We start from the raw sequence: 1,153,433 nt of genomic DNA, 5'->3' as shown, positions 1-1,153,433 counted from the left end.
AAACTATTTCTAACATTATTCAGCTTTATTTTTCACAGGTCGCGCATGTTGTGAATGAGCGCACTGGCGTAACAGGGGCCCCTGCAGCCCCACAGTGCAGGGCGCCCCGCAAACACATGTTCCGGGAGGGGGCCCCATTTAGAGATTTTAAAAAAAAGTCAACATTTCTTTTTTTTCCATTTTTTTTTTTTGTGGGGAAAACGAAATGACCTTTTATTTTATTTACATATAAAATGCTCTGTTTCACTGCAGCTGCTTGGCATCCCATTGAAGATACTGTGCACTGCTGTTTTATCTGTGTGGGTCCAACTGTCCATGGATTTGTCAAAACATCAGTGCCACGTGTCTTTTTCTTCCTTCATGAAAGGCAATTTGCATATCTTCGCATTTTGAAATTGAGGCCTACTTTATTTCCTTTGAAATTTAGGTTCACTAGGCCTTATGTCGGACATCATTTCTGTGCTGGCCTTTTATTTCAGTGAACCCTCATAACTGACTGTGGCCTCTGTATTTCTGGCATCCAGGGGCTATATTTCACCCTGCAAGTCCCCCCTCCTGACTCTTTGATTAATGAGACAGAGAGAAGAGCAAGGAGTGGGGTGTCCATTTCCTTGTGGCCTGGGTGCACTCCACTCTTTTCGGATTTTGGGTTTTGGTCCTGGACCCCTGCCTTTCCGGCGGCTCCACCTCTGGCCTGTAGAGGCAAGGAACGATTTAATCTTCCTGCTTGTCGGTCAAGTGCTTCACTGGATTTTACTTGCCGGGACACAGGTCGTTTAGTTGCAACACTGACACTTTGAGCCATGCTTCGGCAAGTCCTACTACAGATATCAGGATTTTTGATGGTGCCACTGCTGCTGGGGACTTTGCTGTCCTTTGGTGGATGCGGGCTGGGGTGCGCTGTGGATGTCTCTACCTGTGGTCTCAACGGCTTCCTTCCTTGCTTCTAGGCACTGCTCACTCTGGATAGTTGCAGGTTTTTTCATTTTCTTTTTGAATTTACTCTGCATTTATGAAGAAATGATTTCTGTACCAGAAATAATTTCTTTATGAAGGCAGAGTGAATACAAAAAGAAACTTTCTTTTTGAAGTCCGGGGGCTACCCTCAACCCATGACATGAAGACCCTAGGCTGGAGGCCTTCATGTCATGGGGTAGGGGAAGCCCTATGACTTAAAAAATAAATACTTTACATTTGAAGTTACTCTGCCTTCATAAAGAAATTATTTCCGCTATGGTTCAGTCCTTAACGGACATAATTTCTTTATGAAGTCAGAGTGACTACAAAAAGAAACAATTTATTTTTGAAGTATTATGGCTCCCCTCAACCCAATGATGTGTGCACGTGTGAGTGTATGGTGAAAGAGTGCACACAAATGTTTGGGTGGCTGGGAATGCGTTTGTGCGTGTACGGTGAAAGGATGCACACTTAAATGTACAGGTGGCTGCCTGGGTGCGCCTGTATGGTGAAAGGGTGCACACTAAATGTATGGGTGCTGCATGGGTGTGCCTGTATGGTGAAAGAGTGCACTGTTAAATATATGGATGGCTGGGTGTGCGTGTGTATATATATATATGGTGAATGGCGTGTGCGCTTGTGTTCAGGGGCGCAACAAAACCTACATTTCAGGGGGGCTAACCCTTCAAATATTGGGAGAGGCACTAACTTCATGTTTGGTGGGGAGGAGCAACTTATTTGTGTGGGGGCATCTAACTTCTTTACGCATTTTAATGAGACTATGCTAGTGCTGCTTCAATGTTACAAGCAGTTCACTCTCTCATTTAAGTCTGAAAGCACCCACTTATAGACTGCTGTGAGAATGACTGGTCTCCTGTTCCCTCTCTACCTTTCCAATCTCTCCCTTGGCATGCAAGTACTAAACCCACATCACAATTTGAATTGCTTAAAATATTGGGCATTTGAATAATAATAATAATAATAATAATAATAATAATAATTTGCCATTTATATAGCGCTACGAACCCTCAGGTATCTGAGCGCTGCTTATTATTACCCACGGTGTGTGGTGCTCATTTATCGACCTCGGAAGGATGAAACACCGAGTTTGGCCCCGCCGGGATTCGAACCTGTGTGAGCTCATCAATTCCTTCCTTGAACTCACCAGGCCAGAACAATCTCGTGATTTTACAGACATTTCTGTCACCTTCCAAAAAGGAATCCTACCCCATCCTGGCCTTAGTGGATTGCGGCCTCATGGGCATTTTCATAGATCATGATTGGGCCCTCAGCCATCACATTCCCCGAGAAACAAAAGAGGTAATGCAACCTGTTGAAGCCATTGATGGCAGACCCTTGTCTTCGGGACCCATAACTCATCAAACCAAGGAGATTCGGCTTTCGATAAACAACCATCAAGAAATGATTAGATTTGACATCATAAGATCTGCCCACTATCCCATGGTTTTAGGAATGCCTTGGCTACAGAAACACAATCCTACATCAATTGGGTAGCAGGCTCCTTGTTTCTTGGATCAGAACACTGCATGTCCCATTTTTTATCTCTTACCACCTTGCCAAGCCTCTCAGAGAATCTCCAGGAACCCCAGCAATCCTCGGTAACAGTCTCCAACATCGTCCAGATTCCCCAGGCTTACCAAACATACTCATATGTGTTTTCGACGGCCATTGTTCAATCTCTCCCACCTCACAGGCCTGAAGATTGTGCCATTGATACTGAACCTTCAGCAGTGATTCCCTTTGGAAGAATGTTCATTCTATCCGAGCCAGAAAAGAGGGCCCTCCGAGAATATCTGGACACCAACCTAACAAACGGAACTATTCCGCCTTCCAAGTCCCCAGCGGCAGCCTCTCTCTCTTCTTCTTTCCTAAGAAAGATTCCAAGGAACTTAGACCATGTTTAGATTACCGTGGCCTCAATCAATGCACCCTCAAGGACCGTTACCCATCACCTCTTATTTCGGACATTCTGGAGGCAGTGAGGGGTGCAGTCATCTTTACCAAACTCGATCTCAGGGGTGCCTACCATCTCATTCATATAAAAGAAGGCGATGAGTGGAAAACAGTCTTCAGAACTCCCTTTGGCCACTTTGAGTATCTGGTGATGCCCTTTGGACTTGCTAATGACCCCGCTGTATTCCAACGTTTCATGGACCGGGTTTTTTCTGACATGTTGTTCCTTTTCGTCATTGTATACCTAGACGACATATTGATTTACTCCAAGGAACCTCAGAAACACCCAGAACACATCAAGGTAGTTCTACAGCGTTTACGTGAACATAAGCTCCTGACCAAACCTGAAAAATGTCTTTTCCATGTATCAACCGTTCACTACCTCGGATTTGTTCTTAGCCCAAAAGGCATCGGAATGGATGCTTCCAAGGTTGATTCCATCCTGTCTTGGCCTGTTCCTACCACTGTGAAACACATTTAGTCCTTCCTGTGGCTAGCTAACTTTTACAGGAAATTCATACCCACGTTTTCCGACATTGTACGCCCTATTGTCACACTTTTAAAGAAAGACACTCCGTTTCAGTGGCCCTCAGCTCAGGAGTCAGCATTTCAACGATTGAAATCAGAGTTCACTCAAGCCCCTATCCTAGCTCAACCTGATACAGACCAACCCTTCCTAGTTGAAACTGATGCATCCGACTATGCCATCGGAGCAGTATTGAAACAAGAACTTGATAAGATGGAACATCCCATTGCCTATCTCTCCCGTACTTTGACTCCCAGTGAAACTCATTATTCCGTCCTGGGGAAGGAGTTACTAGCCATTCGACAAGCCTTCACTGACTGCCGTCATCTCCTTCTGGGAGCCAAACACCCAGAACAAGTGCGTACGGACCATCGGAACACAGGTCTTACAATCCCTGGAATGCAGCAACAGCTGTCAGGCCTGCTGGGCCTTCTTTTTTGCCCAATATCAATTCCAAATCCACCATTTTCCTGGATCACATAACCTCATAGCTGATGCCCTGTCCAGGCGTCCTGATTATGAGCCCTTGAGGACCAGGCTTTTCCCAAGATGTTTCCTAACACAGTGTTTGTTGCTCAAGCCATTACATTACTGGAGGATATTCGAGCCAAGACACCGTCTTCCGAACTTTGGAAGGAGTTTAAAGGAAGCAATTTAAGGAATCTCAAAATGAAGGATGGATTTCTATTCAAGGAAACAGGGCTGGCTATTCCCACACAAGAGATGAGACATAAGATCACGAATCTATGCCATGATACCCTCCATTCCGGACACCGTGGATTCACCCAACACCCTCCATTTTATACAGAGACAGATCTGGTGGCCAAGGATGAAAGACAACGTAAGAACCTATGTCCAATCCTGTGCAGTGTGCAATCAGAATAAATATGATAACAGAAGACCAGCAGGTCTCTTACACCAACCAGCGATACCAACAAGACCTTGGGAAATCATCGCCACATATTTAATCGTGGAATTACCCCCATCCAGAGGATACACAACCATAATGGTTACCATCGATTTGTTTACACACATGGCTCATTTTACACCTTTGTACAAGCTACCATCTTCATCTGAATTGGTTGGGATTTTTCTGGAACACATATTCCGACTCCATAGACTACCTTCCAAGATCATTTCCGACAGAGGGCCCCAGTATATACCCCAATTTTGGAAACAACTATGTCGGATATTGGGGATCCAGCGCGCATTGTCATCGGGGTATCATCCACAGACCAATGGAGCAACTGAACGAGTCAACTAGACCTTGGAACAGTACCTTCGTTGGTTCGCCACCAAGGTACAGGATGATTGGTCACTCTCGATTCCTGTGGCCGAATTCGCCTACAACAATTCGGATCATTCAGCTATCAAGATCGGTCCGTTCTTTTGCAGCCAAGGATATCACCCTTCAGTACTACCCTCCATTCTTCCACATCCTACCCCAGTTCCTGTGGTCGATTCCTGGATTGAAACACTGATCAATGTGCACAAGGAAGCCAAAGAACACCTGGAAAAGGCCCAAAAAGTTGTTTAACACGATGCAGACACTAAGAGAAGGCCTAGTCCTTCCTATGCAGTAGGAGATAAGGTTTGGATGTCTTCGAAACTTCTTCCTCGACATCTACGACCAAATAAGTTGGCTCCCAGGTATTATGGACCTTTCTCCATAAAGGAAATTGTTAATCCAGTGGCCTATCGACTCCGACTTACAGAGTCGTAGAAACAGATCCATCCAGTTTTCCACACTTCTCTGTTAAAACCATTTGTACAATCCACTCGAACTGCTCCAAGACCAACTCCAGTAATTGTCAATAACCAACTCGGATTCGAGGTTTCCAGGATATGTGACTCCAGGTACAGAAGAGGTGAACTCCAGTATTTGGTCGAATGGAAAGGATATCCTCCCAGTGAGCGCACCTGGGAACCTGTTTATAACATGAATGCCAAACAGAGAAGAGAGTGGGCACCACCATGTATTCAAAAATGTTCAGAATATTCAAGTAAAAATCAAATATTTCAAAAAAGAATATACATCCAATTGAAAAGGAGCTGGCTGTGACAAGTCTGGAGACACCCGGACTTATAATTGTAACACACGCTGGAGACCAAGTAATACTGGGTCACACAACCGCTCTCATATGGGGCCCAAGATGGGCACGTATTTATGTCTGATTCACGACAATATGTTCAAGTATCCATAATATACCATACTTCTTAGAGAAAGGAAGATGTCTTTCTGATTCATATCAAAAATAATTTATCCATAGTAGTTCAAACAAAAAGCTATCACTAATAATCCTTAGTGAGGAAGCAGTTGCCACAATCCACATGTATTAGACTAAAAAAGCCAATGCATTTCGGAAATTATTTCCTTCATCAGGGCGAGTCTAATTATATAAGTCCAGCAAGCAAGTATATAACATAACAAATGCAAGTGTGTGACAAATTCATATAATGGTGACAATTCAAACGAAACATACATTGAAAAAAATGAATGAAAGGAAACATACCAATCAGTAGATGTTACATCATGGGTAAATATCAATAGCAAAAAAGAAAAAAGAAAAATGCCGTAAGTGGTTTATAAGGTAAATAAATGAAACCAAAGAATATTAGGTGTGGATTTACCTCATTGGTGTGGTCAGTGGTGAAAAACAGAACGTCCTGCGTTCATGCCCACTCAGCAGTGGGTTGTAAATGACATTATGCACAAAGGCATGGAGAAAATCCACTCGTGCTTACAAGGAAACCAATCTGTGGATCATAAAAGATCCAATTAGATACTGTGTTTTACACTCGTACTTGGTCAAAGAGAAGGATTGTAATCAGATTCTTACCTTGTAATACACAGAGAGAAACGATCCTCCACTGTGCAGCTGCAGGGCAGTGACACAGACTGCAGTGTGAAGCCGTTGTCTAGGCAACGGTTCTTTTGTTTAGCATGTGACCACCTCGTTTCTGTGAGATGCAGGTGGTCACAATTAATGATGTAAAATCGGCCAGGGCCCACAAAAATGACAAACCAAATATTTATGGGGCATCATCAATAGGTGCCCATAATTGTAATGATAAAATCCGAAAAAAATTAAACATTAGAATAATGAAGATAGAAAAAATACTGTCACAGGTCCTGTGGCTGTCTGGTCACAAATACTGCTGTAAATTCGACCAGGGCCCCCAAAAATAAAAAATGAGGTATTTATAGGGCATCACAAATGGGTGCCCATAATTGTAATAACAAATTCCCAAATTAAAAAAATTATGAAAAAACAAAGTAGTAGTGATGGATTTATGCAGGTAGTCACAAATAATGATGTAAAATAGGCCAGGGCCCACAAAGATGTCAAACCAAGTATTTATGGGGCATCATAAATAGGTGCCCATAACTGTGATGATAAAATCCGAAAAAAAATTAAACATTAGAATAATGAAGATAGAAAAAATACTGTCACGGGTACTATGGCTATCTGGTCACGAATACTGTTGTAAAGTCGGCCAGGGCCCACAAAAATTAAAAATGAAGTATTTATGGGGCATCACCAATGGGTGCCCATAATTGTAATGACAAAATTCCAAATAAATATATGAAGTAACAAAGTAGTAAAGATAGAAAAAATACTGTCACAGGTCTTTAAGCTGTCTGGACAGCAAGACATAACGAAATTAAGCTAAGGTAATAGTAAGACTATTCAAACGTAGATGAGCAGTTGAAGTACAGTCACAGTGCGTAAGGTGTCGCCCAGGGGCGGCACCTTGGGTCCCAGACATACGTCCGGGACATGCACTAGGGCTGTTACTAGAATGCTCCAAACATGATTAGACAAAAGGCAACATATGCCAGACAATTAAGAAAATAAAGCAAAAAAGGCTACATAAGGTAGAGTGATTCGAACAAGTTAAGCTCAACGGCTGTCAACATGTGGAAATGTAAAAAAAAACAGTATCCAAATGTTCAGAACACATAGCTCTCAACTCACCCGCTTTTGGCGGGTGTCACCCGCCTTGAAAGCAGATGAATCACCCGCCAAGTCCCTCATACGCCCATTCACTTCTATGGGCCTCTCACCCGCCAAAAAGAAAATCGGGTGTTTTCACCCGCCTTGCTGACAAAAAAGGTTGAGAACTATGAGAACATCTTTCACAAATTACTCTGAGCATCATATAGAGTAGCCAATGCAATCAAAAAGTAATAATCAGAGCACAGGGCAAAGAGACCCCTATGTATGAAAACATGTTAAAGTATACAACTCAAGCACAGAAAGAACAGTAGAAACAGTAAAGTCACAAGAGGAACAGTAGAGACCCTTATGTGTGAAAACATGGCAAAGCATACACCTTTAACACAGGCAAAACAGTAGTATCACAATCAAATATAACAGTGGTAATTGATCTCCTCATTCAGACCGCTCGGGACCAGACTACAGAGTTTATCAATCCAAAATGTCTCTCTGCGATTGAGGCGCAGACCTAAATCTTCATGAGGATTATTTCTTGCGAGTACCTCCAGAATCAGAAACTTAATCTGTGAAAGATTGTGATTGTTCAAGGCCCAGTGGCGAGCTACAGCCGAATTAGGGTTGGAATTACGGATACATGACCGGTGTTCGTTCCATCTGATTTTGGCTGCTCTAGTTGACTGGCCGACATAGTATTTTCCGCAAGGACATTTAATGCCATATATGATGTTGGCAGTGTCGCATGTGCCAAATGTCTTGAGGATGATCTTCTTACCTGTGCGTGGATGGAAGATTACATTGCCTTTAATGACGGAATTGCAATTGATGCAGTGTAGGCAGGGAAACGTACCAGTGCGTTGTGTGATAATTTTTTTCAATGGAGGTCTTGTATGTACAAGTTCGTCCCTGAGATTCCTACTCCTCTGGTATGCAAACACAGGTAATTCAGAAAACAAGTTTTGTACTCTTATGTCGTTTTTGAAAATGTTCCAGTGTTTCTTAATTGTTTGTTTGATTTTATTGCTCTGGGTAGAGAATTTTGATACATATACTGGTGATTTAAGGTCCCTTGTTGGTTTCTTAGGAGTGGATAGTAAGGTTTTACGGTCAAGACTGTTGACCCTTTCAACTGCAGAATCCAGTTCTTCTTGATGGTAACCTCTTGCAAGACATTTCTCTTTCATAGCCAGTTGCTGTGAAATACAATCCTCGGGGTCACTTACAATCTTTTTGACTCGAAGAAGTTGACTAAATGGCAGGTTCCTTAGTAAGCTAGGCTGATGGAAACTAAGGCAGTGTAACAGATTATTGCGATCAGTTGGCTTCCGGAAAAGGGTGGTACTATAACAATTGTCTTTCTTTATTATTTGTACATCTAGAAACGTAATCTTGTCCCGTGATGATTCCCTAGTGAATTGAACTCGTTAGTCAATGTTATTAAGGTGCTCAAAGAAGTCATCAAATGCTGTATCTGTGCCTGTCCAAATGCCAAAAATGTCATCTATGTATCGAGTCCACATGTAGATATCCTTCTTCCATTCCGGTTTGTTCAAAATGTGGTCCGACTCGAATTTGTACATAAAGCAGTTGGCGTAAGTCGGCGCCATAGTTGCGCCCATGGATTTTTTTTTACATTTCCACATGTTGACAGCCGTTGAGCTTAACTTGTTCGAATCACTCTACCTTATGTAGCCTTTTTTGTTTTATTTTCTTAATTATTGTCTGGCATATGTTGCCTTTTGTCTAATCATGTTTGGAGCATTCTAGTAACAGCCCTAGTGCATGTCCCGGACGTATGTCTGGGACCCAAGGTGCCGCCCCTGGGCGACACCTTACGCACTGTGACTGTACTTCAACTGCTCATCTACGTTTGAATAGTCTTACTATTACCTTAGCTTAATTTCGTTATGTCTTGCTGTCCAGACAGCTTAAAGACCTGTGACAGTATTTTTTCTATCTTTACTACTTTGTTACTTCATATATTTATTTGGAATTTTGTCATCACAGTTATGGGCACCTATTTATGATGCCCCATAAATACTTGGTTTGACATCTTTGTGGGCCCTGGCCTATTTTACATCATTATTTGTGACTACCTGCATAAATCCATCACTACTACTTTGTTTTTTCATAATTTTTTTAATTTGGGAATTTGTTATTACAATTATGGGCACCCATTTGTGATGCCCTATAAATACCTCATTTTTTATTTTTGGGGGCCCTGGTCGAATTTACAGCAGTATTTGTGACCAGACAGCCACAGGACCTGTGACAGTATTTTTTCTATCTTCATTATTCTAATGTTTAATTTTTTTCGGATTTTATCATTACAATTATGGGCACCTATTGATGATGCCCCATAAATATTTGGTTTGTCATTTTTGTGGGCCCTGGCCGATTTTACATCATTAATTGTGACCACCTGCATCTCACAGAAACGAGGTGGTCACATGCTAAACAAAAGAACCGTTGCCTAGACAACGGCTTCACACTGCAGTCTGTGTCACTGCCCTGCAGCTGCACAGTGGAGGATCGTTTCTCTCTGTGTATTACAAGGTAAGAATCTGATTACAATCCTTTTCTTTGACCAAGTACGAGTGTAAAACACAGTATCTAATTGGATCTTTTATGATCCACAGATTGGTTTCCTTGTAAGCACGAGTGGATTTTCTCCATGCCTTTGTGCATAATGTCATTTACAACCCACTGCTGAGTGGGCATGAACGCAGGACGTTCTGTTTTTCACCACTGACCACACCAATGAGGTAAATCCACACCTAATATTCTTTGGTTTCATTTATTTACCTTATAAACCACTTACGGCATTTTTCTTTTTTCTTTTTTGCTATTGATATTTACCCATGATGTAACATCTACTGATTGGTATGTTTCCTTTCATTCATTTTTTTCAATGTATGTTTCGTTTGAATTGTCACCATTATATGAATTTGTCACACACTTGCATTTGTTATGTTATATACTTGCTTGCTGGACTTATATAATTAGACTCGCCCTGATGAAGGAAATAATTTCCGAAATGCATTGGCTTTTTTAGTCTAATACATGTGGATTGTGGCAACTGCTTCCTCACTAAGGATTATTAGTGATAGCTTTTTGTTTGAACTACTATGGATAAATTATTTTTGATATGAATCAGAAAGACATCTTCCTTTCTCTAAGAAGTATGGTATATTATGGATACTTGAACATATTGTCGTGAATCAGACATAAATACGTGCCCATCTTGGGCCGCATATGAGAGCGGTTGTGTGACCCAGTATTATTACTTGGTCTCCAGCGTGTGTTATAACATGAATGCCCCCCGATTGATACAAAGATATCGTCATATCCACCCAGGCAAACCCAGAGGTGCAGGGCTTCGGAGGAGGCATACTGTCATGAACCGCTGATTACGTCCATTCTGGACTTCGTGATCCATGATGCACCGAGGTCTGAACTCCGTGTTCCTTCCAACATGGCCATCTCTTTCGAAACACTGCTTACCAGCCTTGCGTGTTACGTGCAACTTCCTACTAAAAAGTCGCACCCCCGCGCCTCTCTGCACGTCTCAACGCTACTGCTTAGAGTAGTCAGACGTGTGTTGCCGGAGTCCGCTCGGCGCTTCCCTTCTAGTCCTTGTTCCCAATTCCCTGATTATATTTTCCCGTTCGTTCCCTTTCCTTACCCTCCTACTTCCGTGCTTCCTTCCTGGGTCCTTTCTGTACTCGGTCCTACAATACTCCTGTACCTCCAAGTCAGGACATTATTCCCTTCCTGGATGTTTGAACGTTAGCCAGCACAGGACATTGCAAACCTCACGCTGGAATCCGAAGACTCGCACACAGGCCGGTAAAAATCCCGGACCGTGCGAAAGAAGGAAGTCACTTCCAAGAAGGTTGCAAGTAAAGAAAAACAGGTGAGAAGGGGAGAGACTTGTGACACCAATCGCTTATTTTTGGAGGTTGGGGTATGGAATGGGAGGGGGGGAGGGATGCGTGGGGGGTGGGGTTATGCAATAAATCATAATGGTTGTCCATGTCCATGCTAAGCAGGCATGATATGTGTTATTAGTGGCTAAGAGGCATTTTTGTGCAGCCAGTCTAGTCATTCCTCAGATTGGTATGACTTTATTTTAACTGGCATTTCTAATAAACCAGTCTTGCTAAGTGTAATTACCTGGCTAGACTGGCATTTGGGATCTGCCAGTCTAGCAGTTTCTTACTGCGGCACTGTATATTTTTCTGGGCATCTGTGATAAAATGCTACAATAAGTCATACATAACGCACCTGTATACAAGTGTTTTTAGGCAAGACAAGGGAAGGAAAAGAGAGGGAGGACAAGACAAATGATCTTACTAAGCCTTGTGTCAATCATTTCGTGCAAGTGCAAGAACGAGAAATGCAAGGGGAAAGGGAGGGGAAAGGGCAAGGGAGAGGGGAGGGGGAAAACAGGGCAGCAATGCTCCGAGTAAGTGCAGCCAGGGCAGCGCAGCTCTGGCTAGTGCAAAGAGAACAAGGGACTGTAGGGTTATAGTCACAGACCCTAACTGTGTAGTAGGCCTGTAGGCAGTGCAAGGGTGACTGATCAAGAAGGAGCCTGGACTCAGTGAGACTGAGGGTAGCCAAGCAACCAGTTGGTACAGCGGACAGGTAGGTCAGCAGGGGAGGGAGAGAGAGAAATCAGAGGAGAAGAAGAACATTTTGAGCTGCTTCTGGAACTTCAGGTGGTCTGGTTCAAGTTTGGGAGGGACAGGGAGGCCTTTTCCAGAGGGAGGTACTTGCAGGGGAGAAGGATCAACCCCTGCACTCTATGCCTGGAGAAGCATCTAACCCTTCGGGCTCGAGCAGGAAGGTATTTTGGAATAGAGCGTTGGACGTAGTGCGGATCCCAGCCCCAGAAACCTTGTGGACAATGCAAAGGGTCTTGAACTTGATCCTTGCAGCCACCGAGAACCAGTGGAGAGATTTCATGGCTGGAGAGGTACAGTCCCTGGGCTTGAGGCCAAGGATAAGTCTCGCAGTCCTGTTCTGGATTAGTTGCAGAGGGCAGAGAGTAGAGGAAGGCAGATGGATAAAGTGGCTGTTGCAGTAGTCCAGCCTAGAGAGAACCATAGCTCTGGAGACAGTGAACCTCTGGAGGAAACTAAGAAAGGGAAGAGTCCCTTTGAGGAGGTGCAGCTGGTAGTTGGACTTCTTGGTGACGTCTGAGATGTGAGGAGAGAAAGAGAGAGTGGATTTGAAGATGATACCAGGAATGAGCAAGAGAGGAGAGTAGGCTGAGGGGAGCCTGAAGGAAAGCTGGGTGTCATCCACATAACACTATGTTAGAGGAGAAGGTAGAGATCAGGTGGGCCAAATGGGCCAAGTTGAAAAACTCAGGTGAAAGGATAGAGCCCTGGAGACCGCCTCATGTAGAGATAGGTGGCAGAGTGAAAGGGACCAAGTTGGACCTGGGAGGGGCAGTCCAAGAGGAAAGGAGGTCAGCCACTGCAGGGCCTGATCCAGGATGCCCAGGTTCTCACAGAGTCAATTGATCAGGATGGCGTGGTTGACCGTGTCGAAAGCAAGGAAAGTTCCAGGAGGATGAGGACAGAAGGAATGCTGGAATCAAGGTTAGAGATCAGATCTTCAGAGTTGTTTAGGAGAGCAGTTTCCGTGCCTCTGGCAGCTCTTAAGCCAGACTGATGGTCATGGGAAAGATCCAGTGGCAAAAGAATGATTACAGAAATCGGCCAAGGGTGTCAATGTGGTCCTTGATGGTTCTGGAGGAGCAAGCGAGCACCTGTTTCAACGACACTTCCATAGATGGGACTTGTCTAGAAACCTTGTCAGGTGTTAGAGAGAAAGAGTAGAAAGGAGGAGGAGAGGGAGAGATGGCCAAAGGGGGCCGAGAGAGGAAGAGGAGATAGTGCACAGGATGTCCTGCGTTTTAGCAGAGAAACGAGAGGCCAAAGTACAAAGGGCCTGTTGAGGGAACAGGAGAGGCAGAAACCGCAACAGGATTGGCCAGTTCCTTGCAGATTTAAAGAGTTTGGCTGTGTTGTTAGAGGCTGTAGAGACACAGGCTTGAATGTGTGCTCTCTTCTTGATAGTCTTATTGCTTCGACTGGCATTTTGGTGCAACCAGTATAGGTATGTCTTAATGTGGCCTGGCATGTTTTACTATAATGTTATTATGTGTCCACACTGGTCTACATTGTGCAGCCAGTTGGACATGTGTTCACTGTGGCATAGCATTTTTAATAGCAAAGAATTAATGATCATGTTGTATTGGATTGGTGTTACCCTACACAACAATAGCAAACACTGTCTTTTTAGCCAATTTTCTCAGAAAGTGTGTTGTATATTGCATTAAAACACATATTATCTTTTTCCTAGTGCAGTGTGCGGCATACCCCTTCAGCAACACGTTTGTGTGTATTACGCAAACGTGGTAATCTAGGCCGGCCCAGAGTGTGGCGCGACTCGTGATTTGTTGCCGAGTTGGGGGGGGCCCTCAGCATGGCTCGCAGGGGGGCCCCCATGACTTGTGTTACGCTACTGAGTGAGTGAGTGGAGAGAGTAGGACCACTTAGATACTGCACACTTCGTAACTGAATCACGTCTTGGCGCATATACGGTTTGCAATTGACTGCACTTTAAATGTATAATGCTTAATTTTGTCGCCGTTCAGAGATGACCAAGTGAAATGCAAATGTGAAAAGAGAAGGCACTGCTATGGTTAAGAGAGCGCCCATCTATACTGAAATCACGAAAATGCTCTGTGCATGGACGTTTTGTCCTCAGAAAATATAAAGTTAATGGATTGTTTTAAATAAATGTAAGTACTATAAACATTTAGGACACATGGAATGCTACAGATTTATCAAAAACACAAAATGTACGGTATTTAACTGTTCTAAGAAAACAATTAACCGTCATGGAAGAGCAGAATTAATCTTGCAATTAATACAGCGCAAGTTCACATGTGTGTCAAGACTGGGCACTAATATCGGATCAGCATTTAACTGTTTTTCTGTTCTCCCTTGGACTAATAAAAGTAAAAAAGTAAAACTGTTGCTTTGGTGCCAGGTTTATAAACGGAGAGTTCGCTGGGGTTATTCAATGTAATGTTTAAGTGATGTCATGGTCTCCTGTTACATATCATACAAAGGCTGTGAGTGAAATTGACCATAACCCAGAACAAACTCTTAAGGATAGGAGGCCCATTATCCCATATGACTAACTCTTTCCCCGTGATAGATGCGCCGATTCCTAGATGTGGATGGAAGATAAGGCCTCTGCCACATTCATAAATATTTTGGCACTACTGGTGAAATAGACTATTGAATAAACAAGACAGACATCTAATGCGAACAGAGTAATCCAATGTCTTTTTCATCAATTGCTTTTGTTTGCAATGTAGTAGGAAAAATGCAAGACGAGGCTTTTGTAATGCAATGGGCCTCATTCTGACCCTGCCAGTCCGGAAACAAGAGTGCCTGTAAGCTTGGCAGCACCGTTGTTTCTGGACCGGAATATTACAGGTCTGCCTGCCGTAGCCGCCGTGCCCAAGGTCTGACCCTGCCGGGCGCAGCGGCCACAGTAGGCAGACTTGTCACGGGAGCACTGGCACCATTGCGAACGGTGCCGGTGCCCAGTGTCACCTATAGAGTCTATGGCAATGGGGATTAACAAGTGTACCATCGCCTGACTTCCCATTCGCCGGACTTGGAACAGCCCGGTGGCACCGGGAAGTCAGGCGCCAGTAAATTATTAAAGGTCTGGCGGCAACCCGCCGGTAGCACCGGCAGGGTTACTGCCAGACCTGTAATGAGGCCTATATATGTCTTATTTTTGTTCATTTCATTTTGTTTGTGATCAAGCACATAAGATGCGGCATGCACAAGTTTCACACTTATTTGGGAATCTCATAGCGTGAGCCAGTGAACACCTGCTAGCGTGTTTGACAGACGGTGGGCTTGTAAGCCAAATCCCTCAGTGTATCTGGGAATTGTTGAGCGAAGGGTCGGTTCCCCATTGAGACGGATCAGTCTTGCTGCTTCAAGCCATATATGTCTATTGCGAATTTGCAGACTACCTCTAATGTTATGACTTGTCATATTAGCTCTGAGGCTTCTCATAGGCAGGTGAGGTGTTAAACTCTCCAAATACATAAATAGTAGGCCATGAGTGACCATGGTGTGTCCATGATATTTCCCCAAGGTATTCATCAAGGCATCTAGGCAAGTATGAATAGTTTACACCATCACAAAATCTACAAAACATACAATTTTAACCGTGTTTGATAAACTAGTTTGATAAAAGTAAAGCTAAAAACAAGTCAGCCATTCAAATGTCTGCATTGTGTAGCCCAGAAAATAAGGTTTCAGCTATAACGTGTTGAGATCCAAATAAGGCGATGATATCCGTAAAGGATGATAACGATCCTGTACCGTATGTTTCACATGCACGTTTCTACGGCAATGTAATACCAATATGATTAAGTCGAAGGCAAAGAAAATATGTATATATGTTTTATTTATCTTTAATTTGATATAGTTTATGAATAAACTTTACACATAAAATATACATTTATGTATTTAAATACAACATTACACAATAGAACATCTACACTAGCATTATAAGAAATAAAATGCTCATAGCTCAGTTTCTCAAGCCCAGAACATAAGAAAGAAAATCTAATATTTACCGTCTTTCAATAAAATAACAAAGTAACCCAAGTAATACATTTACATACAACCAATCCCATTATTGCCTAACAAATGTCCATAATTAAGGAGGCATATATCACAGATTGTATGAATCGCATAATCCTTCTACTTATCAATAGACCAGGGATTTCAAGAAGGATGGTAAATACATAAGAAAAACAAGGAAGCATTAACATCTCCATAGATACCAGAAGTTGTTTCAAATGGAAATTCCCAACAGGCTCTCTATCACTAGCCTGACATTGTACATAGCGATCAAAAACCTAATATTCGATGTGTTAATGCTACTCCGCAAGAAGAGAGATTGTGCTATATAGTCAGGTCGGTGGATGTTTCTACCATATTGGCTCTGATATGTCATGGCTAATTTGGGGCAATTTGTCAGCACATGTTTCCCTATTTCTGCAATTGACTTGTTCTTACACAATCGGCAGTAACGGCCTGCATCTGGCATCTGATTGATTACTCCTGTGCAGGCCAACACCGGCAAATAGTTCACCCCAAGTAAAAAAAACGCCTTATTCTAACTGCAGGGCACAGATTTAGGTAGAACTGTGGTTTTTTAAATGATAGTTTTAAAGGCTTTCCAAGTGTGCATAGTTAGCGATCCAATCCCAAAGGTCCGCTCTTTCTAAAAAAGCAGTACTAGCTCTTTGGGTGAACCCCTCAGCTCCAATGTTCCAGCCAATTTCCTTCAGGTACACATCAACCCTTATTTTTAGGTGGAGGTTTCCAAACTGCTTAGCAAATTCAATCCTCAGCATTTCAACTAATAAGTTGCCTGATTTACTGAACATCAACAGATATAATTCAGTCCTTTTCTTAAGTACTAGAGATTTTAACAAGGTCAATCCAAGTTCTAACCTAATAATGGCCATCGGTATGCATGTTGGGAGGACAAGGATCTTTCTCCAGTATTTCCCTTCCACAACCTGCAGCCAGTTCAGGTCCATGTTTTGTAGGGCTTCAAGACCATAGATCAACATTGGTACTAAAACCTGTTGATATAACAAGCGTGCAGCCCATATGGTAAAGCCGCTGTGTATAATAGCAAAGCTGTATACTAGAGAAGTGATTTGGGCGGCCCTGATCTTTCTATTCTGTTTGCACTAGAGATAGTCCCCCTTTGTTTCAATGTCAATTCCCAGTATCTATAATTAGGGGTATGTAAGATCTCCAAATTCTGTACTTTTAAACTGGTTTGTGCAACCTTTTTATTAGTAAATAACATCACTTTGGTTTTCTGTAGATTTATTGTCATTCTGTTATTATTTGCATAGCCCTATAGGGCTTCTGCAGATCTCCGCAGGTCACTAAGTGTGTGATCTAATATCACCAAGTCGTCCGCATATGCCAGGACAGAAAAGTGTTTATCACCGATTTTAGGGGGTCAATTATCTCTTTATATATTTTTTATGCATCAGGGACAGTAGACCACTCTGTTTCTGATCAAAAACATATTGCTTTGGACAACGAATGATGGTAGCAATCCCACTTCCAGAGACCTTAGAATTTAAAGAAGGGATAATATAAAGAGTGTACAGAGGACATAAGCCAGGGGGCGCATTGCATGAACAATGCTACAAGTCTAATGCAGCGATGTTGAGGGTGTGGCAGTGCTCAGAACCAGACAGGGGCAGAGGGTTCCCAGAACAGAGAATTTAATGAAGATGGGGTGCCCAAGAGTGTGGAGCTGACATCATGCAGGGTGAACAAAAACATTAAGCCCGAGTGGAGTTCAGGCAAAGGCAATTTGTCCTACCAGTCTGCCGAGATGACAGCCATCTTGGAAAGGATATCAGCAAGTGGTGAGGTAGAACGAGTCAAAAAAACAGGCAAACCGTTTTTTCCCCTTGGCCAAGCTACCCTTTTCCTGCCCACTTCTGCACTGTACGCCTCAACCTTTATTAGTAAATATTAGACTAGGGATGATCACGTGTGTTCTGATCAGCCAATCAGGGCTCCATGGTGCTTTTGGGGGCATGGCAGGGAGGGCACATGAAAATCACATCTCCTATTATTGTATCTGATGGACAATTTAATCATCAGCTCTTTCTCTGTGGAAAATGTTATCGCGACTACAGTTATCTTAAATGACTTAGCGTATTGCCTTATTTATTCTGTCCTTGTCCCTTTGTCTGTAAGGAAGTTCCATCCATTCACAGCCTTTTCTCTGAACAAAAATGTATTCCAGGCCCACCTATAATAGATTCCCATGTTTGATGGTACATGTTGACCAACCTTTCATGAACATCGCGCAGTGATGCAGTTAAAGGTTCCCATCTCCTAGTCTCTCTCCATCCCTCCTGACATCAACAGCAAAATCCAAAGTCCCAGATGCCTGCAACCCTGTTCCGCTATACTGTTAAGACCGCTTCTTAATCTCCTATATGCGAAAGATTGAAATACCCTATTTCAAATAACCTTGAAATAACGATTTCAAATAACCTAGCGATAACAATTTCAAGACGATTGACACAAACACTTTCAAGTCGTCAGTATCAGTAACCTGACAACACCCCAATGACGATCAATGTGCACATGCCTACAACTCAAAATCATATTACCACATGAACATTAAATGTCCTAAATAAATGTGGAGGAGAAAATCCACAACAAACTGATTTTTTTTTTAAAGAGTACTCATTTAGGGCCTGATTCAAAGAGCATTTTCGAATGGGATTGCGCCATTACAAAAGGCATCTGTGAATCAGGCCCTTAGGCCTAAACTAGACTAAATCTGACACCATCATCAGAAGAACTCAAACCACAATAAACTGAGGCTTATGAAAAATAGTGAAACATCTTCCTGGGGAAAGCATCCTAACTCCTGGTCTTAAATGCTTGATTCAAGAAGGTGGCCCAAACAAATCTTGATATCAGTCTTGATATCATAGAATATGTCCAACCCTCTCCCACAGCAGTACCCAAATCCCCAAAGAAAGGGCTGGAGTTTGTCAACAAAACACACAGGATATTCAGTACCTTTTGGCATCAATGGACTAAATGCAAAACACTGGAGTTGAACCACCTACAAACAACTTCAAAAACAGTCACCTCTTTGAAGTCAAATTTCCAGGCAGCCATAAGGCAGGTGAAGTACTGCCACTACTGAAAGCACTCCAATGTACCATTGAAATACACCGAGTACATAAACCTTTTGATATTTACATTTTCTCTAGAGTAAATTCTGCAATGTGAACCCCAGTCCAGATTCCTACTGTGTATGAAGCACAGAAACAGCTTTACTGCAGATTTTGGGTGTGACTTGGCATGTAAGGAATTGATTTTGCAGTCTTCCTAGAGTTGGTCACCCTATCAGCAGTGTTTACCAGAATTCCACATCAAGTCCTCAAAGACCATGCCCTCACTTGTTCTCATCATTGTGTCAACACTGCTCATAAATAGTAGAAAATGAAGGACTTTGTGTCTACACATTTCTGAGTGCCATAATAAAAGCACCTTGAGTGGTTCCCATCCCCATCGTCAACCTTTCAAAATAGTTGTTGGAAGACCCTGTTGAAAGTATAGGAAACACAGCACAGCAAACTATTGACAAGATAGTACCTAAAAGTTTCATCAGCAAAATATATCAAAGATCCACAAAAATTGTAATTAAGCAATGTCATCTGTAGGGGGTGGGGGGTTTAATGCCAGTCAGTAGGTGCCTGGAAAGCTCAGCTTAACTGCACAAATAAGGCCAGGGCTATTAAGATAGTCTGAGAATCACCGAACGGTGTGAATTCTTACCCCCACGGGTGCTTAGCTCCTATGACAGATGATGGACAAACCGAGAAATGTCAATGAAAAGCATTTTCTTTGGTGTCCACGGCATGCCAGCTGCACTGCATTGCTTTGGAAACATGCCTGCACAGGGGGACGTCAACATGATAGCAAGCTGCACGCGACAGTGTGGTCTCGGCAGCGCACAGTGGTAGAAGAAATCAGAGTGAGCTGAAAGACCCACATATTTGCCTCAAAACCCAACAAACAGAGTGTGCGACCCCTGTGGAGTGAGTTGGAGTGTGTGAAAAAAAAGTATGTGAGCAAAGTGAGACAAACTTGATTGTGTCCAGCCCCAGAGAAGCATAAATTATGATCAACTATTGGTTAATTCTCCCCTTCCCCCAAAAGCTCACTGTCTCTAGAGCTCTGGTCCTCTAGGGTTAACTACTGTAAAAGCCTCTTTTTAAATCTGCCTGCAACCACTCTCCGTCCTTAACCAGAACAGGGCTGCAAGACTCGTCCTTGGCCTCAAGCCCTGGGATCGTATCTCTCCAGCACTGACATTTCTCCATTGGCTCCTAGTGGCCGCAAGGATCAAATCAAAGACCCTTTGCATTGTCCAGAAGGCCTTCTGGGGCTTGGGACCAAAATATCTCCAGCTTTCTCTTCTGAAGTATCCCGCTACACAAGCTCTTTGACCATCAAGGAGTTGGCGGTGGAAGAGCAATCGCTTTTCCAAGCAAAGAGCTGGAGGCAGATCTCTCTCTTCTGCTGGTACCATCATCTGGAACAGCCTCCCTGCCGCTCTGAAACTTGAGCAGAACCATCTCAGGTTCCGGAACCTGCTCAAGACTTTCCTCTTTGCTTCTGCCTTCTCTCTTCCTTGCGGATCTCCTCTCCGTCACTGCACTGGTTACCTGGCTACCCTCAGAATCCTCAGGCCCAGGTCCCTTCCCCCAGTTGCACAATGCAACAATGCACTTTGGGGCTGTATCTGTTACCCTACAGTCCCCTTACGTGCACTTTCAATTACCTGCTGCCTTCACATAACCCTTGCACTGCCACTTGCTGGCCGCACTTCTTTTATTTTTATTTTCTATCGCTTTGTTTGTGTTTTGTCGATCATATGTCCTGCACGTCTCCCCCTCCCCTTCCCCAGGCACTTCTCCCCTTTTCCCCTCCCTGCACTTGTGCGATCTCAAATTCACTGGGCCTAGTAATATCGTTGTCTTTTTCCATTCTGATGCCTCGTTGCGCCTTGAAACACTTGTGTATAGGCACGCTATAAATAAAAGAACAAGTTACTCTCTTACCTGGTAACGTTCTTTCAATGGGATGGTCTGACGACATATTCCATATCTATGACAGTAATCACCACAGCTGTTCCGCTTCGGAAAATCTTTCTGCGTCCTGCGTCGATGACGTCGATACGCCTTCCTCGAGGGCTTCCGTCAAGCGGACGTCACCGGATGTTATAAGTAGGACGCACGACGCACGGAGCCTCAGTTGTAGTTTTTTCCCAGAACGTGTGGCACCAATCTACTGCCAGTATGACCACAGAAAGCCTTGTGGAAACGTAAGATGCAATCGCATAATACATTCTGTAGCGGGGTAGGCAGCGAGGGAACGATGTGGAATACGTCGTCAGACCATCCCATCGAAAGAACGTTACCAGGTAAGAGAGTAACTTTTTTCTTCGAGGGGATTTGGTCCTCCGACGTATTCCGTATCTATGACAGACTCCTAAAGCAGTACCAACGTAAGGAGGTGGGAAAAGAATTCAAAAATACACAAATTTAGAATGCCCAATTAAATTGCAGAGTAAAGGACCGCCTTTGCCAAAGGCCAGATCCTGCCCATGGATAGAATCAAGTGAGTAGTGATGTACAAAAGTATGGACCGAAGCCCAAGTGGCTGCATCACAGATGTTACGAATAGGAACACCCCTCTGCAGGACAGTAGAGGCAGCCATACCCCTAGTGGAATGGGCCGGTAAGCCTACCGGAGGGTCATTACCCACCAAGCGGTAACATTCAGAGATTGCCAAGATAATCCATATAGACAAAGTGTTTAGTAACAGCTTGTCCCAAATGCCTTCCAGCGTAACCAATAAAGAGCTGATCGTCCACTCTGACCCGGGACATGCGAGAAATGTAGAAGCTTAAAGCTCTCCTAGGATCCAACCTATGGAGCCTCTCCTCTTCCTTACCAGGATGTGGAGGAGGATAAAATGCCGGAAGAATAACCTTCTGGCTTAAATGAAATTCCGACACCACTGTCGGAAGAAAGGAAGGAAGGACGAGGACAACCCTGTCCTTATGAAACACAGTGAAGGGTGGCTTAACTGAAAGTGCCTGTAACTCACTCACTCTGCGAGCGGAAGTGACCGCAACTAATAATACAGTTTTAAGAGTTAACAGTCTCAAAGGGCAAGAATGTAAAGGCTCAAATGGAGCAGCCATCAGAAACTTGAGAACAAGGTTCAAATCCCAACCGGGCACCTGGAAAAGTGACGGAGGGAACACATTAGTGAGCTCTTTTAGAAACTGAGAAATTAAAGGAATTTTAAAATAAGAACACTCCTCAGACGAGTGCTTAAATATGGACAGCGCCGCCAGGTAACCTTTAATGGTACCCACTTGCAAGCCCCTGTGGGCTAAAGAAAGCAAAAAAGACAGAACCACAGGAATGTCACATGAAAAAGGATCCACATTCTTAACCCTGCACTAGTCGCAGAACTTTCTCCAACGGCAACGGTACAGGGACTTTGTTGCCGGCCATCTGGCTGAAAGCAACACCTCCATCACATCTTCAGGGAGGTCCCAATCCTTATACCTCAACCTTTCAGAAGCCAAGCGTGAAGGTTGAGGGATCGGACCTCTGGATGGAGAGCCTGACCCCCCCTCCCATGAGAGCAGATCGTCTCAGTAGGGAAGACGACGCGGAGGGCAGATGGACAATTCGAGAAAGTCCGGGTACCACGTCCTCCTTGCCCATACCGGAGCAATGAGGATCATCCGGGAACCGAACCTTCGTAACCTCAGCAGCACTTGCGGGATGACGGGGACTGGAGGAAACACGTACAGCAGTGGGAATGACCATTCCACCACGAACGCATCTCCTAAGGCTCCTCTTGGAGGAAATTCCCACGAGCAGAGCCTTTCGCACTTCCGGTTGACACTAGAGGCGAAGAGATCCACTTGTGGGGTCCCCCAAAGGGCGAAGATCTCCAGGAGAATCTCCTGAGCCAACTCCCACTCGTGAGAGATCGCGCTCTGCCTGCTCAGAGCGTCCGCCGTCTCGTTTTCGTCTCCGGCCAGATGAACTGCCGAGATCAAAATTTCCTGCTGGTTTGCCCAGAACCAGAGCTGCATCGCCTCCCTGCACAGAGGAAGTGACCCTGCCCACCCCTTTTGAGGTAGTGCGTGGCCACTGTGTTGTCCGTCAGGATTGGGACATTCTTTCCTCGCACAGTCGGCAGAAAAGTCTTCAGGGCAAGCCTGACGGCCCTCAGCTCCAACAGATTGATATGGAGTCTGGACTCCGACTGAGACCAACGACCGCCGACTGTCAGCTCGTTGGCATGAGCTCCCCATCCCGTGAGGGATGCGTCCGTCACGATCGTCACCTCCGACCAGGGTAGCCAAAACGGAGCCCCCTTCATCAGATTGCCTTCGACGGCCCACCACAGAAGGTCCTGGGCGACCGAGGGCGGCACCTGAATGGGGTCTGACATCCTGCCGTAGGACTGCGACCAGTGGAGGTTGAGCGCCCATTGCAAAGATCTCATCCGCAACCTGGCCTTGGGCATCGGAAGAATGCAGTATGCCATGAGGCCGAGCAATCTCAAGAACTCGAACGCAGGGAGACTCTGGGCATGTTGCAACTTGTGCACCATCTGCTGAATGTGATGAGCCCTCACCTGGGGAGGAAAACACTGCCCCAGGGACGTGTCGAGCACTGCTCCGATGTACTGGAGCCTCCGAGTTGGCGTCAAGTGGGACTTCTTTAAGTTGAGGGAGAAGCCCAGCTTATGAAGGGAGTGGCAGGTGATGGACAGATGATCCAAGATTTGCTCGGGAGAGCGCGCCCTGATCAACCAATCGTCCAGGTAGCGGTAGACGTGAATCCCCCCTTTCCTGAGATATGCTGCCACCACCACCATGAGCTTGGTGAAGACCCTCGGGCGGAGGTCAATCCGAACGGCAGAACACGAAACTGAAAGTGCGAGTCACCAACAGCGAACCTCAGATACTTCTTGTGCTTGGGATGGATCAGCACATGAAAATAAGCGTCCTTGAGGTCGAGAGACACCAACCAGTGCTGAAGTTTAAGGGCCTGGAGGACTTGAGAAAGAGTAACAATCTTGAACTTGTCCTTCCTGAGGAGTTTGTTCAAACCGCGCCAAGTCCATGATGGGTCCCAATCCCCAGTCTTTCTTTGAAATCAAAAAATAAGGGTAATACCATCCCCTGTTCCTCTCCGCCACAGGCACCAGTTCTATGGCACCTTTCTCCAGCAGGGATTGAATTTCCTGCGCAAGGAGCGGATCTGAACTCTTCAAAGAGAGCTTCCCTGGTGGATTGTCGTGAGGCCTCTGCCGGAAAGGAAGACAGTAGCCGTGGGCTATGATCTCCAGAACCCACACATCTGAAGTAATGGCACGCCATTCTACAAGATGCTGCACCAGCCTTCCCCCAACCGGCGAAGCATGGGCCTCATGACTGAGCTGAAGCAGCTGCGGCAGTGCCTGAGGTCAAAGAGGCAACTGCTCACGCGGCCTTGGCACCTCGAGTACCTTGTTTACCACCTCTGGCACGCCTACGGTTGCCCCTTTGTCTTGCAGCTCCTCTCGCTCTACAAAAGGATGAGTAATAACGAAAGGAACCACCCCTCCATTGCTGTCCCCTAGGACGAAAAGGCAGAGGTTGGCGGACTCCAGCGCCCAACGACTTCGCTGCAGCCTTCGAGGTCTGCAACCTCTCAAGACTCTCGTTAGCCTTGCTGGCAAAAAGATGTTCACCATCAAAGGGCATGTTGAGGAGCCGGTCTTGCACATCTGGAGCAAAACCCGATTTCCGCAACCACGCAAACCTGCGCATTACGGTGCTCGCCGCCATGGACCGGCTGACGCAATCAACCATGTCCAGACCCGACTGAACGGATTTACACATCCTGCACGATAGCAAGGAAACCATCCCATTCCTCCCCTTCGGGGATATGATCAGCCACTAAAGAAATGCAGTTCCACAGTGTGTGCGTGAAACGAGACAAGGCACAAACGGAGTTGGCAGCCTGACGAACCATACCCCCAGAAGAAAACACCTTCGCCCATCCATCAAAACGTTTGTCGTCCCTATCAGGAGGGATGGTAGGATAAGACGTCTGCTTTGCGGGGGCCGTAGCCGCCTGCACCACCAAACTCTCCGGAGTAGGGTGCATTGTCAAGTAGCAGGGGTCACCACTGGCTGGGCGATATTTCTTCGGCAAGCACTTGCTCACTGCCTGGAAACTCTCCGGAGAAGTCCAAGCCGCAGCCACCCTTCTCTGCAAGGCCATATGGAATGGCAGAACCGGGTCAGTTGGAGGACCTTGGTCCAAGATATCAGTCAGGTCATCCTTCTGAAAATCCCCAGGGGGGCAGACCAACCCAGGTATTCAGTGACCCTCGACATGAGGCGCCGATATGAAGATTCGGCATGCGTGCCAGGCTCCGGCCTACCAAACTCCACCTCCGGAGAGGTGTCTAGACCACTGGCGTCGTGTTGACTGTGACCAGAAACAATGTCATCAGGAACCAATGCAGGAACCTCACCTTCCTCAGACCCCTCATCCACCTCAGAAATATAATCTAGAGGCTGGAAAGAGGGTACAGAAAAAGGCACAAAGACATGTTTAGCCTTAGGCATCACCTTTCTGGGGGGTGCCACCTTGCCATGGGGTACCTCCGACGAGGCTGCCTCGAAAGGCATCGAGGGTGTCGACGGAATGGGCGCCGACGTCAAGCGCGGCGCCGACAGCGTCGGCACAGGCCTCGAGGGCGGTGTCCCGAGCGGGTCTCTCGACAGCCTGGGCGCCGATGGCGTCAACGACTTCCTCGGAGGCGGGGCCTCGAAAGAGTCCATCGACGACCTTGGTGCCGCCGGCGTCGATGTCTTCTTCGAAGACTTCACAGAGTCTCACGGTCTCGATGGCTTCGAGGACCGGGACCTGGAATGGGCACGTCTAGAGCGACCATCCTTGTCCGACCGGGACGTCGAAGGCACCCGGTGGTCGCGACGACTGCTCGAGCCTGAAGGCGGACGAGCGGTGTCTCTAGCGCAGCCTCCACTGGCGTCCTCAGACGGTGCGGCCGGACCGGAGCCCTGCGACTGAAAAATCGCCAACATCTCCTTTCGTAACAAATCCCATTCCTCAGGAGTGGAATGATTGTTGGGACAAGCTACCCGCCGACGGGTGGAGTCCTCGGAAGAGGACGGGGAAGGCGACCTGTGACACTGCTTCCTGGAGTGCCTCGAAGAGGCAGAGGAATGGCGGGACCGACTCCCAGACCGAGAACCCCCGGACTCACGACGACGATGCAGAGAGTCGCCCCTCGAATCGTCCGTCAAAAGACCAGTGGAACGTGACTTCCGTGGCTTGACCACCTTACCGACCAACAGCTTCTTCTTACGCTCCCACAAGACCTTCGAAATGAGCGATTGCCAGTCGAGACAGTCGTCCGTATCATGGTCTTCCCCGAGGCACAAGAGGCAAGCGTTGTGCGTATCCGTCAGGGACATCTTGGATCCGCACACCTGACACTTCTTAAACCCGGACCACGGGGTGGAAGAAGCCTAAGACATCATATGCGATAGCAAGGAAGAAATAGGTTTGAAGAACCGAAAGAACAGGAGTCAGTGGAATCGAGGCGCGCCGAGATCTCCGAAGCGAACACGTTCGCTGAAAAAACAGAATTGAGGCTACGGGCGTTGTGCGTCCTACTTATAACATCCGGTGACGTCGGCTTGACGGAGGCCCTCGAGGACAGCGTATCAACGTCATCGACGCAGGACGCAGACGCTGAAAGATTTTCCGAAGCAGCACAGCTGTGGTGATTACGGTCATAGATATGTAATATGTCAGAGGACCCAATCCCCTCGAATATATTACCATTAATAGCTCTAAAAGCGGTGTGAATAGAAGTTAAGGGCTAGATAGCATAATACAACAGGTAATTGACTTCACCAACTCAACTCACAAAAACACAGCCCCACTTGTCCTGCCAGCAAAGTGACATGTTCTGCTTGTCAGCAATTTGTTTATTGAACTCCACATTAGCAAAACATACATTCAAGCCAAATTCCCTCTGCACCTTCAGCAGGAATTTAGAAATGTATCTGTGTGATTAACCTGCAGACAGTGGTGCATGAACTAAAGCTATCCATGATGCGGTATGTTAATGACGTACAGAATAGTCTGCTCCAAAATGTACTTGCTATGTACAATCAGCCTATCATCGAGCACCCTGTCTGACCTCAGCCTCTCAAAACAACAAACACAACACCTCAGTCGTTAAAATTGCCCCCCGCCGCCTTTACACTATTTTCGAGATTGCCCTCCTAAAACAGCACAGCTTGATGGGTCGCCTAGCAAAAGAAAAAAAAACACTGGGTAGTAATAGTACATTGCACCGAGGAACACAAATTCAGAAAGCAAAAAACATTGCTCCAATCCACGTGTCCCAAAATGTGGTTCTTTCTGGGAGTCACCCTACACCAAGTGTCAGCCCTTGATCAGTGCAGAAAATAAAACAAAAAAATACCTTTGCTGGGGGTAGGTACAGGGACGTCATTTAGGGTTCGCACTGACCCCTGACGTCTCCCTTGCTACCCCCAAATAAAAATGTTTTACAAAAAAAAATGTTTTAATAAACATGTATTGAGGCTCCTGGGCTGTGGCCAGCAGCATGTAGCTATGTGTTTCTTGAGTGGCTCGTTTTCTGATAGCTATAGCCGGGAAGATAGCTCAGTGGGTTGAGCGCTCGCTGCTGCAATGTGCGTGTGCTCTGCAGGTTGCAGGTTCGGCTCCCAGCAAGATCAACTCAGCCTTTCATCCTGCTGAGTTTGATAAATGAGTACGAACACAGGTTCGGCTGATGTTGTATGTATATTTGGTCTATGTGAAATGCTTACACGTAAGTGCTATATAATAACACATTATTATCGTTTGGCCTTGGACGACTACTTGCATTCACAGTAATTTCGTAAATGTGCCTATGGGCGCTGACATTAAAGAAAAATCCGGTGATCATTTCTTGTATGAAATGGATATCACTTTTTAGTGATATCACCATATTTTTCGTAGTGTACTACAAACAATGCTATGTGAAGCCACTTCCTGTTTTGTCAAGGGGTGAAAGGTTGTGTTCCATATCTTCCCGTGATGTGACTTCGGGGTTATGTCATCAGAGATCAAGGGTCGTGTGATGTCACTTCAGCTACCCCTGGCATTTTGGTGAAATGACGTCCCTGTGTAGGTAACCAACTAAGAACACATGAGTAAAGAAATGACAGCTTCTCTGCAAGAGTACAAGGATGAGGACAATTCAGTGGTCAGTATCTGATATTGTAGCTGTGTTCTCGGCCAGGGGTGGAGGGTGCAGGGCTTGGGCACCAAGCAAAGAGCCATTGCCGTTTGCCTTAGCCCTCCGCTTGGCGCCGTGGGAAATTAGAATTAGGCTTGTCCAAGGCATGTGTACAAGGGAACCACCAATCTGCTCAGATGTAGGTCAGGAACAGAGTGGGCAAGGAGGAGGTAAAAAAGGGTGCAAGCACAAGGATCGGGCCTGGGGCCGTGCTGGATGGGTGCTGCATATAGATAGATGGACAGACAGATACACATACATAAATATTAATCTTAGGAAATTAGCTGATGTCTTATATGTAAATTCAGTGTTTGTACTTTACAGAACAAGGCCCTGCCACTACAATGACTACCTGTGTTCGTGTGTATCTCAATTAACAAGAATGACATTACATTTGATGTTCTCTTAATGTGGAGTATTGAAAACCAAACCAGAGAATTTAGCGCAGCTGGTCCCATTCAGTTTCACGATACATCAACGTTGCGGTTTTCTCTTGAAGAAGAAAATAGGCTATGCAATCTAGAATGGATGCCAACTGCTTTATTACACTAGTCCTTCACGCAGACTGTGAAGGTCGCTTCCAAGCTTGTTGTCCATGTTCAAAGATTGAAGGTGGTGATTAGCGCCAGATGTGCAATATTTGCCGGCATGAACATAAAGCCAAAAATCGAGTCCGGGCTTTCCCAGGCAATCGCATCACACATCATCTGAAATGTCTGGTTTTTAGGATTCGCGCAACCATGATCTGGAAATGGAATTTGATATTGCGCGTGTGCATGAAGCATGAACTCTGGGGTTTCTTAGCAACTCGCTCACCCAAACATTTGTTCCTGATGACCAGCTGTAAGTAAAATGGTGGCTGTGAGTGGAGGGCACAGGAAATGCTCTAGATTTCTATTGTTTTGTTGCTGCAGTCATAAAAAGATCAGGAGACCTTCTGGATTGGACAGGTTGTGCTATGGCACATACCCGATGCAGGTGAAATGACAAACTCTAATGTGTTGAAATGCCCTGTGTGCAATTGAAGCAAACACGAATTTTGCACATGTGAGCAATTATGAATGTCCCCCCGGGATTTGCGAAAGTAGAGAAATGAAAGTGTTCGACTGCCCTCGAGACAAGCTGAATAAACCAGTCATTTTTCAAGCATCTACAATACACTTCATTAAATTCATTGGAAATGCAATAATACACACATACTTAAAAGTAAAACTAGACTACAAAAAAATAAAAAGTTGCAGAAAACCAAGCCAGTTTAACAGACTGCAATTAAAATCGGATCTAAGTGCTGCTTGTGAGGATTTACAGCAAAACAAAAACAGCCCTCTGTACTAATTAAAGACAGCACTGCTGCCGTTTCCAGGCCAGAAGTTGGGGTGCAGCCAGAACAATCCGACGTTCTTCGATTGAGCAGAATAAAAGCATAGCGACCATAATCCTTCAGATCGTCTTTGTCCAGCACAGAGGTCAAATATCCATCAACCTCAGCACAGGCTGCTGGCCATGCCTTTCCTGTGCATTCAGGTACTGCAGCTGCTCTAGGAAAACGACCCTCAACAAGACTTCCAATCTAATGGTTATCTTTGATTGAAAGAATTTAAGGGCCATTTCTATTCTGGTAGCCCTCACTTTCATATTTGCCCTGCTAGCCTGGCCATGGAAAAGCCCATCTCGTACTTGGTAGGGCTTAGTTATTGTGGCCATGTGACCCAGGCCTCCTCCAGGTCTAGATTTCAGAATGATAACCTAATTCAAGCTCAGCCAAGAAGTCGATGCTCCCTTATGTGGAATTACTATGAGTAAAAGGAAGAGAAACCTTTCATCAAAGTCAAAGTGATAGGTGGCCATGCTGCCTTGACCCTGGAAGTCCCGCCCTCGCCCTTCACTCCTGACCTGCAAGTCCTGCCTCGGAAGCCTTTGGCCCCTGACACGATGTCCTGCCCAGAAGTGATGTCACATGGGTTCGTGCGAGTCCTGCCTGAGGGGTGAAAACACCCCTGTGACCCTGAGGCCCCTCCCCCTTTATTGCTACGCACGCAGGGGTGATTGCTAATATAATATATTTTCTGACTTTCCATTTTTGTTTGCTATGGCAATTTGAAAGATTCTCGTGTCTGTCGTTAAGATGCCAATGCCCCAAAAGAATCTGCGAGAAGAGGACTTAGCAACTACACATTCTTCATATTGAGCAAACATTGTCTTCGGCTGGGGCCTTCTTCTGGACAGCCTCCCTGCCACTCTGAAACTTGGAGAACCATCTCCGGTTCCGGAAGCACCTCAAGACCTTCCGCTTTGCTTCTGCCTTCGCCCCTCCTTTCTCTGGGCAACGTGCACCTGGTCTACCCTCTGACTTCCAGGCCCACGTACCAGCTCACCCTGCCACCCACCCACACTGCCTCCTGGCAATCCCTTGCACTGGGGTCTGTATCTGCTAACCATACAGTCCCCCCCTTTTTCTGCACTTACCAGACACACCATGTCTGTTACCTTATACCTAGCACTTGTCACTTGCTGGCTGTACTACCACTGTTATTTATTTATTTAGTATCCGTATTCCTTGTTCAGCACTTTCCACTTCTCTCCCTTCCATGCACGTTTCCCCTTTACCTCTCCCATGCACTTGCACTGTCTCGGCTTAGTAAGATTGTTGTTTGGTTCTCCCTTGTTCCCCTCCCTTGCCTCGCCAGGCTCTGAAACACATGTGCACCAGCGCGATATAAATAATATATCAATAAGCAAACTTCTGGTAAGTGGGAAACGAAAATAAGACTGTGGATTTGTTACATGCTCCCCAATATTTATAGATAGTGGTGTGTGTGTGTGGATGGTAGATCTGTCATCTATGGGTGTGTGTTTTTGTGTGTATAAGTATAGGTTGTGTATGATGGGGTGTCTCTGGGTGGATTGTTTCTCTGCCTACTCATATGGTATGTGCAGACTCTGCTCGCTTTTATCTATAGATTATTGTAATTGAAGACTTGACTTTAGAACAACATTGGGTCATGTAGTAGGGCTAGTTATACCCATTAGTCAGTCATTTAGTTTCAAGTATCGCAAATATGTTGGGGCTTAAGATCGGGTTATATTTAAGATTGTCATATATGCTTTTTTGCAAGTATCTCAACGCTTGCAGAGCAACTACACTCTTTGCCCTGAGACATGCACCGTTTTTGTAAGCAAACAAAGGATCAATATCTAAAGTTCGCACATCCAAAGGCTTGTAAAAACGGCCTTGTGGACGGAAACAAAATCGGCAACGGTATTTATTACAACAGATCTGAAAACCTGTGTCTAAATCTCACATAACATAAAGGAACGGCTTGCAGAAGACCTGGGCCTGAAAATGCAAGACTCTCACACTAATGTCCTAATCACTCCAAAAAACAGCCCCATGCTACCCAATGTCACTTACATGGTCCAGAAAATGGCCCCGTTCCAAATACGCCCAATTCCTCCACATTCTCACACATGGCTCCCTCGCACACCGGCACCTACACGTTTTATGTGTCTTGAGTCATCAATAGCCAAGTCGCTCCTCTGTTAGCACAGTTCCCAGCTCTCCACACACTTTGGAGTGGGCGAGAGGGTGGGGGGGGGGGCGAAGCATGGAGACTAGTGTCAATCCTCAGTCATATGAGGGCTCAGGGGAGTCAAGCTCACACCCCATGCAGGTGCAGTTCTGTGCAAGCCCAGGGCTGTGTACCTTTGCAGCAGCACCCTGTGGCTAGAAGGGACATCTGGGCAAAGGGCTCCCGCGCGTGGGGGGGCGAACCTTGAAGCCCACCACACTTGGAGCCCTATAAGCATGCACTGGCCCTACAGACACAGACGATGCACTGTCCTGCGGAGTTCTCCACTGGGCCTTTCCGAGAGCGGGTCAGTCAAGCCTTTCTCAGGGTGGCTAAAGGAAGCCATTTGCCTGGTCTTCTTGGCCCCTCCATAATGGAAGGTGGGCCACAGCCATCTTTAGGTATGTCTGCAGTTTGAGCTAGCTCACAGATGAATTTAAATGTTCATTAAATCTAGATTATGAGTTGGTCTTCTCAGAAGTAGGCAGAATGCTTATATTCTGGGTAGAATTACTGCTCTCTCTGATTGGTCATACAGACGTAATTTGCATGATTATATTGCCTAAAATCATCTTTTTAAACTCCTGCTGAATGGCCTCAGGTGACTGCTTCATGAATGTAAAGCAGTATAAACCGGTTTCCCTGGAGAAACGGTTCTCCAAGGTTTAATTTACTAAAATTACAATATAGTAGGTTACTTAGTTCTAGGTTTGATTGTGGCTTTTTTTCTCTTTTAATGTGGAATCCCCAACTGCCTCTACTACACTCCTACGCACACGCTGCCCTTTTCCACCACTCTACGCCCCCTATGCCTCTTCATATACCTATCCATTGCATCACCAAAATGTATAATAATATACTTTATTCGAATTTTTCTTCAGCTCTGGCCCTACCCAGAGAGTCATGGAGTGCCTTACAAGGGTCAAATGCTCAAGAGGTGGGAGGTGAAACAACATTTCTCAGGACCGGAAGATTAGGATAGAGAGGGGATGGCAGGGGAGGCGATATGGCTGGATTTGATGTGGTGAAAGAGTTATGAATGGAGGATCGTTTGGGAAGCGATGATGGAGGGTGCAGTATGGATGTGAAGTGGTAGGGTGTTCCAGGATCTGGGTGCCAAATGGGCGAATGCTTGCTTGTGTGCCCATATTAGTTTGCAAAGTGGAACGTGTACGAGATTTTAGCTAGCTTGTCTGGTGTTTGTGAGGAGGGGATGGATTTCAGTTTGACGTGGATATAAATATGGGATTTTGAGGCGCATGGCCGTGCATACAATGCACAGCCCTTTGAAGGCAATTCTCGGAGAATGGGGAGCCAATGGAGCTGGGCCTGAGCTGCAGCGATGTGTGAGAATTTGGGTAGGTGTAAGAGGAGTTCTGTCGCTGCATTCTGTATGGCTTGCAGCGGGGCGAGGATACTTTTGGGGAGTCCAGTGAGGAGAAAATGTCCGAAGTCCAGCTTGGACAGAACTAGAGGCTGGACTGCAGTGTGAAGATCATCCGGGGCAACAGTGTGCCGTATATTGCAGAAGGGGTGTAGTAGGTTGCATATTTTGGTGATGGCAGCTCTATGGTGTGTAAAAAGTGTGGCGGTTGATTGTTGAAAGTAGTTTGGTCAATCAAGCCACTTATGTGGGAGAAGTACAACCATTCACACTTGATCTGTGAGCTAAATAGCAGTTTAAACAAGGGAGGCATTGATACTGGATTTTACATTGTACTTCTTGATGCCCGTTTGCCCACAATAAAGCAACTTCCAGCTTCTCAATCATGGACACCGATTATCATGTTTTGTGTTATTGTCACATTGTTTTATTGTCGCCACACCACAACGACGAAACAAACCACACAACCTCGCCCAACAACACATGGCGGGTACCAACTAAAGAACACAGCCACGCTCAGTGATCGGTGTCAACCGAACTGAAGCGGACAACACCACATCATAGCTCTCTTGCTCTTTTCTCCCGCTCAGTCCTACTAACTTTTCCCCGCCCCTCTTGCCTTACAGATCCATCAGAGTGCAAAGAAACCACACAGGTGGTAACAGTGTGCGGCATAAGAACCTTTACCATAACAACATAACGTTATTAGTTAAATTCTGGTGATGACACCGGTTAATGTTCATCACTAGACTTTCTTCCTGCAAGGCATAGAAGCCCTTCTACTTGAAGGGATACAGCCGTAATATTTGAGTAGATTTAAAATAATAATAATGTTGCATATCTTCCATTTTGCCCCTTCCCTCCTAAACCATTTTCCCACCTTAGCCACCCCATACACTGCTTGCAGTTTGCTATATTAATCATAGATTGTGATTCTCTTGTAGAGGTCATTTCTCTTTCCAAATTACATTGCAGTGGAAGGGGGAAAGGGAAATGGTAATTGCAATGTGAATTAGCATCCAGGAGTGGGGGAGCAGTCAATCAGGTTGCTACGAACATGGCCCAAATCCACAAGTAAAAGCCGCCTTTAATGGAAGCTGTTGCCTGCCCTAGAACTCCCCTCTTCTAGCTCACCCCATCACTTCCCGCCTCCTGCCAGACTCTGTCCCCAAAGTCCACATTTACCTTGCACTTGCAGGAATCAAATTCTCACTTGGTCTCATAGATCGGCCATGGAAACAGAAAAGGAACTCTTCTTGGGGGGCCTTTTGACATTTCAATGGTGGCTGAAAAACAGTGTGCACTTTCTTTTCTGCCAAAAGAAAAGAAAAGCTCAAGCACCCATGGGGGTCGTGGGGCGGGGATCTATTTATTATCCATAGTCGTGTGGTAGCAGGACTTACTGGGTCTGTACGCCCCTCAGCCCTTGTTAAAAGCCCTTGCTATGCTTGTGCCTGTTAACTTGGGTTGCTGATTGTTACCATTTTGTACAGGATTACTTGCTTAACCGTTAGTTCAAATGTATGCTACTATTGCACGTCATTCACTAAACTCCTTCAATGGCAACATAGGGCCTCATTACAAGTTAGGCGTTGCTGGAAAAAATTGGCAGTAACTTGGTAACTTTTTTTGGGCAGTAGTGGAATCACCACCATATATTTTCTGCACCGTCAAATCATAGTTTTTGCTATTTTTCCCACCGACATCATTGCCATGCAGTTAATCCTTAAATTTTTTGTGGAGGAAAAGGGGAGGATTTACTGTCAGCAACAAGCCAGAGGTAAATCCTTTACTTTTCCTCCAAACATTAGCAGATTTACTGCACAATAGTACCTCCTGCAGTAAGATGTGGGTAAAGCCTACAATGTACCTAAAAAAATTAAATAAATAAAATAATCAGGGGATTTACCACCCAGTAACACAACCGGCACTAAATCTGCCAAAAATCCCCATAGGGTCCTATTGATTCCATATATGGGGAATTACGCCGGTTTACCGACACTTGGACTCCTGTGGTAAACCCACAGCACCAAGTGGTGGTAACAGTAAACAATTTTGACACTAATTCGCCTGTATTACCACCGAATAACTGCCAAACTCACAATGAGGCCTATAGATTTTGTGCTACTGGGAAGGTGAGGGCAGGAAAGTTTGCTGATGTAATGAAACCTTCTGTTGTATGCCGGAAAGTGTAATTTTCTGGTACACTTGCAAACTCCCAGCATCCACTTCCAACTCGCTAACCTATTAAACTTAACAATTATTTGGACAAAGGAAATTATTATTTGTCAAAATTAGTCAAAATAAATATCCAGCAATGGTTTTATATTCACATGTCAACCTGGGCACATTTGTGTACACTTTTATACAGACTATATTCTAGGAACATCACAAGTAAAACAAAATACACAAAATGCATGCTCAGGTGGACAGTGATATCAATGGTGTAACATGTTTACTAAAATTGGAAAACAGAGGCAGGAAATATTATGAACAGACATGTCAGGCATGTAACGTCATGCATGGAAAGACAGGATGACGCTAGTCCACTCTCTCTGTGACATATGATTTTGGTGCATATTTGCAATTCTGGTAAGCAAAGGCTGCAAATACAGAATGGCATAATAATAAAAGCGGACGCCAGACACACTCCAACCCAAAGCTTCCCCAACTACTTAAATGGAAAGCTCAATGAGAGAGTTTGATTTGAGACTGACAGATAAGATAGGGGACTGAGTAGCTGCCTGTGCAGCAGACATGCCAATAAATAATGCATGCAATGTGTTCAAAGCGATTCTGGGATCAGAGCAGGGCGGTGTGCACCGAGACAGAGGCCTGAGACTTCTGTGTGTACAAACATCTGTACAACACATGGGTTCTCACCAATGGGGGGCTGACCCAGAGGTCTTCCTGAGCCTATGTACAAAGAAACTAAAACAAAAGAGTTGCAAACAAGAAAGTCAAGAAACACCTGAAAAATACAGAAGCAAATCCACAATATCAGGACTAGTCGAGCCAGCACCAACATTAATGACAGGTACTCTGCCTTCACACTGGAGATAAACAGGCCGATTCATGTAATTCCTCTCAAAAGTGTCGCACGCGGCTGGCGCACAGCGTGCCCGTGTGAATGTCTGCGCCAGCCGCGTGCGATAAAATCAATTTCCGCGCACAGCGTATTCATGGAATCTCACCTCCAAAAGCAGACGTGGCGCAGAGTGGCGCAGCGACCCTGCAGCAGCTCCAGTTACGCCCCCAAGAACGCCCTCGCGCAAGGAAAAGCCATCAAGATCGCAAAACCATCGCAAAGGGCTGCGCCAACCCTGCACCGCTTTACCGGACTGGCAAACATCAAACACAAAGCGGGGAACGCGTATTACGGGTGTCAGGAACACGAATGCTTGAGAAGTTTCACACGCGATCTGGCCTGGGGGAGCGTGTGCGTGTATTTCAGGGGTGCGCGAGAAGTTCCACACGCGAATGGCCTGGGCGCGTGTATTACAGGGGTGCGCGAGAAGTTCCACACACGAATGGCCTGGGCGCGTGTATTTCAGGGGTGTGCGAGAAGTTCCACACGCGAATGGCCTGGGGGCGTGTATTACAGGGGTGCGCGAGAAGTTCCACACGCGATTGGCCTGGACGTGTGTATTTCAGGGGTGTGCAAGAAGTTCCACACGCGATTGGCCTGGGTGCGTGTATTTCAGAGGTGCTCGAGAAGTTCCACACGCGATTGGCCTGTGCGCGTGTATTTCAGGGGTGCACGAGAAGTTCCACACGCGATTGGCCTGGGCGCGTGTATTTCAGGGGTGCACGAGAAGTTCCACAAGCGATTTGCCTGGGCGCGTGTATCTCAGGGGTGCGCAAGAAGTTCCACACGCGATTGGCCTGGGCGCGTGTATCTCAGGGGTGCGCGAGAAGTTCCACACGCGATTGGCCTGGGCGCGTGTATTTCCGAGGTGCGCGAGAAGTTCCACACGCGATCTGGCCTGGGGGAGCGTGTGCGAGTATTCCAGAGGTGCGCGAGAAGTTCCACACGCGATTGGCCTGGGCACGTGTATTTCAGAGGTGCACGAGAAGTTCCACACGCGATTGGCCTGGGCGCGTGTATTCCAGAGGTGCGCGAGAAGTTCCAAACGCAATTGGAATGTGCACGTGTATTTCCGAGGTGCGCGAGAAGTTCCACGCGCGATTGGCCTGGGGGAGCGTGTGCGTGTATTTCAGAGGTGCGCGAGATGTTCCACACGCGATTGGCCTGGGGGAGCGTGTGCGTGTATTTCAGGGGTGTGCGAGAATTTTCACACGCGATTTCAGCAGGGCACGTGTATTTCAGGGGTGCGTGAGAATTTTCACATGCGATTTCAGCAGGGCACGTGTATTTCAGGGGTGCGCGAGAATTTTCAGACGCGATTTCAGCAGGGTACGTGTATTTCAGGGGTGCCGGGGAGTCCTACATGTGATTTGGCAGTGTGGGTCCTCCCAGTTGTCCCCTGTACACCCTCCACGGTCCCTGCAGGCAGCCCACACAACAGGGGACTACCCTGCATCCCTGGTCATGTCCCGCAGACAGCCCACCCAACAAGGGCATGCCCCCCAGCAAAGGCACATGTCTCCTTGCACTACTGATCACCAACTCATGTCCCCCTGCACCCCCACCCCCCAGCATTGCGGGGCACCTGCCAGCAGGTCCCCACTCATGTCCCACTCATGTCCCCGTGCACCCCCACCCCCCAGCATTGCGGGGCACCTGCCAGCAGGCCCCCACTCATGTCCCACTCATGTCCCCCTGCACCCCCAGCATTGCGGGGCACCTGCCAAAAGGCCCCCACTCATGTCCCACTCATGTCCCCCTGCACCCCCACCCCCCAGCATTGCGGGGCACCTGCCAGCAGGCCCCCACACATGTCCCCCAGCCAACATGTCATCACAATCTAGATCCCTGGCCCATATGGTCAGCCTTCAAATGCAAAACACTCACTCGAGTATTGCATCCACCCACTTAGAAATGGCAATGACATGATAGAACCCCAATAGCAAGTTTTGAAATGAACATATGGCCCTCACATACACCCAATGGGTGTCAGTGAATCTCAAAACCCATATCATGATATGCATGATACCAATGAGATGATACTACACATTGAAGTTTGATGAAAAAAAATGTATTAAAAAGAGCATAAATGGAATTAAAAATAAACAAATGACAATGGGAATCAAAAACCAAAAGCAGCATGTCCGTAAAATATTGAAAAACGACAAATCATAATCCAAAGGAAAGGTGTCCAAAGTCACAGTTCAAGAAAGTAAATCCAAGGTAAAAACAAAACCGAAAACCATTGCTCCATGGGTAAATCCAAAAAAAAATATAAAAATCCAACAGTCAACTATATACAGATAAACAAACCAGGGTCCATGATCCCAACTGAAGAAATGAAACCTACATAAAAATACTACCTAATAAAATAAAACTATATACAAAAATGTGGCCCATTGTCCAAAAGGTCCAAAATAAATAAAAAAGCAAAGGAAACCTAACACTAACTACATAACTATTTACAAGGGCAGCGGGCTAGTCCGACGGCTCACTGGTTGTTGTCATGGGCCAGGGCATCATCGAACTCCTGTTCAATGGCTTGGAGGCGGGCATGTTCCCTTGCCCCGAGGTCCCGCAGGGATAATGCATTGTCCAGCTCCAACTCCCTGCGAAGACCCTCGAGGCACTCAGCCCGCCTCAGCGCCCTCTGCATGGAGTTCTCCACCCTGACCATTGTGAGCCGTTTCTCCTCTGCCCGCTGCCGCTCCGCACCTATCTGCTGGCCCAACCGCTCCCACACGGAAGCCATTCCCATTCCAGGGTTCTCCTGCCCTCCGGCCGATGCCTGCACCCCTGATGTTGATGGCCCCGAGCCATGATGCCTCCCACGTCGAGCCTGCCGCTGCCTCCGATGCAACTGCCTGTGCCAGCACGACGGCATCCAGGCTGATGGAAACCACCGACGCCGTCGTGCACGTGCCCTGCCCGATGATGCCATCACATCCTCCATCTGCTGGGGTCCAGTTGCTGGTGTGTCCACCCCTGCTGGACCTCCGACTCCCGACTGTGGCAGGGATGGGATCCCCACCGAGGTGGCTGCATTGGTCGGGGCAGGTCCACAGGGGGCCCTAGTGGCATCTGGGCCGGAAGACGGCATGGAGTTCTACTGGCGCATTGCCTCCACAGAGGAGGAGAGGGTCGCCAGAGTGCCCGACACATGTACGAGACCCCCGACCATGACCGCTCCCAACTGGGCCACGTTGGCACGGTGCTCTTCGCGATGACGTGCGTGCTCCCCCCGGGAAGCACGCACCTCATCACGAATGACAGCCGTGCGCAACGCGACACCAATCAGGACCTTCTCCATACGGCCAGGGGTCCCCTCGTCCGCAGGTGGAGGGGAGTCAGATGACATGGACATCCCCCCTACCTGCGGACGGGCCTGGGATGGGGCATCCCTGCTGGTGCATGGTGGTGCAGTCACAGTGTCAGGGACAGTGACATGCACAGGCACCTCCACGGCGACCTGTGCTGCCTCCTGCCCCTGCCCCTGGACTGCACCACTTGCACCAGCAGGGATGCCCCCACCAGGCCCCATGTGCGGCTCAGTAGCGGCCTCCTCCTCCTCAGTGGAAACCACCAACCTGGATGGCTCCACACCATCTTCCGCCGGTGCAAGCCCCTGTGGGGGCTCACCCACCCCTTCCGCTGCAGCCGTGGGGGCATCCCCGCCGCTTAGCTCCACAGCGCCGTCTCCGCCCTCTTCTTCACTTTGCGCTGTGTAGAGGGAGACATAGAACACAAGCATCAGGGTACTGTACAATGGTCCCCTAGACAGGAAGCAATAGCAGATGAGTGGCACTGTCAAAGATCACTTCCATCATGTCCCTCCACAACACATGGGTCAGTGCAGGCAAAACACATGCAGTAACAGGCATGGCGCATGCTATGGACATAAGCAAACATCGCCAAGGGACTCTTGAAGCATACAATGTTGTTTTTGGACTCACATGCATCATGGGTCATGCCTATCACATGCACACACTTCAACGTACTTTCATCCATCTGGACTCGTACACCCCAGACACAGTGGATGCAAGGATAACTAGGCTGCATCAGTGAATCTGAACATTGTCACAGACATGTGTCATGCATCCATGGCATCCACAAGTCACAGACACGCAGGCCAGAAACACAGACATGGACACCATACATGTACATGGCATCAGCACCCATCCCTCACCCACACCCATGTCCAGGAACAGAGACTGGCATGCTCTCATGTGTCCATTCCACATAGGGCTCCCCATGTTACATTTAAACACATACACCAACCGTGTGCTTCACACATTACTGGTCTCACATGCATGACCATGATGTCCCTGCACACACACACACACGCGTACATGGCCTATGTCACACATACAGGCAAGCATCAGACAACCAGCACGCTGCAACATGCCCTGTCTCACACAGCAATGCTTGGCCACTTACCGCTCGACTCCAGACGGGTCTGCCTCTCAAGGATCTGAGCATGGAGCGCTGGGCGTACGCGTTCCAGGACCCTCAGCTGGATGGTACTCCACGAGGCGCCGGGCCTTTATGTGGGTCCTGGACCTGAAGTCCTCTCAGCGCTTCTTGACTTGCTTGATGTTGCGGGTTGCCACCCCCTCCGCGTTGATGGCAACCACAAAGTCGTCCCAGATCCTGTCCCGTCCTTCCTTGTCGGCGCGTGGTGATCCTTAGAGGGCATTATAATGCCCCAGGACAAGCTCCACCAGGACACCAACTTCCTTCTGACTGAAGCTGGTGGCCCTCTGCCCCTCTAGCTGGGGGTCGCCAGTGGTCTCGGATGGTGTTTGCCTCGACATGGCGACCCCCGAGGCAGGCGTGGGTGGGCAACTGGGTCCTGGGGCTGGGCTGTGGAGCGATGGTATCCCAGTCGGGAGTGTTCTGTTCCAGCAGGGGTGGACACAGCAACTGGACCCCTGCAGATGGCTGATGTGCAGGTACCAAATGGCAGGGCACGGTGGCAGCAGGCAGCAGCAGATGGCTCATGGGAGGCTGCTCGGGGCTCTGGGGGGCAGTAATTCGGCCTTTTGGGCAGGAGCGTGGTCTTCCGTGTGCTTACGCGTGGCCAGCTTTGATACGGAGTGATTTGGCACGTGAAAATTCTGCACATCAGCGTGTGAATCGAGGAAAGGCCCTTAGCGCGTAAGCGCGTCAGCACGCATACGCGATTCCATTGGACCAAAGGCCCTTAGCGCGTATGCGTGTCTGTGACGTATCGCGCACGGGCGTTGCTTTTCGTGGGGTGCGGTGCGTGTGTTTTGCAGGCGTTGGGGTTCACACGCTATTACTTCACAGCGGGTGGGTGTTGGCTATGCGTTGTTCTACACGCAATGCAGACGGTGAGTGGTACCCTGTTCCCCCAGGCCCGATCACGTGTAAAACCACCTGCGAGCCCATGAATACACGTACCCCGCTCCCCCAGGCCCGACCGCGTGTGAAAACACCCGCGAGCCCCTGAAATACACGCACCCAGGCCAATCGCGTGTGAAACTTCTCGCGCATCTCTGAAATACACGCGCCCAGGCCAATCGCGTGTGAAACTTCTCGCACACCCCTGAAATACACACGCCCAGGCCAATCGCGTGTAACTTCTCGCGCACCTCTGAAATACACGCGCCCAGGCCAATCGCGTGTGGAACTTCTCACGCACCCCTGAAATACACGCACATGCTCCCCCAGGCCCGATCGCGTGTGGAACTTCTCGCACACCTCTGAAATACACGCACACGCTCCCCCAGGCCCGATCGCGTGTGAAACTTCTCGCGCACCCCTGAAATACACGCGCCCAGGCCAATCGCGTGTGAAACTTCTCGCGCACCTCTGAAATACACGCACCCAGGCCAATCGCGTGTGAAACTTCTCGCGCACCTCTGAAATACACGCGCCCAGGCCATTCGCGTGTGGAACTTCGCGCACCTCTGAAATACACGCGCCCAGGCCATTCGCGTGTGGAACTTCGCGCACCCCGGAAATACACGCGCCCAGGCCAATCGCGTGTGGAACTTCTCGCACACCTCTGAAATACACGCACACGCTCCCCCCAGGCCCGATCGCGTGTAGAACTTTGGCGCACATTTTTTTCCTGCGCAGGGACGCTACTGCCTGCTTTCGTGTGGCGGACATGTATGGGCCTGTGTGCGTCTTTGGCCGTGCACGTTTTTCCCTATTCGATTCCATGAATACGTGTTGTAGGCGAGCGTGTGGGCGTTCTGCGTACTTGCCTCCTGTACTTCCCCCGTGACGCCCACATTTTCACGAGTTGTTCCCCATTCTGCGTGTAACGCCCCGTGGTACGCCTACTTTTCTTATGTGCGCCGCGCTATGTGCGAATTCGCTGTGGCCTTATCGCACGGCGTTCGATGACCTGTGCGCCAGCGTGCGCCGCGCACTTTTTCAGCGCACATCCCACATTTTGCGCGTGCACAGACTTCCATGAATAGATGTGCGATGTTTTCTGTGCGATAATCGCACTCGCACTGCGATTTTCGCTATTTCTCTGCGAATCGCACGTTTTCGCACGCGTGAGCCGTTTTTTCGGCGCACATTAATTCCATGAATCGGCCTGAAAGTCTACCAAAACATTCGATCTTGGAGTTGACCGATTAAAATATCATGTTAGTGTAGTTTCTGGCTTACAGAAATAGGTATCATTTCACTAGAGTTTAGTATTTCCATCAGGAAGTACCCGTGTAGCCTCTCTCTCCTGTTAGGGATATTTATCCTGCCACCAACGATGCAGGGAATTCTTTCCCGCCCCTATAAAAAGCACCACATTAATATTCCTTTTCGGTTCAATCTAGTCCTGTATGTGGCTTATATAATAACCCATAGCTCCCTCATCTCTGTGACACAGATAAGCCAAGAAGCAGGCTGTTGTATAGAAGGAAAATATATTTATTAAGGAAAAGGAAAATGTATATTTGTACAAAATCACAAATCACGCCACCTCACTCCATGGCCAAATAGTTTTTCGTTCGAGACAATTCAAGTTTCACAAAATAAGATCACCAGTGGTTTTGGATAATTCCCACCACAGACTCTTCAACTCCACATCATGTTCAGACAAAACACTTTGCCTGCCGTCCAATTTTATTAACATTTAGTGCCTTGAAACATGAAATGTTCAGAAGTTCGACACTATTTTATAGGATGTTAAATAATATGCCACACTTTTCTTTTTGCAAAAACAATTTCACACATGCAGCACTTTTTATTTGTAATTTCCCTGTGCACTTGAAAATGGCAGCAGATGTGTTAACTTAATCACATGTAAAAATAATTTTGACTGGCTCTGCGGTTTTAGCCATGCTGGCAGTTTGTAACACAAGCTATTCAGAACAAACACTTTATATTTTCTACCCTTATTCTTTCACCTCTGTGAAATCCAAAATATCCCTTCTCTCAGGAGTCACTTTCTCACTCTAATAGAAGGTGTGCTTTTAAATCAGTGACTCCACACTGCTTAACTTTGGGAAGACACAGTCCTGTCCCAGCATACAAATCCAGGTATTGAGTGGATCATTTGGAACCACTCTTCTAGAAGGCAGGGTGCAGGGGAATGGGAAGCAGTAGGGAATTTCGCTTTTACTGCACCCCTCCCTTAAAGCACCACTCCCGTTAAGGAATTTTGGGCTTGGCCATAAGAATAGGAGTATCCAATTACTTTAACAGACTATCACCTTATTCACACTAGAAGCCTTGTTGTTTAATTCGAATTTCAACAAAATCACCTGTGTAATTTGGCTGTGTGTGAATTCATTAAATGATTGCTTAATAAAAATACTAAGGATCTACTTTGTGTGCCCACCCAATCAATAATGGGAAATCTATTCAACCAAACAGATCCCTACCAAGCTTTTTTGCGGCAATATTGACCCATGGACCCCTCAGGGGACACCGTCGCGACTCCCCTGCAACCTCCACATTATTTTAAAATGTGTGGGGGACACCCCCGCAACTCCCGCTCCCAGAAAATATCCTCCCCAAAAATATTGCCTATGGCGAGACAAACGGCTATATGTATGGCGATATTTTGTAAGGGTACCAATTTTACTTCTCTGTAACAGAATTTTGATTTGGCAGTTGAGAATGAAATGCTGCCTTTTCAGTTCAGCAGTCATCTCTGTGTGTTTCAATGATGTGCATTTTTTAGGCCCAATGTAACAAAATGCAGTTTGTCTGGGGTTGGGTTCGAAACCCACACTCCCTCCTACACTCTGGCTCACTCTGGCTCATTCTGCCTCTTTCTATATGGGTGAGAGTCCATTTGTCAGATGCGCGTTTGCTAACGCCATCTCAGCTGCTACTGGCAGTTTTGCGACTAAAGAAAATACACCGATATCTTGAGGTTGGGGCTCGGTTTCTTTTGCAAAAGCAGCCAAAAACAGAAAAGGGAGTTAGATAATTGTACTAACATTGTAAACTGGCTCTTCTAAAAAAAAAACTTGAAATGCTCATTGCTGTTAGAAAATTCCTGTGCTATTTGTTTTAGAAATGATCATTAGGACATTTTTAAAAGAGCCATTTTACAATATTAGTACAATTAAATAACTTCCTTTTCTGAATTTTAATTGCTGCTTTTGCACAACAAAATAAAACACAGCTGATGATCACTTCCAGTATATATTTTAGTCATAATAAGAGTGTTTAATTTTTCTTACTGAGCAAAGCTCATTATAAAAACCTTGAATAACCATATCTTTTTTTTTACTGGCACAAGGTTACCATTCTAAAATGGACGCCCGACTACACTCCTATTGTACTCTTTCAAAATACCCTTATGAGGGGGGGGAGGCAAATAGCACCAGTCCAGTTCCCAGCCTGCTTTGCTTAAAATCGAAGAGCATTTTATGAACATAGGAATGACCAAAGATCTTTATATTTGACAAATATTTCTCACTCACCCTAACATTTAAAAGTTTTCAACATTTAAATCATATATATTGATTTTGACAGGCTCAGGGTTTGCATGGGAGGATAAAATGACTGCACTGTCGCTCGGCTGGACTCCAAGGGCTGTCCCAAGCTTGTTTCCTATCCCACACAGAATTGTAGCCAGGTTCCAGGGTAAGGATGGCTGTGCATATGCTCAGTTTTATGTACATAGGATTATTCACAGAGCCCTATAAACACCAGCAGAGTTAGGCTTCAACAATTAAAAGATGGCTTAGGCTGGTATTGTAAAAGCAAACAAGTAACACACCTTTATGTATTAGATGATATCATGTTAGCTGGGATTGTTTAATCAATGTATTTTTTTATTACAATGTGTTATGACATCACATCCCACTTGTGATAAAAAAATTCAACCTTGAGTCGGTCATAGTGATATCACACTGATCAATTGTAAGAGATGATGTTCCAGCTCAGAGCGCTCTGTGTTTCAAAAGGAAGCAGCAATGTTTGGGACCTGAGACGGTTTAAGTGGCATATTAAAATTAGCATTTATAAAGATGATAGTATTGCCTACTCAATAGGTATCGACATAATGTCTCCAGGTACTCGTAACGTTTGCCAGCTATTGCATTCATATGCCCAGGAAGTGCTGCCATTGGTCCGATAGTGACAAAATATTCTCTTGTTCTCAAAGGCTCAGGTATGCACACCATTTGAAGGTTTTGGTATGAAAGGCCCAATGACTCAAACAAGCCAAGTGTTATCATCAAACCTACGTATCTGCACAATTGCCTCCAGCTAATTCCCGGCGAATCCCAGGTACCAGGTACTGAGTCCTTTGTCAATGATCTGTGCAGTGAGCAGAGCAGTGCCAGGTTCTACTATTCCCAGTTAGCAAAGCGGTGCCAGAGTACTTTATGACCAGTTAGTACAGAATATCTAGGATCAACTATGCTCAGTTAGTATAGCAAATTAAATCCTAATATGTCCAATAAGTACATCAACACCATGTTTGATGTTCCCCACTATTATGGCCAGTTACAATAGTAGTGTTAGATTCTAGTTTGCCTATTTAGTACAGGAAGGCTACATTAAAGTATTGAACGTTCTCACAGTAAAGCCAGTTATCATTGGCTCCAGAAAGCAGAATAACCAGAGATTCTAGTATGCCCAGTTAGCAGTTCAATGCATGATTACCTTCTGGCTGTATGTGTGTGGTGCTGAGGCAGTATATGTGCAGTATTGTGGTGTGTGTTTTGCTGGCGTGTATACATGCACTGCTGTGGATGGTGTGTGAGCAGGTCTACGGGTGGCGTGTATGCAGTGCTTATGGTGGTGGACCTAGTGCTGGTGAAGTATGTGTGTGTACGCGTGTGTGTGTGTGTAATGCAGGCAGTGTGTGGGTGGGGGGGGGGGGGAGTACCATTATTGTGTGCAGGGCTGGGACAGTCTGTGGGTATTTGTGCATGCCGAGTTCAGTCCTAGCGATGAACATTTTGTGGGGGTGTTTGTGTGGATGCTGCAAATACGCTTTATTGGAGGATAATAAATATAAATAATTACATAACAAATACATATGTGTGTTTGATGATTCACAATAGAGATGTCCCCATTTGGCAAGGCTGGGAAAATCTCCATTTCAACATGGATGCTCTCTTGGCTGTACTCAAACATGTGCACGCTGTATATTGCTTCGCATAAACATCACGCCTCAATCTACACACTCATGCCAATAGTTGTGCCACACTAGGTTTGACTAGGGGTCGTCCAAATGACGGTGGACTACTTGAGCACATCTTGAGACCATCAGTCAACCAATCACACTCCTTATGACAACACCTAACTGGTAGTACAGGATCTGCCATCAAAAATACACTGCTAGAGTTATTAGAATTTTCAGCACTACATTTCAGGGTTTTGACACATATGAGCCAAAACTAAGAAAGAAGCTGGAGAGAGTGATGAAATAAAATAGGAAATCATTGAATGGGGGTCGATTAGGGTTAAGAGTGGCAGAAAATGACTGGGATAAATCCAGTTTCTGCTCTTTGACCCAGAGACTCTAAGGCCCCGGCTGTCAATTCAATTATTTTGTGAACACAATACGAGGCGGCTTGCCTTAAAAAATAACAATAAACTGCCTGCAAGGATATCACCAACTTACAAGACATACAGAGTCATTCAAATTAATAATATATGCATCGATTTCTAGACACCAATATGCAGTTCAACTGTAACCTTTTGGCTTGTAGGCCCAGCATGAGTTCAAGATTTCCATGAACAGCAGGCAATGCCATTTGCTCTCTCTTTGTTGAAAGGTAGAGGACTTACAATCTCTATTTTCTCCACTGACAAATGTTGCCATCAGAGAAAGGTATCATAATTAAGATATCAAACAAATATATAGCGCTTCAAAACACAATTGCAGAACAGATTCAAATTTCTGTTAGATTAATTTATAGCCATCACTAAAATTCATCCTCTAATTTAATGCCCCCAGTATACAATCCCTTCCCGCAATAAAGAATGGATAAAAATGCAGTTTTCCCCCTACTCTCATTTATTTTCCAATAGAGAAAAAGTGCAGTTTTCGAACAACCATAGCGTGAAAACAGCTTGACAGATTTCAACCAAAAATGGGAACGATTTGACATAAATTGTTGACTTAATGTGTTTGACCAGTAGTTTTTAAAATATTCAAAACAGAACAGGATGCCCCCGGCTCCTTAAAACCTTTATATCGGTCTTGATGCTTTGCAGCAGAGAGGCGAGATAACCACAGTTACAACAGGTATAATCAAGGTAGCCGAAAAAGAAAAGTGGAGGAGCAAAAATGATGAAAAAGCATCAGGCTAGTGGCGGGAAGGGAGGAAGAGGAAACCTGCAGGGTGTCCATCATTGTGGTAACTCTTCAAGTATTTTTCCTAGAGACTAAAAGTATACTAAAAGGAACTTTTGATGTTCTGCTGCTTCATAAGACTTTGAGGCCACTCCGAACTGACTTTTGCATATAGTTAGGGATTGGACTTTAAAAGTATTTGTTTTCCAAGAAAGTATCTCTAGTACGTTAAGCTCTGCTACTGCATGACTAACCAACCTTTTTCCTTCCTTTTATCTTATGTGGTTTTGCTAACTAAATACAATTACTGTATAGGTTTATCTTAACGCAAGTGTGCCGTCATACTGATAATACAGTAGAACTTTCATTAGTGTCAAACTCTGTAATAATTCTACCGCAAGCAACTACCACTGAAGCAGTGGCCTTTGATTATTTGAACTAAGTATGTTTCTGACTTCCTTGTGTAAATATAATAAATTATATATTTTAATATAAGTGTAAGTGTTTCTTTGGACTACTGTACTAACTAGGTTCAGTGTACTTACCCACAGCTCACTTTCTCCTATGATAAGCCTGACTGCTTTGCCACTCAACCAAGTGAAGTGGGAAAAGCGAACAAAAGGCTCCCACCAATCCCCTCTCAACCCTGGCCTAGAGGATCACGGCCCAGACACCCGCCACGAGAGGAGTTTGCCCATCTCCCAGACGACCAAATACCCTGGTACAAGAACGTACGGATGTGCCCACTCGCATGCCCACCCGCATGCCCACCAGCCTGCCCTGCACATGCCGACACATGCGGCATGGATGAGCTCGACTAAACCATCCAGCACCAAATCAACACATCGTTAGAGATGCCATGACGACCTAGCTAACGGTCAGCACACTCGTGCAACAGACACACCGGACACTCCCACATCAATCCACACGAAGAACATACTCAGTGCTATGACGTAGGCGACGGACACACCCACGGACGTGCATCTTTATTATTTTTAACATAGGCTTTTCCAATGCAGAAACGCAAGACGCATAATGAACTTATCTAAAAAGGCTTGCTCACGCTTCTTCTAAAACCATGTACCATAATGAGAAATATAACGAAGACACGATACTGGGGATAGAGCAATATGATACCATAACCTAAAGCGCTCTGCATCAAATGGTTCCACCTATGCACCAGGCCCAAGTAGGCCGCAAGCAGAAGCTTCCATGAACATTAAATGAGCAAGGATTCGGTTGCTGACCCTGCAGAATGAGCCCAGTGAAAGCAGACAGTCAAGGGCACAAAGTTGCAAACTCTCATTCCGCAAGCCGACGCCAAGGTCGCACCTGCAAGATAAGCCAGGCACACAGTGAGAAATGCAATATTAATTGAGCAGAATTCTGCCTCAACCACGGTCCCCACCTCACGTGACCAAGCCGAACTTGATAGGGTGCCAAGCCCAGGAGGAAGAAGGCGTCTGGATCCCCCGTCTCAAGACACAGGTAGATACAATTAAGCGACTCAACGAACATCTGCGACGGTGGGAGTAGTCGGCCTTTCTGCTTATGAATAAATCCTCACATTGTCTGCACATACCCATAGTGAAACATTGTTGCAAATGACAGGTGCACCGCGAGCTGGGAACAGCGATGGTCCCAGACTGGGGGGCTCGCGGGTGAACCAATCAGAACATGGGACCCTTATCACTGACGCCATTAACATTGACCAATCCTAAGGGGTCTTCATGTAACAATTTTTATGTATCAAACTGAAGGGACAACCCAAGTATACCACCTGACTGACCCTTAACCAATAACCAAGTCCTATATATGTATGCTATACTAACCCTACCACTCGGGGAACCAATCCAGAGTGGCGATAGGTTTTTTGCTAATTTTGCTAAGGTGACGCAAGTAGCGCGTCATGCTAAGGTAAAAAGGGCCTGCGAGCCCCACGCTGCTGAGAGAGTGTCAGGACGGACGCGTACGATCCTTGGCCATCCCTGCCGTTTTGTTTAATAAACAGCAGAATCACCTTGCTTCTTGCGTGTATCTCATACTCTATCTCTTTGGGATATACGGGAGGAGTTGGGGCCTCCCTGCCCGGAGGTCCGCCGACGGCCCAGCCGGCCCCGGGAGAATTTCCCCCCCGACAAGTTGGAGGCACTGCTGAGATCTGTTTACGGTCCGCTTTTATTTTTATTTTTCCAAGTGCTCCCGTTGCGAGGAGGCCCGGCGGCGCGGCCCCCTCTGCCACCGCCCCCTTTTGAGGACTACAGGACCATCGCGGAACTGCGAGAAGACCAGACAGCGCAATCCGGATATTGGCCCTCGGGAGCCGGTTGAGAAGTATCCCGCCCGCGGTTGGCGAGTGTCCAGACGCAGTCCAGACGAGGGGAGGTGGCGAGCTGCTTGGAGGGGTGCACGCAGTCGAGCGGCCCCGCATCAAGAGAACTTGGTGAGTATGCCACGCCCAACAAGCAATGTGAAATTGTGAGGGAGGGGGGAGGAATTGAATACGGGAGCTGGGAGGTGTTGCACAGGTGCGCGGCGAAGGGTTGATAATTTAGTGTTGGCAATGAAATGAATGGTAGCCGGACGAGTGCGAGAGCAGTCCGCTACGTTACGGGAGAGAAGGGGGCAGAGCACGAAAACATCACGTGCGGCCGCTCGTAGACACTGATTGGCCTAGGTCGCGACCACGTGTAAGGGTGTGTGTGTGTGGTTTCCTACGATTTGGCAATTATTGATCAATGAGTAGATGAGGATCCCTATTGTTCGAGCAGGAAACTCGATAGATAGATGACGTTTCCCTGTAGGCGGTAGCTAGCTGGTTGCCCAATACAGAAGATAATTGGCTGGTTAAGCCCTCCTGTCGAGGGGCGTATCACACGCGAGGCGACGCAGCGTGCACAGTCCGATTATATTATTGATTACCTTGTTCCAGGAGTGACAGGATAGTTTTATGATGTCTTACCTCAAGTGGACTTTAGGAAAGCTCCCCTAACAATGAGCACATACATATTATAAGAGAAGGTATTCACAATGACATACAAAATGGCATTATGGGGACATGGCATTATGGGGTACATCAACAGGAGTGAGCCGAGTTAAGCTGGTCATCATTCCCACATCCGCTAAACTTCAAGGGTTTTGTTGTGTTAAATCTCTGCAACTTAACTGCATGTTAATTATGTTTTTTTCAGTGAATATATATATATTCCACTAGCTATATATTCCCACGTGCACTATTGTGTGGTTGGTGTCTAGCCTATGTATGCAAATGGAATTAGAACCCACAGAAATGCAAGAAATGATACATTATCTGCACTATGTATCCAGCCAAGGTTATTATTTCCTGAAAGATGAACAACTATGCCCCCCCAATCCTTTTGGATTTTTTGGGTCTATTGAATTCAGGGTCCTCTCACTTCAACACAAGTTCATTGGTGAAATGTTACTGTTCATTTGGTGATGCATATTTTCTATGGAACTCAAAGTGACGTAGCTAAGCTCCCTTTTATCCCAAATCTGGCTTTCTAACTATCTACAATTTTTACAGGTCATACATTACCATTGCTCAGTTATGGAGTGTTGGCCACCATTCCACAACCTCAGCTATTGACTAAACCTGTGAAAATGCACGGGTTTCAATTTACTTGACTTTGGTTGCAAGGGACTTTGCCCCCTAGGCAGAAAGGCTATTGGGCTCCAGTTTAAGTTACTCTTCCGTTAGCTTTGAATATGCTCAGAAACAAGATATAACACACTAGCAAACTCCAATATCATAGTCTTATTCTATTGGTAATATTTTAATCGGACCCTGTGCATCATGCACAGAAAACAAATCTCAGTTAGCTTTAGATAGAATGAGAAAGCACGGTGGCATTTCACACTAAAATATCAAATTATTTTATTTGAAATGAGCTCTCCACCTTTATCAGTAATTATCTCCCCATTCCTCTCACTCCTGGGATTTAGCAGAAAAATAGGTCTAAGGGGTCTATGGACCTCATCACAAGTTGGGCGGCAGCTCTTAAATGCGGCCATAAGCTATTACCACTGCATTTCAGGGTCTGCCCAATCATGAATTGGTCGTAAAATGTGAGTTTTACCTCAAGCTTTTTGCTAGAGGTAAAAAAACAGCATTTTTCACCCATTTTCGGTGCTAAACCCATTGGGACCAATGGGCCCCTATGGGAATGAGGACTTACCTCCTCTGTGCAACTCAAAATCTGGCACAAATTGCACCGGGCCATGTTGTGGTAATGCTAATTGCTTTGGGCTGTATCCGGACACAATTAGTGCCGGGATACCGCCCAACTTGTGATGAGGCCCCATGTCTAATGATATTGCAGGGATTTTTATACTGACTGTCGAATTATTCTTTTAGGCACAGTGCCAGCAGATACCCTCAGGTGTTCCCAAGGAATGCCCAATCAGTTGGCCCTTTCTGGTGTCTTTTTCCCCTTTTCTAGAAAAGCAGGTCTGTCTCTGGTAAATCCCTTTCAGGCTCCCTCATGGGCAAGGCCCTTTCACCTTGAGATATTATCCAAAATCAGAACTCATCCATTGGGAACATGCCATTCAATTCTTGACAGCTTTCAAAAATCCTAGCTTGCCTTATTCCTTGCATGTTTTTCTTTTATATTTAATTTTTTCTCACACTATGTCACTATGACCTCACTCTTGTTGATTGGGCACTTGTTTCCATTGGCTTCCTTAATAGGTAGACCCTTCCCGAGAATATACCCCCAATCCTCATTGATTGATATTATTTCTGAACATAGGAAAAGGTGGGACTGTGCACTCTGGACAGTTTTGAATTCAAAATCATATTTCATCATATCTCACATAGTAGCAACATGACAGGTCAATGAAATACTGTCATGATCCGTAGGATGCGTCCCTTTTGGACTTGCTGGTCCTGGACACAACGGGGCTTGCACTCCGTAGTACTTCCAACATGGCCTCCTAACATAGAACACTCTCTACTAGCCTCCACGTCAGACGTAGCACGTTCTATAAAGGAGGCCACTCCTTCGTTCCTGGTTCCTGGTTCCCGGACCATTGCTTCCCCCCTCCATCTTCCCTTTCTCCTTATTCTGCCTTGAATCCCGGATCTTGTGTACCCGCCTCAGAGTACACCTCCTTCATTTCCTGGACTTCCCAGAGATTCCAAGTGTCCCTGGATGTAGAACGCTGAACCCACGCTGGAACCCGAAGACGCTCGCACAGGGTTGTACAAAACCCGAACTGTATACAAGAAGACTCCTTCCAAGAATTCCAGCAAACATCGAAGTCAGGTGAGAAAGGGGGAAACCTGTGACAAATACAGATGTCTGCATTACCACGGTCCCCACAAATACCGGGATGTGAGGCATAAGTTTGAGCTATCATTTTTGCTGAAATTATTAATAATCAAATTTGGATTAATTTTGTAGAGATGACCCTTGTGGTTGAAAATCATATTTTCTTTTGATTGGAAGCCATATGGTTATTGAGATACATTGAATGTAGCGTTTTGGATCTGAAATGTTATTTTGAAATACAAAATGTGCATTTCTTTGTTTTCCAATTAAGGCGGTACAAACATGCCTGGCCTCATCTGCAGTTAAGGGTTGACCTGGATCAGCTGACAGAGGCTTATTTTCTTTGCAAAGCCTTTCGTGGCTGAATCTGGAGAATTGCATTAATTTATTTTTGCATTTGTTCCAGCGCGTTGAACCCTTGGGTATCTAGGGGCTAGTTACAGTGTGAGACAAAAAATAGAATCGAGTACAGCGAATGCAAAACACAAACTAGAAAACACGAAGGGAAGGGAGAGGTGTCATGATGTCTTAAGATTATTGGTATGAGAAGCAGGGGGACGAGGTTGAGACAGGTACCTAAATTTCTTAGTTAGGTAAGGGGATCTTTAGGCAAAAAGCCACGTTTTTAGTTTGTTTCTGCTCAAGAGCTTTGCAATGGAAACATGCTGGGTTTAACTGTTCCCGATTTCCCACAGCTGCTGAATTTAATGGTTGTGTTGCATTACATCTGGTCAGCTTAACATTAAAGTTTTTTCTTTGAATTTCGAGGGTTTTGTTATACCATAGTTTTTTTACGGGTCATGTCCACTGTACATGTCCACCAATATGTTTCTTTTGGACCAACTAGGTGGCCACTATACACACCATTTTTAATAACTTAATTTTTTGCCGAATTCTTCTAAAAATGTCAAGTTTGAGAGGGCCCATGACAATGTCATTCAAATCCATACTGCAAGTCAAAGGTTATTGGTCTCTCTCTCAGCCTCTCTTCTGCAAGGCACCAATACATATATAAAGTTTTTAAGGTGCAGGGGGCACCCCATTCTCTGTTGAATATTTGAAAAAACTACTGGATGGAGTTATCCAAAACCAGTCAAGAAAATTGCTGTATTTCCATTCCTAAAAATCCTGTCAGCCTCTCTGGTGCAATGCACCATAGGAGAGATCACTATAATTTTGTGAGAAGGGGCAGCCCCTTCTCTATCAAATATTTAAAAATCTACTGGACGCAATAACCTCAGACAGCCCCCCTACCCCCGCGGCAATTGAGTCAACAATTTCTGCCTACGTTATTTCGTACTTGGTCCAATCCCGTACAGAGGTCTTTGCTGTACAATCGAGCAAATTTTGACTTTTTTCTTCTATGGGAAAACGAACGATGACTAGGTTGAAACTGTGTTCTTTTTGCTTAATAACTAAAATAATGTCCATTCCCAGGGGGGCAGGGGAGCTGGGGAGGGCGGGCAGGCAGGGGGCAGACAAGTACAATTTTGTTTGTAAATTTTTAGCCAAATCCATTAGCTATTCATTGTTCGGATTTCCTTTGGCACTTGAAACTGATATTCGGCGACCGTTGCACTATAATATATATAGTATAATCCTATACATATATGGGGCTGTTGGCTTCTAGTGTATGCATGCATGTAAAATACAGTCTATGGTAGGTTGCATTAGGAATCTATAAGCTTAGGTTCTTAATGCTGTGCTTTCATTTTAGAGTGCAAAGTGTACTGGTTTGTTTAAAATTCACACAGATATGAAAAAGTATTTTTATGAAGGTATACTATCTGTTCCCTCAACTTCCCTTCTCAGTTCCGGTCTATCTGTAATCACTGAGAAAAGTATGGAATGTGATTTAGGACTGACAACATTGTGACAGCAACGCTCATTGACAAATTGTAATAGTGAGATGGTCATTTATGCAATATGGTGTCCATGCAAACAAATGTACATTGGCTAAGAGAGAAAAGTAACCATAAAAATAACGGAACATAAAAGTTGCATATGGAACAAAGTCATCAATGCTCCTTTAGTAATTCGTTTTTCTCAATATGACTATAAACCAGAGGATTCACGCTATACTGTCATTTACAAATAAATAAGGAGTGGTGACCCAAGTAGAGACAAAGTAAAAAAATCGCTGAGAAAGGAACAAGAACTTCTATTCCTAACTCAGAGTGGTCAACGTGGGTGCAATGAAAATATTGAGTGGTTCCATTTAAAATAAATCATGAAACAATAAGACACGGAATAGTGAGATCACCACCAGTATGCATGAAAGAACAAATTTGTACTTTGAAAGAAATATATATTAGATGTACTTGAACACAGGAGAAAAGAATAATTCATTTGATATTGATAATGAGGTGTTATTTATATAGCACCTTTATCCAAAGCGCTTTACAGAGCACATATTTACATACAATATCACCCGAGGCAAATTGGTACTCATTTATCGATTTCGGAAGGATGAAAGGCTGAGTTGGCCTTGCCGGGATTCGAATCTGCAACCTGCAGATCACAGCAGCAACCGCTCAACCTGCTGAGCTATCTTACCGGCATCAGTGACTGGTGTGTAAATGAGTATGAATGTGGTAGTGTTTGGTTTAATGTTCTGGGTGGGTGAGCGAGTGTGTGCCTGTGTTGAGAATGCAGTGAGAGTGGATGTAAGAGAATGTGTATGGGCCAGTGAGTGGTGGGTAAATGATTAGGATTGTCATAGCGTGTTTCAAAAAAGGTAGCAGGCGCTCCTCTCCAGAAAGAACATGGCATGATAACCTGCGATGAGATGTTTGCAGCACATGCTTTTTGCTCACTGTACCTTTCACAGATGGGAAATATCCATTTGCATATCAGTCTTTGTCATAGTGTGTGCATTCCTGTGTGGAGAACGCAGTGCAAGTGGATGGGAGAAGTTTATGGGTGAGTGAGTAGGAATGTGAGAGAAAGAGAGAGATAGAACCAGTGTAAGTGTATGTGAGAGAAGGTACATGGGTGAGTGACTGGTGGGTGAATGGGTATGAATGCGAGTGTTCTGGGTGGGTGTGTGTGTGTGTGTGTGTGTGTGTGTGTGTGTGTGTGTGTGGTCCCTGGGAGACTGGGGATCACTAGATCATTTTTCACACATTCTTTATTGACTTTGCATGTTTTTACTGGTATTTTCAGGCATAGTTCATGTGTGTCATTACCTGTCTAGACTGGCATTTTGGTACAGCCAGTCTAGCCATTACTTATTGTGGCATGACATCTTTTATAAAGCAAGCATGATACGTAGTATTACCTCACTAGACAGAAGTTTCTGGTGTAGCAACCTGTATATTTCTTACTGTAGCATGACTTCTTATTAACTGAGCATCTATGATGAAGCAAGGATGATAAGCAAGGATGCTAAGTGTTCCTAAGGGTGTAGAGTGCCTTACATTGGAACCAGTTTGGCCACGTTTTCTTATTGTGACATGTCACTTGTAATTGCCAAACCAACAGGAGTATTTTCTTAAATCGGAGTACTGGCATATATTGGCAGAGCCAGCTTTGTGCCTTGTGCCAGTATTGATACTATGACAAATATCTCAAAGCGAACAGGAGTATGTTCTTACTTACATGCGAATACTAGCATATGTTGGTGGAGCCAGTAAGGTAATGTATAGGCACAGCCAGCGTTTATACTGGCATACATTGAAGGGACCGGCACGACAATGCATTGGGAAATGCGCATGTGCACTTTTGGTGACCTGCATCTATTGTACTTTTTTTCCATGAGTTACCCTACACCGATGTTCCCTCTAAGCTGTGTGCATGTGCGCTTGGCTAGCCTCCTTCTGGATGCCGCTCAGATTTTTTTCAGCGCACACAGGCAATTCTCACCTATGCAAAAAGACTTAATAAAGGCACAAGCCACAGCAATTACCTGAAATTTGCTGTCACCTAAAATAACTAACTAGTCATGATATTCTGGCGTAGCTCATCTACATTACCCTACTATGCAAGCGTGACCGTAAAAACAGAATGCAGCCAAAAGAGGTAAAAAGGAATATGAAAAAAGTGGCTCCATGAACAGAAACATCTAAGATCTGCTTGCACACATTTACCAACTACTGTTTACTCCCTACCCATAAATCCTATGCTTTAGTCTACCACGCGCTTACTCTAACCTCTACCCCAAAAATATTTTGATATTACCAGATAACCTTGACTCTTCCTCTCTTGGCTCTGCAAAAGGTTACCAGACATGCACCTACATCCACTTATTGTATGTTTGTTGTAATTTGAATAGCGTTCAAGTACCAGAACTTCGGGGGGCGTGGCCAACTGCGGAGCGATGAGGACGTGAGCTCTCCGGGCTCCCGCGGCCGCCGCCTAATATCCTGAGAAACAGATCGCTTTCATTTAACCATCTGGTTCAGAATTATACCTGAAGGGCGAAGATCATACGGAGCGTAACTGGGTCGAAAACTGGCGTTGAAATCGGCCCCAGGGCTGAGATCTGGGCAGTGGCGCACTTACACGAAACAGCCTCCGATCGAATCCAAGATGGCCGCGACCTGAAGTACAGCTGCGCAGATCCGAGAACGGCATTGGGGAGCGGTCTCGGGACCTGGTGCCGGCATCGAGTCTCGCCTGCTGCGTACCCAGTGGGGCGCAAACACCCACCGACCACTATACCCGCCTTATCTGACCGTGATCCGGGTGGCTGCTCCGCCCGGGCGGCGTGTAAGGGCAACGATCCGGGGGAGGAAAGCTGGCCCCATCTCTAACCGGCGCTGGATCGCCCGACATGAATTAGGTTCACGCCGTGGCAGGGGCACAATAGCGGATCTCAGCGTGGCCCACTTAAATTGACATACCCAGCCCTGGGGTCCTTACGGGCAGTAACGCACTGAGTGGCAAACAACCGCTTTGATAGGCCTGCTCTTGGAGCTCGCACCCAGCTACCGACAGAGGACTCAAGGCTGGGAGAAAACCTTGCGCGGCCCTGCGGCCCCGGCTCTGGTATACAACGCACTCTGAGGGAGACCCGGGGGCTGTCTGTGCTCTGCTCTTCTGACCCCGGGCAGAGGGGACCAAAACGGTGTTCCGAGCCTGGCCAGGCCCGGGAGGCGGGTGCTGCGGGATAGATCTGGACACACTTCCCAAACGAGGTATACATTGAACGAGAAGGACGTCGGTCTCCTGGACCCCAGTCAGCGCCCCCTGGCCAATGAGAGCAATCCAGTGGGGTGCGGGTGGCGTAGCGGCGTCTTTGGCCTCCTGTGACATTAACCAGGCGCCCAGCTACCATGGGTGATCGGGAGTGAGTTGACCACAGCTGCAGAAAACGGTGGTGTGCCGGTGTGGGCCGTCACCGACCTGGGGTCGACAACTGAGGTTGACACTACACTATATTCCCCCCTGCCCAGCATTTCTGAAACTCCACAGCACGCTTCGAGATCAACAAGACAGGACTCCTGTGGCTTGAACCCGTCTGCAGGGCCGGGCTACAGATATGGGGAAAGAAAGGACCAAGAAGCCCACCATGCAAAACAGAATTGATCAATACACCATCCCCCCATCGCCGACGCCCGACTCCCAGCTGCCCCCCGCCGGCGACACGGACCCTGGACACATGCTTTCTCTAAGAGACGTTATGGCTGCTATAGCGGAGTCCCGCACGTCACTGGACGGGATAAGTCTGGATGTATCCAATTTGCTGAAACTTTCAGCACGCACGGGAGAGGCAGAACAGCGTATTTCCAATACAGAAGACTGCCTGCATAGTGTGCAACAACAGCTCCAGGGAGTCTCAGCCAAGCTTAAAACTCTGGAAGCCCGAGTCGAGGAAGGAGAAGGGAGGTCCAGGCGCAATAACGTTCGTATACTTGGTATCCCTGAGAAGGCTGAAGGGGCATGCATGGAGAATTTCGTGGAACAGTGGCTGGCGGACCTGTTTGATTCGGAATCTTTCTCAAAATTCTTTTCTATAGAGAGGGCACACCGCATGCCCACGGGTAGACCTCTGCCCGGCGCCCCCCCAGAACCGTGATAGCAAGGTTATTGAATTACAGGGATCGAGATGCACTCCTACAAATGGCATGAACCAAAGGCACGATCACATTTAACGGGTCCAGGATTGCTTTCTTCCCAGACTACACAAGGGAAGTACAGAGGGCAAGACAATCATTCGAAAAGCTGAAAAGACAACTTCAATCATTGGGGGTCAAATATGGCCTCCTCTTCCCTGCCCAACTTAAATCTATCACAAGGGCACAACCGTCCACTTCAGCGACCCTGAGACGGCGTGGCGCTGGGCAGAGCAGCACATTGAAGGGGACTGGTCGGCACCCCGAAGCAACAGGGCCAGGAATCCCAGACCACCAGTGGAACAGCGCCGGGCCCTGAATCGGCCGCCGACGCCGGGCCAGCTGGAGGTCGCTGGGGATGGACCCCCGCCCTGACCCCCATAGGAGCAATGTTTGGGTGACAGGTACTTCGAGTTGGGGTGGAGTATAGGGAGGGGGAGGGTGGGTTGAGTTGGGAAAGGTTTTTGGCGGTTTTAGAACCGCTGTACCCGTGTATGTTGCACGGGACTTCATGGTTCTTAGTTAGTTGGGGCTCCAGCATGTTCATACAACAACCCAATCTCCACCTTTGGCACGACTTATATTATATCACCAGGAACGGGGTCCTCAACCCCGTGAGACATCCACACAGACCTTCAATTCTCACGCTTGATGGCGCCATCCCACTTCCAGTCGTCTTCGACTGAACGCCTTAAATCGCTTAAAGTGCTCACCTGGAACATGAACGGGATGGGCTCCGCGATTAAAAGACGCTTAGTCAAGCAATTGCTCAACAGACACTCCCCCGACGTGGCCCTTTTAACCGAAATGCATCTTGCGGGATCACACTGTACCCTCTTCCATAGAACGAACTACAGGGCCGCCTTCCACGTGGGATACACAATGGGATCCAGAGGTACTCTCATTCTTATACACAAGCGTGTCCCGTTCGCCTTGCGGACCGTAGAACAGGACCCCCGGGGTCGCTATGTCCTCGCCCTGGGAACACTGTGGGGGGGAGACACTGGCTTTTGTTTCAATATATTCCCCACCTGGCCTGGGGCAGGAGTTACTGGACGACCTGACTACCCTCATGGGCAAACATCAACCCGACAAATGGTTCCTAGGCGGGGACTTTAACGATGTTATGTGTAACGTCATGGACCGTACCCACCTCACACAGCGTAGTCCAAACACCCCCACAAAGCTATTCAATTTTGTATCAGCCTTGGGCCTTAGCGACATGTGGCGGGACCTACACCCCGGGGACAGGGGCTACTCCTTCCATTCGGGAGCCCACAGTTCCCTCTCCATGCTGGACTACCTCTTCCTCCCGCACGGCGACCTTAACAGGGTACTGTCCGCAGATTTGCTTCCCCGTGGAATCTCGGACCATTCGCCTTTATTGGTGGAACTGCAAATGCATGGTTTAATCCCCCCTAAAACGTGGAGATTGAACAATTATTACTTTGGGTTTCCCGAACTGGTGGATCGCCTTACCGAAGCATCCACTGAGTACTTCCAGACCAACGACATCGGGGTAAATAATCCAGTAACAATATGGGAGGCCTATTAAACCGTACTGTGGGGTGAGATAATCTCCTGGACAACCAACAAAAAGAAAGACAGACTCCGGGAGGTGGCCCAGTGGGAGAACAAACACATCCTAGATCCAACCCCTGAGACTCAGGGATCCCTTAAACGCGCCACTGAGCGCTTCCGAAACCTAATGCTAGACAATGCGAAACAAGCCCACTGGGACTCCAGAGCGAGGGTATATGAGCTGGGGAACAAGGCTGGCAAAATGTTGGCTTGGCTGGAGATGAGGGACGAGGGACAGCGCTGTGTCCGGGAGATTGTTACCTCGCGGGACGAGACGCTCCATTCGGACGCCGAGATTGCTGAAGCCTTTGCCCAATTCTATGCCACATTATATCAGGCTCCAACCTCCCCAATGGACCCAACCCTGCTAGACAACATAACACTCCCCACTCTGTCAGCACAACAGACAGCGGTATTAGAATCTGACCTCTCGGAGGAAGAAATTGCTGAGGCCCTAGCACAACTACAAACAGGGAAAGCCCCGGGCCCCGACGGGTTCCCAGTTGAGATCTGGCAGAAATTAGGTGGGAACAACATTGTGCCCCCCCCATCCACAAAATGCTGCTCTGCGCCCGGGAACAAGGCACCCTCCCACCAGACCTGTGCAAAGCTACCATTGTAGTTATCCCTAAACCCGACAAGCCACCGGAGAGATGCGCCTCCTATAGGCCGATCTCGTTAATTAATGGGGAGGCCAAGGTCCTAACCAAACTTCTGGCTAACCGACTGCAAGCGGTGGTTGACACTCTGGTCCATCCGGATCAATGTGGCTTTATGCCTCACAGGTCAACGCGAATGAACCTCCGTCGGCTCCACTTGGCGCTGGAACGGGCGCCGATCATCGACACATCACTAGCCCTCTTTGCAATCGATTTTGAAAAGGCCTTTGATTCGGTTCGGTGGGATAGCCTCTGGGAAATTATGAGACGCATGGGGTTTGGAGAGGGCTTCCTGGGTTGGGTTAAACTACTCTATACAAACATTCAGGCTGAGGTCAAGGTTAACGGGTGGACTTCCCAGCCCTTTCCCCTTGGCAGGGGCACGCGGCAGGGATGCCCCTTCTCCCCTCTCCTATTCGCCCTCGCGATTGAGCCGCTTGCCCTTTGGCTCCGCCAGAGTGATGCCTGGACAGGATTTAAATGGCCGGAGGGACATGAAGATCGTACCTCCCTGTACGCAGATGTTCGACTGGTTTACCTAGGGGACCCGGCCCGGAGCTGCCCCATAGCGACACAGCTGCTTGTCCAGTACGGGGAGTTCAGTGGATTAAGAATCAATTGGGGGAAATCCGTTTATTACCAGGTAAAGGGAGCAGGGACGGACAACCCGCAGGACTGCCCATACCGGAGGGAGCGTTATGGCTTCCGATATTTGGGAATCTGGATAACAACAGATCTTACTAAATATGCTACACACAATCTCCAACCAATCATAGACCGCCTTGCCAAGGACGTTCACCATTCGAAACTCCTTCCCCTGACACTCATGGGCAGAGCGGCACTCTTTAAAATGATGGCTCTTCCAAGATTACTCTACGTCCTGCAGAACGCCCCACTTAGGATTCCAAACTCTGAATTTGACCGAGTGGAGACCCTCCTCAGGGAACTCATTTGGAGTGGAGGTCAATCACGCATAGCACTGACTACACTTCAGAGATCGATCTGGGAGGGCGGGATTGGGGTTCCCCGCCTCCAAACCTATTACTGGGCTTCACAGCTTGCGATAGTCAACGACCTGCTCCACGGAGACCGGGACCTTCCCCACATACGGGCCGAAGTGGCCGCCATGCATGACACAGACCTGCTACACCTACTATATCAAAACCCTCAGATAACCCCCCGATCAACAATGATGGCCCACGTCACAACGGTGTAGAGACAGGCACATGGGTTTGTAGGGTGGAAACATACAATAACCGTGGCACAACCCCTATGGCACAACTGTAACTTACTGGAAATTGGGAAACTTGAGCAGTGGCCGAGCTGGGTGAGGGCGGGGATCCTGAAAGTAGAAGACATCCTCAAGGATGGGAAATTAACCTCCTTTGACGATTTGCAACTAAAATTCCAACTCCCGGATACCGAACGGTACCATTACATGCAACTGACCCACGCCCTGAAATCCCACATCCCCGCTGATGTTAATGTCCCGGACTACACACCGATTGAACGTAACATGCTACCTGCGTACATCCCCACCAAATGCTCCTCCATCCTATATAACGCCATCACATCCTTCGCTACTCCTGAACTGACGAGCTTGAGAATTAAGTGGGAAAGGGATGTAGGAGAGATAGACCTAGAAGACTGGATTCAGGTACTAATGTTCCCACGGGAGGTGGCTATCTCCTCTAGGCTCCGGTTGGTGCAACTTAAAATTTTGCATAGAGTGTACTACCCTAGAACGATGCTACACGGTTGGAAGAGAGCATCGAATCCGAACTGCCTCCGGTGTGGAGAAGAGGAGGGAACTTTCTTTCATATCATCTGGGCATGCCCCCGGATTCGTTCCTTCTGGAGCGCTTGCTGCAATGAACTGACCAGGATACTCAAGCACACCGTGCAGCTAGATCCCAGGGTTCTGATCCTGGGTGTGCAATGGAGAGTGACTCTAACATGTGGGAAAGACTACTGTTGAACACTGCAGTGGGTCTGATGAAGCGCAACATCGCACAAAAATGGGGAGTCCCAGAATCCCCGACCCTGGAACAATGGGTACTAGACATGGACACTTGCACTATGATAGAACGTCGAGTATACAACGCAAGAGGCTGCTCCACCAAAGCCTCGAAAATATGGGGGGGGGGCATGGGAAGAGGGAGGGCCTTAGCACCCATGGACAATGGTGGCATAGTCTGAACAGTGGCAAGACATGCAACGTGGAATGCCCCGGGTTTCTGGTGATTCATGTATTGATATCTGTTAAGATTGGACATGCTGGTCCTTGATTGATTGGTTTTTCTTTTTGTGGTTGTCGTGACTACGTTGTAAAACAATAAAATGTTTTATCCCAAAAAAAAGTACCAGAACTTCTGTTATTCGTTGTGCCTTATAAAAAGTTCCTTTTTGGAAGGCCTTCCAGCGACTACCCTGGCACCTCTGAGATGTGTCCTGCATGCTGCAGTACGACTCATGAAACGACTCTGGAAATTCAACCCTCAACCTCTCTAACTGCACTGGCTCACACTGCAAGCCTGTATCATCTTCAAATGCTGTTGAATCATCTACAAGGCTCAAATCCACTAATAGTATAAATCAAAGCATCACCCACACTATGTAACCTAATTATCACCTCAAATATCAGATACTTACTGTAGGGAAACCAGCTACTTCGATGTGTAACCTCATCCCGTGCTTCCTATTCTTACTACATATGTCACGCAAGCGCTTTGAAGTGGTCCATTGCATGTTAACGCATTATAAAACTCAAATATTAATTTGTTTTCTAAGAATTTTGAGTAGACCAATGTCATGCTCAGCATCTCCTACTTTGGCATTGCTAACATTACCTTTAAGTGGAGAGAAACATTACAATATCACTTACTTGGTCTGCAAGGGATAATGGGTATGGGCTATGCCAGGTATTACACATATATAGTATAAGGGCAACTGATATTCAGATAGTAGAATGCAGTTCACACAACCTGCATCCTTTCTAAGTGTTCAGAGTTGCAATCGGCATATACCTTAAATTATATTGTAACTCGATGCTATACAAAAACGATTTCACTTATCAGCTGTATAAACCTACCCAACAATATAAGGGTGGAATAAGTTGCAATCGATCTTGTATGCTCTGCAAAATGATTGTATACCTAAACCGCATATAATAATAATCATGGTGAGGCACTAACTATTTTTTGCTTCCAAAGTATTATTGGTATGCAAATATCCCAGTGAGCTGTTTCATTGCTACAATCTCATGTTCTACAGTGCCCTGTCAACTAGTATAGGAAGCAAGCACAGGAGCTGGGGAAGGGTAAGGACACAGGTGAAAGGGCACAGCAAAACACTCCTTGTGGGTGATGAACAAATCAGTAACTTTCAAAAACCAAGTCAGTTGTTTTGGCAGTAGAGTGTAGAAAATGTGTTTGCTGGAGGAAAGGAAACTCTAGCAAAAGTCTAGAGAACTGCACTTTCTCTTTCTTTCTATGCTCGGCTGCGGAGGACATTTCAATTTAAACATGTGTTCTGTGTTTACTGACTGTAGCATACCCCTGCATCTTATTTAACTGATAACAATGAATTACAGAGGGATCCCTAGTTACAGAAGAAGGCACTCAAGCTGTTGTACCATTGAGCATTAATGCCATTACCTAAAACGCATACATATGTGATTTACTTCAACAGTGCTCCATAAGAAACCTCAGTAAGTCTCTTGTTGAATTTTGTCTAGGCTGTGGTGAGGAAGGGTGGGCACAACTATAGACTGCATGTGCCCATTCATTTTACTTCCTATGTCAGGGTTACAAGTAAGGCTCAGATAAGAATTTGCTTCCTACTTAGAGTGAAATGAATTTTCAGGGAGTAATTAGCTTTGCCAACGGGAATACTTTATGCTTAGTAAAAGATGTTCTTTGCCCTTAAAATTCGCCTTGAGATCGGTCAGAAATATTATTAGAGTTCCTTCCTATTCCACTGCTATGCTGATTACTGATTCCAAAAAAGATCAGTGGAGCTTTGTGGATAGAAGCCAGGGGTTGGTTCCTATGTGGTCATTGTTTCCCCTTTTATTTGGGCAGGTTTTTCAGTTTTTAGAGATTAAAAATGGATGGTGTATATGTCTCTAAACTGTAAGGCTGGTTTTGAGTAACTCGCAGGACAACATAATGTGGATAGTAAATAGAAGCTAGGGAATTTTGATCATATTCTGTGGTGCAGTTATTCTGATGCAATTATCATCCTTACACAAATTATGAGAGGCATGTTTTCATGTGGCCCTTGAATTACTTCATTAAATTGGAACATGAACTCCTATTGGCATGTTTTCTGATGCATTCCTTTTAGTTGCCTTTATTCCATCGGCAAATATTGTATCCGGTCTGATTTTTGACAGCCACATTAGTTATGAAAATAAATATTTGGCTTTTTTTGTAATGCACAAGGGTTTTTCCAGCAGTGACATAAAGCACACATTTCTCTCTGCACATGAGTACTTTTGCTAGCTACTGTGGTACATCTTGAGGTCTTGAACTGGTTGATGAGTTCTCTTTATAATCACATATAAAATATATTTTTTTACCTTTTTGTTTGGAGAAAGTGTTGTAAGATGCACCTTTTATGCAAATTAGTAACGAATTGCAATGGTTTGGCAATTCCTTTCCAAACTTTCTTCAGATGCTGGCATGCTCACAAAGTGGCTTACCTCGTGAGTCAATTGCGCACATAGAAAATAATGTGCGCACGAAAGGTAACCAGTTCTGCACTTAGAGAAAAATTATTAGAGGGAATATGGCCCTACACCCTACCCAAATGTTTACAGAAAGTGTGCTGTGTAATGCAGCATGTTAACCCATTATTATTTTCTCATGGGCCGGGGAAGAATGCCTCTGACCCCCCCAAAAGCATTTTTGTTAGTTCGGGCCGCTCGCTATGCTCGGTTGCATTTGCATATTTGTGACAATATTTACACCCTCCAATAAAACAACTCACCAGCCACTGGTTGCAGTTATATTTTGGGCCCCGGCACCGCCCCCTTCTTTCGATGCTAGGTGAAACATTTCAGTTTTGATTAAAAAACATATTTATTTCACTTGGAGTAGTGCATGCCTCTGCAACGGCACGTCAACATGGACACTGCGGACCCAAGGTGGTCCGGGGCAGCCCGGAGTGTGGGGTGCCCTGTGCTTTGTTAAGGAGCTTAGGGGGGCCCTCAGCATCGCTTGCAGGCAGGCCCCTAAATGTTGTGCTATGCCACTAATTGGGCTCTGCTGACATTGAACGCATTCAAGTGCAATGTGAATGGTTGAGAGGGGCCGAAAACTCGACCAGGACCCTGCTCTGGTGCAACACTGTATAAGAAAATGTGTGTTGGACAAAAGTGAGAGCCATGGAGTGACCCACACCTCCCCATTCATACTCCTTCTTGGAAAGAGGTTTGTGGAAGCTTCATTCACGGGCCGGTCCTGGGGAGGTCATCGAATAACGCACCTCCTCGCACAGCAAGCTCTGAAAATCATAGATGCATTGAGCCCCACCCTTGAGGGAAGTGCAGCACTCCCCACACCTCACCCTGTTAAAAACGATTGAAGAAGGGTTCTGTATCAAAGCCTAAGGCATTAAGGTGTTATGCTCGGCTCCGGGTTGTGGGGGACAACATGTGGCTGCATGTCACATAACTTAATGCACACAGAGTCAGGTGGCCTCAGCTTACACCCGCAAAATATGTTTCTTCTATCGTAGTGGCAGCTGACTCATATATACATTTATAACCAGAGAATGTTGTTGATATCAAATCCTGGTCAATGATTTAATTTTCAGGCCTTGCTCTTACAGCATTTTGCTCTTCGGTAAACATACAGCACACAGCTCCCGAGTTTAGTGCTTTTTTGGGCTCGTTTGTTTAACACATCAATGCCACAGATATCGAGTACTTTTGTGTCCATTGATCTATAGATGTTTCATACACTAGCTGTAGCCTGTGTTAGAGATTTTGTTTTCCCTGTTACAAGTACTGCATTATGTATGTTTTACATCTAGGCTCCACATCGAATCTGGAAAAGGGCTTTCCCCAAATGTATGTTTGTGGGCAAATCTCGCCTCCCTCTGTTCCTCGGTTCTTATATCTGTCTGAAATGAGAGCGCCTGGAAACCCTGGTGTTGGACACATCTGAAGGTCGTTTGTCATCACATCCTGTGACACTGGGGGGTGGGTCAAAGGACATCACTTCCTGTGATGTACATTGGTGGTCAAGGGCCATGTGATGTCACTTCCGCTACCCCTTGCATTTTGGTGAAATGACGTCTCTGTGCGAGAGAGTTAAAGAGGTAAATATTAGAAAGAATAAATCATGTGAAATCATGTGAAACGAATTAACAGTACGAGAGAGCTTAGCAATTAAATGTATGTTCAAACTTTGTTTATAGCGCCAGGAATACAAGTTGGACTACTCAGAATTCACTGAAGGAAATTCTCCCCATCTATTTTGAATCAAATGGGTAAGGCACATTTTACTCGCACATGGGGAGAGCACTCCGGCGAGAGAAGGATAAATCATCACCAGAGTATTTTTTAGCTTACACCTCCGACAGCATAAGAAACAAAAGGGCAAAGGAAGATAGAAATAGGCCCCACTATGATAAAGTAGCAAGAGAGCGAGCAAATCCAAAGCAATATTAAGGAGTATGTTTAAATGTTAATGACATTAACCAACAGGAAATCCCAGGCACTATGGGTCAAGGTCACAGTGATGGCTTCCACTGGGTGCAAGCTGGTGTTGCTCTATTAGGGAAGGGTCACCCTCTAGGGAGCTGACCGCCACTGGTGGTGTTGTTATTGAATAACCACAAAGAGGAGAAATAACCCATGGGAGTAATATGAAAGGAGAGATATAAATGTGAGCTTTCAATAAAATTATCCTATATGGTTTGTTTGCAGAATGTATAGGCTATAGTTTTCAGCACAAACTGGTAAGTGAGCTTTGTTAATTTCAAATTTTAACAAAATTCACCCATAGTGTTCTGCCAAATGGGAAATTAATTAAATTAATATCTTTGGTTAAATAGGCTAAGGATCTACACAGTTTTGCCCCCCTGACCCACTATAAAGGGAAAGGATTCAAGGCAAGCAGACCCCCCCTCACCTTTCTGTTTACCAGAGCTCAGCTCTACTTACATAGCAAGCCTCCGTTTAAGGTTCCGGAAGTCCAGCTGCACCTTGGGACCCTCTGAAAGGATAGAGCATGGGTCTGGTCACTCCACTCTCAAAGATGGCCTTCAGCTCTCCATCATAGAACCCAGAAAGCTTTGAGGTCTTCCTAGAGATCGATGGATTCGGGTTGAAAGACTGAGTTAAAAATGTTCGAGGGAGAAAAGACTGAAGACGATTTCTTCTAAATAATCTTTGGTCTTTCCTCCCCTGCACATTTCTGACTTGACCAAACCCCTGCCTACACCCCAACACCCCCCTACCCCAGCCCCCTACTTACCTTGCCCCGACTCACTGGTCCCTGCAATGCCCATTCCCTTTCACTTCCGTGATCGGGAACCAGTGATGCAGGGTCCTTTCCTTTCCCCCCAACCCCTTTTCTTTTTTTCTCTCTCTCTCTCGGGACAGCTGTGGAGGACACGCCCCCCCTAGCCCTTTTTTCTTTTTTTTTAAATAAGTCGGAGGGTATAACCTTTGGTGGTACCTTTTCTAGAACATTTGGTTGAGTAGGTCAATTAAATTCAGTCTTTTTGGATGAAACCAGATAGACAGCTCCACCCAGATGCCCTCTCAGCAATCTACTCTGGTGTCTCCTTACAGATGTCAGATGGTAAGTTTCAGCAGCCTTCCTTATGGTCTGTTTCTTCTCTCCTCCTGTCTTTTTCCTTTTTCTCTTGTGTATCTGTCCTAGTGCAGTCCCCCTTATATAGAAGCGATGACACCACCAATTTTGCAATCGTGGGGAAGTACCTTACAATAATCCCTGCCACTAGGATTGGACAGTTACCTTTCTCCTCCCAAACCCAGCCTCCAAGTCATGATTGGTTTAGGGTCTTTGGAGCAACATAGGGCAATTCCCATTTGCCATCATCTTTTGTTCTCCTTTTAACTTTTTGACAAAAACTAGTTATGTATCACAACATCATAATTTTACTAGCAACTGCCCGACTAAACATATTTTCTGTTTCGGCTAATCATGGGGAATTAGATAAGCTGACCACCAAATCTCTATCATGTAGCATGGCCATGTGGCACCTTTCTGCTGTTTCCATAAAAAGCACAACAGTTATGAATATGTAAGTTATTAAGCATATCCATAATATTAATTTCCACCCACTCACCAACTCTCACATTTGGAACATGTTCAGATCAGCCAGAAACCTAGTTTATCTGGTCCTTACAGTTCCCAGAGTCACAGTAAGATGAATTTTATATCCCCCAAATCGCCTTAAAGTTTCATTTAAAAAAATGGTACATAGATGAAATCTATCCACCTTATGATGACTGAGAAAAAGGCCTAAATGATAATAGTCCTTTTAAATAAATTGTGAATGTTCATGTGGGACAAATGGTCCTGCTCCTTTATCAGTCTCCTTTGTGTTGTAAGCTTGCTCTTTGAAGTGGGGGCCCCCATTTTCATCTTATTAGGCATGCTCCAGCCAAGGATGACTTTTCTTGAAGTCCCTGCTTTTAGAGCCAGCAGGTCTGTAGAACACTGAATTTCAACGCCTTTAGCAGGACATTTTTATTGTGGTTGGTCATTAGATGGGAGATGTGACATCCAGGCTAGAAGTGGGCGATATCCTTGTGAGGTTTTGCCCACAGGGAGCAAAAGGGTCTGACTTGGGCTGACATTTTTTTCATGAAGACAAAGTGGCTCTTCAAATGTCACTGGAGTTTTGTTGGTGAAACAGAATATACTTTTCTCTTTGTCAACCCACAAATCAAGTTTTGTTTTCCTGACATTTTTTTGAGAGCAGTGATATTTTTTTCACTTTTACTTTTTGAAAAAAACGTTTTTATTTGCACACACATGTGCAGGCCATTTTATGTTTTCAATGTTTTAAAATCCTGGTTTCTATGTGACAGTGATCTTTTGTAAATTAAAATACTGCTTATCTATTGGTAATGACAGGAAGGCCCTGTTCCACATGGCCTTTTAATTTTACTTGGAAAACAAAAACAAATGCCAGGCCGTTTTTTTTTAGTGTTTAAAATCTTGCTATTCATTTGAAAAGGGTCTTCTGTTTGGGGCCTTTAGATGCACCCCACAGGTAACGGCCCACTAGCCTGAGCATAGCCAGGCTGAGCGAAGCAAGGGTCTCTGGGCTGTTACCGACCATTAACGTACCCCAGATGAGGGGGTTATAGCTATTCGCACCCTGGGGTACGCCCAGAGTACAAATCTTTTTTTTTAATGTTTGTTCATTTATTTGCCATTTCAACAATCAGTCAAATGTAATCATACAAACAGAAACACAATAATTGAAAAACATAGGCATAAAAAGATATATCAAACAGAATCATATTCTTCATCTTAATTGATTTCAATAAATCACAATTGTTAAAAAGTGGAACCTAAAAACCTAAAAGGTCAGACAATAAAATACTACAATATCATTTCCCACTAGGCGTTCACTGCTATAGATAGCTCAATTATAAAATGTGCATGCATTTTATTATCATTATTCATTGTTATGAGCACCAATTTCAGTTGGGTGATGTTGTATGTAACACGTGCTCTGTAAAGTGCTTTGGATAAAGGCGCTATATAAATAACACATCATTATTGCCTAGGTGGCAAATTAGCTAAAGGAAAATACCTAGATATCGATTTCCTTTTTCTGGTAGACACTGTTCCATAATCTGGCTACATGCACTACAATACTCAGCAAGATTGTTAATACCCAACAGAAAGCAATATAAAGGCTCATTTCGTGTTCCTAAGTTTAGTAACTGTTGCCTTCTCAGTCAAGCTCTATGCAAGAATTGTTCTGTTAATTGGTTCTTGTTATCAGTTAGATTGCATAGAGCTAATGCCTTACAGATGGATCGCACCACAGCGGCAATGAACAACGATCTCAGATACATTCTTCCTAGATTTGGTAGGCCGGACAGATTAAAATTAAGTGTATTTCTTCCTCCACAGTACTATTGTAATTCTAACATGCATCGTGCATGGCTTGCAAAATCTACTAGCATTGGCTAGTAGTTTTTATGAAGGGTGAGTACCATTTGCATGATACTCTATGTTTCTGGTATGGGGATGTTAGAAACTAATTTTTAATTTGCTGCAAACACACTTTGTTTGCAGTAAATGGCAAATACAAGTTTCACTGTGTATGCTGGACAGCATTGCACCAAATATCAAGTGTGCTTATGGCGACATGCACCATTTTATAAAAAAGCACTGGTAAGTATTTTGTCACCTGTAACCTTGTGGCAAGTGCCTTTCTCTTGGGTCGAGTATCTAAATTAAGGAATGCGCCCTGTAGGTCTACTGGGGTTTTTAATCATTTGCTAGGCCAGCAGCGGCTGCAGGATCCCATATGTGTTACCTCTGGGACAGGGAAAGCATCCCAATCCTAAACGTGATGTGTAACAGCCTCCCAAAACTGGGCTTTACAGAATCAAGAAAGTTTTCATAAACTACTTTTGTTTTTTTTTCTGCCAGTATGTGTTCTGTAACCTAGCAGCTGGTATTGTTGCTTTTTTAGCAGTATTTTTGGATGCGGTAATCAGCAAGTCAGGTGTGTCCCAGAACTCCCGGTGGTTGATCTCAAGGCATAGCTTTTTCACACGGTGGCACCACGTTAGATTTTTCACCCCGTAGTGGGCCAATATTGCTTTGAGGTCAAGACTGTGCTTCCTTAACTCTAGTGAGCTCTATTTTCTCACTCAATACATCAGGGGTCTCAGGTAAGCAATGTTGCTAACACTGCAAAAATTAAGCTATTAAACAGGGGAATTGAAGGCGTACTTGAAGGGAGCACAAAAATGGTTTTATAGAAGTGTTTTCAACGATAATGCTTTCAATGTCATCAATGTCATAAGGCCACAAAGTTCAGCTCCATATAGTGTGGCCTGACGGGTTTGTAACTTATAGGCTTTCAAGGAAACTAACAGTCCTGTATCCTTTAGTCCTTGCGAAGCTTGCAATTGCCCCACTGTATTTGGTAAGTACCATCCCGGCCTTTTCTATACGTTTAACCCCAATGCCTCTAGTTGTGACCCTCAGGGCCAGATAATCATAGGTATTTTTACCTGTTCAATTGGCTCACCCTCAATGTTAATTGTCAGGTTGATGGATTTGCTTCTGTTCTTAATGGGGACCATTGTCTTATATTTGGAGTAATTGATGGACTAACCATTTTCATCTACAAATTGTTTAAAGGGAGAGAGAATGCAAATGAGAGCCCCCCTGTTGCCTCCACACAATCAAGATGGCACCACATAGGGAAGGGACTCTGGTGGCTGGAATATGCAGGTGACACACAGTTTGTTCTGGCCCGCATTTCCAGCCACCTGATTGGCTGATCACCCTTTCCCGGTGCAAATATACTTTTCACTAGGCCAAGGCTAACAGATTCTTAGGGCAATAATTTACATACTGGCTCTCAGGCTTTGGTGTTAATCGGTCATTTGAGAAAGTTCATTTTTTGATACCCGTACTTGGCATAAAGGAAAAATGGCTGGTGAAGCTCATTTCATTCATAACGATGTACATTTTGAGTGGTTTCAATGTATAATGTATGTGATAATTTATTGTGCTGGATAGCCAGCTTTGCATAACAATCCAAAATAACAATAAGGTTGCTGAGATGTTGGTGCAAGAGACGCTCCAAATGCGAGTGCATTAACGTCAGCATGGAATTTAATGCTGGGGTTAATGCAATGGATTCCTAGAAAAAACATCTGAAACGACACCCTGGACAAAGACGGGATTCCATAGGATACCATTATAAAGCCGACTGCAATGCATGCTTTGCGGGTGGCATTTCCACTTTTCCACTAACGTGGTGGAAAACTGAAGCATAAAGCCGATTTTCCTCCGTTTTACTCCTCACGTTTTCACCACATAGTGGAAAGGAGCAACATTGCACGTAGGGGGCGTTTTACACAAAAGTGCAAACGTAGCCTGTTCCTTCCATTATGGAAGTTCCATACATTTACCATGGAGTCGAAAATGGCATGCAAAATGGCTTCCTCACAAAGGGAGACTCCTAGATATGCAGCCGGCCTTAGGTCCATTTCCCCATGTGCTTGGCCTCGCCCATCGGAAGTCAAGGTGCAGAAAAAGCATCATGTATGCAGATAGTCCGTGTATTCGCTTTTGTTTCTAGAATTGTTGTGAGCCCATTAACCCTTCAAACAGAGTGTACTGAACCCGTTAGTGTCGTTTGTTTCGGCTACTCTTTTTTTAGGGCGAATATAAAAAAAATAAGTATTAAAAAAAATGCAGAGATCTTCAATGCGATTTGAAAGCCAGAGCCTTTGCTCAGAAAGTGGAGGGAAGGACTGCGAGTGGTGTTCAAGGAAAATGAAACTCAGCACCCACTTAATAATACATCTAACACGGCACAGCTGGACGCAGCACCTGCTCTATGATGTGACCAGCCTTAAAAACCTCCAGAACGTGCATGATTGAATCACTCAATTGAAAGGCTCTCGGGGTTTGTGATCTTACCTTTAAACGAGTTTGTTCGACGCAGTCCAAGACAGTGCCCAGCTTTCTGAGCGAATTCGCTCATGTAACGCCCCCATCAGCCAAAATAGTACATACCCGTCTACAGGTCAATATTCTCTGGCGAATTCAATGTGTACAATTCACGTTCAAAATTCCTTAAATCCTATTCCCCCGTGCAAGACCAAAACACATTAAAATTAGATTTTAATACAGATGCATAGCGTGAACTGCGGCAGAAAGTAATTTCTTTGCGAAAAGATTGTAGCCATGGACCTCGCTGCGCCCTCTAGTGCCGGACAGTGGAATACACAAATACAGTCCAAGCAAATGACTGATGAGGATCTTTGCTGTCTTACTAACCACTCGAACCTGTTTGGAATTGTCAGAAGCAAACATTGTAGCTTATAATATGATGCAAATTGAGGGGAAGGCTTCCAAAAACGAACGCAAATGAAAGAGGCGCGCCGGGTGCATTTTTCTCATTTGCGTTTCCTTTATAAATACACTGAGCAACTTATTCTCAAAAGGGGCGTGTGCATTTCACTAGAGCTGGATAGAAAACGTCAAAGATGCGCTGGCCAGCTTCCTTGCATACATTAGTACTGGGAGAGCACTCCAGAATCGGATGTTTAACTGGTGAACAGAGGATGGTACAGGGGCAACGCACTGTCTTGGAAGCAAGACCACGCAGACCAACAGAGGTTCAAATCCTGGATCCGCGCTTGGTACGGTATTAGGTGAGTTATAACAATAAAATAAATAACATTTTTTTAAAAAACTGGCCCCCAGCACCCACACGGTTTCTGGGAGCGCATATCAGAGTGACAGGCTGTTAAAAAGCGCATAATTGTGAAATGTTACAAAAAATGTAAAAAAAAAAAAATAAATAAACATTTCTATCCCAGCGTGGAGGACAGAAATGCAAGTGAAACAGCAGTTCTACTGAAAAAAAGCATGACAGATTCAGGATTGACCCCGTCATGCAATCAGAGGCGTTGCTAGGGGGGGTTAGGGGGCTATAGTCCCTGGTCTTTTGGTTGTAGCCCCGGATAGAATCTCAGGAGCTACAGCCAAAAGGCTAGCTAGCCCCCAGTCCCGACAGCCCCGACATTAGCATAGCCCCGGGTCTTTTCCAGACCTAGCAACTCCCCTGCATGCAATGCCCATCCTCTTGCTCCTCTTCCCGCCAGGTGCAAGGGGAAGGGCTTTCATTTCTGCACATTTTGAAGCAAATCCCCTTTTTTAAATCAGGAAGTCCTCCACAATGTACAAATAGGTCCCCCAATTTGCTCAAAAGATAAAGTGCATCCGAGTGTGTGCATTGGGATGTTCAAAGGGCACATCTGTTATTTGGCGCAAGCGACGAGATCCGCAGGCACAAATTGCATCAAAAAGAATTTTGAGAGTCTGGACCTGAGATATGTCGAAGGGCCATGTTAGAATGCAGGATGCCACCTACCCACACCAGTGAGCAAACAATAGAAGAATTCTACAGATTCTGCTCAGCTGGTGATACCACATTGAGACAGCTGATGTGCCAATCCTTCTTTGCTGTAGGAATTTCTGTTCGCCTCAAGTCATTGCCCTGCTGGAAACAGCCGTTGAGACCAAATAGTCACTAGTTAATCCAGTTTCAGTTTATGGCTATTTGGGAATTGGCCTGCTTATGATGACTAGTGGAACAAGTAAGGACAGCGTCACTGCATAGCAGTAAAAACACTACCTGGAACTAATATACACAATTAGAAATCGATAGAAATCTGACAACTATCAAATCCATCCATCTAGGGCAGCCCAGCACTGAAATGCTAAGCAATTCTCCTCTGAACAAGAGTACCAACAGCCTCCCCAGACACATGTTTGGGTCTGGTTGGACCTCATCAGTAGGGTGGAGCTGTGCCTCTCTAAGAATAGTGAGCAAGGGGTCCAAGTCTGGATTCCCCTAGTAACTTAGGGTGAGACCCAAAGATACTTAAGGGGGGGGGGGGGGGAGGTCAAATCTACACTTGTTCTGCAAAATGTCTTTTTTTTTTTTAAAAGATGAATTCCAAAATCAGCAAAAGAGAGAAAGAAAAGAAGGACAATTCCCTTGGATGTTCATGTTAAGGAAAGAGGTATTAAAGTGTGGTCGTTCACACAAGCCATTCATGAAAGTGATGCATGAAGCTTCACAAATGCCGTAACTGCCAGGATATTATGCAAGTCTATGCACAAAGGACAAGCATACTCGTCCTTGGCACGTAAGGCAACACGAAGGGTGGAGAAGAGACCACAGTGGGGAATTGTGGAAGAGCGACTAAGACGTCAACCTCATATCAAGACCTTGGAGGCCTGGTGCAACAGGACAAACATTATCAAACGAGAAGGAGCCAGCGAGTTCTGATGTGGCCCCTCTTTGTGGTACCATCTGATGAATAACACATCTTATCTATAATGAAGCCAAGATTTGTGTGGAAGCCACACAGAACAAGGCTCTCGAATGTAGAAAAAAAAAAAAGAAACTGGCAGCAAAAGAACCGGTTAGAAGAAATCCGGCAGGACTCTAACTCATAATATAACAGATAAAAAAGGGTTAAAAGGTGGTGAAGATGATGGCAGCTAAAATGGTCAAGACTGAAGTACTGAAATGCCATTTGCATCTATCACTGTCCAGTTTTAAAAGAAATATGGGGGCACCCCATTACTCTGACATCTCCCTGGAAGAAGCCAGCATAGACTCATGGAAATTAGCAAAAATAACTTATTTATTTCTGTCTTTTTTATATACAATTATTTTTAAAGAGAAACACAAACTCAACAACCACATTAAATTGGACGAGCATCATAACAAAAGCAATCCATTCCCATATTCATGCTCCCATCCAGTCTCTAACTATCCTCACACATAAGAGCATTTATACAAAACCTCACTGTGCTTCTTCATAAAGCTAGAACACATTGATAACCCATTATTTTATAGCACACCTAGTCAACGTGCCAAAAAGGAGGCATACACTGGAGAAGCGCCATGGCAGAAGAGAAACCATGGGGAACCGCCAAACCTCTTTAGATGCCGAGTCATCCAACATGATGGGTGTGCATTCTCTGGTGCCTTGTAGAGCTCCTAGCTCCATGTGCGGCCCTGCATACGTACTTCCAGCATCCACAGTGCAGCGACGGCCACGGTGCCCAACACTGCTTGGAAGACACTGGCACACTGACTTCACATTGGTCAGGGTGCATCATGCTGCCACCCAGGCTGAAGTGGTTCACATCACCACCAGTATTCCCTCTAAGCTGTGTGCATGTGCCCTTGCCCAGCTTCCAGCTGGGTGCTGCTCAGAAGAGATTTAGCAGTACACACAAACAAATCCCATCTTCTCAAGAACTAAAAAGGCCTGAGCAACAGCAGTTTTATTTTGGTTGTAATATGAATAACGTTCAAGCACCAGAATTTCCATAGCCAAGGGTGCCTTAGCAAAAAGCGTCCCCCACACTATGTAACCTAACTGTGAGCTCAAATATTGGTTATTGATTAGAAGTAAACAGGCTAGTTCGATGTACAACACCATACCAAGATTCCTATTCTTTGATCATATGTGACAAAGCTGCTTTGAAGCGGTGCCCCCCAAAGGTAATTTGCCCTCTAAGGATTTTGAGTAGGCAAATATCATGCTCAGCCTCTTCTTCATTAGCAGTGCTAACATTACCCGATAAGTGGAGCACAACATTGCAATAGCATCTACTTCGTCTAGAAGGGATAATGGGTATGGAATATGCCTGGCACTACTCATACATAGCATTAGAGCAGTGAATATTCAAACACTTGCATTGCTTTTCAAACTACATGCGTGCTGTCCAGGTTTTCAGAGTTCCATTGGGCATAGACATAAACAAATGCTATGGTAATGCACTGCTGGTTTCACTGAGCACTTGCACAATCCAATGCAACAACATCCAGGGAGGTTGCAAACCATCTGGTTTACACCACAAAATAATGTGTGTATGCACGTTCATGATATTTTCTTAAACTGGCCATAATATCACAAAGAGACTTTAAATATTTTTTGTTTGCAAAGTATTGTGGTTATGCAAATGTGCCACTCTGTATTTTACTTCTACATTTCCCTCACTTTTTACAGAGCTTTGTCATTATTGAGGCCATCACAGGATCCAGGAGTGAGGTTGGAGGGGCACAGGTTAACGCTCCTGGGGTGGAAAAACAAAATCGGCAAGCAAGTCAGATGTTTGTGCAGTACTGTAAATGTGTTGTTTATTTGCTTTAAAGGGTAGTAAACTGTAGTAACAGTGTAGGAAACTGCACCCTTGGTTTTTTCCATGCTCATTTGCTGAGGGGTTTTCAATCTAATCATGTGTCCATTGCCTCTAGCCTCCTCATGCATCTTGATTAACTGATAAGTGTATTGCAGAAAAGGGGCCCCTAGTTACAGGAGAGGACATTCCGTCTGTTGTACCTCTGAGCATTGCTGCCATTAACTTAAAAGGGACACCATAAAAAACGTCTGTGAGGCTCTTACTGAATTTCTTCTTGGGTAGGGTGAGATAAAAAATCTACAGGCTGTAGTATGTGCCCAGTTATTTCATGTTCTATGTAGGGTTACACGCCGGGATCTGATCAGACTTTACCTCCTACTTAGAATCAAATGATCTTTTAGGCAGTACAAAAGTAATTCGCTCTCCAAAAAGCTTTTTAAAAGATGTTCTTTCCCCTTAAAATTCCTTTGGAGATCGGGCAGTAATATTATTAGAGCTTCTTCCTATGGTAAAGCTGTGCTGGTCACAGATTTGAATATATCACTGAAACATTGTGGGTAGACACAGGGGGTAAGATTCGATTTGTTCATGGTTTCATATTTCTTTTTGGGTTTATTTGTACACCCTATTTTTTGTAAGACACATTTCCCTGTTTTTTTGGGAGTAAAACTGGGTGCTATGTATGCCTCTTATTTGTAGAGCTGGTTTTTAATTAGTGTTGTCACTGCTCTGTTCACAGTACAGTGCAATGTTGATGGTAACCAGTGGCACAGGCATTCTGATGATCATAATCTGTTGTGTAGTTATTCTGATGCAATTATCATCCCGACACACATTATGAGAGGAATGTTCTCCCTGACCGTGAATTATTTCATTAAAGTGAATATTATTGGCATGTTTTCTGGCACACTACTTTTAGCTATCTTTGTTTAATGTGTGGGTTTTTTACTAGCCACATCAGTTGTGATAATATATATATTTTTTTTTATAATACACAAGTGTTTCTTTTCCAATGGCATAAAACACCTTCTGCATCGTCTCCGAGCAGTGACAACAAATAGCCTCAACTAAAATTATTGTTTATACTGACTATACAATTCTAGGTGCTGTGTCAGATATTGAAATCGGGAACTGGGTGATGAACTCTTTTTAATCACATCTAAAATGTTTTTTTTAGCCTATATGTTGGAAGAATGTGCAGTAAGATGTACCTTTTACACTGATTTGTAACTAATTGCAGAGGTTGGGGAGGGGTGACATTCCTCTCCAAACGCTCTCCAGAGATGGTAGCTCACTATTTGTATTTGATTGAGTGATTTATTTTATTTGAGCATTTGTTAGGCGTTTATACAGCAAAACAGTGTTTCAAAGCGCCACAAGACAAAGTGGGAGGGAACAGAGGAGTAAATAGCTATGTCAAAAAGCAGTAAATATACAATTATGGTACTACTAGGCCTTGTGACATTCGGACGTGCAAGTGCAGTGAAGAGAAGTGTGGCATATAGGGAAGGGAGGGTGGAGGGAGCCGGGTAAGGACAAGTGCTGGTGGGAGCCCGGGAGGGAAGTGCCAAAGGGATTTAGGGCAGACGTCACTGGCTAAGTCCTAAGCCGGAGGAATCCCATGGGTGGGATGCACAGCTGCCAGGAATGGGGCCCGCAAGGGCAGTGCTGATGAGGGCCTGGGGGGTAAGGGTGCTGGTGTCAACTAGGTAGATGGCCTGGTAACCTGTGAGATTCATGAAGGACCAAGCAGCCAGTCTCAATGGCAGTGGGGTGATCAGCAGGGACGTGAAAGAGGTGAAGAAAAGCAGAGTTTTGAGACGTTTCCAGAATTTAAGGAGGCCCGGCTCACGTCTGAGAGGGGCAGGGAGGCTGTTCCAGAGAGTGGCACATCACTTTACAACTACCCGTCATCTACTCACTCTCACGAAAAGGCTTACCCTCATTAGTCTTGCGCACATGGAAAATAATGTGTGCACGAAAGCCAACTACTACCGCACACAGAGAAAAATAATTAGAGGGAACAATGATCACCACCCAGTCTTCAAGGTAAATAAATGCTCATAGTAAAGGTATTGACCGGCATCGTCATGCATCCCATTTGCTCTCAACCTCTGTTGGTACTTTCTGAACTGTTGTAATTGGTTATTTATAACACGCTTAAAACCCAGATGTTTCTAAGCACCGACCCGGGGATCAAACCGGTGTTGCTCAGTGTAGTCTTGCTTCCCAGGCTTGCACGTTGCCTCTGAGCTATCCTCCTGAGACAGTGTTTATTGCCAGTCATTTCAATGAGCTATGTGTTGGGACCTAACCTAAAATGTACGTGCTGCAACATAGTCCTGTAGTTAAGTACTACTGTGGAATTCTCATGGCTGTCCCATTGCCAACATTCCAATGAATTAACTAATGTAAAATAGGGGTGCAGAGCCAAGCTCTAACAATCCGTTCAGGCGTGTTGCCCCCCCCCCCCAATGTCACTGGCAATGGTGGGTTGCTTGGTCTATCACGCTGTTCCTTTTCTGAAGTCATGTTATAATCACTATGAGCGACGCAAATTTGGGTTCAGAGAACCAGCATAACCAGCAGTGCATAGAAACTGCACATAGCCCTCAGAAGCTAAGCAACAGTAATGATTCGCCAATGGCACGCCCTTGAGCCTCGCCATAGCCCCGCGTCCTGGTGTGCGACAGATTGGAGTGAAAACACTGAAAGTCAACAGCTGTGAAGAGCCAACCAAATGACATGGTCAGCAACATGCAACCAGTGTCTGGACAGGCATGGCTGAACTAACCCATCCCCCAGAGACAATCTGGGGAACATGAAGAGTAGGTGAGATATAGGCTGTGGCACAATGTTCAGGAATCACCGATGGGAGCCATAAGCCACAGGATCCTGCGATACATGGAAAGTAAACCCAATCATGGGACTCCTGGGGCAGAGCCATGTTAGGATCCAGTGCTTTACAGCAATATAAAAAAAAATCAAATGCTGACACGAGACAAAAAGAGGGTCATGTCCATGTAACGCTGGGGCTTTAGAAACATATCCTTTCTTTGCGGTTCCATCGATCAAACAGAATATACATCAAGTACCCATTAAAATTGATGTTTAAAATAAAACTACAGTGCAAAGTCAGTGCAGAGTTCATTTGTACTGCCAAAATGGCTTTGCACTACGAAAATACACTTTGCACAGTTCCATCAATCAGAGTTTGTGTCGGCAGTGCAAAGTCACTTTGAACCGTACAAAACCTTCCATGAACCGGGCCCTGTGTATGAATATTAATGGCAAGAATCAAAAGGCATCCGTCTCTTGTTCCCATCCGTCGACAAAGTACTAAGCATTTGTAATGTAGATGGTGGTTCCCGCTTTAGGGTCTGGAACTGCATGCAAAGAGTGGAAGCTGGCATTATAGTAGATTGAAAAGTATGGAATACCTATAAGTATATGTATCTATTTACCTAATGCTATGACATTACATTGATATTTACTATGTGGGGGGGGGGCGCTCTTTTGGGTCCCTCTTCCACTAGTGGTCGCTTCTTCTTTTAGTCAGCGACCCAGAAGGCGTTTCCTATCCCCTATTTATACCCCCACCCAATTCCTCTTCTCATGTCCTGTTTGATCTCTAAAATCACTCTTTCAATAAGGTATACTCCCCGCCAAGTTTCGATCGAACCCCCTTTTCCCCTTCCTGATCCCCAATGTTTCTTCCTTCTATTCAAATATTTGGGTATACATATTTTCAACCAAATGACTAATGTTATTTGCTTATTACTGTTCTATAGCTATATGATGTATGAATATCAAATTTTCTCTAACTAAATGATCTTTAAATGCATAACATGGAACATCAAGGACTGTAAAAATCCTATGAAAAGATGTAAAGTATTGTCTCACTTGAACAAATTTAAACCGACAGTAGCGTGCCTACAAGAAACACACTTATCCCTCAAAGAAACAATGAAACTTAAATCTCAGTGGGTGAAGGAGGTGATTTCTAGTCCAGCTATATCCAAGAAAAATGGCGAAGCTATACTAATTAGTAAAAAACAACCCTATAAAGTTCTTGCCCAAGATGCAGATACAAATGGAAGATGGGTTTGGGTTAACCTGCTTATTGACACAACACAAGTATCAATTCTCAACATATATGCACCTACTTTACCTGATCCCTCCTTTTGGAACAATATCAAACAAATGATTCTGAAAAATAACTTCACCAATTTGATAATGTGTGGCGATGTCATCAGGTTCTTGACCCATTTTTAGATCGAAAATCTAGCTGCATGTTTAAACCCAACAAAACTCATAATTCCTTTATAAACTGCCTAGGAGAAACAGGACTTATTGACTCCTGGAGAATTTCTCATCCTTCACATTTGGATTACACTTTTCATTCCCCTCCTCATAACACATTATCAAGTCTTGACTATATTTTTGCTACTAAGACCCTATCTGGATCCATTATAGACTCCAAAATATCCAATATTATAATTTCTGATCACGCTCCGGTCATCACTTCCTTTTCCCTAACAGATATGAACAAAGGTGCTTCCAGATGGAAACTTAATAATTTTCTTTTAAATGATTCACTCTATTCAATCCATCAACACCTTCATTCAACAATATTTCAATGATAACCAAGACCAAGATACCTCCACTGTCAATAACTGGGATGCTTTCAAAGCGGCCCTTAGGTCATATAATGGCCCTCTCAGGCAAGAATAAAAAAACCAGGAAAAAGCATCTGGATGATCTATATGCTAAACTTACTCTTGCAGAACAACACTACTATACGGACACTAATCCAGCAAACTTACGACAAGTAATCAAAATTCGCTTTGAAATCAATAAAGAAATCACAGAGTTAGCGGCAGGTTGCATTCTTAAATACAAAACAAAGATCTATCAAACTTCTAATAAGGCAGGTAAAATGCTGGCTTCTTATTTAAAAACCAAAAAAGAAAAAGTTAAAATCTCTCACATTCAGGATAAACATGGAATAACGCATCATCGATCTGATGAAATACTAGAATGCTTTAGAAAATTTTATACTGATCTCTACACTCCAGAATGTGCTATTTCCAGAGAAAACATTGATTCCTTTTTGAACAAGATTAGTCGAACCTCTTATCCTGAAATTGATCTTTCTCATCTTGAAAATGATATCACCTCCATCGAGATTATCAAAGCCATCCATAGCCTTGGAAAAGGTAAAGCACCCGGCCCTGATGGACTATCCACCGAATTCTGTAATATATTTTCCCAAGTATTAACACCTAAACTTAAAAAACTTTTTTCATATTTTATTTCACAAAAATGCTCCTCCGGATCCTTTTCTGAAGCCTTACTTATTGTTTTCCCAAAACCTGACAAGGACTCTACTCTTCCAAGCAACTATCGACCCATTTCCCTTTTCAATATCGAAAGCAACATTTTTGCCAAAATACTTGCTAACAGGATTGAATCCTCACTTCCGAATCTAGTCAAACCAGACCAAACAGGTTATGTAAAGGGGCGTAACATATCCTCTAATGCCAGACTCTTACTTAACGCCATTAACCTAGCAGCCAATGACAAAAAGGATACTCAGGGCTATGCAGCCATTGCACTAGATGCGGAAAAAGCTTTTGATCGCGTCGATTGGAATTTTATGTTTCAAACTCTACGTTGGCATGGTTGTGGTGAAAAATTTATTTCACTTGTTAAACTTCTTTACTCTGCCCCCAAATCCGCTATCTACCTAAATGGTCAGACTTCCGCCTCTTTTCCCTTACTTAGAGGAACGCGTCAAGGCTGCCCCTTCTCACCATTACTATACATCCTCTCTCTTGAACCGCTACTAGAATTAATAAGATCCAATAAAAACATCCCGGGAATTCAAGTCGGTGCCTCAATAAATAAAATTGCAGCATATGCAGATGATATACTTATTCTAATTAAAAACCCCAAACTCCACATTCCTAACCTCTTGAGTGCACTTTCGCAATTCGGTCTGGTCTCAGGATATAAACTAAATACACAGAAATCAGAAATTATGCCCTTAAATTCATACTGTCTTAAACACGAAATGGACACTTATGGCCTTAAATGGTGCAGCAGCTCTGTTAAATATTTAGGTCTTCGTTTTGCTCCAACTATCCCAAATACTATCAAACTCAATACTGAAACATTACTAAGTACCCTTAAGGATCTGACATCCAAATGGTCTCCACTTTACCTCTCCTGGTGGGGGCGCTTAGATACTATCAAGATGATGCTTACTCCCATAATTCTATACTATTTGCAGCTTCTCTCCGTCCCTTTATCCCTTTCCTTTTTCAAATCCATTTACTCCATACTACTTAACTTCCTGTGGGGAAAAGGAAAAAGTAAAAGAATTGCTCTGACGAAACTAAAAGCTCCATATGATATGGGAGGAGTCAGATTCCCTGACTTTAAATCATATCACTCTGCATTTCTTATAAAACAATCTCGTCAATGGTTCATGGATCCCATATCAGCTGACATCCCGACTTGGTGTACATTAGAAAAACAAGTAGTTCTACCACATAATATCACAGATTATATATACATATTTAAATACTCACCTAAAAAGATTTTGGATCCTATTAAAGCATCAGTTTCTGCTCTACAAACCTTTCTTTTTCCACACACTATGACCCCCAATAAGCATCTTTCCCCGTTATTATGGCATAATAAGAACATTGTAATTAATAATAAGATCCTTAATCGCAAAACATGGATTCAAAAAGGTATCAGATTCATTCAACATATTATAGATGACCCGCACATCCTCTCCTTCCAGCAACTCTCTACCACATTTAAGGTACCTAAGAATGATTTTCAATTTTATAATAACTTAAGTAATTCCTGTCTTGATGCACTCGACCAACTTTCCAATGAAATTCTCACTCCAGATGCCCCTAGACTAATGCACCTTACCATGGTCAGTGAAGTTAGTGCCTCTAAAATATACAATTTGCTCACCTCAACTTTTAAGATTTGTACTATCCGCCAGAAATGGGAACTAGGCTACATATTTGCTGATGATATTTGGCTCCGCCTGTTTTCCAAAATTAAACAAATATCTGTGTCAGCAAATATTTCACAACACTATTATTTCTTCATTCACAGAGCATTTATTACTCCGCCCAAACTGGGCAAGTCTAATCCAAAGTATGATGCAAAATGTTGGTCATGTGGTATATCTCCCGCTACGTATATGCATATTTTTTTTTAATGTCCATATATTGTTAAATTCTGGCAGGAAATTTGGAAATTTCTTAAAATGTATATTCTATGTCGATGTGCCTTTCTCCATTGTTAACATATTTTTAGGAAGTATAGCTATCACAACTGATATTCCATTTGATCCTGCTAGATGATCTATTCATCTGTATAGCTTTAAAATGCATTACGGCTAACTGGAAAGACTCTAGTTTGCTTTCTGCAAGAGTTTGGTGGAATACTATTTGTTATACTCATAAACTGGAAATGTGCATGGCCAATAATCTTAACACAATTCCAAAATATAATGCTAAATGGCTTTATTTCACCAAGTATCTCAACTGTTTCAACGCAACTGCTCATGGAACATGAACTTACACTTTTATGTCTTCATCACTATCCATATGTCTATACTCAAAATGAAATGCCATAACTAAACAATATTTTAAATAATTAAATTATTTTGATAACATGTTCTAATATACCCACCCCCCCACCTCTACCCTCCTAGTCCTTATATGTCTAGTGTCTGTCTCCCTGTACGTCTCCCCCTTATCTATATATTCACCACATATAAATCACTCTTTACAGACTAGAGTTTCTTCTATTCCAACACAATCGGTTATAGTTATGCTGTTAATACCAACTTTAATTCATACAAAAATGTAAGTGAATTTAACTAGTGTATTATTTATATTGATATACTTTTACAATTGACCTCAATCATTCAATATGTTATTATTAATTGTTCTTGTTGCATTCAAAGTCTGTAACTTGTTGATACCTGTATCAGAATATTTATACAATAAAAACATTATTAAAATAAAAAAATAAATAAAAAGTATGGAATAAAAAGGCTTGCTGAAATCTCAGAGATCACTTCAAATCATGATATGATTTGAAACATGGCACTGATGTCTCAAGAACAGTGTCTTTGAGAAGTCTCTTTGATAGACCTCCCCTTTATGCTTCATAAAAAAAAGCCACAATAGCAGAAATGGAATGTCCTTGTTTTGTGCAGGTCTGATTCCATGATATGATACCATGTCATAAAATCATGGTATCGTGCCATGATGTCATGGAGTCAGTCATGTCATCAGGTTATGTTATTAAGTCTTCTCATGGACCCGTTTCATGATGACTTGTCATGATTGATACTATGTCATGATGTCATGTCCAAACTGAGATTTTGAAAACTGGTAATGTCAAAAAGAGTATACTGAAATTGTGAATATGGGACTATACGGAGATGGACCAATACTGGGCCGGGAGGATAGCGCAGGGGCAACGTAATCGCAGAGCAACACTGGTTCGATGCTTAGAAACCTCTTCCGTATTAGGCAAGTTCTAAAAAAAAATAAAAAAAAAAAATACTGGAATTCTGAAAACTGGGAATGTACTGAAATTGTGTTGGAGCAAACAGGGAGTTTACTAGAATGGAGTAGGCAGAGCTTGCCCAACAGGGAGCTGACAGAGATTTTTATGTTATGAAAAGAATATGCCTTTTAGAATACTCCATTAGCTCACCAGGAATCACATGGTATAAACTCCACCAGTGAGCTGGAAACGGCAGTTTGATGAGTTGAATTTGCAAAATGGTGAATTACCTAATGCCCAAACAATATTTATTACACAAAGATTGAAATTATTTTAGCGCACACTTAGACATTTACAGATTTAAAAAAATGAAAAGAAAAGATAAATAATACATTCAACCATTTCTTAGAAAACGAATTGGGCCCAACAACGATAACGTGAATACATTTAGCAACGGTTCTGATGGGGATACACGGAGCTTGTGAAAGATTATGTGAAATAAGAAAATGACTTTCTTTCAGAAGGATTATATTGCAAGGGGAGTTCAAGCCACAATTTAACTAGGACAGGCAACGAATTTAGCATCAGATGTATTCCATTTTCTGGAGCATAAACAGGGATGCGTGAGCATCTGTTGTCCAAGGTAGGTTTGACAGCCCGATATAAGCTCCACAATATCCCACGGCCAAAGCTATGCAGAATGAAGAAAAACTTCCGCCAAGAAAAGGCCCCTCCGAAGGCTAAATAGCAATGTCCGGATGTCAGCTACATAAGTTAAGTGTGTGTGTTACGGCAGACGGGAGTACTCTGAGGGTGGTGGTAGAACGCAATGTCCTCCAGCAAATGCTCGACAGCAATACGTTCTACCTGTAAGCACCTGCAGTGGACCAAAAAAAAAATAAAAAGGTCTTGAACACAAGAAGAGACCACCTGGAAGTGAAATGGTGGAGTGTAAGTGGCTGAATCAATTTGGTGGTTTGTCCTAGTGGATCTTCCAAAGGTAGCGCGAGACACTACACTAGCCACAGACAGATGGCAACAAGAGCTGTACAAAGTTTAGATGCAGCTTTTAGGACCGTTGGATGAGGAGTCTTCAGAAAAAAGGCCTAAAAACAGGAATTGCCACAGACTACTTTAAGACTAAGGAGCTTAATCATTAGGGTCTTCAGGAGTTGAAAATCTGCAAACTTGATTTGTTTATGGGTGCTGGATAATGGTCACCCACACTCTGCTCATTGCTCCACACCTGTACTAAAAATTAAAGAAATTAAAGAACTCCGTCCACTGAGCTCCAAGAAAGGGGCTTCTGCTAGTCCACTGACCATGTTGGGTTGGCAGTAATCTTTCTCCATCCTCAACGACACCCTGGGATTCTGGGAGTACTTTCAGGCAGAAACGGATCCAAACCCGGCGAATAGGGATGCACGACTATATGAGCAGTTCCCTTCATTGTTCCTGAAAGACCTGGAAGTTCAGCCCTGGTTCACAGCCTTTGGTGAAGGAAAGGGGGCAACAAGTCTTCTCCGATTCCTTGGCAGCGAGTTAAGGTATACTCCAAAATGCTTCAAACTGCGTGTACTTCCACTTGATGTTTTGTACCTTATTATGAGTAAGCTTGTAACTGCAAGAATAAAACAGCACTGGCACTTATCATAACGTTGGACGACATGGCCAATTTGCACAGATTCTGCACTGAATGGGGGAAATTGGTATTTTACATAAGTGGGAAAATGGGAAAACACCCTCCCCCCATTCTCATCCAGACCCTGGCCTAGAGGATCGCGACCCAAGCACCCCCTGCGAGAGGAGTTTGACCCGTTTACCTCCCTACCAGACAGCAAAGTACCATGTGTTCGTAGTCTACATGCACGAGGAGCCTGCCCACTACCATGTCCCGGTCAAGCAGATGCCTGCGACATGGACCAGATCGACTGAAACCAACAGCCGCAAAGCATCAACATCGTTAGAGATGCCATGACAACATAGCCAACAGACAAGAACACACGTGCCACCATGCACACTGGTCACTCACACACCAGCCCACATGAAGAACATGCTCAGTGCTATGACGTAGCGGACTGACTCACTCACGGACGTGCATTGTTGTTATTTTTCACATAGGCCTCCTACAGCACTGCAGAAACGCAAGATGCCTGAAGAGCTTGTGTATATGCTTGCAGACGCTTTATGCTACCCGATCCCTATAGAGATGCTGTCATATGTACAAATACTACTACTACTTGTGACACCTTGTTACCCCGCGGCACCCATGTTGTGAATTATATATCGCCTTCCAGAAAAACTAGGCCCGAGTAGGCCGCAAGCAAGAGTCCACAGGCCGGAGCCTCTAAGACGAAAACCCTTTCGAGACGAAACGCAATGCGCTGACCAAACAGAACGAGTCCCAGCGACAGTCCGTCGCCAAGGCCGAAATGTTGAAACCCACATGCCGAGCTCCCAGTGCCAAGGTTACACCTGTCATCGCCCAGGACCTGTCTGGGCCGAAAAGCAAATTAAATGCTTATAATCCTGCCCCAGCTACGGTCTCTCCACACGTGACCAAGCCAAGCTGACAAGATGCCAAGCCGCGAGACAAAGTAGCCGGGCTCCCACGTATGGGACACAGGTTGTAACAACGAAGTGACAATTTGGACACCTACTCCGATGGGAAAGGCGTGATCATCAGCCACTAGCAAAGACCTGTCCATTGTCCACCAATAACACATAGTTGTACAATGTTGCCAGCGCCAGGTACCTCACGGGCTGGGAACAGCGATGGTCCCAGGCTTGGGGGCTCACGAGGGAACCAATCAGAGCACGAGGGGGCTCCGCGCTGACGCCATTTCGGGTAGCCAATCACCAAGGGTCCCCATGTAACCAATTTAGTGTAGCAAGTGTTAGAGACATCCCAAAGTGTGCCACCTGACCCGTCCTTATCCACCAACTTTCCTTCTTATAAGCATCTATACTAACCCTACCACTCGGGGAGCCAACCCGAAGTGGCGATAGGTTTGGCGATTTTCCCAGATGACGCGAGTAGCGTGTCATACTACGGTAAAAAGGGTCTGCGGGCCCCACTAAGAACGAGAGCGTTTCCCGGATGCATACGGGCAAAGAACTATCCCTGCCGTTATTTTAATAAACAGCTGTAATTACTTTGCTCTTGTGTGTGCCTCATACTCCTTTTGGGACGCGGGAGGAGTTGGGGCCTCCCCAGCCCCGGAGGTCCACAGATGGCTCTGCCGGCCCCCGGGAGATCACCCCTACATTACCCAATGCAGTACTTTCTGTGTACTCCATACCATGAATATCCCAAGTGATTAAAACTCACAACTAAAGCAGTATTTTAAAAAGTAAGAGGCCATATATATTTATTTAAGGCTTTGGGAATGGATAGCTTTCAAGACTCCCCTTACCCTCACTTAAGTGTAGCAGGGCAACCATGAAATTCAGTGGGGGTAAGGTGTGAGACTTAGCACTCATTTGAACCACTGCCTCTAAAATCCAGCATGGACGACGGAGCACTTCCTGTGAACAGGGCCCACGTTTTGCCCTCCTGCTGTCATCAAATGAGGTTTGTAACCTATAACGGTGGATGGAGGCCTGTCACCAACAGAGTGTAGTGATAAGAGTATATTTATACTGCCAAAGCGACAATGTGAGGTTGCCATCCTTATCATTAAATGGCAATGGCTACTTTTCCCAGGAGAGGCGAGATGAAGTCAAACTAGGTGCTCATCCACTGTTACAAGAAAATGGCATCTCTGGGGAATTTAAAGCCCCCCCCCCACAGTGCGCAAAGCCATTAGGTGGTGGTTCATGGTGAATTCCCCGCTCTTTTTCTGCACTCCCCAAGTCATCGGTGTGTTAATGACAGGAGCGAGTGATTGCCATTGGGTGAAGGGTTAGATCTGGGCCTCCTATCAGGGGTCCCCCTCTGGCCATATTTCCCTCTTACCTGAGCGAGTAATGTTCCAACACCCCGGGTTAGTGCAGGCATGCAGGAAACCTGCATGATGATCCCAATGAAACAGCCCGGAACACCAAACAGACACGCATGCAGCGAGGGAAGCGCACAAGTGAGCGTAGTCCTTTCTGCAGGCTCGGGCTGGCCTATAGGGCAATGCCCGAACCAAAAATGCTAAATGCTAGTTTGGGCCAGTTTTTTGGATCAAAGTTGGCAATTTTTTGACCCATTTGGGCAAGTTTGATAAGTTACTTCACCATGCGGCTAATCATTTTGACCAGTGCTACTCAATACATATACTTTCAAATGCACAATTTGCATCACATTGTATCAAAAACCACCCCATCGGGTGCTACTCTAACAGTCTGCCACAAAAAGAATAAATTTCCATTTGCAATGGTGGGCCACTTTTTCCATCAGTGCCCGAGAGAATTGTATGCCCCAGTCGCTACCGGAGAGCATGGAGAGGGCCAGACAGAAATCAACAGAAGGGAACTACCGTGAACCATGGAGCTGCTTGGCTGGGTAGGCACTTCTGCCCGATTCCAAAAAGGACATTTGAAGCCCTCATCTGCTGTTCAGAAATGTTCAATTGCATTCAAGAAAGGTGGGAACGCATTCACAACCAGCTGGGGCAGCAAGGGAACGAAACCCTAAAACGTGTGGAAACTATTGAGAAATTAAGGGGGATCCAATCACCTGGCATGATGAGGACGGAAATAGAGGATCAACAACCGGAAGCCTGGTCAAATTACCTAACCAATCAGGAGCAACATAAATCCCTGCAACTCAGATAGCCACTACAAAATGGTGTAAGTACCTGGGCATATAATAGCAGCGTGTGGCAAATACCTAAGACTTATACACAAGGCAAAAATGTTGGCTTTGTCAATTATAACAGGACTTCAGTGAAGTACATGCATAGGGCTTACAAATCGAGTGGCTGAAGGCAGACATGGTTAAGATAGGTTTATTGCAAAAGTGGCATGTTTACAGCTCCATTAAGTCATTAACTCTCAGAAGGCTGCTTTGAAAAACAAATGGCAGACACATTGAGCACAAAGTGTGATCCTAGGGCTTGATAAAGTGAGCTCAAAGATCTCTGGACGTGTGTTTTTGGCGGTGAGGTACAAGAAATGGGTGGGAATGGCCATGGGGATTAGTATGGGTGGGTAAATAACTATACACTTTATGTCCCTCCTCATATGCCATTTGTCCCTAGGTAGCTGTACTCTTACGTAATACTTTTGGCCGATATTAAACATATGGAAATCTGTATTTGATTAGAGACGTGGCTGTCACTACATCACAACACAATGGAATGCTGAAGCGAGCTTAGGAAGGTGAAAGATTTGCTCAAACGTGTGATGTGTTCAGAATTTTAAAAAAATTAAAAAAAATGAAAAAAAGACCACCTTAATCCCCAAAATATTGCCAGACTAGAATATGAACATGTTAAGTAAATGAAAGGAAATAGTGGCAGTGCATTATAACGAAATGATGAAAGGGAACAATCGACCTGGAATTGGAATATTATAGTGGCAGTTTCTCCCTAGATGTTAGTCCCAGGTGTGGGCATTTCTGGGACACTGGACACAACTGCTCCTGTAGTACACATGCGTACAGGACGATCAGAAATGCACCAATCCATCGCCCTCCCCCAACCACCACTTGCTGATGGGCATTGGCACAGCAAATATCCCAGTGTTCATGCACACTCCACCCACCTTTGATATATGATTGGTTATTTATAACGCTCTTAATACCCAGAGGTTTCTAAGCACGGACCCGGGGATCGAACTTGTGTTGCTCTGCATCATCTTGCTTCCAAGGCGAGCACGTTGCCCCCAAGCATGGGCGTAATTTTAGGGGGGGGACAGGGGTGTTTGTCCCCCCAACTTTCATGGCACACCATTTTCACCCCAATTGGCTGGAGCACCTTTTCTTTGCATGTCATGTCCCCCCCAACATTTTCAGCAAAGTTACTCCACTGCCCCTAGGCTATCCTCCCAAGACCTAAAAGCTCCCCTTGTTCTAACATATGCAGATTTACCCATTCATAGAATCAGAAAAAAGGCATGGTAGGATCGCATATGCAATTAGTTCATTGTCATATCACAATTTAGCATAGGACTGAATTGCCCCCAGAGGAAGAGAGAGAACTTGGATGCCCTGGATCCCAATTCATATGGAAGAGAGACGCCCACGCACCGTTGATTGTTTGGCGTACAGATACATATGATATGGAAGAGGTTGCCCCAAGAGTAGTTCTCGCAATCTCTGTTAATACTTCAGACTAACGTTTATAGAAGGAAATGTTATGCCGACGCTTGAGCGGACGTGAAAGTGGCATTTGGAGACAATGGTTTGTGATCCCTGGGCCACGTTTGCAGTGAGTGAATGTTACGTTATAGGTTATTATACTGCACACTGTTGCCATCTGTGTGGTCTCCTGGCACTATGGTGAATCTGTAAAGCAAGGGAGGGAGGCGGGTAAGTTAGTAGGACTGAGCGGGAAAAAGAGCAAGATCTGTGATGTGCTGTTGGCAGGTTCAGTTTGGTGACACCGTTCACTGAGCGTGTGTTTTTCAGTCGATAGCCACCATGTGGTGCTGGGAGAGACTATCTGTGGTTTGTTTCCTTGTTGTGGCATTGTAAAGTGCATGCCGTTTGTTGTGCTGTAGGGGTATGGTTGTGTTATAGTTCAGAATTTTGAAAGGTGTATGCAGAATGGTGAGTTTTTAGAAGCAGTACCTTTCCTACCCCCGCTGTTTGGACTAAATGTGCAACAGAATCTGTCCCCCTGTCGTACATTGTGGTGTGCAGCAATTAGCACCCCCAAAGGTTCCTCTAGGGGTGATGTGTTCCCTCTGCCCCATGGTATGTCCGTGCAAGATATGGCCCACTAGCACAAATGGGCTAAATGTGAGATACTGCTCCCCAACTCAGATGGGCTAAATGCGAGGAGACATTGTGGGATATATTGACCCACTCAACGGCATTGCCCCACATCACTAAGCTGCATTTGCGCAAGAAACAGCAACCTGGCTGCGCTTGTGCCTGTGGGCACCAGGATCTCATAACTGAGTTTTGACAGCAACAGAAAAATGGCTGCACCATCCTGCCTAGCGCACTTCAGGCAAGATGGAACAAGGGGACACACTGAAAAAATATGCCAGTGTGTTCTGAAACCCATCAATGGAATCAAGTGAAAAGGAAAGCCTGCTATTGCTGCAAAAGCAAAAAATCCCCTTCAAAATGAAACATTTTCACCCTCTAAAAATGCTGCTTTGATGCCAATTTCATCTGTTCGTTCTGAAACCACTGTGATTGAAAAGGTCCTGTCATGCCCAGGATATTTCACTGTGCTTCACCAAAACCAGGCGTAATTCCTGAGTGACAGGCCCAGTCAAACCAACTCTGAGAGAAATCAATAAGCAACTTCACTTTCGTTTGCACTGGAACACTTCTTTATTTCTTTCCAAATGTATCCAGGCTCAGCAGTTCAAAGAGACTTTAACTCTCTGAGCCAGGTCAATGTCAAATGTATCTATGCTTGAGATAAACTCCTGCATTCAAGGAGATGACCACAGCTGCAAAGACAGTGTGGGCATCTGGAGGAGCTGCCAAAACGAATTTAAAGAAAGAAATGCTAGCAGTTTTTAACACATTTGGAAAAATGGGCTTTGCTGACTGAAGAAAAAAAAATGGCCTGTTTAAAATAAATTGTTGAATGAAAGCATGCTTACTTAGCAATGTAAGGGGATTGTGTTAGTGGAGATAATACACACATAGGCTATGTTCTTTCACAGGTTTGTTTTAATTCAGGACCCAAAATAAGAAATTAAAGAGTTTAAAACACATGGGCTGGATTTGCAAGCTCTCAGAAAAACCAGTCATTACAGTTCCAAGCCATGGAACTTCCCCAGGAGGGGAGATATACCATAAATCCAGGACACGCAAGTGAAAATTGCCAGCTTGAAAAACTTTGAATGGGCCAGGACAAAGAAAGTTCACACGCTCGTCAGACATTCGTCTGTGCTCCAGGCTGGGACAATAGAAGTCTTGGGACACTAACCTGTCAAATGTAAGGGGGCAATACAACCTTCAATTAAGATGAGAAACCCCCACTTTGCCTTGAAGGAAGTGACAGTTGGCAGCAGTTGAAGTTGAAGAAAAAGAAATGACCCAACAACAGAACTGCCATTTGTTCACGAAGACTATTTCAGAAATAATCTTTAAAGACTTTTTAGCTCTGCAGCAATAATTAGTAAACATGTAAAAAGTTTGCAGTCTCAAATATAAGTTTATGGGCTTTCTTTTAAAACTTGGTAGAACTCATTGCTGCATGGGGAACATAAATTACAAAATATGACAGATTGCAAGGAAAGTATTAATGTTGCAAATTATCCCTGGGGATAATTCGCATATGTGTATAAAATTGTGGAATTTGAGCCCAAATCTGTCATGTTTAAAATTACCAAAATGTATCAGAAGGGCGAAACAATGTCCCACATAATTGAGGATTGGACTGATATGTGCTGCACATAATATGTAACCTGTGTGTATAATTTGCCAAGAGATTGCAATGGTGTAAATGTATGTTTTTGGCAAAATCAGATTTTCAGTAAAGTAAATGTGGGAGTTTTGGGACATTGTAAAACTCACCCCATAAACCTGACATCATTGCCTTGGAAATCCAACCAATTGAGAGCAAGGCGGAGACTATTTGAAAAGGGGGTGTGATTTGAGTGGTGTACCATCTCAATATTGAATCTAACAAAAACATAAGCATTTCAATTGCGCGCTTCATACTAGGCAACACAAACTGGCCAAATGCGAGATATGGCTCAGCAACGCAGATGGGTTAACTGCAAAATATGTCTCCCCAACACAAATGGGCTAAATGCAAGACATGGCTTACTAACACAGATGGGCTAAATGCCAGATATGAGGGATTGACAGACATTATCTATGTTCAAGTAGGTAATAATAGTAGTGGGTCTTTACTGGAGTACAGTAATGGCTGTTCTCCCACCCAGACCACACTTGGCTAATCAGTTGCTGCTGGTTGACTGCAGTAAGCTTCCCAGGTGAATATGGGCAAGCACAGACTGGAGATGCTATAGATCATAGGTACAATATGTAAGTGAAATTAGGTCTCTAGCTGAGTGAGTTATGCAAGAAAGAGTGAGCTGCCCTTTGCCTTGTGGCCCTTCGCCCAGAGCTGCCTGGGCAGAGGCTGCCCTGGGTTGTTGTTTTTGGGATAATAACCCAATTAGGAAACAGGGGTAGAATGGGAGTCGTGCAGCTGGGTTGGCTGCAGGAAGCGGGTGCATTGCGGTTGTGGTATGCGCACAGAGTGCTGGATTACAGAAATGGCCCAAAATTATCACAAAAAGGTATGCAGCTGCCCAAAAGTTGTTACCCATACCATCGTGGCAACGGAGCTTAAGTGGTGCACAGGTCGCCCAAGGGCCTAGACACTCGCAGTAGCACGGTTTGACATTAGCACCAATCAGGGGACAGGGCGGGAAGCGAGACGGGCGGATGGGTTGGCTGCCAGTTACCATGCCAACAAGCAACTGCTCACAAACTCCCCTTTCTCTCTTACAGTACCAATGTTTTGGCATTAGGTGGTGCTATCACGCCACCAAACACACCAAAATCTGACAGACAAAAAGGTTGGGGAACAATTTGCTATTCCTATGCATAGCTTATAACACCAGCGATCATATTCCTACATGGACCGCCTGGCGATATGCAGACTTGTGCATTTAAAATAACCATGTGATACTCTGAAATCAGGCCTACTGAAAGATACGGGTGTATGGCTCCCAGCCAGGCTCGAACTGGCCGATAGGGCATAGACAAAGGGTCAGCACATGATCCTAGTGTGGGCGAGTGGGCCACTTTTTTTAGACAAAGATTGCAAATTTCATGAGTTACTACACCCGCTTTAGTCAATGCAAACAAACAAATACACTTTGAAATGCGTTATTTGCAACACATTTGGCCAAAAGCACCCTCTTGTGTAGAAATGTCCCAGTTTGTCCATGCTGACTGCCCAAGTTGACGGGATTTACAGTGCCCCAGCCTCTCCAGGTATCTGTCAGTCACACTTTTGAAGATATACACAAAGCTGCACAGAATAAGCTCCTACACACTGTGTATGCATGGAGCATTGCGGCCCAGGTGGAAACCCGCGAGGGTGCTGTGCTCGCCTTTGCCTCTGAAGACAGAAACCAGAAGCCGTCCTCTTAAACGTGTGTCCGAGCACAATGGGACAATTTGCACTCCCCCCAGCCCAGGGGCCAATAGCTCTGAACACCTGTTCTCAAAAGCTCTCTGAAATTAGTACCTCGCCGCCTCCCTGTACTTACCAGAGACGGGCAGGCAGCCTTGGACAAGTTGTGCAAAGCCACCTATCCCCGCTGGGCACATGTCGTGTATACGTATCGGCCAACCTCAGGTATATGAGCACTGTGAGCGGAATAGGGCTTGGGATTTCCCAAACAAAATATGCAATCGCCTAAAAAAGGGCAAGATCCTTTTGAAATTGCTCACTGAGATATTTCTTTGTTTTAAAAGCAGCACTTTAGCCAGATAAATTCGTATTCTTAAAAGGAGAGCCTCTGTACGTGTTAGTGTGCACATGTTCTGTGGTCAATCAGAACAGGCTGCGAGATAGCTCAGCGAGTTAAAGGCTCGCCTCTGGCATCTCTATTCAACATGCATGGGGGCCAGGCTCAGCCCTTCATCCTAATCAATATATTGAGTACAAAGAACTTGGGTAATAGTAAACATGTGTGTTCAGGGCACAGGGGCACGCCAGGTTGTGCTGTGCGCTATATAAATAATAAATGTGCATTTATTATTAATGGTGAAAAAAATGACCCTAGTACCAACACAGGTTGGGTGATATTGTATGTATATTTGATCTATATAAAGCACTTAAACGTAAGTGCTGTATAATAACACATCATTATCATTTGGCCTTAGACGTCTGCTTGCATTCACAGTAATGTGGTAATATCGGCCTATACACACTGATATTAAGGATAGATATGGCGATTCATTCTTGTATGAAATGTTTGTCACATTACAGTTGTAGGGGTAACTGGGGGCAGTGAAGTGCAGGGGGTTCTTGTACAGATAGTGGCAAGGGGTTTATGTAGAAAATGCAATCATACTGGGTCAGCTCTCCAAGCACCAATGCCTATTATACCGCTACTTGCCATGCTGAATAAAGTGAGTACCCGGAGGACATTAAACACGTTGCTATGAATACAATGCATGCACACGGAGTGTCATGCGTGGCATGTATGACCATCGCAGATAAGAAGAAACTGGACAAGGGGAGAGTAAATGTCAATACACCACTGCCAGACTGTTGGTTCTCTAGCAGCCAAAAAATAAAACAAGCTATGGGGGAAATACTGGTCATAGATTGCGAACTACTTCTTGCAATATTTTATTTATTTATGTATTGCATTTGTTACACGACCAGACCCGAAGGTATCACAGCGGCAATATGAAGACTGGGATGCTTCTGTGCGGGTGAATGAGTGACAGTGTGCGCGAGCGGGCGTGGGATAGGGTTAGAACAGGGTATACGAAAAATAGAAAGATCAATGTATTTTTCCAGAGTCTGTTTTAATCTCTGGTGGTCTCATAGATATGCCACGCGTGTTTCAGGGTGGGGGCCTTGATGGAGTTCTGCTCTTGGGGATATTATTCTCGTAGAACTGCAACGAACACTCTCCCTCCCGTCCTCACTGGTGGAAGCATGCCGGCTTAACCCCCAAACTGCAGCTGGAAATGTGATATTGTAGTTTATGCTTCTTTCTAGAAGTTTAATGCCAGTAGGATCGCCCAGATAATTTATTTTGTATATTTGTTACACGCCCAGACCCTCAGGTGTCACAGCGAGGTTATAAGATAGCTTAGGAATTAGTCACAATCAAAACATTACAGAGGGTTCAATACAAGATATAGGTTACAACATATTCACAAAAATATAATGAAAATCTTGTCTCGGAAATCTGTGATCGCGGGCTTCGATCCTAGCTCAGCCTATCAAGAGACGGAGTACTGTTATATTGGATGATCATCTGCAGAATTATCATGGGTAGCGATCACCTGCATGATTAAATTCCATCAAGTGTTTCGAATGACATCCGATCAGGGGTAGACTGGGAACCAAAAGAGGCCCTGGAAATAATGTTCAAAGTATCCGCGTATTACACATTTTCAGCAATCGCTACTCTTCCCATGGGAAAATTTGGAAATAATATAGGTTACTGCACAGAAGAGTCCCGGGGTGCAGAGGCCTACCGGGAAATCTCAAGCGTTCCCTCTAGGCCAGTCCACCCTTGCATCTGATAGCCCAAGAAAACAAAGCTGGCGTGGTCTAAGATGTTACTTGGGACTCCGACTACGAATACACCACGGAGTTGAAAACTATCCAGCTATTATTGTATGCTGTGTATGACACTGCGTGTCCATGTTCCAGCCCCTGTACTGCCTCCATTTCCAGCACTCAGAGGGTGGAGAGGGCACAAGGGAACTATGCAATACATTTAATGTACTGTTATTTGTATTCAGTTCTAAATTAACTTTAACAAAATTCTATGTTTAAAAGAACATTCAAACAAATTTCAATGACTAAGATTTAATTTCCAAATAAAATTTTAATTAATCAGCTTTAAAATGACCTGTTAAATAACCTTAACATTTACAATTTATGAGAATCACCCAAACGAGAACCTCTAGTAAACATATCTCCAGTAAACTAAATTAAAGGGGAATCAAAAGTGTCCCCATTTTTAACTCCATTTCACATTGCAAATCACCTACTTCATCACCAGAAGTTCATCTCATCGCCTCCTCCTCCGCTTTCAGTTCAAATATCTTAAAAGCATAGAAAGGTCAATGCTAAACTGCGAAACTCCTAAAGATAAAATCATGAAAAAGCCATAATTAATCCATACCAGAGACCCTATCAAAACCAGCTTACACGTATATTGGGTATTCCACCCTTCCCTAAAAACTGTCCTCTTTTCTATCACTTATCAATCTTTTAGCTTTAGTTGTTTTTGCTTTGATGCCCAACCCAATAAAGTGCAGTGTGCAATGTCTCCAATTCTGAATTTAGACAATAAGTCCAAAAGGCCTCTGACTTAATTCTATCATAATTGTGTACATATTTATCCAATATGCTCATATATACCGAGCCCAGCGTTTTACATTACATAAGAATATGCTTCAATGTTTCCGGGGGTTGGGGAATTTGCAGTCTATAACATCTCTTATCCCGAGGTATGCCCAATACCTGGCTAACTCTCCCCTCACCTCACAGAAACCCCAAAATTAAGAATAAAAATGCCAAGAGGGGAAAATGTCATATCCTTCTGTGGTGACGTCATAGCAGATGATAATGAAATCCGAGTTGCCAGCTCTGAAGCACACCCCAGCGGATCCAATACCTCCTGGGCAAAAGAGGCACTCCCAGCCACCAATCAACACAGGATCAATCTTCTACTCCGTCCGACACTGACACATCTGCCAAGTTTCCCAGTTCCATGCGGAATCTTTGACTTTGAGCTAGTCCTGTGTTGTTTTTTGTTCTGCACTGCATGCTGGCACTTGTAAGCCCACCCTTGCAATGGGAAAAACAAAACTACAAGTTCCAGCATACAACTGGATGCAAAAAGCAGGACTGGCTCTAGTTGTCACACATAGAACTGGGAGGCACTGACCATAAGGCATACCAGCACTTGAAAGCGTCTGCAAGGTGAACTCACGCTAGTCTCTCCCTAAATTCCCAAATACACGTTATTCCCCAGAAGTCGTTTTTATGATACAGAAGGTGTCGATGTTAGGTCCCCGGCAGATTATTTCAGAATTTTTAACGAGATTCTCTCTGCAGCCCACGGGACTGCGCGAAACAGTGGTAATGCTGCAAAGACAGGATGACGGTGCGGTCTCTGGATGACCATGTGCAGGCTTCGTGTACGTGCATGGCCAAGGATCGGGCGGCCAGGGGGGTCCAACAACACAATCACAACACAATTCATGTCTTGTTTAATCAATGGAAAAACTGCATGCAGTCTATGGAAAACCTACGCACAAAAGAGCACTTCCGCCAGATTCCTTCCTGCTTCTAAGCAATGTAATGCAGGTGGAAAGAACATAATGACATAGTGTGCTGGTCATAGAACATTATGGCCTAGGAGGCGCGGTGATTTGGGATGGGGAGAAGATAGATCGGGGAGTGTGTACACAGGGATGTCACTGAGGGGTTGCACTTGCGACCCCTGTGGTCTCCCTCGCTACCCCTAAATAAAAAAAAGAGGTTTAACAAAAAAAAAAAAAAAAGCTTTTTTCTTTTTTTTCTCCAAATTGAAAGTCCTGGGCTGTGGCCAATGCCATGTGGCTCTTTGTTTCTAGAGTGGCTGGGTTTCTTGTTCAGGCTTCTTTAAAAGAAAAAAAACAGGGGTTTCCACAAGTGTAACCCTTTGAGCAGTGACCCCAAATAAAAAAAAGAATAGGAATAAAAAATAATTTGTCTTTCTGGAATTGCTAGACTCATTAAAGGTTTATGCCAGGCATGCTTCAAGGGGTGAGTCACTGATTTTAGTCTGTTCTTAAACACCTCAAATTCACAATGCTGACAAAATACTCCAAAAAGCATTTAGAGTAGGACAAACATCCATTTCGGACTATGTATTTTGCTTTTCCCAAGTTGCAGTTATGGCTTTTTTTTTTATCACCGATATATATGCTGATATATTCTTGTATAAAATGTATATCACTTTACAGGGATATTGTAACCATATTTTTCATAGTGTACTTAGGAACAATGCTATGTGATGCCTTCCTGTTTTGTCAAGGGGTAAAAGGTTGTGTACCTCCTGTGATGTTACTTTGGGTGGGGTCAAATGACATCACTTCCTATGAGGTCAGAGGTCAAGGGTCATGTGATGTCACTTCCACTACCCCTGGTATTTTGGTGAAATGACGTCCCTGAGCGTACAAGACAGCCTACGATTCACTTTTATTACACAAATTGCACATAATTAGAAAGAACTTAGTACAGAGGGGTATAGAGTGATTGACATGCACAGAAACACACCATGTGTTTGGTGAAGCTCAGGAGCTAGAACGCGACCTTGAGCTTCCAAGATCAGCGAGTCAGGCACTAGACCACTTTCCAACCCCCTCCCCGCACCCCCTCCACGAAAAACACAGCGGCGTTTAATCATGAGACATCAGCGTCTAATGTGAAGCCTGCATTTAGACAGCGAATATACAAATGTCAAATGGTAGCGTACAGGAAACTAGCGAATACACTTGCTCTCTAGTGTTCTAGCTGTCCGTATAATTATTGTGGCTTAAGCTGTGCCACATACGTGTTTTAAGGCTGTACTATTCTATGGCCACCTAGTGGCAGAGCTGGCCACTGCATAGAAAACGCGGGCGCGGCCACGCTGCACTTACATGCCCCGCTGGAGATCCAGCTCCGCCGAGGCTCCCAGGATCCCACACACGAAGAGCAGCAGCACCGGTGCCGGCCACAGGCGCCTGCCTGGCCCCAGGTTGCAGGCTGGATCACCGGGCTGCAGGCTCGCCTCCATCCTCTTGAAGTTACTGCAGTGTCTTCCGCAGAGAGCCCAGATTGCCACCAAAACCGTGCACAACGCACAGCGACGAATATTAAAGTTGAAGGATGGATGGTTTTGTCCACCTTGCAGTAAATTGTGCTCCCGCTGTCTGCGATTGATTGGGAGTCCTGGTGGCGGGTCTCCCAGCCTCTGATTAGCGGCGTCACATTTGAGGGTCCCCGCTGGTTCCTTTCCTCCCAACCTTCTCTGCTGTGCACGGCACAGTCCTTTAGTGCAGGCTTTCACAAATCCCTCTGCTCCAGGGAGATGAAGAAAATAAATTTAATATTTATTTCTAAATCAGCAGAATGTTATTTGCACTCAGAAAAGCACTTAAAATGTGGACGTTTAAAAGTGTCTTAGTGTCATAAAAAGTGCCTTTTCGTGCCGTGCCCAAACCAGCCGTGCTCATTCTAAGTAACTTCAGAGACTGTGCGCTCTCGCGCCTGCTCTCACCTCCCACCTCGGACACACTGCTAAACTTTCCCCATTCACTGAATGCTGCGCGGGGGAGGGTGGGGAGGGGCCCCCATGGCTTCTATGGTAGCCAAGGAGGCGCATTTCCCTAAGCTTTAGCCTCAAAATCTAAGTACCTGCTCCACACAAATGTACAAACGACGCGTAAGTGGCTCAAATGCTATCACGTGACTGCTCTCTGCAATGGGAATGGGTTTGTAGTTTCGCTCTGACGCTACATCCCTAAAAACACATGTATACAAACGCCTTAGCGCGTGTTTATTTAAAATAGTGTGTCCACTTCCCCCAAAGCAGGCATTACATATTTTTAAACAGACATAAAAAATAAGCTTATTCAAGAAAATCTCATTTATTCTGTCTGTGCATGAATCCTGGCGCATTTAAAAGAAACACACACTAGTATTTGCCAAGCAAAGCAAAATACACCCAATGTCTTTGTTTTTAAACAAAGCCAGCTATAGTTGGCTAGTAATATTTTTCAAACGTGCCTGTGATAACATTTGAAGCATTGTCACGGACGTCATTTGGGAGTGGCCAGGGGTCTCAACTGTAACCCCTGAGGATTTCCTTGCTACCCCTGTGGTCTCCCTTGCGACTACTAAAAAAATGTGAAAAAGATTTGTTTTCTTTTTTTAAAAAAAAATGAAAGCTCCTGTGCTGTGGCCAGTGCCATGTGGCTCTTTCTTTCTGGAGTGGCTGGCTTTCTTGTTCAGGCCTCTTAAAAAATCATTTTCTATGCAATAATTGCTAGACTCATTAAAGTTTTTTTTAAGCACACTTCAAGGCGGTTGTCACTGATTTAGTCTGTTCTTAAACACCTCAAATTCACAATGCAGACAAAAACTATAGGTATTTTAATTTTTGCAAGTTGCAGTTATAGCATGTTGTTTTCCTGCCCTTGTCTCTGTTATCATCATCACAAGACATTCCATCTTGGTGTCCCCAGTCACTTGACAAAATCCTTGTGCCTAAATGCTTGTGTACAGTGAGGAAATGTTTGACCATTGCACATCCAGTGGCCCTTGGTTTCATTGTGTAACAGGTAGTGGTAAGGGGTTTATGTAGAAAATGCAAACATCATAAATGGCCAGCGCGTGCACCAGATGGAAATGCACACATCATTGGAGTGAGCACGTGTTACAATTAGTTCATTTCAGGGAAATGTTCCTCTTGACTGAATTTGCACCAAATTTTACAACTAATATACATTAACATACTAACTTTACCTCCTATTTAACAAACTGAATTACCTATCCTTAACATGGAGTACAAATTGGTTCAGATGAAATAAATTGTAAATTATTTTGAAATGCCCTTCTGCAATGAGTTATGAGCTGGCTGGTTTCATTAAACATGCAGCATAGCAGAGGCTGCGAATATGAAGTATGCGCTGCTAAAAATGCCACTGTTTTCTCAGGAAGCAAAAGGAAGAGAGATGATACACTTATAGTTGAGCAGGCGTTGGAAAAATACTGAGCAGGTCGGGTGATGTAGGCATGTTTAGGAAGAGAGGCAGGTCCTTTTTGAATGCCATCAGTAGCTTTTAAGTAGCTGAGAGAGAGTGTGAGTTTAGACGGGCAGGCTGACTTGCAAGGTGTCATGCAGGGATCCTGTGCTGAGAGATGGGCTGCCCCAAGTGTTGGGCTATGACTGGCAGTCTGAGATGCTTTGTTGGCTAAGGCAGTGCTGACGAGTTGCTGAGGTCATGACATTCCTTATCAGTGGTGAGCCAAGAGGTTTTACACAGCTAGTAGCGCATGAATCTTGCCAATTTCTAGGTGAATATGGATCATAAGTGAGGGTTGGCCGCATAAATGCATATTTAGTTGCTAGTCAGGCTTAGCAGATTGCTTTCATGTTTAATGGTTATTAATGTTTAAAACAAACAGAGTTTTGAAAGTTCATAAAAAAAGATCGCTTTGCTGTTGTATTTCTTTTTTCTCTCAAGCTGCAACTCCTGCCAATTTTGGTTGTGTATAAGGACATTGGCAAGATAAGACCGGGGTGCCTTTTAATGAGTGTGTATTGTGTAATGTAATATATAATCTCCTATTTTTCTCTTTTGTATACATGGCTTATACGCATGATGTGTTTTATATGAACAACTCTGAACATCATTAGCAAATCAAATCAGAAATCTAAAACATATTGAGTTGGATTTTCATTGCATGACTGCGCTCATTGGCACAGAGGTTGAGAGTTCACAGGGACTTGCCTCATTTTACTGTAGATGCTAATTCATTTTACCACAGGTAGTACAATTTGAAGTGAGCTTTTGATTTTCCTAGTAAGCAAGTTTAGAAGTGTGTGATGTATGTGTATCCAAGCACTTATTTATGATTTAAGATGTTTTGTGCTTTGGCTGCTAGAGCATAACTCAGCATCATAGATAAGTTGCTGAGAAAAAAAGTGATACTGTCACATATAAGTGTAATAAGTCCAGTAGCTATTATTGTGAAAACACCCTGGGAAAAAGGACAGGTGTTAGGGTATATTCTGAGGGGAACGTTACCACTATAAATAGGAAAGCCACCAATGCATTACCACAATAAAATGTACCACAATTTACCACAATAACAAAATATCACAAGATTAGGAGTATCTCCTTCAGAAAATACATCTAACATATTTGGTGTGTCCGTCTTTGAAAACTTTAAAGCAGTTACTGGGTGTGGCATTGTGTTAGGCATAGCCATTCTGTGCACTTAAAAAGTGAATTAATTCTGAGATGTGATAGTGCAGCGGTGTGTGCAGTGTCACCGTGTCCCAAGTTGAAGGTGATTTTTCTGATCTGGAGAACTACCTTGAGGCAAAACTCTTTGTCCATGGGGGTGGTCTTCAGAAAATGTGACCTTATGGAAGGACAGGATATGTGGAGAAGTGCAAAATTAGTCATTGCAGGATATTTTTGAGGAAGGGAACATCATACAGGTATGCCTTATGAGAATTTGTAAAACTCCAGACCATAAGGGGGAAAAGGATTGCTTAATACGATTATGCGCCAAATTATGGTTCCTCCTACACCGGTCTTTGAAAATGCAAGGAAATGATTCTGAAGTGATTAATAAGTTGCCGGGCAGTTTTGACGATGCAGTTGATCAAATAAAGTACCTAAAAACGAAATTAGAGCAGTCTAATACAGAATTGCCGTCTAAATGTAATGATATGGCTACTCAGTCGACTCAGAAGGAAAAGCAATTTGAGGAGAGTGAGCAGGAATTGATGCACCTAAAGGGGGTCTGAGATGCAATAAGACAAGACAAAGATAATGCCAATTCAGAATGACAGACCCTTAGAAAGAATAACATGGAGAAGGATAAGGAATGTCATGCTATAGAACAAGAAATGTTTATAGTGTTGGAAGAGAATGACAAGAAAGACAGAGATTTTGACCAGTGCTAAGTGCACATAAGCGAACTGCAGGCTGTGATCAATAAAATTAGGGATGAGAATTCCAATCTTTGTCAGGCGGCAGAATGGCTTCCTGAACAAGGCAAGAATCTGGAACAGCAAATATTTAGATTTAAATCTCAGGAAAAGTGACACGGTACTACATTTAATGGAGTTGATATTAACCACAGCTCTGCCCGAGGGAACAGTGTACCAATAGCTATTCCTGTGGCCAGACCTGATTGTAGCCCACTGGGGGGTATGAGTCATCCGCCAGTGGTATCAATCAGTCCAGCACACCAGAGAACAGAAATGAACGGCAGAATGATGCACCCGAAAATGCACCAAGGAGCCCTATCAAAATCAAGAAGTCAATCAAGACTTTGATGAATCACAAAAAAGGAGTGTGGTTCAACTTACAGTTGAATCAAACTATTGAATTGTGTGCAGATGAAGAACAAAAAGGGGAAAATGAACAAGAAAAACCTAAAGAACAGAAGGACAGTTTTAAATGTGTCCAATGTGAAAATAAAACGTCAGATGAAGAGGTAGGATTAGTTGTTGGAATATCCTCCTTTAATAGTCAGACTATTGTTAAGCTCCAGACAAAAGAAAAGGTAGCTCAAAAGGAGGGTGCAGTTCAGTCACCTGAGGAGTATTTTGAACCAAAAATATTCCAAGAGACAGAAAGGATAGGCACCATGCAAAATGCAAATAGGTGACCTGAGCCAGAAAATGACAGGCTGCCACATGACACTTGTGAAAATGTTCAATCAAAGAGCTGCAGTATGAATGCTGATAGTCCCAGGTCAGAGGTGCGTTAGTGGCTATACTCCAAATGGGTTCTGAGCTCAGAAAAATAGACAAACAAATGCAAAATTAAATGAGCAAAGAGGAGAGAAACATGTCATTTCACATGCCTATGTGTTAAGCAAGGAATGAAAAGGGAATAAGAAAGGTGAGTGCTGAAATCAACAACAATTCACAATTTCTGTGTGTGCTAGAGGAAGTTGAAGACAGGTACTTTGCTCCTATCACTATGGCAGAAACCTGTAATGCATTTGCAATGATTGACATAGGTGACCAGGCTACAATAATGTGCAAGGAGATGGCAAAGAGTATCGACGAAGGGAGGTGACCATGAAATCATATAAAGGTGAGACAAAAGGAAGGCCCTGTGCACAATTTCAATGGTGAGGAAAAGCCTATTGAAGGTGTCACTGAGGTTGACATAAAGATAGCGAAGGATCGGATGAGACAGGAAGTTTATTGATTAAATCCATCAGTGAAATACATTTCCTCATAGTGACAAATTGCCTGAAGAGGTTGTCGCCCCTCATTGACAGGGTATATGGGGTCTTATGCTCCATAGTCAAAAAACATTGAGGCCTAAGAAGGTTATGTAACAAAATAACAATATAAAGTAGTGCTATGTCAGATAGTGCAGTGGAAGTGTATCTTCAGAATGGCTCTGTACCATTCTCACTGTGCCATGTGTCAGAGTGAAATGTGAGATAAAAAAGAAAGCAGTCTCTAAAGATTTATCTGGACCCCAGGACAAAATGGCAAACAGAAATAGATGAAAATGCATTATGTTTTTATTTAAAGGAAGAGACATGCAAGTCCAATGTAACTCCAGAGATGAACACAGAAAAACACATTTCAACTCTTTCAGAAGTACACATGGGAGATGGGCAGTCATGGATCCCTATCCATATAAATGGGCATTCTGAAATGATAGACGTCACTTTAGTACTTGAGCAGGAAAGAAATTTCAATAATGAAAAATACTCCAGCAGATAATTGACAGGGAGGAGATCCCAAAATTCAGAATAAAGAACCAACACATTTTTGGCCTGGATGATCCTGAGTCAGGGAATACGGTTATAGGGAGATGCATGTTAAAGATTACAATTGGTCCTAAGAGTATCCACCACAATGTGTGGATAGTGACCTGGACACACAATACATTTTACATGGGAAATGATATCATGCACACAATGTGTATGGTGTCAGCCTTCCTCAATCACAAGGTTTAGTCCAGGTTGGGAGGGGCTGCGCCTGAATTTGAGGACAAGAGACAAACGTATCATTGCGCGCAGATGGCCCCATATGCGATTGAATTGCAGGTGAGGAAGGATGTTACTATTCATGCATTCACTAGACAAATTACAATAGCATTAAAATACAGAAAGGGAAAACAGTTAAAAGATTCGGATGCATTTATATCCCTAAATGAATCCACAAGTCAGCAAGGACTAGAATGCAAATGTACACCACTGGTAGGGATTGGGGATGGACCCATTAAAATTCTGGTGGACAATAAAGGATGCCAGGACATTCATTTAGAGGATAATTCAGAGATAGGAATGTCAATACAAAAATCTTATTATACTGCAAATTTCAGTAATTCAGTGATTGTGAACATCCCCGAAAGGTAAGTGACTGTGCACAGTGAGTTGCCAGAATTCTTGGACTCTCAACCTAAAGCAATATTTAAAGTTCAGTCAGTTTATCCTTATGCGTCAAGTAAAACAGTTTGCTGTCATCAAGATAATTGCATCCTATTTGATTTAAATGAGAATAAAATTGAAAAACAGCATATTGTAATGGAAGTCAATGATCCAAAATATTTAAATGTGTCAACTCTCCAAAGAGATACAGCCACATGGTTATAGGAGAGTACAGAGGTTCCTCCATTGGAGGACTTCCCAGTATTCAATAAAATGGTACAAGAGTAGATTCAGGCTGCAGATGTGTGTACAAATGAAGAAGAAAAGGACCAATGGAGAAAAATATTTATGGAATTTAAAGAGGTTTTTGCCAAAGACGCATATGATTGTGGGGTAACAGATTTGCATGTTGCCACATTACCAGAAGGACATGATAGGGAAACAATGTTTGTGCGACAATATCAGTTGCCCCAGGCATGTTTGAAATCACTAGCTGAAATAATCAAACATTTAGAATCCTGAGGAATCATTAGCCCATTCATAGCACATGAAACACTCCCATATTGGGTGTGTTAACACCTAATGGGCAATGGCGTTTGTGTGCGGATCTACTAGCATTGAACAAGAGAGTACCTGTTTCAAGGTGGCTGCTTCCATTTTCTGACCAGGGCCTCGCACAGTTTCATGGGTCAAAGGTGTTTACCATGTTAGATCTTACAGCTGGATACTCATGCGTACCACTGGGTGAAGATATTCAAAACTTGTTTGCATTTTCTTTTGACAAATCCCAATATGCGTGGTCCCAGACACCTTTTGGATATGTCAATAGTGGGAGTGAATTTGGGATATTCCTGAGCAAGGTGCTCCCAGATACAGCAGAAAGGGGGTGAAGATAAGGAGCTCGAAACACCATGGAGATGACACATTTGGAGAAGGTCCCATGGAGTCCCGGACTGGAGGAGTTCCACCAACGACAATGTTATGGGCATTGGTAGTACAAAGATTGATGGATATGACATGCGTGATGTGTAGTCTGTCCTGCTCTTGCTACCAAGAAATATCTTGCTACAGGACACAAACAGTGTTTTTTATTTTTGTTTCCTTTCATTTTGTATTGATTTTACATTTAATTAAATGACACAGATGTGTTGTATGCTGTCTGAAAATGTTAATGAGGTATTGTACTTAAAAAACTTTAAAAACTGTGAATATATATATATATATATATATATATATATATATATATATATATATATATATATATATATAAATTGGTTCACCAGGAAAAAAGAAGAAACTATATATTCAAAGATGGCGATCAGACATTCCACGTGGGCTTAGAATTTTAATGTCACCTTCTTTTGAGGAACAAGATCCGGAAATGCTCAAAGAATGGGGTGATTCTACAAACTTATGCTCAGGACAGTTTTTAAATATTCTGATTAAAAATGCTCGAATTGACAGACAAAAGGTGTTAATCAAAATAGAAGAAATCAATGACCAGTTGTCCGCTATCTCACCCAGTGAAGAAGGTAACAAACTCAAAAAAATTATGGAAGTAACTCTAATAGTCTACGAAGGAGATATTAAATTACGTAAGCAGAGAAAGTTCCATTGTGATAAAGAGGACTATGAAAGAGGAAGAGTCTACACCTTTGCAGGCTGATTCAACAATCTGAGAAAAAGTATAGCAAGCCAAAATATCGAGAATAAGGATATAACTCCTACCTCAAGCGAAGCGGCCACATCCTCAGATTCTGAAGCATCCATCAGCACCAACGAAACCCCCCCCAAGAAAACCAATTTTTTAGAGGAGATGAGGATGCTCGGTCTAAATGGCAGAAAAAACCCCACAAAGAAACCGGGCAAAGGACGGGGCAAACACCAAGGGTCAGGAGGAAGAAGAAAACAAGGAGGGGACAAGGGCATAAGCAGCTCAGAGTCAGATCAAGGTTCAACAACACGCTATGGGAAGAAGAAGGTACAATAGAGCCAAACAAATCTGATAGAAGTATCATCAATCTTTCAAATTATGCACTCAACCAGGAACAAGTTAAAGTTCTCCAATATGGATTTAACTTCTGCCCTACAACAGGTTATGATTACATGGAAACCAGAATAGATTTCAAATACATGAGGAAGATTCGATTGAAGAAATTCTTCATCTTGAAACCACCCAAAGAAAAACCTAAACCAAGTTCATCAGGTTGAACAGCAGTAGCTATTGAGGATCTTGAAGCATTAATTGATCTGGCTGAATTAGAAACTACAAATCAATCAACAGATATGGTCTTTGGCATCACCCCTGAAATGTTACGCATAGAAACTGATTGGCCCATAAAGAGTACATTAGAAGCCAAATCAAGAGTTAATCCTATGTTCCAGCCAGGAGGCAAAGTCGAAGACTTTCAGGATTTGGTCATCCAGGACCTAAAGAAAGCCAGATCATATAGAAACACTGCGAAGCCAAACTTTTCATTCAAGGAAAGAAAAATCCTAAAAGAGCTACAAGAACTTGATCCTGTGATCATAAAAGCTTCAGGCAAGGGCAGTAACATAGTAATCCTTAATAGAGAAGACTATGTAAAAGAAGCGCAATGACAACTTAGTGATAATCACTGCTATGAAAAGCTTGAAGAAAATCCACTGGAATCTACTAAAAAGAAGGTTGAGTGATTTCTGCACAAATGGCAGGAATTGAATATTCTTGATGAGGGTGGCTTAAAGTACCTATATAACAAAACACCTATCATCCCCACGATATACTTCCTACCGAAGATCCATGAAAATCCTGTCTGTCCCCCTGGAAGGCCTACTATTACCCTTAACAATACATCCCTGGAAAATATGCTGAAGTATGTTGATCAAACATTGACTCTAGTATTCACGTTACCTTATTACTTACGTGATACGAAAGACTTTCTCAGTACAATTGAAGGAATCACCTGGGAAAGAGACTTTATGTTTGCAACATTGGACGTAGTATCACTTTACACCTCCATCCAACATAACGACGGAAAAAAGCATGTAAATATTTCCTTGACAGCAGATCGGTAAACTATTTGAGTCATGGGCAAATGATCATGGAGATGATAGACTTATGTCTAATCAATAACGTCTTTCTCTTCGACAATATTTACTATAACCAATTGCGCGGAACAGTGATGGGAACAAGTTTTGCACCGGCCTATGCAAATTTCACAATGGGATGGTGGGAAAAATTAATTGTCTGGTCTGAAGCTAATACCAAGTATACTAATCAAGTAGTCCTCTGTCTACGGTTTATTGACAACCTATTCATCCTATGGAATGGAAAAGAAAAGGATTGGCTTGATTTTGTAACTATGTGAACGCCAACAATTTGAATCTTAAATTCACAGAGACTCATAGCCACAAATCCCTAATTTTCTTAGATGTACTGGTGAAAACTGATCAAAAAGAAATCAGTACCAAACTTCATCGAAAACCAACAAGTTCAGACTTGCCATTATTTGTGAGTAGCAATCATCCGACTCCATTAAAATGGAGTATACCATACAGAGAGTTTGTCAGGATTCGATGCAATTGCAGTAAATTAGATTGTTTTGATACAGAATGCAAGATCGCAGCTCAGAACCTTGCCAAACAAAGATACCCCAAGGCAATCATCGAAAGAGCTTGTACTAAAGCACGAAATCTAGATCGAACAGCATTACTCTCCACCAATCGAATACCGGAAAAGATATTGGAACCGGATGATGTAAGATTGATACTTACGTATGGCTCACACGCAAAAAACAATAAGGAAAATACGACATAAGCACTGGCATGTCTTAAAAAGGGATGGAGCTTTATTTCCATTCATGGGGGAACAAGTCAACATAACTTATAGAAAGTCTATCTCCATCAAAGATATATTAGTCAACAGCTTCATGTCCCCGAAGACAGAAACTCAAGCTGCACCTGTGTGGTTGGACACAAAGAACGTTGGCTTTTCCAAATGCACTAAGTGCAAAGCATGTCAATTTGCTCTGAATAAAACTAATTACATACATCCAATATTAGGCCACAATGTTGAGGTGAAAACCAATATGACATGTAATACTGAATTTGTTGCGTATGTACTACTTTACTCATGCAATCTTTGGTATGTGGGAAGCACCATTGGCAAGTTGAAATTGAGAATTTTGCAACATATGCGTGCCATAAAAAACGTAGATGCTTCGTACCCCATGGCAGTACACTTCAGAGACCAACATCAGAGCAAATTAGACAGCGTTAGATTTTTTTAAATGCATTACATCAAACTTAATCCACGTGGAGGGAACCGTGAGCTGGAATTACGTCAGATGGAGACACGATTCATTCTAGACTTCCAAACCAAGAAACCAGGAGGACATAACTTGGATGAAGAATTGTATACATTCCTTGGGACATAAATCTCCTCATCCCTCTTAGTCATGATAATTCTCTGGAGTTAGTAACAGAAGAAAACACCTTGCTGATTTTGATAGCTGAGTTTGTTTTAACTATTTTTATTATATATGTGTGTTGACCTTTTATGTAATAGTGAGTACTCCACAGCTTTTAGCCCTGATTTTATCCTCCTCTTCTCTTTATATACTCTTGTTTATATTTCCCAAATCCTGGTTTTATACTGTATATTGAATACTGACAGTATTAATGCATGTTTCCAGCACAAAGCACTTTAATAATCTTTTATTTCGCTGCCACAGAGAATAATCAAATTATAAAGAAATTATGTATAAAAATGAATTGATAATATGTGAGGAACAATGTTCAAGATATTAACAAAGCACTTTGCACTATGCACTTTAGGAGCATTTTTTTAAAGGTGAATTGTTCGAGAGTTATGTTTACTAGTGTAGCACTATGCAGTTTATAATCATGAACCAGAAAATGATCAAAGGATTAGAACATCACGTTTCCTCACATGTATATATTTGGCAAATTAGGAAAATATTACTCATTAATTGGTGCCAGTGCAATATTATTTTATATGGCCAGCACTCACTGGTAAATCCAGGCTCTTATTGGGAACAACGTGCAAATACACAGTAATGAGTAAGTTTGATTTCGTGCATTAAGCATTAGAATGGTAATACATTTAAATTGCCATTAAAATAACAATAAAACTTGCTATTGTGCATTTAATGGATTTAAAAGATCTATGTGACATCTTTAAATACTCAAAGTGATAGCTTAAATGCATCGAGAATGGAACTTAACATATACCAAAATGGCCGTAGGTATTTGATAAAGAGTATCTATAAGGATCTAGAAGAGGAGAAAGAGAAAAGGGACAAAATGTGTCGGGCAAAACCATAGAGATTAAACCCTTCTGTATTTAAAAGCATTGTGTAATGTACTCATGTTTTATATGTGAGCAAGCAACGGGAACATTGTGAAACATGTCATAGGTTGCAATGCCTTCAGTAAAGCTGGATATGGCATTAGAACATTGGCAGATGATGGATTGATTTATTTTTGGAGATTAATGCTGGCGTCCTGACTGCTTTGAGTGCCGTCCCTGTGTGGAAAAGTGTATTTACTTTTCCTTCCTCTTTAAATATCTATCTATATATATATCTATCTATCTATATATATATATATATATATATATATATATATATATATATATATATATATATTCAGTGAAAAAACTTTGTTAAAAGGGACGTTATGGTTAAGTTGCGCTACTAAAAATCTATCAAATTCAGTAAAAAAACTTTGTTAAAGGGACATTATGGTTCAAAGTAAAACTGAAAAACCCCTGAAATTCGGCAGTTATGGTAAGATAAGCAACCATAACTCGCGCCACCGTGCACTGCTAACACTAACACCCAGGACATCAAAGATGACATCACAAATGTCATTGATGATATCACTGATGACATCACATGGCTGGCTCTCCCTTTTCTACCTTTACTGACATATCTAAGCCACATAGTTTTCTTCAGTAACAGTCAGGAAGTAAAAATTGAAAAGGTACTATATTTGTAGACTTAGGGTCAAGTCATATCATATGAAACATATATATATAGCGGAAGACACAGGCTTGAAAGAGAGCAATCCTTTCTGTGCATGAAGATAATCATTAGAGTTATCAGCACTTTCTCATAGTTTTATTTTTATTACTATACCTTCCCTGTATATGCTCATATTTGTATACATTGTACTCACACTCCTTTCCTTAGGGTTCACTGACATCATTTCATACACATACATACAGTAAGTAGCAGCTTTGAAACAGAGTAATCATTTCTCTGCATAAAGATAATCAGTTAGGTTATGAACTCTTTCTGCTAGTACTTCTGCTTTTTTCCTTAATTCTCTGTCTCTGTATATACTCATATTTGTATGTGTTGTTGTCTCTCTGATTTTTTGTCTGTATTAAGTGTAATTATGTATTAAGTGGGTTTTATTATCTACTTATTACATGTTTCACAGTACGCAAAACTCTAATAAGAAAGCAGTTATAATTTCATTATTCTACATGGCAAGATTATGAATATTGCACCTTCATCATGTATACTGCACACACTGCCTATGTTTCTGCATGAGTTGCTTAGTATACTGGATAGAACTTCATAATAGAATGCTATTTGTATCAATGCATTGCTTAATGCACTAATTAGCTCATGATATTTATTCAAATGATCCTTCACACTTTTTGGTCAACATTATAAGAATCCCTCCTACAGACTTTTCATGAAAAGTAAATGCACATGTGATGTCATCAGTGATGTCATCAATGACATTTGTGATGTAATCTTTGATGTCCTGGGTGTTAGTGTTAGCAGTGCATGGTGGCGCGAGTTATGGTTGCTTATCTTACCATAACTGCAGAATTTCAGGGGTTTTTCGGTTTTACTTTGAACCATAACGTCCCTTTAACAAAGTTTTTTTACTGAATTTGATAGGTTTTTAGTAGCGCAACTTAACCATAACGTCCCTTTTAACAAAGTTTTTCACTGAATTTCATAGGTTTTTAGTAGCGCAACTTAACCATAACGTCCCTTTTAACACAGTTTTTTCACTGAATTTCATAGGTTTTTAGTAGCGCAACTTAACCATAATGTCCCTTTAACAAAGTTTTTTTACTGAATTTCATAGGTTGTTAGTAGCGCAACTTAACCAGAACATCCCTTTAACAAAGCCTTTTTACTGAATTTCATAGTTTTTTAGTAGCACAACAACAATAATAACTTTGACTTTATGTACATGTAATATGGAACATACTGAACCCTTTGTACTGTATTTGACGGTCCACGGACATGTTCGGACAACAGTACCAGCACCTAAAAACTGTGGGGGGGTATGTGTAATTGTTATATCATAACGTAGGAACATTTAACAAATTCACAAAGCAGCACACATACAAAGTATATGTAGTAATACTTAAGAAATGTAACCCATATATGTAACACACTAACCATTCATTTAAATACAATATGTTCTAAAATGGAATATACCAAAAGAAGATAAAGTGGCTTCCAACATAATTACCTCACAGACACTCCACAACTAACAGCAAGACCAGACGTATAGACTACTGATTACATATCTTACCAGAAATAGTAAGTGCACTTCATTTTACTCGTATATTTATAAACTTTCTATATTAGAAAAAAAAAACATATTACTTTTTTGTTTTCTCACAGAAATGTGTAGTACTCTGGACTGGCTGGAGGAGCATTTCCCACGAGATGAAATGTTAGAAGATAGTCCACCTAATGGTACACACTTTACTATATAAACCAATTAATAAATATAATTTTGTGTACATTCAACATATACATTTTGTTTTTTACAGACCCTACAAAAATTGCAACTTCCAAAGAAAAAGAAGCGGTGGATAACACTCTTGAACACATTACCCTCAAAATGGACCAACTTATGTCAAATTGTACGGATTTAAAGAACTTTGTGGAAGATCACCTAAAACCACCAACAACATACCATTGTCCCACCTGTACTTGTCCCCCCTCACCATATCCCATTCATTTAACCCCAAACTCTCTCCATGGACCACAACGTTTTGATGAGATTTCCATCCCTTCTTCACCTGAGCCCACTTATATTGAAAACCCTAATTCTCCTGTTTTTGTTTCCGTTTCTGCCCCACCTTCTCAGTCATAAATTGTTTATATATGTTAAATAAAGTTACTTTTTTATATTGTGTTGTAATTACTTTCAGTTCTTTGTGGTAAAACCAATTTAGGTGTCCACGGATAGCGCGGTTGTTCAGAAATGTTCGTAAATAAATGAAAATGTAAGTGTCCTGAGGACACTATATCTGTCCGTAATGTTCTCATGCAAGTTGAAAAATTTCTAAGAACACTCGTAGTGTCCTGAAATGTTCATAAATAAACGAAAATAGAGGTGTACTTAAGAACACTATGCCTGTTCGTAGTGTTCGCTAACAAGTTGAAACTGTTCTAAGAACACTCGTGGTGTCCTGAATTGTTCGTAAATAAACGAAAATGGAGGTGTGCTTGAGACGCTATGTCTGTCCGTATTGTGCACAAGTAAATTAAACTGTGCAAAGAACAAACGCCTGTCCGTAACTGTTAGTTTTACGTGTGACGCACTTTTAATTAGTTCAGGACCCGAACACTGTCCGTAAAACATCAACATGCATGCGCAAAACAATGTCCGTACATTGGGTGTCCTGCGGATGGCTGCTACCTTAGCGAACATGCTCATGAAACAATCATGTGACCGCGCCCACGCTGATCGCGTGTTCTGAATGCGGACACTGTTCGTGTCCCAAACACTTTAAAAGTACATTTCCAAGTAATCCACAATATTTCTCATTAAAAACTCAACATACCACAAATCCCACATACTACTCCTAAGTTTCCACATAGGTTTTGTGACTTTTTGAACCTTTTTTGGTGTTCGATCTGTCTTGTGGATGGCGCGCATGTCCGTGAACCGCGCACAAGCATCCCTATAAAAGACCACACCCTAGAGCTCATTGTCATTGTGTTTCTGGCTATTCTACAGAGCACAGAGATTTTTGCTGCAACCTGAAGATTTCCATCTTCAACCTGATGGCTTCTGTGGCTCCACTGCTGCCACCTGGTGCTGTATCTGCCTCAGCAACTCCCCCACCCCCTCCACCACCACCACCTTCCCAAGGGCCTGAAGAGGGGAACAGGAGTGAGGATACAGAGGAGGAAGAAGAGGATGATGAGAATGAGGTAGAGGAAAACCCTACTACCCGCCCTCGGCATGATTCTGGGGTGTGGCGGTTGTTTACCGTTCATGGGAATGGTCCTAAGGCTCGTGCGAACCGTGTCACCTGCAATGAGTGCAAAATGGTACTCAGTCACGGGAGGCATGGTTCGTATAGCTTTGGGACTACGACCATGAAGCGACACCTGAACTCATTCCACACTGGGGCCATTCGCAAGGTTGTACCCTGCGAAGAGCGTAGTAGGTTGATTGCCTCTACTTCATCCTCCGTTTCTCATCCTGTCACCACAAGGAACACCTCTCTGGGACAGCGTCTTCATCAAGCTGCCTCACAGGCCATACAGAATTCTGATGACCCTTACCTTTCAAGGGTCACAGTTGTATGTATGTACTGTGACACAGTACTCAGCAGGGGGGAGTGACTTCTCAGTGCTTTTCAGACTATCGTCTCAGAGCACGAGAAGACCTGCTCACTACCCAAATAAAACCCACTCTACATCTTCCTCTCTCAGCTCGCCCTTTCTTATCCCTGTGGTTGGTGTCCCCCCCTTTACCCTCCTTTCCCCTCCTCTCCTATTGTGTCGTGTGTAAAAAAAAACAAAAAAACACAAAATAACAAAAATCAAAAAAAAAAAATAAGGCTCTTTTCAGAGCCGCCTTTCACAGTTAAAAAACAGAAGTAAAGATAAATAACGCAGAGCCCTTTCTATTTCTTGAAAGTCTGCGGACAGTTCGCGAACATAAAAAAAATTGGGATGCTATCCTATTGTAACCATTGCATTTTTCTCTGGGAGGAAGTGGTGGCTCTGAAAAGAGCCTTTGGGAGGTGTTTGTATGTCAAAAATTGTAAATACTTAACACCTACTTTGAAATGCATGCTGCATTTCTAAAAAAGGTTGCAATGCATTTTGTACATTTCTCAGAAAAATCTGATTGCCAGCATAGGTAAGATGGACTCCATCTCTGCGAAAAATGTATGTATTACAAAACATAATATTTTCATTGTGAAAAGAGGAAATGCCAAAATCTCTTAGGAAGGCACAAACAGCCTTATTGACATTACGCCTTGCTTTCTCCATTTGTGGACCACATGAGAAAGAACAAAGCCACATTTGTCTCTGTGCAATCCGTGAAAAAATTACTTTGGAGTTTGGAAACATGTCCATGATCTTCTGAAGTCCTTCTTTCATTGCAAATTGCAAAGAAATTCCATACACATGTCCTAAACTGTTCCCTCCACAATGAATTACAATTATGTCTGGATGTTCCTCTATCTTCAAAGTTGCACAGAGAGGTAGCAAGTCCATCCACTTCATTCCACGCACTCCATGCCAGTGCACTTCCACATGTGGGAATCCAAGATCTATAGAAGCTCCACAGCTTTCTGCATGCACCTTCAACCAATGTATCCATGAGTCTCCCAAAATCCACACAATCTGTTTTTTAAAACACTCAGCCATAGCTATCTGTTCTTCTCTCAGCAAAAAGAATATCTGAGAAAACCTCTCCTAGCACAACACACTCACTAAACTTTACTGACCAATCCCTTGCTACATTCAATCTCATTTGCATGCCTCCCCACCCCAAATTCCCCGGATGTAATACGCGGTGTCCTAGAACTACCGCCATGTCCGCGAACATATCGTAACATGGACAGCCCTTCTACCATTTCCACTTCACTCTCTGTGCCATTCCCTCATTGGATGTAGCTAAGAAATCACATGACCATCCACCAATCAAATCCAAGACCTCTACATGTAACTGCATCATCATAGATCAGCATGGCAAATGTACGGTGAATCTCTCGGACTACAAGGCTCATACAATTGGCAAGCACGATCTACGAGAAATACTAGACAAGTCTCCAAGATTTCTACTTGCAGCTTCGTCCATATCCATATGCATGAACACAAACTACAGGTATGCATATTTTCTATATAGTACATGAACACATTTTCTAACCGACCTTTACCTTGTATAATCTGTAAAATGAATCTACGATCATTTTTTCATTCTCCTAAAAGGAACTGTGACTTACAAACCTTTATACCGTTTAATTTCTTCGTACACACACACGCAAATAATGTTAAACTAACATTTTTGAAATAAAATATATAGACTACATGTGATCAAACAAAATTACATGCACACTCTATCATCAAATCTCAAAGAATAATATTTGTACAAACACATACTTGGTTTTAATTTTTTTAGTATATATAATTACTTACATTTATATAGGACAAGCAGGCTATGACATTGACTCACTCTTATGTGGAAAAGCAGGCTATCACATGGACTCACTATTACGTGGAAAAGCTTAGTTACAGGAATAGTGGTATACAGTGGTACATTATGATTTTGACAAGCCATAGTAAAGATATTTTCTTTCCTATAGTTAGTCATAAGATAGTTTTAATGGTTTTGAGGAAGGCGCTGAGCATTTCAATTTAAAAAATCTATGTCTAAATTAAAAACAGTGCTATATACAAACCGAATTACTAATTTCTTTCTTTTACAATTGCAGTGAAGACCCTTCTCCTTAAAATAAGCAGCCAAATTTGAATTACAAAGAACAACTAAGAAGCAAACTGCTCATTTTAGAAAAAAGTAAGTAGATTGTTACCATAATATTTGAATTATTACTCAAACACACTCTAAGGTTAATTCATGCTACTTCTGTGCCTAAAAATAAAGATTCTGCACCATTCTGACCAAAATTCCTCCCGTCTTAAACAGTGATTTACTGGCAGAATGGGCCACAAATGCCTATTTTTCGCCACACAAATTACCTAACTCAGCCACTAGAATTTAGATGTTGTAGAAGAAACAACTGTTTTAATTGTATAGCTTTAGATATACTATTTATACTTCTCCACACCACTGTCTTACTTTTTTCTGTCATCTGAACCCCAGTTTATTAACACATTAATTCAAGAATACCCATCCCTAGTAGTTGTACTTCCCAATGCACAATCACACACCATTACATACACCTTTATCATCTCACTCAAACACTCATGCACACAACACACATGCATTGCAGAACACCCCAACCCATACCTTCTGTATTTTTTCAACAGACCCCAAAGCATGCCTACCAAAAAGCAACTCCCTAGAAAGGACCGCAGAAGTAGAGCAAATGAAAAGAAAAGTCTCCAACATAAACATCCATCTATAGCAGAATTTGTAAAAAATGTTGAAACACAACAGCTAATACAGTCATGTAGTGAAACAGAAGAAGTTTCTAGCACAACAACTTTGCCTCCTCTATCAAAAAGTAAAACAACCCAAAAAAACAACAGAAAATAAACTATCACTACAAATAAAACTTCTTCTATAAATCTTGATATACTACAAAGTAAGCATACCAAGAAAAGTATTTTAGCCAAAATGTTCCGTCACAAAGTCCTTCAAAATCTTATAAAAACAGGAGAGAAACCAGTTTCAACACTTCAAACCTATCGTGGGAAAGTAATCTTAGAAGCGTTGATAGACAGTGCACTTCTCAAAAGAAAGTTATTTATTTTAGTGTTAAACAGAATGAAACCACTAACAAAACTAATAACTAAATTACAAAAAAGACTTCTCAATAAACGAAATGTCAACAGAAATAACTTCTTAAATATCTGTGGAGGTGAATGGAGTCACACTACAAGCACAGAACCATACTTTAATGAAGAAGCCTACAAACAAAAGCAAACAAATACAATTGCCATACATAGCAGTGGTTGAGGTTATGAAAAGGTTAATAATACCATAATGGAACAAGAAGTACTCCTTACAAAATATGCCCTGAAAACATAGATTTACCCCTCCATTCAACTGAATCAGAACATCTAGTGTACAAATGGCCATGTACGTCAATGTGTAACATTCCCAAAAAAATGTTCAAGTCTTTATGCCAATTCCTCAATCAATATGTGAAAAGCAAAGACAAAATCAAAATTAAACTACTGCAAAATATGGATGCTTGTCCATTACGCAAGTACACAGGACTACAAGGACATTCATTGGCCTGCAGTACAGGACCTACTTGCAAAACAGCCTTCCATGATATCAAAAGGATATCAACACATCATGCAAGTATTAGAAATCTAGTTTATAAACTGTACTATGCTAAAAGTGCTGCTTTAGCACTAGCCAATTTAAATAACATTGTTCTACATGGTACAGCAAAAGACCTACTAGAAGAAATCAACTATATCCAGACAAAATATTTTGGAAGTGAAACCCACTTACAAGATGAATTAGCTGTAAACCAACTTCGAAACAAATCTGCACATGCAACCTTTCACTACACACATACAAAAAAGAAATACTAAAATTTGAAAGTACTTCAGCTGAAGTACCAAACCACGTGTGTGTATGTTGCCGCAAACTTTTTATAAAAGTAACACAAAAACTGGAGACCTATCATACAAAATAGAAGACAATGAAGATTCTAAATGGTTTGAATTAGCTCTCTACCTTATAACAGAAAACAAATACGAAATAACTGACCCCATAATACTTTGCAGTTACTGCACTACAAAACTTGACAACAACCAAACTCCTTCACCTGCTATCACAAATAACTTGGAATTATATCCACTACCAAAACCCCTTCAACAACTTAATTTATATGAGAGCATCATAATTCAAACAGTGCACCCATTTCAAGCAATAATACGCCTTCAACCAAAAACTGCAAAATTACCTCCCTCTGAATTAGTAAAGGTATTCGTGGAAAAGTAGTGTATTTACTATTAGATTTAAAAGAAAATGTGCACACTCTAGGAGTGCAACGTCCAATGCAGCAATCTTTAATTATCTTGGTAAATGGAGTACCAACAAAAGACAAAAACAATTGGCAACTGGTAGATTTACATAAAGTTAGAGAAGCCCTGAAAAATCTTAAAGAGAATAATGAATATTACAAAGAAATTAATATTGAAGAAAACTTGAAAGATACAACTGAAATAATTCAAGAGACACAAGAAGCTGGTCAATTTGAGCTCCTAGATCCTGCAACAATATTAAACACTTTAGACCATTATACAATTCATCCATTGCACTCTCCTGACACCATAGAAGATGCACTGGAAACGTACCAAATGCGTCAAACAAAAGGATCACCAATCAGCATATGGGAAAAAAGTATAGAAGCACGTGCTTTTCCTCTACTCTTTCCTACTGGCAAAGGAGGAAGATACGATGATAGACCTATTCAAATGTCAGTATCAGAATATTGCTCATTACGAATGTATTCTGAAGATCCCAGATTTCGACAAAATGTGGAATACATATTCCACCTGCTCTTTGAAAGTGATCTAGCAACTTTATGTTACAGAGTTGCACACATATTAAAATCAGGATCACACTTTCAAAATATGACAGCTACACAATTATTACAAAAAGTTCAACAAAAAGATGAGGTTTTACAAGCAAATCTTACAAATCTATTAGCAAATATGCGTGGTACTAAAGAGTACTGGTTTCGACGTCATGGAGATGTACGTTGTATGATCAGAAACCTTGGCCCACCCACTTGGTTTGTTACATTAAGTTGTGCAGAATATGCATGGGAAGATTTACATGCTTTCCTACGCATATCAAATGAAAACAAAACAAACATAGATATACTAACACCTGGAGAACTTTGTTCACAGGATCCTGTTAATGTTTCAAGATATTTTCACCATCGCTTCATTGCTATGCTACATTTTATTTGTAACAAAACTTTTCCTCCCCTTGGAGAAGTGCAACACTTCTTTGGGAGAAAAGAATACCAAGCCAGAGGAGCACCACATGTCCACATGCTTTTATGGATTAAAGATGCTCCTAAATTTGGTCAAGACAGTGATGCCACTGTTTTACAGTTTATTGAAAAATATGTCACTTGTGAAATTCCATCAGAATCCGCAAATAGTGATCTTCATGCAAAAATTTTACAATTCCAAAGACACAAATGTGGCAAATATTGTCGTCGCAAATACAAAAACAAAGGGACATACTACACCAAATGCCGATTTGGTTTCCCTAGACCAGTTACAAATACAGGTCAAGTGAACAATCTCATGTCTTCAGTTAGACATAGTGTTAAAGGTAAGTCACCTAAAAATACATATTGCATAAAAAGAAAAGAAGAAGAAAAATATATCAATGATTACAATGCAATCATTGCCCACTTGTGGAATGCAAACATAGACGTGCAGTACATTGCAGACAATTCTATGCAGTTGCGCGATATGTCACAGCATCCTTAACCAAATCAGAAAAGACAGAGCTCCAAGACCTCTGGAATGACCTGTCATCAGATAAAACAGTGTCTCAGAAATTATACAGCTTGGGCATAAAAATGCTGTCCCGTAGAGAATGTGGATCCTATGAAGCAGCTGATCGATTAACTGGTACTGCATTGTATGGTAAATCTGCAAATATAGTATGGCTAAGTCTTGGTCCAGCTAAATCTAGAAAAAGAGTTCTAAAATCATACGAAGATATAGAAACAATAGCCAAACATGATCCCAACAGCCAAGACATTTTAAAAACAATTTATTAGACACATACTACCCAATCAGGAGTACCACTTTGGAAACCATGTGTCTATACCACATAGCCCAAAACTGCACATACAAAAATAATATAAAACCTGATGAACAAAACCGTAAATACAAAGTGACAAACTGTGAAGGCAGCTTAGTAAAACTCACCAAACCAAATTTAATTAATCATACCAAATTGTCATTAAAGACTCCTCAACATAAAGAAGTATATTACATGTCCCTGCTACAACTCTTTAAACCATGGAGAAAAGAAGAAGAAATACTAGATAACTATGACTCATTTGAAGACGCTTTCAAAGCAAATGAAAGCAGTATAACTGATGTAAACTTTGCACAGTACAAAACAATGTTGCACAATGAACAACAACATGAAGAAGAACTCCAGGCCCAACTAGATAAGGACACTCCTGACAGTAGTCAACCTTCTGTCACAGGAAGCCAACAACCATTGGGAGACCCTCTAATAACAAATGAGGCAGAATTAGCTATGATAGAAGTAGAAAACACCATGTGTCAGTATGAAGAAAAATAAGACTTAACTATACTACAATCAAAGCTAAACAATGAGCAACGTAGCATTTTTCAAGAAGTAACAAAAGAAATTGCACATGGTGTACAACATGAAAACAAAAAATGCACCTGTCAAAATTACAAACCACTACTATTGTATGTCAGTGGTGAAGCTGGTTCTGGCAAAACATTCCTAATCAAGATCATCAGTAAGTTCCTTCAACAATTGACAAACAACAAACTGTCAGCTGTTGTCACTGCCCCCACAGGTTTAGCTGCCTACAACATAGGTGGTTTCACTTTACACCGATTACTACTCCTGCCAGTAGAACACCAAAACAAATTAGATTATTACAATCTTTCTGCAGAAGCTGCAATGGAACTACGCGGAGTATTGAAACAAATGAAAGTGCTACTAATAGATGAATGAGCATGGTGTCCAACCTAATGTTGGCTTTGATTCACCTCAGATTACAAGAAGTACTCAAAACAAACTATGAGGAGCTCTTTGCAGGAAAACACATTATTGTTTTCGGAGATCTTCTTCAATTGACACCAGTAAAAGGTGAGCCTATTTTTAAAACATTAGGACACAAACTCTGCCATAAAACTGGTGGCAGCATTGGAAATGTCAACCTTTGGCAACATTTCCAATAGAGAGAAGTAACAGAAAACATGCGCCAATCTGCAGATCTCACTTATGTCAACATCTTAAAAAGTATCAGAGTTGGTATACTTTCTAAAGCAGCAGAAGCAATATTGAAAACCCGGCACATTCATGCACTTTATGGTGATAATGCATGTGCTACAGATGTTATGGAACAATTAGCCCACAAAAATGTCAATTGTATGGCCTTAATGCCAACTCTTGCAAGCTGTTTCAAATTCAATGAAATAATGTTAAGTAAAGAAATGCAACCGATAATGGAAATTAGCGCCACAGACAAACTAGATGTACATGGAATGACACTACTCATGTGTGACCAAGCTACAACAAGACTAAATAGTTTAGAAAAATCAATCTCAAACACAGCAGGCTTGGAAAAGATATTAAAATTATCCTTAAATTGCAGAGTAATGCTGAAACGTAACCTTGACGTGGACCAAGGACTAGTTAATGGAGCACTGGGTACAGTTGTTGGCTTTCAAACATACCCACGTGACAACAATATTCAGTTTGTCAATATTCTCTTTGACAAACTTTCAGAAGTAAAAAGAATAGGACGCTCAACAGCTCAATTCCTTCTCTTCAAAGACATGTATGTACGCAGAGAACAATTTTCTCTAACTCTTGCATACGCAGTCACCATTCATAAATCACAAGGTCTTACCCTAGACAAAGCAATGACAGACATTGGTAACACAGTCTTTAAAGAAGGCATGAGCTACGTAGCAGTATCACGCTTATGTACACTTGACGGTCTATTTCTAATCAACTTTGATGCAAGTAAAATAAACGCTGATATTCCTTGCATTTTAGAATACAATAGACTTCGTTCACTATACACTCCCCATCTAAACACATATTCTGTTCCACAAAAAGTAAAACATTATAAAAGAAAAATAAATCAAACAGAAAAGCAACAGGATGTCACTGCAAATCCTCCAAAGAGAGTAACAGAAAGTAATACTTCATCAAGTGCCACAAGCAAAAAAGAATCAATTAGGGAAAGTAAACCAGGTACTTCTTCAAAGAAGGAAGACAAACTCCAAAAAAAGCAGTCAGATACAGAACTACCTGGTCCATTTAAACTCTCAAATATAATTGGTGTAAGTTGCTGCGCAAATGTAGCAATGAATATTCTATTTCAATTACCACCAATTGTTGAGAACATTTACTTACACAGTACAGACCCATTGTGTTTGCAAATGTTAGTACTTCACAGAAATGCAGCAAACAATCCTGGCAACACGTATAGTGTTTATGGGATAAGACAACAATTGGACTACTGTGCTGGAATGGTGAAATTCACTATAAACTCACAGGAAGATCCACAAGAATTTCTAATGTACTTACTATTAGTACTGGAAAACAAAAACATACCTATAAATGAAATCTTCCAGATTTCATACATGTGGAAACATACATGCACTCTCTGCAACAATGTGACACAAGAACAAATCCCCAATGAGCACTTTGTGTATATAGCAATACCTAATTGTGAATCTGTTCCATTCCAGAAACTTGTACAAAATGCAAACCACGGTAGATTATGTTCGACCTGCAATTCAGATAATCGCTCCACGTTAGTAATACAAACACATAGTAAATACGTAATACTAATGCTTCTACGTTACAATGCAGATGGTACTAAAAAGAACTGCAAGCTGACTGGATTCACACATGGTCAAATATCATTTGGTAGGAAAACCTTCACAACAATAGGTATAATCTACCATGCAGGAGCCACAATCAACTCAGGGCACTACACTGCATATATAAAAAAGAAATGTGGATGGTTTGAATATAATGATAGTACCATTACTCTAAAGCAGAGATTAACAGCAAATCTTACAAATGCTTATTTAATGTTCTTAAAACCAAAATTTGATAACTAAACTGTACTTAAACCTTAAGTACACTTGTAGTAAAAAAATATAAACTGTCACAATATTCCAAAAGCTATCTAACTGCCCAAAGATGCTACAACAACTAATCAGATAAATTAATACCACTCAAATAGAGCAAAAAATAGACAGTTAGAATACGCCAATTGGTATCTAACTGTCCCAAAATTTAGAAATATCCAATAAGAGCAAAAAATAGACAGTTAGAATACGACAATTGGTATCAAACTGTCCCAAAATTTAGAAATATCCAAATAGATAAAGCAATACCATGAAATTATATAAAAAAAAAATAAACAGTTAGAATACACCTACTGGTATCTAACTGCTCCAAAACATTACAATATCCAAACAAATACCTAATTTCTTACTGCTTCCAAGAACTGGAACAATCCAATGTATAAAGCATTAGCCAGAAACAACAAGTAAACACTGAAACCAAACAAACAAATAAACTGTAGCATAACAGAAAAAGGGTTTTTTTTAATACAACATGGATTTTTTTTCTCCCACAGACCCAATGATTTTAGCAACAAACACAGAAACTGAGCAAATTACACAGTACTCTGGTTTGTCATCTACTAAATATGAGGGTCAAAAAAAGAAATAATTTTGTGATTGTACAATGTAATAAGTATTTATAAAATACTAATACTAACATGCTATTTTCTCTTATCACAGAAATGAACAAGAAAAACATGGACTCCTATTACTAAACCAAATAGTAAGTATAACATGATAAATACAACCATCGCAGCATATCACACCCATACTGACTTATAACATTGTTCCTAATAAAATTTGTTTTTGACCCAAAGTTATAAGTGTGATATGCTGCGGTGCTTGTGGCCAGGGCATAGACTCTTGGGTGCATGGAATATGAGTGTGATATGCTGCGGTGGTTGTGGCCAGGGCATAGAGTCTTGGGTGCATGGCCAAATGGCCATGCACCCAACATTCTATACCCTGGCCACAACCACCGCAGCATATCACACCCATAGATTCAAGCATTTCAACCATTTTAATGTCCGCGGACACAAGGAAGTTCCTAGAACACATTCAACTTGCCAGAGGACTATACGGACAGCGTCATCAGGACACCCCCATTTTCTTTATGTACGAACATTTCAGGACACCGCGAGTGTTCTTAGAACACTTTCAGCTTAACAACGAACAATACAGACAACGTCTTCAGGACAACCCCTGCGAACATTCCAGGACCCCACGCGTCTTCTTAGAACACTTTCAACTTGACACCGAATCCATTCTGTTTATTTACGAACATTTCAGAACAGCCGTGTTGTCCGCAGACAAATCGAACACAACAAAAGCGTCTAGCACATAAAAAAAAATACAACATTGCACCTATCTCATACTCCCCCACCCTCCCCAAACACTCTTACACACCAACACACTCCACTAAATACAATTTTTAAACCACGTTTCACCTCGCTGTCCGTGGTCGTCCGCGAATGCAAGATGGCTGGCGCCACCAAAAATCTGAAGCGCTCCATCCCCCACGCCATCCAATCAGCGAACACGTCGGATGTCCGCGGACATCGCGCAAGCTGCTCGGCCAATCAGGGCACTGTCCGCGGAGCGAACAGGGAAGTCTGTCCGTGAAGCGAACGGAGATATCACTAATTTGTTTGCCTTACATTTTGGTCATTTAAAAAAAACTACTGGACGGATTTACACCAAATTTGCAAAAGCACCCTTTCAGGACCAAGCCCCCGCTCCTGCCACAATTTGGTGTAAATCCGTCCTGCAGTTTGGGCTGCAGGCGTGCACAAAGGGTTTTCCCATTGTGTCTTTTGGAAAATACACAAGTTTTGGCACCCCCCCTATATCTTTGCACCCCCTGGACCAAACCTCTCCAAACTTTGCAATAAAATCCAGAGTGGGCCATATACTATTTTTGCACAGTTTGGTGAGGATTCGTCCAGAGGAAGCGAAGTTATAAGCCGCCCAAAAAATATTCTTCCTATGGAAACACCAACTTAACCAGAACTACATGGACGCTTTAAAAAAAAAAAAAGCAGTTGAGGTTTCTGCTGACATGGTGGTGTCCTAAGGACACTATACCTGTCCGTACTGGTCGCTGACAAGTTGAAACTGTTCTAAAAACTCAAACGGTGTCCAGGATGTCCACAATTAATCAAAATGGAGGTGTCCTAAAGACACTACACCTGTCCATACTGTACGCTGGCAAATAATTGAAACTGTTCTGAGAACACACTTGGTGTCCGGGATGTCCACAATTAATCAAAATGGAGGTGTCCTAAGGACACTACACCTGTCCATACTGTTCGCAGGCAAGTTGAAACTGTTCTGAGAACACACTCAGTGTCCGTGATGTCCAATTAACCAAAATGTAGGTGTTCTAAGAACACTATACCTGTCCATACTGCCTAAAGAACATCTACACAAATGCACACCACACCCCTAAGTTCTCCGATGTCATGCCTGCTGGACATACCTCTGGACCAGGAACGACCTCTCCATACAAAATGAGTTACGCCCATAGAACCATGAGACCATTCTACTCAAAATGGAGGTTGTTTGATGCATTGCCCGGAAAACGACGTCTTCATTTTTCACGTCGTTAAAATTCACATGAGTTTGGTCCGTCACGTGTATCACGGTAGTGCGTACATAAGCAGCGTGGAAACTCCGATCGCTGCTTCTGATTAAGTCAATTTAGGCGTTTTTGGTAGCTGAACTCTGAATCTGCGTTCTCGCATTACCTCAGCAACTTCTTTGGCCTATTTGGAGCGTGTTTCCTTCACACGCTAATTCTTGAGCTGCGTGAATCCTGTTTGCGTGCCAAATCTCCACGCAGACGCTGTCTGCAAGCGCGGCTGTCCTGAGCTGCGTGAATCCTGTTAGCATGCCAAATCTCCACGCGTACGCTGTCTGCAAGCGCGGCTGTCCTGAGCTGCGTGAATCCTGTTCGCGTGCCAAATCTCCACGCGGACGCTGTCTGCAAGCGCGGCTGTCCTGAGCTGCGTGAATCCTGTTCGCGTGCCAAATCTCCACGCGGACGCTGTCTGCAAGCATGGCTGTCCTGAGCTGCGTGAATCCTATTCGCGTGCCAAATCTCCACGCAAACGCTGTCTTCAAGCGCGGCTGTCCTGAACTGCGTGAATCCTGTTCGCGTGCCAAATATCTACACGCAGACGCTGTTTTCAAGCACGGCTGACCTGGCTGCGTGTATTCTATCACGTGCAATCCTGCACGTGGTTTTCTGAAATATTTTGAACCTTTTGTTACCTGTGACATTTAACAGGTGAAAATCTAATTTTTGTTCATCGTGGGAAAGGAAGTATTTCATGAACTATTTGAAGGTTATTGTGCACAGTACTTTGGACGCTATCCTGTGGTGCACCAACCCGGTATCTAGCGAGAGCCTCGTGCCGTTCGGGATAAGTCTCCCTTACTAATCTTCCCTTCCTTTGTCGTTTGTTCAACTCCTGGTTTTCTTCAAGGAACCTTCGTGGATTTCTTCAGTTTTGCCATAAGGTCAGTGTCTGAATTAATGCTAAACTGTGTTATCTTAGTAATTCGATTGGGACAGTTTCTTATGATACTTTATATATCCTAGGCATACTTCCTACACAATACCCACGCCCTTTCCAGTGATCCATCTCTCTGCCTGTTTCATCCAGACAGAGAGTTCTATCATTTGGAAGGTCTAATTTGACCTGCCTACAATCAAGTCGTGTGAAAATAGGATCCGGAAGAGCCCTGCCAAATTGTATCCTTTATTGGTTTCCGTATCCTTTTCAGTCGTTACATTGGTGATTTATGACAGAATCAGAAGCCATGGAGGGTACGGATCCTTTAACTGTTTTGACTCAGTTAATCACTGACTTGAGGAATTAAATGATTACGGCACAGGACGTGCTACGGCATCGCATGGATGTTATGCAAGATGCCATGCATGCCACTCCTCAGGGAGCACGGGTTCCAGTAGCCACTGCATCTGGATCTGGGACTACGACACCATCTTTATCACAGGAAACTCTTAAAGTGGTTATGCCCACACAGTTTCCATTGGCTCCTCCGGAAAGGTTCACAGGTGATCCTAAAACCTACAGAACTTTTGTTAATCAGTGCCGACTTAATTTTCTTTGCCGGCCTAATTCATTTCCTGATCTAACTACTAAAGCAGCATTCGTTGTTTCCCATTTGGGGGGTACAGCTGCTGCTTGGGCAAATCCTTTATTGGAATCAAATAGCCCCTTGTTGTACGATTGCGATGATCTTCTGGCTGCTATGAACAAAGTCTTTGATATGCGCTACGCTACTCAAGCCACAGATCTGGATTTGTTGAATTTACAACAAGGTACTCAACCTCTGTTGGCTTACATTGCACGATTCAACCAATTAACAGCTGAAACCCAATGGCCGGAAGACAAGAAGACGGCTGTTTTCTACAAGAGTCTTTCAGAAGAACTCAAAGATGCCTTGTCCACGGTCCCAGTGGTTCCTACAGGTTTTTCAGAATTTCTTGATTTAATTTTACAAATTGATGCCCGAAGAAATGCCCGCAAAGGAGAGAGAAAACCTTTCCTTCATGCACCAGTTCGTTCTGATACACCGGCACTTTCTTCGAATGATCCTGAACCAATGCAAATTGGTGCGGTGAGAGGCCGGTTGTCTAGAGCTGAAAGAGAGAACCGAAGAAAATGATCAAGACTTGGCTTCCAAGGCTATGGTTGACTCTGGAGCTACTAATAATTACATCGATGTCACAAATGCCAAGAAATGTTCTATACCCCTTATAGACAAGAACAAACCTGAAACTGTTAATACTGTGGATGGATCAGTCTTGATTTCCGGTATGGTAACTCAGGAGACTGTACCTATTCAGATGACTTTATCAAATGGTCATTCGGAGGAAATAGTCTTCGATGTCATTGCAGCTCCTCAATACAAAATATTACTTGGACTTAATTGGTTGACTCTTCATAATCCCGCCATAGACTGGGTTACGGGATTGATCCAATATCCTTCCGTTTTTTGTAATGAACATTGCTCTACCAGCCAGGTGGTGTCAAATAAATCACATATGTTGGCCTCTATTGAGGGAATTTCCACTATCAGTGTGGTACATCAGAGCGGTACACATATACCAAGTGAATATGCAGATTTTGCTGATGTGTTTGACAAAGGTCAGGCAGAACGGCTGCCTCCACATAGGCAATATGATTGTCCCATTGAATTAATTCCTGGAGCTAAAATTCCTACTGGTCGAGTCTATTCTTTGACTCTCAAAGAAGATGTTGTCTTGAAAGAATACATCGATAAAGCTCTTGATATGGGATTTATACGGCCATCTCAATCGCTGGCTGCCTCTCCTTTATTCTTTGTTCCAAAGAAGGAAGGAGATCTAAGACCTTGCATTGATTACAGGGCTATTAACGACATCACCATTAAGAATCAGTATCCTTTACCACTGATTAATGTCCTGTTAGATCAATTAGGAACTTCCAAGTATTTCTCTAAATTGGATTTGCGCGGTGCTTACAATTTGGTACGCATTCGCAAAGGAGACGAATGGAAGACCGCTTTTAAGACGCGGTATGGCCTTTATGAATATTTAGTGATGCCTTTTGGTCTTTGTAACGCTCCCGCCACATTTCAGTTCTTCATGAACGATATCTTCAAAGATATGATGGATCAATTTGTGGTGATTTACTTGGACGACATTTTGATATATTCATCATCTTTTCCAGAACATGTTAAACACGTCTTAGCTGTCTTACAAAGATTGAGAGAGAACAAACTTTTTGTTAAAGCCGAGAAATGTGTCTTTCATACACATGAAGTGGAATTTCTGGGTTACGACATTACCAATCAAGGTGTTCGAATTAGTTGTTCCAAATTGAAGGCTATATTGAATTGGCCTGTTCCACATAATGTCAAGTCATTACATTCATTTCTAGGATTTGCGAATTTTTATCGCAGATTTATTCGTTCTTTCTCCAAAACAGTGGCACCATTGACAGCTTTAACTAGTTCTAAAATTCCATTCTATTGGAACCAGAATGCCCAAGCTTCTTTTGAGAAGTTAAAAGAATCATTTACCACTGCACCTGTACTTCAACATCCTGATCCGGATGGTTAGTTTATCGTTGAAGCAGACGCCTCCAGTGTCGCTACAGGAGCTGTACTCTCGCAGGTTTGTGCAGAAACTAAGGAGGAGCATCCAGTTGCCTTCTTCTCACGCAAACTTACCCCATATGAACAAAACTATACTGTCACTGAGCGTGAATTATTTGCAATCAAGGATGCTTTCCAAGAATGGAGACATCATCTTCTTGGGGCCAAACATCAGGTGGTGGTGTATTCGGATCATAGAAATCTTCAGTCATTCAAAACTATGAAACGTCTTACAGTTAGAGATTTGTATGGGCAACACCCATGATCCATTCCTTTGGTTTCCAGTTTGTCTTTAGATACTCCTGCAGCAGGACGTAATTTTAGGGATCTTAAGAGTCTACAGAAGAAAGTTAAGCAGCAATTGGAGCAAGCTAAAAAGCGAGACAAGACCTATGCCGATGCTCATAGAATCCCTGCACCTGTCTACAAAGCAGGTATGAAGGTATGGCTGTCCACAAAAAACTTGAGGTTATCGGTAAAAATAAATTGTTGCCTAAATACATCGGGCCATATGAAGTGCTCCACGTTATAAATCCAGCTGCTGTCCGTTTGGCTTTGCCACAACAGTGGCGAGTGCATCCTGTATTCCACGTGTCACTCATCAAACCGTGCTCGGATGCTACTAGATTGCCTATAAGGCCTATTGCTATTTCTGTGAAAGTGTCAGACGAATATGAAGTACAAGGCATTCTGGACATGAGGTTACGGTCTGGGAAACCATATTATCTGGTGGATTGGAAAGGCTATGGTCCTGAGGATAGATCCTGGGAACCTCTTGTCTAACATTCATGCTCCAGCTTTATTAAGGCGATTCCACTCGAAAAGGGGAGAGGCTGCTCCTTTGGGGGGTGGCACTGTCATGCCTGCTGGACATACCTCTGGACCAGGAACGACCTCTCCATACAAAATGAGTTATGCCCATAGAACCATGTGACCATTCTACTCAAAATGGAGGTTGTTCGATGCATTGCCCGGAAAAAGACCTCTGCATTTTTCACGTCGTTAAAATTCACGTGACTTTGGTCCGTCACATGTATCACGGCAGTGCGTACATAAGCAGCATGGGAACTCCGATCGCTACTTCTGATGAAGTCAATTTATGCTTTTTTGGAGCTGAACTCCGAATCTGCGTTCTCGCATTACCTCAGCAACTTCTTTGGCCTATTTGGAGCGTGTTTCCTTCACACGCTAATTCTTGAGCTGCGTGAATCCTGTTCGCGTGCCAAATCTCCACGCGGACGCTGTCTGCAAGCGCGGCTGTCCTGAGCTGCGTGAATCCTGTTCGCGTGCCAAATCTCCACGCGGACGCTGTCTGCAAGCGAGGCTGTCCTGAGCTGCGTGAATCCTGTTCGCGTGCCAAATCTCCATGCGGACGCTGTCTGCAAGCGCGGTTGTCCTGAGCTGCGTGAATCCTGTTTGCGTGTCAAATCTCCACGCGGACGCTGTCTGCAAGCGCGGCTGTCCTGAGCTGCGTGAATCATGTTCGCGTGCCAAATCTCCACGTGGACGCTGTCTGCAAGCGCGGCTGTCCTGAGCTGCATGAATCCTATTCAGGTGCCAAATCTCCACGCGAATGCTGTCTTCAAGCGTGGCTGTCCTGAACTGCGTGAATCCTGTTTGCTGCCAAATATCTACACGCGGACGCTGTTTTCAGACGCGGCTGACCCGGCTGCGTGTATTCTATTGCGTGCAATCCTGCACATGGTTTTCTGAACTATTTTGAACCTTTTGTTACCTGTGACAGTTAACAGGTGAAATTCTAATTTTTGTTCATCGTGGGAAAGGAAGTATTTCATGAACTATTTGAAGGTTACTGTGCACAGTACTTTGGATGCTATCCTGTGGTGCACCAACCCGGTATCTAGCGAGAGCCTCGTGCCGTTCGGGATAAGTCTCCCTTACTAATATTCCCTTCCTTTGTCGTTTGTTCAACTCCTGGTTTTCTTCAAGGAACCTTCGTGGATTTCTTCAGTTTTGCCATAAGGTCAGTGTCTGAATTAATGCTAAACTGTGTTATCTTAGTAATTCGATTGGGACAGTTTCTTATGATACTTTATATATCCTAGGCATACTTTCTACACAATACCCACACCCTTTCCAGTGATCCATCTCTCTGCCTGTTTCATCCAGTCAGAGAGTTGTATCATTTGGAAGGCCTAATTTGACCTGCCTACAATCAAGTCGTGTGAAAATAGGATCCGGAAGAGCCCTGCCAAATTGTATCCTTTATTGGTTTCCGTATCCTTTTCAGTCGTTACATTAGTGATTTATGACATCCGAACATTGCGCCTGTCCGTTAGTGTTTGCGTCGCTTGTGTTGCACTTTTAATTAATTTCAGGACCTGAACACTGTCCATAGAACACACGCGCACATGCGCACAACCATTCCCATGCATCTGATGTCCTGCGAACACCTCTTCCGTTTGCGGACATGTTCGCGGCGCCATCATGTGACTGCACCCACGCTGAGCGTCTGTCCTGAATTGTGGACACTGTCGGGGTCCCGAACATTTTAAAAGTACCTTTTTGGGCAATCCACAGTATTTTATACTAAAAATGCACCAAAGCACATGTCTCAGACAATAACCCTGACTTTCCACATATTTTGTAGAACTTTTTGAGCCCTTTTGGGGTGTTCGGTCTGTCCACGGACAGCGCGGCTGTCCACGAACCGCGCACCAGCACCCCTATAAAAGGCCTCATTGTGTTTCTGCTACCTTACAGAACACAGTGCATTTTGCTGCCAATTTTTGAAGATTTTCTTCTGAATCCTGATGGCATCCATGGCTCCTCTACTGCCACCTGGTGTTACATCTGCCTCAGCACCATCCCCACCCCCACCCCTCTACCACCACCAACTCCCCAAGGGCCTGAAGAGGGGAACAGGCGTGAGGATGCAGAGGAGGATGATGAGGATGAGGTAGTGGAAGTCCCTACTACCAGCACTCGCCGTGATTCATGGGTGTGGCGGTTATTTACAATTCATGGTAATGTATCCAAGGCGCTTGCGAACAAAGTCACCTGCAATGAGTGCAAAATGATACTGAGTCGTAGGAGGCCTGGTTCGTACAGCTTTGGTACGACTACTATGAAGCGTCACCTAAAGTCATTCCACGGTTGGGCCGTTCGTAAGGTTGTACCTTGCAACGAGCATAGTAGGTTGAGTTCCTCTACTTCATCCTCTGTTTCCACTCCTCTCACCACAAGAGACACTCCTGTGGGAGAGCGTATCCCTCCAGCTGATTTACACGCCATTCATAATGCTGATGACCCTTACCTTTCGAAAGTCACAGTTTTGTGTATGTACTGCGACACAGTACTCTGCAGGGGGGAGAGACTTTGAAATGCTTTTGAGACTCTGGTCTCAGAGCAAGAGAAGGCCTGCTCACTACCTAAGTAAGGCCCACCCTACATCTTCCTCTCTCCACCCGCCCTTTCTTATCCCTGTGGTTGGTGTCCCCCCTTACCCTCCTTTCCCCTCCTCTCCTAGTGTGTCGTGTGTAAAAAAACAAAAAAATACAAAACAACAAAAAATAAAAAAGGCTCTTTTCAGAGCTGCCTTTCACAGTCAAAAAATAGAAGTGGGAAATAAATTGAGCAGGCTACTGATTTTTTTTTTTAGAAGTCTGCGGACAGTTCGCGAACATCAAAAAAATGTGGAGTGTTGCCCTATCAAAATGATTGCACTTTTATCTGGGAGGAAGTGGTGGCTCTGAAAAGAGCCTTTTGTGGTATTTTTTTGTATTTAAAAAACTTTAAAAAAATCAACAACTACTGCAAAAAAGCTGGCTATAATTTCACAAAAGGACGCAATGCATCTTGTACATTTGTCAGAAAAATCTTATTGCCAGCATAAGTAAGATGGACTCCATCTCTACCAAAAATGTTTGTGCTACGAAACATAATATTTTCATTGTGAAAAGAGGACATGCCAACATCTCTTAGAAAGGCACAAACAGCCTTATTGACATTACGCCTCGCTTTCTCCATTTGTGGACTAAATGAAGAAGAACACAGCCACATTTGTCTTTGCGCAATACGAGAAAAAATTACTTGGGAATTTGGAAACATATCCATGACCTTCCCAAGTCCTTCTTTCATCATAAATTGCAAAGAAATTCCTGACACATGTCCCAAACTGTTCCCTCCACAATGAATTATAATTATGTCTGGATGATGCTCTGACTGCAAACTAGCACAGAGAGGTAGCAAGTCTAGCCACTTCGTTCTGCGTACTCCATGCCAGTGCACTTCCACATGAGGGAATCCAAGATCTACAGCTACTCCACAGCGTTGTGCATGCACCTCCAACCAATGTATCCATGAGTCTTCCAAAATCCAGACAATCTGTTTTCTGAAACACACAGCCATAGCTAACTGTTCTTCTCCCAGGAAAAAGACCTTCTGACAAACTGTCTTCTTACACAACACACCCACCACATTTTACTGACCAATCAATTCCTCTGCTCATTCTCATTTGCATGCCTCTCCACCCCAAATGCCCGTATGTAATTTGCAGTGTCCGCGGAATTCCGCTATGTCCGCGGACATATCGTAACCTAGACAGTCCTTCTACCATTTCCACTTCACTCTCTGTGCCATTCCCTCATTGGATACAGGTAAACAGTCACACAACCATCCACCAATCACATTCAAGACCTCTACATCTAACTGCATCATCAGAGTTCAGCACTTAAAATGTACTGTAGATTACTCTGAGTACAAGTCTCATATCACTGGAAAGCACCTACTACAAAAACTACTGCACAAGTCTCCAAGATTTCTACTTGCAGCTGCATGCACATCCACATGCATGAATACAAACTACAGGTATGCATTTCTTCTGCACAGTACAAATACAAACCCTATCAATGCATATAAACAGAGTAACTGTCACTTAATCTGTATAACCTATAAAATAAACTTACTGTCATTTTTCCCATCTACTATAATAAACTGTCACTTCCAAACCTGTCTGCTATCTAAACAACACACACAGCTATCGAAAAAATTACACGCTGTCAGTATAAGGTCAAGCACCTTCAAACACTCACACAGATAAACACTAACATTGAAAAACTCCCAACTGCAATAACACCACTACCTGTACATCATATCCTTCTGATTTATTACCCACACCTTCACAAATGCATACATTCCATGCTTTTCTATAAAGTATCTGCCATTTACCTTATAAAAATTGCAAAATAAGCATATCATTCTTTCTTCTGTCTCCTAACATCCAATAACACAGCCTTAAGAAACCAAGCATGTTTCATACACTTTCTATTCTATTTATTTGCATAGCATGTTGAACTAACATAATGTAAATAAAATATGAAGGCTGCACGTAGTCAAAGGAAACTACATACTATATGCACACAACATTACTAACTTCTTTCCTTTACAATTACAGTGAAGAGCACTCTCCTGAAAAGCAGAAGAATCCGAAGTACAAACAACAACTCAGAAGAAACCTAATCTTTCCACACAATAAAAGTAAGTACAATACTACCATAATATTCTTACTGTTACTCGAACACACTGTGCTGTTGATTCATGGTATTTGTGCACCAAAAAAAAAGATTAGTGCACCATTCTGCCCACAAATACCCATTTGTTAAACAGGAATTTGCAGGCAGAATGCTGCACAAATCCCTGTTTTTGGCACACAAATGACATAACTCAGCCTCTAGAATGTTATTATTGCAGAACAAAGAACTGTTTTAATTCTCTACCATTAAATTTTGTATTTGTGCTTCTACTCACCACTAGCTTACTTTCTACTGTCATTTGAACCCCAGTATAGTAACACACAAATAGAAGAATAGCCCCTGCACACCATCACATACATCTCTACCATCATACTCAGACACTCAGGCACACAGCACACAAGCATAGCAGAACAACCCAACCCATACCTTCTTTATTTTTTTCAACAGACCCCAAAGAATGCCTTCCAAAAAGCAAGTCCGTAGAAAACAACGTAGAAGTAGAGTAAATGAAAAAAGAAATATCCAAAATAAGCATCCATCTCTAGCAGAATTTGTACAAAAAGTTCAAACAAAAGAAGATAATACAGTCATTTAGTACAGAAACTTTGCCTCCTCTATCGAAATGTAAAGCGAAACAGAAAACGATTATCAAGAATTCAGCTACCACTACTGCTAAAACTACTCCTATGAATCTTGATATAATGGCAAGTAAAAATACCCCAAAAAATATTTTAGCAAAAATGCTCTGCCACAGAGTCCTTCAAAATCTTATAAAAACAGGAGAGAAATCATACACAATCCTTAAAACCTACCGTAGAAAATGAATATTAGAATCCTTGATAGACAGTGCAATCCTACTCAAAAGAAAATTATTTATTTTAGTGTTAAAAAGAATGAAACCACTAACAAAACTAATTAATAAATTACAAAAAAGACTTCTCAATAAACGGAATGTCAACAAAAATAACTTCTTAAATATCTGTGGCGGTGAATGGAATCACACCACAAACACAGAACCATATTTTAAAGAAGAAGCATACAAACAAAAGCAAACAAATACAATTGCTATATATAGCAGTGGACGAGGTTATGAAAAAATAATAATACCACAAAGGAACAAGAAATACTGCTTACAAAAATATCCCCTGAAAACTCAGAATTACCTCTCCATTCGACTGGACAAAAACATCCAGTATACAAATGGTCATGCACATCAATGTGTAACATACCCAAAAAATCTTTCAAATCTTTACACCAATTTCTCAATCAATATGTGAAAGGCAAAGACAAAATCAAAATGAAACTGCTGCAAAATATGGATACCTGTCCAGTGCGTAAAAACACAGGGCTATAAGGACATTCATTAGCCTGCATTTCAGGACCAATTTGCAAAAGCACCTTCTATAATATCAAAATGATATCAACTCATCATCCACTATAAGCAATCTAGTCTATAAACTGTACTATGCTAAAAGTCCTGCATTAGCACTAGCCAATTTAAATAACAATCTTCGACATGTTACAGCCAAAGAACTACTTGAAGAAATTGACAATATCCAGAAAAAGTATTTTGGAAGTGAAAGCCACTTACAAAATGCAATACCTTTACAACAAACTAGCAACAATTGTACACATGGCAACCTTCTACTACACACATACAAAAAAGAAATACTAAAATTTAAAAGTACATCCGCTGAAATACCAAACCATGTGTGTGTGTGTTGCTGCATTAACTTTTTATAAAACTAACACAAAAACTATAGACCTAACATACAAAATAGACGACAATGAGGATTCTAAATGGTTTGAATTAGCTCTGTACCTTATAGCAGAAAACAAATATTAAATAACTGACCCTTTAATACTTTGCAGTTACTGCACTACAAAACTTGACAACAACCAAACAACCAAACTCCTTCATGTGCTATCACAAATAATTTGGAATTATTTCCACTACCAAAACCCCTGCAACAACTCAATTTATATGAGAGCATCATAATTCAAACAGTACACCCATTTCAAGCAATAATATGTCTTCAACCAAAAACAGCAAAATTACCTCCCTCTGAATTGGTGAAAGATATTCGTGGCAAAGTAGTTTATTTACCATTCAATCTGACAGAAAATGTACACACTCTAGGAGTGCAACGTCCAATAAAACAATCTTTAATTATCTTAGTAAATGGTGTACCAACAAAAGACAAAAAAATTTGGCAACAACTCGTCGACTTAAATAAAGTTAGACAAGCCTTGCAATATTTAAAAGACAATAATGAGTACTACAAATAAATAAATATTGAAGAAAATGTTGCAGGTTTCCCCCCTTCTCACCTGTCTATGTTGCCTGATGTCCTCCTTAGGTGGAGTCTTCTTTCGTATGGTTCGGGACTTAAATAAGCCTGCTACGCCGTCCTCGGCTTCCAGATTACGTTCAACTTCGATGTCCAGGATCACGGGAAACTCCAGGAGTATTCAAGAAGGTGTTGGGGGCGCGCAGAAGCGGCACAGGGATTCCGGGAAGTAGAAAAGAGGGAAGAACTCAGAAGAAGGGAATCCAGGGGCCAGGCGATAGCAAGTAGCACTAGAGAAGGTTCGGAACACACGTCCGATTACAGCTAGTGGCAGCGTTGAAACGTGCAGGGCCGCGGGGGTGTGGCTTCTTTATAGAGGACGCTGCGTAGAACGTGAAGACTGGCGAGCAGCGTGCTGAGCTTGCCGCCATGTTGGTAGTATTATGGAGTTTAAGGCCCGACGTGACAGGGACCAGGAAGCCCAGAAGGGGCGAGTTTGATGGTTCATGACAGCATGCCTCCTCCGGAAACTCGTTCCACCGGGTTTGCCCGTGTGTATGAGATGGAACCTTCTGAGTAGCCTGGTGGTATTTAGATTTGAGATAGGTTCCCAAGTGCGTTCACTGTGGGGATATCCATTTCCACTTCACCAGGTACTGGAGTTTGCCGCGTCTATATCTAGAATCGCAAATCCTGGAGACCTCATACTCCAGTTGGTCATTGATGAGTACTGGTTTGGGCTGAAGGTTAGTTCGAGAGGTCTGAACATATGGCTTTATTAAGGACGTGTAAAAGACTGGATGGATTTTCTTCCAGGAGTCTGGAAGCTTGAGTCGGTAGGCCACTGGATTGATGAATTCCTTTATAAGGAATGGCCCATAATATAGAGGAGCCAATTTATTTGGTCGCAGATGCCGTGGTAGCAGTTTCGAGGACAGCCAAACCTTATCCCCTATTGTGTAGGAGGGGCTTGGTCTTCGTTTGGAATCCGCATACAGTTTGGTCTGGGTCCTGGCCTTTTCTAATTGTTCTTTGGCTTCTCTTTGAACATTAATGAGCATTTCAATCCAGGAATCGACTGTTGGAACTGGTGTAGGATGAGGAAGGATGGAGGGTAGAACCGAAGGGTGTAATCCTTGGCTACAGAAAAAAGGACTGGTCTTAATAGCAGAGTGGTCCGAATTATTATAGGCGAATTCTGCCACTGGTATTAAGAGGGACCAATCGTCCTGGACATTGGTAGTGAAGCAACAGAGGTATTGTTCCAAGGTTTGGTTTATGCGCTCTGTGGCTCCGTTGGTTTGGAGATGATATCCCGAGGAAAGAGCGCGTTGGATTCCTAGTATTTGGCAAAGATGTTTCCAGAACTGAGAAATGTATTGGTGCCCTCTGTCTGATATGATCTTGGAAGGAAGTCCATGCAGTCGGAATATGTGTTCCAGGAAAATTCCAGCAAGTTCTGACGAGGATGGCAGTTTAAACAGAGGTGTGAAATGGGCCATATGGGTGAACAAATCAATGGTGACCATGATGGTTGTGTATCCCCTGGAAGGTGGTAATTCCACAATGAAGTCTGTTGCTATGAATTCCCAAGGCCTTGTTGGAAGTGGAGGTTGCTGCAATAGGCCCGCTGGTCTCTTGTTGTCATGTTTGTTTTGATTACAGGCAGAGCATGCCTGTCTATACCTTTGTACATCAGTTTTCACTCCAGGCCACCAAAATTGCCTTTGTATTAATTGGAGGGTATTGGTAATACCTCGATGCCCGGAGTAAAGAGTATCGTGACAGAGATTTATTATCCTTTGCTGTAGTTTTTGTGTTGGGATGACCAAGGCATTGTCTTTGAACAAGTATCCATCTTTGGTCTTCAGTTTCCACTGGTTCCTGTCCGAGATACCTTTCCAGAGTTCTGAGGATTGAGTCTGACTGCGGACTTCATCTAGGAGGCTGGTCGCCTGGGCTACAATTATTGTGTGGGGAAACATCTTGGGAAATGCTCGGTCATCAGGAGGTTCATAGTCAGGGCGCCGAGACAAGGCATCAGCAATTACGTTTTGTGTTCCCGGAACATGGTGAATTTGGAACTGGTATTGAACAAAGAAGAACGCCCAACGGGCCTGACGGCTTTTCCTGCATTCCAGGGCCTGTAGCACTTGGAGATTTCGATGGTCCGTCCGAACCTGGACAGGATGTTTAGCTCCTAGAAGTAAATGACGCCACTCAGGGAAGACTTGACAGATGGCTAGAAGTTCCTTTTCTAAGACTGAGTAATGAGTTTCGCTGGAGGTCAATGTCCGTGAAAGATAGGCAATAGGATGTTCCAGTCAGTCATCTAGTTCCTGGTTCAGAACTGCTCCGATGGCATAGTTAGAGGCATCTGTTTCCACTAGGAATGGTCGATTTATATCAGGTGGAACCAGGATGGGGGCTTGTGTAAATTCTGTTTTTAGGCATTGGAAGGCCTTCTCCTGGGCTGGGGTCCAACGATAGGGAGTATCTTTCTTCAACAAGGAGATGATCGGTTGGACAATCTCGGAGAAGGATGGTATAAACTTCCGATAGAAATTGGCCAACCCCAGGAAAGATTGGATCTGTTTTACGGAGGTCGGAGTTGGCCAGGATAGTATTGCTTTAACCTTGGATTGATCCATGCCTATGCCATCTGGGCTAAGGACAAATCCTAGTTAGTGAACAGTGGAAACATGAAAAAGGCATTTCTTGGGTTTTGTTAGAAGCTTGTGTTCGCGTAGCCGTTGTAACACTGATTTAACATGTTCTTCATGCTTGAGAGGATCCTTAGAGAATATCAAAATATCGTCCAAGTAGATGATGACGAAAAGAAATAGCATATCCGAAAACACCCGGTCCATGAAGCGTTGGAAAATTGCCGGAGCATTAGAGAGTCCAAAGGGCATGACCAAGTATTCGTAATGACCAAAGGGTGTTCTGAAGGCTGTCTTCCCTTCGTCACCTTCTCTAATACGAATCAAGTGATAAGCACCCCTAAGACCCAATTTGGTGAATATTACAGCTCCTCTTACGGCTTCCAGGATATCCGAAATCAAGGGTAATGGATAACGATCCTTAAGGGTGCACTGATTAAGACCTTGATAATCAAGACAAGGTCTGAGTTCCTTGGTGTCTTTTTTAGGAACAAAAAATAATGAAGCTCCAGCCGGAGACTTGAATGGGCCTATGGTGCCATTTTTTAGGTTAGTATCTGGGTATTCACGAAGGGCCTTTTTCTCTGGTTCAGACAGGATGAACATCCTTCCAAAGGGAATCACGGCTGAAGGTTCAGTTTCAATAGCACAGTCCTCAGGCCTATGGGGTGGCAGGGCTTGGCCAATAGCAGAAGAGAACAAACCAGCGTATTCCTGGTAGGTTTTAGAAACCTGGATGATGTTGGAGACCATAAGAGGATCTTGCTGAGTTGTTGAATGTTCTTCTGATGTTGTTGGTGAAGGATCCTGGAGCAGACAATGGGACATGCAAAATTTGGAACCTAGGAACAGGGAACCAGCTGTCCAATTGATGTATGGATTGTGTTTTTGTAGCCAGGGCATTCCCAAAACCATTGGGTAATGGGCAGATTTTATGATGTCAAACATTATCCTTTCTCGGTGATGGTTTATAGCAAGCTCAATTTCCTTAGTCTGAAGGGTTATGGGTCCAGAAGAAAGAGGTCTTCCATCAATTGCTTCTACAGGTTGCTGGATGTTCCGGGATTCGTAAGGAATATGGTGTTTAAGGACCCATTTCTGATCTATGAATATTCCCATGGCCCCACAGTCCACTAGTGCCAGAATGGGGTAGGATTCCTTCTTAGATGATGATAGAAAAGCCTGTATGACTAACAGGGAGTTTTGTCCAGGAGAGTTCAAGGATGGTATAGATGTGGAGCCTGCATCTCTCTCCCGAAGTTGAGCTCCATCTAGGATCGGGAGCTGGCGTTTCCCGAACGCCGTGGAGGGGCTAAGGGACATTCTCTAACTAAATGCTTGTCCGAGGCACAGTACATGCATAAGCCAGTATGGATCCTTCTCAGCCTTTCTTGGGGGGATATGGGTCCACGAAAGGCCCCTAGCTGCATTGGTTCGGGTTCATTTGTAGGAGCAGGAGAATCTTCGGATTTTGAAGGGCTCACAAGAGGATTATTTTGGATGGTTGACTTGGTTTTCCTTTTCTCTGCCTTTCTTTTCTGGATTCGGAAATCAATTTGTAGAGCAAGATCCATAAGTGCCTGGTAAGAACTAGGACGTGCTACCCTGGCTAATTCATCCTTAACATCTTCAGTTAGCCCTCTTCGAAAAAGGGTGAAGCAAGCTTCAGAATGCCAACCCGCTTTTTTAGCCAATTGCTTGAATCGAGTTAGGTAGGTGAACATGTCCTGAGAGCCTTGCTGGAAATCGAATAAACGTTCTTGAGCACTAAAGACCTGATCTGGGCGGTCAAACATAGTTTTTAGTGCTTGAATGAATCCATCATAATCATCCAAAAGAGAATCTCCGGTGTTAACTAATGGTGTGGCCCAGGCTAAGGCATTCCCGGAGAGGTGAGAAATAATAAAGCCCACTTTAGCCCTGGGGGTGGAAAAATAATAAGGTTTAAAGGTAAAGTGGACCAAACAAGAACCCAGGAATCCTCTGAGAGTTTTTGCACAGCCGTCATATTTGTCAAAAATGCCGCCCAATAACACGCTATCCTTTGAGGCAGAGTCGCGCGAGAGTATCAATTGTTGCAGCGCAGCGTTCTCCGCTTGCAAGTTCTGTACTTCGGTCGATAGTTCTTGCATGCCACGCATAAGATCCTGGATGGCCGCCTCCATGTCTGTATCGACTTCGGTCAGGTGGCGTCTCAGTCTGTCACAGGTTTCCCCCCTTCTCACCTGTCTATGTTGCCTGATGTCCTCCTTAGGTGGAGTCTTCTTTCGTACGGTTCGGGACTTAAATAAGCCTGCTCGGCCGTCCTCGCCTTCCAGATTACATTCAGCTTCGATGTCCAGGATCACGGGAAACTCCAGGAGTATTCAAGAAGGTGTTGGGAGTGCGCAGAAGCGGCACAGGGATTCCGGGAAGTAGAAAAGAGGGAAGAAGTCGTAAGAAGGGAATCCAGGGGTCAGGGGATAGCAAGTAGCTATCAGTATACAGTATCCAATATTTTAGACCATTATACAATTCATCCATTGCACTCTAAAGACAGCATAGATGATGCACTAGAAATGTACCAAATGCGACAACACAAAGGATCACCAATGAGCATATGGGAAAAAAATATACAAGCACTTGCTTTTCCTCTACTATTTCCTACTGGCAAAGGAGGAAGATACAATGACACTCAAATAACAGCCTCAGAATACCGCTCATTACAAATGTATTCTGAAGATCCCAGATTTAGACAAAATGTGGAATACATATTCCACCTACTCTTTGAAAGTGAACTAGCAACTCTATGTTACGGAGTTGCACACATATTGAAATCAGGAACGCATTTTAAAAATTTGTCGGCTACACAATTAATACAAAAAGTGCAAGAAAAAGATGAGGTTTTACAATCAAGTATTACAAATCTATTTGCAACCATGCGAGGTACAAAAGAATACTGGTTCCGACGTCATGGAGATGTACGTTGTATGATCAGAAACCTTGGACCACCCACTTTGTTTGTTACATTAAGTTGTGCAGAATATGCATGGGAAGATTTACATGATTTCCTACGAATATCAAACAAAAACAAAACAAACATAGATAAACTAACACCTGGAGAACTTTGATCTCTAAATCCTGTTAAGGTTTCAAGATATTTCCATCATTTTTCCATTGCTATGCTACACTTTATTTGTAATAAAACTGTTCCTCCACACGGAGAAGTGGAACAATTCTTTTGGAGAAAAGAACATCAAGCCAGAGGAGCACCACATATCCACATGCTTCTATGGATTAAAGATGATCCTAAATTTGGTCAGGACAGTGATGCCACTGTTTTGCAGTTCATCCAAAATATGTCACTTGTGAAATCCCTTCACAAACGACAAATAGTGACCTTCATGCACAAATTGTACAATTTCCAAAGACACAAATGTGGCCAATCTTGTCGTCGCAAATACAAAACAAAGGGAAATACTACACCAAATGCCGGTTTGGTTTCCCTAGACCAGTTACAGAAACAGGTGAAGTAAACAACTTCATGTCTTCAGTTAGAATCAAAATATAGCAATGATTACAATGCAAGCATTGCCCACCTATGGAATGCAAACATAGATGTGCAGTACATTGCAGACAATTCCACTGCAGTTACACAGTATGTTACAGCATACTTAACAAAAGCAGAAAAACAGAGCTTCAAGACCTCTGGAATGACCTATCATCAGACAAAACACTATCTCAGAAATTGGACAGCTTAGGCATAAAAATTCTCTCTCATAGAGAATGTGACGCCTATGAAGCTGCAGAATGTTTAACCAGTACTGCTTTGTATGGAAACTCTGAAAATATAGTATGGCTAAGTCTTGGTCCTGCTAAATCTAGAAAAAGACTTCTCAAATCATATGATGACATAGAAACAATAGCCAAAAATGATCCAAACAGCCAAGACATTTAGAAAAACAATTTACCGGACACATACTACTCGAACAGGAGTACCACTTTGGAAAACATGTGTCTATACCACAGAGCCCAAAACTTTGCATACAGAGTAGCAAATTGTGAAGGCAGCTTAGTAAAACTTACCAAACCAAGTTTAATTATTCGTATCACATTTTCATTAAAAACTCCTCAACAGAAAGAACTATATTACATGTCCCTCCTACAACTTTTTAAACCATGGAGAAAAGAAGAAGAGTTACTAGATAACTATGACTGCTACGAAGATGCTTTCAAAGCAAATGAAAGCACTATCACCGATGTGAACTTTATGCAGTACAAAACAATGTTGCAAAATGAACATCAACATGAAGAAATAGTCCAGGCCTAAATAGATAAGGACACTCCCGACAGTAGTCAACCTTCTATAACAGGAAGCCAAGAACCACTCGGACAGCCACTAGTAGCAAATGAGGCAGAATTAGCTATAACAGAAGTAGAAAACACCATGTGTCACTTTGAAGAAGATACAGAAGACTAAACTGCACTACAATCCAAAACAAATTAGATTATTACAAACTTTCTACAGAAGCTGCAATGGAACTATGCAGAGTTTTGAAACAAATGAAAAGGCTACTAATAGATGACGTGAGCATGGTCTCCAACCTAATGCTGGCTTTGATTCATCTCAGATTGCAAGAAGTACTTAAAACAAACTACGAAGAATTCTTTGGAGGAAAACACATTATTGTTTTCGGAGATCTTCTTCAATTGACACCAGTGAAAGGTGAACCGATTTTTAAAACCTTAGGACACAAACTCTGCAGTAAAACTATTGGCAGCATAGGAAATGTCAACCTTTGGCAACATTTCCAATACACAGAATTAACAGAAAACATTCGCCAATCTACAGACATCATCTACGCCAACATTTTAAAAAGTATTAGAGTTGGTGTACTATCTCAAGAAGCACAAACAATATTAAAAACCCGGCACATCCATGCACTTTATGGCGATAACTCATGTGCTACATATGTTATAGAACCATTAGCACAAAAAAATGTCAATTGTATGAACTCTTGCAAGCTGTTCCAAATTCAATGAAACAATGTTAAAAAAAGAAATGCAACCAATAATTGAAATTTGCCCCACAAACAAACTGGACGTACATGGTATTACACTACTTATGTGTCATCAAGCCACAACAAGACTAAATACCTTAGTAAATTCAATCTCCAACACAGCTGGCTTGGAAAAAATATTAAAATTATCCTTAAACTGTAGAGTAATGCTTAAACGTAACCTGGACTTGGAGCAAGGACTAGTTAATGGAGCACTGGGTACAGTTGTTGGCTTTCAAACATACCCACGTGACAACAACATTCAGTTTGTCAATGTACTCTTTGACAAACTTTCAGAAGTAAAAAGGATAGGGCGCTCAACAGCTCGATTCCTTCTCTTCAAAGACATGTATGTATGTAGAGAACAATTGTCTCTAACTCTTGCATATGCAGTCACCATTCATAAATCCCAAGGTCTTACCCTAGACAAAGCATTGATAGATATTGGTAACACTGTCTTTAAAGAAGGCATGAGCTACGTAGCACTATCACGATTACGTACACTTGAAGGTCTGTTTCTAATCAACTTTGATGCAAGTAAAGTCAACGCTGATATTCCTTGCATTCTAGAATACAATAGACTATGTTCACTATACACCCCCAATCTAAAAGCAAACCCTGTTCCACAAAAAAAAACATTGTAAAAGAAAACTAATTCAAACAGAAATGCAACAGAATCTGACTGCAAATCATCCACACACAGTAAAAGAAGCTAATACTTCATTCACAATAAGTAAAGAAGAACCTATTAGTCAAAGTAACTTAGGTACTTCTTCAGAGAGGCAACATACACTCCGAAAAAATGACTTGGACACAGAACTACCTGGTCCATTAAAATTTTCAAATGTAACTGGTGTAAGTTGTTACGCAAATGTAGCAATTAATATTCTATTTCAATTGCCACCAATTGTTGTCAACATTTACTTACACAGTACAGACCAATTGTGTTTGCAAATGTTAGTCCTTCATAGAAATGCAAAAAACAATCCTGATAACACGTATAGTGTTCACGGAATAAGACACAAATTGGACTACTGTGCTGGAATGGTAAAAATCACTATAAAATCACAAGAAGAGCCACAAGAATTTCTAATGTACTTACTACAAGTATTGGCCTTCGACCATGCACCCAAGACTCTAGGACCTGGCAGCAACCACTGCAGCATATCACACCCATAGATCACACCCATAGAATCAAACATTTTTAACTATGATCACACCCATAGAATCAAACATTTTTAACCAGGCCTCATGGCATTTTTAATGTCCGCGGACACCTTGGATGTCCTTAGAACAGTTTCAACTTGCCTGCGAACAGTACGGACATCCCGAACACCACGTGTGTTCTTAGAACAATTTCAACTTGCCTACGAACAGTATGGACAGGTATAGTGTCCTTAGGACACCTCCATTTTGAATAATGGTGGACACCTCGAACACCAGGTGTGTTCTTAGAACAGTTTCAACTTGCCTGCGAACAGTACGGACAGGTATAGTGTCCTCAGGACACCTCCATTTTCATTTATTTGCAGAGATCCCAGACACCGTGTGTGTTCTTAGAACAGTTTCAACTTGCCTGCGAAAAGTACGAACAGGTATGGTGTCCTTAGGACATTCCCATATGGAACTATTACGGACATCAAGGACAGCGCTACTGTCCGCGGACACACCGAACACAACAGCGTGCCTACCACCTAAATAGACACAATATTCAAACCATCTCATACCCCCCAACCATCCCCAAACAGTCTTACAGACCAACACACTTGCCAAAGTTGTATTTCCCCACCATTTGACACCGTGCTGTCCGCGGACATCTGCGAATACAAGAAGGCGGGCGTTTCCAAAAATCTGACGCACTTCACGCTCTTCACCATCCAATCAACCAACACGTTGCATGTCCGCGGACATGACGGAAGCTGATTAGCCAATCAGGATACTGTCCGCGGAACCAACAGGGAAGTGTGTCCGTGGACTGGACATAGTTATCATTAAATTTAAAAAAAACATGCTTTCGGGAATAAGCTGCTGCTCCTGGTCCAAATTTGGTGAAAATCCGTCTAGCGGTTTGGGCTGTAGGCATGAGCAAAGTTTTTTCCCCATTCAGTCTATGGGGAAAAAAGACGTTTTGAGACCCCCTATAACTTCCCCCCCCTGGACCAAACCTCACCAAACTTTGCAAAAAAATTCCGAGTGGGCTATATACTTTTTTTTGCAAAGTTTGGTGAGGATTCATCCAGGGAGAGCGAAGATATAAGCCGCCCAAAAAGTGCTCTTCCTATGGAACAGCAACTTAACCATAACTACACGGCCACTACCGTGGGACGTGTAATATATATATATATATATATATATATATATATATATATATATATATATATATATTTGAATCACCAGTAAAAAAGAAGAAACTATATATTCAAAGATGGTGATCAGATATGATAAAAGATTTCTTTAATTTTCTTAAAAAAAAAATAAAGCGCATGGTCTTAAAAAATAAATAATAATTTAATTTAAAAATATATATATATGTATATAAAGATTAGACCGCTGATAAATAATGATAAGATCTTAAGAAAAAAAACATTAAAAATTTAAAAATAAATTCTACAAATATACACCATTGTTATTCATGGTAAAAATATTGATATTGTCTCTATATGATTGGGAATGCTGATTTATTTGTATGAAGCTGGGGCATGTACATAATTCCTGATGCATGGATTTCAAGGTATATTATATTTATTTTCAGATATAGAAATTTCAATTGGGGGCAACACATATATTTGAAAGCGTTTGATTTGTTTTCTCCTGTAGTGATGTCCAGTGGATCCCAGCAGTAGAAAAAAGGAGGGAGTATGTAGGGTTAAGTATGTAGGGGTATCTGGAGTCAGTGAAGTGCAGGGGTTCTTGTATAGGTAGTGGTAAGGGGTTTATGTAGAAACTGCAAACATCATAAATGGCCAGCGTGTGCACCAGATGGAAATGCACACATCATTGGAGTGAGCACGTGTTAAAATTAGTTCATTTCAGGGAAACATTCCATTTGACTGAATTTGCACCAAATTTTATAACTAATATGCATTAAAATACTAACTTAATCTTCCATTTAACAATCTGAATTCCCTATCCTTAACATGGAGTGCAAATTGGTTCAGATGAAATAAATTGTAAATGACTTTGAAATGCCCTTCTGCAATGAGTTTTGAGCTGGCTGGTTTAATTAAACCTGCAGAATAGCAGAGGCTGCGAATATGTGCTGCTAAAAAAGGCTTTTTTGTTTTCGCAGGAAGCAAAAGGACGAGAGATGATACATTTATAGTTGAGCAGGCGTTGGAAAAATACTGAGTAGGTCGGGTGATGTGGGCATGTTCGGGAAGAGAGGCAGGTCATTTTGAATGACAGCAGTAGCTTTTAAAAGTAGCGGACAAAGGGTGTAAGTTTAGACGGGCAGACTGACTTGTAAGGAGACATGCAGGGATCCTGTGCTGGGAGCTGGGCTGCCCGAGTGCTGGGCTGTAACAGGCAGTCTGAGATGCTTTGCTGGATGAAGCAGTGATGACAAGTTTCTGAGGTTGTGACTTTCCTTGTCGGTGACGAGCCAATAAAGAGGGGTTATACACAGTCAGCAGCACAGGAATCTAACCAATTTCTAGGTGAATATGGGTCATAAGCGAGGTGTGGCCTCATGAATGCACATTTAGTAACTAGTCAGGGTTAGCAGATTGCTTTCCTGTATAATTTTGATTAATGTTCATTAATATTTAAAAGAAACACAGTTTTGAAAGTTCATGAAAAAGATAGCTTTGCTGTGGTATTTTTTTTTCTCAAGCTGCATCTCCTGCCAATTTTGTTTTTGTACAAGGACATTGGTAAAATAAGACGGGGGGCCTTTTGATGAGTGCAAATTCTATAATGTAATATATAATCTCCTAGTTTTCTCTTTTGTACACATGGCATATACGCATAACTCTGAATATCATTAGCATATCAAATCAGAAATCTAAAACAAATTGAGTCAGATTTTCATTGCATGACTGCACTCACTGGCACAGAGGTAGAGAGTTCACAGGGACTAGCCCCATTTTACCCTGTGAATTGGACACTTTGGGATTTAACCCATTCATTCTTTTTTCAGGTAATATATTGGCCAGTAATTGGAGTGCGTGCCTCACCCCTCTTTTTTTAGATGTAATTTGTGGAGATCCGGACTCCAGAGGCTGAAGCCCTGGGGACATTTTTCCCTACAGTGGAGAATCATAGTTATGGTTTTCCCTCCTCCCCCTGCCGAGGGTAAGATGTGTGCTCCTGGAGGGGAGTCTTTTCTTGGTCACCTGAAACGAACAAATGATGTCACTACAGCTCCCATAATTCTTAGAGAAGACTGCATTAGCAATTTAATTGGATTCACCTGAAGTGAAAGGCAACACAGCCTCCCTGAAGAGTGTTGGGACATGAAAGCGCTAGGAGGAGGAGAACAGCAGCCCAAATGCAGCATAAGGGATCCAACCCTGTGAATATTTGAAGGAGGAGAACAGCATTACCAATGCAGCATAAGGGATCTAACCCAGTGAATATTTTTGAAACAATTGGGATCTAACCCTGTGAATTGGACACTTTGGGATTTAACCGATTCATTCTTTTTTCAGGTAATATATTGGCCAGGAATTGGAGTGCGCGCCTCACCCCTCTTTTTTTACACCCAATTTTACTGTAGTTGGTAATTCATTTTACCACAGGTGGTAAAATCTGAAGTGAGCTTTTGATTTTCCTAGTAAGCGAGTTTAGAAGTGTGTGATATATGTGTATCCAATCACTTGTTTATAATGTAAGATGGTTATTGCTTTGGCTGATAGAGCATAACTCAGCATCGTAGATAAATTGCTGAGAAAAAAAGTGATACTGTCACATATAAGTCTAATAAGTCCAGTAGCTATTATTGTGAAAACACCCTGGGAAAAAGGACAGGTGTTAGGGTATATCCTGAGGGGAGCGTTACGACTTTAAATAGGGAAGCCACCAATTATTATGATTATTATTTAGTATTTATATAGCGCTATGAACCATCAGGCATCTGAGCGCTGCTTATTATTACCCACTGTGTGTGGTGCTCATTTATCGACCTCAGAAGGATGAAAGGCTGAGTTTGGCCCTGCAGGGATTCTAACCTGCATCAGTAGGCTCTGCACAGATGTCAAAAAGAGTGCTCTACCAATGCTTTACCACAATAAAATTACCACATTTTACCACAATAACAAAATGTCACAAGATTAGGTATATCTCCTTCAGAAAATATATCTAACATATTTGGTGCTTTGGCCTTTGGGAACTTTAAAGCAGTTACTGGGCATGGCATTGCGTTAGGCACAGCCATTCTGTGCACTTAAAAAAGTGAATTTATTCTGAGAAGTGATAGTGCAGCGGTGTGTGCAGTCTCATCATGTCCCAAGTTAACGCAGATTTTTCTGATCTGGCCAACTACCTTGAGGCAAAACTCTTTGCCCATGGGGTGTGGTCTTCAGAAAATGAGAACTTTTGGGAAGACAGGATATGTGGATGAGTGCAAAATGAGTCATTGCATTATATTTTTGAGGAAGGGGGCATCATACAGGTAAGCCTTATAAGTCTTTTTAAAGCTCCAGACCGGAAGGGGGAAACGGATTGCATAATACGATTATGTGCTAATTATAGTTCCTCCTACACCAGTCTTTGAAAATGCAAGGAAATGATTCTGAAGTGATTCATGAGTTACAGGGCAGTTTGGATGATGCAGTTGATCAAATAAAGTGCCTAAAATGGAATTAAAGCAGTCTAATACAGAATTGCAGTCTAAATGTAATGATAAGGCTACTCAGTTGACTCCGAAGGAAAAGAAATTTGAGGAGAGTGAGCAGGAATTGATGCACCTAAAGGGGGTCTTAGATGCAATAAGACAAGACAAAGGTAATGCCATTTCAGAATGACAGACCCTTACAAAGAATAACATGGAGAAAGATAAGGAATTTTGTGTGATACAACAAGAAATGTTTAAAGTGTTGGAAGAGATTGATAAGAAAGACAGATTTTGACCAGTGCCAAGTGCAGATAAGCGAACTGCAGGCTGTGATACAATAAAATTAGGAATGAGAATTCCAATCTTTGTCAGGAGGCAGAACGGCTTCATGAACAATGTTAGAATCTGGAACAGCAACTATTTAGTGTTAAATCTCAGGAAAAGCGACAAGGCCCTACATTTAATGGAGTTGAGATTAACACCAGCTCTGCCAGAGGGAACAGTTTACCAATAGCTATTCCTGTGGCCAGACCTGATTGTAGCCTGCTAGGAGGTATGAGTCAACCGCCAGTGGTTACAATTAGTTCTGACCACCAGACAACCGAAAAGAGCAACATAAAGATGCACCCCAAAATGCACTATGTAGCCCTATCAAAATCATGAAGTCAATTAAGACTTTGATTAAACCATTCAAAAAGGGAGGTGATTGTTGCATGGAAGACCATTTAGAAACAGTCTATGATATATTCAAAGCCCTCCAGATACCTAGGGAACAGTATAGACAGTACTTTCACCTAACGCTTGACTCAGCAGATGCTAGTGTTCTTCAGAGACTCAATTAACAGGAAAACCTGTCATGGGCGGACTTTGAGAAAGAGGTTACACATCAGTTCTCACCTTACCAGTCGATACAAGAGGCAAAAAAGCAGCATATACAATGACTACAAAGCCAGATATATCCCCTCACCAGTTCCTCCAAGATTTAAAAAGAGCATTTTCATGCTTTGTGACCTTTAATCCTAATGCTGTAGAATTTAAGACTGCATACTTTTATAGTCTCCAAAAAGATATTGTATCACAGTTAATTTGTGAATTTAACAGGGAAAATCTTTAGAATGGATAATAGAAAAGGGGACCAAACTATATGAAGTAATCTATTTTCAGAGAGAGGAAGGGTCTAGGAATAGAGAGGCAAAATCGAAATCTAAAAAATCCACACCAGCAGTAATGGAGATAAAATCTGCAAAAAGCCACTTGAATCGGCCCAAACTGAGGCAAGGAACAACATGACAACTAATCACCACCAGAGAGGGCGCCACCCCAAACTTCCATGTTCCAATCAGTTGATCCACACAATAGAGCATCTTACATTAGCGCTAAATACATGGGCAATGCCCCAGGTGGGATCTCACCCCGATATGTCAGGCATAAATAACAATCAAAATCAAATGTACAATGGCCCGTACCAGACACTGGGGGCGCAAAGCAGATTTTACCCTAATATAATGATATATGGCCACCAAGAATGACCACAGTATGTGGATAGATTCAATGAAAATGGGAAACAGCATAGGGGACAATTCCCACCAAATGAAAGAGAAGATATGAATTATGTTCTGCGCCATTATAACCAGTCACCACCACCAGTCAACCACGGTCAAAGAATGGTAACGCCACGTTCCCCACTTCCTATGGCCCATGAACTCAGAAATAACACAGATAGAAATCAATCTCCTGGGAGGTACCAAAATAGGCCCAATCAGGGTGAATTTAATCAATTCCAACCAGGCTACAAAGAGAAGAATCTAGGGACATGGACAAGTTTCAATGCCTAGATGACCAAGTTAAAATGTTGTCTGAGCAAATAAGAAAAATCTGTTAAGTACAAAAACAGCAGCCAATTGAATTTGCAGAATGTCATAGGAGTGATCTTGTGAGTCCTGACAACTAGTGACTATTTAATAGCCCCTGCACTGGTAAAAATACAGAAGCCCATGACTCATCTTTTTAGAAGGGTTCTGAATTGCTTGCTGATCCAAAAATAACAATACAAATAAATGAAAGCGAGACAAGGAATGCCCACACACACAAAAAAAGGAGTCTGGTTCAATTAGAGTTGAATCATACTATTGACGTGTGTGCATATGAAGAGCAAAAAGGGGAACATGAACAGGGAAAACCTAAAGAACAAAGGGACAGATTTAAAAAGGAGTGTCAAATGTTAAACTAAATCACCAGATGAAGAGGTAGGATTAGTTTTAGAATATCCTCCCTTAATAATCAGAATACTGTTGAGCTCCCCACAAAAGAAAAGGTAGCTGAAAAGGAGGGTGCAGTTCTGTCACCTGAGTATTATTTTGAACCACAAATATCCCAAGAGACAGAAAGGACAGGCACCATGCAAAATGCAAATAGGTGTCCTGAGCCAGAAAATAACAGGCTGCCACGTGACACTTGTGAAAATGTTTAGTAACAAAGCTGCAGTGTGAACGCTGATAGTCCCAGGTCAGAGGGGCAGTCAGTGGCTACACTCCAAATGGGTTCTGAGCACAGAAAAATAGACAAGGAAATCAAAAATAAAATGGGCAAAAAGGAGTGAAAAATATAATTTCCCATGCCCATGTGTTTAGCAAGGAGTGAAGAGGTGCTAAGAAAGGTGAGTCCTGAAATCAGAAACAATTCACATTTTATGTGCGTGCTAGAGGAAGTTGAAGACAGGTACTATGCTCTTATCACTGTGGAAAAAAAGCAATGCATTCCCAATGGTTGACACGGGTGCCCAGGTCAAAATAATGTCGAAGGAGATGGTAAAGAGAAGCAATGAAGGGAGATTCCCACAAAATCATATAAAGGTGAGACAAAATGAAGGCCATGTGCACAAGTATGATCAGCTAACATTTTAAACCATTATTCAGGTTTTTAAATGTTCAAGTAGTATTAAGAATCTCCAATAGTATTGTTCATTAACAATTTGCTAAACATATTTTGTCAATTTCACAAAGGTAACAATAAAGAGAAAGACCAATTTGTTACCAAATCTTTTCAACATAAAAATTCCAAAAACAGTTTTTTACAATTACTTTTTCAACAACAAAGTTTTACAAATAATAAGGCTCAACGCATTTCGAGAATAGATTCTCTTCTTCAGGAGAAAATTATCACTTTATCTTCCATTTTCATATTCCAAACAAATTGATACAAAATAAATTTCAAACATTTGGATATTAGTTCTGATCCTTGTTTATCTAATTAATAAATACTACTAACTATTATCAGAAGACAATATCAATTGTCTAGAAACAAATAATTCTGAATGTTTCTAAGTACTTTTTTCTAGAGTTGTTTGGCTTAGTGATTGTTGATGAGAGGCAGTAGTATTTTAGAGGATTTTACTGTGAATAATATATTAACAGTCTATTAGTGGCATTGTAGATTCGTAATAGAAAAGTTGTAAGTGGTCTCGTAAACCTATTACCTTTAAGGGGTCCTTAGATTCAAATGAATCACTTAAGGTGTAATCCTGTCTTCACGGGTCGCCAGTACTCGTTAAATGCCCAGACGTCTTCATTTGCATTACGGAGGTGCAGTGTCCTGTGAGTGGATAATGCATATTAGATTCTCATCTTGCATAGATCATCAAGTCTGCATCTCGTTATTCTGTCTATATTATGTACTCACCAGTATAGTTTGGTAACAACGGTCTTAGTCATTTAAAGCATAGGGTCACTTTCTATTTGTATGCCGCAGGTCCCTGTAAGGAGACGAACACGTCTTGATTAATGACTGGCATTGTAGTGAATAATGCTGCTATGGGTAATTGCATATCTATAATCAGTAGATACTCTCCATACTCACTGATGTGAGGATGATAAGGTGTCTAGTCGAAGTTTGGTGTATGGAACCTCTTGTGAAATGGCCATCGCATATCCCTACGGACGAATGAACGTCTTTCAGTTAGCCGAATAACTGACATTCAGTCGTTTATTTATACAATCATGTATAATTGCTTAAACTGTCATACTGGTAGATACTCCTCCCCTCAATGTTGAGGTTTTGCTCCAACAAAGTCCTTTTGTGCATCAAAGCACAGAAGTACACTAGCCACGGCTCTTCTGTATTGTGAAACGTTGATAAGCAACAGCTCTCATTTTTAGTGAACGTCAGAACGTATAACGTTCTTGCGTTCAATTTGCTCGGTTACCTGGGATTTGAAGTAAAATAATGTGGACATTCTATAGCTCTCATCTATTCATGTTGGGGATGTAAAAATGCTCTACTGACTGCTGCTGTTTATATTTGCGAACCTGCAATTGTGTGTGTAAACTACCAAGCGTCATTGATTCAATTTGTGAATTAATGGTTCTATTCATATGATTCTGATTGTAGCTACATCAATATGTTCATGATATGGTGCCTCTTATATGATGTTACTACTATAGACGGAAATTATTATGTAGTTAAATAAAGTAAAATAAAGTATGTGTGAGGTTTCTAAATTACTTCTTATTCATCCACAGTGGTAGTCACATTAATACAATTATGTCGAGTTTACCATAAATTGTCAACGTTTCTGTAATGATCATTCTACAGGTAACTTGAGGACATAATGTACATGCTGATAGATAACATCTATAATCACTTTCCTTCTACATAATTCTCTTTCAAGTATGTTGAACAGGAAATGTATACATTACATGCCGATTTTGTACTGGTCAGTTTTTGACAAATTTGATATACCACGAAGTGTACAGATTTTGCTCAATGCATGGTATCACACCTTTTTCTGGCTCAAGTTTCATTCTGACATGTAATCTCAACCATATCACATTCAATAACCAAATGACTAGATTACATCAGTTTATACCACACCAGTACATGACAGTGTCTCTACATTTCAATGATGAATCGCTGTATGCCCTGTTAGTTAGTCATTTCTAGATCATTAGTGGTTAAGTATCAGACATTCATGAAATACTGGTAATCTAAAGGAAAGATGCTAAGGAAAATTATTTGTTTATTTCACATGGTTCTAAAGAGTATCATTTTTGGACCCAAAACATTGCTCTTCGTGTCATGATGTCCTGCATTTTGCCACCTCCTGGTGGTCTGGAGATAGTTTCCAGAATCACAAATTTTTGTTGGGATATCGAGTGATGTTTTGCCTCAAAGTGTCTGTATACGGACGATTTATTGTTCTTTGTGCGTATGTTAGATTTGTGTTCTGAGTGTCTTTCTTTCAATTTTCTGGCCGTTTGGACTACATAATATTGACCACGTGGGCATATCAGTCCGTAGATTAAAAATTTGCTGTTGCATGTTGCAAAGTCGCGAAGTTCAATCTTTTGACCTGTGTATGGATGTCTTATGCTATTACGATTCTGTACATTGTTGCAATGGCAACAATGAAGACATGGAAATGTGCCCTTCTTTGGTTTGTTGATAAAGAGCTGTTTGCTTTTCTCGGCTCTCTCGGCTTTAACTAGAGAATCGCTGAGATTTCTTCCTCTCGTGTACGCCATTAATGGTGGTTTCGGGATTAGTTTACTAAGCTGGGGATCCAGTCTGGTAATTTTCCAATTTTTGCGCAAAATTCTTGATATTTGCATGCTTTGTTGAGAGTATTTCGTAAGGTAAATAAGTGGTGGGTCTTGTTTCAATTTTGTCGAGGGAATCAATAAGCTTGACCTATTTTTAGAGTGACTCTTAATCACTGCTTCTGCTAAGACTTTGTCAGGAAAGCCTCTCTCTTTACATTTTTGAATTTGGTCTTCAGCTACTTCCTTGTAGGTATATTCATCAGAGATGATTCTTCTGATTTTCAAAAGTTGCCTCAGAGGTAGGTTATTCTTTAGATGCTGTGGAGGGTGGCTAGTATAATGTAAACTATTGTTTATATCAGTGGGTTTCTGGAAGATTGTTATTTGGAGTTTTTTATCGCCAAGGGTGATCTTCACATCCTAGAAGTGTACCGTTGGGTTGCCTACTTCCAATGTGAATTGGATTCTTGGGTTCTGTGTATTCAAATAATTAAGAAAGGTTTGTAGTTCTTCCTTTGGGTCTTTCCAAATTCCAAAGATGGCATCTATATACCATTTCCACATGGCCAATTTAATTGACCATGTGGGGTGTTTGAGGATGTATTCTGACTCAAAGTGGAACTTAAAAGTATTAGCATAGGCTGGCGCCATTGCTGAGCCCATCGAGGTGCCCGAGATCTGGAGGTAGAACTGATCATTAAATCTGAAGAAGTTGTTATATAATATCATTTTGACTATTTGTATTGCAAAGATCTTACTTGATGGAAAGTATGCTTGCTGTAATAATAGCCATTCTAAGGCTTCAAGTCTTTCATCATGGGGTATGGATGTATAAAATCTTTGGGCATCCAAAGTGAACAGTGTCCAATGGTCCTCAATGTGTTCAATTTCATTAAGTGCATTCAAAAAGTGGGTTGTATCATGTAGATATATCAATGTTCTCTGAACTAGAGGTTGAAAAAGTTTATCTAGATATTTAGATAATTGATCAAACATACTTTCAGTTGCCACCATAATTGGTCTAAATGGTGGGTTCAAACAATTTGTGTGCACTTTCTGTTGTCCATAAAACACTGGAGTAAGCAGATTTTCGTTGTGTAGAAATGAATTGCTTTTATCTGTGATCCATTCTTCCGTATGGGCTTCATGAAGGACTTCCTCAATCATTTACTGGATGTCATTTGTTGGGTCATGGTCCACGGCAATGTAAGTGTCTTTATCTTGTAGCAACTGTAAACATCCTTTTTTGTACATGTTCAAATCCATAATAACAATATCTCCCCACTTATGTGCCTGTTTAATTTCAATTGTCCTGTCCTCTGCAAGTTGTCTGAGAAGTTTGTGTTGATGTTTGCGAAGATTATCATGTTTAAAGTTAAGAAATTCTATCGATTTTAGGTCGTTACGCATCTTTGAATCAAATAAATCTAATGCAGAGTTTTTTACTGCAGGATTAAATTTACTTTTTGCTCTCATTTCCAATGTTTAAAATGAAATCGACCTTTCTTGTGTAGGTGGAATGGAATCAAAAAATAGTTTGAGTTTCATTTTCCTTATTAACCTTGCTATATTGATTTCCTCATTAAACATATTGGAATTGTTATTGGGAACAATGGCCTAAATTCAGAAGGTCTATTTGATGTTTAGAGAAGGTCTTATTGGAGATGTTGATGATCAAGTTGGTGTTTTCTTTTTGCTTCTGAGTTGCCTTGTTTCTTCTCTTAGTCTTCCTTTGTCTAAAAAAGGATGATGTTCATCAATCGTTTGGTTAGTTGTCCTTCCATTGGGTATGTTTAGACTGAAGACCATTGGGATCTCCGGTATTGGATCCTTACTTCCACTTGATGTATCACTCAAGGGTTCTGTACTTTTGGTGTCTTTTCTCTGCATCTTTTGTGGTGGATATCTCTTGGATGGTTGTTGATTCTATTGATAAAACTCTTGCCAAGTGTACACTATGTGACATGAGTAATCTAGTGTATATCTGCAAAACGTTCTGATATTTCTGTGTTCAATATCATGCTTGTACCCATCCAATTTCAAATTTTTTCTCATGTACAGGAAGTATTGATTACATCCATCAGTGAAATACCTTTCCTCATGGGACAAATTGCCTGAAGAGGTGTCAACCCTCATTGATGGGATACATTGGGTCTTATGGTCTGTAGCCAAAAACCATTGAGGCCTAAGAAGGTGATGTCACAAAACAACAGAATAAAAGAGTATAATGCTGTGGCTAAGTCAGATAGTGCAGTGGAAGTGTATATTCAGAATGTCTGATTGCCTAGTGTCACTGTCATTCTCATGTGTCAGAGTAAAATGTGGGGTGAAAAAGAGAAGCCGAATCTAGAGATTTATTTGGACCCCAAGAAAAAATGGCAAACAGAAATAGATGAAAACACTTAACATTTTTATTTAAAGGAAGAGCAATGCAAGTCCAATGTCACTCCTGAGATAATGTCACGCCCCCATCTTCATCCACGCGTTCCATGGACACATCCCAGAATCCAGCCCCCACTATCACCACCAAAATACATGCCAGGACATACTCTCCCCTGCAGGCCTGCCGACAAAGGGTGGGACAAGGTCAGCAACGCCGATTTTTGCCTCATTTCCCATCCCGGCATTGGTTTCCATTCCGGCGTTGGTAGCTGCCATGGAGACGCGCCACGGGCATTCTACAACATCTCCTTTGCCGGCACCTGGGAGCTCCTCATTCAGCACGTTCGATCACGTGACGGTTGATGAGAGTCACGTGATCATTAGTCAGCATTCAAAAGCGACGCGCTGACTGCCCTCTAGCGCTTCACAGCTGATGCTGTTGGGCGCATTACGGATTACGGATTACAGACTACCACTGACCTCGGATTGATTCTTGGACTCTGATTGGCTTCTTCCTTCACGGTACCTTTGCCTGGAACTTACTCCTTTTGCTATACCCTGCTGGAACTGTTCTCTCCTGGACTCGACCACGTTTTTTGTCCCCGGACTGCTATTGGATTGCCCTTTTGTTATGAACTTTGTTCTTGGATCACGTACCTTTCAACTGATTGACTCACAGCTTCTGGCTTCTACGTCAGGTGGTGATTTCATCCTACTAAGTGCATTACCAAGCTGTCATCTTGTCGTCACCCTTGCCGGCTGCCCCCGATAACATCCTTACACCAACATTGGGTCCCGACCAGTTCCTAAGGGTAAGCCCTATTGTAGACTTCTTACATATTCATATACAAGTTTAGGGTTCTGTGTTTATGACCTAACTTCGTGTTTGCCTTACAGTGGTCATAGGGGGCATCTTCCGGCATTCCTGGTTCCGGCTGATGAAATTTCCACCTGTGGCCACAAGGACCGCTCGGGCAGTAATTTCTTGTTTGCTCGAGTGGTACTTGGGGACAGAGGTTTCATCGGCTACACGACCATCAAGTCTTGACAGATTGTGAAGCCATTTTTTTGGTCGTCCAGACGATGGAACCCACTGCCGGGGACCCTGTGGCTTCTCTAATGCAAGCTGTTGCATCCCTTAGAACCGAAGTGGCGGCTGCCACAACCGCGATACATCATCGCTTAGATAACATCCAAAGTACCCGCAACCCGTTACCGGCTGATGCCGAATTTGGTGATCAGGCAACACCAACTCCGGGTCCCTCTGTACCCCCTACACCACCTACTCCCGTGGTGTTACCTACCCAGTTTCCATTGGCACCCCCTGAGAAGTTCCAGGGAGATCCCAGAAAATATCACACCTTTATTAATCAGTGTAAACTTCACTTTCTTTGCCGACCACTGGTGTTCCATGATTCCACCACAAAAGCTGCCTTTTTGCTATCCCACTTGACCGGGGTTGCAGCTACCTGGGCTAATCCTTTTCTTGAGAACAACCACCCAGCCCTTTACGATTTTGATCTCCTGGTGAGCGAGTTGGCCAAAGTATTCGATTCCAGGTACAAAGCCCAGTCCCGGGATCTAGAGCTCCTAGAACTATCCCAAGGTAGACAAACCTTAATAGAATACATCACATGCTTCAACCAATTGTCAGCTGAGACTTCATGGCCCGAAGACAAGAAAGCTGTGGTATTTTACAAATGTCTGTGTAACACTATGAAGGACGCTCTTTCTGTCATCCCTTCTCTTCCTGACGCATATCCCGAACTAGTAGAGCTAAATCTCCAGGTAGACGCTCGGAAGACCAAACGTCGGGCGGAATCTGGTTTTTCAGGTAAACCCTTGCCCTCTCCGCCGGATGGCGCAAGTGAACCCATGCAAATAGGAGGTCTATGAAGTCTCATCACTCAGACCGAAAGAGAGCGTCGGAGAACCGACAACGCATGCTTCTATTGTGGACTCAGTGGTCATTTCGTCAAAGAGTGCCCACGACGCCCGAAGAACAAGTCTTCGGGTTTTCAGAAAGCTCGTCCTTGAGTATGGGGGACAAGACGAGCTCGATTCACAACCCCAGGGTTCCTACCTTCGGCCCTGTAAGACCAGTGGTCATTCAGGCGGTGCTTCATCCTGATAGGGAGTGTTCACACACAGTACATATAGTTATTGATTCAGGGGCTACTGGTTGCTTTATTGATATATCTCTGGCCAAAGCATTGAACCTTCCCCTAGTGACCAAGACACATCCCGAGCGAGTCCAAACTGTGGACGGGTCCTCTCTCATTTCTGGTCCGATCAAACAACAGACCGCCCAGATGGACATGATTATTCAGGGTAGCCATAAAGAACAACTGTCCTTTGATCTGATATCCACACCACAGTTGGGGATAATCCTAGGCCTTCCCTGGTTAAAAAGGCATAACCCACTCATCGACTGGGGTACGGGCCAGGTTTCTTTTGAATCAGACATTTGCCAACATTTTTGTTTACTGGAAGAAGATTTCAACAACCCTGCGAGGGCACTTGGGGGCCTACACTTAGTCCCTGTAGGGGATAACGACCCACCTGAAACAACCCATACGGTGGGAGCCACTTTGTCAGGAGTTCCCCCATAATACCATGATTTCCATTCAGTTTTTGATAAAACATCTGCCGAGATACTGCCCCCTCACAGACCGTATGATTGTTCTATTGATCTGATTGATGGGGCATCGCTTCCCAAAGTACGCATATATTCACTATCACCATCTGAAGAAACGTCCCTTAAAGAATACATTCGCCACGCCTTACACTTAGGTCATATCAGGCCTTCTTCTTCAACCATAGCCAGTCCTATTTTCTTTGTCCCGAAAAAAGAGGGAGATCTCCGCCCCTGTGTAGATTACAGACGCCTGAATGCGATCACCATAAAGAACCGTTACCCCATCCCACTCATCTCTACCCTGTTAGACAAGTTGACCAATGCTTCCATCTATACCAAGCTGGATCTCCGGGGGGCATACAATTTAGTCTGCATGCGCCCTGGTGATGAGTGGAAGACTGCCTTCTGCTCTCGCCAAGGATTGTATGAGTACATGGTGATGCCTTTTGGCCTCTGTAATGCCCCTGCCATTTTCCAACGGTTGGTAAACGATATATTTAGTGATATTCTGGATGTTTATGTCGTGGCATATCTGGACGACATACTGATATTCTCCCAAACATTGGCCGAACACGTCCTTCATGTCAGAGAAGTACTCACAAGACTTAGGAAGAACTGGCTATACGCTAAACCTGTGAAATGTCTGTTTCACACACCTGAAGTTGAATTCCTGGGTTTCCATATTTCACCTGGGGGGCTAACAATGAACCGATCCAAAGTCCAGGCTATCACAGATTGGCCGGTACCTGTTACATTGAAACAATTATAATCCTTTCTAGGGTTCGCAAATTTTTACCGGAGGTTCATCGCAAATTTTTCCTCCATTGTGGTACCATTGACCGCATTGACCAATCCTGCAGTATCATTTATATTGACCGCTGCACATCAAGCAGCCTTCGACTCCCTTAAAACCTCGTTCACCACGGCCCCAGTCCTGCAGCATCCTGATCCAGAGCTCCCGTATATTGTAGAGGCAGATGCTTCTTCCTTTGCCTTAGGGGCCGTCCTGTCTCAGCCTTGTCCTACCACCGGAGCACTACACCCGGTGGCCTACCATTCCAGGAAATTCACACCGACTGAAACTCACTATACGGTCACTGAAAAGGAGCTCCTGGCCATCAGAGACGCTTTCTTGGTCTGGAGACACCATCTTCTAGGGGCAAAACATCAGACCATCGTCTACACAGACCATCAAAACTTACAGGACCTAGCGTCACTGAAATGCGCCAATAGTAGGCAAGTTCGGTGGCATCCTTTTTTTTGCCGCATACAACTTCCTTGTCAAACACAGACCGGGGTTGTCCCATGGTAAAGCGGATGCCCTGTCCTGTTCGCCTGGGGGGTTCCTCTCCCATCATACCATCATATCCCGAAACTCTCCTGGGGAAAGGCCATGTTGTTTGTACCTGTACTCCGTCTCCGCCTATGTTAACGCCTATACGCCAATGGGTTATACAACATCCCCAGGTATTGGATGATTGGGATACCGTTATGCAGGATGGGTTGCCTTTTGTTCAAGGAAAACTGTTCCTCCCCACCAGTGACTCTCGCAACCAGGCTTTAGAGTGGTCCCACAATGCCCCTATCAATGGCCATCCAGGTCAGCGACGTACTCTGGAGTTGTTAAAACGCTGGTGCTGGTGGCCATCGATGCGGCGAGACGTGGGGACATATGTTAACACCTGCTCTACATGCGTACAATGCAAGACTTGGAAGGGTCGTCCGCTGGGACTGCTACAGCCATTGCCTATACCCCCGAAACCATGGCATACGGTGTCCATGGACCTGATAACTGATCTACCACGTATACAAGGTTACGACATGATTTGGGTGGTAGTAGACTCGTACACAAAAATGGTCCGTTTTTTACCATGCAAAGGCATTCCTACTGCTCCCTCATTGGCTCGAATGTTCTTTGAATCTGTTTTCTGTCTGTTCGGTTTGCCGAGTGTCATTGTGTCAGATAGGGGGTCTCAGTTCACGTCACATTTCTGGTTGGCTCTTACCAAACTACTAGGTATAGATGCCCGCTTCTCTTCAGTTTATCATCCAGAAAGCGATGGCCAAACTGAGAGAGTGAACCAGGCCTTGGAACAGTACTTAAGGTGTCTAACTTTGCAATTCCAGAATACCTGGCTTGATTCTCTTTATTTTGCGGAATTTGCATATAACAACGCCTTGCACTCGTCCACTGGTTTTTCCCCTTTTTTCTTGCTCTATGGCCAACATCCACGTACTCTACCCTTTTCTGATTCGGATCTTGCCAGTGCCCCTGTATTGTGTACCAGTACCCCTGCGGCAAATGATTGTGCCAGAGATCTCGCATCCATCCATGCCCAAACCCCTGTCCATCTCCGGGAGGCCCAGGTGTCTATGAGTACCGCCGCTAACAAAAAAAGGAAAGATGCCCCGTCATATAAGCAAGGCGACCGGGTATGGTTGTCTACACGACACCTCCATATACCGGGTTGTCGTAAATTACTGCCCCGTTTTGTCGGCCCGTATAGGGTCTCCAAGGTCCTGAACCCGGTGGTCTGTCGACTGAACGTCCCCGCTTCATGGAAATTACACCCCGTTTTTCACACATCTCTCCTCAAGCCTTGTGCTGATGCTACACGCATTGCGCCCGCTCCTGGTCCTGTCCCTGTGGTTTCCCAAGAGGAATATGAGGTTAGCGCTATTCTGGGGTCCCGGGTTGTTAGAGGGAGGTTACAATACTTGGTGGACTGGTTGGGATATGGGCCTGAGGAGAGGTCCTGGGTTCCATCTTCTGTCACGCCCCCATCTTCATCCACGCGTTCTGTGGACACATCCCAGAATCCAGCCCCCACTATCACCACCAAAATACATGCCAGGACATACTCTCCCCTGGAGGCCTGCCGGCAAAGGGTGGGACAAGGTCAGCGACGCCGATTTTTGCCTCATTTCCCATCCCGGCGTTGGTTTCCGTTCCGGCGTTGGCAGCTGCCATGGAGACGCGCCACGGGCATTCTACAACGTCTCCGTTGCCGGCACCTGGGAGCTCCTCCTTCAGCAAGTTCGATCACGTGACGGATGATGAGAGTCACGTGATCATTAGTCAGCATTCAAAAGCGACGCACTAACTGCCCTTCAGCGCTTCACAGCTGATCCTGTTGGGCGCATTACGGATTACGGATTACAGACTACCACTGACCTCGGATTGATTCTTGGACTCTGATTTGGCTTCTTCCTTCACGGTACCTTTGCCTGGAACTTACTCCTTTTGCTATACCCTGCTGGAACTGTTCTCTCCTGGACTCGACCACGTTTTTTGTCCCCGGACTGCTATTGGATTGCCCTTTTGTTATGAACTTTGTTCTTGGATCATGTACCTTTCAACTGATTGACTCACAGCTTCTGGCTTCTACGTCAGGTGGTGATTTCATCCTACTAAGTGCATTACCAAGCTGTCATCTTGTCGTCACCCTTTCCGGCTGCCCCCGATAACATCCTTACACCAACATTGGGTCCCGACCAGTTTCTAAGGGTAAGCCCTATTGTAGACTTCTTACATATTCATATACAAGTCTAGGGTTCTGTGTTTATGACCTAACTTCGTGTTTGCCTTACAGTATTTATTTATTTATTTATTTACATTTATAAAGCGCTCACACAGCCCGCAGGCATTGAGGCGCTGTTACAGGAATTGTTAGTTTTTCTTAGTTGTGCAATTGTGTTTTTTTTTTTTTCTTTGTCTTAGTTACGTATTTATAACGCGCTTAAACACTCAGAGGTTTTTAAGCGCGGACCCGGGGATCGAACCTGTTGTTGCTTTGTGTCGTCTTGCTTCCAAGACGCGCACGCTGCCGCTGTGCTATCCTCCCGGTGGTCATAGGGGGCATCTTCCGGCAGCGGTCATAGGGGGCATCTTCCGGCATTCCTGGTTCCGGCTGACGAAATTTACCACCTGTGGCCTCAAGGACCGGGCAGTAATTTCTTGTTTGCTCAAGTGGTGCTTGGGGACGGAGGTTTCATCGGCTACACGACCATCAAGTCTTGAAAGATAAACACAGAAAAACACATTTCAACTCTTTCGGAAATACATATGGGAGATGGGCATCCATATAAATGGACATTCTGAAATGATAGAAGCTACTTTAGCACTTGAACAGGAAAGAAGTTTCATTGATGAGAAAATACTCCATGTCATGCCTGCTGGACATACCTCTGGACCAGGAACGACCTCTCCATACAAAATGAGTCACGTCCATAGAACCATGAGACCATTCTACTCAAAATGGAGTTTGCTCAATGCATTGCCCAGAAAACGATGTCTGCATTTTTCACTTTGGTCCGTCACGTGTATCACGGCAGTGCGTACATAAGCAGCGTGGAAACTCCGATCGCTGCTTCTGATTAAGTCAATTTAGGCGTTTTGGTAGCTGAACACCGAATCTGTGTTCTCGCATTACCTCAGCAACTTCCTTGGCCTATTTGGAGCGTGTTTCCTTCCCACGCTAATTCTTGAGCTGCGTGAATCCTGTTTGCGTGCCAAATCTCCACGCGGATGCTGTCTGCAAGCGCGGCTGTCCTGAGCTGCGTGAATCCTGTTAGCGTGCCAAATCTCCACGCGGACGCTGTCTGCAAGCGCGGCTGTCCTGAGCTGCGTGAATCCTGTTCACGTGCCAAATCTCCACACGGACGCTGTCTGCAAGCGCGGTTGTCCTGAACTGCGTTAATCCTGTTCGCGTGTCAAATCTCCATGCAGACACTGTCTGCAAGCGCGGCTGTCCTGAGCTGCGTGAACCCTGTTCGCGTGCCAAATCTCCACGTGGCCGCTGTCTGCAAGCGCGGCCGTCCTGAGCTGTGTGAATCCCGTTCGCGTGCCAAATCTCCACGCGGACGTTGTCTGCAAGCGCGGCTGTCCTGAGCTGCGTGAATCCTATTCGCGTGCCAAATCTCCACGCGAACGCTGTCTTCAGGCGTGGCTGTCCTGAACTGCGTGAATCCTGTTCGCGTGCCAAATATCTACACGCGGATGCTGTTTTCAAGCGCTGCTGACCTGACTGCGTGTATTCTATCGCGTGCAATCATGCACGTGGTTTTCTGAACTATTTTGAACCTTTTGTTACCTGTGACAGTTAACAGGTGAAATTCTAATTTTTGTTCATCGTGGGAAAGGAAGTATTTCATGAACTATTTGAAGGTTATTGTGCACAGTACTTTGGACGCTATCCTGTGGTGCACACACCCGGTATCTAGCGAGAGCCTTGTGCCGTTCGGGATAAGTCTCCCTTACTAATCTTCCCTTCCTTTGTCGTTTGTTCAACTCCTGGTTTTCTTCAAGGAACCTTTGTGGATTTCTTCAGTTTTGCCATAAGGTCAGTGTCTGAATTAATACTAAACTGTGTTATCTTAGTAATTCAATTGGGACAGTTTCTTATGATACTTTATATATCCTAGGCATACTTCCTACACAATACCCACGCCCTTTCCAGTGATCCATCTCTCTGCCTGTTTCATCCAGTCAGAGAGTTGTATCATTTGGAAGGTCTAATTTGACCTGCCTACAATCAAGTCGTGTGAAAATAGGATCCGGAAGAGCCCTGCCAAATTGTATCCTTTATTGGTTTCCGTATCCTTTTCAGTCGTTACATTGGTGATTTATGACAGAATCAGAAGCCATGGAGGGTACGGATCCTTTAACTGTTTTGACTCAGTTAATCACTGACTTGAGGAATTAAATGATTACGGCACAGGACGTGCTACGGCATCGCATGGATGTTATGCAAGATTCCATGCATGCCACTCCTCAGGGAGCACAGGTTCCAGTAGCCACTGCATCTGGATCTGGGACTACGACACCATCTTTATCACAGGAAACTCTTAAAGTGGTTATGCCCACACAGTTACCTTTGGCTCCTCCGGAAAGATTCACAGGTGATCCTAAAACCTACAGAACTTTTGTTAATCAGTGCCGACTTCATTTTCTTTGCCGGCCTAATTCATTTCCTGATCTAACTACTAAAGCAGCATTCGTTCTTTCCCATTTGGGGGGTACAGCTGCTGCTTGGGCAAATCCTTTATTGGAATCAAATAGCCCCTTGTTGTACGATTGCGATGATCTTCTGGCTGCTATGAACAAAGTCTTTGCTATGCGCTACGCTACTCAAGCCACAGATCTGGGGTTGTTGAATTTACAACAAGGTACTCAACCTCTGTTGGCTTACATTGCACGATTCAACCAATTAACAGCCGAAACCCAATGGCTGGAAGACAAGAAGACGGCTGTTTTCTACAAGGGTCTTTCAGAAGAACTCAAAGTTGCCTTGTCCACGGTCCCAGTGGTTCCTACAGGTTTTTCAGAATTTCTTGATTTAATTTTATAAATTGATGCCCGAAGAAATGCCCGCAAAGGAGAGAGAAAACCTTTCCTTCATGCACCAGTTCGTTCTAATACACCGGCACTTTCTTCGAATGATCCTGAACCAATGCAAATTGGCGCAGTGAGAGGCCGGTTGTCTAGAGCTGAAAGAGAGAACCGAAGAAAAAATAACTTATGTATGTATTGCGGTTCATCTGAGCATTTATTGCCGGCATGTCCTAAAAGACTAAATAAGCCTTCGGGAAACGCCAAAACTCGACAGTAGCAGGAGGCCCTGTGTCGAGTGTTACATCGGACTCCATTACATTTCCAGCTCATGCACCGATAGCTGTTGAGATGATTTTACGTTTCAATGATCAAGACTTGGCTTCCAAGGCTATGGTTCACTCTGGAGCTACTAATAATTACATAGATGTCACATATGCCAAGAAATGTTCTATACCCCTTATAGACAAGAACAAACCTGAAACTGTTAATACTGTGGATGGATCAGTCTTGATTTCCGGTATGGTAACTCAGGAGACTGTACCTATTCAGATGACTTTATGAAATGGTCATTCGGAGGAAATAGTCTTCGATGTCATTGCGGCTCCTCAATACAAAATATTACTTGGACTTAATTGGTTGACTCTTCATAATCCCGCCATAGACTGGGTTACGGGATTGATCCAATATCCTTCCGTTTTTTGTAATGAACATTGCTTTACCAGCCAGGTGGTGTCAAATAAATCACATATGTTGGCCTCTATTGAGGAATTTCCACTATCAGTGTGGTACATCAGAGCGGTACACATATACCAAGTGAATATGCAGATGTTGCTGATGTGTTTGACAAAGGTCAGGCAGAACGGCTGCCTCCACATAGGCAATATGATTGTCCCATTGAATTAATTCCTGTAGCTAAAATTCCTACTGGTCGAGTCTATTCTTTGACTCTCAAAGAAGATGTCTTGAAAGAATACATCGATAAAGCTCTTGATATGGGATTTATATGGCCATCTCAATCGCCAGCTGCCTCTCCTTTATTCTTTGTTCCAAAGAAGGAAGGAGATCTAAGACCTTGCATTGATTACAGGGCTATTAACGACATCACCATTAAGAATCAGTATCCTTTACCACTGATTAATGTCCTGTTAGATCAATTAGGAACTTCCAAGTATTTCTCTAAATTGGATTTGCGCTGTGCTTACAATTTGGTTTGCATTCGCGAAGGAGACGAATGGAAGACCGCTTTTAAGACGCGGTATGGCCTTTATGAATATTTAGTGATGCCTTTTGGTCTTTGTAACGCTCCCGCCACATTTCAGTTCTTCATGAACGATATCTTCAATGATATGATGGATCAATTCATGGTGATTTACTTGGACGACATTTTGATATGTTCATCATCTTTTCCAGAACATGTTAAACATGTCTTAGCTGTCTTACAAAGATTGAGAGAGAACAAACTTTTTGTTAAAGCCGAGAAATGTGTCTTTCATACACAAGAAGTGGAATTTTTGGGTTACGACATTACCAATCAAGGTGTTCGAATGAGTCGTTCCAAAGTGAAGGCTATATTGAATTGGCCTGTTCCACATAATGTCAAGTCATTGCAGTCATTTCTAGGATTTGCGAATTTTTATCGCAGATTTATTCGTTCTTTCTCCAAAACAGTGGCACCATTGACAGCTTTAACTAGTTCTAAAATTCCATTCTGTTGGAACCAGAATGCCCAAGCTTCTTTTGAGAAGTTAAAAGAAGCATTTACCACTGCACCTGTACTTCAACATCCTGAACCGGATGGTCAGTTTATCGTTGAAGCAGACACCTCCAGTGTCGCTACAGGAGCTGTACTCTCGCAGGTTTGTGCAGAAACTAAGGAAGAGCATCCAGTTGCCTTCTTCTCACGCAAACTTACCCCATATGAACAAAACTATACTGTCACTGAGCGTGAATTACTTGCAATCAAGGATGCTTTCCAAGAATGGAGACATCATCTTCTTGGGGCCAAACATCAGGTGGTGGTGTATTCGGATCATAGAAATCTTCAGTCATTCAAAACTATGAAATGTCTTACAGCTAGACAGGCCAGATGGCATGTTTTTTTTGCTCAATACGATTTTCAAATTACTTATCGCCCTGCCAGACAACATGTCAAATCGGATGATTTGTCTCGCATCGGTGAAGAGATGAAAGAAGAATCACCGGTGCAAAATAAGTTGTTGGCAGATCACATGATATGTAGTTGTTCTGCACAACCTTCCCTAAAAAACGAGTTACAGGAGTGGGTGAAATTACATCCACAATTGATTCAGGAATTGAATATTGATATATACAATGGTTTGCCTTTTAAACAAGGAGTACTTTATCTACCAACTGGTACCACCCAGAACAAAGTCCTCAGTTGGGGTCATGATTCCTTGATTGCCGCCCATCCTGGACAGAAGAAGACTCTAGAGTTACTCAAAAGATGGTGTTGGTGGCCGTCTATAACGCAAGATGTTATAAATTATGTTTCTCTCAGACGGCAAAACCCATGCTCTAATGGATCAAAATACACTCCTTACCACATGGATAAGACTAATAGTATATATAGCAAAAAAGGAATGTAAACACCGTACAATATACCCACAGAGATGACAAACACTAGGAATCAAATATTCCCAAATATACTTATTCATACATAAATTTATTTAATTATAACACTCTTAAAATGATCACATTACATAAAATTCATAGATTGAACACACAATATATAAAAAACATCAAAAGACTGTACTTTACAACACACATGAAAATCCCAAAAATGGGTTGATTCTGTTGATTTTAACTTGACTCCGTGTGAAACTCCACACTGGAGTGATTTCTCTTTTAACTCGGTTTTATTGGTACTTGCTCAGTAACTCAACCCTACTTGTACAAGTTTCTGTCCTAAAAACACAGATTAATGTGGGACATTCATCAGGGGTAAAGTGATATGTGTTTTTTCCAAAAGGTGATGGTGTTTCCTCCTATCACTTTCTTGCAGCCATAAGATTTCTAAAATTAACTCCCTGTGGAATAAAAACAAAATCTATTACTAAATTTGTACGACTGTTTCGTGTCTTATAATTTAGACTACAAAACTCAGCACCCTGATCCAAAAAAGGGTGTTAGGATATATATATATAATTACATACCTTATAGATTGTGGTAATAACTTCCACTACAACGCCAAATCTTTGGTATTGATAAAAGCGGCTTCCAATTAGTTTAAAGAAGGTCGCTCCAAAACTTCCTCTCAAGTTCTACAAAAAACACATAAGGAAAAAAACTTTTTTCTAAGAAAAGCTTTTTCAGGGGTAGGTTTCAGAATGGTAAAGGAACTTTACATGTTTTTTTCCTTATGTGTTTTTTGTAGAACTTGAGAGGAAGTTTTGGAGCGACCTTCTTTAAACTAATTGGAAGCCGCTTTTATCAATACCAAAGATTTGGCGTTGTAGTGGAAGTTATTACCACAATCTATAAGGTATGTAATTATATATATATATCCTAACACCCTTTTTTGGATCAGGGTGCTGAGTTTTGTAGTCTAAATTATAAGACACGAAACAGTCGTACAAATTTAGTAATAGATTTTGTTTTTATTCCACAGGGAGTTAATTTTAGAAATCTTATGGCTGCAAGAAAGTGATAGGAGGAAACACCATCACCTTTTGGAAAAAACACATATCACTTTACCCCTGATGAATGTCCCACATTAATCTGTGTTTTCAGGACAGAAACTTGTACAAGTAGGGTTGAGTTACTGAGCAAGTACCAATAAAACCGAGTTAAAAGAGAAATCACTCCAGTGTGGAGTTTCACACGGAGTCAAGTTAAAATCAACAGAATCAACCCATTTTTGGGATTTTCATGTGTGTTGTAAAGTACAGTCTTTTGATGTTTTTTATATATTGTGTGTTCAATCTATGAATTTTATGTAATGTGATCATTTTAAGAGTGTTATAATTAAATAAATTTATGTATGAATAAGTATATTTGGGAATATTTGATTCCTAGTGTTTGTCATCTCTGTGGGTATATTGTACGGTGTTTACATTCCTTTTTTGCTATATATACTATAAATTATGTTTCAACATGTTCGGTATGCAGTCAATGCAAGAACACTCCTGGCAAACCAGTGGGTTTACTTCAGTCTCTACCTGTTCCCAAAAAACCATGGGACATGATATCAATGGATTTTGTGGTTGAACTTCCAAGAAATAAAGGCTACGATACGATATGGGTGGTGGTGGACTAATTTACAAAATTGGCACTTTTCATCCCCTGTATTGGTGTACCAACAGCTGCTGCTCTGGCTGATCTATTCATCCGGCATATATTCCGGTTTTTTGGTCTACCTTCAGTGATAATCACTGACAGGGGTTCACAATTTGCGTCACATTTTTGGAGAGCACTAAATTCGGCATTACTAATTGATGACAGATTGTCTAGTGCTTATCACCCTCAAACGGATGGACAGACTGAGAGAGTCAATAGCACTATGGAACAATATCTGCGATGTTTGTGCCTGCAGTTTCAGTCAGATTGGCTCATTGTTCTGCCGGCAGCGGAGTTCGCCTATAACAATTCCTATCATAGTGCCATAGGTACTTCACCTTTCTATGCTTTGTATGGGCAACGCCCACGATCCATTCCTTTGGATTCCAGTTTGTCTTTGGATACTCCTGCAGCAGGACATAATTTTAGGGATCTTAAGAGTATACAGAAGAAAGTTAAGCAGCAATTGGAGCAAGCTAAAAAGCGAGACAAGACCTATGCCGATGCTCATAGAATCCATGCACATGTCTACAAAGCAGGTATGAAGGTATGGCTGTCCACAAAAAACTTGAGGATACCCGGTAAAAAGAAATTGTTGCCTAAATACATCGGGCCATATGAAGTGCTCCACGTTATAAATCCGGCTGCTGTCCGTTTGGCTTTGCCACAACGGTGGCGAGTGCATCCTGTATTCCACGTGTCACTCATCAAACCGTGCTCAGATGCTACTAGATTGCCTATACGGCCTGTTGCTATTTCTGTGAAAGGGTCAGACGAATATGAAGTACAAGACATTCTGGACATGAGGTTACGGTCTGGGAAACCATATTATCTGGTGGATTGGAAAGGCTATGGTCCTGAGGATAGATCCTGGGAACCTCTGTCTAACATTCATGCTCCAGCTTTATTAAGGCGATTCCACTCGAAAAGGGGAGAGGCTGCTCCTTTGGGGGGTGGCACTGTCATGCCTGCTGGACATACCTCTGGACCAGGAATGACCTCTCCATACAAAATGAGTTACGCCCATAGAACCATGAGACCATTCTACTCAAAATGGAGGTTGTTCGATGCATTGCCCGGAAAACAACATCTGCATTTTTCATGTCGTTAAAATTCACGTGACTTTGGTCCGTCACGTGTATCACGGCAGTGCGTACATAAGCAGCGTGGAAACTCCGATCGCTGCTTCTGATTAAGTCAATTTAGGCGTTTTGGTAGCTGAACTCCGAATCTGCGTTCTCGCATTACCTCAGCAACTACTTTGGCATATTTGGAGCGTGTTTCCTTCACACGCTAATTCTTGAGCTGCGTGAATCCTGTTCGCGTGCCAAATCTCCACGCGGACGCTGTCTGCAAGCGCGGCTGTCCTGAGCTGTGTGAATCCTGTTAGCGTGCCAAATCTCCACGTGGACGCTGTCTGAAAGCGCGGTTGTCCTCAGCTGCGTGAATCCTGTTCGCGTGCCAAATCTCCACGCAGACGCTGTCTGCAAGCGCGGTTGTCCTGAGCTGCGTGAATCCTGTTCCCGTGTCAAATCTCCACGCGGACGCTGTCTGCAAGCGCGGCTGTCCTGAGCTGCGTGAATCCTGTTCGCGTGCCAAATCTCCACGCGGACGCTGTCTGCAAGCGCGGCTGTCCTGAGCTGCGTGAATCCTGTTCGCGTCCCAAATCTCCACGCGGACGCTGTCTGCAAGCGCGGCTGTCCTGAGCTGCGTGAATCCTATTCACGTGCCAAATCTCCAAGCGGACGCTGTTTTCAAGCGCGGCTGAACTGGCTGCGTGTATTCTATCGCGTGCAATCCTGCATGTGGTTTTCTGAACTATTTTGAACCTTTTGTTACCTGTGACAGTTAACAGGTGAAATTCTAATTTTTGTTCATCGTGGGAAAGGAAGTATTTCATGAACTATTTGAAGGTTATTGTGCACAGTACTTTGGACGCTATCCTGTGGTGCACCAACCCGGTATCTAGCGAGAGCCTTGTGCCGTTCGGGATAAGTCTCCCTTACTAATATTCCCTTCCTTTGTCGTTTGTTCAACTCCTGGTTTTCTTCAAGGAACCTTCGTGGATTTCTTCAGTTTTGCCATAAGGTCTGTGTCTGAATTAATGCTAAACTGTGTTATCTTAGTAATTCGATTGGGACAGTTTCTTATGATACTTTATATATCCTCGGCATACTTCCTACACAATACCCACGCCCTTTCCAGTGATCCATCTCTCTGCCTGTTTCATCCAGTCAGAGAGTTGTATTATTTGGAAGGTCTAATTTGACCTTGGTGATTTATGACACTCCAGCAGATAATTGACAGGGAGGAGATCCCAAAATTCAGAATAAAGAACCAACACATTTTTGGGTTGGATGATCCGGAGTCAGGAAATAAATTTGTAGGGAGATGCATGTTAAAGATTACAATTGATCCTAAGAGTATCCATCACAATGTGTGGATAGTGTGCGGCACACAGAATACATTTTACATGGGAAATGACATCTTGCACAGAATGTGTATGGTGTTAGACTTCTCAATCACAAGGTTTGGTCCCGGTTGACAGGGGATGTGCCTGAATTTGAGGACAAGAGACAAGCTTATCATTGGGCGCTGAGTGGCCCTGTATGCGATTGAATTGCAGGTGAGCAAGGATGTTACTATTCATGCATTCACTAGACAAGTTACAATAGCATTACAGTACAGAAAAGGACACCACTTAAAAGATTCCAATGCATTTGTATGACTAACTATATCCCTGAGGCAGCAAGGGCTAGAATGTGAATGTACACCACTGGTATAGATTGGGGATAGACCCATTAGAATTTGGTGGACAATAAAGGATGACAGGACATTCAATTAGAGGAAAATTCAGCGACAGGAATGGCATTACAAAAATCTCATTATACTGCAGATTTCAGTAATGCAGTGATTGGGAACATCCCTGAAAAGTATGTGACTACGCCGGGTGAGTTGCCAGAATTCTTGGACTTTAAACCTGAAGGAATATTTAAAGTTCAATCAGTGTATCCTTATGAGTTAAGTGAAACAGTTTGCTGTCATCAAGATGATTGCATCCTATTTCAGTTAAATGAGAATAAAACAGAAAAACAGCATATTGAAATGGAAGAAGTCAATGTTCCAAAATATTTAAATGTGTCAACACGCCAAAGAGATACAGCCACACTGTTAGAAGAGAATACAGAGGTTCATCCATTGGAGGACTTCCCAGAATTCTCTAAAATGGTACAAGAGCAGATTCAGGCTGCAGATGCGTGTACACATGAAGAAGAAAAGGACCAATGGAGGAAAATATTTATGGAATTCAAAGAGGTTTTTGCCAAAGATGCATATGATTGTGGGTTAACAGATTTGCATGTTGTCACATTACCGGAAGGACATGGTAGGGATAAAATGTTTGTGCAACAATATCAGTTGCCCCTGATATGTTTTAAATCATTAGCTGAAATAATCAAAAATGTAGACCCAGAGGGATCCTTAGGCCCATTCATAGCTCATCAAACACTCCCATATTGGGTGTGTTAAAACCTAATGGGCAATGGCATTTGTGTACAGATCTATGAGAATTGAAAGAAAGTACCTGTTTTGAGGTGTCCGCTTCCATTTATTGATCAGGGTCTCGCACAGGTTCACGGGTCAAAGATGTTTACCATGTTAGATCTTACAGCTGGATACTGGTGCGTACAACTGGCTGAAGAAATTCAAAACTTGTTTGCATTTTCTTTTGACAAATCCCAATATGCGTGGTCCCGGACACCTTTTGGATATGTCAATAGTGGGAGTGCATTTGGGATATTCCCGAGCAAGGCATCCCAGATACAGCAGAAAAGGGGCGAAGATAAGAAGCTCAAAACACCATGGAGATGATGCATTTGAGGAAGGTCCCATGGAGTCCCAGACTGGAGGAGTTCCGCCAACGACAACGTTATGTGGATTAGTAGTACAAAGATTGATGTATAGGACATACCTGATGTGTAGTCTGCCCTGTTCTTGTTATCAAGAACTATCTTGCTACAGGACACATACAGTTTCTTTTTATTTGTGTTTATTTTCATTTTGTATTGATTTTACATTTAATTAAATGACGGATGTGTTGCATGCTGTCTGAAAATGGTAATGATGCAATTGTGCTTAAACAACTTTAAAAACTGTAAAATATATATATATATATATATATATATATATATATATATATATATATTTATATATATATATATATATATATATATAATTGGATCACCAGTTTAAAAAAAAAGAAGAAACTATATATTCAAAGATGGTGATCAGATAAAATAAAAAAGATAAAGATCTTTTGAAAAAGAAAATGAGAAAGAGGGTGGTCTCAAAAGAATAAATCATATTATTAATATATATATATATATGGTCTAATCTCTTTACATATATATTACATGTATATATTACATGGCCACGGTAGTGGCCATGTAGTTATGGTTAAGTTGCTGTTTCCATAGGAAGAGCACTTTTTGGGCGGCTTATAACTTCGCTCTCCCTGGACAGATCCGCACCAAACTTTGCATAAAAAGTAGTTGGCTCACTCTGAATTTTTTTGCAAAGTTTGGTGAGGATTCATCCAGGGGGGGAAAAGTTATAGGGGGGTCCCAAAACTTTTTTTTTCCCATAGACTGAATGGGAAAAAACTTTGCGCACGGCTACAGCCCGAACCGCTGGACGGATTTACACCAAATTTGCGGCAGGAGTGGCGGCCTTGTCCCAAAAGCGTGCTTTAGTAAATTTGGTGTAAATCTGTCCAGTAGTTTTTTTAAAAATGACCAAAATGTAAGGCAAAAAAATTAGTGATATCTGAGTTCGCTTCGCGGACGGACTTCCCTGTTCGTTCCGCGGACAGCACCCCGATTGGCCCATGGCCTTGCGTCATGTCCGCGGACATGCGACGTGTTCGCTGATTGGACGGCGAGGGGCGTGGAGCGCGTCAGATTTTCTGTGGCGCCCGCCATCTTGTATTCGCAGTCGACCGCGTACAGCGCAGTGAAACGTGGATAAAAAATTGTATTTAGTGCCGTGTGTTGGTGTGTAAGAGTGTTTGGGGAGGGTGGGGGAGTATGAGATAGGTTCAATGTTTTGTTTTTTTATGTGCTAGGCGTTTTTGTTGCGTTCGATTTGTCCGCGGAGAACACGGCTGTTCTGACATTTTGTAAATAAACTAAATGGTGGGGTGTTTAGAGGACGGAGTATGTGTCATTTTTGTTCGCAAGGAAGGTAAAAATGAGCTATGAACACTCGCGGTGTACTTAATTGTTTGTAAATACACAAACTGGGGGTGTCCTCAGGACGCTGTCCGTATTGTAATCTGTCTAGTTGAATGTGTTCTAAGAACACTCGCAGTGTCCCGAAATGGTTACAATTACACAAAATGGGGGTGTTCTGAGAACGTTGTTTGTATTGTTCGTTGTCAGGGTGAAAGTGTTTTAAGACCACTCCTTTTGTCCGCTAATAGTACAATTTCCTAGGGGCGTCAACCGACTTTTTGTCCACTAAAGAAACGATAAATCCGGCTGGTGTGCACCGACATTATGTGATAATCCTATGACTGGCGCTATTGATCTGGCTGACTTGCTTTTGCGACACTAAATCATATCTCCCGCCCCTAAACCTGATATTATCAAAGCATTCATATTCCCCGCCTCTCTCCGTGACTTTACAGGGTGCATAATCAAACGCGCCCAGTCGTCTCCAGCCCTACGCGACTTTACACAGAACCCGGAAGACAACACACATTATGTCACAACACAGCGCGCCACAATTCGGAATATGAAACTGTGATTTAAAAGCAAACAGCAAGATTGTAAATGTTGTAAAGTACATTTATTTGACATCAAATGTTTAGAGAATATTCAGCAATTTGCATTTGTCTTTGTTGTCGATCTGCAAAAGTTCATGTTGAGGCACGCGATGTTCCTGTGCGGTACAGAGGGTGTTAGATCAGCTTACAACTCAGTGCGCCACAATTCGGAATATGAAACTGTGGTTTAAAAGTAAACAGCAGGATTGTACATTTGGTAAAGTACATTTATTTCACATGAAATGTTTAGTGAATATTCAGCGATTTGCTATTGTCTCTGCTGTCGATCAGCAAAACTTTATTTGGAGCCATGCGTTGTTCCTTTGCGGTAGATAGGCTGTTGGTTTATGATAAAAGCAGTAAATGGTCGCTCTGATAATCGGAAGGTTGCTCCAACAACGAGCCATTAGCCACCCTATTGGTTGGTATGTTGTTTGTAGCCGCTAGTACTGCGTAAGGGCATATTGGTCCTTGGCGATTGTCCCATAAAATGGTGAGGGTCATGAAGTTGCATATTTGGACCTGCACCTGGCAGTTGAAGACCCCATCCGCTGGAGTCTGTAAATCGTGACATAGGCAAAATGGAGCCACATACCTGTTTTAAAAAACATAAATTAGTCTCACCAGCACATCTTCATTAAAAATCATCATTTTATTTATTAGGGCGTGAAACTATTTGCTATCGAAGATAGTGCAACAGAGTATGTTAATAATAAAATAATAATATTTTCCCATTCATATAGCGCTAAGAACCGTGAGGTATCTAAGCGGTGCTTATTATTAACCACGGTGTGTGGTGCTCATTTATCGACCAAGGAATGATGAAAGGCTGAGTTTGGCCTTGACGGGATTCAAACTTGCGTTAGCAAGCTGTGCACGGATGTCAAAGCGAGCGCTGTACTCGCTGTGCCACTTCACAGGCTACAGTGAAGTGGCACAGCGAGTAGAGCGCTTGACCGCCTATAGACCGGTTAAATTATTTCTATTAACCCACCCTGTGTCGTCTGCCTTTTTCAGAGCCCTCTAAATGACAGGGGATCAATTCGGCGGTGATAGTGCGTGGTAGAAAACATTATGCCACTTTCAACTAACAAGTTCAACTTGAGCAGTCTTTAATGCTACGCTATTGTAATTATATTTGGTATACAATAATCTAAAGGGTTTCTTACAGTACAATTGCAATTTCCATTGTCTACGAGTGGTGCAGTCCCAAAATACGACTCCGCGTGTGCCAACGATCTTTCGCATAGTGATATAATATATAAAAGTGGTTTCGTTTCAGAAATTTCATCTTTATCTTCTCTTACGTTTTAGCAACACTCCTTCAAGAGAAGTCTTTCATCACAATCTCTGTCTGTCAAGGTCAAAACACAATACAACCATATAGTCCGCTTCGTGAGCCTCTCTGGGGCCCGAGAAAAAAATGGAAGCAGCTGACCTTCACTGTGAACGAGCATAAATTCTTACTTTGCAACATTCTGTGTAAAGCCATCTGTAGAAGTTGTGGAAGCAGCTGACCTTCACTGTGAACGAGCATAAATTCTTACTTTGCAACATTCTGTGTAAAGCCATATGTAGAAGTTGGTTTTTGCACGCCATGTTTGTATATTGTTTGCGTGATATTAAAAAAAGTTTGTTTAAAGGACGTTATGGTTCTAAGTACAGCCGAAAGACCCCTGAAAATCGCAAGTTATGGTAAGCTTTGAAAAATAACTGGCGCCACCACCGTGCACTGCTAAGACTAACACCCAGGACATCAAAGATGACATCGCAAATGTCATTGATGAAATCACTGATGACATCACATGTGTATGTACTTTTCATGGAATTTGTGTACTAGGGATTTTTATTATAATGTTGCGAAAAAAGTGTCAAGGATATTGCAATAAATATCATACCGTTATTAGTGCTTTGAATGATGCATTGATATAAATAGCATTGTATTATGGGATTCTATCTAGTATACTGAGCTACTAATGGAGAAACATAGCATTGTGTGCAGAGTACAAGATGAAAGTATAATATTTGTAATGTTAATATGTTGAATAATGAAATAATAATTGTCCTGAAATGTTCGAAAATTCACAAAATGGGGTTGTTCTGAGGACGTTATTCGTATTGTGTGATTGCTTAGCTGTATGCAATGAGGGAATGGCACAGAGAGTAAAGTGGACGCCGTCCGCAGACACCGTGGCTGTTCGTGGACAGGGCATGCTACATCCGGGTTTTTCCAGGAAATCCAACATGGAAAGAAGACTGTATGGATCAGCCAATCAGATGTCAAGGTTGTGGATTTGTGTTGAAAGAGACTGTGTGTGGTGAAGATGGCAGAAGTGGAGAAAGTCAGGGTGTTCGTGCTCGGAGATATGTTTGTGCATGGTTTACTGCAGTACGCTGAATGCAGGCATGTTGCAAAGAACTTTGATGTGAAAGGAGTGGAAGTGGTGTGGAGCAATGTGCCTGATTGCAATGTACAGGGAATTGTACAAGTTTGTGAGGATATGGCCACGGTGAACAGTCCGCATGTGGTAGTTTTGCACTATGGTGCTTTCCATTTGGCCAACGTCAGTGCCCCTACTTTGTTGGCTGATTTGGAACGCTTGGTTCAAGCAGTAATGAAGATCCTTCCAAATGCAAAAGTATTTTTTTATGGATTACTACCTAGGGAAATATGGGACAATAGTTCAGTTTTTTGTCCTCAGCAAATTATTGCTAGGTGTGTCATCAACCGAGGCATGTGTGCCTTCATGCTTAGAGCTGGTATGTTCTTCTGTAACAATGAGAATATTGATGCCAGTAATGCTGTTAATTTTAAAGAAGATGGCATTTCTTTATCTTTTACGGGAAATGCCTTTCTATTTTGGAATGTAAGGGTTGCTTTGGAGAAGGTTAGGTGAAGATTTTAGGAGTAAAGTAAGAAAAAAAACCAAGAAAAAAAATACAAAATAACAGGTGTCTGTCAAGCATCTGTAAAAAAACAAAAAAAACGTCTCTTTTCAGAGCCAACTTCAAAGGGGAAATGGGGCACACTATTTAAATTTACATTCACCACGCTCAGATTTTCGATGTGTCCGCGGACATGGCGGTAGTCCGCGGACATGAAAATCACTACGAGGGGGTTAGTATGTTCTATGTTACATGTATATGAAGTCAGGGATATTATGGTTAAGGTGTGCACTAAAAACCTATGAAATTCAGTGAAACAACTTTGTTAAAGGGACGTTATGGTTAAGTTGCGCTACTAAAAACCTATGAAATTCAGTAAAAAAAACTTTGTTAAAAGGACGTTATGGTTAAGTTGCGCTACTAAAAACCTATGAAATTCAGTGAAAAAACTTTGTTAGAGGGACGTTATGGCTCAAAGTAAAACCGAAAACCCCCTGAAATTCGGCAGTTATGGTAACATGGTGACATCACTGATGACATCACATGGCTGGCTCTCCCTTTTTATCTTTTACTGACATATCGAAGCCACATAGTTTTCTTCAGTAACAGTCAGGAAGTAAAAATTGAAAAGGTACTATATTTGTAGACTTAGGGTCCAGTCACATCATATGAAACATATACATAGCGGAATATACAGGCTTGAAAGAGAGCAATCCTTTCTGTGCATGAAGATAATCATTATGGTTATCAGCACTTTCTCATAGTTTTATTTTTAAAACTCTACCTTCCCTCTATATGCTCATATTTGTATACATTATACTCACTCTCCATAGAGTGAATGGGAAAAAATGTTTGCTCGCGCCTACAGCCCAAACCGCTGGACGGATTTCCACCAAATTTGGACCAGGAGCAGCGGCTTGGTCCCGAAAGCGTGCTTTTGCAAATTTGGTGAAAATCCGTCCAGTAGTTTTTTTTAAAATGACCAAAAAGTAGGTAAAAAAAAATTAGTGATATCTGTGTTCGGTTCGCGGACACACTTCCCTGTTCGCTCCGTGGACAGTGTCCTGATTGGCCAATCGTCTTGTGTGATGTTCATGGACATGCAACGTGTTCGCTGATTGGACGGCGTGGAGCGTGAAGCGCGTCAGATTTTTCGGTAGCGCCCGCCATCTTGGATTCGCGGACGTACCCGGACTGCGCGGTGAAACGTTGTTCAAAATGTGTATTTTGTAGAGTGTGTTGGTGTGTAGGAGTGTTTGGGGAGGGTGGGAGTGTATGAAAGTTGTGTTTTTTATGTGTTAGACGTTCTTTTTGTGTTCGATTTGTTTGCGGCCATCACAGGTGTTCTGAAATGTTCTAGATAAACTGACTAGGGGGTGTTCTAAGGAGTCAATATGTGTCCGTTTTGTTCGCAAGCAAAGTGAAACTGTTCTTAGAACACTCGCGGTGTCTGGGGAGTGTTCGTAGGGGGTGTCCTGAGGACGCTGTCCGTATTGTTCTCTGTCAAGTTGAATGTGTTCTAAGAACACGCGAGGTGTCCTGAAATGTTCTCAAATAAACAAAATGGGGGTGTTCTGAAGACGTTTTTGAGAACACTCCCGATGTCTTGAAATGTTTGTAGGGGGTGTCCTGAGGACGCTGTCCGTATTGTTCTCTGTCAAGTTGAATGTGTCTAAGAACACTCGCGGTGTCCTGAAATGTTCGCAAATAAACAAAATGGGGGTGTTCTGAAGACGCTTCTAAGAACACTCGCGGTGTCCAGGGAGTGTTCGTAGGGGGTGTCCTGAGGACGCTGTCCGTATTGTTCTCTTTCAAGTTGAATGTGTCCTAAGAACACTCGCGGTGTACTGAAATGTTCGCAAATAAAGAAGATGGTGGTGTTCTGAAGACGCTTCTAAGAACACCTGCAGTGTCCGGGGAGTGTTCGTAGGGGTTGTCCTGAGGACGCTGTCCGTATTGTTCTCTGTCAAGTTGAATGTGTCCTAAGTACACTCGCGGTGTCCTGAAATGTTCGCAAATAAACAAGATGGTGGTGTTCTGAAGACGCTTCTAAGAATACTCCCGGTGTCCGGGGAGTGTTCGTAGGGGGTGTCCTGAGGACGCTGTCCATATTGTTCTTTGTCAAGTTGAATGTGTCCTAAGAACACTCGCGGTGTCCTGAAATGTTCGCAAATAAACAAGATGGTGGTGTTCTGAAGACGCTTCTAAGAACACTCCCGGTGTCCTGGAATGTTCGTAGGGGGTGTCCTTAGGACGCTGTCCGTATTGTTCGTTGTTAAGTTGAAAGTGTTCTAAGAACTATCGCGTTGTTCTGAAATGTTCGTAGGGGGTGACCTGAAAACGGTGTCCGTATTGTTCGCTGACAAGTTCAAAGTGTTCTAAGAACACTCACATTGTTCGCGGACATTAAAAGTTTCCCATAGATCATAGTTGAAATGTTTGACTCTATGGATGTGATATGCTGCGGTGGTTGTTGCCAGGGCAAAGAGTCTTGGGTGCATGGCCCTGGCAACAACCACCGCAGCATATCACATTCATATTTGCTTATAACTTTGGGTGAAAAACAAATGTATAAGGAACAAAGGTATTAGATACTATGGATGTGATATGCTGCTATGGTTGTCCTTATTATTGTATACTTACTGTTTGGTCTAGTAATGGGAGTCCATGTTTTTCTTCTTCATTTCTGTGATAAAAGAAAATAGCATGTTAGTATTAGTATTTTGTAATGACTTATTACATTGTATAAGCAATATACTTTTATTTTTTTTCGACCCTCATATTTAGTAGAGTACAAATCAGAGTACTGTGCAATTTTCTCAGTTTCTGTATTTGTTGCTAAAATCATTGGGTCTGTGGGAGAAAAAAAAATCCATGTTGGATTAAAAAAAAAAACTTTTTCTGTTATGCTACAGTTTATTTGTTTGTTTGTTTTCAGTGTTCACTTGTTGTTTCTGGCTAATGCTTTATACTTTGCTTTGTTGTATTTTTTTTGAGCAGTAACAGATTCTTCATTTGTTTTGATATTATAACATTTTGGAGCAGTTAGATACCAATTGGCGTATTCTAACTGTCTATTTTTTTAATATATTTTAGTGGTTTTGATTTATCTATTTGGATATTGTTAAATTTTGGGACAGTTAGATACCAATTGGCGTATTCTAACTGTGTATTTTTTGGCCTAATTTAGTGGTATTCATTTATCTGATTAGTTGTTGTAGAATCTTTGAGCTGTTAGATAGCTTTTGGAGTATTCTAACAGTTTATATTATTTTAACACAAATTAATAATTTTGGGACAGTTAGATACCAATTGGCGTATTCTAACTGTGTATTTTTTGGTCTAATTTAGTGGTATTCATTTATCTGATTAGTTGTTGTAGAATCTTTGAGCAGTTAGATAGCTTTTGGAGTATTCTAACAGTTTATATTTTTTTAACATAAATTTACTTAAAGGTTTAAATACAGTTTATTTATCAAATTTTGGTTTTAAGAACATCAAATAAGCGTTTGTAAGATTTGCTGGTAATCTCTGCTTTAGAGTAATGGTACTATCATTACATTCAAGCCATCCACATTTCTTTTTTATATATGCAGTGTAGTGCCCTGAATTGGTTGTGGCTCCTGCGTGGTAGATTATACCTATTGTTGTGAAGGTATTCTTACCAAGTGATATTTGACCATGTGTGAATCCAGTCAGCTTGCAGTTGTTTTTGGTACCATCTGCATTGTAACATAGAAGCATTAGTATTACGTATTTACTATGTCTTTGTATTACTAACGTGGAGCGATTATCTGAATTGCAGGTAGAGCATAATCTACCATGGTTTGCATTTTGTACAAGTTGCTGAAATGGAATGGATTCACAATTTGGTATTGATATATATATGAAGCGTTCATTGGTGATTTCCTCTTGTGTCACATTGTTGCAGAGAGTGCATGTATGTTTCCACATGTATGAAATCTGAAAGATTTCATTTATAGGTATGTTTTTGTTTTCCAGTACTTGTAGTAAGTACATTAGAAATTCTTGTGGATCTTCCTGTGAGTTTATAGTGAATTTCACCATTCCAGCACAGTAGTCCAATTGTCGTCTTATTCCAAAAACACTTTATGTGTTGTCAGGATTGTTTGCTGCATTTCTGTGAAGTACTAACATTTGCAAACACAATGGGTCTGTACTGTGTAAGCAAATGTTGTCAACAATTGGTGGTAATTGAAATAGAATATTAATTGCTACATTTGCATAGCAACTTACACCAACTATATTTGAGAATTTAAATGGTCCAGGTAGTTCTGTATCTAACTGCTTTTTTTGGAGTTTGTCTTCCTTCTTTAAAGAAGTACCTGGTTTACTTTCTCTAATTGATTCCTTTTGTTTGTGGTACTTGATGAAGTATTAGTTTCTTTTACTCTCTTTGGAGGATTTACAGTGACGTCCTGTTGCATTTCTGTTTGATTTAGTTTTCTTTTACAACGTTTTAGTTTTCTGGAACAGAATATGTGTTTAGATGGGGAGTGTATAGTGAGCGAAGTCTATTATATTCTAAAATGCAAGGAATATCAGCGTTTACTTTACTTGCATCAAAGTTAATTAGAAATAGACCGTCAAGTGTACGTAAGCGTGATAGTGCTACGTAGCTCATGCCTTCTTTAAAGACTGTGTTACCAATATCTATCATTGCTTTGTCTAGGGTAAGACCTTGTGATTTATGAATCGTGACTGCGTATGCAAGAGTTAGAGAAAATTGTTCTCTGCGTACATACATATCTTTGAAGAGAAGGAATCTAGCTGTTGAGCGTCCTATCCGTTTTACTTCTGAAAGTTTGTCAAAGAGTATATTGACAAACGGAATTTTGTTGTCACGTGGGTATGTTTGAAAGCCAACAACTGTATCCAGTGCTCCATTAACTAGTCCTTGGTCCACGTCAAGGTTACGTTTAAGTATTACTCTGCAATTTAAGGATAATTTTAACATCTTTTCTAAGCCTGCTGTGTTTGAGATTGATTTTTCTAAATTATTTAGTCTTGTTGTGGCTTGGTCACACATGGGTAGTGTCATACCATGTACATCTAGTTTGTCTGTGGCGCTAATTTCCATTATTGGTTGCATTTCTTTACTTAACATTATTTCATTGAATTTGAGACAGCTTGCAAGAGTTGGCATTAAGGCCATACAATTGACATTTTTGTGGGCTAATTGTTCCATAACATCTGTAGCAAATGCATTATCGCCATAAAGTGCATTAATGTGCCGGGTTTTCAATGTTGCTTCTGCTTCTTTAGAAAGTATACCAACTCTCAAACTTTTTAAAATGTTGGCATAAGTTAGATCTGCAGATTGCCACATGTTTTCTGTTAATCCTCTGTATTGGAAATGTTGCCAAAGGTTTGCATTTCCAATGCTGCCAACAGTTTTAGGGCACACTTTGTGCCCTAATGTTTTAAAAATAGGTTCACCTTTTACTGGTGTTAATTGAAGCAGATTGCCAAAAACAATAATGCGTTTTCCTGCAAAGAGCTCTTCATAGTCTGTTTTGAGTACTTCTTGTAATCTGAGGTGAATCAAAGCTAACATCAGGTTGGAGACCATGCTCACTTCATCTATTAGTAGCATTTTCATTTGTTTCAATACTCTGCGTAATTCCATTGCAGCTTCTGCAGAAAGTTTGTAATAGTCTAATTTGTTCTGGTGTTCTACTGGTAATAGTAGTAATCGGTGTAATGTAACACCCCCTATGTTGTAGGCAGCTAAACCTGTGGGGGCAGTGACAACAGCTGACAGTTTGTTGTTTGTCAATTGTTGAAGGAACTTACTAATGATTTTGATTAGGAATGTTTTGCCAGAACGAGCTTCACCACTGATGTACAGTAGTATAGGTTTATAATTATGGCAGGAACATTCTTTATTTTCATGTTTTACACCATGTGCAATCTGTTTTGTTATTTCTTGAAAAATGCTACTTTGCTCATTGTTTAGTTTTGATTGTAGTATAGTTAAGTCTTCCTTATCTTGATACTGACACATGGTGTTTTCTACTTCTATCATAGCTAATTCTGCCTCATTTGTTATTAGTGGTTCTCCCAGTGGTTCTTGGCTTCCTGTTACAGAAGGTTGACTACTGTCAGGAGTATCCTTATCTAGTTGGGCTTGGAGTTCTTCTTCATGTTGCTGTTCATTGTGCAACATTGTTTTGTACTGTGTAAAGTTTACATCAGTTATAGTGCTTTCATTTGCTTTGAAAGCATCCTCATATGAGTCATAGTTATCTAGTAATTGTTCTTCTTTTCTCCATGGTTTGAAGAGTTGTAGCAGGGACATGTAATATACTTCTTTATGTTGAGGAGTCTTCAATAACAATTTGATATGATTAATTAAATTTGGTTTAGTGAGTTTAACTAAGCTGCCTTCACAGTCTTTCACTCTATATTTACCTTCTTTTTCATCAGGTTTCATATTATTTTTGTATGTGTAGTTTTGGGCTATTTGGTATAGACACATGTTTTCCAAAGTATTACTTCTGTTTGGGTAGTATGTGTCCAATAAATTGTTTTTTAAAATGTCTTGGCTGTTGGGATCATGTTTGGCTATTTTTTCTATATCTTCATATGATTTTAGAACTCTTTTTCTAGATTTAGCTGGACCAAGACTTAGCCATACTATATTTTCAGATTTACCATACAATGAAGTACCAGTTAAACGATCAGCTGCTTCATAAGATCCACATTCTCTATGGGTGAGCATTTTTATGCCCAAGCTGTATAATTTCTGAGATACTGTTTTATCTGATGACAGGTCATTCCAGAGGTCTTGGAGCTCTGTCTTTTCTGCTTTAGTTAAGTATGCTGTGACATATTGTGCAACTGCAGTAGAATTGTCTGCAATGTACTGCACATCTATGTTTGCATTCCATAAGTGGGCAATGATTGCATTATAATCATTGATATATTTTTCTTCTTCTTTTCTTTTTATGTAATATGTATTTTTAGGTGACTTACCTTTAACACTATGTCTAACTGAAGACATGAGGTTGTTTACTTGACCTGTATTTGTAACTGGTCTAGGGAAACCAAATCGGCATTTGGTGTAATATTTGCCTTTGTTTTTGTATTTGCGACGACAATATTTTCCACATTTGTGTCTTTGAAATTGTAAAATTTGTGCAGGAAGATCACTATTTGTGGCTTCTGATGGAATTTCACAAGTGACATATTTTTCAATAAACTGCAAAACAGTGGCATCACTGTCTTGACCAAATTTAGGAGCATCTTTAATCCATAAAAGCATGTGGATATGTGGTGCTCCTCTGGCTTGGTATTCTTTTCTCCAAAAGAAGTGTTGCACTTCTCCAAGGGGAGGAACAGTTTTATTACAAATAAAATGTAGCATAGCAATGAAGCAATGGTGAAAATATCTTGAAACATTAACAGGATCCAAAGAACAAAGTTCTCCAGGTGTTAGAATATCTATGTTTGTTTTGTTTTTATTTGATATGCGTAGGAAATCATGTAAATCTTCCCATGCATATTCTGCACAACTTAATGTAACAAACCAAGTGGGTGGGCTAAGGTTTCTGATCATACAACGTACATCTCCATGATGTCGAAACCAGCACTCTTTAGTACCACGCATATTTGCTAATAGATTTGTAATATTTGATTGTAAAACCTCATCCTTTTGTTGCACTTTCTCTAATAATTGTGTAGCTGTCATATTTTGAAAGTGTGATCCTGATTTCAATATGTGTGCAACTCCGTAACATAAAGTTGCTAGTTCACTTTTAAAGAGTAGGTGGAATATGTATTCCACATTTCGTCTAAATCTGGGATCTTCAGAATACATCCGTAATGAGCGTTATTCTGAAGCTGATATTTGAATAGGTCTATCATCATACCTTCCTCCTTTGCCAGTAGGAAAGAGTAGAGGAAAAGCACGTGCTCCGATACTTTTTTCCCATATACTGATTGGCGATCCTTTTGTTTGAAACATTTGGTAAGTTTCTAGTACATCTTGTACGGTGTCATTACAGTGCAAAGGATGAATTGTATAATGGTCTAAAGTATTTGATATTGTAGAAGGATCTAGTAGCTCAAATTGACCAGCTTCTTGTGTTTCTTGAATTATTTCAGTTGTATCTTTCAAGTATTGGAATGCTTGTCTAACTTTATGTAAATCTACCAGCTGTTGCCATATTTTTTTGTCTTTTGTAGGTATTCCATTTACTAATATAATTAAAGATTGCTGCATTGGACGTTGCACTCCTAGAGTATGCACATTTTCTTTTAGATTTAATGGTAAATAAACTACTTTTCCACGAATGCATTTTACCAATTCAGAGGGAGGTAATTTTGCTGTTTTTGGTTGAAGGCGTATTATTGCTTGAAATGGGTGTACTGTTTGAATTATGATGCTCTCATATAAATTAAGTTGTTGTAGAGGTTTTGGTACTGGGTATAATTCCAAATTATTTGTGATAGAACGTGAAGGAGTTTGGTTGTTGTCAAGTTCTGTAGTGCAATAACTGCAAAGTATTAAGGGCTCAGTTATTTCATATTTGTTTTCTGCTAGAAGGTATAGAGCTAATTCAAACCATTTAGAATCTTCATTGTCTTCTATTTTGTATGATAGGTCCACAGTTTTTGTGTTACTTTTATAAAAAATTCTACGGCAACATACACATACATGGTGTGGTACTTCAGCTGATGTACTTTTAAATGTTAGTATTTATTTTTTGTATGTGTTTAGCAAAAGGTTGTCATGTGTAGAATTGTTGCTTAATTGGTTTAAAGCTATTTCATTCTGTAAATGGCTTTCACTTCCAAAATATTTTTTCTGGATATAGTGAATTTCTTCAAGTAGGTCTTTTTCTGTACCATGTAGAAGGATGTTATTAACTTTGCTAGTGCTAAAGCAGGACTTTTAGCATAGTACAGTTTATAGACTAGATTTCTTATAGTTGAATGATGTGTTGATATCCTTTTGATATCATGGAAAGTGGTTTTACAAGTAGGTCCTGTAATGCAGGCCAATGAATGTCCTTGTAGTCCTGTGTACTATATTTATGTGTATCTATATTTTGCAGTAATTTAATTTTGATTTTGTCTTTGCTTTTTACATATTTATTGAGGAATTGGTGTAAAGATTTGAAACATTGTTTGGGAATATTACACATTGACGTGCATGGCCATTTGTACACTAGACGTTGAATGGAGGGGTAATTCTAAGTTTTCAGGGCATATTTTTGTAAGGAGTACTTCTTGTTCCATTATGGTATCATTCACTTTTTCATAACCTCGACCACTGCTATTTTTGGCAATTGTATTCATTTGCTTTTGTTTGTACGCTTCTTCATTAAAATATGGTTCTGTGCTCGTGATTCCATTCACCTCCGCAGATACTTAAGAAGTTCTTTCTGTTGACATTTTGCTTATTGAGAAGTCTTTTTTGTAATTTAGTTATTAGTTTTGTTAGTGGTTTCATTTTGTTTAACAGTAAAATAAATAAATTTCTTTTGAGAAGAATTGCACTGTCATTCAATGCTTCTAAGATTAATTTCCTACGATAGGTTTTAAGCTTTGAACCTGATTTCTCTCCTGTTTTTATAAGATTTTGAAGGACTTTGTGACGGTATATTTTGGCTAAAATACTTTTCTTGGTATGCTTACTTTGCACTATATTAAAATTTGAAGAAGTAGTTTTTATCTGTACTGATAGCTGATTTTTTGTTAATTGTTTTTTGGTTTGTTTTACATTTTGATAGAGGAAGCGAAGTTGTTGTACTTGAAAATTCTTGTGTTTCACTAAATGATTGTATTAGCTGTTTTGTTTCAACTTTTTTTTACAAATTCTGCTAGAAATGGATGCTTATGTTGGACACCTTTATTTTCATTTGCTCTAATTTTGTGTTGCTTTCTACAGAGTTGCCTTTTGGTAGGCATTCTTTAGGGTCTGTTGAAAAAAATAAAGAAGATATGGGTTGGGGTGTTCTGGAATGTATGTGTGCTGTGTGCATGAGTGTTTGAGTAAGATGATAAAGATGTATGTAATGGTGTGTGATTGTGCATTGGGAACTAAAACTAGTAGGGATAGGTATTCTTGAATTTATGTGTTACTAAACTGGGGTTCAGATGAAAAAAAAAAGTAAGCTAGTGGTGTGGAAAAGTACAAATAGTAAATCTAATGTATACAATTAAAACAGTTGTTTGTTCTATAATATGAAAATTGTAGTGGTTCAGTTGGCTAATTTGTCTGTCCAAAAATAGAAATTTGTGGGCCATTCTGGCTGTAAATCGCTGTTTAAGACATGGAAATTGTTGGACAAAATGGTACAAAATGTCTATTTTAAGAAACCAAAATAGCTTGTATTAATGTTATAGTATATTTGATTAATAATATAAATATTATGGTGGTATTTTACTTACTTTTTTTTAAATTAACAGGTAACTTCTTAGTTTTTCTTTCTTCTCCGAATTCGGCTGCTTCTTTTCAGGAAACTGGTCTTCACTGCAATTGTAAAAGCTTCAAATTAGTAACTTTGTTTGTATATAGCACTGTTTTTAATTTAGATATTGATTTTTTTAATTGAAATCCTCAGTGCCTTCTGTAAAAGCATTAAACTAATTTATTTACATAAAATACATTGCATCAGTTCAGTACATATGATATGTTCTTAATGAACAAATTGTATTGAATGACTTACTGTAGCAAAAAAAAAATATTTTTACTATGTCTTGTGAAATTTATAATATATTAGTGAATACCACTATTTCTGTAAGTAAAATGTTCTAGGTAATAGCGCCTCAATGTCATGTCTAATTTAAAGTAATTAAGTAAATAAATAAATAAAAACAAAAAATATGAAATTGTATAAGTATTTTTATAAAGGTTTAAACATAGATTGTGTTTGCATGCAATTTTGTTTGAATATATGTAGTCTATATATTTCATTTAAAATGTTTTAGTTTAACATGATTTAAGTGTGTGTGTATAAAGAAAGTAAAAGGTATAAAGGTTTATAAGTGATAGTTGATTTTAGGAAATTGAAAAAAGTACAGTAAATTCATTTTACAGATTTTACAAGGTAAAAGTCTGTTTGAAAATGTGTTCATCTACCATAGCTCTCAACTCACACGCTTTTGGCGGGTGTCACACGCCTTGTAAAGGGCAGACTCACCAGCCAAGCCTCCTGCACGCCCATTCATTCCAATGGGCGTCTCACCCGCCAAAAACAAAATCGGGTGATTTCACCCGCCTGTAAAGCAAAAATGGTTGAGAGCTATGTCATCTACTATACAGAAAATATGCATACCTGAAGTTTGTGTTCATGCATATGGATATGCATGGAGCTGCAAGTAGAAATCTTGAAGACTTGTACAGTATTTCTAATAGATGCTGCTTGCCAATGATATGACACTTTTACTCAGAGAAATTCAGAGTACATTTGCAGTGCTGATCTATGATGATGCAGTTAGATGTAGAGGTCTTGAATGTGATTGGTGCATGGTCATGTGATTTTTGAGGTACATCCAATGAGGGAATGGCAGAGAGAGTGTAGTGGAAATGGTAGAAGGGCTGTTCATGTTACGATATGTCCGCGGACATGGCGGTAGTTCGCGGACATCAAGAGTTACATCCCGGGATTTTTGGGTTCAGAAGTCATGCAAATGAGAATAAGCACTGAAAGGGATTGGTCAGGAAAGTTTGGTGGGTGTGTTGTGCCAGGAGAGATTTTCTCAGATACTCTTTTTGCTGAGAGAACAAAAGATAGCTATGGCTGTTTGTTTCAGAAAACAGATTGTTTGGATTTTAGGAGATTTGTGGATACATTGGTTGAAGGTGCATGCAGAAAGCTGTGGAGTAGCTGTAGATCTTGGATTCCCACATGTGGAAGTACACTGGCATGGAGTACGTGGAATGAAGTGGTTGGACTTGCTACCTCTCTGTGCTACTTTGGAGACAGAGCAACATCCAGACATGATTGTAATTCATTGTGGAGGGAACAGTTTAGGACATGTGACTGGAATTTTTTTGCAATTTGCTATAAAAGAAGGACTGAGGAAGGTTATGGACATGTTTCCTAATTCTCAAGTGATATTTTCACGGATTGCGCAGAGACAAATGTGGCTTCGTTCTTCTTCATTTGGTCCACAAATGGAAAAAGCAAGGCGCAATGTTAATAAGGCTGTTTGTGGCTTTCTAAGAGATTTTGGCATGTCTTCTTTTCACAATGAAAATATTATGTTTTGTAGTACATACATTTTTCGCAGAGATGGAGTCCATCTTACTTATGCTGGCAATTAGATTTTTCTGAGAAATGTACAAAATTCATTGCGACCTTTTTTGGAATTACAACAACGATTTTGAAGTAGATGTTAAGCATTTACAATTTTTGACTTACAAACACCACCCAGAGAAAATTACAATGTTTGTGATGGAGTAGCAACCCAATTTTTTTAATGTTCACGAACTGTCCGCGGACTTCTAAAAAATACAAAAAGCCCTGCTTCATTTATTTTCACTTCTATTTTTTAACTGGGAAAGGTGGCTCTGAAAAGAGCCTTATTATTTTTTTTTGATTTTTGTAATTTTGTATTTTTTTTGGTTTTTCAGACACGACACACTAGGAGAGGAGGGTAAAGGAGGGTAAAGGGGGGGACACCAACCACAGGGATAAGAAAGGGCGAGCTGAGAGAGGAAGATGTAGAGTGGGTTTTATTTGGGTAGTGAGCAGGTGTTCTCGTGCTCTGAGACGATAGTCTCAAAAGCACTCCGAAGTCGCTCCCCCATGCAGAGTACTGTGTCACAGTACATACATACAACTGTGACCCTCGAAAGGTAGGGGTCATCAGCATTCTGTATGGCCTGTGAGGCAGCTTGAGAAAGACGCTGTCCCACAGAGGTGGTCCGTGTGGTGACAGGATCAGAAACAGAGGATGAAGTAGAGGAAATCAACCTGCTATGTTCTTCGCAAGGTACAACCCTGCGAATAGCCCCAGAGTGAAATGACCTCAGGTGTCGCTTCATAGTAGTGGTCCCAAAGCTGTAGTTACCGTGCTTCCTGCGACTGAGTATCATTTTGTACTCATTGCAGGTAACATGGTTCGCACGAGCTTTAGGACCATTCCCATGAATGGTAAATAACCGCCACACCCAAGACTCACGCCTAGTGCGGGTAGTAGGGATTTCCTCTACCTCATTCTCATCATCCTCTTCTTCCTCCTCCGCATCCTCAGTCCTGTTCCCCTCTTCAGGCCCTTGGGGAGGTGGTGGTGGTGGTGCTGAAGCATGTGCAGCACCAAGTGACAGTTCAGCAGCCAAGGATGCCATCTCGATGATGTTGTAGTCTGCAGGTGGCAGCAAAAATCACTGTGTTCTGAAGAATAGCCAGAAACACAATGGGAATAAGCTCTTGGGCATGGTCTTTTATAGGGGTGCTTGTGCGCGGTCCGTGGACATGCGCACTGTGAGCGGACAGATCGAACACAAAAAAAGGATCGGAAAGTTTCAAAAGGTATATAGAAACTCAAGATTACTATGTGGGACTTGTGGCATGGTGAGATTTTATTGAAAAATATTATGGATTAACTGAAAATGTACTTTTAAATTGTTCGGGGACACGAACAGTGTCCGCATTTCAGGACACACGATGAGCGTGGGCATGGTCATATGATCTGTTTGAGAACTAGTCTGCGAAGGAAGCACCTGTCCACAGGACACCAAGTGCACGGAGATTGGTTAGCGCATGCGCATTGATGCTCTACGGACACTGTTCGGGTTCTGAAGTAATTAAAAGTGCGTCACACGTGAAACGAACATTTCAGGACACCGCACGTGTTCTTAGAACAGTTTAAACTTGGTAACGAACAGTAAGGACAGATATAGTGTTCTTCAGGACACGTGTAATTTAGTTTATGTACGAACATTTCAGGATACCAATTGTGTTCTTAGAACAGTTTCAATTGGGTAGCGAACACTACGCACAGGTATAGTGTTCTTCAGGACACCTCCATTTTCGTTTACGTATGAACATTTCAGGACACCAATAGGGTTCTTAGAACAGTTTGAACTTGCTAGCGAACAGTACCAGACAGGTATAGTGTTCTTTAGGACACTTTAATTTTTGTTTGTTTACGAACAATTCAGGACACCGCGTGTGTTCTTAGTACAGTTTCATGTTGCTAGCGAACACTACGAACAGTTGTACTGTTGTTCAGGACACATCATTTTCGTTTATTTACGAACATTTCAGGACAGCAATTGTGTTCTTAGGACAGTTTTAAGTTCATAGCGAACATTACGGACAGATATAGTGTTCTTTAGAACACTTCAATTTTTGTTTCTTTACGAACATTTCAGGACACCACCTGTGTTCTTAGAACAGTTTCAACTTGCTAGCGAACAGTACGAACAGGTGTGGTGTTCTTCAGGACACCTCCATTTTCGTTTATGTACGAACATTTCAGAACACTCGCACTGTCCGCGGACACTTTTATTGTTTTTTTAAAAAAAAAACGGAAACTATTCACAATACAATATAAACATTAAACTTTATTTAACATATATTAATAATTTATGACACAGAAGGTGAGGCAGAAACAGAAACAAAAACAGGAGAATTTGGGGTTTCAACATGATTGATATTAGGTGAAGAAGGGATGGAAATCTCATCAAAACGTTTTGGATTATGGAGAGGGTTTGGGGATAATTGACTAGGACATGGTGAGGAGGGACAAGTACATGTGGGGCAATGGTATGACGTTTTTGTTTTAAAATGATCTTCAACAAAAGTTTTCAAATTATTAAAATTGGTCAACAGTAAATCATTTTTTTCTTTATGTTGTCAAGCGTGTTTTCCATAACAGCTTCTTCAGAGGTAGTTTCTATTTTGTTATGCTCTGTACAAAAAAAAATATATGTTAAATGTATACAAAATAATAATATTTAAATGGTTTATATTATAAAGTGTTTACCATTAGTTTCACTATCTTGTGACATTTCTTCATGTGGGAAATTTCCTCTAGCCATTCCAGAGTACTAGACATTTCTGTGAGGAAAAAAAAAAAAGATAATATATTTTTTAATCTAATACAGAAAGTTTATAAATATATGAGTAAAATGAAGTACACTTACTATTTCTGGTAAGATAAGTCCTATGTATTCAGTGGGTCTGGTCTTGTTCTCAGTTCTGTTGTGTCTGTGAGGTAATTATGTTGGAAGCCAATTTATGTTCTTGTGGTATATTCCATTTCAGAACATATTGTATTTAAATGAATGGTTAGTGTGTTACATATATGGGTTACATTTCTTATGTATTACTATATATAATGTGTTTGTGTGCTGCTTTTTGAATTTGTTAAATGTTCCTATATTATGATATAACAATCAAACATACCCCACCACCCTCCCCCCCCACAGTTTTTAGGTAGTGGTATTGTTCTCCGAACATGTCCGCGAACATTAAATAAGTTCGCGGACATCACGTTCATAAGAAGAGATCTGGTCAGTTCCATATGACATGTATATAAAGTCAAAGTCATTATTGTTAAGTTTTGCTACTAAAAAACTATGAAATTCAGTGAAAAAACTTTGTTAAAGGGACGTTATGGTTAAGTTGCGCTACTAAAAACCTATGAAATTCAGTGAAAAAAACTTTGTTAAATGGACGTTATGGTTAAGTTGCGCTACTAAAAACCTATGAAATTCAGTGAAAAAACTTTGTTAAAGGGACTTTATGGTTCCAAGTAAAACCGAAAAACCCCTGAAATTCGGCAGTTATGGTAAGATAAGCAACCATAACTCGTGTCGCCACCGTGCACTGCTAACACTAACACCCAGGACATCAAAGATGACATCACAAATGTCATTGATGACATCACTGATGACATCACCTTATGATATATATCGATCCCTAAGTATCTAAATGTTTTAGTCTGCCAGTGTATTTGCAAGACAGGTAGGTCTCCCGGTGGGGACCCTCTATATCTTCCCAGAGGAAACATGCTGGATTTTTTAGGGTTTACTGCTATGCCCAAAAGGGTTTCATCACTTCTAGGACATACTGCAAGTTTTCCTCTGGGAAGCGCAGACATAGCGACATATTGTCAGTCTACACTGATATCAGGTGTGGGTCCCCCTTCGTGTGGATGCCTATCTCCCCATATTGTTGTCCAAGGCAGATTGCTAATGGTTCTAATGCCAGTATATATCGCATGGGGGACCAGGGGCAGCCCTGCCTTGTGCCTATGCTAAATTGCCATTTCAGAGATTATCGCGCCCGTTTTGACCCCAGCTACTGGGGAGCTGTATATCATCTTCACCCACCTCAGATACCCAGGACCTATCCCGTATTCTTTTAGGGCCGCCATCATCCAAGGCCACCTCATGGAGACAAAGGCTTTTATTGCATCCAGCGAGACTATTGCCATTTCACCAAGCTCGCTCTCTGTCTGTTCTATTATATGGTGGAGTCTACTATGGTTATCGGTTATGTTCCTTCCCGGGACATATCCGATTTGATCAGGGTGTATGAGTTTATTTATTACCCTTTTTATCCTATTCGCTAGCACTGCCGTAGGATTTTGCTGTCCTGGTTTAACATGGATAGGGGTCTGTATGACCTGCAGTCTGAGCTTGGCTTACCGGGTTTCAGAAGCGGAACAATCACCGCTTATCTCAGGGATTCCAGCAGCCTTCCCCTTTAGAACACCGCATTTAGCATGGTCAGCAGGGGGGAAGTACTTCCTGCCTATAAGTTTTATAAAATTTGCTGGGTAGCCCGTCTGGCCCGGGCCTTACTGGTGGGTAAGTGCAGGACCACTGTCTCAAGTTCCTCTAATGTAATTGGGGCCTGCAGGTTTTCCTTTTCCTCCTCATTTAATTTAGGCAATCCTATGTCCTCCAATGTTTCTAGCGTCTACCGCCCTGCTTCCTCCCCTGTATCTTCATAAAGGCGTTTGTAAAATCTAAAGAACCCCTCATTCACTCCCTCCTGGGTGTTCCAGATCTGCCCTTCTTCTCCTGTTATCTCACTGATTACGGTTCTCGGTGTCTCATTTTTATATAGCCATGCAAGCAGCCTCCCTGTTTTGTCCCACCCCTGCGTGTTGCCTTTCAATGTATTTCTTATAATTCATAATGCATAGTCGTTCCCAGAGCTCCCTGTTGGCTTGCTGCAATTGGCTCACTTGTTCGGCATCCTCCTGTGAGGTGTCCCCTTTCTGCATCATTGCTTCCAATTTCTTCTGTCTCTTGCAGCTCTCGCTCTATACCCCCTTGGAGCCTTCTAAATTTAGATATGGCCGCACCTCTTACTACCACTTTAAATGCCTCCCATAGAGTTTCTTCCAACTTCACAGTCCCTGTGTTAGTGCCAAAGTATGCGATAATTTCCTCCCTGAAGTCCTCACGGAATGCCGAGTCCCGTAGGGCCTCGGCTCTAAGTCTCCATGTTGGAATCCTTGCTCTGGGGAGCTGGTGTCTCCACTCCACCACCAAGGGGGGTGGTCTGATAACGTTCTTACCTTATACTCCGAGCACACCATTTCACCCACGGGTTCGGAGGCAGCGAACATATAGTCCAGTCTCGTGTATAGGTTTTGTGGGGCTGCATAGTGTGAGTAGTGCCTATCATTTGGGTGTTGCTGTCTCCAGCTATCCTCTAGCCCAAAGTCTCTCAGCAAGGCCTGTAGGGCCTTTGCGGAGGGGGTGGGCTTATCTAGTTTTGTATCGGACCTATCCATTTTGGGATATAACGTGCAGTTGAAATCCCCTCCCCACCTAATCGCACCTCCCAGGAGGGGGGCAACTTTGCCATATAAGGTCCTAAAGTAGGCTGCTGTGTCATGCGTGGGGGCATAGGTATTTATGATGCTCAATTCTCTATTCTCCAGCAACCCCCATATTACAATCATCCTCCCGTCTGGCTCCACCGTAACTTGGAGCATCTGAAACAGCACATGAGGTGCTACCCAGGTATGCACCCCCCTAGCATAAAATGAATATGTCGCTCCCACGGTGGTCCCTCTCCACTTTTTCTTGACCTTCTCAAGTTTGTCTTTGGTGAGGTGGGTTTCCTGTAATAATGCTATGTCCACTTTCTGTCTCCTCAGATACAACAAACTGTTAAGACCCCTCATGTTCCAAGTTACAATTCTGAGACTTCCCTTTGCCATCCGTGTTTTCTTCTCCCTGACCCCCATCTATTCCTCTCTCGAACTTATTTTGGCATAAGTATGGGCTCGTTCCCCGTATAAATTCAGCGTTAACTCCCCAACTAACTCCCCCCTCCCGGTTCCCCCAACTTTGTTCAGTGCAAACATTCCCTTAAAACCCATTCCCAACTGGTGCCCAGCTCCATCCCTGGATCTCAGGCTCTCCCGCATTTGGTCCTATCTCGGGTTGCCGAGATCAGGAACCCAGCAGGGTGCTACCGATCTATTGGTATCCTAACTAATCTATTCACGGGGGTATAATAGCGGGTTCCATGGGGCTCCTGCAATTTACTCCATATCTCCATACCTAAGTATAATTATCAATGCGGCCTATGTAGCCAAAGACACAACTGCCCACGCCCTATCTTATATTCAAGTCCCAATGTCTGAGTCTGCTGCACTTTAGGTACTGCGGCCTCTATGTTACTTATCTGCGCCGCCTTCCTTCTGGGTACCAGTCTCCGATGGGCAGTTCTGCGTGTCCAGCCAATCTGATGCATCTTCTGGGGTGTCAAAGAAGAGTGCTCTGTTTTGATGGTACACCTTCAATTTTGCAGGGTATATCAGCATGTACTTATACCCTGCTTCCCACAGCTGTCTTTTCACTGCACCATAGTTCATGCTCCGTCTTTGTACTATCAATGTATAATCCAGGTATGCCGTGATGTTCGCTGATGCCCTTTGTATCATTGCTCCCTTCGGAAAAAATCCAGGATTCTCTCCTTGTCTCGATAGTTCAGGATTTTGGCGATTATTGGTCTTGGTGGGGCCCCTGGTGGTGGCCTGCGTGTTAAGGCCCTATGTGACCATTTCACTGCGAATCCTTGGGTCAACACCCCTCCCGTTATTTCCTGCAGCAGCATTGTTTCGATGAAGTTCATGGGGTTTGATCCCTCTGCTCCTTCCGGTAGTCCCACAATGTGTACTTTGTTTCTCTGGGCATGTCCCTCCGCTTCTTCTGCCCTATTTTCCAGGTTACTCACGCGTTGTTCTAAGATGTGAATCTCTGATTTGTGAGACGCGCATGCAACTGTGTTCGGAGCCATCTCTTTTTCCAATTTGTGAGACGCGCATGCAACTGTGTTCGGGGCCATCTCTTTTTTCCAATTTATGAGAAGCGCATGCATCTGTGTTCGGGGCCATCTCTTTTTCCCATTCGTCCGTGCGTTCTGCCAGCGTTCTGATGTCTTGCCTAAGGAGATTCACCTCTTCCTGTACTGCGCCCACTTTAAGTTCTAGTGCGGCCTTCAGTTTGACCATGGCCGATTCCAATTTAGTTTCCCATGTAAGTTTCAGGTCCGCAATTGCTTCCAGGATCTGCTGGTCTTTGTTCCCCAAGGCGGTGTCTGCGACTGGGGTCTTTTCCTTACTTCTGGCCCCTTCTGACATTTGCAGCATTCTCGCATATTCCTCAAGCGTGGGTTGTTTGCCCTTCCCCTTGGTCTGCTCATTCGCCATCTTGGTGTTGCCGTATGTTCCTCTGCAGGTGCTCAGAAATATGTTTTTTGGTGCCTCAGGGGTAGTCTGTGCTTGGGTATGTTGCCCTCAGGGGGCTGTAGTGCCTAGCTTGCCTTGTGAGGTGCTTGTTCTGCACTGTTTTATATTTTCTAGTTGAACTATCACAAGCCACCACCAGCCGCTGGCACAGGTATGCCGTGTATAGCCGCTTCGGTTTTTTTTTCTTTGATTATTATCTTGCAGCAGGTGCCATCTTGGGTTTTTGCGCATCAGGGTCTACACATCATCAGTATGCCGGCTGCAAAAGCAATGTTTTTCAGGGCCACTTCCACATCTGAATTGGGCTGGTGTAATGTTCTCTGATGTTTTACCACCAGCCTCTGTGTGGCCCTTAGATCATACAATCCACACTTGCTACTGGCACTTTATAGAGACTTCCAGTGTTCCATACACTTTTTAATTCCTGCCTTGGCATTCAGCCTGCACTTGGCATAGATTTGTTGCTCCGGTAATGTGACGAGGTGCCCAGCTTCACTACAAGTGTCAGTTGCACTGGCAGGCGTTATTGAGTTTGCTCTCCAGCGGTCGAGCCTGGATACTTTGTGGCTGAGCCTCGCTTGAGGGAGTTAACTTCGCAGTCTCCCGTCTGCGGCTTCCCTTGTCCGATTCAGTGAGATTTAGCTTGCACGTTAATTTTCCCCATCTGCTTCAGCAAGGTTATATTCCAGATCACATACTTCTTGTCCGGTAGCCTCGTGACCCCTGACGCTTCGTTAATTTAGTTTCATTCGGGGAGGCGTCCCATTTGCATTCATCTCTCCGGCATCTCGTTCAGGTTCACATACTACTCCGGCACTCACAGTGTTGCGTAGCCGCTGGCTGCTTTACTCTCACTGCCAGAGGTTTATTTCGTTCCACGGCCTCACCTGCAGTCATGGACACTGTAGCTCGCATCAGTTCAATCCCTATGTAGTCTGATGGGCGGTCGCGTCACAACTGCGTTTCGGCTGGCTACACTGTTGTAACACAGCACTCTGTCGGCTATTCTATTTGTTCAATCCGCCATCTTGTTTGTTATCTGGCCGCTGCACGCAATCTTCTGCAGCTCCCCGTTAGTCTTTTGTGTTGCGGATTTCACCAGGCATGCGAGCAGTTCCTCCCTCGCATATTCATACTCCTGTGGATACCTTTTGGTGTTTCACAGCAGGCCTAAAATGTCCTTTTTCTTAGATTGTCAGACAGATCAGCAGGAGCTCTCGGAGAGCACAGACTATCCCGTGGCCATGTAGCCACGCCCCCTCAAGGCATGAAAGGTTGTGTTCCATCGCTTCACGTGATGTCACATGATGTCACTTTGGGGTTGGGTCAAATGACATCACTTCCTGTGATGTCATCAGAGGTCAGTGGTCATGTGATGTCACTTCCACTACCTCTGGCATTTTGGTAAAATGATGTCCCTGGGCATTGTAATGATTTAACCTCTGTTAATATATGCATCAGGGTGATAATCATGCTCCTGTGGTTGTTATTGTTGTGTAGTTAGAGGTGGCACTGAGCACCTGTGTGAGCCAAAGCGACTGACCTGGTTCATGGAGCAGACCAAAGGGTATTTGTGGATTGATATATAGTTGGTGGAGCTTTGCCATGTCACCAATATCCCCACATACAGGCTGTGCAGAAAGTGGTAACTTACATCACAACAGACCATGGATGCATTGGTCATTCGGATCACGCAAGCATCACGTCCTTCATGCAGTGCATGACAGGAACCAAATGGCCGCCCCTGGAGTGAGTTTGTTTTCATAAAAAACATGTTGATATGTCCATACATTCTATGGGCATTGCCTTCCCTGAACGCCTTCTTTCTTTTCCCTTTCCATCCTTGCAGTCTGTTCACACCTTCCTCATATGGTCTTTCTTGGCACCACCACAACCTTCAATCAGATGGTCTCCTCACTCCTCCCACCTAGCTTGCACAGTTCGTCTCCACCGCCAACCATTTGAGCCCCTCTTGCACACTTTATACCACCTGGGTCTTCGCTGTCTCCTTGGCTCTGTCAACAATTCACAGGCCTTCATCCGTAAAGTGCTCTTCACAGGGTGGAAAGGTTTAGTATATTGTGGCACCTACTTTTGAGACATTTGGCCTGCGGATCATGGTCCTGGCTATGAGTGCATTGCCTTTTACAGCTGCACCCTCATGCTACCCTAAAGCCACACATTATGCATGCACCCACACACAAACACACACTCGTTGGATATAAAAACATTGTGACAAATGTACTTGTGCCTCACTGGAGTACAATGATGAGTAGAGGCTAAAGTACCTTCTCAGCCCCCACACTTGTACAAGCTAAGAGCCAACACAATCATAAAGGTAAAACAGGCATAGTTAGGAGATATACTTCTTTGCCTTTAGTGGTAAGGTGGGATGAGGGAAGGATATACTCTTAAGAGGGATGTGAATGTGGTTCAGTAGCAACCCAAACAGCGAAGTATAACAAGTCCAAAATAAAGGATTGTCCAATCAAAGTTCTATAAAAATATATACACTTTAATTAAACACACCATGTACAGTAACAAATAGCAAGAAAAGACTGTAAACCCCACCCCGTAGAAAGTACACATAATATTCAAGATACTAAGATACAGCACTCTGAGTAATGAGACAGGGAGAGAAAAGGCAATAAAAACCGCAATGTTAAAAGCATGTGTTCTTGAGCTGAAAAAGGCACTATAGTGACCTAGCCAGTCTCTAGTTCCCAAAATGGACCAGGGAGGCAGATATCAGTCAATAATACTTTAGTAGTGTCTTGGCAGATTGACAAAAGTAAATCAGGATTCCAGGTGCTGTTTTGCAGCTAGATATGGTTTTGAAATGCAGCTCTCACGGAGGTCCCATGGCAGGCAGATGTCGAAGCGGTTTGTTGGTGTTTAATCGTCTAATAGTTGATTGCAGCAAACTGTCCAAAAGAAAACGTCCTGCATGCAATCAATTATCAGAGGATCTAACCGCAAACCAAATGCGCTCGCCCCAAACCACACCCTGCCCTACTTACCTGTTTGCTCGCCGCCAGGTCCCTGTCATCCCTGCGGCATCAGATCTGTCCCTCTAACACGGGTCGGATCCGAAGTCGCAGGATCCCATTTTCTACTTTTCTTTCTGGTCCTCCACCTCCCATGTTGAGGAAGTGGGGGACAGCCCTGCAACCCCCCCCAGGGCAAAGTTTGAGATATTTCTCGAGCGCTGCGTATCGTGGAGGTCATCAGGTTTGGTTCGGTAGTCGAAGTTTGATGGCAGACAGGCTGATGATGAAATAAGCAATGCAGGTTCTCAAAGTACACAGTTCATAAAGTACACCAGGAGCGGGTTGATTGGAGAGTCCCTTGGCGATGAAGAAGTTGGACATCCGAACAGCGGTTCGAGCAGTGCAGATGCAGCAGTACTGTATTTGAGCCAAGGCAATGACACACTTTCAGATAGTGCAGTGCAGCGGCGAACGTGTTTGAGCATGCCAGGCAGTGGTTCGAGGTTCAGCAAGTGCTATAGGCATCTTTGGAGGGTCCTGGTGGTGCGATCGGGTTAAAACTTGTTTGATTCATTGGTCAGAGACCAGTTCAATGGTGAAATTGCAGGAATCCTGGCAGCTTTGGCTTTTGTTAGAGGGACAGATCTGATGCCGCAGGGGTGAGGGGGACCCACTCCAGGGTCTCAGGGCAAGATGAGTCCTTTTCTCAGTCTCCCACCATGGGGAAGTCTAGCATACACCTTCCAGGAGTCCTTCAACACAGTGACATCTAGGGCAGCAGTGTGGCTGGCAGAGATGCAGTTCCTGTTCCAGCAGCAGTTCAACCCAATTGTCCCTGGGGATGGTTAGGGGACAGAACTTGCCTCTTCCTTGTAACACCTGACTCCACCTCACAACTGGAGGACTTTGAAAATGATCCAATGGGTTCCATTGAAATCGAGGCAGGGATGAAACAAAATGGTAGAACCTTCCTTCAGCTATAAAGACCTCCCTCTCTCTATACTAAACCCACCGCCTTCACCTCTCAATAGAGTCAAAGGCCAATTGATATGCAACACACTAGTTTGTTTGTTTGTTTGTTAACATCAACTCTTGTGAACTTATGTCAATCCAAATACATACTGAGAACTCGCAAACGCTCAACATCCACTTTATATACAGACCCCCTTTCCCCATTAATTCTTTCATTGAAGACCTCTCCATGATCTTGTCTAAAGGATACATCCCAAACACTTCTGCTAGGAGACCTTAACATAGGCTTTAATAATGCCAATGACCAACATGCCTCTGCTGCAGCCAACACCCTGTCAGAGCTCGGATTCACTCAGAGAGTGAACAAACCAACTCATAACAAAGGGAGAAGCCTCGACTGGGTTGCAGATCACAACTGCAATGTTTCCATATCCTCTATCACACCCCAAATTTGGACTGACCACCACCTTATATCGTTTAGAATAAAAACTAAAAGACTCACCTTACAGGCAACGCTTGCCCCTCCCACAGAAATAGGAAAAATATTACTACAGAAAAAATACTCCCTTATATCCTGCCCACCCTTAACTCCCTACCTGACAATACGGATCCTAGCATCCTAGTGGAAGAGTACAATAAAGTTATGAACACCACTCTTGACAATATCGCCCCACTAGAACTTAGAATTAGTAAGCCCAAAAGCCACCTCAACAATTGGTTTACTCCCCATCTGAAAAACGTAAGACTAGACAAACGAAAATGCGAAACCGCATGGAAACTTCACCCCACTCTAGAAAACAAACTAAAGTTAACAAAAATGTCATCCCAATACAAGACGGATATACTGCTGGCCAAACGAGATACCTGCAATACTAGAATCACGCAAGCAAACTCTAGCATGAAGGAACTTTTCACGATTCTAAAAGAATTAGAAAATCCCATCACAGCCCAAGACAACTGTGTCAAAGATAAAAAACGGTGTGCTGAAATTCAGCATGCGCTAGCTAACAAAGTGGATAACCTGCAAAACAAAATTGCACTAAAAAAAGCCACACTATCTGTAACTGCTCCACCACCCACCAAAATAACTCCTCCTAACAGTAAGCATGTCACCCAAATTCACTTCTCCAAAGTCTCCATTATAGAGGTTGAGGAAGTTATATTGGGTCTCAAACCATCTAACTACAAAGGTGACCAATGCCCAGCACAATTTATCAAGGACGCTGCGAGGGATGTACCACCTTTCATTATCAAACATAGGAATGCTTTCTTCACATCCGGCAGGATACCTAGCAATCTTAAGCAATCTTGGGTACTTCTTAAAAAACAAACGCTAGACCCAGCCATACCGACCAACTACAGGCCCATCACCACAGTGCCTTTCCTACTGAAGATCTTAGATAAGGTAGCATACATCCAAATCCAGAACTTCCTAGAACTCAACCAACTCTTAGGCTCCCGCCAATCTGGTTTCCGGCCATTAAAAGGCACAGAAACTGCTCTTATTGATCTTAAAGCCCAAATAGACAATCTAAGAGACACTTTAAAGCTTGCACTACGCCTCCTCCTGGAGCTGTCAGTGGCTTTCTACTTGGTGGACCACAACTTCCTATGTAACCACCTGGGCTCAGCCGCCCACTTCTCCAGTGAGACCATAACGTAGATACAATCCTTCCCTAGCGACCGAACCATGAGGGTCTTCTCACTCTCTGCAGCCGTGGATCCAATCCCCATTACTTGCAGGGTTCCCCAGGGCTCATGTGTCTCCCAAACCCTGTATAATATATTCACCAAGCCCCTGTTTGATGAGTTGGGCCATCTGGGTATCATCTACACTAACTACACACTACGCAGATGATACACAGATCCTCCTTCCACTCACTGGTGACTACTGCAAGGATTCAGCACTGGTGAATAGAATTTACAGCATCGTTCAGACATGGATGGCCACTCACAGCCTCTGTCTGAACGATGACAAAACAGAGCTTCTCATCCTGGGATCCGCATCTCTCCTTACTAGACTTGGCACAAACTACTCATCATTCATCATTGATGGAAACCTCATCAAGGTTGCCAAAGAAGTAAAAACGTTATGTTTTTACTTAGACTCCACCGTAACATTCACAAAATAGGTAAATTCCCCACATTCACAAAATAGGTAAATTCCCTAGCCTCCTCAACAGCATACACATGTAGCTAGAGCCCTCATGTTATCTAGACTAGACTACTGTAATGCACTATACATCGGAGCAAATAAATATATTATCAACAAGATTCAGATACTCCAAAATAATGCCCTTAGAGCTGCACTTAGTATCTCTAGGAAAGAACATATTTCGGAAACTAGAAGAAAACACAAGTGGCTATCAACACTGGAGAAAATCAAACTGAAAACTAGCTCCCTCATCCATAAAAGCCTAAACAACAATGCACCACGTTATCTAATAGAAAGCTTCTCCAGAAAAATATCTACTAGACCCACGAGACTAGTTAACACTAACTGCCTTCAAGTGACTCGCTTTAAGCAATCCACGATTGGGGGTACCGGTATCCCAGTTAAAGCGGCCCAACTTTGGAACTCAACCACACATGTAGATAATTGCATATTGCTTCTGCATACCACTGCCTATGTATCATACACTAATAATTACTAGAATAGATGTTCTGCCATTACTTGTAACCATTGTAACCTGTGTACTAAGCTGTATGACTTCTTATTGCTTGCGCCCTGATACTTGCGGGTCTGGCGTGCATAATAAATATCAAAACACTACTGCTACAGGTCGAATCACTGATGAAGGTCTCGTAAGAACACGAGCCAGACAGGGCTCCACTGGGTATGCAGAAAAGGTTTGTCACCGGCCTTGTCAGGATCAGTCCATGGGTCTTCGAAAGTTTTCATGGCTATGCAGTATGCTTGGCTCCTCCGAGGATCTCTGGGGAATTGCTGCAGGACACCTGTTCTTATGGAAAAACTCAGGTGAGCACAGAAACTCAGCAAATCCAATGAAGATGTGCCCCTCACACACACCCCAACAGTGGTCCAATCAGAGATCACTGTTGGTGAAACTCATGTATATACTCCAGGCACACTGAAACCAGTTTGTGAATTGGGACAAGCCAGTCTCAACCCACATCCTGACCTCCATGTCACATGGCTTGCACTAGCCCATGGAAAGCCAGTCTTTCCTGGGAAAATGCATGGCAGTAAAATAATTTTCTTCACCTGAGAAGGTGGGAAGACGGCAAAAAGACAAGATGGCCAAGGAACAAACGAAAAATCTTGTGGCATGGCCATGTTTGGACACTGGCCACTGTTAGTAGCCACACACTATAACAGCGGTCATGCTAAAGAAAAATACAGTAAAAAGTATGAAAAAGTAACTTCTGCCACCAGTTTGTCCTTAGATGTATCTTAAATAACAAAAACATCCCTTTGAGTGTAGTTTAGGATCAAACCAAAGAAACCACACCATTGGAAGATGCATTGTGCAATGTTAAAAAGTTACCCAAACAGGCAACAACGTCAAAAGATTAAGGGAAACATAGTTTCCCAGTACTGACAGCCTCATGGACTGGTCAGTTTCGCCATAACATATGAGCAAACAGAGAGTGAAGTGAAGCTAATGGTTGCACTTCACTGCAAAATGTCAGGACACAGTACAAAAGCAAACGATTTGGGGGTCCATGGAATATGGAGGAACAGTTGCTCCAAGAGAAATCTTGTCTAAGAGGTATGCCCTTTGATTCCTGTTCACAGAGCAGTTTCCTGTGGAGTGGCTGGTTTTCCGGGGAGAGTATTACCTGTCCTTACAAAGGAACAAAAAGCAGCAATCTCGAAGTGGCAAGGTCCAGCCTCTCTGGTGAGAATGCACAGAACCCTTTTACAGCTGAGCTAGTCTCACAGGGTTAACCCATGTGATATTAAATTGATGTGGCTTGGATAACTAAGAGATGCTGGATACCATACCCTAAACCCAGGTCAGGCTTATATTTGAAGTTTAACTTGCCACCAGGACAGCAATCTGACAGTTATGCAGTTTGTGGAACAAGGGTGTATATCTTAAATGCAGCCAATGCACTGCAGAGACCTTGCTAGCACCGCAGTGGTCCAATGCACACTTGTGACCTCAGAACCTGATGTGTGCCGCTGGAGAGCAGACGCTGCAGATCAGGCTACTGGTGCAGCTGGCCACACGTGTACACTATGCTTTCGTTATGGAGCTTATGAAAGGAAAATCTGATCATTGGATTTCCCTTCCTCAAATGGAATTACCCACACAATTTTAATAAAAATCATAAAATACAGGAATTATTCACACTTGCTATATGGCAATTCGTCACAGCTATAAAATGCACACACACATACAACCTTATTCTGCACATACACCCACACATAGCTACATAGACTACTTCTTCATAGAGTCCATTTAATTTTCTTTGTTAAACAAACATACCTTAATCACAGTGTCAGTATTCGATCATGGGACACAACTGAACAATGACACAAATCGCATCTTTTCAGTAAAGTACAAACAAAAGTGTGGATGTCAGCATGCTCAGCGGCTCATAGCAAGAGTCCAGAAACCAGTGCATGAAATCTCCAGAGCAAAAAGTCAGCTGCACAAAGCATCAAAGGTTGGTTTGCCTGCAAGGAACTAGATTACATGCCACCAGGGCTACATTTCCTGTCATTCTGAGAGGTGCACAGCAGTGGCCATCTTGGTTGCTGCTCACCATAAATGAGAACCGATGAGCATCAGTGTATCATGTACTGCTTCACTCAGCCACAAGACCTCAATCTGCAGAATGACACAGCATCCACGCAGTTTATGTTGGTGCAAGGGGTGGTTAACAGGGGCAACTCATGAAGCCTGTCAGGACACAGTTAAGTAACATAAGTAAGCCACTGCAGTGGGGGACACCTCGGGACTCACCAATACAAAATTACAAAAGTAGTCAAAAAAGAAGTGTACACAGCCAAGAAGTAACACAGGTTTATTCAGGGCATAGATGCAGCTGGGACAGCCATATTCAAACATATCGTGGAACAGAACTGTGTGAAAAGACGCTGTCAAATCAATGCCCCTAAATCTAAAACATTATAAAAATCGAGCTAATTAAAATGAGTAACTTTGCAACATGAAAAGATCTCCACAAACCATGCTGATTGGTGCTTGCACATACCCATATAGAAAAACATACATTATGATCTGTAATTGGGTCCACAAACCTTCCCACACCACCCTTAATTATAGTTTTTGACATCACAACCCAACCCTCACTTCTCACATTGTAATAACAATTCATTGAAACATTTGAGATGACCACCAGAACTTTATTCATCTGTCCCGGTTATCTCATTTATGTTCTCATGTGAAACGCTGTGTACCATGGCAGTGTCAGAGCTTTGAACCATGGAATATTGCTATACAACTGTTGCATATTAAGAACTGTTCAGCCTTTTTTTTCCAGGCGAAACATAATAAGGGGCAATTTGAAACTGCCGTGGTTCTTTTGACACCATCTAAAAATCACATTTTGCTAATCCTTTTGAAGTATAAAATCGTTATGCCCTCTTCGCCTGTCGGCAGGACACATGGGTGTTAATCTTTGACCATGTACAAATAACAACTATTGTTTGCTTCTTACCATACCAGCCTGGGATCATGAGACTTACAATGTTTTACCAGCCACTTCGGCTTTGTAGCTGATTAATAAAAAAACTAAAACACGTTTTCTGCAAAAGCATGCTGTAAGGCCTATTTACCACATTTGAGCCTACCCCTAAGTTTGGTTATACTTACCTGTGCCCCTGCATTTCTTTTATATGTAGATTGCTTTTATTTTGGGATCCAGAGTATAATGATTTAAAGGGCCCCCTCCCCATTTACAGAGCTACTGTCGCAATTGATAACTGCCTACCTTTTCACTGCATAGTACTTGCATTTTTATTCCAGCAGCATGAATGCACATCGGCACTACCAGTTATAATTGCTTTATCCTATTTACTTGTTTGCTTTCTTTTAACTTAAATACCCACCAAACTCCCCCCTGCAGCATCATTCAGCATCAGCTGCACCGCATCTACAGCAGCATATATCACACATCTTAAGACTGGCCACGCTTTTATTTCTGACACTTTGCTGCTTAAACCTACTTTGATTTGGAACTCACTGTAGCTTTGCCAGGGTGGTGATACTCTTACAAAAAGCTTCCTCAGACATATACTCTCCCTTGGTAACTATAAAAGGATTAAGTGGTTGACCTACATTAAAAAGGCTTTTGGTACTGTGGGTTTGGGATCCTGCTTTGACAATCCATCTGGTTTTGCTACCATACCCATTGGAGCCCTAAGACTAAGCTCCTGACATTGTGGGCTAGCAATAGGGAGGACCACTGTCTTCAGATGCCCTCTGTTATACAATATCTTCAGTGTTCAACTTCACATGGGATGGCTCAGTATCTTTATCAATTTACCAACTTGTATCATAGGTGATTTAACATTTTACAGGTAAAAGCTATAATCAGCAAATGGATGGCAGCACTGTGTCCTTTTAGTACACTCTACTCCTGTGGTGCCAATGAAACCCTTGTCCATTTGGTTCTCCTTTGCCCTCTAAATAATGACTTACATAGATGTTATCTCCTCAATATATTAAGGGCCTTTGGCCTAAGAAATTGGAGACCTGCCTTCTGGCTACTAATGTCACCATCAAAAAATCTGCTGTGATTCTATATGATTGATATTTGCAATCAGTGTAGTAAAGAAGAGCTATGTCTTTTAGATAGCTTGTTATTCTTAAAGTGATTAATATGAACCATATTAGACCTTTTATTGTGTTACTTTTGTCATAGGCTTTTCTTCAAGTATTGCCCAATGATGATGTTGCTTTTCATGTTTTAGGCAGGTTCAGTTAAACGATGATGCTTTTTCTAATGGTTCATGTATCTGTGGCATATTTGTGTATGTGTTCATATAATGTTTCATGAATTATCTCAAATCCAAAATAAACGGAAACTGTAACATTTGACCCTGTAATAGATTCCTTTTGTGTTCTTACACCCACCAGGGCCCCCTCCTTATTTATCTTGGCCCATTGAATTTGTATATATCATAAGGGAAGGTTTGATCTATAAACAAGCCCTCTCCTTTGGAGTAAAACCAATATTAAACTTGAATATTTCTTTTTTTTAATTCTCTGCATGGACCTATTCAGATTCATAAGAACATTATGAATCCAGAAACATCCTTTATGTTTCTGAGGGATTTATTAAAATATGAAAGTTATTTGTTTGTCATACATTTTAATACATCACTTTTCCATGCATATGGTCTATGTGTTTCTGGTGAATCCAGATTTGGGTTCATTTTTTTAGCAAGGCAAATGGTTCAAAAACTATTACTGATTATGTATCTTCACAAAATTGACTGTGCGCTGTACATTTCTAAGTTGTATCTGTGTGTGGCTTGATCATAATCAGCAGATAAACATATCTTGTTTTGAGAACCAAAGTTAATATTAAGCAGTTTTTTGTAATTCCCATGTGCTATCTACAAAAATACCAAGATAGTCAGAGCTTTATGCTGCATGCATACCACCAGAAATTATCTGCTCTCATTTCTAAAGGACACCGATGAAAATTATTGTATGTGGATGCCAACTTTGCTTTACTCCAAATGAAACCAATACAGTTTGCAACAAAAATGTTTCTGTATATATTTGTAATTCAAATATCATTACATCAAATATCAAATTGGAATTATGTAATTATTACAAATGAGTTACTGTCCTTTATTCATTGAAACAGAGGATATACTACATCTTAGTTTCTTCACTTGCAGATTTGGATCATAAGATTAGACTCTTATTAGTGTTTTCAACTTAAAAACCTCTCTTTCCATTACAATACTCTTAATATGGTCAACAGAAAATCCTTGCTGGCCAATGGTTATCCTCTCTGTAGAATTTGTAATTATCATTTACTGTACAGCCTTACTAGTATCCTCTACTGAAAATCCTCAACACATGTTTTGCTACTTGTCTAGCACCTCAAGAGTATTCATATGTATACCTAAATTCAGTAAAGTGGCATGTACATTTTAAGAAAATTAAGAAAACCAAAACATTAGTAGTTAATTCAGTGTTGATACATTTGACTTACCTGTAGTTTTCTTTTTGCTTTTAAACAGTTCAAGTATAGGTGTCATTTGTTTTAAATTTGCCTTTCTCACATTCTTTGTATTAATGAAGGAAGAAACATTATATGCATACCTAAAGTGGATTCAATAACTAAAGGCCTTGCAAACGTTTCTTGTATGACAAATGTTATGGTGAAAATGTATCTAAAGAATAGAAGTTTAACATTAAATAATTAATTCAAGTAAATGTTTTAAATGAATATAAAGGAACATACATTATGCTTGGTAAATATTAGTGTAACACACAAACGTAATGCTTAATGTTGCCTTCGCTTTTGATTTGATATTCATTTAAATGTGAGGTCCACTTAAAATTGTTAACATCTAAAACAGACTAGAGGCTAATCTGCATTATGGATTGTGTTGAAAATATATGAATACATGTATACATATTGTTTGTTACCTTAGTAAGAAATCAGAGATATATTTGTCCAGGGATTCATTGTATCGCTATCCCAAAAAAGATGAAGTGCTAAATTCCCATGCTGCCGAAAGACATCAAATATGATTTTAAAATAGAGCCTGTTATATAAAAGAGGACGTATGATGTCACCAACAACATATTCATGCATTGACATCATTTATTATGGCATTTCATTTAGTTTTAAGGCATTGATATTCTCAAAATCATAAATCCACATTGCAACTTGATCACAAAAATGTGCATAATTTGATCTTATACTTTGAATAACATATAAAATATGTAAACATAGTTAATCCCATTATAGCTTTTACAAACAAATTTCTGATCTGATTTAAAACAAATTTTAGATGTTATTTATAATAATGATATTAAGAACTGGATATTAAATATCCCCTTATAAAAATGTAAATGTAATGGGAAGCCAGCCTGATGTATTGCTATGTTATATGAGTGAGTAGGAGAAAAGCAGGTGGAAGCATGCTTTCTAGTCATCTTCTTGCACTTCTCATATTACAGTCTGGTGGCACGTGGTGTTGCTTTGGCATCGGTTGATAGTGGGTTTCTTGGACAGGTAAGAAAGTGTCTTGGCCATCAATGTTGTATATCTGATGCATGCCATCTTGAATGTAATGCAGGCTAAGAGATGTAACCAGCAGATTTCCTTCAGTTTGGGGTTGATATGAATTTATTTAGTCCTGGGATGGGGTGGGCTGTTGCATGCCGTAAAGCTTTCAGCAGATATGCTGCTGGAACATCTGAAAAGAGGGTATTACCACCATCCATATGGGAGAGCACTAATACTTGGACAGCACTTCCAAAGTTCGAGTTGGGGATGAAAGACATGATTCTGCAGAAGAAGAGCTAACACAAGGCAGTTTGTGTCTTTGTGATATGTGCTTTGAAGCAGAGCTCACAGTCTACAGTCAAGCTCAAGGACTTATGGCTAGTGGAGAGTTGCAGGGAGAAGTCATCCAGTTATATCTCTTTTAGCCAGTTTAAGGTTTGGTTGCATTTGGTGGCGCAGAAGCCAGACTGTTAATCTAGTAGGTGGTTGTGTTTGGAGAACTTTTTAGACAGTTGAGGGTTGTGTTCTCTATGATCTTTTTAATGATGGACTGATGAGTGATAAGTTGGTGTCTTGCTGGGTTGCCAGGGGCAAATGTAGGCATCTTTATCAGGGGGAGGATCTGGCCAGATTTCACTGCATCAGGAAATATTCCTTGAGTGAGTGAAGCTTTGATATTGTGAAGCAAATGATATTGATCTCTCTGATGATCTTCAAGAAAAATGCAGGGATGATGTTTCCCTCATAGGAGTTAGCCTATAGGGCTGTGACATTGTTAATGTGCCTTTCCAGCGTTATGGTACTGAACACTGAACATCATGGGGTCACATGGTGAGATGACAGAGACATCTGTGGTAGGTTGGTTCTCATAATTGTGGCATTGAATCTTGTTTATTATTTTGTGCAGAAGCAACTGTGTTAATTTGTCTGTGGATGTGGGTACTGTAGAAACTAGTAAGAGGCTGATGCCCTACTTGGTGGCATTGAATAGGCTTCTGCTCTCTTTGGAGACGTCTTCTGGGATTTCTGTGTCATAATATGCTCTGATTGTGGTGATGGGAGTTGCTGTGAGCTTAATGCAGGGCTTTCAGGATGCTGATGTCTTCCTGTCTCTGGGACTTCTCCCTGTCTGTTAAAACTGATATACACCATTTAGAGGGAAATACATTCAAATCTATTGCTCCAAGATCCTCCAATTTTTTGGGGCTACTATTTCATAATGGTAGTAGGAGAAAGTGAAAGTCTTTCTCTGTAGATCATTCAAACAAGAAAACCACTGAAGTGAAATGCCACAACACTGTAGCTTTTCACTTCCATGGCTTTCATACCATAAAGTGAGCTCAATGCTTACAAAATGCGGATTTTCCACGGAATGCTTTCTATGACACATTCTCATGCACAGCAACACCAGCAGGTCATCTCTGTGGGAGGGCAACTAGTCCACCATTTTCAGGAGACAGAAGACTGCATGGATAGAATGGGAAAGATGTGTTGATTAGCCATTAACATTCAGAACTGCCAATAGAAAATCCATTGTGGGGAAAATGAGGATCAAGAGGAGCCTGTATTTGAAAGCATCCTCCATTATTCCCAAATTACTTTCCTATGCACTGCTAATCCATGGTCCTTAATGAAAAACGACTGTTACCTATACCAAACTAACTTTCTCCACACCATTTATCTTAAAACCTAGGTTACCTTGATGGCATACCTAAGTACATGTAGCCTGTCTTATGGTTCTTCTACAGCCTTCCATGGAAATCTGCGACCAGCACGTTGTTTACCTCAATCCTTGTAATCAACAACCAGGCCCTAACGTCTTTGGCATGATGTCAAAGCATAGTTGTCATGCAACATCTCTCCTGGTGGTAAGATGATGGTTCTCAGATTACTATAAGCATAAGAAAAATATGCCCAGTGTTCTTCTGCCATTTGTTGTAGAGGTTAATATGTGGGGACCTTTTTTCTATTTTCTAAAGGGGACATAGGCATGTATCCAATAACATATACATCAGATTAGCTCTTCACAGGCAAATATGCAAAGATATTGGCAAGCAATAGAACATTAATATATAATTTTCCATGCCTGTAGTTACAGAATTGCAAAACAGGGATAGCCAATCGCTCATACTCCATTTCTTGGCCTACAACACCTATCAAATCCAGACAGTATGGACAGTGGTGAGTAATCACAGGAGAAGTAGGCAAACCACCAAGAGAGTTACAGGGTGGCTAGCCTCAAATCCTGTAGCGCTGCATGAGAACAAAGACAGCTCAATTACACGATATACCAGAGTCCTAGCTTAGACATTATGGTAGTTCCATGTTTCTTTAATGGGCTCACAAATGGTCTTCATGATTCAGTAATACTTCCCAGATCACGCAGTAGTTGTGAGGAATTGTCATCTTGCAGAGGTGCAAAGGCTCTGGCTTTTTAAAATTGTATTAAAATAAAATGATGTGGGTAATCCATCTCTGAAAGGGTGGTCTGCTTACCAGACCCCCTTTTCAGTAAACTCCATGCCAAAATCCTAGTAGTCACCTGTGTCCTGCTGCCACACTAGCTAAGTCACCACAGTGCAGGATTTGTATTTAAGTCTACACCTCTGTTCCAAATTCAATATGATTATGATAAACTACCCACCTGTTGGCAGGATCATCTAAAAATGTAAGCTGTACCTCTTTGGTATGGTGGTGTGGAGTTCACTTTATTATTACAGCCACATCTGACGTGCAGCATACCAGTGTCATTCATGTGATCCCAGGCAGCTACGAGAGAGAAGCTCTGTGGATTTCAGGCACCTGTGAATGTGACAAAAAGGCAAGATGCATGCTGCTAATGACTCTCTGGGAGGGAAGATAACACTCTCTTTGCCAGGCCTGGGATCTGCCAGCTGAGGAAGCCCAGAGATCCAGACTTCAAAGAGCCAAATACATAACAAAGGACTTCCTCAAATGGGACGGAGGGGAGTACACACACCAGAGAGTTTTTGAAGTGCATGTTTAGAGAGGTAGTGGGTTTAGACAAACAGGCAGAGCCAGGCACATGGAAAAAGGGTTCCTCCATCTTGATTTTCATGGGCTTCCATTTCCTTCCTGTCCCTCCACACTTCCTGCACTGCAAAGAACTCTGGGTATGACCCCAGAAGGCAAGAGGCATTTTACACAAGGGCAGGGATTGGACCCCTTAAATCAGGCTTGCAATCCTTCAATCCTATTTGGCATTTTGCTAATAAAAGAACGGGTCTCCTACTCCTTCTTTGATTCCTTTTTGGACCATCTATGCTGTATTATTTTGGACCTCTTTGGGAGAGCTGATCGTTTCATAGCCCTCAGCTGTTGAGCTGAAGAAATAGTGTTTTAAGGCAGAGGCAGGTGCTGCATCATACCCATGCCCAGTTCACATTGGGTGGGACTCTTGTTGAGGACCAAGGCCTACAACCCTGCTGCAAACCTCCCGAAGCTGGGGAGCCAGAACAGCCAGAATCCTTGTTTTCATTGCATCACACAGATCCAACTGCATTCAAGCCATGTTCACTGTACTTAAACCAAAGAGACCACTGGTGCTGCTTTTGGCACTCTCTCGAACTGCAAAGCACTGCGTTCGCATCATTGAACTGGCTCAACACTGCTTCATCCCAGCAGAGCTTTGTCACCTGTCCTGCTTGAGCACCAGCGCACCTTGCAGATAACCTCAAACTACTGCCTCAAACCACACATCAAATTGCCAGGTCTTTGCACCAAAGCCTGATTCGAACCACTGGACCACCCCATCACTCTTTAACCCGAACCAGTGCTACTCATAATTTCAAGCCACGCTCCATCATCAAACTGCTCCTAGCAATTCATTCAAACTGCATAAATCAATGACGACTCGAACCACACAGAGCATCCACTGGAACCTGACTAGATGGCAACCCACTGCCCGAGACCAATGCAAAGTGATGACTTTAAACCGGAGACAACCCATAAGCACAACTATCCAAAGCATGGTTCAAAAACATCGAACTTTGGAATCAGGTACTTTCAAGTGACCCTCTCCCATGATCCACCTTATGGGGCCCTCGAGACTGATTAAGTCACTTTGGTGACTGTTTATATCCAGAAGATATTCTTTTGACCATAAGGTTGCAATTCATACCTGTTTTACTTTCTGACACAGTATCGAGAGTGCCTACACATTTCTGTTCTACATCCTCTTGCTTATTTTACTGGGGTCGGTTTTTATAGTGTTTTTGATAGTTAATTATATGATTCATTTGTTTAATTCAAGTATATATTTTTATAGAGCCTTGATTGGGCATTCTTTTATTTTGGAACTGTTGTACTATTGTTGTTTGGTTTGCTTCTTGCTCACATCCGCACTGCTTCTGAGAATATAGCCGTTCTACTGCCTATGTTACAACAAAAGGTGAAGTTGGTACATCACTTAGCTGTGCCTGTTTTACCTTTATGGTTGCAATCATTGTTAGGTTATAGAAGTGTGGGATGAGTACGCAAATTAGCCCCTTCTCATCCTTATACTCCTGCTGAACAGAAGTAAATTCATCACAATAGTGTTAATATTACTTAAGCAAATTAAGCGGCTATCAACTGGGAAGGCATATGAGAAACATGATATCTCCAGTCTGCAAGACAACTGAGGCAGAATTTAGGATAAACAATGAAGACCGTCTCAAGACTCTCCAAAAAACCTTATTCCCAAGAGTGTGCATTTGAGAGAAATAGACAGCAAATGACAGCACAGTGGATTTAGGCTCAATCAAAGTTCAACTGCACTCAGCCTGACTGTGGCTTAGTTTTAACCACAAGGGAAGGATAATGAGTCTGGATTCACTTTCAACCATATACAAGCAAAACATTTTACATGTTTGAATGTCTGTCCCAGATCACTTGAACCTCTGCTTTATTGCAAGTGACAAACAGTTTGTAACCTGTGGTTGAAAACGCTATGAAAGGCTTGTAAGACATTCCACAGAAATGCTTGTGCTTCTCTCCTCTGGGAGCTTGTCCTCAGGTTTCTAGGGTCATCCAGGAATGATGCTATAATAAGAAAATTCTAGGCAGCTGCCTAAGGTAGCACCAGAGGAAGTGGCACCAAGAAGGTGTCACCTTGGTCGTTAAAGCAGAAAAAGAGGCGCCATTGCAAAGGAGAGGTTGTAAAAATGAAACTTCACCTGGGATGGTTTGAACCCTTGGCCTGGCCCTGCCTGAGGGTTTCAGAATTAATTTTCCTATCCAGTTTCCAATTGTTCTTAAGCATCACTGTGAGTGATTTTGCTCTCCATGGGGATTATCAACTATAGAAACATCTCTATTTTGTCAGAATATTGCACAATCTGTAAGAATAAAAGAAATATGCCCTTTGCCTTATTCATTTTACCTAATTTGTTATCTTAATATAAAACGTTTCATTGCTTTTACTGAGGTATTCCCTTTCAAATCCCTCTGGGACTTTGATTCCCACCCCTATCCAGCGCACAGTGTTTTGTTATTTTTGTTATTTTAGATTTTATTTTTTACAGAAGTGTATTTTTAGGGGGTTTTCAGTTTTGAGGGATTTATGGCCCTTTTTTCTAATATATTTTTGGTCATGGATATAAATCCAAATTAATTCCAGAATAGTAACTATCCAATCTGTAATTCTGTGTGCATCATAAAATATGCTAAAATAGTTGGTATACTTGTGTAAGACACAACATTAAGATTCATGACTCTAAAAATGGCTATGTTTTTAAGTCGTGGATTCAAACATTGTATGTGAACCTAAACAAACAAACAAGACCTCTATTCCACCTATTGAGAGTCATAAAAATGTTCAAATCATTAAGAGGGCCCAACGAGCAACATACACAAATGTAGCCAGAAGCACTGTGACATATGTGTGTGTGTTTGCACTGTCATACTCCTCCCCTCCTTTCTACCTGGCTTTTGCCAACCTACACTCCATGTTTCTACCTTTTCACCTCCTCTTTCTCAATTTGGATGCAATGTATGATACATGCACACCCTTCCTTCAACCTGCTTTTTTCCATCCCCACTGCTGCCACAGTGTTTTCCTACTCCTACTCCCCATGCCCCCACACTTCTGCTCCTCCTCTCTGTGTATTTTACTATGCATACCTTCCACTTTGTGTCATACATTTTCCTCCACCTCTCGTAGCCCAGTGCTGGGGGTGGAGCTTTAGATGTCCTGTGAGGAGCTGTGCTCTGTGTACATAGGGACGGACCTGGCACAGACATCTCCTTCCGTCTTTCGAATATACATTTGGAGGAGAAACCATGGATCATTGTCCCCTCAGGGCTGTCCCAGCATTTGGTGAGGCTCGGAGAAAAACATTTGTTGAGGCCCCTTCTTATTTTTTGCACTGCACCAGTGACACCATGCATGGGAGATGCAAAAACTCTCTGAGTTTGTGTGGAGGTCTTAGCTAAGTCCCTCTGGATGCAGCTGGGCCAAAATAAAAACTTGCTCTTGGTCAATTGTACTTACCATCAAAATGAATTGTAGGGTAAACTGGGAGGCTTCACACACTGAAAATCTCCCAAAGATCATGTCATAGTCTCGCAACATATGTCTGTTTCCACCAGTATCTAGGGCCATGAGCCTTGAGTCTACCTTGTACACACTAGCCAGATGAACTCTGTTCACATTCCTGCTAACGTGAGCTGCAGTATGGCATTGTCATCATGATACCCACAAGCAGGAGCCTTCCTTTATTTCATATGTATTTTGGCTTTCTCTAATGTGCTATATTCGCAAAGGTGCAACTGAAGAGTAATGGTTCCCTACATAGACTAGACAGACTGAATGCCCCAGATCCAGAGCTTTTTATTATTTAGAACCAATTTGATTGTTTTATGTTTCTGAGGCATATCTTTTGTGCAAAAACACTCCATGTACTGATGTCAATGTGACCTAGAAATTCCTGTATCAAGGTATAATGATTGGTGTTATATTTGATTGTTATGTATAGGGCTTCATATCTGACTCCTCCTTTTTCTAAGTGCTTTAAAATGTGTTATTACTACCAAATGTAGTAGTATTTAATGTATCATCCTCAGAGGGATGAAGGGCTGATTCAGCCCTGCTGAAATATGAACTTGGAAAGAGCAGGCTGGCACATGTCAGACAGAGCCAAGGTTTTATCTTGCTGATCTATCCAGTCGTGACACAAATATGCTGTTTAATCAAGTGTACAGTTATAAATTAACATTTATTCGGATACGTACCCATTACTCTCGCCTGCCCCTTGCAGTGCTTAAAAAAAATATATATGATGTATTAATATTAGGAACTGCAAGGCCCAAATATAACTCCTGTGCACATTACAGTGATGCCCCCAACTCATCTGGTGGCCATGAAACACATGAGAAATACTTGCACAATAACTCCTCTGGGTATATATTTCCCTGAAAATGGGATAAATTAGTTTGGGACGGTCAAAGACAGGAATAAGGCCAGATAGTGTAGGTGAGGTGCTAGACCTCCCACCTCTTTTCAAACTGAATGCAGATAACTTGCCAGGCTGATCAATAGTTCCAGTATTTCAAAAATCTGAATTGTAGTGCTTTTAAGGCCAAAAAGCACATTTTAGGGCGACATATATTTTTTAGGGCCAGAATGCCTTGCTTAGCAGAGGGTAACTCGGGTATTACACATATATTGTGAATATCGAAAATCTAGGCTGAAAACTGAACAGAAAATGTGTTATGCTTAAAAGCAGAGTGGTCAGCCATTTTGTAGTTGAATAGAGCATTCGGATTGAGACAAGGGGAGGCAGATTCTAAAATGGTTACCGGAAAACAAGTTGTTGGAATTTCACAAAGTCATGCTCAAATAATTAAATATGTCTCTACTAGCAGTTCATTGAAAGTTCACTGCTCTATGTCAGCCAAGTGAGGCATGCCCAGACATGTTTTGTGTACCTGATGAGTGGCAGTCAAGCCAACTATCCCTGGAACGAAAAAGTGGCTGTCTTTAGTTGTCAGACCCAATCAGAATGTATTGTGTAATAAATGATAAAGTTACATCAGTCTTGGAACAGTATAAAAAGAGCTGATGTTAAGAGCCCAGTGCCGTTTTTACTGATGTCTGAGTAAAGATGATGTCTGAGAATCAGTCCAGTCCAGGTACCTACCTGCTTCTCTGCCTCATGTCTCCAGTCTCTGCATGCCTGAATCCACAGATGTCTACTCTTAGGGAGGGCAATGTGCCCTCTTCATCAATAGTATGCAGAAAACAGTGCCTCCTGGTCATTCAGTCAAGCTTCAGAGAGTCCAGGTGACATAAAACAGCAGAGAAAAGGGTGCAATGTGAGCCGCAGTTAGGCTCCTTTTAAAGCTACCCTGCCCCCTCCCATCTCCCTGATGGAGGGTGATGGGAGGCATTAAAACAGAGAGAGAGAGAGAGACAGGACAGTAGCCTGATGGCACCAGCAAGTTAACACCTAACTTTGATTTTATCCCAGCTAAAGCGCAGATAAATTCATAGGTAGGTAATTGCAAATGCATGATTCTTCCTTCAAGGGGGTGACAATAGGGCCTCACAGAGAGAGCCCTTGGGAGAGCAAGGCAAATTGTCCTCCAAAGCCCCCTCATGACGACCCTGCGGACCCAATGGCCTGCCATTATACAGGCAGAAACACTGCACTATTGTGTTAAATGCTTTATCTGAGTAATGTCTTAAGCTTTAAATCAATGAGGGTCAACTGCTGCTTTAACATTTAAAGGCCACAATGTCAAACAGTAACACTCAAGTACAAATACTGCTGCTTAAGACCTTAGACAGTAAGTCTAGACTTTCCAGTATTAAGGCAAACAAGCCTGGACTAAATCAGTACTGCTGCCAGCTTTCTCCTGCTTCCAAGATCTTTTAAGATTAGTGGTAATATTATCCACTGTAATGGTGCTCAATTAATGGACCTTCTTGAGTATGAAGCTCTGAGTCAATACTGCCAGGGATCTGTACCTGTGTATCTTTGTTCTGATTAAAACTTCCCAATACAATAATTGAAAGCATTCATTACGGTGAGAGATCTGTTGTCATGATCTATTTCCTGAGCTTACAACTAGCCAGTGAAAGTGCAGGTTTCTGTAGGTGCTCAAAATGGTCTGCAAAGTTAAAGACGAGCCATTATATCAAGCTTATAAAAGGCCACAGTATTTTCGTTTTAAAAGCTTTTTGTGAAATCATAACTGTAAAATATTGTATCTCTCCGACTAGCAGAGAGAGGGAGAAAAACATATTGTGCCTCAACACATGTTTGCCAGTATCCCTCCAGGAATACTGGCGGGATACCAGCAAACTGTAATACGGTGGTGGTGCAAGTTATAGTTGCTTAGCTTACCATAACTGGCGAATTTCAGGGGTTTTTTCGGTTTTACCTGGAACCATAACATCCCTGTGACAACTTTTCTTTCACTGAAGTTCATAGGTTTTTAGTAGCGCAACTTAACCATAACGTCCCTTTAACAAAGTTTTTTTTCTGAATATAGATATAGACAATATAAATTGGATAAATTTCTCCTAGGATTCGCTTAGTTTATATACATCTAACATAGAAGATACTGAGTCCCCTACCTGTGATAGTGGATCTCATATCTGCGGACCATGTGCCTGTTCGCGGATGGCCTCGGACAACATCAACACTATCCTAAAACTCACGGGGTATCTTACATTGTTATATCATCAAAAAAAACACTAAACATGTTCAAAAACCAGCACATCAATAAATTACATTCAATAATAAATAAGAAGTGAAACTGTGTATGCAAAACACTAACAGTGCAATTAGATAGCATATGCCACATAGTGGAATATACCAAAACACAATAAATATGCCTCCAACAGAATTACCTCACAGAAACACGACACCTACGCAGCAGTAACAGCAAAACCTAGCAAGAAACGAATGAGTACACTACATTTATTGTATATATTTATAATCTTTCTGTATTAAGTACACTAAAAGTAATATGTTTTTTTACATAGAAATGTCTAGTACTTTGGAATGGTTCGAAGAAAATGTTCCTCGGGATGAAATGAGTGAAGACAGTGATACTAATGGTAGACACTGCACTTCTCTATATAAGCCAATTAATAACCATTACTTTATGTGTACTTCACATTTTTTTAACACACCATACAGACATTAAGCATAATATACCAAGAGAGACGTTAGTAGATCCTCTGCAACAAATGGAACAGAAAATGGATATGTTAATGGAAAATTTGAATTTGTTAAAAAACTTTGTGGAGAACCATATAAGAGGAAAAATTAAATATCACTGTCCCACGTGTACCTGTACCCTTTCTCCATGTCCCACCCAACTATCCCCAAAAACTCACCAGCAAGAAAAACATTACGATGAGACTTCACTCCCTTCCTCCCTTACCATCCATCATGCCCAAACCCCTAATTTCCCTGTATTTGTATCTGTTTCTGTTTCCCCCTCTCTTTCATAATTTTAATACTTTTGTACAGTAATAAAATATTACGTGTGTTGTTAGTATATTCCTCTGAGTGTTATTTTAAAAAAAAAGGCAATTAGGGTGTCCGGGTACAGCGCGTCTGTTCGGTTGTCCTCAATTGACCAAAATGGTGGTGTCCTAAGGACACTACATCTGTGTGCATTGTTGGCAATCAAAATGGAGGTGTCCTTAGGACACACAAGATGTCCGCCTGTCCGCAATTAACAAAAATGGGGGTGTCCTAGGGACATTATACCTGTTCGCACTGTCCTTAATCAAGACGGAAGTGTCCTTAGAACTTACAAGATGTCCGCCTGTCCATTATTAACCAAAATGGGGGTGTCCTAAGGACACTATACCTGTTTGAAATGCCCATAGTCAAAATGGGGGTGTCTGCAGAATACTAAAGATGTCCGCATGTCCGTATCTATGCAAAATAAAGTGTTGTAAGAACATTCCCCCTGTTCGCATTGTCTGTAACCAGAATGAATACGTCCGTAGAATACATAGCCTGTCCGCAAGTCTGCAAAGTTGTGACGCACTTTTAATTAGTTCGGGACTGGAACACTGTACATAGAACACCCGCACGCATGCGTAGACCCGACTGCGTGCATTTGGTGTCCTACAGACAACCGTCCCATTCGCCAACGTGTCCTCGAAGTCATCATGTGACTGCACCGGCGCTAAGCATAACGAACACTGCCCGGGCCACCGGACACTTAAAAAGTGTTTTTTTTGCAATCCAAGGTATTTTACTGGGAAAGTTCACCCTTGCAAAAGTCCCACACTATGTCCCTGGCCATCTGCATACTCTTTGGAATTGTGAAGCGTGCCCCAGCACCCCTATAAAAGGCCACACCCCAGATCTGGTCCTTATTCTGTTTTTGGGTTTCCAGGACAGAGACTGCTCCTTGTTGCATTGGATTGCTCTTGCACTTTGAAACAGCTGTCCTAATGGCATCCATGGCTGCCGCTGGTACAACTGCTGTCTCTGCACACCCCTAACGCCTCCACCACCACCACCTCCCCAAGGGCCTGCAGAGGGGAATAGGCATGAGGATACAGAGAGTGATGAAGAGGATGAGATAGTGGAAGTCCCTACTACTAGTTCTCACTGTGGATCTTGGGTGTGGAGGTTATTTAACACTGTTGGTGGAGTTCCAAAAGCATGTTCACACAAGGTGACCTGCAATCAGTGCAAGATGGTACTGAGTCATAGAAAACCAGGTTTGTACAGCTATGGTACTGTAACGCTCACCTGACTCCCACGGAGGCGCTGGCCTGGTTCGCGCTGTTGTGACCTCATCTAAGGTGATGCGCAGGGGTCGGAAGACGGACTGGACCGGGCCCCAAATCTGGCTTGTCTGACTCGCAGAAGTATCCTTCTGTAGGTGAAAATAGGGGGTTAACTGTCTGCGGGGTAATGCAATCGGCCTCCCACTTACCCCTCTCACCCTCCTCAAAACCCTTCTGTGCTTCCCCGTAGCGTCTCACCTTAGGGTCTGGAAGGACGAGCTCTCCATCCTGCTTCTGATGCAGGGGCGCGTTGGTATCCAGTTACTTCACTGGATTTTCGGATTGGTGAGAACCAAACTTGCTTGGCTTCCAGGTAAGTTTTTGATAAGTGGTTCCCCTTGTGTCCATGCATTAATGTTCTAATGCTAGTGTCTTTTTCCCCATAGGGGCCGGGGTACAGAATGCCGGGGAACAGGCACCGACCCGAGATGAGAGGTGAAATCCTTGTGGAAATCAGGTAAGTCTTTAATGAGCGTCTTGGTAATGTCTTTTCATTTGCTCATTAACGCTGATGTCTTTTACCCCTTAGGGCGGCCCCGAAATGTCAGGTCCAAAAATGCCTGGATGCGGCGCGGACCCGAAATGAAAAGGGAATGACCCAGCAGGTAAGTCTTAACATGGAGATTTAGCTTCCCTTTTTCCTTCTTACTCTCAGCTTCGTTATTGTCTTTTTCTCCTAGGCGCTGGGGCGCGACTGCGGATCCGGATGGTCGCTGCAGAACATGGAAGCGCCCTGTAAGGTGAGTAGAATGAGGCGCTGCAGCGATCGATGCGATGTGCTTTTAAAAATAAATGTCTTCCTTTTCAGGATCGTCAGCGAAATGTCTCCGGGGTGCAGATTTAGCAGGTAAGGCCTTTTCCTTCTTCTGTTCTCTTGTTCCCTTCCTTTGCAGGTGATTCAGGATGCTGGCAGGCGTGGCAGGAGTCAGGATGCAGGAGCAGACACGGTGAGCGTCCAGCTGCTAGATGCAGAACAACGCGAAGCACGTGTGGCTGATCGTGTGTGGTTTAAATGGCCTTGGAAGAAGTTCCTAGAATGTGTCCTTCCTCCAAACAGGTATGTATCCTTCCCCGACCACGCCCTAGTGGTAAATGAGTCCCACAGGTAAAGTAGTTCCTTTCAGGCCTCAAGGAGGCCGGGGTTCTGCAGCATGGTCTGCATCAGGTAAGTGCACCCAAACACTTTCATAATGAGCCTGGCGCCTATGGCGCCAGGACTGACATTTTCTATGAGCCTGGCGCCATAGGCGCCAGGACGCTGTCCAAAGGGCCCCTATAAGGGGTTGCTGGGACCTTCCCCGGGGACTTGATGTCCGCTTTCGGGGACGCAGGGCCTGAGCCGGCTCCCCGGGAGCGGGCATCGTGACAGCACTCCCCCCCAAGGCCCCTCCCAAGGTTGTTCCTTCCGGGGGTTTTGGTTTGTCTGGGAAGAGTCGGTAGAATTTCCTGACTAATCGAGGTTCATGCACATGGTCACTGGGTTCCCACGACCTCTCCTGAGGTCCGTACCCCTTCCAATCAATTAGGTAGAAAAGCTTTGACCTAAACATTTTTGAATCTAAAATGTTCCTCACTTCGAATTCGGGTTCCCCATCTATTTGAATAGGTTCTGGAGGTTTGAGTAGTCGGGTTCCGGGTACCACTGGTTTCAGAAGTGACACATGAAAAACAGGGTGAATTCGCATATTAGCTGGTAAATCAAGTTTAACCGCTACTTGGTTAATTATTGCCGTAATAGAATAAGGTCCCAGATATTTTGGGTTAAAAGTTCGGGGCCCTTTGAGCGGTAAATGTCTGGTAGCTAACCACACTTGATCCCCAATCTGATACGAAGGTGCTTCACTCCGATGTAGGTTAGCATTCTCCTTGTATTTTCTCTTGGCTTGTTGTAAATGCGTGGTTGCCTCTTTGAAGGCTCGGATAATGGTAGAATGCAGATGTTCTACTGCGGGCACTCCGAGGTTCTGAGGTGAGTCGAGGTTTGAGGTTCGAGGGTGATGTCCAAACAAGGTATAAAAAGGACTATGGCCAGTTCCAGAGTGTACCGAATTATTATATGCGTATTCGGCTATCCAAAGAATGTCTTTCCAGTTGCTTTCAGATTGCTGTAACATACACCGTAAGTACTGCTCAAGGGTCTGATTTGTCCTCTCAGTCTGACCATCGGTCTGAGGGTGGTGACTGTCGATAATCTTACGTCGATTTGTGCCATTCGACAACATTTGCGCCAGAAGTGGGAAATGAATTGGCTTCCCCGGTCAGAGATTAGTATAGATGGGAATCCATGTAGCCGAACAATATTTTCGAGGAATTCTTTGGCTAGGACAGAAGCTAAAGGTAAACCTTTCAAAGGAATGAAGTGGGCCATTTTGGAAAACAAATCCACAATTACCAGAATGGAATTATATCCCGAAAAAGGAGGCAGGTCCGTAATAAAATCCATTGATAGAATGTGCCAGGGTGCTGGCGGTACGTCTAGAGGTTGGAGGAGACCGGCTGGTCTTTTCTTTTGACCTTTATTTTGGGCGCAAACACCACAGGACATCACAAAAGATTTAACATCTTTTCGCCAAGAGGGCCACCAGAATTGTCGTTTCACCTTTTCAATTGTCTTGGCAATACCGGGGTGTCCCGCTATTAATGTATCATGATAACCGGAAATAACTAGTTCATGTAAATCCTTGTGTGGCAGGAATAAGCGTCTTTGGTAATAAGGTAAACCATTATCTATGGTAAAGTCTGATCCCTTTTGTATCCAATCCTGTAGGACTGTAGGGTCCAGGAGTTGTTTCACTCTGACTTGAATGTCTTCAAGCGTCTGTAACAAAGTCATGCCTAGAATTCTCTGTTCGGGAATTATTGGTACTGGTTCTGAGTTTGTATCAGGTTCTCCCATTCCAATTCGGGATAAGGCGTCTGCTTTGCCGTTCTTGCAGCCAGGTCGATAGGTAATCACGAAATCAAATTCAACGAAAAACAAAGCCCATCGGAGCTGCCGTGATGACTGAGCCTTGGCGGTTTTCAAATACTGTAAATTCCGGTGATCAGTGATCACTGTGATGGTATGTCGAGCGCCAAGCAGGTAATGCCGCCAGGCTTTAAAAGCGGACTTTATGGCTAACAGTTCTTTGTTAGTGATTGCATAATTAATCTCTGGTGCCGAGAATTTTCTGGACCAAAATGCTACGGGATGCAGTTGGTTGGTTTCGGGATCTCTTTGAGACAGAACTGCTCCCATGGCTAGACTGGATGTGTCAGTTTCGACGACATACGGGAGATCTGGACGTGGATGTTTCAATATAGGTGCGGAGGTAAACTTAGCTTTTAAATCCTGGAAGGCCTGCTCGGCTTCTTCAGACCATTCAAAACGTTTATTTTTCCTCAAGAGTGCAGTAATGGGTTGTACTATGCGTGAAAATTCCGGGATAAACCTCCGATAGAAATTGGCAAAGCCGAGCATGCTTTGAACCCCTTTTACAGAGCTAGGTGATGGCCATTTGAGGATGGCATCCACTTTTCTTGAGTCCATTCGGACTCCTTTGGGTGTCAGGATGAAACCGAGAAACTCAACTTCTGTGGTATGGAAAACACATTTCTCCAGTTTAGCAAATAGTTTGTGTTGGCGCAGTTTTTCCAGAACTGCCCTAACATGTTTTCTGTGATCAGATTCCGAAGAGGAGTACACTAGAATGTCATCGATATAGACGACAACACAAACATCGATGAGTTCCCGAAGGACATCATTCATGAAGAATTGGAAGGCAGCAGGCGCATTGCACAACCCGAAGGGCATTACCTGGTATTTGAATAATCCATACTTAGTACGGAAGGCCGTTTTCCATTCGTTGCCTTCTTTTACTCGCACCAGATGATATGCCCCCCGGAGGTCTAACTTGGTGTATATGCAAGCGTCCTTTACCTGGTCAAGGAGTTCAGGGATCAGAGGCAGAGGATAACAGTTTTTAACCGTTATCTGATTCAATGAGTGGTAATCGATACAAGTTCTAAGGTCGCCTTCCTTTTTAGGCACGAAGAACAAAGCCGAGGATGCCGGGGACTTTGACGGGCGAATAACACCATTGGCGAGGTATTGATCCAAATATTGTCTCAGATGCAGGTTCTCAGGTTCGGTAAGGGCATAAATCCTGCTACAAGGGGATTGTGCACCGGGCACCAGATCGATTTGGCAATCGTACGATCAATGAGGAGGTAACGTGTTGGCCTGTTCCTTTGGAAGACGTCCTGAAAGTCTTGGTATTCCGGAGGCAATTGCATGGAGGCAGAGGTTACAGATGCTAGATTAATCTTCAGGTTTTCTGGATAACAGGTTTGTGCACAATCCGGGAAGGTTATTCTCTTAGCTCGCCAATCAATTCGAGGATTATGTGTCTCTAACCAAGGAATTCCAAGAATAACCTGAAACTGTGGGGCCTTGATTACATCAAACACAACTGCCTCCCGATGGCCGTCGGGACCAATAAGAGTCACCTCAGTAGTGGAATGCGTTACCGGTCCAGAGGCAATTTCAGTTCCATCTACTGTGGTGATGACGTCTTTGATGGTTTTAGGACGGAGAGGGAGGTTAATCCTGGAGACCAACTCACGGTCCACATAATTTCCAATAGCCCCGCTATCGATGTATGCCTTTATTGCATGCAACTGCTTAGGCTGTTCTGGATCTACGAGAACCATTGGCACTATGAAATGCGAGGTCTGAGAGTTAGTTTTCAAGCTCGGCAAGCGGACCCCTACGCTTGTCGGGCTGAGTCGTTTCCCGAAACAGAGTCTTCAAGGTTTTTATCAGCGGCCCCTACCGCCTTTCGGGGCGGTTTTGCCGGGCAATCTCGTAGAAAGTGTCCAGAGTTCCCACAATAAAGACATAACTTTAATTGCCGCCTCCTTTCACGTTCCTTTTGAGTTAAAGGTCCTTTAACCCCTCCAATTTGCATAGGCTCTGAAACATCAACTCCCTTGGGGTTAGCGTGGGTCTTGACCAACACCCGGGTCTCAAACCTGGACCGATCTGCTTTTCTTTTCTGGAGTCTGTGATCCAATTGGACCACTAAGTCTATATATTCTGTGCATTCTCGGGGCGGATTTACAACTTGGGCCAGGACATTTTTAAGTTCTCCACGTAAACCTCGATAAAATAACGTGATTCTCTTATCCTCTGGCCATCCAGTTTCTACAATTAGACTATTAAAGGTTGCAATGTAGGATAGGAGATCCTGATTGCCCTGTCGCAGGGATAGAAGTTCATCATCCAGAGCCTGCCCCTGAGAGTGTCGAGCAAATAACCTTTCCATGCTTGCTTGAAATCCTTGAAAATCACAGAGAATTGGGTCATCCTGAGTAACCAGTGGAACTGACCAATCGGCAGCGCAGCCGCTGAGATATGACAATACAAAGGCTACTTTGGTCTGATCATTAGGGAAGGCCCCAGGCCTGCATAGGAAGTGCAAACGACACTGATTCATGAATACGGTGAATCGTTTGGAGTCCCCAGCAAAGCGTTCGGGTGTGGCCAGCGGCATGTTTCCAGGTAGATTAATATGCACAGGGTTACTGGGAACCACAGGAGCGGGGTTCCCTCCGGAACCGGGTAGAGGAGTTTGCCCAGCTTGACTTTGCAGAAGCTGTCTGGCCAGGTCATCAGTTCTTTCCTTTGATATTATTAATTCCCTCTTGAGGGCATAAGTCTCTTGACGAGCGGCATGTACTTCGGCCTGTAATTCCCCCAATAATTGGGCCAACTGATCAGTCTCAGGAGTTTCCATAGCGCCTGGGTGGGAATTTGTAGGAAGGCTTCGCGTTCTGTAATGCTCACCTGACTCCCACGGAGGCGCTGGCCTGGTTCGCGCTGTTGTGACCTCATCTAAGGTGATGCGCAGGGGTCGGAAGACGGACTGGACCGGGCCCCAAATCTGGCTTGTCTGACTCGCAGAAGTATCCTTCTGTAGGTGAAAATAGGGGGTTAACTGTCTGCGGGGTAATGCAATCGGCCTCCCACTTACCCCTCTCACCCTCCTCAAAACCCTTCTGTGCTTCCCCGTAGCGTCTCACCTTAGGGTCTGGAAGGACGAGCTCTCCATCCTGCTTCTGATGCAGGGGCGCGTTGGTATCCAGTTACTTCACTGGATTTTCGGATTGGTGAGAACCAAACTTGCTTGGCTTCCAGGTAAGTTTTTGATAAGTGGTTCCCCTTGTGACCATGCATTAATGTTCTAATGCTAGTGTCTTTTTCCCCATAGGGGCCGGGGTACGGAATGCCGGGGAACAGGCACCGACCCGAGATAAGAGGTGAAATCCTTGTGGAAATCAGGTAAGTCTTTAATGAGCGTCTTGGTAATGTCTTTTCATTCGCTCATTAACACTGATGTCTTTTTCCCCTTAGGGGCCGGGGTCCGAAAATGCCTGGATGCGGCGCGGACCCGAAATTAAAAGGGAATGACCCAGCAGGTAAGTCTTAACATGGAGATTTAGCTTCCCTTTTCCCTTCTTTCTCTCACCTTCATTATTGTCTTTTTCTCCTAGGCGTTGGGGCGCGACTGCGGATCCGGATGGTCGCAGCAGAACATGGAAGCGCCCTGTAAGGTGAGTAGAATGAGGCGCTGCAGCGATCGATGCGATGTGCTTTTAAAAATAAATGTCTTCCTTTTCAGGATCGTCAGCGAAATGTCTCCGGGGTGCAGATTTAGCAGGTAAGGCCTTTTCCTTCTTCTGTTCTCTTGTTCCCTTCCTTTGCAGGTGATTCAGGATGCTGGCAGGCGTGGCAGAAGTCAGGATGCAGGAGCAGACACGGTGAGCGTCCAGCTGCTAGATGCAGAACAACGCGAAGCACGTGTGGCTGATCGGGTGTGGTTTAAATAGCCTTGGAAGAAGTTCCTAGAATGTGTCCTTCCTCCAATCAGGTATGTATCCTTCCCCGACCACGCCCTGGTGGTAAATGAGTCCCACAGGTAAAGTAGTTCCTTTCAGGCCTCAAGGAGGCCGGGGTTCTGCAGCATGGTCTGCATCAGGTAAGTGCACCCAAACACTTTCATAATGAGCCTGGCGCCTATGGCGCCAGGACTGACATTTTCTATGAGCCTGGCGCCATAGGCGCCAGGACGCTGTCCAAAGGGCCACTATAAGGGGTTGCTGGGACCTTCCCCGGGGACTTGATGTCTGCTTTCGGGGACGCAGGGCCTGACCCGGCTCCCCGGGAGAGGGCATCGTGACAGGTACTACCTCAATGAAGAGACACTTAAAATCGTTCCATGGTGGGTCTATTCGTAGGGTTGTACCTTGCGATAAACGTAGTAGGTTGAGTTCCTCTGCATCATCCTCCGTTTCCGCTCCTGCCACCAGAAGAGACACTCCTGTGGGGCAGTGCATCCCTCCAGCTGCCTTGCAGGCAATACATGATGCTGTTGATCCTTACCTTTTGAGGGTCACAGTAGTACTCTACAGGGGGGAGAACCTACCCCCTGCTCATGCCCCGTGTGTCTCTCTCCCTCCCCCCACCCCCCGCTCATGCCTCGTGTGTCTCTCTCCCTCCCCCCACCCTCGCTCATGCCCCATGTGTCTCTCTCCCCCCCACCAACGCTCATGCCCCGTGGGTTTCTCCCCCACCCCCACACCCCCGCTACATCTTCCTCTCTCCACCTGCCCTTTCTTATCCCCGTGGTTGGTGTCCCTTCCTTACCCTCCTTTCCTTGTGTGTCGTGATTAAAAAACCCAAAAATAAACCAAAAAAAAACAAAAGGCTCTTTTCAGAGCTGCCTTTCACAGTTCAAAAAGAGAAGTGTCAATGAAATGTGCAGGGCCCTGTGCATTTTTAGATGTCCGCGCATATCTAAAATCTGTGCAGTGTTGCCCGGTCAAAATCATTGCACTTTTCTCTGGGAGGTAGTGGTGGCTCTGAAAAGAGCAAAATGGATTACTGGAATTCCAAAAAAGGTTGCAATGCATTTTGTATATTTCGCAGAAAAATCTGATTGCCGGCATAAGTTAGATGTACTACATCTCTGAGAAAAATGTGTGTACTATGAAATATAATGTTTTCATTGTGAAAAGAAGACATACCAACATCTCTCAAAAAGGCACAGACAGCCTTCTTAACATTGTGCCTTGGTTTCTCCATTTGTGGACCAAATGAAGACGAACGCAGCCACATTTGTCTCTGCTCAATACTGGAAAAAATTATTCTGGAGTTTGGATACATGTCCATGACTTTCCCAAGACCTTCTTTCATTGCAAATTGCAAAGAGATTCCAGACACATGTCCTACACTGTTCGCTCCACAATGAATAATAATAATGTCTGGATGACACTGTGTCACCAAAGAAGCACAAAGAGGTACCAAATCCAGCCACTTCATTCCACGCACTCCATGCCAATGCACTTCCACATGAGGGAATCCAAGATGTACAGCCACTCTGCAGTGATCTGCATGCACCTCCAACCAATTTATCCACAAATCTCCAAAAATCCAGACAATCTGCTTTCTGAAACACACAGCCATAGCTATCTCCTCTCCTCTCAGGAAAAAGACTTTCTGACAAACTCTCTGCTAACACATCACACCCAGTAAACCCCATTGACCAATCCCTTGCTGTTCTACCTCTCATTTACATGCCTCTCAACCTCAAAAATCCTGTATGTAATATGTGTTGTCCGCGGACAACCATGCTGTCCGCAGACAAATCAAAAAATCTGAGTGTGGGGAATGAAAATGTAAATAGTGTGCCTCATTTCCCCTTTGAGGTTGGCTCTGAAAAGAGCCTTTTTTGGGGGTGGGGTTTCAGATGCTTCAGAAACACCTTTATTTTGTATTTTTTTGGGGGGTTCCTAATTTTCCTCCAAAAATCTTCAAAATACCTTCTCCAACGCAACCCTTATGTTCCAAAACAGCATGGCATTTCCCATAAAAGATAAAGACATGCCATCTTCTCTAAAGTAATCAACATTACCAGTGTCAATGTTCTCATTGTTGCAAAAGAACATTCCAGCTCTAGTCATACAAGCAAACATGCCTCAGTTGATTAAGCACCTACCAACATTTTGCTGAGCACAAAAAACAGAACTATTGTCCCATATTGGCCTAGGTATCAAACCAGAAAAAATATTCTTGGCATTTGGAAGTTCTTTCATTACCGTCTGGACCAAGTTTTGCAGATCTTGCAACAAAGTAGGGCCACTGACGTACCCCAAATGCAAAGTACCACAGTGCAGAACAATCACATGTGGACTATTATACCTAGCAACAGCCTGACAAACTTCTAGCATTGCCTGCAAATTAAAACCAGGCACAGGGCAACACACCACCTCCATTCCTTTTGCGTCAAAATTGTTAGCCACATTCTTAGATTTAGCATACTGCTCCAAACCATTCACAAACATATCTCCAAGCACCACCACCCAGACTTTCTCCACCTCTGCCATCTTCACTACACACAGCCTCTCTCAATACGAAGCACAACCTCAACACCGGATTGGCTAATCCTCAAAATACACTCCCATTTCATGCTCGGAAGCCCAGATGTGGCATGTCCTGTTTGCAAACAGCCGCGCTGTCTGCGGAGTGCGTAAGTAACACTGGGCAGCCCTTCTACCCTTTCCACTTCACTCTCTGCACCATTCCCTCATTGGCTATTGTTAAGCAGTCACACAACCATCCACCAATCACATGCTAGACCTCTACATCTAACTCCAACATGCCAATTCAGCACTTTAGATGTACTGTTGATCACTCTGGGTACAATTGCACTGTGAATGCAAAGCACCTACAGCAACTACTAGTGAACTCTCCAACAATTCCACTTGCAGATTCATACACATCCATATGCATGAACAAAAAGTACAGGTATGAATATTCTTTGCACAGTACATCATAAATGCCAACATTCCGACCCACCGGGGAGGGACATTTCCTCTGCAAAATCGGGAGAGAACATTTGTGTCATAAGAATGCATTGGGCAAAGATCTATTTTCGGTGGGAGAATGTGAAAAATAGCTTTATTTTTCACTGAAAAATCAGTAGTCTCCTGCCGAAATCGGCATGATTGGCGTGTATGGTACATATACATTTCTTGTATAATTACATTTAAACAGAGTAACTGCCATTTACCCTGTGTAACCTGTAAAACAAGCTTACTGTCATTTCTCCCATCTACTATAATCAAGTGTCACTTGCAAAGTTGTCTGCTCTTCAAATATTTATTTACCCATATTATCAACTACAATGTGCAAACTGTTATTTTCTTCATTCATTCTATCATTTCTGTAACCACTGCTACGTATTTAACCACATTTCAACCATGACAGCATTGAATGCATTATAGTGCATAAGATGTATATACAATTTCCTTTCTTTACATTCTACATATTTCACATAAATTCTATTGTTTCAACTTCCTTTACAAATGACTATATTAGTAATCAGACGCACAACATACAGCTATCTAACAAAATGTAATTTCATGTTAAAAGATGGGAGAAATAACAGTATAAATCTGGAAAAAGGCTTTCTAGTGTGTTATTAAATTGCACGCAACCAGGATGAGTACATGCATTTTTATTTATGCACACAGATATCCAATATCATTTGAAAGGCTGAAACAACACCACTGCCTCTACAACTGTACTTCCAATCTACACAGCTCTCTCATTCCAGCTGGTTGCCAATTCCGTTCTAGATTTCACAACAGCATTCAACTATGCACAGGTGCAGTCATATCTATCACATCATCTACAACTATGTACCGTGTTGTAAAACGATACATACAACATATCCCCCCTTCCCTTCAGTCTGCAACACAAGCACCAGGTCCTTCCTAGCAACACTTAATTTATTTCAGACTCTCCCATCTCCAACCACCACAGAATCACCCAGTAGTTTAGGAATCACCTACTGAGTAATAAGCTGCTGGCCCCATCAAATCCTTCTGATTTATTTCCCACACTTTCACAAATACATACATTGCATACTTTTCCATACAGTTCCTGCCATTTACCCTGTGAAAATAGCAAACAAAGCATACCATTATTTCTTCTATCTCCTAACATCCAATAACACCGCCTTACGAAGCCAAATGTGCTCTGTGCACTTACTATTGTACTCATTTCTAAAGCACATTCAACTAACAGATTCTAAATAAAATATATGGAATGCACATAGGCAAAGAAAAGTGCATGTACATGCAATGCACAATTATCAGAAAGCACTAATACTGCAAAAACAAAGAAATCCATGTCTACATTAACAACAGTGCTATTAACAAACATATTTACTAACTTCCTTCTGTCAGAATTGCAGTGAAGACCACACTCCTGAAAAGCGGCAGCGTCTGAAGTACGAACGAGAACTCAGAAGAAACCTACTCTTTCCATCAAAAAAGTAAGTGCAATACTGCCATAATGTTCTAACTGTTACTCAAACACTGTAGAATTCTAGTATTCTAGAACAAACAATTGTATTAACCCTGCAACATTAGATTCAGTATTAGTGCTTCCCCTTAACAGCTCCATACTTTCTATTGCAACCTGAACACCAGTATAGTAACATACAAATGAAAGAATAGCCTTCCCAACCTGATGTAGCAGCCCATTGCACAATCACATACCTCTACATACATCCTTACCATCATACTCAGACACTCATGCACAAAGCACACATACACTGCACAAGTTCCCAACCCACACTTTCTTTTTTTTCCAGCAGACCCTAAAGAATGACTACCAAAAAGCAACTCTGTAGACAGCAATGAAAAATGTAACTAAATCAAACTAAAACTCTCCAAAATAAGAATCCACCTCTAGCAGAATTTGTACAAAAAATTACAAACTAAATAGCTAATACAGTCATTAAGCGAAGCAAAACCATCTTCCTGTATAGAAACATTGCCTCCTCTTTCAAAATGTTAAACGAAACAGAAAGTGATTAACAAGACTGCAGACACCACTGCTGCTAACACTGCACCTATACATATTGCTGTAGTGGCAAGTAAGCATACCAAAAGAATTATTTTACAAAATAAATTCCGCCATAGAGTCCTTCAGAACCTTATAAAAACAGGAGATAAATCACACACAACACTTAAAACCTCCCGTAGAAAGTTAATCCTAGAAGCTCTCATAGACAGTGCACTCCTTCTCAAAGGGAAATTATTTATTTAGTTTTAAACAGGATGAAAGCACTACCAAAACTAAGTACTAAACTACAAAAAAAGACTTCTCAATAATTGGAATATCAACAAAGATAACTTCACAAACATCTGTGGAGGTGAATGGAGTCACACCACAAGCACAGAACCATATTTCAATGTAGAAGCATACAAACAAAAGCAAATAAACCCAATTGCCATACATAGCAGTGGACGAGGGTATGAAAAAGTTAATAATACCATTATAGAACAAGAAACACTGCTCACATAAATATCCCCAGAAAACTCAGAATCAACTGACCATTCCACTGAACCAATACGTCCAGTCTACAAATAGCCGTACACATCAATGTGTAACATTGCCAAAAAATCTTTCAAATATTTACGCCAGTTACTCAATCAGTATGTGAAAGGCAAAGACAAATTCAAAATTAAACTACTACAAAATATGGACCCCTGTCCAGTGCGCAAATACACAGGACTACAAGGACATTCATCAGCCTGCATTTCTGGACTCATTTGCAAAAGCACATTCCACCATATCAAAATTATATCAACACACCATACAACTATAATAAATCTGGTCCATGTACTGTAATATGCCAAAAGTCCTGCTTTAGCACTAGCCAACTTAAATAACAATCTTCTACATGGTACAGCCAAACAACTACTGGAAGAAATAGACCATATCCAGAGAAAATATTTTGGAATTGAAAGCCACTTACAAAATGCAATAGATTTACAACAGACTACCAACAACTGTACAGATGGCAACCTTGTATTTCACACATACAGAAAAGAAATACTAAAGTTTAAAAGCACATCTGCTGAAGAACCCAACCATTTGTGTGTATTTTGCTGCAGAACTTTTTATAAAAATAGCACACAAACTATACACATAACATACAAAATAGAAGACAATGAAGATTCCAAATGGTTCCAGTTAGCTCTCTATCGTATTGCAGAAAACAAATACAAAATTACTGACCCCTTAATACTTTGTAGTTACTGCACTTCTAAACTTTTCAACAGCCAAACACCTTCACGTGCTATCACGAATAACTTTGAATTATTGCTAGTACCGAAACCTCTGCAACAACTCAACTTATATGAGAGCATCATAATTCAAACAGTGCACCCATTTCAAGCAATAATATGCCTTCAACCAAAAACAGCAAAACTACCTCCCTCTGACGTAGTGAAAGGGATGTGTGGCAAAGTAGTTTATTTGCCATTAGATCTCAAAGAAAATGTACACACTCTTGGTGCAACGTCCAATATATCTATCTTTAATTATCTTAGTAAATGGCGTACCTACAAAAGATGAAAGAATTTGGCAACAACTCGTGGACTTACATAAAGTTAGACAAGCCCTGCAATATCTAAAAGACAACAATGAATACTACAGAGAAATTAATATTGAAGAAAATCCTAGGGAAACAACTGAAATAATTGAAGCGTCATCAGAAACTGGTCAATTTCAACTTCTAGCTTCTGCTACAGAATCCATTATTTAAGACCATTATACAATTCACCCCATTGCACTCTAAAGACACCATAGATGATGCACTGGAAACGTACCAAATGCGACAAGTCAAAGGACCTCCAACCAGCATATGGGAAAAAAGTATAGAAGCACATGCCTTCCCTCTACTCTTTCCTATTGGAAAAGGAGGAAGGTACGATGATAGACCCACACAAATAACAACATCAGAATACCGCTCTTTGCAAAGGTATTCTGAAGACCCCAGATTCCAACAAAATGTGGAATACGTATTCCACCTTCTCTTTGAAAGTGAACTAGCAACTATATGCTGCAGAGTTGCACACACATTGAAATCAGGTACCCATTTTCAAACTATGTCAGCTACGAAATTACTACAAAAAGTGCAAGAAAACAATGAGATTTTACAGTCAAGCATTACAAACCTTTTAGCAAACATGCATGATACAAGATAATACTGGTTCCAACGTAACAGAGATGTACGCTGTATGATAAGAAACCTTGTGCAGAATATGCATGGAAAGATTTGCACCATTTCCTGTGCATATCAAACAAAAACAAAACAAGCATAGATATAAAAACACCAGGAGAACTCTGCTCTCTAGATCCTGTGAATGTATTAAGATTTTCCATCCTCGCTTCATTGCTATGCTACACTTCATTTGTAATAAAACGGTTCTTCCCCTCAGAGAAGTGCAACAGTTCTCTTGGAGAAAAGAATACCAAGCCAGACAAGCACCACAGATCCACATATTTTTGTGGATTAAAGATGCTCCTAAATTTAGTAAAGGACAGTGATGCCACTGTTTTGAGTTCATTCAAAAATATGTCACTTGTGAAACCCCATCACAAACAACACATAGTGCCCTTCATGCACAAATTTTACAATGTCAAAGACACAGATGTGGGAAATATTGCCGTTGCAAATATAAAAACAAAGGGAATTACTTTACCAAATGCCTCTTTGGTTTCCCTAGACCAGTTTCAACAACAGGTCAAGTAAACAACTTTATGTCTTCAGTTAGACATAGTGTCAAAAGTAAATCACCTAAGAACACATATTACATAAAAAGAACAGAAGAATCAAAATAAACCAATGATTACAATGCAATCATTGCCCTCCTATCGAATGCAAACATAGATGTGCAGTACATTGCAGACAATTCCACTGCAGTTCATGATATGTCACAGCCTACTTAACCAAAGCAGAGAAAACCGAGCTTCAGGACCTCTGGAATGACATATCATCTGACAAAATTCTATCACAGAAATTGTATAGCTTACGCATAAAAATGCTCTATCATAGAGAATGTAGCTGCTATGAAGCTGCAGACCGTTTAACGGGTACTGCCTTATCTGGAAAATCTGGCAATATAGTAGGCTAAGTCTTGGTTCTGCTAAAGCTAGAAAAAGAGTTCTCAAATCATATGATGACATAGAAACAATAGCCAAAAATGATCCCAGCAGCCAAGACATTTTGAAAAACAATTTATTAGACAACATACAACCCAAACAAGAGTACCATTTTGGAAAACATGTGCCTCTACCATGTAGCCCAAAACTTCACATACAAAAACAATATTAAAGCGGATGAAAAGAAAGGTAGATACAGAGTAGCAAATTGTGAAGGCAGCTTAGTGAAACTTACCAAACGCAGCTTAATTAATCATATCAAATTGTCATTAAAAACTCCCCAACATAAAGAACTCTATTACATGCATGACCCTGCTCCAACTTTTTAAACCATGGAGAAAAGAACAAGAGTTACTGTATACGTATGACTCCTATGAAGACGCATTCAGAGCAAATGAAAGCACTATAACAGACGTAAACTTTACACAGTACCAAACAATGTTGCACAATGAATAGCAACACGGAGAAGAAATCCAGGCACAACTAGATGTGGACACTCCCACTCCTGACAGCAGTCAACCTTCTGTAACAGGAAGCCAGGAACCACCTGGACAGACACTAATAGCAAATGAGGCAGAATTAGCCATGACAGAAGTACAAAACACCATGTGTCAGTATGAGCAATCTACAGAAGACTTTGCTGTACTGAAATCACAACTAAACACTGAGCGTGTAGCATTTTCCAAGAAGTAACAAAACAAATTGAACATGGGTGCATCATTAAAATAAAAATTGTACCTGCCAAGATTACAAACCTATACTGCTATACGTGAGTGGTCAAGCTGGTTCAGGCAAAACATTCTTAATCAAAATCATCAGCTAGTTCCTCCAACAAATGACAAACAACAAAGTGTCAGCTGTTGTAACTGCCCCCACAGGTTTAGCTGCCTACAACATAGACAGTGTCACTTTACACCGATTAATATTCCTTCCAGTAGAACACCAAAACAAATTAGACTATTACAAACTTTCTGCAGAAGCTGCAATGGAACTATGCAGAGTTTTCAAACAAATGAACATTTTTTAAAACCTTAGGGCACAAACTGTGCCGTAAAACTCTTGGCAGCATAGGAAATGTCAACCTTTGGCAACATTTCCAATACAGAGAATTAACTGAAACTATGCGGCAGTCTGCAGACCTGACATACGCCAACATGTTTAAAAGTATTAGAATTGGTGTACTATCTCAAGAAGCACAATCTATTTTAAAAACTAGGCACATCCATGCACTCTGAGCCAATTGTATGTCATTGATGCCAACTCTTGCAAGCTGTTCAGAATTTAATGAAACCATGTTAAAAAAGAAATGCAACCAATAGTTCAAATTGCCTCCACAGACAAACTGGATGTACATGGTATGACACTACCCATGTGTCAACAAGCCACAACAAAGCTAAACACCTTGGAAAACTCCATCTCTAACACAGCTGGTTTGGAGAAAATATAAAAATGATCTTTAAACTGTAGATTAATGCTCAAACTAAAGCTTGACGTGGAGCAAGGACTAGTTAATTGCGAACTTGGTACAGTTGTTGGCTTTCAAACATACCCACGTGACAACAACATTCAGTTTGTCAATATTCTCTTTGACAATCTATCTGAAGTTAAAAGGATACAACGCTCAACAGCCCGCTTCCTTCTTTTAAAAGACATGTATGTACGCAGAGAACAATTTTCTCTAACTCTAGCATATGCATTCACAAATCACAAGGTCTTACGCTAGATAAGGCATTGATAGATATTGGTAGCACAGTCTTTAAAGAAGGCATGAGCTATGAAGCACTTTCACGCTTACGTACACTTGACAAACTTTTTCTAATCAACTTTGATTCAAGCAAAGTAAATGCTGATATTTCCAGCATTCTAGAAAATAATAGACTGCGCTCCCTCTACACCCCATCTAAAAACGTATCCTGTTCCGCAAAAAGCAATATGATGTAAAAGAAAACTACTTCCGACTTAATCTATGTTGGATCTCACAGCAATTCCTCCAAAGAACGTAAAATAAGCTAATACTTCATCAAGGACCACAACCAAAGAAGAATCTACTGCTCAAAGTAACTCAACTACCTCTTCAAAGATGCAACACACACTCCCAACAAATGATTTGGACACAGAACTGTCAGGTCCATTCAAATGTTCCAATATAACTGGTGTAAATTGCTACGCAAATGTAGCAATAAATATTCTATTCCAATTGCCACCAATTATTGACAACATTTACTTACACAGTACAGACCAATTGTGTTTGCAAATGTTTGTCCTTCATAAAAATGTAACCAACAATTCTGACAACAGTTACAGTGTTTCTGGAACAAGGCAGGAATAGGACTACTGTGCTGGAATGGTCAAATTCACTATAAACTCACAAGAAGATCCACAAGAATTTCTGATGTACTTGCTACAAGTACTAGCAAACAAAAACATACCTATAAATGAAATATTCCAGATTGCATACATGTGGAAACATACATGCCCTCTTTGCAGGCATGTAGTACAAGAAGAAGTTCCTAATGAACGCTTTGTTTATGTATCCATCCCTAATTGTGATTCCATTCCATTTCAGCAACTTGTAGAAAATGCAAACCATAGCGGATAATGTACTACCTGCAATTCCAATAATCGTTCCACCTTACAAATAGTGACACATAGTAAATACGTAATAGGAATACTGTTATGTTATAATGCAGATGATACCAAAAACAACTGCAAGCTGACTGGATTCACACATGGTCAAGTATCACTTGGTAAGAAAACCTTCACAACAATAATTATAATCTACCACGTAGGAGCCACAACCAATGCAGGTCACTACACTGCTTATATAAAAAAGAATTGTGGAGGGTTTGAATGTAATGATACTACCATTAAATCTCTAAAACAGAGATTATCAGCAAATCCTGTAAACGCTTAATTAATATTCTTAAAACCCAAATTTAATAACTAATCTGTGTATGAACAAGAACACAACTTGAACTTCAAAACTATGACCAGTTAGAATATGCCAACAGGTATCTAACTGCCCCAAGATTCTGCACCAAACAGATAAATGAATACCACTAAAATGAAACAAGAAATAAACAGTTAGAATACGCCAACAGGTATCTAACTGCCCCAAAAATCTGCAACAATCCAACAAATAGAAGAATACCACTAAAATGGAAAAGAAAAATAAACAAATAGTATACACCAACTGTTATCTAATTGCAATAGTACTACCACCACATCCAAATCAAAAACCATACACCTATTCAATTCTTCCTATTGAAATCAATGAAAGAAATATATTGTACCACAACATAGAAAGGTCTTTTTTTAATCCAGCATGGACTTTTTTTCCCACAGACCCAATGATTTAATGAACAAACACAGGAACTGAGCAAATTGCACAGTACACTGGTTTGAACTATAGTACTTCTAAAGTACTAACTATGAGGGTCGAACAAAATACATAAATGTCTACTATGCAATGCAATACGCATTATAAACTACCTATACTAACATGTGATTTTTTTCTTTTATCACAGTGATTGAAAACGATTGTCTGCTCCAACTACCCATGTCATGAAAAAACTGCATACAACCACAAAAAGTCAAAAAGTAAGTATATAACGATTGGACTCACAAACACCACAGCATAACACACCCATTCAAGCAAACACCTAACCATAAACCACATTAGAAAATGTTTGCTTCCATGAGTATCTTATGCGGCACCGCTTGTTGCCAAACATTACAATCTTGACTGCATGGGCTGGCCAAAACTCTTCATACAGCCTCAACAAAGGAAACAGTAAGTATATAATAATTAAACTCACAAACACTGCAACATAACACAGCCATGCAAACAATCTCCTCACAAATAAGTACAACCCAAAATGCCTAGAGTCTTCAATACCAACAATCTGACCACAATCCAACAAACAAACAAACACACATCATCTCACTATCCTATAAACACTATTACACTACTACCAATCAGTGCTCACATTTTTGGAAACATATTCCCTAAGAAGCCCACATACCACAATCAAATGTGGCCAGGGCACAACCACCACAGCATGACACACCCATAGAAACAAACACCTACCAAACACCCACAACCCAAAAACATAATACATCCACTCAAAACTATCCACTTCAATTAACATACAAAAAAATAATTACAACATACGTACAAACTCTTCAATACATACCCTCTTAACCCAATGCTCTTCCAACGTCCCAAAACCAAAATCATACTAAACTAAAATAGCCAGTAGTGCGCCCAGTGCTTACCATTTCCGTGGACTATCGCGGTGACCATGGACCTGAAAACACATAACAGCCTTCTCCCACCTAAACAAATACAGCATTTGACCGATCTCTTACTCCACCACCCTCTCCAAGCACTCGTACACACCAACACTCCCCAAAATTAGATTTATGCTCACTTCCAGCACGTGTCCGCGCATTCAATATAGAGTGTGCATTGAAACAATTTGACGCACCTCACGCCTCATCCCAGCCAATCAGAGAACATGTTTTCTGTCTGCGGACATGACGCAAGCCAATTTTCCGAGCGAACAGGGAAGTGTGTCCGTGGAGCGGACATAGATATCACTAATTTTTTTAGACCTACTTTTTGCTCATTTTTAAAAATGTACTGGACGGATTTTCACCACATTTACAAAAACATGCTTTTGAGTCCAAGCCGGCGCTCCTGATGCAAATCTGGTGAAAATCCATTGAGGGGTTTGGGCTGTAGGCACGACAGAACTTTCTTCTCCATTCAGTCTATGGGAAAAAAAATAAATGTCGGGACCCCCCCCTATAACTTTGCCCCCCCTGGACCAAACCTCACCAAAATAAATTCAAAGTGGGCCATATACATTTTTTGCAAAGTTTAGTGAGGATTCATCTAGGGGCAGCGAAGTTATAAGCCGCCCAAAAAGTGCTCTTCCTATGGGTTTAGCAACTTAACCTTAACTACACAGCCACTACCGTGGGCCATGTAATATATATACTATATATATATATACATATATATATATATGTATATATATATGTCTATACTATGCCTGCCTATGACCAATTTAGCCCATTGTGTTTATATTGATTGTAGCCACTTGCGAATATCTCGCGCTAAGCCCAGCTATGACTACAGTGGCAAACATGACCCAACCTAAACTGCTGCTCCCAGTTGGCCTGTGATTTACTGACTCTAGCCCATCTGCAAATACATATTAGCCCTTCTATGCAAGTTGATTTTAGCTCATCTCCACATTGCTGATTTTAGCCTATCTGTGCAAGTTGATTTTAGCCCATCTGTGCAAGTTGATTCTAGCCTATCTGCAAATACATATTAGCCCTTCTATGCAAGTTGATTTTAGCCTATATGCACATTGCTGATTTTAACCTATATGTGCAAATTGATTTTAGCCCATATGTGCAAGTTGATTTTAGCCTATCTGTGCAAGTTGATTCTAGCCCATCTGTGCAAGTTAATTCTAGCCTATCTGTGCAGGTTGATTCTAGTCCATCTGCATATTGCTGATTTTAGCCCATCTGTGCAAGTTGATTTTAGCCCATTTGCACACGTTGATTTCAGTCCACCTGTGAGAAGTTGATTTTAGCCCACCTGTGAAAAGCTGATCCTAGCCCCCACCTTACTTAGCCATCTGTGAACATTCTGCATTCAGCCATAAACCCATCGCCCCACTCCTTGCAACCGGCACTAAATGCTGCATTATGTACATCAGTACTTCTCTGTTGCTACCCTCACTCCTGCTGCTCTCACACCTAATATCGGTAATCATGGACCAAATTAAATATGCAGCCTGCCCCCATGCCTCGTGACCTTGTCCAACCAGGCGGGAGTCAGTCTCTCTGGGCTCTACGCTGTTGTACTGGCAAACATGCCGACGGTAAATAAGATTAAAGCCTCCTGGGAAGCTGCCCTGGGAACCACCATATTGGATAAGTCATGGGAAAGATACTGTGAGTTAACCAAGAGGGTATCCATCAATGCAGGCCTCTGCCTGATCCAATTTAAGGTATTAAATAAGTTGCACTAAACACCCGAGAAAATCGCTTAATTTACACGGAATGGCCCTGACAGCTGCCAGAAATGCGGGCGCGAACATGCTGACTCATTTCACATGTACTGGAGTTGCCCACCTATACACAGATTCTGGGGAGAAGTGGTAAACATTCTAGTAGAAATCACACAAGTCCCAACAGACCTAACACCCCACAAATATCTATTCAGAGACATTGGGAAGATCTCAGAAGTCACTAGAAGACTCTTTAACATTGCGTCCGCAGTGGCAAAAAAATGTATATTACAAAACTGGAAGAGCGCACACTCGCCACACATAAATCACTTTCTTAAAGAACTTGTATATGTCAATGAGTGTGAGGAACAGTATGTAATATCACTCTCGAGGACAAGTAAACCTAAAAACATTTGGGCTCCGTTCAGAGTGTATCTGTGCGAATTGGGATCGGCCAGTAATAGCCCGGCAGGGCCTTGAAGTGAACCGGCTTTGTAAATATTATATGTCTTACTGCGTTTCTGTACTTGACATCTAAGTTACTGAAATGTATGGAATGTTGTGTTGATGAGGCGACGTGTACCACAATGAATAAATAAAGTTTAAAAAAAAAATATGCAGCCTGCCCTGCCATGCATAGAAACACCAAGCTTCGTGCAAGATTATCCTCCCTTCACAAACCCAAACTGCCTAGCAATACTTATCTAAACCGCTGTATCAACCCCGAAAATATCACTAGGAACCTGGTGTAAGCATATCCACAAACATCTGCTACTGTTACAATGAATGAACCTACCCCATTAACTATAAACACCCAAAGCCTACCTAAAACGACTACAATAGTAGGAGCTCTGATCAACGCCAGATCCGTCGTGGCCCATGCCACTGATATAGCTGATATCCTAACCTCAGATAACCTCGACTTCCTAGCAGTCACAGAAACCTTGTTACATGATGCAGCAGGTCCAGTGCTCTCCTTAGCTATACCTACAGAGTACCAACTCCTAAGAATGGACAGACCCGACGCTAGAGAAGGTGGTTTAGCCTTCATTGCTAAATCCAACCTGGACCTAAGACTCTACACGCTACCCCCACTAAAATCATGTGAATTACTATCAGCGAAACTGCCTATATCTCCATGTCGCACTCTGACTATCTACCTCATATATAGGCCACCAGGGCCCCTAGGTTAATTTGAAAAGGATATTTCCAGCCTTCTAGCTAGTAATACAAAAGAATCATCTCAGATAATGCTCCTTGGTGACTTCAATTTAGGACTCAACGACCCAGACAATAAACAAGCTCAAGCAATAGCCATCATGCTTGATGAACATGGTCTCTCCCAAAAAGTCCTCACCCCTACCCATGACAAAGGCAGGACTTTAGGCTGGGTACCACCTCAAACTGCCCAAATATTATCACTAAAATTACACCCCAACCCTGGACTGAGCACTTCCTAATCAACTTCAGCCTAATACTCAATAAAGAAGTAAACAAAGAAAAAATAATGGAACCCCCTCTCCCTACTAGATCAAGGAAAAATATCACAACTAACAACATCCTACCTCATCTCCTTCCAGTGATTAATGCCCTACCAAGTAACTCTGACCCAGATACGCTTGTAGACCATTACAATTAAACCATGGCTAAGATCCTAGACTCCATTGCCCCACTTAAGAACTGCAAGAGTAAACAACAGGCTCACCTTAACACCTGGTTCACCCCTCACTTAAAAGAACTCAGAATGGAAAAAAGGAAGTTAGAAACCATATGGCAACATACTCCTATACAAGAAAACAAACTAAAACTCGAACTTTGCGCCACTAAATACAAGAATGAAATCATCCAAACTAAAAAAGAAGTCTATAATGAAAGAATTTCCAAAGCATGTTCCAACACCAAGAAACTATTTGCAATTCTGCGAGAACTACAATCTCCCATACCTCCACCAGATAATTTACCCAAAGATAAGCAATGGTGTACCAATATTCAGAATGCGTTAGCAAATAAAATAAAAACACTGCAAACCAAAATTTCAATAAAAAAGCCTCACTTCCACTCAAGGAAACCTCTACTATCTCCTCTCTTATTAACAAACCCAGCCTAGTACCATTCAAATTCTCCAAAATATCCATTCAGGAAATGGAAAAAATCATTGCCTCACTAAAACCATCAAATTGCAAAGGTGACAACTGCCCTGCCCAAATAATTAAGGATGCCACCAGAGATTTAGCCCCCTTTATCTCCAAACTCATTAACACCTCCTTTCCGTTCAATACCATCCCAAGCAGTTTAAAAGAATCCTGGATTCTACCTATTCTTAAAAAACAAACCTTACACCCATCCTTACACCCATCAATTCCAACAAACTACAGGCCCATTACCACTGTCCCTTTTCTCCTGAAGATAATAGATAGATGGCCTATCTACAAATTCAAAAGTACCTTGAGACCAACCAACTATTAGGCTCTCACCAATCTGGGTTCAGACCCCAGCATGGCATTGAGACAGTCTAATAGACCTTAAAGCCCAAATCGATGACCTCAACAACAAAGGAAACACAGCTATGCTACTCCTCCTTGATCTGTCGGCGGCATTTGACTTGGTGGACCATGCAGTATTATGCAAACACCTAGCATCGGCTGCCCACTTTTCAAGTGAAGCTATAGCTTGGGTCCAATCATTTATTGAAAATAGAAGTATGAGAGTCTTCTCTACCGCAGCATCTGCAGACCCGATCCTAACAACATGTGGAGTCCCCCAGGTCTCATGCGTCTCACCCACCATGTATGATATCTTCACTAAGCCTTTATTTGACAAATTGGACAGACTAGGTGTCACCTACATGAACTACGCAGATGACACCCGGATCCTTATTTCCCTTTCGGCAATTTCACCTCAGATACAGCCTTAGTGAATTAAATTTACATCCTCATTCAGGCATGGATGGCAACCTACGGCCTCTGCCTGAATGATGATAAAACAGAGATCCTGATCCTTGGCTCAGCTAACAACTTAAAAAAACTCGACACTAACTATAGCGCCTTCAAAATCAACGGCAATATAATTACAGTTGCCAAAGAAGTGAAGACTCTGGTTTTCTACCTGGATTCCATGCTCTCCCTAAAAAAACAAGTAAACTCCCTGGCCTCATCCACCGCCTACACTGGCAAACTTATTAAAGCATGCAGACCCTTCCTCTCACTAGCTAGCTGTATTATTTTAGCCAATGCCCTCCTCCTATCTAATCTGGATTACTGCAATGCACTGTATGCAGGAGCTAACAAATACATCATTAACAAACTTCAAACATTGCAAAATAATGCCCTCAGAATGCCCCTGAACCTGCCTACCAGAGAACATATATCCAATGCCAGAAGCAATCACAACTGGCTAAAAATCAGTGTTCGTATCCTCTTCAAAATTGTCACTTTAACCTTCAAATGCCTAAATAATGCAGCACCCCCAAACCTGAAGGAAAGAATAACCAGAAAATGATCTGCATGACCAACTATAACAGTCAACTCCTACTGTCTCCAAATACCCAGATTCCAATTACAAAAAACAGGGGGAAACAGCTTCCCTGTAAAAGAAGCACAGCAATGGAATGCCTTACCAGTCGAGCAAAGAAGGGAGCAGTCCTATGACAGCTTCAGGTGCAACACCCGTATCTGGCTATGTCACAATGATCACTAAACCCATGGCCGCAAGTGTTTCCTCTCTTGTATTTCCTATCAGTCGTTAACTATGTAACTGTAACTTTAAATTATCCATGCACTTGTACATACCTGTATCTAAGCAACTGTAACCAAGCCATAAGTATTCTCGTCATGCTGTGCACCCAGTTACCTAAGGGTTTAGGGTGCCCTATAAATAAACAAACAAACAAACAAACATTACAGGGCCTGCAATAGCGGCCCTGTAGTTAAGGTTATGTTGCTCAACCCATAGGAAGAGCACTTTTTGGGTGGCTTATAAATTTGCACCACACCCTGGATGAATCCTCATGAAACTTTGCACAGAAAATATATGGCCCTGTCAGATTGATTCTGCGAAGCCCACTGGGGTTTTGTTGAATTGAGGGCAAAGATATGGGGGGTCCCAGTATGTGTGGTTTTTCCCGTGAAGCAATGAAAAAACATTTTTGCTCATGCCAAAATGTAGGTCAAAACAAAATATGTAATGTTAAGGATGAATGGGCAGAGGGGGCCATGATACTGGGCAGAGACTTCAACCTAATAATGGACCCCTGTCTAGATTGGTGGTCTGCGAAGGGGGGGACACCCAAGGGACCTTCCAAAGATAATTTTGCCCTGCAGGCCCTCCTGAAGGAACACTACTGGGTGGACATCTGGCGCAAAGCTCACCCAGGCCAGGGCGGATACACCTTTTTCTCACCCCCCCTCCCACTGCACCTACACCAGAATTAACCTTCTGTTAATCTCAGAGGAGGGGAATGGGGCGGTCCAACAGCCAAGGGTGGAACCTATAACATGGTCTGACCACGAACTACTCACGGCCAACTGGTCACTGCCCATCTCCCCAAGATCCTCCCTGTGGCGATGCAACGATACCCTTCTCAGGGACCCTGTATTCCAGGATTTCATGGGGCAAGAAATTCTGGCCTACTTTGAGACAAACGACAACGGTGAGACTAACATGTCCATGGTATGGGAGGCCGCAAAAGCTACTTTCAGGGGTCTCCTCATAGCAGAGGGCTCGAGGCGCAAACGGGAAAGGGGCCTAATTGAAAGCAAGATCTGCACAGAGTTCAGCGGTCTGCAAGCAAGACTGGGCCTCCCTGGGGTAGATCGAGAGGTTCCCCTAGAGGAGATGCAGGGCAAGAGACAAGAGCTTCATACGGTCCTCATAGGGGAAGTCGTCAAGAAAATGCGATACACCAAGCAAAGGTACTATGAACGGGGAGACAGTGTAGGGACTCTCCTGGCACAAAGAGCCCAGGGTTGCAGGTTTGAAAGAGGAGTTGCCCATCTTAAGGAAATAGCAGAATGTTTCGCTGACTACTATAGCAAACTCTACTCCAGACAACCCGGCGAATCATTAGAGGGCATCCGCACCTACCTGGCGGAACACCCTCTACCTAGGTTGTCAGACACGGAAGTAGGGGTCTTGGAGAGGGAAATATCGGAGGAGGAGGTGGAGATCGCCATCAAGAGACTTAAGGTGGGAAAGGCACCAGGGGGGGCGGCTATACAGCTGATTTCTACAAACAGACCCAATCTGTTCTGCTGAAGCCCTTGGCCAAATTGTTTAATCAGATTAGGAACCAAGACTCGATCCCACCGACATTCCTGCAGGCCCTTATCACCGTCATACCCAAACCCGGTAAGGATCACACAGAGTGTGGGTCTTATAGACCCATCTCACTCCTAAACCTCGATGCCAAGATTTTTGCTAGAATCCTGGCCTCTAGACTGGAGAGCTGCCTTCCTCGCCTGATACACCCCGATCAAGCGGGATTTGTTTTATACAGGCAGGGCTCTGATAACATGCGGAAGACACTTCATGTACTTACCTCAAGAGGGGTCCGGTATGAGGGCGCTCTCCTATTGGCCCTCGACGCCGAGAAAGCCTTCGACAGGGTCAGTTGGGCTTTCATGGGGGAGGTCTTTGCGACTCTGGGGATGGGCCCGAGGTGGCTTGGTTGGATGTCTGCGCTCTATACCTCCCCCCGCGAGAGTGGTGGCCAATGGGATGGAGTCGAGAATGTTCCCCCTCCAACATGGTACACGGCAGGGATGCCCACTGTCCCCGCTTATCTGCGCATTAGTAATGGAACCATGGGCAATCTCGGTCCGCAACGATGAGGCCATCCAGGGAGGTAGGAGAAACGCAATGCAAAATCTGCCCTTTGGCGTACGACGCGCTACTCTATATCTCGAGACCGTCCCAAACAGTCCCCCGGATGCTGCAGGGTCTCTTGCGCTATGGGGAACTCTCGGGGTATATAATCAACCTTGAGAAATCGGTGGTATTTATAGGGGGCAACTTGTCAGATCCGGAGACAACTTTTGTGAATGAGCTCCCCTTTCAGCTACGGGAGGAGGGATTCCGGTACCTGGGGGTCCAGGTCACACGTGACCCTGAGGGTCTATATTCGGCCAATTCCCCCACCCCCTTTGGGCTGCAATCAGAAGAGACAAGGAGAGGTGGGCGAGGTCGGGTCTCTCCTGGATGGCGCGCCTTAATCTTATAAAAATGGTGATCCTCCCCAAATTTTTATTTCTCTTTCAAATGCTCCCGGTACTGATCCCCAAATCGTTCTTTACGGAAACGAAGCAAGTCCTTCTCAACTTCCTCTGGGCTGGTAATAAGCATAGAATCTCATACAAGGTGTTAACCAGGCCGAAGGAAGATGGTGGGGTGGGATATCCCGACTTGGAAACATACCACAGAGCTTCCCAGTTGAGGGTTTTGGTCGACCACTTCACCCAGGGTACTAAAAAACAATGGGTAGCCATGGATAATGTGCCCCTTGCGCCTGTTACAATAGAGGAATGACTCTGGGTCCCAAGGAAGAAGATCCACAGACGTATCCTGAACCACCCAGTCCTAAAAGTGCTGTGGTCTCTGTGGAGGGAGGGAGGTTACTACGTTGGCTCATAGCCTGGCCTTCCCCATTGAGCTGTATCTGCCCCCCCTTCACAACCATGATTGCAGAGCCAGCGGCATACCAGACATGGTTCGAGGCGGGCCTTAGTAGGACCGGCCACCTCTGGGTGAAGGGCTCGTTCTTACCGCTAGGAGACCTGGAGGAGGCCCTGGGAATAGGGACCCTGCCCCCCTTTCGCTACCTTCAGCTCAAGGGAGTCCTCACTGATCCATCATGGGGGAACACTCTCAGGAGGGACCTCACAGACTTCGAAAAACTCCTCCTTTCCGCAGGGGGCTCTAAGGGGATAATATCTCGCCTTTACAAGCTCCTCATGTTTTCTACCCCAAGAGACCCTCCACCGGCACGCACACAATGGGGAAGGGACCTGGAAGAGGAGATTGATGATGGAAGGTGGGCGGAAACGTGTAGACGGGCTAATCGCGCCACGGCCTCACTCCAATATCGCCACCAAGCCCTCAAGGTGTTACATCGATGGCACTACCCCCCACAGAGGATTGCCAGAATGAAGCCGGGATATGATCAGCATCGTTGGAAGTGCAAGACTGAGAGGGGAAACTATTTCCACATGTGGGGTGGGTGCCCAGTGGTCCAAACATATTGGGGAAAGGTACTGACCTGGATAAAGGGGGTGGACGGGGAGGTGCGGTCTCCCTGCCCTTGGCTCCTCCTGTTTGGAATCGACACTGGGGATGGTCAGGAAAACACCCAGGGCCACATGCTTCAGATTATGTTGGTGGCGGCCAGGTGCTGCCTGGCGCAAAAATGGAAAACCCCCGGAATGCCGGGGGAAAAAGCATGGGTAACAAAGTGCGGGCAATTTACGATATGGAATTTCTCACGCACCTACTCGACGAGTCTAAGTCCAACATTGAAGAAATATGGCTCCCCTTCTTTGACAAATATGGCCGCCCAGTTTAATGCTCCCCCAGTGACATCAGGTTGCAACTCATCAACCTGAATCTGAAACCTCTTAAAGCCCGACTCATGACTTTGGCGTGCTAATGTGCGCACTGTGAAGACTCTGCAATGCACTTTAAGGACCCGTCAAATAAACACTTGGTGATAACTTGAACTGGAGGTGGGTGGGGGGAGAGAAGAGTGAGGGAGGGGAGCGGGCGACAAGTTACAATTGGCTTTTTTTTTGTTCACTTTTGCTTAAACATCCTCTGTATTGTTGTAACGCATATATGAAACTCAATAAAATACAATTAAAAAAAAAAAAAATGTGTGATATCTGGGTTTGGTCCGCTGACTCACTTCCGATTGGCCCAGAGGACAACGTGATGTCTGAGGACATCAGACGCACCAGCTGATTGAATGGTAAAAAGCGTGAGGTGTGTTAGATTTTTCTAAAAACGTCTAACATTTTGGATTTGCGGACAGCCACGGTGTCCATGTACAGTGAGGGGAAAGCCTGGAAAACATATGTGGGGTTATTTGGTTGGGGAGTAGACAAATGGGCTATTTTTGTAGGTTGGAAAAGATCGGACAGGTGTCGTATGTGTCCACGGACACCACACTAGTTCACAGATAGCGCTGTGAACCGACATCTTGGAAAATACATTTGGGGTTATTTGATGGCCAAAAGAGGGCATAGAAATGGCAGGAAAGTGGAATGAAGGTAATGTGGTGATGTTTTTATAGGAGAAAAAAAGAATTTGGAAAACGCAGCCGAGTCTGCCATCAATTCCCATGTCCGCGGACATCATTTTGAATGCAGGGGGGTCAGGGTGAGTTTTATTAGTTGATGTTGTATGGTACGTTCTTATTATATAGTTAATTGAATTGTGGTGGTTGTGACCAGTGGCCACCACAGTAGTAATATGTGTATAGTAATTGCTTTGGTTACTTAGTTTTATAGCGTTATGAAGCTGGAATCTCTGGTTTATTTTCTGTGGTAAAAAAAACAGTAAAATGTGTTAAGCAGGAAATTATACGATACAATATGGCATTTATAACACGCCTGTACACAAGTGTTTCTAGGCGCGATTGTTTAAAAGCTGTAGTTGTATACAATTTTACATATATATTTTTTAGACCCTCTTAAACAGTACATTCTAAGTACTATGTTTTGTACGACATTAGTGTATGACTAACTGCTGTTCTTTTGACATTAAATAATCATTGGGTCATTGGGAAAATAATCTGTACTGAATTTAAAAAAAACCTGATTACAGTTACTTGAGTGTAAGGGTGATATTATGTTTGTTTACAGTATGTTGTGATTAAGGGAATGCTTGAAGTAGTTTGATACCTGTTGGCATATTCTAACTACATTAGAGGTCAGAAAATGTTGTATAAGAATTGAGATGGCGTGTTTGAAGTGTTTTGGAATGAAGGGTATTTTTGAAGTAGTTAGTTACCTCTTGGCGCAGTCTAACGATATATAATTTCAAACGTACTATTGTATTTTTATGGATGTAGTTATATACCTGCTGGCATATTCTAACTGGTAATTGTGCTATAGTTTACTGACTAAATTTGGGTTGAAGGAATATTAAGTACGCATTTGTTAATTTTTCTGGCAAGCAATGTTTTGGAGTAACAGAAGTATCATTACATTCAACCCAACCAATAATGTTTTTTACATATACATTGTAGTGCCATGAAGTGGTTGTGGCAGCAGTGTGGTATACTATAACTACTGTTGTTAAGGCTTTCTTTCCAAGAGATACTTGACCGTGTCTGAAGCCTTTAAGCTTACAGTTATTTTTGGTACCATCTGCGTTGCACCTTTAGAAGCATTAGCATGACTGATTGTTGAGTTTATTTGTATGGTGGAACGATTGTCTGAATTGCAAAAAGGGCATAATATGCCATGATGTGCATTCTGCAGAAGCTGGTAAAATGGAATGGATTCAGAATTTGGTATGGATACATATACAAATCGTTCATTAGGGATGGGGTCTTGTGAAACATGGTTGCAGAGAGTGCATGTATGTTTCCACATGTATGAAATCTAGAAGTACTTTTAGTAAATGCATTAGGAATTCTTGTGGATCTTCCTGTGTGTTATGGTAGATTTTACCTTTCATGCACTGTAGTCCAATTCTTGCTTATACCTGAGACACTGTAAGTGTTGTTAGGATTATTTATGGCATTTCTGTGAAGGACGAGCATTTGCAAACACAACTGGTCCCAGCCGTTTCAGTAAATGTAGTGAACAATTGGTGGCAATTGAAAGAGAAAATTCATTGTCACATTAGCATATTAATTTACTGCAGTTGTGTTGCTGAAATTAAATGGACCATAGAGTTCTACTTGTGGGTTATTTTATGGGCCTGCAGATCTTTCTGGAGAAGAGACATCTGTCTCTTTCTTTTCCGATGGATGTGCAGTTGACTTTGTACTAGACAGTTTTGTGGTTTTATTGTTTGATGCAGAAGTATTGGTTGTTGTTTTTTAACGGTATTGTTGGGACATCTGCTACAGCTACTGTTTGTGTTACATGTCTTTTTAAATTTTTCTTTTCTGAAGTACAGTGTACATATCTAGATGGGGTATATAGTGCCCTTAGCCTGTTGTATTCCAGGATGCAAGGAATGTCAGTGTTGACTTTGTTTGCATCAAAGTTAACTAGGAATAGACCATTGAGTGTACAAGACGTGAAAGTGCTATGTAACTCATACCTTCTTTAAAGACTGTGCTGTCAGTGTCAATCAATGATTGATCTAGGGTTAGACCTTGTGATTTGTGAACAGTGACAGTATATAAGAGATAGAGAAAATGGTTCTCTGTGTACGTACATGTCTTTGAAAAGAAGGAAACATGCTATTGTCTGGCCAATTTCTTTAACCTCTGCAAGTTTGTCAAAGTGGATTTTGACAAACTGAATGTTGTTGTCATGTGGATATGATTGGAAGCCAACAACTGTACTAATTGCTCCATGAACTAAACCTTTTCTACGTCAAGGTTATGTTTAGAATTACTCTGCAGTTTAGACACAAAGTCAATATTTTCTCCAATCCAGCTATGTTGGAGATACATTTTTCTAAGCTATTTACTTGTGCTGTTGCTTGTTGACACATAGGAAGTGTCATGCGTGAACTTCTAGTTTGTCTGTGGAGCTGATATGCATTATGGGTTGCATTTTTTCTTTCAACATTGTCTCATTGAATTGATGAAAACAAATTATGCAATCCTGCACAATTTTTCCATAAATGTATTAATAATCCAAATTTAATTAATCAAACATCACAATCATAAATGATCATATCACATAAAACATTGTAGAAAAACATCATATAAAAACAACACAAATGAAAAAAGAACACATATGAGTCTTGTTAATACAATACAATATTTCCTCCGTGTGAAATTTCACACTGGGGCCTTTTACTTTTGATGTATTTACTATACTTTTTCCCTTATCCTTATCCAAGCCCTACTTGTACAAGTTTCTGTCCAGTTTTTACATATAAATGTTAGACATTCATCAGGGGCGATGTTATCTTGTGTCTGTTGTATTAAAACCTTAGGTGTTTTCAAGTTCTCTTCAAACTGTGTCTTTGGAGTGTAGTGGGTGAATTGTACACTGGTCTAAAATGTTCGCTACACTAATAGGATCTACATGTTCAAATTGGCCAGTTGGTGGTGAGTCTTAAATAATTTGGGTGGTTTCTCTTAAGTTTTCCTCTATGTTTATATCTTTGTAGTATTCATAGTTTTCCTTTAGATATTGTAGTGCTTGTCTAACTTTACTTAAGACAACTAGTTGTTGCCAATTTCTTTTGTCTTTTGTTGGCACACCATTAACTAGTACAATCAAAGATTGATCTATTGGCCTTTGTACTCTTCGAGTTTGTACATTTTCTTTTAGATCTAATGGCAAATATATTACTTTGCCACAGATGCCCTTTGGTAACTCGGATGGCAGTAATTCTGGGATTCTTCATTGTCTTCTATTTTTCTACTATTTTTGTGCTCATTTTATAAAACGTTCTGTGAAAACAGACACATATACGGTCTGGTATTTCAGCAGATGTGTTTTGAAACTTAGCAATTTCTTTTTTGTATGTCTTTTTTAGGATGTTGGTGTTGATGAGGTTTTCGTTAATGTTTTCTAAAGGTACAGAATGTTCTAAGACACTTTCAGTTCCAAAGTATTTGTGCTGGGAGGCGCTGTATTTCTTAAAGCAGTTGTTTGGCTGTTCCATATAGGAGAATATTCTTTAAATTCTGCAGTTCTAGAGCAGGACTTTTTGTTTGCATAGCATAGTCAATGCACAAGAATCCAGATGGTAGAATGGTGTGTCGCTATCATTTTGATGTGGTGGAAAGTGCTTTTGCAAGCAGTTCCTAAAATGCAGACCTATGAATATCCTTGCAGACCAGTGTGGCTGCACACTGGACAGGAGTCTATGGTTTGTACCTTTGTCTTTTAGTTTCACATGATGATTGAGCAATTGTCATAAATATTTCAAGGATTGTTGGTGTACATTACACATAGGGCTACATGTCCATTTGTACACTGGATAGTTTGTTTGAGTGAAAGGAGCATTTGGTTCAAAGTGTGTTGGGGACTTTTTTCTATAAGGGTTTCTTTTGCCATACTGTTGTGTTCCACCATTTCATACCCTCGACCGTTATTGTCTATGGTAATAGTTTTTTGTTGTTCTTGTTTATAAGCTTCTTCATTGAAGTATGGTTCTGTGCTTCTTGTGAGAATCTATTCTTCATCACAGAAGTTTGAAAACGTCTCTATTTTGTCACTGCGAATGTTTAGAAGTACATGTTGTAATGTATTGATTAATTTAGTTATTGGTTTCATTCTGTTTAAAATCAATATAAACCCTCCCCATCAGCTAGAATAGCGGTAAACGGGGTGGTCACGGAGAGGGTGGGAATCTCTAGAGGAACAAAACAAGGCTGCCCTCTATCACCGCTCCTCTATGCACTGTTCCTAGAACCATTACTAATTAAAATTAGAGAATTGGACCAAATCATGGGAATCATGATGGCGGGGAAACAACATAAGGTAATTGCCTAAGCAGATGACATGTTACTGGCTCTCGAATGCCCAGCCCAATCCTTCCCTGCGGCACTCCACCTAATAGAAACATTCGGAGACATATCCGGTCTAAAAATAAACAAAAACAAATCAGAAATCTTACCCCTAGCCGGAAACATGGAATCACACAATAGAATTGCAGGGCAGTTTGGCCTAAAAGTCGCAGAGGAAGGCATAAAATATCTGGGTATAACCCTCACACGGAAGGTAGAGGCACTGTACAAAAGCAACTACCCCTATCTCCTGGCAAGAATACAAAAAGACCTAGAACGGTGGTGCCCCCTAAATATCTCCTCGTGGGGAAGAATCCAATCGATCAAAATGAACATCCTCCTGAAACTACTGTATCACTTCCAATCCCTCCCGATCGCAGTCCCCGATTCTTTCTTCAAGACACTGACCAAAGCAGTCTCATCTTTTATTTGGAATAGAAAACCCCCTAGAGTAGCCAGATCAGTTCTCACGTCCCACACTAAGGAAGGGGGCCTGGCGCTCCCACACTTCAAAAACTATTATCGAGCGGCACAACTATGGATCATGAAAGAATGGCTGGGAGACAATCAGCGAACGATCTGGGTGACCCAGGACAGGGCGGTCGCAAGAACACCTCTGGAGGACCTATTGTGGAAATCAAAACAGCACAGACACCCGAACCTGCGTATCAGCGAGGTCATGAAGGCCACATTGAATGCCTGGGACGAGCAGACACGAAAAGGGCACATTACTACCGCTCCTGCCCCGTTCACACCAATCTGCAGGAATCCGCAGTTCCCTCCAGGAACAGAACACAGCGCCTATGAGAACTGGGAGGAAGCAGGCTGCAGAAAAATTGGGGAAATGTTCGTAGACAAAGAACTGAGATCCTTCGCCGACTGCAAAACACAATGGAACCTCACAAATGCGGACAGATACAAATATGAACAACTCAGACACTGGCTATCCACACCCGAAATAACACACGCAGCGACGAGGGAGCTTACCACTTTTGAAAAATTTCTCCTCACCAACTCAGGAGACAAAAAGCTAGTCTCCACTCTCTATAAATTCATAAACACACAGGAGGAAGACATAAAAAATGGGAAAAAACTCTGGGAGAGGACATCACACCACAACAATGGCAGTTGCTGTGGGCCGATGTCCCCAGACTAACCCGGGCTGCCCAAACCAGAGAAATGTGGACAAAAGTCATTACACAATGGTACTACACCCCAGAGAGGCTACACAGCATGAGCATGTTCCCACAGTCCTCTAACCAATGCTGGAGGGGCTGCTCAGAAATAGGCACATGGAGGCACATATGGTGGGACTGCCCAAAGGTCAAAGGCTTCTGGACAGAAGTAATCTCAGAACTAAAGAAAATATTTCCGGAAGCGGAACATTTTCCTGAAAAACTGTGGCTCTGCGGACTAAAAGGGCAACACGCCAATACACTCACTAAAGCGCAATGGAGGAGTCTTATGGGCCTGGTCATCGCGGCCTGGGCCACGATCGCACAGGGATGGAAGAAGAAAGATCCACCACTACTATAGACGTGGCTATATAAAGTCTGGTCCCAAATGACCATGGAAAAGATAACACACAATATCCAAGGAACACAAGGCACCTTCACAAAAGAATGGGGAGGAGCACTAGAATATCTTCAAACAGACTATATGGCACAGTGGTGCCCGCACTACATAAAAATAACAGATTTTTTCACTTCTTAATCGACACCGAGAACAATTGACCATGAACTTCTCATCCGGACGGGAGGGGTGAGGGGGGGGGGTGGCATGGGAAAGTTTGGGAATATTCACTTTCTGTACTACCTATGAAAACAATAAAAATATATTTAAAAAAAATCAATATAAACAATGTGCTCTTTAGTAGAAAAGTGATGTCAATTAGAGCTTGCAGGATTAGTTTCCTGCTGTTGTTTTAAGGGTAGGTCGTGACTTTTCAGATGTTTTTATAAGATTGTGAAGAACTTTACCATGGAACATTTTCTCTAACTTTTTTTATTGCTTTACCATGACTGCATTAACACTGGTAGATAGAGGATTAGGTTTGTTAGTAGATCTGCTTTTCTGTGTACATACTTTTTTACTTTTATTTTTGCAAGAGGGGCCTTGCCTTTTATAGTCCTGGCTGGTTTAGTTTTGTTGAGTGAGGTTACTCACTCTTTTGTTTTAATGTTTTGTATAAGTTGCTTTTTAGTAGGCATTTTGTTGTGTCTGTTGGGTAAGGAGAAAGTTTGCATTGGAAAGTTGTGCAATGTATATGCAAGCATGGTGCATGGGATTGTGGGTGTGATTGTAGAGATTAATAGAGTGCTGTTTGATTGTGAGGTGGTATATTAGGTGTGTTTGGGAAGGTTGTGAGAGTAAGAGTCTGCAGAGGTGTGCTGTGTTGGATTAGTGCGTAAGGGAGTGGCGGTGTGATGGAATCTGTAGGGTGATTGTGCTGTTTTGAGTGACAGAGTGGGTGTTGCAATGGTGGTGTGTAGATGGGAATAGTAAGAGTGTTAATGGTGCAAAATAATGGGCTACAGTGAAAGAAATATTGGTTTGAAAAGAGTAGTCTGGGGTAACATGTAGTGCAACTGTGCTGCTGTAATTACATACACATACATGGTAAATTAATGTACTTTGTTGGATGCGAAGGGTATTTGTTTTTCAGGTGTTTTCTTCAGTAATATGGTTCTGTCCTGTAATTGTAAAAGAAAGTTAGTGCGGATATGTGGTAATGGCGAAGTACTTTTAGTAAGCAAGGTTCATATTTATGAATGAAGGAGGAGTGGTGGTGAAAAACAGTTAGTAAAATTGCTGGACGGTTTAAAATGGCTGCTTTCTGAAGCATTTTCATGAAAGTTAAGAAATGCGTATGTTATTTGTAGAAGCACTGTAACGTTGGAAAAGACTTGTAGTACACTTTTACATGGTAGTTGGTGTGTGAAAGTTTAATATGCTAGGAGTATATGAATACTTGCAAACATGCTGCATTCTAATCTGTAGCTGTTTATGTAGTTCTAGATTTTTTGTTTGCATTCTGGGGCTTATAGTTCAACTGTTTCCGTTGTGAAAGTTGGAGTACGAGTCACAGAATGTAGAAAGGAAGTATGACTGCATAAGCAGCTGAAGATTGGAATGGGTTAGAAAGTATACATCTACTGTCAATGGGCCTCATTACGACCCTGGCGGAAATGGGAAAACAATGGCGGAAATGCAATACCGCCATCGAATAGCGCTCGGTGCGACTATGACCCGTCACCGCAAAGTACGAAGCCATTAGCGACACCGTAGTGAACGCCAATGCTAACTGCACCAAGTACGCGCGCGCGCCATGCCAAACCGTAAATACCACCATGGCGCAAGGGTACGCGAATTCCGACCCTAGCGGACATGTACCTAACGCCATCAAGCATGGCGGAAAGTACCATTCCGCCATGGTGAGAAGTACGGCATCGCGAATCAACCGTAAACGGCCCCACTGAGTGCCTGTACACCGCTCCCTGCCCACAAAGTACAACTCCCCGTAGGTGCAATGAAGTCACAATGCAACCAGTGAAAAGTACAAGTCACCCATGCATGCCAACGAACAAAAGAATCACAAGAGGGGCCAATGGGAGCTGCAGGGCACAGATGGCACGAATACAGAAGCCATTCCAACGGACATGACCACAGTCCCCCCCCCCCCGAAACGCACGCAAACACAGGCACCTGTGACCAGCAATATTCCGAAAATCACAACATTCCACCAGTCCACCTGGCTGACCGGCATCTGTTACACAAAACCCAATCCCCCGCCCCTGAGCATGACAACATTCAAACAGTCATATTGGCAGCCCCCATCCCTGACCTCACTGGGCTCCATAGGCAAACGTGCCCAGCACAGTACCACGCAACTAAACTCCGAAGCTGGAACCCAATGCAGATCTCATCACAATACATCGCTCCCCAAATAGGAATATGCCACATCACTCGCAAAGAAGAACGCTACACGGCCCATATCAGAATAGAAATTTAATGCACAACAAAATCACCAAGCCCATACAGCCATAAGTCCATGAACTCCAAAACACATATCACCATTGTGGGCTGCATCCGCAAGGAATGACCAGCTACTACTTGTGTGACGCCCTGTTCCATCATGGTACACAGAGCCACATTCACGTACGAAAAGGCAACATGGAAGCGCACAGAACCGCAGGGCCGTCCCAATGGGGAGGCACTAGTCCAGCTGAAAGGCCGAAATGTTGCTCCGAGCCACTAGTACTGCGTAAGGGCATGTGGCCCATTGGCGATCGTCCCACAAGATCATAATGCTGCTCCACTGATTAACACGAAGCAGCAGGTGTCGGGAGTAAAAGCCATCTGCAGGAGTGGCATACAGATGGCAGTGGCAAAAGGGGAGGAGATACCTGTCAACCAAAAGAAAAGAAAAAGAACAGAATGGCCATCAGAACTACATTCGAACAACTCACTTCAATGATCACACTAAATCCACAGCCATATGCATGCTAGCCCACTCCAAAGGATCATCACCACCCCAAAACCACTTGCGACTCATAACCATCTATATCGAGGTGTAAACACCATCACAAACGAGTGTACCTGTGCATGCGTCTGTCAAAACAGATTCCATCAGATGGGAGTGTTAACGTGCATGGACACAAGTGTCTGAAGGCGCGTCGAGACAGGGAGGGCTCAACAAGGCCATATAGACGATGGTCCCACTATGGCAGCCCTGCATCACATAGCGCAGGGGAGGCGGATAGATTCCAAGAAGCCCTGTACATGGCAAACCCTGTATCAAATCACCTATCCATGCATCCATTCATCATTCCCTCATCCCGGTATAAAAACGCCTGAATATTTACTCACATAACATTAGAAATTTCCATTGAGTCTGTGCGCTATGCAGCCTGCAAAATCCACAGTGCCCCAGCCCGTAATTCCAGTGTTGTGAAGTAACATGTATTTGGGAACGTCCGGCCTCATCGCCCACGTCGCTATTGCGCATCCCAAACTATTCATATCAATCATTGCTTCCTCGCCATGGCCCCTGTCTCAAGGACATTGAACAATAGAACGTTATATTTGCAGTCAGACCTGTGGGCATCTCCTCGCCGCTAGCTGAAAACCGAAAGCGCCGCCCTTCGAATTCCTCATTTGCAACATCACGTCGAAAAGGCATCTGTGGCCGTTTGAAATCACAAATTAATCCATCTAGTGCGGCTGTGTGTGAAAATGGCAACTGCCTTCACCCACTAATGGGACGCCCCGCCCGTCGTTGCAACTCGGTACAGTGATGCATGAGGGCCCACCGTTACTCGAGTACTACGTTCCACTGACCCATCACAAGTCTGTTCGCGACTGCAAAGATTGTATGTGAAACAATGGGACCATAGCCGAATGTACATATCAACAAATGTTACACGGCCATCGGGTACAAATACATGATTGCAATAGCAAGATGCCATTCCTCGAATTGCAGCGTTGTGTGCGGGACGTGCTCGCCCAAAGGGGAGAGCAGCTTGCACAGGTGGAATGAATCACCACAGGTGGAGGCCATACAGCCTGCAAACACATAAATTGCACACCCAGTCTCCTCCCACAACCACACCCACTCCGAAATGCTACCGGCAGGACTCGCGATGTTGGCCCTGGGGGACCTGATAGCACTGCAAGTACTCCAACTCCAAGAAGAAGACGAACACCAACTACAACCGGCCGCACGGAGGAGACGCAGGAGGAGGAGGAGGCCAAGGCAGGGCCAGCAAGGGCCGCCAGCACAGCCACTACCACCACGCAGGCAGCCCGCAATCCCACGCCTCCGAGCACATCCGTTCAACCTCACTGATGAGCAGATCCACACCCTCTACCGTTTGGACCGGGACACCATAGCCGCCATTGTGGACATGACACAGGCTGACCTTGTCAGCATGATAGATAGCCCAACCGCCATCCCACCCCTACTGAAGGTGGTGTCTGTACTACACTTCCTGGCCACAGGCACCTACCAGCACACAGTCGGACAGTTGCATGGCATTTCTCAGCCACTGTTCTCACGGACACTATTGCAAGTGCTCGATGCCCTCCTGCAGCACGCAGACGACTACATCTCTCTACCACGCTCGGAGCAGGAAATTACCAACACAAAAGTGGGATTCCATGCACTTGCCGGCATACCGGGTTGCATTGGTGCCATCGACTGCACCCATGTGGAATTGGTCGTCCCACATGCCATGGAGGCCCAGTACCGCAACCGAAAACAATTTCATTCCCTGAATGTACAAATGGTGTGTGACTCCAACAGGATCATTACACATTGTTGTGCCAGATTCCCTGGATCAACCCATGATTCTATGGTCTTGAGGAACTCTACTATACCACGCTACATGGAGCGACACGCAGGGAACAGATCCTGGCTACTCGGTGAGTCTCATTTCATGCATGATGATGTGGGGTATGTGATGCGACAATGACCTGGCAGGAAGGGGGGGGTGTGCGTACGTAGCAATGGCATTCCACATCATACGTTTATCGTCCACATACAGGTGATGCTGGGTATCCACTGAAGAGATGGCTCCTCACACCAGTCCGGAACCCACGGGACCAGCATGAGGAGGACTACAACCATGCCCACTCACGTACCCGTGTAGTCATTGAACAGGCATTCGGCCTACTGAAGACTCGTTTCCGCTGCCTCAGCAGGTCTGGCGGGGCACTCCTGTACCGCCATGAGAAGGTTGCAAAGATGGTCATGGCATGTGTCATGCTACACAACATGTGCGTACGTAGAAATGTGCCCATGCCCCCTGACGCAGAACTGCAAGCACCTGATGATGGTCATGATGAGGGTGGGGATGTGGCAGCACCTCAAGGAGTCTGCGAGGCACCGGAGGCCCGTGACATTCGTCAGCATCTCATTGATGCATGCTTCTAGCACTCACGCCTGGTGGCTGATACATGGACACGGGACTCGTGGCACTGTGTGTGTCTGGTACATGCACAATATGGACAGTACGCCTATGATGGCCTAGTACACAAAGATCATTGTCCACACATCTCATTGGTTGATCGTGCACTGTTTATGGCATATGTGATATCATGTAGAACACCCTATCGACCCGCCACCCAAGTGAGCCCAACACACCCCCTCCACCCTCCTACCTCCCCCCCGAACACCAGTGTCCAAAGATGCTCATTGACAGTGGGCTGTCGCTATTGCAAGCCCCCTCTGCGGGTATCAGGGGCACCCCTGCCTGTGGAGCGCAGGTTCCTCCCAGATCTACGTTGGGGGCTGCCCTGGACGGAACTTGCAACGGATGATGTCTCTGCCTGCTCACGTCCATGCATGTCCCTAAGGGTTTGTAAGAGCTCAGTGAGCACACGGCGCACTGCGGCAAGTTCGGCACATACGTCTTTGGACGTCGCATGCAGTTCCCCCCTCAGGCTCTCGGTGCTTCTCTCCATTTGGACTCTCAGGCTCTCGGTGCTACTCTCCATTTGGACTCTCAGGCTCTCGGTGCTACTCTCCATTTGGACTCTCAGGCTCTCGGTGCTACTCTCCATTTGTGCCCTTAGTGTCTCTGTACTTCTCTCCATTTCTGCCCTGAGTGTCTCAGTTGATGTTTCTATGTCTGCCTTAGTGCGCCCACATTCATCGGCATGGTCCTTGAGGAGCGTGGCCAGTTGCTGCTGTTGCACGATTAACTGGTCGAGGGACTGTTGCCTCTGCTGGGCCATGGCCATTTGCGGGGGTGTCACAGAGGGGCTGTTGACCTCATGTTGCCTTGCCACAGGGCTTGTGGGGGATGGCCAGTCGTCGTCTTGTGGGTGCCCCTGCGTGGTATCCTCATGTTGTACGGGATGGGACAGACAGGGGGAATGGGACAGGTCATGGATGGATCTGACTTCGACATCCCCGTCTTCTGTGTCGGAGCATGCTGCCATCAATGGGGTGTCACCTATGGTGCTGCTGCCACCAGAGGCAGTGCCTTCTGTGGCATCCATTGGGGGGACCTGTGGTGGTGGTGGTGTGGGCATGCTGGCTGCTGGGGTGCCTGTTGATGTTCCCTCCTCTGTGCTGCCACCTGATGTGTGCTGCTGCCATGTCTTGATGCGTGCAGCTGAGGTGGAGGGTCTTTGGCCGTTGGTCTTGGCCCTCTTTGCAGGTGTGCTGGTAGGGGTGTCCTGATGCTCGTCGTTTGGATCGGACCCTGTGGTGGAGTAAAGGAGGGCGAGGGTTATTAATGGGTCTGTGGGTATTGGAATGGCATTGTATCACATGCATTGGGGTGGTACCTGAGGGTGATTTGGGTCGGGGCCTTGGAGGTGCTTTCATTTGTGTGTGGAGTGAGGGTGCAGTTGTTTGGCAGCCTGCAGTTAGGGTGTGCCTGCTGCACGTGTAGTGGGTGTTTTAGGGGTTTTTAATTATTTATGTATTTATTGTGAGTTTTAGAGTGCGCTATCAGGCCGATGTGTGTGGACGTTCTCCTGGACATGTGTTTCTGTTGCACTATGTGGACACATGGTACTTCACATGATTGGACATTGTGGATTTAGCATTGTTTTATCTGGCCCACCTACCTGATTCTTCGGATGTCTGCACTCCTTTCTCCATCCCTCCGACTCCCTCTATGCTCTCCATTCCGATGGTGGAGGCACAGATTTCTTCCCAGGGGGTCAACTTGATGGGTGATTCAGGACCTCCCCCGGTGGCTGTGGCAATGTTGCGGTTGGCAGAGAGTATGCTGCGGACGCGTATCCGCAGGTCGTCCCATCGCTTTCTGCATTGCTGTGGGTTGCGGGGTGCGGTCCCCACCGCGCTTACCCGCTGTGCCACCAGAGCCCATATGGCCTTCTTGTTCGCAAGTGCCGTCCTGGTCATTTGCGTGGAGAAGACGACGGCAGCATTCTCCTGGAGGGTCTCTGTTAGCACGGTGAGTTCCTCACGGGAGAAGTGGACCTGCCGCTTGCGGTCGCACGCTTTCTTCGCTACTTTTCCCATTTTTCTTGGTTTCGCTAGGGTGGATGACGGGTTGGGGTGTGTCTCGGGGTAGAGTTTTTAGTGGTTGTGTGGTTTTTGTGGTTTTATAGGTGTACGGCGGGATGTTTCCCGTTCCGGGCCCATGTTTTTACTTCCGTTTCCGTATATTTCCGGTCACCGTACTTTCCGGTAGGCGCACACTGCGGTGTCCGCTGTGATGGGTGGCGGTATTGCACCTAGGGCGCCGTACGGCGGCGGTGTGGGCCGTTTTGGGGTCATTTCCGCCATCGCGGACTTTGCACTTCCGCCATGCCGTGGTGCTCGTGCCCGATGGGTCGGAATGGGCCGCACTTTGCTCCTTCGTGCAATGGCGGAAACGCTATTTACGCTGTGGCGGTCCGGTCAGTCACTTTCCGCCAGGGTCGTAATGAGGGCCAATATATTAAATTGGCACACACTGAGTGGCAATTACAAATGGTGTACAAATCTATTTGATATGTTTTTACTTTGTTTTATGAAAAAGTGACAGTGCTGCTGTAAAAGCAGATATGCATTTTCGAACTTTCTTCAAAATGCTTCCCCAAAAAATATTTGGAAAAGCACAGCATTTGATATGTTTATTTGATAAACATGTCACAGTTTTGAATCTTGAAGTTAAGTAATGTGTTTTTCTTTGCATTTTGTGAGTTGTAGTTTGAGTTTTATAATGTGTGAAGTTAATTGGAAGTGACAGAATGCAAAGGAACAAATAAAGACTTAATAAGCATGTGTAGATCGGAATGGGTGATGTAGGGATCTATACATGTGTTGCCAACATATTAAACTGGCATACACTGAGTGGCACTTAAAAATGGTCTAAAGATCTATTTTATATGCTTTTCCTTTATTTTATGAAACAGTGACACAGTGTACATTTGTATTTTTTAACTTTCATCACAATGATTGTAAATAGAACATTTTTAAGTGCGGAGAATTGTAATTGTTTGCTGCTTCATGTGAACAGGCGATGAATGCTGCAATGCATGGCATTTGCTAGAGTGGTTAAAAAAGAGAATATGCTTATTGAGAAGCTTATTACAGAGTAAGTAGCAGGAACCCTTTATATATATGTGGCAAAACGCATCGGTCTGCCTGCTGGCACTGGGAGAATGTTATTTTAAACTGATATCTGAATTGTAAAAGTAAAGATTATGAGATTCATCAACCTTAACAGTTTCCTGCTTCTTTGTTCCTAGCGTTTCTGGGCTTTGGATCTGGGCATCCAGCAACATAGAAGTGCCACTCGCCAGAACAGCGTTTCAAAGCGTTGCAATGCTGAGTGGCACCGGAGATCAACCATTATGAAATAGCGCACAGGAGCGCTCTCAGCTTTTCCAGTTTTGTCAACTAAACGCTTGCCGATGTTGATTGGAGCACAACAAAAGATAGTGTATAACCTCCCATGGCAGCTGCAGCAAAGGGGGAAAACCCTATGACAGGGCGATCTTGACGCATCGGAGGATGCGCACAGCAAGCACTGGAAGGGTAAGTACTTGTTTGATTGCAATTGTTCTGCCATTCGAATTGCACATTGGGGTGGTTTTCAGCTGTGCGTCCTGCATATCTCCTCACAGCACTTCCCTTTGGATAGTACATACATGCAAAAGTAGCTATTCAGCACAAGAACTTGGCCAATATATATTGTGTTTCTTTGCACAAATCGCCAGGAACAATTTAGTACTGTCAAATACCTGACAGAATGCCTTCCCAGGCCAGCAGAGAGGCAGTAAGAAAGGAACAGGAGAACAGCCTATTCAATGAGACTCTACCATCAACGGTCAGCAAGGAGGGGGATAAAAGTGACAAACCCATGGAGAACAGCGAAATTGCTCTTTTGAAAGAAATTGAAAAGGCACAGGAAAAGGAAATTAGTAAATGGTGAGAGGAACACTCCCTACAAAATTATTTGGTTGTAGGAAGGATCCCCTGAGGGATTGTAGGAAGGATCCCCTGAGGGTTAAGAATACTCACAATACCCTCTTTTGAAGAACAGGACCCGGTCATGCTGAGAGCATGGGGTGATGCCACAGACCAGTGTTCTAATACATTCTTGTATAATCAACTTTTTATTGTATATAGAAATATAATTCATCATCAACCAATCAAGTTTTTACAATAAATTTAAACCAAATGCAACCGGCATATACTCAGCAATAAAGTTAAACAACCTAACTGTAACCAAGCAATGCATTCCAAAAGAAGATATAAAGACTAGGAAGAAGTAAGTAAAAGAGAAAGAAAATAGACATAAGACAGAGAACCGTAAAACAATATTATCAATTAGCATTCCTCTTAATTAATGATGTTGCAACCGACAACACCAAATTGCAGAAATAAAAATGACTCAGCAACAATAATAACCATTCACAGAGACACTACAACCCAAATAAAAGATCTACATCATCCGTAAACCTCAAGGAAACTTTTCCAAATGTTCCTGAACTTTTCAATGTCTCCGGTATTCTTGTAGATGGCTTTCTCATAGGTTGAGACAGTAAGAAACCCATTCATCAATATTGAAGGCGCTGCTTGACTTCCACGATCTCAGTATCATTCTCTTGGCGATCATACAGGCAAGGAGCAACCAAGTTATCCTGCCAAAGGTGATTTCATCCAATGCAGATACGTCTCCTAGAATCAGTAAAGAGGCTGATAGGGGAACTGTACATTTCAAGACCAATCCTAATCTCTCACAAATACTCTCCCAAAACTTTCTTGTTTTTGGGCAAAACCAAATTAGACGACTGAGGGATCCTCTTGATCTTTTGCATTTCCAGCAGAAATCATCCTGCATGAGTTGTCTCCTGTATAACTTTTTTGTATTTATTCCTTTTTGTTGTGTTTCCATAGTTATTTGGACCCTCAATTGCAGAAATGAAGCATTCACTCTCTGCCACCTTTAATCTGTTTACCAACAACTTCCCTGCAAAACCTAAAGAGCATTTTTGTTTGCGATGCCTTAAGGCCCCAGTCTAGACTCACCAGGTGAGTATTCTCACAACAACACTGCCAGCAAACTGGATCAATGTCCTCTCCCAGTTCTTATGCCCATATGGTCGGTACCCTGAATTACCTTTTTGGTACATTTTTAAGAATCTGTACATCGTAGCAGCCGAGTGAGAGGCACTTTTACCTGTTTGCAGAGCTGACCAAGCTACATTATGAGGTGGCAATTGAGGCATCCCAAGGCAAGTAGCAACAATAGACTTCAATTTACTGTATTCAGTGAATGTACAATCAGCCATATTATAACTCTGACTTAGTTGTGCGTATGAGATCCACTTTCTCCCTTCTATCAGATCATGAAAGTATTTTACAACCACCAAGTACCATTCTGACCAAATAAAAAATGTACCTTGACATTTCAAGGCCGGATTAAACCAGATGGAGGCATCCAGGTGTAGATAGGGATCTGCATTAATGCTTTTGGAAATTTCACACCAGCAATCCTGTAAAAAACTGGTCAAAGGGTTTGACTTGCTTGGCTTATTGCTCTTAATAGTCAGCAGTGCCTCGGGATCCAACTGGGACACAGCACCACACTCCCATGCCAGACAATGTCAACACTCATTACCCGAGTCAATGATCTTACACAGATGGCAAGTGGAAAATGACAAATGATAGTCAATGAAGTTTGGTAACTTCATCCCACCCTGTTTCAATGGAAGTTGTAATTTCCAAATTGCAGGCCTTGGGGGTTTCCCATCCCAAATGAACTTTTGCACAACTCTGTCTATTTCTCTGAAAAAATGACCTGTTATCTTGATTTGTAACATCGACAAAATATATTCTACTCGTGGAGCCAGGTTCATCTTTATACAATTAATCTTTCCCTGCATAGACAATTTTAAGACTCCCCATCTCTCCAGGTCAGATTTCAGTTTCGGGAGTAGCATTACGAAATTGATTGCTGTCAACTTTACCACCTCAGCTCCAATCCAGATACCCAAGTATTTCATCTTTTCCATACACCATCTGAACTGAAATTGAGCACATTAATTTTTTTGACACAGATTGTTGAGTGACAAATTTTCAGACTTAATCCAATTGATTTTATAGCCCGAAACTACTGAAAATTGCTGAATGTCTCATCATACTAACTGGAGGGCAACCAGTAGATCATCTGCGTACAACCAGATCAAATTATTATGATCGCTACCAATTATAGGCCGAGATTGACATCCGCTCTCAAACAGATTGCCAACGGTTCCATGGACAGGATGTATAAGAAGGGTGTAAGCGAGCAACCCTGTCTCGTGTCTCTATGAAATTTAAAAGCATCATAGATGAGGCCCTTTGTGAGCACACTAGCAGACGGATCCATATACAGTAGTTGCACTCATTGTTAAAAGTTCTGACCAAACTTCATTCTCTTTAGGCACGAGAACAAGAAGGCCCACTCCACTCGATCAAATGCCTTCTCAGCATCCAGTGAGATTACGGCATTGGCAACTTGCTGTTTATGCCCATTCTTAATCGACAACAACAGGCGTCTGATGGTATCAGCGACCGCCCTGCCAGTAACAAATCCGACCTGGTTTACATGAACCAGAGTTGTAATGACTGATTCCAAACGTACAGATAACAATACACCTCAGCCTCAGTATGTTTGCTACTGCACACATTCCCATGTCCCTACCTTGCTCCACCTCCAAAATTTGCCAGAATTTTGCAATCGCAATTAATCAGGCTAACCGGCCTGTAGTTCTCACATCTTGTGGCAGATTTATATTTTTCCTCAGAACTGTTATCAATGCATGTCACATTGTTTTTGGTAATGAGATAGATTCAAAGCATCTTTGTAGACATCACATGGAAGCTGTAAGGCCGATTTGGGTAGAATTTTGTAAAACTCACTTGGTAGACCGTCCATACCAGGGGATTTACCTACAGTAAGCTTAGAAATGGCCAATCATATATCCTCAATTGTAAATTCACCATTAAGACTTGCTGATTGATGATCTGAGAGTTCAGGTATGTCATAAGAATCAAGATAGTTATTGATCTCCGTCTCATCACAAGTCAGATCGGATTCGTAGAGCTTTTCATAAAAATTACGAAACAATGTATTTATTCCTTTTTGTTGTGTTTCCATAGTTATTTGGACCCTCAATTGCAGAAATGAAGCATTCACTCTCTGCCACCTTTAATCTGTTTACCAACAACTTCCCTGCTTTCTCTCAATTTTCGAAGTAATACATTTTCTGCCTGAAAAGGGTGTAGTCCCCTTGGCTGGAGATTAGTTTGTTCAATTCATACTTTGCTCTCCTCAGCTCAGTCTTAGTCACTTCATCTCTGCTGACTGTAAATAAATTGTCTAGTCGTATAGTCTTTGGGTTTCTTTTGCTTTCAATTTTCTTTGTATACCGGTTTTAGAAATCAGCACACCACGAACATAGCATTTCAGTGCTTCCCAAACCGTTGAAATTTTGACATCTTCAGTCCTATTTATCTGAATAAAGTTTTCAATTTCATCTATGATCTCCTCTCTGATTTACTCATTGTTAAGTATGTTTGCATTCATTCGCCATCTTGACGATTTGATTAAATTATGTTGCAGTGAAAGGCTTAAAGAAACAGGAGCACGATCTGACAGTGCAATGACCCCGATTTTGATGTCATAACAACATGAAGTTACTTGGCCTGAAGTAAAAAAAAAAGTCAATGCGGGAGTATGTATCATAACATTGAGAATAAAAGGTATAGGCCCTCATTACGACCCTGGCGGTAAGTGAAAAACGATGCCGGTAAATGATTACCGGCATCGCTTACGGCTAGGTCCGATCATGACCCGCGAAAGTGCAATTAGCGGCATCGTAGTTAACGGTGCCGCTAACAGCACCAAGCTCGCATGTACACGACCTTCCACGCCGTAAGTACTGGCATCGCGCAAAGGTAGGCAAATCACGAACCAAGCGGACATGCTCTTAACGCCATCGCGAAGGCCGTAAAGTACCTTACCACCATGGTGCTAATTCCGCTATCGCGAACCAACCGTAAATGGCCATGTGCAGTGTTCCCAGCTGCCACAGGTGCACAGAATCAGCACAGGTGGAGGCAATACAGACTCACCAAGTACAAAAAGAGCACATCCCAACCCTTCCCACACCCAGTCACACTCCACAATGATTCCAATACGACTAGCAATGTTGGGGCTGGAGGACCTGATTGCAATGCAAGTGCTACAACTACAACAACAACAACAGGCAGCACAGAGGAGACGCAGGAGGAGAAGGAGGGCAAGGCAGGGCCAGCAAGCCCCACCAGCACAGCCAGTGCCACCACGCAGGCAGCCCCCAATCCCACGCATCCGAGCCAGTCCATTCAACCTCACCGCTGAGCAGATCCATACCTTGTACCGTTTGGACCGGGACACCATCACCACCATCGTTGACATGATACACAACTACATCGTCAGCATGATAGAAACACCCACCGCCACCCCCCCTACTGATACTGAAGGTAGTGTCTGTGCTCCACTTCCTGGCCACAGGCACCTACCAGCACACAGTGGGGCACTTGCATGGCATTTCACAACCATTATTCTCACGTACACTGATCCAAGCGCTCAATGCCCTCCTCAAGCACACAGACGACCACATTTCCTTACCACGGTCTGCCCAGGAGATTGCAAACACCAAAGTGGGTTTCCATGCACTAGCCGGCATACTTGGTTGCATTGGTGCCATTGACTGCACCCATGTGGAATTGGTGGTCCCACATGCCATGGAGGTAGTGTACCGCAACCGTAAACTATTTCACTCAATTAACGTGCAAATGGTATGTGACTCCAACAGGATCATCACACATTGTTGTGCCCGATTCCCCGGATCAACCCATGATTCAATGGTCCTGCGTAACTCTACAATACCACGCTACATGGAGCGACATGCAGGGCCAAGATCCTGGCTACTCGGTGAGTCTCATGTCATGGCCACGGAAATGTGAAGTGGGTAGGTGATTGACGTACCAATGCATACTTTACCTGGCTGAAATGGGGGTGAATGATGCATACTTTACCTGGCTGAAAGAGGGGGGGGGAATGATGCATACTTTACCTGGCTGAAAGGGGGGAATGATACATACTTTACCTGGCTGAAAGGGGGGGGGGGATGAGGCATACTTTACCTGGCTGCGAGTACCAGAGGCAATGGAGCCAGCTCATACCCCAAAGCAGCCCAAACGTCAACTGACACCTGTACACATAATGCCCGATATAAGCAGCCCTACCATGTGAATGAAGGTGTGACCCAACCATGACACAACCATCTGCAAGTGCATTGTACCGATTCGGACCACATTGACCTCAACGAAATGCACCTACATGCAATGACTTCAGCCAATACACGGCACCAAACACCATCAACTGAAAGGCCAGTCCCCCATAACTGCGCACAAAGGAGACACATGACGGATAAAAACATCAATACACCACTACACAGACACTGAGGCCCAAGAAATGTGCCTATCAACATTAGTAGTGCTCAGTGGGGTCATCATGAGGCTGACAGCAATGTTGCCATGATGAGAGCGTTGATATCACAGGACACCTGCCAGGTCACCAAAACAAACGCCATGAATGAACACAGTGGATGGGCAATCACAAGGCACTGGACCCCCCTGCATACATTGGTTGATGGCATGCAAAACAGTCCATGAGAGGAATACACATATACCGGTCACATAGTGTGAATCCATTTGTGCATGTAAAAGTGGTACAAAGTAACAGTTGAATGCATGTCATGGTGGCACGTCATGATTTGAGATTTGATGTCATGACTGACACATACATTGTTGCCCACCTACAGATGATGCAGGCTATGCCCTGAAGAGGTGTCTCCTTACACCAGTCCGGAACCCACAGAACCAGCACGAGGAGGACTTCAATCGTGCACATACACGAACCCGTGTGGTGATTGAGCAGGCATTTGGCCTATTGAAGGCACGGTTTCGCTGCCTCAGCAGGTCTGTTGGGGCACTCCTGTACCGCCATGAGAAGGTGGCAAAGATCGTCATGGCATATGCCATGCTACACAATATGTGCATCAGACGGAATGTGCCCCTGCCCCCTGACGCTGCACTGCAACCACCTGACGATGAGGATGAGGAGGGTGGGGATGGGGCAGCACCTCAGGGAGGCAGCGATGCACAGGAGGGACATGACATGCGTCGGACTCTGATCAACCAATGTTTCTAGCACACACGGATGGGGGTGTCACATGGAGATGGCAATTGGGGCACTATGTGTGTCTGGGATATGCACACTGTGGACTGTTCACCAATAAATCACACATACGCAATGAGCAATGTCCACACATGTGATTTGTAATCAAGAAAAAATTGTATTGTAAATGTGAATTCAATTAACACACCCACTCTGTTCGGCACAGATGTCCTTGGTGGAGGATTGTATGGCTCCCTTCACAGCCTCGGCACATTTTTGCATGTCAGCACTTGCACCTCCACATTCGGCCACATGCTGAGTGAGGAGTGAGGACAGTTGGTGTTGCCTTGTTAATATTTGGTCCAGCGACTGTTGGTATTTTTGGGCATTGGATGATACCATTGGCGCGTTCATTGGTCTACTCCCCTCCTCCACACCTTCCACTGGGCATGGAGTGGCTGACCAGGAGTTATCAGGGGATAGCCCCTGTGTGTTATCAGCATGCAGGCTACATGGGGACAGGTAGGGGGAATGAGGGTGGGCAGTGGAGGGACATTCTATGACATCCTCATCATTCCCCACATCACTATCAGAGCAAGCTGCAATGGCAGCAGTCTCCCCAAACGTACTGCTTCCTGCAGACACAGTCCCTTTAGTGGCCACCAGTTGTTGGATGTCTGTTGCTGGTGGTACCATGCTGCTTGCCTTGGTGCTTATCGTTGCCCTGGCCTGTATTGTGGTAGTCGATTTTGGCTGCTGTGGTTTTTTTTTGGTCCAGCAGAGGTGGAGGGTTGGTGTGGTGTTGCCTCGGGCCTGGCCTTCTTGGCAGGTGTGGTGCCAGTCTCGTCCTCGCCTGGGTCCGAATGGGAGCCTGTGGTGGAGCCAAGGAGGGAAAGTGTTATTGATGGGTCTGCAGACATTGAGCAGGCATTGTGATGACTGCCATGATTTTGATGACTAGATGGTGCACTTTGGAGGCAGTGACATACAGGTTGTCTCCCTTTTGGGTGGGAGAAGCATGCAGGAATGTGGGTGCCTACAGTGAGAGTGTGCATACTGCATGTGTACAGGGTGTAGGTCAATGATGCCTGTTGGTAGTCTTCTGCTGATGTGTTGCGTTAACCCTATTAGGCAACATTGTGCATCCCATGAAACTGGACTTCAGGAAGTTTAGCATGACTTAATTTGAGGCACCTACCTGCGTCACCTGATGTCGGGGCTCCTCTCTCCATTTCACCGACCCCCTCGATGCTCTCATGGCTCCATTTTAATTGGTGAGTCTGCTCCTCCACCAGTTGCCATGCCCAGGTTTCTGTTGGCAGACAGTATGCTCCTTACACGGAGCCAGAGGTCGTCCCACCTTTTCCGGCACTGTTTTGTGGAGCGCGGTGTTGTTCCTACTGCACTGACCCACTGTGCGACTAGGTCCCATATGGCCTTCTTCCGTGCTATTGCCCGTCTGGTCATTTCAGTGGAGAATAGGATGTCCGCGTTTTCCTGTAGGGTTTCCGCCAACATGGTGAGCTCTTCCCTACTGAAGCGCTCCTGCCGCAGCCGATCGCAAGATTTTTTGACAACTTTCGGCATTCTGACGATGGGTGGATGTGGGTGAAGGTTTGTGGTGGGTCTCGGGGTCAGATGTGCACTGGTTGTGGAGGATTGCAATGGATTGTGTTTTTAAAGATGGCCACCGTGCTCTTTCCCGTTCCGGTGCGTTGGCGTAACTTCCAGATCCGCTTCTTTACGGTCACCGCTAATAGCGGTCACGCTATTTGCGGTGATCGCTAATATCGGTGGGTAGGGTGGCGGTGGTGCAGCTTGCACGGCATACGATGCCGGTAGGTGACGTTTTTGGGACGTTAACGGCATGGCGCAGATTACATTACCGGCACGGTGCAATGCTCCTGCCCGAGAGGTTGTAATTTACCGCTTTTAATGGTTTGAGGCCAGCACGGACACGTTAGTTGCGCCATGCCGGTTATGTCCATTACTTACCGCCGGGGTCGTAATGAGGGCCATAGTCTCTATCGCATGGGTGTTCCGACTGCTAAATATCTGCCAGGTTGAATTCCCCCATTAGACTCTCCAAGGACGTTTTGCTTTTTTTAAAATTTCTTGAGCAATCTCCATTCGAACAATCTAGTGCCGGATCCAGCACCTGGTTGAAATCACCAGCCACGATAATTGAATCCACGTTGTAGCTTTGAAGCACAGTAGCCAGCTCATGAAAGAAAATTGGATCATCCAAATTTGGTGCCTACACATTACACACAAGTATTTTCGAATCCTTCACTTTCATTAAAACACAGACCACTCTCCCCTCCTTTTCCGACTTACTTGAGAGGATTGATATTGGCAGATTTTTCTTTACAAGTATTGAAACTCCCCTTTTGCTGGACGTAAAGGTTGAGAAGAATGTTTCGCTGATCCAACCCCGTTTCAGTTTTTCAGCCTCAAGATCGTTTAGGTGTGTCTCTTGAAGGAGGGCAATATCACACAAATTAGTTTTTAAGTAAGATAGGATTTTGGTTCTTTTCACCACAATTTTAAGTCCATTCACATTGCAAGAGAAGATGTTGAGATGATTCATAGACCTTGCATTCATAACACTAATCCTGTTTTGGTTCTCTCAAAAGCAAGTAAGGTTTTTCAATAACAATAGAAAAAGTCGAAAATAGAGAGAGAAAAAGAAAGAGGTGGAGGCCTATGCCCCAGCAGGACATAAAGCAACCTGAAAAACCTGGCGTCAGTTACAAATAGATGGCACACTTTAAAGACGTAACAACAAGGTAGCACGTTAGTAAAGTGTTCCCAGGAAACACTCTAAAAATAGAAAAACAACAATCCTAACTCTTCCCCCCACCCTATAAATTTGTAATGCTTCCGACACCAATGCGAGAACAGGGCTTATCACACTTCAAATGCAGCTTAACCGATACAGTTGCCCAAATAAATTAAATGTCTCCCATGCTGAAACAATTGAACTAATTCTGAAAGATACACTCATTTGAACAAGCATAATGATAGAGACCGCAGGAGCAATGTCCCCGTCACACTAAATATATTTATATGGACAGCTATACCCTGCAATGCTGTAACAGATTTGAGTAATCTGCGAACTCAAAATTTACCATTAGCCATATTAACCGTCTGTGTCTCTTGAATTCGGTTCACGAAAAATTAAGTTATGTTTTTGCGATATTGAGCTTAATACATGCAACAAAAGTATGCTATGACTACATGCAAAATGTTCATCATTGCAGGGGTCTCAGGCCCCTGCTTAGTAGTATATTTAACGGGCGAGCAACATGCAGTATAATGAGAGTACTTATAAAAATTGCATTTTACAGTATTAAAACTAAATACCAAAACAGAACAGAATCCAAAGGCTCCGATAACATCACCATCCATATGGCACCCACACAGGATCATGAGCCTTTTATCTTAATTAGATAGATAAAGCACAGCAGGCAATTAGACCTCTTATCTAAAACAAATTGTCAACTTTAAAAATTGAGCGGGCCATCAACTTATAATGATCTTACTCTAATTGATCTTAAAAATCGTGCCGAGCATCCAAAGAATAATCTCTTGCCTAGTGAATGTTTAATTAACTAGCATGCTAATGTGCTCCTTACGTCAGCCCATAACAAATCTCACACATAATCAACTAACTTTAACAGCCCTCATGCTGGACGCGTGTCATATCTCTAACATCCATGCCGCACTACCCTGTCATCTCAGTTCGGTAACATAAGCCGTGACCATAGCACTTAATGCAATGATGACATTTAACTCACACTCCCTCGGCTGCGTAGAAAGACTGTACCAACTCATAATGCCCAGCTTATACATTAAATATAGCATCACATTCCTACCCAGACACGTACCAGACATTTCCTGTACGAAACAATAAAAGGAACCAGCGTTCATAATCGATACATTCCTCCAAACATAACCTCAGCTTTAATAAGCATAAAGACATAGGGCCTCATTACGATTCCGGCGGCAACCAGACGGTTTTTCCGGCTTGGTTACCGCTGAACTTGTATTACCATTCCACCTCCGTGACTCCCGGAAGTATCAGGGCATTACGAGCCTGGTGTGCCGGGAATTCCGGAGGCGGAATTCGGTAAATCCCCATTCCCATTGAGTCCTACGGGACTCAATGGGAATGTGGAAGTGGAAACACTGGCACCATCTCGTGATGGTGCTGGTGTTTCCACGTCCGCCTGCAGGCGGGCAGTGTTAAACCTGCCAGGTCAGACCTGGCGGGAACACCACCTCCCGCCTGCAGGACTCAAGATCGGGTGGTCCAGAATTAACAGTGGCGGCGGGTTTACCGCCACTGTTATTTCCGGACCACCCGACCCGTAATGAGGCCCATAGATTGTACTTTTAAATGCATCTACCTTCCTCATTCTGCAGGCGCACCGTCGCGTAACCGGAACCCTCAGATCAAACATTCTTACGTTTATGCATGGGGGCACAATACGCATAGACGTATACTGACGTTAGCACATCTATGTGCGTCCAGACTTCCCAAAGTCCTTTTCTTTAACCTTCTCACGTATCATGATGAAGTAATGCGCATCAAAGAACATTTAACGAAAAATAAAAAATTGAATGTGCACGCACCACGCCCGTTAAACGGCACACAAAAAGTAAAGCAAAATACCTAACAATTATTAATATAAGCAATGTATGTTCAAATTAATTACAAATAACAATTTTAAAGGTATTGGAAAGATAATATGTGCACAATAGATAAGAATGGGAAATAAACTTTGAAGGGAAAGAAGATACTCCTTATGATGATGATTTTTTGCTATGAAAGTTTCTGAGCCAGGCACATGCTTGCTCAGGGATGTCTGTGGGCTTTATCCCATCCAGCAAAAACAGCTTTAAAACTGCTAGCTTCATCAAAGTAGTTTTGAAACCACGCTCTCTGGCCAAGTGCTTTGTTTCTTTCAATGCCTTCCTTTTAGTTGCCACTTCCTTAGGGAAATCAGGGTAGATATGAAATTGGTTTCCTTGCCAAGTTAGAGATTCATGTTGTCTCGCAATATTTAACACCTTCTCCTTCACCGATGTTCTTGCAAATTTGATAATTATTTGTCTTGGCTTTCCCTCTTCTTGCTTGACGCTCTAAAAAATGCATCCAGGTCATTTGGTTGAACATTACTTCCAGGTAGACTTCCTTGCAGCACATCAATCACCAGAGCAGACAGATGTTGATCAGTCTTTTCAGGAATGCCAATCTGGTGACTATTGTTACTCCTGGCCTGAATTTCCAAATTCATATTTGCTAATTGCATCCTGGAAATATTCTCCTGCAACTCCCGATAAGCTCTGTAACTTCCAGAGGCTTCTCCTTCAAGACCAGATGTCCTATTTTCAACGTCTACCATGTGAGTCTCTAGGCCACTGACTTTCCCAGGCAAATCATTCAGAGTTGCTTTAACCTCGCACACATCACTGGCCACCTGTTTCAATAGTTTAAAGATGTCAGCACTGCTAGGTGTATCATCCTCAGGTTCTTCACTGATCTGCTTAGATTTATTGGATAGAGGGTTATCCACAGTCTCATTTTTCTGCTTAACTGACATTTTCAGCCAGGCCTCAGATGGTTGGCAGGGTGGAGGACAGGAGCTGCTTTCTTAAGCTGCTGTTCCTTTAGAGGCCATTCTAGAATCGTTCCAATACATTCTTGAAATTGCTCGTCAGATATGCTCGGAGTGACTGAGCAAAAACTCAGATACAGATCACTGAGCTAGAACAAAAAATGAAACTAGTAAAAGAAAGTGAAGAGGGAAAGAAACTTCAGCTCAGTATTGAAGCAAGCCTGCAAACATATGAAGAGGAGATAAAGCTCAGGAAACAACGCACATTTCTACGTGACAAAGGTGACTATGAACAGGGCCGTCTATATACATTTGCACTTAGTTTTGACCATTTAAGACATAGAGCAAAAATAACATCTACACCATCTGTGAATCACACCGAAGAGAACCTAGATTCAACAGTTCCTACTTCAGAATGGGATATTACTGAGATCAAAGGCGAAGAAACATCAGTACGCCTCAATTTTTTTTAGAGGAAACGAGGCTGCTATGCCAAGATGGGAGAATAAACAAAACAACTCAGGAAGCAACTCCAATACAAGAGGACGAGGAAGAGGAGGGAGGGGGAAAAAACGAGGAGAGGGCAGAGGGGCAACAAATACAAACAGAAACCTTCCAGCCAGATCGCTGTGCTCTGGCAAATGAGTGACACTCTGAGGCAAGCTATGAACAAACAATCATCAACCTATCGGACTATGAACTAACCAATGAACACGTAAAAATACTAAAATGGGGTCTCAATTTTTGTCCATTGGCCATTGGCAAATTATGATTATGTCCATACTAGGATTTCCACTTGCCTTTGTGGATAAAATATGCTCCCAAATTTGGCCATGACAGTGAGCCCATTGTTTTACAGTTTATTGAAATATACATTACCTGCGACATCCCTTCAGAAACCATGCATAGTGACCTACATACACAAATCTTATGCTTCCAAAGACATAAGTGTGGCAAATACTACGGACGTAGATATTAAAACAAAGGTAAATTCTATACCAAATGTCGCTTTGGCTTCCCTAGTCCAGTTTGCACAAATGGACAAGTAAATAGCTTGATGTCTTCCGTTAGACACAGTGTAAAAGGCAAATCACCTTAAAACACATACAACATTAAAAGGGATAAAGCATCCTAGTACATGAATGATTACAATGCAATCAATGCCCTCTTGTGGAATGCAAATTTACCATACAATACATTGCAGACAATTCCACACCAGATGCAAGATGTATCACCAAAGCTGAGAAAACAGAGCTAAAAGACCTCTGGGATGACATATTATCTAACAAAACATTGTCACAAAAATGTTACAGCTTCAGTATGAAAATGCTCTCCCATAGAGAATGCAGGTGCTTCAAAGCTGCAGACCGTTTAACAGGTGCAGCCTTACATGGCAAATCTGAACACAGTACTGCTTTGGAAAACATGTGCATGTACGACATGGCCCAAAACTAGTCCTACAAAAACAATCTCACAACAGATGAGACAACTGGCAAACATTCCGTCTCCTTGTGAAGGAAGCCTAGTATAACCCTGCCTAATTAATCATATAAAGTTATCATTTAAATCTCTGCAACATAGAGAACCTTATTACAGGGCCCTACAGCAACTTTTTAAACCTTGGAGAAAAGAAGAATTACTAGGTGACCATGACTCATTTGAAACTACATTCAAAGCAAATGAAAGCAGTATAACAAATGTCAATTTGAAACAATGCAAACAAATGGTGGACAATGAATTCCAATAAAGGGAAGAAATTGAAGCTCTACTAGATAAAGACACTCTTGAGGGCAGTCAACCTTCCCTTACAGGCAGTCACGAACCACTTGGAGAACCACTCATGCTAAATAAAGCAGAAATAGCCATGACAGAGGTAGAAAATACCATGCATCAATCTAAACATTCTGACGAAGACTTGTCAGTGCTCAAATCACAGCTAAATGATGAGCAACTCACCGGTGTGCAGTCATAATGTCGACATCAATAATGTCGACAGTCAAAATGTCGACAAATTAATGTCGAAAAACAATAATGTCGACAAACAAAAATGTCGACATTTTTCGATATTTTTTCGAAATTTAATTTATTGTATGAATAAATAAATAAATATATATATATGATGTGTTGAGTATGAGGGGTGGTTGGGGGGGTGTGGGGGGGGTGGCAGGGGGGTGTTGGGTGAGGGGGGGTTGGGGGGAACCCCCCCATAGTAAATACTATTTTTATTTATTTAATTATTGACTAAATAAATAAATATATAATTGTTATGTGTTGAGTATGAGGGGTGAAAGGGTGGTTGGGGGGTGTGGGGGGGGGTGGCAGGGGGGTGTTGGGGGGGACCCCCCCATAGTAAATGATCCTTTTTTAGGTTATTTATTTATTGAATGAATAAATAAATAAATAAATAATTGGTATGTGTTGAGTATGAGGGGTGAAAGGGTGGTTGGGGGGTTGTGGGGGGGTGGCAGGGGGGTGTTGGGTGAGGGGGGTTGGGGGGGACCCCCCCATAGTAAATGATCCTTTTTTAGGTTATTTATTTATTGAATAAATAAATAAATAAATAAATAATTGGTATGTGTTGAGTATGAGGGGTGAAAGGGTGGTTGGGGGTGTGGGGGGGTGGCAGGGGGGTGTTGGGTGAGGTGTTGATAGTTTTAAGGGTTTATAGTCATAATGTCAAAAAAAAAATGTCGACATTTTTTTTTCGAAAAAATGACTTTTTACATTATAAGTATAGGATGTCGACATTATTATTTTCGACATTTTTTTTCGAAATTTTTGTCTGTCGACATTTTTTTTTCGACATTATGACTATAAACCCAACTCACCATTTATCTAGAAGTCACTGAAGAAACTGAGCATGGTTTTAAACATGAAACTAAAACTTGTAGCTGTAAAAATTATAAACCTCTACTGTTGTATGTAAGTGCTGATGCTGGTTCTGGTAAAATGTACTTAATTAAAATAATCAGCAAACCTTTCATTTGTTGTAACAGGCCCCACAGGTTTAGCTGCCTATAACATAGGAAGTGTAACTTTACACCAACTACTGCTCCTCCCAGTAGAACACCAAAATAAATTAGAATACTAAAATGTATCAGCAGAAGCTGCTACTGAAGTACGCAGAATTCTGAAACAAATGAAAGTTCTCCTGATAGATGAAGTAAGCATGGATTCTGACCTCAGTTTGGGTTTAATTCATCTCAGTATGCAAGAAGTCCTAAAAACCAACTACGAAGAACTGTTTGGAGGAAAACACATTATTGTTTTTGGAAACCTCCTACAGTTAACACCAGTAAAAGGTCAACCTATTGTCAAAACATTAGGACACAAACAATGCCGAAACGCACTGGCCAGCATTGGAAATGTAAATCTCTGGCAACATTTTCACTACAGAGAACTTACTCAAAACATGCACCAGTCTGCAGATCTCACCTATGCTAACATTATAAAAATCATTAGAATTGGACAGCTTACTAAAGATGCAAAATCCATCTTAAATACAGGACTAATCCACGAGCTATATGGGCAAAACATATCTGCACTTGATGTCATGGAGCAATTAACTCAACAAAATATAAAATGCATGTCCTTAATGCCAACCCTTGCAAGCTGTAGTGAATTCAATGATACAATGTTGAAAAAAGAAATGCAACTCATACTGAATATCCGCTCCACAGACAAACTAGAAGTGCCTTACATGACACTCCCTAAGTGTCAACAAGCAACAGAATGACTGACTAGCTTAGAAATCTCTAACACAGCTGGATTAGAAAAACTATTAAATGTCTTGTGTCTAAACTGCAGAGTAATTCTAAAACGTAACCTTGACGTAGAACAAGGTTTAGTAAATGGAGCAATTGGTACATTTGTTGGCTTCCAAACATGTCCACATGACAACAACATTCAGTTTGTCAACATCCACTTTGACAAACTTGCAGAAGCAAAAAAAAAATAGACTGCACAATAGCACATTTCCTTCTTTACAAAGACATGTACGCAGACAGAGAGCAATTCTCCCTCTCTCTTGCATATGCTGTCACTATTCACAGATTGAAAGGTCTAACCCTAGATCACACGTTGATTGACATTGGCATCACCGTCTTTAAAGAAGGTGTGAGTTATGTAGCACTTTCGCGCCTGCATTCATTTGATGGTCTATTCCTAGTTAACTTTGATGCAAACAAAATCAATGCTGACATTCTTTGCATCCTAGAATACAACAGGCTGCATGCACTGCATGCCGCCATCTAGATATGTACCCTGTAACTCAAAAAATAAAACCTTTAAAAAGAAAAGGAATATAAATATAACCTATAGCAGATCTCCCAACAATACAGCTAAGAAACAAAGAACAACTGCGCTCCATCAAATAATACAACCACAAAACTGTCTAGTCGAAAAACAACTGCACGTCCATCAGAAGACAAAGTGACAAATGTCTATTCTCAAAAAACATCTGCAGACCCATCAAAGGATACAGAGGCACAACTCTCTGGTCCATTTAAAGTCAGCAACACAACTAGTGTATATTGCTATGCAAATGTAGCAATCAATCTTCTTTCCCAATTGCCACCAATTGTTCACAACATTTACTTAAATGGCTCGGACCATTTGTGTTTGTAAATGCTCGTCCTTCATAGAAATGCCACAAATAATCCTGACAACACTTACAGTGTCTCAGGTATAAGGCTAGAATTGGACTTGTGTACAGGAATGGTAAATTTTGCCATACACACACAGGAAGATCCACAGGAATTCCTAATGTACTTACTAAAAGTACTGGAAAACAAAAATATCCCTATACATGAAATCTTCCAGATTTCATACATGTGGAAACATACATGCATTCTCTGCAACCATGTTTCACAAGAGCACATCCATAATGAAATATTTCTGTATCTATCCATACCAAATTGTGAATCCATTCCATTTCACCACATTCTGCAGAATGCAAATCATAGCATATTATGCCCATTTTTTAAATTCAGACAATCGTTCTAACATACAAATAAACTAACATGGCCATATGCTTCTAAGGTACAATGCAGATGGCACCAAAAACAACTGCAGGTTTACTAGCTTCACACATCGTCAAGTATCTCTTGGCAAGAAAACCTTCACACAACAGTGGGCATAATCTACCATACTGGTCCTACAACCACTTCAGGCCTCTATACTGCATATGCCAAAACTGGTTAGCTTGAATGTAATGACACCTCAGTTACTCCAGAACATAGGTTACCAGCAAATCTAACACATGCTTACTTAATATTCCTTCAACCCAGATATAATCACTAAAGTATAGCAAAATAAACAGTCAAAATATGCCAACAGGTATCTATCTACTTCATAAATACCCATCATTGCAATAACTTCAAATATGCCATCAAAGTTCTTGTTACTGCAGTACGTCTTGTAAATTCCTGTGCTCTTGCACCATGAAGTGTCTCTTGTGCTTGATGGGATGACCAATAAAGATCCAAGACCAAATGACTGGACAGACTCAAAGATAATGGCAAAGTACTACTTTATTCTCAATTTAATAAAGCAGAGTAAACTGGCAGACATCGGACTGATGCATGCACACTCACACACAAACTTGATTACACAGAGGTTTTATTCCCCAATATGCATCAACTATGATGTCATCCTACGTGACAAACTGTAAAACCTATTGACAGGAGGGATTGGTTAGGGGAACATATCTACTTACAGAATGCATATGAATTAGTACTTCATTGGCTGTCTCTTATCTGTGAGGCATGCCTCGAACTACATCTAAATATGCATGATACTGATTATAGCCGACACAATGGCAGCGGATTGGTCTATGCAACATTGTATAGCAGGTTGCTCCATAGACCCACTAATTAGTTGCCATTCCCATGCAACCTTGGACTTTCGGTTAGGTAAGCAGCATGTGAGCAAAATGAAACCCAGGTGCTTGAGTCATAACAGATTACTCCCCACTTTCCCAATTAATCTATCGTCTCTCAACAGTCCTGCAATGAGCCAAGGTTTCCCATTTGTAGTTGATGCCTGTTCTCTGTTCTGGGACACTCATGGATTCAAGGTAGTGTAAGCACATCACTATCTTCATGCACAGCTTAATGAATAGCCCTTGTTTTTAAATTCTGGATCATGTGTGAGGAGACAACAAATTTGTCCATTTTGACCTCCTGTTTACTGCTATTTGATATAATTAGGCTGGCTGTCATTGCTCCTCTTGACCTCTAGAGACGTGCTTACTCCATCTTGTAGGAGCCTATTCATTGTTAATTATCCAATACTTTGGCTCTTTCAAATCTTTTCTTCTTCTTTAATTTAAGCGAAATATGTCTCATGTCCATGGCTTATCCATCAGTCTCGCTTAGTGCTGTTAAGCTATTCCTTGAAATAGGAACCTTGATCCCAGGCCAACATAGACTCCTCTTCATTTTGCACACAAAGACAATACTCCAACGTCTCCTCACTGTGCAGCCATGGTCTGTTTCTGATGTAGCTTAATTGAATCTTTGCATGAGCCAGCGTCCATTTTCCTATTGTGGCTGTCATTGCAATGTTATATTTATGTGTCTCGTCTACCTTTCGTTGCTGCGTATTTACACTTATTGGTCACCAAGTTACTTCCTTCTTCTTTCTATATATGATTACTTTATCATTTTGTAAATTTTCTCTTATCACTTCGGTTACATCAATACTCCTCAGTATTTTCATATTGTGTCAGTATCTCCTTGTAGAGCTTCTTTATGACATTACTCTGCCCACATAAAATTTCACTCAGCACTACATGATATCCAGTGGTGCGTGCTAACATCCCTCTACATGACATCCTTCCACTCCTTCAGTGGGAGGATACATTTTATACTGTTGCCTGAGTGCATATTGTCTCTCATACAGTGAAAGCAGCACATGCATTACACATGGAGTCCGATATAGGGCCCTTCTCCTGCTGTTCCAGTATGATGCCAGTGAGGGAGCACAGGTTAGGAATAATGCATCCATCTGCTCCTCTACATTCCCCCTTCTGGCTGAGTCCTCGACCACATTCCTCTCTGCATTCTCCTATATCATCTCTTCATATTGTCGTTTCTTTGGGACTCATATCTTTTTGTCACCCCCTCAGTTGACCTGCACTCCAGGTCATGTGGCAGCAGTCTCCTGATGGTGGACAAAATATATAACATCCTCCATATTTTGCATGATCCTTGGGATAGAGAAACCTAGTTCCTAGAGGTGCAAAGGTACTTATCTTTATAGTCTCATGGGTACTTTCCTCATTTTGCATCTGCTCACCAGTTCCAGCATCTATATCAATCAGGATCTCCATCCCAATAGCTTTCTTGGCTGTCTTCTGACACTGTCCCAAGATGATCCTTATAAGAAAGAATCCCAACAATACCAGTACAAGTATTGATCTGAGTATTTTAAAAGCATTGGCCAGCCAGGTTTTAATCCATGACAATAGGATTGAGAACCTATTATCTCCTGCTGTCTCATCAGCTTCATCTTCCATGTTTGTATGCAGGTTATCAGCATAGATATTGCTTCTGTCAGGGTTACATTTTCTCCATCATGTGATTGTATGAATGCACAGCAAGAAGGCATGACCTTGGCATACACGCCATCTTCCATTTCTGTAATTAAGTCCAGGACATACCTGTTCTAGAGAGTCATCAACCCGATGGCTCTCAATTATTCTTTGATTCCATTGAATGCTTTGTTGTTGCATTAATAATCTGCAGCAGCTCTAATCTGGTGATTTGCAGCCACTTGGCATTCACTGCCGTCTGGAGTCCTGGCATATGTCATTACCATTGCTGTCTTGCTAAACAGTGTCTGTTCATCTGGAATGCCTTCATAAGCCTTTATTGATTTTGATGAAAAGCAGTGCTTCCTTTTCAGCTCGCAAAGAATAAGCAATCTATTCCTTCTCTGGTGTTCATTCACCTTTGGAAATTCACTGATATTGAGATCACTTTGAGGGATCACTAATGCTTGAACATGTATTAATACAATGTAACATATTCCTCCCCAATTATTAGACAACTGTATGTAAGCTCTGGATCCACAGGTCCAGTATAGGTCCATCAGTACAGCAGTTCGTCCATTCATCCCTGGGACCTCTAGTGTATGCCCACATCATTTGTTCTCTCCAATTAGAACTAAGCCTCCATTCTTGAAACCTGCTGTTGCATTCTTCAATGGTATTATAAATACTGGTCCTGCTTCATCTGCGAACCATGTTAGTAACTTGTAATACTTGACCCATGATTCTAGGCATCTTTATAGATCTTCTACTAAAGCAGGATAAGACAGCAATATGTATGTAAAACAGTATACATTAATGTTTGTATTGTTATTATAATGGGTAACATAAAGATTAAATGTGCTTCTCTTCTTTCAGATCTGGTAATTCAGCGCATTGTTTCTTTAGCCTATCTAAAAAAAGTTTCAGGATCATTACAAGTCTGTTTATTCCTTGTCAACTGTTGCAAGATATTGCCCTTTAGTCTAAAGTGCTGCTGTGCTCTTCATTTCCATTCTCTTTACTCTTGGCTATAGAATGAGTCTGCATGCACAGAACTTCTTCTCTTGCTTCACAGTCAGTAGTTACAGGAGGGTTCTGAGTTGCTCCTTTATATGATTTGATGTCGTGCAAATGCAGCCAAGCTCTTCTTCCTTCTAACTTGGCCGCTGTAGGGGTAACTACTGCTACCTCATATGGACCTTCAAAGCAGGGTGTGCTCCAAGTGCATACAAACATTCGTACCAGCACCTGGTCCACTGGGTATAGGCTGGGTTGTTTTAACAAATCTTCTGCTTTAATAGGTTGATCATCTTTGTTGCATCTGTTTGACCTTTTTTTCCTTCGGTTTCTGACCTGTTGAGACATGAAAGAAACTCTTGCAGTCATTGTAATTATGTAATAATGCATCTCGTCACCTAATGTCTTTGCTACACTATGGGCATTCGTTTTTAACCTAGTTGGAGGAGCAAGGGGGGTTCTCATGCAGTGTCCAGTCACCAAATAATGAGGACTTAGATGGTGATCTGAGCCAGGCTGGTTTCTTAAGGAATAGAAGGCAAGGGGTAGGCAACGTAGCCATCCCTTCCTTAAAGTCATCTTTACTTTTGAAATCCGATCCTTCAGTAATCCATTTAATCATTCACAGGCACAATTCGCCTGTGGGTGATATGCAAAGGAAAACGTATGCTTAATACCTAATAAAATAAATATTTGTTCGAACAGCACATTTACAAAATGTCACCCATTGTAAGACCGCAAAACTTCCCACACACCCCATCTTGGGAAAACTTCATGCACAAGGAACTTGGCAGCACACGTGGCATCAGGGTGTGTGTCATGGTGTGTGCATGCACCTGCCTCGATCCATCTAGAAAAAGGACATGCTGTGTACACAGTGTACCCTGTAGTACATTCCTGGCACACGATGCAATTTACAATAAACTGTGCCACATGTTCTAACAGATTTGGTGAGAACCACTCTTATGCTATTGTAGCAGCTAGACACTCTCGATTCACATGCGCGGGGTAGTGGAGCTGCTCCAACACTACCCTCAATAATACTAGAGGCATAACTGGCTTTCTAGTGCTATCCTGTCTCCAAAATGCCATATTGGGGGATAAAGAACACCCCGCTTTTTCCATAAATCCTTCTCTTCTTGTGGTGCTCGACCTTGTATCGCAATTAACTGGGCAATAGACAGAATGTTAAAGCCCTCCTTTAGCAGCATGCATCGTCCTTTCATCTGTTTAACTCTCTCTATTTCAAAATTAGAAATGGTTGGGAAAGAGGCTGTCTTTTTGGCTTCTAAGTCTGTGGCTTTGTTTACGTGTGAAATTAACATCTTCTCTTTTAGTCTGTGCTGTGCATTTCATGACTAATAGCGTCAATGCGAGCGCTAGTACTTAAATATGTTTATCTAATATGGCTGCATGTTGCACTGGAATGCCATCTATGTGGAGGAAGCCCCTGCTTTTCCAGTGTGACAAACCTGCATGTACAGTTGATGTCACATAGGTGGAGTCAGAGTATACTGTCACTTCCTCATCTTTGAATCTCTGAAGTGCAGCGATAGCTGCCACTAATTCTGCAGCCTGTACTACGCAATGAGACAGCGATTTCGCACTTGTTACTACTTCAAATTCACCCTCTCGGTTCAGCTTCACTACCGCTGATCCAGTATGCCTTTCGCCAGTCGTTTGGTACATTTTTGAAGAACCATCAATAAAAATGAAATGCATTGGGATGTATCCGTAAGATGCGCCAGACACTCAAAAATGAGTATAACCTTCAATGAAAATGTCAAGAAAAGATGTTGAGATGTTGACGGACATTTATTAGCTCATCATAAATGCCCATTATTTCATGCCCATGTAAGTGACATATGTTTCAGCCTTAAATTGGCCTTTTTCAAAACAGGGCTTACATAGTTTTAAAGTCCTGGAACAAGTGATAATGTGAATGCTGGAACTTAAAATAACAGAGATCATTCCTGTGTTCCTTCCTTTTTCAAAGAAGGCAAAGTCTCTTATTCTGGCGACCGTGTGAAACAACTTCACCCCACCCGAGGGCATTTTCTCCAGCTTGGGAATTTCATTATAGATTTCAGTATACGTTATGCAATCATGTACATAATCATCCTCCCCCACTGGTACAGCTATGAACATTGCTGGATTTACTGTCACACATCTGACAATTTTAATCGCAGGGTTCAGTATAATTACCTCAGAATCCTGATGCTCTTTGTTTGGTCAATGTACTTTTAGGTTTCTCTAAAGCTGTAAATATTGATGCTCTACAAATAGTGTTACTGAGCAGCCTATTGTTCTATTTGAAGCTCTTTTGATCACAAATACAACAGCAGCTAAAGACTGCTGACAGGGATAATGCCCTTTCATAACCGGATCTAAAATCCCAATATGATAGGCCAATGGTTTGTGTCCATGTCCTAATGTCGTTTTCTGTGTAAGGAAAGTAAGTAAAATTCTTCATGATAATCTGCAATTCACAACACAGGGGCTGTACTGATCACCTTTTTCAAGTCTTCAGATCCTTCAGTCATTTCATCTGTCCATATTATTTTGCTCTTGCCCACCTGAGCGTCTTTAAGCCCTTTTAAAAGTGGTTGAATATGTACTGCAATCGAAAAACCCAGTGTTACACATTACCGGTGATGGTCATGGTGGCAAAACCGGAGATTAGGAAGAACGGCACAGAATATCGTACTGCAGGCTCCCATAGCGACGGTACGTTGTAAGGATGACCGCGGTCTAGTTGATTCACGCACATCTGACGTTCTTGCGCCTGTTCACGTGACCCCTGATAAGGAAGGAAGTGCGACCAGTGTACGCGTCGCTACTGTCTATACCGACGCTCCGTAAGTTCGCCTCTAGGAATCTTCTCTTCTGACATTCTAAACTTGCATTCTCCTTTGAATTCTAACCCCTGTCTTTCTTTCTGCTTCTGAAACCCGCAGGCTCACTCTCAGGCCGTCTCCCATCTCATCCGTCACTTTCGAGACAGAAGTTCCACTTTTGTTAGTAAGTCCATACAATCTCAGCTCCCCCGTCCTTATACTATATCCTGCCATATCTCAAACATTCATTCCTCTGTCTTTCGTTCCGCTTAGCTCCACAGATCTAGGTCATGTTCCCCAACTCCTCAGTTTTACGGATGTACCCGTGAACCTCTTCATCCCGTAGTGAATCAGATTCTGATAAACACGTATGGGTCTCCTCTAATCCTTACGTGCCTTCCTTTTTCTCTACCCTTCTTACCTGGCACTTACCTGTTTTATCTTGTGTTCCCGGAAAGGAATCCAATCCTCGTCACACTCCAGCTCGACTAGAGGGGACCGTCCAGGCTGCTGCTTTCCGATCTGAAGAACCACAGCGACTCAGGTTTTTATTCCCCAGGAGGGTTTCCCTGGGGGTTCTGCCTCCCTCCTCGCTGTTTTCCAACCCGGGGAGAGAGGGAGAGCAGGACATCCACGGGGAATTCCCCAATCTCTGCCAAGTTGCCACCGTTGCAGACTGCGGTCTGCCCGGGTTAGTGATATTAAACTCTAAAGCAGCGGACAGATATCACCTAGGCCCTGAAATAGTTACATAGGCCTAAAAATTGTTGCATTGCCCTCTATGTTTTTGGTTCTGAGGTCCTCATAATTGCTTCTGCTCTCTCCAGTGTCACTTTCCTCCTCTCATGAGGAATCAGCTGTCCTATATACAAGACCTCTTCCTGACAGTATTGTAGCTTTTCCTTTTCCACAATATACCTTCGTTCTCAGAGTACAGTCATGAGCTTAACAGAATCTTCTTTGCATCTTTCTTCTGTCTCACTACAAACTAACATGTCATCCACATATTGGCTGATTGCACTTTCGAGCTGAACATTACCTAGGTCCATCTGAAGGACCCTATTAAAGAATGAAGGGGACTCACAGTCATATTGCCTTCTGGCCTGTAAAGGCCAATAGAAACTCTCTCACATTTATATCATGTAACCCTGCAGTGGAACACACTATTCCTTCATCAGTAAAATATATCATTATGTTAAGTTTCGTCATTAAGTCACACCCCAATATGTTAAACGGCGTTTGCCTAGACTATAATGGCATTGACATGTCATGCTCTCCTATAGAGATTGGTAACTCATCTGTAAAAGGAACTAAACTCATCGCCCCAGAGAATCCCTGCACATTAGTTGCAATATTTCCCCTCAAGGGCACAGGAACGAGTTGCTCCAGTGTCCATAAGAAATTAAAATAATTTCTTGCCTCCTATCATCACCTTGACCCTTGGTTCCTCTTGGGGGTCTGGTGTCACAGATGGTACTGAACACATCAGGTCTCTCTGGGGACTGCCCTATTGTGGATATAAAGCCATCCTTGTACCTGTGAAAGGATTTCTTCCTACCAGTCACACTCTCCGATTTGGGTGCAGGTACTTGCTGAGCTCCTGTAGTCATATTCCATTGTAGCACCATAGCCGGCTGTGTCTGTGCTTGCTGAGTTTGTACCTGTTGTGTTTGTATGGCTACCTGCTCTGATTGTCATTGTGGCTAATCCTTGAAAATCCTGTTACTTTTATATATATTATTTACATCACAGTCCCTGCCCCTATTTTTGCCACCTTCCATGTTCTACTTACATCCGTGGCTCAGCTCGAGTCCCTCGGCATCGACTCTCCCTCGCCCATCCAGTTCGCCTTCCATCCATGCCGAACCTGTGGGGACCGGACATGAATTTCGTCAAAGGGGGACCTGCCAATCGTATCTTCTTACACATGTTTTGTTGCACACTGTTCTCCACAGGAAGCTCTGCAGTCTTCTGGATAATGGCAGGAGCAATCGAGCATCCAGAGAGACCCAAACCATCCGCTCCGCTACCAAAATGTGTTCTAGCACCTTGAAGCGTCTCTTGTGCTTGATGTGATTACCAATAAAGATCTCAGACCAAATAACCAGACAGACTCAAAGAATATGGCAAAGTACTACTTTATTCTCAATTTAATAAAGCAGGGTCAACTGGCAGACATCAGCCTGATGCATACACACTCACACACAAACTTGATTACACAGAGGTTGTATACCCCATTATGCATCATCTATGATGTCATCCTATGTGACAAACTGTAAAACCTATCGACAAGAGGGATTGGTTAGGGGTACATATCTACTTATAGTATAGATATGGTTTAGTACTTCTTTGCTGTCTCTTATCTGTGAGGCACAAGCCGAACTACCTCTAAATGTACATGATACTGATTATAGCGGACAAAATGGCAGCACATTGGTCCATGCAACATTGTATAGCAGGTTGCCTAATAGATCCACTGATTGGTTGGCATTCCCACCCAACCTAGTCCTTTCGGCTCTGCTAACAGCACATAAGCAAAACGAATCCTAGGTGCTTGAGTCACGCCAGATTACTCCCCACTTTCCCAATTAATCAATCATCTCTCATCATTCCAGCCACGAGCCAAGGTTTCCAGTTTGTAATTGACTTTGTAGCCTGCTCTCTGTTCTGGGACATTCAAGGGAGTGTAAGCACATCATTATCTTCATCCGCAGCTTAATGAACAGCCCTTGTTTTTGACTTCTGGATCACGTGTGAGGAGAACACAAATGTGTCCATTTCCACCTCCTGTTTACCGCTGTCTGATTTAATTATGCTGGGTGTCATTGCTTCTCTTGGCCTCTAGAGACTTGCTCACTCCATCTCGTAAGAGCCTTATTCATGGTTAATTGTCCAATACTTTGGCTCTTGCAAATGTTTTCTTCTTCTTTAATCTAAGAGAAATGTGTCTGAAGTCCATGGCTTATCCGTCAGCCTCCCTTTGTGTTTTGCAGCTATTCCTTGAAATAGGATCCTTGATCCCAGGCCAACATAGACTCCTCCTTGTTTTGCACACAAAGCTAATTCTCCAACGCCTCCTGACGCTGCCATGATCTGTTTCTGAGGTAGTTGAATTGAATCTTTGCATGAGCCAGCATCCATTTTCCTATCATGGCTGCCCTTGCCACATTATATTTTCCTCTATATCAAGCTTCTATGTGTCTCATCTACCATGCGTTGCTGCGTTTGTACACGTATTGGTCAACAAGTTATTTCATACTTCTTTGCATATATGATTACTTTATTGTTTTGTCAATGTTTCTCTTATCACTTCAGTTACATTGTTACTCTTTAGTATTTTCATATTGTTCCGGTATGTCCTCGTATAGCTTTTTTAGAACAACAAAGAAACAAAAATCACTCTGCCTAAGACAGATTTCACTCAGCACTACATGATATTCAGTAGTGCATACTGACAACCCTCCACACAACATCCTTCCACTCCTTCAGTGTGAGGATACATTCTATACAGTTGTCTGAGTGCATATCGTCCCTCATACACTCAATGCGGTATAGGCATAACACATGGAGTCCCATTAGGACCCTTCTCCTGCTGTTCCAGTATGACAGCGGTGAGGGGGTGGGAGTTAGGGATAATGTGTTCGCCAGCTCCTCTAAAATCCAATATAATCTCAACACGCCAACGTTACCACCAAATCTAAGAAATGCCTACTTAATATTCTTTCACCCCAAATGTACTCACTAAACTACACAGTAAGTACAATAAACAGTTAGAATATGCCAACTGGTATCTAACTACATCTCAAATACTATAACAGTACTGTTAAAATCTAAGACAGAAGGGGTCATTACTACCCCGGCGTTAAGGGGTTAACGGCACCGTAAAAGGCTGCGGCGCCGTTAACCCCTTAATGCCTTACTACGAGGTCCCTTTGCGGCTCCTGACCTGAACGGCTGGTCTGGACCAGCCGTTAAAGTAGGGACCCGCAAAGGGACCTTGATGGCAATTACGGTACCGCAATTTGCGGTACCGTAATTGCCGCCTTCCCCATTCCCATTGAGCCCTATGGGGCAAAAATGGGAATGGGGAAGGGCCATGGAGAAAGGGGGAATTACTGCCCCGCCAACCTTGGAATGGGGTGGTAATTCCCCCTTTCTCCATGGCGGACTCCGGCATGGACCATGGTGCTAATAGCACCATGGTTTAGCGCCAGAGTCCTAATGAGGGCCAGAATGTGCTAACAGGTATCTAACTACATTAAAAACACCCTTCACTGTAATACAAATATGCCATCACAGTTATTCTTACTGAAAAACTTGTATCTAACTACTTTAAGCATTCCCTTAATTACAACACACTTCAAACAACCATACTATCACACAAATAATAATAATAATTTAGTTTTTATATAGCGCTACGAACCCTCAGGTATCTGAGCGCTGCTTATTATTACCCACGGTGTGTGGTGCTCTCATTTATCAACCTTGGAAGGATGAAAGGCTGAGTTCGGCCCTGCCGGGATTCGAACCTGTGTCAGCAGACTCTGCACAGATATTTATAGTAGGGGTTTTTAATCCTCTATGGAGTTTTTTTCCCAATGACCCAATGATTATTTCATGTCAATACAACAACAGTGTAGCACACACTAATGTTGTATCAAACATCCTACATATAATGTACTATTAATGAGGGTCAAAAAAGTAAATCTATATGTACAATTTGTATGCAATTAAAGCTTTTTAACTATCCTGCTTAACAAATTAGATTGGGATATTTTTCACAGAAAAAGAACCAGAGATTCCAGCTTTATTACGGTATGCAACTAAGTAACCATACGAAGTATTATCCTATTTGTTATCTTCACAAATAAACTAATACATATTCCATAAGCGCTATCCTCAATTGTTCTATAATCATAAATACCATATACAATTCAATCATATCATTCCACCATATTACAAATACTGTATACTCACCCTACAGTACCTATAATTACTATACTGTGGAGAGTAGCCAGATTCTTGGTGGCTATGGCCATGACCCCAAGAATCTGCCCACTGGCCACAACCACTGCAATATTTTTTTTATTATTATTTATTTGATTTAGCTGAAATCAATCAACTTTTTAAACTTACATGTTAATACAAAATAAAATCAATAAACAATTCAAACTTCAATAAACAATTCAAACTTCACATTGGGACCAACAATGTTGAAGGACAAAGAGGGACATGAGAGCAACTTAAAATTACATATATGCGTAAGATACACAAAAACACATGTGCATATAAAATCTTCTCAGGGGAAACCAAATAACGATTCATCCATGTTAAATAAAAATGTTAAATAAAAGCCCATATCAAGTGGGAAACAAACATACATATATGGGCTTGTAATATAACAATAACACATTTTAAAAATGAATTTCCGTCGGTAAAATGGTTTCCAAGAAGTGTACCATGGACTTTAAGATCGAGAATCTAGGACTATTTACTAAAATGCTCCATGTCTCACCTTCGTCCTGTGCCAAATGCAAATTTGTTAGATTAGTGAATTGTTTGAAGCGTAAGGCATTTAAATAAGGACATGTTACTATCAAGTGCTGCAGTGTTTCTATGACAGTAGCAGATTCACAAAATCGACAGTATTTTTGATCAGCGGGTATAATTTTTCGCCTCACCAGGACTTCCCTCGTGGGCCATAAATTCAATCTTACGCGTAAAAACTGATTCCTAATTTTTGCCAAAGGACACTTTACAAGATAACCGGCCATTTGCCCCAGACGTTTAGTGCCGAAGATCTTTATATTGAAGTCTCTGTACTTTGCACAGTTTTCATAGTTGTGGATCCACGCCCATTGATAGTATTTAATTTTGGCTCTAGCTGGGTTCTCTATTAAATACTGTAGAGAAATATCAGCTTCTAATAGAGTGTTCAAGACTGAACTACACCATTTGACGGGAAAGTACAGATTGGAGGAGATCAGATAGCTGGCAACCGTGCTTAATATGTTGTTAATGGTGACCCCAAGCAGACACTTACGAAAGAATGCACACATGCTCCATTTGACTCTGCTGGATAAAGGTTTAATACCTAGTTCGAGACTTAGGAGCGGCATGGGCACACAGTTTGGCAAATGGAGCACCTTTCTCCAAAAAGTCGCCTCTAGCTTGTCCCACATATGATCATTAATGTATAATTTTGATTCAGCACCGTACGTAAGTATGGGAATGACTTTTTGCTCGTAAAACAGGAGCAAATGATTTAGAGAAAATTTGCCGTACTTGTAAACTAGAATTTTGGCCTGAGATGTGAGAGACATAAGTTTTAATCGCAGTTTGTTTGGGTAACATGAATCACCCGCACTATTTTGGATGAACAAACCCAAATACTTGTATTCTGAGACTATGTACATCGGTTTTTGTTGCAGGTGCCATATAGCATTTTGTAATTTGGCTATCCCCGGTGGCCTACATACCATAATTTGCAACTTCTCAGTGTTTATAGTTAAATGATTCTCCGAGGCATATTTGGATAAAGCAGATAACAAATTCTGCAGGCCCATAGGGGTTTGAGAAATTAATACCAAGTCGTCAGCCTAAAGCATCCATGGAATACGCTGACCACCTATTTCAGGGGCATCTGAAAGTATTTGAAGGAAAGAAAAACCCATATAAAAAATAAACAAATTAAACAGAAACAATGCCAAGATACAACCCTGTTTTAATCTGAGAAAGGTAGTAAATGCTGCAGAGAGAAGACCCTCAATAGAGAGTCTTACACGCATAGAGGTCTCAGTGTCTAGCTGGATAATAATTGCCAACAAGGAGGAGGGACAACCAAGAATCTTTAATTTATGAAATAATAAGTTACGATGTATGGAGTCAAACGCTGAACGGAAATCAATAAAAGCAAAGTATAAAACTTGATTCCTGATAGCATATTTAGACTTAAGCATATTTAGTGTTATGATGTTAGGGAGGGTGCCTAAGCCACTGACAAAGCCTGATTGCAGGGGATCTACTTTGGAGTCTCGGAGTGCCCAATCTTTCAACTTCTTTAATATTATTCGAGAGTAAATCTTCCCAGGCACGTCAAGGAGTGAGATGGGGCGATAGCTTGCTGGATTAGCTCGCTCACCCTTTTTGTAGATGGGAACAACAATCGACTGTTTCCAGGACAAAGAAATCTTCTGTGTGACATTAATGGTTTCAAATACGAGGAAATGAATGTCTGCCCAAATGTCCGGGAAACATTTAAGATGTTCGTTCGAAAGACCGTCTGGGCCAGTGGCTTCCGACTTACTTGCTTTCGATATACATAGGAGGATGTCATCTCTATCAAATGCAATGTGAAAAGGTAGTAAAGGACCAGGGCTAGCTATATCCAACCGATCGGGCGCAGCAGCGAATGAGGCAGAATAGTATTGAATCCACCTGTCCTCCGTTACATCATTCATCTGAATAGCCACTTGATGTCCTATTGTGGCTTGATTTATGATGTTCCATGCCTGCGCAGAGTTCTTAGTAGCCAAGGCTTTCAGCATTTTGTTCCCATCAATTTGGTAAAGCTTGGCTCCTAAACCTCTTACCCAATTTGTGTATTTGGTTTTAATGTTGGTTAGGGCCAGGGTGCGCAAAGATGGTGGAAGTTTGGCAATAATTCTTTTGTCAGCCCGGAATTTGGCTTTTCTCGTTCTTATTTCATGGTCATAAGTGTGAAAGTGAGGAGTCTGCCTGTGCTTATGTGCAGTTGACCCAGGTTGAAAAAGTTGCATTAGATCATAATAGACTAGATTATCATGGCCAAAGCCCCCATTTCTAGTTCTCAACTCGGATTGATAATGATTTCTAAAGGCTGCCAGGGAAGACTCAGTCCATGTCAATCTATTCCGAGTAGAATTTACATTACAGAAGCCCGGAAAGAATACAGAAGTAGACTGATTTGTATCAGAAGTTGAAGTCCAAATCATATGTAGAATATTATGATCACTTACTTCTGTTTGAATGACTTGAAAGGCTGTAACATTATTTATCATGCGAGCAGTGGCATACATAAAGTCTATGATTCCCATAGACCCGTTTCGATGCCAAGTTGGCCTCGGAGGAACATCCTGTGGCAGAACTCCATTCAGCATAAGCAAACTCCTTGACTTCACAAAGGAAGACCATTTATCAAGTCGAACCCTTTCAGATTTGCGTGGAGGACCCAAACAATGAAGATTTAGGTCACCAGCTACAAGTATTTGTTCTGTAAGTCCTTCAAGTGTGACAACATCAAGGGCCTTAGCCATACAATCCAAAAAGCAGTCATCCAAGATACCCGCAGGGTTCCAATAAACATTTATAATGGCACATGAGAACATTCCCCCACAAATTCTTGTCATTTGTAAGAACGGATTAGGAGAATACCATGGTTCAATTTTTAATGCTGAGGACTGTTTAACCGCTGTCAACAAACCCGATGTGGGCCGACCGCACGGACCTTTTACTGCTGGAATTAAAAGAACATCAAAATTGTTCCATGAGGGCACATCAGTGAACCATGTTTCTTGCAACATTGTCACAGCTCGCTCCCTTCGCTCCCATTCCCGCCACTTGGGGGCATGTTTTGGGGTTTATTCCCTACTGGACATTTCCTCCGAACTTTATGCTACAGTGTTGTGATGACTTTGGAGCGCTAAAACCTTATCTTCCAAGTTACTTCCCTTCCGGATCCATTCCAGGTTTTTGGCAGCCAGCATGCTACTTTAATCAAATGACTATGCTTCCCAGAATGCCTGGCTCACTGCTTCACCTCCTCCCGTGCAGGACAAGGTTGGGTGGAGGATAGGCAACACCTGTGGCTGCAGGTGCAGCAGGCGGCACACCTGAGGGGTGCGCTCGTTAAGCAGCTTTAAAAGCCTCAGTTTGCTTCAGTCCAGCGCTGGTCATTGTTGCAGTGTTCCTGTTGTGACTGGTCCCTTGTACCTTGTTCCTAGCTTTCGTGCCTAGTTCCTAGTTCCTGTTTCTTGTTCCTCTGCCCTGGATTTCGGATTCATGTGCTTAATTGATTTCTGCTTTCTGGATTTCCCTTTCTGTCTTCCTCTGTCTGCAGGCAGCCTTTCTCTGTGCTTTACCCTTTGATGCAGCCCAGTTTGCCTGTGTTCTCTGTTTCTTTGATGCTGTCCTTTGCTACTGAAAAACTTGATGCATTAGTCTTTCCCTTTATAGATTTAGCTTCCTGCCTTTTCTCCTTGGATGGGTGGGAAAGGTTTCCTTTTGTGATATCATTTTCCCTGCTCCTGATCCTTACTTTCTATTGGAATCCATTCCATGTTTTCCGTTGCACCTCTGCATTTATTTCCCATTTGATTATTAGGTGTGGGGTGCTGTTGTAACTAGTCCCTGTATGAATGCCTTTTGTTTTCCTCACTATTCTACAATCACAATTCCTACTTGCCCCTTGACTTGGGTCTTATGAATTTAGTTATCCTCCACCCATTGCTGTTATAGCCTTCTGGGTCCCTGTTTGATCTACTGGGTTCGTGAATTTACTGACATTCAAGTGGTCTTTCCGGTCCTCGTGAGTACTGTTTCTAAGTTCCTTATTCAGTATCTTCCAGAGTGTCAGCTCACAGATCCTGTCCTTGCTTGCCCTCTACGTGGGCTTAGCGCTGTCAGTATCTGTAATAGCATAGTGGGTAAGGAGTTTGCCGACTTTCCTTTCAGTCATAAGGAGGTTCTAAGTGCTTACCCCACATCCCTTTTCATATATTGGTATTATTGTTTCACTCTATTTGCACTCCTGGGTTTTAGTATACACGAGTCTTTGGTATTGTATGCACGTTGTTAGATTCAAAGTTGTTCACTGTGCGATTCCGTGCACATTTCCCTTGCCATATTCATTGCCTTCTTCCTTTCTTAACAAACATGATGACATTGTGATTGATCAAACACACATTCTTATTATTTAACAAGTGACTATGACCTCTAGAATTCCAACTAATGCAAGACACAGCCGATTTTCCCAAAACCTTATTCTAACATTGATTTGTTTTGGCATTACACTTACATGTTTTAGGAGTTAATAGTTGGTTTTGTTTTGAAGTATGATTTGAATTAAAAGTCTGGGTACAATTTGGTTGAGAGTCTGTGGGGTCCGCCATGGTCTGGAGCTTAAAGCCCAACTCAAACAATTGAGTTTTCACAGCCCATATAGTGTTCACCACTATCCTCGAATTAAACCAAAGATTGACAGATGTGCAGTTTGATTGATTAACAAATTCAACAAGTTCAATGTCAATCGTTCCAATGTCATCTAACTCTGGAATTTCCCCAAAGATTGCGAGGACAGAGGCTCGATTAATATTGCATTGTTTTGCTGGTGCGGGCAAATAGGTAAGTGTCAAGGCATGAACCGCCGGACGCTTAAATCCTACGGTTGTTTTCTTCTTATTTCCTGTTGGTGGCAAAGATTTAGGGTTTTGTTGATTTTCTGGACAAGCTTTAGTTTGGGAAAAGCCGAAGTTCTCAAAGAACTTAACCAAAGAAGACTGGATCAGCAAATCCATGTCTCCCGCAACAACAGGTTCACGAGGGGATGTAGTTGGAATGGTTAGAGAAGGCACTTGTGCGGGCACTTGGGGGTCAGGTTTTCCAGATACAGTGTTCGGGGCATTCTGTGAGACTGTTTGCGGTCGATATACATCAGATGCAGCAGTTTTTGGAGCTGTTGTTATGTCATTTGTGCTAAAAGCTAAGCTTCTAGGGGCTGGTTTAAGTGCCATATACTCATCAATGGCATGCCTCAATTCATTGAGTCGTGTTTCTTTGTTCACACAAGGCATTGATGGTGCCGCATTAAATGGAGATGTGTTGGAAACCTGTTTTTGTTGAGCATTTTTAGACATGTCAGAAGTAACACGAATCAAGTCATTTAATGGACTATGATCAGGAGCTGGAGTTGCCGACACTGGGAGGGCGCTAGCTTTCCGGCTTTGCGATTGAGAAGAATATTTTTTAGCAATCGCTTTGGCCGCAACTACAGAGTTAATAGCCGGAATGGAAATGTTTTTAACAAAGAGTTTAGTTTGTGAGGGATGTTTGGCCATAGCTTTGATGTTTTTAGATTTTTTTACAGATGGAGGCTTTTTGAATCCCAATGTGCTGTTATCAACGGGGTTTGGATTTGAGTCAAACAAGGGATATATAGCTTTTTGAGGGTGTTCCACAGCAGTGTCAATTGGGCCACATGAATGATCAGTTATGGGATTCAAGAAACAAGGAATAGTCTGGTAAACGTGTGAAGAAGCAGGAGCTGGAAAGTAGGTCTGGGATGCTATTGACCTTCTGCTATTTGAAAGAGTATCGGCTTTCGACAAGTTTTCCAATTTGTTGGCAAGTGTGAGATGCTCTGCCAGTAGTTGATTCAATTGAGTGGAATGCAAATCTGCCTTTGTTACTAGAGCCTCAAACAACTTAGCTAGGGCTAAGATGGCCGTGTTCATAGACATGAGGGCAATTCCTGTGTTTACACTAGGAGGATCAATCAGCCCTGCTTCTTTGATGTTCTGGGTGGGAATTTTGCGTGGGGTAGGGGCTATAAAGGACAGATTAGCAACCGACTGAGCCACACTGACATTTGTAAACAAGATAGGAGATCTGGACAAATTTTCTGAACGGCTGTAAGAAGAAAAAGCTGTAGCATTATAGTTCAAATCAATGACAGGCACAGCCCCAGTATTTGGGGTGGAATTTGGACTATGAAATGTTTTTGACTTTGAAGAATCACTTATGGACAAAATAGCAGGCTCAGATGTTTCAACAGGTGGAGCAATGGTGCCTGTCAACACATTTTTTAACAAAATACTATCTGTGAGGGACACGTTTTCTTTGCCAAAGGTCACAGAGCCAACTGCAACAGAGGTGGCTTCCACCGCCTTTTTTGTTGTGCCATCCTCCGCTACCATCTTGATTCCAGGTGCCACTGAGTCAATTTTATGATCCAGCGAAAGAACAGACATGGGGTTGGGAAATGGGGGTTCGTTGTTAACTTTAGCATGTAGTAACAGGGTCGGAAGAGTTGAGTCACAACAGAAGGGGCGAATGTCCATGCCTGCCAATATTTCCGCTTTTGTTTTAAATTTTGAACTCATGTTACTCACACGAGGAGTAGAACTCAAACGTGGTTTCTTGGATTTTGCGGCTGACAATTTTTCAGCAGGGTTTTCATCATTTGAGAAATGTGAGACTGATGCTGGGGGCATACCTGCTTTAAGGAAGCAATGCTGCGTTTCATTTTAATTCCAAAGTAACAGTGCTAAACAAGATAAATAATCCTCACCCAAATAATCAAATTAACTAATTTCGCCAGACGCTACGACAAGCGCGGCAAAGCGGGTAAGCGGGACTTGACCGGGACTTTGCTCCGGTGCGCGTGCGGTGCGCGCGCTCAACATGCTTTATAGCACCGCCACACAAAGAGAAACAAAGCCTAAAAAAGGAAAGGCGTATTAATTAAAGTTCAAAATATGCTCGTCTATGTTGAAGATGATAGGTTCAGCAGTTATTCACCTTCTGGGCGTTGTAGTATACGCTGTCCGAAATTTGAAAGTTCATCAAAGGAAGTCCAGAGCAATTAGCAGGGAGCTGCGGGTAAGCGGGACTTGACCGGGACTTTGCTCCGGTGCGCCACTGCAATATAAGTAACCCATATAACAAGTACGTACAATACACCATCAAATAACAAGGCTCACCCAGAACCCCCTGCAATCCAAATGATATCCGTGGACAGCAAAATTGCACACCCTTTTTTCACCTATAAAAACAGATCCATGTCAACTTTACTCCACTCCTCTACCCTTTTCAGGCCCTCTTTTGGCCACCAAATAACCCCAACTGTGTTTCCAGACTTGTGTGCGCTCTTGGGTGTCTATGGTCAGCGGCGGCTGTTCGTGGATCCGACATGGCGATCATTTCAAAAATGATGACGCACCTCATGTTTTTCACAATCCTATGAGTGTGCATTTTTGGTGTCCGCAGACATTAAGCCACCTCTTGATTGGTCCAGAGGTGTCCGCAGATTCCGAATCAGGAAATTAGTCTGTGGACCGGACCCAGATATCACTCATTTTGTTTACTGACTTATAGGCCATTTTGTTTTAACTACTGGATGGATTTACACCAAATTTACAAAAGCATGCTTTCAGGACCAAGACGCCTCTCCTGGCGCAAGTTTGGTGAAACTCAATCCAGCATTTTGGGCTATAGGCACGAGCAAACATTAGTTTCCATTGTGTCTATGAGGATTTTAAAAATGGTGGGACCCCCCATAACTTTGCCCCCCTTGACGAAACCATATCAAACTTCTCAGAATCATTCCAAGGGGGAGATATGCTTTTTTTGCAACATTTGGTGAGCATCTGTCCAGGGGGGGGCAAAGTTATAAGCTGCCAAAAAAGTGCTATTTCTATGAGTTGAGCAACTTAACCATAACTACACAGCCACTACCGCAGGCCCTGTAATTACCAAAATGTGCTGCCATCCTTATAGACCTGGAAAGGGGTCATTATCACTTTGGATAATAGCACTCACCGAACATATGTCGACAACAGTGATTATCTCACGATAATGCCGCCTTCCTCGTCTATAGGGTTAGAATATGTTAAATGATATTTACAGTGTGTTGCCCCAATCACATTTTTCCAGCACCCTATCCATCACATCCTGGTTCGTGTAATCTGATTTCAGCCAGATACCCCGATCTGTATCATACCGGTCTATATACAGCACCCTATTTTTGAGATGTTCCAGATGCAATAACCGTTTTTTATAAAGCTTCTCACTTGTCATTGGAGCCAAATCCATGCAACATCAAGTTGTCCACAAAACAAGCATTGCAAAGCTAATAGATTGTTGCTATCATAAGTCAAGTACAGTCTTAAATGCCCCCATGAAGCCATCATTTATCTTGTATGGTCACGATTGTCTAAGGTATATGCTTACAGTTGCAGGTGCGGCAGTCATACAGTAAGCGCAGCATTTACTGCCTGGATACCAGCAAAATTGTAATAAGGCCCTTTGTGCCTGTAAACTGATAACCGTATCTGATCCTACTGCGCGTGACTTTCTATGCCTCATCAGGAGGGCATACTCCGTTAACATTCACTTTGCGCCTAGTCAACTGATGACATTAGCAGATCTCACCCCACTTAACTTTCAATGCTGCATCAGGAGGGCATACTCCGTATACATTCAGGGCCCGATTCTCAACTAGGACCTAAATCCCGAAACAAAAGGTGGTTAAAAGGGTAAACAACCTTTTCGGTACTTAAGACCTATTCTGAAGGTACCGCATTCTTCCGAAATCGGTAGGAATGCACCACTTTCGGAATACATTTGGCGATTGCTAGGATGGGTTGGAAACCAACCTACCAACTGCCACATTCGTTACCTGCCACTTTACACCGTTATCCTTGTGGCACTCCTCCAGTTTTATATGTGCGCTAAAGGCTCGCACACATATGGTACCATTTTGGTGCCGGTATTCTGGAGGAGTGCCACAGGAAGCGGGTCGAAGTGGAGGTGGGTAAGCAGGTTCAACGAGAATGTTGAATGTTGACAACCATCAGCCTGTGTATAGCATGCTTAATTATTTCACATGAATATAAATATCAAAGGAGCTATAACACGAGTTTGACTTACTAAACTTGCAACATTGGGCATGTTGGTTTGGAAAAGGAGATACGAAAATTGAGACAGAATTTAGATCTTTAAAGATCAATTACATAACCCGTATTATAATCAAGATGACACTTCCCATCCAATATTTCGTTATTTTACAAAAATGCTGCCGAGATTTGAGGAAGTCGCCCGTTGTGCCGATAAACAGGCGCAAGGCTGATGGTGCACTGTTGTGCACTACGAGGACGCCCAGGCCCACTTGAGAATAGTGGTGGCGCTTGGGTGTCCTGATTTGGCACAGTGAATCGTGCTCTTTAGCACGTTCAGTGTGCCAACTTAAAAAATCAGGCCCTTAGTGTTAACACTTTGCGCTTAGTTAACTGAAAACATTAGCAGACCTCGCCCAACTTAACTTTTAATGCTGCATCAGCAGGCAATTCTCAGAAAACATTCAGTTAATCAAAATAATTTAAAACACAATAAGCCAGAAATAATGTTTACATTGTTACAAGTGATAACAGTCATTTAGAAACTTAACACAAAACATGCACACATTTCAAACATAAAAGTAGAGCTAAGCAAAAATGTTTGGCAAACAAGGCCAACTGGGACTCTTCCATTAAAATGACTGCAAAGGCAACTAATTTAAACTATGGCACATACACAAGGTTCACCTTTCAGCAGATCACAATGCTAGAAACATACAAAAGGAGGGAATAATCACACATCACTAAGGCAGATGAGTATTCATGAACATTTTCATCCACCACTAAGACCCTTAGCAATAGTTTTCTCTTCGCTAGGTTTCAGTAAAGTGGCACCTATAAGCCCCAAAACCTAAAAAGAGATTGTCACAAAGTATAAGGATCATCTTGCCCAATCTGCGGCTTGGTCTTTCTTCTGAGATGATGAATGTTAGCTTATTTGGTGCACCAGTTACTGTCAGAATGCACCAAAGTATCAACTGAAAAGGATACGATATTCAAAAGGATACAGGAGGTAGGGTCTTCCGGATCCCTGTTCACCCGACTTGATAGTCGTGAAGTCAACAAAGACCTTCCAAATGATACAACCCTCTGGCTGATAAAACAGGCAGAGCGATGGATCACTGGAAAGGGCGTGGGTAAGGTATAGTAATCCAGCCTAGGACAAATTAAAGTATCATGAATAACTGCTCCAACCTGAGTATGATGAGTTAGATAATGACAGGAATGATCACACTGACCTGTATCACTGGGTAGAACAATCCAGAAGCCTCTTGATGGATTTGAATTGAAGAACAAAACGACAGGGAAGGGAAAATTAGTAAGGGAGACTTATCCCGGACGGAACGAGGCTCACGCTAGATACGGGTTGAATTCACCACAGGATAGCGTCCAAAGTTCAGTTCAAAGTCACTTCCAATAATCCTTGAAAGGCTTCCTTCCCACTTAGGGATCAATCCTTCTGTTAATTCCACAGATGTAGGAGTTAGAAGAAAATAGCGTTCGAAGACAACGTGAGCGTGTGGATTTACACGCGGGCAGGAATCGCGCAGCCTGGGCCAGCCGCGTGTGAAGACAGCGTGCGCGTGTGAATTTACACGCGGGCAGGGTTCGCGCAGCCTTGGCCAGCCGCACTTGAAGACGAAGAGCGCGTGTGGATTTTACACGCGGGCAGGATTCACGCAGCCTGGGCCGGCCGCACTTGAAGACGAAGAGCGCGTGTGGATGTTACACGCGGGCAGGATTCACGCAGCCTTGGCCAGCCGCGTATGAAGACAAAGAGCGCGTGTGGATTTTACACGCGGGCAGGATTCACGCAGCCTGGGCCGGCCGCACTTGAAGACGAAGAGCGCGTGTGGATTTTACACGCAGGCAGGATTCACGCAGCCTTGGCCAGCCGCGTATGAAGACAAAGAGCGCGTGTGTATTTTACACGCGGGCAGGATTCACGCAGCCTTGGCCAGCCGCGTATGAAGACAAAGAGCGCGTGTGGATTTTACACGCGGGCAGGATTCACGCAGCCTTGGCCAGCCGCGTATGAAGACAAAGAGCGCGTGTGGATTTTACACGCGGGCAGGATTCACGCAGCCTTGGCCAGCCGCGTATGAAGACAAAGAGCGCGTGTGGATTATCACGCGAAGGGATAGCTCCAGGAATCAGCGTGTGGCGGAACACACGCTATCGAAGGCCCAAAAGTAGCTGTAGGAATATACCAGGATGTAGATCAGAGGTTCAGCTACACGACGCCAATAGAGACGATCAGAAGCAGCGAGTGAAGTTTCTACGCAGCTTAAATACGTGATACCGTATTTCACGTGACGAAGCAAAAGTCACGTGAAGTTAGCGACGTGAAAAGTGTAAACGTCGTTTTCCCGGTAACGTATCGAATAGCCTCCATTTGGAGTAGAACGGTCTAGCTGTTCTACGAGCGTAGCGTCCAGCATGCATGACAGTGCCATCCCCCAAAGGGACAACCTCTCCCCTTCTTGTGTGGAAGCGCTTCAATAAAGCAGGAGCATGAATGTTGGAAAGAGGTTCCCAGGACCTATCTTCGGGTCCATAGCCCTTCCAGTCCACCAGATAATATGGTCTACCAGAACGGAGTTTCATATCCAGTATGTCTTGTACCTCGTATTCATCAGACCCCCGCACAGAAATAGCAACAGGCCGTACCGGCAGTCTAGTAGTGTCAGAGAATGGCTTGATGAGCGAGACGTGGAATACAGGATGCACCCGCCATCGTTGTGGCAAAGCCAGACGTACAGCAGCAGGATTCAGAACATGGAGCACAACATACGGACTGATGAATCTAGGCAACAATTTCTTTTTGCCCGGAATTCTTAAGTTCTTAGTGGATAGCCAGACTTTCATCCCAGCCTTATAGACAGGTGCGGATACCCTATGAGCATCGGCATAGAACTTGTCACGTCGTTTGGCCTGCTCCAAATGCTGCTTCACCCTTGTTTGTAATCTCTTCAGATCACGAAGCGTACGGCCTGCGGCAGGCGTGTCCAGGGATAGACCGGAATCTAGAGGTATTGATCGGGGGTGTTGTCCATAGAGAGCATAGAACGGTGAAGTGCCTATGGCACTATGATAAGAGTTGTTATAGGCGAATTCAGCCGCCGGCAGTACCGTGAGCCAATCCGATTGGTATTGCAAACACAGACACCGCAGATACTGTTCCATAGTACAATTGACCCTTTCAGTCTGCCCGTCGGTTTGAGGATGATAAGCGCTGGACATTCTATCATCAATTAGTAATGCAGATGTTAAGGCTCTCCAAAAGCGTGACGCAAACTGCGAGCCCCTGTCAGTAATGATTACTGATGGTAGACCAAAGAAACGGAATACATGTTGGATGAATAGATCAGCCAGAACAGTAGCAGTTGGTAAACCAATACAAGGAATAAATAGGGCCAATTTAGTGAAATAATCCACTACGACCCATAGGGTATCATATCCTTGATTTGGGGGGAGTTCCACCACGAAGTCCATAGATATCATGTCCCATGGTTTGGTAGGGACAGGCAGGGATTGGAGTAAGCCCACTGGTTTCCCAGGAGTATTTTTACATTGGATACATACAGAACAAGAAGATACGTAGTTTATAACGTCTTTTGCCATGGATGGCCACCAGCACCACCTTTTGAGCAGGTCCAGTGTTTTCTTCTGTCCAGGATGGGCTGCAATCAAGGAATCATGATTCCATGTGAGGGCTTTATTCCGCATTGAAGGAGTTGATAGATAAAGCACCCCCTGTGTGAATGGTAAACCGTTATGCACGTCTAGATTCATATCCTGGACTGCTTGTGGATTATTTTTTACCCACTCTTGTATTTCGGTTTTTAAGGAGGGTTGAACCGAACAACCACAAATCACATGATCTGCCAACAGCTGGATCTGAACTTGTTTTTCTTCCTGCGCCTCTTTACTCATACGGGACAAAGCGTCCGACTTAACATGTTCTCGGGCAGGACGATAGGTGACCTGGAAATCGTATTGGGCAAAAAAGACATGCCATCTGGCCTGACGGGCCGTAAGGCATCTCATGGATTTGAATGCTTGGAGGTTTCTATGGTCAGAGTACACCAACACCTGTTGTTTGGCCCCAAGAAGATGATGACGCCATTCTCGGAAGGCATCTTTGATAGCCAGTAGTTCCCGCTCAGTAACGGTGTAGTTCCGTTCGTATGAGGTGAGTTTACGAGAGAAGAAAGCCACTGGGTGTTCCTCCTTGGTTTCTGTGCAGACTTGTGAGAGCACTGCGCCAATAGCGACACTGGATGCATCCGCTTCAACGACAAACTGGCGATCAGGATCCGGATGTTGAAGCACGGGTGCAGTGGTAAATGCTTCCTTCAGTTTTTCGAATGCTGCTTGGGCATGTTGGTTCCAACAGAAAGGTACTTTGGAACTAGTTAAAGCCGTCAAAGGAGCTACTGTTTTGGAAAAGGAATGGATGAATCTGCGATAGAAATTCGCAAAGCCCAAGAAAGACTGTAGCGACTTGACGTTATGTGGAATTGGCCAATTCAAGACGGCCCTTACCTTGGAACGGCTCATTCGAGCACCTAGATTGGTAATGTCGTAACCAAGGAATTCCACTTCCTGCGAATGAAAGACACATTTTTCGGCTTTCACATAAAGGTGGTTCTCCCTAAGTCTTTGTAGGACTGTAGAAACATGTCTGACGTGTTCCGATAGAGATGAGGAGTAAATCAAAATGTCGTCCAGATAGACAACCACAAATCGGTCCATGATGTCTCTGAATATATCATTCATGAAGAATTGAAATGTGGCGGGAGCATTGCACAGACCAAAAGGCATCACCAAATATTCGTAAAGACCATACCGTGTCTTAAAAGCGGTCTTCCATTCGTCGCCTTCACGAATGCGAACCAAATTGTATGCACCTCGCAAGTCCAGTTTGGTGAAGTAACTGGAAGTGCCTAACTGATCCAACAGCACGTTTATTAGTGGTAAGGGGTATTGGTTTTTTATGGTGATATCATTAAGTGCCCTGTAATCAATGCATGGTCTGAGGTCTCCCTCTTTCTTAGGAACAAAGAATAGAGGAGATGCAGCAGGAGATTGCGAGGGTCGTATAAAGCCCGTGGCTAGCGCCTTGTCAATGTATTCCTTTAACACGACATCTTCTTTAGGTGTTAAAGAATAAACACGGCCTGTAGGAATTTTGGCACCCGGAATCAGTTCGATAGGACAGTCGTACTGTCGATGAGGAGGTAATTGTTCTGCCTGGCCTTTATCAAAGACATCAGCATAATCAGCGTATTCGCATGGTATGATATTGTCGCATTGATGTACAACGCTGATAGTTGAATCCTCCGCCACAGAGGCCAATATGTGTTGTTTATTTGACACCTCCTGACCGGTAAAGCAATGTTCGTTGCAATGAGTCGAAGGATATTGGAGCGATCCCGAAACCCAGTCAACAGTAGGATTGTGAAGGGTTAACCATGCAAGACCAAGTATGATCTCGTACTGCGGAGCAGCAATAACATCGAAGACGATTTCTTCTGAATGGTTATTTGATAACGTCATCCGAACAGGTACCGTCTCCTGGGTTACCATACCAGAAGTTAACACAGATCCGTCCACGGTATTCACCGTTTCCGGTTTTATTTTGTTTACTAGGGGTAAGGAACGGTTCTTGGCATAGGTGATGTCTATATAATTGCTGGTGGCTCCAGAATCAACCATGGCCTTGGAAACCACTTCTCGCTCATCACAACGTAACGTCACCTGAACTATTACAGGTGCATGTTTAGGAATGGTACTGGAGTCCGATGAAACACTCGACATAGGGACTCCTGCTAATGTCGAGTTTTGGCGTTTCCCGCACGCTTGACGGGTTTTTTAGGACATGTTGCCAATAAATGCTCGGAAGAACCACAATACATACATAAGTGGTTTTTTCTTCGGTTCTCCCATTCTGCATTGGACAATCGGCCTCTCACGGCGCCTATTTGCATGGGTTCAGGGTCGTTAGAGATGACTGCTGGTGTCTCTGACCGCCCCGAGACTGGCATGAAGGGCTTTTTCTCTCCCTTTCGAGCATTCCTTCGGGCGTCGATTTGTAGAACCAAATCGAGCAGCTCTGGGAAACCCGTAGGAACCACAGGAACAGTAGATAAGGCGTCTTTCAGTTCTTCAGAAAGACCCTTGTAAAAAACAGCCGTTTTCTTGCTGTCAGGCCATTGGGTTTCCGCCGTCAGTTGATTGAACCGGGCGACGTAAGACATAAGGGGTTGGCTGCCTTGTTGTAGGTTAAGCAACTCTAAATCTGTGGCTTGAGTAGAGTAACGCATGTCAAAGACTTTACTCATAGCAGTCAAGAGATCGTCACAATCGTACAACAAAGGGCTATTAGTTTCCAACAAAGGGTTAGCCCAAGCAGCAGCCGTGCCCCCTAAATGGGAAAGCACGAAGGCTGCTTTCGTGGTTAGGTCAGGAAAAGATGTAGGACGGCAAAGGAAATGGAGTCGGCACTGGTTTACAAAGGTTCTGTAGGTTTTGGGATCACCCGTGAACCTTTCTGGAGGGGCCAAGGGAAACTGAGTGGGCATAACCACGTTAATAGTCTCCTGTGGGGGTGCCGTAGTCCCAGATCCGGATGCGGTAGCCATCGGCGCTTGTGTTCCCTGAGGACTACCATGTAGGGCGTCTTGCATAACGTCCATACGGTGCCGTAACATGTCCTGTGCAGTAACCATTTCGTTTCTCAAATCGTGGATCAACTGTGTCAAAACAGTTAAAGGATCCGTACCCTCCATGGCTTCTGATTCTGTCAGAATGCACCAAAGTATCAACTGAAAAGGATACGATATTCAAAAGGATACAGGAGGTAGGGTCTTCCGGATCCCTGTTCACCCGACTTGATAGTCGTGAAGTCAACAAAGACCTTCCAAATGATACAACCCTCTGGCTGATAAAACAGGCAGAGCGATGGATCACTGGAAAGGGCGTGGGTAAGGTATAGTAATCCAGCCTAGGACAAATTAAAGTATCATGAATAACTGCTCCAACCTTGGTATGATGAGTTAGATAATGACAGGAATGATCACACTGACCTGTATCACTGGGTAGAACAATCCAGAAGCCTCTTGATGGATTTGAATTGAAGAACAAAACGACAGGGAAGGGAAAATTAGTAAGGGAGACTTATCCCGGACGGAACGAGGCTCACGCTAGATACGGGTTGAATTCACCACAGGATAGCGTCCAAAGTTCAGTTCAAAGTCACTTCCAATAATCCTTGAAAGGCTTCCTTCCCACTTAGGGATCAATCCTTCTGTTAATTCCACAGATGTAGGAGTTAGAAGAAAATAGCGTTCGAAGACAACGTGAGCGTGTGGATTTACACGCGGGCAGGAATCGCGCAGCCTGGGCCAGCCGCGTGTGAAGACAGCGTGCGCGTGTGAATTTACACGCGGGCAGGGTTCGCGCAGCCTTGGCCAGCCGCACTTGAAGACGAAGAGCGCGTGTGGATTTTACACGCGGGCAGGATTCACGCAGCCTGGGCCGGCCGCACTTGAAGACGAAGAGCGCGTGTGGATGTTACACGCGGGCAGGATTCACGCAGCCTTGGCCAGCCGCGTATGAAGACAAAGAGCGCGTGTGGATTTTACACGCGGGCAGGATTCACGCAGCCTGGGCCGGCCGCACTTGAAGACGAAGAGCGCGTGTGGATTTTACACGCAGGCAGGATTCACGCAGCCTTGGCCAGCCGCGTATGAAGACAAAGAGCGCGTGTGGATTTTACACGCGGGCAGGATTCACGCAGCCTTGGCCAGCCGCGTATGAAGACAAAGAGCGCGTGTGGATTTTACACGCGGGCAGGATTCACGCAGCCTTGGCCAGCCGCGTATGAAGACAAAGAGCGCGTGTGGATTTTACACGCAGGCAGGATTCACGCAGCCTTGGCCAGCCGCGTATGAAGACAAAGAGCGCGTGTGGATTATCACGCGAAGGGATAGCTCCAGGAATCAGCGTGTGGCGGAACACACGCTATCGAAGGCCCAAAAGTAGCTGTAGGAATATACCAGGATGTAGATCAGAGGTTCAGCTACACGACGCCAATAGAGACGATCAGAAGCAGCGAGTGAAGTTTCTACGCAGCTTAAATACGTGATACCGTATTTCACGTGACGAAGCAAAAGTCACGTGAAGTTAGCGACGTGAAAAGTGTAAACGTCGTTTTCCCGGTAACGTATCGAATAGCCTCCATTTGGAGTAGAACGGTCTAGCTGTTCTACGAGCGTAGCGTCCAGCATGCATGACAGTTACTAATTCCATATTATGTCCCGCGAGAGTGATGTGGCACTCCCACATTGACCAATTTCCAGGGGTATCAGGTAATAAAATCACGGCAAAAAATGTTGCCAGTAAAAGAAATCGTAGCACAAATGCTGTGGTTTGACCCGGTAAAGGTGTACCCCATTATACCATTTAAAGGGAGCGGGGGTTGCGGAGGTGTCCCCCGTTTCCATTAAACGGGGTCCGGGGGCTGCTGTGGTGTCCCCCGCATCCTTTACATGATTGTGGCAGCAAAACCACAGCATTTTTGCCGCAATATTTTGTATTCACAGCCATTTTTGCCACGATTTTAAGACATGGAACCTTTCCAGGCTATATGAGCCGGTGTTGCTTGAAAAACCAATATAGCCCGAAAATTGCCCAGTGGGAAGCCACGCCATTCCTCCAGCATTGCTGGTGAAATGGCTGCTAGCAAGTTGCTCACTCTCATCACAGGTGCACCACCCAAACAGCTATGCGACCACGGCTCTCAGTGAGACTCTCCCATGATAGGAGGGAGCGCGACACTGCCATCCATGCTGCCAGCACTGCATGGCTCTCAGCGTGCCGCTTCCATCCATGACAGAAGCTCTGCACTAACAGCAATGCGTCTGACTCCTACCGCCCAGACTTCACCTTACAGATACGGCCCAGGCATGGCAAATCACCTGCCCACTGGCTCCACTCCTTACCTTGTACGGGTGAGGGCGGGGTGGCCATCTGCCACCACCACCGGCTTTCACCTTCCTGACTGCAGTCTTCACTGGGTTTTTCCCCTCCCTCTCCTCACTTTTGGACATGGTTGCTGGAAGTATGACCTTGGTTGTGACCCTGGGCACAGACTACATTATGCAATGTCAGCTGCAAGAGAAAACTGCCCATAGGAAAACAGTTTCAAGAAAAAAAGACTGTCCTTGAACTATACACTACCTTGGATGTGACCATGGGTACAAACTACATGATGCAACATCAGCCTCTTGTTACAAGAGAAAAGTGCAGATAGGAAACTATACCCATTATGAAATGTACTTGTTATTTAGACCACACCAGTGCATCAGTCGTCTTTGTGTCAGTTACATAGTAATGTGAATTACTATTGTTCATAATTATTTTGACATTGTTTGGAATTTCATTTGGTTGTGTTTTTGTTCACAAATGGGTTTCATTTTGCTGCAACGTCCACAAGCACTTTATTGCATTATTTGCACAACAATGTGTATTCATGTGCTGCTATAGTTCTATGTGTTTGCTCATTCGCATATTGCATTGCTTTGTCTTGCTGTTATGCCCCTAAGCACTCATTTGCATGATTTGCACAGGAATGTGTACTTTTTAGTTGCTTTATCTCTACACATTTACTCTTGTGCTCATTGCATTGCTTGCACTGTGGAAGAGAGTTGTATGTGTATTGCTATTTTAGTGTTGTTCAAGTTTGTCGTTTAATGATTTTAGTGTTTGTTGCATTAGTTGCACAAAATCAGGTTTCAGCACTCATCGCTGGGACAGAGCAGGTGCAGTGGACATCCACTCCACAATTATGTTTTTCAAAACATAAAAACATAGAAACATGAAAAAATAGATGTTATGAACATCCAATATGAGAGGTGTTCGTTCAAGGCTAAAAAAAGTAAATATTCATTCAGGCATAACATGTTGAGAGATTGCTAGACATAATAGGACTTTCATTGTCTTTTGGCCAAGAAATGTAAGAAGCCCGAGGGCATTCTCACACCTACTCCCCATGGATCCTCTACTCAGGTGGCCATTGAAAGGCCATTGCTTTTGGATCCTGACCTTGGGGGTTGAGCTGCAAGGGATGATCACCTGGATGGAGGGTTCTTGGAGATTGGGGAGAGGATGTCCACAGGCAAGCCATGGTATCCCCGTTTCCTTGGAATAACCAACCTTACCCTCCCCCCTGCTTTTATAGGTTGCTGCCAATCACTTCATTTCATTTCCTCACAATCAGACCAGTTAAGGACTGGGATGAGGAAGAGGCACCTAGGAGCAGTACCCACTAGCATGCAAAGGCACCACTTTGGTACTGAGACGAGGAAGAGACTTGAAGGCTGTTGTGAGGGTCAGGCATGTCCAGGAAACAACAGTAATTATGGTCAGACAAATAGGACTAATGACTCACATCTGCAACCTATTACTATGTTGCAGGTCTATAAAAAGTGGATCCGACAGTGGGGTTTGGAGGGGGGCGCAGCAGGAGAGAGGCTGGGCCTGTAGGTGCAAGCCTGCAAGGAAAGAAATCCTGTCAAGAAGGAGGCTGCCGTTGAGGGTCCTGCCTAGAGGCCAGGACACCGGCAATTATTAGGGAGAGACTGCAATGATGAGGCCCATATATGTGGGCCGTGAGAGGGCCAAAGCTATTCGAGCATCCTTGGTTGGGTGCCAACAGCCAGAGCTGTGCGGCACAGAAGAGACCCCAGTGCTGCAAGCTACCGGCAGCGTCAGCGAGTGTCGAGCGGACCAACGAGTGGAGAGCGGATCTGCTGGCAACTCACAGAGAGATTTCCGAAATGCGAGCAGGGCTCGCAATGCTACAGAGGCATGTACGCAGAGCACAGAATGAGAAATGAAGATGCCTGGAGGAGACGCCAAGGTCTGGTGAGTCAAACAGAGGGAATACTAACCAAAGGAAAGCTTTTGATAAAGCCTACAAAGGGAAACAAGCAAGTGTGAAGCACACGTGATGAATATTGAAAGGCAAAGAATGAATCTTATGGAATAAAGTGTAAAGCAAGTAATGAACATTACTGAAGAGTGTGAAAGTAATCTGGTAAAGGAAAGTGAGCACCATGAAGTGAGTTGTATGAAAAGAGCACACTGTGGCAAAGCCAAGAGAATGGCAAGGAGAAACCAAAGTGAATGTGAATCCAAACACAGATGCAATGACAGGAAAACCTGTATGGGCAAGAAAGCTGAGTGTTATCTGTTGCATGACCGGTAATGGGTGGACCGTTTGGTCAACAACTGCACATAGACGGAGGACACCCTGTTTGTGAAAGCCAAGAAGAATACAGATCATGAATCTTCACTTATAAAAGAGGTTGCTGAAGTGAAGTTAGAAGAGAGCAATCTGTGTGTATCATTAAGAAATCGGATGGAGTGTAAAGATGAACTTGAACTCGGTTTTTGAATATTGAGAGACTGAAAATAAGTATGAGTTGGCAAGCGGGACAATCTGATATCTTGGGTAAGGGAACCTCGAGACTTTGTGAAAACCTAAAGACTTTTGTACAGTGAGTGGGAGTGACCTCTGACCGGCCCATAGAATAAAGAGTACTTTAAGATGAGATAGCTGCACCTTGAGGTGGCTGGGGTGTGGGATTCTCTTACTCCAACACCAATCAATATGGACAACTCAATGGTTTGGCAAAGGGGAGTCAGTTTAATGACAAGTACAAAAAACGGGGAAACATGGAGATCAACAATGATGCGAATGCCCGTCTCACTTCAACTCCCAACAATCTTCATTCAAACAGCAATAGTTAGAGTCAAAATTCGTCATCATTGACGTGTAACACTCAAAAGTTTGTCATGCAATTCTATTCGTTGGATAAGGTAACTTAAGTATAGGTGCTACATCTGTATATGGTAACGGAGTGTGAGGATTGGATAACTCTTACCGGCGGGGCGTCTACGCCCTTCCCTCTACATTACTCATGCAAAAATCACTAAAAGTACGATGTCTCATTGGTTCTACTATATGTAGGACCTTAGATTATTTGGCCCACTGTGATTGGGCTGGCTACAACCCTAAGCATAAATCTCCACTTTAATTAGCAGCATGCAGAATGGTCACCCAGATGCAGTATGCCCCAAGATTCACCCTGCCTCCCTTTCATCTATTAGTACTTTAGGGATATGTGTCAATTAGTTGGCTGAGGTTGGCCTCGAAACTGTAGCTTCTTGTCAGGAAAAGTTATGGTATCTCCTACTTTGGGTGACATCAGACGTTGGTACCTCTTCGCGCTTGGCTAGTCACGTGTTAGCACACCGTGAATTGGCTTCGTTTTCCTTTTATTTGTGCACTTAATTCTCTTTTTCGGCCGCCACCTGCCTGGGACCCCTTATCTCGACCTTCACAGGGCAGGCTGCTCTGCTCTTAAGTTTCGATTCTCCGAAGTTACTGTCTGCCTCCCTCTCTTGGTTTGACCTCGATTTCCGAGGCACGGCCTGCTCCTTGCTGAGTTTCGATTCTGCCGTCTCTCTTCTTGTTTTAGCTGGAATAAGAATCCTGGCCTGTTCGACCCTTAGTAACCTGGTGTAAAGGAGTTCCCCCCTCCTCACCTGGGTCCGTTCTTTGATGGAGTCCTTGGTCGCTGCCTTCTTGTGGACGGTCCTGGTTTTAACTAAGGCTGCTTGAGTCTCTTCCGACTGCAGGGCGCGTTCAGTTCCAGGAACACGGAATCCAGGAATCTAGGATGAGTGCAACTAGCACATGAGTCCAGGAAACAGGAAGAAAGGAAGGGGAAAGGAGCGGGTAGGTGACCGAGGACAGGGAAACAATACCGCGAGCTACAGATCACATGTCTGATGGCTACTTTGTAGTAGCATTGAGACGCACGGAGCCACGGAAGGCGTGGTCTATAAATGGAGTACGTTACGTCCAGCGCATGGAGCGAGAAAGGGTCTTAGCGCTTGGTGACCATGTTGGGAGTATTAGAGAATGCAAGCCCCGTTGAGACAAGGACCAGGAGGTCCAAAAGGGGTGTGTTCTGAAGTTCATGACAGCATGCCTCCTCCGAAGACCTTTTCCTCCAGGTTTGCCCGGGTGTATGAGGTGAAATTTTCTGAGCAAGCGAGGGGTCTTGATGTTGGAGATAGGTTCCCAGGTTCTTTCACTAGGAGGGTATCCTTTCCATTCAACCAGGTATTGAAGCTGGCCCCGTTTATACCTGGAATCGCAAATTCGGGACACCTCATATTCCAGTTGGTTGTCGAGCAGCAGAGGAGGAGCTCTACTGGATTTCCGGGAGGACAGAATGTAAGGTTTCAGTAAGGATGTATGAAAGACTGGATGAATTCTTTTCCAGGAGTCAGGTAGCTGGATCCGGCATGAGACAGGATTAATAATTTCCTTGATGGGAAATGGCCATAGTACCGTGGGGCCAACTTGTTTGGTCTTAGGTGTCGGGGTAGTAGTTTTGAGGACAACCACACCCGGTCACCGACTGCATAAGAAGGGCCTGGTCTTCTTTTGGAATCCGCATATCTCTTGGTCTGTGACCTGGCCTGTTCTAAGTATTTCTTGGCCTCCTGGTGTATGTTGATGAGGGTTCCGATCCAGGAGTCAACAGTAGGTACTGGTGTAGGATGAGGAAGAACAGAGGGTAAAACCAATGGATGGAACACTTGACTACAATCAAAGGGGCTGGTCTGGAACGCTGAATGGTTGGAATTGTTGTAGGCGAATTCCGCAATGGGTATCAGGAGTGACCAGTCATCCTGGACCTTGGTGGCGAAGCATCAAAGATACTGTTCCAGGGTCTGATTTGCACGTTCTGTGGCTCTGTTGGTTTGAGGGTGATATCCTGAAGAGAGGGCACATTGAATTCCTAGAATCCGGCAGAGATGTTTCCGAAATTGAGAAATGTATTGAGGTCCTTGATCAGATATGATCTTGGAAGGAAGTCCATGCAGGCGGAATATGTGTTCCAGAAATATTCCAGCTAGTTCGGAAGAGGATGGTAATTTACAGAGCGGCGTAAAATGAGCCATATGAGTGAACAGATCTATGGTAACCATGATGGTAGTATATCCTCGGGACGGTGGTAATTCTACTATGAAGTCTGTGGCGATGATTTCCCATGGCTTAGTGGGCAGTGTAGGCTGCAGAAGAAGACCCGCCGGTTTCTTGGTATCATGCTTATTTTGGGCACAGACTACACAAGCCTGGACGTAGTGCTGTACGTCAGATTTCATTCTAGGCCACCAGAATTGTCTCTGTATAAGACAGAGGGTATTGGTGATGCCACGATGCCCGGAGTGAGGTGTGTCATGACAGAGGTTTATTATTCTCTGTTGTAACTTCTGTGTAGGAATGAGCAGTGCATTGTCCTTGAATAAATATCCGTCCTTGGCCCTTAGATTCCACTGGTTTCTCCTTGAGCTGTCCTTCCACAACCCAGAGGATTGGGTTTGCACTCGGATTTCTTCCAGGAGGTTGACTGCTTGAGCTTCGAAGATCGTGGGGGAAAACATCTTAGGATATGCCTTATCTTCAGTGGTTACATAGTCAGGACGTCGAGACAAAGCATCAGCAATCAGGTTATGTGATCCAGGGACGTGAGTGATGTGGAACTGGTACTGGGCAAAAAAGTAGGCCCAACGCGCCTGACGACTATTCCTACACTCCAATGACTGTAGAATCTGAAGGTTCTGATGGTCCGTACGGACTAGGACAGGATGTCTAGCTCCCAGGAGTAGGTGTCGCCATTCAGTGAATGCTTGGCGGATGGCTAACAGTTCTTTTTCCAGGATGGAGTAGTGTGTTTCACTCGGAGTTAGGGTTCGTGAAAGATAAGCAATGGGGTGTTCCAGCTTGTCCTCTAATTTCTGTTTTAATACTGCTCCTATAGCATAATTAGAGGCATCCGTTTCCACTAGAAATGGCCGGCTTGTGTCAGGTTGGGCCAAAATAGGAGCTTGTGTAAACTCGGCCTTCAAATGCTGGAATGCAGTGTCTTGCAGTGTTGACCAGATAAAAGGGGTGTCCTTCTTTAAGAGAGCCATGATCGGTTGGACAATCTCGGAAATGATGAATATGAATTTCCGATAGAAATTGGCTAGTCCTAGAAAGGATTGGACTTGTTTCACAGATATGGGAGCTGGCCAAGCCAAAATGGCTTTTAACTTTGAAGGATCCATTCCAATTCCCTCTGGACTAAGGATAAATCCTAGGTAGTGAACAGAAGTAACGTGAAACAAGCATTTTTCGGGTTTGGCTAAGAGTTGGTGTTCACGGAGTCTTTGTAGTACTGCCTTTACATGTTCTTCATGTTTTAAAAGGTCCTTGGAAAATATCAGTATGTCGTCCAGATAAACAATGACGAAGAGAAACAACATGTCAGAGAACACCCTATCCATAAAACGTTGGAACACTGCCGGAGCATTAGCTAGTCCAAAGGGCATGACCAGGTATTCGTAATGGCCAAAGGGTGTTCTAAAGGCGGTTTTCCACTCGTCTCCTTCCCAGATACGGATCGAATGGTAGGCACCCCGGAGATCCAACTTGGTGAATATTACCGCGCCTCTCACGGCTTCCAAGATATCCGAAATCAAGGGTAGTGGGTACCGGTCTTTGAGGGTGCATTGATTTAGGCCACGATAATCGAGACAGGTTCTGAGTTCCTGGGTATCCTTCTTGGGAACAAAGAATAACGAAGCACCTGCTGGAGATTGTGAAGGTCTTATGGTGCTGTTTTCAAGGTTGGGTCGAGGTATTTTTTGAGGGCCTTTTTCTCAGGTTCTGAATAGACAAACATCCTGCCGAAGGGAATTACCGCTGAGGGATCTGTTTCAATTGCGCAATGTTCAGGTCTGTGTGGGGGTAAGGCCTGGACTATGGCAGTCGAAAATACATCGGCGTATCCTTGGTAGGCCTCAGGTATTTGTATGATATTGGAAACCATAAGTGGTGTTTCCTGATCTTTAGATGGTTCCTTAGGGGGTGTGGATGAAGGTTCCTGGAATAGACAGTGAGTCATACAATACTCTGAGCCTAGGAATAGTGATCCTGCTGTCCAATTGATATACGGATTGTGTTTCTGTAGCCAGGGCATACCCAATACCATGGGGTAGTGGGCTAACTTAATGATGTCGGATCTAATCAGCTCTTGATGGTGATTTATTGAGAGCTGGATCTCCTTGGTCTGCAGGCTTATGGGACCTGAACTGAGGGGTCTTCCATCGATGGCCTCCACCGGCTGCATGGTACTTCGTGCCTCGTAAGGTATTTGGTGACTGGCAACCCACTCTTGATCTATGAAGATCCCCATAGCTCTGCAGTCTACCAAGGCCAAAATAGAATAGGTCTTGTTCTTGGAGGGTGATAGAAATGCCTGGAGAATGACCAGTTTGTTTTGTCCAGGAGAGTTCAAGGGTGGAATTGATGTGGCGCAAACATCTCTCTCCCGAAACTCTGCTCCATCTAGGATCGGGAGCTGGCGTTTCCCGAATGCCGAGGAGGTGCTAGAGGACATTCCCTAACCAAATGTTTGTCCGAAGCACAATACATACACAAGCCCGTATGAATCCTTTTCAACCTTTCTTGCGGGAATATGGATCCACGGAAGGCTCCAATTTGCATGGGTTCTGGTTCTGTGACTGAGCTTGGGTTTGTGTTGGTTCTGACTGTGCTTTCACTGGACATCTTGGATGAATTTCCCCTGGACTTCTTCTTCTCAGCCTTCCTTTCCTGGATGCGGAAGTCTATTTGCATGGCAAGGTCCATTAGAGCCTGGAATGAGTTTGGTCGAGCCACTCTAGCCAGCTCATCCTTTATCTCATCGTTCAGTCCTCTCCTGAACAGGGTGAAACTCGCCTCAAAGGACCAATCGGCTTCCTTGGCCAATTGTTTAAATCAAGTCACATAAGTGAGCATATCCTGGGAGCCCTGTTGAAAGTCTAACAAACGTTCCTGGGCACTATAGACCTGCTCAGGATGGTCAAACATGTTTTTAAGGGCCTGTATGAACCCATCATAGTCATCTAGGAGGGCATCACGGGAGTTAACAAGGGGTGTAGCCCAGGTCAAAGCATTGCCGGAAAGGTGGGATATAATGAAACCTACCTTAGCCCTGGGAGTCGAAAACTAATAGGGCTTGAACGTAAAGTGGACCAGGCATGAATCCAGAAATCCGCTAAGGGTTTTTGCCGAACCATCATATTTGTCAACAATGCCGCCCAACAGGACCCCTTCTTTGGTGGCAGAATCCCGGGATAGGACCAATTGTTTGAGTGTGGCGTTTTCCGCCTTTAGGTTTTGGACCTCGGTTGAAAGTTCCTGCATGCGCTGCATCAGGTCCTGAACGGCGGCTTCCATGTCGTTATCAAGTTCGGTCGGGTGGCGTCTCAAACTGTCAAGGAGTTCCCCCCTTCTCACCTGGGTCCGTTCTTTGATGGAGTCCTTAGTCGCTGCCTTCTTGCGGATGGTCCTGGTTTTAACTAAGGCTGCTCGAGTCTCTTCCGACTCCAGGGCGTGTTCAGTCCCGGAACGCGGAATCCAGGAATCCAGGAATCTAGGATGAGTGCAACTAGCACACGATTCCAGGAAACAGGAAGAAAGGAAGGGGCAAGGAGCGGGTAGGTGAACGAGGACAGGGAAACAATACAGCAAGCTACGGATCACACATCTGATGGCTACTTTGTAATAGCATTGAGGCGCGCGGAGCCGCAGAAAGCGTGGTCTATAAATGCAGTATGTTACGTCCAGCGCATGGAGCGAGAAAGGGTCTTAGCGCTGGGTGACCATGTTGGGAGTATTAGAGAATGCAAGCCCCGTGGAGACAAGGACCAGGCGGTCCAAAAGGGGCATGTTCTGAAGTTCATGACACCTGGGTTAATTCTGCTTTTGTATAAAGTGGACTTGCACTTATATAATGTGCTTTGTTGAGGTAGATATATAGTTTGCGCTTGCCACTCTATTCTTCTACTAAGCATAGCAAGCTGCACCTGTTTTCTTAGCTTCTTGCGTTACAAGCCTATGTACAGGCGTTAGCTGGTTGAATACTTTAATCTTGCTTACAGTTACGTTTCTTTATATTTCAACATTGTCTCTTCTTCTATGTCTGTGATATCCTTATCCATGGTGTTTCGTCTTTGTGTGTCATCTTTTGGTTGTCGTTCTTCATCTGTACATCTGCCCGGGCCTTTGTGACATCGCCATTCGTCTTCCATTAAGGCCTTTTGAGTTTCTTCTGGGACATTGTTTAAACAATCTTCATTTCTTGTCATTTGCTGGTATGGTTGTCTCAATGGATACCTTACTGCCCATGGTTGTCTGGTTATTGGCGCTTCAATAGGTATTACTCTTTTAATTGGTACTGGACAGAGCCCTGGTGCGGCTCTCTTCTAGTTTATTTGCTCACATAGTACATCACATATCTCGGTGTGAATGTTCCTGGTACTTCAAAATGGGCGACTGGAGTGCAGGCCATATTTGGGACCTCCTCTACACTTTATGTGCTGTGTTGTTCCTTTGGGGAAGGGAACCCTGGGTCCCTTTATTTTAACTGTGTTGCCTTCTTGGGAAGAGAACACCAAGACTTTGTGGAACTGCCTTGAACTTGGGAAAGCAGAGCTGGAAAGTAAGCCAAGAGCTGGAAGAAGCTCAGAACTTTAGTTTGGAACACTACTTAATTTGTTGTTGACATCCCTACACATTGTTTAGCTATAGTTGTGAGGGCAAGAATAGGTGTAGGACACAAGGGTCAAAGTGGGACACAGGCAGACTTTTAAGTTGAACTTACAGACTCAGACTATTCATAGTTACTTTAGGTAGGGTGAGAAACCTGAAGGTGTCTCACCCGCTAGTCCCCGGAGATCTGTCATCCAGGTGGCCAGGACACGGCCATCGCTATTGGATCTAGTTCCTGGGGATGGACCAGTGGGGGAGGATCACATGAATGGGGGGTCTTCGGGGAGTGGAAGTGGGACACTGACTGGTGAGACATGGTACCCCCTTCTTTCTAACTCCTTTTCCCCATCCTACACCATAGGATAATAAGAAGCTCTACCCCCCTGTTTCGACACGAACACTTAACTAAACCGTGCAAGACAACGGACTAACACCAAAGCCGTTTACCTGACATGTCCCAACACAAGGGTCAGGCAGAGTCCGGCAATTGACGATAGCTACGCACACCTGACTGCCTTTTCCCTTCACCACAGTGATAAAAGGCGGAGCACGAGAGCACACTTTGAGCAAGGTTGAACGCACGAGGAGAAAGCTGTTCTGGACCGGTAGTTCAAATGGAGGAGAAAAGCGCAGAGACCTGGAAGGACGACGACGAGGAATTGCCCTTTTCAAGTCAGACCCACAAAGCCTTCGAATTGGGAAATCATACGACCGGGAAGTCCAGCTGGCGTGTGGTGTGACAGGTGTCAACGGCACATGGGGCCCTCCCGTGCTGATAGCCAAAGAGGGGAGAAGCGCTTTCCGCTGTGGTGCTGTCCTTGATTCCCAAGACAAGAGGCTCCACAAGTTCAGCACTGCTGGTAAATCGTAGAAGACTGTTAGTAAAACCGAACTCTGCTGGGCCCAAGGGTGCAGGCGGCAACCTTGTTGAACAAAGAACTTGTGTGTTTGAACTTTAAAGAAACCCTAGTAGGAGTTTGAGAAGCAGAGTGTTCAGGCGTCGCAGGGAACTGAAGCCTTTGTGGGTTGTGTTGTTTGTTGAAACTACGTGAACCAAGAGGCCTTAGGAGAGGCCAGTGTCAAGTGTCAAAGTGTTCCCTTGCGGGTCGAGCAAAACCCCTCGTACACTCGAAAGTTTTCAACACATTGAAGAAAACTGATTGAACTGTGAAACTGGCAAATGTGAACCCGACAGAGGGATGCCTGTGAATTAAGGGTAAACAGTGATATACCCGTGAACATTGTGGTGACAAGTGTGAACCCGGCTTATGGATGTCCACAATGGATAATTGTTTAAAAGGACATTGAGACAGTTGAATGATACGATTTTGAGTGAAAGGCCGTTGCGAACCCGATTGAGGGAGGCTAACGTTACAAGAAGGATCAGATCCTGGATGAGGGGGATCCAAGGGGCGCAGGGCAATCACCCAACCTGAAAGATTACCAAAGGAACATTTGTTTTGTTTATTGTTTATGGTTCAGCAGGCCTCCTAAGGCAAGAGACTTTGCAGGAAAGAGACTTGACCCCAGAAGGTTGTGGAATTGTTGAAAGGAACTGTAACCTCGTGCTGGCGAGGCCCAGGAGTGTTCCCTGCATAAAGGTCTACCTTGTCCCGTGCTAAAAACATGGGGAAGGGAGACCCCAGCCCTACCATCCTGACTTATCATTTGGTGAACACTTCTTTCTTTTCTTGTGAACATTATCCCACGCTACTTTGTAATTTAGTTGTTAGGATTGGCAATAGTTTTTTTTTTAAACATAGGCCCTTTTTTTACATGACGCCACTAGGACTGCCTTATTATTATTTGATAGTTGTAGCTTGCTCCCATCTTAGATGTAGGTTTAGATTATGCGTTTTCTCACCCATTATACATTTTAATAAACATCCTTGAACTGTGATATTGCCACCATGCGTTCCTTACAGTAGGGAAATCCCACCTTAGCATAGGGCAAGTTAGGCCTTATACCATCCTGACATTTAAGTTAATAAAAGTCTTCTATTTGAATTTTGAATCTGTTGTTTGTGTCTTGCTTCATGATGCCTTTACAGTAAGCAATATTAGTTTCCAGCATCAACTGTTAAAGACAGTCCCTGTGCCGATAACACGCAATCTGGCACGCCGGAGAGGGGGGTAGGGTCATGTGCACCCCAGGTTACCAAAGCTGTAGCGCAGGGTGTTAAAAAAAGACAATTTCATTCATTGAACGGGACGCCACGTGCATCCCATTCAATTAATGAAAATACTACCCAAGATGGCTGCCATGGATTTGGAAGGCGGGTTCCATACAGAGCCCCTCTTTCATGTCCATGGCAGTCACGAATCCAGAGCAGAAGCACGGCAGCAGCGGCAGAGGGCCCGACGCTGCCAAAGAAAACCGACTGGGGTGGGAGGTTGAGGGAACATCAAAAAATGTAAGTTAAGCGAGGGTAGGGGAAACATGGCGCTGCGAGCAGGGGGAAACAGCCACCAGGTTCCATGGAACGCGGGCTGAGATTAACGGTTTCATCTTGCGACCTAAGGAACCTGATTGGCGGCTTCCGCCACCCCGGGTGCTAATCCTTGTTAAGACAAGGAATTTGTTTGCTGGAACTAGCCAGTTTCCTCCAACCATTCCAGACACATTGGCCCTCATTACGACCCTTGCGGAATACGAAAAACGATGGCGGAAATGTAATACCGCCATCGAATACCGCCCGTTGCGATTATGACCCGTCACCGTAAAGTACGATGCGATTAGCGACACCGTAATGAACGCCAACGCTAACTGCACCAAGTACGCGCACGCGCGCCGTGCAAAACCGCAATATCCGCCATGGCGCAACGGTACGCGAATGCTGACCCCAGCGGACATTCACCTAACGCCATCAAGCATGGCGGAAAGTACCATTCCGCCATGGCGAGAACTACGGCATCGCGAACCAACCGTAATGGCCCTACTGAGTGCCTGTACTCCACTCCCTGGCCACATTGCACAACTTCTCGTAGGCGCAATGCAGTCACACCATGCAACCAGTGAAATGTACAAGTCACCCATGCATGCCAACGAACAAATGCATGCAGGGGCCCCAAGTGCCCTGTGAGTGGCCATCCCCAATTGGCAACACACCATTGCCGTACTGATGCAGCACAGGCATCTGAAGGTGCAAGTACATCAAAATGAACTGAAAATTCCATGACACAAAACAACAACAGTCCCCCATCGCTTGCCACCAGTGTAAACCAACAGTCAAAGCAGTAACCTGAGGGAGACTGCACCAGCCCTGTACACATGGCAGTAGTCAAACCAACCATCAGCATAAGCACGTACCACACAACTGTACCCAGAAGCCGGAACCCAATGCAGAACACCTCACAATACATCGCGCCACAAATCGGAATATGCCACATTACTAGCAAAGAATAACGCTACACGGTTAATATCTGAATATAAATTTAATGCACATCAAAATCACCAAGCCCATACAGCCATTTGAGCATAAACTCACAAATGATCAGCATTACTGTGGGCTGCATCCGCAATAAATGACCAGCTACCCCATGTGTGACGCCCTGTACCTCCATGGCACACAGGGGCTACATCCACGTCCAAAAAGGCAACATGGAAGCGCCTAGGACCGCAGGCCCGTCCCATGAAGTAGGCACTAGTCCAGCTGGAAGCTAGGTATGCTGCACCTAGCCACTAGTACTGCGTAAGGGCATGTGGGCCATTGGCGATCGTCCCATAAGATCGTAATGGTGCTCCACTGATTAACTCGAAGCTGCAGGTGTCGACTGTAGAAGCCATCTGCAGGAGTGGCGTACAGATGGCAGCGGCAGAAGGGGAGGAGATACCTGTCACCCAAATGAAAAAAATGATAGCATGGGCATCCGAACTTCATATGTATTACTCACTACATTCAATACACCAAACCTACAACCATATGCATGCTAGCCCACTCATGAGGATCAATTGCACCCAAAAATCACTTGCGAATCATGACGACACAAATCGAGGTGAATACACTATTTCAAACGAGTGTCTGTGTGCATGCGCCTGTCAGTACAGGATCCATCAGATGGGATCATCAACGTGCATAGACACAAGTGATTGAAGGCGTGTCGAGGCAGGGAGGGTTCAACAAGGGCAGACAGACGATGGTCCCACTATGGCAGCCTTGCATCACATAGCGCAGGGGAATGGGATACATTCCAAATAGTCATGTACATGGCCGACTCCCAATTAAATCATCTTCCCATGCATCCATTCATCATTCCCTCATCCCGTTATGAAAACGCCTGAATATTCACTCACATAACATTCGAAATGTCCATTGAGTCTGTGCGTAATGCAGCCTTCAAAATCCACTGTGCTCCTGCCCGGATTCCTTGTGTAGTGAAGTCACATGTATTTGGGAACGTCCTGCCTTATCGTCCACTACGCCATAGCGCATCCCATTCAAATCATATCAATCATTGCATTCCCGTCATGGGCCCTGTCCCAAGGACATTCAACAATAGAACGTTACATTTCCAGTCAGACCTGTGGGCGTCTCCACGCCGCTAGTCGAAAACCGAAAGCGCTGTCCTTCGAATTCCTAATTTGCAACATCACGTCGAAAAGGCATCTGTGAACGCTTGTATTCACAAATACATCTATGCAGTGCGGCTGTGTGTGAAAATGGTAACTGCCCTCAATCACTGATGGGACTCCCCGCCGTCGGTGAACCTCGGTACAGTGCTGCATGAGGGTCCACCGTTGATCGAGCACTACATTCCACTGACCCTTCACAAGTCTGCTCGCGAATGCAAATATCGTATGTGCAACAATGGGACCATAGCAGAATTTACATATAAACCAATATTCCACAGCCTACGGGATTAAGAACATGAATGCAAATGCAAGATGCCATGCGTCGAATTGCAGCGTCGTGTGCGGAACGTGCTCGCACGAAAGGCATTGCAGCTGACACAGGTGGAATGAATCACCACAGGTGAAGGCTATACAGCCTGAAAACACATAAATTGCATACCCAAACCCCTCCAACAACCACACCCACTCCAGAATGCTACCGGCAGGACTAGCGATGTTGGGCCTGGGGGACCTGATTGCACTGCAAGTACTCCAACTTCAAGAGGAAGACGAACGCCAACGACTGCAACAACCGGCCGCACAGAGGAGACGCAGGAGGAGGAGGAGGAGGGCAAGGCATGGCCAGCAAGCCCCACCAGCACAGCCACTACCACCACGCAGGCAGCCCGCAATCCCACGCCTCCGAGCTAATCCGTTCAACCTCACAGCTGAGCAGATTCACACCCTCTACCGTTTGGACCGGGACACCATAACCGCCATTGTCGACATGACACACGCTGACCTTGTCAGCATGATAGATAGCCCAACCGCCATCCCACCCCTACTGAAGGTGGCGTCTGTACTCCACTTCCTGGCCACAGGCACCTACCAGCACACAGTCGGACAGTTGCATGGCATTTCACAGCCACTATTCTCACGGACACTATTCCAAGTGCTTGATGCCCTCCTGAAGCACTCAGACGACTACATCTCTTTACCACGCTCAGAGCAGGAGCTTACAAACACAAAAGTGGGATTCCATGCACTTGGCGGCATACCGGGTTGCATTGGTGCCATCGACTGCACCCATGTGGAATTGGTTGTCCCACATGCCATGGAGGCCCAGTACCGCAACCGGAAACAATATCATTCTATCAATGTACAAATGGTGTGTGACTCCAACAGGATCTTTACACATTGTTCTGCCCGATTTCCAGGATCAACACATGATTCTATGGTCTTGCGGAACTCTAGAATACCACGCTACATGGAGCGACACGCAGGGCGCCGATCCTGGCTACTCGGTGAGTCTCATTTAATGCATGAGTATGTGGGGTAGGTGATGCGTGAATGACCTGGCAGGAAGGGGGGGGTGCGTACGTAGCAATGACATTCCACAAACATCCTTTCTTGTCCACATACAGGTGATTGCGGGTATCCACTGAAGAGATGGCTCCTCACACCAATCCGGAACCCACAGGACCAGCATGAGGAGGACTACAACCATGCCCACTCACGTACCCGTGTGGTCATAGAACAGGCATTCGGCCTACTGAAGGCTCGTTTCCGCTGCCTCAGCAGGTCTGGCGGGGCACTCCTGTACCGCCATGAGAAGGTGGCAAAGATGGTCATGGCATGTGTCATGCTACACAACATGTGCGTACGTAGGAATGTGGCCATGCCCCCCGACGCAGAACTGCTAGCACCTGAAGATGGTCATGATGAGGGTGGGGATGTGGCAGCACCTCAAGGGGTCCGCGAGGCACAGGAGGCCCGTGAATTACGTCAGAATCTCATAGATGCATGCTTCTAGCACTCACGCCTGGTGGCTGTTACATGGACACGGGACTTGTGGCACTGTGTGTGTCGGGAACATGCACAATGTGGCCTGTACACCAGGATAGGCCTCGTACACAGAGATCAATGTCCACACATCTCATTGGATGAATATGAAGAATTGTATTGCAGATGTGAAATGACATTACACACCCAATCGACCCGCCACCCAAAGTAGCACAACACACCCCCTCCACCCTCCTACCCCCCCACGAACACCAGTGTCCAGTGATGCTCATTGTCATTGGTCAGACGCTATTGCAAGCCCCCTCTCCGGGTATCAGGGGCACCCCTGCCTGGGGAGCGCAGGTTCCTCCCAGATCTGCGTTGGGGGCTGCCCTGGACGGAACTTGCAACGGATGATGTCTCTGCCTGCTCACGTCCATGCATGTCCCTAAGGGTTTGTGAGAGCTCAGTGAGCACACGGCGCACAGCGGCAAGTTCACCACATACGTCTTTGGACGTCGCATGCAGTTCCCCCCTCAGGCTCTCGGTACTTCTCTCCATTTGTGCCCTTAGTGTCTCTGTACTACGCTCCATTTCTGCCCTAAGTGTCTCAGTAGATGTTTCAATGGCTGCCTTAGAACCCCCACATTCATCAGCATGCTCCTTGAGGAGCGTGGCCATTTGCTGCTGTTGCACTATCATCTGCTCGAGGGACTGTTGCCTCTGCTGGGCCATGCCCATTTGCGGTGGTGTCACAGAGGGGCTGGACACCTCATGTTGCCTTGCAACAGGCCTTGTTGGGGTTGGCCAGTCGTCGTCTTGTGGGTGCCCCTGCGTGGTGTCCTCATGGTGTAGGGGATGAAACATACAGGGGGATTGGGACAGGTCATGGATGGATCCTACATCTACAGCACCGTTTTCTGTGTCGGAGCATGCTGGCATGAAAGCAGTTTCACCTATGGTGCTGCTGCCACCAGAAGCAGTGCCTTCTGTGGCATCCATTGGGGGGACCTGTGGTGCTGCTGTTGTGGACATGCTGGCTGCTGGGGTGCCTGTTGATGTCCCCTCCAGTGTGCTGCCACTCGATTCGTGCTGCTGACGTGTCTTGATCCGTGCAGCTGAGGTGGAGGGTCTTTGGCCGTTGGTCTTGGCCCTCTTTGCAGGTGTGCTGGTAGGGGTGTCCTGAAGCTCGTCGTTGGAATCTGACCCTGTGGTGGAGTAAAGGAGGGCGAGCGTTATTCATGGGTCTGTGGTAATTGTAATGGCAATTGTATCACATGCATTGGGGTGGTACCTGGGGGTGAATTGGGTCAGGGCCTTGGAGGTGGTCTCATTTTTTTGTGCATTGGGGATGCAGTTATTTGGCAGTCTGCAGTTAGGGTGTGCATGCTGCACATGTAGAGTGTGTTTTTTGGATTTGTAAATATTTATTTATTTAATCTGACTTTTAAGGGGCGCTGTCATGGCAATGTATGTGGACGTTCTCCTGGACATGTGTTTCTAGTGCACTATGGGGACACATGGTACTGCACATGGTTGGTAATTGTGGATTTGGCATAGTTTCATTTGGGCCACCTACCTGATTCTTCTGATGTCTGCACTCCTTTCTCCATCCCTCCGACTCCCTCTATGCTCTCCATTCCAATGGTGGAGGCACAGATTTCTTCCCAGGGGGTCAACTTGATGGGTGATTCCGATCCTCCCCCAGTAGCTGTGGCAATGTTCCGGTTGGCAGAGAGTATGCTCCGGACGCGTATCCGTAGGTCGTCCCATCGCTTTCTGCATTGCTGTGGGTTGCGGGGTGCGGTCCCCACCGCACTTACCCGCTGTGCCACCAGCGCCCATATGGCCTTCTTGTTCGCAAGTGCCGTCCTGGTCATTTGCGTCGAGAAGACGACGGCAGCGTTCTCCTGGAGGCTCTCTGTGAGCACGGTGAGTTCCTCGTGGGAGAAGTGGACCTGCCGTTTGCGGTCGCACGCTTTTTTAGCAACTTTTCCCATATTTATTTTTTTAACTGGGGTGGATAACGGGTTGCGATGTGTCTCAGGGTCGGATTTTTAATGGTTGTGTTGGGATTCTGCTTTTATAGGTGTACGGCGTGCTGTTTCCCGTTCCGGCCCCATGTTTTTACTTCCGTTTCCGTATATTTACGGTCACCGTATTTTGCGCTGACCGCTCGTTACGGTGACCGCTAATATGGGTGGCGGAATTGCACCTAGGGCGACGTACGACGGCGGTAAGGGGCGTTTTGGGGTCATTTCCGCCATCGCGGACTTTGCACTTCCGCCATGGCGTAATGCTCGTGCCCGATGGGTCAGAATTAGCCGCACTTTCCTCCATCGTGCAGTGGCGGAAACGCTATTTACGCTATGGCGGTCATGTCAGTTGATTTCCGCAAGGGTCGTAATGAGGGCCATAGCCTTTTTTGATGGGTTTTTGTGGGACATAGTAGCTTTATAGACCACACCCTACGGTCGTACTGGGAGTTATGGGTGCTGAAGACCTTGTTAAACATCCTGGCTGTGCTCAAGTCTTTAACTTGGTCTTCAGGGCCCATAACTCGTGGTACAGCCCTTGGGCTATGTCTACAAAGCTTAAAGAAGAACATTTTTAAATGGCAGCAGTATAACTATGTTGTATGCAATATTTCATGTTTTTAAAATCCATCCTTTTCTGATTGGGAACATTAGTGAGGTCATTTCGCCAGCTTTCAACAATTCGACAATACTCAATATTTGTTGTTGGGAATGGTAATTCAACCCCTCGCCCAAAAGCTTCTCTCTGTCTCTCTCCCTCTTCCTCTCTCTCCCTCTCTAAATTGCTCACCCCTCTATCTCTCTCCTTTACTCTCCATCTCTTTCTCTCTCTGTTTCTCCCTCTGTTCTCTGTCACTCTCCTTCCCACTCTTCTCTTCATCCCTCTCTTCTTCTCATTCCTCTCTCTCTGCTTCTACTCACTCATTTTATATTTCTCTTTCTCTCACAATTTCATCCGTCTCTCTGCCTTAGTATCTCTCCCCTTCCTCTCTCTGCCCCCTCCCCTTCTCGAGTTCTCCCTCTTTTTTATCTATCTCCTCCTTTGCCAATAGTCTTCACACCCCTCGCGTCAGCTCTTTCCTCTTTCTCTATGTGCTTCAACCCCCTCCATTTTAATATGTCTCTCTCTTCCTCTCTCCACCTCTCTCTTTACCTCCCTCTTTTTCCATTACTGAAATAACCAGTGAATGATGTCCGCCCTAATGATTTGAAGAAACATTAGTAGACACTGAAAGCCAGAGTGAATCATGACTCCTGTATTAGATTTTGGTAATAATCTGGATTTAAGTGGGTCAATTTTTGCCAAACATGTTCAAACGACATATTGTTGCTTGGTTGTAAAGTACTTTGTTGTTTTGTTACAGTAATCTACTGCCATCTAGTGGAATATCTAAATGTCTAACATGGTCTCTAGACTGGTGAAAAGAGCGCCTTGTTGCTTAAAATAAATACCATGCGCATTTATGGACTCCAATAATTCTGCCACGGAAATCTAATTATAATAAGTCACATAAATACAACCTACACATATTTATAAAATCGATCTCCCGAGAGCCTGCCCTCTTTCTACACCCCTTCCAAGCATGATGCAGATGAAACTTTGCAAAGACCACCTGCAAATAATTCCCCCATTTGTCAGTTTCCAGTTTCCATTCTTCAGTTTCAAATGTTATATAAATTTACAGAGATTGTTTAAAAAGTGGTTGTCACCGCCTGGGGAACATGAAATTATAGAAGTGAAGCCATAATTTACAGTGCCAAAGAATATATTGAAAGTAATAGAGCATCGCATGACAGTAACATTGCAAACACCAATTATAGCCACGAATAATAATAAAGAGTTTGCATTCTGACCTCAAAAGATCGCATTATCTTAGTGCAGGACATGTATTTTAGGTTACATCAACAAATAAAAATAGGCTACCATATCTTGTCAAATTAAAACCAGGTATTAGGTGCACAGAAGTAAACCAATGACCTATGTTTACGGAAGTATGAAAAGGAGTGTGGAAGCCCCTCTAATGAGAACGAACGTGGGTCAAATACCCTGTTCTATAGAATGTCTTCCACTCAGGAGAGTCTACATCCACGTTATAGCTCCCTGCAGCCTTCACAGAGGAGAAATAGCCATTTTCATATCAGTCTTTGTCCCACCCACCAGGGCGGTCCAGCACCTAAATGCCAGGCAAATCTCCTCTGAACAAGAGTGCCACCAGAAACCCCAGACACGTGTTCCAGCCTTGTTGGGCCTCCTCAGTGAGGTGAAGCTGAGCCTCTCTAAGGCACAATGAGCAAGGGGTGCACGTCTGGATTACATGATGTCTGGTGCCTTTGCCTTCCCAATTCACTTCCCTGCTTCTGTCGATGACCCCCAATGTCTTCACAGTGTTTGTGGTGTTTGTATGGCTCTCGCGGGACTAACTCTGCGGACTGGCCAGCTCCATGGCTCTTTGACTGCACTGGGATTGGCGTAATTTGGTGTAATTATACGGTGATTAGTGCTGAGTGCAGACTTGGAGAACTGAACCAAACTTGGTGAGAGATTTTCCTATGTTTTCATGCCAGCTATTTTGAACGGTTGCATTTTCATCGTGGTGTTTTCACTAACTTCGTTTTCACCGCTTTTTTTTATGCAGGTTTTTCCCCCACACCCTGTGTCTAACCCAACCCTACCACCGCACCCTGTCACTCACCCCCCACCCCAATTCCCTACCCCAAACACACAACATAACAATATATATATATATATATATATATATATGTTTTTAAAAATGCAGCGAAAACGGCTATGATGAAAATAGCACAGTAAAAATGTGAGCATTTAAAACTGCCACAATGAAAACACAGTAAGCGGGAGGGAGACAATATGGATAAAGTTGCACTGTTGGTACCAGTGAGCGTCTGGGAGGCCAAGAAACTCCTTCCTGAATGCTGAGTACTTCCACTATTAGTGAAGGGAGAATAGCTCAGTTGCAACGTGCAGGTCTTGAAAGCAAGACAACACTGATCAACACTGGTTAGAATCCCCAAAAAATAAAAAACGAGCATGCTATAAATACCTGCACTTGCATGACCCGAATGTACAATGTAAAAGGCCGAGTAAGATTGTTCCCCCGTCCCCTGGCCTTGTTGCGCCTTGAGACACACGCGTGAAGAGGCGCATTACAAATGAACCATTACATTACACTATGCCTGTACCCGGCAGAGAACTGCAGCAATCTGCAGCAACGGACTCAGCAGCTTGCAAAACCACCATCGAGAGATTCAAATTAATCTTGCATATTGTGATTTCCAGTTCTTTTTTTGAAAAACCTTCACACGAAATTTCTTTAACAGTGTACTGTTAATAATTCACAATTTGCAACTCCAAGCTCATTGTGAGGGTCTCAAGTGGTACTTCATAAAAGCATGCAGGTGTGTTTTCAGGGCCATTTGCCTAAACAAGCCTGTGAGGGATTTTTATGTCGGGGGCCTCAATACAGAAATGTTGCAACAGGGCAAGTGCTACGATGAACTACATTAGTGCTAAAAAATAGCCCTAGTGCAAAAATGCATTCTTTCAATGCATGTTTTCACCAGGACAAAGTGTTCCCTAGTGCCAATACCACACTGTATTAGCACTAAGACAAACCTTTCCCTGGTGCAAAAATGCATTGTAAGAAAATGTTTTTGCATAGAGAAATCTTTTCCCTAATGTCAATATCATGCCAAATTGCACTTGCACTGGTGCAGAGTTTCTGTAATGAGGCCACTGGATTGGTATTTAATGCATATGCTTTACTTTACTAAGAATACTTACCTCTTTGCATTTCAAAATGTGCAGCGAAATTGCATCAGTGAATAAAATCTTGGTCTAAAGCAGGCTATGGACACAAAACGTTCACGTCCTGATTCGCAACAGGCAGTTGCATATTGCAACACCCAGAGTGGAATATAGAAGTTCCCTAAAAGACCCCAGGCTTGCCGCCACTCCTTGTGTAAATCATGCAGGGCTTACACCTTACCTGTTTGTGCTTTTGTATGAATCCCAGATGCAAACTACTTATGCCTCCACAAAACCAGAATATTGAGAAGTTATTTCTATTTTCCCCTCTACTTTACCCTTGTGAAAAATGTTTTTATAGTAAAACAAAAAGCTAATTAAAGTGTTGCATGTTTGCAAATGACACTTCGCAATTGTATTATATGACAAGGGATTACAGGGTCTTGATGTTTTATTTTAAATGAGAAAATGCCATTTTGGCAGCCTATATCTGTAGAAAAACCAACCAATGTTACGATATGATATGATATGATATATCATTTATAACAGGCCTATACGAGGCGCAACGAGGCAAGGGAGGGGGAACAGAGGGAAGACAGACAACGATCTTACTAGGCCAGGTGACATTGAGATCGCTGAAGTGCAGGTGCAGGGGCGGTGTATCAATTTGTTACATGCCTTGAGTTTTCATCCCAGCAGGACTATTTTCAGTTGACTCTACAGTCAGATGTTAAGAGTGAAAGTAATTGTCTCAGATGAGAACACAATATCAGAGAGGATTTACAAATGAGACAGAGATTTGAGGCATTAGACTACATAGTCATTCTAGTATTGAAGAAGGCCAAGCAAAACAAACAGCAATAAATAGGTCTGAATTACTGCAGGAGAAAACAAACAAGGGGTACCCAGGGTTGATGCCTATGACTACATACTACAACTAGAGCATAGAATTGTGTAACATTATTACTACAAATTTGGAGCTATTCAAATTTGATCCCATTTTGCATAGTCTGTTTACAAAACCTCCAATGATGACCCATAGAAGAAGTAAATCTTGCAGGAACATGGTAGTAAGAGCAGGTGTCGGCTCATCCCGAGGTACTGACAGGATGAACAACAAAGGCAAGTTTCTGTGTCTTAGTTGCTTGAATTGAGGAGACTATGGGCCTCATTACGAGTATGGAGGTAGCCATGGCGCTTTTAGCGCCATGGCTACGCCCACACCGCATACCGGGTCCGGGTACTCGTGTGGGGACTTACTAGGTCATTCCAACCTTGGAGGACCCGGTAAGTCCCCATTCTGAAAAACATTCCCCATTTCCATTTGAGCCCTCATAGGGCTCAATGGTAATGGGGAAGGAGCTAATAACGGGCCCGCAAATAGCGGGCCTTTATTAGCTCCCTGGTCCCTTAGCGGCTCCCGCTACAGGCGGCTGGTAAAACCAGCTGGCCTTAGTGGGACCCGTTAAGGGACCTCAGAATGCGGCGGAAGGGAGTTAACGGTACCGGCATCCTTACCGGTGCTGTTAACCCCTTAACGCCAGCCTCGTAATGAGGCCCAATATCAGTGGTAACTTTATTGTGCACCCACACACAGGTAAAGTGTGGATGACACATTACAATGCTTGTGACTCAATGGATGTTATATATGGGATTAAATGCCCATGCAATTTCTACTATGTAGGCAAATCGAAAAGAAAAGCAAAAGCAAAATATCGCATAAGAATACCATTGGAACAGCTAATCAGAAATTACCATTAGCCAGATGTTTTAGAGAAATCAAACATGCTATTTCACAGATGAGATGTGTGATATTGGAAAGAGTTAAGGTGCATTGAAGAAGTGGTCATTTGGACAGACCGGTCCTTCAAAGAGAACCTTTTTGTATTGACAAATTGAATACAGTCACCCAAAAGGACTAAAAGATTAATTAGAATTACATTGTGCAAACCTCTTGGAAACTGGATTTTTACATTAAAATATGTTTGGTACAATAAGATTACATAAATGTACAAAAGTGGGAATTATTTAGAATGAAATGTTTGGATCTATTGGATTGACTGTACCCACTATATTACAACATTGTATATTACTGTAGACATTTTAATTAGATCTACTTAATCAATTAGTATAAGAATGATCGATACACATGTACCAAAGTTATGCTATCTATTATGAATGATCGATATTTGTTTGTATAACAAATAGGTACATTATTGTAAACATTTCAACCACATTAGCTTTCAACTTCAACTTAATGGCTGAATATAGATGAATGTTGTAAACTGATTAGAACTACAGATTTGTCTAATGCAAAACATACATAATCTTGTGGATATGCCATATGCTGAGGACCGATGAGAACCCCCATTTTTGGTATTGTTTTTATTTAATCACTTCAAATTAACATCAAGGTTTAGTAAAAGAGTGTACCAATCTGTTAACTGAGAAGGCAGTTTGGACACCATTTTAGACTAGGTACTTTTATAGCCCCTTGAATCATATGTTCCACCTGGTAGCAATGGCTGATAGATATTGCTATTCATTTAATTTGATTAATACCCTCCCATTTTAAATGTGTATTTTGAATGTATAATGCACTAATCCATCAGGAGGCGAACCTGTACCTGGGCGCAGATTTCAATAAGTGGACCAAACTAAAAGGCCACGAATCGGCAAAAGAGAAGGGTTTTAAGGTTTTTCCTGAATGTCAGGGGGCCTCATTACGACCCAGGCGGAGTCCGCCATGGCGGATTACCACCCCATTCCGGGTTTGGTGAGGCGGTAATTCCCCATGCCACCATGGCCCTTCCCCATTCCCATTTTTGCCCCATAGGGCTCAATGGGAATGGGGAAGGCGCTAATAACGGTACCGCAAATTGCGGCTCGGCAACATAAGGCCATCACGACCCGCCTGGCGCTTTAAGTCTGCCGGCCTGGCTGACATTGTCTTCAAAGCTGAGATATTAGCAGACATTACCACATTCTTTGAAAAAAACAGTGCATCTGACACACTTGAAGGGGTCAGATGGGAGGCATTTACGGTTTACATCAGGGGGATGTGCATCTCTAGGGAAGCAGGTGTCCTGAAAGCTATAAGGCAAGCCCTAAATAATTCTGAAACTAAGCTCAAAGCCCTAGAACGGGAATATCTCGCCACTGCGTCCCCGGGCACCCTAGCAGGGATCAGAGCTGAGCTGGAACAGTTTGAGTCACATGCCATTAGAGAGGTGCAATACCATGCTCGTTCTGTTGCCGCCCGTAAATATGGAGAGGGGGACAGACCGGGTAGAACCCTGGCCAGGCTGGTGCGAGCGGAGGGTGGTAAGACCCGAATTGATTGCATTATGGACGAGCAGGGACTGAGGCACTGGTCTGACCAATCCATTCTTGACACATTTGCTAGCTTTTATGCCAATTTATATGGTCCCCAGCCTGAACACTCAGCCCAGGACTTGGATGACCTACTGGAAAACATCCCTATGACTCTTATTTCCCAGGACACCAGAGAAGGTCTTGAAGCCCCGTTCACCCTGGATGAGATAGTCCAGGTGATATCAGACCTTCCCAAAAACAAGGCTCCTGGCCCGGATGGGCTCACCTCTGAGTTCTACCAGGAGCACGTGGCCATAGTTCCATAGAGACGACGTGGAGTGGAGTTCTACCCCTCCCCTACGCTGGTCCCTGGAGGGAGTTAGGTATCTCAGGGTTCAGGTGTCACTAACCCAACCTTCCCTACTAACGGACAATTATGAGGCTGTAGCTCAGCTCATCATTTCCAAGTTTTCCAAGTGGCACAATCTACCGCTATCCCTGGCGGGCAGACTCTCTCTAATAAAGATGATAGTGGTCCCCAAGCTCCTCTACGTCTTCACTAACGTACCAGACTGGGCCGGGAAGCAATACTTTAAGAGGCTCCACTCGGAATGCGCCCAATTTCTCTGGCACTTGGGGTCGGTCCACAAGAAGTGGCAGCACATGCCCTTACCATATGATAAAGGGGAGTTCGCAGCCCCAGACCTACGTCTGTACTGGAACGCGGCGCAGGCCCAACACGCCTCTCATTGGTACGCATTTCAGAATCCGCCTTCGCATGTAAAACTTGAGAAATTGGCGGGGGTGGGACCAACATCATGACCCTATTGTTGCACCGCACATTCCAAACAGACGCCCAGGCAGACCCGGTGGCCACCACGATCAGGGCTTGGACTGCTATTCTGTATTCTGAACAGGAGCGACACCCGTACTATAAGTGGCTTCCCATGTGGCAGTTTCCCGGACTCCCACCCCCCACACACGACCAGCACCTCTCACGGCACTGGGAGAATCTCGGCTAATGAGCCCTAGCTGACCTCTTCCCTGATGGTATGTTTATCACCCCTCAAACATGGCGACCAGAACACTCCAACTCCCTGCTCGAAATGTTACAGTACTACAGGCTCAGAGCTGCGGTTCGTGCTATGGGGCCCTCATACCCAGACGAGCCCCCAGAATCACTCGAACTCCGATATATAGCAAACTCCGCAGGCTCCAAGGGTGTGATATCCAATTTGTATAAAATGAAGCTGGAAAAAACAGTGCTTGGGTCCCTCAAACCACGTGAAGCATGGGCTAGGGAGCTTGTAACAGAAATAACCGATGGACTGTGGGGTAAAATGTGCGCACATACGCGTATGGTCTCCCTTAGCGCCAGATTCCGCTGCATACAATTCAAGCTCCTCAACAGGCTCTACTACACACTGTATAGAATGGCAAAATTCACAGGTACCCTGACGCATACATGCCCTAAATGCAAATCTTCCGAGGCAGATCACATACACATGTTCTGGTCCTGCCCTGCAATCAACACATTCTGGGTGGCTGTGACGGAGGCACTCTCCGAAATAATAGGTTCCCCGGTGGATATGGACCCACTTACCCTGTTGTTTGGTATCTGGGAGGGGGAGAATGCAAGGAAAATGTCTAGATTCTTAAATGTGAGCGCCATTGTTGCTAAAAGATGTATATTGCAGAGTTGGAAGCGCCACAACCCCCCCCCCACCCTCATGATGTGGCTCAAAGCTCTCACCTGGATACAAATGTGCGAAGAGGAATACATTGGATCCTTGCCACCCACATCACGCCCCAAAAACGTGTGGTCAGAATTCTGCAGCTACCTGAACAATAGAGACGAAGTGGAGTGGAGTTCTACCCCTCCACTAATACCGCCCACTACACCATGAACATTGTAACTCTCCTTCCTTTCGTTCTGTTTGTGCCACTCCAAGACACTAATCATCCTCTTCCTGAGAAGTTATGTCCAGCCGTGGTGTGCTGCCTTTTTGTGGTGCGATATTGATTGATTACTGCCATGTAATCTGTACTGTGCCTGTCTTAACTTTCTGCCAATAAACAAAAGTTTCAAAAAAAAAAAAACATCGAATTTTTTTCTAATAATTTTTGGTGGTGTCCCCGCCACGCCCCCATTCCCTTTAATTTTGTATCTATTCCCAAACACCCACACCCCATAAATATATAATTTTCTTACCCCCCTAAAAAAATGGATGGGTTATTTTGTTAAAAAATTAGCTGTAAAAAACCCGCAGAAAAGAAATTCTGCGATGAAAGGACGTTGTACCGGCAAAAGAGGGCTTAGAGCGCAAATGGAAAGAAGAGTGCCAAGCAACCAATGCCTACACCGGGGCTCCGGCAGTGGCTCTGCAATGGGTGCCGCTAATGTTCTACGTTGCAGATTCAGTTCCAGTTAAGCCTGCCTGACTCCTCTGCCTCTTCTTTATTCCATGCTCCACGAGGTGAAAGACCCAGATTTAAAATATTACACAAGTGCTACTTAGGGGATGCATTTGAGCATCTTTGCTACTGGCTCCCACTGTGCTCCAGTTGGACTTGAGTTGTGGTCGTAGGATTTGTGTAAAAAGGGAACAGATGGTGGGACAGCAGGTCCAAGCACATGATACATTCTTCCGGAAACCGGCAGCTTTTCTCACTTCCCCCAATCGAATTGGATTAAGGTGGCAGTCTCCTTCTGGGCTGTGATCAGCCTTTGGATCTGGCGGAAACAGTGAGAGCATGCATTGCATGAAACTAATGGACCAGAGGATACTAAACAGGTAGTGCTGGTGGAGTGCAGGCAGCAGGAAAGAAAGGCTGCAAACAGTGGCTCAACCGGAGCCACTTTGATAGTAGGCCCCTCCTGGGAGATGCAGCACAGCCCCCATGCATCCTGCATGCAGTAAAGTGGGATGTCAGAGACACTGAAGATGTGGCATGAGGCTGGCCCCGCTGCAGGCAAGGTCTCACTTAGTCTTCCTGGGTAAATATCCAAAATGGATAAAACTGATTTTTCCAACCCATTCACATTCTACAAGAGCACCAGATAGAAACAGAGCAACTTCTTCCAACTCTTTTGGTTTGTGGCTATCCTATAGTGGGGTCACCTTCGGACATTCCCCTCCTCTATCTCTCTCTCCACCTGTGGTGTTCCCCAGAGGTCTAACCATTCTCCCTGCTTGTTCAACCAATACCTGGCACCTCTCGCCCACTCCATCGCTGCTCTCTGCTCCAACTTCCAGTGCTATGCGGGTGACACCCAGCTCGCTTTCAGGCTCCCCTCTGCCACCTCTTCTCCTTCTCTCATCCCGGATTGCCTTTCTGCACTCCTGGAGTGGTGTGCCGCCCATGATCTCTAACTGAATATCAGTAAGATGGAGATCCTCCTCATTGGCACACCTGCACCCCTCTTGCCAGCCACTCTCTGGCCGGTCTCCCTTGGCCCTCTTCCTGCTCCCACCTGATAGGCTGAGAACCTTGAGGTTATCTTTAACTCCACACTCTCCTTCTCTCCTCACATTTCTGACGTCTCTAAGAAGTCAATCTACCAACAGCACCTCCTCAGAGGTATTCTTCCTTTCCTCTCCTTCCCCCAGAAGCTCACTGTCTCCAGAGCTCTGGTTCTCTCTAGGCTTGACTACTGTAAGAGCCTCTTTTTAAATCTGTCTGCCTCTACTCTCCATCCTCTGCAACTCATCCAGAACAGGACTGCAAGACTTGTCCTTGACCTCAAGCCCAGGGATCGTAGCTCTCCAACATTAAAATCTCTACATTGGCTCCAAGTGGCTGCAAGGATCAAGTTCAAGACTCTTTGCATTGTCCCCAAGGCCTTCTGGGGCCTGGGACCAACATATCTCCAGCTTTCTCTTCGGAGGTATCTTCCTCTTGAAGGTCTTCTCTCCTCCACCTCCAACTCCTTGAGGGTCAGTCGCTTTTCCAAGCAACCAGTTGGTGGCAGATCTCTCTCTTCGGCTGGCGACCTCCCTCTAGAATAGCCTCCCTGCCTCTCTGAAACTTGAGCAGAACCATCTCCGATTCCGGAAGCAGCTTAAGACTTTCCTCTTTGCTTCTGCCTTCGCTCCTCCTCTCCCCTACTGATCTCCTGTCTGCTACTGCACAGGATACCTGGCTAACCTCTGAACCACGGGCCCAGGTCCCTGCCCTACCAGTTGCACACCTGCACTACCTCCTGGCAACCCTGCACTTGGGACTGTATCTGCAACACTACAGCCCCCCTACCTAACTCTTGTCTGCACTTATCCCCTGCACTGCCACTTGCTGGCCACACTTCTGTTTTTAGTTTTTCGTTGTTTTGATCCTATGTCCTGCACTTCCTCCCCCTGGCACTTTCCCCCTTCCCACTCCCCTGCACTTGCACAATCTCAATGTCACTTGGCCTAGAAGGATCGTTGTCTGTCCTCCCTTTGTTCCCCTCCCTTGCCTCGTTGCGCCTTGAAACACTCTTGTGTAGGCGCACTATAAATGTCATATCATATCATATCATATATCTATGGCGGCCCAGACTTAAAGGAGGCATATTTATTTGTAATCATCAACATATAATGTTCTTGTCTTATACAGGGCAGTGATTTATGAAGATGTCATCTTACTTTCTTTCTATTCCATGTGTTTTAGCCAGCACTACTCTACTTTTTATCTGGCTTTATTAGCAGTCTAAACCTGTGCCTAGGAAAGGAGGGTATTGCTTTCTGTATTAGTTGAAGGCAGAGTGTCCTCCTGCCACACCATGATCTACAAGGCTTTGTGCTCAATTCAATTGTAGTTTCCGAAAAATCAAGACAGTGTTTGAAACTAAAATGTTACGTGTACCATTAGGACATCTTTGCTCAACGCTTCATCAAGGCTCTTAGTTCGTTTTCACTGTTTCTCCTCTTTTTTATTTATTTTATTTATTTATTTATTTATTTAACATCTGTTATGCACGTGAAACCCTGCGGCATCAGGGAGCGGAGGCCTCTTTGCTTCACTGTACTGATCTTCTCTGTGCTGCTGTACTTTTGGACGTTTAGTACAGGGGCTTTGTTGTCCACTCACCTCTTTCTCAAAGGAAATTTGACAGGAGATCTGTTATTTCAAGACCCTCATGTTGAAATGTTCTATGCGTTGTGGGCAGGTACTGTAAAGTGAAGGGCACGGTAAGCACCCAGTGTCTGGCCTAGGCCGGGGATGATGATAGGCAGGGAGGTGTGGGTCGACTCAGAGGTGAGCCCCGGGTCAGAGAGAGACGAGAGGCGGTTCCAGAACTTGGAGAGCATGCTAATGAAAAGGTCTCACTGTAGGATTCTGGGGCTGGCCAGGGAAAATGTCAACGTGTAAGAGGCGCATGAGGGAAAGGATCATGCAGGGTGCCAGAGGGCTGAACGAGACGCAACAACGTGGGCAGGACACAGAGAATAAGGCAATCAAGGTACAGCATGGTATGGCCCTGGAGAGGGGCGCAGATGACAAGGTGAGCAGGACGGTGACGCAGGAGGCCCGGACTGGAAACTCACAGAGGCTAGCAGTGAAGTGGGGCCGGGAGAGGCAGATGTAGAGATTTTGACTGTGCAGCGTCCTGTTCCCTGAATCTAGGACATTGTATTACGATTGCACTGTATTTGATATATTACCTTCGCCAAGACATGGCAACAATAGTTACAACAGTTTGTCGCACGAATTGGACCACGTGGTGCTGTGCCTGGGCTATTATTCATTACCACATTGAGTTCGTTAATGAGCGCCTCTTGGCCAATCAGAATGCGCGGAATGCAGTTAGTTGCTACTATTATTGAATGCATTCCAAACATTCTTACGTCAGAAGCAGAGACGCCAACAACGTAAAGCTTCCACGCATTCAAGAAACAGCAGTGCAATCTCACATCAAGATGTCTTCCAACAAGATGGTTGTTTCTCTGCTCCCACAACTGGGCAATCAACATCCAATGTAACCACTGCGGTGAAGGCTAATTCTTGAAACAATCCTGTTACTTCTGTCTTGAGAAAGTGTTCACTTTTACACTGCATGTATTGCAAGCTTATGCTAACACTGTTCCAGTTCAACCTAGGGCCATACCTGCAAAAATGGCTCCACCCTCTATCTGTAAGTCTATATTCTTTAGGCCAAAATGTAAAAAGCACAGATAGCAACTCTTTTGACCAAGTGTATTTGTTGATATCTCTGTCCTGCTCTCCAGATTCAAAATACGATGAAAACAGCTGCCCCAGGTAATCAAGTATTGTGATGACACACATAAAAGTTAAAAATTGTCATTGGCGTGGCTTTAGGACAAAATGAATTGCGGTTAGTGAAATACAGACTTTTGTTTCTTTCTTGTACCATTTCGAAAGCTCTGTGGAACCTTGGAGAAGTGCAAAATATTGCATTGCTTGTTGCATGCACAAAATGGCCGTCCTCTGAAATGTCTATTAAGGAAGGCAAATATTTAACTAGCTGATGTAGCAAGACAGCATTATAACTATTGGGTCCCGGTGCTCCCAACACAACAGCGGTGTGTTATAAACATCTAAGGCCAGGCCCTCGCTGACTCTGACTGCAGCCCTCGAAATGCTAACGGGTAGCAAATAAATGCCTTACTTTTAGCCAATGCTTAATTTGTGGGGGTGTTTGCCAGCGCTCAGCCCTGGCACTTATTTCTGAGCCCCGGCACTTATTGTTGCAGACACAGTTTGATTATGATGTGTTGTTTTGGCAACTTTATTATTTTAACTGCCAGTCACATGATAAACACCAATAGAATCAGAGCAATATGTAAATGATGATTATGTTTAAAGACAGGCTTAAAGATGTATATTCTTTTATGTGTATGTTGATTGGCATTTGTAAATCACACATCTGACGTAGTGAATACATCTTTCAACCACAGCAAGCTGGGTGGAGTTGCAGCGTTAACCCCATATATGTTGACAGCATGGGGAGCAGCGTGGCTGGTGGCAACAGTGGCCGGGAGCTGCCCATCCTGACATGTCATGGGAGAGTTAGAAAATATTGTAGCCCCGGCACTTATTTATTTGCAAATTAAGCGCTGCTTTTAACCCTGTGCAACTTTACCACATATGGTTATCGGTGACTCCTGTAAACAATTGCCGTTTTTGTGGAGTTTTGAATTTCCCCTGAGGGCCTCATTCTGAACTCCTTGTAAAATGTGAAAAGTGTGATTGCGTAATGAAAACACATTTTTTTTTATTTGCTCCATATAATGTGCCTATATTTATATAAATACATAATAGGGAGCAAATAAAAAAAGTGCCTCTCCATGACAGAATGACACTTTTCTTATTTTACATGGACCTCAACCTCAGGCCCTCCAGTGTGTACTCTTGTGAAAAAACTGCAGAACCTAGTGAAACACAGCATATGTTATAGTATATGTGCAAAACTGTAGACTGAGATTTATTCAACTCATGGTTCTATAACATATAGATAAAAAAATAAATACCTGACTGTAAAAAGAACAAAATCAAATGAAAAGGAATTAATCGGAGGAAGAAAGCTTGAAAGAAAAAACAGTGCTTAAAAAGCTTCCTGTTTTCATAGCAGGCAATGTGCAGGTATCGGGTGTAATTGTGAGGTGAGGCACACAGGGATTAGCAAGATTGTTTGGGCCTCCGCATCACACATTGTAAATGGCTGCACAATTTACTCTGCGGGTTGCTGTGCCTAATGTTCTTCCACAATGGGGGCATTAACTGGAATTAAAGAAGGATTTAGATTCCACGTTGTGCATGTAATGGATAGGTAAACATTTCATGCTACATTTATAATGGGAGGAATTAAAAGGGAAAAAGCTGAAGTCATGCGTTCTTGGCTTTTTTTCCAAATTCAATGAATAGGTACAAGCTGTGCTGTAACCAAGGCACAATTAAGAATATATATAAACAAATAACAGGACAAGGCATCTTAACATTCTATTTGTTTGCGCTGTAATGGTCTTATCTGTAGGATCGTGGACACACACGAGTGCATTATTTATAGGCAATAGAATGCTTAGTTTTTTATTTAAATTTTATTTTATTGGACATTTGTATGGCGCCTTTACACAAGTGTTTCCAGGCGCCACAAGACAATATGGGGGGGAGGGGTGGAGACATGGCAATAACAAAGTAGAGCAACAAAAAAACGGTTGTATTGGCCTTGTGACAATCCTACTGTGCAAGTGCATGAATAAGGAGGTAAGTGCAGGAGAAGGGAGAAGTGCAGGAGTGGGGTGCCCCCCAGGGTCGGACTGGGACAAGAAATAGGCGCCAACACCCACAAAAAAGTGGCCCACCCATCGCCTCAAAAAAGTGGCCCACCACTCGCCTCACAACCCTCGACCTCTGATAACAATTTGACCCCACCCCAAAGTGACATCCTGGGAAGTGATGAAACACGACCTTTCACCCCTTGACAAAACAGGAAGTGGCATCAAATAGCATTGTTCCCAAGTACACTATGAAAAATAAGGTTATGATTTCACTAATGTGATATACATTTCATACAAGAATGGATCACCATATGTACCATTAATATCTGTGCGTATAGATCCATATTGCATGGTGCAGGTTTTTTTTTCCTTTTCTCTTTTTAAATATCTATTTTTTTCCCCAGACTGGCCCAGGAGTGGCCAGAAACCAGCCCCAACCCCCAGGTACGATTCCGATTTCTGAGGGGCCAATCCGACCGTGGCGCCCCCAAGGGTGGGGGCGAGCAAGTGCTGGGTGGGCCAAGGCGTCAAGTGTCCGGGGCAAGAAGGGGAAGGGAGAATGAGTGCAGTGGACAGGGAGGACCAGGTTGGGCTAATCTGGAAAGGGTGCCTGAGGGCAAGCAAGTGCTGGCAAGGGATGCTGGGCGACTGGTAGGGGGCGGTCTGGCCCCTGTATGACTCTGAAAGGACCAGGCCTCAGTCGCAGTGGCAGAGGGAGAGTTATCACGGGAGGGGGAGAGGGAAAGAAGAGGAGAAAAGGAAAGTCTTGAGAAGTTTCCGGAACTTAAGAAAGTCCGGCTCAGGTCTGAGGGGAGGAGGGAGGCCGTTCCAGAGGGAGGAGCCACCCAAGGAGAGGAATCTACCTCTCACTCTCTGCTTGGAGAAACATTTGACCTGCAGAGAGTTGGAGCCAGAGGACCAAAGGACTCTGGCTGGGAGGTATTTGGTGAGGGAAAGCTGGATGTAGAGAGGTCCCAGGCCCCAGACAGTCTTGTGGATGATGCAAAAGGGTCTTGATTTTGATGCTTGCGCACACCAGGAGCCAGTGGAAAAGTTTTAGGGGAGGAGAGATACTGTCCCTGGGCTGCAGGTCAAGGATAAGTCTTGCAGTCCTATTTTGGATTAGTTGAAGGGGCTGAAGTGAGGAAAGAGGCAGATTGGGGAAAAGGCTGTGGAGGCTCTGTAGATGTTCAGCTTCTGGAGGAAGGCGAGGAAAGGTATAATGCCCCTGAGAAAGTGCAGCTGAAAGTTGGACTTCTTGGCAAAGTTGGTGATGTGAGGAGAGAAGGAGAGTCAAAGATGATCCCAAGGTTTTTTGCCTCACAAATGTGTGAGTGGAGTGGACCGAAGGAGTCAGGCCAGAGAGTAGGGTGGGGGAACAAGGAGCAGGTATCCCAATGAGAAGGATCTCTGTCTTATGGGCATTAAGGCAGAGATCATTGGCAGAGCACCATGCCTGAATAGCAGTCAGGCAGTCAGGAATGAGGGCAGAGGAGATAGAGGATGGCAGCTTGAAAGAGATCTGTGTGTCATCTGCATAACACTGGAAGTGAGGCAGAAGGTGGAAATCAGGTGGGCCAAAGGGGCCAGGTAGATGTTGAAGAGCCATGATGATAGGCTAGAGCCCTGAGGGACACCACAGGTAGAGAGTGAGGTGGAGGAGAGAAAAGGACCCAATTGGACTTGGGATGGTCTATCTGAAAGGAAGGAGGTAAGCCATGCCAGTGCCCCGTCCATGATGCCTAGGGTATCATGGAGATGCTTTATGAGGATGGAGTGGTTGACTGTGTCAAAGGCAGAAGAAATATTGAGGAGGTTCAGAACAGAAGGAGAGTTGTAGTCCGGATTAGAGAGTAGGTCTTCAAAGGTGTTTAGGAGAGCAGTTTCCATGTCTCTTGCTGAAACTGGACTGGTGGTCATGGAGGCAGCCAGCTGTTTCAGTGTGGAGTGACAGTTGGGGCTGACCAGTTTTTCAATGAGTTTAGCCAGGTAAGAAGGGGCAGCTGACAAATTCTTTAAGATAGTGCCTAAGGGGTTGAGGGAAGGAGCCAGTGGCAAATGAGTGGTTGCAGAGGTCAGCCAAGGCTGGGGTGAGAGAGGCAAGGTTGTCCTTGATAGTTATGGAGGAGCAGGGGATCACCTGTTTAGAGGAGACTTTCATATGGCAGACAACTCTAGAGATCTCATCTGGTGCAATGAGATAGAAGGAGGGGCATAAGAGGGAGGAGGGAGGCCAAGGGAGACGAGGGGCAGGGGCTCAGGGGGGGGGGGCAGAAGAGAGAGAGGACAGGATGTCCAGAGTTTTGGAGGATAAGTGGGCGGCCAATGCAGAGCAGAGGGCCTGGGTGGGAGGAGGAGAGGAGGAGACTGAGGAAGGCTTGGCCAGTTCCTTGGAGATGTTAAAAGTTCTGCAATGTTATTGGTGTTATTGTTATGTTATAATGATTTATACAGCACACTGCTGCCATTTGCATGGTCGCCAGGCACCCACGTGGCTATAGTAAGAAAAGAGGGTGGGGTTGTATAGTGGAGGAAGAGGGATAGGATAGAGGTTGTGCTTTTCTGTTGATGCTCACAGTACCAGGACGAGCTGGCATCTGTGCTTGTCAGCGTTCTGGGTGTGCTTTGGTGTGTCCACTAGGCTTCTTGTGGGGGGTAGTGTCCAGTGTCTGGGTTGATTGCAGTTGTTTGTTCTTGTGGCGTGGTTAGCGGTGGGTGTGTGGTTTGTATGTTTTGGGTGTTGCTGGGCCTTGGGTGTATGTAGTACGTGGGAGGTATGTGGGAGTGGAAGAGAAAAAGCAGTGGTTAGTTGGTTTTGTTTGCCTCTGGCTGTGATGTCGTTTTATTATTGTACTCAAAATTAAGTCACAGAAGGATTATTGCAGGTATTGTTAACCAACAGCAACTAAAGTCGATGCTGTAAAGGCTCTCTAAGTAATTTTGGAGTATAATAAGCAGCTTCCGAGCATGCACGACATATGTAAACAAGCATTGGCAATACCAACAGTTTGGGCTTTTGTGAAAGCATGTGAAAGGCACTTGCCTGGCACTCATGTAGGGGTATTAACTGGTCATTGATGTACATGGGCATCTAATAGCAGTGCCTGGAAAATCCCTAATACTTACACACTAGCCAAATCTGTGCCAATGGCTGTTTTTAGCAGGAGGTCAGTGAAGGGCAAGCTTAGTACTTAAGAATCGAGTGGTTGAAGGCAGACCTGGCAAAGACATTTTTATTATGCCACTAGTAGGTTTACAGCTCCAATTAAGTCATTAACCCTCAGAAGGCTGTTTTGAAAAAACACTGGAATGCACTTCAAGTGCAGAATTTGATGGTAAGGCTTGATTAAAGGAAGCTCAGAGAGTTCCCATGAGGAGGTGTGTTGGGGTGGGAGGGACAGGAACTAGGTGGGAATGGTCATAGCGATTAGCATGGCCATGGTCAGTCAATGATTGGGCAAATAACCAAACAACACTTACAAGCTGTGCATCCAACCTCATATGCCATTTCTCCCTATCTGTACTCAAATGCAATAGTGTCGGCTTAGAGGTGGTACAAGCACCACACAATAGCCAAAACTTAAATGTCACTGGTCGTGATTTCCAGTGAATACATTATTACCAGTGGTTACCTTTGGCTTGTCATGTCGTAGAGCATCCCAGCATGGCCCCATGACACATTCCTCTCCATACCCACTGCATGGATTTAGACCGCCATATTAACTCCTTATGGGGCAAACCTGGTGCCTCATGCTGGCATACTAGCAGACACCTAATAGTGAGTTTCTATGGTCCATCATAGCTGTAAGACACCCCTCAGACTTCAGACCCTCATTCCAGCCAGTTTAATGCTCCATACCCTTTCTAACACCTGCACCTTAATACGACCATGGTTAATTTAAAAGTATGATCATTAATTAATTCCACAAAACGCTTGCCCAAATAACTAACATGCTGTCCATTCAATTGAATACTGTGCAATGGAGATGTTTGCATTTCCACCGCCAGGCCTGGGTGCTGAGTTATCTGGCAGAATTAAAATCCCATAATTGTGAACTGCGCACACAGGTCACCTGCAGTGTGTACTCCTCAGGAAGCAGATGGTCACTTCTCACGTAATTCAGAAGGCTAATATCATAGTGATATCCAAAATCAAGCAGCCGTTATTGCAGCATATGAATAACCTAATATTTCTGTGCCTATTTAATGTTACTTCTTCATCTACTATTTCTCTTTTGTGAAACCTTGATAAATTACAGAGATTTCTAGAATGGTCCAGACTGGCTTGCTTAAGATTAATGTGGCGTTCCAATGGCTGGAATGGGGGTAACTGCCGGTTAGCCCAGGTTATCAGCCCAGGCGAAGCGAGGGCCTATAACGAGGGCATTGGTCAGTTACCGCCCCGTTCCAGCTCTTGGAACATGGGTTAAGGCTATTAGCACCTGTCCCAAGGGCTTGGAATGGACTAACTAAAAGTATTTCCTTCTGGCGTCCCGATAGCAAGAGGAAAATACGATTCCAAGATGGCCACCATTGAAAGGGAAGAGAGACTCTGTATGGAGCCCCTCTTTCCTTTTGATGGCGGCTTTCGAGAGCCAAAAGGAAAGAGCGGCTGCGGCAGCAGCACTCGACACTGCCGAAATGAGGTAAATGGGGTGGGGGGAACAGGAAAATAGGGTGGGAGGAAGATGGCGGCAGGGGGAACCGGACATCAGGCAGCATGCAACTCAGGCTGAGATTGCCGGTTTCAGCCTGCGTTCCTAGGGACTTGATTGGCTGGCTCCCGTAATCAAGGTGCTAATGTCATTTCAATAAAAGTCACCTCACTGCAAGTAAAATGCAAGCCATCACTGTTAAAAAAATGTTTTCACTAGACCTTGTCATTTCAATGTTTTTCCTTTTTTTTCTTTTATGATTGTTTTGGTTAAATTCCTCCTTTTTTCCTGTACCCCAATTTTTCACGCCATTGAACCCCCTGTCTCCTCTACTTCAGAATACTTGTTGTTTTTGTCATTTTCATGACCTATTCCCCCTTTTTGTTTATTACATAACTAGCAGATATATCCAGTGTTGCCCAGGCTACAAAGTAACCAAACGTTCAATATGGTTTTCCATTGCTGCCCTTATTGCCTCTTTATGCTGAGCATCTGCCTTGTCTCTGTTCTAGCATGTCTTGCTGTCTCAGTGCTACCTGTCTGCTTGCTTGTGCTTGAGGTCTTTGATGGTGTTGTTCAACTGTCTCTGCTGCTCGGCTGCCTGTCTACTCTGAGCATTAGGCGACTTCCCAAAAGTAGTTTCGCTCTTGAGCGACTGAATGACTCAATTAAAGATTTGATGATTTGCTCAGTGCTGCCTGTCTGCCTGCTTGCACTTGAAGTCTTTGATGGCGTTGTTCAACTTTCTTTGCTGCCCTGATGATGATTGAATTACAGGGTTCTTGCCACGGAGGATGTGCACTTCTTGAGTGTCGATAAGGCTAATTTCCTGGGTTTTCTTGTATTAATTATTAATTTTCCGGGATTACTTGTACTAATGTTGGGCACATTCTTAGCTCTTTATTGTCGTTTGTTAAGCAAATGTTTAGCTTTTGTTTTGGCTCTTTGTTAAGCAAAATAGCTATGGTAGTTTGTTAAGCAAAATAAGCACGTGTTCCAATTTCAACCACCAGAGGCGCTGCTTTTACATTGAGCAAAATAAGCATTTGTCTTGATTTCATCCATCAGGGGCACCACTTTAGCAACTTTTAACCACACTATTAGATTCCTTGTGAAAAGTTACCTCAGTTAGCCCCCTTTGGGGCCCTCTAAATATTCCCCCCTTCATTTTTATTGCAGGCAGACAGACACTTTAAAAAATATTCCTTTCTAGAAGACACTTCTGTGGAATGCGCTTCAGGTAAAAACAATATACGTCACATCAACAGGATTACTTCTTTAGCGATATTTTATTTTTTACATGTAATTTCCTTTTTCATTCATTAATTCACGTACTGATTTTATTTCCTCTCAACACTTGTTTCCCCATCTTTTGTGCACATGGTTCATCAGGAGAGATACTAGATTCTTCATTAGGCACTTATAGCTCTAATTTATTTATTCCGTTTTCATTTTTGTCTCTCTCATTTGAGAAGATATTGTTTAGTAAGTTTTCTTCAGTTCAACTGGGTACGACTGCCTCCAGTCTGCCAGGATCCGCGCTGCCTTTCTACTAAATTTTCTGTCCTTTATAAAGACCGCAATCGTGTGACGCATGACGTCACTTCGTCACGTTACGCGATGGCGTCATGCGTCACGCCATAGCATCAAGCGGCCATTTTGATTGACTGTTTTTGACGTGATACCAGACTAATTCATCCATTTTTATTTATTACAAAATTCTGATATAACTATAATAAATGTATGTTCCTTTAGTATGTTCCTTATTTTAGTGTATCCTTCCTTTGAGGCCTCTTATATATGGATCAAAGATTTGTATGGGACCAGACAGATGCAGCTTTACAGGTAAAAGGTAAGGAACAAAAAGAAAGTGAGAAAAGGAAAGATGGATAAATCAGTCCATTAAAAAGAAAACATTTTAACATACATAATCAACAATCTAAACTTGTCTTAATGCATTCCATAATATTGATACACAGCAAAGGAATAAGCAATTATGCTAAAAATCAAGAATTATCGGCATAAAGCATGGAAATAATAAAGAAATTATATATTTGAAAGGTCACTCTGGACTGAACTCTGAACATGAGATGGCTTATTGGCTATAGAAAGCTTATTTGAAAATAGAGTGCTAGACCTTGCCAGAGGAGTAACGCTGCATAAAGGCGGCAGTAGACACAGTCACAAAGCACCTTTGCGAAGATGCAGAGAAGAGGCAATAAAAGAATCCGTTTACGTGAAAATGCTGCCTGCTCAAATATTGAGTTTACACTCCCAGAGCAAAGCGAAAGAATCCCTTGTTGTGACAACACTGCATGCTGCGATATTGAGTCAAATTACCCCATATGAAGCAAAGGTTAGGAAGACTCTTAAAACAGGGAGTCTTGATCTAAAATCTATGACTGGACTTAGAAAGCTAACCCTGACTAAAGGACTATATGATGGCGTACCAGGACTGTAGCTACTCCTAAAGATTAGCTTTACGCCCCATGTATTCTGAAGGGGATAGAGGCTAAAGAAATATATATGAAATCTCAGCTCCCAGTCTCAGAATGAAGCAAAAAAAGCCATCTGGCGACAGTGAATTGCTAGGGTCAACAGAAGGCTCCAGGGTTGAGGTTTCAAGGAGTCCTCTGGTGATTGGGTCCGACTCCTGGTGAGATCCCAGCAAAGGATGACGACGGTTTGTTTTGGCTACCATAACACAGAAGGACCCCCTCAGGAGTACCGAAGCAGACATTGTGGGGACCCTGGACAGGGTTCCCAGACTCTTAGGAGCAATGCGGATGAATCTCAGATTCCACCAAGCCCTTTCTTGTGGTGAGGGACAATAGCAGCAGGTTGCTGAGGTGTCAGGGATATGGAGAGGATGCCCACTGCATTTCCATCCCCAAGACTAGAAGGTGCCCAGGCGGGCGTGCAGTGCAGTCCACTAAAAAAGATGAACAATATGACATTCTGAGTGCCAAATAACCAAAAGAACGTAGGGGACCCAACATTCCTGAAACTCTGCTAACTTGATGAAGTCCTACATATTGTAAGTGCTCAAGTCTGTCATTCATTTGCCTAAAGTCTGTCACAAGCTCAAGTTAAGAAGTTCTAAATACCAAGTCAAAGCATGAATCCACACAAAGAGCAACATGTTAAGTCACATCCATTAAAGGATTTCTTTATTGTTAAAGGGGGACGCGTTTAGTAGGACTTTGAGAAAGGACCCATGAAACCGGCACAAGGAGAACTAAGAAGCCGGACTAGGGGGGCATCATAATCAGTGAATGGTGGCATTTCCAAGGGGACCAGGTGCTACATCAAGCCACATGATGCTGGGGTGTGGTGGGGGAAGGATAACATTGCTGCCCCAATCATGTCATGAAACGGAGGCAGGAGTCGGTCACATGGAAGCACCAAAGTCCACTGTTCTTTTAAGGGAACCATATAGGAGATAATGTGTTGCTATCCTATGGAAAAACTCCATTCCCCAAGTCAGCAGGAATTTACCAGCAAGGCAGGAGATAGGTAATGGTGATGCAGATCCCAGGGACGGGAAGGTCCTTCTAGATGTGTGCTGGACGGCAAAGGAAAAAGCCCTCGGGTATTGGCTTCTGCATACCAGTGCGTAGCCAGGGTTGTCTAACAAGTGGGGCCTGAAGCTAATGTAGTTGGGCCCCCTGCAGTGACATTAACATGATATGATATGATATGATATGGCATTTGTAACGCGCCTATACACAGGTGTTTCAAGGCACGACGAGGCAGGGAGGGGAGGAAACAAGGGGAGATAGACAACGATCCTACTAGGCCAGGTGTCATTCAGATCACGCAAGTGCAGGGGTGGGGGAGGGGGAAAAGTGCAAGGGGAAGGGGAGGGGGGAAGTGCAGTACAAGGTAAGTGGCGTAAAGTAATAAATAAATAGGGCCAGCTGGTGGCAAGTGCAAGGTAAGTGCAGAACAAGTGCTGGAAAAGGGGGGGGGGGCTGTAGGGATACAGAGACAGTCCCGCAGTGCAGAGGGGTTCCAGGGCATCAGTGCAAGTGGAGAGTGGCTGGGCCCAGGACCGAGGCCGTTAAGAGTGGTCCAGTTGCAGAATCAGTGCAGTTTCAGTGAAGAATATTAGCTGTTCAGCAGGGGAGAGAAAGAGAGAAAGCAGAGGCAAAGAGGAAGGTTTTGAGGTGCTTCCGGAACCGGAGATGGTTCTCCTCAAGTTTCAGGGAGGCAGGAAGGCTGTTCCAGAGGGAGGCCCCTGCCGCGGAGAGAGATCTATCCCCAGCTCGTTGCTTCGAGAAGCGGCTGACCCTAAGGGAGTTGGAGGCGGATGAGCGAAGGGCTCGGGAAGGAAGATATTTGGGAAGAGAGAGTTGAAGGTATTTAGGACCAAGGCCCCAGAAGGCCTTGTGGACAATGCAGAGGGTTTTGAACTTTATCCTCGCAGCCACTGGGAGCCAGTGTAGAGATTTCAGTCCTGGAGAGATACGGTCCCTGGGCTTGAGGCCAAGGACAAGTCTCGCAGTTCTGTTCTGTATGAGTTGCAGAGGGCGGAGAGTGGAGGCAGGCAGATTAAGGTAGAGGCTGTTATAGTAATCCAGCTTCGAGAGAACCAGGGCTCGGGAGACAGTGAGCTTCTGGGGGAAGGAGAGGAAGGGAAGAATACCTCTGAGGAGGTGCAGCTGGTAGTGTGACTTCTTAGCGACGTCAGAAATATGAGGAGAGAAGGAGAGTGTGGAGTCGAAGATGACCCCGAGGTTTTTTGCATTGCAGGTAGGAGCAGGGAGGGGGCCGAGGGAGGCAGGCCAGAGAGCTGCAGGGAAGGAGGGAGTGGGTGTACCGATGAGTAGAATCTCAGTCTTACTGGCATTAAGGCAGAGGTCATTGGCGGCACACCATTCCTGGATAGCAGACAGACAGTCAGAGATGAGGGAAGGAGAGGGGGAGGCTGAGGGTAGCCTGAAAATGAGCTGGGTATCGTCCGCATAGCACTGGAAATTAGGGCAGAGAGCGGCGATGCGGTGGGCAAGGAGTGCCAGATACTGGTTGAACAGCCAGGGAGAGAGATTAGATCCCTGAGGGACACCACAGGTGGAGAAAAAGATGTCGGAGAGGAAGGACCCCAGTTGGACCTGGGAGGGTCGATTTGAAAGGAAAGAGGTCAGCCACGCCAGAGCCTGACCAGTGATACCCAGGTTTTCACGGAGACAGTTGAGCAGGATGGCATGGTTGACAGTGTCAAAGGCAGAGGAGAGATCGAGCAGAATGAGAACACACGGAGTGTTGGAATCGAGGTTCAAGAGCAGGTCTTCACGGATGTTCAGGAGAGCAGTTTCCGTGCTTCTGGCAGCTCTGAAACCAGATTGATGGTCATGAAGACTACCAACAAATTCAGCATGGAGGTTAAGCTGGGAGATGGCCAGTTTCTCCAGGAGCTTGCCCAGGAAGGGAGTGATGGAGATGGGGCGATAGTTAGCCGGGCAGGAGGGGTCGGAAGAGGGTTTCTTGAGAAGAGGGTGCACAAGGGAGTGCTTGAGGGGGGAAGGGAAGACTCCAGAGGCGAAGGAGTGGTTGCAAAAGTCAGCCAGGGCAGGAGCCAGGGAGTCGATGTGGTCCTTGATAGTTTTGGAGGAACAGGGATGAACCTGTTTAGACGAGACTTTCATAGATCGGACTTGTCTGGAAACCTCGTCAGCAGAGAAAAGTGGAAAGGCAGAGAAAGAGGGAGGAGGGGTGACTGCAGAAGGGCCAGAGGAAGAGCCGGGAAGGGAGGGAGGGAGGTGAAAGGAGGAGAGCGAGGACAGGATGTCCTGAGTTTTAGAGATGAAGTGAGAGGCCAATGCAGTGCAGAGGGCCTGGGAGGGGACAGGAGAGGTAGAGACTGCAACAGGGTTGGCCAGCTCCTTGCAGATTTTAAAGAGTTCGGCGGAGTTGTTAGATGCCGCAGAGATGCGGGCTTGGATAAGGGCTCTCTTCTTGGTGAGAACGGAGAGCTGATACTGCCTTTGGAGCAGGTGGCAGGCCAGTTTGTCAGAGGATGAACATGAAGCACGCCATTTCCTCTCTGCAACCCTGCACTTGCGTTTTAGGGTGGCGAGATCCGAGTCATACCAGGAGTTACATTTGGCTTTGGGCTTCAGGCGGATTCTCATGACGGGGGCAAGGATATCAAGAGTAACAGATATAGCAGAGTGGAGCATGGAGAGGGCTGTGTCAGGGTGGGAGTCAGCCGAAGGGGTGGGGGGGGCGAGAAGGTAGCAGCGAAAGCCTCAACTGACACACGCTTCATGGGTCGGATGACCGAGAAGGTGGGTGGTAGTGAAGAGGGTGGCTTTGCCTGTGGGGTAGGGAGGGTGAGGTGGGAGGATAGGAGAAAGTGATCACTCCAGGAGAGAGGAGTGGAGAGAGGGACGGAGAGGGGAAGGTCAGAAGAGAACAGAGCATCAAGAGTGTGCCCAGCAGAGTGAGTAGGCCCAGACGGGAGAATAGAGAGTGAGAGAGAGTCGCAGAGGTCACGAAAGAGAGCAGTGGGGGGACTGGAGGCATCAAGGTGGATGTTGAAGTCGCCAAGAAAGAGGAGTTGAGTGGTTGAGGACAGGAGTGAGGAGGAGAGGTCAGCCCACTCAGAGAGGAAGGAGGAAATTTGACCAGGTGGCCGATAGATAGTAGCCACGGTAAGGGAATGGCTAGGAGAGAGAGAGAGTCGGCAGACAAGACATTCAAAAGAGGAGTAGGTCTGCGTAGGAGTGACAGTGGCAGGAATCCACTCAGGGAAGATAAGGGCAACACCACCCCCTGCACGGTTAGGCCTGGGCATGGAGAGGATCTTGTAACCGTCAGGTAGGAGTGTGTCAAAGCTGGTGGCAGAGCTGGCTGTGAACCATGTCTCAGTGAGACAGAGGACGTCGAGGTCCAGTTCCTCAAGAAGGTGACAGATATCAGAGGAGTGCTTGATGGCAGAGCGAGAATTTAGAGTGGCAATGTGGAGAAGGTTGCCCTCCTTGAAGAACTTCCGGGGAGGGGTACAGATCAGAGGTACGCCCTGCGGAGGTGTTGAAGAAGGAGGTGAAGAAGGAGCACAAGAGGGGGCAGGGAGGGAGGGTAGAGGCAAGGTAGCCAAGGATAGAGGAGGGGGGACAGCAGGAGAGGAGAGGAAGTTGATGAGGTGTGGGAAGCGTCTATCAAAGAGGAGAAGGTTGGCCTGAGGGCCTTGGACCAAGATGGTCCCATTAGCGTAGACATTAATGATGGCCTTAGAGGAGCGGAAGGGGGCCAAGAGGACATCCCAACGGGTGCCACCATTAATGGGAGAGGAGGAGAAAGGAGAGAGCACAGAGACCATATGAAGGGTCCATAGGTCAGGCGAAGGCACGAAAAAGAGGATGTCAGTGAGAGTTTCCTTAGAGCAGGCACTAGTGTAGGTGTCAGCGATAGGGAGGCCTGGGTTGGAGACCAGGATGTCCTTTTTAAACTTTTTCCTACCAGATTTAGTGAGGAGAGCAGGGTAGTCAATGGAGAAGCAGTTAGAGAAGATAGGCGAGACAGAGAGCACCATGGAGTAGGAGGGAGGGGGGGGAGACAGACGAAACGAGAGCACGCAGACAGGAAGTGAGCGGCAAGCACAAGTTACCACAATTAGAGCAAACAAACAGTAAAGCGTATTAGGTACCGGGCCACCTAAGTTTGAGAATCCTGCGAGGGGAGAAAAACACCCTAGTTTACCACAGTTCAGAGCAAACAGTAATGCGTATTAGGTACCGGGCCACCTAAGTTTGAGAATCCTGCGAGGGGAGAAAAACACCCTAGTTTACCACAGTTCAGAGCAAACAGTAATGCGTATTAGGTACCGGGCCACCTAAGTTTGAGAATCCTGCGAGGGGAGAAAAACACCCTAGTTTACCACAGTTCAGAGCAAACAGTAATGCGTATTAGGTACCGGGCCACCTAAGTTTGAGAATCCTGCGAGGGGAGAAAAACACCCTAGTTTACCACAGTTCAGAGCAAACAGTAATGCGTATTAGGTACCGGGCCACCTAAGTTTGAGAATCCTGCGAGGGGAGAAAAACACCCTAGTTTACCACAGTTCAGAGCAAACAGTAATGCGTATTAGGTACCGGGCCACCTAAGTTTGAGAATCCTGCGAGGGGAGGATAACACCCTAGTTTACCTCAACTGTGAATACAGTGAGGCAAGGCCCCATGCGGATGTAACCAGGAGTAGGAGGGGTGGGCCGGGGAACGGAGAACAGGTGGAACTGGCGCCTGGCATCCCCTGCGGACACCTGCAGACACACAGGGAGCCGCACTGTAGGAGTCGCCATTGGCCTGGGGCCCTTAGCCGCGGGGGCTGCCCATAACATCTGTAAATGCCCAAGCAGTGGGGCTTAGTGGGCACTTAAAGATTTTGGGTGGGCCTTGCCCGCGCAGGCCCTACCTTGTCTACGCCTCTGCTGCATACACCGCAAGGATAGAGGGCAGTCCCACAGAGCCAGCTCTCCTCATGCAGGTACAAGAATCACATTCAAAATGGTGGTACAAGTGCTTATCCACTTGCACCACTGAACCCCAGAGGGAATTGGTGGTACTTAAACTGAGATAATCACATCACATCACAATGCTTGTGCACACATACATCTAAGGGTTGTTATTGTAAGGGAGTTCTACCAATGGTCAATCAGGGGTTGGCAAGCGGAGGACCACCCAATGGGAGGGGTTTACCAAGCTCAAATTCCACATCAAAACTAAAAGCTATCCCCCGGGCAGGGCCAAAGAGCCACTGGCAGATGTTACTATGAACACATCACCATGCTAGTTGTATAAGAAGACACACCTGAATCCCCTTAGGCCAGAGTAAGGCTGGAAGGTGGCAGAGACATCATTTGGGTGTCGCCAGGGGTTGCAGCTGCGACCCCTGCAGAGGCGTAGACAGGGTAGGGCCTGAGTGGGCAAGGCCCACCCAAAATCTGTTAAAGCCCACTCAGCAGCACGGTGTGGGAATCTATTTACAGATGTTAACGTCACTGCGGTGGGCCCAACTACATTAGCTGCATCCCCCACTTGTTAGATAATTCTGGCTACGCCTCTGGACCCCCGTGCCCCCAGCTGCTACCCCTGTGGTCTCTCTTGAAACCCTTAAATCTAAAAATGTATAATAAAGTACTTTTCTTTTTTAAATTACATCCCCAAGGCTGTACATTTCGCTATGCCACTCCCACTTCTCGGATCATTTGTTGCCGTGTACCACTGAGGATGGCCAGAGACAGGACCAGCCCACTAGCCTCTACGGGGCCATGGAAACGTAAACATGGCCACGATGTTCCCATCGTTCAGCGCTAGCAGCCTCCTGCGCCAGTGCACGTTATGACACGTATTTGATGGCATGCCCTCTGTGAATGTTTCCAGCCTTATTTGGTGTTCGGATTAATGCGTCATGTGTAGTTTAAACACTGCAATCATTTTGTCGATCCCATGCGCTGAGTGCCCATTATCTGATCAGTTTATGTCTCGCTTTGACACTGCCAATATGCTCTTGATATTTGTATCTGCAGGTGGTAGCTCTCGCCCCCTGTCTAGCCCCTTTCCCACAATACAGCTTATGGTGGGCTGGGGATTTCATCATTATACCTACATATTTCTGAAAAATACGGCTTACGTATATAAATAAATAGGTAAACCATAATTTCAGAAATATTTGTTGGCACGCCTACTCACTCTGTCCTATAATATCCATGTAAATGTCTACTTATTGTATTGTCCTTCTAGGCAGTTTTATAAGCTCATCTAGTTTGTGGGCACAAATAAGAAGCAAGATCACACCATTTGGTCCAGCACGCATGGCAAGATTGGAAATCCAGTTATATCTCTAGCATTTCTATTTACTAGACCAGGGTACCCTGAAGCACCAGTCATAAAAGGAAACAGACATAGCGTTGTTGTTTGGAACATATGACACCATTCACGGTTTACCACCTCAGTTTGGGAAAGCTCTGTACAACTTAAAGGGAAAACAATGCAAAGGAGTAGAGGGGTTAGAAAAGGTTTTCTATGCTCCGTGACCTTGGACACATTTGTTTTACTGCTATACATCTCCGGGGTTTTGTTTAATATTCTGATTACTGGCAGGATTCAGCCACATTCTAAACACTTAGCTTTTTTCCGCTACGAAAAGGAACGCTCTTTCAGATGATGTGATATGCTCAGAATCACACACTTTGGTTTGGTTTAGTTGGGAGGCCAGAATCACAATCCATGTCTCTAGATTATGTAATCAACAGTTTAGACACTAGACCACATGTTATCCTAGCCTTCTGTTCACAAGCTGTTATGTGCCTGTAATATTCAGAAGTGCCTGTAAACGGATGTGCCATGGTATAAGTCTCAGCAGGTGTGGGCTCTCTATCATAACCTTCGAAGGCCCTCATTATATATCGAGGAGTAATGTTAAAAACAGGCTGTCCTTTTAATGACCTTTTACCACACTTTCACACCAGAACACTTCCCAGATTAGACGCTTCGTTCAAGTACCTCGGGAAACTTAAAGCCTGAGCCCTCACTTACAGGACTAACACCAGTGGTTTTGATCTGTCACATGTTATTTGGCAGGCCATCACGGTAAGCACAAAGACATCCAAAACATCTGGAAGGCTCTCTTCAGAGGAGGGACATTCCAAACACCAATGATGTGAGCAGAATAAAAAGTGCATACTTTTAAATCCAAATGATAGCATGGATTTAGGGCACTGACTGTCAATTACACTATTACAGTTACCAATCTCTTATGTTTCCTCTGGGAACCCAAACCAGTCTTATGACCCCGCTGTTTAAAAACCACGTGTCCACTCCACCTCCACTGCTTTTATATCTCTGCAGCCTCGAGCGTATCCCGCCTCTCGGGTTACTTACTTCTTGCCTTTCATGCATTTTTGAGTCCTTCCATCTCTCCTATGAAGTGTCCGAAGCAGACGTCACCATCCCCGAGCCCTGCTCTGGACTATCTGTGGGCTGCTTTCAGCTTCCTGTAGTCATAAGACCTGGAACTGGAGACAGTAATGTATTTACTCTGGCCGGTAAAGCCCCACTTTCTTTTCGGTGACCCATTTTCTCTTTACTGAGGGATGGCCATACCAACAACTTAACCCTTTCTGTTGCCTTGTCATGCTCTATAGAATACTTGAGATTATTGGGAAAAGGAACTCCTGCTGCTCTGCTCCTCACAGTTCCTGGTAGCATGAGATTACAAAACGATCCCCAAATTATAAATAATACAATTACTAATGTTATCTCAGTGCATCTCATTCTTAAAATTGTTTTATTGCCTTGCATACAACATGGCAAATACAAAGTATTGGAATGTTGCATTATCCACTGTTAGCTCGGTGTGCCTCATGCTAGATTAATTGATGGATCTTTTATTACACGCTAAACACATGAGGCCAGTCTCTAAGCGTGGGACCGGGACTCGAACCTGGGTTGCTCTTCATTGTCTTGCTTCCAAGACAAACGCATTGCCCCTGAGCTATCCTCCGGCGCATATATAATGGGTGTCGATCATTTTGAGTTTAGCCACCCACTGTTACTGTTTATGGTGATCCATTCTTGCATGAAATGTATATCATGTTACAGTGATACTGTAAACACATTTCTCGTAGTGTACTGAGGAACAATGCTATGTGATGTCACTTTATGTTTTGTCAAGGGGTGAAAGGTCTTGTGCCATCACTTCCTTTGATGTCACTTGAGGTCGGGGTCAATTACATCACTTCCTGTGATGGCATCAGAGGTGAAGGGCTGTGTGATGTCACTTTCACTTCCCTTGGCATTTTGGTGAAATGACATCCCTAGAAGGTGGGGTAACAGCCTTATAAAAGGAATGGGCTCTGGCAGAAGGCTCTGGGTCTTTGGTGAAGGAGTTCATTTGGAGACATCCGGAGAACTGAAGGTGATGGAGCAGGAGGCAGGCGGCTGGAGGAGAGATCCAGGAGGCGGTGAAGCTCAGGGGACTGGCGGTGGTGGCAGGAGGGAGGCACGAGTCCCAAGATATCAGGAGATAGGAGTTAGAAAGAGAGACCCAGGAGGATGGGTTGATAAGGAGAAGACAGGAGGCAGGGCTAGAGACCCATGAGGCAGGATTGAGAAGCAGGATATTAACAATCTTGTACTTGGTACAGAGATGTCTGGGAGAAGATGTTGAATAGTGAGGATCAAGTGTCACTGAATATTCCAAGCTAGTAAATACAGATGACCTTAAAATCCCAACTAGAGGTACACCCGGGTATAGCCACGAAAGATTTAACAAGCCCTCAATACAAGTTAGATGACTCATACGAGGGGTATGTAACCAAGTCATCAGAGAGCAGTATATTGGACGAGAACGAGGATAATCTCAATGCACTGTATGACAAACTTGAAGGCCTCAAAAGACACCATACAGGTGAAAGAGACACAGATATACAGAGCTACACAAAGGTGCCCCGTGAAATAGGCACCAAAAACAGTGAAAATGAACAAGCCCAAGACTCACCGGGCCAGAAGTGCGAGTTTAAATCATGGGAAGCAAGTGAGGGGAAACCAGCAAAGTCAAAGGCGAGGACCACTACACAACCAAGCGTAACAACAGAGGCAAAAAACCCAATAAAGAAACGCACCCACAAAATATTTAAAAATGGCCAAAAAACAGCAAAAGTGCTGCAACCGAGAAAATTCTTTGCAACAAAACACCTGAACATCAAAGTGCTGGAATTCTTTTTTCAACAAAATAGGAAAAGGAGTAGCGCCTAACACAGGTGAACTGTCTGATGCGGAAACCCTGGAGGGGCTGGAACCTAAATCACCAGTTATCCCACCAGGACCACCCAAGGCATTTGAATCTGCTTTATGGGGTAACTCTTCGACCCCAATAAGATGGCATTTTGACAAGCCAAAGATGACTGCAGCACTACCGATAAGTGCAACGCCTTTGGGACATGCTGTAGGGAAGACGCCAATAGAGACATCTTAACCCACCATGAGAAAAACGACTGACAAAGGGCATATTGGAGAAAAACACGTCCCACAAAGGAAGACGCTCAGAGTAAAACACAAAAACTGAATGGCCAAAGCCAAAATAAAGAAGACGGGGCTCATAAATTGGGGACCAGGGAGACGAAGGAAACAGAAAAAAAACAGGGAACGAGTTGGTAAGGCCAGTAGAACAGAGACCAAATAAGAAGCTGACCGACCCAATAAGTTTTACTAGTTCGGAGGCCCAGCAAGAGACAATTGTCCCTACGCGTTTAAAAAACCAGAACCCATCAGCTGCCATATGGACCCAAAATTCAACAAAGAAATTATACATCTTTGCCATAATGTCGGCAGTGACAATCACCTTAGCCCCTTTTGGAAAGCTGTATGAGTCCATGAATACAACTCTCAAGGATCACACTGCTATGACGGCACCCAGGCACAATAAACGGATGCATTTTGAAGTTTATATACTAGCAACCGAAGCCTGGAAATCCAACATGAGAGAGCAAGGGACAATGACAACTAAGCCACAAGGTCCAAATAACATTAAACCTCTATCCTTATCCCTGCTGTCCCAGTTAAAAAAGTACCACCACAATAGGAACTCAAACAGTGGAAAAGAACGAAATGGAAGGTCAGAAAGGAGAGGTGCATGGAGGAGAAAAAACAGGTCAAATAGTGAAAACAGCAAGTGAAAATCATACCACGAGGACTCCGAATGTGACAAATGTAATAAATGCCGGCCAAACAGCCAACCTTGGGGAGAATCAGAAGACCTACGGTCAAAACAAAATAGAAATGAACGGGATCTGTGAGGTAGTGAAGTCGCAGGAACAAGACGCCCGATCTGCCTAGAGAATCCTGGGACTGCAAGACAAAGGAGTCCATCTTAAAGTCGGGCAGAAATCAGAGAAAACCCCTCAAGACGAAAATGTAGAACCCCCCCCCAAAACGGCAAAAGAGAATGGATCAAACTCTAATACCAGACAAAAAGGACAAAAAAGTAGCACTAATATTTCAACAAAGGAAGATATTCAAAGGGACTCGATCAGGGGCGTTGCTAGGGGGGGCTAAGGGGGCTATAGCCCCTGATCTTTTGGTTGTAGCCCCGGATAGAATCTCAGGAGCTACAACCAAAAGACTAGCTAGCCCCCAGTCCCAACAGTTCCGACATCAGCTTAGCCCCGGGTCTTTTCCAGACCTAGCAACTCCCCTGGACTCGATGACTGGGTGCAAAAGATGTAAAAACAATACAGAGGGTCAAACATTGCTGGGACACATGGAAGAAGAAGATAGCACAAACAACTTGATGAACTTGAGTCAATTTTCAATCAAATCTTCTGAGTCCGAACTACTGGCAGGGGCAGATCGAAAGAGAAAAGTATGTTTTATGGAGAAGTCACCATTGCCGAGAAACCAACATATGAGGCGAGAGCAATATGAAGAAGCCTCACCATTCTTGCAAACGATTCAAGAAAAATGCGTAAAAGTATTAAGGGGCAAGTTGCTCAGAGGAAAACAAAGATTCTCACAATCAGAAGATATAAGACAAGAAAGCACAAACCAAATAGAGAGAAAGTTCTCGCAGAAAGATAATAAAAGGCAAGATCTTAGGACAAGACACAGATTTAAAGAGACTGATTCATGATGACAAAAGTGTCTCAAACAAACCCCAAAACAAAAGGGGTACATAAACCATCAGCGAGAGAGGCGATAAATCAGAAAAGGTTAGGTCAAGGCTACGAGCAGTAATTATACACACAAGAGAACTGGCAATGTTCTGACATAAAAGCAGACCAACTAGGACTCTTAAACTAGAAAGAATCTTGGACAAGGGGGATAGTCTGGTTTTGAATAGAAGAATCACAATGAATTTGTTTGGTCATGCATTGAACTCGGGGCTCCTACACACTGAGGACCTAAAAATAATTGAATTTGCCCAAAGAAACTGGACAGATAGTATATACCTTCATATAACTTTGCCGGCGATTAAATGTCTGCTGTTGAGCAAGGCCGCAAATCTGCAGAGGCTGGGGTATGATTTAAGAGAATCAACTGTGGAAGAAAGGGGCATGAGAGGGGTCAGTACCCGAACACAGTCAATAAATCAACCAGTAAGAAAGTATAGCGAGCACAAAACAGCTCAAATGAAGGACGACGTGACGCTAAGAAACAGGGCTCCATGGATGCAACAAAAAGAAATAGTGCACACACAAAGGAACTATCAGACCGCAGGAGACCGAAACAGCATCGAAACCCGACAACACAGAAAGAAACACAATGACGAAAAACAGTATTCAGCCCAAAATATAAAACAGAACGGACATTGGTCCGAGGACGGGAGAGACCGACACCGAAAACCACAGGGCCCATCACAAAAACATAAACCCACAAACAGACAAAGAAAGTCAGATGAACTCTTTACAAATAAATGGGGACATAACATGCAATACCGGGGGATTCCAAAGGTGAACTCCGCTAGAACTCTCAGATAGAAGAAACAACAAGAACAGGACTGAAGAAGACCTTTATACCAGGCAGAGATAAAAATCAAAGAAACAAAGAGGAAGCAGAAACGCACAACGGTTTTGAAGACTGGAGATGGGTTTCCAGGGCTCTTATGAATTGACAAAATTCATAGTAATCCATTATTGTGTTCCAGGAAACCGAAGCAGGCCCAGAGGGAAAAACCCAAGGGCAATGGAAGGAAACCATCACATTCCCATCATGGAACACAAGGGGTTTCATGCATCTAACTGCACAAAGCGACGTGAACCTTGGCAATTACGACCTAATCTGTCTCTAAGAGACGTGGCTATTGAAGAAACCCAGCTTGGATGGCTACGAACTGTCCGTTGCCCCAGCAAAAAGAGGGAGCAAGGGACACCCCACGTCGGGACGACTAATCGGCCTGGGAGCAGGCTCAGGTATGTCAGCAGGTTCGGTCCTGCACGCAGATGCCTCATTTTTGGCAGTACTGGTTAATTGGCACACAGTATCTAGGGCAACAAACAAGACCCAGGCCAGTACTGTACTGATCATGAATTGCTACTGGAACCCGCAAGTCATCACAAACGTTTCTTTTTTTAACACAGCTACAAGTATTCTGGGTAATGCAATCCTAGAAAATGCAGCAGACCACATCTTAATTTGTGGGGACCTTAATGCCAAGTGTTCAATAAGACAAGGGAACCTGGAGATTACCAAAGGGGTAGGACCACAAGAAATAAGACGCAACCTATGGATGACATTGATGCATTCAAGAGATATGTTGATGCTGGAACAAACAAATCCCATGTCAAACATTATCGTACCAACATGGGAAAGAGGGGAAATCTCGGCAAACCTAGTCTATATGTTCGCCTCGAGAGACCTCTACTTGATCGTAAAAAGGTTTGAAATCATCAAAACTACTAATACGGATCATAACCTACTCACGGCAGAGTGGCAGGCGGAGTGTCAAGCCACTCCGAGAAGTATGAAGATCGAAGTGGAATTTAACAACAGAGGTAACCGCCTAAAAATCTGAGCCGGAGATATCCGACAGTTTACCATTGCCTACACACGGTGGACCGATGACAACGGGCATGAGGTTGCAAACTTAGAGGTAAATTACAGACCTATTTTAGACTGTTTCACCAGAAAGGTGGGGTGGACCAAATCTGGACTTTACAAAATGCCATGTCAACGATCAAGTTCTTGTGAATAAGAGAAAGGAGGTATGCAGATTGAAAAGAGCTGCCGTAAAATCTGGATGTAAGAGGCTAAAATAAAAAAGCTCAAACAGCCACCACATCCTGTAAACTTAGGATAAGAAACAGGAGAAGAACTCTACTACAAAATGACTCTGGGAACATGCTCAGGGCTGTGGCAAATTGAAAGTCGAAAGACTTCTTGGCTCTTATTAAACCACCCATATTTACAATGTGTGACGCACAAGAAAATAATTGTCACAATTCGCTTCAATTTCTTCAGACCCACTACCCTCCTCTGACTTCTCCCCTGTGGAACTGGAATCCGAGTTGTAGTGAACTGGTTCTCTGTAATGGCGATAGGAAGCCACAGTGGCCACATGTGAGCTGTAGCCCTGTGGCCCCTCCACTGACACAGGTGAAAAAGTGGGGAAAAAGCCCTCGGCTGAAAAAAACACACTGCCAGTTAGTCCTTTTCTTGAATTATCGGGTTGATAAAATGAGTAGAAGAAGTAATCACAAGCGACTGATCCAGACCAGGTAAGTGAAATGTCAATGTAATCCCCAGAGAACAATTCCGGCAAGGTAAGAGGAATGTCAATTGAATCCCCGGAGGACAATCCAGGAAGGGAGGTGGAATGCAGGCAGTAAACTGGACAGTGGCCGTAGATGGAAATAAAGGCCACGGCAATAGAAGTAAGGCAGAGGATTCACACAGAACTCAGTATAAGAGAAAGTGAAAGTAAGCAAGGAAGGAAGAAAAATGGACACACAGTAGCAAAAAGGAAGAAAAAAGAGAGGCGAAGAGGAAAAGAACAGCCAGAAATGGAAACGAACGAAAAAAGAGAGTGGTAAGAAAAACAATAGTCAAAGGACAGAAGCGAAGAGAGAATACACCGGAGTGCAGAGTAAGAACACAGAGCGCTGGAACAAACACAGGAGAGAGTGAACGTGTATCTCCGACGTTGCAATGCATGGGTAGTCGGGATTAAGTACCTCCCAGCTAGCTGCGCACCGGCAACAGGAAATGGAAAAAGACTAGACCGTTACCACACCAACAAAACAACGTGATGGGACATTCAATGGCCGTCCCAGCGAAATCGGTGCCGCTGCTTCCATGAACCTGCACGCATGACAATCATGTAGGGGAAGAGAGATGGAAGACTTACTTTTTTAAGCTTTTCGAAGAGGATGACACCATTACATACCCAAGCCCTGCTAGATCAAAGAAGAGGTGGAGTCCCGAACCATTAACGCCCATAACTCACATCCTAAGAGCATTGAGTCTCTCATCCCTGGCTATTTTGACAGAATGGAACCGCCTGGCACTACTTAGAAAGATCTTGATGCCTTAGACCCATCCCATCTTCAAGACCCTGTCTGATGAAGCCAAAATATCCCAAAACAAGACACTGGTAAACTGGATAAAGAACAGGAGAATGATCTCAGAAGATATATGCTGTCTGAAAGAAGTTCTGATTCACAACCGAACAAGAGTCGAGAAAAAACTCCTGGAAAAGGACTGGATTACTACTTTGGAGACAGCTGCAGCCAGTAGCCTCGCAAGAGATCTGCCTGGGGGCAGCACGAAATTAAACCAGTTATGGAGCTACTTGCTAAAATGTCCAGACAGACTATACAGGTAGACATGTGTGAGCATGAGGCTAAACCAAATAGGAACAAATGAGATAAATGCAATTTTGGGGAAATCTGAAGGAAATGACTGCTGATTCTGTGGCAACGGTAGTGTAACGGAGACTATAAAACACCTACTAACAATGTGTAACGGTGTAAGTGAAATAAGAAGAAGACACCTACGGCCTTTAATGGAAATTTACAGGACATTGGAAGAAGAAGACATTTGGAGAGCCCTGATGAATGGTGAAAAAACCTCATGGGTTATAGCAGCAGTCTCTATGATCAGAGACATCTTGTCACGACTGGAAAAACCGTGAAGTGATGAGGCAAGGTTCAGCCCAAAAACTATAACTGAAAATAACCTTTAACCTTTAAATAAGAGACTTGGGATGCCCAAACAAAAGTGAAGACCGATGTACATCAACAATAACGGACTGCAAGGACCTTGATCAGTTTTGTAAAAATTGTTAAATCAATTGAATTCAAATATAAAATAATTTTTTTTTAAAATGTGTGATTAAGGAAGAGGTGGCAAACAATAAGATGGAGATTGAAAATAGAAGAATGGAGGAGGAAGGTAAGAGAAGAAGACAGTTGGAAAGGAGAAACACAAGGAGATGTAGAAAGGAGAAGGAGAAGGAGAGAAGAAAATACAAGACTGGGGGTGGATGATGTGGAGACAAAAAGAGAGGAGCATAGGTGGAATATCAGTTGGCAAATAGAAGTAAGAGGATGAGAAGACAAGGAATAGAAGAATGGAGGATAACAGTGGAGAGGAAAGCGGTATATCAGACTGTGAAATAGTTCATGTAGTAGCCTAGAGAGAAGCAAATCCTGAGTCTAGAAAGGGGGAGCTTGGAACAAGTGGAGGAACATGCATGTGGTGAAGCAGTAAAGAGATGCAGGTAAATCACAAGGACAAAAATAAGAAGCGGAGAAGGTAATAAGAGAAGGTCCCATAGGTAAGAGCATGTGGCAAGACATTGGGGAGTAGAGAGGCATAGGGTAGGTGGGATATAGAACCATGACCAGGGAGGCAGTGAGAGTCAGCCTTCTCATCTTTGGGCAAATACCCCGTTCAGGAGCTTAACCTTTAGCTGTAATGTTTTTTTCTGTGCTATTTTACCTGTTTTCGACATGCACGATAATTAAATGCTGCATAAACTAATCTTCACATTTCTCCACAATAGATCTGCATGTCTGCTGAACTACTGCACACGTGAATTTACCAGGGAAAACTATTGGGTTTATGGTAAAACTGTGAATTTTCATGCAACATCCAAAACACAGCTATCACTATGCAGAGGGAAACATGGCGATGCTCAGTGTTATTTCCCACTAAATTCTCCTGGTCATCTCTCCAGGTTCGGTGGTGAGAACATCACCTTCAATCCTCGTAGCCATCACTGTGTCTCAGCCACAAGGTGTAACAGAAGCTGTAGTTTGACTTACATGGGCAAGAAAACCTGCCCCAGTTTCCCTGGGGAAGGCTAAAGGAGGGTGATTATTGTGCGTCTTATCACCCCACTTCCTTATTCTCCTGGTATCCACCATTGGCACTTCTTTGCTGTAGCTGCATTGGTCCTGGCCCTCATTGTCACTCAGCATATGCTTGTTCTTCCTCCAACACTGGGCTCTGCCCTTTCATATCAAGTCTTCACTCCTACTCCTTTCTTGAGCAGTGCCTGACCTCTCATACATTCCTCTTCATACTAATTCCACCCTGACTAGTCCTCCCCTGCTCACTATTGTCTGAAATTCTCTGGCCCCAAACTGGGGTTTTCCTCCTTCCGCCACCTCTGTCTTTCCTCCTACCAACAAAACAAAGAGATGATGACTGCAAGGTTTTGAATTAATCATAACTATGGGCATAGCTCTGGGCAACCCTCCAGACCATTTTTATTCAGCCTGCCCAGCCATTATAGAAAGGGAACAACCATATGCAAATCAGGCTTGGTCCTACCCCAATAGGCCCGAACTGCTAGGTCACATCCATTCTGCACGAGACCACAAGCATTTCGAGTCATGTTTCAGCCTTGTTGGGCATCTTCAGGTCTTCTTTGCATGCCTCCATGTGTTGCTCTTCACCTTCCTCCCTTAGATGTTATTCGTCTTCTTCCACTTTCTGTTTTCCTCTGTCCTCCCTCTGATGTTCTTGCCCCTCCTCCACATGCTGTTTTCTCTTCTTTCCCACTCAAGTCCAAACTCTGCCACTCCGTAGCCTTGCTCTTTTGTCCCCTTCTCCCCATGACCATCTCTTCAAATACCCAACTCTCATCAAACGTTGCTCCTTCCCTGCTCTAAACTCAGACCCTGACCCAATTCCTGACTTCCCTTTTATCTGTAGGCCACTCCTCCCTAAGGGTTGGGTTTGAGAATTGGTTTCAGGTGCTTCTGGTCATTCTTTTGGGGTTTCCATTGGTTTATTTTTAAAAGGTGTTGTGGCTCCTTTGTTTCATGAGCTGGTGACACTAACATGTTTGTAGGCTATACCATGGCTTTAAGTAGTCCATCCACCATTTTGAAAAAACGTATGTTTTCACATTTATGTGTATAGACTGCCATGGGAGTGAAGCCAAATTTGCTTGCTGTGGATTGATGAGGGTGAGTGAAGTGAAGCGTTGCTTAAGTGGACGGCCACTATTATTGTCCGCTCATCCTGCTGAACGCAGTGTTTTGTGCATGAATGAGACGTGTATTTGTGGGTTTCTCTTGCTCTAAGAGGTCACAGTAAAGGTTAAAAACTTAAGGTTGCGATCTTTAGTATTCTTCTATATAGCTCTTAAAGAGCCAGGAACTGTGGAGGGGTACATGTGACAGCCCCATGACTGTGCGAATGGGCTAAGTGGGGTTCACCAGGTGATCGTCTGATACCTCGTCTGGGACCATCATCTACTTACCTTTACTTTACTTTATTAAATTTACATTGCGCAGCCATTGACCCTTGGGCTTAAGGGCGCAACAAGATAGACAACAATTAACGGAGAAGCATGAGTAACGTGCAAGAGAAGAAGAGGCATTCGAGCAAATAGCTAAGCAAACAGATAGGTCTTGTGTTTCCCTAAGGGAAGGTCATTCCAGGCCTTCTGTGCGATAGCATAGAAGGCAGCATTGGCGACTTTCACCGTTCTGCATCTTGGAATAGACAGATGTGTCTGCTGGCTAGATCTAAGTAGTCTAGTCTGAGTTTTGTTGGCTAAAAGTTCTCGCAGGTAAAGAGGCATTTTTCCCTGAATGCATTTCTGCCTAATAGTGAGGATACAAAAAAGAATACGTGAATGAATGGGTAACCAATGCAGGCTCCGCCTTGCCTCAGTGACATGATCTCTTCGGTTGAGCTTCTTAACTACTCTTACTGCTCCATTTTTGGTGTTGGGAAGCGCCCAGGCTATTCAGTTCCCACTTGAAGTCACCAAAAACTAGGCAGATGACTTCATAACTGTCATGTAGATTTAACAGGGAAATATACTGCATTCATGCACAAACACTCGGACTCATAGGTTAAATGCAGTAATCAGCTATGACTGTTTTCAGCACAATACAGAGACGCACTTTGACCAGCAGCTACACCTGGAACCCTGGCCTAAAGACTGATTGCTGCTATTGCTGAACACCATCTGCAGCTTTGTGTACATGCTCTGCATGCTCCTGCCCCACGGATATCTGCACCTCCACTGGAAGGCTCACTTCTGTACATCCAATGCCCTACCATGAGAACCACTACCAATCCTAAATCTTTGTACACTCTAGCACGGCTGATGTGGCCTGCTCTAGGCACTTGTGGCTGGCCTCCGTACCTATCTGCTGCAGCCTCCCCATTTTGTTCCATCGGGAACCTTCCAGAGATACCCTGCAGGACTAAGTCCTCCATCGAAGGCCTGAACATCCTGGTGGATGCACTGTAAAGGAGGATGGTTACTGATGATCAAGGTCTCACTGCACAGGTTAGCAGTTTAAAAATGATGATATACCCCTGACAGCAATATATGATATTCTTATGGTATTCGAAACTGCGCAAAGTTATAGGAGGATTCCTGTGGACTGAGCACAGACACCTATCTGCTTAAAAACAATATTATCAGCCCTGACTACAAAGGGATGCTTCCGGCTGGAAGACATGAGCCTGACATGGAACTGATTATTATATGAGGCAGGGAAGTGGAAAGGGGCGGAGGAAGGAAATGTACCGTTTTGGGTGACATTGGAAAAGTGTGCAGAATGACCAGTCTATGCCCTTATCTTAAATTTAAACATTGGCACTGTATACTCCGGTGGTACACTTGATCGAGGGATTCTATAAGTGGCTTATAGCACAAGGTAGTGAAATATGAAGTGTGAAGACTTGGTTATAGAGGGAAGAGTAAAAACACTAGAACACTGAAACTGAATTGTCAAGGAGCATTCCATAGGTGCCTAGTGACAGGCCTTGGTAAGTTAATTGGAGAATTGTGTGGGGGCTTCACCATTAGGGAAAGATATGCCAGATATTTCAAATAAATAAAACTGGCAAAATTGTTTGCGATTACTTAGTTTTCATGATTACAAAATAAACCTTTTGATGAAAATTGAAATAAGACTTAATTGTGTATCTTGCTAAATCCTTGTGATAAATGTTCAAGATATTTTGAAAATGTCTTTGGGGCGCCCTTATCAATGAGGTACACATAAATGAATCTGTTAATTAGAGAATCGTCTCTAATTTTATTCAAGGTGAGGTTGCCCTTTACAAAATCCTCGACCTTAAGGCAGCGACCTTTCCCTTCTTGAGAATTAAAAAGCGCAGCCATTGTAATAACGCACCCTGTACAGGTATCTGTCTAAAAAAACTGAATTTAAGAATATTCTGAATACATGAACGACACCGAGAAGGGTAAGAAAGCGTGGCTTCGAGGACTGACAACAGACGGAATCTTTCAGTGGTAATTCACATGTGCACATTGCAATCATGTCAACCATGTCAATCATGTCAACCAGCCTCTTTATATGTAATCCCCACATGTAAAAAGAATGAGGTACACTGGCCCTCTGCTCACTTTTACAGGTTGCATACAGGACAGAGCCGCTGAGGATGTTCCTGCTGACGCTTTAGACGGGCACACTTTCACAACCTCCATCTCTGTTCCCTCACTCCTTTCTTTTATCAGAACAAATCTTTCCTATGTGTTTAAGCCTTCATTGCCTATGCTGCTCTTTTCTATTCTCGTGCAGTGCAAGGTCTGGATAATCCTGGCGAGTACACAAAACACAACTCAATGGTCTTTTAGAATCTACTGTGATGAATGAAAGAATCTGAAGAACACCTAACATTCCAGTCCTGTGTGCTGCAGCAATCCAGGAGATTGAGGAAAATAAGGCACATAAGACAAAACCATCACAGGAGGATGGCCTGGTGTGGTCATACCTAGTTGCCATCAAACAAAACTCTCAGCAATTATAGGCTAGAAGTATAGCACCACAATATGCAATATCAAAGGTAGTCTGGATCCCAAAAGCAATATAAGGAGTGCCATGCCACCTCTGATGAACTACCCCAAAGGCCTGCATTTCTCTACAACATCATCTTTCCAAAGCACTGGTACTTTGGCAGACATAATTCCCCAGCCCACATTCTTCAAAACACTAAAGTATGTCCTGGAAGCAATGCTGCATGAGATGGGTACTCAAAAGACCAGAATAGTGCATACAGTGTATCAGGGATCCTCCAAGGCAAGTAAGGACAGGAGCACCAAAGTAATCCAAGAAGGAGTGTACACCAAGCAGGAAGTAAAGCAATTTATTTAGGCCCAGACGCAGCTGTGAGAGCACAGTTCAAACAGCCCTGTGGAACTGAACTGAGTGAAGGGAGTTGTCAATGCCGCCCACAGCAAGCAACGTTTTTATACACAAACAACATAATTTGCATATACACATTTGAAACATATTTTGAAACACCTTACAAAGGCTGGTGGGCCTACGCCAGTCCCCTATTTCCGGGCATACATTGAATAATTGTGCTTGGTTCATGCAAGCACATACATTGGTCCTGTTTCCCATTGTCCCCCAACACTACCCATCGTGACATCACAAACCTTCCCTCATAGACCCACAATTACCCACACAGACCCACAATTAAACCTTCCCACACAGACCCACAAACCTTACCACACATACCCACACAGACCCATAAAGTTTCAAAGCATTATGTGATTGTGCTGACCACTGGAACTTCATTCATCTGCAATTGGTCAGTCCCCATCCAACACACATAACACCCTGAGCTTCGCTAAGGGGAGACATTCACAAACATCCGACCAATGAGGTGCCCCGCGGATATCAGCAAGGACACAAAACACTGTTGCACCCTAGGAACACAAAACCTCTCCTAGCAATTGGTTCCCTGTCGCTCCTCCCCTTGCCCCACAGCCTCTTCCCATGATCATCTGCCAAGGGGCATTTTAAAACCACTTAGCTCACCATTGTTGGATTATATTTGACTGAATTTAATTACTAATTCACTACAAATTCTCAGAGAACACCCAGGGGCCTAGATCGCTGGCCTTGAAAGTATCTTCTGGTCCCATTTCACTGCAGTTCCGTTCTCCTGGGAACCGTCAGTTTGCAACATTTCTCCAGCACACCGCCTGAGGTTGAGCACTCGAGAAATCCCTGTCAACCCAGTACATGGGACCGGCAACTTGTGAAAAGGAAAGTGTTTTACTTACCTGAGGCCTATACTAAAAATGGCTGCTGTATAGCTCATATTGTGCAGCTCTATTCCCTCTATCCACTACCCATGCCCTTATCCCTATACCCCATGTGCCCCTCACCCCATGGACTTTTACTGCTGCACCTGTGCATGGGTTACAAAGATCAGCAGTCAATGATGTCCTCATCCCCCAGGAGTGTCCCCTCCCCTTTCCCTCTGCATCCCCCATCAGCTACGTAATTGATAGGTGTGCACCGCCCTTGCCAGTGCTGATTTTGCACCTTTACTGCAATCCCCCCTTCGACTGATCCATCGATCAACACCTTCTTGCTTGTCACATTTTTACTTATCGTCTTGGGACCCACAGCCTAGTTACCATATCCATACTTCCCCCTTGGTCCTCATACTTCCCCAATGGAGACTTTATTATTACGCACTCTTGCCCATCGTCTGAGCGTGCTATCCAAAAGGCGTCATACTCTTCCAGGTTTGCAAGTGCCATTGTAATCACCCCCTGTAAATTGCATTCATTTGCTCCAGACTGCGTTGAGCTCCAGTTTTACTCTTTAACTTACCCCCACCCAATCCACATTCAGGGATATTATGTACCTCCACCTCCCCTTTACACACATGCAGTGCCATAATATTAGCTGACCTGCACAGAAGGTGATGAGCACCAGAACGAGCACTGGAACAGTTACTTTAAAAATGTTCGCCAACCACGTTGGGATCCAAGCAAAAAGAGAGTCAAACCAGCTGTCTGACGATGCTGCATTTGTTTCCTTTGTCATTGACTCATGGATTGTATGAATTTCCTCTATGGCCTCCGTCAAAGGTCTGTTAGCTGCGTGGTTCTGTTAGCTGATTTTTCCCTTGCCCATCTTATGCCTCGCCTGTTCTGACTGCCTGCCTTCCACCTCCTGGTTTTTCCCATGTCCATCTTGTGTCTCACCAGTCCGGAGCTGCATGCTAGTTACTTGCCTGTGCCTGCCTGCTTGTGTCTTGCTAGTGACTGCCGGCCCTTGTCTGTCTGCTTCCTGTTTGTCTGCCTCATCTGAACCAGATTCCTAAGTACCTTGCTGTGTTCTTGGATACCAGCACTGTCATCTCGGACCTTCCTGCAAACTCTGGACTTCCCTGTCAGTGTTCACACTGTCTCTACACCACGTAAATCAGGGAAGTCCCAGGTTTGTGCAGGGAGATGATTCCCCTGTGGTATAGGGAAATGACTCCCCATGGTTTTTGCCATTTACTGTGAGGATGTGCAAGGGTCGTTTTCTTGAATTCACCTTTTTCTATGGGTACCTTCCAGCTCGGAGTAGCTTCATGGAACCACAACCAGGAATAGACTAATCCGTTATCAGGTACGAAACAAAGGCAAAATAACGGATTTGACACTATGCCACAAGCTCCTACGAAATATGTTACTATGACGCACGCTCCTATGACACACTCGACTGCCACAAGTGCTCCGACAATGTGCTCCAACAAAATGCACTGCTATGACACCCTATTACCACACACTCCTACAACTTGCTCTCCTATGACACATGGTCCTATAACAAGCGCTCCTATGACACACGCTCCTACGAAACACACTCCTCCAACACATCCTCTTACAAAACATGCTCCTATGACAAGTGCACCATTGTCATGTGCACCTATGAAAAATGCTGCTACGTCAAGTACTCCTGTGACATGGGTTCCTATAATATGCACTCCTACAGGACACCCTCTCACTGCACACTCCTGCAACATGTGCTCCTATGGCATGTTCTCCTATGACACACACTCTTATGACAAGCTCTTAGCACACAAGGTCCTATGACATATGCTATGGCATGTGCTCCTATGACACATGCTCCTATGACACCCTTTTACCACACATTCCTAGGACATGCGATTCTCCGACACGCTCTCCAACAAGAAGTGCTCCTATGGCATGCACTCCTGTAACTCAAGCTCATACGAAAAATGTTTCTATGACAAACGCTCCTACGAATCACCAGCACATGACATGCTCCTGCAACACGAAATCCTAAAACATGTGTTTCTACGACAAGCGCTCCTGCGACACCCTTCTACGACATGCACTCTTATGACACATGGTCCTACAACAACTGGTCTTTCGACATACACTCTCTTACGACACATGCTCCCGTAACAATTGCTCCTACGACATGTACACATATGACATGCGCTTCTACAACATGCAATCCTATCACACAAGATCCTACAAAACATTCTCCTATGGCATACACTCCAATAACACACTCTAATGAGACATGCTCCTGAGACACGTGCTCCTATGACATGTGCTCCTACGACACACTCTACCTATGACACACGCTGCTACGAGACATGCTCCTACGACATGTGCATCTAGATATGGGCACTTACAACAAACGCTCCTACGACACACTACGAGAAAACCCCATGGTAAAATCTGTATAAAACAGGATCAAAGTAAATGTTTTTTATGAAGCCATTAATGTAACTTTTTTACATTTTGCATGGACAGGTGGCTGTCTCGAAATATTACTGACCAATATTTTCAGATTTCTTCATGCAAGGGTTCTATAGTCATCCATAAAATGTATTTTCTTCATATGAAAAAGTTCATTCTGAAATATATAGATGCATTTAAAATGTTACTAACTCAAAAATGGCCACCATTTTCAAAATTATTTTTAAGTGCACAAATTCCTGATAAAAATCTAGACGCATGCCAAAAATTGTAAAAATCCAACAGGCAAATTTTGAGAAATTTGGGCTAAAGAAATGTTATTTTTCCTCTGGGAAAACCCCTTGTTAAAACCTACTCAAAAAGCGATCAAAGAAAACTTTTTTTAAGCTATGAAGTGTTACTGTACAATTCCGAAAGTTTGCATGCACAGGCAGTGGACTCAAAATATTATTGACAATTACTTTCAATTAAGGGTTCAAAAGTTATTCAGAAAAGTTATTTTCTGAAACTCCATAGATACTTTGTTTTAACCCTAACTATGCCTTACGCTAGCACGAAGACTAAAGGACATGCTCCAGGATAACTACAGTCACATACTTGAGACCAAGGCTAAACTAATGGTATTATTGGAACAAGTGAAAATGCTACAAGTCCATTTCAAATCTTAGAGAGAAGGTTCTGATTTAATTTTTCATTTAAATTACGTGGGTGTACACTTTGAAAAAGGTGACTCGAGCATGTTTTTTTTAGAACGACAATCTTTTGTGTTCTCTCCCAGAGACACAGGATATATCACTACCAGGATAGGAAATTTAATTTGTGACTTTTTTTTTAACTCTGGCTATTTTGGAGACAGGTCAAGCAATGACACACGTGACAAATGAAAGTTTTTCTTCAAACAAGTGGTTTTATTGATGTGTTTCTCAGGGAAGGCGCTGGACCTATAGGAAGTAAGTGAATCTCTAGAAATGCTTAGGAAGTTCGTAATGCAAACAGCGTCAGGTCTGGAACATCATAAAGTGGGGCATTCTCCAGTGGCCCAACACCTCCAGTGTAGTAGCTCCAAATCATAGAGGTCAACACTAATTTTATAGGTTCTTGTTCCTTCAGGCATCTCCATACGCCAAACAAAATTCAATGATGAGGCCACATCCCGGGAGGATAGCTCAGCGGCAACGTGCGTGCCTTGGAAGCAAGACGACACGTGCTTAGAAACCTCTGGGTATTTAAGCGTGTTATAAATACGCAACTAAGACAAAAAAACAATTACGCAACCAAAAAAAGCAAACAATTCCTGTAACAGCGCCTCCATGTCCATGGGCTGTCTGAGCGCCTTAGAAATGTAAAATAAATAAATAAAGTTCCAAACCTAAACTTGAAAAGTCCTCAGCCTTCATATCCCGAAGCTAAAACACAAAGGTTCCAATTCTTGGCCAACAGACACTTCCCAAATCCTGGTCCATGCATCTTAATCACAAATAAAAAAAAATCCTGGGAAGACCTTTGATAGGTCTTCCTGCATTCAAACTCTTCCTCTGGACCTCTCCCAGGTGCATGGCTTCTGTGATGAATCAGAGATGATTCGCCCAGAAAACCTGGCCTGGGACCCTTTCCATGAGGATCACATGGGGTGGGATCAGGCCAGGAGGGATGGGAAAACCTCTTTAATAACATTCCCCAAGGTGCTACAATGTTAATGGTCTATTGTAAAGTTGAGACTGGAAAATAAAAAGGTAATTTGAACATTGGGGACTTCAAGTCCCACAATGCCCAAAGTACTGAGACAAAGGAGAGGTATTTGGAGGCACTACACTGTCAGGTGCAGTCTAGTGATTCTAATGACCCACACTTGAGATGATCTGGTGAGTATAAAGGGTCCCCTCAGGTGAAGGCCATTAGGAGAAGCAGAAGGTGGAGTAATTGTCGAGACTCTACGTTACAGTGGTAGCAGAAGTTGAAGGGAAGCAGAGATGTCAGAGCCACTGCTATTTGTGAAGCGGAAGCCGATTTCGGGAGGGTCTCTACCCTTAATGGTTGCCTTATATGCAGAGGTTGCGCGGCGGGAAACGTTAATCTAAGGCGCTTAATAAAGTCGTACTTTACCATATTCCTTGAGTCTGTCCGCTTGTTTGTATCTGAGATCATTATTGGTAATTCCATAAAGCACATGAGATGCTTGAAATCACTATTGCACAGTACAAGCTACTTTGGGTAGTCAGCTCAAATAAAGTAGGGTAATCTGGCCGACAACAAGTTGTAAATCCACGCACTCACACTTCACCTTTGCTTACATATTTTATACTCCAATGTACGTCAGCTATGACATCATCCTACGTGGCCAACAACAAAACCCATCGAGGGGAGGGACTGGTTAAGGGAACATATATATGTATAGTATGTGCAAGTGTTAATAACATAATTGGAGGCCCTTTATCTTGAAGGCATGCCTCGAACTACCCCTAAAATACGTATAATGCTGCTCCATAACCACTCGTGATTGGTTGACATAGTCTCCTAACCTTGGACTTCCAGCTCGCTAGCAGCATGTGAATAAAACAAACTCATGTGCAGAGAACAATATCAGTCCACTTCCCACTTTGGTCAATTAGCCTACCATCTCTCATCAGTTAGGCCACAATCCAATGTGTCTTCTTTATAGTTGACCTTGCTGACTGTTTTCTTCTCTTGGACATTTAAGGGAGTCAGGGTACAACACTATCTTTGCCTGAGGCCTAATGAATAAACCTTGTCTTCTGTTATCGCACCATGTGTTAGTAGACCACACATTTGTCCATGTCATCCTTTTATTCACTGTTATTTGATATAATCGTGCTGGGTGCTATTACTCCTCTTGGCCGCTGGAAACGTTGTTGTTCCACCTTACCTAGGCTTTTCGGAACTTAAATTGTCCACTACTTGGCACTTGCAAATGTTTTCCCTTCTGCTTAATCTAAGAGATATGTGTTCATAGCTTATCCTAGTTAACTCCCTTTGTACTTTCCAATTAAGTCCTGATGCTTCATCCTTGGTCTTGATAAAACAGATATTCTTTGTTCTTCGCACTAAGCTGTTTCTGCAGCGTCTCCCAGTCCTGCAGCCTCAGTTTATTTCTGAGGTAGTTTCAACATGATCTGACGTCCATCTTTTCCTCATGGCCGCTCTATTTACTTTATAGTTTCTATTGCAGCAAGTAGTGTGGTATCCCGATGGTAATACCGATGGGATAACGCCAATGTTAATTGCGTTAGCGCCACCCAGTCTGGCGCTCTTAGCGTCGGATCACGGGTTGGGTGTTAACTGTAAATCTCCATTCCCCATTGGGTCCATTGGACGGAATGGGGCTATGGGCGCTATTACCACTGGCGGTAATAACGCCAGCGGTAATAGCACTGAAGATGGGGCACTAAATGGGATTTTCACCTCCAGCAAAAAGATGGAGGTAACACAGCCCATTTAGTGCCCAACTTGTGATCAGGACAGCCCTTAAATGCAGAGGTAACAGCATTACCGCTGCATTTAAGGGCTACCGCCGAACTCGTGATGAGGCCCATACATATATGTCTTATCTACCTTGCATTTCTGCATGTATACATTAGTTGAGCTTCATCTCGCTCATCTTTTCAACATAGATGATTTATTCATCTCTTTACACTTGATTACTTTGTTACTTCAATTACATCTTTATTCTTTAAGTATCTGCATATCGTTTCCATACATCGTCGTGTCATCCCTTTATGACGTCACTTTGCAGCTGTCAGTGTGCACTTGCAGCGCTTCTATATCCAATGGTGTATGTAGACATCCCTCCACCACTTCACTACGGGGGTATTTGATACACCTGTCTGAGTGCATAACATCTCTCATATCTTTGGTGATGGATTGGGATGATACTTGGTGTCACAGACGGTACTCTCTTGCTATTCTTCCAGTATGACAGAGGTGAGGGGGCCGGCACTAGAGATGACGTCACCAGCTCCTCTACAGTACTCTGGTGGCAGGCGAGCATCGGAGTGTCCGTGGAGTGAGGAACACCCCTCTCCTGACTGGTATGGGCCACGGTTAGCAGCTTACAGTGCAGCGCCAAGCAGAGGAAGCAGAAGTGCCAGTGGCAGCGAACTGACCTATGCAGCACCCAGTGAGTTCACTAGTATCATGTGACCCCAAAATGCTCTGTAATTACCCTCTGGCCACTATTGGGAATATTGAATACCGAACTAATGTAAAGAGACTAAAGTGTCAGACTCAAACATACCAATCTGATACAAAGCAGCTAAAGTTGCAAAATCAGACCCTTGGGAACACACAGGAAGGTTATAATTGTAATTACAAAGATCAAAGTAATTGCCAAAACCTAAAGATGGCAATATTAAAAGAAGGTAAAAAACTACCATTGCCAAAGCCAAGAGAGGGCCATTAGGAAGCACGCCAATTGTAACCCCTATTGTCAAAGAGAAGAAAACAGCAATAGTTGATAAAGACCCAAACAAGCATTGTCTAGGCCAAAGAACAGCAAGTGTGATAAAAAGCCATTTTCAGCAGTTGGTTGGCATAAGACTCTGAAAACAAGAGTGGCGTAAAAGCTACCCTCCTAACAGAAATCATTCCGGAAGAGAGGAGCATAACCTCCATTGCATGTGGCATAAACAGCACCAATGTGTCTCAAGTCTTTCAGTGCTGATGTTGTTGAAAGTCGTTGTTTAAAGTGAACTTTAGCACAGAATTACTTGTAGTAGTGTTAGAAGCTGGAAAATAGTTATCTCTTACAAATCAAAAGCGCCTGAGAACAGAAAGAATTTGAAAGACCCAATGAGTAAGCAATAAGAAAATTGTTTTTGTTTGTTTTAATTCACAAAAATTAACCACAGGAAGGTTTCAAATGTTAATTACGCTCGTCTGTGAGCCTCTTGACCTTAGTATTATCCTCTTTATATCCCCTTCATAGCATTTCCTCTTTGTATCCTGTCCTCTAATATATCCCCATTTATCCTGATGTCCTGGTCCTCTACACGTGTTTCACCACCTCTGTGTGGCTCTTCAGGAGGAAAATCCAAATGTGTCCAAATGTAAAGTCCAATTTATGTCTTATTGTTTCATAGGCCTGTTGGATGGTAGCTTTGTTTCTCAAACTTATACTGCACCCATCGGGTGTTTGGGCTTGATGTGAAAACTTTGAAGGAAAAATTGAGATTTCTATCAATGCAGGCAGATACAATGGTCCCTGCTTGTTAGAAGCTTTTAGTGTTGGCAGGCGAGTACACCAGGGCAAGGGACTTTATAGTGGAAGACCTGGCAGATGAGTGGACTAGGTAGAAGTTGTTGAAGTACTGTGTTGAGGTTAAAGACTGTGAAGATTAAGAGGTGGCTGAAACCTCCACATCTTGTGAAATCCTCCTGACAAAACATTTGTGTTTCTAAAGATGAACCGTTGAAGTGTTTTTGTTTCCTAAGAAGAAGTTGTGTTGAACTCTTTGATACAAGTGGAGAACCAAATAGTTGTCACTTCTTTTGGACTGTTGGAAAGTCCAAGTGAGAGACTTTTTGGAGCAATAAGAACATTATCACCAGAACTTTGTTGTAGAATGGAACTTTCCCAATTTTGAACTGTTGATAAAAATTCCTGCTTTGAATCTGGGGAAGGGAACATTCCCCAAGTTACAAGGAGAAACAGTTATTAAGTTTGTGTTGGACATAACTGTGATTTTTGTTATTTTTGAATTGCCATATGTTCCCTTCATATGTTGGTTGCATGCATAAGTGTCAGGAATTGGAGGCTGTGGAAGCGCTGGAAGCTTTGATCACGCTCCAGTCCTCACCCAAGATGGCCGCCGACCCTTTATAGGCAGGCTCCTCCCACAAGCCGACGCGTTGTATCTGTTTACCAGCGCTCGGTTCGTGTGGAGATTCTCTCGTGAAATTCATCCGTTCCGGCTTCCTACTTTCGCCTATTGTTTGATTCCTTACTGTACTCTTCAGCCCTTCATGTGTATGCCTTGTACTCCCGTTGTTTGTTGCTTTCTCCTTTGCCTGAATTCTACTGCACTGTACGCGGTATTCGGCTTGCTCTGGGCCGTGCCGTGCTTACTTTTTTCTTTGCCTTCATAATGCTTATTTCGGTTGGTAATTCTTTGAGCACTATTGGCCTTTTCATTTCTTTTACTTTTAGGTACCGGGGGTATAATTGCAACCGGCGCCGTCACTCTGTTTTAGCGAGCGAAGCCTTTGCTCACACTAAGACCTTAAGGAGCATTTCTTAACTGGTGAGTGGGTTTCTTTCACGGTACTTCTTCCTTTCTTCCTAACTGTTCGCCTTCGCGGTCTGCTCTGAATGGGTTCTTTTATTCTTTACCTACTTACCTTTTCTAGTACTTTTTCTCTGTTATTCTGTTTAGTCTGAACCTCTGGCTCTAGTATCTTTCTTAGATTCTCCTGTTCAAATATTCCACATCTCCTGGATACACTGAGCATTCATCAGCAGTGGAGTTTGTTCTCAAGTCTAACGGACTTCCTTGCCTGCTGCAAATGGAACTTTCATAACGGGAAGAGAGGAGTTCTAATTGCCGCCCAGCAGAACCCAATAGGGAACAGGGTTTTTTCTGCCTTAGTGCTTTTTCCCTGAATCTAGGACTGGCCCCCTGGGGATCCCCGCGGTCAGGGAATATCTCTGCCAAGGTGGCCTCCGGAGGGGACAGACCCTATCTGTACGATAAAAAGGCCCGAGCACCAAAGGACAAGACTCCCACAAGGAGGAGGGATCAGAAGAGATCAGAGGCTACTCTTACAGAACCCCTTCCGGAAGAAACAGGTGAGGAGTTGGGGGAGGAAGCCTTGGTATCTGACAGCATACAACGCCCAAAATCCTTCATGGCGTCACTCGAGCAGTATCAGGAGTTGGTGGCTGCTCTGCAGAACCTTACTATGGAGGTGCAGGCCCTGCGAACAGAGAACGTAGCCCTCCGACAGCAAGTGGTGTTACATCGGGATGATCGCGGGGACCTGCCTACTATAGCCCTTTCCTTTGGCAAATACAATGGACATCCAGGAGAACTGAAGGAATTCCTTGACGCTTGCAGGGTGTATTTCGCCTTCCGACCTCACGCCTTTGAGACAGCCAGATCAAAGGTTGGGTTCATTATAGCCAATCTTACCGGAAACGCTCTTTCATGGGCTACACCCATTGTTACCCGAAACGATCCCCTTCTGAGTGATTATGACCGTTTTACGGAACTTTTCAGTGAAAGGTTTGATAGGCCAGAAGTATTCTATTCATCCTTGGAAGCAATCCTAGACATCAAACAAGGAAATACAGACGTTCAAACTTATCTAACTCGCTTCCAGAGGCTAGCAGCCAAGGCAGATTGGCCTGATTCCGCCCAGCAAACCATCTACAGAAGAAGTCTCCAGGATGAAATCAAAGATGAACTAGCCAGAGTAGCCCGTCCTGCATCTTTTCAGGAGCTAGTGACATTGTCCCTTCAGATTGAATTCCGTCTTCAAGAAAGAAGATCAGAGAGAAGAAGAAACCGAAGCTTCTCACAACCTACCCCTACTCCTCCACCTAGAGCCAACCCTGCTACAGATGAGCCTATGCAGATAGGAGCTGCCCGTGGTCCTGTGACGCCAGAAGAAAGAAGAAAAAGGAGAGAGGCAGGACTATGCATGTACTGTGGCTCCTCGACACATTTGTTGAGAGAATGCACTGAAGTCCCTCCTCGTCGACAGGGAAACTTCCGCCCCCGATCTATAGCAAGGGAAGTCTCGGGGGAGGTAACAAGCACCCTTGCAGCTACACAAGAGCAGTGAACACCCCGGAAGACAACAGTTTAATGGTGTTCAGAGTGGACCTATGGTTAACCGAAGAAGCTCCCACAGAGGTGTTCGCCATGTTGGATTGTGGAGCAGCGGGAAATTTCATCGACTCCAAGTGGGCTACAGAGCACTTGGTACCCGCCAAACCCAAGGTCACCCCGATTCCGGTAGAAGGGGTTGATGGTAGACCCTTGTCATCCGGACCCATAACTTTGGAAACTGTTCCATTAAGGGTGAGGTTAGGTCAACATGAAGAGTTTCTGGTGTTTGATCAGATCCGAGCGGCTCATTTTCCATTGGTATTAGGGATTCCTTGGTTAAGAAGACACAACCCTCACATTGATTGGACTGCAAACCGGGTTTCTTTCAATTCTAAGTTCTGTGATAATCACTGTATGACCTTGTGTAACGCTCCCCACACCGTAGACCGCAGGAAAAGTATCCAGAAGCCAGTCACAGTGGCCTCAGTTCCCTTACATTACCAGGACTTCTCAGAGGTATTCATGGACATAATTCCAAAACAACTACCACCCCATAGAACCGAGGATTGCTGTATCGATCTGATACCGGAAGCAGTAGTACCGTTCGGAAGAATGTACCCTTTGTCACTACCGGAAAGGAAGGCATTAAGAGAGTATCTAGATGCAAATTTGCAGAACGGACTCATTCAAGAATCCAAATCTTCATGTGGTGCCTCCCTATTCTTCATCCCAAAAAAGGACTCGACAGAACTTCGCCCTTGTATAGACTACAGGGGTCTCAACAAGGTCACTGTCCGGGATAGATATCCCATGCCCTTGATTCGGGACGTCTTGGAGGCGGTACAAGGGGCGGAGTACTTCACGAAGCTTGACCTGAGAGGCGCCTATCACCTCTTGCGAATCAGACAAGGAGACGAGTGGAAGACGGCTTTCCGCACCCCATTTGGGCTCTATGAATATCGTGTGATGCCCTTTGGCCTAGTAAACGCACCAGCCGTCTTCCAGAGGTACATGGACAAGGTTTTCGCTGACATGCTGTTTGTGTCGGTAGTGGTGTACCTGGACGACATCCTGATCTACTCCAAGTCCTTGTCTGAGCACAGATCATTGGTCCGACTGGTTTTACAACGTTTGCAGTCCCATTATCTGCTAGTAAAACCAGAGAAGTGTTCATTCGAATCCAAGAGGGTGTCCTACTTGGGTTTCGTATTGTCTAAGGAAGGTATTGAAATGGATGCAAATAAGGTAAAGGCCATAAGAAACTGGAAAGATCCTACCAACATCAAGGAACTGCAAGGGTTTCTAGGATTGGCAAATTTTTATAGGAGGTTTATTCCCAATTATTCCAAAAAGGTACTCCCTCTGACCTCCTTGTTGAAGAAGGGTGTTAGATTCGCCTTTGACGGAGAACCTCGAAAAGCATTCGACTTCTTAAAGGAATGTTTTTCTACAGCACCCATCCTGGTTCAACCAGATCAGGCTAAGCCCTTTATTCTGGAAACAGATGCTTCTACAGGGGCAGTAGGGACAGTATTACTTCAAGAGGCAGAAGACAGCTATGAACATCCGATCGCATACTACTCCAAGACTTTAACTAGTAGTGAGCGAAACTACTCTGTTATCGAAAAGGAACTTTTGGCAATAAAGCTGGCCTGCCAAGAGTGGAGACACCTCCTGCAAGGAGCCACACATCCTTTCACTATTAGAACTGACCACCGCAACCTACGGGTCTTACAACAATTGGAATGTTCCAACGCCAGACACGCCAGATGGGCGTATTTTTTCCTACAATACGACTTCATGATGACTTACATACCCGGCACAGAAAACAAGAAGGCAGACGCCTTATCTAGAAGCCTAGGAGATCCATCCGGATCCTATATAGGACATGAACTGGTTTTGCCACATCTCACTGTGTTGGCTTCTACGGTTTCGTTTCTTCAGGATTTAATTCCTCAATATCAGATGTGTACTGAATTTCCGCTATCTACTAAACAGGAAAAAGACGGGTTGTTTTATCATGAAGGAGCCCTCTATATCCCCACAAAGAAGCTGCAAGAACAGATACTTTCTTGGTGTCATGACACCCCCCTGACAGGGCATTCTGGCATTAGGAAGACCTTTGATTTGGTCCGGAGAGGATTCTGGTGGCCTACCCTACGAAGGGACGTAGGTCAGTATGTCTCTACTTGTTCAATATGTGCTTCCAACAAACACCAAACAGGAAAACCTCTGGGGTTATTACACCAACACTCCTTACCGGATCGCCCATGGGAACACTTATCCACTGACTTTATTGTGGATCTGCCTCCTTCATACGGAATGACCACGATCATGGTGACGGTCGATTCCTTTAGCAAGCTGGCACATTTCTCTGCCTTCAAGCAAGTGCCTTCGGCCTCAGAGATGGCTGCAACATTTCTCCAAGACATAGTCCGTCTACATGGCCTACCTAAGACCATAGTTTCGGACAGAGGACCACAATTTACCTCAAAGTTTTGGTCTTCCCTCTGCCAGGTTCTCGGAATTCATAAGGCTCTTTCCTCAGGATACCATCCTCAAAGCAACGGCCAAACGGAGAGACTCAATGCCAATCTGGAGCAATATCTCAGGTGTTTTTGTAGTCCCCAGCAGGAAGAGTGGTATCGCTTCCTCCCGCAAGCGGAATTCGCCTACAACAACTCTCTTCACACCTCGATCCAGATGAGTCCTTTCTATTGTACCTATGGCTACCATCCTCAACACCTGCCCGGGCTCAGTCCGCCTTCAACCAAAATTCCAACTCTGGATACGATTCTACAGGACTTGCAAGAAGCTCACAAACTCGCTAAGGAGGCACACCAAGCAAGTCAACTTTCACAAAAGAGATGGGCCGACAAGGGTCGGAGAGCCCATCCCAGCTGGAAGGTGGGACAATTAGTCTGGTTATCCACCAGATTCCTACCCAAGTGGGTTCATAGGGGGAAGTTCTCCTCTCGTTTCCTTGGGCCATTTTCCATCATACAACAAATCAATCCAGTTGCTTATAAACTCAGGATGCCAGAATACCTCAGAAGGATACATCCTGTCTTTCATGTCTCCCTTCTCAAAGAACATAAGGAGGATCCTTTCAAGAGACCTGTGAACCGTACACGAGCCCGTGTGAAACCAACACCTGAAGAATACGAGGTGTCTCATCTGGTGGATTCTAGCTACCACAAAGGGCGGTTGTACTATCTGGTCCATTGGAAGAACTATCCAGTAGCAGAGAGGACGTGGGAACCTGTGGGTCATATACACGCCCCGCGTCTGGTGCAGAAGTTCCATCAACTCCATCCGGGCAAACCCGGGGGTGCCCCGAGAAAGAGGGGGTATACTGTCAGGAATTGGAGGCTGTGGAAGCGCTGGAAGCTTTGATCACGCTCCAGTCCTCACCCAAGATGGCCGCCGACCCTTTATAGGCAGGCTCCTCCCACAAGCCGACGCGTTGTATCTGTTTACCAGCGCTCGGTTTGTGTGGAGATTCTCTCGTGAAATGTATCCGTTCCGGCTTCCTACTTTCGCCTATTGTTTGATTCCTTACTGTACTCTTCAGCCCTTCATGTGTTTGCCTTGTACTCCCGTTGTTTGTTGCTTTCTCCTTTGCCTGAATTCTACTGCACTGTACGCGGTATTCGGCTTGCTCTGGGCCGTGCCGTGCTTACTTTTTTCTTTGCCTTCATAATGCTTATTTCGGTTGGTAATTCTTTGAGCACTATTGGTCTTTTCATTTCTTTTACTTTTAGGTACCGGGGGTATAATTGCAACCGGCGCCGTCACTCTGTTTTAGCGAGCGAAGCCTTTGCTCACACTAAGACCTTAAGGAGCATGTCTTAACTGGTGAGTGGGTTTCTTTCACGGTACTTCTTCCTTTCTTCCTAACTGTTCGCCTTCGCGGTCTGCTCTGAATGGGTTCTTTTATTCTTTACCTACTTACCTTTTCTAGTACTTTTTCTCTGTTATTCTGTTTAGTCTGAACCTCTGGCTCTAGTATCTTTCTTAGATTCTCCTGTTCAAATATTCCACATCTCCTGGATACACTGAGCATTCATCAGCGGTGGAGTTTGTTCTCAAGTCTAACGGACTTCCTTGCCTGCTGCAAATGGAACTTTCATAACGGGAAGAGAGGAGTTCTAATTGCCGCCCAGCAGAACCCAATAGGGAACAGGGTTTTTTCTGCCTTAGTGCTTTTTCCCTGAATCTAGGACTGGCCCCCTGGGGATCCCCGCGGTCAGGGAATATCTCTGCCAAGGTGGCCTCCGGAGGGGACAGACCCTATCTGTACGATAAAAAGGCCCGAGCACCAAAGGACAAGACTCCCACAAGGAGGAGGGATCAGAAGAGATCAGAGGCTACTCTTACAGAACCCCTTCCGGAAGAAACAGGTGAGGAGTTGGGGGAGGAAGCCTCGGTATCTGACAATAAGTGTGAGGCACAGATTCATTTTGTTAGTGTTTCCTCTAGTCTTTTTTTGATAGGCAGGGAAATCCTCTTCAGGGTAGGGATAGTGAAACGTTTATCAAACCCTTTTAAGTCAGTAAAATGACATCTTATTAAAAACTTTTACAAAGTTGTCCTCCTTACATTTCTGACCCCTCACACTTCACAGACTTGTATTCAGGCTTCACCTTAGCTTCTTTAACTTCCAGCTTGAATTTGGACTTGTAGTCAGCTATCCTCTCTGCACGGTCCTATTTCTCTCTATTCTCAGGCATTTCACACAAGGAGAAAGGAGTCTTCTAAACCTTAGGAATCAAGGTAGGCCTTCTCCAAAACTCAGGTTTTGCAGCATTCACAGGTTCCACCACCTTGGTTTTCAACATTCACTTGAGCAGGTCTCATCACAACCTGGTTTCTTATTATTCACTTGAACAGGTCTCACAAGGTCCTGATTTTCAGGGGCAGCCAGTCCTTTTACCACAGACATTTCACAGCACAATTTTTTATTGTGTTTTTTTAACAAATGTATGCCACAAAATGCGAGTGGGGGTTTGGATGAGGCAATATTCGATAGGCAGCGAGAATGGGGTGGCTGGGTATAAGTGGCCTCCCCCACATTTTGTGGCAAAAAAAGAAAATCTACTAAACAAGTGTGATGAAATACTGAATAGATATTTCTATAGTAAAACACATGGAACTGTTTTCAGCATTTACTTTGGTACTCTCAGTATGAACTGGTAAGCATTCACTTGGGTCGGTCTCACCACAACCTGGTTAACAGCTTTCACTTGGGTAGAATTCATCACGACTTGGGTTTTCAGCATTCAGTGTTTAGATCTTTCCTAGGACCCGGCAGGGTTCTCACCCTTGTATCAGGGTGCAGGTAGTGATCAATTTGGCCAGCAAAGTTACCACATTATACCAAGTGGTGATCTCCATGCGCCTGAAGGAAGAATGGAGGAACACATCCTCTTGGTCTGGGTCTGCTGTGGGCTCTACTGTCGCTTCCTCTGCAACTGAGCGCACCCAGCCTTTTATTTTAGTGTGTATGTGTTTTCCCTCTTTGTGTCACCCCTCACAACTGGTTGGAGCTGTTACGCTTGTGCCTTTTGGTTTTTTGATTGGATTATCGGCTTAATTTTCCCTAACAGATCTTTGAATTCACCAAAAGGAGTTGCTCTACATTGTTTATTTATTTTATTTATTTTAATTTTTATATTGCGTCACTCACCCATAGGTCTTAGGGCGCACATAAAAACACAGACTAACAACAAGAATCAGGAAAGGAAAGGGAGAAGCAGGGTTCAATTAAGGTGCAAGGTTGAAGAGGTGGGTCTTGGTCCTTTTCTTGAAGTCTGTCAAGGATGTTATCTTTCTAAGGTCGGTGGGTGGGATGGGGGCCTGAACATTGAATGTGGTGCCACCGAAACCTTTAAATTTGAATTTCGGTTGTTGTAGGCTCACTTGGTGGGCGAACCTGAGTGAGCGGCACGGTAGGTAGATGTTTGTGCAATCAATGAGATAAGATGGGGCCTGGAGATTAAGACATTTGTGACTCAGCATTAAAGCCTTGTGAGTCACACAATGTTTCACCGGGAGCCAGTGGAGCTCCCTCCTCACGTTGGCTGTGTGAACTCGTTTGGCAAGACCCTTGGTGGTATGCACTGCCCATTTTGAATCACTTGTAGTGCCGTAAAGTTCGCCTGCGAGGTGCCCGGGAAAAATCTGTTACAATAGTCCAAGCGTGAGTTAACCAATGCTGATGCTAGAAGGGAAATGTTCCTGAGTGACAAGAAAGGACAAATGTGGCCGAGGAGTTTATTGATGTAGCCACAGGACACCTGAAGAAGGGCAACCTGAGGTTTAATTGTAAGTTCTGCATTGAACGTGACCGCAAGGGTCTTTACTCTTTTTGCCACTGGAATGATAGAGCCCGCGATATTGAAACTTTGGAAGTCTGCAGGTAACTTTTTCAGCCGAGGCCCTGAGGCAACAATCAGAAGCTCTGTTTTATCACTGTTCAAGGCCAGGGCATTGGCTGCCAAGCAAGCCTGAATGGCGCCATAGACCACATTAATGATTGCCGCATCCTGCGCGTAGGTACCCGAGAGCTTCAGGACAACGGATCAGGGTTGAAAGACTGAGTAACAAATGTTCGAGCGAGAAAAGACTGAAGATTATTTTTTCGAAATAACCTTCTGTCTTTTCTCCCCTCACTTGGCCAAACCCCTGCCCGCACCCCCAACACAACCCCAACACACCCCCTCCCACAGCCCCATTCCAAACACACCCCCACCACTACCCCTTACTTACCTCGCCTCTGACTGGCTGGTCCCTGCAACAGCTGTTCCCTTTCACTTCCGTGATCGGGAACCGGCGCAGCCCCCCAGCACCGAATACGTGATTTGCTAAATCTTTTTGGCCGTTTGGAATTTTCGAAATTCGGCTAAATCACACATTCGGGCAATTTTTTATCAGTCTTTTTGATTCCAGGACAACCTGGGGGTCATCAGCATAGTTAGCATATTGAACACCCGGGCAGTCGAAGCGTCAGGAAAAGCAAGATGTATATGCTAAAGAGAGTCAGTGAGATACAGGATCCCTGCAGTATCCCACAGGAGATGGCATCTGATGCGGATACTGCACCGTCAACCGTTATTTTAGCATTGCAGGAACCCAGGAAGTTTTGAACCACTGAACAGCAGCCTCGGGCAGCCTGCTACCTCTTGCAGCCTAGTGACCAAGAGGGAATGATCCACAAGGTCAAAGACTGCAGAGAGGCCCAGTAGCGTTAAGAGGAAGGGATGACCATTATTCACAATGAGGGAGAGATTTGATTTTAAATCGAGGAGGACAGTCTCAGTGCCATGTCTGGCTCTGAAGCCAGACTGGTTTGGACCAAGGATATTATTTATCTCAATATAGCTCTGAAATTGTAGAAAAGTCACTCGATCCAGAATTTTAAGCAGAAAAGGGACATATTTGTGATAGGACGGTAGTTCCCTGCCTAGAAGGGGTCAAGATTACTCTTTTTTAGAAGGGTGTGATCATTGCTTCCTTCAGAAACTGGGGCACCAGGCCTTCAGCAAAGGAACGGTTCACCAACTTAGTTACCCATGGAGCTAAAATGTATATACAATTTTTAAAGACACTAGATGGTCAGATGTCACCGTGACATACAGTGGGTTTCATGGAGCCATCCTTGGAGCAGGGGTAAACAGTGAACTCATTTTCTTTGAGGGCTGGAGCAGGCCTGGAGTTGGACCCAGGGACGGTGGTGTCAGCCCCTGAGGATGGATTGGCCTTCATATGGACACTAATAGCCTCCTGATGTTTGCTGATTTTATGTTTGAATTCATCGTGGATTCCCTGACAACACTTTGAGTCCCTGGTGGGAACTTGTCCCACAACTGATTTACCTTCAAATTCCTTCAGGATCATGAAGAGCTCTTTGGAGTCAGGCTTAGCCTGGGTGATCCTGTTGTTAAAGGTAGCGGTCTTGGCAGCCATGATGCCTGACTTTAGGAATTGCGCTGTTTGTTTGTAACGGGCAAGCGTCATTGGCGAGGGGGATTTGCACCAGTTTCTGCTGCCGTTTTGGAATGCCTTCGGTCAGGAATATCCTGGTTGAAGCAGGAATTCTTAATGGAGGCTGGTTTGATTAATCTGGTTTGTGAAATTATAAGATCTGTTTCACCTGATTGTTCAGTGGCTTTATAGGTGGCGTATGACATTGCCGCTGTAAATCACTTTCATGATGCTGCAGCCACAATCTATCTATGCCATTGATGGTCACTGTGAATCACTTTCATGACTGGTATAGATGGGTTGTGACCGCAAATTTGTGAAAGTGATTTACACTGACCATTACTGGCAGAGATAGGATGATGGTGCATATTTGTGGAAATAATTTTCAGCGACCGTTAATGGCCCTGATAGATTGTGGCTGTAGCCTTTAGCAAGTAATTTACAGCGACCATGGCCCTCATTCCGAGGTTGGTGCTAGTCATGGCACTATTAGCGCCATGACTAGCACCAATACCGGTACCGCCGCCGACGTGGCGGTATGGGGACTTACCGGTCCATTCAGCCCTTTGCAGGACTGGTAAGTCCCCATTTGAAATGCCATTCCCCATTCCCATTTGAGCCCCCATAGGGCTCAATGGAAAGGCGGCAATAATCGTACCACAAATTGCGGTACCGTTATTGACCTCAGTATCCCTTTGTGGGTCCCGTCCTTAATACCTGCTAAAACCAGGCGTTAAGGAAGGACCCACAAAGGGACCTCGGAATAGGGCGCAAAGGGATTACCGGCACCGGTGTCATTACCGGTGCCTGGTATCCCTTTGCGCCCGGGTCGTGATGACCCCCAATGTCTCGCATAGCTAGATTATGACTGCATCTTCAGGGAAATGTTGCAAAATGCTCCTGTGCACTGCTGATGACTTGGCCTTTACTGAATTTGTTCATGTGTTACCCTAAAGAACTAGTTATAAATGGAATGACTTATTACCCAATTTGTCACAAAAACATTCTGTATAATGAATCCCCCTACACACCATACAATTGTCACACGAATTTGGGGAAATATTTGGGCCCTTCCATGAAAATAGTCACCAGCTGTCACTGACCATAAATCATTAAGTATCATGGTGCCCTCTCACAAGCCGGCCACTCCCTCTGCCACCAAAAGCTTCCTATGCCTCTGGGATGAGTTACTTCTAATGTTATGGAAATGTGCATGTTAAGTGCACAATTCACGTCTCCGTCATGGAACACAAATACATCAAACAGAGAAAATCCATGCATACCTTCAAGATAAAAACATGGGAGAGACTTCATTGCTGGAAACCTACTTGGTTTCATAAGCAAATGAAAAACGTATAAAAGCTGGGATTCGATGCAATATTTACAGCTTGTAACCAATAGTTCATGGTTGGTTTCCCTCCTAATTAAGAAGAAGATTACACATAGGGGGTCATCTTGCAATGAGCCAAATGCAAAATGAAAGAGTAAAAGCAAAGTGTAACGCTATTATGCTTTCATTTTCCATCTCTGCTTTGCTCTCCTCCTATGTCTTGGAAGTGTGCTAGGTTTTATGCCTACATGAGATTTTCATGCTGACGTAAAACCAATGGATTCCTATGAAATCTGCTTTGCATTTGTACCTGCTTATGAGCAAGGGGACTCCATAAGTAAACGTTGCATGCAAAGTGCAATTTGCAGACAGTATTTACTTTTTTTGTGAACCGGAGTGTAAAATTGAGGAGTGAAGGAGATTTTGGTTTACTCCTCACTATTACGTCCCCCCTTGCCAATGTTTAAAATTAAATTTCATACAGGGTACTCAATGGTGCGTAAGGGCTAACGTTTGCAATCCCCTTCACAAATGTTTCATTTTTTTTTTCTTTTTTTTTTTTTAAATAATCTACTTAGTGTTGTTTCCCCAGGAGGGTGATACAGATTGTAGAATGTTATTGGTAAGCTGCTGGTTGAAGAATCAGAAGACTCAGCAGAACGTGTGGATGCTCAGAATGTAAGTGATAGCAATTTTTTCATGACCTTTCACACAAAAATATGGGACATGCACTGCAATAACGTGGTGATATACCAATCAAATTAGAAAATTGTATAATAACATGCAATCATCTGCGAGAGTAGCAATTGTGCAAATGATGTAGGGCTTGGGATCCTGTGACATTTAGCATATTAAACACTGACACAAAATGAACCCTAATCTTTCTCTGCACCATATAAATGCTTTGCAGAAATCGATGTATGTTTAGTTGGAATTGTGTCCCAACTGGTATAGGACTTCAGCATCACTAATATAACCATTTTGCACCATGCCACAAGCAGTTATTATGCTGTCAAAAGAGTGTTCATGTAACAATACATTCTTATTTAATAATTAATTTACGTAAGTAGTTAAGGAGGATCTAGAGAGATACCTTCATGGAATAGATGAAAGTGTGCCTTCACTGGGAATCTTGGGTCTCCCCACTTTACTTCTCACGGAAAGCTTTGTCAGCACTTACTTTGTCTACATTCATATCGCCAGGCATTTACGTTGTCACATTGTGAATGTGGCAATGGATTAGGTTATGGTTAGCTCGAGCTTGGGGTTTGGGTAAAGGTCTGAAGGGGGAAAGAATATGAGATTGAAAATATGGGGGTGCAAGGGATCTCCCCCTGTAATGACGAAGTGAATGCTTGTAGGAGTGAAAGACAGGAGAAGTAAATGTATGGAGAAGTAAAAGTGTCAAATTAAATGTATGGCGATGTGAATGCAGGTAAAGACATGCATCCAGTATCTTTTGGGACTCACTAAAGGTGTACTGAAGGCACAAGTATATCTTATACCAGCATCAAGAAAAAACAAGAGAAAACCTTGACTACCTCCATATAAAGTTTAAGCCCCTCATGGTGTACAAGAATATGTGGAAACTTGCCCATTTCCACCTGTCAGCACGTTACATAAGGATAGATAAAACCCAGGACCATAGGCCTCATTACCAGGTTGGTAGTGTGGAAACAAAGTAGCAGTAATTCCGTTCCTGCCACTTTTCCTGCACCACCAAATTACAAGTTTGGCAGAATTACTTGATGCCTCCAAAGTTGGCTATGCACAGAGAAGGATGGGAAGAGCAGGACGATCACGCAGCTAATACCAAACGCTTTCTACAGAAAGATAGAGGCAGAGTCACATTAACCTGAGCGTTGGAAACCCACCATAAAAAAGAACAAGTCTACCATATAAGCTGCCTCAAATCCTGAAAAGAAAACAAGCAATCCCAACTTCATGAAGGATTGTGTCCACATTGACTTCGGAGGAATTGGTTCTGGCAAAGCAAAGACATCTGCATAACCTTTTCTCTGGTTTTTTGCCAAATTACCCAGACCTTTACAGAGATTATTGCACTATATCCAAGCAACTTTCAGAAAGGCTGTAGCCTCTGACCTCATTGGCTGCCAGAAGCTCACTGGCAAGTTATATGAGGATAATTAAGGCATCATCCCATTCCTCGTGAACGTTCCTCTAGCTGAATGGATGCCAATCACGATTCTTCAGCACACATTGTGAAATGTGTCAGGATGTCCCAAATTGCCCTTACACTTTAAAACAATGCTGATAGGGCTCATGGAGGCAATCAAGTCAGACTTGAACATCAAGCGGATTAAAGCAAAGACAATTGATAAAAGGTAGCCCCCTACAGAGAAGACATATTGATCTCCGCTTCTGATCTTCAAACTTTAATCACAGAATTATTCGCTACACTTCAACGCTTTGGCACAATATCTGGTTACAAGGTCAACCAAGTCAAATCTGTGTTCTTGCCCTGTCAGGAGGATGCCTGAGAGTGCACTTATATGATTGGCCAATGTTCCCCCCAAGCTCCCCTCCCCCCCTATTTATTACTGTTTCCCATCCCGCCAAACCTTTTGGGCCCTTTCCAACCCCGATCCCCACCCCCCAAAACAAATTATGTGTTTTTCAGCAAAACTTGTTCAGAAAAACACCCATCGAAAAAATGGGTGTCGATGATAGCACGTAGTACCGAAGAAAATGTGTTTTCTAGACATGAAAAGTGGTGCAGATCTGCCTTTTCTGGAGGCAGACAATCAGGCAGTAGCCTTGTATCAAGCACAGTGAATGGAAAAGAACGGATGCTACTGAGACCCAGGCGTGGGTGTCACTCGGAACAGAAATAAGCGGCTCAGACAAAGCACTTGAGAAAGACAAGAAAGAACACAGTGGAGATGGATGGCGTTCCTTTCACATGGTCAGAATGGAAAGCACTGGTGAATATGTTTAGTGAAAATCTGTTCTAGAACGCACATGCACCATTCCTCGAGAGCCCCCCAGCCCCCAAAAAAAACTGCAAGGGATAGTCTGAGCTAATTTCCACCGGCCAACATCTAGAACGAGTTTGTGACTACTTAGGGGGTCACCCCTTATCTCCTGGAAAACAACAAAGCAGACCTACAATATAACCTTGAGACAGAAACAATGTCACAAGTATCTTACAGAATACAGACAAATCATTGAACAGGAAGGTGAAAACATGTCCGCATGGAAAGTGAAAAAGGGGATCTTATCTTAACCCAATGCAGCTATCTGGAGAAAGAATGGGAAAATATATTGCAAAGTATAAGGAGATGGCCAAAAGACCAACACATCACATGTATGCAACTTAAAACCTTGAAACCTTGTGGAGAACATTTAGCACACCCAGAAAGCTATTAAAAATGTGTATGAGTATGACTGCTGATCCCATTTTCCCCTAATACCGCCCATTTCATCCTTTTGTGTTTTCTTTACTTCTTCTCTTTCCCACCACTTTCTATTAGTCTCTCTTTGCCTATGTCATTTGAATAATTCACAGATCATAAAAACAACTCTCTGTAGTGTTCTTGGTTAGTATTTTTGTTTATAATACCTATATATCCACCACTGTTGATGGTATGTTCTGTTGGCATAAGTGCTTGTTATATTTTGGCATATCATAAGTTACATGGTCTGATTCCATTTTTCTAATAAATGTTCTGGTGAAAAATAAGAAATGTAAATATAATGTTAAAAAGTCCTCTACTCGGACCGATAATGGAGTGATAACTAGCTGGTGGACAAATAGTCAGGCCTAAAGGTTGCTACATCTCCAAACGTGCCCCATACGTAATTCCCAGATCAGGTAAAGATCTGTGTCCATTTCACCTAGGCTATGATATCGTTTGTAGGGTCCTCAGTCTGTTAGTTCAGCAGGTTTCAAAACCTCAGCAAGAGTAGAATACCCCACTTCTCCTTCTTCTTTTCTCAAGAATCGTCGTCATATGTCTCATTGGTCCTAGGGAAACTGCGAGTATGAGTATTGCACACTGTGAGAAGAGAAAATACTTTTTAACGATTGTGTGTTTGGGTTTTAAGTGGTTACATAGTCCAGCCCCTAAGTAATTGGAACGTAAGATTACTCTTTACAGAAGACATCCAGCACTAAGTCGGAGCACCTCTTTCGTTTCGATATTGCAATTACTAGATGTAAATCTAGAGCCAATTGTAGGCGCACAGTGCTCTCACCAAGATTGTGAAACAATGTACCAGCGGCTATCTGGAAAATTGAATTGGACCTCCCCTGCCGGAGAGGCTTAAATTGTATTTGTTTTGCTGATATTAGCCTGTGGTTTCTCTTTCTCCTCACTTTCACCAGTTCCATCGCTCCCAGGTGCAGTTGTCTGCCCAGTTCAGTGTGCTATAGATGCTCTACAATGTAATTGTAAAGATGTAGATCAGATAAATATGCCACCTATTATTGTTTACAATGTTTATATTCTAGCAGATCATTCCCTCAATTATCCATTCAAGTGACTATATCAGTATCCCAAAGATGTTGTCTAGATCCCAAGATGATCCCATTCTGTGGGTCGTCCATCACTTTGACGGACTAGCGGTTGGAGCTTGCATCACCATTAGAGGGCATGGCACCAGCCATGTCTGGCATGTGTTTCTATAGAGGCAGTACTACATTACCATATGGCCTATTTGTTTTTCTTTTGTTCGTTTAACATCAAATTCTAGGTGATTTTTGGATAGGAAACAGGGATTCAACAAAACTTTAATGTGTCCCCAAACTTGTTTTAGAATTTCACCCATATTTATTTGTTTTCTGAAAGCCCTTGTGGATTGGCCATAAATACAAACAACATGTGAACGCATATCCTTGTCTTTGGAACAGTCACATTAGAGGAAGGCAACGTTAGTGCTTCACTGTGTTTTTCTTGGATTCCCGGTCAACTAACTGCCAGTGTCGAGATCTGGATCGAACGTCATTCCCCTGGTGTCCGTAAACGCCAAGTGTCTCCTTCAGGGAGAGAATTTCCCCCAGAGAGCGTGGCCTGCAGGATGTCAAAAACACCTGTCAGGCCAGGGCCTCAGGTGTAAAGGCCGTGCAGCAACAGAGCTAGAGAGGAAAGAAACATACACATACACAGGTCAGAACTGTTAGAATGTTCAGTTTCCCTTTGCCACTGAACCACACTCCCCAACTCTTACCTGTGAAAAGGAAGATGTACACCCGGAACCTACTTGTGCTACACCGGCCAGTTATAGCATAGTGGGATGCCTTGAGTGGGAATAGATGAGGTAGGTAACAAATCCACAGGTGTCAGGAAGACAAGGGGGTGTGATGAAGGAAGGACAACCCTGATGCGGGCGGAATGATGGTGCAGCTAATTCACCTCCACCAGGGAGGTAGTCAATCCACAGTACAGTCCCCAAGAACTGATGAACAATGTCCAAAATCCGTACAGAGTAAAGGGTGCACAATCCGTAGAGGAACGTTCGATGATCTGTTGGTTGATGTCCACAAAGTTAGTATCCAAAGTGTAATGAGTTTGATACAGAGAAATCCAGAAGTTAATGAGGCTGAGTTGCAGAAGAGGAGAGGAGAAGACGTTCCAAAACAGCCAGCAGCACAGTTGGAACAATTGCAGAAAAAGGGGAAAGGGAAAGAATAATGGAGCGTGTGCTACTGTTGGGAACAGCAGCTGAGGGTAGTGCGGCACAGGCAATGTTGTCAGCAGACTGCGAGGAAGAACTGACAGCGGTGTACTGCTGCCGAGACGATGGTGTGGCTGAATTATTTGATGCAGGGATAAGGAGTGCTGAATGAGCGAGTGAGAGAGGAACCATGCACCAGATGTAAGAACACAAACCATAAGCATGGTCTAATTTCAGTAGAGCCAGAGATCGGGAGTCGGGAGAATCAGTCCTAGGGGACAGCGAGCAGGGGAACCAAAGCAGGGGAGCACAGATAGAAATCCAGCAGGGATGGGTGCCAAAGGTCAGGAAAGCCAGGAGTTCTTCGATAGCAAATGACAAGAAAATACGCAGGAAATCACAGAACCAAGCTTGCGGGGTGAACGCGATGGTTAAGGAGCGTCGCCTGGCAACAGTGAGCAAGCTTTATCCAGCCGCTTCCGGGTCCCGTGTGACAGGTCTGCCAATAGCCGTGTGCAGGTAGTCATGGGAGTTGTAGTCGTCTGCCGAGGTTGCCCCTGGAGAAGGCGCCAGGGTAGCTGCTAGCGCCCCCTCAAAGAAGGACGAGCCAGCGATCTAGGTCGCATTATGGGGCAGGTCCTGACAGCCAGTCCTGAGATCAGCCATTTCCCTTTACACTTCTTGTCATTTCCATAGGATATGTAGCTGCTTTTGCTGTGGCTAGTGTGAGCCGTGTTATGCCGCTACCCCATTCAATTGGCCCGAGCCATTGTTTTTCTTGGGATGCATTCCTGGTTTTGGGTATCAGTGCTGTGTCAATGCTCTTGGAGCTCCTTAACGTTGTGGCACCTGAGCTGTTACTTGAGTTCTCTGATGATTGTAATAAAATGTCCAATATCTTGTACCCCGAGAGATTTGGAATGGCATTCAGATAATGTACTGAAAATAACAGTTTTTTGCTCAGATCAAGCTTTTTCCCGATTAAAGGGAATTCTTTAAAAAAGGAACAACTCCATGGCCATCTACAGCAGTGAGACTTTTCGTACTGCTTAATCTTTTTTTTATTTACTTTTATGTGACATTTTGTTTTACATTTGAAAAACTTTTATCACAATCCCAATCAATAAAAACCCATCTCTCCCACAAAACCAGAAAAACACAATTCTTTCACTGGTTCCCTGTTAGGATATTCAATTCCTCATTAACGGATATCATCGCGGTGGTCTCAATGTTCTGGGGAATCATCTCTAAAAAATGTATCCCTTGACATGTCAATTTGTGGTTATATGCTTGTAGAAAGTAGTCCCAACATTCCTTATTGCTTTTTCCTCCTTCTAGAGACAAGTATGTCCTCAGCAGTTGTTGTCTCGCATTATCTTCTACACTGCATTCTAATAACAGATGAATTGTTGTTTCCATTTGATTTGGTTTTTGACACCCTCTACAGGTTCTGTTAGAAATCCCTCTTTTGCCAGTCCGATTCATGTTATCACTGGTTGGACACACATCCAACCTAAATTTCATCAATCTTTCTCTGTAGAAACTGGAGGGGAATTTGTGCAAATACGCCGGCATTTCATTTCTTTTCTGATGTTAATTCATCATATTTGCACTGTTTTTGAGAGCCATTTTAGCTTCTCTTGTCGCAATCCAGTCAGATCTAAGAAGTTTCTCCTTCACTTGATTTGGATTAGATGTTAGTTCTTTCATAAATGAGTCTAGCTCTCCCAGGACTTCTTCCCACTCCTTTTTCCAGATGTTTAGGGCATTTTTTTCCTTTTCCATTTTCCACCAATATTCTATACACTTCTGCAGGTTTTTCTTCACTGATTTTCCTCAAGAGACATAGAGAGTTCCATTTCATCTTTGCTTCCATGGACTCAAGACATAATTCCGCTCTTATTTCAACAATTGGGATATTTTTTAGCAATTTAAGTATGGACTTCCAAAACATGCTTTCTAGTTTTGGCCAGATTTTATGACTTAGGTTCATACCTTCCTCGCTTCCATATGTTAGCGACGGCACCACTTTCTGAGAATAAAACATTCTCACCGGGACAAGAGAATACTTGCCAAATCTTCCGTTTATAATACTGCCCTGTGAGCATAACATCTTTGCCTTTGACAATAGGTCTTCTTCCCATTTGCTTTCTATTCTAGAGCTTTTAAACCTGATCCCAAGATACCGAATCTCAGAAACGTTGTCCAATTGTTCTCCTCCAATTTGCCATTTGAATTTTTTTATTGAAAGTTTCTTGCTTCCTACAATAGTGACAATCTTAGATTTCTCACTTTTTATAACCAGGTTGTTAGATGTCATATACACCTGCAGATTAGTTAACAGCCTCTGCAATCCGATTCTTGTCTCGTCCAATAGTACTATGTCATCTACATAGCATATGATTGGTACTTCTTGATCGTTCAATTTTGGAGGAAAGTGTTGTATATTTGTTGTTATCATTGGAAGACCTGCTATGTATAGTTTGAAAAGGGTAGCTGCCAGCGGGCTTCTTGGTTTTACTCCTTTTTTTATTGCCACCTCACGAGACAACGTTCCCTTATTATCAAGCCGTATTTGTGTTGTTGAATTTTGATGTAAAGCTCTTATTGGGTTTAGAAGAGTTTTCGGGCACTTCCACTTTTCCAATTTGTCCCATAATTTTTTCCTATGTAGCATGTCAAATGCCTGACTAAGGTCTATAAATGCCAGATGTACTTCTCTGTTTGATGTCTGTGCATTTGTTTTAAGTATGTTTAGTAAGAATAAATGTAGGTCTATACTTGTTCTCTTAGTAAACCCCGTTTGTCTGGGGTCAATGATGTTATTTTTATCTGCCCAACTTGTCAGTTGCGTTGAAGTTCTGCCGCAAAGATCTTTCCAATTGTTGCTAAAAAGGATATAGGATGGTAATTATTCGGCTCATCCCGATTCCCTTTTTTGTATATTGGAACTGTAATGCATTTATTCCACATTCCTGGTACTTTCTTTTGTACTACTATCTGATTAATTATGTTGCTGATTAGTGCAGCCCATTTTTTTGGGTCTTTTTTCAGATGTATGTTGGTTAGACCATCCGGTCCGGCCGCAGTAGGGTTTTTCAGTTTATTTATTATGTCTATGAGATCTTTTATCGCCATCCTCCCCGTCCAAGGAGAGTCTTTGTATCCTCTTCATACTGTATCACATCATCTTCATAAGCAATTACCCAAAAACCTTTTTCAATATATCTCCAAACTGAAGATATCTCTCCACAGAAACCGTTCTCTGCCCTTTCACTCTTAGGTTGCTTCACAAAGATACAACTTTCTCTGAATCCCACAATTTCAAGTGTTTCCTGCCCAAAAGCCATGATTTGAAGATAGTGGGTGACGTTTCCATCAAACCAATGAATTGGCTCTCTAGATTAAACAGAGATAAGAAGAGCATGGCAGGTGTGGGTGAGCCCCCTTACAGAGGTTACAAATGCAACTGGACTGAAGGAGTGGGAAGAGTTGTGACGTGTCTTCCTCCAGGATGGCAGAAATGCCTGTGAGGAGATGGAAGTATGTGGTTTCCATATTGGCTGATGCCCAGCAGATAAATATGGTGGCATTTTTTAATGTATTATTTCACATGCCCACCATACTACCACCATGCACCAGATCGCAGTCTCCACCCATCTTCGTATGCGCCCTAAATTTACCTGGAGCCCCACACCAGGTGTGCTTGGCTGGCAGAAGAATGTCGTCTCAGTTACTTCACTGAGCTGCAATGTCTGTGCTTGGTCTCGTATGGGCCTGAGTTAACCCTTCACTCTGCTTTCTCCTTGATGGTTTTCTCGCTGATGACTTCGCTGGTGGTGGGCGAGAGTCCGTGATGTAGGTACGTTTCTTAGGTAGACAAGATTTAGGCGTGCTTTGCAGTTGTGAAATAGTGTCTCTCTTTGCTGTAAATGGAAACAGATTCCTTTTCAGATCTTCACTGTGGTGGATCTTGAATGCAGATGTATTTTCCAGCTAAGAGACTATTTTGCAGTTTTATGATATCGACGGTGGGTGCAGCGTTGGCCACAATGCTTTCCTACTCTAACCACCCTCTCTCCTTGTCTTCTTTTTCAGCATGAGGGGATCTTGTAGCCTGGGCAGCAGTATGTCCAGGCAGATACACGATTCTGTGATTACTGAGCAATGTCTTTTCAGTGCATGTGACTTATATAGCCTCCCCAACAAGCTGGACCCTGAGATTTCTGAAGTTCTGCAGGAACACATAGACTGTAACGCTCACCTGATTCCCGTAGAGGCGCCGGTCTTGACTGGGCGTATACCGTATCTTCAAAGGTGATGTGTAACACACGGCTGGCTCTTTGGGCTGGACCTCTGTGCACTGTATGTCTGACTCGAAGGGTAAGATGTCTGCAGGTAGAAAATATGGGATTAAGGAACTGGGTTATTGAATGTCTCTCTCTTCTTCCCTTTCTCTTCTCCTGTAGAACCCCAAAGGTTAACGCTCTCACCTTAGGTAAGTGAACGCCGTGCTCTCCATCTGCCTCGGGGCAGGGTGCTGTAACCAGTTTCTTCACTGGATAAGGGGAGCAGGCCTCTTGACTTCAGAGGACTGCTGTCCGTCGTTTACTGCACAAACGGTAAGTTTCGAGTAATTCTAATGTCTTTAAAGTCTTTAGTAATGATGTTTCTTGTTTTGCAGGGTTCCGGCGATGGCGGATGACGGGCTGAAGTGAGTTGAAGATGGAGCCCGTGTGATGAATAGAAGCGCCTGGAAGCACGTAAGTAAGCGCTTGTTGCCTGCTTCACGATGCGCTCTAACTGTCTTTTTATTTTGCAGGTACAAGTTCGGAGCGGCTGCAGGGTGCTGGAATACCCACTGGGTTAGATGTGGAAAGGAGTAATGGCACGTGAGTATTAAAGTTCCCCAATGTCTTTAAACGCACCTTGTTTTGTCTTTCAGATGCGGGATGCAGCGCCGAAGGCCTCCGGAGCGTGCGAAGAGTTGGTAAGCTTTTGTCTTTCAGATGCCGGAATGCAGTGTGAATACCTCCAGAGCGCACGAAGAGTAGGTAAGCCTTTGTCTTTCAGATGCCGGAATGCAGCGCGAGGCGTTGGTGACAGCCGATGGACCAGGTAAGTGTAGAGCTGTCACTGAAGACCGTAATGCTAACCTGTTCTTTCTTGTCTTTATAGGTGTTGCTGAAGACTGGATTCAGGATGGTAAGCCTTTTTCCTTAGGCCCAGGATCAGATGCAGAAGACACGATGAGCGTTCTGCTGCAGAGGATGCAGAATAACGCAAAGCAAGATTCATCCATCGGGTGTGGTTTAAATAGTCTCCTGTAGTGCTTAGGTGTCTCCTTCCACAGCCACGCCTAGGTAAGAAAAGAGTTCCTGCTTTCCAGAAGAGTTCCAGTGTTCTGAATCTAGGGAGTGGCTCCTGTCCCACCCAACAGGAAAAGTAGTTCCAAACAGAAGAGGATCAGAGGCTCAACTGGCAGGCAAGTAAGCAGCATGGTCTGCTGCAGGTAAGTCCACCCAAGCATTATGAGCCCGGCGCTTCCAGCGCTGGGACTGGGCATATTTATGAGCCTGGTGCCACTGGCGCCAGGACTGGATCCAAAAGGTCCCAATTGGGACTGGTTGGCACTCGGAACCTGGGTTATGGATCTGCTTCCAAGGGAGTTGGGAAAACCCTGACCTTTTGGAAGCAGAGATCATGACATAGACTTCTGAGAAAGTTAGTCTCATTGGCCCTTTTAGCTTTTGTTTATGTCGTGTGGTTCCTCCAACAGTGTGCCCAACTTGCCTGGGCACCCGTTAACCTGCCACCTACAGCACCATTCGCCTAATAACTTCTGCCAGAGCCACAGCCCTGGGTCCTGAGGAGATGACACTTGGGCCCCAGAGTCATGTTTCGGGCATGTTCTAGGTTATTTGGGGGAAAAAGTGGCACGAGGCATTCAGGAGGTGAAGGTCGTGTAATACAAGCCCTGTGGCTGAAAAGGTTACTTTGTTCAGTGTTAGAGAAGTCACTTGGTCCCTAAGAAGCATTGCTTTGTACCGACCATGACATACAAACACTGCTTACCAGGAACAAGACTGTTGGTCCCGGAGAACCCTCATGGAGAGAGAAATCCAACATGGGGGAATGTCTGCTTGAATCTGCATTCTAGAGTACACACTAACCCCAAACCCCTTGATCAAAGACACCTGTAGCACACATTTTTGAAATCCACCAATTCCACTACAGTCATAGAAATCACACACAGGTGCAATCAATCCTAGCAAGCTCAGGCCGGGGGAGTAGGTTGGGCCATATAACAGTGCAGTGCAGACGTGTGGGAGTTTGAAGGGAGCGAAGGAAGGAGGCCTCAACAGTGCAGAGGTGTAGGGGTTGGAGGGAGAGAAGGAGGGAGTTTGGCAATGGTTTGAGAAAGGAGGCGATGAAAGAGGTTGATAGAAATAAACGGAAGCGCTAAGGGACAGGATAATTACAATTTGAACATGAGGAGATGGTGAAGGGAGACGTTTGCAAGCGGGAGGAGAAAGTAAGAGAGGAGGAGGAGGTAGCAGCAGAAGAACCTAAAAATGGGCAATGAGCCTAGAAGAAGGCTAGCAAAGAACTTTCAACCCTCAACCCTCCAAGTGGTGCGAGAGTGGTGGGAGGAGGTATGAGTTTATGTTGGCAGGTCAATGAGGTATTTGAGATGCCAAGGGGGAGCCTTGGCCCAGGAACTAGGACAAGGAAAGTCTCTGTAGGCAAAGCTTACATTAAGGTAGTGAGGAGGAGATGCATGGTGACGGATGGCCAACTTATATACTTCCGTACAGGAGAGGCTATCACTGGGGACCAATCAGCAGGCTCCTACTCATCCAAGCCAACCACCCTCCGGGGTGGCCCACGTTGATAAACACCAGTATAGAAGAGGTGATCCAAGATCTGGCAATACACCCAAGCTGTTATCAACAGCAGGTCAACCACTCTAGGCAAGCCCTAGTCCGAAGTCCACCAACACTGTTGCAAGAGGCCCCTGATCATTAACTGGACTGAAGAAGGCCTCACTTGACAAACCTCTTAATAATCATTAGTTGCAATACAATGTAAGTGATGCTGGGGAGAAACTTGTAGAGACTTTTGCAAGGTCTTTTTGTGGATTAGTTTTTCTTCCCATTTGCTTCAACCAAGAGGCTTGGTTTGGGTTTAGCTGCACAGTTGCAGCCAAGGAAGATAACTTGCTTAAGGGGACATTTATGGAAAAGGCCACCTCTTCTTTCACCCCCATCAAAAAGAAACTGCCCTTTCAGACAACTTTTGGAAGTGCCGCTAAATCAAGCTAAACTGGTTGCCCTGGAGGTTGAAAGGTTGGACCCTGAGGAGCTGGGGAACAGGGGAGGCCTTGAACAAGTGCACAGGGACAAGTATATTTATGTTGATTATTCTTTGTTTCATAATAAGCCCTTTAGTGAGCTCCAGGTCGGTGTCTCTCCTTTGATTTTCCCCTATGCGCTGGCAGTGTGACATGTGCGTTAGAAGTAGGGTAGTTGGCCTACACTGGTGCCACCTGATACAAAGATAGTCACTTTTGTGTCATGATTAAGGAAAAGATACTGCATTGGCTTCCATTTCTTGTTCCTCTATATTGCCTCCCGACACTGGCTCAGTGGATTAGGCCTCCAAAGAGCCCAATTTCTGCACAAGCAATATCAGCATGGGTTTGTCCTCTACCACACAGGACTTTTCCACTCGCTCCCACAGTTTTCCTAATGCCTTTGAATGCGTGCACCTGCCACCTGTGGACACGTCAATAATTATGATAACGATTCAACCACCAGCAGTAGTGGATCCAGCTCTAACTCTACCCAGGGAGTTTCTTTGGTACCAAAAGAAAAGGCGGAGCATCTGACAATCTGAAGAGGCAGACGCATCACGTGAAAAGTCCACAACCAACCGAAGGAGAGAGAGATGGAGACATTTTGAGGAAACACTTTTTGTGGATTCGGTTTTCTTACCTTTGACTTGTTTCTACAGAGCGATTTGGTTTGAGGCTGCGCTGGACTGCCAAACTCAAGAAAGAGCAATTCCTTTAGGGAGCATTCTGGAAAAGACTGGCTTGGTTTCTAGCTGTTAGTCTGACAAACTTTGGAAGTGACCTGGAACCCTGCGAAACTGGTGCCCATCGGTGCTGGAAGAAGGGATCCTGAGGGGTTGGGGTACAGGGGACAATGGTATGGTCTTTAAAGTGACCAGGGACATCCATATTTACACGAGTTTTTCTGTGTTTCATAATAAACTCATTACTGGACCCAGAGTTGGTGTCTCTAGCTCTGATTGTTTCCTCTACACTTTGTGTCAGGACTCATTGAGGAGAAACGAGACTCCAAATACCTCCTCCTCGCGCCACTTTTGTTCCCTCTTTCTTTACAGTAGGCAAAGTCCACCGTCTGCATGTCCAACTCAATCACAGCATAAGACAGAGGACAGATAACAAGGGGCATCTCAACCTCCATCTCCTTCTTGAATGCTCTTTGTGCCTACTGCTACAGCCTACTTCACATGCACTGAGTTTTGTGTGACATCAGTGTTTGCCTGCAGCTGTAGCATTCACGTAAGCACAAGGACCTACTTGAAAAGGTAGTATAACCAAAAGCTCTCTGTTCTTGCAAATGGCAGGGAAGAAAGCAATGGGTTGGGTGAAACCAGCGGTGTTGCTAGGTCTGGAAAAGATCCAGGGCTATGCTAATGTCGGGACTGTCGGCAGGGAAGCAAGCAATGGGTTGGGTGAAACCAGGGGTGTTGCTAGGTCTGGAAAAGATCCAGGGCTACACTATTGTCAGGACTGTCAGGACTGTCGGGACGCGGGGCTTGCTAGCCTTTTGGTTATTGCGCCTCACCTTTTATCCGGGGCTACAACCAAAAGACCCGGGGCTAGAGCCCCCTCAGCCCATCCCTAACAACGCCTCTGAGTGAAACCACTGTTTCATGGGACTTTGAAATAAAGTACAGTCTGTGACCTTTCTAACTAATGTGTTTCAGCAGCTAGTTTCGTACATTAGCAACATCATATTGTGGCGGTCCTCCTCAAAATTAAGCATACACATCAAGTTAGAACCTGTTGTCAATGACGATAATCATGTGATACGATCCAGTACACTGCTGGTATGAGGGCAACAAATAAAGGTGTGAGAAGAAGTTTGGCAGTGCTTAATTTCTGGGGGTGTTATTTTTTTAACACCAGAACTCTCTGTCTCGGACCAAGTATGTTGTGGTTTATTCAGTGGTAGAAGTGTACCGAAACAAGTAGAGGAACTGTGGTCTCAGCGGGGGACAGGGTAGGTGGAAGCCTAGTGCAACATGTGACAAGTGTTGCAGCCGGGGCTTTGCAATAGTTGAAGTGACTAGTAACTAAGGCTTCTGTTACAACTTTACACTTGCACAGTGACATGAATGGACAAATCCTTTATAAGAACGGTGAATATTGTCAGAAAAAGTACAGTAGTAATGGTAAACAGAAAAAAATAAAATGAGTGGAACATTGCTCCCGACCGTTCCCACTTACTTCGATCACTGGGTTTATTGGTATCCTTTTTTAACTCTCAGCCAATCTTAGTCTCACAAACACCAATAGGGCGTCCATACCAGCATTGCTATGCTAATTAGCGAGTTTCATAAAAAAGAAAATAAGCCGGCAACTCTTGCTGTTCTGCCCACACACTGCTTTTGTCAGCCTACATGGCATTGGCGTCTCTCTGCCACTGCAATAAATGGCAGCAGCACTGCTGCAACAGATTGGGTGTCTGGAGAAAATGGTGCAGGCAGCAGCAGGCAGCCACGGTATAATGTGCAGCTCACTAGTTCAGAGGACAGGTGGGCACGCACATTTTAAGTTGACAGTGTCATTATGGCGCTGGCTTTACTGCACGTCTGCAGGTGAGAATGCAGACACAGGCGCGTGCAAGGCTGCCAAGCGTGCCAGCTGCCAACTCACTGAGTCTTAAATACACATTGGCGCACCCTTGCAATCGGTACTGCACAGTCACCAGCAAATTGAGTGGGGCCAAGTGGCAATATGAACAAGACAGTCACTAGCCAACAACACAACCACAGAATCAAGGCCATAGAAAGGGCCGTGGCAAGGGGTTGAGCCTGTGCTAGGAGCATACCTACAGACGATATTGTTGCAGTGTGTCAGGCAAATGTATCAGTTCAGCAAAGATGTTGTCTACATAGGTCTGATGAAATATTGGAATGCTTTAGAAAATTTTATACGGATCTATATACTCCAGAATGTGCCATTCCCAGAGAAAATATTGATTCCTTTTTGAACAACACCAGTAGAACCACCTACCCTGAAATTGATCTATCTCATCTAGAAAAGGACATCACCTCTATCGAGATTACCAAAGCCATCCATGGCCTCGGAAAAGGTAAAGCACCCGGCCGTGATGGACTATCCACAGAATTCTACAACACATTTTCTCATTTCTTAACACCTAAGCTTAAAAAACTTTTTTCATATTTCATCTCTCAAAAATGCTCCTCAGATTCCTTTTCTGAAGCTTTACTTATCATTTTTCCAAAACCTGAGAAGGACCCTACTCTTCCTAGCAACTATTGACCCATTTCCCTTATAGATATTGAAAGCAACATTTTTGCCAAAATACTTGCCAATAGAATCGAATACTCACTCCCAAGTCTAGTTAAACCAGACCAAACAGGTTATGTAAAAGGACGTAATATATCCTCTAACGCAAGACTCCTACGAAACGCCATCAACCTTGCAGCCAATAACAAAAAAGACACTCAAGGCTATGCAGCCATTGCATTAGATGCAGAAAAAGCTTTCGATCGTGTTGACTGGAATTTTATGTTTCAAACTCTACGTTGGCATGGGTGTGGTGAAAAAGTTATTACACTGGTTAAACTTCTTTATTCTGCCCCCCAATCCGCTATTTACTTAAATGGTCAAACTTCTTCCTCTTTTCCCTTACTAAGAGGAGCGCGTCAAGGTTTCCCCTTCTCACCATTATTATTATCTCTCTTGAACCACTACTAGAATTAATAAGATCTAACAAAAACATCCCGGGAATTCAAGTCAGTGCTTCAATAAATAAAATGGCCGTATATGCAGATGATATTCTTATATTAATTAAAAACCCCAAACTTCACATTCCCAACCTCTTGAGTGTATTATCGCAATTTGGTCAGGTCTCAGGATATAAATTAAATACACAGAAATCTGAAATTATGCCCCTAAATCCATACTGCCTTAAACACAATATTGTCACTTTTGGCCTCAAATGGTGCAGTAGCTCTGTCAAATATTTAGGTCTTCGTTTTGCCCCAAATATCCCAAATACGATCAAACTCAATACTGAAACACTACTTGGCACCCTCAAGGATCTAACATCCAAATGGTCTCCACTATACCTCTCCTGGTGGGGGCGCTTAGATACTATCAAGATGATGCTTACTCCCATAATTCTATACCATTTGCAACTTCTCTCTGTCCCACTATCCCTTTCCTTTTTCAAATTCATTTACTCTATACTACTTAATTTTCTTTGGGGTAAAGGAAAATGTAAAAGAATTGCTCTGACGAAGCAGAAAGCCCTCTATGATATGGGAGGAGTAAGATTCCCTGACTTTAAGTCATATCACTCTGCATTTCTTATAAAACAATCTCGTCAATGGTTCATGGATCCTATATCCGCTGATATCCCGACCTGGTGTACATTAGAAAAACAAGTAGTCTACCACACGACATCACGGACTATATATACATATTTAAACATTTGTCTAAAAAGATTTTAGACCCTATTAAAGCTTCAATCTCAGCTCTACAAACCTTTCTTTTTCCCCACACTATAACCCCCAATAAGCATCTTTCCCCACTATTATGGCATAATAAGAACATAGTTATTAATAATAAAATCCTAAACCGCAAAACATGGATTCAAAAAGGTATCAGATTTATCCGACACATAATAGATGACCCGTATATCCTCTGCTTCCAGCAACTCTCTATCACATTTAACATTCCTAGGAAGGACTTTCAATTTTATAACAACTTAATTAATTCCTGCCTTGATGCGCTTACCCAATTTTCCAATGAAATTCTTACTCCAGATGCTCTTAGACTAATACACCTTACCACAGTTAGTGAAGTTCGAGCCTCCAAAATATACAATATGCTCACCTCAACTTTTAAGATTTGCCCTATACGTCTGAAATGGGAACTTGATTTGGGCTTCATGTTTGAAGATGAAATTTGGCATTGTCTGTTTGCTAAAATCAAACAAATATCGGTATCAGCAAATATTTCACAACACTATTATTTCTTCATGCATCGAGCATTCATTACTCCAGCCAAATTAGCTAAGTCCAATCCGAATTATAATGCAAAATGTTGGTCATGTGGCAAATCTCCCGCCACGTATATGCATATGTTTTTTGAATGTTCATATATTGTGAAATTTTGGCAGGAAATTTGGAAGCTTCTTAAGTGTATCTTCTGTGTTGATGTGCCCTTTTCCTCTGTTAATATATTTTTAGGAAGTATAGCCATTACAACTTATTTTCCATCTGACTCTGCTAGACTTTACGATCTATTCATCTGTATAGCTTTAAAATGCATCACTGCTAACTGGAAAGACTCTAGTTTGCTTTCTACCAAAATCTGGTGGAATACCATTTGTAACACTCATAAACTGGAAATGTGCATGGCCAATAATCATAGCACAATTCCTAAATATAATGCTAAATGGTATTATTTCACCAGGTATCTTAACTGTTTTAATGCAACTGCTCATGGTACATGAATCTACACCCTTATATTTGCATCATTATCCTTTTTTCCATACTCATATTGAAATGCTTGAACTTAACATTGATTGAAATGATTAGTTTATTTTGATGAAATAATCCAATATACCCATTCTCCCCCCCTATCCTTTACCCTCCTAATTCTTATGTCTCTTGCCTGTCTCCCTGTACGTCTCCCCCCTAATCTCTATATTCACTACATATAAGTCACTCTTTGCAGACTAGTGCTAATATTAATTTTATACTATTTGTTATATTAATGTGGTTTATATCTACTATAGTTCATATTATATTCATAAGTGATTGCAACAAATGATTTAGCTGTATAGATATACTATTACAAGTGACCAGAACCATTTTCTATGTCATTTCTTTATGGTTATTGTTTTATTCAAAGTCTGTAACTTGTTCATATCTGTAACAAACTCAATATTTACACAATAAAAATCATTAAAATAAAAAAAAACACAGAGCTAAAGATGTTGTCTACATTTGTCCATCACTTTACTATATGAAGAAAGCACTTTTGATCCATGTTTTGCTAGAGAGTCAAATGTTCGTCTTGCCACTTATAGAATCAGAGGAAATTAATAACTAGGACAATGTGGGTCATTGCAAGTTTGGCGGTGCAGTAAAAGTGCCGGTAAAAATGACGGCAAATTCGTTACCAGCACTATTACCACACCGCCAAACTATACGTTTGCTGGGGGGGGTTACCTGATTTACCTCTAGCCAGGAGATGGAGCTAATTCAGGCCCCTACCAGCATAACAGTGCCAGTAATACAGGCATTCCCCTACCTGGAGTCCTATGGGACTCCACGGAATGGGGAAAGACCGCCCTTTCCGCAACCTGTAATATCCTGGGAATTTCTGGATATCAGGCGGTGGAAAGAGTAGGTCGGTTTGCCTGTATCCCGCTGGTATTACCAGCGGGATACCAGCAAACTTGTAATGAGGGCCAATGGGCCTCATTATAATGTTGGCTGTTACAGTATGAACGGTGCCGTTCATACCCTACCGCCAAATTACTAGTTCTGCTCACGGGTGCCTGACAGCCCGCACGGTCTGTCCTGGCAGGCTGTGCGGCACCCGCGATCGGGAGCCCGGCAATACCGCTGCCCGCGAATGGGCAATTACTGGCCCATTCAACTCGTAATGGGCCGGTTATTGCCCAATCGCGGGTGGCGGTGCCGGTAGCGCCAAACTCGTAATGAGGCCCAATGTGTTTAAAGAAACAGAAAACCAAAAGGTGATGGCTGGAAGGTTTTGAATCAATGCTAACCAGGAGCACATCTCTGGGGAACCCTCCAGCCCATAGTTTTTCTGCCTAACAAGCCGTTACAGAAGGGTAAGACCGTATGCAAATCAGGCTTCGAGTTGCCACCTCAATGTGGCACAGGTGTGCTACAAAATATTTCGGCACTGGCACTTATTTACTCACGAATTAAGTATCATGCGTGTGTGAGAAGGAAGACCACCTAAGCATGCTGCAGAGGAAAAAGGGAAGTAGAGGCTCTTGCAAGCCCAGCAGGGAAGGTTGAGAAAAGATAAGTTGATTGATGGCCTAACACAGAAGCTGCGATCCGTTAAGAAGACATCAGGTGAAAAACAAGGTGGGCGGAGAAGGTGAAGCTGAGGAATTGGGTAAAAAGCAAGGTGAGACAAAACAGCCTCACATGAAGTGGCCAAGTGAAGCTCCCAGAAAAGCCTGGGAATAGAAGTAGGAACCAAGGAAACATCCCAGTCAGGAGGGAGGCAGCCGGAGGATTGATGCAGATCTGCTTCCAGACTTGTGAGACTGGTTGAGCGGTCTTGTGAATGGATTTATTTAAGTAGTAGTATTTATATAGCGCACAGCAGCCCTAAGGCATCGTGGTGCTGTTACATATAATCCTTGCTGGTTACAGGAGAAGGCATTCTTAGTTACATATACATTTGCTGCAAAAACATACTAGGTTACAGGCATTACATAGGACACGTAGAGAACCACCCGGTGTGGAGTGTTTTAGTTAAATAGTGTGGTTTTGAGGCCTTTGCAGAATGCTGAGAGGGAGGTTTCGGCACGGAGTGTGTCTGGCAAGGATTCCAAAGTTTAGGGGCTAAATAAGGAAAGCTGATGCCCCCTGCTTTGGCCGTTTTGACGGGTGGGATGCGCAGTTGGTTAGTGTATTGAGTTCTCTTGGGACGCGCCGAAGTGTCTCTGATGATGGTTTCAGCTAGGTATGGGGGGCAGAGAGGCTTAGGCATTTATGTGTTACGGTGTCTTAAATGTGATTCTCTCCTTTACCGGTAGCTAGTGGCCCGCCCGTCCAGCCTGTGTGATCTGGTCTTTTTTACGGATATTAAGTGCTGCTCTAAGCTTGTTGTTCTGGACTATTTGCAGCCAATTTAGGAGAAAGTAACACCACCAAGCAAGATAAATTCATGAAGAAGGAGATGAGGGGAAAAGCCCTGATAGGCAGGACAGAGGCAGAGAGGTCCCTGGTTGTGGGGAAAGTGGCTGAGTGAATGCAAGGAGATCAGAACAAGCTGAACCTGGAAGTAGAATCCATTAAGCTGGAAAGAAGTGAGTAAAGGAAGCTGTGCTGATGGCTGTAACACAGAGCCAGGGGGACTTGCAGCTTCTACCCCAAATATGATGTTACAATGAGGAGCAGAAGTAAGTGGGGAAAGCAGATGATATCAAGCTACCACCCAGATGTGACACAAGTGTGCTACGAAACATTTGTGCTGTGGCACATATTCATTCACAAATGAAGCACTGTGAGTTAGCGAGAAGGAAGAAGACCTGAGTATGGTGCAGAGGAGAAAGGGAGGCATGGGGTGTTGCAAGCCAAGCAGGGAACGATGAGAAGAGATGTGCTGACTGGTCGTCCAACAAAGAGGCTATGGGGAAGACAACAGGTGCAGAACAAGGTGGGTGGAGAAGGTGAGGCTGAGGAATTTGAGGAATTGGGCAAAGAGAAAGGGGAGACAGGATAGTCACACAAGAGGGGACCCAGTGCTACTGCCATAGCAACCCTGCAACAGAAGTAGGAGCAAAGGGAACATGCCAACCAGGAGGAAGCCGGAGAAGTCCCACGAAGCAGTGCATTCACGCAGACCTGCTACCAAACTTGTCGAGACTGGCTGAGCATTATTGTGTACCGAGGAGAAAGCAACACGAATAATCGAGATGAAGAAGGAAAATGAGAGGAAATGCACTGACAGGAAGAATGGAGGGAGAGAGCTCTCTGAGCGAGGAGAAAGTGGCTGAGTGAATGCAGGGATAATTAGAACAAGCTGAAACTTGGAAGTGAAATCTATGATGCTGAACAGAAGTGTGTGAAGGGAACAGTGTTGTTGGTTGAAACACAGAGCACAATAGAAAGTGGATGAGCAAATATCACTATCATGGGGTAACTGCAGTGCATACTCCAAAATACACCTAAGAAAGTAAATGTTAACGTAATATGATGGCTGAAACTGGGAGTGAAGGTTCCTAGAGCACTGTAAAAATGTGACTGAACAGACACTACTGAACCTCAAGTTCACATGCCTTCTTCATAAAGAGATGAAAGAAGATACATTGTCTGTTGGGAGTTGAAGCCTAGGCTCTCCGACTACTCTGAGATTGAAAGAAACACTAGGACATTCTAGCAAACACATTCCAAGTTCGCAATCATTCTTGGTGAAGAGACTGAAAGAAGCTACCTTGCATGTTGGGATTTTAAGCCTAACATTGGGCACCCACTGCCCTGTGTTCCCTTACAGGACTGCACTTATTGTATCGGCAGACGACCATTCTTTACTATGTGACCTCTGACAAGCACATACCGGTTTCCCGGCAACTTACTCTACGGCACTTCCCCCTCTGGGGAGTTTCCTAGCACTTACCCGCCCTTCCTCTGTTCCTTCTCTCTCTCTCTGCACTTGCACAATCCGAATGCTCACAAGGCCTAGTAGGACCACCTCTATCCTGTTCATTATTGTATTCTATTGCCTTTGTCCCATGTTCCCTCCCCTGCCCTATGGGCGCTTCGAAACACAATTTCTTGCTGTATAAGCAATTTACAAATACCCAATAAAATAAATAAAACCTCCCATACTGTAGTGAAAAGGTGATTGAAAGGAACACCAGACCATGCTGAGAATTAACGTCCAAGTTCCCAGCTATTCCTGAGACTTAAAGCAGATCCATTTCCTATTGGGAGTTGCAGTCCAAGCTCTGTGACGAATCGTGGGATGATGTCACTTCTCCCCAGAGGGGAGCCCTTTTTTGTGAGGCTGCTAACCAATATTCCCCCGAGGGGTGGTAAAATGCAGGAGGACCTCACGGAGAGAGTCTACCCTCCTGGGGGTAAGGACTCCCATTCCATAGAGAAACTCTGTAACCCCTGTTTTCCTCAAACCACCAATGTACATGGCCATCCCCTCTAATTTGCCAGAAAGTTCTAAGATCATGTATTGTGATGTCCTTACCTCTACACCCGTAGGGTGGAATCAAATCCAGGCTGTTAACAGACAGGGTCGCCCTTCAAACCCTCATCAAAGTACTGAGAAGAGGAAGCCTTGAGAAAGTATAAAGATTACTCCAGCCTCTGACCAAAGTATGAGAAGAGGAAGCACCAAGGAGGCAGGAAGATCACTACAGCCTCTGAACAAAGTACTGAGAAGAGGAAACCCTGAGGAAGCATAAAGATCGCTCCATACAAACAAAAGGCAGGCTTTGACAGTCTGATGGGGAAACAGGAAACCTCTGGAAATTGGAACCTGGCAAGAGGAGAAGTCAAAGCTTCAGGTCTGTGAGAGGCAGTCGCTGGAACAGACCAAAGAAGGTGGAAAAGCTGACCAAAGAAGGCTGAGTGGCAGTAACGTGACCTCAGCAAGGTGGCTCTGGTGGTCCCACAAGAACACGGAGACCAACAGCTCTCAGGCCCTGTGGAAGCAGGGCGGAGTGGCGAAGAGGAAAAAAGGGCAACAACCAACACACCAGGAAGCACCTGAGATGTGGCTGCCTCAACGAGACAGTATCAGGGGCCCTAGGATACCTGGTAGGGGGTTGGGTGTAGAAGATTGCACCATGAGTAACATCCCTTGTCCCAGTAGTCCCACCAAAACTACTGGAGGAAAATACTGTGAGTTGTTCATCTGCATTAATCTCCCCTCGTCCCAGTACTAATAAGAAGGAGTGCATAATTGAGGAATGCATTTAAAGTAATCGCCCTCCGCACAGTACTTACAATAAGGAGTGCATTGTTGAGGAATGCATCAGGACTAATCTCCATCGGCACAGTACTAATAAGAAGGAAAGACTTTGACGTGTGCATCAGGAGTAATCTCCCTCATCCCAGTAGTAACCATAACACTACTGACACCCAAGGTTGGACATTAATCATCAGGAGTAATCTCACACATCCCAGTAGTAACCACTACCCTACTGATATACAAGATGGGAAGCAGAGCATCAAGAGTAATCTCCCTCATCCCAGTAGTGACACTAATACTACTGACATTCAAAACTGGACCAGTGGTTTCAAAAAGGCTGGACATGTGCAACTTCCAAAGGGGTGGAAAAGAAACTCCCTGTCCACTGGAAAGAAGTTTGGAAGGAGCTACGGAAGCTCATGCAAACTGTATAAGGAATGCAATTGTGTTTTCTCCTTTTTGCTTCAGTCGGGGGGAGTTATCCTCCTAACAGATCTTGATTTGGATGGAACTGTTCCAAGGGAAGAGTGTGCTTCATTTGCATCAGGAGGAGTGAGTCATCCTCCTGCTTAACCGTGGTTCACTGAATTGATTAAAGAAGAGACTGACTTTTCACTTCATGAGGAGGGAGTCATTCTCTTGGGCTCTTTGGTTTAGAGAGATTGCTTTGAAGAAGGGACTATTATTTGTTTAGTCTTTGGATGATGTTTATAATGATAGGGACAGAGTAGGATTTTGGGACAGAGGACGGACCTTTGAGTTACCCTGACGACATGCAACTGAGTTATATTTATTAGGCTGGGTAATCTCTGTATAGTAGGGTCAGTAAGGTCCTCTTTGAATATTATGAATAAAAGTTCTTAAAATGGCACCTCTGTGTCGACTATTGCTTCTGACAACCTCTCACAGCTCCCAGATGCCTGTGAGAAAGAGAATAAAATGAATATCACAACATGCAGGGATTTGAAGTCGAAGTTCCCAGTTACCATTGATAAAGCGAGTGAGTCAGGAACGGAATTCCAGAAACAAGTGCCATTGGGTCTGAGAGAAACAGTGGAAGAACAAACTGTGATCAGACCCAAGAGAAGGTTTGTGGTTCCAGACCCCTGATACTACTTAATTTCAATAAACATCTGTATCTTTGTCTCGCGTCTTTGCCCAGTTATTTTTCATAGACCACCATACTCCATAGTGCCTTGTTTTACATCACAAAAAGCCTTTTTAGAATATAATTCCAATGAACAAAAATGTGTTGAAAGGCTATACAAAGGGAAGAAGAATTGTCCTGACAAGGTTAAGGCAGTTGCCCTAAAACAATCTGATTACAATAGATGCATTACAAATCACCAATGCATAAAGCAACCGGTAAATGCTGAGGGCAGGAGTGAGGCTAAATCAGGCCTTCTAAGGTCCTAATAGAGAATCCAACCATCATCCAGTTTGAACTAAAGAAATGAAGTTCACGCCTGGACCGAATTACAATGCACTCATGAAATTTCATGGGCCAGTCGGCTTCCCAATTAAACTTGGCATCAGAAGAAAATACCTACAATCTGGTCTCAGTACTTGTTCATGGCCAGAGTTCTACAGTGGCTTTTTACCAAAATGTTTTTCTCATTAAGGTCTACACCTTTGTGGACAAATTGTGTAATTTCCTCCATGTTTCCCCGCCCCTCCCCCTTCTGTGAAGCAAAAAACCTTGATGTCATCTTCGACTCATCTCTCTCCTTCTCTCCTCACATCACAGTCCTTGCCAAGAAGGCTCACTTTCACCTCAGAGGCATACTCCATTTCCTCGACCTTCCATCAGAAACTCAATGTCTCTAGAGCTCTGGCCCTCTCCTGGCTGAACTACTGCAACAACCTTTTCCTCCATCTGCCTAACTCCTCCCTTTGCCCCTTCAACTAATCCAGAACAGGACTGCAAGACTTATTCTTGGCCATAAGCCCAGGGACTGCAACTCTATAGTCCTAAAATGTCTCCTCTGGATCCCGGTTGCTTTGAGGATCAAGTGTAAGACCCTTTGCAGCATCCACAAGGCTTTCTGGGGCCTGGAAACCCTCCACGTCCAACTCTCTCTCCCTAACTACCTCCCTGCCAGAGCCTGTCAGCCATCTAGCTCTAACTCTCTGCAGATCAGTTGCTTTTCTAAGCAGAGAGTGGTGGGTAGATTGCTCTCCTCCGGAGGTGCCTCCCTCTGGAATGGCCTCCCTGCCCCCTCAGACTTGAGCCAGATCTCTTTAAATTCTGAAGGCTTCTGAAGACCTTCCTTTTCTCTTCTTCCCACCTTCTCCCCCTCCTCTGCTAATGTCCCTGCCTGCCTCTTGACTGGCTGTCTGGTAACTTCAGAGTCTTACAGGGCACCAGCCCCCCCTAATCCACTCTACCCCTACACTTGGTCTCCCCTGACCCCCACCACTCATCCTGCACTTGCCCTTCTGGGCTCCACCCCCACACTAGCCTGGCTGGGCCTGCACCCTTGTAGCCCTTCCAGCCCTTACCTCACACTTAGCTTGTGGACCTTGCTTCCTCTGCACTCTCTGCTTTCCCCAGGCTCTGTCCACCTGGTCTCCCCTGGCACTCACTTTTTCTCATGGGCCCTTCCGCCCTGACTGGCACTTCACCCACATCCATTCTCCCCTGCACTTCTTTTTACTGCACTTGCACAATCCGAATGTCACAAGTCATAGTAGGATAGTTTTTTGTTTTGTCCTCCCTATTACCCCTCCCTATTGTCTTGTTGCGCCTCAAAACACATTGTGAATGGGCGCATTATAAATACCCACTACATGAACAAATAAGAGACCCTTTAAATGATACATCACCCAGTTCGAGTTTCGTGGTGTCCCAAATTGTCCGGTGCACGATACCTTAAATCACTGCAGTTCATCTTGACTGGGAGATATGGGCAAGCCTTCCCAGAAATGACTTCAAACCTCTGCAGAAAAATCATTTTTAGAAGCAGGATTGGCATAGGTATGGCCCACTTTCTGAGGGTAAAAGCTACAGGCACAAACATAACAACTGCAATTCAGTTCAAAGATCAAATGACTAATACCAAAATATCAAAGGCCAAATAACAGAGAGGCTGGTGGCAAAAAACAAAGGAGGTATGGAGCAAGGAGGGTTCCAGAACGTCTTCCAACTACACAATCATCCTTATGCATTGCCAGAAACCATGTGACCAAAATGAAATACATGGTCACTGTGTTGGCTTGTATCCTCTACTATAATAGTAACCGCTAACAAAACAAGGTGAAAAAACATCAGACATTTTGTAATTGCTTTTTCCAAACACACAACATACTGCCAATGTGCACCATGTCCTTGGCCTGGGAGTATGTGGGGATGTCTCGGTTCTGGAAGGATGTCATTGCCAAGGTCTCTACGATTATTGGGGAATGGCTAGAGCTTGATCCCCTGGTGGCACTTCTGGGATGTATTAAATCTTTGTCTCGAGGGGCTAAACGGCTGGCAGTTTTACTGCTGGGGGTGGCTTGTAGGAGGGTGGGGATGTCCTGTGGAAGGGGGCGCCCGCCTAGTGTTCAAATGTGGCTGCAGGATGTTGCATACTCTCATGGTGCAGAGACGGCATTCATTCAGATTCTACCGTTGCATGCCCGTCTGCCGGATGTATGGGCTCTGTACGTTCAATGCCTGCTTACTGCGAGCGAATAAGTATTTGTATAATGATCTGCTCAGAACGCTTGTAATGTATATTATCAGGCTAAGGGTGGGTCACTGTGGGACTGGACTTGTTTTTTGTTGGTGTTGGTTTCTCTGTTGACAAAATGCAAAAATAAAGTATTAACAACATTAAAAAAAAACATGCTCCATGTCCAAAATTGGGAAGGTGAATACTGCCTGCTGTGTTGTCAAGCCACCCGATGCCGAACACAGCTCCATCCTCAGCACATGGGAACCCGGTGCAGAGCGGTGCCAGATGACTCTACTGATAAGGACTGAGATGTTATGTTAATGGGATTTATACTGTGCACTGCAGCCATTTTCATGGTCTCCAGGTGTTCTGGAACATCTGAAAAGGAAGGAGAGTTGGGAGAGCTTAGTGGGATAGAGAGGGAAAGAGCTAGAGAGCTTTGATGTGCTATATTGGTAGTTCCAGTTCAGAAAAAAAACAGTCACTGTGTACTGGGTTTGCTTTTAGTTGATAAAGGTTAGGTGGAGTTTCTTGTATAAGTGTATCTGGGATGATTTGTGAGTAATTGGTTTGGTTTTCTGTAGTGTATGGTGTTTATTTGGGTGGGCATTTTGTGGTGGTTTTAGTTGCTGGACATGACAAATAATGTATTCTACACTTGGTAACCTTGTTTATTCTTCCATGAATGTTGTGCAATTGGACCTCGAAGCCCGTATTCTTGAGAGATGACTTGAATGACATAAGTGTGTGCAAATTTCTCCTAACAAGCATTTTAGAACATGTATTTCATATGTGTAAGGTTGTGTGCAAGCATTGCACAACTTGTGTTTTTCTTACGTACAAGGTGTGCACTCGTTGACTAGGAGAGGAATGCTGATAAGATGTTGGCCATTTTTGTGAGTGCACAGAATCTTGAGACAGACACACAAGCCAACACTGAAAGCTCCCTAAACAAAGGCAACAGTTTTTCCCGCCTACCAACTATGTACCTTGTGTTGATTGGTCTGGCACACTTAAGATGCCCACTGGCCCTACAGGAATCACACAGACCCAGGTAATGTCTGGCATAACTTGTGCCGCCTTACGTTGGCACCCATACTTTATTGCAGTCATGTAAGGATGCCTAATGCATCATTCGTGTGACAGCAACGTTTGCCCCCGCAACATGCATGCCACTTCATAACAGCCATTCCCAAAATACTAATATTGTAATTAGCAAACGTTGTATGTAGTTGTTACCCTGTGGACGAATCGCTTTGTTCTTACTCATATACGCTAGCTAGTACTGAAGTCTCTAGGGAGTCCTTATGTTCCTTCTTGCGTTCCCATTAAATCGTTCCTGCTGCCTAGCTCCGATAAGTCTTGAGGCACGGATAGTATAGCTCAGTGGCAATGTATTCGCCTTGGAAGCAAGACAACGCACAGCAACACAGGTTCGAATCCCGGGTTTGCGTTTAGAAACCTCTTTCTTCAGTATTAAGCTTATTAAAATATATATATATATATATATTTATGTCTTGATGAGGTGTTGCTCCTTTGGCAGGTTTGATCATTAGCTCCATTGCTCATATGTTCGTTTGCTCTGCTTTTCAGCTGTTATGTCCTTTTCATTCTTACTCATCTCATTTCAAAACCATAAGCACTGATTGACGTTCATCTCTGAACTGGAGGTGAACTTCCATGTATGGCTGCTGGGTGGCTGTGGCATGTGTGGCTTAGATGAAATGGTCTATTCTACTCTCACATTTCAGATATCGGAGATACTTGTGTTTTTTTAAACCCATTCTAACATTCACGGTGTTTGCTAAACATACCACTCTCTATATACAATAGTGCAGTCCTATATGCACAATTTTCTAGAACAAAATCATGGATTTTAGCTAACGTGCATACCAACAAAGAATTGCTCAGTTTTCTCTTAGTTTCTAAGTATGGCTGCTGAGGGGGGCTGTGACGTGTGGCTTAGCAGAAATGGCCTACGATATTCTCACTTTTCAGGTTTAAGGTTTTTTCATATTTTTTTTAAACCACTATAATATTGATGGTGTCTGTTAAACCCGATGCTCTAGCTGCAAGGATCTGAGTTCACTGATGTTCCCTAAGGAGGGTGAAACTTCAATCTGGTTTTCTGAATTGTTGGGAACTGTCTGGCTTGAGTTGATCAATCTCTATATAAAATAGTTTTGCTATATCAGCGTAAATTAAGCTGTGGCCTGCATCTCCGGGGCTTGTGGGATCAGGCAGCCTGTGCGCGCACTTCTGACTACATTTTCTGACAGCACAGCAAGGCAAATACCATTTTCTTGAGAAAAAAAATCATGTTGTTTTTATCTAATGCGCCTCCCAGTAATGCATTGATCAGTTTCTCTGGACTGGAGGTGAACTTCCAGGGATGTCTGTTGGGTGATGCTATGGCGTAGCTGAAACCGGCGATTTTACTGTCACATTTCAGGTAGAAGGTTTTTTCATGTGTTTTATACTTGACATAGTATATTGACGGCGTTTGCTAAACATACCCTAATGCTCAAATCACAAGGATATCAGACTATATGGAATGATGATTGCTAAGGAGGATGAAAAAAGAATACACTCGTCTGTACTCCTCGAGAGCTGTCTGTATTCTGTAGCTTAGCTGAAATTGCCTGTTTAAATCGAGCCGGTACAGGGGCTCTTGTTATGTTTCAGAACAACCATACCATTGGTGGAGTTTGCTTTTTGAGTTGTGGACATCTCTTCTATGCCATTTTGCAGAACCAGCTTGGGTTTCTGGCTACATGACTCCTCCCATTACTTGCTGTGTACATGGAGCCTTTCTTTGCCAACGCCATCCATGGGTGTGGTTCAAATGGTAGGCAAAACTGGTGGTGTGGATGTTGGTATCATACCGGTACTGTGTCTTGCACTCTATTACTAACTTTTATTTTGTCTTCAGACTTGCTCTTTCGCATCTTTTGACCTTTGCCTGCATGCAGTGTACCACAACCCCATCAACCATTGGAATTGATCTGGAGGGGTGCATCTCAATGATTGATTTCACCTTCTTGCTTGGAAAGGCTTCATCTGTGAATGTGTTCGTGGTGTTGCTCAGTACATCATCAGACGCATGCAAAGAGCTTCCGGCATGGGGTCCCCTGAATGATGATCACTCCTTGACCTTCGGATGTCAGCAGGGAGGTCGGGGTGCTTCTAAATATACAGTGCGCACATGCCATAAGGAGCGTTAATGAAATGCGACACACACATGTCTGCGTTACTCGGCTCTGCCTATTTCCGGTCATCGTCGCATCTTTTTTTCTTGCCACAATTTCCCCCGTCACGTGAGGTGGGCTCACCCTCACTACCGTGACTCGGGGTATGTACAAACACCACATTCCTCCCAAACTTGGATCTTTTGAATGAAGTCTATCGATTGACCTGAGGGTATCCATAAGTCTTTCTTGGGTTGGACGGGCCCTGGCGTCCCTGGGCTTTCAGTGGTACACCCCATGTAGGACATACCCCCGCAGTCGGGATGATGGTTGAGGCCTTTTCCGTAATCCTAACAGGTGTTGACTTGTCTCTTGTGGTCTCCTTCTTCTTGGCCTTCGCCTGCTTCATTGTCGAGGTGAGGTGGTGGCAGCATCTCATTCTGCAGCGGTGTGTTGTCAATTGCCTAAGGGTGTTCGCAGGGTGAAGTCGGTGTCCTGGCTCCTTCAGGCATGTGTGGGAGTTGCTCTTTCCAGACCGTCAAAGGTACTTTGCGGAAATGGGAGATGTTTTGTGTTACTACTCCCTGCCCTCTGGTGGCAATTACCATGCTGTGGTTGGAGTTGAGCACTGTCCAGGGGCATGCGTCGTAGGACAGGATCATTTTCTTTGGGGGTGTCCGGTTCTTGACTAGCACAGTGTCACCAGCCTGAAGTTCTCAGTACTGTGCTCAATGAGCGTGGCTCTCCTTTTCATTATGTTTCTCTCGTGCCTCTTCAATGGGTGGGGTGTCGGCTTCAGGGGCTACCCAGTTTGGGTGTATGGTAGTTCAAACTAAATGGGTACCCCAAATATTAGTGTGGCCGGGCTGACACTTGTGGATGTGTGGGGGGTATGCCTGTGTGACCTGAGGAATGGATACACGGTTGACAGCCCCGGTTATTGTTGGTCCTTTGCGATCCATATGGTCTTATTCAGTGATCCCTTGAACCTTTTGGCGTCTCTGTTTGCTTGTGGCCAACATGGGGTAATCTTCTGGTGGCTTATGCTGAGACTTTTTAGGAACTGCCATAGTTCACGGCTGGTAAAAGGGGGCTCATTGTCACTATTCATTTTCCATGGTACCGGGCCGTTATGACATAACGTCTGTGGATTTAATGTGTTCAACTTCTGGATACCTGCTGAATTTGTCTATTAGGACAAATAGGTAGCCTTCTCCAGCGATAGTACAGAAGTCCGCACTGACTGATTCCCACCTTGTGTTGCTTCTGGGCAAATTTGCGTTTGGTTCTAGCGCCATTTGTCTCCTTGAGGATTGGCATGTTGCACAGGTTTCAATCAGTTCTACTACTCTACTCTGCATTTTCGGCATTCACTCTTGGGACTTGAGATATGCTTGAGTTACAGTGCCCTGCTGTCCCTCATGTGCCAGCTGCATGGCTCTCTCTTCTAGCACCTCTGGCAGGGCGATGCTGTGTCCCTTTAGTTTGACCTCTTCTGACACAGTTAGTTCATGTCTGATGTCGAACAAGGCCTGTAGTTTCTCTTGTGCTGTCGCCGTGCGATGTGCTACTGCTGATAACCCGTTTTTCCAGTCTCCAGACAGTATGGTGTATTTTGTGCATTGGAGGCAGACATCTGCTTTGGTCTTTTCTGCTATTTCCTGTAGTGTCATCGCCTTCGGATGGGCGTAAGCTACCACGTGACATACATATTCTTCTGTTTCCTTGGCGTGTTCTCTTTCTTGAGAGGTGACTGGTCGTAGGTGGCGGGACAAGTAGTCTCCAGGGTTGTCTGCACCTGCTCGATATATCACCTCAAAGTGGAATGGTTGTAACTGCAGCATCCACTTCTCTAAGTGTGCTGGAGGGTGTGAGGCTGAGCCCTTGAAGATTGGTATTAGGGGGTTATGGTCGCCGATTGACCCAGGAGGTAAACTTGAAAATGGTGGTATCCCACAGAATTGCAAGTGCCTCCTTTTCTATATGGGTATAGTTTTCCTAGGTCTCAGTGAGCACCTGGTTGGCAAAAGCGACTGGGAATACAGTGCCCGCCTGATCGATGTGTGTCAATACAGCCTCTAGTCCTACCGGGCTTGCATCAACCAGCAGTACAGTGGCGCGCTGTGTGTACAAAAATGTAATCCTGGTGGTGTTTCACAGGGAGTCCTTGATCTGTTGGAAAGCATGTTGGTGTTGTACGGATCATTCCCATGGTGTTTCTTTCTGGGTTAGCCTTCTTAAGGGGGGCTGTGATGGTGGTTAGGCCTAGGATGAATCTGGCACAGTATGTAGCCATTCCCATGAAACTCCTGATCTCCGATGCAGACGTGGGGGCTTTGACTTCCTTGATATCTGCCACCTTGGTGGAGTCTGGTGACACTCCTTCCATGTTGAACACGTAGCTAAAGAAATGTAGTTTGGTCCTGCCAAATTCACACTTCTCTGCATGTAGGGTGAGGCTGGACTCCTCTAGGCATTGTAGGACTACCGCTAGCCGGTCATGGTGTTCTTCTGCTTTAGCTCTGTACACTAGGATGCTGTCACTGATGTTATTGGTGCCTGCAAGGCCACTCAGGACTTCGGATTTCTTTTTTAAAAACATCTGTGGCTGAGGATATCCCAAAGTTCATCCTTCGGTATCTCTTGAGGCCAATGTGGGACGAGAATGTTGTGATATAGCGTGACTCTCGGGCTAGGCATATTTGGTGATAACCTGAGCATAAGTATAATTTCGTTGGATCAATTTTGTAGATTGACTGTTCCCCCTCGAGGGCATCCTATGCCTTGGTACACCTTGTTGTGTCTTGCTAAAAGGTTGCCAATGTCAGGTGTGTTGAGGCTGAACGAGAGCTGCACTAGCCTTAGCTTTTCAGCAGTACGGCAGCTCAGGAGTGTCTCCAACTCTGCATCTACCACATAAATCCTGGCTCGGCACGCTGTACCGATGTGTGTTAGGCATGAGCGCAATGACCCAGTCACTGGTAGTGGCTTTTTGCATCCATATGCACATAGATGGACCCGTCTGTCTTGGAGTCGGGCACTGGTTCAATTTTCTTGAACTTCAGCAGAGGCATGACTTTTACCGTCGCTCTGATATCGATTACAACCTTGTTGGGGGTCCAGTTGGCTGAGATGATGCAAGAGGGTCGTCTGTTCTCCTTTCCTCTGGGTTTGTTTTTTTGTGGCTTGATGGCGGATATCATATGGAAGTGTTCCCTCTTCTGCTTTAGTCGATCCCACTGTCTTTCCAGGGATGCCTCCTCTTCTGAGGTGTTATCCGTGTCACTGCTGCTGGGTGATCTCCTCTTGGTGGCTACTGCCCTTGCCCTGCCCTTTTCCTTCTGTCTGGAGTTTGATGCCTCTGGTTGTTTGCTTCCCTTCCGAGGGGGTGGATTGAGGTAGACTGCAGCAAAATGATTCAGTCTCTTGCACTTGCGACAGGTGACCACTAATACTGGGCACGGCTGTCCTCTATGTTCGGGTCCTCTGCAACACTACATGGGACCCGATGGGTTTTAGGAGAATACATCAGGTTCCAACAGTTTTTCCAGTTCTCTATGGTTCAGAGTAGGAAGGCCTGGAGGAATGGTGACCCTATGAACCTGAGTTGGCAGTGGAATCTCTCTTATATTGTTCTCGTGGAGAGCCAGCAGCTACGGGTTGCTTTTTCCTTGAATGGCATTTCAATTGTTGACATAAAATACCTGGGATGATTTCCTTCGATCGGCCTGCTGGCCTTTGTATGTGAAACTATACACAACCTCTGCAATGGCATACGGCCCATTCCATATAGCCAGTAACTTGTTCTGGGTGTTGGGGAATAGGACCATGAGTTTGTCACCTATTTGAAATGTACGTTGCTTGGCCTTTTTATTGTAGGTTTTCTCCAGGCAAATTGTTGATTGTGAATTGAAAAAAACTCATTGCCACAGTGAAAAATGTCTTTATTGTGTTGTCAATCACAAAATGTAAATCAAAAAACTGTCTCTTATTGCCTTGAGTAATGTCCTCAATCAAATGGTTTCCGATTTCTTATTTAATATCATTACTTTTTTCGTTTTCTTCTTTAAGTGACGTTCTCAAATTAGTATCCTCATTGTGATCCTTAATTTGTTCACTATTAGCCTCTTTGGAAACAAATCAGTTTATCAATTAACTATTGTCATTCCCTTTTCAGAATACTTTAGTAATAATACTAATTTGAGAGCATCACTTAAAGAAACAAATGAGTAATAATTTTAAATAAGAAATATGAAAACATTTTATTGAGGACATTATTCAAGGCACAAAGAGACAAAAATTCCAAGAGCTGTTGTTTAGAACAATGTTTTGGTTTGTTTTTTAATTTACATTTTTAGATTGACAACACGCTCTAAGAAATGTTTTATTGTCACAATATGTTTTTTCATTTTAATGATAAGCAATTAAATGCGTAAACTGAGCAGAGCTGTTTACTCAAAAAAGTATGTGACGATATATATCTTCATGGAAGTGAAGCACTTTTAGGACAATATAATACTGCACCCGATAAATTATCTTTCTGCAGGTGAGCCTGGGCTGTGCTGTGTAATGAATCCTGCAGAGTCATCCCTAACTCCCTGACAGTTGCCTCTTCCCACATGGCCAGGGAAAGGCAGCCGCTACCTGATCCTGACCCTGGGGGTGGTGTCAGGAGGGAGGATCATGTTGGGAGAGAAAACTGTCAGGGATAGGTGATGGCTCCGACAGGAGGGACGCTGTATTCTTCCCCTGAATGTGGAGAAGAAACACTAATCCTCAAAACCCTTTAATTGTAAGGTCTTAAAATCCACTTCTGTTAAACATCTTAGGCAGAACTTTATTCATCCTTCACATATATATAAACCCTCTAAAACCTATTTGACATCTGATGTTTATGATGATTGTTACGTTGATAAATGTCTTCAACAAAAGAACTTAAAACACTATAATGATCCTTTGGACTCCAATTGCAAGAAAGCTTTAAGTACTGGGATGAAGAAGAGGAGAAAGTGTCAATAAGGACGAATAGTACGGCCAAGAAGAACGTGCGGTCTAGTTGTTATCTCTTTAATCGACTGAGCGGGACATTGAAATTCAAGAATTACCCCCAGGTGAAGTAAGGTGAAGGAGAAGTTGGACCGGCTGCAAAGTATGCAGAGCGGGTAGCAGAGTCGTAGAGAGAGGCAGAAGCACAGGAGGGTGTCAAGTCAAAGGAGAGCGGTGTTCCCGGACTGCCTCCTGTCACTCTGATGTACCAGAGTGGTGGGAGACCCAGCAGAGACTGACGGGCCCCTGAGAAATACTGTGAAGGCACTGGCAGTTGCAGAAAGGTTGTCAGCAGTGCTTTCAAACTGAAGGGCAGCAACCTTAACAGTGAGGAATCGTAAGGCCGGCAAAGGAGCCGAGAGAGGGTTTGCTAGGCCACGGAAGCCAATCCTGATACAATACTGTATTGCAGCACGTCACATGACGTAGACACCAGGAGATACCAGTGAGCTGGCCCAGTGAGAGTGGAAACCCTGGGGCGTTCCAACAGGCATACGGACCATTAAGGGATGGTTTTGAATACCGACCAAATAGACATTACAGAGAGAGAACAAGAGGACAAATATGCTTCAATTCTCCTAATAAGAGACGTCAATTGGGGGAGACCTGGAACCAGGATTGCCTTAAGCAAAAAGACATTGAAAGAGAAAGAAGAAGGCAAGAGTTGTACTATTCTCCTGACATGAGATGTCAGTTGGGGGAAACCTGGAACAAGCATTGCCAAGAGCCAAGAGACATTGTAAGAAAGGTTGACGGGGGCTTGAACAAACTCTCATATAGGGGATGCTATTTTGGGGGAATTTGGTGCAAGTCCTAACTGAAGTCTACAGAGTTATACCACTGAGGAAATACAATTGTGTGCTATTTATGAGAAATATTAATTTTGTGGAAAGACCCAATAAGAGCATCAGGTAGTGAAACCTTTGTGGAAAGATACCTGGCAGGAGAGTATACCAGCATATCCAGAGTTTTCAGTTGAACATTCCTGGCAGGGCAGTACACTAGGAAATGCAAGTTGTGTTAAAAAGGAGTTTTTGTTCTATTAAGCCTTTGTTAAAAATGTAACATTTTTCTTTGCCATCTTAAAGATTATGAAACACTTTCTTTCCATATATTTCAAACTGTATGGTAGAAAGAACATTTGCTTTGCCATCTTCAAGATAATATCAGTGAGACATTGTCATTACCTTTATTGGAACTTTGATGAAATAGAGCATTTCAAAATACTTTTTCGTGAAACAGTTCAGGGGAAGGGAAGTAAAACCCTGGAGACAAGAATTACTTTGTAGAAATTGTACATATATGGTTTTGCACAATATGGTGTGTTTTTGTGCACCTGTGTGTTTCCCACAGAGCAGGGTATGGGCTGGTGGCAGCTACATGCTGACTTGGCAGTGGCTCTCAGTGTTCTCCATTTTGGGACACCCAGGCCATGCCATAGGAATCAATGGATTACTGAAGAAAGGCAAGATGGCCCCTGTAGCCTCTTGGTTTCTATTGCCTTTTACCTTGTTTCCCAAAGTCCTGGGATGCCCTGACTCTGTCCCTTTCCCCTGACTGGCTGTTGGCTGGAAATACCATATATGGCTCTGGGGCTGCATCCTGTTACACTGATTGGAGCCTTCCCTGGGACTATGTGTTGTGGGCTCACCCTTGAGGTAGCACCTGTGTGAATGGAGTTGGGAGTCAACTCATATTCTGTGTTGTGGGTGTCTGGCTTCTGTTTGAGACACAATGCCTAAGACAGCCCTGACTGAAACTGTTATGATTGCAGTCAAGTGATCTGAAAGGCCGGGTGCTTGCTTCAATCCACATTATGTGTTATGGGTGTCTGAGTGGAGTGAATGGCATGAATGCCTGCGAGGCTGATTGGTTGATTGCCTGCATGAATGCCCTTCTGTGTGATTAGGTGACTGAGCCTGTCTCAGCCTGAGTGAATGGGGAACAAATGTGTATAACTAGGGTCCCTGCACTCACCAATTTGTTCAGAATCTGAAGTTGGAACTGAAGCTCATCCCTGGAGTCCAGCTGGAGGAGGAAGATCAAGGCTGATCCTCTTCATTGAAATCCAAAGACTGCTCTGCCACTTCAAGGACTGATCCAAGAGAGGACCTGGCTAGGACACCTCTCCCCGAGCTATGAGGGAACATCGTGCAACCTGCTCCGCTTCATCAGAAGTACCCTGCGAGCCAGTCCTGTGTGCCTGCCGTCCGGAGAAGGGGTCTTTGGGAGTCTGGAAGAGGAGTGCTTGGACATCTTAAGTCGAAGAAGTCCAGTTGTATCACCCATGGTCCAGAGGAGTGTTTGTGATGGCTGGAAGCCTGTTGCAGTATATCTCTCAGAAGAGCAGGTACTCTGGCATAGTGCTGCATGACACCCAGAACTTCAAAAGCTCCGAACTGCTGAAGAATACTTCACGGGACATCCTTGCCATCATCACTGACCACTTTTTCAAACCAGAGAGGGTCCAGGGTCACTGAATACAGAGGAAGGTCCACTGGTGGGTTTTCAAAGATGTCCCGATGTTCCAGACTTGGTGAGGGTCTGTGGTCCACTCTAGTGGTCAAGTACAGGTCACAAGAAGCCATCCATATGTCCGTGCTGTGCCTGCAGCACCGAAGAACCAAAAGTTGGAAAGCTGCAAAATCCCAAAACTTGACAACAAAAACTACCTCTGCACCCGTCACCGCCAGAAGTTATCAAATGTCCGCAGGGGTCTAAGTCTCGCCTGCCAAGCCTTTGAGGACCCCACAGCAAGTTTCATCTTCCAAGGACTGCTACAGTTGGAGAATATGTCGACCAATGGAAAGCACTGCGAAGAGCAAAACTGCTGCACTTGAGAGACTTTGGTTCAATTTCTCTTGTATTCAGCATTCCCAATGGCTCCTTCTTCCAAGGGGTGTCCATCCTTAAGGGGAATCGTCAAGTAAAACTGAGAAACTCTGCCACTTTGCCTGCACAGGGAACAAAGAGACAGTGACGAGGAAGAGTCGTGCAGGCGTCCCAGGTTTTTCTTGAATCCCGTTCTCCTGTGGCCTCTCAGGTACTTTGTGGTGGTAGAACCTTTAAAAAGAAAGTAGAGTGTGATTGAACATTTTTGGACTGGGCTGTAAAATACAAGATAAGTTATTCCATAACTTTTCTATTACAGGTTGCCCAGGTGGGGGGATCCTCAAACAGAATTGCTTATTTAGTCTAAAGAAAGCATTCTGACACTGTTCACAACTAACCTGCCTTTCTTCCCTAATCTATGCTGTTATACCTCACTTAAGAATCCACATGCCTATTTGAGACTGTCTGCAGTTGGTGCATTTATTACTGAATTTAAGTATTGCGTTGTACCACATAGAGTGTATATATTTGCCATTCTTTGAATAAAACTGCCTGAGTACAACATGTTATTATTTATATGTATATATTTTACTGAACCTTATTTTATATGAAGAAGCTGTGGTATCACCTAACATAGTGTGTGGTCATTCCTTTGTGGGGGTTTGGGGACTCACTGTACTTAGGAACCAGCCTGCATCACCCGCTGAGTACTTAAGCCTTGGTTGCTCATCCAAGCTACCATATAGAGAACCTTGGCTGTAGTGCTCTTTGCCTCTGTCCCAACCATATATAGGGCAGAAGTACAGATACCCCCTCCAGTCTTTACAAGTTTTATCAGCCTTTGTAACTTTTGAATGTATTCCAGGGTATTCTGTACCTTTGGGTAAACGCTGGCCTTTCTACTAATTGACTCTTTTCACTCTTCTTCTGATTATATAAAGTACACCCAGAGTATTCTGGCCATACAACAACTCGAAAAAAGAAAATCTCATGCATAATTGGGGCATCTTCCTTACAGCAAAAAGAGCCAATGGGATTAAATAGTCCACGTTCTTTCAATCCTTGGCGACCAGTTTTAGGGTTAAACATTTGGCTAAACCTCTCAATCCGGCCATCTGTCTGAGGATGATACACACCGCTCTAAGGGTGTCGATCTTCAGGAGGTCTTTACTTTTACCGATCAAATGAGACAAGAAACTGCTGCCCTGATCTCTGTGTATTTCTGCAGGGAAGTCGACTCTGGTGAAGAAGAGTACTTTGAGTATGGCTTTAGTGTTGTGACTTTTCAAGGGAAAAGCCGCTGGAGAGCTGGAGGCATAATAAAGGATTACAAGGATGTAATTATGCTCTGCCCTAGAGGGTTTTAGTAGCCCCATGATATCCATGCCAATGGAACTTCATAAAAGGAAATTGTTGGAGGGGGCTCTGGGTACGTCATCTGGTGAAGTCTTTTGACAGATTGGCCGCACAGTGTAGTACAGTTTGATCAGAGCATACACGCCAGGCCAATAAAACCAGCTTAGAATGACCATCTGTGCTTTCAGAATGGCTTGCCTTCTGTGTTTTCTTCTAGGCCCAGATGTCCTGATGTCAGATTGGAGTGAATTAGCACCATCACTGCACCCCAGAATGGCTTTGGGGCCAAGAGCTGGTAGCCAAGTAATATAACTGCTATTCACATAACATCTTCTGTTTCTAATGACCTTCAGTTCACCAAACAGTGGAAACAAAAAATCTTTGGAAACTCTAAAACCATTATGGATTTCAAGACACATAATGTTTATGGTTTTGGGACGAGAAAGAGGAGCAAAGAGCTAAGGGTGATCAATAGGGTTGTCAAGGAAACCACACGGTCTAGTTGTTGCAATTCCAAGTGAGCACACAGGACATTTAAACTTGGATATCACCTGCAGCGGGGAGGAAAGGAGAAGGAAAGCAGAGAAACCACAGAAGTCATGAAAGTTATGGAAGTTGGAGCAGCAGATGAAGCAGAAACAGAAGTGGAAGCGACAGCCAGAGCAAACACTGAAGTAGAAGTCATATGGTATTGCAGAGTATGTGCAGCAGGAAGGGAGGTCCCGAAGGAAGGCAGCTGGGAGAGAAGCCTAGCTGGAAGGGAGAGGTGTGTTCGAGCTACAGAGAGTTGCACTGATATGCTGCCATACCCAAAGATCCAACAGAGCCTGGTGAGCTCCCAGGAAGTGCTGTGTAGGCAACGACAACCACTGGAGAGCTGTCAACAGGGTTGCCAGGGCCCGGAAGGTCTGAAAGTGTACTGAAGTCCTGCACACATCAATATGGTACCACAGCACCGAGAAGGGATACAGAGAGCCGAAAGTAGCCCTAATGGAAAAGGAAACCCCAGAGCACTCTGAAATAAACAGTTGAAGTCAAAAGACGATTTTGAATACCGACCGGTCTGTGTTGAAGTCATGGTTGCAAGCGGCAACATTGTAAAACATACAAACATTGTTAAACACATGTGATGAGAGATGCGAGTAAAGCTAAATTGCTGGTGAATGTTTGAACTTAAGAAGGAAGGATACGATACCGTTGACAGAGTGGTCCGGCACCATGAATGTGCTCATTCGAAGGTCTCTGTATGGTATCCAGACAAAAGAAACAAAGTAGAAGATTGATGTGAAGTATAATTGTGTAAAGTGAATCGAAGTGATCCTGCAACGGAGTAAGCAAAACCCATCGCACATTCAATCGAGAGGATCTGAGCCTGGACGAGGGGGATTCGTGGTCCGAGCCCAGCAAAGGGAGACCAAATTGGGAACAGTGTGGAGAACTTATCTGAGCCCGGTGCAGGGGGATCCATATTCCGAGCCCAGATGAGGGAGATCAAATTGTGAATTGTGAACATTGTAGAAAAGGGGTCTGAGCCAGGACAAGGGGGACCTGTGGTCCGAGCCCGAAGGAGCGAGACCAATATTGAAGTTATGAATGTGCGAACCCTGACAAATGAAAGGAACTTTTGGTGTTTTGTTTGTTACATCAGGCCCTCTGCAATAAGAAACAGGCATCAGGGCCTTCCACCAAAGTCTCTCTTGCAATGACAATGTGTTGAACTGTTACCTCATGGCCAAGAAGCCAGAGTGTGTGCGATGCCCGCACGTGCCACCTTGCCCCATGCTGAAAACGTGGGGAAGGGTAGCCAACTGCTAAACTACCCGGACATATAATTTCCTGAACACTTTTCTTTTGCATACATTGTTATCCCACACCATTCTGTATTTAGAAGTAAGGATTGGCAATTGTTTTATTAGTATAGGCCCTTTTATTTTGACAGGCTGCACTAGGACTGCGCTATTATTATTTGATGGTCTTAGCTTGCTCCCATCCTTCGATTTAGGTTTAGATAGGTGTTCAACCAACCCATTTAAAGTTCAATAAACACCCTTGAACTGTGATCACTTGTTTCTGTCTTCACTGGTTGATACCATGCCTTCCGTACAGTGCTTAGTAACTCTGGTATGCCATGTGCCGTAAACAGCTGATCTGGTGCTGAATTCACAGCATATACGCCCATAAATGGAATGAATTTAATCTCTGGATACTGAAAGAATTTAACAATGATCACCATGAAATGTCATTTGCCCAGTACTGTGCTAAAATCCATGCTGATTGCCTGCCATGTTTTTCCACTTCTCAGCGAAGGTTCTACTGGAGGTGGTCTGCCTTATAGTACTGTGGACTGACATAATGTACATGCAGTCTTTTATCACGGCATCAACTTTTGTTTCCAGTGCTGGGAACCAGATTTTTTTCTCAGTTGGGCTTTGATCTTACCGTCCCTTGGTATACCCCATTGTACAGGATAGTCCCCTTATCAGTGAATATTGAAGGTATCATCATTCTATAGCATCTAAAGAGGAGGCCTTCACTTGATAATGATAACTCTGCATGTACTCTCAAAATCCCTTGTAGGGTATCTCTCTCGCCTTGGCTGTGCAGAGACTTGTTGGGGCAGCAAGTCTTTCCATTTACCTGAAAGTTGAGGGCCCCTAACCAGTTGGATGCCCTCATCAGCTTGCATGGCCAGACTAAATGTGTCCAGTGACATAGATACCAGACATGTGGCCTAGTTAAGCAGCAGTATATGCTGCACCACCTTTATTTCTTCAACTCCCTTCTTACCTGTTGGACCTAATGGGTGTCTAGAAAGGTAGACTACTGGGTTATCTGTGTAGAAACACATAGCATCATATTCTTAGAGTTGTAAGAGTCATCATGTTATCCTGTCCATGGGCCTGGGTCCTATGCTCTGTATTATAGGCAGGAGGGATCTGTAGTTGTATTGAAAGTCCATATATTTATAGGTGAAAATGTTTGAAGCACCACAGGAACGCTAGCGCCAGCTTCTGTGTTTGAGACTAGTGAGGGTCCTGCTAGAAAATGCAATAGGCAGCCTTATATTTTCTTTACCCACTTGTTCTAGCACCGCCCCTAGGCTTGTGGCGCTTGAATTCACCAAATCTTATGTCCCCCTAGCACAGTTGAAGAACACTAAGGTCATGCCCACTGTCAAAGACTTCTCTGTATCAGAGAAAGCATTCTGTTACTTTTCACCACACACGCAAAGGAAACTCTTCCCTATGAGATTCGATGTGGTTAGCCGAGTTTGGGATGGACTGGCCATATCCTGTAAGGTACAGAGGCTATTTGTATGCAATCAACGTTGTTTTGGAAAATGTAACCAATAACCAGAATCTGTTGCTGTAGGGAAACACCGTTTTTCTTGTTCAGCAACAACCTGTGCTGTATGAGGCCAACAAACCCCAGATGGTGTGCTGAATGAAACACTTGTGCTTCTGATTATCACCCAAAACGAAGACTCTGGAGAAGGAGGTGGGTTTTGTATCTGGACTCCTCCTGTAGCAGAACCTGCTGTTATCCATATTTAGATCTGCTTTCGAAAAGAAGTGTGTTCCTTGAAAATCTGCTACAATGTCAATAATGATGGAGGTTAAATACCTTTCCCGCTTTGTTGATTTATTGGATAACCACATGTTTGTGCATTTGTTTGTGGGCTCAGGCTTTTCAGGCTTGATCGGCATGACATTTGGGGGCACCCAATGTGTCAGCCCAGGCACCTTTTCAATGATGTCTTCAGCCAGAGCTTTACCAATTCACATTCCACCTGATCCCGAAGATGGAAAACCCCCAACCTAGGATACAATTGATTAATGCAACTGCTGCAGGGGTGTTCTGAACTTCAGCTTCAAGTAAGTATTTGGATGAAGTCGAGTTACAAAATAAATCGCTATTCAGCTCCGGCGGAATGATTTCTTGCTATTCGGCTCCAGCCAGGAAATCTAAAAGTCTCTTGCTAAAACAATTCTTGACTTGTATATTCAGCCCATCAATATACCACCACACATTTGCACCGAAAATGCCAACAGACTTGGGCTTCCCATTATAGACTTTTACCAAATAATGAAAGGGCTAAGCCTTTAATTGTTTTACAAAATTAAAAATGCCACATATAGACTGTAGCATCCAACAACCCTCTTTCGAAATATGGTTTACCTTTTTCAAGACAGAAGTACAGCGCGCCCCTAAATAGCCATACTTCTTCACTAAGACATATTGGGCCAGATTCACAGAGCGTTTTCCAATGGGATTGCGCCACAATGAAAGGCTTCTGTGAATCAGGTCCATTATATTTATAAAAGATGAGTACTTTGGTCTTTTATCAACTTGCAAAAGATCATACCTGCTCATTTGTTGGCATTAACCTTGAGGCGCTTTGCCTTCATGTAACCAGAGTAAGCATTCAAAAGAGTCTGCAAAGATCGTGGAGTCCTAGCCAACAATACGCTGTTGTCAGCATTTAACAAAATAGTAATTCGAGGAGTATGGAAACCCAGTTTAACCGGAGTCTCACATACTGGGTACATAAATAAATGGGCACATCCCTGCATACATCAGATTGAACTGCGAAGGAATGAGTTACGGCCCCATTAGCCCTATGGCGAACCCTAACAGAGTTACAATCGTGTAACAACACTAAAATATTAAATAAAACATTGGGGATCTCTAATTCATGAAAGGTCGACCAGGGAATAGATCTATCCAGTAAATCTAATGCTATCACTAATCTCATGTATGCCACAAATAGGGGATCTTTTTTAATATGCAAGGACATAACAGCAAGAAAATAAAGATTAAGACCTTGCTAAGAGGCACATATTCCTTTTATAAAAAAAAACAACTGTACAGGTGACCAAAAACTACTTATATAACCCACTTGCTAGGATTATTCAGAATAACCTTCCCAAACAGTTTGAATGAACAATCTAATAAAGAAAATAGGGTGGTAATAACATGGGGCCATGTGGTCCCGCTTCTTAAAGATAGGAAAGATAATTGCTATTTTACATTAGTCCAGACACCGTCCCATTGCTCCCATAACATTAAAATATTACAGATTGATGGCAGCACCAATGGTCAATGGGCTATGCAGACTCATGCGCAGACGGGATGCATAGAAATGATACCTGCTGTGACCGAATATGATGAGCTCGGGAATGTTGGTCTTCCATAACTTCTATCATGGGAAAGATTGGCATCATATGTAATCGACAAAATCCATGTATGTGACTATGGCTGTTCGACAATTTACTGCCTGTCTGTTTTATTGTTGTGATTCCAATAAAGAAATATCAATCAAAAGATGTTTAAAAAAATATTAAAGAATAATGACAGTCACAATTCAGAGCGCTGGTTGTGTAGATCTAAAGGAATCAGATCAGGACTAGGGCTCTTATTCGGCTTCAAAGAAAATAAAGCAATTTCGACTTCTTTGAGGCTAAAAAATAATGAGCATGCATTACTATTCTATACTATTAGCCAAGTCTGCACAAAACTATATGGGTTACATGTACTAGCATAAATATTGCTCATATATTGCCTCCAATCCTTTGCAAGTACATTGGATTCTAAGAAATTAGGTCTATTATATGATGGGCCTTCTGACACCAGGCCCCCAAAATCTATTGAGTATTTAGAACCTGCTGGAGTTTTAGCTCTTCCCCGGCTAGCTTCTTCCTTTCTTCTAGGGTCCGTTCATAGAGGGACTTTTTGAGCTGCATCTCTTACCTCTAAACATTTGAATTTTCACGTGCCTGAATAAATTCCTTTAGCAAACTTTGTCCAAACATGAACTCTTATGTTTATAAGATTTTAATTTGATGATTCTGACTTCAAATATAGGTAATGCTCTATTTGAAGTCAGAAGATCAAACTCATTTAAAATCTCTGATGAATTTTACACAAGAGATAAGCGTTCATCCATCAAAATCAAAAAAGATTCATAACACCTCATAAATTGGATTCTATCAACATTGTTCATAGTAATATCCCCTTCTTCTAGATACTAGACAATGAGGGTAGGACCTTTCTATAATATCTTATAGAGTTCAATGATATAGTAAAGTTAGCCTGATAATTGTGGGATGACCTTAAAATCTAAACTAAAATGCCAATAGGAAAGAGAAATTAAAAAACGAATCAATGAGTGCCTAAAAAAAGTACATTTGCTTGGCCGATCCAAGGGCATTCTACGAGTTACCATATGCAACCCCCAATCAGAGATGTTTTTTAAAAAAATCAGACCGTCATTATTGATATGAATGTTGGATAAAATCGGAGAACCAACATCGTGGGTGTTTAGCTGGTTTTCCCTTGCTCATTGGAGTACCTCTTGCTCATGTGCTATGTGCATGCTCTAGCATGGCGAGAATACTGAAATGTCATCCAGATCACTACTGATACATCAAGTATACATAAAGTATTATGTCTTTCAGGAAGAATTTAAATGAGGCAAGTGCATTGCAGAGTCCAAATAGAATCACCAGGTATTCCTATCTAATTGGAAGAGCTGTCTTCCTTACATCTCCTGGATCATCCTAATGGGTGTGTGGGCCTCTTTCATATCCAATTTGGTATAGTTTTTAGTGTACCTGTCTTGATCAATCAAAACTTGAATCAGAGGTAGGGGATATCTATTCTTGATAGTAATGGCACTGTGCTGTCCATTGGCCACACCAGGCCGGAGTTCAGTGTCATTCTTTTTTGGTATAAGAAATATCAGGGATCCCGCTGGAGATGTGGAATGACGGATTAAACCCTTTTCCAGATTGTCAATCTATTTTCTGAGGATGATGTTTTCCTTCCTTGAAAGGGCATACATTCTTCCATAAGGGAATTGAACACCTTGCAACAATTCTATATGACAATTATAATCTCTTTGGGGAGGAAGTTTGTCTGCTTCCTAAGTGTCAAAAACATCAGCAAAGTCTTGTTCCTCCTGTGGGAATGGTTCTGAGAGAAGAATCTGAGTCAGCAGTGTCTAGGTTGGCAAAGGATCTGTGAGTTATTTGGGAATCCATAACACCTGAGTATGAGAACATACATGGGGACCCTGATTTCTACAGAACATACGTTTGCGGTTCTTGCAGTTGATTGCCAGATTATGGTAACTTCACTAAGAAATACCCAATACGACATGAAACCAAGAGGCTGCAATGGCCTCTAGAATGATAATGAGCATTATTATCTCTCTTCTTCCCCCTCCTCCCGATGACCATATTGGATGCTGTAACCCCCCAAGGGCGTTAAGACCTCCGGGATCTCCCCCCTCCCTCGAGCAAATTGTTCTGTATACTGTACCACTGGTTTGTTTCAAGTTTGTAAATATGCTTCTGTCTTTTTTGTACTGTTGTTATAATGTAAAGCGCTTTGGAGTAAAGCGCTATATAAACTCAATAAACATAAACATTATGAGTCCAGCGGTAGCCATGCCGGTAAAAACGGCATGGCTGCCGCCAGTCATTTTTTCTGGCACCCGGCAAAGCCACGACAGTCCCGGTAATTCCGTATTGCCGGAATTAATTACTCCCTATCCCCATTGAAGTCCTATAGGACTTTATGGGAATAGGGAAGGACGGTAGCACCGGCACCATTAATAACGGTGCCGGTGCTACCGTCAAGGTCTGCGAGCGGGTGCTGTTCCGCCCGCCAGGTGAGACTTGGTGGGCTGAAAGGCACCCGCACGCGGGAACTCATAGTTTGCCGGTCCGGTAACAACAGTGCCGGTAGCTTACCGGCAGCGTTGTTACCGGACCGGCAAACTTGTAATGAGGCCCAATCTCGTGGTATAATTGTGCACACATAATTCATAAAGCTTTAGCGTGAATGGGAACTACTGAAGTAAGAACAGAACTGTAGGCTGTATTAATCAGGCAACATCTAATTCGGGGGATTTTCAACACCCGCCTCCTCAAATCAGGCGTGCACAATTTTTATTTATTTAACACGTCATTTGTTCTTTAACTTGGGGTACGCCACTTTGAAAGTGTTGATTGCCTCCGGCCTCCCTCCCCTTTTGGGACAAGAAACACACAGGGCTGCACAGAAGGTTTATTTATTAATGACTAGAATTAATAAAACACAATTTGAAATATAAGCCAATTTTGCATTTTCATCCTTCTCAATGAAATTCCAATGTCAATTGTTGTTACAGTGATGAATGATCATATACTGGTACATTCACTTGTCATTGCTGCATTTCAACTTGTGCATGCTTTAAAAGTCTACATTCATCACAACATATACACTTGGTTTACCGTGAGCGCACATTCACTATGAATTGAAAAATGAATGAGGGTTCAGGACAGAGCTGTCATTGTATAGAAAACAGAATTAAATCAGAACATCCCAGCCTATATAAATCTCTCTACTTTTCATTTAGTGAATATAAACACCACCCCTTTAATCAATACGTGTGTCTGTATTTCAAACAGCATTGTAGAAAACTCATTTTAAAGACTGGCTACTTGACATTCCTTCATATAAACCACTTGCAAAAATGAAAAATGTATATTTAATATCTATGTTTGCAACGATCACTTTAATGGTTGTTCTGTTGCATTCATATATAAACATGTACATTTGTAATTTTTCAATTAGCAATTAAAAGTGGTCAGTGATGATGACAAGGATGTCCCTTGAAGTATTCTTCAGCAGTTAGGAACTTTTGCAGCTCTGGGTGTCAAGCAATACTATGCAGGGTACCCCCTATTCTGGGTGCTACACTGCAATGGGCATCCAACGGTCATGAAAGCTCCTTCAGACCCTGGGTGACACCACTGGACTTATTCAACTGTCCAAGCATTCCTCTTCTGGATTCACAAAGACCACTTCTGTGGACGGCAGGCACATAGGATTGGTTTGCAGGGTACTTCTGATGAAGAGCAGCAGGTTGCACGACAAAGTGCAATGAGGAATATTATGGGAATTATTGGTGAGATGGGGTATTCCCGCTGGATTATTGAGCATGATCATGAGCCTGTACACTGATACAAAGACTAATATTAGATACAATCACAAAGGGGATGTTACCGATTCTATCCACATGTATGTTGGATTAAAACAAGGATGTATTTTCGTCACCAATACTTTTTTATTTATCTATGGCTGACATATCAAGTATGAGATGATATTGATGGTAAGACTTGGCCAGGAACATCATTCGCAATGGCTCAGTAATATACTGATGACCTTGTTTTATTAGATGGTACAGAAAAAGGGGTTACAATGCTCATTGAATAAGCTGAATGATTATGCTTTTAAAAATGGTATTAGTATTAATGCCTCTAAAACTATGTCAATGACTGTTAGTCAAAATAAACCTTGCACCCCTACTCCCAAATCAAAAAGTGGGAATACTAGTTGCTGTCCTCTTATGTGTACCTAGGTGTGACGTTTGATTCTAAACTAAATTGGGATTCTCATTATTTAAATTCAGAGATAAAATGAGGCAACACTTCCATTGCATCTTAAACATTGCGAAGAATCATGCTGGTTATTGTCTTGAAGCTGTAATGATGGTGTATAATGCAAAAATCAGTCCTATGTTGCTTTACAGAGTGGAAGTTCAAAAATCAGTCCTATGTTGCTTTACAGAGTGGAAGTTTGTGGCTGGAAACAAAGAGCCAAACTGCAACATCTTGAATATTTCTGCTTAAGAACTCTGTTATCTTTAAAAATGAACGCCCCTATTGATTGCAAGAAACATGGTTACTTGATGAAATAGACCCTGATTGTCGTGCAACCATTCAAAAGCCTACTACCAAAGGTGTGGTGGGTCGTCCGAAAGAAGGCCTTTTCCTCTCTTGCAGTAATACATATAATCTGTCCATGGTGAAATGGAATACGGATTGGGCCCTGGCTTGTATACTGAGTTTAAATATGAATGGTGGCTCACATTTCTCGTGTGTAAGTATAAATCTATACAATCCCCCTGGTACTTCATCAAATTTATCACTGATGTGTGATGTACATGATTTGATTCTGCAACCTATTCAAAATAGACATATTATATTACTGGGTGATTTTAATTCAAAGATGACAGCAAGTTTGTCAGTGCATGATGGTAGCCATGTTTCTTGTAATGCTATTAAGTCAAAAAAAATTGTTTTAAATTAGGCCTTCCTGTTCGATCAAATGGCTGTGTCCTCTAGTATTCCAAGAACATATATAAAGGCCAGCATTAGCGATTTCTTTAGAAAATTATTAGGTGGAAAGGATGACAGCCATGTTCAATCGGCTGAATCTGGGTCCCTCTCAAAACCTACATTTTTGCCTATATGTACAGTACTTCCACCTGCACCAGTAGTATCAATTTTAATCTATTCTTTTGTAGGACATGAGTCTTTATACTTCCTTGGGCAATCTAATGTTGTTTGACTAAAGGGAGAGGTTAAGGGGAGCCGGCCCCTCGGCGGCAGACCAGATTTGGTCCTACTCTCCTTCAATAGCAGCTTTTCTAAATGTGCTACATTTTGGCACAAACATTCATACCCTAATCTATAAACTTCTACTTCACAATTCAGGATGAAATCCAAATTCGATTCTGAATACAAGTAGATTAGGATAGTAGCTAAGGAGCAATTTTCCATGATTTTCACTAAATTGATGTCCTTAGAAGAAATCACACACAGTTGCGGGATTGAGTGACAAAGATTTAAAAATGCACTTCTGTTCAGCAAGTAATCCTGTCTTCATATAATTAAACTTTGAATTCTAAGGACCGGAGTGAAATCATGGTTGGTATTGCCTTGCAGCATTTCATTATTCCGCCATAATATCTTGGAAAATTTGGGGTCAGTGGATGTTAGGGACTTCGTTTTCAACTACTACCTTCAGATTTTCTATCAGAATCTCAAGATTACTTATGTCATTGTCATTACCAAGCTCTATAGGCTATTGTTGATGGGCTTCCATCCTCTAACACCTCACAAGAGGAATAAGTCTTAATGGGGATGAAGTTTATAAAGTCTACTCCCAAGGGCAGGGCCCATCAGCAGTGTCTGAATATCGTTTATTCCTTTATTCTTTTTCAGTCTCTGTTTAATATTTTCTTTCATCAGTGGAGGGGAATGTGTATCTTTCCTCTTTCTTAGACTTTTTGCAGTAACCCTGTTAGACTTACAAAGGTCAGTTAGGACGCTATTATTGCTTACACTATCTTCGGTGGCAGCATTGAGCTCCTTCACAAGGGGTTGCCTTTTTTTTTTGTTGCTTAGCCTGTATCGGCAGAGTAATTATTGAATTATTAGCACATAATTTCAATTTATTTTTCATACTGTTGCCCCTCTTACTCTTCATTTTCTTCCTGGAATTAATTAAGTAAAACAGCTCTATCTGTGCATCCCTCAGCTCTGACTTCTTCAAATCCCTAATAGAATTTGTATTCTCATTGTTTATCAGTATGTTCAAAGTTTTATCAGACTCAGAGTTAATATGCCCAATATTATTAGTAGCCACAAAATCCTACACACTCAGTAATATTTAAATAATAGACACATCTTTATGGCATTCAACATTAGTAACTGGTCTCACCACATAAACTGCTTCATAAATATGATCTAGCTAAACAGTGTGCAAGGCAAGTGTCTTTTCAATTCTGTCACATTCGTTCTAAGTCGTTAGTGCTAAGAGTAAATGTTCTGGCACTTGGAACTGAGTAATGGAAGAATTCAGATCCACTGAGGCATTAGCAGATCGAGACACTTGCGTACAAACACTTCTCTCATTCTCAATAAGGATCTCACTCATCGTTTTTTTGTTTTTTTTAAATATTTTTATTTTATTTTTAAGATCAAACAAACACACTACAACTGTTTCAAACCATAGAAAACATCATATTCCAACACATTTTCAAACTCCCCAACTCCCCCCTCCCCCCTTAAACTAGAGCCGGTTCTCACATGTCGTTCACGGGAACGTCGTTGGGTGGCACAATACTTAGGCAACCATCATACGGGTACTCTGTTTCGTTGTCACCCTGGTGAGGGTTTGCCAACGAGGCCACCAATTGCCGCCAGGCCAGCAAGGACCCTGCTTCCTCCTCACCCCCCTGGTGACCGCTTCAAACCAGACTACGGATTCAGCTTCCGCCCACCTCAAGAGGTCTGTCCACCATAACTCCACCCTGGGTCTGTGGGCTGCCTTCCAGCCAATGGCAATACTACGTTTGGCCAAGACATAAGCCAGGTCCTTCATCTTGCTTATGTGTTTCAAATGCCGGGGTCTAGGGAAAAGCCCAAGCATGCATGACCAGGCCGATTCCACATCCAGCACCACCCCCCCGCCAGCCAGTTTCGTCTTGACCTTGTCCCAAAATCTATGCACCTCCGGGCAAGCCCAAAACATGTGTAGCAGTCCCGCATTCACCTCCCCACACCTGGGGCATTGCTGCATAGCTGATCCCCCAAACTTTCTAATCTTCCCGGGGGTTAAATAAGCCCTGTGGGTAACATACAATTGAAGTTGTTGGAATCTCGCGTTCCGGGACACCTTTTTGTGGTACCTCTTGGCCCGTTCCCATTGCCCATCCGACATGGGTCCTCCCACCGCCTCCTCCCAATCTTGTCTCAATTGGAGCAACTCCTTCCCTGCCCTTACTCGCAGGAGCTCATATATCCTCGATATTTCATGCCTGCCCTCCGATACATCATACATGGTTTCCAGGGAGGCGTCTGGGTCTTCCGCTAGCACTGTCTCAGGCCATCTTTCTCTAGTCTTTTTCACCAGCCTAGTGTTGGTTATATATTGGCCACCATGTACACCCGTCTCTTCCTGCAACCTCTGAAAGTCCACTGCCTCCCCTTCCTGCCATATGTCCCCGAGGGTGGCTAGGCCTACCTGTTCCCAGTATCTGCGGACCGATTCAAGTAGTTGAGGGTCGCTCCCACACAGCGCCGCCAGAGGGGCCTGCTGGGAGTACGGTTCCGAGTCCCCCCCGATCTTCCATGTCCTGTGCCAGATTGCCCAGCCCAGCCTCAGTAGCCACCCCTTGCCCACCAGTTTGTCTCTGCCCAACCACACCACTTCCATCAGAAAGTATGGGGCTGTATCTCCACGCAGGAGCCTGGCTTCCGCCGAGTCTTCAGCCGAGAGCCACCTGGCCACGTACTGCAGCTACCCCGCCAGGTAATAGAGCTCGAAATTAGGCAGGCCTATCCCCCACCTGTCACACGGATTCTGGAGCTTCCACAGAGCCACCCTATTCCTAGAGCTGCCCCACACGAAACCCCTGCACATGCTGTGAAGTTTCGCGAATAGGCTCCTGGGTATCAGAAACGGAACGTTTACGAAGAAGTGCAAGAGTCTCGGCAGGACCACCATCTTGAGCAAGGCCGCCCTCCCCATCATGGTCAGGGGCAATCTGGACCAAAATACCATGCTGTTCTTGATCCCCTCTATCGCCTTTTCCGTGTTGTGCTTGTGTTCAGCCTCGATCTTGTGGTAAATATTTTTTCCCAAATACCTAAATGTCACAGGCTGCATTGGTATTGGCAGGACAGGCAGCCTCTGCACCGGAACATTCCTATATCTGCCCAGAGGGAACAGGCTGGACTTTCCAGGGTTCACCGATATTACCAAGAGGATGGCGTACCGTTCTATTACCTCTAGGACGTACTGTAGGTTTTCCTCTGGGTAGCGCAAATAAAGGAGCATATCATCCGCATATAATTGTATCAGATGCTCTCCACTGGTAGTGTTTATGCCCACCTCCCCGTATTGTTGCCGCAGGCATATTGCCAGCGGCTCCAATGCCAGTATATATAGCATAGGTGACCAGGGGCATCCCTGTCTGGTCCCCCTGCCCAGTTGCCAAGAATCTGAGACTGTGGACCCTGTCTTGACCCTCGCCATCGGGCTGCTATAAAACAACTGGACCCATCTGAGGTATCCAGGTCCCATTCCGTACCCCTTCAGGACCGCTTTCAGCCAGGGCCATCGTACCGAGCGAAGGCCTTGACCGCGTCTAACAACACTATAGCCAGCTCGCCCGTGTCTTCCTCAGTTTGGTCTATGACATGGTGTAGCCTCCTGTGGTTATCGGTGATGTTCCTACCTGGAACATATCCCGTCTGATCTGGGTGTATCAGTTTCTTAATCACCCTCTTCAGCCTATTAGCCAGCACCGCCGTGAGTATTTTGCTGTCCTGGTTATGCATGAACAGCGGTCTGTAAGACCCGCGCTCCACGGCCGGCTTGCCTGGTTTCAGGAGTGGGATGATTACAGCCTCACGGAGGGACAACGGGAGTTCCCCCTGCTCATAGGCCTCGTTGAAAGTGGCAAGCAGTGGCTGAAGCAACTCTTGCTGGTATGTTTTGTAGAACTCGCTGGGCAGCCCATCCGAACCCGGCGCCTTGCAAGTGGGCAAGTTCCGAATCACTACCTCCAGCTCATCCAAGATGACGGGTGCGTCTAACTCAGAACGTTCTAGATCATCTAAGGTGGGCAGCTCAATGTCCCCAATGTGTCCAGTATGTCCTGACCCATATCCTCCCCCGTGTCCTCATACAAGTGTCTGTAAAACTTAAGGAATTCCTCATTTACCTCTTTCTGGGTGTTGCATATGCAACCTCCTTCGCTCTGAATCTCACTAATCACCGAGCGGGGGGTCTCACTCTTATACAGCCAAGCCAGCAGTCTGCCCGGCTTGTCGCCCCCTGCGTGTATCCGCTCCATATATTTCCTGTAGCTGAGTCTGCACAGTCTATCCCAGAGTGCGCTGCCGGACAACTTTAGCTCCTCTACTTTGGTTCTGTTATCATGAGCGGTGCTCTCGCAATGCGTGAGCTCCTCTAGCTCCCTTTCTGCCTCCCGGAGCTCCCTTTCGACCCCTCCCTGTAGCCCCTTAGCTTGGGAAATAGCTACCCCACGCACCACCACCTTAAATGCTTCCCACAGTGTGCCCACAGAGTTTACGCTTCCCGTGTTTGTATCAAATTATTCTTCAATGGCATCCCTCAGGCCCTCCCAAAACCCCTCATCCTGCAGAGCCTCGGTCCTAAGTCTCCATGTAGGGATCTGCCGTCGTGGGGGCTGGTGTCTCCAGTCTACCACCAAGGGCGAGTGGACCGACAGCACTCGGCCCTTGTATTCCGCTCCTTCTATGTCTCTCACTATCCCGGCTGTTACAAACATGTAGTCTAACCTTCTGTACAAATCATGTGGCGCTATGTAGTGTGAGTACTGTCTATCCGTGGGATGCAGCCTTCTCCACGCATCCTCTAGGCCTAGGTCTTTCAATAAGGTACTCAGCGCTTTAGCCGCCGGTGCCGTTTTTCCTGCCCTGTCCTTGGACCTGTCCATTCTGGGGTCTACGGTACAGTTAAAGTCCCCCCCCCACACTACCGTACCCCCTGCCAGGGGGCCAAGTTTACCGTAGAGGGTCCTAAAGTAAGCCGCTGTATCGTTATTGGGGGCGTACACGTTTATGATGTGCACTTCTCTGTTTTCCAAGAGACCCGTTACCACCACCATTCTACCCTCTGGGTCCACCGTAGAATCAAGCACCCGAAACGGCACATGGGGCGCCACCCAGGTGACAACCCCTCTAGCATACGCCGAGTACGCCGCCCCCACAACAGTGCCCTTCCATTTCCTCCTGGCCACCTCCAGCCTTTCCCTAGTGAGGTGGGTCTCTTGCAGCAGGGCTATGTCTACACGCATCCTCTTTAAATACAACATCACTTTGTTACGTTTAAGGTAGCTGTTGAGGCCCCATACATTCCAGGTCACAATTCTGAGATTACCCGATGCCATCTGGTCGGTCTATCTCCATCCCATCCCTTCCCATAATGTTCCCCACCTAGGGTCGTTTCCTGGCTCTTTCCCTTCTATTGACGAACCGTGCCCCCCTCCCCCTTTCCCCAACCTCACACCACTGCACACAAGTCCCCCCCTCCCCGCCAACCCCCAACAATAGCCCAGCTCCATCCCTGGATCTCAGGCCTACCCACGTCTGGACCCGTCTCGTGACCAAGAACAAGGACCCCGCGGGGTGTCACCAATCTAACAGTGACCTAACTAAATATACTACTATCAGGTGCAGAGGTTGCTCCCCAGGAGCTCCCAGTCATCTATCTAGGAGAAGTGAGTTCAACGCGACCCGCCGGCAGATGCCGTGACTTCCCCCACATGAGCACAATATCAAACTATATTCCAGTCCCAATGTCATAGCTATGGCCTCACGGGTGCTCCGCAACGTGCTACTTATCTCCACCCGCTTCTGTCTGGGCATCCGATTCCTGAGGTCGTACTTGCATATCCAACCATTCCATCGCTTCGCTCGGCGTCTCAAAGAAGAGGGATCTGTTCTTATGAAACACCTTTAACCTGGTGGGGTAGAGCAACATGTAGCGGTGGCCTGCTTCTCTAAGCCTCCTCTTCACCGTTCCAAAGTTCATTCGACTCCGTTGTATGAGCAGCGTGTAATCCGGATACGCCGTTATATTCGCTGACCCCCTTTCTATCGTGCCTCCTTTCCGGAAAAATTCAAGAATCTTCTCGCGGTCACGATAGTTCAAGATCTTCGCGATCAACGGCCGCAGGGGGGCTCCTGGTGCCGGTCTCCTGGTCAGGGCCCTGTGCGCCCTTTCGACCGCGAACCCCTGGGTCAGCTCTCCACCTGTAATCTCCTGCAAAAGCATGGTTTCAACGAAATCCATGGGGTTCGATCCTTCCATTCCCACCGGTACCCCCACTATGCGAATGTTATTGCGCCTGGCGCTCCCCTCTGCCTGCTCTGCTCTGTCCTCCAAGTTGCCCACTCGTTACACGAGGGCATGAAGCTCCTTGGCGTGTGTATTGCACGCCTCCGCGGTCGGGGCCAACTCCTTCTCCAGTTCCCCAGTGCGCTCCGCGATCGTTCGCACATCCTGGCGCAACAGGTTCACCTCCTCTCGGACCGCTCCTAGCTTAAGGTTTAGGCCCTCTTGCAGCTCTTTCATGGCCAGGCCCAGCTTCGTCTTACAGGCCACCTTCAAGTCGGCAGTTGCTGCCAGCACCTCCTGGATGGTGCCCGGTGGGTCTGTCGCCGCCGTGGGGGTTTCTTTGCTCTTGCCCCCTTCCGCGCCCGAGGGCGACCTAGCGTAGGTCTCCATCGTGGGCTGTTTAATCTGGGGTCGCACCACCTTGGAGGACATCCTGCTGCATCAGCTGGGCCCACGCGCCCAGCTGTATCCTCGCGGGGTTTGCTCACCGGCCCCTTCACAGCGAGGTTCCGCTGAACACGGGTTCACTCCGCTAGCCCGCCACGATCCAGGGCCTCTTCAGTGGGGGCTCGCCATTATGTTCTTGCCTTCAGCCAGAGGAGCATGCGACCCGTCTATCTGGTTGGGCTCGCCCACGTTCCGACCAACCTTGTCTTCCTCAGCTCGTCGGACCATTTATGGCCCAATGTCCACAGGCGGCCATCTTGGGTGCTCCCCTTCCTTTGCGCGACTGCCACCTTCTTCGGGGTCTAGTTCCGTGGATATGCAGTCTCGCTGGTGGGGAGGGCACTCACCATGTGCCCCCCACTTTCATACGCCTTTGGATGCACCGTGGGCTCGAAAGTCCGCCAAAAACCATCACTTCTTCCCAGGATCAGGATCGGATCATCGGGAGTTCCTCCAAGGAACGTCCTCTCACGTAGCCATCAAACCACGCCCCCCAGGATCTCACTCAGCGTTGAGTTATGAAGAAGAAATTAGGAAGTACATGATGAACTCTCACTTAGAGCATCTCACTTCTTTATGAAACCTAATCTTGTTTGGGTTAAGATCTTTTGAGCGAGTGAGAAGATTTACATCAGGCATGCCCTTATTCTCTGTCATCCTATCATCGTTTGCACTTAGGGCATCAGGATTAACCAGGGCCATCTCCTTTATCATGGAGTCTACCAATTTAATACCCAAGCAACTTACGGTAGACATTAGGCGGGATTCTAACCTACAGCTAATCTCAGTCACTCATAGTCCAAGGTGGACTTTTTTGTTATTTTACAGTCTTTCTCTGTAGTGGATTTAGTCATATGAGTTTGGGTAGATTTAGACAAAATAGAAGTATTAACTCTCAGGTGTCTTAAATCATATGCACATTGAGTGTGAGAACCAGGGAGTGTAATCTCATTTCTTAATACTCCTTCTACGTTAGTAAGGTTAGACCTTTGCATAGATCGCATAGCAGAGGAACCCAAGTCTGTGCTTTTCATTCAGAGGATCGTCCATACGTCCTCTGTGTCTGACGGTGTGACAGGCTTTGTGCGCTTTGCATGTGACATGCTTCAGAACTGACAGTTATTTAAATAGAGGAAAGACTGGCAGCTCAAAGGGATTTCCCCCGCAGACACCGCCAAGGATCCTGGTATGTGTCGTCCTCTCACAGCAAGGTGTTTCAGCCAGCAAGCACAGCGTAGCAGAAATGAAACAGCATTCTAGACAACTCAATTTAAAGAATGGCTATTTGACATTCCTGCATGTTAATCACTTGCAAAAATAAAAATGTATATTTAATGTGTATGTTTCATAGGTTCCCTTCAATGGTGTTTCTACTGCATTCATGTGTAAAAATGCACATTTGTGATTTTTCAATTGGCAATTTACAGTGGGAAAAAAGAGTGCCAGTTAAATTCCCTCTCCCTAATTCCTTAAGTTTTTCAGAGCTAGTACAAGTATCCTTTGCTCAGTGATATAACCAGGGAATGACTCCAAATAATGTAGTTCTTAAGGCATGTGCAAGATGAGATGTCATATGGCTTCCATTCTGTAGTTGGCCATTACACAGCACAGAAATCAGTCCAGGAATTCCCAATATACACAGCATGTGTGCCTATTTTACAAAATCCAAACGTCCTAGAAGCACTTACACTTCTGAAATATTAATTAATTCCCCAGGATGTACAGTCAATTAATATGCCCCCCATCAGAACGTTCACAAGTTAGAGAGCTCAATATTGAATCTATCCCCCTTTAGAGTATCCCTCCACTCGGGATTACATTTCCCCTTGGCATTATACTTAAATAGTAGTTTCTTTAAGCTGTCTCAAACACAGGCAGGTACCCTCTCAAGGACTTGTTTATTTCCATCTACATTGGGCATGTTTGTTTGCTTTTTCCACTGAGGAAGGCAAGGGGTTGAACTCCATATAAGCCTCTCACGGTGGTCTGCTAGATATCCAAGAAGGTTCCAAGGGAAATCAAGATATGCCATTCTTCTTCCTGATGGTATGAATTATTTCTATCTCCTTATCTTATTCCAGTCAGTCTGTCAGCCAGTCCATATCAGTCGTTGACTGTGTGAGTGAGTCCCTTTGGACTTTTATAGATTAGAAACCACTCCCTTTGAAGGTTTGTATACTTTTTCGATTATGATTGGTTAGGCTATATGATTGGGCAGTGTTCCAAAAGTGACATCCCACTAAACCATACTCATTGGGCATATTAATAAAGAGGGCAGTCTAATTGGAGTAACTTATAAACCCAGTTTCCTTCCCATGTGACGTGATGTCATTTTGTAGGTTTCTGCATTAAACAATTGTGATTTTCTAAAACATGTTCTTCACCTATGATTAAGTTTCTAATTAATATGTCAGATAACTTCCCCTCAGGCAAATCAAATAAATCAAATATTGGGATTTCATCTCAGCACAACATATCGCGCGTGTGTGTGTGTGTGTGTGTGTGTGAGACAGATTTTTGCTTTTCATTCTCTGATACTTTCACTCAACAATCCTATTCCCATCTCAGACTAATTCCTAGCTGGCATGGGTGCTAAGATATCTGAATCACTGGTGTGTGATGTTTCTGCTCAAAATGTCTACTTTTTCTAATTTGTAGAATGAAACAAATATCAAAACATATCATTTTACATTCACCTGATACATATTTAGCAGCCCGAACATTTTTTTAAAAGTGAAGCCTGCAAAGAAGAAATCAAAAACAGTGTAGACCTCAATTTGGTTTTTTTAACTTTTCTATAAAATGTTGGAATTTTCATCCCAGATTTGACTGTTCTCCATTTTATACATATTGTTGTATTATTCCATGTAAACAAAAATAACTATTTTTTCGACCATGTCTTTTACTATGAACCAATTCACTTTTATTGTAGATGGACTGCTGACATCACCATATTTCCAAGCATGTATTTCTTTCTAATGCATTGCACATTGCATTGTTCATATATGTATTTTTCAATGGGAAGTTATAATTTGCTTCTTTTCCTTTTGTATAGATTTTCCTATATACCCATCCATCAATATATGGGCTCTGTTTTTCCTCCTTAGGTTTGAGGATGCCTTGATTCTTTGAGAAATCTAGAGTGATGACGTTCTCAGTAGCCCCACTATCTATTAAAGCTAATACTCTTTCCCATCCATTTGCATTTCTAAAACATTTGACCAGTGTGGAGAGGAGTGATGATTGGTTAGGGACTGTAGCGCAAATGGATGACAGGAAGTTGGGTACAATCCCACTCACTCTCAGGCTCCCAGCTGTTGGTGAACGTATGCATTTTCAACTTGGGAAGGGAATTGTCCCTGACACATAAAGAATGAGGGTCCTGCTCTTTCACAAAGAAACATAGGTTGAGTCATCTTCACCATTCTCGTTCTTCAGATTGAAGATGACCCCTTGTACTCCCCAACCTCATGGGTTCAAGATCGGATGGGCCTGTAGGAATATCTCGAGCTACCCAGGGAATGGGTTTTCAGTAGTCTTCCCTTTTCTCATTTCTTTCAAGACTTCTTTGATCTAGTCCCACTACTGTAGCCAGATACTTTGCAAAGGTGTCAACAAAGGGAAATGGCTTGATTTACTTAGGTGAGGTTACCTGGTTGCAAGGAATCTAAATGCCTAATACTTGGGAAAATCCCCCTTAGATGATTGTCAGTAATGTACTTACAGGACAGCAGAAGGAAAAGCCGGCAAGTTATGTTATGTCATGTTATGTTATGTTACTTGGCATTTATATAGCGCCTTATGTGTCAATGGTATGACCTCAAAGTGCTGGTAGGTTGAACGCCCTCGGGAACCGCAGTTCAAGTCAGTAGAGAGAGCGAGTGTCGTATTGGTGCACCGGATATGTGTGCAGCTCGTGTGGTTGTTGCATGATAGTTGCTTCTTAGCGGTAGGTGTGGTGCTGAGGAAATCAGTTGGATGTGTTCAGTCTGGAGGGAGGACACCCAGACTGAGTTCTGGCTGTGTCAGGCATGAGGAGACGCCTAAAATAGCTGGTATGTGCTCAGCTAGCTGTGTTTTATTAGGATGATGAGGTGTTCGTGGGGTCATGTTAGTATGAGAACAGCTAGGCCGAATGTGTCATAGCATAGCTGTGTTCTAGTTGAATGATGGTGTATAGGAGAGAGTAAGCATAGTAGTGTGATATGGTGGTTATCAGTAAAACGCCTGCGACCAAGCACGAGAGCAGGATAGGGGGTGTACATAGCAGCATACATAAATAAAGCAACAGGATGGATAGGGAAAACATGTGATACTGATAACATGGGGATACAGGTACATAGCATATACATAGCATGAATAGGAGATATGAGGTGAGGGCATGGTGGAGGGTGGGGTGGTTTGGGATGGGAGGGTTCTACTGGCTTGAGAGTTGAATAGGGGGTGGGATAGGGAGTGTGGTGGAGGGTGGGATGGTTTGGGGTGGGAGGGGGAGGGAATTAGAGGGTGGGGGTTGCACCAGAGTGAGGCTCTTTCTATGGACCTAGCAGGGTGGGGTGGACTTGTGGCGTGTGCGGAATTAGGGCTTGGTTGTAATATCAGGATTCTAATATTACACAGTGACGCTATTAGGCACTCTTTCTAGATTCAACTTTGCACAGTGATTATAATATGCACACTTTCTAGATTAAACTTTTAGCACAGTGATGATATTAGGCACACTTTCTAAATTTGAACTATACTACAGTGACGCAATTAGGTACACTTTCTAAATTCAACAATACCACAGTGATGCTAAAAAAGGAGCCTGACTGAAAACATTGCAAACCCCCATGTTAATTTATGTCTCGTTATTATTTTTTAAACCATTTAAAGTTTTAAAAAATTAAAAATGCTTTCAAACATTTAAATTGACAAACACCACATAAGATTTCAAATGAACCATGTGAAAAGGCTAGGGGTGGGTGGGACAAAACCATGTGAACAGCTTGGGGGGAAAAAAACTCAGCAGAAATGCTGCTTGGATTAAAAAAACACTACATTGATCCAAGCCTCAGAAGACTCCCTGTTCAGATTGTGAAGTTCTAGCTCGAATTTTTTGTTGAAGTGTAAGTCAGATTAGTGTTGCAAGAAAACCTACTGCAGTATCTCGCTCCTTTTTGGATTCTCCTCTTCTGGCCCAGTATTGACACCAGCATGTACCACACTAACATGCCATCATCGAAGGCTAGAAGGTTGCCGCTAGACTTTGCAGAAGTGTTCCCTCAAAGCAGATCTCATTGGTTGTTGACTTCTTTATAGCGGTGCACCATGAACAATGCACCAACACCATAGGTAAGAGATCTTCGCGGAAACTAGAAAGTGTGTGTGATTCCTTCTCATAGGAGGTTTGGAGAGGTCCTAACATTCTGCTTACATGTGTGTTATTTGCCTTCACTGCCTAGCAGTCCGGCATAGCTTGCGGAATAGGGAAAGATGTTCTGAGACTGATTCCACACAAAAACTATCACCAAAGATCACCAGCCTGCTTTACACATCACCACTGTGTTATTCCAGCATCACTCGGGCTGCACAAGCACCCATCAATGTGCTGCAAGCTAACCCCACTGAGCATTGTGTGGTAGAGATGTGCCTTACTTTATAGGTGTTTGGGCTTCTGTTTGAAAGTGGGGCAGGAGGCAGGGCCTCACCTGGTACAGAACTCGACCAAACAACTCAAACCCCTGCAGAGCACATCATACATCCCATTGTGTGAGACTGAATCAGGTTAGCAGTTGCAGCATGGGCTGGTTGGAAAGAGAGCGACAGAGAGAGATAAACCTCCATCGCCACATATTCTGGTACTGGTGCTGTTTTTCCTTGGTGCCCGACTTTATTGTAGACACATAATTATGGCTAATGCATCATTACACCCAAGTCCCTCTTCCTCATCTCAGTTCTTAAAATTCTTGTTCCGTGTAACCACAACTTCCTAAGACTGCCTCTCCCTCAGGTGCTTCCGGTGGGCTATCAGCTTGTCAGCCTCTGTCTCAGGTTTTACTCCCTGATGTTGCAGCGTAGACCCCTGAGGGAATAGGAACTCCGACCTGGTAAGACCCTCTTCCTGTTGTCTTCTCTTCCCCTCCTACGGCCTGCATCCCACTACCTGGTAGGTGCCATAATTGTTCTGCTGTTACTGTGACATTCATTGGGTCTTTGCATACATTACCTAACCTGCCCCTTCCTTTGCAGCCACTCGGAGGACTGGTGTTCCTGTGCCTGCCACCTGTGGCTCTAATGATCGAATAGCAAGTTTTCTTGTATCTTGTTGTTTAATACTTAGGGACGGAGGTATACATACTCTACGCGATCCAAGAGTCTTGACAAAAAAAGAGAATTGTGAAATTGAAGGGGTCCTGCAACGGGTCAACACAAACCCTGTGCACATTCGAAGGTGTTCGATAATTGATGTAAAAGTGACATCGGTCCAAGCCCGGCTGAGGGAGACTAATTGTGTTGAAGGGATCTAAGCTCGGTAGTGAGGGATCCGGGGTGAACCATGAGTCACCCGAAAAAGAAGAACCCACGAACATTGTGCGATAAAGGGAAAGGTGAAAGACAGACTTGAGCCCGGCAGAGGGAAGCATGTGCAGAACTTTATACTGAAAGGATATGAGCCCGGCTGAGGGGGACCCGGAGTGGATAGTGAAGCACCTGATGTGAATACTTATGAAAATATAGAGGGAATAAGAACTTGTTTATATGGTTGCATCAGGCCCTTTGAGTTAAGAGACTTTTAGAAACAAGGAGACTTACGCTCCAAAGGCCCTGATGCTGATGAGTGAACTGTAACCTTGTGCTAAAGAAGCCAGAGAGTGTGCTACGTTCGAGTGAACAAAATTTTGACAAGACACCACTAGGGCTGCGTTATTATTATTTTATGGTCATAGTTTGCTCCCATCTGTAGATTTAGGTTTAGATAGGCGTTTATCATACCCTTTTTGAAGTTCAATAAACACCCTTGAACTGTGGTCAGTTGTGGTTGTCTTACTGTTGATGCCATGCCTTCCTTACAAGTGGCAAACACAATGGCAAATTTTAGGGTACAGCAAGTTTTAAAGCAGTGGCAGACACCAGAGGGCACCTGGATTCAACACAATTGCTAACTTCAGAGCGCAGGAACATTTAAAGAAGTGGCTAACTTCAGAGGTCAACTGGATTCAACACAACATTGTGGCTCATTACAAGTATGGCGTTAGAATGGCGTTAATACAGGCATGCTGGTATAACTATTGCTGACAGGGCGATTGCCAGAATTACCAGCGTACTAAGAGTCTACGGGCGTGCGCACATTCCCCTGCCGGAAACGGTAATACCCGGAGACAACAGCAATGTGCCTGCCTGTAATACCGATACCGGCAACTAAACTTCCCATAATACCAGCATATTGATGGTGTCGTCAGTAATACTGGTGTGGCGATTTTACCTGTACGGGAAATAGCATCACCTCCGGAATGGGAAGGCTGGTGGAGGTCATTTAAAAAACACAATCCACCCTGAATCCCCCTGTTCCTGCTGCCATCCAGGCCCAGAAGTGCTGCCCAAAAATGTCACAGGAAAAAAGGTCCCAGGCACCAGTTCCCTGGCTCTGCAAGCCTAAATTCTCAGAGGTGGAGCCCACTGCATTGTTGGATGCTGTGGTAGAGCATGCAGCTTAACTGTTCGGGAGCGAGCACAGGGAGACCAGTGTGCAGATAAAGAGTGCCATATGGGCTGCAGTCATAGAAAGCGTGACGGCTGTGGGTACTGTCCTCTGCATTACCAGGGATTGCCATGAAAGGTGGCACGGCCTGACGGCAAGGCTCGGTAGGCTCATTGCCAAGCACAGAAGAAAGTGTGTGGTTACCGGAGGAGGCACACTGGACCCCCTTCGCCTCCTGCCATGGGAGGATACAGCCACCAGTATCCTCAACATGGAGGGAATAGGAATCGCCGAGATGATGGTGGGACCCAAGATGATGGTGGTAAGAACAACTGCATGTACATGTAGTCCACAATTGTATTCATCCACTGGCATAACTGTCCAGAATGGGCATATGAAACGGTTTGACACATACACTGCACAGCAAATGGGCAGTGAGCGCACACACTTGTGTCAGGCGATGTGGGGGGACCCAGCAATGCACATGCAGTCTAGCAGAAATATGCATGCATACACATGGACACATGAGAAGCGCCCATGTGTGTCAAGATCATCAATGTCAGAAAGTGATGCCCCACCACACCCACAACGAAAACCCACCTTGGCAGGCCAGCAGTCAATGTGCACATGCATGCACTGTGTACACACGCAGCAGGCACCATCACCACACCCAAAGTTCTCTGTGCTGCAGGAAGTGGAGGGGACAGGATGGAAAGACAGAGGCATAGAGAAACAAGATGGTGGAACCTTTCTCAAGCTGTAAAGAGCTCCTTCTTTCATCACTATTCCCACCCCCTTCCCTTTTCAATAGAATCAGAGGCCATTAGATATGCAAAACCTGGTTTGAGGCCTAGTTTTTTGTGAATGGATGTTACCTTTGACTCCTGATCCCAGGCCAGCTTCCTGAGGAGCGGCTGTCTCTCTGGGGAAGGGTTACGTGCCCTCAGAAAGGAACAAAGAGAAGCAATTCCCCAAGGCTACCTTCCTGTCAGCAGTGGCAAGGCGAAGCCTGACTGTGAGACTACACATAATCCCTTCAGAGGTGAGCTGGGCTCATAGGGCTGACACATGTGTGATATCAAATTGCTGTGGCTTTAATAATTATGAGAATACCATCTACCATACCATAACTCAGGTATGGTTTATTTTTAAAGATGTCTTAGCCACCAGTAGGGTAGACTCCTAATTATAGGGTTTTCGTATAGTGGTGAATGTCTTAAATACAGCCGCTGTGCTGCAGAGACTTGCTGTCACTGCAGCTGTCACATGGGCACTTGTGACCATTGAACCGGCTCTGTTCCACTGGTACAGCCGGCACTGCAGATCTTAATACTGATGCATTGCAGCACAAGCACACACTATGCTTTTGGCATGGAGCTTTATGAAGGATGAATCTGTTCAAACAGATGGCAATTCGTCACAGTAATGTTTTTATTACTTACTGGTCATTTTCATTACCCCTAGTCCTACTTTTCCTCGTCACACTAATGAGGCCCACAGCCCACAGCACCCTCACAGGCTGTCGATCAATCCAGTTCAGCGAGTTTGGTACTTTCTGCTAAGTGGGCTTTATGTTTGGGTGAAAGAGGGTATGGGCACAAACAAAGAAGGAAAAGAGAGAACGTACTGGAGAGATTGGTCGGAAGAGGAGGTGTTATCTCAATAGTAAGTACGCTTAGCACAGTGGCGAGGAAGAGTAGGACTAGGGGTCATGAAGATTACCAGTAAGAAATAAAAACATTACCAATGACAGTGATCTAACCACTGCAACATGTGTGTGGCGTCATGACATCCTCAGCAATGTAACAGAAAATGAATCAAAGTTTCTTCAAAATGGCCCTCACATGTTATAAAGGATTTGTACCCTCGCCTCCCACAACTCTCAAGTCTATTTACACCACAGGGCATGTTCATTTTGCGTGCCTAGTTGCTAAAAAAACAAATCGATAAACATTTGAACATAACCCATTTGCTGAGATTAGCAAATTGCTTCTAATTTTTCTCTGATTATTTTCTGAGGTCGGCCTTCCACACACTTTCGCAAGATGGTTTGGCTGGTGCCACCATGTAAGTACAGCGTTCCTTCCTGTGTAGGCGGGAACGATCTGATGTGGGCACAGCTGGAGGCTGTCAAACCTCTTTCTCACATGCCTTCAGACCCAGCAGGGAACATGTGTTCAATAGGCATAAGAACAGCACAGCCTACACTCTCACTTCACTGGCTCTTTAGGATGTACACAGGGTCTGAGTTTTCAAGCTGGGCCCTGACCTGGAGTAAAATCGGAGGACCGCCAGGGCATCAGATTCAGGCCAGTGCTTCTGAAAGGCATATTGAGCTGGTATAGGGGCAACTGAATGCCATGCTCCCGGAATATAAATAAGGCTGCCTGTTTTCTGTTTTTACTGATTTCTACAAATGAACAGAGGCAGAAATCACTATTTTTCCTTTCAGTGTTTATTTGTAAAAAGATGGATAAAAACAGAAATGCATGTCTCTTGTTTGTGTCTTCAAGTTGTCAAACATGCATTGCAGGTCAATGGCTACGCAAAGTAACATAACAGAGGTTGAAAAGGGAATTTAATTCTTTTTCAAGTTGTTTAAATGCTTGCACATATGCAGAGCTTGATTTGTTGTGCAAGAACGCAGCTCGAGCTTTGCATTATACGCACCTGAGTGCACGTTTTTTTCATGTAAATAAATGTGGAAAAATACTGGCTCAACTTATTTTCTCACATAGCGAAAAAATAAATGTAGATAAATACAGATGGAAATTGAGTAAAAATAAATATCATAAAACCAGTAGCCTTAAATATAGTGCACCTTTCCCTCGGCACATCAGCCTTTCGGAAGCACCATAGTTTCTACCCCTCAGCAAATAGTGTGTTGCATACTGTTCTCAATTGCTAAATGCATTTGTTGAGAAATCTTGGTTTAATACGAAGACCAGTTTTGATATGCTTGATCTACAAAATAAAACATACATTCTCCCTACCCGAGGCCACGGACTGTTTTTCGAATGCCCCGTTTAGCAGGTCGCCCCTCCCCATAAACACAGGGAGGATGGGTTGATATGAAAGGCTGCACGAGGGGATAACATGAAGGATATGAGAGGAAAAGGGTGATGTTGTAGAGGCTTAAAGTGACGATGATGGCTTGATGGAGGATGGGAGTGGAGTGAATTGAATTAGCGCCTGTAAGGGGTGGGGGCTGCTACAGGGGTGCAAAGTGTATACAATTCAGCTAAAGTGTCTCAGAGTTTAGGTGATGAAATGCGAGAGACTAAGAGGGATAATATAAGAGGGTCTGAGAGGAGATGGGATACACAGCGGTCAATAAGAGTGAGAGGAGGACAGGAGAGGACTGAAAGCGCATTGCATAATATGCAGGCTAAGAGGGGGGATGGCATGAGGTGGCTGAGGGTGAAAAGTTGGCATTGGGGAGGCAGAATTTCAAGGTGGTGAAATCGGAATGTCTGAGAGCGCGAAAAAGCTGGTGTTGGCGGGTGGTATTGGGTTTAGTGGCACCATTGAGGCAACACATTTAGGGGCAGTGACTTCATCAAGACATTTCGAAGGTGGTTGGGAGTGAACTAAAGTATACTAGGGTAGCAGGCAGTTGTGACGGCTGACACAGTGTGGTTGAAAATTGAGGTTGTTTAATAAGGGAAGTTGGGGGATTAAAAGAGAGTGGTGGAGAGTTCAAGGGTACCACGGTGGGACCTGGAAGTTGAGAAAAAGAAGTGAGGGTCTCAGAGTGTGACAGTCATTATGGATTCTGAACGTGGAGGGGTAAAATGTGGTGTCAAGAGTGGTGGAGATTACCTGAGAGGACTGATGGTCAATTGTTTTATCAGGAATATATGCTTGGAGGTGTAAAACGTGGGATACTGAGAGGTAGTGCTGCCTCGGCTGACTGCAAAGCTAGTGTGGATGGGTGGAAATAAAGCGGTCTGAAAGTGTAGGATATGATGCGAGGGAACTGAGGGTGGAGAGAATAATATGAGGGGACTAAGAGTTGACAGGGTTTTTTGTTATGTTCCATTGTGCTAGGTAGCTTCAAGTTAACAATCAGTAATCACATTGTTAGCACTGTCAGTGGTCTCTGCTAGCAAGGGAGTGTTATTTTGAGTTGTGTTTGTCTCATTTAGGCTACATACCAAAAGAGTGTTGCTGTTTTGGTGGCCCTAAAATAGTATATTGATCTTCAATGGTTGCTGAGGGGGTAGCGATTTGGGCATTTTCCACGATTTCTGAGTGAATTTGTATGTGGTCCTAGCTAGAGGTGACTGAAAACACGTGCAAAATTTTAGGGGGGGGACAATGGTGTCTGTCCCCCCAACATTCTTGGCACAGCATCTTGTCCCCCTTACACTCTGACCTGTGTTCAATGGAAAAATAAACCCCTGTTGGATGATTGACCATCTTAACAATTTATTTATTTATTTATTTATTTATTTTTGTTTTTAGTTTGGTGTCAAACTTTTCCATCATTTTAATTCATAAAAGAATGAGAGAAAGCATATATGGCCATGGAGCTGGAGATATAGACATCAGTGGCAAGAGGCAAAGGAACTGCGGAAGGTCGTTGCTTTTTAAGATTTCTTTTTCGTGAGGGCAAGGATATTTTGTAGGTAGAGAGATACTGTATATATATATGTTTGTTGTTCTTTCCGCTAAGAATTGCCGCCCATCTTTTATCTGTAATCATTTGTTGGGATCCAATGTCAAAATGTCCCCCAAATTGTTTTCGTTGGATGGCAAGAGAGGGGCATTCCAACACGAGGTGAAATATGGTTTCTGGTACCGTCTTAAGTTTACAGAACCGACAGTGATTTTGGTCTTTTGGGATTTGTCTTGTTTCAGCTAAATAATCATTCGTTGGTAAGATATTTAGCCGAAGTCGTAAAAAAATTGCTCTGATCTTTGGGTCAGGAAACTTCAACAGGTATTGCTGTGGTTCATGAAGTTTTCTGTTGTCTACGTTACAGTGCAGCGTCCGTTTGTAGTTGTTTTTCTGATCAATGGTTTGAATCCAATCATTCTGGAGAAGTTTGATTTTGGCATATTGTGGCCGGCTGAGTAAAAGTTCTTCGGAGATCTCTTCTTTCTCCATTTCTTTGTTGATTAATCTTTTCCAGTTTTCTAAGATTGTGTTGTTTAGAGCGTTGCGATTGGTTTTCAAAATTTGAATTGCAGGAGTGATATCGTCCGCTATTATTTTCCGATAGATGTCCATTCTTTTCCATCGTACCATAGATCCGATGGATTGAGTTGCTATCTCGTAGCGGAATCTGGGCATGGGATATGATTGAGGAAGATTTAAGATCTTGCACCAAAATATTGCCTCAAGTTTTACCCAGTTTACATGTTCGGTATTCAACATAGTTTCAGATCCATATGTTATTATGGGAACGTATTTTTGCCTGTAGTACATAATGATCGGTTTATATGAGAATTTTCCATATTTTTTGTGCAGGATGCACCCCTGACGCGCTAATGCTTGGGCTTTCTGTTCTATTTTGTCCAGCCAGTCCGCTTCTGTTTTTGATTGATTGAGTGTAATCCCTAGATATCTAAATGTTGTGACATTTTCTATTCTTATTCCATTGATGTTGAAGTTCGGTTGGTGTTTTGATTTTGTTTGTGGTTTCGTCAGCAGCATGGTCTTTGTCTTTGTAATATTGATGACTAAGTCATTTTGTTTCATGTAGTTGCTTAGTGCTGTAAGCGAAAGTTGTAGTCCAGATGGGGTTCTATCGAGCAAAACGATGTCATCTGCATAGGCCATTATCGGCACCGGTATCTAGTTTATTTTAGGGGGATTTGTTTGGGTATTTGCCAGATGTTGGTCAATGTCTGACGTGAACAGATTATAAAGCGTCGCTGCCAGAGGGCATCCTTGTTTTAGGCCGTTCCTTGTCACGATGGAAGCAGATGTCTGTCCTTGTTTTGAGAGTCTGACTTTTATTGAAGTGTCAGAATACAGTAGGATGATGGGTTCGAGAATGTTCGCTGGGCATTTCCATGCATGCAGTTTTGCCCATAGCTTGTGTCGAGGTATAGCATCAAAAGCCATCTTTAAATCAATGAATGCCGTGTAGATCATGCTCTTGTTATTTATGGCTTCATGTTTGATTAAGTGCAATAGTAGGAGATTTATATTGGTCCCCACGTTGCGCGTGAAACCTGTGTTAACAATTTAGGATTCTCCCCCTTCATCTGCATTAACCATCTCAAGGGTTGGTGGTCTGTTTGAATCACAAAAGTAGATCCATACAAGTATAGTCTAAACGTATTAAAAGACCACACAATGGCTAAACATTATCTTTCTATGGTTGCCCACTTTGTCTCAGGTTCCTTCCGTTTCCATCTGATGAAGCAGATTGGGTGTTCCCTGCCTTTCTCATCCAGCTGACTCAGAACTGCACCTATACCAGTATTGGAAGCATCTGTCTGTACAATAAAGGATTGGCTGTAGTCGGGAGCTCTTAATACTGGAGCTTGACAATGGGCTTGCTTAAGTCTGTCAAATGCCTTAGTGCAGTCCTCAATTCCATCTGACCTTGGGGAATTTGGGTGAGGAGATCACATTCAATGGCGAAGCTATGAACCCATAGTTCTCAATGAAGTTCCTATAGTAACCTGTGAGACCTAGAAAGGCTCTCACTTGGGTTTGAGAAGTAGGGGTGGCCCAGTTTTGTACAGTGTGTACTTTGCTAGGCAATGGCCTTATTTCACCTCCTCCTACCTCATGTCCAAGGTAGACCACTTTACTCTGACCACTTTGACATTTACTTGCCTTTATGGTCAGATTGGCCTGCTCAAAAGCCTGCAATACATATCCTAGGTGGTCAACATGTTCTTTCTAAGTAGGGCTGAATACTGCTACGTCATCCAAGTATGCCATGCAGAGGTCCTCCATCCCATTCCGAACATGATTCACCATCCTTTGGAATGTAGCAGGTGCATTCTGTAATCCAAAAGGCATAACCTTAAACTGGTAGAGGCCTCCTGCGGTTGAAAATGCAGTTTTCTCCTTGGCATGGTCTGTCAGAGCTATTTGCCAATTGCCTGAGGTTAGGTCAAATGTACTGAGGTATTTGGCTGAACCAAGTTTGTCCACCTAGGTAAAGGATGGGCATCGGTCATGGTGACTGCATTAAGGGCTCTATAGTCCACACAGAATCTCAACTTCTTGGATCCTGCCTTTGGTACTAGCACTACTGGACTAGACGATGAACTTGTAGAGGGCTCTGTTACCCCGAGACAAAGCATCTTGTTGACCTCTTCCTTTATGTGGGTTCTTACATGGTCTGACATTCTGTAACCTCTGCTTTTAACAGTTAAAGAGTCGCCAGTGAGAATCTCGTGCTGGCCTCAATGGGTCAAGCCTGGTGAGAGTGAAAACAGAGGGGCAAATTGATTTAACAGAGCTTTGCACTCCTCCTGTTGTTCCAGTGTCAGACCAGAAGAGAGATTAACTACTTCTATCTTTCCATCTAAAGGTTGTCCCCTGAGGAGATCGGGTAGAGGCTCACTCTCCTCCTCCTCCTGATCAGAGGCTAGAAGCAAAGCTCCCAGGTCTGGTCTAGAGACATAGGCCTTTAGGCGGTTGGTGTGAAAGACCCTGGGGGCCTCCTTAGGATTGCCTAAATCCACCAAATAATTGACCTCTCCACGTTTTCCCACAACCTTGAAGGGTCCAATCCATTTGTCCTGCAAGGCCTTCTGCCTTGCAGGTACCATAACTAGAACTAGCTGGTCTTGAGTAAACTCAACCATGTTGGCCTTCTGGTCATCCCAATGCTTCACCAGAGCCTGACCTGCTTTCAAGTTATCTGAAGTTTCTGTCATCATGTGTGTCATTCTCCTTCAGAGACCTAACACATAGTCAGTGACTCTCACTGGCTTGTGGGAAGGAGCACTCTCCAACCCCTCCTTGATTAGGGCCAATGGACCTCTAACCGGATGACCATAGAGAAGCTCAAAGAGATTGAATCCAACCCCTTCCTGAGGGACTTCTCTATAAGCAAAGAGAAGGCATGGCAGTAGCAGGTCCCACTTTCTTCTAAGGGGTTCTTATAAAGCACCTATCATGCTCTTCATAGTTCTTTTAACCTCTCTACCAATCCATTGGTCTGGGGATGGTAGGCTGTTGAGAACTTGGAGGTCACTCCACAGTTTTTCCACATGGCCTGCATGTAGTGGGACATAAAATGGGATCCCCTATCAGAGATAACCTCCTTAGGAAAACCTACTCTGGCAAAAATACCAAGTAGGGCCTTAGCCACGGCCTGAGCTGTGACATAAGATACCTGGTAGCATGGTCTAGCAGATCCAATATAAATTGGTCGCCTGAATAGGTTGGAGGATCTAAGGGACCAACAATATTGATTCCTACCCTCTCAAAAGGAACTCCCAACACTGGGAGAGGCACCAAATGTGCCACATTCTTGGCTCCGCCGTTGCCAGATGTCTGACAAGTGTGACAGCGTCTACAGAATTTATCTACATTAGACCCCAATTTGGCCTGTAGAAATAAAGAGAAATCCGTTCCTTGGTCTTCTTAAAGCTTAAGTGACCAGCTAAAGGAATCTCATGGGCTAACTGTAGAAACTGATGTCTCACCTCCTGGGTCACTACAAGTATTCTGTAGTTTTCTGGGGTAGGCTCAGTAGGCTCACTGTAGAGGAGGCCATCCTCCCAGTATAACCTGTGCTTCCCTGGCTCTTGCCCTTCCAGTTGGGATGCTGCCTGTTGGTGAAGTCCTTCAAGAGTATGACACTCTCTTTGACCTCTGCTGAAGTCTGCCCTACAGGGACTACCTTCTGCCAGTAAATACTTTAGCTCAGGGTGGTCTCTAGAATCCAGATCTCCAACAGGGGGTAGGTCTTCTTCCAGCTCTCTGTCATCAGTAGCTGACTCAATCTCTTCTGGTTGGATCTCACAATCAGCCTCGGCTGGTGGAGTAGTCACAGGTGTGACTTTGGACTGTCCTCTTGGGGATATCCTGGTTTGATGCACAGAAGTACTATCTTTCTTGTTTCCTGAGACCTTAGGTTTCCCTTTGTCTCTTTCTTCCTGGAAATAGAAGTTGGCTCTTCCCGTGGACTGGGTGGTATAGGTTCTTCTGTAACAACCAACTGAGAGTCATTTAAAGTGAGCTGTCTGGCCTTCCTAGTCTGCTCCTGCCTCTTTTAACTGGGAGGCCTGGGGGTGCTTGATACAACTCCAAGCCTGTTTAAGTCATTCCCCAGGAGAACTCTCCCAGGCACCTCACTTTGTACACTGACAGGTATTCTTACAGTCATATTGTTGCAATGGATGAGAGCTGGGAGTATTGGAACCATCTGGATAGGACCTCCAGCAAGCTTAGTGGGACATTTGGGTGCCTTAGCAACATCCTCAGGTTTGAAAATGGTTTCCTCTACCACTGTGATGCTGGCCTCAGTGACTCTAATGGCAGGGGTTTCCTGACCATTTACAAGTACACTGTCCTTGTAGTATTCTTTTGTGTTATCTGGTATAGAGTTATACAGATCTACATTCTGCTGTTCCCACAGACCCAGAGACACTAAAGAAACACTGGCAGAGACTTCAATGGGGTCTTCAGCCAATAGTTGAAGGTTTCCACTTGCCATAGGTACTTCTCCCTCAGGGATGAAGGCTAAGGAGGCGGTGTGGACCCCTGAAGATCTACCTTTGCATCTGGGATCCCCTTTCACATGGTCAGTAGACCCACAAGCATAACATTTTCCATGGGGGCTTCTGCTGACCTCCCTCTGGTTTTGCACCAGAGGTTTCACTAGCCTGACCTGGTTTCCCATGTGGCTTACCCTACTTATGTGTGTGGCTCTCTTATGGATTGGAGGGTTTAGAATTCCCTTTGTCATCTTTCTTGTGCTGCTTCCCTTCGTCCTTATGAGTGACCCCAGAATCCTTGTGAGTAGCCCTGTTGGCAACCCATAAGTCAGCGGCTTTTGCTAGCTTCTTGGGATCAATCTCTTTAGAGTCAGCCAAGTGCTGTCTCAGCTCAGGAGAGCAGGCATCAAAAATAGATTCCAACAAAAACAGATTTCTCATTCCTTCAAAAGAGTTTACTCTGTAACCCTTAATCCAACATCTAAGTTTTCAAACATTCACACACCCGGGTAGCCCCAGGGGCACCGGCAGTCTGTTTGAGGGTCCTTAACCTCTTAAGGTACTGGGAAGGAGTTTTCCCAAATCTAGCTATCAAAGCTAGCTTCACATTTTCATACTCCAATCTTTCAAGTTCCCCCACCTCCATTACAGCATCAGCCCAAGGGGCACCGGCAGTCTTTTTGAGGGTCCTTAACCTCTTAAGGTACTGGGAAGGAGTTTTCCCAAATCTAGCTATCAAAGCTAGCTTCACATTTTCATACTCCAATCTTTCAAGTTCCCCCACCTCCATTACAGCATCAGTTGCAACCTGGGGGAGCCTAAGAATCAACTGATTCCCTGTGAAACCCTGAATCCCATAGTTATATTCAAAAGCACCCAACAAATCCAAAATATCAAGTTTCACATCATACATACTCACTGCTTCTTTAGACATGCAAGGTCTCTTTTGACAAGAAGATCTAGAAGACCCTGGGATAGAAACATGTTTGAGAGACAATTTCTTCATTTCAAGAATTTGTTGCATTTCCATTTCCCTTAGTTTGATGTCCTGATGTTTGTTTGCAGCTTTGAGTTGCAAACTTTTGAACTCTAACTCAAGTCTAATTTTTTGAACAGAGACACATTCTGGACTCAGTACTGGACCTGGTAGGTTCCCTGTGGCTAAAGGTTGAGGCATAAGGGCCTGTTGAGGTAAAGAGGGGGTCTCTTCCTGAGACTCCTCTAACTCTTCTGACTCTTCAACAATATTAGAGCTAGACTCTGAATTGTCATCCTCATTATCAGTATCCACATTTCATGGGATAGTAGGTGTGACAGGCCTACTACCCAGACTTTGATTATTCAACAATCTTGCAATTAGTTCATTTTTCTTTCCTTTAACAGGGAGATTCCTGACTTTACACAATTCTTTCAGTTGCTCTACTGTTAAAATGATCATGGCTTCCTGCCTGAAGTTATCCATATTTGTCATGTTCCAATTGCCTTTCTAGTGGAGCTTAGCCTTGTGAAGGTTTTAAGTTGATCAAAAGTAAAGCAAACTCTTAATGTAACAACTTTACAATCTATTCTCACTGTCTGCCACCAGTGTTAGGCAATGTTTGTATGCAGTACCCTCTGGGAACACTACAAACAACTCTGACTAGTATAGGCAACCCAACCTTTGGTATAAGCTTGTACTACACAGTTTTGGTTGCATGTTGAGCAGCCAGGCTTATCTCAAGAGGGGAAATGTGAGCTGTAGTGGAGTTACACAAAGATTCACAGTTACAGGTATTCAAGTAAACTCTTACACTCAAGGTTTCTTGCATAAACAGTTATTAACGTATGTATCAGTCAGTTATAAAGCCTTCTTCAGAAGGGAGCATAGAATAGTAACACACAAATACACTTCAATACTGTACACTCTGAGTTTCTGAATCAGAGAAGACCCCGTTGGGATGGCCCACAGACACAACCTACACCCACAGGTGACTTCAATAACAAGGGTGCTGGGAACATTAATATCTTACTGTTGGTATTCAGACAACTCTTAAAAGTTGGTAAAAGGCAAAGGTTATTAGAACATCAAGAGACCACAAATATTCCTAAGCAGGTAAGTACTTTTAGATTTTCCTAGAAGAGTCATTCAATTCAATAGGCTAGGTCAAAGTCAATGGGCAAAAGTCTTGGATAGGATGAAGCACTTCTGGTATGTAAATGGAAAAGTCTTTGTGCAAGTTCTTAGGAGTCTTTGATGAAAAAAAGAATCAAATGTAGGGCCACATGCTGATTAGACTTGTGAGTTGTAGAAGTTTCAAACCCTTTTACAGTAAGAGGTAAATTCTCTTAGACTTGTTTTACAGTACCTTAGTAAAAAAGAAAAGATGCAGCTGTTGACTTCTGTTCCTGTGCAGCTCTACAGATCTCACTGTTCCTGGACCTCAGTCGTGGGGGCAAGCGGGACGACGTCGGGGGACTCCTGCGATGCACCGGGACTGTCAAAACTAGCAACTGGCAAACTTCACTTTCAGTGGCTGTTTTGCGTTTCAGCTCCTCGCGTCTACCGCAAAAAGCAACACTGTGGTTCCTGGCTGTCAAGATGGACTTTCCTTGCTTCTGGGGTCCCGCACTCTGTTGAGGGGACTCAGGCTAGGTCGGTCCTGCTTCCTGGGAGTCCAGAGGATCCTCCAAAAGCTTTAAGCCAGCTTGAAAGCAAGGCACACAATCTGGTGTTCCTCTCCCTGGCTATACGGTTTCCAGCAGCAACTCTGTGGAAATTCAATCAGCTCCGAGATAGATGTCCAGGTGGCTTACTTTGGAGTTGATTGGTCCCACCAACTCATGGGGAGAAGTCGTTCTTGCAGGGGCTTCTCTGTCGATGCGAACTTTGCGTTTCGGCACTGCATCAGGGATTCACCGGGCAAACCAACGGTCCAGGAGTTGCAGCAGGCGTCCTCTTCAAGCTCTTCTTTGGTTCCTTCATCCAGTGGTCCACTCTGCCTCCCAAGCCAAAGGATTCGCCTTTTATTCAGGTCTCTCCCATTCATTCCAGCCTAGCTGCCACTCACCCAGCAGGGTGGCTGTCCTTGCCGGACAGTCAGCCAGCCAATCACCACAGAGTGCATTTGGATCTCCTAGGAGACTAAGCACAGGGGGTTTTGGGCACCTCCCTCACTTCATGCCTACCCCAGACACTCTGGAGCCAGAGGAGGGTTTCACTCCAGAAACCCTGCCAAAGGTGAAATGAACAAAGTGACCAAACCTGGTTTGGCACGCAGAGAAAATCTCTACAAGGACCTTTCGACAAAGATCAAACGAAAGAATATGACCGGGCACCATTTTGAAAAAGATGGCTCCTGCGGTTTCTTTACTTTGGATGTGAACGCAGCCCGCGGTAAATGCAAACTATGGTAGTTCGAATGAAACCCCTGCCACCAGTCATTCTGTGAGGAAAGGGTAACATAAAAAATGTTACATGAGCATCTAGACACAGGGGATATAAGTAACCCCTCCAGCACTCTATTGTAAGATAGGGTGTGCTGGGTCTTGCAAGTTACAAAGATAAGTAAAGTCAATTTCACTTTACTGCTATAGGAAACTGGAGTTTATCCCAGAGAAGGTATTTAAACCTTGAGAAATCTGAAAGACTTCCGTGTCACTGCACTGAAGGTGCTGTGCGACACAATGTAAACGATGATGCCTATGGAGTTTGACAGACTCCATAACCAAAAGAAACACAGTGTATGAAAAATCACATTAAAATACATGAGACAATGGGGAAAAAAAGGGTCACAAAACACATGAGACAATGGGGAAAAAAGGGTCACACTCTCTCCAGGTTAAAAAACCAAAGTTGCTGGGGGTCTCTAAGGTGGAGGGAATTAGCACATTTTTGAGAATTCTCTCTAACACAGGCACATTTAGAGGGTGTGTTGGTGATTGATAGTAGATCATACATTTCTTAATAACTAAAATGCTAAAGTGTTTCAATGACTTCGACATCCAGTAGCCGTAGTGCAAAATGAAAAGCTTGTGTGAAACGCTGTAAATGAGCACAACCTTTTTATACGTCAACGTTCACCAATTGCCTCCTCCCAATACATTGACCTAAAATATGACTGAACATAAACTGGCCTCATTGGTTGAAATGTGTTATTCCTGAAGCTGTTTGTATTTATATTTTTCAGTCATAGCTATTGACCACCAGAGTTTTTCCTGTGTGTCTGCTTCTTTTCATTAATTGACTATCGTGGCTGGAAACCCGTTTATATGTTTTTGATTTCGTTGTTTCATGTCGTTGATAGTTCTAATCATGTTGGTATGAAATAGTGTTCTTTAGGTGGCTTACAGGTGTATTATGAGTCATTTTGTTTTTGTATGGTTGTAATCATTGCAATCAAGATTTGCTTAATAATTTTAAACGTTATTTATTCTCTGCTGCAAATATATATAAATATCATTATTTTTCTTGTGAAATGAAAGGCACAAGAGAATTATGACAGGTCACTACCCCTGGTCTGTGAAAACTGAACTGCTCATGGAACAACGTTTAATGTATAATTAAAGCATGACTGACAAACATCAAACCCCCTGTGGCAACAAATTGCTATATACAGTTTTAAATAATTTTTGGCATCTGTCTTCTCTTTTCATTGATGACTCCCTTTGTATCTACTGCCTCATGTCTCCTTTCTTTTTCCCTCACCTCATCTTATTTCTTTATAATCTTTTCTATTCGTCATCGTTTTTTCTACTTTCTTTCTTCCTAGTCTCATCCCATTCCATCCGGTGCTCAGGGACATACTGGGAAAAAATAGACCCAAGTACCAATAAAATACTGCCACAATCAGGAATCATCGTTTGGGATATTTCACCATGCACTGTGATTAGTGCCTGGGACACAATTTTCTTGGCATTGGTCAAAATAGTGCATTTCAAAGCAGAATGAATCGTTAACAAAAGTCAAACCCACTGGCTGCACAGTGCACTAACTCATCAAACTGCCCCAAATTGGGTCTCCCCTTTGAGCATTACTCTATGTTCCTATATGCCACAGCGAGCCTGCCTGTCATGCACTTAAAAGTATTGCTGCAAAGTGAGGCAACAGCTTGAAGGCTAAAGCCAATAGTTTCATGATTTGTGATCATGGGGTTGCAATGAAGTGCAAAAGTACATACTCATGTGTGACATCTCAGGTGTTTCCAAAGCAGTTATCCCCTTACAGACAGATACTGTAATTACACATGTTAATTAAATATCACTTAGTGTGACAAGCTATTGCAATCTGAAATGTAGAATGTCTCTGCTATGTGGCCTAGTACTGAAAATAGTTAAGGTTGGACACTGCGTATGTTGAGGAAGTTTTGAGGGTCGACAGTCAGCTTTTACTAACTCATGCTAATCCCACTGTGTTGGCTAGTGAGAAACTTGGTGCGAGGAACTGCAATTGCAACTGAAACTGCATTGCTGCATTTGTACTTGGATTAATAGTCTAAACCAATGCCATATTATTTTGCTTGCAGAATATTAATTTAAGTATTAAAAGAGAAGATCATTTTAGTCCAAGCTTTCCAACTCAAATACCATTTAGGCAAAGACCTCTACAAAGATCGAAACCAGGTTATGGTCCAACACAGAAGATGTCGTTTCTAAAGTTAAAGCTTTTGTGTGATATCTGATTTTGCGTTATTGCATGTCACAGCGCACACAGCGTTTGAAAATATTTCAGAGTAACTTTCCGACTCATTATTATTCAGCATTGTGCTGGCTGCACAATTTATAACGATAGCACTTTCAGGATCCATGTATTCCGTGTTGTCTGCATCCTAGCAACACGTTCATCTAGTGATTCCAAGATGGCCACCTGATTCGATTCCACGACCAGGAACCCTTTGAACCCGAGCCCCACAACCTGATTGGCGCCTAGACCCTTCATAAGCCAATAGGGAGGACTGGCAGGGGTAAGCTGTCCCCCCAAAGAAGGCACCAGAAAAAAGGCTCTTGTCCGAGCCAGTCGCAGCACTGCATTCCATCCGCCAAGCTATCTACACCATGCGGTAACCAGCCACATGTACCGGGAATCAGTGTCCCCTGATCCACCAAGACATTTCCTTCCCGTCATCCTTCTAAGTGTCCATGGTACACCCATCCAGAATGACCTCATGCCTCCCTAACTTTACTCTCTCCCTACTCCTTTCCGCAGTCCGCCTGCTACGAGAGGCATGTTGTCCAGACTCATTTGTATGATGACTACTGTGCCATACCTAGCAGATGTAATCATGTCTACCCATTGCTAAATTTGTTACATGCCGTTTGTGAAGTTTTCTTCCGTGTCCAAATTGTGCCTGTTTTTCACGGTCAATGTAATTGTATACTTTCGACACCTTCACCTTGTATTGTCAATTGCACCGCAGATGTGTTACTGCATTGCCTTTATGTTTTATACTGCTATTACTCACCCCTTTTATGCAATGTACGGTTTTCCTCTAAACCTGAGCACCTGCTTAGCCACGACCATAGTCACCACTGTGCTCTGTACTAGCAAGCTATCATTTGTACCCCATTACACCCAATATTAATAGCACAGTATTACAGGCCCACCCACTACGATTATGACAGCCTTGTGTCCCAGTGTATAGATTGTCCCATTAAATATCTCACTGTTGGCTGACTTTACTCCCCTCCCCCATCGCCAGTTCCACCCAAATACTCCCACCCTGGCCAACCGCACCATACTGCTCCCAAATATAAGACTACACCCACACAGACCACCTCACCTCCTGTGCGTCCACCACCAACAACAAGATACCCGCCAGTGTAGGACGGCGTCTATTAGCCCAGCACGCATAGCCCGACTGTGTGCACATGGTGATCGATAGGCTTCTATTAATAACAGCAGTCTGTTCTTGACTTGAACCAGCCAATGCAGCACAATATCCATTCTCAGCACCCTTTAAAAGCCATCCTCCGACCAGGCGAGTAACACACAGAATATTTGCTATGCCTGAACTTCCACTCTGCACTAACGGTGCCTTCACCATGCTAAAGAATGGCCTAGCCAAGATTGGGGGTCACAGACCCACCCACTTCCTTGCCCAGCCCATTTCTACCCAAAATTGCCCCTTTCTGTGGCCCAAGCACATTGCTCCATAAGACCAATCACAGCCAACTCAGGCATAACCTAACGGTCTTACCTTCACCCCCTACCCTACAAGTATGCTCTCGCAAAGTGCCTCACCATCCAGCTCGGGAATACCACCCCCAGTACTGGAGCCACACGCTGAGCACGCCTCAGCTCAAGATTGCCATTAGCCCCTACCTCTGCCACGTACCCCATTCAAGGTATCATGAGGCTATCTAGACTCGCCTCTCGGACCTGTGCCTGCCACATCCAGAGTCACCCTTCTAGGCAGCCATACCACACATATGAGCAGAGACCCGTCCCCAGCACACATGCAACCAACAAGACCTCTAAGTTGACCACCCCACAACATGGCACCTCACCTCCACACTACAATCAACCCAAACTGATCACTCATGCCACAGCACCCACTCTCACCCAACCAGAGCCCTCGCCTAAACTCAAAGGTCTCCTTGTCAACGTTTGTTCACTACGAGCCGATGCCATTGAAACACATGACCTCATTTTAAACAAACACCTTGATTTCCTAGTGGTGACTGAAACCTGGCTACATGAAGCATCTGGCACTCTACTAGCATTAGCCCCCCCCCCCGGATTTCAGTATATTTAGGGCTGACCGGCTTAACTCAATGGGAGGTGGGGTAGCTATCATTAGCAAAACCAGCCTTCAGCTTAGAATATACCCTCTAGACACCTTAGATGGCTACGAATTGCTCCTTATCCAATTAACTACAGACCCCAAAACCACAACTAATATTCTAATTATCTACAGAGCTCCCAACAATTCCAACCATCCGGACATGGTCATCCCACTCCTCATCATGCCCTACCTCAAACCCAACACCAAATGCATCATCTTAGGTGACATCAACTTAAGTTTTTACGACATACTGGAGCACAAAGCCCTCCTCGAAATTAACTTCACCCAATTAGTCAAGTCTCCAACACATGCAAAGCGTCGAATTCTTGAATGGATACTGACACTAAATGTTGACACATCCATTGAATCCAACACGGCACTCACCTGGACGGACCAACACCTTATCTGCTTCAATGTAATGACACAAGGGAAACATGACCCCCCTTCAACTACCCCATTCCTATTTAAATAAGAAACATCCGTAATCTCTCAGCAGATAGCCTCACCCCTGAATTAACGGAGGAGCTTCAAACCTACCTCTCCTTTACTACTAACCCTGACCACCTTGCTGATGTCTACCATAACTGCCTCAAGACTACTATTAATGCATTAGCACCACTTACAACTAAAATTCTCTGATTAGCCAAGCGTTCCAATTTTTGGTTCAATGAGGAACTAGTGACTCTCCGGCACAACAAAAGAGCATCAGAACACTTACACAAAAAGACCCAATCACCCGAATCGGCCTCTTCCTTTCTGGAAGCAGACAAAACCTACTGTCAAGGAGTTTCCCCCCTTCTCACCTGGGTCTGGTGTTTGCCGGTGTCTTCGATCGCTGCCTTCTTGCGAATGCTCCTGGTCTTGAACAGTGCTGCTCGAGTCTTGTCTGGTTCCAGGTTGCGTTTAGTTCCGGGAATGCGGAGTCCAGGAATCCGGGAGTCTGGGAAAAGCTAGTAATGCTCGGAATCAGGAAGGGGGAAAAGTTCAGGAGGGAGTAATAGCACTGGGACAAAGGAAACAATACCGCGAGCTACGAACACATGTCTGAGGCTACTCTGCAATAGCATTGAGACATGCTAAACCGCGGTCTATAAATAGATCACGCCGCGTTCAGCGCATGGAGCGAGCAAGGGCATCAGCTTTGGACGGCCATGTTGGAAGTAGTACGGAATATAAGCCCCGTTGAGACAAGGACCAGGAGGTCCAAAAGGGGGCGTGATTTGAAGTTCATGACACCTACAAATCGGCCATCATCACCCATAAAGCCAATGCCCTTAACACATGCATTAACAATTGCGCCTCCAACTCCAAAGAGCTCTTCTCCATACTCAGAAAATTGGAGACCCCCATCCCATCTATCACCCCTACTGCTAATTCCAGTAAAGAGTGGTGTACCACCATACAGAATGCGCTAGCTTCCAAAATACTCACACTCCAAAACAAAATTCTAGCCAAAAGAAATCTACTTGCCAACAAAAGCGCACCACACCCAGCCCTGGACAGAGGCTGTGAATCCACAGCCACACAGTTCAAATTCGCAATGGTCACCCAAGACCAGGTCTTGCACATCATTTCTACTCTAAAACCATCAAACTGCAAAGGAAACTGCTTCCCTGCACACCTGGTTAAACTCTGCACACCCACACGAACGCCTATCACTAAGTTCATCAATGCCGCCTCCTGCACTAATTTTGTCCCTGCCAGTATCAAGGAAGCTTGGGTAACCCCACTCCTCAAAAAACCCTCCCTGGATCCCACCATACCCATTCATTATCATTCCATAAGCACAGTTCCCTTCCTGTCGAATATAATGTATAAAATAGCTTACACTCAAATACAAAACCACTGGGAATGTAATAATTTACTAGGAACCAGACAATCTGGTTTCAGGCCTAACCACAGCACAGAAACGGCCCTACTGAACCTTCAAATTCAGATCGACATCATAAGAGATGCTGGAAATATGTGCATACTACTTCTACTAAACCTCTCTGCCGCTTTCGACTTAGTTGACCACGACAAACTGTGCAATACACTATATGAAAACTTCCAATTCTCCAATGAAGCCACACCATGTGTCAAATCCTTTCTGGCAGAACGCACATTAAGAGTAACCATAGGCAAAGAATCTGCTGACCCAATACCAGTAGCCATGGGGGTACCACAAGGTTCATGCTTCTCTCCCACTCTCTATAATGGCAAACACCAAACTACTATTTGCTGCCCTTGATGCTATGGGTGTCATCTACACAAATGTTGCGGATGACACCAAGATCCTCATCCCCATTACGGGTAACCATGAGATAGACTCAATCACTATCAACAAAATGTATGCCATAATTCAAAACTGGATGGCTACAAACAGTCTCTGTCTTAATGATGAAAAGACAGAGATCTTCATTGTTGCCCCCACCCCCTCTAAACTAAAAACGCTTCACCCTGACTACGCTTCCATCACCATTCACGGAACACCCATTCCAGTCCTTAAGCAGGCCAAACACTGGGTGTGTACCGTGACGCCAATCTAACAATGACTAGACACATTAATGCTCTGTCGTCCTCCACTTCATACATAACCAAACGTATTGCACTTAGTTGTCAATTTCTGACCCCTCAAAATTGCCTCACACTTGCGCATGCTCTCATTCTGTCAAAGTTAGATTATTGTAACATTCTACTCCTAGGCACCTCAAATTCAAATCTTGCAAAACAAAGCCCTGCCAGCTGCTCTTGGTATAAAAACATCCGACCACATAACCAATACCAGGAGGGAAGCACACTGGCTTCCCATCAAAGCCAGAATCATCTTCAAAACGCTCTGTGTCACCCACAAATGTATCATCAAGAAAGCACCCACCTATCTCAATAATGCCATCTCCCAAAACATAGCTACCAGACCTTTAAAATCCAACACCAGCTCCCAACTATGTATCCCTCGCTTCAAGAGATCCTGGGCAAGGGAGAGTAGCTTTCCAGTAGCGGCACCCACAATCTGGAACCCTCTCCCCCTTCTCACAAGAAATGACCGATCCCATCAGTGCTTTAAGAAGTCGATCAAAACCTGGCTTTTGAATAAATTCGAATCACTCACCTGATCATGCAGCTCCATTCCACATAACGTCCTTACCCACTATAGGATCTCACCCATCCTCTATACCTGAGCCCTAAAAATGTATAAACTGTAATTATCTGTATAGTTTTGGCAATGTAACTTACTTCCACACTGTAACCAGGAAATTAGGTCTCTTTGCATATATTGTAATATTCTGTTTTGTTTCGACAATGTAACCTTTTTTTCTCCCCTGTCACCAAATAATTAAGCCTTCTGGAACCTACGCAATGATACCTGCGGGTTTGGGCATATAATAAATGAAATAAATATATAAATAAGATACATGAAAAATCAGTGACAGGATATCATGATACAGTCACCAGTACTTCAAAACCTACTGGACTGTTGCTGTTTGTTTTTTTTTGTTTTTTTTACAAAAAGTGTAATAACGTTAAAGGAGGTTCTTTAAACTATGGTAAAACGTGTCTGGTATCAAAATCCTTTTTCATTACTAGGCAGAAATGATTTCCGTATTACACCGAAAATGTGGGATTTCCTCACAAAACTCTACTCAAGTGTTAGAGTATGCAAAGAGTAGCATAGCCTGATTGTAGGGTTAACAAAAAAGATAAGTTCTTCTGTTCTTTGCATTTAACAATCCATTCCCTGTCTGCATTTCCTTTCCTCTGTATAGTTTTAGAGATTAAAGTCTCCTTGTGGCTTCAGGCACATAGGTACAATTGCTGCTTAGTGGCCTTTAGGCCTGGGAGTGGAGAGTTTGCAGCACTGGATTGGTTTAAATGATATCTCGCTGACATCTTTACAAGTGTTCATAGGGGTTCATCCAGATTTAACTCCGCCCTGCCCCAGCTCCCAGACTTTGCAGTATAGTGTAGTTCAAGGGATGATGTTGTCACCACCCCGATTCACACTGTCTATGGAGATGCTGGGAGATGGAATGGATGAGTGCAGTATCTCCATGCATCAGTTTGCTGGCAGCATCCATTTTTTAGGTGTCATCTGAGGGCGATTCACACTGCCTATGGAGGTCCCTCTTGATTATGGAGTCGTGGATGTTGGCTTCACATGTACCAATCACCCTACCTAAGACTGAGTTTCTCTTTGCCCCAAAAGCCCTGAAAGGTGACAATACCCAGGTTTAATCTTGACTTCTACGTTCTCTATAGTGACATTTCTCTCCCGCTTCTGTCTGGAACCCATTCATTTTGGTTAATTCTGGACAGTAGCCTGCCTGCGAAGCGAGCATGTGACAGAAAGATGCACCTCGACCAATACCAATTCATCCACGGAAGGACAAAATCAAGCTTCCCTGCTGAAGGTTTTCATTCTATGGCCCAGGAACAATCTTCTCCAATTGTGACAGGGGAAATGGCATGCTAATGCTTGTCTTTGAAATTCCACTTTCAGTTCTCTGGCCATGCACTTTATTGGGATAAGAACAAGTGGGCATTCAATCCTCCGGATTGACTAACATGCAATAGATTTACTTTTAAGCGAGGTAATAATTTTAACTTGGAATGTTGGCATGTAAGTTAATAATTATTCAACAGAAGCTGTCTAATTTGTATGTGCCATTATTCAAGTGTTTGCTAAAGCCGAAAGGGGAGGCACAACCTAATGTGTGATCTGATATTCTGAAGACTACACGTTTCTATACAAAGAATCAAGTCTTGAATTATTCTTCACTGGCATTTTGGACACCCTACCAGTTTCAAATGTACTTGTCTCTACTAATTTGCTTTTTGGACAACGTCTGAAAACCCTTTAATTCCCTAAAGAATTGCCCTTCTGCGCATTGCCACACAGCGATGGTTGTTTCCTGTGCCACTTCTTCTTCCCAGAGCTATTCCTCTTCATGCTAGAATGCTATGTTGTATTTCTCCACGACTACTTTCTTGGTTAGAATAATGATATTTGTTGGTATACAGTTTTTCCCTAGGAATGTTAATAAGATTATAATTGTGTATTATCTGTGTTTTATTCTGTTGTGCAGTGCTTTGTATGCCATTAGGTCAAAGGTTTACGTTTTATCAGACACAAGCACTAGCACAATATTATAATAATATAACATGAGACATAAAGGGGTCGATTCATGGAATTAATGTGCGCCGAAAATTCCCGCGCAGAGGTGCCAAAACGTGCGAATCGCAGGAAAAGTGCGAAAATCGCAGTGCAAGTGCGAAAATCGCAGGAAAACCAGCGCACAGCGATTCATGGAAGTCCGTGCGTGAGAAAAACATTGGATGTGTGCTAAAAATGTGCGCCGCGCACGCCGGCGCACACGTCATCCCACAGCGTGCGCCACGGCCACTGCGAAATCGCACATAGTGCGGCGCACATCACAAAAGTAGGCGGAACACGGGGCGTAACACTCGGAATGGGGAACAACGCGTGAAAATATGGGCGTCACGGGGGAAGTACAGGAGGTAAGTGCGCGGAACGCCCACACGCTCGCCTACAACACCTATTCACGGAATCGAATAGGGCAAACCAGCGAACGGTCAAAGACGCGCACAGGGCCAAACAAGTATGCCACAAGAAAGCAGGCGGTAGCGCCCCTGCGACTGAAAAAAATGTGCGCCAAAATGTGCGCTAACAAAAAGCACCCATATACAGCCATGATGAATGGCCCAGACAGTGGCCCTCTAGGACAAATGAGGTGCAAAGGGGCACCGACAAACACGGACACCCGCTGTGTGAAAAATAGCGTGTGTGCGTGTTCCTGGGTGCGCGGGAAGTTCCACACGCGATTAGCCTGGGTACATGTACTTCGGGGTGCGCGGGAAGTTCCACACGCGATTGGCCTGGGTAAGTGGGGGTGCGTGGGAAGTTCCACACGCGATTGGCCTGGGTACGTGTACTACAGGGTGCGCGGGAAGTTCCACACGCGAGTGGCCTGGGTACGTGTATTCCGAGGTGCGTGGAGGATTCACACGCGATTTCTGCAGGGTACGTGTATTTCGGTGGTGCTGGGGAATGCTACACGTGATTTGGCCATGTGGGTCCCCCCAGGTGTTCCCTCTACACCCTCCACGGCCCCTGCAGGCAGCCCACACCACAGGGTACTACCCTGCACCCCTGCTCATGTCCCACAGGCAACCCATCCACCATGGCCATGCCCACCAGCCAACCCACACGTCACCTTGCACTACTGATCACCAACACATTTCTCCCACCACCCCCACCCCCCAGCCACCAGGGGCAGCCTCCACCAGGCCCCCACTCATGTCTCCCACCACCCCCCCCCAGCAGTGCAAGGGCAGCCTCCACCAGGCCCCCACCCATGTCTACCACCACCCCCACCCCCCAGCCACCAGGGGCAGCCTCCACCAGGCCCCCACTCATGTCCAACTCATGTCTCCCACCACCCCCTCCACCCAGCCACCAGGGGCAGCCTCCACCAGGCCCCCACTCATGTCCCCTATTACCCCCACCCCCCAGCAGTGCAGGGGCAGCCTCCACCAGGCCCCCCTCATGTCCCCATGCACCCCCACCCCCAGCAGTGCAGGCGCAGCCTCCACCAGGCCCCCACTCATGTCTCCCACCACCCCCACCCCCAGCAGTGCAGGGGCAGCCTCCACCAGGCCCCCACTCATGTCTCCCACCACCCCCACCCCCAGCCACCAGGGGCAGCCTCCACCAGGCCCCCACCCATGTCTCCCACCACCCCCACCCCCAGCCACCAGGGGCAGCCTCCACCAGGCCCCCACTCATGTCTCCCACCACCCCCACCCCCCAGCCACCAGGGGCAGCCTCCACCAGGCCCCCACTCATGTCTCCCACCACCCCCACCCCCCCAGCAGTGCAGGGTCAGCCTCCACCAGGCCCCCACTCATGTCCCCATGCACCCCCAGCCCCCCAGCAGTGCAGGGGCAGCCTTCACCAGGCCCCCAATCATGTCCCCATGCACCCCCACCCCCCAGCAGTGCAGGGGCAGCCTCTACCAGGCCCCCACCCATGTCTACCACCACCCCCATCCCCCAGCCACCAGGGGCAGCCTCCACCAGGCCCCCACTCATGTCCAACTCATGTCTCCCACCTCCCCCACCCCCCAGCCACCAGGGGCAGCCTCCACCAGGCCCCCACGCATGTCCCCTATTACCCTCACCCCCCAGCAGTGCAGGGGCAGCCTCCACCTGGCCCCCACTCATGTCTCCCACCACCCCCGCCCCCCAGCCACCAGGGGCAGCCTCCACCAGGCCCCCACTCATGTCTCCCACCACCCCCACCCCCCAGCAGTGCAGGGGCAGCCTCCACCAGGCCCCCACTCATGTCCCCTATTACCCCCACCCCCCAGCAGTGCAGGGGCAGCCTCCACCAGGCCCCCCTCATGTCCCCATGCACCCCCACCCCCAGCAGTGCAGGCGCAGCCTCCACCAGGCCCCCACTCATGTCTCCCACCACCCCCACCCCCAGCAGTGCAGGGGCAGCCTCCACCAGGCCCCCACCCATGTCTCCCACCACCCCCACCCCCAGCCACCAGGGGCAGCCTCCACCAGGCCCCCACTCATGTCTCCCACCACCCCCACCCCCCAGCCACCAGGGGCAGCCTCCACCAGGCCCCCACTCATGTCTCCCACCACCCCCACCCCCCCAGCAGTGCAGGGTCAGCCTCCACCAGGCCCCCACTCATGTCCCCATGCACCCCCACCCCCCCAGCAGTGCAGGGGCAGCCTTCACCAGGCCCCCAATCATGTCCCCATGCACCCCCACCCCCCAGCAGTGCAGGGGCAGCCTCTACCAGGCCCCCACCCATGTCTACCACCACCCCCATCCCCCAGCCACCAGGGGCAGCCTCCACCAGGCCCCCACTCATGTCCAACTCATGTCTCCCACCTCCCCCACCCCCCAGCCACCAGGGGCAGCCTCCACCAGGCCCCCACGCATGTCCCCTATTACCCTCACCCCCCAGCAGTGCAGGGGCAGCCTCCACCTGGCCCCCACTCATGTCTCCCACCACCCCCGCCCCCCAGCCACCAGGGGCAGCCTCCACCAGGCCCCCACTCATGTCTCCCACCACCCCCACCCCCCAGCAGTGCAGGGGCAGCCTCCACCAGGCCCCCACTCATGTCCAACTCATGTCTCCCACCACCCCCACCCCCCAGCCACCAGGGGCAGCCTCCACCAGGCCCCCACTCATGTCCCTATTACCCCCACCCCCCAGCAGTGCAGGGGCAGCCTCCACCAGGCCCCCACCCATGTCTCCCACCACCCCCACCCCCCAGCAGTGCAGGGGCAGCCTCCACCAGGCACCCACTCATGTCCCCATGCACCCCCCAGCAGTGTAGGGGCAGCCTCCACCAGGCCCCCACTCATGTCTCCCACCACCCCCACCCCCCAGCCACCAGGGCAGCCTCCACCAGGCTCCCACTCATGTCCAACTCATGTCTCCCACCACCCCCACCCACCAACCACCAGGGGCAGCCTCCACCAGGCCCCCACTCATGTCCCCTATTACCCCCACCCCCCAGCAGTGCAGGGGCAGCCTCCACCAGGCCCCCACTCATGTCCCCCTGCACCCCCACACCCCAGCCGTGCAATTTGCCTGGGTACGTGTACTTCGGGGTGCGCGGGAAGTTCCACACGCGATTGGCCTGGGTACGTGTACCTCGGGGTGCGCGGGAAGATCCACATGCGATTGGCCTGGGTACGTGTACTTCGGGGTGCGCTGGAAGTCCCACCCGCGATTGACCTGGGTACGTGTACCTCGGGGTGCGCGGGAAGTTCCACAAGCGATTGGCCTGGGTACGTGTACCTCGGGGTGCGCGGGAAGTTCCACATGCGATTAGCCTGGGTACGTGTACTTCAGGGTGCGCGGGAAGTCCCACACGCGATTGGCCTGGGTACGTGTACTTCGGGGTGCGCGTGAACTTCCACACACGATTAGCCTGGGTACGTGTACATCAGGGTGCGCGGGAAGTCCCACACGTGATTGGCCTGGGTACGTGTAATTCGGGATGCGTGGGAAGTCCCACACGCGATTGGCCTGGGTACGTGTACTTCGGGGTGCGCGTGAACTTCCACATGTGATTGGGCCTGTGAGAGTGGGGTACATGTATTCCAGGGGTGGGCGGGAATATTTACCCGCGACTGTGCCTGTGAGAGCGTGCTACGTGTATTCCTGGGGTGGGCGGGAAGATTCACACGTTCGCCTACGACATGCCGAAAAATAAATGGTCCAATCCTGAGACACGTACGCCAGCATGAAGCAGGCGTACGTCGACCCACGCAGCATAAAAGTGCGCGCAAGCAACAAACAAGCTCATACGCCAGGATGAATATACCATTCCTAGCAGCAGTGGCCGTGGGTTACCAAAGGAGGAGGAGGAGGATAGTGAGGGCCCGAATTTTCACTCCCAGAACCAGCCTTTTTGGGATGCCTGATGACCAGGTGTATGGGAGGTACAGGTTTCCCCCACACATAATACTGGACCTGGTCAGTGAGTGGGAGGATGACCTCACATCACCCACCCTGTGCTCCCAAGCACTCAGCCCCCTGGAGAAGGTCCTCAATGTACTGCACTTCTTGGCCACAGGATCATTTCAGCGGACAAGTGCCATAGTGGGTGGGGTGTCACAGGCCACGCAGTCACGCTGCCTACACCAGGTCTTGAACATCATCACTGCACGCCCATCAGTCCGTAGGCATATATACCTGCCCAGGACACCTGCAGAAAGGCAGGCTGCCACCCTCGATTTCTACGGTGTGGCACAATTCCCAAAAGTGCTAGGTGCCATTGACTGCACCCATGTGGCACTACGTCCCCCCAGGGCATCTGAGCACATCTATAGGAACCGCAAGCACTGGCATTCCATCAACGTGCAGGTAGTATGTAATGCTAAGGGAATCATCACCTCAGTATATGCCAACTATCCAGGGTCCACCCACGACAGCTTCATTTACCGAATGTCTACCCTAAGCCGGGACCTAGAAGCTGGGCGGCATGGCGATACATGGCTGCTTGGTGAGTATGAATGCCACTGCACATGCATGCATGTCAGATGCAGAGTTATGTCACTACCCCACTAATGATGCCCATCACCTCCTCACCAGGGGACAGTGCCTACCCTCTGAGCACCCACATGATGACGCCAATTCGGAACCCCATCATGCCTCCAGAGGTAAGATACAACACAGCCCATATTGCAACCCGGGGCATAGTGGAGCGCACATTTGGAGTGCTCAAGTCACGCTTTCGCTCCCTTGACCGTTCTGGCGGGCAGCTGTTATACGCGCCCCCAGTAGTTGGCAGCATGTGTCCTGCACAATGTTGCAACACGCCGGGGCCTGGCTGTGGACATGGTGGTGCCCCCACATCCCCAACCACATGCACGGCCGCTGCGCATGGGAGGGGAGAGGGCACGGGGTGAGGCAGCCCGTACGCAGCTGGTGGCTAATTACTTCACATAGAAATAACACCCGAGTGGAGTGCACACAGGCCTGGCACATACCATCTGATAAGCAATGATGACTCGACCTGACAATTAAGACGAACAAAGCGTCTGTCAACTGTCAGAACCATAGCAGCCTGAGATTTTGTATGTGGAAGTGTCACAATGTGTGCATCCCTAACTACACAAACACCACCAATGCAGTGTCATGAAAAGACACTTCCATGCTGCAGAAATGAATACCCACTTGCAAAATACTACATGAAAACAGTGCCATGTCACCCACCCCCTCCCCGGCATGGCCACACAACACACCATGGCATGTCATGCAATGTGAGAGGAAAGCAATGAATCCCCACAACATGCCCCAAGTGTCAGCAGCTACAGTGTCCCTAATGGAAACATGTCCACACATGAAATGCTCACAGTAATGCAGGACCTACAACCCACATTACCAAATACTTCCCAAGAATACCAATTACCTACACAACCTCCAACCTACCTTAAACATGACATTACAGACTTAAAAATTAGCTAGCCTCACCACCTAATGATGACAGCCCTCCGAACACTTCCAAGTATACAGTGTTAACGCCACGCAAGAGTGTAGGTGCACTGCTTACAACATGAACTCCAGTTCCAAGGTGGACCGCATTGTGAAGACATGAGGAATGGACCTGCAAATATGGAGGATGAGATAGATGCAGAGGCACATATCAATACACCACGCAGTGTACAATACAACAACAATATGCACTATGAATGTATACACAGTATTGACTACAGACTGCCCACACAGCTCATGGGAGTCCAATGTCACCATGTACGTCAATGTCATTTGGGCACACCCTTTGCAAGCCCATGGAAACGGGAAGCAGGAGGGGTGTGTGTGACAAAAACCCAAGCATCTGAACCAAATCCATGACAAGCCTGCATGTGCCCAGCCACAATGCAGCGTATTCCCACGGGAGCCACACAAGGCAACACACTGTCCAAAAAACAAATAAAACAAAAAAATGGCCATTAATGGGCCCGGGGGGTGGGGGAGGCCACCCAGGAGGTCCGAGGACAGGGTGCACACCAAAACCCACCTGTGTGGATCTTGCAAAAAAAAAACACCTCCATGGGTTCATGGCCTACACGGCTACCCTATTGTGGGAGTATCACTGCTGTCGCTATCCTCACCCTCTGCAGCTGCATCAGGAGGTGGTGGCACTATGGGAGGCAGCCCACGCAAAGCCCTAGTATGTTCCTCTATGGCTGCAAGCATGCGGGTGTGGTAGGTCTCGTTCTGGAGGATAAGTGTGCGGAGGTCCCCATGCCCGGACCTCCGCCCTAGTTGCCTGCATCATAGCTGAGAGCGTACGGGTGAGACGCTCCAGCTGCTGTTCTGTCCTTCAGTTTGTTGAAGCCTCAAGCTCAACAAGAGTCGTCCTGAGGTGAAGGAGTTCCAGCCTCAGGGATTCCCTGTGGCCCTGGGACTCTATGGAGATGGCTTCCTGCAGAGTCACCAGTGCCGCCCGCCTGTCCCTGTCGGACGCCAACATGTCCTCCCTGTGTGACTGGCAGAAGGAGTCGGTTGGCTTTCGGGGGGGGACAATGGAAGTGGCCACCCTATCCATGGCCTGAGCCATCATCTCTGATGATGCTGCCTGTTGGGTTGCCATACCGTAAATGGATTGCTCCCATGCGGTATTGCCAGGTGGCGTACGGCCACCACGTCGGCGGGCACCACTCCTGCCTGGGGCAAGGCAAACTGTGCCTTGCTGTGCCGGCACTGCCTGAGGCTGCAGGACTGCATTCCCCCTCTGATCTGCTGGCCCAGGAACAGGATCAGATGTCGCGGAGTGTGACCCTGCATCCGTAACCACCAAAGGCGTACCTGCCAACACTGACATCCCCATTGAGGGTTCTAACCCTGGTGCAGGTGGGTCGGACAGAACAGAATCCCTCCCAGGAACACTCACCTGCGACAGGACGTAGGTCTCATCATCTGAATCGACACCTGAGTACAGCTCGGGGGAGGTGCAGCCAGAGACACCCCTTGAGAGCACGACCTGCAGCAGTTGTGGGTTCTCACCCACCACCACACCACGTCCCTCACTGGTGGTCGGTCGGCTCTCAGACCCCTCCTGTGTCTGCACCATCTCCACAACCCCAGCAGTATCAAGTGCGTCTTCCCCTGCAAAGACAAAAAAGAAAACAAATGGAAACAGGCATTAGCACTATGACACACAATTAGGGCTGAGAGGCTACAGAAACAGTACTTGATTGACACATGTCCCACATGACTAAAACACTCCCATGCATGCACCGTCACTGCGTGTGATGGGGAGGCAGATGGCACACATTGATGACACCAAGATGGAAGATGAACACATTTGCTGCATGCTGCCTAGCAGTGGCATCACACATTGGCCAGTGATTGGCAGGTCAAATACACATGCCATTACACAGATGGCATGTACCCTAACCATGAAGTGAAGAGGGAGAGGAGGTCACCAATTGTTCATTCAGTCCAGTTTGTTCATATAATTGATTATTTTCATTGAAATGGTTCAAATGTTTAACCTGCAGCTGCCAGTCAAAAATGGTCCTATAGCACAGGGACAAACTAATCATGTCCACGAAACTGAGCCAGTCCACTGTACCATAGCCATGTCAGACATGTGACAATAGGACTGAGAAATCCCGAGTAAAAGAGGTGGTATGCAAACAATCTGCCTGAATAAACAGAGGTAAATAAGCAACAGTGTTGTGGCAAGATGCCACTCCAAGGGCAACTGGCTTGGTGTTGGGCTGGATGTCTAATGTTGGCTGAAGGGATGCTGCTATACCCAAATGCTGTTGCCAAGAATGTATAGGAAGAGGCACATGGGTGAGCCGAACCACTCAGGCACACACACCCTCCCCTGGCACCCAAACAGAAGCCCTCCCACACACACCATGCACATGGATGACACACACATGCATGTGCACTTACTGGACAATGCCTCGTAATCTGCCAGTTCTCCCACGCCTTGGATCTGTTCCTCCGTGACGTAGGTCCCAGCAACCTGCTCATGTGGAGTGCGTTCTATGTCGTCTGCTGGAGACCCACCTCCATTCACTAGAGTTGTGGCATGACTTGAGGCCAGCTTATTCTTTGCCCTGCGCTTCAGGTCATTCCAGCGCTTGTAGCATTCATTAGCTGTGCACCTCACGATTCTAAGGGCACTTATGATGTCCGCAATGGTCTGCCAGTGTGCCTGACGTTGTGCAGGTGTGGTCTTGGATCCTGCAACAATCACCATTTCGCGGTCATGTGCGGACACATACTCTACAAGTGCATTCAGTTCGGCCTCATTGAAGCTGGGCTTCCTTGACGGGCCGGACTGTGTAGCCGTGTCTGGGGCATCAGCCTCTACTGGACGAGCACTCTTCCTCTTCCGCTTGGAAGGTGGTGGGGATCCTGAGTGTCCTACGCCGCTCTGGCACTAGGGGCAGGAGCGTGGGATTGCACACTCAGCATGGGAGTTGGTGCAGGCATTATCTCAAGTGTGATGGTGTCAGGGGGAATGTCAGCATGATGGAGTTGGACCGACACTGTCCTGGATGGGTGTGTGAGAGGTGGGGTGGATGGAGCCGCAGCTGCCCCTGCAGCCTCCCCAGCCTGCCTACGCGGGGAAGCAGATGACCTAGCTGCCCCTGATCCGCGTGGCCTGATGACACCAATGTTCACCGACGCACGTGGCCTAGACCTGCTGACCTGGAAGTCAGCCATGGAGTCACCCTGTGCCAGGTCTGGTTCCACAGTGGGCTGGTCGAACAAGGGCTGAGCATGGATGGTGTCAGCCACGGTAACCTCAACAAGGGGGGGGGCATGGGTGTCCCTGACTGCTCCTCCACACATGGGGGGCTAGAGGCACCCTTCAAGTCACGGCCACGTCCCCTACTGGATCCACCACGGCCACCACTTGGGGCTCGGCCACCTTTGCCACCCTTACGGCTTGGTCGCCTCCCAGCCATTGCACTGATGTTATTGTGCGTATGGGAGTCGATGTGAACTATTGTCCTGGGCAATTGGGGGTCAAAGGGGTTGGGTACCAGATGGTAATCGTACCCTAGTGCTCTAGCAAGGCTGTATGTCACCCCTGGGGAAAGATGACGGGTCACGCAACACACAGGCACCCCAAAAAAGCGAAGTAAGGTGCACGCAACCCCTCCTAGAACACGTGCGTGGAAAAATAAACCTGCACTACGCTGTGGGACCCAGGAACACAAGAATGAACGTATGCGTGTCACACGCAGCCTAGAATGACCTCTGAAGGGGTACGCGACACACGGGGCAAGCACAGATGTAAAATACGTGCGCGACTCACCGTCTGCCAGGGACAAAAGCGTGAAAAATATGCGCGTGTGCACATTGGCAATACCCCCGCCAAAAGAAGAATTGTACGCTGTCTGAGGAGACAGGACAACAGTAGTAGGGAACGCTGTTTGAGGAAACAGGCCCAGGAAAAAGAGGAAAAGAGAAAAAGCTGTCAGAGGTAACAGGGAGTACGAACTGGAAACGCCGTGAAGTAAATCGCGTGTGAACCGACAAGAAGTACAGATTTCACCCACTCGCTCTCCACGAAAAGCACGTACAAGGAAATGGCGTTCTACACGTACCTTTTATACACACGTCACAGACGCACATACGCGATGAGGCCATTTCCACCAATTACGCGCTTTGACACTCGGACGTGTATCTCTTCATTTTTACACGCGCCATTCTCTACGGCCATGCGCGTGACGTCACAGCTGCGCATGGTGGCCTTTGGGCCAATGAAATCGCATATGCGAGCACACGTGGTAAAACTGCACGTCCGAGTGTCATCGCGTGTAATCGGAGGGAAGTGAACGTACACGCGATTGGCCTGGGTACGTGTATTTCTGGGGTGCGCAGGAAGTTCCACATGCGATTGGTGGAAATCCACGTGTGCTCTGTCATCACATGTAATGAGGGAAACACCCGCGCGCCTCACGTCACAGACGCGCTCACGCGCTAAGGGCCTTTGGTCCAATGAAATCGCATATGCGTGCTGACGTGCATACGTGCTAAGGGCCTTTCCTCGATTTACACGCAGACGTGCAGGATTTTCAAGTGCCAAATCACTCCGTATCAAGCTGGCCAGGCGTAAGCACACGGAAGACCATGCTCCTGCCCAAAAGGCCGAATTACTGCCCCCCAGAGCCCCGAGCAGCCTCCCACGAGCCATCTGCTGCTGCCTGCCTGCCTGCCTGCTGCCACTGTGCCCTGCCATTTGGTGCCTGCACATCAGCCATCTGCAGGGGTCCATTTGCTGTGTCCACCCCTGCTGGAACAGAAGACTCCGACTGGGATATCATCGCTCCACAGCCCAGCCCCAGGACCCAGTTGCCCACCCACTCCTGCCTCTGGGGTTGCCATGTCGGGCACTGCAACATCTGGCACCACTGGCAACCCCCGGCCAGAGAGGCAGAGGGGCACCAGCTTCACTGCCACCGAAGTTGGTGTCCTGTTGGAGCAAGTCCTCGGGCAGTATCATGCCCTCTTCGGAAGTAAGCGCGCCAACAAGGAAGGACGGACTCGGATCTGGACGGACATCGTGACTGCCATCAACGCGGAGGGTGTGGCAGTCCGCGACTACCAACATGTCAAGAAGCGCTGGGATGACAGCAGGTCCAGGACCCTCTTGAAGGCCCGGCGCCTCGTGGAGGGGGGCCGGGGCCGCATGAGTACCATCCAGATGAGGGCCCTGGAATGCGTAGGCCCAGCGCTCCACGCCCAGATCCTTGAGAGGCAGACCCGTCTGGAGTTGAGCGGTAAGTGGCCAAGCATTGCTGTGTGAGACAGGGCATGTTGCAGTGCTCTGGTTGTCTGATACTTGCCTGTATGTGTGACATAGGCCATGTATGCATGTGTGTGTGCAGGGACGTCATGCATGTGAGACCAGTAATGTGTGAACTACACGGTTGGTGCATGTGTTCAAATGCAACATGGGTTGCCCTATGCGGAATGGCCACATGAAAGCATGCCAGTCTCTGTTCCTGGACATGGGTGAGGGATGGGTGCTGATGCCATGTACATGTATGCTGTCCATGTCTGTGTGTCTGACCTGCATGTCTGTGACTTGTGAATGCCAGGGATGCATGACACATGTCTGTCGCAATGTTCAGGTTTACTGATGCAGCCTAGTCATCCTTGTATCCACTGTGTCTGTGGTGTACGAGGCCAGATGGATGAAACTAGGGTGAAGTGTGTGCATGTTATAGGCATGGCCCATGATGCATGTGAGTTCCAAAACAACAGTGTATGTTTCAAGAATCACTTGGACATGTATGCTAATGTCCATAGCATGCGCCATGCCTGTTACCGCATGTGTTTTACCTGCACTGAGCCATGTGTTGTGGGGGGACATGATGGAAGTGATCTTTGACAGTGCCACTCATCTGCTATTGCTTCCTGTCTAGGGGACCATTGTACAGTACCCTGATGCTTGTGTTCTGTGTCTCCCTCTACACAGCGCCACGTGAAGAAGAGGGCAGAGACGGCTCTGTGGAGCAAAGCGGCGGGGATGTCCCCACGGCTGCAGCGGAAGGGGTGGGTGAGCCCCCACAGGGGCTTGCAACGGCAGAAGACGGGGTGGAGCCATCCAGGTAAAACTGCACGTCCGAGTGTCATCGCGTGTAATCGGAGGGAAGTGAACGTACACGCGATTGGCCTGGGTACGTGTATTTCTGGGGTGCACAGGAAGTTCCACATGCGATTGGTGGAAATCCACGTGTGCTCTGTCATCACATGTAATGAGGGAAACACCCGCGCGCCTCACGTCACAGACGCGCTCACGCGCTAAGGGCCTTTGGTCCAATGAAATCGCATATGCGTGCTGACGTGCATACGTGCTAAGGGCCTTTCCTCGATTTACACGCAGACGTGCAGGATTTTCAAGTGCCAAATCACTCCGTATCAAGCTGGCCAGGCGTAAGCACACGGAAGACCATGCTCCTGCCCAAAAGGCCGAATTACTGCCCCCCAGAGCCCCGAGCAGCCTCCCACGAGCCATCTGCTGCTGCCTGCCTGCCTGCCTGCTGCCACTGTGCCCTGCCATTTGGTGCCTGCACATCAGCCATCTGCAGGGGTCCATTTGCTGTGTCCACCCCTGCTGGAACAGAAGACTCCGACTGGGATATCATCGCTCCACAGCCCAGCCCCAGGACCCAGTTGCCCACCCACTCCTGCCTCTGGGGTTGCCATGTCGGGCACTGCAACATCTGGCACCACTGGCAACCCCCGGCCAGAGAGGCAGAGGGGCACCAGCTTCACTGCCACCGAAGTTGGTGTCCTGGTGGAGCAAGTCCTCGGGCAGTATGATGCCCTCTTCCGAAGTAAGCGCGCCAACAAGGAAGGACGGACTCGGATCTGGACGGACATCGTGACTGCCATCAACGCGGAGGGTGTGGCAGTCCGCGACTACCAACATGTCAAGAAGCGCTGGGATGACAGCAGGTCCAGGACCCTCTTGAAGGCCCGGCGCCTCGTGGAGGGGGGCCGGGGCCGCATGAGTACCATCCAGATGAGGGTCCTGGAATGCGTAGGCCCAGCGCTCCACGCCCAGATCCTTGAGAGGCAGACCCGTCTGGAGTTGAGCGGTAAGTGGCCAAGCATTGCTGTGTGAGACAGGGCATGTTGCAGTGCTCTGGTTGTCTGATACTTGCCTGTATGTGTGACATAGGCCATGTATGCATGTGTGTGTGCAGGGACGTCATGCATGTGAGACCAGTAATGTGTGAACTACACGGTTGGTGCATGTGTTCAAATGCAACATGGGTTGCCCTATGCGGAATGGCCACATGAAAGCATGCCAGTCTCTGTTCCTGGACATGGGTGAGGGATGGGTGCTGATGCCATGTACATGTATGCTGTCCATGTCTGTGTGTCTGACCTGCATGTCTGTGACTTGTGAATGCCAGGGATGCATGACACATGTCTGTCGCAATGTTCAGGTTTACTGATGCAGCCTAGTCATCCTTGTATCCACTGTGTCTGTGGTGTACGAGGCCAGATGGATGAAACTAGGGTGAAGTGTGTGCATGTTATAGGCATGGCCCATGATGCATGTGAGTTCCAAAACAACAGTGTATGTTTCAAGAATCACTTGGACATGTATGCTAATGTCCATAGCATGCGCCATGCCTGTTACCGCATGTGTTTTACCTGCACTGAGCCATGTGTTGTGGGGGGACATGATGGAAGTGATCTTTGACAGTGCCACTCATCTGCTATTGCTTCCTGTCTAGGGGACCATTGTACAGTACCCTGATGCTTGTGTTCTGTGTCTCCCTCTACACAGCGCCACGTGAAGAAGAGGGCAGAGACGGCTCTGTGGAGCAAAGCGGCGGGGATGCCCCCACGGCTGCAGCGGAAGGGGTGGGTGAGCCCCCACAGGGGCTTGCAACGGCAGAAGACGGGGTGGAGCCATCCAGGTTGGTGGTTTCCACAGAGGAGGAGGAGGCCGCTACTGAGGCGCACATGGGGCCTGGTGGGGGCATCCCTGCTGGTGCAAGTGTTCTAGTCCAGGGGCAGGGGCAGGAGGCAGCACAGGTCTCCGTGGAGGGGCCTGTGCATGTCACTGTCCCTGACACTGTGACTGCACCACCATGCACCAGCAGGGATGCCCCACCCCAGGTCCGTCCGCAGGTAGGGGGGATGTCCATGTCATCTGACTCCCCTCCACCTGCGGACGAGGGGACCCCTGGCCATATGGAGAAGGTCCTGATTGGTGTCGCGTTGCGCACAGGTGCAATTCGTGATGAGGTGCGTGCTTCCCGGGAGGAGCATGCACGTCATCATGGAGAGCACTGTGCCGACGTGGCCCATTTGGGATCGGCCATGGTCGGGCGTTTCCTACATGTGTCGGCCAATCTGGCGACCCTCTCCTCCTCTGTGGAGACTATGCACCAGTCGTTCTCCATGCCGTCTTTCGGCCCAGATGCCACCAGGGCCCCCTGTGGACCTGCCCCGACCAATGCAGCCGGCTCAGTGGGGATCCCATCCCTGCCACAGTCGGGAGTCGGAGGTCCAGCAGGGGTGGACACACCAGCAACTGGACCCCAGCAGATGGAAGATGTGACGGCATCATCGGGCAGGGCACGTGCACGACGGCGTCGGTGGATTCCATCAGCCTGGATGCTGTTGTGCTGGCACAGGCAGTTGCGTCGGAGGCAGCGGCAGGCTCGACGTGGGAGGCATCATGGCTCGGGGCCATCAACATCAGGGGTGCAGGCATCGGCCCGAGGGCAGGAGAACCCTGGAATGGGAGTGGCTTCCGTGTGGGAGCGGTTGGGCCAGCAGATAGGTGCGGAGCGGCAGCGGGCAGAGGAGGAACGGCTCACAATGGTTAGGGCGGAGAACTCCATGCGGAGGGCGCTGAGGCGGGCTGAGTGCCTCGAGGGTCTTCGCAGGGAGTTGGAGCTGGACACTGCTTTATCCCTGCGAGACCTCGGGGCCAGGGAAAATGCCCGCCTCCAAGCCATTGAACAGGAGTTCGATGATGCCCTGGCCCATGACAACATCCAGTGAGCCGTTGGACTAGCCCGCTGCCCATGTAAATAGTTATGTAGTTAGTGTTAGGTTTCCTTTGTTTTTGCATTTTCTTTGGACCTTTTGGACAATGGGCCACATTTTTGTATATAGTTATTTTTTATTAGGTAGTGTTGTTAGATAGGTTTCATTTCTTTTGTTGGGATCATGGACCCTGGCTTGTTCACCTGTACATAGTTCACTGTTGGATTTTCTTTTCTTTTTACAATTTACCCATGGAGCAATGGCTTTCAATTATAATTTCCCATTGGATTTTCTTTTGTGGACTGTGACTTTGGACACCATTCCTTTGGATTCTGATTTTTGGTTTTGCATTTTTTCACGGACATGCTTCTTTTTACTTTTTTTACATTCCCATTTCAGTTAGTTTATTTTTGATTCAATACATGTTTCCTTTAATACATATTTTTTTTATCAAACTTCAATGTGTAGTATCATCTCATTGGTTTCATGCATATCATGATATGGGTTTTGAGATTTACTGACACCCATTAGGTGTATGTGAGGGACATGTGTTTGTTTCCAAACTTGCAATTGCTGTTCTATCATGTTATTGCCATTTCTGAGTGGGTGGATGCAATACTTGGGTGGGTGTTTTGCATTTGCAGGCTGACCATAGGGACCAGGGATCTAGATTGTGATGGCATGTTGGCTGGGGAACATGAGTTGGACATGAGTGGGGGCCTGCTGGCAGGTGCCCCACAGTGCTGGGGGGTGGGGGTGCAGGGGAACATGAGTTGGACATGAGTGGGGGCCTGCTGCCAGGTGCCCCACAGTGCTGGGGGGTGGGGGTGCAGGGGAACATGAGTTGGACATGAGTGGGGGCCTGCTGCCAGGTGCCCCACAGTGCTGGAGGGTGGGGGTGCAGGGGAACATGAGTTTGACATGAGTGGGGGCCTGCTGGCAGGTGCCCCACAGTGCTTGGGGGTGGGGGTGCAGGGCAACATGAGTTGGACATGAGTGGGGGCCTGCTGCCAGGTGCCCCACAGTGCTGGGGGGTGGGGGTGGTGGGAGACATGGGTGGGGGCCTGGTGGAGGCTGCCCCTGCACTGCTGGGGGTGGGGGTAATAGGGAGACATGCGTGGGGGCCTGGTGGAGGCTGCCCCTGGTGGCTGGGGGGTGGGGGTGGTGGGAGACATGGGTGGGGGCCTGGTGGAGGCTGCCCCTGGTGGCTGGGGGTGGACATGGGTGGGGGCCTGGTGGAGGCTGCCCCTGCACTGCTAGGGGGTGGGGGTAATAGGGGACATGAGTGGGGGCCTGATGGAGGCTGCCCCTGGTGGCTGGGGGGTGGGGGTGGTGGGAGACATGGGTGGGGGCCTGATGGAGGCTGCCCCTGCACTGCTGGGGGTGGGGGTGGTGGTAGACATGGGTGGGGGCCTGGTGGAGGCTGCCCCTGCACTGCTGAGGGGTGGGGGTGGTGGGAGACATGAGTGGGGGCCTGGTGGAGGCTGCCCCTGCACTGCTGGGGGGTGGGGGTGGTGGGAGACAGGAGTGGGAGCCTGGTGGAGGGTGCCCCTGGTTGCTGGGGGGTGGGGGTGGTGGGAGACATGGGTGGGGGCCTGGTGGAGGCTGCCCCTGCACTTCTGGGGGGTGGTGGTAATAGGGGACATGAGTGGGGGCCTGGTGGAGGCTGCCCCTGCACTGCTGGGGGGTGGGGGTGGTGGGAGACATGGGTGGGGGCCTGGTGGAGGCTGCCCCTGGTGGCTGGGGGTGGTGGGAGACATGAGTGGGGGCCTGGTGGAGGCTGCCCCTGCACTGCTGGGGGGTGGGGGTGGTGGGAGACATGAGTGGGGGCCTGGTGGAGGCTGCCCCTGCACTGCTGGGGGGTGGGGGTAATAGGGGACATGAGTGGGGGCCTGGTGGAGGCTGCCCCTGGTGGCTGCGGGGTGGGGGTGGTGGGAGACATGGGTGGGGGCCTGGTGGAGGCTGCCCCTGCACTGCTGGGGGGTGGGGTGGTGGGAGACAGGAGTGGGAGCCTGGTGGAGGGTGCCCCTGGTTGCTGGGGGGTGGGGGTGGTGGAGGCTGCCCCTGCACTGCTGGGGGGTGGGGGTGGTGGGAGCCAGGAGTGGGAGCCTGGTGGAGGGTGCCCCTGGTGGCTGGGGGGTGGGGGTGGTGGTAGACATGAGTGGGGGCCTGGTGGAGGCTGCCCCTGCACCAGTGGCGGCTGGTGACTTTGAAAGATGGTGGGGCGTAGATTTCTCTGGGAGAATTTGGGAGCGAGCGAGTGCAGCGAGCAAGCCCACACCACACCAAGGGGGTCCGTGAGTGTTCTCCCCCGCAACATATTTTGAAAAATGTCTTTCATACTGTGCAATTTACTGTCCAAGCCCACAGAAATACGACATAAAAAGCATCAGGTTTTACGTACTAAATGTGGTGCATTATTCTTACGTGTGCAAGTCTGATGGTGTATTTTACATCAGCTTGTATTGAGAATATCTGGTACTATGCTGTATGCATAAAGACATTCATTATATAGATAGCCAGTAATGATGGAAAAATATCTTTTTGTCATGCTATTACTGGCATAAACATGTGTTCATCCTCTTGTTAAGGTGTGATTTTATTCATTTTCTGAAATAACCCACAAAATAACTACAAATATAGTAGTACCACACTAACCAGACAGCATTGTATTTGTACAGCTAGGGAGAAATGGCATGTGAGGAGGGATAGAAAGTATGTAGGTGTTGCTTGGTTATTCACCCACCCATTGACTGCCCATGGCCAAGCTAATCCCTATGGCCATTCCACCCATGTCCTGCCCTTCCCTGGGCAAAACACATCATCATGAGAGCTCTTTGAGATAGCTTTTTCCGGCATTACCATCAGACTTTGTGCTCAAAGTGCCTGCCATTGTTTTTTCAAAGCAGTCTTAAGTTAATGACTTAATTGGAGCTCTAAACGCACTACTGGTCTTATAAAAATGTCTTTACCAGGTCTGCCTTCAGCTACTCGATTTAGAAGCACTATTTGTCCTTCACTGAACTCCTTCTGAAAATAAGCACTGGCAAACCCAAACGTTTTGGCTTGTGTATTGTATTAGGCATTTGCCTGGCACTGCTACTAGAATCCCAGGAACCCGGACCATTTTGCCGTTTGCGCATTCTGCCATCAACTTCCCCGTGAATTTCATTTCCCTGGGCAGGGCTCCGGACAGTCCTGGAGTGGACTGTCCTCCTGGGGAATGATCAAACGTCTTTTTCTGTGGCAATACTTCTGTGCATAAAGGCGTTCACAGGGGTCAATGGAGAGCAGGGTCGGACTGGGCCATACAATTGTCTCGGGCACCAATGAAAAAGTGGCCCACAGTTGCAAAAGGCTATTCATTCCTTTTGTGACACTGTTTGAATAGTACCAAAGGGAGAGTTTTTTGATAAAAAAGTGAAGCAAATTGTGCATTTTAAAGAATATACATTCAGCAACACTGGTCAAAGCTACTAGCCACATAGTGAAGTAACTCATCAAACTGGCCCACATTGGCCAAAAAAGTGTCCCACACCAGCATTTTGTGTTTTTGGTTCAGCCGTGGGCCTATTGCCCTATAGGCTAGTCCGAGCCTGATGGAGGGAACTCTTGAACTGGGCTGGAGCCCCATACTGCTTGCTGGTGGCCTGCTAATGCACCAGTGCTTGCATGCCCTTTCCCCAAAAAAAACAAGCACACACCCCTGCATAGCCGAATAGCCGATCTCACCTAAAACTGATTAGTATGGCAAAGGGTCGTTTAAGCAGGGTGAATGGCTGCTGCTCTTTCCGACTGTGAGAGAAGTGCTCTCGATGTTCCATTTTGGCAGGTAACATACATGGAAACGGTCTGAATTGAGTTCTAGACTAACGAATAGACTCATTGCAGGGATTCTCTATCAACTGAAACCGCAACTGCCCGCTGGTCCCTCTTCGTTGTCATTTTCATAAGTCAGTGAAGGATGGCCAGGTCCTTCACTGACTTATGAATGTTATGAATTGATTGTACCTGACAGACTCGTGTTTGGGGCGGGGCCTGCAGATGTGCTGGCCCATAGGTGTGGTCAGAGCCAAAACATTTACAGTACACACTCAGCACAGACGGCCTGCAGTAGGAAACTCGCAGAGCCACAGGCAATAAAACACTTTTTTGGCAGCAGGCACTCTTTTGCAGCCTTCGCCATGGGATGGTCTCGGACGAGCCACAGGGACCATATCTACTAGTCCAAATGCCCTATGTCGTATCAGATGGCGGCTACATGTCCCCACTTCTTCATTGAAGCCGGGAAATAAACTCGCCGTTTTGCTAAACGTGTGCAGAAACAATTTATCAAAGTCACAATTTATTAAAACTGGTACCTTTTCTAAAAACTTTAGGAAGAACACCCCAAACCGTGTGTACCTCCAACACTGACAGCCTACAGCTCTCCTAAATATAGCAACAGCCGTGGTCTATTAGGTACACTCGCTTTGGTTAAAAGCATGTTAAAACTGTTCCGCTAACACGTACCTGAAGCGCAGCAGCCCCATGGAGTAAGACTCTGGGTCATAAGGACTGCCTTATGTAATTCGACAGCAGGCCGAGGAGGCCCCGCATCGATGACACCCGGGCTGGGCTCTCCTCTGACTCACACTGTCGTGATTCACCGGTCTGAGTCAGAGGAGAGGAGAGCCACCCACAAGTGCTAGCCAGGCTATGCAGGGCCAACCGGCCTGCCGCCTGGCCTAGAGGCGACGAAGTCTCAAGTAGTCCAACAAAACAAGGCCCTGCTAGCCCCGCAAGCCCCGCATTTCATTTCCCAGGGCAGGTCTCTGGGCGGTCCTCCCGGTCCTGGAGCAGTCTGTCCTGGGGAATGATTTCCAGGCCAGGCTGCCTGCAACACTACAAGTTAAGTTGCTTACCGGCAGCGACAGCGGTGGCCGTCCAGGGAGCCCGGTCGGAGTTGGCTTCTAACACCTCTGCTCTGTCAGGATCCATCCCAAGACAAAATGAAGGTGGCAGTGTGGCACGCACGCACCATGCGCCCTTCACCCCACCCATACTGAAATGTCATTGGCTGGCAAACAGCCAATCACATTTCTGTTGCTATGCGCCCTTGTCCCCTGACTAACTGAAAGCAGCACTGAAATGATCAGATCCACTGCGCTGTTTGCGCACATGATATTAATGCTGGCGGGGCCACCCCTCTATCGCCCCGCCAGCCTCCTAGTTGATGGGGTTACGTAGAGTGCGTGGAGCTACGAACTCCACACACTTTACTGCAGAAAGAATCTGCGTAAAAAGGGACGCGCCCCTGTGGCAACCGGCCCATGATGAATATGCAGGCAAGGCACTGAAGCGCACACACAGTCAGCGAGTGTGGGTGCTGGCATATATATATATATATATATTTTTTTTTGTTTTGCTCACTGTCACGAAATGCAGCAGAACAGATTCAGATCAGAACTTCTTTTGAATCTGTTCTGCTGCACACATAACAACTTAAGTTGTTTGAACACTCTTCCCTGGGGAGCGTCCTGGATGGGGGGGCGGCGCCCCCCCGCCCAATGAAAGCGGCCGCCACTGCCCTGCACTGCTGGGGGGTGGGGGTGGTGGGAGCCAGGAGTGGGAGCCTGGTGGAGGGTGCCCCTGGTGGCTGGGGGTGGTGGTAGACATGAGTGGGGGCCTGGTAGAGGCTGCCCCTGCACTGCTGGGAGGGTGGGGGTAATAGGGAGACATGAGTGGGGGCCTGGTGGAGGCTGCCCCTGGTGGCTGGGGGTGGGGGTGGTGGGAGACATGGGTGCGGGCCTGGTGGAGGCTGCCCCTGGTGGCTGGGGCGTGGGGGTGGTGGGAGACATGGGTGCGGGCCTGGTGGAGGCTGCCCCTGGTGGCTAGGGGGTGGGGGTGGTGGTAGACATGAGTGGGGGCCTGGTGGAGGCTGCCCCTGCACTGCTGGGGGTGGGGGTAATAGGGGACATGGGTGGGGGCCTGGTGGAGGCTGCCCCTGCCCTGCTGGGGGGTGGGGGTGATGGGAGACATGAGTGGGGCCCTGGTGGAGGCTGCCCCTGCACTGCTGGTGGGTGGGGCTAATAGGGGACATGAGTGGGGGCCTGGTGGAGACTGCCCCTGGTGGCTGGGGGGTGGTGGTAGACATGAGTGGGGGCCTGGTGGAGGCTGCCCCTGGTGGCTGGGGGTGCTGGGAGACAGGAGTGGGGGCCTGGTGGAGGCTGCCCCTGCACTGCTGCGGGTGGTGGGAGACATGACTGGGGGCCTGGTGGAGGCTGCCCCTGGTGGCTGGGGGTGGTGGGAGACATGCATTGTTGATCAGTAGTGCAAGGTGACATGTGGGTTGGCTGGGGGGCATGCCCATGGTGGATGGGCTGCCTGCGGGACATGAGCAGGGGTGCAGGGTAGTCCCCCGTGGTGTGGGCTGCCTGCATGGGCCGTGGAGGTTGTAGAGCGAACACCTGGGAGGACCCACACGGACAATTCACGTGTAGTACTCCCCAGAACCCCTGAAATACACGTACCCTGCTGAAATTGCGTGTGGAACTTCCCGCGCACCCCTGAAATACATGTACCCTGCTGAAATCGCATGTGGAACTTCCCCCGCACCCCTGGAATACACGTACCCTGCTCGCACGAGGCCAATCGCGTGTGGAACTTCCCGCGCACCCCTGAAATACACGTACCCTGCTGGAATCGCGTGTGATACTTCCCGCGCACCCCTGAAATCCATGTACCCTGCTGGAATCGCATGTGATACTTCCCGCGCACCCCTGAAATACACGTACCCTGCTGATTTTGCGTGATACTTCCTGCGCACCACTAATGCACACGTACACAGGACAATCGCGTGTGGAACTTCCCGCGAACCACTGAAATACACGTTCCCCGCTTGGGGTTTGCTGTTTGCCAGCCCTGTGAACTGGTCCAAGGTTAGCACAGCCCTTTGCGATTATTTGGGGATTTTGAAGGCTTTTCCTTGCGCGAGGGCGTTCTTGGGGGCGTAACTGGCGCTGCTGCAGGGTCGCTGCGCCACGCTGCGGCACGGCTGGTTTTGGATGCGAAAATCCATGAATACGCTGTGCGCGGAAATCGATTTTAGCGCACGCGGCAGGCGCAGACATTCGCACGGGCACGCTGTGCACCAGTCGCATGCGCCACTTTTGTGCGAATTTCTATGAATTACCCTGAAAGTGTTTTGACGGTTTCACTGGAGAAGGAACATTCTTCTTTCAAGCAAGGGACAGTTTTCAATTTTAATGAATGCATGACTTCCGGCAACTAACTCACTTTGTAAAGCTTAATGAGTGAGTGATTTGTGTTTTACGCTCAGACAAGAATGTTTATATATGTTAAAACGGTTGATGAAAGATTATATTCTCGGTGTCAAATTGCGACAGGAATTGTGGAATATCTGCGATAATGTTATACTTTAAAACAAGAGAAAAGAAAGACATGCGATTAACACCTAAAGAGATTTGCAGTTTAAAATGAGATATTCTTGTGCTTTACTTAAAATGCATGTAGTCATCAACTCGCTTTCAGGATGGAACAGCGAGGTGTTTTCCGTTTGTAGGGGGAGAAGAGTTGACAAGTCTACTGTCATGCTTTAGGTTGAACTGCCGCTGTCTGCGGTCCGACTTCAGGAAGGGAGACAGATGAGCCTGTGCACTACCTCACCAGCCCAACACGCAGACCTCCCGGTGCCCCCCCGCCTGCCTCCTCCTGCTCTCCCAGGAAGATATCCGCCCCGAACTACTCCTCCGAACCCTGCACGCATAACATGCTTATCCAGCGCTGACAGGCAACGGTTGAAACCAATGGGAGAGCGTGCCTGACCCCGGAGGGCGGGTCTCTCCCGGGAGCCAGCCCAACCGGCGCGACCCTGGGAGGCACTTCCTCCAGGACCCCGGCCACTGGAGGTGACACGTAAGTGGAGGACCGGGAAAGGTAGCGGCTCCACAGGGCCTGGGGGATACCGAGGGAGCGGCGGCCCCGCGGGACATGTCGCTGTCCCACTAGGGCAAAGTGGCTAGCGGGCGTCGCTGCTAACTGGAAGGCAGCTGTGGAGGGGAATGCCCACGCTGGAGCGGCGCCTGCTGGTCTAAGGCGCACGGGGCTCCACTTGTAGGGTCCGCCCGGGGGAGCAAAGTTCCGTTGCATATCGCTGGCCCGTGCCATGACTCCAGCTGCGCGAGCCTGAGCCCCGCCGCCCGGTGCCAGCCTTATGCGAGAGAACATGGGGAACGGGTTCTGCTCCCGCAGGCAGCGCAGGGTCTTCCAGGTCCTGCTGCTCCTCACGGTGGCGATGGGCTTCATCTACGGGGCAATGCTCTACGACGACTTTCGGAACCAGCTCAAGAAGGCGGAGGCGGTGGCGGCCAAGCATCAGCAGCACCAGGAGTCGCTCTCGGCCCAGCTGCAAGGTATGTGAGCTACTGCTGCCCTGCACCAGGCACCCGTCCTCTCTTCTGCACAGGCGGTACCGCAGTGGTATCCTGGGGCTGTGAGAGTTCCGTGCCCGTCACAGCAGGGGTGTTGACATGCATGCGTGCATGCAGCCCATTGAGTGCAACGGCGGCCTTTAGTAGATTTGTTGCTATTTCCCAAATTCTGCAATGTCTCCTTTATAAAATTATATCTAAAAAAAACAAGTATCCCTCTTTTGCCTGAAAACGCTCTCCTGTAGTTATGTCATTCCTGTAGGCTTCAGTGTGTTTTGGAGTACGCGTATTGTCTGTGTCACTGTCGCAGCACTATTTTATTTTAAACAAAAGTGCAAGCTGATAACGTGTGCGCATGCCATAGACTTGCGAGTAACCTGAAATATCGAATTATTTCAGGGGCCTTTGCAATCTTTCATTCTTTGTCCTACCGATGTCAGTATAATGATTGACAGTCACGGCGGTGTTGATGTGATATAAGCGCTGCGAACTTGCAAGGACTTTGTAGCTAGCACTATGTTTAAGAAGTTATTCTTGTTCTAATGCGCAAGTTAAGCCCCACCCCTTTATGGAAACCCCCCAGGAGGCTGTGTTCCTGTTAGCAAGGTGTGGCTTGGATTCAGCATGGGCACCGTTTCGCAGTGAAAGGATTGATTTCCCTGCTGGAAATTGCCAGCGTAGAAGCAGAATGCGCTTGTGTTCGTGTTCTGCAGCCTGGAGCTGGTACCTGAACTTTAAACAGACACGGCATTGTTTCGCCCCCTCCTCTCGAGGGACTTCGGGGGCAGAAGAGGGCGGGCGTGTGTTGGGTGTGCAATTTGTGCCATGTCCCTGGTGTTTGAAGAGCACAATGCACCCTGGCCTGGGATCAGACGGGAGGCGTCTCTCCTTTTACTTGTGGCTCCGGGCGAGGGAAAGTCAGCAGGCACTTGAATGGAAATTACAGCACATGGATCCGAAAGTACCTGCCCAGAGGCCAGGTATTGTCACAGGAATCTTTAACACAGCACCGGTTCCTCCAGCTGCCTGATCCTCGTCTCCTATGTGGATTCATGTAGTGTTTACGTTATCCATGACCAATCCGACCACCTAAGGGGGACAAATAATCAGTGGAGCCAAGAGACAGTGACTGTTCCACAATGATATAATTTACCCAGTGGGGTAAGAACTTAGGGGGGGTTTTGGGGGCTTATTTGGGGGTGTGGCCTAAAGAAGAGCATGTAAAAATGAACTGGGGTGGCCTCGTCTACATAACTAAGCGCATACAGCAAAACTACTGGTAAAACCAAAAAGTGTGGTCCTGTGCAAATCATTTAATTGAACCGTTGAAGGTGAGGCTTTTTAAAAAGAGAGAAAGCTGACTGCTTTTAATAGAAAATACAAGCAGTCCTTGCATTTGGGGAGGGGGGGCCTACCAACAACTTTATACTCAGGGGGCTCGACATAAAAAAGTTTGTATACCATTGCCCTTACTCAATGCGGCCAGGGCATGGTTGCAGAGCCCAGCGCCTGCACGTGGTTGTGCTGCCGACAGGATAAGGTGAAAGATGTGGTCTACGAAAGCGCACTTCCGGGGGCCCTCATATCCCCCCACCCCAACAAGCAAACAGAAAAGTTTACAAATGGTTCTGTTTTTAAATGCAGCCACATGTCTAACTACGCCCACGTTTTCCTCTCGTCCTTTTTTTTTTTCTCCTGCCATCTTGTTGCATCGCTCGCCCCATTTGCACCGCCACTTGTCGATTTGCATTCCTATGCCCCAGTCCCCGTGCTGTACAAAGTACGGCACGATGGAGGGCCTGGGGGGTTAGGCGCGGGGTGGGGGAAACAAACGGCGTGAAATACAAGGGGAGGGGCAGCCAAGCGGCGCCCCCACCCTCGGCGTTGCCAAAGGAAGCACAACACAAATGGGGGAAAGGTGCGAGGAAAAAGCAGCAGGGGGGCAGGAGGAAGTCCGGCTCCTCAGAGGTACAACAAAGGGGCAAGGGGGTATAAGCACCACAACGAAAAGCAGGAAAGACACAACCAGGTAAGGAGCTCACCTCATTCGGGTAAGCTCCCAGGGCCTGGAAAAGGGGGAGAAGGAAATGTTTTGCCACCCAACCCACCCAGCAAAAAACGGCAAGAAGAGGATAAAGAACAAGGAACAGGAACGCCGAGTACTTTCTTCGGTACATGGTAGAAGAAAGTCGTAGGCAGCGGCACGTGTCCAGGAACGGATGCCCCACGGTAACTAAGACTAGCCAAGGAGAAGGCTGGGCATCTACATCCCCTGGACACGAAGTGCCCAAAAGCGAGTTGGTGTTATTGTTGGTTGTTATGATTATTGTTTGGTGTTATTTTCTGTAGAAAATAAACAAGCCTACGGCCTATAATTTTTCCACGAACAAAAAACCTGTCTGTACTGTTATTTCTCTATTCTGAGTACTAGGAACAAGAGCAAAGGGGAGCCCACACTACTCAGCCCATGCCCTGATGGCTTTTGGGCTAGCTCTTTAATGACTTACAGCTATCTCTCACCATTCCCACCCACCCAACACCGCCTTCCACCTGCATCTTCACCACTCTACTGTGGCGTATTTATGTGCCCAAATGCACGTCCCTGCGCCAACAGCTGGTGCTAATGCCCTTCTCAGAGGGCTGACCAGTCCTGGTAATCGCTTACCTCCCATTGACTATACCTTTTCTTGGCTTGGACCATAACTTGCGGACAACGGGCCGTTACTAGGGAGTGCAGCCATAAGAGAAACACATTACCACCAACTTTTGAGCCCTGTCATGGGGTTAATGGGCCAAACATGAACACCCTTTTGTCTCCACTCCTGTTGTGCTTGTTACTCTCATACCTACGCTGTAAAAGGCACAACAGGGAGTGGGGACAAAAGGGTGTTAATGGTGGGGACGCTGTGCGTTTCCTGATCTGTGACTGACAGAAGTGCAGGGCAGCCACAGCTTTGCGCAAACTATTTTGTTGCTGAAGCTCTGACTGCCCTGCACTTCTGTCAGTCATAGCTGCCTGACTTGATGACGGCAGGCTCCTCTCCCGCCGCGGCCGTGGCGGGACAATGACCCACCGTCAAGTGGTGGGACCGGAGGGCCCCGACAGGGCCCCGGCTCAGCCTCACTTTTTGGAGACAGGCCCCAGCCCACTTAAAGTACTGTGATTGCCCAATGATGACTCAAGCGTTTAAGTGTTGGCAATAAAAGGCAGTGGTTTTTATTGTACATAACACCATTGTAAAAAAGGTATGTTTGTAAAGTATAACAAAATCACGGTTTATAGTGAAAATTTCAAAACCAATAATGTCGAAAGTCATTTTTTCTAAAAAAAAAAAAAGGTGAAAAAATGTCGCATTTAATTTTTTTTTTGTTTTACCCATTTTTTTTATCCCGAACCCCAAAATAAATATATAATTAAGAAAAACGGAATTTAACATTTTTTTTCGACATTTTTTGGAAAAAATGACTGACCACCCAAAATCACACATAATAAACAAATGTACACTTTTGGGCACGAGGTCCAGGGTTGTGTCGCTGGCCCGTGCCGCCATCTTGTTCTCACAACATCGTGGTCCACATACTTTGCCCTGCTTTCTCTTTCTTCTCCCTTCTTTTCTCAGGTGGGTGGGATATGGGAAAAGAAAGTCTTCTGCATCTGCAGAATGACTATGGTGCTCTGTCCGGAGTACCAAAGCAACTGATTCACTCTAGTGCCCTCTTATTTATTTATTTTTTTTTTATTCTCCTGGTTTTGCCCTCAGCCATACATGTTTGTGGGGGCTTTTGTGGTCTCACCTTGCTGTGCCTCTTTGTTCTGCTACTTTCCCTCCTCCTGCCTTTCCTGTCTGAGGGTGCGGCACTTGCTAGTGCCTTGGCACCCTGGTGTGTTGTCCTTATCCTGCAGATGCAAACAAGCAAAAGGCAGAGGGAAGCGCAGGGCTTTGTGGCCTCATGTTGTTCATGCTGTGTGTAGCAGCATGTTATGTCCCTCTGTCACCTTGACCCTCTGATTACTCGCCTGCGCTTTTTAGCTGCGGGGGAGCCCCCTCCACAGCACTGGCCAGAGTTAACGCATAAAGTGTTGCAAATCTTCCACATGAGATGCACACTATTCAGGGGCAGCTCATAATGGGCAATGGAGCACCGACCCACCATCCATTACCGAGGAGCATAAAAGGAAGTTACAGTCATAGAGGGAGTCTGTAGCGGAGTCATGGGCGACTATAGGATTCCCCCCTCTTGCACATGGCCCATTGGAGATGCAGGCTGGGTTACTGCAGGGGAAAATGCCTATAGGGGTGCCTGCACGTTTAGTCGCACTCTGTCAGCGATTTGGTGGTGCTCTGGCTTCACTGCTCTTCTCAGGAAACTCTTCCCTCTTTCCTGGCTTCATTTTGCGCTGGACCTGGAGGGCCAACATGTCAGCATGATTGGTAACACCTGGAGCCCAGAGCTGGAGCAGATAAGAATATTTTTGTGCATGTATTTTGTGAGTAAAGTGTTGTGTCTCTAACATCTGAATGTTAATGTTAAAGGTATTTGTACCGTGCACCGTCACCAACGGAATTGGTCCCCAGGTGATCAGGTGGATCTGCAAACAAGAAGGCGGGCGGGGTTAATCGGGTGAAGAGGGAGTAGGAAAGTGAGAAAGGTGATGTCCTGTTGGCAGCTTCAGTTCAGTTTTCACCATGCACTGAGTTTGGGTGTGAATATCAGATCGATGTGAGTCCTTGCATGCTGTTTGTGCAAGTTATGTGTGGTTTGTTGCTGGAAGGTGGTTGTGTGGATTTTTGTATGAGTTAAGTATGAAAAAATGAGAGCTTTTGGGTTAGTGGGTTATATATCTTAGTCCCCATAATTCTTGTTCTATGTATCCGGTTGTACTATGGAGGAGGCATATTCTTTTGCTTTTTCTTTCCTGTCCTTCTAATTGTTAGGAGTGATTCTGTGGCAAGTTCCCAGCTGTGTTATTTCCGACCTTGGTGTACCAGGTTGAGACGTGCATTGTTCCACACTCTGGTATTGGTGCTGTATTTTTACAATCACCTGTTCCCTTCTTATCTATTTCCTGTTGGTGATCCATTGCTGCCTGTGTTTACTTTGTAGGCCAAGGTGTTATTGATATATCACCCTTACCATTCCATCCCAATCTCTCTGTGATCGTTGTTTGGTATGATTCTAGCTTATCTATCTTTCAATTAGTAAGTTGATATGCTGTAGATTGTTCTTCCCTTACTTTAGATGATGGGAGATAGGGACATTAGGTTTCCTCTCTCAGCATTGTTTGAGCTGTGTATGCTCCCCCCGTAGGCACTCTTTCTAGTTATGGGGCGACAAGACAAGATTCAAGGAGTTTTCTGAATAGGAGGTGATCTCTCTCGTTACATATGTTCTTTGGTAGCTCGTTCCTGGTTGTTGGCGCAAGGTGAGAGAAAGAGGATCCTCCAAATTTTCTTTTGTTGTATGGTTTTGGTGCCAATCGGATGTCGCTGCTGGATCGGAGTGGCCTTGTTGGGCTGTGTATGTTTATTTTTTCTCTTAGGGACTCTGCGCCTTGGCCCTGGATTACTCTTTGCGTTATGCACATTGATTTGAACTTGATTCGCTGTTTTATTGGTAGCCAGTGTAGCGTTTTCAGGGCTGGTGTGATGTGTTCTCTTCGAGGTAGTTTGAGGAGCAATCTGGCCGCTGCATTTTGTATGCGTTGGAGTTTTTTTAGAAGTCGTTCTGGCATGTCCAGCCATAGGATATTGGCGTAGTCTACTCTGGACATGACGAGGGCGATGACTTGAGTGTTTTGTTGGCGAATGACAGGAATGGTAGGATCCTTTTTACTGCTCGCAGGAGAAAGAAGCAGTTCTTGATTAGAGCATTTTCTTGCAGCTCTAGAGTGTTCATTGTCCATCAGGACTCCCAGGTTTTTTACAATCGACGATGGGGTTGGGTTGTATCAAGTTCTGTTGGCCAGGGGATGTAGTGGTTGTCTCCTCTGTGTTTTTTGTGAAGATCATCATTGTTTTTCCTGGGTTGAGTTTCAGGTAGTTCAAGTTCATCCAATTGTAGATTTCACAAAGACAGCTCTCTAATGTTGTGTTTTTCTTCTTGTGTGTCTTGTACTTTGTAGATTATGTGTGTGTCGTCAGCGTAGTTGTAATAGGTGAGGCCGTGTCTTTTATTGACCTTGATTAGTTGACAGGTAGATGTTGAATAATAGCGGGGAGAAGGATGATCCTTGTGTTACTCCGCATGAGGATTCTCTTGGTTTGGATTTGAAAGGTTTGATCCGTATGGGTTCTGTTTGTTAGGAAGGATTTGATCCATAGTAAGGCACAGTCGGTGATCTTTTTTTCTTCCAATCTCATGATGAGGATATAGTGGTTAACTGCGTGCATGCAACTATTGCAGTCAGTGTGGATGTGCATGTTAATGAGAAGCAGTATGTATGTTGTAATGGTGCACGTGTAAATGTGTATGAATGTAGGCAGGGGGCTGGAGCTGCACTGGGGCATCCAGCACAGACAGGTTTGACTTGTTTTCATATTGAGGGCACAGTATTTTACTGGCATTATGGGCAAAACAGTCATGGGTTTTATTACACTGGGGAGAGGCTACAGTGGAGAAGCCAGCATTAGCATGTTTTCTTACAGCAGCATAGCACTATGGGCAAAGCCAACATGGCATACATTGGTGCAGGCAATATGGCCATGGTTTTTTTTTTTTTTTTTTTTTTTTTTTTTTTTTTTTTTTTTTTACAGCGTAGTGGCTTTTTTGTACTGTTATTATCCGTGAAGCAAACTTAAGTATGTTCTTGTGTGGAAATACTGACATATTCGTTCACCTCCGCATGGATGTATTTGGGCGCATTAAGCATGACATGTTTATTATGCTGTATGTTTAGCGAGCAAAGGCAGCATGACATTTAGCTGGAAAATGTTCCTGCGCCATTTGTAACTTCCATTATTGCATTTTTTATTTTCATCGCTTACCCTTCAAAAATGCATCATTTTAACCATTTATGCACACATCCGCCCCCGATCGTCCCATGGTTGGTTCAGACTTCTGCGCTATGCTCGGTCACCCGTGCACCCTAATGAATTGTATGACCTAGTATGCTACAAATGTCTTTTTAGATGTGCCAAAATGTTCCCCTTCGACAAATTGCCAAATATATTGGCTTGGAGAGTAAAAAGTAGATGTTGTTGTAACACTAACGAATCTCTAGCCAATTTTCGAGCTCCACGCTTTCACCTGTTTACATAATGTACGCTGAATTCCATAGGATGCATGTTGTGCTTTATGCTACCGTTGTTCTAAGTTTACTCTAGTATATGCCATCCCGTGTCTTGCTGCTAACTTTCAATGTTTACCAACTGTCTGCAGCATGTGAAGTGAAGGTACACACCGCAGGAATGACTGCTTGCCAGTGCGAAACGTGTTTCTATGAACAAGTCCTTCATTTTTAAATCCCAGTCATCCCTGAGCTCACAATCCAAGGGATGGTGTTTTCCCTAACACACAGCGAACTACTGTTAGTACCGTTTACGCCGTAGATGCCTCCTGGCAAGAGCATTCTCACCTCTTCACAACATTTTTCCAAAAGGTTTTTATAGGTTTTTTATAGGGGCGTTTAGAAATCTGTGGGTGCTCTGACACAAGACTTGTTTGTTCTTTTTGCTTTCTTTTTTGTTGCTGTTTACGGTTCTCGAGGAGTTTTTTGTATATAGTGTCAATCTGTTGCCTTCTGATCATTTGACAGTACAGTGTTGGCTGAGGTAGTCTTTGACTGAGGATCTCGAGGACGGCTGCTGTTTCCTAGGGGGGTGATCGTGGCTGTGCTGCAGTCTGAGGTTGGCGAGTGCAGGAATGAGAACACGTCTTCAAACAGTTGTTTCTGCTATCTTTGTGCCTGAATGAGGCTCTTTACTATTAGAACGCCGAGGAAGGATGTTTTGGATGAGGCCTTTATGCAGTGCTTTTTCCACCTGGTTCAAGAAATGAAGCACTACACGTTGAGTTGTGTTTTTTTTTTTTTCCACATCCAGTGGCTTTCCTTCTTGGAGTGGCCAAGTACATGTTTGTTGTCATGGTCTGGAGGGTGCATAACAAGACTGCTCATTGGTGTGGATTATCAACTGGAAGTTCGGAGGACGATTGTTTGCCATTGGTCAAACAAGCGTACAGATACTTTGGCTCGTGCAGAACTCGCAAGTTTCCCAGTTGCGTGCTTGAGTAAGAGACTCGGTTCTGTTTTTGATCTAGGAATTCTGGGATCTGTACTCCAACATTGAAAATAGAAAACACAAAACTACAGGTTGCTGAATTTCAATGAAGAAAACAGGACTGGATGATTTTCTCACTCATCGAAAAAAGGCCCATTTGAGCGTGGTGCTGGGGTGATTTTAGTGTTTTATTATTTTTTTTTTCTTTAAAAAAATAATCTCGGGGCCTTCTTTCTACTACTGTCATGATTTTGGTGAGATAATGGAAGTTAAACTCTCTGCCAACTTCGACTATGAGCAGGTACACTTGAGTGTCGCACATGTCGCCCTTTTTTGCAGAGGGGATGCTGTTCTGATTTGAATGCTTTGGGCCTCATCAGAAGTTGAGCAGTGCAGTAAAAATACAGTGGTTATAGCATTACCGCTGGATTACGGCACCACCAAATCACGGGTTTGGGGGACATTTGGAGGTGAATGCTCTGACTTTTCACCCATTTTTGGTGCAATTACTGCTGCGGTAATTGCACTGAAAATGCCACATTGAGTCCTATGGACTCAAATAAAATGGGGATTTATACTACCACCGCCACTTGTGATCTGGCAGTAATACTGCTGGAGCAAGTAGCAGTAACAGTAATTGCACTGGGTGGTATTCCGGTGGATTTACGTCCGGAATATCGCTCAAATCCTGATGAGACTGTTTGTACCAGTCGGTGAGCAAATTTTCAAAAAAAAAAAACAGGAAAGGCCACCAACATAAAAAGTAGACCACAATTTGGCATACGTCTGTGAGCGGAGTGAAGCAGAGCGTTAATCACTGCATTCAGGCAGTCAGGCGGACAGGTGGCTGGTGACTGCAGAAACTAACAGGGTACTGTTTCAATATTGGCCAAGCCCAGTCTGGACAGAGTTGTTAAACCGGCTGTATTTATGGTAAAAGGCATATCGAGCGCAATAAGCCTTCCTCAAATTCTAACAAGCGTTTGACCAGTAGCAAGACATACAATAAGCAGTGTTGCAAATTCTGTAGGTTTGCTAACTAAAGTGACACTTGTGTAGCAAAGTTAGCTATTTAAGATACCCTTTCAATAAAAGCATTGTTTACCCTGAATTCCTCTCTCTCGTCACCCTCTTTGTTGACTGCACGTTTAAAGGGCCTATTGAAGAGAGAGTGCAATAATAATCATCTCCTTCACTCTTAAGTGCCAAACACCTGTGTGGGAGTGCTAGGCTAGATTTGTTTCTATTTCAAATAATTGAAAAATAGAAGTAATCTGGATCATACTTTTTTTTTTTTCGGCTAACTATATCCTCTTTGGCATAGATATATTCTGTTTGACAAAGACTTGTATGTGAAACTTTATTCAAAACAGTCATGCAATTCCATTCCTAACAATGTAAGTTGTTGCATAATGCAGAACTACAGTATTGCTTCTGTAAAACACTGCATTGTCTCAAAGGCTTACAGTTAAGTTTAAGTTGGTGCATCTAAATCTCAGTCAACTAGATTTTTTGTTGTTTGGGAAGATGCATCACATTGATGAGTGAAGACTTCTGAAAATGTACATGATCACATGGCCAACTTCTTTTAATGGCAAATCTAGTACTGTGACCAGCTGTTTGCAATTATCTGTGCAACTGGTGCTCAACACATGAGTGGTTTTATAACAGTTACCCTGAGCGTGAGATGGCAGCAAACTACAGTCTTCCACCTAGTTTGACCATTTACCTTCCTGCTAAGCCATCTACTCTGCTTTAGTCTCTTGCTTTTCTTCCTCTAACATAATGAATATGCAAGACTAACTAAATGTTTACGCAAAAGAATGATTATAAGTTCCATCCATACTGTACATCGACACACCTAGTGCAATACCACACACTGTAGTTAGCCTGCAGAGCTCACTGCTCTACGATTATGATTGCATAATATATATTAGCACCTGGGGGAGAGAGCTGGCCAACGGTTTTTAGAGCCTTTTTATGATCTGTATTTATTTGTGGCCATTCATGTTTTTAAAGCCACTCAGCCAGAGCTCGCACACTCACCCACTTGCATAGTACAGTAGATTTTATGAAGGGTGAGTACCATTTGCAGGGCATGTTTGAAAGTTTTATGTAACATTTCCTTTTTTTTTTTTTAATTTATTTTCTACAGTAAATGTCAACTTGGTTTCCCTGTGCACTGCTCAACTTCTGATGAGGCCCAAAGCATTTAAATCAGAACAGCATCCCCTCTGCAAAAAAGGGCGACATGTGCGACACTCAAGTGTACCTGCTCATAGTCGAAGTTGGCAGAGAGCTTAACTTCCATTATCTCACCAAAATCATGACAGTAGTAGAAAGAAGGCCCTGAGATTATTTTTTTAAAGAAAAAAAAAAAATAATAAAACACTAAAATCACTCCAGCACCACGCTCAAATGGGCCTTTTTTCGATGAGTGAGAAAATCATCCAGTCCTGTTTTCTTCATTGAAATTCAGCAACCTGTAGTTTTGTGTTTTCTATTTTCAATGCTGGAGTACAGATCCCAGAATTCCTAGATCAAAAACAGAACCGAGTCTCTTACTCAAGCACGCAACTGGGAAACTTGCGAGTTCTGCACGAGCCAAAGGGAAGCTGGGTTCTGGGTCGGAGCAGCATGGCAAACAAAGTGGGTTTGTGGTGACATGCAACATTTTGTGTGAACGTGCATTTGGATATTTTTTTTGTTGTTGTTGTCACCCGTTGCTATGGGTCGAGTGCATTTTTTTTTAGGTTGAGTAAGTGAACTAAATTACTTAACTTGCAGGTAATTCGCATGGCCTGATTCGTCTCTTACCTCAAAGGTGCACAAAAATGCTGTATTGATGCTCGTTTATGTTTTGGATCCAAATAACCTTTGATGACATTAAAAATATCAGTACACATTGCTAATCAAATGGGTGTGTTTGCTCATCAAGAAAATGTAGATTAGCAAACTCTGCTAATCAATTTTTGAAAAATAATGTATGCCTTGAGTAGGAACGTGGCTAGTAAAGTGCCTGATAAATTATGTGAAACGCCAAATACAAATGGTGTTAAGCAATATCAGACAATCGGGGTTAAAAGTCCTGTTTCAGATAGACGATTGAACAATGGTGGTAGTAGTGGCAGGGTGGAAAAGAAGGTGCGATATCATAAACAGATCCCCACCCCAGCTCCCAGGGACTCCCGGGAGTTGAGTAGTGCCTCGGTGTCAGCTGCGACCTACTCGGGTGAAACCTCGGGTGGTCATTGCAAGCTGGTCGGGGCTTTTGATCATGATTCTGCCACCTCGTGCTCTTTGACGCACATTGGTTCTGAGGATTAGTGTTTTCAGCATATTGACATGATTTCGGTTGTATCAATACTGGCGCCTGCCATTTTAAAAGAACTAGTGAAGAGAGTTTGCTTATTGTTGGATTTGCGTTAATCTATTTCACCAGCCGGGGACAGTAGGGAGGATCTTCCCCCTCCACCATATTACTCCAAAAGTGTCTGCAGTTTCTTCTCCGAATTTGCCTGATAAAACGCTGCACGTGGAAAAGGGATTTTATTTTGAGGAGTCTCCCTGTGGTGCCCAACATTTTGAGCATGCTTCTGGATCTTTAGCAAGATAGTGTTTGGTTCAAAACCTGGTTTCTAAACATGGTAACCAAACAATTGATGTTCTTTCCTTCCCAGTGTTATAACAAATTCTGAACACAACAGATAAGCGTCGGGACATTATGCACTGTGAAATATGGGAAGTACGTGTAGTCTTGGATTTGGTGGCAAACACTTATTTTCTTGAAAAGTTTGTCTTGGCTTGTGGTAAGTACTTAATTGAGAAAGGAAGGTTTGAAACAGTCTTGCAGTCATTGCTGTAGAAGGGGGCTGTGTAATACCTTGTGGGAGACTACCTTGAAGGGTTTTCAAACTACGATAGACCCAGGGCAGGATATGATGTGCTCAAGTGACCTACTGCTTCTTCTAAGAGCAGGTTGCTGGGGATATAGTAAATGTGCACTGTGAGGAGGGTGGGAATTGTATCTCCCCTGTAGAGAGAAGTGTGATTATGGGGGGGCCTGGTCTTTGTTCTCCTTGATGTGCATATTGTGTAGTCTGGGTGCTTACCTGTGGTGGAAGTGGATGACGTGCCGGAAAGTATGAATGACGGAGTGGGAAAAAAAAAGCCAAAAAATATGAATAACGCACTTTGGGCTAAAGGGTCCCGTAAGTTTCTTCATTCCCTGAAATTATGTACTGAGACAACCCTGGTAGAGGATGATGTTGTATCAGAGTTGGTGCCATTATCCAAAGTGTCTCCTCCTTGTTTAATTTCAACCTCTTATGGGGAACGGAATATTGGTTTACAGCTAGGACTGGTCGATACAATTTACACTAAATTGGCCTTAATTTCCAAACCAAGTTACCAATCAAAGGTAAAGACTCGATAATACGTTTTATTTCCAACCTAACCCCTCGATAATACGTTTTCTTTTCCAGCCTAAACCCTTACCAATCACTTCTGTGGATGAGAGTTTTAAGTTTTGAGTATTTATTCTGATGGTTCGGAGGGTGGATAGTCTAGTGGATCACATTAATAAGGACTCGAGTGGAGCCCCAAATAGGATACCGATAGCCAATCCAATGGTACCAGCGGAACAGAGGAGTTTAGCGCCGCTGCAACCTACAACACAAGTGTTTGTGCCTGTTTTGCACCAGAAATTGCTACTCCCAAATGATTTGCTGATCTTTCAAACACTGGAAGAAAAAAGAGCAAAGTATTGGGCTAAAGTGGATCAATCTGGGAGCACCGATCTAGTGGCTGCCAATCAAGAAGCCAAGAACAAATAACCCATGAAATTACTGAAATGGGATGACTTGGCCCCTGGGCAGCAACCGGTTTTAGGGAAAACCGGAGGGGCACCTTAAGGGGGAAAGCATTTCTTGTATAGTCCTTGAAAGAGCTTTTCCAGTTAAAGGTGTTTCCCCTTTTAAACCGGCATTAAGTTATTGCCTTATTCGGGGAAAATCCCAAGGCTGAACACTTACTACGAAAGATCTAGGCCAGGTGGAGTTCATCGATAATTGCCGGGTAAATGTAGTAAGACTGGAATTTTTCTTTGAATTGGTAAAAAACATCGTATTGTCAGAAGCCCCTGCCTTTAAACAACGGGGCTATATAACTTGTGATTAATTTGAGCCAGCAATGTTGGGTGTAAATAAACATAAAATGTAAAGCAATCCTGTATGAATCCCCCAGGAGCTGCTAGTCATCAAAGTCAAATTGTTAAATGGCTAATGGGCAGCGGGGTGACGAAAGATCTGTAACATATGATTGGCCTTTTATCCTAAATTCCCTCCATGGGCAAGGTATTGACAATTGAAGTACCTTTGTAAAACTTGTTTATTGGAACATGCAAGGATTTCAACGTCTTGTATCAAACTACGATATATGGTCATCCTGTGATATCATCTGTCTCCAAGAGACGTGGTTTCTCGATACCCCAGTGCTGAATGGTTTTGGAATTTGTTTTGAGCCTGCAAGAAGGAGTTGCAGAGGAAGTCCCCATAGTGGCTTGCGGTGTGCAGTACGGGTGGACTCTGGTATTACTATAGAAAGCCTGGCGCTTGGTAGGAGTGAAATCCTTAGGGTGAAACTAAAATGGTGGGATATGGTATGTTTGGAAGAAAAAAATGTCTATTATAATGTATACTACAATCCTTCCGCTATGGTCCTATGAGAGTTCCTACAAGCTATATTAGTGATATTCACGAAGTACTCATTAGAGTTAGATGTAAGCCTCATTCTAGTGGGAGATTTTAACAGCAAATGTTTAGACCCCGCCTGTTTAAAATATTGAAGGGGGCGAAATCCATTGCCCTTAGAGAGTTATTCTAACGATTTTAGATGAATGGGACATTTGTGTACTGAACAGTAATGTTTCAGGTGATACCCCGCCCCATTATACACGGTCAAGCGCATTAGCTAGATTAACGCTAGACTACGTGTGTGTGTGTGTGTGTCTGTCTCGAGTGAGATGGCAGGATCCTGTAGTAGGTTAGTTAGGGTTGCATATTAATAAGGCACCAAATGCAGTTGACCTTAGTATTGAAGTAGATAATATGCCATTATATGGAGTCCGTGCATGCTGTCTAGGTTTATTCCCATTATAATAAAGGGGTTTTTGCAGGTGGAACCCCATCAGATTTCGTGCCATATTTTCAACAGTTACTCAGAGGTCTAAGTCCGGGGAGGGCCCTAAATACAGGCTCTGGTAACCATGCATATACCCATAAATTCGTCTTACGCACATATGAAAATAAAAAGGGACCTAGGAGACACGTTCGGGCCGCTCAGACGAAAGGTTTGGCGGGTATCCTTCAGGTCAAAAAGTAAAACCTTCTCATGCAAACTGGCGTAAGGGGCAAATATTCTTGTTTATATCTGAGAAATTAGGAGTCAATGCTGTATTCAATAAGTGCAAGTAATGAGTCAGCATTTTGCCCCTTTTTATAATATCGAACTTTGTTCAAAATTCTATCCCAGCTCAATTAATAGCAGGCCCAGTATGGGAATCTTACTTTGCAAAGCTCTATGCTATCAACAACGGACTGAATATGGCACCAATCACCCAGGAGGCAACATCTAGTCTGGGGGCGTTGTGGGACATTTTGGATATCGAATTGTTTGATATCCAATGTGCTATTGTAAGGGCAAACGTGCGAAACGCATCAAACCCTGATGGGCTTTCGCATCAAACATTAAAATCAGATTCGACTTTATGGGCAAAAGTTTGATTTGACCTGTTTCAGAGCATCCAACACCCCCAAGCCACCCCTCCGGCTCCCCGACCATCATGGACGGATGCGACTGTTATAGTAATCTAGAAGAATGGGGACAGGTCTAGTGACTCAATGTGGCCTATGTCAGAGTTGCATGTTGGCCCAGTTCCTGTTTAATGCATATATCTCAGATTTGGAGGAGTGTTTATAAAATGTTGGTGCTAATTCTTTGAAGTTGGGTTCTCTTTCCGTCCACTATCCCTTGTATGAAGAGGATATGGTCCTTCGCGATTACATGCCAGTTGGATTGCAGTATTTTCAGAAACTAGATTTAGAGCTGAATATTGCCAAATCAAAGATTATGATTGTGAATCCTGTTAGAAAGACGAGGACAAAAAAACCTCCTTTGCTTGGAAAATTGGCTATTCTAAACTAGAGGGTGTTAAAAGTTTTAAATACCTGGAGGTTCAGATGATTGGCAAACAAGAGATCCGAAAGGTTGCCTTAAACAATGCTGCAGTGGCAGCGGCCACACAACTGCAAGCTATGGACAACATGTGGTCGTTTCTCGTTATATCCAGTACTTTCTATAATCTGATGATTGTACCAAGAGTTATATATGGTGCAGAGGCTCGGGTATGTGAGTTAGAATGGGGTAAATTTGAATCAATATTATGGCGTTCTATGAGTGCCACCAGGCATACCGGTGGTGGACATTTGACATGAATTGGGGATTATCTTTATCAAAAGCATGCATACACTGCCGGCGTATGCAGTTGAAGAGAAGTCTCCTTAGTCCACAGTAGGGTACCTTGTTCATCAAATTAAATGAATTATGGCGAAATAGCTCATGTAGAATACTGTCGATGTAGCTGGGTGCTTGTCTCACATTTTTGGGTACAATGAAATCTTCAGAAAATGAATGGCTGTTTTCCCCATATAAAGTGAAGAAAAAAAATCTTTGAACAGGATTGTATACGAAACAGACAAACTTTGGTTAGAAGGTATTCCAGCATGTTAAATTTGAAATAAAATCATTTAAAGTTTTACAGTCATATTTATGGAAACAATCATCTAAGAAATATAGAAACTTGCTACTAAGGGTAAAGCTTAATTTGTTACCAACGTTCGATGTTCGGAGCGCAAGAGGTGAACGCCCTAAAATTAATAGTGTGCCGTTTTTGCAATGAGTCAATAGAAACTTTGTATAATTTATATGTGGAATTTTTGGTGGGGGTACGTGCTCCAGTATTTGGTAATTTCATGACAAAAATGGGGACACCCTCACGGGCCTGGATGTTCTCTCTCTTAATCTGTACCAACAGATGAATTGTGTAATTAGCAGGGCAGCTCGCTAATCAAATCTTTGCGGAAGACGTTTTTTGACCTACTGATGCATTTGGGTGTAGTTGATTCTTTTTCTTTTATCTTGTGTGCTTTTAAGATTTTGTATGTTGCACTGTCGAGTAATGCTTTTAGGATGGATTTTATATGCATTTGTCTTGTGGTTTTAGGTGATCTTTATATGATGGGTTATTTATAATGCGCTTAATACCCAGAGGTTTCTAAGCGTGGACCCAGGGATGGAACCTGTGTTGCTCCTGTTGTTTTGCTTCCAAGGAAAGCACGTTGCCCCAGAGCTATCCTCCTGAGACAATTTCACTGTATGATTTCAGTTTTGTGATTTGTATAATTGTAATGTGTGAACAGTTTCTATTTGTCGTATTTCTTATTTTGGAAACTAGAACACACAATAAATAAACTTTTTGGCAGTGACTGCTGAGACATGTAGGACTACAGTTTGGGAGCAGCTATTGACTCAAAAGACGGACCAACGGCCACATCCACACATGGAAGTAGGAATCTAATAAAATCACTGACCAAGATAAAACCTACTAGAGAATGGGAGGGTTTGGTGGATTGAAACCTACCTGTTCAAAACATTGACTATAATGCTGCCATCAGGTGCATGTATCAGTGACAACACTACTTATGCAGCAACATGATTTAATGCATATGCTGAAGGCTAGGGCAAACACTTGCATATGTGCTATTTGTCAATATTTGCAGATTAAAGTAAAACATACCTTCCTATATATAATAAATAGTAATTTCTTGCATATATTTTTTTATTAAGAACCTCCATCCGCGTTCTAGCATTATATTATCATATGGACTGAAATCCGTAGGTAACAGTGCCAGAAACATCTGACTGCTTCTTTGAACGACAGTGGTGGGATTACCTGGGAATGGCTGGGACCGGGTTCGGTGTTGGATGAGGTAGAGGTACAGCATCGAGAGCCAGGATGAAAACTGAGAGGGAGGGATCATGCCGGGTTAACACCGGATAAATAATCGGTAATGGAGCTAAAATTTTCAGCTGTGGCTGCAGAGCCGGTTCCAGTGCAGAGTGTCTGTCCGTAGCAGGGCTTGTGCTGGACGATGACACGGTAGGTCCAGGAGTCCACAGTGGTGTTCAGGAAGCAGAAAGGACAGCAAATCCCCGCCAAAGACATGCTGGATTCTAAAATGCCACATGTGGAAGTGAAATGGACTGGAGCACCAGCATTTTTTGGTGGGTCCAAAGTCGCTCCTGGTAACATTTGGTTTCAAGCTAACCGGGCACTTCTAGGTTGCAAGCCGACTTTAAATGGCTCCTAGCAATTAGGAACCCTGCCATGAAGATATTTATTTACCTGAAATCATTCAATAATTTTTCTTGTTTCATTTGTTTAAAGCATAGCTGTGAAACACTGTTTGCTTGAGTAGTACGCTTTTCATTATAAAGAATGAATACTTTTCGCCACCCTCTCGAGTCGCTGTTTTGTTTCTAATGGTGGTTTAACTTTGACAAAACATAAACGCTTTATCATACGTATCTTTGAATGGAAATTGACAGTATGACCGTCTTTCAGATATTGCTACATATTGGTGTGGATGCTTCAGGGAGGGTCACTTAACGCTATAATGCAGCAATTGCTATGCGAGTGCTATGCCAGTAACTTCAGAGTTTCTGGGTAAGAATTTCAATTTATTTGCTTCTCTCGTCTAAATTGAGATTAATTTAAATTCAAAACCTTTTTGTTGGTGGATTATTTAATTTTTTGTGTGCAGCAGAATTCCATAATAACATTGGCCAAATTAAGGTCCTGATAAAATTCATGACGAATACACATGGTGATACTTGAGAGAACAAGTGAAAGTGCTAAGATCTTTGCGTCCTCGGGGAACGTGAATACACAATGCACTGTTGAGCCTTTCAAAGCAGGCAGTCTTTAGCCTGCAGTTCAAAAAGTATTAAAATTGGGGGGTGAAAGGTAATTTTAGGCTTGTTTTTACCTTATTTATCAAACTAGGAGGTAAGAAGTAGTACCACTTCATGCATTATAAACCTACATGGTCAATACATCCATTTGTTTATCTTGTAACTAAAACAAAATGGGGCACACAGTTTACACCCACCACTAGCCATTGGCTAGTGAATATGGACTCTTGGCAAGTAAGAAATGGTGTTATGTCAGTTTTATAAAGCACAGCGAGTTACCCAAAAGTCTCTTAGTGCTATTAAGCAAACTTAATTGCAGAAGTCAATCCGTTGCAACGGGATGGTGCTGAGAGCTCAGTTAAACAGAGCGGTTTTAAGGAGTTTCCTAAAGGAGAGCAGATTTGTGGTGTTACGGACTGTGACAGGCAATGCATTCCAGTCTTGAGGATTGAACCAGGGTGGTGGCGGTCACACTGTCTTTCTTTCCGGTGTTTAGGGATAGCAAGTTTTCTGTCTGACAGGGATTTAAGACATCGTTTGGGTCTATAAATACACATTTAGAGGCTAGGGCGGAAGTTGTGGGATGATGAAGGGACTTGTGAAGGAGTAATACCATTACTGCGCGCCCAGAACTGCGCTGCTGAAAATGCCAAATTTATTTTTCCTCCCGCCCCTTTACACCACATATATATGTGGGAGGGGGGGTATGGTATATAATAAAAGTATGGGGGGGCTGCAGGGTCGCTCTCTCGCTCTCATTCATATTCATACTGTAAAACTGTTTTTAAAAAAGTCTGCATTTTCAGCAGTCGCAGAACTGGGGGTAGTAGTAATGACATAGATTCTTTGTGAACAATGACATGCTTATAAAAATAATAATCTCTACCGGCATTGAGTGCATGGATCGTAATGCTGGACTGATGTGGTCCAATTTTAATTACTAGTCTCGCAGCAATGTTTTTTACTCTCTGAAGTCGTGCGATAGCTGTTACCTTGGACTCCCTAAACACACCATTTCCTATATCCATAACCTAGACCGAAGGAGATAATGGAATTTATGACCGTTACCTTATGAGGGACAGCAAAACAGGTTTTAGTCAATGAAAACATTTGTGTGTTTTTAAAAATAATGTTTTAAATAGGTTTATGGTCCATGTAGGTCCCAAGTTCTTAATGACCCAAACTGGGTTTGGGCAAATACCAAAAGTAGTTGGCCAGCATAAGCTTGACCATGTATTGCGTTTTTCGTTTACCAACAAGATTTCTATTTTGCCTGGATTGATCTTCAAAGAATTGGAGTCTGTCCATTCTTTATTCGAGAGAAGACCACGTTTTATTTTTTCTACTACCCACTGGTCCTCACTTCTTGGGTCTGCCACAGTCTGGATGCCGTCTGCATAACAAAAGAAGAAGAAAAAAACTCTGCCTTGTGAAGAAGTTCGATTAATGGCTGGAAATGTGGATTAAAATGAGTAGGGGGAGAGATCTGAACCTTGTGGCACGCCACATTTCAGTGGGTGGGCTTTAGAGCAATGGGGGCCCAAACTGACTTGTTGGGAATGGTTACTGCGTAAAGATGAAATCCACCTTAAAACTGTCCCTGTGAAACCAAACCAGGAATGTCTGTCAATTTAGATTTGTTCAACAGGGGTGCACTGTGCATTTGTAGAATTGTGGTGCCTAGTTACTGTTTATGGCTGGCTAGTAGCTTGCAACTTGAAATTTGTACCACTGCTTTTTGTTGTGATATGAAAAATGATATGTGAATATAAGCTTCATATGGTTTGATAAACTGCATATGTTAGTTATATATTTTAGCCTTGTATACGTGGGAGGAGTATTTTACACCCACCGTCTTTTGTAAAGTTTAGAGAAAACTGATATTTCAGTGAGTAAAACCAGTGCCATTCACTATTGCAGTGTTTTATAAGAGGATGACATGTTTCACTGCCATTTTACTCTTCCTTTTCATCTGCACATTGTGACTTCATGCATATTAAACGATATTACCTGTTCAGATAATGCTATAATAACGCTAGTGTTTCTTCTTGTTGCACTGTGTACTACTGATTCAAATCGATCAGTGGATGTGTGTGGGTGAAAGGAGGGGGGCCGGTTGTGTCTACTTACAATTTCTGTTGGGAGTGTTTTTACAACTTTTTTCTTTGGGAGTATTTGGCTTTTTTGTGGGGATGGGGGCGGCAAAAGTGGCGATACTCCCCTTCCCTTATCTGTATAGCTGCTTGTACAAATCCGTAACGAGGTCCTAATTATGAGTTCCTATTTCGGAACCTTAGGTGGGAAAAGATCCATTGGAAAGGTTCAAGGACGCACCACCAATATGGTAGAGTAGGGGACTTGCGTTCTGACGAGTGGCTGAACTATTTGTTTTCTTTAGCGCAAAGGAAGCAAATGAGTCATGCCTGGAGTTAACAGAGAAACTGTTCAACCACAGAGCCATTAAGTAAACTTGTGGCCACTGACTAAGCCTGGAAGGAAAGCAGTCCAGTCATTGTGTGTGTCTGTGTGTGTCTCAGCCCCCTTTTTACTGTTGCCTGGGCGGTGAATCAGCAATTCGCACAGGATTGCAGTGTTTAATGGCATTGACAGTTCTAACTAGTGGCATACTCTGCGCAACTTTTGACATTGAAAAGGACATTCCTTCAAACCAGACCCACCTTTTTATTTGCAGTTTCTACCTCGTTGTTCGGTAAAACAAAGTATTAAACAAGAAAAATCCCATTGATTATTCAAGTCGGACATCCCAGATCACAATTGAAATAGTCTCTCGTACCGTTGTGTGTACGTTTTGGTATTTATACTGTAGCCATGGAATACAAAGTCTCTTTGACAAAATTCCCAGCTGCATAACTTACTGGGAAAGATTTTCCTGGCAGCAGGAAAAGTACTGACTGACCATATGCCAAACTCTTAACAGAAGTTATACCCAGTGCTCGCTCTCCTTATGATATCTGTAAACTAGTACATAATGGGCATGACTGTCCATTTGTTGCAGCCCCCCCAGTCAAGCTATTTTGTTTTGCAGAAGGGGGCACCTCATTTGTAAAAGTTCGGTCATCACTTCAATGTGTTGCTAGGCACGCTCAAATACACCAGCCTCTTAGATTTGTACTCTTCAGTTTCTGGCAGGCATTTATTTTCTTTTGCTCCATGTTGGCTTCTGGGTTTGCTATGCTGACGGGGAACTGTAAGAATCATTAGTTGCCTATATTTCCGAATTAGTTCACCCGCTTCCTTCCTTGATTGATTATAATTTCTTGTGGCCTCTGAAGTTAGATGAGCTAGATCCAGTCTGATTCACGTCTACCCGTTGTCTTGCCAATTATGTTCTCCTTTCAGATTCTGTCCCCACCAGCTGTTTCATCACCCTTCCTGGGAAGGAACTTTCAATCGCAGTGGATTTTTTTTTTCCAAACCATAGCATCCCGGAGCCAAAGCCACCTTTGCTAACGTCAGTGGACTAGTTGGTTTTCAGAACAGAGTCTTTATGGCGGTTAAGGAAAATAGAGTTGTAGATCTTGGAAGGCATGCTTGGATTTTTTCCAAGTAACTTCAGGCTTATAAAATTCTTCAAGACCTGCATGTTGAGTAACCCGTATCTACTTGACCTAGGAGAAATGCGCTCAACTCATGGTGACACAGATGACACATTTTAAAGGTGGTTTCTGTAGAATTGGCATCTTACTGTAAACTCGCTTCATGTTTGGTGCACTCCTGCCACCCAGGGACCAGCCACACACAATGAAACCTATATTTAACATTTACTGCACAGTTCCCTATCGGGAACCGGCCGGCGATAGCCGGCCCCTATACAAAGGCCCTCAAGAAGGCTCCTGACTGGACATGTCCGAAGCTGGAGTGTGCCCCCTTCTATGATGTTGACATTATAACTTGCCCACCCTGCTCCAAAAACAAAGGCGCCTCTACCCTCTTACTCAGGGACTATGAAAGGCAAGAAAACTGCTTCTACACTATTCCGGTAAATCCTGGACTAATAACCGCTGACTAGTTGCTCGCTGTTTGACCCCCCCACCGCCTATTAGCCTAACTATTATCTTTAACTGACCTCTTATATTGTGGACCGCACCTGTCACAAGCTTGCACCTTGCCCACTTAATGATGCATGGTGCTGCCCTACTCCAAATCGCCTTATTGTTCTACTTGACCATGTAGATCCCAGCTATGCTGTATTTAGCGCTCTGATGGAATTTCGACCTAGGTGGAATTCTAAACTTGAGCACTGGTCATCTTCTACAGTACTTGCTACTCAGCTAAAATATTACTTTTAGGCGTGCTGTTAAACCAGTTTACCGAGTTTATCTGAGTATCTGCCACAATGTTCTTTCATTGTATCATGATCTCTGCATGCCTGATGTAGGCCCTGTAACATGAGGTTTGGCTTTCCCAGTCTGTATACTTGCACCTACTCTGTCCCTATGATGTCTGCATGTCCCCAGTAACATGATGTGAGGCATGTCAGGGATGGTTCACACCTGCCGCCATTACGCTGTAATCCTAGTGCATATTTTTGTACCAACGATCTGTAAACAAGCACTTACTGTAACTAGCACTTAGAAGCCTCAGGGCTTTGTGCGCTGAAATAAATGTAAATAAATAAAAATAAATGCCAAATATTCCTGAATGTATTGTACTCAACAGCAACGTGGAGTACTGTGCAAATGATGGTTGACTTTCATAAAATCTACTTTCCTATGCAAGTGGGTGAGTAGATTTTTCAAGCGCTGCACTCTAATCTAATTTAATCCCCAAATCTCTGCTCAATACAGCATTGCAGATGTTCCTTTCCCATTAATCGACTGTGTATTTCACAATGACTTTCCACCAGACATTTTAGAAAAATGGCCAATGCAGAAAACGACTAACATGGCTCCAAATTGAACACATCTCCATCTATATTAGAGGGTCTGCTGCGCCTAGCACTTTTGTCAAAGATTACGGTGTTGGTCTCCAACAAAATTAGGTCCACGTTGTTAATCAGTAGGTGTTCCTTTTGGTGCCATTTTCAAATAACAAGCCCAGTCTTGATTCTGTTCAAGAAAACATCATCATCTACTAGCATGAGGGAAGTGATGTCCTTATGTCTTTATCAGCAGCATGGTTTAGCACAATTAGGCATTATTATTACATTAGGCATTTGCACTAATGTACATTAAATATCCCAAGTGTATGGATCTTCCCTGATAGTGAGGAGTTGCAGTTGGCGTAAGAGTACCATGAAGTAATAGATCTATAGAAGTGTTGTTGTGAAAATGTAATGTTTTTAATAAGTGTTCTGTTAAGAGTTAAAAACTAAAACGGGGCAGCTGTGGTCTACGGAAATGCTCTTTGTACCCAAGTGAATGTTGGCTTGCTGCTGTCATTGGAACTCTACCTTTGTGATGTTGATGAGTACATTGACACCCCCTTTTCTGACATTCCTTTGGCTGGGAAGTGGCCTGGCAAGGCAGCTTGACTCTGCCAGTGCCACTGGGCGTGTTGGCAATAGGACCACTGACAGGACTCGATTCATGTCTGAGTGATGCTCATGGACTGTTCTCTCACAGCATCTCTGTCCTTTCCTAAAATAGATCACTTTACTAAACAGGGGGAGGAAGATCAAAGGCTTAGCCGGTCTGGCTCTACCTACCCTTTTACGAGATCCCGTTAGACCAGAATCTCTGCCCAGAATTGAAGAGGCCCAAGCTGTACTGCAGTACCAGAAGCCTAAAGAAACCGAGCAGAAAAGGAGAGCCCCACATCAAGTTTGTCGCCTGAGAGAAGAGGCCTATATCGTTTGAGCAAGACATAAACTCTCACAGGAATTTGAGCTGATGGAGATGACTGGGAAGGGGTTTGCCTCGCCCTCCTCCTCGCCCCCTATTTATTTTAACTCGCACCCCATTACTCTCCTGCCAGGGGAGATGTGGTGGCAGCTTTTCAGAGTACTCGGAAAGACCTGCATCAGAAAGAAATTATGGTCCCTACAAGCTTGAATTTTCTGTTTTGCTTAGAAAATTGCATATTTACTTTACGCATGACTTCTGCAATATACTGAACTACTGGAATTGATTATCTGTGTATGACGATGATTATGTGCAAACTCCAGCGAATACATGTACCTTCCAATCAATTGACTTGCCCAGCTGTTACCAACCTGCGTATTAGCCCTGTTAGAGGGGGGTATACATTTCAAATTGAAGGTTACTAGCCATGCATTCAAATGTAATCCTGCTTTAGCTGTGTGTGTATAATAGAACATATGTCTCCTATATGCTGCTATCCATTAACTTGTATGATATTTTGTTGCATAAGCACAACTGTTCTGGTTTTAAAATGTCTCTTGCTATCCATTTCTGTGGACTTTTGGTGATGTTTCAGGGTCCCCACATTCTGGAGAGGTGGTTACTCATTACAGTAGGGGCTATCTATGTAGACATTGGGGCTGTCCAGCCATGCATCCACAGAAACCTCTGAGAACTGTTTTGCACCGCTGTCAGCTATACCCTTGGCTACAAATTACCAGTAGGTTCTATTGTTTCTCCAAACACTATTTATGGCACTTTCTCAGAAGTTACTGTAAAGCTTTCTAAAAAGGTTTTTTTTTTTTTTTGCCCCATTGATGGCTCAAAAGCAGCTGCACATGAGCATTGATTTTGTCTAAGTAAAAACAACAGATGTCCACAATGTCTGTGGAACTCTCCTGTCCCCTGCACACCCAATGTATTTTGAAAACAATCAATACTTATGTCAGAGGTGACAATTTACTTTCGAGAAATGTTTGAAAAAAAACTGTTTAAGACAGATTGTGTCAGAAAAATGATGACCATCAATTTAATTTCTCAATAAATCAAAAGTAGCAAATTTCAATTCATTAACCAATCAACAACTGTGTTTTTCCAATTTCAACCTTGCTTGTGTAGCATATAAATACCCGTTTCAAATCACATTCCGTTTTGGCGCAATAATCTTCGTGGGCAAAACATATATAAATCGCACATTCCTCAGTTCTATAGAGAATTGCCTAAGTCATATTATTCATAGACCAGTGTTAACATATATTTCTGACGTGTTTCGGGGTTGGTTTTGTCGCCTTCAAGAGATGTTTGCCCTCTTCAAATTATTTTCTTCTTTCACCTAGAATATATAATACAATATTCCAATCTATAATTTAAATATATATTCTGTTGCTTTATTTAAATAATAATCACCTGGATGCCCGGTGTGGTAGTCTCAGTTTTGCGGTCTTTTCAATGTCAACCAAAGTGGTTGTAAGGATCACCCAATTAATGAACAACCTGTTAAAACTAAAATAGAAAAATAAAATAGGGAATAAGTCCTGAGCTATGGAATAGAGTTAAAGCATAGTTAAATGGGATTTAGAGCAATCTGATATACCTGGTGTATCTAATCTTGAGATCCCACGTCATCAGTATGGAGTTTGGAACGCTGTGGAGCACTCGGGAGTGCCTATTTTATTTTTCTATTTTGATTTTAACAGGTTGCTCATTAATTGGGTGATCCTTACAACCTCTTTGGTTGACATTGAAAAGATTGCAAAACTGTAGGATACATGAAGTTAGGAGACTACCACACCGGGCATCCAGGTGATTATTATTTAAATAAAGCAACATGACAGAATATATTTAAATTATAGATTGGAATATTGTATTATATATTCTAGGTGAAAGAGGAAAAGAATTTGAAGAGGGCAAACATCTCTTGAAGGGGACAAAACCAACCCCAAAACATGTCAGAAATATATGTTAACACTTGTCTATGAATAATATGACTTAGGCAATTCTCTATAGAACTCAGGAATGTGTGATTTATATATGTTTTGCCCACAAAGATTATTGCACCAAAACTGAGTGTGATTTGAAACGGGCATTTATATGCTACAAGAGCAATGTTGAAATTGGAAAAACACAGTTGTTGATTGGTTAATGAATTGAAATTTAAATTTGCTACTTATGATTTATTGAGAAATTAAATTGATGGTCATCACTTTTTTTTTTTTTTTACAAACAGTTTTTTTCAAACATTTCTCGAAAGTAAATTGTCACCACTGACATAAGTATTGATTGTTTTCACAATACATTGGGTGTGCAGGGGACGGGAGAGTTCCACAGACATTGTGGACATATGTTGTTTTTACATAGGTTAACACAACCTAGTGTCAAGGTTGTTATTCTCCCCGGCACCCCATTAATATCTTACCTACTCCTGAAGTAATTTTAAAACACAGGTGTGTGCTAGGCCACGTGCACATTGGACATTGATTTTGTCTACCCAGCCTCTCTAATTGCTTCAGTCTTGTTTTCCAAGATGTGATAGCACCATTCACGGACTGTCAGGTGGCTTGTGCTTCCATCAGTAAACCCTTAGTAATGTTCAGGAAAAAATAAGGAAACATACAAATTGCAAAACGCACAAATTTAATGCAAATGCAATAACGTCCGGAAGGTCAACTGGTCTCGTGAGACCACAAAGCTTAAACTCTTGACTACATTGGCCACACTATTTAAAGGTGAAAATCTCAAAATTGGAATACATTTGCATACATTCTAGACCTTAGGTGTGAGTACATTCTAAGCATCCTATTAGCTCCTGCGTATACCGACTAATTAAAAGACACTGTCCTATCCTATTTGGCTACTGCAACAATAAATAACATTCAGCATGCATCCCTTTGCCGAGGACCTAACGGGCAGCCAGTGAGGAGAGCCAGAACTGCCCCCCGCTAGTAGCAACTAGATATTTTGATCGTCCCTTGCGTGTGACCAGTCATCTTGGCAACCCAAGCTATTCCCAAGACCCTGCTGCTCTCCCACGTTCAAACCCTATCATCACGTACTCGTCTGCATATGCCAAGGACATAGACCGCTATATGATGGTGTGCTCTTCTCCGTTGGGAAGGCTTCATGAGCAAGAATAATCAAGGCCTACATCTTTGGAAAAAAAACTCCTATTTGTGTTGCCCAGCCATTCTGCCATGTACTTGGCAGTCCAGAGAATCTCTATTATGTGGCAGAAATGAAAACCAATTCAATAAAATGGCAGAAACATTCCCTGCAGTAATGTTCAACAGACCTAAACTTAGTTCTCTAATAATGAACCCGAGGCAAATTCAACACATGGCAGACCGATGTATTTCCATAGTATTCAATAATATTCTTGCAGCTTATTCTTTCTCCTATGTTTAGAACGTTGCACCTGCATATTAACACATCCTATATTGGTGTAGGTTCCCAAGACAGTTTTTGAATCGGTTGGATCACATCATTTGTGGGCAATAGGTCAAAGTAGCCTTGAGGGCTTAGTCGGATCAACAACTTCTCTTGTGTTCCCTTGGTTTTTAGAATTTCTCTACTTCAGATGACCGTAAGTTCATTTCCAGGGGAAGATGATGGTTTTCCGGTCACAGCAGTATTTTTAGCTCTCTGCACACCAGTTTTCTGCCGACAGCATGCATAATCTAACATAGTCTCTCACCATCTCCCATTTTTTTTTATCTTTACGGAACAGTGCTATTGGTGCTTATGTGATCACACTTTCATTTTTAGGTGGTTAACAATGTTATCCAGCATTTTAACACATTGATACTTTTCCCCTCATATAAGTGGTTAAATGCAGTGTTCAGGAGGCAAAGGTGGGGAACATTTTTAAAGAATTATTCCAGTTGTTTGGTCAAGTAAAATGAATAACATGGATGAAAAGCAAAAGATTATTACAGGGGATCACTTCCACATCTTTATGGACAAATTTGATGATCGTGCTGGAAAGGGCCATTGTTTAAGTCCAGGTTCTCATCCTTAAGATTTTGTAGTCCAAGAAAGAAAGAAGAGATTGAGAGACTCTTTGGGGATTAATCCGTGAAGGTCTTACGGGCCCAATAGTCTTACAACAAGCAAGGAGAGTAAAATGGGAGTATAGAAATTGTACCAACAGTTATAGATTCACACAATTATAAAATGAAGGAGAAAGGATGTTGTGGATGGTGATCCAGAAAGATTCTTGGAACATCTGGGGCCTGATTAATGAATCACTGAGGCCTTAAGAACTTGAATAGATCAATCCGGTCCCAGTGGGCTCCTGGGAAAACAACCTTTAGGTCAATTTATTGGAAGCCAGTGAACCGCTTACCTTACCTACACCCAGATGTTTCATAGGAACTACCGCTCTCGCCAGAGTCTATTGAAGACATTTGTAAATCATCCAAATCTTGGGCCCCTGCTCCGAATGGCGTGTCTAATGTCATCTTTAAGAAGGCTCCAGACCTGTGGGCCAGGGTCCTTTTTTTTTTTTAATACTTTCTCCTGCATCCTCCAGTGGTAGGCCACTCCCCCTTCCTGGAAGCAATCTGTCATCATTGTCCTCTAGAGGAAAGCTCCTAACACCCTTTTTATAAACTATCGCCCATCTAGATAGTGAGAGAAACCTTTTTGCAGAATTGGTCCTTTGCACTGGAGGCTTGGGCAAGGGCAGCAGGGGTGTTACAGAAGTATCAGACAGGGTTTCGGAGAGGCCTTTCCACAGAAGGCAATGGCTTTCTGGTAAGTTATCTGCAGGAGAGTGGAGGGGGAGGATTGCATGGTTGTCCCCCAGTTACATGGCCACTGTGGATTTCTCCATGGCATTTGATACTGTCAATTGATCATTGTTGTGGGCAAAACCTAAGAGATGGCAGATTCCAACTGGTCTGCTCTCAATTTTGGTCTATTTGCATGAGGGGAGCACCCTGCGAGTGAGGTGGAACACGCTGGGAGCACTGACGGATAGTAGTACCATGCCTGTTCAACCTTTACTTGGACGATAGTACTTGGGGGGGTGGGGGGGGTGGAATCCTTCGTGCCCCCTCGCATTGGAACTCTTTTCGTCCCATATGCACACAACGTACTGTTGCTGGATCAAACTCAATTGGGCTTACAGAGGCTATTGAATGCAATTGCACAATACTCAGCATAACATGAATTGCAGATCAATGGGGGCAAGACGTCCTATATAGGAATGCAAGGAAAAAAATGGGGGTTTGCCTGTACAATCAATGACCAGAGACTGTGCCCCTTTTTAGAACCTGATATATTTGGGCTTCAGTTTGAACGCATGTCCATCAATGAAAATTATGCATTTGCGAATTTAACAAAGGTAGGCCAGTTGGTAGCCCAAATGAGGAAGATCAATTCAAAATACTGCTGTGTTTCCTACAGGCATTTGGTGGTCTATTACAAAATAGTGTTACCAGCCTTGTTCTATTGAATGCATTTGAGTAAAAACTCCAGGGCAATTGACTATGAAAGGATGGAGGCCAAGTTTTGGAAGAAGGTCTTTAATCTCCCCTTCATATTACAATTCGGGCTGTCATTGATGAAATGCTGTTTGGACTGGCGGATGCTGTTTGGACTGGCGGGTCCTATCACTTGATCATAAGTGTTTGGACCTTCCAGATGGATCCTTATTTTCTGATTTGAGGGTTGTCCTGAACACAAAGTCCTGTAGGTCTGTGTTGAATGTCCAAATTTGTGCAGAACTAATTTTGCTTAACTGTAACCTGTCTGCTGAAGAGCTTACTGCGAATCCAGGCCATATATAAGAAAAATAACAGTTACACGATTACGATTGGACATTGACAATTGAGATAGTGCATGCTCTAAAATTGTCATCGGTGGTCAACAAACCTCTGGGGGTCTTGTCCAAGTATTTGAGTAGATTTCCCCAACGCCTACTGGCAGACACAATTTTTAAGGTATAGACTGAACTTGCTTCTGATTGGGGAGGTTTGCAGAGTGAGATCTATTGCCAAAGATGATAAAATGGGACGTTGTGCACTGTGGGGGCCGGGGGCCCGTTGCAGACCAGGAAGCATGTCCTTCCTGGTGTTATACTGCTTTGAAGAGTATGAGACTTACGTTTGTGGCCTTTGGTGCACAATGTAGTGTACCTAAACATGGATGACTTATTGTTAAGATTGTCTAATGGCAAAAAAAATGCTCTAACCATTGCTGTTATCAAATTATTAAATCATGCGTGGGTGGTGAACATTTGATGGTAACTTAGTAACCATTATAGTTGTCATTGTGTCTATGCTAAGAATAATATTATTGTATTACTGTATTATATTTGTGATTACGTGTTTGTATGATACTGTTTTAATTTTGTGTAAGGTTGTTTCTATGTTCAACCAATATTACAATAACAAAATTAAAATAAAACATTTTAAATAAAAGATACTCATTTTCTTGGAAGCCACCAGTAGTTTCTAAGGAGGAACCATAACTCTTCCCACCAAAAAGGATCTAAATGTTCCTTCTTCGGGCCAACAGCTTTTAACATGTCTAATTAATGGAGGCACGGCACCTCTCAATGAAACAAATGGAAACGCCAGAGTGAAGGAAGGGTGTGAGGGGTGGGGACATTTGCCTTTGAAGTCCCACGGCCTACAAAAGAGCTCCGTTAATCCCCAAGAGCAGCAGAAGACTTTGACCCCTGAAACGGCGGGGCGGGGGCGTGTGTGTGTGACACTACCTTTTGCTGTGCTGTTTCAGTTGCATCATTATTTATTTGGAATGCCTAGCAATGGCATGTTTTGCTATATTCATGCACTGAGTTGCATTATCTATGCCATGTCCAGTTTTGAAGGGCTACACTCAGATTTGGTATGCCACACTGTGTTATGTTGTACTGTGCCATTTCTTAAGCTGTCGAAACATGCTGTGTAATGGCTTGTTTTGCTGGGATCAATGTGTTCTTTTCCCAAAGCTTAATGCATATTAACTAGAATGTACATGAGTGCTACTGCATGTACTCATTCATGCCTTTGGGAAAGTGGGTGGGGGGGTAACTATGATGATGGCTTTCTTTTATACTTTCTGGAGAGGTTATATTATGCTGAGGTTTCATTATAATATTGCTTTTAAATGTTTAATTTGCAAGCGCCTTTGAAACTGCCATAAAACAGCAGGTAGCAACCTCTTAAACGCGCACAAAAAAAAGGCACCCTAGGAAATCTACTCAGTTAACTAGATCATACACTCTTGTTTTGACAGAGTTCTCATGATGCTCTCTATTAACTGAACACAGTAACTGCAGCCCAGGGTGAGCAGGCTAGTCAAAGGTGGGATTATTTAAACCAACTCCCATAAGCACCCAGCCTTACCTTAAGAGGATTCCTGCCTCCCACACTAATATAGCCATTACCTTGAAGGCCCTAGCAGTACTCTGGAAACTCTAGGAAGGCCAATTGGGCTTCTGCGCCCGAGGAAGCCATTGTTGAAATCTTACCCTGTGTCAAATGTGCCCATATTGCCTAACAGCTATCACATCTATAGAATCTGGGTGTTCGTGTGTCAAGGGAGTGACTAGAGGGGCTTTGCACATTTTTTTTCTTGGGCATGGTTTCTACATGCCTTGGCTCACAATGACACTGGAGTGAAAGGCTCTGATGTCTGTCCACATCTAAGCCATAGACAAGCTTGCTGTTCTTAAGCACTTTGCGCACAAGCCTAGGGGTTTGGTAACTGTGACATATATATATATTATATACATTTGTGATGTCATCTTTGATGTCGTGGGTGTTAAGTTTAGCAGTGCACGGTGGTGGCGCGAGTTATGGTTGCTTAGCTTACCATAACTGGCGAATTTCAGGGGTTTTTCGGTTTTACTTGGAACCATAACGTCCCTTTAACAAAGTTTTTTTTCACTGAATTTCATAGGTTTTTAGTAGCGCAACTTAATCATAACGTCCCCTTAACAAAGTTTTTTCACTGAATATATAATATATATATATATATAATTTTTTTTCTGCTTTTCTGGGAGATGCAGCAAAAAGTGGTAAATTCAGATTTCTGTCATACAACCCCTGTCAGATGTTGGGGGACCAGGGAAGTAAGTGGAAGGCTTTTGCCGCCTATGTTTTCTTGGGCATGGCTTCAACATGCCCCAGCTCACCATGCAGTGAGTACATTCCAGACATTCCCGCTGGTACAGCAAAAGCCTCTCCTGCTATCTCTGCTTTTGGCATAGCGCCCCAATGAGTCCCACGATAAATGTGGTCCAATTACACACATGGCTCTTCGAACTTTTCGTTCTCGTGCCGTCCTGGGCCCTCTTGTCTATCCATTGCCCACATCTCAACTATCTACCCAACTTTGTGCCTACCTACCACTACTGAATGTTCTGTCATACCTCTCTGACAGGCAAAAGTGCTTAGACGTGATGGCAGTAGGCGCTATAGAAATGCAAGATAGCATAACGTCAAGTCTCCCAACAGAATTCTTATGGCTGTAGTGATTCATCAATAGATTTGTCCATCACTAGTATGAACTGATCTTCGGATTTCATCTGAGGAATATACACTTTGCCAATATAAACTGATTGGCTAGCATTATTAGTACTGATCATTTTCAATTCATTGGATATAAACACAGGCAAGCCTAATGTATTTTGCTTTAAATGGCAATCCCACTTTCCAGTTGCATTCCCCTTCCCCTTTGCTGACATGTCTGAAGGATCCCTTGACAATGTCCTCCTGAGTTAAAGCTCACAAATCCTATGTTTAACACAATTCCATAAGTCATTAGAATTTAGCAATGGCATGATATTCAAGCTCAAATAAACATTATATTAGTCGCGTGTGTTTAAATAAACACATTCATCTCATGATCTCACATTTGTAGAAGCCCTTTGTTGTTCTCAGCCAGTCGCTACCACTCAACTCTTGATCTCTTATAGTTTGCAAGTGTGATGAGCACAATTTGTTTTTAATATTTGACGCCCTAGTATATTTAAACCCAGGTTTTGGACTGTCGGTCACCTTAGCCTCAAACAGAGGAACTTCGGACCCGAGTCCGGTAACGGCCCCCTCACGAGGGGCCTCAAATCTTAGTTCGGTACAGAAAGCATCAACAGAGCCCTCAGGGCGTACCACGGCATCTGTATAGGAAGCTCCAGACAAGGAGACCTCGAAGCAAGCTCCGGTACCCACCGCCTCAGTATAACTGGGCCCACAAACAGCCCCCACAGGAGGGGCCTCGGATTGTAATCCGGTGTCGATAGGCCCCTTACGGAGGCCATCAGAGAAAACTCTGGTACACTTTTTAGGCATAGAAGGCACCTCAGGGGAAATCCTGGTAACAGAGCTTTTGAAGCTGCTCCCGGAATGGGAAGACCCTGGAAAGGAGTCCCCTGGCCAGGGTGCTCTAAAAACTAAAGAACTTACTGGGCGTCTCTTCTCATCGAGGAAGCTCTGAAAATGCAGAGGAGTGCGCTGAAACGCCTCCTCCCACCTCTCCAGACGACGTTGAAGAGCCCGGACCGAAAGGGAATCGAAGTAGGAGCACGAGTCCCAACGGTGGTCCGGACCCAAACGCTCTAAAGAAAGAGGATGGGGATCCGCCCTAGTGAAGTGTTGTTCGCAGGAAGAACAATTGGGGAAAATCTAACCGGAACGGCATAGATGGACTACTATGCGACCGCTAAGCCGAATCAGGAGAGAAGGACACTGGAAGGAAAAAATCTCCCGAAGATGCAAGTGCGTCCAGTCCCGATCATGCAGAGAAAAGGACTGATGGGCGATGCGCTTGGTGGAGCTAAGGAGGGCGGGGTTACGGCTGCGTGCGGTACTCCTCGTAAAAAGAGGAAGGACACATTTTTGGAAAATGTTATGCTTTTTACAAAGTGTTCCGGTCCCATCCCACAGGACGGAGGAATGTCCCATAAGTCTGGAGGAAAGGGGACGGGACGTAGGAGTAATTGTATTACAAAAGGCCGTATGTGGGCAAAGAGGAGGAGACCATAAATTGCACTTCACAAGTTAATCTAGTCTCCAATCGTCTCAGTAACAAAAGTACTATTTTGGGTCTTAATAAAGAACATGAGATGAATTTGTTTCATTAAACACAAGCAAGTAATATACTGTTTGTTTGAGCTTGAATATCATGTAATTGCTAAATTCTTATGACTTATGGAATTGGTGTTAAACAACAAAGAATTGTGAGCTCTGACTCAAGAGGACATGGTCTACCTAATACATGCATCAGATGCTGTGTTAATAAAATTCATGATTTACTTGTGGAACTCCCCGTGTGATTTTATATACCCAACTGATCATGGCTATATATCGTTTACACGTTGTACACTGGCCCAGCTGAGCGAGTAATCTAAGGACTGCACGATTCTCTTAGTAATTTACAACAATGTACAAGTATATCATCAATCCACAAACTCAAGGTGGATCTAGATTGTGACTGGGGCAGAGTGAACCAACCGGACTGCTGCTATCTGAATGATTGGGAGTCATGATTTAATATGAGCACATTATTCTAATATTAATGTAGGTGGTAACTCCATAATCATATACCGGTGAAAGAACCACCTGATTGTCTAATTGGTTTCATCGCGAGCGTGGGATTCTAATAACTGTTTACAACAATACAGTGTATGACGCGTCACGTTGTGTGCGTATGATGCCATGAACGCATCACGTCAATGCTCACTATAAGGTTTACGGTATTCCGACCATTGCTCCTAATATGAGCGATGCCGAATGCGGCAAGGGAGTCCTAATAAGGACTTCTATTACTGAATCTGGTAAGCAATATTTTATTATATATCCCTTATATTGGGTAACATGTAAAATTGAGACTTATAATCAGTGCAACCTAGCTAATGCTAAACTTTTACATTTGATTTTGGGGACGAAGGACATACAACATGCCAGACAGGATCTGATACCCTATACTTTGAGGTGTGATACTGAGGGCGATTAACTGAAGACTCCCCTGGACCTATTTATGAATATGGCATTTAGGTGCAGGATTCCTATGTATACTAATTTATATTTAGAGACACCAGTCTGATCTGTTACCCATCAATAATTATATTTCAATTAAGGAATAACCCATGTACTAAGTGGATGATACCAGTGGTGAGTTATCTAGCGATATCCAATTCATTTCAATAACCAATAGGATTTTTTTTGGATGACACTATTGAGCATATAATCAACAATGTGGTATTTCAGATATAACTAGGATCTGACCTAGTCAAAACTGAGCTTTAGTGAGGAAATATCCCGGTGAGTGAGGACCTGTATGATCTTGGAGTGATGGATATTCAGAGAATAGAACTAGACTAATTTGGCTCAACACTGGGTGAATAATATCGGATTCTGACCTAAGTGGGACTTACAGTATAAAGAGTGCTAGTATGGAATATGAGAGGGCACGTTAGACTAATGCCTGGGAAAGTTAAGAGATTAATAGCAATGAGATTGAGCTGAAGATTTGCTTGGCTACACGGATGATGATGATGTGTAAAGCATTTGAAGTTTATTTTTTAGTAATGATAATTTTCTCTTTTTTGTCTTTTTCTTTCTCTGTGTCCTGAATTGTGTTCCTAATTTCTTTTGCTTTGGTAATTTTTATTTTTATTTACACGAATGTGTTACTTTATGGTGGCGATTAGAAAACTATTTAAGTATTGAGCAAAATGATGTTAATTGAGTAATAGTTTTATGCCCAATTCTGCCTTGATAAGGACTTGCGTGGTAACACGTGTCAGCAAGAAGTGGCATTTGTTTATCTGCAATTACCAGACTAACTTAATTTGTGTGTGTATAGACTGCACTAATTAAATACATCCTTTGCTTATATATTCTTTGGGTGAGCGCAATTATTGGTATTTACGACTGTCTTATGATTTGAATTAGCCTTGTACTTCACTAATAACTTCTGCTAGGGTTAACGCTACTGGGTCTATATCAAAAGGTTCCAACACTCTTAGATGATGGGCTGCATGATCAGTGAAGGTATTCACTAAAAACTGGCACTTGAGATGTTTTAAGGCTAATGCGGTAGGTAAGAAACTGGAGACTGACAAGTGGACATTTTTCAAAGGGTCTCCATTTTATTAAACTAAAGAAAATGCCTCATGAAGTCCTACATGTAAGGTGAAGGTTCCCTAGTCAGGAAGGTGCTCATCAGGACATCTTGCATAAATCAACCTTGATCTCTGTCCAAACCTATGCTACCCTGCTGACTCTCTTTCATAAACAAAGGAAGCAAATAAAATGTAAAGAAATGTTCTGACGCCCTACCACCCAACCCCCTTTTTTTTGTTTGCCTTGTGCTAGTTTGTAAGCGGCCCCCTCCCCAAATCTCTCTTGAATTTTATCCTTGTTTTTCGGCCTTGCCAAGTTCCTTGATTTTATACAGAAAAGGGTACTCCAGACAGCCCTCACCAAAGCTTTGTTCCACTTAAAATATTCATTCCACAAGTGTACAGTTTAATCCTGCAAATCCTTCAATTCAGGCTCAGACCCTGTGAGGTTTTCCCTTACCTTCTGGTTTCTGGTGACCCTTTACTGGTTGTTGGGTTTAGGGTAACTCCCTCTGGGTGTTTCTGTTGCTCTCAGGTCTTTGGTAACCCTCAGCAGGTTATTGGTTTGGGCTTGACTCCTTGTGCGGATTTCTTTCACTTTCTGGTTTATGGTAATAACCTCATAGGCCCACAGATACTTTGAGGCCTTTTATCATATTCACTCCTTTCTGGAGTACCTTGGAGCTTGACCACCCGCTCCCCTCTACTTGGTGCAAAGCGTGTACCATTTTGCCCGCAGTGGCCTTCATTTGGGAAGGGGGCCACTCCTGCTGTGATGGAACTACGTTTCTCGGGACGTCTGTTCCTTTCCTCCACTGCTCCATTTGGGAGCTTTTGTTTCGGTTACACTGATGTGCCGCTTTAGCAGTTTCTGTGCGTCAGACCTCAGGGTCTTGGGTTCTCTGCCCTGCTGGACTCTCCCACGTTGTACAGGCTCTGTCTTCTCCGACCAACCACATATTCAACATGATCCTGCCTCCGTTATGTACTGGCTGCGTGCTACAGCATAGGTTTCCGCTGTGTGAAGCATTGCTCAGACTGGCTCCCGGCCGCTGGCAGGCTTGCTCTGCACTGGCTCCTCTTCTCCAGGTAAGGGTCTCGGCCCTTTTGCGCCTCTCTGCTACAAGAGACACAACCCCATTTGGTTCTGTGTTTCAGTCAGCAAGGAGGGGGCGGGGTCAGAAACCAAACAAAGTACATTTAAAGACCAGGAGGAATTCTGATTTAGCTTTTCAACACATTTTCCCTGTCCCTTTCTAGAAACCTTTAAACATAATTCTAGAACCCTTTAAACATAATCTCCTAGAGATTGCCGATAGTGGAATTTGTATAAATCTGTGCCCTCCTCTTTGTCTCCTTAGCAATTGCCACAGAATTGCCAACTGTGGATTTCTCATCCCCTTAGCGGAAGAGGGATGGTTTACCCCCAGTGAGATCCTGCTTGCCCTGTCCTCTAAGGAGTGTTTGCGCAGCACGCTCTCCCCCTAGTCCCAAAGGGGGTTGCTCCCCTTTGGGGATAAGGGACGAACTTTCTGGATTCATCACACTATACAGTAATACCCTTCTGGGCAAGGAGAGACCGCTCATCCAGTCCCAAATAGATGAATTAAAAACCATGAAATTCAAATTTGGTAATCACGCCGATCATTGCAGTGCTTGGAAGTGTGCTGAATATGGCATGACACAAGATACACAAGTATGTGATTCATGGAAGTCTGTCCACTTTAAGTTCAGGTTGCTTGAGTTCTTTATGTAGAATGCCTTTACATTTTATGATAGGTTTTCCCATTAAATTGCAGATTGGGGTGATGGTGATTTCTACGATCACGTTCGAAGTTTCCTTCATGGCACTAGAGTGACAAAGAGTGCATTTAGTTTTCTAATCTTTCAAAGTACGACCCATTAGATACAATTGCATGATGCTTACCTTTTTTAAGAAGACATTTGAAACCTACGAAATTCCTGCCCAGTGTCTCTTTTACTCCTGATGGTCCCCCACACCCCACAAGGCATTCGAAATGGCACTTCTAAGGTTTTAGTCCTTAAGTTTTTCAAGGTCAGTCTCGCCATACTGTAGGTGAGCTACTTCTCCGGCGGACTGATTTTGAGATCAGAGTTTACTTGTTATCGGCTCTCTGGTAATCTGACATGGCTTGTGTGTTACAGTAATTTATTATTTGAAAGTGCACATTACTATCTCTGCAACTCGAAAGTATGTTTGCACTATCAGTCATGTTTATGATAAGCTTAACTACATAAATTGTCAAAAGAACCACACTCATGAACGTAAACTGGTAATCCTGAGTATTTTGCCGTCATAACTTTTAAATCTTAATGCAGTGCTGAATAAAACATGGCCGTTCACATTGGTAAGCACTTTACCAACCAGCCTTCCTTCAGGCAGTAACATCCATGGATACCCAAAGCATACGTGGCATTCTGCTTCTGTAATCTCACAACATCTCCACAATCCAAGATATTGCACTATATTTTGGTGGTTATAATTTTTTCATCAGCATGGATTTAATTACAGGCTCCCCCCCCCCCCCCCCACCCCCCCCCCATCAGATTTTAATTAATGTTCCCATTCACTGTATTGGCTGGCTAACTTTTAGGCAGATGTTTATGTCCATGCACTTTTGGGATTTCCTTCTCACAGTAAAACGTGCATTATGACATGCTGCTCACCTACTATCACCGCACACTCTGCTACGGGCTAGATTTTGAGACTCCACTTGCTTAACTCGTCTTTCCCAAAAGTACACTGCTGTTATTGCCGTTGTGCTGTCCTGATTAGGATATAATTATGTTCCTCTACATCCTCTTGCAAGCACAACATGGAAAGGTCACACAGCTTAACCCTGCATCAGCTTCACTAAGTGGCTCATCTTTCTCCACTGTCACCCCAACTATGGCAAGCCCCCCCCCCCCCACCAGCACATTGGAGAAAAATAATTGAAAAGCAATGAAAACTTGGTTCTCCAGCATGGGGTCTGGCATGGATTCACATGCTTATGAATATTCCTGTCGTCAGGCTGGGAATCCTCAGTAAAAGAAAAAATCAGTTTAGTTTCTGAACTGTCTTTCTACTAATAACCAATCACTGGTCTCTGGGTCATACTGCCCCCAGCCAATGACTGCCCTCTACCTAAGCCCCTCCTCCGGCAGCCATCTTCAGATTTTTACCGCACGTTCAAGTGTTGGGAGTCCTCGTGCTATAGCCTCGAGCTTTTACTGCGTGTTGCGTTTTTTTCAAAGAGTTTTAACCTCATTTTTCAATCAATTCGAGCCTCAAGCTCCACGGATTCTTCTTCCGATTAACGGGGACCCGTTCCGGAAATTTCTACGCCCCACAAGGGCGATTTTACGCCGGATTTCACTTCTTGGAGGATTCCGTAAGATCTTTGAGGCCTACCCCGCGCGGACATGGCCCAGGACAAAGGAGACTCGACGCCCGTTGGATCCAAGCTGTTTAGGATCTGCCCAGGATGTGGACTGTAGAACGTCTTCAAGGAAGATGAACACTGCTGCTGCCTCTACTGCCTGCACTCCGACAAGTTGCATGTGGAGGAGGACTGTGCGTTCTGCAAGAACATGTCTGCCCAGACCATGAAGGACCATCGTACACGACTCACTAACTGGTTGGAGGGCAAGAGCCCAGCACCAGGTGAGAAGAGGTCTGAGCAGTCTTCTAAGAACTTTGAGTGCGCTCTGGCGACAGGGGCCCAACAGAAGGCAAAGCATCCCACCCCCCCCCCCCGGGAGCACCGTTGGTTAGGCTCCTCGGCTGCCAGGCCGGGCGCAATGTCACCGACGCCGTCAACCATGAGCCAACGCTCCGGCTCGGTGAAAAGGAAGTCTGAGAACCCGGGTAAGCTTCGGGAGAAGCCCCGGCTGATCCCGACGGAGAAAGCCAAGGACGAGCGAGGCGGTTACCGCCACCCCCGGTGAAGGCCCAGATTCACCTGGCTAAGGCCTCGATTGAAGGAGTTGTGGCGTCCCTGGCGAAGCCCACGGAGGCGACCCAAGTGGAGATGTTTTCCCTGCCATCCCGGAGGGAGTTATCTTTCCAGCCAATCGAAAAGACCCCTGTGAAGCCCCGGGCCGAGAAAGAGGGGAAAGGGCGCGATAGCAGTAACGGATACCACCTCCGAGGATGAACTGTCGGTGGTCAAGGCTGTCCTGGACAAGAGGTTCGACTAGGTCAGGGCCTGCAGGAAGGATCCTGACGAGGCGGATGTGGAGAGCGAGGGTGGAGCCGACGAAGAACGGCAGGTTGGTGAGGAGCCTCTGCCGACACCCCTGTCGCTACCGATACCAGCACCGCAGGACTGGTCGGAAGACATCTTGGTGGCACTGCAGACGCTGCGCAGAGATAAGGACAAGGTTGCCCTTACTGCCAGTGGATGATCCAGCGGCACCTGGACCTTCGGGGAGACCTCCAGCCAAGCGGAGGCAAGTCCAACCCCTCTCATCCCCCCCCCCACCTTGCCATCCTTCACTTCCATCTCCTCCACCGAGGGACGAGACGGAGACTGAGAGGGCTACGACGGGGACGGACGACGGCGGAGATGACAGAACCGATCTCCCATCGCCCCCCCTCCCCGGGCTTCCCCTCCCAACGAAATTGGCTCATTCCATGCCATGATCGCCAGGGCCTCTTGACTTTTCCAGCTATGCCCCAAAGAGCAGAAGAGGGAAGGATTCCTTTATCCGCGACGAGGCCAAGAGGAAGACTATACTCTCGGTTCCACTGTTAGACGACATTTGGGACGAGGGACTGTCCCTTCTGAAGAACCCATGGGGAAATGAAACCCAGGAAAAAGGCTATTTGCAGGTAGAAAAAACATGCACATGCCATCAGGCTAGAGGTGGGGGGAAGGGTGGGTAGCTAGAGGTCACCAAGTGAAATTTGGTGAGTTGGAGGGGGTCTTGTGACTGAGTTTGCAACTAAAAAGCCTTCTGTAGCCTCGACTATAGTCAGGAATAGCTGACATCTCAAAGCAAACTGCGTCACAGAAACAACGCGTGTTGTGGAGGGGAAAGGAAGAGGGCAGGGCAGGTGAGAAGGACATCTGGGGAGTGGGGGGGGAGCTGGCACAGATGAGGGGGGCACTTGTGAGGGCCTGAAAACATTTTTTTTTCCCAGACGTTTTCCTGATATTCACAGCTATATTCGAGGCCTGCTGTTACAATTTTTATTTTTAAAGATATTTTTACAGCTATAGTGATGTCGGGGGTGAAATATCACTGACACTTGTTTCTTATTGGGATTTAGTTTTCCAGGGAATATTTCACAACAGGTTGGTGGGTTTAAAGGGTGAGCACCTTTTACACTTTGCCAGCATATTTATTGGAACATTTCCTATCTCAGGTTATTTTTCTGGTGTTCATTCAAGTCCAATGCTATTTTGTCTTGTGTACTTTCGTCCAAGGAGTAGATCTATTGAACTATTTTGCTTTAAGATATATGTTCACTTACTTTACTTATATTCCTGGGTGCCAACTTTTGATATTCGCTATGGGTCAAAAGTTCCTTGGCATATGTTCTTCTTGAAGCTCGTTATTTTTTTCCATTTTTGTTTACGTACTGCTTAAATGCGGTTAGTTGGGGTTGTGCACTGTATTGCAACAGTCACCAAGAGACCGGCCATAAAACAAGGGGCTTGTAGCACGCTGCTTAACCAAGCGTGTGATCCTCGGCAAATAATTTAATCGCACAGGGTATTAACTAAAAACATTGTGAGTTCTCAAAGATTGCAATCTTTCATACATAATAAAAAAAAATATATATTGTTACCGCTACAGTGACATCAGAGGTGAAAAATCACTGGTGACCCGGGTCTCACATCCATGCAGTAACCAGGACCGACCCTGCTTATCTTCAAAGCAAGGAAAATAATAAGTGAGGCAAAGTGGCAAGACCCCTTGGAGCAACCTGTCCTGAGGGGGCCAGCCCCCTGCTTACTTTGAAGCTAAGCAGGTTGGTCCTGGTTACTGCATGGATGGGAGACAGTCCACACTCTGGTACAGTGTTTTTTCTTAGTTTTAAATATTTCATAACACACTAAGAAAACATATGGCATCCACTCATTTTTTTGAAAACCGTGTTACTGTCAGTCCTTGAATGTATTGCACTCAGAGACTGTTTTGCCTTTTGCTGAATTGCATTCTGGTATGTGTATCTCTCAGTAAAGAGGGGTGGAGGGGGGGGATGGCACAATTTTACACTTTTTGACTAAAATAGTTCAATAAGGATGTATATAGTTGGGTGACACTATGGAATGTGTACTTTTCAAGTTATCTTTATAAAAGAGAGTATTGTTGAAAGCCAGACATGCAGGTGAGGAGGTGAAATGATGAGAGGGCAAGTAAGGCATGAGTATTTGCCCACGATGTGGAAAGAGAGTTTGTAATCCTGGACACTGCTGCAGTTATCCTCTCCTGATTGTTGCTGCTTTTCGGTGGGGTGGGGGGGGGGGGGGCACAAGTAAAGGACCCATGTGGGTGAAGAGCATAACTTTTTTCAGAGGGTGGATGCTTTTTTTTTTTTTTATTTTTTATTTTTTTTTTTTTTTTTTTTGTTTGGCAAGCTTGCTCAAGTATTTGGCTACCAGGATCTTACTCAGGTTGTCATGATCCCAGTCTAGACGCTTACCCACAACACCAAAAGCACGTGTTTCTTGTTGGGATTTTGTTTACCAGTGGGTATTTTCACGACAGATTGCTGGGTTTAAAAGGTGAGCACATTTTATACTTTGCCAGCATATTTATTGGAACATTTCCTCTCTAAGGTTATTTTTCTGGTGTTCATTACTTTTTTTAAAAGTCAATGCTATTTTGTCTTGCACACTTTCATTTAAGGACAAGGTCAAATGAACTACATTTATATATTTCACTTTAAGATATATCTGCACCTGCTCTGTGCATATTCGTGGGTGTTAGCTTTTGATTTTCACTATGGGGGCAGAAAGTACCTGGGCATATGTTGTTCTTGCAGCTGGTCATTTATTTACGGTTTCCGTGCTGCATCAATGTGATTAGTTGGGATTGTGCGATGTATCACAAAAGTCGCCAAGACACGGCCCATAAAACAAGGGGCTTGGACACCCTGTTTAAGCAAAGTGTGTGGTCCATTGCCAATAATGTAATCTCACTGTGCATTGTCTAAAAACATTGTGAGTTATCAAAGCCTGCAATCTTTTATACATAACAATACCACTGTCTAAACAGGACACAATCCGTTTGTGATTGATGAATATCTTTGAGACAATGGGTTGCCAGTGTTTTACAATATAGAGTGGCTGTCCCATGGCCTTCTAAAAAATATATGGAATAACGCAACCCTTGAAATTCAAGGTAAACACTTTAGTTCTAGTGAAAGTAAGGTGAACAATACATTGTATAAAAAAAAATGGAAAATCAAGGAACATTTTTTATTTGCATGGATGTTAAGGTGAGAACTTAACTCAACGAACCACCTTAACTCTGTGCCCCTGCTGCGCAGCCTATAACCACAATGATGACATTACAAATCTTGTCACTGGCGACATTTATTACATTGTATATAAATGATTACACCAATAATGGAATTAGACACAACATCATTTATAAGTTAGCTCATGAAATGTTTCATTACCTTAATAAAAATTTATGCCGTGGATTTGGCCATGACAAAGGCTGGGGTCACTGGCCAGCACCAAAGGCCATAGCTAGTGGTCGGTTAGTGTTCAAAAATCCCAATGTGCATGGTTAAAAGCCATGCCTAGTAGCCCATCACTGTATTAACATATACAGTGGGCAATGTTGAAAGCTGTAGTTAGTGGCCATGGCTTAAGGCTATAGCTAGTGGCCATTAATATGTTAGAATATACAATTAGCACAGCCAAAGGCCGTGGCCGCTGGCTAGAATTGCTTTGAAGATCATGGCTAGCGGCTGGTTAGTGTATATATTCTACAGTGGTCTGTGGCCCAAAGCCATAGCTAGTGGCTTTTAGTGTTCTATAATACACAGTGGGCACGGTCGAAGGCCATCACTTATTGCATTTTATTATTTTAAAATATACAGTGGACATCCCCAAAAGATGTACAGACTGCTTAAGGGCAAAGGCCATGGGTTGTGGCCCATTTATGTTAGAATATATAGTGGGCACAGTCAAAGATTGTGGCTACGAGCCAGTATTGTGCTAAAGTCCATGGCTAGTGCCTGATCAGTGTATATTATTATTATGTACAGTGGACACAGTTGAAAGCTTTATCCACTGGTAAAGGCCCAAATGTATGGTTGGTGGCCTGTTGGTATTGTAAAATATTCAGTACACATGGGTGAAGGTTTTGACAACTGTCCATAACTGAAGGCCATGACTAGTACCCATCAATGTTAGAAAAAAGGTAGCAGGCGCCCCTCTAGAAAGAACATGGCATGATAACCTGTTCTGTTTTTTTTTTTTTTCTCCCCACTTTGAGAGTCTGCAGCCATCGCTGTTTGCTCACTGTACGTTTCACAAAGGAGAAATATACATTTGCATATCCGTCTTTGTCCCGCCCACAAGGGCAGTCCAGCACCGAAATGCCAGGCAAACTTCCTTTGAACAAGAGTACCAACAGCAGCTCCAGTACCCATCATGTTTTAAAATATATTTGGCCATGCACACTGACCATGGCTGAAGGCCATGCTTAATGCCAGTTATTGTTGTAATGTAATTAGTGATGTCATCTATGATATTATTGTGGTCATAGACTGCGCAACAGGGGGCACAATGTTAAGGTGACTTTAGCTAAATTTCATTGATTTTGTTGCTTTAAGTTCTCACCTTAACATCCCTTCAACTAATGTTTTTTACTTAAATATATATATATGTACTTTCAAATTACTTGAATTCTTTCCCTGCCCCAGGCATCTCCTCCCGCCCCCGCGCCCCATATTCCTCTGCACCCACCCCCCGTGCCCCTTCTAAAACCAAACCACAGACACTCTTTGCTATCACTTGGCTTCATTTGTATCTGGTCCTCAGTTTGGTTGTGTGTGTGTGTGTGTGTGTGTATATATATATATATATATATATATATATATATATATATATAGTTTAACATCGGGCGTTCACTGTAGTGTAAGACTATGACTTGATGGTATTTGTATTGATATTTTATTCCTATCGTGCTCATACACGAGTGTTTCTGAGCGCAACAAGGCACGGGAGGGGAACAAGGGAGAACAAAACAACGATCTTACTAGGCCCAGTGACCTTGAACGTGCAAGTGCATGGAAGAGAGGGAGGGGGAAAGTGCAAGGAAGGGGGGAGAAGTGGAAAGTGCAGAGCAAAGGAGAATAGAATAAATAATAAATACAATTAAATAATAAAAGCAACAAAAGTGGTAGTGCAGCCAGCAAGTGGCAAGTGCTGAGTTTCAGGCAGCAGACAGGGTAGGTCAGATAAGTGCAGGAAGAAAGAGGGGTTGGCTTTATGGGTACAGATACAGACCCCAGTGCAAGGGGTGACCCAGGGGCAGTGTGGGAGGGTGGCAAGGTGAGCAGGAACCTGGGCCGGAGGACAGAGGGTGGCCAGGTGCACGGTGCCAAGAGAACAGATCAGCAGGGGAGAGGGGGGGCGAAGGCAGAAGCAAAGAGGAAGGTCTTGAGGTGCTTCCGGAACCGGAGATGGTTCTCCTCAAGTTTTAGAGTGGCAGGGAGTCTGTTCCAGAGGGAGGCCCCCGCTGAAGACCGAGATCTACCCCCAGCTCGTTTCTTTGAAAATCGACTGACCCTGAGGGAGTTAGAGGTAAAGGAGCGGAGAACTCGAGAGTGGAGGTATTTGCGGAGGGATAGCTGAAGGCATTTTGGCCCCATGCCCTTGAAAGCCTTGTGGACCATGCAGAGGGTTTTGAATTTAATTATTTCATCCACTGGGAGCCAATGGAGAGATTTCAGAGCTGGCGAGATACGATCCCAGGGCTTGAGGCCAAGGACAAGTCTCGCAGTCCTGTTCTGGATTAGTTGCAGAGGGTGTAGATTTAGAAAGAGGCTGTTGCAGTAGTCCAACCTAGAGAGAACCAGAGCCTGGGAGACCATGAGCTTTTGGGGGAAGGATAGGAAAGGCAGAGTACCTCTGAGGAGTTGCAGTAGAAAGTTTGACTTGGAGACCCAAGTATGACCTGGGAGGGTTGATCATAGAGGAAAGAGGTCAGCCAGGCCAGAACCTGATCTGATATACCCAGGTCATCACGGAGACGGTTGAGCAGGATGGTACGGTTGACCGTGTCAAAGGCAGAAGAGAGATCGAGTAGGATGAGGACCGAGGGAATGTTAGGGGTCAAGGTTGGAGAGCAGATCTTCAAATCTTCAGCAGATTTGCACACTTTCAACATGTAGCCAGCGCATTGTAGCCTTGCACATCATTTTTTAAGTGTTTATAAAATGTGTAATATTATCCAACTGCTGTATTTAGCATTTTACCCTTTGATTTCACCATGCAGGAAAAGATAACCTCCCATCATTGATGCTGACTTACTTCAGAAGCTACTATCTTGATTTGGTCTTATTTTACTCAAAATGCAGCGCCTCCCTTGTTTAATCTCAAACAGATATGCCAAAGTCCCACTTAGAAGTGCTTTGCAATTAAAACGGGCAAGTAGGTGTTTTCTTGGACTCCCCTGTGGTTTACTGCCTGGCATTAGGACTTTGCTAGTAGGTTAAAGCGAGCACATATACATATAGAACAAGTAAATGGCACATTACTTGGCATATTTACTTGATGGGTCTTTTAATTAGCCATTGATGGCAGAATAACCTTAGGATCTTGCTTGCTTTTATTTTTTTTTGTACTACAGTCTTGTTTTTTCTACCAGTGTTAATCTTTCTGGTAAACTCTATTTGCTCTACCCCTTTGTAATGACTCTCCAATCTGTATAATGATCATACGTTTCATGCTCTAACTTTTTGCCAGGTAGTTCTTTTTTTTTTTGCAGTATATTCTGCAAGGTGATTGTGAAATCATGCATTTTGAATTTTCAGGACTGCACCTTTCAGACTTTTAGACATGTTAAGCTGGATCGATCTCTCGTCTACATTTCTACACACAACACCACTCTTGCAGGTACATCAACCATGGAGGTATGTAGGTGGGGTGATGCCACTCCAGAAAATGTGCAGTACTGCCAGTAGGCCTTTCCATCCTGTTTTTAATTACTTTGCAAGCAATTTCACTGATATGTTCTGAACTCTTCGGCTTTAAAATATGTACTCTCCACTAGTCTGAGTGTGATTTGACTCTTTGCGAGTAAGACATTGGGGCTGATTCATGGAATGTGTGTGCCGAAAAACGGGGATTTGTGCGCCATTCTTCCTGCAAATCCCCATTTGTTAAACAGGGATTTGCAGGCAGAATGGTGCACAAATCCCTGTTTTTCGGCACACAAATTCCATGAATCAGCCCCATTGTGTTCTGTGCACGTGTAGAACTCAGCAAGTGAGTTTTTATGCCTGCCTTGTAGCTTGCAACTCGACATTTTTCCCCATTTGTGAACCAAAATTAACAAAATAAATATTTCTAGTTATATTGTGAAATGTCCCTTGGTACTACGACAAGCCCTGGTTCCAGCAACAAACAATATAGATTATTCAAACCCTTTTTTGTACTCCTGCAGGAATTAATCTGTGTAGTTTGCTGGTGTGTTTTGTTGCAAATACAAAAGAGCTACAGTGCATTGTACTCCAGTTCCAGGATTGCTTTGCAGTGCATGACGTTTGGACTGGGGTAAATGTAGATTGTCTAGTTTTGGTGGGCTCCAAATTAACATGGGTATGGTTCCAAGTCCTGTTTGGCTCTACCCTATCTGCATCGACTAATGGATTGACTTTTGGGGCTACTGACAGCAATTACATGCACAGAAAGAGTTAAGGTACTTGAAATCCTGCTTCAAACGCCTGTCCGGTTGACCTGATCAATCTGACTGGATTTTTGGAAGTGGCTTATGGAATTGTATACTCTTAAGGGCATCAATGACTGCGATTTGTGAAGGTGAAACATTATTTTGGTCTGAGTTTTTTGTCTTTGCTTTTGAAATTGGACGAAATCTTGCAGTAGAAAGTGGGTGGTGAAATAATTGTCCAGCTCCCGATATCCAACAGGTATTCCATGTTGGTCTCTCTCAAGTTTGTTGGGGATCTAGATTCCATGTCCGAACATGCACCAGTTTCCTAATCTACTATCTTTGCAGTCTGGTTTGGAAGTTTCATCTCAATAGCCACGTCCTAAGTGACTTTCTTTACCAGTGTTTATTCTTAATTCACATTGGGTCTTGAGACTCAGGGCAGCAACATGTGGGAGATTTCAGCAAGGATATACTTCAGCCCGCTCTTGGAACTGGTCCGCAGTTCAGTGTGCTGTTTTCAGCTAAATGCTTCTTCATCTCTTCCACATCTTTGGTCTCCACCATTTCCCTATCCAGCGTCCAATGCTGGTGTTGGTCTCTGCTTCGCTGGCCAGGCTTATTGCCAGGACAGTGGTAGCAGGACAGCTGCACTCAGTATTTTGCTGCTTCTCATCTGCACTACTCATAGCAGCCCTCCAGTGCAGCAATAAGCTATTCTCCTACATTAAAATGGGCACTCTGCCTCATCCTCCAGGTGTAGCGATTTAAAGTCACAGTTTACTGCTGGTGGGACCTTACGACTGGCTACATAGTAAACCAGCTTGAGAGCATTCCTTGCGGACAGATGTAATTGGCGGCGAATCATTATGTTCCAAATGGGTAGAATACATCATTTTATAATGTACATTGGAATTAAGTTCAAGAACCTAGATGCTTTGTGTAGTTCTAGAATCTTTGCCTCTGACCTCTGTATCCACTTCCTCGATTTCTCAATACAATGTTTTCTTTGTGATCGCAGTTTTAGTATTTGCATTTTTAAAAATTAGTAGGGGTTTTTTCTTGTCATTGATGAAGGCATTTGACTGCAATTATATTTGCTCTTATTTAATTGTTAATCATTGGAAGTCCTATCAAACCCATCAATGTCTTCAAAAGAATATCCCGATTTGTGTCTTCTAGTTATTCAAGCTGTAAATAAATACTAGTAACCATTCTTGCTTAAACTGAGTGGCACTGCCTGAAATCCATGTAGTTTGCTATATACAAGCTTTTACTTGTTTTTTAATATTGACCCAAGTGAGGGCCTCTGTGCATCTCCCTTTTTATAAATTGTTCGGGCATCCTCATTGTTTGAATTCTGATTTGGTTGTAGCTGTTCCTTTTACTGGTCCCTTGCATTTATACCTTTTCTTCCATTGTTTGTTAAAGCCACCTCGTTTTTTAAGTGCTGGGTTTTGTATGGGAGTGGGAATTGAAGGGCTGCGTGGAATTGTCTGCTGACATGTTTCCCTTAGGTGACACTTTAAGCAGATGTTCCTCCTATTAATTTCTGTCCTTTGGGGTAGGGTTTAGATGACCTCTAAAAAGATGCTGTGTTCGCAGGTCAGGAAGAACATTTTGGACGAGGAGAAACCTTTTGGGATCCTCCTTGGACAAAATCCTTCCTCCTTTGCAACAATCTCTCGTTGAGGTGGAACTCTGTTTCATTGGGTTTATCAGAAGCACCTGCAAAACCTTTTCTCTTCTGGGAAACAAAGACACATGAACTAAAGACCATTCAAGGGTGGGGAGGGGCGTCTAGGTGCTAATTTGTAAAAACTGGAGATGGGTATCAAATGTACCTGTTCTCTAAAGAAATGTGTAGCTAGTCCAGGAGCGAGTAGTCAAGACGGCACAAAGTAGTACAGTGTTAGACTTGCATATATGTCTTAATATATAAGAGGGTGTCGCCACCTGCCACTAATTAATGAGACTAGCTAGTGTAACAATTGGGTAGCAATGATTGAATGAAATAGCTTCCAACTTCAATGGATTCTTAGAGACTTAGCATATTGGTTTACAGGACCTTTTTTATTTAATTTGAAAATAAAGCTTTGGATGACCAGACTGGAGAAGTGCACTACCTTTTAGACATGGATCCCATTTTGTAATATTAATTGGAACCCATAATCCATCGCCAGTGGGAGTAATACACCTGTTTAAAGGAGGAATGATGATGGCAACAAGCCCTTCCAGCTGTACCGATAGACCTGCAGCTGGCTACACAGGGTAAACTAAGGTTTCTAGAAAGTGGTACTAAAAATAGAACACTTAGAAACCTGCCTTGTAGCCATATTCGAGTACCCATGGCAAAAGCCTTTTATTTACTTTACGTAGCGTAACCAGGGACAAAAAGTATCGATAATCTCCACATACAAGTATGTTCTTGAAGCAAATGTACATACCTCTCAGAATCTGCATGGTGATGGTGCACGGAAAAACCAGTGTTGGTTCTCCAGGAGAGTGAAAGGCATGAAACGCTTGTAATGGCACATACATTTCAAGTTGAGCTTCACATCTTCAATGCTGCGGTAACATTCTAGCACCTGTAAGCCATTCCATTCATGGCATGAGAGCAGCAGCACATGTTACCACTTAATATACTGCACTCCCGATGGAGCCAAACTCAATTCCGCCAGTACCAGTGCTCTCCAAATTGGGCGCACTGGCTGAGCTCTTGAATGTTTATAAACTCAGGGTAACTGCTAGGCCTCAATCTTCCAGGCTTTTATCAACATCTAAACAACAAATTGATCAAGGCCATCATGTCATACATATTTTCCACAAATATAATTGATTTCCAAAAATATATTTCTTTATTCATATAGTTCAACTTTAAAAATCGGAATTTCGTACATTTTGCACGAACAGCATGTTAACAATTTAGTATATTCACTGTGACACTCACTCTCTGTAATGTTCACTTTTACAGACACAAAACCAACAACCTTATTCACCCTATAACCCATTACAAAACCTGGGTCCAACAAACATGTGCATATTCTAAACGTATGGTATTTCGTACCATGCTGAAACAAAGGGGGAGAATCGAGCCCATCCGTATTGGCTCTGCCATATCTGATAGGTAGGTGGCCGAGTAGTACAAGTATGACACCATGAATCATCCCTGACATATTAAGGCGTCCTTGCTGAATTACATGTCATACCTTCCCAATCCTAATATGTACATATGTTTTATTTGAAGACGCATGTCACATTTGGTGGATTCTAAACGTATTACATCCTGATGAAGGCCGGAAAGTGATATGAGTGACAAGTTACACTCGAGTGGCCGAAAAAACACTGTGTTGACTTGTTTTGAAGCAATCGCCACACTGCTAAGATAGGGCAGGTTTAACGTAAACAAAGAACAAATTAACCTTTTGTGGTTTAAGTCCAGAGTGATCGGGGACCTTTTTAGAATATCCACATGTTTGTTGGACCCAGATTTTGTAATGGGTCATAGGGTGGTCATTGATAATGTCTAAAAAAAAATGTCGAAAAAAAATGTAGAAAAGCAATAATGTCGAATTTTTTCTACATTTTTTCGAAATTTTAGAATAAATAAATATATAATTAAAATGTGTTGAATATGAGGGGTGAGAGGGTGGTGGGGAGGTGGCAGGGGGGTGTTGGGGTGTTTGGTGAGGGGGGTTGGGGGGACCCCCCCTCTAGTAAATGATATTTTCCTTGTTTATTTATTTATTGAATAAATAAATATATAATTAAAATGTGTTGAATATGGGGTGTGGGGGGTGGCAGGGGGGTGTTGGGTGAGGGGGGTTAGGGGGACTCTTCTTGTTTATGTAATTATTGATAGTGCAAAATGACATATTTTTTCGGTATTTTTTTTTCTAAAAATGGACTCCTTTCATTATATGTATAGGTTTTCGACATTTTTGTTTTGACATTATCTCTATAAACCGGGTCATAGGGTGAATAAGGTTGTGGGTTTTGTGTCTGTAAAAGTGAACATTATAGGGAGTGGGTGTCACAGTTAATATGCTCAATTGTTAACATGCTGTCTGTGCAATGTAGTTCAACGATATGAATAAAGAAATATATTTTTGGAAATATCAAATTATGTATGGCATGATGGCCTTGATCAATTTGTTTAGATGGGCTCCTGAATGGACATACCTAGAACTACACTACAAGGGATTAACCTCACTTTGCATTATACATAAACTCGTCCTGCGATTATCTCATAATGACTCCCCGCAAGGCATGTCGCTAGACACCCAGCCCTACTGACTAATCAAGTAATCGTCTAATATAGCAGGCTTTTGCTGGAACAATCCTGTAATTGGCTAAAAAAACAAATCCCCTCTCCACATGTCTCTATAATGAAAAGGGGACAAAACCCATTACCTGAAATATTAAAAACACTTTACCTCTTCTACAGTGGCACTACACTGAACCGCTTTTAGATAACGCCATCCCTTGGCCCAATCATTTACTGACTTTCATCCTATCCAACAATTGCCTTTGTTAACAAATTTACTTGAAAAAGAGGTAACCTTGCAATATGTGGAGACTAGCTGTCTCCTGCATCAATTGTGGGTGGGTTTCAGGTCTTGCATGGGCGCAAAGTGTGCAAACTAGTGTTCTGGAAGATCTTTGTGAGATCACTGAACTGGGAGGAAGGCTGGGGATGTGGTCCTTTTTGATCTGTCTGCAACCTTCGATACTATAGAAAGTTGCTGACTCGACTTCACTTACAGAATTTTTGTGGTACAGCGCTTGAATGGGTGAGATCCTATCTGATAGATTTCAGACTGCCGCATGCGGTCCACATTAATCTATGAGAACAGATTTAACATGTGCAGTATTTTGGGGCTCAGCTTTGAACAATGAATGGAAACTATATGTGGCCCCACTAGCAGACCTGACCCGGTCCTGTGACCTGAAATTTGGTTAGTATGCATATGATTCTTGGGTGATCGCCTTTCTGGACGTCAAGAGGGGCAATTTGGCAAAATCTTAATCGGTGATCATTGATCCATGCCGTAACTGCGCCTTAAGCTGAAATAAAATTAGACTGTTCCACTTATAATTGTCATCCAAGTGTAGTCTAAAAAATATACTGAACTCTGTATATGCTTTGCCCCCATCCTATGAAGGAAAGTTAAAGTTTGGGGATGGAAATAAATTCTGATATGTCAATGGCTTTACCCCAATCAGTTGGAGCCAGCTTGGAGTACTACCCAAGAGCTTTGATGGTTAGCACCATCATTTCCTCCTGCCTGAACTATGGTGATTCTGCCTTCCTTCATCACCTAGACCGTGCCCTGCATAGACCTCAGATAGTTCAGAGGAAGATCTTTGTGGGGCTATTTTACTGTGGCATAGTTGCACATTCAAAATAGGGTAAGCATGTTTTAAAATTGACCTAATGTAGGCAACAGTGGACTACCAGAGGCTTTCTTGGCAGAATATTGATATATACGCTGGGAGATGAAAGCAGATTCATTGCTTTAGAAGTTTCTGTGAATGAGTGGGACATTTGTCTAGAATATAGGGTTGCGGGGGGCCCTCCAAGATCCAACAGTGACCATAATCTGTTATTTTGAGCTTGGCCCTAGGTAGAAATAGCAATGTAGTTGGGAGAAGCATCACTGTTCATAGTTTCAGAAATCTGAAACAAACCAAGTGGACAGTATTCAACAAACACAGCCCCCTCTCAGTATTATGACTGCTCTTCTGATATTAAATGTGCTCACTGGAGTCTGTGATCTCCGATTTAGTTAACCTCTTTGAGCTCAATGCAAAATTGGTAAATGCTGTACCACCACTGGCAACAAAACCAATCTCCGGCATGGAGACTTTAAAGAAAAAAAACATGCTTCTATTCAGGGTGTAGGTTATCGAAAAATAAATTGTCTGCTACTGAAGTTTGAAGCTGGATGTAACCAAGGCGTGTTTTTCTGAGCTGATGAGAACTATAGAATGCTAATTTGATTAAAAGATGGTTGACTTCTCAAGTAGTAGGTGGGAATGGCTGAAAGCCCCAGCAATGGTGCGAAAGACTAAAGAATTCAAGGAATTTGTTTCTGGTGGCTTGAAACGTGGGAGTCCCCTTTTGAGCTCTGCATCAGAGGATGCATGGTTTTCTGATTTTGGCACATTGTATGAGGATATAAATGGATTCTGAGATCATGAGCTCTCTGAAGATAATCTAGTCTTGGTGTGATCCAGGATAGAAAAACAAATAGTTTCTGTGGATTCATTTAGTCATAAGTGACAACGCGCCAGCCCAGAAAAGGTTTCCAATTTAACTATTTGAAGAGGAACCAAATGTGTGTGCTCCTTATTTAACACTATTGTTTAATGAGATCAATGATCTGCACAAGGCTCCACCCTCCAGACGAACCGCCGAAGTCCAATTGTATAAGGCAGGGTGAAGAAATAATCCAAGTGATTATCTCCCCATCTCATTAACCGACTATTTTTGGGAAGATATAAGAAAAATCGTTATTGAAGAGAAGATCGGATGGGAAACACTGAGGTATTGAATCGGTGGCAGGCTGTGTTTTAGAAAGATATACTTACAGTGGAGAAGGCGCTGAGATGTTCATTGCGACTGGAAAAAAGTGCTTGCATTGCCAGAAGGAATGTTGTTAGGTCATGTTTATAGATCTCATAATAGCTTTTGGGTGAGACCTAAGTAATGATAGCGCTTCAAATCCATAACAATGGCAGTAGGCACTACACAAATATCATGTTATGGGGTATTTAGAGGAGTAGAATCTTCCCATGCCGCTTCTCTGGAGAGGATAGATCTTCATAGTAGTAACTCTGCCTCTGTTAGATGGGGCGGCCTAGTGAAAAACGTATAAACGTTCCATGTAGAGCTAGGCGTCAATCAGGAATGCATCCTCACGCCTTCTTGTTTTTGTCCCTAAAAAAGAGAAATTGCTGAACAGATTTCTGCTTTGCAGGCAGATGCCCACCTACTCATTGGAAATAAGCTTGGTGTAAATTTTGAGTAGAAGCTGCTAGCCAGGCATGAAAGGTCAAACACACCCTAAATCGTCCACCTGCACACTGCAAACAATTTCTTCTCCGCCAAGAGTCATTGATCACTCGGAAATGTCTAGTGGCAAGTGCAAATTGAGATGCCTGATTAGCAGCATTTCAGGTATGCAGCTGATGTCCTCATTATTTCTATATCCCCCTACAGACTTTAAAAAGTAATTTCATACATTTTGTGAGATTTTGGAAGGCCAAGTAATCCAGTGTAAGGAAACAAAATCAATGTCTCTGCCCTGGGAGGAAAAGGTGTGTAATCTAGAATCATGCTTTGTGGATTTAGAGATGGAAGAGGTAGGTACATTGCTTCAATCACTACGGCCATCGTGTTCGTAATGATGGTCACTGGGGTAAACGGCTAGTCTAGCATTGGTCTGTTCCAATTCAGCAACCCTAAGGTTTACCTAGCCCCTTGGGTATAAAGAGATCGAATCCATCCTACAGATGTATAATCTACAATTGATGATGGCAGCCCTTAATGGTGCGGAAGTTTGGGGATTCTTGCCAGGCTCAAGAATTGGGTTGTTCTTAAAAAAGACTTAATGAAAAAATCTACTCCTCTCAAATAGTGTTTCTAGCAACTAGATGCATTTTAGATCTTAGCTTGCTACAGAGCGCCACAATCTCAGGCAACCCCATACAAGTCTGGATTGCTCTCTGGACTGCAATTACACTCAGTAACGCACCAAACAGTACTTCCAGTGCTCATTAAACAATCTTCTACGGCCCCTGCACCTCCTGAAAAGCAACCCATTTTGAATGGTACTTTTGGGTCAGGAAAAAGAGCAATCTTACCGCCCCTCTCAGGTACCTTGTATTTCTACTGGTGAACTGCCGTTAGTGTGTAGGCCTATACGCGTGAGCGGCGTCTAGGCCCACTTTAGCCAGTGCTGACCCCTGCACTTTTTTCAATCAAAAAAATACATTCCATTTATTCTACCTTGGAGAAAGACGTACTGTGGCCTTGGCTCAAGATCTGCAGTGATAGATTTTTTTTTAATAAAGCGCCACACCCAAAGGCCTCAGAGGTCTGGAGTGTTTCTACAATGAATGTTCTAGTTACAGAAGTGGAGTCCATTGTAAGTTCTAGAGTTTTTTTTTTTTGCGTTGTGGACATTCCCTTGCATATGATCTTAAGTCATGGAAAGTGCTGTGCTGCTCAGTGTTGTCGCTGTCCACCCTGAGCCTGCTGTAAGGTGAACACTGTATAACACCTGAACTATCCTACCATCTTCTCATCTTTCCCAGTTGTTCACCAGTATTGAATGAGTTTGAAAAAGCATGCCCGCCCAAGCAACCCTTCCATTGTGTACTTGCTGCATATTTCCATTTTATATGAAAGTTCTAGAGCAACCCCAGGCTCCACACTGTTGCTACCTTTGTTTTTTCTTCTGCTTTTGCTGGGGCAAATGCTGATGGCGGGAAATACTTAACACTACTTGAACAACTCCTAATTGGATACCTCCTACCATTGTACATAATCTGCCCTCAATTTGTCATCCTTCTAGGCGACTCCCTTATTCTGAGACTGTGACCAGACAGTGGGTGCATAATCCCGTTTTTAAGCAAGGGCAATAGGAGTTGGGGGCAGGTATGCGGGAGAGCATTGAGCAGAGGATACCGTACCCATGCATTGTTTTACTTTTTTGTGACCTTTGTTGTGAAGCAACTAGCCTCTTGATTTTCTACAAGTCGGACCCCTGAGACTCATGGTTACAGAGGATAAACAGCATGTTACTGTTTAGATTTTGATTACATTTACTTATCGTGAATTTTGCAATAAATGGCATTGACGCTTTTTGTACAGCAGTTCCAATCAGCGTGGTGTTCGGTTGAGGTAGAGGAAAAACATCTTGTGCTTTAGCAGGAATGATGGGGATGTATGGAAGGCCTGTGTGTTGAACGGAAGTGGATTAGGCAGATTCCTGGTGGAGTAATGATTGAGGAGGATGCTGGTTTAGGGCGTTCAAGGGTTCTAGCCTCAGCCTCATTTACATTATTGCAGTGTTTGGCATGATCACCTATGAACCTTGAGTGTACAAAGGACAGAATAATCCTCCTCCAATTAAGAAACCGAGAGGCCTTGTCGTCTGACTCACTTATTTGCTGAGTTCTGAGAAAAATGGATGGAGACCAACTTATCTGTAGAACATTTGTAGATACCAGCTTGTTGTCCCCACTAATGACTCTCAATGAAAAGTATGGAAATGGGGCACTTGTACTGTTCTTCCTTGGAACCATGGGATGGGGCGAAGTATGTGTGTTCTAAGGTGGGCCACAACCAGAGTGATGGTCGGAGGAGGGGAATAGTCGGGCGGGGGTCGTGGGGAATTTAAGCATGGCACACTAGAAATGATTGTCAGTGTTTATAGAGGCGAATAGTCTGAGGAGCATTGGCACTGCTCATTGTGGGTGCTGAGGTAGAAGGCACAGGTTCCATCGCTTTTTGTTTTTTACCCAACACTACAGTGGGATGTCAAGTGACCCTTGCCAGCGACTCCAGTGTTAAGCCTCGCTGCTTGATTTGGACAGTCCACGCCGTTAATGGCCTTTTTCCCCTAGCATGTTTTAAGAAATTCACATTCTTAATTATAATTGGAAGTTCTACATGTTCTGCAGCTATCTGCACTTGCTCCTGTACCTCTGCACCATCCTCAATTTTTTATTTTTGGGCCGGATGTTCTGGGCCGTCCTGGTTTTTCTCCAACTTTGTGGTGTCATCCAGTGGCTTTGTCTTCAATGCCTCTTCCAAGACTCGATTCATTGGGCAAGGTTTGAAGTGGTGGTATTGAGGAAAACAAACCCCCAGCATGTCAATGTCATGCACATGGTGTTACTGTTGGAACAGTGTTACAGGATGTGAAGTTAAAAGGTTTTGGATTGTGATCCCATTTTATTCAATCAACATTTCTTTAGAGGTTGATGACTTGCTGGGAAGGTGATTCCACTGAAAGGCATGGGGCTTGTTGAGGTTAGTAAAAATGAGACTAAAGCAGGCGAGCCCAGACCCCCCTCAAATATGAGGTGTCTTGAGAAGTATGTTCCTTAGTGGATAAGCAAGAAAAATTGGGCTAAAATCGAATTGTGTTCTTTTTTTTTTATTTGTTCCATAATTTTATTAGCTACAGTGCACACAAGTACCCACGTATCAAACTTATCCAATGATCATAGTATATGTACTGTTTTTCTTTAGGAAAGGGACTGTGTAATGTAGAACTTCCTGGCATACATTTAGAACTCCATGCCATCTACTGATCTGTCTTGGCAAACACTATGTTCAAAGTTGAATCTTCAATAATGGTGGCATTGTGGAATCTCACACATGCTTCTAAGCTCTTGTTGAAGTTCTTCGCTATGACTTAAAACCTGTTGGCTGGCTGACTTTGAGTTAAATAAGAGTAAAGTTAAACTAAGTAATAAGAGCTCATTTAACAACCTTTTGTTCTTGCTATGCTTAGAGAATGTGTCTTTACATGAGCGACCAGAGGGGGTGTAAAATAAATGTAAGATCATTGGTTGGTTAGTTGAGGTATTCTATTTTGACAGGTGGTAATGGTGGTGCCTCCCTAACCCATTTAACTTGTGAGACTTGGACTGATCCAAGATGTCATTTTACAGCTTCACTGTTCGTCTAGACTATTGATAATTTGCCTGAATCTGTGTTAGATTTTGCACACCTTCAGTACTGCGTTCATGCTGCTCTACAAAAGTCTGAACTTTGAAATGATTGTCTGTCTCTGCTGTTTTGCCTTTCTCTGCGCCGGCATTATGGCATCTCTGCCTTCTCCCTGCATCTCTCCAGCTACTGCTGGCTCTGCAGTGTAGTATGGCTCTGCCCCATTAGTAGGACGTCTGTTCGTCCGAGGCTCGCCTCTGCATAGTATTCTTCCTGCATTCGAGGTTCCTCCCCTTTTTTCTCGTCACTGTACTTTAAAGGTGTGTTGCTTTTTGTCAGTTGCTGAGTTCAAAGGGATTCCTTGGGCCAGTGAGATAAAATCAATGTCAGTATTTGATGTTGGATGCAAAACAGAAGTAACATCAGTCTCTTAATTTCCTATATATGCAGACAGAGTATTCATCATGGGGAGTTCCTTGGCGGAATGGGAGTCCTTGTCCGTTAGAGGGGAGTCACTCTTTTTCCTGACCGCTAGGAAGGCTCTTGTTTAGCAGGCTCACCTCCTTAGCTTTGAAGGGAGTGGCTACACCTGGGATGAAGTGATGAATTGTCCAGATTCATCCCACTGCATATTATGTGTTTTAGCAAAAGCATTGATTAGCATGCTGGGCAGCTATTCCTGTCTACGCGGGATGCATTGCAAGTGCAAAGTACACTTGATGTTTGAGCCTAAATGAAATGTTTTGTTTGCTTTGTTACATTTAAAATGATCTACACCATATAGGATTACATGAGAAAATGATGGCTATCTTTTATGCAAAGTTTCTGAATACATTCATTCAGATTGTGCTTTGGAACACTTGAATTTCGATTTCAATAAGCTTGCTTTGTACAGGACCTTTACGCTGCTCATTAAACAGAACATGTAACTTTGACTACCAAATATGGTGCATGAAAGAGGACAGTACCCCACTGCATATTTTTCTCCCGTCTGGAGCAGGAGTTAATGTGAACAGCCCAGCAATTATCACAAAAGAGAAGTGGGAATTTCGTGTCCTCCACCATCAAAGGAAAGAAACTGCGGTGCTTCCATGCTCATGATCCTTTTCTTTGGCGCCCAGTAGATGGCAAAATGCTCTCATGCTCCTAGACTTTTTTGCTGTATTCCAAAGATTAGATAGACCACACCCTCTTAATTGAACGATTCCAGAAGCTAACTAGAGCATCTATAACCAGGCAGTTTCATAGCCAAGTTTAGTGATCTGTGATTTTAATATCTTGAGTATTACTGTCACATATATACATATTGTTATTACTGTTATGTTTTCTTTCTTATTATTCATTTGTCCTCGTATCTTCACAAGCTCTTTCGAGTTTCTGGGCGAGCTCGTGAAGATGGAATGGGGAGGAACATTAGTGTTTGTTTACATACAGTTGTCAGTGCGAAAGGACAGTGGGCTCATTGAATAAAACTCTCCTGAAAATAAGTTCCTGTTGTATTGTCATCGATTCTACATTGGCGACGAGGATTTCGTATGCCCAACGGGCCCACCGCTTGCCAGTGTGACTCCCTGCGAGGAGGAGAACCGGGGAAAACCATCGGTTGGCGCCGCAGTGCCAGCCAAAACGAGACGGACCTGTTGCGACTGCAGTGTCACGGACCAAAGAGGTGGAAGCTGGCCGCTACTCCCCGGTGATGCAGCAGCCGCAAGGATCTAGCCGCTCCACCTTTTAGGGTTGCAGCAGCCACAGGAGAGCAACGCCCCGCTGCACACAATCTCATCCATGAGATTGGCCGCTCTGCCCCTTCAATTCGACTGGGCGTAGAAGCGGCAAGGACGCGCAGAAGAGGCGTGTCTCATCTCAGAAAGCACCGTGATTATTATAAGAGAAGAGCACTCCGCGCTGCAAAAGAGACGTGTTTTGTATGAAAGCACCTTGTTGCGAAAGCACTGTGTTTGTTGTAAGTAAAGAGCACTTCCAGTGTTAAGACGAGCTGCCACTTATCTTCCAAGTACTACATTACTTTAAGTGAGAGGAACACTTAAAATTTGCTTGTGGGAAATATTCAAAACCAGAATCCCACATAGTTAATACAGTGGAAAAGACACAACTATAATCAGAAATTACAGTTTTGAAGTCATATTATACACTTGGGGACAACTGTCTACCACATACCATAAGATTTGGTCAACACTACCACAGACAGTTACAATGGAAGCAGCAAGTATGCCTCCCCCACCACCCTTCCTGTCAGAACCTGGTACCCCTATGATTGGGTGGGACACCTGGAAAAGGCTCTTTGACACCTACCTAGTAGCTATTGGGGGAGATAAGTTTGCCCCAGAAAGAAAGGAAGCAGTTTTGTTACACAATTTAGGGACAGAGGGACGCAGTGTTTTCGATGGGTTATCTGATCCCACAGACATAGGACAAGGAAAAGACCAATTCACAGTGGCCATCAGGAAATTACAAGCACATTTTGATCCCAAAAACAAATCACTTTTGAGAGACACAAATTCTTCTCAAGGAGTCAAGATCTTCTGGAACCTGTGGAGACTTTCATTGCAGCATTACACACGTTGAGTCATTCATGTGACTTTGGGGCCTTAACTGACTCTCTCATTTGTGATCAACTAGTGCGTTGTACCAACAGGATACAGGAGAAATTATTAGCGAAGGACTTGTCCCTGGAGCATGCAGTTGAAGTGGCTAGGCGCATGGAAGAAACGTTAAAGTACATGGCCAGCATGAAGTCGGATCAAAACAGTGAGGTAGCGGCTATTAAAAGTGGAAAGAGGTTCACTACAGGGACGAGCATGAAATGCTTAAAATGCGGCAGCAACCTCCACGTCTCTTCAAATCGTTTTTGCCCTGCACGGAATGCTAATTATCTTAAATGCAAAAGAAAGGGACATTTTGCTAGAGTCTGCAGAGAAAATTCTGTTGTAGATAGCATAGAAACAGGCATAAAGTGTTCTTAACAGGAGGAAAACAAGGTAGAGATTGAAGACGTCTCTGGCGGAGACAAAAAGGGCCGATAGATGTTTTCATGGATAGTAACAGAGTGGTCACAATGAAGGTGGACAGTTGCTCACCGTGGACAATGTCCAAGGAGACATTTCTGAATTGTATGAGCGGCAACATAGAAGATTTGCGTAAACCCACGATTGAACCGTATGCCTACCGAAATGTTAAAATTGAGCTTTTAGGAAAATACACGGCTGTCATCCAATTTAAAGGAAGACGTGAGGCTGAAATATACGTAACTAAAGAAGGATCATCCTTGTTAGGCTAGAGCGAGCAGAAACAAATAGGAATAAAGATACAAGCCAATGCGGAATGCCCAGTTATGATTGCGGAAATTAGAGACCAATGGGAAAAGGAATTTCCTAATAGTATTCATGGATGAGCTGGGAAGACTGGATACGAACACCAAATCAAGTTAAAGAGAAATGCTGTACCAAGAATACATAGTTAGATTGGTGCCACAGAATCTCAGGAGCAAAGTGAAAGCAGAAACTGATTCCCTACTCTAAGGGGGCATCATAGAGAGAGTGGAAGGTGTTGAATGGCTGTCACCTGTGGTGATAGCGACTAAACCAAGTGGTGATCTAAGACTATGTGCGGATTTGAGGGAACTTAATAAGAATACATTAGTTGACCATCATCCCCTGCCGAACATCAGCGAGAAACTGGCTGAAAATAAGTTCCTGTTGTATTGTCATCGATTCTTGAGGGTTAAAGTTGGATGTTTTTCCCCCAATCGCAAGACTTGGTGTGTGGTGTCACTTAAGGGTTGTGCATTTCATAGCTGCTGGTTTTTTAAAAAAATAAATAACGTTTTAAACCATTTATCTATGATATGGCATTTATAATGCTGCTATACAGAAGTGTTTCAAGGCGCAATGAGGCAAGGGAGGGGGGAGAAAGGGAAGACTGAGACAATGATCTTACTAAGCCAGGGGACCTTGAGATTGCGCAAGTGCAGGGGAGAGAGGTGGGGGAAAGTGAGAGGGGAAGGAGAGTGGGCAGTACATGGGATCAAACAATAAAAGACGTGCGGCCAGCTGGTGGCAAGTGCATGGGTAAGTTCAGCCAGCAGGTGTCCAAAGTGCTAGTAGGGAGACTGTAGGGTTACAGATACAGACCCAAGTGCAATGGTTGTCATGGGGACAGTGCAGGCGTGCAACTGGCGGGGAGGGGACCAGGGCCCGAGATCACAGGGTAGCAGGTGACCAGTGCAGTTTCAGCCAGGAATTCAGCAGAGGAGAAGAGAGAAGGCAGAAGCAAACAGGAAAGTCTTGAGTTGCTTCCGGAACCGGAGATGGGTTTCCTCAAGTTTCAGAGAGGCAGGTAGGCTGTTCGCAGCCACAGGGAGCCAGTTCAGAGATTTCAGTGATAGAGGGATACGCTCCCTGGGCTGAGGCCAAGGAAAAGTCTTGTAGTCCTGTTCTGGATGAGTTGCAGAGAGTAGAAGCAGGCCGATTTAGAAAGAGGCTGTTGCAGTAGTCCAGCCTAGAGAGAACCAGAGCTCTGGAGACGGTGAGCTTCTGGGGGCAGGAGAGGAAAGGCAGAATGCCTCTAAGGAGGTGCAGTTGCTAGTGTGACTTCTTAGAGACATCAGAGATGTGAGGAGAAAAGGAAAGTGTGGAGTCGAAGATGACCCCCGAGGTTGTTAGCCTCAAAGGTGGGAATAGGAAGAGGGCCAAGGGAGGCCGCCAGAGAGTGACATTAAAGGAGGGAGCAGGTGTGCCGATGAGGAGAATCTCTCTTACTGGCATTTAGGCAGAGATCATTTCCAGCACACCACTCCTGGATAGCAAAGACAGGCCGAGATGAGAGCAGGAGAAGAGGAGGCAGAAGGGAGCCTGAAAACGAGCTGAGTGTCCTCCGCATAGCACTGAAAGTTGGGGCAGAGTGCGGCAATGCGGTGGGCAAGAGGTGCCCGGTATTGGTTGAACAGCTAGGGAGAGAGGTTAGATCCCTGGGACAACACACAGAGGGAAGGAGGGAGGGCGGGAGGGTGAGGGAGAAAGAGAGGGGGGGAGAGAGGGAGGGAACCCAAGTTGGACCTGGGAGAGTTGATCAGAGAGGAAAGAGGTCAGTCAGGCCAGGGCCTGATCGGTGACACCCAGGTTATAGCGGAGCCGGTTGAGCACGATGGTATGAATGACTGTGTCAAAGGCAGAAGAGAGATTGAGTATGAGGGCAGAGGGCGTATTAGAATTGAGGTTGGAGAGTAGGTCTTCACGGGTGTTCAGGAGAGCAGTTTCTGTGCTTCTGGCTGCTCTGAAGCCAGACTGATGGTCACAGAGACAATATATTGTAAGGTTTGGGTGTGGTAATTCTGAATTATGCTGTTGACATGCTAATTTATATTCAGTCTAGGCAATATTATCATTTTAATATAATCTGATGACAAAGCATATTTAAACGGGTTTAAGCTTAACCCATTATCGCTCCTGCAAAATGCTATTGTGCGTTATCTGGAAATGTCTCTCTCAGGATCTGTTGTTAACAGTCAATAAAAAATGAAACCCTTGAATCTTGCCTGACTGCAAATTATCTATGCTTCACGAGACTAACTCTACTCTCATTACCACCAACTAACATGTGATGTTGCTAAGGCAGCTTCGATCCTTGCACTCGGCTCTGGCTATACTTGCACAGTAGGCTTCTGTCATAATGCACCATGAGTGATTATTGCTATTTACTATTTGTTTGACCCACTAGGTATGCAATGCAATACCTCCATATTCTACACAACACAGCAGCCTGGTTAAGTTCGAACACTCCATGACTTACTCGTATGTCTCAGTGCTGAGAAAACTGCATTGACGCCCAGTCACATCCAGGATTATTTTCCAGTTCTTGCGTACGGTACAACCCCTTGAATTGAAACTTCCCTTCTGATATAAAAACAGAGATAAAAGGCATCAATCCTCTTGTCCGTTAAGAATTCATTGACAACATACACTGCAGATTCACCCCTTTTAAACTAGTAGCTTTGGCCACTCGCATTCTGTGATGGTATTGGAACTCTTCCAGTAATCATTTTCTACATCAAAGAGCTTCTTTTGTTTAGAAACAAAAATGAAAACTATCCTAGTCGTTTTTTGTCATCCGGTTCCTTCCTGTTCATCATATTCTCTGGTTAAGGCGCTATTGTGAGTCTAGCGCTTGGATGCCTTTGGGTTTTTAGTGCCTTCCCCAATGATAACAATTATGGCGTAACACTTTTGCCTGGGGTAGTATATCTGTCTCAATGAATGGAAGTTTAGCCATTTTTCGATGCATAACTAATTTAGGAATAGACATAATGAGTATACTAAAATGGCCTCTTTGTGGCTTTAAATGCTAGAACGAAGTTTGCCCATTATTTATATAGGCATTTATAAGGGTGAATGATTGGTGGGCAGGAGCGCCTGGATTATTTCGATTCCCCCTTGTTTAAGTAGGAGTATTATTATCCCTTTTGACCATAATAGCAAGACATGAAATGCCATGAAGTAAGGATGTCAAGTTGGATTCTACTAGCATGGCATAAAGCCACTCGCCTCTGCATTTTTCCACCTGCCAATTAGGGGCAAGCGCACATTTTGAGCTCTGCTTATTTTCACTCCATCACAATCCCTGGCCTTTTTGTTACTGACGACATTCACCTCTCCCATGTCCTATTTTACAATCGGGGCACCCTCTGGGTTGGCTTTATAGCCCCAGAAATATGATTCGGGAATTTACCCATGGAAAGCTAAATGGACATGGCATGTATTTTAAGCCTACACATCTAGCAGGATTGTCTGAATATGCCCTCTAGCCCCTCACACACAACACTATTTGATTTCTACATGATGCTGGATGCTCAAACACTGCCTTGGAATCCTAGTGTATAAACACACTCTCTGTAGAAGATGGTCCATATTAATGGACGAGCGCTCAGCCATAATAATGCACGCATTTATCCCTGCATAACCCCTTCCCTGTGCCTGCAAACTCCTTTCCCATTTTCCCCCTTGCTCGTGCTAGTCTTCCTAGAAGACTAAGATCTGATCAATGGGTATGGGCGCAATATGCCTCTGACAAGGATTCAACACTTTGCAACTACTACTCTACTGTAAGTGCTGTACAAAAGCAGAGCACATTGACATCACAAAAATGTTCGTGTTAAGGAAATGGCTCTACATAGATTTGCCAAGTGTGACATGTGTATTTCAGGCTTTTCCTTGGAGAGACATTGGCGGTCAGTCACTAGCACGTCCAGGCATTGCCTTTCTTGCAAAGCTAATCTTATCACAAGGCTTTAAAAAACTGACTGCACCATCTTAAGTTATGGGCTGTCATTAGAAGAACACTCATACGCATTAAAGCACAGAGGCAAGCAGGCTCAGGTGTTGAGCAACTTGTGGAGAAGGGTAGCAGTTTGTGTCTGAGTTAGTGATTATAGGGACTGCTCAATTTACACAAATCGAAGCAGAAGGTTTTTCACCAAGAATGTTTAAGCTGCTTTACGCAGGGTCGATACTTTGCATGATGCAAGTTCAGGAATGTCTCTGAATGATTGACGCAACACTGAAGGGTGCTCGAGCAATATTTGTGTTTGATTCATTCAAAGAGTTCCAGCCATCACTTCATTGTTGCGAAAGCCACCCCTAGTGGAATGGGTAGACTTAGAAGGTACTGAAAATGGTATGCTTGGAGTCTCAAGCTGCACCTCAGTAAGGATGCCCAGTTAGGCAAACAATCACGTCTGGGGGCTGCTTGTGGTCTTGTGCATAAGGATGTGATCTAGCAGTTTTGACTGTACTATCATTTTGGGGTGGGAGGACCAAGCCTGATGTGCATATTTGTTTTTTTCCCTTTTGTAATAGTTGCTGGCTGAAACAATCGTCTGGAATGTTGCTAAGCACAATGCAAGTGGTTTCTTATAAATTCAAAGCCATCCAGTCATCACTCTTCTGTGTTGTGAATTATTTGCGCCAGCACATCAGTTTCGGAGAAAGAAATAACCAGCTAAATGTGAATGCAAGATGTGAACTGCTAGCCATTACTTAGCGAATGTTAGGGAATTTATTCTGCTTGCACCTAAAGGATTTTTAAGAATTCTAACCTAGGATAACCCCTGAACAGTGACCTTGCAACTTCCTTGGAAGCTTTGAGTGGGTGATGGCTAGGTGAAGGTAACGTTGACCCTGGATGTCCTGGCCAGAATCACCCCGAGCCTTGAACCATTAAAGACCGTTGGCAGGCTATGATTGATCCAGAATTGTTTTGCATCATTTTGAACTTTGTTGCATTCATTAGTCTACTTTCCTATTTTTAGCTTAATAACCACATTATTAGTCCAGTCCCTGTTTTTATCTTGTGTTTTTTTTTGTTGATAAAATGTGTCCACAAATAATTCTTATTTGTGTTAATTCCTGTGCCCAAACATGTCTTTATCTCTTTCAAATTGGAATTTTTATTCGTGACTCCTTCATCTCTGCAGGATTGATGCCTTGTTTTTAGCTGTGCTACCAACAATGAGCCAGGTGTATCTTGGTTGTTGTTTAGTTGTTCTTGGTTCATGAATAGCTCTGAGTACCGTTGAAGCTCTAGCATGGGAAGGGTCCGAAATTAAGATTTGATGTGCGGGATCTAAAACCAGCTCCTCTGTGTCGGGAATTGGGAAGCCACGAGCGAGTATAAAGCACACTGCAAATCAATCTTCACTTGAGAGGCAATTCTTAACTTTTTGCCCATTATGCAGGATCCATTATGTTTAAATGTGGCCCAATTCTTCTCAGTTAACATTGTCAAATACTCTGTTAATTGCCCATGCAATTTTCTAAGGTACCATTCCGCCTGGGGAGCCAAAAGAAGCTGCTGGTTTCAAGCTAACCAGGATCTCCCAAGCTAGAAGCAGGAGCCAAATAGTTCTCATTGATTTCGAACCCTGCATTGGACATAATGCTTGGCTCTCTATCCCATTTCTACCAGATGGATGGCTTACTCACAAAGCAAGAGCCTCCAGTTTTTTTAGTTTAACATTTCATCCCTTTTTTCATTCCTAAAATTCATTTACTCCAACTGGTGTTTTGTAAAATCCGAACTTAGAAAGTGTTTCCTCTACACTTGACTCCAGTCAAGTTGGTGTTAAATTATTTTGCAGTTTTTTTATAAAAGCATCTTTATTCAGGAAATGAAGACTTATTCATATTGTGCCAACAATCAAATTCTGCCGCTTCCATGCACCAAATGAGCACGTGTGTGACAGACCTACCTGCAATCTTCGGGGTGGTTTTCAAAAGATTTGCACTTGCAGTTTAATTCGACTTGCATAATTAGTCGTATGAAGGCGTGGAGTGTGCGTTTTAGATGTATCCCAGACGGCTTTTACAATCTGCCTTTCCCTCAAGCGGTTTCTCTGTACATTGTCTTTCCTGCCAAAGGCCAGGAGTAAGCAGGTGTCTTTTTGCAGACCCTCTCCTGCATTTACTTGACATTAATGCAAACGCACAAGCAAAGCTCAAGCATTCCCAGGGTCCATCACTGTCGAGGCGCGCTGAAGACGTACGTTTTCAAGGTGGGATTGGACTAGGGGGCGTGCAGCCTGTTCACCCTCAGCAGTTTCCGTTGATGAATTTGCTCATTTGTGTGCCGAAGACACAGCAGCGGAATGTAAGGCGCACGTTGCTCCTCGCATTCTAAAATCGCATCTCTTTTGAATTGGAATTGGCGTCCGCTTTCGCAAACCAGAAATCTTTCAAATGCTTTCATTTAAGATCCAGTCCTCCACAGCGCAATGCCTGTGGGCCTTGGTCTTGGTGTAGCTGTGATTTGGTGAGATTTCTTTTTTGAAAATTGACATGTAGCATATTCGAAAGAATGTCAGGTTCAAAGATGATGCATGGTTACCATAGTAGAGTGAATTAGTTATTGCACTTTAAGGTGGTAGCACAACTGTAAAGTTGTTTTAGCGCTTTATTTTCTAAACGGGTGAAATATAAACCGAGCACACGACCTATGCATATTTTGAACAGCCTGTGAAGATACAGTATTGAGGCAACCTTTTGGCTTCTGCAAATCTGAAGCCGTTGAATATATGGTATAAATTATAGCTTTTTTTCATGTTCTGTGGGAAACTGCCAAAATGTTATGACAAAATATACTCCCTTTATCGGATTATTTTTACGTAAACGGTCTTTAGTTTAAATATCTGACTGCGTTGTTAGAAAATTGGTACATTAAACACTGCATAATGAAGCCACTCAACCTGCCTAGCTCTGTATTATGTTGCAGGATATTGATTGAGTTAAATGCATTAATAGAGTTATGTTTTGCCAATGTCTCTAGATCTAATGAAATTAACTTCTTGCTATGCACATTAACGGGAGACAATGTTCCCTTAAGAAGCAATGGAATGAAAGTGAGCGTTTCTGCTTGCTCAAGTATAGATTGCTGATTCTCGTTACGTTTTTAGCTTTAAGACTACTATGGTTTTATTTTTTAATAAGGTGGGAGACCAACATTTATTGAAGTTAATGCATGAAGGTATTGATTATACCTGTAAAACATTTTATTATAACATTTCAGTACATGGTGCAAGTATATAAATGGGTGATGTCAGCTAGCCTGATCTGCTTTTTTTTGTTCCATACTGATCTGTTCTCAGAGTACGGTTTAAAGGCAGAGTTTTGCACATCCGCTGCCCCAGACCATGAAGGCATAGTATGTTATTATTTATTTATTATCTCATTACAAAATAAGACACCGCATTTCATCCCGTCTCCAAATGCGAATCAAAGAATCTCTTAACCATGTTAATGGCACGCTTGGCTTGCCTGGTTGGGAGACTAGTACTCCTCAGGCGCACAACACAGGTGAAGTAAAATGCTCTGGGAAGGCAGTTAAGATGGGGCTGCTGGGAGAGGGCGTAATGGGACTGGAGTGTACTTTGTGGCTCCCATGCAATGACACACATGGGGGGGGGGGCTCGGTGTCTCCCCCTTCCCCTGAAAAATTGTTTCTTGCACCATCATCACACATTAGGTTAAAGGTTGTAATACTGGCTCTGTGGCCACCTGTGGAGTTCCTTGGCACTCTGGCAGATCTGTAAAGCAAGGGGGAGAAGGGTAAGTTAATAGGACCGAGCAGGAGCAAGAACACGAGAGCTGTGATGTGCTGTTGGCAGCATCATTTCGGTTGACACCGTTCATTGTATGCAGATGTGTTTTTCGTTTGGTAGCCGCCATGTGCTGTTGGGCGAGGCTATGTGTGGTTTGTTTCGTTGTTGAGGTGTAGGGAGGTGCACTATATGGTATTTGAGGCTCGCCAGTGTGAAGATTGCAATTACGAAGTTGTAGTGGATGGTGCCACAATGGGCACAAGATCACTGTTGAATGTGGTTTAAGCACAGGAAAGGGGGTTGCACCAATGTCAATTTTCTGAAATGCCTGTAAAACCAGAGTTTCAATTGTACCCCAAGTTAGTGATTTTATACGAAGTGGGCTGTTACTTTAGTGCATTGTTTTTAAAGCAAACCGTGAAGTACGTGTCTGAGGTCCATGATCTCTGTCTTGAGGGGAGTACTGGGGATTGCACCGCCACCCCCCTTCCAGGGATGGGGCAGCTTCGTCTGTAGGACAGTGAAGGGATTAAAGTTGTTTTTAAAATCATTGCAACACCACCAGTTAAAGCTGGTCAGTCGGCACCCCCACACACATGCATGTCATGTTAGGCCCGGGCAATAGCCCTCCTGGCTGAGAGGGTGGCTCCTGTGTACCCTTGATATAGGATTGGTTGGACAGTGCATATTGCCTCTGAGTTAACTTGACATGTGAATGTTCATAGTGCTTGCCCGAATTAAATACGTCTTACCTCTCAGGGGTAGAACAATCCATCAGGAGATCTTTCAAAGTTCCCTTACCTGATTGGGACCCTAGGGGTATATGCCACATATTCCGTGACCACCAAAGGGCAGCATGAGTGCTGTAAACGAGGAAGTTGTAATGCCTAGCTCCTCGACCCCATGAGCCTCCAGCGGGCCCGACCTTTCCAAGATGAGGTGGCAGAGAGTAAAGGGGCATTGGGTGTTAATGCTAATGTTGCGACAGCCTACATCCGAGCAGCTGTTGTGGATTGGCTTGTGCTTGGTCTTCTTGGGAGGTGACTTTCACTTATGCACATTGGGTTTTGAATGATAACTGAATGTTCTTGGAACTTCCAGCTTAATTTTGAGAGGTAATCGATTGTTGGTCCAGATTCCTGACCCGTTATCTTTCTGCAATTTTCCTTGCTTAGCGAAGCAGGCACACCCATCCTTGCTTCATAAGGTGCTGAGAGACGTGAAATGGTGGACTGGTGTGATTAAGCACTTGTAGCAGAAATACAGGAAATCAAGCAAATGCTATTGCATCAACTAAGTAAGTGAAAGTAACTGTAGTGGATGGGGGTGTGGGAGACACTTGCTACCCCTGGTAAGAAAGATAATCTCTCAAACTAGCTGTACCTTATTCAAACACTCGCCTTCCATGGCCATTCTAATCTTGGGTCTTTTAACACAAGATGGTTTCTCAGCCAGGGCCCTATCACCATTGTGGGGCACTTCACAGGAGCAGTCCTCCTCCAATTTTCAAAGGGGCTACAAGAGGTCTAGGAACAAAGGCTCCACTCCACCCAAGCAATGACGCCCCACTCCAGGGTCCCTCCCATGGCACTCCAGTAGGTCATATCTCACAATTCACCCACGCATGGAAGGATAGCATGTCGGACAAGTGGGTGTTATCCACCGTGGCGGGAGGGTACTGTATAGAGCTGCCGCAAAGACCATCCAACCACCTGTCGATACACAGAAAAAATTGCACCATAGAGGAGGCGCATATTACTGGAGGAGGTGAAAGTCCTGCTGGAAAAAGACACAATGGAAATCGTCCCAGCAAACCAGATAAACAAGGGTATATATTCAACATACCTCCTTGTGCCAAAGAAAGACCCAACAATGCGCCTGGTACTAGACCTGCACCCAGCAAACACATGTCAAGCCTCAAATATCGCATTACAGCTCTTCAGGGGTAATTCCTCTTAAAACGGGAGGATTACATGGCAACATTGGACATGAAAGATGCATACTTTCATATTTCAATGTTCCCAACGCACAAAGTATCTGCGCATCCAGATATCAGGAGTACAATATGTTTATGTTTATTGATTTCTATTGCGCACCTGGTACCCAAAGGCTTATGGGCGCATACAGACAAAGAAACAAACAATACAAACAATTTTTAGTACAAGAACAAAAAAAAGAGCAGCGGGGGAAGTGTCAACAATACAGTACAGGGCAATCAGCAGAAAAACCCAACGTCGGAAGACCAGCAGAAACTAAAGTGAATGATCATATAATCAAATTACAACAAGTGGATCCCTTAGGCATATATTTGCACAGTCTTAGGAAGGCGGGTAGGGAACTGGACCCACACCCCACCAGGACGCAGTCTTTGTCATGTGTATTCCAGTCTCTCCGATCCATCCTGCGGAGGATTTTAAGATCTGATGGCCTGACCACCCCTGGTCCCGTTCTTTGTCTAAGCCAGGCTAGGACTTTAAGTCGTAGGGCTTCTTTGGGTTCATGCCCATTAACCTTGCTGATATTAGTGATGATCAAATTTCTTGGGTCTGAAACAAAGTCCTGAGTTATCGAATCTTCAATCCTAGGCATCCGACATTTTCTAATGCACAGGTTCTGGGAAGAGCCCAGCTTTAGGGGGGCATTCGATTGATTATACACTTCTTGTCCCAATTTCTGTGCCCTTTCTGTAGTGGCAACGGCTGGTTCCAAGGAAGCAGTGACAATGAAGGACTTTGAATTTAGGCTACTTTTGTTTATTAAAATACTACGTGGTATCTGAGCCGCCTTGCTATCGTAGTTCGATTGCGAGGCCTTGTCTAATAGCTCTTTTTGAGGATTAAATTGGCAGGCCTTATCCAGGTTGTATGTCCCAGTTCCGGCATGTAGATAAAAAGATTCGTTAGTTTGTGATGCCATGTTCTTACTCGAGGATCTTGGATCCACCGCAAGTTTTCTAAGGGAGTTCACTAAAAGTCCCAGATCAAAGGGGCTTATACAAAGCAGCAGCTCTTTGGCGATGCTGGCCATGAAATCCGGCCATTGATCGAGAATAGATTGGTCAAAGGAGGGCGGAAGGAATCCAGGCTCCTCTTGATGGCGCTCAGTCAAGGACTTCGAATGCTCCATATTATTTCCTGTAGGGTTCTCCAACCCCTCGTGTACAGGGGGCACAGCGGGATACACTGGACGATTATTAGGCAATACACCAGCAGGATGAGAGGCCCACTCAACAAGTGCGCGGTCCCTCTCTCCAGGGAGAACTACGCCTGTATGAGGGACTGCCCACCTCCTCTTATTTTGACTCGATTCTAGCAGTTAAAGGTGCTTCCTTTCAGCATAGCCCCAGCCCCTACAGTAGTTCCAAAAGTACTAGCAGTGGTAGCGGCGCAACTACGCAGAGAGTCAATCCCAGTGTACCTTTATTTGAACGACTCGCTAATAACGGGGGAGACCCCTCAAATTTGCAAATGCAACACCCAAAGAAAAATCAACCTTCTGTTCCAATTGTAGTACCTAAACATCTATGATCCATACTGCATTCATTGTTTTTCTTTATGTATTTTGACTGTTGTATTCACAACAAAACAGTTCAAAGTTTCTTTTTCAATTATTTACAAAATATCAAAGGTGATCAGTATCCCTGTAATCAACTACTCAATGTCACATAAGGTTCTAAGTGGTACCCCTTATACTGACCTTCCGTTTGCATTGTTACACAGTAGTAAACATGAGACATTGATTGTAGGGTTGTGTGGAGTTTCAAGTCCTGAAAAAGAATTTGCTATTCTAGAAAGGACATTGAGCAAATAACATTCTTAAAGTATGCAATTATCTAAATATCACACCACAAGGGATTTGGTGGTCCTATCCAATGCGCTGTGATTGCTGTTTGTGCTAAATGGTCAATTTTAAAGCACACAGGCAAGTACTGTTGGTAATGCATGAAAGAATGCACATTTTGTTTGCTAGGGACTTAAAAAAGAAATGATGAAATGATTTTGAAGGGGTTGGCCAACTTCACAAAAGCCTTTTTTTTTTTTAAAAAAAAAAGCATTGTAAGATCTGCCTATACAGTCAAATTGGTCTGGTGCCTTGCATAGGAGGAATTAACTTCCATTGAGTAGCATTTGAGGTTCTGCTTAGCACATGATAGTAACACATGCATTTGTGATGCTCTGCCCATGCTAACTACGTGTGCTGTCTGGGTGGATAACTCCGAAGTAAAGTGCTTCTCTCTCACTTTGGGCCAACCTCATTTGCAAGTCAAATCCCTCAGGAAGGCCAGCTTAGCCTTTCAACCTTTATATTTTTTTTGTGTGCAAATTCTTTGTTTGTCCCGTGTACCAAACCTACCGCCACCCGCCCGCTTTGTGCCAGTGCCCATACATAAAGTACGAAAAAACAAAATGATTAATGTTATCCCAAACACACGTTTAGAAACTTTCAAACATCTAATGTCCCACTACCAGATTTGCCGTTTTGCTCTTATATGCTTATTAATATTCTCCTAGGCCTGCATCCTCTATCCTTTTCTCCTCTGTGGTATTCCTCTTTGTTTGAGCACTCATCCTACTTGGTCCCTCCTATATACTTAAACAAAAACCGTGCCCCCTCTCGCTCCCTGGAGGGAGTGAACATCGTGTAATGTGGCTGTGATATTTTCCAACAAATTGCTCCCTAGCTTTGCAAGCCCATTCCCTCTCGGAAGGCACATTTTTCCTTTTCTTATCCAATGACTGAGCAGGCCCTTGCAGCCAAAAATTAAAAGTGGGCCAGATGTGGGAGCAGCCTCCAGGATCCCTATTCTTATTCCAACCCAAAGAGAACCTGTATCGGATCCAGTTGCCTCTCAGACCCCTCTACCCCTTTATCCAGCTCAACACTTCCTTCCGGAAGGCCTGTACCTTACTACAGGACCCCCACATATGCCAGTAAGAGGCTCTGTGCCCATATCCCTGCCAACACTTGGGATCCACTGATGGGAACATCTTTGACAGCTGCACTGGGTCATACTGCCACCTATGTAATGGCTTTATCCTGTGCATCTTCAACTGTCAAGCTACCAATGTCTTAAATGCTCCTCTACACATTGCCCTACACATATCGTTGTCGACATCCCTTCCCATCTTTCTCTCCCATTTGCGCTTGACATGATCGGTGCTGCTACCCTTCATTTTCAATAACGCATCATAGAGAGCTGAAATGAGACCCCTATTCCCCCAGCACTTGTCAAGGATATTTTCTACTGGCGTTAACTCCCCACTGTATTTGATCCCTCCACTTTTACACCATCAACACTCTTTTAAGCTGCAAATATAAAAACAGTTTTCCTATACCCAGTGCACCCTCAAGCTCTTGTATGGAAATGTACCTACCATTATCCCAGAGTTGTTCCACCTTTCCAGTACAGCGTCAAACCAAGCTTGGAACTTCAGTGCGTCCTCAAGCTCGTCCCTCACTGGGGGCAGGGGAGGGGGGCAAAGGTGACTCAACCGGGATGGCCATGTTGTAACCCTTTGCATTCCCAGATGTTGTCTCCATATATCCCAAAGTGTCCCCCCAAGATCCCATACTCCCTAATTCTTCTGGGGCATTTGCCCCTTGCAACCCATTCACCCGCCCTGATCAGTCGTATCCCAAAAAAAATCCCAGTATACCCATTGCTTTTGTATGTCCCCTCGCAAGTCGGTAAGTAGGGCCCTCAAATGCGCCGCCCTACCGTAAGTGGGCAAATCTGGGAAACCAATTGCCCCTATTTCGTTTGGCAGGATGAGCATATCGCACACCACTCTTTGCTTTCTACCATGCCACAGAAACTGCAACATCTCACTCTTCACTTCCCTCAACCTCTCCTCGAGTACCTTTGTCAGCAACATTTGGAACAAGTAAACAACCTTCGGAAGAACCGTAATTTTTAGCGTATTCATCGCCCCATCCAGGAAAGTCAGTTTCCCCAACGGTCCATTTACCCGTACACAAGACTCCAATAAAGGTGGCGAATTTGCTTCAAATAACTCTTCGAGTGTTCCGGTCACCTTCACCCGTAGGTAATTGAGAGTCCCCAAGTGAATCCACAGTCCCAGACGTGTCAATGTTCGAATATCTCTTCCCTCTTCATCATCAAATGGGAATAGAACCGACTTCTGGGTTTGGAAGGTGGAGAAGCATGTAGTCTCTAAGTCCTATTTTGTATTCTGTCACCAACACATAATCCCCTCACATGGTCACTGTGAGCACAAAGAGCATCTGGGACAATGGGCACCCCTGTCTCGTTCCTCTCTGTCGATAGAACCTTCTGGAGCAGTTCCCATTTACTGCCACTCTCGCTGTTGGGTTCATGTAAATGGCCCCAATCCCCTGCATTAATCGGGACCCAAATTCGAATTTTGGCTTAACTGCAGACATAAATTCCCACTCAACCACTCTACCCCATTGAATACTTTCTCCGCACCCCCCCCCCCCCCGATACCCGGGAATAAACCCTACCTGGGCCGGTTGTACCAGTTTAGGCAAAACCTGGTTGAATCTGGATGCTATTGCTCTTGCAAAGAGTTTGGCGTCCACATTGATTAGTGAGATTGGTCTGTATGATGCATATTTTTTGGGGTCCTTGTCTGCTTTCGGGATGACTGTAATTAAGGCTTTTACAGAAGAGGGTGGGCCGGTGGCTACCTGCGTCCAGAATGGAATAAAACAACGTTATGATAAACTGGGTAATGAAGGCCTAATTCCCTAAGGTCTGCTCACTTTCCCTTGATTTCTGTGAGGAGCTTGGCATACACTACCATTACACTCTGGATCTTCTGTTCCAGAGCCACAAATTCCCCATACAGGGTTGTAACCTGCTAACCCTCGTTCTTTTTCTCCTAGCCCTTCCCTTATCACCACTCCCCTCCACATCGCCTATGCAGCCTCCCACACAGTGCTTACTTCCACCTTACCATCGTCATAAATTTCAAAATACTAATTGAGCTCCATCTCCTCTGCATACACTACATTCCTCCAGAGTGACTCATTACACCGCCACGGAGTATCACGACAGGACAACCCTCCCAGGGCTATTTTGTTACTACCATGTTGTGGTCCCACCATGCATTTGGGACCACTGTACATGACTCCACCCTGCTCAATGTTTCTGTATTCCCACATAAGTAGTCAATCTCGGGGTATGTGCCATGAGGGTGGGGGGGAAAAAAGGTATAGCCCCCTCGGCCTGCACATTTGCATCTCCCAACTCGCTTGACTAAACAGCCCCTCACCATATTCCTGTTCCGTGGTTCACACCGGGAAACCCCTACTACTACTGTATATGCCCGTGGAGGACTTTAATATCCTGGATAATTCCCATAATGTCTTCTTTCTTGGCCAGCCCTGCAGGTCCCACCTTATCTGTTTCTTTCTGCGCCATGTCACCTCCCTCAGTCCCCCGCCAGGGGTGTCTGACATTTCTGGAGGCCTGCACACTACTGAGGATTTGTTCTTCCAGAGCGTCAAGCTTTACAGATAAGGGATGCATTGGCCACTTTTACTCCCTAAAAATAGGCAAATACCCCCACCCCAAAGACTTTTGGGAGCAGAAATATTCCCAACAAAAAATATGAAACCGGCACGTGCCCCTGCTTTCACCCACAAAGCTCCTTGAATGTTTGTACCAGTAGTACGCATGATAACCTAGGAAGAATTTACTAGTATTATTCCCTTATCCGCAGAAGTAAACCTATCTTTTAATGTGCATAAATAACCAGATGCAAAGAAACACATTACAGAAACATTTCTGTTTCCCAGATAAAACATATTTTACTCGCTTATAAAATACTCCTATTTGGAATTGGACATACATTTTGTATTCCCCCCCCCCCCCCAAAAAATCCTTTTACTCAAATTTAAAAAATCGGGAGTAAAATACTCCCACATCAAAATCTTAGCTGGCGCACAGAGTGTCACTGTGTGTCATAGCAGCTTCCACAGGACCCTTCCCACATCAAACGGTGTCTTCCAGATTTGAACCATAGATCCCTATAGCCAGTTTACCCTTATTTGGGGTTATGCAACCTTAGTGCCTGGGCACTGCCTTGTGCTCTTCCAAACTGGGTTATGATGCCACAACACTTCTTCTGTCACCCTTCAAGCAAACGCACACTGTTGGTCCCCCCAACCTCCGGACAAAGTGCTTCCACAGCTCACTTCCAGTTTTACTTCCAATGATGCAGTCCTTGCAGTATCATCTAACCTTGCATGACCAGGCCTACAGGAGTCCACCAGGATCTCTTCCTCATGGTACCCCAGTGCTTGCCACGGGTCACACAGGCCTTTTTATTCTGTGCACCGTGGCCGCTCCATCACTTTCCCTCTCACCCTTCTCCTCACTACCGGGTCTGTCACCTCCTTGTTCTCCGGGGTGCGTCGTAGCAGCTACCTCAAGACCCTTGGCAAATCAGACGGTGCCTTCCAGATGTGTCCTATCCCACTGCAGCCATGTTAACAACAATTGGGCTGGGGGGGTGCACTCTTCCGTTCAACCCAGGCACTTCCCTGTCCACACTGGGCTTTGATGCCACCACACTTCTTCTATCTCCCTTTAATCAGGCCCACTCTGCCAGATTCCTCTGACATCCGGGGGGAAGGAGGAATGCCTCTGCAGCTTATTTCAAATTTCAAGCCCAATAAGGCTCACCTTGCAGTGTCACCAGTCCTCGCGTGACCAGGTGTTGGGCAAGAATTGGAGTAGTAACCCTGTGGGAACTACAACATCCTTGTCCTCTTGGTATTGTGTAAACCACCTATTGGTGTAGGTCTGTACTACACAAGTTGGTAGTGTGTCTGAGCAGCCAGACATATCTCAAGAGGGGTGAACGTGAGCTGTAGCATCGAAATCCACAAATACAAGTACCCCAATAACACTTACACTTCAGGTTTTCTAGTAAAACAATGTATTCATTTATTTAACGGTCAGTTAAAATCAGCATTCTTTAAAAAGGGCTATGTGCAACAATAAAAATAAACTTCAAAATATGTTCTCAAGATCAAGACAAGCAAGTAGATACTCTTTAGAGATGCTTCTTAAACACTTCCTACACCCTGAGTTGACTTCACTAACTAGGACAGTAACGGCATTTATATATCACTTTTGTACTTGGTAAAATTCTGAGGTAGGTAGACAGGAAAGGTTTAAGGAAGGGCAAAGGCTAAACAGGTTCTCAGAGCATGTGAGCCCTTTAAATCTTCCAATGAAGTCTAGATAAATACCTTTCCCAGCAATATAAGTTAAAAACCAATTTGGAATCAGTCAGTGGACTAGAAGAGTCTCCAGGAAGCAGGACAGCCGAAGTAAACTGGAGCAAAGTATATGGAGCGGAGGCACTTCTTAGATAGCAGAAAGTTTTGCACAAAGTTAGAGAGTTGGTTGTAGGAAATCACTGGTGGTCCACAAGCTGTTAAACCTGTGAAAGTTGGAGCTGAGATCAACTCTAGGAAAGCAGCTACTGAAAATCTCAACTGAGGAAAGCAAGCTACAGACAAAGAGGTAAGTACCCCTTAGTCAGCACAGTACCTTAGGTTAGAAGAAGAGGATCCAGCTGGGTTGCAGTGTTGCATATCCTGTGTTCCTGGGTCTCAGTCGTGGGGACCACGTCTGAGACCCAGGAACACAGGATATGCAACACTGCTGGCTGTCCTGAAAGGACAGCCAGCCAGCCAATCGGGACTGGGTGCATTCCGGTAACCAAGGAGACTAAGGACAGGGGAGTTTCGGGCACCTCCCTCACTTCTGCCCTCCCAGAAAACACTGGAGCCAAAGGCGGGTTTCAGTACTGAAGCCCACCAAAGGCAAAATGAACAAGGGGCTGAAACCTGGTTTGGCATGCAGAGTAAAACCCATGAAAGACCTCACAAACAAACATTGGTGAAAAAAGAAGACTGGGGCCATTTTGACACAATGGTCACCCATGGGTGCTGTACTGCAGCGGAGGATTCAGCCTGTGGTAGAAAAGCACAATGGTAGGAACATTAAACCACTGCCACCAGCCATTTAATATGGTGAGGGTAACATAAAAAATGTTACATGAGTAAGTAGAAACAAGGGTTACTATGTAACCCTACAGCACTCCAAATATGATGGATGGGGTGTGCTGGATCTACAGAGAGAAAAGGTAAGTAAATTCAATTTCACTTTACTATTCTTGGGAACAGTAGTTATCACGAGAAAAGGTATTTAAACCTTGTGAGAAATCTAAAGGATTTCTCTGTGACACTGCACTGAAGGTGCTGTGTGTGGCCATACAAAAAGTAGATGCCTATGGAGTTTGTCATACCCCAAAAACAAAGGAAACAGATAATCCAAATCAGATCGAAATACATGAGAGAGTGGGGAAAAAAGGGCTCACTCTCTCCATGGTTAAAATTTAAAAGCCCTAAAGTCCAGCAAAAGACCTGGGGGGGTGGGGGGGGGTGGAGGGGTCTCTAGTGTTGAAGGGAATTAGCACAGAAATGAGAATTCTCCCTAACACTAGGTCTGCTGGTGCCAGTGGTAGATCCACCCGCATCTCTGCCTCATGGTACCTCAAGTATTCACCACTGGTCGCATGGGCCTTGTCAATCTGTACACTGTGGCCGCTCTGGCAAGTCTCCTTTCACGCTGCTATATGTTCCAGAGTCCTGTGTTACCTCCTTGTTGTCTGTAGAGCCAGTCTGCTCCTACTAGCAGGGGGTCCAGCAGTCTTTCTCCCTGTCCGGGCACTGTGGTGCTAGGATCGCCCTGCACCACCGTCATCAGCAGTTCCCTGCCTGGCCCTGTCGCCCTCCCATGACCACTCAACTGTGTTAGAGTGAACCCCCAGACAGGCAGAGCTGTGCTAGGAGTCCACGGAAGTCCAGGCACATCTCAGCAAACTCAGTTTTGATGGCATGTGACATCATGATTTGTGTCACACTCTAGGCCCTGCTCCAAAACCTATCTCTACTCCGGATAGGTTGCTGAGTGGTAGTCCCCTATAGGAGCCTATACAGAAGTTGTATTATTGGACAAGGCCGCATCAGGTGTTCGGCTTAGACCATCCCCCGAAAACTTTTAATCTAGAACTGTTAGTGAGCAGGCCCCATGCTTGGCCAGTGACCCCCACTATCCACCCCTAGAGCCCTGGAATTTGTTTGGCTGAGCCGCGGGCCCCCAGCTTGGGACAAACTCTGTACCCAGCCTGCAAGTTACCTGTGAACGGTGCATGTGCAATTATGTCTGCAAGGTGCAGCTATGTGTCTGCATCATAACCGTGTGTGAACCATAACTGCCATGAGAGCGCTCAGTTTCCCAACGCAGAATTGTAGCTTGACTGTAACAACTTTGGTGCGATCATTGTCTGATCCGTGAGACGGCCTGCTCTTCTCAGCCACTGATACTTGGCTCCACGTCAGCTTGGCCGAATTGCGTGCTTGGAGACCACGTTTGTGAGCACAGGCCTCTGAATTCTGTATTTGTCAGAGAGCGCACTTCTCCTGCAGCCGGTGTTACTTTGGTTCAGGGTGAGGAATGTCATTTCCAACATTGCAACCTTGACAGTGGCTTCGTTCCCACCGCGGTGGTTCTGCTTGCATAGCATTCTGTGAGGCTTGAGGTTTTTCTGAGACAATCATGGCCTACTAGATTTCCTAAGCCAGTGTCTGGCTTCCAATGTCCATAGGTTAGTGCGTCATGGCTGTCAGGTCCCTCGAGTGCTCCTGCCATACCATGGGATTATTTGCATGTAAGCATCTGCAAGCATTTACATGAGCCCATCTAGCTTCTTGTGTTCCTGCGTTGATGCGGCAAGCCTAATGGCAAAATAATAAACATGCAGACAGAATGAATGTCACTGTCCTCCAACTCATAGCGCTGTACAGGTGTGTTCTTCGCGTAGTTGGGTGTGTGCGTTTCCCGACTGTGCGGATGGCACGTATGCTTCATGTCTGATGTAGCTATGTTGTTGCGATGTGTAGCGACTTGAGGCATGGCTTCTCAGTGCTTTAGTCGATTTTGTCCATGTAGCTGTTTTCAGCTCCTTCTTGTGTATCTTCGTCCACTGTGGGTAGAGTTTGTACTGCTGCAGGATTCTGGGAGGGTTCTGGGAGGTCCTGGGAGGATAGATCAGCAGCAACATGTCCGCCTTGGAAGCAAGACGACACGAAGCAACACCGGTTCTATCCCCAGGTCCGCGCTTAGAAACCTCTGGGTGTTTAAGCGCGTTATCAATACGCAACTAAGACAAAAAAATCTATTACGCAACTAAAAAAACTATTACTGTAACAGCACCTCGATGCCCACGGGCTGTGTGAGGGCTTTAAAATGTAAAATAAAGTAAATAAAGGGTTGTAGGGTATGCTGAGAGGTATCTTTTGTGGTAGTTATGATACGATAGGTTATTTATAACATGCTTAATAACCAGAAGTTTCTAAGTGCAGCCTGGGAATCGAACCTGTATTGCTCCCGTGTCGTCTTGCTTCCAAGGCGAGCATGTTGCCCCTGAGCTATCCTCCTGAATTGTCCATCATAGGAGCAGTCGGAATTGATGTTAGCTCATGTGATCCGTGGCCATATTGCCTTTGTTGCTTCTTCCGGTTCGTGCGTCTTTCGGGACGGAAGGCATATTCTGACCTTACCGCTTCAGTTCACATCACAGGCCATAGTGCAGGCTTTGCATGGTATCAACGCTTTGCTGAGAACTTCACTCTTCTCATGTCAGAGCCTCCCTGAAGGGTCACGCCATATGGTCCACAATGCGACACCAGACCACGCCAGGAACCTATGGTGGTAATGGTAATGTTTATTTATAAAGCGCTTATACACAGGCAAGTGTTTACCTAGAAGGGGATTAACACTAACCTTTTACTTGCATGGAACGGAGGAAGGCTCTGGCCATCTTCGCCGCGGTCTCTCGCCTTTCTTTTTAAGGTTGCTGATATGAGGGCCAGTAAATGGTGTAATAGTACCACCTGATTTTGCAGTTCTGTGGAGTGGTAGAAATCTGGCATGAAGCACTATATAAGAATGCCATTTGTAATGGTTTTACTTGAGCCATTTGAGGTTGCACTTGGCATATGATGGAAGCAACTAGGCCTGTAAGAGTGGCACTTTACTGTTTGTGACTGCCATGCTTAAGACATTAACAAGGCATTTGTGAGACATTGCATAACTTATGATAACAGCTACTGCACATTAAATTTGGTGACTAATGATTTGAGACATTAACTGGCATTGGATAGCATTACTGGGGCCTTTAGGGCTGCACTTTCAAGTTATCGTAGCACCTGCTCACACAATGGTGTACCTAATAGTGCTACCCAGGTACCAACACCAACACAAACAAATACATTCAAAATCCAAAACATATGACTTGCCAGTGGCTTTTTTTCACCCTCATCCTCTGACAGACATGATGTTGTTTCAAATGGTTAGCTGCTCCCACTTACCTCCCGTAACTGTGGCAGACGTAACTTCTGCCTTGACCATGAAGTAAAGTTGATCGTCAATTCAAACAATACGTCAAAGGTTCATCAGAGAAGCTCTAAAGTCCACGAGGACAGTTACCTGCATAATTGTTCCTGTGTTTGGCTTTGCAGCAGAAGCACAGCAAAGTTGAGGTTGTTTGGGGTAGAGGGGCACAGTAAATGGTCTGAAGGGCTGCAGGTGCCCCTGGGGTTGGTGATGGTATGGTCTTAGATGTATCTATGCATTAATCTCCCCTTTCCATTTAAATGGGCCTTGGGAATACAAGTGGGTTTGAAATCCGTATTGAGAATTAAACAAGTTGAATTGACTGTGAATTTGAAACCAGGAGAGCTGCCTTCTTGGGGATAGGAATCCTGAGGCCTTTTTGGAACTGTTCTGAATTTGGGGAAGGGGAAGCTGAGCCAAACACTTGTTTCTTTGGTTGCTGACATCCATACACATTGTGTGTCTTTAGTTGTGAGGGCATGTATATGTTTTGGACACAAACGGACTTTTGAGTTGAACTTAATGACATAGACTATGCTTAGTTTCATAAGGTAAGGAAATCCCACCTTAGCATAGGCCTTACTACATCCTGACATTCAAGAAATAAACCATTGATTTTTAGAAAAAGTGAATCTGTTGTGTGTCTTACTTCATGATGCCTTCACAAATGGTTGCTGACAGTATTACATTTTGTACCTCTTTAGCACCCTTTCAGAAATATTGTGGCGCATTTAAAAATGACAAATGTTGTTTTTCTTGCAAGTGCAAAATCGGCGATTGGTCTGATTTTAATGTGCTTAAGAACCATTTACAATTCAGCTTTCCCCAAGTCCGACTAGGGTAAAGCATGTTCATTTGTGGGTGTGCATTTTTTTTTTTTTTTAAGGTTTAGAGTGAAATAAGTTAGCATGCCCATTAATTCTGTCTTTCTGAGTTATTCTGAAGTTTAGTGATCGAGCTGGCCTGGTGAACTGACACCTCAAGAGGCTACGTGTCAGGCGAATATTGCCCTCGTAATGTAGCCAAAGAGTTCTTCTGACTATTATACCCCGCTGGCTGGGAATAAACAACCAGTTCTATCTAGTAGCCAAAAGATAGGCTGCCAAACGAAGACCAAGTTGGCTGCAGTACTCGGGGATAAGGTGCGCCGACACAGGAGTATTGGTAGACTGGAAGCGACTGCAAGGAAAGTGATGGAAGTTATCCACAATCCGTAACAGTAATACAATGTAAGCAATCAATAACAGAGCACTGACCTTTGAGTTGAGAACTCTCAAACCCAAGGGAGTGTGCCAGGCAATTTACCAGTTTACCCCTGTGAATAAGGAAATGCAACAATAAATGCTAGTGACTGGAATTGGCAGGCTAATAATTACAAAGTGAATGCTCAGAATACACCCTTACCGTGAAAGAAACTGTACTGGAGCAGTTGAGGCAATGAAGATTCGTGGGTCTGTAGTGGGATGCAGAGAATCCAAACAGAATCTACCCTGACGGAACCAGGACGCCTAAGCAGAATTCACTGGCAGTCTCAAGTCTAAAGTAAACACAAGGTTTCAAATCCAAAGGCGAATCCACAATCAAATCCAAAAGAAATCCGTAATCCAAGGCAGTTCAAATGAAGTTCGACAAAATCCCCAGGTAGCCCACAAGATCCGAAGGAATTCCCAAGCGGCTTTACTCTGAAAAGAAATCCGTAAGGCAACAAACGTAGGCTAATTCGTAGTCCGTGGATGTTCCGAGGTCAAAGCAGTACAATGAAGGCAGCAAACAAATTCCAAAACCAAGGAGACAGAAGACAGGCAGAATCCAGGGACAGTCCGAAGTACGATACACGGGAAGGCAGTTCCAAGAAGGGCGGGAAAAGGGAGGGAAGGTAATCAAGAATGAATGGTACGAAATAACGCCACTGGAAACCAGGAAGTTCAGAAGCACCGAGTGATTCACGGCGGCTCTTTTTAAACAATCATGTGAGCACATAGTGATCACGTGAACACAGTAAAACCACGCCGGAGGCGGGGCAATGAAGAAATGACGGGACGCCAGCGTTGCCAGTCCAACTTCCATGCACCTAGTAGTCCTCGTCTTAAAGGGCCAGAACCTGTCTGAGCACGACTTCTCTTATGAACGAAAAAGGGGGCCACAAATCTTCTTGAGCCTGAAGTTTTATTCATGACAGATTCCTCCCTCAAAGGGGCCCTCACCCTACAAGAAGCCCAGAATCGCGAAACCAGGATCGGGGCATGGACGTTCACTGCGGGTTCCCAAGTACGGTCTTCCGGACCGTAGCCCTTCCAGTCTGAGATAGAACCGCTTACCACTGATCTTGGTGTCCAACACTTTACATACCTCGTACTCATCCGTGCCCCAAACCTGAACGTAATGGCCGAGAGGGCAGCCGGGCATCCGGATGACAATGTTTCAGCAACGAAACGTGGAACACTGGGTGTATCTTCAAAGTGGCCGGAAGGGTCAAGCGGACAGCCGCAGCATTAATAACCCGCTGCACCACATACGGACCCACAAAACGTAACAAGGGCTTCCGCCCCGGAAGACGCAGATTCCGGGTTGATAGCCATACCCGCATGCCAGGATGGTAAACCGGAGCAGGTGAGCGCTTAGCATCAGCAAAGGCCTTGGTCCGCATGCATGCCTCTTGTAGATGTTTCTTCACCTGTGCTTGGATCTCTGACAGGTCTCAAATGCAGGCCTCTGTGGCTGGTTTACGCACTGGTACCTCCGGAGATAGCGGCAAAGAATGAGGATGTTGACCATACAATGCGTGGAACGGAGACACTTGGGTAGTTGTATGCAACAAATTATTATAGGCGAATTCAGCAAAAGCCAACACTGAGACCCAGGTATCCTGGGAGAGGCAGGTTAGACAACGGAGATATTGCTCCATGGTGGCATTCAGTCGCTCGGCCTGCCCATCTTTCTGGGGGTGGTAAGCACTTGAATACCTCCCGTCAATCCCGAGCGAAGAAGTCCAGGCCCTCCAAAAACGAGAGGTAAATTGTGGGCCACGATCAGTGACCTCGACAGAAGGCAAGCCGAATAACCTGAATACGTTTTTCAGAAACAGGTCGGCTAATGTAGGAGCACTAGGAATGCCACGACATGGTATAAACAGAGCAAATTTAGTGAAGTAGTCTATAACCACCCAAATAGTGTCAAAACCGTCCACCCGTGGTAACTCCACTACAAAGTCCATCGATATAGCTGCCCATGGATGTTCAGGAATGGGCATTGGTTGTAACAGGCCGATGGGCTTACCCGAAGTCTGTTTACACTGAGCACACACCGCACATGTTGCCAAATACGAGGCCACGTCCCTATCTAGAGAAGGCCACCAGCACCACCTCTTTAATAGATCCAAAGTCTTTATAACACCCGGATGGGCAGCCAAAGACGAATCGTGGCACCATTGCATGGCGGTATTCCGGGTGGATGAATCAGGTAAGTAGACCTTTACCATTTTATAGGGTATTGAATGCAACACTTCGAGACCCAGCGTATTTATTTCAGAAGGCGACTTCTTAACCCAGTTCTGCAGAGATTCCCTCAAGGATGCCTGCAAGGTACATCCACACACCAACTGAGTGGGCAAAACTGGGACCCCATCAAGGCTACCGGGACCAGAGGCCCCGTGCAGGCGGGAAAGGGCATCCGCCTTAGAGTTCTGGGAACCAGGATAGTAGGTGATGTTAAAGTTAAAGGCTTAAAAGAACTCATGCCATCGAGCATGACGTGCTGTCATGCATTTCACTGACTGGAGAGCCAGGAGGTTTCTATGATCCGTAAAGACCTGGACCGGCTCTGAAGTGCCTAGTAGATGGTGCCGTCAAACCAAAAAGGCGTCTCTAACCACCAACAGCTCTCTCTCTGTTATTGTGTAATTACGCTCATAAGAGGTAAGCTTCCTGGAATGGTAAGCCACAGGATGTAGACCACTAGTGTCTCAACAATACTGGGATAAGACAGCCCCAATCGCCACCTCTGAAGCATCAGCTTCAACCACAAATGATGAGGTCGGATCCGGATGTTGGAGTACAGGGGCGGTCGTGAAAGCAGTCTTCAAGGCCTCAAAGGCGTTCCGCGCCTCCACATTCCAAGTAAATGAGCGGTTTGAACTGGTGAGGGCAGTAAGAGGGCTGACTATTGCGGAGAAGTCCTGGACGAAGCGCCGATAAAAATTGGCGAATCCAAGGAAAGTCCGAAGTACGATACACGGGAAGGCAGTTCCAAGAAGGGTGGGAAAAGGGAGGGAAGGTAATCAAGAATCAATGGTACGAAGTAATGCCACTGGAAACCAGGAAGTTCAGAAGCACCGAGTGATTCACGGCGGCGCTTTTTAAACAATCAGGTGAGCGCATAGTGATCACGTGAACACACTAGCACCAAGCCGGAGGCGGGGCAATGAAGAAATGACGGCACGCCAGCGTTGCCAGGCCAACTTCCATGCACCTGGTAGTCCTCGTCTTAAAGGGCCAGAACCTGTCTGAGCACGACTTCTTATGAACGAAAAAGGGGGCCACAAATCTTCTTGAGCCTGAAGCTTTATTCATGACACTACGGGTTGGGGGGAAAATTTGAAGACCATAACCATCTCTGTATTCGTACCACAAGAACACATGATAGCCTGTAAAATGTGCTGCCCCGGCGACTGTTTCCACAGATTGATTCAATTTCCCCTCTCTTGTGTGGGAGTTCAAAGATGACACAAATCTTGTCCAGTAAGGAAACCTTTTCCTTCGTCAGCTGCCGAAGATTGCATAGATAGGGTTCCAGCCGGAGTAAATGACGTTTTCAATGGTTGGGCATTGGAAGGCGTGAAATCGTCATGAAATTAGATAGATTAGACTCGTCGATCCCCTGAAGGGTATAATCGGTTGGGGTTTTTAACATGTCAACCAATCTGCAGATCACTTCAACTGAAATGTATAATTTTTATTACAAACGTCTTGAAAATATGACTAGATTTTCAGGTTCCCTTGGTTATTCTGTTGGTCATTGAGCCTACCCTTAATTTTAAGTGCACATGATGTTTGAGAAAAATGTGTTTGCTTGAAATCCTAGCTAGGCCTGAGGCAAGTTAGTTTGCAGTGTTCGTGGATATGGAATGTAAGGTGGATGGAACACTACCAGGAGGAGGGGAGGGTGTTTGTGTGGGTAATTTGTTTTTGGCGATGTTAGGAAAGATTGGATGCAATTCCCTGTGGGAGACTGCACCATCCTTGTCCTCTTGGCAATCGTTAACCCAACTGTTGGTATAAGCATGTACTACACAAGTTGGTAGAGTGACTAAGCAGCCAGGCCTATTTCATGTGGGGTCAATGTGAGCTGTAGGGTTGTATCACAGAGACGGGTATTCAAATAAACACTTACTCTTAAGGTTTCTTGATTTAAACAATTATTTATTGATTTAACAGTTAATTAAGCATTCTTTAGAAGGGAGCAAATATATGTAACACACAAATATACTTAAATACACTCTGTTTCTGTAAATCAGTAGCTACCCATTTGGGATGGCACACACACTTCCTACACCCTGAGGTGACTTTAATAACTAGGCCACTGTGGACATTGATCGATCACTGGCACATTTAGAGCAATACTGAGTTTGGTGTCAAAAAGAAAAGGTGTGGGAATAAAGCAATGGTTAACAATTATTCTTAAGCAGGTAAGTACTTTTGAACCCCTGCCCCCCCCCCCCAATGCAGAGGACATTAATCCTTTACCAGCTACACAAGTTATAGAATGTGTGACTTTTATTGAGGGATAGTTAAAGCACAAAGTCAGAAGTTAGTCTTTCACGGAGCCAGGACAGCCAATGTTATTTGAGCAAAAATTTAGGTGAGCTGAAGCACTTCTTGAAGATAAGTACACAGTCTTGCACAATGTTTTAGAAGTCTTTGTAGAAAATGAAATCACTGTTGGGTCACAGGCTGGGAGGCTTGTGAGGGGCAAAGCTGCAAGCAACTCTGCAAAAGCAACCAAGACAAGTCTCAACTGAGATCTAGCAAGGCTACACAAGAGGTAAGTACCCCTTAGTTTACAGTACCTTAGGTCTGAAGAAATTGTTTCCAGCTGGCTTCTGTTCCAGTTGTAGTATGGCAGAGCCTGTTGATCCTGGTCCTCAGTCATGGGGACAAGAGGGAGGACGTCTGGGGACTCCTGCACTACGGTTTGAATGTCGGTGGCAGCAATGGGCAAACTTCAGATCAGCGACACTGCGCGGTTTCAGCTTCTCGCGAATAGCACCACTGCGGTTCTCGGATATCTAATGGACTTTCCTCAAATCTGGGGTGCAGCACTCTGTTGAGGTGGCTCAGGCTTGGTCAGGCATGCTTAATGGGAGTCTGAGGATCTTCCTGTAGCTCTGGTCAGACTTTAAGACAAGCCACTCGATTCTGGTGTTCCTCTCCCAGGCAATCGGTTCCTGCAGCAGCAATGGACATACAGCCAGCTCCGAGAGGATGTCCAGATGAGTTTGTCAAGGGGTCGATTGGTCCCACCAACCCAACGGTAGAAGTCGTCCTCCGCAGGGCTTCTCTAGTCTGGGCGCATTCTGAGCTTCAGCACTGCAGCAGGGCTTCACCAGGAAAATCAACGGTACAGGAGTTGCAGCAGGCATCTCTTCCAAGATCTTCGGATTCCTTCATCCAGTGGTCAACTCTGCCTTCCAAGCAAAAGACCTCACCTTTTATGCAGGTTTCTCCCATTGATTTGCAGCCTAGCTGTCACTCACGGCAGGGTGGCTGTCCTCCAAGGACAGCCAGCCAATCACCTTTTGGGTGCATTCCTTTAACCAAGGGTATTAAGCACAGGGAGTTTTAGGGGACCTCCCTCACTTCCTTCCCTGCCGGACACTCTGGAGCCAGAGGCGGGCTTCTGCAGTGAAAGCTGCCAAAGACAAAATGAACTAAGGGACCAAACCTAGTTTGGCACGCAGAGTAAATCTCAAGAAGGACCTTTCCAACCAGAAATGGCTAAAAAAAAGACCAGGTCCATTTTGACAAATGGGCACCCCTGGGTACTCTAATGCCACTGCAATTGCAGCCCGCGGTAGAAACACTCAATTGTAGTCAAATGTAAACCACTGCCACCAGCCATTAATTGAAGAAAGGGTAACAAAAAAAATGTACATGAGAAACTAGAGTAACCCCTCCAGCACCCGATGTTAAGATAGTGTGTGCTGGGTCTAGAAAGTTTACAAATGTAAGTAAAGTCCATTTCAATTCACTGCTCTTGGGAACAGTAGTTTCTCCAATAGAAGGTACTTAAACCCTTGGGAAATCTTGAAGACTTCCCTGCGCCAGTACACTGAAGGTGCTGTGTGTCACAATGTCAAAAGATGATGCCTATGGAGTTTGTCAGACTCCTAAAAAGAAACCGTGTTCAAATCAAATAAACACCTGGTTGAGAAAGAAAAAGGGCTCACTCACACCAGGGTTGAAATAAAAGAAAAGTCCCAAAGTCCATCAAAAGAGCTGTGGGTCACTAAGGAGGGAGGAATTGGACACTAAAAGGAAAATTCTCCCTAACAGGAGAAAATGCCATCATTTTTCACAATCGAAAGAAAACAACTCTATTTTTACATGCTAGTCTTCCCTAAAAAGCAAGACTACCCATAGCCGGCTGATGTGAATTCAACATATTTGGAACTCGGCAACTAGTTTACTGAAGTTATGATTCATGTCCATGAATGATGGGCAAATATTTATTTAGGCAGCGCCCAGGGCAGATGAGTGGTAGAATTCCAAGTATGATGTGTACTGGTGAATCTCCTTCTACTTGATTCTATACAGGCCTATGAGAATTATTGCTATTTTCGTGGTACCTGACCCTGTGGTTGATTGTCCCGTCTAAAATATTTGCATGCCCTAATTGCCCTCTCCACATCTGCCCTCTAAATGACAGCAGTGGTACACCAGGTGAAACCCTGTTATCTGAAAGGCCGCCTGACCTTCGAGTCTTTTAGTGAATGGGGTCTGAGGCAGGTGGACACGAGAGAAGCTCTGAGGTGGGTGTGTATTGACATCTAAGGAGTCTACCTGCTTGGGAGACAACCTGCTTTTTCTTTCTCCAAGACAGGGTTGTCCAACTCCAGTCCTTGAAGGCTAGCAACCTGACTGCTTTTTGGGGATATCACTCGTTAATATTCATGAGACAAAATGTGCATACATTTGGAATCATTGTATGCAAATGTATCTCATGAATATTAATGAGGGCTATTCTGAAAAGGCAACATGGTCTGGCCCTCGAGGCCTGGAGTTGGACAATCCTGCTCCAAGAGATCAATCAAGAAGGAGGCAGACACTGAGACATGTGAGTAGTTGCCACAAAAAGGTATCCATGTGGCCTAACCTAGAACTGGTGTGGTGCATGTGACCATCCAGCAGTCAGAATGTCAAAATCCTTGGCATGAGGCTCCGAGCCCCCAATGGCCACACTGCAACTTGGATGACCTTTTTGGCTATGTGAACACGACCTGCACAGGACTAGAGTTTGTAAATGTATCTTGTTATAGCGTCAATAATTGGTCAAATACGTTTCTATATTATAATAATAATAGGTTTTGGAGTTTATTAACCTGAACCTAGGAGTGTGGCAGGCTTGTTATCCCAAGTGCTGGTGTTGAGGGATAAAAGCCATACTAGAGGTTTGAAAAACTGAAACGGATTGTCTGTAACCAAATTGTTCAGTGGCCTTCTGGTGATATATTTTATTTGTATTTCGGGGAATGGAGAGGGCGAAGCCCTTTGATGTGTTTACATTTACGATCAACTTTACTTAAGGGTCAATGGTCAAGGCAGCAGGTCTCTGCAACAGCAACGTGTGGTAAGTGGGAGCAGCTAATGATGGGAGGTGAGGCCGGATGTGCCCATGGATGGTGAAGTGTTGCTGGTTACAGCTGCCTTTAGCAGTCTAGGCGGCACCTGCCAGTCTCCGAGTGAGGCAGAGACTGACAATCTCGGCTCTTACGCCTCAAACTCAAGAATGAATTATATGAACTTAAAATACTTTTGGTACATATAAGATGTATGCTCTACTCAAATAAAATTCTCAATAGTGGGGTTCCACACCTGCTTATCCGTTCGAGAATTCCCTTCAACTGTAAGAGGTTTGGACAGAAATGATGTGCCAATTGTTTTTAAAAAGCTAGCATTAGCAGAGAGAATGTGTGAAGCCAGACCTATTGGATTGGCGAATGCTTATTCTTTTTGTATTCTAGGTTTTCATTGCAAGCTATAACGACCACCTCCTTAGTTTTCTTTACATTCTGTTAACAATATGATTTTTCCCAACCTTTTCATTTAATCCATCGAGCATTCCTGAGGGGGGGGAGGGGAGGGTTGAGGTTGCCCTGTGGATATCTGGTCATCCACACTCCTCGTACTGTAGCCACAATTTACGAATTCAACACGTCTGTGGTATATTCGCAAGCTTGTCTTTACCTATTCAGGAATTTTGAGTGGAACCTCAATGTTAATGAATCGTCTCTTCAATTTTGTAGAAAAAAGGGAGCCTTCACAGTTAACCCTTTAGTTACACTTGTGTCATGTTTAAAGATCCTAATTAACTGGTCTTATTGTGCCCTTTGGATGCTTCCCAGTGACGACCAGGCATAACTTTTATGGCTGTCTCAGGAAGAGCAGTAGAGCAAGACTCCTTGCAGTGTAATGGTTATCAAGGAGGCAGTAGCAATGTGTTGTGTTTGTCCTTTCTCTTTTGTCCCCCTACATTTTTGGTTTCCATTTTATTAGCGGATCAACTCAAGTGTAAGTTAGCAACCCATTTCATGAATTGTGTGCTTTTTTTTTGTAGTCAAATATTTTAAAGTGCCACATTTTAGTGGTGCGTGTTTTTGTGCATGTGGTACAGTATTGGTGAGGTGATTTCTTGCATGGACTAAGTTGTGGCTCCTCTACAACATAAATGGGGCATCAAGAGCTACTAATAAATGCCACTACAGATGTGTTATATATATTTATATTTTCAATATGCATTTAGTTATTGTTGAAGTGACTGCGGTCTGCTCGCAGTGTGTGTTAGTTTTCCAGGTGTGGAAGAAAATATTTAAGTGCAACCTATCAAAAACTGCTTACGAACTGTGGAAAACGGGCGACACTTATTCACCCGGTCAGTTTTCTCTGCAAGTGATTCATGTTGAAAGGAATTGAAATATCGTCTGGCAATTGCCAAGTCAACCGGAAACAATGTGCTCACTGCAAGCGTTCGAGAAATGGAACAGTTAGTGAAAAGCTATACAGAAGTTCACATTTTTGGTGAACTGCATGACCCAAGGAATTGACCGGCTACACAACCCCCTTTTTTTATTTATTGGCCTGAAAAACAACTTGGATCATTTTAGCAGTGTTTCCATAATATCATTTCCATCTGCCTCCTTCTGCAGTTAAACATGCTACTTGTAATTCTGATATATGAACTGTATTCCTTCTTTCACCTAATAGCGAATCTTCTTACACACTTATTTGGTTATTTTTTTTATTTCAATACATACAACGCGTGGATGTCCCAGAGCGCCGAGAAGAAAGTAAAAGTGACCGAGGGAATGTGGGATTAGGGAGGGAAAGGAAGCAGAGGTGGCAAAGTGTGCCTTAGAATATAAACGGTTTAGCTATATTGAAAATGTCTCCCCCAGTTAATACCGCAGCAATTCTGGAAGCTACTTTTATCTACATGCATTGCGAGGAACGCAATCCGGTTACCATTCACAATGTTCTCGTAGACACTGGTCCCATATGTATCTATTGAACATAGTATACATGTGTTTCTATCAAAGTGGCGTGTTCATTACACTATTTGCATTGTCCTGTTCTATTAATTGCAGAAAAATAAATGGAACGACTCGGGTTGAGAAATTACACTATATTATATGTATGTTCAAAATTGGAGTGCTCCGTTTGGATGAGAATTTCTTGTCAACTGGTCTCCTGTGTTGGCGTGAATGAGATTATTTCCTTGCTCACCTCCATCCTCTTAATAGCGCCCTTCAAGGAAAAAAATGCTCCAATTAAGATATGTGATTTCTATGCACTCTACCCCCAGCTCCTGTGCATGAGGCTGGATTCCAGTTTCTTCACCAGGTGTTGAGGTCAGCTGGAAGTGTACATTATTCTGTTCATCTCACTTTCTCACAATCCACACGTGAGATCTCATAATTAAATAGTAATGATTATATTCTGTTTCAACAGAGTCCCACATCTGGGTTTGTAAGTCTGATGTCTATGCAATCTGAACAGTTTGGGGGGCGGGGCCTTCAGCAGTCTTTCATGAACAGAGGAAGCCTAAGACAATGGCAGCTCTAAGCTTTCATTGTGGTATACTGCAACAGACTCAACAACCCAGGTTTGATAGGGCGGCACAATCCGCTTGAGCAACTTGTGGAATATAGTTTATTTTGCATTTTTAAAGCCCTCACACAGCCTGGGGGGCATCGAGGCGCTGTGAATTATGCCTTAGTTGCGTATTTATAACGCACTTAATACCCAGATGTTTCTAAGCGCGGACCGGGGATTGAACCTGTGTTGCTTCGTGTCATCTTGTTTCTAAGGCGGGCACGTTGCCGCTGAGCTATCCTCCCAGGATGTAGTTCATACAGAGAATCTGGGTGGTGTTTTTAAAAGTTTCAATTCTGTAACCTTTCAGTGCTTTGGAGAATACAGGGGCAATCTTGCTCGGTTTACGACACCTCAATTGGTAGCCAACCTTTCTAAATGGATCATTCACTCTGTGAAGCCTCCAGAGACCCACATTCCCCATACCATGTCCAGTCAATACCTGAATCGGTATGCAGAGACTGGAGGAGAATGGAGAGGAAGAAATGGATGATTGTTTGAATACCACTACCAACTTTCATCACAACTCATTGGTGGGTGGTGATAGTTCTGAAATCTGAACCTTCCAACACACTTGGCTCTACACGTAAAGAGGGCTGGTAGAGGCTCTACAATGCAATGGCAAGGTATTTGAATTGCATGTTTCAAATTAACATATGAACAATTAGGATGAGTAATTATGGCACACTTTCTGGAGTAGACTACTAACCTTAGTCCATTCACTTGGCATAGTCTGAAGAACAAAGAGCACAGATACCGAGGAATGCTGGGGAGCGCATCGTTTTAGAAAAACATACCAGAACCCCAAAGGAGGGTTTGAATCAATGCATGTCATTTGCTTCTGAATGATTTTTGTAAAATTATATCTGTCCAGATTCAGCCTGTGAATCAACATGCTTCACCACAAATTGTGCATGCGTCTCCTTACTCTTTCAGTTGTGTTTTTATATTAATCATCGTATCTAATAATACATTGGTGTAATTGGCTGGATCACTTATTTTGGCCTTCAACTTGTCGTGGTTCTGTAAACATTGGCTACGAACGTGATTAGTGTTTAAAGGTTCTCTCTTGACATTGTTTTGCTTCTTTGCACACTTTCGGTTGATTTTGTATGGTCTGTGTTCTTTCTGTTGGCGCTATTGTTTGTCACTGAGAGACTGATTCACCTGATTGATCTCTGGCTCACACTGGTCATTAGCTTGTTGCAGCAATCTCAATTCTCCAGCATGGCATCTGGCATGGATTCACATGCTCATGAATATTCCCCGTTGTCAGGCTGGGAATCCTCGGTGAAGAAAAAATCAGTATCAGTATCAGTTTCGTTTCTGATCTGTCTTTCTTAGTAGTAACCAATCACTCGTCTCTGGGTCATACTGCCCCCAGCCAATGACTGCCCTCTCCATAAGCCCCGCCCCTGGCAGCCATCAGATTTTTACCGCACGCTCAAGTGTTGGGAGTCCTCGTGCTATAGCTCTCCAGCTTTTACTGCGTTTTGCGCTTTTTCAAAGAGATTTATCAAATTTCTCGGTGTAATCAAGCCTCAAGCTCCACTGTTTCTACTTCCGATCAACGGGGACCCGTTTCGGATTTATCTACGCCCCTCAAGGGTGAGGTTTTCATCGAGTTACACTTCTTGGAGGATTCCAGAAGTTTCTGAGGCCTACCTCGTGGACGAGAGGAACTTGGCCCAGGAGAAGGGAAGCTCGACTCCCGACAAACTGTTCAGGATCTGCCCTGGATGCAACCTACAAAATGTGGTCAAGGAGGACGAGCATTCGAAATGCCTTTACTGCCTCCACGAGGACAAAACGCACCTGGAGAAGGACTGTGCGTTTTGCTTTAAAATGTCGGATCGGACGATGAGGGATCGCCGGACCTGTCTCTCTGGCTGGAAGGCAAGAGCCCAGCAGGTGAGAAGTCGTCTGAGCGGTCTTCTAAGTCCTGTGAGGGTGCCCCGGCGACGGGGGCCCAACAGAAGGCAAAGCACTGCGAGTCCGTGGGCACCGGGAGTGCCGAACGGTCAGGCTCCTCGGCTGCCAGGCAGGGCGCACCTTCACCGACGCCATCAACCACGGGCCAGCGCTCTGGCTCGGGGAAGAGAAAATCCTAGAACCCGGCTAGAGGCTGGAGAGGCCCCGGTCGATCTCGGAGGACCGGTCGAGGGTGAGCGAGGCGGTGACCCTCCTCCTAAGGTGAAGGCCTCTATCGAGGGAGTCGCTGTGGCCCTGGCAAAGCCTGTGGAGGCTATCCCAGTGGAGGTGACCTCGGGGTCTAGAGTTTCCCTGCCTTTGCGGAGGGAATCCTCTTTTAAGCCCATCAAGAAGACCCCTGTGAAGACCCCGGTGGAAAAAGAGGGGGGGGGGTTGGTGGCCATTACGGACACGGACACGGACACAACCTCTGAGGAGGAAATGACCGCGAATTTGGAAGAGGCCCGGTCCCACGGGAGGAATCCTGACGAGGGGGACGAGAGCAAGGGTGGCAACGACGACGAGGCTCCCGTGGAGGAGGAGCAACCGTCGTGCCCGTCGCAGCCCGAGCCGCAAGACAACTCGGCGGCCATTTTGACGGCAATCCAAGCCTTATGCACGGAGATGAGGACGAGACTGCCCCTCCCCCCGACGGACGACCCGGCTGATGCGGGTCCGTCGGGAAGCCCTCCAAACAAGAGGAGAATTCATCCAGTGCCCCCTCAGCCCTTACAGCCTTCTCAGCCTTTGTCGCCTTCCCTGATCCCGAGGGACGACACGGGAACAGACACGGCCACAGACACGGCCACAACGGGGATGGATGACGACGGCGGTGATGACGGGACTGACCGTCTCCGATCCCTCAGGCGTCCCCGTCCGACGAGATTGGCTCTTTTCACGCCATGATTGCCAGGGCATCCAAGCTTTTTCAGCTCTGCCCCGAAGAGAAGAAGGAAGGCTTCCTCTACCAACGGCGCGAGGCCAAGAGGAAGACGGTCCTGGCGGTGCCGTTGCTGGATGAAATCTGGGCAGAGGAACTTGCCCTTCTCAAGAACCCATCCACAACACCTGCCAACAGGGACCGGTATGAGAAGAAGTACTGGGTCCCCGATGCCGCCCCGTTGTGCTGAGGGCACAGCCGATCCCCGGATTCGGTCGTCTCTGCAGCAGCCAAGAAGAAAGCGGGGGGGCATCGGCCTCATCTTCAACTTCCCCACCGGACGGTGAGGAAAAGAAGCTAGGCGCCATGGGACGACGAGTCATCTCTTCGGCGGCGACGACGATTAAGGCGGCCAACGCCCTAGCAATTGTGGCCCGCTACAACAGGGAATTGTGGTACAAGATCGCCCCCCACCCTGTTGGACTTCCTCCCGGATGACAGGAGGGCAGAGGCCCTGACAATCCTACAGGAGGTTGCGGTGGCGTCGGACCACGCCATAACTGTGGCCATGGACATTGCCGACACCAGTTTCCACCAGATGAGCAACAGTGTTTGCCTTCGACGGCGGGGGTGGCTCAAGGCGACGGATTTCCGCCAGGATGTGCAAGCCAAGGTTTGGACATGCCCTTCGATGGGAGTAATCTGTTTGGAAAGACAGTGGATGAGTCGCTGCAGGCCATCAAGACTGACACGGAGACGGCTCGGGCTTTGGGAGTTCTGCAGCAACGGCGGCAGCCCTTTCGGAACTTCGGAGGCAAGCAAGGTGCCTCCAAAGGATTCTGCGGTGGCGCCTCGACCTACCGTCAAGCGGCCCATTCCTCATCGTAAGAAGCCTATAGGGGACGAGGCAAGTCAGGTGATCTCGCCGTCGGCGCCAGGGAGGCCAAGGAGGCAAGGCTGCTTCCAAACAAGACTGAACAGGCCGTGGCGTCGGGCCCCCACCGAAGCACCCCGGTGGGAGGACAGCTGGCGAAGTTCGTCAGCGTGTGGGAGTCCATCTCCACCGACCGTTGGGTGCTGGATGCACTGGCCCACGGGCACACTCTGGAATTCCTAAAGAAGAGCCCCCCGAATTCCTCCAGTGGCCAGGAAGGAAAACCACGTCCCTCAAATGCTGTTAGAGGTGAGGGCGATGCTCAAGAAAGGTGCCATCGAGCTCGTCCCAAAGAGGCTCCGGGGCTCCGGAGTATACTCAAGATACTTCCTTGTCAGGAAGAAGACAGGAGGTTGGCGTCCCATCCTGGACTTGCGTCGGCTAAACAAATGCATCAAGGCACAGAAGTTCACCCTCTGGGACAGCTGGAGGAAGGCGACTTCCTAGCATCGTTGGATCTGGAGGATGCGTACTTTCACATGTCCATCTTAAAAGGACATCAAAAGTTTCTCAGGTTCGTAGTCCAAGGGCGTCACTACCAGTTCAAGGCCCTCCCATTTGGATTGAAGTTGGCACCCAGGGTGTTCACCAAGTGCCTGGCACCAGTGGCGGCGCGGCTGCGCCTGCAGGGGATCCACGTCTACCCCTACCTGGACGACTGGCTCATTCGAGCAGGGACAAGGGAACTCGCCTTTCGAACACATGGCAAAGACCGTCCGGCTGCTCACGGACCTGGGATTCTCCATCAACTTCTCCAAATCCCACCTGGTTCCGTCACAGGTCGCGCTGTTTGAGGGAGCCAAGCTCAATACAGTAGCGCAGTTGGCCTCGCCATAGGAGGAAAGAACGCAGGCCATCCTGGCCAAGGTACAGTGTCTGCTGGCCATGGACGTGGCTAGAGTGAGGTCCATCAAGTCCCTTCTCGAGATGATGTCCTCTTGCATCTACCTGGTGCGCCTGTGCAGGCTCCGGATGCGTCCTTTGCAGGAGTTCCTCGACGCCCGTTGGACACAAGCGACGGACAGTTTCGAGGACAAGATCTGGCTCAACGAAGTATTCCGCCAGGCAATTCGATGGTGGGGGCACCCGCGCACATCTCGCCCCGGGCACAGACTTTCAGACCCCAGCATACCAGGTGATGGTGACGACAGATGCCTCCCTGGAGGGGTGGGGAGTGCACACCAGAGATCTTCACGCGAGAGGCCTGTAGCTCCCGGAGGAGAGGCCGTTCCACATCAACATACTGGAGCTCCGAGCAGTGATCTGGGCCCTCAAGTCATTCCTCCCGTCGCTCAAGAGCAAGGTGGTGAGGATCTTCACCGACAACACCACCACAATGTTCTACATCCTATCCAAGGAAGCCCTGGATCTGTGGCACAGGGCCGTTGCCCAGGGGATGTTTCTGGTGCCTTTTCATCTAGCAGGGATAAAAAAACACCATAGCCGACTCGCTCAGCAGGGAGCTGCGCTCTTGCCACGAGTGGGAACTACGCCAGGATCAAGTGGATCGACTCTTCTGGCGATGGGGGCAAACCCCAGATCGACCTGTTCGCGACAGCGACGAACTCCAAGTGCCAGAGGTTCGCCAGCAGGTTCCCCCAGCCGAGGAGCATGGGCGATGCTTTCTCGTTCGTTCCTGCCGTTGCCGTTGCTGCTCAGGCTCATCAACCAACTCAAGAGGTCCCGGTGCAGGATGATCCTCGTCTCACCGAGGTGGCCGAGACAGATATGGTTCCCGGACCTTCTGGACTTGTCAACGTCCCCGCCGGTCAAACTGTCGAGGGACGCAGATCTTCTCTCTAGAGAAGGAGGCGCCATTCTTCATCACGACCCGGAGTCGCTGAACTTGCAGACCTGGCTCCTGCAGCGCTGGAGTTTGGAGGGTACGATATCCCGGCTGACTGCAGAGAGGTTCTTGCAAAGGCCAGGGCGTCCTCAACTCTCAAGTGCTACGGACACAAGTGGAAGAGGTTCTCTGTCTGGTGCCGTGCACAGAAGATAACCCTCTACGGAATACAGCCCCTCAAGTGCTACCATACTTACTGTCGCTGGCCAAAGCTGGACTACCTCACGCTTCCATCAAGATACATCTGGCAGCGATTTCCCGATACACCAGAACTGCAGGGCGGTCGTCCCTGTGGTCTCATCGCCTGGTGAAGGAGTTTATGAAAGGACTGTTCCGATCGTTCCCGCCGGTGAAGGCTCCAGCCCCAGCGTGGGAACTCGACGTGGTGATGACAAGGCTCATGGGCCCGCCATTCGAGCCCTTGCATTCGGCTCCGTTGAAGTTTCTGTCATGGAAGAACGCGTTCCTTGTGGCCATCACCTCTGCACGATGCGTGGGAGAGATTCAGGCCCTTTCCTGCAAGCCTCCATACTTGACTTTCCACGAGACTAAGGTGGTGCTGAGGGAACACCCCTGCTTCATGCCCAAGGTGCCGTCGGACTTCCATCTCAACGAGCCCTTGGTGTTACCAGTCTTTTTCCCGTCGCCTTTGTCGCCGGCCGAGAGGACTTTGCACTCTGTGGATGTAGCTAGAGTGCTGAGGTTGTACGTGGACCGAACGAAGAGTTTTCGGAAGACATCACAGCTGTTTGTGAACTTTGGACCTGTGAACCAAGGGAAGGCTCTCTCGAAGGCTTCCATTTCCAGGTGGCTCTCCGGCTACATCATGCACTGTCATCGGTTGGCAAACCGACCGTTGCCCGGCCGTCCGAGAGCCCATTCGACCAGAGCGATCGCTGCTACCACGGCGTTCTTGTCTTGTGTGCCCCTGCTGGACATCTGCAGGGCTGCTACGTGGAGGTTGACGCACACCTTCACGAGATTCTACTGCGTCGACCGGGATTCCAGGGAGGAGTCCAGAGTCGGCCAGGCAGTGCTGCGCAACATGTTCGCTTAAGGTGAGCCTGGTGAGGAGGTAAAAGATGCTTAATGTTGACTTTTATGTAATGCTTAATGTTGAGCCTTGCCACCTCCCGTGGTTGTGCATGTGTGTACTACTATGTATTCTTATATTCATGAGAATGTGAATCCATGCCAGACCCCATGCTGGAGAAGGAATAAGTTACTTACCTGTAACTGTTGTTCTCCAGCATGGGTCTGGCATCGATTCACATGCGAACCCTCCCTCTTTCACTCTCTGCGGCTCTTCAGTTGGTCATACTGCCACTTTACGTGCTACCAAATCTGAGGATGGCTGCCAGGGGCGGGGCTTAGGGAGAGGGAAGTCATTAGCTAGGGGCAGTATGACCCAGAGACCAGTGATTGGTTACTACTAAGAAAGACAGATCAGAAACGAAACTGATACTGATTTTTTCTTTACCGAGGATTCCCAGCCTGACGGGGAATATTTATGACCATGTGAATCCATGCCAGACCCATGCTGGAGAACAAAAGTTACAGGTAAGTAACTTGTTCCTTCTACAGTAAATGGAAGTCGACCCAGAGTCTTCGGGATGGAAACAGATGACCATCGTCAGCAACTTGATGGATGCCATGGACAAGCAGGGAGCTGATTCAAAGATGGCTGCCATTCGGTTTCGAAAGATTGTGAAGCTGCAGGCCTGGGGTATTGGAGGCAAAGAATGCAATCTGGATAAACAACAAGTTTAAGAGCACTGTGCTTAATGAGAGTGGAACCCCTAGTTCCAGAGAGCCATAAACAGTGACTTAAGAAGAGATAGCCGATCAAATGCTAAGAGTGCTGCAGAACAGGGGCACACAGCTCTGTCTAGGTTTTGAAAAGCTTCATGTGTAACCTGGATGGTGGCTGTTCCAGTGCTACATTTTGGTCTGTGTCCAGATTGGCAGTCACAGAGCAGGCTGTGGTTGGCAAATACCTTCTCAATGCATAGGCAGGACAGTCGTTGGTTTGTTGGTGAGATAGTCTGTATCCAAGGTGATATATTTTTGTTTTTTTGTTTTTTGAGGTGAGGCTGCCTTGCAACTGTTTTTATGGTTGTCGGGAAGACCTTTTTACCTGGGTAAATCATTTACTATATGGAGATGGGCGTGAGGACTTCCCCTTTTATCAGCATTACAATGACATCCGGGGCGATGGCAGGGGTGGAGGGGAGGCGGGGTGGCGCATCATTGTATAATATTGTTGGTTTCATTTACAAAAGGTCTGCCAAATCTTTTGTGAAGGCGCTACAGGTTTGTGTTGTGTACTGTGCTTGACTTCCTCGAAGAAAACTTTATTACTGTTGGCATAGTTTCAAGGTAGCATGTGCATTAACAAGTTGAATTATGGGTTTGTTTAGACATCACCCCTCTCCCCCTTACCTAGAAACAATCTAGCATGCGAGTAAGGGATACATATATATGGTCTGCCCAACAAATACGCCAAGCACATTGTGAAAGTACACAATGGCCACTGGGCCTTTTAAGGACTTCTCACAGTCGGGTACTAGAAAGCCACACTACCAATGAGAATGCAGAAAGGGGAGGCCTGACCCAATACCACCCTCCCCCCCGCCCCAGCCAATTTCCCCAGAAACTATAAGGAGTGAGGGAGATTGCTATACTAGCAGGAGAAAGAGGAATAGAATGACTTTTTGGGACGGAGAGGACCACTTTCCCTGGATCCTCCATTCTCCCTCGCCGCTTAGCTCCGAATGTCACAGAGCTGCGGGAAAAGAGACTCGTAGGTACTCAAGGAACCTACGGAAGCTGCAGAGGAGCCATAGAGACCTTGGTGTCTCAGAGCAGAACTGAAGGACCTGATCCATGAGGGCATCTAGAGCAGAGGGTAAAAACCTGTACAACTGTGAAAATGCGCTTGGAGCTATATCTCAAAGTTTGTGGCAGAGCAAGCAAGCGCTATATCCCTGGAGCAGAGTAGGGTGGGAAATATATCCGAGGGATCTGATAGAAATGCAGAGACTGTACCTTTAGAATGATAAGATGTTGCTGAACTAAAGTGGGAATGCTCTTCTGGGCTGATGCCTTGGTAACAACATGAGGCCGATCAACCAGCGCTGCCCACCACCGCTTGAAGTGGCTTTTTTGGAAGGGGGTGTTGCTTCCATGGTCTGAATGGTGTGGAGCTTTTGTTGTGGGGAGTGGGGGGGGGGCAGGAACCAGGTATGGGACCTGCTATTTTGGTGGTGGGCTACCAGATGCCAGGTATTGGGCTTGTGCTCTGGTTAGTGTGCGGTAGGATTCCAAGTGTGAGGCAGTATGTAGGGTATGGGGCTTTCGCTCTGGGGTTGTGCTTTGGTGTTAGGGGGCAGGATGCCAGGAATGGGGCTTGCAATCTGGGTGGTGGCGGGCAGGATCCGGGACCAGCAAATAATAGGTGGAGGAGGGGGAATTGGGGTGGAAACTCCCCAAAAAATGTAAAAATAAAAATTTCAATATGGTTTTTCGAAAAAAACAGTAGTTGATTATATGACATAGAACTGTATAGGGCTTGTCCTCTAGGTGTTGGGGGCAGGGGGGATACGATGCCAGGTATGGGGCTTGTCCCATGGGTCGTGGGGGTGCAGAATGCCAGGTGTGCGGCTTGTGCTCTGGGCCGTGCGGACAGGATGTAAAGTATGAAGCTTGTGCTTTGTGGTGGCGGGCAGGATGCAAGGCATAGGGCTGGCTTGTGTTCTGGGTGTTGGGGGACAGGATGCCAGGTATACGGATTGCACCCTGGGTGGTGGTAGTGTTTGGTCATTTGAGTTTGGACTTGTGGGCCGCTAACCTACAAATAGTGACGCTACCAACCATAGTCTAGCATTATTGGGGCATTTAAAGTTGTACTTGCCATATTATTGCAGCCCCTGCAAGGCTATACATTACATATGATATGGTCTTTATTTATATAGTGTCTATACACAATGTGTTTCAAAGCGCTTCTTGACAAGGGAGGGAACAAGGGAAAATAAGAAACCTTCTTACAGGCAATGAACAAAAAGAATGTGAAATTAACGATCGTACTCGGCCTAGTGACATTTCAGATGGTGCAAGGAAATGGGGAAAAGACTGGTGACTACCATATAGGCCTGATGACATTTCTGGTAGAGCCGGAGAATTACACAAGGTGAGGGAGAGGGGAGGAGAAAGGCGGGAGAGGAACAAAACAAGTGACTATCGTAATAGGCCTGACGACATTGCAGATAATTCTGGAGGGGCAGGGCGGGGAATAACAAGTAAAGGGAGGGGAGACAAACATTTGTTACTATCATATTAGGTCGAGGGACAATTCCGATAGAGTAAGTGCATAGAAAAATGTAAGGGATGGGGAGGGGAGAGAGAGAAGGGGGAAGAGAAGAGAACAGAGAATAAAAACAGTAAAAAGATCAGAGAAGCAGAGGGGAGAGCGAAACAGTTTCAGAGGTCGATAAAACACACAATGTTGCAAGGGAATAGAAAACGTAGGCAAGGATTCATGGTGACGATGGGCGCAGCATGATTCAGGCCAACCTGAGTGCAGGGATCCAGGGGAGGTTCAGCATGAGAGTTGGGGGGTGAAGCACCAAGAGTTAATGTGTCCAAAAGTCAAATCCAAGTGTTGGCAAATGTCATTGAAGGTGAACCCTTCGTGAATTAAGACAACTCCTGCAATGAGTGGGAGGAGGACCCGAGGGTGGAGGGGAGCTCACATCGATAACCTGGGGGACCAGAGGGGGTCGGGGTGAGGGGCACATGGCACACTACAACATCACTGGGTACAAGAGGGGGGTGGGGGTACAACAAACCATCCCATGAGATCATAGGGGGGGCACACAGTGACATCATGGGGGACCAGATGGGTTTGGGGGTACAACAAATCATAACAGGGTACCAGAGGGGTTTGGGGGGCACACTACATCACAGGGGACCAGTGGGGTTGGGGAGCGCAATATGATATCGCGGGGGATCAGAGAGGGGTGGGGGTACAACAAACTATAAAGGGGGGGACCGGGGAGGGGTGGGGGCCACACTACGACGACATGGGGGGCCAGAGGGGGTGGGGGCGACAATAAACCATAACTGGGGAACAGGGGGGGACACTACAAGTTCATGGGGGACCAGAAGGGGGTGGGGGAACACTGACATCACGGGGGACCAGAGGCAGGCACACTACATCATGGGGGATCAGAGGGTGTGTGGGGGGTACACTACGATATAACAGGGGGACGAGATGGGGGGGTGACTGACCAGGCATATGATTGCATTACTGGTGGATTTGAGGCTGCACTTGCTTCAGAACATGTCATACTGGGGTAGGGTTTGACCAGGCTGGCATGACGCTATTGGAACTGGCATTGTGTGATTAGGTAGTTGTTTGGAACTGGCAAGGGTATGGTTAGCTAGCAGCTGGCACATTGAACAGAACATATTCATGTTTAAGGGAACCATGGCGTATTTAAACATTCCCCCAGGGAGGTTGTCACTTTTATTAGGAACTCCCTGTAATTGAGCAACAATAACCTATACTTGGAAGTAACCTGGCATTTTGTTTGTAAAACCTTGAAACTAATTCTGTTGGTCGCTGCAGCTTCTGATACAAGCACCGTGTACTGCATGATATCCTGATCAAAGATGCATTGTTGGCATGGTGCTTGCAGTGGCATCAGAAGTATTGGAATATTCCAACTTTGTGCTGTAGAAATTAATTGTTTACCTCCCCTGTGTCGCTTTGGGCTACTTCGCCCACATCAATTTGGGAGAATCATTTATATCGCCCATGTATAGGTGGTCTCCCTAACTTTGTCTGCGGCCCCTTATGTGCATCCCCCACGACCCCCCTCCCTACCCGCCCTTTAAATGTTAGTCCTGGAGGCACAAATGGTCTGAAAGTAACTGGCACATCAAAGCACAGACACCCAGACATGTAGCAGGCCGTGGACACACTACCCAGCAATCCTAATGCTTATCACATAAACCTCCACTTTTCCTGAACCTACTTAGCCTACTTTATTACAATAATTGCATTTATTTGCTGGCAGGACTTCAGATAAGAATTTGAGGTAGGCTTATTTTACTCGCTCTTTTGTCAACGTGCGAGTAAAATGTTTTAGGGTGTACAAACGCGGGTCATCTTCCTAACTGGTGTAATTTTTAAAAAAAATCAGCATTTCTCTTGTAATACAAACATTCTTTATAAATGACCACTCGCATAAATGACAGAAGCGCCCCCATCAGGCAGGTGGCCTGTACTTCAGGCAGTGCTATAGTAGCAGGGCACGGTCGGTGCCTAGCAAGCCTGGCTCCTTCAAGACGCCTTAAGATGCCTCCTGCAAACGTAGCCGTAGACACCACAGATGCAACGGTGGATGCAGGCGAACCACCACAGATGACGTAGCCCGGCGACAGCCAACAGGAAAGGGCGCTCGAAGGCGGCTCTAATGATGTGCAGTCTGCGCCCTTGCATCTCTTCTGCGTGTGGCAGGGTGGGAAGAAGTGTAATGCTTCTTGCCCATGCTCACGGGGCACTAGAGTAGGATGACCGGGACATTGCCTTATCACGCTGAAAGGCAAGGATAAAAGCAAAGCATTGCAATGCTTCACAAACTATTTCCGTTTAAGTTCTGCATCCCAAAGAACTTTATTTTGCTCTAACATTTAGGCCAACAGACTTCTAATGTGTTACTCTGGTTTGTATGAATTAGACTTTGATTACTTCAATGGGGGAGGTAGTGGCAAGGAGGGACCATGTCTTTGTTCTCTCCAGTTTATTCGAATACTCGTTTGATTGCAGCTCAACTTGTTTCAGTCTGGATCCTCTGCTGCAAGATTGTTACATTTGTTCTTCTTTCCCAGTTACCTTAAAGACTTGACGCCACTGGTCTCAACAACTCACATGAGTATTGCAAGTTTCATGATTGGTCAGGCTCATGCATACCTATATATATATTTTTCTTTGTTGGATATTATTGGCCTTTTATTATGGAGTTAAATAGGCAGGGACATTGCTTAACTGGAGCACGGCCTTCTGGGGTTGCGTCTGTTGCATCATGTCGATAGGCTCGCTTGGTAAATTAAGCGCTTACTGCTGAGCTTGTGTAACCTACAATTTACAAGATCCAATTCCAGGAAAGCTGGCTCAGACTTCCACCCTTCACTACATAATGCACTCCTGTCGAGTTAGGGTAATTGAAAAGCCTTTTATTCAAAATGCTACAAATCGTGAAACTGAAGTAGCAGTTGTTAAATGGCACCACAAATAGTTACATTACATGAATCGCTCCTATTTAAAATGAAGGTCGCAAAGGACTTGAAATGCAGGTTTGTGCCGCTCGCCTAATGTTCCGTGGCCTAAAATAACCTCCTACATGCGATTTTTCATAAACCACAAAGACGTATTAAGGTTTTATTAAATAGGATCAAAAGCATTTGTTTTTAAATGACTGGTAGGTGATTGTGGTCTTGTGGGTAGGGGGAGTGGCACTATTCATTTTTATTTTGTCGGGATTATCTTATCTTTTCTTTTCATTGCATTTTACCACATTTTATACATTTGATAAATGTGCATTTTTTTTATTTTTTTTTTTATATTTCAGTTGTGTATGAACATAGATCCCGGTTAGAAAAATCTCTCCAAAAGGAAAGACTAGAACATAAGAAGGCAAAAGAAGGTATGTTCAAATTCGTTTTATATGTTATGTTTGCCAAAGCAATTGTTTTACAGATACAGCAGGAGCTCAGATGTAAACGTTTATCTCTTCCAAGGACATACCTTTTTCCTCCAGTTTCCAAATTGCTTGCCCTTCAAAGGACCACTCAACATAAATAATCTTTTGGTGGACGCATGCCGAGATTCTTAATTTATTGGTGAAATGTGGAAACGTTACTGATTTCCCCTCTTAGCAAGACACAAAGAGGCCTTGATCCTTTCCTGTTGATGATTATTTTAAGTTTTTTTTTTGTTGTGTTGTGAAGGCCAAGTTAATCTGGCCATGCATGTTGTGTGCACTGATGCTGGAATCCTGGAATCTGTGTGAAGCCTACAGATTCCAGGTTATAACCCCAGCAAGTTGGACTTTCTTTGCCATCCCACTGACAGCACACTTAACTAGCCTAGTAGATAATCCGACTGTCAATTCTATTACGTATGTTTATTTATATAGTGCTCCGAACCCGGAGTTATCTAGGCGCAATTACAAGTTACTTAAAGTTACATGTTACAAGTCACATAGTTTACGATACATGAATATACAATTACAGGAAAATAAGTACATGGAATTCTTTAACATGGTTTTAAGTAAAAGAATGTACATATAAAGTTTGCAAAGCTAAACAGGCAGTAGTGATGTCGTTTTTAATGAGAAAAATGGCTGAATGCCAAAGGTGATAGTAGTTATAGATCCCTAGCAAAAAGCCAAATTTTCGTTTTATTTCTTGAGCTAAAGACAGACGTGTCAGATCTTAAGTCTGTTCCACAGTTGTGCTGCTATGACGGGGAAGCTACTTCCCCCTTCCTTCTTAAGATTATATCTGGGGACCTTGAGACAATGTGAATACAAGTTTCTGGAGGGCCGAGCAGAAATGTTTTTAGAAAATGTATTTAGGGGCTGAGTTGGCTAAGCATTTGTGGGTAAGGGTTGAAGCTTTAAATTGTATTCTGTCATTGACTGATAACCATTTAGTAGTGCGTCTAACTTCTGAGATATGTTGCATTCTCTGGATACTTGGCTCAGTTCTAAGAGCATTATTTTGTAGTATTTGAAGTTTACTGATGTTGTGTTTACTAGAACCGAGATATAATGCATTGCAATAGTCTAGTTTAGAAAGAACTAGTTCTCTGGGTAGGGTAATACAACTAGCTGAAGAGAGGAACGGTTTGTAAGCGTGGATGTGCTTACAAGTATATGCTGTAGCCGAGGCAGTGGCATTGACTTGCCTATGTAGGTTCAATGCTGAATCATGGGGGTCGGGGGGAGGGGGGGTGGAAAGGGTGTGTGTGGTTGTGTTTTGTTTTATGTTGCATTCTCACAAGCTTGACATCTTGACACATTTGGTTGTGAATATTACCCACATAGTTGCAATGGCTTTTCTCTCCAATGTTATGTCCTGTTCATCCCCCACACTGTTGGGACTAGATGAGAACATGCATTTTGAAAGGGGACTCCCTGACTGTCTAGCAGTTAATCAGAATCTAGCATTCCTTACCCAGTACCACCTCTGGTAAGCTGTCTCTGTCGCTACTGCAGCCCTGTTCGAAAAGGATTAAATGGCTAATGTGGTGATGTGACTGCCACAAAATTGAGAAAAACACAGCATCATGAATCTGTTTGACCTTTTCATGGTCCGGCAATGCAAGCCGTGGCACCATGGATCAGAGAAGACAGAAGTCCTGAAAGGCCTGCACTGCCAGAATTCGTAGAACTTGGGAGATACCACGAAGGGGAGAAGTCACTGATGCTGGACACAGAAACAGTGGGAAACAGCAACAATTAGATGAACTTAGTATCCTGAGAGCGAGAAAGCACGGACCGGTACTAATGCGGGTAGGAAGAATGCCAGATGCTGGGATGACATTATAGTTCCCCTCACTGGGAGCGTAGGGGATTTACCAAGATGTGGTACTGGGTTTGAGAGGAAGAACAGGGGCGACAGCTGCAGAAGCAGATGAGCCACCCACGGCAGATCCAGGTACAGAAAGAAGACTGTAAAGATTCTGCAGATGAGGAAGTCCTAGAATAGCCTTTCAAAGCGATTGAATTGGGTAGTGATGAAACACTTAACCTGGGCACAAAGTTAGCTTTTATTTTCTGAGGACATAGCAAGCATTGATTCCTGGAACTTGGAGGGAAACGTCGTCATGATTTTTTAGTACAAATGTCTTGTGAAGAGAGCTGGATCTTGGAACGGTGATGTTTGTCACATTGTGTGGAGGCGAGAGAATGAGGTTTCAAAGGTTGTGGGGGCAGAGGATCACTGCTTACAGTGTGGTATTGCAGGCAATATATGGGGGATGCCCCCAAGCACCTCACCCACTCTGATCCTCCCCTTGCAGTCACCTTGTGATAGAGCGGTGATCTGTTGAGTGTGGGTTAGCCCAAGATTTTTTTCTTTTTTATTATTCACATCAAATGGAAGGGGTCATTATTTTACTAAAAGTGAGGTCTGCTAATCAGACTCCCCTTTCATTAATGCTCCATGTCAACATTCTAATGCATGCATGTGCCTTTGTTGAGACAGCCTGAAGGTGCTCTCAGCGCCCTGCCCTCTAGTGGCACAGGGCATGTTCAAAGACCACATATGTGTCCCTGACAGCTGCTGGGATGCTAAGTTCCTGCAGCTTTTTAATCTTCTGCACCTCTTACCTAAATTGTAATAATGTCATGCCTTTAGCCTAGTGGCATGTACATCTTTAAATATAAGCCATGCTTGGTTGTATCATGGTGGCTGTTTAGAGCACACGGCTTTACAGGCACATCAGTTTGATATAATGGTCTAAGTTCTGTGAGCAGGGCCAGGTATGACAGGCGTCTTATGAATTGGTGTCTGGTTTGACTGTCTCCACAGCAGCAGAGCCATGTGGACCAATAGCTGGGATGCTGCCCCTTTGATTCTCTTCCAGAGAGGGTAACGCATCCTCCAATGAGGTCTCCTGGGAACCAATGCCTCAAAGCCAGCTCTGACATGACAAACTCACCTTCTACACTAGGGTGCTGATCACGGGAGCCCCTTTGAAGTGTGCCAGCATGTGAATGGGGTGGAGTTAGAGTAGTCTGAGAAAGGTGGGGTGAGGGAAGGTTCCTACCATCTTGGCTTCTGTCCATCCGTTTTCTGCAGGCAAGGTACTCTGTTAGGCAAGATTGTATGCAGTACCCTTTGGGTGCACTACAAAAACCCTGACCTCCTGGCAATAGTAACCCAACCTTTGGTTTAAGTCTGTACTACACAGGTTGGTAGCGTGATGAGCAGCCAGGCTTATCTCAAGAGGGGCAATGTGAGCTGTAGGGGAGTTGCACAGAAATTCAGCGACAAGTATGCAAATAAACTCTTACAAACAAGGTTTCTTGATTAAACAATTATGAATGTATTAAACAGTCAGTTTGAGTAAGCCTTCTTTAGAATGGGCAATATAATAGTAACACACTCCAAAATACACACTGAGTTTCCCTAAATCAGCAAATACCCATTTGGGATGGCACACAGACACTTACTATATCCTCAGGTGACTGCAATAGTTGGGACACTGTGGACATTAATATATTACTGTTGCATTTAGGGCAATACTTAGGAGAATGTCAAAGAAAAAGATAATTAGAATAAAACAAGAGATCTCTCAAATATTCTAAAGCAGGTAAGTACTTTTGGTACCCCCCATGCAAAGACAGTTAACCCCTTCCTGGAAGGAGGGCTAACACAGAGTCAGAGGGAACAAGAGTTATTCAGGGAGCCAAGCCAGGCCATGTCAATTGGACAAAAGTCAAGGTGAGCTGAAGCAATTCTTGCAGGTAAGTAAGTCTTGCACAATGTTTTAGAAGTCTTTGTAGAAAAGAAGAAATCAAAGTAGGGCCACAAGCTGATTAGGCATGTGAGGTAAAGAAGCTGATGGCAACTCTACAGGAGCAGCCAAGACACGTCTCAACTGAGAACAAATGAGGTTATACAACAAGAGGTAAGTTCTCCTAGACCTTACAGTACCTTAGGTTAGAAGAGAAGGGCTTTGGCTGGCTTCTGTTCTGCGCAGCTCTGCAGATCCTGTGTTCCTGGGCCTCAGTCGTGGGGACAAGAGGGGGGACGTCTGGAGGACTCCTGCACTGCACAGGACAGTCGCCGACAGAAGAGGACCAAGTTCTATTCTATGGCATTTCGCGGTTTAATCTCCTTGCGTCTAACAAATAGCACCACTGCGAACTCTTGGCTATTGAGATGGGCTTTCTTTGCATCTGGGGTCCAGCACTCTGTTCAGGTGGCTCAAGCTCAGTCAGTCCTGCTTCCTGGGACTCCGGAGGATCTTCCTGGAGCTCTTGGCCAACTTAAAAGCAACGCAAACGATCTAGTGTTCCTCTCCCTGGTTCTTCGGTTTCCAGCAGCAACTGCAGTGGAAATACAACTAGCTTCGAGAGGATGTCCAGGTGGTTTACTTTGGAATTGTTTGGTACCACCAACTCAACGGGATAAGTCTTCATTGCAGGGCTTATCTGTTCATAACGAATTTGGAGCTTCAGCACAGCAGCAGGGCTTCACCGGGCAAACCAACGGTCCAGGAGTTGCAGAAGGCGTCTCTTCCAAGTTCTTCTTTGGATTCCTTTGTCCAGTGGTCGACTCTGCTTACCAAGTCAAAAAGCCTCACCTTTTATGCAGGTTTGTCCCATTCATTCTAGCCTAGCTGTCAGTCAGCCAGCCGGCCAATCACCTAAGAGTGCATTCCTGTCTCCTAGGAGACTAAGCACAGGGAGTTATGGGCACCTGCCTCACTTCCTACCGATGCCCTGGAGCCAGAGGCGGGCTCCACTTGTGAATCCCGCCAAAGACAAAACAAACAAAGGGACCAAACCTGGTTTGGCACGCAGAGCAAATCTCAAGAAGGATCTTTCCACAAAGAAATGATGAAAAAAGACTGGGCCATTTAGAAAAAATGGCACCCTTGGGTGCTTCACTGCAGCTGCAAACAGAGCCCACGGTAAAAGCACACCACGGTAATTAAAAGTAAACCACTACCACCAGCCATTCATCGAGGAATGGGTAACATGAAAATGTTACATGAGAAACTAGGCAAAGGGGATACTAAGTAATCCGTCCAGCACCCTATTCTAAGATAGTGTGTGCTGGGTCTAGAAAGTTACAAATGTAAGTAGTCCATTTTTACTTCACTGCTCTTGGAAACAGTAGTTTGTTCAAGAGAAGGTGTTTAAACCTTTGGGAAATCTGAAATACTTCCCTTTGTCACTGAACTGAGGATGCTGTTTGACACAATGTAAAAGATTATGCCTATGCAGTTTGTCAGACTCCACAACCAAAAAGAAACTGTGTTCAAAATCACATTTAAAATACATGTGTGGGGAAAGGGTCTCACTCTCCAAGTAAAAAAAATGAAAGGTCCTAAAATTCAGCAAAGTTGCTGGAGGTCTCCAAGTTAGAGAGGAATTAGCACATTTCTGAGAATTCTCCATAACACTCTGGGTTTGATGTCATGAGGCAAAAACTTGTTAAAAAGACTTACAAAGGGCTTGTCTTGGACAAATCCCCTGTGAAATTTTGCATTTAAAAGGAGAGTGTCCACCCATATTGCCCTGATTCATCGTTGGGCTACTTCAGACATGATCGATTTACAGGACCTCTGTTTGGAAGTTCAACTACTTCAAGTACTCTGCCATAGAGGTGAAGGCATCCAAGGAAGAGGAGAGCTCTGTCCCCCAACTACCCCAAGAGAACATTGGGGGGTGTTAACTGCTGTGGACTAAGGCCTCCACTGCTCGTTGCATTTGAACCAGGACCCTGGTCACTGGAGTTGAAGGATTCCCATGTAATTGCCATAGGGTGCAGAGCAGAATCACTCCCCTTTCCTTGTAGGCCCTTAATTGGGACTACAGCAACCACAGAACCAAGGAAGTGACGAAACACTAGAATGCCCAATCCCCCTCTCCTTCCAGCATCTTGCTCCCATACCTCAAACGTGCATGACAAAGTGGCCCATTACTTTTGGGAGAGGTTGGTCCAAGACTTTTTTTCTTTGCATTCTGGGACGTGTAGTCCTGAATTCATCATGGTTACATCCCTTACTACAGTTCCAAAATGCGAATACTATGCCAGCGCTACCATCTCCTAAGAGGAATGTGGCATGTTTTTAACTATGCGCAAGCTTGCACCACAATCCCTCCCGAACATCATTAAATTCCTGAGATTTTAAATATAGCTATGTTGACATGTATGTAAGTAGATAAAAGCATTGAGCACAATATTACAAACAGTAAATAATTTTCATTACCTCGTATTAATGATAAAAAAACCTCATCCCTCTGCATACACCTCTAAACACAGCCATCCCATTAAAACGCAACAGCACGCATGCACTTCCCCGCAAAAACAAAACAAACCACACATAACCTCGCTCAACTGCACATGAAGGCTTCCGACCAAAAAATACATCTAAGCTCAGCTAACGGTTTAAACCAAACTGAAGCTGCCAAAACGGCATGTCACAGCTCTTGGTTTCTCCCGCTCTGTCCTACTAGCTTACCCTTCCACTTTGCCTTTCAGAGCTGCCAGAGGACCACTCCGGTGGTGACAGCGCGCAATATAAATATCCTTTAACATTAATGGTATTAAAAGTAATCTCTTCTTCCAACCATTAGAATCAGCAACCAGAAATGTAATCCAGCTGGGAACAAAAATAAGTATTTCATATGCATATCTAATATCTCAGGCTGCTGATCTAGTGCTTAACATACCACCCAGATGCATTTCCATATGCTCCAGGAGAGGTATGGAAGGGTGTTGGGGGGAGGGGGGAGGAGTCACGAGGTGAGGAAATGGGGGCAGTTCCAGGCTTGAAGGATGATTTACGTGGTTGTCCTGGGCTTTCATTTAGCAAATCCGTGTATGTGGGACCTGCAGCCTTGCTTTCTATTGAATCAATGAACCATAAAACAAGCATATTTTTATTTTTTATCTTAAAGCGGTTTTACTAGGTGATGTCCCTTTGACACTGTCATTAATTTCATCATCCTCGCCTCCTGTATCGTGATTTAGCTTGGCCCCTTTACTTCTATCTTCCAACCCCTGATCCTCTTTCCCCGCCCCCTCTTCTCATCCGTAAAGTCTTTGGCCCATTTGTTTAATCCAGCAGCAAAACCAAAATGCCCCTTTTTGGCCCTCCCTCCCTCACCCCCCCCCCCACCCAACTCTTCATTCTGTCAGAGACCGGCATCTCTATTAATCGTCACTTGTTTCAAGAGGCAGACTTTGTGGGGAGATGTGAGACATCTAAAAACTTGAGTAGGGCAGTTACGCCTTTGCCTGCCTGGGTGGACGGGGTGGAGGTGGGAGTGGGGGGGGGGGTTAATGTGTGAAGGGGCCAGGGAAACAATATGCTTTCTGCCTGTCATTTGCTACGGCTGCATAATAAAACACCAGGGCTTAAGTCCTAAAAAAATACATTTAAAAGGAAAACAAGTTGGGTGCTCGAACGTATGCAACAAGAAGTGAACATATCAAAAGTGTGAAATATGCACGTTTCAATTTTGTCTTTCCCACCTGAATAGGTGTACAGGACAAAGCATATTCCAAGATAACAGATTGTCCAATATCATATCTTGTTAATTATAAAAGGTGTGCAGCTTTGCATGTCTAAGAATCTGTGACAGAACATGTTCTGGACAGCAGAATGTCACTATCGGTCCATTAGCAGCCCCATCGGAAGACAGTCTTGTCGTCTTGTGGCGAAACCTCTGGCCTTACAGCCCAGGTAATCCTGGCGGAGGCATGGTTTATACTTCAAATGGGGACAGGAGTTTTAAATAGTTTGCTCGTCCACCTGTGTGTTTCCTCGGCTTGTGCCCAGTAAAATAGCCTCTGCTCTCGCTAGTGAGCGAATCAACAGATTGTCCTATAGTGCCAAGCTGCCATGTGCCCCCTGGCGTAGCACACTGCGTCCGCACCAGGCACCTGCCCTGCCTGGACTCCTCGGTGCGCAGGGTCTACACAACGCCCCTGCCCCTAGCAGTGTGACTTGCGCCCCCTTCATGGCCTGTTTACTGTTGGCATTCTGTGATCAGCATCTTCATATCTTATACGTTGCATCACATGTTCTGAAACTGGTGATGTTTTTCATACATCAGTGTACTTGTATGACCATATTTCTCCAGCATGGGGTCTGCAATGGATTCACATGCTCATGAATATTCCCTGTCAGGCTGGGAATCCTCGGTAAAGAAAAAAATCAGTATCAGTTTTGTTTCTGATCTGTATTTCTCAGTAGTAACCAATCACTGGTCTCTGGGTCATACTGCCCCCAGCCAATGACTGCCCTCTACCTAAGCCCCACCTCTGGCAGCTATCTTCAGATTTTTACCGCACCCTCAAGTGTTGGGAGTCCTCATGTTTAGCTCTCGAGCTTTTGCTGCGTTTTCGCGCTTTTTCAAGGAGAATTTCTCATTTTTCAGTCAAATAGAGCCTCAAGCTCCACCGTCTCTACATCTGAGTAACGGGCATCCGTGTCAGATTTTTCTACGTCCCTCAAGGGTGAAGATTTCGTCGAGTTACGCTTCTTGGAGGAGTCCAGAAGTTCCTGCGGCCTACCCGAACATGGCCCAGGAGAAAGGAAGCTCGACGCCCGGAAAGCTGTTCAGGGTTTGCCCTGGATGCCAGCTGCAGAATGTGTTCAAGGAGGACGAGCACTCAAAATGTCTCTACTGCCTTCATGAGGACAAAACGCACGTGGCGAAGGACTGCGCGTTTTGCGGGAACATGTCGGAACGGACCATCAGGGACCGACACCTTCGTCTCTCCAACTGGCTGGAAGGAAAGAGCCCGTCAGGTGAGAAGAAGTAGTCCGAGCGGTCTTCTAAGTCCTGTGAGGTCGCCCCGGCGACGGGGGCCCAACAGAAGGCAAAGCACCGCAAGTCCGCGGGCATCAGGAGCGCCAAATGGTCAGGCTCGTTGGCTGCCAGGCAGGGCGCACCCTCTCCAGTGCCATTAACCACGAGCCAACGCTCTGGCTCAGGGAAGAGGAAGGCCGAGAACCCGGCAAAGCTTCTGGAGAGGCCCCGGTCGAGCTCGACGGATCCAGCCGAGGGGGAGCGAGGCGGTGACCCCCACCCCAAGGCGAAGGCCACAGGCCCACATACGGTGGCGAAGGCCTTGATTCACCCGGCCAAGGCCTCTATCGAGGAAGTCGTGGCGGCCCTGGCACAGCCTGTGGAGGCTACATCAGTGGAGGCGACCTGGGGGCCCAGAGTCTCCCTGCCTCCGCGGAGGGAAGCCTCTTTCATACCCATCGAAAAGACCCCTGTGAAGACCCCGGCAGAAAAAGAGGGGGGGCGATAGCCATTGTGGACACGGACACAGCATCCGAGGAGGAGCTGGTAGAAGTCTTAGAGGGCCTCGACGAGGGTGTCGGAAGAGGCCCATCCCCACAGGAGGGATCCCGATGAAGGTGACGAGAGAGATGGCGGCACCGGCGAGGGTCCTAGTCACCCGTCTCTTCCGGAGCCGCAGGATAACTCGGTGGCCATTTTGTTGGCGATACAATCCTTATGTTCGGAGATAAGGACGAGATTGCCCTTACCACCGACGGAGGATCCGGAACCAGGCTCGACGGAGGAGCCAGAGCCAGAACCAGGCCCGACGGGAAGCCCCCCCCGAACAAGAGAAGACGGATCCATCCAGCCCCGCCTTTTCAGCCCTCACGGCCTGCTCAGCCTTTACCCATGTCCCCCATCCCTGGGGATGACACGGGAACGGACACGGCCACGACGGGTACCGACGGCCACAACGGGACTGAGCTCCCATCGCCCCCAGCCTGGGCCTCCCCGCCCGACGAGATCGGATCTTTCCATGCAATGATCACCAAGGCATCCGAGCTTTTTCAGCTCTGCCCCGAAGAGAAGAAGGTTACCAACGGCGCGAGGCCAAGAGGAAGACAGTCCTCGCTGTGCTTCTGCTGGATGACATCTGGGACGAGGGTCTGACCCTTCTCAAGAACCGGTCTACGACGCCTGCCAAGAGGGATCAGTACGAGAAGTAGTACCGGGTCCCCGACGCGGCCCCTTTGTGTCTTAGGGCACAACCCACCCCTGACTCGGTTGTCTCAGCGGCGGCCAAGAAGAAAGCGGGGGGGGCATCGGCCCCAGCGTCAACTTCCCCGCCGGACGGCGAAGGAAAGAAGCTGGACGCAATGGGACAACAAGTTATCTCGTCGGCGGCAACAACGATTAAGGCGGCCAACGCCCTTGCGATCGTGGCCCGCTATGAAAGGGAGTTATGGTGCAAGATCGCCCCTCTGTTGGACTTCCTACCGGATGACAAGAGGGCCGAGGCCCTGGAAATCTTGCAAGAAGGCGAAGTGGCATCGGATCACACCATTACGGTGGCAATGGACATTGCCGACACCGGTTTCCGCCAGCTAGGCAACAGCGTTTGCCTTCGACGACGAGGGTGGCTCAAGGCAACGGATTTCCGACAGGACGTACAAGCCAAGGTTTTGGACATGCCGTTCGATGGGAACAATCTGTTTGGGAAAACAGTGGATGAGTCCTTCCAAGCCATCAAGGCGGACACGGAGACAGCTAAGGCCCTAGGCGTTCTCCGGCAACGAAGGCCGTCCTTTCGGAGCACCGGAGGCAAGCAGGGTGCCTCCAAGGGATTCGGCAGTGGCTCCTCTACTTAGCACCAAGCGGCCCGCTCCTCATCTCAGGAAGCCTATAGAGGACGAGGCAAGTTGGGTGGACCCTGCCGTCGTCGCCAGGGAGGCCAAGGCGGCAAGGCGTCCTCCAGTCAAGATTGAACCGACAGCAGTGTCGGGCCCCCACCGAAGCACCCCGGTGGGAGGCCGGCTGGCGAAGTTTGTCAGCGTGTAGGAGTCCATCTCCACTGACCGTTGGGTGCTGGACGCCCTGGCTCAGGGGCACGCCCTCGAATTTCTAAAAAAGTGCCCCCGCATTCCACCCGTGGCCAGGAAAGAAAATCACGTCCCTTAACTGCTTTTGGAGGTAAGGGCGATGCTCAAAAAAGGTGCCATCGAGGTCGTCTCGAAGAGGCTCTGGTGCTCCGGAGTATACTCCAGGTACTTCCTCGTTAAAAAGAAGACTGGAGGATGGCGCCCCATCCTGAACCTGCGAGGACTGAACAAGTACATCAAGGCACAGAAGTTCCGGATGGTCACCCTCCAGCATGTGCTGGGACAGCTGGAGGAGGGCGATTTCCTGTCGTCGTTGGATTTGGAGGATGCATACTTCCACATCCCCATTCTAAAAGGACACCGAAAGTTCCTCCAGGTTCGTGGTCCAAGGACGGCACTAGCAGTTCAAGGCCCTCCCGTTCAGATTGAAGTCGGCACCCAGGGTGTTCACCAAGTGCCTCACACTGGTGGTGGCGCGGCTGCACCTGCAGGGGATCCACGTCTACCCCTACCTGGACGACTGGCTCATCCAAGCAAGGACAAGGGAGCTCGCCGTAGATCACACAGCGAAGACCGTCCAGCTGCTCACGAACCTGGGATTCTCCCTCAACTTTCCCAAATCCCACTTGGTCCTATCGCAAGTCGCACTGTTTCTGGGAGCCAAGCTCGACACAGTGGCGGGTCTGGCCTCGCCATCGGAGGAAAGGACTAAGGCCATCCTGGGCAAGGTGCCACGCCTGCTGGCCACGGACGTGGCCAGGGTGAGGTCCGTCAAGTCCCTCCTCGGGATGATGTACTCCTGCATATATCTTGTGTGCCTGTGCAGGCTTCGGATGCACCCTCTGCAAGAGTTCCTCTACGCCCGCTGGATCCAAACGACGGGCAGCTTCGAGGACAGGATCCCGCTCAACGAGACCTTCTGACGAGCGATCCGGTGGTGGGGCACCCGTGCTCATCTGACGGCGGGCAGAGACTTTCAGACCCCATCCCACCAGATAACGGTGACGACAGATGCCTCCCTGGAAGGGCGGGGAGCGCACACCGGAGAACTTCACGCGAGAGGCCTTTGGCTCCCGGAGGAGAAACCGCTTCACATCAACATCCTGGAACTCCGTGCAGTGTTCTGGGCCCTCGGGTCCTTTCTCCCGTGCCTCAAGGGCAAGTTGGTGAGAATCTTCACCGACAACACCACGACGATGTTCTACATCCGGAAGCAGGGAGGAACCAGATCCCCAGCCCTCTCCAAGGAAGCCCTGGATCTGTGGCATTGGGCTGTCGCCCAAGGGATGTTTCTAGTGCCCTTTCATTTGGCAGGGATAAAGAACACCATCGCCAACTCACTCAGCAGGGAGCTGCGCTCGTGCCACGAGTGGGAACTACGTCAGGATCAAGTGGATCGACTCTTCCGACGATGGGGAAAACCGCAGATTGACCTGTTTGCAACGGCGATGAACTCAAAGTGCCAGAGGTTCACCAGCAGGTTCCCCCAGCCGAGGAGCATGGGCGAAGCCTTCTCGTTCCCCTGGGACGGCCTGTTCCTATATGCGTTCCCTCCGTTGCTGCTCCGACTCGTCAACCAGCTCAAGAGGTCCCGGTGCAAGGATCCTTGTCGCACCGGCGTGGCCGAGGCAGATCTGGTTCCTGGACTTGTCAGCGTCCCCACCAGTCAAGCTGCCGACGGACGCGGATCTTCTCTCCAGAGAAGGAGCCGCCATACTTCATCACGACCCGGAGTCGCTGAACTTGCAGGCCTGGCTCCTGCAGCACTAGAGTTTGGAGGGTACGATATCCCAGCTGACTGCAGAGAGGTCCTTACAAAGGCCAGGGTGTCCTCAACTCTAAAGTGCTACGGACATAAGTGGAAGAGGTTCTCTGTCTGGTGCCGTGCACAGAAGATTAACCCTCTACGGATTACGGCCCCTCAAGTGCTGCCGTACCTACTGTCGCTGGCCAAGGCTGGACTGGCTCACGCCTCCATCAAGATAAATCTGGCTGCAATATCCCGATATACCAGAACCACAGGACGGGCGTCCTTGTGGTCCCATCGCCTGGTGAAGGAATTTATGAAGGGACTGTTCAGATTGTTCCCGCCGGTGAAGGCCCCTGCCCCGGCGTGGGAGTTCAATGTGGTGCTAACCAGGCTCATGGGGGCGCCATTAGAGCCCCTGCATTCGGCACCGTTGAAGTTCCTGTCGTGAAAGACTGCATTTCTTGTGGCCATCACCTCCGCACGACGAGAGGGAGAGATCCAGGCCCTATCCTGCAATCCTCCATACTTGACTTTTCACAACACGAGGGTGGTGCTGAGGACGCACTCCTCCTTTATGCCCAAGGTGCTGTCGGACTTCCACCTCAACGAGCCCTTGGTGTTACCTGTTTTCTTCCCGTCGCCTTCATCACCGGCTGAGAGGACTTTGCACTCGCTGGATGTGGCTAGAGCGCTGAAGTTCTACGTGGACCGCACGAAGAGTTTTCGGAAGACATCACAGCTATTTGTGAACTTTGGACCTGTGAACCAAGGGAAGGCTCTCTCGAAGGCTTCCATTTCCAGATGGCTCTCCGGCTGCATCATGCAATGTCATGGTCGGCAAACCGGCCGTTGCCTGGCCGTCCGAGAGCCCATTCGACCAGAGTTATCGCTGCTACCACGGGGTTCTTGTCTGGTGTGCCCCTGCTGGACATCTGCAGGGCTGCTACGTGGAGTTCGACGCACACCTTCACGAGATTCTACTGCGTCGACTGGGATTCCAAGGAGGAGTCCAGGGTCGGCCAAGCGGTGCTGCGCAACCTGTTCGCCTAAGGTGAGCATGGTGAGGAGGTAAGAATTGCTTAATGTTGAGTTTTTTATGTAATGCTTAATATTGAGCCTTTGCCACGTCCCGTTGGTTGTGCATGTGTGTACTGCTATGTATTCTTGTATTCATGAGCATGTGAATCCATGCCAGACCCCATGCTGGAGAAGGAAGAAGTTACTTACCTGTAACTGTTGTTCTCCAGCATGGGTCTGGCATGGATTCACATGCGAACCCTCCCTCCTACCCCTCTGCGGCTCTTCACTTGGTCATACTGCCACTTTGCGTGCTACCAAATCTGAAGATGGCTGCCAGAGGCGGGGCTTATGGAGAGGGCAGTCATTGGTTGGGTGCCGTATGACCCAGAGACCAGTGATTGGTTACTACTGAGAAAGACAGATCAGAAACAAAACTGATACTGATTTTTTCTTTACCGATGATTCCCGGCCTGACGACAGGGAATATTCATGAGCATGTGAATCCATGCCAGACCCATGCTGGAGAACAACAGTTACAGGTAAGTAACTTGTTCCTTCGATTGGATTAGGATGTTAAATTAAGAATATTTTCAATGGTAGTACTGCAATATTATGCAGGGTGTTATTGCACTGAGCGTGTAATGCAGCAGCCGAAGTGTATGAAAAGAGCTAGTGCAACTAAATTACCTGCCCTGCTCCCCACAAACCCCGTCGCCACGCGCGTCTCATGCACAATACAAACCCCCAAACACATGCTTGCACTGTTTAAGGGAGCGTTCAGTGCAGTGCACTGAAGTGCACGTTTCAACTTCTTCCTACACTTTTATTTTAAAACGAAACCATCCCGGAACAGTTTCTTTTTTAAAATAATTGTATCTGGGGTGACCAGACGTCCCAGTTTTGTTTGGACTGTCCCGGAATTTGGTGCTCTGTGTCTCCCTTTCTCAAGATTAGGTTTCCATTGGAAACTGCAGATGTCCTGTGTTTTTTTTTTTTTTTGTTTTTTTTGTTGTAGTAGTAGTTGGTCTTCCATCTGCCAAGTAGGAATGCACAATCTCGCACAGAAGTAATGCTGCATTTTACAACTTAAGATGTTGTTGGTGTGTGATCAAATAAACACATTATAATTCATTTAACAGTAACACTTAAACACCTTTCTCCTCCAAACGCTACTGAAGTGTATCGTGCCATGACATTAACTTTTAAGAGTTAGTCCTACTTTTGTTAGTTGCCCGGTCCCGGTTTTTTACTTTTTTCAAAGTAGAGGAGCACCGCTCCGCCCTCTTCCCCACTTTTGTAATGTGGTGAAAAAAAGTAGGGCTGCTTCAGTACAGATTCGAAATGTCCCAGCTCCTCTCCCTCAGGTCTTCTTGAACACTTTGTTGGAATTCGCCTTCACATTTATCGACTTGTCCATTGATCTTGTGGTCTTGACTTCTGTTAATAGTACATTCAGAGGAGGAGAGCTCTGTTGCAAGTCATTGTCGCACTTAGTTCTTTATTGCGTGCGACTTTATATTGGGAAGGGGGGGGGGCACCCAAACCCCCGGTACAGTAGACTGTTCATTCAAGAGGCGGAGGGCGAGTCTCCCCCGTGACAGATGTAATGCGATTCCGGCTTCTTGGAAATTTAATCACTACTGCTACAAGCTCGCGCTTCTGGAAACCCAACAATGATGTCTATTATGGACTGTGGTTGTTCTTGTTAAACGGTTTATATATATAAACCGGTTTAAATGCATGATTTACAAAAACCGATTCAGTCACGGTGCAGTTAAGGCCCGTTCATTTTGCTTCTGTTTGGGGTTGCTTTAAACCCGTGGAAGTAAAATCGCAGAAATAAAAATAAACGCTAGTCTTTTAAAACTTGTGGCAGCAGTTTTCCTAGACTTGTTTAATGTAGATTCGAATCAAAATATGGCGAGTGTGTGCTGCCATCTAGTGGCTATTATGCCGTATTACTGCGCCGGAATCCTCGCATTTTAGCGAACATAGACGAACAATCCGGTTTCGTCTCCACAACTGCACCGATGTAATGATAAAAGCAGTAACCTCATGGTTTAATGATATTACATTCATTGGATTCATTTTTTTCCCCAAAACAAATGGGCACTGTCCGTTATTTTAGGTTATTTTGTAACATTGTGTTTGTGTACGCTCCTAGCTCTATCACTTCCCACAGCTGGTCTGGAAAATTAGGGCAACACTTAACAAACGCGTCTTCATATTTCAATGTAACACTAGGGCATAATTAAAGGCCATCATGCAACGACTCACTGACTAACTTCAGTACTGATTAAAAGGACTAGAAACCGCCCTCATTGGTTAAACGGTAACTCTCGGAAGCATCACGAGTGATCTGTTTTCTGATCTTTCTGCATGGGGTCACATGATCACAAAGCATCACGAAATTCCTTCTTTCATTTCATCTCTTCTTTGGTCATTTCAAATCATACATGTTCGTCTAAAATCTGCTTCCCTTCGCCCCGCCTCTCCTCTTATTCCCTTTCCGACTTCCTCTGCAGAACAAGGTCTGGGATCCCTGGCGTTTGCATAATAGCCCCACTTCTGGCAAGCCTCCGTGGCTGTGAATGGCAGTGTGCACCAGCTGAGTAGCATAACGCCCCCAAATAAACCATCCTGTTTTTAAAAGCATCTCCTGACCTTTTGATATATTGACCGGTTTGATCTTCACATACATTATTTTACCCAGTTCTGAGGTCTTGGATTTTGTTCTGGTCCTCACGGGTTTTCTGTACAGAGTGCCTGCCTCCTTTATGCACACCCAGTTATTTGTCGATGTCGGTTTGCTTATCAAATGTGCAAAAAATGTTTGAAACGTATTTCAGTCTAAAAAACAAATGTGCGTCTTTTGCTTGACTGACTTGCAGTATGCTGCAGTAGTGCCGAACATACGTTTTAAGATTAGCACAGACGTGTTCTGTTGCTAGTAAGTACTAGGAGAAATATGAACAATGTAATCTTGCGCTGCGTTTATAAAAACATATTTCCCTTCACTTAAAATATCTTCAAGTGATGTGTATTCTTGTATTATAAAGTTAACTGCGATATTTTGCGAAGAGTCCCACAGAAAATACGCATTGGAAAAGCCAATAACAATTGAGTTTCATTTGGTAAAGTGTATTTTTGTGTTTTTGTTTGATACCTTAGCTATTTTAACCATATGTTCTTGTGTGAATGCATTAGTTGGTGACACAATGTGTGATTGTGTTTTCTTCAGTGAGTGGTAGTACGTACTGGGAGTTTATGTGCCGATTTTGAGTTAGGGGGGTTATAAATGGGTAGGGTTGTGTGGCTGGAGGATAAATCAACGGATCGGTGAATTTGTGTTGTGAGATGGTCTACAGCTGTGACTGCCTCGGCCCCCACTACCTCTCTGGATCCCTAGTGCTTCCCCTTCATGACCATGCAAAGTTCTTGCAGATTGAGAGTGAGTAGATCTGTATAACAGGACGTGTGTTGGAGGGAACAGTAGAGAATGCGCTGGTCACCTTCTGGCCCTAAACGCCATTAGCAAACCTTGGGTAAGTGGGAAGTGATACTGAAGGTTGCACATGTAGAATTCTTTCTCTCTCTTTCTCTCTCTTTCTTCCCCCACCCCCCCAACTGCCCTTCTAGTGATCAGGGGGGGGACGAGGCAGACTTCATCAACCAAAATACCCATCGACTCCATAACAAGCAGAAGTGTTACTATTAGAACATGAAACTCCAACAGAACCCGTGGTTGGTTGGCCAGACATGTGCTCCAACACAGTCTTAAACAGGCTAGTGGCATCAGATCTGGCTCTTCGTGTGCTGGTGACCGTTCGAAAGACATAAACCTTACCCCGATTATAATCGGGGTGAAAATCCAATGCCATTGCTTCATCAACCGGTTTCAAACACTATCTGGCAGCCAAGTGCTCTGTTGGCCTGCAAAAATATCTTCCCCACAATCCTGTGTGCTTTGGCTGTAATGGAACACCCTTGCACAGAGGTTCCAATTTCTGCCTTCCATGCATGTCCTGCAGAACACATTGTTGTCACATTGGACAGATGATATGGCATTTATAGCGCGCCTATACACAAGTGTTTCAAGGTGCGACGAGACAAGATAGGGGGAACAGAGGGAAGACAGACCACGATACTACTAGGCCAGGTGTCATTCAGATTGCACAAGTGCATGGGAAGGGGGAAGAGTGAGAGTGCGGGGGGGTTATGGTGGGCAGTGCAGTACATGAGATAAACGAATAAAAAAGCAGAAGCAAAGAGAAAGATTTTGAGATGATTCTCCTTGAGTTTCAGGGAGGCAGAGAGGCTGTTCCAGAGGGAGGCTCCAGCTGAAGAACAAAATCTACCACAAACTCATTGCTTGGAGAAGCGACTGACCCTGAGGGAGTCGGAGGCGGATGAGCAAAGAGCTCGAGAAGGAAGATATTTAGGAAGAGAGAGTTGAAAGTATTGAGGCCTCAGGCCCCAGAAGGCCTTGTGGACAATGCAGAGGGTTTTGAACTTAATCCTTGCAGCAACTGGGAGCCAGTGCAGAGATTTCAGTCCTGGAGAGATACGATCCCTGGGCTTGAGCTCAAGGAAAAGTCTCGCAGTCCTGTTCTGGATGAGTTGCAGAGGGTGGAGAGTAGAAGCAGGCAGATTTAGAAAGAGGCTGTTGCAATAGTCCAGCCTAGAGAGAACCAGAGCTCTGAAGACAGTGAGCTTCTGGGGTAAGGAGAGGAAAGGAAGAATACCTCTGAGGAGGTGCAGCTGGTAGTGTGAATTCCTAGAGATGTCCTAGAAATGAGGAGAGAAGGAGAGTGTGGACTGCTGACTGAATCACTTGAAGGGAGAGATGAAAAGTAGGACCAAAAAACTACAATTGATAATCTAACGGAGAGACCCATAGAAATGCTACCTCTGTAGTTCTGGTTGAAACTCATGGCCAAAGATATTTCTATCTTTCCAAACTGTAAAGCTCATATTGGCCTTCATTTGACTATTTTGCTAGCACTTTCAAGGCACTGAAGATTGGGTTTTGTTCCTTGGAAGACCACTGCACTTCTGGAGGTTCCATTGCGTAAAGCTCCACAATGCATGGTACTTGAATGAGACTTATAAATCATGTCTGCTTTTAGGCCAAATAAGAACTCAATTGCAAGCATATCTATACTGAAGTTGCTAAACAAACTCTCCTGTCACTTCAACGATCACTTTGCTTCAGCTTTTTACAAGAATCACTTATTTTTCTCTCCTGAAAAGCCCTGACTGAAATTGAGTGATTTTCAAAGATTGTTTGAATGGAACTGGAGGGAGCCCAAGATCGAGATTTACATGAAGGACCTTTCAACTGTAGGGTTCACTCTTTGGCCTCTTTGTGCTCTTGGCCAACTTGTCCAAGTCGAACCTATGCTTCTCCTGAGAAGTACAGCTTATGAAGGACCTCTGCAAAATGTAACCTAAATGGACTGTAAAACCTGCTGATCACTGGTTCTGGACCAGTTGTTGCAAATGGCTTGCTCCATTCACCCAGCCATTGAAAGGCTTTGGGTAAACTCCCAAACTAGAAGCGAAGAAAGGGTTTGAAAAATAATTCTGGTCAGCACTCTGCACTTCAGCCATTTATCATGGTTCGATACGACCAAAAGATGGGTCTGAAACTGTTCTGTATTTCTTTCTTGGGAAGATCTTCATTTGCTAGAAATTGCCCATTGGCAAAATACTCTGGCTGTATTGACCAAACCTGCCGTTTGCACATTGTAATATTAATATTTCTGGCTGAGTCTACAACCCTCTACTGCCGGCCCTATGGAAAACCTGTCCTTATTTTTCATAGCATTTAAGCATTTTGACAGCTTTATTTATGTTGTTGAATTTCTTGACATTGGCAAGAAAATGAGCGTCAAACGGTCTACCCTTCAAAGCCAGGCCAAATAGTAGAAATGCGCCCCTGTGCCTTCCTAAAGCAATTTCTTTATTCACATTTTCCTGCAAAGAGCCAGATGGGCACCACTCAATTGCAGCTTCCAGGTCAAAGTGAGTCCACCTCGTTTTTCCTTCAATTTGAATGAAAGGGGCCACACCATCTATAGTTTGTTCCAGGATTATATGTAGAGAAGGTTTCTGATCCTCCTTAGTGTTTCTATGTAAAAAAATAATTTAAAAAAATGAAAAGATAAACGATCACACACTGGACCCTTTACTTTGGAGGGTACCACTTTGTAAGTGCGTTTCTGCCTACATCAAAGGCTGGATATGCACATCTGTGACCCTCCTGAGCTCAAACTTTCCCACTTTGGAATTGAGTTTGAGGGTCCAAAAGTCGTGGGATGGTGAGGCAGAGGAACCAGCAGTCCCAGTTAATTTGTGGAGCCTACATGGGCATGCAGAGGCACATGTGCATAAGGTGGCATAGTCGGGCAACTCCTCTTCCAAATATGAGATTTGGAATGCTTCCTGTGGGACGTAGTTCTGCACATGGAGAGAAAATAACAGAAATGCACTTCAGATGAGTGATTTACTCGCTTACAAGAAACTCTTTTGTATATACCAATAACTAAAGATATTATTTATTAATTCCTGTACACACAACACATGGTTCATGTCCCCTTACTGTAGGTTGGCAGGAAAGCGAAGATGCATAACCTGATTCTGGAAATGCACTCTTCTTGTGGCATGTTTTCGTTGTGTAGTTTGTTTGCTGCTGTTGTTTGATGAGAAATTAAGATACTTGCAAGTATTTACGTTTCTGGAGGGCATGGACATTTATGCAGCAGCTGCCAATCTCGGGTAGTACTGTACGTTGACTATAACACTGCTGTGCAGTCTTGTGTGAGCAGACCTGGAGTTAGTTAGTCTTGACTGTCTTTCCCTTTTAAGTGTCAGCTTTTCCTCTTTAACAAACCATGAGACCATAAATCCTGCCGTACAGCCTTTGCCCACTCCGTATCACATGCCACTATCGTATCACCTAAAAGCAGCCGGCCCCATCCCCCCTGTTCACACAAACCATCTCCCAGGACTCAATATCGAGACATCTGATGGCTTGGAGTGTAGACAAAGGCGACACCAACTGGACATTGATGGCCTTCTTACTACCTCCACATCCGGTTTCCGCAGAGACACTCTGCCACTGTCTTTTGAATGTTAGGGGTTTGGTTCCTCTCACTAGATTATGGGTGTACCCTTTTTAAGGATAAAGTAGAAAATATGCTGCTTTAGTCACCATGAATTTTACGGTTGGGTCAACTACAGCGTTTGCTGTTTTGAAAAGTGACAAGCGATTGCAGGCTTGTACCTGAGGTCAAGAATATTTAGTTCCGAAAGACATTTTTCTTTCAACAACCATTCTGTTTGACCTAATTCAGACTGCGATGGTATGAGGCCTCCAAATAATGATGCAACTCTTGCACAGTAGGTTTGATTTGAATTTTTCCATCTTCCTACTGGAATTTTTTAAAAAGGTATTCTTCAAGTTTGGTATGCCTGCACGACCGCCCCCCCACCCCAAGAGTTCTTCTGGACTGCCGTGGAGAAAACATTGCTTGAATACTAAGGCTACTTCTAATTTTGTCTCTTTCTATCACCTCCCAGTTTGTAGAACCTAGAAAGTCATTGATTTGAAGCTTTCATTGGGTTATGTTTCGCATGTTACCGGCTTGAATTTGTTTGTTTAAAGTGATCAAATGGATTCTTTATTTTATTTTTTTGTCTAGATTTTCTTGTTTATAAATTGGAGGCACAAGAAACACTAAATAAAGGAAGGGTAAGTAAAACCGATTTAAATCTATTGTTAATGTAATGTTTGCAAGAAAAGTGTCAAAGGCAGACCAGTTATTATTTCTGTTTTGTTTTGTTACTTAAAGGGATATTGCCTACTCACGCAGTTCTAGTTACCAAATAATTAATCTTTTTTTGTATGCACTTGTTGCTGCGGTTCTTCCTGTTTCTTAGCGTTATAGTAGTGCAAAGCCCTACTAATCTTCAACTCTGTCTAAGTCAGAGATCTTGTGCATTCAGGTCAGTAGTTTGCTGTCTTTCACATGTGCAGAATACAAAAGAGAAAAATACCTTGTCGACAATCACTTTGTTGTTTTAGATGTGACTTTGTTGGGGTGATCAGGAAGGGTCCCCATGGTTACAAAGGGTTCCTGTTGTGTGCACCATATTGATGACTGGGGGTGGCGACAAGCTGGGCAACATTTTGCAATTTCATAGGTATCAAAGTGCCAGAAATGTAAACATATTATCTTGCCACATGCAGAAAGATAAAGCATTAAATCCACCAAATGTAAAATCATACATACACACTGATCTAAATACATGGGGAATTGAGGAATCTCAATATAGCGAGACTACTTGTACTGTCTATATGAACTTTGACTGCCGAAACTTAGTCGACGGGCCTCGGCCCTTCACAGTAGGGAGAGTGGGGGAGGTCATAACTTTCTTCTCTTTAAAGAATGCCTGTTAATATTCTTCCTTTCCCATCGCCGGGCTGCCATCATACTCCCATGTCCCGTCCCCTTTCCTCCATACTTGTGGGACATTGCATCCACCTGGACCGGACTAGAGCACTTTTTGTCCTCCTTTAATTTTTACACGGGGCCACTGCACGTGACGGGAGCCCCGCCTTCCTGGGCTCTGCCCCACACGTCCCCCTTCAGTCCTTTTCTCTACCTGGTCGGGTCGGACGCACTTGCATCTAAGGGAATTTTTTTGTCCTTCATATTCCTGCTCCGGTTACAGTCTTCTTTCTACAATCTATGCCGGAGCGTCTTTGGTTCGTGTCCTGTTCTTCGTGTGAACGTCGCTTCACAAGGGAGGATCCCCACTCTCTCTTTTCAGGAGCGCTTGGGCCTGGAACACCGGTGTGACTCTTGCTTCTACTGCGACTCCCTCTCCGCCCTTGCACTCCAATGTCGGCTTGTCAGGTCGAAGGAGATGTTCCAGCGGATTCCTCCTTCGCATTTGCAGCAGTTCATTGAAGAAAAAAGGAAGCGTCCGGTAAGTTCATTCCTTTTTTAGGGCTCCCCCACATGGGGACTCCTTCCCGGGGTCTTCTGGTTGCATGAGGGGCCCAAGTGGCTCTGGTACCAGGGCTCTCCCTGAGGTGTCCCAAAAGGGATCTAACCTGTACTCCAGAGTTTCCCTGTAAAGAGGCTGTCGGGAGTGGATCTTCATCCGAGGTTCCCCACCTGGGGGCTAAAGTTAAGCCCAGCATTCCTGGGGGCTGTTTACACCGGGGTAGTTCCTGAGGTTTCCAAATCTGGAACGAAGTGTACAGAGACCCGTCTAGAGGTTTACAATAGAGCGGCTAAAAGCACTGGGGTTACCCCTGAGGATCCCTGACTAGGGGCTATATCTAAAATCGTCAGGATCAAGGGGCCTCCTATGAGGGCTCTGGGGCAGTGGGTGACCCTAAGCCTTCCCACACATAATCCAGTGGTCGAACCGATCCTTCTGAGGGGGCAAAGAAGGCGGGCAAACACCTTAGGTCTTCAATTACTGGCTCTGCCGAGATTCCCTCACTGAGGGCCAATTCTTGAGCAAACTCTAAGGGGCTGCAAAAGCGCTTTAGACTTGCTAGCACTGGCTCTGCCGAGGTTCCCTGTCACAAGGAAAAAATGGAACATAAGTCCCCTGATAACCCTGTGGTGACCACCGCCTCACTGACACCTGTGACACTGTTAACCCCAGGCAAAAACAAAATGGCGGTCCAACCCCCACGGTCTGCGGCAGCCATTTTGACTACATCTCTCACCAACTTTCTCAATGGCTGATACTGAGAGGCCTGTTTTTGGGGCCAAGCAGCCTTTCCCTCGTAATGTGGATAATGGGAATCTGTTCCGCCAACCGATGGATTGGCATGCTCGTTTTCCACTGCCACAGTGTCGCTCCCGCCTCCGTCCGCTCCCTTGGTTTACGTGGATCCAGCTAGTGGAGGGCCGTCCTGGCAAACAGCCCCTTCAGAATCCTGGGGGTATGCCCCTTCAGAGTGGCCTTTATCCACTCCAGTGCCTAGGCCTTCTTCTGAGGATGCGTTTTTGGCACGTTCCAGGCCCTTATGCACTCTGACCCGATGAAGGCATACTTTAAGGATCTATTCAAAGAAATGTATCCTAAGACTCCTGAGTCCCCACCTGCTCTGGCTACTCCTCTGCAGGTTCTCGTAGTGCCACCTCCACCTCCTCTTCCAGTGGGGCCCCCTCCTCCACTACCACCACTGCCTACACTTTCACCTGTGCTTAAAGGAATGGTTCGGTCAAAAATGTGTATTGCCCCTACGGGTCGGCCATATGTTTTTAAGCCGAAGTCGCTCGATTTTAAAAAAAAATTCCTATGTACCTTACCCAAGTTTTCGTCCATGAAACGCACGCGCAAACAGGCATCAGGGAGCTGCCATTTTGTGATAATCCTTTCATTTCCCTCATCGCCCTGGCTGACCTGCTTTTGCGGCACTAAATCATATCCCCCGCCCCTGAGCCTGTCATCAGCAGACGCGTACTGCCCATTTCACAACGCCAAAGCACGTCTCGTGTCAACATTTGCTGCGCTTCAGCTAATGACGTGTTGCCATGGAAATGGCAGGATGCCTCTTTCCTCAATAAGTATAAACAGACCGTTTCACAACACACAGCAGCAGATTTTCGATTCCATTCCTCTCTCTGTGTTACTTTGAGTATTCTGCGACTCATTTCTGTGCTCTGGTCAGCTACCTTCGTTGCTTGTAGCCCGTGTGAACAGATACCAGTACCACCGCTATCAATTATTTTAGTTTAACACACAATGGCTACAATAATGCCCTACATGTACGAGCCCGAGTATACCAAGGAGGAACTACTGGAAAGGGAAACACGCGAAAACGATGGGTCTTCGGACGGCAGTTGGGAGGACGATTCAACAGCTGAAGAGCCTGGACCTAGTCACATGGACGGTGTTTCCACCTGGTGCACATGCAATCGGTGCGAGCTAATGCCAACCGAGGACGAGAACTGCTGCTGCTGTGAAAACTCGGGATGCGTGGCTTACATTTCGGAAGGCGAGCCACGACCGCAATGCATCACCGAGCTGCCAGACTTCAGGGCAGCCTGCCTCACACGGTCCGTGTTGAGGATAATGATGGTGCTTATGCACGAACTTTGCGCAACTGTTCGTCCTCGTAATCCGAGTAACGAGTAAGTATACTCTGCTTGTCATGCCACTCCTATTTCATGGTCTTCTACTATATCCAAAATTGCATATACATATCATTGTAACGCACGAAAGTCTTTCAATAGTGTGCAGTGTCTAGATAGCATTTGTCTGAGCAGAATGCCATTAGTTACAAGAATTGTCATTGACAACAAACGTTTATTAAACTTGTCTTGGTCTTTTTAAAAACAGTTTGTTTCATTCCTTTTCACAGGTGGTACAGGCTGGTGGCCTATCGTTCCTTTACATGGTGGCTTCACGGGAGGCTTGGACACCGCATTCGAAGAGTGATACCCGCCTGTGCCGTTCGTGCCATAAGAGAAACGTTCCCGAGTGACAGCGGTCAGTACAGGGGATTTTCTCTCGCTGTGCTGCAACCTGAACTGTACAATGTGTAAAGTTTTGTATTTTTGTGTCATCAAAATAAGAGACCATATATATTTTAACAACGGTTGTTTCGATTTTTTAAATCAATCAAGTGTGTCTCCATTCAAGGATGGACGTCGGACATCTGTGCTCGGAATGGGTGAAGTTCAGGTCGCTGTGAAGCGGGGTGGTCACTATCTAAGCTAACATAATATATTATCAATAATGCATACGCTAAATAACACTTGTTCAAAGTCTTTCAGTCGGTTATGTCTCCATAAAAGTCACACATATATCTATACTATCAATTACCATTGGATTATACAGGCCTTAGGTCAAGGGTCTTGACCACTATAATACACTGAAGTGTGGGTCTGTGCTCACAAGAATCTCCGGTATGTGGCATTTGTTATTGATAGGCAACGATATACTGCACTAGGGGTCTAATGTTAGTTGGGGATCTGCTAGGTGGGCATCATGGCGTGGTCAGTGGTCTGGCACATGAAGAGAGTACCTTGCAGGGACACAGGGTCAGAATGGCAGTAAGTTTCCACTGGCGAGGGTGCGTGGGCAAGGACACGTTTGTGGAGATGAACGAGCCATGTGCTTGGTTCAGGCTGGTTCACATGCAGGACCGTGATCTCAGAGAGTGATGCGTTACATTTATTAGCTGTTGCAAATACCTCTGGAGTTTTCCAGTCAGAGTGGGAACGAGGCTGTGGGCCATGTGCTCTGCACGCTGTACTATCGCAGTGAGGCCTGGTCACCAAAATGGAGTGGAAAGGGGGTACAAAAATGGATGCCCCGTGTCCTGCTCAGTGTTCCCATCTACGCGAATGTCATCCAAAGTTAACATCACGTAAGGGCAAGGGGCGAACCCACTACTGGAGGCACTTGGTACGAGTTTCTACTGAGAAGTAAAGGATGAGAGGGGCCTGATGGCCCCTCGCTCCCACACACTTGCCTGCACGCCAAAAGGCGGTTCGCACCCGGGGATGAGCGCTGGCATGTGGGGCTGTGACGGGCGCAAACGGCCAAGGTGCCAAACAGCATGTACACTTCAAAAGGTATCCCACACCCAGGGGCCATCGCTCACATGGCCTCCTCAGACCCTGTGTCTCCAGGCAGGCCTCCCCTGAGGCAGGCCGCCCCCCTGCAATAAACCTAATACCACGACATACACACGTCATTCATTCACAAACACACCCCTGTTTCTAATACTTTATAAACCACTTGATATGTCTCATGAGAACATCTTTGTGCTTTGCAAGTCAACTCCTGAACCTTCTACCTGAGAAGCACTGAGATCTATACTAATTTGCTCGTCGCCGTGCTATCTGTGATCGCTTTGAGCAAACTCGTCAGTGTGCTACCTGTGGCCATCTACCTGTTTTCCTGCAACATACTGCTCGGCCTGCTGAATCCAACTGTTTGTTGGTCAAGGTAAGGCCATGTATCCTAGTCATATTTCGGTCATTTTTACATTTCAATCTATTTGCTATTACAGAACCCAATAGAGCTATGGTCATTGGTCTCATTGCTATTGACTTGTGTTTCAATTGTTATGCTATCAATAGATCTATTTATTTTCATCTGTGTCAATTGTCATTGAATTGCATCTTTCGGGGGTCCAGTCTTTAATGTAAGCATCGTTCCTTTTTGTGCAAGACAGAACATCCAAGGGACGAGTCACATGTTCAGAGTTTAGTCACATAATTTAAAACATTTCTGTAACTTATGCAAATACTAAGCCGCACAGGATGAACTGTATCCGGCGACCAAAACAAACCTTGCATTGAGCATGGTATGGTTCATTTACTTTTTATGACATTTTTGTTCATCAAGGTTTTATAATAATCTTGATATTTACTTTTCAGAATTTTCAACAATGCCTGCCTGTTCGATTAGCGGTTGCCCTTCGAAGACACATGCTAAATCTGAAGGCACTACAATGCATGTATTCCCGAAAACTGTTGATCGAATAAGAGAATGGGTCAGACATTGCGGATATCCACTGGATGAGCTGGAAAGTAGAGTCCAACAAGTCTGAGGACAAGAGGGGTGATTGATACCGCATCTGCAGCCGGCACTTTCCCTCGAACATGTACACCACATCTTGGGTAACAAAGAAGAAAAAACGGCGATCGACAAGAAAATTGCTTGCGAACGCTATTCCCACTCTCTTCGTCCACAACCCGCCACTAGTGAGTCAAGTATCCGTTTTTAGCTTTAGGCCTTGCAGTAGTGTGTAGGTAGCCGAATGGATTCATTGATATTTTAGGTGTTGTTTCCAATTTGTAATACTTTCGACATTGATATGAGTGTGTAGCTTTTTGAATAATGACATTTATCAATATATTATTTTTAGATTTCATAACCCACAAACGAAATCTATATATGGGCACAGGGAACTGTGCTATATTGCGCATTACTCAAGTATTCTGTCTCCTTACATGGCAATTGTAAATATTGGCATTTCATTATCAAACAATAATTTACCTTTACAACTTCTTGAGTATCCCTTGAATCTGAAGCAAGAACATTCTACTTCCGTCACGTGCTCGCAGTTATCAACCACTTCTAGCGCGTATCAGGTAATCATACTTGGCTATTCCGCTACAGACCTGTTTTATGCATGTCAAGTAATAGTTTGTATGTATCGTGTGATTTATTTTACCAATTGTTTGGTTAGTGCTTTCCAATTGATATACACCTTAGTTGTCGTCCCCTGATGTTTGTTTTCAGTTATAATTAGTGTTATCCATACTAATGCAAGTACTGTCTTTCAGGGAGATGCTGAAGCGTCCACCACATTGACAACAGCCCTAGATGTTCTTCAGCAGCACGAGGTATGGATACTGACAGCTCAATCGACCGTAATCATCAGGACTGGAACACTTGTCGTTTGATCTACACCATGTTTCATTTGTGGTTAGCCGTTGATATGTACCTGTGCGGTAGACCCCAAGCGTGTGTTGTGTTTTCAATATTGTAATCCTTACTAATGCAAATACTATGTTTCAGGCAGTTGTTGAATCGTCAACCCACGCACTTGATGCAGAGCCTGACATTCAAGTAATTCCGGTGGAAGTGGGACCATGCGGATACGAATCGGCACAACAGCATTCGGAAGTGCGCACCACATTGACAACAGCCCTAGATATTCTTCAGCAGCATGAGGTATGGATACTGACAGCTCCATCGAGCGTGATCATATAACGTGATTCCATTTGCTATACTTTCTTCCCTATTAACGCAAGTACTGTGTTTCAGGGAGACGATGGAGCTTCCACTACAATCACAAGATCCCATTTAGATGATGCAGATGTAAAGAAATCGGAGAAATAAGTCGATTAAATCTGATCATTTTTAAATATTCCTTGATTCTTTTGGACAATGCAACATTTGTGGTTATCTCTTTATATGTGCCTGTGCCGTTGACCCCAAGTGTGTGTATGTTTACAATATTGAAAACCATACTAACGCAAGTACTGTGTTTCAGGGAGTTGCTGATGCCCCCTCTTCAATACAATCATTCGTGGCAGTCCATGCAGAGCCAGAGGTATGGATACTGACAGCTCCATCGAACTAGGTCATCAGAGCTCGAATACTTGTCGTTTGATTGTTCCACACAATGTTTAAATCGTGTTTGGCTATTGAGATGTACATGTGTGGTCCTCACGTGTGTTTTATGCTAACAATATTTTGATACACAGTAATGAAAATACTATGTTTCAGGGAATCGTGGAGCCTCATTCCGTGCTGTCTATGCGGATACAGAAAATATAGTGGTTGCAGTGCAAGAGGAAGGGGAGACATGCGGATACGTATCGGAGCAACAGCGTGCAGCTGTTGAAGGTCGAGTCAAAAAAATTGCAAAGAAAAGAAACAAAAATAAGGTTAGTTATAAACAGTTCATAACTTTAGAAATTTTTTTGTGCTGGGGACTATTTTATGTTTTTTTCAAGTCAATTGTACTACACTTTATCTTGTGTTTATACTGAACATCCCTTTTCCAATCTTTCCTCTAGTTACCCGTGGGTCTACGAACTATACATACACAGACAGTGAAGCAAATGAGAGATGTTGCTTGCCAGACCATTTACACTATGGAGGCTATGGAGGAACCATTAATTCAGACGCGGCGTGTCGAGACTCGGGATTCTCATGTCCAATGTACAGAAAGTAAAATGAATGTGTCCGGAGAATGCGGCAAAGTTGTATTGGACCATTGCTACAGTACAACCGCACCACCGCAACAACATGATACTGGATGTATTGAAGATAGCTCTGAAGTAGCCGCAGATCAATTTACACAATCTACACCCGCCAAAAAATTGCCACCAAAAAAGCTGTCAACATTGTTGTGTTCTCCCATAAATGTTGAAGTAGCAGATATTGAAATGACAGAGAATGAACCAGCAGCAGCATTCACCGACGCATCAGAACTTGATAGCAGCGAGATTTCTTTCAAATGTGGTGATATGTCGGCAACATCACAGGCCGAAACAACGTTGACGCAGGATGACAGTGTAATGAAAGAGGACAAATACATAGTATTCGACAGTTGTTTGATGGATATTATAAGTATGTTGAAATGTGGGCATTCCGTCAGAGGGAAAGTATGTGGGAAGCCATTGATTCATGTGACTCGTCAAAAACAAGGCAGTAACGTCACAATACATGCCGCCTGTAGATTACATCATACGTTCTCATGGTCTGCACAACCGATGCTGGGGAAACTGCCAGCAGGCAATCTACTGTGTGCAGCTGCATCACTTTTGTGGCTCCAGTTTTAGAAAGTTAGTCTTTCTTTCAGTTTGTGGGACTCCATTTCATTTCAAAAACGCAGTACTACAAATACCAACATGATTATCTGTTTCCGGCCATTAGTGATGCTTTGAAAATTGAACAATTGTCTCTAGCAAGTACATTCGAAGGCAAACGATTCAGGCTAGCCGTCGATGGACAGTGCGACAGCCCTGGATTTTCTGCCAAGTACTGCACCTACCACTTTCAGGACATGGATAGTAAGAAAATTATGAGTTTGGTGGTCGTGCAGGTAACACAATGTACATCCTCAGTGGCCATGGAGAAACTAGGATTTATAAAATCAGTGGAATATCTGCAATCGAGGGGAATGCAGATCAACCTCATAGCCACGGACAGACACGTTTCAATTGCCAAGACAATGAGAGAGCAGTTCCCACATATTAAACATCAATTTGATGTATGGCATCTTGCTAAATCAATCAATAAGAAAATCTCGGCTGCAGGGAAAATAAAAAGGTTTGGAAAGTATTTCAGAGTGGTCACAGTCTATCGGCAACCATCTTTGGTGGAGCTCCAAAACTTGTGAAGGGTCAGTGGAAATACTACTTGAAAAATGGCGGTCACTGATGCACCACTGCACCGCTGGTCAAAAAACCTACATTTCCACCAATGTGAACATGGCCCTTTGTCCCCTATCAAGAGATTTGAGGGGACTGACAGAATTCTGTCACACAGGAGGTTTGGAGGTGTTCCACAATATGTGCCTAAAGTACAGGCCAAAGCGCTTGCATTTCAGCATACAGGGCATGAGACATAGGACTCTACTTGCCGTCTTGGCCCATAACGAGAATCTCGGCCGTGAACAATCTAGGACTAAGGGTAATGTAAGGATGCCTCGCTACACTAAGGCCTTTTCAAAAAGAAGTAAGCAATGGGTGATCAAACCAGTCTATGAGGAAATGGAGTTCGACTTTGTCAAAAGCCTTATTGTTGCTGTATTAGAGAAGCACAGATATGGAATTTTTAACGTTTCTGTGCAGAGCACTGATCCATTGCCACCCAACATTGCCACTGTGCCATGTCCACCCAAAGGAGAGCTGGTTGTGAAGTACAAATCCCGGTTGAAATAATTGTAATACGATTGTCTTTTTGTAAATAAATGTTATTGTACAGTGTGCATACAAAGTACGCTAACCCTAAACCCTACCTTCACCATCCTGGGTGCCGAACTACCTGGGTGTCATCTTTGAATTCTCTCTCTATTCACCTCATATTGCTGACCTTGTCTATATGTGTATGTATATATTTTTGTTGATGCAACTAATTTTCGCAATCTCTTATAAATGCTGGGCACTGTTAACCGAGGGGAGGCTTGTGTATTGCAAATAATAAAACAAACAATAAATCTCACTTCCATCTCAACTCCTCGGGTACTTTATACTTTCCCTGACCTTCCCCAAAAAAATAAGTCTCAATAGTTATGGTTCTTTGGGGCTTCAAAGCTTGCAGACAACGAGGACAAAATTGGGGGCCTTAGAACGCGCCAAGCGAGCCTTTGCAGATGGGAGAGAAGCCAGTTCGCATTTGCACATTGAGGCGCACTACATAGATGGATTCGAAACTTCAAGTTCTCACAGATGGCTTTACTACGGGATGTTGCAAAGAAAGAATGTATGCTCATTTCTAGTGAAGGTCAGCGGCTTTGATTTTCAGCTTGCGCCCTGAAGAGACCCACAACTCGCACTGGCAGTATAAGGTTCTATTGTTTTTTGACCTTGAGAGACAGGGACCATGCCGAAAGAACTTCATTTGAAGGGGGGTTGGGGGGTGTAATAACGTAAGAGACGATAAGGCAGAACATTCTTAAACTAGACCGAGTTTCATGTTAGGTCAGTATACGAAAAATCGTTGTCAAGAGCACAGTGGGATTTACGGACTGCATTACGCAGAGACACAATGGAAATTGCAAATATAATGTAAGTAACTCTTTAGACGCTTTTATACCGGAATGAAGAATTAATGAATGGATGCATGACGAATGAATGAAGAGCTTTGAAAACGTTTGTGGGATCGTCCTTGTGGCGGGCACATGGGCATGCAGGTCCACATTCCACACGCATGTAGACAAAAAGTCGTTTCTCATTGTGTACTAACCTCGATTTATTTTGTTAGTTTTCGCATTGATTTTAGAGCCGAACATACTCCATTGCACTATCCTTGAAAGCAAATAGTTTCAGCTCGACCGTAATAAATAAAATGAATAATATTAATAAAGATCGGCTGGCGAGACTAATTATACATTTTATGTTTTCAAAACAGGTATATACTTCCCTTTTGCCACTGCCACCAGTTTCAGACCCCGGCAGACGGTTTCTTCAACCGCCAGCTGCAGTTTAATGTAAACAACTGCACCATTCTGATGATCTTATGGGACGATCGCCAAGGGCCCATATGTTCTTACGCGGTACTAGCGGCTACAAGCAACATATCAACTTTTACGCTGGCCTAGTGCCTACTTGATGGAACAGCCTTGCGGTTCAACGTGCGACAAAATTGCTTCTTTGAACGAAAACCAACACCATGTGTACCATAAAGGAACAGCGCGTGACTCACGATAAAATTTTACGGATTTGCGGATAGAGATAAAAGAAAATAAATGACTTTCAGAGTTCATATGGCAATTGCTGAATATTCTATAAACATTTAATGTCAAATAAATGTACTTTACCAAATTTACCGTGTTGCTGTTTGATTTTAAAGTACAGTTTCATATTCCGAATTGTGGCACGCTGTGTTGTGAGCTGATCTGTGTTGGTTTCCGGGTTCTGTGTGAAGTCGCGTAGAAGACTAGGCGCGTTTGCCTATGCAGCACAGAAACGTCACGGAGAGAGGCAGGGAATATGAATGTTTTGATAATGTCAGGCTCAGGGGCGGGGGATATGATTTAGTGCCGCAAAAGCAGGTCAGCCAGGGCGATGGGGGAAATGATAGGATTATCACAAAATGGCAGCTCCCTGATGCCTGTTTTCGCGTGCGTTTAATGGACGAAAACTCGGGAAAGGTCCATAGGAAATTTTTCTAAAATCGATCGACTTAGGCTTAAAAACACATGGCTGACCCGTAGGGGCAATAAACATTTTTGACAGAACCATTCCTTTAAGACTCCCGCTGCACAGTCAAGTCTGCCCACGGGGTCTGAGGTGCCATGTGCTGCGGATAAAGATTCTGTTCCCGCGGCACTGGATGATGATCAAGCGGGCAAGGGTGGCGACGACCCGCCCGCTCTATCCAAGCCTTTCATGACTGGGTAGTGGATATGATGGCATTGCTAGATATTTCAATACCCGAGCCTCCGGCTCCCCAGCAAGGTATACTTTCTGGAGCCTTTACTTTGTTGACACAGGAGTGCACAGGCCTTTTCCATCAAAAGGTTGTCCTGGCCAAAGCCTGCAAGGTCTGGGAAAAAACTCATTCTGGGCAGCACGTGAACGGAAAAATTGATGCTTGCTACCAGCTACACGCCTCAGAAGACATAACCTTGACTGCATGTCCACTCCCCTCTTCGACAGTGGTGGCAGCAGCTACGCTCCAGTCTAAGCCGTCCTCTACATCCTCCATGCAGCATCTCAAGTCCTTTCCAGGGAGGACAAGCTTCTAGAGCCCATTGGGAAATAAGTATTTTCTTATTCGGCTCGTCAGCTGCAACAGGATAATACAGAGGTCATCCTTCCAGCTGCTAATCTCAGGCTGTGAAGGAGCTTGCTGAGTTTCAGGAATGTATTCCCCCTGACGGGCTCGAAGATTTGATGGGCGGCTTATCAGATGCAAAAGTTCTGGCTCATAACCTGCTGAACGCTGCTGTCCATAATGTCAACACTTCCGCTCGGGGCCTTATGGTTATGGTTGGCGTAGACGTCTCTTGCCAAGTGTGGCTGCATGCTACAAAGTTCTCGAAGGAGGTTCAGGACAAAGTACTTGATCTTCCCTTCGAAGGTACAGAACTATTCCACTCCTCCACTGATGAGGAACTCACCAACGCAAAGGCAAGCACGCAAACAGCTATATCTTTGTCGGTCCTTTCCAAAACCCCAGCTAAAGCAGCTTGTACTCGGAGTTCGGGGTCTCAGACAAGGCCCTTCTCTGGTTTCAGAGGGTTCCAGAACTGCTGTGTGTGCCCTGCAGAAGCTCCTACTGGTGGGCCTCGTCGCAAGCAGCAAAGGCAAAGTGGCTGGTTTTTCACTCGTTCAACAGCTTCCTCTTCAGCAACTGGGGTGTCTCACAGCCTATCAAAAACCATCTAAATGTTTTCCATCAGTCTCACAAGACTCTGGTGGGAGGACGAATAGCGTCTCATCTGGAGGCGTGGCAGACCATCACAAAAGACTAATGGGTTTTGTCTGTCACCCGGACGGGCTTCTACTTGCCCCACCCTCCTACTCCACCCTCTCACTACCCTCTTCAGCAGACTGGTTCACCCTCCCTCAGAGCCGGGGTACAGAAACTTCTAGACCTCAGAGCAGTGGAGCCTGTTCCCTTGCGGGAGCAATGGGAGGTGTATTGCTCCTGTCGGTTTACAGTGCCCAAACCCAACCAGGCTGGCTTGCGCACTATCCTCTTCCCCTCCAATTTCAATCTCTTTATACCCCAAGAGAAATTCAAGATGATTATGCCCCGCCACATAAAGTCCTCTCCCCAGAAGGGCGATTGGATCAGTGTGGTAGACCTTCAGGAAGCCTACATGCATATCCTGATCTGCAGCCCGCACCGGAAATAACTGCCGTTCTCTGTGGGAACGGAACACTGCCAGTATCGAGTACTACTGTTTGGTCTCAGCTCGGCGCTGCGTGTCTTTACGAAGATGATGGCGTCATCGCATCATCCCTCAGACTGCAGGGAGTTCATGTATATCCATATTTGGATGATTGGCTCCTGCGCAGTCTTTGGCTACTAGCATCAACGGCCAATCTTCAGTCACTCCTCCAGCTCCTGTTCCATCTAGGGCTGTCTGTGAACTGGTCAAAATCGTCTGATGGTTGCTCAAGACTTGATCTTTCTAGGGTTCCGTTGGGATACTGTCAGTACCAGAGTGTTCCTCCCAGAGGACAGGATTGCAGACCTGTCAACCATGTGCCAGCTTTGCTGCAGTCCTCCCACATGTCAGCCTCAAGGTTCCAGAGACTGCTGGGCCTTATGGCCTCTTGCGTGTTAGCTCTACCTCTTGCACGACTGAAAATGAGGCACACTCGGATTGCTCTCGCGGAGCTGCTGGTCTCAGGCTACAGATCCGGACTCCAAGAGGATTCCAGTTCCATCCTCCATGACGGCGGATCTTCAATGGTGGTCCTCCACCAGAAACCTCCTCCCAGGAGCCTTGCCCACAAGTATCAGTGATCCATTCTGGTATGCAATGTAAATCACTTTACAGTGATACCATGACCATATTTTTCATAGTGTACTTTGAAACAATGCTATGTGATGCCACTTCCTGTTTTGTAAAGGGGTGGAAGCTCAAATTCGATCGCGTCCCGTGATGTCACTTTGGGGTGGGGTCAGATGACATCACTTCCTGCAATGTAATCCGAGGTCAAGGTTTGTGTGATGTCACATCCGTTACACCTGGCATTTTGGTGAAATGATGCACCTGGTGGGAGGATCACCTGGGTGAGGGGTCTTCGGGGAGTTGGAGTGAGATAGCCAATGGTAAGACGCGGTATTCCCCCTTATTTTGTTTATCCAACCCATGCTATGTTTTAGGAAGCTCAGAGGTCCCAACTCCCACCCATCTCCCTTTTTGCACAAACACTGGGCCAAGGAAGAGGGTGACTGAGAGTAACCAGACTAACTCTCCCACATCGTACTGGACATGTCCCGTTAATCTTGTCAGGCAAAGTCAGGCACTTTACTCTAAGTGCATACACCTGATACCGGTTGGCTCTCCTCGCACAAATAAAAGGCAGAACCCAGGGACACACTCTGGGCAAGGCAGAACATGTGTACAAGCAGAGCTTCTGGGGCGAAGGCAAACCTACTGGAGCAGAGCGACGGATCAAGGGCCTAGAGCAGCAGGTGGAAAACCCTGAGAGCTCCCTAACAGAGGTCGTTGCCTGCGGCAGGCAGCGGAAAACATGTGGAGAAGGCCAGAATCCATAAGTGAAGACTGCATTGTGTTTCAAGGACTCCAGCGACCCTCCCGGGTGTAACAGCCAAGTTGGGAAGGTGAGGCAAAGCCTGTGGTACTAGCCTTAACTCGTGAATTGGGAATCGCAAACCCAAGAACAAGACGCACACAGCCAGTGAGTTGGTAAGAGACCTGAAAGGCCGCTGTGTTGCAGTTTGAAATAGCAACATTTTATCACAAGTGAAGACTGCACACGTGTGAGTGGGACACAAGGAAAGGCAGACCTGTGAATGAACTTTGAAGTAAAAAATAGCTGCAAAATCAGAGCATCAGAGATACTAAGTAACGTAGTGGTCCAGCGAAAGGATGTAGCCCACTCGAAATTCTCTGTGAAAAGTAAATTGTTTGAAGCAAGAAAACGAAAGAACAGCAAAAGTGAAATAACCAAGTTTAACTCCTAGAAACGGTGAGAGTGAAAGTTGAACTGTAAACTTTAAGTCGAGGTGGTCCTGCAGTGGTCTGAAAGGTAAACCACGCACACTTGAAAGTCTTCGACATCCGAAAGTTGTCCGAGGCCGACAGAGGGAGACCTGAAGTGAAATCAACTTGGTGAAGGGACCCTCCGCCCCCCCATGGCAAGTTTGTGTTCAACTTTATCGTAAGAGGTCTGAGCTCGGCTGAGGGGGGACCTTTTGAACTTTTTGGTTGAAACATTATTTTGAAGTCGAGAAAAGAGACTTAAACATGGAAGGCTAGACGGGCCTCGATCCACGTTCTGGAACTTTTTATTGTATTGGAAGCCGAGCCAGTGTGTCATCCTGCTGCAGGGACAGCCTTGCTCCGTGAGGTTTAACGTGGGGAGGAGAGCTGGTTCAATCACATTTATTCATTAGAACACAGACTTTTACTTTTTGCATACATGTAGTCTTTTTATAATATTTTTTACAAGAGATAGGGCAGGCCTAAGGTTTTGTTAACATAGGCCATTTTGAGGTGAGGGACTCCACTAGGACTGAGTTATTTATTATTTGATGGTCGAGACTACTCCCATCTTAGTTATAGGGCAGAATAGGAGTTTCTCCAACCCCAACAATTTCAATAAAGATTTTACAAATTGTAATCACTGTATCAGTGTCATACTGATGCCATGCGTCCCCTACAGTATCTTCCAATAAACCATGGCAGACTCAACGAGACACAGGGACGATCATAGACCTGCAATTCGCTTAACCCAATAAAGATTAGGAATAGGGCAACTCAACACTGATGGCACTGCCAAGCAGGGAATGATAACTTCAAGCCCATTAATCAGAAGAACTCTCTGCTAGATAGAGAATCTCCCTCAGAGAACCAATGCTCCGAACCTCTAGAGTAGATGCGGTCAGCTCAGCGGGCACTGGACGGTAATCTGAAATGGGGTTCGCCCACCAATCCACACAGACTCGCACATGATATGCTCACACTCTTCTCCACACCAACAAACAATAGAATGCAGCTATACCCCTCTATCAATTTCGGTCTAGCTGCACACATACCCACACCTCCATGAACAACTCAACAGACTTTAGAATGCAGCTATACCCCATAGCTGCACACATAATGTCATACACAAGCTCCATCACTGTCAGAATGCAAACTCCGAGGTCAATGGCCTTGCTGCACACATTATACTGGCCTCACACAACCACCGCACCATGCCTAGCATTGGTATACAGCTAGGTTCCACGTAAACTGCACTGGCTTCACACTTACTGAGTGCCCCCAAGCACTATTTACTACTCTATCTCTCTATTGACCTGGACTACGTTCCCAGAGGGCATTAAACCCACAGCGCTTTGTGATCATATCAATGGTATATAAGGCACTATACAAATGGACAATAACATAACAGTAATGTCTGAGTATATTTGTGCCTGGATTTCATTTCCGTACAGAAAGTAGCCTCAATGTTTATTTACTTTGCTGATCTTCATTTCCATTAAGAAGGGATCATTGAGTGCAGGAGGGGGATGTAAACGTGAAAACTCTGCTTATTTTATCGTTGACCAAGGAACTATTTGTGTTCACTACAGAACATAATGGGGCTTTCGGATTTACTATTAAAACCTAAAGAAATTGCTAAAAGACCACCAGATGTACAGAAGTGTAATGTAAACTTCTGTGTTTATTTTACTTACAAAAATGTATCCAAGCAATTCAGCAGCGCGGGTCATCAGTCTCAGTTTAGGAAAGTTGCTTTGCTCCTTGCAAGCTGTCAGCAAAGGTCAGAGACTGAATTTGGTAAGCACTATAACATTTGTGTTTCATGTCCAGTGCTCACTGTTGATCGAATATAGTTTTGAATGCTGGGACTTGTGGGCCCGTATTTGGAATGGCACCAGAATTCAAGGAACAGGGCAGGAATGTAGGAACTACTACACTAGTCATCTTTAGAATCATTTTGATTATGGTATTCACTCTTCCTTTGCAAAGGCTACATATGGTACTTACTGGATAAACCCCTGCTAAGCCCTCACAGGAGTCAACCTAATCCGCAGTCACCCTGTGTGAAATAAATTCCTCTTTTTACTTGACAGTTTTATGTTCATTGTGCTGAAAGTTGTCACTATTCCAGGAATGCGACAGCTGATGGGTTATTTATTTCCTTATCCCCTTTCAAATAAAGTTAAGATGTTGCAGAATAACCTCTTTCTGGGCCCAGCATCATGCCATCTGTGGTGGATCCGACCCATAACCACCCCATCCAACACCCACAGAAACAGGCAGGAGACCTTGTCACAAAAACCAGGACATAGAAAGACCTGAGACCCTTTATCAAATATTAAATGAATTTCATTCATAAAAAAGAAAAAATACACGCTGGCCCAGAAAAAAACACACATAACTTTGTCTAGAGTTGAAATGGAAATTCATGTGACTGTGCCCCATGTAGATACCCCGTCTGGAGGCGGAAGTTTGGATGGGGGCACCCTACATCAATTAGAGGGTTTCTTTACTGCTCAGAGATTCAATATGGAAAACCTCTGACAAAACAGGACTCCTTCATAGTGGCAGAGAGTTACAAGACCACTTTTGTTTTTTTCACTTGGCAGTGATATATGAAAATGTGCATTGCATCAAAGTTGACAAAAGTTCTTTTTCTTCAAACTGACATCTGTTTCTCATTTCTTGTAGCAAGACTCCAACAACAAATATAGTGCCCTCAATGTGCAACATCAGGTGCTAAAGGTATGTATTTTGAGGAATGTTCCTAAGAAAATGTGAATGTCATGCTACTGTAATCGGAAATATTTTCAGTGATATGGATTTGGGGAGAAAGCCACTGGAAGAAGAATGTTCATCGGTTTCTGTAGACAGACTCTGACGGGTTTGATCAACCTTCAGTTTGAGGCAGGAAGATTGAGGAATGGGGAGTAAGTTGGCCCTCAACTATAACTGTTCCCAGAATCGAGATTCAGCATGTGCACATTAACTCACCAAGGTGCAATACTCCATAAACTCACAGAGCTCAAAGCTAAATTCCCTTAAAATATCCTTTTCTTCTAGTTTTTCAAACACCATAGAAATAGTAAAAACACACCACCTAAACAGCCCTTACAATGAACTAAGCAGGAACTGTTTACTATGCTCAAAATGTAACAAGTTAACAATTTATTTAAAATACGTGTTGACCTGGACCACCCCAACAGCATCGATTTCTCTCGCTACAGATGAAAATTAACGTTCAGCCATACTTCAAATGGTTCCTCTCTTTCGATTCCTGGAAGACTGGTGTGAGATGGGTGCTTGGCCATGTTGACGCCCAGTCTTCTCTGGTGGTGGACAAGTATTCCTGGAGTTGTTGGATGGTGGGACCTTGACACACCTTTGTCCAACCTTCAATGTGTGAACTTTCATGCAAAACACTTCTGATGTGTTTTTAGTGTTTTTCGACTTGATTTATCTTTTTCTGCCTGCCATGCTTGTGTATTAGGACCAGGATGGTGGCTCGAGGCCCCTAATCCTGCATGACTGCAATGTTTTTCTTTTTACCTTTGCTAACAGGTGGTAATTTTAATAAAATACAAAAATACAAATTTACTGTTTAACTTGTCACGTTTTATATTTTATGCCCTTTGTATAATTTTACTGTATCTCAATATCGGGGAACATTGCTGCTCTGCATGGTCACTTTTAACTGGTACTCATTATCTAAGCACATGGTTAAATAATAAATAATCATAATAATTTGGCATTTATATAGCGCTACCTGAGCGCTGCTTATTACCCATGGTGTGTGGTGCTCATTTATCGACCTCGGAAGGACGAAAGGCTGTTTTTGGCCCTGCCGGGATTCGAACCTGCGTTAGCAAGCTCTGCATGGATGTCAAAGTGAGCACTCTACTCGCTGTGCCACTTGACCGGTTCTTTGTTTTACGACCATTCTGTATCGTATTATCTTGGAACATGTCTGCAACATGAGCCATTGTTGATTGAAATAGATTTTATGATGTACTCTTGAAGGTTTTTTATAAGTGGGATTATTTTGATTTGTAATTGAAACATCTGAGCCACGCCTGCTACTATAGTTAATGTATCGTATATAAGTGATACATTGAAAACCAGGAAGGTTTGGCCCTGGTTGTTATACTGGTTAGTGAGTAAGCTGTGATTTACTATAATGGAGGGCTGCATGTTTTCAATTCATGTTACCAGTTTGCTGGATATAGTGTGTTTTATATGCTTAGAGTTGAGTTATTTGTTGTTAGTGTTCTTGTCCCCTCCCGATGATGGCCATTGCAAATATTGAAGCAAAGTCTGATCTTTTAAAAAAATAAGAAAAATGCATGTGAATAATAAACCAGGCCTATACCGTATCTTGGAGAACATTTGGATAATATTTTGGCATAGTCCCAGTGGAATTTCATTGGTGTTCATTGTGTGATCCCAACAACATTACATGAGACAATTCTACTTATTTGGTGCCCGATACCTTGACATTTGTTTTTTTTTTTCTTCTGAAGCCTTTGCCAGAATCCACTTTGGTTTGGGGAGATTTTTCCAGCCGTTGGCTTATTCCGTTCGAGGAAGCAAATGTTAGTGGGCATTTTGTTCCCGTTTGATAATGATCTAAGTTAGCAGCTTGGAAAATGGCTGTCCATTCCCCTGAACAAAAGAAGAGATGGCAGATCCTGATACGTCACTCATATTTGCTTTTACTTGTTGAGGTTTACAATATACCTGGACTAGTGTACCACAGGAGTACTTAGCAATTCATACAAAATAATGATATACATTGTATGGCAAAATGGCTGAACCATACAACAGGACTAGCGCATATGCAATAAAGTCATGTGATCCATGAGACCATGTCAGCAAAAGCTGAGCATCCAAGGGAAAATCGTATTTGGTCACGCTAGCTATAGGCACCATTGCATCAAGGTACATAAGTACGTTTTTGCTGCCCTAGCCCAAATTTGGAACCAAGCCGCAACATCCAAACCTGTGTCTAATTTCCTCTTTCAATTAGATATGCCATTATGTTTGATGGAAGTTTTAAGTCTCTTGTATGAACCAGCTATTCTGCTGTGACCAATCTCTGTGAAAAGCAAATGTTCAAGACTGGTGAGATCCCAACTACCTACTTGCGATGCCAAATGCCCCATATGGAAATACTCCAACAACTCTTGCTCAAGTAGGCATAGTCCTCTTAACATTGTCCCCAGGTTTTAATCCTTCCTTTCTGTGACTAATTGACTTATGCCTTGCACGAGCTCAAGAATGAGTAGGGGCTAAAACTCCCACTGAGCCTTCAGTTCTAGAAACCAAGAGCCAACACAATCATAAAGGTAAAACAGGCAGTCAAGAGATATACCTCCTTTGCCTTTAGTTGTAACGTGGGCCCAGTGAAGGCTATACTCTCAAGAGGGGTGTGAATGTGGTTCAGTAGCAACCCAATCAATGAAGTATGTATAACAATCCCAAATAAAGGAATGTCCAATCAAGGTTCTATAAAAAATACATAGATTAATCAAACGGACCATGTGCAATAATAACTAAGTAGAAAACACTGTAAAAACCCACCCCTGTAGAATGAACACCAAGAATATGCAAAGATCGAATAGATGTAGAACTCTGGGTAATGACACTGGAGATAAAACAACAAAAGACCACAATGTTTAAAGGATATGTTCTTGGGTTTTCAAAGGGGATTTAAACAACCTATCAAGTCTCCGGGGCCTAAAGATAGATTTGGGGGTAGCGGGCAAATACTAGTCCATAATTCCTTTGCAAAGGTGTCAGTGGTTCATCAGTGTCGAAGCGGGCTTCTTGGCATCTTTTGCAAGTTCTCTGCAGTTCAAAGATGTGGCAGTCACGGTGGTCCAGTGGCAAGCTGGCGTTGAGTCTGGGACGAATGTAAGGTGAATGCTGTCTTGAAGCGTTTACTCTAATTGTGTGGATCAGGCAGTTGCCAGTTTCGGTTGGCCACTGAGGTTCGGCAGTGAGCTGGGACCAAGATGCGCAGTTGAGTTGATTTGATGCTTTCGCTTTTCGTGAGACACCAGGATCAGGTCAATTGACTTATATGAGTGGCGACAAAAATGCAAGTGCTTCGACGGTGACTCGAGAAATGCAAGACAATAGTACTTCGTAGGTTGAAGCTGAGGCAACGACATGCTTCAGCGAGCGCAGTGTGATTTGCAAAGCGAGAATAACAGGCAAATGGTAGTTTGAAGAACAATGAACCCCAAAGACAGCGTTGAAGGGTCCTGATAGTTTGCATTGTGTCTATCGCGCTCGAATCACGGCTCGAAGCAGATTGACCTCAAACGGGCATGCTGGCTGTTCTGCGACAAGCACATGCATTGAGGACTCTTGCATCACAACCACCAAGGAAAGGTGGAAACCCCATGCAGTTTTGAAAAGGAGAACTCTGGTTAATCCAGTTACATCTTACTTTTGTTGATTGCAGAAGATTAATTTTGCCCAGAATGCACAGCAAATCGGTAAAGTTGAGAAAATGCAATCTTTTGATGCTTTAGCCATTGGGAAACAACACAAACGGATGGGGAACAAAATGTTTACCTTGCCACATTTCCACAGGTGTACTGGTTGAGTCCGAAAGGGAAAGGGCTAAAGAACAGGCATATCTGGTACCCTAGAAAGACAATATTGACACTGTATCTTGTAGGCAGGGCAGACACTTAGGACTGGGGTGTCATAGCCACCAAGGAAAACGGGCAACCCCAAACGTTTCTGAAAGGACATTTGTGTGAATACAAAGTGGTCTCACTTGCGTGAATCACGCTAGAATTTATTACCCAGACTACCCAACAAATTTCAAAATGTAATCTCAAATTTTAGATATTTGCGACCAGTAAACTACCGAAACATGCAAGCAACAACTTATTTATTTATATATTTGAATTTGTGAAGCGCACAAACAGCCCGCAGACATCGAGGCGCTGCAGCAGAGGTTAAGAATGCTTACTTGAGGGTTACAGTGAAGCCGCCCTAGAAAAATACTTGAAAACATTTCGGTAGTTACATGTTACAGTGCGTTGCAGGTAGGTTTTGAGAACTCAAACAAAGAGGTTAGTCTTGATGGCTTTGCGGAATACAGTGTGGGATTCAATGGCTCTGAGGTGCAGAGGGAGCGCATTCCAAAGGGTAGGGGCAACTGAAGGGAAGCTGGAGCCGCCCGCACGCGCTTTGTGAGTCCTAGGGACAGACAGGAGGTTAGAGTATTGTAATCTAGATGGTTTTTGAGAGACGGGTTTGGTGATCCTGCGGCTTAGGTAAGGCGGAGCAAGGTCATGGAGACATTTGTGAGTCAAGGCCAAGGCTTTGAAGATAATTCTTTGCTTGACAGGAAGCCAGTTGTCTTGTCTTCTGAGTTCAGAGATATGGTCTTTGCGCGAGAGGCCTGTGGCGGCTTTAAGCGCGTTATTCTGAACAGTTTGGAGTTTGGCTATATTCTTGGCAGTGGTACCAATGAATAGGGCATTGCAGTAGTCGAGTCTCGAACCAATGATGGCTCTAGCGATGGTGAGACAGTTCTGTTGGGACAGGAATGGTCGGGTCGCATTGATGAGTTTGGAGTAGTAGGCGGATGTGGAGGTTATGGCATTGACCTGTTTGTTCATGGACATGTCAGGTTCAAGGTACACTCCAAGGGTTTTGATGGACTGGGAAACAGTGATGGGGATACTGTCAATGACGAAGGAGGAGTACTGTTTGTTCAATTTATTTAGGGTGGACGGCGAGCCAACCAGCAGGAGCTTAGTTTTGTCACTATTAAGGCAGAGCCAGTTTTCTGCCATCCAAGTTTGAATTGAGTAGATTGAGTTTAAGGTATTTTGGTCAGATGCGTAATCACCTGAGAGGGGGATAAGTACCAGGGTGTCATCCGCATAATTTGTATACGAGATGCCCATGTAGTCAAGGATTTTGAACAGGGGCCTCGTAAAGAGGTTGTAAAGGGTGGGGGCTGTGCAGGAGCCTTGCGGGACGCCACACTTGATGGTGCTGGGGTCGGCAGAAGAGGAGTCGGAGAAGACCTTCATAGATCTGTCTTTTAAGAATGATTCTATCCATTTGCAGGCATTGTCTGAGAAGTTAGCTATTGAAGATAGATGCTGGCAGAGAGTTTTGTGGTTGACTAAGTCAAATGCTGCCGACAGGTCGAGGAGCAAGAGGAGTGCAGGCTTGCCTGAGTCTCTGAGGTGATCCATTTGATTCTTCAGGTCAAGGAGAACTGTTTCGGTTCCATGCCGTGGCCTGAACCCTGATTGCCTAAGGCCAAGGAGATGGTTGTCCTCTAGAAATTTCTGTATTTGCAGGTAGGCTGCTTTATCCAGAATTTTCAGTAGGAAGGGGACAGTGGTGATTGGCCTGTAGTTTGTCGGGATGGCTGGATCAAGTGAGGGTTTTTTGAGGAGCGGGCGAACCCAGGCTTCCTTTAGATTTGGTGGGACTTCGCCAGAGTGAAAGGAGGCATTGATGAATGCGGTTATGATAGGGGCTAGTGAGGGGGCACAGTCTTTAATTACTTGCGCTGGGCATACATCCCCCTTGCAATTGGACGGTTTGATGGTTTGGAGGAGAGAGATGACCTCTGAGACACTTACTTCTCTGAAATCAATCTGGGGGGAGGGGTTAAGAAGCTTGGTCGGTGGAATGGATTGACTGCTGGTTATTAGCTTGGAGATCTCCTTTTGGTGAGTATTTTGGTTTGTAAGGTTTCAAGTTTATTAAGCATTGCAGATTGGATCGCATTGCACCAGGATCCATCCTTCACTATTGGAGAGGGTGGGGAAGGGGGTGTCTCCAGTTCTCTTAATATGGAGAAGATTTCGCGGCTTCCTGATTTAGCAGAGGAGATTCTGGCATTAAATGACGTTGCCTTAGCTTCAGTAATGGCAGCTTTGTAGAGTTTAGAAGAGGTTTTGAATGCTAGATGGGTGGCTTCTGTTGGATTATTGCGCCAGGTGGTCAGTGCCGCTCGTTTTTTCCCTCGCATCTGTAAGGGGTCCTGGGTGAACCAGGCATTTCAGTGTTTAGTTTTCTTTTCTTTCTTAAGAGTGAGGGGAGCTACCACATTAACGGCCTGGGAGAGGACCCTTCTGAAGTCGTTGGCGAGGATAACTGGGTCATTCACGAAAGGGGGGAGCAGTGCAGGTACATTGAGGTGCTGAGAGAGGTTGTCCTGGGTGAGGAGTTTGGCGCTGCGCGCTAGGGCAACTGGAAGAGGTGTAGTAGGAGGTTGTGAGTCCCTAGAGGTGTTGATGTTGAGGGAAATGAGATGGTGATGGGTCCATGGCAGAGGCGTGATTAAGGTGGGGCTGATTGGGCAGTTGTGTTGAGCGACCCAATCAAGGGTACGGCCTTTTGAGTGGGTGGGGCTCGAGATGGTCTGTGTGAACCCAAGGGTGGATAGCGTTTTTTTTTAAGGCTTTGGCGTGGGTGTCTTTGGGGTCGCTAAGGCCCAAGTTGAAGTCACCGAGGAGCAGGATTTTAGATGATTTCTTGAGGTTGTTTGTGATTGAATGGGTGAGGGCTTCTTGGAATTCATAGGAGATGCCTGGAGGGCGATAAATGAGGTGGATTGCTATGGTGCAGTTATGGGAGAGCTTAAGTTTTAAGAGGAGGTAGTCGGAGCTATCGTCAAGGTTTTTTTGGATTGTCCCAATAGAGAGGGAATCTTTGGCAATGACGGCAACCCCTCCACCTCTGTGGGAGGAGCGGTCTCGTCTGTAGATGAGGTATCCTGGCGGGATAGCTAGTGCGAGGGCAGGTCCTGAGACATCGGAAAGCCAGGTTTCACTGAGGAATAGTAGGTCCAGGTTGTTGTGAATGATGAGATCATTGATATCAAGGGAATGGGCAGTGAGGGATCTGCAGTTAATCAGGGCGCGTTTGAGGGGGGCTGCAGGAAGGGGGTTGGCAGTGGGCGCAGGCACAGTGCAGGGCATATTAACAGTAGGTATAGGTGCAGCACAGGGCATATCAACAGTGGGTGCAGACACAACCGCAGTGCAGGGCATATCAACAATAGGCGCAGACACATCAGTAGTGCAGGGCATAAGAGCAGTGGGCGCAGGCACATCAGCAGTGCAGGGCATATCGACAGTAGGCACAGGCACATCAGTGCAGGGCATGTCAACAGTAGGCGCAGGCACAACAGCAGTGCAGGGCATATTAACAATAGGCGCTGACACATCAGTAGTGCAGGGCATATGAGCAGTGGGCGCAGGCACATCAGCAGTGCAGGGCATATCAACAGTAGGTACAGGTGCAGCACAGGGCATATCAGCAATAGGCGCAGGCACATCAGCAGTGCAGGGCATAAGAGCAGTGGGCGCAGGCACATCAGCAGTGCATGGCATATCAACAATAGGTACAGGCACAACAGCAGTGCAGTGCATATCAACAGTAGTAGGTGCAGACCTAGCTGTGGCTACAGACCTGATAGCGGGCTTAGATGCGCTGGAATGGGATTTAACATTATTGAGTGATCCATGGAGGTTTGCGGCGGTGGTGCGCAGCTGTTTTTTCTCTGAACATAAAGGAAGTGGACTTGTCCATGACCGGAAGTGAAGGGATGTTACATTGCTGGTGGGCACGGCGGGAGCACGAGTATGCGTTCATGCGGTGGCCAGGGATGGGTGAGTACAGGCTTTTTGTGGACCAGGTGGGGGGGAGCGGGAGGGCTAGGGACAAGGTCCGATGTTGCGGGTAGTAGTCTTGCCCAGAGGCGGCGTAGCCTTGAGGTGAGGCTGGGTTGGACGGATGAGTGATGAGTGTCCTTTAGCATACGTGCACAGAGGCGGGAATTTCTGTCGGAAGGGCTGCGGATTTCGGTGAGTACGAATTGGTATACTGAAACAGGGGTCTTACCTCCCTGCGGCATCGTTGAGCAGCGAAGAGCTGCAAAGAGAGGAGCGTCCCTTTTCTCACGTCCTTCGCTCTGCGGCTTCGCCTCGCGGCGTGCCTCCCCTCCATTTAAAGCAGGAGGGGAGGGCTTGCAGAGGTGTGGGAGCCTATGAGGGCGCTGTGGGGCTCTTTGTTGTTCGGTTTCCTTGGTGATGGTGGCGACGGCCATCTTGTCGTCGTACACGGCCTCGTGGGCAGGGGGGCCGCTCCGACTGCTGATTCCTGCACGCGGAGGCAGATCAGCTGGATCCTGGTGCGGCGGAGGTCTCCTGATGCCAGCTCGCAGCAGAGCTGCAAAGAGAGGAGCGGGCCTTTTCTCACGGCCTTCGCTCTGCGGCTTCGCCTCGCGGCGCGCCACATGTCCTACTCCCACGTTCCCACAGGTGTCCCGATGAAAACAGTACCTCACATATGCGAGTGCTCTGACCCGGGCGCAAAGGGAAAAGGCAAAACCACTTGTACACCAAACACCCTGGGAAGACCAGATCCATAATGTATTTGGCCTTGTGCACAGCCTACAGATTTGGGCCTGGGGAGTTACAGCCACCAAGGAATAGGGGAAGCCCCCTGCATTTCTGAAAAGAAGACAACCATGGGAATCCAAATAGGCTTCACTTGGGTGAATCGCGCTAGAATTTCTTACCCAGAATGCACTTAATTGTAAATGTGTCCAAAAATACACTATTGTCACACATTTCTCACTGGGAAATGTAAGGAAGGGGTGGTATCAACAGTAAAACAGACAGAAGTGACCACAGTTCAAGGATGTTTATTGAACATTCACAAGGGTGTGATAAACACCTATCTAAACCTAAATCTACACATGGGAGCAAGCTATGACCATCAAATAATAATAATGCAGTCCTAGTGGAGTCTTGTCAAAATAAAAGCGCCTATGCTAAAAATAAAATATTGGCAAATGTTAACACTAATTTACAAATAGTGTGGGGTACTGTTCATGAAAAAGAAAGGTGTTCACAAAATGATATGTCGGGATCTTAGGGATGTGAGCATCCCTTCCCCATGTTTTCAGCACTCGGTACGGGTCAAGGTGGTTCACTCAAGCAAAGCACACACTCTAGCTTCTGCAGCACTAGGATACAGTTCCATTGCCAGCATCAGGACCTTCTGTGTCCAAGTCCCTTAACTTCTGGGTGGGTGTTAACTGCCCTTACAAAGGAAAACAAAGCCATCCCCCAAGACTACAATCCTGCCTGTGAAATAGGAGACTTGCGCAAACTGTTCCACAGCTGAACTGGGCCCACACGACTGACACATGTTTGATATCTTGTTGAATGTGGCTGCAAAGATTATAAATGATGCCTGGCACCGTACCTTAGCTCAGGCATAGCTTTGTTTTAGGGTTTATTCGGCCACCAACAAGGGTTACTTATGATTATTATTGTTTTAGTACAGGGGTGCATATCTTGAATGCAGCTCATGTGCTGCAGAGACTTGGCTGTCTCTGCAACTGTCAAGTGGGCAGCTGTGACCCCTGAACCTACTCATTGCCACTGGTAGAGCAGGCGCTGCAAATCCAGATACTGATGCAGATGGACACTGATGCACACTGTGCTTTTAGCATGGAGTTTATAAAAGTGGAAACTGATCAGCAGATTACCTTTTCAGAGACAGAATTACCTGAATCATTTTATTTACTAATGAAAAACAGGGCTCCTATACCCTTGCCAGATGGTAATTCCTCACATTCCCATGAAAGTCATCGGTGAGTCAGTGTAAGTATCCCTTGGCACTCCACATAAGGTGGTGTGTGCCAACCTCTCAGGGTATACAGTTTTAGGAGGGGCACAAAGTATCCCTCTATCCTTAAGAACAGTAGTAAGTAAGGATAAAGAAAGAAACTCGAAGGAGAACCCTAAGGGTTCCCAGCAACACTGCCCATAAGGAGCTTTGTGCTGCAAAAGTAAACCACAGATACCTTAAAAGAGATATGGAAGAAAGTAGACTTCATAGTTAAAGGTAAAACACAGAGAACAGAGTTCCAAAATACAGAGCCCATAAGAATAAATGAGTGGAAAAAGGCTGTACCCATTCAGGGTACAAAGAAAAGGTCCAGAAATCCAGCAAAAAGTGCTGGGGGCTGGAGGGGGTCTCACTAGGAGAGGTGATGAAGTATCCAAATTATACATCTCCCTAACTGGAGGTGAGTTAAAATCTAGACAATTCAGATATGAGGGAGGAGAGGGGTGGGGTAGTTAAAATATTTTCTTCAAATCAGGCTAATGTCTGTCCTGTACCCAAGACCAAAAGGCATTGAATTATAGTGATTATGTCATATAGCCTGGGCAAAGGGTTCCATTGACCATGTAAACAGAATGGGGGATAATCCCTGCCTTGAACCTTTACATATTTCAATTGGGAGCAAAATTAATTGTTCCTTGACAACTATAATTAGCATCAATATCATACCAAGTAGATGGCCGATTCCAAACATATATATTGAAAATGGAAAAGGTAGTTCCATTCTAGATGTTCAAATGCTAAATCTCCATCAACCAAAATGCGAGAAGGAAAATCTCTCCTTTTGAGCTAGCTCAATAATGATGATAACCTGTCACATATTCCAAAGTCTGCCTGCACAAAACAAACCTCATTTGTTCTTGGTTTCAATGTTGTCAAAAGCGTGGCCAACGTATTTCAATATATTCTGACATCATTAATTATTGCAATGGGCCCGTCTGAGGAGCGTAATTCAGCATCCTTTTCTGGTTTCAAAGCCAGCAAGAGGGTTGAATCACTCATTGTTGGCGTGACTGAACCTGCTGCCTGAAAATTGTTAAATAGTTGCCCTATGTAAGAAAGGCATGGTATCAAACAGGAAGACAGACGCAAGTGATCACGCTTCAAGGGTGTTTATTTAACTTCAACTGGGTTTGAAAAACCCCTATCTAATTCTAAATCTAAAGATGGGAGCAAGCTACGACCATCAGATAATATTGCAGTCCTAGTGGTGTCTTGTCAAAATAAAAGGGCCTATACTATTAAATCTATTGCCAAACCTTACTTATAAATACATATATTGTGGGAAACAATATGCAAAAGAAAAGTGTTAAAGAAATGAAAAGTCAGGATATTCAAGCCATTGTCGTCCCTTCCCCATGTTTTCAGCACGGGACAATGTGGCACACTGGAGCTTAGCACAGTCTCTGGCTTCTCTAGCACAAGGGTGCAGTTCAAAACCTCAACGTTATGGCCTTCTGTGCCAAAGTCTCTTTGCCATTCAAAGTCTCTCTTTCAGAGGGTTTGATGCAACACGACAAACATCAAAGTTCCTTTCTTCTTAGAATTTCACGTGTACAAATACTCAGGTGATTTTCTGTTCTCCCTGAGCCCCCAGACCCACTTTAACACAAAGCTTTCAATTGATCTCCCTCTGCTGGGCTCGAAACAACTTGATCTACTTTGCCTCAAACTTTCTTTACTGTGTCAACATCGAACACTTTCGTCTGCGCAGGATTTAGATTGATCTGTCGCAGGACCACTTCGATTCACAATTCTCTACAGTTCTTTCACTTTTCAGCTGGATGCCTTACAGAGACCTTTGATTGAGCACACACGCAGTACTGGACCACTCTATCAAAGGTATCATATCTTGGTTTCAAAGTTCAATCACTCTTCTGAAGTTGAACTTTACTTGAGTCTTTTATCACATGTATTTCAAACAATGTTCGTTCCAGCGCTCGCCATACAATGTTGTCGCTTGCAACCTTGGCTTCAACAAAGACCGGTTTGGTATAGGTCTCTCCAACTCACCGACTGTGTTGATTTCACTGATGCTGCTTTGCTCGTAGAGCCAAGGACAGTATCACAGTGGCTGGTGATTCTCCCAGCCTTGATTATTGATGCGGGAGGGCCACGTGTGTATCTGACGCACAATACAGGATTCGTCAGCCTGTTTTCCTGGTCCTAGGCTTTCCAGTTTTGAGTGTTCATGAAAGCAACAGTTCCTTGTCGAAAAGGTCAAGGAAACTTTCTTTCCTTGCAAACCCCCACTGTTTCTTTCTTCTCTCATTAAACTGCCATCTTGGAACTGCGGTCTCCTTGTGTGTTTTACCTCGCTCCGAGTGTGCTCTGAAGCTCTGCCTTTTATCCACGTGGGGAAGCTTAATGGAAGTCAGGTGTGTGTGTGTGTATGTGTGTGTGTGATGGTCAGTAATTGCCTGCTCTTGCCTGACTATTGTATTGAGACTCGTCAGGCGGCTCAGGTGTTAGTCTGTTTTCTCTCATAGCGGGCTGTCCGTGAGAGTGTGTTTGTGTTGTAGATACTGCGTCTCACCATGCAATGTCCCAGTCCCACTCCCCGAAGACCCCTCACAAGGTGATCCTCCCACACTGGTCCATCCTCAGGAACTGGATCCAAAAACGATGGCTGCGTCCTGGCCACCTGGATGACAGATCCCCGGGGACCAGGGGGTGAGACACCTTCTGGTTTCTCACACCGAGCTCACACCTAGCTGAGGAATTAAGATTTGTTTAAATTTTAGATACAATTTAGCAGACGGCCCATCTGGAGCCTGGAACCTTATTTTATCATGAAATGATTAACAAACACTTTCTTTGCTAGTAATATCATTGTTCATGTTTGCCAGTCTTGTTCTGAAATCTGTGGGAGATTTAACATATTTGGGTAGGGTTTAAGACATCTTTCCTAAAAAGGGATGAAAAATGCTGTCCTCCTTATGGGTATGAAGACCTACAGTGAGTCCCCTTGAATGGAGTGCTTTAATTAAATTGGCAAGAAACTGTTTTCCCCGTTTGAGTGTGAATGATACAATTGTTTTGTTTTCAATAGCTGCAGCTTAGTCATCTAAAGACATCAGCTCTACTCAAACTGCTTTCAATTGCTTGTACATTTTCTGAGAACCTGAATGGCTATGAACAGTCAAGTTTTGCACCCTTTTCTTGTAGGGATTTTCTAAGCTCAGTTTGGAGCCTTGTTATGAACTGTTGCTGGACTGGTTGTTTCAAACCCGACCACCGGTTTAATGGTATCCTGCATAGTCACATTTTAAGCAATGCCACTCATTTCTTCTGAGAAATAAATGTCTAGACCAGGGGTCTTCAATCTTTGGTTTTCTATATGTTTTGCACTATAAATCTCACCAGTTCTAGCCAGTGTAGTCGGTGGTGAAGGATCATGGGAGTCATGGTCCAAAACATCTGTAGAGCTACAGATCGCAGACACCTGCTAAAGACAATCTGTGATATAATTCACTATTGTGGGAGTCTGCAAAAGGGAATCCTTGCCATTGCCTCCAATTGCCCTCATGCAAATACAACCAAGCAATGAAAGTGCCAGAAGCCAAGGAATGATCTGAGAATGCAGTTGGGTTTTTTTCCGCTGGAATCACACCTTCCAACAAAGCTTTATGGAGCATAGCTTTTGTGTACTTGAGAATAAAAGGAATAGTCGCAGTCCTGTGATGCGATTGCCAGACACCAAACGGCTTCAAATTCGATAGTGTGTCTTGCAGTACTGATGATCCTGTGCTTGGGGCTGGAGTGGCACAATTTAGTCTGTCCATTGTGCCGTTTAAATGTGTTAAAATCCCCTCCAGCTATTTGCATTCTTAAAGCCATGCCACCCTTTGTGAACTGTATCCAACTTGTCAACAACCGCTTTAAGCCTAGAAGGCGCACCTGGTGCTCCAGTGTTGAAACCTGGGCCGCTTCTGACCGTTCTAGAAAGTAAAATTCTGAGTCCCCAGACAAAGTTTGACAAAGGAAAAACTTGTGAGGCTGTGGCAATCTGGCTATGGCCACTTGTTGCTGGTGTGAGCCTTTGCTAATAAGGTGAATTTAAACTCTGATAATTTAGTGAGACCATTTTCAGCATTGATGTAACTTCAAGGGGGAATTCAACTTTCCGCTGTCCTGAAACTACCCGAGTCTGTCCTTCCACAGATGTTTTAAATCTGTTTCAATTAAATCACCCATGAGAGCATAAAACCCTAATAAATTCAACAGGTTGATCAAGCCCCCAAAACCAGAAATCCCATAAACCGACTGGGAATCCTTCCTCTCTAAAAACACCAAGTCACTAACTTGTAACCAATCTTATGCTGTTAAAGGGAAGTATCTTTTTTTTTCTTGCCTCACTCCTGCCCATCACTTCTGCGTAATCCTGTTTGTTTTTAGATTTCTGATTTTTTGATACACTGAAAATAGTGGATGATTGGTTGAAGAATAGTTGTACGTTAGTCACTATAGTAACTTCTGCAAAGCTCCTTCAAATCAATCCATCCCCATAACTTCGCTAGAGTTAATGTGCTATCCTTCATTGGGGCAAGGGACATGGAGGGAAGGGTGCGGACTAAGAGCTGATGTGGAGGATAAGACCTGGGCTGGGAGGCTAGCTCAGAGGCAGAGGGAACGTGTTTGTCTTGGAAGCATACGGGTTTGAATCCCGGTCCTGCGCTTAGAGACTGGTCTCTGGTATTAAGCAATTTTCAAAGGATGAATTAAGGCCTATTCATTTAGCCTGACCATGGTAGCCTCCAAAACTTGTCCACTATGTGAGGTGCTACTAAATGGGTAAGTCACTAAGAAAAGGCTAGTAACTTTTATTTTCTTGTATGCAGTATCAACCTAGACCTACTAAAAATTCAATGTTGCAATTTGTTTTAGAATCAACATGATGAACTTAAGAAACAGCATAGTGACCTGCAGCTGGAGCATCAAAAACTTGGTGAGGATCTGACGAGAGCATTAGGGAATCATAAAGAAAAATACTTCCACTTACAACAAGAGAAGGAGCAAGAAATTGCTAAAATGAAAGGTAATGGAATATTTACTTACTATTTATTGCTGATAATTTGGTATGAATCTTTCCCAAAAATATTTTTAGACATTAAGTTCCTTATCAACATTTTTATTCAAACATTAGTTCACATAAAATACCATTGAAGGGCAAAACCTCAATTTGGAAGGATTACATATTCTGGTTTCATTCTTATGATTGCCTTTGCAATTTTCCCCTTCTGTGTGTATATCATTGAGTGTTTAGGAACCATGAAAAACATTGCCTATGCAGCTTTGTATTGGCTTTAGCAGCCCTCTGCATACTTGTCCTCCTGCGACACTTAGGACTGCACACCTATGCCCCATTGCTTTTCCTAGTATTCCCTTGTCCTATCTATACCCAATTTCTTGGAACCCTCTATGAACTGATTTCGCAATTCTAAACAGTTATTGCACCATGTTCACCCTCATTTGCATGCTATAACCAGTCTAGTATTGGGAAAATTATATACTCTAGACCCAGCTCAGTGATATGCAGTACTTGTGCTGGCAATTAATCCATATCCAGGTTACTATGAAGATTAGTGACGTTCATATCCCTGTCATGTTTGTGGAACAGGTGTCATACCATTAGTCGGTCAGTTCATTCCATGTCTTGGCAGCATTTAAGTTGTTCCTAAATTTGGTATGGCACATTTGGAATTTCCTTTTGACATTTAATGCCTTGGGGGCACAGACCTGCTATACGAAGAAGAGTGTATCTTTTGTAGATGGGTTCTCAGATGAGTCTGCAGTTGGAAGTGCAAAGTATGGCCAGTGAAGACCCAAATCCCTAAGGAATTCAAATGTTCTTGGGCAATATCAAGGAATACTTCAGTCATTGATGAAAAGTTGTAGAAAGGCAATAAAATAGTGCAACCGCAGGAAGTGAGAATTGCATTGGTAAAGATAGTTCATGAAAGATGTTTTGGTATAATGCATTGCTAGTCCAGATTGAAATGCAACTATTGGTGGCCAGGAATTGAATGCTAATGGTCAAACCATCTAAGGTGCTTCCACAAACTCTCCTATCCTTGTCATTACCCAAGGGACAGTGGTTCAATTTAAGTAGTACTATCCTGGGGATATTTAATTCATTGGTGTCAGGTAATTGGTTCAAATGACATGAGATTTAACGGTATTCCATCAGAAAAGGTGCTATATATCCCAATTGTTTTCAGAAGAATGCGATTTTCGCAGGTAATGGCCACTGTTCGGTTCATCTGCAATCAAGGCATGCAGTCAAGGAATAAAGCATGAAGTTAGGGTTTATGTGGGTACATAGTTAACATACTGTATGGCTGGAAGCCCCGTTATGACCAGGAAAATAGAATGAGCACAGTGGTCTATCGATTCTTTTACTTAGTACATGGAAAATAATTTGGGGAGGAGAAGTACATGAAGAAATGTTGTGGAGTTAATTACTCTGAACGTGCCATGACAAAACCTTCCTTTTTTGTTGTTGATGTAGCCATATAATCCTGAACTCCCAGGTTGTCCCGTATAGATTCACGACAGAGATGCAAAACACATTGATGTTGATGCAGTAAAATCAAGGTTACAAGCTGTTCAATTGAGAGAAAAAAGTTGCAACACAACAAGAATTGAAAACTTTCCAGTGCTAATCATTTGAAAACTGTGAATGTAGTCCATGTGAAATGCAGAAGGGTGGGTGCAATGGTAAATTCAAGTATTTCAACCCTGCGGGAACACAGAACATGTTGCAGAGTGCGGACTGATTAGAGGATGACAAGATTTGAAACCTGTATATGATGTCGAAATGGCTGGGTTAATTAAGTGATGGTACCAAGTGCAAAGTGCTTGCCAGTAGCTGAGAGCACCAAAGGGTAATGCAAGCAAACAAAGTAGTTTAACTTTTCATGTCGAAGGTGGAAGAACTGTTGGTAATAATCAGGATCCAAGTATAGAAAAAAGGGTACTTTCTTACAGCGCTATTCTTATCCGAAGTGTGGAAAGGGTTCCTTCCTACTAACCTAAAGAGATAAGTTGTACTACTAAGATGAACCCACCATTTTGCAGAAACCTAAACCAAACATGGAGTTCTAGAAAAGAGGACCGACCACACATGAACACACGGCTCTAGTAATTGGTTTTAACAGTCTTGATATTGCTAATACCTTTTAGGTTTATTGTTTGTACACCTGTATTTGAAATTATAATGCACTCCAACCTCAGGCTGTCTAGACTGAAACTGATGCCAGGAAGGGCAATGTGTAGTGTTTATATCCATAGCGATATTGGCGCCTGAACTCGGGAGAAAGAACTTGAATGTTGAGGTGAGAACCTTTCAGTTGGAAGTGGCAATTGCAAGGATGGAGTTGGAGCTCTCGATAAACAAACTTAACCCCACATTACTTTGTGTCTTTTGTATATGCCACTTCACTTGGCAATGGAGAGGATACTAAGAAACTACATACCCAATGGTTTGCTTGTGGCAAAGAATCTAGAAATCGCTAGACACTTCCAAGGCTTATTGTTCTAGGTCTACATGATTTCTTCATCACGTAAACATGAAAATAAAGTTCAGAAAAACCTTTCCCATTTAGTGGTCAAGGGTAGTGACTTGGTGATCCACTCTCCTTAATCGCTCCCACAGTGCCTGAATTTGATCATGCCTGAAAAGCTATAGAAATAGAATAGCTGACGTTTATCTGTACTGCCTGATTTGATTGTGTGCATGACTTATTGCAATGAATAAAGGGAATTTGCCCCTTCTCCCCAAGGGGAGCCTCCCCTCCCCAACCCCTTGAGGCTAGGGAGGGCAGCCTGCTCCACAATACCCTCCCTAGGGTAGAGGTAAGTCAGACCTCACTGAGAGAGACTCCCTCTTAGGGGACAAGGACTCCCGTTCCTCTAAGACTCCCTAACACTTCTCTGATGATGGCATACAGGGCACTGCCCGAGATGCTTCCCAGCAGAAAAAAATGAGACTGGACTGAAGACAACATTAACCTACGTCACGAGAGTTCAAGAAAAGAAGCTGTCTCTTTAAGGATAAACCTTGACTTTACTATGACGAGGACGTTTAAGGAGATGCTGAGAAGAGGGAAGAGACCATCATATTGGCAGCAGGGGAGGCTCCCTGGTAATGTGTACCACAAGCGGAGCCAATGAGAACAGTGGAGCCCGCAAAATTCCAAAGCACTCTCAATTGGAGGAGCAGACACTGGGAAGACGATGTACTGAATTGCCAGGAAACTGAGGGTCTGAAGAACCGACAGAAATTAGTGGCGTGACCATTAGTAGTTTGTGGTAGGCAGGGAGCCCTACCAACTACAGCACACGGATGTATCTGCAACGGCACCGGTTCCCAGGAGGAACAACGGACCGTAGGACGAAAGCGAAGCAAGCAACGGGTGAAGAGACGCCAACAGAGAAAGAAGAGCCAAGCGGGAGAAAAGGTCCAGAATGACCGCAGGCCCCGGAGACGTCCCTTCCCAAACACCCCCCTGAAGAGATCAGTAACAAGGAGAATGGGAGGATTGGGAAGCCAAAAGGGAATCGTTATACGAGTGGAGAAACTAGTCCCAGTGAATTTGTTAAAACAACAAAGTTGATCAATCTGAACTGCAACAATACAAGAGGGGAGCATTGTATGTATACCTGAGAAAGAGAACATTAATCAGTGGACAAGATTACTCTGGGAAGAGGGGAGAAGATGTCAACCCCTGAGGGGGATTAAGTGGAGGGGCCCTTATTATCCACACCCCTCCACGCCTCCATTGAAGAGAGGTAGCTGGGATGATGGAAGGACGAGAAGCCAAAAAGGAAACCATTATACCAGTGCAGAAACTCATCCCAGTGAAGATGTTGCAACTCACTCTATTGAGTTGATAAATCTGAACTGTAAGAACATGAGAAGGAATGTCCTATGTAAACCTGGGAAAGAGAATATTAATCATTCGATAAGAATTCCCCGGGAAGAGGGGAGAAGATCCCAACCCTCAAGCGGGTTTCATTGTAGAGTAGTAGAAACAAGAGGAAAAGAGAAGGCGATAACCAAACAGAGGACAATGGTAAATCTAAAAAGAAGGGGTCATAACGATCCCGAGTGTATAACCAAACCAAGAGAAGATATCGCACAAGGTTGTAAACCACCAAAATATGTGGATGCAAGGATCAAAGAAACCTTATGAAAGAGACCTGGGAAAATAATCCCACAAGACAAGGGTTAAGCCCAAGATGTTATACAAGAACTGCAAGCCCGATTCCGGAATGTTGGCGAAGGTGACAGCAGCTTGAACCTGCAGCTCCTGATCCCCTCCCTGAAGATATTTCAAGATTGATAATGAATTCAAAAAAGAAAATTCATGAACCAGAAAATCCTACTTCAAAGAAACAGAAACAATTGTTGGAGGTGGAAGATGAAAATCCTAGCAGTCAGGACATCTATAAACTTCTGAAGCAAGTGTCCCTTGATATGGCTGAAGTGAAGACTACCTTGGCAGAACTGAACTCTAAAGTATGTCATCTGGATGGCAGAGTGGAGGAATTGGAGAGAAAATCACATTCAATGACCTCAGAAATGGCAGGGAGCTATAGGGCTTATAACAATTTGAAGAAGGACCTTCATGATGAAAAAGACCGGAGATTGGAAATGGACTTTAAATTGCGGGAGAGAAATATCAGAGTGGTTGGAGTAGAGGAAGACCCTGGAGTTGAGATCCTGATTTCAGTAGTTACTGGGATCTTTAAAGATTGCTTTGGCTTACAGTCGATTAAGGAGGAAGATATAGATCATATCTATAGGATTGGTAATGGTGGTTTTTGTTTTGGCCAGGAAGAAAGAAGGTCTGCTGCTTGCTGCTAGGTCTAAGGGATCTACTCATTACAAGGGGAAACCTATTTTTGTGTTTCCAGATTACCCTAAAGATGTCATGATGGCTAGGAAGAGCTTTAAGGGTGTGAAAGATCTGGCAAAATCCCTGAAGGTGAAGTCCATTTTGAATAGATATAATTCATTGACTTTGGTGTTGCCAGAGGGAGAGAGAATAACTTCTGACCCAAAGGAGGCTATGTCTTGGCTTGAGGCACTACGGGATAAATCTAGCACAATTGCTGACTAATTTCACCTAGATACATTTTATGGACCCCCCCCCCCCCTCGTTTTCGTGCGTGATGTGTTTTTTTTTTATAATTGGATTTAATATAAGAAAATGGCGCCGGGTGTTGAATTCAGTTGCAGATTTGAATTCATCCGCATTCGAGGCCGTAGCACAGCGTGTTGATGCGTGGCTTCAATGGAGGGGGAAGTAAAGGACCTTTGTTGCCGACGTGTTGACGCGCAGCGTTGCACTTCACTGCGTGTCATGTCACGTGTCGGTGTTACAACCGGTGAAGGGTGGCGCGTAGGGAACGAGCGGTGTATTCCGGTTCGCTCTCCCTCCTCGCACGAATGGATGCGATGTGGTCCGGGGGTTGGATTCGGTTGTCCTCGGCTTCCTGGACTTCCGAATTCGTGTTGATAAATCCCAGAATGTTGCAGTCCGGGGATTGGATTCAGATGTCCTCCGCTTACTGGACTTCGAGGTACGTGTTGATGGAGGTCGCGGGATGATATCGGAGGGGTGTAACTTTAGTGAACGTTAGTTGGAAAGACTAACAGTCTTCAGGAGAACCACTGACATGTTATGTTTTGCTCACTATCCCCTGAATACGCTGGAGTGGTGTGATATGAGATTCTTCCCAGATTACTCAGCCGCTGGAGGAATCCGATGTCAGGGGCACTTGTGTGTTCTCCAATCCAACCTCCTGATATCATGGGAAAGTGATGTGCGATAAGAATCAGTCTTCGTTGGCTGACTAGCGGGTTACAGGCCATAGGAGGTCACTGTACATCGGACGAGCGTCACGCTGGTTCAGATTATAAGACTGGGACGCTCAAGTTAATGCCAAATACAAACATCTATTATCAACAGTATGCTATATCGGCAGATATTAGGCAAAGAGGTGACATCTTGACTATTGGTATTGATCGGATGTAAAGTTCTCATGGTTTAACGCTGTTTTTTTTGGTTCTATGGCACAGCCCCGTGTTGTAGTCACACCACACTGTTTTTGTGATCTGATTACCTATGGCAGGACATTATTGGGTACTGTACTGTGACTGGTGGCACACAATGTGCGCTAAAGCGGCAGGATGGCTATCTCAAATGCTGCAATTCAGATCGCCGATGCTAATCTGCGATTTTACGGCTGAACTTGGACGGGAATGGGATGTTACACCACGGTTACCTGATATATATGCTACTGCATTGATATTTGTTTACTATTTAACTATGTTGCTGTGTTGCTGTATTTTATTTTTGTTTTTCTTTCTCTTACTAGGAAGGGGTAGGTTTTGATGGGTGTGTTTATTTAATCTCAGACATATTTGCTGTTGCAATCCTTTTCACCTGTTGTTTCAATGATTGGGATGCTTTTGAAGTGATACAAGTGATTCAGGTTATGCTGCGTTGTTAGGCTACTCGTAGCCTGCATGGGCTTTTTTTTTTTTAACTTTGGTATTTTCTGGTTGGGGATATCTTTATATGATTGGGAGGGGTATCGGGGGTGGCTTGGGGTTTGTTAGTTCTTGTTGACGTTGGATCCATATTTCTGCAGGTGGGGGTGGGGAAGGGTTTTTGGTATTTATAAGTACAGTATTTTTGATTTGGTTTTTTGTTGTTGTTTTTTCCTTTCCCTTGCAATGCCGTCTGGGAGGGGTGACCAGTTGTCTATTTCCTCGTGGAATATCAATGGTCTAAATAATCCGCTCAAAAGGCAAACGATTTTTAATTGTTTGAAAAATATGCACAGTGATGTACATTTTCTCCAAGAGACCCATTTACTGTTAGAGGATGCTAATATACTGCGCAAAGGTTGGATTGGGGAATTTTTTGTCTCTTGCTATTCATCCAGGAGTAGGGGGGTTGCTATTTTGATTCGGAAGAACTCCCCGATTAAGGTTTTGAAATCTTGCACTGACAAAGAGGGTAGGGTCATCGTGCTCTTGGTGGAAGTTCAGGGAGTACAGTATATTCTATGCAATGTTTATGCCCCTTCAGTAGATGATGGCACATTTTTTGGGACAGTGGCTCAAATGTTGCAGGATTTTGCTTGTCAGAACGTTATTATGGGAGGCGACTTTAATTTGGTTATTGATAACGTCAAGGATCGCAGTGGGCCGCATATTGCTATCAGAAGAGACCCGACTTTTTGTTCCTTTAACTCACTTATTTCTGAATTTGCATTAGAAGACTGTTGGAGACTGCTTCATGGGGATTTGAGAGAATATACATTTTATTCTAATTCTCATGGCTCACATTCCCGTATAGATATGTTTTTCTCGGCTGGTTCTGCAACCCTGAATTTGAAAAGCTGTGAGATTGGTTGTATTGCTGTCACTGACCATGCACCAGTGTTTATAAATGTAGATTTGCAGTTCAGTACTCCTAGATCGTTTTGTTGGAGAATGAACACTTCAATTCTTCGAGATGAAAAGATTGTGGAGAAAATCAGATCTGAGGCTGATCATTTTGTTGTGGAAAACAGGACAGATGGTATGGCTGTTGGGACAGTATGGGAGGCATTTAAATGTACAATGCGGGGCTTAATTCTAGGTTTGTCCAGTAGCAAGAAGAAATGTATGGTGGACATAAGTATGGATTTGGAACAAAGTATTAAGCAACTTTCACTGGAGGTGATTAATGACTCTGGGAACATGGAAAAAAAGAGAAGATTGAGGGCGCTACAGAGAGAATTGAATGAAACTTTGAAAATAAGGTCTGAGAAGGATTTGTTTAAATTGAAATGTTCGTACTTTGAATATGGTGAAAAGTGCGATCGCTGGCTTGCCTACAGATTAAGGCAACAGCAGTCAGAAAGATCTATCGCTTCTATTAATAGAGAGAATGGTCAGGTGACTTGTGATCCAAAACTGATTAATGTGACATTTAAGGAATACTATACGAAGCTATATCAGAATGAGATGGATGTCAATGGATTAAATGGTTCATTTCTGGAAGAATTGGAGATACCTGTAGTGAATGATTTGGAGAATGCGATGCTGAGTGAGGCTTTGACTGTGGATGAATTGAAAACTGCGATTGGGAAGTTGAACTCGGGCAAGTCTCCGGGTCCGGATGGTCTGCCTGCTGAATTTTATAAAATCTTACCTGATTCAGTGGTAGAACTTATGCGGGATATGTTCATAGAATCCAGGGTGGGAGGTTCGCTTCCTGCTTCTACTAGTCATGCCATTATATCGGTTTTTCTGAAAAAGGGTAAAGATAGTTGTTTGACTTCGAATTACCGTCCGATCAGTTTGATTAATACTGATAATAAGATCCTTGCGAAACTATTGGCCCTTCGTTTGCAGAATCTTCTTGTGAAGTTAGTGCACACTAATCAATCAGGCTTTGTTCATGGCCGGAGGACATCTAGCAATATTAGGAACTTACTGTTGTTGATGATACATGCACAGGATACGGATGATGATGTTGCGGTGCTTTCCTTGGACGCGGAGAAAGCGTTTGATCGTGTTGATTGGAACTATCTTTTTTCAGTATTGCGTGCTATGAATTTGGGAGAGGAGTTTATTTCATGGATCGTCTTGCTATATGCTTGTCCGACTGCCGCTGTCAGAACTAATGGGCAATTGTCAGACTCCTTTGTGCTACGGAGGGGTACGAGACAGGGATGTCCTTTATCCCCCCTGATATTTGTTTTGGCCATGGAACCATTGGCGATTGCCTTAAGGAGTGATGTGGAGATACAGGGTCTGGGCTTTCATGGTGCTGACCAAAAGTTATGGTTTTATGCAGATGACCTACTGTTGTTGTTACGGAATTTAGCAGTGTCCCTACCGGCCTTGCTGAATGTTTTGGAAAGATTTCATGCGGTGGCTGGATTTAAGGTTAACTGGTCTAAATCGGAGGCGTTACCAATTTCAGGATATTGTGACAAGAACTTGATCACTGGGATTGGGTTTCAATGGTGTGAAAGGAAACTGAAATACTTGGGTATATGGCTAACCCCACTGGTGCATGAGATGGTTGTGGTAAATATGAACGAGGTATGTACTGATTTGAAAATGAGCATCCTGAGGTGGTCTTTGCTTCATTTGTCCCTATGGGGCAAGGTGAACGCTATCAAAATGAATGCAGCTCCAAGGATTAATTTTGTTCTAGGTATGCTTCCGATGAAAATTGGTCAACATTACTGGAAAAAAATTGATGGTTTGCTGCAGTCATTCCTGTGGGATAATAAGCCGCCCAGGCTTAAATTGTGGAAACTTCAGTTGCCAGTAGATAAAGGTGGTCTGGGTGTACCGAACTTCAGGGCATATCATTTAGCCTTTTCAAGTCATTTTATTGTGCCTTTTTTGAGGGATTTGCCTGATAAATGGGTAATTGCGGAGGCGAGTATGTTGGGTCCGCTCCCTCCAAGGGCTATTCTCACGGCGACAAATAAGTCATGTAATAAATCGCCTTTGACGGTTTTCCTGAGAGAGACGTGGAGACAGGTTCATGAATTGTTGGGCTCGGTTGCTTCAAAGACCATTCACTCATCCATTTGGTTGAACCCTTTGATTGCAATCGGGGGAAGGTCTTTATTCTGGCCGGATTGGTTTCTAGGCGGGGTGCTTTGGATTGATGATGTTCTGGTGGATGGAGGGTGGATTGGGGAACGTGAGTTACGAGCAAAGTTTCACATTGATAATTTCAGAACTGAAGACTTCAGGAGATTGAAAAGATGTATCGGTGATGTGGCGGAGCTAGGAAGTTCAATGGTGAATCTTTATCTTATGGAGAGGGAGTCGGGTAGTTGTTCCATTGCTAGCAGGATTTATAATTGTATTGTGTCTGAGAATAAGGAAAATTCAAACTTGAGAGATGAATGGGGAAGGAGGTTGGGGTGTGAGATTTCGCCTGAGATGTGGTTGAATATGTGTGCTAATGTTAAACTCTGTGCAATTGATATGGTGGAACGGTCAAGACAGATAAAGATCCTCAACAGAGTGTTTTGGAGCCCGGAGCGAATGTTTAAGAGGGGACTGATGGACTCGGATGAATGCTGGTGTTGTGGGAATGAACAGGGAAGTCTGGAACATTTGTTGTGGGAATGTGTGCGTGTGCGGGGATTTTGGCACGATGTCTGTGGTGCCTGTCTGCGTGTTTTGAATCTGGATGTTGAATTGGATTTTATGACAATGATTTTGGGGGGTGGAGATTTATTGGATGATCTCTCTGTGTCACGGAAAAAGTTTTTACTCCGTGGAGCTTGTCTGGGTAAAAAATTGGTCCTCAGGGGCTGGAAATCACGGAATGCGCCTTCTCTTGATGATTGGGTGGAGGGCATGTCTGCCCTTGCGTCCATGGAAAGGTTGGTTTACAAGAGGCAAGGGAAGTTGAGATTGTACGGAAAGGTGTGGGATGACTTTCTAGATATTTACTGATTTATTGCAAGTTATGTACTTATATTATTCTGTTACTCTGTGTATTTTTGCTGAGTATTTACTGTTCTGATTGCTTGATTGTTTATTTATGTGTACATTTTATAAATAAACAAATAAAAAAAAAAAAAAAAAAGAACTGCAAGCCCTGGTACAGAACGTGGCTAGTGATTATTTGATATTAAAAGAAGACGCAAGCAAAGCAGATCCCTGCTTCACCAGTAGTAGTCATGGTCAGACGGGGTTCGTTTTTGACAGTGAACTTTCTTTTTGATTTGGACATTTCCAGACGACTGACGGACACCTTTAGACCATTTCATATAGGTAGGGAGCACCTCATACTTGTAGGGAGAGATGGGCATTCTTATTATTTCAGAAAACATTATTGGATGTCTTTACAGTGTCTGCGTCCTTCTTTTGACCTGCCACATAAGCGACAAACATGCCAGGCAGTGTCAATTACCAAGATTTACATCTGAACAGTCCCTCCCCCACCGCCCCCCCCTCGCGCCCAGCCATTCATTTAAGTGTGTGTAACTGGCACAAGTTTAATAAGTGCTCTTTCTCCTTTCTGTTTCAGAAGTAGAGCCAAATGGGTTCATTTTTAGCATCATCCCCCTTCTCCAGAATATGATATAGGGCGATTTATGAAGTAATCAAACTCCAGAGTATTTCCAAAGGGATATACATGTCCATAGATTGGAGGGTTTGGGAGCCTTCAGCCATGCTTGGTGATCAATGACTTCATGGAAGTTTTGCAGTAAGTCGTGCAGAAATGTCTGTACTTCTGAGCATGTTATGTCCAATTCAGTCTGTTCCCTTGCTGGTGTGATATACAAACCAAGTTTGTCAGTAGGTTTTTAGTCATTGCACATTGATCATATATAATGTGCAGTTTGCCGAGACACAAGTCAACATTTCTCAATTGTGCCCCAGTAATAAACCGCTGTGCTTTTCTAATTGTCTTTATTTTTTAATTCTGTAATTGGCCCTTGTAAACATTCCACGCTGCAACAAGTTGGCACCATCCCACAAATGTCCTTCTAAATCTCCCCTCTTTGTGGAAACCATAGGTCTTCGTTGGGCTAGACTAATGGCTGCACCTTTTTAATATTTAGGAAAATGAGGTTATCTAGACTGACGAAGTGTAGGCAAATATTGATCATCACTTGGGAAAGAATTACTATGGTCCATCTATGCCTCCCTATATGGCACTTGTCTCATACCAAACATGGTTGGGTCGCTACATTAGACATTGGAAATATATTGCACTCAGTACATGGGAAAGGAAATATTATAACAGCTTGCAAGGTCCATCAAAACGGAAGCATTTCAGTTCATTAAATGTTGCGTTTTTTTTAACCAGTGTCGCAGTAGAAGTCTCATTTGTGTATTAGGTGAGTTAACAAAAAACAATGATTCCTCTTCTTCAGTGTCATAGTAGCTGGAGGTTGCTTTCTTATCTACCCCTTCACAAAGAGGGGTGGAAACATGAACCTAACAGAAGTGTGACATTGGTTATTCTGTCATATCTTTGTTTCTCCCTTCTAGTCCGTGTGCCAGTCGATCAGCCGTTGGTGTTCTTTTCCATGGCCTTCAAAATATAAAGTGTTAAGTAACGTCCAGATACGTATGTGGGATGGCTGAAGTAATTGGATTTCATCTGCATATGCCATTTCGGTGTGAGAAGTGGTAGGGACTGAGATGGACAAATCCAGACGGGTTAGGTGTAGTTGAGAGAGGTCACAATTTTCTGGGGCTACTTGTCCCATACCACATTTGTTAAAGTACGAATAAGTCCACATAAAGAAAGTAGTCCACAGAACCATGTCCAAGTGTACCCACCGTGGACCATTCCTCCCACCCCCATATACCCTTTGAGTAAACAACTACTTGCTTAGTCCACTCTGGGCAGTTTTCTGCATCCTCTGAAGTTACTATGTTGGCTGTGTTGACAATTTCTTTTAAGATTAGGCATTTTTCCTTGTACCATCATCTTAACACATTTACCTGTATTATCACTTTCATACACTACACCTGGTCCAATACAAATGATAATATAGACAGAGTACTAGTGGTTAGTGTAATGTGGGGCTTCCTTAGGACCTTGAAGTTTAACAGCAGTGTTCGTTTCCAGCAAAACCTGGTAGATGTTAGGAAAGACTTCTCTTTTGGCAATTTTCCCTCAATCATTCTATGGACCTCAAACATTTGGCTTTTGTTTTTTAACCTGTCCTGACTTTACAGGGAAGTGATGCCTTCAATTTCACAGCCCTGGCCTTTTGTTCATTTTGTTTATTTATTCAGATTTATAGAGCGCACGTCAGCCCGGAGGCATCGTGGCGCTTGTTACAGACAATATCTTAGTTACATAGGATACAGTAATTACATAAAATACAGAATTTACAGTGGATATGTATACATTAGCAATGCAGTATTTTTACATGGATTCCTGAGTTAAGGGGACACCGTTCAGTCCTTCAGACTATCAATACTGGGAATCTGTTTCTCTTTTGACTTTTTTATACTTTTGTAACCTTTTAACCTTGCACACAGAATCCTTCGATGCAGTGCTATTGGGATACTCGTGTATCACCCTAGTCTTTTAAACTTGGGATTTTTGGTTACTATTATGTGCTGTGGCGGCTCGGAAAAAGGAGCCAGACACAAGGAGGACATGTTGTGAAACTTAAAGTTTTTTTTTTTTTTTTTTTTTTTTAAAGCACTTGTAGCTACACAACACAGTACTGTAGGGTACCTTTTACAGAGTCAGTAAAGATCAGACGACAACAGAGTATAGAAACAAATGTTGCACAGTTCAGTAGGGCAATCGTGAGTATGCATAGAGGCTGGGTCGACATGGTTCCTAAATCTGGGGCATAGTTTCGAGGGGTCAGTTGAAGTCAATTGCGGTGAAAAAGCCCTGTCTGCATTTGTCGCTTAGTGCAAGAGGTACAGTGTAAGGGGGTTCCAAATGTCTCTTGGTTGTGATTCAAGCAGTTACATATGTGCCCACTGCTCTTCCATGTCGTTAGCCCATGTTACATCTTTCAGCCAATGATCTCTGTTGGGAGCATGAGCACTTGTTCAACATAAAAGAATACAGCGCTTGGCCAGAAGGAGACAGAGCTGTACATATTTACTGACGGTGCCAGATGGTGAATTCGGAATGTGAAACAGGCAGAACATTGGAGCGGGACATCTGTATCAGTCATTGCGGACAGTGTTGCACGCACATCTCCCCAAAAGGTCGTAAGCCTCAGGCAGTCCATCAGCATACTTAAGTATCCAGCATGACCAAGAGTACAGCGTGGGCATGCCCCAGCACCCTTATTTAAAAACATGTGTATTCTATTTGATGTGTAGTTGTACTAGTGCAACAATTTAAGCTGTACCTCCCGAAAATGGGAATTAAATGATACCTTGTGTGTCTGTGCGCACATGTCGGACCAGAGATCGGTACGTCCAGTTGGAGATCCTCCGCCCATTTAGCACGTGTTTTGTGATGTACTACACCCGAACAGGTTTGAATTAAGTGGTATAGGGAAAACACTTGGCTACGACTATCGCCCGCTGTCACTGCAAACCCCAGTAATGCGCTGTTACCGGTTTAGCTGGGAAGAAGCTCCACAATTTCTTAAATGCTCTACACAGGTCTGCGTATTGCAACCATTGAGAGGACATGCCAGATGTAAGCCCTGGGATGTCAGAGGTTTGAATGAAGTTATTCTGGGTATAATGACCCCAGTATGTGAAATCCCTGTCGTGCCCATGTCGCCCGCACGCCATGGTCGGCATGGGGCAGGGATGGGACATAATTCCATAGAGGAAAATCCTCATGAAATGGGGCACGTGCATCAATTACCCTCCAAATTCTGCTCCAGGCCAGCACCATGATGCTAACGGGGTCGAAACAGCAATCATCGGCAAATAGGTCAGGGAAGACCAATGAGCGCAGGTCCCTGCTTCGTACCGAATGTCTCTCTAGCAGTATGAGGAGGGGGTGGGTTATCACTAAACCAAGAGCCGCGTACTGTGCCTTTTTTTGCAATCCAGTATAACTCCAAGTCGGGGGCAACAAACCCACCCCTGTCAAATGGTTGTTTTAATGTGTCCCACTTGAGTTGTACCGCCCCAGGGTGCCATACGAATTTGCAGATCTCGCTCTCCAGCTCCTGAAAGAAGGGCTCCCCGAAACACAAACCTAGATTAAGGAAAAGATATAGTAGTTTAGGAAGGACTGTCATTTTAAGATGCACAATCTTACCCACTATTGTGATGGGGAGTTGGGCCAAGCCCGCAAGCTTAGCTTGCCGTTGTCATATATGTGTTGTAGTTGCAGTCATACAGCGTGGGGCCGTGTCTGGTTACAGTCACGCCCAGGTAGCTTATAGTTGCCAGAGCCCATTGGAACCCCTGTAGGCCTGCCAGAGGGGGAGTGATAACTGTTAGAGGAGAGTTTGGATTTACTACAATTTACTCGAAGACCCGACACCTCTCAAAAATGTATGATATCCTGCATAATGGGCCTTAAATGTTCCTGTGTAATCCGAATGTATATTAGTGCATCGTCTGCAAAGAGGGAGACGATTTGTTGTTCAGCTATCAATCAAACCCTGCAATGTCTATGTTTGAGTCTTATTAAGTCTGCCATGGGTTCAGTTATAATGGCAAATATTAGGGGCGATGGGGCAGTCTTGACGGAGGGTAGCCCATTTGTATTAACCCTGGCTGTTGGGGTAGCATAGAGTAGGTGTAGAGCCCTGAGGAACTCCCGACTGAACCCGCATTTTGACAATACAGTGTCTATGAACTGCCAGGAAACCAAATCGAATGCCGTTTGAATATCAAGTGTGGCTGCTACCACATGAGCTTTGGGGTCAGTCTGTACCAGTAAATTAAAGAGGTGTTGAAGGTTAAGTGCCGTGGATCTGCCGGGTATGAATCCTGATTGATCAGGATGGACAGTATATGGCATGACTTCCATCCACTGGGTGGCCAGTATCTTGACAAATATTTTAATATCAGTATAAATTAAGGACAGGGGGCGGTATGAGCTGCGTTGGCCTGCGGGTTTACCCTCTTTCAGCAGAAACGTAATGACTGCTTCTTGCATGGTGTCTGGAAGTGATTGGGCATAGAGAGATGTGCGCCACACCTGGAGGAGGTATGGGGCAGTATTTTCCTTATAACACTTATAAAATTCAGCAGTTAGGCCATCCGTATCCGGGGCCTTCCCAGTTGGGAGGTGTTCAATTGCCTGAGTAATGTCAACTGTCGAGATTGGGCGATCCAGAAGGGCCCTGGTGTCCTGTGATATTTGACTGAGTGGTAGCGTATCAAGAAACCAGTTGATCTCTTCCTGCGTACATGTCTTTGTTGGTGTGAAGGTCCTGATAGAACCTTGCAAAATCCCTAGTAATGGCTGCAGGCGTGTGGACCAGGTCACCTGACTCAACTCGCACGAGTGGGATACAGCCACTACCATTTTCCTGTCGTGCCATATGTGCAAGTAACATGCCAGGTCTTTCCCCTTCTCTGTATTTCCTAGCGGGCCCATGGGAGCATTACAAAATGTTACTTCGTGTTCTGCATGGGTTCTAAAGGTATCCACAGCCTCTTAATCTGTGCAAGTTTGGTCACAGGGTGGTCGCCCATCAGTTCCTGCTCCAATTCCCACAGTTTACCACCTTAAGGACACTAAACTCTGTTGAAATCACGATTCCTCAGATGTTAACCTTAAAAGCTTCCCAGAGTGTACTAGGCGAGGGTACTGAGCCTACATTCTTTAAAAAAACAGGTGTACGTGGTCGTCGATAGCGGATGTAAATGCGACATCCTGCAAGGCTAGCGGTTTAAAATGCCAGTTGTTGCGAGGTGTGGAGAGCGTAGGCAGGGTCGGGGAGATTCTAACTGGGGAGTGGTCACAGTAGGTGCAAGGAAGCATGGAGACATCTCCGACCCCACCGAGTAATGTTTAGAGATAATCCACATGTCAATGCGGGTGAGGGAGCCATGGACAGAGTAGAAAGTGTATGCACAGTCAGGGGTATGTAATGCGCGCTAAGCATCCCCGAGTTTTAGAGAGTTCTTACCTTCTCTGATAGTGGAAGCGGCTTGGGCAGGAGCTCTGGGTGCATTGGATCTATCTAATTTCAGGTCTAAAATGGTGTTAGAATCACCCCCGCCCTACAAAATAGGGACCTGTGGATACCGAGCAAGTTCCTGTAAAATATCCCCATAGAAGTTCAGCGTTGTGGGACCATATATATTCATCAACAGCATCTCCCTGCCTGCAAGAGTCCCATACACCAATACATATCTTCCCAGTGGGTTCGCTCGCGTGTGGCTGCATTGAAATGGCACAGATCAATGTATCAATATCATAACCCCCCTAGACTGTGAAGACTAGGATGTATAGAATCGGTTCTTCCCCCAGTTTCTAGCAAATCCCCCACAAATCGGTGAGAGGGCATGTGTCTCTTGGAAAATACACCTGTAAATTGAGGCACAAGGTCCAAATCTTGTACTTACATCATTTTAATTTGGTTACCCAGGCTCCGAACTTTCCAACTTGGGCACATTATATCTCCCATCTTGATGCAAGAAGATCCATATTGCCCACTCGCAGAGTGTCTAGATCCAACCCTCCCCTCACTGTCAGTCTGTCCCGCCTACTCTTCTTTCCATTGTGTGTGAGCGCTGTGTGTGTCAAGTGTAATTTTACCAACTTTAATAACCCCAACCATCCCTCGCCACCCCCCCTCCCTCAGCTCCGTAGGAACTTGGGAGATGCATTCCTACAAATACCACTCCAACTTATCAACGCAAAATTGCATGGGGGAAGCTGTCGCATGGACCCACTGGGTCAACTTAGGACTTAGGTACAGATAGAAGGATAAGTGTTCACATGCTACTCATGAAATTGAGCTCAACCAGGGTAACCAACTGTGGGATATATTGACCCACTCAACGCATTCCCCCACATCACTGAGCTGCATTTGCGCAAGAAACAGCAACCTGGCTACGCTGGCTCCTGTGTGCACCAGGACCTCAAAACTGCGTTTTGGCAGCAACACAAAAATGGCTGCACCATCTGGCCTCACACACTTCAGGTAAAATGGAACAAGGGGACACACTGAAAAAGTATGCCAGTGTGTTCTGAGACATAACTGGAATTAAGTGAATCGGGCAGCACTGCATTGCTGCAAAAGCCTAAAATTCCCCTTCAGAATGAAACATTTTCACCCTTTTAAAATGCTGCTTTGGTGCCAATTCCACCTGTCATTCTGAAACCACTGTGAGTAAAAAGGCCCAGTTAAATCTCAGAAAAACCTGTTATTCCAGTTGCCAGCCCTGAAACTCCTCCAAGGAAGGTAGATACACCCTAAATCCAGGACACACTCTAAATCCAGGACACGTAAGTGCGCGAAGTGCCAGCTTGAAAAACTTTGAAGGGGATAGGACAATGAAAGTTCATATGCTCATCAGACATTTGTCTGTGCTCCAGGCTGGGACAAAAGCAGTCCTGGGATACTCACCTGTCAAGTGTGAAGGGACCATAAAACCTTCAATTAAGACTGGAAAGCCCCTTGTCTGGGAGGAAATGACAGATGCTTTCAGTTGAAGGAAGAAAAAAAAACAGGATCAAGTAACAAAGGGACTGCCTTTTGGTTACAAAGACTATGTTACACTGAAACTTTAAAGACTTTTATTTCTGTAGCAAGAATTAGCAAAAACTTAAAAAGGTTTCAGTTTTAAACCTAATTATGTGGGCTATCTGTTAAACTCATTAGAACTCCTTACTGCCTGGGGAACAGAAGTTACGAAATATGACCAATTCCAAGGAAAGTTTTAATGTGGCAAACATAAGATTGTGTACATACATCCCTGGGGACAATGCACATTTGTGTATAAAATTGTGGAATTTTAGGCCAAATTTTAATGTGTAAAACTACCAAAATGTATCAAAGGCAAAGACTGGAGGATGGGACTAATCTGTGCTACACATCATATGTAACCTGTGGGTATAATTTGCCAAGAGATTGCAAGTGTATAAATGTATGTTTTTGGCAAAATCGGATTTTAAGTAAAGTAAATGTGTGAGTGTTGGGACATTGTAAACCTCACTTCATAAACCTGACATCATCCCCTTAGAAATCCAACCAACTGAGAGCGAGGCCAAGCATTGCTGATCTTGCTTCAGCTAGGCCTCAATTCTAAAATAATCCCAATAACCAAGGGAAGCCCTGTGGTGTTTTGGGAAGCATCCTGAATTAACCTGGCTTGCCACTCACTGCATGCTGCTGCCATCCTGCTCTCCTGATGCCCTATCTTATCCAGTAATCAGAGGTGCTACCCGGTAACCAGTCCATGCCCAGCTTTTCCATGCCCGCTGATTTTGTCCAGCTGTCCTTTGTTAGACCAGATCCATGTGGCGACCGAGCGCTGTCTTTCCAAAATCCAAACTAAAGTGGACTGTGAGTATCAATAGGAACCATAGAACCATAGTAAGCCTTGCCTTGTTCCATCCCAATCTCTAAGTCATCCTATCCTTATCCTGATAATTGTAATATTGTCAAAATCATTCTTGAAACCCTGCATTTGATACCTTGTGCTAGCGGCAACATCTTTAATAATTTTGTCGTGTAAAATCCTGAGCTATTAATCCTGCTTTGAGTGATCGGACTAGGTCCGCCAGGGCGGGCGCGGAAGTGCTAGGGTTGAACTTGCGAGTCAACACCGGGGGCTTACTGTGTCTCAATCTGGTAGCCTAGCCTGAATGCTCTCGTGTAGAGAAACTGTCCTTGTCAAAATTGATTTCTTTTCCTTTTCTGCACCTTCATTTTCTCAAAAACGCACCTCACTAGATCTTGCATAACTCGCTCAATTTAACAGTTATAGACCTACTTTGACTTTCATATTGTACCTAGTATCCATAGCTACACCCCTACACAAAATCCGTGCAGCAATATTTCACCCGCTTTTATTTTAAAAAGTTTTTGGTAAATTCAGTTGGGAATTGGAAAAGTTTGCTAATTTTACAACATGTCATTTTGATTATAAACTGTGTTCAACCTTCCATTCCATTTCGAATTGTATGCTTTTGCTCGATCCATTGCTTGTGATTGCTAGTATCTTTGCAGTGTTGCTCCAGTAAAGAATTGTTTTTGTTTCAAGAGTTGTACACATTCATTCATTCATCCATTTCCGAGTGTCATTTTAGCATTGCCAGGGTTTAAAATCAGTTTTATTCTCTTCTTTGGGGAGGGAAAGTCGGATTTTAATTCTGTTTTCCAGTTGTCATTCCTGATTACCTGCTGATTCTGTTTGTGCTATCTTACCTAAAATCAAAAAGTGCTCCTATCCCCTGGTGTTTTGTAGTTGTGTCAATAGAAGGTTAAACTAAGTGCATTGCTTACATTCATATTGTTCTTATCACCCCAATGGTGATTGCTGCCCCATATTAAAAATTGTATGATTTCTTTTGAATTTTAAAATAAATATTATATTTTATCAACCAGCCTGGTTCATGGTCCATTGTGACCCGGAGTATTTGAAAAGGGGGTGTGATATGAGTGGTATATCATTTCAATATTGAATCTAATCTAGGCCATAAGCATTTCAATTGCGCGCTGCTTTCTGGGCCGAGACTAAGGTGTGCGTCGCCTGATTGAAATCCTTAACACAACATATTACAAATTGAAGTCAAAACAAGTAGAAAAGCGTGTACTTTCACCATCTCCATGGACGCCAACGTGAGAGGAAGAGGCAAGAGGAAGAGGCATATAACCTTTGTCACGTAGGGCAACCCATAGTGTGCAAGCCGGAAAGAGAGACGGATGCTCCCACAAGGCCCAATCTGGGTTGTGTTCTCAGTGTTCAGAGTGTCGGCAAGGCCTCATCAAGGAACTTCATACCCTAGTCAGGCAGTGTAAAAAAGAAAGTCTTGCTGTTTCATTCAATGCGCAGTTTTGCTGGGTTTAGCATTGCATATTTCAAGTTGACATCAGTCATTTCTTGACCGGCAAGAAGGATTTGCTTTCCTGCTGGATGGCCACCAAAAAGTCTGCGTAGATGTGAATCCTTTTTGAGCCCAGCATCAAGTATCCTTGCTCTCGAGCTGTACAAAGAAGCGCGTTGTGGTCACAGTAATTGAGGATGCGGGCAATGATGGCTCGTGGAGGTGCACCAGATCTTGGTTTAGGTGCTTGAGATCTGTGGGCCCGCTCTAATGCTCTTATAGCGGAGACATTGGACAAGGGAGACTGGATGTGCTCCCTGGATCTGAAGGACGCGTACCTACACGTCCCGATTTGGCAGCCCCATCATTCTTTTCTACGGTTAGGGATCATGGGCTACCATTTTCAATACAAGGTCCTTCCTTTTGGCCTCAACTCGGCCCCCAGGGTCTTTACCAGGCTCATGAATGCTGTGGCGGCCCTCCTCAGAGCGCAGGGCCTCCACATCTAGCCATACCTCGATGACTGGCTCGTCAGGGCTACATCTCCGGAAGCGGTTCACCACTCTTCCCTTGCCCTGATGAACACACTGCACGATCTGGGCTTCTCGCTCAATCTCAAGAAGTCGCAGCTGCAGCCTATGCAGACTCAGACATTCTTGGGCCTCATATGGGACACATGCTTCGAGAAGGTATTTCAGTCGGAGGACAAAATCTTGGCCATCAAGAGCGCCACCGCCCACTTCCTAGCCATTCTGCACACAAGACTAAGGATGAGGAGGATTCAGCTGCACTTCGCGCCCTCATGGAACCAGGAGCGGGGCGCTCAATCCGAGATGATCAACGTTCCTCCATCCGGACCTGACTTGGACTCTCCTGGCCGCTCTGTCCGCAGGCCACCATCACTACGGATTCCTCCCTCAAGGGCTGGGGAGCCACCCTGTATGATCCCTCGGTCCACGGCACCTTGACTCGACACGAGCAGGAATTCCACATCAATTGACTAGAGCTGAATGCCATCTGCCTGGCGCTCTGGGCATTCCTACCATTTCTCAGGGGCAAGGTTGTCCTCATCCAGACGGACAACTGGACCAGCATGTATTACGTCAACAAGCAGGGAGGCACCAGATCCCCTTCCTCTGTGCAGACTGGCGATCAGCATATGGGAGTGGGCCTTGGAAAACGACATGTACAGCACGGCAGTCCAACTCCCGAGGGAATCCAACCTGGAAGCGGACAGGCTCAGCAGGGTGGGAGCAGACAATTATGAGTGCCAGCTAAACAATGTAGTTATTGTAACGCTCACCTGATTCCCACGGAGGCGCGGGTCTTGGCAGGAAGGTGTCTGTAACACGAAACGTGATGTGCAGGATTCGGTTGGCTTCTGGGGTCGACCCTCTCCGCACTGTGTGTCGAACTCGAGGGGTGAGGTTTCTGCAGGTGAAATAATATGGGGATTAAAGGTCTGGGTTGCTGAATGTCCCTATCTCTCTCCTCCCAGCTTGTCTGTTGAACCCCCCTCCCAGGTCAACGTGCTCACCTTAGATAGGTGAATGCTGGGCTCTCCATCTGCGTCTAGTGCAGGGTGCCGTTGCCAGTTCCTTCACTGGTGAAACGTGGCCTCTTGACTTCAGAGGATGGGTACCGTCGTTGACTGCACGACCGGTAAGTTTCTGGACACCTTTAGTCTTTATAGTCTTTTATGCGTGGCACTGAAGCGCCTGGAGTTGCGTAAGTATGGCAGCGCTCTTACTGTCTCTTTCTTTGTCTTTGCAGGAGACGATGCAGAATGAAGAAATCCGGAATTCGCCACGTGCCGGTAAGTGTGACACTGCTATTGTCTTTGCAGGTGAAGATGCGGCGTGAAGAATCCGGAATGCACTGCGTGCCAGTAAGTAGAACAATGCTGTTTATCTTGGTGCAGATGCAGCGTGAAGAATCTGGAATGCACGGCGTGCCGGTAAGTAAAATAATGCTGTTTGTCTTTGCAGGCGAAGGAGCAACGTGAGGCATGGCAGCTGCCGATGGATCAGGTAAGCAAACACTGCGTGTGAAAGTTCATTCTGCTAACCTGTGGTTTCTTATCTTTTGCAGGTGCTGATGTTGCTCGGATACCGGAATGGTGAGTATAATTCTTGCAGGTTCAGGATCCAAAGAAAAAAAGCTGGAGCAGACTCGGTCAGCGTTCTGCTGCAGATGCAGAATAACGCGAAGCACGTTTCATCAATCGGGTGTGGTTTAAATAGCCTTGGAGTGATGAGGCGTCTCCTTCCACGGCCCCGCCTAGGTCAGAAAAGAGTTCCTGCTTCCAGAAGAGTTCCAGTGGAGTTGTGCTGCCCCACCCAGGTAAGAAAAGTAGTCCCAGTTCACAGAGGACTTTTAAGAGTCTGGCAAGTCAGCAGCATGGTCTGCCGCAGGTAAGTCCACCCAAGCATCTTCACACCCATGATGAGCCCGGCGCTTCCAGTGCCGGGACCGAGGCTTCTGATGAGCCTGGTGCCACCGGCGCCAGGACAAGGTCCAAAAGGTCCCTGTGGGGACCGGCTGGTGCCTAGGATCAGGGTTAGGGGCCTGCTTCCAAGGACGTTGGGCTGATCCTGGCTCCTTGGAAGCAGTGATCATGACAGTTATTCAGGAGATCTTCAACAGGTGGGGTCACCCCCAGGTGGATCTCTTGGCCACCTGGCACAACAAGAAGTGTCCCCAGTTCAGATCCTGGCAAGGGCAGGGACCCTGCTTTCACATCCAGTTGACCGGCATGAAAGCCTATGCCTTTCCGCCCACTCCCCTGATTCACAGGGTCAACTCCTCATCATTCTAATAGCTCCATGGTGGCTGGCCAGGCCATGGTTTTCGGAGCTGCTCAGTCCCTCTGAAGTGCCCCCGATTCATCTCCCGACGGGCCCATCACATCTTCTGGCACAGCAGTGGGGGCACTGCAGGGGGCCAGAGTCATGCACCCTGTGCCAGGGAAGCTAGCCCTCACAGCGTGGTACCTAAACGGGTAACGCTTCGGCACCTTAGCCTCTTGCAGGACAATCTGGAGATCACACAGGGTGCCAGGAGCAAAGCTACCAGAGCCCAGTACAAAAGAAAATGGACCAGTCTCTGCCACTGGGCAGATGCCAAGGGAATCGATCCTCCCCTCCCCCCGCGTGCACCTTGGACATGATGCTCTCTTTTTCGGCACACCTCGCTCATTCAGGCGTGCAGGTGGACACCTGCCGCACATACCTCACAGCCATTGGGACTTACAGGTACTCAGAGGATGGGCATTTTCTCCTCCTCTAACCCTATCGTCAAACATCTGACCGGTCTCGCAAGTCTCTACCCGCCCTTCAAACCTCACCCGGTGTGGGACCTTATCATAGTCTTGGGCGCACTGGTACACAAACCGTTCGAGCCAGTGGTGTCTGTGGAAATCAGGCTGGTCACCATCAAGACAGCCTTGCTAGTTGGTCTTACCTTGGCTCGTAGAGTCAGCGAAATCTAGGTGCTGGTCGCCTCTGAGCCATATACCACCTTTCACAGGGATAAGGTAGTCCTGCGGACACACCCGGCATTTCTGCCCAAGGTTCCCTCTGCTTTACGCTTGAGCGAGGAAATAGTCCTTCCTACGTTTTTCCCCGATCCCAAGGATAAAGCACAGAGAGTGCTGCACTGCCTGGATGTCAGGCGTGCCCTGAAATTCTGCTTGGACAGGACCAAGGGTTTCTGCAAATTGGACGCCCGGTTTGTCACTTTCGGAGGCTCAAGACCAGTCTATAAGGTCTCTAAGGCTTCCATGGCTTCCATATCCCGCTGGATGGTCTCTGCCATCAAAGAAGCGTATGAAGGCCAGCACAAGCTGCTCCTGGCCAACATGCATGCCCATGTAGTCAGGGCCATGGCAACGGCCATCGCATTCCAGCCCACTCTTCAACCCGCCTTTCCAGCAGTCGCGGTCGTCCTCCCTAAAAGCCGAGGTTCAGAAACTGCTGGACCTCAGAGCTATGGAACCTGTTCCCCTGGGGGAGTGAGTGGAGGGCTTCTACTGCCGACTGTTTACGGTGCCCAAACCCAAGCAGGCTGGCCTGCGCACCATCCTAGACCTTTCCCAGTTCAATCATTTCCTACCCCAAGAGGAATTCAAGATGATCACGCCCGGCCAGATACGGTCACCTTTGCAGATGGGCGATTGGCTCAGCGTGGTGAACCTTCAGGATGTGTACATGCATATACTGATTTGGAATCCACACAGGAGATCTCTTCGTTTCTCTGTTGGAGAGGAGCCCTACCACTTTCGAGTGCTTCCTTTTGGCCTCAGGTCGGCGCTGCATGTCTTTACGAAGATGATGTCGGTGATCATGCCCTATCTTCGTCTGCAGGGTATCCATGTGTATCCGTATTTTGACGACTCGCTCTTACGCAGCCCTTGTCCGTTGAAAGCCGCTGCAATCTTCAGTCTCTCCTCCAGCTCCTGTTCAACCTCGGGCTGTCGGTGAACTGGCGGAAATGTTCCATGACGGTCTCTCAGGACTTGCTTTTCCTGGGTTTTCGCTGGAACACGATCAACTGCAGAGTTTACTTGACCAGGGACAGAATGGCAGATCTGTTGGCCAGATGTCAGATGTTTACACAGTCAGAGAGCATGTCAGCCTGGTGGTTCCAGAGGCTTCTGGGCCTCATGGCTTCGTGTTTTTGGCTCTACCTCTCACCCGTCTCAAGATGAGGTGGACTCCGATGGCTCTGCAGAGTTCTTGGCATCAAGCCGTGGATCCGGACTCCAAGTTGATATTGATTCCGGTTTCCATGAGACCTGGACCTGGAGTGGACCTGGAGTGGTGGTAGTCTCTCAGCGTTGTCGGTGGGAGTGGGGTTTCAGGACCTTGCCCCGATGGTAACGGTCACAACGGACTCCTCCCTTCTGGGGTGGGGTGCGACGTTGGATCTTCTTCAGGTCTCGGACCTTTGGCCGCCTCAGGACAAGCTCTCCACATACATCATCTGGAGCTTCTGGCGATTTTCCTAGCGCTCAAGGCGTTCAGACCGATCATTGCCAACAAGGTGGTCCATATCTGCACGGACAATGTGGTGTCAATGTATTACATCAACAAGCAGGGGGGCACCAAGTCTCCCCCTCTCGTGGACCTATCCATCCAGATTTGGGAGTGGGCAGTTCTTCATGGTGTCTGGCTAGTGGCGGTACACATTCCGGGCCAGCTGAACCTCATGGCAGATGCCCTCAGTCGGCGGACTATGGTCAGCTACGAGTGGGAACTGAAGGCGGAGATCCTCTCAGGGATTTTCCTGCGTTGGGGCACCCCGCAGGTGGACCTCTTCGCAACAGCAGCAAACAAGAAACTTCCTCTGTATGCCTCCAGAAATGGTCTGGGAGCCTCCTTGCTGGGGGATGCGCTTGTGATTCCTTGGCACAACATGAAGGCCTATGCTTTCCCACCTCTGCCTCTAATTCATCAGACGATTTGCAAGCTGAAGAACACGGTGAACTGTTCTCTTCTGCTTATAGCCCTGTGGTGGCCGGCCAGGCTCTGGTATTCAGAACTTCAACACCTGTCGGTGTGTGCACCAATCAGGCTTCCGGTGACTCCCAATCTTCTTCACTAGGGGGGGGGGGGATCAACAGCTGTGGCACCCCTCCCACAATCGTTCAGCTTGGCGGCATTGGTGCCTGAGTTCAGGTCCTTAGAACATCTCAACCTGTCTGCGGATAACATGCGCATTATTGAAGCAGCCAGGAAACCCTTGACTAGGTCTCAGTATAGAAGCAAATGGCTTGGGTTTGTCATTGGTGCTTAGACAAACAGCTGGACCCAAGGGCAGCTACAATTGAGACTGTGCTGTCCTTCGTATCCTACCTGGCAGAGTCGGGTATTCACGTTCTGTCATGCAGAACTTATCTTTCAGCGGTATCCGCCTACCTATCTACGGACCATCTTACTCTCTGTCCAATCCAGTGTTTAAAACATTTCGCAGGTTTGATGCGCCTTTATCCCCCGGTTCGTAAACCGCACCCGGCGTGGGATCTCAATGTGGTCCTTACGGCATTGTGCCATAAACCCTTCAAACCAATGGCCATTGTGGACCTTAAACACCTGTCGTGGAAGATGTCCTTTTTGGTTGCAGTTACTTCAGCAAGGTGTGTGAGAGAGCTCCAGGCTTTGTCGGTGGAGCATCTCTTCTTGGTTCTTCACAAGGATAAGGTGGTCCTAAGGACAAACCCTGCTTTCCTGCCGAAGGTGGTCTCTGATTTCCATCTGAACCAGTCAATCTCCCTGCCGGTCTTTTTTCCGAACCCCGCTTCAGAAGCGGAAAGGGTTCTGCATTGCCTGGATGTTAGAAGGGCTCTTAAGTTCTATCTGGACAGACCATCCGAATTTAGGAGCTCTTCTCAACTGTTGGTGACCTTTTGTAATCCACAAGGCAAGCAGGCCTCTAAGGCGACTATCTCCAAATGGATCGCTGCATGCATTAGAGTCTTACACTGTCCAAGGACTGCAGCCTCCGGTATTCATGCACACCAGGTGCGGGGTAAGGCAGCCGCAGTTGCCTTTCAGAAATATGTCCCCTGGGAGACCAACTCAAAGGCGGCTACTTGTGCCTCCCCATCGGCTTTTTGTAAACATGTCTAGATCTGAGCTCCAGATCTGATGCTCAGTTTGTGCTGAAGAACCTTTTTCAGTAAGGGGTTTCACATCCACCCGTAGTTCCTGTAAGGAGTGCTGGGAAACTCCCATAAGTATGGAGGAAAGGGGACGGGATGTAGGAGTATAACCAGGTTACTCACTGTAGTGACCACCTTACTCCTAGTCCATAGTCACCTTTCCTCCATACGCCCGCCCGCCGTCCCCTCTAAGGTTCCTCTGTTATTGCTTAAAGGTCTCTGACCTGGCAATAGAAAAGGACTGATAGGCGATGCACGGGGCGGAGCCGAGATGGGCGGTGTTACGGCCACGTGCTGTACCCCACGTAGAAAGAGAGGAAGGACTAACATTTTTGCTAAATTTTGGATGCTTGTACAAAGTGCTCCGGTCCCATCCCACAGGACGGAGGAATGTCCCATAAGTATGGAGGAAAGGGGTCTATGGAGTAGGAATAAGGTGGTCACTACGGTGAGTAACCTGGTTATTCTCTATCGTCAAGGGTTGCACTCTGCTCCTGGACTCAACTGGAATAATCCTTGCACCCGCAGCTCCTGGGCATCTCACCGGACCCACTGGTGGGAAAACCAACTTCTGGCAGCTCCCTGTGCTCCCCATGCCCCACCCCCACTTCCAGTGGACCGATCCAGTCCTCTGGGAAAATCGCAGTCTGGGGGTAATTAAACACAAAGCAATTGTCTCTACCTGTCCTCTATTGGATAACATTGAGAACAAGCCTCTTTGTATGCTTCCATTTCACTACTTTATGGTGGTCGCACCTGGGCAGTGTAACCTGAAAGATAAGAGCAAAGTTTTACTTAACAGTAACTTTTTAACATCTCTTCTCTTCAACATTCACCAACACAAGTATTTTACCGGATGTATGTGATCTGCCTGCAGTAAAACTGCTCGGCCCCCCGTTTTGACCGTTCATTGAAAACGGGGGCCTGAGCAATTTTTGTCCCCCGCTTCCATGATTAAGGATGCGGGGGACTCCTCTGCATCCCTTGGGGCTGCAGATACCTCAACATGAGGAGCGGGGTACAACCCTGCACCTCATGTTCAGGTAAGTAGGTCAAAAGGGAAGACGGTAAAAACGTACAGCTATAATTAGGTCAATAAATAACAAACAAAAATAAACAAACACATTGGGTAATACCTATTTTACCTGCATCAAATACTTTCTGTGGAGTAGCACTGTGACTTTTATAGAGAGTGGACTTCTGAAGCTAGGGCATATTTCTCGTGACTTGGTTGCAGTAGCATAACGTACTTGGCTTCTTTAATTGATTTAAGTCACTGAATGCATTTTAAGAACCTATGGTGTATTTATTGAGTGCTGTGATATTATCACCTGCTCGTTTTAATTTTTTAGTGCGTGTTTTGATCCTAGAATACGTTTAGTATTTTTGTACATTCCAGTCTAAATTGAATTGTGTGCTTCACAGTGTGAACTAATAGGTTAACTCCCGACTCCACTCGCACTCTCCCAATAATAGCCTTGACTGCTCTAGATTGCTGCCTTGATTGTGTTTTGGTGTACCTCTCATAGTTCCCCTTTTCAATATGAGTAGGGGGTCTCCTAAAATCTGTCCACTAGCCAGATTCTAGAAATCCATCTTAACAGTAGGGACCCTTGCATGAGGTATTAGAGCAGATGTTTGCTAATACCCATTGTCTGGTCTCCAGTGATTGTTACACTTGTCTATGGGCAATGCTTCCTCAACTTGTGAATGAAAGTATTTGACACATTTCGTTAGTGCCTAGCAGTAGTCTAGCATTACATCATCAGTTATTTGAACGTCCACCTGTGTTAAAGCTGGAGCTATGATGAAAGAAGACTCGATGTCCTATAAATGAGAATTTACTGTGGAGTAAGACCTATTTTTTTTGTTTCACATGCTCATAAGAGATAATCGCAGTGCATCTGGCTGTTTTGGATTTGTCTGTACATATTTTTGCAAGTATATTTTTCAGGATCCCATTTTGTCATTCCACTGCCCTTGGAGATTGTGGAGGATGTGGGCAATAGTGCTTTTGCTGAGTTTGGAAAGCTGTATACAAAGCTAGATTTTTGCTGTAAGTGTGTGGCACTATTTTTGTATCTGTTCACCGGCACTCCAAATATTGGAACAAAGTCTTTGAATGTTCTTCAGTCCATTATATTTGCCTTTCTACAGGGGCACCCTTCTACCCACCCTGAAACATTGTCTGCAAGAACTAATAACTATTTGAAACGACAATATTTCAGCACTTGAATGAAATAAATATGAACGTTTACGAAGGGTCAACAAGTATGGGTTGTGCTCCAGTTTCCCTTTTACTTGCTATTCCGGTAATGCATTGCTTACAAATAACGCATTGTGTACAATACTGTTAGGCTACAGAAGAAGTCTGAATAATAATTTGGTTTAACGGAAGCGACCATGCCAACTTTGTACATGTATGCTAACCCATGCTGCACTGGGCATCATGGCCCAACAATCTTTCACATAACTAGGTGGCCATCTGGGCAGTACCAGAGGTGAACAGGATGAAAGACACCCTGTATCATTCTACAATTATTTTCCAATTTCTGGCAGAGTGTCTTGTGTTGTGGCAAGGCCCTGCAGGAAATCTAAGCAAGCGAAGAGAGTGAAGAGAGGCTGTTGCGTTTGGTCAGTTTGTGGAAACGTGTACAGCCCAAGAGCAGAAAAGGCTGCTTCTTTGGCTACTTATCAGCCAAGACATTTCCTTTCATAACCTCATGAAGCGGTTGATTGGCAGTGCACGTACCCTTCGCAATCCCTTTTGAGCAACATTGTGTGTCAGTGCTGAGACATAAAGAATCATATTTAGGTGATACTGCCGAGGCCCACAATCTCTGCTGTTTCCATAATTATCTGTAATCGCGTACAACTCCAAAACCATAGTTAAATTCACTGTATATGGTGTGTGACCAGGCCAGTACCCTGACCTCATTAAGAGTGAAAGGAGGGCATCTGAGAAGGTGGTGGGTGATGTTGTACGAGTAGTGTGGAGGAGGGACTTGTAGTGCCGTAGATGGTGTAAGAACATGAAAGGGTGGAGGCAATACTTAGAAGTGAGAGACATCAGAGAGACAGAGGAGAAGGACCTGGGGAGTAGTGTGAGAGGCTGGGCATTTGGAAGGAGGAAAATAGTGAGAGAAGAACACCAGATAGGGAGAGGAAGAGGTGTGCCTGGTAGAAAGGACTGAATTTGTGAGTGCCTGGAAGGCAAATGACCAGCCTATGGATGGAGAAGGTACAGTCTACTGAGTCCTGGATGGAATTTAGATAGAAAAGACAATGTCTTTGTCTTTATGGCTTCACCTCCAGAGGAAGTTAGAACGTGGACAGTAGGGTTCAATAGGAATGTACTAACCCGGGTGTTTTAGGGATGCCACTGCTACTTAGGGAGGCAGTGTTTTTTTTATGAGAGAGATGGGTAGGGCTATAGTGCCAGTTGACATCCTAATTAAAACCCTTGAACTGTCTCGGACGTGTGCGGTTCTTGAGAAATCTGACATATGGGATCATACAGACCCCAATACAGTGGTTGCCCACTCCCATCCAATATGCTAATGGTAGTGAACCTGACTAATAAGGGCCAAATCCCTACAAGTGTAACCCCAGGGGCAGCTGGGTTTTTGGCGTATACAGGGATGAAGAGCTAGCTATCCATCCAGGAGGTGAAGCCATGGTTCAGACCAATTTGATAATGGAGATACCGGCGGTAAACCTATGGAAGAGTGGCTCCAAAATCCGGGTTCGCCATAATATATTCGCTGGAAGTTGGAGCAGGAGTCATTGGCCAATATTGATTGGCGAAGAGATGTCAACTGTTGAACACATTCCTCATTGTGAAACATGGCCAATCAATATAGCACAGTTGGTATTTTAGGAAATGCTGGTCCCTGAGATAGAGGAAGTGGAGATGCTAGAACCCACTCCAATGGTTCACGGAAATGACAAAAGTGCAATGGAGAAGTCCAATCCCGAAGTCTCTCAGGACCTGCTTCTGTCGAATGTGCAGAGGTCCAGAGAACAGATTCACCTCTAGAAAAGGCCCGAAAGAACTTGGTCTTGGAAGCTGAGAGCTGAACACTAAAGATTCCACATGTTATCAACAAAGGAGGACTCTTGTATTGAATCAAGTTTACCCTGAGAAGAGGTGGCATGGACTATCATCAATTATTAGTGCTATAGGAGTGTAGGAAGGCGGTACTGGAACTTGCGCACTGCAATTCTGACAGCGGGACAACTTCTCCATCTGGACTCTGGGAAGGGCGCTTGATCATGTTGGGTAAGATTTTCATAGCAACTTCTTGCTTTGCTGGGGGATTATTTTTCCCTATACCTCATTGAGTGGGAACCATTTTCAACACTCACAGAATCTTTTACTCTTTTTTTTGTTTTTGTAAGGCTCTCCATAGTGTCTTTTTAATGTATCCTCTTTGACAACTGTTGGTGTATACCTTTTTATTGTTACAGGTTTGCCCTTGGGGGCTCCCCTTTTAACTTTCTCTGGCTAACTTTGAGCACTACAATTCGCAAGGGTAGAAAGGATCTTTGGATCCCTTTTACATTTTGTTAGGTGAAACCAGCACACCCCACCTTATGTGGAGTGCTGGAAAGATGCAATGTATCCCCTTTCTCCTTTTAACTGTAACATTTCTATTACAGGGACAAGCTTACCTTTAATGGCTGATGGCAGTGAAACTTTTTACTAATTTGGTGCACCATTACTGCGGGATGTTGCCACAGCCCTGGTAAAGGCACCCATTGGTTGCTCATATTGCTAAAATCCCTGTCTTCTTTTTCATCATTTCAGTGTTCTTTGTCCTTTCTTGTTCCTTCCTGTTAGGGAGAATTATCAAAAATGTGCTAATTCCCTCCACCTTAGAGACCCCCAGCAACTTTACTGGATTTTGAGGACTTGATTTTTTAACCTGGAGAGATTGAGGCCCTTTTTTCCCACTCTCATGTATTTTAATGTGATTCTTTTTTTTTTTTACACTGCGTTTCTTTTGGTTGTGGAGTCTGACAAACTCCATACAGATAATCTTTTACGTTGTGTCACACAGCACCTTCAGTGCAGTGGCGCAGGGAAGTCTCTGAGAATTCCCAAATGTTTAAATACCCCCTCTAGGATAAACGACTGTTTCCCAGAGTAGTAAAGTGAAATTGACTTTACTTACATTTGTAACATTCTAGATGCAGCACACACTATCTTACAATAGGGTGCTGGAGGGGTTACCTAGTATCCCCTTTGTCTAGCTTCTCATGTAACATGTTTTATGTTACCCTTTCGGTGAATGGCTGGTGGCAGTGGTTTAGTTTTAACTACCGTGGTGTGCATTTACTCAGTAAATGCACACCGTTCACAGCTGCAGCGAAGCACCCAAGGGTGCCATTTTGTCAAACTGGCCCTGGTCGTCTTTTTTCAACATTTCTTTGTGGAAAGGACCTTCTTGAGATTTAACAAGTAACAATTGGCAGTAAAAGTCAGTTATCCACAGCGCTTGTACAAGATCTTATGATTAGCAAAAAGACAGTGGGTGTCAAGGGAGTGTTGTTGAACTGCCAGTGAACTACCACGTTAAATAGATAGACTGAGAGGTACCAAGACACACTGCGCCAAAGAATGCAAAACGTTTTTATCCAAAATACAGTCATGTATTTATTAATGTAGAATGGTCAGCCTGACACGTGTTTGGAGCCAAAAACCCGGCTCTTCAACTGAGGCTGATAGATATTAAATATAAATGACACATATTGCAACCATTGGCAGCCAAGAAAAAAGTAACAAAAACATTCATAGTCACCATGACAAGTTCAAAGGCACAAGGGCAGTAAGTCAAACCAGGCAATTCAAAATTTCAAATGAACAGTAAATTCCAATAATGTAATGGTACAAACAGCAAATTCAACAACAAATGCAGTTCCCATTAAGTGAATGATTGAACAATAAGGTGGATATGAATAGAAATACAGGGGGAAGGGAGGTTGAGAAGGCAAACAAGGGAGAGGGAGAGAAAAAAAGGGAAAAATAAAAACCCAACAAGCCATTAGTAAGGCATGAGAGTACAGCGCAAGCAGTGTCATTTAATGCCAAGTACCATGAGATGTAAGTCAATTTGAAAGATACCTTATTGTGAGGAGAAGGGATGCAAACCGTGGAGGCATAAATTGCCTGTACACTTTAGAAAGAAATGCAAAAGGGAGCCAATTAGTGGGGTGCGCTGAGCCCCAGATGCTGGAGAAATTGGAGTACACGTAATAAAGTGAAGACGTAAAGTTGAGGTGAAAAAACCATACCTCCTTGAGCTTTGCAATCGCGGCAAGAGACTATATGGGAGAAAAATAAAGGGTACCCGCTAGTAACAAAAATACAGGGATGAGATCAAGCAACTAAAAGTTCAACAACACACAATGCCGGTTTTTAGATGTAAAGTACAAGTGAGAAAAACCCAAATGATATACTTGTAGGTATAATTAATTAGTGTCTGACATGGAGCAGATAATTTGGGATGGAGATATTTAACTATTGTACTGATAGAAGAAACACCAGTGGCTCTAATTAACCACATAGTTAGAACAATGGTCCAAAATTGTGTGGAATGCAGACTCGGCGTGCCACGATATAAAGTAGCTGCTGACAGCAGCAGCAAGTGTTGAACAGCCAAGGGGTCATGGCGAAACCACCTTACCTGGACGCTGGCAGGCCGACAATTGGAAATGGCTCAGACGCGGGGCGCGAGAGCAAGGAGTCAGTAAACGAACCCTGCAATTAGAGGAAGGACTACATAGAAAGCAAGGAAAGCCAGGCGAAACAACGGGCAACATCTTAGGCTAGTTTAGAGATAATAAGAGCCATAGGGATCAGGAAATGGTGCAAACCAAGTGCCCAAGGAGGGTAAAAGTTATAGGGAGAATAATATTAAAGAAGAAGAGGCTCATTGTGCGGATAATTGTGAGACCCCAAATTGGGGGATGAGACCCCATTATGGTGCAGGGCATTGTGGTGATGAAACTTGAGTAATTATTAAACTCGAAATAGTCAATTAACAAAGCCCGAAGGGCGGTCTGTACTGGGCAGTTAAATGTACATAGATTGCGCTGTCCTGTACATTTGGAAAGTGTCATTACACAGTGAAACATCATGGATTACATACATTCTCAAAGAGAGGCGTGATATATAAGCTGCAGATTCTGCAATCACAAAAACTAAAATTCAAGGTTGCAGAGCAAAGAGTGAGTGCGAGGCACCCAGGCTGCACAGAATAACCCAGATATTTTGCAAAACATCGAACATATTTAAAGAAACACTGCAAATTCATGATCAGAATTAAGGCCATTATAGACAGTGGAGTATTTACAGATAAGTCGAGCCTCTAATTAGTGCAGCTTAATTTGTAAATTACCTCTACGTTCGGGCAAGGAAACCTTTGCTAGCCCCACATAGCGAATGAGGTCCTTGCTATCAAGTTGGTGCTGGGCTTGCCAGTGGACAGCCAAAGAGTATTTTGCTTCTTGGCTGGCAATGTTTGCAAGGTGTTCCATAATGCGAATCTTTAGTGGACGTATTGTGCTGCCTATATATTTAAGGCAAAAAATGTTCATGTTTTATATATTTAAGGCCGCACATACAAATTATGCAGTAGACCCCACAAACTTTGTGTTACAATTTATAAAGGAGTTCATGGTATGTTGGCCAAGTGACCCAAAAGAGACGACTTTCGTTTCGAGTGCATGTTTGCACATACTGCAACAGCCACACTTACGAAATCCGTTAGTGCGAGCTGAGTGTAACCAAGTAGATGCCGAGCTAAGTGGTCCCATGAAAGAGGGGCAAAGTTTGTTTTTGAGAGTTGTACCTTTACTGAATTGAGATTTACTCTGTGCGCCAAACAAGGTTTGGTCCCATTGTTTGCTTTGCCTTTGGCGGGATTCACGAGTGAAGCCCGCCTCTGGCTCCAGGGTGTCTGGGGTAGACAGGAAGTGAGGAAGGTGCCCGAAACTCCCTCTTAGTCTCCTAGGAGATCCAAATGCACTCTGTGGCGATTGGCCGGCTGACTGTCAGGCAAGGACAGCCACCCTGCTGGGTGATTGACAGCTAGGCTGGAATGAATGGGAGAGAACTGAATAAAAGGATAGGCTTTTGGCTTGGAAGGCAGTCGACCACTGGACAAAAGAACCGAAGAAGAACTTGAAGAGGACGCCTGCTGCAACTCCTGGACCGTTGTTTTGCCGGTGAAGCCCTGCTGCTGTGCTGAAACTCCAAATTCTTATCAACAGAGAAGCTCCTGCAAGGACGACTTCTCCCTTTGAGTTGGTGGCCCCAATGAACTCCAAAGTAAGCCACCCAGACATCCATCCCGGAGCTGGTTGTTCCACAGAGTTGCTGCTGGGAACCGTATAGCCAGGGAGAGGAACACCAGATTGTGCGTAGCTTTTAAGCTGGCCTGGAGCTCCAGGAAGATCCTCTGGACTCCCAAGAAGCTGGACTGACCAAGCCTGAGCCCCCTCAGCAGAGTGCGGGACCCCAGAAGCAAGGAAAGTCCATCTCGGCAGCCAGGAACCGCAGTGTTGCTATTTGCGGTAGACGTGAGGACCTGAAACACTGACCAGCTACTGAATTCAAGATTGCCGGTTGCGAGCGGTGACTGTCCCATTGCAGGAGTCCCCAGCTTCCTCCCTCTTGTCCCCACGACTGAGGCCCAGGAGCAGTGAGATCTGCAGAGCTGCACAGGAACAGAAGACATCTGCTCCACTTTTCTTCATTCTAAAGGTACTGTAAAGTCTGAGAGAATTTAACTCTTACTGTAGAGTTGCTTGCATCTTCTACTAGTCACAAGTCTAAGCAGCTTGTGGGCCCTACGTTTGATTCTTCTTTTCTTCAAAGACTTCTAAAACACTGTGCAAAGACTTTCTACTTGCCTACAAAGTGCTTCAGCGCAGAGACTTTACTTTGGCTTATTGACTTTGGCTCAGCCTCTTCCACTGAATGACTCTTATTGGGGGGATCTCAAAGTATTTGCCTGTTTAAGAATATTTGTGGTCTCTTGTATGTTCTAAATAACCTTTTCCTTTGACTTATTACTGTATGATTTTAGATGCAACAGTGATATATTAATGTCCTCAGCACCCTAGGAATTGAAGTCACCTGAGGCTGTAGGTAGTGTATGTGGGCCATCCCAAAAGGGTATCTACTGATGAAGAGATATTAAGAGTGTATTTCATGAAGTCTGTTTGAGTGGTACTGTTATATTGCTCCTTTCTGAAGAAGGCTTATTCTAAATGACTGATAAATAAATTAATAATTGTTTATTCAAGAAAACTTTTGTGTAAGAGTTTATTTGAATACTTGCCACTGTGAATATCTGTGTTTCTCCCCTACAGCTCACACTGACCCCACTTGAGATAAGCCTGGCTGCTCAACACGCTACCAAAACTGTGTAGTACAAGCTTATACCAAAGGTTGGATTTCCTATACCTGTAGTCCAAGTTGCTTGTAGTGTTCCCAGAGGGTACTGCATACAAACTTTGCCTAACACTTCCCCTGACCTCCAGGGTGGGAAAATCCTTTGTGTCAATTTTATCTTTGGTGGTAGAGCTCGGTCAAGCCTGCCCAGGCTCCAGAGTGTCTGTGAAGGCAGGAAGCCAGGGAGGAGGCCACACCTCTGCAGCACTTTGTCTTCCAGCATGACTGCAAGAATCCAGGTCAAACTGGGAGGCTGCCTGTCCTGAAAGGACTACCAACCCCGCCAAGTTTGAATGTTGCATGGCTGTTTGATTGGCTGGGTTGCTGCATAAAAGTCTGATCCTGGAAGCTGAAGAGGTAGTCAACCACTGGAACCAAATTGGAAGAGGACAATGAGGAAAACACAGCCAAGACGATTTCCAGCAACCGGAGAACCTGCTGTGTAACTGTAGCCTGTTGTTATCCTTCCTTCCAATCGACCTGGGGACTCCAAAAACGATGACCCTGATCCAGATCCTGGTGAGATCCACTGGACTCAAGAAGACCTGTATTTTGAGCCATCCCACGTCGTGCTGCGACCTTGCAGGGCTGCAATACCCTGGCACCTCGAGCCATTGTGCGGTGCACCGCCTTCCGAATCTTGCTAAAACTTTGAGAGCATCCTGCTGGACCTCCAGAGACAAGAATCGAGTCTGAGAAGTCCCCTCCCCAGAGTGCTGGACCTTGCAAATGATGAGAATTTGACCGACGATATTCAGTCTTCTTATGGCTCCTGAAAAAGGTGTCAAAATTCAGAGCTGCATGCAGCCACGAAGAAGCCCTTCCAGTGTCCTGCCTTCATGACAAGGAATTCAGCGACTGGGCTTTTGGCTGTACATCCTGAAGTCTTGTGAAGTCTTGCCTGTTGCATCCTCTTCTTTGCTGAGTAAATCATGTGAAGATCCTCTTGCCTAGAACCTTCCCCATGATCTCTGCTGTAAAAATCCTTCCAGTGTCCTGTTTTCTGTCTTCCTCATAAAGGAAATCAATGACCAGATTTTTGGCTGCAGATCCTGAAGTCTTCTAGCTGAAACTCTTCTTCCATGCTAAGGTACTGTGTTGGCTGGGGTATTTACTTACCTTAAGCCTTTGTGATTTCCTTGGGGTGTTCATGTGATTGGGAGTCCTCTCACCCAGTGCACACAGGACCCTCCTGTGGTGTATTCTCTGAAGTCCCTGGACCCTAACTAACTTTAAAGTGCACTACTTACTTGTTGAACAGTTTTCCACAGGGCCTCTTGACTTTTGCCTGCAACAGAAGCCTACCTCACCCTGCCTACATCTGGCTTCTATACCACTAGGGTCCCTTTTCTGCCCCTGAGTGAACTCGTGCCATAGAATAGGGAAAGGCTCGGTTTTGCTTTCCTTGGTCTGTTTTACACAGATTCTAAAACGATCTTGTGTTTATACCCAAGTTGCTGATAGCTCCTTTAAAAAGTAAATAGGTTTTACTTAAGTTAGCTGTGTGCCACCCTAAAATAAATTAGTTATTGCTTACCTCAATCTGTGTTCCACTGATCTGAAGAGCAACTCTAATTGTATATTACACCAAAAATGTCTTCCTCACCTAGAATAACTGTGTTGTCCGACAAAGTAGTTATAGGTATGTACTGTTCCTTGAATGAGTGTTCCACTATTCAGCAAAGTATCCTGGTAACAGGGTTGGTTTACTATTTGATTTCTTTGAGTGTCACTGCATAACTGACAAGGTCTACTACCCTTGAATTACTGTAAAGTAATCGGAAATAAACTTATGGTTTTACTCCCCAAGAATAGGTGTGACCTATATGGAATGTGTACGATCAGGTTTGACTTCCCTAGAATTACTGTTGGGTATTCTGAAGAAAGTCTATGCTTTTGGTTTGTGTACCTTCAAGCATTGTGTTGTGTTTTTATAAATGTTTTTATGACTCTATAACCAGTACTTATGCAAAGACATAACTTGGCTTACTTGTATTTAAAATAAACCTTTATTATATAATACATCTGGTTGTACATAATCTTTGGTGTACTACAGGTTGTGTACTTTCCTACAGCCCTCTCACCCTCCTAAGATAAGCCTGGCTGCTCTGTCTATGCTACCATATACCCAGGCAGGGTGGTACAGCCTTATACTAAGAGTAGAGTCTTGTACTGTCTCAGTTGAATGGTTTTACGAAGCCTTTAGAAACTGTGCTAACAGGCCAATCGGTTGGCTGGGACAGCTGGGGAGAATACACATTATTTGCCCGCTGTTCCAGCCACCCGCGGCCCTGCCAAAGATGACGCCATTTAAAAAAAAAAAAAAAAAAAAGAAAAACAAAATCTCTAGAGGCCATTAACACCCTGGTTAAACTACGGGCGTCGAATTGCTTTTACCCCTGCTGTGGGGGTTGGACACGGCCGATAACAGCCCTCACTGAGGCCCCCTACCTTGGCTCGGGCTGGCAGGTCACTACTGCCTATGGCTGCCCCACGCAGTGGAGGTGAAAGCCATATTCCATTATCAATCCAAACAATATTTATTTCAGGAGACCTAAAAACATTTAAAGGTTGTGATTTAGTCTTTCTTGTCCTGAATGAATGCATTTGAGAGATTATGTTGTGGGTGCTTATCTGACGGTGGAAAATATTTTTGAAAACGAACATATACGCAATTCTAATACAATATTTTCCATTCCTGAATATTTCACATTTGTTAATTGCTAGTCTCTGACTTGAAGCCTCACAGCGAGTTTGCACCTTGAGAATCGTTATAAAAATCTCGGGAAATGTTTAAATTCTCCTCTTATTTTTAACAGAAAGTATTTATAATTTACAAGAAGAAAATAGAGAATTAAGAAAAGCACATCAAGCTGTTCACACACAGCTCCAAGATGTCAAGGTATGTGTCTTAAAATTAATGTTTTCACTTTCTGCAGCGCTTTAATATTTTTATTTCTTTGTCACTCTAGTTTTTCAGACATGTCTGTCATATAGAGAGTGAGGTATGTAACACATAATGTGTTATGAATGGAACACAGGTTTAGAATTGGCTTGGTTGGATACCATGACATAAATATATCCCTGCACCCCATGCCGCAAGCTTTGTTTTAAGTTTGGCTCATGATGGTAGCGTGAGCAACCTGTATTAGAAAAAGCGATTGGAATTAAGTGTACATGAGCTTGACATATTTTCTTTTTCTGTCGTCTATAAATTCTTGTCTGCTATAAAGACACTTCTGGCCTAATGAAATCCTTTCAGCCAAGTGAGCATTCTGCCACTTCCAAGCAATATTGCAACCAAGCTGCCTGTGGATTGCCTTTTTTTTATTTTTTATAAAAGATGCACGTTAGTGGTAACATCATAGTAATGATAAGGGATGATTTGTAAAAAAATGTTAGTCCAACAGGGCCTCACTGGGCCAGATGCAGGAAGGGATGCCTGGCCGCTTCAGGGGTCTGCTTCAGATCTTCAATGTGCTCTTCTACAAGGGATTCTTGGTCCCCTAAACTAATCTGAGAAAATGGCTGCAGGAGACCTCTTATTATCCAAAATCTGGGCTGGAGGTAAGTCCAAGCCCACCAATGGCAAGGATCTGCAGCATTCAAACAGCGAGTAGCTGTCTCATCAGGGACAACTACTGGTTTCACTCGTGCCCCATACCTAGACTCTCTGGCACCATGGCTGTGGCGTGGGACCAGACAGTCCCACCCCCTTTCCGGGCAACATCACCAAACTACAAATGGTCGAGAACAAAGCCCTCCGCTGTGCCCTGGGACTCTCCAAACACGATCACATCTCAGATGCCAGAAGAAAACTGCTTTGGCTTGCAATATGCCAGTGCATTAAGTTCAGAACCCTTTCCATCACCCACTAATGCCTCACAAACTGAGCCATGCATACCTATACCAAAGACTCACAAAAACATACTCCACTAAGACCACTCACTCAACCAACTTCCACTGCATCACTGTTCCCAGATACAGAAGCACAAGGGCAGGAGGCTGCAGCTTTCCTGCCACTTACCCTTTGTTCTGAATCGTCCTAGAGGACATTCCGTAAACACCTTAAAACGTAGCTCTCCAGTTAAGCTGACTGTTGGTTACTGTCACCACTCCCCATTCACCTGTATTGTACCTTAATATATTCTAAGTGATGCCTGGCTGCCCCTCGGTTAAGCGCGCTATCTATAAATGTAAAAACAAATACATTCTATATCTGGTCAGGATGCTTGTTTCGGCAGGGCTTTCAGTTTTCTGGTTTCGCTGGCGTCCTTCTACACTCGCTTCTCCAGGTCATTGTAATGCTTTGGGAGTCGATCATTGATGAGGAATCCGTGGGAGGAAGGAATCCATTAGAAGAACAAATAATATACCTTTCGGTAATGTTTGCGATGGATGTTCCTCCCATGGATTCTGCATCACCCTCTCTACCCGCCCCTCTTGGGGTAGCTATTTCAGATTAGCTCTGCACTTCATCATCTGAGTGCTAGGAAAAAAAGGGTGGAACTGAGGTCACTGGGCATGGGCACCTGTATAGATTTGTCCGGTGTGTGGGGTTGTCGGGGAACCGCGCAGCTTCCCCTGACGGCAGAAAAAGTTTCTGAAGAGCAGCTGGCGCTGGGAGGTAGACTTCACAGATGAGGAATCCATGGGAGGAACGTCCATCAGAAAGAACATTACCGAAGGGTAAGCAATTTGTTCATTATCACCAAGTTCTATGCAGTCCCAATATTTCGGATTCTTAACACCTCGTTAATGGTTAAGTAAATGGAGGCATTATTTCAAATTTCTATGAACCTAGAATAAAACATATCTCATATAATGACATAATATGACTGCAGTTTATTAGCTGGTACGGATTAAGGGTTACCAAAATCCACCTTTTCCTTTGAGCAAAAACGTTTCTCTGCTTGCAGGGCATAGTCCTGAAATGTGTGTGTAAATGGCAGAAGAGCTGCTCAGCACAGCTTGGATCTTAAAGGTTCACAGCAAGTCAGTAAAGAGTCTGTTGCTGAAATGTGATGAGCATTTGCCAATGCTCATGAAAAAGGTTTGTCGAAGTGGGGAGGAATCCTGCTCTAGTGATTGATGTGTATGCTCTTCTGTTCACTTTCTTTTGTTGTAGTTAGTAATATGTCAGACATTTGGAGTCATTATGAGTTTGGTATCCCGCAGATAACTCTGGCAGGATAACACTAAACGGCATTACCGTTTCCGCTGCCTGATATCCCGTAATCTCCGGGATATTACAGGTGGCGGTGAAAACGTTAAATACCCATTCGATGCAGGGATTTTCAGTATTAACGGCATCTGCGATTCATGTTTTTTGATGCATGATACATTTTATTTATATCGCGCTCATACACAAGTGGTTAAGAGCGCGGCAAAGGGAAGGGAACAAGGGAGAATAAAAACAACAATCTTACTAGGCCCAGTGACATTAAGAGCGTGCAAGTGCATGGAATAGGGTAAAGTGCAAGGAACTTGTGTTTAAGTGCCTGATAGAGATATTTAACCTACATCCTATTTTTTGGTAATTAGCCACTTATGTGGGCAAAGCTTTAACATGTGTGATTTAAAAAGTAACAAAGGTTGCTGGTGGGGACCCGATTTTCCTCCAGCTCTTGGCTGTGGGTAAATTGGGCAACCCCCACTGGCAAACATATACTCTTCCTGTCCAGAAAAGGGTCGATTTACGGAAATACTGGCACTCTTTTTCTGGACTGGCCTGGTCATAATGACTCTGCTTGTTTCTGTTTTTCAGATGATTTTCTTTAGAGTGTTAATCAAAATGTAGGTTTGCCATAAACCATGTATGCAGAGGCAATTAAGAAAAAGGTGGTGTCATTTCAGTGGCCTGTCACTTCTCTTGACGACTTTCACTGTTTGCGCCTATTGAACAACAAAATGTTAAAAAAAATAATCTGTGCTGAAGGAGTGTCAACAGTGCTGTCCTTCAGAAATGTGCCGAGGGTTAACAGCGATGCAAATCTATGCAAATCCATGCTCTTTGCCTTCAGGATAAATACAATGTATTTCCTTGTTGGTTTAGACTGGATTGTACGTGAAAGCCGTTTCCTGTGAACGTCGTTGCATTCCCTTTGATTTTTTTAAGGACGTAGTTTAGGCATATGTATCCTTGCGACTCGCACTACTTAAGGTTCCCAAGACTTTGTTTCGCACGAATACCTGCCACAGTTGAGCAGTTCACAATAGAAGGGGGGTAAAAATCTGAAAATGGGGCGGCATGTAAAAAAAAATACATAATCTGCACAGTCGGGAACATTTTCTGCTCCCTTTTAAAATGTTAAACAATGACTGAATATTCGCGACCCACTTCAACTACTGCATGCTGCTGTCTGCCTGTTTTAAGTGGCAAACATTTTTGTGAAAATTCCGGCACATTTGGCGCTGAGCTTTGCAAACCATTCAAGCTGCTCTTCGAAATGTGCTGCACAACTGACTTTTTTTGTTCCAATGCTGAAAATTATGGTAACCCGATATATCCACATGATTTTAGTCGAAAGTTGTATTTTAAATGTGTTTATCTCAAATTTAACTTATTGATGCTCAAACCAGTTTAGTCTGCAATCCTCTTGAAGCCCAACATTTCTTGTTGGGTTCAAATAGGCTGCCTACCATCAACCTGTGATTAAGTAGCTGATAGAGATATTTAAATCCTATTTTTTTTTGGTAATTTTCCACTTATGTGGGCAAAGCTTTAACTTGTGTGATTTTAAAAAGTAACAACGGTTGTAGGTACAAGCATTTGAATATGGAGGGTATGAAACTTGATTAAAATTATTTAATTGTGCTGCAGCCGTGCATAACATTGGCTTTTTGCACATTTCTGTCCCTCCCACTTGTTCATTAGTGGCTTCAGAAATACAGAAATCAGTTCCCATTTCCAATGTTACCTACACATGGTAGTGCAGTTCTGATTGCACAAGAGAATCCATGTCCCCCTGTTGATAGTTTCCTATCAGATGCACGATATGCACTCCGGTAGGTTCTCCAACATACATAAAAAGGAGGGGCCCTCTTCATTCCTGCAAGGTGAGAGGTCTAGGAGAAGTCCATTTAATAGTATATATTCTGTCTTCCTGTCTATCGCTTCCACCATGGCAACATCCTTATTCTGGCAAATTATCTACTGCCCTCCTGTACGCCTGCATTGCATCCAATGCTATACCTTCATGCTGAAATGGGTGACATTCAATCACTGACCCTCATTCTATGTCCCTTTTTGTATTTCTTCCACTCCACAAACTAGTGACCCACTCCAAAGATGGCCAATCGGGTTGCAAATACTGCATCATAATTCCACAGAGCAGCCCAAACCTTTCATGAAGAAGCAGTGTGACTGAATCTTCTTGGCCACTATCCCTCGGCATGAGATGAAAAGCAACCCAAGAGTCCTTGGTCCTTGTCATGGTACCAATATAAAGCTACTATGGCGAGTCAGGAGAAGGACACAGACCTATTGGTACCATTGTAGTAGGTATTTTATTAAATAAAAAGGATAAGATTGGTCTTTCCGTATCACTATGGTTGTTGCCTGCCCAGGTTACTAACTAAGGTGCTCATCTGTCAGTTAGGATTGTCCAAACAAATAAGTCTGCTGTCCAAAAACTACCCATGTTGTCCCTACCAGTAAGCAAAACTAACTTGGGTCAAGATAATGACTCCCTTCTTCTGACGGACAGCTCAAGGGCAACGTGTTTGTCCTGAAAGCAAAACAACGCAGCGCAACACAGGTTTTAATCCCGATCCCACGCTTAGAAATCACGTGCTGGTATTAAGCACGTTATGACAGAACAATTATAACAATTATAATTAGTACCAGTCTTTCAATAGGAAAAAAATAATTGTCATTCATCTTTGAAACTGATGCCACTCTTGGTGGGTATTTCTAATTCCGGTCTTTCACTATATGGCTTGTGAATAGTCTCTTATGACTGTTTCTATTAAACTCTTTAATTCCTTCATTGGATTACTTTCCTTTCTCTCATTGGGGTTGACCCCTCTCGGATTCTCTTATCAAAGCTTCTTTCTTGGCTGTGATTCTCAACGTATGCTTTTATAGTCTCTTGGCATACTTTATGTAAGGTGTTTCAGTTGCCAATGTTATCTAGGCTCTTTTCTATGTCTTGCTTCCTCTTCAAACTGAATTTCTATTTGTACGGGATGTCCAGTTAGGCTCCCCTTTTCCCAGGGTAACTTTATCCCTTCGACTTTTCTTATTATATTTATTTAACCATTCAACAGTTCGCTTTTCACACATATTATACTTGGGTTCTCTTTTTCTCCAATCCAACTCTATTTCAGTTTTTATACTGGGACGGGATAACTGGTTGGAATGATACTGGCGTATTCCCAAGCCTCCTGGTTACCTTCCTGGTGATATGAGAATGTCGATGGGAACCTCATTGCAGACCCTTGTTTGGTAAGCAGATTGCCAGCGTCTCTCCTTCGGTCTCTCTCTTCATGGTTTCCCCTTCGTTTATGGTAACGCAGCTGTTCAACCGTACCGACTTTGGTTTCCAGTTGTCAGTGGTATCGGCGATGTTGCCTGGACACTAGTCCCAATAAGGATTCTTGCCCCTAATCTTGCCACCACTTTCAGAGGGGCCCTGCACTCCTGTATTCTCAGACTCTCGCACAGTGTTGCAAAGCATTATGCCAAAACAAGGGCAACCAGAGTTTGAAACTTACAGGTTCTGGCAAATCTCTCTCTCCGGTTCGTTGTACGCAGCTTGGGGGACTCCATAGCTGGCCTACGGGTCTCCCTCGTCTTTGCATCACTCTGATTGGGGCTTTTCCCAGCTGACATGAGGGTTTTTCTCTCGTTCTCTCTCCTTCAATTCTCGGTGAAGTTACATCCATCCACCTCTTCGCGGATTGGATCTTGGATTTTAAATTGATATATCCATTTTCTTTTGGACAATAATAATATCCATTAGGATTCTCCTCGTACAAGTTTGGGTGATCCATAGTTCCTGATATTATGATTTCCTCGTCACAGTATAGATCTTTCCCAGGATGTGTTTTATTGTATCTTCTTCATCACAGTCTTGGTACCTTATGGATTCTGTTGCTCTGAAGCATCCCATAAAGGCCATATTGTGTATCTCCTGAGGGAGTTCCTTATGGAAATGGGATTACTTGTCCCCAAAGAGGAGTCTCTCGCAGTGAGGTCCCACTTGCCTCTACACTTAGGGATGGTATTGCGCAGCAGGCTCACTTCCATAGCGTCACAGGGCGGGGCTCTCCTCGATTTGTCACACTACATTTTGAAGTTGAAAAATTAGACCTTTAAGACTTCATAAATGTTATAAGGTTGAATTAAAGGCTTGGGAAGTAACTGGTGCATCTTGATCAAAGTTAGAAAAAATATATATTTAAAGCCCTTTCGGGAAGCCTTTATGAATGAAAGCCAACGTGATATCGATCATCTCCCAGCACTATGCTCCAAGATCATTAATAGTTTCCTCTTAGTCTAGAATGCAAAGTTAGTGAGGATCCAACCTCACACAGAATGTTTAATATTTCTCCCTGTTCTGAGATTTCCTGTTTTCCATCTGGCGAAACATTTTTACCAACATTTTCCAAATGTGATGGTCCAAGATAATTTTGAGCTGGTGATCCCTCACCAAATCAAAATCCACAAAAACCTCACTGCTTTGAGGGTGGAGAAATGGGACTTAATTATCCAAAGTGAAATCGAGAAGCCACAGGGACAAGTTTAATTACATATATTGTTTCCCCAAGAACTATTAAAAGAAATAAAAAACTGATTTTGAAAGACTGGCCTTTTTAGGCCTAAACCACCTAAATCAGGAAATGTGCTAATCCATGAGAATGCAGCTATACAGCCCAGCCATGTAGATCGCTTAGATGCCTGGGGATGGAGAGGAATCATTTTATAGCATGTTCGAACCCCACGTTAGAGGCAAAAGTAACCTCAAGATTAGAGTATTAAACAAATTACCCAAAAATAATGTTGGTGAAGAGTCTCAATTTCAAGACAGTTTTCTTTTTTTCCGTTACCTGATAACATTATGGTAACTGACTTGTGATTTAATTGCCCCTTCTCCGTATCCTTGATACAGGGAAGAATGAACACCCAACAGTCAATGGTCAAGGAGACTAAACCAATTATCAGGGATTTTCTTTAGGAAAAATGACATTTGAGAGAAAACAAAAGAATTATTTTGTTAGTATCGGAGGGAGAATTCCCTATCAGCACTGCAAGAGTTTCACTTAAGGCAATGCGATAGTTGGTGCTGGAGCTTCTACAAAATTAATCTACTCCTTTTTTAGGATCGTACTATGACTGATGGAATAAAAAGATCAGTGGGCTTCCAAAATATGAATGTTCACTACTCTAGACGTCATAGTGAGTGTTCCTGTGTGGTAGGTATATGCCCCAGCAGTTTGGGCTGCACTGTTCCCCTTGGAGGCAGGATGAATAAATATTTTCATACGATTGGCCATCTTGTGTAACCGCACTGGCATGCTAAGGTAGCATGAAATGATACCTTGTAGAATTCCCAGTCAATGAGAGTTTGCTCAAGCATTCCGATATGTAGGTAATGTTGCCAAAATCTTTGGAGCAATCATTATTGCAGTAGTTTGCTTGTTTACACTTCTAAGATTGGTATCTCTGTTGGTTAAAACCCAACAAAAGTATCCACACATGGTTTTTCTGGGTTGGGATTTGTATGGTTCATAATATTGTAAACTAGACCCCAATTACAAGTCACGCCATGCAGAGAGTGTGCTCTTGTCCACCTCAAAATCTAATTGGTAATCCCTTCCATTAATGAAAAGGGACCTCTAAGCCTACATTTCTATCAAATATAAATAAATCTTCATACTAGGGACTATCGGCTGCAACAAGGTTAGTGTGGCCTGTCAAGAAAAAGGAGACTGGAGATGTTTGGGGACTGGGGAACTACATGTTCTGTGATGCAACCTACTGAGAAGGGACCTGGTGATCCTCTAGATGTCTGCCCAATTATCTCAAAACTGTCCAGAAAGTCCCAAGAGCACTTGTACCTACTTCACAAATGCTCAGTTACAGTGGTAGAACTCTGAGAGACCACATGTGCAGTTCAGAGGGAGACCAAACACTTGAGAAAAGGAAAAGGATCCAAAGTTGGAATCCTCCCGCCCCTGCATACTATCTACATCTGCCAAAATGGCGGTTAGTTATTCAATTAGAACAATAATACATAATTTGTATTTTTCAATGTGTCAATTCAACAAGTAGTACGCATCAACAAATTATGTAAAACAACAATTATTTAATCATAAGCAAATGTAAAAGCAAAGCATAAACATTTCCCTGCATAAACTGGTCCTGGTACGGAGCAGGAATGGCAGCACTCTTGCGCGCTTGGGCAAACCGACCTGCTTCATGGGCCAGGCTTCAGAGGAAAACATTTGGCAGAAACTGACATCAAGCACTCAAGAACCACAGCTTCTCTTCAGTTGCATGTGATTCGACAGAGGCAGGCCGATTCCTGTGTCAGAATGCTAGCACACCATCATTCCCCTGCCCAAGCCTGACAGACCTGATCAGGGTTTCTGCTGCAACAGTTTAAAATTAGCCTAGCTTGGTGATGAGGATTAGGAGGGTCTGCTTGGAGGAGAGGAGGTGTGGGGGAAGGGGTAGGGGACTGTGGCCAATCGAATGAAGAGAAACCCAAGCATGAAGTGGGTTACAAATTTGAGTATTTGATGCTCCTATCCTCTTATTATGCCCACTATAAAAGGCGTCCACCACTCACTAACTTTGTGGTGGCGAAGTCATTGTTACGTTGCGGAAACATGATGAGTAGGGCAGGAGAAAGACATATAAGATGCAGGAGTGCCAGGATGAGCAGTAGTTGATTGAGTAGTTGGTGTGAGGGCAGGAGGAGACAGAGAAGCAAAAGGCACATGCAAGAAGGTTCATGCCATTAGTGCCACTTGGAGGCAGATCCACTGACTGTGTGGGGGGGGGGGTAATCATCTCCAGGGAACCTCAGTAATGTATTACCCAGGTGGAGATTCCAGGTCAAGGCAGGGGGCCTGCTGTGGACTATGGGGTCAAAAGCTGGAAAGGGTCCAACATGGAGTGCTATGGAGGTTTGTAAAGGATTACAATCGGGCATCGCACCGGACCAGTACTCTTGCCCTTAGCCTAAGATGTATCGCTCATTTAGAATACTTTTTCTTTGTTTTCAACAAATTCCAATTGAGCTGGAACCCAACCCGTATCACACCCCCTTTTTCAAATACCCCGGGTCACAATGGACCATGAACCAGGCCGGTTGGTGGGAATACAATATTTATTTTAAGTTCAAAGAAAATCACAGTTTGAATATTGGGCAGCAATCACCAATGGGGTGATAATTTGAATGTAAACTACTGAAATACACTTTGTTGATCTCCTACAAGAACACATCCAAAGCACAAATGAATAGGAGCACTTTTTCTATTTGGGTAGATGGCACCCGAGTTAAGATTTCACCCTGCAATGGTCCCTCAAACCCCAATTAATCGAATTTTGAGTGGGTAGGAAGGAGCAACATGGAGTCAGGGATACTATGCAGCAAACAATCAAAATCCGACCTTCAAAACCCCTTGCAATTGCATAAAATGACACTCGGAATTGACATAATTAAATTAATGTGCAGTTGAATCGAGGAGGTAAATATGATTTATCACAGTATCGGGGATATAATATCACTAGCAACTACAAAGCAAGGTATCAACAAAGGGCATACAATTCAGAAAGCAACTTGAAAGTAAAACCGCAGTGCACCCAAATTACACGTTGAAAAGTAGATTTTTACTTTTTCAGTTTTAAATGTCAACTTTTTTTTTTTTTTTTTTTTTTTTTAAACGGATAAAATCGAGAGAATCAGAGTGAGGTTTTTAAGATGGGTGATAGATGCACATCACAGGGATAATATAGAAGTGATAGAGTGGCTCTAGCTGAATACCTGGATGATATTTTCAATGTGGAAAGAGGTTCGATTTTGGGAAAATAAACGCATTAACAGAGAAAGTCGGTTTGGAAAGAAAGGTCAAGTCTTAATTAACTAGATTATCAAGAAGATGGCGCTGCCCATGAAACAGATTAAGCGGCCGCATTAACCCCCTTCACGCCGCGTGTCTCTTTATGTGGAAATTAATTAATTAAATTATTCAAAATATGACGAAGGATTGCAAGACAGAGATGAGTAGAAGAATGGTGCTAACGCTTAGAGATCAAGAACAGGATGCACAGAGAATTCTGACAGTTTTAAACAAGTTACCAGGGTATGGATAGGATTACTTAGAGAGTGGAACAATGACAAAGTATCAAGATGGGATAGGATGGGGAATTACTCACAATCCGAGTTTGAGTTTGGGATTTGGGACAGTCAACCAGGTTCTGGACTCAAAAGGCTCTGGTCACAGCAAGGCGGCAGACTCTCCTAACAGCAAACAGCTGGACAAGTCTGGTCACTTGCTGGCAAGGGTACAGCTGGCATGCAGGTAATGGCAAAAACTGGTCTGGTCACAGGATACTCCCAAAAGGGTGTCACCGTTTTTTCCCTTTCTCCATGAGTTAATGGGATTTTGTTATGGGGTTTAGGTATGAAGGGTGGTTCTGCCTGGATAGGGGGGGCCTGAATCAACTATCCCTTTTCTGGCAGTTGAGTCTGGAATCTGCAGGGCGGATCTGGAATGACTGGATACGCAGGCGCTGGAAAATTCAGAAGAGAGAGTCCCCTGTCTGTCAGCTTCCCCTTTTTGTAAGGCGCATGACTCACAGGATTTATTGTTGGGCAGGACTAAGCTAGACCTACCCCGAAGAACCGGATAGGTCAGCCTATGTTGGTTGCCTCCTCCAGGAGGGGACTCAGTTCATAGGGCTGTGTTTTATGAGGTGCAGAGCCATCCCACAGTCATTTTTGCTTAAAATCAATTTTATCATAAATCACACATTTATCCAGTTGTGGTACTTTTGCAAATTACATGGGAAAATTGCATATTCCCACCACTCCGAGGTCTGCATGACATTATTTCGCCCTTCAAATAGTTCTTCGCATTTTTTAGTGGGAACCGCTGCACCCAAACTCCCACAATTTTAGGCATATATACATATTATCATAGGGCACAATTCCATTAATTTTATGTACTTTGCCCATGATTCACATTCTCCTGGCGTTTATGTCCCATACATGCTATGGACAGCCACGATATCTTGTTTGAAAGCCATGAAAATTACCTTTAAACTATAAAAACGTTTACTTTACTGCTTTGTCCGGGTTTATAATTAAGTCTTTAAAGCTTATTCATTAAATAGTCTCTTGAGCAAAATGTGCTGGTCTTTGTCCTTCAACTGGGACCATTTTTTTCCAGGCTACCACCAAATATCAGTTTTGCCCAGAGGTGCCCTAGAATACCCCCGTTTGAGTGAATGGTAAGTGTCACTTCCAAAGTAACATGTAGGTGTCTCAAGCTGAAGCCCAGACAGAAGTCTGATGGGGGTGTGATATTCTTCCTCTTGGCAATTCAAAGTTTTCAAGGGCAGAAATTAACACATGTGTCCCAGAATCTCGTTGTGGCTCCTTTTGGGGGGAGGCCACTCCTGTTGTCAGCACACAACTGTCCATGTAAACTGAGCAGGGCCTGTTGGACTGGTTCCCCAGTACAGTCGATGCATTTAATTATTTATTTTATTTTGTTCTGAATCAGAAGCAAGTCTGTTAAAATAAAACAATAGCTAGATTTTACCCAAACCCACCTTACCCTTCTAGCCAAGGACAGGGCCTTAATCACATTGTACTTTTAACACAGGCAATTTTACACGTGGTGAATTCTGCTGGGATGTCCCCTTCAAATTCGGTTTTCTCTCCCATCTGGATTCCAAACATTGTTTGCAGCCCTAGTCAGTTTCTCTTACTCAGCAGTATGTTCAAGGCAAATGTCCACTGAAATTGACAGGTGCACAGAGAGCTAGGGTTTCTTATGAAGGGTTTAATTTTGACACATTATAGCAAAAGTCGAGTGTTTTTCCGTACGGCTGAAAGTAACATTTTTGGTGATTTCCCAGATCTTGCCTGCCACAGCCTGTCATTCAGGGATAATGCTTTCCTTTTCTAAAGCACAACTTGAATATGGATGGCCATAGCAGGGTCTCACTGATAAAAGCAGTGTAATGTTGAACAAATGAACAGAGCATCAGAACAGCATCATTTTAAATGTAAAATATGTTCTTTTCCAATGGGAAATTTTGAGCAAGCAAAACAGTGCTGCTTTTCATTTCTCTTCCTTGGTGCATGTAAGACAACACAATGGCAGCCTTTCTCAGTGTGCTGCCTGTTCCATCTTGCCCAACAGGTGTTTGGCAAGACAGTGCAGCCATCATTTTGTAGCTGCAAAATGCAGTTTTGATGCAAGGCTATGGTACTCAAATGAGCCAGCGCAGCGATTCTGCTGGTAACTGCTGAAATGCAGCTTGGTGTCATGGCCAAGGGCCCCAGAACACAAAAACCACACCATCTAGTGACGGGGCAAAGGGTCTCTTGACTCACTTATGTCCCTTTGGCCACATGAACACAGGGGCCCTGGCTGGACTCCGTCCTACTGCCTTTGGTGCCAGGCTCGTATATAGATGTTAGTAGGAAGACTTTATTTCAGTGCAGGAGTGCTTTTCGTTTACTTCAGTGTTGGAGTGCTTCTATTTTACAAGAACTTTCCAGGTGCTGCAAGCCTTTATTCCAGAGAACATCCCCATGTGCTGACTCAGGGGCGTGGCTCCCTAGGCCTGATCTTCAGGTGCTGACTCATCGGGTGTGGTAGGGCGTGGTAGCAGGCAGGCCAGAGCTACTGGGCGTGCCCAAGAACAAGACTATATAAACCCACCGATCCCTCAAGCAAACGCTTTACATTACTTTGCACCTCCGTGCAACGTGATGCTCGCTGTCGCCTGGACCAGCTACTTACCTTGTTATCCTGCAACAACAGCATCCGTACCTGGACCCTGGCTTGCATCTCACACCAAAGCGCCATCTTCTTGGCAGGTTCCAAATTGACGCTGCAGCACCTGCGCTCTCTGTCCCACGAAGCCGAAGTCCTGAAACGAGAAAAGACCAGACAAGATTAGAGCTCCCGAAAACACCCAACCCAGGGTTGCGCCGCATTTAAAACCCACCGCGCACCCTAAGGCACCATTAAAGGCTACTTACCAGCTGTTGGACCATCTCAGCCTGCTCCTCCATACTGCCACCTGCGCTTGTACCGCAGCTACCGCCGGCACCAATACACCGCCTGCAAGGGCAGAGAGCAGAGAAAAGAGACCTTACATACAAAGGACAGAGAACAAACTTTACAAATACAATTACAACAGTCGGAAGGCAAGCGGAAACAAGGGAAGCACTTACCTACAAGAGACGTGGACTAGTCGCAGCTGGCCTGGACTTCCACGACAAGGGACCAGTGAAGGAATTTGGTTCCCTTCAACAAGCGCCCCTGCCAGAAGTAGCAGGACAGAGATTTCTTACTGTCAATTCTCTTCTGAAGCATGTTTTTTTAAAAAAAAAACTGTTTTATTTACAATTGTCCAAAGGCTTATATCAAATTGCATAAGTAATTTGCCTGTAACCCAGTTGGTATGGTAGCTTTCAAGGTGATTTTGTGCTGCCTCAAATGAAGTGCCCTTTTCGTGCACACTCCACTCCATTCCCAACCCCTACAGCCCCCCCCCTGCCCGACCCCTTTATGAAAGTTGTAGATATCATGATTCTGTCACAATATGGTGGTCATCATTGAGTAGGTGATCCTCAAGAGTAGTGCAACCCCAGGGAAGCCACATCCAGGGGGAAGAGGTCTGGAGAAGGGGTCAGGCACCACAGGATGCATACTCATACCAGCCCCCCCCCCTTATATTCACGTAGGAACCGCACTGCTCATCACCGTAGTTCCCCCACACAGACGCAGAGGGAGGAAAAGACAAGAGGAGTTTCATCCCTGGGAGGGCTGCAACCGTGCCCCAACACCTCCGCAGAGACCAGTTGAGTGTAACACTTGGAGATGGAGGGGGAATTCTGCTGAGTTGGTAAATCTATCCCACAGGTTGCTGAAGTGTTAGGGTCACTATATTCCCTCAAGGCGAAAGACCAAATGCAGCGCTATACCCCCCTCAGTCAACAATACCAGATAGTTATTGGTGAGTTCAGACAATGATGGCAGCGGTGAGGTCATCAGCACTAAACTAAGACTTGCGTTGGATTCCAGGTGGAGAGTGGGGTAATCTTATACAGAAAAATCTATGCAAGGGGGGGCAATACAAACTAGAGCTGTCCCGTGTGGGAGAGCTAAGCCCAGGAAATACTTTGGGCAAAGGGGGGGAACTGTGCACCAGCCCATTCCAATCACCTGATCACAAAAGCCCAAGAAGTTTATGCAGCCATGGAAAGACATTGAACCGCCACCAGGATCTCTGAGTACTGGGCCCACCAAGACTACAAGATTTGCTCAGAGAAGTCAGATTGTGAATGCCATTTATGGACACTGTCTTGTGGGGACTTGCGAACCTTGCCTTGTGAACTATTTGAATTGGAACGATCGGTCCTTGTTAGAGCAAGGGATATGCGTTTTCTTTACCTGTCTTGCAATTGGATATGGTCTTAAAACATCTTTTTGTTGTGCTTGCTCTGAAAGGCATTCCTCTATTTCACTCGTCTTTTTAATTTTAAAAAACGGGTGAACCTCATAATAGGTGGTGATCTGTTCCGTAGATTCTGCCGTGACACAGGGCAAATCATGAAGTGCTGTTAAGAAACGTTATCACTGCTTTGTAATACTATCCTGCTTCTAACATCATGCACTGGCCCGATTATCCATTTTGTCTCAGATTTAATGGTTCAGGTTTTCTACACTATTTGAATAAATAAAGTAATTGGACCATAAGAATACCATTTGCACAGTGTTTTTAAAATGTAGAAATTGGTCTAATATTTGGAGAAAAGCCATTCAAGATTTGTTTATAATACAGGGAACCCCCTAAATGTTCTATAGATTCTCCTCTTTAGATTTTTTTTTTCAAGAGACACAAATGTAAACTCCCTGGAATGGGAAAGGTCTCGTGTTGTGTGTCCTACCTTGTTTAGGGTGAATAAAAATGTAAGGTGATTTATAGCCGACAATATGACGCGTGCCCTAAAACACAACATTTACTAGATTTGTTTTTGACATTGGACGTAATCTGATTATCTACAAGCAAATCTATGATCGCTATTAGATTATAAAACGGATCAGCCCAAGTGAAAAAAGTACACATTTTTTATATATACCCGTTCAACGAATGGGCACAACCTGTTAATTTTTGCTCTTGTCTGACTGGTGAGCTCCTAAGGAAGGATGGAGATGCCACAATTCAAAATGAACAAATGGCTACCTGTGACAATTTAAGAAGGCTTTCTGAGCAAGTGGGAACAGATCTGCCAGATTACATAATTCGATACCTATCCTGTGTTCTGAGTGGATGAACCTGCTGGCAATCTGTGACCTGCTGCATGTGATATGATATGGCATTTATAACGTGCCTATACACAAGTGTTTCAAGGCGTGTAAGTTCCCTTTGGGTGAAACAAAAGGATGTTTGGTCGTTGGTAGACTCCTTTTCCTTGAGCGGAGTATAAAATGCCTGCCTTTTTGGCCCCGATTTGTTAAGTTTCCCTGTATCTCTCTTTGACGCAATGGGACATAGACAAGGTTTCAAATTTTGATGATCCAATTTATCAGAGAATACTGCCAACCGTTTAGATATGATGGACTGTGGTATCCCATTTACTTTGTGTATGTTTCTACAATCAAATTTCTTTTTTTCTTTTTAATTTCTTTCTATTTTTCCCGATGTGTTGTCACCGTTCGATGTGTTCTGCGGGCATTATGTCCAAGGACAATGTATGTTCGTGGGGATTGTGCCATTTTACAGTTATTATAGTACACACCTGTATCATAGGATTCTTAAGTTGTGTTAGTGTATTAATTGATTGTTCAGAAAGTAATTGTAAATGTGATATTACACGAATGCTTGTAGTAGTTACTTGTTGGTTATTTTGTACAATTAATAGTGTTGAAAAAAATTACATATTTTGTTTAGCCATGACGATGTGTTTTCAGGGCCACTTAACATTATTTTGCATTCTCATATTAAAGGACCTGGGATAAAATGGGATGGCACCCTCCTATCGCCAACCAATCCCAAAGAATGGGGTCCAGTCCATTTCTAGGTTTGGTTCAAAGCCTTTAGTGATCTGATCTCGCTACCGAAGGCTCTCTGTGGCTGCACGCGTCATTGAATATACTAAGCTGCGAGACACAGCACTGGGTGCAGTCATTCCGAAAATGGGAAATGGTGAATCCAGGAGACTGAGCAAATCTGACTTTTAACCATATTGGTGCAGAATCCTTTCTGAAAGCTAAAATAAAATATACAAAATATACGTGGCTTTAGCGTGTGCTGTGCTGCTAAGGCAGGTTTTAGATTGTGAATCCATGGAAATTCTGCGAATTGTGCACGTTTAGGGGGGATACTGTTACTTCCCTTTTCTGTTATTTTGGGTTTACTGTTGTGACGACTGTGGGAACTGCATTATGAATGTTGATAATACCATCAAGAAGGGAGATACGTGAGTGTGGGGAGCAGAATACACAGTAATGCACATAAGCAATGTTAAGGAAATTAGATGCTTGCGTCTATGCCTGTGTAAGATTAAACCAGTAAGCATTGTGTTTGCTCCGAGTTGCCCGTTTTCCTGCATTACAACAGTCTTTTGGTTTATGTTGTTATTATGTGATGAATGTTGTCAATGATAATCGTAGGTAAAAAGGAGAGGTAAGTTATTGTAACTACCAGGTGGTGGGACAGCTGTTTTCTTTGTTGCTCACATTCGCTACATGCAACATTTTTCTTTTAATGTAGCAACAGCATAAGAGTTTGCAATCGCAACATGAGCAAGCTGTACTGACTTTGGAAGACCACAAGAGTGCTCTAGCTGTTGCACAGGTCAGAACAAAAAGCAGGTCCTCTGCATCCGGTGTTTGAAAAATTGATTCTAATGTGGCTGTTCTCTATAAACAGTAAATCAGATTTACGCCAGCTGACCTCGAAATGTAATGCATGCAGCTTTTTGCATGGGAATATGCATCTGCCCCTTGAGTTTACTCTGTTCTGCAATTTCTGTTAAGCTGTGGCTGTCTTGTTGGGGGAAAGACTGCTAGCAGGGGGAGGGGGCGGGCTGTTTCTAATCCACTAGAGCGCATTTAACTTATTTCAATGTGTTTTCTTTTAACAGTGCCGTTGTGAGTGATACTGAATGCATGCACTGACTGAGGAGACGTCTGACCCTGCTTGAGATGTACTGCAGAAGGCATCTCTTTCTGCTTGTAACTTTCTTGTTCTCTATAGCATGCATGTGTGTTTTTATAATTGTGAAGATTTCTTACTGTCCATTCTCTTCTGAAGCATGTTTTAAAAACAAAAAAATTGTTTTATTTACAATTGTCCAAAGACTGATATCAAATTGCATAAGTAATTTGCCTGTAACTCAGTTGGTATGGTAGCTTTCAAGGTGATTTTGTGCTGCCTCAAATGAAGTGCCCTTTTGGTGCACACTCCACTCCATTCCCAACCCCTACAGACCCCCCAACCCTTTTATGAAAGTTGTAGATATCATGATTCTGGCATAATATGGTGGTCGGCCACTAGACAGCCGCTTACGATTGCCTTTTTATAAAACCAGCCCTGAGGAGCATTTCCCCCAAACGTCTATTTTTTACTGTTATGCACCCATTGTTCTCAGTGTGGCTTTCTGTTTTATCCTTTTGACTTTACAGTCCCATTGCAGGTTTCTAATAAGTTGCTAAATGCCATACACTCAAGAGTTTTTCAGATAATTACTCAGAATAGAATTTCTTTTCTGTTGCTTATTTTTAGACTAGTTTCCATGTCCGTTTCATGAGTAAATGGATGTAGGTGCACATTTCATGTGGGCGGAAATAGATATTCCAGTTGCTAGTATTACGGAATTTTAATTCCTTAGTGGGCACATATGTGACGATTCTGTTTTTAAAGTTCCTAACTTTCTTTGAGCAGCACAATCCAAAGCTGAATTTTCCTGAAACCCTGACTTTTCTTGAATTGTCCCCAAATGATGAACTCATTAATTGTATGACACATTTAGCGTTCTAGCCAGGCTCTTTTAGGCCTTATGATGTTACATCCAGTCTAAAACATGCACTCTTTGTGCATCTTTTTTACCAAGCGTTGTCAAAATGGAGACTTTGTTTGCTTTGAAGACCTGAGAGTCAAATGACTACCCTTGTGCTTCTTTGCACATATATGGGGAAATGGCCACCTAGGAATGACTGAAGTCGGCCTGAAACTAGCTTGACTGGCATATCCAGAGACTCTTCGGGGATAGTGTGGATTCATTTCTTTGTGCAAGAGACCCTTCCAGAAGGCAATGGTCTGGAGTGATTTTACAAGCTTTTCGTCAATATTTGTTTGTGGTTTCTCCAAACCAACACCATCCTCAAAATCTGAATCCTGTGACCAGGGATGACATGGGAACTCTGCATTGACAACTACCACTGATTGCATCTGACACGCCTTTCTGATCATCTGGCTCCAACTCACAACATGGTAATCGGCAAATTGTGAATAATCATCCTAAAGGGTTTCAGGTTCTCTCTTGCTTCAATGTGTTGTCACTGGAACTTAAGGGGATTGGCCGACCATGTGCACAGCGACTATCTCTAGAAACACCCAACCTACGGCTGCAGATTTCCGTTTTTAATGGCAGGATATTGCTCTCCAGACTTTCTGGTGATGCCGGAGAGTCTTCTGTTTCTGCATTTCGTTGTCCCTTGAACTCTTCTGCACCCAGGGTTTCCTGTGGCTTGACCCCCATTGCAACTCGACAAACTGCTCCCTTCAGACACAGTTGCAGAAGATAACTCTCCTGTCAAACGGACCCATACCTACACTTCTGGTCTTCCTTGGTCTCTAAACTTGCTGGCCTAGATAGTTAAACTGTTTAAATACCTTTTTATTTTCAGTTCTAGGAAAGGACTCTTTGGAAACTGTTTCTACATACCTGATACACTGTGGCATCTTTTGTTGTCAGGGCCGGTGTTTGCGTCAGGCAGCCCAGGTGGCTGCCTGACGACAGTCAGCCTCTAGGGGGCGCTGCACCAGCAGTCCCCAGTGCTAGAATACACGTGTAACATGTTAGTTTCCTAACATTATAAAAATTAATGTGCCTGTTCATTTTTATAATGTTAGGAAACAAACGTGTTACACGTGTATTCTACCACTGGCACTGCTGCAGGCTGTGGCATTGGCCCTCAGGCAGGGCAGTGCTAGAATACACGTGTAACACGTTAATTTCCTAACATTATAAAAGTGAATGTGCCTGTTCATTTTTATAATGTTGGGAAACTAACGTGTTACACGTGTATTCTACCACTGGAACTGCTGCAGGCTGTGGCCTTGGCCAGGGCAGTTTCTAGTCCATTTGGTCCCCAGGGCAAAACACTAGGAATGCGCCCTCCCCCCGCACCCCGCGTGCCATTCCCAAACTACACCGTTATGGAACTCCTACCGAAAGTCAAACAGTCTGTCACACAATGAATGAATTGACATTTGCAACGGTGGACCACTTTTTCACTGGCGCCCTATACAATTTTATGCCCCAGTCCCACTTAGGCTGCAGATAATGAGGACTGGGCACACCAACCAAGAGACCATGAATATGGCACAGGATGCAGTATATACAACAAACAAAGAACACAAGATGCTGAAGGGGGGTTTGGAGGCAACCTAAGCCAAAAGGGCAATGACAAGGAGACACCTGAACCCAATAAACAATCACTTTAACATTCTTTGAATGGGAATCAAGGGTTATGCTTTGATACAGTAAAGTCTTGACTGTTGTAAGGATACTTGGACCAGGATTATTTATTTATTCATGCAATGTTTGTCGGGTGCCTGCATATTTATTTATGCAATGTGTGTCGGATACAGGTATCCGACAAACATTGCATAAATAAATAAATTCTCCATCTCCGTGTACCCGACAAACATTGCATAAATAAATAAACCGGTTCGTAGCTTAAAGAATATTTACTCAGCAACACTGGTCAAAACTATTATCCGCATAGTGAAGTAACTCATCACCAGTGCCATGGAAGTGGTTTAAAGTGCAATTGATATATAGTTTGGAAAAGAAGCAGCATGAAAGAAATAGCTCTGCTTTAAACTAATTTTTTTGGGCTATTTTCTGAGCTTGCAGGGACGCACCATGGGCCCAAACAGGTCGGGGCTCACGGTGCATCTCTGCAAGGCACACACACTCCTCACAGCCCAATGCACCTGCCCTCCCATCTCAATGCCAGCACGAAACCATTTAGTGACTAATGGGCCACCATTAGCAGTTTCCTGCCGGTATTGTGATGGAAGGGGCTGGTCTTAGCTGCAGGGGGACCTAAAGTGTTTTTATTGGTGTGCTTATGCCCCCACCCCAAGTGGCACAAAATATGGTCAGAGGGAGCCTCTGACTTCTGTAATGTCACGTAGTACTTTTGTACTACGTGACATTACAGTCGGAAGGGGCAGCGGCAGCACCTGACCTGCGGAACTTTCCCCACGTCAATGTGCCGCCCCACAAACTGGGGAATTCCATCCCCTCCAGAGGCTCCAGGGACCGGGGCAATTGCGTCCCCCGGGGCTATTGCGCCCCGGGCAGTTGCCCGCCTCATTCGGGCCAAGATACAGGCCTGGCCTCGGCCCTCAGGCAGTGCAGGGCAATTGGCAAATAAATTAGCAACATTTGTTGCTTTATTACCTTCCCCCGGCCCCGGGTGGCGCCGGCGCTGCTGGCGCCAGCCAGGACCATGGGTGCACGTGCGGTGTGCCCTCCTCCAGGCTATGGGCGCGCACTGACACTGAAGTGTGGATCGATTGGGGCTGGCTAGTGTTGTTGGCCCCGGCCATTACAGAAAAGAGGAGCGAGTGGGTCACTAAATCCTGAAGTTGCTCCCATCACAAGCACACACTGCCAAGCAGCAGCAGAATCTGCAAATACAAACAGTTTCTGCATCCTGCCCTCACTGATTGGCCTTGTTTCAGGAAACCCGGCAGTAACTACAGCCTGCCAAAGCAAGCACACTTCTTTCCTCCTGCTCCCGTCCTCACAGGTGAGGCCTATTGCTGCATAGGCGTTTTATTTATTTTAAAATGGTATTGCGGAGATGACTGAGCCATCCAAGAACAGCCTCTGGAGGCCACAAAGCTAGACACTTTTGTCAAAGCTCAAGTAGTCATGAAAAAGGAAGCAAGCACTGGTGGTGGACTCTCCTCAGGAGATCAAAAGGCCGGTTCTCAGAAGACCTGGGTAGAGTGTCACCGTCAACAGATCTTAGACAGTTGCACATTCCAGCAGGGTTGGATTGGTCAGTCCGTTGGCCGGGCCAAAATCACTTTGAGGGCGAGGCCCTGGGGGGGGCGGTACCACGCTTGGGCCATTTTGGGGGTTATTACGCCCCCTAGTTCCCGCTCCCAAGCATATTGTTTGTTGTTACCTCTTTCCTGGGCATGCACTGCTGACTTTATTTTAGTGCATGAGTTTCATACATTTCACTGTTCGCTCAGACTTGTCTTATACTCTTCTTTGTCGTTGTGCTTCTTTTGTTTGGAATAGCAATCACGCTAGTCTAACGAGATAAACAAACACCTACACGAACGCGCCTTGTGAATGATGGTGTGAAGGATGGATGGATGCAGGCGCTGGTCCAAAAGCTGAGCGAAGTCTGCACAGCAGCTGGCTTGGGAAAGCGACTCAGCAGCTACAGTAGAAACCGTCTCCGTGGACGGTTGGCCCGTCTTCCGTATAATGCAAATACCCATTGGGGGCGACATGCTGTAGTATCAATTCATGGCCGTTAAAATACCCTGCACGGTGCAGCTTCCGATCTCCTTTAACACAAACGCTAGGATATGGCCATGACTAGCTAACGCCACATTAATCAAAGCCAGGTCTCTAAAGAATGGTTCAAGTGTTGAGGAATCACCTGCTCACACTTTCTGTCGTGTGAACAACCAGTGCGCAAAAGATATTTCAGAGAACGTGGGCCTCTTGATGCCACCAATTTCTGCATTTGATACACCAGCAGCTAAACACACCCTGGGGAAGCAGCTCCTTCTGCATAGTCCATTTCTATCCCAAGCTCGGGACAATGTTCTTTACCATAATGGAGAATGTGAAAAAGCGCAGGGCTGCAAGGCTGGGGGGTGAGAGTGGAGGGCAAAGCGCACTACGCTTGGGGTACACTGGAGATGATTCCCCTGATACCGCAGTACTCCAAGTCCCTTGAAATGAAATTAGTCTATACACTGCACAATGTGCAAGGGCCGCTGTTATTCAAGCAGCACGCGACTAGTAATTTGCAAAAAGTAAACTTAACGAGTCCCAAGAAAAGGTCATCTTCCACCGTTTAAGAATTTGATTGTTTTTATTTTTATGTTGGGATGGTAGACATCGTTTTCCTTTGCGATCTTACAGTTTCATGGTGCTATCGGGAGCTAAAGTGAGTGATCACGAAGGAAACATTTAAGAATTTGGAGAGTTCACAAGCATGAGCGAAACAAACCCCAATACTCGAACTGCCATTTCTCTTCCGCGGTAATGCACTGCAGTGTGTTTCAATGTAAAGTCCACACTGTAATGTCATAATTTTAGAACGCCACCTCTCCAACAATAACATTGTGAGCTATGTTGAATTGTACATGCATGTTAACTCTCTGCATATCTTTAAAGTAGACTTTGCCACTCACATGGAGTAGTGATATTTTTTACGTGTGTCCCTCCTAAATATGTTTAACTTCCAGTGAAATATTTGATGCAATACATATTGCATAAATGCATGTATTTTAATGCTGAGATAGACGGGCTTGTACAGCTATCAGTGGGTATGTTGCTGGTGCTTGTTCTTGGAGGTTTGGGTAACATTGTTCAAGACCAGTTCATCACCTTTTAAGAGTGGCTAAATGTTTGAGGTCATACGAATGACATTAGTGTAGATCTGAAATTGTCGATTCTCTGACCCGAGTCACAGCAGCAAACTGGTCATTGTTACTAAAAATGAAGAGCAAAAGCAGACTAACATAACCAGGCCTGTTCGGGTTTGACCCTCTTATTGCTGTTTTCTGAGGTTCATGAAATTCAGCAGATGCCAGCATTGACAATTTAGTTAACTCATAGTCCCCACTCCCGCTGCTCAGGCCATGACACATGCATGAGATCACAGGTCGGGGGAGGGGGGGGCCAACGATGCTTCCCGCCTGGGGTGCAATCTGTTGTAAGACCGGCCCTGTTTGTTGTACACATTTTACTTAAGTGTGTGGCGCATTTTATCTTTGCCTTTTCTAACATGAAGATTATACTGTAATAAAAATATAGTGCATGGACATTTTCTCATTGGGTACTGTACCTGTTAACCATCCCACCCCACTTCACCTCCTGAGAATTAGGCCAGAGCCTCTTAAGGAGCCCGGTGAGCTTGAGGGAATCATAAACGGTACCTACGTCAGGAAATTATGCCTAACGACCCTGAGCACAGCGCTTGAAGAAAATCTCCCTAACGAGCATCCGTGGTGGTCTTTTGCAGTTGATCTAGAAGTGCATTTCCCTTCTACTCTCTTACCTACTATATACGTTTGAGAGATGCACTGTATCTATACACTGTGGGGTGTACAGGCAAGGTTATGAGACTAATCCCTGACACTCTGGGTACCTGCACTGCACCTTGCCACACTCTTGGGCAAGGCAGAGCAAAACGTTTTCTTTCCCTATGTCACTGTACACTTTTTTCCGACTCAAACCCGGGCTTGTTATTTTGTGACCGAGAACTGTGACGGGGTCCACCATCTCATCCTTTTCAAGAGGGGATGCGAGACCCCTATCTGGCTGGGGCAGGAGTACTTTCAGGGTGTTTGCAAGAGCCAGTCCAGTCACAAGGCAGGGAGGTTCCCAGTCTTTGTCCCTTCATCTTGTAATGCTAAGTACCATTTATCAGCCCATGCATGTCACACAATGTCCTGGCCAGTGGTTATCCTCTTTTTTTTTCAGGCCTGCAGATTGCAGAAATTCTTTCAGTGGAGGGAATGAGCCACCCAGCAGCGAGTGTGCCGACGTTAAACAGCAGGGCCCCAGAGCGGCGCATGCTGCCGACCTGCACCCAAGAAGCTCCAGGACATGTGGACAGAGACTTTGTGTATGATTGTGTTTGGCGCGGGCTGCCAATGCTGGACTCTGGTGGACCCGTGCTTGAGAAGGGTGTGTGGCTTAAGAGGCATTTTAAAGCCTCATACCTGTGACATGATCCTGGGGAAAATCAGTATGGAGATTGGCCCACGGATCCAGGTGGGTCCAGGACCCAGGGGAGGGAGGGAGCATAAAATGTTACGCTGGGAACTGAAACATGTGGATTGTTCGGGTGAGGTCAGAAGAGGAGGTGGACCCAGAGACCAAGAGGACGAAAGAATGGTGCAGCATGGAGGATTGCAAATCACGTGTGCAAGGTGAGGTATTGGTTGGTAAAAGAAAGTGGTACATGGGTGTGAGTGCGTGATTAGTGGGTGAAGAGAGTGACTGAGATTAATGAGATTAAGTGTAAGAGTAAGGGGTGAATGGGAGTTAGTGAACAAGGTGAATGAGCTAAAGAAGGGTGATTGGGAGAAGGTGCGGTTGAGTGTAGTGGAGAGGGAGTAGTAGTAGAGTTGAGCAAAGTAGTAGAGTGAAGAAGAGATTAGCAGGAGATTGTAGACAATCGGAGGGACAGAAAGGAGTCGGAGGAGAAGGCAGCAGAGTGGGGAAAAAGAGAAGGAATGAGAGAAGAAGGAAGGGAATGGAAGGAGAGCACAATAGGGCAAAGAGTAAAAGGGCAAGGCAGGGTGAAAACTAGGTTATTGAAAGTCACCCCTACTTAAGATCTTAACATTTTTTGGGTTTTGTGTGACCCTGGTTAGGATCCACCTAGAACTTCCCAGAGGGGGCCAGATAGAGCAGGGAATTGCATTGTAGACCCCCACGAGTAGCCAGGCAGATCAGACAGTAGGTGTTACTGATCTCCAGTGACCACCTTGGGGTTTAGGGATGGCTGGGGTAGGGAGGGAAATGCCCACGTCAGACTCGAGAGAAAGGGACGACTTAGTGTGAACCACTTCAAATATTTGAATTCCTGGACTATTAATGAGGGTTGGGTTGGCATGTTCATGAGGGTTGGCATGTTTTTGAGGCCATCTTGGACAAAGCGCTCCCAGGATGCAACAGGTACTCCTCTGCATCACCCTGCGGTCCTCCTTCTAGATCTACTTAATGTTAAACGGTTGCGTTGGTCTCTGAGCTGTTCGATAAAGGAAACTCAGCAGATGAGTGTAATTTATGGCGCATTCTATGATGTATTATACTTTCCACTCCATATTTCTGGCGCATAGTTTTATATTGTGGTCTGGTTTGTACAGGACCTTGATACTAAGAGTGTTATGGTGAAGAGTGGTTCTCTGCAGTAGACCACCTCCTGCCTTTTTTCTACCTCCCCTACTGGCCATGTTTTCTTCTGATTTGCCTGCTGCTGAAAGAAAGTAAAGGAAGTTAAAGCATATTACTCGCCTCAGTGTGCCTGTCAATTTCTAGGGTACTATTTGCTGTCCTCTCCTTAGTTTCTCTGGTTGTCTTCCAGTTTTCCTTGCTCACCCCCCTCCGTCCTTCCGCAGTCTTCAACTTTCATGCAAAGAGACCTGCTGTGAATTAACTTCTCAGATTATCAGTTTATGTAACCAGCACTTAAAAAAGTCAGATATAGGAAAAGTCCACTTCGTCACCCAACACATACTTGAATAAAACCTGCTCGCTGCAATTTACTTCAATGAGCTTTGCTTCCTTAGTTTCTCCAGCTAATAGAACCGGCTGGCAAGTGGTTGTGTGTTCATAAAATAAACCCTTTGACTGTGCACCTATCATCGCACGCACCTGTTGGGGCATGCATGCATCTTTCTCCAAAGTTAAGATGCTTCTGCCTTGATTCCAAGAAAACCTGTATACAAACGCATGCCAAACTGCTTTGGTCTGCTACTGCTTTTTAAACATGATGTGTTTAGCTATGAAATTGTATGCATGTTATGTCATCACACAAGTCCAATTAAATAGCCACGGTCAACATTCACCTTGTATTGAACGCACGTTTGAAAGGTCATAAACTGGCTGATAATGGAGTCGTGCTAAAATATCCCAATCTGGTATGTGTAATGCTAGCTGTGCGGCAGATAGGTATTTTAATAACTATCTGAATTAGAGTTTTGAGTTTAGAAGGGCTAAACCTTTGCATTTTAGATTTATTCAATATCGTTTTTTCAACTTAATTCAGAAAGGTTATTCATTAACATCCATTGACATTTAATGCACGATGCTGATGGGAGGTAACATTACAGCATCTTTCGTAAAAAGTGACTCCTCTGCTGTGTTGTAGCAAGACTGTCTGGCACAAGTACAATAATGTGGCACAGTGACATTGTGATGGACAATTTTATTTGGTCACCTTGTGCCATACCAACTTGTGAAAAAAAAAGGATCCACAGATAGGTGCATTTGCTGCAGACTGGGCCATGCAAATGCTCATGGAGGAAAACGGTGTAGGACCCTGCCCTCTGTATAACTCACTGGCTACAGTTGATTATCTGTGTAAGACCCCTCCATGGATATGGCACTTTATTAAAACCAATTTACAAATATGGCTACACATTCCTTCTATGCCCCCGTCCATCACTTGTGTTAAGAGGCAGCCCAACACTATGGTTCCCAGTGATCCTTCAATCTCAAAGCTACCCAGAGCTATGGCTTGTTCTGAGCAGGATACTGTGAAATTAACATGGGATGAATTTGTAGGTTTTGTGGATTATCTGTGCCTCTACATGTAACTCTGAAGATGTGCATTCAAGTGTGGCTCCCCTGTTAGAGATCATACGTGGGCTTGCCTCGGATTTATAGTATGATTGTTACGCATAGACTGACTTATATTTGGGCATGATCGTATCCCCGCTAAGAATACAACCCTGTCCCCTTTCTTAGCATCTGAGCACTTCCTCTACACCGTAATATGGGGACCTGCTTGCGCCTGAAAGAAGCCTTTGTTTGTTTGTTTTTATTATTTATATTGCACACCAGACCCAAGTATTCGGGTGCGAAGGCATAAAGAGGGTTGTTAAACTTAAGTTACATTAGTAAACAGGATTAAGTACAGCTATGGTTACAATGCTGTATGCATAAGCGATAGGCAGAGCGGATAGGTATATACAATAATACAAAGAATAACTGAGTATATATGACAAAAGCAGTGGTGGTTACATATATACGATAAATGCTAGGAGGTTGCGAGTGATGTATGGTCAGGTGTATGGTCAGGTGTTGTGTTCCTTTAGCCAATGAATGAGACTAGATTTAAATTGTGGGTAGGGTAGATCTTCCCTTAAGACAGGGGGGAGGGAGTTCCAGTATTGTGATGCTTTAACGGGGAAGCTACTCCCACCGGATTTAGTACGCTTGAATCTAGTGAATCTGGCTGTGAGGTATTGAGCGGCTGATTCGTTAAGGCATTTGTGTGTCAAAGATGCAGTTTTGAGGAGAATCTTGTCTTTCGTAGAAAGCCAGTTGACAGATCTCCTGAGGTCGGATATGTGGCCATTTTTAGGGAAGCTAAGGGCAGCTCTTGGGGCATTGTTGTGAAGGGTCTGAATCTTGGACGTAATGTATTTATTGCTGCCTATATAGAGGGCATTGCAATAGTCCAATTTGGACAGGATCAGGGCTCTCGCTAAAGTAATGCAGTTATTAGGTGAAAGGAAGGGCTTGGCTGCTCTGAATAGCTTGCAGGTGTAGGAGGTAGCTGAGGCCATAGCATTTACTTGTTTACCAAAGGTAAGCATGGAGTCTATGTAGAAGCCAAAGGTTTTGACTACCTTAGCCACAGTGGTGATGTTGTCAATTTTGAAGGATGAGTAGTTCGGGCCTAGTTTGTTGATATTGGAAGGAGTGCCTAGAATGAGGAGTTCTGTTTTGTCATCATTCAGGCATAGACCGTGAGATGCCATCCATGCCTTGATGATGAGGTATACTCTGTTCACAAAGGCCAAATCCTTGTCATAATCCACCCCCCCCCCCTCAACGGGATGAGGATTTGTGTATCATAGGCATAATTCGTGTAGGTGATACCAAACCATCTAGATCATGGAAAAGGGGCTTTGCGAAGATGTTGTACAGGGTAGGAGATACGCAGGAGCCTTGGGGTACACCGCATGATATGGGCGCGGGGTCCGCAGCTGCTAGAGGAGAAAAAACTCGCATTGTCCTGTTATTAAGGAAGGACTGCCTCCTGAGAGAAGCAGGCCGCGGAATCCAAGTGGTTGCAAAGTATCGAGTGATCTACCAAATCAAACGCGGCTGAGAGATCAAGGAGTAGTAGGAGTGCCGTCTTTCCTTCGTCTCTCAGTGCGTCTATTTGTGCCTTAAGGTCTAAGAGTGCAGTCTCAGTACCGTGTTGAGGTCTGAAGCCAGACTGTCTAACTCCTAGAAGGTAGTTTTGTTCCAGATGATGTTAGATTTGTAGATATGCTATTTTATCCAAGATTTTAAGTCGGAATGACACTGTGGTTATGGGGCCGTAGTTAGTGGGGATGGATAGGTCAAGGGTTTGTTTTTTGAGGAGGGGGGAGGACCCAGGAGTGTTTCAGGTTGTTAGGTATGGTGCCTGATGTGAAAGAAGCGTTTGAGTTTAGTGATGAAAGAGGAGAGTTCACGGGCAGCATCTTTTATGATTTGAGCTGGTCATGGATCTCCATGGCAGTTGGATGGTTTGAGGGTGAGGATAACTTTTTCGACTTCTTTGATAGATACTTTGTGAAAGTGGAAGCAGGGGGTCGGTAGTAAAGGTGGAGTGGGGGTGGTCTGAGGTGCTGGAGTGGTATTCGTGCCAGTCTTGGAGGCAGTGAGAGTGTCTTTTTAGTTGTTTGTTGATCTTTACCTGAAGAGTTATCTTGTTGGCCAAGGCATTTTGTATGCTCGTACACCAATGTTTATCCTTGAGACATGAGTCAGAAACTTGAATTGGTCATTCTACCTCTTTTAAGGATGCAAACAGTTCTTTGGTATTCGATTTGGCTTGGGAGATTCGGAGGTTGTACGATTTATGTTTGGCTAGGATAATTTCTTTTTTTTTAGAGAGCAGCTAGTTTATTCAGGTTATTCTTATTGTGATCTGAGGGGTCTGATCTCCAGATTTTTCACTTAGACGTTTCTCTTGTCTAATTGCTTTCAGATGGGGCGAGAACCATATGTTTAAGTGTTGGCGGGGATTACTCTTTCTAATTTTCAATGGTGCTATAATTTCTAGAGATGCAAGCATCACTTTGTTGTACATATTGTACATATCTACCATGGTGGAAGGGTCAGTCTGGTCTGAGATAGAGTTCATCGCTTTTGTAAGCTTTGATTTTCCAGTCACGCATACAGGATTACAGTGTTTGTTAATCAATATGGTAATACCAGATCGCACTCCAGTAACTACTCCTGCAAAATCCAATAAAATCGTTTTTTTAATTAAAGAATAAAATTGCTTCCTTCCCCCATTGTCCCTTGTAAAAGTACAACATTTGCTTCATTATAAATGTAAGCTGCTGCATACACTAGCCCCTGCATTATTCAATACTTATAGTAGCCACTCTGCCCTTACTTGGCAATCTTGTCCTGCCAACTCTTGTTCAGCTCCTCGCTAATCTATGTGTATATGCCACTCCTACAATAGCAACCAAAAGGTGGATTTAATGCAGCTGCAACCAAACTTTGTGGACTGAAGGTAGCTACTTCTCTGGCATTGCGTAGTAAAAATATTCGTTAACAACTTCTACGGTCCTATATGTCAAGAGGCACTCAGTCTGAAACCATGGTTTTCGGCTTTTATACACAGATTATTATGGAAGGAAAGCCAAATGCGCACACACAAAATTAAATAAAACATTGCCATAGAACAATTAAGCAGCAAAAGAGCGGTTTACCCTAAATATAATTTAAATATCAAATTAAAATATTGGCAAATTAATGTTAATACTTCAGAAACGTTAAAGGAAATCCAAATATGAAGAAATGTAGGGTTGTATGTCTTGAAAACCTGTTTGGGAACAGCACATAGAAATAGTCTGGTGCAGCACAAGAATTGCAAGAAACTAAAGAAACTGAAGAATTGTGATAGAGTAGAGAAGTCTAAAAAAAAGTGGGTCCAATGATCTAGTCCGCAGCAATAAGCCTCTACAAAAATAGAAATATTCAAAATGCTAAAGGAAATCAAATCAAAATAAATTTACCATCAAAATAGAATTTCGATCCCACACTCAACATTTCTTCAATTGCCCACCCATAAAATGAACATAAATTAAGTGTCGTTTCAGGGTTAGAAAGCACAGTTTAACAAATCAAAATTTTTACTTTTAACAGGACTCTGCATGATTAGTGAGGTATTACTGTGTCGGAGTGGCTTTTTTTGCATTTCATTGTCTCCAGGCATCATGGGTCCATTTCTTCAGTAACCTCAGCACCTGGAGGGGAAGTCTGCCCTTAGGAGAGATGGGGACATCTTCTAGTGATTGGGGCCCTGGTAGAGTCCTATACTGTGGATTCATTTACAATCCTGCCAAGTCTCCGTGATGGGAGTCTCTGAGCCAATTGAAGTCCTGATTGTGGGGATAACCACAGTACGCTTCACTACACTTTCATTGAGATCATAGGAAGACTTTAAAAACAAATTTACTTTAAGGGTTTAATAATCTGAATTGTATACCGACTTCCTGTACAAATCTATTACAAAATATTAAGGCTCTCCCTCTTACCCAACCTGTTTAATCTTCGGTGAAATGCATTGTGTTGTGGCAAAGAAGACCACTCAATACATTTAAATACGTTTCCTTCAGTGTAAAGTATCTATCTGAAGATGCACTTACTGAATTGCACGGAGTGGTTGTTACTTTTACATACTTACAAAAACTACAGCATGGTGCAGATGGTAGAAATAACGTATCGGCACATTTGTCAGGATTTTTCATACATCATTAATAAAACCATTTACTTTTTGAGAAAATAAGAGTATGCCATGAGAACACAGTAATACATCTTTTAAAAAAAGAAAATTCTGTAAAAGGCCCATTTACAAGATGTCCAAAGTTTAAATTTATCTTTTCTGAACACTTCCTTCCCAGATTGTTTATTGGGGAGTTCAATAAGGCGTCCAACCTTATACGGATATCCCATAGACCTTCAGACATTGCCCCTTTTGACAGTTGTTGCTTTTTCATGTTGCAGTTGTGTGGCACATTTTTTACTCCAAAGTGTTTGTTGAGCATGCTTTTCTTTTGGAATCATTTATATGTAATGCATGATAATACATCATTTGTATTGTTGTACAGATTCATTGTTGTACAGATTCTCGTCGGCATGAGACATATTTTCAACTGATATCTGACTCCATTTTCTAGGAAAGCCTAATGTTCTCATCACATCATTGCATGACGTGTCATAGTGGGTCTAATAGTTGTTTATATTTTAGAACCAATTAGAAGAATTTAAGCAGTTGAAAGATACACTGAATAAAATGCCAAGCCTCAGACAACCGGTGAGAACTGCAACAGAACAGCAAGTCTTTCCTCAAGCTACACCTGCTGTGCACAAGAATGTTCCCATACAGGACACTGTAGACAATGGCGAATACAATCAGGTGAGCAGTGTGCTTCTGAGGCGGCTTTGCTTTTCTGAATGTAATGACCTTATGAAATTCACATTTCTGAAACACTGGCTATATTCCCATGTATTTAAAATTTTGAAAAGTGTTCCATAAACTGAGGAACCATAGAATGTAATACAGTGCTCAGAAGTGGGGTTGAGGAGGGCTGTATTAAGCACTGTGGTTCTATTGCCATCCATCACCAAATCGGGGGTCTTCCCTAACTCCATGCCGAGCTATGCCTTCAACTGCAATGTCCTACCTCTTCCCCACCAGTGTTGAGACACCAGGAAAAACATTTTACTTGATTTTTCAACATTGTGATCCACCAAAGTTTAAAAGGCACTTGGTGTCCAAACACAGTGTTACAACACCACGTCCTGTTCTCTTAAGAAATTAAGCCCCCACTCTGGTGCCTTTTCTACCTTACGGCAGAACATTAAAATATTGACACAGAAAAGGCATCCAATGGGTGGTAATTATTTTTACAAGTGATTATTTAGAAGTATGGGCTTTGTTGTTTCACTTCATGGCTTTCCCAAAGGGGTACCTCGACTTGGACAGTGTGATGCAGATAATTTAAGGTGGCCAAATAATAGTCGGTGATGGCTTTTAAGTCAATAAATGTTTTCATCCTGTGAGTTGTCTCAATAGGGCAGGCGCTGCCACAAATGATATAACTACAAAGCTAGTCTCCTCCTTCTTCCTTTAAACCCTTCCTTTCTGTTACTTTCTTCTGTGAGGTCATGTTCTCCCCTATCTCTTATGCCTCCATCTGACAATATCACCTTCTTCAATCCTCCACCCATCAGATCTTTCTCTGCTCTTCCCCCTTTCAAACCCATCCCTCCATTCCTCTCCTAAACCCTTGGTTCACTTTCTGTTTGCTTTAGACTTTTTTCTCCACCACACCCCTCTCTCCTTGCCCTCCTCTTCTACCCATCATGCCTCCCCCATCCTTCTGCATCCATCCTTTCTTTACACTGTTTCTTTCAAAACTCACTCCTTCACCCTCCGGCCTTCTTGCAATAAAGCCATCACCCCGACCGTGTCCATTCCCTGGGACCCTGCTCTATTGCACCACTCTCCTTCCCCACCGCCCACCAGATTGATTTTTCATTCATAGAAATCTTACTTAGGGGAGCTGTTGAAACGTTAGTGGCCAGATATTGGAGTGATCTGATAGAATGAACCACAAGCACAAAGAACCAGATGCGCCAAAAGGGCATGAAAATTGCAGTACTTGGGTTCACTCCATTAAACATGTTAACTTATGTTTGCAATATTATTTGTATTTTCTTTATAAGCTATGTGAAGGCATGTAGTTCTAGACTTTGCATCCAATCATTTTACATTGATGTTTTGCCCACCTGGTTTCGTTGGGATCATAGAGCAGTGTCGCATAAAGTAAAGTGGTCTTTTACATTTAAAAAACAAATAAATCTGCATTGGGACTGAAAAACTGTTCAAAGAGCGCCATTGGATCACCGAAACACACACTTTGAACAAAGAAAATAGCTGATTATCATAAATTTAATGCTGCCTTTTCATATTAGTTTGAAAATGTACATATTTGAACCATTAACTTTTGCCCCGCTTTTTTCTTTAGTTCTTTCTAAACATATTTCGGGGGCTTATGTGCCCTAGAAACACCTACTTGGCATTACAAGGTTATTTGTTTTTTCTCCAACTGCAGGGGCCATCTATGCAGGAACTGAGAGACAGCAAGTAAGGTTGCCTTAAAGGCTTTTGCTGTTTCTGGCTGTACTTAAGCCACCCATGTATTATTTTTATTTTGAAAACCAAAAATGGTCTGGAAGTACGTTGCACAAAGACAATATCAGTGAAATCTGTGTCATTGCAAAATAGGGGTTATCTTCTTTGCTTTTATTGAACCTTTTTTGTAAAGTAAGCACCAGGTTTGATTATTTTTTGTATAACCATTTTGGTTCATATTCAAATTTTGTAGCAGAACAGGCACTTCTATCAGACATACAAGTACATCATTAATGTGTGAACTGAGAAATTGCCCTTTTTGTTTTGTTGTTTTTTTGTTTAAGTGCCGTTGGAGCTAGAATAGCCCAATTGCTTCATTTGCATTTGTATGTTTTGTTTTCCTATACTCTAAACAGTTATGCATTTGCATTGTTGGAAGTATTTATATATTATTTTGACCTTTACATATTTCACAGAATAATGCTAATCCTTTCAAAGAGGAACTAAAGATGGAGCATGCGGACGAAGTGGAGACTTTTCCTGAGGACAAAAAAGAGACTGAGATTCATTTTCCAAATGAGCTAAATAATCAGGTTGAAGCAACCGAGTCCACTGGAACTCAAATTGGGGATGTGGGGGATGAGCACAAAAAGGAATTGGAAGAGGAGAATATGGAGCAGGTCGGGAAGCCTGAACGCTTGGAAGAAGATCAGGAAGAGAGTCAGTGGAAAGAGCGGGAGCAGATTGAGCATCAGGAAGAGCACCACGTGGGTGAAGTGCAAGAGAAACGTGACGAGGGAGAAGAAAAGGCAAATGTGATGATGGCCGAACATCTAGATTCTCAAGTAAGTTTCCATTTTATTTGTGTTCTGCTCTGGAATGATACCCGAAAGGAAAGCACCATTTAGCAACAGTAACATACATTTGCAAATGAAATATTTTGCATGTTAACATTTTGTAAAGGCCTCTATCCGGTCTGCTGCCAGAGAAATTGTGTGCAACAGGTATTGTGCAAAAGTTAGTGGTTCTTAACATATTCACATAGGTAGAGTTGACGTGCTTCCCACAGCTCTTTGGCAGAGTAGACCCCTGCCTCCCACCCAGGTAAGTGAAGGCTGTTCTGGCCAACCACCCTAGTCCCAAACGCACCCCATCTTCCAACCTGACCCTAAGCCCTCAATTTTAATGAAACCCACACCCTCCCATGACCTCAGAATCTCCATTTTATTTTGTTTTAAATCTCCAAACCCAGCCCCTCCATTTTCATTTGAAAAAGGCCCCAATCCACCCCTCCTTCCACTGCGATCCCAACCCCTCCATTTTAATTTTAAAAAATTGAATTGCCACTGCAAACTTTTACCACTCTGGTTCTGCTGCTGTGAAACGTTTGACACTTGGAACCTGCCACTGTGATACTTTGCAACTTTGACCCTGCTGCTGTCAAGTTTTTAACACTTGCTACTATTAAACTCTGCCACTCTCATTTTGCTATTTTGAGACTTGGTCCCTTTTTTTTTTTTTATTGAAAGTTGATTTAATCAAGTAAACTTGATTTTTCAACACATAATCTTGGATTACACATTTTAAAATGAAAACATAATACATATAATAATTAAGATATTACATAATCTGCTGCAGACTCAAAATAGAAATATATTCATAAGATAAAAGATACCAAATATATAAAATATATAGGTAGCAAATGAATGAACCAAAACTTGTCTAATCAGCTCCTTACATACGACTTAAAGTACTCACTTTTCCTTGAAGCCCCAGGCTATAAAGATAATTCAGTATGGCACATCTAACGATTTTTAGATTACTATGAAATAACGAATTCCTACAGCGTGTTTGAGACACAATCAAGTACCCAGAAAACACATCTTCAAAATGTACAATTCGTTTCGTTAACAACATAGGGCATTCAACACATAGATGCTTCATTGTTTCAGTGGCAAGCTGACAAAAACAACATCTTACTTCATTTTTTGTTATAATTCTGCGGGCACACAGAACTTCCTTTGTGGGCCAAATATTAAGTCGAAATCTTAGGTAATCATTCCGTTGTCGGGAATGTGGGAACATGATTAGATAACTTTCTGTTTCCCCATGTCGTTTTAAGGCAAACACGTTATTCTTGATTTTTTGGTACAAGTAGCATGCAGACCTAGTTTTTATCCAGTCGTCTTCCCATACTCGTTTTTCCGCCTTATCAGGATTTCATAGCAATAATGCCAAAGAAAAACTGATATTGGTGATAATTTTTTTGGCCTTGTTTCTCCATGATACGGCAAATGCATCATCAGATCTTAGAAGATATACTGATATAAGACCTAACAGGCCAGGTTGATCCACACTCATTATACATTTGCGATATAGCGAACATAACTTCCACTTATATATAGTTCCGACAATGGGGTTTAAGGCACGCTTCCAATAATAGCCCTCTATGATTGCCCAATATTGATATGATTTACCCAAGACGGCCTCCGTGCCATACAGAATTACTGGGATGAATGTTTGTCTGTAATAGACCAATAATGGAGAATACTTACTCCTAATTAGTCTACTTTGTGAAATGGCGGTCGTTAATCGCTGCTTTATATGCTGGTGATTAGTGTGCTTATTTGTGGATTTACTTATATAGACTCCCAAGTACATGTAAGCGGCAACTGAAACGAGGTTTACGTTTTGTAGAGGCCATCTATACATAGTATTCCGCTGTTTGTTTTTGCCAAATTGCATAATCTTTGTTTTACTCAGTTTGAGTGTGATACAGTTTCTCTTTGTATATTTGTCCAAGGCACTCAATAGCGCATGTAACCCCTTCGGAGTCCTGGAGAAAAGCGCTATGTCGTCAGCATAAAGCAGATATTTCACATTGACCCCATTGATTTTTGGTGAATCTGCCACAATTTTATCAAAATTTAAACCAATATCTGAAATAAAAAAGGTAAATAAGGCTGAGGCTAACGGACAACCTTGTTTCAACCCACACGCGGTCTTGGTCCCTTTGAGTTTTGCCCATGTGAGGTTTTGCCACTTTTGAACCTCCTACCGTGAACTGTTCCACTTTGATCTTTGCTACTGCGAAACCTAGCCACTCCAGTTCTGCTACTGTGAAACTTTACAGCTTAGATCTGTTATTGCAAAACTTTGCTACTTTGTATTTTTGCTACTACTTGGTCCCTTGAATGTTGACAGTGTATTGTTGGCACTTTAAAGATGCAACTGTGAAACTTTGATCTTTGCCACTAGCTCTGCCACTCAGGTTCTGCCACTTTGATACTTTGTCACTTTGAATCTACTGCTACTACGAAACTCTAACCCTTTGGCGCGCATCCTAAGTGCTCCTGAAGTGTGGCTGTTGGGCTGGGTGGACTGTGTCTTCTGCTCCTGCTTCGTGTGCCTTTTTGCTTTTGGATACGGCGTCGGCAAGGTGAAGCTGCCACTGCCGTTCATCTGCGCGTAACGCGCTGTCTTCGGACCCTGGACTACTTCTAAATCATCTTTGCACTCACTTCAGGTGAACTCTTGACTCTTGACTCCTGCGGCTCTTGCCGCATATTCAGTTTCCTTGCTGGGCGGAGAGCTCAACTCACTCTCTGACTCTTTCTTTTCAGCCCCGCCCTCTCTGCTCCGCCTCCCGCCTGCGCCCCACCCACAGCCTCTTCCATTTTAGCACTGGTGCACGCGCACATCGCGCGCGCATCCGAAGTGCTCCGGAAGTGTGGCTGTTGGGCTGTTGGGCTGTTGGGCTGGCGGCGATCGGGGGTTGGCTTATCAAATATTATGTGGTATTGACATTGTTATTGCTTTTGTACCCTTTGAATCCAAATATACCTTTACTTCTACGTTTTTTTTTTTCATTTTTTTTTTTAAGCTGATTATTTCCTTTTTCACATCTACAAGATGAGGAAAATCAAAATGTTGGCCATGAAAAATGTTAGAGCTGATTTTTTTGCTGCTGTCAGCACTAGACGGGCGAGCTTAGCCAGAGCTGCTGCCCTCCCTCTACCGGATATCAACGATGATGAGGAAGCACTGTTGCAATGTGCACAAGACTGCTCCATTGTAGGTAAAAACATTGAGGATCCAATAGATCCATCCCAACCTCTCTTTTTGGAACCCGACTCTCCTGATGATACCCTAATTACAAAGAAAATAGCCCCGCACAAAGATAAGGTTACTAATGTACAGGACTCATGCATAGCTAGCGATTTTGATTATGATCATTTCAATGAATCCCCATCCTCCTTACTCTTAGGATCTGAGGATTTTGTTGCCTCGGGTACGGGGAATTTTGCTACTGTGGGTATGGGGAAGCTGGTCCAACCTAGTCACTCTGCCAATACGGATTTTATGGCAATGATGGGGATTTTTAATCGCCTGATTCTGTCTGAACTGAGGAAACAAACGGCTGCTATAACCAATTTGGCATCTGAAATAGATAACCTACCCAAGAATCTGGGGGAGTCCCTTACTTACGGTACTTCCGCCTATTTTAGGGAAGGAGTTGAGGGAGGTTTTTGGTGCCACAATTCCGAATGTTAAGACCATTCCTTTACCTGCAGATGAATTAATTATATTACCTCCCACTCAGGAAGAAGGTAGTGTTGACCTGCCCCTGGGTGAAGGGACCACAGGTAACAAGTCTTCAAGTGAAAAAGAATTACCTGACACATTTGAGGATTTTGAAGTAAAAATATCTAAACGGCAGGGGAAAAAACTGGCTAAAATCAAGAAAAAAAAACTGCAACAAAGCCCTCAAAAAATCTTCTCGCAAATTTATGAAGGAGTCTGAACTCAAACATGTCCTGCTTGAGGATGTGGATGCAATCTCTGTTCCCGAGAAAAAATGTGAAAATCAAAACAAAAATTTAAATACACAACACAATCACGATGTCATACTAGTAGAGAATGCCCATGACTCTCAAGGCTTTTTTCTGAGGGGGATTTGGCTTTGTGTGAGGTTTTAAAAAAGAAAAGGGAAGCTATGTATGAGATCTATAAAACGATTCCTTCTCTTGATATTCTTATTGAGCGTTCGAACCATAATCTCGCCTGGGGTCGGAATGCTCAAGCTGATCCGATTGATAACAATGTTACGCTAGACTTGAAACATGATGATTATGTTCCCAATCCTGGTTTGATGACAAAACCAGGAAAAAAGTGTGTTGCCACTGAAAACACTGGTACGACCACCAATGGTTCGACTGTATCTACAGTTCCTATTCTACCTATTTTGTCTAGCGAACATAATCCTGCCAATACTGTGGGAATTACCCAGGAGCCAACAATGACTCCCAATGCTGTGGGGAAAGGGCCGGTGGGGCCCACCTACAACAAAAAGGAGGATGAAATTCAACATATTATTTTGAAGATACTTAGAAGACAATATGTTACTCCAACCAGAGTCTAAACTGCCCGTTCCTATTGCTCCAACCAAGACCATAGAATCTTCATATGTTAGCAATATAGGGAGTGATCCTGGTAGGAATAGGGGCCTTGAAGAGCAATGGTATTCGAACGAACCCTTTGAAGAATATGAACACACTCTATCTTCTGCTGTGCTACCTGACCCTGACTTAAGACAACCAGCCAGGCCTGAACTCCCTGACTTAATCCTTAAAACGCTTTTTAAGGACAATGGTAATGCCCCTTTAAATAGATCTTATATTTTATCCTTGTTTGCCGCCATACCTGAACTCAATCTCATATCATCTGCGGATATCTATTTGGTTGATTTCATACACAAACACAGGTATGATTATGTTCTTTTGACCATCCCCTCGCCTTTGGTGAGATCGTTACTCTTGAAGGAGGCTGAACAACTGCAATCTAGAGGTTTCGATATATATGAACACAAGGCCACCTCACCTAAGGACTCTAATTTTCTACCTAGGCAGGTGAAACATGAAACTGACCATTCACGGCCAACTCCTGATAGGGTGATTTCTAAACCCAATTCGGATTTGGACAAGCAAGAATGGAGGTGGTTAGCCCTGTCCCTGCGCGAGTCGATTGACTCGCTTAAGCGCCTGGGTAAACCACTCTAGCTCTGAACGTGTTCTAAACTTTGTGAGTTGGAATACGGGAGGTAGTTTTAACCTCTTGCAGAATGAGGACCTTATGTGTTTCCTTGCTAAGTTTGACTTTATCCTACTTCAAGAAACCTGGTGTAGAACTGAATTATGCTGGGATGGTTTTATGGTGACCTCTAACTGTGCTCATGGTGGGAATAAGGGCCATCCCAAAGGGGGACTCATTATAGCAGCCAAGATAACTACAGACTTAGTAAAAACTGGTGAATGGCGTTGTTCGCATCACTTTCTCATTGTCTCCTTTTTGTTGGGGGCAACCCATGACTGTTTAGCCAATCTTATGGTTAATGTGTACTGGAACCCAAACGAATTATCTGATCTGCAACTTGTCAATGAATTTACCAAGTTGGGATCCATCATTGAACAGTGGTTGGTTAATAATAAAGGGGGTCAACTGGTTATTGCTGGTGATCTTATTGCGGACTGTTATAGTGAATGCATGGCTGGTGATATCTTTTTAGCCAACACTTGTGATTTAGTCAGAATTGGTGGTGATCCCAAGTTGAGGGGTAGGATGTGGTCTCACTTTGCGGAATTGTGGGCTGTGGATTTACTGTACAATGACCACTTTACATGGAAAGCTCGGGGTCTTGCCTCTATTATTGACTATGTCTTTCTTTCCAGCTACTTGTCAACTGCTATCAGTAATTTCGAGGTCAGGGAAACCAGTTGTAGTGACCATTGTTTCTTGATATTTGAAATTACTGTAAATGTCCAAAGTACGAGTGTACTTGAGTACAAACATGAGTTAACTTCCAGTCCGAAAGGCAATAGAATTAAGTGGACCGTTAGGAAAAATGCAAAGTTTACCTCGACTATGGTGACTGATTTTGAGGGCATGACTCTGCACCAACGTTTGGATTGCTATTCTGCGGTTAATTTCAGTCCATACATTCACTACACGATCAATAGCTTAGAGAAACAATCTTTGAAATATCCTAAAGTATATAACCAACATAAGCATTGCACTGATAGCAAAATTTACGAACGTAGAATTATCTATAGGAAACAATTAAGAAGTCTACGTAAATCCGATCTTACTCTACCTGATGTTGTACACAAGATAAAATCAATCAAACAAAGCTACAAAAATTGGTTGATCCATCATAAAGGCCAACTTTTGCAACAGGATGGTGAAGTCATGCTACGAGCACTAAGAGGGACCAATTGTTCCAACTTTTGGTCTCTAATTAATGAATCTGAAAGACCCCAAAAACTAGCTAACTTGCATTCTATTAGCGAAGACTGTTGGTTGGGTCATTTTGCAAATTTGTACCCTCCGGCCAACTGCACTGAATCGATAGAGCCAATTCAGAGGCCGAGTTGGACCCTTGAATTTACTATAGAGGACATTGCGAATCTTATAGTTAAATCTAAGAATTCTGCTGCTCCTGGTCCTAATAATCTTACCAACAAATTGCTTAAAGTTGATCCTGATCATTGGGCCCTCATTTTGCATTTGCTGTTTGTAAATGTTCTAAGAAGCAAACACATTCCTGTATATTGGAGGGTTTCTATTGTAATTCCGGTATTTAAAAAGGGCTCTAGGAAGGATCCGGCTAGTTACAGACCAATAGCAATAGCTGATCCGGAATCCAAGCTTTTTGCCTCGCTGGTCCTACAGGATCTGGAAAAATGGATCACAGATAACCATATTCTTGACCCCAAACAGATTGGCTTAAAAAAAAATATTAGTACCGACTGTGGAGGCCTAATACTCAAATCCCTCACGTCTAGATCCATTAAGGCTGCCCAACCATCTATCTTTGTGGCATCCATGGATCTAAGCTCGGCTTTCGATCTTGTAGATAGGTCAATACTATGGCTAATACTAAAAGATCTTGATATTCCTAGCCACCTGCTCGCAATTATTATGGCTCTCTATTCTGACACTAGGATCAGAGTAAGACTTAACTCGGATGGTCTACTTTCTAAGGAATTGATTATCCCAAACGGCCTTCGACAAGGCTGTATGTTAGCCCCCACTATTTTTAATCTTTATGTTAGTGGTGCCAATAAAGCTTTGGATAACAAGGGTTTGGTCTGTCCCAAATTGAATAATATTTCCCTGGCATGGATGGCATACGCTGATGACTTTCTTCTTATTGACTCTACAAAGATTGGCCTACAGCGACTGCTTATGGCCTTTGAGAGGTTCATTTTGGACCTACGGCTCAAGATCAATCCTTCTAAGACCGTTATTGTGCGCTTTGGCAGATCCAATAAAAAGGAAAATGCTTTCACCTGGCGTTGTGGTAATAAAATCATCAAGGCCCAACCGGCCTTTAAATATTTGGGCTTTTATTTCTCCGGAACAGGAACGACTAATCTAATTAAAAGCCAGTTGAAACTGATTGCAATTAGACAACTACGGGCCATTGAATCAAAATTTGGGAAGTTTTCGGCGACCCCGCTTAGAGAGTTCTACATTAAAAAAGTCATACCTCGTCTCACGTACGGCCTGGACCTGTTTTCAGACGACCTACATGCATATTTGACATACATTGAAGGGTACATTTGGAGGTCTGTTCTTTTCTTTCTACCCAAATGTCTGCCACTGGCTTTGATCAAATATGAATTTGTTTTAACATCTATAGCCACTATTGTTACTTGGAAACGTATGCATCTGTGGCGTAAATGTGACAGATCAGGGGAGGATACACTATATGCTTGTGCTGCAAGGGATCCTGCAAATCCTTTTTTCAATATATTGCATAATGAGACGATGCAATGTCTAGCCAGAATTGGTATGTACACAGTCTCACTTCGTAACAAACCCAAGAAAGTTAAAATGAGTCTCGAGGGTTTTGACTGGCAAACGACCAAAAGCAAAATTACTGAAACTAAATTGTATAAACATGCATGTTCCATCTGGAAATGGGTCCCGGCTATGGAATGTTATCTTAAGAAATCTCCAAGTAAACAAACACGGAATGACTTTATGCGCTTCAGATTCAATGCCATTCAAACTAACCAAATTAACCCTTTAAATGCCAGCGACGAGCCGGCTCGTCGGTAAAAAACGCTCCAGGTTGCCACCGACGAGCCGGCTCGTTGGTGGCACTTAAGGGGTTAATGAGGGGAAAATGCTGGCGGGTTTGGGCGGTGAATACCGCGATTTTAAAAAAAAAACCATTGGCACTGGGGGGGAACCTCAATGGCACTTAAGAGGTTAACTGTATTAGAAACTGTATATTGGTGGACTGGAAATGGTGTCGTTTCTGTAACAAGGAAGGAGTGGTTGAAACACTACAACATATTCTGCTGGTGTGTCCTGGACTTTTATCTTATAGGATACTTTATTTCGCACAATTTGTATACTCGACCCACAAGGTAAATAGAGAATTTATATGGCACAGAATGCTACATGAGAATTCACCAACTCTGATCATTCGGATCACTTCCTTTCTAAGAAATGTATGTGAACTTTGCTAGCCTGGTGCTAAATTCGCTGTCTTTCCTTATTTTCTGACAGAAAGCACCTTGACGTTAGGGAATAATTTCCTCTTGCAACTTCTAACCTATATTGTGGTGTTTCGTTTTATCTTCCACGCTGACTTGATTCATAATGAATTCTCTTTTGTTTTTAGGTAAACTATTGTTTTATGGTTTGCTTTTTAAACAAAATCAATTATGTATTTAATGTATTGTTTTGGATTCTCTTAGTTTTTATATTTTGTAAAATGTTGTGATCTACTGATACTGTAATTCGTTAATCTGGTGATTCTGTTCATTTTCCTTTGCTTTTCTCTTAAATTTTGTAAAGGTTTATTATAAACCAAAACAAATAAATAAAAAAATTAAAAAACCCTTTAATTTCTGCTACTGTGAAACGTTGCCACTTTTAGGGTGCTTCTGTAAAACAATGTCTCTCTGAACCTGCTACCCTGAACCTTTTCCACTCTGGTTCTGCTGCTGTGAGAATTTGCCACTTCGATATTTGCTACTGCGAAATCTTGCCACTCTGATCTTTGCTATTGTTAGGAAAGTTTTCTCTTTTTAGGCAACTTTCCCCCCATATTCTCGGCACCCCTGTTAGGGAGTTCTACTTATGTCCACCTGTGGTACGACTGTAGAAGACTCACTCTAGGGACTATGGGCTCCAACTCTTAGGTTTGGCCTGAGCTACCCAAAAGATTTGGTAGCTATGTTTGAGCAGCCAGGCTTAGTCTAGGAGGGAGATGGGCTGTAGTTGAGTACAAAACCTTTCAGCACACTCAGGGCCAAGGAAACCCTTACACACTAGTTGTATACAAATATGGTGATTTATTATATAGACTAGGACAAGGTTAAACTCAGTGTAATTCGGAAATGTAAAAATATTTCACACAGATATATAAAATAGATATTTGTTGTTGCAATTCTTAGTTTAATAGTACACCTTTAAATGATAAAAAAGTAAGTATAGAGTAGCTTCAGGTTAGCAAATCACCCCCAACGTTTATTTAACCCTTTAAGTGCCATGGGTATTTCTCCCCAGTGCCATCACCTTTTTTGGTGATTTCGGTATGTGGCCATTCAATGGCTTGTAACTTTTTGTTACATGAGATATCTCGGCCAAATTTGGCTCCTTTTTTCGCCACATGTAGGCGGTCGTAACGCCACCCAGGAATCCCAGGTTTCTGTAGGGGGGGGTGAGAGAAAATAAGCAAAAAGGGTGTAAATTTGTGTTTTTTTTCAAAAAATGCCAATAAAATTATGTACAAAGAAGCCTGTGTTTTTTTCCTTGTAAGAGCTAGGAACAAATGGTTTGCTGTGCTGAGTTCCCCAATTTCCTGGCTTTCAAGAACAGGTTGAGTGGAAATGGAAAAAAATTATTTTGATGTGGTTATCAACCGTTTTGTGAGAAGTAGGCGATTTTGTCCATTTTTGCCAATTGGACATGCATGGACGGAATGGAAGAAAAGGGCAGGAAAGCCAAATTGGAGGACAGAAAGGCATATATTTCTGAAAAGTAGACAAAATTCCAAGTTTCGAAAGGGGTGATTTGCATAGGTCAGGCAACAACTAGGTAGGGGAAACTGCCATCGATTGGGACAAAAGCGGGAAAATGACCGAAAAAAAAGTTGTTGGACATGTTTGGCTTGGTACGGCAATGGCTTCTATGAATTTTGAGAAAAGCAATGCTCCGCTACATTCCCCCGACTCTTGCAGTTAGGAGAGCACACATTTTTTGTAGTGTTTTACAAAACAAGCAATACCAGAAGCCAAACACTGAGCCATGGTACACAGGAGCTTTACGCTCATGGCCTCACCAGACGCACTTAGCATGTGTGAATCGGGAAAACCAATGTGGTGAGGAACGGCAAGCATACATTTTTTGAAAGAGCACAGGCAGACCTTTTCAAGGGTAGGTGACTTGTGCAGGTTACAACAGTGTATGGTGGCTAAAGCAGCGACTAAATGTAGGTCACATTTGGGAAATGGAAGGGTTGTGAGACAAAGGGCACCAGCAAATGGGTCAAAACGTTATGAAAACCACACAAACACAATACATGGCCTACCGTCCCGCGTTCCCACAGGTGTCCCGATGAAAACGGTACCTCACATGTGTGGGTGCACCTACCTGGCTGCCAAGGGGAAAGCCTAAAACACAAGTAACCCCAAGTCTGTTTTCAGAGTGGAATCTCAGACATTCTGCCGACCGGTACAACATACAGATATGGGCCTCGGGTGTCCAAGCCACCAAGGAAAACAGGGAACCCCATGCATTTCCGAAAAGAGGACACCCGTGGGAATACGCAGAAGTATGATTTGCGCACATCGCCCCAGAATTTATTACCCAGACAGCCCCGCAAAGTCCAAAATGTGGGGGAAAAAACACTTTTTCCGCACATTTCGCTCGGCGCACCCATCGAAACACGCCCCCAACAACACATGGCCTACCGTCCCGCGTTCCCACAGGTGTCCCGATGAAAACGGTACCTCACATGTGTGGGTGCACCTACCGGGGGCGCAAAAGGAAAAGGGTAACCCCAAGCTTTTCGCCACTGCCCATTTTGTTAATGTGGGCAACCTACAGATTTGGGCCTAGGGTGTCGAAGCCACCGGGGAAAACAGGGAACCCCATGCATTTCCCAAAAGAGGACACCCCTGGGAATCCACAGAGGTCTGCCTTGCGCAAATTGCCCGTTTTTATTAGCCACAATCCCCGACAAAGTTTGATATTTGGTGGGGGAAAAACACAATGTTCACTTTGTCTGGGGTTCTGGGTAATAAATTCTGGGCCACTTTGCGCAAGTCAGACCTCTGCACATTCCCACGGGTGCCCTCTTTTGTGAAATGCATGGGGTTCCCTGTTTTCCTTGCTGTCTGACACCCTAGGCCCAAATCTGTAGGTTGCCCACATGAACAAATTGTGCTGTGGCGAAAGGCTTGGGGTTACCAGTGGGTTACCCTTTTCCTTATGCCGCCCCCGGTAGGTGCACCCACACATGTGAGGTACCGTTTTCATCGGGACACCTGTGGGAACGCGGGACGGTAGGCCATCTGTTGTTGGCGACGTGTTTCGGTGAGTGGACACAGGGAAATGTCTCTGAAATTGGCTGGAAATGCAGACAATTCTCAGACCTTTCCCTCTGGCCACTCACCGAAACACACCGCCAACAACACATGTCCTACTTTCCCGCCTCCCCTCACGTGTCCCAATGAGAGGCAGACCTCTTGTGTGCAGGTGTCGTACCTGAGTGACAATGGGTACATCTTTTGTATAGTAACTTCTCTGTAGTGCGCTTAGGAAACAGTAAAGTACTGGTAGTAAGCCATTTCACATGCACCTTTCCTCACTCTTCCCATACATACCAGCCACAATGCAGTTGGACACGCAAAGTGGGATTTAGCACAAGGAGAAACCTTGTGTAGCACAAGAAGGATCGTCCTTGTGAGCAGTGATGCCACGACAAGGCACCCACCGGATTACTGGCCATTCGTATCCCTTTCGTGTCTGCAGTCAGTTGGCATCCATTTCAGCAGTTGCACTTCTACCAAATCACTAGCACCAGAGCAAGTGTATCTACACATGAGCATATCTACACACTTATACCACGTGGACATGTGCTTACAATGCAACTGTGTCTCTAGCAATATCTTAACTATCATTTGGCAGCAATTGAATAGCAAATGTGTCTGCATACAAACTTTATGTGCCTGCAATCACATGTGGACACTGATAGCAAGTGCATACTGGCTCACTTGGCTACCCTGCCCTACAGGCGCTATCTTCCACACCAGCTTTGAGTATGCCCATAGTAACTATGGGCAAACATTCTTATGTTCAACCGTACCCACACAAAACACCCACCCTGCAACATGAAAATAATTTCTGCAGTGCTGGAAAAGTGCATTCACAGAAATTGCATCTGCATGTTCTTTGTATCTTTACCTAATTCACACACCAATCATATCCTATTCATTCCTACAGAAGACGTGTCACTTACACCACACATAACATTACTCGCAGTAAAACAATAAACAAGGCAGAATGTTAAGAGGTAAGCAAGACACCGCTGCCATATAGTTGGTGTCCAAGTACCACTTTCATGACACTTAGACCTCAAGGGAGGGAGCCAAAGTGGCGTGTATTATTTTGAAAAGACACCCCTTGAGTGGAGGGAACCTGAATGGTGTTTTGGTCTTCCACAACGCACCGCTTGAGTAGAGGGAGAGGGACTGGCCTTTCTTTGCATGCCAAACCTTAGATGGAAGGAGCCAGATTCGGGTTCCTTTCCAAAGTACACCGGAAGCGGATGGGGCTTGCCAGACGTTTTTTTCTACGGCAATCCCGAACAGGAGCAAGCTGCACTAGCGTGCCTTGCCAAGACACCCCAAAGGGGAGTGACCCAGAGTGCTCCACCCTTCTCCATGGCCCGCCTCAACAAGAGGCGGTGGAGTGGCATTCCTTTCCAAGATGCGCCTGCTTTGGAAGGAACATGCATTGCATTACTTTGCAAGGCACACCACGTGCAGAGGGAGCTAGACTGCCTTTTCCTTATGAAGCAGACCTGAAGTGAAAGGTACCGGTGGTGATGTCTCTTTCCCAGGCAGGCCTCAAGTGGAGGGGGCAGGACTAGCATTGCTTGCCTAAGCACGCCAAAGGGGAATGACCCGCATGGCACAACTCAAGTACAGGGACCCGTAATGATTATTATTTTGCAGGCACGCCTCCAATGGAAGGAGCCCGATTAGCGTTCCTTTGCAAGTCACGCTTTGAGCTGAGGGATCTAGACTGATGTAAATTTCGTAGGCAGGCCTCAAGGGAAAGCTACGGCTGTGGTTGCCTTTCCAAGGCAGGCTTCAAGTGGAGGAAGCAGGACTAGCAATGCTCGTGAATGCACGCTAAATCAAGTGAAGCGAGTTAACATCCTGTTGCATTTTCATTGGAGGTACACCTCCAGGGCAGGGTGCAAGAGTGCCATTCCTTTATAAGACATGCACGATTTCAGTGGCTAAGGGTCCCTTTCAAGGAATGATGGGCATTTTCGGAAATCAGTCGATCTCCCAATAATTTTCCTTTTGTATGATACAAAAGGAAACAAGGCTGAAAGCAGAGGGCAGGCTGGGAAAGGCATTGGGGACAGTACACCCGAGTATCCTTCCTCTTTCCTTGTTTTGTACACACCTTACATTTTCGGTACGGTTGTGCCTTCGTGGCAGTGGGAGGAACATAATCACCAAAGTGTTGCTCTTGCAATCTGGCCACATCTTCGACCTCTGGAAAGGAGGGAATTTGTACATGAACATTAGCCAGAGATTGAACAATTGCTAATTCAAAATCCAAAAAGGAGAGGTTGTTTTCTGGAGTAGCTGCACGGTACACCACATAAGCATTGTACGTGGCCATATGCACAATGTGTGTGGCTAACCTTTTGTACCAGAAACGCGACTTGCGTTCAGCGTGGTATGACTCAAGCACTTGGTCATTTTTGTCTACTCCACCCATGTACTTGTTGTAATTCAGAATGCAATTGGGCTTCAACACTTGCTGAGTCTGCCTGCGCAGAGGGACAGCTGAAGTACTTTCATCATGAATAGTACTTAGCATGTACACGTCCCTTTTGTCGCAGAATTTCACTGGTAACAATTCATCCTGCTGCAATGCCATACATTGTCCCTTGGCCAACTTCTTACACACAAGTTGTCTGGGGACGCCTTTGCGGTTACTGCGGATTGTACCGCATGCCAGTGTGCCCACATTGAACAATTCCTTGAACAGTAGAATTCCAGTGTAGAAATTGTCTACATACAAATGATGTCCCTTGTGGAGCCATGGTGTGAGAAGATCCCAAACAATCTTCTCACTTGTCTGTGAATGGGCTGGGCAGCCCGGAGGGTTTAGGGTAGAGTCTTTACCGGTGTAGACTGTCATGCTGCTGACATACCCAGTGGTACTTTCACACAACATGTACATTTTAATCCCATATCGTGATCTCTTGGTAGGAATGTATATCCTGAATACTAGGCGACCTTTGAACAACACCAACGATTCATCAATGGATATGTTCTGGCTAGGAACATACACCTCTGCAAATCGGTGAGTGAAGTTGCCCAGAAATGGCTTCAGTTTGAAGAGCCTATCAAAGTTTGGGTCCGTTCTGGGTAATCCTGCCGAGTTGTCATTGAAGTGCAACATACGGCGCAGTGCTTGAAAGCGATTTCTGCTCATTGTAGCTGAAAAAAACGGGCAATAAAGTGGTGCTACAGTAGACCAGTATATCGCGACAGAAGGCTTGTGTCCAATTCCCATGAGCAGAATGAGACCCTAAAACTGTCTCATTTCAACATCGTTTGTGAGTACCCATGCTTGTGCTCTGGAGTGGGGTTTCAGAGTGGGACCCCTAGACCTCATGAACTGTGCAGCGTATAAATTGGTTTGTTGAACCACATCTGCAATGAACCCATCATCAACAAAAAGGTTGAAAAAATCAATAGGCTGAAACCCTTCTGTATTCACTGTGCACCCTGATATACCAGTGAAAGGGGGCACAACAGGCTGAGCCATTGCTGGAGGCACCCAGAGCGACTCTTGAGTCATGTCAGGAACTGCCACATTGCGTGGCCGTCTTGCACGTCCCCTCCCCCTTACAGGTCCCCTCCGTGTGGGAAGTGTGCGAAAAGGTGGATGCACTCTTCCTTCCTCTTCGTCATCAGATGATGACGATGATGAGTGGGAGGAGGGACTTTCGTCAATGGCCATCTCACTTCCCCAATCACTTCTCTCCTGCCCCTCAGAAGCACTATCTGTTTCAGAATGCATGTACACATCTGTGCCTTGCTCTGAGCCAGACTCCACTACAGCTAATGCCCCGGCACCAGACATTGATCGCCGAGAAGTCATGAGTACCTTCGCTACGGAACCCTTCATTGCCCAAAGACCAGATGAAGACTGAAACAATAAGTATGTGTGCTTCTCAAAGTATGGAACGTAGCACAGTAAGTGGTATTCAGTGCCACAAACCTACTCCACACAAGTACACCAAAAGGTCCAGACTTTGCTCACAAACTGTAGCAGCCCTCTGCAATATGACGTACTCCCTGCACGCTACAATAAACGGAGTACTACTTTGCAAACACTCACGTGAAATGCTAAGGACCAGCTGACTGCTTTCCTACAAGTGGGTAGATGGCTACAACACACCTGCACCTAAAAGAAAGATGACAAAAAATCTATGGACAATGTCCTCTTCCGCTAAACTTTACAGAAATACAAGCGTGGGGACGAGGATTTCAGCCACACTACCTATTCAGAAACAGCCAACATGCTTTGCACCATGCCCTCCTCCATGGGATGCTTGTGAATGGGAAATCAAGGTGAGAAGCAACCATGCAACGTATTAGTGATTGGGTGAGTTGAAAAGCCATAGGTGATGAAGAAGCAGAAAGGGAAGATAAATAAAGTACACGGCCGCCCCTTCCAGGCAACTGCTGGAACACTTTTGACAAAAACACCTGCTCATACACATAGGGGCGTCTGTTGTAAGGGGAAAGGTCACAAGGATGAAATTAATGGCCAAGCAAATTGATTTAGGCTGATGCAAGCGGTGATGGGTAGCTAAGAAATAAGCAGCACAGACATACTGAATGCATTGACATGCCATGAACGCAGACAATTGCTAGGAAGTGGGAGTCTCACTGCCAACATACTTACTATCATTTTTATTCACATTTCACATATTCCAGTACGTCTATCAGTTACTGAGCAACCCCCCGTAGAATAGCGTCTGGGCAAAATCCATTATGTCTCCAAAGAACAGCTCCATGCCTGTTTTGGAAAGGTGCACCCCATCTCTGTGAAACATCACAGCACCTTTGATAATGCCATGGTGAATGGTCCGTATTCTCTTATTGCCCTCTCAGTCTAGTGAACTCGCCATTCAGTTTCCATACCGAGCGGTTGATGGCCCTTGTATTCCCTTGAGTTCTCCAATCCATCCTGGGAATCATCTGGGACCAGGCCACCACAGTGTTTGGAAACCTCTGTGCAATCCATTCAAGGTCCGTCATGAGCTGCTCCCATACCCCCTTCAGTCCCTCAAACGCAAAATCATTTCCTCCCAGGTGCACCACTATAGGGTCAGGGGGGGCCCCTCTCCTTTTGCTTGGGCATCGATGATGGCTCCTCTGAGCTGGTAAAGGCGCATCCCCCCCGACCCCAAACCAATGCACTGCAAGGCCATCCATTCCAGACCCAGATGTAGGTGGCCCTCGGAAAAATCGTGCAGCCCTTTAGATATAAGAGTGGCCGAAAATCCACACAACCCTCATCCTCACTAGGAAATAGAAATGGGAAAACCCCCATGATTATGGCCAAATAACACAACGATTGTGTCAACACATGGCTCTTGTAACAATCCCAGACACATACTTCAACCACTCAGAACGCACCTCTCATTTCAGATAACAGTAGGTCGACACATAATTGCCACAATATTTTCAGGGTGAAGAAGATAGTATGTCACCTTGTGCCAATAACAGTTGTGCTAGCACAATTGCATTCAGTGAAGGTTTCTACTCCTGTGGGGCACCAACTGCACTGAACACTGTTAAGGTTACTTGCACATGCTACACCACTATACTTTGGCAGGGTGACTAGTCTGCCAGAGGATATGAAGTTCACAGGAAGTGTGCTTTGTACGCTCTTTGAATATAGGTACCCTGACGGAATGTACCACAATCACCACAAATGGATGCACCTTCAGACACTTTCATTGTGAGTGTTTCGGCCACAGCTCCAGGACCACTGGTGAACTTGGGGGTACTCAACTACCAAGGCAGAGAGGCGGGCAAGGTCACACACATCAACCACCACCACCCTACATCGCTTCCTGGTCAGCACTACAGCTTTCCCCTCCAGGAAGGGATGGGGTCCATGCCAAGGCACCCTGCCCCCAATGCTGAATTAGGGGGACAAAATATCCACCAGGGGGACGGACGCCCAAGAGCAATGAGAACCCCACACCCTCCAACGTCCTGCCCCTCTAGCTACCCTGCTTTACAGCTTTTCCCCCTGCAAAAGGATGGGGACCCTGGCGGGGCCCACTGGACGCACTGCTGGAATTGGACCACAGAAATGGTGAACGTTGCAGTAAAATGATTGAGCTCTGTACCAAGTGTGCATAGCATGCTAAGAAAAAATGACCATCTGCATAACTACTGGAAAAAAAATTGAAAATGTCCTGCTACTTATGTCGGCCATACCGTTCCTTCTGCAAAGCAGCCACCTTCCTCAATGCAAGGCACAACCATCACTGGCCCCCGAACCTCCCCACTACCCTTTCCCACCCATATCACTGACAATGCAGCCAGATTTTCTTCCACCCCAGTAACCCTCCACCCCCACATTACCAAGCAATATATGTTGTACTTACATAAGTCAGGGAAAGCTTTTCAGTAGCCGCAACTGCAAAGGAAACATAAAAGAATTACATTCAGTGCTTTGCCTACCAATAACACATCCAAACCATCTGGCAACTATCTGTACATTTTTCAGCTCCTTCCACCACATACATGACGTTTTCTCAGTCATCTATCACCATGGAAGCCTGGAATGCACAATGATAGGAAATTGGAATAGGACCAATGGGCATATGGCAAGCCCCAGCACAAACAAAAAAAATTCCACAGATGGCTAAGTGGCAAAGTTCCCTCACAGGGAAAAAGCACTGTTCAGCTGGACTGGGGGGCATTTTGTGTGCTACCCCGGCAAGTGTCTTACTGGCCACCACAAAAGGTGGGGCAGGCCCCCCAATAGATGGGGCAGTAGGGTTTGGGCACCGTGGGGGCAGATTCCCACACTAATGTGGCCATCTGCACCAAGCGAAGTTGGGTAAACAAAAAAAATAATACAAATTCACAGGCTACTTTTTAGGGGGGCTGAAGGCCACCCTAAATTGGCAGCGAATGATGTACTGCAACGGGGGGTGGCCCTCAACCACCCCCCACCCCAAATGGAGGGCCCCACCTCATGCAACCCTCCCTGGGGACAGATAGGGGGGGGCCCACCTCATGCATCCCTCCCTGGGGTCAGATGACCCTTCCTAATATATATTTAGGAATATATATTCCCAGATATCTGCCCCCAGGGAGGGTTACAAGGGGTGCCTCCTTTCTACTTCGGTTGGGGGGGCAACCCCCCCTTTCATTCAGTAAAAAATCCATGGTGGCTAGTGGCCCCACCACCCCCACTCCTCCCCCCCCCAACCCCCTTTTCCCATCATTTCACTTTTTTTTTTTTTTTTACCATTCCCCTGGGGCAGATGGTCAGCCATCTGCCCCAGGGTTCACATGCATGTGCCCCCATGCTTTGGGGGCCGGGAGGGGGGCGAGGGCTGCTTACTTGAAGCAGCCCCCTCCCCCCACCCCACAAACGGATCCATGGTGGTCTAGTGGGTTGCTGGTCACGGATTGAGCGCTCTGCGCTGATCCGTGACCAGCAATGCCTCATATATGTGGTGTCCTTGGAAAGGGGAGAACCTCTCCTTTCCAAGGACACCACTTTTTGCCAAATCCTTGGTGGTCTAGTGGGCCCCAGGGCCCCAAACTCCCTCCCAACTCCCCCTTCCCCCGATTTCTTTTTTTTTTTTTTTTTTTTCCCTTTTCACCCCTGGGGGCAGTGATCATCTGCCCCCAGGGGTCTCTACCACTGTGGCCCCATGCCTTGGGGCCACGGGGGAGGGGGGTCGCTTACCTAGTAAGCAGCCCCCCCATCCCCCTGCATCACAAACGGATCTGTATTGATCCCGTGGCATTGCTGCCCGCGGATCGCGCGCCCTGCGCCCGATCCGCAGACAGCAATGCCACACAATGGGTATTGCTGGAAAGGGGAGGATCTCCCCTTTCCAACGATACCCGCCTCGATCTCCGGCTTGAAATACAGCCGGAGATCGAGGCGGACAAAGAAGGTCTCTTACCTTCTCTCTTCCCCGCAGCAGCCGAAAATGGCTGCTGCGGGGAATTTACTTTCAGTTTCACGCCGACGTGCATTACGCGCGCCGTTGTGAAACTGAAGGTAATCCTCCAGCCCCCTGCAGTGAGGGGGGACCTCCCCCTCACATAGGCCGGGGGTTGGATTACAGTTTTGAGCGGGGATCGCTCAAAACAAGGTGCCGAAAAGGACGAGCTATCTCGTCCTTGGCACTTAAAAGGTTAAATAGAATAACTGGTAGGTAATCAACTTTAGGAAAACATTTAGAAGTCCAACCCTATATGGGAAATTAGTATCTCAAAATGTCAGATGGGGTACTGGGGGGACTAAGTTCCCTTGGGCGGCAGAACAAAGGAAGGAAGGCACTTGTCAAATATTCGAAGAAGCTTTTTCGTAATAATTAAGTAATGGAATTGGATTCATAGAGTTCATGGGGGCTAGGTAGGCCACCTGAAAGATTTCTGCCTCCAGGACGGAGGTCCTTAGTTGCGGGAGAACACAATTGGGTTACCCACCCCAATGTGACTCAAAAAGCTCAGCAGGAGCAAACAGCAACCCAACAACTGGCCAGGTAAGTACCGACGAGTGAGACAGTACCTTCTGTGATGAAGAACAATGATGTCACCGGCAGGTTCCCAATGCAAGACGACGGCAGCTCCCGTTTGGATCTCTGGCCTTGGTGGCTGGAGGAGGAACAGTTGTCAGGAGCAGATTACCAGACTCGTTCACAGGGATGCCCAGAACACTTATGTTTACAGCACCAAGTTGTGGAGGCTCAACACAGACTTTGTAGCAGCGACAGTTGTCACCCAGCAGAATTAGTTCCTTCTCTCGGTTCACGACTCTGTTGCAGGGACTTCTATAATCGGGATGGAGTCTCTGCAGGCCCAGACAGATGCCCACAAGTTTGCATCTGGAGCCACACTTAACGAGATGATGCACAGTGCTATAGGTCACAGGGTATTCGGATACTGCAGCTCTGAAAGGTCCCAGCTCCTCACGGGACAGCTCAAACTGTATCTGGTTCTGAGACTGGTTAGGTCCACCAGTCCAAGGGAGGGAGTACTCTGGTCTGGATCTTCCCTGTCGCACCGAAGAGAGGGCTGGAGCTGCAGCAGTGACTTGGTCGTGTCTGGCAGAGGTGGCTACAGGCGTTGTCCTTCGGAATGGGTCTACCAGTGGTCGAATCTTGCTTCAGCATCAAGCCCATTGCTTTTTATGCAGGAACCCAGCCAATCCGCATGCATGCCACGTTCAAACATTGGCTGTCCCCTGGGGACAGCCAGGCCCCCAGTCAGAACTGGATCCAAGCAGTCAGACTGTAGGACAAAAACTTGAGAAGTTTCGATGACCTCCTAGTTTCCTGTCTTCTCAGACGCACTGGTCCCTTCGGGCAGACTTCCCAGTAGGACCCTAGCGAGGACAAAGGAGGGAGCAGGAGTTCCCCCACCCAGGTCGGCAGAAGGCGGCTCAAGAAAGGTCAAGCCATTGTGATTTGGTGAAAAAAGACTGCCACTATTTAGGAACAAGGTTGCCCCATTTGTCTTTAGAGGAGGAGCCAAATGCCTCTACCAGAAGTCCCGCCCCTACTTTGCCTATATGTTGGAAGCCAGAAATTACTACATGCACAACGTCAATAATAGTACCTATCCCACGAAGAATCTTTGAAACAAGGTATCCATTGAGAAAGCACTACATGATGTACCCGCAGAGAAATTAGTCTCTTAAAGGAGGTCCCTGAAGAAGTGTGAAGTGACAAAGGCAAGAGACTGATGACGTCAAATGAAGCAGAGGTGACACACCAAGAAGAAATGCCAAGGAAGGGTATTTAGACCTTTATAGAATGTGATGAAGTAAAGAATTGAGTAACTTTTCATGTGTGGAATGAAAATTGCATGTGCGAAGAGCACCGAAGAAAATGCAAAATCGCTTTAGAACTATACAAATGCTGTAACGCAAGTAGGATAAGTAACCATGAAGGCTGGCTATATGTAGTGAATAGACTGCAGGTGGTGCCGTATATATATTTCAGAGGCTTGTGGAATCTGCTTAGATCACATGCTGTGCATAGGCCGAAATCTAGTGGAAGCTGTGGAGTATTACAGTTGTTGTTTTACAAACTTGAAAAGGGACGTTGACAGTGCGTGCCAGTAATGCTATCCATAGTGTGACGTCCACTGTAATGATCCTTCACGCGTCGAGGTCCCGCAGATAGTTTTTTTCCGCCATTCTAGACAGATGCTTATAGCGGAGTTTCTCTTTCGGCTTATAGCCATTTACTATTCTCAAATTGCAGCTAGTTTCTTCTTACTATCCTTTATATCACCCACTATCCAACACCAGACGCCGGTGAAGAACAAGAAAAACGACAGTCGAAAGACTCCTGTGATGATCAGTTTCGGCCTTGGAAGGCTGCTACAGGCGTTGGCCCTCACAGTAGGGAGAGATGGGGGAGGTCATTTTAAAATGTATATGCCCCTATTCTTACACTACATTCGCCTAGATGCCGTGTCATTCCGTTTTGGACAAGACCCCCTTTAAATTTCCCCCAAGTGCAATAGGACATTTCTGTGGGTCGATAAACACCTTGTGTGTAACTTGTCTCCCACGAGACCACGTCAAGGGTTCTTGTCGAGCGTGCAGGCTCTTCAAGACCGAGACTTTGAAGGACCGTTCTACTAAACGCTGGGCCAACTACACTAGGCAGCTCGAGGCCATGGAAGTAGATTGTGCCTTCAACGACGGCAGCAACGCTGCGGTATCAGACGGCGAAGGTGACAGGGTTACTCCGGTTACCCAAGCGCAGGCCCCGACCCCGGAAGACAGGCCGGTGGCCTTATGGGGACAACACCCGGCGGCGGAAACGCCATCACTTCATCCTCCACTAAACACACAACCCACAGCCGAGACTCAATACACGTGTCAAGCAGACGGCAGCGCACAACGTCTATGGAGAGGTCAGATGAATCTCTGTCCTGTGGGCACTCTCGATTGAGATCGCTACATGACATGCCCAAGCCGTCGAAGGACGGTACAGACGTTGCACGAAAAACTCCCACCGGGGGGCAATCGTCCGTAGACGAGGCTCTGGTTCAGTCCACACCCGAAATCTGACGTTCTGCATCGATTCAGGTACAAGACCCCATACGGTTGTGGTTGACCCACTTATGCAAGAAACACACTTCAGAGGGCCATGGTAAAGAGGGGGAATCCAAGAAAAAATCCTCTAAGACCCCTCATTGGGAAAAAATCTCAGGAGGTTAGGCCCACTCAGAAGACTAAAGAACCTGTATCTCATGATTCTCTCTTCCACCCTGAAAAAGAAGGCTTCCTCCCACAAATGAAGATTTAGGGCTCCCTTCTCAACCATTGGTCATCCCTAGTTCTGCCCAATGGTCGGCTGAGGATAAAGACAGGGTCGTGAGGAGGATGTCCTTCATGGGCAACTTCTATGAAAAGGACCAGACTATTTCAAGAGCTTCCACTCCACCCCCTCCCCCCCACTACAGCACCCTCTGGTTCGCAGATCCCTGCGCAACCCCCTGCTAGGGGGCCTTGCCCCGAGAATCCAGTGCAAGGTACAGTCATTGATCTCTATGACCCGGACTCCGATCATGAGGACCTCTCTATTCAAGAGGCAGCAGACCCTTATTCTGGGGATGATGATGAGGACCCTGAGGTTGACCCTGAGACAAAGATGTATGTCATGGATGCTTCTGTTAATCTGGAGCCCCCGGTCATGGACTCACCCAATGACAATCAACCCCTGATAAATGAAGTGCTTGTCTAGGCGGCAGAGCATTTTCAGATAGCTACTCAGGAAGAACAACAAGATAAAGTAGACAAAATCTTAGGATATAAGAAGGCTGTTACTCAGTATATCCCTCTCCTCAAGTCCATTCAGCGAAAAATACAGCCATCGCTGGAGAACCCTAACCTTACACGGGCAGTGAACCCCCACATAGAGAGACTGTTAAGACCTGCCCCTTCTGACCCGCTGTATATCAGAGGGCAACTGATGCCGATTCATTAGTTACTACAACAAGGAAGAGGGCTGGTGCTCCCCTAGCTTCCTCTGAGGCCCCGCCTGACGAGGAAAGCAAGAGAATTTACACAATGGGCAGAAAGGTGGCCTCCTCCGCGGCATTCCAAAACAGGATTGCTAACAATTCTACACTGTTGGCCAGCTACAACTGCCACAAATGGGATGAGGTCTCAGCCTTACTATCTTTGGCCCCGGAACCACTTAAGTCTCAGCTTGCCCAGGTGGCCGCATAAGGCAGGGCAGTGTCGAGCTGCTTCTCAAAAAACAATCTTGACGCCGCGGACAACGCAGAAGGGACAATTATCAAGCGTTGCGCTTGGTTGCGCCAATAGGATTTTTTTTTTTTTTTACTTTATTTAATACTTGCAGCTTAAGACAGCGGGAAGATCACATTTACATTATGGCAATATATTATACATGTATGACAAGGGTGCATATTGAAACACATTATGCTAGACAAAGGGTATGGTGGAGGGTGGTGGGGGGGCAAGACATAATGGGTCATTCAAGCGATGTTTCAGCTCTCGCGGTATCTGTCGCCTCCTTTTCGGACATTAGGTATGATCTGAGGGGGGCCCATATGTCTTTGGGTTTAGATGTGGATTGGATCCCTCGAACATAGGCCTCTTCAGTCGTGTATGCTTATTAGGTCTCAGTGCCAGCATTGGTGCTTGGGGGGGTGTGTTTGGATTTCCATTTCATGAGAATGTTCCGTTTTGCCACGGCTCCCCCCACTGCAAATAGTCTATGGGTTTTGACAGGTGCCTTCCCGATATCGCCTAGTAGGTACTTCGCCGGTGTGACCAGGATGTTTGTATTTAGTATGGCATCCATGGTTGTCGCTATTTCTTTCCAGAATTGCTTAATTGGTGGGCACTCCCAGTACATGTGAATAGCTGTTGCGGTGGATGCTCCACATTTAGGGCAAGCCATTGGTTAATTTGGTCTGGAGTAATATGCAGGTGGTTCAGGATTTTGAATTGGATAAGCCTGAAATTAGCACTGAGGGAAATGCTTTTTGTGTATCTGCAGTAGTTCGTCCATTGCTGCTCATCTATCTGGACATTCAGGTTCCGTTCCCACTTGCTTTTCATTTCATTCTTGGATGGCATGTTAGCCTGAGTTATCCTATAGAGCATAGAGACATTGCCTACGAAGCCCTCGTCTGTCAGTATTTCTGTTAGGAATTTGTGGGTTGGTGGTGCAGCCGGGAAAGACGGCCACCTTTTCTTGCAGGACGCTTTTAGCCGTTGATAATGTAAAGTCGTGGTTAGGCCTTTAACTGCTTTGTTTTGAATCTTTTACAGTGAGGATCCGGCCATCAGGGAAGAGATCTCCAACCTTGGCTTGGTTTTCTGGGTCCCATTTCTATTGTATAGTGCAGTCCATTGTGGGTTCCAGTCTGGCCAGTATGGTATTTCACATCCAACTCTCTTGAGGATCTGTGCCCATGCTCTCACTGTCGATTCCATAGGGTCGGCCAATGTCTTTTCTCTGGGTGCCTTGGCAAATATGCTCGGCGATGCAGCAAATTTTTCTGTGTATGTGGGCAAATTGTTCAGCGATGTTGGTCCAGTATTTAGCGAAGTGTGCTTGAGCTGAATAGTAATATAGCTGGAAATCCGGGGCTGTCAGACCTCCAGTGTCGTAGTTCTCACATAAATTGGACCAGCTTAGTCTGGGTGCCTGTCCTCCCCAGACAAAACGTGTGGCGAGCTTTTGTAGTTTATCAAAGAATTTCCTTCCTGGCCAGATCGGGATGCCGTGAAATAGGTATAGTAGCTTTGGTACTAATAGCATTTTCAGTAGAGATATGCGGCCATATAGGGACAGTGGTAGCTTGGTCCATGCGTTGAGTTTGCATTCTAGTTGTGCCAGATATGGGACGTAGTTGTTTGTGAACAAAGACTGCTTATCCTGCGCTATTATGATACCCAGGTATCTTCCAGTGGTGGGGGACCACCGTAAGTCAGTCATTGCTGCAGTCTGGATTGTGGACCCCGTCAGAGGGATGATTTCGGACTTGGCGTGGTTGATTTTGTACCCAGAGTATTTGGTGAAGTCGGCTATGTCTCGTAGCACCGGTGCTAGATGAATGTCCGGGTTTCTGATGTAGAGCATCGTGTCATCCGCATACAGTGAGATGAATTGCAGAGATCCCATTATACGAATCCCTCTCCATGCATACGTATGTCGTAGGGATGCTGCCATTCCCTCTATCGTTAGTGCAAAAATTAAAGGTGAGAGTGGGCAGCCTTGCCTAGTACCTTGCTGTAGTATGAACCTCTGTAGTATGAAGGTGGTCGCCAATAGGATTTTGAACCAGAAATGCAAGCTACCCTTATTAAGATGCCCGTTGAGCCCAATGTGCTCTTTGGCAAGGCTGTCTAAGACGCCTTAAAGACGGCCAAAGAAGAATACGATACTCTCAAGTCATTGGGCCAACTAACCAATAAACCTACTGGCCAGAGGGGAAATGGGAATTTTCGTCGCTCACGCGGCCAAAATTCAGAGGCTTTCCACCTATAACCAGAGCCAAGTTACTGTCTGGGGAAACCATCTGGGTCAGTCCTCCCCGAATTACCCTAGAGGAGCGCGCAGATCCCACGGTCGCGGTAGGGACAACTCCTCCCGAGGTGGCCCCCCTGGCTCAAAAGCAGTGACTATCCACTCCAGGTGCCCTCCCATGCCTCTCCAATTGAAGAGCGCATATCCAGATTCACCCATGCATGGGAGGAAATCTCCACAGACGATGGGTGTTGTCCACCGTAACAGGTGGATATTGTATAGAGCTCCTCGACTAACCCTAGAACCACCCCCCACGACAAATGACCCATTCCAAGGAACATCAGTGCATCCTCCTCGAGGAAATCGTCACACTTCTACTAAAGGATGCCATCGAAGTCGTCCCGACCAACCAGGTAAACAAGGGTATTTATTCATCTTACTTCCTTGTTCCAAAGAAAGATCTAACAATGCGCCCAGTAATAGATTTGCACCCTGCAAACAAATGTCATGCCACAAAAGTTCTGCATGACTATGCTACAAGAGGTAATCCCTCTACTAAAAAGGGGGTGATTACATGGCAAAACTAGATACGAAAGATGCCTATTTTCATATTTCAATGTTCCCAGCCCACACAGAAGATTCTTGTGCTTCAGGATAGCGAAACAGCACTACCAATTCAAAGTTCTACCCTTCAGAATAGCATCTGCTCCAAGGTACAAAGGTACTGGCGGTGGTGGCAGCACACCTGCGCAGGGAGGCAATCCCAGTGTATCCTTACCTGGACGACTGGCTGATTTACAGGGGCGTCTCCTCTAATTTGCAGGCAAAACATTCAGAGAATTATCAACCTACTCTTCCAATTGGGCTTTTCCATCAACGAGAAAAATATCAAGCTTAGTGCCAAGCACAACCAAGCGGTTCCTAGGAGCTGTCATAAACGCACAAGAAGGGTTGGTCTTTCCGTCAGAGGAAAGAGTCCAAAACATGTTACTGCAAATACCACATTATCAGGCCGGCCGCCATATAAGGGTGTGCAAAGCAATGCGTTTGCTAGACATATCTTGCATTTACCTGGTACCTCATGTGTGCCTGCGCATGCAACCCATGCAGGAGTGGTTGGCGAAACAGTCTCAGGCGAGTGGTTAGTGGGACGAGCTAGTGGTTGTTTCGCCAACACTAGTACAAAATCTTTGCTGGTAGACAAGAGAAAATCTGTTGAAGGGGAAACACTTCTACGATCCAGAAGTACAAGTGATTGATTGATATTTTATTTCTATCGCGCTCGTACACAAGTGTTTCAGAGGCAAGGGAGGGGAACAGGGGAGAACAAAACAGCGATCTTACTAGGCCCAGTGACATTGAGAACGCGCAAGTGCATGGGAGAGGGGGGAGGGGAAAAGTGCATGGATGGGGGATGGGGGAATGGAAAGGGCGAAGCAGAGGAGAAACATACATAACAATAAATAATAAAGGCAACAAACCTTGGTAATGCAGCCAGAAATGTATGTGCAGGAAGAAAAGTGGGGGGGCTGTATGGGTACAGATACAGACCCCAGTGCAAGGGGTGGCCCGGAGGCAGTGCGGGAGGGTGGCAGTGTGAGCAGGTACCTGAGCCCTAAGGACAGAGGGTGGCCAGGTGCACGGTGCCAAGAGAACAGATCAGCAGGGGAGAGGGGGAGCGAAGGCAGAAGAAAAGAGGAAGGTCTTCACGTGCTTCCGTAACCGGAGATGGTTCTCCTCAAGTTTTAGAGTGGCAGGGAGGCTGTTCCAGAGGGAGGCCCCAGCCGAAGACAGAGATCTACCCCCAGCTCATTTCTTTGAAAAACGACTGACCCTGAGGGAGTTGGGGGTAGAGGAGCGAAGAGCTCGAGAGGGGAGGTATTTGCGGAGGGATAGCTGAAGGTATTTTGGACGCAGGCCCCAGAAAGCCTTGTGGACAATGCAGAGGGTTTTGAATTTAATCCTTGCATCCACTGGGAGCCAGTGGAGAGATTTAAGAGCTGGAGAGATACAATCCCAGAGCTTGAGGCCAAGGACAAGTCTTGCAGTCCTGTTCTGGATTAGTTGCAGAGGGCGGCGATTTAGATTTAGGGTGGAGGGGTAGATTTAGAAAGAGGCTGTTACAATAGTGCAAACTAGAGAGAACCACGGACAACTCACTCTCTGGGTAGGGGGGCTCATTACCTTCACCACACAGCTCGGGGTCTGTGGTCTCATGCGGCAGCACAGAACCACATCAATCTGCTAGAACTACTGGCAGTATTCAAAGCCCTTCAGGTGTTCGAGTCTCACCTAGCGAACCAATCTGTGCAAAACCTGACTGACAGCACTACAGCAATGTTTTACATCAACAAACGGGGGCGGGGGGACACACGTTCTCCAAATCTGTCCAGGCTTGCGCAACAAATTTGGAAATGGGCACTCAAACAGAAAATATTCCGATCGTCCCAGCACGTTCCAGGGGAACTCAACTCTCTTGCAGACTCATTGAGCAGAGATACTCTACCAGAAGAACACGAGTAGCAACTACATGCAGGGGTCGTAGAACACCTCTTCGCTCAATGGGGTTTCCCCACAATAGACTTGTTCGCTACAAGCGAAAACAGGCAATGCCCAGACTTCGCGTCCAGGTTCCCCCCAGCCAGGCTCCAAGGGGAACGCTTTATGGATGAACTGGTCAGGGTAATTTGCTTACGCTTTTCACGCCCCCAACACCTCTAATGAGGAAGGTGGTGAACAAGATCGACAAGGACCAGGTGACACTCATCTTAGTTGCTCCTATGTGAGCAAGACAACCCTGGTATCCACTTCTGCGCAAACTGGCAATGTTTGATCCCATCAAGCTTCCGTGCCCGTACAATCTACTCACCCAGCACGGGAGGGGGGGAGCATGTCTCCTGAAGTCATCCAGATCGGACATCTTAATCTGCCACAGAGATTTATGGATATCTTGAAAGAATCAAGAAAGCCTAACACTAGGCACCGTTATTTTGGCAAGTGGAGGAGTTTCGTAATTTGGTGCCTGTCTAAGCAAATCAACCCCATAGAATGTACTCCTTCCCACATTCTAATTTATATGCTCCACTTGCTAGATGCAGGGTTAGTATTCAACTCTTTAAAGGTCCACCTGGCGTCTTTGTCATCCTATACCACTTCCCACAATAAAGTCTCATGGTGGAAGGTACCTGTCATCAAAGCATTCATGGAGGGAGTAAAAAGACTCGACCCTCAAATTTCAAACCCGCCTCCAGGATGGGATCTCAATGTTGTACTCGCTAAGCTCATGGGACCCCCTTTCGAGCCAATGCAAAAGTCTAGTCTCAAACACCTGACTTATAAAACTGCCTTCTTAGTGGCTATCACTTCCATAAGAAAAGTTGGTGAAATACAAGCATTGTCAGTGCAGAATCCTTTCTTTGTTGTGCACAAAGACCAGCTGGTTTTATGTACTCACCCTAGGTTCTCCCCTCAGTTCCTCTCTAAATTTCATGTAAACCAGTCTATTGAGCTACCGGCTTTCTTTCAGGAACCCACCAGCTCAGCTGAGGTAAAACTCCATACACTAGATGTGAGGAGGGCGGTCCTCTACTATGTAGACAAGACCAGCCCGCTAAGGAAAACAGATCAACTGTCTCCATAGCACCAGGCAGAGAAGGTGACCGCATTTCGAAGAATGCCATATCCAAGTGGATAGTCAGATTTATACAATTGTGCTATTCCCTATCAAACAAGACCCTACCTTTTACGCCCAGAGCTCACTCCACAAGGAGCACAGGAGCCACTCTGGTTTTTATTACAAATGTCCCTCTAGACAGCATTTGCAAATCGGCTACATGGAGCTCAATACACACTTTCACTCAGCATTACTGCATTGACACTCATTCCAAGACAGATACACAGGTGGGACAAGCGTTTCTAAGACCTCTGTTCGCCCATGAACCTTCTCACATCCCACCACCTTCTTCTAACACTGCTCGCCAATCTATGCACATTATGTGATCTAAGCAGATTCCACAAGCCTCAGAAGGGATACATTACTCACCGTAATCGTATTTCTGATGCTTGCATCTGCTTAGATGCACATGCGCACAGCCTTCCTCCCCTCAGAGAGAAGGCGCCTGGATGCTTATGAGCTTGTCTGATACGTATCTGCTTGGATACAGCTGTACTTCTGCTACACTTCATGCTACCTCATGTCAGAAAAATAACAATCTGAGGGACCTTGATGCGTGAAGGACCATGGGTACAGTGGACGTCCCACTAGGGATAGTATTACTGGCACGCCCTGTTGACGTCCCTTTTCGAGTTTCGAAAAACTGTAATTCTCTGCAGCTTCCATTAGATGTCAGCCTATGCACAGCATGTGAATCTAAGCAGATACAAGCATCAGAAATACAATTACGGTGAGTAATGTATCCCATATATATATTTCTGAGGCTTGTGGAACCTGCTTAGATCACATGCTATGTATAGGCCGACATCTAGTGGAAGCTGCGCAGAGTATTACAGTGGTTGTTTTTGAAATTCGAAAAGGGACGTTGACAGGGTGTGCCAGTGATACTATCCCTAGTGTGACGTCCACTGTACCCATGGTCCTTCACACGTCGAGGTCCCTCAGATTGTTTTTTTCAGCCATCGTGATCGGTCGCTTATCGCGGAGTGCAATTTCGGCTAAGGCTATTCACTTTATCAAAGTTTAAAAAATAGTTACTCTTCCTGTCCTTTTTTCAACTGCCGTGTCTCGATGCAGTGAAAAATCAACAATCGAAGGACAAGAAGAATCGTCGGACGAAGAAACTCGACGGATTGCTTTGGCTTTGGAAGGCCCAACGGGCCTTGGCCCTTACAGTAGGGAGAGTGGGGGGCTGTCATATCACAATGTATTTCTCCTCCCCTTCCCTTTGTTGCCCTGCTGCCTGCCCCAACCATGGATAGGACACCTTTCAAATTTTGCCCATCCTGTCACAAAAATTTCTGTGGATCAATAAGCACAAGGTGTTTAACATGTGTCTTAATCAGGACCACGACGAAGGGCACTGTCGGGCTTGCAAGCTCTTTTGACCCAAGACCCTTAAAAATCGTAGGATAAAACACTGGGCCCATCACGCCATGCAGGCCAAGGCCGCCATGGACGTGGAGGGAGCCTCCAGCGAAGGCAGCAACGTCGTCCTTTCAGCCAGCGAGGGTAACGGGGAACTTCCACGTTCCCCAGACTGGTTATCTATTCGAGAAGATACAATGAACTTGAGAAGCGAGTCGAGCTCCTGTTGAGGTGCTATGGAAAAACACTGAGTGCCAAGTTGTATGAATTTCATCGTATTAAATACGAGGAAGGAGCTAAAACATGGTCTCCTGTCACATAGGGTAGATGGAAATAGACTTTGGGCAAGCTACATCGAGACTGAAGATAAGAATGTGCTCACACACCCGTCTATTCTCAGGCGCAGTGATACTTTACAAGGCCGGGTTCAAAGACCATTTGAATGGCAGACAGCAGGAGTGATGATGGATTATGTGCTAATTGGGATGGAAGACATGGTCAACTTCACCCACAAACACATGCTTGCATGCTGAATATTCAAGAAGGGTACAAGCATGCCAACCAATTGTAGAGGACTATTTAGCAAAGAGCCCTATAGTTTGAAAGCCAATGAAAGGTTGTGTATTTGATGACAATAAAGATGACTTGCACAAGGGGTGGGCATAGTTGTCCATCTGACTCTACGGATCCAATCATGATCCTATCCCCCATAGAAAGTATAGCTAGATGTTCCCCATAGATCAACCACAACCCCAAGTAGGTTACCGAACGTCTGTTGATGTCCGTTGTACAATTGCAAATAAAACCGCTAAGTGTTGCCAACTTCCAGAGACGGTCTTATTATTGGTGTAACAGTAAATTCTGCATCCCCATCCATCCAATAAAGCTCTACTTTGCTTAAAGGGCCTAAGGGTTCACGTGGTAGCAGAGATGGGATGGTTTAAAAAGACCCATCGACCAGAAGGTTTCCAGTGTTTCGGACGATTGGACGCCCTCCGCCATCTAGCCGTAAAATTGCGAGGTTTCCTGTGGAGAGCGGCCGATATAGAATATTTGTAAGAAGATCGATATAGGTGAGACAGGTCCCTCTTTGGCGAAATCCCTCCTGGTTTCCACAGGCGCTGAGCGGACGGAAGACGACAGGTTTCGATTTGAGGAGGGGAGACGGTATCGAAGGCCTTGAGCTGAAGAGCGAATGGTGAGTAGACTAAGGGGATTGTCAAAATAAGGGAATGGGATAGTGACGACATAAAAAAGTAACTGGGGCTTGTTTAAAAAAATAACAAGGAGCGTTTATAGAGCCCGGTTTCCTACATCAAGGCAGGTCTAGAAGGAGTAATTTTATACCCTGGGGTATAAATAGGTGGCACATAAACAGGTTTATGATAGGGAATTACTCAAACTCCAATTCGAGTATTTTAGGGGCTAGGAGAAAAGGAGTACCATGGTATGTAGTGTGTTTTGTAAATGAAAAAAAGGTGTCACAGAGCGACAGGAATAAGCTGTGTAAAGTTGAAATGGAGATTAAAAGTTATTACCTATTTTAGGTCATTGTCGGCACCGACTGAAAAGTAGGTTGAGATAATTGAGAAAAGAGGCTTTGAGCGGCGAAAGTTGAAGCGCGCTCATATTTGTTGTTTTTCTGAAACATATCTGTGTAAACGACGGTAAGTATTGACCGTCATTGGAGACTCGTCACAATGGGAGATATTACTCCATTGACACACCTGTGTAAGATGCTGCCAAAACACGTGCCTAAGCTCAAACAGTATAGTGCGGAAAAGGTAAAAGACACAGCAGACAAAATGTTCATGCCATGGCCAAAAGGTGGATCGCTATCGAAAGCAGTATAGCAACACATGACCACATACTTGCACGCTGCGTACACAGGGAAGACATTTGAGAAAAGGTTAGCTGTTTTAGAGCTCTGAAAAATGTATCGGGAAGAGAGGATCTGCCAACTGAGGATTGAATGCTTAATCATTGTAAAGAGGAAGGTGTCAACCATTCTGTTCCACTTACCTCACGAGAAGTAAAAGGCGATGGTGAAGAAAACCTAGGATTGTATGCGTTAAAGGAACTAAAAGCGGCGACAGGGTATAGCAACCGATATGTGAACCGCCTGCGTATAGCAGTGACGATAGTCCAGAAGAGGCTAGAAGAAATGAAGATCTTACAGAACAAGGAGGAGAAAAGCAAACTATCAAATGTAACCATGGACCTAGAACGAGAGATTAAGAAATGGAAAGGAGAAAAGGAGAAAACTGACGAGGTAACGCTATTACAGAACAAATGGATGGGAGGACAGATATTGCTCAAGCTTGATGGGAAAAGTATTGAAGTTAGGCAAAGGGAGAATCAAGATGAGCAGGATAGAAAAGACAAGGAACGAGAAAAGCGATTGAAAGAGGATGAACATAAGCGAAAGAGTAGGCAGAGGAAAGAACAGATGTATCAGGAAGAACAAAGGATGGAGGAGCAAAGGAAATATGACAACGGACAGAGAGCAATCGAAGAAGGAAGAGAAGAGGAAGCGCAGCAATTAAGGAATACAAAGATGGAGGGAAGAGGAAGAGCGTTAGAGTGAATGAAAGAAGGGAAGCAAAAAGACAAGAGGAGAGAGTTAAATGGGAAGTGAGAAAGCAAATAGCTCAAAAAATTGAGCGAAAAAGGAGACAAAAGGTGCACAGTATTGATTGCATTCAGAAAGAGTTAATGAAACTAAGCCTAGTAATATCATGGGGCAATATAGAGGAGTTCCTCCCGTCACGGGGAACAACGTCTGGGCCGTCTAGGGTAGCCCTAGAGGATCATTTTTACATAGGGGGCATCGGAGAGAGGATCGATGAAGCCTATCAAGTCTTGAGAGAAAGTAGCAAATCGGGAAGCCAAGGGAAGGGAGAACAGTCCCTGGTCTTCCAATTACAAAGCGAAGAAGAAAAAGACCTTTTCAGTCTCGAGCATAGAGTGTTGGCCTTAGACAGGCTGAATTTAGATAAGGGTGAAGGGGATGAGCCATACTAGCTGGTGACGAGATATGTCAGACCAAGCGAGAGAAACCTTCCGTGGGGAGGAGGGAGGAAGTGCATGCAGCCCAAGGGATGTCTGCAGATAGAAAAGGAAGTGAGATTGTCTGATCTAGAGAAGCCTAAGGATAGGACGTCAGATCCTATAGCGTATCCAGATCGACCTAAAGGACGGTCCCATAGTGAGAAGGCAAAGTCACCATCATATGTGAGCAGGCTGTGGTCATTGCCAGGTAGAAGGTGATCAGGAACCATTGTCCCCACTATGGATAGGCAGATGATGGGCGCCGATTGTGGATTTGGGTTCACACAGCTACCTGTATTGGAGAAAGGAGGGGCCAGACTGCAGTATATTCCTTGGCCACAAATGGATGAGGATAATTTAAGATGTAAACTTCTGAGTTTAACGGTGGGTGCAGAAAAGTGGATTTATGAACTCAAAGAAATGACAGGGTGAATACCTTAGAAATAGGGGACATTAAGGGTCTCCTAGCAGCCATTCTTGGGGAAGGGCTGATGATATTTGGACGAGAGCAGGATACTCAAGTGTCACGGCACAGAAAACAGCGCACGATGGCGCACCATTTAATAATTGTAGAGAAGCTGTCTAGCGAGCGCTCAGGTTTCAGTATCCTGATAAATCAGATATGGGTGCAGTTATGGCATGAAAGATGACGAAAATCCGCTTCAAAGTATTTAGCAACGGTGGACTCATGAAATGCGGGTACCGTGCGGGAAGACAGTGGCAGTATTTTACCAAATTCTATGTCGGGGATTGCCGGAAACGGTTCAGAGACAGCTCAAGAAATTAGTGGGAATGGAAGCGACGCCATCGGCAGAAATACAGTTGACCATAGTGCATCACTGTCAGTTGTTGCAAGAGAAAAGAGGAAGTTCATTCAGTCTAAACATAGTTATTCTAGCAAAGGCAGCAGAGACCGCTTTCTGTTATGGGGAACATGGAAAATGGAGCTCTGGCTCGGTAAGGATATCTTGTTCTTAGCAGAGAAACATTCCATACAACGTTATCTGTATGTTACGGCTCATGAGCTAAGCGTCATATAGTTCGGAAGCACAGAATACCATTCTCCGCGAAGGAGCACCGCTAGGAGAATATAATTCATGTTTAACTGCCTTTTACAACAGTGCTTGCAAGACAAACCGGCACCTGGACTACTGATTAGATGCGGATCTGCTCGACTTCAAGGACTTAGTGGGAGAGAAAAACAATGCATTTCTGCTCAGTTCGACATTCCTGTCTGCGTTGACATTTCAGAGTTCAAGCCGTGGCCTTGCACTGTGTGCAAATCTAAAGCATAGAATATATTTGCAAAGCGTTCAACAGAAAATAGAAAAAGCAAATGGCTGATATTTCACAAAATGGACGCCCTTTGGTTATATTGACGATTCTTGGATTGCGATGTTTGTCATGTCATTTATCAGGGTTGCCTGATTAAAAAGATATTTTCCTTCCTTGCAGTATACCGGCACAATGAGGAAAGTCGAGAATGGCACAGTATTGGAAAGTGAGCAAACTCGACGTGTGGCGAAACGTAAATAGTGGAAGTGATGTATTTGTTCATAATATATGCATGCTCAGCATTTATCGTTGTATTCTTGATTTTACTAATCCTTACAGTTTACTGTATTGGTCCCAGCAAGGTAGAAGTTCCTTTCAGTCTGCCCACTCCAGTGACTTCTACAGAATGGTCTATTACTGAAAGACCAAGACCATTTGTGATTTTTCCCATAACAATAGCTCATGTAAGATTGCCTATTGCTAAAGCTAATTTACCAATGACTTCCCCTGTATTTGTATTTATTTATTCACATTTGTATAGCGCACAACAGCCCAGGGGCATTGTGGCACTTGTTACAGAAAGTAATCATTACTTAGTTACATATGAGAGAAACATACAAGCATGGTAACTGTAAAACTTTGCATAAAAAAAGTTCATGATACTTGTAGACAGAGATGTGGTGTGAGAAGGGGGAAAAGTAGCGTGATAGGTTAAAGAGAGCAGTTTTAAGGTTTTTTCGAAAGGAGCAGTGAGAGGTTTCTGCTCTGAGGGCAGTGGGGAGCATGTTCCATAGCTTCGGGGCTAAGTATGGGAAGCCTATCCCTCCAACTTTGGCCCTGTTAAAGCGCGGAACTGTGAGTTGGTTGGTCTACTAGATGTGGATCTGGCTAGAGTGTCTGAAAAGTAAGGCGGAGCTTTGAGGTTAATGGATTTATGTGTGGTTGTGAGAATTTTGAATGTGATGCAGTCTTTGACTGGGAGCCAGTGAACAGACTTTCTTAATTGAGATATGTGATCTCTTCTTGGAATGCTCAAGGCCACTCTTAGGGAGTTGTTTTGGGTGATTAGGAGTCTGTTTATATTTTTTGCAGAGGTGACGGCTAGGAGCGCGTTGCAATAGTCGAGCTTGGCTCCTATGGTGGCTCTGGCTATTGAGAGTCAGTTTTCCTTAGTTAGGGGGGGTTTTATGGCGTTGATGAGTTTAGTACTCAGCGCAGAGGCAGAGACTATAGCGCTGACTTGCTTGTTCATGGACAAGTTAGCATCAATGTGAACCCCTAAAGTTTTAACTGAGGTTAAGACTGGGATGATGCAGTTGTCGATGTTGAACTTGGAGTAAAGACTGTCTAGCTTGGCTAGGGTGGCCTTCTGACCAAGAATGAGAATCTCCGTCTTGTCCTCGTTAAGGCATAAGCCATTTGTGGCCATCCACGCTTGGATAGTGGAGTATATTTGCCTAAGAGCTGTAGCGTCTTGGAAATATGAGCCGGTTAATGGGAGGAGCACTTGGGTATCGTCAGCATAATTTGTGTATGCGATCCCAAGTGCATCAAGTTTATCAAAAAGGGGCTTTGTGAAGAGATTGTATAGCGTCGGAGCCATATAGGATCCATATGGGACGCCACAGTGAATGATGGTGGGAGCTGCATTATCAGTGTCAGAGAAGACTCTCCTTGCTCTTCCTTCTAAGAAGGAGGTGATCCAGGAAGCTGCTTGGTCGGAGAAATGTGCTGCATGCGTAAGGTGTGTGGTGAGAGTTTTATGATCCACGAGATCGAATGCCGCTGAGAGGTGAAGGGGGAGAAGGAGGAGGGCGGGCTTGCCAACGTTGAGTATTTTGGTAATTTGTTTTTTTAGATCCAGCAAGGCGGTTTCGGCTCTGTGCCCTTTGCGGAATCCCGACTGTCTTTTTTGTAAGAGTTAATTTCTAGGTAGAGTTGGATCTGGCTGTGAGCAGCCTTGTCCAATATCTTTAGAAGAAACGGGACGGTTGTTAATGGGCATTAGTTGTTGGGCTGGGAGGGGTCTAGGGTTTTTTTTTATTTTTAGTAGGGGGCGCACCCAAGCCTCTTTAAGGCTTTCTGGGACAATGCCTGTTTTAAATGAGCAATTGATGAAGGCGGTAAGGAGTGGTGCCAGTGGTTCGGCACATTCCTTGATGATCTTAGGGGGGCATATATCGCCCTTACATTGCGATGGTTTCAAATGTTTGAGGATGTCTAAGACTTCTGTTTCTGAGATGTCTTTGAATGTGAATTTAGGGAAGTTGATACTTTTGGCGTTATGCCGGGTCTGTATTGGCTGGTTCAGGTTGAGTAGGGCATTGTAATGCTCTAGGATTTTCTTTTGTAGAAGGTCTATTTTTATGGCAGCTTGGATGCTGGTGCACCAAGCTTCATCTTTGACGATCTCATCAGTGGAGATGGGAAGATCTGTAAGTTCATTAAAAATGGTAGTTATTTGGTTTTGGAATTGGCTTCAGATATACGGCGATTATATGCTTCAGATTTGGCACTAGCGTCTTTGTATTTTTTGGCTTTAGCTTTGAAATTTTCATTAGCGGTGTCGCTGGGGTTAGCCTGCCACTTTTTGAGCGCCTGGCGTTTGTTATTATGTAAAGTTTGGCGTTTATCTGTGAACCAGGAGTTTGAGTGGAATTATTTATTTTCTTTCTTGTTTTGAAGAGGGGCAATTATATTGCGTGGGTAAGGCTGTCCTTAAGAATATCAGCTAAGATGTTGGGGTCTTGCGAGAACGGAGGTGCTAGTCACGTTATGTCAAGATAGGGTCAGAGGTTATCCGCAGTTAGCTTTTATGAACTTCTAGCTATGGTGGCAGGTGCGCGAGTAGTGTTTTTTGTACTTGGGGCTGTGGGGATGGTGAATTGTATACAGCTGTGGTCTGTCCATGGGTAGGCCGTGTTGGAAGTGATGATAGTATTGCAATTGAGGTCGACCAGCCAGTCCAAGGTATGGCCTTTGGAATGGGTGGAAGTCGTAATGTTCTGGGAGAAGCCCAGGTCTATGAGGTCCTTGGTGAGTGAGAACGGTTTTATCATTGGGGTCATTGTATCCTAGGTTGAAGTCGCCCAGGAGTAGGGTTTTAGTAGTTTTCTTGATATTATCACTAAGTAAGTGGGTGATTTGTCCTTGTAAGTCTGCCGGCAGACCTGGGGGCCGGTAAAGAACATGCATATTAATAGTACTATTGGGTGAGAGTGACAGTTTGGCTGATAGGATGTCTGCATTACCATCCCAGTGGTGGGGTATATGCCTAAGATGTAAGGCATTTTTGAAGATTGGAGTTACTCTCCCTCCTATTTACGAGGGTCTATCCTGTCTAAGGATAAAGTAGTCTGCAGGTAGGCTAGTATTATGGTCGGGCCTGATGCCTCGTGGAGCCATGTCTCAGTGATGGCTAGTATATCAAGGTCTTGGCTAGAGAGGTCGTTGATTTCAAGGGCATGGGCGGTAAGAGAACAGACATTGAGCAAGGCACATCTGTAATGCGGTGCAGAGTTAATTATGTGTGGGCGTGCTTGTTTCTCTACTTTAGGTGTAGAATTAAGTGAATTGGTGGAGTTAGTAGTAGGTTTAATTTTGTATAGCAAACTTGTGCATGGTGAAGGGTGTTATGTCTATAAGGAGTGCATGTACTTAGTCTGAAGTTTCTGTGAGCTAGATGTGTAGGCAAAGCGGTGATGTGCATAGGTAGTGTGCGTGATCGGAGTCTGGAGTGGCAGTTAGGTATGTGCGTGAGTGCCTGTGTAATGTAGTGCGTGGGAACATCAGGCATAGGGAAGTATATTATGGTGCATTTGGATAGGCTGGCGGCGTCTAGGCAGCTGGATGGTTGCATATTGGTATAGAGCAGTATGGTGTTCAGGACAATTAATGTGCCTAGTGTGCTGTAGTAGTGGAGGGAAGTACACATATTGAGGAGGAGGTGTAGAGCAGAGCTACCCATTAATATGTTGCATAGCGGGGTTAGTCAAGGACAAGGCCATTTCATAATACATTAGACCAGTGGTAGATAAGCTATTTCAAAGCACATTAGACCGGTGAATATGTAGTAGTGCAATAGGATACAATACTAGTTAATTTGGTGAGGCAAGAAGGATGAGCTGATACAGACAGATTGAACCCCTAAGAATATGTAGTAGGAAAGGGAGCGTTCAGATATCTATGCGTAGCCAGCAGCGGCCATCCAGTGTGTGAAGCAGTGGATGGCAGTATAATATAGACAAGGTTTAAAGTAGGCAGTTAGTTGAGTAGGTGGTTCAATATGCGAGATTAGCGTCAACTTTTCGTGATCATAGAGGTTTAGCAGCGTAACAAGTCAAGGTTCAGTTGTTGGATGTTCTACTTAGTGTGTCTGAGTAGATCAGGGACAGCCTGTGAGTACAGTAGGCTGCGGCTAACCATGGCAAACAGGGGTAAACCGGAAGGGGCCTTGCTCACGTGGGCCTTCCTGTAGTGGGCCGGCTCCGCCTGCTGGCGGCCCTCTGGTTAAAAAAAATGGAGGTGTTGCTAGGCAACGATATCAACAAAAGTGGAGGCAGCCATTTTCTTCAGGCATTAACTCGGTGTGCTGGAATGGACGTAATTTCGGGTGCCTGAGGAGAGGTGGCACGACGCAATGTGCACCGACAGTGGGGTGCGTGAGTCGGGCTCACCTGCACTGGCATGGGGAGTGCCTCAAAGCGACTGCTCCTGCAGTGCTGTGAGTGAATGTGATGCACGGCTGCTCCTGCAGTCCGTGTAGGCGGCGTGGCAGCTGATCAGGGGAAATACAAATGATGCGGCTTGGTGCGAGAAGGGCTCCTGCCCTCTCGAGTGCTGAGGCTGCAGTGGGGGGCAGGGGCAAACAGGAAGGGGCCTTGCTCACGTGGGCCTTCCTGTAGTGGGCCAGCTCTGCCTGCCGGCGGCCTTCTGTAGGAAGGAGCATTACTGATCTACTTCTTGAGTATGACGCTAGCACTCACTTTGCAAGAGGAAAACACAAGAGAAACAAAAGGGAAGATGATTATGAATTAAATAATTATCTAGACAGCACAACGCTCTTGGGTAATAACGTGGTATCAACCCATGAAAAAGGTGGGAGAGAGAACGTCCAAAGAGTTGCGATGTTTGTGCTCCCATATCTTATGCCATGGGCAATTCCAAGTTATTCATAGCTATAGAAGTAGCGGTTCAGAACGCTCACTGCCTGATACACCGTGCACTCTGCCATACGAGAGGTCAGTTCCAGGGTCGAACTGCATCCTTAGTATGGGTGACTGAGAAGACCGCTCCAAGGGAAGATGGCTATGTGCAAGATTTATAGACAAGAGAGAGACCAGTAACAAGAGATCACGTGTTAAGATATGAACAGCCTGGAATAAATGGAGCAGGAGTCAGATGGGAAGAAAATAAAATGCTCAATTGTCAAGGAAAGAAATACGAAGAAATGCAAAGATGCAAGGAGAGAGGTCAGCTGAAAATCAAGGGAACAGTGCTAACTCAAGAAGGATGGGCTGAAAGCCCGATTTATATGTAACGCATTAGCACTTACAGGATATTATGAGCCAGTTATTGTTACTGTGAAGAATGAATGCAAACATCATTGGCTGAAGATTGCAAAGTTGCTGACATGGGTTAATGATAAAGGAGACCCATTGCAGATAGTGCATCTAGCTAGTGCAGAACTGTGCTTCAGAAACAATGGCACAAGAAGAGTTGGAATGAATCTGCAGTGTGGCCGAAATTTGTATGTACCAGGAATGAAGGATGGAACAGTAGTAATAATGGACCACTACTGGGCCTGTGGATCCAGAGCATATATGAAGTTGCCCAAAGAATGGGAAGGCTGTGTTCCATAGTACTCATTGATGTTCCAGCATTGGTAATTCTGAAGAGTGACCTGAACATTGGAGAGTTTCCAAAAGCAGATGCTCGCGTTAGGAAGAGGTCAGTTGGATTTCTATATCGAACCAAGGGAGAGAATTACTTTTCAGCCAAGTCCATGGAAGCCTTTGATTCTATTCCGTATGAACACAGGTTGTTCAGTAAAACTGCTGCAGTATTCACGATTATCTTCATGACAGGAATCCAGACGATGGCGAATGCAAAGTGGTTGCTGGGAGCTCCTTCAGGCGATCAACATTACCATGAAGGGATTCAACTCTATCAAGGAAGAGTTGAGAGCCATAATACTGATGACCCTGCAGAATATATATGTCCTGGACATGATTACAGCTATGGATGGAGGTGTTTGTGCCAAAATCGGAGAATAATGTTGCACCTTCACACCTTCTCACGATGACGAGAATGGTACCTTGACAGAGGCCATAACGATGCTGACGAACTTGCACATCAAAATGGAAGATGAGACAGAAGATATTACGGATGATAGCTAGTTTGCATCGATCTTCTCATGGGTTCCACAATTGATGGCTAATATCTTCAAGTTCCTCAGAGCACTATTGCTGATGATCATGTTTGGATTCTGTGTGATCAGAATAATAATCACACAGTGCAAGAAGACAGCAAAGCAAGCAGTAGGAATGAAGATCATAATCGATGTTGAGTTTGGGTTTTGACCCAAAGAGCTGATGGATGAAGAAATCAGAATTCTAGCACCTGAGGGAACAAAGTTTCTGTATCCAAGAAACCACAAGAAGTATGTGTGAAGATGGATCTACTGTAGCCTGAATGGACGATGTAGTCGCATGAGCTGGAGTGTTGATGAATATGTAAAATCATCAGGATCTCTAAAAGGAGTAATGAAGTATGGACTCCAAAGAAGCACTTTTTCAGACGAGGATGTCTAGATGTGAAGACTGATGGGAGAGTGGTCGATGAATCAACCAGAGGGGGGAGTGTAGAGGAGGAGCCAAATGCCTCTACCAGAAGTCCTGCCCCTATTTTACCTATATGTTGGAAGCCGGAAATTGCGACATGCACAATGCCAATAATTGTACCTAACCCACAAAGAATTCTTCAAACAATGTATCCATTGAGAAAGCCCTTTATGATGTACCCTCAGAGAAATGACAGTGTCTTAAAGGAGGTCCTTGAAGTGTGAAGTGACAAAGGCAAGAGATTGGCGACGTCGCATGAAGCAGAGGTGACGCACCAAGAAGAAATGCCAAGGAAGAGAGTACATAGACCTTATAGACTGTGATGACGAAGTAAAGAATTGAGTAACATTTCATGTTCGGAATGAAGATTGCACGTGCGAAGAGCAATGAAAAAAATGCAGAATCGCTTTATAACTGCACAGATGCTGTAACGCATGTAGGATATGTAACCATGAAGGCTGGCTATATGTGGAGGGGGGGTGTGTGTGCGCGTTCATTCGTTCCACGTAACACTTTAGCAAACCAGGACCCCATGAGAGAGAAAAGAGCTGAAAAGTGTGGCACAGCTGACGATGGAGGAATAATTGAGAAGGCTTGTCTGGCCCAGGGTTGAGGGAGCCAAGAAACTGGTTATCTATTCAAGAAGATACAATGAACGTGAGAAGCGAGGCGAGCTCCTGTTGAAATGCAATGGAAAAACACTACGAGTGGCAAGTTTTATTCATTTAATAGTATTAAATGCGAGGAAGGAACTAAAACGGTATCCTGTCACATGGGCTAGATGAAAATAGACTTTGGGCAAGCTACATCCAGACTGAAGATAAGAATGTGCTCATACTCCCTTCTATTCTCAGGGGCAGTGATACTTTGCAAGGCCGAGTTCAAAGACAATTCGAATGGCAGACGGCAGGAGTGATGATCGATGATGAGTTAATTGGGTAGGAAGGCATTATCAAATCCGCCCACAAACTCGTGGGGTACCAGCTTGCATGCTGCTAGCGAGTGGAATATTCCAGAAGGATACAAGCGTGCCAACAATTTTTAGAGGGCCATGTACCAAAGATAGTTTGAAAGCCAATGAAAGGTGTATTTGATGACAATGAAGATGACTTGCACTAGGGGTGGGCATAATTGTCTACCTGACTCTAGTGATCCAATCGTAATCCTATCCCCACTAGAAAGTATAACTGTATGTTCCCCGTACACCAACCACAACCCCAAGTAGGTTTTAGTATGTCAATGATGACCAGTTTTTTCCATAAATGTGTATTTTTTTCATGAAAAACGTTGAGAGACTTGAGCGAACGTCAGTTGGTGTCCGTTGTACTCCCTGTTTTAGACACTTGCAAATAAAACAGCCAAGTTTTGGCAACTTCCTAAGTCAGTCTTATTACTGGTGCTAGGGAGAATTCTCAAACATTTGCTAATTCCCTTCACCTTAGAGACCCTCAGCAACTTTGCTGGATTTTGAGGACTTGATTTTTCTTTTTTTACCTGGAGAGTGTTTGACCCTCTTTCCCACTCATGTATTTTGATGTGTTTTACTGTTGTGTTTTCTTTGGTTATGGAGTCTAACCAACTCCATAGGCATCACCTTTTACAATTGTCACACAGCACCTTCAGTGCAGTGACACAAGGAAGTGTTTCAGATTTCCCAAGGTTTACATACCTTCACTGGGGTCAACTACGGTTTCCCAGAACAGTGGAGTGAAATTGACTTCACTCAGCCTTGTACATTTCTAGACCCAGCACAACCTATCTTACAATAGAGTGCTTGGGGGGTTACTTAGTATCCCCTATGTCTAGTTATTCATGTAAAAGTCATATGGTACCCTTTCCTCTCAGAATGGCTGGTGGCAGTGGTTTTACAACAAACTACCATGATTTTTCCCGACTGCAAACTTTTCGTAGCTCCGGTAACGTTAAATCGCAGAAGCCATGTTTTTCAAGATGGCACCCAGCCATCGTTGCTAAAATGGTTCCCGGTCTTCTTTTTTCGCCATGTCTTTGTGGAAAGGTTGTTCTAGAGTTTTTCTCGGCGCGCCAAACCAAGTTTAGTCTTTGTTGATTCGCCTTTGGCGGGCTTCAAGAGTGAAGACTGCCTCTGGCTCCAGAGTGTCTGGGGTCGTCAGGAAGTGTGGGAGGTGCCCGAAACTCCCTGTGCTTGGTCTCCCAGGAGACCCAAATGCACTCTGATTGTCTGGTTGACTGTCCGGCAAGGACAGCCACCCTGCTGGGTGAGTGGCAGCTAGGCTGGAATTAATGGGAGAGAACTGAATAAAAGGTGAGTCTCTTGTCTTGCAAGGCAGTCGACCACTGGAACAAATGAACCGAAGAAGAGCTTGAAGAGGATGGCTCCTGCAACCCCTGGACCGTTGGTTTGCCCGGTGAAGCCCTGCTGCATGTCCGAATCAGCAAGTTTGCATCGACAGAGAAGCCCTGCTAAGGACGACGTCTTCCTTTGAATTGGTAGGACCAATCAACTCCCAAATAAGCCACCTGGACACCTATCTTGGAGCTGGATGCATTTCCTCAGAGTGCTGCAGGAAACCATAAAGCCAGGGAGAGGGACACCAGATTGTGTGCGTTGCTTATAAGCTGGCCAAAAGCGTTTGGAAGATCCTCCGGACTCCCACGACGTCGGACCGACCGAGCTGGCTCTCCCCACCCCCCCCCCTCAGCTGAGTGTGGGACTTCTGAAGCAAGGGCAGTCCACCTTAACAGCCAGGACCATCGTTGTTACCAGTGCGGTAGCTGAAATGCAAAACAGCCACTGAAATTGAAGTTTGCCAGTTGCAAGCTTTGACCAGTCCCAGTGCAGGAGTCCCCCCGACGTCCTCACTCTTGTCCCCACGACTGAGGCCCAGGAACAGTGTTATCTGCAGGAACTGCCACGAACAGAAGTCATCGGCTGCATATTTTGCTTCATTTGTAAGGTACTGTAAAGAAGACTGAGAGAACTTACCTCACTGTGAAAGTGCTTGAAACCTTTGCAACTCACAGGCCTAATCAGCTTGTGACCCAACATATCATTCTTCTTTTTACAAACTACTTCTAAGAACTTGTGCAGTGACCTATCTGTTTAACCACCAGAACTGCTTTATCCTATCCAAGACTTTAGCCCAGCCTATTGATTTGAATTGACTGTTCTGGTGAACACAAAGTATTTGCACTGTCTACAAATAATTGTAGTTTTTCATGTTCTTAGAGCCTTTGCCTTTTACTTACTTTTTAAAGAGTGTACAGTGTTGAAGTATATTTGTGTTACTATATGATTGCCTCCTTCTAATGAGTGTTTTATAATTGAACTGATAAATGATTGTTATAGAAGAAACCTTGAGTGTAAGAGTCTATTTGAATACCTGCAACTGTGAATCTTTGTGTAACTCCACTACTGCTTACATTTCCCCTCTTGAGATGAGCCTGGCTGATCAACACGCTACCAAAACTCTGTAGTACAGACTTGTACCAAAGGTTGGTTTGCTTACAACTGAATTCTTAGTTGGGTGTAGTGTTCCCAGAGGGTACTGCATACAAACGTTGCCTAACAATTGGTGTAAGAGTCAATTCTGCATCCCCATCCATCCAATAAAGCGTTACCTCGCTTAAAGGACCTACGGGTTCATGTCCCTTACCGGAGCTGCGAATACAGCCTGCGGTGCAAGTTTCACTAAATCGGTAGAAAATCATCTACTGCCACCAGCCAATCAGGTAGACTTGTCACTATAGCTAGAAAGTTACAGGAAAACTGAGAAAAGGGATACAAGGTACCCTTGTTCAGCTCTCCACATAAGGTGGGGTGGACTGATCTCACAAAAGGAAAGCATAGGTAGGATAAAAGGTATCCCCCTATCCTGGCAACAGTATGTTATCACAGGAAAAGAAAAGCAAAGAGGGAAACTCAAGGAGCTTCCAGCAACACAGCACAGAAGGTGCTGTGTGCTGCAATAGTAAAATACAGATGCCACAAAGATGAACGCAGACTCCATCAAAGGTAACAAAGGCTTTGAGAGTCACAGTAAAAGAAATAGTGAGTGTGGAAAAAGGTTCCCACGCACTCAGGAGAGTCATATGAAAATCCAATAGTCCAGCAAAAAGTGCTGGGGGACTCTCCAAGTGGGCAGCATTACACACACAATGGAAATTCTACCTTTCAACCCCCAAACCTTTTGCTTTTGTTTTAAACCTTGTCCTGACTTTTTGCAGAGAAGTGTGAAGCCTTCAGAATCACTTCACTGGGCATTTGCTCATTTGTTATGGGGAAACTGACTAGTCCTTCAGACTGTCTGTACTGGCAAACTGTTTCCCTTTTGTCTTTTTACCTTTGTCGGTAACTTTTTAACAGTGCACACAGCTCTTACCGTGCAGTGCATTGGGGGATGCATTTCGAACACCCTAGTCTTTTTACGCTTGGGATTTTTGGTTATTCTTATATTTGTCTAAAGACAAGCTGTGGAAGCAATGACTTTTTTACTGTTTGATATGTTGGATGTTCATTTCTATTTTTAATCTTCCTCACCTTTTAGATCCCCAGAACTTTTTGCAGACTTGTGGATTCTTTTTCCTACTTCCTAAGTGAGTGGGAACCTTTTTCCCCACTCACCCTTTGTTTTACTCTCTTTATGGGTGTTATTTTGGTGACTCTCCGAAGTGTATTTTTGAATATATCCTTTTTGTGTGTCTATATTTATTGCAGTACACTGCACTTTATGTTCAGTGTTGCTGGGTTGCCATTGTTGCTTCCCTTTTATTTTCTCTTAATTTACCTTGCGTGAACTACTGTTCCCATGGGTAGAAAAGAATGTCCATCCCCATTACATTTTATATAGGGAGACCAGCACACTCTTATGGCTGGTGGCAGTGGGCATACTTTAATGACTTTTGTGTTATTATATGCAGGCTGTCAAACTGGCCGTGTTAATGCACAGAAGGTTCACTCACCCTTCTGCTAGAATGGTTCCTTTACTTTTTTGCCATTTGTAGTGTGCTTGTCCTTTCTTGGGTCGTCTACTGCCGTCCTGGGTGGGAGGTGTACTTGTTGAAGTTTGGTCTTCAGCGGGAAACGGGAAACCTTTGTGTAGACTGCTAAGCAGTCTTAATTTGCAAAATAAGTGCCAGGGCCCAAACATTTTTGAGCACACCTGTTACACATCGGGGCGGGCAGCTCCCAGTCCACTGTTGCCACCACCCATGGGCTGCTCCCCACAGTGTCAGGCTATTTGGGGTTAAAGATGTAGCTCCGGCCGGTTCATCAGGGTTGATGTATACACTATCCAAGGCACATATGCGTTTTACAGACATCAATCAACCCAACACAAAATAACCCAACATTGGAGTTGTCTTGAAGTAAGGGAAATATCGAAGTGCTTTTAAAACGCATAATTGTTAACATGTGGCTCTGATTCTGTAAGTGGCAAGTGGAACATGTTGACCATCTACCTACAGTAAAAGAGAAAATGTGCTTTCCTTCTATAGAAAATTGATGAGCAAATTCAGGAAAAAATCATAACTGAACTAATGAACGTCTCTGGAGCTAGATCCTTTTGTATAGGTTTGCACTCATGACAGTCACTGCTCTTGGGCATTGACCTTTTCTCTGTCCTTCCCCCCCTGTGGTGGTGCTGCTGACATGGTCACTGTCACGTTGTTGTCAACCCACACTGCTTTGAGAATTCTGCACCAATGTCATGCAGGTTGACTGTGTGTACATGGCCAGCACAAGCAAGGAGGATTTACTGCCATTTTCCAACTCATGGTTCTCCCTGAAAACTGATAACTAGCATTACCCTGCCCACCTGAATCATCAGGTTAATGAATAACAATGAGCTGGCCCAGGGTGCAGAGGCCATAGCCATTCCACACTGTAGTTGTTCCATGTTTGACTACGACGAACAGTTGAAATAATAAAGTTACCAAAACACCACATCATAATCTGAGTTTGAGACAATAAGTGCCAGGGCTGAACCCTGGCAAACGCCCACACAAATTAAGCCGTGCTGCTAAGGCTCCAGATTGCCTGTGAAGGCAGGAAGTAAGGGAGGAGTCAAACTCTGCAGCCCTTTGTCTTCTGGTGTGCCTGAGCGAAACAAGTTTCTCCTGTGGAGCCGGGGGGCGGGGGGTTGCTGTCCTGACTGGACAGCAGATTACTGGGTAAATAATGCTCATCATGCACTATTATAAACTTTCACATGTATATGTTTTTCCCCCATACTACATAAATGACCAGAATTGAGACTAGGTATCCAAAGCAGGTTTAATAATTTGCATCATTTTCTTCATCTAACTATTTTTACATTAATGTTGCTTATTTGTCTCGACTTGGAGATGGAAAAGACATACTTTTTCTTTATACTTTATCAATATTGTCTTTTTGGACAGAGAGCTCATTCAGCGAAACCATTTGCAAAGTTTAGATCTGCCTATGAGGAGCAATTGGAACAGCAAAGATTGGCAGCCCAAAGAGCTGAAGAATCCCGCGCACTGAAGGAACGTCAGGAGTCGTTACACAGGCAGCGGTTGCAAGAGCAAGTCATCCGACAGCAACAAATTCAAGACAGGGAGCTTGCGGTGCAGAGACACAATGAGTTCCAAGAGCAGATTCATAAACAGCGACTAAGGTTTTAATATCTTTACACATTTTAAACTTTGTATGTGCTGAATCTGTTTTAGGTGGTGTTTCTATCTGACTCAAATAAAATGTGTGCTGCTGTGAGCCTGCATTCAGGCGCAACAACTGGTTGTAGGTGTAAACATTTCATAAGTAGTCAATTTACCATTCGAGATTTTAAGGGAAAGCGAGATTGGTGAAGACGGCTTAATGGAAGGCTGCCTATCAAATGAATGCTTTGAGCTCCTTCTGGTACTCCAAGTTATCCTTTTAAGAAATTACCCGAGGGTGGAAGGTGTTCAATACTTCTGGCCACTGAATTGGCAAACACTGCAGATACATGTTCTTATTCTGTTTGGATCTCTTAATCTTTATTTCGGGCCCAAAAGCTCACTTTCGTGCATTTGCCTTTCTTGTACTGAATTATACAGTTGATAGCATGAGTGTGGATAGCATGAGTATGGTTCAACAAAAGAACTGCAGCTTTGCAAATGTGAAGAAATGAAATAATACAATTGCTCCACTCTGCTGGTTAGCCTGGAGCATCTATACCTTAAGCCTACATTTGTAATTGTTTATTTGTACAGAGCTTATACAAGTGAAGTGCTTCAAAGCGGGAAGGGTGCAAGGGAAAAACAGTAGTCATTCTTGGGCCTTGAAGTTTCCAAATGATCTAACAATGTAACTTGTGTACTAGGCCTGACGGCATTTCACTTAGTGCAAGTGCATGAAGTGTAATAGGCGCAGCCAGATTAGGGAGGGGAGTCAAAGGGGGACAAGACAGAACTTACTAGGCCTAGTAAATTCAGGTCATGCAAATGTACAGACGGAGGTGCAAGGGAGGGGGAAACAACCCAGGACCCTGCAGGACAGGGCGCACTTAAGTGCAGAGATGTTGCCTCTCTCATGGAAGGAAAGCAGAAAGTGCAGGAGTGCTGGGCATAGTGCAGAGGGGCCGGAGGCACGTGCAAAGACTGACAGGGGAGCCTGTGACCTGTGGGGCTCCGGAAGTGAGCCAGGCGACCAGCCAGCAAAACTGAGCAGAGTTAGGGGGTAGATGGATGAGTGAAGCTGGAGAGAAAGAGAGGGGAGGTTAGCAAGGGAGAGGGAGAAGGAGAGAGAAAGAGGAAGATAAAAGGAATGTCTTGAGCATTTTATGGAACTTTAGGAGTTCTGGCTCAAGGCAGAGAGAGGCAGGGAGGCTGTTCCAGAGGTAGGCACCTGCAGAGTGTAAAGATCTACCCCCAAATCTCTGCTTGGAAAAACGTCTCACACGCAGAAAGTTGGAGGCCAAGCGGAGGGCTCTCGAAGAGAGTATTTGGGAAGTGAGCGTTGTAGATAGTGTCGGCTCTGGCCCCAGAAATCCTTGTGGACTATGCTGAGGGTCTTGAACTTAATCCTAGCAGCCATGGGGAGGCAGTGGAGGAATTTCAGCGCCGGAGAGGTGCGGTCCCTGGGCTTGAGGCCAAGGATAAGTCTTGCGGTTCTGTTCTACATCATTCACACACATACACCAGCCTTCTCCTCATTTTAAATGTAAGATTATATTCCAATTATCTTATTTCACAGGGTTTTCCTCTTTCCCCCTTTATATGCACAGACAATTTTGTATATCGTGTGACTAATCATGGGATCTTGTTACTTCTCCCCCGGGGTGGAAGAGCCCTTCCATGTGAGACTAGGAGGTGAGAACGCTTAAGCAATAAACCCTGAGCCGGGGTGGCGGGGCGGCATCAACACTTCAGGTAATGCCCCGGGGCCCATAGTTACAGGCTAGAGCAAAGCAAGGGTCTTAACGAAGGCCCTGAGGCATTACCTGAAGTGGTAATGCCCCCCCACTGCGAGGGGCTTATTGCTATTAGTACCCAGGTCTATAAGACCGGGGTTCTAAAAGCATATTTTGTCTGTCCCAAAACTTTCTGGCGTTCTGGAACAGAAAAAAAAAGTTCAAAAAATTGCTGCCGGGGGAGGGAAAAGGAAGTCCGTTTTCCCTTTTCATGGCAGCCATTGAAAACAATTTAAAAAAAAAAGTAAACCAACAAAATGGCCACCATGGAAAGAGCGAAGGGACTACATGTTGTCCATTCTTCCTTTCCATGGCTGCCTGTCGCAGATTGGGAGTGGACGTGCTAGAGACCGAAGTGTTTCCAGAATGTTTGCTCCCGAAAAGCAGGTTAAGTGTGGGGGGGGCGGGGAGGGGTGTTAGGGAGAATTCTCATAAATGTGGTGCCAATTCCTCCCATCTTAGAGCCCTCCAGCTCTTTTGCTAAACTTTGGTACTTTGAACCTTTTAATTCTGTTTGTTTTCTGTGTTTATTTCTTTGGTTATGGAGTTTAAACAACTCCATAGGCGGCATCTTTTCATGTGTCACGCAGCACCCTCAGTGCACTGACACAGGGAAGCCTTTTAAGCTGTCCCATGGTTTAAAAAACTTCTCTGGGATAAACCACTGTTTCCTGTTGACTTTACAAGTCTTTTTAAACTCCTACACCCAGCATACACTATCTTCCAATAGAGGGCTTGAGGGGTTACATAGTATCCCCTATGTCTAGAAACTCATCTAGCAGTCAAATGCTACCCTTTCCTATCGAAATGGCTGGTGGCAGTGGTTTTACAACAGACTACCATGATTTTTCCCGACAGCGAACACCAGTAGCTAAAAATCACGGGAGGCATGTTTTTCAAGATGGCGTCTGAACCCCCTTGTTTGAACGGGTCCTGGTCTTCTTTTTTCGCCATTTCTTTGTGGAAAGGTCCTTCTAGAGTTAGAGGACTGAAGACTGCCTCTGGCACCCGAGTGTCTGTGGTGGCCAGGAAGTGAGGCAGGTGCCCGAAACTCCCTGTGCTTAGTCTCCTAGGAGACCCAAAGGCACTCTGGCGTGATTGGCTGGCTGACTGTCCGGCAAGGACAGCCAACCTGCTGGGTGAGTGGCAGCTAGGCTGGAATTAATGGGAGAACACTGTTTAAAAGGCGAGTCTCTTGGACTGAAAGGAAGAGTCGACCACTGGAAGGAAAGAACCGAAGACGAGCTGGAAGAGGACGGCTGCTGCAACTCCTGGACCATTGGTTTGCCCGGTGAAGCCGGTTTGCCCGGTGAAGCCCTGCTGCAGGTCCGAATTACCAGGTTCATCTCGACAGAGAAGCCCTTCAAGGACGACTTCTCCCTTTGAGATGGTGGGACCAATCAACTCATAAGCCACCTGGACACCATTCTCAGAGCTGGTGGTATTTTCCTCAGCGTGCTGCAGGAAACCAAATACTGGCTGCAGTGGCGTTGCTACCCGGGTCCCATGTTGAACAGGTTTGAGAGACGCGTGGAACACAGGATGAATCTGCACGTTTGACGGCAGAGCTAGTCTGACCACCACAGGATTTATCACGGAGGTGATGGTGAATGGACCCAGGTATCTTGGATGGAAAGTTTGGGTTCCTTTAATGGACACTTGTTTAGACACCAGCCAGACTTTGTCTCCCACTTGGTAGTTGGGGGCCTTTGCTCAGTGTTGATCAGAAAACTTCTTTTGGTGATTCTTAGCTTGAAGTAGGTGTTCAGCTGCCCTTTTAAAGGTTTGAGAAATGGTTGTGTGCAAGGTTTTGACTGCTGGCATTTCCAGGGTTTTAGGAATGTCCAACTCAGAAGTACGTGGGTGCCTGCCATACATGGTATAAAAGGGTGTCTGCCCAGTGCTGGTGTGTAGGGAATTATTATAAGCATATTCAGCTATCCATAATAGGTCGAACCAGCTTCCTTCAGCTTGGTGTAACATGCAACGCAGATACTGCTCGAGCGTCTGATTTGTCCTCTTAGTTTGACCATCCGTTTGGGGATGGTGACTGGTGGATGGCCGGATGTCGATCTGGGCCATAGAGCAGCATTTTCTCCAGAAGTTAGATACAAATTGAGTACCTTGGTCTGAGACCAAAACTGAAGGAAACCCATGGAGCAGTACGATGCCTTCAAGAAATACCCTTGCCAGAGTGGAAGCATTTGTGAGCCCCTTAAGAGGATTGAAATGTGCCATTTTTGAAAATAGGTCCACGACCACAAGAATAGTGTTAAACCCTTGACTGGGTGGTAAATCAGTAATAAAATCGAGGGACAACGTGTGCCAGGGTGCTGGTGGGTTTTCCAATGGTTGTAATAGCCCAGCCGGTTTCTGCTTGGTTGACTTGTTTTGAGCATTCATTCCACAAGATAGGATGAATTGGATAATGTCTTTACGCCACATGGGCCACCAATAATTTCATTATCCCTTGGCTAGGGTTTTAACGATTCCGGGGTGGTCCTCGATCAAGGAATCATGATAACCGGACATGACTTGTTCTCGTAGTTCTTGGTTTGGTAAGAATAAACAATTCCTGAAGTAGGGCAACTGATCTTTTATCATGTAATGTTCTCCTTGTGCACTCCACGCTTGTAATTGCTCCGGATTCATCAGGTTTTTGGATTTCTTCATGTAATTCTTTCTGAGTTAGGGTTGCTGTGATTCCTAGAAGCTTGTCACTCGGGATGGTTGCTATTGGGTGAGGGGTCTAATACCCTTGCTCTTCCACCCCCATATGGGAAAGGGCATCAGCCTTCCCGTTTTTCACCCCTGGTCGAAATGTAATCACATAGTCATATTCAGCAAAATAAAGTGCCCAACGTAGTTGTCGTGAGGATTGGGCCTTTGCCGTTTTTAGGTACTGGAGGTTCCGGTGGTCAGTTATTACGGTGATTGTGTGTCTGGCGCCCAAGAGGTAGTGCCGCCATGCCTTAAAGGCTGATTTAATGGCCAGGAGTTATTTTTATGTGATGGCGTAATTGAGTTCAGGGGGTGTGAATTTACGCGACCAGAAGACAACAGGGTGTAACTGGCCCGTTTCGGGGTCCTTTTGTGAGAGGACGGCTCCCATAGCCATGCTAAAGGTGTCCGTTTCCACCAGGTATGGGAGATCAGGGCGAGGGTGGTTTAAAATTGGGGCAGATGTGAATCTTGCTTTGAGTTCCTGGAAAGCTTTCTCAGCTTCTGTTGTCCACTGGAACTTTTTGTTGCTTTTCCTTAGCAATGACGTGATGGGATGCACGATTTGCGAAAATCCTGGGATGAACCGGCGATAGAAGGTTGCAAAACCCAGCATACTTTGAACCCCCTTGAATGAATTTGGGGATGGCCAGTTCAGGATAGCATCTACCTTGTGTACATCAATACGGATTCCATTCGGGCTGAGAATAAAGCCTAGGAATTCCACCTCGGAGACGTGGAATGAGCACTTTTCGAGCTTGGCATAGAGGTGGTGTTGACGGAGTTTCTCCAATACGGATCGGACGAGTTTAACATGGTCCTGCTTTGATGCGGAATATACTAGAAAATCGTCGATGTACACTAGAGCACAGTCATCAATCAATTCCCGTAGGACATCGTTCATGAAGTATTGAAATCCTGCAGGCGCGTTGCAAAGGCCAAAGGGCATTACTTGATATTCGTACAAGGTGTATTTGGTGCAAAAAGCAGTTTTCCATTTGTTCCCCTGTTTTATGCGAACAAGGTGATATGCCCCCCTCAGGTCTAGTTTTGTGTATATTTGGGCATCCTTGACTTGATCAAGCAATTCAGGGATCAGTGGCAGGGGGTAGTTTTTTTACGGTAATCTGGTTCAGTGCGCGATAGTCGATGCACGTTCTGAAGTCCCCCTCCTTTTTCGGTACGAAGAATAGAGGACTGGCTGCTGGAGACTTCGAGGGACAGATGAACCCGTTGGCCAGGTATCGGTCAAGATAGGCCTTCAGGTGCTGGTTTTTCAGGTTCCGTGAGTGTGTAAATTCTCCCACAAGGGATTTGTGCGCCGGGTATCGGGTCGATTTGGCAATCGTATGGTCTATGCAGTGGCAGTGTATTAGCCTGTTCTTTCTGAAAGGCATCTTGAAAGTCCTGGTATTCACTTGGTAGGGTGCCGATTGCCACAGTCGCAAGCGTGGGGGTACTGGTGTCTATTGGTTGTTTCCCTTGGCGATAACGTGTGGGTGCAAGTTTCGGGAAAGGCCAATTCTTTTGCTCGCCAATCGATTCGAGGATTGTGAGCTACCAACCATGGCATTCCCAAAATCAACTGGAACTGTGGTGCTTTAATGAGGTTGAAAATGATAGATTCTTGGTGTCCCCATCCTGGCACAGAAGGGTTAAAGCTGCAGTGCATTGGAATACTGGACCAGAAGCTATTTCCGTGCCGTCGACAGTGGTAACAGTGTCGGTGGTTGATTTAGGGCGTAACGGAAGCCCCATCTTTGCCGCAAGATCCTGGTCGATGTAATTCCCAACGGCTCCACTGTCAATGTACGCTCTTACTGCATGCATCTGAGATGGTTGTTGGTGATTGATCAAGACCACAGATGGTGCAAAATGGGAGGTCTGTAGTTCACTTTCTTGGCTCGACAAGTGGATCCATACACTTGCCGGGCTGGGGAGTTTTCCGATTCCTTGATGGTATCTTCCTTGTCCATGGCCCCTACCATCCTCCTCGGTGGAATCACAGGGCACTCTTTAAGGAAATGACCTGACCTTCCACAGTACAGACATAACTGCTGCTGTCTCCTTTTATCCCTTTCCGCTTTAGTCAAGGGGGATCTGGCCCCCCGATTTGCATTGGTTCTCCTGAACCTTCCGTTGTGCGGGCAATATTGTCCTTTGAACGCACATACATAGGGCGAGGGTCCGGTCTGGTTTGATCTGCTCTTCGGTCCTGCAACCTATGATCCAGTTGAACAACAAGGTCAATGAATTCTGAGCAGTCTTTCGGGGGGTTCACTACTTGTGCAAGAACATCCTTGAGCTCCCCCCGCAACCCCTGATGAAAGAACGTGGTTCTCTTCTCTACTGGCCATTATGCTTCAACTACGGGTCTATTGAACGTGGCTATGTATGTTAATAGGTCTTGATTCCCTTGGCGTAGGGACAGAAGTTCGTTGTCTAATGCCTGCCCATGAGTACGACCGGCGAACAGCTTTTCCATCTCCTGCTGAAAGCTCCAGAAGTCATGCAGCAAAGGATCGTCTTGGGCCACCAAGGGTACAGACCAGTCTGCGGCGCTACCACTCGGGTAGGATAGCACAAAAGCGACCCGTGATTGGTCATTCGGAAAGGCCCCTGGTCTACAGAGGAAGTGCAGGCGGCACTGGTTCATGAACGTTGCAAACCTCTTGGTATCCCCTGTAAATCGTTCAGGCGGGGCCAAGGGAACTGCCCAAGGAATGGTTATCTGAATAGGATTGGCTGATGGTGTTGGCATCGAGGGCACGCTTCCCGGCAATGGTGCATGCCCTGCTTGTGACTGGCGAAGTTGACGGCTTAAATCATCAGTGCGTTCTTTGGCTACTATCCGCTCTCTCCTCAGGGTGTTGGTCTCCTGCCCGGCTGCATGTACTTCGGAACGTAGCTGCCCCAACATGTGGGCTAACTGGTCGGTTTCTGACGTTTCCATGACGCCCAGGTGGATTTTGATGTGAGGCTTTGTGTTCTGTAATGCTCACCTGGTTTCCACGGGGACGTCACTCAGCCTGTTCTGACCTCTTACGACCTCGAACCCTTCCCTGGACTCTATGTGACTGGAGACTGGGCCTGAAACACAGGATTGGTAGCGTTTAACTCCCTATTGTCTGTGTGTTTGAACCCCTTCTTCCCTGGGGTCCAACCCTTCCCTTTGATCCACAGCTCACTTTGTTTTCTTGGAAAGTGTGCTCTCCGTCCTGCTTTCGGCGCAGTGGCGTGTTGATTGATGCAGGCTTGTTGCTGGCTAGTTACTTCACTGGCAAGAGTACGACAGGTAAGTATAATGAGTCTTTTGAACAGTTCTCTAACTTCGTTCCTTTCCTTCCTTAGATGATGGCCGGCGTCCGGGGATGGCAACGTGCTGCTGAGATGAGTAGCGCTGAAGGTGAGTGAGAGCACGATGCGCGATGCGACCCTTTCATATTTGTATTGAACTGAGTTCTTTTTCTGTGTCTTTTAGGTGCTGCAAAGTTTTCAGCGTGGATGCCGGTTATGAAGAAGAAATGCAGTGAGTAAGCGCGGTGTGCTGCGCCTCTAGATGTTTCCACGCTAACCTGGAGTGTCTTTTCCCTCTTGCAGATTGAAGAGAAGTTCCGGAGACAGAGTTCCCCCAGAGCTGCTGGGATTTAGCTAAGAGTTTGAAGCTCGTACAGTCTTTAAAAATAAGCAAAGATTTGCCAAATGCTTACTAATGCCTTTTTTCTGTTCTTTTACCTTTTCCTTAGGAAGCGGCGTGCTGGGATGGGAATGACACCGCCGAAGATGCCCGCAGAACAGAAGGAGCGATGAATGATGGGCAGAAGCGGCGCAAGGTAAGGCTGTTCCTAACGGTGTTCTTGCAAGAACTGAGCGCAGAAGAAAGATGCAGGCCTACTGGAGACCGATCCGAACACAGTGAGTGTCACGCTGCAGGTGCAGAAAACACAAAGCATGTTTCTCAGCCTGGGCGTGGCTTAAATAGTCTCTGGGTATCCCAGGTGTCTCTGGGCTGAACCACACCCAAAAGACTAGACTGCGCGTGCAGTTCTGCGTACCGAAATATGTGGGGGCATCCATCTTGTCACCATCAATGCACTACAAGTCCAATCCCCAATGATATCCTATGGGAGTGAGTGAGTCTGGTGCCAAAAGCGCCAAGTCTGACTGCAAGTGGGTCTTTGGAGGGATGGAGAGGCCCTTAAGGCCCATGTAGGTGATCGTGGCCTGGCTCCAGCCTGACATCTTGGAGGGCTGGGGACATGAGGGGCAGAAATCATGACACCCCCATCCCCTCCTCCGAGGGACGAGACAGGAACGGAGACAGAGACGGCGACGACAGGGACGGACAACGACAACTGCGATGACGGAATGGACCTCCCTTCACCACCTCCTGGGCCTCCCCACCCAACGAAATCGGCTCCTTCCACGACATGATCGCCAGGGCGTCTGAGCTCTTCCAGTTCTGCCCCGAAGAACAGAAGGAAGGTTTCCTCTACCAATGGCGGGAGGCCAAGAGGAAGACTGTCCTCTCGATCCCATTGCAGGACGACATCTGGGACGAGGGGCTAGCACTCCTGAAGAACCCATCCACGGCTCCTGCCAGGAGAGACCGGTATGAGAAGAAATACCGGGTCCCGGACTCTGCCCCTATGTGTCTCAGGGCACAGCCATCCTGGATTTGGTGGTCTCCGCGGCGGCCAAGAAGAAGGCGGAGGGGGCGACAGCGTCTACTTCAACATCCCCACCGGACGACGAGGGGAAGAAGCTGGATGCCATGGGACGACAAGTCATTTTGTTGGCGGCGATGACAATTAAAGCGGCCAACGCCCTCGCGATCGTGGCTCGCTACGACAGGGAGCTGTGGTTCAAGATCGCTCTGTTGCTGGGCTGCCTTCCGGACGACAAGAGGGCTGAGGCCCTGGAAATCCTACAGGAGTGCAAGGTGGCGTCGGCCCACGCCATCACAGTGGCCACGGACATCGCCGACACCGGGTTTCGTCAGATGGGCAACAGCGTTTGGCTCATCCGAGCAAAGTCAAAAGAACTTGCTGTCGGGCACACAGCAAAGACCGTCCAGCTGCTCACGGATCTGGGAATCTCTATCAACTTCTCAAAATCCCACTTGGTACCGTCGCAAGTCGCCCTGTTCCTGGGAGCCAGGCTCGACAGAGTGGCGCGATTGGCTTTGCCGTCGGAGGAAAGGATGAAGGCCATCCTGGGCAGGGTGCAACGGCTGTTGACCCTGGACGTGGCCAGGGTGAGGTCCATCAAGTCCCTACTCGGCATGATGTCTTCATGCATCTACCTTGTACGCCTATGCAGGCTGCGGATGCGACCTCTGCAGGAGTTCCTCGACGCCCGTTGGATGCAAGCGACGGGCAGCTTCGAAGAGCGGATATCACTCAACAAGACTTTCCGCCAAGCGATCCGTTGGTGGGGCACCTGCGCGCATCGAGCAGCAGGTATGGACTTCCAGACCCCGGTGCATCAGGAAGCAGTGACGACGGACGCCTCCCTGGAGGGAGGGGGAGCACACTGGAGATCTCCACGCAAGAGACCTTTGGCTCCCGGAGGAGAGGTCACCACACATCAATGTCCTGGGGCTCCAAGCTGTGTTCTGAGCTCTGAGATCGTTCCTCCCGTCCCTCAAGGGTAAGGGGGTAAGGGTATTCACCGACAACACCACCACAATGTTCTACATCCGGAAGCAAGGAGGCACCAGATCCCCAGCCCTGTCCAAGGAAGCACAGGATCTGTGGCACTGGGCCATCGCCCAGGGGATGTTTCTGGTACCTTTGCATCTTTCAGGGATAAAAAAACACCATTGCCAACTCATTCAGCAAGGAGCTGAGCTCGTGCCACGAGTGGGAGCTGCGGCAGGATCAAGTGGATCTCCTGTTCCGAAGATGGGGCAATCCCCAGATCAACCTATTCGCGACGGCGACGAACACCAAGTGCCAGAGGTTCGCCAGCAGGTTTCCCCACCCGGGGAGTATGGGCAATGCCTTTTCATTCCCCTGGGACGGCCTGTTCCTGTATGCGTTCCTGCCGTTGCTGCTGCGTCTCGTCAATCAACTCAGACGGTCCCGGTGCAGGATGATCCTAGTCTCACCGGCGTGGCCAAGGCAGATTTGGTTCCTGGACCTTCTGGACATGTCAGCGCCCCCCCCCCCCCAGTCAAACTGCTGTCAGATACGGATCTTCTCGTCCAAGAATGAGGCGCCATCCTCCACCACGACCCGGGTTCGCTGAACCTGCAGGCCTGGCTCCTGCAGCACTAGAATTCGGAGGATACGACATCCCAGCGGACTGCAAGGAGGTGCTTGCCAAGGGTGGGCGTCTTCTCTCAAGTGCTATGGACACAAATAGAAGAGGTTCTCAGTCTGGTGCCGTGCACAGAAGATTAACTCTCTGCGGATTACGGCCATGCAGGTCCTGCCGTACTTGCTGTCGCTGGCCAAGGCGGGGCTGGGACATGCCTCTATCAAGATCCATCTGGCGGCTATCTTCCACTACACCAGAACTCCGGAGCGGTCGTCCTTATGGTCCCATCGCCTGGTGAAGGAGTTTATGAAGGGACTGTTCCGATCGTTCCCGCCGCTGAAGGCTCCGGCGCCGGCGTGGGAGCTCAACGTGGTGCTGTCCAGGCTCATGGGACATTTGAGCCTCTGCATTAGTCACCGTTGAAGTTCCTGTCGTGGAAGACAGCGTTTCTTGTGGCCATCACCTCCGCACAACGAGTGGGAGAGATCCAGGCCCTCTCCTGTAAACCTCCATACCTGACATTCCACGCGACGAGGGTGGTGCTAAGGACGCACCCCCCCTTTATGCCCAAGGTGCCGTCGGACTTCCACCTCAACGAGCCCTTGGTGTTACCTGTTTTCTTCCCGTCGCCTTCGTCGCCGGCTGAGAGGTCTGCACTCGCTGGATGTGGCTAGAGCGCTGAAGTTCTACGTGGACCGCACGAAGAGTCTTCGGAAGACATCGCAGCTGTTTGTGAACTTTGGAACTGTGAACCAGGGGAAGGCCCTCTCGAAGGCTTCCATTTCCAGATGGCTCTCCGGCTGCATCATGCACTGTCACCGGTTGGCAAACCGGCCATTGCCTGGCCATCCGAGAGCCCATTCAACTAGAGCGATCGCTGCTACCACGGCGTTCCTGTCTGGTTTGCCCCTGCTCGACGTGTGCAGGGCTGCTACGTGGAGGTTGACGCACACCTTCACGAGATTTTACTGCCTCAACCGGGATTCCAGGGAGGAGACCAGAGTCGGCCAGGCAGTGCTGCGCAACCTGTTCACTTGAAGGTGAGCCTGGTGAGGAGGTAAGAAATGCTTAATGTTGAGTTGTTGTAATGCTTAATGTTGAGCCTTGCCACCTCCCGTGGTTGTGCATGTGTGTACTGCTATGTATTCTTATATTCATGATCATGTGAATCCATGCCAGACCCCATGCTGGGGAAGGAACAAGTTACTTGCCTGTAACTGTTCTCCAGCATGGGTCTGGCATGGATTCACCTGTGAACCCTCCCGCCTACCCCTCTGCGGCTCTTCTCTTGGGTCTACTGCCAGTTTATGTGCTACCAAATCTGATGACTGCCGGAGGAGGGGCTTAGGTAGAGAGCAGTCATTGGCTGGTGGCAGTATGACCCAGAGACCAGTGATTGGTTATTAGTAGAAAGACCGTTCAGAAACTGATTTTTTCTTTACCGTGGATTCCCAGCCTGACGACGGGTAATATTCATGAGCATGTGAATCCATGCCAGACCCATGCTGGAGAACAGTTACAGGTAAGTAACTTGTTCCTTCCGCTGCATCTTTTTCTTCAATCTAAGGTACTGTGAAAACCCAACCGAGAGAACTTACCTCTCACTGCGAAAGTGCATGGAACTTTGGCAACTTGTAGGCCTAGTCAGCTTGTGACCCGACATAAAAACTTTTCTTCTGTGAACTACTTCTGAGAACCGTGGAAAAGCCTTTCCTTTTAAACTACCAGAACCGTTTTCTTATACAAGACTTGTTGGGGAGAATCAGAAAAAGGATTGGGGGTGGGGGAGCACAAGAAAGATGGTAAAGAAAATTCTAATTCTCCACCACCAAAAGAGGGCCGCCAAAGGAAGCAATACAGGTCTAGTGAAACCTCTGGGCCAAACCAGAGGGAGGTTACCAGAAAACCCAATTCCAGAAATTCTTTAGTAATGTGTGGTTTGTGGGTCTAGTGACCATGTGAAAGGGGATCCCAGATGCCCTTCAGGTGTCCACACTGTCTCCTTAGCCTTCTTTCCTGAGAATGAGGCCCCAATGACAAGTGCTCACTTTCACCTGCTAGCTGAAGAAACCATTGGAGTTCAAGCTAATGTTTCTTTGTTGTCCTTGGGTCTGTGGGAATAATAGAATATAGATGTGTGTAATACCATACATAACAACACAAAAGAATATTACAAGGACAGTGTACTTGTAGATGGCCAGGAGACTCCTGCCATCAGAGACACTGGGGCCAGCATTACAGTGGTTGAGTTTCTTCAAACCGGAGGATATAGGTAAGGCGCCCAAAGGTCCCACTAAACTTGCTGGAGGCCCTATCCAAATGGTTCCCATTTTGCCACCCCTTATCCAATGCAATAGCATGACTGTAAGCATTCCTGTTAGTGTGCAATACCAAGTACCTGGGAGGGTCCTGTTGGGTAATGACTTGACAACTCTTGGAGTAGTTTCCAGTACCCCCAGGCCTCCCAGCGAAAAGAAACAGAAGCTGACAAGATTGGCCAAACCTGCTCTGAAAACTAGGACTTCCCCCAGAGGACAGTCCCTTGTCACCCCAGTGACCCCATCCCCAGCTATGGCTGAGTGGGTGGACAAACCAACTCCTGAAGAGCCAGCTACTGGTGGGATAGAGCTGGAGGAGGTCCTTCCCTGTATAGAAGATCTGGATCCTAGCGACCATCCTGAGCTGCAGACTTTGCTTGCAGAAGGCAGACGCTCTAGGGCAGATTTCAGCAGAGGACAAAGTGTCCCACTCTAGACGGTCTGAGACAACAGACAGCTTCCCAGCTGGAAGGGCAAGAGCCAGGGAAGCATAGAATCTATTGGGAGGATGGTGGTCTCTACAATGAGCCTACAGAGTCTACACCAGGGGACTTCCCTTTACTAGTAGTACCCCAGGAGGTTGGCCTCAAGCTCCTACAACTAGCAAATGAGATCCCTCTGGCTGGTCACTCGAGTTCCAAGACCAAAAAGATGCTTTCTCTGTACTTTTACTTGCCCAAGATGGGTGCAGATGTTGATAAACATTGTAGGTGCTGCCACACCTGCCAAAAGTGGTTCCAAGAATGTGGCACCTTTAGTTCCCTTCCCAGTGGTGGGAGTTAATTTTGAGAGGTCAGGGATTGACATTGTTGGTCCCCTAGACCCTCCAACCTCCTCAAGCAACCAAATTATATTGGTTGTGGTAGACCATGCTACTAGATATCCTGAGGCAATACCGATGAGAACTGTTACTGCCCAAGTATTGGCTATTACCCTTCTTGGTATCTTTACCAGGGTTGGGTTTCCTAAGGGAGTTAGCTCTAACAGATGGTCACATTTTATGTGATATGATACGATATGGCATTTATAACGCGCCTATACACAAGTGTTTCAAGGCGCGACAAGGCAAAGGGGGGGGGACAAAGGGAGGACAGATCATGATCCTACTAGGCCAGGTGTCATTCAGATCACGCAAGTGCATGGGAAGGGGGGAAAGGAAAAGTGTGCAGGGGGAAAGGAGAGGGGAAATTGCAGTACATGGGAAGTGGGATAAATATGACAGCTAGTGACAGTGCAAGGAAGTGCAGACGTAAGGGGGGGACTGAAGGGATACAGAAAAAAGGTCCCCAAGTGCAGGGGTTGCCAGGGAGGCAGTGCGAGTGGGTAATTGACGGGGCCTGGGCCAGAGATCAGAAAGGGAGGCCAGGTAACCAGTGCAATTTTAGTCAGGAATTCAGCAAGGGAGGGGAGGAGAGAAAGCAGAAGCAAAGAGGAAGGTTTTGAGGTGTTTCTGGAACCGGAGATGGTTCTCCTCGAGTTTCAGGGAGGCAGGAAGGTTGTTCCAGAGAGAGGCCCCTGCCGAAGACAGTGATCTGCCACCAACTCATTGCTTGGAGAAGCGACTGACCCTAAGGGAGTTGGAGGTAGATGAGCGAAGAGCTCAAGAAGGAAGATATTTAGGAAGAGAGTTGAAGGTATTGCAGCCCCAGACCCCAGAAGGCCTTGTGTACAATGCAGAGGGTTTTGAACTTAATCCTCGCAGCCACTGGGAGCCAGTGCAGAGATTTCAGTCCTGGAGAGATTCGATCCCTGGGCTTGAGGCCAAGGACAAGTCTTGCAGTCCTGTTCTGGGTAAGTTACAGAGGGCAATTTATGCAGATGTTCCACTACATATAGACTATGTGGGAAAACTGGAGTAACTTACAAGTTCTCAACTGCCTACCACCCACAAACAAATGGGCTGGTAGAGGGGTCTAACCAGACAATGAAGAGCATGATAGGTGCTTTAGAGGAACCCCTGAGAAGAAAGTCGGACCTTCTACTGCCATGCCTTCTATTTGTTTGAGAGGTGCCTCAAACTGGAGTAGGTGTCTGCCCCGTTGAGCTCCTCTATGGTCATCCTGTCAGAAACTCTCTGGCCCTGATCAAAGAGGGGTTGGAGAGTGCGGCCATCCATGTGTCACTGACTATGTACTAGGCCTCAGGAGGAGGATGTTACTCGTGATGAATGAAGCAACTGAAAACTTAAAGCTGTTCAGGCCCTGGCAAAACATTGGCATGACCAGAAGGCCAACATGGCTTAGATCAGTTAGTACTAGTTATGGTTCCTACAAGGCAGAGAGCCTTACAGGATAAATAGTTTGGACCCTTCAAACCTGTAGGCAATTCTGGAGAGGTTCATTATTTAGTGGACTTGGCCAACTCAAAGGAGGCCTGTAGGGTCTTTCACACTAAACTCCTGAAGGCCCATGTCTCTAGACCAGAACTAGGATATTTGCTTCTAGCCTCTGATCAGGAGGAGGAGGAGGAGGAGGAGAGTGAACTTCTCTGATTTATCAGGGGAGGCCCTTCAGATGAGACAATTGAAGGAGTTAAACCCTCTTCAGATCAGACTCTGCAGCAACAGGAGGAGTGCAAAGCTCTGTTAAATCAATTTGCCTCCCCGTTTTCACTGACACCAGGCTTGACCCCTTGAGGCCAGTTTGATATACTCACTGGTAACAGTCTGCCTGTCAAAAGCAGGGGCTACAGACTATCTGATCATGTCAGAACTCACTCAAAGGAAGAGGCCAACAAGATGCTTGACCTTGGGGTTATAGAGCCATCTACCAATCCCTGGGCTAGTCCCGTTGTGCTAGTGCCCAAAGCAGGAACCAGTGAGTTAAAGTTCTGTGTGGATTATAGGCCTCTGAATACAGTCATACAGACTGATGCCCCTGCTTTACTAAGAACACATGCGCTGGTGGATAAACTTGGGGCTGCCAGGTGCCTCGGTACATTTGACTTGACCTCAGGCTATTGGCAATTAGCACTGACAGACCATGCCAAGGAGAAAACGGCATTCTCCACCCCAGGAGGCTTATACCATTTTAGGGTTATGTCTTTTGGACTAAAGACTGCACCTGCTACATTCCAAAGGATGGTGAACCAGGTTCTAAATGGGTTGGAGGACTTCTGCTTTGCATTCGTGGGTGACATTGCAGTGTTCAGCCCCACTTGGGTAGACCATCTTCACCACCTAGGATTTGTATTGCAGGCTCTTGAACAGGCCCATCCGACCGTAAAGGCAAGTAAGTGTGAATTGGTCAGAGCAAAGTAGTCTACCTTGGGCATAAGGTAGGAGGAGGTGAGATTAGGCCCTTGTCCAGTAAAATACAAGCTGTACAGGACTGGGCCACCGGAATTTCATTAAATTATGGGAGGATAGCTTCTCTCCTAAATGTCATCTTCTCTTCAAATTTTCCTAAGGTCAGATGAAATGAAGAGTGTGCCAAGGCATGTAAAAGGCATAAAAAGGCCCTCTGCAAAGCTCCAGTCTTAAGAGCTCCCGATTATAACTAATCCTTTATTGTACAGACAGATGCCTCAAATACAGGTATAGGTCCAGTCTTAAGCAAACTGGATGAGCAAGGCAGGGAACACCCTATTTGCTTCATCAGTACAAAACGGAAGGACCGTGAAACAAGGTGGGCAACCATAGAACGTGAGCGTTTTGCCATTGTGTGGTCATTGAAGTTTAGGCCTTACTTGTATGGTTCTACTTTCCTTTTTCAAACTGACCACCAACCCTTGAGATTGTTAATGCAAATGAAGGGGGGAAAGTCCTAAATTACTTAGATGGTCTACCATCCTCCAAGGGTTTCATTTACCATTGAACGTAGGTCAGGATGCAATCACCAAAATGCTGATGGTCTCTCCAGGAAGCATGAACGACTGGAACACAAGATTCAGCCTGGAGTGGATTAAATCCTCCTGTCCCTTACTACTTTACCTGCAAAGAAGATCTTCAGCTCCCCTAGACTTTGCTCAACTAACATTGGCTGTCCTGGCTCCATGAGAGACTCTTCTACCTCTAACTTTGTGTTTTTACCTTTCCCCCAGGAAAGGGCTAATTTACTTGACATTGGAAGCTTTTAAAAAGTATTTACTGTTTATGAATTATTTGTTAACCTTTATTTTATTCCCATATTGAACCTTTGCACCAAACTCAGTATTGCTCTAAACGTGGCAGTCATAAATCAATGTCCACAGTGTCCTAGCTATTTAAGTCACCTGAGGGTGTAGGACGTGTCTGTGTGCCATCCCCAATGGGTATCATCTGATTTAGAGAAACGAAGAGTGTGTTTTGAAGTGTATTATAATCATTCCATGTTTTGCTCCCTTCCGAAGGAGGCTTATATAACTGACAGTTAAATTAATAATTGTTTAATCAAGAATCCTTGTGTGTTTATTTGAATAACTGTCACTGTGAAACTCTGCGTTACAACCCTACTGCCCCAATGGCCATCAATAAATAGTTAGTCCTAGTGGTGTCTTGTAAAATAAAAAGGCCTATACTTAAATTTTGTTTAAAAAATCGCCAATCCTTAGAACTAAATACAAAAAGAGTGAGGGATGGGGTTCACAAGAAAGAAAAAAGTGTTCACAAATGATATGTCAGGATGTGGTAGCTGGGGGTCCCCCTTCCCCACGTTTTGAGCACGGTAGAAGGCAGGACTCTAGAGCATAGCACACTCTCGAGCCTTCCCAGAACGAGACAACAATTCTGTTCTCAGGTATCAGGACCTTCAGTGGTTAAGTCTCTTTTCTACAAAAAGTCTCTCGTCTCCGAGGACCTGATGGGTTCCAAAAATAACAAACAAAAAGTTCCTTTCCAGTGTACGCTCGGGGAGGACTTCACCCCTGGCCCCCCTCTTCCAGGCTCAGAGCCTTCTCGAATGTTTGCCTTTTTCTGTCGGGTTCACTATGGCATTCAAATGTTGTTGGGTGATGGTTTTTCACCCCTGGATCGCCCTCTTCCGGGCATGGATCCACCAAAATATGTCTAATGGTATCGGGACCTTCAGTGGTTCAATATGTTGCTTCAGAGGGCCTGGTATATTCCTGATTGTACTTGGGTGATGATTCTTCACCCCTGGGTCCCCCTCTTCCGGGCTCAGACCCCTCTCGAATATCAGCTTCCCTCCATCGAGTTCACTATGGCTTGTATTGAAACGATTTCTCTGTTGCATTTACTTGTCGATGGGTTGCTGGTTTTTCACCTCTGGACCCCCCTCTTCCGGGCTCAGACCCTTCTCAAATAGCAGCCTCCCTCTGTCTGGTTCACTATGGCTTGGTGTCCAAAAAAATTTCACGTTTCGCATTCACGAGTCTTAATGTCTTTTTAAACCGTTTACTGTGGACATCCCTCTGCCGGGTTCACTCTTGTCAACTTTTGCCTATCACACAGTTCTTCCTCTTTTCTCACTATGCCGGATGCATCTCCCTTGGTTTTCCAATTATGTGCAGGTCAAAGACTTTAGACTGTACAGGGGGTTTTGCTAGACCCCTGTATGACCACTACAACCTTTTCCTTGTGGCTCTCCTAGGGCCTTCTGGTACCGGTAGTTTCAACAAACATGGGAACAACTAGAGTCTCTCGAATGAACACCCACGTGGTGCCGGACCCCTCTGCAGCTGGGTTACCTTAATGTTAACGTTTCTTTGAACTTCCCTTAATTTGCTATTTGTGGTTTTCTTTCAACACAGTTCAGTTTCTTATCAGCTCTTCCCTCATCTCACCAGCTGTAATGAACCGGTTGCCTTTTCTGGTGTGAAGGCCGGTACCACAGTAGCAAGCGTCTATCCCTGTTCTGATTATCCGTGTAGGCGTGTACCATTGACATCTGCTGCAACACGTGCTGACAATTGTTTGCGGTCCTACGACTCCCTCCACAGAGGCTTCACGAGTCTGAGATGGAAAGGGCAAGGTTGCTTCTCTCCTTGTCACCCCTCCGTTCTCACCGCCTTTCTCCTCCTCTTGAACTGCCGTGCTTGGGTAGCGGTCTCGTTGTACGGTCTGCCTTGCTCGTAGTGTGCTCTCGTGCTCCACCTTTTATCCCTGTGGGGAAGGGAAAGGGCCATCCGGTGTGTGTGATTCTGGTCAATTGCCTGACTTTGCCAGACCTTTGTGTTGGGACATGTCAGGTAAATGGCTCTGGTGTTAGTCCGTTGTCTTCCGTGATGTGCGAAAGTGTTCATGTTGGAAAAGGGAGAGGGGGGGGAATAGAGTGTCTGAGTATCCTAGACGACAGGCTGGAGAAAAGGTGTTATAAGAAGGGGGATACAGCGTCTCACTCGTTGTGTCCCACCTCCACTCCCTGAGAAACCCTCATCCAGGTGATCCTCCCGCACTGGTTCACCCCCAGGAACTGCATCCAATAGCGATGGCCATGTCATGGCCACCAGGATTACAGATCCCCGGGGACTAGTAAGTGAGATACCTTCAGGTTTCTCACATTTGGGCCCCCTCTCACTGCTCACTTGGAATTCTCCCTGGGATTGAACAAGAGAGCTTTCATATATTGGGAGAGACTGGGCCCCTTGACACTTGGGGAGCTGTATAGGTATGGCCACCCTTCAACATTTAATTAGTATAAAGAGAAATGTTCCCTTCCAGAGACTGAACGCTTCTGCTACACGCAAATCAAGCACTGGATTACCAATGGCAAAGTAAAAAAAGGCAGGAACCAGGGCACTTACTGGCCTGGAACTCCCGATACATGATGCGATGAGGGTTAAAAAGATCTCAAGTTGGAAGAGGTGTAGAAGCTCCCATAGATAGTCAAATGGGAGCAAGAGCTAGGGATGGACATATCATGGATATCGTGCTAGCACATCTGGACAAGAGTGCATAAAAGCTCCAAGTGTACGCTGATAAAAGAAGGCTCAGCGCTCTCAAGGCTTCAAATTCTCAAAAATATATGTACCAGAAGTACAAAAAATCATCACCTTCCTGAAACCCACGAGATGTCAGGGAGATAGCTGCCCGGCACAGATCATTAAAGATGCTGCCAGAGACCTAGCCCCCTTCCTAACAAAATTAATCAACGTCTCCTTCTCTACAGGCATTGTACCCAGCAACCTGAAGGAATCCTGGGTACTTCCACTACTTAAAAAACTTTAGATCCCACTATACCCACAAATTGCAGGACAATCACAACGGTCCCATTCTTGCTGAAGATCTTAGATGGGGTAGCATACCTGCCAATCCAAGAGTATTTAGAGAGGAACCAGCTCTTGGGTACTCGACATTCTGGCTTTATACCTCGACATGGGACCAAAACGGCCCTGATTGACTTAAAAATCCAAATTGACGAACTCAAAGCCAAACGAAGAATAGCAATCCTGCTCCTTCTGGACCTACCGGCCGCTTTTGACCTGGTGGACCACAGAGTACTCTGCGACTGCCTCGCCAAAGCAGCCCATTTCTCCCAGTCGGTGATCACATGGATCGACTCATTCCTCAACAGGACCATGCGAGTCTTCTCGCAGACTGCAGCAGCTGACCCTATACCCATCACTTGTGGAGTGCCACAGGGTTCGTGCGTCTCCCCCACACTGCACAATATCTTCACAAAGCCTCTATTTGACCAACTGGACCGTCTGGGTGTCACATACACGAATTACGCTGATGACACAGAGATCCTCCTCCCTCTTACAGGCATCTATGACACAGATGTGTGACTTGTGAATGATATCTACCTCATCATTCAGGCATGGATGGCCATCCATGGCCTCTGTCTGAATGATGACAAAACAGATCTTCTGCTGCTAGGTTCCCCAGCCAACATCAACAAGATAAGCCCCAGCTATGACTCTTTCAATATAGACGGGAATAATATCTGTGTGGCCAAAGAGGTTTTACCTGGACGCCACCTCCAACTTGCACAAACAAGTCAACGCAACAACCTGAGCCACTGCCTACACAGGCAAACTAATAAGGGCCTGTGGCCCACTACTCTCAACAGAAAGTTGCTTTCTACTAGCCAGAGCACTTTTACTGTCCAAACTGGATTGCTGTAATGGACTCTACCTGGGGGCGCAAGTAAGTTTGTCATCAACAAACTGCAAATTCTGCACACCGCACTTGGAGCCAGCCTTAATCGATCAAGAAGAGAGCACATCTCAGCAATAAGAAGACAACACAAATGGCTCTTCATAAAGGAAAAAATGGAGCTAAAAACCCTGTGCCTTACCTTCAAATCCCTGAATAACACAGCGCCTCCCTACTTAACAGAAAAATTCACCCTCCGATCTGCCACGCATACCACCAGATCGGCGCACACGCCCCATCTACTGGTCCCAAGATCCAGATTAAAAAGATCAGGAGGGAGCAGCTTCCCCGTCATGCCAGCTCAACTGTGGAACACCCTCCCACCTGCTCTCAAGACAACCCAGCTGTTCTCCAACTTCCGGAGAGGTGCCATCTCCTCGCTGATTAGCAAGAACTAACTGAGATAAGGAACTCCCACTCTTCATCTCCACCAAATTCACTGATCTGCCTATTTCATGCCTCTCGTCTATTTCAATTGTATTTCCATGTTCAAGTGTACCACCTTACTCAACCATAATCTTGCCATTTTGTATGTACACCTATGTAAATCCAACTATTGTATGTACACCTATGTAAATCCAACTATTTTATGACCACTATGTTGTCCACCTATGTAACTTCAATCGGCCTATTGCATATATCTGTAACCTGTCTTACCATTGTGACCTAATTGCTCCCATATACCTCAGGGTCAGGTGTGCTATAGAAATAAAATAAACAAACAATTATGTCCTGAGGAGTCCTCTAAGGTGTTCAGCAACGTGGTGGTCCTTTCTTCATCTTGCTGGGGTTGTCTGGTGCAAGCAACCGGCTCGCCAGAGTAGGGAACCACCGACTAGCTGGACCTAAATCCCAAAGCCTAAAATAACCTCCGCACCAGCTACCCCTAGACCCTCTCTGATGTACCCAGATGCATAGTAAGTGAGCCCAGCAGATTTTGAAGCCTTGTGTGGTTTCTGAGTATTGGGGTGATTTATCATACCAGTTTCTAGCCTGTACCTCTATAACCCTACCACTCCTTTGCCTGCTCGAGTTCTGGCCAAGGATCTCCCCTTCAGCTTTTCCCTAAGGTGATGGGAGTGGGAGAGAACCTCCTAAAATCTTGCCTTGTTTTGTTTTTGACTTCTTGAGACACATCTACATGTTCCTTTGCCAACACTTATTCATCCTTTTTAAAAGTCTTAACTACCTGGAAGTGTTTAATTCTTAGAACCTGTAACTCTTAGGGCAGTAGACCCCATATCCTTTTAAATACAGGCTCTTATTTTCATGACCTTATTGTGTTTATTTCTCTTTGTTACTTAACTGGGTATCTTGTGATAATGTCCCTACATATGTGGTTACCGTACATAATTTTGCTGGGAAATGTTTGTGGCAATATTATATAGGTTACAATATATATAGGAACAGATGGAGCAGAGGTTGCGTGGGTGTCCCCAGCATGTTCCATGTAATAAGGTCTCTGCAGAAAACAGCAGTTTTTCAGAATTGTTTTTGCATGGCAACATTTTTGCGGGGACATTATCACATGGAACACTTACCTGTTCTGTTTTATTACGTCCATTGTCTTTTTTCACCTGCTTTACTATATTAGTGTTCTATGAGTCTGATCTGACTGACAAAAGTAAAGTGTTGATTCTATGTAACTGGAGCACCCCAAGGTGAAATGTACATTATTAATAGTGTATGTGTAGTCCTTTACTTACCTATGATTTTGATTGCTAAGAGTTTGTTCGAGGCCTAATAAATATAATTTTATTTTTATACATTCTGCCTTACTCGAATTATTAAGAGTGCTCTATGTATGCTTAACTCTACCCTTCACCACCCCCACGCTCGCCTAAGTCTATCCCTTACTGCTCAGTCACACTATCTTGATAGTTTGGCTAGACATTTGTATCCTTTCATTTTCACCAGACTATGGTGGCTTCTCAAAAAATCTATCCTACCTCTGTGTAAAAACATTTTTATTTAGTAAAAGACCATGAAACAGTATGTAGAGCTTTCTTCATTAAAATATATTTAACCTACCGATGTTTCCTTGAAAAACAAAAGCAACTACTTGCATGAATTTGTAAGTTCTATATAAATAAACATGTATTCTCTAATTGGCCGCTGCAGGCAGCAATCGCATTATGAACACATGGACCACGATATAGTGCAAGGTGAAGAAGAACAAGTTATTCAAGAAGGAGGTAAGGCACGTTTGTTGTCTATACACAGTTCTTTGATGTGCCATACTCTCATCATGCAGTTGTATGCATTCCTATGTTTGCTTTGAAAAGTAGGGATGTATTTGCTGGATAACATTAATCAGTTGGTGTGTGCGAGATTAGTTATATTGAATTTGAATTAAAACGTTTTGCAGTGGCTTTGTCCTCCAGTTTCAAAAAACAATGTCTAACAATACATACAGATCGAGGGGGCCCGCTTAGGTCAGTGATATTTTAAATTTGATTGGAAGTTATCATTGCAAATAAAACATTTCAGTTGTGATCAGTGGCAATAGTGTGTTTTCTTTTTGTTACACAAAAATACTAAATTGATGAATCGATGGGTAGCAGCTTTGACTGAGTGTCACCTAAATTGTGTACATCAACCTTTCTATGAGATCTTAAAAACCTGTTGGGCGTGATTCACTTTCAAATGTTCTCATTGAAACGACGTTAGCTGCACACGTTAGGACAGTTTCCCAGAAAGGATACTTCGTACAGCTGTCAAACTGGTTGCCATTTACTCAGAAAGTGGATGCAATGAGCACATGTTCACGTGCGACCTTATGGCATCCTCGATTGCAAGAGGTGGGCACACCTTCTGTTAGCTAAATATGGTGGTCAAGGAACCAAAATAAACGCCACGCTGCTTAGACCAACTCCTACTGTTTCAGTTCAGTCACAACACTGAACTCATTAGCACATTTCAACATAACGGGACATTTCAGTAGTGAAATTCACTCACTGACTGTTATGGCTCTACGTAGTTGTCACTCTGAAGCCTGATATGCCTGTGACATTCATTCAAGAGGCCTGTTAGGGAGAATTCTCAGAAGAGTGCTAATTCCCTTCTACCTTAGAGACCCCCAGCTTTTTTTGTTGGACTTTAGGACTTGTAATGTTTATCCTGGAGAGAGTGAGAGAGTGAGACCTGTTTCCCACTCTTGCATGTATTTTTCTGTAATTTGCACACTGTTTCTTTTGGTTTTGGAGTCTGACAAACTCCATAGGCATCCTCTTTTTACATTGTGACAGTGTTGGGGAGAATTCTCAAAAATGTGCTAATTCCCTCTACCTTAGAGACCCCCACCAACTTTGCCTGGAGAGAGTGTGACCCCTTATCCCACTCTCGTATTTTTATGTGTTTTACCTTTTGTGTTTCCTTTTGGTTATGGAGTCTAACCAACTTCATAGGGATCATCTTTTTCATTTTTCTTTTTCATTTGTGTCACACCACCCTCCTTGCAGTGACACTGGGAAGCCTTTCAGGCTTTCCCAAGGGTTAACTACCTTATCTGGGATAAACTACTGTTTCCCAGAACAGTGGAGTGCAATTGACTTCACTTAGGCCTGTACATTTCTAGACCCCAGCACAACCTATCTTCCTATAGAGTGCTGGAGGGGTTACCTAGTATCCCCTGTGTCTAGATACTCCTGTAACAGTCAAATGTTACCCTTTCCTCTCAGAATGGCTGGTGGCAGTAGTTTTACAACAAACTACCATGATTTTTCCAGACCGCAAACTATTCGTAGCTCTGGTAACGTTAAATCGCTGGAACCATGTTTTTCAAGATGGCGCCCAGCCATCATTGCTAAAATGGTTCCCGGTCTTCGTTTTTCGCCATGTCTTTGTGGAAAGGTCCTTCTAGAGTTTTTCTCTGCACGCCAAACGAGGTCTGGTCTCTTTGTTCATTTGCCTTTGGCGGGCTTCAGGAGTGAAACCCGCCTCTGGCTCCAGAGTGTCTTGGGTAGGCAGGAAGTGTGGGAGGTGCCCGAAACTCCCTGTGCTTAGTCTCCTAGGAGATCCAAATGCACTCTGTGGTGATTGGCTGGCTTACTGTCCGGCAAGGACAGCCACCCGGCTGGGTGAGTGGCAGCTAGGCTGAAATTGATGGGAGAGAACTGAATAAAAGGCGAGTCTCTTGGCTTGGAAGGCAAAGTCGACCACTGGACAAAGGAACTGAAGAAGAGCTTGAAGAGGACGTCTGCTGCAACTCCTGGACTGTTGGTTTGCCTGGTGAAGCCCTGCTGCCGGTCCGAATCGTGAAATTCGCATCGACAGAGAAGCCCTGCAAAGGACGACTTCTCCCTTTGAGTTGGTAGGACCAATCAACTCCCAAGTAAATCACCTGGACACCCATCTCGGAGCTGGATGCATTTCCTCAGAGCGCTGCAGGAAAACGTAGAGCCAGGGAGAGGGACACCAGATTGTGTGCGTTACTTGCAAGCTGGCCGAAAGTGTTTGGAAGAGCCTCCGGAATCCCACGACATCGGACTGACCGAGCCTGACTGCCCTCAGCTCAGTGTGGGACCTCAGAAGCAAGGACACAGTCCACTTTGACAACCAGGGACAGCGTTGTTACCAGTGCGGTAGCTGAAACACAAAACAGCCACTGAAATTGAAGTTTGCCAGTTGCAAGCTTTTGACTGTCCCACTGCAGTGCAGGAGTCCGCCGATGTCCTCCTTCTTGTTCCCACGACTGAGGCCCAGGAATAGTGAGATCTGCAGGAACTGCCAGGAACAGAAGTCATCGGCTGCATCTTTTTCTTCATTGTAAGGTACTGTAAAACAAGACTGAGAGAACTTACCTCTCACGGTGAAAGTGCTTGAAATTTTTGCAACTCGCAGGCCTAATCAGCTTGTGACCCAACATATCATTCTTCTTTTCACAAACTACTTCCAAGAACTTGTGCAGTGACTTTTTCGTGTATTTATCAGAACCACTTTAACCTACCAAGACTTTAGCCCATTGACTTTGGCCTAGCCTATTGAATTGAATCGACTCTTCTGGTGAATATCTACACTGTCTAAGAATAATTGTAATCAATAATAAGTATTTAGCCAAGAAACCTTGAGTATAAGTTTATTTGAACACCTGTGATTGTAAACCTCTGTGTAACACCATTACTGCTCACATTCCCCTCTTGAGATAAATCTGGCAGCTCAACACGCTACCACAACTGTGTAGTAGACTTATACCAAATGTGGGTTTGCTTACACCTGTAGTCATAGTTGTGTATAGTGTTCCCAGAGGGTACTGCATACAAACATTGCCTTACACACAGCACCTTCAGTGAAGTGGCACAAGGAAGTCCTTCAGATTTCTTAAAGGTTTAAATACCTTCTTTGTTAAACTACTGTTTCCAAGAGCAGTGAAGTGCAGTTGACTTACTTACATTTGTAACTTTCTAGACCCAGCACACACTATCTTAGAATAGGGTGCTGGAGGGGTTACCTAGTATCCCCTTTGTCTAGCTTCTCATGTAACATTTTTATGTTACCCTTTCCTCACTGAATGGCTGGTGGCAGTGGTTTCGTTTTAACTACCATAGTATGCATTTACTGCAGGCTGCGTTCGCAGCTGCAGTAAAGCACCCAAGGGTGGCATTTTTTTGTCAAAACGGCCCTGGTCTTCTTTCTTCGACATTTCTTTGTGGAAAGGTCCTTTTTGAGATTTACTCTGCGCGCCAAACCATGTTTGGTCCCATTGTTCGCTTTGCCTTTGGCAGGATTTACGAATGAAGCCCTCTTTGGCTCCAGGTTGTCTTGGGTAGGCAGGAAGTGAGGGAGGTGCCTGACAATCCCTCTGCTTAGTCTCCTAGGATACCCAAATGCACTCTGTTGTGATTGGCCGGCTGACTGTCCGGCAAGGACAGCCACCCTGCTGGGTGATTAACAGCTAGGCTGGAATCAATGGGAGAGAACTGAATAAAAGGTGAGGCTTTTGGCTTGGAAGGCAGTCGACCACTGGACGAAGGAACCGAAGAAGAGCTTGAAGAGGACATCTACTGCAACTCCTGGACTATTGGTTTGCTTGGTAAAGCCCTGCTGTAGTGTCGAAACGCCAAGTTCGCATCGACAGAGAAGCCTCTGCACGGACGACTTCTCCCCTTGAGTTGATGGGACCAATCAACTCCAAAGTAAGCCACCTGGACATCCATCTCGGAGCTGGTCGATTTTCCACAGAGTTGCTGCTGGAAACTGTATAGCCAAGGAGAGGAAAACCAGATTGTGTGCGTTGCCTTTAAGCTGGCCAAGAGCTCCAGAAAGATCCTCCGGACTCCCAGCCAGCAGGAATGACTGAGCCTGAGCCCCCTCAACAGAGTGCGGGACACCAGAAGCAAGGAAAGTCCATCTCAACAGCCAGGAACCGCGGTGTTGCTATTTGCAGTGGACACGAGGAGCTGAAACGCCAAACGGCCACAAAGTGAAGTTTGCCAGTTGCGAGTTTGCATTGCAGGAGTCCCCCGACGTCCTCCCTCTTGTCCCCACAACTGAGGCCTTGGAACAGTGAGACCTGCAGAGCTGCACAGGAACAGAAGTCATCTGCTGCATCTTTTCTTCATCTTTAAAGGTACTGTACAAGGTCTGAGAGAACTTACCTCTTGCTGTAGAGTTGCTTGCATCTTCTACGACTCACAGGTCTAATCAGCATGTGGCCCTACATTTGATTCTTCATTTCTTCAAAGATTTCTGAAACATTGTGCAAAGACTTTTCCATTTACCTACCAGTGCTTCATCCTATATAAGACTTTTGCCCATTGACTTTGGCCTAGCCTATAGTAGTGAATGACTCTCTCTGGAGGGATCCAAACGTATTTGCCTGCTTAAGAAATATATGTGGTCTCTTGTATGTTCTAGATAATCTTTTCCTTTGACTTATTACTATGTTTATAAATGCAACAGTGATATATTAATGTCCCCAGCACCCTAGCAAACGAAGTCACCTGAGGGTGTAGGTAGTGTCTGTGGGCCATCCCAAAAGGGTATCTACTGATTTAGAGATATTAAGAGTGTATTTCATTAAGTGTATTTGAGTGTTACTGTTATATTGCTCCCTTCTGAAGAAGCCTTATTCTAACTGACTGATGAATACATTAATAATTGTTTATGCAAGAAATCTTGAGTGTAAGAGTTTATTTGAATACCTGTAACTGTAAATATCTTTAACTCCACTACAGCTCACATTGACCCCTCTTGAGATAAGCATGGCTGCTCAACACGCTACCAAAACTGTGTAGTACAAGCTTATACCAAAGGTTGAGTTCCTATATCTGTAGTCTGAGTCGTTTGTAGTGTTCCCAGAGGGTACTGCATACAAACTTTGCATAACAGACTTGATGAAATGGAATATCCTACAACTATCATTCATAGATGGGATCAATACCGTGAAAATGAACACCTTACCCAAACTGTTATATCTGGTACAAATGATCTGGACGCCAACAACAATAATTTGAGAGCTAGAAAGGCAGATATGGAATTGTATTTGGTGCCATAAGAAAGCAAGGATTAATATTAAAACCCTACAGGCAAATAAAGAAGATGGGGGGGGGGGACTGGCTCCTCCCTTGTGGAAAACCTACTACGGGGCGGCGCAAATATGCTGTGTCAAGAGATGGCTAAACAAGGAGGATGACACTAGGTGGCGGCTAACTGAGTTATCCCTACGGCAGCCATTCACCCCCCAAGAAATAATCGCTTTACCGCCGTCAAATATTGACCCTCTTAAAGAAGGATCCCATTATAGGGAATACACTAAAATGCTGGCATCAGATGGCCTGGGGGACTGAAACCGATGTTGAATGAATTTCGCCCTGGTTTAGTCTCGGGGCACTGCTAGACATAGGAAAAGAAAAGCAGACGAAGTTTAGACCGATGGAGGGCTGGCGTAAAGTTCACATTATGGATATTTATGGTACAAACACACAGATACTGTTCTCAGAGATAAGGGCAACATTGGACCTCTCCTCAGTTGAGTTCATCCAATATAGAGCACTTGTATCGCTAGTTAACTCCTTAATTTTTAAAACCACACATGCTAGTGAACAGTTGACCTATGAATCCGTACTGGTAAGGGACATCACCAGCTTTCCCAAAATTAAGGTGTCCTATATATTGGGAATTCCAAAAATTTTTGGGCAGAAATGCAATCCCTGCTTCCCAGTGGTCTGAAGGCCTCGGTTTTCATTTGGGCACTGAAGACGTATATTCCTGCTTCACACTGGTTAGGGAGAGTTCCCATGGATTGAAAAATGGGGAAATACAATATAAATGAATACAGCGTGTATTACACCATGGTGTAAGGCTCTATGCGATGAAACTGATGAACACCTTCATGCTGGAGGGGATGGCGACAACTGGGCACTATGGAGCACTTGCTGTGGACCTGCCCCAAGATCCAATCACTCTGGGAAAGAGTTTGGTTGAGCATCTGGCTGATTCAGGGCTTCACGCCGACCAAATCCCCTATTCAATACTGTTTGGGCTGGAAGTAGAGGAGTGGCGTGAGGACACTCTGGTAAGGAAGCTTATGCACATCATGCTATTCACAACCTGCAAAAGCCATCATGATCACCTGGCAGGATAAGCTACCAGATGGGGCATTATGAGAAAGCCTTCTGTCTGACATGTTCCATGAGAGACAGGGATACAGGCATCAGGGGTTCCCCAGATCTGACAAGATATGGGAACTCTTTGGACAATATATTGAATGAGTATACTTCCTGCGACAAAGGGGCTTTGTGCGAGTACAATAGCACCTTCTCACAAATATTTAATCATTCTTTCAAACATATGCAACCGACTATTTCCTAGCATTAAACCTAGGCGATGAGATTGTGGTTTGCTCTGGTATTTGTATTTTTAATTGGGGGGGCGGGGTGACGAAGGGGGAGCGTTTCACTGGGATAAATGTCTTTGAATTGAATGGGCGCTCAATGTTCTTGTCATGTATATGATGTTTTCCCATGTTGTTTATCGAAATACTAATAAAATGGTTAATAAATGTTGACTTTCTAAGGTCTATAGGGCAACAGGTTTGAGAATCTCAATTATTTTGTAACATGAATTTGTAGTGAGCCATCTTCTTTATTCTACTGAAAGCAGCTTATGAAAAAGACAACCAGCATCAGGATGAAGGTGAAGAATTGGACGATGCCAATCATGCAACCGAGCAACAGGAGCCATACGAGAATGCAGAGAACGACCAACATGGTGTAAGTATACCACAAATGCCTAAATCCATGTCTATACTCTTTCCCTAATAATTTATTTTGTAATTTAGGTCTTTTAGAAGGTAGTTGCAGCACCACCTCCCATTTACAATTACAGTGCTTTGTGCATTCTACGTTTTAAAAAGGATGGCTGTGTGTTGGGGAATGGACATGCATATTGCACCCTTTGCTCTCTCATCTCATTCTATTTTAAAATTCTGGCTCATTTGGGCCCTCTGTCCCCAATAGAGTAATGGACACTGCAGCTTGTTATCCTCCCATCCAAATCTAGAGGCGTCTGAAATAGTCTAAAATATGGTCAATGTTAGTATGAGTGTTGTGACAAATTAAAGGAGCACCAGGCCCTGTGTGCAATATGTACTTGGTGATTGCAAAGTACAGCCCCAAAAATATTTGTCCGTTCTAAAGATCTGTGGTAATTTTTATGTTCCCAACATGCTCCTCGATTTTATGCAAAGCAATCGGGAAGCTTTGTTGGTGTCATGTTCTCATGGGGGATTTCGAAGGAGTACAACATGAGTGTACCAGACTGTTATTGGAATGAAATCCTTCTTTCAAAAAAATGGATGGTTATTTTAAGTGTTGATAACGTGCTTTGCTTAGTAAGACAAGTACAACGTTATTTTAACTATAGTATAGATCATAAGTGATCATTAGAAAAGGAAATTGTGACATTTCAACAAACGAAGATGTGAAAACAAATGTAGTGCAATTTAAAACATGTATGCTTTTTACTAGATTATTTTGCCTCGCAACAAACCTGTTGTTCGTTTTTAAAAATAGTGTGCTCAGATTAAAAAAAATCTGTTTCTACTGGAGTGCAATGTTTAATTTTGTATGCTGGCTGCTGATTGCACAAACACTAATCATTTACAAAAAAACTAAAGGAACAACAATGCTGTAGACCCTGCAGCTTGTTTTTCTAGTCCCTGTCAGAACCCTAGCACACCCTACAGAGCCTAGCCCAGTTCCTTAAACCCTCCATGTTGAGGATAATTCTAATTTATGTGCTAATTCCCTTTCAACCTTAGGGACCCCTAGCTCTTTTGGTGGACTTTTTAATTTTAACCCTTGCATGATTGAGACCTTTTTCGCACTCTCTCATATTTTTTTACCTGATTTGGATTATGTTTCCTTTGTTTTTGGAGTCCGACATTCTCCATAGGCATCTACTTTTTGTATGGTGCAGCCACAGCACCTTTAGTGCAGTATCGCAGATAAATCCTTTTGAGTTCTCATAATGTTTAAATACCTTTTCTTGTTTTACCAATAATAGCAAAGTGAAATTGAATGTACTTACATTTTCTCTTTGTAGGTCAAGCACACACCATTTTATGAAGAGTGCTGTGAGGTTACCTAGTAGCCCCTTATCCCACTTACTCATGTACACATTTTTATGTTACCCTCACTACTTTAAATGGCTGGTGGAAGTGGTTTAATTGTCCTACCATTGTGCCTTTCTACCGCAGGCTGAATCCTCAGCTGCAGTATAGCACCCATGGGGGACCATTTTGTCAAAATGGCTGCGCTTTTTTTGCCATGTTCTGTTTGTGGGGACTTTCTTGGGTTTTACTCTGCGGGCCAAGCGAGGTTTGACGCCCTTTGTTCATTTTGCTTTTGGCGGGCTTCAGTCCTGAAACCCGCTTCTTGCTCCAGTGTGTCTGGGCAGGAAGTTAGGGAGGTTCCCGAAATGCCCCTGTCCTTTGTCTCTAGTAGTGCTTGAATGCAACCAGTCCTGACTGGCTGTCCTTTCAGGACACCCACCCTGCTGTTTGAGTGACAGCCTAGGCTGTGTATGAATGGGAGAAACCTGCTTAAAAGGCGAGGGTTTTGGGACTAGAGCAGAGTCGACCACTGGGAAGAACACCTGACAAAGAAACCATGAACAAAGCTTGCTGGATCCTCCTGGACCTTTGAATTGCCCGGTGAAGCCCTGCTGCTGTGCTGAAGCTCCTTTTTTCTGATCGACGAGAGAAGCTCCGGAAGGGATGACTTCTTCCCTTGGGTTAGTGGGACCAACTAACCCTGAGACTAACTCCATTGTACCATCTTCCCCGACTGGCTGTACTTCTTTGGTGCTGCAGGAACTGGGTGCCAGGGGTCGAGAAATCCATAGTTGCGTGCAAAGTCTGCAATCCGGCCAGAGTCTCCGAAGGACCTTCCAGAAGCAGGACAACCAGAGCTCCATTCCCCTCACCAGAGTGCAGGACTCGAGGAGTGAAGGAAGCCCAACCGGTATCCAAGACTGCAGTGTTGCTGTTTACCGCGCGCTGAAACCGTGAAGTGGCGCTGATCTGAAAAGAGCCCATAGCTGCCGACGACCTCCAAATTGCTGCCACAGGAGTCCTCCAGACGTCCTCCCTGTGGTCCCCACCGCTGAGGTTCAGGAACCCAGGATCTGCACCGCTGCAACAGGACAGAAGGCAGCTGGACCACTCTTCTTCAAACCAGAAGTACTGTTCCGACTTGGGATACTTTCAGTGTCTTTAGCTTTGATCTTCTCAGTTGAGACTTGCAGTAGCTACTTTTGTTAGAGTTGATTTCCGCTCTACCCTCCACAAGTATAACAGCTTGTGACCCTACAGTGATTTCTCACTTTTAATCCATTGACTTCGGAGGTGATGACTTTTGTTTAGACTGTTATTGTTGGGAAAGGTTTTCTCTAGACTTCATTTGAAGATTTAAGTATACTCGGATAGCCTGAGAACCTGTTTAACCTTTTTTCCTTCCTTTAACCTTTCCTTTCTGCAACCTCAGAAGCTGCAAAGTGTATTAGTGATATATAAATGCCATTACTATCCTTGTGAATGAAGTCCCCTCCGGGTGTAGGAAGTGTGTCAAAAAGCATCTCTAAAGAGTATCTACTAAACTTATGCTGATTCCGGAAAAGTATTTTAAAGTAGATTTGATTGTTACGTATTTTGCCCTTTTTAAAGAACGCTGATTTAAAAATGTATGTGAAATATTAAATAAATATTTATAACTGAAACCTTGAGTGTAAGTGTTTTGTATTTACAAATTTCATTGCTACAGCTCACATTTACCCCTCCTGAGAAAACATGGCTGCTCAGTCAGGTGCTTTTTCACCCCAAAAGGAAGTACCCTGAACTGGTAAAGTCCCTCAGGTGTTGGAAATGTTGCCTTCTCAGGGATATTTGTCTATACCCTGCAGTGATATCAAAGGTGCTACGGTACTTGGAAGCACCTAGCTTGTGCACCAACTAATCTGTTTGTGAAAGAGGGTGACCATCTGTCTTGGTTACAGCATTCAGAGCTCTATAATCCAGGCTAAATCTCCAAATTCAAAATCAAATTTACCTCCTTTTGGTATCGGAACCACTGGACTGGACCAAGTAATGCTAGAGGGCTCTATCGTCCCAAGATCCAACATTTTGTTGACCTCTTACTTGATGTGGGATTGCACTTTATCTGGCTCCTACTTTGGTAGGCACATTATCTCCAATATTAATGTCATGTTTGTACCAAGCTGTCAAACCTGGAGTGAGTGAAAACTAGGGGGGAAATTGCCTACACAAAGTTTTCTCCTCGCCTTGTTGCTCAGGTCTCGGTTGAGGGGACAATTTGAAACCCTAAATGGATCCATAAGATGGACTGCCTTGGAACAGGTCAGAGAAAACTTCTGATTCCTCTTCATCCCTAGCTGGAGCCAGAAGCAGGGCACCCACTTCAACCCTTCAGGAGGTCTCCTAAGGTCCACTATAAGGTTTATCTCACCAAGTGTTTCCACCACTTTGCAAGGACCCGACCATTTATCCTGCAACGCTCTAGGCATTATGGGATTCATAATTAGGATTTCTTGACCTGGAGTGAAATTAATGAGATAAGTGAAGCCTTCTGGTCATACCAATGTTTGCCCAAAGCCTGAACCGCCTTCAACTTATCACTGGCCTGGGCCATCAGTAAGGCCATCCCCTTCCTCAAACCAAGCACATTGTACACTACATTGGTAGTGGCCGCAGGAGAGGGCATTTCCTATTTTTCCTTGACTATAGTAAGTGGTCCCCATGACAGGGTGCCCAATTAGAGATTCAAACGGGCTGAAGTAAACCCCTTCTTGAGGTACCTCTCTGTAGGCAAACAGCCAGCATGGCATCAGGAGATCCCACTTTTCCCCTCTGGGGCTTCTCAAGATCTTCAAATATGCAATTAGGCCATTGGCTTGTGAATTGTTAGGACAGGATTTCTATAGTCTGGCCTGGTGTACAGATTTGTAAGAGGCCAACCTAGCCAAACTAGTTCAAGGCAGCTAGGCTAGTGGTCAAGGCTAAGTCTCCGGAACAAATTTAAACAGGCAGTTATAAACATACTTCTGATGCTTGTGAATCTGCTTCGAATCACATGCTGTGCATATAATCGGACATCTAGTGGTAATTGCAGAGTATTGCATCTTTTTTTCGAAGATCGAAAAGGCACGTCGACATGGCATGACTGTAACGCTATACCTAACGTGATGTGTAGTGTACCCAAAATCCTTCACGTGTTGAGGTCCCCCAGATTGTTTATTTCTGTCTTTCTGGTCAGTCGCTTAATAAGGAGCTTGTCTACCGTATTTAGATCGCTACTTGTTCGTGTGGCGATTCCTCGCCCGATCTTAGGCAGCTGTTCAACTATCGACAACCTTCAAAACAGCTGATCCTGTTTGCCGTTTCTACACGTCCGGCGACTCGACGACTGTACTCTCAGCCTTGCCACTCAGACACGGCCTTACAGTAGGGAGAGTGGGGACACGGTTTACTGACTATTCTCTTGAGAGTGCCTTTTCTTTGCCCTTCCCATCTTCTACCTTTTTTCTGGCTGCTTTTTCCTTCCGCTATGGAGCAAACTCCTTTTAATTTGTGCCCCTCATGTAACAGCAAATTCCCTTAGAAGGACACTCACGACCACGATGAAATGCGTTGCAAGGCCTATAAGCTTTTTCAGCCTAAAACCCTTCAGGACAGGCGCACCAAGCAGTGGGTGGCCTACGCCATGCAGGCCGAGAGTCTCCCGCTGGCGCCGTCGCCTCTGACCAGGAGTCTGTAAGCAGCCACGACTTCAGATTAGAGCCCATAGACGTAACAGTGGAGTGTATAGACTCCCGCATGTCTGTCCTCAGCCCCGTTAAGCATGCCGCCGGCCGTGTGATTCAGAGTTCACACCTGAGCGACAAAGACCATTCCCTTAAAACCAAACACACAACCCCTTGGCTTCATTTGACGGATTTGTCGAAGATGCCATCAACGCCCAAAGGCCTATTGAAAAGTTTGGCGGGGCCTACCAAACCTCATGGTTCAGGACCTGCTGCCTCCCTGCTTTCTCAGCCAGCATAAGCCCCTAAGACTTCAACTTTATTGGGCTTCACCCATAAAACTTCGGCGCACAATGCAGTAGCGACAAGAGACGTGCCGAAACATGCATCTCAGGAAAAAACACTCTCAAAGATTCAACAGAAGCTTTCCAAGGCCCATTCTCATGGCTCTGGCCTTACCTGAGGGATATTCTCAAGCCTCTCCCCCTTTATCTTGGGCCCTAGAGCAGGACCCTACTCCAGCTACACCATCTTTCCCTCCGATGGATAAATCTTCTTCATCTTTCTGTACCAGGGACACATTTGAGGTCTGCGTTAACAAAAAGTCTGAATTTATACACTTTTCTGCAAATTTGATAAGGCCACAGCATATGGAAGATGATCCTAGGGTTTACAACTCACCAAGACACCACTACCTGGTGCTCCGTTTTCATCTCCACATAGACTCTGTCTCCCTGAAGCTACTGTGAGGGATCCTTAGGATGACCAGGATGACATCTAGTATGTCACAGATCTGGATCTGACTTCCCAAGATCCAATTTCCCAAGATCTAGATACCTGGACCCCCGATGATGACCAGGGTACTAGACCCAATACCTGTGCCTGCGAACTAGACCATGATCATATCCTCCTGTACACTCCTCCCATCTCAACAACGGCAGGCCTTGCCCTGTTCACAATCAGATTTTATTCAAATCCTTCCTCAAGAAGGCTGCTCGCCACTTAAAAATCATCACACAGGAAGCTGCACCCAATTCAGATTGCATTGAGGACACCCTCAAAGAAAAAGTCCCCGTCAGTCAGGCCAATCCTCTTCTGAAGTGCCTTTCCTCCTCCTCTTCCTCTTCCTCCTTACTTACATCATCACTCGCACAGGCCATGCCCACCCTCTCTGGTCCCCCTGTGTTGTTCCCTTGTGCCCCCCCCCCCGTCCTGATACATTCTTGTTACACCATCACCGTCTTGTGGCCAATGCTGGATTTTACTTTTACTTTTATGGACTTCATTGCGTCACCCTTTCTCAACTCTCATGCTGAACTTCCTTTGCATTTTGTACTCATGGTGGCCCTGAATCATGCTGTTCCCATCTTCATCTTGTTATCCTGGTTTGCAACATTGTGTTACTACTGACTTCTGCAATTGTATTCGCTCTCCCGTCTTGCTTCTCCACTCTTTTTGACTGCTTACTCTCTGTTCTCTCCTCCCCTACCCTCTCACTTTTCCTATCTCCTCCCCTCCTCTCCTTACTTTCTTCTGTGCACTTAATCTATCAGGATTGCCCCTGGACCTAATATGATAGCAACCTCGTCTGTCGCTCCACCATCCCCTTACTCCCCCCCCCCCCCCCCTACCAGCATTATCTGAAACGTTGTCATGCCTAGTACGATAGCCGCTTGTTTTGTTCCTCCCCTCCCTTTCTGCACCCCTCTCCCTCACCTTTTATTTTCCCCGGGCTCTACCAGAAATGTCGTCAGGCCTGGTACGGTAGTCGCCTGTCTGTTTCCATTTCCTTCCCACTCCCCCCTCCCTTCCTATCTATGTCTTGGCACTTGCACTATCTGAAATGTCGTCAGGCCGAGTACGATAGTTAATTTCACATCCTTACTGTTCATGGCCTGTAAGAATGTCGTATTTTCCCTTGTTCCCTCCCTTGCAGCGCTTTGAAACACATTGTGTATAGGCGCTATATAAATAAACTATCATATAGCATATCAAGAGACTGAATAGTGTATAAAACCTTAGGTAAGAGTACCATCTTGATGGCATTAACTTTAGCCCAAACCGACAATGGTAGTCTTTCCCATTTACGAATGTCCTTCTGAAGAATTTCAATAACTTTATCAACATTGAACCCAACCATCCTCTTCATATCTCTAGTGAGGTATACACCCAGATACTTCACAGAACTATTTTCCCATTTACAATTCCAGTTTAACAATTGATCACGTACAGGTGTGTCACAGACAAGGAATACTATAGTTTTTTCCCCAATTGATTCTATACCCTGAGAGCTTACCCAGCTCCTCAACCATATCTTGAAGTATATTACCACCCTTTTCAGAATTACCAATGATGATCGTAACATCATCAGCATAAGCCAACACTTTAACTTCAATTTCTCCCATCTTAAATTCTAAAAGGCTCTGAGATTGTCGAATATAAAGCAAAAATGGTTGCAAAGGTAAGTTAAAAAGGTAGGGCGATAAAGGACATCCTTGACGAGTACCTTTGAATAATTTGAAGGAAGCTGACAGTAACCCATTTACCCAAACCCTTAGCACCAATATCTAACTGTAACGCCCCGACAGCATTAATGAACAATGGACCAAAACTCATCATCAGTGTAAAATTCAAGAAGGTCCAGTTTACACTCTCAAAAGCCTTCTCGGCGAGTACATTTTCAGCTTCTGCATTAGAAAGATTTAAAACATCTAATAGTGTTCTAATGTTATCATACCCAAAGCGCTGTTTAATAAAACCTACCCGAGTACTATCTCAGGGCACCTATATGTTTATCAAGTCTATAAATCAGGATCTTAGTGAAGATCTTCATATCCACATTCAGAAGGGAAATAGGATGATAATTACCAGACTTTGATGTATCTTTCCTTACTTTTGGAACTACAGTAACAATAGCTTCCCTCATTGAAGGACATAGTGTACCTTCCATCAAAAATCTATTGTAAAGGTCACATAGTTCTGGAGCAAGCAGCTCACTAAAAGATTGATAAAATGCAGCCGACAGGCCATCCGGGTCCCGGAGACTTTCCAATTTCTAAATCATGGATAGCCCGTAGGACCTCATCAACCATTACTGGAGAATCAATAAAGTCTCTAGCATCACTAGACAAACGGGGAACTTCAATTTTATCCAAAAACTCTTCAAGTTCATCCACCGACGGACTATAGCCCTCAGCATATAAAGTAGAGTAAAAGGAACAAAAACACTCACCAATATCTTCCCTCTTAAACACCATATTACCTGAACCATTATCTAGCTTGCGGATAAAAGAGCATTCAGTAAAACCTTTTAATCTTCTCGCCAGTAACCTACCACTGCAATCTACACTCTCCCATAAACACTGTTTCGAATAGAAGATACCACGATCAGCTTGAGCCGCCACTTCACATTTCAACAATTCTCTCACCTTATCCATATTAAAACGGTCTTACCTAGCCTTGTTACGGGCAAACGTAGACTGAAGTACACCTAATTCCAACTCCAGATCTTTCAACTTATTTTCCCCTTTCCGCCTAATCCTAGCAGTCCATTTCATCAGCTCTCCTCTTATCAAGGCCTTAAGAGTCCCATACTATTAGACTAACAGCGGAACCAGTATTTTCAATAAAGAAATTCACAATAGACTAGGATTTTTGTGTTTTACTGTTTTATGGAGTCTGGCAAACTCCATAGGCATCTGCTTTTTGCGTGGCGACACACAGCACCTTAGTCCCTTGGACTTCTCTTAATGTTTAATTACATTTTCTTGGGTGAACTACCATTCCCAAGAATAGTAAGATGAACTCTGTTTTACTTACCCTTTCCATTGTGGGACCAGTACACACCACCCTATGTGGAGTGCTGGCGGGTTACTTAGTAATTCCCTATCCCACTTCTCATGTGACATTTTTTGTTACACTAACATACTTTAAATGGCTGGTGGCAGTGGTTTACTTTTACTAACAATGTACATTTCTACCACAGGCTGAACACGCAGCTGCAGTACAGCACCCATGGGTGACAATTTTTTCCAAAATGGCCCCTGTTTTTTTTATGTTATGTTATGTTACTTTTCCATTTATATAGCGCCTTATGTACCATTGGTATGGTCTCAAAGCGCTGGTAGGTTGAACGCCCTCGGGAACCGAAGTTCAGGTCAGTAGGGAGAGTCAAAAGGTGTGTGTGAGCACCAGATATGTGTGCAGGTGGTGTTGCATTTGTGCGATAGCTGCTTCTTAGCGGTAGGTGTGGAGGTTGAGGGATCAGGAGTATGTGTTTGTTCTGGCAGGTTGTTATCCAGACCGATTTTGGCTGCGTTAGGCCGGAGGAGAAACGCCTAGGCTGGAGGGTGTGTAACCAGCAGTGTTTAGTTAGAGTGATGGGGAGTATGTGGCAAATGATGGTATGAGAACAGCTATACCAAATGGTGTCATACTATCGCTGTGTTCTATTTGAGTGATGGTGTAAGGAAGAGAGTAAGCGTGGAGATGAGAATATGGTGGTTTAATTAGGTGCTTGAGATCGAGCGCACTCCAATAGTTCCATGTATTCCGTCTGTTCCAAGTACTCCGACTGTTCCATGTACTCCGACAGTTTCAAGCACTCCAAACCGTTTATTTCAATGCTCTTTTAAACGTTCTGTGCTCTCCAAATCATTCCATGTAGGTCACGCCATTCTATGTGCTCTAATCCGTTCCATGCACTCTGATCCGTTCCATGCGCTCTGATCCGTTCCATGCGCTCTGATCCGTTCCATGCGCTCTGATCCGTTCCATGCGCTCTGATCCGTTCCATGCGCTCTGATCCGTTCCATGCGCTCTGATCCGTTCCATGCGCTCTGATCCGTTCCATGCGCTCTGATCCGTTCCATGCGCTCTGATCCGTTCCATGCGCTCTGATCCGTTCCATGCGCTCTGATCCGTTCCATGCGCTCTGATCCGTTCCATGCGCTCTGATCCGTTCCATGCGCTCTGATCCGTTCCATGCGCTCTGATCCGGTCCATGCGCTCTGATCCGGTCCATGCGCTCTGATCCGGTCCATGCGCTCTGATCCGGTCCATGCGCTCTGATCCGGTCCATGCGCTCTGATCCGGTCCATGCGCTCTGATCCGGTCCATGCGCTCTGATCCGGTCCATGCGCTCTGATCCGGTCCATGCGCTCTGATCCGGTCCATGCGCTCTGATCCGGTCCATGCGCTCTGATCCGTTCCATGCGCTCTGATCCGTTCCATGCGCTCTGATCCGTTCCATGCGCTCTGATCCGTTCCATGCGCTCTGATCCGTTCCATGCGCTCTGATCCGTTCCGTGCGCTCTGATCCGTTCCGTGCGCTCTGATCCGTTCCGTGCGCTCTGATCCGTTCCGTGCGCTCTGATCCGTTCCGTGCGCTCTGATCCGTTCCATGCGCTCTGATCCGGTCCATGCGCTCTGATCCGGTCCATGCGCTCTGATCCGGTCCATGCGCTCTGATCCGGTCCATGCGCTCTGATCCGGTCCATGCGCTCTGATCCGGTCCATGCGCTCTGATCCGGTCCATGCGCTCTGATCCGGTCCATGCGCTCTGATCCGGTCCATGCGCTCTGATCCGGTCCATGCGCTCTGATCCGGTCCATGCGCTCTGATCCGGTCCATGCGCTCTGATCCGGTCCATGCGCTCTGATCCGGTCCATGCGCTCTGATCCGGTCCATGCGCTCTGATCCGGTCCATGCGCTCTGATCCGGTCCATGCGCTCTGATCCGGTCCATGCGCTCTGATCCGGTCCATGCGCTCTGATCCGGTCCATGCGCTCTGATCCGGTCCATGCGCTCTGATCCGGTCCATGCGCTCGCATCTGGTCCAAGCGCTCGCATCCGGTCCAAGCACTTCAACCGTTTAATGTACTCCAACCAGTTTATGCACTGCTCCTTCATTCGTTCTAGTCATGTTATCCTTTCTTCATGCATCATCCATCCACATATGTCGTCTTCACACTTTCATCCACTTAGCTGGTTTCACTCGTTTCACCCACTTCACTCGTTTCACCCACTTCACTCGTTTCACCCACTTCACTGGTTCCGAAAACATCACCCGTTCATCCACCTATTTCATCCATTCAACCATTTCACCGGTTCCGCCCACTCCACCCATTCTACATCAGTTCACCCGTTGTATCCACATACATCAGCCGTTCCTTCCACATAGTTCATGCGTTCCTTCCACATATTACATCCTTACTTTCCACGTATTACACCGGTTATATCCACATACCTCACCCGTTCCATCCGCGTGCCTCACCCGTTCCATCCGCATGCCTCACCCGTTCCATCCGCGTGCCTCACCCGTTCCATCCGCGTGCCTCACCCGTTCCATCCGCGTGCCTCACCCGTTCCATTCGCGTGCCTCACCCGCTCCATCCACGTGCCTCACCCGCTCCATCCACGTGCCTCACCCGCTCCATCCACCTGCTTCACCCGCTCCATCCACCCTGTTCATCCGTTCCACCCTGTTCATCCGTTCCACCCTGTTCATCCGTTCCACTCACATACTTCGCCTGTTCCAACCTCATACTTCTTCCGTTCCAACATTTTTCATTTGATCCATCCACTTCGCCCGTTCCATCCACATGTTTCCATCCACCCTACTTTTGTCCCCATACTTCATCCATTCCTTCCACATACTTTACCCATCTTGTCCATATATAACACCCAATCTTCGAGATCCATCCTCCGTTCATACCACGCACTTTACCCGTTTCTTCGCCGTACTACACCCGTTCCCTCCAACCACTTCAATCGTTCCATCCTCATACATCATCCGTTTGCTCTGCATTCGACACCCGCTCCGCATTCGACACCGGCTCCGCTCTCTACACCCGCTCCTCGCTCCGCATTCTACACCCAATCCTTGCTCCGCACTCTACACCCGCTCCGCACTCTACACCCGCTCAACACACTACATCGGCTCAACACCACCGCACCATATATCTGCTCAACACCCTACATCTGCTCAACACTATCACGCCCTACATCTCCTCAACAACCTATATCCACTCTATTCTATTATCCGCTCACACCCTATATATGCACCACGCTCTTATCCACTCTATGCCCTCGTCCGCTCTGCAGCCTCGTCCGCTCTGCGCCCTTGTCTGCTTTACGTGCTTTATCCACTCCACCGACTTCATCCGCTCCACTCACTTCGTTGATTCATTCTGCATTATCCGTTCAGCCTATGTCACCTGTCGCACGCACTCAATCCGTTCCGTGCTCCCCATCTGTCCATGCACTACCCCTGTCGCATGTACTCGGATCGTCTATTCTTTAGCCAACTATATCGACTTTATTGCTCATGTCCACATTGATCCTCTTGTCCATAACATTTATTTCGTCCATTTCATTAATTTCATCCACTTTACTGCTCTCGTACAACTTAATCAAACCTGCAAAGTAGATAAAAAGAATATTTATTTATTTTATTTTTGTTATACTCATTCTATTTTGTTAGTCCTTTTTAGCTAACCAATAGAGGTTATTAGTTTCCGATTTCTCGCTCGGATCGTGATGCTGCATTGCTATTTATGCTCAAGCATTTGGCAAAGTCATTGCGGTGCTGTTATCAAGTTTGAGTTTGGGGTTGGTTTTTAGGGGAAGAGCCAAGTTTTCAGTAATTTGCGGAAAGACAATAGGTCTTCAGTCAGTCGGATGTGGGGTGGGAGTGCGTTCCACAGCGTGGGGGCCAAGGCTGAGAATGATGATCTGCCTAACCTGACTGAGTTTGTTTTTGGTATGACTAGGAGGCCAGCTGAGCTTCATCTTAGAATACATGCAGGGTGATAGGGTTTTAGTTTGTCTTGAAGATATTGAGGTCTGGTTTTATGCAGTGCTCGGTGAGAAATGCATAAGGTTTTGAAAGTCGCCCTTCGGGCAACCGGAAGCCAGTGCAGAGTTTTGAGGACTGGGGAGATGTGGTCTCTTGGACCAAGCGCTGGTAGTAGTTTGGCTGTGGCGTTTTGTGCTCTTTGTAGTTTAGTCAGTTGGTATGCGTGGACTCCGAGATAGAGGGGGTTAGCGTAGTCCAGTCTTGATATTACAGTTGATTGGACCGCAGAGAGTCTGTTGGGAACGGAGAGGTATGGGAAAATGCCTCTAAGAGTTTTTTAAGGTGGTAGTGGCAGGACTTTGAGACGTTGTTGACTTGGCGTGAGAGTGTTAGGTCAGAGTCTAGGGTGCAACCAAGGTTTTTTACAGAATTGGAGGGGGTCGGTGAGTTGCCCATGGCAGATGGCTAGGGTAGTGGGTGTGGAAGAAGTTCGGTGTTGCCACATACCATGATTTCGGTTTTGGAGGGGTTTAGCAGGAGGTGGTTTGTGGTCATCCAGAGCTCTATGTCGAAGGAGGCAGGAAGCAAGGTAAGGTTGGCAGTTGGGTTTTGAGTTCAGGAGTTTTAGAATTAGTTGTGTCATCAGTGTAGTTGTAGCACAGGATGTTGTGTGAATGAATTATTCGTGGGAGGGTGGCCATGTAGGGGTTGAACAGGAGGGCTGATAGGCATGCTCCTTGTGGAACTCCTATGTCGACTGGTCGGGCTTGGGAGGTGGATGTGGAGAGTAGGGTTATTTGGTTCCTGTTTTTGAGGAAGGATGCTATCCATTTGAGAGTCGTTCTATGAATTCCTATGGAGTGGCGGCGGTCAAGGATTGAGTGGTTGATTGTGTCGGAGGTGGCAAATGGGTCAAGAAGGATTAATGCGGCACATCCCGCAGAGGCTGCAGTGTTTTTAAGGTCATCCCAGATGGAGGTTAGGGTTGTTTCAGTTCCGTGTCGGGCTCTGAAACCTGATTGAGCGGGGTCTAGGAGATGGTTGGTTTCCACTAAGGCATTTAGTTGGGAGTAGGCGGTTCGGTCGATGAGTTTGGCAAGGAACCTTGTGTTTGAGATGGGGCGGTAGTTTTTGGGCTACAGAGGGTCGAGGGAAGGTTTTTTTGTTAGAGGGTTGACGTGAACCGTTTTGAATGCGTCGGGAAAAACTCCTGAGGCAAGTGAGTCATTTATGATGGTTCTTGCGTGTTCGCCTGCGCAGGTAGATGCAAACATTTCTTTGAGGGTTGTGGCTGGGCAAGGGTCCAGCGGAGAGCCGGATGGTTTGCGAGCAGAGAGAAGTTTAGAAATTGGTCATCTTATATTGGACTAAAGGAGTCGAACGTTGGTTGGGTAGTGGTCGCAGGCGGTGCGATGGCCGGTAGAAAAAGTGGGTTGCCTGGTGGGTGTAAGAGAGCTAGTTTGTTGGTCAGAGTGTTTGTTCTTTCGAGAGCTGTGGTGTAAAAGTGGAGAGCGAGTGAGTCGCACAGCGATTGTGAGGTGGTCAGGGCGGTGGTGGTGCATGATGGTTTGGTGATGATTTTGTGAAGTTGTTTGCTGGGGTTTTACAGTTTAGGATTCAGGAGTTGTAATGGGCTTTTTTTGCTTTTTGGATTTCGGCCTTGTACTGATGAAAGTGCCGGGCTAAGGTGGATCTGCTCACAGGAGTTTTGTTTTTCTGCCCTTTGCATTCTAGGTATTTCTATAGTTGTTTACTGGTCTTCAATTAAGGTGTGAACCATCTAGGAAAGAGGCCACGGCGGGCTGGTGGTTTGCAAGAGGGTGTGAGCCGCATTAGTGAAGTGTTGAGCCATGAGTCAAAGGCGTTGGAAGTTAGTTGATTATTGAGTAAGCAGGTAGGCGGGGGAGACTGGAGGAGTGCATCGGCTAAGTCAGGAAGGATTATTTGTTTCTTCCAGCATTTGCGTAGATTCGGAGGTTCAGGTTCAGGTACGGGTAGCGGGTTGGGTGAGCGAATGGTGAAAGAAACGGAGTGATCGGACCAGATAAAAGAGGTGGGGGGGGGTTAGCTGTATCAGGTTGTGGGAGCTGAAGATGGTATCAAGAGTATGTCCTTTATAGTGAGTCGGGCTGTTTGTGTGGGGTTGGAGGTTAATTGCGTCTAGGCCGTCAACCAGAGAGTGTGTCATAGGATTGGTGGGAATGTCCGGCCATATGTTGAAATCTTCTAGAAGGGTGAAGTTGGGATGGTTTAGTTGGAAGGTAGCAATAGAGTCGCAGAGGTTGTTTGAGAATTGTGTATCGTAGCCAGGGGGTCTGTAGATTATTAGGAAGCTGTGGGAGAACGAAGGGGAAAGGGATAGTTTAACGAGGAGTGATTCGCAGGAAGGAATGGAAGGTTGGTTGTCAATGATTGAGGCGTGGAAGTGAGACTTGAAGGTGAATACTATTCCCCCTCCTCTAGAGGGACGGTTAAGTGGGATGAGGGAGTAGTCGGGAGTGTGGGGGGGAAGGCTTCATTGGCAATAGGGGCGAAGTCGTCGGAGAACCAGATTTCGGTGATGAAGACAAGGTCTGGTTTGTCAGAGGCGAGGAGGTCAAAGATGCGGTCTGTTTTTTGCTATGGATCTGGCATTAAATAGGATGCAATTCATTTTGGTAGAAGAGGTTGATGTCGGAGCTGCAGAGATGGGGGGTGGGTTGGGAGAGGGTGGAAACTGGAGAGCGAGAGGGGAGGGGTGGTTGATGGGCCATGGGAGGAGTGGGCGAGCAGAAGAGTTGGTGGGTTTCGGGTGGGAGTGGATGGACGCGTGTGTTGGGATGATTGGGTTTGGCACGGGGTATTTGAAGGTGGGGTGTGGTGGTTAGGAGTTTCAGTTGTGGTCAGTGAGAAGTTGAGGGTGAGGGGTTTTAGATAAGGTGAGGCATGGGGGATGAGGTGGTGGGTCGAGACAGGGGAGGCGATGAGTGCTGAGAGATTGAGGGGGACCAGGTATGTTTCCTCTTTAGTGTCTTTGTTGCGATTGGTGTGTGTGAGAGGGTAGGGGGGTCAGAGGGGGAGAGGGATGAGGTTTCCGTTCTTGCTAGGTCTAGGCATGCAGTTTTTAGGGAGGGGAAGGAGTGTGGTCGGTGTGGGATGATGGTGGGGGTTGATGGGGGGGGGAGCGTGTTAGGTGCATGATTGCTGGGCAGGGTGTGCCTTCGAGGCTAGTAAGGGGAGCGGGTATGCTCATAACAGGCTGATCGTTGGAGGGGTTCGGAGGAGCAGTGGTTTTAGGGTGGTTGGCCTGCCCCTCTGGCTTGGTGTTTGGAAAGGGGCAGGGTGGGGAATGTGGCGGAGGGTGGGATGATTTGGGGAGGCTGGGACGGGTGGTAGGGCTGACAGGAGGGGGGCAGTGCACGGCGGTAGTTTCCGGTAGTCCTTTGTGGATTGGGTGCACTCATGGTAAGTAACTGTGATACCAGTGGGTGAGATTATTCAAGGTTACTGAGTTCAACAAAATAGGCACACTTCTAAGGTCAACCAGGGCTCGCTATTGGGCACACTTCTAAATTCAACTTTTCACAGGGAGGATATTAGGCAAACTTCTAAAGTCAACAATGTATTCCCGCTTAAGTGCAACTATACCACAGACATGCTGTAAAGGAGAACTTCTTAATGCAATGCTACCACAGTATGGAGATTTTTACAATAGTTTAGCTTCTAGTGTTGAGTGGTAGGGTAGTATGGCTTGAAGTAATTGCTTCTGTCCCTGCCCTTGCCACACTTCCTTATTGTTGGCTTCTTGCTTCTCCTGCGGATACCTGCAGATACGATCAGGAGGCGTCGAAATGGAGGCGTCCTTTGCCTTGGGTCCTTAGCCGATGGGCTGCCGGGCAGAGGGCTGCCCTGGGAGGACTGGCAATGAGTGGGGATCTTCTTGTCAGGACCAATCGGAGCGGGGAGGTGGGAGGGAGGGGAATCCGGAAGAGGGTGCGGGGTGGGAACGGGGAAGGCAGGCGGAGGACAGAGGGGCCTGAGGCCGGGAAAAATGTGCAAGGATGGCCCGGATGGGCAGCAGGCAATCCAACAAATGCACAGTGAACTCACCGGCCTCTTTGGAGAAAGAGCAGTGCTGTGCTGCTACGGAGCTGTTAGGCCCGGCACACACGGTCCTAAGGACCAATCAGAGAGGGAGGGAGGGGAATCACAATTTTCTGTTTGCAAGTTCCTTCTTGGCTTTTACTCTGTTAGTTGTAACAGGTTTGAGTAATTTGTGTGTTTTTGTCTTTGGTGGGCTTCAGCCCTGAAGCCCGCGCAGGCTCCAGTGAGTCTGAAAAGGCAGGAAGTGAGGGAGGGTCCCGAAACCTCCCTGTCCTGTCTCTAGGTGTGCCTGAGTGAAACCACTTCTGATTGGCTGGCTGGCTGTCCTCAAAGGACAGCCACCCTGCTGTGTGATTGACAGCCTCGGCTGCAAATGAAGGCGAACTTGCATAAAACGCGAGGTTTTTGGGACTATAGGCAGTCAACCCCCGGAGAGGAATATCCAAAGCAGAAAACGTGAAGTGATGCCAGCAGCACCCACCTGGACCATGAAGTGCTCATTGAAGCCCTGCAGCTGTACTGACCCCATTTTCGAATCGACTGGGAAGACCCGAATGGGACGACTTCCTCCTTAAGCTGGTGGGACCAACTAGCCTCAAGACACTCTTCCATTTGGTGCAACCCCCGGCTTGCTGTGCCTCACCAGAGCTGCAGAAGCCCAATGCCAGGGGTCCTGTGACCATTGACGAGTGAATCATCTTGCGAAGTCCGAATCCGTCCAACTCGTTGTGGGCATGCAGAGGACCCTACACAAGCAGGACATCTTGATCCAGAATCCCCTCACCAGTTTCCAGGACCGAGGGAGCAAGCCACTTCCAACCTGAGCTTTTCGTTCTTTATTGGTGCTGAGGAAAAGGCACCAAAACACTGAAGTGCTGCTGAAACAAAGAACATCCATTGCTGGAAATCCCTCTCGTGAGTACTGCCGCAGGAACCTGCCAGACATCCTCCCTCTCGTCACCATGACCAAGTTCCAGGAACAAGGGTCTGCCAAGCTGTAGCAAGTAGGAATCCAGCTGGAACATTTTTCTTCAAATCGAAGGTACTCTGGGGCTTTGGGTATTCAGCTTTTAGCCATATGTTGTGCTTCCTAGCTTGGGGAAGTGACTTTGTTACACTTCAGAGTTGATCCCAACTCACCTGCACTGGCCAGACAGCTTGTGCTCTCTACAAAGTAGCTCACTTGAGTTACATTGATTTCTTCTGAACTTCCCAACTTTGTCAAGACTTTATCGAAGAAGAAGCGCATCAGAACTGTTCACTTTTTCAATTGACGTTGGCTGTCCTGGCTCCCTAATGGCATCCTTCTGAAGCTATTGGCTTTGGGAGTACTTGTTCCCTCATAGGATTTAATTGTTGACACTATTATTGCTGGGATAATTCTATCTGCCTCCCTTTAGGAGATTGTAATTGTCTACCAAACTGAAAGTATGTTCAAAATCGTATTCTAACCTTTCCTTCATTGAACAACTCAATAACTGAATTGGTAACCAAAATAAGTGCAATACTAACCTTAACTGATGTCACTCTGTGTGCTGTAACATGTGTTGGTATAAGAAAAGTCTTTACCAACTTGTATTTGTAAAACTGAATCCTACCTTTGAGTGAATGTTACTAGCAGTTAACACTTTTTAAAGAATGCTTATTTAAACCTTGTGTGTATTATAAATATTTATATATAACTTTAAGTGTATAAGTGTTACCTGGATAATTGTACTTACTGATTTCAATTGTACAGCTCTGCAGCTCACATTACCCCTAGTAAGATGAGCCTAGCTGCTCAGTCACTGTTGGGGTGAATTCTCAGAAATGTGCCAATTCTCTCTACCTTAGAGACCCCCAGCAACTTTGCTGGATTTCGAGGACTTGATTTCTTTTGACCTGGAGAGAGTGAGACCCTTTTTCCCACTCTCTCATGTATTTTAATGTGATTTGCGTACACTGTTTCTTTTGGTCGTGGAGACTGACAAACTCCATAGGCATCATTGTTTACATTGTCACAAAGCACCTTTAGTGCAGTGACACAGGTAAGTCTCTTAGATTTCCCAAGGTTGAAATACCTTCTCTGGGATAAACTGCTGTTTCCCGGAGCAGTTAAGTGAAATTGACTTTACTTACTTTTGCAACTATTCTAGACTCAGCACACACTATCTTACAATAGGGTGCTGGAGGGGTTACCTAGTATCCCCTTTGTCTATCTTCTCAAGTAACATTTTTATGTTACTCTTTCCTCACTGAATGTTTAGTGGCAGTGGTTTCGTTTTTACTACAGTGGTGTGCATTTACCGCGGGCTGCGTTTGCAACTGCAGTAAATCACCCAAGGGTGCCATTTTTGTCAAAATGGCTCTGGTCTTCTTTTGTCGCCATTTCTTTGTGGAAAGGTCCTTATTGAGATTTACGCGCCAAACCAGGTTTGGTCCCTTTTGTTGGTTTTGCCTTTGGCGCGATTCACAAGTGAAGCCCGCCTCTGGCTCCCGGGTGTCTGGGGTAGGCAGGAAGTGAAGGAGGTGCCCGAAACTCTGTGTGCTAAGTCTCGTAGGAGACCCAAATGCACTCTGTAATGATTGGCTGGCTGACTATCCGGCAAGGACAGCCACCCTGCTGGGTGAGTGACAGCTAGGCTGGAATGAAAGGGAGAGAACTGTATAAAAGGCAAGTCTTTTGGCTTGGAATGCAGAGTCGACCACTGGACGAAGGAACCGAAGAAGAACTTGAAGAGGACCACTGCTGCAACTCCTGGACCGCCGGTGAAGCCCTGCTGCAGTGCCGAAACGCCAAGTTTGCATCGACAGAAGCCCCTGCAAGGATGACTTCTCCCCTTGAGTTGGTGGGACCAATCAACTCCAAAGTAAGCACCTGGACATTCATCTCAGAGCTGGTTAGATTTCCACAGAGTTGCTGCTGGAAACCGTAGAGCCAGGGAGAGGAACACCAGTTCGTGTGCGTTGCTTTTAAGTTAGCCAAGCGCTCCAGGAAGCAGCACTGACCGAGCCCTGGCCCCCTCAACAGAGTGTGGGACCCCAGAAGCAAGGAAAGTCCATCTCACAGCCAGGAACCGCAGTGTTGCTATTTGCGGTAGACGTGAGGAGCTGAAACACTGAACAACCACTGACGGTGAAGTTTGCCGGTTGCGAGTTTTGACTGTCCGAGTGCAGTGCAGGAGTCCCCCCGCCATTTTCCCTCTTGACCCCGCGACTGAGGCCCAGGAACAGTGAGATCTGCAGAGCTGCACAGGAACAGGAGTCATCTGCTGCATCTTTTCTTCATTTTAAAGGTACTGTACAAAGTCTAAGAGAACTTACCCGCAAGCAGCATCAGCCACCCTCCAATAGAAAAGTCTTTGTAACTCTTCCAGGCCGGACAAAACACTGACCCTCATTGGCTCAAGGCACATGCACCACATGGCTCCTACGAGTCACGTAGTGCGTGTGTGCTGCACCAATGGAGGGCCAGCACTACGGCTGGCGTGGCCAGTAAGGCTTGATGCCAGAAGGCATTTCAGCCTTGCCAGGCCCATGCCAGCCGTAGTTACAGCTAACCTGCCTTCCAGCACGTCTGATAAGTATGAGGGGTGCGCTGTTTGTGTTTGTGTGTCTGGTCTGTTCTGCCTGTATGTTTGTGTGTGGATGTTGAGATGTGGGGGTGGGGGGTGTGTCGGGTCTGCCTGTGTGTGTTTTTGTGAAGTGCTGTGTATGCTGAGTTGGGGGGGGGTGGGGGGGCTCGGGTTTGTATGGGTGCATGGTGTATTGATGTATGCTTGTGAGTTTGTATGCTGAGTTGGGGGTTTGGAGGCTCAGGTTTGTATGGGTGCATAGTGTATTGCTGCATGCTTGTGAGTTTGAAAGGGTCCCTTGTAGTAATGTCGCCACAAAAATCTCGCCATGCAAAAATATCGCCGAAAAATGGCTGTTTTTTGTGGCAACATTATTGCATGGAACATGCGGGGACACCCCCGCAACCCCCTAAACTTTTATTTTTTTTCATTTTTTAAAAACTTTTTTTTTTTTTGCCCCTGTCCCCATATTTATGGTCACCCATATAATATCGCCGCAACCTTTTCCCGGCGATATTATTTACGGCGACCATGTATATGGGGATAATATTACCTGATAACTTTGAATGCTGAGTTGGGGGTGCTCGGGTTTGTATGGGTGCATGGTGCATGGTGTATTGGTGTATGCTTGTGACTTTCTATGCTGAGTTGGTGGTGGGGGTTCGGGTCTGTATGGGTGCATGGTGTATGCTTTTTGGTCTGTATGCAGGGGTGGGAGTGGGGGTTTGGGGATCTGTATGTGTATGTATGCATGGTGCATGCTTGTTGGCATGAGGCATAGTGTTTGGTTGAGGGGTGGGAGCCAAAGGGCATAGTGTATGGTTGGGGTGTGGGGGCCATGGGGCATAGTGTCGCACCCCACTAGTGAACCCAATAATAAGCTAACACAGGCAGAGTTAGGAGATGTACATCCTTTGCGTTTTGTGGAAACCTGACTCAACGAAGGCCATACTCCTCTTGGGCAACCCAAACAGCAAAGTATAGCAGTCCAAAATAACAGAATGTCCAATCAAGAGTCAATAGAATATATATAATTTAATTAGATGTTATGCAATAACTAAATAGAAATAAATAACAATGGAAAATGTGTGGTACAAAATGTAAGTTTGAAATACAAATAAAAATCGCTACACCTCAAAAACATATTCTTTTTCCATGTGTTTAATAAAGATTTGGGGTTGAAAAAGCCTCCTGCCGCGCCTACCGCCCCATCCACATTTACTTTTTGGCCCACTATAGCCATCATGTAAGGTACTTTCGGCCCTCTATCAAAATCAGATGTGTACCCCTGCTAGAGTTACTTGCATCTTCTACTCTCACAAGTCTAATCGGCTTGTGGCCCTACATTGATTGCTCTTTTTCTTCAAAGACTTCTGAATCATTGTGCAAATACTTTTCTACTTACCTTCAAAGGAGTGCTTCAGCCTATCTAGACTCTTGCCTATTGACTTTGGCTTAGCATCTTTTAACTGAATGACTCTTAATTTGGGGATCTGAAAGTATCTGCCTGCTTAAGAAATATTTTTGGTGTCTTGTTTGCTCTAATAATCTTTTCCCTTTTTACTTGATCTTAACTAATTCCGAATGCCAGCAGTAATACATTAATGTCAACAGCACCCTAGCAATTGAGGTCACCCGTGGGTCTACGTCTCTGCTGTATGACATCCCAAATGGGTATTTACTGATTCTGAACTGAGATTGTGTAGTTTTGAAGTACATTTGTGTGGAGTTTTACAGTGCTCCCTTCTCAAGAAGGCTTATATTAACTGACCGGTAAATAAATGAACAATTTTTTATCAACAAACCTTGTGTGTAAGTGTTTGCTTGGATACTTATCACTGTAAACCCCTGCGTAACTCCCCTACAGCTCACATTAACCCCTCTTGAGATAAGTCTGGCTACTCGTCCACACTACCAACCTGTGTAGTACAGACATATACCAAAGGTTGAGTTAATACTGCCAGGAGCTCAGGGTGGTTGTAGTGCCTCACCAGTTGGACTGCACCAATTCTTACCACAGACATCGACTTCACAACTCTGGAGAAATCACAACGCCCAGATTACGCCTCCAGGAACCGCAGAGAAAGTCCAAAGGGAACAGTCTCTGGATAACCTGTTCAAGGAGATTTGCCTAGGCTTTTTCCGGCGTTCCCCCTACTCAACAGAATAGTTCACAAGATGTCCCAGAATAAGTGTCTCTGATCCTGGTGGTGCCGAGGTGGGCTCGACAGCCATGCTTCTCATCTCATGAAAATGTCAGTCTCCTTACCCAAGAAACTGCATTGCCTATACAACATGCTCTCGCAAGACCAAGTGAAGACACAACACCCGTGCCCTCAAACGCTCAACTTAGCAGCTTGGCTCTTGAAGTCATAGATTTTGGGCACCTCGAACTATCTCAAAGATGGATGGACATATCTAACATCAGACATTGTTACTCCAATAAATGTCATTTGGTGTAATGATAAAAATATCAACCTGATTGACTGTTCACCAAAAGATATCCTTTATCTAACGCATCTCTTAGATTCAGGACTCGATTGCAACTCTCTAAAGGTCCACTTAACTGCCCTCTCTGCGTACACCACATCTCAGACCAAAACATCCTGGTGGAAAATTCAATTAATTAAACCATTCATGGAAGGGGTAAAAGGGACTTCGCCTTCCTATTTCCAGGTTGGGACTTGAATTTGGTTCTTACAAGACTAATGGGACCTCCTTTTGAGCCAAATGCATAAGGCTAGCCTTCAGGCTCTCAGCTATAAGACTGCCTTCTTAGTGTCCATTTTCTCTATCAGGAGAGTTAGTGAACTGCAGGCTCTCTGTTCAAAACCCATATGTTACCATTCACAAAGACAAAGTGGCACTGCGAACACACCCACGCTTTACGCGTACATTTATTTCAAAGTTCCATGTGAACCATCCAATGAACTTCCAACTTTCATTCAGAACCCCACTAATAAAGCTTAAAGAAGCCTCCATAAACTGGAAGCTGGGAGAGCAGTAGCATATTACCTTGATAAAACTAAACCACTAAGGAAAACAAACCAATTCTTTGTCTCTATTGCCGCAGGTATAGAAGGGGACCATGTCTCTAAGCTGGCCATATCTAAACTGATTGTTAAATGCATCACACTGATATCCTATTGAAAAAAGAGATTTACCGTTTATGGCTAGAGTACACTCTACTCGAGGCAATGGAGCTACTAGAGCCTTTATTGCAAATATTTCTCTTGATTCAATTTGCAAGTCAGCTCTCTGGCGTTCTCTTCACACTTTCACTCAACTTTACTGCTTACACACATACTCGAAGTCTGATTCTCAGGTGGGACAAATGGTGCTAAGACAGCTCTTTGCTAATGCCCCTTCACACATCCCACCACCATCTCCTGGTACTACTCGCTAGTCTATGCACAGCATGTGATTCTATGCAGATTCACAAGCACCAGAAGACATACATTACTCACCGTAATCGTATTTCTGGTGCTTGGATCTGCTTCGATTCACATGTGCCCACCCTTCCTCTCCTCTTGGAGTTGAAGGAAAATATACATCTTACACCTTCTTTCTCTGTACTCATTCACACGTTCTCAGGCTCCCTCACAGCAGAACAAAACAACCAGGGATACTTCAAGGCGTGTAGGATTTTGTGTACACTACATGTCACGTTAGGGATAGTAATAAAGTCACGGCCATGTCGACATCTCTTCATGCTTTGAAAAAAAGGTGCAGTACTCCATGATTACTACCAGATGTCGGACTATAGGCACAGCATGATACTAAGCAGCTACAAGCACCAGAAATATGATAATGGTGAGTTATGTATGTCTTATTTATGCCAAAATAACACAATGAAAAATGACTACTTGCATGTAATGTTATCACACAAACTAAATAACTGATGCGTTTTATACAATCACTGTAGGGCAAAATGCATATAAAACCCCTGCAAAGGAAGGTAAGTATTAGTATGCAGCACTACAGGTCTACAGAGATAAAAGTATTGGGCCTTGTGCCCAAAAGTTCACCAGAGTTCCACACAGTTTTGTGAGATGGGAAAATGCTAGCTTTTCTAGTGCATAAGTGTCCACCACTTTTGGAATGCTTGCGCAAGCAAGCATGTCAAAGCCAAACTGTTATAAAAGTTCTAAAAGTTTTTGAAGGGGAGCTATAGGGTTCATGTTAAATAGTGTTACAACTCATTCCCCATACTCACATTCTTCTTAGGACTTGGCAGGTCTTCAGAAGAGGGTCCATGGTTGCTTTTCCTGCTGTCGGCTCTGGTCCTCTCTGGCCGGGGGTTGAAGGTTGGAACACTCCTCTAGTTGGTGACAAATGCTGATGCAAGGTCTTCAGGATGGAGAATGCAGAAGAACTCGATGCAAGGCCCCTCTCAGCTCAGGACTGGATGCAGGAAAGCTGTTTTGGACAATGCCCACTGATGCGCAGCGATTCAGGGGGACACAATAGTTGTGGTTGGACTTTGCCTCCTATTTCGGGTCCCCTTGATGCTGGAACCACACAGCTCATGCATACCATTCAGGTACACTGCAACCAGATTGTGGATTGGGGCCAGACCATGCCAACCCACTTCCTGGCAGCAAACACACCAGGCCCTGCGGTAACACGTGAAAAGCCTTAACATACCCGGTCACTGGATGTCCATATAAGGATTTTTACAGGTCAGGATGAAGGGTAAGTGACAAGATGGCCAAGGGACAAACGAAAACCCTTATGGCACGGCCATGTTTGGACGGTTCTATGTTCATTCATCTCCAGGTTTTTTTTCGTAGCTTTTTTTGCCGAAAATGTTTGGCTGAAAAATATCATTGCATTTTCTTTTTATTGGGGGAGGGGGGAGAATCCCCACGCCCCCCTACACGATTATTTATTCCCTATACACCACCCCACCCTACCCCTTATATGCCCCCACACCAACATATTTTTAAATGTTTTTTTTTCGGCAAATCATTTTCAACAAAATGTCCTTATGTTTTATTGAAGTCTGGTAAAGTCCATAGGCATCTGCCTTTTTTATCATGATACCCAGCACCCTTTGTGCAATGCCACTAAGGAGTCCCTTGGACTCCAGCAAATCTTTAAATACATTTTCTTGTTTGAACTACAGTTCCCAAGGTTAGTAGGACAATTTGTGTCTTACTTCCCTATTTCCTTTGTGGACCCAGCACACACCACCTTATTTGGAGTGCTGGGGGGGTTACATAGTAACTCCTTATCTCACTTCTCATGTAACATTTTGTTACACTAACTACCTTGAATGGCTTGTTGGAGTGGTTTATTTTTACTACCTTTTGTGCAATGTATCTGCAGGCTGATTTCTCAGCTGCAGTACATCACCCCTGGGTGACCATTTTACTAAAATGGCCCCCTGTCCTCTTCTTTTTTTTTTTTTTTTTTTTTTTTTTTTGCCATTTATTGTTTTAGTTCCTTCTTGGCTTTTACTCTGTTTAGATCAGGATTGAGTCCATTGTGTGTTTTGCCATTGGCGAGCTTCAGCCCTGAAGCCCGCCCAGGCTCCAGTGTGACTGGGAAGTCAGGAAGTGAGGGAGGTGCCCGAAACTTCACTGGCCTTTGTTTGTAGGCATGCCTGGCCGAAACCAATTCCAACTGGGCGGGTGGCTGTCCTAGAGGACAACCCCCCCCCTGTGTGATTGACAGCTTAGTGCTGTGAATAAATGGGATTTCTCATATAAGCAAAGGGTTTTGGGACTACAGCAAGAGTTGACTTCTCGAACATCACACCCGACGAAGATGCATAGAGAAGCCAGCTGCACCTTCCAGGTCTGCAAAAGCAGCAGTGAAGCCTTGCAGCTGTGCTGACCCCATTTTCCCATCCAAAGGGAAGCCCCGCCAAGGACGACTTCCAGGGCCGTACTGGGACAAAAAATAGGACTGGTCCCCCAAAAAAAGTGCCCCACCCATCGCCTCACGACCCTTGACCTCTGATGACGTCACTAGAAGTGATGTCATTTGACCCCCCCCCACCACCACCCCAAAGTGACATCCTGGGAAGTGATGAAACACAACCTTTCACCCCATGACAAAACAGGAAGTGGCGTCAAATAGCATTGTTCCTAAGTACACTACGAAAAATATGGTTATGATTTCACTAATGTGATATACATTTCCTACAAGAATGGATCACCATATGTATCATTAATATCTGTGTGTATAGATCCATATTGTCTAATTACTGTGAATCCAAGCAGACGTCCAAGGCCAAATGATAATGTTATTGTATAGCACTTATGCTTAAGCTCTTTTTTATAGAACAAATATGCATACAATATGAACCAACCTGTGTTGGTACTCATTTATCAACCTAAGAAGGTTGAAAGGTTATTTGGGAAAAAAAAATTGAAAAAGAAAAAAATAATGTATTATTTTTTTACAAACCGGCCCAGGCATGGCCAGAAACAAGCCCCCCACTGCCCAGGGACGATTTCAGCCGACCACGGCCCACAAGGCCGAAGGGCCAATCCAACCCTGACGACTTCCTCCCTTACGCTGGTGGGACCAACTAGCCTCAAGACCTGCTTCGTTCTGGGCTAACCACTGTGTCGCAACAACCTTCCTGGTCTGCAATTTCCCAATACCTGGGGTACCTGGACCATCGACGAGTGCAATGTCTTCCGAAAGATGAATCCGACTGAAACTTTGCAGGAATCTGAGCGAGTATACAGAAGCAGGAGATCTTCATACCGAGTCCCCTCACCAGCGTTCTGGACCGAGGGATGAAGGAAATTCCAACCAGGAATATTTTTTCTACTTTGGCTCTGAGAAAAAGGCACTAAAATCCCAAAGAGCGCTGAAACTAGTGCAATCCATTGCTGCAGAGTCCCTCAAGAGTGCTGCTGCAGAAGCCCACCAGACGTCCTTCCTTTCGTCACCATGACAGGAACAAGGATCTGCATCGCTGCATCAAGAAGGAAGTCAGCTGGAGCATCTGCTTCAATTCTAAGGTGCTGTGGGGCTTTGGGTCGAACTACCTTTATCCAAATCTAGTGCTTCCTAGCTAGGGTAATTCTCCTTTCTATCCTTTTGAATTACTGCAATTCACTTTTGCAGGCCTAACAGCTTGTGCACCTCAGGTAGGCTCACTTGAGCTCCTGGATGTTTCTTCAATGAACATTGAACTGTTCAATTACTTTTTTCTAAGAATATTTCATCAGAACTAGAACTGTCCTATTGACTTTGGCTGTCCTGGCTCCATAAAGGCATCCCTTCTGAACCCTACTGGCTTTGGCAGTGCTTGGCCCCTACGAAGGTTTTAATTGTTTGACACTCTTATTGCTGGGGGAAAGTCTTACTACATCCCTCTGGGAGAAAAGACTGTTACAGTGCTGCAGTGTTCTATTCTACTCTAACACTTTCTCCCTCCAACTCATTATGTATGGTGAACCGTAAGTGCTACTACTGAACTTAACTGATGTCACTCCGTGTGCTGGAAATGTGTTAGTACAAAAAGAATTTACTTGGCTGCATTCTTGCTACTTCACTAACTTGATTCTGAAATTCTGCTTGATGTTACTTTTAGTTGCTGCATAACCTAGTGTGATTAATTTGCTTTGTTTATATATAAATACATAATTTTAATATACCTTTTAAGGGTGTAAGTGTTTACCTGAATACTTGTGATTAATGATTTAATTGTACTGCTCTACAGCTCACAGTACCCCTTCTGATATAAGCTTGGATGTTCTGCCACTCTACCGTCTTGTTTAGTACAGGCCTATGTTAAATGTTGGGTCACTAATACCAACCCGATAAGACTTGTCAAGTTCCACACCTGTTGGACTCTACAAAATCTCACTCAAAACCAGCCTACCCAGACATGGCATGTTGGTCCACATTGAGCCATGGGCATGCTCGGGCCAAATGGTCTGCTTCTGCATGGAATTGTGATTTGAGTGTTTGTTAGGCAAGATTGTATGCAGTACCCTTTGGGTGCACTACAATAACCTTGACCTCCTGGCAATATGGAACCAATATTTGGTATAAGTGAACTACACAGGTTGGTAGTGTGGAAGAGCAGCCAGGCTTATCTCAAGAGGAGTCAATGTGAGCAGTAATGCTGTGACACAGTTTCACAGTAACCGTTATTCAAATAAACTCTTACACTCAAGGTTTCTTGATAAAACAATTTTCTGATGTTTGTTAATCTGCTTAGAATCACATGCTGTGCATAGGTCCGACATCCAGTGGTCACTGCGGAGTATTGCATTTTGTTTTTCGTAGTCGAAAAGGGACGTCAACAAGGCGTGTCTGAAATACTATCCCTATAGTGACGTGCGTTGTACCCACAATCCCTCACGCGTCGAGGCCCCTCAGATTGTTTTTTCCGCCCAGCTACTGGTCGCCTTTACGCGGAGCTCCTCGAGAGACATTGCAGATTTCATCTCCTCGACCTATGGTCGTTTTCCTATTTAATATATAACACATCGATCCCTCCCTCGACACAGTTGTGAAGCTGTCTCCGCCGAGCAAGATCTTCGACGGAGGGGACGAACGGAGGAGATCCTTCGGCGTTGCCGAACACGTGGCCTGGCCTCGCAGGCCAAATACAGTAGGGTCGTGGGACATCTCTGGTGCTTTTCTGAGAATGCCTTTCCCTTTCCTTTCCCTTGGGGTCGTTATCACGATTGGTTGCCTCAGCTATGGAGAGGACACCCTTTAGGTTTTGCCCGCTTTGCAAGGGCAAGTTTACTTGGAAGGACAAGCATTCACGGTGTAACCGCTGCTTGCCCCTCGATCACAAAAAGGAGGGTTGCACGGCTTGTCGGCTTCTTAAGCCAAAAACTCTAAAAGACAGTAGGGTCAAAAGGTGGGCGGCCTATGCGATGTTGAAGGCCGATTCTTCACCCGCCGCTGCTACCACCGACAGTGACGAGGAACGTGATAACACGACCTCCGCTACGGAAGCCGTAGACCCCTCTAAAGAGCGCTTGCGCTCTTCGTCATCTGTCCCTGGCCCCGACGGGCTCAGCTCACGCCCTGCTTATGGGGATGAACACCCCGGCGACACTGACGCACACGCTACCACACATAAGCACGCAACCCATGGCTCTTCTTCGTCAAAGACGAAGAAAGCATCAGCGCCCAAGGAGACGCAGGTTCCACCGGCGGCCTCCTCGGACCGTTCAGGTTCGAAGCCCCTCTCACAACCGCAGCCGCGACCAGCGACTGGGCTTTCGGCAAATAAGGGCGCCGCCCCCAAACCATTGGCCGGCGCGCACCAGCAAAGAGCGCACGCCACTGTAGAACGATCGACACCCGTAACGTCGAAACCACAGCCCTCCGCTGACAAACGAGTCACAGAGAGCTTGGCGAGGATCGTTGTAGCCGACGCCCAGAAGCGTACGCCGAAAGACACGTCGAGCGCTACGCAAAGGGTGAAAGACATGCTGAAAAAGCCCGAAGAAAGACAGGGACTACCCCCTTCAGTCGGGGGGACCCCCAGCACACCGGAAGGCTTTTCGGAAGGCGACGGGACACTTTCCTCGACGCTGTGGGAGAGGTCGAGCCGTTTTCAGCTAGATGACACTAATTTTCCCCCGCTAGACCGCTCAGGGGTACCCCATGAAACCATGGAAAGGCTCCATCTCTACATGGAGAGAATGGAGAGGTTTATGAAGACCCAGAACCCTCCTACTCCCAAGAGAACAAGAGAAATGCCTCAGGAGGACCCCAGGGCCAAATATCCGAGACTATTCAATCCCCAGCAGGACACAGCCTCAGATTTCCATAATGTGTATGACCTCACTGGTGAGGAACAATACTTGGAGGAGGAGGATGAATTTGTGGATGATGGAGAGGGACAGAACCAGGAGGAAGATCTGGAAGACAGCCCAGACATGGTAGGAGAAGGCTTCGGAGAAAATCCAGAAGAAGGACCTTCTCATCCCTGGCAATCCCCATCAGTATATTCGGACACTGATGTCCTGAACCTAAATCCTCCTGACAATTCACCTGTTAGAAACACGTCTCCCATTGACGATCAGCCCACATTTAATGCCCTGTTGCGCACATTTCGAACTGGACACTGGGGAGATCTCTCCTGAAATAGACTTTGTGGAAAGAGTAATTAAGGAGAAACCCCCGGTCAGCCAGACCATTCCCCTCCTCGCTTCAGTGAAGAGAAGAATCATCCCTTCGCTATCCACACCCGCACTAATCAGAGGAGTTAATCCAAGAATTGAAAAACTTTTCACTCCTTCACCCTCAGACCCGCTGTACATCAGGGGACATTCCATTCCGGATTCCCTTGTAGTAACTAATACAAGGAAGAGGGCAGGGGTGCCGCTGTCCACCAGCGAGGCACCACCTGACAAGGAGGGCAAGAGGTTATATGTCCTTGCAAAGAGAGTCACATCCTCGGCTGCCTTTTCGGCAAGAATTGCGAACAACAATTCTTTGCTAGCTAGCTACGCAGACGCGCAGTGGGCCAAACTGCGCAAAGACGCCGAAGAAGCGCCGGAACCACTACGTACACGCCTGCTATCAACTATTGGCGAAGGAACCCAGGTTAACCAGAGTATTGTAAAGAACTCTCTGGATGCTGCAGAGACAGCGGGACGTTCCCTGGTTCAGGGAATACTCCTAAAACGCCATGTATGGCTGTGCAACTCAGGGTTCAAACCGGAGACACAGGCGTCTTTAATAAATAAACCTGTTGAAGACTCAAACCTCTTCGGGAAAGCGGTGGATGAGGCTCTGGAGATGGCTAAAAAAGAATTCGATACTATCAAAACTCTTGACCAGATCTCTAAGCCCACTACCAGACGCGGCTATGGCAACAAACGCTTTTTTTCGTGGCCAACGCCAACAGCAGAATCAGCAGCAACAGTACCCTGCCACCAATTACCAGACCAATAGTGGGCAGTACAGCCAAAGAGAACAGCGCCGTGGCAAAGGGAGAGGTCGGGGGTCCACCCCCAGAAGCTCCCAAGCCCCCAACACCGCCAAGTGACGCAAAGATTCGCGTCCCCTCCCATGCAACACCGGTCGGGGGCCGGATAACATCCTTTCTTCCAGCATGGGAGGGAATAACGTCAGACCGCTGGGTACTTTCCACCGTAGCCCACGGATACTGCATCAAATTCAACGGTTCCCCAACATACAGACCCCCGAGGGCACGACGCATGACACCGGAACACCTTGCCATTCTTCTCCAAGAAGTACAACAACTGCTGCAAAAAGGAGCCATAGAGGTCGTGCCTCTATCTCAGGTAACGGAAGGTATTTATTCAGTGTACTTCCTTGTACCCAAAAAGGATCTAACCATGCGCCCTGTATTAGATCTGCGCCCAGCGAACAAGTTTATCAAACCCCAAAAGTTTCGTATGGTGACCTTACAGGAAGTGATCCCACTGCTATCACAGGGAGATTACATGACAACATTGGACATGAAAGATGCATACTTTCATATTTTAATGTTGCCAGCGCACAGAAGATACCTCAGGTTCATGATGGAGGGCAAACACTACCAGTTCAGAGTGCTACCCTTCGGCATAGCATCGGCACCAACGGTATTCACGAAGGTACTGGCAGTGGCAGCGGCCCACCTGCGCAGGTTGTCCATCCCAGTTTACCCTTACCTCGACGACTGGCTCATAACAGGGGATTCTTACGAAACATGCTTCTCCAATACCCAAAAGACTGTAGACCTTTGGTTCCAGTTGGGCTTCTCCATCAACAAAAAGAAGTCTAGCCTAAACCCCAGCCAAATCAAACAATTCCTAGGGGCTCTAATTCAAACAAAGGACGGCCTCGTCTTCCCCTCCAACGAGAGGGTCCAAAACATGCTGTTTCAGATCCCTCAATATGTGACCGGTCGAGAGGTGACGGTACGCAAAGCAATGCGCTTGCTAGGCATGATGGCGTCGTGTATTTATTTGGTACCTCACGCGCGCCTGCGCATGCGCCCTATGCAAGAGTGGCTCAACAGCCAGTGGTGTCAGGCCAGAGGACTATGGGACGATCTAGTGATGGTCTTGCAGGCCTTGGTTCTCTCGCTACGGTGGTGGACAAAGGAAAACCTGGAAAGAGGGAAACCCTTTGACACACCCGCGGCGGAAGCCACTCTAACCACAGACGCATCCCTCACAGGATGGGGGCTCACCTATCCCATCAGACTGCTCACGGAGTATGGACTCCGAACGTAGCATCCAAACACATAAATCTACTGGAGCTACTAGCTGTGTTCAAGGCGCTAAAAGCCTTCCAGAAACACCTACAAGGCAAGACTGTGTTGGTCCTTACAGACAGCACCACAGCCATGTACTACATCAACAAGCAGGGGGGCACCCACTCTCCAGGACTGTCCAAACTGGCCCAAAATATATGGAAGTGGGCTCTCAAACAAAACATGTTCCTACTGTCACAACATGTACCAGGGGAACTCAATCTGCTGGCAGACAAACTCAGCAGAGATTTCCCCCTGCCCGAAGAGTACGAATGGCGACTGCACGAAGACATCGTCTTCGACGTCTTCACACAATGGGGTTTCCCAGAAATAGACCTGTTCGCAACCCTGGAGAACTCACAATGCCAAAGTTACGCCTCCAGGTACCCCCAGAACCAATCCAAGGGGAACGGTCTGTCGATGCAATGGTCAGGGAAATTTGTTTACGCTTTTCCCCCCGACTCCCCTTCTCAACAAGGTGGTGCACAAGATGCACCAGGAACAAGTGACCATGATACTGGTGGCCCCAATGTGGGCCCGACAGCCATGGTTCGCTCACTTGATGTAGATGTCTCTATCTCCCCCAGTGAAACTCCCCTGCCCGTACAACATGCTGTCACAAGACAAGGGCAGGACTCTGCATCCATGCCCCCAGAACATGAACTTAGCAGCTTGGCTCCTGAGATCATAGAATTTGGACATCTACAGCTCCCGCAGAGATGCATGGACATCCTCAGGGAAGCCAGAAAACCTAACACTCGCCACTGCTATTCTAGCAAGTGGAAGAGATTTGTCATCTGGTGCAGAGGAAAAAGCATCAACCCAATTGACTGCTCTCCCACACATATTGTTCTATACCTGACCCACTTATTGGATTCAGGTCTAGTGTTCAATTCCATTAAAGTCCACCTAGCGGCACTTTCTGCATACACCACTTCCCAACTCAAAGTGTCGTGGTGGAAGATCCCTGTTATAAAGGCCTTCATGGAGGGAGTAAAGAGAATACACCCCCCGATAGCTGACCCAGCTCCCGGATGGGACCTTAACGTGGTACTTACCAGACTCATGGGCTCACCATTCGAACCCATGCACAAAGCATCTCTTAAACACCTCACTCTTAAGACTGCTTTTCTAATAGCTATCACCTCCATCAGGAGAGTAAGTGAACTACAGGCTCTTTCTGTTCTAGACCCCTTCGTTACAGTTCACAGAGATAAGGTGGTTCTACGCACGCACCCAAGGTTTGCTCCGAAATTCATCTCGAAATTCCACGTAAACCAGTCTATAGAACTGCCAACGTTCTTTCAAAATCCTTCCAACTTGGGAGAAAAAACTCTGCACACACTAGATGTGCGCAGAGCGGTCATGTTCTACATGGAAAGAACCAGACCACTGAGGAAGACTAATCAGTTCTTCGTCTCGGTGGCAGCAGGAAAAGAAGGGGATGCAGTTTCAAAGTCCACTATTTCTAGATGGATTGTTCAATGCATCACTCTCTGCTATACTCTTGCTAAGAGAGAACTGCCCTTTAAGCCAAGAGCACACACTACTCGAGGCACGGGGGCGTCCATAGCATTCATTGCAAATGTTCCCCTTGAGTCCATCTGCAAAGCGGCTACCTGGAGTTCTGTGCACACCTTTACAAAACACTACTGTCTAGATGCACACTCGAGATCTGACTCCCAGGTGGGACAGGCAGTATTAAGACATCTTTTCTCTACTGTTCCTTCTCATAACCCACCGCCAACTCCGGGTACTGCTCGCTAGTCTATGCACAGCATGTGATTCTAAGCAGATTAACAAACATCAGAAGACAATGCATTACTTACCGTAAAAGCATTTCTGATGGTTGTATCTGCTTAGATTCACATGCGCCCACCCTTCCTCCCCGCTCGGATGGAAGGAACATAGACTTCCTTTTATATCTCTCTTTTCTGTACTCACTCACGTCTAGAAGGCTCCCTCAGGGCAGAAAAATACAAACAGAGGGACCTCGACGCGTGAGGGATTGTGGGTACAACGCACGTCACTATAGGGATAGTATTTCAGACACGCCTTGTCGACGTCCCTTTTCGACTACGAAAAACAAAATGCAATACTCCGCAGTGACCACTGGATGTCGGACCTATGCACAGCATGTGAATCTAAGCAGATACAACCATCAGAAATGCTTTTACGGTAAGTAATGCATTGTCATTCATTTATTTCACAGTCAGTTGTATAAGCCTTCCTCCGAAGGGAGCAATATATATTTAACAATTAAAATACACTTAAAAACACACTCTTAGTTTCTCTAAATCAGGTGATACCCATTGGGGATGGCACACAGACACTTACTACGCCCCCAGGTGACTTAAATAGCTGGGACACTGTGGACATTGATTTATCACTGGTACATTTAGAGCAATACTGAGTTTGGTGTAAAAGATAGAATAGAGGAATAAAACAAAGGTTAACACATAATTCATAAAAAGGTAAGTACTTTGGAAACCTTCCAATGTTCAGTAAATTAATCCTTTCCTGGGGAAAACATAAAGCACAGAGTTGGAGGTAAGAAGAGTCACTTAGGGAGCCAGGACAGCCAATGTTAATTGGACAATGTCACGGGGAGCTGAAAATCTTCTTTGCGGGTAGGTAGAAAGTCTTGCACAATGTTTCTAGAAATGTTTGTAGAAAATAGAACACTTGAAGGGCCACAAGCTGGGAGGCGTGTGAGGGGCAAAGCTTTAGCAACTTTGCAGGGTAACCAAGACAGGTCTCAACTGAGAGCAAGCAAGGCTACCCAAGAAATGGTAAGTTCTCTTAGACTTTACAGTACCTCTGGTTAGAAGAAATGGTTCCAGCTGGCTTCTCTTCCTGTACACCTCTGACGATCCCGTTATTCCTGAGCCTCAGTCATGGGGACAAGAGGGAGGACGTCTGGGGATTCCTGCTCTGCAATGGTAAGGTCAGTGGCAGCAATGGGCAAACTTCAATTCAGCGGTCCTTCGTTGTTTCAGCTCCTCGCGTCTGACAGCAAATAGCAACACAGCGGTTCTCGGATACCACTTCAGCCTTTCCTTGCTTCTGGGGTCCAGCACTCTGTTGAGGTGGCTCAGGTTTGGTTAGTCCTGCTTCAGGGATGTCCGGAGGATCTTCCTAGCGCTCGGTTCCGACTTAAAATGAATGCACACAATCTGGTGTTCCTCTCCCTGGCACTTTGGTTCCAGCAGCAGCAGCAGTAGCAGTGGAAATACAGCCAGCTTCGAGAGGATGTGCAGACGGGCTTACTTTGGAGTTGATTGGTCCCACCAACTCAAAGGGAGAAGTCGTCCTTGCAGGGCTTCACTAGTCGAGGCAAATTCGGAGCTTCAGCACAGTAGCAGGGCTTCACCAGACAAACCAACGGTCCAGGAGTTGCAGCAGGTGTCTCTTCCAAGTTCTTCTGCAGATTCCTTCGTCAGTGGTTGACTCTGCCTTCCGAGCCAAAAAGCTACGCCTTTTATGCAGCTTTCTCCCATTAATTCCAGCCTAGCTGTCAATCACACAGCAGGGTGGCTGTCCATGTCGGACAGCCAGCCGGCCAATCACCTTTGGGTGCATTCCTGTAACCAAGGGGATTAAGCACCTGGAGTTTTGGGCACCTCCCTCACCTCTTACCTATGTCAGACATACTGGAGCTAGAGGAGGCGGCCTTCACTCGTGAATCCCGCCAAAGACAAAGTGAACAAAGGGACCAAACCTGGTTTGGCGCGCAGAGTAAATCTCAAGAAGGACCTTTCCAAAAAGAAATGGCAAAAAAAGAAGACTGGGGCCATTTTGACAAAATGGTCACCCATGGGTGCCTTATTGCAGCTGTGAACGAAGCCTGCGCTAAAAACACACAATGGTAGTAAAAAGTAAACCACTGCTACCAGCCATTAATTGTAGAAATGGTAACATAAAAATGTTACATGAGAAATTAGACAAAGAGGATACTAAATAACCCCTCCAGCACCCTATTGTAAGATAGTATCTGCTGGGTCTAGAAAGTTACAAAATGTAAGTAAAGCCAATTTCACTTCACTGCTCCTGGAAACAGTAGTTTCACCAAGAGAAGGTATTTAAAACTTTGGGAAATCTGAGAGACTTACCTGTGTCACTACACTGAAGATGCTGTGTGACACAATGTAAAGATGACTATGGAGTTTGACAGACTCCACAGTTAAACACAGAGAGTAGATCACATTAGAATTACATGAGAGATAAAAAGTCCTAAAGTCCAGCAAAAAGAGCTGGGGGTCTCTAAGGTAGAAGGGAATTAACACATTTCTGAGAATTCTCCCTAGCAGTTTCTTATACAGTTGATTTACATCTGTAGAACATGTGATCATTACAGGGTTTCTCTTGATAGTTACCTGGATACTAATTGTATTTTAGGATTTAACGTGTAATTAATGTGTTCTGCCCTAAATCTAAAAAATAATAATAATTTATCTTAGCGTTTGTTTGGATGCTGTGTGTCCATACATTGATGTGTGGGTCTAGGCGGGGGTGTCGGGCACTAAGACAATTAAAGGCTTTACTGTAACATTGTTTGTTTTCCTGCATTGTCTCAATTGTGTATGTATTTGTTTGTCTGCCAATGGAAGTTCATATGGAAATCCTGAGTAATGCACAGTGTTATAGGACTTGTTTTTAAAATTATCTTTAAGTGCTTATAAACTTTGTAGCAGTTTTATTGTCCTAGCAAATTAACGTTCTGGCGCCTTACAGAGCTGAGAATACAACTAAACTGCCAATTAATGTTTGGTGAATGACCACAATGGCATTTTATCATTACTGTATGTTGCTAACAGGGATTGGGTTCCTCAAAAGACCAGCTTGTTGAAATCTAATGGATGATGCACTTATTTGATCTTAGACCGGCGATCATCTGATGGGTTATTGTATTGCACGGTTTGTACTCAGAGACCGTTGCACTTCCTAGAAAAGTAAATGTGTATTGTATGCATTTGTAATGTGTGCAGCAACCACATGACTTTAGTATTGCTTTTAAAATATCATCTTCCATGTACTATAACTTTTTGAATTAGCAGAATAGCTTAAGCAGATATTTACAATTGCCACAACGTCTGAGAGAACACTTTGGCTATGCACACGTTTCATTTTAGAATCAGTAATGTAACTCATTTTGTTTGGTGATTGAATGGAATTTTATATTACATGATTCGTAGATCTGTTTAATTCACAAGGGCCAATATGGCGAGTCTGATCAATAGAATAGGGGTTTTGTTTTGCAAACATAATTGGGAATGTCAATATATCAGCATTAACAAACTCAGCCTCACACTGTTGTCAGCGGTCCACAAATTCTACTTGGGGAAAATACTTCAATTGCAACCCCCTAATTCTATCTCCATTGCATGCTAGAGAGTTGGAGGTGCAAATGTACCACTCTAATTGTACTCAGTTTATCAATCTCAAAAGGACAAAGTGACCTTAGAGTACAGCCCTGCAAGTGTTAAAGACGTAAGCACTTAACCTCTGAGTAGTCCAGGTGGAGTCAATTATCGCCTATTTTATTTTTAAAAGTTTACCATATGTGCTACTTATACAATTTTGTAGATACACTTTTGTAGAGTGAATTGAACTGTTTGTACAGAGTAAAGTAATGCACAAGTTCCTGTGCTAAACTTTATACAATAAACTCAAATTGATAATTGGAACTGAAATAGTGGAGCCAGAAACTAGAGAAAGCCCAGAATCTTAATTTGGCGATTTTGACAACTCCAGTTCAGAGCTGTTGGGAGAGTTTCCTAAAGTCCTACTGGTAGTAGACTTCTTAGTAAGCTATCCCAGTGGTTTGTAGATCCCCAACGCTTAGTATCAATCTGTACTAGCTCAGGACCTTGGTAGTGTGGCAGAGCAGTCAGGCTTATCTTAAGAGGAAGATGTGAGCTCTGGGTAAGTACTCTGAATCTTAGTTAGACAGGCACAATAAAGTAGCACGTAAACATATAGTTATATAAAAGATGTATATTTATTATATTTATACCAGAATCACTTTAAATACTTCAGACGTTTACGGTACAACACTTAGGAATACTAGATAATCCACTTCAAAGGGCACTAACTTTTGTGTGTGTTCGCGGATACATTTGTAGCAAAGTTAGAAAGGAGAAAGACAAGGTTTATCGTATTATCGGTAATTGTGCACTCATGCGGTTTTTAATAGGTCATACAGTAATGCATTTACTCTGCAAACACATAGAAAAGTCGCTTAAACGGAGGAAAATAAGTGGTTCGTGCAACATGAGCTTAGTTCAAGCTTCTAGAAATGGTTTCTTTGCCTAGCAAGTCTTTCAAGTCCAAAAACGCAACCCTAGCAAAACGCAGTTCGGGGAGGGCTTGAAGTCTTGACAGACAGCGAATAATGAAGAGTTCCTGTGGATTTCTTTCAGTGTCTAAAGTTATTGGAGCAGTAAGGTAGCAACTAACAAAGGAGACCTAAAAATTGACTCAGGAAGGGGACACAAGCAGCAGCTTGGGTCAGAGGTAAGAGGTGGTTGCCCTAGGCACCTCTTCCTGCACTTCACCGCTCTGGAGCGACTTCTTGGAATCAGGTAAGCAATACCTTTTTCCCCACAGTACCTTTGATTTGAAGAAAGTGTTTGTGTTGGCTCATCTGAGATGTGGCAGCACTGGACCCGACCTCCTGATTCCTTGGTCTGGTGACAAAAGGCAGGACAATGGATGGTGTCTCTCAGCAGCAGTCTCGAGGGAAGACCTGTAGCACGGCTTTCAGGTACTTCTGGGTTCACTCTGCTGGTGCTGCTGGAAAGACGCAAAACCGCAAAGGACATGGATCGCCCGGTCAAGCTTCTTTGCTTCCTGCAGTGCCACACTCTAGTGAGGGGGTCTGGGCGAGTTGGATCGGATCTCTGGAGTGTCCTTACGGGCTCAGCACAGATTTGGATGGATTCAACCTTTCCACAACGATGCAATCAAAATTGGCAGCAGGTCTGCTGGTATTGGGGTTCTGCAGCTCTGGAAGCTCCTAGGACCTCGGGAGATGGCTTCTTTCAAAGTATGCCTTGGGACTGGCTATTCACAACAGACAAAGGGAAGGAGTCGTCCTCTTTGGGAGCTCCTCAGTCACATATAGAACAGGGTCAGGACAGCAGTGGTGGTTTCATGGTGTTGCAAAGGGTCTGCAGGCGTCTCTGGTCATCGTCTTCTTCAGTTACTTCGGTTTCCTGTGGTCGACTTGCTTTACACTTGTTAGGGAGAATGCTCATAAATGTGCTAATTCCCTTCACCTTAGAGACCCCCAGAAACTTTGCTGGATTTTGAGGACTTGATTTTTTTTTTTTTAACCTGGAGAGTGTGAGCCTTTTTTTCCCTCTCTCTCTCATGTATTTTGATGTGTGTTTTACTCTTGTGTTCTTTGATTGTGGAATTTTAGACAACTCCATAGGCATAATCGTTTCATTTGTGTCACACAACACCCTCATTGGAGTGACATAGGGAAGCCTCCTAGGCTGTCGCATGGTTTAAATACCTTCTGTGGGATAAACTACTATTTCCCAGAGAAAGTAAAGTGAAATTGACTTTAATTAACTTTTCAAATTCCCTGACCCAGTACACACTATTTTACAATAGAGTGCTGGAGGGGTTACTTACTATCCCCTGTGCCTAGAAACTCATATAGCAGTCAAATGCTACCCTTTCCTATCGAAATGGCTGGTGGCAGTGGTTTTACAACAAATTACCATGATTTTTCTTGACCGCGAAGACTGGTAGCGTTAAATCGCGAGAGCCATGTTTTTCAAGATGGCGTCTGAGCCCCCTTTGTTTACACAGATCCCGGTCTTCTTTTTTCGCCATTTCGTTTTGGAACGGTCCTTCTAGAGTTGGTCTCTGCGCGCCAAACCAGTTTTGGTCCCTTTGTTCCTACACCTTTGGCAGGCTTCAGGACCGAAGACTGCCTCTGGCGCCCGAGTGTCTGGGGTGGCCAGGAAGTGAGGGATGTGCCGAAACTCCCTGTGCTTGGTCTCCCAGGAGACACAAATGCACTCTGGCGTGATTGGCTGGATGACTGCCCGGCAATGACAGCCACCCTGCTGGGTGAGTGGCAGTTAGGCTGGAGTGAGTGGGAGGAAACTGGATAAAAGGCGAGTCTCTTGGCTTGGAAGGCAGAGTCGACCATTGGAACGAAAGAACTGAAGACGAGCTGGAAGATAACGACTGCTGCAACTCCTGGACCGTTGGTTTGCCCGGTGAAGCCCTGCTGCAGGTCCGAATCGCCAAGTTCATCTCGACAGAGAAGCCCTTCAAGGACGACTGTTCCCTTTGAGTTGGTGGGACCAATCAACACGAACCTTAAGCCACCTGGATACCATTCTCTGAGCAGGTTGTATTTTCCTCAGAGTGCTGCAGGAAAACGAATAACCGGAGCGAGGGGCACCAGTTTGTGTGCTTGTCTACAGCTACCGGAATTGAAGATTTGATTTTGCCAGCTTTTTGACCAGGCCCAGTGCATTGCAGGAGTCCCCTGACGTCCTCCCTCTTGTCCCCACGACTGAGGTTCGAACAGCGAAATCTGCAGGAACTGCCAGGAACAGACGTCTTCAGCTGCATCTTTTTCTTAATTGTAAGGTACTGTGAAAATCCGACCGATAGAACTTACCTCTCACTGCAAAAGTGCTTCAAACTTTGGCAACTTGCAGGCCTAGTCAGCTTGTGACCCAACATATGAATCTTTCTTTTACAAACTACTTCTGAGAACTTTGGCAAAGATTACTCAGTTTAACTACCCGAACTGCCCATCGTATACAAGACATTAGCCCATTGACTTTGGCCTAACCTATTGCATTGAATTGACGCCTGGTGAACTCAAACTATTTGCATTGTTTACGAATAACTGTAATCTTCTTTTTATTAACCTATGCCATTTTGCTCCTTCTTCAAAGTAGTTGAAATGCCTCAGAAACCGATAATGTGAAGTACTGAAGTATATTTTTGTGATATAGATTGCCTCCTTCTAGTGAAGGTTTTATAACTGACTGTGGAATAAATGAATACGTGTTTTACCAAGAAACCTTGAGTGCAAGAGTTTTTTTGAATACTTGTAATTATAGACCTCTGTGTAACATCCTTACAGCTCACATTCCCCTCTTGAGATAAGCCTGGCTGCCTCTGCAACGCTACCATAAAACTGTGTAGTACAGACTTATACCAAAGGTTGGTTTTGCTTACACCTGTAGTCCTAGTTGTGTATAGTGGTCCCCTGCATGCAAACTTTGCCTAATACTCCAGAAGCCTCACCTTTTATACAGTTCTAGCACACACTCCTCTGCAATCTCTCTGAGCATTTCACAGAAAGGAGTGTTTGGCTGTCCAATCAGGACAGCAAGACACCCTGTGGGAGCTGGACCTATTCAGGCACTCTGGCAGACAATGGATAAGGGGGGTGGAAGACTCCTCCCTCCCTCACTTCCTGCCTGCCCAGGCACTCTGGAGCCTAGGCAGGGATACCCAAAGGTTCCTGCCAAAGGCAAAACACACACGCTGACCTCCCCCTCCCAGAATGGTAGAAGGGTTAACCAAGAACCACCACGCTAGTAATTGGGGGGGGGGAGAAAAAAGGCAGGCGCCAAGTTGGTACTTGAGTGCCCCTATTGTGCACTGCCGAGGCTATGGAGATAGCCTCAGATATAAAAAAAAATGCACAATAGTTGGTAGTACACGCCCACTGCCACCAGCAATAACTAGGTGATTGTCTATGTGCCTAAAAGTCTGTTAGGGAGAATTATCATTTCTGTGCTAATTCCATTCAACCTTAGAAACCCCCAGCTCTTTTGCTGGACTTTAGGACTTTTTAATTTTTAACCTTGGAGTGAAACCTTTTCATCATGTATTTTGACCTGATTTGGATTGTATGTTTCCTCTGTTTTTGGAGTCTGACAAACCCCATATGCATCTTATTTTTGTATGGTGAAACACCTTCAATGCAGTGTCACTGAGAAATCCTTTAGAATTCTCATAAGGTTTAAATACCTTTTCTTGTGTGAACTACTGTTCCCAAGAATAGTTAGGTGAAATTGACTTTGCTTACCTTTTCTCTTTGTGGGTCCAGCACACTCCATCTTATGTGGAGTGCTGGGGCGGCGGGGGTACCTAGTAGCCGCTTGTCCTCCATTCTCATGTAACATTTTATGTTACCCTCACTACTTTAAATGGCTGGTGGCTGTGGTTTAATTTTCCTACCATTGTGCTTTTCTACCGCAGGCTGAATCCTCAGCTGCAATATAGCACCCATGGGTGACGATTTTGTCGAAGCGGCCCCGGTCTTCTTTTTTCGGCATTTTCTGTTTGTGAGGTCTTTCATGGGTTTTACTCTGCACGCTGAGCCAGGTTTGAGACCCTTGTTTGTTTTGCCTTTGGCAGGCTTCAGCACTGAAACCCGGCTCTGGCTCCACTGTGTGTGGAAACTGAAACCCGCCTCTGGCTCCACTGTGTGGAAAGACAGGATCTGCGGTAGGTTCCCAAAACTCCCCTGACCTTTATCTATACGAATGCCTGAATGCAACAAGTCCTGATGGACAGCCACCCTGCTGTGTGATTGAGGGGAAACATAGGGAAGACGAAGACAACAATCCTACTAGGCCAGTTGATATTGAGATTGCGCAGGGGACGGGGAAAAGTGCGGTGGGAAAAGAGTGGATAGTGCAGTACATAGGATAACAGTAAGATAAATAAAGATAATTAATTAATAAATAAATACAAGTGCAGCCATCAGGTGGTAAGTGCAAGGGTAATTGCAGCTATCAGGTGTCAAGTGCTAGTCGGGGCTGTAGGGATACAGAACAGTCCCAGAGTGCAAGGGTTGCCAGAGGGGTAGTGGAGGTGTGCAACTGGTGGGGGGATGACCTGGGCCCGAGATCAGAGGGTGGCCAGGTAACCAGTGCAGTTTCAGATTCACTCAGGCGATCAGCAGGGGAAGAGGAGAGAAGGCAGAAACAAAGAGGAAGGTCTTGAGGTCCTTCCGGAACCAGAGATGGTTCTCCAAGTTTCAGAGGGGCCGGGAGGCTGTTCCAGAGGGAGGCCCCAGCAGAAGGAGATCTACCACCAACTCGCTGCTTGGAGAAGCGACTGACCCTGAGGAAGTTGGAGGTGGATGAGCGAAGAGCTCCAGAGGGAAGATATTTAGGAAGAGCGAGTTGAAGGTATTGAGGTCCCAGACCCCAGAAGGCCTTGTGGACAATGCAGAGGGTTTTGAACTTAATCCTTGCCACCACTGGGAGCCAGTGCAGAGATTTCAGTCCTGGAGAGATAAGATCCCTGGGCTTGAGGCCAAGGACAAGACTCACAGTCCTCTTTTGGATGAGTTGCAGAAGGCGGAGAGCAGAGGCAGGCAGATTGAGAAAGAGGCTGTTGCAGTAGTCTAGCCAAAGAGAACCAGACCTCTGGAGACAGTGAGATTCTGGGGGAAGGAGAGCAAATGAATACCTCTGAGGAAGTTCAGCTGGTAGTGTAACTTCTTAGAGACGTCGAAGATGTGAGGAGAGAAGGAAAGTGTGGAGTCGAAGATGACGTAGAGGTTTTTAGCCTCGCAGGTGAGAGCGGGAAGAGGGCCAAGGGAGGCCAGCCAGAGAGTTGCAGGAAAGGAGGGAGCAGGTGTTTCAATGAGGAGAATCTCAGTCTTACTGGCATTAAGGCAGAAATCATTGGCGGCACACCACTCCTGGATAGCAGAAAGACAGTCAAAGATGAGAGAAGGAGAAGAAGTGGCGGAAGGGAGTCTGAAAATGAGTTGGGTCTCATCCGCATAGCACTGAAAGTTAGGGCAGAGAACGGCAATGCGGTGGGCAGGCAGGAAGTGCCAGGTATTGGTTGAACAGCCAAGGAGAGAGGTTAAACCCCTGGGGAACACCACAGGTAGAGATTGAGATAGAGGAGAGGAAGGACCCAAGTTGGACCTGGAAGGGTCGTTTGGAGATGAAGGAGGTTTGCCAAGCCAGGGCCTGATCGGTGATACCCAGTTTGGCTGTACTTCTTTGCTGCTGCAAGAACCAAGTGCCACGGGTTGAGAAATCCATAGTTAAGTGCAACATCTGCAATCCGGCCAGAAGCTCCAGGAGTCTCCTAAAGACCCTCCAGAAGCAGGATGACCAGATCTTGAGTACCCTCACCAGAGAGCAGGACGTCCAACCGAGATCTGCGGTCCTGCTGTTTACAGCGCACTGAAACCGCAAAGTGCTGCTGACCCGAAAAGAGCCCGTAGCTGCTGACGACCTCCAAATTGTTGCCGCAGGAGTCCTCCAGACATCCTCCCTCTTGTCCCCGCGACTGAGGCTCAGGAACCCAGGATCTGCATCGCTGCAACAGGACAGAATCCAGCTGGACCGCTCTTCTTCAAACCAGAGGTACTGTTTAGACATGGAGTACTTATCTCAGTGTCTTTAGCTGTGCTCTTCTCAGTTGAGACTTGCATTGGCTACATTTGTTGGATTTGATTCCAGCTCTGCTTTGCACAAGTGTAACAGCTTGTGACCCTACAAGTGATTTCTACAAAACTCTCTAACTTTCTGCAAGACTTTTATTAACTAAGAAATGCCTCCGCTCCATTAACTGTGCTGCAATTGATTTGGCTGGCCTGGCTCCCTGCAGACTCTTTTAGTCCATTGACTTTGAAATTTCTGTCACTCATAGGTGGTAACTTATTTTAGACTATTATTGCTGGTAAAGGCTTGTCTAGACTTCATTGGAAGATTTAAGTATACTTGCATGCCCTGAGAACCTGTTCAACCTTTTTCCTTCCTTTAACCTTGTAGAAAAGCTATCTTCTTGACACTCTGCTTATGTTCTTAAAGTAAGCTTTTTTCATAGTTCATTACAAGATGTTATAGAGCGAAACACTGGGTCCCATTACCCAGGCTGACTTCTCCCAACTGACTCTTACTAGAACCTTGACACAGCATTCACCCCCAAACATTCCACTGCAGCACACCAACATTCTCTCCTCAGCTCAACATACACATGCATGCTGTCATGACTCATCGGACATGCCCCTTCTCGGCCTCCTGGTCCCTGTCACGTCGGGGCTTGCACTCTGTTGTACTACCAACATGGCCGCAAACACTGAACGCTGCCTGCCAGCCTTCACGTTCATTGCAGTACGCTCGATAAAAAAGCCACACCCCCGCGCTTCCGCGCGTCTCAACGCTACTGTTAGCTGTGGCTAGACGTGTGCTCTGTAGTTTGCTTTCTCAGAACTTTGTGGCTTTCCTGGTTCCCTTACTCTTGCTTCATTCTATCCCTTCTCCTTCTTACCTAACCTTCTCCTGGAATCCGTGCACCCGCCTCCGAGTGCTTCCCTTATTTTTCTTCCTGGATTCCCTGGAGTTTACTATCGATCCCGGACAAGAAGTTGAACGAACACTGGAAGCCGAAGACGGCCGAGCGGGCTTGTACAAGACCCGAACCATAAGGAAGAAAACTTCTACAACAGAATCCATCAAGCAGCGAAAACAGGTGAGAAAGGGGGAAACCTGTGACACATACATTGCAAGCACTTCACAACACATCTCCCTCTTTACACACACACACAAAACCACAAAAGGATACACATGGGGACACACTAACGTGGCATCTTTTTTAAGGAAGTATGCAACTCATAAGAAAAGTTGGACAGCGTCCCCCAACATATTCCACATCTATACACGGAGAGCATCCCCCGCCTCCTACATTTGCTGGCTTCCATGGAATACTCTTCAAATTTTACGGGATGGGCCTACATCCCTAACTTGGTATGGAATACATTCTGCTTACACTCAAGCAAACTTCTCTAACGGAAGGTTCGACCCTCCAGTCCTTGTTGAACACCATACTCTCACATACACTTGTGAAGGCGCGGCCACCCAACCTTGTGGAACATCAAACCCACCTTACACACCTAGGAAGGCGCGACCCTCCAATCCTTGCGGGACACCATACCCACATACTCGACCTCTCTTCTTCACAGGAGGCGCAACCCTCCACTCCTTGTGAGACACCATTCCCACTTGTTCATTCATGCCAACTCCACTTAAGGCATCTTAACAATTTCTAGCAATAACATGCTCCTATTATAAACAACCTTAACTTCACATAACCATTAACATCAGTTAAATGCTAAAAGTCCATGCTGTGTATCAGCTATAACCCTGAAAATCCTCAAAAGGTTAACTCTAACCCACAACACTGCTTTTCATAACACTTTAGCACATTAATTGCCACATTTTTCCACAATTACTTTGTCTTAAAAGTCCATAGGTGCTTTGGACCTTTAATCTGAAAATACTCACAACTTTAAACTCTAATATACCTAAATGCAGGTATCATCTACTCCTGACCCACTTCTCCCTCACTTACACTATGTATCCATCCACTTCACATCACTACACTTCCCATGCTCTAAAAAATATGGATACTAATCAATTTAAAGTCCACAAATGCACAGTCCAGACATGCATTTTATGACTAATGTACAAATCCTCAAAAGGTTAGATTCTAGACAACTTACTCTGACACACCACTCATCTCTTGTCATATTTCTACAATATTTCACATCACAAAACCACTTAATGACTTCAAGTCACTCTCTCATAGCACCGTTGTTTTGCCCATCAACTTTATACAAAGGATACTGGTCCTGTATCTGTAAGTCAGTAATGGAATCTTCCATCCTCACGTTTCTTCAACTTCCTCTGTGCTTCGCCTTATCAGACTCCACAGCAATTCCCTACTCTGGGCGCATCACTTTCACCTTATGTTAGACAAGATTGTATGCAGTACCCTCTGGGTGCACTACAACAATCCTGACCTCCTGGCAATAGGAACACAACATTTGGTATAAGTCTGTACTACACAGGTTGGTAGCGTGTTGAGCAGCCAGGCTTATCTCAAGAGGGGTCAGTGTGGGCTCTAGGGGAGTTACACAGAGATTCACAGTGACAGATATTCAAATAAACTCTTACACACAAGGTTTCTTGATTAATTTATCAGTCGGTTGGAATAAGCCTTCTTCAGAAGGGGCAATATAACAGTAATACTCAAATACACTTCAAAAATACACTCTTAAGATTTCTAAATCAGTAAATACCCTCAGGTGACTTCAATAGTTGGGGTGCTGGGGACATTAATATATCACTGTTGCATTTAGAATCAGTTTTAGGCTTATGTCAAAGGAAAATATTAGAACAAAACAATAGATCACACATTCTGAATCAGGTAAGTACTTTTGGTAACCCCCAATGCAAAGTTAATTAACCCCTTCCTGGAAGGAAGACACAACACCTAAGCAGAGGAGAGAGGTCATACAGGGAGCCAGGCCAGCCAGTGCTAAATTAGCAAAAGTCAAGGTGAACTGTAGCACTTCTTGCAGACAAGTACGTCTTGCACAGTGTTTTAGAAGTCTTTGTAGAATAAGGGCCACAAGCTGATTAGACTTGTGAGGTAAAGAAGCTGTTGGGAACTCTACAGGGGCAACTGAGACAAGTCTCCAACGAGGACAAGCAAGGTGGCACAACAAGAGTGAAGTTCTCTCAGACTTTACAGTATCTTTGGGTTGAAGGAAAGTGCAGCAGATGACTTCTGTTCCTGTGCAGCTCTGCAGATCCTGGTGTTCCTGGGTCTCAGTCGTGGGGACAAGAGGGAGCACTTCTGGGGACTCCTGCACTACCATGGGATGGTCACCGCTCGCAACCGGCAATTGTCACACAAGTGGCACTTCAGTGTTTCAGCTCTTCATGTCTACCGCAAATAGCAACATCGCGGTTCCTGGCTGTCGAGATTGGCTTTCCTTGCATCTGGGGTACTGCACTCTGAGGGGGCTCAGGCTCGGTCAGTCCTGCTTCTTGGGAGTCCGGAGGATCTTCCTGGAGCTCTTGGCCAGCTTAAAAGCAACGTACACGATCTGGTGTTTGTCTCCCTGGTTATTCAGTTCCAGCAGTGACTGCAGTGGAATTTCAACCAGCTCTGAGAGGATGTCCAGATGGCTTACTTTGGAGTTGATTGGTCTTACCAACTCAAAGGGAGAAGTCGTCCTCGCAGGGGCTTCTCTGTCGCTATGAATTTGGAGTTTCAGCACAGCAGCAGGGCTTCACTGGGCAAACCAATGGTCCAGGAGTTGCAGCAGGCGTCCTCTTCAAGTTCTTCTTCGGATTCCTTCGTCCAGTGGTCGACTCTGCCTTCCAAGCCAAAAAGACTCGCCTTTTATACAGTTCTCTCCCTTTCGTTCCAGGCTAGCTGTCAGTCACCCACCCAGGGTGCCGGACAGCCAGCCAGGCAATCACCTAAGAGTGCATTCCTGTCTCCTAGGAGACTAAGCACAGGGAGGTTCGGGCACCTCCCTCTCTTCCTGCCCCCGCCAGACACCCTGGAGCCAGAGGCGGGCTACACTTGTGAATCCCGCCAAAGGCAAAATGAACAAAGGGACCAAACCTGGTTTGGCGCGCAGAGTAAATCTGAAGAAGGACCTTTCCACAAAGAAATGGCAAAAAAAGAAGACCGGGGACATTTTGACTAAAATGGCACCCTTGGGTGCTTTACTGCAGCTGCGAACGTAGCCCGTGGTAAATGCACACCACAGTAGTTAAAAGTAAACCATTGCCACCAGCCGTTCAGTGAGGAAAGGGTAACATAAAATCCTTACATGAGAAGCTAGACAAAGGGGATACTAAGTAACCCCTCCAGCACCCTATTGTAAGATAGTGTGTGCTGGGCCTAGAGAGTTATAAGTGTAAGTCAATTTCACTTCACTGCTCTTGGAAACAGTAGTTTATCCAAGAGAAGGTATTTAAACCTTTGGGAAATCTGAAAGACTTACTTGTGCCACTGCACTGAAGGTGCTGTGTGACACAATGTCAAAGATGATACCTATATAGTTTGGCAGATTCCACAACCAAAAGAAACACAGATTTCAAAATCACATTAAAATACATGAGAGAGTGGGACAAAGGGTCTCCTCTCACTCTCTCCAGGTTAACAATTCAAGTCCTCAAAAATCCAGCAAAGTTGCTGAGGGTCTCTAAGGTAGAGAGGAATTAGCACATTTCTGAGAATTCTCCCTAACACCTTATGACAGTGAAATCGTTGAGACAGAACAATGGTACCTCAGTGTCGGATTCACACTGCTTCTTGGACACTGCACTGCTGCCAGTCCACAAACGACAGCCTCTGTAGACATGGGGAGTCTGCTTCCGCTAAACCCAGCGCACGACATCACCTAAAATGTTGTGTGTCCCATAGGACTCATCTTATAATGGGCCTATCCACTCCACAGTGAGTGGACCTCTTTCTGTCCTTCGGCATCGGACAGGAGCGTCCAAGCCTTCCTCTCTGGACCCTGGATACGTCTCTTACTTTAACACACAGCATGCACCGTGACTACATCAATTACCTAGCGACTGCTTACATGGGACCCGCATTCCTAGCCCTTCCCATGTAGCAAACGGATCAACGCCACTGTATCGCCATCAGCTAAGATCCCCGACTCCCTCACCATGTACGTGACGTCATCACTTGGTGAGAGACCGGTGGACCGACGGGTCTCGGCCGTTCCAACCGTTGCAGCGTGGAGCTCCCTCAAGTAGCTGTCCCTCGTTGTCCCCCTCGACCACACGGCTGTACCGTCTTGGAACTGGGGAATACTTCCTTGTTTTCATGCCTCATCCATCCCTGGACCTGGGTGCTGCTGCGCCGTGTCCCAGGGAGTTACTTACTTTGGCAGCACGCAAATTCATACACTATCACTCTCTTTCATACTGAGTAGGCTGTTCTCCGTTACTTTTATGCCCCTTCTTGTTGAGATGGATGAGTAAACAGCCCAATAGTCCATGCTGCACTGCCCTTTGGCTTTGCTCACTGCTCCCTTTCTTCCTGTGGACCTGTGGGACTTGTCCTTCTTTATTTCGCTTCATGCTTAACTCCCTGTGTACAGAGCACTGGGCTCTACACTGGAGCTACTCTCCTCTCCTTGTACTTTCACAGGTCCAAAAATCACCTTAATCAATCACTTGGGTAGTTACCATTTGGTATCCATGGCCCTCTACATATCCTGTTGGGAGCTGGCTCCTCTCTCTCACTTTCTTTTTGGGGCACTGGACATAGCTTCTTTACCCCCGGGCCTTTTTACTTCACCTTCTCCTTCCCCTGGGTACCACACTGGGGCTTAAACCTCCTTTCCTTTTCCTGCCTGGTTGATGGGACTTACTTCTCATGGGGGGCAGTGGTTCCTCTCCTTCTCTTCTGCTCCCCTTTCAGCAGACTGCTATGACTTCGTTTCCTTTGTAAGTGGGTTCCTTTTCACTGCAAGGAAGTAATCCTTGTTGCCAATGTAGAAAGGTTATCTTCTTGACACTCTGCTTAGGTTCTTCAAGTAAGCTTTATTCATAGTTTATTACAAGATGTTATATAGCGAACCACTCGGTCCCATAACCCAGGCTGACTTCTCCCAACTGACTCTTACTAGAACCTTGACCCAGCATTCACTGCCAAACATTCTGCTGCAGCACACCAACATTCTCTCAACTGAACATACACATGCATGCATTGCAAGCACCTCACAACAAGCCTTTCCTTTCTGCAACATCAGAATCTGCAAAGTATAACTAGTGATACATAAATGCCATTACTATCCTCCGAGTGTAGGAAGTGTGTAATAGGCATGTTCAAAGACTATCCACTAACTTGTGCTGATTCTGGGAAAGTGTTTTAAAGTATATTTATCTCTTACATATCTAGCCCTTTTTAATGAATGCTTATTTAAAAAATTGATGTTAAATAAATAACTATTTATAACTGAAAACTTGAGTGTAAGTGTCACTTGGCTACTTGTATTTGCAATTTGCATTGCTACAGATCTACTGCTCACATTTACCCCTCTTGAGATGGGCCTGGCTGCTCTGTCACACTACCAACATGTGTAGTACAGACCTATACCAAAGGTGGGTTACCTAATACCAAACAGATAAATGTTGTGTAGTCTCACACAATGGTGATACATCAATTCTTACCTAACACTGGCTCCATAGTTCAGGTAGATGACAAATAGAGTTCCAAACTTCAGAGCCCACAAGAATGGAGTGGAAAAAGGCTCCACTCATTCAGGATTAAATGGAAAAGGTCCACAGAAGTCCATTTAAAAGTACTGGGGGTCAGGGTGGGAGGGAGGGTGTCTCAATAGGAGAGGGGTGAAGCACAATAATGATACATTTCCCTAACAAAAGCCTAGTGAGGATTTTGCAGTTTGGTATGTGAAATGTTTTATCTCAACTTTGATAGTAGTAGTCTCCATTCAAAGGTACACTCATCGGAAGAGATACAATAATAAAGGGATAACACATGCCATTTTCTGAAATCCACAGTAAAGAGAACCTCCCCCCTTAATGAAAAAACAATCTCGTTTTTGCTCAAACAGTAGTATAAAAATAAGTCTTCTTTTCATCAATGAGGAATTTTGAAAGCGCTTAAATGCAGCAACAGCCCTAGTACACCTTGAGCTGTTTGCTGCTTACGATAGTGAGCCATCAGAAACCACTATAAAGATTAAAGGTTTAAATGGAAATAGATGGTGTACTGCCTTGGTGTGGATCAGCAACTATCTTGACAATCGCACCATGAAGGATAAAATTGGAGGCCAACTCAACTATTTTCCCCTTTAAGTGTGGTGTCCCCCAGAGCTCCATCTTATCCCAGTAGCTATTTAACTCCATTCAACCATAGCAGATATTATGAAACTCTTTTCTAAATCTATTCACTTATACACTGATGATTCTCCGGTATTTTTCAACCCGTTGCCTGAATACAAATCTGCAACTTGGATCATAGTTATTAAACTCGGCCTTGACACATCTATACAAAGCTTATCTTTGTTGGGATCCCAACCTCTGCAACACGATCTTTCAAATGGCTACGCCTCATTGGTGTAGCACCCAACCCAGGTAAATAATCCAGGTATTTTCCACACAAAACCCTCACTAAAGCCACAAATAGACTTGCTAGCCCATTTTCCACTCCACATCCCTAGCACAATGGTCTCCTACTTGGAAATTTGAGACGTTAAGTCGTCCTGCCACATGTATTCGTAGTGACTTACTCCAATTCCTGTAAGTCTTCTCTAATTTATATATAGATTTTTGATTCCAGGGCTATCAACAATCTGCCCATTACTATCCTCAACAGAGATGTCCCTGTATCTGCTGAGTAAAGCATCCAAATACAAGTGCAGTTATCCAAAAAAGCATTTATCAGCATTTATTAATTGACTGGCAGTCAAATCTGGTTTATTTTTCATTTTGCAGTTTATGCATATAACCGTACATAGACATGTATTCAACATACATAGTATTTTGCATGAGTGAAAAGCTCTTATTCAAATAAATATGTATACAAAATCAAAATTCAAATAAACATCCGTCATTTCCATGTACGATGGTACACAAAATCGAAATCGACTTCCTCCTTTGGACTGGCAGGGCCTAACCAGACCCAAGACGAACTGCATTTTGCACTATTCCTTGAAGAGCTGCAACCTTCACGGCCTGCAATTCTCCAATACCCTGGGACCCTGGCTGCATCGCTGTGCGAAGTCTCTTGAAGCTTAGTTTCAGCTGAAACGCTGTGGGCATTAATCTAAGCCTCCAGTGACTTGATCCATCTCTCAGAAGTGCCCTCATCCAAGAAGAAGACTGAGACACGGAGAAGTCGCCCATGGCAATGACTGTCTTTCAACTGAGCCTGAAAAAGGCAATAACAAGCCAGAAACGAGAAGATCTTTTGCTGGACTTCTGTCTGCATGAGAGCGGTCGCCAGATCCACTGAAGTCCCTTTCTTCTGTGGCCAAGACCGAGAAAACGGAGACCGGGTCTGCTGTCGCTTCAGCACTGGAACCGTCCTGCAGCAACCATTTCTTCAGCTAAAGGTCCTGTCCTATCCCTGGTACAATTTACCTGTCTGCTGTTTTCTTGACCATGTTATCCTGGGGGCTGCAGATAGCTTTATCTCCCACCCCTTGAGGTCTCCCATAGTTACATTGGGGTGGGACCACCACTTATACGCTAATCCTTCCTTAGGACACTGGTCCTTGAGGCACTCCTACAAGGGAACGCTGTGATTCTCTTGCCTTTGCAAAACTAACTTTACTTACCTGCAATACTGAGAGACTCCTGTTGGACTCTTCCATACTGAACCTTTTACCCTGCTTTCACACTCCTTCCCTGGCCACTGGTGGCCCAGTGACCTAGCTGAACACTGAGAGACTCAAATGGGATACTGTTGAACTTTTTAAGATAGGCTGGATTAAATTCATAAAATGTTATAGAAGTTTGGAACAGTTTTCATATATGTTTCAGATGGCTTTACTACGTCGTTTTACTACCTGTGCTTTTCTAAAGTTACTACAACTGTGGTTTATTATCCAAAGAATACTCTATAGTGATCTTGTCTTATCTTACTGTTTTAAAGTACTTACTTGACTTGTGAATTTTCACCTCTTCATTAGTGTATATAATAAATGCTTATACTCTTACGTCCCATCCCCTTTCCTCCATACTGAATTGGTGTCCCGTCCAAAGGACGGGAGACGGAACCTTTTCCACCAGAAAAAACCTTTTTCCCCTTTAAATTTAGAGGCGCGCTCGGGTCCGTCCCTAGGAGCATGCGCTGCCCTGACTCTGCCCTCTGGTGCCACACCTCAGTCCCCTTTTCCGCGTCGACAGGAATGGGCCGATTTCACCACTGCTCCTTGGTTTGGCTTTGGTCGTGTAATTACATGCGCATATTCTTCTTCACTTTGCCTTTTTTTGTCTTTCTTATTATTTAGGTACTGGGTCATCAGGCATCACGCTCCTCTCCGGCGCATGTCGACTTCCACAGGGTTCAGCAGGTGTCCATCCTGCAACAGGCTCTTCTCAACTTCAGACCCCCATGACCTCTCCAGAGGACCTCAAGAACTTTGTGAAACACCGAGCCAGGCCCAATGTAGGGCCGCTATTTTCCATCGCACCCCACAAAGGAGAAAGGAGACCCCTTCCCAAGGACTCTCCAGCGCGGGAAGGACCGTTCAGGTCCTTGTACCCGCACGTGCACCAAGGCTGCTGCAGCTAGCAGCCCTGGGGCTGAGGGATCCTTGGATCCTCCCGGTGGCAGTGTTGAGGGACCGGAAGGTTCTTTTACCGGATTGTCATCCGAGGCGCCCCGCCCTTGTACCAGCAATATGACTGAGGGGCTACATCCTTGTACCGGCAATACGTCCAAGGGGCTACCTAAACGCAGCTCTACCACCCCTGGGTCGAGGGTGTCATACCTACCAGGTCTAGGTGCGAGGAGTAGGGTAGGCCTTGTGATCCACACGCAACAGTCTTGGAGGAGACTGGGCCCAGCGAGCCGAGCAACACGTGGCAGGCCCTTCGACAAGATGTCCACCATGCCAGACATCAGCTCCCATCTGACGCCATTGCAGGAGTTCGGCGAAGAACGAGTGGCAAGGTGGGACTGGCCTACAGCCTATCCTTCTTATGCCCAAGGAAGTTTCCCACTGCGTCCATACACGCAGGGTATGCAGCGGCCCCAGCAGCTCCCGGCTACCCAGTCAGTACCCCCTACCACCTCTCCGGCCATTGAAGAGGGGTTCTTTGGGCTCATGAAGTCACCTCAGATGGGGGTTATCCTCAAGGATGCCATCAGGGAGGACCTTCCTATGATGCTACTGGCACCACAAGCTCCTCCGCCGGCACCCCCAGCCCAGTACAGCCACTGCCTCTGGCTCCCCAGCCGATTCCTCAGGTGGTTCCGTACCAGCCTCCCCCACCTCCTCAGTCTCCGGCCTCGGTCACTGTACCCCAGCCTCCGGCTCCAGCTACTCCTCCAACTCCACACAACCCTCCTGAACCACAGGATATGGATGAGGAGGAGGATCTGGACACGCCATCTTCAGCCAGGGCCTTCCACGAACGTCTTGCAGGGCTGGCAGAGTACCTGGGCCTTCCCCAACCCGAGGGTCAACAGCCAGCAGAGGGGGTTCTGGCTGAAGTCCTCACGCAACGCCCCTCTGCCAAAATGGGGATTCCACTGCAAACCGATGTAGTCTCCCTGGCCAAGAAGGGTTGGCTCAAGCCGCATTCGGTCCAGCCGGTCAATCGACACCAAGTACAGGCAGATGGAGGGAGATACACTCTTGCTATCGGCCCATCCTCAGCCACACTCCTCGGTGATCGCTGCGGCATCACTATACTCCAAGCCTCAGTTTTCATCAACCTCCACAGCAGCAACGCTACTAGGCAAGGAGGAGAAGATCTTGGCTGCATACGGGAAGAAGCTGTTTTCCAGCACGCCCTTGCATCTTCGTCAGGCGGATGCCATGCTGGCCGCCGGTAACCAAAGGTTATTGCGGGAAATTGCAGACTTCCTCCCGGAACTCCCTATTCTGAGCCAATCACGTTTTAAGGCGGGACTGGCTGAGGCCAAGCTGGTGGCGCAAGACCAAAGGAGTCCATCATGGCCCATATTGACACCTCTGGCCATGCCTTCTGTATCGCCACGGACATGAGAAGGACAGCCTGGCTCCGGGCAACGAAATTCAACCTGGACGTCCAGGAACGCATATTAGATCTACCGTTCGAGGGGGGGACCTCTTCACGCCACCACGGACGAAGAGCTGGACAAGAAGAAAAACAGCTAACAAACGGCCAAGTCTTTATCCATCTTGACAGAGATCACGCCCAAGTCGTACACCCAGTCACAGCAGTGCTCCGACAGGGGGCGTACGTATGGAGGCTTCCGCGGCTTCCAAGAACGGAGATCCAGGCAGCTGGACTGCTCGGAGCCTCAGAACCAGCGCAAGCAACCAAAAAGGGGGGTGGGGTGTAAGGGCTTTTTCCAGTCTCCCTCCTCCACGACAGCCTCTGAGGGAAAGAAGGTACAACATGCCCCTTCGGGTCCACGTGTCTCCAGTGGGGGCAGTCTTGCTCTCCATGCACATTTCTGGTGCCAAAATTTCACAGACCCCTGGATCCTCTCCATAGTATCCGTAGGGTACCGCCTACCCATCCCAGCTTCTCCTCCCCTCCACTTCCTTAAGCAACTCTTCTGGCGGAGAGCCGGTCGGTTGGTCGTAGAGAGCCAGGCAGTGGAGGAAGTCCCAGCCTTCCAGCGAGGCTTGGTCTTTTACACCAGGATTTTCACCATTCCGAAGAAGAACCAGGTGGGCCTGAGAGTTGTGCTGGACCTTTCCACCCTCAACCTCTTATTACCCCTACAAAAATTCAAGATGGTTACGCCAGCTTTTATAGCGGAGACATTGTGCAAGGGATTCTGGATGTGCTCCCTGGATCTGAAGGACGTGTACCTACACGTCCCGATTTGGCAGCCCCATCGTTCTTTCCTACGGTTCAGGATCATGGGCTACCATTTTCAATACAAGGTCTTCCTTTTGGCCTCAACTCGGCACCCATGGTCTTTACCAAGCTAATGAATACGGTGGCTGCCCTCCTAAGAGCGCATGGCCTCCACAGCTACCCATACCTCGACGACTGGCTCCTCAGGGCTACATCCCCGGAAGCGGTTCAACACTCTTCCCATGCCCTTAAGAATACACTGCACAATCTGGGCTTCTCGCTCAATCTCAAGAAGTCACAGCTGCAGCCCACGCAAACTGACATTCTTGGGCTTCATCTGGGAAACGTGCTCCGAGAAGGTATTTCTGTCAGAGCATAAGATCTCGGACATCAAGAGGGCCACCATCCACTTCCTCAGCAGGGAGGTGACCTCGGCTTGGTGGTGCCAGCATCTCGTGGGTCTCTTGGAGGCAGTCCTATTAGCCGTTCCACACACAAGATTGAGGATGAGGATTCAGCTGCGATTCACGGCCTCATGGAACCAGAAGCGGGGCTCCCAATCCGAGATGCTCAAAATTCCCCCATCTCTCCACCCAGACCTAACATGGTGGTCCAGGGACTGCAACCTATGGACGGGCAAGCCCTTTCGGCCATCCACCCCGCAGGCCACCATCAACAGACTCCTTGCTCGAGGGCTGGGGATCCACCTTGGACGATCTCTCAATCGGTTAGAGCTGAACGCCATCTGGGACAAGGTAGTCCTGCAGACACACCCAGCATTTCTGCCCAAGGTGCCATCTGCTTTCCTTTTGAACAAGGAAATGGTCCTTCCTACGTTCTTCTCCGATACTAACGACGAAGCACAGAGTGCGCTGCACTGCCTGGATGTCGGGTGTGCCCTGAAATTCTACTTGGACAGGACCAGGGACTTCCGCAAATCAGATGCCATGTTTGTCACTTTCGGAGGCCCAAGACCAGGCTATCAGGCCCTCATATCCCGATGGCCATCAAAGAAGCGTACGAGGGCCAGCACAAGCTGCTTCCGGCCCACATGCATGCCCACGCAGTCAGGGCCAAGGTAACGACCATCGCATTCCTGCGCCATGTCCCTTGGCAGGTCATAAGCAGGGCGGCCACTTGGGCCACTTGGGCCACTCCCTGAGCTTTCTGCAAGCATAACTGTCTGGATGCCGGTTCTAGATCTGATGCGACTTTCGGACAGGCGGTTCTCAGGAACCTATTTGCTTAAGGAGGGTTTCCTCTCCACCCTGGGGCTACATTCAGTTGTAATCGCCCATGCAGTATGGAGGAAAGGGGACGGGACGTAAGAGTAATTATAGGTTACTTGCCGTAGTGACCAACATACTCTTAGTCCTAAGTCCCCCTTCCTCCATAAGTCCCACCATCCTCCCCCCTAATAATACTGGTGTCATTAGGCAATGTTAAATCTATTGTCGGCGCGTCAATGGGGACTGAGGTGTGGTGCCGGCAGGCAGAGTCAGGGCAGCATCCCTGTGTGCCTCTAAATTTAAAGGGGAAGAAGGTTCTTTTTTGGTGAAAAAGGTTACGTCTCCCGTCCCTTGGAAGGGACGCCCATGCAGAATGGAGGAAATGGGACTAAGTCACTACGGTGAGTAACTTAGAATTTGTCTATATAACTCCTAAGTACATGTGTGTTTTCTTGGACTAAGCGTATGCTCTGAGTTCTTTGTACCTCACCACAGCCCTCCTTAGAATACGCCTGGCTGCTTGCCCTTCTACCAAAACTTTGTGTGGTTCAGGCCTAAACTAGGAAGTGTTACCCTGTTCCCCTAAGGTGTGCTTTTCCAAGTTCTATCTAATCCTGCCAGGGAAAGTTGCTAAAAAGCTTTCTCTTTTTAGCAACTTTCCCTCCATTTCTATGGACCCCCACACTTGTTGCTGTTGGTTTTTTTTTTTTTTTTTTTTTTTATCTCTGTGCTGACTTTTTCCAGTGAAGGGAAGCCTTCAGCTTCACTCCACTGCACTGTTGCTCATTGGTATTGGGAAACTGCCTAGTCCTTAAGGCTGTCGGTACTGGGAGACTGTTTCCCTTTTCTTGCCACTTGTCATTTATTTTTTGGGGTAGCTTTTTATCATTGCACAATGCATCTTACAATGCAGTGCAATGGGGTTTCTTTTGTATGACTCTAGACTACCCGAAAAGGGGTTTTTGGTTACTGTGGATGTAACTAAAAGACAAGCTTGTGGCTGCATTTCCATTTCTATTTTTGCAATACTTTTCGTTATCCCTACCGTGTTTACTGCATTTGGATACTAACTGTGGCTAGTGTTCCAACATGCATGTGCCGCAAGGTTTTTGCTTGTTCTTTTGGCTATCTTGTCCTGTGGCCTTCTTCCTGCCGTACCAGGTCAAGGAAAATCCTTTTATGGTCATGATTAGCCCCGCAAAGTCTTGGGCTAGTGCAGGGCCATCTGTGTGTGGTGTGTTCCCAGGAAGTGGGCTGGGATCCTCTGGTCCCAATCCATAAACTGGTGCCTGAGAGTCTGGAGTGCATGCTTACATGACCTCCACTGCGGCTGTGAATGAGTGGGGCAGATCTTGCCATTGGAGGGTGGAGTCTGAACACTCTCATGACTTTGGATAAGAGGAGTCTTACAGCCACGGATAAGAGATCCTGGAGAAATCCTGCCAGGAGTTATGTAGCTATGTATCCTGCATTGCTGAAGACTAGTAAAGAGACAGTGGACCCATCTGAAGAAGAGCCCTATCTGGCATGAGATCTTTAGAAGTCCTTTGTTGGAACTTCGACCCTGGGAGTGGAGGGAACATCCATTCCAGACGTCTGCTTGGTGTCCTGGGAACCAGAGCCTTCGGAAGTGCCCCTGAGCCAATCTGGCTGACCAGCTCGAGGTTTGGGCTACTGCACTGCAGACGTTGCCGTTCCATGTTTTGGTCCAGGAATTTTGTGGACCACCAGCTTATCCTTCAAGTGTCGTCCTTACCAAATGTCGGTGTTACCGCATCCAAGGAACCTGAGATACAAGGCTGACTCTGACCCCGACAGAGTCAGCCTTGTCCCTCTTATCTCCTTGAAATGGTTACATTTGCCAAAAACTGCTTTCCTGCATCCAGTCGTGTGCTGAGAGGAAGCCTGCACCCGAGTGAGCTGCATTCTTCTACTGGAACATGTTGCACCATCATCTGTGGCTGACCGGGGAATCACTCGAACCTGCAACTCCTGGGCACCAAGATCCGGATGAAACTGAAAAGCACAACCTCTGATGACCTGCCAAGTCCCAAGAGAAACCGGAATACAGGGGTGAGTTACAGTTGTACTTAACTGAACCCCTATTTCCCCTTTTAAAAGTGTTCCTAACTTTTAAAACGTTTACAATAGTTTGGCTCTGCCATTGCTTCATGCAAGTACTCTAAAAGCTGGGGACAGTTTATTCATTACCATTTACACTTACCTGACTTCTGGAACTGTTTTCCCATCCACAAGAACCTGCTCCTAACCTTTTACTGCCTTGCAAAACTACTTGGAACTTTCAGAACTTTCAGGGCACAAGGCCCAGTTGAACTTCTAAAGTTTGGGTTGTAATCATGTGAACTTCCATTGCTAATCTGACTGACCTTACCTTTCCTTTCAGTATTATTATTTCTGTTGCACTGGCTGTTGGGTCTGTATATATGTATTTTATTAGTTTGGGCGATATTACTACCTGATTATTGTAATTCCTATAGTGTTTACTTAGCCATAAATGAATATTGTGTTTTTATAACTACTTGTCTAATTGTAATCCTTGATTACGTTCCTTGTGGACTCATTGTGGAACCTTGACCAGGCTCACAACTTCCTGAGACTTATCCTTCACCACTCTCCTTGCTCCCTTGATTGGTTTGGCAACAGCTTGCAGAGTTGTCCCTGTCCACTAACTAGGTTGGCCTCTTATACATCTGTCCACCAGGCCAGAGTATAGAAAACCAGTCAAAACACTGTCACAGATGGCAACTTCTGTATAACTACCTAACATTCATCAACTCTTTAAGTTCTCGCCACAGATTTAGTATTCGCTCTACTTGAACACTGTCCTTCCACTTGACAACACCAGAACGAGGGAGAGACCCCACCAAGCTCTCCTTGACTCTTCAACGTTTTACCAATGTTCTTCAGACTGCCGACACTGGGATGAGGCCTTTGTGACTCTCCAATACCATGGATTGGAACTGACCATGGAGTTGCCTTACAAAATGATATACTACTTTCTTGTCTTCTTGTTTCACCTTCTCAAGTTTTCCTGGCACACGCACCTTGACTTATTATTGTTCCTGTTACCGTCTCTCAGGGATCTCTTCATTGGTTTCACCAGGGGTTGCGGGTTCGTTCCTTCTTTCTTCTCCTGCTCTTCGGCCTGCTTCACTTAGCGGTTCATTACCGTTGGCGGTCTGGGTGCAAGTTTCGGACCAAACAGTCCACCCGTTACAGGTCCCACAATCGTCATAGTGCCTCGTTCTTCCCATGCAATCGCCTACGTGGCTCCACAGTAGACTAGTGCTGGCAGTCTCTGCGTAGTTAATGAACTGCGCGGTCCACTCACCAGGAGTCATGCCATGTTAGGGAGATTCATAATTTTTATGCTTCATACCCTCTCCTACTGAGACCCCCAGCACTTTTTGCTAGACCTCTGGACCCTTTTCTTTCAATCCTGAATTAGCAGAGCCTTTTTCCCCTCCATTCATTTTCATTTGCTCTGGCCTTTGGAACTCTGTTGTCTGTGCTTTACCTTTTAATATGGAGTCTGCTTTCCTCCATATCTCTTTAAAGGTGTCTGTGTTTATCTTTTGCAGCAAACAGCACCTTATGTGCAGTGTTCCTTGGAACCCTTTGTGTTCTCCTTGGAGATTCTTTCCTTATCCTTACTAACTACAGTTCTTAAGGATAGAGGGATACTTTGTATCCTTCCTAAAACGTTATACTATCTGAGGTTAGCACACACCACATTATGTGGAGTACAAAGGGGATACCTAGTATCCCCCTTCTTTCTGGTCCTGTGACATTTTAGTCACAGACAACCCTATAGTAATGGCTGGTGGTAGTGGACTTGTTCTGCCAACTATTGTGCTATTTTTTACTGCAGACTTTATTCACAGTCTCAGTTGTGCACAATAGGGTTACGCAATGTTCTAACATGGTGGTGGCTTTTTTTTTTTTTTGTTTTTTTTTTTTTTGTTTTTTTTTTTTGTTTTTTTTTTGTCATTTCTTTTGTGGTTGTTCTTTGTTAGCTCTTCTACCATTCTGGGAGGAGAAGGTCTGTGTGTGTTTGCCTTCGGCTGGAACCCTTGGGTGTCCCTGCCCAGGCTCCAGTGTGTCTGGGCAGGCAGGATCTGGGGAGGAGTTATTCATTCCCCTGCCATTTGTCTGCCTGAGTGCCTTATGCACTCAGTTCCCATTGGGGGCTGTCTGGTCCTGTATGCACAGCCACCCGCCCATTTTTGTAAAATTCTGAGAGAGTATGCAAATGAGTGTGTGGGAAAACTGAATAAAAGGTGAGAATCCTGGGGTGAAAGGAAAGTCGACCAACGGAACTGAAGTAACCGAAGCTGAATATGACCAGGGACACCTGCAGAGCCTTCTCATCACTGAAGTGACCACTGCTTTCCTGACCCCTGCTTGACAGAGGAGCTCTGAAGAGGACGACTCCTTTCCTTTGGCTGGTCGAACCAACCAGCCCTCAGACGAACTACAAATTGAGCCATCTCCCGAGGTGATGTGCCTTTTCTGAACTACAGACCGCAAATACCAGGAGACCTCTGACCCATTTGCAGTGCAACGTCTTTGCGAGGCTGAATCCGTCCAAGTCATCGCTGAGCTGAACCTCCAGAAACATGATCTGACACATCCAAGTCCTCTCACCTGAGTGCAGGACTCCAGAATTGAAGGTCGACCAGGCGAATACTGTCCTTTGTTGATGCTGAGAAAAAGGTGCTAAAACCACAGACCGACCAAGGAGACTGAAGATATTTGTGCCAAGGGTCCTCTTTTTGGAAACTGCTGCTTAGACAGCCCATTCAGAGTCCTTTCCTTCGTCAGCAGACCGAGGAATCCGGAGACAGGGACCGTCGCTGCTGCACAGAGGAGAATCAAGCTATGAGCATTTCCTCTCAACTAAGGTACTATGGGGTAAAAGGTATAACTTAATTTGAACCGGGAAGTCGCTCCAGAGTGACTGGTGTACTTGAAAATGTGTCCAGGGTGTCCACTCTACCTCCGACCCAAGCTGCCAGCGTTTGTCGTTTTAGGGAGACCTTTTGAAGAGTCCCCCGCGTTATTTCTACAAGTTACTTTTCCTAGAAACTAGAAGTATCCTGCAGAGCTTTTGCTGTTCTGCTGCTTCTTAAGACTTTGAATCCACTCCTACACTGACTTTTCCATCTAGTTAGGGATCAGACTTTTAAAGCGTGCGTTTGTCTGAAAAGTGTCTCTAGAATGTTAAGCTCTGCTGCTGTGCGATTAACCATCCTTTTCCTTCGTAAAAGACTTTATATTATGTGGTTTTTCTAACTTAGTACAGTTATTGTATATCTTTGTCTGAACGCCAGTGCACAGTAGTACCAATTATAGGGTAGACCTGTCATTAGTGTCAAACTCTGTAAAAAATTGTACCGCAAGCAACTACCATTGAAACAGCGGCCTTTGAAAAGTATTAAGAATTCCTAGGGGTGTTGGATAAGTGGACTAAGTATTTATCTACCTTCCTTGTGTAAATATAATGTATATTTTAATATAACATTTTATGTGTAAATGTTTCTTTGGACTATTGTATTTACTGGGTTCAGTGTACTTACCTACAGCTCACATTGTCCTCCTAGGAAAAGCCTGACTGCTCTGCCACTCTACCAAGTTTCCTTGAGTAGTACAGACTTGTACTAAGAGTTGGGGACCTCTATCCCAAGGGATAGTTTTTATGAAGTCTTACCTCAAGTGGACTTTGGGAAAACTCCCCTAACACGCCACCACCACACTAACTCTCAGCTTCAAGGTTTTCGACTCTCTGCCGACTGTTGAGGTGCTTTCCTTGGACAACCATCGCAATGTTGCTGTTCTCCTTTGGAATCTTCCTCTGGTTGTAAAGATGGACAGGTACATAAGGCATTTTGCTCTTGCTGCTGGTATTTCAGTTGCTATAAATGTTCTGCAGGCACTAATGGCATAAGGGATTTTTTCTCATCACTCCACACTGCTGCTTTGATGCTGCCTTCGATCGCCCAGTTTCCAACTCGCCGGCTTCTTGTGGATGTTGCTCTGCCTGTCCTTCCTTCTTTCTTTACTGTTTAGCTTAAGTAGCTGGGACTGCCCCAGCGTAACGTCAGTTTGATTGACAAAGGCTGGTCGAACACTCTTCATGCTCGACGATAGCATTCTTGGTTTCTTCTTTGTCCCAGTACCTAAGGTAGTAAGACTGTTTGACGCATTACAGTAACACATCTTCTCAAACTTTACCATAGGTACGTGTTGGGAGAATTCTCAGAAATGTGCTAATTCCCTTTACCTTGGAGACCCCCAGCAACTTTGCTGGATTTTGAGGACTTTTAACCTGGAGAAAGTGAGATCCTTTTTCCCACTGATGTATTTTAATGTGTTTTTTTTTTTTACACGGTTTCTTTTTGGTTGTGGAGTCGGACAAACTCCGTAGGCATCATCTTTTAAATTGTGTGACACAGCACCTTCAGCGCATTGAGACAGGGAAGTCTTTCAGATTTCCCAAAGGTTTAAATACCTTCTCTTGGATAAACTACTGTTTCCCAGAGCAGTAAAATGAAATTGACTTTACTTTAATTTGTAACTTTCTAGACCCAGCACACACTATCTTAAAATAGGGTGCTGGACGGGTTACTTGGGATCCCCTTTGTCTAGCTTCTCAGGTAACATTTTTAAGTTAACTTTTCCTCACTGAATGGCTGGTGGTAGTGCTTTACTTTTTGCTACCATTATGGGATTTTACCGCAGGCTGCGTACCCATGGGTGCCATTTTTGTCAATATAGCCCCAGTCCTCCGCACTGCAACTGTTGGAACGGCCGAGACCAGTTCCGGTCCGCTGGTCTCTCACCAAGTGATGACGTCATATACATGGTGAGGGAGTCAGCGATCTTAGTTGATGGCGATCCTGTGGCGCTGATAATCTGTGCGCTACATGGGAAGGGCAAGGAATGCGGGTCCCATGTAAGCAGTCGTTTGGTAAATGATGCAGTCACGGTACATGCTGTGTGTTAAAGTAAGGGACTCTGCAGCATGGGATGCATCGTGCTATACGCATCCAGAGTCCAGAGAGGAAGGCTCGGACGCTCCTGTCTGATACCAAAGAAACAGAAAGAGCTCCACTCACTCTGAAGTGGACAGGCCCATCATAAAATGAGTCCTATGGCACATAAGACATTTTAGGTGATGATGTGTGCTGGGTTTAGCGGAAGCAGACTCCCCATGTCTAGAGAGGCTGTCGTTTGTGGACTGCCAGCAGTGCAGTGTCCAATAAGCAGTGTGCCTCTGACACTCTGAGAAATCACTGAGACAGAACCATTGTTCTGTCTCAGCGATTTCACTGTCATAAGGTGTTGGGGAGAATTCTCAGAATTGTCCTAATTCCTTTCCATCTTGGAGACCCCCAGCAACATTTCTGGATTTTGAGGACTTGCATTTTTAGCCTGGAGAGAGTGAGACCCTTTGTCACACACTCTGATGTATTTTAATGTGATTGTGAACTCTGTTTCTTTTGGTTGTGGAGTCTGACAAACTCCATAGGCATCATCTTTTACATTGTGTCACACAGCACCTTCAGTGCAGTGGCACAGGGAAGTATTTCAGATTTCCCAAAGGTTTAAATATCTTTTCTTGGATACACTACTGTTGAAGTGCAGTGCAATTGACTTTGCTTACACTTATAAATCTCTAGACCCAGCACGCACTATCTTACAATAGGGTGCTGGAGGGGTTACTTGGTATCCCCTTTGCCTAGCTTCTCATGTAACGATTTTGTTACTGTTTCTTCACTGAATGGCTGGTGGCAGTGGTTTACTTTTAACTACTGTGGTGTGCATTTACCGCGGGCTGCGTTTTCAGCTGCAGTAAAGCACCCAGGGGTGCCCTTTTTGTCAAAATGACCCGGTCTTCTTTTTTTGCCATTTCTTTGTGGAATGGTCCGTCTTGAGATTTACTCTGCTCGCCAAACCAGGTTTGGTCCCTTTGTTCGTTTGGTCTTTGGCAGGCTTCACGAGTGAAACCCGCCTCTGGCTCCAGGGTGTCTAGGAGGGCAGGAAGCGAGGGAGGTGCTCAAAACTCCATGTGCTTAGTCTCCTAGGAGACAGGAAGGCACTCTTAGGTGATTGGCCAGCTGGCTGTCCGGCAAGGACAGCCACCCTGCTGGTTGACTGACGGCTAGGGTGGAATGAATGGGAGCAAGCTGCATAAAAGGCAAGGCCTTTTGGCTTGGAAGGCAGAGTCGACCACTGGACGAAGGAATCTGAAGAAGAACTTGAAGACGCCTACTGCAACTCCTAGACCGTTGGTTTGCCCAGTGAAGCCCTACTGCTGTGCTGAAACTCCAATTTCGTATGGACACAGAAGCCCCTGCAAGGATGACTTCTCCCTTTGAGTTGATGGACCAACCAACTCCAAAGTAAGCCACCTGGACATCCTGGACATCCTCTCAAAGCTGGTCGAGTATCTACTGCAGTCACTGCTGCAACCGGATAGCCAGGCAGAGGAACACCAGTTTGTGTTTTTCTTTTAAGCTGGCCAAAAGCTCCAGGAAGATCCTCCAGACTCCCAGGAAGCAGGACTGACCAAGCCTGAGCCCCCTCAGAGTGCGGGACCCCAGACGCAAGGAAAGCCCATCTCGACAGCTGGGAACCGTGGTGTTGCTATTTGCGGTAGACGCGAGGAGCTAAAACACTGAACAGCCACTTCTTTGCCGGTTTGCGAGCTGTGACTGAGTCCCCTGAAGTACTCCCTCTTGTCCCAAGACTGAGGCCCAGGAACAGTGAGAGCTGCAGAGGAACAGAAGTCATCTGCTGCACTTTTTCTTCAACCTAAAGGTACTGTAAAGTCTAAGTGAACTTGCCTCTTGTGGTGTAGCCACTTGTCCTCGTTGGAGACTTGCTTGGTTACATGTGTAGATTTGCTGACAGCTTCTTAACTTCACAAGCCTAATCAGCTTGTGGCCCTACTATTTTCTTCTATTCTACCAAGACTTTTTAAACATTGGAAAATACTTTTCTAGTTACCTGCAAGAAGTGCTTCAGTTCACCTTGACTTTTGCTAACTTAACATTGGCTGGCATAGGCTCCCTGAAGGACTCTTGCTTATCTGTTTTGCCTTCCTTCCAGGAAAGGGTTAACTGACTTTGCTTTGGAGGTTGTATTGAAAGTACTTACTTACTTAAGAATAACTGTATGAATACTTGTTTTATTCTGAATGGTCTTCTCTTTAACATTACTCTTAAGAATATTCTAAATGCAACAGTAATATATTAATGTCAACCGCACCCTAGCTATTGAAGTCACCTCAAGGTGTAGGTAGTGCATGTGGTTCATCCCAAATGGGTATTTGCTGATTTAGATAAATAATTGTGTATTTATTGAAGTATATTTGTGTGGTGTTTTGTATTGCCCCCTTCTGAAGAAGGCATATTCTAACTGACTGATAAATAAATTAATAATTGTTTTATGAAGAAACCTTATGTGTAAGACTTTATTTGAAAACTTGTCACTGTGTAACTCCCCTAAAACTCACATTGACCCCTCTCGAGATGAGCCTTGCTGCTCCACATGCTACCAACCTGTGTAGTGCAGACCTATACGAAAGGTTGGGTTTCTATTGCCAGGAGGTCAGGGTTGTTGTAGTGCACCCAAAGGGTACTGCATACAATCTTGCCTAACAGTAAGGAAGGGTTGGGTGGTGTTTTTACCCTGTGGCGTTTGGGGATAAAGGGCTTTGTCCCAGATGCATGTCCTGTCCCCAGGAGGGAAGTCCCTGTTAGGGAGAATTCTCATTTTTGTGCTAATTCCCTTCAACCTTCGAGACCCTCAGCTCTTTTGCTGGACTTTAGGACTTTTAATTTTTATCCTGGAGTGAGTGACACCTTTTTCTCGCACTCTCATGTATTTTTGTATCTGATTTGGACTCTGGGTTTCTTTGGTTTTGGAGTCTGACTGTCGCACCTACCAAAGTCGTGACGCTTCGCCACAGTATCCGACGTTTCTCAGCTCCTTACTTCTCTTGGTGGCGGTTGCCCTGGAGATTGGGGTGAACAACATCAAAATTATCAACAACCCAGCCTTTGCCTACAACTCCCAGGAAACCTACCTTTTGCGTTTAGTTCCGACTATGCGGAACGTGAGCTCTGTCGGGTTTACGGCGCTCCGCCTCCTGGGTAATGTTAGGCAGTGCAGCGGGAAGGACGCTGCTTCTGATTAGAGTTGCAACCAGCATCCAAAGTTTCGTCTTCTGTGCCTTTCCTAATCATTGCCCTCCCGTGTACCATTTCCTGTTTTCCATTTACGGACTGCCTTGAGATTTCTCAATTCTTCTGCCTACCCGTGTACCGGACCTTTGCCTGCTTTACGGTTTGCCTTTTGGATTCTGTTACTTCGTTTGTTGTGCCGCCAGTGTACCGAACCGCATCGCCTGTCTGCGATTTGCTTGCATCCTGATTCTGTACTGTCTTTAGCCCGCCTGTGTACCAGACCTTGCTGCCTGTCTACTGGATTGCCTTTCATTGTCCTTCTAGTACAGAAACCTCTGTCCTGAATTACCCAACCACCGCCTACACCTGGTTTTCCTCACCTTCCCAGCTGACTCCAACTCCTCAGCTTCAACCTCTCAAAATCGAGGGTGAGTTCTTCCTGTTACTATTCCTATTTGGAACATTTGAGCTACTGAAACATGGCTACCTTATTTTATGTAGCCTCCTGCTATACTTCACCTTAGGTATACTGTGAACTGTACCCTTCTTCTATTAAAGTGTCCTTTTGTGGATTCCGACTCCATACAGTTGTTTTGGATTTATTTCCTCAAGTGTACGCAGGGACGCTTTGCTGAGAGGTGCACCTACCCGTATCTAGTGCGCTCCTCGTGCCGCCCGGTTATAGCATCCCTACTAACCTTCCTGTTTATTCTTTTGTACTTCCGTTGTTTTCTAGCTTGGATTGATTAGGTTATTTCATATCCTGTTCTGGGAAGACCTCCTTAACTCTTTTTTATTATATCCTATCTGAAAACATCAAAATAGAATCTAATATCTTTTCTATACTTACAGGGGAAATTCTATTCTTGTTCCTTTCAATTACAAGGGGAGTGGGTGACCCAGGTACTTCCCGCTTTTGTGAGGGTTTTCTTGTGGTGGTCTTTGCTCTCACCAAGTATTTACCATTTGTCTTTTTCTTTCAGCTGGGTCCGTGGCGGTGTGTTCTCCCCGCTCTTTTGGGTGATTGGTCTCTCTGTCTGCGATTAAGCGCAGCAGAGAGTCATATCATCAAAAATAGCTTATTTCCCTCAACTGAGAAGAGGCTCAGGTGGAGGCTCCATCTCGAGCTCTTCAAGCAACATCAGTACAACCATCCTGGTCGCTTACTCGCCGGCCGGTGAGTAACACTGACAAACTCCATACGCATCTACCTTTTGTATTGTGACACACTGCACCTTCAGTGCAGTGTCACAGCTAAGTCCTTTGGATTTCTCATAAGGTTTAAATACCTTCTCTTGCATAAACTACTGTTCCCAAGAGTAGTAAAGTGGAATTGACTTTACTTAACTGTTTTTCCTATGTCGATCCAGTACACCCCATTTTATGTGGAAGTACTGCAGGGTTGCTTAGTAGCCCCTTTTTCTACTTACTCATGTAAACATTTTTATGTTACCCTCATGACTTTTAATGGTTGGTGGAAGTGGTTTAATTTTCCTACCATTGCGCGTTTTTACTGCAGATTGAATCCTCAGCTGCAGTAATGCATCCATGGGTGCCCATTTTGTCAAAATGGCCCGGTCTTCTTTTTTCACAATTTCTTGCTTGTGAGATCTTTATTGGGTTTTACTCTGCGTGACAAACCAGGTTTAACCCTTTTGTTAATTTTGCCTTTGGCGGGCTTCAGATCTGAAACCCGCCTCTGGCTCCAGAGTGTCTGGCAGGGCAGGAAGCAAGGGAGGAGCCCGAAACTCCCTGACATTAGTCTCCTTGGATACCTGAATTCACCCAGTGCTGATTGGCTTGCTGGCTGTCCTTGCAGGACAGCCACCCTTTGTTGTGAGGGACAGGTAGGCTGTGCATGAATGGGAGAAACCTGCATAAAAGGCGAGGTCTCTTGAACAGAAGGTAGAGTTGACAACTGGAAGAAACATCCGATGAAAAACTGGAAGAAAAGCTTGCTGTCGGGGGTGTTTCTAGGTCTGGAAAAGATCAGGGGCTACACTAATGCTAGGACTGGCGGGACTCGGGGCTAGCTAGACTTTTGGTTGTAGCTCCTGAGATTCTATCCGGGGCTACAACCAAAAGACCTGGGGCTATAGCCCCCTCAGCCCCTCCCCCCCCCTAGCAACGCCTCTGCTTGCTGTACCCCCCTGGATTGTTGAACTGTTCAGTGAAGCCCTACTGAAGCTCCAATTTCGTATCGACTAGAGTTCTCAAGTAACCTTGTAATGTTTGCGCCCAGCTACCTGCGGGTTTGGTTTGCGCTATATTAAATAAACAAACTAACAGAAGCCCGGAACGGACAACTTCTTACCTTGGGTTGGTGGGACCAACTGACCCCAAGACGAACTTTGCTGGAAGTCCTCTCCCTGCTGGCTGTACTTCTTTGCTGCTGCTGGAGCCGAGTGCCAGGGGTCAGGAAACCCAGAATCGAGTGCATCGTCTAAGCCAGGCCGAGCTCCAGGAAGATCCTGAGGACTCAACCGAAGCAGGACGACCCAAGTCTGAGCCACCTCAACAGAGTGCTGGACCCCGGAAGCAAGGGAAGGCCGTCAAGTGTTCAAGAACCGTGGTGGTGCTATTGGCCGGTAGCTGAAACCGTGAAGTTCTGATGATTTGAAAAGAGCCCATAGCCGCCGACGACCTTCAAACTGCAGTGCAGGAGTCCTCCAGACGTCCTCCCTCTTGTCCCCACGACTGAGGCCCAGGAATTCAGGATCTGCAAGACTGCAACTAGAACAGAAGCCAGCTGGATCCTCTTCTTCAAACCTAAGGTAATGTCTTGACTAAGGGGTACTTAACGTGACTAAGGGATACTTACCGCTTGTGTCTGTAGCTTGATTGTTCTCACTGGAGACTTGCAGTAGCTGCTTTTTGCAGTATTGATTCCAACCATGCCCTTCACAAGACTTAGTCATTCTTTTTACTACAAGCTCTCTAAAAACATTGTGTAAGACTTTGCGCTATCTAAAGAAGTGCCTCATCTCTCTAGACATTGTTTAAATTGACTTTGGCTGTCCTGGCTCCCTGCAGACTCTTCTGACCCATTGACGTTGGTGGTTCTAACTGTGCCTCATAGGTTGGCAAAAAGACTGAATCCAAATGACCTACCCATCTAAAAGTTCGAAAATAGGTACCACCAAAAGTTCTACCTACCAAAAGTTTGACTTTTGTTAAGTAAAACATAAAAAGGGCCTGCGGGAGTGTCTCACGCAGCTGTCCCGCAGGCAAGAAAAAAAAAAGGCTGCAGGGGTGTCTCTCGCAACACCCCGCTCACTCTACTATGCAGTAGAGTGAGCGGGGGTTGTGGGTGACACTCCCCGCAGTTGACCTGAAGAAGAAAAAAAAGGAAAGTACCCTGCAGTGCCGGCACACGATCACGGAAGTGAAAGGGAACAGGCGTTGCAGGGACACAGCGAGACAGAATCCAAGATAAGTTGGGGGTGGGGGTGTGGCGGGATGTGGGAAGAGTGTGGGAGGGGATATGGGTAGGGATTTGGGCACATCAGTAATGTTCATGGGAGAAAAGACAGACGATTATTTGAAAGAATTATCTTTCGGTCTTTTCTCCCTCGAACATTTCCGCTTCGGGCATTCAACCCCAAATTGTGCATAAGTTTAACTTGTATTGCTCGAAAAGGTCTAAACTAGACTATATTGGGGGACTGAAAAGTATTCACATGTTCTGTGAACCTGTTAACCTTTTTCCTTCCCTAAGCTCTTCCTTTTTCAAAACCTCAGAATTGTATTAAGTACCAAAAGTGATATATTAATGCCAAACCTTATCCTAGTAATTGAAGACACCCCAAGGTGTAGGAAGTGTGTGTGAGGCATCCCAAAAGGATATCTACTTACTTATCTTAAATCTGAGGAAGTGTTATGAGGTGTATTTTTATTGTTGCATATTGCCCTTTTTAAAGAAGGTGTATTTAAAACGGACTGTTACATAAATAATGATTTTACTAGAAAACCTTGAGTATAAGTGTTATTTGTATACTTGTAATTGAGAATCTTTGTTACATCTCCACAGCTCACATTTACCCCTCTTGAGATAAGTCTGACTGCTCAGTCACTCTCCCAACTTGTGTAGTACAGACCTATACCAATAGGTGGGTTACCTATTACCAAGAGGACAAGGCTGGTGTAGTCTCCCACAGGGTTACTTCATCCAATCTTGCCTAACAGTCCCTCCCCATGAGATCCTACTGCATTTTACCACCCCTAGGGGGGACTATCGGTTAATGGCCTCAATACCGTAGCCTCATGGAGAGGGGCTCCCCTCTGAGGAGAAGTGACTTCATCTGGAGGATCGTCACAGTAGCCTAATACTGAAATGTGATCCTACCTTTTAAACATGTAGCTTTAACTATCAAAATTAAGTTCTCCCCTTGCATTCACACACATTTTAAGAATGTGGTCTAGTTGTTCATTTGAGATGCCTAATGGTGCATGAGCAGGTTTCTGCTCCTTGATTTAAAAGCATGCTTGTCAAAGATGGACACTTTCGTGAGCATAGGGGGTTATAAACTCACCCCAATATCTGCCAGTAAAATATTGCAATTTCAATGGGATGTATTTTGAATACTGATAGTTAAATATATCTCCCAACAGAAACCAGCTCCAGAAGATGTCAACCCCGCTGATGATCCTAACAATCAGGGCGAGGATGAGTTTGAAGAAGCTGGACAAGATGGCGAAGAGAATCAATCGGAAAACGAACCTCAAAAGGAGCCTCAGCAGAAGCAAGACACCCCGGAAGTGGAAGAACATTTAGTGGTAAATCGCCATTGCCTAGAATAATGGGAAGTGTTAGGGTAGATTCTCATTTGTATGGATAATGTACTCCATGTGAGTCACCCAGAGCATTCTGCTGGACTGTTTTGGTCTGTTCTCCTGAGTGAGTGGAAACCTTTTTTTTTCCCACACTCTCATTATTTTACCATATCTTTTGGGATACTTTGTATTTCTTTTTGTACCTTTCTTGGAGAAATGCTTTCCTCCAAGTTCTATGGGACATGTCATTGACCTTTTTCTACACACAGCTCTCCGCGCAGTGTGGCTCGGAGCCTCTGGCCTTCCCTTTTTTGTTTTCTGTTATTTTCCTTGAGTGCGCCTATGTTCATAAGGCCAGGGGGATATTTAGTATCCTGCCTAACTTTTATATTGTGAGATTAACACACCCCACCTTATGTGGAGTGCTGAGGGGTTGCACTTTATCCGCTTTCTCACTGCTCCTGTAACTTTTTGGGTACTGTTACAGGCAAATTCAAATGACTGGTGGCAGTGTTTTTATCCTACCTACTTTTTAGCACTTTTTACTTCCAGGCTGTACTCACAGCCGCGGTAGTGCACAGAAGGGTCACCATTGACCCAAAATGATGGTTATATTCTTCTTTCGCCATTTCTCTTTTGTTGTTACTTCTATGTCCTTCTGCAGTGCTGGGTGGGTGGAGGTCCTTGTTTGACGTTCGTCTTCGGCGGGAATCCTTTGTGAAGCCCAGCAAGGCTCCAGCGCGTCTGTGAGTACAGGAAACGTGGGAGGAGTCCAAAACTCTGCTGTTCTTTGTCTTTTGGTGCGCCTTCCTGGAACCAGTTTCAACTGGGGGGCTGGCTGTCCTGAAAGGGCAGCCACCACCCAGAGATGAATGTTGCATTGTTAGGCAAGATTGTATGCAATAACCATGTGGAAGACTGCACCAGCCTGTCCTCCTAGGTAACTGTTATGGAGAATTCGCATAAATGTGCCAATTCCTCCCACCTTAGAGCCCTCCAGCTCTTTTGCTAAACTTTGGGACTTTTAACTTTTTAATTTTGTTGGTTTTCTGTGTTTATTTCTTTGGTTATGGAGTTTAAACAGATGTGTCTAGAAACTCATGTGGCAGTCAAATGCTACCTTTTCCACTCAGAATGGCTGTTGGCAGTGGTTTTACAATGAACTACCATGATTTTTCCCGTCCGCAAACTATTCATAGCTCCGGTAACGTTAAATCGCGGGAGCCATGTTTTTCAAGATGGCGTCTGAGCCTCTCTGTAAAAACAGAGTTTGTCTCTGCGCACCAAAGATAGTCCCTTTGTTCCATCGCCTTTGGCGGGCTTCAGGAGTGAAGATAGCCTCTGGCGCCCGAGTGTCTGGGGTGGGCAGGAAGTGAGGGAGGTGCCCGAAACTCTGTTTGCTTGGTCTCCTGTGAGATCCAAATGCACTCTCTGGTGATTGGCTGGCTGACTGTCCGGCAAGGACAGCCACCCTGCTGGGTGAGTGGCAAATAGGCTGGAATGAATGGGAGAGAACGGAATAAAAGGCAAGTCTCTTGGCTTGGAAGGCAGATTCAACCACTGGAACGAAAGAATAAAAAGACGAGCTGGAAGAGGACGGCTGCTGCAACTCCTGGGCCGTTGGTTTGCCCGGTGAAGCGCTGCTGCAGGTCCAAATTGCCAAGTTCATCTCGACGGAGAAGCCCTGCAAGGACGACTTCTTCCTTTGCGTTGGTGGGACCAATCAACTCGACAGTAAGCTACCTGGATACCAATCTCGGAGCTGGTTGTATTTTCCTCAGAGTGCTGCAGGAAACCGAATAACCAGGGAGAGGGACACCAGTTTGTGTGCTTTACTTACAGCTACCGGAAACAGAGTTTGCCAGTTGCCATGTTTTGACCAGTCCCAGTGCAGTGCAGGAGTCCCTCGACGTCCTCCCTCTTGTCCCCATGACTGAGGCAGAGGAACAGCGAGATCTGCAGGAACTGCCAGGAACATAAGTCATCTGCTGCCTCCTTTTATCTTCATTGTAAGGTACTGTGAAATCAGACTGAGAGTACTTACCTCTTGCGGTGAAAGTGCTTGAAAACTTAGCAACTCGCAGGCCTAATCAGCTTGTGATCCAACATGATTCTTCTTTTTACAAACAACTTCTAATAACTTGTGCAGAGAATTTTCCGTTGAACTACCAGAACCGCTTAATCCTATCCAAGACTTTAGCCCATTGACTTTGGCCTAGCCTGTTAAATTGAATTGACTCTTCTGGTGAACTCAAAATATCTACACTGTCTAAGAATAATTGTAATCTTGTTATGTTCTGATAACCGTTGCCTTTTACTCCTCTTGAAAAGTATTCTGAAAAAGTATTGAAGTATATTTGTGTGTTTATATAATTGTCTCCTTCTTATGAATGTTTTGCGACTGACAGATCAATACATTTAATAAGGAATTATCAAAGAAACCTTGAGTGTAAGAGTTTATTTGAACACTTGTGATTGTAGACCTCTGTGTAACATAATTACTGCTCACATTCCCCTCTTGAGATAAGCCTGGCTACCAAAACTGTATAGTAGACTTAATCCAAAGGTTGGTTTGCTTGCACCTGTAGTCCTAGTTGTGTGTAGTCGTCCCAAAGGGTACTGCATACAAACTCCACCTAACAGTAACCCAACATTTGGTATAACTCTGTACTACAGAAGTTGGTAGAGTGACCGAGCAGCCAGGCCCATCTCAAGAGGGTTGTAGAGTTGCAAGATAGAGTTTCACAGTGACGAAACTCCAAATAACACTTGTACTCAAGGTTTCTTGATTAAATAATGTATTAATTTAAATAGTTTAATAAGCCTTCTTTAGGAGGGCGCAAATATGTAACACTTAAATATACTTCAAAATACACACTCTCCGTTTCAATAAATCAGTAGATACCTTTTGGGGATGGCACTCGGACACCTCCTACACCCTGAGGTGACTGCAATAGTTAAGACACTGTGAACATTGATATATCACTGGTACACTTAAAGCAATACGGAGTTTAATGTCAAAGAAGGAAACAATGGTTAAAACGTTTCTCAAACAGCTAAGCACTTTTGAATTTCCCCTCCCCTCAAACGTAATGTAGAATAACCCTTTCCCAGCTATACAAGTAAAGAATGTATGACTTTTTGGAGGGACAGACCAAAACACAAAGTCAGAGGTTAGAGTCTTCAGGGAGCCAGGTCCGTCAATTTCAACTGAGAAAAGTCTAGAGGAGCTGAGGCACTTCTAGAAGGCAAGTAAAAAGTCTTGCACAATGTTATAGTTTTGTAGAAAATGAAATCCCTGTTGGACCACAATCTGGGTGGCTTGTGATGGCCAAAGCTACAAGCAACTCTGCAAAAGTCAGCAAATGCAAGTGTCAACTGAGAGCAAGCAAGCTACACAAGAGTTCACAGTACCCATTAGTTCACAGTACATTAGGTCTGAAGAAATTGGTTCCAGCTGGATTCTGTTCCTGTGTAGGTCTGCAAATCCTGTTTTTCTGGGCCTCAGTCGTGGGGACAAGAGGGAGGACGTCTGGGGGACTCCTGCAGTATGATTCGCAGGTCAGCTGCAGCAATGGGCAAAGTGTCATGATCCTTGCCCCTGGCCCTCACTGGCAAGTCAGCCTTCCAGTTAGTGCCAGGTCAAAGGCCTTAAAACCTCATCCAAGACACTCTTGGAGTCAGTCCTGGCGCCTTTGGCGCCAGGCTCATAACCATCATGAAGACCAACATTAGAATGGGACTATTTACTTGGGACTATTTAACTTGGAGGGTGGGGGGGGGGGTTCAGCCAACATGGAGGCACACACATTGCTCAGGTACAAGGAACTGAGCTATGCAGTCTAGTTTTATGGGTGTGGCAGGACTGGGACTACTTTAACCGGACTACTTTGGGTGTGGCAGGCCTGGAACTATTTTACCTGGACTACTTTACCTGAGACTATTTAAACCACACCCAAACAGCAGAACATGCTTTGCGTTATTCTGCTGTGGGCAGCGTAAAGCCCAACGTGTCCAGTTCTTTGATGCCAGCTTACCTGAAACCAAGGACCTGCAGAGAGACGAAACTTACCTGGAACAGTATCCTGTCTTCAATCCATAGCTGACTTCAGTTCCACTCATCTGAAGGTACGAACTCCATCATCCGGCACCGCATGCATCCTGGAATACCATAACCTGGAAAGAAGAGAAAGAAAGACAGCATTAGTAAGCGTTTACTCACGTTTTCTCCCGAATGAAGAAAGCCACACAATTGGGTAGTCCTCTCCTGGTCAGTATCATTGCTGGAACATTACGGCGCTCAGCGAGGAATATCGCAACCTGCAAGGAGAGGAAAGACACAGGTTAGCAATATAAAAGGCAAAATAGCGCCGTGCATCGCGCATTACTCACCGGACAGCATTGCGCACACCATGCTTTCGCCTACCGGCCCATGCTCATTCAAACTGCATAACAAAACCAAAATAACTTTCCATACCTAAAGGGAAAGAAGCAAGACATTATTATTCGAACTAAGAAGAACATAAGAACTGCACATAAAGACTGTAAAGCAGCAAACCTACGGAGTCGCAGCAGGCCTGGATTCCCACAGGGGGGCTTGCACCAGTGAAGGAACTTGGTCGCTGCTCGCCCCCACATCTACACGCCCCTGCCACGAGGAGCAGGACGGAGAATCCACCTTTTACAATATTAAGACCCATCTTTAACCAGAGGCATTACCAAGGGACCGGGAGAGGGTTCGAGAGTGCAAATCATCCAACAAGGGCTGGGTGGCGCCCCTGTGGATACCAGGTTAGCGTAACACAAAGTTCAGATCAGCAGCACTTTGCAGTTTTAGCTTCTCGCGAATAGCACCACCGTGGGTCTTCGACACCTTGCAGACTTTCCTAGCTTCTTGGGTCCAGCACTCTGAGGTGGCTCAGGATTGGTCAGCACTGCTTTCGAGCGAGTCCAGAGGATATTTCTGGAGCTCGGGTCCAGCTTCAAAACGATGCACTCGATTCTGGTGTTCCTGTCCCCTAGCACTCGCTTCCTGTAGCAGCAATGGAAGTACAGCCAGCAGGGAGAGGATATCCAGTAGAGTTCATTTTGGGGTCGATTCGTCCCACCAACCCAAGGTGAACAGTCATCCTTTGCAGGGCTACTCTAGTTGAGGCGAATTGGGAGCTTCAGCACTGCATCAGGGCTTTACCAGACACACCAACGGTACAGGAGTTGCAGCAAGCTTCTCTTTCAAGTTCTTCTTCGGATTCCTTCGTCCAGTGGTCGACAATGCCTTCCTTGCAAAAGACCTTGCCTTTTATGCCAGTCTCTCCCATTCATTCACAGCCTAGCTGTCACTCACAGAGCAGGGTGGCTGTCCTCCAAGGACAGCCTGCTGGCCAATCACTTTTGTGTGCATTCCTGTAACCATGGAGACTAAGCACAGGGTGTTTTGGGCACCTCCCTCGCTTCCTGCACTGGCAGACAGGCTGAAGCCGGGCTTCAACAGTGAACCCCACCAAAGACAAAACGAACAAAGTGACCAAATATGGTTTGGCGCGCAGAGTAAATCTCAAGAAGGACCTTTACAACAAGAAATGGCGAAAAAAGAAGACTGGGCCATTTTGACAAAATGGGCACCCATGGGTGCAATAATGCAGCTGAGGATTCAGTCTGCGGTAAAAACACACAATGGTAGGAAAAAGTAAACCACTGCCACCAGCCATTAATTGTAGAAAGGGTAACATAAATATGTTAAATGGGAAAGTAGACAAAGGGGATACTAAGCAACCCTTCCAGCACTCTAGAGAAGATGGTGTGTGCTGGGTATACAAAATTACAAAAGGTAAGTGAAGTCAATTTCACTTTACTGCTCTTGAAAACAGTAGTTTAACCAAGAGAAGGTATTTAAACCTTTGGAAAATCTGAAAGACTTCCCTGTGCCACTGCATTGAAGGTGCTGTGTCGCAATGTAAAACTATGCCTATGGATTTTGTCAGACTCCAAAACCAAAAGAAACAGTGTTCAAATCAAAGTAAAATACATGAGAGATGGGAAAAAGGTCACACTCTCTCCAGTATAAAAATCTAAAGTCCAGCAAAAGAGCTGGGGGTCTCTAAAAGGTAGAAAGGAATCAGCTAATTTCTGAGAATTCTCCCTATGCATGGATGCTGATTGGATGGGTTCCTTGATAAAAGGCATGGATCCTGAGGATGAAGACAGGCCGAACCTTGGAACAGAAGAATCGAAGAGGGTAAGATGTCTGCAGCTACCTCCAGATGACCGGAGAAGCCCTCTGAGTAACCGCTGCTGCTCAACCCCTTCTTCCAAGCGTCTTGAGATGACATGCATTTAGAGCCAGCCCAAGATGAGCTGTGTTCTTCATGGGCTGCAAACCACCAGCACCCTGCAGTGCATCCTCTACTGAAGATCGAATCCTCTGGAAACTTTGGTGCACTCCATCTGGCCTCCAGAGGCAAGGTTCCACTCCTTGAAATGTCCTCACCAGAGTGCTGGACCGAGAAATTGAGGCAAATCAGGCGGGCGGCAATCGTTCACCACTGGTGCTTCCCAAAAGGCACCAAAATCACAGTACCCAGCAGAATCAGTTGCTGGTGCCTCTTCACTTGACTGCTGCTGCGAGATCCACTCCAGTGTCCCTTCTTTTGTCTGCCTGACCTAGAATCTGTTGACGGAGTCTGCTGCTGCTGCTGTATCTTTGGGGCATCGTGCTGCAACTTCTTTTTCACTCCTAAGACTTGGTAGAGCTTACCTAGAGCTGAATTGCTGCGCCTGTATTGCGGGAGTACTGATTTGTCTGTCTGAGAGTTTGCCCGTACATGTTCGCCCAGGCGTAACTCCTGTGAGCCTAGAGGGAAACTACTCTGAAGTACCTGACCCTTTTCCCAAGAAAGAAGTTACTTACTTGATACATAAGACTTCCTCTGAACTTTTGAACTTTCTACAATTGTGCCTTGTGATGAATCTGATGATGTCATCACTCCTTACCCAGAGCTAGCTTTTCATGTGGCCAGGGGACGGCAGCCACTACCTGATCCTGACCCTGGTGGTGGCTATTTGAGGGAGAACTACATGGGGGAGGTGACTCACAGGGGGTGGAGTGACATCATTGGGTGAGACATGGTATTCCCCCATTCCCTTTTAGGGACACCCCTTTTAGTACCTCAAGCTCTTGTGCCATAATGTGGCAGTAGCCCTCCATATTCTCCAACGCTTAATCATAGAACTCACGTAGTTACATTAGTAACAGACTGACACAAGGAAGAGAGCAACTGAAAAGATCGCTCTGCTAGACCAAAGTGAGCGGTCTAGCTGTTGGAGAAAGTTGATTGTCTCCAAGCGGCTCACTTCAGTAACGCAGGAGTTCAAAGATGGAGCTGTGGAGAACTGCAGAGAGACCAGGCAGGAGAGTATACCAGGTGTTTTGTGAGTAGGTGAGTCCCAAGGAAGATTCATACCCTTAGGATTTTGAATTAGATTTAATGTGAAAAAGACCTGGAGGGTGGGGGAGGGGGGGAGTATTCCTTTCCCCTGGAGCTCCCGGCGTGAAGCCAGTCTAGCCCGGGAAGTTCGAACCTGGGAACACAAAGCTGCAAAGAATGCCAAATTGTTGGCGGGGACACCCAGGAATGGTCGTCGGAGCACTGCAGTGGAAGCGTGAGATTCAAGCCAGCGGTGGCATGACGTCTGGGAGGTTGACCGGGTGGTCCTGCAACTCCACCGGAGTTGTGTGGCCTGAGTCTCCATGGAGCTTCAAGGATGAAGCAGAGTGAAGGAAGCAGAAAGCACTTCAGCAACACGAGTTAGCCCATCTCCCGAGGAAGAACCGGTGATGCAGTCCTGACACGCTACAGGTAACGGGAGCAGTGGGAGAGCCGGTAGGCACTTGCCACTGTAAGACGTTCCCTCCTACCTCGGGTCCCCTTGATGCTAGGACCACGTAATACCACAGAGGTAAGTCTTGTACTGCCTAGGCCTACCTGGCCTGGTATCGAGCCTTCCACCCACGTGGAGCTTTGACTCTGTGGATCACTGCTGGAGGTAATTTAAACCTTAAGATGGCCACCGCTGTGATTGGTGCATTTTGTTTATATTTGGTTGCATAGCAACATGTTCCGATCCTGCTCCTATAGGCTTGGAGGGCAACAGTGCCCTTTCACTCTTTCTACTCTGATTAACGCACACGTCCTTTGTCTAACTATTACTCTTTGACAATTCTGATATTGCGTTTCATCATGCACATGTAGCCGCATTATCCAGATGTATCTCGGATTGTTGTGCCTTGCTCATATTACTTACAGGGTCTGTTGCACCACTTCAGCTGTGCCCGCATCACGCATATGTTGCTGCATTAACCAGCTGTATCTCGGATTGTTGTGCCTTGCTCATATAACTTACTGTCTGTTGCACCACTTCAACTGTGCCCATAGCATGCACATGTAGCTGCTCTATCTCACGGCACCTAATCCAGAGTATGGCGCGTACCCTTAGCCCCCTCCCCCTCTAGTCACTTGTTATTTACTGATTGTACCTGCGCCATGTTGCAGCACACCACACATCTTAACTGAATTCACAACAGCCCTCTTGTTGATCTACTCCTCATCAATGCAGCGCTGCCTTAGCCCTTAATCCCCTGTGCCTATCAGCAAAAACTTGAGCCCCCCATCTTCGATCGGCATGTGTAGTGACTGGAGATTAAGCAACCATGAGTTTAGCCTTGCTTACTATCTATTGTCACTCATGGCTACCCTACGGAAAGTAACCCTAACAATGTCTACTCTCCTACCCCTCTTCAACTCATTAATGCCCACTAGGTTTCTGCCCTCTCATGCCTTACACACCATTGACTAATTATACATCTACTATGGCCTATACTGACCACTGCCCTTTGACGCCAGCACAATGAATCGCTCGCTACGCATCTCCACCTTAGCCCAATTTACCTTGCCCACTTAGTGCCAGGAGTGCTATACCTATGTTCCCGCTTCAAATATGTTAACAGTCTTAACCTGCATAACCCTCGACCCTCTAAGTGCAAACCTCACAATACCACCACCGCCATTACAGTCGCTTTGACCAACCCTGCCTACAAACATTCTGCGCTCAGAAAAAATACTTTAGGTACTGCAAATCCCACCGCTGGCGCACCCACCATCAAAGAAGCCCTCGTAACACAAGATCTCTTATTGCTCATGCGCTTGACATCTCGGATCTTATATCTACCAACCATCTAGACTTACTGACGATGACCGAAACTTGGTTACACAGAGCATCAGGGCCTTCCCTGTCCCCAGCAATCCGGGATGACTACACCATTATCAGAGCAGACAGAGATTCTGGCAGAGGCGGTGGAGTGGCTTTCATTGCAAAAACTCAACTGGGCATCTGAGAACTCGCCAAAGTAGGTTTCCCCTCCAGCAAACTCCTCTCAGTTAAATCCCACTGTCCGCCTCTAGGACTCTTCTGCTCAATCTTATATACAGGCCCCCGGGACCTTATCTTTCGAGGAAGACCTCACATTCCTCCTCCCTTGTAACACCAAACTAAGCTTCCAAATTGTATTGCTTGGGGATTTCAACTTAGGTCTTCACAACATGAAAAACATCAATGCAATTGCGGTACATAACACCATCGCCCAGCTAGGCTTTGAACACTGTGTTCGCGGTGCAACTCGGTCAAAGGAAGAACTTTGGATTGGATAGCAGACCTGAATTGCTCCACCTCTATACTTGCCAATTCTCTGTGCCCATGGTCTGACCACCACTGCATTTCCTTTACCATACTGGACAGTCTGTGCCCTATCCCAAAGGCCGTCCTAACACCGCAGATCTCAAAGAGAAATGACCGCAACATTACAACGGACAATCTCTTCGACCCCTACTACAGCCAATTACCAATCCATCCAGGAGCCTTGTTAAGGACCCTTCAATACTCGCGGATTTGTACAACCATACCTTACTGCAGGCCTTCAACAAAATTGCCCCTTTAAAATTAAGAAAACCTAAACCAATAGCCCGTCTAAACAAGTGGTTTACTGCTGACTTAAAAGCCTTGTGTAGAACTAAAAGAACTACCGAAAACAACTGGGAAAAAAACCTTCTGCCTACAATAAAGATCATTTCACACTGGCCGCCGCCCACTACTAAGCAGCCATATTAAACACTGAAAGGGAGACTTATAACGCAAGAATACAAAATTCCAAATCAGGCTCAAAAGAGCACTTCACCATCCTTAGGGAATTGGAGACTCTTGGTGTACCAATATCCAAAAAGCCCTACTTGGCAAAATAGCTTTGCTGCCTACCAAAATATAGGCAAAAAAGCACAGCTTGGAGCTGAACACTAACTTCAACAACCCACAGCCCATATTGTGTCAACCATTCCAATTTGCACCAGTTACCACTCAAGAGGTAGAAAATATCATAGCCAGTTAAAAGCCCTCTAGATATCAAGAGGATATCTGCCCAGCTACGGCTATAAAGGAAGGAACAAAGGATCACCTCCTTGTTTAATGCTTCATTCAAATCTGGCATAGTCCCTGATAATCTTAAGGATGTCTGGGTCATGCCTTTGCACAAAAAAACCTAATTTAGATCTGAACACCCAACTAACTACAGACCCATAACTACAGTTCCGTTCCTCTTAAAAATCATTGATAGAGCGGCATACCTCCTGATAGAAAAACACTTAGGAGACAATAACCTCTTAGGCTAGCGTCAATCCGGATTCAGACCTAGACATGGTAATGAAACTGCCTCCTTGATTTAAAAATCCAAATGGATGAGTTAAAGGATAAAGGCAAGATCGCCATCCCATTGTTGCTCGACCTTTCAGCAGCTTTTGATCTGGTCGACCACCAGATCCATAGCAAGTAGCCACTTGAGAAAGGCAAACGGCCGAAACGTGTCATCATTTAAAAGGCACCATTACAAGAGCTACAAAACTCCATACTATGCAATAAATAGTATTGTGCAACACAACCTATTTGGCGCTTGTCTGTTTTTGGAGTCTCAAGATCATTATCAATTTAAGTGTTTTTTGGAGCTTTTTTACCACCCAGTCTCCAATAAGACGCGATATACAATACAACAAAGGGTACTTTGTGAACACCATAATTAACATGGTCGCCGAGTTAAAAAGCAGTACTTAAAAGCACAAAGGCCTAGTTTACACGTGACCTAAAGAAACTTCAAGTGCTGCAGAATAATGCGCTCAGATCAGCCTTAAATATCCCCAGATCTAGCCATGTCTCCGCAATCAGGCGAGACAGAATTTCACTGCGAACACTAGTAATCACTCATAAATGCCTGGCCAATACGGCCCCAAAATACAGCTCTGATAAATTTACCAGGAGCTAATCCACCAGACACACCAGATCCAACTACTTACACCGCCTTAACATTCCAATATACATATTACAAAAAAAGCAAGCGGTTCCAGCTTCCATGTTCTAGCGGCTAAGCTTTGGAACACCCTGCCGAACATTCTCAGAGCAGAACCATCCTTCTCGTCATTCAGAAACAGTGTAAAAACCATGCTCTTCACTAAACTAACCTATACTCCAATCCATTCTGTACTAATCGCTCTAAGACCATCATGTAACCTTTTCCACACTTGATATGTAACTTAAGTTAACTACTATATAACTTTGTATCTGTAACTGTTTGTAAATATAATGCTCCAACTATGTAATCAAGCATAAAGCACCTAGATAACCTAGGGTTAAGTGCGTGCTACAAATAAATAAACTAAACTGTAGATAACCCTAAGTTCCAGGCCTTAACTCTGAACGGCAACATCAGCAACAATGTAGCCCAAAATCAGAGCTGGTCAGCCACAGGCCGGTCCTGGGGCACTTAAAATGGCTCTTCTTTGCAGGACCCTGAGCTGACATTGAGAATGGATGTTCCCTCCACTCGGAAGGGTTGCAGCTCCTTCGCAGTACTGCTGGAGATCACTTTCAAGAAAGGGCTCTGCCAGGACACCAGCAGAAGTTGGTCACCAAGCCTTCTTCCGACAGGTCTCTGGTTTCTTCACGGGTCTTGCAACTGGCCAGGTGTATTGGCTCTTCCAGGATCTCTCTAGAGTGGGTGCAGGGGTCCTCTTCCTATCCCAAAAGCTGGGTAAGAGCAGCAGCCCCCCTTATCCAATAGATCTGCCCCACACACAGACCCCAGCAGTAATCCAATCGGCACCACGGGTGGCAAACCCCATTCATTCCACCGAGACACACTGGCAGCAGTATGTGGATTGGTACCATACAGTCTCAGCCCACTTCCTGGCAGCAAACACACATAGACCTCCAGTAGCCTGCCAAAAGCATCTGATGAGTAGTCTCCCTCTTCACAGCATTGACACCCAAAGAACCAAGAGACAAAGCCTCTCGAGTGATATCACTCGTCACAATAGTGATATCCAAAGAACCAAGAGTTCATCAGGCTGAATCTCCCTCATCCCAGTGGTAATCCATGTAAGACTAAAGAGGACACTAGACAACAAGAACTGTCTGGAGATAATCTTCATAACGTCATTAGACATACACGAATTTATGGAACTGTAAAGCAAGATTTCAGGACCTCTTTGGAAGAAGTGAAGCAAGTTTTGAGGACTATTACCAAAGAACATCCCAAGACAGCCCTCAAAGCTGTGCTAGTTTATGAGAAGGGAGTCATTCTCCTGCCCATACACTCTTTGTTGAATCAGAAGCTAGTGCAAAGGATTGCTGGAAAAGAGATAAAGACTGAGCTAGTTTACCAGGAAAAGGGAACCATTGTTCTGGTACTACTTTCATTTGGATTGTGAACCCTTTTTTGTAGATTAGTGGTAGGGTTAGTTATGTTTTTGGACAGAGGATGGACACTTCTAATTTGGACAAACAGCTTGACAATGAGCACATGAGTTGATGTGTTTAAGCAGAGATAAATCTTTTGAGATGGGGAGACGTAGGTTCATTTCTTTATTTCTAAAATAGTGTTGTTGAAACATGACACCCCTTTTGTGTTACTCCACTACGCCACAGCTTCCAGTCCTTTCATGCTATAAACCTCTTGAATCGGCGGTAAGATAGCTCGGCAGGTTGAGCGCTCGCTGCTGTGATCTGCAGGTTTGAATCCCAGCAAGGCCAACTCAGCCTTTCATCCTTCCGAGGTCGATAAATGAGTACCGATTTCGGTTGGGTGATATTGTATGTAAATTTCTGAGGCTTGTGGAATCTGCTTAGATTCACATGCTGTGCATAGGCCGACATCTAGTGGATGCTGCAGAGTATTACAGCTGTTGTTTTCGAAACTCGAAAAGGGACGTCGACGGGTTGTGCCAGTAATACTATCCCTAGTGTGAGGGCCACTGTACACATGATCCCTCACATGTCGAGGTCTCTCAGATTGTTTTTTTCTGCCATGCTAGACGGATGCGTATAGCGGAGTTCCTTTCGGCGATAAGCCATTAACTTTTTACAATTAGGATAGTATTTCTTTCTATCCTTTCATTGACTGCCGAAACACCACAACGATGAAGAAAGAAAACTGCCGTCGGAGACCACTGCGACAGACCGTTCGGCCTTGGAAGGCCGCCCCGGGCCTCGGCCCAAACAGTAGGGAGAGAGGGGGGGAGGCCATTTTAGATTGCATATTCTCCCCTTCCTACACTTTATTCACCCAGCTGCCATATCCATAACCCATAATTATCGAAAATACACCATTTAAATTTTGCCCCAAGTGTAACCGAAAATTCCTGTGGGTGGACAAACACTTAGTTTGTAATTTGTGCCTCCCAAGAGACCCGATCGAAATGTCTTGTCGATTGTGCAGGCTCTTCAAGCCAAAGACGTTAAAGGATCGCTCCACGAAACGTTGGGCCCACTACACCAGGCAACTCGAGGTCATGGAGGTAGAGGGAACCTTTAGCGATAGCAGCGACACCGTACTTTCGGTTGGCAAGGGCCACAGAGTCCCCATAAGTGCAGACCCCCGACCCCGTAGGACAGGCCGGCAGCTATATTGTGTGGCGGCGGCAGCACTACAAAACCACACACCACCAAGCACTTAAGCCCCAGTTGGGATTCGACAAAGGAGTCGAACACTCGACAGCGTTCGACACCCCGAGAAAGGTCCACCGAGTCCCGGTCATCTGGGCAATCTCGATCAAGATCGCCACAAAACAGGGTTCAACTGTTGAAAGATGGCAAGGGTGTCGCTTGAAAAACCACTTCTGAAGGTCGATCGTCCACGGATGAAGCCTCGGCTCCCACACCTGAAATTCAACGCTCGGCGTCGGATACAGCGGCAGGCCCCAAGAAGTCTGTAAAACACTCCTCTGGGCCCTAGGGTGGGGAAAAACATCACAAGAAGTCCTCCAAAACCCCTCATAGGGACACGAGCCTTCCTAGGGAGAAGACACCACAGAAGGGAAAGCCTATATTTTCCAAGGCCATAGAAAAACCTAAGGACTCTAGACCTAAAATTATACCTCCCACTGATGAGGACTTGGATCTTTCCCCACAATCTATTGTGATCCAAAGTTCAAAGGAATAGTCTTCCCAAGATATTGATAGGGTAACGTGAAGAATGACCTTAATGGTCAATTTTTACGAGAAAAACCCAGATTACTTTCAGAGTTTCCACTCCACTCCTCCCACCTCAGCCCCTTCCGGCTCTCAAGCCTCTGCCACTCAACCCCCTTCTAAGATGTCTTGCTCTGTCCCCTTACAAGGTACGGTTATAGTTTTATATGACCCTGAATTAGAACAAGACCAATAAGATCTCTCCTTTGTGGAGGCATCTGACCCTCAACTTAATGAAGAGGATACAGATGAACCTTATTAGGGGGATGACTAGGACCCAGAGGCAGACCAGGAGGCTAACATGTACTCCATAGAGCCCCTCTTAATCAAGACACTCCAGTTGTCGATTTCCCTGTCGATAATCAACCCCTTCTTAATGAAGTATTAACCAAAACGGCAGAACACTTCCAAATTGACACTCACGAGGTACAGGAGGATAGAGACTTTGCAGAACAAATATTGGGGGACAAAAAGACAGTAGGCCAGTTTTTCCCGCTACTAAAATCAGTGCAACGCAGGATACAGCCATCCTTAGAAGCACCCAATCTCTCACAGGCCGTTAACCCGTGTGTGGAAAAATTATTCAGTCCTGTACCATCAGACCCTTTATATATTAGAGGCCAATTAAGACCAGACTCATTGGTTGCACACCCCTTGCTTCCTCCGAGGCGCCACCGGATAAGGAAAGCAAAAATATCTATGCCATGGCCAGAAAGGTTGCCTCCTCTGTGACCTGTCCAACCAGGATAGGCACCAACGCAACCCTTTTGGCTAGTTATAATAGCCATAAGTAGGAAGACATTTCTGCGTTACTTTCATCTGCCACAGTCCCACTCAAATCACAACTAGCTCAGGTGGCAGCAGATGGAAGGGCCGTATCTACCAGTCTCCTTAAATCAAATTTCGATGCAGCGGACAATGCCGGAAGAGTCATTGTAGACGGGACTGTTATAAAGAGGCATCAATGCCTGCGCCAGTCAGGCTTTAGGCCAGAAACACGTGCCACTCTAATAAACCCGCCAGTGGAACCTAACGTGCTCTTCAGTAAGGCTGTGGAAAAACTGCAAAGGACGAGTATGACACTCTAAAATCTTTAGGTCAGCTCACAAACAAGCCTGCTGGTCAGAGAGGTAACAGTAATTCGTTTTCGGGGCCAAAATTCACAAAGTGGATCCGGCTACAATCAAGCTAAGGCTCCTCCTGGGGGAATAATCAAGGCTATCCCAGAGAACAATGCAGAGGTCGTGGTCGGGGCAGAGGCCCTGCTCGAGGTGGCACCCCACCTCAGCGCAAGTGTCATTCCGTTCCAGGTACCCTCCAATGCATCTCCAGTAGGACGCATTTCCAACTTCACCCACGCATGGGAGGTTATCACCTCGGACAGATGGGTGCTGTCCACGGTAGCAGGGAGCTACTGTATAGAACTAATTCAACGTCCTCACGACCACCCCATGACAGAAAATCCACTCAGAAGAACATCAGCGGATCCTTCTAGAAGAGATAACTACACTTCTATTAAAGGACGCCTTAGAAGTGGTCCCAGCCAACCAGGTAAACCGGGGTATTTATTCAACTTACTTCCTTGTGCCAAAGAAAGATCTAACAATGCGCCCTGTATTAGATTTACGCCCTGCAAACAAATATGTCAAGCCACAAAAGTTCTGCATGACTACGCTATAAGAGGTAATCACGCTACTAAAAAAGGGGTATTACATGGCAACACTGGATATGAAAGCTGCCTATTTTCTTATTTCAATGTTCCCAGCGCACAGAAGATTCCTGCGTTTCAAGATGGCGAACGAGCACTACCAATTCAAGTGCTGCCCTTTGGAATAGCCTCGGCTCCAAGGGTATTCACAAAGGTACTGTCGGTAGTTGCAGCGCACCTGCGCAGTGGAGCAATCCCAGTGTACCCTTACCAGGACGACTGGCTCATAACATGGGAATCACCTCTGATTTGCAGACAAAACATCCAGACAACAATCAACCTCCTCTTTCAATTGGGCTTCTCCATCAGCGAGAAAATAAATCAAGCGTAGTGCCAAGCACTTCAAAACTTATTAAGGCGCCTTACTAAATGCCAGATCTCAAGTTGCCCATGTTATAGAAATATCTGAAGTTATCTCTACTGAAGGCTATGACTTCTTAGCCATCACGGAAACATGGCTCCATGAGGCCTCAGGCCCAGCATTGTCCTTAGCTATTCCTAACAACTACACCATCCTCAGAATGGACAGACGTGAATCTCGAGGTGGCGGACTAGTCATCATAGTCAAAACTGAGCTTGGTATGAGACTCACCCCCTCATTGACCACCGATTCTTGCGAGATAATGTCCACAAAAATACCCATAGCCAATTCTCAAACACTCAACCTCCACTTGATATACAGACCTCCTGGTCTTATCAAGTCATTCATATAAGACTCATCTACCATCCTCTCAGAAAACCTAAAAGACACCACCCACACACTTCTACTTTTCGACCTCAACTTGGGCTTTAATGACACTAATGACCCACAAGCTACAGCAGCCGCTAACATCCTGACAGAATTGGGCTTCTTCCAAAGTGTGATTGAGCCCAAACACATCAAAGGAAGAATCTTAGACTGGGTTGCCGACCATAATTGCAACATTTCCACCCTTACTATCTCACCTCAAATATGAACAGACCATCACTTGATATCATTCACACTAAATACTATAACCTCGAAACCTAAACAACGTTGTGCACCACCCACACTTACCAGAAACAAAAAAAATGACAGTAGATAAACTACTCCTTGGCATCATGCCCACTCTAAATGCTTTACCAGACAATCTAGATCCAAGTTAGAGCCTTAGTTGAAGAATTCAATAAAATCATGAACAAAACTCTGGACAACATTGCTCCGTTAAAGCTCAGAAACAGCAAACCACATAGCCATCTAAACAACTGGTTTACGCCTCTCTTAAAAAACCTCAGACTAGAAAAAAGAAAATGCGAAAATACCTGGAAACCTCACCCTACTCCGGAAAACAAACAAAATAATCAACCTCTCATCTCAATATAAAAAAGCGATCCTCTCGGCCAAACAAGAGACTTGCAATAACAGAATCACACAAGCCAACTCAAGTACTAAAGAATTGTTCTCTATACTCAGAGAACTGGAAAATCCTATAATGCCCCAAGACAATTGCCTTAAAGATAAAAAAAATGGTGCTCTGACATCCAGCATGCATTATCCAACAAAGTCCTCAATCTCCAAAAGAAAATGGAATTAAAGAGAGACATTAGCATCCTCCTCACTGCCTACCACAACAATACTGCCTAAAATTAAACCGACCGCCAATTCTACTTCTCTAAATTCTCTATACTAGAGGTGGAGAAAGTAATACTTGGACTAAAGCCTTCCAACTGCAAAGGAGACCTCTGCCCAGCACAACTTATCAAAGATGCTGCGCGGGACCTAGCACCTTTTATCACAAAGCTGATTAATGCTTCTTTTACCACCGGCACCATCCCAAGTAACCCAAAGGATTCCTGGGTGATCCCACTCCTCAAAAAGCAAAATCTTGACCCGGCTATACCCACCAGCTATAGACCGATCACAACTGTGCCGTTCCTTCTAAAGATTCGGGATAAGTTGGCATACATCCAAATCCAGAACTTCCTCAAACTAAACCAACTACTAGGCTCCCGCCAATCTGGTTTCCGTCCACTCCACGGCACAGAAACTGCACTTAAAGCCCAAATAGATAAACTAAGAGACACTGGTAAACCAGCACTACTCCTTCTATTAGACCTATCTGCCGCATTTGACTTAGTGGAACACAAGGTCTTATGCAACCATCTAGACAGAGCAGCACACTTCACCACTGAAGCCATAGTGTGGATCCAATCATTCCTTAGTGACCGCACCATGAGGGTCTTCTCCCCAACAGCAGCCGCGGACCCCATCCCGATCACTTGCGGCGTGGCACAGGGTTCATGCGTTTCACCAATGCTATATAACATCTTCACCAAGCCCCTGTTTGATGACTTGGACCATCTGGGTATCACCTACACAAATTATGCAGATGATACCCAGATCCTCCTCCCACTTACCTTGGACTATGGTGAGGACCTAGCACTGGTGAACAGAATCTACAGCATCGTTCAGGCATGGATGGCCACACATGGCCTATGCCTGAACGATGACAAAACAGAGCTTCTCATCTTGGGCACCACATCCCTCATCAACAAACTAAGTACTAACTACTCTTCCTTCATCATTGATGAAAACTGTATCCAAGTAGCCAAGGAAGTTAAAAACATTAGGCATATACCTTGACTCTACCTTATCATTTACCAAACAGGTAAATACTCTACCCTCTTCAACAGCTTACACATGTAAACTTATCAGAGCGAGAAAACAATTCCTATCTCAGAACAGCTGCCTAACTCTAGCCAGAGCCTTAATCATCTCCAAACTAGACTATTGTAACGCCCTGTACATTGGAGCAACTAAAGCTATTATCAACAAGATTCAAATACAGCAAAATAACGCCCTCCGAGCTGCATTGAATATTCCTAAGAGAGAACATATCTCGGAAACAAGAAGGAAACACAAATGGCTCACCACCCATGAGAAAATGTAAACTCAAAACTGCATCTCTCACACATTCACTAAACAATAAAGCCCCACAACACCTAGCAGACAGATTCTCCAGAACTAACTCTATCAGACAAACTAGACTAGCGAACACTAATCGCCTTCAAGTACCCAGATACAAACTCGCCACTATAGGTAGAACTAGTTTCCCAGTCAAAGCCGCACGATTGTGGAATGAGCTACCAACCACATTGAGAACAGAACACTCTTTCACCATGTTCAGGCAAAACGTGATCAGCTGGTTGATAGCGACCAATGGTAAATGAATGTATGAATTTGCCCTCATTACTGTTTTCTCATTGCTAATGCCTTACCAAATCACTAACCTGTCAACTATCTCTCATGTATGACATGTATTCTCTAACCTGCATTAAGCTGTATGTATGCTTACCTCCTGCGCCCTCAAACCCTAGGGTCTGGTGCGCATAATAAATACTAAACAAACAAAACAGTGCCAGTACAACCTACTCACCCAGCATGAGGGACTAACCGTGCACCCACAACCACACTAGAACTTGGCAGTATGGCTCCTGAAGTCATAGAGTTTGGGCATCTCGATCTTCCACAAAGATGCATGGATATCTTGAAAGAATCAAGAAAACCAAAATGCTAGGCACTGTTATTTTGACAAATGGAAAAGATTTGTGATTTGGTGCCAGACTAACCCCATAGATTGTACTCCTTCTAACATTCTAACCTAAATGCTCCACTTGCTAGATGCAGGGTTAGTGTTCAAGTCCCTAAAAGTCCACCTGGCGGCCTTGTCAGCCTACACCACTTCCCATAATAAGGTCTCATGGTGGAAGGTACCAGTCATCAAGGCATTTATGGAAGGGTAAAGAGACTCCACCCTCCAATTTCTAACCTACCGCCAGTTTGGGACTTCAGTGTGGTACTCGCTAAGCTCATGGGACCCCATTCGAGCCTTTGCACAAGTCTAGTCTCAAACACCTGACTTCTAAAACTGCCTTCTTAGTAGCTATCACTTCCATAAGAAGGGTTAGTGAAATCCAAGCATTGTCGGTGCAGGATCCTTTCTTTACTGTACGTAAGGACTAACTGGTTTTACATACTCACCCTAGGTTCTCACCTAAATTCATCTCCTAATTTCATGTAAAGCAGTCTATTGAGCTACCGTCTTTCTTCCAGGAGCCCTAAAGCTCTGCTGAGGTAAAACTCAACACGCTAGATGTGAGGAGAGTGGTCCTCTACTACGTAGACAAGACCAGACTGCTAAGAACACAGATCAACTGTTTGTCTCCATACCGCATCTCTAAGAATGCCAAATCTAGGTGGATAATCAGATGTTTCCAACTGTGCTATCCCCATCAGATAAAACACTGCCTTTTACGCCAAGGGCCCACTCCACAAGAGGTACTGGAGCCACTCTGGCTTTCATTGCAAATGTCCCCTTAGACAGTATTTGCAAAGCAGCTACATGGAGCTCAATACATACTTTCACTCCGCCCTACTGCATTGACATTCATTCCAAGACAGATACACTGGTGGGACAAGCGGTTCTAAGACATTTATTCGCTCATGAACCATCTCACATCCCACCTCCTTCTTCCACTGCTTGCTAATCTATGCACAGCATGTGATCTAAGCAGATTCCATAAGCCTCAGAAGGGATACATTACTCACCGTAATCGTATTTCTGATGCTTGTATCTGCTTAGATTCACATGCAACCAACCCTTCCTCCCCTCAGAGAGAAGGCGCATGGATGCTTATGAGCTTGTCTGATGCGTATCTGCTTGGGCACAACTGTACTCGTGCTACTCCTCATGCTACCTCATGTTAAAAAAATAACAATCTGAGGGACCTCGATGTGTGAGGGATCATGGGTACAGTGGACGTCACATTAGGGGTAGTATTACTGGCACGCCCTGTCAACGTCCCTTTTCGAGTTTTGAAAACAAGTGTAATAGTCCGCAGCTTCCACTAGATGTCGGCCTATGCACAGAATGTGAATCTAAGCAGATACAAGCATCAGAAATAGGATTATGGCGAGTAATGTATCCCCTGTGCTGTAAACAGCGCTTTGGATTAAGGCGCTATATTAATAATACATCGTTATCATTATCTGTGAGGGGTGGTCGTGTTTGAACAGCAATGCAGAGAGATGCTGCAGGCTGAGGTACTGAGTAGTCCCAGGTGCAGATTTGGTTCTGCTGCATTTGGGTGGGTTAGAGAGTATTTATTGGTTCTTATGCTTATGTTATGTGAGTGTGATTGTTGTAAGCCCCTGTTCTGGGTTTGAGAGGACTAGCCCACAGCTGGATTACTGCTATTTCTTGCAATATTTTCCCGGCTCACCTAATGGCAGTGAAGGCTGGACAGTCAAGTGTAACTCTTAAGAGAATAGGAAGGTAGTTTAAGATTGAGTTTAACACACATCATTAAATAAAGGAATGCTCGAACAAGAATGTTAGAAAAATAGTACTTTGGTCTTCTGGGAAAATTAAATGTTATGCAAGTTACAGATCAGTAAACCTTAGAAATACTTGGTGGTGAAAGGTCACCAGTGTAAGGGCTGACCGCAGAACTCTGCACTCTAAAATAGCCCACTTCTCAAAAAGTGAATGCACATTGTCATTAAACCAAGTTTATTTCACAACGGTTGGTGGAAGAGAGGCCAGACAACTCCTTGGAGATTAAACTAACCTGAGTCTCCCTGAACCACAGATACAATATAAATACATTCCCAGAACAGTTAACACACTCCCCCATCTTCCTCATGTTCCCTTACAAAGTCATCACCCAGAATACAAATGGGTTGGCCCTATAGAAGGAAATCTAATCCCTACAATCTCATTGGCTGCTTTCGCTACATCCCCGTAGACATAGAATTTTCTTGACATTGCAAATACAAGCCCAACCCTCTTCTTTGGTTTCTTTTTGCAAGACACACAACCCTAACATGGGATTCCACTTGGTCACAGACCTGCAACGCTAAATCTGACATGCATCGTTTATGTATGGGCCCTTAATGAGGCTTTAGAGAACTTACAAAAGGGTACTTTGATCGGGCACTAACTCGTTTCTCCAAACACTGACATTCTGGATATTTATTCTTAGCGTCCTCTCGCGCCCTTTCTTTATGCGACCACCAGTTCAAGCCATCTGGCCTCCGTTCCCATTATAATATTTTCACTGCTTATCTATTTGACTTTCTCGTAGGCCCATGGTCATCTCTGCACCCAGTCACCCTTTTACAGTTGTAGTCACTAACCCTACATTGACGGTGCCAGGTGGCAGATGTTTCTTCGGCCATTCGAACAACAATTTCCAAGCAAAGAAACCCTGGGCCCATTCCCTCATTTTATTTCATCTCCAAAAAGCTGCTTCCATGTTGTCGCAGCTGTTCCTCTGCCAATTGATACTTTCGTCCTTAGCCAGTCAGTCTTGGGAATAAGCAAGAAATCTGTTTCGCAAACCCGGGCCTCGGCTTAGGTGTGTTTAAAACTCCTGCATCCCCTCATATTGGGTTTCCCATTCAAGAGCCTTTTTCCACTAAATCTCATTGCTCGAAGTTGCATAATGTGATCCCATATTATGTTCACACAATCTTCATTATGTTGCTACGTGTATGCTAATCTTAATATATCATACGTAACACAAAATACCACTAGAAGTCACCTTTAACAACCCTTAATTAACTATTCTAGACACATGCAAAACTACCACATTGTAAAAATATCACATCCATTCTGAACATTAATGTGGTGCGTGCAACGTGAATCCTTCCCTTGATACAATCCATCTACCCCAACAACAGCCATTTATGTTGCTTCGTACAGCACAAGCACCACTTGCAGTTTTCTGCCTGGTTATCTAACAAGCTAAGTGCACCTTGGAATTTGACTCACCTATTGTATTTGGAATGGCTGTGTTAGTTTCCAATGAAGCTTGGGTAGAGTTGCTGAGCACCTAATTATTCCTCCACTCGTATTGTAAAATCTACTTCCTTATGGTATTCCAGAATTGTAATGTGGCTGCAGGCCTCAATTTACATTCGCCACTTTGGCAAGTAAGAAATGGTGTGTTCTGTCTGTGGAAAAGTGATGGGCGAGTGTCTTATTATGCCTCGCTAGTATTGCTAGCAAGTTGTACCCCTTGGACTGTGTGGTGCATCATTTATTAAATTCAGAGACGCACTGTGAAATAAAAACATAACTTTGTGTGTTTACTCACATGGTGTAGGACTAGAGTGTTCAGGACTGAGCTGTCACGACTATCTTCCTTCAGCTTCTCTAAACTCCACATTCTCAATATGATTTTGGTTTCCTTGCTTTGTATGTTTTATGAACCCACTCCCTGCTTCAGCATGCAGCGGTTCACTAACTTCACTTTCTCAAGGTGCTTTTAGTAAATCTCTCAAGTTCCAGCAGGCAGCGGAACTCATTGGTTTCACTTTCTCATGCTTCTTAATTTTAATTTATTAACATGCTCTAGGAATTCAAACTCCCAAGTTCCACTGAGCTGGGTTTTTGAGTCACTTTCTGAATGTGTTTTCAGACTGACCTCTGTTGACAGAAGCCAGATGCAAGACAGTCTCACTTCCTTCTCTCTACTGAATGTCACCTTCCCCTCGTCTCCTGTCTGCTGTCCTCTGTCCACTTGTCTGGACTCCTGCTCTTGTCTGTTAGGGTTTTTTGTATTGTATTGTACTCGTCATTTATATAGGACCTTTTACCATTATTATAGCCTCAATGTGCTGTTACTAGGAGTGCCCTTGGAGGACTGAAGTCCAGAGTGTTGGAAGTCATGGAGTAAGATTAAGATGTGTGTGTGCATTTGGCCAATGAGGCTTAGCAGGGCTGGCCAGGCTCCGGCAGAGAGCAAACCATGCAGTCCGGCATGTGGATGGGTGCCGAGAGGAGTCGGAAGATGCTGCGAGTGCTAGAGACTTGCCATGTGTTCTGCATGCCCACATTTGTCATACGTGTGTGCTGCCTTCCCATGTCATTTTTAAGAGTTTCTTTGCGACTGGATGCGGCTCCTTGCTGTTGGCGCCCTTTTCTGGAGCCACAAGAAGACTGAATATCGGTGATTGGATTCTCATCGCTAATCTGGTCCAGCACTCTGCTGAGGGTACTTCAAGGGGTGGAATCATGTCTCTAGAGGTCCAGCAGGATGTGAAAAAAGGGGGGCATCTGGCTATTCGCTGATCTCTCCAGGTAAATCAAACTATCAAGGCAATGGATCAGGGCGACCCCGGTTATACAAAAGGACACACAAACAATTGAAAGTTATTTATAACACAAATCTCATATTGTGCAATATATGCTAGCGAAATCATTGCCACAGGTAGGTGTACCCAGCACATTCCAGACATAGAAACATATACAGAAACATATCAAAACATTTAATCAATGTTTTGACTGTCTGGTGACTAAAAATGTAATGGCCTTTGCGCATTTAAAAGGGGTTTAGCATTGGTGAAGATCAGTTATTTGGTGCCCGGTGTGTGTAGCGGACACTAATATTATAGAAAGTTGACAAAACTGTGTTTCGGCCTATAGCGGATCAGATGGATATCAATAAAAACTGCCTTTTATCAGGACCAGGAATTGTGGTCAGGGTTCTTCTCAACCTTTCCTGTGTTGTGAATCGTGCTTCAGTGTTGTTGCACATGATATCAAAATTATCAGCGCAGCTTGCTGCGGCCATGTACTCGCAAACTTGGATTCTGCGTGCTTGTATTTAACCCCAATTATGGAGTATGATCCATCTCGAGGAGCAGCTGGAAATTAAGCGTGGCAGGAGGATCATCTACAGACCCCATACATTCATTCCGGAATCCTTGGTGCTACCACAATAGACGTCTCCTTCACTCCGTCCAGCAGGATGCCACCAAAGTTTCAGCTTAATTCGGAATCCTGAACACCGTGCACCACACACTATCTTGAGGGCCCAGGGTTTTAGGGTATTGCAGCCCCACAAGGTCGCAGTACAACATGGGATGGCTCAAAATGCAGGTCTACTGAGTCTAGCGGATCTAACCAGGCTCTGGGTCAGGGTCGTCGTTTTCAGCGTCCCCAGGTCACTGGAAAGTAAGGGTAACAGCAGCTACGGTTACACAGCAGACGATGGAAATCGTCTCGGCCCTTTGGGTGGACTTTAGAAAAACTGTCCTAACAGTACTTGATCTTAGATCAGAATGGACAGCTATGGTGGTCACTAAAGGTTTAAAGAGAAAGTATTAGGATGGCAGTCTAGAATAATTCCTCATGTAAATCATGCTAGCAGCTCTCATGCCCTTGAGCACATAGGGGCTAGGTGGGTACTCAGGTTGCAGATGATTGACCTAATGGACAGCAAAAGCTGCAAACATTTTAATGTTCCAATTCTTCTGTTTTTTTTCAGATGGCTGGCAATCCTGACCAACAGGAGGATAACTTAGATGAGCAATACCAAGAGGAAGGCGAAGAGGAGGTAGGGACATGAATGCATCTGATATACTCTACATTGATGATATATAGCTGCTCTTTTAGCACATATCTTGTAAAAAAAACAATAAATGGAAACGCAATCTGTGAAATTGCATTGTTGTGACTACCCTTCCACAGATTCTTCATCTTTTAAACTGACTCTCGGAACAGCTCTGCTGCAGCGTCCTAGAAATTTGGATGTTCCATGGTACTTGTACGAATCTACCCGTGCTCTATAGCTCAATTATATCATCGGGTCGGTTAGGACCGAATTCAATTTTGTGGGTTTCTGCGGTCTCTTATTATGGGCCCCCTTCTCTTTTTTTTGCTTTTTCTCTTTATTCTTGGGGGTTTCAAATTCATTTTTGGTGGTTATGGGGACTTATGTGGAAGTCCTCCTGCCACTACATTTCTTTACCTCACTTAAGGTATATGGTATTTTATCACCCATGGGGGACTTATATGCATTTTAGGTTGATTGTACCCAGACCTCCCCTCCCTCCCTATTTTATGTTGGGTGCTTACTTCTGGGACAGCCTATATGTAGACACTGTGGTTAGGAAAGTTCTTATATACACTTTACTGTTCTAATATGCTTTGCACATTTTAATACTGTGTATTATTACCAAAGTACTTATTTGTCCTGATAGTTTTAAATGTTTTACTTAAATTAAGTATATATTTTTTGACTGCACCACTGTGGTGCATTTTCTATGATATTTGTGCGGACTAATTGTACCTTTGTGTCAGACTACTTACTCTGGGGTGAGATGGTCAGAAATGAGAGGCGTACACAAAGTGGTAGTGTTTTCAACATCCGACATCTTTATTAAAAGAAAGGGGTTGGATAAAGGCCTTTGTCCATATCCTAAAGAGTTTCCCTACCTAGGGAACTAAAAACAAAAGATCAGTCGGGGTGTTGTCAAAATTAAGTAAACCGTCCTTGTGTCCAAAATATACCTGACCCTCACACTAAAAATGAAACATGAAGTGTAAAGTGAATTCTTTGATCTAGGTTTAACCAAAAAGTGTTGAAATGCAAAGCAAATAAATATCTCCAACAAAAAGTGGTCTCTCCTGAGGAGACATTCTTGGATCCAGAGAATAGTTCCCTTCCCCAAGATTAATTCAGAAAGGATGGCTGTTAGGGAGAATTCTCAGAAATATGGTAATTCCCTTCTGGTGGACTTTCGGACTTTTCATTTTTATCCTGACGAGAGTGAGACCTTTTTCCCCACTCTCTCATGCATTTTTATTTGAACACTATTTCTTTTGGTGTTGAGTCTGGCAAACTCCATAGGCATCATCTTTGTACATTGTGACACACAGCACCCTCAGTGCAGTATCACAAAAAGATCCTTTGAATCTCTGCTAAGGTTTAAATACCTTCTCTTGGATAACTACTGTTTCCACGAGTAGTAAAATGAAATTTACTTTACTTACGTGTTCCTCTCTATAGACCCAGTACACGCTATCTTACAATAGGGTGCTGGATGAGTTACTTAGTATCCCCTTGGTCTAACTTCTTGTGTAAAAATTTTGTTACCCTTTCTACAATTAATGGCTGGTGGCAGTGGCTTACCTTTTCCTACAATTTTGTGTTTTTACCGCGGGCTGCCTTCACAGCTACAGTATAGCACCCATGGGTGCACATTTTTGTCAAAATGGCCCGGTATTCTTTTTTAGTCCTTTCTTGTTGGAAAGGTCCTTCTTGTGATTTACTCTGCGCGCAAAAACAGGTTTGGTCCCTTTGTTCGTTTGGTCTTTGGCGGGATTCACTACTGAAGCCCGCCTCTAGCTCCAGCGTGTCTAGCAGGGCAGGAAGCAAGGGAGGTGCCTGAAACTCCCTGTGCTTAGTCCCCTTGGTTACAGGAATGCACCCAAAGGTGATTGGCCGGCTGGCTGTCCTTCGAGGACAGCCACCCTGCTGTGTAAGTGACAGCTAGGCTGCAAATGAATGGGAGAGACTTGCATGAAAGGCAAGGTCTTTTGCAAGGAAGGCAGAGTCGACCACTGGACGAGGGATCCGAAGAAAGAAACTGGAAGAGATGCTTGCTGCAACTCCTGGACCGTTGGTTTGCCTGGTGAAGCCCTGCTGCAGTGCTGAAGCTCCTAGTTGGACATAGACTAGAGAAGCCCGAACGGACAACTTCTCCCCTTGGGTTGGTGGGACAAATTGACCCAAAGACAAACTCGACTGAAACCCCTCCCTCTGCTGGCTGTACTTCCATTGCTACTGCATGAACCGAGTGCCAGGGGCCAGGAACACCAGAATAGAGTGCCTCATTTTTAAGCCAGACCCGAGCTCCAGGAAGATCATCTGGACTCCCTGGAAGCAGTGCTGACCAATCCTGAGCCACCTCAACAGAATGCAGGACCCCCGAAGCAAGGAAAGCTTACAAGGTGTCCAAGAACCGCAGTGGTGCTATTAGCGAGAAATTGAAACCGCAAAGTGCCCCTTATCTGAATTGTGCCCATTGCTTCTGCAGACCTTCAAACCCTAGTGCAGGAGTCCCTAGACGTCCTCCCTCTTGTCGACTGATGCCCAGGAACAACAGGATCGGCAGGATCTACAACAGGAACAGAAGCCAGCTGGAACCATTTCTTCAGACCTAAGGTACTGTGAACTATTTATTCTCCAGTATGGGGTCTGGCATGGATTCACATGCTCATGAATATTCCCCGTGGTCAGGCTGGGAATCCTCGGTAAAGAAAAAATCAGTATCAGTTTAGTTTCTGATCTGTCTTTCGTAGTAGTAACCAATCACTGATCTCTGCGTCATACTGACCACAGCCAATGACTGCCATCTCCCTAAGCCCCGCCTCTGGCAGCCATCTTCAGATTTTTACCGCACGTTCAAGTGTTGGGAGTCCTCGTGCTTAGCTCTCGAGCTTTTGCTGCGTTTTCGCGCTTTTTCAGGTGAATTTTCACATTTTTCGGTTAATCGAGTCTCAAGCTCCACCGTTTCTACTCCCGTTAACGGTACCCGTTGCAGGATTTTCCTACGCCCCTCAAGGGTGAAGATTTCGTCGAATCAACCTTTTGGAGGATTCCAGAAGATTTGCGGCCTACTTCGAGATGGCCCAGGACGCGAGTTTGTCACCCGGACCCAAGCTGTTTCGCAGCTGCCCTGGATGCGGGCTGCAGAATGTGTTTAAGGAGGACGAACATTCGCAATGCCTCTACTGTCTTCATGGGGGCAAGACTCATGTAGAGAAGGACTGCCAGTTCTGCAAGAACTTGTCGAAGCGGACTATGACGGACCGTCGATCCCGTCTCGCCAACTGGTTGGAGAAGGGCTCAACGGGTGAGAAGAAGAAAGGGTCCGAGCGGGCTTCGAAGTCCTGTGCGGGCGCCCCGGCGACGGGGGCCCAACACCAGGCCAAGCGCCGCAAGTCCGCTGGCTCTGGGAACGCCAAAAGGTCGGGCTCTTCGGTCGCCAGGCAGGGCGCGCCTTCCCCGGCACCGTCAACCACGAGCCAGCGCTCCGGTTCGGGGAAGAGGAAGTCTGAGACCCCGGGTAAGCTTCGGGAGAAGCCCCGTCCGATCTCGGGAGAGGGGGAGCGAGGCGTCGCCCCTCCCCCTAAGGAGAAGGCCCGGGACGCACCTAAGGTGGTGAAGGCCTCTACCCAGCAGGCAAAGGCCTCTATCGAGGCGATCACTGCGACTCTGGCCAAGCCGGCAGAGACCCCGCCAGCGGAGACTGCCTCCGGGACTAGAGTTTCCCTGCCGCCAAGGAGGGAATCCTCTTTTCAGCCCATCGTCATGGCCACCATGATGGAAGAAGCGAGGGGGGGCACGGTAGCCTCCTCGAGCTCTGAGTCGGCCTCGGAGGAGGAACTGACCGAGGCCGTGAGGAATCTCGAAGTCCAATTCGAGAAGGTTCGATCCCGTAAGGAAGATCCTCGGGAGATAACCGAGGAAGACGACAATGGCGAGGAAGAGCAGCCTTCCCTTCCGGCGCAGCCGGAACCTAGGCCTCAGGATAGCTCGGTGGCCATTTTGTCTGCGATCCAGTCCTTATGCTCTGAGATAAGGACGAGATTACCACGGCCCAGGCCGGAGGACGCACAACCTGGCCCGTCGGGAAGTCCTCAGAACAAACGACGGAGGACCCAACCCTCTCCTCCACTCGCCCCGGTAAGGCCTACAGTTCCCTCCTCATCCTCCCACGAGTCGGGAGATGACGGTGCAGTGGGCTTGACGACGAGTTCTGAGTCTCCCGGTCTCCCGTCGCACGGGCCTCTCCGCCTGACGAGATTGGCTCATTCCACGCCATGATCGCCAGGGCGTCCGAATTGTTCCAGCTCTGCCCGGAGGAGCAGAAAAAGGAAGGTTTCCTCTATCAGCGCCGGGAGGCCAAGAAGAAGACTGTCATTGCGGTGCCTCTAATCGATGACAAAAGGGAGGAGGGCCTGTCGGTACTCAAGAACCCCTCTACGGCACCAGCCAAACGGGACCGGTACAAGAAGAAGTACCGGGTCCCCGAGACCGCTCCCCTGTGCCTCAGGGCCCAGCCAACGCCAGACTCGGTCGTCTCGGCGGCGGCGAAGAAGAAAGCGGCGGGGCCAGGAGCCTCAACATCGAATTCCCCTCCGGACGGCGAGGGAAAGAAGTTGGACGCCATGGGGCGACGGGTCATTTCGTCGGCGGCGACGACGATCAAAGAGGGCAACGCCCTGGCGATCGTGGCCCGTTATGACAGGGAGCTCTGGTTTAAGCTGGCCCCCATATTGGACTTCCTACCGGACGACAAGAGGTCCGAGGCCCTGGAAATACTTCAAGAAGGCGAGGTGGCGTCGGACCACGCCATAACGGTGGCAACCGATATTGCCGATACCGGGTTCCGCCAGCTGGGCAACGGAGTTTGCCTACGACGACTGGGTTGGCTTCGGGCGACCGACTTCCGTCAGGACGTCCAGACCAGGGTGTTGGACATGCCGTTCGACGGCAGCAACTTGTTCGGGAAGGCGGTGGACGAATCCCTCCAAGCCATAAAGACAGAGACCGACCGCGCCCTAGGAGCCCTTCAGCAACGACGGCCCTTTCGGAGCTCCGGAGGCAGACAGGGGGCCTCCAAGGGATCCAGCGGTGGCTCGTTGTCCTACCGCCAGGCGGCACGCTCCTCGTCTCAGGAGGCCTACAGGGGTTGCGGCAAGCAGGGAGCGCCTCGCCGCCGTCGGCAAGGTGGCCAGGGCGGCAAGGCCACCACCTCCAAGCAGAACTGAACCGGCCGTGGCCCCGGGCCCCCACCGAAGCACCCCGGTGGGAGGCCGGCTGACGAAGTTCGTCGGCGTGTGGAAGTCCATCTCCACCGATCGTTGGGTGCTGGATATCCTGGCAAGAGGACACTCTGTCGAATTCCTGAAGAAGTGCCCTCACATTCCACCTGTGGCCAGGAAGGAAAATCACGTCCCGCAACTGCTGTTGGAAGTACGGGCGATGCTCAGGAAAGGCGCCATCGACCCCGTCCCGAAGAGGCTCCGGGGTGTACTCAAGGTACTTCCTCGTCAGGAAGAAGACGGGCGGCTGGGGCCCCATCCTGGACCTTCGTCGTTTGAACAAATACATTAGGTCACAAAAGTTCAGGATGGTCACCCTCCAGCACGTGCTGGGACAGCTGGAGGAAGGTGACTTTCTATCGTCGCTGGACCTGGAGGATGCATACTTCCACGTTCCCATCCTCAGAAGTCACCGAAAGTTCCTCAGGTTCGTCGTCCCGGGACGCCACTACCAATTCAGAGCACTGCTGTTCGGATTGAAGTCGGCCCCCAGGGTCTTTACCAAGTGCCTAGCACCTGTGGTGGCGCGGCTGCGCCTGCAGGGGATTCACGTCTACCCCTACCTGGACGACTGGCTCATCCGCTCAAGGACGAGGGAACTCGCCGTCGAACACACTGCGAGGACCGTCCAGCTACTCACAGACCTGGGATTCGCCATAAATTACCCAAAGTCCCACCTGGTGCCGTCGCAGGTGGCCCTGTTTCTGGGAGCGAAGCTCGATACAGTGAGGCGCCTGGCAGCACTGTCGGAAGAACGGACGAAGACCATTCTGGGCAAAGTGCCGCGCCTGCTAGCCACGGACGTGGCCAGGGTAAGGTCCATCAAGTCCCTCCTGGGGATGATGTCATATTGCATCTACCTGGTGCGCCTATGCAGACTACGGATGCGCCCTCTTCAAGAATTTCTCGACGCCCGTTGGATGCAGGCGACGGGCACCTTCGAAGACAGGGTCCCCCCTCAACGAGGTGTTCCGGCCGGCGATTCAGTGGTAGGGCGTTCGAGCGCACCTCACGGCGGGCAAGGACTTTCAGACGCCGGCGTACCAGGAGACGGTGAAGACGGACGCTTCCCTGGAAGGTTGGGGCACCCACACCGGAGATCTCCACGCAAGAGGCCTCTGGATCCCGGAGGAGAAGCTCCTGCACATCAACATCCTGGAACTCCGAGCTGTGTTCTGGGCTCTCAAATCGTTCCTCCCGTCGCTGAAGGGCAAGGTGGTGCGGATCTTCACGGACAACACCACGACAATGTTTTACATACGGAAGCAGGGAGGTACCAGATCCCCAGCCCTATCCAAGGAGGCACAGGATCTATGGCACTGGGTGGTCGCCCAGGGGATGTTCCTGGTCCCTTTCCACCTGGCAGGAGAAAGAAACACCATCGCCGACTCGCTCAGCAGGGAGTTGCGCGCGTGTCACGAGTGGGAGCTGCGCCAGGATCAGGTGGATCAACTCTTCCGACGATGGGGCAAACCCCAAATCGACCTGTTCGCAACAGCGACGAACTCGAAGTGCCAGAGGTTCGCCAGCAGGTTTTCCCAGCCGAGAAGCATGGGCGATGAGTTCTCGTTCCCCTGGGACGGCTTATACCTGTATGCGTTCCCTCTGTTGCCGTTGCTGCTTCGACTCATCAACCAGCTCAAGAGGTCCCGGTGCAGGATGATCCTCGTTGCACCGGCGTGGCCGAGGCAGATCTGGTTCCCGGACCTTCTGGACTTGTCAACGTCCCCATCCATCAAGCTGTCGGCGGACGGGGATCTTCTCTCCAGAGAAGGAGGCGCCATCTTCCACCACGACCCGGCGTTGCTGAACCTGCAGGCTTGGCTCCTGCAGCGCTAGAGTTTGGAGGGTACGATATACCGGCCGACTGCAGAGAGGTTCTTGCAAAGGCCAGGGCGTCCTCGACTCTCAGATGCTACGGTCACAAGTGGAAGAGGATCTCTATCTGGTGCCGAGCACAGAAGATCAGCCCCCTACGGGTTACGGCCCCTCAAGTGCTGCCGTACCTGCTATCGCTGGCAAAGGCTGGGCTAGCCCATGCCTCCATTAAGATTCATGTGGCGGCGATCTCCAGATATACCAGAACCACAGGACGGACATCCCTGTGGTCCCATCGACTGGTGAAAGAGTTTATGAAAGGACTGTTCCGGTCGTTCCCGCCGGTGAAGGCCCCGGCGTGGGAACTTAACGTGGCGCTGACAAGGCTCATGGGGTCCCCATTCGAGCCGATGCACTACGCACCGATGAAGTTTGTGTCGTGGAAGACTGCATTCCTTGTGGCCATTACCTCCGCACGACGAGTGGGAGAGATCCAGGACCTATCCTGCAAAGCACCGTACTTGACTTTCAATGCCTCGAGGGTGGTGCTTAGGATGCACCCCTCCTTTATGCCCAAGGTGCCGTCGGACTTCCATCTTAACGAGCCCCTGGTGTTACCTGTTTGCTTCCCGTCTCCTTCGTCGCCGGCCGAGAGGACTTTGCACTCGCTGGATGTGGCTAGAGCGCTAAAGTTCTACGTGGACCGCACAAAGAGTTTTCAGAGGACATCACAGCTGTTTGTGAACTTTGGACCTGTGAATCAAGGGAAGACTCTCTCGAAGTCTTCTATTTCCAGATGGCTCTCCGGCTGCATCACGCACTGCCACTGGTTGGCTAACCAACCGATGCCAGGCCGTCCGAGAGCCCATTCGACCAGATCGATCGCTGCTAATACGGCGTTCCTATCTGGTGTGCCCCTGCTGGACATCTGCAGGGCTGCTACGTGGAGGTCGACGCACACCTTCACGAGATTCTACTGCGTCGATCGGGATTCCAGGGAGGAGTCCAGGGTCGGCCAAGCAGTGCTGCGCAGCCTGTTCGCTTAAGGTGAGCCTGGTGAGGAGGTAAGAGATGCTTAATGTTGAGTTGTTGTATTGCTTAATGTTGAGCCTTTGCCACCTCCCGTGGTTGTGCATGTGTGTACTGCTATGTATTCTTATATTCATGAGCATGTGAATCCATGCCAGACCCCATGCTGGAGAAGGAACAAGTTACTTACCTGTAACTGTTTTTCTCCAGCATGTGTCTGGCATGGATTCACATGCGAACCCTCCCGCCTACCCCTCTGCGGCTCTTCACTTGGTCATACTGCCACTTCGCGTGCTACCAAATCTGAAGATGGCTGCCAGAGGCGGGGCTTAGGGAGATGGCAGTCATTGGCTGTGGTCAGTATGACGCAGAGATCAGTGATTGGTTACTACTACGACAGACAGATCAGAAACGAAACTGATACTGATTTTTTCTTTACCGAGGATTCCCAGCCTGACAACGGGGAATATTCATGAGCATGTGAATCCATGTCAGACCCATGCTGGAGAACAACAGTTACAGGTAAGTAACTTGTTCCTTTTGTGTGTGTGTGTGTGTGTCTGTGTCTGTGTCTGCCCTTCACAAGCCTCCCAGTTTGTGGCCCAACAGTAATTTATTTTTCAACAAAAATGTCTTTTAACATTGTGCTAGACTTTTACCGACGTTCATGAAGTGCTTCAGCTCCCCTAGACTTTGCTCAAGTGTCATTGGCTGTACTGGCTCCTCGAAAGACTCTGACTTTGTGTTTAACTATCCATCCAAATAGTCATACATTCCTTACTTGTATAGCTGTGAAAGGGTTAATCTATTTTGCATTGGGGGCGAGGGGGTCATAATTGCTTACCTGTTTGAGGAACTTGTTATCCATTGTTTCCTTCCCTAACCTTTTCCTTTTTGTCACAACTTCAGTAATACCATTTAAGTGTGAAAAGTGATATATTAATATATTAATGTCCACAGTGTCCTAGCAGTTGAAGTCGCCTCAGGTTGTGGGAACTGCTGTGTGCCAACCCAAAAGGGTAACTGCTTACTTTATTGAACTGAAGGAGTGTATTTTGAAGTGTATTTTTATTGTTGCCAATTGCTCCCTTCTTTAGAAGTCTTATTTTAAAAATGACTGTTAAATTCATAAATAATTATTTTATCAAGAAACCTTGAGCATAAGTGTTATTTGAATACTTGTCACTGTGAAACTCTATGTTGCAACCCTACAGCTCACATTCACCCCTCTGGAGATAAGCCTGGCTACTCAGTCACTCTACCAACTTGTGTAGTACAGGTCTATACCAAAGACGACAAGGCTGGTGTAGTCTCCCACAGGGTTACTACATACAATCTTGCCTAACAATGGAGGGAAAAAACGTTTTCTAAAAAATGTTCCCTTAAGGATGGTAGGAATGTCTTTTCCATGCAGCAACTTCTCAAAGTTGTCAAAAATGTCTTGTACAACAAACTCTCCTAGGGTGGCAAAAGTCTCTTCCACGCAATATCTTTCTAAGGATGGCAAGCGTCTTTTATATCACAACTTCTCAAGCATAACTGCCTGGTATACCCTCCTGTCAGGGATCCTTCAGTAGATTCTTTAGATGTCCTTGTATACTTTCCTGCCCCCTGCCGGGAATTCCCACCCATCGCCTGGGTTTTATAGACCCCCTGGTATACTCTACTACCAGGTATCCTTTCCCTAAAGGCTCAATGCCTGATATACTTGCTTTGATTCTACGTGAAGAAAATGCACCCCAAAAGCACGAGTCTCAAAATTTGAAAATATCAAATGCTTTTTTATTTGTCCCCTGCATTGCATTTAATGTAAGCAGGGACACCCCCGCAATGCCTGTTAGGGAGAATTCTCAAACAATTTGCCAATTCCTCCCACCTTAGAGCCCTCCAGCTCTTTTGCTAAACTTTGGGACTTTGAACTTTTCAATCCAATGTGTTTTCTGTGTTTTTTTTTCTTTTTGGTTATGGAGTCTAACAAACTCCATAGGCATCATCTTTTGCATTGTCACACCGCACTTTCAGTGCAGTGATACAGGGAAGTCTTTTAGATTTCCCAAGGTTTAAATACCTTCTCTGGGATAAACTACTGTTTCCCAGAACAGTAAAGTGAAATTGACTTTACTTAGCACTGTACTTGCTAGACCAGCGCAACCCATCTTACAATAGAGTGCTAGAGGGGTTACTTAGTATTCCCTATGTCTAACTGCTTATGTAACATTTTTGTTACCCTTTTCTCACAGAATGGCTGGTAGCAGTGGTTTCGTTCCGAACTACCATGGTTTGCATTTACCGGAGCTGTTCGCAGCTCCGGTAACGCTAACCGCTGGAGCCATCTTTTTAAAAATGGCGCGCAGCCATCTTCGACAAAATGGTCCCCGGTCTTTGTTTTTCACCATATCTTTGTGGAAAGGTCCTTCTAGAGAGTTTCTCTGCGCGCCAAACCAAGTTTGGTCTCTTTGCTCATTTCGCCTTTGGCAGGGTTTCTGATTGAAACCTGCCTCTGGCTCCAGAGTGTCTGGGGTGGGCAGGAAGTGAGGGTGGTGCCCAAAACTCCCTGTGGTTAGTCTCCCAGGAGTTGCAGCAGGCGTACTCTTCAAGCTCTTCTTCGGTTCCTTCATCCAGTGGTCGACTCTGCCTTCCAAGCCAAAAGACTTGCCTTTTATTCAGTTCTCTGCCATTAATTCCAGCCTAGCTGTCACTCACTCAGCAAGGGTGGCTGTCATTGACAGCCAGCCAATCGGCACAGAGGGCATTTGGGTCTCCTAGGAGACTAAGCACAGGGAGTTTCAGGCAGCTCCCTCACATCCCGCCTACCCCAGACACTCGGGCGCAAGAGGTGGGTTTCTCTCAGAAACCCTACCAAAGGCTGAAATGAACGGAGGGACCAATCCTGGTTTGGCGCGCAGAGGATCTCTCTAGAAGGACCTTTCCACAAAGAACTGGCGAAAAAAGAAGACCGGGCACCATTTTAGCAAAGATGGCTGGACCCCATTTTGAAAAAGATGACTCCCGCAGTTTCTTTACCAGAGCCGCGAACGGTCGCGGTAAATGCAAACCAAGGTAGATCAAAACAATACCACTGCCACAAACCAGTCAATTGAGTAAAGGGTAACATAAAAAATGTTACATGAGCATTTACACACAGGGGATACTAAGTAACCCCTCCAGCACTCCATTGTAAGATGAGGTGTACTGGGTCTAGCAAGTACAATGTGAAGTAAAGTCAATTTCACTTTGCTTTGTGACACAATTGTAAAAGATGATACCTATGGAGTTGGTTAGCCTCCATAACCAAAAAGAAACAGTGTATAAAATCACATTAAAATACATGAGAGAGTGGGAAAAAGGGTCTCACTCTCTCAAGGTTAAAAAATCATGTCCTAAAAATACAGCAAAGTTGCTGGGGGTCTCTAAGGTGAAGGGAATTAGCAGATTTTGAGAATTCTCCCATAACAATCCTCTTCAGAGCTCCTCTGTCACATAGAGAACGGGGTCAGGACAGCAGTGGTCGCTTCACGGTGTTGCAAAGGGTCTCTAAGCAGTTGTCTTCTTCGATTACTTCTGTTTCCAGTGGTCGACTTGCTTTTCACTCCAGAATCCTCAACTTTTATTCAGTTCCAGGACACACTCTGCTGCAATCTCTGCATTTTCCAGAAAGGGGCGTTTGGCTGTCCAATCAGGACAGCCAGGCCCCATCTGGGAGCTGGACCTTTTCAGGCACTCTGGCAGCCAAAGGGCAGGGGGTGGAAAATTTTTCCCCTACTTCCTGCCTGCCTATACTCTGGAGCCTAGGCGGGAATACCTGCTGGTTCCCGCTAACGGCAAAACACACACACGGACTCCCCCTCCCAGAGCGGTCCAAGAAGTGCTAACAAAGAACAACCTCGCTAGTAATGGTGAAAAAAGAAGGGAGGCGCAATGTTGGTTTTCGGGTGCCCCTATTGTGCTCTACCGAGGCTATGGACATAGTCTGCGGTATATAAAATACACACTAGTTGGTAGAACACATACACTGCCACCAGCCTTAACTAGGTGATTGTCTATTTCACTAAAAAGTCACAGGAGCAGAGAGAAGGGGGACACAAGGTATTCCATTGGCACTCTACTGAAGGTGGTGTGTGCCAATCTTTCAGACTATTTTGTTTTGGGAGAGGTACTAAGTATCTTTCTATTATTAAGAACTGTAGTTACTTGAGGATATAGAAAAATAATCTTAAAGCAGGACCCTAAGGGTCCCAAGCAACACATTACATAAAGAGCTGTGTGCTACAGAGGTAAAAACACTGATGCCTTTAAAAGCTATGGATCAGACAGACTCCATAGTATAGGTAGAATACAAAGAATAGAGTTCCAAAACACAGTTCATAAGAATGAATAAGAGGAAAAATGCTACACTAATTCTGGATTGAAAGAAAAAGGTCCAGAAGTCCAGAAAAAGTGCTGGCGGTCTCATTGGGGGGGGGGGTGAAGCATAACAATGATAAATCTCCCAACACGAGTGTAAGCCATTTTTAATTTTCCCACGCAGCTGATCTCCACTATAACAACTAGTCTGCATTTTTGTTTTGAGGTTTCTTTCAATCCATACTAACTCCTCCTTCCTCATCTCAGTACTTGAGGCGTTGTGGGAGTTGTAGTCCATAGGATTGTTGTCAAGAGCAAAGACTTCAGAGAAACTGGATGGAAATGGGAATTTGAGGTGTGAATATGATTCTGATAGTAATGTTATACAGGAAGGACTCATTGGGTCCTATAATCGGAGGGATTTATAAAATGACAGTCATCTATTAAGGATTCAGGAATTGTGTGGCCTTCCTCATTTATAATTTGTAATTTGGTAATTATAACACGCTTAATACCTAGATGTTTCTAAGTGCGGACCCGGAGATCGAACCTGTGTTGCTCCACGTAGTCTTACTTACAAGGCGACTGCATTGCCTCTGAGCTATCCTCTCGGCAAAGAGTAGGATACTGCATTTCTCCCAATGGGGTCACATCTCCCCGACAGCCATTTCCTTTTATTTAATCCTCCCCCATAAAACCACCTCCAGTGTCAGGAACAGGTAGCTGCTGCTGTCCCATGGCCACATGGGAGGAGTTCTCGGGCTGGTGATCAGTGATGACACCACAGGATTCATCACATTACCCCTCCCTGAGAGTTGAGCCTTTTCGCTATATCCATGCTACTTACCCAAGAGGTTTGGCTTCCCTTTCTTGTTAGGAATATATTAGCCTTTCACCTAAGGTTAGTGGTCGTAGCCTGCTCAGCACAGGGTGGTACAAAAACGTCCTTAATACCATCCATCATAAATATGCTGTGACCTTATAAAAAGTTAATATTTTTTATATACATGTGTGGTGTTTATTGGGGTTTATGTACAGCCTTGCTACCTTCTTAAATCAGCCCTGACTGTTCTGCTCTGCTACGCTTACTCTTAGGGAGTTTTACACAAGTTACTGTCTGTGACAGAACTTGGAAAAGTCCACCTTGGATTTACAAGATTCCAACTCTTAGGTTTGGCCTGAAACACACAAAGCTTTGGTAGAATGATTGAGAAGCCAGGCTTCCTTAGAAGGGCTTTTGGAAGGTACAGTGAACTTTAAGCATACATGTATTCAGGAAAACACGAATACACTTAAACCTATATAAAAAATAGTAATTTTATATATACATAAGGCACACTGTTAAATATTTGTAAGGTACGTACTAAAACGCAGTAACAGATGCAGATACAATTGCACATTCCTTAACTAATAGGCCATAGGTGTAATAACTTTCAGAATAACTTTTACAGTAACAAATCTCTTAGTAAAACCATCTGCAACATATAAGCAATAATTTCCAACTTCGGATAACTTGTTGTTCCAACCTGTCGTAAAGAGTCCAACCCTAGTTTGAGAGTCTCACAATTTTTCAGAGGGGCCCTAGGCCACCTGGAGCTTATGAGTTGAGCAGGATAGCTAGGATACAGTGTTCAAGGTTCGAAAGTGGCAGAGTTTAACAGGATCTCTTCCGGGTTTACAGGTTGTTAAAGTAAGTTTTTCAAGTCAAGGAATCTAGGGGTTTTCTTGGACCAGTGGCCTAAAGCAGGAGAGGGTACTTTGGGTTTTCCACCCCAATATATCTCTATGGGAGCCCTATAGGGGTGTGAGATACATTTATCTACAGCTCGCAGGAATATAGGATCAACAAGCAAAGCTCCAGGTAAGTTTTACAGGGAGCAGGTCAGTACCTAATCATGAAAAGCCCATTGCTGCAAGGTGGTTCTAGTGGAGAGGCGAGAGCAGACCCGGTCACAGGTTTCTCGGTCTTGGCGACTGAAGAAGGGGACTTCTGTGGATCTGGCGACTGCTCTTGTGCAGACAGACGCCTAGCAACTGATTTTCTGTTTTCTATTTTGTTTGTGCCTTTTCTTGGCACTGTTGAAGGACAGTTTTTGCGATGGTAGACTTCTCCTCTTCTTGGTCCTCGTCTTGTGTGAGGGGACTTTGGGGAGCTAGATCGAGTCTCTGCAGATCAAGAAAGATGCCTACAAAGTTGCAGGTCGATTCGCCTTTCAGGCGACCGTGCACAGCAGTGGCACAGGATCCCGGGTATTGGTGAATTGCAGGCCAGGGAGGGCGCAAAATTCGGTTTGTCTTGGGACTGGTTAGGTCCACTAGTCCAAGAGAGGAAGTCGTCTTGTATGGATCTTCACTGTCGCTCAGAAATGGAGGTCAGGACAGCAGTGGTTACTCAGCGGACTCTGGCGGTTGCTGGAAGTGGCTGGTGTCTTCTTCCTCTAGGCTTCTTCTGATTCTTCTGTTCCAGTGGTCGACTGAGTTTCTGCTCCAGGACTTCGGAATGTATGCAGGACACTGGCTGAGCCCACAAATTGTATCCCATGTAACACTTCAATCTTGGGGATGGCTGTCCAGTGGGGACAGCCAGCCACCCAGTCAGAACTGGTTTCTCTCAGGCACTCTGCAGAACAAAGGACTGGTGGGTTTAGGTTTACCCTCCCCCACTTCCTGTCCTGCCTGTCACTCAAAGACCCTTTCCGGACTTTCCATGGGAAGCCTGGTGAAGACAAATGAGATGGAGGAACCTCTCGCACCCATGAAGGTAGAAGAAGACATATGAAAGGACAAGTCATCTTGTTCAGGGCTTAAAGTACATCTATCGATTTGGTTCAGTGGCGACCTTTGTCTCCCCTTCTACAGCCGCAATGACAAACCGTGATAGAAGTTCACAAAATGTCATGTAAAGGATACACTGCAACCAGCCTATAAAGAGAGACTTGTCACAGCAGCCAAAAACTTATTGGAGAAATTAGAAAAAGGATGGTGTTTCCCCTCAGCACTCCACATAAGGTGGGGTGTGCTGATCTTGCAAAAGAAGTTACAAGTAGGATACAAGTATCCCCCTTTCCCTGCTAACAGGGTGTTAACCAAGGGAATATAAAGAAACATTACAGTGGAAGCACTAGGAGCTTCCAGTAACACTGCACAGAAAGTGCTTGTGCTACTTCAGTAAAATGTAGATGCCAGAAAAAGCAGGACTCCACAACAATATACCAGAAAGACGTAAAACGTGTTCCCAAGATTAGAGTAAAAGAATGAGTGTGCAAAATGGATTCTACTCACTCAGGAGAATTGGACAAAAAAATCCAAGAGTCCTGCAAAAAATGCTGGGGGACACAAAGGTGGAGAGAATTTCACTTCTGAAGGAAATTCTGCTCTTAACACTTACTAGTGGAAAGTCTTGTGTTCCCCTTTTGCTTGACACTGCTCTATCTTTAGATTAGATGATTACACAACCCTCACCAGAGGGTTATGCGAAAATCTTCATAACACGTGCACTACTCTGGCCATCTTTTTAAATAATCTACCCCTCTTCCCCAGTAAGATTTCAGGGTTTACTATTTGAGAGATGTCTGTCTCATAGCACAACGGGTACTATGTGGCATCTAGGAGCGGAACATGAGAAAGACATCTACAGTTCTTAACAATCAATACACCACAGTAACATATGGGAGCAATATTCTCTCCACAAAGATGGTAACTGGGGTTCTCTGACCCCAATGCAAAATTTCACCCACAATATTATGTATCATAGAACATGTGAAGGACAGAAAGCAACGAAAAAAGGTAGAAGGTCCATGCAATGCTCCTAATAACATATATTGAGGTAGGAATATGGTACTCCATACTTTTGGAACTTGGCAGTAAAACTATTTTTCAGGGCATAAAATATTGAACATGGAAATGTCCATTTTGACTGGGAAATTTTTAGGCAAATTAAAAGTATGTTTTAATTTGAAAAGCAGTTTATAATGGTTGTGTCTAGTAATTGCCATGAATGAAGGCATTTTATTCTTAAATTCTCGAAGTACTTTTTAGATCAGATAAAACAATAGGGCTCTTCTGTTTGGCATGTGTCGCTGATCAGTCTTGTCTGAAGACCTCAATACATCAGTATAGACGAGGTGCAGAAATGTCTTACACACCCTGTTTTAGGGTGGATTGGGCTGAGTATTTGCCCAATGTGATGTGAGTGAACAGGCAGACTTTGGGGCTTTTATACCTCAGGAAACCTTTCCTTTGAACCACACACTATGCATTATGCATTTGCATTGCTCTTCTGGTAATGATTGGAGTCTCCAGACTCTACCAATTCCGAGATCCTTGTTGCATATTGGGTACAATGTATCTATTAGACTGGGAGGGAGGGAGGGAGGGAGGGAGGGAGAGAGGGAGGTTGGGTGGGTGGGTGGGTGGGAATGAGGGAGGGAGGGAGGGAGGGAGGGAGGGAGGGCGGGCGGGAGGGAGGGAGGGAAGGAGAGACCTAGCGAGTTAGACAAATGGGGAGGAATGGAGGGATTGAGAGAGTGGGAGAGGGGGACAGAGTAGTGGGGCATGGGCAGGGAGAGGGAGGTTTAAGAGGGTGAGCAGGGAAGGGCAGAGGGTATGGGAGGGTGGAAAGTGGACAGGGAGAGGCAAGGGGGCATGGGTGAGAGAAGGAAGGGGAGAGGGAGGACATGGATGGGGATAGGGAGAAAAAAGAATGGGGAGGAACGGGAGAGGGAATACAAGGGACAGGAGAGGGAGGGAAAAGGGATGGGGCGAGGTAATGGAGGGAGAGCCGAATGGAGAGGTGGGCGCATGGGGGGGGGTGGGGTGGGGAGAAGGTGGCAGATTGGCTGAGGCCAGTGGTAGGAGCGCTTGGGGACCTAAACCTTCGACAGAACATATTTCGTGGTTGTTGAAATAAACACCAAAATCTCATAAGACACTTAGTAACAAGGGAAAACACATAGACGTGGCTCAGGAACACCCCACAGATGCTCCAGCTACCACACAAGAGGTCCCTAGATATTCTAAGGTCACCTCATCCTTGTCTCAATCTTTGCAGAAAAAGAGGCAAAGGGAAGATCCAGAAGCTACAGTGTTCCCACTGACAGAAATACCTAAAACTGGTCTGTGGATTAGAGAACAGATTGAAGATACTGTTTAGGTATACCAGAGGACCGGGTTTCACACTACACTTCCACCGTTCAAAGCACCCAGGGCCCAACGGACCCTCCCCCGTATACAGATGGAGGATTTAGCCAAGGGCAAGTTAGAACTGTCCTTTATTTTCCATAACAGACAGGGATCAAACACGAATTAGGGGAATGTCCAGCAATCACAGCTCCTGATCCCGTGTCTCTAATGACATCAGCACAGCTGGATGTTTGTCATCAGTTGATCAGGTCCAGAGAGGCACCTGCATCCATGACCAGTGTTGACCACCTGTATTCTGTCTGAGAGAATATCTATTCAAATAAGTAGATGTCACTGGCCCTCCTGGGGGCTGGCCAAACAGTGACTGGCATCTTGCATTTCTGGCTTTTCAGGCTGTCGTGATTGTGGGGGTCCAGAGAGGCATTCCAGGGACCCGCTCTTCAGTCCCCGCTCTAGTCGTCTTGTCGACCACTCCACCAAACCTATTCATTGTTGCTTGTGGTAGCCATATCTTTGTTATCCCTCCAAGATGTTCATAGTAGTTTTCATGGTCATCGAAACTCCATGTCATGTAACTGCAATCTCTTTCTGTGTTACACCATACCCATTTTTCCAGGTATCTTGTGTTGTCCACGGGATCATCTCGGTCAGGAACAATGGTCACTCCTTTATCTGTATCCTTTTTATTTATTTCTTCTACTATCTTATCTTCTTCACCATTTGTATTGATATCCATTACTTTCATCTCTATTGTTTTTTCTGTCATTTTGTGGCATTGCATGATGCAGATCTTAATCACACTTAGTGTTAGTAGTACCAATATTAGTGCTCCTAGTAATACTTTTATTCTATCTTCCATCCATGCTGGCATCCATGAAAATATATACGACAGCCAGCTTTGATCTTTTCCTCTCCTTTTGGCTTCTTCCTCCATTTAGGCGTCCATTTTCGACAACCTGGTCCTTGCTTGTTAGTGTACCATTTGCTTCATCATTTGTGGGCATGAATGTACAGCAAGAAGACCTGATCTTGGCACAAGCCCCTCCCTCTATCGCTGTGGGAAGGTCTAGAACATATCTGTTCTGGGTGGCCGTCAACCTTACTGCTCAGAGCTCTTTTTATTGCATTGAAGCCATTTACAGTTGTTTGTATGCATCATCTCCCATCTCGTAATCTGGAACCATTTTGCATTTGCGTATGTCTGTACAGCTGGAACTACTGACGTGAAGAACATATCTGTCCTCCTGAACAATTGACATTCAGGTGGTAAGTCATCCAGAGATGCTTTTAATGCTGATTAGAGGTAATTCTCTCTTTTCACTCTACGCTCCTTACTTCTCGTATTGTCCATCTTAGGGAAGTCTTCTGTTTTGAAGTCTTTTTGTGGTACTACTAGTGCTGGTGTATTGATGTGTACCAACGAACATGCTCCTCCCCAGTTGGGTGGCAGCTTCTCGTACGCTTTAGATCCGCACGCCTAATATTGATCCATTAAAACTGCCGTCCCAGCCTTCATGCTTGGATGCTTTTCTGTTTACTTGCACTCTGTTTTCTCCAACTTTTAATGCACCATCATTCTGGAAACATAATGCTGCTTTCTTCAATGGTATTTTGGGCATTGGTCCAGCTTCACTGTCCACCCAGGTCAGTAACTTTGTACTTGCAGGCCACTCTTTCAGGCATTTATCATTTTCTGGTTGTACTGTTTACTGCAACTTGTAGGGGCTTGTGCGCTTTGCTGCCTATTACGCCCTCCTTCAGCTGTGTACACTTCGCCCTACACAAGCATCTGGGGTTGTTCCCAGCATCCTGGTTCTCCTATTTCTTTGGGTCCCTTCTTAAGGCGTGGCAATTCTTTCAGTGTTATTGTCTTTGTCTCTCCTTTCTGTGGGCTGTGAGTTATGTATTGTATAGCCTGGTATTTTTCCAAGAATCGTCCATCATGTCAAGTGTTTTTATGTAACTATCTTCATAGGGGAATGTTGCCTTGGACCGCCATCGCAATGTTGCTGTTCTCCCTTGGAATCTTCCTCTGGTTGTAAAGATGGACAGGTACATAAGGCATTTTGCTCTTGCTGCTGGTATTTCAGTTGCTACAAATGTTCTGCAGGCACTAATGGCATAAGGGATTAGTGAGCAGACATAACAGCTCTCCTCTTTGGTTTGTCTACCTACTTTAGCCATGTGTTTGAACCACATGTTATTAGATACTCTAGCAGTATCAGGGAGATAATCGACCCCCTCCCATGCCTGCATGAGCACTCCGTCTACCACTCTTTACTGTACTTACAGTGCTTAACTTTCTAACTGACATGGTCGTTCCACCTGCTGGAGTTGGGGTTGTGTTGGTAGAGGCCACAGCGGTATTACTTGCCACATATGACATTTGCCAAAAGATGAGGGCGAAAATACTACATGAAATAAGGCACAAGATACAGTAACTATTCTTTTAATAATGTCCTCCATCACTTGCACCGTCTTGAACTCCTGTGTAGTATTGAAGATGTTTGTTGCCTGCCTGAAATGCGGTTAAAAAAGCATTATTGTATTAGTATTCTATTAATTCAAGCACCGTGAACGTGGTGTTGGGTCATTGCAAGGGGGAATAGTTCCCAAACTGTGCGTATTCTAGGATCACAAAGTACTGAAACGCCTTGAAACACTTGTGTATAGTCGCGCTATAAATGCCATATCATATCATACTGCAAGCACAGACAGGTTTGCTATCGCTAGGTAGGTGTGGGTATACTTGGGCCACATAAGCTATAAAACCACGGAAAAACACATTAGGATGGTGCCTTCTTGCACAAATTGGTCTTGAAAGGTCTCAGGATGAGGGGCAAGGGGAAGCATGGGATAATGCAACACTATAAATGTAATAATAAGTCACACTTTCACGATGAATGCTGTCAGTGTGCGCAAAGAAAAATAATAAACCGTGTGCCCTCACTCTAGATGTGTAGGAAGTCCTTTCCCTATCTCTCTTGCTCTGGAGCGAGTAATCATAAATTGGCCTCTGCTGGGTTGTGATGCTTTGGAGCAATTGTTTTCTTCTTCTGTTTGTGGATTGTTGACCCTTTCGTTGTTGGTGCTAGGAAAGGCCACCGCTTCGCAGGGCTTGTCCCCAGGTAGTGTCAAATCTTCTTCCCTTCTAATTTTACTGCTCAATCATTGACCAGCTCCACTGTTTAAGGTGCTGTAAAACGTGGCTTAAACCACCTTCTCGTGAAGTACCTTAGCAAAACCTTATCCCCCGGATACAATTGTGGTTGCTTCAAAAGGTCCTGATTTGCTTCTGGATCATTGTTTTCTCCTCTCTCCAGACCTCTCCCGTTGTCTCTGCAGTTGATGAGAAATAAGAGGCACTAGCCTTCAAAGAAGCAGTGTATTCGTACATTTCCTGACCCATTACATCAGGCATTTTTTCAGCATCTTTCAGGGCCCTAGTGGGAGGAGCCAGCGGATACCTCATGCGCCGTCCTGTCACCACCTCATGTGAGATTGAGTGGTGGTCGGACCCTGGTTTATTGCCCAATGTGAATAATGCTAATGGAAGACAGTGCAGCCAACTTTTATTAAGCATCTTTTTTAATTTTGATGATTCCTTCTTTGATCAGCTTGTGGAGGCGCTCACACTCCCGTTTGCATATGGGTGATGAACACAAGAGAATTTGTGTTGTCTTCCTAACAAGGTTGTGCGGTGTTGAAACATCTCATTGGCGAAGTGAGGACCATTGTCAGACCGCAGGACCTCACACACGCCCCATCGTGGGAAGATTTCTCGAAGCAGGAATTTCACTTCTCTAAGGGCATCCGGATGGGAACAAGGACCGACTTTGATCCATCAGGAAAACGGGCACACAACCAGTATCATATAGCGGTAGCCTTGGCATTCTTGGAGCATGTCAAAATAGTCGACGTGCAGGTGCTGGAATCGACCCATTGGGTCAGATATGGCTTCTCTCACTACCCTTAATGTATCACCTGCAGTAAATTGTTTACAGACTAGACAATTAGTCATGAATTCTGCCACGTGTTCCGTCAAATTGGGACAGAACCAATCCTCTCCGATATGAGCAGCATGGTGTAATTGTGTCAGTGCAGTGTGCAATAATGAGAATGGCATTACCACTTGCCCTGTGTTTATTTTGCTGCCATAAGGCATCTGACAGAGACACTGTACATCCCCTCTTTATCCATAACTCCTTTTCTTCCCTGGGTGCAGGTCACTTCAATTCCATAATCTGTGTTACTGGTAATGTTGTATCATTGTTCACGCATCCATTTCCACAATGTCCCCCAAATAGGCAGCGTGTTTTGCTTCTACGTCTCCTGCCATGTTGCCCATAGGGATGGGGTCCTCCCCCCTCATGTGTGCTTGGCACTTCGCTACTGCCATGCGCAGTGGGTACTGGAGTGCCTCTATCAATCTGCCCAATAGGAGTGCTTGCTGCACCGGTGACCCATCAGCACGTCTGAAGCCCTTCCTCAGCCAACATGACAGGCCAGAATGCACTGTGGATGTCATGTACACTGTTACTTCCTTGCCCTTGCTATGCTCTATAGCTAATATTAACGCTACAAATTCTGCTGCTTGTGCTGATAATTGTGACAGATGTGCGCTTGTCAACACCTCGCTCGTCCTGTCCTTTCAATCTCACTACTGCTGTCCCAGTATGTCTTTCCCCAGTTGTTTGGCCAATTTTTTTATGCCCCGTCAATATAAAGCGCAACTCCCCCATCAAGTGCGTTTTACTGTACCTTAGGGGTGTTGCTGAATTTATCTATGTTGGCTGTGCAGTCGTGCACATAGTCGCCCTCCATTACGGTTTTGGCGATAAAAGTCGCTGGGTTGACAAGTCGGCATCTCACTATCTTGAGAGCTGGATTTGACCGTAACACCTTGTACCCTATAGCTCTCTCTGTTGTTAATGTACTTTTGGGCCTTTCCAGTATTGCGAAGAGAGCATGCTCCACATAGAGTGGAGCTGCATCCCATGGTAATACTCGCTGATTTGTCTACTACGAATGCAGTGCCAGCCAATGCCTGTTCGCATTCATAGTTTCCTCTCATTACTGGGTCTATTTTCCCGCTGTAATATGCAAAAGGTACGTGCCCCATGCTTGTCTTTTGTGTCAGTCCTGCAGTCATAACCACTCCATTGGAGTGCGACAATAACAGCAATTAATTTTGATGGTATAGGATCCCTAACACTGGAGCTGTGCATATTGCTTCTTGCAGCACGTCAAATGGCTCAGTCATTTCTTATGTCCATTGTAATGTACCCTCCCCTCTTTGTGCTTCCTTCAGTGCGCTCAATAAGGGCCTAGTGTAAGTTCTGTGGTCCAATACCAATGCTCTGCGGTGATTACATAGTCCTAGAAACTGCTGCATATGTCTCACGGTTGTGGGCTTTGCTGTCGTGCGTATCGCCTCTCTTTCTGGTGTCACTTTTCACCTGTCTTTGGATATCAGTTCTCCAATGTATAATACCTCTGTCTGGAAATATTGTAAGTTAGCATTGTCTACATGGTACCCTTTTCTACTACTACAGTCAACATATGCAATGAATCATCTCTACACTGTGTCTGTCTTGCTGCAAATCAATGTCTACGTACTGTATAACACTCTCTAATTTTACATTTCGTAAGTACATTTGAAAGACCCTGTTGAAAATGGAAAGTGATTCACAGTACCCTTGAGGAAGTCTTGTATCTTTCCACTTCTTATTTCTATATAGAAGCAAAGCTATGTCTTGTGAGTCTTGGTGTAGTGGTATAGAGATGAAAATTGTTGCTGGATTTCGAACTAATGGAAATTCGGCTTCTACAGAGTATGGTTCAGAGGACAAAAGTCCTGTATAAAATGCCATGACACCCCCCTAGCCCCCACACCCATTGCTTTTTTGACAGGGTACACCTCCATGTTACACAAAGATTCTGATGGTATTAGGCTCCCCAGCTTCACTAGTGCTGCAATTTTCTCAGATACCCTCATGTGCCTCCCTGGACAGGGGATATTGCCTATCTTGTGGTAAAATGGCTCCTGGCTTCAGTTTTATTTTTACTGCTCCTATCCCTTTCAGAAGCCCCACATCATAATGTATTTCCACCCAGTATGCAGTGCTAATTTCAAACACTACCTTGTGATCTGATCTATTGTCTTTGAACAATTCTTCATCTGTACCCTTCTGCCATGGCAATCACTTGCCCTGTGTCATCTGTCCCATGTATTGTTATCCATTCATCTCCCACCAATACTGCCTCTAATTCTAGAGGCACCATTGTCCCTTCCTTCTCGTCTAATGGTAATTCCGGTCTGAACATGTACTAATTTGGAAGCCGCCACATTTTTCCCTGAATCCCAGGGAGCCATGCATTGTTATTTCTGTCCATATCGAAAAAAAAACTTCCTCATCTGCTGGCACCCCCTTCTGTACCTTGCATCCACATTAAGCTTGAATAATTTCCCTCACGTTTAGAAGGTGTATCCCAGGTGTGGAACACATTATCCCCTTGTCAGTGAATGAGATGGCCATGTAAAATTTGCTCATGGCTCTCCCCATTATGTTTACTAGTGTCTGTCGGGAATACAGGGTAGAGCTAAGTTGTGCTCTCCTACTAAAAGTGCAATATCATCTGTAAATGGAACCAATTCCGTTGCCACAGAGAATCCTTGAGCATTCATGGCATCGCCAGAGACATTCTATGCTTTCCTTTCCGGATGCAGTACCTAGTCGCTCCTGTGTCTCCAAGAAAGGAGAACGTTTGCCACCTATCGTCTCCCCTATGCGTGGTTCCTTTGCCGGGTTGGGTGTAATCGATGAGATGGAACACATCCGGTCCATCTGTGGGCTGTCATATTGAGGGTATAATGACATTGTTTCTTAAGAATGGGGTTCCCCCCACTACAGTAACCCCCCCCCTAGTTTCCTAATAGGAGTCTTTGCCATGGAGTCTGTGTGTGCCAGTGTCTGATCATTATGCTGTGCAGTATGTGATGGCTGAATGCTATTCAGTATCTGTGGTACCTGTGACGTCTGCGGTAATGCTGCACTGGTGCATACATTTGTGGTGTCTGTGTCATGGGCTAGGGTGTCTGCGGGGAGGCTTTTGGTGTCTGTCCTTGTTGTTGTATGTTCCTGGGCCTAAAACTCATTCTGTTCCCCTGGATATGCTGGCTGGTATTGCATTCCCCCATTCTGCTTCTACATACCCTAGAGATCTATCCCATTTGTCCACACACCCGGCAATGGGGATGGTGCTCTTATTTGCCTCTCATACCCTCCTGGGCCCTGCTGCATTGGTTGCCCGTACCCGCGATACCCCCTTGAAAATCCCCCTTGGCTTTGTTGCATTTGATGCCCATACCCGCATCCCCTTGGTGGCCCCCCTCTTCCCTAGGCACACATGCTGCGCATCCTCCCGCCCCATGAACCCTCCTCTCGCGGGCGACAATGCGTACTGTCTGTGGTGCGCTCTGTACTCCCGTGCTCGTTAACACTGCCTCGTCCATGGTGTATTTAGACAGTTTCTCCAGCATTGGATCTTTCATAAATTCACATGCTGTAAATATTTCCCTGTTGTCAGGCTGGGAAACCTCGGTAACTTTAACTTGGTGTTTTCCTATGGAAAACTTTGACACTTTAGTGTCCTATCAACGTCCTTTTTGGGTGCTTTAGGCCCCACCAATAAGATGCCTGGTATAAATAGCCCTGCGACTTCCCTTCAGATTTCAACTGTCTCCAAATTGTTGGATCACCTCATGTTTCTTCGAGTTTTTGCATGCGAGTTTGATTCGTGGGCTAGGATGTCATTGGTTTCCCAGAAGTCTCTTTTTCGGCCTTGTGCTACCTGCGGCTTGAAGGTGTACGAAGGGGATGGTCATATGGACTGTCTTTACTGTCTATACCCCCATCAATTGGCAGATGCCTGCGAGATTTGTCAGGGGTTTTCACAGAAGACCTTGAAAGACCGTAATCGATGGCTCATATGTTGGTTTAACGTGGGCACGTATCTGGCCTCTGAGGTGGGTTCAGCCTGGGGGAGCCAGTCTTCAGGAAGGATGGAGAAGTCCGCGGAGCATTGGCGGGTGGCGTCGGCAGAACCCCCTGCTAAGAAGCATCGGGCAGCGGTGCCTGCGTCAGGTGGGGAAAGGGAGCAAGTCTTTGTCTAGGCCGCATCATTCGAAGGGGGCGAGTGTCTCTACATTGTCCAAGCATGGTCGGCCGGACAAGTCCAAGGGGTCTGGTGGTACGCCCGAGAAGTCTACGGGGTCCGAGAAAGACCTGGCGAAGCTGAAGGAGTCTTCGTCGAAGCACTCGCCATCCTCCAGAGACCATCAAAAGTCTTCATCCAGCTGGTAGTCTTCGAAGCACCGTTCCGGTTCTTCCAAAAAGTCTGGGTCTCTGGTGAAATCAAAGCTAGGGGACGTGGTTCTGACAACGAGCTCGTCGACGGGTGGTCCATCGTTGATGGTAGTGCTGCAATCTACGGTCCCGTTGTTGGCGCCGTCCACAAATCTGATGAGCAGTGTTCCGCTGCTGTTGTCACAGATTTAATCGGAAGGGTTGTTGACGGGTGGGGCATGGCAGTCCTCCGCCTTTGAGTCCTTGCTGAGAACATTTTGCAGCAAGATCCAGCTACGTTTTCTGTTTCTTCGGGAATGGAGGAGGAACAGAAGCCGCTGTTTGACCCATTGGCTCTGGGTCTGCAGAGTGTGAGGCCTTCGACATCGAGTGGGGAGGGGGCTGGGCCGCCCCTTTACCCGTTGCTTAACCAGTAATCTCTGCTGTCGTTGCAAGTGCTGTCGATGCTTCAGCCTTTATTGGGGCAACTGGATGCGAGGTTGCCACCGCCTCCTCCAGGTCCGACGGTGCCGGTGGTCAAAGGATTGCCTGGTGAAGTGCCTAGAAAGTGCCCTCCGGCACGGTTGCCATTGCCAGTGGGGTTGGAGCATCCACAGTCTCATCCTGAAGAGGGCGAGCTACCTGAATCTGGCCCTGAGAGTGTTCCACGGGACACCCTATCTACTTTGTCATCGCTGACTAGGGATGACACGTGGGAAAGGGACCCTGAGGTGGAGCAGCCCCATAGTCCGTCACAACCTTCGCTTCCGGATGATATTGGGGCATTCCACGCCATAATGTCGAAGGCGTGTCTGGAGTTTGGTCTGGCGCCTGAAGAGGAACATAATGACTGCTTCCTCTTCGACCATATGGGCAAGCGGAGGAAGGTGGTCTTCTCGGTACCGATTCTCAACCACGTGTGGCAGGAGGGCCTGCGCACAATGCGCCACCCGTATTCAGAGCCAGCAGTGAAAGGTCGCCTTGAAAAGAAGTTCAAGGCTCCTGAGTCTACCCCTAGATGCCTTGTGTTGGAGCCCACGTCCGAGTCTGTGGTGTCGGCAGCTGCCAGCCGTAAGGCCAGGAGCGAATATAAATAGGTTACTATTTAAAATTCCCCTTCAAAATGAAACTTTCACCCTTTAAAAATGCTACTTTGACAATAATTCCATCTGTTCATGCTGAAACCACTGTGATTAATAAGGCCCTGCCCAGTGTATCTCATTGTACTTCACCAAAACCAGGCATAATTCCTGAATGACGGGGCCTGCCAAACCAACTCTGAGAGAAATCAACCATGAACTCCACTTTTACTCGCACGGGAACACGCGTTTATTTCTTTCCAAAAGTATCCAGGCTCAGCAGTTCAAAGAGACTCTAACTCTCTGAGCCAGGTCAGTTTCAATATGTCTGTGCTTCAGACAAAACTTTCAAGAAAATGCTTTGGCTGCAAAGACAGTGTGGGAATCTGATGGAGCTGGCAAACCGGATTAAAAGAAAGAAATGCTAGCTTTTCACCACATATGTACAAGTTGGCTTTTTCAAACCAAATGGAAAAAAATAGCCTGTTTAAAAAGTAAATTGTTGAATGATAGCTTGCCTTATTTGGCAATGTGAAGGGGTTATGTTGTTAGTGATAATACACTTTTGGGCTATTTTATTCCACAGGTTTGTTTTAATTCCGGACCCAAAATAAGAAAATAAAGATTTTAAAACACATGGGCTGAATTTGCAAGCTCCCAAAAAGTTATTCCAGTTGGCAGCCTTGAAACTTCCCCCTAGGAAGGAAGTCGCACCATAAACTCTCAGCAGAGACAAACACCCCCCTGATAATTACAGGGCGGGAAAGAATTTAGGTTAGGCTAACCCACTGACAATGGAACTCCCCGGGCAAGGAAGTTTGAAGTGTGAAGGGGCAATAAAACCTATCAAGCTGAGAAACCCCCACCTTGCTTTGAAGGAAATTACAGTTGGTAGCAGTTGATGGAAGGAAAAAAATAGATCACCTGACAAAGTACTGCCATTTGTTTCCAAAGACTATTTCATAAATAAACTTCAAAGACTTTTATCTCTGCAGCAAGACTTTGTAAAAATGTAGAATTTTCGCACTGTAAAAGTGATTTTTGGGCTTTCTTTTAAGACTTGGCAGAATTCATTGATACCTTGGGGACAGAAATGGCAAAATATGGCAGATTACAAGAAAAGCATCCATGTTGCAAATACGAATTTTTGTACATACATCCCTTATGATAATCCAGACCCATGTATACATTTCTAGAATTTTGAATAATATAAATCCCATTGAAAAGTGCGAAACATTGGAAGAAGGGGGAAACGAGGTCTCACGGAATGGAGGATTGGAGTGCAATGTGCTGCACAAAATATGTAACCTGTGTATATAATTTGCTAAGAGATTGCAATTGTATAAATGTATGTTTGTGGCAAAATCGGATTTTGGTTAAAGTAACTGTGGGAGGTTTTTGGACATTGTAACACTCACCTCATAAATCTGACATCATTTTCCTGAAATCCAACCAGCTGAGAGCAAGGTGGAGACTATCATCCTTGTCCAATCCCATTGTTAGAGGCGTGTTTAGTTAAGCCTGCCCCAGTTATATACTTTGATGTCACTAGGCATTATAAATAAAAGTCCCCAACAAGACTCTAGACACACACACACACTTCCTGACATTCCTGCGGTGCGTTCCTGTTCCATCCTTCCAGATCCCAACTACAAGGCCAAAGCATTGCTGACCCTACTCCAGGGCCCACTGCAGAACCCAAGCAGTGCTGATCCTATTCCCAGCAAGGCCTCAATTCTGAAAACCCACTAAAATCCCCAAATAACCAAAGGGGAAAGCCGTTGTGTTTTTGGGAAGCATCCTGAACCAGCCTGGCTTGCTGCTCCCTCCCTCCCTCACTGCAGAACTGCAAACCTGCCATCCACTTGAGCTTTAGTATCCAGTGACCAGAATTGCCATTCCAGAAGTGCCATCCGGTGACCAGAACTGCCCAGCTGTTTGCCAGGCATCCTGCTCTGTAGTGACCATAACCCTTGACGGTCCAAAATCCCAAACTAAAGTGGACTGTAAGTATCATCCCTACACCATCTAAATCCATAGCCTATCCTCTTTGTCCTTATCCTACTCTCTGTCATCCTATCCTTATCCTGATAACTTGTTCAAACTGACAGAATCATTCTTGCAACCCTGCCCTTGATTTCTAGGGCTAGTGCCATCTCTCTTTTCAATTTTGTCTTGTGTAATCCTAAACCATTAGTCCTATTTCGAGTGATCGGACTGGTTCCACCAGGGTTGGGCGCTGGGGTGAGAGGGTTGAACTCGCGAATCAACCCTGGAGCTTACTGTGTCCATCTTTGGTGGCCTAGCTTGACTACTCTAGTTTAAAGTAAAACTGTTCTTGCCACAACTGATTTCATTTCCTTTTTTGTGCCTTCATTTTACTAAAAGTGCACCTTTTTATACCTTGCATAACTCATTCAATTTACCAGCTATAGACTTAATTTCACTTCCCTATTGTACCTGAGATATACCTCTATTCCCCAACCAAAGAGCCACACTCCACATATGTGTATTTCACCCTTATTAAAAACCGTTTGGGTAATTTCAGGCAGGAATTGCAAAATTGCAAAGTTTCCAACGTGTCATTTTGCTGCAAACTGTTTTAAACCTTCCACTCATTTTCGAATTGTATGCTCTTGGTAATCCATTCTTTATGATTGTTGGTGCCTTTGCACTGTTGCTTTAGTGAGGAATTCTATTTGCTTCAAGGTTTTCAACCCACATTCAGTATTTATTTGTACATTTCCGAGTGTCATTTCAAAACATTGAAAGGGGTTTAAAATCCGTTTTTCTCTCTGATTTGGGTAGGGCAGTTGAGTTTTGGATTCTGTTTCTTGCCTCCTATTCCTGATTACCTGCTTTCTGTTTATCCACTCAGCTATGATTATTTGTGGGTTGAGGGAACATTGCAGGGGGAAACTCTAACTTGGGTGCTATCTTTCCTAAACCAAAAAGTGCTCCTATTCCGCTCTGCTGTGTCTATGTTCCACTATCAGGTTAAACCCATTCCATTGCTCACATCCTCATTGTAATTATCACCCCAATGGTGATTGCTGCCCTGTATTGAAAGTGTATGATTTCTTTTGAATTTTAAAATAAATATTATATTTTACCAACCAGCCATTGTGACCCAGGGTATTTGAAAAGGGGGTGTGATATGAGTGGTGTACCATCTCAATATTGAATCAATATAAAAAGATATGCATTTCAGTTGTGTGCTGCATACTAGGCCGAGACCTAGGTGTGTGTTGCCTGATTGAAATCCTTAACAGACCGCTCCATGGTTTCCTCACGACCGCGGGCCAGCTTCTTTCTTCACTTCCTTGTTCCCAGGTTTGAATCTCCCGGGGTTGACAGGCTTCACGCTGCATCTCTTTCATTGAGATCCTTCTTGCTTTTCCTGTCCTCTAGCTGGGTCCTCCCCAGCAGAGTGCTATAATCCTTTGTTTCTGTCAATGGAGCATTCTTCATGCTTCCTTGGCACCACTTCTTCTCAGTATCGTTTTGACTTCTAAAAGGAGTTGTTTGCCTCCCTCCTTTAATCTTCCTCTTCTGAGTACTTTAGAGAGATGACTTATTATCACTCTATATGTTCCTCCTCGTCTTGGTAGTATTAAGACTTAAATGAGGAACGGAGGGAATATTGCAGTAACAAACAGTAGTTCTAACAGGTTGATTTTTGGAGCACCTCAATGATTTCTTGGTCTCAGGGGGGAGGAGGGAGGGAATTCCTTCACAGAATGGGAGTCCTTGTCCCCATGAGGGGAGTCTCTCCCTGTGATGTCCCTCATTCCGCAACACCCCTAAGGGGATTGTGGGGTGGCAGGCTCACATTCCTAGCCTCAAAGGGACGGGTTCCCCTCTGGGGAAAAGTGACGAGATCCCCCTAAATCGTCAGAATGCTATGATTATCAAAGCATGTGAGCCATTCGGGTTAAACCCCACAAAAGATGAACGGGACTGCTTTCTGTTTGATCACATGAACGGATACAGAAAATAAGGGTCCTATCCTGGACCGTGTATGAAAAGAGAACCTCCTATTAATGAAGCACACTTTCTCAGAACTAGCCCTTAAAAGGCATCTTGAGAAGAAGTTCAGGGCCCCAGACATGGATCCCAAATGTATAACTACTTAGCCCACCCATTGGTCAGTCTTGTTAGCAGCGACCAGAAGAAAATGTAATGCCCAAGTGTTCAGCTCCCCTCGCACAATGAGAGCTGTATAGCAGATGTATGGCTCAAAACAAATCTTAGCCACCAGAGCCACTACTCTCAAAGCGGCGAACGCACTGGACATCATGGACTGGTACAACAGATGTGGATCTGCATGGCACCCATATTGGATCACCAACCTGAGGAAAAAGGAAGAAGCGCTAGAGGTACTAAAAGTAGGGGAAGAGGCCTCTAATCATAATATCAACATCTTGGTTGGCCTAGTGGGAATGGGCTTCAAGCTAATATTTGACTGAACAGTACTACGGCTGCAAGGATGGTTACAGAACTGAAGTGCAGTCTAAGGTATTGGACATGCCTTTTAAAGACGAGGCGCTGGTTGGTCAAAAAATCAATGAGGCTCAGTAGGCTAGCAAAGCTGATTCAGACCCACTAGATCCATGTAATGATGCATGAAAAGAAAGCCTTGTGTCGCTTTTGAGGGGCCTCGGCCAGATCATCCTCCGCAACCAGGGGCACTGCTTATCAACACCAGTCCTACTATTCACAAGGATTCCGTAAGGACTACCGGACATCAACAAAATACAGAGGATTCAACATCCATAGAGGTAGGTCCAGCAAAAAGAACCCTAAATCGTTGGACAAGACCACCACAAAAACAGCAGTGGGGACCAGGTGAAGGACTATTACTCCAAATGGAAAAAGTAACATCAGACAAAGGGTTTCTTGATAGCATAAAAGAGGGGCATACTCTGTGCAAAAGAAGACCTCCAAACATACTGCCAACAAGTCGGTAGGGGATGCACCAAAGGCTGCCGCAAAAGGAAGTCAACAGCATTGTACTAAAAATGCCATACAAGAGTTTCCAATAAGATACCGGGAGAACAATATAAACTCCAGGTATTTCCTGGTCAGGAAGCCAGACGGAAAATGGACACTAATATTAAACAAATTTATCAACAAGCTAATCACAGAGCATACCGAAAATACCAAAAATGTGTAGTGATGGACTAACACTACCAGTCTAAGGTATTGCAGTTCGGCTTAAGATCGACACTGAGGGCCTTCGCAAAGTTCTTCACCCCGGTAGCAGCGTACCTATTACCCATACCTGGACGACTGACGGGTACTGGCTTCCATATATATGTAGGCGGTTCGATCGTTCTAGCACACAATGAAAATGGAGTAATCTCTAGGAATTGACATCAATTTTAAAAAAATCACACATGCATCTTTCAAAGGAATTAACTTTCCTAGGGGCCTGTATTTCCAAATCGCATTCCTTGGCTTGGCCGTCTCCTGACATAACCTTTTCGATTCCGACTATGGTGTGTATGTTCAAGACGATGGTGACGTGGTCCGTCAGAAAGTTCATGGCCTTGTTTGGGGCAAAGTATTTTTGCCTTCCTCTGATTCCCCTTTGCAGACTCCTGATGCCGCCCACTCAGCAGTTTATGGCCAAAAGATGGTACCAACCGCAGGACAGCTGGAAGAAGGCCGTAAGGACTCAACTAGCCCTCTTGCAGCTCCTAGAATAGTAGGGAAGCAGGGAAACCTTTTGTCGGAAAACCACGACACAAGATGCATTGATTACGGATGTATCCCCAACAGGGTGGGGAGGGCATCTAAACTGTCTGCAAAAAGCCCGTGGTCAGCAGAGGAGAATATATAGCATAGCAACATGCTCAAACTGAGAGCAGTCAGATGCGCCCTCTGATCATTACTCCTAATCCTCAAAGGCAAAATAGGATGAATCCACATGGACAGCACAACAATTATGTACTACTGAAGGAAGCAGGGAGGAACCCATTCCAGGCAGTTGTTTCAGGAGGCACAAGTATGGCATTAGGCAACTCATAACATGCTCTATATGCATTCCACCTACCATTGGTGAATACAAAATAGTCAAACTCAGCAGGACGACACAATGGTCTCACAAATAAGAACGGCACGAAAGGAAAAACCTAATGTTGTTCAAACATTGGAAGGCACCACAGGGAGACCTGTCTGCTACCCGAGAAAACTGATAATGCCAGTCCTTCGCCCACAGGTTTCCCAAAAGAGACGCTCTCTGTGATGTTTTTACATTCCCTTAATGGGGTCGTTTACCTACGCTTTCCTTACAATCCCACTGACTATAAGCGTGATGCAATCATTCTCATAGCATCATAGCCTCTCCATGGACCAGGCAAGCGTGGTACGCCAACCCCATGCACATCTGTTGACTGGCCAGTACGCATGCAGCCAACACTGTCCTTTTGTCACAAGACAGACTCGTTTATCCTTGCAACCCGTAATCGCTCAAACTCACAGCGTGGCTCAAGACTTAGCCGTATTTGGTCACCAAGACATTAGCAAGGGTTGCAGGAAGGTGGCAACTGTCAGGTCCATAAATAAGACTGACAAATGCAAGCGGAAACACTTCTGCTTGTATTGCGCGCGACAGGAAGTACTACCCTTTGCTTTGCTGTGGAACCACAAGACACTGCCATACTTACTCGCTTTAGCCGAGAGTGGCTTATCCCTTTTTATGATAAGAGTACATCTCGCCACCATATCTTGGTACACTATTACTTCAAACATGAGTCCCATCGTCAGTGAGAGAATAATTAAACACTTCATGAAGATCCTGTTCCGGACTTCCCTCGTGTAAGAAGGCTGCTCCTACATTGGAGCCTGAACACGGTCCTCACTATGCTAATGAAACCACCCTTTGAGCCGCCGGCAAAATCAGACGTAAAATGTGTCTATTGGAAGACTGCAGTCTTGGTGGCAATTACGTCTGCCTGGCGTGTGTCGGAAAATCGGGCCCTGGCGGTCAACGAACCCTCTCTCGAATATTTTAAAGACATGGTGGTGCTAAGGACTAATCCATGCTTCATCCCAAAGGTGCCCCATACCTTCACATTAACTCCTCGCTCGTAACTCCCAACCTTTTTAGTTGCCCTAAACTCAGTGGCGGCTGGTTATTTTTTTTCAATAGAGGGGTGTAAATATTTCACAGTAAGTGCGAGCGACCGAGCATAGCCAGGGAGTAAAAATAATCCAACGATAGTAGGGATGGGAGAGGGAACTCGGACTCATATTTTTTTAAAATATGTTTAAAATTGTGCATTTTAAAATGTGTTAAAAATCACGTTAAAAAGCCATGCAATTTACAACCAGTTCTGTAGGTTAAAACATTGAAAAAAAGAGATGCCAGGCCACCAAATGTACAAAGGAGCATCGGCTAATATGTTTTGAAGATGCTAATGTCCACAATATATGCCAGCATTGCCTATGAAAGTCCTCTCGTGTTGCCTATAAACAATATTTCCAGTATTGGTACTCTTAAGATGCCATGTTCATGCCTTCTCTGCCAATGTATTACAGTATCACCACTGCAAGAACACACTTGTGCTGGCTGGGCCGACCTATGCCAGTATTGCCCATGCTGGTTTTGCAGGATAATGTTAATATTGCCACTCTAAGAAGATGGTTCCAAGATGGCTGTGTCAGTATATGCCACTACTGCCACTAAGTACATACTCATGCTGGCTTTACCCAGTAAGGCCAGTATTGTTGGAATCCCAGCTGGCATTGGCGCAATTCAAACACCCACACGCCCCTCTCTGTTTTCCTTTGCCATTTTGTCGACTGTGGGTTAAACACATACAATGTCAGAAGAAGCAAAGACATGTTTTTAAACCATGCATACAATTTTCACATAAAATGTCTCTACAGCACTAGCTCATAAAAAAGTGTTGCAAACACTTGCCGTGCGCGTTTTCAGTCAATGAAGCATGAAAGGATCAATGCGCCCTTTCTTGATGTTTCTAATTAGCAGGAAGACTTTCTTATGACATGCTGCTCCAACTCCATGTTTATTTCAGTACCATGAACATAGAAGAAGGCACTCCAAAGTTAAAACTGTTTTTCAAATTTCCAGTGCATAATGTATTCCTCCTTTTTACATAGAACCACCAATAGTGTGATCCATACCGTCAATCTATTTCACCAATCTGTGAATGTTAGTGTCGAGTGTTCTTGAAACACAATTTGAAATTTAATGAGTTTGCTTTCGTGTTTATTTGCCCTTTTCCCAGAAACCAGTGTTTATCTTGACATGCCATCCGGTTTCCACTTCATGTACCTCTTAAATTTAATCATACGAAAATCATGTTAAAGTTCACCGGAATAATGTGCAGCTGATCGAATAAGACAAGGTTCAGGTTTCCTTAACCAGACTAGTTAAGTCTGTGGATCATGCGTCTATACTGGCAGTCCAAGAATCATGTGTGTGACAGTAGCAAAGATGGACAGAGGCCAACAAGCTTTAAACGTTAGTGTTGCAGGCCTCTGATCCTTGTGTGAGGTATTGACATCATAACAAGTATGTGGGCTGTATGTGCGATAGCATTATACAGGGGCCTGAGAACTGTGTGCACATGGTTAAGCGATTGAGATGTATGCGAGTCTTGTGTGGACATGTCGACAGTAACGGGCCCGTGGACATTGCGTGTCTGCATTTTGTGGACGTTTTGTTTTGACATCATGGGGTCCCAAATACAGTTTGCTGGTTTCATTTATTTACTTGATCAATTATTCTGTAAATGGTGTCATATTTTGATTGGCTCCATGAAGAGCCCAGAGGCTGGATCTTGTCTCATTTGCTTTGATTGTTAATGCCTTTTTATGGTTTACATTTTATAGATGGCTTGGCTGCCTTTTTGTATATTAGAGCATGTCTGATTTTTGTGGTTCGATCAGCGATGTGGGCAGACGTTTCTGTTGCGATAAACCATTTATTATGCATGGTTTCTGACCCGACAGTTGCAGCCAAAGTACATTGTCCACGATTCGCTAATGCTGACATGCAGCTGTCCCTGAGAATGTAGATGCGTCCTGAGTAACCAGTGTTTGTTTTCATCTAACCCGAGAGAAAGTCGGGGCATGGTATTCAAAAGGCAGGGGTGCCCCAAAGAACATTTCTGCTTCAGTTAGTCTGTAGAAAATAAGCATTCAGTTATGCAGATAGCAGTTAAGTTGAAGAAACGGCCTGCTCTTTTCTTCAAAAGGTTTTCAAACATACTGACGTCTCATGAGTGGATTTGTTTCCCGATGCGCTTGAATGGCTCACTTCATCCGTTGTGCTACGAATGTTTGGTGATAGCACGCTGCTCAGATGGGCAAGAGTCGGGTCATAATCAGAGACCTGCCAGAGAGAAAACCCGGTAGCAAAACAATGCCCCTGAAATCGATAATCGTGAGCTGGGTCTGAGGAACATATTCAAAACATATTTTATTCATAGCCTTGTCACTCTCTCTGTAGCACATTCAGACTTCAAAACCTCGCTGGAAAACTCAACATTGAGTCAAGACCCTCTCCTGGACTCGACCAGTTGTGTATTCAAATTCCCCTGCCCACCTAACAGGCCTCGGAACCTGACCTCGTTTGGGAAAACCATAGATAAGTCCTTCATAATGTATGACGCCGACACGTGTGAACCTAAGTCTACAGAATTAAAAAATCTAAAACCTTTATTTATTTCCTTTATAAAGCGTGCAAACAACCCCGAGGCATAGAGGCTCTGTTACAGACCGGAGAAACAACAACAATTGGCAGGAGAATCACATATAGGCTGCAGGAAGGAAGGGAGGTAGGGGTCTAGTCAAACAGCCAGGTTTTGATGGATCTTCGAATGCCCAGTATGACGGTTCAGCTCTAATGGTATGTGGCATGGAGTTCCACTGTTTAGCTGCTATGTTTGGGAAGCTCACACCTCCAGCTTTAGAGTGTCTGACTTTGGGTTGTGTGAGGCGGTGGGTATATGGGGACCTTGTTGGTCTGGATGAGCGAGCTCTGGAGATTTTTTGTGGGCGGTATTTGGGGGCTGTGTTGGAGAGGCACTTATGGGTGATGGAGAGAGTTTTCAGGATGATACCTTGCTGGATTGGGAGCAAATGTACTGCCCTCCTCGCTCTTGTGATGTTCCCTCTTGGGAATGTTGAGGGCTGCCCAGAAAGCGTTGTTTTGTATAACTTTCAGCTTCTGGAGGTTTTTTGCAAAGGTGCCAGCGAAAAAAGGATGTTACAGTAGTCGAGCCTTGAGCCAACTACTGCTCTTGCAATGGTTGGGTGACTATCTGTGGATAGATGTGCCCTTGAAGCATTAAACAATTTGGTTGCGTATGCTGCAGAGGAGGCGATTGTGATGACTTGGCGGGACGATGAGGGGATGGCGTCCAGGAAAACCCCCCCTAGTGTCTTCACTGAGGATGAGACAGGGACCCAGATGTTGTCGATATGGAACGCTGAATATTGGTGGTTGAGTTTTTTTTAGTACCGCGTGGGGCCCGAAGAGTAGGAGCTCAGTCTTATCCCTATTCAGGCAAGGGCGGTTTGCTGCCATCCAGCCTGAATGGTGGAGTAAGCATAATTGAGGGTGTTGGAATCCTCAGTATAATTGCTAGTGAGTGGGAGGAGGATCTGTGTGTCATCGGCATAGTTGTTGTAGGTTACGCCGATGGAGTCCAGGATGTCGAAGTGTCATCTGGTGAATATTCTATAGAGTGTCGGGCATGACCCCTGAGGGAACCTACATGGGGGTTGGCGGCACATTTGTGTTCTCCGCAAATACTCTCATGACTCTGCCCTCTAGGAAGGAGGCAATCCATGTTGTAGTTTCCAGGGAAAAGTTAGCTGAGGTCTTATGGTGGTGACATAGAATTTTATGATCGCAAGGTCAAACGTGGCTGTCGGATCCAGGAGGAGGGCGGGCTTGCTCTTGTATTTAATTCCGTCCATCTGGTTTTTTAGGTCCAGCAGTGCTGATTCTGTCCCATGGCCCAGTCGGAAGCCGAATTGGCGCATTCCTAAAATCTGGTTTGTTTCTACAAAGTGTTGCACCTGTAGCTGGGTGGCTCTGTCAGGAAGGGGACAGTTGTGATGGGCCTATAGTTGTTAGGGGCAATGGGGTCGAAGGAGTTTTTTTTATTTTTAGTAATGGACGTGCCCAGTCTTCCTTGAGGCTAGTGGGTACTGTTCCTGCAGAGAATGATGCATTGATGTATGAGGTGATGAATGGTGCTAAGACTTTTGAGCAATCTTTGATAATGGTGGCAGGACAAACATCGCCTTTACGTTTGGGCGGTTTTAAGCTCTTGGGGATGGCTACGACTTCTGTCTCCGTGATCTCTTTGAAGCGAAACTGCAGGTTCACAGGTCATAACAAATGCATATTTCTCAGTATTCACCTGAAAAACAAGGTATTTCAGTGACCATCTCTCTACAGAACAGTGTTTAAATACGTATCATGCCCTGTAGCACAGCAGCTAGCTCAGTGTGTTCATGCCTGACTGCTGAGATCTGTGTCCCGCTTTGCATGTAAACGGGTCCGACTCATCGCAGAATGCAATAAAGTTGGTTCTTTCGAATTACTTTGCCTTTCCACTTTGCAAAAAGAAATGTGCCTAGTGCACATTGGGAGACATGAAGGTACGCGATGTTCACACTGGGAGTTGATGGCTCTGGGAGTCCCTTCCCTGCGTCACTGGCTGTTGCCTGATCAGGATTACTCAGATGTGCACCCCCACATGTTCCCCAGCTTCCCTACTGACCGGAACCATCTCAAAGCTGCGGTGGCCAATAGGCAGAACATTCTGCCAGAAATTCTAAATTTGCTGATGTGACCTACCTCGTGCTTGCTCGGCTAAAATGTGTGTAGGTACTGCTGCATGGAAGAGCACAACAGAGGCCCTTGTGTTCCTTCTTCCCATTGCTGCAGAAAACCGCTGCCTGCAGGGCCCAGCCGCTACCTCAGATCAGGTTTTGGCCTCTTGTTCTGCTGCTGGGCATGTTGTGCAGGCTGACAGGCTGGAGAGTGAATCTGCCATGCTGCTTGTTCCTCCTAGCGCCGCTTTCTAGAGCCCACCTCAGCCTGTGGAAAGCATTGGCAGAGGGCAGGGTCATGAGTTTGTTTCCGAGAATGAGGGCGCAGACTGTATTCACACCACCGTTATGGATTTTTTTGTTGTTGCAGCTTTAAAGGCTACTGCACCATGACCTGCATCCAAACTGTGCATGCGTGGCGTGGGCTGCTCTGAAAAGTGCCCCTCAACCCTACACATGCAAAAAAACAAAAACAGTGTGAATGAGTGAGGCTCTGTCTGAACTTCTTTAGATGCGAGGAGGGGCTGAGCTGGAACGTAGGGCTCCGCTCCTGCCAGCACTCCCACAATGTGAAGCAGGCCCTAAAGTACTACATAGACCGAACATGTGGCTTTTGGGAAAAAAACACAGCTTTTCAACGCATTTGGACTAACCAGAATTGCCCATTGGATCACCTCTGCAATATCATTTTGTCATACATAAGCAAATTAACCTCTAGCTGGAAGGACCCAGGCTAACTCAACGCATGCAATGGCACCATGGGCAGCCAAGCGGGCACGGGCCCCACTATAGGATATCTGCAGAGAAGCTACAAACCTTTGCCAAGCACTACTGCCTCGATGCACAAGCAAGAGCCGGATAAAATGTGCTGTAGTGGCTGTCCAATAAGGTGAGCCTTTACTACCTACCATCTTAATAGCGTTGCGGTATCGGGGACGCCATGCTTTTGAATCTATTCAAAGCATATCACTGTATGAAAGATCCATTTTGGGTGAAGGAGTGAGTTTCTCACCTCTAACACTTTTTCTTCAGCATTGGTATCTTTCATAGATTCGCATTCAATTCCGAGGAATGTGCATGGTCCTCCTCTAGATAAATAGCACTTGGGGACTGGCCTACTCCCTGCAGACGCAAAGGTTTTGGCAGCCAGCCAGGCTACACTGAAATCGCAAAAACATTGGGGACATCCAGAATGGGCATGTCTGTGAGAGAAAACCATCGCTAGACCAGTTTAAGCCACTCTAGAGGGTGCAGAGGAGGGCACTGAGTGAGCACGCACACAGCACAACTGCCTGCTGTGTGTTTCCCACAGACAAGGGAATGGCCCAAAACAAAAGGACCTGGAGTAGGGCCTAATAAAATGCATGAGTACTGTAAGGGTGTCGAAGAAGGAAGCTGACACAAAGGTGGCATGGTTGTGGTTCTAAACATTTATTCATGTAAAAAACAACCCTTACTACCCCCATCGGTTTCCCTGTCTTAAACGCATACCAAAATATCTGTCAGAATGTCAGTCAAAATCAAACTGCACCGTCCTGTGTCACAACCTACTTATACTTAGTCCTTATACTACAACTAAAGACTACGGTGACCCAACAGAAAGTTCCTTCTCCAGGAGAATGACTCCCTTCTCCTTATATCCGGGTGGTGTTCAAAACCGTGTTCTCTGGCAAAAAGGATGCCAGGGGGAATGTTTCAGCCATACTTAGAATGAGGCCCAATGTCTCTTTGGCATTCCTCATGTCTCTGGTGAGCCACATCGTGGCAGTACTTAAGAGGGTTCCATGTAATAATGTCCCCTCAAAAATATCGCCATGCAAAAAAAATGGCCGAAAAATTGACGTTTTTTGTGGGGACATCATTACATCGTACATGTGGGGTACATCCCCGCAGCCCCAAACCCTTTTTTATTTTTCATGGGTGGGTGGGAGACACCCCTGTCCCTATATATATAGTCACCTATATAATGTCGCCCCAACCTTTTCCGGCGACATTCTATACGGCGACCATATATATAGGGATATTATTACCTGATACTCTTAAGAGTTGGTGATTCTTAATTTTCTCGTCCTTCCTCGTCTCAATAAGTTCTGTTCTGGCTATGTCCCATGAACTGCAAAAATACATGGGTTTACCCGCAATGAAATGGCTCGGAATGGCGGGGGAGGGGGTGGGCAGGGGGCAATGTTGGGGAGTGACCTTGCTCAATTTGCTGTACCCTAGGTGGTCGTCTTGTCCGCAGAGGGCGAGTGCCTCCCCATGAGATCCTCCAGTATTAAACCACCCCTAGGGGGGCTATTGGGTAGCGGCCTCAATACCCTACCCTAATGTAAAGGGGCTCCCTCATGTGGAGAACTGACGCCATCTGAGGGATTGTTGCAGTACACAATGGCTACCATACTGGTACATTGGGCTGCTAATGTGGTAACAATGACTATCACTGCTGAAGACCAAACTAAATTGCAGCTGCTACCAGACTGCTTGTAACACAATTGTAGGGTTATCGGCTCACCCATAGAGCAAAATACTGTACTTCAAAAACACCCGTCCTAGGAGCCAAATGGTCTACCCTAGCATAACACATAGAAAGGGGTTAAAGTGGAACAGTGACTATAGAAGACGTTTACGATGTGAATGACATGGACTGTCAGCCCGCTGGTCACTTACTAGACTGGTGTGTCTTGCAATAAGTATATGCCTTCAACTATTGATAACTAAAAGAATTAAGCTTGCTATGGTGAGGCCAAGTGATGTGGTGTATCCGAAAACACACTAATGTTTAATCATCACTTTTTAGAAAACAATGTCTATATGCCAGAATTCGACATAAATGGGCCGGTATATTTATGCAGTGTTGGTCTCATTTGAGAATTAAATCGAGTGCATTTGTTAAAAATAATCTTGTGCAATCTTTGGGGTAAATGTATTTGTGTACTTCACGTTTGTATTTAATTATTTATGTACTTATTAGGTACAGGAAGATTTGACTGAAGAGAAAAAAAGACATGCGGTACAGAATGCTGAAGGGCCATATGGTGAAAATGACGAGAATGTAAGTACCAGTCTTAGTCCGCAAGCTGACTAATTCATATATTAAAATACCAAGCACAACAAAAACCTCGACATCATTCGCCATCACTACCTTCTTTACTTTTACTGGTCCTCTCGTCTTAATTGGTACATTTTTGTGTTATACCGACTGCTTTTCCATACCATGATTAATGCTTGAGGGGTTAAGAACATATTCTTCTGATTGGCTTTTTATTTTAATGCTATGGGAAAGGTAATCCTGTTTCTACTTCAAGGCAGTTATTTGTGTTTACTGTGATGTATTCCTGTTTTCCCTTCTTTAAAGGAACACTTGTGGCTCTGGTGATTTTAGCTGATTAGCCAAAAGACTGCCAGCATTACCTGGGGGGGGGGGTAGTTTTACACAGTCTTCTAATAAGTGATAGTTCGCTGGAGCACTTTAGATTAACTAAGAATTCCTCTTTTCTTCATTCCATTCAGTCATTTATATCCATTCTCTAAATTACAGTTTGTGTTCTCCCAACTGCTAGGTTACATGCCTTTTGCACAGGGCCGCAACCATTATTTTACAACTTTCATCTGCATTGAGTACCACTTGGGTTCAAGTGACATTCTGGTGTCTAGGCCATTTTAGTTGGCTTCAATGTCACAATCCTGAAGGTGGGGAGTGCCTGATCTCTCTAGTTGTCATTATCATTCAAGACCATAGACCGTGTTGGGTAGAGGTTACACATCCAAGGCATTCCTTTGCATTATCTCTCAGGTTCTCAGAGAAGTCAGAATGTTTCTCTCTTACCGAATGCATCTTCGGAATGCTCTGTATACACGCCTCAGTCTCATAACAATTTATCAGGCTTCTTATTTCAATGCAAATAAGTAACCAACATGTTTTCCAAGTGTACACTGAACTGTATAGTTTGTTTGAAGGTGGTCACATTGAAGAAGTTATGTCATTTGGATTTATACCACATGCTGCTGCCATTAGCATGGTCTCCACACGCTGTCAATTTGTACATTTTTAAGTTAGCATACCAACCTATTGTGACGATTATATTGTCTTGTAACTAGACCAAAGAGGACGTATACTTTCTGCAGTGCAGTGTTTACCTCTTTGTCACAAAAGGTAACATGTATGATCTGGTGTTTCTAGTGTATTTTGGGGGTCTTTTTTCACAGTAATCTGTTTTTTCCAACGGTCAGGAGTTAGGTTTTGTATTTCATGACAGCCCGCTAAACTTTTGGATCGTGTAAAGGTGGCGGTGATCCCATGTTGGGCCCAAAGCCAGGGGATGAATCAATCCACAGAAACTCAGAAAAGACTGCACCACATGCAGAAAAGACACATTATTTGTACATCACGGCTGTGGGGTGTAATCAATGGTCCCAAACCAACGGAACTGAAGGGCCCACTGGGGAAATTACCTACCAGCATTCAGAAACCTTAACGCTGAAAAGGGGCCTATTTAGGCAGACTTTGTGGGTGTCTTTCTGCAGTTGAAATCCGGAGAAAGCTAAAACAAAAATGTAATCCAAGTGCAGATTGCAAAAGCAGATCACATTACTGGCTGAGAAATAAATGCAGCATTTTCACTAAAACTGCCACCCATCAAAAGGTGGTGCACTGTGCAATTCAGACCCACTTTTGAGCAGAAAAACAAAAAGTAGATGATAAAAGTGTATTTTATTAATGACTGAAAGAAACAGCCATGTACTTTCAGTGCAAAAGCAAAGTGAACCCTGATCAGTAAAACACTGTCAAAGAATCAAGGCTGAAAGCCTGGCTTGCAGCCCAACAGTTTACAACTGCAATAAAATGTTGCCTGCATGAAGGGTGTTGAAAAGCAAGTTTGCCTAGACCTGCTGTCTTTGAGGGCAGTTCTGTGCAGGCCAAATATCCTAGCCGGTGCATGACCAGCATGTAGGGCGGAGGAGTGAAAACATGGGCTGCCATCAATGCTGAACAAGAAAGAGGCTGGCTAAGAATGGCAAATGGCCTGGAGGAAGGGAAGCTCATATTTGCACATATGAAGATTCCCTGTGTTTAAATGGACAATCACAATTGTTGCATTTTCACAGAAACCACAAGTTGCACTGATAACATGTATGTTTCATTTTATAGATCATTTCCAAGTTATGTTGTTGAAATAAAATTAATCCACCTGTGATTTTGGAAATTGTAATGACCAGCTAAAAGGTGTTCCTGGCTGGTCTGAACATGTACCGAATTTGATTGTTGGCGAACTGGTGGATGGTAAAATTAGGAATTTGTGGAGTACATTTTATGTTCCTAACGATTATGCTTTTTTATAAAAATGGCAGAAAATTGCCAAACGCTCGTGCAACATGGTACACACCCGGATGTTGTTTTTATTAAATTCCCCATGATTAGCTGAAGCCAAAAGTTGACATGCGAACAAAAGTGGATTTCAGATGGAAGTTGCAATATGTCTGTTCCAGACTCCTAAACCAATATTTAGAGAAAGGCTGGACTTGTATATAAAGTGGATGCATTATGAGGAAAGGGGAGCGCTGCTGAAAATTATCATCCGACAGCCACAAGGAAACACCAGAAGAGATTACTGAGAATTGTATCTGGCTTGAGCTGTATATTACTGGGGAGGCCTAAAAAGCTGACTGGGTCCTGTGGCGAAGAGTTGGCGACCATCCTTGAAAGTGGAGTGACCAGACCTCTGCCCTGTTCTCCGAGAGGGTCCTGGAATGTAGCTGGCTTTCCTGAACTTCAAACAGAGGATTTCAATGTAAGTAGAATTGAGCCAATTGAAACCAAAGGTGGGGAAATCTGCTTGCCTTAAATCGTTTCCCTTGTTAGTGGGTGGGAGAGGGGGAAAAACTGAGTAGATCCTTTACCCATTTAACTAAAAATATTAATTTTAATTAATTCCCCTTGGCGCAACACCATGGGGTGATTCTTGGTAAAATTCAAAATTAACAAAGCTCATTCCCAACATGCGCAGAAAACTGTAGACTGTAATTTAATTGGGTAATCCTATTGGTCCAGCATCCGCAACATAGACCTATACGTGGAGGGGGTCTGAAATCCAAAATTCTCAAATCATTTCAATTTTTACTATACAACTTCCCCAACAGACCTTTTCAGTGAGGGGTGTGGGGGTTTGAAACCAAACTGCTAAATCACCCTGTGTTTATTTTAAACCAAGTGTGGGTGAAATCATAATTGCCACATGCATTTGTACCAATCTATAAACCAAACTGATAGCCTTTTAAGTGCGCAGGAAAATCGAAATTGCACAGCACTATAGATGTAAATTGCTTGTGTTCATCGACAAGTTTGATTATTTCTCGAAGTGAAATCTGCATAACGTAAAGTATTGTGATTTGTGTTTTTCCCAACCAACTTGCGTGACTTATTTGTGTAACAACAAGTTTAATTGTGAGCCACAATGGTAGTGTGTGTCATTTTAGTGTGATCTCTAATACCCATCTTCCAAATAAATACAAATATATGTCCTATACCCCTGCCTAGTTCTTGGCTCACTGTGTGGGCACAGGGGGGAGATTTGTGTGACTCTATAGGAGTTCAGTAAGGCCAGCGCTAAAAACCTAAAGTGAGTATTGCAGGTCTCCTTGACTGGGGGTGGAAAGGAACTCCCATGTTAAGGGTGGTCTCAATATAACATGACAAATTGGGGGCTCGTGTGCCGGGATCTGGTCCATTATTGTTGACTCATGACAAGTGCATTTGTGACAGGATATTCATTTTGGTGTAACTGCATTGCGGTATATACAAGGTCACTGTATTGTTAAAAGGCCACTGTAACGCTTGACCCCTGAGTTCCAGGGAGTGGTATACGTGTAGGAAAATAAGACTGTGTAGAGTGCTAAAGCAAAAAGGAGATCGAGTAAGAATTGATTTTTGATTTGCCATTATGTGTAGAAATCAAGCGGGAACAGTGTGATTTTTGCCCCTGCAGAAAGAAAGTTTTGCAATAGTTTCGAAGAGCCATTTTAAGATGACTACCATAGAATTGTGTGATGCCAAAAACCTCCTCCTGGCTAAACTATTCATTTTAGGAGAATGGGGTGAAGGCGAAGCCGGGAACTGGCAAACTAGAATGGTGCAACAGGTCACCTCAGTGAGCACTGACATTTGGTGTGAAGGTTGGATATTGCACAAAGCATTAGAGATATTCTAAATTACCAAAAAGCTTGTGAAGTACTGAGTCAAATGGCTTAGCTCACAGCTTATTTATACTTCCACTTTTAGTTAGTGGAAGAGCGAGTCCAAACGAGTGAGGCTGATGTGATGAAGCAGATTAAGGCCTGGAAACCGGCTCAGAAAGAACTCACAGCTTGGAGGTTAAGTGCAGCAGAGCAAAGGATGGGCTGAAAACACAACAGCAAACCTGTGGGGGGGGAGGGGGAGAGAGAGGGAGAGAGAGGGAGAGAGAGAGAGAGAACAAACATTGGTAAGTAATCATACATTCCTTCCCAGCTTTGAGGCCTTCTTTCAAAGTGTTTATTAATTCACTGCATCCTTTCATATTTGAAAGCCTATGTTCCATTTTTAAAAAATCATGTACAAAAGCCATGCTTAGGCTTGACAAGCTATGTATGCCCTGGATCCACTCTCACACACACTTTCTCTCGCACACACTCTCTCTCGCACACTCATACTCTCTCTCGCACACACACTCTCTCTCGCACACTCATACTCTCTCTCGCACACACACTCTCTCTCGCACTCTCTCGCACACACACTCTCTCACACACACACTCGCTCGCACACTCTCTCTCGCTCTCTCACACACACACACTTGCTCTCTCTCACACACTCTCTCTCCCACACGCACACTCTCTCTCCCACACGCACACTCTCTCTCGCACACACACTCTCTCTCTCGCACACGCACTCTCTCGCACATGCACACTCTCTCGCACACGTACTCTCTCACGCACTCTCTCACAAACTCTCTCACAATGCTCTCTCGCACACACACTCGCACTCTCTCTCACACACTCTCACACACTCTCTCGCACTCTCTCGCACTCTCTCGCACACTCTCTCGCACACTCTCTCGCACACTCTCTCGCACACTCTCTCGCACACTCTCTCGCACACTCTCTCGCACACTCTCTCGCACACTCTCTCGCACGCACACACTCTCTCGCTCTCTCTCGCACACTCTCTCTCTCGCACACACTCTCTCTCACACACACTCTCTCTCGCACACGCACTCTCTCGCACACGCACACTCTCTCTCGCACCTGCACTTTCTCTCTTGCACACACTCTCTCGCGCACTCTCTCTCTCGCGCACTCTCTCTCTCGCGCACTCTCTCTCTCGCGCACTCTCTCTCTCGCGCACACTCTCTCTCGCGCACACTCTCTCTCGCGCACACTCTCTCTCGCGCACACTCTCTCTCGCGCGCACACTCTCTCTCGCGCACACTCTCTCTCTCGCGCACTCTCTCTCGCGCGCACTCTCTCTCGCGCGCACTCTCTCTCGCGCGCACACACTCTCGCACACACACTCGCACTCTGACGCACACACACTCACACACAATCTCTATCTCGCACTCTCTCTTGCACACTCTCTCTCACACACACTCTCTTGCACACACTCTCTCTCTCGCACTCTCTCTCACACACTTTCTCTTGCACACACTCTCTCGCACACACTCTCTCCCACTCTCTTGCACACGTACACTCTCACGCACACTCTCTCTCGCACATGCACTCTCTCGCACACACACTCGCTCTCTCGCACATACTCTTTCGCTCTATCTCTCCCACGCTCTCTCTTGCACACGCACGCTCTCTCTTGCACACGCACGCTCTCTCTTGCACACGTACGCTCTCTCTTGCACACGCACGCTCTCTCTTGCACACGCACGCTCTCTCTTGCACACGCACGCTCTCTCTTGCACACGCACGCTCTCTCTCTTGCACACGCACGCTCTCTCTCTTGCACACGCACGCTCTCTCTTGCACACGCACGCTCTCTCTTGCACACGCACGCTCTCTCTTGCACACGCACGCTCTCTCTCTTGCACACGCACGCTCTCTCTTGCACACGCTCGCTCTCTTGCACACGCTCGCTCTCTTGCACACGCTCTCTCTCTTGCACACGCACTCTCTCTTGCACACGCACTCTCTCTTGCACACGCACTCTCTCTTGCACACGCACTCTCTCTTGCACACGCACACTCTCTTGCACACGCACTCTCTCTTGCACACGCACTCTCTCTTGCACACGCACTCTCTCTTGCACACGCACTCTCTCTTGCACACGCACACTCTCGCACACTCTCTCTCGCTCACACTCTCGCACTCTCTCTCTCACTCTCTCTCGCACTCTCGCACTCTCTCTCTCACTCTCTCTCGCACTCTCTCTCTCGCACTCTCTCTCTCTCGCACTCTCTCTCTCTCGCACTCTCTCTCTCGCACTCTCTCGCACACACACTCGCACACACACTCTCTCGCACACTGTCTCACTCTCACACACGTACACTCTCGCGCACACTCTGTCTCACTCTCACACACGTACACTCTCGCGCACACTCTCTCTCGCACATGCACTCTCTCGCACACACACTCGCTCTCTCGCACACTCTCTCTCTCTCGCACATACTCTTTCGCTCTCTCCCACGCTCTCTCTCTCGCACACGCACGCTCTCTCTCTCGCACACGCACGCTCTCTCTCTCGCACACGCACGCTCTCTCTCGCACACGCACGCTCTCTCGCACACGCGCTCTCTCTCTCGCACACGCGCTCTCTCTCTCGCACACGCGCTCTCTCTCGCACACGCGCTCTCTCGCACACGCGCTCTCTTGCACACGCGCTCTCTTGCACACGCGCTCTCTTGCACATGCGCTCTCTTGCACGCGCGCTCTCTTGCACGTGCGCTCTCTTGCACGCGCGCTCTCTTGCACGCGTGCTCTCTTGCACGCGCACTCTCGCGCACACTCTCGCGCACACTCTCGCGCACACTCTCGCGCACACTCTCGCGCACACTCTCGCGCACACTCTCGCGCACTCTCTCGCGCGCACTCTCTCGCGCGCACACTCTCTCGCGCACACACACACACACACACACACACACACTCGCGCGCACACTCTCTCTCGCACACACTCACGCTCTCACGCACACATTCTCATGCACACAGAATCTCTCGCACACACTCTCTCCCTCACACACACTCGCTCGCACACTCTCTTGTTCTCTCTCTCGCACACGCACTCTCTCTCTCGTACACGCACTCTCTCGCACACACACTCTCGCACACGCACTCGCTCTCTCGCACTCTCTCTCTCTCGCGCACACTCTCTCTCTCGCACACTCTCTCTCTCTCACACTCACTCTCCCACACTCTCTCTCGCACACTCTCTCTCGCACACGCACTCTCTCTCTTGTACACGCACTCTCTCGTACACGCACTCTCTCTCTCGTACACGCACTCTCTCGCACACTCACTCTCTCCCACACTCACTCTCTCCCACACTCACTCTCTCCCACACTCACTCTCCCACACTCACTCTCCCACACTCTCTCTCTCGCACACGCACTCTCTCTCGCACACGCACTCTCTCTCGCACACGCACTCTCTCTCGCACACGCACTCTCTCTCGCACACGCACTCTCTCTCGCACACGCACTCTCTCTCGCACACGCACTCTCTCTCGCACACGCACTCTCTCTCTCGCACACGCACTCTCTCTCGCACACGCACTCTCTCGCACACGCACTCTCTCTCGCACACGCACTCTCTCTCGCACACGCACTCTCTCTCGCACACGCACTCTCTCGCACTCTCACATTCCTTCTCTCGCACACGCACTCTCTCTCTCGCACACGCACTCTCTCTCTCGCACACGCACTCTCTCTCTCGCGCACACACTCTCACGCACACACTCTCACGCACACTCTCGCTCTCGCGCACACACACTCTCACGCACAATCTCTCACGCACACTCTCGCTCTCGCGCACACACACTCTCACGCACAATCTCTCTCTGGCACACGCACTCTCTCTCGCACACGCACTCTCTCTCGCACACGCACTCTCTCGCACTCTCACATTCCTTCTCTCGCACACGCACTCTCTCTCTCGCACACGCACTCTCTCTCTCGCACACGCACTCTCTCTCTCGCGCACACACTCTCACGCACACACTCTCACGCACACTCTCGCTCTCGCGCACACACACTCTCACGCACAATCTCTCTCTGGCACACGCACTCTCTCTCGCACACTCTCACACTCTCTCTCTCTCGCACATGCACTCTCTCTCGCACACTCACACTCTCTCTCTCGCACATGCACTCACTCTCGCTCTCTCGCACACTCTCGCACTCTCTTGCGCTCACACACACTTACGCACTCTCTCTCGCACACTCTCACGCACTCTCGCACACTCTCGCACACTCTCGCACACTCTCACGCACTCTCGCACACTCTCGCACACTCTCACGCACTCTCTCACTCTCACGCACTCTCTCACTCTCACGCACTCTCTCACTCTCACGCACTCTCTCACTCTCACGCACACTCTCTCTCTCACGCACACTCTCTCTCTCACGCACACTCTCTCTCACGCACACACTCTCTCACGCACACACACTCTCTCACGCACACACGCACGCTCTCTCTCCCACACGCTCTCTCTCCCACACGCTCTCTCTCCCACACGCTCTCTCTCCCACACGCTCTCTCTCCCACACGCTCTCTCTCCCACACGCTCTCTCTCCCACACGCTCTCTCTCCCACACGCTCTCTCTCCCACACGCTCTCTCTCCCACACGCTCTCTCTCCCACACGCTCTCTCTCCCACACGCTCTCTCTCCCACACGCTCTCTCTCCCACACGCTCTCTCTCTCCCACACGCTCTCTCTCTCCCACACGCTCTCTCTCCCACACGCTCTCTCTCCCAAACACACACACTCACTCTCTCACACTCACTCTCTCACACTCACTCTCTCACACTCACTCTCTCACACTCACTCTCTCACACTCACTCTCTCACACTCACTCTCACACACTCACTCTCACACACACACACACACACACACACACACACACACACACTCACACACACTCACACTCTCTCTCATAGACACACTGTCACAGTCCCACTGCATTTATCACACAGGCATGCACCCAGCCACCCAGAACATTCACACACACAATTACATTAATACCCACTCACCCAGCAATATACCTTCTCTCACATACACTCACACTGGCATTCACACACATTCCTACTCCCTAACTCACCGCTCACTCACTCATAGACCTCTCACATCCACCTGCACTGCGTCTGCCACACATGCACACACCGCCCACCCACCCAGAACATTCAAACACACACTATCGCATTTCTTCTCATTCACCCACCACTCACTGACCCATAGCTTCCTGGCTTCTGTATATGAGCTGCCAGGACGCCATAGGAGAAGGGGTTGAAACTGAATGTGTGCATGTCACACGTGCCACATGTCATGGTGGCTCCTACCCCTACTGAGCGCCTCCTTCTCGCGCTGCAAGCCCTGGCCGTGATGGGTGATGACTGAGCCGGGCTGCACCCCTCACCCCCCTATTGCCCCCACAGACCTGGTGTGGTGGTGTTAGGGAGAATTCTCAGAAATGTGCTAATTCCCTCCACCATAGAGACCCCCAGAAACTTTGCTGGATTTTGAGGACTTGATTTTTTTAACTTGAATAGATACCCTTTTTCTCACTCTCTCGTGTATTTTAAATGTGATTTCTGAGCTGTTGTGTTTCTTTTGGTTAGGGAGCCTGACAAACTCCATAGGCATCATCTTTTACATTGTGTCACACAGCACCTTCAGTGCAGTGGCACAGGGAAGTCTTTTAGATTTCCCAAAGGTTTAAATACCTTCACTGGTATAAACTACTGTTTCCCAGAGTAAGTACAGTGAAATTGACTTTACTTACCTTTTGTAACTTTCTAAACTCAGCACACACTATCTTCCCATAGGGTGCTGGAGGAGTTACTTAGTATCCCCTTTGTCTAGCTTCTCATGTAACAATTTTATGTTACCCTTTCTTCACTGAATGGCTGGTGGTAGTGGTTTCATTTTAACTACCCTGGTGTGCCTTTACCGCAGGCTGCGTTCACAGCTACAGTAAAGCACCCAAGGGTGCCATTTTTGTCAAAATGGCCCTGATGCTCTTTTTTTCGCCATTTCTTTGTGGAAAGGTTCTTCTCGAGATTTACTCTGCGCGCCAAACCAGGTTTGGTCCCATTGTTCGCTTTGCCTTTGGCGAGATTCACTAGTGAAGCCCGCCTCTGGCTCCCGGTTGTCTGTGGTAGGCCGGAAGTCAGGGAGGTGCCCCGAAACTCCCTGTGCTTAGTCTCATAGGAGACCCAATGCACTCTGTAGTGATTGGCCGGCTGATTGTACAGCAAGGACAGCCATCCTGCTGTGTGATTGGCAGCTAGGCTGGAATGAATGGGAGAGAACTGAATGAAAGGTGAGGCTTTTGGCTTGGAAGGCAGAGTCGACCACTGGACAAAGGAACCAAAGAAGAACTTGAAGAGGACACCTGCTGCCACTCCTGGACCGTTGGTTTGCCCGGTGAAGCCCTGCTGCTGTGCTGAAACTCCAAATTTGTATCGACAGAGAAACCCTGCAAGGATGGGACCAATTAACTCCATATTAAGCTACCTGGACATCCATCTCGGAGCTGGTTGAATTTCCACAGAGTTGCTGCTGGAAACCGTATAGCCAGGGAGAGGAACACCAGATTGTGTGCATTGCTTTTACTCTGGCCTAGAGCTTCAGGAAGATCCTCTGGACTCAAGAGTGCGGGACCAAAGAAGCAAGGAAAGTCCATCTGAACTGCCAGGAACCGCAGTGTTGCTATTTACGGTAGACGCAAGGAGCTGAAACCCTGAACAGCCACTGATAGGAAGATTGCCGGTTGCGAGCGGTGACCATCCCATTGCAGTGCAGGAGTCTCCAGAAGTTCTCCCTCTTGTCCCCACGACAGTGAGATCTGCAAAGCTGCACAGGAACAGAAGTCATCTGCTGGACTTTTTCTTCAATTCAAAGGTAGTGTAACAAGGTCTGAGAGAACTTACCTCTTGCTGCTGTAGAGTTGCTTGCATTTTCCACTACTCACAAGTCTAATCAGCTTGTGGCCCTACATTTGATTCTTCTTTTCTTCAAAGACTTCTAAAACATTGTGCAAAGACTTTTCGATTTACCCATCAGAAATGCTTCATCCTATATAAGACTTTTGCCCATTGACCTAGCCTGTTATACTGAATGACTCTGCTGTAGGGATCCAAAAGTGAATGCCTGCTTTAAGAATATTTGTGGTCTCTTGTTCTAATAATCTTTTCCTTTTACCAACTTATAGCAGTATTCTCAATGCCAACAGTAAGATATTAATGTCCCCAGCTCCCTAGCTATTGATGTTACCTGAGGGTGTAGGTTGTACCTGTGGGCCATCCCAAAAGGGTCTTTACTGATTTAGAAACTAAGTGTACAGTATTGAAGTGTATTTGTGTGTTACTATTATATTGCTCCCTTCTGAAGAAGGCTTATTCTAACTGACAAATAATTGTTTATTCAAGAAACCTTGAGTGTAAGTGTTGATTTGAATACGTGTCACTGAATCTCTGTGTAACTCCCCTACAGCTCACGTTGGCTCCTCTTTAGGTAAGCTTGGCTGTTGAACACGCTAACAAAACTGTGTAGTACAAGCTTATACCAAAGGTTGGGTTTCCTATACCTGTGGTCAGAGTTGTTTGCAGTGTTTCCAGAGGGTACTGCATACAAACTATGCCTAACAGGTGGGGCTCCCCACACAGCAAGGCCCCCATTACACCAATGCTGAAAAATTGACAGGGGATAGCTAGTGAGCTTAAAAAGTGGTGGGGACATAATTTAATTATACAATATAGTGAGCACGCCTCAACTGGACGATGGAGGTACAGGGGTTCTCCCCCCGTAAGAACATTTTTGGAAAAAATCCTGCTAAATCACACATTTCAGCACGATTTTTCCAAAATAACCAGAAAAGTACATATGTTTCTTAGTGATCTAAAGGGCTACAGAATACTTTGCCGCTAATAAACTGCGGCAAGCAGGCGGGGCGGGATACAGATACCCAATATAACATACTTGTACCTAAAGACTATCATGGGGCTTTCCTTATCAATATATGCCAGTGCTGCACCCACTTTCACCTTGGTGTGTTCAAAGGCAGTTGTGTGAGTCCCTGACCATGTAAAATGCTAGCATTTCCACGGCAAACGTTTTTCATGCTACTTGTGCCCAAATAGCTTCATGAGCCTTTCCTCGTCAATTTATGCCAGTGTTGCACCCACTGTCACCTTTGCGTGCCCAAAGACAATGTTTTAAGTCTACTGTCACATAATTTAGCATTTCCACTGCAAATGTTTGTCATGCTTCTTGTGCCCAAAGACCACCATGAGACTTGCCTTTCAATATAGGGCAGTGTTGCACCCATTTTCAACTTGGCATCTAACCCTTGAAGGCAGTTTTTAACACTTTGAAGGAGTACTGAAAGTCTTCAATTAACTGGATGCTCCGATCATAAAAACAAATAGGCCTGGTGTCTTAATGCCCCCATCATGCTATGCTATGCTGCTGCACTCCACTGATCATTGTGACCAGGACTCATGCACAGTTCACTAGCCCACAAAGACCAATTTCTCTTAAGCACCTTAATTTGCTCCGTGTGCTAGACCAAAGCATTCAGTATAAAAATGCTTCTGGAAAAGCAGCGGTTGCTAATTCTTATCTCCATACAATTAGCACCATCAGCTAAAATTTGAATTCCCCAAATGTCCCAGAAACAAATGGATTCAGATACCCATTATTAAAAAAAATATACGACTAGTCCCAAACTTAAGGACATAACCACCAAATAACGAATATAATACAAAAATACTTAAGGGTTGACCCGAAAATTATCATGTCATGCAATATGAACACTCACTCTCTCACTCACATGTTTCAGTCTTTTCATTTGAACTCCTTTGGTCGCAGAGAGAAAGGAGGAATTAGAGGAAGTTGACCAGTGCAGTTTGTTAAAACAAAGCAGACCTAATTTAAGGCCTCTGTTAGGTCAATGTAACTCTTTTACATGAAGTGTAAGTGATGAGTCCAGTAAAGCACTTCTTTCGTCTTCATAAATATGACGAATCCTCTTCCTCTGGGATTTTGTGAAACAAATATAGACTTCCTATGAGCCTCTGACTTAGGCTCGAAAATATACTTCACATTCAGATTAACTTCTTTTCACTGCAGGTGCCTCAATTTAAAGCTAATTGGAGGCATCTACCTAAACTTTCTTTATACTACAGTTCAGATGAACACACACAAAAAATGAAGTGTGAAAGTACACAGTCACAGGCACAAATTCATCTGTTGATTGATGACCGCAAGGTTACATGGCCCACATGTGAGGGTCTAGTCAGGCAGCAGTGCCCATGGCTGCTGCCACCTACCCTGTTGTCCCTCTCCCAAGCCAAGTGGCGAGTCGGGACTTGAGCGCTGCCGCACCATGTACTGCTGCTCGAGTGGGACACGTGCAGCATCACATCAGCTCAGTGGCCTGGTGGAGGAGGCCGCAACCGGGCTGCACTGATCCTTGGCCTGCGCTTGCAGGCAGGCCCTGTCCAACATCCACCTCATGAGCACAGGCAGGCAGCACAACAATGGGGCACTTACTAGTTACATTCGACAATCTGAAATAAAGAACTTAATTAATATGTCTACAGGGTTTTGCTTCTCTGACTAAAATAAAGTAAGATAGTCTATTTGAGGATCACGTGTATGTAAGTTCTAAATTGAAATAGCGTCATCATTTTCAGAAAACAAAACACAGAGATGGCACCATGCTAAAACCACCAGAGCGCACGCCTGGAACAGAGTTTAAACTAGATCCTGCGTATTTCTGATTTGTCGGCACATCCCGTGTCCACTGGCCATCCATTCTTCAGGAACAATTTATAATATAGATAAAAGTAGTTACATTAACTATCAAAATCATACTATCTTGGAGTAAATCTTAATTTTTATAATTATTGAATGCATTCCCAAGAACGTAAAGGTGACTATATATGTGTGACGATTGAGTGTTGTGTGATATTATGACCCACTTGTTTCATTTCCTATTGTGGATTTTTGGGATAAGAATAAATATAGTATTTTTGTACTTGCCTGTCTAAATTGAATTATTGTGTGCTTCACTGTGAGAATAAGCCTTGACAACTCTTCACGCTTACCTTGATTGGGTTTGGCTAACCTCTCAGTTTCCCCTGTTTACTGTACTTTGTGACCTACTAAAATCTGTCCACCAGGCCAGATTCTAGAAATCCATCTTAACACCAGCACCAGGTATTGTGGAGCCCAATGTAATTTACGTAGACGAAGAGTGTGCTGCAAAGGCCATACCCCTAAAAGAACAGCTCCAGCTGCTAAATGACTCCCCGGTAGTGGTCCCCTCCCATGTTACCCCAGTGGGGGGTCTAATAACACCATACACTTACACATGGGATGGAATAACATCAGCAAAATGGGTTTTAAGCTCAGTAAATGCAGAATTCATTTCAAAACCTCACAATCGACCACTAAGATACCGGAAATGACCTCAGGAACACCTCTATGCTACAAACACTCATCTTAAAAGGAGCGGTAGAACAAGTTCCACCAAAGCACGTACACACAGGAATGTATTCATTGTATTTGCTAGTACCAAAAAAATTACAAAACCCAGTTTTATACTTGAGGCTGGCAAGCACATATATATGTATGTATATATATATATATATATATATATATATATATATATATATATATATATATATATATATATATATATATATATATATATATATATATATATATGCAAACAAAGACCGCAGAGTCTTGTTTCTTTAGAAGCTGCACTCCCATACAGTTACGAAATCCAATAGCATCCAGCAATAGTTGCCCAACGAGGAATTCAATCGTGGGGAACCAACAGCAGACAACTATATTTGTTTTGTGTGTGTATTTGGTTTATTACAAACCTTTCACAAATTTAACAAATTTTAACAAAGAGATCGTATATAAAAAAAAAAGAAATCATGCATAGAAAGCAAAAACCAAGACAAAACAACAATCTAAAACGGAGATCTAACCTAAAAAATGCCTCCAAATTGGGTAAGCATTTAAAACTAATTTATGGAACAAGTTGGAACATAGAAACATTACGTCTTTTTAACTATAACAAATTAACTTTTTGCTTTGTATCATCTTCACTGAGTTGGCCTAGCATTTTAAGGGTTTGTTCTAAGAATTTGACTGTTACAAAGTTTATTCCTGGTGTTCGACACTCGTATATTAAACTCCACCATTTCTCAGAGTCTAGACCACATAGATCTGCGATGTTGCTGTTTAGGTACAGATTTCGGAGTTCTCATAGCTTTGGGCAAAATAGCACCAAGTGGCTGAGCGACTCTTCACTTCTTTTTCATAGTCTGCACCTTGTGCATATCTTTTCTTTGGTATATCTTGCCTCCGTTGTTTTGTTTTGGAGAACATTCAGTCTAAAAAGTAATAATAGATCTCTTTGCTTACGATTTGGACATTTTATCAAATAATCCAGTATAATAGACATCCCACCACAATTTGTTTTTAGAAGTGTATGGGTTTTTGACAATGCTCTTTTTGTTTGTGTTGGACCAGTCCTCTGCCCACAGCATTCTTTTGACGGCTTTTGGGTTTTCTGCCAAAGTTTGTTTCTCTAGACTTGACTCTTTTAAAATTCGTTCATTTTTTTCTTTTCCATTCTTCAACTACCTTTTCTGTAAAGTTGTTATTTTCCCAGAATATTTCAAATTGAGGTGGCATCAAATTGTCATTGTTTTTCTATATAACATCAGCTTATTATAGCGGATGTATACATATAGAGCGGTCAGGCCGAGTTCATGGCGAATTACCGACATTGGTGTGGCTTTCAGTATCGGTAGGATCTTTTTCCAGAATAGCCCTTCTAAAGCATTCCAGAAATCTGAAATATTCATGAAGTTTCTCCTCCATATGTTAGTGTTGGTATTACTTTAAGTCTGTAGAATGTTATTACAGGTCGGAGGGAGAATTTCCCATATCTTTTATTGATAATATTCGCTTGAGCGATTAGTTGTTTTGTTTTTATCTTTAGCATTTTTTTTCCAGGGCTCTTTATTTTTAATCCCACTTAATTGGATACCCAAGTATCTCATTTAGCTACATGGCTTTATTTGCATTTTATTCACAGACCATTCCTCATTCTTGCCTTTTTTCCATCTTTTGTCACCAAATATCAGTATTTCTGTCTTTTCTGCATTTATTTCTAGATCCTTTTTTTCTATATATTTTTCAACCTGATTTAGAGCTCTTTGTAGACCAATTTGTGTGTGGTGTAATATAACCAGGTCGTCTGCATAAAGTAGGTTGGTAACCGGTCTGCGATTTAATCTTAGTGGAAAGGTTCTACTCTTGTCCAGGCAGTATTGCAGATCTTCGATATAAAAGCAGAAGTGGGTAGCCGCTATGGGACAGCCTTGTTTTAGGCCTTTTGTTGTTTTTATTTCCTCTGATAGGTTGCCGCCTTGGTCTAATTTGACTCTTATTGAGGTTTTGGCATACAGTTCCTTGATTGCTTTCAGGAGATCTGTTGGGCAACCTTTAGTGGCTAATTTGTCCAAAGATATCTTCTATTTACGCTATCGAAGGCTTGGCATAAGTCAATGCTAGCTGTGTATAATTTTTGTTTGTTTGTAAATGCTCTTTTTTTCATCAATCCTAGTATCAGGAGATTTAAGCTGCACCCTACATTTTCAACAAAGCCACTTTTTTAATCGTTTTAACAGAAGTGTAGCAAAAATTTTACCGACAGTCCAGCAGAGCGATTGGTCGGTAATTTTTAGGTTCCATCCGATTTCCTTTTTTAAAAATAGTTACGATGGCCGACTTCCATTATTTTGGGATTTGTCCCAACTTGATGATTCTCTTAAACAGTCTTTCACAGAAAATAGCCCATTTATCTGGATCTTCTTTTAGCACCGCATTCGATAGGTTGTCTGGCCCTGGTGTTCTTGATGAACTTGCTTTTACAATTAATAATTTTACATCTTCTTTATCGAAGATAATATTCCAGGGTCCGGCTTCATTTTCTTTTATACTACTTTTGCAGTCCGTTTTTTCTGTGTATATTTATATATAATAAATACTAAAGTTCATACTGGCTAACCTACAGGTGGTCATTCCCTTGCTTTCAAAGGGAGATTACATGATCACACTGCATATGAAAGATGCTTACTTTCATATTATCTGGACGACTTGTTAATAACAGGGAAAAGTGCAAGTGAGTGTCTAAAACACACCCAAGAAACAGTCAATGTTCTCCGCGTTCTTTGTTTCTCTATCAACCGAAAGAAATGCAGGCTTGTCCCAAGTCAAAACACAATTTTTCCAGGAGCACTCATGAACGCTTAACAAGCAAATGTTTGTGCATCTCTAGAAAAGTTCAAGCCTTAAAAGCAGAAACTCTGTGTTACACAGTGGTTCAGCAAATAACATTAAGAAAAGTAATGAAGTTGCTAGGAATGATAGCATGGTATTTTTATATCAGTCCACAAGCACATCTCCACTTGCTCCCAATACAACAGTGGTTGGCAGAAACATTGGCCTAAAGGTACAGGCAAATGGGACAATCTAGTCATGCAAAAAAAAACAGAAAGCCTTCATTGGCTGTCGGGTGACAATATGCTAAAAGAGAGACACTTTGTAACTCTGCCAATACAAGTAACAATCATGTCAGATGCATCGCTGATGGAGACAACGTAAATTGTTTAAAGCTCCCAGCAATCACAATGGCACTCTACTCTTTTCAAAATGTCCTGGTTGGAAAATGCATCTTCATCAACACACAGAACACTACAGCCATGTTTTACATCAACAAAGAAGGCGGCACACGCTCAAAAACACTGTTGGTGCTTGCACATAACACATAACATATGTCACTTGTGTATTCCAAAGGACAGTTACATCCAAACACCATCATTGGGAACACAATTGTCTAGCAGACAGCTTGAGCAGGGATCTTCAGAACATGAGTGGAAACTCAACACCCAATACATCCAAACAGATCTTCGCAATATGGGTTAGTCAGTCAGTAGACCTGTTTGTAACAGCAGAAAACAAAAAGTGCCTCTGTTTCACATCTGGGTACCAAATCCAGGGTCCATAGGCAATGCCCTAGTCAGAGATGTTTGCTTATGCTCTCTACCTGCCCACTAACAGCCCCCCGCCTCCCCAAACACCTCTTCTACACAGGACAACCACTTGAAATGTCCATTTGTTCACCAATCAAACTTCAACCAGCCCATCATTTCTCCATTCAGAGGAAACAACTAATATTCCATCCAAACCCTGAGCTACCAAATTAGCAGCATGGCTCCTGAAGTCCTAGAGTTTGGGAATGTACAATTGCCCTGATATTGCATGGAAATGCTACTTGAAGCAAGGAAACTAGACAGAAGACGTTGCTACTGTAATAAGAGGAAATGATTTGTTGTTTGGTGTAACCAAAAACATATCCGCCCCCTTAATGGTAACAAAACCGATATCATTTGCCTGCTTTACCTACTAGTTAACAATTCTCTTCAAGTTCATTAGCTGCTCACTCTACTTCTTAGCGCAAGATATGATGGCGGAAAGCCCTCCTAGATAAAGCTTTCATGCAAGATAAAACTAATACACCTTCCAGTGGTTCCCCCTCCTCCAGGTTGGGGATCTAAATTCAGTCTTACATGGACTAACAGCTCTCCTTTTGAACCAATGCGTAAAGCCCCATTAAAGCAACTTTTGTACAAGGTAACTTTCCTGTTTGCTATTAAAAAGAGTACTTGAATCACAAACATCGCATTCAGGACCTTTTGTTGCAATACCCAAACACAAGGTAGTTTTAAGAACACATCCAAGGTTTAGTGCAAAATCTATTGCCACATTTCATGTAAACCAATCCATCGAATTGTCGGCTTTCTGTCAAAATCCACAAAATGGAGGAGTAAGAATTTTCCAAACACACTGCGTTCATAGAGCAGTCATGTACTACCTGACAGAACAAAACTGATTTGAAAATTGAACCGATTCCTTGCATCAATGGCTGCTAATTGGGAAAGGGGGTCCAGTTACCAATGCAACCATTACAAGATGGATTGGTAAATGCATACAACCTTGTTATGCTCTAGCAAATAAAACGCTACAGTTCGCACCTAGAGCTTATGCTACACATGGTAGAGGGGCAACAATAGCTTTTCTCGCTAATATACCACTTGAAGCATTTGCAATGCAGCAATGTGGGGCTCGCTCCACACTGTCGTACAAAACTGTTGTGTAGAAACGCAAGCCCAAACTGATTCCCAGATTTTCCAGGCAGTACTGAAAAATGGATTTTCATCTGTTCCTTATGCTCACCCTCCCCTTTAAGCACATACTGCTTGCCAATATATGCAATCCTTTGAATCTAAGCAGATTCAGAAGCCCCAGGTGGCAAATATGACTTACCAGTAATTGTCTTTCTGTGGGTTGTACCTGCTTAGAATCGCATGCGACCCACTCATCATCTCTACTTCGGAGCAAAGGAAAAAATATATACATCTAAAAATGTCATGCACGACATGTCATAAAACAAACCATGTTAGGCATGATGTGTACACGTAGCATAGGAATAGAATAACGGACACACCCTTATTCAAAGCTCCTTTTTCAAATTTAAAAAACCAAAATGTGCAACAACCACTATATGGCAGTTTACGCAACTAATCTAAAACAAGCCACAGAAAGATGATTACTGATGAGTATTATTTGAGAAATATATGGTCCTTCAGTCTTACCCTCTTAATCTGTCACCTGGCAATTAAAATAGTCTTAATCTTTTGTGGTTTCGGTGCCCAAACACTTCTTTCTTGGTTTTAGAAGTCAGATGCTTGGTTTTCATAGGAGTTCTTAGGGTATCATTCTCTTGATGTAGAAATGGCACCAGCACCCCTCTGAACATAGGCCAGGCATCAGACTCCTTAATATCTTACCCTTGATCATGGTGGGCACTGGGCGTGCCAGGCTTAGCCTCCTTGGTGTGGGTCGCAGGCCCTGCTGCAATCTCTTCAAGCACTTGGGTCTGAATCCCTCCTCTTGCTCGCTGCCCCTACTCTTGGGCACCTCCTCGTCAACAGCTATTTTCCCTTCTAGTGTCTGTGGTTCTCAAGTTTCTCCCTCTTCTTTACTCCTGATACCTCACCAAGGTCTGCACCTCTGATTCAACATTGGCTTTCCTCTCCTTAGTTTCTCCTCAATACTTGTTTTATGTCACTACATTTTTCTATATCTTTCACTTTCCATTACATGCTGCCACTGACCTACTGTTCTTTTCACCCTCCTCAACCTCCTTGTGTTAGTTATTTCCTCATCCTCCTTTTACCCAACTGTACCCCCCTCTGCTCCTGTTAGTCTGTCACCTCCTTATCTTGCCACCTCTTAATGCCTGGTATCCCTCTAACTTGCACTGTCGTCTTCTCACCTTCTCTCCCCTCCCATGCATCTTTCTTCCTTGCTACACCACTATACACTATCCTGCGCCTCATGTCTTCAACTCCAACAGTGCTTCTAAACCTTTGGCCTTCGTATCTCCTAGTTGATCTACTGGCTTACACAGTCATTGATTGATTGATTAACTTAAATTGGGGTTTCCTTGCATGTAAGATGTGTGGTTTGGTGTAACGCTAAAGGGCTATGAATTCCAAGCTGCTTTGGATTACTGAACTTACTGCAATGTGGCTCTTTGAGCAGATGATTTTGAGATGCTCTAGTGTCTTTAATTCCATTGGAGCCAGTGCCCTTGCAGTTCTGTGGTCCTTGTTGAAGTTTAGGGTGGTGATGGACTGGGTATCTTGCAGGGATACTCTGCATCTCCTCCAGGGCCTATATACTGGCATGGGTGGTGGCACTAGACTCACATGGGCCCATCACACAGCCTCCAGCATTAGACTTTAGACTTCGTTACAGAAAGCAAATGGGTTACAGCGATGAACACATGTTTGTAACACAATGTTTTGTGACCGGTTGATCCCTTTTGGGGATGCTTAAAGATGTCTCCTGGAAATGGTCACCAAGGGTGCCAATTCGAAAGAAGAGCACTTCGTCTTCAGCATGGTAAGAGCTCTTACCTGTAGGACATTGTTATAAAGATTTTTCTGAAACCCACTTGTGCGTACTGTGTAACCATCTTATCTAAAGGTTTTCAGTATTGCAACCAGAGGGAACGACTGCCTTCTCTAAGAGTAGTAGATGTGGCAAAGCTGTCGGGCATAACCTAAGGAGATAGTAAAGTGTCTGTCAGTGAATACTTTCAGTCCAAACAGTTGGTAAAAGAAATCACACAAACTGGTATATTGAAAAATATAAACTTCACTAAGTCACACCTATGTATTTATATGATTGCGGTCTCTAGGTTGCTCCCCCTGAAGGCATATGCATGGAAGGCCATGCACAGAAGGCTGCCTCCTGTACGAAGGTCTTTAGGGGGGGGGCAAGGCTTGGAAGGAAACGGAACGTGTTTGCCGAGGTAAATGAGGGGGGGTGGGGTAGCGAGACAGCAGGGCGGTACAGCTGGAGGGATGCCAACGAAATTGAGGAGAGAAGCACAGACTGACTGTTAAGATGGTGTTAGGGTAAATTCTGGGGTTGGCAGAGCCGTACCTAGGGTCCGCGGACCTCCAGCTCTCAGAAGGCCCTAACTCCTTCCAGTGTCCCAAAGAAGTCGAGTTCCACAACAAGGAGCAAAGGGTTACTGCTGTTTTATTATAGCAAAACAAGCAGGGATCACACGCATGGAGCAGAATCCAGTCCAGGCACATCTCACCGATTTTGGACTCATAGGCCACTTTTGTACACTCGTGATGTCACAATCAGCGTCACTTACCAAAATCCTTCCCCAAACCTAACGCCACTCTGGGTTGGCTCGCTGAGTGGTAGGTCCAGTATAGGAACATAGTGCGCGTTGTTACTGGTGGACACTGTGTCAGGTGGTATACTTGGATCATCCCTAAAAATTGCTACCTAAAAAGTGTTACAATAGAGAGCCTGATGATTGGCTGGGGATTCCCGGCGCCAGCCCCTAACCCCCAAGCCTGGAACTACCGTTGTTACCAGCCCTGTATTGATAAGGTGTGACTAGGTGACAGTGTGTAGCAATGGGGTGCTTCTGCTATGAGAGCAGTCCATTCCGAGCACATGCTGTAGGTGGATTGTTACAATTTGTTGCAAGTTAGCTCGGTCCCCGTCGTGAGACAGCCACGCCTTCCCAGCTTCCAGACCTTGGCATCATGTCAGTTCGGCAAAAAAGTTGTGTAAGGAGACAGTTGGTGAGGCCGAATTACTTCGATTTAATTTGTATTTTGGCTTGGAATATTCTCTCCTGTAGCTGTTCCAACCATAGCGCAGTGGGTGAGGAATGTCACTTGCAAAATCCTGTCCTTGGCAGCTGCGCTCCCTGCCAGGGCTATTCTGCTTGCACAGCATCTTGCGGCTTGGGATGTCTGTGGGACAATTCTGGCTTGCTGGATTTTCCTAAGGCCTACTTCGGCTCCTTTTATGTATTCGGCGTAATTATCCATAGGTTTAAGGCATGTCCTGGTCGGTCAGGTCCCTTGAATGCTCCTGTCCATCCATAGGGTTAATAGCGTGTAGCATCTGCAAGCATATACACAAGCTCTTCTGTCCTCTTGCGCTTCTGCAGTGCTGTAGCGAATCTAAGTGGCTAACTGATAAACATGCAGAGAGTATGTATATGTCACCGTCCTCTAACTCATAGAACTGTATGCGTGTGTTCTTTGTGTGGATTGGTGTATGTGTGTGTTTGTGTGTCCCAAATGTGCAGGTTGCACGTGTGCTTCATGTCTAACGCAGCTAGGTCGTCATGGTGTCTCTAACGACCTGCAGCATGGTTTGTGGGAGATTGTCGATTCGGTCCATATAATCATCTCCAGCTCAGTCTTGACTGTCGTCGCTTTGTTTGGTTAGTCGTACCATTGCAGGGTTATATGGTCAGGTAGCTCTGTACCGTTTGTGGTGCATGCTCATGCTGGGAGTGGTGGGGATTGGTGCAACCTCATACGGTCATTGGTTATTCTGTCGAGGGTCTTCTTCCGGTTGGGGGGCTTGTCCAGAGGGAAGGGACATGCGGGTTTTTCCTCTTCAGTCCCCCCTCTGGTCGACTTGTCGACCACAAAATTATTGCCCCGTTTGTCATCTCTCCGGCGCCAACCCTTTGTGATCCCAGCAAGATGTCTGTAGTGATTTACATGATCTTCAAATGACCAATACATATACACTTATCCTCCTTCAGGCTTGCAGTAAACCCATTTTCCAACATAAACCTTTGGATTCTATAGTTTCATTGATGGTGGATACATGTCTGATTCCATTAGCTGTTGCCGTAGTCTCTCTCCTTCCATACGTATGTCTGTCTGTCTGCTGGTCATCCTCTGCAGGCAGGAGTAGCTTAATTCCGATCATTTCTTCTGCAGTCGTCTTAGATTTTGCCATGCATGCTTTTACCCCAAGTAGCGAGGCCATCCCTAGGATCAGGCCTCCTGCCAGTATTTTTAGACCATCCGATAGCCAGGACGGCATCCAGGACCAAAGGTATGAAAACCAGCTTCCATCCTGCTTTGAGCCTTTTGGATTCTTCTTCCATTTTAGCGTGCATTTTCGCTAATTGTGATATTGCTTCTGATAATGTCCCGTCGTCTTCATCATTTGCCGGTATGAACTTGCAACAGGAACTTCCAATCTTTGCGCAGACTCCTCCCTCCATTGCTGTGAGGCGGTCCAAACCATACCTGTTTTGTAAGGCCACCAATCGTATAGCTCATAGCTCTTCTTTTATTGTGTTGAATCCGTTTACTGTTCAGTTTACTGTCATCATTAGCTCCCATCTTGTGATCTGAAGCCATTCTGCATTTGCGTACTTTTTGAGCCCAGGATGTATTATTGGCAAGAAGAACATGGTAGTCCTGCTTAACAACCGATGTGATGGTGGTACTTCGTCGAGAGCAGTTTCCCATTTGCCCCAGAGGTAGTTCACTTGTCGTTTTACTTTCCGTAATTTCCCATCTTTGGTGGTGATGTTGCCTGGTGGTAGTTCGGCAGACGATGACGACCTCTTCCTTCTTCTGTTGCCTTCATCCATTTTCGGGAATTCGTCTATTTTGACATGTTTGTTGGACACTACCAGTGAGGGTACGTTGACATGTGCCAGTCAACAGATCCCTCCCCAGTTCTGTGGTAGTTTGTCGTATGTTTTTGACCCACAGACCCAATAATGCTTACTACCCTGTCCAGCCATTGGTGAGATGATAAAGTTGCCCACCTGAAAATCGGAATAAAGAGCGTTATTAGGTTAGTATTTGTAAATACTTCAAGCCCCATGCACTAAATAATCATTCAATGCCCATGCAAATAGTTCTTCCCACATTTTTCGTATGGATCTGTTTCTAAATATGAGTAGGGCGTGGTGGAGTTGTGGGTACGTTTTGAGCTATGTATTTTATGAATGTGTTATAATATACACGTGGTGGCCTTTGTCTAGAGCAGCAGTATTCAAACTGCGGGGCCCTGCCCCATCCCTGGGGGGCTGTGAGAGGCCAGCATGAAATCTTTAAAAAAAAAGGTTTTTTTTTTGTTGTTTTTTAAAGAAATGGCAGGGGCGGCTCACATGGTCTGGCAGAAGCATGTAACTGTCTCAGGCTCCAATTAAAAAGTGACCTGCAGTTGTAAATGGATATTCATATATTCATTCCTTTAGTCACAGACTGTTTGAATAGTAGCCAAGGGGGTGCTTTGTGTTAAAATGTAAGTAAATTGTGATATTTAAAGAATATTTATTCAACATTGGTACTACCTGGTCAATGGTCAAAATCTAACTGCATAGTGAAGTAACTCAACAAACTGGCCCAAATTGGCCAAAAATGTGGCCCATTTTAAATGGCCCACACTAGCATTTTGCATTTTTAATACATGCATTACCCTATAGGCCAGTCCGAGCCTGGTGGCTCATCCATAATGGCGAGGGGGCGCCCACCCAGTGGCCCCCTCACACATTATGAAGGCGCTAAGGAGCCAGCCCAGTAAAACAATGAGCACTCCCTCAGCTGTTTTTTCCAGCTGAGGGAGTGCTCCTGGGCTGGCTGAACTGTTAAAACGAAACACTATTTCCCTTTGACAGTTCAGGTCAGTGCCCCAGCCGCACATGCTCATTGAGCCATGCAAGTCTGGGGCGTTTTGCTTTGCCGCATTGCATAGCTCATTGGAAAGACTGACTAGGGCACTGCATGTCTGTATGTGCGAGGGGGAGCTCGTGTGCCTCCTCGCACATACGGACAGAGCAGCCTGGAGCAGGGCGTTTCAGAACCCACATGCAGGCCAATGCAGAAGGTACGTTTATGTTAATTTTTTAAAATTTTAACATGTGTATGGATGTGTGTATGCTTGTGTTATGAGTGAGTGTATGCTTGTGTTATGAGTGAGTGTATGGCGATGGATGCTCGTGTGAATGATAGTGATTGCTGTATGAATGTGTGTGTGTTTATTTTGGTCCGTTGAGCTGATTTTGGCAAGTGGTAGATAGAGGGGGAAGGAAGGTTGTACAACAAAGGCATTTTTAAAATGCCTAAATGCCTTTGTGGCACAATCCCCCTACCCACCTGCCAAAATCAGCTCTCCTTCTGAGGCGCTGTAGAGCCCAGGGGACAGGGATGGTATTTTTTTACTGGACATTTTATATAGATATCCAGTAAAAAATGTCTTGCCTGCCCCTTGGCACCCCCACCACCAATTGCAAACTGTTTGGCTATTTACCCATTTACTTTTTTTAAAAGTATGCTCTACAATGCAACATTTTAACCCATTACTTTTTTTAAAAAATCATGGGGAATACTCCCCCAAACCCCCTTGCTTGGTTCAGGCTCCCTCACTGCGCTCAGTCGCTTAGGCATTTTTGGGGGAAATCGTTATGCCCCTCCACTTCAAAAATTCACCAGCTGCCACTGGCCCTCGAACCGTGTTGGGAACAGGATTGGGGGAGCCCAGGGACGGTGGTGGGAGCAGGATGGGCAGGAATCATGGGATAGTGGTGGGAGCAGGGTGGGGAAAGCCCATGGTGTGTGATGGGGTGGGAGAGCCCAGGGACTGGGTAGGAGTGGGATGAGGGAGCCCAGCGACTGTGATGGGAGCAAGTGGGAGAGGCCTGGGACTATACTGGGAGTAGGGTGTGGTGACAGCACACAATAGTGGCGACAGCCCGTGAGAACAGCTCAGCAGCAACATGCTCGCCTTGGAAGCAAGACGACACAAAGCAACACAGGTACGATCCCCGGGTCCGTGCTTAGAAACCTCTGGGTATTAAGCGCGTTATAAATAACCTATCATATACATACTGGCCATTTGGCATTTTTGGGGGGGTCCCGGCCTGCCCAAATTTTGCCCCGGGGGGGGGCACAGGCCAAAAAAGTTTAAAGACCACTGGTCTAGAGTGTGTGGGCCTTCGTAGAGCATGAATATATTGGTGAGACAGTGCTTCAGGGTGTTCAAAGGGGGGGAATTTCTAAATCAAATTTTCAACCTACCTCTAACATTCATTCATATAATACATTTATTAAAACTCAGAACCCTGCATGTGCAGATAAAAAAAGAGAAAATGCTAAGACAGTGTTAACATAGTGTATTCCTAATGAGATTGTGCATTCTGTATGGTTATATCTACATCAGGACATTATTCATAATTTCCGTGTATATCTCCTGTAGAACTCTGTATCTTTTGACGGCATGTTCAGTTTATTAATTCAGTTGTCTCGGTGAAGCTGTGGGGACATCAAGTGCTTGTGAGCGCCTGACCATAGGGTGGTTGATACTCTCACTCACTTGTGTTCGGGGAAGTATCTACACTTGAGGTTATTGCTAATGGAATACTACTGCTGTCTTGTGTGTCTGTCGTTGCTGTAGTGTTGGCCATGTCGATGGCGTGTTGGGGCGAGACCGATGCTTTGTAGGGTTTGACTTTGCGGAGGTGATACCAAACAGTTTTATTTTCAAGTTTTACTGCCCTGTCCATGAACGCCTCAACTATGTGCGGCATGGTAAATCTGGGTGAATTCCACTTCCTCAAATAGTTCCTAAGGAGCACCTGGTCTCCTTTTTTAATAGGCAGTTCTGCTGTGGGCTGCTGAGTGTCGTCTGTTTTTTGTATATTGTTCTCCGACCTCCCCTGTGTCCGCCGCATCTGTTGAGAGAAAAGAGGCGCTAGAAACAAGTGAATCGGCATATTGATGCATTTCCGAACAAAAAATGTCAGCTCTCCCTTCGTAATCCCTGATGGCCTTTGTGCGCGGCGCTAACGGAAGGTGCATTTGGTGTCCGGTCACCACCTCATGGGGTTTGAGGTGGTGATCTGACCCGGGTTTATTCCTCGGCTCAAACAGTTTATCTGGGTACTTTGCTGTGTTTTGGCTATACTCTCTTTAAGAAGTCCATTGAAGCTTTTGAAGAAACCATTGGCCTGTGGGGGATATGCCCACGAGAACTTATGCGTTATCCCCATCAATGTGGTTATATGCTGGAATAATTCATTTGTAAAACGAGGACCGTTGTCAGACCGAAGGACCTTGCAGACGCCCCACATTGGGAATGCCTCTCTAACCAGAAATGTGGCTGCCCTTAGAGCGTCAGCATGTGCACTCATGCCCGCCTCTATCCACCTTGAAAGGTGGCAAACTACCACAATCATGTAGCAGTAGCCTTGACATACTTCTATCATATCAACGTAGTCAACGTCAAGGTGTAAGAATGGACCTTTGGACCGGGGTATTATTCCTTTGATCACCCTAAGTGTATGACCGGCAGTAAATTGCTGAGGAAGTTTGATACATGGGCGTTTAACTCAGGGCAGAACCATGATTCTCCAATGCGTGACACAATCACCTCTTTCCCTGTGTATGTAGGATGGTGTAGTTGTGTTAATGCTATTTGCAATAATGCAATTGGCATAACTACTTTCCCCGTATTTTGCCTCCACGGGGCATCTGTAGGGGACATTGAGCACCCTATTTTTGCCCAGAGTTCCTTTTCCGTCATTGGGGCTGCTGCCTGCAGTTCCATTACCTGGGTCTGTGGTAGGTGGTTTTAACCTTCTTTCATTAGCATCTGTCTCGCCCCTCGTCTCTCTTTTTGTTTTTCTTTGAGGTCCCACACTTCTCCAAAATAGGTGTGTTTTGCATAGAAGTCTGCTGCTTCATTCCCTTTTGATATTGGGTCTTCCCCATTAGAGTGTGGTTGGCACTTCACTAATGCAAGTTTTATTAGTTCCCCTAGTAGGAGAGCGTGTTGTACTGGTGTGCTATCTGCTCTTCTGAACCCCCCCCACCCCCCCTCCTCTTAACCATCTTGCTAGGCCAGAATGTACTGTTGAGGTTACGTAGGCACTATCCTAATAGATGGTGACAATTTTCCCTTTGCTTTCTCTGAGGGCTAATATCAAGACCACTAGTTCTGCTGCTTGCGCTAAATATGGGGGGGGGGGGGAATTTAACACATTTTACTGCCTCGCTTGTCCAATCCTCTCGTAATCTTACCACTGCCGCCCCTGTTCTTCTCACCCCATCACCTTGATCAATTGTTGAAGACCTGTCAATATAGAGCACCTCCCCCCCCCCCCATGCGCATCTTCCTCTACCTTGCTATCTGTGTAGTATTCAATAGCATTTGTACAATCATGGACATATTCTCCTTCTTCAAATTCTTTTGCCAGGAAGTGTGCTGGGTTGACATTCTTACACCTCAGGTCGTGAGCGTATAATTTCATACCCTGTTGCTCTCTGTGTTGTCGGTGTGCTTTTTGGCATGTGCAGAATTGCGTAGAGGGCGTGTTCCACATAAAGTGTTGTGGAAAATCCCATAGTTATTGATGATGCTTTTTCTACAGCGAAAGCTGCAGCAGCCAAGTGTTGTCCGCAAGTAAAGTGCCCTGTCATTACTGGGTCTAGTTGCCCGCTGTAGTATGCAAATGGTTTGTGGCCCAGGCTTGTCTTTTGTGTGAGTACTGTCTTCATTACCACTCCATCAGAGTGTGAGAATATAAAGAATTATTTTTTTATAATCGGGGGGTACCCAGGACTGGCGCTGTTGATATTGCTTCCTTTAATTCATTGAACGCATCCGTCATTTCCTGTGTCCACCCCAGCTTCTCCCCTCCCATTTGAGCTTCCTTGAGGGCTGTAAGCAGAGGACCTGTGTATGTGCTGTAGTCTAATACCCATGCTCTACATTAATTGCATAGACCGAGGAACTGTTGTAATTCTCGTACTGTTTTTGGTTGGGGTGTGTCGAGTATTGCCTGTGCCCTCTGTGGTGCTATGTTCCTGCCCTTTTGGGATATTAGTTGGCCTATGTACAGTATCTCCTTCTGGCAGTATTGTAGCTTTGCCTTGTCTACTCTGTATCCTTTTTCTGCTAATACAATGAGCATTTTGACCGAGACCTTCCAGCATTCTGCTTCTGTGGTGCTGCTGATGAGGATATCATCCACATATTGTAAAATCGTGCTGTCTCAATATTGCCTAGGTCCATCTGGATCACCCTGTTAAAAATGGATAGTGACTCGTAATACCCTTGGGGCAATCAGGTGTGTTTCCAGTATGTGTTGCGGTACATGAAGGTTGTTAGATCTTGTGAATCTGGATGCAGGGGTATTGAGAAAAAGGCATTTTTGAGGTCAATCACAGTGAACCGTGTAGCCTCAGCCAAATCTTGTATGAAACGCCATGAACTTCTGTTTGCCTTACAGACTGGGTACACAGCAGTGTTGCAGGGGAATTCTGAATGGACCAGGATGCCTCTTCTATGTGGGCACTTATTGGCTCATAAATGCCCTCATCTGCTTCCTTCGACAGTGGGTATTGTTTAACTCTCGACAGAATTGCTCCTTTTTTTCAGTTTCATTTTCACTCCTCCTATGCTTTTGGTGCACCCTACGTCATGAGGACTTGTTGTCCATAGTGTTGTGGGTACCTTTGCTAAGTCCTCGCAGAAGGGTGGTGGTGCAGGGAGGCATGCCTCCAATGCCATTGCCATTTTCTGGGCCACTTCTCTGTATGTTAATCGTAGCCAAAAGTACACACTTATGCCTAGCATCATCTCGCTCTCTCCTTTTTCTTGTGAGAAAAGTTCCTCGTCTGACACTTGAGTCAATCGACAGCCTTCTGATAGTGCTATTACTGCCCTCCATGCCTTTCCTTAGTCGTCTAGAGCACGTACTGCAATCCAATCCACCCTTGCCACTATTCCTTCTATGTCTATTGGTACAAACGTTCCTTCCTTCTCACCTTTTTGCATCTCTGGCCTAAAGAGGTACTCACCTGGCCTTCTCCACACCTTCCCTGCGATCCCGAGTAGCCATGCCGATGCCATGTCTGTCCGTAGTGAAATACATCAGGGTCTACTGGCTCCCCCCTCTGTACGCTTTTGCCACAGTAAGCCTGAAGTGTTTGCCTGGCTGTGAGCATGTGTATGCCTGCTGTGGAACACACTATGTCTGTGAAGGAGATAGTCGTGTTCAGTCTACTCATTATGTTACGTCCCAAGATGTTTACAGGCGTGTACTTAGAGTAAAGTAAGGATAGTGATAAGTTGTGATCTCCTATAGATAAGATGTTATCAGTAAATGGAACCACTTCTCGAGCCCCAGAAAATTCTTGAGTGTTCAGGTTGTGTCCCATTATTGTAACCCCTCCCATTTTCATCACTGGCACCACTGCCGTTGTGTCCATTAGTTGTACTCTTAATTGTCAGTTGCTGTGCTGTTTGTATATGCTGTGATGGTTATTGTGTTTGTTGTGGTTGTGATGACCCTGGCACCGTTTGGTATTGCGCCTGTGGCTGGGGTATGCTTTGCTGTTGTATCATCGGCTGCTGCCCTGCCTGTGGGTAATACCTGTTCCGCCCCCCCGGTAGTTTTGTTGCCCTTGCTCACCCCACCCTTGTTGTATGGGTCTGTATCTGCACGTGCGAGACATGTGACCTAACTGCCCGCACGTCCAGCATTGGGGTGGTTCTCGCGCCTGCCAGGGGAATCCTCCTCCTCCTCCTCCTCCTCCCTCCCCGTGGCCGTGCATTCCCTGCTGTGGGTAGTCTCGGAACCCACCTCAAGGATGGTGTGTTTGTGGGCCCAAGCCCCGCCCCCTAGTAAATCCTCCCCTTCCTCTGAAGTTTGTTGGATATCCACCCATACCCATGTATCCCCCCATGGGTTGTTATTGCTGGGCTGTGTTATACTGTGGCAGCTGCTGAGGTTGGGACACCGCTATCTGAGTTTGTGCCCCCTCTAGAGCGTATTTTGATTTCTTCTGCACTAATTTAGCTTCGCCTGCTTTTCTCTCCTCCGCCTTTTGCTTTATCTTCTCCTGCCATAGTCTACAATGGTGCACTATTGTGAGTTGTATTTCTGACCATACCTTTGCTTCCATCCCCACCAATTTCTTCAGTTGTCTTTGCACTGACTCGGATAACCCTTGTATTAAGATGTGATAGAAGATAGCTATTGTTTTGTCCCATGGCTCTCAAGTTTCAAGGCGCAAAAGCTCTTGAATCTCTTGAATGTAGCCTCATCGTCCCGCATCTTGCGTGACGTAATTTCCCATATGTCTGTGTCAGGGTATTGCGTCCTTAGTGCCTGTCATACCGCATGCCTGCAATTTGCAAAAGGAGATCAGTCATGTGTTGGGTTTTGTATGGTCAACCCCCGGGAACCCCGCACTCTTCCAGATGTCATCTGCTGCGTCACCCAATATGGATACTAGCAACCCCTTTATGTCCCCCACTGCCAGCCTGTGCCCCGCCGTCAATTTTTTCATTTCGTATATCCATTTTCCTGCTCCTCCACTTAAAGATGGTAACCTGTACCTAATGTTTTCCTTGTCCGTGTGTTTCCTGGGTACATATTGTGGCCTCGTCCTCCTTCTCTCCAGTAGTGGCATTTGTGAATATTCAGCCCTTTCTTCAAGTGACCGTCTATAATGTCATATCTGGATAGGTCCTTTCTCATCTTCCATGTCTGCCCCAATGTCTGTAATGACTATATTATGTGACCCGTGTGGGGCATACCGTGTTCCTGTATGCCCGCCCCGCTGACCGGTGTGTCCCCTATTTTGTGTTACAGCTGCCCCATCTCGTCAGCGTCTGGGGAGATCTCTGAGCCTATTCGTGTATGCGGGGCTACTGCTGCTGCCGTGTCCTCAGTCGTTTTGCCAGTGTGCTGTCCTCTAGTCTTTCCTTCCTGTGTCCTGCATTCCCATGACATTCCCGTGCCTGTTCGTGTAATGTAAAGTTTGTTAAGCCCTTCCCTTTTTACATCATTACTATCTTCATCTTCCCCACTACAGAATCTGTCTGAGAATGTTAGTTTGTGTGGGAGTGGGTAACGCACTGTTACACTTTCAAGATCAATGTTTGTAAAGTTAGTTGCATTCTCTTCTCCCCCCCTCTCTGTACTCAGTGCTCCAGCCCCCTTCGGGTCTACCCCTGCCATTCTAATGCTACTCCCTGTGTACCCCTTCGATACCCGTCGGCTCTGTTGCTCTTCCCGCTCCATTTCATCTCCCCTGGCCTGATCCAGTTCTTCAATTACTTCTTCGCTTACTTTTCGTAGCGCCCTCTGGTCTTAATCTCTCTGATTTTGGGCTCCCCCTGCCCTTGCAAGCCTTAGCTCCTTCCTCGTACTTACCTGTGTTTTCTAAAAATATCTTGTGCCTCCAAAATGCCATTTCTCATTCGGCTTCATCTCTTCCCTCTTGTATTCTACCTCCCCTCGCCTCCGTACTCAACTGGCTTCTCCCTCCCGTCGTGTTTCTCTCCATTACATCTCTCTGCTCCCTTTCCATTACTGCCTCAAGTTCCTTACTTCCTGCTCCAACTTCTCCTTCCTTTCGAGCTCCTTTTGCTCTAGTTTCACTAACGTGTTCCGTTTCTCTTTCAATTCTGCTATTTTTGCTTCTAACTTCGCTTCCTCTTCCCGCACTTCACCTACCCTCACGTCATGCACTGACTTTCCTCTCCATCCCTGGCCCAGCTGCAATTCCTCTATGCCCTTAGTTGCCCCTTCTGCCTCCCCTGTGGTTGTCCCTTGTAACTTCAAGAGCACCTTTGCCGCTACCCATTCATCCGGGCCAATTCCAGCAAACTCGTTCTTTGCCTGCCGCAGCCTGCCTTCATCTGTGCCTGCACTGTCTGCCTCTTCCTGTCCCCGCCTTACAGGGCGTTTGGGGGCGTGCGTGTTCAGGGCATATGGGGGTGGCTTTTTTGTGGGATTTGAGTAGCCCTCTGCCACAGTTAATTCGCAGGGCTCTGTAGCCTCTCTGTTCTCTAATCGGGTATAATCCCTGCTCCTCCTCCCCCTCCTCTGCGTCGTTTGAGATCACGCTGGCAGGTGCAGGAGGCAGAACACACTCATCATCCCCGGGTAGTACCCCTGAAACATATACCACAGCTCAAATATTTCCATACAGTTAGCTAGCTTCTTCCCCTTGTACGTGTTGTGTAGGTAGGTGAGTAGTGACTGCAGCACGTCCTTGGAGAAACTACCGTTAGGCGGCCATGGTACTGTTGTCTTTCCATCCGCACTCTTAGTCCATTCTACGCTGTATTTCACTATTCTATCTTTATAAATAGACAGCGTTTTACAGATGTGCTGAATTAGGTTTGTTAGGGTCTCGTGGCCACAGTATGATGTCCCTCCCCCATGGTACATCATTGTTTGTTTTTAATTTTACCTGACCTCAAGTTGAGGATTTCGGCATTCCACTGTCAGTGCAAGGGTGAACATTTATTTTGTTTAGGCCCTTTTAGGCCATGGCCTCGTACCCCTTTATTGCCCAAGCCCCCCACTCGCTTCCCAGCACAAGCCGCGTCCCTTCCTGCTTCCCTTGTGCCAGCCTCCACTCCCTCCCACTGGCCCTGATAGGCTGCACCGATCCCCATGTGTTTCACCTACCTCGACCTGCATGCCACTTCCATCCGGGCCGTGCAGGTGAGTGGGTGACCCCCCTGAGCCCTTTTAGGCCCCGAGGCCTTTCCAACCCCCCAGCAGCCTGCTCTCTCCGTGCACCTTCTTACTGGTCCCCCCCCCCTCCTACCCCTGACCTGCCCAGCACTGCTCTCATTGGTCCATAGGACCCTCTGCAGCGAAGGCATAGACGTGCCTGAATTCACCGGCTCTTTTTCCAGAGGAGCCCGGTGAGTGGCAAGGCCCTCCTAGGAGCGCCTTTTTCTTCAAATTAGTGCAGGCCGGACTCCTTTCCAACCCCCCTGCGGCCCGCTCCCACCCCGCACCCTCTTCCTGGTTTCCCTCCCCTCCCACCTCCCGACACGCCCAGCACCGCTCTCATTGGTCCTCTCAGCCTTCATCCCTGGTCTCCCCAGGGCAGCCCTTCTGCCCGTGCAGCCCATCGGCTAAGGGCCCTAAGGCCAAGGGCGGCTCCAGGAAGTGTCAGCAGGTGTCTGCAGGGGAAGCAGTGGCCAGCCGTCAACCATCATCCACAAGGACCAGTAAGGTAGGAGTGGCCTGTGTCAAGAGTAGAGCTTCTACTCTACCCTAGATTCCAAGCCACTTACCAAACCCATAGTAAACAAAGTGATTACCCCCCTCTGTATCTCTTTGCCTCACCCTCAAACTTAATAATTATTTAATACTGTACCAATCTGGCTAGGCACAGACCCCCTTCCTCTGTATAGACCTATACAGGTCTCTCAAACTTAGCAGGGGTTCTGTCTCCAAACTGCATTGTATGATATGTAGATTGCATTGATGGGCCTCTCTTCCACTACACAAGTCTCTCAAATCTAGTCGGGCATTTGTGTCCAGATTGCATTGTTGGATATTAAGATTGCATTTATAGGCCTGTCTCTCAAATCTAGCAGGGCTTCTAAGTCTGGATTGCTTTAAGTGATACCTAGTATGCATCAATGGGCCTCTCTCCCACTACACAGGCCTCTCAAATTTAGCAGGGGTTCTATCTCCCAACTGCACTGTATGATATTTAGATTGCATTGATAGGTCTCTTTCCACTATACAGGTCTCTCCAGTTTACCAGGGGTTCTGTCTCCAAATTGCATTATATGCTGATTAGATTGCATTGATAGGCCTCTCTCCCACTATACAGGTCTCTCCAGCCTAGTCGGGGTTCTGTCCAAATTGCATTGCATGATATTTAGATTGCATTGATGGGCATCTCTCCCACTACACAGGTTTCTCAAATCTAGTGGGGCCTTTGTGTCCAGATCGCGTTGTCCGATACTCAGATTGCATTGAGAGGCCGGTCTCTCAAATCTAGCAGGACTTCTGTGGCCGGATTGCATTAAGGGAGTAAGTCCTAGCTGCGCCCCTCAAACTCACTCCTCAATTAGTACATTTCCCCCCTAAACCTACATGACTAGCCCACTGCGGTGAACCGCGTTCAGGGAGACGTCCACTGTGCAGGACTCCCAGATCTAGCTGTGTTTGGTATTGTGCTCCACTGCTTCAACTGACCCTCAGATCTAGCTGTGTTTGGTACCATACAGTACTGTCTCAACTGACCCTCAAATATAGTTGTTTAGTCTGATACCCTGTTGCCCTCCTAGGCATGGGCCTCTTTCCTATGGTGTAGGACCCTCGAGTCTCTGTGCTTGGTAACGTGCTCCACCGTTTTGGCTGACCCTCAAATCTAACTGTGTTTGGTATCAGACAGTACTGCTTCAACTGACCTCAAATCTAGCTGTGTTTAGTCTGATACCCTGTTGCTATCCTAGATGTGGGCCTCTCTCCCACGGTTCGGGACCCTCAGGTCTAGCTGTGCTTGATATCGTGCTCCAATGTTTCGTTTGACCCTCAAATCCAGCAGTGTTGGGTCCAGAACTGTCGCCTTCTTAGGCGTAAGCCTTTCCCCCAATATACAGGGCCCTAATCTAACTGTGCTTAGTTCAGTACTCTATTAATCCAGGATACCCATCACTACCTAGCTTAATTGAGTCCCATTCCACCAGACCATCTAACGCCCATAACCCTCCCCGACAGTGCACCCTCAAGAAACGCACCCTACCCAACGACAGAAAGGACATACTGAGCCGGAGAGCACCCCAATGCATCCAGAGAAAGAAAAACCAAGATTACCACGCCTGCACAACACAGCATAGAGGGCCAACTACTCTACTATGTCTGCACCTTAAACTGAAAAATGGCCCGACCCAGGAAAGGACGCTGAGAAAGAGAACAAGAACATGCAACAAGGAACATGAACGCACAACAACGACAGAACCCAGAAGAAGCAGCCTCACTGGAAGGAAACACGCCTAACGCAGTCATAACCGGAACAAAGTTTGTAAGAGAAAAGTCCCTATACCTCACACCTTACCTTGCGACAACCACGGAACACCGACACCTCAACACGGAAACCTCGAGGCATACAAAGAATTTCCTGAAACATCCGGAAAAAGACGCGAACACTCAACAGGAGAGTGGGATGGCTCCAACCCCATTACCCCTTACATCACAAGAACAGAGGGGCAACATCGATTTCCACAACATCCCGCGCAATACGACGAAGCCCCGACAACTAACAATGCTACCTCTGACCTAACAATCGGACTCAGTGAAGAAGAAGCCATCGCTGATCTTCAACCGAGCAGCATCACAGCAGAAGCACCACGACTGATCAGCCCTGTTATCAACCTATTAGACTGCTTCAATGAAGAAGCAGCTGTCGCCGTTCTTCATCCTATCACCATCAATGCGGAAAGACCACGACCGGACAACTACAAACCTGAACAACGAATAACAAAACAAAATCACACCTAGAGAATCCAATGTAACTTAATAAATGCAAGGTCAATGTCCAAACATTCAACCGAAATATACGACCTCCTATCAGAAGGAGGCATAGACATCCTATTTGTAACCGAAACATGGCTAGACGACAACTACAAGATCACCCACAACAACTGCCTGCCTGAAGAATTCAAACGCATCCAAGCAAACAGGAAATCCAAAAGGGGGGGGGGGGACTAGCAATCACCCACAAGGAACAACTGGTCATCAAAATGGAAGACCCACTAAACATTGATAAATGCAAATCCTTAATACTACGGCTATCCGTAAACCCCAAAACTAACCTGAAATTCATACTGATATACAGACCACCATCCTACGATGCGACTTTCATAGACGCCTTCACGGAAGCAATCATCATCATCCTGGCTATCAAGTACAATCATCTGATCATCCTCAGAGATTTCAGCATCTGGTTCAATGAAGAAATCACAACCACACAAAATCCTTAACCGCCCAACTAGCAGCCATGACCTACAACAACTAGTCAAAGGAGAAACGCACTCAGCAGGGCACACACTTGACGCAATCTTTGCCAACAAGGATCTCATCACCACGGCACCCCAAATTCAAATACTCTGGAGCGACCACCTCATCATTCCATTCATAATCACAACAGCCGCCTCAACAAAAAAGCAACAAGAAAAACCGCCAATCATGATGAAAAGAAATTGGAGAACCATAAAAAACTCCAACCTAACCAAGCTCCTGGAACTCCGCAAACCACAAGCAACAACCATGGAAGAAGCTGACCTAGACAAAAAAGTTGCCCTACTTCATACCTGGATCGCAACAATTCTAGACGACATTGCCAAAGAAAAACCCTTCACCCCATCACGTAAGAAAACAGCAAAATAGTTCACCCCACTACTCGGCGCCATGAAAAGAAAAAAAACGAAAACTAGAATCTGAATGTAGAACCAACAACACCACTGCAAACAAATTGAAATTCATGCAACAGATCCGCTCATATAAAAAGGAAATACAAAAAGCGAAGAGGAAACACTAAGACAACCGAATCTTCAGAGCACCAAACGCCCAAAAAGAAGTCTTCAAAATCATAAACGAAATAAAAAACCCACCGGGTTGCAACAACATGCCAATTCCATCCATGAAACTTTGCGATGACCTAGGAGACCACTTCAAAAACAAAATAACCTCCATCCAACACACCATAAAAAACAGGCCAAGCGATCACACCCGACCGACACCAACGAGGAACATCCAAACAAGCTACAAAGCTTCCCAGAAATATCAGTGGACACTTTCGTCAAACTGGTAAACCAAAGCAACAAATCAGGCCCTCCTGAAGACCCTTGCCCCCCGGACATATACAAAACAATTCTCAAACAAGGAACCCCCGTGGAATACCACAGGAATTTCCTCAACCTCTATCTCAACAGGTAAAGTACCACAGGCCTTCAAATGAGCTTACATCAAGCCGCTACTCAAAGACACAGCAGGAAACGTAGAGGACTTGTATATCTAACTACACACCCATTTCCAACATACCCTACATAGCCAAACTGCTAGAAACGTACATCTACAAGAAAACCCAAAAATTCCTAGAAGAGCACTGCCTACTAGACCAGGCACAAGTTGGTTTCAGACCAATGAGAGGAACAGAATCAGCTCTCCTCTCGCTATGGGATGACCTAAAAACGAACGCAAACTCGAACCACAGTACCGCCGTGATTCTCCTTGATCTGCCCGCAGCTTTTGACATCCTCATAAAGCGATTAGAAGGACTAGGTATAACACACCGGCCTTCTATGGATCAAATCCTTCCTAACAAACAGAACTGAAACAATATGGATGAAACTTTTTAAGTCCAAACCTAGAGACTCCACGCGCGGAGTACCACAAGGATCATCTTTCTCCCCGCTTCTATTCAACATCTACATGTGCCTATTAATCAAACTCATCAAAAAACATGCTACAACTACACCGACGATACTCAAATAATCTTCAACATACAAGACACCGGAGAAGAAAAATTGCCTTTGTGATATATTCAATCTGGATGAGCCTCAACCACCTCAAAATCAACGCAGGCAAAATGGAGATAATGATTGTTTGAAAAAAAGGGAGGAGACATCAGCTACATCCCCTGGCCAAGAGAGCTCGGCACCAAACCAGCACCATCATCAACTGTAAAAAAAACCTAGGGGTCCTGATGGATAACGACCTCAGCCTAGAACCACAAGTAAACGCTCTACTCAAGAAATGTTTCTTCCACCTGCGAGCAGCAAAAAGAATCCTACTGTTCCTGTCGTTCGCCAACAAAACACGCACCATCATCGATCTGATCATGTCCAGAGTAGACTACGCCAATAGCCTATACCTGGGCATGCCCGAACGGCTTCTAAAAAAAACTACAACGCATACAAAATGCGGCAGCCAGACTCCTCCTAAAACTACCCAGAAGAGAACACATCACACCTGCGCTAAAAATACTACACTGGCTACCATTAAAACAGCTAATAAAGTTCAAGTCCATGTGCATCACCCACAGAGCAATACACAAACAAGGCGCAGAATTCCCAAGCGATAAACTACGCCTACATCAACTGACAAGAACACTGAGATCAATCACTGACATCCACCTGGAACCAAAAACCTGTAACAGAAGAAAACTCGGAGGATCCTCTTTCTCTCACCAGGCACCGAAAACCTGGAATGATATACCTAAGAATATACGGAACACAACAAACCACCTAGCATTCAGGATACTCCTCAAATCATGGCTCTTCACAGCGTAACCACAAAAGCAACGCACTAGAATGCCCACCCCATTAAACAACGATGAAAATAACACCAACCTCGGTCATTCCCAATATGGACAAGCACTGAACCCAAAGAACGGACCCCATGACAGACCATAAGATATCATGGGAAATAGCCACAAAAGGAGGTCACCAAAGACTGATCACATAGACCCGAGATGAATGCCCTTAAATGACTCATCCACTCCCTCCCGGACGTACCATATCCAAACCGCCAGCAGACGCATTTTGATAGAAAGTTTGTGAGAGGAGTCCACTACACCACCCCAGCACCCAAGGAGGAGAATAGACACCCAACCCACATTAATCAATCCATCAGCATTAGAACACCTACAGAGCTCGCTAGAATAGAACAGCGAGGAGCAATTAGAACACCTACCGAGCACGTTAGAACAGCACAGGGAGCACCTCACACAAACCAAAACCCTGCCAGGTGTAACCCGTTTGCCCACCCTAATGAGATTGGGAGGATTTGCGAGTACCACACTCGGAGGGAGTTCTGAATTTTAACATGTTTAACTTCATACAACCCACTAACGTAAAACTCAGCATTTCTCCGGACTTATCTCACTCAAAAATCTCACACAACCATCTCTAGCACAACAACCCGCACACACTTCACAACACTGCAAACGCATAAGCAGCACCGACAGCACACGAGGACTGACATCGATCCGATACTCGCACCAAAGCTCAGCACCCGGTGTATACAGAGTTGAAACTGCCAACAGAACACCACTCTTCTCACTATTCTATACTCCCGCTTCACCTACTAACCCATCCCACCTTCTCGTTTGCAGATCCGCCAGAGCGCCTGGGGACCAACTCATTTGGTGATGGTGCGTGGTACAAAAATACCTTTAACATTTAACAGTTCAATATTCAGTTAGCAACACCTGCAGCCTATTTCGACCTTACACCTTGCAGCGGTTTCTTGTGCCGCTCCGCCTTCACTAGGGCTGCCGCTGCTCGGCACAACCCGTTGCCTTCCTAGGCCCCCTGCGACCTCGCACCTTGCGCGGTGTACTCTCGTACCGCCCCGCCTTCACTAGGGCTGCCGCTGCCTGGCACGCCGCTTCGATCACGTGCCGGCGTTCACCTGTCCTGTAGTTTCAGCGCCGAGCTGCGAGCCCCACGCTCGCTGATCAGTGTCCTATGCAATGACCTATGGGTGACATACCCAAGCTAATGCTTCACAACAAAACAATTTATGAATGTATTACGCACAACAATCCTGCCATTTTAATTCTGCATGTAAAAACCACAATCCCCACAGCTGTCTTCCCACCTCCCCCGGAGTGGAGTATACATCAACAATCCACTAGTCTTGTAATTGAACTGCACCCATTGCATGGCCTGACATGTGATATGTTTCTTACCATAGAAACTTAACCAGCCAACTACCTTCCGCACTCTATAGCTTCAGCGACTACTTACAGGACTCTGACATCTCTCATCGAACTAGAATGCTCAATTCATAGGAAAACCACATCTATTCACCGAGCTACAACGTCGATTCATAGGAAGACCACGCCCTACACATGTGTTCACTGTCCAGACCTATCGGCGCAACAATCCTTCTCTCACATGGGGACCTGCAGCCCGCCCCGAAACTAACACAAGAAGTGACTACCTCTGCTCTGTTCTCTACAATCATAGACATGCCAACCACCGCCTAGGTACCGAACGTTATGACAATGTTACACCACCTTCCGGCCTATTTACACCCCCCCCCCCCCTACCTGCACAATAGGTTGTTGCTAGTTGTGTGGACCACACTTAAGTTGCACGTCTGCTGGCGCTGCTCGGCTGCTGGCTCCCCTCCCACTCGTCTTGTCTCACCTCCTGGGAACCACGTCTGGACACTCGCCAACCGTGGGCGGGATGATTTTTGAAGTCTGCTCCCGACAGCCAAACTCTGGTTTGCGCCGCCCGGTTGTGTCTCAATTCGTGAGGGTCCTGCAGTCCTCTGAGGTCCGACGGTGGAGGGGGAAGCACCTTGCCAAGCCGACGTCACAAACTATCTTGCTGGGGCCTCCAACTTGTTAGGGTAAATTCTGAGGTCGACAGAGCCGTACCTAGGGTCCGCGGACCTCCAGCTCTCAGAAGGCCCTAACTCCTTCCAATGTCCCAAAGAAGTCGAGGTCCACACAAGGAGCAAATGGTTACTGCTGTTTTATTATAGCAAAACAAGCAGGGATCACACGCATGGAGCAAAATTCAGTCCAGACACATCTCGCCGATTTTTGTACACTCGTGGCGTGTCACTCGGCGTCACTTACCAAAATCCTTCCCCGAACCTAACGCCACTCTGGGTTGGCTCCCTGAGTGGTAGGTCCAGTATAGGAGCATATAGTGTGCGTTGTTACTGGTGGACACTGTGTTAGGTGGAATACTTGGACCATCCTTAAAAATTGCTAACTGAAAAGTGTTACATTAGAGAGCCCGATGATTGGCCTGGGATTCCCGCCGCCAGCCCCTAGTCTCCAGTGTCTTCATTGGTCAGGCAGCGGGACCCCAAGCCTGGGACTACCGTTGTTCCCAGCCCACAAGACACCTGCTTACGTACAGTGTGTATCGATATGGTGTGACAGTGTGTAACAATGGGGTGCTTCTGCCATGAGAGCGGTCCGTTCCTAGTGCATGCTGTAGGTGGATTGTTACAATTTGTTGCAAGCTCGGTCCTGGTCGTGAGACAGCCGAGCCTTCCCAGCTTCCAGACCTTGGCATTGTGTCAGTTCGGCAAAAAAATAACGTGTGAGGAGACCGTCGGTGAGGCCGAATTACTTAGATTTAATTTATATTTTGGCTTGGAATATTCTCTCATGTAGCCGGTCTCACCTTGGCGCGGTGGGTGAGGAATATCACTTGCAACATCATGTCCTTGGCGGCTGCAGTCCCTGCCAGGGCTATTCTGCTTGCACAGCATCTTGCGGCTTGGGATGTCTGTGGGACGATTCTGGCTTGCTGGATTTTCCTACAGCCTACTTCGGCTACGGTTATTCATTCAGCGTAATTCTCCATAATTTAAGGCATGTCAAGGTCTGTCGGGTCTCTTGAATGCTCCTGTCAATCCATAGGGTTCATAGCGTGTAGCATCTGCAAGCATATACACAAGCTCTTCTTTCATCTTGCATTTCTGCAGTGCTGTAACGAGCCTAAGTGGCAAAACAATAAACATGCAGACAGTATGTATATGTCGCCGTCCTCGAACTCTTAGAACTATACGCGCGTGTTCTTCGTGTGGATTGTTTGTCCCGAATGTGCAGGTTGCACGTGCACTTCCTGTCTAACGCAGCTAGGTCGTCATGGTGTCTGTAACGACCTGCAGCATGGTTTGCAGGAGATTCAGTCGATTCGGTCCATATAATCATCTCCAGCTTGGTCTTGACTGTCGTTGCTTGGTTTGGGTAGTCAATACCATTGCAGGGTTATATGGTCAGGTAGCTGGTTACCGTTCGTGGTGCGTGCTCATGCAGGGAGTGGTGGGGATTGGTGCAACCTCATAGGGTCGGTGGTTATTCCGGTTGGGGGGTCCGTCGAGAGGGAAGTGACATTTGGATTTTCCCTTTTCAATGGATTTCTAGAATCTTGCTTGGTGGACAGATTTTAGGAGTACACCCTGGTTGTAGCAAACAGAGGAACTCTGAGAGGTTGACCAAAACCCAATCAAGTTGGCAAAGGGAGTAGTCAAGGCTATCTCAGGAGAGTGAGTGTGGGATCAGGAGTCCACAATGAGTCCTGCCAGTGAAGCACACAATTCAATTTATATAGGAATGTACAAAAATATTATATTTGTTCTAGGCCTCAAACGCACACTACAAAATTAAGCCAGCCAGTGATATCACACAACACTAAAAAATAAACATGTATGCAGTCACCATTGGTTCTTAAAATGCATTCAGTGACTTATGTGAGGTAGTAAGATGGAACCAAGTCACAAGAAATATGCCCTAGCTTCAATAGTCTAATCCCTATGAAAAGTGGGGCCTTGTGCATACAATTCACAACGCTTCTCCCCAGAATATATCTGATGCATGTCATGTTTGTGATTGTTCAAGAGAAGAGGTGCAACAAAGTTACTGGTAAGTAAAAATATGTTCTTATCTTTCAGGTTACACTGCTCTGGTGCGACGACCGAAAAGCAGTGAAATGGAAGGATGCAAAGAGACTCTTTCTCAGTGTTATCCTATGGAGGTCATGGGGGGACAAATGCTTTGCTTTTAGTTACCACTATTGGTTTCAGTGAGAGGTTACCAGGTGCTGCGGGTGCAAACATTCTTCCTGTTGGGTCCAGGAACTTAATGCAAACCTTGGCGATGAAGAAATGCAGAAAGCACAGATGCAACCATCTTCCGGACCCTTCACAGGACGGGGGAAGAGGAGTTCCAGCAATGTCCCCCACACACAGACTGCAGGCGTACTTGCAGTCACAGTTGAAGACCTTCCAGAGCAGGATCCATTGAAGCAGTAGCTTTTCCGAGCCAATGAATGACCTTATATGGGACCTTATATGGGATTTTCTGATCTGGCAAGGCAGGAAGGACAAACAACAATATGGCCTAAGAAAATGCGAAAATCTTATGCCGTGGCCATTTTAATATAAAAGTAAACAAAAATCCCAAGTGTAACAGACTAACGTGATGCATTGTAAGATGCTGTGTGCAATGCTTAAAGTTACAAAAGTGTAAAAGTCAAAAGGGAAACCTAGTTTCCCAGTACTTAAAGTCTGAAGGACTGATGTATTTCCCATAACAAAATGAGCAAAAGGCCAGGGGAGTGAAGCTGACGGCTTCACGTCCCTTTTAAAAGGCAGGACCGGTTTTAAAAAAAAAAAGCAAAATGTTTTGCGGTCCATAGAATTATGGAGGGAAAATTGCTAAAAGAGAAATCTTCCCTAACACCGACACTGTGCAATTTCCTGGAGGCGTTCCACCAAGTCAGACTTTTGTGTGCAGAGTTTAGACCTCAAAACTTTACTTTATATGTTCAAATCCGTACTTCAGTCCGACATAGCATATAGAGTACACAGTGCGCGTATAAAAGAGCAACTGTCAATTAATACATGCTGCACTCCTATATTAAAATGTAAGCCCGGTATCTGTGATAAACACATTACATAATCAAAAGGGGTGGGACGAAAATGGGAACCGTAGGTCATAAAAAGCACAGCAATAAAACAATAACCAGGACCCCAGATGCCAACACTAAACAGTCACAAATATTCCTAGACCTCTAGGATATTGTATTACATATAATATCATGTATGCATAACAGTAAATCTAGGGCATAGAGGGAGGGAAAAGGAGAGAATGCTTAGGAACTCGCAGCCAGGGCCCACCAAAGGTTTGAATACCTTCAGAGTGATAGCACCATCACATTACAGTCCTAGGGGAAATAATTACAGCAATACTTTGCAGTGATACATTGTAGCCAAGCATGTCTCATTTAGTGGCATGTAGGACCCAGCAGCCCCAGGAAGAGATGCAGCCATGCTGGATTTGGGGCATTCAAACTCTGTGGAAAACCGCATTTGAAGGGGACCTGCTGAAGCGTTCAACCTCAGGTCCTGGAACCCCTGAGGATTACGTATCTCAAATAACACACCAACTCGGAGCCTAAAGGTAAGTGCTCACAGTTGTGGTTCCTGAAAAGAAATCAAAGGAAGAGATAAACAACCCAGTGAGTATAACTCTTCTTTACAATTGTGGTTCAAATGCTCCTCGCACACTGGGACTTCAACCCTGAACCTTTGACGACCCATAGGACAACATAGAATAATAATCCATCTTCCCAGGAATGGGGCTCACCAACCAGAAGAAGGCTCCTGCACGACATAGTAACACAGAAAAGAGGATTCCAACAGTTTGGTAGACAGACTGGGTCAGCCAAGCAGCAGAACATGGCCCCACGATAAAGACAATTGTGGATGTGATTCAAACTAACCCAGAGAAGTGGAGTATTGGGGTGCCAATACCCATTTGCTGTCGGCATCTTTCGACACCAAGCAAGACGACCAAGGTAGTAAAACGAGGAGTAAAATGGTCCAGAAACAGTCCCAGCACTGAGAACCCTCCCTGGTAACGAGGAACAATGAAGGCAAGAGAACAGCCTTGGAAGTATGTCCTGCAACTGAAAATCAAAGCAGGGCTGTGGTACAGAGACACAAGCCCAGCTAATATGGCCAAATCTGGTCTCAAAATTCAGCAGTAGCTTTACAACACCATAAGTTTTCCAGCAGGAAAGTAAACCATCAACCTTCTTAAAGAATCTGGCAGAACTAAGAGCAGGATCAGGGTCTCCCCTGGATTAATGTACAATCTCCTGGGCTGGCCTAAGTCAGCCCTTCAGTTACACACCAGGGCACCTAAACAAAAGGTTTTGGCATCCGGCCAATCTGGTTGTCCCGCCAAAACAAAATTTCAGGTCAACCCACAAAGGGTCCGTAATGAACGTTTTGTGGCCTGCGAATGCTCTAAATCAGTCCACACCACTATAGATGGTGCAGGGCTGAGCTCAGAGTGAGCCCATGTTTGCACAATCGCTATTTTAGTCCTACCTTGTGGTTTCCCTAGACCAACGGCCCAGAAAGAAAAGGGCTAATAGCAGGACTTAGAAAAATAAATGAGTACCCAACGGCTACCAGAAAGGTACATTTAGCTACCATTGCTGTAAATCAGCTAGCGCTCCTGTTGAAGTCAAAACTAAATTACAACTGCCAATCCCTAAAGCCAATGTAGGATGATGTAATCTCCCTTGGGCAAACATAGGTTTTTATAGAGCATCACCTGTCCTGGAGCTATATGCGCTACTATAGCATCATATACTAAAAAAAGGGTTGCAAAGGCAGGGGGACTTCAGTAAAAGCCCTTCTGTCCACAATGAGAGATTGAAGGTCTGTAAAAATGCAACAGGGAAAAAGCAGAACGTTTAGATTGCCCCATAATTTACAGTGGACCCCTCTGTATCCCCAAGAAATGGTATTCTCTCCCAACAGATGTGTTAACTGTGCAGTAGCTTCTTCATATTTGCTTTTGTAACCATTGGGCCTACTAACATCATTTTTCAATGAATGCCTTGTTCAGGTTGATTCATGCAGGGCCTGTTTGGTGCCTAATGTTTGTTAGATTTCAAATGTTCTTAAGGCATGCAATATTTTGTGCTATTCTGCTATTTACATCACTCAGTTGGAGATTCTGCCTTTTAATGTGCACGAGGAAGCTCCTGGGATTTCAAAGCCAAGAGTTTGAGTATTTAAGTGCAATTTGCTCAGCAAAGTGGCTCTTACAATTCTTCTCTTTCAACCACACCACTCTTTTTATTCAGCTCACCCACTGTCCTGCTTTCAGTCTTTACTGTATCAATCTACCTGGAGGTTAGATGGAAGAAATGGAAGGGAAATAAAAGTATAGGGGTGTGGAGTAGGTGGTGACAGGGATGTTGGGCCTATGCTAACAGACTGAGAAAATTGATTTTGATTGGCTTGTTGTCATTTTATATCCATGTGGTCTTTCTATTGGCTTACAGTGAGGTAGATGGTGTAGGGGAGGGTTGGTCCAAAAGACCCCCCTTGCCTACATCCCTTCCCCAGGTGAGGGCCATGGCTCATTGGGCGTCCCCTCATACCACCAGGGCCCAGGTGGTGGAGGGCTCACCTGCTGAAGACATTGCCCACACGTATTGAATTTAGCTAGGCCTCAGAAACCATTTTGTCTAATAAAGATGGTGTGAGCTCAGCGCACTGTAGCGCGGCCCCCACCCTCGGAGAGTTTCAATTATCCCTGTTGCTGCAGCGCCCTGGCAGATCCGCTGTGAGCCCGTTCCCACGAACAAGACGGATATGAGCTAGCGTAAGATACTAACACTGTAACATTTCACCTTCCGCAGTGTATCACTGCTCCCAGCATGACCCGGCCAGCGGGGCCTGGGTGATGAAGAGAACTGTAAAATGGTCATCGGATGAAAGCAGAAAGTCCCCAAATATGAATGCCAAGACTACTTGCAAAGCATGCATTTCTCCACAAAACTTCTTCTATTAAGGAAACCTGTAAAATGTATAAACATGGTAGAATGCATGCTTACATGATATTAGCAATGAAGAACCCACACCACTGCAGTTGGGTGCTAACAATAAAAGAGCGTTCCAGGGGACTATTCGTTATGTGTATTCTTGAAAAGCTTACACCCCGTGGTCCCGCGCCATAACCAAACTAATGCTGCTAGAGTACAAGGGAAGACGAATGTAACCATACAGAGGGCTCATGTGAAGGATGCGCGAGAATGCACTTGTCATGCGTGTATGTCTAAGCCCTTATGTGCCACTACCGCCACGTACGGTGGCGGGTCTCTTTCTTTGTGCTCCACCAACCACACTACTACCTCACTTACTGCAAATGTATATGCATATAACTAAATGCTGTAGTTGTTAAAACATAGTGTACAAATAAGGTGCTCAGACTGGCTATATTTGAGAGACATTTAGCAAAGTTGAAATGTATGCTTTCGAGTGATCCAAATGAGCATTATAGAGTGTTCAAATGTTTCTACCTAAAGTCAGCAACACACGAGGAAGATACCTTTGTGAATATGTGCAAGGCCATTCCCCCTCCCACCCTGCGAAGACTGCCAAACAAGAGAGCAGAGGCCCGCGCCGCGCTGCTCCACCTCCCCCAACCAGGCTGGAGCCGCTTCAAAGATTTGTAGTCCCCTCTGCAGCACCCAAGGCCACGGCCCGCCACCTGCATTATTTACAGCATAGCAGTAAACCTCTGCCTGAATACACAAATCCAAAGGCGCCCCCTCTTAAACCCCACAACCCACTGGATCACCTTAGACTTATGGCCCTGTGCAATTAGGATACCCAATACTGTGGCAACATACAGCAGCCCATTCATAACGACTTCTAACAAGACAGAGAAGCGTGTACCGTCCGTCCCATGCCCTGAGACTTAGTCCCTCGACCTATGGTACCGGTCAACGGGACACTGGTAACCATGCACTGATGAATGACCATCAGACCCCTCACAAGGTGCATTCCTCCTGTGTTGCATTAACCTGTAGAATAACCTATTGAAAGATTTACTAAAGAAGATAATATTGCAATAACTGAATGACTGCGGTGTGCATGTCCTAGGGCAAATAAGTCAGGAAAAGACATTCATCTCTGACACTGGCCACAATGGCACAACAACCCTGCCCGGATGAACTCAGCCGACCCGCCAGGCCCAGCCCAACCCACGAGGCTGACCAGTGACGTCCTCCAGCCAAGGCAAACCACATCGCAGCAGCGCCTATAGCTAGTCATCACCACCCAATCCCATTGAACTTGTGCCCCTTACAGTATGTAGGTTCTGATGATGTGTTTTGTAAATATATACGCCTGTCTTTGCTATTGTCAGACAGAGCGCTCTCAGAGTTTGCAGAGTTCTTTGCATGCCCTATTCTGATTGATAAACTCCCATTTAAGCTCACCCGCACTCTGTCTTGGCTTTATTCCCATCCTGGGAGAGTCCTTCATTGTCTCTCATTGCGGGGAGGATCGTGCTGGTTGGGGACGCTTGCCTTCAATGGTTAGGAGTGATGTGTGGTGTCATACTTGCTAACCCAGTTTTTGGAGGGCTTACAGAGGGAAGCAAGGGTAGCGATTCCAAAAGGAACCATCTGGTAAACTAAATTAAGCACATTCCTAACCATCCGGCATTGGGGTTGTGGCAATCACAGAAAAAGTTAAATGATTCATCCTGCACTTACCAGGCACAAACGTAATAAAGAAATAACCACAGAAGCACTTTTTTTTTGGCAACTCCTCTACGGGCAACTATGGGCCTCCTTTTGTTCCTACTCACCTGACAGGCCCTCCCTCCTCTCAAGATGAGGGCAGCTGCATTGGTTGCTGCATTCCATTGGAAGCTAAAACGACTTTCACAAAGACAGGCTGCTTCAAAGATAAATTACAGTAAACACACGCAACCCTTATTAGAGTGCAAAACATGTTCATTGTTTAGGGTGCGCTAGGCGACCACCTGTTCCACCCACACATTGTCAGCCCTATGTTTTCCTTTACTAGGCGTGTGAAATACCTTTATGACTTTGACTTATGTGACAGTGTTCTCTCTACATTGGATGGCTGTTCAATGGGCATTATATGAGTTTTAAATGTTGGTATTTTCCTTATATACTCTGCATAACACGTGCCTCAATAGCCGGGCTGCAGATCACAGAATCTTGGACATGGGCGTCACTTGTTGAATGGCCTATTCTGTTTATGGCCTCAGACTGGTCCCATCCCAACTCCATTCAGTAACGAGGTAACAACCATCTGTTCTTGCTCTCACCTTACTTTTAATCAGAAACTGAGATTTCCCTCAGCAAGCTAATGCCCATTTCATCAAACTTGTCAATCGAGGTGGATCTACTATGCCAAGCCACTTTTCTGCACCACTTAGGTTAATTAATATGACTTGTGCTCCTGCAAATATTTCAAGTACCCCCTTGTTTTCCTGATTTTATCCTCCCACCTCACCTGGCGGTATCAACTGCTCATGTGTCTATGGTCCTTGTTCTTCTGTAACCAAATTTCTCATGATAGTGTGTTCTCTCTGAAGGGCTCCTCAGGAAGTTTTATCTTACATCCTGTTACACCTTCAAGCCCCCCAGAAGGAGTTCCAGAAGCCCAAAGAGGTTCAAACTGATTGTACAGGACACTAGAAACCCATACGTTCAGGGACACCAAACACATATCCGTGCCCAACAGTGATTTATAACCTGTTGGTTTACAGGGATTTTAAATGATACCTCGATTACAAGAAGACTAGTAAGTTTCTCTTGGGGTGTTTTTTTTTTAAATTTTTTATAGCTCTCTTCGAGCGACTTTGATCTAGATCAGATGCTTAGTTTGGTCAAACCTTACTGAAAAAAATGTTTGAAATTAATCTGTGAAAAACTACATCCCTCTCTACTCCCCAACTAGATGTTGTTGGCTTTAAAATATGTCCATGAGTCTGGAGAAGAGCTGGTGGGGCGTACCAGTTAGTACAGGTTAGTTACCAAAAGGTGCTCTTGTATTGACTGTCCTTTAAATGAGAGTGAATATGAACCGTCTATCTGGTATGAAATCAAAGAGCCTGTTTGTTTCTGCCACATTAAAATCTTATTGCAGGCTACTTCCTGTTTACCTGTTTCGTGATGATATGCTGTATTGACCAAAATTATTACTACTTTAAGGTGGATGAGAAGAATGATGGTGTAGAGGCACATCGGGATGATGATCAGAAAGATGAACATGAAGAAAACTACGAGGAGGATGAAGACGATGGGGGTGCTGTTGGAAAAAACAACCGCAGAGCTGAAATGTAATACATCAAGTAGCAGATGGTGTGCAAATAAAGCAGTTATTGCGAGGATACCAGACTAGAGATATGCCTGAACTTTGAGATATTCAATGGTTGAATACAAGTTGGCTTTTTTCCTTTGGTTTCTTTATACTACTGCGTATAATTCCAAATCAGATTTTTTTAATACTAGTTATTTTATATTGAGGTTCTATGTAAAGAGAGGAGCAAATCCTAGCGTCCTACTTGTAATTATTTTCTTTAAATCATGTTACCTTTTTAAGATAGTGTCATATGTTTTGAAATGTTTTATTTGGTCTAAACATTTGCAAGGCACTTAGGTTTTATCAGTCACTTGAAAGGGATAAAGCCAATATGATGCAGTGCTATTTCTCGAGAACCTGCAGTTTAAGCCTGAGCAGAAAATATTTTAACTGTTTTCTTTTAGTAGTGTCTTTGATTTGTAATATTGTCTGGTTGTATTCTTTGTAACTCAGCTAGCAAACTTTTACGGTCTACATTTCAAATGACTGCTCTTAAAATTAATTCTTGCATGGACACACTTGAAAATACAGACGTTTAGACAAACCCGAAGGAGTCCATAGAACATTTTTAACCTTTTGTTTAAATTATATAAATTCTAACTGGTTAACAGTGGAGGATGTGGATGTTTGTCCTTGGCAAGGTGTATTTATGTGGATGATGTCCACCTCCTTTATGCAGCCGCTTAAATTGCAAGCCAGCATTGCAGCATTTTTGTTAACTAATAAGTAGTTAATATGCAGTGCCGAAGATGGCTACATTTCTACAAGCACAATTCTGTTTTTAATCACGGTATAACAAGATGTGCACCTGAAACAAAAATGTCCTAGCCAAGTTGAATCAATATATTGTGGACTGTAGAAATAATAATAATGTAGTCTGATGGCCTTACATTTCTGTACGTTTTTTCTAATTCATGTGCCAAAATCCTCTAAGCAGATTGGCAAAAGAATGCCATCTTGGGTTTTTTGTCATGTCTGGAACTTCTAAACTGGATGTATATTTATAGATACTATTGCACTGACTGATAGCTGTTGCTTTGTTTGAAGCCCCATTCCAAGCTTTTGTTAGGAAAGCTAGAAGAAGATATAGCCCCCCCCCACCCCCAGCTCACCCTCAAGTCTGACCATATGCATGAAATCTTTAGGGTTAAATATGCAGTTTTGTCAATATTTTACTACCTTCTACACAGCATTTCATCCAGTAGTTTGCATAAAAATCATTATAGAATCTATAATACATTTAAGATGCTTTGTCGTGCATTTTTAAATGTCTGTTTATTATGAATGTTCAAAAGGTTTCAGTTCAGAAGCATATTGCCTCCCTTGCAGATACCTGCTGATCAATAATCCAACAAGGAGCTTGCTCGAATGGCTTGTAAAACGTGTCTTTATGCTCAAGCATGCCACGGTTTTGCATTGTGTTCCCCTTCAGTTACATTTTACTCCTGTTCAGATAGTGACTTTGCAACACATTGTACTAGCCGCCTTAATTGGTATAAGTTTGGTTATCAAATGTTCAGTTGAATTGCCATTTTATTCTTGGGTGAGGCTGGGAAATCTTTTTAATTTCCCACCTGTCTTTTTTCTACATTTTCCTTTCCTGGTCATTCACCAATTTTTAGCGGTCGTCATCCTTAAGCACACAGTTCAATGACTATGATGATCCTATCTCTTTTTTAAGAAGCACCTTCAGACACCTGCTGCCTGGCAATAGCCACACTACCTCTGGTCTGCGTGGCATGGGAAAGAATTTGAAAAATCTTTATAGGTTCTGAATCGACGGGCAGTAAACTAAGTAACTATCCTATTGTTCTGGTTCTACTCATCTTTGATACTCTTGCTATTTTCAGAATTGCACTCCAGAAGCATGTAGCACTCGAGAATGGGGATATAGCACACATTGTATAACCTCGTTTGCTTTGCATTAATCTCCTTTTCCTTTTCATTTTTAATCAAATTGATGCAGGTTGTGGATTACCAGAATTGATGTAAGAATATAACACTTAAAAGGGAGCAGATGTTTCTGTAAAATTATCAGCTTCTTTCTTGGTGTCAAATCCATTACACTGGAAATCAAGATATATGTAAGAACACTTGGTGCCTTTTAGAACTTTGGCGCGTAGGGTATTAGCATTATGCTCTCCTGGTGCCTGAAGCTCATCTGAGGAATGAGTGATTATTTTCGATCATCTTCATCTGTTCTACCCAGGCCTGCACTGGCCAAAAATGTTACAGTAGCCTACTTAACTTGTCTTCTAAATAGCCCCTATTCAGTTATACAGATTGCACAGTTGTGTGGCTCTGTCAGTAACTGAAGTCAGTCCTTAGGTGAGTGGATTTCAGATATTCAACCTCCTGAAACCTTCCTGGACTGGGTATTGAAACCCCTGCAAGGAGTGCATCAACCCCCTAAACACTCTATGGATAGATAGGTACTTTGGCATAGAAAGATTGTTCCTATGCATCCTTAACTCAATCACTTTTCTTTTTGTTTACCCTTTCTTGGGCCAGAGCATTCTTAACAGAAACAGGTCTTGTATGTTAAAATACATTTTTCTTTCTGGGTAATTTGGTTTGGTATGGATGCATAATTGTTTTCAGTATTCAATTATCATCCTGTGAGTGATGTCTTCTGTATTTTTTTTATACTTCTGCTATCTTCCGCTTGGAAAAACGATTTCCCCCTATAACCAGATTCTCCTATTCTATCTCCTTTGTATTCTTAGCATGCACATATTCATGTGAAAACCATGCTCTCATTTTTAATAAGATGGTTCTTTGAAGACAGGTGTCTTTGTTCTTCCATAGTTCCACCATGTAAGGGAGATATTCCTCCAGGTACTGTAGGAAATTGGAGCACTATTGCCAGGCACTTGGTGTTTATTCAAGAACCTGTAGCATTGGTACGAGCGCAGCCCTGTCTGTGGAAGGTTCCACATCCTACTTCGCTACAACCCAACCGTTCGCCAAGCTTCCTGAACTGCACTGTTTCATCTCCTCCTCAAGGTGATAGTGGTGGTTGTGTTTCCACAGCTCGTGCAAGCCCACACCTTACTGACATTAATGGTCCTTCAATTAACTTCTTGCCTACCTTCTATCTGATTACCAGGTCAAAGGCTTTAAAAATTAGGGCCTTTGTGAGTTCATTTTCTAAGAGTCTGACATGCTCCTTTTGAAAAGGTCTTCCATTGTACGGAAGGGTCCGTTAGTGGGTCATTCGCTTCGGCATCTGCTTCCACTTTTTCAGTGAAGAAAAAGAAAGTAATCATATTTGCATCTTTAACCTGCACCACTTTCCTCTGTATCACTTAAAATAGTTGCCTTAAATTCTCATCCTTGAAGTTTGGCACTTTATCTGTCCGTCAACTTTATCTTTAGGATGGCCATTTCCACATCCCCACATGGAAAGAGCAACCTGTGATTTGTGTCTGAAATAAAGCACTTCAGTGTAGTGCAGTACCATTGTAAATGTCGCACCATTGTCGGGATCCAGGTTTTCCATAGCTAGCGCAACATCGATAACTGGTTGATATGGGATAGATCTCCCAAAAGCTTGTTAGTTTCTCCATCTGTACCTCCCAGGCGGTTTGAGTGTCTGAATATGAATAATCCTTAATTACATAAATTAACTTTCATTTATAGACTTGCGTGCATGGTGCTCGTTAGTGTTTCCCAACCAGAGAAAATGTTGATTCTTCTGGTCCTGTCATATGCCCTCTATTTGCTCACTTAAAAATGCTCTAGTCCTTGTGTTCAAGTCCTTCCTTTCACCAAACCAGTCACCCAGCTTCATTTGGCAGCTTGTCTTTGGCAGAAAGTAACCCCTCAGTCTTTGCTGGGTCTGTGAGGACCAAACTGGCATTATGGTCATGGGAAGAAGTACCTATAATTAGAGTTCCATTCTTAATCCTGGAAGATCAGATTTTAGGTTTGAATGGACTTTTGAGTCAATTGGTCTCGGTCCTGAAGGTGAGGTCTTTTATTGACCCTGAAGCCTTTTTTTCTATTCTTTTGTGAAGAGAGTTCCTAAAGTACATAGACAACACCGCATTTTCTTTCTCATCTTCTTAACGTCTACATATACAATGTATGTGCTCTCTGGCAAGGGTGCATCTGTGGCTTTTTGATATCTGCAATACATTTTGAACTGCATCTTCAAGGCAACCATTGCGGCTACTTCACAAACCTTTGTAACATTTGCATACTACATCTTTTTAGTATCCTCTTTTGTCTTAATCAAGAACCAGCTTTCTTGGATTGTCTAATATTAATGTTGTATCCAATCCAACTTGTTGGATTAATTATATGCTTCCAGTTTGTATGGAGAAAGCTAGAATTGCTGTTAAGGGGTTTACTCTTGTTCTCCAAACATATGCCTCCTCCCTTCCTTCATAGGATCCTGCTGTTATCCCCACTCTCACTGTAGGTTTCATGTCTTCTGTATGGTTTCAGAGTATAGGACCCATGTTCTTAATGCTGGTGGGCTTGTTGAGGATCGAATCCAGGGCCTGTGTGATTGAACTTCGGAAACATAAGGAAATACCTATGCTGTAGAACAATTCTCGGGTAGTCTCTAGTAATGGTACGTTTTTCATTCGCCTTAGGCACAAGGGACTATGAACTATGCAAAGAGGTGCCATTACAGTGAGTAACTTGCCTTGGTATATCGAATACGTGTAGTGGTTGTTGGCAACGAGGAAACTTTTCAGGATATAACTGCAATGCTTTTGCAACAGACATTGAACGAGAACATTCGAGTAATATGCCAGTTAATAGAAAAGTCATTTTGAAGTGCTGCTAAGTGTTTCTTAATGAACGCACGTTTCTTTTTAGGATAAAAGACCTTGTTTGGAATCTCACAGGAAAGTTATTCTTCCTTTTTATTTGGCTGGCATCATTCTGCCTTTCCTACTAAAATTCATGGCATTATTTACTTGCTACTTGTTAGAGAATTGTCATAAACTAGGATGCTGTCAAAGATCTAAACCAACGTTTCTACTGAACGAAGCCTATGAAATGGCAAATTGTTCCCATGTTTCCTTCATGCACACTCGAATGCAAAGCAATGAATGATCCTCTTATGATTGGACAGAGATGTTTCTTGATGATGTCTCTTCTGTATATTTTTGGCCCAAAAAATCCAACAGTTAACGTCTGATCTTGTTTTTAATTTACCAAAATTCGATTGCGTCTTCCTGATACTTCCATTTAACATGCTAATATTAATAATTAATATTCACGGGATGCTATCAGATCATTTATGTATTTCCTGAAATTTCAGTGTGTGGACCTCTGCATGTCAACCTGCTTCTTTTTTTAATTTACAGTACCCTCTTCAAAGTATACCTATTTTGATCATTTGTGCTGGTCACAGGGACTCTGCCCTTTGTTTCTTAATCTGCGGAAATGTGCAACTTTTGTGTGCCATAATTATATCAGTGAAGTTATCTTTTTTTGTCCTCTAAACAAAAGAAAGTTGCTCCTTAAATCCTGTTTCAGTTCCACTTCAACTCAACTGCTGTCAAGAAATCAATAATTTTTTTTAAAAAAATGTAAGCAATTTAAATGTGTATCCGTTTAGTTGTGTTAATCTTTGCTTTATAGCACCCAATTTAGTTTGTGGAGCACTATTGAAAATGCAGTATAGGAAACTTTCTTTTCAGTATGTGATTTCTGTTCAACCAAAATGTGTGCAAGGTCAGCAATAGACCTATAGATTGACCTCATAAGGAGAACTAACCAAATTAGAAAACCTACAGTTCACTATGCTTTTCTATTGACATGTACTTATTTCAACCACTTCATTCTCTGTGGGTTGCGTAGGATGTGGGAATCCAAGCATCAACCGCTAACATTCCAAGCCCATACGGGGGCAGGAGTTCTTGCAACTGGTAAGTAGTTGAGGGCCTTGAACTGCACATGCCAAAGCAACTTATGCAGGTTGAAAATGAGCCCCTTAAATTATCGCATTAACAGAATCTTACTCATCTACCAACATAGAATTGGTGGGGTCAAGTGCAGTGCAGCACAGCATCTTTGAATTTCTATAGGTCCGGGAAGGGGAGAAGTGTGTGTGTTTGGTTCAGTTCAGTATCCCCTTCTCTAGTACTCTTTTACGGCCTACATATTTGCTGACTGAGGCCACCTGAGCACCTATAAAGAATTGGGTTTGAAATGCACTACATGTAGGTTCCCGAGTGACGATCATCAATTAATCATTTAAACCAGTGTTCACATTAAATGCCTTGCCTTCATTTGAAGCCTCTGTCAAAAAATGCATTGACGCTGTACAGAGATAATGTGTAGTTTTAATCATGTTAATAAGATATGCAAATGTTTGCATTTGTCTCGTTTGTAGACGTATTTTGACGTCTGCAATAAGAGCTGTTAAATGTCAATTGCATATTGTATAAAAATGTTTATCACTGTAAAATGTATAATATGTACATAATCTGCAGAATACAAAAAATATTTTGGTAAATTAGTTTGTATTTTTATGTCTCATTTACAGAATGTAATTATCCATGGCTCGACTATAACAATGGTTGCAATCAATAAAGCTAGAATGCAGATTACAACTCCTTTTTAAACATGACTTGTGTTTTTCTTTGTACAATAAAAACGTATGAGCAATGTGCCATCATGAACAAGAATCGGAATCAACTAATTTACACTTGTATCAGAGTACACAGTCGGGAGCAAACCGCCTACCATTATAAATCCAATTATAGATCCTACAAGGGGGAAACACTCCTGACTGTTAGAATGGCACTGCACAATTACATGTATACATGTTAAATCCACATTTTCAACAATGCATTAGACACACTCAATCTCACAATAGTCTAGAAGTATGTAAATGGCATGACCTAATACGACAGCACAGCTCATTGTGTGCACCACCCCTTCAATGGTCCAAATATATTCTCTATATTCATTGGGAACTTTTAACTAGAGTAATACTACAAATTAGCAGGCTGACATCCCCATGTTGCCACTCTCTCTAAATATTTTTAACACAAGACCTCATAAAAATTCATGAAATATGGATGTTTTGTTTCTGTGGTATGTAGTAGTATACTCCGAGATAGGACACTCCTCTCTGCATTCCCAGAGCTGTGATAATTGTCTCATCCACCCACTAATAGTAAATTAGTAGATGGAACAATTTCTGACTTCCATGCTGAAGCAACCTTTCCTCACTGCTCACTGAAAAAGATTGATGACCCTTTTCTCAGCCACCTTGGAAGTCAAAAGGCTTGCAATTCTGGTTATTTATAATTGAACATATTACATTTTTACAGAACAGCAGGCCACCGTTGTTGAGACTTTGAACATCACAAAACCTATCGACCAGTTGTACAGTTATGTGTGTTCACACCAGAAGATACATAAGCCCTTTGGCCTAAGCTATGCAGACATTGGCCCTCATTACGAGTTCGGTCGGTAGCCATGCTGCTATTGGCGGCATGGCTGCCGCCGAAGTCGCATCAGTGTCCTCGGAATGAGGACTTACCGGGCCATTCGGATGGCCCGGTAATTCCTCCCTCAAGGACCCGGACACGGTCCTTCCCCATTCCCATTCAGCCCATAACGAGATGGCCCGTTGTTTGCTCCCTCTTCCCCTCGCGGAACCCGGTAAGCATGCCTGGTTTTCCCAGGCGTGCTTATCGTGTCCCGCGAGGGAACCTCGTAATGTGGCGGAACGGGTTGAACGGCGCCGTCACCTTTTACTGCGCCGTTTAACCTGTTCCACCTGGGTCGTAATGAGGCCCATTGTGTGGTAAGATTATGGAGGTGTTGGATCTTATATTGTTTCCTTGTTCTTAATACAAATGGGAGTATTTGGGAATAGGTCACCATAAGTAAGAACATTTCCATAATCTACCTCAATCTTAGATCTGGCAAACTAGATGCTAAAATGGCTGATCTGAATATTTCAGGGACCATGATTGTCAGGATCTTCAACTATTTTTCCCAGTATGTCGGTTTACTATTAGAAATTGCGGAATCCATCTTTTTCTTTAGCATATCACATTCCCTCTGTGTTGCAACCAGTCTGCCCTCTGAAACTTTCCTTTTGTACAAAGATGGTCGAATGGGATCATTGTAGGATCTTCATATAGGTTCCTAGTTGCCTGGTCCTATGTGATGGTAATACAAATACCCCTCACTACAGTCTTCCATTGCCACAACCAGAATTTGGCAAGAAGCAGGTGGGAGAGTTGATTAGAATTCCACTAGCTTTTTGAGTGAACCATCAGCAAGTCAACGTAAAACTTAGAATGCTATGTTGGGTGCAGGTTGCTATTTGAGAAGCAATAGTTCTCAGGTAAAGGGAACTACAATGCACTTTCTATCGCTTTCGAGTAAGTTGTGGGGCACTCTCGCATTTCTATCCAATTGCCATCAGCTCTAATTTAGTAAAGTTGTATTTGCATCCTGCCTGAATCCCATGTAACTTTAGGCTGTCCAATAAGATCAGGATGGATTCTTCTTGGTGTGAAATGCATGCAAGTGCACGGTCTGCATGAAGCAATATTAAGTACTAATCATCCTTTGGATAACTCTTGCAGTGGTCTGGAATGCTAAATTGTGGAAGCTGTGGTGGGTCAGAAACATGAGACGGACCATGTTTCACTTGATTTTCATTCAAAATAAAGGGAAAAGGAGTAACTGTCCCTATTCTAAGGGAAGCCTACGTAACAAAACTAAACTAGGGTACTCGTCTGTCTAAAAGATCAAATGAATGTCCGTCCTTAGTCACAAATCTACACTGTCCTTATCCTACCGCTAATCCTAAACAACTTAAGACCAGGAGAAGGCCTCATGTGAGAAGCCCGAAGGTATTCTCCCAGGAATCCCTTATCCGGGTGGCCAGGACACGGCCATCGCTGTAGAATCCATTTCCTGGGGGTGGACCAGTGGGGGAAGTTCACCCGGTGAGTGAGACATGGGTAATGCTTGGGAGGATATTCAAGGTGAGGCGCGGTACTGTACTGAGGAGGAAAAGGAGGACGAGATCCCTGAGGCCTTTGTAGGTTAAAATACATCGGCCTCCCACTTTCCCATTAAATCTGTCCTACCGCGGTCCAATAAACCCACTGTACAAAACCCATCCTCTAAGATCGCTAACCCGCTTTCATCTTATCCAAACAACTCCAGACATTCTTTTCCACATTCCTCTAGTTATTTTGTCCTGAACACCCTATCTACTAGGACAGAACACTTCTATTCCCACAATCCGCTATGTTCTGTTCTCCATCCCGGTCATTCCCGTCCATTTCACAAACCTTCCATATCCTGTTCCGTAGGATACTTTGATATTCCTACCCCTCCCCTTTCCAATACGAAGACTAGAATTCCCGATATCCCCATGCTACCATGCAGGACATGTAGAAACTCTACCGCTCCCCTTTTCCGACATAAACACTTTTCCCCGATGTAGAAAACAACTGACTTGTAATAAGACGGTTTACCCGACATGTCCAGACATGAGGGTCAGGCAATTAACCTGAATCGTACACACCTGATGGCCCTTCCTTTTCCCCACAGGGTTAAAAGGTGGAGCAAAAGAGCACAGTACGAGCAAGACGCACGGCAAACAGAAGGATGAGATGGCTAAACAGGCGCGGCAGTCCAAGAGAAGGAGAAAGGCAGCAGGAATCGAGTGTGGTGAGAGTAGAGACGGGACCTTTCCCTTTTTGTTCCAGACCTGCGGAACCTTCGTGGAAGAGAGCCTAAGACTGCGAACAATAGCACAATTGTCTTGCAGCAGAAGTCAACGGTACACAGGGCAAGCCTCTGTCGATAAGCAGGCGCGAGGGAAGCTCTTCCAACCGTGGTACTGGCCTTGACTCCAATGAAGAGGAAAACCAAGCGGTTCATCACAGCCGGTAAGTCGAGGGGAGAACCGATAAGAATCAGGCTGAGTGAGAATCACAAAGTGGCAAGTTTGAACCATGCTGCCGAGGGAAACCAGCGCTACATGGGTGCTAACTCAAGAGACTTTGATCAATCCCTATCAGAGAAAAACTGGACATACCAGAAGGCCATAGGCTGGCCATTGAAGTAGGTCAAAGTGGTCATACTGATGGTCAAGCAAAATTCACGTATAATCGAAAGACTTTGATCTACAAACTGTGTGAAAGGAAACAAGGGAAGTGAATCCCACCAACATTGAACTGTGTAAAAAGAACAGCAAGAGTGAACCTGACCAATGGATGCCAGTGAGATGGGGCAAAGTCTAAAGTCCTGAGAAACAGTGAGTTGACAGACGTGAACCTGGCAGAGGGATGTCCACTATGAACTGTTTGAAAAGACATAGAGAAACTAAGGGAGGGGAAAACCTGCAAAAGTCTGGAGGGGTCCGAGCCCGACAGAGGGAGATACAGGGATGAAGCGATCACCCAAAATTGATTGATAAAGGAACTGTTATATCATTTGTGGAATACGATACATCAGGGGTCAGCGCCCAGAAGAGTGGGACCCCAGGGTGACCATTTTCACCCTAACAAATTTTCATTTGGTTAAAGGAACTTTTTTTGTTGTTAGCTGAACACGTCAGGGCCTTGAAGGCAAGAGACTTTCAAAGGAAACAAGACTTGGCCATCGACGGTCCTGAGAGCTGCCATTGGAACTGTCATCTCATTGTGGAGAGGCCCTGAGAGTGTACTGCGCTCCAAGCGCCCATCTTGCCCCATGCTCAAAAAATGGGGAAGGGATAGCCAGGGTACCGCATCCCGACATATTATTTGAGAAGGCTTCTTGCTTTTGTTGAATACTATCCCACACCCTGTTTTGTATTAGTTGTAAGGTTCGGCAAAATGTTTCTTAGTATAGCCCATTTTGTTTTGACACAACGCCACTAGGACTGCCTTATTTTTCATTTGATGGTCGACGCTTGCTACCATTTTAGATTTAGGTTTAGAATAGGTGTTTTTCCAACCTGCACACAGCATTCATTGTTCAATAAACACCCTTGAACTGTGATCACTTGTGTCTCTTACTTGTTGCTACCCTGAGTTCCTTAAACTCCCTTCTCCTGAGCGGAAAGCTGTATCTCTCCCCAATGAATGGTCATATTCAGTATGGAATCTTCAAATAGTGGTTTGCTATTTTCTTTACTAGCTCATTCATTTCTGATACAGGACTCATAACATCCGGTTTAGTGGGGGTTTTTTGGTCTCCTTAAATCTCTTCTTCAGGGGTGCTGACCCCAGTCTTCCTCAGTACTTTGTTCTTGTCAATGAATACTCTTTCTTCCTCTGATGGTATTGGTTTCTCTACAATGAGACAAATTCTTGTGTATCCTATTTTTTCTTTCTCCCTGAGATCTGTATCTTGTACACATGGTATATCTTCACCCTTATTATGATCGTCGATAATACTGGTACGAGTAGTAGGTGTTTCCTAGTAAACTTTACTCTTCTTATGGCTTTTGGTGTTACTGGGATGAGTAGGGGTAGCCTCGTAGCAAAGCTCAAGCTTCATACTGTTTTCGGTAGTACTAGGACAAGTATGATTAGTCATGTAATAAAGGCTCACTCTTCCTAATGCTTTCAATACCACTGGAATGAGTATGATTAGTCTGTAGTAAGGCTAACTCTTCTTACTGAACCACCAATTGGGGATCACCACTCGCTCCAGCCACCCCTCTCCGCCCCCGTTACCTACTTGACTTCACTGGGCGGACCTCTCTGTTTCCGAGCCGCTTCCTTCGGTCTTTGCAGGATGGCTTTGTTACTTCTGTGCTTCTCTTCCAGTACATCTCGGCCCCCCTCCTGGATTGTTCTACCTGTTTGTAGAGGGCTTCCCTCTCACTCCTTCTATTGGTAATTGTACTTCCCGTACGTTTCCCTTCGTAGGTTCACTTCTTAATCCGGTACCTCTCGGGATACCTCTTCCTGCAGCACCAGCACAGAGTCTCATTCTCTCCTTCCATGATCCGTCTGCCTCCTTCCACGGCTGAGTCCCTCCTTGGACTGGTTTGGCACAGAGCCTCTCTTGACACATGTAATTCTTGTGCACCTGTTCCTCCTCCTGACTCATTTGAAACTCCCGGGTCTCTCCACAACTTGACTCTGCTCCTACCGTTTTTATCTTGCCATTTTTAGGCTTTCCCAAGCTCACACAGTACTTTTACTTTTAATGATTTATACTGCGCAGACCATGGACCTGTGGGCTTAAGGGTGCAATGACACGAAATAGAACAACAACAAATAATCATAATGGCAGAGGCTAGTCAAGGACGGTATCCGCTAACAGGTCAAGCAAAGAAAACAGTTTTTAGTTTCTTCCTGAAGAGTTCAGTGGACTGCAGACTCCTGTGATCCCGGGGTAGACCATTCCATGCTCTTGGGGCCGTGTTCTGAAAAGCTCCCTTTGAGGCTTTAGTGGTCCTGCATCTAGGAGGGGCAAGCTGGTCGGTATTACTAGATCCAAGGGCTCTCATGTGTATTTTCTCTGAGTAGGTCCAGTAGATAGTAGGGCATCTTGCCCAGTCGACATTTGTGTATAATTACCAAAAGGCGATATAGAAACCTCGACTAACTGGAAGCCAGTGTAAACCACGCCTAGCCTTGGAAACGTGGTCTTTCCAGGCGATTCCAGTAACCACTCGCACTGCGCTATTCTGTATCACCTGTAGCCGGTTACAGTCCACTTTATTGATACCATACATCAAACTACAACAGTAATCGATTTTGGAACCCACAATGGCCCTTGCAATGGTCTCAGCATTAGCTTGAGTAATGAAGGGTCGAAGGTGGGCCAATAACTTGATGTAATAAGCAGAGGACGAAACCAGGCTACTGTCATGGCCCGTCATGTTAAGATGTTGGTCAAGGAAGACGCCCAGCGTCTTAACCTTCTTTTGAATAGCAATTCTGGTGTCTTCAATACAAAAGCTCTCATACGCTGGACCCAATTTCCTTATGTTTGGAGTACCAAGACTTTGCATATGTCCTGGCAAAATGTAGAATAGCAATGGGGTGGAAAGCTCAAAGAAGACCAATGGCACTGCTGTGGTGGAAGGACCTGTTGAAATGGGCTAATGCAGAGACCACTGTATGGCAAGAAGCGTCTGACAGGGAAGGGAAACGGGGGGGCAGGGATTGAGGCATGGAGATTGCTCATAGCCGCCTTGTCAGCCTCTGAATGTAAAACAAAGGAGATGGTAGTAATCGCTGAACAGGAAACTACCGTAGTTGTAAGAAATGCAGGCATAGAACAAAATGAGATTATGGGTGCAGTGTAGGCCTTGTCCGAAGGGAAGTTGGGAGGTGGGATGGGAAGTTATGTTACATGATGTGTTTTGTGATTATTAACGATATGTAAAGAGTGTGGTTTGTGTTTAAAAATAATTTTAATAAAACATGTTTGGAGCACCAAAAACCAAGAGCTCTGTCTTATCTCTATTCAGAGCAAGGGCATTCTGTACCATCCAACTCTCAAGGTTGTATACTTTATTCAACTGCAATTCATCTTTGTCATGTATACCAGTAATTGGGATGACAGACTGGGTGTCATCAGCTTAGTTTGTAAACGCTACCCCACTTTGCTCTAAAAGAGTAAAGAAGGATTGGGCTGCTTCACTCAGTTATCTACGTCCTTTAACCTGGTGATCAAGATGGAGTGATCCACCAGGTCGAAGGCCACTGACAAATCCAACAGCATCAAAATAGATGCTTTTCCATTATCCATACGATCCCATAATCTAGCCTTGAGATCCAGCAAAGCAGTTTCGGTCCCAGATCCCTGCTTAAACCCTGATTGATAGTTGTTGAGAATGGGATGTTTGTTGAGATGATCAGAGATTTGGCCGTATGCAACCCGATCCAAGATCTTGAGCAGAAACAGGGTGTTCGTAATGGGTCTATAGTTTAACGGCATATCCGCAGGTAAACCTGGCTTTTAAAGGATAGGTGTTATCCATGCTTTTTTTTTTAGCCCCCGGGGCACTGGGTTTTCCAAGGAGGTTTTCACAAATTTGCAGATTGCGTCCAACAAAATAGACGAGCAGGATGTATTGATAACCGCTGAACAGGGATCTCCTTTACATTTGGTGGTTTTTAGCTGTTCCACGATAATAGAAAGTTCTGAGACCGGAATTGCAGTAAAACTGAATAGTGGAATAAGGGGGCATTTAGCAAAATCCCCATTGGCTCGAACTCCTGCTACCTTGGATTGACCCTCTTTTTTGAGGGAAATGTCTGCCTTGATTTTAATAAGTTTACCCTGCATGGCTTCTTGAATGGCTGCGCACCAAGCGGCGTCCTTAACTACAGTGCCAGAGGCCTGAGTGTGCAGGGTTTCCTGCTCTTTAAGAATTTTAAAGAGCTCCTTCACTTCAGATTGAGCACTCTGAATTCTACTATTAAAGGTGTTCTTTTTAGCATTAAGAATAGCTCATTTGTAAGCTTTGGTCGCTTCTTTGTAGGCTGCCAAGGTCGAAGCAGAGTGGTTAGATTTCCAGTCATAAAAGAGCTTAAGTGTGGAGGCTTTACGTTTCTTAGGTTCAGGAGAGAACCAGGTATTGCTGTTACGTACTTCCTTCCAAATGTTCTTTTTTAGTGGTGCTAAGGTATTACAAATACTGACAAATGATGAGGAGAGAAGATTAGATAGCTCTTCAGCAGGTTCCCTATTAGACAAGTTTGCAATAACTGGACTACGGAGAGGTTCAATACGCTCCAAAGTTATATTACTCTGAATTCTAGATAGAATCTCTTGAGAATGCACCCCTTTCCTTTTAACTGGGAACTCAGACTGCATTGTGAAAACACAAAGTAGTGGTCTAACCAAGGGCAGGACAGGACTTGAAGATTTTTTGTAACAATATTAAGTGTGGATACCCAGTCAAGGGTGTGCCCCTTACAGTGGGTGGGTTCGAGAACCTCCTGTTCAAAACCCAGGTTGGGCAAAGCAATCTCCAATTCCAGAGCTATATTAACAGCATCCTGCCCTAGCCAAAGATTAAAATCCCCCAATACTAAAAAACTAGTATTGGGTTTCAGAAATAGAAGAAGGAAGTTGGATAATACAGTAGTGAAATCCTATGCTGCTAGAGGGGGTCTATAGAACAAAAGGACATTATTAATGGTGAACTCAGCATGAAGTCCTTTTTTGACATATTTTGACTCAATCCCTTCAAAGGGTTGACATTTGACTTCCCATGCAACAAGATTGGATTAAAAAATGAACGCCAACCCCCACCCTCCCACCAGTCCTATCCTGCCGTATCATGCTGTCTTGCCGGAATGGCCAAGTGCAGGGAGGGACCAGCTGCATTGTGGCCCCAAGTCTCAGTGATAGTGCAGATATCTATTTCCATCTGTACGATATAAGTACCTACTTCAACCATGTAGTTGACAAAAAATCTAGTATTCCACAAAATTAACTTTAAGTCCGAAACTGGAAGGATCTTACTTCTGGGGAAGGGACACCTGGACCCTTCTCCTGACAATTGGGCAACTTTCCTGGGACCAGAGATCCCACATGACACAACGTATAACAGCCTTGGCTAGTTTCTGTGTTAGAAACAAATTCCATGGTGCAACTGCTATCAAGAGTAACCAGTGGCTCATCAGTTGCTAAAATGGGGGAAAGGGGAAAAGCCACAGATTGTAAATTGACACTCGTGTGAAAAGGGTCTACAGAAGTATCCTGCAGAGAATTAAACAATGGTGTAACAATGTTACATTCCGGGTGGTTACTCAATTCCTACTAGCACTAGTAGTCCTTCCTTTGTGTTTGGAGTAGGTTTGGACCAACCCTATTGGCCTAACTTGTCTCAGTGTCGAGCAGGTTCTCAATCGCTCCTACTCTCTGGTATTTACTAGTCTCAGTACCTACTCGGTATGTGTCTTCAGTAAAGGTACCACAGTAACACATATAGGAGGATTCTGGCTTCATCAGTACCATCTGGTTAGTCTCTTTGATTGTATGAAAAGGGAGTTCCTTCTCAAAACGGGTGGCCCTATCCCCAAGAGGGTAGTCTCTCTCTGTGGGCAACTGCTTTCCGACACACCTAGGGGGAATATTGCTTTATGGGCTCATAAAAGGCTCCCCTCTGGAGAGAAGTGACCAAATCCTGCATTACGTCACAAAGCCAATGATACGATATGAGGTTTCTAAGCGCGGACCCTGGGATCGAGCCTTTGGTGCTCTGTGTCGTCTTGATTCCAAGGCGAGCACGTTGCCCCTGCGCTATCCTCCCGAGACAAATGTTTAAACTGTAAGTGAATACAAAAGTGGCGAGGAATAGTCATCACTGCCTAGTCCTGGAATATAGGGGAAAATTGGGCGAGATAACAATTTCTATGATCAATGCTGCAAGGGCTTTATATACATTTCTAATCTGTGATTGGAGGGAGCCCATGCAAACCTACTTCATTTAATACTTCAAAACGAAAACCCACTGATCCCTGTCAAAGGGGCTCATTATGAGTTTTCCAGTATCCTGCCGGTAATTCCCTTGGGATAACAGCATCCTGCCCCTACTGTTTCCGCCGCCCGATATCCCGGTATTACTGGGATATTACAAGCGGTGGAAAAGCCACTAATTTCCCATTTCATGGAGTCCCATAGGACTCCATAGGATGTGATTGCCGGAATTACTGGTAGTACCAGTGCCAGCGATTCTGGCATTTCTTTTCTGGTAGGACCCTGGTTTACAGGCAGGTCAGGACTGCTAATAGATCAATACCCCCACCGGCAAACTTGTGTTTCCCCGGTCTGGAAAAAATGCTGGTGCCGAAATGACCAGCATTGTTTGCAGACCTGGAACTTATGAGCTCCGAAGACTGTTTTGCATCCAGTGTCAACACCATAGCTTCCTCCTCCCTGCAACAGTGTTAAGTGCCTAACTAACATTGTCTCAGAGTGGTCCCCATTAATAAAATCAGTTTGTTCCCCCCCCGGTGGGACCAGATCTTGGTGCCAAACACTTTGCTGGGATCATTGTGTCTGAAAAGTCGAAGTTCCACAAGTTATGGGGTCTTTCCCTTCTTTAGGAAATACAACTAGTGTGGCATGCCATGGGGAGGATGGTCTGGTGTCAGATTCATGGGCATTCTTGAATATCTGTTTGAATTTGGAAGCAGTTTGAAATGGCTCCCCCTTTTTAAATAATCCCTTCCTTATATTAATCTATTGGAAGGCAATACGTGCCTCCTGCTGTCTCTTTACCCAGTCTTTGGTTTGCTTCTTCAATATCATCTGAAGTCATAGGGGTTCGTTCTCAGTAATTCCAGATCTGAGTGTGCTACTGTGGGGAGACTGACTCCCCCTAAAAAGGCCTATGGGTATGTGCCATCTAAAGTGGAGGTTTCAGCATACATTTTCTCGTAGAATTGGTTGAAGCGTTTGTTTATGCCGAGGACATCAGTCAACATAGGTCCATCCATCCCCATGATTTGTTGAATTATATTCTGGTAAATCGTCCTGAAAGCTCAGAACAACCATCTAGTGAGTCGGCCCTATCTTAAAAAGAAATTGTTTTACTGACGGAGAAATAATTTATAGTGTTGCATGAGAAGTAGGTTTCAGTGGAGTTTATGCATTTGGTGAGATTTCATTTGAAAACTTCAGTCTCCAGATCCTTCCTGAAGTGTAGGAAGGATGGGGCCAATATAATCTGGGTTCACAACATGTTCCAGAGACAGGGTGCCTAGCAGGAAAAGGCCTTTTTCCTAGTTTATTATGTTTCTGGTATTTTGCTTCCATTCGGGATGGCTTCAGGAGGTGTCCTGCCCTCTGGAGATGGGTTTTTTCTTGGCCAGATAAATTGGTGTTTTGGCTGAGGCGGATTCATAGGTGATGCAAGCTGTCTTGAATATATGATGCATACCTGCCCGGGTAACCATTGAAGCTCCTCGAGGATGGGGGGGTGTAGTTGACATTCTTAGTTCTGTGATCAGGCACACTACAGCATGCTGGATTGCTCTCAGAGGGTCATGGTGGCATCTGAGACTCCAGCGAGTGGGGTGATGAGAGGAGTAAAAAAGAGGAGAATAAACTGCACCGTTATTATCCTCTTTCATTAACTGTTTGGTAACCACTTGTGCCTGGCAAATTATCAAATTATCCCTTAAATTCTTTTTAGTTTAAAGTTTAAACCATGAAAACCCTAAGCAGAATTATTTTTCAGACTGTGCTTGAATTTCAGAGTTTTCTCTAAATGAAAATGCAATGCTATGTCGGTTTGTGAAGACTTGTCCCTACTAGAATCCAGAGCCATAGACTTTTAAAAATAATTACTCCATTGATCCTACATAGATTCACAAGCTGTATGAATATTCCCCATCAGTGTGGGAATCAACGGTAACATGGAGCAGTTTATTTTTAAAACTGAAACTTCAGTCACTTTAGCGCTCTAGCATACTCATTTTGGGTCGTATTGCCCGGGATCCTTAGCTCCACCCCTGGAGGTCTTTTTCTTGGTGCGTTTTACTGTTTGTGTTGGGACTCCTCAGCAATTGCTCTCAGAATATTCAACATTTTCTTCGTTTCACGACGTTCGTTGAATCCTCAACTCCAATGATATCTGGGGTTGCTCCTGTTACAGTGGCCAGTGCCCCATTGGAGCGGATTCTCGACTTCTAGAGCAATGCCTTCATCCAGCCATGTCGGAGACCAAGAGGAAGAGCTTTTCCAATACCTGCGCCAGATACGGCCTCAAGAATGTGTACGTGGAAGACTTCCATGATGATTTTCTAGTGTCTGTACCCGGCACATGACATCCAACACGGTTCCATAACCCAATTGTTTTCGAACAAAACACTCTGACTGCCACCGCAGGTTAGTTGCTTGGTTCAATGATGCAGGGTGGGGGGGGGAGGGGTTTAAATCGGCCTCAGTCCAGAGTAATGACCCACTCAGAGGTCTCCAAGGATCTGCTTTGGCGATGGCCTCAACATTTGCCTCTACATCTTCATTGAAGAAACACTCCTCAAAGACGTCAGTGGCTAAACAGGTCAAGTCTGCTTCTTCGTCTCTGATGGCCCATGGATAATCATCATTGATGAGTCAAGCCAAGTCCTTGTTGGCGATGCAGTGAACATTTCAATCGGCATCATAAGCAATTAATTCTCCTTACCTGCCGTCATAGGCCTTGCTGATGGTTGCCACATCCTTGTTGCCGACTGGTGCCCTGCAACAATCAGCCAGCCATACCAAGGCCTCCATGTCCTTTTCCACTGACCCTGGAGGTCACTCAGGCTAAGCCGAGCGCGTCAGCGATCCCGCCTGAAGCAATTCTTCAGGCCACCCTTGACTCCGAGCTCACAGATAAAATGGATCGTGTTGGCAACTATGCAATCTTCGTTTTCTTCCTGTGTCCCAGGGGGGGGTCTTCCTCCCATTCTGGCTGCTCCACCTCTGAGGGTGGAGCCGTCCTAGAGATGTCTCCATGGACATTCTCATCACTTTGCAGTCCTTGATGTCTGAGCTGCAACTCAGGCTGCCTGGCCCATCCACACAAGTCCCTGGTGGGTCATTCGATGCACTGCCAAAAACCTAAATAGGCTCCAAATAGTCCAAAACAACGCACTTAGAGCTGCCCTCAGTATCCCCAAAAGAGACCACATCACACAGGCCAGACGGTCCACCCACTGGCTCCCTGTAAGAGAGAATCACATTCAAGACCAACACCATAACGCATAAATGCTTAAGTTGTTCCGTCCTGCCCTACCTGTCAGAAACAATCATCATAGAGTCCTCAGGGCGTCCCATAAGAAGCCACTACACCAACCAACTCTGCATCCCACCCATCAAAAGAGCCAAAGCAGGTGGAATTGGTTTTCCTGACATAGCTCCCAAACTCTGGAACGACCTACCCAAAGCTCTAAGGGCTGAGACTGCCCTCGCTGCTTTCCGCAAAAGCCTCAAAACCAAACTCTTTAACCCTTACCCCTTTAACTACAACCGCTTCCCTCCCCACCCTGGTTCTCTGCATACTACTGTACCTCCTTGTAACCATGTATGACTTTTCTGCCTCACCATCCTGTAACCAAGCTTTTTCTGCATCCAGCAACGATTTCTTATTGTCTAACAGCGCCACAATGCCTCTGTGCTGCTGTGCACTTTATAAATGTCAATAAATAAATAACTGCTCTGTCTGTCCAGGGACCAACTACCACCTGTCCCTGTGCACAACCTTGCTGACCCGGAATCCAAGGATGTATCCCTTGAGGGTGCTTCTGGGCACTCCACCTGCACGGATGAGTTCATCCTGGTGCCTTGGGATAGTGAGACAGGTTCCTCTCCGCGATTCTCTCCCAGATGAAATCGGATCCTTTCATGCTCTGATGTCAAGGGCCACATAGAGGTTTGACTTGGTTCCAAAAGAACCGAATAGAGGGTTTCCTCTACCAGCATCCTGAGCAACCCACAAAATCAGTTGTCGTGATTCTGATGTTGGAAGACGTATGGGAGGACGGTGTGTTGACCATAACCAATCCATCCTCTGCATCCCCCAAAAAGGAGAGATTTGATCACAAGATGCCGGATTCGGCGCCTAACTGCCTCAGGTTGCAGCCCAGTCCAGACTCTGTAGGGTCAGCAGAAGCCTGCAAACATTCATCCAACCCCTTCTCACCATGCTCTGTCCCCCCCCCCCCCCCCCCACACCTCACACCCTCACAAAGAAGGAAAGCATCTGGATGCCTTTCGACAGCCGCTACATGAAGGCAGCTAATTAAATGGCTATTCTGACCAGGTAAGACAGAGAACTTTGGTTCAATATGGGCCCGATTCTTGCAGAGGACAAGGAGGAGGAGGGGTTTGTCCTTCGCGAAGGATAGGTGGCTTCTAACCAAGCGATGTCCAGTGTCCGCATTGGACATCGCTGACACTGGCTTCAGGTAGCTTGGCAATGGTGCTGTCTTACACCAACCAGACTGGGTCAAGCCCACCAACTTCTGGCCGGAAGTCCAAGCAAAAGTGGTGGCTAGACCACTAATGGCGTAGACCTCTTTGTTAAAAAAGTGGATGACGCTTTACAGACCATCAAGGCCAACACAGAGACGGCACATTGTCTTGGCACACTGCAGCAGTGCTGCCAGTCTTTTCGGTCGGGGAAATCCCACTTCTCCAGAACCAGCTCTCGTACCACTCCCCATCATACGGTCCCTATCATGTTCGGCACAGACAGCTAGAAATTAAATTCTCAATCTTACCGAGGAAACCGGCACCTCTTCGCACACCAGGAGCCAGACAACCACGCAGAACTGACGTGTCTCGGACACAGCCCCTGACCCCCACTTTCATACCCCTGTGGGAGGGAGGCTTTGCCAATTTCTCGACCAGTGGCAGCACAGACAGATGGGGGTTACACCTCATCCAGCAGACTCACCCGCTCAGCGAGTCAAAACTGGTTAGCGATCGAATGTTTTCAAAAGTCAATAACTCATAGGCTTCCCCTATAGTAGGATAGCGACCTCATAGATTCCAACATGAGCCATTCCAATCTGTAGTTGCTTAATACAGCCTTACTTTTTGTCTTTGCATTCTGGGACTTGTAGTAATGTTTTATAATTGGAAAGACAGAACTGCAAGTCCCAGAATGCAAAGGGGGAAAAAGGACTGAATAATCACGTACAGATAAAATGGATCGTGTTGGCAACTATGCACGCTTAGTTTTCTTCCTGCCACATGTTTGCTAGACCTGGCAACCAAAATACAGTGGATAATTCGACCGACCACCTTTTATTTACTATATATGGCCTCCAAAAGTAGAGATTGTAATATTCTGCATTGGGATGAAAATGTATTCAGACAACCAGGCCACTCAACATCTGGATTCCACATGTGTAATGTTGACTCATTGCTGCTGCGTAAGCGTGCCTGAAAGCCCTTGGCAGCCAGAGCAACCCACTATACTGTGCGCCTCCCAGGGTACTCCGTAGTCGCTACATATAAATAGCGTCTTTCCTCAGCAGCGCTTGCTTTGATCGCCCCGGCTACCTTTGCCAGTGTTCAGACTGTGCTCATACCATAATCGACAAAGCGGGCGTGTGTTTTGGGAAAACACGCTGCGGGAGATCTCATCTGTCCTTCACGAAGGACTCGCTGCAGTCTCAAGGATGGCAGAAAGGACGCTCCACTCTCGCAGCACGCGGATTGCTCCCAGGTGAGAAACAAATACACTTAACAAGATGTCCTTTCCCCCTCGTGTCGGATCTAGGGGAGGGGTGCCATGCGGGCGGCACTGAAATGTCCGGTGTGTTGATAAAATGCCTAAAGTGCTTTTATTTCCAAAATATCCATGCGCTTGCCTGTTCACAACTTGTTCTGGCATTGTTTTAGCAGTGCTCGGAAGGAAGATGCGGTAAATGGCTTAAAGCAGAATGCCTGCAAGTTATTCTATATTTCTCTGGTATTTGAGTTGTATATTTTATTGTTTATATCACATCACACTTTTTAATTTTCATATTTATTAAGAGTAGAACTTGATTTTTGGGTATATTGTGAGTGACTTCACATTGTATGAGTATGCCTTGTCGGTTAGCATTGATGAATGTTGGCTATAAGTAAGTGGATTGTAATTTGAATGGTGGACCCCGTTAGACATTCCATTTAAAGACCTACGGATGGTTTCTGCTGGAACCAGTTTGTACTTTGGACTATATATACGTAGATTGCATTTCTGCTGAAGTAGCGAATAACCCAGAACAATTCTACAATGTTTGGATTTAACTGATTTGTTTATGTACACATTTCATTATTTAAGTACATACACATATATTCCCGCTACTAGAAACATTATATAACACTCCCTCTTTGTGTTTCTCTGTACGAAATGGCAGTTTTTGTTCCATGCAGCCTAAAATAGATTTCATTGCTGTATTTTCACTGTGTTTTTTATAATCTAGCCCATTCCATAATGTGATCCGTTTGTTTGTTTTTTAACAAAAAGTTGGACCAGTAGAGCCTGAAATACGTTTGTACTTATGCAGCTATATAATTCTCCAATGTCAATTGTTATATAACTGTTCTATGTAAAGCAGCTTCTGAATGTGGACATTTTCATTCCAGCATTTCCCCCCCCTTGGTCCTTTCCTGGGGCTATGCGTTAGCACTGGGCCCCATGTCTTCCAGCTACTACCTATTCTATAACCCTTTCCATTTAGTTTTATGTTTTTTTTTTTGAGTCAATGTTATTGGGAACGTTGTTTTTTTGGAAGACGTTTTCCCTGGACACATTTATAACTTTTCAACTGGAATAACCACAGAGTGGAAGGTACAGCGTTAGTTTGCGCAAGCGATATCAGAGGAAATGTTTCAAGACCTAGGGAGTTTCAAACTTTTGAATGAATTACTTTATTAGCAACATTTGAAGGTTAATTAAAAATATATACATTTTGACACAGTAAGATATATATTTTAGGTTAATCTTTTGTGTTCAATATTTTTAACAAGCATTTCCTTAAGGACAACTCTTACTGTGTCGTGCCAAATGATGGAGGAAAAAGGGCACGCTCTCACATACTGTTGTGACCCTCATAGATTGATGGGAATTTATAGCCAAGCTCCATTTAAAGCAGGGATCAAAATATTAATTTTGTGACCATGAGCTAAGTGCAGATATGGAGCACCTAGCATCGGCCAGTAAGCAGAAGCTTCAGCCATGGAAAGAGGAAGTAACATATTGAATTGCGCAATCTTAACGTCCATATGTAATTGAACCTATAACTTTTTCTCCTATTGCATATGATCTGTCCTTATGATTATTTATTTTATAACCATTCCCATACACACAGAGTTAATGTCACACAGGATTATGCAGCACCATTTGGTCTGGTGTCAAAAGTATCTTCTGGCGGTGACAACCCCTCAAGGCCCTCCTAGTCTATAACCAGAAGCTAAATGGCTCCCTGCCATTTGGAACCCGATAATTCAAAGCTAACCGGATGCTTAATTAAGGGCAACGTGGCACCAACAAGCAGTAAAACCGGTGCCCTCAACTGAAAGATGCAGTGATATTTGCACTTGCTTAATTTCTGCATCCCTACAGACACTCCCATGTGCCTGTCTTCACCTTGGATTCTCTGTCGCCTCTCACTGGGGCAAGTCTTAGTAGACTTCTTCCCATCCAGGTGTTCTTCAATTGGGTTTTCCTCAGTTTTTTTTTTGTTGGAGGAAAATGTGCCTGCTTGATCTTCATTCAAGATTTGTAGGTCACATAAATCACATGCACATCTGCATTTGCCAGGATAGGGTGTCATTCATTTTGTAGAAAACTACGTCGTGGCATTAGATATACCTTGACTATCTGCTGTTAATGTCAAAATGTGTATCTCACCCAGGTTGAGATCTTTTAAGATTGGATCTCATTTGGTATAACATCCCTTCTGCGTTATTCCACTTAACGGGATGATGCCTTCCTTCTTTTTCTAATGAGCATAAAAAAGAAGAAACGGAAGATATTCATAAAAATCGTTCTCCATTCTTTCCTCTGACTCTTCACACTTACCAACCTGGTGCAGGCTAATTAACAGGATCCTTTTTTTCAGGGGCATGTTCTTCGGTCTGCAGTGGTTTTGCCTCTTCAGTTTTTATCGTTCACTGTTTGGTCGTGGCAATTTGATCACCACTAAATAATAAATATATGTATGGATGGGAGGAAGGGGTGACAAAAGAGGGGAACAGGTGGTCTTGGGAGGGGCATAGGGTGCCCTTCAAATATTGCTAATAAGGTAATTTGTTACACTTTTCTAATTCCATGGGAATCTCCCCTCCTTTACAATTTTGAAATATTCCGAAGTCTACAATGTTATTCTGTATTGAGCCATTGGAATTCCAAGCTTTTTTTCACTCCTTGCAACTTTATATAGATTTTCCCACTTCATCAGGTCTTGCTCCAACTAATGATTGTTTTAAATTATTTTTTGTTGTGCATACTGTTCTAAAGTGATCCCTTTGAATTAAGTCACATAATAGAATCTTACATCTTCTCCCTTTCTAGAACTGTTGATCGAGCCTTGTTGCATTCTCTTAGAGACTGCAAAGACATAATGAAGTACTTGGTCCATCATTGCTTATCTGGCTGCTTAGGAGTACATGCAAATATATTCATGCAAAATTCTCGAGAAATGCTGAAGCAATATAAATTTGGCCTGTGTTATGGGAGTTTTCCTAAAGTCCTACTGGCAGTAAGACTTTAGTAAGCTAACCCAGTGGTTTGAAGATCCCCAAATCTTACTATCAGTCAGTACTGGCTCAGGACCTTGGTAGTGTGGCAGAGCAGTCAGGCTTTTATTAAGAGGAAGATGTGAGCTGTAGGTAAGTACTCTGAATCTTAGTTAGCAGAGAAGCACTTACGCGTATATTTATATTACAGTTGTATATTTATTATATTTACACCAGAATCACTTTAAATACTTCAGATGGTAACGGGAGAACACTTATGAATACTAGATAATACACTTTAAAGGGCACGTTCACGTTTCTGTTTATTGGCAGTTACAATTGTAGCAACATTCGAAAGGGAAAAGACTTATCATATCATAGGTAATTGCACTGAAGAGGGAATGTTGAAATCGGGCCCTGTTCTCCCATCCTCAGATCACTCAAACCGGAAGAAAAAACAAAGACAATATGGCCACTGATTGCACAAGCCCACACAAAACCCCACTGCCCCTCCGATGGACAAGTACAACAAAAGATGCCCTCTCAGCCAACCTTACCACCCAAGAGCAAGGTAGATTAAAATCTGCAGGATGAAACTAAAGACAATTCCATTGACAGTTTAGACTAAAGCACAAAGAAGCCATGCATCTAGTCGTTAGAGGAAAAGCAACATAGCGTTAGTCATGAAGCACACGAGCCATCCGCACATCGGGACACAATCACACACCCAAATACACAAAGAACACGGGTGTACAGTTCTATGAGTTAGAGGACAGTAACATATACACACTGCCTGCAGGTTTATTATTTTGTCACTTTAGCTTGTCGCGGCAACACAGAAAACCGCAAGAAGCAAAGAACATAACATGTAAATGCTTGCAGAAACTCTCATGAAAATAACCCTATCGAGCACAAACACTCAAGGGACCCAGCAACAGTGGGGATCCACTAACCTATGGATACTATCGAAAAGCACATACAGCACATACCGTAGAAGCCACACTATGGCTCAGGAAATCCTAATAGGCCACAATGAGCTCACAAAGCTAAAAGCTAAGCTGAATACACTGCGAACCAAAGACCCGCCATGGTTGGAACAGGACCCTCGCCAAGGTCGCAGTGTTATAAATGACACTCTTCCTCCTGAACTGAAGTACACCAACGCAGGCGAAACAAATAATTCTCCTAAATTCAAACTAATTCAGAGCTCACAAACGCGGTCTCCGGACACGTGGTCCGGCAGAGCTGATGTCGAGCCAAGAACTGGTGGCTGAGAAGAGCAGAGATCTCACGAGCTAGACAGCGGCCGGCAACAAAGTTATTACGAGAGCCGAAGTTACACGATGGGAAAGGAGCACTCTCATAGTCGATGGTGGTTCACATACCGGTATAACGCAGACACATAGTTGCACATGCTACCTTCAACAGGTACACTCCGAGCTGAGAACCAACTTGGGTCCCACAGTGGCTTGACCAATCAAAATTCATGGCCCTAGTGGTGGGTAACTGGGGGGCCACCAACTAATGATTGGGCCTACATACTGCAACAATGTAAAAGTAGCACTTTTCGGGGCTGATCCAGGCCAGACACCTGACATGGGAAGAGCCAATAAGCTAACTTATATATGGACCGCTGTAAGGGGACTCCTACTCAATAACCAATCCCGAGTGGTGATAGGTTTGCTGGAGAAGGGCCCAGGTTGTGATGGCATTGTGACGTAGATTTGCCTAAAAACTGGCCTGCAAGCCCGTGTTCTGTGAGTATGCCTGGACTTCTATCCATGTGCTACGTCCCTGTTGGTTTGTTGGCTGCAATAAATCACATTTGAACTTGCCACCTGTCTGGACCCACGTTCCTTTTGGGCAAGGGGAAGGAGTTTGCGGACTCCAAACTCATGGAAGGCCAAACTCCTAGCAAATCACCCTGCTTGCCTGGGAGTTCTCCCTAACAGCGCACTCATGCGGTTTTCAACAGGTTATACGGTAATGCATTTACTCTGCAAACACATATAGAAAAGTCACTTAAAGGTAGAAAAATAAGTAGTTAGTGCAACATGACCTTAGTTCAAGGTTCTAGACATGGTTTCTTCAACTGGCAAGTCTTTTAAGTCTAAAAAACGCCCCCTAGCTAAAGGCAGTTTGGAGAGGGCTTGAAGTCATGGCAAACCGCAAATAATGAAGAGCTCCTTCGGATTTCTTCCAGTGTCTAAGGTTTTTGACACAGCATGTTAACAACTAACAAAGGAGACAGGAAAAATTGACTTGTAAAGGGGACACGAGCAGCAGCTTGGGTCAGAGGTAAGAGGGAGTTGCCCTGGACAGCTCTAGGTGCACTCCAATACTCGGGAGCACCTTCTTGGAATCAGGTAAGCAATACCTTTTTCTCCACAGTACCTTGAGTGTGAAGAAAGTGTTTGGGTTGGCTCCTCCACGATGTGGCAGCTCTTGACCCGACCTCCGGATTCCTTGGTCTGGTGACAAAAGGCAGGACAATGGGCAGTGTCTTGCAGCAGAAGTTCGAGGGGGGAACTTTGGCACGACTTTCAGCAACTTCATGGTTCACTCTGCAGTGTTGGCGCCTTCTCAGCATCACCAACAAAGGACACGGATCGCCTGGTCAATCTTCTTTGCTTCCTGTAGTCTCACACTCTGGTGAAGGGGTCTGGGTGAGTTGGATCAGATCTTTGGAGTGTCCTTATGGGCTCAGCACTGATTTGGATGGATTTGTCCTTTCTATGATGATGCATTTGAAATGGGCAACAGGTCTCCTGGTATTGGGGTTCTGCAGCTCTGGAAGCTTCTATGACCTCGGGAGATTGCTTGTTTCAAAGTTTGTCTTGGGACTGATTGTTCCCACCAACCAAAGGCAAGGAGTCATCCTCTTTAGAGCAACTCTGCTACATAGAAAACAGGATCGGGACAGCAGTGGTCGCTTCAGTGTTGCAAAGGGTCTGCAGGCATCTCTGGTTGTCTTCTTCAGTGACTTCGGTTTCCAGTGGTCGACTTGCTTTACATCCAGAAGCCTCTCACCTTTTATACAATTCCAGCACACACTCCTCTGCAATTCCTTTCAGCATTTGACAGAAGGGGACATTTGGCTGTCCAACCAGGACAACTAGACCCCTGTTGGAGCTGGTCCTATTCAGGCACTCTGAAAGACAAAGGACAGGTGGGTGGAAGACTCCTCCCCCACTTCCTGCCTGCCCAGATACTCTGGAGCCTAGTTAGGGATGCCTACTGGTTCCAACCAAAGGTAAATCACACACACAGACCTCCCCCTCTCAGAATGGTAGAAGGGGTAGCAAAGAACAACCACACGAGTAATGGCGAGAAAAGAAGGGAGGCCTATTGTGCACTACCGGGGCTATGGACATAGCATGGGGTATACAAAATACACAATATTTGGTAGAACACGCCCACTACCACCAACAACTGAGACAAAAAAGTCACCGGAGGAGAGATAAAGGGGCTACTAAGTATCTTTAAAAAAAATAAAATGTGTTGTGCGTTTAATCAGCAAAAAACCTTTCACAATTGTTAGTAGAAAAGTTAATTAAAATACATAAAATCAACATACATAACAAGAAAAGCACTTAAAAAGGGAAACAACATTTCAGACATCAATATCCTCAATGCATACTTCAAATACCCGCACCCAAGGTGATAGTGATAGCAGATTTCAATTCATTCAACACTCATAACTTCCAAGGAAAGGAATGTTTCCCTCCCTGCTGATATTCTGTCCAAGAATTCATCTGAATCTATCCAATCAGTAGTATGGACAAACCAGAGAAATATTTCACTCTTATCATCTTGGTGGCCATGCATGCAGTTAGAAGATGTTTCACACTTTGTTGAGCTTCAGAATTGCAAAGATTGCATACGCCCTCCCCTTCCATCCCTTTATTCCTCATTCGTCTTAGTTCTCTAGTATTGACAAGGTTCAGGCGGAACCTCAAAAATCCCGCCCGCCACATAGGATCAGGAAAACGCCTAAGATATGGTAACACAAAATCTCTAGGTTTATCACTAATTGGCAAGTTCTTGAAGAATTTCATTCCTGAAAAACCATCTTTCGTTACAATCCAGTCATTCTGCTTAAGGTTTTTACCTTTAAGGGATTCTCTGCAACCGTCCTTTGTGTTGAATCACAATTAGCCAGCACTTTGGTAAATTCTCCCTTCAATAAAGCTAGAAACGTATTGCCACCCTTCTTTAGGAGAAAACCGACATCCTCATAGAAGGAATTATTTTAGGACCTATAATGGAGCCATATAACATAACCCTTCTCCACATAACATGGGATCGTAGTAATTGTAGGCCCAATTCGTAGCGTAACCCTGCTGTAGGGAGTGACATGGGAAGTTTTAGTACCCTTTTACAAATGAGACCTTCCATTCTGACACAATTGATCTTACTAGCCAGATTATCTATCTTGATTCCATACATCAATACCGGGATCACTTTTACCTTGTAGAATTTTATGAGAGGGAGCAGAGTGAATCTACAGTCAGGGGTGTTTCTAGGTCTGGAAAAGATATGGGGCTATGCTAATGTGGAGACTGTCGAGACTCGGGGCTAGCTAGCTTTGTGGTTGTACCCCCGAGCTTCTATCTGGCGCTACAACCAAAAGACCCTGGGCTATAGCCCCCTCAGTCCCCCCAGCAATACCCCTGTCTAGGGTATAGATGTAGATTTTATTCATTTGTGATACTAGTTGGCTTCATTTGCTCTCTATTTCCAGCTGAATTTTTTTTATAGAGGGACTAGCTCTTATGATGAATCCCAGATACTTAATTTCCTTCACTATTGGGAAGCTCTGTGAATCTAATTCCCACTTAAACTTGGCTCTCTTGGTCCTTTTCAGGTGACTGCACAACATGACAAAGGTCTTTTTTATGTTAATCATCCGGTCATTAGCCCAGGCATAGTTGCCAAATGCTGTAATCGGGCATTGTAGACCTATGGCTTGTGATCCAGTGGGACAACATCATCTGCGTGGGCCAAACCATTCATCTTTGTTGTGCCCATTGTAGGCGCTACCAGGGCAGAGGATCTGAGAAGGTCCTACAGATCAGCCAGGAAGGGGTTAAAAAGACAGGGAGCTACTATGCATCCCTGTCTTAAACCTTTCTCTGTTCTCATGGGATGGGACAGATGATACCGCTCCCCCGTCTCCTCCAGTCCAATCTGACTTGAATAGATGTGTTTGTGTGAAGGTGAATTAAGATCGAAAGAAGGCCCTCCAGAAGTCCCCAATCTTTCAGCTTCCCCACATGTTTGCCTCTATTTATGGTGTCAAAAGCCCTTGATGGGTCAAACCACATACCATAAATAGGGTGGTATTCAAATTTAGTGTATTTAATTTGTAGCCGTTCAGTGTGGTGGACAAACCTTTACGGAAACCAGTTTGTTATTTCAAAATGATATTGTACCGATGTGCCCAGTCTTCCAATTCTTTCAGAATCAATCTCAAGTACATTTTGCTCTCGGCATCCATAAGGGCGATGGGCACATCCTCATCTCCATGATGTTTTTAAATAGATTGAAAAGGATAGAGGTTGATGCATTCAATACTGTTTTCAAAATGCCATTGCTAAGGCCATTTGGGCCTGCTACTCTAGATCTAGATGAGGTGCGTATCAGATGCTCTATCCTCTCTTCATTGAAGAGGATGTCCCATTTTACTTTTGGCCTTATTTCACGACCAATAGGGTTCTTTCCTTCAAAGAGCTCCCAGAAATATGTTCTCCAATCCTTTTCCAGGATGACATTAGACTGGACTAAGATTTGGTCTGAAGCCTGTGGATGACTAATACTCCAGAAGTTCTTGGAGTTGGATTCTGTTACTGCCTTCAGCATGTTCAACCCATCTATACGGTTTCACTCATACCTTTTGTGTTTGGACCAATTACAATAATTACAGAGATTTTTCTTAATCTACAGGTCCATATGGGGGACTTTATGTGCCCAGCGTTTAAGTTCTCTTCCCAATTCCTTCTTGCGATCAGATGTCTCTTGATCGAAGCTATGTTGATGATTCTTGTGGCCGAAGCTAATGTTGACCCTTGGATTATCCAAGTCCCAGCGGAAATCTAGGAAGCCCATAGGGTTACATAGTTCATTAAAGCCCTGCCCAGTACCCCTTTGCACAAGATCTCCCAATTTACGATTCAGGGCCCCCCCACATTTCTCAAATTTTACCACACGGTTACCTGCCTAATTTAAAGACAGGACCTGTGTGTATAACCTTTCTTCATTCCCACCGCAGCTAATACCAAAGGATGCCTGAATGGGAGTATGATCACTCTTACCCATATCATTGACCACCATGCTATTACACCTACACAGGAGATCGGGTGACAGGACCAGGTAGTCAATTGTAGAGCTTGACGTGCCACTCCTCCATGTTATTCCCAGAGGAGAGTCCCCTGCAACAGTTCCATTGGCAATGTATAAATGCCAAAGTTTGAAAAACTACACCATCTAGTTCCATTTATGCAGGCCCTTTTGATGACTGTTCCTAGCCGGCAGACATTCAGGCAGTAGGAATTCAGATCGCTACCAGGATGCTCTCAGCATGAAAGTCAATCTTTACGTTTGTGAGAACTTCTGCCAAATCCATCAGGAAAATGTCTAGGTCAGAATGCGCCGGGCTTCAACAGATATTAATTACTAATACTGTTCCTAGGCCTGTAATCAATCCATTCTCTAATTCTATGGAAGTCCATAGATCTGTACCAGAAAACAATTATTGACGATGATATGCCTGCAATGGAAATATTAAGATCTATTATGACCAATTCAAATCTACATAAATGGAAACTTTGTTGTGAACAATGGATTGATGCATTGGGAAGCTCAGTAGATAACCTAAAACAAAATCTGATGTCTATAAAAAAGAAAATTCAAGCTGATTGGCTACAGACACAGATTCAGAAGGCAACATACAGAATGTCCATTAACTGTACTATGGGAGCGCAAAAACCTAATCAACTGCCTTCATATCTGCAATATTTTCCTTCATCAAAATTCTGTGACTTTTTTCTTTGCCTTAGATTGAACTTGCTAGCCACGCGACAACTGCTTGGTCAAATGAAAGAACTAGGTGAATTACCGAACACCTGTTGATTTTGCCTCAATACCGAAATAGTTGAAACTTTACATCATTTACTTATGGAGTACAAAACCTTTTTTCCCCAGCAAGATCGAAATATGCATAAAAATATTCACAAACCGTAGCCGTGTATACACCAGAAGATTGTTGGAACTCTATTCTGCTAGGGAAAGAAAACAGTTATTTTTGCAGTACTACTATTGTGGCTAGAATTGTCAACTCTCATACTAGGGTAACTGCAAAAGACCATGCAATATGCTGTGTAATCAAATGGAAAACTGATGGAGACAACTTTCATTATCATGTTGACAGATTCTGTTTTTTTTTTTACTAGTTAAGATGGTAACAATGAAAAAGGTTTCTAACAAACTAATTTCTAAATAAGAAAATGCTGCTCCTAGATTAACCTAATCTTTGAATGAAATCCTTACTGGAAGGATCCCTATTCTTTATGAAATCCATCAGTCACAGGATTTGATCCAATTATTTTTAATGGCCACCAAAAACCCCCTGAGGGTCTTCCCCCCCATTTAAATTTGAGGCAGCTTGGTGGACAATTTTAAATCCATCCAATACAAAAATCTCTTGCAGCCATGTCTCTTAAAATAGAATCAGGTCGTGCCCCCGGAATATGAAGTTCTTCATTTCCTCACCCATGAATGAACTAGAGCCTTGCGTATTCCATTTCAGAAACTTCAACAGAGCATCAACTAAAGGGAGTTTTCCAACCGACTACATTTCTGAAGGACTTCAGTGACAATTTCCGGGAGCAATACCCACAGCTTGTTTGTATCTCTTCCCTTATTACACATCTGGTCCTTCTCCTCGGTCACTATAACATCCCTTAGTTTGAACTCACTTCTTTCATTGTGGCTTACTTTGGCCCCCTTCTTCCTGTTACCCTTAACCATATTCTAGATCACATCATTTTTTCTGGGGTCTAGGTTCTTAGGTAGGAAATCTGAGACTTCTATGCTCAGTTTCTTAAAACTTGGGGCTGTGTTTAGGAGGGCGTTGGCACCAATTTAAAATGTCATAATCACTTCTACAATTGAGGTGACCTGCTCATACAGGAAACTTATATGATCAATATCATAGGGTAGACAATGGAAATAAGACCAGTAGTTGTCTGGTCAATGCCAAACTGGCCCCTCGATTCAGGCCCCCCTTGTCCTTGTTATGGTCAGATTTATTTTCTTAGCCAAACAGTTGGTAGGGCAAGGGAACTAGTGTCCAGAGAGTTGGATGCATTTTCTCCTTCAACGCTGTCGTGAGGGGTCTCCGGTTCTTTCAACGGGCGATACTCCTCTTCCCTTGAAGTGCATGAGCTGATCCTTCCGACTAAGCGTGTGTTCTTGTCGCCTTGAACCTGGAGCGGTACATTGTCCTTCTTTATTTTACAAATGATTGGGGCTAACCATACTGGTTTTATGATTCCCTCTGTAGGGTTAACTGTTTGTAGAAAAACACTAATTTTTGTAATAACCGGCCCAACCTGTGGATTTTTTTTCAGATCCAATGCCATAGCACAATTCCTTTCGCCCTGGGCCATTTTCTGAGAGCTCATGTTCACTTACTGACTGAAGGAGTGGTTCAATACTTCCACTTTGTCAGTCGACACCGCCTTGTTTAGGGTATTGAAAAATTGTCTCTTTACCAATTTCTTTTGTTGTTGTTTCTGGTTCTTTGTTTTTGGGGTCGATTTTATTGGTTCATCAACTGGTTGGCTTTAGATTTGATCCCTTTATGGGACTTCTTGGCCCCTTCCATCTCAGCTTGTACATTATGTTGTGCCAATGTCTTTAGGCTTGGAGGTGGGGTTGGTGGCAGGGGTGTCTAATGAGACTAGCCCACTACTACATTGTTCACACTGCTTTTCACTCTGATTCACCCAATTTAGGTCTATTTTCCCATGCTTTTTGCTTAAACTCCGAGAGAACCTCTCCAGTGAGCCAACCTGTTGAATTCTTCCAGGGTCGACTGCGACTGGGAAAAGGGAGTATCATCTAGATACAGTTGGTCGACCTCCTATGGGGTTGGTTTCAGACACATGCAGTCTCCTACGCTCTTATATACCCCTTCTATTCTGAGCATGCTGAGATCTGCTTTGATTTGTTGAAGTTCATGCTCAAAACCCACAAACTGTGATTTCAACTCTCTGAATACTGAAAGATGATCTTTATTTTCTATGGACATATTTTTCAGCTCCTACAGAAGTGAGGAATTGATTAGAGTAGACAAGCCACCATTGATTCGCAAGCTCCTTGGTCCATTCTACAAGTGTTTATGCTTGCAAGTGGATTTCTATTTTCAGGAGCTCAAAAACATTAACCAGGGAGTTGAGCACAAAGTTTAGGGCACTGAGCGTAGAGTCGGAGGTTGAGATGTTAGGCTGGTGAACTGCATTTGATTGGGGCGGAGTGGTATGGGAGTCCAGTACCATGGGTTTGGGTGTGGAGACTGTATTCACTAAGCCTTCCTCCTAGTTCTGTGAGCCCTCATGGCCCCTCTCCCGCACTGAATGTGAGGTACATTCCCCCTCCCTTTTCCCCATAAAGCATCTCCTGTCTATGAGAATACCTTCTTCAGCTTTGCCCTCACTGAGCAACCTTCTTTTGTGATTATGTTCCTTGGTGATGGTCCTCTTCATTGAAAATGTTGAGAGGGTGCATTCCAGATTGTTCCTCAACACCCCTCATCCCATAAGGGGCATTTCGTTCTGGAATTCAATGCACACAGACTTGATGTCCAAGATCTTACTTGATCTACTGCCCGGATAATTTCTCCTGGCAGAGAAAGGTCTAATGATGACCTGTTAGCTTTTTCTTAACTCTTTTGCTTCTTTTGTCATCCTGCTAGACATCTCGTCCATCTCAAGTTCCTTTAAGTCATCTCTCCAGATGAAGGTTCCACTTCTCAGGTTATAGGCATTTGGCATCCGGTTACCAGAGACTTGATGGTGAGACTTCGGGTAGCACTTGCTGTATGCAGGTTACCTCGCCCGTGAGCAGAGCTCCATTCGTGGAATGAGCGGGAGGGTTAGGACTCGACCTGTACCCCTACACTGCACCACCCTTTACGATACATTGCCTGACCTTTTTGACCTCTTTTGCTCATTGAAATCTTTTAAAGTTGAGCACTATTGATCAGGAGTAATTACAGCAATATCCGGAGTAAGAAAACTGTGGAGGCCCTCCCCAGCTGCCAACTTCAAAAGGCAATTAAAGGGAAGCACAGTAAAAATAGAAGCATTTGTTTGAGAGTGCAACTTAGAACATGCCTGTAGGTTGCCAGTAGGTTGTCTGTTGGTTGTAATGTTACTGTTGCCTGTAGCCTTAATCCTGAGAACACACAGCAACACACTCTCACTACACTCTGCTACGCTCTGCTGCAATAGCGAGTGTCTGGAAGGTAAGTTCCGCCTCCACAGTTAGGACTGAGAACAGACTTCAGAAAAGTAACAAAGCGGCAGCAGCAGCAGGGTGAACACACAGTAGCATACTCTCACTACACTAAGTATCCCTTTGGCACTCCACTGAAGGAGCTGTGTGCCAATCTCTCAGAAAATAGTTTGGGAGAGATATTAAGTACCCCTCTATCCTTAGGAACTGTAGTTACTTAAGGAAATAGGGAAAAGAGTCTTAAAGGAGGACCGAAAGGGTCCCCAGAAACACTGTCCTTAAGGAGATGTGTGCTGCAGTTTAAAAATACAGATGCCTATAAGAGCTGTGGAGCAGACAGACTCCATAGTACAGGTAGAATACAAAGAACAGAGTTCCAAAAGACAGAGCCCATAAGAATGAATGAGTGGAAAAAGGCTCCACTAATTCAGGATTAAAAGATAAAGGTCCAGAAGTCGAGCAAAAAGTGCTGGAGTTCTCACTAGGAGAAGGGATGAAGCACAATAATGATAAATCTCCCTAATAGCCTGCTACTCACCTGGTGATGCAACCTGTCCGATCACTTAAGGTCCTGGGTCTGTATTTCACTTTCCTTTTGGGAAAGCAGACTGTGGATTTGCATTCGAAGTTTGATTCTCCAACTGGATAATACTGCCTTCTCATAAGATAGTCAGTGCTCTCTTAGAGTGAGAGGACCATATACCTGCACAGACTTTCTTTTAATTCAAGTGGGGATGGTGTACTTTCTACAAGAAGGCAAACCGCATGCCTTCAACTTTCTGGTGATCTAGTTTCATCTCCTGTGAAATATCTTTGTGCTTGCAGATTCCTACTTAAATGGCCATTTTGAATGTTCTTTCTCTTCTCTGCACACTTTGAGAATGTTTTGTAGGAATGACTAGATAAGAGACACTCTGCATGGGAGCTTTCTCAACCTAACTGTTTCCACCCATGTCCAATGCTGTAAAAACCAAACTGAACAATGCAATTCCAGCTGTTTTTACACATGTGCTGTTTCAGGTTCTGAGTAGTGCGTCCATCTTAGAAAATAGGCTTCCTGAGGCCACAGCTGCCTCGTATCCTAAACCATTCAGATTCATCAGTGAAGATCTTGTCTCTTGAATCCAAACTTTTGTTTCTATAGATGAATAGTCTGGAACAGAGAGAATTAATGATCTGCTCTCACAATGCTGCTGTCACGAAGACACATTTTCATTACACCCCTCAATCTCTCATCTTAATTGCTAATGAGGCAATATTACCTGCAGGGATGAGCTGACCCTGATGAAAACATCCAACCTACCCGAGCTTTTTGAGGGATTTTAAAGAGGGTTTGTTTGGTTCCAATTCTACGAGACTGTGTGGGCTGTTATGTAATATTTATGCTGAAATCGCCAAGGGATCTCCCTTAGTGCTGCATACTCAACATATGGGCCAAAAGGAAGGCTGTACGTACACTTAAATTCAATTATCAGTTCCAAGTATGAATGTGTAAATTGAAAGATCATAGAATCATATGACAAAAGACGGTGTTGACTATGCAACCGCTGATTCAAATTGAAGTTAATCAATGACAACAGAGGAAGGCAAGGCAAACAGATTCATGTTGTGATGCCAATGCATTTCGAACATAAGTTCATCATCAGGGCTGAATCTACATAGTCAAGGAATAGAACAAAGGGAGAGAAAGAGGAAAAGGGATTCAGTAATGCCAGTGAACAGTCACATGGAAAACATAAACAAAACATACAATATATCAAATGAAAAAGTCCTAAGCACAAAAGGACTGAACAAAAGCCGACAGTGTACCTGTATGAACGTTAACAAATTGAGGATATGAATGGTATGCATTAGTAGAATTAAAACATATATACACAGTTAAATATCCTTCCAAATGAATCAACCTGGCAAGATAAACCAATATATAGGAAATTAAAGAAAAAAGGAGAAAGCGAGAAAAATAGAGGAAAAACATAATTACTAATTCATCCATAAAATACATCATGTGTACCATTTTGCGTGAAGCCATAAATCCTGTACTACCAACTTGCCATGTAAAATACAGATGACTCATAATCCAAAGTCGAGATCAGAAACCTTGCAGATGCGGTTCAGGTGTGAGGCCACATGGGTACAACAAAGCTGCATTGTAAAATAGACAAACCAGCATTCATGAAACTGTAGCCTCTCCCCTTTCTGCTAATAGTTTAAAGAGAAACCGCATGATTTGTATTACCTGCACCATGGACAGTCAAAAAGCAGTCCCCTGCTTTCCGAGGAAGGCATTCTGTGCCTGATTTTAAATGTAATGAAAGCATGCAAAAGGCGAGTAGGTCCAGCAGCGTGATCATGTCGCGACCAATGTCTTGATGTCATTGCGCTGAACGGGAAAAACACACGTAAAAAAATCAATGTGAATCATAGTAGCTGGGGGTAGTGTTCTGTGGGAGGATCACATGAGGGGGGTGCAGGTCTGGAGGCATGGGAAACCCCCTTGTTCAACTTTTTATCTGAAAACCCAATCTTCAAATGGTTTATTGCAAAACTGAAGATGTGGGAAAAACTAGCTTTGTCATTAGGGACTTCAAGTCCTAACTACCTAACTACTAGGATGAGGAGGAGGGCTAAAGAGGAACAATACTGCCGGAGTGGTTAATTCATGAATGTAAATGACCAACACCTGAGGGAGACTGGGAGGCTTAAAAGGCCCCCTCCGGTGCAGGCATTAAAAGGAGAAAGAGAGAAAAAGCTGTTGTCAGAGCGAGCAGGAAGAGCATTGAAGGCTGTGTATGCAGCAGAAGTCGGGACTGGAGAAGAGAGAAGATAACGGGACCACTGTGAAGCCAAAGACAGTAGCTGGTCCAGAAAGGGTCCATGCCTGTAGTTGTCACAATTGCAGAGGTTGGGCAGCGTGCAAAAGGGATGCTTTCCATTTGAAGGCCTGTTGTGCAGAGGGTGCACAGTGGAAAGTGAAAGCAGCGGGCAAAGTTTTCCCTCTTGAGAGGTCTTCGGTGGCTGGCGGGCACCAAAGAGTCTCAGGAGCAAAGTTCAGGCGAGTTCACAAGTTGAAAGTGACTCTGGAGTGGTCCGAGACTACTTGCGTGCTCCAGACAGCCGGTTTCACTCGTGTATGAGTGGAAGAAGTGTTGGTAATGCTTTTGAATGCCATACTATCAGAAAGCAGCTTAAGTTATATACAGTGAAACCCAGTGACTGTAAATCTAAGCATGTGAGTGTATGGAAAGTCCAACAACCTGATGGGGGGGCAACATTGTTAAAAGCTAATACAGCCATTACCCAAGCCAGTAGAAACTAAAACCTAAGCAATACAAGCCCTACAGATATTGCCAAAGGCGAAAAGGGAATAATGGAAGACCAAGGCTTGTGAAATTTCCTTTTCATGTTTTGTGAAGCATATAACAGCTGATATAAACGCACATTGTCAAAGCCAAGAAAGGCACAGGAAAGGACTCTATTCTTATCAGTATTTGATTACTTGTGAAGTGGGGAAATGAAAGTGACAAAAAGGCTGCCCTTCTGAAAAAGGTATAGTATACTAGCCTCCTATCTCCATTCCGACCCAATTTGGAAAGAAAATATTTTATTTCCTCAGTTCTGATTGCAGACACTAACCAGTCTTGTTAAATCTTCTTAAACACAAACCCATCTTTTTAGTTATATTTTCTTGTATTTTTACCTTGTGTCAATCTATTAATGTTAGCACAACATGTTTTGTTCCAAAATATTGCTGGTGGAACCTCTTCTGGAGTAAAAATAGGCAAAGGTGGAAGGCTTTAAAAATAAAAACATTTAGAAAAATCCTTTCAAAGATTAGAAAATCGATTTGATATACATAATTTGTGAGTGGATACATGAAGGACAATATTCATTTAAGCTCTACCTGGGTCTTGTTGCTGTAGGTCCTGCCTTTTACGGCTAATTTTCAGAATCCCTGTAAATCACGCCAGGCGGACCTGCTATGTTTGCGCTCACCTTGGTGCAAACAGGACTCCTCCACATAATGTTAATGTTTTTCACTTCTTAGAGCAAAAATAAGGTGTAAAGAGGAGTTAAATCGTCTTTACCCTTTTATGTTGCACCTCACAGTGCAAATTGAGTAAATGCTGCCTGCCATTTATGCATGGAATGCATTGTTTACAATAGATTCCTAGGGCGTCTGCCTTCATTTTGGTGGAGTAAAAAGCAGACTGTCGTAGAAGTCTACAGCTGTAGCATTTGTATGGCAGAGATGAAGGGGGGCTGAATCGATCGTAAATTACCACCTATGGCACCCACTCTCAGCCTTGCAAGATTGTATGTATTACTGTTAAGGTTTTTTTTTTTTTTTAACATTACTCCTTCCTCAACATGTGCCCCATGATGTTCTGTAACAGTATCATTAATTGGTGTTTTGTGTGATCCATGCATGATATCCCTCATATATTGGTCATGCCTACATCGGGCGAGACGAAAAGAACAGACACTGCTATTGACCATTTATCATTCTTCATATAACAAATGCATATTTAAATATTCTATACTACTTTTCAAAATGTCCTCAGTGCTTTATGGGACTATAAATCATGTAATATTTGTTTCTTAAAGGATTTTGGTAGTTGGCACATCGGTTTCAAATTGTACTATTGGGATGTTTAAATATTTTACTTTATTTTCTTCTGTACTCCAGAGGTCCCAAAGAGATTTGAAGAATCAAAAGGAAAAACCTTTTTTAACTGATGTTAATTGATAGGAATTTAGGTAAAAACATGATTAACATAGACTCCAATCATTCTGATATTAACCGTTTTACTTGGAAACATCACTTCTAAGGAATCCCTCGTGAACCAGGTGTGACTGCTAGAATCATTTCTGCATTTTTGAAGTTAATTAAAAAATGCATGTGTCGTAAATGTTCAAGCCAAAAATAATTTCTGTTGGTTTAACGAAAATTCCTTGCCTTTTATGACTTTATTTGGTAAAAATACCCCAAAATTATTTTTAAGGTTTTTAAACCTTTTTTCATTTAAAACATGTATAGCGCACATCCTTGGCCTCAAGGCAGTGGGGTGCTATATAACCAATCAGATAAGTGTACCTTAAAACGTATGAACTATAAATCAATCAAAAATATCAGATTTACAGGTTATGAAATATATTTAAATACATTAAAACATAAACAGAACTCATTTTGGGAAAGCAATTTGAACAAACGTCTTTAATGCCCTTTCAATCTTTCTATCATTTATAATTTGAGAGGAGTAATTCTGTATAAAATCTCAATTTTACATAAACTAATTTGTGCCACAGAACATATACAAGATGTGTGGATTACACATAAATATCTTGCTGTCTTAAACTGATTCGTACAGTATTCTTCTCTATAACCCAAAAAAATGCAATTATTTATTTATTGGTAAAACATTATAAATGGGCTCCCATATCAATCTGCAAAGAACGAAACTCGCAACATCCATAGCATTACAAATGCCATTACTGCTAACTGAAAGGTGCATTGAAAAGTCCTTTAGCATTTGTCAGCTTTATGTGTTGATTACAAATGTGCTCTTTTAAAAAATGTGCCTGCACTCTTATTAGTATCCGAGGTATTCTTAGACTTATAGTTTAACAAATGGGTGTGTGGAAAAAAAAAATATCTAGAGGTTTTGTATCAGTTATGTATGTTTATGTAATACAAATAATGAAATGTCTCAATTCATTAACAGGTGATAGCCAATGCAAATATAGTATGCTTCATTGCATGGAAACAACTAATAGCTTAGACCATAGCCCAGACTATTATATGAGATTGTAAACAGTGACCTACAGAAATACAGTTTACGTTTTAAAGTACAGAATTTGTCAGGCAATTATTAAACATTCAAGAGGGAGCTATTTACTCATGTGGTGTTTACATGAATGCCACTGAATACCTTCATCCACCCCCTCTTTAACAAATATAATTTTTCTTTCTTGCTTGCAACCTAAGACAGATTCCACCACTGCTCTACCTGCATTATGTATTTGTTGTAATATAGTCAATTTCCTAATGTGATGCATGTGCTTTTTTGGGCAAAATGTTGGACCAGTAGAGCTTTAAATACTTTTGTACTTACGCAGCTATAGAACTCACCAATTCTTATTCTAATGGTTCTCTTAGTTTTTAATGTTTACAGGAGTGTGCATGGACACCAAATTACATGCATGACAATTATATTATTGCAATTGGTAAATCCATTTTGGATACAGAATTAGGGTAATCTTGTGTCCAACATTTTGACTTATTTATGTATGTGCCTGCAATGCAAAAGCCACAGGGGTGGTGTCCAGTAATCTAGGGAAGACCCCACATCTATGTGATGATCTGGTTATTATCTGCTAGTGGTGTTTGTTTGATATCACTCATAATGATATTGTCTCTCATGCAAGTGCTAGGCTCATATGCAACATTTTCAAATGTGTGTTGATCATGTTACTGGCTTTCATACATACAGTGCTGCGTGGACTAACACATTCTAAGCAACCTGTATTGTCTTTGAATTGTCTCTTCTTCAAGATTACCTCACTGACTTTTGGTAACTCTTTTTGGCTCTTTTGATCCAGTTGTTATGGTAGCCTCTCTGTTGTCGTTTGTTAAGAGTCTATGCTTCCTCATAAAGTGTATCTTGTGAGTGATTTTTTTTTATGGCGTCTCAGAAATGATCTGTAGCGTAGATTGTTCCTAACAGATTTGGGATACAATTATTCATAGCTTGAAAGAGCATACCTATCAATAGGTTGGTTTTAAAGGGTGTAACTTTAGTGTTTTATCGAATTTGTAAATGGGTAAGGGCTACAAAATTGACCTCATGTTTGCTCATTGTTGATGTAAACTTCAAATGTCAATTCACCCAATTGATCCATCCCAGAAACTCCATAGCTTCCTCTACACACCCATGCTATGTTATAAACACATCATCTAGGTATCACTTCCATATAGAGATCTATTGACTGAGTGTTAGTTGCATCATATATTTACATTTTTGAATGTTTTGGCATCGTGATTAGCTATCCTGGCGGTCATTGTAGATCCTATGTGTTCCCCCTATCTGGTGATACCTTGTGCCATAAAGTTGCAAAATGTTCTTTTCCAGGGCCATTTCTACACACCAAAACACACATTACTTGGGGGCGTCCACAGGTGGTTTCTGCCAATGTTCCGAGTGATTCCCACTGCGGGCTATTGGTGTATAGTGACACTATGTCCATCGTCATCAGGAGTCTTCCTTCATATTTTACTTCAGTACCCCCTGCTGTCCTGGTTATATTGGCATGATTAATAGCGGAATTCATAATATGAATGTATTTCTTCATACAGAAATCAGCATATTGGGATAGAGGTTCTAAAATAGACTGGATTCCTGATACTATAGATAAGTAAGGGGCACAAAAAAGCCAAGTTTTGGAATGTTGCGTTGGCAAAAAAATAATGAAATAATGATAGGAAGGCAGCAGTTGACTCTAAGGTGTTAGTGCCTTGCCCTGGCACTGTACAGTGAAGTGAAACTAAAAAGATGGTTCCAGTCTCACTGCGCCAACACAATAATCAATCAATTGTTGCTTATGCTGCAAATTTATTGCAAAATTACAAAGTTCAACAGCCTGACACGTGTTTCGAGCAGTCCACCCAGCCACGCCACACTCCAGACCCCCAAGCACGGAGGGTTATAATTACATTTGCCGCAACTGCGAAGTATAAGAATACAGGAACACTACGATTCATATGATTACGTTACACCAATAAGCCTCAGATGAAGAGCAAGGACTGCTCGAAACACGTTTCAGGCTGTTGAACTTTGTAGTGTTGCAATAAATTTGCAACATAAGCAACAATTGATTGATTATTGTGTTGGCGCAGTGAGACTGGAACCATCTTTTTAGTTCCTGATACTATAGGTTTACCTGGGGCTGCTTGGAGGTTTTTGTGGATCTTTGGAGTGTTGTAGAACAAAGGTGTACATGGGTTTTGTTGTGCCAAAAAAAGCAACTTCTTGTTTACTAATCCAGCCCTCACTTAATGACACATCGCTGATCATCTCTGTAAGGTGCAGTGTGGGTTTTGCAGGTCTTTTTTTCATCACTAGTGGTGTCATCGCTGGCATTCCTCTGTGCACGGCTGTGTGCCCATAATCATGATAGTTTCACCCTTAGAAATGTTATAAACATTGAGAGGGTTGGACTTAAGTGGTCAAGAGACCTTCTTTCTGAAATGGTGGAGTTAAGATTTCTTTGGCGTCTACTACTACTAGGTCTTGAAGAACTTTCATAGTACAGATTGAGGTGCTCTTACTGGTATTGCCAAGGTAGAGGGCACCTTTTGCCCGATGACATTGTCAGTATCATTGTATTCATTGTTTTCGTAAAACTTGTAGTCTGCTTTTCCCCAAAAATGTGCTAAATTATATTAAGAAATTCAGAGAGTGCGTAGTTAGTGAGTGCAAACCCCAAATATTCATACACAAACAGTGCATGAACATAAATTATTTATACCTGCTGCCTGACCTCTTATGTGAAGGTGCACAAGAATGCGGCCACCATCATTACTCAAAGACTTAACCATGCATTGCCCCATTTGCCGTGACATGAAATTCTAGTGTCTCAATTGCGAGTTTTAACTGGACAGGGAATTAACTTCCACTGAGCTGTAAGAGAGTGTGGGAAAGTAGTGTTGCACACATATAACTCAACTAACTCACTTAATTCATTAATTAGCCTAACTATTAACATAACTTGTTATGAATTAATTAGTAACTGGATAGTAACTCATTCACAAATAACTGACTTAATTAGATAATCAAATGTATTATTTAATAATTAACCATTTGACTGACTCGGAACGTGTATATTATACACTTTCTAAATTTGGTAGTGTGGTCGTAGTTTTATAGGCCAAATCTTTTTCATTTTTTTTTTGCCACAGCACTGTGGTCCCTCAGTGGGGACTGGTGAAGACAAATGGTTAAATTGTGCAGCAAAGTGCCTGGGTAGTACGTGTTTGTATCTTCATTTCTCAGAGTCTAAAAATCACTAGATGTCAATATTGGTAGTCAGTAGAATTTGGAGTTGTTTCTCCTAATTGTCTATTTGACAATGTTTATTATGGGTTTGCGTAACTGCATTTAGCCCTTGAGGTGGTTGCCGCAGCTGCCAAGAAGATGTTCTTCTAAGAATTGTTTCCTCATAAACCTGCCTTTGAAGCACACCTTCAACAATTCCATCATGTCTTCCACAGTGCAGGTTTCACCTCCACAGAAGCAACTCAGTTAGTACCTAATGACATCCAAGAGCCTCACTAGGTGGTGCTTGTGCTCGGACTATGACACGTCCTTTTCACATATATTGATGTATGCGGTTTGCGGCGTGGCTGAATTCCTGCCTGAGAAGAATGGTTAATCCTTCTTTATTTTTTTTTGTTTGGAAAAAAAAAACACCACACAAAGAACAGTCTTGCATGTTACTTCTGAGGGGAGGGACAGTGGACTTTGGGTGTTGTATGCTTCCAAGTCGGAGACCTTTTCATAAATAAATTGCAATAGAGTGGTATCAGTGGAGTAACTTTGCTGAAAATGTTGGGGGGGAGGCATATGACATCTGAAGAAAAGTTGCCCCAGCCAAATGAATGGGAAGAAAATGGTGTGCCATGAAAGTTGGGGGGGACAAACACCCCTGTCGCCCACTAAAATTACGCCCATGAGTGGTATTATTCTTCCTGATTTGCGTCTGTTGTTTAAATTGTAATCTTCGAGTGTGTGGAGGTAGGAATTAGGGTGTAAGTATATTTGCTAGACCACACGTTGGCAGTCCTGGTATTTTTTTCACCTTGCGTTCATGGCATATAGTTTCCTGTTTTCACATTATAATAATGGACGTGCAAGTCCCACTATGCAAAAAGATCTGTAGAAGTGGATCATAGTGTCACTCCTGACTTAAATTCACTTTGCAGAAGAGCAAATTAGCAGAACCCACCTAAATCCACATAACATTTAGCAACAGGCAAAAACTAGAAGGGACATTTCACTATGCAATATATTCACAAACTCAAAATAATATCAGCAACAGTCAAACCAAGAAAGAACATGATCAACGAGAATAAACACCCGCAACATCCGTGGTAGCCAGCATTATGTAAAGAAGAGGTTTTTATTTGTAATCTTTTGTTTAACCTTTTAGTAATGTGAGCTCATCTATGAATGGGTGCAGTTTAGAAAACAACGCACGTGTATGGCTCAGTATTATTGTACGCGTTGTCATAGTAATCCCTTTGGCAACAAGTGTCGACGATGAATGTGAATATGGCTACTTGCCTGTGCACGTGGTCTCTTTTCTTGACTCTGATCATGACCTCAGTTTTATAGGAGCTGCAGGCCTGTAACCAGCCTCCCGGTTGATGGGCATTGCCAATTCCAAACGCCACCTTCAGGAATGCAAAGGGTGAAGATCAAAGTTCAGACAGGTCGGTAAGTGCTCAAATGTTTAGTATTTTGAAACGGCCCATTGATGCACCGAGACCCGTGTCGGCACGGTAGCAATAAGGGTCCAGTAAGGATTTATTGTCAAGAGTATTGTACTTTGATCTCATATTTTTGTCATCAATGTACATGACAACAGTTTACTTAATAAATACAATTTAAGTTGTTGATGTCGCAATATTTCATGCGCAGTGGGTTGAGGGCATTGCGTCAAAAAACGAATCGCAAAACAATAGATGGGAGTTTGGTTAAGGAATACGAAAAGGGTGGGGAGGATGTGAAGGGTGGGCGCTTTGCTGGTGGTGTGGAGGGGCGTTGGGGGGGGCTCTCTCCCACATAAAAAAAGAGGGAACAAGTGCAAAATAAGAAAAAACGTTGTCGAAATTAAAAAAAAAAAACTCATTTGTCGTTTTGGGTGTCATTTTTTCCCCGTTATTTTAACGTAGATCCATTAAAGAGCACTAGATATCAGCAGAAAGGAGTTACTTTGCTCAAACATGATCTCAAGACGGCTAGCAGGGATGTCATTCGGGGGTCGCCAGGGGTCTCCTCAATGTCCCTGGCGACCCCTGAGGTCTCCCTTGCTACCCCTGAGGCCTCCCTTGCTACCCCTGAGGCCTCCCTTGCTACCCCTGTGGTCTCACTTGCTACCTCTTAAAAAAAAAAAAAAAAAAAAAAAAACGAAAAATCTTTTTTATTTTTTTTATTTTTTTTTATTTTTTACTATTTGCCATGTGGCTATTTCAACTATTTGACTATTTGTCTTTCTGGAATTCCATACAATAATTGCTAGACTCATTACAGGTTTATTTCAGGCACACTTCAGGGGGCGAATCACTGATTTAGTCTGTTCTTAAACACCTCAAATTCACAATGCAGACAAAATCCTCCAAAAAGCATTTAGAGTAGACTAAGCATCCATTTCGGACTATGTACTTTGCTTTTCGCAAGTTGCAGTTATAGCATGTTTTTTTCTGCCGATACATATGGTGATCCATTCTTGTATGAAATGTATATCATGTTAGTGATATTGTAAACCTATTTTTCATAGTGTACTTAGAAACAATGCTATGTGATGCCTCTTCCTGTTTTGTCAAGGGGTAAACGGTCATGTTCCATCGCTTCCTGTGTTTTCACTTCGGGGTGGGGTCAAATCACATTACTTCATGTGATGTCAAAAGAGGTCAAGGGTCATGTGATGTCACTTCTGCTACCCCAGGCATTTTGGTGAAATGACGTCCCTGCGGCAGAGCCTTTACCACATGGTACAGCCTGCCCCACTACCATTATAGCTGCTTTATAACCCACGGACATGGGCTATGATACACCTTAATGATTACAAAAAGCCGATCTACTTTAATTTTTCCTTGGCCCTTTGCTTTAAAAGTTTTCAGTAGTACAACGGTATAGAGCACATATGTTGCAGGATTGCTTCTGGGGAAAAGATATGGCTTCTTTTACACCAGAAATTCTAGAATAGTGTTAAAATGGATTTTTGGAATCGAGCCTGGTGGGCAGGTTTTAGAAGCCCACCCTAGTTATAGAGAACCGGGCAACTCTGAGTAGTTAGCCAAAACCCAATCGCGGTAGACATGGACATCAGTCAAGGCTATTCTCAGGAGAGTGTGGTGGGGGCCATGGCCCCACCAGTAGTCCACAGAGTGAAGCATACAAGAGTTCAGTTTAGACAGGAATGTATACACATTATATTCATTCTAGGCCTCAAACACACACTAAAAAATGAAACAACTAGGTGATACTATCGCATAACACTCAAACCTATATACAGTCACCATAGGTTCTTAAAATGCATTCAATGACTTAACTCAATAAAATAAGGTATGTAAGTGATGTAGTAAGATGGAACCAGGTCATAAGAACTATGCCCTAGCATCAGAAGTCCAATCCCCAGAGGGGAAGCCAGGGGGGGGGGCTGAGGGGGCTATGGCCCCAGGTCTTTTGGTTGTAGCCCCGGATAGAAGCTCAGAGGTTACAACCAAATAGGCTAGCTAGCCCCCAGTCCCAACAGTCCCAAAATTAGCATAGCCCCACATCTTTTCAAGACCTAGCAACACCCCTGCCAATCCCTATGAAAAGTGTGGCCTTATGTGCAAAAGTCACAATGCTTTTATCCAGAATGTATCTGATGCAGGTAAAGTACTTGTGTTGGTGATTGCTCAAAAGAAGAGATGCAACAAAGTTAATGCAAAGTAAAAATGTGTTCTTATCGTTCAGGTTTCACAGCTGAGGTGCGAATACCAAAAAGCAGTGGAATGGAAGGATACCAAGGGACTTGGTCTCAATGTTTATCCTATGGAGAGCAGGGGGAGACAAATGCTTTGCGTTTATATCCCCCCCTGACTCCAATTCTTTCCATAGGACTGGATGGGTCGACAGGGGGGCACTGGAGATTGGTTTTTATTGCCATTACATACAGTGAAGGTGCCCAGGAGGTGTGCGTGCAAGGATTCTTCCAGTCTAGTCCAGGAACAGGGTGCAAACAGTGGCAATGGGGAAATACAGAAAGCACAGATGCAGACCTCTTCAGGTAACTTCACAGGATGGGGGAAATGGAGTTACAGCCAAAGCTTCCTCACACAGATGACCCCAGGTGTCCTTACAATCGTGGTTAAAGGAGACCTCCCAGAGCAGGATCCCTTTAAACTTGGAGGCTTACATTTGTCAGGAAGGCAACTTATACCACAAGCTGGTGACCAACAAAGGCCAGGTTGCAATCGAGGTAGCCCACTGGAGAGCTGGCCAGTCCACCGGGTGGTCCAGAAACCCTTCCGAAGGCCCAGGATGGCTGGATCATTCAACACATTGAGACTGGTTGTGACGAATATCGGTTTCAAATGGATTGTGTCCACCAACGTATTCCTCATCTTTGACATGTAGTGTCCACAGCTCGGCTGCTTTGGAATTTTTTTGGCAGAGGGTGCCCTGCGTCAATGGCGTTGGGTCAATGTCCCTCAAAGGCCTTCATTGAGTGCAACGTTATTGGATGTTAAACGTAGCACGCATGGTGCCTGTTGCCTCAGTTCCGTTTTTCCAGAAAAACATGTTTGGTTTGTGAAACTCGGCTTGCCTCGTACTTTCGAGCATTTGCTGTGAAGTTCTTTGATATGTCTTTGTCTTCCACTCCGACGACACCTCGATCTGGGTTCAAGAAATGCTGGGACTGCGGATGCAAGATGTCCATCATGGATATGCATTGTGTCTGCCTGCGGTGCCTCAGCAGGGGGCCATGATACGGATACATGCTCTAAGTGCCAGTCGATGACTGGAAAGGCCTTGCAGGAACGAAAGGGGAAACTTAAGGTAGGCAAGATGTCCAAGCCCCATAAGTCCCGACCTGCTAGGCCTTCGACAGATGAGTCGAGAGGTGACTCTCCTCAGAGGAAGAAGGCCAATCGTTCAAGGTCCAAGAGTGGTTCCTGCTACTCGTGCTCGCCGAAGCGCTTGAGGAAAAGGCACCGCCAGTTACCTTCCTAGTCTTCTTCAGGCGGCACCCCCGAGAGGGTGAGTTGCCCATTCAAACATTCGACGCCCACTGAGTGGGAAGCGCTCTGGGTGAAAATGCTTGACATTTTCGAAAAGCAGGGCAAGGCCCCGTCCGGGCCTTTTGTTGAAGCCGACAGGGAACGGTCTTGGCGGATAATCGTGCGCCCTCAAGCCCGGGTAAATGGTGTGATCATCAGGGGCCTTCCAGGCCTCCTTCGGACAAGGTACCCAAGGATCGCTCGAGGTGTGAAGCGAGGTCATGGTCTTCGTCTCCATCGAAACTGTCCAAACCCTCAATGCCATCGAAGCCGTTGATGCCACACCGGTCGATATTGCCTGTTGGGTCCTTCACCCTGGTCAGACCCTCGATGCCTTCGGAGCCGTTGTCGATGCCGATGTGCTCAGTGCCAAATTTACCGGCACAACTCCTGGTAACGGTGGAACCACCTAAAAAGGCGATGTATAAGTCAAAGTTGTCTACTTTTAAGCCTCTGGCTGTGATTCCTGAGAAAAGGTGTACTTCTCTGCCAAAGAAAGACTTTTTAAGTCCCTCACCTCCATTTCTGAGGAGGAGAAACATTATGAGGAGGGTAAGGCTCTTTTTGGTCTCCAGTTTGGGACCCCTAATGTGCCAGAATGCTTAATCTCTGAGGAGAGTAGGATGCAGGATCTTTGTGATAACTTGCATAATGCAAGTGGTATAGACACTTCTCCTGAGCTGGAGTTCGGCAGACCAGACCCGGCGGAGCATGCCGACTCCTCTTACCAACACCGTATGTCGAGAGTCGTGGAGTATTTGGGCTGGGCCAGGCCTACTGCCCACTATGATCAGGATGATCTTACGTACATTTTGGATCAGGGTCCTCCTACAGATCCCATATTGCCATTTCATGTGGTTCTGCAGAACCGGGTGGGCAAAAATTGGGACACCCTGGATACTAATCCGGAGGTGAACAAGTCTCTGACTAGAAAATACTGCCCCTCCAGTAGCGACCCCGGCTATCATCTCACCCCACTCCTGAGAGTCTGGTGGTCCAGGCAGCCATGGCTACCTTGAAACAGGCTGCGTACCTTACCATCCCTCCAGATGGGGACGATAAGCGCGGGAATAGATGGGCGCGCAAGGTATTGGCAGAGGTAAGTTTCCTCATGGTGGACAAGGTAGAGGTGCCAAAGCTGCTCAAGCAGCAGCCTCTTTGCCATCAGGCTCTGCTACTGCCGCTTCAAAACCACTCTGAGGCCTTTGATCACAGCTCACTGGTGGGGGGCAGGCTGTCTCAGCATCTGGAAGAATGGCAAGCCGTATGCTTGGGCTCTAGAAACAATAGCCCACAGGTACTGTGTCGTAATGTATATTACGTGTTGGGAATGAGGTGCACGTGAACGTGTTGCTGGATGTGTCGTAATGTATATTACGTGTTGGGAATGAGGTGCACGTGAACGTGTTGCTGAGCATGGCTTAGAACGTGCAGTGTATGAGTTCAGCGCTACGTTCTGCATTTGGCGGTTGGGGCTAACTATTGCGGCCGGGTGGAATGTGCCTGTGTCGCTCGCTTACTTACCATCTAACGTGATTAAGGATGGCGCTGTAACAAGTTATAAACTTCGTACGTTACCTACGTTTTGGACCTATGTACTTGATTTACATCACTAGTGACGAGGATGGGCTGCTGCGGAGGGGGCAGTTTGCGGAGCGAGACATCGCCCTCCAGTGCTGACATCCCACCCGGCGAGGCGCCCACAGCGGAAGGCGGGACTGCCCGTGAGGCTGGTGGTCCAGACCGGCGCCCCTCACTTCGTGGTTGTTTCCACGTAGTCTTGTTCCTACTGCGCCTGGTGTTTCGACAGTGGGGGCGGTGAGGGTGGGCCGTCCGAAGTCTCCGGCGTCCGCGCTGGGTGTCCGATGCCCCTGGTGATTTACATCATACTGCCTTCCTTTTCTACGGAAGCCTCACGGCAGTCCACTGGAAGTACACTCTTTGAGGGTTCCAGATCCGCTCCTTGTGCAGGATATATTAACCCTGCTAGAGAAAGGCGCTATAGAATCAGTCCCTGTAGCGGAGAGGGACAAGGGCTGGTATTCCTCTTATTTTTACATTCACAAAAAGGACAGGGGACTGAGACTCATCTTGGACTTGAGATACTTGAACAAGTTCCTCAGGAAGGACAAATTCAAGATGGTCAGTCTTTCTCAGTTCCTTCAGGCCCTCCAACCTCAGGATTGGTTGGTGCCATTGGACCTTCAGGATGCTTATTTTCATGTGCCGATCCATCTCAAGCACAGGAAATACCTGAGTTTCTCGTTGGCAGCACACACTATCAGTTTAGAGTACTGCCATTCAGGTTGACATCCGCCCAAGGGTGTTCACCAAACTGATGGTGGTAGTGGCAGCACATCTCAGGAGAGGGGGGATTCACGTCTACCCCTGCCTGGACGATTGGCTGATCCGGGCGCATTCTCCCGAACAAGACTTGGATCATCTCAACGTTATCTGTCAACCCCCTTCACAGACCGGGCTTCTCTCTCAATTTCAAGAAGTCCCATATGACACCTTCCCAACAGCTCCAATGCATCGGGCTGTCTTAGACACGTACTTGGGGAAGTGCTCGCCACCCAAGGTGAGGGCTCAGAACATTATCCAGATGGTAACCAAATTTCAGAATGCCCAAAGTCTTCTGGCCTTCGAATTCTTAAGGTTGCTCGGCCTCATGGCGTCCTACATTTTTCTGGTGCCAGAGGCCTGTCTGAGAATGGGACCCTTCAATGGGCACTCAGGACTCAATGGTCCCAATTCTCAGGCAAGATGTCCGATTGCCTTCAGGTTCTGGTCAGGGTCTCACAGGATCTTCTGTGGTGGGCCTGCGAGAAAAACCTCATGAAGTAAGAACCTTTTTGGCAGCCATGGCCGGAGGTAACTTTAGTGATGGACGGTTCCCTCACAGGGTGGGGGGCTCACACCAACAATCTGACCATCAGTGGCTGTTGGTCTCCATCGAAGTCCAAACTTCACATCAATCTTTTGGACTGAGAGCAATGAGGCTAACACTGAAGGCTTTTCTGCCGTCTGCACGGGGGAAGAAAGTCCTGACAATGATGGACAACACAGTGGCCATGCATTACCTCAACAATAGAGAAGGTGTAGGGTCGCTACCACTGTGCAGAGAGGCGATGCAGCTCTGGTTCTTGACAATTTAAGAAGGACTCTCCCTAGCAGCAGTTCATCTGGCCGGAGAGGCGAACACTGCAGCAGACGCTCTGAGCAGGCAGAGCGCAGTCTCCACGAGTGGGAAATGGCTCGGGAAGTCCTGCAAGAGTTCTTCACCCTTTGGGGAACCCCTCAAGTGGATCTGTTCGCTACCGCTGCCACCCGGAAGTGCGAGCAGTACTGCTCAAGGGAATTTCCTCTGAGGGGTGCTCTAGGAGACGCGTTCGTGGTGGATTGGAAATTCCTGCTACTGTATGCGTTTCCTCCAGTCCCCGTAATTCCTCAAGTTCTCAGGAGGCTAAGACAGTTCTGGTCCTGCATCATCCTAGTTGTTCCATATTGGGCCAGGAATCGTGGTACCCGGATCTTCTGGACATGTCCATCTGTCCTCTGATACGTTGTCCCCAAAGAGAGGATCTTCTCTCGCGAGAGGAAGGTCGGGTTCTCCATCCAGAGGTCAAGACTCTCAACCTTCACGCATGGTTTCTGAAAGGTTGAGATACAAGGATTGGGACCTCCCTGATGAAGTAATGGAGGTGTTGCTTTCGGGCAGGTGTCCGGCAACAAAGTCTCTGTACCGTTGCTGTTGGAATAAGTTCTGCGACTGGTGCAGAGAAAAGAATGTTGATCCTTTTCAGTGTTCAACTCCGGATGTTCTATCCCTTTTGCTTTCTTTAGCCCACAAGGGTCTTCAGGTGGGGACCATTAAAGGTAACCTAGCGGCGCTCTCAATCTTTAAGCGCTCATCCGAGGAATGCTCTTATTTTAAGATTCCTTTGGTTACTCAATTTCTAAATGGGCTCACAAATGTGTTCCTGCCTTCACCGTTTCAGGTTCCAGTTTGGGACGTTAACTTGGTCATAAAGTTTCTGGTGGGTGCTCCATTTGAACCATTGCACTCATGTCCATTGAGGTTGCTAACCTTTAAGACTATTATATTGGTTGCCCTTACATTTGTACGTAGAGTGAGCAAGTTGCAGGCACTTTCTTCCAATCCACGCCTTACCATATTCCACAAGGACAGGGTTGTGTTAAGAGCCAGACCCTCCTTTCTATCTAAGGTAGTTTCCGACTTTCATTTGTGTCAGAAAATTGTGCTACCTGCCTTCTATCCTTCTCTGCATCCTAGTAAGAAAGAGGAAAGGCTTCATTGGTTGGACCCTAGGAGAGCTTTAAGCTTTTATAGTTCCAGAATGTCCAAGGTGAGAGTGGACGACCAGCTCTTTGTGGGGTATACCGGGCACAAACTAGGCCAGGCTGTGTCTAAACAGACCTTGTCTACGTGGATCATCCCCACTATTTCTGAATGCTATACTTTGGCGGGCAAGGTCCCTCCTGAGGGCTTGCGTGCTCATTCAACCAGAGGCATGGCTACGTCGACAGCCCTGCAAAGGGGTGTCCCTATAAAGAACATATGTCATGCTGCAACGTGGTCTTCGATATACACGTTTACCAAGCATTATTCCCTGGATACCTCCCATGCTCAGGATGTAGCGTTTGGTAAGACAGTCCTTTATTCTGTCCTTTAATTTCAATCTTACAAAATTCTTCACCCTCCTCCACTCATGGATACTGCTTTGGGAGTCTGTCAAATATGAAGAATACATTGGAGGACACAATCCATTCGAAGAACAAGTTACTTACCCCTGGTAATGTTCTTTCGACTGGATGTTCCTCCAACGTATTACTCATCGCCCTCCCAACCTGCCCCTCTGTAGAATTTCCCATGCCATTACAGTTTTCGTTCCAACAAGGCTGAGTACGGCCAGGCCCGATTTGTGGCCACTTCTGCTACACGAAGAAGGGAAAAAAACAGATCTGAGGCAACGGGCCTTGTGCGTGCTACTTATCCAATGACGTCACTCTCTGCGGAGGCCTTCGAGGGACATGAACCCAATGCCATTGATGCGGGGCACCCTCTGCCGAAAAATTTCTGAAGCAGCCGTGCTGTGAACACTACATGTCAAAGATGAGGAATACGTTGGAGGAACATCCAGTCGAAAGAATGTTACCAGGGGTAAGTAACTTGTTCTTCTAAACCATCAATCAGACCCATACCACTAGTTCACTAGAAGGGATCTGAACAGATTGGAATAACCAGCAAATTATAAACCACCTTGTCCAATTTTTGTAAAGCAGATGGCAAGCTTATCTCTGAAAGTTTGTGGATCGTTGGTTAGTTGCAAAACAGCAAAAATACAATTTTTACCCAATGATAAAAGGGACTGTCCAATCAAGGTTGAATCAAAAATATCTACTTTATTTAAATCACAACAGACAGTTGTAGCAACACTACAAAATACACCACACCCTGTAAAGAAAAGCAGAGGACACAGTTTCAGAGATGGAAAAGGGATAGGGGAGGCTCTCTGGACACTGACAGGAGGCTAGTCGGTGTGGTTAATAATCCCAGCAGTTTAAGGTTACTTGGCTTCAGCACCAAGGGAGCAGTGTGTCTTAAAATGTCTCTAGGGGCCTTCTGGGAAGGGCCAGGGGACAGAACCACAATGTACTGTAAGTGGTGTTGGTGCTCAGCGGGGTCGAGATGGCTTTAGGGCACTTTGTAGACTTCTGGGACAGGGTTCAAGACGGGAGTTGGCTGCGGGTGTCGGGCGGCAAGACGGTTCGGTGAGCGAAGCTGAACGAGCATCTGCAGGCTGGCTTACAAATCAGCTCGGGGTTGGGAATCATTGTCTCAGTGCTGATCGGTGGTTCTGAAGCACTGGTTGAGGTGTCAAGGATGTCTTTAACTGGCTGCAGCTTGACAACAGTCAGTTTTGCAGTCAGTTAGAGCCCAGGGAACTCGACTGGCTCGTAAATGTCCTTTAAGGCGGACGTCGGTAGATGCTTGTCGAGGCACTTCTCCCAGCTTTTTCAATGGACTTGTGTCATCCTTTAAGGTGGCTGGCCCAATGCTGTGTTGCAGGCAGCTGCCTTGTTCTTGCTTATAGGTTCAGAGACCTTCTGGTATTCCCTATACAGAAAGCTAGCTGCAGAGCCTGGCAGATCACACTGTGTGCTGGCTGGCACCGGTTCTGGAGTGGCTAGAGGGTCCTCTTAAGTTCTGGATCTCCCTCTGTTCCCTGGGAGATGTTTAGGGAAAGGATTTTGCTTCACCCTTTGAAATCATGGCCTTCCTTCACTGACAGAAGATGTAAGACAGACTGTACCTTCAGCCAGGGTTCAAGGAGGAGTTCTTCTTTCTGTTGCTGGTGAAGCCTTTAGATGATGTGCCAAAAGAGGGACTTTGCCCTCTTTTAAAGACAAATGGACCACAGTGATTGGTGTAAGCTAAGCCTAAATTAATGAACCAATCCTGGGGTCCCTACCAACAATCTCCTGTATGCATGAGGTCATAAAAAGAGTGTTTTGCAACAGGAAAAGTAAAGGGATAAAAACTTGTGATACGAAGTCCCACCCATCTTCCTGTGTGTTGTGGACCAAAGAGCCTCTCTGGTTAATTAATCTCTCTTTGGTTCCTGATTAAAGCGGTAGGTCCATTCCAATTACCATTTACCATTCCAATCTACAAAAAGGGGGATAGGCAAGCCCCGAGTAGCTATAGACCAATCTCTTTACTGGATGTTTCTGGTAAATTGTACTGTCAGCTAATTTTAGGAAAGCTACAGTCATGGGTGAAGTCTAAAAATCTACGGGACCCCTTACAATCCGGATTTGTGAATGGTCTTGGAACGGTGCCAAATATAATTGCTTTGAACATGATCCAGGCTCAGCAGACTGAACAAAGGCAGCCACTATACATGGCCTTCATAGATTTTAGAGCTGCCTTTGACACAGTCGATAGAACATTGCTGTATCAAAAACTGAAAGCATATGAGTGCCCGGCGTCGCTCTTGGCCTTAATAATTTGGTTCCACTCTGAAACATCTATGAGAGTGCGGATCACCATCGACGGCAAGCTCTCTCCTGAAATTCCAACGAAACGTGGTGTAAAGCAGGGTTGTGGTCAAGCCGCATTTCTATTCAACTTTTACATTATAGATCTGGGCCAAGAATTCATGAATTGTAACGACGACGCCCTAAAGTTAGGCTCGCAAAAAATCCCCTATTTGTTATATGCGGACGATCTGGTCTTGTTATCTCAGACCCCGCATGGCCTCCAACGTATGTTGTCTCGATTGGGAGCCTTTGTGGCGGCTAATAATTTGGTCATCAATACTTTGAAATCCCAAACCCTAAGTTGTATAACAAGCCCTGGTGGTGAGCGCATGCGGTCTGTTTATTCTTGGGTCTTGCAGGACATTAAGTTGCTAAATGTCACACAATACAAATATCTTGGGGTCACTATTAAATACCGACAGGCCTGGAGTGATGTTGAGGCTATAGCACGGAACAAACTTCAGCAACTAATTTCCCAGTCCCGTATTTTGATTTATAAATAAGGGAAATTCTCACTGAAACATATTATATTATTTTATAAAATGAAGGTAACATCTGGGGAAACAGCAATATTGGAATGCCTTAGAAGCAACATACTGGAAGCAGGTCCGTGTCCTCCCCAAGTGTGTCCCGATACCCATTATACGCTATGAGCTTGGTTTGGTCTCCCTTTATGCGCGGGCACGCTGGAGACAGAGTGACTTTTTCCACAAATGCTTGGTGGCGCTAAAGAGTGGGAACATTCTAGAAACATTAGGCCACACTCTGTTTAAATCGGGTAAAGCATTCCCAAGAATATGGAAAAATGAAGTTGTGAATAGTTTGACAGAAGCAGATATTTCGTTAGATCTGTTCATCCTGAATGCCGCACGAGCTAAGCTGGAAATTTATCAAGCTGATTGGGCCAGGAACCTGTCAAGGTGTACCCAATATAATTTCAACATTTGGTTGTTTGGGGCAAAGCGGTATGGTTTAACAGCGCCATATTTACTAAAGTACCCGTCTCCAAAGGTCCGTTCTGATTATTTAAGATTCAGATTAAATCTATGGAGTACGCTTGCGGTGCTTTGCAAAAGGAAATTGTTGATGAGCAACCAACATTATTGCAGACATTGTCTATCGGTACAACAAAGGGAAACACTACAACATCTGGTGGTGGAATGTAATGCCTTAAATGTAGTGCGAGCGAGGTGTTTTAATAACGTGTTCTTGCTTCGCACAGAGTGGGAGAGTGCCCAAATTTGGCAAATGTTGTTTACAAATATGCACATGAGGGTTCAGATTGCCCTAGTCCAATTTTTCCGAATAATATTGCCATGTGTAAAGGAAATGTAAATATGAGTATGTGCCAAGATTGGTTGAGGTCGGACTAGTCTAGGCTACACCAGCGTGGCAATTAATACTTCGTTTGTTCTCCTTTTTAAGGGGATTTATTTAGCTTTTATTGTATATTGGATCTATTGTGTTGAGTAACATAGGAATTTTTATTTTTGTATGTACTTTGTATAACATATGAGTTGTATTGGTGTGTATTTTGTATACTAATTTGAAAAGTTGCTTGCAACTAAATCAAATAAAAAAAAATAATAAAAAAAGCAGTATGTCTCCCTTTAAGATGCAGCAAGACTGGAGACTCTGGTTTCTGCAAACCACATTCTCGTACCTTATAAATGGGGTCCACCTGCGGGGTGGACAACGGTAAACTAGCAGTGCCACACATGAGGCTGGGAGCTGGCTTCAGGTTGACAGTTACATATAAAAGGTTGTTGGGGTTTCCTTTTTCCTTTGTTAACCTCTGCAGCTAGGCCCCACGTGGGCCTGTTTGAAGGACACTCTATTGGTATGATAATCGCTGCCACCAGCTGCTGGGCCAAAACAAAAGAGCAGGGCGGATCCATGGAGCCTTTGTTAATTAATTAGGCTGGCCATGGCAGGGGGAAGGTTTGGTCCTCCCCCTTTCTGTAGATTACATCATGTAGTCCTGGCTGTCATAGCCCAACTAAATATGACAGGGTGGACTGTGCCACAAGGCTGTGTCCACTCAGAGTAGATGGGTCTATGCGTTTGTCATGGTGTGAGCATAGGAAAATGTGTGTGGATTATCCCTACACAAGCGTCCACCCACCGTGCAGATGGTTGAATTCCTCACACTGGTTGATTTCCAACAGTCCAGTGGTTGAAGCACTGTACAGGGCCTTTCCAGATCAGGTGATCCAACATGGCTTTCCCAGGCCAGATGCCAGAAGGGATGTTGGGCCTCTTCAGGAGTCTTCTGCGGATCTTCAGCAAACAGCATTACTGATTATTATTATTATTATTATGATATTGTCCTATCCTTGATGCACATGTATGTGTTCAAAAATGTACACTGGAATCACTAATCTGTACAAGAATTACATTTTCATTGGGCAAACCCTGAAAATCGGACACGATTGTGTAAGGGTGTTGAAGGAAGGAGACTGACAAACAGAAGACATGGTTGCTTGCATAAACTTTTATTAGTAATGAAACATAAAGAGAACCCAACTTTCCCTAACTCTAAGAGGGGTTTAGCTATCCCAACTAAAAGTGCTAATAGATCTGTCAAGATGTCTGTGTAAATCAATAGTTCTCCATCTTCTGTCAAAAACCTACTTCTGTCCCTGACACTTATCACTAAACTGAAGAAGTAGTGGATCTTCTTGGTCCAGAAGAATAGCCCCCTTCTTCTGGACAGTGGATCACAGTTCCAGTTGTTAGATGGTATCTTTAATTGAAGGAAGGACTCCCTTCCCAGGTCTCAATCCCTTTCCAAGGCACTAAACAAAGGTCCAGGTTGTAATGCCAAAAAGCGGTGAAGTTCTCAATGCAAACACAAAAGATAAGGTTCCAGGTCAAACATCGATATTCCTTATTGCCCATAGTTGCTTCATCACTATTGGGTTCCTGGCAAATACCTGCCTTTTCCCAGTGTTCTTACACTCACATGGCTTTTACTTTCACATTTCACCACACCAGGGGGAATGATTACCTTCCCCTGGCCTTTCTTGGCTTTAGTTTCACACTTAACAACACCAGGGGAATGACTCCCTTCCCTTCGTCTTTCTTATGTTTTCCATAGCATTTCACAATGCCAGGGGGAATGGCTCTCTTCCCCTGACATTTCTCAGGCTTACCCCAACCCTGCTTATCCCAGTTAACTCACTGTGTGTAAAGTGTTCTGCTAAATAGAGGGCACATGGTCATTTGCTTTCCTCAGTTTGCTCCCTCCTACGGAACAGCCTCCCCCTCCCTCTGCTCCCTCTGCACCTTGAGCAGGATCTTCTTAAATTCCAGAAGCTCCTTTAGACTCTCCTTTTTACCTCCTCCTTCCCTTCTTCTCTCCTCTGCTAATCACACAGTTGCTATGATTGGTGTCCTGGGCCCTTATGCATCCTCGGGGCCCTGACCTCCTGCACCTAATTGGCCCAGCTCCTATCTATCTGGACTTGCGCTTACACCCTCCACCCTGGTGGCTCGCACTTTTAAACCCCTTGTGGCTCCAGGCTGTGTACCACTAATCATTCCTAGCACTTCATCTGTGGCTCACCCATGAGCTCAGACTCCACAGCATTGATCCCCTGCCTTCTTTCTTGCTGCACTTGCACGTTCTGAATATTCACAAGGCATTGTAGGTTTGTCCTGTTCCCCCCCGCCCCCATTGCTCTTCTATATTGTGTTTTCAATATACTTTAACTTATTTGCCACTCCTGCTTCCTCCCTTGCCCTGTGGGTGCTTTGAAACAGTATTTTCATATTGTATAAGTGCCTAACAAGCAAACAATAAATTAAAAAAACAAGGCAGTTGTTGTGGTTCCCAGACCCACGTTTCTTTATTGGCTCGTTCTGGGCAGACCTGGTTCACTACCCTGCCAGGTACCACCCCAAAGAAGATGAGCAATGAGGATCTTCTCCTCCTCAGTGGTTCATAACCACTTTCATCAATGCCTCATTTCAATCAGGAGTGGTCCCTAACAATTTGAAGGACGCTTGGGTTATCCCCCTTCTAAAAAAACCGACTCTCGATCCGGAGTCTCCAACTAACTACAGGCCTATCACTACGGTCCCATTTCTTCTAAAAATACTAGACAGAGCAGCCTACCTACAGATACAGAACTACCTGGAAAAAAATAATCTTCTAGGCACAAGACAATCTGGTTTCAGACCCAAACATGGGACCGAAACAGACCTCTTGGACCTCAAAACCCAAATTGAGGTCCTAAAAGATAATGGTAAACTGGCACTACTGCTCCTATTGGACTTATCCGCTGCCTTCGATCTGGTCAACCACCAAATCCTCTGTCAACATCTGAAATCCGCAGCTCATTTTTCTGACAACGCTACCAACTGGATCAGGTCATTCCTAGACAATAGACACATGAGAGTATTCTCCCCTACCTCCTCAGCAGACCCAGTGCCAGTCCCCTGTGGGGTCCTGTAAGGGTCTTGTGTATCCCCCACCCTCTACAATGTGTTCACTAAACCCCTGTTTGATGTGCTTGACTATATGGGTGTCACCTACACCAATTACGCCGATGGCACCCAGATACTCATTCCCATCACAGGTGACTATTCTGTAGACTCTATATCATTAAACAACATTTACCATGTCATCCAAGCCTGGATGGCACAACATGAGCTCTGTCTCAATGACGATAAGACAGAGCTCCTCATTTTAGGTACTCAACAAGTTGAACCCTTTGTTCAGTTCCTTCAACATCGATGGCAACCCCATCAAAGTTTCCAAAGATACTAAAACTTTGGGAATCTACTTAGATTCTACACTCTCACTTCACAGACAAACCAATGCAGTCGCAACCGCATCAGCTTACACATGTAAACTGATAACCGCTTGTCGACCTTTCCTCTCTATGCAGAACTGCATCACCCCCGCTAGGACTCTGGTTATGTCCAAACTGGACTACTGCAACGTACTGTACCAAAGCACCACCCAGGGCAACCTCTATAAACTCCAGATCATTCAAAACAACGCCATCAGAGCAGCCCTTAACATCCCTAGATCAGCACACATCTCCTAAACTAGGAAGAACTTACACTGGCTTTCAGTCTCCCAAAGGATTTCACTCAAATAACTTGCCCTTACTTACAAATGCATTCACAACCAAGCACCTATCTACTTAGCCTCGCGGTTTAAACAATATATGCTGCCACGTCACTCAGGTCTGCCCATAACCAAAGCCTTGCAATCCCTAGATTCAAGCTACAAACAGCTGGAGGGGCTAGTTTCCCAGTCTTGGCAGCCAAACTGTGGAACACTGTACCCCTCACTATTAGAAATCTTGAATCTCTTAACCTATTTAAACTCAAGGTTAAACACTGGCTAGCCATTTCAGATGTCCAACTATCCTCTGAATAGCTGTCCTCACACATTTGGTTATGTATACCAAACTAACCCGCACTGTTCCTGTATGCCTATGCTTTGTACTGTGCTCATGAAATGTTGTAACTATTGCTTGAAGATGTGCGCCCGGTGGCCTCCAGGCCTGGTTTGCGCTATACAAATAAACAAAATACAAATACAAATCAGGTTGTAGGTTACAGACCAGGCTTTCTTCACTGTATCATGTTCCCTTTTTACCTGGTTCATTGTCGCGCCAGATATTATGATTCCAGGTTCTCCACATTATTATTTCTGGGTCCCAATCCTGGTTATGGGGTTTATCTTGTTCCCTTCTAAGACCCAGGCAGCCCCTGTACCTTCTGGGTTGCTGCTGGATCTTCGCAGCTGCTCTCAGACTCTTCTGATGTCTCGGATGGCTTTCCTCGTTCTTTTCCTGCTTTTGCAGAGCTTGTAGTGGCTCCACAGCATTTCTTCTTGGGTGGACTGCGCGTCTCTCAGCGACTGCAAGGTTTTGGCGTCTACTCTCGCCCGGACCTCATAATCCTTACTTTCTGGTCTGCCCATGCGGGGCAGATTGCATAGGGATGCCTGGATTCTCACTCTCTCATCCCATCAGTAACTTTGCCTCCTCCTTGCTTACGGTAACTCCGGGTAGGGTCTGACTGACATGGGAGTCCTTATTTACTTTTAATCTGTAGTGGATGTTGGAATCTAGACTGCTCTTTCCAGTTTTCAGGAATGCTCAACATGCCTCTGCGCCTCCTCCTCGTCTCAGTGTCTACATTGGTGGTGTTAGCCCAGTCACCCCTACTCTTCCTCGTCACAGTGACTGCTGCTTCATCAGCCTCGCAGACATACATGAAAGAGTGTAACATGGGTGTGTGTGGCATGGGACAAGGGGGTGAGAAGGAGGTGGGCCTCATGACCTAGGGGAGGTAAAGGAAGTGGGTGAAGGGTGAGGGGTTCTCCCGAGATGTCCTCCCTGATCCCCAGAGGGGGGGGGGGGAAATCTCTCATCATGAGATTCTCCCGAGTACCATCCCCGCGGGACTAGAGGGCAGCTGCCCCACCTCCCAGGCCTCACGGCAAGGGGCTCCCTATCGGGAAGAAGCGACGACATCTCGGAATTAGTCACATTTGTTGGTTTGATGCATCAGTCCTACTTCTAATTGTATGCCCTCTCCCGTGATACAAGCTGATCCATCTCAAGATTAGGTCAATATAGTTAAAAACACTATTTGAGATACCTAAGAGTTAAGGCAGTGTCAAGATTCTTATAATTACTTGGCACTAACATAAGCTTATAAATCATTGCTACTCATTGGCTAACAGGACACAAAGATTGTCCCCGTTCCTCATCACATTCATTACTACTTGAACAATATAAAATCTTTAGGAAAGGCATTTGCCTTGTATCCCCTGGATACTCTTTCCCTTTGAGCCAACAAACTCTGTGATCTTATGAAGCCTTCCCACACTGCAAACATCCTGTTTTTTGTCTGTCCTTCAGACAGCGTGCTCCAGGCTGGCCTAACCTTTCCTTTTTCGCCTCAATCTCTCCTGGAATGTGCAGCACCTGTATGGCAGAGACATGGCAGTGGCACCTTCCTTTCAGAGGTAACAGTACAGGTAGTTACGATGTCTTGGATACAGTCAACCATGGCAAGCTTGTGGTCTGTCAAACCCTGGGATATGTTCCCACTGCAGCAGGATGTTGAGCTCAGAAGTAGAAGGGTCTTCTCTGATCTCGAGATCCACAGAAGGGCCTCACATTCTAAATGAGATCCTGCATCTCTCTGAGTAATGATTAATATGCGTAACTGTGGGATGCTACCCTAACTTGCAGGATGCTGCTGCGAGAAAGACATCGGCTCAAGGTCTTCTTGCACACTCCATCCTTTCACTGTCCACTTTCATCAGTACTGTCTACTTCCCTGCCAGTGGCATGTCACCTGGTGTTGCAGCGGTCATCTTTTGCAGACTGCGGTGTTACAGCATCGTTGTTACTTTGAGTGCAGATTACTCGAGTGGAATATGACTCCTTGTTCTCCATTGTAAGTTTCAGGGAGTAACTAGGACACTAGTAATAATGCAGGTCCATATCCTTGGCAAGTTGGCTTCTTTGGGGATGGCAAGTGGCTGGTATGTACCTTCTCTGGGGTGCAAGTCTTATCCCAACTTTGTGAGGTTCTTTCAGCAGTTCTGCTTGCTCTTGACAGGATGGATACATGTCCTTAGTCCCTTAGAGGACCTTCATCCTAACTCACTGTCAGTAAGGTGGCACCTCCTAAAGAGTTTCTTGCTTTGTTGCCAGTGGTAAAGACGGTTGTTCCTCAGGGCACAACTCCTTTCACTGTTGGCTCCCATGTATGCCTTCTCTGCGATTTCATGCATCTCCAGACCTTGGTCATACTCTGGACAATCTGCCTCCTATCACAAGAGCTAGGTGAAGGAAATCGGACAGTTACCAATTTGAAAATGGCAGTCATCTGCTCCTTGGAGTACCCGAGTTTGGGGTCCTTGCGGGCATCAAGTGGGTGACAACTGGCGTCTTCCTAATCCTTGTTTGCCTTTAAAGGGAGTGGCAAGGGACTCCAGTCACTGGGCTTTCTGGTGTGGCACCAGTGCCTGTAAAGAAAATAGACTTGTGCTCTAACTAGAAGGCACCTAGGGGGGAGGAGCTGGCCCTTCCAGCGCAGGAGCTTTCCTTTGAGCCAAAGTAGTCTTTCTCTCCAGGTTTGTTGTTGTTAGAAAGTTCAATCTATTAGTCTCTACAACAAGCAGCAAGTTTGGCTTTTGCCGCTAGACATAAGTGAGTGGGTGGTGGGGGGTCACCTCTTAGCAAGGGTAGGATAGCGTGCTGTGTGTGTGTGGAAAGCTTGGAGCACAGCAGGCCTTTTGTGACTGGCTAACATCATACAACTTGTAGGTTTGACACTTGCTCCACAGGTTTGCTGCGTCAATATTTCTGTTTAGCTCAGCGGGAGAAGTATGTGTCAAATCACCTGTTGGCTAGTGGTTATTCAATTTCCTTTCCCTGATCAGGAGGGCATATTGAGGATTGAGTCCATGTGCTCAGCTGGGCTTGGGTTGGCCAGTTTCCTGAGGTTTAATAGCTGTTTGCTTCTTCCTCTGTCTTTCTATTTCTCTCTGCCTCTCCGTCTCTCTATCTCTCTCCTTAAGCACACTCTCATTGAGTTCATACTACTACTCATCTTCATGTTTGGTGGTTTATTGGTGTGTGTTGTCGCTGGATAAGGAAATGGTTAATTTCCAGCTTCTTTCAGCTGTTACAAGAAATAGTGATCGACCTGCCAATCTGGTTACTGTGTAGAGCCCTTGCGCAGTATTACAATGTGTAAACCATTGTGGTTTTTGTCTGACCAGGCTTTCACAACAGCTTCCAATGAGCCTTGGAGTTTTTCCCAAGTAGGCTTTTGATGCATGTAATAACATGTACAATTTCGAGCTAATGAATCAAGCTTTTTTGTCCTCCATTACTTCCACACCCCTAGGATATATACTAGGGCTCACAGTACTCCCCATTAGCCAGGTCAGAGGGCCTCTATAGGGGTTTTCCAGAATGGTGGTGATGCTCATGTTGATTTATTCTCAAGTCATCTCTCTGACAGGAGTAGTTTTTCATTTGCCATCCGATTGCTGTGTACTTCGGGTCACCTCAGTGAGATTATCTATTACATGGACAGAAGAGGTTTTGGATTCCCAATTCTTTGCTGGCAGCTGCTGGATAATTGTAAAATGAAAGGAATAGCTTCATCCCAATGGGCTCTTCTCAAGCACAGAATGATGCATGCAGCCAAGGGTATGTCGACGTACTTCTTCCATTGTTGATGGGACGAGAACCACAAAGGGTTTCAGCGCTTGGAATCGGGCTGCCTACATGATGTCGGAGTTTGTTGAGTTTGGCCAAGTTTTGCTGTTTGATACTCTTGACAAAGTCCTGGGCAGGATTTGTCATTGGGGAGGCTTGCTCGAGTCTCAGTCTCTCTCTGGGTTCAGGGGGATCCTTCAGGGGATAAGCAGCCCAGGATTTTGGTAATGCGATCCTCGGGCCAGCACTTTACAATGCAGAGAGAAGTTATTTTATCTGCAGCCATGGCCTGCATGTTTATGGTATAGAGAAGTTGCCACTGAAATATAATTCAATGATTCTATAGTGGCACTTTCCCGTCCATCATATTGTCATTGTGCTTTGAAATTCCTTCAAGAAGTATTGAATATGATGAAGAAGAGATACAAGAAGGGTGTAATGCCCCGAAAATCTATGGGAATCTCCATTACTCCAAGCCCTACTCTTTCTCACACCATTCATGATGTCCTGCCCACACCCCCCGGTGGTATGGCTATTGAGCTGCTTTCGGAAGGTAGCTTGCTTACATATAGGAAGTTTTGCCTCCTATGATCCAGGGGGTGAGTGTGACAGGGCATAAGGAGGCTGGGTATAAAGAAAAAGTATCAAGGGGATACAGGGAAAATGCATGTGGTAATGGTTGGACATTCTTCAAGAAGTAGTGAATGTGTCAACAAAGAGTAGGACTTGGAGCAATGAAGATTAGCATATGTAATCGGGGCATTACTACATTTTCGATTGCCCATAGTCATTACTAGATCTTTGAAGACTTAGAAAACCAGATATTTGTGTTACTCTGAAATGGTACCTTGGCTGCAAAAATGAATAACAAATTGAGGGTTGTGCTATGGTTTGTGGTGTATTCGATAACGTGAAATGCAGTGAGGATGATTTGAATATCTGGCAAATAGCATATTCAACCTTATCTTAGTACCTGAATGCTTAACAACTTAGACATTGAAAGATTAAATCAGATAAATAGTGCTCCCATTGTGATGGTTGTAACCCAGGTTGTTATGAAAAGGTCAATACGAAATCAACTGTCGTTGAAGAATGTGGGTCAATTTGCCAAATGCTTGCCAAAATCTGAGTAACCATCACAATTGAGCAGGCTTCCATTCAGTGATATTGTTTTACCCTCTCGGTATACCTAGCACGTAATCCCCCATTCCCATCAATTTCTACTCTCTAGTATAGCTCCCTGCAAGAAATGATCACTTCCTGATTATTTGATTCAAAGGTGAATGCTCAGCTGAACGTGTCTGCCCGAAGTGCAAGGTATAACAGCCCTTCAGATTCGTTCAATGACCAATATTTAAGCCCTGAGGGTGGGTGTGGCAGGAAGCACTAGTTGATGATGGCAAGCCACCGAAGTTATTAGGTATGCACGCAGCAAGGGTGTTCAAAGAGGGTGGTGAGCTGTAACCTTGTGCGGCCCACTGAGTTCGCCATTATGGATTTTACCATCCTGGCACAATGTCGAAGGACAACCTCATTTGTTTAGAAAAGTAGGCCACAGAAGCGTATGACCCAAAGATCATTACAACAAAAAAACATCAAGGATGGCAGCCATGTTGGCTAAGAATTGGAGCATGAAGATCGGTGGCTATGAAAAGTGGAGACATGGAAGTGTGAAATGGGATGGAGTGGGTGAATGTGGCTGCTTACTATGTGGTGACGCAGGCGTGATTCTGTTGGGAAGTGGAATGCGAGTGACCAGCCAACCAGGCTGCTTGGAACCTGGGCATTTAACTGTAGGTAATGCCTGCAACCCAAGCAAACGAATATACTCTGTACAAGTAGTATTCTGCCCTTCCCATACTCCCTTGCTAAGATTAGTGCAGGTATATTGATGGACCATAAAGAAGCATGGACTACTCTGTCAGCCAAATTAGTTTATTAGAAGCGAAAAACAGTCACTATGTACATATCTCATCAAAGTCAATATATTTATATCGGGTTGGAAATTAAATACCTTGTTGAAATTTGTTGTACTGTTTCTGGGGAAAATCTTTTACTTGGGCCAAAAGTAAAAAACTTTGATGTTCTTAAACAGCTCTCTGGCATCTTGATACTTGGTTGTGGAATTTCATTTGAACTGATCCTTCCCGACCCAAAAAACAATGCAAAGTAGTTGGCAATTGCTTCTAAAAAGTTAGCATTCCCTATTTTAGTTAGTTTTATGTAAATTTGATTTATTTGTAAACATATTAAGTAAAGCATTTAAGAGGTTGGTGCGCTTCATTTCCTCTTCCTCCCTCACAGCACTTATGTGCCGGAGTTACCAGCAGCGCATCAGACGGGCACACCAAAGGCAAACACGTCTGTGCCTGCCTGGGACCTGGAGGGGCCATGGGCCACGTCCACCTGCCAAAATGTAACCCCGATTTCTCCTTAACAACTCCAGGCGGGGGGCAAAGGAAAGGCATTGTTACACTAACTCACAGATGTTGGGGTACGCACCAGCACTGACAAAGTTCCTGCCAGGAGTTTTGGAGGCTGGGCTATTCACACCCGGTTGGCTAGACCCTCATGCTACCTTGGAGATATCAGATGTGCAAAACTCAGGTGTGTTGGGACACCTTTTACAGGGTTTTTAGTTCATGCTAGGTCTGCAGGGGTTCATCAACTAAACAGCTATTCACTTCTGGAAGATTTTTCCTCTGATCTGATCTGCTCTTGTTCACTGAGACATGGTTTACATCCCTATCGGAGCCGGATATGTACAGATGCTCCCCTTGAAATATAGCATATCTCGTCTCGACAACCCCCCAACCTCCCACTCCCTGCGGTTGAAGGCGGTCTGGCGATGATGTTTTCTGCATCCATTAATTGCACTCCAGTTGGGCCGACACGTAACTTACCCTGTGAGCTTTTTTTGAATTGGCTCCAATTGTCGCAAACCAATTCTGTTAGTTTTGTTAATCTATCACCCTCTGTCTGCACCATTAGGAAACTTTGTAGATAGCTTTGCCAAACTCATTGCAGATTTTGTCTTGACCGATCCTAGGCTGCTCCTTATGGGAGATTTTAATGTGAGACCTAATAACCCTAAGGACATATATGCTACATATCTGATTAGCGTTTTAGCTGACATGGCTCTTGAACTGTGTAGCCATCTTCCTACTCACAAAGTGGGAAACACGCTTGATTTGATCTTTTGATCATAAAGGTTGGTGGCGGCCTTTAAGGCTATGCTGATTTTATGGTCTGAAGATTTTGTTTTACCATTCATCATTATCCAGTCAGAGCCTTCTCTATGGTCTTCAAAAAACATTCAACAATGCCCGCATTGGGGCAAGGTCTGCCCTGCTGCCCTTGTTAATTATTTGGTGTCTAGCACCTAGGACTATATCATGACGGACAAGCAAGACCGCTGTAGTGCACTTCTGATGGCCATTTGTGCACCATGGTTCACCCCCAATCTAAGGGCCCTGAAGCAAGCCTGCCACCGGATTGAAAGCAAATGGTGTGTAGATTATAACATGCTTTCCAAGCTCACTATAAGCATGCAGTCTTATACCATGAAGCCATTAAATCGGCTAAATCCCAACATTACGCAGACCATATTTTTTCTGCCCCCTGTTCATCACGAGCAGTTTTTAAAATAGCCTAGGAACCTTTGGCTGTGGTACCCCTTACTGATCTGCTTCATACTCGGGCACAATGTGACCTGATCAGTGCCTTTTTCAATGAGAACATTCAGACTGTTTGATAATCTATCTCTGGATGTGAAACACTGAGTACTGAAGACATTCATATTGGGCAGTCTCCGGCCAGAGCGAAGTCCCCACACAGGTTCCGGTTTGAGCCGTTCACTGATGAGGTGGCTATGAGGGCCCTTCCTAAACCTAAATCAGCATCTATTATTGATTCCATTCCTCTTTGAGTTTGTCAGTCGTTACCATATATTTTTATTCCGCTCCTTAAGACAGCCCTTAACTTTTCCCTTTCTACAGGCTTTATTCCGTCCCCTCTAAAGCATGTACTTCTGTCCCCCCTATTGAAAAAGCCACATCTTGAGACATCTTAGCCATTAAACTACAGGCCTATTTCACTTCTTCCGTTCATTAGGAAGTTGATGGAAATTATAGTCACTCCTCAGCTCTCTTGTTTACTGGAATCGCAACTCTTGCTCCATCCGTATCAATCTGGTTTCCAGCCTTTTAGGGGTACGGAATCAGTTATGATATCAGTTCTGGATGATCTGACTTTCCTTCAGAACCGTAGAGAGGTCAGAGTGTTGATCCTCTGTGACCTCTCTGCAGCATTTGATGCTGCTGATCACCAGATCCTACACTGTCGCTTGGAAGATGCAGGAATTTCCAGCCTATCTCTGGCTTGGTTCTCATCCTTCCTTTCTGACTTTACTCAGACAGTATCTCTCTCTCCCTTTATTTCTTCTCCCATGGCTCTTTTCTGTAGTGTCCCTCAATGGGTCTTCACTGTCCGCGCTTCTTTTGAATCTTTACCTCCGGACACTAGCAGATTTGATCTATGAGCACAAGGTGCATTTTTACACATATGCCTACGACACCCAGCTGCTTTTTCGACTAGACTCTCCGGAATCTGCTCCCCCCTCCCAGCGTCCCTGCCAAGCTTACAAATTGCTTGTCAGCAATAGGTGAATGGAAGGCCAAAAACGTCCTTAAACTTAATGGAAAAAATGAGATCATGGTGGTAGGGCCCACTGGACCTGAGACTTCTTGGACCACTGACATCTGTGCAGAATCACTGGGAGCATGCCCAGCACCTAGTAATTCAGTAAAGAGCCTAGGGGTGAAACTTCTGGTTCCTGGGAACTGCAGATCTCTTCTGTATGTAATACAGGTATTTTTAAATTGAAAACCCTAAAAAAGACTCTGCCCTTTCTTCCCCCTGGAGTCTTGAACCGCAGTGGTGCCGGCATCCATTTTGGGATCTCTGAATAATTGTAACGGAATCTATCTGGGTCAGCCGGCCTTCCTAATCCAGCAGCTTCAACTACTCAAAAATGCTGCAGTACGACTAGCTCTTGGTGCCACACGTTTTGCCCATTCTCAGGAACTTCTCTCAGCTCCATTGGCTCCTGGTCAGCAGCTGCATTAAATGTAAAGTACTCTGCATTGTCCACCGGGCAGTCCATTCTGGGAGAGCAGAGTATCTTCTTTTTCTTTTTTCTTTTGAAACTCCTTTTATTCGCATTTTCAAACATAACCAGATCCATACAATCCTTGATATCGCAATGTGTATCATCGATAGGGTTTTGTCCAATGCCTCCAATGTGAGTACTGTCCCAATGTGTGATGTTGGAGGGGGGGAAGGGGGGTACTGCCCCCATGTCCTATTTAAGACTCTAATTTCCTGATGCTGTCGGGGTATTGTCATATGTCTCCTGTGGCTGTGTCATTAGATGGTTTATGTATGGGCCCCAAATATCTTTTGTTCCTGCTCGGTTATTTGTTAGGGCAATATATTCTGTTTCAGCTTCATTACAGCATAGAACATCAGCCCTCCATTGATCCATCATCAGAGACTTGGTTCCCCCCACACCATTGCCACTCGCCTCTTAGCTAACAGCAGGAGCAGCCGAATCAGTTTCCTCAGACCTTTAGGGAAGAGCTTTGTGTATCCCAGCAGTGCCATCAGCGGGTTCCACTCCAATCTATCACCTGTTCTCTCTCCCAATATATTATGTAAGAGGATTCAATCCAGCACTACAGCCAAGTCAATGCCTAGTCTGGGATACTGAATGGAAACCCTTATTGATATATCTTTATGTCCAGTTCATGAGTTCTGGATGACTACCCCTATATAACACCCCTCTCTTGGAACCCCCCTGACCCCACTGAGCCAAGAAGTAGTTCTGTTTTGCAAGTTTAAACGGTTTATTTGAGAATGTAAACAATATATATATATATATATCACACTTTATAATAAATTAATAATTAATATCACACTTCAGAACATGAGCAGTTAACAACAATGGGTAATGTTCTACTAATAAACTGATTTGATTACCCAGGAGTAGTATAAAGGATGAGGCAGCACTCTTGGGAATAGGAACAGAAGAATAAGGTGGTAGAGAATGCTTTATCTAGTTTCAGATGGATGCAATGTTGAATGAAAATGCAATACAGAAAATACTCAATATGATTTCAACAAAACAATGTAATCACTTTTCGATGGCAATCCACTCCCCCCTTATGCAATGTAAGTAAATGAAGGGGAGAGCACACAGTTCTTAGAAATGCAATCAAATGTAATTCAGTTCACCCCAGCAAGCTTAGACTACAGAAGTTTGAAACACAGGCCCAAAATGCTTTTATATGTGCTGGCAATGAAGTGAGGAATATGCTGAAAATGCTTTTAATTCCCTTCAGGAGGTTCAGGGTGAGTGGTATCTAGTTAATATGAGTTCAGGCTCACTCTAGCAATGATTCAGGGATAGTTCCTAAGAGGCAAACGAAATTTAGCAGTTCAGGCAAAAGCAGCTATCTTTTTACAAGTAAAGAAATCGGGCCACATCGCAAATCGTGGCAAAATTCGCGAGTGCGAGAATCGTGATTACGGCAAAGGTATAAGCTTGTTGAAAAGCTGAGATTCTAAGCTTTCAGAGGAAAGTTAAACCAGGTTCCTAGCACAAACGGTTCCAGAGATACGGACGATTAAATAAAGGTAGTTTTTCGGATTTGAAATTTTAAAAGTTCAAAGCGACAGGTTACAGCTTGCAGCTAGAAAATGACAGGTGACGGCTTTGCAAATGACAGGTGATAGTTAGGAGGCAGTTCTGGTTAGATTTAAAATAGATTGAATTATATTATTTTAACTAAGAGATTGGTTCTGCACAGTTCTGCTAGGTACTCACAATATATTTTGAAATAGGCCACCCCACAGATCTGGTCAGGTTTTGGACTGGACTCCGGTTCTGGTCTCGGCACTTCACAGTGATCTGGGTCAGCTCTCTGGTTCTGCTAACAGCGGTCTGGGTCACTCTGGATCTCTGGCCTCTGGTTCTGGATACTGCTCTGCTTTCTCTGGGTACAGCACTGCTTCTGGATCTTTCTGCACAGCTTTCTCTGGACCCAGCGGTGATCTGCACGGCTCCTGGATGCTGCTACCGCTGTTAGGTTTGCTCGATGCTGAGGCCTACTGAGAAGAGTTCAGTTTGTGGGTTTAGGCCCTTGCTTTGTGTTCTGAATCAAGTTCTTTGGAGTTTTAAAGTCTAAGTGTTCAATCTGGTATCTTCTGGATGTTGTATGGTCCGGCAGAGCGCGTTGGAGCAACTGGATTTGAATGTCCTCTCTAGCTTCCAGTGGCTCTTTTTATGTCTTTTGAAAGTGGGTGTGTGTGCAGTATCACTAGCCAGCCCCTCTCTCAACTGCCCATTGGTCAAGCTTTCCGCACTGCTTTGATTGGGGGAAGGAAATGTGTGTCATGGTGATGCTGTAGGTTTTATGGGTCAGAGGATCCTCCCCTGGTTAGTTTGCCCACAAATCTATATTTGACCTAAAGTCATATTTCATAGATACACAGAGGTTTGAAATGACATGCACCCATCACGTATCACATGAGGTATACTATGTTCAAACTCTGATGTTTCTAAGAGCTTGCATTCAGAAACGGCAACATTTTGTGTTTTTTAACTGGTTTTGCAATATTGGTTTTTCATTAAAAATTATACACATATACACGGCCTGTCCATACATACATACTCCAGTAAATTCCCATGTCTCTAGCTTAAACACAGAGTCTGTAGTATACATAAATAGCAGGGTTTTGCCCTAGAACATCACACAAATTCCCAACGCGTCTTAAAACATGCACAGAAAAATCACAAGAATTATGGTATCATTTAAATAATTTTGACAAGTCCGCACCATGAGTTATACATCTGTCTTAAAATCATATTCTGGCCAACAGGGGTGTGTCTTCCCAGGTCACATGGTGGAGAAACCAGTTTATCCAGTTTCTGCCAAGCTCAGAGACCCTGCCCCTCCCAGCTTCTGCCAAGAGGAAGCTATTTTACGATTCCCCCAATAAACCATCTGCCTGGGCCCTGGAAGGCCCATTGTTCAAGAGGAAGCCATTTATGTCCTCCCCCCAATAAACCCTCTGCCTGGGTCCTTTGTTTAGTCTCTAGCAGTCCCTTGGTAATTCAATCAGAGAGGGGTAACCTCCCCTCAGAATGCAGCCAGGCCCGAGCACTGCTGTGGATCCAGTTTCACTCCAATTGGGGGGAAGTTGTCGGGCAGAATCCAGTTCCTTAAGCCAGGCCCCAGCTAATGTCACTTTTAGTTACCCAGTTTTCTGCATTCAAATAAACCTAACAATTTTTACATATGCAGCTAGAATGCTGATTCTAAGTTCAAAACTATGACATTTTAACAGTGACAAACTATGTGGCAGTCACAAGTCTGTCCCTCAGTTTATTTACACATTTCGATTTTTGGTAATTTTAAATCCAGTTTCAGTTTAAGCCGCTGCAGACCTGCAGGGCTCAGCCAGTCTTGTTATAAACCTTCAAGTCACTTCAGAATATAACTTTACATTGTATCCACCTCTCAGTAAGTCTTTCTTTGGCCTGCTTTGGGTTCATTTATTCAGTTTTACACCAAAGTCTGGTGGTTTTAAAACGCCGGCTTTCTGATAGTGGTGAGTACTGGTAATGCAACCATTTTTGGGATTTAAGAAAATGAATTCCCCACAGTTTTAGGTTGCTTTTGGCAATCAGCATTGCCATTCCCAATGGTTTCAGGCTACTATGTGGGTAGTCCATTGGTGGTTTTAGGCAGTGCCCTTCTGTGCCCATAACATCGGCAAAAATGGGTGGCAGCCTATTCTTCATGCATTTCCCTGTGCATTTTCTGGGAAGCGCTGGCCATCATGATGTTTTCCATGCCAGTACTGCACAGTTTTTGTGTTAGGGCTCGGATGCATGGGTAAAAACATCCCACAAGCCCCCCTCTTGCGATGGCCATTCTGTTTCACTGATGGAATTCGCAAGATCTGGGATGTTCTCCTCATCTTCTTCCGGTAGATGGCACAGTTCAGCATCTTTTTCTCCATCCGGTACTGATCGATCGGTTCTCCTCGCCGGTCTTGATGGGAATATTGGGCGGTACCCTGGGCCACTTGGGTCTTTTCTCCCGATCTCCGGATCGTCCTCCCTGGCCAGTCTCAAGGTTTTCTTTCTCCTAGGACAACAAAGGAAGAGCGGCAATACCTATTCATAGACATTTTTCCCCCACCATTGATATAGTGGGGTGGCATATAAATTTATAGTCAAAACATATGAACATGCACATTTCTTTTTGCATTCAAAAACGAAAACACCCACATTGAGAAACTCAGAATTTGATAGGCGATATGTAGGATATTTTAAGTTAGAACTGAATTAATCTGAGACAGTACCCTCTAGGATTCCAGAGGATTCCTCCAGTTGTTGCAGAGTGTGCCTGGGATGGCAACACTTCAACTGGTTAATGTGGACCCACTTGTCTTCCCCCTCTGCCAAACCGCCTTTGGGGATGCGGATCTTGTAGGTCACAGGGGAGATTTTGTCTATAATTTCAAACGGTCCCTTCCATGTAGGCAAAAATGTTCGCTGTTTGGCCTGGTTTCTTTGGAAGTTGTATAAATAGACCCGGTCCCCCACCTGATATTCCTTCCTGGAAGTTTTCAGGTCATAGTGGGTCTTCATGCTATCAGCTGATCTTTCTAGATTCCGCTGAGCATAAGCAAAAGCATGTTGAAGGTGTTTCCTTAAATTCTCCACATACTCGTGAGTTGTGGAGGCATTTATTAGTGTCTGCTCTTAGGTCCTGTAGAGCAAATGCTGAGGAAGCACCATCTTGCGCCCAGTCATCAACTCAAATGGTGACATTTTGGTTGCAGATGAAGGGGTAGATCTGATGGCCATTAGGACCAGAGGTAATCGGATATCCCAACTTGGCCCAGAATCTGCCACAAACTTCTTTAAGATGCTCACAATTGTCCGGTTGTAGCGTTCTACTGCTCCAGAAGAAGATGGCCTGTAAGCAATGTGTAGCTTTCTCTTGACCCCCAGTATCTCCCACATCTTTGTCATCACTTCACTGGTGAAGTGGCTACCTCTGTCTGACTCAATCCTTTGAGGTAGACCAAAACGGGAAAAGATGTGGTTAATCATCAGGGCAGCTGCAGTTTCTGCCTTGCAGTTTGGGGCTGGGAGACATTCCACCCACTTGGTAAACAAGCATGTAACGGTCAACATGTACTTGTTTCCTCTAGACGAGCGGATTACAGGGCCTACAAAGTCGATTTGTAAATCTGGGAGCGTCATTCTCCTCTTTTGGAGAGGCGCCCGGTGTGTGGGGGATGTTGGCTGAAATTGTGCACACACAAGACAACCCTTCAAATATTGGTTGAGGTCCTGGCCCATGTGTGGCCAGTAGGCAACCTCTCTTAAGATCTCAAGTGTTGTATGAAACCCCCTATGACCGGCGGTAGCCGCATCATGGGCGTGACTTAACATCAGGCTTTGGAAGGAGGTAGGAACCACCCACTGATCATGGCCAGCTTTGGATTTCCTTACCAACAAACCGTCTTGGATCTGGAACATTTATGGACATTTCATCAACACTCTTAGGTCCTCTTTCCCAATGTACTCGGTATCCGTCAGGGGAAAGTTCTCAGGGTCCTCAAGGTGTTGGTAAAACTTACCAATAATTAGATGCCCCTTCTGAGCTGTAATCAAATCAGCATCAGGGGTCTCCTTGCTCCATTGGGCAGTTGAAAGATCATTGTGAGCATTTGTCTGGGACCTAGTGATAGCAGTGACCTGGATTTCCCCCAACAGGGACTCTATTTTGATTAGATCCCCTTGGATGGCCCCGGTTTTGGCCAGCTGATCAGCTAAGTCATTTCCAGTTTTGTCTGGTCCCTCTACTTTGGAATGACCCTTGATCCTCTTCCAATAGATGGTCATCCCCTTCGAGGTGACCAGATCATCAATGTTTTGGATTAACTTCCCATGTTTCAGGGGTTTGTTATTAGCACATAACATGCCTCTGGTTTTCCAATTAACCAGGTGCTCCACGAACCCGTTCCGTACATAATCCGAATCGGTGATTATGACCAGTTCGTGGAGTTGATGTTGGACAGCAGTGAGGATGGCCTGATGCACAGCCATCAATTCTGCCACCTGACTACTTCGGGGACCAATTTTGTATCCGGCGGAGGGTTCTGGGAACTCCGTCACCCATGCATTCCCTACGCCAGCCACCAGTTCTTTCTCCCCGTTGTTGTCAACATGGTAAGAGCATCCATCCACATAGACAGTGGGCATTCCCTCACACTTGCCCTCTTCAAAGACTTTGTGTGGGGAATTAAGGTATGCCTCCATGTTGCCCTTGATTTTTAGACTTTCGTCCTGGCACAATCATGCAAGTCAGCCAGACCTTGCGCGAGGGGACTCTTCTTGTTTTGGCCATATCTGACCTCCACAGGAAAGCCTTGCATTGACAGAATCCAGGAAGTAATTCTCACGTTTCCGGCCCGGATTCTGTCACTCTGGAGATATTGCAGAGGCTGGTATGGAGTCTCCACTATGATGTGTTCCCCATGGATAAACGGGCGGTAATTCTTCAATGCCCACACCGTTGCCAGGAGTGCTTTCTCACAATCGTTGAATTTTTCCTCCACAAAGGATAAAGTTTTGCTCGCGTAGGAGATTACTTTATTGACCTTGTCATGCTTTTGGTATAACACTGCCGTCAAGCACGTATTAGAGAACCCCGTCTCCAGGAAGAACTCCTTGTTTCTGACAGGGTAAGCTAGGCAAGGCGCTTGTGAGAGGCTTCTTTTGAGTTGTCTTACCGCCTCGGCTTGTTCTGGACCCCATTCCCACTTGACCCCCCCTTCAGGAGATGAATCAGGGGTCTGGTGATCTCTGCGTAGCCCTCAATGAACTTTCTGCTGTAATTAGTCAGTCCAAGGAGGCTCCTTAGTTCCCGCAGAGTTGTGGGGTCTTTCAGTTTCTGAAGTGCTTCCACTTTCTTTTCCTCGGGACAGAGACCCTGAGGAGTAATCTCATGCCCCAAGAAATTAACACGGGTTCTACACCACTGTGCTTTCTGAAAGGAAAGTTTTGCTCCGGCGGCCCTCAACTGGGTCAGAACATAACGAATTCCCGCTATGTGTTCCTCCACAGATGAACTTTTGATGAGGACATCATCTACATAAGCCAGGTTACCCCTTGCACCGAGGTCGGGCATGGCCTTGTGTAGGAAAATGTTGAATTCATTGCCGGAGTTGAGGTATCCGAAGGGAGTCCGGGTCCATGTGTACTGCTGGCCCCCAAAGGTAAAAGCCAGTTTGTATTGGTCCTCCCTACTGACAGGCACAGTCCAGTATCCATTGGTCAGGTCTATTGCTGTGAATACATGTGACCCTTGAATCTGGGCCAGCCCTTGGTCAATGTAGGGCAGAGGCCATCGGGAAGTATGGACCCGTTTGTTGAGCTCCCTGAGGTCGGCGCAGAGTCTCCACTGGCCGTTTGGCTTCAATATTCCCAGCACCGGGTTATTGAAGGTGCTGTGAACTGGACGGATTATTCCCCGGGACTCAAGGTTCTTAATTATTTCAGTAAGGGACTCCATTGATGCGAGAGGCAAGCGATATTGCTTCACAAACACTGGAGTCATTCCAGGGTCCGTGGGGATTGTTGTGGTGTGGATGACGGTGCGACCACAGTCATATGAGTCTACCGCAAAGAGATCTTGGAAATCCAAGAAAACTTGTTTCAACTTTTGCTTCTGTTCCAGAGTCACACAGGCATCAGCTAGGTTGACTCTCTTCCACCATCTGCCTGAAGCCTGGAAAGACTTCTGGTTTGGCTATCTCAGCGGCCTCCTGCAGCTGGATGGAGAGGTCCCTGGTCAGAGTGCTGATTTGGACTGGAGGCCTCGGGTGGGAAAGGCAACTCTCATGGACCTGGAAAATCACCTCATCCCTCATGAAGTAACAAGTCACATCTTCCTTACCATAGGGGCAGGAAGTGTACACCAGGAAGTTCCCCCCCATGCCGGATAAAAATCCTGTCTGGTTTTGCATTGTCATCACTGTCACTGTCAAAACAGTCCTTGGGGATTGGTCCTAACAGTTCATTTCCTAAATCAATGGAAAAATGTCGGTCATCAACCGCCATTCCAATAATGGTACCTGCGGCTAGAGTAATACTCTTTAAGTCGCTGTTATCCACCTCTATTGGGATGGTGTCATGTTCTATATTGACTAATGGAGTTGGGTTTACCCCCCAACCCTTGCTGTTGGAGAGAAGCATTTAGATGTATATAAGCATCAGGGTTTTTCAAATGTTGTCCTCTTTTAACTTTCACTTCCAGGGAGAATTGTCGGGTCCTTTCTGGGATGGTGACTTCCTCTTTGATCTGAATTTCAACTGCATAAGGTAGCAATTGAGCTGACCTAAATGCTTTTTTTAGATCATCAAAGCCCATGGGATTATCCGCTAATCGGGACCAAGCTTTGAAGTTTATTAGGTCCAAACTAATGGCAAAGCGATTGAGAATGTCACTGCCTAAGTAAAAAGCGGCAGTGACGTCTCGCACGACCCAACAATTGTGGACTATGCTCTTGTTGCCAATGGAGATTTTGAGTATACACCTGCTTGGCAGGAGATGTTTGAAATTGGGTGCTTCCAGGTCCATTTCCCATTTGTCTATCAGTTTGAATGTGGGAATGGCTGGATCTTTTGGGAGTTGGCGGAACATGGCTTCGCTGATGAAGCTCTTACCGTTGTTCACACACACTCGAGCGAGAACAGAGTCCTTCCCATCATTTAACTGAACAGGGATGAACAACTGGTCTCCAGTTTGCTGAATATCAGCCAGGCTCTGAGCTGATTTCACATCTTTCTGGACTATAGGAGTGGGAGTTTCTGATTGTGGATTAGTAAAGAATTTCAGGTTGTTTCCTTCCAGTGTGGAATACCACTTTAAACTGGAAGGAAGGTTGATTTTCAGAAATAGAGAGGACCCCCCATCACCAGTCTGTTGTCCTACTGCTATTACTGTCACGTCTGGAATTTGGTTGTTCTGGAAGTGAAATTGTACTTGGTCAGATTTTTGTTCAACCATGTGGCAGGTGCCGTTTAAACTAACATGGTTGACACTCTGTTTTAATTTTATCGGTCGGCTAGTCTGGGTCCAGAGGACCTTGTTTACACAATCTATTAGGGGTGACAACCTTCTCAGGAGGTCATTCCCTAGTAAACAAGGGGTGCCCTCTGGAGTCACTACTATGACCGGGTGTTTCACCTTGTGTCGCCCAATTTTAATGTCCAAGTCTGCAGTCCCCTCAAGAGGAATTTCCTTCCCGTCAAAGTTCTGCAGTTGTCCAGGAAGAGAGGTGAGAGGAATACGGTAATTCTCCCCCCTTCCTGCATTTAGTTCATCAAAGGCCCTTTTGGACAGAAGGGTAGCTTGGGATCCAGTGTCCACCAGTGCCAAAATTGTACCCTGCCCCTGTACTTGTACCGGGGGCATAGTATCTTCCCTCCTTCTCCTCAAGGGGGCACAGATAATGCACATTTTTGGACAACTGGTGGGCTAACTTTCTGGTTTTGGACATTGCTAGAGAAGAGATTTGGGCAGAATTCTGTGGAGAGCCTTGGGAATCTGAAAGAAAAAGTTGGCAACTGGAGATCAGAGCCATTGTGGGTTCCCCTGGTTCCGGTTCTGGGCTGCCCCCCCCTTCTTGGAGGCAGTCACCAGGATGGGTTTGAACCAGGGGATTTAGGTATTGTGGGTTCTGGGATGAGATGATGGGCGCCGGTAGCTCAGTCTCCATATCTCCCCAGTCTGGATTGGAATTCCTTGGGACCCATTTTTCCTTGGGAGGAGTTCCCCCATCTCTGAAGGAGAAGGTCCTTTCCCCAGGATCCTCTGAGGATCCCTCTCCCTCAAATTGGAAGACCTGTACCTCCTCCACAAAGTGGGTCTGTTTGGGTCCTTTGTTTCTCCTACCCCCCCCTCTGCTCCTTGGGAGGCAGACTTTCAGGGGTAGGAGATTTTGTTTCCAGTTCCTGGTTTTCTAGGAGCTCTTTACAAGTTGGGAAGGAAGCTTCCTCCAAGGCTTTACACCCCCCTTCCCCTTGTGCCTCCTCCCTGGGAACCGGTGTGTTATCGGGGTGCTGCCCCCGTCATTGTTCTGGAGCACCAGGTCCAGAGTTTGGGGCATTCTGCGGTGGCATGCTCATCTGAGGGTTCTGTTGAGCCCTCAGTATGTGACCCAGATCCCGTGCCATATTTTGGACCTGGCGCTCTAACTGGGAAACCCGCTCAGGCTGATACGGGGCTCTATTTTCTCCCCTGGGCTGATCCCGGGAAGGGTAGCTATCCCTTCTCTGGTAGTACCCCTGGTTGGGAAGATTTTGGTACCCCTCCACCCTTGGCCTCCCCTCTCCCAGATTAGGTTGTCTGGGCTCAGGGAATTGGGGAAAGAAGGATGGATGATTTTGGGGCTGGAAATTGGGCGGATACCTGGGGAAAAAGTTCTGCCCAGGATTTGGAGAATTTCTGCCCTCCTGTGGGAAGTTAGGAGGGAAGTTCCCTGGGTTAGGTGCTTGGCCGGATCCCCCCCCTTGGGCTGGAGGAGTCCACACATAACCCAGGATTGGTCGGTTTCCCTTATAGCGGGGACTTACATAGTCAGGGGAGCGGGGGACCCCATTTGTGGGACTACCTCCTCGACTCCCTGTCTGTGACTGGCCCGAGGGCCTTCTGGGCTGTGAATTATTAGGTGCAGGTAGGTTTTTAGGCCCCCCATCTCCAAATCCAAAACGGGGGTGACCTTTACCTCTGCCACCTTGGCAGCAGCAGGGGTGCTGTTGGTTTTGGGATTTTTCTGGGTATTGCTTTTATTTTCTATGGGCTTCTGCACCTCATAGATCCGGGTAGCCTGTTCAATGACCCAGTCTAAAGATCTTTTCTCATGAAAATCTCTCACGAGCTGGGTCATTATATATTTGGGCAAGGCATGGAAAAATGTATTGACAAATTCTCTGCTGTCTGTGCGCACCCTTCTGGTGGTCTGTGCAAAGGCACGTTTCAGTTCTTGCACGAATTCTTGTGGGGCCTGATCCTCCCCACATTGCAAATTGTAGGCTGCCTTGCAAGCCTCTTGAGGATTTCTGTGAACAGAAAAATGTTTCAAGATGGCCGCCTTATAGGTGGACCATCTTAAATGATTTTGGTCCTCCAGCCCCGCAAAGAAACTGGAGTATTCTGGTGAGAAGGTCCACTTTACATATTGAATACAGCTTTGGCTGTCCTTCAAATGGAAAGTCTCCATCATTTGCTCGTAAAGCTCCAAGTGTTCCCAAACAGAATACTTGGCGTTCTTGTGATAAGGCGTGATGACACTCCTTATTGCCTTTATTTGCTTCAATGGGTCCTTAAGCAAGGCCCTTTTTGCCTTATTGGCCTTTTTGGTTCGGGTAACCCTGGTCCATTCATCCTCTGACTCAGAGGCACTGCTCCCAGAGGTTCCTGTCTGATCTTCCAGGTTTTCCCAGATTCTGCAAGCCTGGGATTGGCTGGCAGAATGTGGGGACCTGGTCTCCTGTGCCCTGCGCCGTTCAGAGGAGTCTTCAGATTCCTCCTTGCTGCCAGGATTTGATGGGTACCCCCCCCCACTGACCTAACTGGGCAGAAGTTTTCAGGATGCCCTTAATGGGCCTATTCTCCTGGGGTTCCCCACTAAATTGCACTGTGCTTGGGTGCCCATACCCGGATGCCCGCCCATCCATTCCTGGGAGGTACTGACCTATGAGCCCCATGCTTCTGGCTGGATAGTAATCTGCCATCCCTGTGTCCTGGTGCTCATGTGCGCCAGGGGACAAGGGGGTGGCAAGGACTGAGAGAGATAAAGGCCTCTGGTACTAGGGCTCCTGAGGTTATGCTCAGGAGTTTCCCTTTCCCAGCGAACCTGGTCTCTATCCGCCCCTGCTCCCTGTTGCAATGCAAGAGCCTGCGCCTTCAGTTCCTCAGTTAAGGCCTTACTAGACTCTATCAGTCTCGCCTGCATCGCTACCTGTTGTTGGAGCCTATCATTGTGCTGGCAGAGAGCCTCATTCTCTCTCTGCGTTTCCTGATTGGTCCTGGAGCACTGGGCCAGTCTTTGCTGCAGGAGGGTTACCTCCTGAGTCCCATCCCTACTGGCCTGCTCCTGTCTTGCCAGAGCCTCCTCCACCCTCCTGGTGTGCTCTAGCAAGTCCTGGTGTTCTTTTTGGAGGTCACCCAGTCCCTGGTGGGCCAGGTGATTTTCTTCCATTTTTCTTTTTAAGTGGCAGACTTCCTGGCCTAAGGTGTCCCTTTCCTGACTAAGAGTCTGCATCTGTACCGTCAGGTCGTCCCTTTGCCTTTGGAAGGCACCAGCTTTCTGGCGCTCCTGATCACACTCTGCCTGGGTATCCAGGTCTTTCAGGATCAGTTTATTGCTCTCCTCTTTCTCTCTGTCTAGTTGGATTTGCAGGGTGGCTACCTGCTCTGTGCATGCCCTGTTGAAATTGATCTGTTGCTCCAGCTTTTTCTGGCTCTGCAGTAGGGAGTCCAAACTGTCTTGGCGTTCCTTCTGCAAGGCCAGAATTCTGGTATGCTGCTCAGCCTTTTCCTGTTGCAGTATATCCATGTCCTCTTTTATTTTAATGATATACTGCCTACTATCATTTTCTGACTCCTGGCTCCTCTGCAGCCTCTGCTCAGAAGAGTCCAGATCAGATTGGGCTTTCTGTAATGCCAGCAGTTGCCTACTCGCCAGATCTTGGCCTTCAGCACATTTGTCCTGCATGGCTCCCATATGTAAATATAAATATGCCGCTACCCTGGCAATCTTGTTGTGCTCATCCTTGGCCTTAGGGGACATATATAGTTCACTCAGGGCCACATGTAAGGGACCCTGGTCTCTCCATATATCTGACCCTGTTTCAGTGATCTGGGGTGCGATTGCCTGCAACCAGACCGTCTGGTCCTGATGAGTCCACTCACCTCTCACAAATAGCTTATGTAAGAAGTGCTCTCTGGCTATTTTCATATCTACCAAGGTCGTCATTCTGGAATTTGAGTTCCTTCCTGACTTACAGAAGTTTGTATTTTATTTTTGCAAAACAGACCTTTTCCTTAGAGCGTTCCATTGAGGAGTGCTTTACAGCGTAACACAGCGTGGTGATCCGACCGGATATGTGTATCTGGTCAGCTGGCACACTGTATTAATCTGCACAAGTGATAGATCTAACCCAAACGTCCGGCTCGAGCCCCCACTTTGTAAGAGGATTCAATCCAGCACTACAGCTAAGTCAATGCCTAGTCTGGGATACTGAATGGAAACTCTTATTGATATATCTTTATGTCCAGTTCATGAGTTCTGGATGACTACCCCTATATAACACCCCTCTCTTGGAACCCCCCTGAGCCAAGAAGTAGTTCTGTTTTGCAAGTTTAAACGGTTTATTTGAGAATGTAAACAATATATATATATCACACTTTATAATAAATTAATAATTAATATCACACTTCAGAACATGAGCAGTTAACAACAATGGGTAATGTTCTACTAATAAACTGATTTGATTACCCAGGAGTAGTATAAAGGATGAGGCAGCACGCTTGGGAATAGGAACAGAAGAATAAGGTGGTAGAGAATGCTTTATCTAGTTTCAGATGGATGCAATGTTGAATGAAAATGCAATACAGAAAATACTCAATATGATTTCAACAAAACAATGTAATCACTTTTCGATGGCAATCCACTCCCCCTCTTATGCAATGTAAGTAAATGAAGGGGAGAGCACACAGTTCTTAGAAATGCAATCAAATGTAATTCAGTTCACCCCAGCAAGCTTAGACTACAGAAGTTTGAAACACAGGCCCAAAATTCTTTTATATGTGCTGGCAATGAAGTGAGGAATATGCTGAAAATGCTTTTAATTCCATTCAGGAGGTTCAGGGTGAGTGGTATCTAGTTAATATGAGTTCAGGCTCACCCTAGCAATGATTCAGGGATGGTTCCTAAGAGGCAAACGAAATTTAGCAGTTCAGGCAAAAGCAGCTATCTTTTTACAAGTAAAGAAATCTGGCAAAATTCGCAAGTGCGAGAATCATGATTACGGCAAAAGTATAAGCAAATCGGTTCTAAGCTTGTTGAAAAGCTGAGATTCTAAGCTTTCAGAGGAAAGTTAAACCAAGTTCCTAGCACAAACGGTTCCAGAGATACGGACGATTAAATAAAGGTAGTGTTTCGGATTTGAAATTTTAAAAGTTCAAAGCGACAGGTTACAGCTTGCAGCTAGAAAATGACAGGTGACAGCTTTGCAAATGACAGGTGACAGTTAGGAGGCAGTTCTGGTTAGATTTAAAATAGATTGAATTATATTATTTTAACTAAGAGATTGGTTCTGCACAGTTCTGCTAGGTACTCACAATATATTTTGAAATAGGCCTCCCCACGGATCTGGTCAGGTTTTGGACTTGACTCCGGATCTGGTCTCGGCACTTTACAGTGATCTGGGTCAGCTCTCTGGTTCTGCTAACAGCGGTCTGGGTCACTCTGGATCTCTGGCCTCTGGTTCTGGATACTGCTCTGCTTTCTCTGGGTACAGCACTGCTTCTGGATCTTTCTGCACAGCTTTCTCTGGACCCAGCGCTGATCTGCACGGCTCCTGGATGCTGCTACCGCTGTTAGGTTTGCTGGATGCTGAGGCCTACTGAGAAGAGTTCTCAGTTTGTGGGTTTAGGCCCTTGCTTTGAGTTCTGAATCAAGTTCTTTGGAGTTTTAAAGTCTAAGTGTTGAATCTGGTATCTTCTGGATGTTGTATGGTCCGGCAGAGCGCGTTGCAGCAACTGGATTTGAATGTCCTCTCTAGCTTCCAGTGGCTCTTTTTATGTCTTTTGAAAGTGGGTGTGTGTGCAGCATCACTAGCCAGCCCCTCTTTCAACTGCCCATTGGTCAAGCTTTCCGCACTGCTTTGATTGGGGGAAGGAAATGTGTGTCATGGTGATGCTGTAGGTTTTATGGGTCAGAGGATCCTCCCCTGGTCAGTTTGCCCACAAATCTATATTTGACCTAAAGACATATTTCATAGATACACAGTGGTTTGAAATTACATGCACCCATCACGTATCACATGAGGTATACTCTGTTCAAACTCTGATGTTTCTAAGAGCTTGCATTCAGAAACGGCAACATTTTGTGTTTTTTAACTGGTTTTGCAATATTGGTTTTTCATTAAAAATTATACACATATACACGGCCTGTCCATACATACATACTCCAGTAAATTCCCATGTCTCTAGCTTAAACACAGAGTCTGTAGTATACATAAATAGCAGGGTTTTGCCCTAGAACATCACACAAATTCCCAACGCGTCTTAAAACATGCACAGAAAAATCACAAGAATTATGGTATCATTTAAATAATTTTGACAAGTCCGCACCATGAGTTATACATCTTTCTTAAAATCATATTCTGGCCAACAGGGGTGTGTCTTCCCAGGTCACATGGTGGAGAAACCAGTTTATCCAGTTTCTGCCAAGCTCAGAGACCCTGCCCCTCCCAGCTTCTGCCAAGAGGAAGCTATTTTACGATTCCCCCAATAAACCATCTGCCTGGGCCCTGGAAGGCCCATTGTTCAAGAGGAAGCCATTTATGGCCTCCCTCCAATAAACCCTCTGCCTGGGTCCTTTGTTTAGTCTCTAGCAGTCCCTTGGTAATTAAATCAGAGAGGGGTAACCTCCCCTCAGACTGCAGCCAGGCCTGAGCACTGCTGTGGATCCAGTTTCACTCCAATTGGGGGGAAGTTGTCAGGCAGAATCCAGTTCCTTAAGCCAGGCCCCAGCTAATGTCACTTTTAGTTACCCAGTTTTCTGCATTCAAATAAACCTAACAATTTTTACATATGCAGCTAGAATGCTGATTCTAAGTTCAAAACTATGACATTTTAACAGTGACAAACTATGTGGCAGTCACAAGTCTGTCCCTCAGTTTATTTACACATTTCGATTTTTGGTAATTTTAAATCCAGTTTCAGTTTAAGCCGCTGCAGAGCTCAGCCAGTCTTGTTATAAACCTTCAAGTCACTTCAGAATATAACTTTACATTGTATCCACCTCTCAGTAAGTCTTTCTTTGGCCTGCTTTGGGTTCATTTATTCAGTTTTACACCAAAGTCTGGTGGTTTTAAAACGCCGGCTTTCTGATAGTGGTGAGTACTGGTAATGCAACCATTTTTGGGATTTAAGAAAATGAATTCCCCACAGTTCTAGGTTGCTTTTGGCAATCAGCATTGCCATTCCCAATGGTTTCAGGCTACTGTGTGGGTAGTCCATTGGTGGTTTTAGGCAGTGCCCTTCTGTACCCATAACATCGGCAAAAATGGGTGGCAGCCTATTCTTCATGCATTTCCCTGTGCATTTTCTGAGAAGCGCTGGCCATCATGATGTTTTCCATGCCAGTACTGCACAGTTTTTGTGGTAGGGCTCGGATGCATGGGTAAAAACATCCCACAATTAAAGATTTGATCCCAAAAGGAAGAGATTGTTAGACATTCCCATGCTGCATGCATAAAGATTGCTGTAGTGCTATGACATCTTGCACAGCCCCTGGTGGTTTCCTCTGGAGTTGATCAGGTGTATAATAAAATTGGTGCAGGTATATAAAGTGAATAAGTTTACATTTTCCATTAATAGCCACATTCCTTTGCAGCAATACATCCATGCCTTAAAATATTACTCACACCCCAGTGATAATACCCATTTTTCTCTGGAGGAAGCTGTCGGTCCCACCCTATGATTAACACACATGGCGTATATAGCTGAGAGCACTCTGCCAACATAACCAGCCTGGATAACCTTATCAAGTATGTCGGCAGCCTACGGTTGCTTAGGAAAGGTCGTGAATATCTTCTGCACAGAATTACTCAGTCTGTGATACGTAAACACTTCTAGGGCATTGAGTACCCCTCTTGAGTTCTTCCAACTTTATGAATTGTCCACCCGGGAAAAGATCCCTGTAACCGGTGATCTGTAGTCAAATCATAAGAAGAACATAACTTTGTTCGCTAGTAAGAGGAATCCCAGGTGTATGTATGATCGGTAACTCCGGGAAGTACAAGATGTCGCCTTTGGATTTGTGTTCAATACGCGACCATGCCTTACAGGTCAATTGTACCATGTTACTTGCTCGTAACGTTTTATCAGGTGCCGAGAGGATAATCGACTGTAACAGATATGTTGCCTCTATCGCCAGCTCCACCTCCACATGTGTTATGTCTCCTCACTCCCCGAACCAGTAGAGGAGAAAGCCGGCCTGGGCTGCATTACAGTAGGTTTCAAATTCTGGTAGGGCTAGTCCTCCCCATGTATTTGTGCTGTCAGTTTGTCCCATGATATTCTGGCCTGTTTTCCCACCCAAATAAACCTCAGTATGGCTGATCGATGGTCACGGAAGTACTCTCCAGGTAGCATCAGCGGGACGTTGAGGAAAATGTACAAGAACCAGGGTAATAGCATCATTTTAATCAGGGCAATTCTGCCATAGAGGTTAAGGGGCAGGTCCTCTCACCAGTCCAATGTGGATCTGGCTTGTTCCAATACCTTGTGATAGTTATGTTTATATAGTAGAACTAGGTCCCGGGTGATATTGACCCCTAGGTATCGGGTTTGGTCCATATGCCACTGAAACCCCCACACGTCTGAGTATTTGTCCACCTTTCCTGTGGAAATAGGACTGATTTGGTTGTGTTTACCCTGAGGCAGAGAAGTCGACAAACAGGAGAAGATCACACATTATTTGATCTAGGTTGTGCTTTGAGGTCCGTGATAAACAACCCCATGTCATCAGTATAAAGAGAGATAACCACTCTGTGCTATAAAACTGGATTCCTCTATGCAGGTGACTCTTCCTTATCTTTTTCGCCAGCAGTTCTATCGCCAACACAAATAGCAGTGGTGACAAAGGACATCCCTCTCGTGTGCCTCTCTCCAGTTTTATGTTTGGTGAGAGTTGTCCATTCACCCTTATCTTAGCTGTTAGTAGTGAATATAACAGTGACACCATTGAGATAAATGGTTCCTCCATCCCCATCCTAAGGAGTTCTGTGGACAGGAAGGTCCACTCCACTGAGTCTAAGGCTTTAGTGGTGTCAAGCAGGGCAGCTATTATTGGTTCCTCCTGTTGTACCGCGGGTATCAGTGCAAACATCCTCTGTATGCCGTGTGAGGTGGAGCGCCCCGGTACAAAAGCCTGCTAGATCTGCCTTTACAATCTTTTGCATTAGGGGTGCTAACCTAGATGCCAGTATCTTAGCCAGGATTGTATTATCTCTGTTGATGAGGGAAATAAGTCTCATATGATGAGCAGTCATATGGGGCCTTATCCGGTTTGAGGAGCACCACAACCACTGCCTCTCGAAGAGACTCCAGTTACCGGCCGTCTCGCAGACTCTGATGGAACATCTGTAGTAAATATGGGGTGAGTTTTCCCGCATAGTGTTTATAGAACTCTGCAGTGAATCCATCAGGTCTGGGGGATTTTCCGGACGGAAGGGGCCTAATCGCTCCCTTTACCTCTTCCAGGGACACTGGGTGACTCAGCCATTCCTGCTTTTCTTGATTACACCAATACAGGGCTACCTGGTCTAGATGGGTGTTTATTTACTGCTGGGAGACCTGAATGTGGGAAGAGTACAGCTGTTTGTAGAACCACCAAAATACCATATACCCCAACTCACAACACTATGCTACATCCACCAACCCTGTCCACAAACACTAACCCTTCCCAGATACATATACACATTGCTCCCACACACAGAGACACAGTCACACACTGCCCCTTCAGACATCCACTGCCCTGCACACATTACCCCCACACACACAGCCCCCTCTCACACTGACCTCCACACACTAATTGTCTTGTCTTATCTCCTTAAACTCAAACATTTCAACCCGCTGGGTGTCGGTTATGGATAAAACTCAGTCCTTGATGTTGAATAGCCCGGTTTCTGTCCTTCCCCATACTGTCGCACTGCTGCCATCCTTGATAGGAATTTTGCTTTTCGGGAAGCCAGCTCTTTGAACCCCTGCAGATGTTTTTTAATCTCTGCTTTTTCTGTTAGTGTCAATGTGGGTGCTCTGGACTGTAGTCCTCTTCTATGGGCCTCAGTATTGACAAACTCCCTTATCTGTTTCAATATCCCAGATTCCCTGGAAATGCATTCTCCCCTCATTACACATGTAAAACTTTCCCACAGAACCCCTGCCAATTCCGCCGAACCCTCATTGTTTTCAGAAAAGCTGTCTATGGCTCCGGACAGGCCCTCTGGAAACAGTACATGAGCCCTTCACTCTTAAAGACCAGGGTGCCATTTCCTTCCCTCGGCCCTCAAACTCCACAGCCAGTATTACTGTGATCTGATAATGTGCGCCATGGGATTTCACTGTGCCCATTACAGTGTGAGAGATCAGGAAGAAATCCAACTGAGATGCCAACTTGTGAACTGATGAGTGGTATGTGTTCCCACGTGCTGTTTGATTTTGAATTCTCCATACATCGCCAACTTCCCATGTTAGACACATGCCCTAGAGTTTGCTGATCCCCTTGGGTGCCTGGCAGTGGGTCCCCCCAGTGCGGTCCTGGACAGGGTCCATGGCCATGTTGAAGTTGCCTGCCCAGATTAGTTCCCCAGATGTTGGCCTGCCCAACTGGATGTCGATCCACTCCAGTGCCTCTGTGGTGTCCTGATTTGCACCACAGTAATTGACCAAGGTATATAGTTTACCTTGTATGATTCTGTGTACTATCAGACACCGCCCCTTCTGATCCTTCACTGTGGAGTTCAACCAGAACCCAACGGCTTTATGAACAAGTATGCACACTCCTCTGGCATATGAAGAGTAAGAGTAGAAATAACAATGGCATCCCCATTCTTTGCCAAATTTGGATTCTACCTCCAGTGTTAGATGCGTTTCCTGAAGGAACGCTATCCCCACCTGATACCTTTGCATATATAGCAGTACTTTACGACATTTGGATAGGCAGTTCAACCCTCTAGCATTCCATGCAAAGTTTCTAAGTGACCCAGCCGTTACTCCTTTGTCAGTATCCCTGTCCATGAACAAATAGCTCACAAAACATCTCTATAACTGGTATCTCATAGCTCAGCATGATAATGTGACTCTCGATTCTTGTGTGCTTCCCCAACCATACCTCCCACCCCTTGCTCCTTTGTACCTTGTTACTCCTCCCCCTGTCTACAGCCTTCCCATCATTTCCCCTGTCCACCACCGACAACCCCAACCTGTCAGTAATCCAAACTCCTTCCCCCCGTGGCAACCCCAACAGGCCAGCAACAACCCCCCTTTCAAACTTGAGCTCCTGCATGTCGGGCTGCTAGATACCCAGTCCTCCATCACACCTCTATGATGTCAGCACTCATTCCCCGGCCAAGAAAAAGTTTCCTTTCGCAACCTATCGCTCTTCAGTTTACTGTTGGGAACCAATGAAGTCATATGCAGTGTCCTCTGTTATTTCTCACTGTCTGGGATAGTTGTTCTAGAAAGGATTTGGCCTCATCTGAAGTATGAAAGAAGAGTACTCGGTCCTCGTGTTATATCCATAGTTTAGCGGGAAACTTCATGGCATACAGTATACCTCTCTCTCGTAGACATTTCTTCACATCCATCTATGTTCTCCGGGAAGCTTGTACCTTGTCCAAGAAGTCCGGGAAGAGTCTGATAGTGTCCCTGTTGTATGACAAGGGTCCCGTTTCCCTTGCTTTGCAGAGGGTGAGGTCCCTATCCTGATAAATCAGCATCTGAGCTATGATGGGACATGGAGGGGCTCCTGGTATTGACCACTTCCCACTTGGTATCCTGTGTGCCCTTTCCACTATGAATACCACTAAAAATTCATCAGCTCCAAGTGTCTCCTTCAGGATCCCTTTGACTAGGGACTGTGAATCTCTGCTCCCCAGATTCCAGCACTCCTATTATCCTCGTTTGTTACTCCTGGATCTGGATTTGAGGTTGTCTTGCTTAACCGCTAATTCTTTCAGCTCTCGTCCCACTTGTCATTTTCTGGACGTGGAGGAAGATTCATCTTCGACCACCGAAACTCAGCCTTCAACCTCGTCTAATCTGTCCCTGTGTTTATCGAGATGGACCTGCATGTGGTCCACTTTACATGTGAGTGTGTCCATTTTCGCGTCCAACGATTGTATGCTATTCTGCAGTTGGTTAAACATTTCCTTAATATCTCGGAATGCCCCGAAGGTGTCATGATCCGCAGGATGGGTGCTTCCACGTGGTAAGTCATCCATTGTCCGATTGTTCTTAGCGTGAGAAGGAGTGTCAAATTGTAGCTTGGACTGTTGTTGTCTCACTCCCTTGCCAGGTTTGGACATCCTTTCTAGCAGCCCCGGGGGACACACCGCCATTTCATGGGTTTGGCGACTGTTGATATGTCCCAGTGTCCTGGGGCAGTCTAATGGTTTCCCACGGTGTGCTTCCCGTTGGCTCAGCTGCTGGGTGGACCACCCTGTAGGTCCGCAGTAAGTGTCTCTGTGTTGGTTGCCGCCCAGCGATGTCCCAGCGTTCCCCTTATAAGATGTTCCGGAATCTCTGACCTCCTTGGTGCCTCTCCCCCCTTCCCAGTGTGGCCTGTCTCCATCTGAGCCAGAGCAGTGTTCCTTGTTTCTCTAGTCCGACCTCTGATTGTATAAGGTGGTCCGCCCCTTATATGTTGCACCCTCGTGCTCTCCGGGGTCGGTGGCTCAGGGCGTCCTCCAGGATACTCTATTTGCTGGAGCCTGTTACACAGTCAATACCCCTCTATGGTTGAGAGGTTAGCTGAGATCGGGGTTCTCCCTTGCCATCCCTCCTACACCCCCTGCATTCCACTTTGTATGGGAGGGGAGTTGGTTAGTTTACAGCTGCAGGCTCGAAGTAGTATGTGGCAGGACCTTGATAGACACTCTGGGCAGGCACGTACCTTGTGTAGATGTCCAGCATCTCCTTGGCCTGCTCTGGGTGGCGGCCAGGGTTGTGGTGGTTGATCTGGTTGGTGCTCCACCCTTCTAGGGTCTCAGAATGGTTTGGCTAAATCGAGCCTGGTCTGCTCATGTGGCCCCCTCCTCTCTTTTAGGTGTCCAGCGGTCTCTGGATGTCGCTCCGCTTACAACCAAGTCTCTTTGGGTCTGGGAGCATGGGGGAGGTGGTCCTCCCCAAGGTGGTGTTTGTCCCTCTTCTAGACCCACAGCCATGGTGTCCGATGGGCAAAGGCAGCATCCACTGACCAGAGATGACAGACCCTTCTCAACGGGGTGAGATCTGCTTGTTTGCTCCCCCCTTGCTGGGGGAATCAGCAGAGTGCAGGGTGCATTGTTGCCTGGATCCCTCCCGTGTCTCACAGGAGCCAGCACCTTCTCTGATTATAGGGGGGGGATTAGGAATGCCTCCCCTCGGGGTCGGGCGATTTATGGCAGGTCTGCCCTAGTCCTTGGGGCCTGGCGCGATGCGTAGATGCCCAGTCAGTTCATGACGGGCGGCGGCGAGTTTCACACTCTGCTGGGGGTCTGCTTGACCGGTGCACCCTCTGCCGTGACTGAGCTATGCGGGGTCCAGTCCGGTGCCCCTCCTTTGTGCTGGCAGCCCCCAGCTTTTCTCCACCCCCAGATACTTCCCAATGCTCGGTCTTCGCTTTCTGTGTCGGGTCGCGGATATCCTGCACTTGTCACCATGCCCCCACCACGGCAACACAGCTCCTCCACTGCTGGTGATGCAGACACCACCGTGGGCGCAAGCCTCGGTCCAGGGTGTATTCTCTGAGCCCACCGGCTATGTCTCATAGCTCACCGCTAAACTCGGCCCGTTTCCTCTGTCTACGGGTCATCATGCAGATGAGCCTTTGGTGTCTTCACTGAGATCCCGGCTCCCCCGTGCGGTATCGCCTCCAAACCTCTTCCAGTTCTGGGCGGAGCATTCACCTATCCTGACACTGCTTGCAGGAGCTCAAGTCAGCCGTCGACGAGCAGGATTTGTTCCGGATCTGTGTGGTGTGGAGGAGTTCACAGGTTTGCGGCCACCTTGGCTGGGCTCTCTATCACCCTCCGGGAGCAGAGTATCTTGAAGAAAAATGGACTCCTTACGCCCCAGCCAGACCACTTGACAGAAGCAGTTCGTAGGGCCCAGATTTAACAGAGCACGCTTAGGGGGCAGAGCTTTTTCTTGTGCCATGCCCTCAATGTGGAACTCCCTTCCATTGCAGCTCAACGAAACCTGGGACCATCCCAGGTTTCATAAAGCTCTGAAGACTTTCTTATTTTTAGCTCTCTCCTCTGTCTTGCTCAGAAGAGTTTCTTTTGTTCCGCTTCTCTCTTTTAGCACTTAGATGCCTTCGGACCATAGATAGTGCTTTATAAGTATGATTACCTTGCTGTTATTCTTTTGAAAATACACAAAAAATCAGAGAACAGACCATTGATGTGCAAATAAACAAATGCTAACTTTCTTTCTTGCATTTCTAAGTGTTATATTGTGGCTATTACCCCATCCCCAAATATGCATGCATACTTAGGGGGGCGAGTCACAAAGAAGTTACTTTGACATAACCTCAAGATGGATATATCCTATTCACAAAGTAGATGCTTTGAGTAACTCTGACTTACATCTCACTTCCATTAAGGGTGGAGTAAATCAGGAGTAACTGTCAGTTATCAATGTATTTATGAATGGGCCTCTTAAACCCAAAAAGTTGTGGGATCGCTAACAAGTTGCGTGCGCTCTTTTCCACTCTCAAATTTCAAAAAATATATATAATGAAAATACGGAGGGGTCGGCAGCAAGTGATATCACTCCCTCAAACTTCCCACAAAGTTTGTACAAAGTAGACAAAGAAATCAGAGTTCGGGAGGATATCTCGCGCTCACACCAACAGCTTATTATAAGACCTATTATCATTAGTGCTAAAGTTCTTCTGAATAAGTACAAAAGTTCCTCAAGTTACATAGCAATTGTCAAATATATTTTTAATTTTGATTTTCAAAGTGTAGAACAGCCGACACGTGTTTCGACCTTTGGTCGTTATCAAGGCTGTACAAATCATTACATTCGTTCAATATATCATAAAAAAGAAAGAGAAAATTAAAAAACCATACCATATAGTGCCAACATGTCAGATCAGGATATGGGAAAATTCACGCCATAGGCAAGATATAAAATGAAAATTCAAAGAAAAATAAACAAAAGGCAATAGTTTAGTTTTTCCACCAAAAATATAAATACATAGATAAATAAATATATTAATTCTATATGTTCAACATAGTGTCCAATTATCATCTAATTATATAGTAATACTCAACCCCAATATATTGGTTACACAAATTACTGGTTATCACCCTGTGACGCCATTCCAACATGACCAGAGAATATGTGAATGTTCCAAATACATCATTGCACAATAGAGTTGCAACTTACCCTCTCTATGTCAATAGGTTATATCTTCTGTCTCTGTATAGTAGACCCTTTAGGTTAAAATTGAATAATATGAATTGCAAAAGCGTTTTATCCCATATTGTAACATGAATTAAAAATAAAAAATAAAATGTTCACCAACCTGAAAGTCTATGTTCCTAACATACCATATGTTCCAATGGTCTTAACACTCCAAAATTTTTTATCCAAAATTGGCTTTCTCCTACAAAAAATAATATATGTATTTTGGTAATGGTACTTCCTAGGGTAAACTAGATCCCCCATGTGTTATCATTTCAAATATATTATTGAGCAGGATAATATTATATTGTGTTCAGTTCCCATTTGCACATCATGAGTTACTAAAAGGACCTCCCTCAAACATACCAAAAGGATAGTTCAATATATCTTGTTTACAATTCTCCATAGGCTTACCTATACATGGGCTGGATCCCAGAACTTCAATATGCTAAGGGGGTCCCACAAGGTTGTCCTTCCATTTAAATGTATTGTCACTCGCAAAATCGCGGGCCGCAACGCGATGACGTCACGCGCACGCACGCGCGATGACGTCACGCATGCGCGATGACGTCACGCGCATGGCCGCGCGATGACGTCACGCGCACGTCCGCGTGACGGCGCCAAATAAACGCGCAATTAGCGTGATACGAACAAATATCATAGATTTTCCTAATTAGGAAAGCAACATTAAATTGCAAATAATTCTTATTCATTAACTATATCCATCAATTGTGGTTGTCCAATGTTTTAATATTGATAAAGTTACTCTAACTCGAATTTGACTTGCCGTATTGGTTAATATAAAATGATACAATAAAACCACAAATAGTTCTACAGTTACATCCTCATGATGTATATGCGTCCACCAAACAAATGAATTTCATTACATCCCTTAAGTTATTTAGATAATCTACACTTTCACTAATGAGTACATGGGATCCTATATTTTCTGATCCAAGCATTTGTCACAGATTTCCCTGATTGGAGAAACATTAAATTGCCAATATATCTTATTCTTTGGCTGGTATCTATCAGTTACGACTACCCAATACTTTAAATCAGTAAAGCTACTTCCACTCGAATTTTACTTGCCGTATTGATTAGTAAAAAATGATACAATAGAACCACACCTAATTCTACACTTAAATCCTCATGATGTGTATACGTCCACCAAACACATAAATTTCATTACATCCCTTAAATTATTTAAATGGTCTACACTTTCACTAATGAGTACATGGGATCCTATAATTTCCGATCCCATATTTGCAAAACTCTGGTAAGGCTGGAACAACATCACAAGTTGCGATAATTACAATAGGTGACATTACTAATTATGTTGGTTACATTGATTTGTAAATCAGAAAGGAGAAAAATTGTCAATCATATTACTTTATAAGAAAACATGCATTTCGTGGTCCTGATTGAGACCGACTATAGTACTCCTGAAATAACAAATTAATTTGCTCTCTTGTTGCCTGAGTTTGAGCCTAAGATTTCCACCCCGTTTACCCATCTTCACTTGCATAAGACCAATAAATCTTATATCCTCCTGGCTATCCAACTGATGTTGCAGCTGCCAATGAATGGACATTGGTGTCGTAGGATCACTACTCTTTAAACTAGCCAAATGTTCCCTTACTCGTATTCTCAGTTGCCGAATAGTACTACCAATATAAAGCTTACCACATGTACATATAATGGCATAAACGACAAAGCACGTTTTACAGTTAATAAACTGCTTGATCTTAATTGTCATTGCATTATCATCTGTAAAGGAGTCACAATTGACATGCGCATATTTACATTGGTTGCAATTGCCACATTTAAAAAATCCCTTCTTGCCTTTAAGCCAAGTACCTTCAGTACTATTTGTCTGAACATCCAAAAAGGAGGGACTCAACTCCTGTTTGATACTGTGTGCTCTCGTGAAAATAAATTTGGGTTTCTCAGTCAAAAAGGGTAGCAGATCCTTATCAAGTCTCAAAATATCCCAGTGTCTGGACACCATTTTATACAGTAAGGATGAGTCTTGCGAAAATTGAGTTATTATTGAAATACAATCACTCTCAGGTTTCTCTTTCACACGGTCACATAAAAGCTCCAATTGACTACACTCTTTGTACTTGTCTGCCGCTTTCTTAATACATTTCAGGTTATATCCTCTCTTTTGGAATCTTTGCGTGAGCAGATCAGACTCCCTCTGATAATCCAAATCTAAACTGCAATTTCGCCTGGCCCGATAAAATTCCCCAGCCGGGATATTATCGATTGTTGATCTCTGATGACTACTTTTTGCATACAGTATTGAATTGACTTCTGTTGGTTTACGATATGTGTGTGTTTCAATTTGCCCATTATTCACAAAAATGTGCAAATCTAGAAAGTCAATGCTTTGTGGGCTCACTAGACCTGTAAACCTAATACCAAATTTGTTATGGTTGGTGTGTAGCACAAAGGTGTCATATAAAGCAGGAGACCCTTTCCATACAATTAAAATATCATCTATAGATCTTCTCCATGCTATTAGATTCGTTTGAAAGATCTCCTGATTGTAAATATGTGTTTCTTCAAATTGGGCCATAAACAAGTTCGCCAAGGATGGCGCAAATTTAGCACCCATGGCCACTCCCTTGGCCTGTGCATAATACTGTCCATTGAAAATGAATACATTATTTCGCAAAGTAAATTTAAGAAAACTCTTAAGCATTTGTATATGCTGCATATAAGAAGCAGAAGAATTCCCAAAGGTGTAGTCAATTGTTTGAACTGCTAGATCATGATCTATGCTAGTATAAAGCGCTGAAACATCAAGGGTAGCCAAAAGATAGTCTGATTCCCACTTAAAGGATTTGAAAAATTTCAAAACATGTGCACTATCTCTAACATAAGATTTCATTTTGAGAACATGGGGTTTTAAGGCTTCATCCAAATATTGGGACATACCCTCCTTAATAACTTAAGGGATGTAATGAAATTCATTTGTTTGGTGGACGCATATACATCATGAGGATGTAACTGTAGAACTATTTGTGGTTTTATTGTATCATTTTATATTAACCAATACGGCAAGTCAAATTCGAGTTAGAGTAACTTTATCAATATTAAAACATTGGACAACCACAATTGATGGATATAGTTAATGAATAAGAATTATTTGCAATTTAATGTTGCTTTCCTAATTAGGAAAATCTATGATATTTGTTCGTATCACGCTAATTGCGCGTTTATTTGGCGCCGTCACGCGGACGTGCGCGTGACGTCATCGCGCGGCCATGCGCGTGACGTCATCGCGCATGCGTGACGTCATCGCGCGTGCGTGCGCGTGACGTCATCGCGTTGCGGCCCGCGATTTTGCGAGTGACAATACATTTAAATGGAAGGACAACCTTGTGGGACCCCCTTAGCATATTGAAGTTCTGGGATCCAGCCCATGTATAGGTAAGCCTATGGAGAATTGTAAACAAGATATATTGAACTATCCTTTTGGTATGTTTGAGGGAGGTCCTTTTAGTAACTCATGATGTGCAAATGGGAACTGAACACAATATAATATTATCCTGCTCAATAATATATTTGAAATGATAACACATGGGGGATCTAGTTTACCCTAGGAAGTACCATTACCAAAATACATATATTATTTTTTGTAGGAGAAAGCCAATTTTGGATAAAAAATTTTGGAGTGTTAAGACCATTGGAACATATGGTATGTTAGGAACATAGACTTTCAGGTTGGTGAACATTTTATTTTTTATTTTTAATTCATGTTACAATATGGGATAAAACGCTTTTGCAATTCATATTATTCAATTTTAACCTAAAGGGTCTACTATACAGAGACAGAAGATATAACCTATTGACATAGAGAGGGTAAGTTGCAACTCTATTGTGCAATGATGTATTTGGAACATTCACATATTCTCTGGTCATGTTGGAATGGCGTCACAGGGTGATAACCAGTAATTTGTGTAACCAATATATTGGGGTTGAGTATTACTATATAATTAGATGATAATTGGACACTATCTTGAACATATAGAATTAATATATTTATTTATCTATGTATTTATATTTTTGGTGGAAAAACTAAACTATTGCCTTTTGTTTATTTTTCTTTGAATTTTCATTTTATATCTTGCCTATGGCGTGAATTTTCCCATATCCTGATCTGACATGTTGGCACTATATGGTATGGTTTTTTAATTTTCTCTTTCTTTTTTATGATATATTGAACGAATGTAATGATTTGTACAGCCTTGATAACGACCAAAGGTCGAAACACGTGTCGGCTGTTCTACACTTTGAAAATCAAAATTAAAAATATATTTGACAATTGCTATGTAACTTGAGGAACTTTTGTACTTATTCAGAAGAACTTTAGCACTAATGATAATAGGTCTTATAATAAGCTGTTGGTGTGAGCGCGAGATATCCTCCCGAACTCTGATTTCTTGGCCTCTTAAACCCATTGAGCAGGACATTAGCAGCACTGACCCCGCCTCCAAACAACCTACACCTCCTATACTGAGTGCCTACTAACCCAGATTGTCTTCGCACAAAAGGACTGCACAAACTACAAAGCCTCATATTTTCTATGCCTAGCTCCCTTTGTGTACTAAACAACTGGTGCTTCTGATCTGTAAACTCTTCCCACCTTCTGTACACCCAATGTACTCCAATTCTGCAGTGCATACATGCTAAACTGGGGACAGCTTAGCCCTCACACTTTGGTTCACCTGCTTTTTTACCTGTTTTAGGCTGAGCACATTGACCCACTCAATAGTCAAACACAATAGCACATTTCTTCCCTTGTAGATGATAATGATTATCATGCCTATTACTTGTGCATATCCTGAAAACCTGAGACGATTTGACTACTTGTGGGCTAACATACCTGTCCATCTGGGCAGTGGCCTGTTTATGCTCTACCGTGCCCTTTGTCTCATATGGGATCCAGCACTGTTGGAACTGCATGATGAATAATCACCATGAGATAATGATATTGGGGGAAGGCAGATCTTCCCCTTACGATATCACCATGTACTGAGACGCTTTTCCCATAAATAGTCAACATTCAGAATATTCCAGAAGATCAGCATTGCGCCTTCAGGGCTCACCATACCAAGGCACAACATCCTGATCCCATGTAAATTACTGAAAAACATGGGGCACAGGGTCTAATGTCCCATCAGAATTACAGCTAGCAACACAGACCGGGACACACATCGGGTGTGGGAAGATGCAATCAACCCGCCTGAGTCTTAAGTAATGGACCCACACGTCAACCCCCTGTTAGCCTCCTTTGCTGACAGAGGGAGACAGGAAGAGGTCTGTAAAGAGGGCAGAATGGAATTAATTGAAAGAGCTTTGTTCCAGATCTGGATAAGTAGAAACCGCCACAAAGGTTGTGATTTTTCCAATTTAATAACATAGATTAAAACTATGTGTATTGAAATTGGTGTAGTTTGGCAATTGATGCTAGAGGTTATTGAAAATAACATTTTAATTTATTTTAAAAGATAGCTCTTGGTTTTTCTGGTCTGCTAGCTCAGTGAGTTAAGCACTTACATACGAAATCAGTGTTCAACCTCATGTCACAGGGTCAAGCCGTGCTACCGCGGTCTCAGTCTCATCATTCTGAATTTAATACAATTTGTGCAATTACCTTGTGGGTAGTAGCTCTTGCTATTTTTATACTGCTAGAAAAAAGCAAAAACGATGGTATAGCAAAATATTTATTATTAGTATTCTTGTTATTATCAAAAACATTTTAATTATAATTAATGATAAAACAATTATTACTCCTTCCAGGCTGATAAAATATTGTTGTTATACTCCTAATGTACTTAAAGGGAACAGTGGGTTAAAAAGGTAGCCAATCCTTAAAAGGGTGGTAAGAAAATCTGACCGTCAAAAGGGGACATTTTGAAACCATCAAAAAGCAAATGTAGGCGAGAGAGCCATAGGGCAGGATTACCGAACGTTTGCAGCTGGCATATATCAATGTACCAGCCACCAACATGTCCTTAGCGTATGCCCGCATCTAACGAGACACCACCTGCGATTGGAAACGAGCCCTGACAAAACTGATCTTTTTTGGATTTTGCAGTGATTTATGGCATGTGTGGCAATAATTTGTGTTCGTTAGGCCAGAATGGTGTTGGGAGATGATTGGTCTGTGGAGGAAAGTGTTTTGTTGAGGTTTCTAGGTTGATGGGTGCATTCAAAGAGTGTACCTGGGGGTTGGCAGGTTGGTGAGTGGAAATTGTGGTTTGTGGGTTAGGCGTAGTGCGTATATTTGAGGGAAGTGTGCTGAGGGAGAAAGAATCTGTGTTTGGGTTTGGTGAAAGGTGTAAGTGTGGAGAGAGTAGTTTGGGGTGGTTGGCTTAGGTATGAGAAGAGTGGTGTTACGGTGCTGACAGTAACAACATAACAGAGGAACAAACTGGGCATTTCAAGTTTGCTACAGTCAAAAACCACTCGACCAAATCTTAGAATGCCTCTTGTATTGCGGATTTGAGACTTCAATAGAAAGCGAGTCTAGCATTTCCGAAGAGGGGCAAGTCTGGGAACAAGAGAAAGTGTGGGATTAGTTGACAGGCAATAGATTCAATCCTGCAGTGGATCTGTATTGTAGCCCTTTGTTGCTGTTTGGAGTGAAGCTAAGGCATAGGGGTGAGACAGGCATGGTATCAAGAGAGACACAGACTCAAAAGTAGCAGTTTTAAAACCATTATTATAAAACTGTCTGGGGTTGGTGTAATACCTACCTGGCCCTAACTCTAATGGGAGTGTTCCCTCAACTGAGGCTTCTAAGAGCTCATGTCCTTATGTGCAAAACCGAAGTTCGTCTGTATCCAAACCTATGCTTGCCCTCACTCTTAAACAAAATATGTGGGGATTTTCTTAAAGGAAAAATGGTGATTCAAAAGGAAATGTAAACCACAGCTGGTTTGAGGTAGTCTTACAAATAGTTCTGCCAGTTCAAAATAGTTCAACTCAAAAGGGTTGTCCTTGGAACCTTCCACATAGGGCTCTTGCAACAGGTCAGTAGAGTTCACAATGTCTCTGGGTCTCTTGGGGTTCTGTTCCCCAAGCTTCGGTCCTTCCGTTCCAAATTTAAAAATAACACAGTTCCTGTTAGGCCTCTCGGGGCTCACGAAGTTCAACAATATATTTAGGGTGCCTCTTAGGGTTCCCTTCCCCAAGCTTAAGTCCCTCTAGTCTCAAACAAAAAGATCCTCTGTCAGGATGCACCTTTCACTGTACAGTTCTTTCATGGGGGTAGTATCATAGACTTTCGCGAATGCCAGGGTCTTTACTCCGCCCAGGCGTAACTCCTCTGACCTCTAACCCCTCTCCTTATTGACACCGTTTCCTCTTCTGTGCCTCTTTCACTCTGTCCTTTTCCACTTTACTGTGCTTTTGCACACCTTCTTTTTCTGTCAGGCGCACTTGCTCCTTCTTTCCACCTTTCTGTACCACTTGCACACCTCTCCTTACTTTTCACTGTGCCCTATTGCACCTTCATTTGCCCTTTAACGTGCCTCTTCCACTCTCTGTATTTATTTCTTGAACCCTCTTTCTCATTTTGGGATTGCTTGCACCCTCTCTTGACTGTCCATTTTCCTTCTCACTGTCTCATTGCTGTCTCTCTGTTTTGGGTCGCTTCCACCCCTCTCCTTACTTTTGGGTCTCTATCGAACCCATTCTTGGCTGTTTCTGCGCCACCAGCACACTTAACTGTCTTTCATTACTTTCGTGACTCTAGTGCACCTTTTCATTCATTCTGCTTTGCTTTCTTTCACTGCTTTCCAGATTTTGCTTTCTTTGCTTTGCTTTTACCTTTCTCCTGCTTCGCTTTGCTTTCTTTCACCGTTTTCCAGCTTTCGCTTGCTTTCATCCCACTTTAGCTCACCAGGCTCTTCTTTCAACAGCACTCCTGCTTCAGTCACCCGGACGCTACTGAGTTTCTCTCTGTCTCATGAAACTCACCAACAGTAGCATGGCGACGGCGAGAAAGTCAAATGGGTTTAGGTCGAGGTCATGGTCTCACCACCTTCCCGTCAGACACCCATGGGACCGGCACACGTCCCAAGGGAACAAGCATTTCCCTGAAGCAGGATACAGGCTGCATCGCTCCTCTCCCTGGAGACATGGCTCCCTAGCCATGCTGCAGCACCTCACATGCACTGCCAGCATCTCGGCACGCCGTGTCTCCTCTGGATCCTCCAGGCTTATCTTCCTGCAGCTCCCTGCTCCTTGGCTTCTCTGGTCCAGTCAGCAGCCCCAGCTCACTCTCTGATTCTGGCAGAACCACCCTTATTATACTGCAGATGAGTCTATTGAAGTCAGGTGTGCACAGTTGGGGAAAAGTGCCTGACCTTTAGTGGGGCAATTCAAAGGTGTTACATGGTAGGCCTCACTTTGGATTCAATGTTGTTTCTATGGGTAATCCTCATTGCTCCTGATTGCCTCTTCTTCCTCCCAGGGGGTTTGGACTTTTCTCATCCTCGTTTCAGTACTAGGTGTGGGGATTTGCTGGGGCCTATTAAGGTGAGTTGGTGATGTTTTCCATCTTTATTTATGTGGGTTGTTGTGGTAGTAGTAATACCTGGGTGTTGGTTCTAAATCTCTTTGTTTACTGGAGGGGGATAAATGGGAGGGAAATGGTGGTCTTACAGCATATCCTCTGGGTTTTGAGGAAGGAGAGACAAGGTTAACATGAAGGGTTGTAAAAGGGTTTTATGTCCCTAGATGTCTAAGATGTTGTATCCTCCCTGTTCTTGAGGAAAGGCAAGGGGTAGGACAGGACTTGGATGACAATATCCCCTGAACAAAGAGGGAGGGTAGGATGAATTGTGGCAAGGAACGGGGGAATACCATGTTTCACCCTTAAACGCTCTCCCTGCAGTCCCCAAGGGCCCCCTGCCCAGGTGATCATCCCTCGCTTGTCTGCCCCCAGGGTTGGGATCCAAGAGCGCTGGCCCTTCCCAGGCCACCTGAACAATGGAATCCCGGGACTACTTGTGATATCGCCCTCCGGTTTCTCACAGAACCCTCTCATCCTTTGTGAGGCAGGGGGCGGTGTAGGAAGTGAGTGCCAGGAGAGGAGGGTGCGATCGAGGGGCATGGCTCAGTGCAAGCTCACCAACACAGTATCTCTTAATGGAGCCAAAGTCTGGTTATTTGCATAAAAACAAAGAGCATTGTGGGATCATAAGAATGCCTAAAATTTTAAATCTGAAACTTGTATGTGATAGCGATTCAGTAAGAAACGCTTTTTAGGGGTAATGGAAGTTTGACTCTGCTCTTTTCGTTTGTCACAATACTGACCCTATCAAAAAATGTCTGTACATTTTAAGATATATGTACCAATTTGGTTATCTTCTGAATAGGTTTTGGCTGTTCCTACATTCAGTCTCCCCTGCTGAGTTTTCTGAGGTGTGGGCTTCTCATGCATGAGACATGGTTAGGAACATATCTGGGAGTTCCCTGGGTAAAAGCAATATAAATTGGGAATGAAAGCAACTAGATACCAATAGAAAGCTGGGGGATACATAATTTACCAGTTAACCAGCCCAGTTGTTTACAACTAATCGAAAGTGTATATTTTCACATCTTCAGCTAAACTGAAAAAATGTAGGAAAAGTACATGGTGTAAACGGGATGGGACTGGTTTACAGAAAAATTGAGTCGTTAATCTGCCTGCTGCAAGGCATAAAGTAGAATTTAAACAAAAAAATGAATAGGAAAAAGGCCTCTGAACTGGAAAGGGAAAAACAAAAGATACATTAATGCACAACAATGGGTGCCTATTGTGACGCTTCGCTAGGTATCGTCACTTCTCTCCAAGGGGGGAGCCCTTTCCAGTGAGGCTCGGGAGGTGCAGCCGCTAGTTAATAGTCCTCCTAGGGGTGGTTTAGTGCGGGAAGACCTCATGGGTAGGGACTCCCCCTCTGGGGATAAGGATGATCACCTTGGGTACAACCCTTTGTGTAACATCACTCCCCCACATGCCTTAGCCACGCTCCATTTCAAACCACTATATTTAAAGTAAACCAATGTATTTCTGTAGTGCCAGGAGTAATACCAAGGTAGGAAGTACTAGGACGAAAAGAGCACAGAAAACATGAGTATTACTGTCTGTCCTGGTACTGAGAAGAGGTGGCTCGCAGGAGGCATGAGGAAAACCTAGGAGCCATTGACAACAGGTGTTGAAGTCACACTGGGGCGGAGTAAGCCCCATAAAATGGAAAGTGAAGAAGGACTCCGTGTTTTCGCCTTCCCTCCGCGTTGGAGAACCCAGGAGATTCGAAGTCTGCACTCGACCCGACCAGAGAAGGGCTCTGCAGAGGACGCCGGTGAGTTGCTGTTGGAGTCAGTGATGGGTCCTGCGTCGGCAAGATCGAGCCCAGCGGAAAGCAGGTGAGGCAGTAGCACAACCTCCAGGTGGCAGGAGGCCAGGCCCAGTCCCTGGAGAGACCAGCACTGTGCAAGAAGTCCTAGAAGCTAAAGTGAAACGCAGAAGGACTGGTAGGGACGTGGAGGGGGTGAAGATGTCTCTGCTTCATGTCAGGGCAAGCGTGAGGCCTTGAAGAGGGCCATCAAGGGTCCGCAACCCCAACAGAAGGGAAGAGTGTATCAGAGAAAATCTTCCTTGTACCAGTGGCAGAGATAGGTCCACTGACCACCAGAGAGAAGGGTCTGGGACGTGAACAAAATAAAAAAGTGCAACCAAGGAAATCTTACTCTTACCAGTGGCAGGGATAAGTTCACTAACCACCAGAGAAGGGTCTGGGACTTTGCTGATTCAGTGAAAGAGTAGCAAGGTAAAATCCAAGTGTGAAAAGAACTCCAACACTCCAGAAGAAGGAAGTCAAGCTCCTGGTAAGAAAACCGAATTCATTCAAGTAAGCTGAAGAGGCGCCATGGGATGGGAGCCATTCCCCCTGGTCTTGGAAAGTGCTGAACAGTACCAGTTGAAGGAAACCGTTCTCCTGGTCCAGAAAGTTGACTATACAAAGTGCTGGAACTACCAGCCAGGCGAAGGCAGTCATTCCCCCTGGCATTTCTTTTTAAGAGGACTTTTTTTGGGTTCACCACACATATACCAGGAGAAGGGAGTTATTGTCCTGGGGACAGAACTTTCTGGTAGATTGTTGCAAGCCAGGCAAAGGGAGTCATTCTCCCTGGTATATTGTCTTTGCAAAAGAACATTCTGGGAATGCCCCCCATATACCAGGAGAAGGGAGTCCTTCTCCTAGATAAAGAACTTTCTGGTAGATTGTTGCAAGCCAGGCAAAGGGAGTCATTCCCCCTGGTACGTTTTCTTTGCAAAAGAACATTCTGGGTACGCCACCCATATACCAGGAGAAGGCAGTCATTCTCTTAGAGAAAGAACTTTCTGTTTGATATTAGTTTTGAGATGTAGTGTAAGGGATAGAAGTAGGTTGTGTCACAGGATGGTGGACTTTCATTTGGACGGACAGTCTGACAGATCCTTTAGTTTTAGTTTGTGGCAGGGAACCCCCTTTTAGAAATGGGGATACTGAGGGTTTCATTTACATCAATAAAAGTCTATAGCAACAAAAATGCCACCCTTGTGCCAGCTTCTTTTTTCGACGCACTTACACTACCTTGCACACTTATGTTTGTATTTTGGATTTATTAAGATAGCCACGAGAGGTGTGATTGAGCACAAATTGCTAACTGGGCAGCACCATTGCAGAGTGTCTTATATCAAAACAAAGTTGGAGTCGCTGATACATTATCCAGATGTAGCAGGGAGGCAGCTCAGCGAACACAATATTAAAATGTACAGGATTAGTATTTACTACAACTCCCAGAATGCAACTGATGGAGAAATGAAATCTCAGGACTGCTGCCTGGTGTACCTGATGGCATGAGGGCCACGACCCGTATTAGTTAACAAATGTTCCATTAATTCGTCTGCTATGTGTAGTTCCCGCTGCGGGTATATTCCTTCTATGTTCATTTGGTCACGTCTCCCTTCCCGTCTTAGACTTGCTGTCCACTCCTCCTCCTCCTCCTTTTCTTCTGCTACCTCAAGCTTCGATTTGTGCCTACGCGCATGCTTCTCTCTACTCCTAAATTGGAGTATTGCTTCCCTCCTCCAATCTTTGATAGTCTCAAAAGCTGCAGGTCGTGCTTTTTTTCTAATCAGCACCCTTTCTAAGTTATCTATCCTCGCAATCTCAAAGCTACCATTAATTGGCCACTGATGGTCCCGTTGCTTTCTAGTTTGCCTATGCTAAATTTCACAAAATATTAATGCACCCACACCATATTTTGCATACATGTCATAAGCCGGCGTTCCCCAGGCGGTGCACTTTGGCCATTTTCCAAGGACTGTCTACCGCAGCGGAAAAGCCCTGCTAAAGTGGACAGTACTCCAGGCATGTTTTTAACCTTCCCCTTTGGTTAATTAACCTTTACCTGGACATTTGAATTTGCAAAATCAACACTCTACCAAAAATTAGGGTTTTGTTTGAATCGGGGAATGACTCACCTGATAAAACAAGTCGCCGGTCCTGACGCAACCTCTCCCAACGTCGTGTCTGCGCTTCTCTGGCTTCTGCCTCGTCTCGGGGCCCTCGCCTCCTTTGCCCTCTGGCCCGGTACGTCGATCAGGGATCAGATGTGTGCAGATCTGCGGAAGGAATCTCTCCTCACTTCTACAGGGCGCCCCGTACACCTCTTGAACCCGGCTCGATCGTCCCGTCCTCGCCGTTCTTCCGCCTTTACTCCGTTACAACGTATACGATGGGGCAAGTGGGGGAGGGTCCCTATTCGGGTGCCATCTTGAAAGGGGCCCCTAGGGGTCCCTCGCGATATGGAAACAAGGCAATAACCATACACGAAAGGATGCGCCAGGCACGAGGTTTAAATTCCCAATGCTAGGGTTTATTGCAAGCAAAATAGTCCCAATTGGCCAATTCTGGTCTCACGCCCCGCAACGTGTATTTTCTAGACCTCGAGGGACGCAAGAGAGCGAATTACGTACATCAGTTACATATATACAAAATGCATATCATACAATCAGCTATGTCATGTTTAACACCCCCCTTTATTAAGTTTCTTTGAACTCGGGATGACGATGGACATTTCCGAAGGGTATGACAATTATGACACTTTCGATGTCTATTCTAGTAACAATGTGCAATTAGAAAGTGCGGAGGCATCTTCTAGTTGTTGAACAGAACACAGTGGTTCTGTTCTTGGAAGCAAGCTGCACACGGGGGAAGAGCCACATTCCAAGCTTTGCTATCTATGAGGTACTATTCGTGTCCTGGGAGCCGACACGCTCTAAAGGGTTTTGCAAAGGGGGGCCGTAAGAAGAGCATAATTCAAGCCTTTAGCTGCTTTATTCTAACATATTCTATCACAGTACGAGACTGGCTGGCAGCTGTGAAATTATTAAATGCCCTGCAGCTCTCCCTCAAGGCTACAGAGAGGGAGCGTGGGCATTCCTTTCTGGGCTACTCATGAGGAGTTTCAATGAACTCCTCAGTCCCGCGACCTTGCCCTTTCATATTCAGACAACAATGTTAACAGTTGAGCAGAGTAAGCAGAATTCGCAAGAATTGCAAGCTGCAAAGCAGTTTAGACAGAAAGCAATGAGCAATGGTTAACAAGCAAAATGGCGATTCTTGCTACGTTTAAAATGGCCGCTTGCTGGTCAAGCATAGCACTCTGTATTTCTATAATTCTGTGCATAAGACGGTTGGCCTTCGGCCATCAAGTTACGTCTGTCATTCAAATGAAGGGTATTCACTTTTCCAGATTGACAGTATCTGGTAAGCTAAATCCACTCAACCCAGTGCAGAGTCGGCGTCCCAGTTGTTTAAAACACTTCAATTACATTTTACATATTCCCATCAAACCCCCTTCAGAGTTGTTTTTCCGGGGCATGAGTTAACGCCATACTGTCAGGTACCTTCTTTTAAATTAATTGTATGTGGTTTAAAAAACCTTCTACACAACAAAATATCAACATACATATCGAGAGAGACAAAACTCCAATTCATTTCCCAAGCACAATTAAAATCGTTTCCTTTTTTCCGAAGACAAAGACATTTTTTTTCCATACTAAAATCTAACATTCAAATCAGCATGACTCTCTATTCCTTTTCGTAACCCACACACTTTTCGGCTACATAGTAAACCAGATTTCTAGCCACTCCAATTTCCCCTTCAGAAAGTTATGCCCCTGACGATTCAGAATGCGATATTAGATCTTTCTAGCATCTGAATCACAGCTACTGTCATTCCTTGTGAGTAGAAAAAAACAACAGGGTAAATTAAAGCTCGAAGAGCCAGAGTGGCAATTGCCTTCCCAAACCGTAGGGAAATACTGATACACAGGGAACGGTTTTCTGGGGAAAAAGATTCATCAACTTGCCGGTGAGGGCAAGACCAAACAACTAATGATATTTTTGTTAACCATGGTCCTGTTCACTTAGGCACAGGTGGAAAAGCTGGTCTGATGCAGGGAAGGAGGGAGGGGAGGGCAACCAGCACAATGATGTGGGGGAGTGCGAGAGGGGAATTAAATCTCGGATTCTTAAATCTAAGCAGCTAGCCGTCACAAGTGCAGAGATTGAGGCATCGGAATAGTCATGTAATTTTTATTTTAGCATTGATAACTGGAAAGTTCCTTGCAAAAGGGTGGTTGCCCAGAGGGTGGGTGAGGTGATATCAAAATATCACTAAAAAATGCACTGTCCCACTTGTTATGGGATGGGAAAACCCATGTTGTTGTGGGGTTTTCTCTCAATTACATGCAGTAACCCCTGTTGGTATTGGGCGTATCATAAAATGTTGTGGTGAGGCCACAACAGGTGAGGTCGACCGGTTTCGATGGTTCAAGGGTGATTAACGACCATCTTCTTCAGGACAAGATCGATTTTCATATGCTGCTGAGTAGCGACTGTCCTCTTAGTAGGGCAGCAATAACAGGCTGCAGAGGGATCCTGTTAGTTGAATATGCTGTACTTAATACTCTGCCGTCTGATCTTGGCGTAGTAGCTGTGTTAAATGGTTGCTGAGCCTCATTGATCAATGAGGCTCAGCAACCAAAGCCTGCACGGGATTTAACACAGCTACTACGCCAAGATCAGACGGCAGAGTATTAAGTACAGCATATTCAACTAACAGGATCCCTCTGCAGCCTGTTATTGCTGCCCTACTAAGAGGACAGTCGCTACTCAGCAGCATATGAAAATCGATCTTGTCCTGAAGAAGATGGTCGTTAATCACCCTTGAACCATCGAAACCGGTCGACCTCACCTGTTGTGGCCTCACCACAACATTTTATGATACCCCCAATACCAACAGGGGTTACTGCATGTAATTGAGAGAAAACCCCACAACAACATGGGTTTTCCCATCCCATAACAAGTGGGACAGTGCATTTTTTAGTGATATTTTGATATCACCTCACCCACCCTCTGGGCAACCACCCTTTTGCAAGGAACTTTCCAGTTATCAATGCTAAAATAAAAATTACATGACTATTCCGATGCCTCAATCTCTGCACTTGTGACGGCTAGCTGCTTAGATTTAAGAATCCGAGATTTAATTCCCCTCTCGCACTCCCCCACATCATTGTGCTGGTTGCCCTCCCCTCCCTCCTTCCCTGCATCAGACCAGCTTTTCCACCTGTGCCTAAGTGAACAGGACCATGGTTAACAAAAATATCATTAGTTGTTTGGTCTTGCCCTCACCGGCAAGTTGATGAATCTTTTTCCCCAGAAAACCGTTCCCTGTGTATCATTCCTTGTGAGTAACCAGAAATCATTCTGTCCCAGAACATTCTGGTATGTAGTGTGGTGACCTAAATCCAAATCTTTCAAAAAGGAGAGTTCTTACATTCCATGTACCTTCACAGTCCATTAGTAAATGTCTAATACATTGGTCTTCTGGTTTTTTACAGACCTTGCACAGTTGGATAGCAGAGACTCCAAGACCTCTTTTTGAAAGGACATCCCCTGTGTGCAGTACATTTAAGCTTAGGAACTTTTTTCTGACCCTCCAGTCTGTGAATTTCACAAGATATTTGTTAAAATACCCCAATTTTTTGTCAGCTTTCAGCAGTGGATTTGGATTAAACATGGATCGCACTTCCTCAATGGTATTAATCAAATCCATCTGATCCCATCGTTGTTTTGCTTTCACCAGGTTGTCATTTAGAGTTTGGATATCAAGGTCAGCCTTCTCCAACCAGTCTTTTACCTGGATCTCTAAATTTGATTACATTTTGGATCTATTATTTTCCATGTGAGCCTTTATGTCCAGATATAGGGTTCCTTCTTTGGGTGCTATTATAAAACGGAAGAGGGAGACTAACTTCCATCCAACTTGGGCTTTTAATGATCTTAGGCCCAGTTCAAACCTAATGTTTGAAATGGGGAGACATTGGCAGGCCAAGAACATTTTTCCAAAACAATCCCTCACACTGTCAGGTACCATCTGTTCACACATCTCACCAGCAGTGCCAGGTGTGCAGCGAGGCTCTCCTCAGATAGCAGTAGCCTGATACTCCAAAGCGAGAGCGACCCACAAAAGTATCTGTATGGCTCGCCCTGTCACAGCAGCCTGTCTGTGTACCCCACTGCCAAGTCTCTGCCTCAAGTCCTTCAGCCACAGGGCCAGACCCTCTCTCGCTTGCACTCACTCTGGTTATATTTGACCTGGAGCACAAAGGGAGCTTAATTACCAGCAGCATGCACTAAAGAGTAGACATGACAGTGGCGGCTTGGGAATTCTTTAATTGGAGGCGAGTTAATATTTCTCACAAATATGTGTGAGCGACTGAAGGAGACCAAAACAACCACGGGTGGTTTCGGGGAAACTCTCCCGCTGAGACATTTTTTTTAACTAATGGGTTTCAATGGTGCATTATACAGCACACTTTCTTTGAAAAATTGCATTAAAAGCCAGACATTTTGCAATCTAGTTTGTGGTGTAACGCGTGAAAAAATCGAATAGATGCAAGTCCCAACAGTGCACACAAGCATTTTTCAACACATTTTCATGCCTTTCCCCACTATAAATTCCATAATAAAAAACATTTGCATGCTGCAGATGCCCATACATTTCCATGCTGGCTGCACCTCTACATGCCAGTATTATCATATAAGAACATACTCATGTTTGCTTTGTACGTAGTGCCAGTAATAATACTGTAAGAAAACATGTCCAAGCTGGCTCCCCCAATATATGCAAGTGCCTGAAATTAAGAACATATTCCTCTTGGATCTCCCATTAAAATTGCCATGCCACAGTAAGAAAACGCATGCAACCCTGTGGGATGTTTTTATCCACACATCCAAGCCCTACCTCAAAACTGTGCAGTACTGACATGGAAAACATCATGATGGCCAGAGCTTCCCAGAAAATGCCCAGGGAAGTGCATGAAGAATAGGCTGCCACCCATTTTGCCGATGTTATGGGCACAGAAGGGCACTGCCTAAAACCACCATTGGACTACCCACACAGTAGCCTGAAACCATTGGGAATGGCAATGCTGATTGCCAAAAGCAACCTAGAATTGTAGGGAATTCATTTTCTTAAATCCCAAAAATGGGTGCAGTACCAGTACTCACCACTATCAGAAAGCCGGCGTTTTAAAACAACACCAGACTTTGTGTAAAACTGAATAAATGAACCCAAAACAGGCCAAAGAAAGACTTACTGAGAGGTGGATCCAATGTAAAGTTATATTCTGAAGTGACTTGAATGTTCATAACAAGACTGGCTGAGCTCTGCAGGTCTGCAGCAGCCTAACAAACTGGATTTAAAACTACCAAAAATCTAAATGTTTAAAAGAAATGAGTGACCTACTTTGAGTGTCACATAGGTTGCAATTGTTTAAATGTCATAGTTTAAATTTAGAATCAGCATCCTAGCTGCATATGTAAAAAATTGTCTTGACTTAAACTGGGGAACAAAAGTGACATTTTATCTGAAACCTGGCTTAAGGAACTGAATTCTGCCCACCAGCTACCCCCGACAGGAGATGAGACTTGCACAACTGCTGTGTTCCCAGGCCTAGCTGCCTTTTTGCTGCTCCCACCAAAAGGGATCTGACACTTCTCTGATTGAATTACCTGGGCTCTGCAGGAAATTGAACAAAGCCCTGTCCTGACTCAGGCAAATGTTTTATGGAAGTGGCCATAAATGGCTTCCTCTTGAACAATGGGCCTTCCAGGGCCCAGGCAGATGGTTTATTGCAGGGGTAATAAAAATGGCTTCCTCTTGGCAGAAACTGGGAGGGGGAGAAACTGGAGACAGAGGCTGAGCTTGAAGAAAGTGGAAAGACTGGTTTCTGTACCATGTGACCTGAAAAGACACACCCCTGTAGCCAGAATATGGTTTTAGAAAAAGATGAATAACTCATAGTACGGACTTGTCATAATTATTTAAATGATACCATAATTCTTGTGATTTTTCTGCCCACATTTTAAGAGGTTTTTAGAACCGGTGGCATGATCTGGGGGCAAGCTAGCAGTTAAGAGGGTATTACTTAAAATGTATGCATGTGAAAAGTCTGATACTTCATCAATTAATGCCTGCATGCCTTGCACACATGTGTATAAATTTGAGTAAGAATCTGATATTGGTAACCTGACCCAAAAAGTGAAATATGTTGCCATTTCTCAATGCAAGCTCCCAAGAAGAGCAGATTTGGACAGGGTATACCTCCTGTGATATGTGATGGGTGCATGTAATTTTAAACAAATGTGTACCTGTGCAAATATGTCTTTTGGATCAAATATAGATTGTGTGTAAAGTTGACAGGGGTGGGTTCTCTGTATCATAAACAGACCTCATCATGATGACACTTCATTTCATTCCCCCAATCAAGAGGAAGAGGATGAAGTGGCCAATGACAAGTGGAGAGGGGTGGAGCCTAGTGATGCTGCACACACACCCATTTTCAAAACACATAAAAGCAGACAGTCAGGACAGATAGGGACATTCAATTCCATTTGCTGCAACGCGCTCTGCCGGACCATACAACATCCAGAGATCCAGACTTCAAATCCATCAATCTCCAGAATCCACAGAGGCTAGACCAGAGAGAGCAGAGCTGACCCAGACCACTGTTAGCAGAACCAGAGAGCTGACCCAGATCACTGTGAAGTGCAGAGACCAGACCAGAGTCCAGTCTAAAACCTGACCAGATCCGTGGCGAGGCCCATCTATTTCCAAAATATATTGTGAGTACCCAGCAGAACTGTGCAGAACCAATCTTCTAGTTAAAATAATATAATTCAATCTATTTTAATCTAAGTAGAACTGCCTCCTAACTGTCACCTGTCATTTATAAAGCTGTCACCTGTCATTTTCTAGTTGCAAGCTGCACTTGTCACTTTGAATTTTAACATTCCAAATCCGAAAAACTACCTTTATTTAATCGCTCATATCTCTGTGACCGTTTGTCCTACAGACTTGCAGTAACTTTCCTCTGAAAGCTTAGAATCTTAGCTTTTCAACGAACTTAGAACCGCATTCCTATTGCCGCAATCGCGAAAAACGCACTCGCGAATTTACCGCGATTTGCAAATTTCTCTACGTGTGAAAACAGCAGTTTCCTTGCTAAAAATTCGTTTGCCTCTTAAGAACCATCCCTGAATCATTGCTAGAGTGAGCCTGGACTAATATTAACTTGATACCACTCACCCTGAACCTCTAGAGGGAATTAAAAGCATTTTAGCATATTTTTTACTTCATTGCCAGCACATATAAAAGCATTTTGGGCCTGTGTTTCCAACTTCTGTAGTGTAAGCTTGCTGGGGTGAACTGAATTACAGTTGATTGCATTTCTGAGAACTGTGTGCTTTCCTTCCATTTCCTTGCATTGCATAAAGGGGGGGAGGGGATTGCCAGAGAAAAGTGATTACATTTTTTTGTTGAAGTCATATTTGAGTATTTCTATACTGCATTTCATTCATTCAACCTTGCATTTCCTTGAGCCCTATAAAGCATTCTCTACCACATTATTCTTCTGTCCCTATTTACCAGTGTTGCTATCTTATCCATCCTATAACCACTCATCATTGATTATAAAGAAGTGTGCTAGTGCCGGACTATCCATTATTGATTACTGCTCAGATTCAGTGTGATATTCAATTATTAATTTATTATAAAGCGTGATATATATATCTATATATTGTTTAAATTATCAAATAAACCTTTAAACTTGCAAAACAGAACTACTTCTTGGCTCAGTGGGGTCAGGGGGATTCCAAGAGAGGGGTGTTATATAGGGGTAGTCATCCAGAACGCATGAACTGGACATAAAGATATATTAATAAGGGTTTCCATTCAGTATCCCAGACTAGGCATTGACTTAGCTGTAGTGTTGAATTGAATCCTCTTACAACCCCTATCAACACTTATGGTAATTCCATCTCAGTAAGGGAAATCTGTTAATCAGATATCCCTTTCTTAAGTTCCATGCCAAATGCATAGGGTACACCTGTGCCCTGCTGGGTCTGTATCCTGATCTGCAGCGTCTGCTCTCCAGTGGCACAGGGCCGGTTCAGGGGTCAAAGGTGCCAATTCGACAGCTACTGTGTCATTGTAGTGCTGGGTTTGTATTAAAGATATGCACCCCTGTTTCAAAAACACAATAACTAGGAGACTACTATCCCGGTGGCACGTTAAACTTTAAATATAAGCCATACATGACTTTGAAGGATGGTGGCTTTCATTTCCCATAATTATCCAAGCCACATCAATTTGATATCACACGTGTGTCAGCCTGCTGAGCCTAACTCAGCTGTGGAAGTGTTGTGTGTATTCACCCCAGCTAGGCTGTCTTTGCTGCTCCCAACAAGACTGTAGCCCTTGGGGTTGCCTCTCTTTCCTCCTTTTGAGGGCATATAATACCCTCCCCAGGAGACATCCACTCCCCAGCAGACATCCACCTCACAGAAAGCTGTCTTAGGAACAGGAATCAATGGGCACACACATTCACAAAAGGAGTGGCCTCACACCAGGTGCTGCATACCAAAAGAGCACTTGACTCTTTTGAGAAGTGAGGGAGGTGGGGTTAGTGCAGACCCAGAGGGCTCAGACCAGCTGGAGGAAGGGTCCAATATCTTGTTTCACTTTGCCTCTGTCTTTCCTTCCTGTCCCCTCTACTTCCTGTAGCAGAAATGACTTTGGTTGTGATGTCAGAAGGCAAGGTCCACATGCTCCAAGGACAGTGAATGGACCCTTATAGCAGGTTTGCTTTTGTCCAATCATCTCAGTCTTGTGCCTTTAAAAGAAGGGGTCTCCCACTCCTTCTTTGATTCACTTTGGACAAACGCCTCAGGAATAATTCACTGGACCTCTGTTGGGAGAGTTGACTCTCCAAACCCTCCACTGGATTGTCCAAGGCAATGGTGAGCTGTGCCCCCAACCATCCCCAGGTCACATTGGGGGTGATCTTCAGGGCCAAGATCTGTATCACTGCCAGCCACACTGCTGCCCCAGACCTAACCGTGTTTTAGGATCCCTGAAAGTGTGTGCCAGCCTTCCCCTATTGGGACCTTGAGAACAAGGACTAAAACGTATCCTTGAGTCCCTGGATTGGGACGCACAGAAACCTAAGAATCAAGATGGCCAGGATACCTGTGCTTCCGCTGTTGAATTGCTTCAAACCAAAAGGCTTGCCTTTGACGCTCGGCCGATCTTCGAGCCGCTGTAATGCACTCTCCAATCAGTTCACTGTCTCATTGTACCAGCTGAGCGCATTGTTGCCCTAGCTCAAACTTGAAGCTCATTCCAACCCTGGTGGCCTCATTGTGCCACAAACCACAATGCCACACCAGACCACCCTCTCAAAATGCACATCCAGTCACCAGCATCTTCACCATCAATCTGGCTGTTGAACTGACCCTGGTGGCCTTTTCGATCTGCACTTCACAGGACTCCACTTTGAGTGGCCCCCTCGAACCATCACCATCTTCGCTGACGATTTTCATAGCCTGTCAATCCAACCTGGCGGCCTCATTGAACTGCAACTCTCAACACCAAGCCAGACCGCACTCTCGAGCTGCACACACAGTCACCAGCATCTTCACCATCTAACCAACTGTTGAACCACAGTAAACTTCAACTCGACACCAGCTTGACACCTGCTTCCCTTCTGGAACAACTTGACTGAGACATTCAAGCCTGATTCGAACTACACAAACAGTACTGAGCAGCCTGCTTCAATGCCGTTGAATTGCGAAGCACTGCAGACTGCGTTATTGACTGATAACTGCCCCTTCTGTCCTTCTTTGGGCCCTAAAGACTGGTTGGGTCACTTTAATCCCATTTACACTCAAAATCATATCCTTTTAAAGAACAGTGGTTGCCTTTCACCCCAGATTTACTACCCAGACTCCTGCATCTGGTTACCTTTGCATATTCTGTGTTCTATCATCAGGGGCAGGTGTTCTGTAGTCTTTTCCTATTTAGTTATTTTTTGCAGATGGTGTGTTTAATAAAAGTATATGTATATTTTTTTTTAAAAAAGAACCTTGATTGCACATTACCTTTATTTTGGACGGTTGTGCTATTGCTGTTTGGGTTGCTAGTGGATCACGTTTGCACCCCTATTGAGAGTATAGCCTTCCCTCGGCCCACATTACCACAAAAGGCGAGGGAGGTATACCTTTTAACTGTGCCCGTTTTACCTTTAACTGGGATCATTTATGGCTTGTAGAGTTTTAGGGCTGAGTAGGTGCTTTATCCACTACTCACCCTTGTACTTCTGTGGGGCAGAAGTCATTTCATCACAGCATCAAGTTTAAAGCAAAGATTATTCACTTTAAATGTGATGCCCTGAAAGAAATGCCTAGCCAGAAAACATAACCCGACTGGCGGAAGCAACATAGGCTAGTCTAGTCACATAATAACTCTCATCATGTTTGCTTTAATCATAATGCCCAGTAACAAATGCCATGCCACAGGCATAACATGTAACCAGACTGGCTGCAGCAATGCAGTGCAGTCTAGCCACATACCAACAGTGTTGTCACGAGGCTAGAATGAACTGCATTGCTGCAGCCAGTCTGGGCGTAAACCTTATGCCTCTGGCATGGCATACGTTTTCGGGGAATCATGGTTAAAGAAAACATGATATCGTGTTTGCTGTACCATTGATGCCCACTAGTACAATGCACACCCATAAATCAGAGGCCTGCTCACCAGCACGTTGAGCTATGCTCTGATTCTTTCATCCCCAAATCAAAGACCTGCTTACCAGCAGAGGTGGTGCTCAACCACCTCTCCTGGGAGGATAGCACAGCGGCAACGTGCGCGCCTTGGAAGCAAGAGGACACGAAGCAACACAGGTTCGATCCCCGGGTCCGCGCTTAGAAATATCTGGGTGTTTAAGCGCGTTATAAATACGCAACTAAGAGAAAAAAACAAACAATTTCTGTAACAGCTCCTCGATGCATGTGGGCTGTGTGAGCGCTTTAAAAATGTAAAAAAAAAAATAAAAAATAAATAAAAAAAACAGATTTGTGCCAGGGTCTGGGGCTGCAGTGTCACTCTCCAGGGTGCACCCCCAGGTCCGCTTGCAGAAGCTTGGAGCCTGAAGCGCACAGCAAACAGCTTATGGGGGAAATAAAGATCTCCCAATACCCGACTGCTGATTTGCATTCTCTTGCTAAGAGTGCCTCCGTGGCTAATTTGGCAGGAAGCAGAGAAATCAGCAAATTGTGGTTTGGTCATTTCATGCCACAAGCATTTCCCTTTGTTATGGCAACCAGTTTTCTGTGTTTACAGCAAGCCTCTCTTTTCCTTCAATTACCTGTAGCAGTGGCTGAAGCATTGTTGTGACTAGTTCCACTAAATACACCAAAACCAAATCTAGCATATCTGTGGGTTGCACGCATGCTGGTCATGCACCATACGGATTGCCCGGTATTTAATTGTGGCCAATGCTCGACTTTGCTGTTTCATGGCCCCTCCCACATAAATTCTTGCTTTAACATTAGAGGTTGTATGTGATTGCTCAGAAACACACACTAAAGAGATGTTTGCGTTGAGCCACCCACAGACGTGTTGAAATCCCAAAGTCCTAAATATTTGATATTTTTAGGATATTTAATTTTAAATAAACATCAGTGTTTTTCTAACCCGTTAAATACCAACTTTAGCACGGGCAAGGAAAAATAATTGCTTGCTTTTTCACTTTTGGAGGGTAATTAAAGTACATTTATTTCAGAGCGAACATGACTCTGAGCAATAAAGCAATCCTGTAAATGTTGTTGCGTTAAAGGAATAGCCAGACCTGATAAAATTCATGGCGATCTTGGACTATATTTTTATAAATGGGCTGTTTTCGAAGTGCTATAGCAAGATAAAAATGTACATATTGATATACTGTAATAGATACATCAAATGTCCTTTCTCCACCGCTAATCTGTCAGATGCTTACACGGTACACCACAGCTTAGCTCAGGAATGGCTGTGTTCACTGTGCTAATGCGGACTTCGTGTCAATTTACTGCTTGGTTTTGCCTATACGTTACTCATCCTGTCATAGCCTTCTCTTTTTAGCCCATATTTCTAGCTGATTATAGGTTACGTTTATGGGCAATGAGGTTGCGCTCTTCATAAATTGCTTTAGAGAGATTACATTTCCGTGCACCCTCTGCGGCGGCAACCATGATTGACGCAAAATATGCGTCCTGTTTGTAAGACATTAAAAAGATGGATTCAGAGTTCTGAGAGGAATGGACAATGATTTCAGAAACTGCTTACAAATTCCAACTAACTTTTAATGGATGCACATTTTTATTAGCTGGAGGTTGCAAATTCCATCGCTCTAAAAAGATGAATAGTGATAAAGGCTCGTGCCAAAAGGACTTGTACACTTTATTAGACATTAAAAATTGAACTGGAAGGATATTTATTTGTGTGCCTTAAATGTCTAAATATTATATTGTTTTCAGTTTGTTTTTGCAAAAAGATTTTGCTTTTTATGTGTCAAAGTTTAATATGTGGAACTGTATGTTGGTTGCAAGTATAGGAATGCAGAGACATTTATATGCACAATATGTGTGCAAACTAGAATTAACTGGAAATAAGGAAAATAATTCTCCTTGTGGTATATTAATTTCATATTTTGTTGTTGGAAATATTCGTTGTGTTCACTTTTTACTGTAATTAGTGGGTACTTGAAAGTGATACAGAATGATCTTTTAAAGTAGGGTTGGGGTGTTGGCGAAGTAGAATGCGGCGGGATTCACTTACAAATGTTAATTGTTTGTGCATTACTAGTAGGTGGACACAGTATGATTTGGTGGAAATATACGGTGTAACCAATGTGAGACTTTTTTGTTCAGAATGGTTTACAGGGTTGTTATGCTATGTTAATAGACACACTGTGTAGGTCACATCTGCGCTTCTTTGTCCGCGTAGCACTGTTGGCTTCTTCAAAGGTTGTAGGCTGGAGTCTAGCTGCGTGGATGGAAAGGTGCATTGTTGGACTACGTCCCATGTGTGTTATATTGAGGCATTTCAGCCCTGGGGAAAGGGCTGTACTAGGTTTTATTGGCTTACACCCAATTTAAGGGTGCCAGGCGAAGGGTTGGAGAAGTGGAACACAGAAGTATTCTGGTACATCTGTTTGTGCATGCTAGAAGATAGACACAGAGTGGTTTGGTAGAAATATACAGTGTGACCAAAAGGTGAGACTTTTTTGTTTATAAGGGATTGCAGGGTTATGTTCTGTTAAGAGGCAATTGTGTAGTTCCCATCTGCCATTCTGTGTTTGTGTAGCACTGCTGGCTTGTTGGAAGGATGTGGGCAGAATTCTAGCTGTGTGGATGAGAGGATGCATTGTTTGACTATGTGCCATATGGGTCACATTGAGGCATCGTGGCCCTGTGGAGTGTGCTGTTACCAGGCGTTATAGGCTCACACCCAAGTTAGGTGCACAAAGCAAAGCGAGGGTGCATAATGAGGGTAAAAAACAATCTCAGCTGCCTCCTCAGAGCTGATTTAGCTAAATCACAAAAACAGGTTACAACAGGCAAGAAGTGTAAGAAAACAGTTTGATTAGGTGCGGAGCACCTTCCAGTGAGCAATGTGCTGGTGGAATGTTGGCTAAGGCAGACGCTGAGCACTGAGCACTGAGACAGAATGTTGGCAGAGAAGCATTAAGCTTGCAGCAGGGCTTAAGGCCCGCTCCTGCATCACTGTTTGCAATGGCCCCCCAAATTACCACACACAAAATAGGGACTCCAGGGTTGAACGCTGGTGGGTACTTATGGATCATAGTACTAGTAGCAAAAAGTACTCATTCTCCCAACAGGTTCTGTGGACAGACATGACAACACTCTCGTAAATTGTTGAAAATCAATTATCCTGTAGGTCGCTGTTCTGATTCGCTTATCGCTTGATGTGTAAACCGCACTGAGAATGGGCGTGTGTGGCTGGCTGAGCTACCCCAGAGCAGACATTGGGGGGAGGCGAGGGTTTGTGCGCTGCTGCTTACTGGGACCTACTGTGCTCCCTCCCCACCTGTTGCCTCACCCTGGCGTTGTGCAGTTTGTTGTGGTGCATTGTGGTGCAAATGTCACAGAAACCATGCATTCTAGAGTTGAGGGTCGGTCCTTCTATGACCACATGGCTCTTTTGCTGATTTCAGGCTACCATCTCATGTGTGAAGGTGCTGAAATCCAGGGAAATACATAGGGTGTCCAAATGTTATGCAGCCAGTAATATCCGGAGGGTCCTAAGAGGTAGCTTGGCAAAATGTGCTGCAGATTGGTGCCACGGAGTTGAATTGTATAAGCAACAACTCTTTGCCAAGCCACAAACAAATTTAAGGGTGGAGTGTCCAAATGTCATGCAGCCAATTATGTCCGAAGGGTCCTAACAGGTGACTATGCAAAAATTGGTGCAGATTGTTGAAACTGTGGAACAACGCTTCACCATTCCACAAACAAACCCACCCATTTTCACTTTTATAAATATAGAAATAAACAACAAACTCACTAGCGTGTTACATACCACTAAGTGCATACATCTTTATTAACATGCAATGAAGTACCTATTCATGAAATTATGAAAATACAGAGAGTAGAGGACCCGGTACATGATTCAACTGGTGTATAGGCGAAAACATCTACAACATGTTTTTAATACATATTCAAAAAACCAGACCTGTTCAACCGCAATCACGCCATTTCAGCTCTTTCTAATAAGCAATCCCACACATGCATTCTTCCTTAGGCAGTGTGAGCATGTATTTTATACAATTTGCAACAGTTAAAACAGTTAAAAGCCTATAGTTTCAACCCTGCAATGCCTTTAATCAGCATATACCCAGCATGTGTCCCTTGTTCACCTGCCTGCTTGCCTGTGTACTATTCTGCCTAAATACTGCAGTACAGTCCAGAATGGCTCCATACCTACCTGCCATGACGTACTCGACCATGCGCAATACCAAATCATCCAGCAACTCACCCCAAGATATAAATGACTTACAGCCATTGCTACCTACTAGCCTCCCTCGCTCCACTACTGACAGGAACTCAGGACTCAGAGCCAGATTAGCTAGAATTTATGAGTCTGTTGCCCGATCATGGTCTACCATACAGAAACTTAAAACCCTGCCGGTCCGATCTAGTTTATCTACTTGGAAACCCAACTCACCTCAGAATTCCAACTCCACCCCTCCACTTAGTGCCACTAATCAGGGCACCCATGAACCAACACAGGACCATTGCCAGACTACCACTACTAAAACCACAGCCAGAACCCAAATTAAGGGAGTCCTGATCAACGCCAGATTATTGGTAGCTCATGCAACATAAATCTCCGATTTGATTATCAATGAAGACCTTGACATCCTTGCTATTGCCGAGACCTGGCTGCATCCAGCAGCAGGTCCTATGCTTATGCTTGCAGTCCCAGATAACTATTCTATCCAGAGATAAGATCGACCCAACTCCAGAGGAGGGGGTGTCGCTATTATCCATAAATGTAGTCTCACGATGAGACCAGCAACAACCATCAACGTCCCCTCTTGTGAAATACTCTGTCAAAGTCCCTCTAACCCATACCCAAACTCTCAACATCCACCTGATCTACCGCCCTCCAGGCCTAATAGGCACTTTTAACGAGGACATTAACAACATCTTATCCAGCAACCTTAAAAGTTCAACCCAAGTACTCATCTTGGGGGACTTCAATATGGGCTATAACGACCCTGAAGACCAAACCGCTAGCTCTACAGGCAATACCCTCTCCGAACTAGGCTTTGTACAAAGAAGCTTGGCACCTACACATGCTAAAGGCAGAATACTTGACTGGGTGGCTGACTATAACTGCTTAGCGAACATCACTAACATTTCACCTTTAGCCTGGACTGACCACCACCTGGTATCGTTCATGCTCTCCACCATCCGACCACCACCCCCACTGACTATCAGGGCCCCCCTACACTCACGAGAAACAAGAAGAGCATCACAGTCAAGAGACTCATCCCGCACCTTCTCCCCACACTCAACACACTCCCTGAAAATTTTCATCCAGAGATCCTGATCGAAGAATATAACAAAATCATGGCCACCTCACTAGATCGAATTGCCCCCCTCAAACTCAGACCAAGCAAACCCAAAACGCATCTAAATAATTGGTACACACCATTCCTCAAAAACCTAAGGCAGCAAAAAAAGAAACTGTGAAGTCATTTGGAAAAAACTTCCCTCAGCAGCTGACAAACTAATACTCTCTAAACTAGCTGCCCTTTACAAAAAAGAAATATACCTGGCTAAACAAACCTTATTTGACTCCCGTATATCCCAAGCAAAATCAAACATGAAGGAACTATTCTCTATCCTTAAAGAAGTAGAAACCCCGATAGCACCACCAGATACCTGCAACAAAGACAAGAATTGGTGTTCAGAAATCCAAAATGCCCTAACCAACAAGATCGCTACCTTACAGAATAAGATCTCCCATAAAAAAGCCTCCTTAAACGATCCCCTCCCCTCTAAAACACTAGAGACGCCTACCATAAGAGAAATCACACGCTTGAATTTCTCCAAAGTCACTACACTTGAAGTGGAAAAAATCATCCTGTCTTTGAAACCCTCCAATTGTCAAGGAGATCTGTGCCCGGCACAACTCATCAAAGATGCCGCCCGTGACCTCTCCCCTTTCATTACGAAACTAATTAATGCTTCCTTCTCCACTGGCTCTATCCCTACTAATCTAAAACAATCCTGGTTACTCCCACTATTAAAAAATCCTACACTTGACCCAGCCACACCCATCAACTACAGACCCATAACGACCGTACCATTTCTTCTAAAAATCCTGGATATGGTCGCCTATGTACAAATACAGACGAACCTGGAAGAACATCACCTTTTAGGAGCTAGGCAATCAGGCTTCCGTCCTCAACACGGTACGGAAACTGCCCTCATCGACCTGAAAGCCCAGATCGATAAGCTCAGAGATAATGGGCAAGCCGCCCTACTCCTCCTCCTTGACCTCTCTGCTGCCTTCGACTTGGTCGATCATTCTGTCTTGTGTACACACCCTCACACATCAGCCTACTTCTCTGCTGAGGCCATCACCTGGATCAGCTCATTCCGTAACGGTAGAACCATGAGGGTTTTTTCACCCACAGCAGCAGCAGACCCCATACCTATCACCTGTGGGGTGCCACAAGGCTCCTGTGTCTCCCCTACATTGTACAATATATATACTAAGCCCCTCTTCGATGATCTGGATCATCTCAGTATCACCTACACCAACTATGTGGATGATACCCAGATCCTCCTTCCGCATTCTGGAGATTATGAAAAGGATTTGGCCTTGGTAAATAGAGTGTACATCATCATCCAGGCATGGATGGCCAAAAACGGACTATGCCTGAATGATGATAAAACTGAACTTATCATCCTAGGCACTACCACTAGCCTAAAAAAACTAGGACCTGCCTACTGCTCTTTCATGATTGATGGCAACAACATCAAAGTGGGACAAGAGGTCAAAACATTAGGCTTCTACCTGGAGTCCAATTTCTCCTTCAATAGACAGGTGAGCTCCCTAGCATCCTCGCGCAGCCAAACCATTCCTGTCCGACACTAGCTGCCTCTCCATCGCTAGAGCCCTTATACTGTCCCGCCTAGACTATTGCAACGCCCTCCATGTGGGATCTTCTAAAGCCATCACCAGCAAACTACAAACTCTTCAGAATAATTCTCTCAGAGCAGCTTTGGGCATCTCCAGAAGAGAGCATATCACATCTTATAGCCAACAGTACAACTGGCTATACATCAAAAACAAAATTCTTTTGAAAACGGCATCACTCACTCATAAATCCCTTAACAACGCAGTCCCGATCTATCTGATTGACAGATTTCACAGACAGTCCTCCTTTAGACACACAAGAACAGCCTACAAAGATTGCCTCTCTGTCCCCAACTTCAAACGCTCTACTATTGGTGGCAACAGCTTCCCTGTAAAAGCAGCCAAATTGTGGAACTCCTTGCCGCCAATTCTCAGAAAGGACTTGCCCTATCAAAATTTCCGCTCCAAGGTACTTCTATGGCTGGAAAACTCAGGCCCATAAACTCATTTAGGTGCCAAGTCTTTCCCACGCGTGCCATTTGCACACACTGTAACCACATGTGCCTACTTGTACATATATATATTATCCTGTGTATCCTCACTGTGTTTATGTACATATTATGATTGTTGTAATATATTCTGAATGTTGTAACTAAGCTTTGCAATTTCATGTATAGGCTGCGCCGTGATACCCAAGGGTATGCTGTGCGCATTACAAATAATAAACAAACAAACAAACTCCCAAAGGTTTTGTTACAGAGTCAACCTCTCACACATGATTGGTTAAACCTATATAATGTAACCCTATTCCCTTTAGTTCCCACACTTTTTATTGGATACATTCATCTAAGCACCATCCTCTTTAACTTATAATTGCATGTTTCATATGTGTACACTACTGGGGCCTTTCCATGTTTGTTCATAGTCCCAACTCCTAGTTACACAGTTTACACAATTTACACAAATGTCAATTATCACAGGTTCCATCTGGTTAGAAACCTTTACCCCTAATTGTGATGCAAATGGCTATTCTATGGAAATTCCATTGATGTAAACACGAGGAGAGCGCTCACATTTCCTTTTGATCTATTGTTGCTGGTTTTATCGCCCAAACATGTTGGTGTCCGCATTTCATTGTAAACTATGCAACTTACCATTCCAGCCCACACGGCCCAACCCACACCTTGACAACTCTAATGAAAATCCATGATCTATCGGTGCTCCTTTCCTCGCAAGTAGCCCTTGTCAGGTTTAATTGTCTGGTCCTTACAGGTGGCCAATCCTCCTGTGATTCAATAACAGACATATACTTCTAGATTGCATCTCCCCTTCACAGTGCACCTAGACTATGAAGAACTGCCCGAAACTGACCATCTGATATTCATCACAACTGCTGCTGTCTTCCTCCAACCTTGTAAAACTAGTTTTTAAGTCACACAGAATTCAATTGGCCAACCCAGGTTTTTAACCAGCACAATTGCTAACTTGTCAGAGAACTCTGCAGCAAAACAGATCTGCATATTCATACTGCCCAAAACCTATTTCCCTAGAGACCCCCATGCATGTGTACCTATACTTCTATGTTCAGGACTGCCGCATCCCTTCACACTGATTTTCCCGTTTGCAAATCTCTTAGCTCGCATGCAGAAGTAGAGCTCCGTGCTGCCTGATTGTTAAGCGGTATGTGGCATGACACACCTGTATTGTGTTTATATTGTATCAGCAGTTTTGACACTTATCTTGCTGTCCACATGCAGTGCGAAAGTGTATCAACTAAAACACAAACAACACTAAAAATATTTTTTTTAAAAAATAGTCCATAGGCATCCTCTGCAAGAACAAACACATCCCATTGACCTGTTCTTTGGGAAGGTACCCACTCGAGAGTCCGCAGCCACACTTTAGCTCACTGTACCTTTCACAGATGGGAAATAACCATTTGCATATCAGTCTTTGTCCCGCCGACATGGGCATTCCAGCACCGAAATGCTATTGCAATTTCCTTCTGAACAAGAGTACCAATAGCAACCCCATACACGTGTTTCAGCCTTGTTGGGCCTCATCAGTGAGGTGGAGCTGTGCCTCTCTGAGCACAGTGAGTAAGGGGTCCATGTCTGGATGACCCTAGGAAACTTAGGGTGACTAAACCCAAGTCCCCTAAACAATCAAAAAATAGTCCAAAGGTGCCCCTCTGCGAGAACGAACACGGCCCATTGACCTGCTCTTTGGGAAGGTACCCACTCGAGAGTCTGCAGCACACTTTAGCTCACTGTTTTCACAGATGGGAAATATCCATTTGCATATCAGTCTTTGTCCCGCCTAAAAATAATGCATATCTCAGGTGGAGGTGGGCAGGCGGGTTTAATCACTTTCAAAATTCCGGTCAAATCCATCACTCCAATTAAAAGGTATTAACGATAGATGGGAGTCCGACTCATCTTAAATATAGGGGGTCTATCTGCCCTATAGTATATATTTTTTTTTAATTTGTATGGCTGAAATAATTCAACTTTACAATACAACACAATTATACAATTCATATAATAAATCCAAGTACATTTAATACATTTAATACATTTAATACAATCAATGTAATGAACAAACCATTGTCATTGCTAATAGATCACCCCAACTCCTATTTAATACCCCTCAACTTATCGACCAATAAAATGTCAATCGCTACTAAAATCTAATTGTTGCTAAAATTAATACATGTTCACTACTAAAAATCATCTTCCATGCTTTCTCTTTTGTTAAAAAAAACACAAACTCTCAAAATACTTGGTCAAATATAAGTTCCTTTTCTCTGATAATTTAGGGCAACTTACTAACACATGTCTCAAAGTGTCTAATTCCTCCTGGTTAGAACAAAAGCGGCAACATCTTTTTTTAATAGACAATCTCACCCTTATACCTCTTAATTCCCTTGTAGGCTACAAATTAAAACATAATCCTAAAAACCCAGCTTGAAATTTAGGACCTGGGAAATTCTTCGAAAAGGTCAGCATAAAATTCATTGTGTTTTTTTTCTCTCATTTTATACATTTGTAAATACTTCATGGCGATTACACTGTTGTCGTGTCTCAATCCAATTATACCACCATAATCTTTGCTTTGCTTTTTCTGGTAAATTCAACCGAATTTCCCAAGTAATGTCTGCCGCAGTTAAGACCTCAAAAGAATCATCTTTTCATTTCTGCAAAGCGCGATCAATTTGAGGTTCCAACATATTACCAATTGCAGGCAGAATTGAGGTAACATGCCACAAAAGACACTACCTCAGGAGAGCTAACCATAATTGCTAGGGACAACAGCCCCAATTCACAGCAGATTATTAGGATTGGAAAACTAGACAGGCGAGCCAAGACCTTTTTCCCAAAAAGGCCCTTTATCGGGTTCCAGTCTAAATTGCTCTACATCAATTCAGTTTCAGCCCTGTAAATCAGGGTTGGAACTATCTTTTGCTTGTAACAGGTTACTACCAGATCACATTAATATTTTCCATACTTTTTGTAGATTATCCATCCTTGCGAATCCGCCGTTTTGGCTTTCTGCCTAAGTTCTTTTTTATAAGGCGCCCTAATAGCATTGTTGTTAGTGTTAACTCCTAAATATCAATATTCTTTAACTATTAAAAAAGGAGTTTTATACAGAAACCAATTTACACAGGTTTCTTTCCAAGATTTTTTTGATGTCAAAATCATAACGTTAGATTTAGACACATTAATTCGCAGACCATTCTTAGTCGCATAACCTTCGAACCCCATTAATTGTCTTTGTAGGCCGGCATGCGTCTGGTCCAGAAGGACCAGATCGTCTGCATATAAAAGCCACGAAACAAGGAGGTCCCTAATTTCGGGGGAAACAAGGCCACCTTGGTCAGAAAATCCCACAGACCCGCAATAAGGATGTTAAATAAAGCAGGGGCAAAAGATACACCCCTGCTTTAAGCCGCTATATGTCGGAATCCTTTTTGAAAGCAACCCAGATTGATGTAACCTAACCTGCAGGGATGTTTCAGAATAAAGTTCACAAAGTATAACCAAAATATGAACAGGGCATCCCCAAGACTGTACTTTATCAAATAAAATCCGATCCACAAAATCAAATGCTAATTTGAAATCTATAAAGGCCAACTACACCGGCTGGCCCGTCTGTGCCACCTTTTTTTCTCACCAGACTCAGAGCAATCAAATTAACAGATGTGCCCAATCAGGCCACAAACCCTGATTGACATGTGTCAAAACAGCTGGCCCCCTTGACCCACCTCATTAAGACCTTAATATTAAACATGCAAATATCTTTCCAGGGGGTGTCTAGGAGAGATATTGGGCGGTAATTCTGTGGGATCTCTCGATTCACCTTTTTAAAAATCGGGATAACTGCTGACTTTTTCCGGGATTTTGGTATTGCTTTCCTTTCAGAAATTTGACTAAACAGTGATTCCAAAATATTAGCCCATGCTACCATGTGGGACTTGAACATCTGATTGGTCACCCATCTAGGCCCAGGGCCCGCGAGTTACTCGACTTTATTAATACACAACAGGATATCCTTGTGATCAAACGTCGGGTCCCACACACAATGTTCACTGGATCCTTTTTGGTTCAGAGGTATCCCTGAAGCCACAAACAAGTCAGAGAAATACATTGCCAAGGCATCTTCAGAAATGGGGTTTACCTGCATAGCCATTTGGTGAACATTGTTATTAACTTTCAACAAGGACCACATTTCTGCAGTATTTTTTTAAGGAAAGCAACCAACATTTGCTCAGCATCTCATTGGGCCAAAATAGCCTCATGGCCTCGCAACCAATTCCTGTATGGTTGTTTTAAAGCCTTTACTAGAATCTCTCTTGTTACCCCAGCTACTGCCCTGATGCTCTTATTTCTAATCTCAATTGCTTTTTCCTAAACTGTATCTCTTTGTCGAACACATGTTTTTGGGTTATAAGGAGGCTTCTTCAAGACAAATAGGTTCAGGGCAATTGTATAATCCACATTGGTCCAACAATTGGTTATGAAAATCTACTCTAAAGACCAATCGTTCCATTTGAACCTATTAGTACCAGAAGAAGCCTCAATACTTTGTGGATACAAGTCCCTCTTATGTTCAATTGGAGGGAAACCCCATTTCACCATCAACAAATCATAGTCAATTCTTACATGCAGAACAAATCATAGTCAATTCTTACATGCAGAACTATTAATAGCTCATCCATTCCCATATAAAAGTCCCTTTTAACAAAAAAAGTAGACAATTATCGCTGGCTGCTTATCCCTTTCCTAGTAGGTCGATCAGGAATTTCACCCCTTACAGGCCCGTTTAACATACATAGACCCCTCTCGTCCATGAATGATAAGCACCTTTTCGCTCTCTGAGATATAGGGTGAGACTGAGACTTAATACACAACATATTAAAGTCCCCTGCTATAGTTGTTGCTAGGGTGTTAGGTTCAGAGTCACAGAGGTTCAACA

At 44.9% G+C, this 1,153,433-nt stretch overlaps 2 protein-coding genes across 11 annotated transcripts in view; one reads left to right on the top strand and one right to left on the bottom strand.

The window, feature by feature from the left end:
• LOC138491794 (multiple epidermal growth factor-like domains protein 6) overlaps positions 1-103,513 on the bottom strand; it is a 1,495,213-nt gene extending 1,391,700 nt beyond the window's left edge. For 2 of the 6 annotated variants that reach the window (XM_069618507.1, XM_069618508.1), the window contains exon 1: positions 102,816-103,513. In XM_069618507.1, the coding sequence (XP_069474608.1) occupies positions 102,816-102,952 (137 nt within the window). In that variant the 5' untranslated portion in view covers positions 102,953-103,513. The remainder of the gene's footprint in view (positions 1-102,815) is intronic. The other 4 variants (XM_069618505.1, XM_069618506.1, XM_069618509.1 and 1 more) reach the window with 2 other exon arrangements.
• A 410,628-nt stretch (positions 103,514-514,141) lies between these two features.
• GOLIM4 (golgi integral membrane protein 4) lies at positions 514,142-1,022,341 on the top strand. 5 transcript variants are annotated; one of them, XM_069618501.1, is made up of 16 exons: positions 514,142-514,673; positions 622,596-622,670; positions 644,087-644,136; positions 661,996-662,049; positions 676,885-677,035; positions 716,401-716,483; positions 733,557-733,640; positions 748,280-748,447; positions 750,646-751,014; positions 799,833-800,071; positions 823,307-823,380; positions 830,288-830,397; positions 903,477-903,641; positions 929,203-929,271; positions 971,105-971,185; positions 1,022,151-1,022,341. In XM_069618501.1, the coding sequence occupies exons 1-16, from the start codon at positions 514,475-514,477 to the stop codon at positions 1,022,280-1,022,282; spliced, it is 2,103 nt and encodes a 700-aa protein (XP_069474602.1). In that variant the 5' UTR covers positions 514,142-514,474; the 3' UTR covers positions 1,022,283-1,022,341. The 5 variants fall into 5 exon arrangements, with proteins under 5 accessions (XP_069474602.1, XP_069474601.1, XP_069474605.1 ...); XM_069618500.1 differs by having other exon boundaries at positions 830,285-830,397; XM_069618504.1 differs by lacking the exon at positions 733,557-733,640.
• Positions 1,022,342-1,153,433: the final 131,092 nt, after the last annotated feature.

Source organism: Ambystoma mexicanum, chromosome 10, assembly GCF_040938575.1.
Source record: "Ambystoma mexicanum isolate Mex_15411 chromosome 10, UKY_AmexF1_1, whole genome shotgun sequence".
NCBI classification, from domain to species: Eukaryota; Metazoa; Chordata; class Amphibia; order Caudata; family Ambystomatidae; genus Ambystoma; species Ambystoma mexicanum.
The sequence above is the reverse complement of the archived record's forward strand: the minus strand, read 5'-3'. Positions and strand labels throughout refer to the sequence as shown.

Bases quoted from the DNA above. Each gene is read 5' to 3' on its own strand.
- GOLIM4 (XM_069618500.1), top strand. From the start codon at position 514,475: ATGCGAGAGAACATGGGGAACGGGTTCTGCTCCCGCAGGCAGCGCAGG. The intron at 716,484-733,556 runs GTATGTGTCTTA...CTTTTAATGTAG, and splicing joins CACAGCTCCAAGATGTCAAG to CAACAGCATAAGAGTTTGCA. The intron at 751,015-799,832 runs GTAAGTTTCCAT...CTTTTTGGACAG, and splicing joins CCGAACATCTAGATTCTCAA to AGAGCTCATTCAGCGAAACC.